This window comes from Bombus vancouverensis, chromosome 6 (genome assembly GCF_051014615.1).
Source record: "Bombus vancouverensis nearcticus chromosome 6, iyBomVanc1_principal, whole genome shotgun sequence".
NCBI lineage: Eukaryota > Metazoa > Arthropoda > Insecta > Hymenoptera > Apidae > Bombus > Bombus vancouverensis.
The window spans coordinates 7,184,914-8,292,555 of NC_134916.1; the positions used below are offsets into that span (position 1 = coordinate 7,184,914).

The 1,107,642-nt window shown below is 37.2% G+C and overlaps 62 protein-coding genes, 10 long non-coding RNA genes and 1 pseudogene across 136 annotated transcripts; 38 read left to right on the top strand and 35 right to left on the bottom strand.

The window, feature by feature from the left end:
- Positions 1-2,732: 2,732 nt before the first annotated feature.
- Positions 2,733-19,789, bottom strand: trx (histone lysine N-methyltransferase trithorax). Its single transcript, XM_033336543.2, has 10 exons — positions 19,461-19,789; positions 17,442-18,870; positions 16,690-17,256; positions 16,168-16,601; positions 15,853-16,014; positions 15,397-15,792; positions 8,293-15,224; positions 7,950-8,112; positions 7,699-7,845; positions 2,733-7,570 (listed from the first exon to the last, which is right to left on the bottom strand). The coding sequence occupies exons 1-10, from the start codon at positions 19,623-19,625 to the stop codon at positions 7,397-7,399; spliced, it is 10,569 nt and encodes a 3,522-aa protein (XP_033192434.2). The 5' UTR covers positions 19,626-19,789; the 3' UTR covers positions 2,733-7,396.
- A 4,365-nt stretch (positions 19,790-24,154) lies between these two features.
- Positions 24,155-35,402, bottom strand: LOC143302849 (uncharacterized). Its single transcript, XR_013058667.1, has 2 exons — positions 35,236-35,402; positions 24,155-24,692 (listed from the first exon to the last, which is right to left on the bottom strand). It is a non-coding gene; the product is annotated as an uncharacterized LOC143302849 (long non-coding RNA).
- Positions 35,403-44,044: 8,642 nt separating this feature from the next.
- On the bottom strand, positions 44,045-49,824 carry Toll-7 (Toll-like receptor 7). Its single transcript, XM_033336350.2, has one exon. The coding sequence runs from the start codon at positions 49,713-49,715 to the stop codon at positions 45,540-45,542; it is 4,176 nt and encodes a 1,391-aa protein (XP_033192241.1). The 5' UTR covers positions 49,716-49,824; the 3' UTR covers positions 44,045-45,539.
- Positions 49,825-51,503: 1,679 nt separating this feature from the next.
- Positions 51,504-54,933, top strand: LOC117157971 (uncharacterized). The gene is made up of 3 exons (XM_033336352.2): positions 51,504-51,724; positions 52,662-53,141; positions 53,286-54,933. The coding sequence occupies exons 1-3, from the start codon at positions 51,658-51,660 to the stop codon at positions 53,378-53,380; spliced, it is 642 nt and encodes a 213-aa protein (XP_033192243.2). The 5' UTR covers positions 51,504-51,657; the 3' UTR covers positions 53,381-54,933.
- Positions 54,830-58,034, bottom strand: LOC117158067 (uncharacterized). Its single transcript, XM_076619124.1, is given in 4 exon segments — positions 54,830-55,271; positions 55,372-55,599; positions 55,902-56,174; positions 57,992-58,034. Coding segments are annotated over 4 exon segments (894 nt in total). The 3' UTR covers positions 54,830-54,921.
- A 4,499-nt stretch (positions 58,035-62,533) lies between these two features.
- Positions 62,534-85,185, top strand: Alk (Anaplastic lymphoma kinase). The gene is made up of 25 exons (XM_033336311.2): positions 62,534-62,975; positions 67,198-67,574; positions 67,916-68,108; positions 68,186-68,313; positions 68,706-68,837; positions 68,922-69,077; positions 70,171-70,301; positions 70,378-70,550; positions 70,668-70,762; positions 70,841-70,939; positions 71,052-71,232; positions 71,315-71,462; positions 71,645-71,791; positions 71,914-72,088; positions 72,397-72,594; positions 72,828-73,073; positions 73,168-73,269; positions 73,426-73,621; positions 74,002-74,281; positions 74,594-74,886; positions 78,054-78,279; positions 80,420-80,536; positions 80,653-80,925; positions 82,181-82,654; positions 83,388-85,185. The coding sequence occupies exons 2-25, from the start codon at positions 67,235-67,237 to the stop codon at positions 83,433-83,435; spliced, it is 4,551 nt and encodes a 1,516-aa protein (XP_033192202.1). The 5' UTR covers positions 62,534-62,975; positions 67,198-67,234; the 3' UTR covers positions 83,436-85,185.
- A 105-nt stretch (positions 85,186-85,290) lies between these two features.
- Positions 85,291-101,698, bottom strand: LOC143302850 (uncharacterized). The gene is made up of 2 exons (XR_013058668.1): positions 101,569-101,698; positions 85,291-87,256 (listed from the first exon to the last, which is right to left on the bottom strand). It is a non-coding gene; the product is annotated as an uncharacterized LOC143302850 (long non-coding RNA).
- CalpA (calpain A) lies at positions 87,555-101,584 on the top strand. 14 transcript variants are annotated; one of them, XM_076619413.1, is made up of 17 exons: positions 87,555-87,703; positions 88,932-89,020; positions 89,450-89,719; positions 93,642-93,818; positions 94,372-94,559; positions 94,650-94,953; positions 95,022-95,203; positions 96,590-96,840; positions 96,922-97,079; positions 97,207-97,424; positions 97,520-97,562; positions 97,908-97,952; positions 98,149-98,278; positions 99,339-99,473; positions 100,156-100,283; positions 100,457-100,652; positions 100,728-101,584. In XM_076619413.1, the coding sequence occupies exons 3-17, from the start codon at positions 89,642-89,644 to the stop codon at positions 100,811-100,813; spliced, it is 2,319 nt and encodes a 772-aa protein (XP_076475528.1). In that variant the 5' UTR covers positions 87,555-87,703; positions 88,932-89,020; positions 89,450-89,641; the 3' UTR covers positions 100,814-101,584. The 14 variants fall into 14 exon arrangements, with proteins under 14 accessions (XP_076475528.1, XP_076475530.1, XP_033192276.1 ...); XM_076619415.1 differs by having other exon boundaries at positions 89,570-89,719; XM_033336385.2 differs by lacking the exon at positions 87,555-87,703 and having other exon boundaries at positions 88,825-89,020; positions 89,570-89,719.
- An 867-nt stretch (positions 101,699-102,565) lies between the features above and the next one.
- Positions 102,566-106,901, top strand: Upf2 (UPF2 regulator of nonsense mediated mRNA decay). Of its 2 annotated transcripts, none has more exons than XM_033336393.2 (2): positions 102,566-102,733; positions 103,318-106,901. In XM_033336393.2, exon 2 carries the CDS (start codon positions 103,334-103,336, stop codon positions 106,781-106,783), a length of 3,450 nt encoding a protein of 1,149 aa, XP_033192284.1. In that variant the 5' UTR covers positions 102,566-102,733; positions 103,318-103,333; the 3' UTR covers positions 106,784-106,901. The 2 variants fall into 2 exon arrangements, with proteins under 2 accessions (XP_033192284.1, XP_076475524.1); XM_076619409.1 differs by lacking the exon at positions 102,566-102,733 and adding an exon at positions 102,890-102,950.
- A 332-nt stretch (positions 106,902-107,233) lies between these two features.
- On the bottom strand, positions 107,234-109,367 carry icln (chloride nucleotide-sensitive channel icln). 4 transcript variants are annotated; one of them, XM_076619417.1, is made up of 6 exons: positions 109,085-109,367; positions 108,568-108,693; positions 108,350-108,495; positions 108,011-108,169; positions 107,849-107,938; positions 107,234-107,764 (listed from the first exon to the last, which is right to left on the bottom strand). In XM_076619417.1, exons 2-6 carry the CDS (start codon positions 108,684-108,686, stop codon positions 107,673-107,675), a joined length of 606 nt encoding a protein of 201 aa, XP_076475532.1. In that variant the 5' UTR covers positions 108,687-108,693; positions 109,085-109,367; the 3' UTR covers positions 107,234-107,672. The 4 variants fall into 4 exon arrangements, with proteins under 4 accessions (XP_076475532.1, XP_033192286.1, XP_033192285.1 ...); XM_033336395.2 differs by having other exon boundaries at positions 108,011-108,187; positions 109,081-109,365; XM_033336394.2 differs by having other exon boundaries at positions 108,011-108,187; positions 109,085-109,364.
- A 1,685-nt stretch (positions 109,368-111,052) lies between these two features.
- On the bottom strand, positions 111,053-115,806 carry homer (protein). Of its 2 annotated transcripts, XM_033336331.2 has the most exons (7): positions 115,569-115,806; positions 114,300-114,456; positions 114,081-114,212; positions 113,751-114,002; positions 113,508-113,654; positions 113,144-113,419; positions 111,053-112,924 (listed from the first exon to the last, which is right to left on the bottom strand). In XM_033336331.2, the coding sequence occupies exons 1-7, from the start codon at positions 115,592-115,594 to the stop codon at positions 112,739-112,741; spliced, it is 1,176 nt and encodes a 391-aa protein (XP_033192222.1). In that variant the 5' UTR covers positions 115,595-115,806; the 3' UTR covers positions 111,053-112,738. The 2 variants fall into 2 exon arrangements, with proteins under 2 accessions (XP_033192222.1, XP_033192221.1); XM_033336330.2 differs by having other exon boundaries at positions 113,508-114,002.
- A 270-nt stretch (positions 115,807-116,076) lies between these two features.
- Positions 116,077-118,107, top strand: LOC117157959 (alpha/beta hydrolase domain-containing protein 17B). Its single transcript, XM_033336334.2, has 3 exons — positions 116,077-117,070; positions 117,750-117,882; positions 117,971-118,107. Exons 1-3 carry the CDS (start codon positions 116,427-116,429, stop codon positions 118,052-118,054), a joined length of 861 nt encoding a protein of 286 aa, XP_033192225.1. The 5' UTR covers positions 116,077-116,426; the 3' UTR covers positions 118,055-118,107.
- Positions 118,108-118,410: 303 nt separating this feature from the next.
- Positions 118,411-122,370, top strand: LOC117157958 (uncharacterized). Its single transcript, XM_033336333.2, has 2 exons — positions 118,411-120,748; positions 120,823-122,370. Exon 1 carries the CDS (start codon positions 118,412-118,414, stop codon positions 119,459-119,461), a length of 1,050 nt encoding a protein of 349 aa, XP_033192224.1. The 5' UTR covers position 118,411; the 3' UTR covers positions 119,462-120,748; positions 120,823-122,370.
- Positions 122,371-124,839: 2,469 nt separating this feature from the next.
- Positions 124,840-506,839, top strand: LOC117157940 (semaphorin-1A). 2 transcript variants are annotated; one of them, XM_033336296.2, is made up of 15 exons: positions 124,841-125,258; positions 159,079-159,258; positions 271,398-271,494; positions 279,141-279,192; positions 337,330-337,500; positions 439,490-439,577; positions 468,719-468,823; positions 470,304-470,392; positions 470,784-470,925; positions 491,568-491,916; positions 492,483-492,565; positions 492,648-492,746; positions 493,159-493,443; positions 504,178-504,321; positions 506,489-506,839. In XM_033336296.2, exons 2-15 carry the CDS (start codon positions 159,162-159,164, stop codon positions 506,803-506,805), a joined length of 2,118 nt encoding a protein of 705 aa, XP_033192187.1. In that variant the 5' UTR covers positions 124,841-125,258; positions 159,079-159,161; the 3' UTR covers positions 506,806-506,839. The 2 variants fall into 2 exon arrangements, with proteins under 2 accessions (XP_033192188.1, XP_033192187.1); XM_033336297.2 differs by lacking the exon at positions 504,178-504,321 and having other exon boundaries at positions 124,840-125,258.
- On the top strand, positions 448,634-449,022 carry LOC143302860 (uncharacterized). The gene is made up of 2 exons (XR_013058686.1): positions 448,634-448,760; positions 448,866-449,022. It is a non-coding gene; the product is annotated as an uncharacterized LOC143302860 (long non-coding RNA).
- On the bottom strand, positions 471,331-473,544 carry LOC143302826 (uncharacterized). Its single transcript, XR_013058637.1, has 2 exons — positions 471,931-473,544; positions 471,331-471,649 (listed from the first exon to the last, which is right to left on the bottom strand). It is a non-coding gene; the product is annotated as an uncharacterized LOC143302826 (long non-coding RNA).
- On the top strand, positions 506,833-518,375 carry LOC117158066 (uncharacterized; the record flags this gene model as incomplete). Its single annotated transcript, XM_033336587.2, has 1 exon — positions 506,833-518,375. A coding segment is annotated over one exon (780 nt), but the record flags the coding sequence as incomplete, so codon positions are not given.
- LOC117157947 (sorting nexin-24) lies at positions 518,361-521,417 on the bottom strand. 2 transcript variants are annotated; one of them, XM_076619385.1, is made up of 4 exons: positions 521,350-521,365; positions 521,085-521,271; positions 519,507-519,700; positions 518,361-518,983 (listed from the first exon to the last, which is right to left on the bottom strand). In XM_076619385.1, the coding sequence occupies exons 2-4, from the start codon at positions 521,235-521,237 to the stop codon at positions 518,818-518,820; spliced, it is 513 nt and encodes a 170-aa protein (XP_076475500.1). In that variant the 5' UTR covers positions 521,238-521,271; positions 521,350-521,365; the 3' UTR covers positions 518,361-518,817. The 2 variants fall into 2 exon arrangements, with proteins under 2 accessions (XP_076475500.1, XP_033192201.1); XM_033336310.2 differs by having other exon boundaries at positions 521,085-521,417.
- An 888-nt stretch (positions 521,418-522,305) lies between these two features.
- Positions 522,306-523,790, top strand: Fdx1 (Adrenodoxin-like protein 1, mitochondrial Ferredoxin 1). Its single transcript, XM_033336309.2, has 4 exons — positions 522,306-522,780; positions 522,914-522,965; positions 523,087-523,334; positions 523,560-523,790. The coding sequence occupies exons 1-4, from the start codon at positions 522,672-522,674 to the stop codon at positions 523,661-523,663; spliced, it is 513 nt and encodes a 170-aa protein (XP_033192200.1). The 5' UTR covers positions 522,306-522,671; the 3' UTR covers positions 523,664-523,790.
- Positions 523,696-532,664, bottom strand: Spred (Sprouty-related protein with EVH-1 domain). 3 transcript variants are annotated; one of them, XM_033336459.2, is made up of 7 exons: positions 532,513-532,664; positions 530,846-531,220; positions 529,727-530,048; positions 529,460-529,628; positions 529,186-529,211; positions 528,569-529,119; positions 523,696-528,349 (listed from the first exon to the last, which is right to left on the bottom strand). In XM_033336459.2, the coding sequence occupies exons 2-7, from the start codon at positions 530,863-530,865 to the stop codon at positions 528,193-528,195; spliced, it is 1,245 nt and encodes a 414-aa protein (XP_033192350.1). In that variant the 5' UTR covers positions 530,866-531,220; positions 532,513-532,664; the 3' UTR covers positions 523,696-528,192. The 3 variants fall into 3 exon arrangements, with proteins under 3 accessions (XP_033192350.1, XP_033192349.1, XP_076475497.1); XM_033336458.2 differs by having other exon boundaries at positions 529,186-529,247; positions 532,513-532,661; XM_076619382.1 differs by lacking the exons at positions 530,846-531,220; positions 532,513-532,664 and adding an exon at positions 530,169-530,777 and having other exon boundaries at positions 529,186-529,247.
- Positions 532,665-532,741: 77 nt separating this feature from the next.
- CycC (cyclin C) lies at positions 532,742-534,890 on the top strand. The gene is made up of 6 exons (XM_033336461.2): positions 532,742-532,890; positions 532,968-533,210; positions 533,282-533,388; positions 533,575-533,781; positions 533,904-534,155; positions 534,237-534,890. Exons 2-6 carry the CDS (start codon positions 533,179-533,181, stop codon positions 534,440-534,442), a joined length of 804 nt encoding a protein of 267 aa, XP_033192352.1. The 5' UTR covers positions 532,742-532,890; positions 532,968-533,178; the 3' UTR covers positions 534,443-534,890.
- mrn (general transcription factor IIH subunit 4 marionette) lies at positions 534,885-537,556 on the bottom strand. Of its 2 annotated transcripts, XM_033336370.2 has the most exons (7): positions 536,545-537,553; positions 536,353-536,477; positions 536,031-536,236; positions 535,774-535,947; positions 535,611-535,697; positions 535,301-535,516; positions 534,885-535,209 (listed from the first exon to the last, which is right to left on the bottom strand). In XM_033336370.2, exons 1-7 carry the CDS (start codon positions 537,056-537,058, stop codon positions 535,128-535,130), a joined length of 1,404 nt encoding a protein of 467 aa, XP_033192261.1. In that variant the 5' UTR covers positions 537,059-537,553; the 3' UTR covers positions 534,885-535,127. The 2 variants fall into 2 exon arrangements, with proteins under 2 accessions (XP_033192261.1, XP_033192262.1); XM_033336371.2 differs by lacking the exon at positions 534,885-535,209 and having other exon boundaries at positions 535,350-535,506; positions 536,545-537,556.
- A 777-nt stretch (positions 537,557-538,333) lies between these two features.
- CPSF1 (cleavage and polyadenylation specificity factor subunit 1) lies at positions 538,334-546,027 on the top strand. Its single transcript, XM_033336369.2, has 20 exons — positions 538,334-538,601; positions 538,676-538,890; positions 538,993-539,300; positions 539,379-539,629; positions 539,717-539,898; positions 539,980-540,270; positions 540,346-540,519; positions 540,615-540,752; positions 540,836-540,985; positions 541,044-541,205; positions 541,287-541,522; positions 542,692-542,902; positions 543,016-543,182; positions 543,251-543,494; positions 543,615-543,800; positions 543,876-544,124; positions 544,193-544,522; positions 544,593-544,866; positions 544,936-545,065; positions 545,149-546,027. Exons 1-20 carry the CDS (start codon positions 538,433-538,435, stop codon positions 545,333-545,335), a joined length of 4,254 nt encoding a protein of 1,417 aa, XP_033192260.1. The 5' UTR covers positions 538,334-538,432; the 3' UTR covers positions 545,336-546,027.
- Positions 546,028-546,147: 120 nt separating this feature from the next.
- Positions 546,148-547,598, top strand: LOC117157982 (dynein regulatory complex protein 8). Of its 2 annotated transcripts, none has more exons than XM_033336374.2 (3): positions 546,148-546,467; positions 546,583-546,793; positions 547,464-547,598. In XM_033336374.2, exons 1-3 carry the CDS (start codon positions 546,175-546,177, stop codon positions 547,476-547,478), a joined length of 519 nt encoding a protein of 172 aa, XP_033192265.1. In that variant the 5' UTR covers positions 546,148-546,174; the 3' UTR covers positions 547,479-547,598. The 2 variants fall into 2 exon arrangements, with proteins under 2 accessions (XP_033192265.1, XP_033192264.2); XM_033336373.2 differs by lacking the exon at positions 547,464-547,598 and adding an exon at positions 546,966-547,091.
- On the bottom strand, positions 547,246-548,938 carry LOC117157981 (delta(3,5)-Delta(2,4)-dienoyl-CoA isomerase, mitochondrial). Its single transcript, XM_033336372.2, has 7 exons — positions 548,787-548,938; positions 548,444-548,594; positions 548,284-548,372; positions 548,087-548,214; positions 547,719-547,999; positions 547,486-547,612; positions 547,246-547,401 (listed from the first exon to the last, which is right to left on the bottom strand). Exons 1-7 carry the CDS (start codon positions 548,836-548,838, stop codon positions 547,303-547,305), a joined length of 927 nt encoding a protein of 308 aa, XP_033192263.1. The 5' UTR covers positions 548,839-548,938; the 3' UTR covers positions 547,246-547,302.
- Positions 548,939-550,993: 2,055 nt separating this feature from the next.
- Positions 550,994-552,586, top strand: ATPsynB (ATP synthase subunit b, mitochondrial). Its single transcript, XM_033336576.2, has 4 exons — positions 550,994-551,101; positions 551,460-551,624; positions 551,718-552,070; positions 552,248-552,586. Exons 1-4 carry the CDS (start codon positions 551,074-551,076, stop codon positions 552,422-552,424), a joined length of 723 nt encoding a protein of 240 aa, XP_033192467.1. The 5' UTR covers positions 550,994-551,073; the 3' UTR covers positions 552,425-552,586.
- Positions 552,587-553,007: 421 nt separating this feature from the next.
- On the top strand, positions 553,008-556,376 carry Golgin84 (golgin A5). Its single transcript, XM_033336353.2, has 8 exons — positions 553,008-553,022; positions 553,380-553,629; positions 553,809-554,251; positions 554,324-554,771; positions 554,845-555,049; positions 555,123-555,362; positions 555,481-555,702; positions 555,862-556,376. Exons 2-8 carry the CDS (start codon positions 553,478-553,480, stop codon positions 555,919-555,921), a joined length of 1,770 nt encoding a protein of 589 aa, XP_033192244.1. The 5' UTR covers positions 553,008-553,022; positions 553,380-553,477; the 3' UTR covers positions 555,922-556,376.
- A 1,304-nt stretch (positions 556,377-557,680) lies between these two features.
- LOC117157973 (uncharacterized) lies at positions 557,681-576,424 on the bottom strand. 2 transcript variants are annotated; one of them, XM_033336356.2, is made up of 3 exons: positions 576,002-576,424; positions 561,896-562,223; positions 557,681-561,532 (listed from the first exon to the last, which is right to left on the bottom strand). In XM_033336356.2, exons 2-3 carry the CDS (start codon positions 562,206-562,208, stop codon positions 561,213-561,215), a joined length of 633 nt encoding a protein of 210 aa, XP_033192247.1. In that variant the 5' UTR covers positions 562,209-562,223; positions 576,002-576,424; the 3' UTR covers positions 557,681-561,212. The 2 variants fall into 2 exon arrangements, with proteins under 2 accessions (XP_033192247.1, XP_076475499.1); XM_076619384.1 differs by lacking the exon at positions 576,002-576,424 and adding an exon at positions 574,665-574,828.
- A 1-nt stretch (position 576,425) lies between these two features.
- LOC143302844 (uncharacterized) lies at positions 576,426-579,422 on the top strand. The gene is made up of 4 exons (XR_013058654.1): positions 576,426-577,962; positions 578,088-578,312; positions 578,852-578,944; positions 579,298-579,422. It is a non-coding gene; the product is annotated as an uncharacterized LOC143302844 (long non-coding RNA).
- Positions 579,423-582,923: 3,501 nt separating this feature from the next.
- Positions 582,924-584,223, top strand: Aps (diphosphoinositol polyphosphate phosphohydrolase 1 Aps). Its single transcript, XM_033336367.2, has 3 exons — positions 582,924-583,392; positions 583,523-583,678; positions 583,803-584,223. The coding sequence occupies exons 1-3, from the start codon at positions 583,294-583,296 to the stop codon at positions 584,097-584,099; spliced, it is 552 nt and encodes a 183-aa protein (XP_033192258.1). The 5' UTR covers positions 582,924-583,293; the 3' UTR covers positions 584,100-584,223.
- Positions 584,224-584,374: 151 nt separating this feature from the next.
- l(2)09851 (WD repeat-containing protein 1 l(2)09851) lies at positions 584,375-588,899 on the top strand. 3 transcript variants are annotated; one of them, XM_076619641.1, is made up of 5 exons: positions 584,375-585,565; positions 585,933-586,005; positions 587,192-587,710; positions 587,853-588,251; positions 588,378-588,899. In XM_076619641.1, exons 3-5 carry the CDS (start codon positions 587,208-587,210, stop codon positions 588,865-588,867), a joined length of 1,392 nt encoding a protein of 463 aa, XP_076475756.1. In that variant the 5' UTR covers positions 584,375-585,565; positions 585,933-586,005; positions 587,192-587,207; the 3' UTR covers positions 588,868-588,899. The 3 variants fall into 3 exon arrangements, with proteins under 3 accessions (XP_076475756.1, XP_076475755.1, XP_033192256.1); XM_076619640.1 differs by having other exon boundaries at positions 584,375-586,005; XM_033336365.2 differs by lacking the exons at positions 584,375-585,565; positions 585,933-586,005 and adding an exon at positions 586,845-586,961.
- A 452-nt stretch (positions 588,900-589,351) lies between these two features.
- Pms2 (mismatch repair endonuclease PMS2) lies at positions 589,352-593,274 on the bottom strand. The gene is made up of 5 exons (XM_033336363.2): positions 592,948-593,274; positions 591,813-591,972; positions 590,462-591,717; positions 590,069-590,318; positions 589,352-589,944 (listed from the first exon to the last, which is right to left on the bottom strand). The coding sequence occupies exons 1-5, from the start codon at positions 593,032-593,034 to the stop codon at positions 589,619-589,621; spliced, it is 2,079 nt and encodes a 692-aa protein (XP_033192254.1). The 5' UTR covers positions 593,035-593,274; the 3' UTR covers positions 589,352-589,618.
- A 1,534-nt stretch (positions 593,275-594,808) lies between these two features.
- mnb (minibrain) lies at positions 594,809-619,959 on the bottom strand. Of its 2 annotated transcripts, XR_013058727.1 has the most exons (9): positions 619,785-619,959; positions 606,941-607,206; positions 604,713-604,881; positions 603,812-603,979; positions 603,430-603,716; positions 603,214-603,360; positions 602,549-602,981; positions 599,032-599,576; positions 594,809-598,486 (listed from the first exon to the last, which is right to left on the bottom strand). XR_013058727.1 is itself a non-coding variant. In XM_033336298.2 (8 exons), the coding sequence occupies exons 1-8, from the start codon at positions 619,942-619,944 to the stop codon at positions 599,119-599,121; spliced, it is 2,088 nt and encodes a 695-aa protein (XP_033192189.1). In that variant the 5' UTR covers positions 619,945-619,959; the 3' UTR covers positions 594,809-599,118. The 2 variants fall into 2 exon arrangements, 1 of the variants encoding a protein (XP_033192189.1); XM_033336298.2 differs by having other exon boundaries at positions 594,809-599,576.
- Positions 619,960-620,210: 251 nt separating this feature from the next.
- LOC117157942 (uncharacterized) lies at positions 620,211-630,659 on the bottom strand. Its single transcript, XM_076619642.1, is given in 6 exon segments — positions 620,211-620,892; positions 627,245-627,380; positions 628,421-629,563; positions 629,565-629,621; positions 629,624-629,672; positions 629,674-630,659. Coding segments are annotated over 4 exon segments (624 nt in total). The 5' UTR covers positions 630,015-630,659; the 3' UTR covers positions 620,211-620,892; positions 627,245-627,380; positions 628,421-629,386.
- A 169-nt stretch (positions 630,660-630,828) lies between these two features.
- LOC117158078 (uncharacterized) lies at positions 630,829-632,585 on the top strand. The gene is made up of 4 exons (XR_004464353.2): positions 630,829-630,955; positions 631,533-631,802; positions 631,885-632,104; positions 632,220-632,585. It is a non-coding gene; the product is annotated as an uncharacterized LOC117158078 (long non-coding RNA).
- Positions 632,586-633,401: 816 nt separating this feature from the next.
- On the top strand, positions 633,402-636,928 carry LOC117158039 (speckle targeted PIP5K1A-regulated poly(A) polymerase). 7 transcript variants are annotated; one of them, XM_076619286.1, is made up of 6 exons: positions 633,402-633,769; positions 633,893-634,040; positions 634,131-634,687; positions 634,758-634,840; positions 634,913-635,212; positions 635,306-636,928. In XM_076619286.1, exons 3-6 carry the CDS (start codon positions 634,443-634,445, stop codon positions 636,751-636,753), a joined length of 2,076 nt encoding a protein of 691 aa, XP_076475401.1. In that variant the 5' UTR covers positions 633,402-633,769; positions 633,893-634,040; positions 634,131-634,442; the 3' UTR covers positions 636,754-636,928. The 7 variants fall into 7 exon arrangements, with proteins under 7 accessions (XP_076475401.1, XP_033192429.1, XP_076475406.1 ...); XM_033336538.2 differs by having other exon boundaries at positions 633,402-633,764; XM_076619291.1 differs by having other exon boundaries at positions 633,402-633,764; positions 633,893-634,033.
- Positions 636,929-639,867: 2,939 nt separating this feature from the next.
- Positions 639,868-644,488, bottom strand: LOC117158004 (uncharacterized). Of its 5 annotated transcripts, none has more exons than XM_076619223.1 (7): positions 644,227-644,488; positions 643,400-643,720; positions 642,472-643,113; positions 641,473-642,256; positions 641,217-641,271; positions 641,070-641,099; positions 639,868-640,897 (listed from the first exon to the last, which is right to left on the bottom strand). In XM_076619223.1, exons 2-7 carry the CDS (start codon positions 643,714-643,716, stop codon positions 639,972-639,974), a joined length of 2,754 nt encoding a protein of 917 aa, XP_076475338.1. In that variant the 5' UTR covers positions 643,717-643,720; positions 644,227-644,488; the 3' UTR covers positions 639,868-639,971. The 5 variants fall into 5 exon arrangements, with proteins under 5 accessions (XP_076475338.1, XP_033192313.2, XP_033192316.2 ...); XM_033336422.2 differs by having other exon boundaries at positions 644,096-644,488; XM_033336425.2 differs by having other exon boundaries at positions 644,380-644,484.
- Positions 644,489-645,651: 1,163 nt separating this feature from the next.
- Positions 645,652-650,894, bottom strand: LOC117158020 (CLK4-associating serine/arginine rich protein). Of its 2 annotated transcripts, XM_033336478.2 has the most exons (14): positions 650,636-650,894; positions 650,192-650,289; positions 649,647-649,822; positions 649,358-649,573; positions 649,106-649,281; positions 648,917-648,990; positions 648,460-648,801; positions 647,951-648,364; positions 647,773-647,883; positions 647,644-647,692; positions 646,500-646,563; positions 646,323-646,428; positions 645,971-646,231; positions 645,652-645,885 (listed from the first exon to the last, which is right to left on the bottom strand). In XM_033336478.2, exons 1-14 carry the CDS (start codon positions 650,765-650,767, stop codon positions 645,867-645,869), a joined length of 2,238 nt encoding a protein of 745 aa, XP_033192369.1. In that variant the 5' UTR covers positions 650,768-650,894; the 3' UTR covers positions 645,652-645,866. The 2 variants fall into 2 exon arrangements, with proteins under 2 accessions (XP_033192369.1, XP_033192370.1); XM_033336479.2 differs by lacking the exons at positions 645,652-645,885; positions 645,971-646,231 and having other exon boundaries at positions 647,640-647,692.
- Positions 650,895-656,443: 5,549 nt separating this feature from the next.
- LOC117158091 (uncharacterized) lies at positions 656,444-693,842 on the bottom strand. 9 transcript variants are annotated; one of them, XM_076619195.1, is made up of 16 exons: positions 693,682-693,834; positions 688,627-688,949; positions 687,032-687,337; positions 684,877-685,065; positions 684,199-684,706; positions 683,752-683,982; positions 683,231-683,533; positions 682,829-682,963; positions 681,865-682,622; positions 681,059-681,233; positions 678,432-678,764; positions 674,621-674,657; positions 672,653-672,795; positions 663,289-663,723; positions 661,870-662,343; positions 656,444-661,716 (listed from the first exon to the last, which is right to left on the bottom strand). In XM_076619195.1, the coding sequence occupies exons 2-16, from the start codon at positions 688,908-688,910 to the stop codon at positions 661,645-661,647; spliced, it is 4,383 nt and encodes a 1,460-aa protein (XP_076475310.1). In that variant the 5' UTR covers positions 688,911-688,949; positions 693,682-693,834; the 3' UTR covers positions 656,444-661,644. The 9 variants fall into 9 exon arrangements, with proteins under 9 accessions (XP_076475310.1, XP_076475312.1, XP_076475309.1 ...); XM_076619197.1 differs by having other exon boundaries at positions 672,653-672,774; positions 678,441-678,764; positions 681,059-681,248; XM_076619194.1 differs by having other exon boundaries at positions 678,441-678,764; positions 681,059-681,248.
- LOC117158097 (uncharacterized) lies at positions 686,171-687,483 on the top strand. Its single transcript, XR_013058613.1, has 2 exons — positions 686,171-686,302; positions 687,102-687,483. It is a non-coding gene; the product is annotated as an uncharacterized LOC117158097 (long non-coding RNA).
- A 2,311-nt stretch (positions 693,843-696,153) lies between the features above and the next one.
- On the top strand, positions 696,154-698,323 carry LOC117158096 (cysteine-rich PDZ-binding protein). The gene is made up of 2 exons (XM_033336653.2): positions 696,154-696,398; positions 696,623-698,323. Exon 2 carries the CDS (start codon positions 696,649-696,651, stop codon positions 696,949-696,951), a length of 303 nt encoding a protein of 100 aa, XP_033192544.1. The 5' UTR covers positions 696,154-696,398; positions 696,623-696,648; the 3' UTR covers positions 696,952-698,323.
- Positions 698,136-709,506, bottom strand: LOC117158092 (uncharacterized). Its single transcript, XM_033336646.2, has 4 exons — positions 709,030-709,506; positions 705,859-706,103; positions 705,137-705,287; positions 698,136-704,824 (listed from the first exon to the last, which is right to left on the bottom strand). Exons 1-4 carry the CDS (start codon positions 709,160-709,162, stop codon positions 701,958-701,960), a joined length of 3,396 nt encoding a protein of 1,131 aa, XP_033192537.2. The 5' UTR covers positions 709,163-709,506; the 3' UTR covers positions 698,136-701,957.
- Positions 709,507-710,887: 1,381 nt separating this feature from the next.
- Not11 (CCR4-NOT transcription complex subunit 11) lies at positions 710,888-713,099 on the top strand. The gene is made up of 2 exons (XM_076619686.1): positions 710,888-711,177; positions 711,311-713,099. The coding sequence occupies exons 1-2, from the start codon at positions 711,156-711,158 to the stop codon at positions 712,678-712,680; spliced, it is 1,392 nt and encodes a 463-aa protein (XP_076475801.1). The 5' UTR covers positions 710,888-711,155; the 3' UTR covers positions 712,681-713,099.
- LOC117158093 (carboxypeptidase D) lies at positions 711,735-723,535 on the bottom strand. Of its 2 annotated transcripts, XM_076619685.1 has the most exons (11): positions 723,073-723,535; positions 721,002-721,243; positions 720,676-720,809; positions 719,959-720,095; positions 719,534-719,721; positions 718,205-718,500; positions 717,790-717,966; positions 717,557-717,649; positions 714,819-717,287; positions 711,944-714,100; positions 711,735-711,874 (listed from the first exon to the last, which is right to left on the bottom strand). In XM_076619685.1, exons 2-9 carry the CDS (start codon positions 721,240-721,242, stop codon positions 717,102-717,104), a joined length of 1,452 nt encoding a protein of 483 aa, XP_076475800.1. In that variant the 5' UTR covers position 721,243; positions 723,073-723,535; the 3' UTR covers positions 711,735-711,874; positions 711,944-714,100; positions 714,819-717,101. The 2 variants fall into 2 exon arrangements, with proteins under 2 accessions (XP_076475800.1, XP_033192540.2); XM_033336649.2 differs by having other exon boundaries at positions 711,735-714,100.
- Positions 723,536-729,144: 5,609 nt separating this feature from the next.
- Positions 729,145-730,324, top strand: LOC117158079 (sentrin-specific protease 8). 2 transcript variants are annotated; one of them, XM_033336616.2, is made up of 2 exons: positions 729,145-729,297; positions 729,557-730,324. In XM_033336616.2, the coding sequence occupies exon 2, from the start codon at positions 729,592-729,594 to the stop codon at positions 730,264-730,266; it is 675 nt and encodes a 224-aa protein (XP_033192507.1). In that variant the 5' UTR covers positions 729,145-729,297; positions 729,557-729,591; the 3' UTR covers positions 730,267-730,324. The 2 variants fall into 2 exon arrangements, with proteins under 2 accessions (XP_033192507.1, XP_076475279.1); XM_076619164.1 differs by lacking the exon at positions 729,145-729,297 and adding an exon at positions 729,330-729,480.
- Positions 730,325-730,743: 419 nt separating this feature from the next.
- Positions 730,744-739,602, top strand: LOC117158040 (uncharacterized). Of its 8 annotated transcripts, none has more exons than XM_076619159.1 (12): positions 730,774-731,252; positions 731,341-733,186; positions 733,663-733,905; positions 734,282-734,408; positions 735,386-735,529; positions 735,707-735,834; positions 736,787-736,978; positions 737,113-737,312; positions 737,678-737,827; positions 738,050-738,245; positions 738,371-738,698; positions 739,223-739,602. In XM_076619159.1, the coding sequence occupies exons 3-12, from the start codon at positions 733,756-733,758 to the stop codon at positions 739,561-739,563; spliced, it is 1,956 nt and encodes a 651-aa protein (XP_076475274.1). In that variant the 5' UTR covers positions 730,774-731,252; positions 731,341-733,186; positions 733,663-733,755; the 3' UTR covers positions 739,564-739,602. The 8 variants fall into 8 exon arrangements, with proteins under 8 accessions (XP_076475278.1, XP_076475274.1, XP_076475273.1 ...); XM_076619158.1 differs by having other exon boundaries at positions 730,774-731,248; XM_076619160.1 differs by having other exon boundaries at positions 731,190-731,716; positions 731,801-733,186.
- A 146-nt stretch (positions 739,603-739,748) lies between these two features.
- Positions 739,749-747,212, top strand: LOC117158041 (uncharacterized). Its single transcript, XM_033336542.2, has 11 exons — positions 739,749-740,595; positions 740,698-740,866; positions 741,324-741,594; positions 742,105-742,268; positions 742,454-742,604; positions 742,927-743,097; positions 743,180-743,275; positions 743,360-743,546; positions 744,271-744,596; positions 745,168-745,359; positions 745,856-747,212. The coding sequence occupies exons 2-11, from the start codon at positions 740,786-740,788 to the stop codon at positions 746,005-746,007; spliced, it is 1,791 nt and encodes a 596-aa protein (XP_033192433.2). The 5' UTR covers positions 739,749-740,595; positions 740,698-740,785; the 3' UTR covers positions 746,008-747,212.
- Positions 747,213-748,028: 816 nt separating this feature from the next.
- LOC117158068 (uncharacterized) lies at positions 748,029-760,863 on the bottom strand. The gene is made up of 6 exons (XM_033336588.2): positions 760,223-760,863; positions 751,032-753,068; positions 750,444-750,791; positions 749,850-750,083; positions 749,035-749,520; positions 748,029-748,885 (listed from the first exon to the last, which is right to left on the bottom strand). The coding sequence occupies exons 1-6, from the start codon at positions 760,262-760,264 to the stop codon at positions 748,865-748,867; spliced, it is 3,168 nt and encodes a 1,055-aa protein (XP_033192479.2). The 5' UTR covers positions 760,265-760,863; the 3' UTR covers positions 748,029-748,864.
- A 1,784-nt stretch (positions 760,864-762,647) lies between these two features.
- Positions 762,648-766,091, bottom strand: LOC143302854 (uncharacterized). Its single transcript, XR_013058674.1, has 3 exons — positions 765,629-766,091; positions 764,400-764,598; positions 762,648-762,837 (listed from the first exon to the last, which is right to left on the bottom strand). It is a non-coding gene; the product is annotated as an uncharacterized LOC143302854 (long non-coding RNA).
- A 171-nt stretch (positions 766,092-766,262) lies between these two features.
- Positions 766,263-782,950, top strand: qtc (GRIP domain-containing protein quick-to-court). 4 transcript variants are annotated; one of them, XR_013058741.1, is made up of 9 exons: positions 766,263-766,707; positions 769,291-769,826; positions 773,945-774,223; positions 774,854-775,399; positions 776,106-776,342; positions 776,576-776,671; positions 777,704-777,805; positions 779,304-779,616; positions 780,174-782,950. XR_013058741.1 is itself a non-coding variant. In XM_033336335.2 (8 exons), exons 2-8 carry the CDS (start codon positions 769,329-769,331, stop codon positions 779,511-779,513), a joined length of 1,968 nt encoding a protein of 655 aa, XP_033192226.2. In that variant the 5' UTR covers positions 766,263-766,707; positions 769,291-769,328; the 3' UTR covers positions 779,514-782,950. The 4 variants fall into 4 exon arrangements, 3 of the variants coding, with proteins under 3 accessions (XP_033192226.2, XP_033192227.2, XP_076475793.1); XM_033336335.2 differs by having other exon boundaries at positions 779,304-782,950; XM_076619678.1 differs by lacking the exon at positions 766,263-766,707 and adding an exon at positions 766,719-767,330 and having other exon boundaries at positions 767,424-769,826; positions 779,304-782,950.
- Positions 782,951-783,199: 249 nt separating this feature from the next.
- On the bottom strand, positions 783,200-785,273 carry RpL11 (ribosomal protein L11). Of its 2 annotated transcripts, none has more exons than XM_033336338.2 (5): positions 785,212-785,273; positions 784,659-784,802; positions 784,289-784,438; positions 784,066-784,213; positions 783,200-783,393 (listed from the first exon to the last, which is right to left on the bottom strand). In XM_033336338.2, the coding sequence occupies exons 1-5, from the start codon at positions 785,215-785,217 to the stop codon at positions 783,266-783,268; spliced, it is 576 nt and encodes a 191-aa protein (XP_033192229.1). In that variant the 5' UTR covers positions 785,218-785,273; the 3' UTR covers positions 783,200-783,265. The 2 variants fall into 2 exon arrangements, with proteins under 2 accessions (XP_033192229.1, XP_076475795.1); XM_076619680.1 differs by lacking the exon at positions 785,212-785,273 and adding an exon at positions 785,013-785,033.
- Positions 785,274-793,286: 8,013 nt separating this feature from the next.
- Positions 793,287-794,654, top strand: MCTS1 (malignant T-cell-amplified sequence 1 homolog). The gene is made up of 6 exons (XM_033336295.2): positions 793,287-793,511; positions 793,598-793,750; positions 793,824-793,924; positions 794,051-794,184; positions 794,272-794,339; positions 794,418-794,654. Exons 1-6 carry the CDS (start codon positions 793,501-793,503, stop codon positions 794,497-794,499), a joined length of 549 nt encoding a protein of 182 aa, XP_033192186.1. The 5' UTR covers positions 793,287-793,500; the 3' UTR covers positions 794,500-794,654.
- Positions 794,642-798,086, bottom strand: LOC117157936 (uncharacterized). Its single transcript, XM_033336291.2, has 10 exons — positions 797,780-798,086; positions 797,614-797,660; positions 797,459-797,539; positions 797,143-797,349; positions 796,983-797,067; positions 796,774-796,896; positions 796,539-796,711; positions 796,343-796,444; positions 796,068-796,256; positions 794,642-795,997 (listed from the first exon to the last, which is right to left on the bottom strand). Exons 1-10 carry the CDS (start codon positions 797,841-797,843, stop codon positions 794,804-794,806), a joined length of 2,265 nt encoding a protein of 754 aa, XP_033192182.1. The 5' UTR covers positions 797,844-798,086; the 3' UTR covers positions 794,642-794,803.
- An 879-nt stretch (positions 798,087-798,965) lies between these two features.
- Positions 798,966-800,855, bottom strand: Vps36 (vacuolar protein sorting 36). Of its 2 annotated transcripts, none has more exons than XM_033336293.2 (6): positions 800,638-800,855; positions 800,387-800,582; positions 799,948-800,309; positions 799,857-799,889; positions 799,439-799,654; positions 798,966-799,379 (listed from the first exon to the last, which is right to left on the bottom strand). In XM_033336293.2, the coding sequence occupies exons 1-6, from the start codon at positions 800,731-800,733 to the stop codon at positions 799,206-799,208; spliced, it is 1,077 nt and encodes a 358-aa protein (XP_033192184.1). In that variant the 5' UTR covers positions 800,734-800,855; the 3' UTR covers positions 798,966-799,205. The 2 variants fall into 2 exon arrangements, with proteins under 2 accessions (XP_033192184.1, XP_033192183.1); XM_033336292.2 differs by having other exon boundaries at positions 799,725-799,889.
- Positions 800,856-800,982: 127 nt separating this feature from the next.
- Positions 800,983-872,677, bottom strand: LOC117157935 (uncharacterized). Its single transcript, XM_033336290.2, has 14 exons — positions 872,408-872,677; positions 817,468-817,603; positions 811,868-811,967; positions 811,619-811,752; positions 809,486-810,649; positions 809,153-809,372; positions 808,967-809,074; positions 808,790-808,884; positions 808,652-808,718; positions 808,266-808,591; positions 807,793-807,925; positions 807,459-807,713; positions 807,037-807,156; positions 800,983-806,959 (listed from the first exon to the last, which is right to left on the bottom strand). The coding sequence occupies exons 2-14, from the start codon at positions 817,548-817,550 to the stop codon at positions 806,777-806,779; spliced, it is 2,988 nt and encodes a 995-aa protein (XP_033192181.1). The 5' UTR covers positions 817,551-817,603; positions 872,408-872,677; the 3' UTR covers positions 800,983-806,776.
- Positions 846,234-852,886, top strand: LOC143302779 (uncharacterized). The gene is made up of 3 exons (XR_013058565.1): positions 846,234-846,762; positions 851,420-851,503; positions 852,299-852,886. It is a non-coding gene; the product is annotated as an uncharacterized LOC143302779 (long non-coding RNA).
- Positions 872,678-876,219: 3,542 nt separating the features above from the next.
- On the bottom strand, positions 876,220-877,350 carry LOC117158065 (APOBEC1 complementation factor-like; annotated as a pseudogene).
- A 752-nt stretch (positions 877,351-878,102) lies between these two features.
- LOC117157939 (uncharacterized) lies at positions 878,103-886,432 on the top strand. Its single transcript, XR_004464339.2, has 3 exons — positions 878,103-878,261; positions 878,461-878,596; positions 879,376-886,432. It is a non-coding gene; the product is annotated as an uncharacterized LOC117157939 (long non-coding RNA).
- LOC117157989 (tetraspanin-7) lies at positions 886,025-890,478 on the bottom strand. The gene is made up of 5 exons (XM_033336397.2): positions 890,265-890,478; positions 889,059-889,247; positions 888,633-888,803; positions 887,672-887,803; positions 886,025-887,272 (listed from the first exon to the last, which is right to left on the bottom strand). Exons 1-5 carry the CDS (start codon positions 890,340-890,342, stop codon positions 887,117-887,119), a joined length of 726 nt encoding a protein of 241 aa, XP_033192288.1. The 5' UTR covers positions 890,343-890,478; the 3' UTR covers positions 886,025-887,116.
- Positions 890,479-892,383: 1,905 nt separating this feature from the next.
- On the top strand, positions 892,384-894,075 carry LOC117157990 (uncharacterized). The gene is made up of 5 exons (XM_076619434.1): positions 892,384-892,677; positions 892,746-893,152; positions 893,226-893,325; positions 893,382-893,483; positions 893,838-894,075. The coding sequence occupies exons 1-5, from the start codon at positions 892,384-892,386 to the stop codon at positions 894,039-894,041; spliced, it is 1,107 nt and encodes a 368-aa protein (XP_076475549.1). The 3' UTR covers positions 894,042-894,075.
- A 2,172-nt stretch (positions 894,076-896,247) lies between these two features.
- LOC117157987 (uncharacterized) lies at positions 896,248-898,457 on the bottom strand. Of its 2 annotated transcripts, none has more exons than XM_076619436.1 (2): positions 897,396-898,457; positions 896,248-896,342 (listed from the first exon to the last, which is right to left on the bottom strand). In XM_076619436.1, the coding sequence occupies exons 1-2, from the start codon at positions 898,311-898,313 to the stop codon at positions 896,298-896,300; spliced, it is 963 nt and encodes a 320-aa protein (XP_076475551.1). In that variant the 5' UTR covers positions 898,314-898,457; the 3' UTR covers positions 896,248-896,297. The 2 variants fall into 2 exon arrangements, with proteins under 2 accessions (XP_076475551.1, XP_033192287.1); XM_033336396.2 differs by having other exon boundaries at positions 897,211-898,457.
- Positions 898,458-900,159: 1,702 nt separating this feature from the next.
- On the top strand, positions 900,160-902,809 carry Dsk (Drosulfakinin; the record flags this gene model as incomplete). The annotated part of the gene is made up of 2 exons (XM_076619127.1): positions 900,160-900,305; positions 902,608-902,809. Coding segments are annotated over 2 exons (348 nt in total), but the record flags the coding sequence as incomplete, so codon positions are not given.
- A 1,560-nt stretch (positions 902,810-904,369) lies between these two features.
- LOC117158102 (uncharacterized) lies at positions 904,370-906,779 on the top strand. The gene is made up of 6 exons (XM_076619474.1): positions 904,370-904,788; positions 904,857-905,263; positions 905,336-905,435; positions 905,492-905,593; positions 905,973-906,128; positions 906,555-906,779. The coding sequence occupies exons 1-6, from the start codon at positions 904,495-904,497 to the stop codon at positions 906,618-906,620; spliced, it is 1,125 nt and encodes a 374-aa protein (XP_076475589.1). The 5' UTR covers positions 904,370-904,494; the 3' UTR covers positions 906,621-906,779.
- A 694-nt stretch (positions 906,780-907,473) lies between these two features.
- On the bottom strand, positions 907,474-908,920 carry LOC117158063 (uncharacterized). Its single transcript, XM_033336584.2, has 2 exons — positions 908,702-908,920; positions 907,474-907,834 (listed from the first exon to the last, which is right to left on the bottom strand). The coding sequence occupies exons 1-2, from the start codon at positions 908,914-908,916 to the stop codon at positions 907,474-907,476; spliced, it is 576 nt and encodes a 191-aa protein (XP_033192475.2). The 5' UTR covers positions 908,917-908,920.
- A 2,708-nt stretch (positions 908,921-911,628) lies between these two features.
- On the top strand, positions 911,629-915,246 carry LOC117158062 (uncharacterized). Its single transcript, XM_033336583.2, has 8 exons — positions 911,629-911,679; positions 912,018-912,193; positions 912,926-913,126; positions 913,248-913,351; positions 913,416-913,502; positions 914,118-914,265; positions 914,459-914,664; positions 914,948-915,246. The coding sequence occupies exons 1-8, from the start codon at positions 911,629-911,631 to the stop codon at positions 915,244-915,246; spliced, it is 1,272 nt and encodes a 423-aa protein (XP_033192474.2).
- Positions 915,247-915,639: 393 nt separating this feature from the next.
- Positions 915,640-916,333, top strand: LOC117158149 (uncharacterized). Its single transcript, XM_076619128.1, has 3 exons — positions 915,640-915,832; positions 916,124-916,243; positions 916,323-916,333. The coding sequence occupies exons 1-3, from the start codon at positions 915,640-915,642 to the stop codon at positions 916,331-916,333; spliced, it is 324 nt and encodes a 107-aa protein (XP_076475243.1).
- Positions 916,334-919,067: 2,734 nt separating this feature from the next.
- Positions 919,068-930,562, bottom strand: l(3)80Fj (lethal (3) 80Fj). Its single transcript, XM_033336767.2, has 13 exons — positions 930,483-930,562; positions 930,301-930,403; positions 929,415-929,610; positions 928,966-929,305; positions 925,041-928,851; positions 923,476-924,961; positions 922,745-923,381; positions 922,309-922,653; positions 922,002-922,195; positions 921,705-921,916; positions 921,034-921,287; positions 920,729-920,950; positions 919,068-920,635 (listed from the first exon to the last, which is right to left on the bottom strand). The coding sequence occupies exons 1-13, from the start codon at positions 930,495-930,497 to the stop codon at positions 920,507-920,509; spliced, it is 7,944 nt and encodes a 2,647-aa protein (XP_033192658.2). The 5' UTR covers positions 930,498-930,562; the 3' UTR covers positions 919,068-920,506.
- A 590-nt stretch (positions 930,563-931,152) lies between these two features.
- On the top strand, positions 931,153-935,534 carry IKKbeta (inhibitor of nuclear factor kappa B kinase subunit beta). Of its 3 annotated transcripts, none has more exons than XM_076619541.1 (13): positions 931,153-931,680; positions 931,755-931,954; positions 932,035-932,193; positions 932,276-932,493; positions 932,562-932,666; positions 932,748-932,883; positions 932,972-933,160; positions 933,262-933,473; positions 933,597-933,881; positions 934,312-934,455; positions 934,527-934,844; positions 934,943-935,021; positions 935,167-935,534. In XM_076619541.1, the coding sequence occupies exons 1-12, from the start codon at positions 931,572-931,574 to the stop codon at positions 935,004-935,006; spliced, it is 2,139 nt and encodes a 712-aa protein (XP_076475656.1). In that variant the 5' UTR covers positions 931,153-931,571; the 3' UTR covers positions 935,007-935,021; positions 935,167-935,534. The 3 variants fall into 3 exon arrangements, with proteins under 3 accessions (XP_076475656.1, XP_033192237.1, XP_033192238.1); XM_033336346.2 differs by having other exon boundaries at positions 931,154-931,680; positions 935,195-935,534; XM_033336347.2 differs by having other exon boundaries at positions 931,156-931,680; positions 935,310-935,534.
- Positions 935,535-936,219: 685 nt separating this feature from the next.
- On the bottom strand, positions 936,220-942,103 carry Sec63 (translocation protein Sec63). Its single transcript, XM_033336345.2, has 12 exons — positions 941,671-942,103; positions 940,875-940,977; positions 940,678-940,792; positions 940,480-940,585; positions 940,098-940,321; positions 939,848-940,009; positions 939,383-939,611; positions 939,100-939,245; positions 938,857-939,004; positions 938,233-938,716; positions 936,730-937,021; positions 936,220-936,640 (listed from the first exon to the last, which is right to left on the bottom strand). The coding sequence occupies exons 1-12, from the start codon at positions 941,792-941,794 to the stop codon at positions 936,500-936,502; spliced, it is 2,274 nt and encodes a 757-aa protein (XP_033192236.1). The 5' UTR covers positions 941,795-942,103; the 3' UTR covers positions 936,220-936,499.
- Positions 942,104-942,193: 90 nt separating this feature from the next.
- On the top strand, positions 942,194-946,513 carry SMSr (Sphingomyelin synthase related). Its single transcript, XM_033336348.2, has 7 exons — positions 942,194-942,527; positions 942,614-942,979; positions 943,414-943,747; positions 943,894-944,222; positions 944,313-944,453; positions 944,525-944,679; positions 945,117-946,513. The coding sequence occupies exons 3-7, from the start codon at positions 943,448-943,450 to the stop codon at positions 945,518-945,520; spliced, it is 1,329 nt and encodes a 442-aa protein (XP_033192239.1). The 5' UTR covers positions 942,194-942,527; positions 942,614-942,979; positions 943,414-943,447; the 3' UTR covers positions 945,521-946,513.
- Positions 946,514-946,882: 369 nt separating this feature from the next.
- Positions 946,883-950,880, top strand: SmydA-5 (SET and MYND domain containing, arthropod-specific, member 5). Its single transcript, XM_033336475.2, has 5 exons — positions 946,883-947,498; positions 947,776-948,210; positions 948,792-949,169; positions 949,474-949,809; positions 950,515-950,880. The coding sequence occupies exons 2-5, from the start codon at positions 947,789-947,791 to the stop codon at positions 950,819-950,821; spliced, it is 1,443 nt and encodes a 480-aa protein (XP_033192366.1). The 5' UTR covers positions 946,883-947,498; positions 947,776-947,788; the 3' UTR covers positions 950,822-950,880.
- Positions 950,881-951,540: 660 nt separating this feature from the next.
- Positions 951,541-961,007, bottom strand: nord (neuron derived neurotrophic factor nord). Its single transcript, XM_033336473.2, has 7 exons — positions 960,622-961,007; positions 956,527-956,657; positions 955,347-955,656; positions 954,490-954,733; positions 953,910-954,143; positions 953,056-953,211; positions 951,541-952,394 (listed from the first exon to the last, which is right to left on the bottom strand). The coding sequence occupies exons 1-7, from the start codon at positions 960,912-960,914 to the stop codon at positions 952,026-952,028; spliced, it is 1,737 nt and encodes a 578-aa protein (XP_033192364.1). The 5' UTR covers positions 960,915-961,007; the 3' UTR covers positions 951,541-952,025.
- Positions 961,008-978,625: 17,618 nt separating this feature from the next.
- Positions 978,626-986,598, bottom strand: lov (BTB/POZ domain-containing jim lovell protein). The gene is made up of 2 exons (XM_033336575.2): positions 986,270-986,598; positions 978,626-983,456 (listed from the first exon to the last, which is right to left on the bottom strand). Exons 1-2 carry the CDS (start codon positions 986,458-986,460, stop codon positions 981,260-981,262), a joined length of 2,388 nt encoding a protein of 795 aa, XP_033192466.1. The 5' UTR covers positions 986,461-986,598; the 3' UTR covers positions 978,626-981,259.
- Between the last annotated feature and the right edge of the window lie 121,044 nt (positions 986,599-1,107,642).

Genomic DNA, 1,107,642 nt, shown 5'->3' on the forward strand with positions numbered 1-1,107,642 from the left:
ATCTTGTGACAGTATCGGCCCTGAATCGGTCTTTACCTGCGAGGCGGCCTCCGTAGTGCCCGTGGCAACGAGCTCGCACGAGTCCGAACAAAGGCGAAGAGGCGGCTGCGTGTTGATAGTAAGGACAAGGATGAAGGGGAGGAAGAAGAGGAGAGAAGTAGGAGGCGATAACAGCCGATATACTCTTCGTTCCGTGTACAGGCGGCGTTGCTGTCGCGGAACTCTCCTGGCTTGGAAACCACTATCGTAGCACTAACGCACCTTCTTCCATGTTGCATGCATGCCAATTCAACGCTGAGTACCACTAGCATCGACGTTCACTTACGATAAATGCGACACAACACGCCATGACAAACCACGAAAAAAAAGATGTCACCGGTAACCGTTCACTCGCATCAGATTTTCGCGTATCTCACGGTACAACCTCCGGTCCAGGACTGATGCACTACGCACTACCGTGCTACGACGACGCGCGCGAGCCCTGCTCACTAGTGCTCACTGCTCACGGCTGCGCCACAAGAAAGAGAAAGAGAGGACACTGTGACGCGCGACGCTCAGCCAGGCGCCATTTACAGAAACGCACGCATCGCCGCTAGTTCTCTCTAACCGTGTATCCCTCTCGCTCTTGCTACTTTCGTTTCCCCCCACTTTTCTACTCTCAACGTACCTCCCTCTCTTTAACCTCGTCCCGTCTCTTTTCATCAACCTCCCCACCCCCGCTCCCACCATATCTATCCGACCTATCCCAATTACAGCAAACGTCCTTGAGATGACTAACACCTTGTCGTCCACTGCATGTGGGAACGAAAAGGGATGCATGAAAGCGCTGTTGCGGTCGAGAAGGTGGAAAAGATGGTGATGGCGGTGGGTAACGAAAATCGTGGTGTGGAGATAAAGGAGGGAAAGGAGGAGGTGAGTGGAACTACGAAACCCTCGTTGCCGAGAACACGCGGTAGCGCGGAGATGTAGGAATCGTAGTACAAGTACATACTTTGATGTTACTCGAAGAACAAAGACAGAGAAAGAAAAGAGCGGCGAATGTCCGCGTGTAACGCTTTTCTTGAAACTGGAAGTAAAAGGAGAGGGAGTAGGATAACCATGCTTCTTAAGTGTCCGTACGTGAGAACGAGGAGGTTATTCACTGTTCTACGGAAACGTTCGAGCACGATGCTGTTACTGCAGTAACGTGCCTTTTATAATCTCCGATACACAATGGTTGTACGAATTGGTTCGTAATATGTTTACGCTAATAATCTAATTTACCGATAAGGTAATAAATACTATGTTCTTGTTTTTCTCATTTATTTCATATACTTTGAATGATTATGATGTATCATTACGCTTAAATAACATTGAATTATTTAATAATTGATTTTATTAAAAATACCTTTCCCTTCTATCTGAGAATCTTTAGTTTTTTTTCATTTTTTTTTTTTTACTTGTAATGTGCACCCCTAAATAATAATTCCAGCGTTATCATATATTTCTTCTTCATTTCCTCTTTTTTTTTTCCTTTTTCTTTAAATACGAAACAAGCGAATGTATTAATAAAATTTCATTTGTCAAGCGATACATTATCGTATTTACATTGTATCTACATCATCTAACATTTTATTACGCTACATTCGTTTAATAATGCGATTAAGATAGTTTGTGGAAGGACTGTGCAGTAATAATACACGCGAAAATAACGATAATAATGTATGCCTAGCGTTACAACATACTCTGTTTCTATGATTTCTGCCGTATCTTATCCCGCAATTGTATTTTATTCAAATGAGATAAACGAGATACGTTACTGTAATGCCGATTGATTATTACTACAAGAGTCGTATGTTTCGAATTAACTACTTATTGCTCTTAGGAATTTACATGTATGTACGTATTTTCTCTTGAGATTCTTAATACTGATTTTGCCCCGAAAAATCACTTATTCGAGTACCCGGATAATCTTAATTCGCGTAGTAATTGTTTCTCGCTGGAAAAACATTTGAATCGAATTTTCACGGTACGACTGCTGCATCGTCGCACGATGACGACAATGAAATATCTCGAATATTGCAAAATTACATTAGACAATTTTAATGCTGTTTCTTTCTTGCTTTCTCGACGCATAATGATAACGAACGACACATCAATTACCAATTCGCGGACGTTTCATCGAGCGAGCAAGCAAATGCACAGATATCGATTCTACTTTAGAAGAAATTCTGTTCCTTTTTTCTCGTTTTAGACGAGGTACGTACAACATCCGAGCAACGTACATGAGTCAGCGACGCGCGCTCAACCGAATACACACATTAAAAAAACAGAGGAAAAAAAAGAAGAGTATTCTCACACGTGAAAAAAAGCATGACCTATAACGCACGTCGCTGTTACAAATGGTGTATCGTAGATTACAATATGGTACTTGCCCAGTCTACCCATTTGTGAGAACGAACAAAGAGCAGATAAGATTGCCGCTTTATGCTTAAACTAATTGCGCGCTGACAATATTTAAAATTAACGAGATACAAGCGAGAGTCGCAGTTTACTCTTCTTTTTCTCTCGGCATTTCGGTTGAACGCTGGCTGCAAACATAGAAACCAGCGCGAGGAGAGAAAAATCTAGCTTCGTGTTTAACGAGAATTGTAAGGTAGAAGATAGAACCAGACTTCACCAGTTTCAGTTTCTATTCCATTCTAGATATAACATAGCGGTAGAGAGGGTACTTTTACATACAGCACGGAATATACATGTTTATACTTCCATTTTTGTTTTTATTTTGTTAATTTCTCATATAATACTAACAAAACATTTAATTACAAAACATGGGCGTACGGTTTTGTAGTGTCTCTTATCTTCCTTTGTGTGTATTATGCGTGTGTGTGTCTGTACCTTTGTATAGTGTGATGAAAGCAGTAGTTATGTGTCTCTATGTGGTATGCATATCATCTGGTTAATGTAAATATTACGATTATTTCATAAGTTCTCTACAATAAGTAGATGGATTTTATAACGACAATTTACACGCTGAACGCGTGCAGTAAATACATCCCATTTACCCGCAGCGTCTCTTCGTTTAATTTTACATTCATCACGACTTCGTCTTGTACGGACCTACGACCAATTCTCTTCTATAATCTATTCCGATGAATATGCAAACGCAAAAGAGATAGAAACGCTACTATAGTATACGATACAATAATATATAATCGTACCTCGATATTGATCGATATTATAAATAGTTTTTAATAATTATTCGTCCAAACACTGAATATTTTACAACAGCCATCGATCTCAACTATTCATAATTCTATTAAACAGTTTGCAACTTTTACAGTTTCAATTCTTTTTCTTCATTTCTTTTTTTTTTTTCATTTTATTTTAATATTATGCGTAGCGTGTCTGATCCAATATCATATCAATAATAGGGGTATATCATAAATTTTGTAATTTGCTAAAAAATATTCTCTAAAAAATATGTTGACCTAAAGATTATTATGACTGATAATCACAGACAATTTTTTCAATTTTCCTTTCATTCTCTTTTCTTTCTTTCTTCATTTATTTTTAAATTTCTCAAAACCATCGTTTAATTTCTTTTTGCTGCCGCATCATCTTTCTATCCTTCTATCTTCTTTTAAACAAGTACAATATTAAAAATTCTACAATTCGTTTAAACATTAGAATAATACTATTCTTTTCTTTCCTTTCTCTTATCTTTTTTTTTTTCTTTTTTCGTTTCGTTTCGTTCATACACGATTTAAAAAGCGTTTTGCGTTTGAAATTTCTGCCCCTTTAAATTCCTTGTCTTTACCGATGAAACGAAGAACCCAAAAATTCGAAGAGATGAAACTCTCGATCATAAGAGGATGCAACGCTGCGATGTTCTCGAAATTGTCGTAAAAGGTAATAACGGGCACCGTACAGGTCCATGATGAGTAAACTTAACCACTCGTTTCATTATCACACCAAAGTAGTAAATATCCAACACTTTTCTAATACCTAAATTTATGTCGAGGTAAGGTATACATATACATATTCGAGTTCTTTCTCTCTAACACGTCCAAATTTTTACTGTTTTTCATACGAATCATTTTCCAAAGGTGCTGACGGGTGTAGTTTAAACAAACGGTGCACAGTATGAGTGACAGTGTATTATGCTATCTTCTCGTGTGGATTATAATTAATCGATAATAATAATAATAATAACCATAATAATGAAGGCTGGATACGTAATACTAAGGAGTTTGTACACACTCCGTGAGATAGGTAATCAGTAATCATTTAAGAGGATATAGAGTATGTTTCAGAAAAGCGCTCGGTAAACTCTGAAAAGTTCCGCCAGAGAAGTGATTGCATAGAACATAATCGTTCATATGCTGTTATACGAACGCTAATATCTACTTTCCCTTTCTTTCTTCTTTTTCTTTCTCAGAGCATACGATATTTTATATGGATTTCACAAATAAAAAAATAATTAAAAAACAGTGTTCTTAATTTACCTACTGACATGTTTAAATTTAAATATATACCCATTATAGATTATCGTTACAGTCAGCATAGAGATATTAGTAATCTGCGATGGGAATATAAAGTATAGCGAAAACACATCGCTTATATCCCATAATCCTAAATTGCTCGCGGTGATATCGTATAACAATTACAAGAATGCATTACTTTTTTTTCTTTTTTCATTTTAAAGAGAAAAGAATGCTCTTTCTTCTCCTGCATAAAAAAAGCAGACGTCCGTATCTTTTCAACAATATTAGACCATCGTGTGCACCATGTTCTCTAAATCATGTTCAATGTAATTAATAGATCTTGTTAATCCTAAAACCATCATCCATAAGTATAATAAATATTAATAAAATATCTAACATTGCTATTATATTTTCAAGTAATTACCTTTCTTATGTCATATTATTTCTTTTTTTTTTTATACAGATTAAAATTAATTATCATTATATTAACAATATTCATCTTCCAATAATAGTTATTAATTATTGATAATCATAGCATTAAAAAAAAAAAAAAAAGGAGAAGAAAAGATTCAAAATACCTAAAAAATGGCAATTTCTCGTGACCAGAACAAGTTTCTATTTTTTCCCCTTGTTTTATAACTTTTTACAAATCAGCATACGCATTTTGTACCAAACCAGGCCGATTAAAATGTTGCACGACTGACGACGAATACTTGCGTGCTCAAATAATGTTCCTGCCATCATTTACTTCTTTATATTACTTCGTTAAATAAATTCGCGATCGATATTCCTCGTATATATAACGCATTTCTTATTATTATCAAACTCTTCCGCTGCCACCTATTATTTCTTACTCTAGGCCATTTTTTCGTGTAAAGTGCACTTAACGGTGTCCATGGAGCACCAAATTTAAGGGACAACCACCTCGGCAGAAATTGATTAACCGCACTAAAATACTTTATTATAGCTTAATGGATGCATAGACACAATTAGTTTTTTTTCAGTTTGAATATAAGTCATCAGGGTATATCTAAATCTATCACCGGGTTTAAAGCGTAGGTACATTAAAGGTAAGGCAAAACTGCATTTCACAGAAAGGTGCTTTTTACGGAATATACGTTATATACACGTGTATCCGTAAAAATCTGAAATATATTCCTATAAAGAACATTCATAACTTTCCCCAGTGTGGGAAAATATCACAAATATTTTCTAGAAATATTCGTATTCTAGAAAAGTTTACTTGAAACAATGATCTAATTATCTTTTTACACTCTGTGTCAACGTAATCGATTACGTGTGATCATACTTGCCTCTTATAAATCATAGACAAATTTTGAACAGAAACTACGGGAAAAAATGAAGATTAATCTCCTATATGAACAGAGCGGTACCGCCCTATCGGATTTCTCTCTAAAATAAAAAATTTGTTTTTCTCTATTCCCTAGCGATTTGTAGTCTTTAAATATAAAAATAAAGTAACGAGATTAATATTGTAATATTGGCAAGGCGGAAGCACAAACGCATGGGTGCATCGTTTAAAAATCTATAAAAACATATCAAAATAATTGCGCATATATACGTAATATGTTCGTTCGAAACAAATGAACAGGCTTCAATTTCTTGGGAAAGCAAGCCTCTTTCTTTCCAATCTTCTTTGTTCTTTCATTTCTTTTCCTGTTATTATAAGACTTAAAATATCATCAATGTCTGCCAAAGTAGGTACACCTTCAAACAGTATCCCACGCCAGGAAACTGTTCCTTCTAGCCATTCTCTCCCTTCCCCCTTCTCTCTCTCTCTCTCTCTCTCTCACTCTCTCTCTCTCCCGCTCACTCTCTCTCCCTCACATCCTCTTATGCGCGCGCTCATGTTCTTTTTTTTGTTTCTTAAAACATCTACGTTACTAACTTAAGTTAAGTTGGTAGCTGTACTTACATCAAGACAATGTCTAATCTAACAATTACATATTTTACAAGAACGTTTGAAATCTGGCCCTACATCAGACATGAAATGTCACGAAGTTAGTCGTACACTGTACACTAAATTTTAGATTTACATAAAGTTTTCAAGAACATTGAATTATCTGGTTACAATGGTACAATCTGGTAAAATTGGAACTTACAATAAAGTTGTGTGCTTTTTATTTCATAAGTCTCGCCGGTAATCCGTAATTGCGTGATACACGTCGCGTAGTAAACGAGCATAGTTCCTACGTTCAAGTACGTAATGAGAAAAAGATAAGTCCTAGTCGAGGGAAACTCGTCCGTGTTCCTATAGATATAGGTCGTCGATTTTATCCTATGCAAGTCGATTTTGTTTAATTTCACAGAATCAAACTTGTTCAATTACATTTAGGATCACTGAATTTATGACTGAAAATAACATATAATATATAGAGAAGAAATTTGCGTACACATGTATGTGTACGTATATATCTTATAAATGCGTATAAGCTAGAAGCATTGTCGATTTAGTGTAAAGTGACGATAACTTGTACGCTTAAGCCTCGATAGTCAAGATAATAAGTAGAGTCTAAAAGAAGTGCATAAAAGCACAGGCGTGGATAAAGTAACACTTTCATGAGTCTTAGTGCGATAAAGCACGCAAGGCTCGTTGGGTACGTAAGCAGGACATATTCAATTATTTATTGCTATAAGTATATCCCTTAAATCAACTACCAAGTGTAGCTGTTTAAAGTAACATTGTCATAACGCGATGTTTTGTGTACTATATCTGGCCTTCTAATATTTTAAATGTATATCTATTTCTTTTATAATAATAAAAAGCTGCAATCTCTGAAAATAGTTTGATGATTAAATGAATAACGTTCAATAAAATGAATCCTATTCCAAAGCGCACATAATTATAGCACAATATTTTTTGCTGTGCCGCTTACGGTTGGCTGCTTACGATAGCTGTATATGCAGTCTCAATTGAGGTATTTACGACATCTGCGGGAACCGCAGGTACATGGAATCTTGATATCCTCGAAAGGAAATTTGTAGTCATACGTTAGCTCTTCTCCTTGAATAATGCGACGGAGAGCGAAGATTAATATATGCTTCTTACCTAGGATGTCTACCACTCGCGAGTAACAATTTGGCTGAAATATGATTTTCAAGTTACAAAATTAGTTCGATACAATTTTTCAGATAAATTCAAGTTCATAAGGAAAACGAAACGTATATTTCAATAAAATAAATAAAATACATTCGCCAAACGAATAAATACCTCGCACGAGTGATTAATGAATCTTGCCGCATTTCCTTTCATCGTGGCATCAACGACTAGGTGATCGTCGATTTTAAACATGTAACATCCTATGTTTTTACTATCATAATATTTTTCTCGTTTGTCAGTTAACGAGGCACGAATCACCTGTAAACATTTATAAAATATTACCCAAGAAAACTACATTCGATATATAAATAGTTAGTAAAAGAGATTATATAAATAACAACGCCTTTCATCTCTCTACACACCTCACCAGCATACTCGATAACCATCTCTCCAGCTTCGATGTCTCTTAGGCAGAATAAACCTCTACCATGTATGTGAGAATGGTATACTCCAACCGATTCTTTCGACGTTTCTTTAAGTATCCTAAAGCGCATCGCCATTGGTAAATTTGTGCTTGCCACTCGTCTGTAATAATAAAACAATGCAACATATATCCTCCGACGTACGATGTATCAGTGTGTGTATACATACACACAGTAGCGCGCGCACACGCACGCTCTCGCACACATATACGTATATATATATAAGAGAAAAGAAAGAGAAAATTAAGTGACTTTATTAATTGCACGTATTAAGATGCTTTACCTGGACTCAGCTTCGGAGATAGCGATCATTTTTGGTTGCTGCCTGTGCCTTGACGCGAGCCAACTGAACATATCATGAACTTTTCTCCCTTTGAACGGTTCTGCACGAGCAGCACCATTAACACACGCATTCGGTAAGTCATTTTCCGTTTCTCCCGGTTTTGGCGGTGCTAAATTATGAAATCGAGGTTTGTATTTGGTACATCTGTTCACGTCTGGTAGCTGTTCGACCAGGTAGACGGTGGCGTTATTTTCCAAGCCCAGATTTTCGGTGAGAGGGTTATGAGGCAACGGAGGTAAGTTGTGAGCCTTTCGTGCATTTTGCACAGCTTGAAACACGGTTTCCCATACTTCGGCCATGGAGGAGGCGGTATGAGTGAATCCATCCTGCGACTTTATCTCGTACATCAATGTCGGTCCTTTCGATTTCTGCGTTTGCATATTTCCTACGTTCGGCTGTACAGATTTGATCGACTTACTGATCATTCTTGGCTTTTTCACGGCAACTGGCGGAGTTTTGGTTTTCAGTATGTTAAACTGGTTATCGATGGGTTTTACCTTCTCCTCGATCTTGTTCGTTTTCAATGTGAACGTTTTTATCGGTAACAATTGCAAAGAGGTTATCTGCGGCACCTGTTTCGACGGCAATATCTCCACGGACGTCACTTGCGGTGGTTTCTTATTCTGCGTCACTGCTTTCATGTTGTGTGTAATTTTGTAAGAACCATCTTGCAGCTGCTTCTGCAGTACTATCTTCAACGAGGCATTCTGCAGTTTCTCTTTGTCCAGTTCCAATTTCAGATTTTCCTTCACCTTCTCGATCGTTTCGGTGTTCAATTTCAGCGTTTCGTTTATGTTGTTTATAGTGGTCTCTGCTGGTTTCTTCACCGTTGGCGTCACAGCTTCCACTATCTGTTTCTTATCAGATTCCGTTCCAAGCTTCTGTTCCGGTTCTGCTGGCTTAATTACCGGTTTCGTTGGCTCTTCTATGATCATTTCTGTTTTCTGCATGCTCTTGGTCGTATCCTGTTTCGGAGTTACGGCTTGCATAGGCAGCACTCTGTTCATCGGCCTACTCGTTGGTACGTTGCTCGTAGACATTGTAATTTTATTTTGTACAGTCGAGCTCGCAATCACTGGATTATTACTTGTACTTACATTAATATTGTTTGAATTCGGTACGGTACTATTATAATTATTATGCACATTATTTACATCGTGGTTTAACTTATTTACAATGATATCCCTTTGAGTTATACAGTGATTAGGTAATGGGGGTATTTTAGATGATATGCTAGACTTTATCATACTGGTATTCTCTGACACGTGTTTCGAGTCAAAGTACGGTCGGACATTATTGTTCATCATCTGTTCCGAGCCAAACAACGGTTCTGTGATCTTCCATGGTCCGTTGTTAGGTTGTACAACGGAGTTTGAAACTGGACTTGGCCGTACAGCTACTCTCGGTATCGTCGGTATTGAGTTTTGCAACAACTTTGGAGACGATGTCACTCTTACCGCAGCTTGAGCTTCGGATGCACACGTATCTGACGATAGCTCTATCGATGTTACTGGTTCTACGACGCTTTGACAAGATACAGGCAACATGGTGTTACAAGTGGCCGTTGGAAAATTTTGCTCGGGTGTCGCTGGAATATGAATCTGTGATGTTGCGATAGACGATTCTACTATAGGCGTGGTCGATTGATTTACTACCACGTAACCACCGGGTACCGTAGACATATCGGAAATATTGCCAACTTTGGATGGTAAGGTTGAAACGTTAGATACATTTTGAACGGTAGGTACAGCCGGTATGTTAGTAATGTTAGAAGTACTGGACAAAGTAGGTGCTGGATTAAGTATATTAGATACATTAGATGCGTTAGGTATACTAGATACACCGGGTACGCTGGATACGTTGGTAGGTAAGTTGGTAGGTATACCAGATATACTAGGTACGTTCGATACGTTAGGCACGCTAGGCATACTGGATGCGTTAGGTACGTTAGGTATGCTAGGTGTATTAGATGCACCGGGTATTGTACTAGGTACACTAGGAACGCTAGGCACGCTGTGTACGTTGTGCACGCTGGGCACGCTAGGTACACTAGGTACGCTAGGTACGCTAGGTACGCTAGGCACGTTAGACACGCTAGGTACCGTAGGTACATTGGACACATTCGGTATATTTGTTATGCTTGGCATATTAGATACGTTAGAGACATTGGATACAGTGGGTACAGTGGTTACAGTGGGTATAGTCGGTATAGCGGGAACAGTCGGAACATTAGGTACATTCGTTACGCTAGGTACATTAGGTATGCTGGTTATATTGGTTACGTTGGATACATTAGCAACGTTTGGTACGCTTGGTACTCCGGATACGTTTTGTACGGATTGCACTGCCGTCACAGTGGGAACACCTGGAACAGCCTGAACATCTACGATAGGTTCCATCAGTTTAGAAGCTTGAAAAACTTGCGTTGTCGTTTGGTAACTGCTTGCCAATACTTGCGGTACCGTGCCAGTCATGAACTGACTGGAAGACATCACCGTGTTGCTTACGATAGTCTCCAAACCGTAATACATCGGCTGGTTCGACAGAAACATACTGCCCGTTGAATCTGTAAACATTTCTAGCGTTGGTGTCGAGCTCAATAATAACTGTTCCGACGAAATAACTCCACATTGAATCGCACTAGGTTGTTGCTGTATAATCGTTCCAAGGACCGTTGGCTGTGTTTGAGCGATCTGTACACCTGGCAATATCGATATACCCCCGTTTTGCAATGCCAACAAATTGTCGGAAGATGCTTGTATGTATGCACCAGGAATTAAATGATTAGCTGTTATGAACTGAGGTTTAAACGCTGCAGCAGTTTCATGCTGACCACCGATCGTCGTTACGTACTGAAGGTTTTGTCCGGACTGTTGTTGCAATGTTTCAACGTACGCGGACATGATGCCAGGAGATGCTTGTTGCAATATGACAGTTGGCCCACTCGGTCTTTGAGCTTGTTGCAACTGTATAATCGGAGTATTGTTCTGCATCGGTTGAAATCTAGCATGTCCATTGTTGTGCGGCTGTATACTATTTTTCACGATTTGCGTTTTGATTCCTTTCGTCCGAGACTTTGGCGCTCTGGGAGATTTTGATTTAGCCAACTTCGTTATCTGAATACTGTTCCCTTGCGACGATTCGGTCGAAGACGCAGTTTGTACGCCGGTGGAAGAAAACGTAGGCGATATTTGTGGACTTGGAACCGTTTGGGAACTTGCACCATCTGGAGAATTCATAGGAGTATTGATGATATTTTGCGACATACTGGAATCGCTTGCAACAGATGGGGGGTCTGTGATTTCTGTTATTTGAACAGTACTTTCTTGAGGTAATACCGTGGCATTCGGTAATGTAGTTGTAGTTCTAGTATACTGCGTTTGTACGATCATATCGTTTGATGTTAGTACCGTTTGATGAACGGTTTCGACGGTAGCGTGCGTATGAATTTGCGGCGTAATAATCGCTTGTGCTATCGGTTCGATTTGAATAGCCGGATGAGGCGATGGTACGGAAGCTTCCAAAGGCGAAGTAGCTTGGATGTCTGGATAATCGGATGAAAGTGTATGCCCCTCAGACGGAGACAACGTTATAAATTGTGGAGATACAGATCCGATACTCGGAGAAAATCTAGAATCAGGCGATGCTAACTTATTATCCATAGTTTCGGAATCGCTGTCGCTCGTTATCATGATATCACAATTTGCCAAGTGTCTATTGTAACTATCTTGCGTTCTATATGTACAGCGGCATCGTTTACAAGTTACAGGGCGATCTATGTGATCAAATGGTGCATCGCATCGAGATGTAATGGTAGTCGTCTCATTTTCAATGTGTTGCGGTGATACGCACTCGTCGTCGCTGGAAATATCATCGGCACCGTCTAACTGTGGAATTTTCAGATTCAATTTCAAATTATTCTCCCGCGGATTTGTTTGTTGCGCTGCGTTCGATCTTTGTTGAAAATTGCCGGAAAGGCCGTCACCTCCTTTCGTTTTTTGTGCTTTATCCTCGTATTTCCCAATGTGCGATCTAATAAATCCATATATACGCTTTGATCGTAAAATATTATTCGAAGACTTTGTATAATAAGAGTTGCAGCAGTCCTTCTCGCTAGACGAAGTAATTTCGCTGCTGTCGCACGACGATTCGTCGTTGATGCCGTCTAATTGCGGAATCGATAAATGTTCTGCCACGCGTAATGCCGTACTCTTTTCTTCTATATTATACTCCGGTGAACTGCATTCACTGGCGCTGCCTGGATCGGCAGGGCCGTCGACTTGTAATATTCGCGGTTGTTGCCTCGCATGCCAAAACAACCGTTTATGCTCTTTACCTTCCTCGCGACTACTAGATATTACTCTACGATTAATACCACTGGTAGCATCCTCGATGCAATACTTTAATTCTCGCATAGAATCGGATAAAATATTAGGTGTATTTGCTCTGCCTACAGTAACCATGATACTGTCTGGAATCCTTAACTCGTGCAAAGTAGGCGGCCGTTCGTTTTGCGAATCTAATACCATCACGCTTGTCTCGTTTGATTTCGTCATGCTTGAATTCCTAGACAATTTCCTTCGTTTTATGCTGGGACCGTAAGTACCATCTAATTTACAACTCCACGTTAAACTGCAAGATCGTTGATGGTGCCTTTGTCCTCCAACGATTAACGGGCTATTCGATATTACTTCCGATTTAGATCGCTTCAGTTCTCTGCCTCCGCGTTTTTGATTTTTTGAACTAAACAAATCGTCCATTAGATCTTGAACGGACGTTTTTGTTTCCAAATGAACCCATAAATCGTTATGCGATCCTAATTCTACTAAAGAAGGATCTATCTTCGAAACTTTACTTTCGGATGGCTTTATCATTTCGTCTACTTCGGATGCCAGCATATCATCCTTGAATAGATCTGCCGCGAAGGTCCCATCATTTTTCAAATCCATTGCTATAAAATCTTCGTACGTCATTTTTGGAAATATATCTTGCATGGAAATACCATCTAATAAATCATGTGGCAAATCTTCGAATATAGCTTCTTTCAATTCTGGAGGTAAAAGATCTGTATTGTTTTGTTCTGCCAGATTTTCATCCACTTCTTTGTTACAAACTGCATCGATCAAAGCATCTAGAGTTTGTTTTACAGCTAAATATTCACTTTTCTGTGTATTTAATGTATCTTCTTCTTCTTGTTCTTTAGAATGATCAATAGTTATATTATTTTCTAAATTGGAAGAAACCTCTGGTACATACATCTGCACGTACGTTCTAATATAATATCTTACAATTTTAAATGGGTTTACCGTAGACCAATATAACCGAGAACATTTATAATCGCAAGGTATAATTCTCTCAATTGTATCAGAGTATTCAGGTATAACTGTACCTAAACAATCGATCATCAATGAGCCTATCATAACTTTCACTTTACTTGGTTCCGCGTATTTTTTCTTCTTACGATCCAATTCTACATATACTGGTCTTTGTAAACTAAATTCATTCTCATTTTGCAATGTTTTATGCGTACAGTTATTTAAATGCGAAGAACAAAATACTGTTTTATCGTCGTTAAAGGCAAGACCAACGTTTCTAGCACAAGGATAATGGAAGGTACTGTTGCAATTCTTCGCGCAACAGCCAACGCTGGCCCCTTTCTTTCCACATTCTGTGCAACGAATTAATCGACCTCTTGAAATAGCACTATGAACATTTTGTAAAGAACCATCGATTTCTTCAAATACTTCATTAGACCAAAGCGCGCAATTCGAATGTACCCACTCGTTTTGCCCGCAATATAGTAGCCGTCCTTCTTTCGTTTCTGGACCATCGCTTAAACCTTTGCACAAACAACATGATCTACTATCTTCGACATGAACGTTATATAAATTTGCTGTTTTAGCTGCGATTGCTTTTGGTGCTTTGATCACCTCTTCTTTCCATACTTCCAGAATAGAATCATCAAATTTTGTAACTGGACTATCGTCTTTACCAATATCTTTAGTAGCTGTTAACGGATCGCCTTTGCCATTATTATTTTTTATACTTTTCGGACTAAACCATGGGAACACATCTTGTAAAATTTCGTGATAAGCTTCTGTAAGATCCTTCGTTCCAGTACGACTTATGACATGTTCCATATCACAATGAAACTGTAACAGCGTTTTATATTCATTGTTATTGACTTTTCGTTTCACCGACATTAGCGTAGGCGAAGGTCTGACAATGATTTGCTGCTCTGAACAATGGCATTCTGTATCATTAGAATTACTATTTGTATTTTCTTGAGTTACCGAATCTTTCTTATCATTGTCTTGAGTATCTTTCACAGCGCAATTCTTTACCCGAACAGAACACTCTTTTAAATGAAATTTTTGTCGAAGACGTCTTAAACCTCTTCTGTTACAGCTATCGCTTGGTTGATCTTCGTCCAATTTATTTATCGAATCAGATTTTGAATTATTATTATTATGTCCAAATTCTGTATTTTTAGTCTTTTCACAATTACTTTCTTCAGCTTCTTCTACGTTCAGGCCTTCTTTAACATTGGTTATATTTGAATCTGTTTTCTCATTTGAAAAGTCCAATTTTTTCCCATTAGAAACAGATATGCATAAACATTCTTTTCTTGGACTCCATTTCAAAGCAGCGCAAATCTTCTTATTTTTACTTAACGCTTTTATAACTCCTATGAAACCAGCCTTAAGTTCAGCTTCTATGGCATTTCTCCAAACAGAATTAGGATTTGAAGAACATTGACTGCATGTAAATTCAATAGTATCGGGTAGATAACTAAGAATTTGATAACGCTCGTCAGAAATTCCTTCGCAATAGGCATGTACCCAATACGAACATTCGCTACATTCCATCATCTAAAAAATAAAATGCAGAGTTTATTTAACGAGTTTACATACCGTTTTAAAGCGTTATTTATCGTAGTATTTCCCATAAATCTTTATGTATCTGTACACACATGTCATTTTTTACAGTTACGCATACAAATATATATTTAGTAAATTTTCTAAATAAAATATGTACACTTACCTTTGTATCGAAATCATTTTCGTTGTAACATCTTTGACATAGAGGACAGTAATTTCCTTGTTGACGTAATTTAAAACACATGGAGCATAATGGTAAATTGCCCACATGGACATTAACTCCTTCACTACCACAGCTTTTACACTTAACACAATTTTGACACACATAAGGTCTTTCAGGACTGTAAAGTCTCGCACTAACACCAGATTTTGACAAACACGAATGGTGAAATGATTGACGACAACGAATGCAAGACAATTTTGGACCAGATCTTAGATGGCAGGATTGGCATATTGTACATCGAGGACAGCACCAATTTGGTTGAGCACAAGCATTCCATTCGCTGGGTTCCAAACAAAAGGCATGATATGGCTCACAACAGCACTGACAGTGGATGAGCTGGAAAGATTTTTATAATGTATGATCATATATAACAATATAGGTGTATACGTTACTTACTGGTTCTCTGCCAGCACTTCCACAAAGGTAACAAATAGCAGGAATCTGAAAGAGTTCTGAACCTATAAGGGCAAAGCCTTTTGCACCAACTTCTGTAGGATCGTACTGTTCCCAAAAATCTATCGATATTGTGTGTAATGCATCATTATTCGTTTTAGGCACCTGCAAAGTGATTAGTTTTATTAAAACTATAAATATTCATGTTACGTAATATTATATAACTATAATATTAAAATTTTATATATTTTACTGTACTAATATAATGTATCTAACAAAATATATATATCTGTATATTTTAATTCGACGTGTGCTTACTACTTGAAAATTTGACGTTGATATATTTTGTTGTGATTTGCCTCTTTTTGGATGAGGTTGCTGCGTTGCATTGACAGTATTATGGTTTACAGTATTCTCATCGTTATGTTTTTGTGACTCTTTTTCTTTTGTGTCATCCTTTTTCTCTACCCTATCATTTTCCTTTAAATTTTTCGGAATGTGCTTATTGCTTTCAGTATCTTCTTTTCCATCTACAGAGGGGAAAGTTGCAATTGGTTGACCAAGAGCCACGCTTGCACTTCGGCAAACATGTTTCACTCTTGGTCCCTTCAATTCGAGTCTCTGTCTCAAAGGTTGTGGACATTGATTTAAAGGTGGTACGGAGAACATTGGATTCTTCAATTTCTTCCTCACTTTTATCCTATTGTTTTTTCTTCTTTTTTTATTAGGCGATATATTCAGTGATGAGTCAACTAGAAAATTGAAAAAGCAAATTATTTATATTAAGAAAAGATATATAGTATACACATTGGATATATAAATTGGAAGGATCGATCTTACACTTATCTAACTTTGTATATAGAAAACCACCAGTTCCTTGATAGCTTGTCTTTTGACCTATTTCTATGTTTCTCCAATTCATAGCTGATTTGAACAGATTTTTCTCTGAACTATCTTCCGCAGGCCAACCTAACTTAGAAGATATTAATTTTTGCCCTTGATTATCATTATCTTCTTGATTCAATATTAATGGAATATTCAAAGGATCTCTCATCATTGGCGGTAACAATGTATTTAAGCCTGTTCTCAAAGAAGAAGGAATGTTGTAACATTTCAAGCACATTTTTAACCAACAAGCTGGGCATCTAGCTTTATAAACACATCTCATGAGATTCCATTGCTGACTTCTTACAACAGGTGGTACTAAGCATAAACCATCGCCTTTATGACATTGAAGGACTGGAAGTGTACTATTTGTAGATTTTGCACAAGCCTGTCGTTTAATCATTTTACTGATAAACTTTCTACATGATTCACAACTGTGAATACCGAATTTTCGAGCTTGTTTCACAAATCGATAGAACCGTACAGCACCACAAACCCCACATTTGATGGTACCTGTTAAGCCTAAAACATTATAAAAGCATAATGAATTTATTATTTTCTTATTTCGTACATCATTTATATGATCGATTATATTACTTATTTATTCGAAGCATTATTCTACATTTTTAATCGTGCAATACAAATATATGAATTAAAAGAAAATACCGTATAAAAGTAACATATTGTGAACATTATTGTTTTCATACCTAAATTAGTATTTCCACTTGTAACACTGTTGCTATTTGTCATTGAAAAGGGACCTTCAGTTCCACTGACACATTTATTATCCAGTTTTAGCCTTGCTTTTCTTAAAATAACTTTCCCACCGTTTAGTTTCATCCCAGTCCATTCAGACTGTTCGTCTTCTGTATGATTACTATGTTCGCTTCCACTTTCAGATAATGTGCTTTCCGTATCAAAATTATCTGAATTTCTCTCTGCATTTTTATTGCTGCTATCAACATTGCTTCGACCCTTTGCGCTATTATTTTCTTTCATTTTTGCTGAATCTTCAAAAGTTGTCTGAACTTCTAAATCAACTGTATCATTTTGAGTTCCTGATCTAGTTTGAATCCTGGAAGACTCTGAACTTGGAACATCAGAATCAGGAAGAACTTTCGTAGGAACAGAAATTAATTTTTGATTTTTGGAGATATTTAATTTTGCATTTGGAGCTTTTCTGGTTACATTTGATACACCATCTTGAACACTATTGCATTCATCGGTTGAACACTTTACCATTTTGTTTTTAGCTGATAAATTAATCTTTTTAACTTCTGTACTAACAGTTTTTGTTAATTGTGTGTCTTGTATAGAAGGTGCTAATTTTTCAAGATTCTTTACAGGTTGTACAAGAGTTTGGGCATTGGAATTTACACGCTGAATTACCTTTTTGGCTTTACTTTTTGTTTCTTTATCTTTTAATTTTGTGTAGAGTTTAGTAATATTTCCGTCTTTTAATTTTGGTTCTTGATTACAATGTTTATTTAATGCAATTTTAGCTCTCTTTACGTGCGTACCAATTTCGTTCTCACTATGTTCTGCTCCAGGAGTTTCTTCTAATTCTTCGATAAATCTTTTATTTGGTTTAATAACTCTTGACGAATGGGCACTTCGAACCGGTAAAATAAATTTCCTTACTGCATTCGGTTTATCTCCACATTGCGCCGTCATATTGCGCACATTGTTACTGTTAGATTTTGCCCTCTGTAATAATCTTTTTGCAGTACTGTTACGTAGTTGTCTCGTTCGTTGATGCTGATCTAAGATATTATTTACTGATTTTAATACTGGTGTTTTCATAAAATTGGAGAATTTTATATTTTTACAAGCTCTACGACTCTTGGGTCTGTGAAATTTAGTAGTACGTTTGGAATTTAACGCAGTCACATCTTTTTTATCATCTTCCGCCAGTTTGATATTTTTATCACATAATTTTTCTGTATTATTTTCAGTATGCGATGGAGGACTTTTAATATCTGCGACAGTCTGTACATTCTGCTGTGGCACAGAACTATCAATAGCATCAGATGGTGATTTAACAGTTGTATTTTCTGTGTCATGTTGTTGCGTTTTTATGTAAGACACGGAAAGATTAGCTTCTTTAGTGCTAAAGCCATGGAATGGTGGATGTTCCTATGAGAAAAATGCATTAAACCTTAGAAACAGATAATATATATTTTCTTTTGCATTAACATTTTGTCGATATAAAAATTATCGAATTAAACATCAAATGTTTATATTTCACATTTTATCATGTAAACATATTTTATTTGGTGTTTTGAATATGGTAATAGATATTCGGTAATCTGAAGGTATATTATGATTATAATAAGAAATAAGATATGTATCGCAGATTATTAGTTTTATTTGAAAGAAGAATAAAGAAATTGGTAACAATTAATCGGTAAAACACAGTTACTTGATAAAAATAAGATCGGAACGGCGATCTTTTATGAAATCATTGACATTTTCAAGTAAGCGGTACGTCAGTATGTATTATATACATCTGCCATTCCGAGTCTGTGATTCTCTTCTAATAGGTTAACTTTTATTATAGAGGCAAACGTTGGAGTTTTTCTGGCGAGTGAATCGGCACCGTATGCGTCCTTATGGCGCTTATAAACCAAATACAATAGTTTGTAAGTGGAGAAAGAATGATACGATTTGTAACTAATTAGACGCCTTACACCAGGTAGTCCTCATGAAAGTAAACTACGAATTACCTTTTCATTGTCACCAAATGTTTCGTTGAACAGGGAAAGTCCGTAGTAGATGTTCTCGGCGACGGTTACCGAATCACTTTGGGCTGTCTCGGGTTGACCGAGAACTTTGATCCGTTTCCTGGTGACCGTCTTTGGCGGCTTCCCGGGAAACTTGGACCTTCCCATGTTCACTTTTTTCAACGGCCAACCTCAACCTCACAACGAAATTCTGTTTCCATTTTACGCGATTTTGCCCAGTCGAGGCGCACCAACTGAACACCAACGAACACTTAACACACACGGAACTCACAAGCTTCGTTAAACATCGGTTAACGTCGGCTAAATTCGATGATAGCCGCGAAATACGCGCGTACTGTTAAACACAGAATGACTAGTAGTAAGGTGGGTACATATTACATATGTTTTCGAATACAAACGCGGGCATTCATCTAGTAACTTTTGCTAGAGCGGAACTGAAGTTACGCGCGCTCAGCTGCTAACTCTTCGTTTAATCTCTCTAAGTATGATTCTCTATCAAATTCGCATACAATCGCATTTAATTATATCTATTTCATTAATATTTCTTATTACTCTATTTAATTAATAACTATGCGTATATAAAATAATAAAAATGTTGAACTGATACAATTTTTTAATTTCTAGTCAATCGTTTTTTATTAATACAAGTATATTATTATAATACACAATGATAGTGTGTATCATGTATCGTATATTGAGTGCTGCGTAGTTTGTATCAACCACATACTAGGGAATATTAATGTTCCTTTTGCAATGTTCGTTAATGTAATTTTTATTTTATAAATAATTTAATCATTACTCAAATTTTGTATTTTATTAATTTATATTTCCGTGCTATTACAAGATTATTTTATATTTAAGTAATTAATTTTTTTTAAAATTGATTTATTAAGGATTTAAGAAATGTATATACAAATATATTGCTTGAAATACAACATTAAATAAAACGAATACGTTTTAAAATATTCTACGTATTCTATCTTATTTTTAATTCACATATTTTTAAATCATGTATTATTATACTTAATATATTCAGTTATAAATATAAAGTAAAAACTTATTTGAAAACATAGCGCAGTATTATTAAAAATCTTTTAATATTAATGTCAAATAAATCTACTACTAATTAATTTTCTTTGGGAAAGCATTTTCGCTATATTTGATTACGTACATCTAATCGATAGTATTTATATTTACAAAGCGTAAAATTTCCTACATTTCGTTAAATTACTACCGTATATTACGAGAAATAATACAATGTCCATCAAATTAAATAAAATTAAAAGAACTCTTACAGATAAAAAAGGGAGAGGGAGAGAGAAAGAGAGAGAATGAAACATATTAAAAGTAATTAAAGGAAATACAAAAATTAATTTCGCTATACATGAATTGCTGCTTTTTCACGATACTTTTTCAAAATTAAAATCTCATTTCTGCCAAATACTGACGGAGCATTAGAGCTTTTAATAAAGTCAGTTGGTTCGTATTACGTAAAGACAGGGTTCGATAAATGAGGTATATATGAATTACAAATCCGGTGTTTCATGTGCGCTGACCTGTGCTCCATTTAAAAGAGCCTTCGTCGATACAACCTCAAGCACCACTTTCAGATCCATATTGTACTTTTCCTTCGTATGCAGGGCGTGTTTTTCCAAGATTATTTCTCCCCCTTGTACACAAACCGTTCTTTACATAATATTTGCTTTCTTTATGTTTACATAGGTAGACAAATAATTAACATTGGTGATTATTTTCTTTGGCTCGTGGCAAATAGATATCGAAGAAAATTGTCGATACAGAGGAGGATGTTTGGCTCGTACTATCAACGTGATCGACATTATACCGCGCGTAATTTCGAAACGAAGGAATACACATACAATCGAAGTGCTCCTTCTTTTTACGCCAAGCTTGCAACAACGAGAATGCGATAACGTCGATAACCATTTCTACCTTTATAGCTGCACAAATTGAAACGTACTATATCGGGGTCAAATATCGGCCGGTCACCGATATCGCATCCCATTTTATCGATCATTTGGAAACCTAAAGGTTTATGCATTCTATATTTTTAATAAGAGATATCAATACTGTATTACGGTTTCCCTTTTTTTGTACCGTTTAAACCTGTTCAGAAACTGAATTATAGTCGCGTCACAAAGAAATATCCCAAAGCAGTACTATTCTCGATTATTTCGTTTTATGTTTCTGGCGAACGCTAAAAGTGAGGTTAAAAAATTGCTCTCTCTCTCTCTCTTTACATATACATATGCATATACATATGCATATACTCTCTCATATACATATATATATATATATATACATATTCAAAGTTTCACGCAATTCTTAATTAAGAAAAATATTTATTTTTGTTCGTTTCTACGCGAATATTGGTATCGTCACGTTAAACTAGAATAATTTTGTAATAGAAAAATATGGGGAATTATCAAAAGCAAATATGATACACGAGTAATTTTGGATAGATATTTATTCACTTTTTATTCGATAACGTTATTTTAGTCGCAGAATAATTGAACGATTTATTCGAGAAATAGCTGTCCATTACGCATGACAAATTATCTCATTCGTGTCCTTCGAATTATTTTCCGTTATTACAATTACAGCGAGCAAGTACTTGATCAATTTTCAACGAATTATTCTAATATTTAAATACGTCTTTTGTCCTCTGAAAAATATATGCAAATGTAAAAGATTAAAACAGTCTCGCAGAACCGCAATTTTTGTTTATCTATTCCTTTTTTTTTTTTTTTTTATTTATTTGTTGAAATTACAATCAATTCTCGCGTTGAGAATTTTCAGTAATTTTTCTGGCGTGGCGCAGTGACATGGCTGTTTATTTACAATAAGTTAATACTTATTATAGATAGGTATAATTTATAAGTATTATAAGTAAGTGCACATGCTTAATTTGGATAACTAAATGAATCTAGCGTTTAGGTCTAGCGGGTAGTGCCTCTTCAGCCTGCGAATCTGGTCCGTATCTATTCCTGACATGGTAATATCTATACGCACATATAGTTTATTAAAAAATAACATTGTTTGCAAGCGTACTACGACGCATTTGGTACTCGGTATTCGCGCCATAACATTAAAAGCGTGAAAACATTTTAAGAACATCAGCGTGTATGTCATTTAAATCCCAAGCTTACCTCAACCTCTACCTTAGGAATCTTTTAATTGTTATTTACCATTCGTAAATAACAATTAAAAGTTAAGTTGAAACGAGCCATTCGTTGTTCTAATACTTCGATACTTATCAAGGAATAGCAAATAAAAGTAATGGTACACGGATGATTATTTGGGCGTTCGTTACATGGGCCAACTGTATCGCAAGGCAAGAAGAGTCGATAAGAAGATAGAAAACTAGAAACCAACGGAGAATATCAGAGCAGAATTGAAAGTTGTCGTTTCACGATTTATATTTTCGGCCAACCGTTCGTCTTTTCTCCCGTAACCAATGGAACGACCGAAAACACGTGCACAAAGCGGCACGTCATCGGTATTCCATGTGAAATATGTATATTTGCGGCGGGCACCCGTCGCGAAAATATCGAAATCATAGCACGATGTAAAGAGAAAAGAAAGATGTGTTCGACGAAATAAATAAAGGGAAGGAAAGGGAATGTGGAAAAGATGTATCTGCGAGAGGATGGTTCACGGTATGAGTAATACATACACTATTAATATGTATAAGCGTCCATCGTCTTTCTCATGGCTCTACAAATGGTCCAGCAAGTCGTATATGCGCGTTATCCTTCTAGGATCGCACACTTGTCCAGCCGAGGTGAAGTCCGTGCACGCTGGTGCACGCCGATGTACGGCGGATGGAAGAGAGAGTACGCAATGCAAAGCAACGAAACGGAACAGCAGATCTTATAGCTCCGTTACAACCGGCTAGCTGACCGATCCCAATGAATACGGCCGGTACCACACCCGCTCGGGCATTTCGAGCGGAATGATCGAGAGATAAACTCGTTCGTCCGCCACGCCGCACCGCGCCAAACGAATACGCTTCGCGTAACGAGTCTCAGGTTTCCCGACGTACAGCTAAACTATCGCATTAGGTCGTCTCCAATTTGAATTTGATGCAACGCGACAACTTTGCATACGCTCCATCTTCCACTGCGAACGCTTCTCTTTCTTTCTTTCTTTCCACTTTTGAAAATGGCACGAAAGTCCCATTCTTCCTTATGTTCTTCTTTATGTCCTTTCTCGTTGTTTCATTTCCAAGTCTATGGCTTTGCCTAATCAACATTTCGGTTTCGAGTAAGAGAACGTTCTTTTCCCTTTTTCGTTAAATTCCTGGTCAAATCTTCTCTTTAAACGAACTAATTATCCTCAGTTTTTACTCTTACACGGTATCAAAATTCTCATTTTTATTTAGTTCAACTGTTTAATTTAACTCATTGTCAACACGTACGAATCAAGCGTACCTTAGATGTCAGGTACAGCGAGGGAATAATTTTTCAAAAATCGTTCGAATAGAGTTGTCAACGGTGCAACAAATAGCGTCGAAATGAGCATTTCTCGCCAATAATTAATAGTTCTCGACGATTTCAGCGGTTTGAGTGATTTGAATGAATGAATGAATGATGAATTATTTATAGCTGGAAATATTATTATGTAATATGGATGTTCAAAGTATGTACACACTATCCGTCGCTTTGTTACGCTTTCCGCGTAATTTATTTAATAAGAGATGGTAATTAATACATCCGTGAACGTGTTGCAAATATTAATTCAACGTAATATGCTGCTATATATTTTGCCACAAGTTAACATCTAGAAACAAGTTTTTTCTTATTTTCCATGAAAAAATGTATCCTTCCGCAGTCACTTTGTCATCGATATATATTCGCCATACTATAGAGGAAAATAGAGAGACACAGGGTGTCTCGATGTTTCTGCGCAGAACTTTGCAAACATGTTCTATCGTATAAACAAAACTATGGAAAAGACGTGATACAAACATGGGTTGTAAAATGCATTATTAAAATGTCATAACAAAAATACGAAATGATGACGTTCTGCTAATGTTTTACTTGTTGAGATCGTTGATTTGGTCAACCAGTTCGGCAATGGTTAGACGATCATTGTTACCTTGAACGATGGATAAGTGGAGCGGAATCAATTGCTCGCAGAGAGCCCCAAGGAGATCACCAGATATCACGTCAGTGGATTTTTACTTGTGGGGAACTGTAAAAGAGAAAGTTTATCAAGAATTAATGCAAAAGATTCGCGACGTATATGCTGCAATTAAGGAAAACGAATAAGAAATTAGTAACGCGATAGATCCTGTTTTCTGTATTAAGCGGATGATACTTCAGCATATTCATAATAAAGGGCAACATTTTGAAATGGAATCATAATACGAACTGACAATCTATTCCTATGTGGTATCGCACGAAGAAAGCAGTCCGTTATCATTTCATCTTTTTTTAACTTTATAACTTCTTAACAAAGCATTTAAGAGTGTATAAAAAAATATGGGAAAAGACGCGTATATAGCGGGTGTTCAACGAAATTGTACATTTGTACAATTGTAGCACGAACAGAAGTTGACCAGTTTCGAATCGGCTACTGATTTGCTACACGTAAGGTCGTTAAAAAGTGTTTGTTTCTACAAAAAATCAAGGTCGCCTCGATTTTTTTAAATGGCACGATGAGTTGTATTTTTGTGAATTTATTGATTCATAGAAACGTTAACGCGTTAAAATTTCGTTTAATAGGGCGTTAGATCAGATGTTTACGATAACGTTTGTACTTTCATTCAAGATTTCTCAGCTGAAGGTCATTCGATGGTCGTAGTCAAGTTAGATCGTTAAACTCGTTGTGAAAAAGTCAAGGTGACGCTGATTTCTTTTTTAAAGAGAGAAGCACTTCTTGTCTATTTTAAGCGTCGCAATTTCTAGCTGATTCAAACAGATCAATTTTTGCTTGAAACATCCTTTTTGTTATATTATCGGCAGTGCTTAAAGGATCGTGCACACCGCGTCGCAGAAAACACCCTGTATACATATGCATATGCGACGTATCGTTCTAAAATAGGTAACGACGCTGCAGCACCGTGGTTAAGATATAGGAAATTCATTCGCAAATGAATATGTTAATATAATTTTGACGAGCTGGAAAAAATGTATGGAAATACGAAGAGATTAAAATCGTGCATGATACGTACTTGGTACTCTTGCGAATCTTATCGGAAACATTAGTAGCAAAGCAACGTTATGGCGGATCGTTTCCTGGCCGGAGCCTTGGAATTAATTATAAGATACGTATTACATTATGTACCGGTGAATTCATTTTCTTGCTCCTTTTGTTTGTAACCGGCACGTACACGGGGTATAGAAAGTTGGAAGTTGGTTCATTGTTCCCTTCCGGACGTGAGAAATACGTGAAACATTTTGAGTGACAAACCGCGACTCTGTCTCTCTCTTACTTTCTCTCTCTCTATCGAGAAAAATAATCGCGTAACGCATTTACCCAGCAAGCTACGCAAATATTTTTTACCCTCGTTAACTGTTTGTGTCTTGAAGGTACCGTAAAGAGTAGCAATCTCATTAAAAATATTGCTATAAATCTATGCACGAAATCTACTTGTTAGAACAATGCTGTTATTAGTTTGGGGTTAGGTTGGCGTTAGGTTAGGGTTAGGCACGCAAAAAGATAGAAGACTCTGGCAACGAATAACCCTGTATCGATATTCATATTTATAGTTTTTATTATTTTAACGATTTTAACGATTGTAAGAGATATTTATAGATACTTGGCGTATCGAACGCGTTCTATTTGAACAGTTTTAAAGTGTCTAAAAGAAAGATATCACGGTAGGCAAGAACATTATGGTATAGCCGAAAATAGAAAATATAGACGAATTAAAGGACCTTAATCATGAAAGAATAGAATATCCAAGGTGTCGAGACGTTGTAATTAACGACGTTGTAATTCGCATCGTAATTCGCGAGTTCGATCCCTCTTTCTCCTTTTTTCTTCTTTTTCCATTTTTTTTTTTTTTTTTCGAATCGAAAGTATTACTCGAACATGCGAATGTCATTAACGAAGAGCTTTCGTTGGCATTGCAGTTGTTATTTTTTGAAAGCGCGGTCGAGTGGATTTTCGCGTGTCCCCGTGATTATTCGCCAAACGCTGGGACAGGCACGCGCGAAAAGACCATGAAAACAGTCGAGACGAGCACGCGCATTTCTATCGATATCGAAGTGCTGTGCGCATCGCGACAAGAATAAGTCTCGCCGCGCTTTTCAGCTGTGTATTTTTGCATCGCGAGCGGATCGCGCAATTTACGCATGCAACGAGCGTAGAAAGCTAGAAGACGGTTCATCGCACGGCAGAACGTGAGAAATACTTACACCACTCTACTTTTTTTTTCCAGCCACCGCTCCTCCTTCACCTGTGTTCGTATACTCCACGCGCAGATTGCCTGTGTGTATACTAAACTCTAGTCCGTGCACGAAAAATAAAAGCACTGCTGCACTTCCCCGCCCCTATTAAACAGGTATGTAATTGCCGGATAAAAACAAAACTGCTGCTCTACGTGCTGCGGTTTGAAAAAATCCTCGTAACCGGGAATCGAACAATGAGAAGAGGAAAAGGGGAATAGAAAATTGTTCGGTGCCTGGAATAGACGCGATTTTATTCATAGATCCCACGAGAATTATCGAGTTATTACGAGATTTCATAAGCGGCCAAGCTTATAATGTTCTCGATTGTTTTTCGCAATTTCCAGCGCAGCACGACGCGGTCCGCTTGATGAATTGTTGATTTGCTTCGCTTCGTTTCGCTCGAACAAATAGAAACGAGAACGAAGGCCAACGAAGAAATAGGAAAATAAAAGGGAAGAAAGGGAAAAGCCAAAAGGGCAGAGTAGGTACTTGCGTTTACGTACACGTACGCGCAAGTGCACAATACGTAGACTCGCGAGTGCACGCGTAGATAAGTATCGATAGGGAGAGACCGGTTCGTTCTTTACGACAACGTCGAACGCTTTTTGGAAGACCAATTTAATGGCCACGTAACTGCCTAGACGTATACATACGTGGTCATTCGCATTCATACACATTCGCGTCAGTATACGTGGACCGATTCAGTTTAGACACCCACGTGGCGTCCATTATTCAGATCGTGTTCTACGTTCGAAGAAAAGAAATCTGCTTTATCATCCTCTCTACTATGCTCATATTCTTTGCTGAGAAATCACTGCTCAGACGCGGATAACACACGTCGTTATCCGCTCTTTTGGACCTTTCGAGAAGCGCTATGGACGAGGAAGGCGAATACATGGAAGCAATTCCAGGGAGAGAGAGAGAGAGAGAGCGAAAGGGAGAGAGAAAGCAAGAGAATATCGATAGCCATGGATATATAGGTACACGTTTAAGAAACAGAGACCGGTTCACGCTTTACGACGATGTAACCGTGCTATTCACAGGATTCAATAGATAGCATCTATACGTTCGTACAAGTGAACCGATACTGATGCCCACGCAGTCTCTATTACCCACGTCGCGTCACGCTTCTCGTAATCGAAGGATTACAAATATTACAATTTATATTTATATTATATTTAGTTAACTTTCCGATCGACCGAATGTTACGAAATTTGCATTCTACCTACTAGCTAGCGATCCTTTTATCTGCATGTGATTTTTTTCGTTTTATGTGTTAACGTTGCCTTTAAACATCGTTTCTTTAAAACATATCCGATAATCATCTTTTTTATCGGAGCATAAAGTTAGAGCATGCGAATTGCCAGAGATTACCGAGTTGCCGAATCACGTATCGACATCCGTCCGTAATAGCCAACATTTCCCTAGGGCTCATTCCACCCTTTTCAACATATTTTAATTCCGGTATTCAGGCAGAATGAAAATTACAAACGAGATATCATGGTCGATACATGATTACCATGATAAATTTTAACCACCCTGTAAAATCCGGCAGCGGATGACGAGCCTACGGTTCGAACCTACGGAGAAATAGATATTATAATCGAATAGGAGAGAGGAGATGAAAAATTGGCAGAGTAGCATCGTCGGGCTTCCACCGGTGAAACCGATGAGATGTTTCAGAGAACCGAATCGGCTGCACCGTTTTAAACCGGAGCTGCGACTCGAATGGAATATTTTCTCGCTCGTGTCGATCGCTTTATGATCGAAATTCTAGTTATGAAAATTCAAAGGAAGCGCTAATACCAAAAGACAACCGCGCCAGACAAGTTATATACACTGAGATTAATAAGGAATTACGAACGAGCTACACTAATCTAGAGTTTCGTAAGCGGTGTCATCTATGTATGTATATGTATCTCATTTGCACGCGCCAGGTTAAATAGACTGCATTTGTAATAAAGATTCGCTCTGCAGAAACTCTGAACCCATCCAATTATTCGAACGATTCGAATTAAATTTGTAGTCGTGTCGTATTTACGGCGTATAGCGAGAAGAATTTTGATATTTAAAATTGAACGGTCACGAGATCTTACGACCGATTTTCTTTACTATCAACCTTCCTTTTATTTACCCTTCATAGGATGGACCAAATATAATAAAATGTTATAAGCTGCTTTCTTTCAAACGCGGTTTCGATTTTTAGTTTTGTAAATGATACGTTTGAACGTATCTTGTTTCGCTGTGTATCGCTCTGATTAAACTTTGATATAAGAATCGAACAACGTAAGTAGGATATGAGCTAATTTACAAAAAAGAACTGTTTGCACCGTGATTTCCTAAAAAACAGCTTGTAACACTTTATTTGATCTAACTTGTACACACGTATGTACATCTTTCGTGCAATCGAATGTTTCGTAAAAAAATGATGGCAATTTGTTTATACGGATAGTACGTGATAAATTAAATACAATTTGCTCGCTACGATATTAGATACTTTAATTGAAATTGTACGATATTGGAATTTTATTTATTTAGCGATTAACGCGCACATACCGCGTGTTATTCGCTGTTCGGAAAAAGCAGGAAATGGTGTTTAATTAAACATAAAATAATGCCATATGATATAGTATGTAAATATCGATGAAATCTTACCTTTGTTACTCTTTTCAAACTTTACGATATAATGTATGTCGGAGTCAGGTTGGAATTTTGGGACGTTCGATAAACCTTTACTTATTTTACCGTCGCGGATGTAGCTAATGTTTATCGGTACAAATGTGGACACTACAAGAGGCTATGAATAACAACGGCGATAGGATGGTCGAGGTGATGGTGACAACGAATTCAGGTTCGATAACGAATGACAAGTATCAACGTAATACACGATTCGGGTAACTTTCTCGATAACTGAATCAGCAATTCGTCCAACGATTAACTCACCCGTAATCCAAATGAAACTACCCTTATATATTCCTGTCGCCACTTCTCGGGTCAATCTTTGTTTTTAAGGAGAGCCATATAATCGTTTCATACCTCTGTCAGGTACACGTCCCTCCCGTGACCGTGGCTACGTCTAGTGTCACTTCGAGCCCGAACCCATCGTCATAAAGCCAGATTGCAACATTAGAACTATTTCTTATTTTTATTACTTAAGTGTAGCTATAGCAAAAGTCTGGACTAGGGTATTGGGGTTTTTCCCAACATTCCGGATGGAAAATCCCGATGTTCTTTCATCTCCGATATGTATATATTACTAATGTGAGATATAGTGTACCATTACATGATATAACACTTAAACAGAACAATCAGTTACGTCGTTTCTTGCGTTGTATCATATAACTTTCGTTATAAGCTGAAATATTCTTTGCCATTTTCGATTAAAATTCAACATATGAAACAGAAAAAACACGAAAGAAAAGATCGAATACATCGCAGCATGTGCAAATTAAACGGAACATTTGTTCCTATTGTATACCAATTGAACTCGTCAATTTATCGTCGTATTAAAAACTTATCTACCAACGATATCGTGAATTACATTCATCACTACGTTTTCGGTCGTCAATTTGATATTATATTTAGTTTTTACCATACAGAAAGGAAAATAACTTGGGCGTCCAGAAAAAGAAACGCTACATGTATAGCTACATAAATACCGTCTAAAATTATCGACTTTTTAAAACAGTTATTTACACGCATGTCGATATACCCAACATCGAAATACGCGTGTATAATTTGGAATAAAAAGTACGAATAGCTGACGTTGAATCTTAACGTGCTTATCAATAAAACACGGTAAAAATTGAAAATATCAAATATGGTAAAGCGATGATCATTTTTTTACGTTAACTTTTATCATTTATTACATCTTTCTGATTAATCGCCATTAAATAGTCGAGAACCGTGAAGAAACAAGTATAATACAAGCTATTGTAAAAAGTAATTCTCTATCGAAGTATTTATTTAACGAACACTAGTTCTCGTTTCCCTTGCAATCGGAAGAAAATACGTTAAAGTTTATGGCACTGTCCACGACGCTGTAGAACCGTTGATATCGGCGTTCTTCTCGTCATTAGCTTCGATTTGAGTCAGGCTCAGCATTTCTTTGAGATTTCATCGAGAACTACGCACTGAATGAAAGAGGAAAAAGCAAGAACGCGGCAAAGTTATTTTAATTATTTGAAATAAATATTTACGTTATATCCCGCGAAAAGAGATAATCGACGAGACGTTATTCATACATATTCTATTCTACTGCTTGTCAATTTATTACGATCTTAAAAATGGATAAAACGAACGGTCTTCGACAAGATGAAATCGTTGAAATTCTGTTTATTAATAGTTCTTATTTAGGTCAGTTATAATATATGATACGTATAATTGTTTTCGTATTCGAATGAAAATCACACGTATGGAACGAGGATGGAAAAAGTAACATACAGCATTCTAACTATTCCCGTTGAAATTATCCAATTCAAAGGAAGATACATGGATATTTGTATTCCAATAGGAATGTTGTTCAACTGAAACCATGTATAATGCGAAATTGAGAGAGAGAGAGAGAGACTATGGGATCATTAATATTAACATTCCTTGCATTAATTCCCGTTTGAGTTCGGTTATATTAAAAAGATCAACCAAATAAACCAACGGAAATGGAAAAGAATAGCTGAAGAGAATCGCTGTCAGTTAATGCCTTTCTGATAATGCATAAATTTGTGAGAAAGATTGGAAAATTTTTACCCAAGAACTATGAGACGTATATATCTAAGCAATATAATTTTCGCTAGCAACCGTCCTTTGACAATTTGTTTCGATAATACTTTCCAGTTTTAATGAAAAACTGTGCGAGTTCGAAATATAAAACAACGCTACTGTAGGAATAAAAGCTATTCGCAGATAAAAAGGAAAAAAGATGCTACGATTAAAACCGATTGCGCAAAAAGATGTATAATTTGCTGTTAGAATTTATTTGATAATAATTATTCGCCGATTGGTGTATAAACGAATATGACCAAGCGACATCAGCACTTTTCTCAATGTCAGTTTCGGTTTGGGACCGTACTTATCGATTAGCCCCGCCGTCTCTTTCCACGATTGTTCCACTCTTGTCTCCGGTGTCGCATTGGTGCGCGCCCCAGAAACGCCGTGCCGCGGCCGTACGCTGGTATGCGAGGCACGGTAATTACGAGGAAACGAGGAGGACTCTGTAGATGCATCCAACAAACGAACCAACGAACGTGGAGAATCCAGAAGGACGTGCAGTTCGCTACGAGACAACGATTTTTAGGGGAACATACGGGCAATTTCGTGGCAATTTTTCTCGTGCCATAGAAACGGTGATATGGTATTTATCTGAGTCTCGTCAACCTCCTGGACGTCGTATTAAAGCGACCGCCGAGCCTTTTTCCGCTCGATACGCCGATATTTCTATCCTATTCGAGTGTACGTGATTTTATCGATCAATTTCTCACTTTCAGATGTCGTCGCTGTGATCTTCTCTTTTTTATTCTTTGTTGCTCTGATTCACACGCATTTACGCTTCACTTGCTCGCTTGCGCATTTGATCTTTCGTGATACGATCATCGCAGCTTTTCGGCAAAGTATCGTCAATTTTGGTTTTCAATTTTTGACTCGTTTCGATGGGAACGACCAATCGACCTCAGACTCGACCACTTCGAAACTACGTTCACTCGTTTCTCGGTAGATATATCAAAGCATAGCGATGCAGAATTAGACGCGTAATATAAAACACACTTGAGTATCTTGCAAGTTCGATTCTCTATTGTTGGAGTGGAATACAACATTCATTAGGTTACAGAAAGAGCGATGCGAAGTATAGCTCGTGGCATATCAGCTAAATCTCACGACATATGACGCGACGTGACATCAGCGTATTATACGACGAAATATAGTAACTTTAAAAATATTCTTAACGTATGATACGATACAGATACTCGGAAACGTAGATACTTATTCGTGAAGGCCGTTATAAATGTAATTGTAACGAAGCGAACTGCGATTAACTTTTGTCTATTTGGAAAGTTGAAAAAAAGAAGAAAAACCAATAACCCTGCTATGTATATTATTGGCGTGGAAGAGAAGTTTACGGCAACGTTGTGCGTAAAACTTTAGCCTCGATACTAAAGAGAAAACTCGAGCAATGGTATTCTCGATGGAAGCTTTTAAAAATGAGTTTAATTCGCCGACGACGTACCAGTGATATACGATTTTGGTGTAAACGCGCGAAATCCTTTAGCGATACCACGAGCGGATTTGTTAGTTCCGTTTTATCTATTTCAGTAATAGTTTAGCCATATAGCTCGCGTAGAAAGTTAGAAGGCGTTTCATTACATTGTGAACGTGAGAAATATGCACACCGTTTTGCCTGTCTTTCTCTCCTTTCCTTCATTCCGGAACGTTCGAGGTTACACGTTTCAGTGAAAAACATTATGAAACAGCCCTCCAAGAATAAAATGAATAAAATACCAATAGGTTTTTTTGCCGTTACCCGAGCTGAAATAGCTGGTTGGCCTCGATATCCTCTAAAACGGAGTTTTCACAGCAAATTTCGTGAAATTATCTTGGTTAGCTTTGTCAGATAATCGATTGGGTCTGCCTTTTAGAAATACCTCTGAAGATTAACCTACGTACGTAAAATAATTACGCGTCTTGCGACATTTCACTCGTAGCGTAGTACGCGAGAAGCTTTGTCACCGAGCAACGAGACAAAGTTTGAACGTATTACGTCTTCACAACTATGACCGCTGTCAGCTTTGGACGACCTCGCGATCTCGTATTGTAAACAGCCCGAAATGTACGGGAATGCTAGTTCCACGATGGACATTTAAAGGAACGATCGAAATTATAACGACGCTGCAACTTAATTGCTCGTAATTTCTCGAACTGCTCGCCATTTCTGTTTTTGCTCGTTATCTTCGTTATTACGCCATTTGCAAAAACCACTCTGCATACCCGTTGCAACAGGGACCGCGCAACAAGCTCGCGATAATAATTGTAATAATTTCGATAAAAGTTTACGAGCTCGGTAGAGAGAGAGAGAGAGAGAGGGGAGCAGGAAGAGAGACAGAGAGAGAGAGAGAGAACGGGCGCGGTTCCGATAGATCGGGAACGGGACTGAAATTAAAAATGACGAACTCATTCGAATGGTGCCGCACACGCGTTAATACGTCGGACTCGAATGTCTCGCATTAAAAGCACAACGAGACGCCCATTATTAAAACGGGAAAACGAGCAATAAGAATAAACGGCGAGCAAAATAAAGAAACAAAAAGGGGGCAAAAAGAGAAGAGTCGAAAGGGAGCAAAGGGTGGATCGGGTGAAAAAGAGAGGAGAAAAGCAGAAAAAAGAAGGAAAAATGAGACGAGAGTGCAACGGAACGTTAGACAAAACACGCAGAGAGCATGAACACGCATTCGCGTCTATCGAATCGACGCGACGTGTTCTTTGGTTGCTCGTGGACGACCGCGTGCGTGTACCGACGTTCGTCATCGATCTACGATGCCGTAGCAAAGAATGCGCGCGACCATATCGTTCCGCTTCTAACGAGCGATTATTCGTCACACGTTCCATCTTATTATCCTTTGTACGGTAGACAGGCAGGCAGTGAGTCATTTCTTTAAACTCGTTAACTCGTTACAAGCCAGCAGCTTCGAGAGAGAGTCATCCCCCCTTGCCCTGCTGGCGCTGTCCCATTCTGTCCGTGTGCAACGAGGCCGGCTGGGTCGATCATCGTATATATAATATAGGAGAGGAGAGAGGAGAAAGCGTGGCGAGGGTGTTCTCACAGCGTGCTGTGTACGCGCGCGAAGGTGCAAATAATAATAATGGCAATAACTAAGGGCTCGAGCGAAGCGTGGAGCGTTCGAAGAGTCGAGAGAGACGTGAATGATATAAAAGCCGGGATTGGATCGAAGGGTGCTCGAAGACTCATAACCGTTCTGAGTCGGTTCGCGGTCTCTTCGCGCTTGGTTCTAGGTTCTAGCCGAGTTGCCGCGACTCCGTGGCTGGCTGCCGGCCGATGACGAAGACGGAAGAGGCGAAGCGCCGCGAGCGCTGCCGTAACACCGACAAACATCGACGTAGCGGCGACGGGCCAATGGTAAAGGAGCGAACGAGTAACAAGGACAAAAGTATCGAGGTGGACGCGCGAGTGAGAAGAAGGGAGAGAGACACGCCCTGCTGCAGGTCGATAACGGAACCAACGCATCCTCTCGTGGCTCTCCGGTAGCTCTTCTTGCTCACCCAACCTTCCCTCCGCTGCTTCTTCCTTCCACTAGCTACCCTCCTACTACTCTCTCTTCTCTCTGACTCACCCATCTCTTCGCTCTCCCGCCCCTCTATCCTTTCTTTCGACCTTCTCCTTCTATCGCGCATAGTCACGTACCACACCCGCCATTCTATCCGTGCCGACTGAGCGCCTGAGCGGACTTTGCCGACCGTACATACCTACCTACTCCATCGCGAGCAACGCTATATACATACATACCTTACCAACTCTTTTTCTCTCACCCTCTCGCCCCCTCTTCGTACAACTCTGCTCCCTTTCGTTTCGTTTCGTTCCGATTTGTTCCGTTCCGTTCCGTCCTCTGCTGTCCCGTCCCGTCCCGTTCCGTCCCGTCCCGTTCCATTCCGTTCCGTTCCATTCTGTCTCATCCCGTTTCATTCTCGCCTTCATCTTCTGCTTTTCCTTTTTCTATTTCTTTTCTTACGTCCTTCTCCGTCGTTCTATTCGCCTAGCTACTTCCAAGATACGACATGGATCACATTATCAGACGCATCTAACCTTCGAGAAGGCTACGCCTCTCGGCGTAGCGTGCCAACCAAGCGAACGAGTAGACTGTTTCCGAGCGAAATGAACCAAATACAGTTTGTATCTAATATGTAAGTATGTATATCTATCTACCGATGTACTTGTACGCAATGTATGTATATCTTGCGCCCTGCTACAAGACCGCATTTCTTTGCCCGAGTATACGCGTTCTTATGTACACGCTGCACGTGTGTGTACTCTCGACAAGCAGACACGTATACAATGAGCAGAGAGGAGTATGCGTATACACACGCACGACCCGTCGAGAGATACGTATCATCGGATCGAACGACGGTAGCCAGGGAACCGGGGCAGGCAAGTCGCAACGCCTCTCCCTTCTTGTCACCCATCACCCTTTTTCGTCTCTTTTCGTATCCGTCCCTTTTCTTTCCCTTTCTTTTTTCATTTTTCTTCTTTTTTTATTTTTTTTTTTTTTTTTTTTGGTCACGACGTTAACCCAACGAGGCAAAAACAGCAAGGGGTACATCGAAGACGGTCGCCGGGATCCTTGTTTTCGTCGGTCGTGCTTCGAACGCGCTCGCACTCCGTGCCGCTTTTCCTCTCTCCGTTTGTTCGTTCGTCCGATTGCTCTGTTTATTGCGCTTCCAGGACGATCCCAGGTAAGAAAAAGTCGACTACGAAGAAATGCTCGTGCGGGAGGGGGCGAGTCCTCGCTCCTTGCTGCCGCGCCGCTTGCCGTGCTTCGGCCTTCGATCGCTCGCTCACGCTCGTGCGGTCCGCTATGTTCTACCATTTCCTTCGGCTACTACTAGGAAACGAACCTCCGACGCGAATCAATCAAAGCTATTCTACCGGCAAGAAGATTTAATATACAACGATATATTTCTACAACGGACATCTTTTCGACGCTCGCGCATCTCCAGTCTTAATTGGATTTATTGGTTTTATTGAACGGATGAATGGATGTTTATAGGAAGGTGAACCACGCTCGTCACCGGTTCGGTCTCTCCGATCCTGACCGATTCAGACAGATTCGCTTACGATTCATAGGTTGCTGGTGCACGTCTTAACGATGATTCGACTAATAAGCTCGATGGCCATAACGGGTGATTCTTGCCGATGTTGTAAATCTTATCGTGACTGCAAAGACAGCGAGTCCCTAACGAGTAAGCTTTCCTTTCGACGAGATGCTCGACTCGAACTCGTTTATTATTCGAACGGGAAAAGCTATGTTTTCGTCAAAGCTACCACCGAGACGTGATTTGACGGAATCATCGGCCGGTGTGGATGCTGTTACGATTGAGGAAAATTCCGCAAAGGTCAGATGGCCTGAACCTTTTTCCCTCTGCAACGCACTCCTGCTATAGTTTTAACACTTGTTCAACATTCGCGAGGAAACGACGTTTTTTGGATATGAGTAGCACATCGAGGAAAGAATCTCTCGGGCACACGACGACATCGACCGAAATTGGGACAACGTAATCTTTCGTGATTAAGTTGAGCTTCGAATATGAACTTTTCGCATAGCAAGCAGAGATGATCGACGTTCTTTACCAAGGGGACCTCCAGAGATCCTTGAAAGACCTCGTAATGTTCCATACCGTTCTACCTGTTCCCATTGAACGTCCGACGAGAATGACACCGACGATTTTTACTTTGGTAAAACTATTGATTCGCAACTGTTACGATCTAACGTATTTTACTTTGTTCCACTTTTTTGCACCCTAAACATACGATCGCGATCGCGATATACGTAATTGCTTGTTCCCTGCATACAGGGTGATAAAGCATCGCAGTGTTAGTTTATATTGCAAAGAGTTCGCTCTGTGTATATAAAATATACCTTTATGCTGTTTTAATTAATTTTTCTCCACCGTTAACACGTGTTACGAGCAAAATATACGTATACTTAATTAACCATGCAGGCAGATGAATTTCGCGTTAATGCGTCATCGATTTCGCGGATCTTCGCGCTGTTTTTGATGCACCCGTTGTTTTGTATTTTTAAGTACGAATTTTATATATACGGTGTTGAAAAATAAGGGGGTAAGTAAGGAAGTTTATGAACATGTACCGCTTGCCGAGAGGGGTAACGAATGATTAACCAACATAGACGGAAAAATCAATTCTTTCCTCCTCTGTCTCTTAACGATGCGTTAAATAGAGATAAAAGAAGATATTGGAAAAAGATATTCATTGAAAAGATGTAAAGCACGTACGAACGATAACGATATTATATCATACGAGCGACGATGATCGTGTCGAAATCAACGAAAAAATTATAATAAGATACGAAACTTTATACGTATCTTTTTTCAAGGCAGATGTTTGATACATCATCCTTTAATACGAATACGATATTCGCATGTGTAAATCACGAATCAAATTGTTCGATGTTCGTACACAATTTCCATTCATCGTGGTAGTTTGGTTACATTGTTTGTGTCCAACGTATATCCCTAAGAGGTGATGTAAAATTACATTTTATACTAGCAAGTATTGATTTTAGGCTCTACGTTGGTTAAGCATATTTTGCTTCTCTCTACCTGTGAGCGAGCGGTACGAACCCACAGAGTCTCTTAGACTCTTTCATCTCGAACATTTTGTGTAAATATTTGATTTGAATTTTGGAAAGATCGCTCGACGTACGAATTCGTTAATCTTATTTCGGATAAAATAATAAAAGTTCGAATTGGAATATACGTTGTTACATAAGCATGTGCCTGTTAAAATATAGAGCTTCTGGAACTAATACAGCGTAAAAAATCGAGCGGCATCTTCCGTTCCAATTTTCCGATTACATAAAAGATTTCTATCATTTCCGTCGTGTCGCTATTTGAGACAGCTGAGACTGGATTTCGCAAAGTATCACGATAAATCACACCGGGCTTTTCGTTCACATTTCGCCGTAATTGAATCACCGATTTGCCCTGAATTTGGAGCACAGTTCTAGGCTACCTATGACCCGGCTATGTTCCCTTTACACGTACGTACATAGACGTGTTAAATCTACACACATAGGTTTCAATTTATACATATAAGTGTAGTAGGGATACGTAGGCATGTGGAGGTATGCCAAGGATGCATCTGCCACGACGCGATGGTCGAATGCATAAGTGAAGATTGCATGCGATGGAACACATTCTTCGCTAAAAACCTTCAAAAATTTCGCTCTGCTCCGCTCCTGCTGGATGGAGTCCGACCACGTCAAACGTAGCGGCGCGGCAGCATGTTTTATTCGTCGAGCAGAGAGCAAGCAGGAATATTTTAAAAGTACGAGAATCGTTTCCCCTATTTACACGCGGTGCTTGGTTCGTTTAACACTGGCGAGCGTTCAATAATTGGTAGGAAAAAGAATCGTGCACGATTTTCTCCTTTTTTCCTATCTTTCTCTCTCCCTCTGCCTCTCTTTATTTTTTACATTGCTTTTTTAGTTCATTGTTTTTGCGAACGGCACACCGCATCGACGTATGTATTCCTCCCGATTGAAAATGTTCGTTGGCATCGTTATTGTTCCATTGCGATTCACGCGATTCAGTGCATTCGATATCGCACGCCGCGCCGGTCCGCGGTATGACTGGCGGATGGCTTGGCGAGAAAACAAAACGAAATACCTGGATGGAAGGATGACTCTCCGGTGATTTCCATCTGCGACTTTAGCGAGCTTCCCCATTGACAATTAGCGAGAAAACTGATCGAAGATAAATTCAATTTTTCAATGGATAGCGAATGCATACTCGCGGGTTACGCAAAACGCGAGAACCGCTGTATCGTATTCTCTTTCTCTCTCTCTCTCTCTCTCGTTTCTTTTGCTTTGTTGTACCATTTCCAAAGCAGCGCATTAAAACTTCACATTAAGAAGAAAAGAAGAAGTAAAAACACATGAAAGAATAAAAATCTGTAAAAAGGTAGAAAAGAACGAATGGCAAAGAAGACAAAGTATAATGCGTATGTATAACGATACATACGTATGTAGTTTGCACGTATATACACCGATGTCAAGTACGATCAAGTGCATATGTACATGGTTCGGACTCGGATAAGACTAATTCATCGGTAGAACAAAGCAGATTAGGTAATTACATGAAAAGCATTTCGAACGTTACACCGTTAATGCGATAATATGTGACTGAAAAATAATGTTGCCTCTCCCCCGATCGGTTTATTTCGTCTTTGCGATCAAACGAACAAACACGTCCCATGGTGGTTCCGCGCACATCCAGGGTATGGCGAAGCCCGTGCAACAGATAACGGCATTACAAACAAATCTAAGAGAACGAGCCGACCGTTGTTGTGCGATCTTTTCAGTTACGATTCTATGCGGATCACTGCACTCGGATCCCCGCAACGAGTTTCTGAATATATGGGTGGTCGATAAACGCAGACCAGTCGGTTGGCTCGCTACCTGGACACGGCGTTTGCGGCCAGGTATAGGTACCTACCCCATGGATAGTAGAAAAAAAACGACAAAGGAAGCAAGAAAAAAGGTAGTCGTCGTCGCTGTGTGGCAGTTGGTATCTGCTCGTGGCGTCGGGCAGTCTGTCTACTCTAGCATTGTTGCGGCTTGTCATCGCGAGGGGGTGCGAGCCAAAAGCGACAAGGGCTGACCGGTTGAATGGTAGAGAAAGAAAGAGAGAGAGAGAGAGAGAGAGAGAAACGAAACGAGAGAGTGGGTTGGTAGGTGGGTTAGAGGCTCGCAAAGGTACCTCAAAAAGGTTGAGAAAGGCGGGAGTATACGCGAGAAGGGAACTCGACGACCAAGTAAATATGCGACAAGTTAGCATTCGTATATAAATCTAGCGGCGTTCACGGTGACAAGTCACGCAGCGCTATCCGTCCCATTTACCCGCCTCATTCAGTGTATGTACGCGCATGTTTCAAAGAGTCCACCGAGAGAGTCCAGCTACTCGATTCACGGAATCTCAGATTTTTATGCCGTTCCCGTGTCTAAGCACAGGATCGAGTAACTGCAAAAGGATCCTCGTGCCGCTTACCGGGGTAAAAGCAACGAATTGGAGGTTTTTGACCGAGCGACCTTTTCCCCGGCGGTTTCCACAGAAGCCAGGTTGCCGAGAAGGGAGAAACGGGCCGCTCGTAAATCTAGCGTTACAATTAAGAATTAAAGGAACTGTTGGTCGAGGTCTCGAATACTGAGAAACACTTGGAAATAGGATAGCCAAATGTCAGGACAGGATCGCGTGCAGACACGTGGTATTCGCATCGTCGTCCTTGTCGTCGTCATCGTCGTCGTCGTGGTCGTCGTTGGTTGTCGTAGCGATGGGTAACAGCGTGTGTAAGAGCAGGAAAATAGAGAAGGAGGCAAAGAATGCAACAACGACGACAGTGACGACGGTGGTGGCAGTTTTCGCAAAATTACTGGGTTCACCGGCGTACGCTTAACGGGTGCCAGCACGGGACAAAAGGTGAAGGATGCGAGCTAGTGTTGGTTGATAGGCGAACGAAGTCATAGGTAGATGTGTTGGTGGTTGTAAATAGGTGCGTGTGGATAGGAAGCACAGGTAACGGCGCAGGTGGCGCGACGGTACGAGTCGCGCTAACTTCGCTCCGTAAACATGGTAGTCGTCACGCAAGTCGAAGCCCGCCAACGATATCGCGGCTTTCAAACTCACCGACAAATACTAGCAAAACGGGTATATATTCGAAAGGCACTACATACAATGGCCGACGACCGTTGTTGTTGACTTGTTGTTGACGGAACGTCTTAGACCCCCGTAAGGTCGGAGCACGGGTCGCCAGCCTTTTGGAATACATCGGCATATGTATCGTATGACAATTCGACCCAAGAGGATATGTAAAGGTTATTGTCACAATGTAGAGGGAGAGAGAGAGAAAAAGAGAGAAGAGAGAGGGAAGGAGATCTGCCGACAAAAAAAAATCGGTATTAGATCTCTCCCTGAGCCGCTTGGCATTGCATCGTTACCAGGGCAAAGAAAAGAGGGAAGCGGGGTAGCGGGAAGCAGGGGCGTAACTGTCGAAGGCGGAGGTGAAACTCGGCGCAAAATTGATTTCATTATCGATAAGGGAGTTACCGATCGAAAGAGCAATATACCAACGGGAAGATTACTACTATTTTGTTGTCGTCGAGAAGAGGGAAGGCGAAGGTATGGCGAGATAGGGGAAAAAGGAAAAGAGAGAGAAGAAGAAGAGGGAACAAATGGGATGTAGGAAGCGTGTAAGGTACGTAAGGCCGGTATGTAAATCGCGGAGCATACCGGAGCATACAGGGATCGGATGCAGGCCAATGTCCTGTCGGTTGCGCCATTGGGATCGGACGCGATCTTCAAGGCCGACAATTGCTCGGCTTTAGTCCTCAATGGTGTTTCGCAAGAACGACCCATATAACGAACTTGACGCGACGCGTGGCGCCCACCCCCTCCTCTCTCTTTTCATCTCCGGTGAAAGGTGCTCTCGCGAATCTCGAGGACGCTCGACCGTTTTATCCGTGAATTCCCTTTCTCCTGAATCGCGTGGTGCAGTAGTGAGAGCAAACCTCGTGCAATCGACCCGCCTTGTACGCGCTCTTACCGGCACGATACGGAACGGAAATTGGCGCGCGGTTCTCGCGGATACCGCAAAGATCGCGCGCTCGCGCACCGCGCCGCACCACGCCGAGAATGCCCCGTAGACTCGATTCCCTGTGAGCCTATGGCTAGATTCGATCACGTGGCCGGCATAAGTACGGTGTGCGAGTAATTACAGCTGTACTTACATACCGCGGTGAACCGAGAAAACTGGTTTCCAGCGTACTGCCCACTCGCACTCGATTACCGGAGCACCGCGCGAGTTATATTTTACGAATATCTATGCGATACTAGCGCGCTTAAACGACACCTGGCTGCTCGCTCGCTATACGTAGAAAAGAAGGGTAAAGAGGCGTAAACGAATGGACGAGCAACGAAGAACGAACGTACAAAGGGAAACAAAAGAGAACGAGACAGATTTCTATCAGCACTTGGAACAACTATACGCTTAAAACTTTACTGACAAACTTTCCTCGGGCTCGTTTTATTTCCCTACACCTGGTAAGCTCTTCTCTGTGGAATAAAAACGTGTATTACACGTTGAGTACGCGACCGTCGTGTTTAACTTCTTTTTTTTTTTTCGCTGTCGTCGTTCTGCGAACGAGGTACGTCGAAAGATTTTCCCAACGAGGGAAATTGGCTTACGAAACGCGATCGAAGACAAAACGAGAAGCATATAGTACGTCGATAGGTACTCGGAACTCTCGACGACGATTCACGAATCTCTAGTTTGGTCGATGTTGAGAAGTGGGAATGTCGTGGATCGTTTGTCCGTTTGTCAAGAGAGAAAAAGATTTTCCAAATAGAAACATTGGTCTTTGTGGTACGTGGAGCCTGCGGCGGTGGAGTAGGCGCATTAATAATGTAAGTGTGCAGATGGTGTGCAGTGAGTGCGCGGTGGCGCTGACTAGGATCAATGTTCCGTTCGCGATCTATATAGTACATAGTACGGTATATGTAACGACAACGACGGTTATATGAGAAACAACACACTGTTACACAGGTCATTTCCATAGAATATATTTGCAAATATTCTGATCAAACGTGGGATGGAATATGTATTTGAAAACAAGCATACGTGGCGTAAACACACGATCAATTCGGCTTGTATCTCTTTCGATTTGTTTGAACAATACCAGGTAAAATATAGTGGCAAAAATACGCTATAAATGACGTATGACGATAACGTAGAGATACTCACTGGAAAAAAGGGGAGAACGAAAATGAAAAAATTTAGCGTCTTTCCATCGGAACAATAGGAAGGATGCACACTTACCTACTTACTTAAGTACCGCGTGAAATATTTACGCGTGACTAATTTCGTACGACAGACGAGAAAATTTGATCGAAACAAAGTATAATAGTATCGTGGGCGAGTTTCAGACCATCCACGTTATCCATATTACACAGTGGCAAGCGAACATACTTTCAAGAAACGTTTCCACGTGCTGTTATAGAGAAACGAAGATCGAAGATACATTGCCATCGCAATCCACTGCGTGTTTATGGTTTCCCTCGACTCGCGAACGTTTCTATGAAAGGATACGAGCGAAAGACTATGGTAATCAGCCTTCCGAGAAAAATCTGGGCAAGAACGGAAGTTTACACGCGGAGAAACTGTCACAGAGCGACAAGGATAGTCTTAGACTATCGAAGATCGGAAATGGCAAAAAAGTGGATGATCCGAGACTCGTACTACACTGTAGTATGTACGATGTGTATACAATATATTAGAGTATTCACGCGCGTAGAAATCAGTATGCGGATTGGGAAGCGGTTGCAGAATCGGGGTATAGGCTCGCAAGCGTGTAATAACGTATTTTATAAATTTATTCACATGATTTAAATAAATCAAGTATACAGTTAAGTTTACGACATACGCGCAACCTGTGTCGTGTGAGTTCACAGTATCGCGAAGCGCATGCTTCTCCATTTTTTCCGTTTCTCACTCATAATTACGAGCTTTGTTTCTCGATTTGTATTTTCGTAACTTGTTCCTCCCTTCCTTTTTATTCTTACGCGGCGAATAATATTTTACACGAGGCGAAACGTTTTGTGATATACATATTTACATATCGTACAGTGTTATCATCGGACCGGACATATAAAATTACAAAAAGTCATCGTCTATCTAGTCGAGAATTCAAAATCCAAGCTAAAACTCTCTCTCTTTCTACGCGCCGATAAAACCGTAACACGTCCGAATCGACGTATCGTTCCCTCTCGTATATGTATAGTTGATAGTTATAATATATATATACAATGTACACGTACGTCGACACAAACTTGCAACATTTTGCAATCTTATTTACATATTGCGTTTCCTTTCTTCCGTATAATAATAGATATGTACAAGAGCGTGGCCCTAAATCGCCATTAAAACCGATTTCACGGCGCAAAGGAGACGGCGTGTGTTTATACTTTATTGCTCGGTGTAAAGTCGTCGAGCCAAGTGGAAGAGGGAGCGGAGAAGAGAGTGTCCGTCGAACTAGATTCTCGCGAGACGCCATTCAGAAATTCGCACGATACAGTTTGTGTGCGCGCGCGCGCGCAATTAGTTGTACAACGAAAGAGAGAGCAGCCTGCTATAGACGGGGACCAGAGATAACGGGCGGGGGTGGGGAGGTACATAGAAGAGGAGAAAAGAAGAAAAAGAGAGACGGAATAGGGGAATAGACCGAATAGGGGAAAAAGGAAAAGGGATGGAAAAAGGGGGGATGGGGGAACAGGCAAGAGTGGAAAAGTGAACAATCACGCCTTTACCGATCAAACAAAGCAAGAGCGCGTTTCACGAGAAAAGAAAAAAGATCGTCGCGGACAAATATTTGGATAGTAGTCGCGTGTAACATAGTATATGCTTTGGACTAATCGCGCGTTCCTCTATCGCTACTAACAACGTCTCCCTCGTTTTAAGCACAGCCTGTGAAAAGGCGACAGCAGCTCGACGACGATCTCCCGAGGTACGTGTATAGTGGCGCGGCGAATCGAATTCGATGTTCTCTCCCGTTCCCCTAGTAACCATGGACACTCGATACGCGAATTAAAAATCGAGAAAATATATGTTTCGTTTATCGATTGTCCAAATTGGTTAGTCGGCTAGTTCGTTGGAGCCAGTTGGACGCTTAGATACTCAGACGCTCGGCGGTCATACCGTCCCCTTTGCGACAGGTAGTGAAACGGCAGTAAAATGGCAGTGAAACGGTAGTGAAACGGCAGTGGAACGGAACACAAAAAGCAAGAAAAGCTCCTCGTTCACGTTTATCCAAGGTATATCACAAGCAGAAGAGAATCGGTGCGCGCGAAGCTAGACGAGATAGGCCTGGCCGGAAGATGGTGGCGGTGGCGGAGGCGGCGGTTGTTGCTGTCTCCAGGCGGTTCTCTCCAGCGTGGAATAATCCGAGTCGATGGACGAGTATATGTGCTCGGACAGCGGTCTCCTGTGATCCTCGCTGCTGCCGCTGCTGATGGTGGTGTTGTTGGTGCCGATGAGATTGCTACCTGGCACGGTAACCGCGTCTCGATAGGCGTGATTGACGGTCAGCCTAGGCTGCGGCGACGAAGGTGGCAGCTGTTGCTGAGGCATGGAGACCGTGCCGCAAGAATAGGCGGGCGGCGCGTGTTGCAACATCAACGCGGTCGTTGGCGAGGACGACGAGTCTTTAAACAGGGATCTTTGACCACGTTCTTGGGCGCGTAGCGTCGACACGCTCGTCTTCTCGCTACCGATACAGTCCAACGTGTACGTGTTGATGTTACGCTTATAAACGAGGGGCGACGATTTACTCTCGACGGATATATCGGCGGGATTCATCATCGTATTGACCGATGACGGTATCGCGTATCGGAGACGTTCCCAGAACCTCTTCTCGCCCCAGGTAAGGATCGCCGCCGCGGTTCGAAGGTACGGTCGTAGCTCGGGATCGCGTTCCACTTCCGGGCACGCGTGTCCCGCCTGAACGACGATCAACTGCGCCGCTCGTCCCCGGAGTGCTTCGTGAAGCGCCGCGCGAAACTCGAAACGGGACCATTCGGTTTGCACGAAGTTACGAGTGAGAACGATGAGGACACGGCGGGACGCGTCCACCGCTTCCAAGATGATCGGGGCCGGTGCGGAAGCACGAAGTACGCATGGTAAGTCGCGATGATGCAGGCACAGTCGAAATCCTGCGGTACCGTGCTCCAGTTCCATCGCCAACGAGTGCACCACGAAATCCTCGTCGTTCGGACTGTAGCAAACGTAACAATCGTAGAGGCGTTCGCGATCGGCGTCGCAGCACGCGGCGGCCATCGGTGCAGCCGCGGCCGGCATCGTCGCGGCTCCGCTCGACTTGCCCGACGGTTTACCGGCCCGCAGAAACCGTAAACCGTACTTAGAGTACGCCCACGCACCGACCGATTCGCGGAATATAAAGACGAGCACGACGATCACCAGAATAACCAGCACCGCCGAGAGCGTTGCGGCCACCAGAGGCAAGTAATCGGAAACCATGATACTCTCGATGACGCCACCTTGAGAAAAGTAATCGGAACAGACCGTTTCGTTGACGTTCAAGCGGCGCCGGTACGCTGGTCTCGCGTCCCCCCCGTAGTAGCACCAAACGTCGCTAGCGTCCACCACCTTATGCGCGTTGTCGGAAACCCACGAGGACAGCTCTTGCAAGAACTTGCATCGACAGGACCACGGGTTGCTGCCCAGAGACAGCTCGACGAGGCGAGCGTTCAGAGTGACCTGCCATACCGGAAAAGTCACCAATCGATTTCCACTGAGTCTCAATATCTCGAGCGAACGCAACGGCAGGAAGGTCAGGTTACCGATGAATCCGATCAGATTGTTTTGCAGATAGAGTTCGCGCAGATGGGACAACCGTTCGAATTCGAACCCCTTCAGCTCGCGTATCCGATTGTCTTCCAGATGAAGAATCTGCAGATTGTTCAGCCCGTTGAACGTACGGTTCTGGATCGATTCGATGCCACTGGCGTTCACGTACAGCACTCGCATGTTCTTCCGTCCTATGAACACGTGGTTCTGCAGCTCGCGCAACACGTTCCCGTCCAAGTAGACCTCGGTAGCGTCCATCGGGATCCGCCGCGGTATCTCCTCGACGGTCAGGCCGGAGCAATCGACGGCGTTCGTGTTCCATGTGCGGTCGTTGTAACACTTGCAACCTGCCGGGCAGGTCATCTCACAGTCGCACGCGTCGAAATCACAGCAATGGCACAGGGCGAAACAATGGGCCTCGTAGCGGCAGAGAAACTGCTCGGACCTGGCCGTTGACGCGGACACAATGGCTACGCCACGTGGTCCGGATGTACGACACATTACGTTGTCCAAGTCCATGATACGTGGATACTCCCTGGTCGATGTCTGATTGTTGATCGCTGGCAGCCAATCCATCGAACAGTTGCAGTTGAACGGATTTCCACCGATGTAGAACTCCGGCAGAGCTCGATCTTCCGGTACCTTGGTCAATAGCAACGACGTCAGCTCCATCGTCTCGATCATGTTCGCGTACATGTCGACCCTGGTCAGGTTCTCTTTGTCCCTGAACGTGTTAGGTCGTACCAGACTGATGTAGTTGTTATTTATGAACAGCAATTCTACGCTGTCCGGCACGGACAACGGGGACAACTCGGTAACACGGTTGTGGCTGGCGTCCAAGGTTTTCACCTTCGAGTCGCGAATCTTGTAATAGTTGCCCAAGCTTTCGATGAAATTCCCGTGTATATCCAACCATTTCAAGTTGCCAGGTATGAACGCGTAGTCGAACCACTCGATATGATTCTCCGACAGATTGAGCAGCAGCAAACTGGCGATATTGGTGAAAACGCCGTTAATGTCGGACAGGAAGTTTCCATCGAGTCTAATCGCTTCGAGTCGCACGTTCCGTTCAAAAGCGTATCTCTCGACGTGTTGCACCTTGTTTCTAGCTAAATTCAGAATCTGCAGATTTGGTAGATCCCAGAGCATGCCGCGCGACAGATTGCCGATGTCGTTGCCGATCAGTCGCAGACCCGTCAGTTGATCCAGATTGCGGAACGAGCCGTTGTAGAAATTGCTAATCCGATTCTCGCCCAAGTCGAGGGTTTTCAGGAGAGCGAGGTCGCGTAACGCGTCCGGCACCGACGTAAGCTCGTTACCACTCAGATCCAGTTCCTTCAGGTCCGAACAGTTGCGAAACGCGAGCGGATCGATGCTGGCGATTGCGTTGCCGGACAACGTTAGCCGATTCAGAACAAACAGACCGTTGAACAGTTGCGCTCCCACGGTGTGAAGCTTGTTGTCGGACAGCTCGAGGGTATGCAGATTGTAAAGTGGGAGAAAAGCGTTGCTCTCGATCCGATCGATCGTATTGTTCCTAAGATCGAGGATCTGCAGGAAGAACAGGTCCTTGAACATACGCGCGTCGATGTGCGTGAGCATGTTGTAAGAGAGGTCGAGAACGATCAGCCGAATCAGTCCGAGAAACGTAGTCTCGTCGACGCGGTCACTGCCGAGTCGATTGCCCGCAAGATTTAGCACGAGCAGCTGCTCCAGCCGGGTGAATATACCCCTGGGCAGGTCGCGGAGCCCGTTGTACGCCAGGTGTATCTCTCGAAGCTCCCTCGTACTGGCGAACAGACCTTCGGGCAACGAGTCCAACGAATTATAGCTGGCGTTAAATGTACGCAATACGGTCAGCCCTTGGAGCGCGTCACTGGCAATTTCGACGATCGAGTTCCGCTGCAGGTGCAACTCTTGCAGCTGACGAAGGCCAAGCAGCGGGCTGTTCTCTTGTAAACGCGTGATCTCGTTACGCGACAGATCTAGAATTCGAATGTCAGCGCGACACGGTGGCGAATCGTCGTCGGTTCCGTCGGCTCCCTCGACTACTTCCACTCCTTCGACCGAATCGCCACCGCGTCGATTTAATCCGATGTCGCTCACGTCGTGCAAACGATTCTCCGTCAGATTCAACGTTTGCAGATTATCCAGCGAGCAGAGTAGTTTCGCCGGCAACGCTTGCACGTTGCTCTCCACGATCTCCAAAGTGTGTAATTCGCGCAAACCATGGAAAGAGTCCGGCGCGAGTTCGAGAAAACGGCTGGCACCCCATACCGCGTTGAACGTTTGCACAGTCAGTTTCTTCAACTCGAGGAGCGGTTGAAACGCACCCTCTGGTATCCGCAGTACCTTACAGCCGTGCACGTGCAATTCGTGCAAGCTGGTCAGACGTTGCCAACTATGAGCGTTGAAGCTACTCTCGAAGTGATGGACGTCGCTGCAACGTATCCGTAGCTTGAGAGCGCCGTCGAGCGACGCAACCAGACCGGTGATCGCGCCAGGATCCAACACTCGAAGGGTGCAGTCCGCGGACCGCGTGTCGTTCCCACCCTCTGACAACCACTTGCAGGAAGCTCCGGCCGATTCCGAGAGTATACTTGATGCCAGGCAAAGAAAAGCCGCGTTCATCAGCGTGATAAAAACATACTTCGCTGTCATCTTGCGTGACGATGGTTGCGCACGGCTTTTCGGTTAGTTCAGAGTCGAGAGACGGACGCGATCGCGATCGCGACCACCACCACCGCCACCACCACCAGCACAACCACCACCACCACCAACACCAACACCAACACCACCTCCTCCACCTCCACCTCCACCACCTCCGCCACCAGCCCCCGAGATCGGCTCTCAATCACTTTCCAAATCTAATCAAACTATTTTCACCCTTTCTCGCCCCCTCGCTCGCGTACACACTCGCACAGCGATGATGACACACGCACGCACATACACACGCAGGCGAGTGCGAGCGCGCGCGCGCTCATGCACCTCCTATCACGTAAGTACGGACCGGCCCATTTCTCTTGTCGTTTATTCGTAGGCCGGTGGCGAGGCACCCTGCCCTACGTTCCTCGACTCGTCCTTCGTCACTCGCTACCCTCGCTTCCAACTGTTCTTTCTTTCCAAAAGATTACACCTCCTCGTCGCTTTTATCTCGCGATCAACCTTCGTCGTCTATATCTTCCCTACCGAGAATGTTTTCACGCGGTTACATCAAGTAGTACGAGCACGCTTTAACGAAACACCGACAGAACGAAAACAGTTCGTACAAAGCCGTGTACGCGAAGCGACCGTGCACTACCGTACACTCGCTTCGCATCAACCACCAGCACTGATCCAGCAGACCGCTGACCGCGCATCATCGGCATTCCCGACCGTTCCTCTTCGATGTCTCGCTACAACGCCAGAGTGCGCCACTCTATTACAATATCCTGCAAACAACCCGCCACGAACAAGAGCAGAATGTAAAACAACATAACGTCCATATGCGCTTCGGTATGTGCACCTCACCGGTTTTACTCTACTCCCTGCTGGTTGGTTCATTTTTTCTCTACTCCAATTACAACTATTATGCTAAGTTGTTAGAAGATCCCTTAGTCGATACTACTTCAAAATTTCAATCGTAAAGCTCTTCAAATATTCCAAGCAACGAATCATTTTCTTCCTTTCCTTTTTCGTTCATTTTCTTCGCTTTTCAAAGTTCGAATTTATCCCATTTTCATCTATTAAATACCGAATCTATTCTACCTTCCATAACGTTTTCACGTATTTCGAATAACCCTGTACACGAGTAACCTACACATATAATGTATTTTATTCGAGAAAATTCCAGTATTCTCCGTTGCATTACGATATTTTTTTTCATCAAATAATTAATTTTATATGGTTTGCATAAAATCAATCAAACGCGTATAATATATCATACAACAATGTAGAGTGTAGAGGATATGTATATTGAAAAACGTTATACGAGTGAATTTACCAAATTTTTACCGATAATGCATGAAGCAAAAATAATATCTACAATTTTTTGATTACGTCATACAAACCATTTACGGCCGCGATTCTTAATCTGTGATCCGCTGATCTCCAGGTGCTGCCAAGTCCTTACACACACATAAATTATTTTACTATCCAAATAAAAAAAAATTAATGGAAATATACATATTTATTTATTTATATTGAATCTCTTCTCTCCAAATTAGAAGATCGTTGATGAGTAATTAATGAGTATTTTAAATGCATATGTTTCAAGTACGTTACAACATTTAAATTCTGAATTAAGTCTTGAAGATTGGCGACAAAAAATATTATTTGGAGGAGAGCCGTGGTAAACATGAAATTAAGAATGATCTAGGGAATATATTTAAAAACCAAAGTTATACACATACTACGTATAGCGTCGCTACTGTCTTCGTACAGTTGCAATTGGTGGAAGTGGAAGCTGATGCTAGCGACAGCGATCAGTTCAATTTCAGCTTTGGCAGAAGCTTAGGTCCTGCGTTTCTGTACTTGTTTGTAGCGGGGAATCCATTCAACGACATCGGCCTTTTGGTAAAGATCATACGCGACTGTTGAGATTGTTCGCATTTTCGCCGTAAAAATGAGATTAGTGTATATAACCTGCGTTTTATTAGCTACGGCAATTTGCTCCATCGCGGCTGACAATGGTGAGTATATACATATTAATATTTCACCATGTACATATTTGCTTCGTTAACTTTGTTTTTTAATTTACTAATCAATTCGGTACTGCGCCGTTTTCTTGTAATATTTTGTTCAAGCTACGTGTACCGTTGATGGCGTGTGCATTCATTTATTTAATATGTGCACGAAACATAATCGACTTTAACGGAAAATTCTCTGTCGAACATCGGTCATCTACGTGGCGTTTAATAAACGTTTTACATTTAACTATTGTTACGTTGATACATATTGAATCTATGTTTTTAATACTTCTCGAAACGTCGCGTAAAATATTCGATTTACGCGAGAAATAGTAATATACGTACTGTCTCGCGTACTTCGCAGGCATTTTTCGTTTGCACGCAGTGGCACGTTCACTTGTTTCGTATTACACAAGACAGACCCTTGCTATATTTCTCGATGTCTCTAGAAACATAGGCGTACCTAAAATCCTTCATCTTTTTATCGTCTAATCGTGTAATCGTTTAATCCTTCAATCGTTTATTCGCACTCTTTAATTAATAGTTGTACTATGTTGCTGTAGAATTTTACCATTATCGATTTTATATTTACGATTGTCTATACGCTTAGCCATACGGCAGGAGATTTTGCGATCTAACGAATATAATCGCTAAAGTTTATTAGATACAGTAAATAATCATCTTGCACAATTTTATTCATTTCTACGAGATCCTCGGCTCTTTTACGTGATATCGTTTTACTTCGATTAATTTTATTTTACGTTATTACCCATTTTTTAAAATGTACAAATTCATTTCCTTTTTAAACTGTAATAATTATATCTCGTTTATATTGTTTTCATTTATAATTACATTTTTTACCTTTGTTACCTTTTTTATTATAAGCAGCTTCAAAGGAAAGATTTTATAATAATATATGTAATATTAATTCTTTACACAGCTGCTACGACCCAAGGAGATACTAAATCTATCAATCAGCAGACAGTGGATCTAGTCAATAGTACTGCATCTATTAAAAATTCCTCGAGTCCTGCTGCACTAGTTAAGGATTCTAGTACCAATGTAACTAAAAATGCAGATGTCAATGACAATATTACCAGTACCATTGCTACTATTCCTGCTACTAACACCACTATTAGTAACAAAACAAAAACCGATACTGCTCTTGACAATGATCATGGTGCAGAATCCACCAATTCAACAACAACTACGATAACTTCAACACCTACAACTTCGTCAATAACAACCAAACAAACACCTACGCCTGAAAACTCTACATCTACGACTATAGTTACACCTACGACTACGAACAATACAACACCTATCGTTTCATCAACACCTATAACTACTCCAGTTCCATCATCGACAAAAATTGTTCCATCTTATACACAACGACACTTTGATGGACTTAGCTTTTTAGGTAAGTAAAAAACGATACATTCTGTTTGTGTGTATTTTGTTGCTTCCTCAAATAGTCATTTTGCTTGGAGATTTTAGAAATATACACGTACATTGAAACTTGCGATGTTATCACATGATTAAGTAAAACGTTTCCCTTTTCTAGGTGGCATCATTTTAGCTACGTGTTTAATGGCAATCAGTTTTGTCACTTGGAAAGTCTATAGAGCATTCAATGAACAAAACTACCGCACACTATGATACAGATATTGTCATCGCGAAAATTCCATTTTCCAATAAGTAAATGCAGTCGTTCGAACTGGAAACTATGAATTTTACCATAATAATATTACGTATTTTTATAACGCACTTAAGTGTCGCGTGGTTTAAGTGCTCTTAGTAATGTGATGTGCAAACGCGAATTTCGTTTCTTTGTACCCAATTACAAAGACGAGTTACACGCATTATAGTATTGTCTCTTCGTATGTTCGCACGCGCATTGTAATAGTGTTTATATTTATGAAAAAGAAAGAACGAATACTATGTGCATAGAAGAAGAGGAAAAAGTAAGAGAATCTTGAGGACGTGAGAGGAGGAGAGAAATAGAAAAGCAAATATAGTATTACTATGCGCATGCGTAATTTGCATACGCAAGTTGACGACCAATCAAATACACATTCCATCAAAAAGATCAATTTTGCACTATAACAAGTCCACGTAATATTTTCTGCTCAAATGAAAATTATTTCGTAAAACTCTTCTATTTTTCTTTTATTGAACTCGTTTATCAGCTGTTGCCATACGTAAAAACAATGGTTAAAATAATATAAAAACGATGAAATATACACAGATATAAAGGTTCCTATGTGTATATTTATAGCAAGAACAAAATATGTAAAAGGATTAAGTATGAGATGTTTAAAAGAGTTCGATTAAAGTTTAGGAGATTTGCACATAAATAATGATATGGTATGAACGAACTCCAGTATGAAATATTTTCTATAATTATATTCTTCAATATTACTTTTCTCACTAAGATGACATTTAATTATTAATTTCGGGTGTGAAGAATATTTTATATTCTAAGGGTATAAGGGTCGTTCGTACGTATAAATTATAGATACTCCTGTACATGCCTTCATTAAATGATATTCTTGTTGAGGAATTTTCGTACGAGTCAAAAAAGAATTGAGTTTTTAGTTTCGATTTTTGTACCTGTTGGGAGACATAGTTATATGATTACAACAAATGTTGAAGTTGGTATTCGCCTCATAAGGAAATGTAATATGCTAATTAATATTTTACTTAATATAATCGTATAATACGTATTTTCATTTATATTTAGACTTTTGTTTCTTTCTGATACGAGCAAAATGTATAGAGATTTAGTTTTCGTTTATTTCATTCCGTTTTTCTTTCTTTTCTTTTTTTAAAATAAGTATTTTATTTTTAAAAGAAGGTAATTAAATTACCAATGTGACGATAGATGTACCGTAATTGATAACACTGGCCCCTAATATATCCTTCTATAGTTTCGAATATGTTTTTGATACGTTTAATATCATCGGGTAAAAAATTTAAGTGTTTACACGTAGAACAATGATTTTCTCGTAAGAGTTTTCCTATAATGTATGTTATGAACGTTAAATCGAAATTTACAGAGAGACGTAACGAGAGTTGAGTTATTTTTAAGGAAACATGTGCGGTACATAAATAAACTAATTTTGAAACATATTAATTGAAGTCGAATATGCGACCTGCTATTATAAGAAAAGATACCTAAATATATATATTTAAAAAAACTACAGCCTAAATAGTGTATTGTATTTACATTCCGTGTAATATTTTAACAAGCTATGTAAAATACTTGCTTATATGAATTATACGATATTAATACTACGCAATGGCAAAACAAAATATCAAGTTAATTAATCAAGCTACATGATATACCGAAACATTTGATAAATAATCCTACCCAATTCTTCCCACTGTTCATTTCTAATCGCATTCGTCATTTCCACTATTCTTTTATCCTCGTCAATCACATCATTGGCCGTTTCCATTGTTTCTTGCGGAAATAAAAATTCCATCATGGACACACCGATCGGATGAATACGCCATCGAGACATTGTGTTCATCATTGTCATAATTTCTTCGCAACGTATTCGATTATGTTCGTCGCCACGCCGTTTCAATAATTTAATTTTTTTAACATTGTTTAATTCGATAAGAATCAATTGAACATCAATGGCGTTCCAATTGCATCGAATGCGAAAATCTCATCTTCGTTCCCGATAACAGAAGTTCTAATTTCTCCACCAAGTGACATATCAACGTCTTCCCCATAACATTGCCCGTATAAGTATTTGTAATCGCTTCAAAAAATGTATACAACGCCACGACCAGGGCGGAGCTGCTTCCGAGGCCGTGTTTGGCTGGTAAGCTGGATACGATTACGATTTGAAAGCCAGGAACGTGTGCTGTTAACAATATTGATTCCATTCAACCAACACGTGTTTCGTACGCATTTTTTACGTCGCGTTGTTGCTATTTGTTTATTTGGCTGTCAGCCTCGGAAACATTAAAAAAAGAATTTGATTACATAGATTTTTCTTCCTTTCAATACCAGCAGAAATTACCTAAATTATTAGCGAAAATATAGCTAATATAATTAATTACGCATGGGTAATGAAAATTCGATTAACGAAAAACGCGTTAAACAATCTGCTGCGTTCAAAAGAATTTAATAGTCGGGGAGATTGAAAAACGAACTGGCTAATACCTCGGCTATCTTTGAAACTTCGTATCGTTCCTTTTAAGCAACGTATCCACGAAGTTTCTTCTACTAATGTGCAAAGATTTTCATCATCCATGCGAAACTTGAACATTTCCCCGTCGGTATTCTCCAAGAACGTTTTAACCTGGCACCATTCGCTGCCGTGATTGCGTTTACCAACCACTAACGTGACAAGTTGAATGGCCTGTTTTATTTCAAGGGAAGATAAACCAAGCAAATGTGTGCGTATGTATGTGTGTGTCGTTACACGCGTTATTGCTGCTTCCGTGCGGCACGATCGTAGGAAAGTACATATTCAGTGATCGTGCAAGCGAAAAGTCGGGACTCGCGATGAATCATCATCGCAGAAATGATTGAATTTGCACCTACCATGGATAACGATTTACTTTCCACGAGATTGGCGCTCTTGCCAGCTATGGTTAAACATCCGGGCGCAAATACCGCGCAGGTAGGGATTAATCCATAAGAATTAATAAATTCCTATTCGACCAGAGATCTTAATTCATCCAAACTTGGAATTTTTTTGGACAAATGCTCGTTTACATAAGGTTTCACCAATTTGCAGTAATCCTTTAAAAACTGTATCAGATGAAACGATATGATTGAATTTACAACGGTTTCTTGCATGAAGACACGTAAATTATTAAACGTGAAAGTAATACGTATATTTAATTAACACGCGTATTATCATCACGGTTTATATTTAACCGCAGTTAATCGTAATTATATTAACTTTTGTTTCTAATTCTTAGATCTTATTCTTTTAAAATTTTTAGAAGTTTCATAGCAGAAAACTATATCTTACGCAGTGATGACATTACTATTTTATTAAATTCATAGTTGTACGACTATATGTAAACACAATTACGTGTATGGAATATATGTGTAGGGAAATTTCGAAAGATGAGACATAAAAATAAGCTTTTCTGTACTATCTAGTTTATATTTAAAATTATATCATCGACTTCACAAACTTGAAATTTCTTTTGAAAACTAAAATAGGTTATATATTTTGTCCTATCGAAGGATCGAATCGATCGGACCGTTTACGAGTTAACAAATTTACGCTCAAATATATCGTGCAATATCATATGTATATTGTCCACGAACGATTCGATGGAAACTCTTACTTTATTGCTCGATAAATTGGCTGGCATGGAAGCGATACACGCCGTATGGATACTGTGGGATTTATCGTTTATTCTGAGAAAAGTCATCTAGCTAGAATTTCCCCAAGTGTTACGAATCAGCATATCTTTGATTGACATTTCTGACATTCCGGAGAAACGAACGAAACGCTTGAATCCCGGAGCCGGGACTTTGGCTTTTCTTTCGTCGTTTTGTTTTGCGCGTCATAGGGCAACGTAGGGAACGAAATCGTGCGAACCGTGCGTTTTCTCCTTGAACTGTGCTTGCAAAAATCGATCTAACACCACATATCGTGGTGATTGCAATTTTTCTCGTTTCTCCGTCTCATTGGTTTCGCTCCTTCTCTCCGATTATGCAAATGATGTCGAAACGTGACATTCACGATGCTTTCGTAGAAGGGAGATACCCGAGACTGCGGAACAACGCCATAAACTGAGAGAAGTGAACTACATGTTTCTAACACGTGATGAAAATATCAATGTTTGAAAACAGCGTGGTCCTTAGATAGATCATTGTCTTTTGTTTTTTTCTTGTTTGTCAAAAATATTTCCTTCCTAAACGGGATTACACGTTTTCGAAGACTCTTCCTTTTTAACCAATTAACTACATTCGACGTGTAAACACGTCAATCCAAAACTTTATTTCGATCCCGTTGACGTGTATACTCATCATGTGAAATAAAAAATTACTATTTACTATAAAAACTCAAAATTTTAATAAAAAATAATATAAATGACATTTAGTGGTATGTTTCCTTTATACTTTCAGTAAATATCATGTATTTTATAAAAAAAAGTTTGGTTATATGATTATTCCCATAAGTGCGTATATCGACTATTCCCCGAATTGTTTTGTGTACTTTGCTGTGTATATCAGCTATTCCTCGAATTGTTTTGTGTTTTATATCAGCTTATATAACTTTATACCAGCTACACCATTAAAAGCAAATCCACTTCGAAGACGTGCCATCTGTTCAAAAAATGGAATTCGTAAGGAGTCACCATTACTAGTGCTCGATTTGACGAAGTGTCACTTTATGTGGTATCTTGCTTTAAAAAATACGATACTGAAATCAACTGAATTTCTTAAATTTTTCTTTATGAATTTTATTATTTTTTTGGCAATTTTTAAGTTCATAATGACAATACCTTTTACAACAATGAATTGTTCATTTTTTATCGAATAAAAATATAATCCTTCATCATTTTGACTTACTTTTTTCGTAAAATTTATAAAAAGAACATTTGTTCTACATTCGACGTGTATATTCGCCATTGCTTAATTTTATCTGCGCGCTCTGTAAAGGATTTTGGAAATTAAATTCCGCATTTAACAGATTAATAACTATTTATAATAATTACTTATTCCCTTTAATAATAATTTTACGAAAGCAAGAAACGCAACACAACGCGATGTTCCCCAGGGGATGTAAAATGTGTCACGATGCTGCGTAGCAGCGCCAATAAAATTCTTTTTCCGATGTACAAATCGCTGGTGTGCGTGGCTGTTTGGCTGGTAACATAAAACAGTTCACAGTATCCTCTTACCAACTATACTTGTATGTTACCGCAGATGGTACAATGAAAATTGTGAAATAGCCATACGCGGCGCACGGTTGTCCGTGCTGATACAATAATGAGTTGTACGTCACGAATATTCGCATAATTATCACAGTATGAAGCTTGAACCTCAGAGATACGGAAGTTATATAAACTGTATCGAAATCGAATCGAGAGAAAGCACTGCCGGCTTATGTACACGACCGTCGCAACCTAAACGTAAACGTGTACACGATGAAAAAAAGAAAAATTAATATTCAACGCATGTTTTTGTACGTTCTTCGTACGATTCGCTACGCTAAAACTTTCGTTATAGGCAAACGATGTCTTATGTAGAACGGTTGTTAGATATTTCAAGACCTAACGCCGTCCCGTTTCACGTACTAGGACACGAAACGGTATTTTGTATGCATTTGATATGTTTTTTTTTGTCGTCGTTAATTCGTGTTTCACGCGAGTAAACATAACGCTACACGCCCAAAAACGAATGAGATGTCTTTCGATATCGTGGGTGATAGTTGGAACAAGAACGATACGAGAAAGATTCGATTTTTGGGAAAGAAGCGCAGAAGCGAAATTCCAGGGATCTCTGTGAGAGCGCGTAGATCGTTCAACAGAAGAGGCGCAGACGTGAGTGTAACTTTCTCTCGACAGGGGCGGAGTCCCTGTCCTTTGTCAATAAGAGCACGCTCTCTCTCTCCCTCTCTCTCTCTCTCCCTCTCCCTCTCTCTCTCTCTCTCTCTCTCTCTCTCTCTCTACCTCGTATCCCTCTATTTTGCCTCTCCTCTGCTCGCCTTCGGTGTGGGGCTCGCAACTTCCTCTCTACCACACTTCGTCCTCATCTACATCCATCTGCCGTGTTCTCTTCCCGATCTTTCCCTCCTTTCGTCTCTGTATAAACAGTCAGCCACTCTCGTCCACCATTACTTTTCGCTCTCGCTTCTTTTCTCTCCGCTTTTCTCCGTTCTTCCGCTCTCTCCTTTTCTTCGTCGCTTCTTTCTCCGTTTCCTCCTTACATTCGTGACGTTCAGTATTCCCTTACTTCCGACCTTCCGCCCCATTCTTCCCACGGTTTCGTCCTAGCGAACCAACGTTTTTTGCTATGCTTCTGCAAATATACCCGCGACACGTTGTCTAGGAACGAGGAGCTGACTAGGCGAGCTACAGGGAAACGGATACGGATCCGCCACGGACGTCGCGACTCCGCGTCGGGTCGCGTTGTGTCGTAGCGCAGATCGACGGTCGTGAGCAGAAACGAAACGAGAGAGCGAACGTACGAGCGACAGAGTTTCAGCGAGATTCGAATATGCGCCCAAGGTGAATCCTGATGAACGTATCATCGATCGGTGGCTGCTGAACCAGCCGATGTGCTCGGTCCACGCGTGTACGCGCAAAGGGCCGCGCTGCTAGCTGCGAGCCGCGCTACTCTGTTGCTCCCGACTCTCGAATATCTGCGATTGCCCAGAAATGTCGCGCTGCGATCTTCCATGGGATAATCGTTCTTGATACTTACCGCGAATCGAGAATCGAGAATAGAGAGTGCTCGCGACAACCAGGATACCCAGAGACGAACAGATAAACGAAGAAGAGAGACAAGAACGAGAGGAAGAGAGAAAGAGAAGGATAGGTATAGGGTGAGAGAAAGAGAGGTGACTTTTATCGATTGTCGTCGCGGGACGAGATATGGGAGACGTGGTGCTGGATTCGGGAGTGCAAGATCTTGCGTTACGATAGAATCAATTTGTGCGGTCCACGCGTGCTGTCCATCAACCGACGTTGCGTTTTTCATCGAGATCAGTCGGGATGACTCTCGCGTTGGCTATCGGCGACCCTCGTAGTCTCAGCTGATAGCGTTCTCGGTGAGCGTGTGTCGCGAGATAGTGAGCGAGCGAGCGACAAAGCGAAAAGGGTGATTCGTTGTTGGGGTGACAGATGCGAGAGGTCGCCGCGGAGAAAATATGTGATCGGTTGATGGAACGAGGTTATTAGATGTGTGATCTGTTTGTGTACACGGGACGATTCGCGGATACTCGAAGCTGACTGACCTCGTTACTACTGTATGTAAGTACCACCTATCTAATCGCATTCTTGTTGCTACTTGAACTTATAGCAAGATAAATATGACATTCTTATACAAGTGTTACTCTATTTCACAAACCATCGTTTGTAGAATTTTTTCTCAAATTGAGAATCGGAATTTATAGAGAGGAAGTGTGTTTAGAAAAATATTTCAGACCGTAGGAAAAAGGATCTGTACCGTATTGATATTTGAGCTTCCAAACGTAACTCTCCCACGGTTAAAATTTCATGCTTGAAATTTATCAGACGTAACAATATTCGAGGGTGTAGAAAGCGCAGAAAAGTCAGCTCGGTCTGTCATACGTTTAAAATATCTCGACTTAAACGAAATGCAAGGAACGGTGATGCCTTTGTAGCGTGATTTATCAAAATTCGATATCTCGTGTCAAATCACGGATCGTCCTATTCTGCCGTTTCGCTCTTTCAAACAGCAGTGATTTTTCTTGTGCAATTTTTCGAAGATCAAATACCTTAATTAAGACGAAAAGTATTAAAAGCAGTTGAATCGAGTTGGAAAATAATCTCTCGGTGATTCGTAATGTATTGTACGCGAGTTTGTTTCCAAGATCATCGCGTAATCAGTAACCAGAGCTATGCATAATAATTACGCAACACCAGAAAAATCAACTTCTCCTTTATTCGTGATATTAATATATGCAGCACGTACTTGTCAATACGACATCATCGTCTTTTTTATTTTTTAGTAAATATCATTAGTCTTTGAAACGTTTTATCTTATTTCGTTATAGTTTCGATGTATTTTCCTATACGCTTCTGTCATCTGTTAGTATTTCTCAACGAATTACGACGATTGCGCGCCGCATGAATTCAAGATTGAGTTTCTTGTTCCCGAAGCAACCAAAGGAAACCTGATATCAGAACGTTAATTAATCTGTTTCCTACACTAACGATAAATTAATAGGCTATTCTATGCGCTATCATCGAATTAGCGATAAAAGATAAAAATATAATTAAAATTATTCGTTACTCGTACAATAGTGTTCGTAGCAGGGCTGTACTAGTTGCTTTTCTCTATTACTGTCGCGTGGCGAATAATTGTTCAATTTTTATTTTTACTTCATGCCTCGCGTGATATATGAGACATTGGTGATTTTTGGTGTATAAAATTAATTGGTAAGAAACATTTGCCGTGTATTTGACATTCTCAAGAACTAAAGTACTTTTCGAAGAGGCAGCTCGAGAAAGAGCCGAAAAAGAATTCTTGTCAATCGTCGGTAGAAAATGTCGCTGTATTCGCGAGCGCGTGATCTTGCGGCGTAACCTTTCAATTTTGTTAACCTCCGTGTATCATCGACGCGTTTCATTGCTCTCGTACTAAGCATGTTTACGACGCGACGCCACGCAGGTATGCGCGCGTTTCTGTTGCATAGAAAATTTACTATTGTCTTGTGCGTGATGGTAGCGTGCATACTCGACGAACGCAAAACTGTGAAACTCGGGTAAACTGATTGTGAGAATTCGAAGTAAAGGACAGAGTATGAAAAGCGTATGAAAGTGATAAATCCATAAAATTAGTGGATAAATCAGAGAAGATGCGTGATTGTACGCGCAAGGGAAAGGGAAGGGGAAAGAGAAGCGGAAATAAGAGTAACGAGTATCGTTAAAACTGCGTCGAATTGAGTCGGGGGAGCACTTAATTCGCACTTGTGGAACGACCACTCGAATATTCCGGAAAAGAGAGAGATGGCATTCTAAAGAGAGGAAAAGATAGGCAGATAGACAGACAGAGAATGTGTGGAGGAACGCGTAGCGCGCGAGAATTGAAGGAAATCGGATAACGAAAGGAAGAGAGAGGAGAGGGTAGATAACACGCACGCTGGCTAGTTAGAGAAAAAATAAAACCGTCTCGTCATTGGATTGACATTGTCGTTAACAACAGACGACAGATTATCCAGTTGAGAGCATGAGATCCTATAACGCGATGCGGCTAGTTACGATTTGTCGTTCGTCAGGATCGTGTTATCGTCTTCTGTCTCTTCACTTTCCTCGAAAATGTTACACATATTTGAAACGTGATATTCCCTAAACGTATTGCATTTCGCACAGGTGACAAGAATCGCGGCAAGCATCGTAATTGGTGGCTAGCGAATTATCGAATGCTATCGAAGTTCGTACTTTCTACCGGACGATGAGAGATTGAAGGAAGAAAGCGCTCGGCGATTGAACACACCGGGGGTCTGCTAATGATACTGAACTGATGAACCACGGGAAACTATGCTGGCATATTGTACAACGTTATTTTCGATCGAAGGTATGCCCGACTCCTAATCGAGACAGATTTCTTTTCCGGCGATGAACGATAAAATTTGGAATTTGTCGGAAAGGTTAGAATCCAACGGCCATTTTTAAAACATATCTTACAACGTTACTAACTTGATTTTCAAATATGTCTATCTTTTATGAATATCGCATCAGCTGTAGTCTGTGTCATTACGTTCGACTTCGATCGACTTTAGGTTGCTTACTATTGTTTTATCTTTGTCTTTCAACTTTTTCTTAACCAATTTGGTAAAATTTTACCGAAAGCAGCGTTCACGCAGTTCCATGTCTTTACTGAAAATCCAGCTGTCCATCCAAGCCTATGCTTACTTTGTTTATTCGTTTAATGTACTATTTGCAGTCGGACAAGATGGATGTAAATCATCAGAACGGATTCATTATGTTTTGGGGCTAGGTTGGTATTATCTATCGTCGTAGAAAAAGGGTCAACAGAAAATAGCGATTGCATCCTGCTGTAAAAGATAGGTTCAGTTCCTACCAGATGATGAAGTAACATTTTTTCTTCTATTTTTGTATATCAATATCTACGTTTGATGATCTGTTGAAAAAAGTGGAAAGAGATTTAACAAAACTATGAGACTCATCTATGAGAAATCACTATGAGAAATCGTTATCATTATATACATTAATGCAATTTAATTTTTGAGATTACATTAAGAGGAAGTTTGTAAATTAGAATTGAGCCAGATATTACAGAACCCAAATGACAATAATTTTTTAATTATCGTCACTGTATACATATAATCATGTAGTTCGATGCAAAACTATAATTGAATGATCGGATTCTTAACTTTCGACCTAATCACGGGCTTCGTTGGACTTACCATTGAAAATGCTGATGTACTATGTTGGTGTCGTTTCCGGACTCCATAATTTTCCCATTCATATAATTCATTCATCGATCGTCTAGAAAAGCGTGTCTTTTTAAAAATTTATTATATTAAATTTATAACTCCGACTTGAAATTTCTAGAATTTCATTATCGTTGAATGTACGTAACGATGGCAAAAGACTTTTAGAAAATGAAATGCGATCACTTTCTTTCTCATTTCTGGGAAATTTTATTTGCTAATCTAGTAATTTTATCAAAATCTTTTTATCCCAAATAGCGAACCTTCTATCCACTAACGGTATTAAAAATCCCGTATTTATTTTTAGCATTCCCCCCTCTTCTATAGTCTCCGTGACTCTTCTAAAAATAGGTTATCGATATAAAAGAAAACTGACCCATATCGACCGATTCGTTTTAACTGCTGAATCATTTCGTACGTTGACAAAACCGAGCGTCAACAGCGACCGGATCGGTGATTTCACGGTATATGAAACGTATGTAACTTACACAACAGACGTTTGAATCGACGAGTGAATAATTCGTCGTAGCGCGAATAAGCTATTACAGTAACAGCTATTATGCACTTCATTGAAACCATATGTTTTGGGAGCTGAATGTGCGACGAAAATACGGAAACGTGTGGACGCTGCTTCCGGTAAAATCACCGTAATTACTTGTAAATTACCGACGAAAAGACCGTCTGAACGAGCTGTTACTCGCTTCGTTTGGAGATGCATTCGATGTTGGAAACTGCGGCTCAGCCTGCCTCTCTTGCCCTCGCGTACTCTGTGGCTATGTGACAGCAGGAGGTAACTCGGACGAGGCACTGCCTCGCACTGCCTGCGCTACATAGTTGCTTCATAATTTGAACTGTAACGGATTCGCTGCTATTAGGAATATCGTATCGTATTACGATGCGGCGGCGACAAAATATTAAACCATTGTTGTAAGAGATAGCAACTTTATGCCATGGAAAAGTTATATCGTTCGCTACGCGTGGCTACTTTAAACTGATAAAATATGGATGTGTATATTTCGATTGTAATCTTTCATCGTATAACCAACGCTATGTCGACCATACTAATTTTGAAACATCTAACTTGTTAATTTTGACTCTTGACTCAATTTCTACTCTTATTTCGTTCTTTTTAGAGAAAATGTGTTTACTTATGCAATATGTACGTCCATACATACGTACGAGCTTAGACTTCGTAAAACTTGGGTCGAAATTGTCGATCAATCTGTTTGAAATATGTATATATCTTGAATAACAATCGATTTCATAAGAGGAAAAATATGCTAAATGTCTGGCGTGTAGCAGTTGTTTCTTACTGTCAAAAACTTCGTAACGCAGTATTATTGTTACGGAATGATACGAGCAATGGACAATCGTTAGATGCTCTATCGATTCACCTGATATCTTACGCATTATTAATATCCCGTTATACGGCAAGTACAGTATATGTGGTATGTTGTTAAGCTTTTGAACCAAGAGTGACTAAAAGATCGATAGAAATATCCTGAATAATTTGTTCACGGTATCTATGGATACAAGTTGAAGCCGTCTAACCTCCTATCTACGTTCGTTCTTTCTCGACTTTTCTATCGTCAAGTTGTAAATCTACCCAAATGCTCTTTCTATGTCCAATTCTCCACACAGAGATTTTCACGAATTGCAGTTGCTAGTGTCTTTTATTTCGTTGCAAACAATGTACATAATTAAAAAGTATAATCTTATGATATTTTTTTAAGTTACACGACCATGTTTTCAAATCCTTATCTCTTCTTCTGTCCATAGAATATTTTTGTTAAGAAGGAGGTATAAGCTGTCGAGAAACATAGGTGCTCGTTCGCTACGAACCTACGAAAAATAGATACAGGTTTCGAACCATTACATTGTGTATGGGGTTACTAGACAAAGATTTACAAAGGGGGAACGACAAGCGGATCCATTTTCAGCGAGTTCGCGTCGCTGAACAGTAGCCAGAATTAGCTAGAATTTTGCAAGGATTCGTTGGATTTCGATCGATGTTTTCTAGTTGACGATAGTTATCGCTTTTCGCTCGATGAGAAAAGATTGGGCAAACGGTTAACAGCGGGTAAATTATGGTTAAATACTTAAAAAAAAACAGGTGCACAAAGATCGTTTCTCTCGATTTCCTATGGTTTCCAATAGTTTGTTCCGTTAAAAGGATTCGTGTTACCTATATACCCGCGTAGAATATTAGATAAGACGCAACTACGCGATAGAAAATAATCTTTTCACTCGGACATTGAAAAATCTTTAGTTTTCTTAAATTATCGCTGCAAGAAAAAGAAGTTGGAAATATAAAATATTGGTAATATAAAGTAATTGATAATAAAATCGGTATCCTATCGTACGAAAGTTGCGTTCTTCGAACAATCACGTTTCTTTAATTCGTTAGTTTGATGTTGAATGATACAGGTCTTGTGGTGTTCAGAAGTTGAAAAACAAAAGATGACAGACCAAGCGAACGTAGCCCCTATTCTACGCAAGCGTAATGAAAACGACATTCGGATAAATTTCGCTATTGGCATTACCACCGTTACCAGTACGATGGGGCGTCTTCGTTATTACCGACATGCCGGAAATTATGAAATATCGACGAATCAGTTATTCCATTTCCGCCAATCACCGCATCGTTTCAACCATCCTCTCGTTTTCACGAGTAATTTTCTTTGCTTTACCCTATTGCTCTGCTATAACGATACAGCGTAGAAAACATTACTTTTATTATGTAAATATTAAACAAAATAAGCAGACTTATCGAATAACATTCCCATATTTTCCTTTGTCTCCTTTGTATATTTTACGTTTCTTACAACTTGGATACTTTCGGTTTTCTCCGATTTTGTGGGCCAAAGGTTTCAACATCGAAGGCAGATAAATAGAATCTTATTGGACCGTCACTTGCGTACTAAACGACTGTAATAATAATTCAGAAAATCGCTGCCTGAAAGTCTGTAAAAATGAAAAAAAACCGCCGAGTTCGTTGTTTATTAAAAATACCGAGAAGGCTTCGGCGGGCAGGAAACCGCAAAAGTTCGAACTGCAATTGTAAAAGTAATTAGAGAACTTGCTAGAAATCTGCTCGCTCGATGTTCGAAGGCTTCGGAAACGTATGAATTACTCGATCAGGCGCGTTTTCTGCGTCGAACAGGTAACTGCAAGCTTCGTTGAAACCACTGATTCCGACATTGATGAAAATGCCGATGTCGGACGTATATTACGTAATGAGAAAAAGAAGGAAAACAGCTGCTAGAAGAAGAGAGATCCTTACAAGAAAGGAAGGACAGAAGGAAAACGCATGTAAACATTTGTTGGCTGCTACGTTTGCAGGGTATATCGAACGGATACACGAGGAAAGTACAGAGTAATGGTGAAAAGTACGCGGTCTGGGGTGTTGACCGCGAATTTCGAACAGGCGAGTCACACCGTGCACGATTCGCGGCGTAAGTTCGGCTTGAAAGGCGATCTATTGTTGAAAATCCTTCTTGGGCTGTTTTACATCACGAGTACCAATTGCGATTGGAAAGAGAGGATGCCGCACGGGACCAACAACTTGCAGATTGCTCTGAGCCGATTGACTCAGCTCGGCCACTGCGACCTCGAGGAGACCTGTGATTGGACGTGGGATGAAACCTCCTTCAAAAGAACCACGCCATCTGTGCGAAATAGGCACGGGCCTATCGTCGATGCCAGTAATTCGACTAAGGGTAAGATGCGCTTCTTAAACGTCAGATCTACCAAATCTAATCAGCTAGTTTTTGTTTCAATCGTTTCGATTATTATTATTTATCAAATATATATGTATATTTAATAAAAATGAATGTATTAACGAATGTATAATTAATCTATAAATGAATGTACGCGTTAGATCGTAGGTGGATAGTTCTCGCGTTAATTCGTTCCGTACGTTATAGAGCCGTGTCGATATGTACCTTTACACAACATACGTATAATATCGATTTGCATACCGGATGCAAATTAAAAGCTGGAACATGCGCGAAAAATCTTCTCTGACGATAATTATTTTTTTTTTTTTTTTTTTGGCTAGGACATTTTTTATGGTTCACCGGCCCTGGAAAGACTCAAATATGGTCCGCCACGATTCCTCCCACTGGATTACATTGTGTATTAGAATTATCTCTGTATCAAGTGGAGATGCGCAGTGGTGATATCCAGTTACTCATAATCAAGAATAATACAAGTTGGGTTGCCACGGGAAAGCCAGGAAATAATTACGCAGAGTATGTAATCGCATGAAGATCTTACTCGTTGTATCGATAAAAATCAGAGTTAGTTTGATTTACTCGCTGCATTACAGATGGAGAGTAACGCGTTTCACACTAGGAGCAATTAGTCAGCCACATCAATTGCTTATAGAGATGACGGTGCCCTATTCTAATTCTAGCATCGCTGTTGATAATATTCATCTGATCGACTGTTTTCCAGGTAATTATTATCTCTATTTAGAGATTACTCCTATGGTAAATAGCTTTGCGACAGGAGACTCGCTTGTCAACTATGACGTCGAACTACGATCATTTTCATATCAGGTGTATGAAACGCATCGCATTGCCATATTACCCGTACAAGTAACGTGTATGAAACAAGTAGAATCGTAGCAGCGTCGCATTCAGACAGAAACATCGTGGAATTTCTCTGCATGTCCCACCGGCGAACGAACGAGAAAAAGAACAAAATAATAGGACGAGATATAGTAAAGGAAATTTCAAGTTTCTAGAACTAGAAAGCTCGACGCGGTGTAATCTAAACACGCGAAGAAACTGAACAAACGCTGATGTATGCTCGAGAAAAGAAAAACAAATGCATCTTGTTTGCAGAATCAACACCGGTGAAGATGGCCTGCACGGAGGACATGTACCGCTGTAAGAATGGCTCCTGTTTAAACAGAACGCGTGTTTGTGACCTAACGAAAGACTGCGCCGACGGCGAAGACGAAGACGGTGATTGCGGTAATTGTTAAATTATTACCTTTCGCTCCGATTTCATCGTTCCGATGCATGACAGACTATAATAAAGGTGTATTCGTATTGCAGACAAAATACCGGAAAACGCCAGATGCAATTTCGAGCAGGGATGGTGCGGCTGGAAGAATGTACCGGAAAGACCTTTAAATTGGACGCTCCATCGTGGTGCAACACCGTCCGAGAAAACTGGACCTAGTTACGATCATACATACCGCAATGCGTCCGGTGTGTATATGTACATGTACATATGTATATATGCACGTATAGTTACATATGCCCTCGTCTGCATCTACGTTTTAACGAATCTTGCATTTGCGCTGGTTTTTTTAACTACGCTTATCTAGATTTATTATTAATTTCACGAATGAATCAATGAAAGCGTGGAAATAACCATATACGGGAATTTTGTCACGTAATTTTGTTTGCAACGCGAGTAAAATGATTCTTCGTTATTAATTTTTATTAAATTAATCGTACTGTAAAATTGCAAAAAATAATTAAAACGAAATTTTCGTTGCACGTGCGTGACGTTACCGATTACAAAACATGGTTCGAATATTCAATCATCCATAAGTTTCATAAGCGACGTTGTTTCTTAATTCTAACTTTGAAACAAATTAATACTTACGTTTATTCTTACGTAACGCAACGCTTAGAACACTCTTCGACGTTCGTCCGCGTCGACGATTGCACAGAGAATGAAAAAGTATTCCAGGCGTGGCAATTAATCAAAAAAACATTGTGACCTGTTAGAGCCCACTACCACGCAATAAGAAGGTAGAGGGTCTAATTGAGGAAGAAATCTTCGAATGTCTTCGCTTTCTCTTCTTAAAACATAGCCATAATAACGAAGGCGTTCAAAGCTTTATATCTTCTTACATATTTTTTATATCCTTGGTTCGTGTTCTTGGTTATACTGCCTTTTCTAAATTCGTGTAGTGTACAATGCCGCGAATGGTTTTCGTTGACACTCAATGTATAACCTCTTTTAATGTATCGATCTAATTGCTTTGAACACACATTATGGTTGCGGAATGTCAAGAGGGTACTTTAACAAATAAGGGGGATGTTCCTACGAACGCATCAGCGAAATATGAGACGCACAATTATCTAAAGTAAGATAAGAAACGTCGTTACTTACGGAATGACCTGAAAGGAGCAAATTTTTATCAACGATATTGCTTCTTCTTTTATCTTCGAATTTCTTTGAAATAGAAAAAATGTAAATATAAATGTAACTCATGTATGACTTTTATCCAAATGACAGACTAGAAATACTTTTGGTAAACAGTTATCTCCATGTTAATTTCCATTACAGGGACATACGCCTATGTAAGTATGTCACCTCGAGTGGAATATGGTAGTCGTGGTACCATTGAGAGTCCATTGTACAATCCAACGCCACCTTATAATGGCGATCCAAAAAGTCCTTATTATAAGTCGTGTCAAGTAAGTTGCTTTATCTCAAAATAAACGAAATATCATAGCAAATGCAAAACGCATTAATATGTATGTACGTGAACAGGTGCGGTTCTTTTACCATCAATATGGTGCAAACAGCGGTTCGCTTGGATTGTATCTAATTCAGGTGAAACCTCATCAACGCCATACGGAACGATTATGGTGGTCTTATCTTAGCGGCGACAAAAGTGATGTTTGGTACAATCAAGCTGTTCCTTTGCCCGATATCAAATACAGGTGTTTATTTACTAAAGCGTTCAATTTCATTTAGATATTAAATATCATAAAGATATCGTGAAATTTAGTCGAAGACATGAAAAAAGTGATTATCTAATACATGTACTATTTGTCCAGATATTTGCTGCAGTTTGAGGCAAGCAGAGGCTATTATTCGAAAGCTGATGTAGCGATCGATGACTTTTCTCTGAGTCCAGAATGTTTTGGCATTGGTAATCTTTCAAATGAATAACCAACGATACTTTATGTGTACTTATTAAGATACTTATATACTATATCCTTTTTATTAGGAGTTCCTCCTGAAGTCGTGGGAACTTTCAATTACTACAATCCTGTTATAGATTCGGAAAAAGTTCCAGATCCACATGCCGACTTTGTTAACGAAACTGGTACCGTGTTTCAACTATTCTAACAAAAATATCATTGTTCATTCTACGAAGTTTTCACACAATACATATCGAAATTTCTTTATCATATTATTCTTTGTATTCGTTTGTTCAGTTATACGAATTACCACATGTGGAAATACCGGAAGAACAGGTCCCAATAGCGAACAATGTACTGAAGAATACAATAGTACAGATATAGAAGTGCTTGCACCTTCGGCAACAGTGGAAGAGTCTCTTCCCTCCAATTTAGATGGAGTTCAACGGTGGACAGCACCTCGTGGTGGATATTACACGTGAGAATTTATACGAAATTCTCTGAATTGTCATTTATAAAATATTAAAACTGAACTAACATTTACATGGTCGTGAACGTAGATTGATTGCAATGGGTGCCCGTGGAGGAAAAGGTTCTAGCGGTATGGGAAGTACATTGGGTGCACTTGCCCGTGGTGTAATTGAATTAGAAAAAGGTGAACAATTGTATTTTATGGTGGGACAGCCAGGAATGGACGCATGTCCTAAAGTAAGAATCACATATTTACTATATAGTACGAACAATATAAAAGCATCGATGTTCCGTCGATGAAGCGATTTTACATACACACGTGTAATATTTATTTCGGAATTTTTTTGCAAATCATTCCAAAAAGTTCTTGAAAATGAATATCCTTTAACTATACATGACGAATGACGAATTGTTTTTAGAACTTGGGATTAGAATTAGATAGCTGTCAAAGTGTTGGATCGTACGGATCCTCCATTCCTTCAGGGGGTTCTAAAGTACACAAAGTAAAGAATATCAAGATAAAAGACGGTGGCGGTGGTGGTGGCGGAGCAACGTACATTTTTACAGTAAGGGAATATCTTTCAATTATTAAAAAAATTTAAAAATCATCGTACCTAATCCTATTAACGTAATTAAATTATTGTCCAATACTTATTACGTCCTCGGCTATCACTTTCCTATGTTACAGTTAAAAGAGAACGGAGACCAACATCCGATACTTATCGCAGGAGGTGGTGGTGGTTTAGGACTGGGACCATTTATTAGTAATGGCCATCAACATGATCAACATGACCAACATGGACAGGCAGCCGCTCCTTCCGGAAGACAGCCAATTTCGGGAACGATTCTTTCAGCAGAAACAGGTAAATTATAGTTAGAACGTTAGATTCCTAATTTACGTCTTTAGTGTGACATATACATTATTATTATTATTATAATTTTAGAAAATTACTCTTCGATAGATTATGTTACTTTTCATAAAAAGAATTATACGTTTCCTGAATAACGAAAGGATTAACGTTGAGGGAAAAAAGTACGGAAGAAAATGAATAATGAATGGTTTGCAATTTAATTGAATTTTCAACTTAGAGGTCAATCAACGATGCTTCAATCTTCGATGCAGCTATAAGTTGCTTCGAAACTCTGTCAATCACATAAATCTATGATATAGATACAGGTGGTCCTGGCGGTGGATGGAACGGGTCATCGACTACCGTTTCGGGTCAACGATCTTCCGCTGGCGGGACCCTTGTTACGGGTGGCATAGGTGGAATCGGTTGCGGTCCTGGACATTCGAATCACGGAAACGGAGGATTCGGTGGCGGAGGTGGTGGATGTCTTACAGGAGGCGGTGGCGGTGGTTACATAGGTAACGAATCGGTATTAAAGCGATTTCAAACACCGAATTTAAGATGAATCGTGCTGTACGTTGCCTTTGATCGTAGTTGTATTTGAAATTCCTAACTCCTGTAGTTCAAGTATTCGGTGTTTTGAATTTCAGGTCAGGGCAGATTGATGAAAGGATAATCTAATTTTATCTTGACCATTAATTTTTATCGAAAGAATCTACTTCTTAGTAATTCCATAAATAAAATGATTCAGGTGGCAATACCGGTCACAAGGAACGGGGTAACGGTGAAGGTGGTTACTCCTACGCTAGTCCCGAACTTATGCACGTTCATTTCCGGGCAGGAATAAATCATGGGCCTGGGGAGGTTTACATTATTCCTGCTGTCAGCGGTTGTCAATGCGACTTCCGTTGCGTTTGTCTGGATCGGTATCTTAGCGAGATAAAGTGTCTGTGCCCTCCAGGCTGGTTATTAAGTAACGATTCGAGATCTTGCGTTAGTAAGTAAACCGAGAAACAAGAATAACAATTTCTTTTCTTTCTTCACGATCGATTTGCATAAAATTACGTATATAATAATTGTTCTATTCGCAGCGGCTGACGAATCGAAGGATACTCATCAACCATACATCTGGCTGATAGCTGTCCTATGCATTGTCCTATTCTTAGTTTGCGTCGCTCTCTGTCTACTAGTTTGTAAGAAACTATTTGATACCGTAATGTACATAATTTTCTCTAATCTTCGAGATTTCGTATCTTGAAAAACGCGAGCGACATTTGAAACGTTTGAAAGTAGATAGTAACGTATACAGTGTTACTTCGATGGTAAATGCGAATCATATTTGTCGATAGGTAATCGTTACCAAAGTCGAAAGGCACTTTTACAACGACGACAGATAATGTTTGGTAACGGAACTGAATTAAGGTCTCTACGTGCTGTCTCCGAAACTATGATGACTGAATTCAATCCGAACTACGAGTTTGCTGGAAATCTCTATAGCTTTAAAGACTTGCCGCAAATCCCTCGCGAACATATCACTTTGGTAAAGTAAGTATAAATTTCATGGCCATCGACGATCGAATCTATTAAGGGTCAACGTTGCGTCGTTATCTTTCTTTTCACTTAACGACTTACACATGTGTATATCGCATACGTATAATTCCTATGATTTTTTCTCCGACTCGTTTAATAGCATCCGTAAAGTACCTGTTACTCTAATGCATTTTCCGATGCGTAAATTATTCGATTTACATTCTACGATAATGTCGCGAATTTTCAACGCGTTACTCGATCGATTGGTCCTCGATGATGACGATGACGATGAGTTAAAATTCCGGATTAGAATCTAGTTAAAATAGAGAACGTACTTGTTACTTCTTCTTCGTATATTTTCGAACTAAGCATATTTTCTTGTATTTGTGTGGCAGACCCCTTGGTCAAGGCGCTTTCGGCGAAGTTTTCCAAGGTGTGTACAAATACAGACGCAACGAAGAACAGCCTGTCGCTGTGAAGACTATACCTTCTTCGTCCAGGCCTCAAACCGAAGCAGATTTCATGATGGAAGCTTTAATTATGAGCAAATTTAATCACCCTAATATAGTACACTTTATCGGAGTTTCTTTCGATAAAAATCCAAAATACATTGTGTTAGAATTGCTTGCTGGCGGAAATTTGAAAAACTTTCTTCGAGAAGAAAGGCCACGTGCGGTAAATGGCATTCCTTTTACAGAAGATGCTACAAATTCCTGTACACTACTTCATGCTTGAAGCAATTTTACATTCATTTATACCTTCAGTTTGAATTAATAAATTTATATTTATGTTAAGAATGTTTTATTTTGTTCCACCATTTGCTATTTACACGATCGAAAGGACTTTTATGCACCCAATTTTTTGTATTTAGTTCGATTAGTTCCCGTTAACTATGTGTCGTCCTCGATTACGATTTAAACAGGGACAGCTGTTAATTTTTGGCGCTCGTCGTCATTGGGGTGCATGCGTATATTCCTGTTTTGGCAGGATCGGCCCACTTCGTTGACGATGCTGGACTTGATAATGTGCGGCCACGACGTCGCGAATGGTTGTAAATACATGGAAGAGGCTCGATTCATTCATCGAGATATCGCTGCCAGAAACTGTTTGCTTACGTGCAAAGGACCCGGTCGGATAGGCAAAATCGCTGATTTCGGAATGGCCAAGGATATTTATAGAAGCGATTATTATAGGAAGGGAGGCAAAGCTATGTTACCAATCAAATGGATGCCACCGGAAAGTTTTTTGGATGGGATATTTACTACGAAAACCGACGTTTGGTGAGTTCCATTTGACAAAGCAGTTGGTAGCAACGATAAATCCATAGTCACCGAATTAGTTAACAACTCCAACGAATAGTCAATTTAATTATATATATGTCGGATCGGGATTCGAATTTTGGGCGCGCGACGACTCTTCATGTGGACTAGCCATCGTTTCACAAAGCCGAGATTTTATTTACACGTATATACAGGTCTATCACTAAGCTTAACAAATAATAAGTACAACTAATAATAAGTCTAACAAACACTAAGCCTAATGAATAATACGATCTACGAATAATTAAATTAAATAATACTATTAGCAATGTTTGAGTTCAAACGAATCCACGGTCACCGGGATAACTCCTTACTAAGCGAAACTAACTTAGACGCAAATGCGATCCTCGAAAACGCTCGATGTATCACTCTCCAAGGCAATCGCAAGAATGCCAGCCTCGTGGAGATTTTTCTCCCTGTACGATTGCATTTTGTTTTCTATACCCGTTTGGAAGCATCGAGAAGGTTCCAAACGCCGTTGCTAGGCACACTCGTTGGAAGCATCGAGAAAGTTCCAAACGCCGTTGCTAGGCAGTTTCCGCCTGGAGTTTTCATTACTAAATACAATGTATGTCCCATTGCATCGGCACCTCCGAGGCAACATCACACGTGGCTCGGCCCGCTCTCGAGGCCGCATGCCGCCACAACCACATTTCTCGGAAAACACATACAACCACTCCAGACCTCCGTTAGATAAAACATCCATCCCGTGACCGTGGCTACGTTCAGCGACCGATTGTCACCTCGAACCCAATCTCGCTTATTACAAATCTTAAACAATTACAACTATAATAAAATCTAGGCTAAGGTACTAGAGGATGTTCCCAAAATTTCCAAGGAAGGGCTTCGGCTTTCCTTTCATCTCCGACATATATATATGTCGGAGATGAAAGGAAAACCGGAGCCCTCCCTTTGCAATTTTGAGGAAGCCTTCTAATGCTTTAGCCTAGATTTTATCATAACTGTAATTAAGCAATTGTCATTTGTAATTGTTTGACATTTGTGAAAGCGAAAGTGGGTTCGAGGTGACAACTGGTCGCCGAACGTAGCCACGGTCACGGGATAAACGTTTTGCCTGACGAAGGTGTGGATCGGTTGTATTGTTCTCCCTAGAAATCACATAGAATTGTACTTTAGAAATGCTGATATAATGGGACACACGTTGTATTAGGAATCAATCTCCAGACAGAAACTGTCTAGTATCGGCGTTTGGGTCTTTCTCGATGTTTCCAAAGAGTATACAACAAACTTTTGACAGAAATTGCCTAGCAACAACGATTGGAACCTTCTCGATGTTTCCAGCGAGCATATAACAAACAAATGCAGTCGTATAGCGAAAAAGATTTTCATCAGATATTCATTGGTGTGATCGCCTTGGAAAGTGATACATCGAGCAATTTACCGAGTGTCTCAGCAATTGTATTTTGTGTTTAAAATTATTCTACGCATAGCAAAGAGTTATCCCGTTGACCGTGGATTCGTTAGAACTCCGGAAACATTGTTAATAGCGTTAATTAAATTCATTATTCGTTAAACCTATCAATCGTTAATCTCGTTATTCGTTAAATTTATTATTCGTAAAACATATTATTCGTACCTCTTATTGTTCGTTAAACTTATTAATCTTTAATCTAATTATTAGTTAAACTTATCATTTGTTAATCTTATTATTTATTAAACTCATTATTCATAATATTTCGTAAAATCTTTTTTATTCGCGTAAATATATTCTGTTTCGTAAAACAATGGCTAATTATTCGTTTCTCTTATTGTTCGTTAAACCTATTAATCTTTAATCTAATTATTAGTTAAACTTATCATTTGTTAATCTTATTATTTATTAAACTCATTATTCATAATATTTCGTAAAATCTTTTTTATTCGCGTAAATATATTCTGTTTCGTAAAACAATGGCTAATTATTCGTTCCTCTTATTGTTCGTTAAACTTATTAATCTTTGATCTAATTATTAGTTAAACTTATCATTTGTTAATCTTATTATTTATTAAACTCATTATTCATAATATTTCGTAAAATCTTTTTTATTCGCGTAAATATATTCTGTTTCGTAAAACAATGGCTAATTATTCGTTTCTCTTATTGTTCGTTAAACCTATTAATCTTTAATCTAATTATTAGTTAAACTTATCATTTGTTAATCTTATTATTTATTAAACTCATTATTCATAATATTTCGTAAAATCTTTTTTATTCGCGTAAATATATTCTGTTTCGTAAAACAATGGCTAATTATTCGTTCCTCTTATTGTTCGTTAAACTTATTAATCTTTGATCTAATTATTAGTTAAACTTATCATTTGTTAATCTTATTATTTATTAAACTCATTATTCATAATATTTCGTAAAATCTTTTTTATTCGCGTAAATATATTCTGTTTCGTAAAACAATGGCTAATTATTCGTTCCTCTTATTGTTCGTTAAACTTATTAATCTTTAATCTAATTATTAGTTAAACTTATCATTTGTTAATCTTATTATTTATTAAACTCATTATTCATAATATTTCGTAAAATCTTTTTTATTCGCGTAAATATATTCTGTTTCGTAAAACAATGGCTAATTATTCGTTCCTCTTATTGTTCGTTAAACTTATTAATCTTTGATCTAATTATTAGTTAAACTTATCATTTGTTAATCTTATTATTTATTAAACTCATTATTCATAATATTTCGTAAAATCTTTTTTATTCGCGTAAATATATTCTGTTTCGTAAAACAATGGCTAATTATTCGTTCCTCTTATTGTTCGTTAAACTTATTAATCTTTAATCTAATTATTAGTTAAACTTATCGTCTGTTAATCTTATCATTCATTAAACTCAATATTCATAATATTTCGTAAAATCTTTTTTATTCGCGTAAATATAATCTCTGTCTCGTAAAACGATGGCTAACTCAAACAAAGGATCGTTACGCGCCTTAAATCCTAATGATAATCCGACATATATATATATGTGTGTACGTGTTTTGGAAATTAGCGCGTTGCTAACAGATTTGAACGATTAATCAGCATTATATTTAAAAGCGTCGATCAATGCTGCCTGCAAGAAAATAACAAACCCATGTACTTGACTAATCTCCTTGACTAATCTCTAATGGCTGTAGGGCATTTGGCGTATTGCTGTGGGAAATTATGTCTTTTGGCTACATACCTTATACTGGTTGTACTAATAGAGAAGCCATGACAATGGTAACGTTAGGAGGGCGTCTAGAAAAACCAGCGGGATGCCCTGATCCTATTTATGGAATAATGACACAATGTTGGCACCCACGTCCCGAAGACCGGCCTAGTTTTGCTACTATCGTCGAGAGAATTGGTTACTGCTTACAGGTAAAGCTGATTAACTTATTCGTTAGTTGTAATTGAAGTAATTAACATGCTTAAAGTTGTGAAGTAGAATGTTATACTCTGATCGGCAAGCAATTTCGTAAACGATCATTGCATGTATTTCTAAATGTGTCACAATGTTTGCAGCCATCGTCCATCTACCATGTAATAAGCAGAAAAATTACAGCTAAATATCCTAATGTTAAAATGTCCTATTTATTTCTACCGTCGTTCTCAGCTTTTAAAATAAATTATTTCGAAACAGGTATAACAGGTTCTCTTCAGATATTCTAAATTAGAATACGTAATGATGATTTAACAACAGGTCTACATCCTTTTAATCCTTTTAACTTTAATTTTAAAATCAAACAATTTACATCCTTTTCTGGTGGTTTTACTAGCTTACAGTGCAGATGTACACGCTTTATTACGCTTTAAAAAGGAATAACTATTTGAAAGTTTGGCCAAACGACTTGAGCCCTTTGGAGAAGCTAGAAGGGCGACTAGTTTATTAAATTACTTGCAAAAAGATGTCTTGGAAAAATTGGCGTTGGTCGGAATTGCAAAGAAAATAGTAAAGGTCACTTTGACAATTATGTATTGGCAAAGACATTATCTTTAATATATTGTCTCAAACTTAACACCTTTGTCTTTTCTTTGTACACAGTACAACATTATACACCTATATAAACGAGCTTGAGTCTACTATGGATTGCCATTAATGGTCTGGATTAGTCTTTTAAGATTCGGCCTCAGGTTTGGCTGATAATAACGTAATTATAACTCGTATTAATATTCCAATAATTTTAGTATTTTACATTATGTTTTAATTTTTATCTTTTATTGCTACTATCTGAAATTGGAAACATGAACATCAAGGAATTTAATTACTCGTCTGTCAAAACCGTTTTGCTGTCGGAACTGATTCTCCAAGACATTCCTCACAGTCTCTATGCAGTTGTGAATAATTATTTAGATTCGTAAAGCATGATAGAAAGATAAAGAGATGGATCAGTGGCTGATGGACGTTAACAAATCGCCAAGCGCCACTGGATATATTTCAAGATACATATCGTGTGTGTCTCGTCTAATAATGTATGCACATTCGTACGTAGATAGAGGGATTATGATAGTAATAGGGCAAATAAGAACCTAATCGTAAGTTGGAATAAGAAGTAAACGTTAGAAATATAGTTTGTTGAAGGATGAGAGAGACGGATGATTGTGTAGTGGTGAGTGTTGTGTAGGAGGATGTTGATGTTGTGTAGGAGGCTGTGTAAGTCAGGTTCACGTTCTTTAGGCGGCGAAGTCGAAAATTAAATAATATACATAGGTGCAAAAAATTTCATCGACATCGGTTAACGTTATTATCAGCTACAAACAGTTCAAGCATTATTATAAACACGCCTTAGAAAATAATCGTCGATGCTGCTTTATAATCACATAAGTGAAGTTAGAAGTGTGAACATACCTTACTATTATACAGGGTGGTTGGTAACTGGTGGTACAAGCGGAAAGGGGGTGATTCTAGGCGAAAAAAGAAGTCGAAAATATAGAATAACAATTTTTCGTTTGAGGCTTTGTTTTCGAGAAAATCGACTTTGAATTTGCGTGCGGTACGTTATAACGGATCTCACTGTAGATCGTTGTCTCGATGGAAAAATTAAAAAAAAAATTTTTATTCTATATTTTCGACTTCTTTCCGCTTGTACCACCAGTTACCAACCCTCTATAAGAGTTTTCCACTGTTTGACCTATGACTGTGACAAATTTTAATGTTTCGTAACTTGTTGCTTGTCTTCGCATCGACCAATCTCGATAAGATTTCATATACATATGTGTATCACTGACATAAATCCATAAAACGTATTGTTTAAACTTTTATTATAGGTTCAGATAAAAAAACTTGTAAAAAGCGAGCTTACTATCTTTTTCATCACACCGACAAATTACAATTTAAAAAAAAATCTGATCCCTCTAAACTTATCAAAGAAACTCGAGTCGTCTGGTCCAGTTTCGAAAAAGTTATTCTGTTTTGAAAACTGTCCGAATATTATTAAGGGTCACTTAATATAGAATATTTTATCGTCGAATGTGTCAAGAACGGAGTAAGCAAATTTCAATAAATAACATCTATCCTTAGGATCCTGACGTGATAAATCATCCGACGCCAAATTTCGACATTTTACCAATCTGCGATCGGGAAGTGACGATCATGAGACCAGATCCGGAAACGGAATGCATTAACGTACAATCAGAAGTGAGTAGCGGATATCGTTTGATATTTCCTCTAAACTTTTAACTTTACAAACTATCTGTTTCGCGACACTTTTCTAAGCATCCACACTTCCTATGTAAATACTATAATTTTTATAGCTGGACGCATGTGGATACATGCAACCCAGAATTATCGATCCGCGATCGGCTAGTCAACGTATGGCTCAAGCTATTGCGGGCAATAATCCTAATGCGAGAAACGAAAATCCGAACCAATTGAATTCAAATGAAAGAAATAACGTGCAACCGACAGACCGTCTGCAAGGACGATTTCAATCTAATCCGTATGGCTCTAATACAGATACTTCTGAGCAAACCTTCGGCGGAAACGCGAGTCGCGATGATTTTAGTGATGAGAATAATCATACAGAGGTACATTGGATAAAGCCTGGAAATATTTCTTTTTCTGGCATACATTTCTTTTATCATCGTTTAAATAAATTTTTGCTTAGCATTTTGCCTAATTGGAAGTTTGGTTTCTCAGTATTTTTTACAAGTTTCTTATCAACTACTCTAATATAAAGTATTATTACATTGAATTAAAAATTATTCAAATAAATCAAATATAATTATTCACGAAAATATTCGCTTCTTATCTTATACATATATCCAAGTCAAAGTTTCCAGTTGTTGTTCCATATGTGTTATATGAACCTTGATTAACAAATATACTTTAAACTAGGATGCGTTTGACTGAGAAACGATGAATCGATTGATGGTCAAATATTCTTTTCCTTTCATTATCATTCGCACAGATAACGGTATCTCTTAAAAATAGCTACTTAAGTTATAAATTGAAAATTAATTGTTTTTAATAAATTACTATTATTAATTATTATTAATAAATAATTATTTATTAATAACTGTGTATAATGCCTTAGAATGGAAATTCAATTTTAATCGATGCTTATACTAACATAGACCATAATGCCTGATATTATGACGAATAAAAAATTATTGTAATAACTGCAATGTATAATATAATGAAGCATAGATATGTATATAAGATGGAGGGATATTTGTGTGAGTAACTGTGTATGTGTTTGTATATCATATAAAAGTGCTGCCGCTGCTGCCTTTTCCTTTTTTTTTTTTTTTTTTTTTCTAAAGTAAACTCGCATTCGTGCCAACTGTTAAGTCATGCTTTCCGTTTTCAAGCATCATCTCCTTGGAGGTTGAAATTATTTGGTTTTTACTCCGGATGTTGTTTGTTGCACGAGCAGTGTGACGTCGTGTTTAATACGTTGGCTGTTAATGTTTCTCACTTCTGACGCATCGAAACCCATATCCTAATGATCGTTACGTACATTAGGATAAGTAAAAACATTAAATTCATTTTTTTTTAAATTCATGCGCGTTACGAATAAATAAAGATATCCCTACGACTTGTTTCGTCGATATTTCCCTTCTCCTTAATCTCGTTGAATTTTATTCGATGCGACGAAATTTTACTTGACGAAATTTCTGCCTTGTTTCCATCGGCCGATCTATTCAATTAACGTTACTTTACGTTAACCCCCCGTATATACCGTGTCTACGTACGATGCGTTAACAACCAACGTTATAAGAAACATGCTGACCATAATTTACGATATTTATCGTGATGACGATTGTGACGGATTTGCAGAACAAGCACAACAAGGTTGACAGCTCAAATTGCGAAGAAAAAAGCGTACATCGAACTTCAAAGGACATCGAAGATAGTGGTAAGTTAAAAATCGAAGACAATGGAAACAACCGTCCAGCAGATATCGAGTGCCGTCGAAGCAGCACAGTCGAGGTGACGGACGTGGATAGAAGAAATGGTAACGACAGCATAACTACCATCGACACCAACTCCGACTCTCTGATCGTTGCTTCGTCGGATACACCGCCTGACACGACGAATTCCTCACCGAACACACGTACCTGCTCCCCTAGTCACACTGGCCTAAATACGAGTGCCACTAATGTAAATGGAATGTTAAAGAAAAACGCCTTAAAGGCTGCGCTCAGTTTGGATCCGAGCGCTCTATGTCGTGGAACGATACCATACGAGAAAATAGCGTTCTCGCCACCACCGCAGCGTTCCAGTACACCTGGAAGTATGGAGATCAAGAAGGTAGATAACTTCATTATTTTTATCGAATATTTTGTCAAATTTTGTGGCCCATAGTGGTGGGATTCGAATAATTCGACAACCGGTTCGTCGGAACTGCAAAACTTTTAGGGACCGATGCGAACCGGCTGAATCCCACCACTAGTGTCAAATAATCATGAACGATTATTTGATAAAAAAAAAAAACGTTATCCGCGATGTTACGATAGATAGATAGAATTATTTAGGCTTTCGTTCGTTGGAGCAACGAGTAACTTAGCTTCTCCTCTCTTTCTCGGAATTCTCTCGAATTCTCGTAAAAAAATTGAATAATATCGAAAGAATCGCAATATCCACTCAGTCAGAACGGTCGTAATAAACGTTACGATAATTTCTTTAACGAGATATTGCTTTGTTCGTTTTTTATCGTTTGTTCGATAACAAAAATTAGATTGTTCTTTCCAATCATGGTCATTTACACGCGGAACACATGTAACCCTCTGCACTCTCCACCTTCACTTTCCATTCTAGAAAGTACCAGTTACTGCGACGAAATGTATCGCCCGATGTGTACAAGATGTCGTTGAAGGCCCATTGTCAGTGAAGCGATTCGAGTGCACAGGATTAGCATAATACGTTCGTGAGACTCGATATCGTGTCTTTTATTTCGAATAATCCAGCAACGCTTATCCCTGAATTCGTTTAATCGCAGTTCTATGTATGATGGAACTATCGTCTCTCTGTTCTTCACACGAAGGATCCTCTGGGTCACGAGCTACCAAGGGAAGAGGAATGCTCCTGCTGAGATTTGTACAAAGGGGAGTGACAGGACTCCCCGGTCGTTGATGTTACGATACATGCGACAAACTCCAAGTCATTACGACGTTCCGCAACGGTAACCGTAGTATCGATGGCGATGCGTTTCAAGGACTCCTCGTCGCTTCTCTGGATACGCGACGAAGAATATTCACGTCGCGTGTACTCCGAAGAAACGCTGCTGTGAATGAATCTTGCGAATTCGCGTTATTTGCTCACCCTTTTCTTTTCCTTCCTTTCCTTTCCTCGTCTTTCCCTTCCTCGCCTTCTCTTTCTGTTCTTCGAACGCGAAAACAGCTATTTTCGTCCACATAGAAGAGGGAAGAATTTAATTGCGTTTACTAGATGGGCGGTCGCGCAATATCTATTAGGACATACGTTAATCATAAATCGTCGACGAATCACAGAACACAGGGAATTGCAATAACCGTGAAACATTACGAGCTTCAGACCGTCCGTTATTAAATTCAACTAAATCCCTTTTCTCGAAACTGCGTATACGCACGTAACAACGCACGTGCATCTTCGTACACACACACGTAAAAGTTATAAAACGTATCTACGTATTATATTGTATGTAAAAGAGTTGAACGAACAAAATAAAAAGAAGAAGAGGAAGAAACAAAACGTAGAGATATTATCGTTGTGTCCGAAACAAAACCACGAAACAAAAGCATTCGAATCGTTAAACCTGAGGTAAATATCATCACGTCGTCACGTATATACGCAATATGTGTACGTATACTTTGTAACAGCCAACATCAACGGATACTCACGTACATCCTATCGCAGTTGCAGCAGACATATTATAAATTATCGAGAAAAACTATGTAGATATAGTTGTTAATGGACCGTTACCGTCGATGTTCCTCCTGCAGAAGGATTAATCCGAGAAATTCGTGTACACGCGTATATGGTCTCCTTCTTGTTCTTTATGAACTATATATGCAGGACGATCGTCAGAATGGCAAAAATCGCATAATATATGAGAAATTTTTTAAACATACGAGCGAAGTACACAACGTGTGATATACATACATAGAAGAAATTTCAATGAGAGAGTACGAATGAAAGGGAGAGACAATACGCTATATACAAGACTTAATTTACATGACAGGAAGAAAAAGAGCCTATGGCCTTCTTTCTATACACACTATGCTACTATATGTATATATACATATATATACAATGTGTACGTGTATATGTATGTATATATACATACATATATTTGTCGGGAAATTTTAGGCGAGGCTGAATCGAATCGCCTTCATCCTCCGTATATTATGATTTGAAAAAATATATATACCATCGTACAACGGTCGTAATTTCTTCACAAAGGGATTAATTGTTAAAAGGAAAGGATGAAAATCGATTTCGAACGAAGTACCGAAAACTTAATTGGTCGTCGTTCTTGCCGCTAATTAACCTACCGGCTAATTGTTGGTGCACGAAAAATGACAAATGAATAATAGGATATTCTCGCCTACCTCGTTGATTCGTTGATTATTAGCTTGTGAAAGAACGATGGATGGTGGAAAGTTGATTATTTTAACATCGATCTTGTTGTATACGATCGTTATCATAAAAACGGGCAAGGAAAAAGGTACATTTTTCGAAACGTGAAAGTTGAGCACAAGCCCTTTTTTATTTTTCTTACAACGACGACGTACTTTACGTACGCTCAGCGTATGAAAGTCAGCCATCATATATCTGTACGTGAAACGTAATAAAGACATGTTTGTGGAAAACACGATGCGTACGTTATTTGTCAATCTCGATAGACCGAGTTAATTTTTACTTGCCATTTCTTCGCTTGAAGGTTTTCAGGATTTTATTAAAAAAAAAAAAAAAAAAAAAAGGAAAAAACACTATGTTACTGTGGTAAGTAAAATCGACAGACTCTACGCGCATTGCACGTGGTTTAACCGGAAATACGAATTTCTTTACAATCGGAGCGCAACGCCTAATGTAGTGTCGTAAAATCTTTGTCGTAAAATGTCGAGCAACAGAAATAACATTGTCATCTTGATATTGATATAAATTCTTGAGATAGCTCGGTCAAACGTACAGATGTCCAGGCGTCTCAAAATATAGGTATGTATAAGCGAAGAAAACTACAAACGAGCAGACAAGCAGATAGTAGCAGGCATCGATAGAACGAAGAAGAAGGGGTACAGACTACAGACGACAATTCGAGTGTAGTTTTCGGCGAACAGTGCGCGTTTGTGCCATCCTTTCGACAATCTCGCCACCTACTCTACAGTTTCGTACGCTCGCGATTATATTTACCGCGGTATCTTCATTAAAGAGATGTCGAATTATTCTTACTATTACGTGAAAGTAATCGCCGACGGCACCGACAACTCGAGAACCTACAAATTTTTAAAAGGGTAAGCTTTCTGTAGGACGATATTCCGACGACCTATCATCGGCATATTATGTTCGGTTTCTTTCTTTTCATCGTTCGTCTGTCCAACATTGCCTGTATGATCGCGGACAGCGTGAAAAGTGCTAGATCGCGTTACTCGAAATTCCTAAAAGGGAATAAGACGTCAGTGTGGAATGCACGTGGCTCGCACTAATTCGTACGACGAACAGCATAGATGCTAATTTCTGCAGAAAAGGTGATTTATTCGTAGGAATCCCATCTTGTTTAAACCACCAGAGGACACATGGTCCACATATGGTCGCTACAATCTTTTGTCACGGTTGCTCCGAGGAGGACTGTCTGGTTCAGGTGATATCCATCATCCAGCGAATGCCGTTTTCAAGGTCCGTGCTTGGTCAGTCGCATACTTTTTAATGATTATCGTTAAAACCGCTAACATTCAAGCCCATTGGTGTAATATCTAAACAGACGATAAGAGAAACTAATGGAACGAGGAACTACTACACCCGGTGATTTATCAACTAATTTCTCTTCTATTCTTCTCTTTTATCCGCCTTCTTAATAACATTTTACGGCTGATTTACACGCCTGAAAGACATTCCACCGAGCGAATACACTGCCAGTGAAATATATTCACTCGGTAAAAGCGAGGATGAAGTCGAGACGTCGCGTCGGCGGACGATGCTCGAATAATGTCAGTAAGGGGAAATCCTTTTTTTTCTCAAGCACCATTTGGAACGCTGCCAAATTTAGCCTTAACCTAAAACGAACCCCCTCGTATACACGATGCCGACTATAACGTGAAACGAAATTTGTATTTTTAGTCTCGTACTGCCAAGGTTGTTCCCCAGTTTTCCTGTTGCCACATTTCAAACCAGCTTCCAACGTAAAGCCTCCCTATCTTTCATTTAGTGACTGTTTCTCTTTGCAAAATATCGTTTCCACGTTACTTACGATACGGTTTAATCGATATTTATTTTGCAGATGTCGTATAAAATCGAAACATTAACCGAAATGCTTGGGATTTCGTTATTCAGGTTTTATTACGTCCGGTATATTAATAATTAATCGATCGTCTTTCGTTCCTTGTGTTTGGCTGAATTTTACACGCAATACCAAAGTATTGCACCGATAGAATCGGATAATATCGTTTAGATCTTCGTAATTAAATTTCACAAAAAGCATCTCAGCGAAGATTACAAGACAACGCGTTTATTCTCTTTGGCACGAGAATGTCTTTCAAACTATAGCATCGTGCAAGATGTAGCAACAGATTACGCTTATTGCATTACCTGTGTTATATTGCATCTCTCTGATATTTGACGATCTTCCGCCCAAGACTCAATTTATCAGAATAATCGCTAAATATACATTATTACGGTGCCTATTTCACGGAACAATAGTTCCACGAACGATATTATCTGGAAAGAAAATTTTTTTTTTTTAATTTAAACAGACTGGTAAACACTAAAACTTATCATTGTTATATTTGAGTCATTCAAGATAAATAGTGGAATTCCATAATTTTTAACTTTCTACATTTAGATAGGTAAACAAGCAAAGAAAAACATAGTGAAACAAAGAAATTTTAGACGGTATAGCGTTTGCACACATCTGTATATGTTTCTATATATGCAATAATTGGGCGTCACGACGCGTTGTGGCGCCGACAGCGCGCCGTCGTTCATCGAGCGGGGAGGATGCTTTCGTTCCAGAGATCTATCTCTTAAGAAAAGTCAGTGTTTCTCGAGTATTTCTGTATCGAAGATGTTTCCACGGTATCGTGGCTGAGTTTCTTAACTAAAGTACCAAAATACCTTAACAAAGGTTTAACAAGATAAATTCAGTGCAACTTCGTGGATTTTGTGGTAAAATTTCGGCATTATCATTCGACCATATTGTAAATGTTGTCGGCAATTAATGGTATAAACGAAACTTAAATATCAGACACGAAGAGTTCTTTTGTGTTTACATCGCTTTTACTCCGAAGGATCGCTGAGAAATTGAATTTCGTTGGATAACCGGAAAATACGATGAATGAAAGCTTTTCTGCGTATCATGGTGATGTTGCACTGTGACACTACCGATGTACCGTGAACGATTTGATTTTCTATTGATATTCACTCTATCCGCCAATATACTTTATTTAAACGAACGTCTTACTGAAATTACATATCGACATATGATACACGAATCGATTGAGAATTGACAACGACTCTAGTAGAAAATAATTTAATTTTCAATAATGGCGGCACAATGATTAAAAGAATATAACACTTATTTCTTATGCCTTGTTTCCAACTATATCTCAATAGTAAAGTTCTTCGTAACCATTAGATATGTTATTCGAAAAATTGGATGATCGTTTTGTTTGGCAATTGAAACGAATGAATCAGAATTGAAAGATCAAAGAATATTGTACATTGTATAGAAGACGTTGAAAATTTCTTTTGATTACTCTTTTGATGGATTCTTTTGAGTTGCGAAGTTGATTAAAAAAACGAGGTACAAAAAAATGCAGAAAAGTAAAAATTACTCAGAATCTTTTGTATTTGAAGTTTCATAATTACTATCAATGTGGATCAATGTCTAGGTACTTCAAGGTAGTGATACGTCAGACTAAATTTGGAGGTCGATGTTCGAAATCTATATGACGCATCGTCATCGTCAATGCCTGTACTTTCACATGACTTCCTTTCAGGGCATCATATTTTTTTCTTAACATTATACTACGCAAAGATATGATGTCTCATCCATCTTCTTTTCACTCAATCTTTTTACTTTCACTAATATTCAAGTAAAATTAAAAAATAATAAGGTTACGTTAAACTCCTCGTTACGAGTAATTATCTTTAATATCGCAAATGAGCATTCATTATAATTATTTACTTGACGACTATTATGATTGAAAAAATTCAGATATAAAATTGTTCGTATCTATGGCATTTATTGAAAAACTTGCATGTGATATTGTGTTAAAATTCCGGTTATCAATGAGATTTTAAATCGACTATGTTTCAATTTTACCATATGTATTCACTTTCACCTTCACTTCACTGGCCAACGGCCTCTTATAAGGAAAATTGATTTTTCAAGCAACAACGACATAAACTACAAAATTTAAAGCAACATCACGCTCCGTTGCAATAATCCATAGCGTGAGCCACTTTGGAACTGGAAGACAGGTTAGTTACGCCAGAAGTAACTGAAACGTTACGAAACTGTAATAAAAACAAGAGTATATAACAGGTGAATTATATAGATATATTCGCCACAAATTCACGACATATATATGTACGTATACGTAGTTAAATCGTTAGTCATTCATCTTCCACATCTACGTTGTGTGATGTTGTGAACGTTCAACGAAATACTAACAATAAGTCCGGAGTTCAGTAATATATGTATATGTGTAAGTTCGAATCGTATAACGTACATCTCACGAAGGTCAATTTAGCAAATCTTTTCTTATCAATCGATCGGAAAACCATCGAGTTACGTTAAAAAGCATGTACGTTTTCAAGTTTTGTTCAATGAGTTAGGTGTCAGTACGGTCGAAACACATAAAAACTGGTGCTCGAAGTAGCAAGTTGTTATCATTCGCTACGTTTCAGGAAGACGCCCTTATCAGTCGACGCTATTTATTCTGATTCTCATCGAATACATCTAGATAATAAAAAGATTTTTTTGTACGACGCGTGACACGTTCCTATTGATTTTACATTTCCGTGCAGTTCCGGCACTCTGACAACGACGGATAATTCGGAATCCTGAATAAAGATCTGTCAAATCTTAACAACAGCAGAATGAATCACTTTTCGTACGGATGGAAACCTGAAGTGGTCGAACCAGAATTTATACAACAAGTAGCGTCGAAAGCGGAAGTGAGTATTAGTATGAAGCTACAATTTTATGGCTGTTAATTATAGGAATAGGTTCGTATTGCATAAAGTCAAAGTAATTATTAAACGTCTGTTCAACATCGATTACGCAATAAAGTTAATTGGAAATTAGATCGCAAGGATGTATTTAAAGTTTAAAAAATCCCGCTCTACATGTTAATTCGCGACATGTCTCATAGATGGTGTATACGTTATTCTATTAAAACGCATGCGCTAGGGTCCAAAAGTATAGAAATATACCGAACAGAGCCGAATGAAGTCGAACACAGACGAGTTATAATGTCTATTTATACTGGTTTGTGTATATGGACGGTTTGACGAATTGCAATTGCAAAATTATGCCAGGGAACGGTATGTCAACATATCGGATTCGTTCTTTTTCGTATGCAATAACTGATATTTGCTATTAGAAAAAAATTCCACAGAAGAATCGTCTGCGTTATGGCGCCTTTAGCCGTGTTACGTGACGAAACCTAGGTAAGGGTAAGAGGAGAATGATCTCAGTCCGTGTCTCCAGACTTGTCAACGTAACGGTTCTGTGTGCGCACTGTGAAAACCCGTGGAATAACAGCTTTGGAATTTCTGTGTGACTTTCATTTATCGCCTAAAGTTTGAATTATTTGGCTCCATATAACGAACACGTGACATAAGCTAGCTACTAGATACTCTAATCAGGGTGTAATCATTGTGGAAAATGAGTTATTATTACGGCGATGGGAACGGAGCTGCGCTCGACGATGTATTCGTTAAGGCGGCGGTCGAAGTCAAACGATTCCTCCCGTCGCTTTTCAACATCAAAGTGGTACGCGTTTCTCTAAAGCGACGACCAATCTTTTATTGTTAGGTTTTTAATCAGTCAACTTACAATGCTGTTCCACTACGTTGTTATTGTCATCGTTCTTCTTAATTGAAAATACCTTGAGAAACTTGTTTCAAATGATTTTATCTGAACGACAACGCTTTTAATAGGTCATGTTTCTTTTAACATGTTGAAATACTCTGTATCTTCTCGCATTTCATTTGGTGGTGGTAGAAGCGATAAACTATTTGCTTGATCTTATATGGAATAATTGTACAAGTAATTATTTTTTTAACTAACACGACTGAAATATTTGTGTCATTTATATGAAATTCTTAATTCAGTTTAAATCTAAACAAAGTGTAAATTTTATTGCTATTGCGTCTTATTACATTAAAGATGAAACTGTAGAAAGATTGACGAATACCCTTCGATTTCGACGATTTTTGGATATGTTGTAGAAATCGACGTTTCGAGCAACTCTTTCTTATACGTATAAGACTGGACTCGTTTAGTTTTCGAGATATTCGCCAAAGACTGCCGGTAACCAATACCGATATATACGTTGCCACAGACGCACGACTATAGACAGAATTCATTGTAACGGTATCGGCAGTTCAATATTCCGAAAACTAAGCGAGTCCAGTCCAAATATGTATAGGAAAAAGTTGTTCAAAACATCGATTTCTGGAACATATCCAAAAATCATCGAAATCGAAGGGTAGTCAATCTTTCTACAGTTTCAGCGCGCTAAATAATATCCTATACTTATTAACACCAAATGACTACGTTAATCTTATGTTAACAATTATTTGATAATCTTACTTCAGGGAAATATGAAGTAGATCCTAGCTATATAAAAAAAATTATAATAAATAGAATTTTCTACAACAATCATATACATGGTATTAATTTTCCTCAACATCTTCGTTGTATGTGTGTGTATCACGTTACTAATTCTCGGATGCATTCTGCAACTTAAAATTACACGTAATGCGTTTAATTCATTGCTGTATGTATCTGATGACGCTAACTTTCCAACTAATTTCGTTCACGTTTTATTGCATGTTTGGACATTTCGTCAGCTATTTATTTCTAATTATTATGATAATTAACCGGTTTCAGGTTTTATATGTGACTCCTTACAAATTCTGCATAAAATATGTTACTGCTTTCCTTACATTTACTTTTTCTAAACATATTCTCTACTTATCATTATATAGGCTTTGCCTAATTACTTTCGTCCATTAATTTAATTAATCCTAGACTCTTAGCAACCTTCTAAAAATGATATCCAGTTCGCATATTTAGATGCATATCATGTATTACGTTACATCTGTGTTAATTAAACCATTTATCCGTATTCTTTCGGTACTGTCTTTGAAAATTAAAGGACACATTCCGGTGATGATATAATCTAATTGCTTTAACAACGTCAGTATTTACTTGAACAAATTCACTGCAGAAAAATTGGCGTAATAATAAGATTCACACATGTCATTTCCATTCAGTGTACGCATGATACTTAAGAGCAGTTTAAAACCGGAAGTCGTGCTCGAATTAAATAAAGCTACCCGACTGAAGTGTTACGAACATTCCAACATGTATGTGACTTTTTAAGTCTCTAGATTCGTAAACGATTTTTTATCGCCTTTTTTAAAATATTCGTTAACGTAGTTAAACAAGTTAAAGTTAAAGTTTGACTGGTGGAGAGATAGAGGTTATTTCGATATTATTTCCAGTAAAATTAATCCAGGTACTGTGAAGAACGGAGTAACGAAGTGAGAGTGATCATTTTAAAAGATGATGACGTTCCGTTCCGACAATTCAATGAACGAGTACGCATTCTTTATCTCTCGTGATGTGTTTGCAAGGAACATGATTAAACAAAATGCTCCTATTATGCGTCATGTGTACACGTTATTACTCAACTTCTCATTCATCGCACGTGCACTAAGAAAAATACTCTAGATAGGAAAACGTGTTTTGTTAAGTTTGTTAACACGAGATGCGAAACAACCTTTTCTTCTATGAATAAACAAAAAGTATCCTATAAATACAGCTACAAAGGATTTCACACGGAACTAAGATGCAGATTAAAAAATCTTACTCTATAATTGCCTAAAGAATTAATTCTTGTCCGCTTACACGATACTCTCGGCTATATACTAAATCGATATAGTAAATGATTAAAACGATCAGCATTTTCTTCTACCATTTTACTTACAATAAACATTTGATAACGTTTACCTTTCCAAATAAAAGAAGCTATATACCTTTTGTTGATAAAATTCCTAAATTAACAAAGCTTTGGTATATCACTGATATCACCTGGTGCTAAGTGACTAAGATACTAACGTCTATGACGAGAAGTTGCTTTGTGCGCACATTTTAAACCGCACCAACCGTATCTCGATACGTAATCTGAAATAGATGTGGTCAAGCTGTCTTCCGTTTGTAATAATGTATTTGCCATATGTGATAAAATTAATGAGAAGGTTTGCAGCCACAGTATACTTCCGTCCGCAATCGAGATTATACATACACTTCAGTTTGTTTATTATAGTAAAAGTATTTAAACGTTCGAACAGCTAGGCACATATTTTCGTTCTTCTTCATTTTTAATCAGAACAAGATAATTCTAGTGGAATTTTGTGCACGCAATTGTAATTTCGGTTACGGTATACGATCATTTTTACTCGTCGATATATCAAAATGGAACGACGAAAGTACACGAACTACAGATACTTAGATTATTTAGCGGAAAGTGTAGCTGAGTTGAAACTGTTACCAAAATTAGAACATGCCAGAAATATCAATATCGAGAAAAAAAGCACGATTCCTAATATCGCTCAAGGAAAGCTTCTATCTCATACAAAATTCTCTAAAAAAGAAAACTTAAACTCTCGATCGAAATCAACGAAAGAAAAGAACACTTACAAAGACAAACCTCTAAGGACAACCGCAAATTTTATTGGGAAACCCTACTATAACGTAGGCTATCGTAGGAATTGTTTGTTAGAATTTGTTAGAATTGTTACGAGGAAGAAAGATTTCGTATGAAAAAGTTTGGAACTGTGTAGAAAGGCATTGTTTTTGTTTCAGTTAGGAGAAAAGGGTTCTGGCTTCAGACCCCGAGCAGCGGTTCAAGATTTTAGCAAACTTAAGCAAGAATGTTTGGCTACGGGGACACTTTTCGAGGATCCCGAATTTCCAGCGGATGATTCATCGTTATATTTCTCGAAAAGGCCAGACAGATATATAGAATGGAAACGACCAATGGTAGATCGTCTTTATCTATCTTTATCTCCAACTCTTTATAATTTACGATGTTATGTACCGTGTAACTATATTTTTTCAGCTGTTTTTTTTTTTCGTTTGTACCGTAATTACAGAGTTCTAGAAAGTATTACATAGAAAATATTCATGCAATTTGCTTCGATATTTTCTTTCTTCGGCTGCAATTTTTGAGGCTGATAAAGCTTCGATCGAAGACCAAGTATACGATATCGTATCGTAGAAACGGAAACCCGTAGGAAGCCGTCGATGATGTACAACGTCGATTGAGCGTCAAAGTATTATTCAAGTTATTCGCTTGTATCTTTATTTCATATGGCGCAATGTGCATGGTTTAAAACATTTTCCCATTTCGATGTCACTTGTGCTTATGGAATTCTAATCTCCAAAGAAATCTCCAAATGAAATTGTAAATGTACAGGTCCGATCTAGCGATAAAACGTGGTAAAGCATCGACTACAAGGAGATGATGACGGTCTAATTACGTAGTCTTAACCAGAATAATTGTTAACATTTACATTGGAGTATTTGATTACAGGAAATCGCGGACAACCCTCAACTGTTCGTCGAGGGTTTTTCCAGATTCGACGTTCAGCAAGGCGAATTAGGAGATTGTTGGCTGCTGGCAGCAGTCGCAAATCTCACGATGGACGCCAATTTGTTTTTCCAAGTAGTCCCAGAAGACCAGAGTTTCGAAGAAAACTACGCCGGTATATTTCATTTCAGGTATTCCCACGTCTTATTATCATACTGCGTAAATTGAAAACGTTTATTCGGCTAAATCTGTATACGTATATACGTATTAACGTTAAACAGATTCTGGCAGTACGGTAGATGGGTAGACGTGGTGATCGACGACAGATTACCGACCTACCGCGGCGAATTGGTATACCTGCATTCAGCTGAGATCAACGAATTCTGGAGTGCTCTTTTGGAAAAGGCGTACGCGAAGCTTCATGGCTCGTACGAAGCTTTGAAAGGCGGAACCACCTGTGAGGCCATGGAGGATTTTACGGGTGGTGTGACGGAAATGTATCAGATGGACCAAACCCCTCCAAATCTATTTAGTATTTTGCTAAAAGCTTACGAAAGGAACTCGCTAATGGGCTGTTCGATAGAGGTAGACCGACGTTTCTGATCTTCTGTGCTCGTTGAACGAGCGTAATCAAGCTAATTTGATTATTTTAGCCTGATCCAAATATATTGGAAGCCGAGACGCCTCAAGGACTGATCAGAGGCCATGCTTACAGTATTACACGTGTCAAATATGTAGAGATTCAAACGCCAAACCAATTTGGGAAAATACCGCTACTTAGACTTAGAAATCCATGGGGTAACGAGGCAGAATGGAATGGTCCGTGGAGCGATCAGTAAGTTATTCATCAGATTCGAGCTGATTTACCCAGAACATAGGATCTTTTGCTCGATGAAATGTGGCGTGCTAAGTATAAAATGTAGGATCTTTACTACAATTAGTTCATTTACAATGGATTAAACAGATGTTGGTTAAACAGAAAACGATGGTTGTTTAACATGAACTAATCACAATAACGTATTATAATTAAGACAAGTAGATAGTTAATTTGCAACTCTCGTCACCACGGATCCAACGCTCTCTCTCTTCTGACTTCTCGATTTACATTCCCTGACTTCTCGACTAACACTCTCTGGCTTCTCAACTAACACTAACTGTTTTTTCGACCAATCGCGGGGAGACGTAGTCGCTAGGAGAAACGTCAACGGGAGCCGTAAATTCCCATTACGATTATAACAATCGACACCACGACTTGATCGATCCCCTGATTTCCGTTGAGATAATAGGGGTGATTGAGTTTGTATAACACCGTGATTCACAGAATTATAAATTATATATTTCCAACACTTAGATTAGACTGATGAGCATAGATAGATAGATAATCACTTATCGCACGAAGATAAGATAGATATGTACGTTAGAGCAGGGCTCTTATAATTGGATTTAATGTATTAGTGGACGTAGCACTATAAGATATTTAGGAGAGGAAATGTATGCTCGACAATACCGAGACCGACTCTCGCGTTATGCTTAGACTGCCCCGATAGGCATTAGCGTTAGACTTAGTAGTTGACTTTTCCAACGATGTAAAAGAAGTGAAGTTGAGTGACGATGCTGTGTCGGAGGAAAGCTAGTGAAGGGTGTGTCTAGCGCACGGGATCATCGGATTTGTTCATGCCATTTTAGGTCAAGAAGTGAGGACAGTATACATTGCCTCGAATTAGACAAACGAAGGTTGGTGGACTAGGAAGAGTCTTAACCGCCCTCGATAGAAAGTTGCTAGTAGGAAGCATCGTACGTGAAAAAAACTAACTTTCCCGTGTCAAGCCGCAGTAAACAATAGTCTTTGGAAACTGATTTAGAAAAGACATTTGTTGGGTCTGAAGGACCTTAGCAGGCAAGTGACTCGGGTTTATGACGAGTGCTTAAGGCTATTGAGGGTACGCCGTACGGAAGAGCGGACATCTGGTGTCCGTCTGGCCCGCGGTGTGTGACCTGTGCCAGGCAGAGAGTCGCCCGGCGTAACACTAACTGTTAATTCGTCTTTCTCCCTTAGCATCCCTTTGTGTTTTGTCTTAGCCATGCCACGCGCGTGTTCCGCAACCGTTCGTGGCCAAGGTCATTGTTGGGCCTGTCGGCACTTAGACATTATTTATAGTTCACCCGATATCTCTTAGGCCTCTCGTCCACGATACTACAAAAATGAATGTTTGTTTAATAGATCACCAGAGTGGAGATTCATTCCTGATCATGAGAAGGAAGAGCTAGGCTTGACCTTCGACATGGATGGTGAATTTTGGATGTCATTCCAGGATTTTACGCGATATTTTACGCAACTAGAAATATGTAACTTGAATCCAGACTCGTTGACCGAAGACGATCTAAATGCTGGTAAAAAGAAATGGGAGATGAGCGTGTTCGAAGGGGAATGGGTACGCGGAGTTACGGCAGGAGGATGTAGGAACTTTTTAGGTAAATGTGCCTTTTCGTTAGTATTCGTCGTTCTTGTTATTCTAAAGTACTAATAGATGTTATTTTTGATGTGACTCGCAGAAACCTTCTGGCATAATCCGCAATACCGAATTACTCTCGAGTACCCAGATGAAGATGACGATAAATGTACAGTCATTGTTGCGTTGATGCAGAAAAATAGGCGAGCACAGAGAAGAATGGGTGCAGAATGTCTGACAATTGGATTTGCCATATACCATGTATGTACTTATGTAGAACTGATAATGTTAAAAAAGGATCCATATCCTAGTAATTTTTAAATATTCGTACAATCTTGTTACGGTTATGGGAGATAATATATTGATTATAACGATTGCAAATATACAGTTGGAGTATCCCGAACGATTACCCAAGCCATTGGACATTAATTTCTTCAAATACAACGCGTCGGTAGCAAGATCGCCAGCATTTATAAATTTACGAGAAGTAACATGCCGTTTCAAATTACCACCTGGTGCATATTGCATAGTTCCAAGTACGTTTGACCCTAATGAAGAGGGCGAATTTTTGCTGAGAATATTCTCCGAAAATAAGAACAATATGGAGTAAGTAATCTCTTGCTTAAATTAAAAAAGATGTAAGAAGAGAGGGAGAGAGAGAAAGAAACTAAAATATTGATATTAAAACTATATTCTTTCAGAGAAAATGATGATGAAGTTGGTGTTGGAGAAATTGATGATAGGGTAAGAGAAATAGCGTTTGATATTTGTTTTTTACAGTACGTGCACAGTCAGCATGATGATTTTGTACAACTCATTAACACGCATTGTAATACAAGTAACGAACTGAAAACCAGTTCATTATTTACACTATGCATTTGCATATTGATAACCTAAATCTAAGCTGTTAAGCTTTTATAATGCTTTTAAAGAATATCGAATATGAATTACAGTCTAGATCTACCATGTATGTGTTTGGTCCCAACTACCAATGTGTAACCAAATCGATCTAAGAAAATTTACTCGATGATCGTGAATCTTAATTAATAATTCGTAACAATTCGCATGTTGATGTTGCTTGGCTTCTAGGTCATTAATCCCAAAGGTGATAACGTACACGAAGATGGAGATAAGGTAAGTAATGTGCACGCTAATATGTTTTTAATTAAATTCACACACTAACAAGATCCAATTACAATTTTTACAACAAATACAAATGCAACGTTTAATATAGTATGTCTAATAATAATTAATAAAATCTCTGTGATATTTTTTTTTATGAATTATCTTTATTTGTATTATTAAACTTTTATATTTTTATCTTTTCAAGGTTCGAGAAGAACCAGATCCAGACCGTAATGCAGACAAAGTTCGAGAATTTTTCAAAAAGCTCGCTGGTGACGATATGGAAGTGGATTGGATGGAGCTAAAGGAAATTTTAGATTTTGCAATGCGAAAAGGTATAGTTATTTGTACTTAATTTGTTTATATTAACCGCATATCAAAATAATTCAGTTACAGTAATACCAAAGACCACGTTATAAGTAAAATTGAGAAAAATGTTTCGCATTTATCTTAATTTCACTATACAGGTATTTAAATATAATTGAAATGTGTACATCTTATATAATTGCGGTTAATATCTGTTTATTATATGTACATGAACAGTATTATATTTACTATATCACGCTACTCATGATATAGTATTACACATATTGTATATATTTTTAAGAGAAAATTCTGTTAGAAATAAGTTATTGATTTTATTTCATTGTTACGGCTGTCTGCTTATTTTTCAAGAAGAAAGCTTTTATACCTTTACTTTCTCACAATAAGCTTCCGAAATAATGCTTTTTTACGTAATACCGTTTGCTGTTATTGACCATAGTAGAATTTACGTAATTACGCTTTTTTGTCGTCAATCATTCATTCGTTTAGAATACTTTATGGAAAGACACGCAAATGGCACAATGCATTCTGATTTCGTAGCACTTCGATTAATTTGTTATTCACGTGAATCAATTATATACTGTGTGAACGCTAATGCAACTCAAATTTCATTCGCGTAATTATGCATGTTTTGTTTCTTGCTGTATAATTACTTCATACGTACTATACATAAATACATTTGGGTCCACATGGGAGATAGAAATACCTCGAGTCCATATTATACTGTAATTAATTCATGTTCTGGTTAAAATTGTTTCTTAACGTAACATCATACGACTAATAAACTGTTCGATCAGAACTTTTTAATTGACTTCCAAATTAACATTTGTTACGATTAAAAATGTCAAGACAATTTAAAAGTGATAGGAATCTGGCAACATTTCTAGACAAAGCTTTTTTTTTTACCTAAGAATCAAATGTGCTGATAATACATACGATTTGTATACAATTAATGAAAATATCTGTAATAGTATTGAAAATTTGTTATTTTTAACATGTATATTGATCGATCTGACCCGAATGTACATATGTAAAATTTAATGTTAACATGTAGCTGTATGTTACGGGTAGAACTACCACAGTCGGCGCGTCGTAGTGAGGCACATGCCCCTGAAACTGTACAAGGAAATGGTTCGTTTATCGACACTCTCATCTCACTGCTGTGCGGCATTGTTTGTAATAATGAACAGTACAGTAAGACTGTAGGTAAGGCATCGTCTAGTCTAGTACTTACATAGTACATACTTCACACTACAGGTCATACGTATGTAACATAGGAGACAGATATTTTGAAACATTAGGTCTTTTCAGAAGAAAAATGAGTTATTAGAACGCAATCGTAATTCTTCCTTTTAATTTTTTTAACATCTCAATCCTCGATAATAGTACCGCAAATTTTATATTAAGAAGGCATCGTTCATTTTATCCGATTGTTAAATGTAACACGTAATTTATAACTAATTGTTTGAAACAAATAACAAACGTACATGTATAATTGTAGAAGCGAGGCAAAAAAAGCTTAAAGACCGAATAATCAAAAAAGTTTGTGCATGTGCCTTTGTCATAAACAACATATACATATAAACCATTAACGATGTTGCTTGAAAATAATTCATCGGACTTCGAATGCGAAATGTCGATAAAAATCTGTAGCTCTACCATATAATCCCATTATAATTATAACCTATTGTTATCTATTTATATTTTTTGCATCTGTGATGTTGCCATCTTCAATTATATATCTAACGATAATCCTTTAATATCTTTTACTTTGTAAGATTTCAGAAGTTTATGTAGTTGACCAAAATGTACAATATAAAACAATACATTTAAGTTTAATCGATTATAACGTTCAATATTATAAACATAGATGATTTCTATATTTCAGAAACGAATGATAAAGGATTCAGTAAGGATGTATGCCGTAGTATGGTGGCCATGTTAGATGTAGATCACTCTGGAAAACTCGGATTTGAAGAATTTCGAACATTATGGAACGACATAAGGAAATGGAGGGTACGCTAATTTATTGCTATCAATTGTTCACAATTTGAAACAAAAATTAGACAAATAGATTAGTGTATGGGAAAGATTATTTTTTTGGTGGATCATCCACTTTCCATTTATTAAAGAAACAGCTGTAATTAAATGAGAACAAAAAGCTTTACAAAACAACATTTGCTTTTCAGGCTGTGTTCAAGTTATACGACAAAGACGAATCGGGATATTTGAGTGCGTTTGAATTGAGGCAAGCATTAAATAGCGCAGGCTATCGACTCAATAATCACATTTTAAATATCTTGGTACATCGTTACGGAACGAAGGATGGTATGATCACCTTCGATGATTACATCATGTGTGCAGTTCGACTCAAGACAATGATAGGTAAACGAGTATCGATAAATATAATAGGACATCTATATCATAATATAGAAATTAACGAATATTTCCATTTCTCAGATATTTTCAGAGAACGAGATCCAGACTTAACTAATACGGCGACATTCACAATGGAAGAATGGATAGAGAAAACGTTATACTCGTAATCTAATACATGTATCAAAATCATTGATAAAGATAAGGGAATATAAATACGTTCGTATCTTTTGTCATGCTATGTATGTATTAGGAAATACTTGACGATTCCATCACGTTTTTCATCTTGAGAAATTGCTTTTTCTATACTGCTGTTTTCCAGTTTGCTAATTGTACATTGATTAAACATAAAGTAAAAACGCAAGATATTTATTGAAAGAATATTTGTTTAGATATATGTTATTAGTAATGTTTCATAAATCTAAATGTATGACATTTTATAAAGTTTATATTAGTATCACAATTCCTTTCGAAAAGTACATAGAAAGGAAGAAAAACATACATACAATTTTACTATATATAATAAATAATTTATTCTTTGTATTTTTGTCGAAACTATTATACATGTAAAGAGAATGTGCCTTAGTTAATGTATCGTTGTACCTATAAAATCTAATTATCTTAAAATGATAATAATTTATTATATCGGAAACTAGTCTATATTTTATACATGCTTTATCATCTCCTTCTCGTTCAATTATCGAGTGTACGAAAATTATAAGATCCAAAAAACTCTGTTTATATACTCCACACTGAATAAAGTTTAAGAACTCTCTATTTAGTGTAAGAAATATCTTTTTATTTTCTTTCTTTCACAATTATTGTAAAAAATTTCTTTGTCATGTATTTTTATGATATATAAAAAAATATTTTTACAAAGGATATTGTAAACAACAAAAAGTTTAATAAGATAAATTAAACTTACGTATTGTTGAATTCAACCGTTTGTCTATCTTGTTCCCGTTTATCTATTATACGATCAAGTAAGTCAGACCTGAAATAATTTACAACTTTTCCGATGCATAATGAATTTATACTCATGAAGCAAATTGTTTTCATCGCTATAACGATTCATGCTTTTATCTAGAAATATACCTAGAAAGTGAAAAAAACTGTTTCACCACTTTGTAAAAGATGTATCCGGGAATAAATATTTTAGTTGTCCCCTTAAAACACACCACATATATTCGCAAATTTAAATATAATTCAATTTAATCTAATTAGTGTCAACGATTATTATATAATAGAAAAATAAAACTTTTTTTCACAATCACTACACGATCATCTAAACTTTTTCACTACGAATGAAACGAATAGCCTAATGTTATTATCGTAAATACACAACAAAATATAATTATTTCGGAAGGCTCACAAGTCACTTTTACACTGATTATACTGACTTCGAATATTATTTTCACTATCATGAAGGTAGATATAAATCTAATCTCTGCCTGATTACGACTGAGCAGCATAACTTTTAAACCATTTCTTCTTGGCGGCTTACTGACAGTTTGAATAACATATATAAATGAATATAGCTGTGTGTACGTATGACATTGTATATATTTAAGTACTATCAGGCATTACGTATATGTATGTATTATACAGAGAAATTAGCTTTAGTATTATACTAGAAATTAGAAAATAATAATTAAAGTTATAACTGTATTTCTTTGTAGTATAAATTTTAGTATAATTATTTTAGTACAATTATTTTATGTTTGCCTACTAACGACTATATATGTATTACAATAAATTTTAATTTTGTTATCTATACTGAAGTTTTTAAATTTTAAAGAATTTATCAAATAGAGAACGTTTAGATAAAGCAGAAATGTCATTCTTTATAATTAAAATTTATCTTTTATCGCAAAAATAAAATGTAAGAGATCCATACAATTTTTTATTTCTGTCCTGTTTATAGTGATTAACATCAGAAAGGAAATCTCTCTTAATGTCATATGTGCATGTGCATACATATATATTCGTGTATTCAAAACACTGAAGCAATTTTTTATATTGGTATTAGCGGATGTTAGTAAGAGATCAGTTTTCGTCTGCCATAAAATAACCTCATTCGCTTTTAAAAAGTAAGAAAGTAAATAATTTTAAAAAGTTTATAACATAATTCTATAAAATAATATTAGTGTACTAATTTTCATTTTCAATCTATTTCACATAATTTATTTAATTTTTATGCATTTTGTATTACTTATTATGAATGTAAACATGTCATATATCAAATATATATTTAAATAAATATAAAGAAATCATATCATCTATAAAAAAAAAGATTCTTTTTACACGGTATGAGTAAATGTTATTTGCTTATAACATATTTATTAATTATAAACATATTTTATATATATAATTTATTTCTATATATATAACTGAATAATTTCTGATAGTATATAAATTTGCAAACACAAATTATAATATTTTATTGAATACTTTTATTGCTTAGATTAGAAGAATATTCATTCTCTTCTTTATAACATTTTCATGTTAATATTCCAATATTGTTAACATAACTTGTAATATAGAGAAAGATCAAAATATGATAATTAATATATACGTTGTTATAATAATCATTACTGTCTTATATGCATAACAATCATAAGTAGCTTTTTCAAATGACATTTTGTACAAATACATAATAAAATATATATTTTAGATAACAGGTTTGAACAATGTCAGAAGTTCAAGAAACAGTACCAGAAGCTACAGAAGCAACTGTAGAACAAGATGCTGTATCTGAGGAAGATAAACAATATTTGACTGATTATATAAAAGAAACAGAACAGCGACTAAATGCAAAAGAAGAACTTCGAGCAGCTAATTTAAATCCTAATAGACCACCAGAAACATATTTCAGCAAATTAGATTCAACGCTGAAAAGAAATACTACGTTTGTTAAGAAATTAAAAAATTTTAGTAGTATACAATTAGATACAGTTCTAAAAGATATGACACATTTAAATTTGACAAAATATGTAAGTGAAGTTGCTACTGCTTTAGTGGATGCTAAATTAAAAATGACAGATGTTGCACCTGCTATTAAGGTATGCAGCTTCTTGCATCAAACATATGCAGAATTTTCAACCCATTTTTTTGAGAATTGGCAAAGAATTTTATCTCTAAAGGTTGTAGACAAAATTGCAAATCCAAGCAAACTTAGAGTCGATCTTCGATTTTATGCTGAACTGGTTAATGCAGGGATTTTCACCCATAAGCAAGGATTACCTCTGCTTGGTTCTGCATTAACGGTTTTAATTAATATGGATAAAGAAGAACATAACAATGCAAGCATCATATTAAGCTTCTGCAAACATTGTGGTGAAGATTATGCAGGTCTTGTATCTAAAAGAGTAAGAGAAATATCTGAGAAGTTGAGTATAACTATACCCAAAAGCAAATTACTTTCTCCTGATAAACAACAAAATGTGAGATTACTGTTACGAGATTACTACAATTCATTATGTAAACATTTATTAAAAGAACATAAGGATCTTCAAGCTTTTGAGAAACAAAATCGAAAGATTTTGCAGACCAGAGGCGAGCTAAGCTCTGAAAGAAAAGAAAAACTTGAGAGTCTTCAAGTATCCTATGATCGTTTACTTAATAATGTGCAAAGCTTTTCTGATACTTTAGATGAACCTATGCCAGAACTTCCTGTAAATAGTGAGATGAAAGCAGAAGCAGAAGAATCGTTGAAAATGATTAGCGAAGGAGAAGAAAATAGTATTTTAGAGGATATGTGGGGAGATGAAGAAACCAGACGATTTTATGAAGTTTTGCCAGACTTAACAGTATTCCTTCCAGGATCATATTTGAAAGAAGTACCTAAACAAGATGCTCCAATAAGCGAAGAAGCTTTAGATGAGGAAATAACATTTGATGAACTAGAAGAAACTGAAAAAGTAGATGAACCTGAGGCAGAAGTGGAGGAACCACAAGTTTCGAATATAAGTAATAAAATACTTCTAGATGCATTTATAACGCATTTACCAAATTGCGTAAATCGTGAATTAATTGACAATGCGGCAGTACACTTCTTAATGAATCTCAACACGAAACATAACAAGAAAAAGCTAGTGAAAGCATTGTTTGGTGTTTCTAGAATTCGTTTAGATCTACTGCCATTTTATTCACGATTGGCAGCTATTCTTTATCCTGTTATGCCTGATGTTGGCAATGATTTATGTTCAATGTTAAAACATGACTTTAAATATCATGTACGAAAAAAGGATCAAATTAATATAGAATCAAAAGTAAAAGTTGTTAGATACATTGGTGAACTTGTTAAATTTAAACTTTATTCAAAGATAGAAGCATTATATTGCTTGAAAGTTTTGTTACATGACTTTACACATCATCATATTGAAATGGCTTGTAATTTGTTGGAAACATGTGGAAGATACCTATTTTGTTCACCAGACTCACATCAAAGGACAAAAGTATATTTGGAACAAATGATGCGTAAGAAGGCAGTCACTGCATTAGATTCACGTTATGTAACAATAATTGAAAATGCATATTATTATGTAAATCCACCAGAATCTACTGGGGGTGTATCAAAGAAAGACAGACCACCTATTCATGAATTTATAAGGAAATTATTATACCAAGATCTCTCAAAAACAAATACAGATAAAGTACTCAAATGGATGCGTAAACTAGATTGGGAAGATGAAAGTGTATCATCCTACGCTATTAAATGCCTCACTGCTGCGTACAATGTTAAATATTTGAACATTCGATGTGTAGGAAGTTTATTAGCTGGACTTGTTGCACATTACGAAACTATAGGTCCTCACGTAGTAGATGGTGTGTTGGAAGATATAAGACTATGCATGGAAATTAATTTACCAAAATTTAATCAACGGCGTATTGCTATGGTTAAATATCTCGGAGAATTGTATAACTATCGCATGGTAGAAAGTGGAGATATTTTCCGAACGTTGTATCTTCTGATTACATTTGGAGTCAGTATGGATCACTCCATACCAAGTATTTTAGATCCACCTGACCACCTTTTTAGAATTCGATTAGTCTGTACATTATTGGAAACTTGTGGACAGTACTTTAGTGGTGGTTCTAGCAAGAAAAAGCTAGATTACTTTTTAATATTTTTCCAAAATTATTATTGGTTCAAATATACAGATCCTATTTGGACTCCAGAAAATCCATTTCCAGTGGGTATAGATTATATGTATCGTGATACATTAACAATGTTGAGACCAAAAATGCAATTGTTTCAAAGTTATAAAGAAGCGCAATGTGCTGTGGAAGAATTGCGAAATACATTATATCCCACTCTTGGAAATCCTATTGCAGAGGATGGTATTGAACGTACTGATGCAGAACCTGATATGGGTGTAATTGCTGAAGGAGATGAAGATATAGCTGTAACATCTGGAAATGGTAGTGGAGATGCAAAAGGTGTGGCTGATTTGCATTTTGAAGAATCTGAAGATTGTTCTGAAGCACAATCAGAAGAAGATTGGACTGCTGATGCAGAAAGAGATTACACTATGGGTACACAAGAAAATACCCAAGGAGATCAAAGTCTTTCAGAAGGTGGTACTGATGGTGTTATTATGGATGTTACAGAATTAAATGCAGCATTACCAGCTGGCCCTAGAAGAGTAAGTTGTCCTGAAGATGATGACTTTTTGTCTGCTCTTGATAAAATGGTTTCAGATAATATACAAGATAGAATGCGAGATTCAGTGAAACCACAACAAGTGGATATTTCAGTTCCTTTGCATGTAAAAAGTACTAAAAAAACATACGAACAACTGCAAGAAAGACCTTCTGATAATAGTACAGTCGATTTCGTACTTATGTTAAGGAAAGGTAACAAGCAACAATACAAGAATTTAGCAGTTCCTGTGTCATCAGAATTAGCAATGAATCTTCGAAATAGAGAACAGGAACAGAAAGAAGAGAAAGAACGAGTTAAAAGATTGACACTGAATATTACAGAAAGACAAGAAGAAGAAGATTATCAAGAAACAATTAACCAGAGTACCAGGCCAGTGACAGTAAATTTAAATAGAGAGCGACGACAAAAATATAATCATCCTAAAGGTGCACCAGATGCAGATCTTATATTTGGCCCCAAAAAGATACGGTAATCTTAATGTTGTTGGAAATCAGTACTTGTCATGTTAGAGGAAAACAAGAAATCTACAATACGAACTATTTGATGTTCATGTTTTTGTGTAGGTTTTATAATAAATTCGTGATACTTTATTTTTTTTTTTTGAAATACATATCTATATGTTGTTTATATGAATTCTCAATCATATAGATTTCAGTGTAAAAACATATTTTATATTAAAAATGCAGAAATGTGTCATATATGTCAATATGTATTTGCATATATTCATATGGAAAAAAAGCTCTGTTGTATTCGAATAAGGTGTCTTCTCTGTTACTTCCACATTATAAATATACAAAATTATCAATAAAAAATCAATTTGGCTAATACTCAACATCAGGATTGTTAATCGTAAAAATTTTAATTGCAGAATTTACATATTGACATAATATAATAAGTCATATTAATAAATTATACTTCGATATTTTTAATAATTTAATTAAACTTTTATTAACAATAAAAAAGATACAATACGTTTAGAACTAATCACGATATTGTGTTATTCATTAAAATGGATAAACTTTTATAAATATTAGTATACCTTTCGGATATTTTGAAAAAATGTTATTATATTAAGCTTCATTTTTATTGTATAAATAAATGTAAAAAACCAATAATTTTCTAAAAAACAAATACAAATATGCATACAAATAAGGAATTGAATTTGATATACAATTATTTATTTTTATCTAAAATATTATTACGGTGTACAAAATGAATATAAATAAATGTTAGCTGTTTTTATGTTTGATACTGCTCTCTTATACAGTCTGCCATAATATCACATATCTACCTTGGTATATGATACTGGTAATCATAAATTAATACTAAATTGCATGTTTGCATTATATTATCTCCATATTTTATAGATCTTCTTCTGCATCTTCAAATTGACCTGCTTCTATATCCATAGCATCATCTACTTCTGTACCATTGTGACTTGTCCCTATTTGTTCTAAAGGAATGAGAATAAAGAATCTTGATCTTTATAGAATATTGATTCTTTTTACATTAAATCTATTAAAATTTTAAATATTACCTGTTGGTAAAATGTAGGGAGCATCACCAGCACCAACATCGTACTGTTCAAAATCATCTTCCTCTGCATCTTCATAAATATCTTCTTCAGCTACAAAGATATGTAAATTTTTATAACATATTTGATTGTTTAATAAAGTATTATTAAAACAGCTTTATTTACCATCAGAAAAACTATCTTGTGGATCAGGATGAAGAGCCTGACATTGGTTCATTGCTTGAAACATTGTCTCCAAATTATTTGTGTTGTCAGGGGCAAATCGCATTTCTGTGATAGGTGTATCTGCATCTTCAAATTCATTATCCGAACCACTATCTGAAGCTGGTGGCAATGGTACATCTATATGAAATATTATATTTAAAAAATATAAAAATATGAAATCTTAATATATTTAGCAAAAATTACATAGAAAGTAAATTCAGATTCAGTAAACTGAACTTTATTTAGATTTTATTCTTCACTGAAAGACAAGCAATTACATTCAAAGGGAACTTAACATACCTGGAAGATCTACTTTTGCATCGACCATAATATATAAACATTGTCTTGGGTGTGCTTGTTCATCTCGTGATATGGCATGTAAAGATATATGAGGGTATTCAAGTGAAAATCCCTGTTGTGTATCATAATTCACCCAAGAAAGTAAGCTACAAACATGAACATCGTATTAAAATATGAATATATTATGAAATATAAGATTGCGTCATATTAGTACTTACCTCTCTGTGATATACAGAGTTCCTTTTCCTACTTCCCTATCATTAATATACACGGTAGTATTTAGTTCTTCATGGCGTATTCCCTCCTGTGGTGCAAGAAAATTGCTAAGCACTACCATCTTTTATCTGCAATATTTACTTGAGATATAGGACCAACAGCATTTGATCAAATAAACCAATTATTTAGACAAATATACAGACAGGAGGCAAAAATAGATGAAAGGTTATGCCGGAATTTATAAAATTATAAATTTCGTTACATTATACACACAAATATATATAAATTAATATAATATAATATACGTATATACATTTCATAACATAAAATAACATAAATTTCATAAAAACAAGTTCGGAAACATAATTAATTAATCATGCACTTTATTTAGCGTAAAATGCAGTAAACAAAATTGTAATTGCATACTTAAGATAGCAATCTTATTAGTTTTATAATACTTGTCTTTTATACTCAATTTAGCTAATGCATAATCTATTGATGTATAAATTCATTACCTACTTGTTTTTGCAAACAAATTATAAATAAGAAGAGAAAATTCTCCACCAAATGAACGAATTTGTAAACTTGACAACGATTTTATAACTTTAATTCTTACACAATACTTCGAGATCACTTTTTACGTTTCGAAATATATACGCGACAAAGTTCACTAAAGCTTTACAATCGCTAAAATCAATCAATATGACGATTTTTCATTTTTTAATACTTGCAAATATACAACTTTTCCGCACCCTGTTGTGTTTGTATTTTACTCTATTAATGCAGAATACTTTTTTACGATAAACTATACATAGATGTTACACTAGCATACTTGAAAGGGCGGGAAGTTTTGTTGCATATTTTTGACATTACAATAAAAAGATATTAAACTGTTTGATGATTTTATGTTATAGATAAGTATATAAATTCTGGGCTCTTAAAAATATGTTTCTCTTTATTTCAATTCTATTTTAAATTACTCAAAGATTTAGGAATTGCGAATAAATTTAGGTATTGATAAAAATGCAATAATTTTTTAGATATATAGAAGAACAAGTAGCTTCTCAAGAAAAAAAGTTATATACAGGGAAGAGATACAACTTTGTTATATTATAGGATAATATTTTATTTTATTAACTGATACAATATTTATTTTACAATTTCAAAATTATTGTTATCATGATAATGAAGAAACTACATAAGAATATTTTATAAATCTATTTTAATAATAAATATATATAAGTACGTTAGACGTATGAAATTATTAACAACAGTAAACAATTTTTCAATCATTTTTTTCAATATAATAAGCGTATTATAACGCATTGTTGTAATTATATATAATATATATATACTTGTTAATTTTGGAAAATTATTATTTATGATTTGTTCGCTGTCATTATTATACATTCTTTATACATGTAAATAACCATCATATTTAATATTCATTACCATACATTTTGCATAAAGTGAAACAAGTTCTTCCTATTTTTTCTATGAAAATAATCCCTATTTACTATTTACATGTTTTTACATCTACCATATAAAATTAATACATCGCTGTGATATTTAACTTTACTCGTTTTATATAAAATATAAATCAAATTAATATTTAATCGAAGTTTCTAAAATTTATAATACTGATTTTAAACTCGATATGCTTGTTTTATATACAGAAAAATAAAACATTCAGTAATGTAAAAAAATGTATAATATCGTAGTTTACGAAAGAATGTTAAAATAAAATGATATTCTATGGATTTTGCTTAATCAGGTTATTTTAGATAAACTTTTGAAAAATAAAGTGAATAATCATTACATAAAAATAATGTTAGTATAAACATATAACATAATATATAAAATTATTTTAATATAATTGGGAAATAAGAAGTAAATAAATGGTAATAATTGATTTTATTTTTAAGATATCGGTTAAAATGTTAGCATTCTAATTGTGCAAAATGATATAAATACAACCAGCTATTGCTGACTTCCATATTTATTTTAATATAATATACGTTCTGTTATTATTTTAATAATCTTTTTAAATTTAATAAAACTTTACTATTTTTAATCTATTATTATAAAGTTATATGTTTATATATTTCGTTATACAGTATACATAATTTATAAACTACTACGATTACATGATGTAAGAACATAATTTCATTTTATACTTTATGTAGAAGTTCGTAAGTTTATAGACATATATAAATTATAGCTTAAGGTGAAGAGAATCAGCATCTTTATAAATGTTACATATTTTTTAAATGTATGAATGAGTTAATGAAATAAAACAGTAGAATTTTTACTAAATTTCCATAACTTTAGTTTTCTATCATGGTATATGCGATATATATTTATATTTTAGATAAGTATTAAAATTCTATTAATAACAATTACTAAATTAAATTTATCATATAATGTCAAACAATTTATGAAAGTATGGATATAGTAATATCATAATTGATAATAGAACACAAGAAAGCCATCTGAAAATGTTTTATTAGGATTACATGTGGCAAGCGAGGCTTTTGTTTCCAATTCCTCAAATTTAAAACTCATTTCCATAACATTTTACGTACATACATACATACTGTTAGTACAATAAAAAGTGCTCTGTTTAGTATTTCGCACTTCATTTACTACTAGAAATTATTGTTGCAAGAAGTATCACTTTGACATCTTTAAGACAATCGGTCATCAGTCTTGGGTAAATTTTGTTTCCTAATGAGTCTATAATGCTATTCAAATACAACATATTGAAGAATATCTGGCTTGATTGCTATAGATTATTTGAATAATAAATAGCAAATAATATATATAAATCCATTTATATTACGAAGAGTGATGTTTATTTTCTCAACAATAATAACTTGATTTTCATAAGAAAGACAATAAAATATTTCACACATCAAAAACATTATTTTCTCATTGTTGACGTATTAGATAACCTTCCATGTTCAAACCACTAAGTTACCCATTGTAAATGAGCCCTATAATATATTTTTTCATGTTACATTTTATATTAGATATCAATGGTTCTGTACAGCTCATGCCAGACTCTCCAATTTTATATATTTTTATACTATTGATAAAGATAAATAATATGTGCTAGAACTAGAAGAATATGGATACAATGTACAGCTGAATTAAATAGATATACTACATAATTGAGTATCGCTATACGTTACTAACGTTAATTGTGCAGTTTTCTTAGTCGTGTTCATGGGTACAATGAACTGAATTTTATTGTTGTCTTCAAGGGGCTAAGTTCCAAAAAACATCGAGAAACATGTATTACATTAAATCTTGTGACATTTTTGATATGTTTCATATTTTTATATATCATAAAAGTCCTTTGTGAACATATAATGGCAGTAACAGTAATAACAGTTATAGAAGTAACACTAATGATGATACTATGAGCAATAATAATAACAATTAATAGTGCAGCAATAGTGGAGGTAATTATAATAGCATTAATAATCATAATAATAGCTATAATAGTATAGTAAGAATTGTAGAGTTTAATAATGAGTCAAAGATCAACAGTAATCAGTGAAACAGTATTAGTAATGATGACTGCAGTATAATTGCAACTATAATTTATTTCACAAACATTTAGACACAATCATCAGAAAAAAACAAATTATATATGTAAATAATTTGTATGATTAATAAAAATTGATCGTAACATTTTGTATAGAAAACATAATACAATAAATTTTAATTAAATAACCTGTAAAAATAATTGTAAAATTGTTTTTATAGTACAATATACTAGGTACATAATATGTAAATGATAGTTACGTTTCCTTCTGTGTAGAAGTATACTAATTAAAAAAACACAATATATAAAACGTTGTTAAAAAGAACACATTTTTATATACAATAAGGACATGAATATGGCACGAAAAATTTATGAACGTGAACACCAAATGCTGTCATTAACTTAACACGGAATAAATACATTAAAGAGATATAATCTATCTTTATCACTTGAAGATAGTGTTCTTAGTTTACTTTTTCAAGATTTTTTTACTATGCATGTTTTTTTTTTTTGGAACCTTTCCCACTGTATTAATCTACACCGTCCATTTGTTTACTTCGCTTATATCATAAATACAAAACTCTCATGAAGAATATTCTTAGACATCACTACATGGAAACTTAAGTTTGCAATGTATTTGTAATTTCTCGATGTACAGTTACCAAATCTTGTATATATCCAGCTAATCTGGCATTTAGTGTATTCAAATTCTGTTTTTGGACATTATTTGCGCTTAATGCAAGCTCTAATTGTTCATGAACAGCCCTTAACATTTCACGAAATTCTGCATTTTCTTTCTGTAAAGCCTGAAAAAGATGAGATTATGAATTTATATATTCATTTATTTAAAATAGACGAATAATTAATTAAGCATGACTAGATATTATTATTGAATTTCTATACTCTTTTGATTGAAATGATATTTAGTAAATATAATAGCTAGAAAACATTTTTATATCATTTTAATTATTCGACAATCATTAGTTATTAATGTTTAATATGATTATTTTACAATCTATACGTACTACAAAATCTTTATTTTTGGTAGCTATAGTAAGAGCTTTGATTTCTTCATTTTTTGTTCTAAGTTCACTTTCTAACGCTTCAACTCTCAACCTTAATGCTTCGCTATTGCCTTCTGCTATTTTTCCAGCTTCGAGATCTGCATACTTGGCTTTAATCCTTGCATTGTCCTCTTTATACAATTGCAATTGTCTTTTCCATTCATCGACATTGGCTGTGGATTCTTGTAGCGCGCTCGTTAATCTGGCATTATTTGTTTTCAATGTAGTCAATTCAACCTGCAAACAAATTTTTTGCGATAACTTATATCATATGCTAGGTAATTTTTTACAATAATTATGTATGTTTCGATACATAAAACCATACCTCCCATTTCTTAGCATTTGCAGAGCTTTGTGCTAATGCAAGTTTCAGCCTATCATTCTCATACTTAAGCTGCATTTCAGCTGATTGTCCACCTGGCGTCGAACTAAGTTGCGATGATTTCCCTTGATGTTGTGGACTTTCTGTACTCTGCTGAGAAACACTCTGTGATCTTGAATGGACTGCATTTTTCAATTCATCATCCACTTTATTCTGACAACTACCAGGTAAGGGACTGCTGCTTACCAAAGACACACTGTTTTGAGTGGAGATCATGTTGGCATTTGGATTGGGATTATTTGATGCTGATATATTGGAATTAATCATCGATGAATTTGGCGGGTCTATAAGATCTTGTTCTGACGATGGCATACTTGATCGTGATGTAATCGGGCTAACATTTGCACTAGTAGCAGGAGTAACAGATGAGCTGTTTGATTGTAATTTAGCACTAGCTAATTTAGTGGCTTCCTTCACTTCATGAAACTTCTCTATGAACTGCCAAATGAATAGTATTGTCTCTGAGATTACAGTGTACAAGTGACTGTACATTAACTTAAGACATATTTCACAAACCTTTCCTAATTCTACTTCAGATGAAAAGCCAAGACCATATATAGTATTAGCTCTAACATCTGACCATTGCCCAAATTTTTGTGATGTTTTTGTGAAGGTCATATTTGGAGTAATAGTACTGTTTATTACTGCCTAAAAGAGAAATAAAATACAATGTAAGTTTATTTTTGATATAGTGTATATTTACTTTGTTTAACAGTTCAGCCATTTTTCAGTCACCTTTGTTCCTTCAACAGAAATTATTCTGTATAGACTCCTTGTGGAGTCATAAAAAAATGAAATAGACACTGCTGCTGTAGATGCTGATACCCAAGATCTTTTTGTCTTAGGATCAATATGAAACACGTGTCCTTTACACGTGAAAATTGGTTGTTCACTGCAATTTATTAAAAGTAAAAGACTTAGGTATTTAAATATATTGATTTAATTAATACATGCAGCATCTATTTATATATACCTTGATTTATATAATCAAAATATAAATTATAGGTGTTTTAATAATAACAAATATCTTAAAGTTTATCTTTTTTGTAGAACTTTATTAGATGTATATTCCACAGAAACATAACAAAATCAAATACATCAAAAAATGTCAAATATACATATCATATTACATGCCTTAAAATTAATCCAATGGAAAATCTAATAATGTTATAATTTAGCATTACAATATTGTATAAATTTGGAAGGAATCAAAAGAAATAAATATAAACAAGACATTTTCAGTTTTCATAAAAGAAACAATTATACTTTTGTCTTAATTTCTTTAATTTCTCACACGTGCAATATATCTACAATTTATATATATTGTTCTTTAAAATACGTAATTTTAACAAGTAATAAATATACTTTATGTGAAAAATAACTACAATAAAAAAATAAACATTAATAAAGGATTCATCACTTTAATAAAATATGATATCATTTATAAAGCTGATCTAAAAAGAAATAATATAATTACATAAGCTTGGTATGTTATATCGGAAATAAAAATATAATCGCATTAAAAAACTGTCGAATGGATATTAACGTAATAAATATTTGTAGGGTCGTCGAAATGAATTTTCACAATTAGAGTCTAAAAATATATGAAACGGTGCCCGAGTAAACAACTAGAATAAACACATTTCACGCGGTGTCGACTTATCCCACCTTCACTATTTTATTTTATGGTTATGCATATATGAATACAGGGGGGAGGGAAAAAAAGAGAAACATTCTGGTCCAGTTTCCTCATGTATGTACGCACCCACCTAAATGCGTATCTGCGATGATGTCGGGAATATGATAGTAAATAGACGGGAAAGGAGGATAGTGTTCATTAGTTAACGCAACGAAAGCGACACGACCTATTTTGTATCAATTGACGGTATTCAGTAATAGAAGAATTAAGGATCGTTTATCATAGTTGTATGCGACATGAAAATGGTGTGTACATATATTACACACCCTTAAAAGGCGGTGCAGAATACCACCACGTTCACTTACCCCATTGTTTCTTTTCCCGATGTCATACAAATGTTGTAAATGATAATTTCACAGACTCATAGAGAAATGAATTTAACGCGAATGCGTGATAACTATTTGCGAATAGAAATTTTCAAAATGATTAGAAAATTGATGAAAATGAATTCCACGAAAGACAGAGTTACACCAGTTGACAGCCGCCATCGGCCAAAACTGTATAGGCGAACGGCAACGATCACGCAACGACATGAAACTAGTCGAGTTTCCACCATATACCTGGATTTAATCGATTTTCCACGAAAGGTTGCTATTGCTAACCTCGTAGCTTTCTTTCAAAAAAATCACTAGACGCGGTCGCATAGCAAGGCGCATACTTATGTTTTCATAATGCGGTTTGTATTGTTATTTAGAATGTTGGTAACATAGAGTAAGCGAGGAAACGCGCGTTTGAATACGCGATCATTCTTCGTTGCATATCGAATCATCTTGTTGGTTTAAATGTTTCACCAATAGCGAGCAATGAATAGAGAAGAAGAACGTAGCAAAATAGCAGCATGGTTTCTATCCCTTTCTTGTACTATCTCCTTTTACCAGAATACAATGGATGTGTGCAACATTCGGTAGGTGGGGGTATTATGTGAGAAAGAGAGGAAATAGGAGGGAGAGAAATCGTCCGCCTTACGAGCCGTCATGGCTGATTCATCGTGAGAGACTCTTCTAGGAGTGTGATAACAAATGACATTGTGGTTGAATCACTAGGCGTGGAAATTACAGTGGATGGAGTTATTTCTAAATCAAAGCGGAAATCTCGATGCGGAGATTCCACGAAGAAACGTGATAAACGGCGTTTTCGCGTGCGCGTAACACCCCCGTGGAACGATGAACGGGTTAAGTTTTAGTGAATTGTGTTGCTTGTTTTGCTGTCCACCTTGCCCGTCCAGGATCGCTGCGAAATTAGCGTTTCTACCTCCTGAGCCTACTTATGCGTTTATTGAGGACGAAGGTTCCAAGGTTACAATTTCTTTGTCTGAAAGAGCAGAATGGCAATATACGGAAAGGGAGAAAGAGTCGGTGGAAGGTTTCTATGCAAGAACGTCACGAGGAAATCGAATTGCTTGTTTGTTTGTACGCTGTTCGGCTACTGCACGTTTTACCATACTATATTCCCATGGAAATGCAGTCGATCTCGGACAGATGTCTAGTTTTTATTTGGGGCTCGGGTCTAGAATAAATTGTAATATATTCAGTTACGATTATTCGGGTTATGGAGTTTCTGGTGGCAAACCGTCGGAAAAGAATCTTTATGCGGACATAGATGCTGCGTGGCATGCTCTTAGAACACGTTACGGTATTAGCCCCGAAAACATTATCCTATATGGTCAAAGCATCGGGACTGTACCCACGGTCGATCTGGCCGCGCGATACGAGGTTGGCGCAGTTGTTCTGCATTCACCTCTAATGTCGGGAATGCGAGTTGCTTTCCCTAACACCAAAAGAACTTGGTTCTTTGACGCCTTCCCTAGGTACGTTCAATTCTTTTTCATGCATATATCCCCCTTTATCGCGTTAAATGAAACGCGATCTATAATCTGCTTATCGTATACTATGATTCGCACAGCTAAGTTTACGCGCATGACACTATCATCCAGTTCAGGTGTACATCCATGCACGTGGTGTACATATATATGTATATGTACATACATATAAAAAAACATTTCATTCTGTATTTAAAATTTAAACGAAGTTTAAAATAAGTGGAACGCTCTGACTGGCATAACAAGTTTCACGGAAGCTTGCAGCAATGCTGCGACTGCATATATTTTTTTCGCGTTGGTGTGTGGTTTTTCGGAGTTCAAGTATAGGAAGCAATAAAAGTTTACCTATATACTTGCGTCATGGAAACCTATAAATTACATGATCCGTTGACATATACTTCGCTAATAGGTTTTGTACTTTTGGTGTTGCTTATTTGTTTGGTGTGGTGGTATTCTCTATCGTTTTTTCCTTTTTTATTCAATTAAATTATGCTAAATAATAATAATTAAATATTTGTCGATTTTCTATATTAATTTATTATAATATATTATTAATTTATTATATATACTTGTAAATATAAAACTCTCATGCTTTTGTAGAAATTTTGCACTTATCACACATCAAATAAATATTACGTGTAAAATGAAGTTTCTTTCCTTTTTACAGTATAGACAAAGTACCCAAGGTGACATCTCCCGTTTTGGTAATTCATGGAACCGAAGATGATGTAATAAATTTTAGTCATGGTTTGGCAATTTACGAGAGGTGTCCAAGAGCAGTAGAGCCATTATGGGTCGAGGTATACAGAATTATGCAATTCCTTTTCTTTTCTCAAGTAAAGAAGGCAAGAAATTTAGTCGTATAAGTACTATCGCTTATGTTTTTAGGGTGCTGGCCATAATGACGTAGAGTTGTACGATCAATACTTAGAGCGATTGAAACAATTTGTGAGCGTGGAACTGATAAACTGACGGCGACTAAGCCTCTCCCAGAATCAGGGGGGGCAGGGAGGAGGACATACACATGTGAGCAGTCAAGGACACACTACTTCTAATAATTCAAATACTACCAGCTCTATTTCGACAAGCTCACAGACTGAGAAGCTTGTCTAGCAATCGCCTCCCACAGGGGAGAAGGCACCTGTCCTCCCCTGTGACGAAGAGTCATCTTTCGTTTCTATTGACGACGGATTCTTCTTCCGTGATCAACAGATAGATATTAATCAGAAAGTTCATTATAAAGATTCTTTAAAGGAAACATGTTCCGAAGATGATGACTCCAGTTTAGATAGTAATTCGAAAAGAGCTATACAACAAGATGAGAAGAGTATGAAAGAAGAGGAAATAGTAACAGATGTTCAAGATAACAAACACAGTAAAACGATATTAGGGAGTACCTCTATTTGCCACAACTTCCGGTTGAATCATATTAGTCAAGTTGCAAAAAAGCATATTTCTTTACCGAAAAATTTAAAAAATCCATTTGGTAAAAATCAAAAGAATATTGTTCACAGGACTTTGAAAAATTCATTTGGTCAAAGTCATAGTAAGAAAGCTGATACACAATTATCTCACACGACTTTAGTTGACATACAGGTTGAAGACTGCCGACAATACGCGATCGGAGAAAAGTCACTGTCGTCATTTTCCAATATTCCTAATGATAATAATAAAAGTATTTCAGACTGTAAAAGTATTCAAAGTCAGTTCAAAATAGAGAGGAAATCTCCTATAAATCAATTCAAATATAGTAGTATAGAATCTGTTTTGGATTCAGAATGTACGAAGAATACTAAGAAACATTGTTGTACTAAAATTTTAAGTAAAGACGTAATTGTAAAAGGTAAGAGATCCGAAGAGCATGAATCACAAGCTCATAGTGAAAAATCAGCAGAATCTACGAAAAAGTTTTCGTGGAGTAGTAAGAGTAATAAATTTGCAAGTAAAAGTTTCGAAAAAACATGCAAAGATAAAGGAAAAAGCCAAGATTCAATGGAAAAGAAACTGAGAGCTAAAAGAATTCTTTCCAGCCCGTTAAGAAAATTTGGTCGGTCGTCTTTGACAATCGAGCCAGATAAAATTATGATAAACTTACCAAAGTGTTCTCCTTGTGCTTGTAGGTTGGCTGCAAGCTCAAAGATTTTATCCAATGATTCCAGTTTACTTTCCCGATTCACTGCAAATCACGAGAGTCCCCACCACGCTGTACGTTCGAAGAGTCCATCGCGTATAAACGTACAGATAGACATTAGTTCGAAGACTTCAGAAATAACATCAATGCAAACTAATTTGTTACCAAATGTAAAACAATTTCAAAAATCACGGTATACACCTCGAAGCAGAAGCGTTGGTGAGTTGTGCAACATTGTCAACAAGTGAAGCAATCTTGAATTATTCGTCTATTAGAACGGAACTATGGTATATAACAAACTGGACTTTCGACATCATCAGTTGAATGCTCGGGAAATGTTATTCAGAAGTTGAAGCGAGAACTATACAAATCGATCCTGATAAAATTTAACAAGCAACTTTAGAGACAAAGTGTTAACTAAATAATATGAATTCCACGTGTCTCGCCGAGTTGTCGTTCCATTATTCTTCCACATAACTGTCTTTAAAGAAATCATAGATTTATACGCACGACACTTATTCGGGCTGTAACAGTGCTAGTGAGACTGTGCACATAAATACATATGCGATATATACATAAAAATTATTATATTTCTAGAGATATGAGATAATATATCTGTGCATATTGAATATTCTTACTACACATGCGTACACATACTGATGCATGCGTGCGTTTGTTGTAAGTCGTTTTCGCAGCGTACGCTGTGAAACATTGTTATGACAAATATGTCAAGTATTATTATCATTATTATTATTATTATTATTATTATTATTATTATTACTATTATTTGATCTTTATCATCATTCTCTTTAAGACTAAGGAGTCGAATATAGCTTACATTGAAATACTTTCTGCTACCACGAATGCTATTATACTCGATTCTAGCAAGTGTGTGGCACTAAAATTCTTCGCTGAACCTATACTCGTTAATTTAAACGTCGATATAATTTTATATTATTATTGGTTGATCAAAAAATCAGACAACTTTGTAAATGCTTTTGTTGTTGATCATTTTATCATATTCTTATGCATTTAAACTTATTTCTCCGAAAGAAAAGAGAATAAGTAACGATTAATAGATTTGTTAATGAATGTGGAATGTGTTTTGCATTGCGTGTTTTTATGACTTTTATAAATTAGGTTCAGCGGTAAAAAAAATGTTACGTGAAGTCGCATGATTTTATAAGTAAATCGCTGTCACTCAGACCGGAATATATGATAGCTGTACCAATAATGGAAACATTTGTTTTTGTATTAACCCACAGCAAAGGCCTGTGCAGCGAGCAATGGAAATCTTCCAAGGTAGCAAAAAATTTAGGATAGAGACTAAAAGTTAATGGATAGCGTTAAGAAAATGTGTAAGTGTAAGACGTCATAAAAAACGTTATGTTTTAATGACATTGAATGAGATGATGGTCTTGCAAACAACAATAAGAATAAGAATGCAACTAGATAGGGACAATATTACTGCCAAACTTGATTATGAATTAGTTTATTTCTAAAGAGGTGAATCGTTTGGAGGATCTTGTCTATAGGTATGTTTCTTGTTAGTATTTTTATATCTCGATAATGTAAATACAGTACAATTAAATAATTTTTTCTTTACTAGTGTATGTATAATGTATGCGACAACGTGAAATGACTGTACGGAGCCAATGGAATGAATCGGCGCTTGTACATGTATGTATTTCTCTAGGGATTGTTCGTTTTTATTGTTAATTTTGCATTCTCGTGAACATTTCTACCCGTCCTCGTTGTCTTTTAAACAATAAATTGCTATGAATGTCTTCAAACTACAAGTATACACTGAAATTAAATGTTTGTATAATTGTGATGGTATGAACGAACGGAAAGTGAATATATTTTTATTATCTATTTATGATACATGGCTTCCGTTGTTCGATGGTTTCTGGCTACATCTCCACTTATCTGAAAGTATCTTGTCTGCAAGAGGATATAAGATTGTAAAAATTTAATTAAAAAAATAAAGGTCGATCTAATAGATCGTTATTGAAAGATACGAAATATTTTCGTTCGTTTAATCGTAGCTTTGATAATTTTAATTATCGTTATTTATATGTGTATTACTTTTTTTATTTGTTTCACATTGCCGTTGAAAAATTTTCTACTCGATCGTCAAACATTATATTCACTTTCCTCTAGCATTAATCTTTTAGAATAGTCTATGGTACATAATAGTACCGAAATAAAAAGAGTCCGATGCTACCCTTCCATTGGCTTTCACGTAGCCGCTGTTAAATTGATCTGTATCGCAATTATTACGTAACTCGTGAAAAAAAAAATTTATACCGTTGTTCGACAAATGTCCAGTTTTATAAACGGCAGATATTTCAGAGAGGGATTTTATAGAAAACTCCGCAAAGATAACGTATAATAGTAAAATGATCGGTGCTCGCCGAAAACTAGAACCGATCGTTTATAAAACTGGATAGAAACTAACTTTTGTACAGCATATTTCGAATGCATACGCGTCCCCTCTTTCTTCTACTTTCTTTCTCGTTTCCTGTTGTGTGTTTCTCTTTTTCTCTCTTTCTCTCGCTCATTTCTTTTACTATTTTTTACTACCCTATTCTGTCTCTCAATATGCGTCAAGCAATCGACCGGTTTTGAACAGCACTTTCGTCTTTCATAATTGCATCGTGCCGGTAAAATGGTACTCAATGGTCTTTGAGGGGGGCGGGGGTATCACGCGAATCACGGTGCGGTATTCATAACTGTACATAATAGCGTGTAAGTGAAGTATTAGAAATAATACGCTCGATGTTCTGTTCGGTCGTAACCAATGTACTTACGGCAGAAGATGGGTTAAAGAGATGGGAGGGAGGAGATAACAATGATAGAGATTACGAGATCCCCTGTACCGATCGTTAGTGTCATATGTATCACGAAGTGTAACGACTGTAACACAAAATGAATTAGTTGATTAGTTGTCTGATAAGTAAATAACATGTAGCTCATTACAAAATTATTATAGGACAGGAAAGAGAAGAAAGAGAAGAAAGATGAGTATCTCGGATTGAATAACAAAATTACTGTTTTATTTAGTGCATAAAGACATGATACCAAGCGGAATAACGTTATTTCTTACGAAATCGTGTAGAATGCGTAGTCTGAAATACACTTGCTGGGCACCCGATTAGGGTTGTTTTAGAATTTTATACTTCCATCGCACTTGACTTGAGCGTACTGCATTGCGATATAGTTTGTCAAGCCCTGCGACGTTTAAATAGTGTACAATTGTTGTATAAATCATACAAAACGTCATCTGTAGGCCCATATTATTCAACTCCGCTTATTTTATCGGTGTACCTGGCGATGTCGCCGATGAATAGTCATTTATCGAATAAATCATTTCACGCCGGAAGTATCGTCATCCTTCCGTTTAAGCAATCGGTTATCACGCGTTCGTTAAAGCGGTAGAATTATATTTAAATAATGCAGCCGCTCATTGTCATGCTATTCTGTAAAATCGAAATTGTGTATGTACTTGATCTTGATCCCGTTCCTTTTTCTTTTGTTCTTTTTTTAAACGTCTTTCTCTTTTTTTTTTACTATCGAACATTAAAAATTGGTATTTGTAATTAATATTACTGAAGTAACAATGTTAATAAAATCCTATAGAAATGACAGTAAACATCATCATGTTCTATCCATTAATAATTTACGACCCAATCGCATATTCATTTTTATCAAACTACGATACAGAATTTTTCCAGATGTGACGAAGTACGTCAAGTTCCTTGAACGCGAACAAACTTTTCGCTTTGATACGCGGTAAAGGCACTATAAATGATCAAAGAGTGCAAATTCTGTGTTCTTTCTGACACGCATAGCTATTTATAAAAGTACATAAAAGTGCGCTATAGCAGCACGCGAGTTCGGAAATTATTTCATTTTTAGTATCGGTCAAGTTCGTTTCGTTGAGTCGAAAGAACAGCAGACGGTCACCGTGCGTGGTTTTAAATATCACAGCGAATAAGACGCTTGCTGTTGCAATTAATTAAAATCCCTGCTAGTTATTAGATAGCCACATAATCCTGGCTATATCCTCGAATAACGCTAATACGATGCAACGTTTGCATTGATCATCGGCATTTTGTCCCGGAGGTCAATGCGTTTCTATGATGAGGGAGAAGGAAATGCTCGAGAACCACGAGCTGGTTCGCTGGACTCGACTCAGCACCTTCGCAGCTCACCTGCGCTGAAACCTGATGCTGACGATAAAAATGAGAACAGGTTACGCGGCGTCAGCTTGAGCTCCAATGGTTGCGCTATACCTTCAGCCAGCCTACAAAGCTACTTCAAAGAAGAGACAAAATTTTCTGCTACTGCTCGTGTCTCGCGAATTAATATCTATTCACGACTGTCATCGGCAATGATTCATTTTATGCGACTCCGAGTTTCGTTTCGTACGCAGTCTACGTAAAATTACAATATAGATAGAAGGTCATTCGTTGTACGACTTTTTTTTAAACCCCAACATTGAATTTAATATTGCAAAAGTAAATTCTTATAAAACGTGTATTTTACGTGTAGGAGTCGCAAGAATGGATAATCGATAAAGTTGAGTGCTAGTAGAGTGCTAAATATATATACTTTTATCATTTATTTTATTAAGTTTATTTATAGATCTCTTTCGTCAAACTCATTATTTATTATGTCGCGAATAGAAACGTTTATGAACGAAACTTTCTTATGTTTGCTTCGAATAAAGTAGAATTACAGTTTTCTTTTTCCGTAACATGTGCTACAACGCGATCGATCTATATTATACCATTTTGAAGTTATTACGTTTTGACGTTTTGAAGTTATTAGAAAGATTGTGAAAGTATTTTAATGAATATGAAACGTTATTTTCTTTGCATAACGATAAATTGCTTTATTAGCAACTCGAACACTTTGCCACGCCCTCGGTGTGCAGCGTCACGCAGTCTGCTGAACAATTGTACTTACTTACTCCATATCACACGCCGCCGTACGTAATGTCCATTAGAGCGTCTACGCGTTGCATATATGCAAGTAGGCGTCCAACTCAGTATCGTATTATTTCAAGAAAAAGAGAACATCTCCGGGTCAAAAGGATCAAAATTATACGTGTCGTACATTAAGTAAAATATCGTTTTCCGTACAAACGGTTTTAAGCAAAATTAGCCCATGATAACTACAACGTTAAAAGCACACATAGATTAGTATACGTACTAGTATTCGCGCGCGTGTAAATGTTCTTATGAACGTAAATAGACGTTAGAAATGATTATCTTTATAAAGACAAATAGTCGTTAGATAGTGAATTACACGTATTACGTGCGAAAAGCTTATCGTGTAAAACTAATTGTTTTGACGTTTAAAAATTTTCAGGTTACGAGTGTGCTTGTATTAGTACGTTCGTGACAAGTGTCTGTAGGGTCTTTGTCGCGTAAGTACATACTATTGCGTGCAGGATAGGTATCGAAGAATCGTCGAAGGCCGAAGAAGGGACCAAAGAATGGTCGGAAAGGATAGGAGCAGCAGCAGCAACAGCAGCAGCAGCAGCAGGGCAGAGGGGAGAATGGTTGACTGCTAGAGAAAGATGGTGGGGATCGCGGGAGAAGAAGTGGGGTACAGCGGGAAATAGAGTCGGTAGTGGCGGCAGTTGCGTCTCGAGCAGCGCGCGTATTGTTTCGTTCCGTCCTATTCGTGTACCCTCTCGTGATAGCTACCGAAGCTTTTACGTGCCGATCAAATTCGTTTCTTTTTTTTTTCGTTTTGTGCTGCGTCTCCCGCCCACACGGCATCGCCAGGGAATTTATAATTACGTGGGACGTCCTATTAAAAAGGACAGTGAGTTCGGTGATGTTTTTTCAGTGTTATTTTTCTGTGTTTAACGTTCGTTTATGGTAGGGAAATAGTTTCATCTCGCGTAGGTTTTACCACGAAGATTTTTCACTAAACACCCATTGGGATTTTTTGTGAGTTACTTCTACGCGCCGAGGGTTGTCCCATACTGGCAGAATACACTTTGTACCGATCCAGACAATATTTCTGGTAAGTTTGAAAAATATGCACCTTTGTTTCCGGCCACATAATCCTCGTAGGCTCGAGTTAGTTGTTTCAAAAGCGTCATCGAATCGTTGATCGTCGACGCGAAGTGCCGGTGATAGAAGACCCTCGTTCCGCCTTAGGGTCTTCTATCACTGTTTCGAAGTTTACGAACGCTCGCAGTCACTGAGTTAGAGTAGGAGGAAAGTGTCGTGAATACGAACCGTTGTCCGGTGCAATTAAGAATGCTGGTAGCGTGCGAGAATCGCATGGCGTTTGGCACGAAGTGCAATAACGGTTAGTTTATTCTCGTTCGTACAACTGCTCTATCCTTTGTCATAAATAGTAAATACACGTGTGCAGAGACGACGCCAACGTCGCGTCGTGTTGTGATATGTGTCAAGTGTTGGTCCTAGCGTGCGTTACGCCTTAGAAAAGCGATTCCCCACTCCCTTCTCCCATTACCATTCCCTTTTCAAAGGAAAAGCCTTTTTCTATATCGTTTCGGAACAATTGGAATAGGCATTTTCGGAGATACGCATCAAGCCATATAAACATACACATATTTGATTTGAACGCTTTCGAACATTTTCATCTCATTCATGAAGGTTGACGAGATTCGCATAAACAGTGTGTTCTCATCGTTCAAAAACATTCTTCGTCCCAGTTCTCACACCCTCGTTTCTTAGAACTTGTGTCCAATACGATCAAGAACGTAAACAAATAGAGATGAGTGCTTGCAATCGAACGAATATTCGAGTTCATTTGCGTATTATTCCGAAATAAACGAACCAATGAAATTCTTAGTTTCATCGTGTCCATAAGTTTGATATACATTCTTATATTTGTTTCATGTCGTTCACACTCCATTACGGATCATTGTAACAGGATAGTATAGTATTTTCGGAGTTAGGGATCACACTAAACATGCGCGCGTAGCATCGATGGAGTGACCGTTTAACGAGGTAAATTCTTCTGCAACGTTTTCACCATGACACGTCGACGAAGAAAAATGAAAAATAAAGCGCACGGTTTGAACGTACGCGTCTAGGTATACGCGACGGAAGTTTAGAAAGTTGTAGCGAGTCGTATATATACATGCTGACCGGCTACCCAGCCATTCTGTACGCTCAGAACCGGTTTCGAGGTTTTCGCCCGAGGGGCCCCACGATTCGAACGTAACGACGCGTGGTGTTCGAACACGATAAGCTTGTGGTCACGTTGGGCCTGTATCAGGCTATAGGGAAATATCCCAAATTGTCGATTGTGTCGACTATATTTCTTTGTATAATGCATGATCGTTATGACGATACGAGACAATTTTTTCTCAAAAGTTTTACAGCGTTTGCAGTTAAAAATAGTAAGGTTAATGGCCGACTTGCAGTGTATAATAACATATAAATCGGATTAAAATGTTTGAAATATTTTGATGGTTAGAACAATCCGATTACCGGGACTGTAGCGATAAAATGACACTTTAAAAATATTTTCAACAGTAGGATATTTGTACTGTTTCCAGGTGGTTGAAAGTATGCACAACGATAGTGTCTACAAGTGACACCTATGATTTACAGGCGTACGCAGTTCACAAACATAAGTTGCGTTTAAATAGAAATAAACGTCGCGTAATGAGATTCGTGATAAGATTTGTGGCAGTGTTTTCACATTGATTACTCGCGTATTGAACCTTTGCGTTCTATTTTAATATTCACGGTAAGGGCATCGTTGGATATTGTTGCACCGATTATATTTTTCACTTTTCTGTACAAATCTAAATTTAATTCGAAGCATACCAATTATATTCCACGCACTGTACAGTAATTACTGCGTTTGTATATTTTTATGATTATATGGTACGCTACATTGCCATGATTCGTTATCTTCGTTAGTAAGGGCTTACTAATAAAGCATGATCTTTATTCGGCATCTTTCATTGTATTTTAATGACAGTCCAGTGGCTGGGAACATTCGTAATTGTCTGTAGCAAATCTAAATCGATCGCTACTATAACGCCTATTATTCGAACGATGGCTGGCTGTTGTTCATAATAAGCGAATTATTTTCTTTTGTAATAACTCGAATGATTCGAAGATCGGTGGCACGCTCTTCTTGCTTCTTGCTTGAATTGCTCATCGAGATATAACAAGGTCCGTTTAGTATGCTCGATGAATATTTTTAACTTAAATGAAAATTCAAATTTAACTGATAAATTCTTCCTTTAGTAGGTATATATGCTATTCTTTTTTTCTTTACCAGAAATTGAACGTTACTTTTACGCAAGTTTAACTTTAAATGAAAACAAAGGACAGTTAATACGAAAGCCACTGGAACTGAAAATTAGCGTTTGTAAATTTGGATATCTACGGGCTAAAAATGCTCGTGTATATCATGATATTAATAGCCAGCTAAATTTTTGTTAGGTTTCCAATTGTGGAAATATGATCCGTTGTTTCAAGTAGGTTGGTTGAACGGTAATTCGATAAACAACGGTAATGGAATCTTCTGTTCTATTTTATATTACGAGCAATTAGTATTGTAAAATTAATTGGAATGCTGGTTGTACAAAATGAATAACAAGATACGATACGTGTTTGTATATGAATAATTGGAATAAAGAGAGAACGTTTTACGGTTATTTATTAGCGTATTTTTTCAATGTTTAACGGGTAATAATATCTTATTCTTTCGCGTATTAACGATAATAGTATATTATGTGTGTATATTGACATCACTAGGAGACGAACTTTTCTTTCATTTAGTCACGTTTACTGTTTCTTGACTTTGTACCGTAAGAAAGAACATGTCGGTAGATGTAAACACGAGATGTGCATTGGGATGAGTAAAGTGTGTCATGTTTGTTAAAGAAATATGTACAGTAACCTTTTGCGTGATCCATGAACTTTCATCAAACATTTACAGACCTCTTCGACGAGAGAAAGCTGTAAAAAAGAGGTATTTATGGAAATATATACATTGCTTTGGATGGATCCCTAGCTAAAAGAGAAAGTAACGATATATTGTCTAAGACGCTGCTTATATGTAAATGCTCGTATATAAATGTACTTCAGTCGAAATATGCAGTTGCACTTCGTTTGCCGCAATTGGTTTTTCGAACGTTTTTCAATGCGAATGTTTCGCATTGAAATTATGTCAATTACAACCTACGATTCAGATTTTACTGTATAAATATTTATACAGTAGGAAATTTGTGAACACAACAACAGGTTATAGTTAGTGAAGATTGTAACCAGTGATCGAATTGTTTTATTTGCACAGTATATGGCAAGTACGTAGCAACGAAACAGAATAATCTATGCTCGTAACTTTCTTAATACTGCCGATAGTTAATACGAAGCTATTTCTACCAAAAAGCAGTCAAAATGACTGGTCTTTAAAAAATAAGTAATAATAGAATATTTTTAGATCTATTGATCTATTGCTTTCCTACAGAAGCAATTCCATGTTATGTAGGACATTTTTGGTATTATTAATCCATCTGGGACCATGATCCCTAAACGATGGTTGGCACATTTATAAAATTGTAGAACCAGTTTTCACTGGTATGGTATTTCTAGCGTTATCATCTAGCGATCTAGCGATCGATCCGGAATTCTCCTGATAACTGATATCATCGTATCGAACGATACGCGGTAAAAATTTATAAAACGTGTGGCAAGTTGTACAAAACGAGAGAACTGGTTAATTGGGGTTGGATAAACAGATCGCGGGACCCTTTTATACTTTGACAAGCACCAGCTATTTTGACCGGTGTTGGTATAAGTCGCCTTGATACAAAATTATTTTCAGTTTGAATACATAAAAAACAAAATAGAATTCATTATATTATTCTTTTGGTTATCGTTGCGAAAGTCATTACATCACAACACGAAGTAGAAATTTTAAAATAAAATTGTAAAAACCAGTCAATTTGATTGGTGCGGTAGTTGTAGTGTTAATCGAAGTTTCAACCGACTGTTTTCCTCGTTCTCTTTAACCGAATGTAAAGCAAGAAAATCAGGGATTCTTTATTTAGATGATATTTTCTTCGAGCTGAATTTTTATACGCAACTCTTTCCATTAGTATCGATGCGTAATGTACGCCAGCGGTTATTCAGGATATTCCTGTGTGCTCGACAATCTTAATCGCGTAGCGCAAAGTTGGCATTATTCCATTCTGGTGATTTGTCACGAAGGAGAGTTGATACCGGTAGTGCGAATAGACGATTCATGTAAATCCTCGAACCGAGCGGTTTTCATATTATTCTAATTGGCAAACTTTGACTTCTACTTGCAATTTATGAACACCCTTCTTGCCATGGTACACACGTATAAATCCTGTCGTACAGCGATGATTTATCGCGTCGAGTCTTCTTATGCTTGCATTTATTAAACTCGTTCGGTTAAAATAGCGAGGATAACGGTATCTCGTCGTCGATTACCAGTTTTCCGAATCATCCGGGACATTCGGTGATTTATCTACGAATAAGTTTAACCGTATAAATAGCAAGTTGCGTATAAGAAATTGACCGTTTTGAATGTCGTAGAATCTCAGAGGTGCGTTAATCTCTCGAAAAAAGAAGATGAAAGATCGACCAAGAAAAAGTGAAGTTAATTCTTAGGATTATACGCCAGATCACGACACGATGCGACGTGGTGTTTGCTGGAGACGTCGTCGTCGATTATTCAGCTTTCGAAGGTGGACGGCGACGTTGCTCTTCTCCGGTCATTAATGTCATCGGGAACAGTTGATACCGCAACACGAGTAGACTATTCGTGCTAAAGCTGAGAATCGTGTAGGCAGGCTCGCGGAAGAGAAAGTGCTGGTTTTACGTTCACATATTATAACGTCGACGTGGAAGTACACAGCGGACATTCGCCAACCACGATCACTTCGCTCTCTATTCTTTTCGTGTTCTCCATTTCCTTCTTGTCTAGACAAAACATTCCTTCTTGCTTTTCTCTCTGCCTGTTTCTCTCCTTCGTTTTGTTCGTGTTGCTATCTCGATGGATGCCGATGCAAGAGTAAAGAGACAAGTGGAATATTCGGAAGCGTGCCAAGTAGATATTTATACGGTAACGAGAAACGTTGGGCCTGTTTGTGTCGCGTCGTATCGCATCGTGTCGGGCCGAATACGTGGCTACGGTTCTGTCTCGCAAGTTGCATGTCTTAAATCTGAAGCGTAGAAAAGCGATGTTTGTAACGAGATGTCGTTATCCTTTGTTTCTTATTTTCAGTGTTTCTCGCTTGGATTTCGTTCGCTTGGGTTTCATTCATGGCTCACCATTCGCGTCTTTCTCGCTCTTTGCTTCGCTTTCTTTCTTTATTCGCGTGTATTTTACTAATTTGCAATTGTGAATGAAAATTTCTGATTTCAGTATTCTCGTTTGGAGAAATAAGATGGAAGTTGAAATCGTTAGGATCCATCGCCGAGTGAATTTCATTGCACGCCGTACAGCGCTAAAGTACTTTCTTGCGTGCTGTTTTTTCCTTCATTGAATAAGTATGAGGAACTATATCTATGGTGTTCGGTAGCTGGCTATTCGCCGTATGCTTCACGGAATAATATCGATTTTCGAATAAATATTCTTGTTTCTCTTTATGCTATCCGGCTTGTATCTACGATTATACGATCGTTACTTGTTTCCGTATCTTATTATTATGATATTCATAATAGTGTGCGATGTTTTTCCATTTGTCACGCCATGCTTTCGTGAAGAGTTTTTAAAAATTATTATGCAGTCGTTACGAACGAAGTTGTAGGTTGTAGAGAGTACAAGGCTCGGCCGGAAGAAACAAACTCGTCTCGTTGTTTCCTTTGTCCATTTCTACAATAAAATCTGTGCTGCTATAAATTAACAGCAACGACATTTTCTATCTTTGGTCCCTGTAATGAATAATATCGATGTTTTTCAGAAACAATAAATCGGTTCGACTTTGATTAGTTGTTAATTATTCATCAATTATTCAATTATTCCGATATTTTTTCACTTTGTGTTTCCTTTTCATTCGTTGTAGCATGCGTAGAAAATGTCATCTTATACGTTACAGAAACACGTCGTTGTATACTTTCAAGAAAAGATTTTATATCAGCCCTATTCTTCCGTTCTCTTACCTTGTTCTCCATCCCGCAAGTATTCCGTAATAATTTCTCGCGGTTTCACATTTTCTCCTCTTTTTCTGTATATTTTCAATCAGTCTCTGTGGACTCAACCGCAATACGAAACTGTCTTACCATTTACCTTGGCTAACGTTTTTATTAGGTCGTTTCGTAGGTACCGTCGTATCTATCGCCGTTTAACTCTAAAACGTTCAAAAATTCGAGAAACTAGCAAACGTAATATTATAGTAATATTATATGTTACTTTCTAGAACCATTAGTTCATTCTTCGAAGGATTTGTCAATCGGTCTGTTGAAAAATCGTTAAGCTAATTGTAAATGTTCGCAGCTATCGTTTCATCGATTTCATGCCATTTATTTCATTTTGTAATTTCATATTAATTACGAAATAACTTTGTATGTATATTCTGGATGCGAACCTACTGTTTACCCTGTTTTACGTTGTTCGCAGGAGAAAAATTGGAACACGGGTGGTCTGTCGAAAAGAAAAGAGTCTGATAGTTTTTCCTTCATTTTCGTACGTATTGTACGTGCAGAGGCTTGCGAGTCGTTCTTTTTCGTTGGCTATAATTTCCATTATGGAGTGTTTGTCTCGCTCGCTCCCTCTTTAATGGTGAGCAAGCAGGCGAAGTGAAGGAAGAACGAACGAACGAGTACGGCTACGGGTACGGGTACTTACTAGCAGCTCTGTCATCGGTTGCCAGAACGGTCGAGCGTGAAGGTAGAAGAACGGGGTGGGAAGAGACCATTACCCACCGAGAGTAAGAAACGGGCAGCGTGGGCCAGGTACACTCGACCCGAGAAATCCTCGTACACGTCCTACTACCGTCGAGTGGACCGAACAGCTTTATATTTCCCCTCTACTCCTTTTCTCGCGCCTTATTACATAACGTACACGTGTAGGAACATGTAAAATGATAATTTCAACAGAAATCGTGGAGCGCGCGTGTCGTCCGTATGACCGGATGGTTGAACGTCAGGCGAACATTTTCGCGACTTGCAGCCTCGCATAATTACGTAACACGCGTGGTTTGAGATGCGTTATATCGTAATAACGCGACCACGGTGATACGGAATCTACACCTCATACGTTACACATACTCAGGTACGGCTGCCGCGTATAGTTTTCGCTGGCATTGATTTACGGAAGATTCCGGTTTTCGAATGTGCTGCGCTCGTGGGCGTAGTCCCGATCGAGACGTCGAGATTAGGATTACCGCGCGAGGCGTGTAACGAGCGAGTTTTCGCGCCGGATAATTAAGGCAGAGATATCGGGGGTAAAAGTAGCGCAACGGATGGATAAGGTTTCCTTTACAAGATTCGGGATACGCTTTACACTCGATACTTTGCAACGCGACGACGTAGTTGTACCACGTTGCGAACCAAGCGTATCCCGATCGTGAACGCGATCGTCGAACAATTTCGGTATTTAACCCTTTCGCTTCGAGTGCCGTTTATAAGCGGCTCCATATATCCGCCATCCAAATTATGTATATACAAGTGCTATCTGTAGTCAATAATATATTTTTTCGCCATCGGCAGAACATTTTCTGTTGATTTTATTGACATATTGGATTGATCACTTCTTAACCCGTAGTACGTAGTACGATGATCGGACCGAACGTAAATCGTTAAAGTTACTCATTGTTGAAACAACATGAAAACGTTTCACGCAATATATTTCAAGCATCCAAAGGATCGTATAGTGTTTCATGCTAAAAAAATCTATTAAATCCATTGACAGTGAAACGGTATTTCTCATACGGTTTTTACAAGAATTATTCTTATTTAGGACGTAGGAAAACGTATATACAGCAACCACGCACACTGTGCGTATCTCTGGCGCGCGTTTCAGTACTTCGGCGGACTGGACTGCCGAAGCGAAAGGATTAATCCCGCGAGACTCGGCGCCGATACGAGATCACTCGTCTACGTTACACGATCTTCCCTCTTCTTCTTAATCTGAACGCTTTCTCGGAGAAGGCGATACAGATATCGTTCGATGATAAACAATCGTCTTTCTCCAAGTATCGACTTTCACGTGCGTTTATCGTGCGTAATTGGCCACTGGATTAGTTTCAGCAGTGTCACGCGTTTACTCTACCAGACCTTTGCAAACATATGCCTTTACGTAATCTTTTACGATTGGATTGGGTTGGATTGGATTCGATTCGATCCGTTTCCCACCAGTTTTCGGCCACGTATTACGTAGCCGCGGCTATGCACGAACCTCCGGTCGAACGTTCAACTTTTCCTCCAACCACCTTGCAACCACCTACATCCGCTAGTTCCGTGCTCACTTTCCCTCTTTCTCTCTTTCTCTCGTTCGCTGGTTCGCATTCCAACAGGTGCGAAACGCGTCACCGCGCGCTCTGCCAGAGAGGGAGGACGAGCTTTTATCACGTACAGACAGACGCATAGGTTGCACGTGATGCCAGAGGGATCGACCGTTCCTACAAGGCTGAACAAATCCTTTCCTTTGTATTCGACGGCATGGAAAATTCCTGGTTAGTTGCTAATCCGACGAATCGTTGCTTCTGGACGAACAATTTTCCATGAAACTTGCGGTTCCGGCATAGTTGTTGCAAGCACACGCGTCACTCTTACTTTTGTCACGCTTTTGGCCATATTTTCAGAAGCAAATGCCTTCGTAGACTGCGACGATCTTCTCCATGTGCAAGGATAGAACAAGGATTTCAAAGGACTTCCTTTCAAAATACAGTTCTTCTTTCGAAAACTTTCTTCCAGATGTCCCATCCTTTTCGCGATGGAATAATCGTTGCACGGTGTGCACTAACGTCGAGGTCGTTTTACCAACAGTTCTTTGCAACTTGACTCGAAAGTTGTTGCGAGGCGTTGTTAGACTTTTTTTTTAAATAAAAGGCGGCTTTGTCGTTCGTCAATTTGGCCGAATATGGGAACATTCTAAACTCCAACGTAGAAACAGCTGCGTACAATCGGAAGCCGGGTTACCGTTGACCCAGAGTAGTGTGTATTGGAAAATGAACTTTTACCTGAGAGTGGCGTAATGTAATTTAAGGAAGAGAGAAATATCAATAGATATATGGACAACTAGAATATAGACAAAACATTGACATTAGTGTAGCATAGTATCATGGTTACCACGTTCATCGAATTATTCGTTAAGATGATTAATACTTTAAAAGCTTCTTACCGTTTTAAACGAACGCTGTTCTTCTTTTCTTCTTCATGTTTATCGTCCCTTTGCGTAGTTTGAAATTGCATTTTTGCAAGTGATAGCACCGTCTAGGGCTGTAACGTTCGGGATACAGCATTTGTTACACAGAATTGGTGGAAATTATAAGGAATTCATCTTGTTCGCGAGTGTTAAGAGAATTTTATATTTTATTTAATAATTTTTGTTATGAATTAGCAGTATGTGCTTGTTGTGACCAACTTCACCAAAAATCTATATTACTTTGAAACAATGGTTGTCCTTTGTTTCTACTCTAGTGCCAAGCAAATTGTGAGAAAGACAAAGAGCGTATATCCCATATCTCATGCAAATGACATAGACTGTATCTTTAAAATGATTAGAAAGAAAATGAATGGTGTAGATGAATGGTGATATAAAGATATTAGTTAGGAGACTATTGAAATGCTTCTAATTTCTATACATATATATATTTATTCATTTATAGGGAAATAAACATAGTACATTTCCTATATATATATTATATCATTTTCAGCGATTTTTGAAACGTTTCAATGAAATCACAGTATCGATTTCGTTGTGTATGTGCAGCTTTATTACAACAAGATTTATATTTTACACTGACGAGTTTCCACTGTTCACATCTGACGTCGTCTCGTAGGAGTTCCGATTATGACATCGATGCGGACGTAAATTAATATAATCTTGTACCGTTGACGTCGACGATACGGTGAAACACACGAACCGTCCTTTAACTGCTAACTCATCCCTCAACTTTGCTCGCACACTGTAAACCCGCTTCTGCACATATACCACGGGTATAACTCAAATTGAACACGAGTTTACACAACCATCCCCTGTAACGTTCAACAAATTTCAGATGCATTAAGCTAATTTCATAATTCGAAGCGTTAACCTGCCAACCTTAGTGCATCAAGCGAGTGCTTGCAATCAGTTGACGCGACGTAGGATTTGTAACACGGTGCCCTTCGCTATCTATCGTTATCTTGACGTTTTAATCTTCTTTACACCTTACAAGATGTAATCCAAGATCCTTCCACTGGCTCGCGAATAGTATCACCGCGTTTCCATGTGTGTAGATATCGCGTTTGTACGGCTTTGAGGCAAGACGCGCGCGTGGCACATCTTCATGGTAGGACCGCTGCGCTGATGTCTGGACTCGTTGGTAATTTATATCGGGGACTGTACGCAGGCGAACGGTTAGCCTTGAAGTTTACTATAGCCAGGACGGACACGACGCGGAGAGCTGGTTGATGCTTTCCACAATCTCGTCCTCGTCGCTCGCGTAGTAGTACAACACTGGCTGCCGGCATTTCATCGCGTATCCATACGTTCCGTTTAATCTTCGAGAGACTCTGGTGGTATTATGAAATTTTTCAGATTTCTTTCAAACTTACCATGAGAAATTTTTGTCGCCGCGTACGGAGAAAGTCGAAAATGCGGGTATGCCCGTACGTTTCGTAGTGCAATTTTAGGACGAAATCCTTGCGAACGAGTATTTACGTTCGCCCTACCAGTCGGTAGAATCGCTGGAACAACGGCGCGATATTCGTTTGAGTTAGATGATTTCGTTTCATTAGATTGCAGTTAGAGAGGTTAGAGGAGAAGCGTGTTGGAATTCCAATCGAGTTTCCACGATACTTTCGAATAGAGGAATTATTCGTTAAGCGAAACTCGTGATCAGAATTTTATTTTTCGCTTGTTATTTTCTGTCGGACAAAAATAGAAATGTTTTATAATAGCAGAAATAGATTTATTTTCAAATTCAATTCCAGTTATTACGAATGTTTTATTTAATCGCGCTCGCTACTTCGTTTACAAAATCGAATCTGCTTGAGCCGAGTGAATCGTCCGAGTAAAATTATGAGAGAAGTTTGTATTTGTATTCTTTTTTTTTTTATCACGGATATTCTATTTGTATGTTGGAAGGTACAATCAATTTCATCTTTCTCAGTAAAAGTTAAGCAAACGCTCATTTTTCTCTCTGCGTATATTTATGTCGCCGGGCAAACACATAGGTTAACGAGTATCTATACCCTTGTTTTACGATATATGTTAGCAAGTACCCAGTACAATCACTTTGTATGTCTCGAGCTCAAGTATGGATGTTCAGATCGGACACGTTGTTCAGCTACGACGTAAGATACGTATTGATCCATGGCGTGGATATGCAATGTGTGCATATATACACACGCCGACACTGCTGTATTTTTCTTGATGCTTGCTCAAGTAGCGTTTAACTTTAAAAGAGGAAAATCCATTGTTAGGTAAAAATGGAATTTGCGAACGCGATGAAATAGCTTGCGGAAATAGCTGACGTTTTAGTCACTGAGCTGTCGTGAGTGATTTCATTTTTCAATTAACGTCGTTTTAAATCGTATCCACGTATCGAGTCCACTTACGAAGTTACTTTGCGATATTAAAATGTTTAATCGGGAGAAATATTTTTCATTTGCAATTTAAATCGATAGCAAAAAAAGCTAATACATACCTTTATCCACTGTCTTAGTTCTCGGTATGTAATGTGTTATTTTGTTATTTTCTCGTAAATTCACGTTCGGTTTCAGTTCAATTCTGTAGGTATTTGTCGTCTGTGTACATTCCGTACAATTGTCGTTATTATATTTTTATTAATTACTCGCATAGATAACATCGTTTTTGAACGAAAAGGTATTCCACTTTATGCGAAAGCACATTAACGACAAATAATATCGCGCTGAGTCAAAGGAATGATTAAACGCAGGATGTTTATGTTGGAAATAATTCACGTAAAATGCTTGCGGTGTCTCTGTATTAAAGCACTAAGCGTGTTTATTTGAGCGTATAAATTGCAGCCGCTGTTGTCCAAGGTGTTTTCTTATCACGTTGTGTGACACTAATTGTAAGAACGTTATGAAATTCCAGCTGAATTGTCGTTTGTATCGTTGCCTAAATCGTTAATGACCATTTCGGCACGTGCTTTCTCTAAATCGTTAATGAATAATTACCAAATATTTGTGCTGTTATAATGTTCATCTTGCTCGAATGCAGTATACGTACGAAATATCTAAACAACAGGAATTTTTCTCCAGGCCACGATTAAACGTCAATTCAATCTTTTTATCAAAAGAGACTTCTCATATTTTTCGAGCTTTTAGTAATTTCAGCAATCCATCATATCGACGCAGTTACAGACGTTTTTCCATCTCCTAGCTTCGTCATACTAATTCCAAGATAATTGATTTCCGCTTGACCGTTGCTCGGTATTCTTCGTATCACCTTCTGAATTATTATTATTATTATTACTATTAACATCGTCGTAGGTTGCGAGAAAAAATGTCAACTGTAAGTAGTAGCATAGTAGTATGTATGCATACTATACTATACGTTGTATGCTCGACTTGGTGAAGTGGACCCATATGGAAGTTCGTGTAATAAACGTACATCAACGATATAATATTCAGTCTAAATTGATTCCAAAGGAAATTCAATTCGACTAACAGGTTTTTCCCCGAACCAAGCTACTTCTATAAAAAGAACATCTCATACCTTGGGTAATTCGTAAAGTAATTGATTGTGCATATTTAAATTACGAGAGGAACGAAAGTAGCTACTATGTCGATAAAAAGTATCTTATTGGGCGATATTTTCCATCGAACGACCTGCTGCAATAATCAATCCTTTTAATTATTTCGTTGGATCGTTTCAAGAACGACAACGAATCGTCCGACTTGTTTTCAAAGAGCACAGCAACTACTCGCATTATCGTTGCAACAACGAAGCTCTTTACTGTTTATCGTGAACGCAACGTGTCGTTTATTGAGTTTCCCTGGACGACCTTATTCCGGCATCATTACGCAAGATGCCAAAACGTTATCTTGAACGGTGTGTCTCTCGTTATTCATTCATGGTTGCGAGCAAATGCCTGTGTTAACACGTGCCACCTTCTCCAGGCTAGGTATACATATATCTAGGAAGCAAAGCGTAGCAACAGCGCTCTCGAGAAAATACACAGGGTATCTCGTAATTGTTCGTGGTGCCGTGCAGCTCGTCCTCGCATAACAAAGTTTTACGTCGAAAAAATTTATCGAATTATTCCGCTGCTTGTAGCAGCAGTTACAAGATCTGTATAAAGTTGAATGGTTAGACGCAAGCTACATCGACCTGAAATCTGGGAACGATTTAACACTTGAGGTATTCTTTGAAATTGTTTTTTCTTTTCGCCAATGTGCGTGTGTCATTATCCATTCAGGTGGCATCGCAGGGTCTTTCGTTTCCGATCGAGTCGACCTCGAAGACAGAGGTAGGAAGAAAAAAATATGAATGGTGCTCAAGGCTGATTCGACGAAACTCGCAGAGAAGGTATCGAGAGCCCTATATGCAGAGAGTACTATAAAAGAAAAGTTAAACAGTTAGGATCAAAAATTGCTAAGAATCGAACCAAACATTTTTCTAACAAGTGTTACCCATTGAAAAAGCATCGGACACGAAGGTCGGAGTTAAAGTTATAGTTAGAGTAGCGTAAAAACGTTTACAGTCTAAGGGTGAACTTTTGACATTTTAAATTTTCCCGGGAACGGAAGTCGTTTCTTGGAATCTCTCGTATTCCGGATGTTCGATTACCGTTGAATAAATTTGGTGATCCGAAACTCGAGGTTGCAAGTTATTATCAAGTTGTCCAACGTATTACGCGTAGTTTGCTATGCCGATATGCTTACTGCGACCATTATTTCTACGGCACGAGTGCCTGGAACCCCGATATAAGTCGCCGAGGTACGATGTACTCGCGAAATAAACTTTTCACTCCGAGAAACCTCGTAATTGCAAAAAGACGGAATACCTATATGACTTCCTCTATCACAAACTTAAGTTGCCCCAAATAAAACATTAACTATTTATCATATGAGATTCTTGTTACACTGAATGCATATTACGTGTTGAGAATTATGGATCGTAATTGCCGAAATAAATATGTAGGAATTCATTATAAATAAAAAATATTTTTTATTTATTTAGCACGTGTTTTACAAGATGTTCATAGATAACAATTACATGTGTTTCACTCACTTACTCTTCTAGTGTCACTTCTCCTCTTCTTGCCAAGTTACTACATTTTCTCTTCTTTCGTTGAAAGGGATCCTGTCACGCACGTACTCACAAACTCACACCTACCACACTCACACACTGTAATATGCGTGTCACTGTGCGGCGGCCAACTCAGGTTGTAACGCACAATATTACACACACATGTTTCAATGGAACATCACGAGTTTGTCAGCATGTCAACCCTTGCGCAGGGCAGGGGCCACGCTAAACAATTCTCTGTATCGTTCCACTTTTAGTATGTGTACTACCAAGGTAAGGTACGATTTGTTTCCCATATATAAAGCAACATACTACTTATGCTACAACTAGTGAGAAAGCAAATATCTTATAGGCCACCTAACGGCGCGCCGATGTACTACAAACGCAAGAGCACTTATTGTTTATTACATTCTCTACGCAAGCACATTGGAACGAAGTTTTTGATAATTAAATTATAATTTTTCTTAAAGATATCATGCATATACTTGAACTTTAATAATTTACTTTAATAATTAATAATACAACTGAATGTGATATATTTTAAAGCACGGCGCGACACATACACCCACGTCACAATTTTCACACTCATAGCGCGATAGTGTTTTTCAAATTGCTCTTTGTTTTCTATTTTGTAGCGACATTTTCAGCTTGAAGATTCTAAAAAATTATAAGGACACGGATAGACATGTTAAAAGGAGCATCTAATAATAGTATATTTATTTTAACACTTTGAATGCCACGCCGAAATCACATGTTTCGCTCAGGACGCCACAGTGTTTTAACACAGTATTTTCTAAGGTGTGTTTATAATAATATTCGTAGATTACCCCTCAAAGTTATGGATGCGAACACAGTGCACCGTTAGATGCAAGATTTCTTCTCATTTTTTTTTTTATTAATGTTCTAATAAAAACGTTTAATTGTTCAATGGGGCACTTTTTGTTTCAATGTATCTCCTATTTATCGGTTATATTCAAAATGCCCTAACTGTCAATTTTCATTCAATTTTTGCAATTGTAAGAAGTTCAATCGCTCCGGTCACCAATGACCACCGTGGCGTCACAGGAGAAACCGCGGCGGGTCACATATGACCAACCTGGCAGTCAAAGTGTTAACGATCGCATAGATCTAGCAAGAAAGGTAGGTATTTGAATTTTCCGTGATTCGTGGATTACAACGAGGTAATAATTGGTTCTCGTTGATAACCGACATTTTCGATACGTACAGTTCGTAACTGATTGTCGGTAGCGAAGCCTGTTTACGGGGAGAGATTGTACATCCATCGGTATACGGAAGTTTACCGCGAACTCGAGAAAGTTTCTGCGAACGCAGAAGACTACTACGTTGAGGTTATTACCTAGACACCTACTCTAACGCGTTTACGCTGCAGGCAGGTTTACGGAGGCGGATATGGTGCACCGGCTTCTATCGTGCAACCCTAAGCTCGTTACAGAAATTTCCGACGTTGGCGACGTTTGACGGAATTTGAGGTCGTGCAGTTAGTTTGATTCGTTTTCTTGTTTAACTTTACCCTTGTGTCAGCTAGGAGTAACGCGGCGCGCCAGGTCCACGCGTTGCTAGTTTTATCCTCGCACGCACCGTCACCGCGTCTGTTTCGTGTTTACCTTCGCCGTTTAAAATTAAACTGCAAACGACCGAATCGCCAGAACCTTCTGTTGTCTTTTTCAGAAACGACCGGCAAATTTATGAAACTCATGTGTGTTTTGCGATTGCGGTTAGTTCATTTTTATGAAAATCCACCGAATCATTTTTCGGATTAAAAGAGGTGTTTATCGATGCACTTGATCTTCTACAAGTTCGTATTTGAATAATTTTTGTTACCTACCCGCATTATTTGATAAAAAATTTTAGTTAAATTCTCTGTCAAAACTTGGCTAATTTTGTAGATATGTTGGCGAATTTGTTCCGTGTTGAATTAAAATTTTTATGTTTCGTTTCTCGTTTTCAAGTTTCGCTCAATTTTTTTTTTATACATTTATATGTATATATACATGCACACTCATAGAAACTTTGTCTGCCTGTCTATATTTCTCTCCCTCTCTCTCTCATCGTTTTGTTCTTCTCGTTTATACATAAAAGATTTTAATTTCTGCATATTTTTTTACAACACATTTTGATATTGTTTCAACAAGTGCCGTAATAAAGTTATATTGTTATAGCGCAGCTTGTTTGATTTTGAGGTTTTCATGAAAATGTTTTCCCGAAATATTGAAATACTACTACAAACGTAGCGTATGTATTCTTCACGGGTTCCTGTACAGGTGTCGTTCAATCTAGAAAAGTGTTGGCAATCCTGTTTGTAATAACGATAAATCGATTGACATTGGCTGCCATACTCTTTTTGTCTATCGTATCCTGTTGATTAGAATGCCACGAACATCTCGATCGTGTAAATTATTATAAATTGCGGTATATAAGCGTAGCGAATGGGAAAGTCTGTAACGATAATTCAATTAAATGATCGCGATCAAACAAGAAAATGATCAAATAAATACGTAATTGGGTTCGATATGTTACTTTCTTATATTACTTTCGCCTCGCATGGAACAAAATATACAAAACGTAGAGGCGTTTCTTATTCCTTTTTAATGTCTTGCGTATCTCTCTATGTGATCAAATACGATGGCATTGAATATTCTATAATTATTTTTCTCTTCGATATCTCCTATACCAATCTTTTTCGACGTTTGACATTTCCAAATCTCGTCTTTAGCGATTCGTGTAGTTTTTACATATTTCTTCAATTTACAAAATATCGAATATCACGTTTATTCGAAAGTTCTTCTCTCCATATGGCAATTTCAAACGAGCGAATTGCATATATATGTATGTATATCGTTTGAAATTAGAAAGGGACAGCTGTGTAGACGGCACAGACGGAGATGTAAAAATACAGGAACATAAGGAATATCTGTGAAATTATGGAGGTTCGCCTTGAGAGTTGGAGTCCGATTACGACGACTGTCTACGATCTCCGATAGAAGGATTAGACGACAGTCGCAGGAGTTAAGCAACCGAGCTCGAGGAACGGAGGACAGAAAACTGCAAGCACGAACTCGCGGTTAAGAGGAGAAGAGCAGAAGGACGATGGTATACCGTTAGACGTACTTACGGCTGCAGCTTGGTTGTTTCCGGTCTTTTACCGCGGTTGACGGTACGGAGAAAGATAGTCTTCGCGCTTCGCCAGGAATGTCGGCTGTTCGTGTTAAATCATTCGAAGATCGAATAATCGACCTTCCTTTTCCTAGCTTGCCTAAGAAGAATGTTTTCTCGGTTGTTAACGAAGAAACACGTCGAGCTAACTGTTAAATTTGCAACATTACATATGTACATGTAGGTACCTGTCAGATACATCTGGGTGATTGATAGTGGCGAAGTTTGCGGTAAATACGATTCAAGAGACGAACATTTTCACTGTCGGCAGAATCCTATTTGTTTGTTGAAATGAAGTTTATCGAATTACTGGAGTCGAATGAATTTTTTAGTTAGTTCCATTTCTCTAGTATTAGTTTAATAATCTGAAGAGTAGCGCAGAGAATGATAAACCGACCGATCGATAGTCCTTTACTTTGCAGCAGTTTTCTCGAAATCCCGCCGGATGAAACGTTTGTGACTGCGCTTCTGTCGTTTTCAAAGCTACGTACATCGATTATTTCGTTATCGTCTTGTTCGTTTGTATCGCTTGTTTCTGTTTCGGTTACTCGATTATAATAATTTTGGACACGCCCTTTTGCCTCGTTTTTCAGAATTCGATTCGTGTTGCATGGGAAAAGAACGGGCGGGCGGATGGTTTAATCGTCGCGCGATCGATCCTGTTCACGACAAATCCATTTGAAATCGAGACGAGCATCCTAAAGCAAAGTTTTAAAACAGTTTCAGACTACGACGATCGAACGAACTGTTCCGCCAGTGGGTTAAAAATTACGGAACTCATCGAGAAGGCCGAAACAGCCGCAGCTCGGGAAAGCTGCACTCGTTACCATCGATTTATCGTTGAACGTAAACTTGCCAGTGTGAAATATATACGTGGATGGTTCGCAATCAAAACGGACCAAGTCCACCGAGGTGTCAAATTAAAATAAAATAAGACCGCGACGAACACGACGGGCCATCAATCTCTGACCGAGAAAAATATCCAACCGTTTTATGATCGATGACACACACATATAACACCGTCCACTTCCTTAAATTCCGCTTCGGCAAATATCGTTACAATTTACCGGGGGAAGACTCTGGCGAACCAGCCTGCGAACCAGAAAGTTCGATAAATTTCCAACGTACCCTTAAACCTCGCGACGTAGAAGAAACACGGTTTATTATTCGATGCGAGTGGCTTGGCGAGAATCGTGGCAACAGCATCGTCGTCGTTCTCTTTACGAGCTCGCGTTTAATTCGTTTCGATCTAGCACGAGCGTGGAATATTCAGAGGTTAAGAGAGGAAGAAGAGAGGGCGGAAAAAATAAGCACATTGCTAGCGGTCAGAAGCTGTGGTTAAATAATTTCAGCCCGTGGTCCACACTGGCTGGCCGTTTAGAAAAGGAAAGGGAAAGATATGAAAGGATAGAGGATTTCTTTGAAAAAATCATGAATGGATGTAGGCTCCGCGTTTGCGAAGTGTGTACTTTGAACGAGTATCTCGAAGAAGAAACGACGGCCGCGAGCCCTCGATTCTCACAGCGATTCCACAGCGCCGCGCCGACGTGCCGTGCCGTGGCGCGCCGGCTCTCTTACATTTTCTTTTCCCCTGTTTCTCGATCTGTCTTTACGTCAGCCTCTTTACCACCCGTTTTCTTCTCTGCCCCTTCTTCATTCTTGTTGCTTCCCTTTCGCTTTTGTTTCTTCCTGTCCCTTGCGCAGCTTTCCTCTTTCCTCTTCCTTCTTTCTCGCTTTCCCCAGTCATTGAGGTAGAAGATAGACCAACATGAACGTACGCCAGCTGCCAGTTGTATCCCTCTCTGTTCGCGTGTCGTGTTGCTCCAACGACTGGTTTTCCCTGGACATTTCTCTCTATCTCTTTCCTCTCTTTGGCTACCCTTTGGCCGCTGCTTCCTCTTTTTTCAATCTTTTCTCTTTTTCCCCTCGGTTTAACGGCTGCACACGGGTCAGATCATGCTGCAACCCGGCTGCAAGGAGCGTCGAGTGCTTTGGACTGAAAAGCGGCTGATTTCTGCACGCTCCTGCGTCTTCTCTTTCTACCTTTCGCTTTGTACAGCGCGCCCTTCTCTCTTATTCGATTGCAAACGTGCGTTTGAACGAAACGCTGGTAGAGCTGGCCGCACGAGTCTCGTCGAAACTAGGTTGACAAGAATTTCATTCTCGGCGATTCCGCAAGTTGTTGCGGCCAAGCCAGCATCTGTACCGTATATAGCGTATATACCGGGTACAAGGACGCGGGGATGGAACATTATCCGGATAATACGTTTATAATCAACGAACGTATTGCATAGGGAAACTATTCCAACTCCAGAGTATCGATTTATACCATCTTCGACTTGCGTGTGGTGAATAAATATTTGTAGAGGCTATTACAGGCAATGCTTGTAGCGATAAACGCGCGTTTACGACTTTTTAAGGAGCGACACATCGAAACATTCGAGTATACGTACAGTACGTTAAAAATACAAGCGTTACCCACTTGCAGGAACCTGTTAGTCGCAAGAATAAATTCTAGCGGGCAACGTAAAGGCAGCAGAGTTTTCTCGCGTTCGATCAAACTATCGGAAAGGCTCTTATTTTGAAGCGTTACGCGGACCTAAGTTGTTATTGCTTCTAACTAGGTTCGTACACGGAATTTCTAGTTCTTAGCCGATACAGAGTCGTTTGGTTGTAGAAATTCGGCAAACCTTGTAATCATAACGTCGACCAATGGAGTTACAGTGTATGTATCTACATACGTGACGCCCCACGACCGATAAGGTGCCCTTTCGTTTCTTGGTTCTACCGCACAAACAGATCACGTATATCGTAATGCACCTCCGTAAACTAAGAAGCAGAAAACCACTCTTATCGTTAGCGGAACGTTATGAATATGGATACACGCAGAGTTAGCTTTGGCGAACTAAAATAATCGTATAAATTATACAAGGCAAGTTATACGACGATTTATTTGCGCAGCGATGTAAGAAGGATATGTATTGTATAAGAAAAATTTGAATATATGTAACGCACGTATCGCGAGGTGTATCGAGGGCTCGCGTTCCTTTTCATTTTAGAATTATCCCACTTAGTTTCCTACTCCATCGCTCCGTTTCGATATTTAGGTACGTAATAGGGATTATATTTTCCGCCAGCCGAGCTTTTATTAAAGCTCGACGTATCGCGTTAGATACTCGGCATCGGATAAACGGACAGATGGAATCGCAAGCAAACAAATACGCGCGCGCTTCTAAAATATCGTTGGAGATGATAAAACCAGAGGCAGAAAATTCTGTTCTACGCGTAAGGTTTTCTTCTATTCTTTGAACGCGATTCTCGTGCTCGTAGGGGTTGCCCTCGTTATCACATGGTTATACCATGTGTGCTCGTTACCAATTCCGTACACGTGCCTTTGTGCAAAGTTGGATCGGTTGATCGCAACCAGCCGGCAATAGTCAAAGCAATCCTGTACCGGCAGAGGAACCGTTAGCCAGGTTTCGTCCAACGAAGAACCAACTGATTAACGCAACGATTGATTGCGAATTCGCAGATAATTGACTAACTCGATAATCACAGCGCGTTTATCAGCGGCGATGTAGCACGTGTGCGCGCATCGATTCGCGTGCCGTGGATGCGGAAGCATAAATAGTAGGTGGAACAGTGGTTCGACCCGGTATCCCATCCGAGGAAGAAGAATATGGCTAGTTCGGCACGCTCGCGCTCCCCCGAACCTTCGATTTGCTTAAGCACCCCAGGGCGATCACGCGCCCTCCCTGCCACATCAGTTTAAATTCAGCTGACGGTCAGGAGAAGGAGGAGGGTGAGGACCAAGGGGTGGGAATCCACGATTACCCAGCGGCTATGTATCTATACGTTAACACACGGGGGCACCAACCACCGCGGGACGTGTGCAAGGTACTAGGGATTCGACCGTATGAATATTCAGGGCTTGCCTTCACGGCGATGAAAATTCGATTGCCCCGCAGCTACGGCGTCTGACGACGATGACGGCCGACGGGGAAGGGGATACGTACCATCACCACCACCGCTTTACACATATATAGCGACAGTGCGAGTACCGGTACTGGTTCTGTCGTTGCTCTGTCTCCTGCACCGTCTTCGAGCGTGCTTCCGCCTGTGGAAACTGTGCACCGGCGATCGATGACAATCGTCCACAGGCGTGTGAGGTACTTTGAACCAGCCGGTTCCCACCTACGCCGATGTATAGTATACACACGGTCATAGGCGGCGCTTTCCGATCGAGCATGGAAGACGCCAGTGTATGGCGTCGCGTCGCGTCGCCAGGATAAGCTACCCCGACGGAAATTGCAGCGCTGGGAAGTTATGATGCATTTGTTCCGAGAGATCGGCGGGATTGAATTTTCCTTATCGCGGAGTAGGTCATGGGTCGAGACTGGTTAGATGGGTTCATCGATATGCAAGGAATGCGGCTGACACGTTTGGACAGCGCATTTGCCAGTATGATAGATGCGCGTGTGTTTAACGGTACTTGATGCTCCGTTAGAAAACTTTGATCTCTTTTTATCACCGCAGCACCGATATATAGTTACGATTAGAAATGGAAATTCGAAAAAAAGGAAAGCGTGGAAGATAGCGCGCGCGCAGGAGAGAAACAGAGAAAGGCTTCTCATGGGTAGCGTATGTAAGGAAGTTTTTCGATGCGTAAATATTATACGTAGATGGTTGTATTTGTAGCTACACATATCTATGTATAGGTAACGAAAATTGGACGACGAGCGAACGCGTTAAGACACGGTGTCCGGCGCCTATGCGCGTAGCTGAGAGAGCAGGGTGCAGGGAGCACCTCCGTGGCACGGACACCTGGCGTATTACACACATTGGTCACGGTGTGTGCACCGCGTACGCTTGTACCTACGTACGAATCACATATCTATAGTTTACCACATCTACCTATATCCATTTATTGCATCGCGCGCCGGTTGCAATCTTCTCGTCATTCGTTTATCGGATTGCGAGCTCGTGCTGAGGAACGAGAAATATCGATTCGTCGTCGCTGTCGCGATAAAATGAATTTTGTAGCGTGACGCGAGGTAAACGAGAGAGCGAGAGCGCGCGCGAGAGGGAGAGAGAGAGAGAGAGAGCGGACGCGTGTGCGCGAGATGAAACGGACAAAAGCAAGGGGGTTAGGAATTCGGAGGAAGAGGCCAAGGGAAAAACGAAAGAAGGAAAACTGCGATTTCGATAGGTTTCTTTCGTAGCAAAGGAAAACGTACGGGCTGAATAGAACAGTGGCAGGGAGGTCCGTAGGAACGTAGAAATTGAACTTGTTCCGGAGACGTGTTCCTTCCTTGGTTTTATCGCGTTATCGTTCCATCGAAGGGGCGAACGAACGATCCCGTCGCGTTGCTTTCGAGGAATCGACGGGGCATCGACTCGTGGAATACGATTATGTCCTTGTGTACGTCCTAGTCTGGACGCGGTTCTCACATTAGGACACATTGTACGATGATGTTACGAGATGATCCACTTTGCATTGTTTTAGCAAATTGCAGCTCGCGACGGCTGCACCGAGGATCGATGCATTACAAAGTTACAAACGTGTTGTTAAATCCCAACTAATCGGTCGTCCATCTAAAGTACGCCTACTTAATGCGCTCATTGTTAAAGATATCGTGAATTTTAAAACCACACGCTGCCGCCTTTCTGCCTTCCTCTTATCTAACGTCACATTCAATTCGAACAACGGTAAATGAATGTACGTAGATGGTAATAATTTTTCTCGATACCGCAACTGGTAGAGCGGCTTTCCAACAAAAATAAGCCTTTGAAATTCTTCTTGCGGTTTTCCTTCCGCGGATAGACGGTCGCGTATAACTCGCCGTTATCTTTTCTCGACAGGAAAAAAACTTGCGAATACCGATTTCCGAAAAGTTACCCCTTCTCAGGTATTTTTTCTCAGGTCTTTTTCTTCTTTTTTTTTCTTTGGGAGGGAGGCGGCGGAAGTTTGTCGCTGCGCGCTATAACTTTTCGATGATGCTTATCCTCCGGACTCGAGAAATATCATGCCGCGGAAGACCTCGCGTCGACGAAGAATACCTGCACGTGGGTGAATTGGTTAACTAACGGAAATTACGTGAAGCGCACTAACGCGGTCGTGTTCGCTACGGTACATTCGAGAAACTGGACGCTGAAGCACGGCGAGGCAACGTTCCTCGATCTACCTCCTTTTCACGTCGTTTTTCTTCTATCGTTTTTCTCTTGCGTTGACGCTTGGTGCACGTGCGTCCGTCTCGATTCGCGCGGTTTTCGTCTCCTACCGTTAACGCCCACCGTGTATTAATGGTGAGAATTATCCGCGAGAACGCAGACGTAATCGTACGGCAGAATGTTCACTTTTGTATACAGCATCGAAATTCTTCCCCAAGGAAATTACCGGTAGTCGACGAGAGTGGACCTCTTGCCATATACGGTTAACTATACGCGACTGCGAGCTGATTACACGCTCGATTCTCGTTGCTTGTTATTACGGCTTATTATTACGGCTCGCCACCGTTTTCAATGCTACGTTTTTACGCGACAACATCTGGTAAGCTTTAATCGTTCGGTACCTATTTTCCTATCGGACAAAGAAGGTTCGAAGTGGACACTGCAGCGGCGATGATTACCTAAGGGAAGTTGAAATTGCCGCGAATAGCTATCGAGGATTCTGGCGCAGCGGAAGATTGGAATTCTTATTATCATGGTATTTTTACAACATCTTACACTAAAGTTACACCGCGCGAATATTTGCCGAACGAATCGATCAAATATTTGCATTTCGAAATCAGGTTCAACGTATTTTCCAATGTAAATTTGGACACTTTGAGGCAGTGCGAGCTTCTCGTGTGGATCAAATATGATTTCCATAATTAAACATGTGACTCTGGTTGTCTCGGAGAAACACGGCAAGCAAAGAAATCGGTTGAATCAACTCGACGAAGATCTATGGTCGTGTCGCGGTACGAATTTACGCCATTTATTTCATCCACGCATTATATTACGTGGTGTTTTCGTGGATGATACGTAAGATTGTCGATGCGCGCGAAAGAAGAACTTCGTCGTATATCGCTGATACAAGTGAAATAAAAAGAATCTGCTGCCGGTTCAGTCGCAATGCGATCTTTTAAGGCTCGAACTGCGACGCGACAACTCGCGTCTCGGAATAGAAAAACGAGAAGCGGTTGTAAAACAGCCCGTGAACACGCCACAAGTATTTGAATAGCGTAACGATTGTGACTGGCGATGAGATGGTCGAAAATGTCGTTTGCAGGTGCTAAAGTTATAGTCGAGCAGCCACGGTAACGGTTATCTTTGGACGACCTGCGAGACCAATTCTCGTAAAAAGCTGTTATAGCAGGGGGTATAAAATTATAGAGCGAACTAAGTAGCTGTGTTAACTTCTACACACGTTTCGCACTTTGTCTTGAAAATTAGAAAAATCGGCCAGTTCGTTATTATACTCGTTGAGCTTTAATAAAGACGTGAATTACCTTATTGCTGGCTGTTATCCTTGCGAGCATCACCGGTTAACGCCGTAAAGTAGTTCGATGCTGTTCTCTGCTACACGTTGGACATTTTTTAATCCGAAGACTAATTACTGTTTTTTTCTTACGCCTCTCTTAATATTCTCTTTCATCAAAGCCTATATCCGATCTAGCTTTTTAACGTCTCGCGCGTATAATATATTTACTCTGTTCAGGTAATTTGGTAACGTTGCTTAAACGTGCTTAGGTAACGTTGGAACGTTTCGTTTAAAAATATAGCGACAAGTCGTTCGAGGTATCCGCCTGAAACGTAGAACGATGTAAGTTATTCGAACGATAAAGTTTTGAAAATATTGTCTTGGAAAGGGATCCGAACGGACTACTAATGGCGGTTTGGGCTACCGATTCTCGGTATCTACTATGCTGTCAGAGACAGACTATTTCACTCGTAAGAATGATACACGTTGGAACGTCGGTGGATGCCGGGCGATTAATTATTTATAAGCGATTGAGATTCAGACGGGCTGTTCCCTAAGGGCTGATATCGAACATAACAACCGGCACAGGTATTTGAACGAGCGTAGACAACACAGTGATTCAAGGAGGCATTAAATTTCCACGTTTCCTGCGATCCGACGAAGTGAAGTTGCGACGTTAGACGACGCGAGACCACGTATTCTCTCTATGCAACGACAGTTGCGAAGAAATTTGCAAGGGGAATCGCGGTTTTGGTTACACTCTTTTACATAGTTTGGCAGTCTCGATCACAGGCATTCGTAACGAGAGTAATTTGCACAAGGACGACGGTAAGAGGGTTGGGATCTGAATATTCGCTGTGATTTGGACCATTTCACCTGGTCGTTTCCACGAGAGGTCACCTGGGGCAGGAAGACCACGTTCTCTGCAGTTTCCGTGTGCTTCTGAATATTCATTCGCGAGAGTTGGCTGGCCCGTTTAAATAGCCCGCCACGTTCTCCAGCTCTGTCTCTTTCCGCTATCACGCGCGGCTCCATCTCTCGATTTCGATCTCTCTCCCTCCCATCCCTTCTTTTCCGCCGTTTTATTTCCCCGCTTTCACGTTCGCCATCGTAGTTTCTGCCCGGCCACTTAGTCTTCCACTTCTCTCGCCCCGATAATCCGCTGGTATCGTGCATCGGCGACTTTGTAACACGACGATTTCGCGGCGGGTCGTTACGCTGATAAGTAGCTACACGGAGAAATGGCGCATAACCGTTTTATCTGTGTGTACCCTTTCACCTGTACGATATCGTATATCTTCGATCATACACAACGCCATCAAGATACTATACGTACTTACACAGCTGTATTTGTATACCGCGAGGAAATGGGCTGCGACTCGATAATTCGAGTATCGGCGATACGCTTCGCGTATCCGAATTACAGATATCCCTGGAATCTGCATACGCGGTATATCTAATCGTCGGGGGTCACTGACTCGCTTTGTAGCTTCGTCACGTTGTCACTCGGATTATTTACCGTTTGGGTGTTTGCCCAGCCGTAAACACTCGCCCACGAATCTTAGCCTTTTCCATGCCGACATGCAGTACACTCGGATGGTTAAGACCCTTCGATATCCGACAGACGCCGGGTACAATTCTTGCCCGATTCTTATCGCTCTGTCGTGAGATGGAGAAAGATAGCAGTTACGACGAACCTTTGAATAATTAAGACGTCAGTTCTATTAGTATATTTCAAAAGAACAAGTTATTCGCGCGATTCTAATTTCCTTGAACATTTTTTCGATATCGATTCTTTCGTCCGCCATAAATAAACTTTCGAGACTCGTAGATAGGAATATATGTTAAAGTTTAATAACAAACGTCACTGCGATAATCAAGGTAAAAGCAATGATTAGATTTAACGATTAGCAAATTTAGATTTCTTCAAGTTAGGATTATCGACATGGAAAGATCTCAGCTGTTATTGGCAACCCTTCTGACCTGGTTTTCGCGCTTTCGATCAAACGTCGTGAAATTTGCGGAAAAAATTTGACAAACGACCGTTAAATATTCTCGGCTATCAATTTCGTTGGAGTAAGTTCAAATCGAAATATCGATTTCCGTGGATGTTGGATCTTTACCTTTGATCGATATCGGCCAACTGATGAAACATTCGATAGAACGTAAAAGAAAAACGAAGAACAGAAAAATAGAATTTGGTGTGTACATACCATGTTGGCACTAGACTTTGGCACACAGTTAGTTTGATCGGTGCGTTACACGTTTGTCGGGCCTGGTTCTATCCATCAGCCGAGTATATTCTGTTTAATTTGTTATGCAGTCAGATGGCATCGGGTTACTTGGATCGCTACTTAACTTGTCTCGCTCAACTTCTTACTCAACTTTGGTTTCGTGATGTACTCTGCGAGACACGCGAGAACATTTATTCCCGAAAAATTATTTACACTCGACTAGCTTGCCAAGAAGCGTCACACACAGTCGACTAAGGTTCCGGAAACTCCACCTACTTTAGCCAAGATCGACGTTACTTATTAATCACAGCCTGGTTTGAGCTTCAAAGAACGTTGGTAGACTCATTCATCGGCCTCGTCGCGCGGATATCTTGTGTACTTCTTTTTGGCGCCTTTCATCTACTAGACTTATCACTCCTTCCTTAGCTCCCTCGGTAGCTTTTCTACTTTTACAGCGGCTTCCGCACGCTACCCCATCCCCTGACCCTTTCTCTCTCTCTCTCTCTCTCTCTCCTGCTCTTTCTTGGCTTCATCGAAACTTGTCGTTGCGAGCGCAATCTTTTTCTCGAAACTTGTCGCAATCGAAGGTAACAAATTCCATTCCTAAACGGCCGTATACGGTGAAGGTATTGCGCATAGCGAGCCAGAGAGTCGACGATTACACTATCGATACGACGGTCGGCTAACGCGAGCCGTTGACAAATTCGTAACAACCCGCTGTGAAAGCCTATTTATCGGGATTACGTTTGTAGAAACTACTGTGCACTCGTGATTACGTTTTCTCTGCTTTCGATCGATCGTCGCGGTGTGTTACGCCAACTTCGTCTACTTGTCTTTCCCTAAATTTGTCGTAGCGAACGTTTTAATCCTTTTAATTCGTTTTGTATACCTTGAGAGATCAGAGAAGGATAAAGTACATGTAGAACGGGCCATTATAATTTCTTGATAACCTTCAACGCGTACATCAATTTCTCCTAAATTTTTTCTCACAATTCCAGGCTTTTGCGCGTAAATTGCATCGCTGTCGATGGAACAAAAAATGCGAACACCTAAGTACCGTTTATTAATTATTACACGATCGGAAGAGCGAAGCTACAGTGTATCGTTTGAAAGATTTCTTTGGAAGAATCAACTGGACGAACGTTAATTTCTTCGGTGGCTCGTTTCGAAAATTAATTTTTTTGCTGCTTGTAAAGGAGATGTAAATCAGCGATCGATATTTGTTTCTTTTACGCGACGCCAACGAGAAGCTGTTGCAATTGCTTGCTAACACTTTGACTGCCACGCCGAAATCACATGTTTCGCTCAGGACGCCACGGGAGTATTTTTATTATTCAAAATGGCAAAATAATAATAAATTGATGATGTAAGACAACATTCTTCCCCAATGGACCGTTTATCTTATTGGTGGTCACGGCTGACCACCGTGACGTCTTGGTAACAGTTGATAGCGACGTATTATAACGAGGCTTCGTTTATTTCAACAAACCATTCGCATTCGTTATTTTGTTGTACGCAAAACGTGCAGAATATATTGTTGAAACGTGTAGAAGATATTAGGCTGAAATGGTAGAGGTCCGCGAAGAAAATGATGTTTGTGATAAACCAATGGTAGTGGTAGATTACAACAGAGGAAAATGTGCTGTAGATTTATCAGATCAAATGGTAGCATATTCTACACCACGTAGAAGAACCCTCAAGTGGTATGTAAAATTAGCTTAGAGTTATTGTTAAATACATCAATTTCAAACGCGATGATACTCTATAAACAAGCAAGAAAAACAAAAATCAAGGTATCTGATTTTAGAATGGCACTCGCAATGCACCTTACACAGTGCCATTCACCAGAGCCGTTAAATATACTTATTCGACAAAGATTGCGACACGAAATGCAGAAGAAAGAAGGGCAAGCGTACCTGGCACGAAAATTTTGCAGAGAGTACTATAAAAAAAATGTTAAACAGTTAGGATCAAAAATTGCTAAGAATCGGACCAAAAAAGTGACCACCTATTGTCCAGATTGTATCGATGAGCCACATTTATGTTTAAAGTGTTTTAACACGGTGCACCGTTAGATACAAAATTTGTTCTCATTTTTTTTATCGATATTCTAATAAAAATGTTTAATTGTTCAATGGGGCACTTTTTATTTCAAAGTATCTTCTATTTATCGGTTATATTCAAAATGTCCTAACTCTCAGTTTTCATTCAATTTTTACAATTGTAAGAAGTTCATCATACATGACGAACGTAGCAGTCAAAGTGTTAAGAAAGAAGGAGAGTCCTGGTGAAGCTTCGAGGTTTCGCCAGTTACATGGAAAGCCTCGATTATAACGTGTATTGTTTTCGATCAGAGGCTGCTTACCATTGGTACTTTGGCTGCGGGTTTGTCACGAGTAACAAAAAAATTGAAGCCACGACGTCTAACAAACCGCAGAATCGCAAGATCGCGACGTAACTCATTTTAACATACTGTATATCCTGGTAAGAGCCGATAAAAAGATGCAAAACGTTGGTGCTCGGCGAGAGAAAAGTTGGCAACGTTTATCGACAGGTAATGCTTATGGGTATTGATATGCAGTGAAAAATCGAGCGTAACGTATTATAGTATATGTCTGTGAATTCATGGACCAGCAACAGCGCAGCAGTGCAATAGTATTGTTCGCTGGACTAGGTAAAAGTGATAACACAGATGGATCGCGTCGCTGCATGGCGATCGCACCTTACCGATTTAGCGATCAGATAAATATCGCGATACTAAGACGGGATGTCGAACAGGACGCCACACGACGGTGTAAACACGTCGCTAGAAATAGAAAAGTTTCGAAAAGACCGTATTGTGACAGTGCAGAGTGAAGGAAGAGGAGAAAGGGCGCGGTTAAAAGGATACACGCGCTTTTTCGTAAGTACGTAGAAGTAGAATCGTTGTTTGAAAGTCTCGTCGCTACGAGAGAAACAAACAAACAAACAAACGATCACGAAAACTATGGAGAAATCGCGAGCAAGATGCGATTTTGCTTCGATCGTCGGTTCGTTGAACCGCGAGAAGAAAAAAAGAAAAGATAAGGACTCATCTCGAGAGATTATAGAAACAACCTAGAGAAAGTGAAAATCGAAGATTTAAAAGTAGTTTGGGATTGACCTAGTTGTTCTAAACATCGTTCCAAAGTATTATTTCGACGTCGTACTTAATTTAGGACATAATTTGTGAAAACTGTATCTGTGAAAAGACAATGGACGTTTCTCTGTATTTTAACAACAATAATATACAGCATAGTTGATGAAGGTGATTGTCGTTGCCCGTGAATTTTCCCTGGCTCGTTTCGTCTCTTTCGCTTGGTCGTTGTTTCCCGCCGAAGCGTTTCGTCAAACCTCTATTTCCTCTGTAATCTCGCTCTCGATTTTCTCGCGTTTTCCCATGGTCGTTTGCTCGTTGCGTTTCTTGGCCTGTTTTTGGCCGGAAAGCGTATAAATACTGTAAATTGATGGTAGATAAGGTTAATGTACCGAAAGAACCGATCATGTCGTTAAAATCACGTTTCGTTCGACCGCCATTTGGAAACACGTTGTGGGATTGCGCCTGCAGCAGCGTTTTCATTGTTATCGCGATTCTATGGCCCTTTATACAAGGATTCGCCTGTTATTGTTCTTTTTCCTCTTTACAGAATAGCTGCGTTTAAACGGCATGAATAAAAGGTGTCTTTTGTTTTCTTTTTTCGTTTTACGCTTTCCCTACGTTTAGCCGATTTATATGAAGAACAGAATTTGCCCTATATTCTCACGGTTCAACGACCTGATATTTTTTCACGGACTTGTATCGAAATTCGATGAACGCTATCACTCGGCTAACGTAACCAGTCAAAGTTAACCTTCTCCGGTGACTCTACGTGATTTCTTCCACCCATGTGATACACGCGGCCGTAAGTGAATTTGAAAGAAAATGATCGAACCGAGAGAAAAAGAGAAAGGAAACGCAAGGAGAAAGAGACGCACGAGTCACCGTGCCTTAATTTTCTTCCGATTCTAGCGACTCACGTTCCGCACCTTCGATTATGTACTTTGCTCCGACTGCGCTCGTTCACCGTGTACGCGTTTGCCTACCACGAGAAATCTGCCCTCTTTACTTTAAGGCTTTGGAATCCGTTGAACACTGGATTTTTCCAACGTGACACCGATCCGACACCGATGAGGAAAATTAAATCGGATTCTTTCCTATCTCGCTTAGGGTTTCCGATCGGATCGCGACGATCGTATCGATGCCGATGGCTCGTGATTCGTGACTCGGCCGACGTAAGAGAAGAGAAAGTCGGGGCAGCGTGGCGCTACCATAATCGCGCGGGGAAACGAAGCCGACGCTGGTTGGTGGTGTCCACGATGCTGGAGGGAAGTAAGTCTTGATCCACGGCTCGTCTCGTGTCTCTCGAATCTGGAAAGTAGGCCGAGCCACGCCTAACGGTGACTCGCTGTTTCAGATGCGTATAGCGCACCTTTGTCCGCCACATTTTGTTCGCGTTGCGCTGCACTTCTCCCTCCTGTTCGTCCGATCCTCCGCCACCGTTTTGCGAAATCTACGGTCGCGCGCACGAGAAGTGGCGCATCGTCGACGAGCGATTCTTGTCGAAAACGATCGTCCTTGTCGAAAACGATCGTCCTTGTTTCAGGGTTGACGCGGTTCGACACGCACCCGCCCGACAAGTTAAATTCGATATCAGATTTTACATTGTACGATTTTTGATTCGCCTGGACAAGTCTCGTTATACCGATAGCATTCGTCACGAGAGAGTTATAAAAGGGAGAATATAGAACCGTGACAAGTGTGATCGATGTGGAATCCTTGAGCGGAAATTTTGAATAGTAAGCGCAAATTCAGATACGACAAATGAGTGGTAGGGTTGATTTTGCACAGTCGAAGAATGGGAACGAGATTAAGCCGTACATTTTATGCGCGATATACGAAATGGCTGGTACAACGGTTGGCGGCGCGTTGTTAGATACGCGGCACGATTCAACGAAAACCTTGTAGGTATAAGTACCTACATACGTATGCATAGGTGTACATCCGATTTGCCACCTAATCGCGAATGTATTCGAAGTCGTAGCAGAGCAGCACTGGCTGCTGCGGAAGCTGGGGGACAAATAGAAGCTTGAGCTGGCGACCTCTCTGCATAATGCATACCATCGTCGTCTTCTTCATCGTCGTTGCCGAGCTCGTTCGAGTCGGCAGCGGTCTTCTACCGTTCCTTCGTTAGCCTTTTAGCTTGCCTGCTGCCTTCCTTCTCCTCTCCATTCTCCTTCCTTCCCCTTCCTTTCCCTTCCTTTCCATTCCTTTCCCTGCCTTTCTCTTCCTTCCTCGATTGCACCGTCTCGGTTGCTATCGTTGGCTCAGCTGTGTAAGAAATGGCGCGTATAACTTGTTCACGAAAAAGAACAATGATATGTACCGGTGTTTCTTTTTGTAACATCGTTTCATCCAGCGCAGCCAGCGTTTGTTAAGAACTGGCATTTTTAACGCGATCGTGCGCAAAACTTATTCTTACGACGGTGACAAACAAGATGTTCTCGGTCGTTCAAATATCGCGAAAGAATGAAAATTCTTTGCAACTTTTGCAACGCCGTACCTAACCATTCCCTACCTTGACGAATACCCGTTCCTTACCTTTTCTTTCACTAAATCGCAGAGAATTAACACTAGAACTACCGATAGTTAACACGAAGCTATTTCTACCAACACCAGTCTAAATGACTGGTCTTTAAAAAATAACAATAGAATATTTTTATATTTATTGATTTATTAGTCTCTTAAAGAAGCAATTCCATGTTATGTAGTATATTTTTGGTATTATTAATCCATCGAGGGTTGGCACATTTATAAAATTGTAGAACCAGTCATTTTGACTGCTGTGGTATTTCTAGCGATTGATCCGGAATTTTCCTGATAACTGATATCATCATATCGAATGATACGCAGTCAAAATTTGAAAAACGTGTGCGAAGTTGTACAAAACGAGGAAACTGATTAATTGGGGTTCGATAAACAGATTGCTGGATACTTTTACACTTTGGCAAGTACCAGTCATTTTCACTGGTATTGGTATAAGTAGTCTTATTATAGCATGGCTACGTCGTATCGTTGCGTATCGGTACTTTTGCTTAAAACATCATTACAAAAATTCACCGTTTATTGTGAATACCAAAATGTATTTAAAATTGTATCTTGGGTTTAATAAACATCTTTAAGTAAAGAAATAAAATTTTATAAGTAGCCTTGATACAAAATTATTTTCAGTTTGAATACATAAAAAACAAAATAAAATTCATTATATTACATACTCGTTACATCATTGCGGGAAAAGATATAACACGAAGTAGGAATTTGAAAATAAATTTGTAAGACCAGTCAATTCGACTGGCGTGATAGTTCTAGCGTTAGTATCATCGCGGTTTGATGTCTTTGCTATTGCTATTTTCGTTAACGTCGTTATTGGTTCGATTTTAAGGATTTCCATATCTCAAATTCAAATTTGTTTCGTCGGGCTTGTTCCTTTCTTAAAATGGTTTGTTTGTATTTTTTCAGGAATGACGATCGGAGCGGCGATGACGAGGATTGAAAGTTACCGTTGACTCATAGGATACCCTGCAGGGCCACTCGCTACCAAAATGAGCACATCCCTGCGAATTTTGGCACTGATCAGCTTAGTTGCGCAGAACGTGGCTTGGCCGCAAGATCCTGTTCCTAGGCTGCATGTCAAACATCGTGAGTAACTTTGCCTGCATAAGCGTGTAACAAAAATCGTGTTATTTTATATAAAAAGCGATTGTTCGTCTTATACCGGTGTTTAAGCGCTTTGAAAAAAAGTATGGAACAATGGCTATTTAGCCAGACGCATTTTTACCGTATAACGTCGTTTGACGTGTAATGTATCGCTAAATTCGGTTCGTCGTTCGCCTTTGCGTGCGAAAATTTAATGAAACGAAGCCACACACTCACCACGCTATTTTATACCTGTATCGAATTATTAAATTGATCCCGCCCGACATTTTAGGATATATGTATGGATATGAAATTAAAATTAAATCAAAGAGCTATAGCCAAATGGATCTTCCATGCATTTTACGCAAACGCGCGTCGCGCATTCATTGTACGTCATTAACTGCGATGCTGGAAATAATCGCGCGTCGCAATTTACTCTCTGTAGAAACGATCGTCTGCAATCATTCGCTTTCTTTTTCTGCTTTTCCCTTCTTCTTCTTCTTCTTCTTCTTCTTCTTCTTCTTCTTCCGTACCCTTTTCTTTGGCCGAGTTTCTTATCATTTGTCGATCGAGTAAATGCAGTTCAACTAAAAGATGTTCTTTCTGGCTGGATCCGAAAACGTCGTTTCACGCCGCGGAAACGCAGCGAAATTAATTCCGTGGATTAACGGCCGCGTTCCGTTATCCCAAGAGATTCCCGTTGAATTCGTTCCACTTAATTACTATAACGCGCGACAGATTATCCAGAACAATAAGGCACGTTTCACGGTGAATTCGATGGAAAAGCTTGCTTCGACTCGTCCTCCTCGTTCTCTTTTGTTCCTGGTTCGCGGCCGTCTTTCATCCGCCGAAATCTAATCTTTGTCGCGTAAGAACTACGGTAGAAACTAACAGCGGCATTACGATGACCGATGAATCGATGGCAATGAAATCGGCTCGTTCTCCTTTTCGTTGGATCGCCTTCCTTCCTTCAGAAGTTAATTTATCCCTCTTTTTTGTCCACGTTCCAGTCGTAGTCTCTCGACACGGTTGTTTGCACGCGCTAGCTTACCGAGAACAATAACGCACCGTACCGCGGCAATTCGCCGATAAGAAAAAGTTACTTCTCTCGCATCTCGCCCGATTCCGGCGCTTCTTTCACGCGGATCTTTTCACACGGGAAATTTCATTTCCTTCGCGCGAGATAAAGACATCGGTGACGGCGAGCACCAACTCGCTAGAAATCACACGTTTACCGGTCGAGTGCAACCGATCGGTAGGTGAACGCGTCGAAGGTTATCGCCGTGTGAATCGAGAATCCTTTACCTGGAAGAGCATCGTGGAAAGAGAACGAGGGTCAGAGGAAGGGCGAAGCAGAACGTCTGCAAAGGGACTAGGCGGGGTAAGAGGAAAGGAATTGTATACAGAACATGTAGAGATACGTCGCGCGTTGTCGTCGTCATCGTCATCGTTGTCGTCGTCGTCGTTGTCGTTGTCGGCTGTTGTTGTTGGCTGTGTTCCGTCGCAGTCGATTCAAAGGCATTTCCGCGCGACATGAGCACGCTTTCGCCGCACCTGTGGATTTGGCGGTCTCGCACCACGCCACGCCACGCCGTTCCGTTCAGTTGTGCAAGTGCCATGCCGGTATTAAACGCAACACGCCGATAACGCTTCATCCGGCTAGAGACCAGGATAAACGTCGAGCGGATGTCGATGGAAAAGGATAAGAAAGTATCGGGGAAGCGTGGGAAAAAATCAAAATACATTAGACGCTGTCGGATGTTTGAACACGTTTGCCATCGCTGGCAAGTACAAAGCGGCGGTGAAAAGTTAATAGTTAAACGATATTTCCATCTGGCCTCTGTGTATTTATTTCACGGTAGTTTACGTTCTGTAGGTGGTAGAACTTGTTCGTTTCTATAGTTGTTGGAAGAGGTAGTATTATACAGTTGGTTGGAGCAGCTAGAAGATTACGTTACCGAGAAGTAACCAGCTGCGAGACAAATACCTCTCGTTTGTGTGCTTAATCCACGCGTTCCAAACGAATAATCCAATTCGCTTAATCGCTGTATTTTCATGCTTTTAGACGATTGACTAGCGCTCTGGCTAAAACTCTAATTGCTTTGAACGGTTAATTTAAATAGAGGATGGAGAAGCGATTGGAAAGATCTGCGTAGGATTGCTAGCAAGTGCAAAGCAAACTAACGATTGCCGAAACACACAACTAGAAAGCAATCTATCTCGAAATGATATCCTTTGTCGTGGAAACTGCAACAGACGTAACTAAACTTATTTTCTGAAATAAATTTATCCAGGTACTTTTACCGCGCACAGCGACATATAACAGCGCAGATACGTTTGAAATGCCGCAATAATTGGCATATCGGGTGATCCGATGAAAGCAGAGACGTTACGCGTGCGACACGAGCGATCGGTTAATAGAAAGAGATAAGGAAATTGAAAACGAAAATTCAAGTCGAAGACAATGAAGTGGAAAGGGGCAGAAACGTAAGGGGATAGAACAATAGTGGGACAGGTGGGGAAGGGAGGGCAGGTGGTCGGCGAGTTTAACGACCCTGCGAAATCCGCGGGTGAATCTGCCTCGAAAGCTTCGAGTCGAAGCTTTTGACACGGATCAAATATTGGCGTGTGTCGTGTCGATCGACGCGGCCACCGCGTTGGTCCGCTTTGGTAAATCCTATTGAGTATTCAATTACGTCGGGAACGACCGGGATACATACGTAGTTGGCTGACTCTAGCTCGGTTCGGATGAAATTGGACGGCCGTGCCGCGTACAAATCTACGGCATGCGATCGTGTGCTTCGTGCTTTCGGATGCATTGCTCCAATTGTGTATATGTATATTATGAAAATATACTCACGGATAATCGGACTATAGTTATCTAGGAGAGATCGAATTTTAGCAGTTTCTTATCGCTTTGTTTAAGAGTTTCTTTTTGGATGGAGCGTAGAGTTTAGAGGAAACCGAGAATGGCTGGATGAAAGTCAAGTAGCACGGACTTTTCGTGGTAACGCCGATTCCATGTTTTTTCAAATGTTGGACAAGTTTCAAGTAAACAGCTTTTTTAAAGTACTTTTGGAAAGTTGTGGTTACGAGACTAACTTTTTACGATACCTGACTTTGTCGCTTTTAACAGTTGCCACGCACACCTTGCTCTCGTAGATTTCTCCAATATTTCCAGGCAAATAGTTGCATGTAGCAGCAATTTACGTCGATCCTGTGAGCATTACATCCAACTAACAGTCGTAAATATTAGCTACGTTATACACAAGTTACGCAGAATTATCTAATTTTCTTTCGTTCTAGCGACAGTTCTGCAGATGTTTCCATAATTCTATGAAAAAGCATCTCTTCGTAGACTGCGAGGAAAGAAATAGCGGAGCAACAAAACGCTGATTTTTTACTGAGTCAAGTTACACGATGCTAATTACCGACGATATCGCAACGAGAATTGCTTTACATCTGAAGCCAGTGTTGAGAATTGTGGATCCTAATCGCCGAAATAAAAGTAAAGGAACACTAAGATTACACTTAGAATTTATATTAAAATAGTTGTAGATTTATTTAATCTCAACGAGAATTGCTTTACATCTGAAGCTAGTGTTGAGAATTGTGGATCTTAATCGCCGAAATAAAAGTAAAGGAACTCTAAGATTACACTTGGAATTTATATTAAAATAGTTTTAGATTTATTTAATCTCAACGAGAATTGCTTTACATCTGAAGCTAGTGTTGAGAATTGTGGATCCTAATCGCCGAAATAAAAGTAAAGGAACACTAAGATTACACTTAGAATTTATATTAAAATAGTTGTAGATTTATTTAATTTCAACGAGAATTGCTTTACATCTGAAGCCAGTGTTGAGAATTGTGGACCTTAATCGCCGAAATAAAAGTAAAGGAACACTAAGATTACACTTAGAATTTATACTAAAATAGTTTTAGATTTATTTAATAAACGATTTCCAGGATCTTCGTCGATATACATTTGCACGCGTCTCAGCATCTTCTATACCACACTGCTAACGGAACAGTTACATTCATCTGTGTTTTGGGACGCTGTGCACACACATACTTCCATACACTCATATTCACATATGTCATTACTGCGCGGCTAATCTGGTCTAGCACACAAAATTATACATATGTCAATAGCTAGAAATAAGGTATCCGCGAAAATGGTCGCAGGAACGTGTACTGGCCGTGAAGGTGAAAACGTGGCATTCGATTTATCGGCGTATTCTCGTTTCATCGGAAGACGGGAACAAGCGAAACGCGTTACAGCAGTGGTGCAAGATTGGGCGAACCGAAGACGCTGCGAGTGAACAACCGTGAGGGAATAGAATATATTGTCACACTTGGTACACGTACATACAGGTAGCGTTCATTGCAGCGGGAATCGGGTGCAATAATATGACGGTATGTAGGTTAGCCATTGCATCGCAACCAAGGAAGCCATACACTCGAGTGGCTTTTGCCAAGAGTAAGCTCGTTAGGACTCGGAAGAAGTTTGTTAAGCTGCGAGAACGCGCGTAGTCGTCAATGGTCGTCCGAATATGCGGCTGTTGCAGACTTATACAGTCATCTCTGTGTCTATATCGCCATAACCATTTCCGATCATGCTCATGAAAGCATCTTAACTAGCTTTCATTGGCGCGCAAATTTACACAACACCGGTACATTTTGTATCCGATCGAAACGATCGTTCGAACAGCACCGGTACATTTTGTACGCTTTTCGAGACTCTTTGGTGTACGATTTTTGTTCGTGTAGAACGAAATTGTACTTAATACTTAGCCAACTAAATAGGGAGATCTCTCCTCTGTGAAGAAGAGGAAGGGAGATCTCGTTTTTTGACTTTAGTAAGGCGGTTTCCTTTTTTTATTGTTACTATCAGTTATTGTTTACCTGGAATTCTTCCCAATTAATTACACCACTTTGTCTGCTTTCATAAAGTATAGTATGTAATAGAATATAGCAATTTAGTGGTGGTTAAAATTAATGAAAAAGTTACAATTTCAATTATGACTAAATAAAGTTATAATCGAACGGTAGTACACTGTAAAAAATATTAATAACATTATGAATTTTTAATTTCACTGGTTCTACAATTTTATAAATGTGTCAACCCTCGTTTAGAGATTATGGTCCCAGATGGATCAATAATACCAAAAATACACTACATAACATAGAATTCCTTCTGTAAGAAAGTAGTAAATCAATAAATATAAAAATACTCTATTACTACGTATTTTTTATTCCATTATTACAATTCTTTCAAATATTGTATTTTTACGAGCATTTTGACTGGTTTTGGTAGAAATAGCTTCGTGTTAACTACTGGTAGTTCTAGTGTTAATGTTTTTAATTTTACCTAGATTTTTTAGTATATACTTTTAATTTTGACGTTTTGTATAAACGATATGTGACATCGTTAAATAAAATCATTACCGCAAAATATAATTAACTATTTAAATAATTTTTTGACTTCTTTGTTCTTTAAGCAGTGAATATTAGTCCTCGATGCTTGGAAAAATGCACGGTGGAAACGTATAGCTCGTTGTGACATACGTCGTTGGCTAAATGTTAACACAGGAATATCTGCGAAAAAGGTACGCAACGCCGAAGAAAATCTCTGGCAGAGTTCCAAATAAAACGACATTACCAGTGTTCTATCGTTAATTGGAACTTGCGCATTTCCCTAACGGGTGTCTTTTCGCTAAGAAATTAATCCAACCGATTGTCTTTAAACTTGCCCGGTTTCTGAATTTGTAAAGGGGTTGAAGTTTCTAGGAGTAGACCAAGTCTAGAGAAGCGTAGTTAGACATGGTAGTTTGCATTCACGAGGTATTGTATTTGTTCGATGTTGGAAATTTATGACGGTGATACGGCCGTTAATCATTGATACATTCATCAATGTAAATTCAAGCGAGATATTAATGCACGTTCGCGGCGCAGTCAAACTATCGTGCAACTAACGGAACTGTTTTCGAACGTGATTCCAACAATAGTTAAATATTAACGCAATCAGCCATAATAATCGGCCGCTATCTTTGCTCGTGACAACGGTTTTACCTACCGTTCGAATCTCTACGACATTCCTACAGGTATACATTTGAAACGATGTTGTGTTATTTAGACGAGTAAACGTTCAACGTGTAGGTTGTATTCGCATTTCGATAAAACGACGCGTGATTCATATTAGAACATCTGTAAGCAAGTGAATAGTCGAACAGAATTGGCGCGCGTGGAATGATTTTTTTATCGTTTCGCAAAAAAATGCTTCCGATATTTATTAACGATCTCGTGTAAACGTGCTGGACGCAAACGTCGGTCGAGAGTTTTACTCGGCGCCTGTATGTACATAAGTACACATACGCTGGCTGAACGAGTATGACGCATGGTACAGCTACAACAGGAACATTTATCCTCGTTATCCAGGGCCAGGCTCGCGCCAATATCGAGAATGGAAAGGTGAAACTACCCTGGTGTAACGTTGAATGGTCACACCTTTCCACTGGAACTCGTCCTATAAATGCATTATCGTTTTGCAAATCTTTTCGCCAGTCTGTGCCCGCCGATTTTCTTGCAATGCTACGGAACGTATTCCTTCTATTCCGTACAGTGTACGATATTTCCGTCTAAATGGTGCAAGAAGTCGTATTTTAAAATGTAAGTCAGCACGACGACGGTTTATACGAGCCGTACAGATGTTTATTCCGATGCAATTCAGCTGCATGCATACACAACGCGTGACAGAACAGGTAGCCCGCTTCTATTAACTGTTCTTGTGTGTAGCGAGCATAACGACCGCGTTGGGTACCTGGACTCGCTGTTTATTTATAGTTGAAATTCAGGTACAATGCCGTCGACATGCTCGAGATTTTAACAATTATTACCCCGGCGTACAGGCCGAGTTAATTCATTCACGGACCTGCCGCTTCGCTCGCTCGCACGCGCGTCTCTGTGTGCGTGTGTCACGTTAAAAAAGAATAGAAGCGAATAGAAGCAGCCAGCAAGATAATTCAATTCTTCGAATCCTGCGTGCAATTCGGAATAATAGATTTAGATAAATTATAGAAATTATAATCAGAGTTTAATTAGTGGCGAATGGTTGGCGCTATGTAACGACGTATCGATCGCCAATCGTGTGATATTTAAATCCGAGCGGAATTCTTGGAAAAATAGCATTCACGGAATCGAGCATTGTACGTTCTCTCGACTAATCCGGAAATAGCATAGTGATCGATTGCAACCGGGCTAGCTTCGTATTTCTACTTACTAGTTAATCTTTCGTATCGCGGTTTAAGATCTCCATCGGAACAGGACCTGATCTGACAGAAGTTCGCAAGTTCTAGCAAGTTACACATGGCTCGTACATCTGCAAATCCACTTTCCTACCGATTCGTATACCGTGTTATCATAACTGGTGGGCTACGTGTTCCGTTTCACTAAGGAATATCGTCGATTTCGTTTGCCAATAGCTTTTCCACGTAATTACCACGTTAGTTGAACGTTTATCGATCGGAGAAGCCATCGATTTTAATCATACCTTAACTATCGATGAATCTATCATTTCTAGAGTGCAGAGATAAATTTTATAGCGGATACTGTTGGTCGCTAGGCTGTCAACCTCTTCCATTTCACAGCCTGTTTTCGAGTATCTATTTTTTGCAAACAGGTGGCAAAGAATGGTCGAGAACGAAAGAAACGGTTTGCGAGTTCCAAACGATTGCAAGAGACTCGAAGGAAAACTCTGGCGAAGCTGATTAGATCCGATTTAACTAGAAACGTTAGCCGAACAGAGTGGTAACGGGATAGCGATTATCATCGAAAGGGACCGACCGCATCGTGATTTCCATTTGCTTTTTGATCCGGTCAACTTTGACCATTAACAAAAGCGAGCGTGGAACTACGAAGATTCGTTTCGCTAGATTAAGTTATCTCTATGTAGTTAGAGAGTTGATTTAGTAGCTGGAATCGTTGAAGCGGTAGCTCCGTTTAATAGTATCTAAATAATAGCATTTTCTGCCTCAACTAAAGTCTTACGTAAAATGAAAGTGGCAACGAGATGGTAATTATCGAAACTGTGTACTAGCTTTTATCAAAAGCTTTTAGGGCTTTTATTAAAGCTTCCAGCGCAATCTTGCTAACGGTTTTAGTGCTCTCACCTACGGATAGTATCTTACGCGCGTATTCTTCTATAGTTATAACAATTATCGATATTATTTCAACAGGAGTTTTTTTAAAACCTTTATTTGTTTGTCATAAAACGTGGAAAGGTTTTTATCGATACGTGGATACTTTGAAATTGGAAATATAATATTCTGCGAGCAAAATGTCAGTAGAATTAACGATTAGTTTTATTATTTATAGGAAGATACGTCACGGAGATATTTATCGGCTGGAATCGTTTTAACGCTACTAATTCAGTTTTAAAAGCTCTTTTTCACTATCAACGATTTATGGCCAATTTTTTTCGTTACCGACAAAATTATTTCATTCTATTATATTTGCAAACTTTAAAATATCGGCTTTATGCCGAAATCACAAAGCGTCACTGCAACTTTTGTTTAACAATATACATATTATCTTGATTATCCTGAGATATACCATGCCGATGGTTAAATTAATTCCGAATTGTCACGGAATTATTTTTTACCGACAAAATCACAAAGTCGAAATTTCATACGATACAACGATATGGAAAGGTAAATAATTGAATTTTTCGATGCCGAAAGGTTCGTACGCTACATACCTAGGCCCGGCATCTCGAAATTTTAACGCACTCGTCCATCAGCCGTATCTTTAGGATCAAAGGTACGCTTAAGTCGTTGTTGCAACGAGCTTTCATTGTCAAATAAATAATAAATGCGACTACGTCGATCGCCAATTACACATAACGTAAACACGGTTGATTCTACAGAAATGAGAATTATTTGGCAATGATTTCGTTCGTATACTTTTTCGTTCAATTTACGAATCGTAACAAGCTGTAATTTTATGGGCAGAGGACATGCTATCAAAGCGTCAACGATGTATACCTTGTAGAAAATCAGCTTTGTCAAAAAACTTGCCAACTCTGTACGAAACTATATCTATCGAGGAAAAGCTGTCTATTCCATAAAAGATTCACATTCGGCTAGAGCTTACGCATTGACGGTCAACCGCCGCGGTGTTGAAGCGGAAACGATCGAGTTTTCCAAGTTGAACGAAGCAACGATTTCTATGGATAAAAGAAGGAAAGGAGGAAGGAAAAGGGAGAAAAGGAAAGTAAAGGAAAGAACGGTTTTCGAAGTGATTGATCGTCCCGCGAGAACGACGCCGCTTTCGTCCTGTGAGCCGCCCTGAGAGCCGTCCGAGCGATCGTCGCGTCGCGTCGCGCCGCGTCGCGCCAATCCATGACCCGCACACGTTTCAGGACGCCGTTTCGACGGATAGATTTATTAATGTCCGGGGATAGAATTCTCCGGTGGCAGGACTGACGGGAAATCAATAAGACGCTGCCGTGATAACGTTATATTAAGAATAAATAACGATTTACGAGCAGCTTAGCCGTGGAGTTGGCGATCGACCGATGGCAATAGAAAAAGGCAGACATTCACGTTCCACGACGACCGTCAAGCGTATTAAGCTACTTTTTCTTATTTTTTCTCTTTTTTCTTTTCGCATATATGGCATAGGCGCGAGATATGCGTGAAACCGAGGCTAGAATTTGCCGATAATCAGCAAGCAATAGGAAATCGATCGATCGGCAACGACAAAAGAGGCTATAACGAAAATAAATATGTATCGACGGAGGAAAATACAGTTTGTAGTGTTAGGACAGTGTACTTGGAAGCGGAACGACGGGACCATGTTAACACTAGAACTACCATACCAGCCAAATTGACTGGTTTTTACAATTTTATTTTAAAATTCCTACTTCGTGTTATATTTTTTCCGCAGTGATGTAATGACTTTCGCAACGATAACCGAAAGAATAATATAACGAATTCTATTTTGTTTTTTATGTATTCAAACTGAAAATAATTTTGTATCAAGGCTACTTATACCAACACCGGTCGAACTGACTGATACATGTCAAAGTGTAAAAGAGTCCTGCGATCTGTTTATCGAATCCCAATTAACCAGTTTCCTCGTTTTGTACAACTTGCCACACGTTTTATAAATTTTTACCGCGTATCGTTCGATACGATGATATCAGTTATCAGGAAAATTCCGAATCAATCGCTAGAAATACCACAGCAGTCAAAATGACTGGTTCTACAATTTTATAAGCGTGCCAACCCTCGATAGATTAATAATACCAACAATGTACTACATAACATGGAATTGCTTCTTTAAGAAACTAATAAATCAGTGAATATAAAAATATTCTACTGTTAGGTGTTTTTTAAAAGACCAGTCACTTTGGCTGTTTTTGGTAGAAATAGCTTCGTGTCAACTATCGGTAGTTCTAGTGTTAACTAATCTTGAAACGTCGTGTTTATAACGCAGGCAATTCGATCGTTCCATTGCGGGAAATATTTCGACAAGAGAGAAGGCTAAGAAAAATGTGAAATTTCGTACTTGATATGTATTTACGTTACGTCGTAGAACGAACGGAAAGAAGACGTCTAGTGGAAAGTCGCTTTGAGAATCGTCAAGTTATATCAAAGAAATATATATATATATATATATATATATATATATATATATATATATATATATAAACGAATAATAGATATGGGATCGTTCCGAAAAGCTATCGAGTTGCAGATATTCGCGTTCCAGTTACGACGGGACGTTGGTGGTGGAAAAACGGGGCTAGAGACGAAGACAGGAAAGATCTAGCCTTGTATAATTCAAACATTCCTCTTGGTAACATATCGATTAAGCGCGAAATGGCAAAGCTGCACGGCAAAATAAATATCCGGTGAAAAAAGACCGCCCGAGGAGAAAACCTGGCCTTTTACGAACCTCTGTATGTACACTGGCAGGCGCGTATTTCGAAGATAGATAACTGGGAATATCGAGGTACAGGCAAGCACCCTCTCTGGTTGCTTGTGTGTAAGTAAGCCACGGTCCGAAACATGTAGTAGCAAGCAGTTACGATCGTCTATGCCAATGCACCGACACGAGACACGAGACACGAGACACGTTCATAGATATGCACGTGAAATAAGCGGGGATAAACGAGAGGAACGTCGTTCACGGGTGATAGTACGCGATCGCATACGTGTGTATAGACAGCTGTGTGAATGGTTGGTTTGGGCGATGTGTCGATGTTGGTGTGCGAGTGGGTATCCAGCGCGTTGCTTTGTGGTAGCTCGTCAGCGACATGCTTCAAAAGTGCCATCGCCACTCGAAAATTTGCAAGCAAACATTTAATCGATGGCTTTTGATATGCTTACTTTAATACACTTCCATTATTCTCTGTGCAATCGTGTTCGACCAATCGATATTTATTATCTTTTCTGTTTGACGCGTTTAGTCGTTCGGTTGGATCGTCGATGGTTTTTAATCGAACAGCTTTTATCGGATATATAGTTTACGAAGCGTTTACGTCGCATCGGTTCCCTGATTAAAAATCCTCGAATATATTTGATTTTCACGTCCGCCGTGTGAATTGAATTTCCATGGAAACCTATGATAAGTAGATTTGTAAATAGTATCTCGTGTGTCTCCTCGGAGAATTCGTAGGAATACCAGGAAATTCGTAATGTAGCGTGAATGAAAGAATACCGGCAAAAGTAAACACGGAGCCCGTAAAAAGAAACGAGGTGGAGGTAGAGAAACGTCTTCGCGTTAATCCTGCGCATTTTCCCAGCAACGTCTTTATCTTTATATCCCCCGCATTAACATCTACCAGCATGAAAGAGATCAAAGTGAATTTTCTGGTTATCCGTGGGCCAACAATCGCACGATCGTAGATCACAGGGAAAATTGCGGATGCCATATGGTTGCCGTCGCGCACAGCGCGATGCTAGTTGCGACTAACGATATAATAGCCCAGAGACACGGGTTTTTCTAGACACACCGATGCACAAAATAAAAGAGATAAACGGTACAAACGTGCGATACGGATGACTATGTACAGGTATATGGAGAAGAAAGTTTAGATAACATTGGTGGGTATGCAATAAAGGCCAGAGGCTGATAACGAGCGACGAGGCGCGGTTGAATACAAATTTTCGTTCGGTACCGGCGTGTAACGTGGAGCAACGCTCGCGTGATAAGTTTGGAAAAAAGAAAATATCACGCGCGTCGTGTCGAATAAGTTTCGATCCGTGCACGATGCAGATTGGTCGGTGAAACAATTTTATTAAATTATTGTCGCGTCCAAGCGTGTTTGCGCGACATGCACGGAGAAAGGAAGCCTTTCGTTTGTCGAATAAACCGCGGCGGACATCGGCCGATAAATATTCGATTATCGGCACGAGGCATCGTACAGGAGAATCACAGTCGAGCGTTAGCAAATATTTGCAAACGAAAAGAAAAATATGGAATCGCGATCGGGCTTGAAATCGCGTGATAATACATAAGTATTTGCGATCGGTCCGTGGCTTGACGTCCAGTTAATTTAATGAAACTCTCGGTCGAGATATTTTTCATTGAACGCTCGACCGACGAGAGATTACGCGTCGATGCAATCCGCGCGATCTGTAAACCAAACGATGGGAAATTGAAAGCTGTACTTGTCTGCTGTACATTGGATTACGGATGTTTCGAGTAGGATGGCATTAAATATGATTCCGACCTTTCTCCGTGTCGTCGCGTTACGTAACTCGTGACAAATCAGTTCCTATGATAATTTCCAATTTTTTTTTTACCAACGAAATGCCACGTGTCGAGTGTCACGTCGGAGACACAAGAAATCACGAAACCGATAGATCGCCGGTGATCTCTTCGCGTCACGGTTCGAACGTTTCACGAATAAGGTGAAAAAATTGAACTTTGTACGCGATAATAGAATTTATTATGCAAATCCAACAGAGTGACTGTTCAAAGTGTTGCAACAGAATGACTCAAAGTGTTACAAGAGACTGATTCAAAATGTTTTAACAGACTGACTCGCTTATTTTGCTGGGTTTTTATACTGACGTTTTAGTCCCTCGGAAGGGTTGTCGTCTGGTGTATCTCAGAGGCGCCTATTCCGCTACTATTTGGTTATTGTTTGGATGACTGTGATATGCAGAATGTCTAGCCTATCCTATTACTGTTTCTAAGCGGATGGTTTTCTTGAACGTGTGACACGAGCAAAGGACTACTGGTATACAGAGACGGTGGAGATGATCAAATTGGAAAATGTGAGCGAGCGATTCTGCGAGTTAAACGATGGAAATTGGGTGATTTTTCAATCCGTTGCGTTGACTGCCTTTCCGTCGAAACCGTGTGCCCTTTTTCTCCCCAATTTCTCAACGAGCATCGCCCACTTTATTAGAAGAAGGTAGACGTTCCTCAGACGCAGCGTGATCAACAAACATAATCGCGAACTGTAACGTTGTAAATATCGAGCAAACTTTCTTCGTTCTTTGCGATCGAATCAAGAACGGACAGTGAAAAAGTTGCTTGACTAGATGCTGGCTGCCGTTTAAGTCACTGGAATATCGTGTTGTTAAATGCGGAAATAGGCATTAAGCCTCGCAGCCAGTCAAATTAGTCGCATTAGACACGGAGGTTAATGAAGTTAAAAGCACGACCAAATTCTTCGTGAAAATTTCTGTTATTCGAGTAGCATTTTTACAAGTAAAATAAATTCGTATACGTTTCTACGTTTGACAGTTACGTTGTTGAAAATTAGAGTTGTATCGTGCGTTACTTTTCTCTTTTTATTTTTCTCACATGGCTTCTATCTTGTAGCTGTATCAAAATACAGCTGCGCGATATTACGAAGATGAAAGTTTTAAGTAGTTCATTTTTCTTTAGAAAATGGTATCGAATGGTAGCTTTTGATAAATCCGTTTTAAGAGTAGATGTAACAGTTGGTAGCGGAACTCGTTAATTTTCATCCGACCGAGGCAATTTTCAAAGAGTTAGGTAGGTGTACGACAAGCACGGCGAATTTACAAAGTGATTTAATTATATTCAAACACACAGCAAGATTAAAACGTAAAGAGTATCCTAGAGTACACTTGGTGAATTGGAGAAAATTTCACTCGACATAGAAAATCCAAAACGCAGAGGTGCCAACTCCGGCGGGCAGTTAGAATAACGCGGTGAAACAGTGCGTTCTTCTACTTATCATTTCATCGAGTTGTCAGCTGGAAATTTCATATACAAGACAAAGATTAGAATATCTTTGAACGTTACGTTGTACGTGTACAATCTCTTCGGAGAATCGTATCGTTAACATCTCCAAACGCATCCGCGTTTAATTTTCTGTCTTACTTTTATTAACATAATTAAATTACAAACGTCCGCACGTTTCCGGCGAGAAACAGCGCGTACTCCGATATAATCAACGGTAGCTAGCTTTACAGGAGGAAAACGAACAGATGAGACAGAGCATCCAAAGACCATTTCGGAAGGTAAAATTTGGCTGGACGTTAAAAATTGCGCAACGAAATGCCGCTAACGAAAAGGCGTTGAAATTATACAGCCGACCCAAGGGGGAAATCGAATACGAGATGCAAATCAGAAATTCTGCGTTGTATTTTAGCGGAATGAGAACCGCGCCGGTTTAAATCGTTGAGAGTATACAGTGTAGAATGTACTTTTCCTGATTTCGCGACCAGTGCTCTCCAACGTCACGACGCTACTCTTCTCCAGTTCGTGGACGACAACGAGCATAATCGGCCACCGCGACGAACTGGTGTTGACGTCTTCGTAGTTTCCCTACAATGAAAACTTGCCCCTTTTGCGAGGCAATTTACCCTCGCGTTCAGAGGTGTATCTCCATTAGCGAAGAAAGCAGCGTATGTACGCTTGGCTGGCGGAAATAAGAGAATTTACAATTCACGCGTGGAATTTCAGAAGCTTCGTTACACGCTTAGGTTATATTCTTTCCTCTTTTTCATTTACGAGTCGCGTATACGTGTGTCGAGGATCCTCCTCCAGTCGCTTTCATTTCTTCCTGTTTCCTTCTCTCGTTTTGTTTAGCCGCAGAATGAGCGAAGAAAAGAGAGGAATAATCGGTACATGTAAGAGGTAGATTTGTTTTGGCTCTTTATATCTTTGTTTCAGTTTACTTGATAAAACATATTCCGCGCTCTTACCTTTCGTTCCCATGAAAATTTCATCTGCGAAACGAATTAGAAAATTCTGAAAAATTTCTGCACAATGTTCATATTTCTGATGGCATAAGGTATCCATATGTTTCTCGAGATCAATAGTCTGGCTTGTCGCGGCATTCATATTTATTTGGGTCAACTTTTACAGAACTTTCGTAACTACCTTTCTCCTTATCGATACAGTTTATTTTAAGATGGATCATCGATCGATGATTTTGTTGAAAATGACAACAGATGACAGATGCGCTAGTTACAATAAATGGTAACTAGAAGATAGTTCCAGATACAATCGATAGATTTAATCGATATTGTATCCCTAGTCCATGTAATTAAGTGCAATAAAGGTTTTTCGCCTCAGAACGGTATAATAGATTTATCCAAAGAATAAAATAATAGCTATTACGATCCTACCTCTGAATACAGAAATAACAACAGATTTTTAGATTTGTAGAGCTGGCGACTGAAATTGATCGCGTGAAATGTTAAGGTGATTGTTTTCTCGGAAACTGGAAATTATAGGTGAGACGAACACGTGTCATTAACACTTTGACTGCCACGCCGAAATCACACGTTTCGCTCAAGACGCCACGGGAGTATTTTTATTATTCAAAGCATATAATGGGAAAATAATAATAAATTGATAATGTAAGACGACATTCTTCCCCAGTGGACCGTTTATCTCATTGGTGGTCACGGGTGACCACCGTGGCGCCTTGCTAACAGTTGATAGCGACATATTGTAACAAGACTTCGTTTATTTTAACAAACCATTCGCATTCGTTATTTCGTCGTAAGCAAAACGTGCAGAATATATTGTTGAAACGTGTAGAAGATATTAGTAAACAGTATTTGCTCGTTCTCTATACAGGGTGGTTGGTAACTGATGGTACAAGCGGAAAGGGGGTGATTCTACGCGAAAAAAGAAGTCGAAAATATAGAATAAAAAAATTTTTTTTTTAATTTTTCCATCGAGACAACGATCTATAGTGAGATCCGTTATAACGTACCGCACGCGTACTGAGCGAAAATTCAAAGTCGATTTTCTCGAAAACAAAGCCTCAAACGAAAAATTTGTATTCTATATTTTCGACTTCTTTTTTCGCGTAGAATCACCCCCTTTTCGCTTGTACCACCAGTTACCAACCACCCTATATAATAGTAAGGTATGTTCACACTTCTAACTTCACTTATATGATTATAAAGCAGCATCGACGATTATTTTCTAAGGTGTGTTTATAATAATATTCGTAGATTATCCCTCAAAGTTATGGATGCAAGCACAGTGCACCGTTAGATGCAAGATTTGTTCTCATTTTTTTTTTATTGATGTTCTAATAAAAATGTTTAATTGTTCAATGGGGCACTTTTTGTTTTGAAGTATCTTCTATTTATCAGTTATATTCAAAATACCCTAACTATCAATTTTCAACAATTTTTATAATTGTAAGAAGTTCAAGCGCTCCGGTTTCAATGACCACCGTGGCGTCACAGGAGAAACCGTAGCCGGTCAAAACAAATTATGTTGTATTTGTCGATCTGAATTTTTCAGAAAGTGAATTCGATGCTGGGTTTTTCAAATGGAAGTCGTATTGAGATAGATGCAACAACGATGCCACACGTTACCGAATTTCATTGGGAAACGTGCGAATAAAACATAATATTTGTGCATTTTGGCCATCTCTTTCTGAGAAAGGTCATGTGCAACTTGTTTCCCGTTTCTCAAATACGGTAACATGTTTTATTTGTATATTTTTCAACAAACTCCGTACAGCGTGCGACGTAGTCGATATTGTTATCGTTATACAGGTCTATGGTACTCTAAAAAAGCACGCAGGTCCTATAAAGAATAAGTTTAACAAAAAAAAAAAAAAAACCAAGAAACGAAATTCCATAAACTAATTAAAAATTTCACAAATCGTTTGGAAGATCAAAAATAATATTAGGCGTATCGGAGTCACGTTGATAAGGTTACGTACGATGCGTTCACACACACACACACACACACACACATATTTATTTGTTTCTACATGAACAGAGAAAAGTCGAGTCGAGATTGAAATACCAACTCTTTATAAGACGAAATTCTTTCAATCATAGATTGGGTATTAAATCGGGGAAATCCGTAGGACGGGTGAAAGCCGTGGAAAAGTTCTCGAAGACGGTCAGAGAAAGAAGCTTAGCCGTTTTTTCGATTAATTTATCGTTGGGATTTTATCGGAGAAGATCGTTGTTGCTCTCGTGTCTAAGCTCGCTGCATTCGGGTTACGCTGTTGCACGTGTATAGGCGCACATCTACTTCCCGTTTTTCATTTGCTTCCGACGCGGCATGGTAATTATAAGTAGAGCCGGGTAACGTACTGCAGCTCGTGAGAGCGACGCCTTAAAGCACGCGAGAAGAAGAAGAAGAAAAGGAAGACGAGGAAGGAGATGGAGAAGAAGCAAGGAAAGAAGAGAAGAAGAAGCAGCCACTCGGTTCTTTAAGCGGCACCCTCGCTCGTATACGTATAAGCGTTGTTTGAAAAGAGGCGCGAGTAGCATGCCTCTCCACTCTCTACTGCAATTGTAGATACATACGTAGCTTTTCAGTTCAATCTCGAGTGCACTTCTTTCCTGTTGTACGCCACGCACGACGATCGAAATTGTTATTAAGTGACTTTTCTCGCGACACGCTTTTCCTTCCACCACTCCCTTTACAAAACTTTCGTTTTTCTATTTTTTTCTGCCTCTTTCACTTCTCCTTTTCTTCGTGTATTAATTTGCCGGCTCGTTTATCCGTTTACTCGTCTCTACGCGCTTTTCCCATTTTCCATCTTATGTACCTGTGTATTTTACAAGCGATTTTTTTCATGGAGAGGCTTCTTTTAACGCAACGTTTTTCGTTCAACGAACGCCGAGGTTTCATCGAATCGCTAGAAATCTCGCGATCTATCGCGATTGAATTCTTTGTACGATGAGCTACGAATGAATTTGCTCTCCTATGAAGCGTACTTTATTTTGGCGCTGATCACGCGATGGCGCTTTAATTGAACCAAACGCGAGAATTCACGCACTTGCATCCTGGTTGTTGGTTATTACGATACGGACACAGATGTTAGTAAATCAGGTACACTTGAAAATAAAGTTCTTAGCAAGCCATTGCGACTACATTTAGCAACTTCTCAAAATTACGGTTTCTTGCAATAGAAATTTCGATAACAAGATCGCAACAAGTGCGACGAAACGAAGGTTTTTGTTTGGCGCGTCTACCGATCAGACACGTTCGTCGTGGACGACTCTCTCTCGGTTCTCCGTTGCTCTCGTTTTTAGGCGAAAAGAAAGTGGTGCGACACGTAGCATCTTTCTGCCGACTTTTTATCACGGGTGAACGTTTCATTTTTTCTTGGTTTTATACGTTATTTCGTGATACAGTCGATGCGAGCAGAGGCTGTATACACGGCGTGTTGAATATAGAGTGGTAAAAAGTTTAAGAGGGGCATTTCTAGCAGATTTTTCCAGTCGTTCTGTGTAAAACGTTGCAAAGGAAATACTCGCAACATCTGTAAAGTTTACCGTTTTAGACGCGAAGCGTGTAAGCGTTACTTTAAGGTAAACAGCGAGCCGCCATTCAGTGCGTTTCAGTACGTTCGTATACCTTCTTAACTGTTTTATAAGGCTTCTTAGCATGCGCTGCTTGAACCGAAACGAAACCGTCGCGTCGACGTGCTTGTGTATTTTTCTATCGCCACTCGTTTCGCTATGAAACACTTTCTTGTATCCAGTGGCGCGTTTTCGCAAATACTCTCGGTCCGAACTCTCTACCCTGTGGAAAACGTACACGCGCGCCTATCTTCTATCTATTAGGTTGTCCAAAAAGTGTCTTTCTTTTACAGACACGTCTTTTACAACAACGCATCCTTATACAATCTGTCGAACGTTGTGATCTTTATTTTGATAGAAAAAAATAGATCACACGTAATTCGATGAAATAAGATAAAAGGGAAAACGTGGTGCATCGATTATTTCCTTATAAAACGAAAGAAACTTTTCGGACGATCTGATATAACGCTGTTGTAAGCGTTAAACGCCAGGAAATTCTTTTCCCACGAAAGGACGCTGTTTTCACGGTTCTCGTCTCGACTAGAGCTGTTTCTTTCTCGTCGTTGTTTCCATTCGAGTATCTCGAGGCTGATTGCATTTCATAAGAAATAGAAATATCTACGTGCTTTTTTCAAAATTCCGGCCATATCGAGCCGTGAGAATCGCCATTCTCCGTCTCAAATAATATCTACCGACTTCCTATCCTATCCGCGGACTTTCCACTTTCGACTTCCGACTGCTATTTCGCTCACGCTAAAGCTTCTGGTTATTTAATATTATTACTGACAGTCAGTGGTTCGCGTACCACGTATTTTACCTTTCTCCGTGGACCCTCGATTTACGCGGACGATTAAGCTCCGCGTGTATACAGCGTGACGATCAAATACTCGCAATAGGTGGACTAAACTCTAATATCTCGCCGAAGAATGAGAAAGAATCATATCGTATGTGTTCGTCAAGGTCCGACGAAACTCTTTCTTCTCGAGATATAAACGCTCGTTACGAGCTTCGAGGTTCTACGAGACTAGTTACGCTTTTTGCGAGTTATTACCGTTATTATTAGGTTGTCCGAAAAGTTTCTTTCGTTTTATGAGGAAATAATAGACGCACTACGTTTTTTGTTTTATATTATTTTGTCGAATTACGTACGGTCCATTTTGTTCTGTTGAGATAAACACCGCGACATTTCACAGACTTGGCTTCACGTTTGTACGAAGCTGCACTGTTGTAAAAAGCACGTTTGCGAAAGAAAGACACTTTTCGGACAACTTAATATTATTATTATTATTGTTTACCCTTTGCACTCCGAATTTTATTTCAATTTCGTTAGCAACAGCTCCCAACGTTTTTAAGTGTTTTATTTGAAATTCCCTTGAACTAAATAAATAAAGGAAGAATCTGATTCACTTAAATACCAGTTTTATTCACATTATTGTCGTATTTTGTAATTTTTAAGCGTATGATATATCTTGAGACAATTTCCAGGATGCAATCCTGGTTTTCTTTTCGCAAAAAAAGGTGAGATTAAAGAATGTCGAGTGGGACTCGACAAAGGGGCTCCTGAGATAAAAACTGATGTCGAGTCACACTCGACATAGGAGTGCTAAGGCTTAATACTTTATGCGGTATTCTGGAAAAATGTTAACTACTGTTAAATATACGGTAAAAGAAGCAATGGACACTATAAACGAAACGTTATGAGAGTGTTTTTACATTACATGCTTGGATAATACGAAACCGTTATCGATGTATTCGATGTAATATTGGTCGCTTTGAATCTTTCGCAATCGCTTGAAAAACACCTGGGAATTCAGGTTGTATGGTTGTCAGAGCAGCCGGTCCCCAGAGTGTTAACGGGATAAACTTTGAGATTATAAAGATGCGATGCAGGGGAAAAGACATTACACGCGAAAATACATAGAAAAAGAAAAGGAAGAGAGAAAGATATACACGGAGGTCTGAAAATCACGAGGAATGAAAACTAAAATTCGTTTGACTGCCACCTTGAAATCACATGTTTCGCTCAGGATGACCAGAGAGTATTTTTATTATTCAAAGCATATAATGGGAAAATAATAATAAATTGATGATGTAAGGCGACATTCTTCCCCAATGGACCGTTTATTTTATTGGTGGTCACGACTGACCACCGTGGCGCCTTGGTAACAGTTGATAGCGACGTATTATAACGAGGCTTCGTTTATTTCAACAAACCATTCGCATTCGTCATTTTGTTGTACGCAAAACGTGCAGAATATATTGTTGAAACGTGTAGAAGATATTAGGCTGAAATGGTAGAGGTCCGCGAAGAAAATGATGCTTGTGATAAACCAATGGTAGCGGTAGATTACAACAGAGGAAAATGTGCTGTAGATTTATCAGATCAAATGATAGTATATTCTACACCACGTAGAAGAACCCTCAAGTGGTATATAAAATTGGCTTTAGAGTTATTGTTAAATACATCAATTTCAAACGCGATGATACTCTATAAACAAGCAAGAAAAACAAAAATCAAGGTATCTGATTTTAGAATGGCACTCGCAATGCACCTTACACAGTGCCATTCACCAGAGCCGTTAAATATACTTATTCGACAAAGATTGCGACACGAAATGCAGAAGAAAGAAGGGCAAGCGTACCTGACACGAAAATTTTGCAGAGAGTACTATAAAAAAAATGTTAAACAGTTAGGATCAAAAATTGCTAGGAATCGGACCAAAAAGGTGACCACCTATTGTCCAGATTGTATCGATGAGCCACATTAATGTTTAAAGTGTTTTAACACGGTGCACCGTTAGATGCAAAATTTGTTCTCTCTTTTTTTATCGATGTTCTAATAAAATTGTTTAATTGTTCAATGGGGCACTTTTTATTTCAAAGTATCTTCTATTTATCGGTTATATTGAAAATGTCCTAACTCTCAGTTTTCATTCAATGTTTACAATTGTAAGAAGTTCAAGCGCTCCGATCACCAATGACCAACGTGTCAGTTGTAGTATACAGAGCTATATAACCATAAGATGGTGCTGTATTTGTACGTAGAAGAGTCGTTTCTCAGCGATCTGCGAGTACGTGAAGAGAGAACAATGGAAGGATCGCGCTCTGAATGTCGTTGATATACGAATTACCATACGAAGGCCAGAGAATACTTCCACATTCCACAATAAATCTAATCAGCTGGCGATAGAATACTCTGAGAGTGTTGGTATTCGCAAAGAATTTAGAGACCTTGCGAATAAGTCCCAAAATCTTAAGACTACGAAACATATTACCGTAACGAACTGTAAGTGATAAGTTGGATCCGAAAGTGATACCTAAATCTCCGCTTAGCGTGGACAACGATATTCTATTTACAAATAGTACAACTATTATGAATTAAACTATCTTCCTCGCGCTTATGTTTAAGGACACGACATTGGTCGAGTCGAGTGACAATTTGTTTGTCACATATCAATCGCGAAGTCTATTAAAACCATCGTGAATTAATCGGTCACTGTGATAAGAATTTAGCAGGAAAGTTTGAAATATATCGTTGACAAATAATAGAAAGAGTGGCGGATGCAAATCCGAGCCTCGAGGAACACAAGAAGTAGCCTTAATTTCTTTCGAACGAGTACTCGCAAAGCTAACAATTTGTATCCTCTTAGATAAATAACTATTCAGCTACGAGGGTAAACTACCATTAACTTCCAGAGATTTCAGTTCGCCAACTAAAGTTATTAAACTAACCGGCTAACCGATAAACGTTATTTGTTTTCGGTAAAAGCCAGTCGCAATTTTAAAGGAGGGGCATCCTTCGTTTCAGAAAGGCAGATTATTAGCGCTACAAATAGCAGAATACGAGAGGAAAGTTGGATTAGTTAATTTCGCGCCACCCTGTATGCATATACGCGTATAGAAATAGATAGACGCGTGGAGTAGTAGATATCGGAGAATTTGCTGGCGGCTCGCTCGCTCGCTCGCCATTCTCTTTCCTGCGGTCCTTCCTGTTCGGTCGGCCAGTCAGCGGGAAACTTTACGAGTGGAGCAGAAAGGCATTTCGCCTGGCGCGCGTCACTTTCCTCCGCATCGACTTTACGATCCCTCGTATTTATACGATCGTCGCTTTATACGCGTGCAAACTTCTTACTTATACGCGGACACCGCGACTACGCGAGAACAGGCTACGCGGAAAACGCGGCTACCTACGACCGACAGCTCGAACGAAATGGAATAATAAGAGGCGTGCGTGAAGTAAGAGAGATCTCGCGGATGGGCATAGTTTACGACGCGGAATAACTTGTCCCTTTGGAACGTTAAACTCGCGCGTACGCTAGTTTATACGCGCGTTGCAATGTCACATATGCGCGTGTAGTTCGTGAACAACGACCGTTACTGTTATTTTCCAGCCACGACAACCAGACGAACGCGTTAAAAGGACGCCACCAGGATAAACGAACGCCACGACTCTCTAGATCAGAAAGGTTAATAGACGTGCACGTGCAGCGAGGAATAGGTAAAGGTCGACTGGTATTCGAGGTGGAGGTTCCAGTGCATCGTCGCGCCATTGATGCGCACAGGGGATATATCGTTGCTCGGAGAATAGGTTAGGCTTAATAGCAGCGAGGTTGAGCTGTTGCTGTTGCTTCTCGGCGCAGCAAGGAGGCGTAACTGAAGACGCGATCGCAACAATGATTTCTCGCGCAAGTACCAGCGGAAAGTGCGCAATAGAATTTTTTGTTATCAGACACGAGTTCGCTGTTGGAAGAAGAACTCGCCGCCAGAGTTTCTCAAGAGTACCAGATAAATCTTGCGTTTAGTTTCGTCTTGTTAATTTTCTCCGGACTTGTCATATAAATGGACGTTTACAATTGAGCGAAACGAAGTTTACAAGCTTTCGCTACTTCGCTTCTTTTTATATCGTATCACGGGCAAACAGTTTAAATCCTCTACCGAACAAGCACCAAATTTCTAATCACGCGGAAATCTTATCTCCCTGGATTCGTTCCATTTACCTTTCGTATCTACTTTATTCGAGAAACGAGGCTTATTGCGTGGGCACAGCCACGGGTAGAGGAGCAGATGCTTAATGTATCGAAATAATCAGGCGAAGCGTACGAGGTACGGTGGAGGAGACGAGAATGAGGATAGGAAAGGCGCGAGAAAATTGAAACGTGGGTCAAAAAGGGACAAAAGGCATCGATCGACAAAGCGTCTGCAACATTTTCAACTTTAATTTTACCCTCGATTCGTTTTGCCGCCTATCGAACGCTATTCCTTCGAATACCGCCCGATAGAGACGCCTTAAAACGATTCCGAACTGGATCTCCTTTTTACATTTCATCGGTTCTACGCGTTCCATGTTTCGCTTTATCGCGAAGAATCGCATTTCGAGCTTCGAAGGGAACAAGATCGTATACGATGCTCTCAGAAAATCGTTCCACGATCGCCTTGCGCGTTTTTTCGAGCAGAGAAACAGACAGACAGATGGACAGACAGACAGAGGTGGAGGAAATTAAGCGAGACGTGACTTGGACCGAGAAGGCGAGTCTCGTTGAATTTTCTGCGTGCCAGAGGAGCGGTGTTTAACGATTCTAATCAGGATAAGGGGAAGCAACAACAATGCCCTCGAACGACGCATAATAGCGATGTATTACGTCAACGCGACTAATTACGAAACGCGAACAGCGGAAAAGCAGATCGGTTAGAGGGGACGAACGCGAAACATCGATTGCCATAAATCGCCGGGAGCACGGTGCGAAGTTACGTTGGCGTACTTTGTTGGGTTGTATAGCGTAGCAGCGGGAGTCGAGAGTACGGCGCGATTAAAAGAAAAGAAAGAAATAGGAAATGGAGAAGGATGGAAAGAGAAAGAGGGCAGAGATCGGAGAGTAGAGTTTGTTAGTTGGAAAAAGCGGAGACTCGATGATCGCATTCGAGGGAACAAAGCGTGTCGCGAGGTTGCATTCAAATGCAAACGGAGAAAAGTTAATAGGATTTGGCGACTTTACGTCGGTGAAAGTTTGGCGAACGACGGTCGTTCCAGCAATGAAATGCGCCAACTAGAAACAATTTTTGATAAATTATACGTCGTCCGACGAGTAAAAGAAAACGAGAATGGAGGAAGGGAAAGAAGCGCGGACAGAGAAAAAGGGAGACAGGGTGCGTTGTTGGCGGAAGCTGTAAGGCGGAAGCGAGACGATTCTGTTCTCGACTCGGTCGTTTTTCCGTACCTTCGTCGCTGCTTTTTCTTCCGCATTTTCACCAACGCTACGAATCCACGCGTCTCCGGTATGTGCGTACCTACCGAATGCGATTTAATATTAGCGCTGCTGTCTACGTACACTTACGTTTACTTACACGTACACGCACACGTAATCGTAAGCGTACACGTAAGCGGAGGACCCCGCTTTGCATACCGCCAACTCGTCCGCATTCATTTACACTAATGCACCGCGATTTGCGTTGCATTTGTCGCGGTGCGCAACGTAACGCGGTACGACGAATGTGCGGTCTGCCTTTTATCTTCTGTACGCTCGTAGTCGCGTGCTTTTACCATGGTGTTTGTCGGTTACCGCGTGCACGTATACGAATGCGAACGCGCGAAACGATGTCCGCGAACCGAGCAAGCCAGAAACGAGCCGGAAATTGCCATAGTAACGGAAGAATCCGTCGAATCGAGGACGCTTGTTTTCCCGTCTACAACGTTCAACCGATCCGTGGTTGGCCATGTCGAATGCTCAATCCGATCCATCCGGTCCAGCCACGGAGTCAAAGGGACGCACAATTGACCGTTTGAAAATGTCCTCGTAGTTGTGTCGTTCTGTCTAAAAGCGCAGAGATTTTGTTGGCGCTGACGACGCTTTGTCCGCGTAATTATTTTTCCAGGCAAGTATCGTGCGGGTTTTACTTGTCACGATTCGACGATATTCGCTTAATTGGATCTATACGGAGGGGTATGTCATTTGAAAAAAGAAAACGGATTTGTCGCGAAAAAAATAAACGAAAAACCAAGTATAACGTTTCTTCGCTCCGGGCTTTGCTTCCTTTTTTTTCACTCTTTTGTTTTTATTTTCGAGCGGAAAGTGGTTTCAAAAATCCATTGCACCCGTGTTTTGTTAATTGCCATCGCTGCTGGTCGGTAGAACACTCTGCGAACTATTTCCGCTTAAACTGTAGCCTTAGGTGTTGTCATAAACCTAGAAATCTATTAATAGCGGCGATACGATCGAATATCGTTCGCAACTTTCCGCTAGCTATGCTTTCTATATCATTTTAACGAAACATTTTCCAAGCATTGGAGAATGTTGAGACGTAGAGTGTTTGATTAATCTCATTTCGGTCGACTGTCGAGTTACAAAGGTAGCGTCGAAGCTGAAGCGAGAAGTCGACGTTTCGGGGATAATCGGGACATCCGTCGGTGCAAGTTCTTGGTCGCTTCGTGCAAGTAACTACGAAGGATCGAACTCGAAGAAACTAATTTCTTTCGGTGCCGAGGTCCGATATTTGCAACTGCACCGAACTCGATGAAAGGACCGTGGAACGGTAACGCGTTTTCCTAAAAGTCGATAGTCGGTTGCCAAGCAAGTAAAATGATTTCAAGCATGTCGATGCATTAAACTCTCGAAACTTCAAAGTCAACGATAATCACTTACGTTTCTAGAAATATACGTTTATTTTCAACGTATAAAAATCAAGAGCCAAACGATTAATTAATTTCAAGTTTAATTCTGCATTTATCATCGCGTTTCTTAAGAATATTACATATACATAGGTGCATGCTATAAATAGCGTGAACTGGATAGGAACGAACCCTCTGTTCATATCGGAAAACTAATTATCTTCGCTTTATTTAACGATAGCGCTGCAAACTTTTATTTAATTGTACCAATCGATCCGAATATAACGTTTTTGGACGCTAGTAGCTTTAAGGATCAATGGTCAACACGGTTACGTTAACGTTAAATTTCATAAAAAATGCAACCTATTTCCTAGAAATAGTTGGTAACTGAAAGTTTGATCGCGCGTACAAAATTACTCGCTCGTCGTTAGTCGGTCGTTGCAAATGGAAAATATATTTGATAAGACGTACAGTGTTCGTTCGTAAGTATGTATAAATAGTAAGCGGCGGCAATTTACGGTGCAGTTAGGCGTGTGAAAGAAGGGTTGAAAAATCATGGAATCGCTCGGTCATGGAATAAGAGCAGGGCCTGGGTCCGATTAACCACCTCCTGCTGTATTAATTAACCGTGAGCGCGGGAGTTTCCTCGCTCGCGTCTAATTTGCTCCTGGCCGTTTCCTCCCATTGTGAATATTACACGCGTGTGCGCGCGAGCTGGCTTGTAGAGACGCGTCGGGGTCGCGAAAAGAGGTGCAACGCTCTCGCGCGACGATTCGCGCGCGTTTCTCTCTTCCGGTGGTTGGCGCGCGCGAGCTCCACTCGCTCAGTCGGCCAGCGGTCGCCTAATAGTTGTAAATCATCTAGTCAACGTAGCTAGTTGTATTGGCCGCCGCAACTCGGACGTGATTATACATCCAAGGGTCGACTAAACGCCGCGCTACCGAACGTGCTGCCCATGACGATGGTAAACTGGGAAAGCCTCGTTACCGAGTTAGTAATCGCTGCTCTACCCGCGTCCGGTTGCTTCCAGTTCGTTCGCCGATTCTCGCTGTGATAGACGTTGAAGGAACTGCGAAATTGCTGGCTTTCTCCGTGTGTTGCTCGCCGTTTCCCGTGATTTTCTTTTGCACCGAAGAAAGTCACATTCTACGAAGAAAGGAGTTTCAGGGAAGTGCTATGAAAGATTCGACAGGTGGAAACGCAGAAACGTTGCTTTTCGCTGCGACCACGATTTCCCTTTGTTTGCTAATTTATTTATCTTCATCTGTTTTTCTGCAGAAGCTTTGAAACAAGCTTTCAAGATGCCGTTAAAAATTGCCGCGAATTATCATTCGCGTGCAGGTAAATGGCAATTGTTTCAGATCGAGCGCAATTAAATGGTAATTACCGGTGGTTATTTGTTATCGTACTCGAAAACGTAGCACGGCAATTGTTGCAAATTGATAGATGGCTACAGATGCGCGGCGGACGACTATTTCATTCTCCTAGTTTTCTATCGCATGTACGCGATCGGTGCGGCGGTTATCGATTGTAAAAGCCATTAGATATCACTTACGCGGAAGCAAGTTGGTTATGCTTGGTAGATGCGTTGAATACGATATACATGTTCGCAACAGCGTTGCAACGATTTTACGACAGAGAAGTTGCTAAACGGTGGAATAATCCCGTGACACTGGTGATTAGTCGTCGACGTCGGACTCGCAGTTGCACGCGGTCGATTTTTCCTTTCGAAAAACTGCTGCATCGTGTTAATTCGCTCGGTTATTCAGCCACTTGGTTTCCCGTTCACGGTCGATCTGCCCGTTTAATTATCTGACCGTGTATTTACTTAACTAGCCGACTAATTAAGATTTTCTTTTAATCGGTACCCGTACCTCGTTTTCTCCGATATCTACGTACATACGTATCCGAAGAGTCTGCGGTTAGTTTGTTTGCTCGCCTAATTACCCGGTCGCGTATCTCTTTATGCATCAAGCCATGCTATTGCAAGTCGCCAAACGTGTTTGCCAAGGCGGAGAAGGAAAACTCGAGGCCCTTTCTCCTACGTTTCGAACGATGGTGTATGGACTACTCTGTACAGAGCGATGGTAAATGTCGTTTATTGCGAGGTGTGGTGGTCGCATTGTGACAGCCACGTGCACACAGAAACGCCGGAGAAACGACGTTAAACCCGAAGCAGCGCGATTTGCGTCATTCCTCGCTAACATTCGATTTAACTTTGCGTGTTAGATAATCAGTATGAAAAAATTGTACGGAATACAGGGAGCACGAGCCAGACCTTGAACATACCCACCTACGCATGATAAATGGATTCTATTTTCATGCGATTTTACAGGCGTTCGCTTAAAAATAGACTACTCGATGCGAAAACCGTGGTGTCTGGCGCTTTCCAAGAGGATTCCCGTGATCGTCGAGAGGCGTTGTTCCGATATTATTTTTATAACGACACGCAACCAGATTATCGTTGTTACCAACTGCGTGTAATTTACCGCGATGCTCGATTTCGCTCGGTTTTAACAAGTGCGATTAAATTAATCATTTCGCGCGTGAATTCGAGGAATAATGAGCGGCGATCGAAAACGATTTTTCGTCGAACGCCGCTGGAAAATTACCTTTCACGGTATCGCTTGGCCACGCTATAAAATGTTAAATCAACGCGATATCATCGCCAGACATTCCAGCCTCTACATATACGTACGTATGTACGTGTAGGTATGTATGCGATTGTAAAAGGAAGCGTTCATTTTCGTTCTGTAACTAGCCGACGATATCGTTGATCGAAGATCGGATAAAATCTTGATGACTCCGGTGCACACGGGTTTTGATCCGGCGTTACTTTTAAACTGGCCGCGGACGTAACAGCCGCCAACAAAAATAACTAAATGCCATATTATTGGCAAGAGCGACCCATTTTCAGCGAGCTCCGCTTGCAGTTCACACTCTCCTCGCTTACCTAATCATTATTTTCAGAATGCTACCCACCACCAGCGAAAGAATTTCTTGCCTATTTCACCATGCGCACGAAACAAGGGTCTCGCGTTAACGACACGGACAAGATTACACGGTCGAAAATCCCCTTGGTGGATAAGCTACTCTCGCTGTTGAAGCGAATCGAGTTGGCCGACACACACGCACACGCACACGCACACACACGCACACGCACACACACGCACACGCACGCACGAAACCTTAACCTCGCTAACCTGTCGGTTTCTTCTTGGCCGAATCTGGTGAAATTGAAGCAGAACTCCGGCGTAAACCGGACCGCAAGCGCGAACCACGCGCACTGTGGCAAGGATGGTTCGCGCAACCATAGTTGCGTAAATATTATGTAAATAGCCAGGAGGCTCGTGGACGATGTTTATACCTCGCGTCGCAGTATGTTTCGCATTGGTCTGACCGCACCACTGGCAAAGTGTCGTTGCTTATATCCTCTGAGATATGCACGACTCGCGTGTCTCCCTTATCACTTGCCAAGATAACTTGCACTTTGCATACGCGGCATAATTCAACGCCAAACCTTCTCACCCCTGCCCGTCTGCCATTCACGGTTCTCTGCCTCGTATCTCTGCGGCCCTAGAACCTTTATCCCTCCCTCTCTCCTCCCTTTCTCCTCCTCTCTCTATCTGCCTGCGTCTCTCCTTTTCTCTCGATTTAGCTTCGCGTACCCCCTATACGCCCGGCGCTTACGCTTCTTACCTTCTCGCCTAGCTTGTCCTAGTCGGCTGGCTAGGCCCCTTGCGACCTCTTCCCCCGACGGCGTCGTTTCTCGTCGACGTTTCTGCGCAGTTCGATCTCTGCTTGAACGCGCCTCTAGCTTGGGAAACGAGTTGGGCTTAGGGAATGGGTAAGGAGAAGGATGCCAGGGGGAATGGCCGATGAACCTTGGGTGTATCTGCATGTTCGCAGGCCACGGTATCAGCAAGCCGGAACGCGCTCCAGCCGTCCTTACATTTTCGCACAGCTATCCACTCGCAGCCTCCCTTTTCCGCCGAGTCTTTTCATCTACGCGCTATCTCGAAATTGCTGGAGAATATATATATATATATACGTACCTATCTATCTGTTATATAGCGCGCGGTGCATTACCGAGAAAGAATCGCGATAAAGTCGTTTACGCGTTGAAACTCTGTCCGAGCCGTTCGAGTTTAGGCAAAGCGACTTTGAGCGAATATTCGCGCGAAGCCGAGTGAATCGATGAAACGAGGATGGCGGTAGAGGCTGGGAAGCATATTTTTAATCAGATAAATACGTATTTTCTTAAATTTAGGCAATCCGAACGAGGAATCACGACGATGCTGCAATAAATAGGGGAATGACGTTCGCACGGATGATGGCCGAATTAGGAAACGGCGTAAGCCGAAAGGATGCCAAGTTCTTCGTTAATATTTTAGACCGTTTCGTTTTATTCGTCTGTTGAATTGTCTCCGTTGAAGCAAGCTCGGAAGTTTCTCGCGCAGCCTTGGAACTTTGTTGCTGTAACGCCGGCACAAGCGCCGCGCACCTTTCAAATTATAAATAGAGATTCAACGAATTCTATTTGGTGCGCTAATAGAACTCGTCTCGAGAAACTTGGTCCTTTAAAAAATACAACGTATCAATGCTCTCGCGGAGAAGCGGTAATTTATAAACGAGGGTAGATTGGAATGTAGAAATAGTAATCGCGCTTATTTAAAGCAGCATTTTAGATCGAATTAACGATGAAACCTACGTGGGCGCTCGTTCGCGCCGTCTAAGCGTTCGTTTAGCATTTCCCTCGGAAAAGTCTTTGCATCTTCAGCGCGGACCCTATATAGAAATTAGCGAGTACCAGGAAGGTACGGGCAGAGTGATGCAAATATCTACGAGAAGGAATTTTGCAGCAAAATTTACGATACCGGTTGGAGCAACGATAAAGCAAGTTAATTATTATTTTTCCTCTTGTTGTTAACACCAGAACTACCGGTAGTTGACACGAAGCTACTTCTACCAAAACCAGTTAAAATGGTTTTTAAAAAAGTTTTTAAAAAATACGTGATAATAAAATATCGTTACAGTTATTGATTTATTACTTTGTTACAGAAGGGATTCCATGTCATGTAGTACATTTTTGGTATTATTAATCCATCTGGGACCATGATCGACCTAAAAGAGGGTAGAACCAGTCAATTTGACTGCTGTGGCATTTCTAGCGTTAGCATCTAGCGATCGATCCGGAATTTTTCTGATAACCGATATCGCCATATCGAATGACACGTAGTAAAAATTTAAAAAACGCGTGGCAAGTTGTTGAAAACGAGGAAACTGGTTAATAGGGTTCGATAAACAGACTGCGGGACCCTTTTATACTTTGACAAGCACCAGCTATTTTGACTGGTGTTGATATAAGTCGCCTTGATACAAAATTATCTTCAGTTTGAATACATAAAAAACAAACTAAAATTCATTATATTATTCTTTTAGTCATCGTTGCAAAAGTCATTAGATCATCGCGGAAAAAGAATATAACATGAAGTAGGAATCTTAAAATAAAATTGTAAAACTGGTATGAAGGATTCATACGCTTTGTGTTGTTACGTGACATTCGTCGTTCGAATAAATAAGAATATTTTATAGAGGGTAAGTAATTATTTCTAGTCGCGTTGCAGGATCGGACTTTAAAATTTATTCCATCACACGATCGATACGATCGATTAATTGAGCGAGTTTTCCAGTTCTCGCGTTTATTTTATTTCTACGAATATCTACCCACGATGAAATATTTCGAGATAACAACTTGGGTAGCTTAGTCGCACGCGGTCTGTAGAAGTTCATTGTGAAATGTATTTTTAGTTCGAAGGCAGATTTTAGTTGAGAAGGCGGACCAGCGTTGGGCGAAATTTTATTCGGCTAACAGATAAGGAACGAAAATAAGTTAAAACATTGAAATTTTATTCGTCGCTACTGAATAAACATACAATCGAACGAGTATTTATTCGAACAAGAATACGCGATGGACGAAGAAATATGCTTAATGTACCGAATGTGAAACATTTCTTCGCTCCTTGTTTTACGATTCTCTTCATATTGGCCTTTCCAATTAACGTTTATTCCAAACGTTAAATCTGAAAATTTGGTAAATTTGTTATCGACGTGTAACTAAATATCGTTCAAATAATAAATAAACTGTACGGTAAACGTTAGGTCTTGCGTCTGATAATCTGCCTGTGACAAAGTTTCGAAACATCGATCGTAATTTTTTTTATCTTTCGCTTAATTTGCATAAATCGCCTCTGATGATAATACACGAATTTAACGCAGTATGGAAAATGTCGCAAGATATAATTAGTTTTTTAACGACTAGATGAAATTACCTCGACGAGTATTTATAACTTGTTATTTAACAGAGCAATGGCCTACCGAAAGTTGGCGCAAACTCGGCTCTCCAAGTAACTCGGCCAACAGATTTTGATAGTACGCGTTCGCGCAGAAACAATCGGTGGACGGAGATGTAACGCGTTAGGAAGACCGATGTCAAGCGATAAGAAACACGCGAATTAATCTTGCCATAAATTTCCGTTTCGCGAGTTTGTTCTCCTTTGAGTAATTAGCCTTTGATAATCCTCTCTATTCACGACGGAGTTTACGGGAAATGTTTCGAGTCCCCTTTGAGAATGGTTTCGCGTATTCGATGCATTATGAATGTCTATGCAAATCAAACGAATACGAATTAAACATCTGTTACGATTAGTACGATCTATTCATTTACGCTAGAAGACGAATGGTTCTTTCCCATTGGAGAAAAAAAATAATTGCAAGTTTCCACGAATTATCTGGAAATACGCGATTCAAAGAGGAATAGATTATTTCCATTTTTCTTTTCTTCTAATTTCTTCGTGGAAATTTGATCGTCCTTATACGTATAAATTAAATAAAATCAGCTGGCTTTTTTGTATGCAGGTTGTTTGCGACGTAAAACGCGTGCCTTGTAAACTGTATCGAAGGAAAATAAGCAACGATGCAAATCGGAGATAAGATTGCCGTGCTGGAATTACATGATCGTAAAAGCGTGTAATAAAAGTTTAATTGGTTAGATTGATACGTTCTTCTTGCAGCGTTCACCGATACTTTTACGGATCGCGTACAACGTTCTTCAGTGCGATAAAATTTACTATTTCATTATTAAACGTTTCGTCTGTTAATTTAGATAGAACGGCGATTTAATTCCTACAAATTTTTCCTATTTGTATTATACGGAGGAAGTGACGTTATTGAGATATATGTAATTTCGTGTGCTACACTGGATTAGCCGCGTGGTAGCGGTACACATATACGAGTACGAGTGTGTGTGGGAGTACGTGCGTGCGCAGCATCTCGTAAAACAGAAGAATGCAACTGTTCCGTACGCATGGTGAAAAAAAGATGGCGAGACAAAAAGGGCGCTGAGGCGCGTGCAATGCGTATCCACGAATATCTTGTAAATCACATATTAAATAAATATGAAACCATTTTAATATCGTTTCTACATGTAATCTGAGTGTTCCTATACATTTATTTTCGGCGACTAAGATCCACAATTCTCAACGGACGTATTGGCCAACGTTCAGCTCAAGTACGAGCGATTTCGAGTATTTATTCAACTCTCGGTTGCCGTCTTTCCAGAAAGATTTCGCTTTTTTCCGATGTTAAATTTAGAAAGAAAGATCATCGACAGCCAAAAGATTTCCGAGTATTCCTTCGATGAAAGAATTAATTTGGATAGGCTGATGATAGTCATAGTAGCTTTTAACGCGTTAGAGATAACGTTCGTTCGTTGTTAAACAAATAGCCGATAAGCAGTGGACAAAGAACCGATATGCATGATTAGCTATTGATTTTGACTCGGCTTCTTATAATAGCTTCGTCTAATTCCTCTGGATCTAAAGCTACAGATACGAAATACTGCTATTCTGTAAAGCGCACTAAGGGAAGATTCTATGCAAATTCCTCAATCGAAGTTTTAACAGAGAAACCAAAGTATCGAGGGAATTGTTTCGCGACGAGACTCGAGTGCAACGTTAGAACTGCTCGAGTGAATGTTTTTACTTAAGTACACAAGTTTTCTACGATTAACGAGTAAGCTACCTCCTTTGGATACGGATGCAACTCGCATCGAAGAAACTTCCGTAACAGCGACAGATGTAAGTGGAACTGGGCTATCGAGTAGCCGGTACATTTATGGTGGTTTAATGTAAATCGAACGGAACCAGGGCGAGTAAGTCGAATAGCAAGTTCTACGGTTTAGTTATTTGCAATGTACCGCAGTAAAATACAAGCGGCTTCCTGTCTAAGACAAACCATTTGCATTTGTCGATACGCTATTACGTTATACCTCTATACTATTTGTCTACCGATAAATTGTTGGAAATAGCGGGAAACCATGTAATTGTAGGATACGCACGCGCGTAAGGAGTTTGTCGAACAGCAGAGACAAGAAGAGAGACAAAGATACTAGAGGCAAAAATGCGTTGGAACGAAAAAGCAAGAGATCGAAGGAAGAGAATTATCTCGGGGAAAGAAACCGGTACAATTCGTCGAGACGTTGTTACGCTGTTTTTGTGGACAAAAAATAGCGGTAGGTACAGAGTATGTTTGAAAGAGGGAAGGAAAGGATAAAGGTAAAAATATGTTAAAACGTAAAAACTTTGAAACTTTGTGGAAAGAGAGAGAGAGAGAGAGAGAGAGAGAGAGGACCATTTTTGAAAAAGAAAAGCATGCAATTTGTCTCGTTCACCGTTTATTTCCTTCGCTTCCATTAACTCGTCGAGAAGCAAACGCTCTGAATGCGCGTTACGAGCGCAGAAGAGAAAATGATAGTTTAATGATTTCCTTTGCTCTTTAACGTTGGAGCTAAGAGATCGTCGTGATAAAACCGAATGCCGGTCGTTCCCGAGAAAATTCAAACCGAACCAACCATTCCTGAGAGAATTTCAAGTAGGACCACCGACCAACGTTCGCAGTTTGTGCTCGCCAGATGAAGAGAGAGAGAGGAAAGAATCGTTGGGAACGAACGTATCCAGAGATTCGCCGGAATGCACGGTCTACTACTATTGTGTACGACATTCCAGCAGGCACGGTTTCATGAATGGAGGGCCGGTAAAAAGCAGCCGGTGGGTCAACTCGTACCAGTTGACTCCGATAATTGCGAGGCTCGAGCAGAGATCAGAGGGCAAAACGAGTCGACATTAGCCTGTTAGCCTATTAGTCCGAGCGAATGCGCCCACTGCGCTCTAACACGCAGCACATCGGTCAGCGTTCAGTCACTCTGCCACTCTCTGTCATCCGCTCGTCTCGCGATTCAGCTTCGGTTGCGTAGTAGCAATCCGATGCGTCGCCGTTGTCCCTCTTTCGTCACCATCGCCACAGCTACCCCCGTGTAATTGCGTCGCGTTAACCCTTTTCTAGTTAGCGTGTTGTTCGAAGCATCGAAGTGATTAGGTGGTTAGACGGCTAGGCGGCTGCAAACCCGGCGTTCCTTTCTCTCGTTCTTCCACGCTTTTCGTCTCGTGCTCGCTCAGCTCGTCCACCGATGGCTCGCGAATGCCATTTCACGGCTACTATTTCACTTTACCTTCTCCGCCTCTACCCTTTGCCTCCTCCTCATTTTCTCTGGTATTGCATATACGGTTGTTGCTCGCAGATACGCGCGGCACACGCGCGGTACACACGCGGCAGCAACGTACGAGTAATGGCCGGGTGCATTAGAGGAGTCCGAGGAGAAAGGAGAGAACAAGAATGCGCAGCACGAGCGTATCTCGCTAACGCACGGCATCCGACCTCTCTGTCTCTCAGCCTCTCTCCGTCAGCGACTGCAAACGCGTCTGATCGTACGGCATTCTCTCTGATACGCGTTTAGTATCTTCTCTCAGAGACACGAATTGCGCTGCCCCAACGCTGGAATGCACCGGGGTATGGGACCACCGCGAAACTTACGGATAATAGGGTGAAATACCGGTACATGCGTGCACCTGCGCTTCCACCAAGGTCGAAATAGCAAGCTGTTTCGACTTCTATCGCGCTAACGAGACTTCCAAACGGTGCAGAAACACGGTCTTTAAATTGCTAAGACAACGGGCAAAGTGTGCGTGTAACGTTCCCGCGCGTAAGCCTGCCCAAAGCAGTCGAAGAATAAGGATGGAAAAATAGGTTGCCAGAGCGAGACTTTGACTACGTTATCGATCTAAAGCCGGCTACCTTTGGCTAGAGGGTTCAAGCGAGCGGAGTCGTCCGAGTGTGTCCCCTTGTGGCAGTAGCCCAACTCGACCTATCGAGATTATTAAACGGAGCTTTGGCAAGAACCGCCAATTTCGGACGGAGCCACTTTCATCCCCTGCAACACGTTGTGGAGAACACGCGCGCATCCGCCAGCGCACTAGCCTTTACCTCCTTTATCCGTGAGCGGGTTCTACCGGACTTTGTTAGACCAACGATGTCTGAATGCCTCCTGGGTATACTACCTATGCTCGTGCATGCATGAGCCTGTTCCTCTTGACCATGCTCGCCGTTATCGAGTGTCCCTATATTATATATAAACAAACAATTTGGTATTTACGCCGGCTACCGTTTTCTCTACACGTGCGTGGATGGTCGATGCGTATGTTAGATTCTGTCGCGTGTCACGTACGCTCGCACGACCGACCGTGTCTGTTTTTTTAACCAGAGACGATATTTTCGAAATTGTACGACGAGAAAACAGATTGCGGCTGGAGGAAGGAATTGAGGAAAGTACGTCGTGGGATTATCGACAACTGATTGTTCGTATTGTTTATACTTTTTTATACTCACTTTACGAGTGTTACTCGAATGTAAAATCTTTTAATTTACAAGACAAACTCTTCAATCGTTTGATCTTATTTTTGCTCGCTTTTCGATCGTTGTCGCGATTAATCTTTCATTTGCCACGACTATCGTAGATTTTCTCCTTTGAAATATTTCTCGACACCACGGTAAACGATTGTGAATGATGGTAAAATTTTTTTCAATTAGTCGTAAGAGGCCAGTATGATACAGAGTTTCGCTCTGATTTCCCCTAGGTATTTCGAAAGAGTTATTAAACGAAAACTGCTTTCGATAATGCGATAATCACGTGCAGATAGGAATGTACATCCTGTTAATTACGTATTAATTTGCTCGTCGTTATTGAGATTGCAAATTTCCAAATCAATTTCAGCTCCTATTGATAAACTTTATCCGGTGTGCGCTTTAACATTAGTATTAATATAGTTTCATGATTGTTAAATCAATAGTGTATCAACTCGTTGCAACTGTTCTCGATATCGATGCCAAAGGATGGTGTTTGTTACGTCTGCTGGAAAACCAATCTACGAAACCTGTATATTCTTAGCCTATGAACGTCGATCGAGCATGCGTTTACGAATTAATTTCTCAGCGCTTCGTGACAATTTCTCTACGCTAACGCAATAAAACGTAAATCGTCGTTGATTGCAAGTACAAAGTGATAATCGGTATGAACAAAATGTCATCGCACAGTGTAACGATATGACAATGCAGAAAAACTGTGATTCACACGGCGTTACAGAGTGTTGAAAGGCGTCGCCTTGTTAGAAGACGATTCGTCATAGGAGTCCGTCGAGTTATCGCAGCTCTACGTACAATAATACGAGCGACTAAAACACAAATGTTAACTTTAAACTGCTTCAACGTTTCGAACTAGCTTTCCCATAAAAGAAAAAAAAAGAAAAACTCGGAACGCGAGTTACGATTTGTCCCTTACGCCTTCTTAAACTCAATTTATTATACAGGTGCGTTAGGTTACAATAGCTCGTTTCTTATGGAACAAGAAACGTCTCCCGCCGGGAATCTATTATCACGTCGAACGAGCAGTAAACGCGAATTAAGCCGTGTACACGAGGGAGGGGAAGTCATCGGAACAACGGCGTTACGATGCACGCGACGATCCGCGAAATTTGCATTATTTAACTTCTCGCTCCCGGGACGGATTGCCACGTACGTATCAGTGTGCATGCACGTGGCTGTAGAATCGTGACACGCCAGAGTCTAACGACTGCCATTAGAGCGTGCTTCTCTTTCGCCGTAAAGTTCGGTTTTTATCCTCTCGAGTTCATCCGGTTACGAAGGAGAAATCCTTGGCGCTGCTATTCGTCTCGGTCTTCGCTGGCAAACGAATCGCACCGAGTCGGGATAAAGACGACGCGAGACGAGCGTAGCCGGGCCGAGTTACGCCATCGTCGTCGCCGCGCCACGCCGCTCCAGTTTTTTCGCGGACAAGATCGAGTACGGTCATTCGAGTCGCACCGGGAAGGCTGAATTAGTTTCATTTCACGGCAACTTTCTTCCGCGTGTTCCCTTCTACCGCTATAGCTGACCGGATAAACTTTTCCAAGATGTTTCCTCGCAATGTCGCTGCATTCGTCACGAGAGTCCCAGTGGAGGAAAAGGTCCGAGTTCCTCGCTTGAGAAACGACTCTGGGGCAAGTTTTCTGCGCGCGGAATGTCGGTCAATTAAGGACAGGATCCTGATTTCTAATCGCCAGCAAGTTGCTCCTTCGATTCGTCGAACGTGGAAGATGGCAAGATGGATCTTGATCGATCGGTGCCGAGTAGCAGCGCGACGGCAACTTTATCAAAGTGCATTTGGCAACGAGCCACCGATATTGCACGCATCGCGACGAATTGGACGTACCGCGCCAGACGCGCACCAACTTCCCAAGTAATTAGAATTTTCGGATTTCACACGGTGCGCTTGGCTCCAGCCGCTTTTCCACGTCGTATGGGCGAGGCTCGTCACGTTCAAACGCTTTCATTATCGGGCTCTTGTTCATAAATTCGAGTATACCGAGCATCCAAATTGCAGGAAACGTTCGTTTTATCCTGATGAAGGTTACCGTGATGTATCTAAAGGTTGTGTGAAAATATATCGATCCTTTAATACATATTAATTAGCGCGTAATAAGATACCTGGAAAATGCATTCCAACGAAACAGCGCAGTTATTTATGCACTTGAAAAAAATGAAACGCGACGATCACGGGAATATCGTGTGCTAACTAGCAGCCTGGAAGGTCTTGCTAGAGTCGATTATTGTAAAATACGAACGAGAATGCAGCGGGCGCGTTTTCGGAGACGATAAAAGATAAAGGCGTTTGTCAATTTTGGAAGCAATTTTCTCCGACTTGTTTCTTGTAAAATTAATTATCGCGTAATTATCGTAATAGCATAGCTTCTCCACTAGCCATGAAACGTTCAAGACGAAAAACTCGAACGGAAGATGTAAGTTTCGTCGGATCGATTCGTTACGTCGACTTGGAAACCTAATAAAAGCTTATAAGATTATAAGAAAGTTATAAGGAAGACAAAGCTTGGAGCAAATACTAGTGGAAGTAGGTAGATGCTGCAAATTAACGAGAAACGTATATCATTGCCAATATTGGCAACGATAGGTTCTTCAGAATCGTGAACAGATCGTGACTGGTTTGATTTGCGACTGAAAATTTCCCGCAGATTGGAAAACACACGTACGTATGAACGCGTATATCGCGTCGCGTAATTTCCTCGATCCCTGGAATCGCATTTATCAACCATAACCGTATCGCGCGTGGTAAAACCAGCGAGTCCCTTGGGCTTCGTTAACTCTGCCAGTAATAGCCGGAATCGGCTTCGTTGCATCCTGCGTAAGGGAGTACGTAGCTACATAGTTTCGAACAGAGTCAAACGGTTATCAACTCGATAATATAGGATTTTCGTGACCTGTCTTTTACGAACGCGTTCGCTGATGTCGAGCTCGTTGACGCTTAATTCACGATGAATTCGCACGTTTCGCGATTCGTGGTGGCGTGGCGTAGCGCGACAGAACGAATGGCGCGTGAGCGAACGTGGACCAGGTTGTTCGGTGCCTGCGCACGTATAAACCCGTTTAAAACGGCGTTTAAATTTAGAGGCATTACCGCGTTCGGCTTCTCTCCGCTCGCATATAACTGTGTATGGCGACGGGGCTAAGGCGTTACAATGGAAACTGCTATTAAACCCTGGTCACGGTTCCGTCCAAAATGTCGGCCGGTTGATGTTAAACGCGGACCGAATAAAAATTTTCCAACCGGAGCGACCATCTTTTCTATCCTTGTATCGACCCTTTTTCCTTTTGTCTTCCTCTTTTCTCTCTGTATCTCTCTCTGTATCTCTCGATCCTTTACTTTCTTTCTCCTCGACCATCTCGACCGTTCACCTCTCGATTCTGTATATTCGCACGGTACGACGATCCAGCCTTGCCATGACGTTTTGCAGCGTAGCTCGTTGGTCGAGAAAGAAGCTGTTACTCCTTTCCGGTTAATCGAAGTCCAAGCCGGAAATATTTCTCGTATCGATGTACTCCCTGAGCTTCCTTCTAGCTACGAACGTGCAGGGGGTTAACGTCGAGCTGCCGGATACGTAGAACGTTTCTACTCTGCCACTCTCCCCGGAGATACGACGAGAGACGCGACGGTCACGAAGGGGATGGCTAGAAACTGACCGCAATCCTTTTACGACTTTAAGCGGCAAATGAAAATTCTTGGAGCAGTTTGCACGACTTGCACGCCGCTTCATCCCATGCCGGTCATACAGCCGGCAATCTCCGGAGAAGAATTTCGCTAAGGTTTGATTATCGCTGCGATACGACGCCACGCCACGCGACTGGACAACGTGATTTTAATTTTTAATTTTCGTTTAACGAATATCGATGTCGGTGGAATGTTTTCTCCTTTTTCTTTCTTCTCCGCGCGTCATTCCGCTCGATCGATTTCACTTCGTTCTCGTGTCTTCGATCGTCGATCGAAAAATTGAAACTGTTCCTCGTTCGAGCCAGAGGCTAGCGGCATAAGTCGTCCTTAGAATACGTTCGTTGATGTTAGAAACGATGTCTCGTTCTCCGTCTCTCGGGAATGTTCCATTTATCCACATGGAAGATGTATTTTCCGAATTACTATGTGTGTCGTTCCCATAATTTACATTTTCTCGCTTTAAACGATTGAGAAAGGGCAACGATCGTCCAGCAAAATCGTATTGATTGTAGAAATTAAAGATCTGATGCGTGTACGTTACGTGTGTAAAGGAACTTTTCTCTTAACCTCTTAGGTACGATGCGCCATTATAGTGGCTTTCGCAGATGTCATCTCATATTACGACGCGCCACTATAGTGGCTCACTCTACTACTCATTCGCTCACCGTTTCAATTAAACGATATTTTTCATTTGTCTTGCTTCATATTTTTCTTATCCTCGCAACGTTTTATAACAGTGTTAACAATATACAGACAGAATATATAGTCTTTGTTTTTGATACGTCAGTGTCGGATATCAATTGTTGCTTTCCGTTAACACTTTGACTGCCCCGTTGGTCATGTGTGACCGGAGGGCATGTCGACGCAGGGCATTTTGAATATAACCGATAAATAGAAAATACTTTGAAATAAAAAGTGCCCTATTGAACAATTAAACATCTTTGTTAGAATATCAATAAAAAAAGTATGAGAAGAAATCTTGCATCTAACGGTGCACTGTGTTTGCATTCGTATAATCTACGAATATTATTATAAACAAACCTTAGAAAATAATCGTAAATGTTGCTTTATAATCATATAATTGAAGTTAGAAGTGTGCACATACTTTACCATTATATATAGAATGAACAAATACTGTTCACTAATATCTTCTACACGTTTCAACAATATATTCTGTACGTTTTGTTTACGAGGAAATAACAAATGCCAATAGATTGTTGAAATAAACGAAGCCTTGTTATAATATGTCGCTATCAACTGTTAGCAATAATATAAACGGTCCATTGGGGAAGAATCTTGTCTTACGTCATCAATTTATTATTATTTTGCCATTATGTGCTCTGAATAATAAAAATACTTTCTGGTGGTCCTGAGAGAAACATGTGATTTCGACGTGGTAGTTAAAATGTTAAAATATTATTATTAGATGCTCTTTTTAACATGCCGATCCCTGTCCTTATAATTTTTTAGAATCTTCAAGCCGAAAATGTCGCTACAAAATAGAAAACAAAGAGCAATTTGAAAAACACTATCGCGTTATGAGTGTGAAAGTTGTGACATGAGTGTATGTGTCGTACCGTGTTAATATATCACGCTGAATTGTATTATTAATTGTTAAAGCAAATTATTAAAGTTCAAGTATATGCATGATATCTTTAAGAAAAATTATAATTTGATTATCAAAAACTTCGTTCCAATGTGCCTGCGTATAGAACAGCATTATCCGTCACAAATTGCAGTGTTGTATCGTTTACGCGTAATTCGCGTCAAACTCTGCCGTACAGAGTTCGACCGTACAAAATTCGACCGTAACTAAGAGATTAATAGCTAGTGAAGATAAAGAGGTGGAGAATGGGAGAGAGAAAAGGAAACAACACGGTTCTCGCTGTTCTTAAAGAGCTGCTGTAAGGCAGTGAGTCGCGCGGAAAGGGAAGGAAACGTTGCCTTTTCTACGGGAAGAAGAGTTCGACAAACGAAAAGGATCGAAACGAACAGGGTCACAGGGGATGAGGGTAATAGGAGGACACGCGCCAGTACTCTTTGATAGTTCTACGTATCGGACGAGCACTTTGCGAGCGGTTTCTCTGATTTATTGCCATGTTTGTTTTCCGCCCTTATCTCGTCCTGTTTCCTACTGTCTCGGTAAAGAACATTAACGACGAGCTTTCCCACGCCGAGTATAATGAAACAATTTTATTAGATCGACGAGAAATAAATGGCATCCCTGGCGTGCCGACGTTTCAGCGTTCAAACGTCATTCGTACTGTGAAAAATAACGCGAGAGACTATACATAAGAAGTACATACTTACGGACCAGCTGTAGAATGCTGTTTTTCGATACGCTATCGCATAACAAGTTATTCACCGATACGTAACCTTGCCGTTATTTATTGGCAACTTGGAAAAATTAGTTTATCGGTACAACGTTGATTCGTTGATTAAAGCTACGACAGGAACAACGAAGGAAGCAAGTAAAATGTAGCTTTGTAAGTTTTCGGGATCTGCGTTTCAAGGAAGAAAGAAAACTGCGGCACAAATCGCGTTAAATCGTTATTTCTTCCTGTGATCGGACGAAGAAGGAAAATGGGTGATGAGGAGCGGAAAAAAGGCAGCTTATAAGTAGTTGTTGGTCGTTGCACGGTACGCGAAAATGAAAATTTTCTCGACGAGTTTTCGCGATCTCGCTTCTTATTTCGACCACGTTACTTATTCTCGTTTCCTGGTTACCGAGGCTCGCTGTCGCAAACTCAAACGTTAATTCTGTTCGCTTGCCTGGCGACAGTAGAATTTGTAGTCGAAACTTTTGAATTTGTCGAGGTACGAGCCAGTAACTCCGCCTTGACCTGATGAAAAGATTCTTTCTACCACTAGTCGATACGATGCGAAGAAGGACAAACGTATAACAGGAAAGGAAACCAGCCAAAAGTACATTTAGTATTCGTTTTCTAATCTGAAGTCCGTTTCAACTTTTCTGCTTTATATTTCGTGTTTGATTTTCGCTTTTCCATAATCTGCTCATTTTTCATTTCGCCTACGCTCCAAGTATATATTCTACGAGATATATCTTTCTTCTATCGTAATCTTGGAAATATAGTAAAAATATCGATGTTTCGATTGGAATGCATCAAATGTCCAAATATATTAACCTTCTGCACTCGAGAGGCTATTTTTCGTCGCCACGGCGTTCCGTGTAGCAACTCGAGAGGAGAATAAGAGACGATAGTCCCTGTTTATGCTAAATTTCGTCTTCTTCAATTGATTTTTGCGCAGTATTGGTTCGTAAATAGATTCCTTAACTCTTTATACTGTTTGTTACAAAGTGTGAAATGTTACACTTTAAGATGAAAATGAAATATTTGTGCTCAAGTTATTCCGAAAATGTGGTTCTGGCTACGTCTGCGACGTTAGTTCCGATTCGACGATCGTGGCACAAGTATCACAGTTTCGTAAATTTAGAAGCTCTAAAAAATAGATTTGGAAATTTGTCTAATTAATTCATATATTCTGTAAAAAGCAGAAGAACGAAAGGCCACCTAACCACCTGTGATTTATACAAATTTTAGTAGATCAGTTGAGAGGGGATATTCTTCCACGTCCATTGCTAATTTTAATGAAATTCGGTTAAATGGAAATCTCCATGTATTCTGTTTGTCATTAGGATGTATTGACAGAATCCGCAATCACTTAATTGCCAACACAATAATTTTAACAGGTGTGTTCTTACCGAAACAAAGCAGGAGAAGGACACGAAACAACTTATTATTATTGCCATACTTGTCCCGACAAGCCGAGGATGCATCTTGGCAGATGTTTCATAAATTATCATAAAGTAAATGTAGAAAAGATATTAAAAAATATATACAGACTATTAAAATATAATATTTTTTTAAGTTAATTTTTGTATAAAATCAACTACCTACAAGACACTCGTCACATACGCGCAAAATCACCTCGAGTTACTGCTACGCCCAACTGAAAAGGCCATCGAGTGCAAAGATTTAATACAGAACGTTTGATCGTTGCACAAAAGATCCACATCGGGGAAAAAGTTTGCGAATCTTTTCCAACCGATTATTAATCGATAGCTTTATCGTTACGTTGGATTATAGCGGTGGCGCAACAGGAAACGAAATACCGTGGTGGGGTCGATTCGGTATAAGCGTTGGCAAGAAGCGACGAAGAGGGAAGCTTGCCTGTCGTGTAGAGTGTAGAGATATACAGACGACAAAGAAGAAGACGAATGGAAAGGAAATAGATGAAAAGAAGTCTGAAGAAAGAGAACAAAGAAAATCGTATACAGTTTTCTTTGTCTGACCGGGAGGGGAACGGCTTCCGTCTGCATTGATTTCTCATTTACCTCGCTGTTTGTTCTTCGGCTCGTTTCTCTCCACGGCATCGGTACTTGAAACTTATTGAAGTTTCAATCTATCTCACGCGAGCCAACTTCCGTTGTTTAAACATTACGAAACGATCTAGTCGAAAAAGATTAGTCACGTTCGCGAACTGCAAGCTCATAAGCTGCCATGTGAAACCAATTGCCTCTCTCGTCGCTTTTATCTATTTATCTAGACACGGCACCATCGATAACGTTTTAATTCAAAAGGAAAAATATGTTGTTCGCGTCTCTATCTTTTTTTTCTTCAAAAGTTTCTTCCTACATAGGGTGGCGAAAAGTTAATCGGGTCAAATAGGAAAAGGAAAATTCATATAAACTTAGGTCCGAAAATGCTTAGTTCTAGAAGTTGTAGAAAGAGTTACAAGCGTTTAAAGATTTCCGGGAAAGTTGCTCTTACGGCTCGTTATACAGAATCGCAGACAGACAGAAATGTATTTACTGCTGTTTCTACAGCGGCAGCAACGTTCGAAGGAGTTTTCGACACTCGTTAGTCAGACGAATGAAAACCTGTATTTTTGCTGAACGAAGAAATTTCAAACGTTTATTACAACTGCCAGGGCAATTGAAAAAAATGTTCGAATGCTCTTGACTCTTCGATAAAGCATTTTCGGACACAAGTCTGTGTCAACTTCTTTTTACCTATTTCATCTCATTAAACACATGGTACAACGTACAAATTTCGTCCCGACGATTTCGTGCATTCTATTGGGTTGGCAACTAAGTGATTGCAGATTTTATCAATACCACCTAATGACAAAATCCGCAATCGCTTGGTTGCCAACCCAATACATTGTAGCGGCATGTGCGTCTTAGGACGTTTCGATTTGAAGATGCCTCACGTAGTTGTTTTGCCACAGAGGATTGACACTGTACGACGCACATAATGTAATGGACAAAGCAATTTCGCTGCAACGTGCAACCGACAAGTTCAAACCTTCCACCGCCCCCCCTCCTGACTAGTATAAATAGACGACCATGTTCTCCAGACATAGTCAGTCACGCGAATTAATATGAGTATCGAGTCATCGAGATCGTCAGTAGAGCGAATAAGTATAACAATTAGTATCAGTAGCGCAGTATCGCGCGATCTTATAACTGATATCATCGAGCGAGCAACGCTTGCGATTAACTTTGCATTCTACATTTTAAAATATCTGTAAATATAGTTAACGAAATTAACTCGTCTCGCTATTAATTTAACCAACAGCACGCCTCACCGTCCAGCACAACATATTCTATTTCATCGCAAAGGATCGCAGCGGCTTCTTACACGTGTTACATATTTATATTACATTTTACATACGTTATCTCTGCTCACGAATCGCTTTTACGAAGAGAAGCAACCTCGTTTTCCTTTATCGTCTTCCTATCTTCTTACCTTTGTCTTTGTCTCTTACACTCGCGCTTATTCTTCCGTGGCACGCGAACAATCGCAACACGATTCCGATTCTTTTTTTCGTTCCAATTCTGTCGCAAAATTCTCCTTTCGCTTCTTTGAGAGAGCGCCACAACGATGCCAAAACGACACGGTACCAACCCCTAGACTCTACTCCCACCCCATTAAAAAGGATAAATCGTTGGCTATCGGTTTTGGTTCCGTGGTCCGAAGAAATTCGGTTTACGCTGCAAGGCGAGGAAAAACGTGTCCTTTCGTGGCGCCGCGTCGTGTCGAGATATCCTCTCGGTCGAGCAGAGAAAAAGAGATAGAGGAGAAGGAAGCAGAGCGGTAAGGAAGTAGCGGAAGGGAAAACGTGCACCGCGTTTCTATATAGAGCCAACTTTACCTATTGGAGTAGGCGGATACTTACATGGCGCGCGGCAGTGGCACGCGAAGGTACGATAAGAATTCCACTCGATAAAAAACAAACATCGGCGAGGCAGAGAGGAGAGGAGCGACGGTTTGCCGAGGTTGGCTAGAAAATAGATCTCCCCGAAGATTTTCAGCCGCAGGAGCCACGTGAATCCGAGCGTGACGGGGCACGCTGTAAACGAATTCAAATGTATGCCGAGCAGCCACATTTCTTCTATAACTCGCAATCCGCCTGACACAATTGTCTGGCTTCTACCTCTTTTTAAGTAAGATGACTTTATCGTTGAAGATCGCGACACGGATGGATCCGGAGAGACACAGCGAGGCGGCTATCGTCCAACGTGTCATTTCTCCTAACGACGTTCCAGTGGTTCGCGTATGAGAAACAGGGCTGTTGACTCTGCTACACCGTGCCACTGGCCTATTGTTTTCTTGTTTGCCTTGGACACGCAATGGGTGGGACGACGGGGATCGTTTTTCCCGGGTGAGATCTTGTTACGTTCTCTCGCGGATCGCGCGTTTTATCGCTAATCGCTCGCAGGAGTTAATTTGTTTCTCTTCATTCTGGAATTGTTCCCTTAAACTTTGTGGTAAATTGTCGTGGAAAAATTGGCGTTGGTCAAAGCGACGCTTCTGAAAAAAAAAAAATTTACCTTTGTTATTTTTTTTTTTCAATATAATTTCTCGTTTTAGAACGATGCCAGTGCTTTTCATCGTCAGCTCAATAATAACCCTAAATTTTTTCGATTCCAACGCTTTCATTGTGAAACGGAAGAGCTGGCTCGTGATATTCTGTTACGTAGTTTATGGAAAAATCGGTCGTCCGCTGTATATACGAGAACGATAACGATGCTGGTTGAGAGGTTTTGCAGGCGGGTGGTTCGATAAAATAAACTTGGTTTTAGAGTCCGAACAACTTCCCTTTAATTCATAGCGTAATCATGCGTCTACAACAGTTATTTCATTCCCTGTTCGTTTTTCCATACTCGTAAGTGCCCGCGCGCTTTTCCAAAATGGCAATTACTCTAATAGAAAGCACAATTTCAAAAACTACGCTTCAGCGTCGTTACATTGTACGGAACAGATGCGACAAAAAAGAGAAGATTCTCTTTGGAAACAATTAATATTCTCAATTTTGTACTTGCGTCTATATCTTTGAAATAAGTTTGAAACACATTATCTTGTATATTTATTATCGCTATATATGTAATATGTGTAATAATACATGTTTGCAATACCTGGCTATATATTAAATAATTTGGATGCTATTATTCATACGTATTTGTCAATTGTAAATAATCCTCTTGACACGAATATTTAGGTCATTCAATTGTATATATATCTGCAAGTTTTATAATATAATTTTGACCCGCTATATAATTTAGCCTTAGGTTCTTTCCTCGTATTCTGCGTCTCGTTGCTCAATAAGAAACTTTCAATTTTAAATCTAAATGAAAAATTACTATACGCGGATTAATTCATTTTTCGAGTACGAATACGAGTGCGCGTAAACAAACAACCAGTTGCTTAGTTTCTATGTGTTTCCTAATCACGTGTATTAGCGTTGAGTATTTACTAGTCGATTCTCATTTCAACCTACGGAATAGATGGTCGTTGTTCGTAATTTTCGACGGTTGAGAAGCGAGCTTTAAAGCTTCTGCTTCGCCAGAAAATTGCTGTTAAATCCAAGCTGAGGATCGTTCCATTTAATCGCGCGCGTAACGCGCGGCCGAGTAACGTCGAACGTTTAACGTAACAAAGATGCCAGACGGTGTTTGGCTGGATGCACACGTCGGCAGAGAGACACGATTACGCGAATTCGAATGCGAGCCAGCGACGTGTCCTCGAGTATCACCCCGACTCCAATCAGGCTGACGCGAACCGCTGCTGCTTCTTTTCTTTCAATTTTAGCATGCGGCCGCGCGCCGCCGTCTCCCGCAAACGGCAGGCTCGAGGAACGAACGAACGACTCTGGCCGTCTGCCAACTCTTGCCTGGCGTTTCACTCCGGAGACGTTGCTCCACGCCTGTATTTATTTCGCACGAACACCAGCCGACCGACCGCTTTGTGTAATTCGCATCGACGTGTACCTGTCCGCCTTTCGCATTACGCCGAGCTCGCCTGTAAATTCCTGCGGGCACGCACCGCCATAGACGACCGCTTTCCTACGGTTATTCGAGCCAGTGCCTATTCATCTGGGATCTATTTTTTCTTGCAAAGCGCAGATTCAACGTGCAGACCGATGCTACACCGTACGAGTTCAGAGTGTAGCGTCACGGACCGTCGGCAACCAAGCGTATGGTTTAAAGTGTAACCTCGAGGCCGATGTAGCATTTCTTTGTACTATCGAACGCACGCTCATACGATATAGCGTAAGTTCAAAGTCACGCAATAAGGCATTTCTGCGTCGCATAGCGTAAGTTGAACGTACGCTGATGATACAGCGCCGTACAAGTTCCGAGTGAAACGACGCAGGATTTCCTTGTTGCAAAACGAACATTGTACGCGAGCTGATGCAGCGCAGCATGAGCTCGCAGCTGCGTGCTTTGCATTGCAAAACACAATTTCTGTTTCAATTATCGCGTAGTTTCGAACTACGGTAAAGAATGTATGGAAGACGGTACTCGTTTGATAACCGTGCCGCCTCGTGTTTAACGCGTTAACGCCGTGACTCGGTCGTTTCACCGGAAACGTTGATAATCAGTTTGCAATAATACGATGAAAGAATGTTTAATTCGACGGTAGGACCAAGTTCGTCGAAATATATAGAAATACAGAAAAGCGAGCGCTAGCGCCATATTTCGTCCGTATTTGAATCATTTTGAATCATTGCGAGTTTAACGTAGCTGTTCGTTGCGTCATTCGTGTCACGCGATAAAATGCGGCGCATACGTAGGTTGCCTGGTTTTACAAAAACCTGCACTGCGCTGTCTGACCCTGCGCTTAACGTCTGCTCCACTTGCAAAGTAGTCTAGTCACGATTACCGAAAATAACGCAACGAAGATAAAATGAGAATAGTCGAAAATAAATCGTAAGTGGAATACAGAAGCATCATGCGAGGTCGGGATCGATCGACCGATTTGGCAAAGGGGTAGTTATCGATATCTCATCCACCTCGCCGATACGTCGTAGAAGTCAACGTCTTGAACAACTCTTTGCCTAGACATTTGCAAAGAACTGTCCACACCACTACAGTGAATTCTGTGTATAATTGCGTGACAGCGATGACAAAAGCTATTTTCTCTTGCATTCAAATTGAAGAGGATAGGTCTTGGTCGATAATTTTCAAAATACGAATGAGGCAAATAAATACACGCGAGACTGGCAGAATCGATGTAGCTTAGAAACAAAGGCAATGAAAAAGGCGCGAAAGTTTCAGCAAAGATTGGACAGGATTAATCCGGGACTACGTGCCTCGAATATGGAAATCTTGCGTTGACAGTCCAAACTATCGCGCTACTAATCCGGCGAGTGTTTACTCTAGCACATAGCAGCCACTAATAGCTCCGAGGAACTTCATTAGGCCGCTAATATCCCGCTGAACGCGATAAATCTTCTTTCTGGAAGAAACCCGGAAAGAAGAAGGAGGCACAATTATCCGGCTAATAGATAGCCGCGCCCAAGGGATCACCGCGAAATAAATAGACCATCTGGATTTAATTGTACACTGGTGCGCGTCGATGATTCTTGGCCTCTGTCCGACATCGAGCTTGTAACGCGGTCAAGATGAATATTACGTGCACGCTAAGAGACGGATAGTAAGCTGTGGAGACGCGTAGTGCACAGATTGTGGCTCGTGTTTCAGATGTAACTGGAGCTTTAATGTCCGCTTAGAAGCGTCCAAGTATCGTACCGTACACGTACACGTACACGTACACGAAGGTAGGTAGAGTCCGATTCGAGCAAGCAAAGCCCAGCCGAACAGCGAATTTAAATACATATTTTTCTGGAGGAAATCCGCGCGGAGTAATTATACCTACACAGGAAGCATGTGAAAAGAACCAGCCATTGTTTGTACGTCGTCGTTTGAATTTCGAGAGGCGAAGAGCAGCCGCCGGATATTCCTATTCTCTTTCTCCGTGCTTCCGTTTCTGTCTCCGGTGGCTCCTGCTGGCGAGATGCTGATTTAATCGCCACATTAATATTTATGTCGGTTTTACTTTATTCGTAACAGTTGCGTAACGTAAAAACAGAGTTGCAGCAAACAGACGGGCCGGAGCCGTTGCTCGAGCTTTCAGATTCACCAATTTCGTGGCGAGTGTCGCGGTAACTGCCGATCGCGAAAGAAAGCGCAACTCTTGCGAGAGATCAACGACGCGATTGCACGAGATCGTTAATGGGAAACAGAATTTGTTTATCCTTCGATGGAGTGGAAATTCTCGCTGGTATATATGTAAATCGGATTTCTGGTGGAAATTACGAAATTACGGACCTCTGTTCGATCGAAGAGGAGACATTTTCACGCTTTCGTAACGATCCTTGTCAGGTATCGGACGTTGAGTTTGCAACATTCGTAGCTACAAGGAAACGATATTTCGTTCACAGTATACCGAAGGCAGGGAAAAGTAGAAGAAAGTACGCGGAAGGGAAAAAGCGGTTTCGTAATATTCCCGATGACTTTGAAAACGAAATAAAGAACGTATCGTTAGTAGGTGGAATAGCATTACCTCGACAGTTAAAATTGCAAATTCGATTACGCGCTTTGCATACGAGCGTAGACGCGCGTGTTCTCTTACATGCATTGCGTGTAGATTATACAGATATCCGTAATTATAATATACCAAGCTGTGTATCTACATAGCGATATTCGCAAGGCAGCGAAACGACGCGTAATCGATGACATTCTCGAGTTATTATTAGAAAGTGAAATTGAGGTTACGCGTTTTAGGAACTGGACGAAGGAATCGATCGCGTTGCTCGGGGTCAAAGGAATCGACGCGACTACTCGATCGCGTGTCTTCCGCTTGCTAAGACGCACGACTGTGAAAATTGCATTCGAATATAACTACGCGTAAAGGTAAACGTCGGGCGCAAAAGTTATTTAAAGCGAGGCAAACTCATGACTGATTCACGCTGAAGTTTCGGAAATTGGTTACGGGCAACGGTAAACGAAGATAAATCATCGGCACGGAAGTTTAGTCGATAGGGGAAGAGTGCGAGTACCGCAAGATAAACTACCATCGCACAATACCCAACTCCGATCACGCTTGGTCACATGCGCCACTCTCCGTGAACTCTGTAAATTAATTAAATTCTTCAGTTTTATTCGCAGACACCGGATAAAACATCCGGAATGAAAAACGAAGCGAGGCCACGTTGCGACAGCGATCAAATTAACACCGCAGCGCCGGTTCCCCCGCGTTAAACGACCCATAGAGGAGGCTTGTTTAGAATTTTCGTCCAGCTCAAGCATTAGGTTGTCCGAAAAGTGTCTTTCTTTTACAGATACGTCTTTTACAACGATGCATCTTTGTACAAACACGAAACCTAATCTGTGGAACGTTGCGATCTTTATTTTGATAGAACAAGGAGGATCATACGTAATCCCATAAAATAATATAAAACAGAAAATGTTGTGCATTATTTCCTTATAAAACGAAAGAAGCTCTTCGGACGACCTAATATATAAAACTTGCTAAAATCAGCTCTCGACATTCTCTGTTCTGACATTCTTAACTGTCACTCTGTTGGATTCGCATAATAAACTCTGCCAGTATATCTAAAGTCTGACTTCTTTTTCTTACCTTGCTCGTGAAACGTTTGAACTTACGCGAAATCATTCGAACGACGCGAGGAAACGACCAGTGATTTTCTTCATTTCACCATTGCCCGTGTCTGCGATGTGACACAGACGGGGCTGCTCGATGAGCGAGCGTCGCTCTGGACGAGACGTATTGACGCGTGCACTTGAGGAAATATACACGTTGAACGTCTGCGTTATAAAAATGAAAACTTTATTTAACCACTCGCGCTCTGGTATCGATACTCGTTCGATAGTGTCGGATACGAAGCGTGCGAACTGGAATGCACAGCGTCGATCGCGTTGTCATCCTTGTTCCATTGTTTGCCGCGGCTAATTTTGCAACGGGACTCACTGTCGCTTGTTGGCCGATAGCTGAAATCTCGATCTTAATTATTTATCGCGGGCAGGCGCGTTTTCCAAGCGGAACAAAGTTCGTTTCCTTTCCGAGAATGAATTTTAATTTCGACCGATTAGCGAAGTTCGTGTTTGCCACTCGCCGGGATTCAGGCTCGCGGATATTAACATACTTTTCTCGTTTGCTTCCCAACTGATTAAAAACTTTCTCATAAATTTGTCTCTGTAAACGAGTACCGGTCGCTAGGGTGGTGTAGCTCTAATTCAATTAAACCAAGTAACACGGTCCATTGATTTAAGATTCCAGCCGAGTTTCGCAACGTTCTCTCTCAGCTCATCCCCTTGGCGCGCCGCTCTCGCAGCTCGTCACGAGCACCCGTTTCTTAATATCGTCCCTGGTTCGTCGCGTGAAAGCGTGCCAGCTCGCGAGATCGACGCGTCTGCAATCTACGCTCCAACACTTGTACGGTAATTTCACCGGTTAACCGAAAAGAACGAGTTGACTCGTCGTTCACCTCCACGGTGTATTCGTATCGAGACATCTTCCGGTTTTGCTACGTTATCGCGTTCCTTTCATATCTCCTTGTATACTTTATATCGAATTTTAACCCTTAACGCTTCAAGTGAGCCTCTCAAGCACCACCGATGTACTCCAAATGTATTTTTGGATCGTTATCGGTAATTGTTTGCAAATAAAAAATAATACTCTTCAGTGAATACTGTGAAACCTGTGAATGCAAACCCGGTTTGCATCCCAATGAATGTTTTAAAAAATTCCACACATTACTCAATTATAGTTAATATTGTAGGATCTTACTACAATTAGTTTATTTAAAATGGATTAAACAGATGTTGGTTAAAGAGGAAACGATGGTTGTTTAACGTGAACTAAATACGATAACGTATTATAATTAAGACAACTAAACAGTTAATTTGCAACTTTCGTCGCCACGGTTCCAACGCTTTCACGCGGACCACACTCTCTCGACAACGCAATTCTCGCACTCTCTGACTTCTCAACTAACACTGTTAATTCGTCTTTCTCCCTTAGCATCCCTTTGTCTTTTCTCTTAGCCCCGCCACGCGCGTGTTTTCCTCGTAACTATTCGATTGAAGGACCGACGATACATCGATGGCCTGTCGGCACTTAGGCTTTCTCGCGATATTGTTTATGGTTCGCCCGATATCTCTTAGGTCTTCCGTCCACGATATTACAATATAAATGTAGTAACGTATGGATTCTTAGAGTAAGGACAAGTAATGATGGTAAATTTAAAGTTTAGTGTAGTTTAATAAGTGATATTCAATAACAAAAGGAATATAAATAGAGTTTATTCTAGTTTAATAAGCGATATTCAATAACAAAAGGACCGACTATAATATCGTCGCACGTCGATTCACACTCTGCTTCTCAACTCTCTGGCCGTTGTAGCATTCTTTTGTCTTTTGCTAGGCCCACCGCACACGTGTTCCGCGGACGCTCGTAGCCAGGGTCACGTAGGCCTTTCCGGCAAACTATTTATTTGAAGGACCGATAACGCATTGATGGAGCCGACAGCGCCTCGGCTCTCGCGACATTGTCTATAGTTAACTCGATGTTTCTTAGGCCCTTCTCCCCGATACTACAGAAATATTGTAATCAAAATTATATTACTTCCGAGATGAATAAAGATTGTTTCGAATGACTTTAATATTGTTATTTACACGTCATTGTAGCATTTAAAATCTGACGCTTAAAAACTTGCAAGTCGAAGTATGATGAGAATAAGTTGGACTTGCCGGTCGATATTTACAATTAACGGTTAAGATCGTTGCGACTAATTTAGAATTCCTTGTCGAAACTGAAAGAGTCCTACAATTACTACTACTAGTAACGAAATTCTATTTATTCTTAGCCTCTGTTGGCGCTTGCCGAGCAAGTTCTCATCGTGCTTTGCTTCCTCTTCTGTTCGTCGGATGCTCACTCCTCCTTTGTTCGCCGGAGAGAACGACAAGATCTGCATGCGAGGTCCGCTTGCGTGGACGCGCCGTAAATAATATATGGAAGAGTCTGTACGGCGATAAAGCTTCGCTACGCGTTATTACTATATTACACGTGAGGGGCGCAGTGTTCCCTCGTCGTTCTCGTATTTCTCTCTTGTCCATCGTCCGCATGGTCGTTCTCCGACCAACGACGACGACGACGTCGTTCCTCCCTTTCACCGAGCCGGTACGGCGCGGTCCGGCGACGCAACGCGGCCTCTCGTTCTTTACACGGCACCGCCCCGGGAGAAAGTAGAAACGAATACAGCAGCCGTGCACTAGCCAGCGCGAGCGTGCGTGATCCGCGTCAATGTCGATCACGCGATCTCGCGTGCAACATGTACTCTTTTACTCCCTCTGTCTCTCTACTCGACCACCCCCGAGGTAATATAGCAACCTCCATTCGCATCTATCCCTCCTTCCACTCTCTTTTCCTCTTTCGCCAGACGCAACTTGCGTATACATCCGACGCGTATCTATCCAGCACATGGAATCTACGACGAGAACCAATCGTTTCAAGATTTCTACTTTATCCACGTTTCGAGATACCCCGTATAAAATTTCTCACTCGAACGTGTATCTTCCGTATGTGCTATATGTCCATTTCGTTGTACGTGCATCTTGAACGATGTGTTTTACGTCGTCCAATGAATAATCTTAAATCGAAGCGAACACCGATAAACGAGACGGAAGGTGAGTTAAATTTCTTAGCGTAGAAGAGGACAGTTATTTTTCTGAAAGATCGACCAAGTGCTCGTAACCAGGATCGCGAAAGAGCCGGCGAGGTATCGGACCAGAGAGCAGAGGCGATTATTCGCAAATATTTTCCTTTAATACGAGGCACTCGTGGGCCTCGCGGCGATAAAAGACAAAGGCTGGGAAAAAGTGTTTTCGCAGTTAGTAGGACAGGATTCCACGCTCGTTCGAGAGCACAATTTTCATAATCGCGTGGAACTGGTTGGCGAATAGTCGCGCACCAACGATTTGCCACAAAGTCGAACAATATGGGTTCATTAGAGAGGAAACGTTACACATGTTCCTGCTTAACGCGCCTCGTGCTCGCCGTCGTACACTGTACAATATACGTGTACGATATACATACATATACTTTCCCTTTCCATGCCCCTCTTTCTCTTTCTTTCCTTTTCTCTTCACTCTTTCTTTCGCGGTTACGAGTACGGGGTGCTAGCGTTCAACGATACCGGTGCTGTTCGTCTAACGGCCGCTCGTAACCACAAGCGTTTTCCGCTCGAGTAAAAACAATTTCCATAATGGAGGGGACACTTGGGCCGAGCCGCTGCTAATCCCGTCGGGTTATCGTGTTAGCGAGCTCTGAATCGGCGCGAAGGGTTCGTGCGTCGCGTAAACGCGATCCCCGTGCTACCAGCGAACCGCGTATAACACGTGAAATCGAGCCCACCGAACGAATTGGATCGTCCAAGTCGTATGTACGTCGGTGAATCAAATTACGTCCGCTGAATCTGTCGGCAAGGTTCCCCCTTCGTTCGCGCGATAACCTCGGCTGACGCGTAACGCGAGGCTACTGATTTTACGATCGCAAGAGTTTCTGTCGGAGATGGGGTTTGACAAGATTCGAGGTATTAGGTTGTCTGAAAAGTTTCTTTCGTTTCATAATAGACGAACAAGAATTTCTGTTTTATATTATTTTATTGAATTAGCTATGATTTATTTCGTTACATTTCTATTATTATGTTCGTGCATAATTTAATAAACTAATATAAAACAAAAAACATTGTGCGCCTATTATTTCCTTATAAAACGGAAGAAACTTTTCAGACAACCTAATGTAAGCATCTCGCGAGTATTTTGAAAAAAAGAAAAAAAGGAACGAAGGAAGAAGCTGATACTTTCGAGTATATTCGAACCCCGATTAAGAGTTTCTCTAGCGTGATAATTTTCTTGATCGGTGTAATAACACGGAGTAACATCTACGAATAATAAGAAAGTATTAGGTTGTCCGGAAAGTGTCTTTCTTCTGCAAACGTGCTTTTTACAACAGTGCACCTTCATGCAAACCAAGTGTGAAATGTCGCGGTGTTTATCTCAGCAGAACAAAATGGATCGTACGTAATTCGACGAAATAATATAAATCAAAACACGTTGTGCGTCTATTATTTCCTCATAAAACGAACGAAACTTTTCGGACAACCTGATACATATATTCGTACGTTTTGTAGCCCAAGCTCTAGTCTAGAAAGTCTTGGGGAGAACCGTTTTATTTCAAACTCGAAACGAGAACGTAGTATCAGGTGAGAGAGATGCCTATTGAATGAAACGCGAATTTATCACCACACTGTGGGTATTTTATCGCTGAACGTGGTCCGGAAAATGAGTTAACGGAGTCAGATAGACAAAGGTAGAAGAGGAGAGGACATTTTCGGGTTCGTACCGATCATTTCTCTGATAGATAGGACTGTGCCCTTTTAACCAGCAGGAATTCAGCCGATGATAGTACATTTTTCGATGAAATATTTTTGCTAAACCACGATATTGAGGTTGACTGATGGAAGAACTGGTGTATGAATTTGCAATATAAAAATATATTGAAATATCCTCACTCCAGATCCTCACTCTTGTAGTGTTACAATAGAGGAAGCTATGATAGGGAGCACGTTCATGTATTTATAGCAAAGGACATTACCAAAAAGTTAACCTTGTAGCTCTCTAGCTGAAGGCTACAAGAAACAGCAATAGAAATCTACTTACAGTTCTTTTGTTTCTAGACCTTGTAACCCAAAACATATTTTATATTCAAAAGCACAATAATATGGACCTCTCCTTATTTCGAGTTTTTTTGTTTCACTAAATTCTGTTCTCTTCGTAACAGGGGTCTCCAGGTCACCGATATACAAAATTAAAGATGTAGAATTTTTTTCAGTAATTACTTCAACACACGAAGTACAGAAAGAAATTTTCGTAGGTGCCAACGATAGTTGGAACAGCCGTGTAATTCTTCGATCTTTCTTTGTACATGGTACGCGTATGCGGGTCAGCAGAGCGGGTCGCAAAACGATGAGAATTTTACGACGACTGGAAGGAAATTGCGCGATACTCGCGTCTCTTTTTCCCAATTACTTCCGCTCGTTCTGATTTGCGCGATCGTTCTCCGAGAATTACCCATCGCTGCACGCGTGACGGCGAATCGGAAGGATGCACATTCAACGAACATTTTCCACTTAAGCTTAAGCTAAAGTGCCGTTTTCGTAATCGACTTTGCACCGATATATGTACCCTAAATGGGTAATATCGGGGCAATATCAATACATGTATAAATCCTTCGAGTTTCATAATACGCATACGCCTGCGACTCTTAAGACGACGCGCGGTTCCAAATTTTCTAATAATCCAACGTCGATTCGGCCCGTACACGTTCCCTTCCCATACTTTCATCTTCGTGCTTCGTTACTCGTAGATTACGTGGAGATTGTCCGGTCGACACGCCGTGTCCCAACGTCCGATAATTTCACGCGACTTGCCGAGCACCTGCGAATTTATCGCTAATCTTTAACGAGTTGCTTAATCTCGTCGGTGCTCTCGTTTACCTCGACATATTGTCATTTGCGTCGACGATTAAAAGCGTCCGAATTTATGGTACTTTGGAAAAGATGTGATGTATAAATTCTCATATATGTTGGGAATTTTGAGTGGCCGCCCGTTTAGGTCCATTCCCTTCTTCATGAAATTCCAAATTACATGTCCTCCCCGAGCTGTAAACCTAATGACTTCGAGGTCAGGTGAAAAGCCCCGGGAAAGGACCAGCTGGAAAGGCACGATGGACAGACGAAACCCAACGGCTGGTAGGGAGAATCAGCAACGTAGAAGGATAGTTCATCAACAGACATCGTACCGTGCGGGTGAAATACATCACTCCCAATAAGATCCTACCGCCGTGTTCATAACATCAAACGTTAATTTTATACAACAAGTGTAAATAAAGTGCTAAATTACGCTACCACTCGATCTATTAAATCTCCTTCACCTTGAGCGTTGATTCATTCGAGGTATGCGATATCGACCGATCGGTTTGACCTGAACGGTTGCTCTGTAGTCGAGAATTCGCAACAATATATCTTATTTATATGATAGTACACATAAATCGAAAAAATTGAACACAACGCATTGTCGCGTATATTCGATTTCTTGAACTTTGCAACAGATACCATTCATGGTCGCTGTTGCTAACGCAAAAAGCCTTGTCCTGACTACGCTTCCCTGCGATGTAAAAACGTATCCAGCAATCGCTACTGAGTAAATCCAGATTGATATTACCCCGTAAAAAGCCAGACGACCCAACTCTTCTGCCTGCAATAACGCTTTTCCTGCCCATTTCTTATTCGCGTTCTTCCATATTTCATCGGGAAAAGTAAGTACCTTATCTTAATTTATTCCCTAGACTTCGTATCGCTTGATACTTGCGACGATCTGAAGCGCGTCTGTTGGAGCACGTGACTAGTGCCGCCGATACATGGCACACCATGTCCCTCGTAATTAAAAGTTTTATTCCGACCATGACGCGTACAGCAGCCTGACGCGACAGTCTCGTTAAAGATCAACGCGCGATTCGCGGAATGTGTAATGTCAAGCCTGTAAAGGTAAAGGTATATATGTACCTATAGCTGCTTGATAAATGATCGCACGATCGGCTCTTGGCTAGAACGGTACGGTTATTATATCTGGATTATATATCTGGCACATCTCATGACCAGAACCTCATTTCCACTCGCTTGGAATTATAACGTCACGATATATTATCCGAGGCGTGTGATATACGGTGGCGGTTATTTTTCGTTTCGATCGAGGCATCCTATTCGTAGTGGAAGTCGGTCTTTTCGTTATCATTCTCTCCATATCATCCCCGCAGACTCGTCACGAGCCTGACTAATATCGGCGACCTTATCGCCAAGTTGTGACTCGACCTTTTTCGCCCAAGATTTCGCCAAGATAACCCGCCGAACGAACTTTTAGCGACTGTGCTTGCTCTAATATTTCAGCGCGTCTCCCTCTGCTTTCGCGAAACTTGCGCCTTGCCCGTGCTGTTGCTTAAAGGCGGATAAGTAGCAAAAAAGGTCCATCTTTTTACATTCGCCGAAACACGTGCGTGGTTTAAAAACCTTCTCTCTTGAACCTTAGAAAAAGATTCGTAAAAAGGTGCGGGGTTTCCTGGGAAGCGACGCAAAGTTCGCCATCCTTCCTCTCGTTTTGCTAAAGTCGACGATCGCACGATCACGCTGTGCTTCTTTGTTCGACTATGCGTTATTACGCGAAGCGAGTTGGAAAAAGGCGCGACATTAGCGGGACGATTACCCGCGCGGTGTAAAATTGATATCGCGCTGCCAGTCACCGTTAAAACCTCTCGTCGGTGACATCGATCAACCTAATAACACGTACACGGTGTACTCGTTCGAATGGAAGCGGAGGAGAGATCCGGCCGCTAATGACAGCTCCTTTCGGTGTGTCGAATATGATCGAGTTCGCGTTACAGAAATTCGCCAGCCCGCTCGCACGGATCTCTCGCTAACGATCGGTGCTTGTCGACTGTGGCGCATTCGCCGACACTTGTCACCGGAGAAAATCGGCCGCGTTTCAGTGTCGACTGCATCCGTCGCCGATTGAGGAAAACCGAAGTAGCACGTATGTTTACCGTGGCCAGGATAAAAAGGATATACACGAAGATGTATAGCGGATACGAGAAATGGACGTGAACGATGTATGTTTTTGGTTTGGAGGAGGAATTGTTCGTGATCGATACCATAGATTTCATACATAGGACGGAAACTTTGCAAGAACGCTGGCTTTTAACACGTTGGTCGCCACGTCACCCATATCTATGTGACAGTTATACTTCCGTGGGTGCCCCGTAACCCAAATATGGGTGACGCTTTTCTTGTTCGAGTTAATTAAGATATACAACATAAAAATATTAAAAACACATTATATCATACTTTTTATTCATTTATATTGTGGATAAAGTGTCACATTATACGTATTCGTTAAAACATTCCAAACACATTTCCGTTGATTTTGGACACATCGAACAATATGTTTTAGTTTTTTTTACGCTTTTTCTCGCTTCTTGGCGTGCGACAATTTTCCTCTTCTCCAAATGGTGGGACATCTTCTTCGTTTTCTTGCCATGGTTGTCGGGCACAGTATTTTCTCAGGACTCGGAAACGAGAATTTGCCGAAATCTTCTTATCTGTATTTTTTTGTTTCTGTTTGGTACATAATATGAGCATTTACTATAGTTGTTCCTAAGAGTAAATGCTAATTTCCGATACCACTTGATGCTTCTCCGTATCGTAGTGACATACGAGACCATCTGGTCACTTCTGTCGATACCAGTTTTTCCATTATTCTATACTATTCTCCACACTTTCAAATATATTTTCACGCTGTCTACTGAACATTTTGAGGATGAAAAAATCACCGACGCGCGTCTCACAAGAAGTATGCTTTTCGTAATACTTAAACGCACATTTTTCTATCCCTTAAAAACGATCGGCGAAGATCGACGCGCATGTGTATTTTACATACACCCACCATACGTACTATTAGGTTGTCCGAGAAGTTTCTTTCGTTTTATAAGGAAATAATAGACGCACAATGTTTTTTGTTTTATATTAGTTTATTGAATTATGCAGGAACATAATAATAGAAATATAACGAAATGGATCATACTTAATCAAATTTCAGACAACCTAATACCTCGTTGCTGCTATTTTAAAGAAAATAACTGTCAAACAATTCGTATCTGTCGATGAAAGGGATAAACTGGATTTTGAAATATCGTACGAAGCAAAGGTTTGAAATCGGCTGCTGCGACAGGTCGGTTGGTCGGTTAGTGACTCTTCCGAGTCACGAGCTGCAGAAATATACTGGAAGACCACAAAGCCATTGACGATGCGAGGTAGGATGAATCGTGGTTTGCGCTCAGTCATTGCCATCGCCAAGCCGCGACTGCTCCAACTTGCCTGGCGAATCGTGTCGGACGAGATTGTGGGATTAACGTAACCGGTTGCGATTGCGAAACTCGCGCCGGCACGTTCAAACGCGATTGGATCTCTTTCTTGGCTGCGATCCTTTTTGCCGCTTCTTTCGCCAGCGCGTTAGCTCTCGGCGAAATTAGCCGATCGTACAGAGACGAGACGTCCTACCGGTTGATGGTCCTCGTTCCACTTCCTAGCAAAACGAACGCTGCCTACTTTTCTGTCGTTTCTTTATTGCTCTTTTTCTCGCGTATATAGATTCGCGATCGAAGCGTTTGCCGCGAGAAGGGAACGGGTTTGACTTCCGTTCTCGTAGTTTTTAAATCGTCCAGCTGGTTTTTACACGATTATTAACGCAACGTTCGTTCGAATAGGGCGCGCAGTTACAACCAAGTGGAAACAGCTAACAACAAACGACGAAAGTTTTGAGACGTTTCGTTCGCAAGGAAGCGGTGCGTGCTCGATTGCGGCTACACACTGTGAACGCACGAGTTTCCTCAGCAACGAAAATTATTTCGATATTGTTTTGGACATCCGACTTTCGGAGTGCGAACATTTCGACGAAATCGAAATCGTATCCTAAGAAAGTTTGCTTTTAAGTTATTTAATTATTTAATTATTTTTATTATTTATTTATTTAATTAAGAGACGATTAACGTTTTCCCTGATCGTCTTCTTCTTTTTGCTTCTCGCCAGCAGCGATTACTTGGAAGCTACTGCCAAATAACGTTTCGCCAAACTCGTTTCGCATTTTCGCCCTACTCTCTTCCTCTTTCTCTTCGCCTTTAAACCTAAAAGTACCTAGAAATATTTTCCAGAAATAGGTACGTTTAATTACCATTATAAGAGCGATAGCACGCATAGTCTACAACTATCGTACAGTGCCATGCGTACAGCTTTACTCAGGAAAGGTGAAGTTCGTGAGAACATCTGCGCCAGAAGAGCAAAAGATACAGAGTGATTTTTGAGATATTCTCGTCCTCGCCGATCGGTCAATTGTAGAGCGAGAATTCCGTAATCGCAGTCGATTAAGTCGATGAAGAGAATCAGAGGTGCTCTTAACCAAAGATAATACGCGAGACGACGATAGAGCGGTAAAAGCCAGCTCATCCGGCTTTCTCATTCTTTTTCCTTTACATGTGCCATGTATTAGGTTGTCCGAAAAGTGTCTTTCTTTCGCAAACGTGCTTTTTACAACAGTGCAGCTTCATACAAACCAAGTCTGTGAAATGTCACGGTGTTTATCTCAACAGAACAAAATGGATCGTACGTAATTCGACAAAATAATATAAAACAAAAAACGTTGTGCGTCTATTATTTCCTCATAAAACGAAAGGAACTTTTAGGACAACCTAATACTTAGCCTTCTTAGCGGAAGTTCGTCTAATCGTCTGTATCACCTTTTTTCGTCTGAAATCGCGCAAGGAACAAAATCGATCTGATCGCGCTGCAAACTGATACACGTACCGATAATGTTCGTTTTATGCAAACAACGCAACCAACGGGTATTCAGTTTGAAAGGCGGAAGCCTAATTGACCGGACTGTAACGAACTTGTATAGCCGAGGACCATTCATCGCGATTGCATTTCTGAACGAGTGTTACTGGTGTACAGGTTGGTTGGAAGTGTGGCCGATTATCGATCGGTATTGCATCAGGGGAACGATACGTTAAATTGACTTTGAATAATTCCGTAGTTTGCCTGTTAATCTCCGTTTTCACCTCGATGATGAAGAAAAGGGGCAAACAAAGGCAGGGGGACAGAGAGCGGAAAAGAGGGACAGGAAAGAAGAAAATATGGGAGACAGAAACGAGGTTCGGGCAAACGAATCCTCATAGAGACTAATCGATTGGGATTTTTTGGCGATCGAAAAAACCGCGAAACGTGGACCGAGAATGGATGGCCCAATTTTCCTGGCTAAAACACGCCAGACGTTTGGGGAACCGTGCACGGTGACGCGAATCACGTAGGTAAACCAGATCTCCGCAGCTTTTACAGGTAGGCCGCGTGTTGGGAACGCGACAGACACAAACACAGAGAAATACAGGGAAGGAGATGGAGAAAAGAGCGGCAAGAGGAGGAAAGAGACAGACGGGGACAGGACGAGAACAGAGAGGAAACTGGTTACGGACCCTGACTCGACTTCGAATGCGGCACAATGCATCGCGCGTACGTGTATGCGACGTGTACGGAGTGTACACGAGGAAAACAAGGCAATTCGTGATACGGCGCCGCGTTACAGAGGCGCGCGCGGACCTCGTTCCGACCCTCTTCTCTTTTCTTCCCTTTTCTTCTCTCCGCTTCTCTTTCGCTTTCCCTCCCTTTTCCACCATTTTCTTTCTTTCCCCGTGTTTATTTTCTCCGCGGTCCTGTATCTCGTTCTACCGACACAGCGTCGTTTCGTCGCGACCATAACGAGAGCTGCTGTTTTTCCGAGATCGCGATCGTTCTATCGCAGGGGACGAGAACGGTGCGTTAGCTGCGCTAACAGGAAATCACGCGGTGGATGCGACAAGAAGGATGCTAGGAGATGCGATAAATAATGCTACTGGGAAGGATCGAGGACTGTGGATCGTTGTGCTGTGGTATCGCTAACCTTCCATAATCTCGCAAATAAGTAAACTAAATCGATTGTTGTTCAAAGATGGTTCGTAGTGATTTATCGAAAATTCATATTTTTTATTTAACTCGCTGTTCTCGCGAATTTTCAACTAAATAGCGATCGGTCAGGTTCAACCGATCGGTTGATATCGCGAACCTTGAGTGAATTAACGCTCAAGGTGGAGGTAAATTAAATATATCGAGTGTTAGTATGCAGGGCCGGTTTAAAAATTTTGCGGGGCCTGAATACACATTCAAATCCTTAAGTTTTACAACGAGGAATTATTTATTTACAAATGCTGTTATACATTATATATTTTTTATAAGCAGTTTTTTGAACAAATCCAAGCAATATCTTTTCGCATCCATAATTCGTTTCCAAGGGGCAAAAAATTCAATGAAAGTACAAAGTCTGCAATCATGTATGACTTTTGCAAAAAACTATTGATGTAGTTTAATTTCTCTAAAAAGTACATCTCTCTGAAAGCGGCTGCATCTTTTTATCTAAAGTAGTTTCCAGGGTATGAGGGCTTTATGGAGTTACACTGAATCATTGCTCCTGAAAAAATGTCTTGCATCTGTTAATAGTATCATCATTCTGTAAACAGTTAATCAAAATCGGTGTCTTTAATTGAGTAATTTTCGTAGACCGCGAGACCTCTCAAAACGCGGAGGCGGATTCCGGCGAACGCGCTGAACCTGCCTTGCGTCGGCCCTGTTAGTATGGTTCGGTAATTTTTCCACTTTTAGTATACACGCAGAGTTCGACGTTCTGATCACGACGGTTGTACGATCTTGTCGAGACCGAAGACGGTGTAGTAACACGAACAATACGAAGCTCTGGCGAAGACTGTGGTAGGATGTTGTTGCTACTCTCACCAGAAGCTTCGTCTTGTCTTTATATCCTGACTTTCCATCCCCGCGTTTTCCATGGTTTATTGTTCTCTCGTGAGCGCACATCCTCTGGTATTGCCAGCTGTTTACCTTTGCCCTGGACCATCGGGCACTTAAGGTGTTTTTAGCCTCTTAAATCAGGTCCACGTCTTAAGGTTACAGCTTGGGGAGGTTGGCATTTCGGACTTTCCCAAAAAAGGGAGATGTGTTGTCCGAGTCATAAACTGACGGCCACTCGAAATTCCGAACACTCGCATCGAGGCAAGCTACGCTGCGTGCTAATACGTAGCAGCGTGTCGAGAATAGGTAGGTAGGTAGATAGGTAGGTTTTAACCCTTCGCATTCGAGGACTTTTTCGGTCGGGCGTAGCAGCTACTCCGGATGATGTAGCGTATACGTGACGCGTGTCTTACTTTTTTTTTTGAGATTTAAAGTTTATTGAGTCCAAGAATACAGTTTTAGGTACATTATCCACAATAAACGGTGAATTTTTGTAATGGTATGTTAGGCAAAGGTACCGATACGCGGCGGTACGACGTAGCCATGCTGTATTATGTGTCGGCGATTTACATTTTTCGTTGTATGATACAGCGACGCGTGTCTTACAGCTAGCGTGAAATGATTTTATATACCAATTAACTTAGAAAAACGTTATATTCTAATAATTCATCTATATTTACATCTTTGAAAATATGATTTTGTAATATTAATTCCTGTATTTCTTTTGTATGATAATTTTTAAAGTATTCACCAAGATGCATTCGTGATGAATATGTAACGGCACATGAGCTAGAGGACAATTCAAATCATGTTGTCGTTTTACCTCGGAATATCAATATCGTTAGGATACACGTAATGTAATAATAAATAAACTCCGGCCAAAACAATGTCGCCGCTACGTGCAACCGTCAAACGTAGACGAATTCAAATTTTCCAGCTCTCCTCCTCTCTAACCAGTACAAATAAACGAACGCAATCGTAAGGAGTTCAGTTATCAGTCAGTTATCAGTTAGTCGCGCCAATCAGTATCCACCAGTTACCAACGAGTTATCAGCGATTATTTTAGCGATTATACACTGCCTTGGCGAATTTGTTAGTACGAGCGATTATCGTCTGTATTAATTTATTTATTATTTTAAATATACTTGACGGGTTTCAACAACGAGCAATCTCGTCCTATAAATCTCACGATCAACCATCTTCTACATAAGCCTCCAAATTGGTAACCCCGACGTGATCTGAACACAACTAAACCTGTACAAATATAATTGATCTCATTTTTCAACAGTTCAAAATCAAGTTCATCTTCATTTCAGCTAATTTCACTTCTGAAAGTTATTTTGTTAGGGTTTTTAAACTATGATATTTTTGCCACGATCGTCGAATTCGAACTAACGTTGGAGACGTTGTTGAGAGGGATAGTAGTTTCAGAGGGATATGAGATTCAATATTTTATCTTCATTTTAAAGTCTAACACTTTACACTTCCTAACGAAGAACACAAAGAGCCAAGGAAACAATTTACGAACCAATATTGCACTCCCATCAATTGCAGATGTCGAAATCTAGCATAAACAGGCGCTGTCGCCTCTCACTCGCCACTGGAGTTGCAGCACGGAACGCCGTGGTAATTTAGAGTCGCCTCTCGAGTGCAAGGGATTAAGTGAGATGATCATAACGTGTAGGCTTATTTAACACATTGTTAACCGGTAATTTTACTGAGAATTTGTCTCATATCGCCGGCTATTATTTCGTAATTGGATGTGGAAGTAAAACGATATAAATAAACTTTAATAAATTTTATTTATTATTCAACTCTTAATATACATTGAGCAAGGTGCAGTTTATCAGAAAAAATGCTAATTTTTTGGAGAAATAAAGTTTCTCGTAAAATACTGCTGTTCGCCAAATATCGATCTGCACCATCTACCCCTTTCGTGTGCTTATTGTATTACAATATGCACGTAAGTTTAATGATATTTTGGTGGCCTAATATCAGATTCACTATCTTCTGATACAGTATCATTTTCCAAGTCATCACAATTTGATTCAAAATCAAACATTCGCGTATGATTCATCGACAGATTCGTCATTGGTACGTTCCGTCATCGTTGAAATTTTGTTTACAATAAACGCACTGTACAACAATTGCACTGTATCGTCTCCAACAGCGCACTGAGAAAACGACGCTGATGCGAAAAAAACGAGTTTACTCGCAACGTTTGGCCATGAGAACACGAGTTAACTCGTGACCGGTCAACAACGTGTTAGCACTTTGACTGCCACGTCGAAATCACACGTTTCGCTCAGGACGCCACGGAGGTATTTTTATTATTCAAAGCACATAATGTCAAAGTAATAATAAATTGATGATGTAAGACAACGTTCTTCCCCAATGGACCGTTTATCTTATTGGTGGTCACGGCTGACCACCGTGGCGCCTTGCTAATAGTTGATAGCGACGTATTATAACGAGGCTTCGTTTATTTCAACAAACCATTCGCATTTGTTATTTCGTCGTGTGCAAAACGTGCAGAATATATTGTTGAAACGTGTAGAAGATATTAGTAAACAGTATTTGCACATTCTACAGGGTGATTGGTAACTGGTGGTACAAGCGGAAAGGGGATGATTCTACGCGAAAAAAGAAGTCGAAAATATAGAATAAAAATTTTTCGTTCGAGGCTTTGTTTTCGAGAAAATCGACTTTGAATTTTCGCTCGGTACGCGTGCGGTACGTTATAACGGATCTCACTGTAGATCGTTGTCTCGATGGAAAAATTAAAAAAAAAATGTTTATTCTATATTTTCGACTTCTTTTTTCGCGTAGAATCACCCCCTTTTCCGCTTGTACCACCAGTTACCAACCACCCTGTATAATAGTAAAGTATGTGCACACTTCTTGCTTCGATTATATGATTATAAAGCAGCATTTACGATTATTTTCTAAGGTGTGTTTATAATAATATTCGTAGATTACCCCTCAAAGATATGGATGTAAACACAGTGTTCCCTTAGATGCAAGATTTCTTCTCATATTTTTTATTGATGTTCTAATAAAAATGTTTAATTGTTCAATAGAACACTTTTTATTTCAAAGTATCTTCTATTTATCGGTTATATTGAAAATACCCTAACTGTCAATTTTCATTCAATTTTTACAATTGCAAGAAGTTGAAGCGCTCCGGTCACTAATGACCGCCGTGGCGTCTCAGGAGGAACCGTGGCCGGTCATATATGACCTACATGGCAGTCAAAGGATTAATAAAGTAACGAGTGGATGAAGTTGTAATAATCCTGATGTATTAAAATAAGTACAAGTACAGAGATAACGTGTGCCAATACTATACCACTACTGCTATACCAATCAAAGACAGGATAATCATATCATAGGAAACACGTTCATACATTTACATCAACGGACGTTACCACGAGAAATAGCAATAACAACCTAATCGATGTTCCTTTGCTTCTAAACCTTCCAAGCCAAAACAATGTTAGTATTCAAAGGTACAGTAATACGAGTCTCTGCTAGTTTTGAATTCTCCGTTTCAACTTGAAACTTTTTCTATGCTACATAAGTATGGGAGGATTTAAAAAGTTGGAATCGTAGCGAAGTGTGACAGGCAGGAAGATGTATATCTTCCTTCTGATGTAAAAATGGCCAATCTTGAAAATTTAGAAAGATACCCGCGACTCTTTACAAGGAACTTCAAAGCGATGGCAGAACTTGGGCGACTATTTCCCCTCGAACCAAATGACTGCGTTAAATTCGATGGAAACCGTGACACGATGGACGCTGATAAATGCGCGATACGCGTCGCTGAAAGCTCAACTCCGTCTCTCTCACCATTTCGCCTATTTTCCTCTATCGATTTGGTCGTGATCGCGGACACGCACATGCGATATCGTGTCACCATGAACCGTGCACCATAGTACATACATACAGATACAAATACGCGATTTATCGCGAGTAATCGTTACGGCGATTAACAGATTAGAAAACGATTACGCAAGACTTTAAAGTTACGTCGAATTCGTTCAGGTTTTCAACATTCTCGGAGGAAGGAAAAAAAGGTCGGAGGACGAGATGTACCTATTGTATCTTTAATTAGCGCATCGATCGGTGCTGCGATACTTTAAGTAGCGCGCAACGTGTAACGGGTAACGCGAACATCGAACACGTCGCAATGAAAATCGAAACGAAATCTGGCTTTCCGTTTCGTTCGATCGTCTTATTATTTCAAACTTCAGCTATATGGAAAAATTAAACAAATTCGTGGAAAGAAGAAGAAGAAAGATTAAATCGCTTCTTATAATCGATACACCTATACTTTTATACTTTTCTTTATACATGAATTTTCTATGTTTACATTTGTATTGTGGAGTGCGACAATGTAGCAAAGTGATAAATTCTATGCGGTTCGTAGGTTGCGCGAGACGTTCGTACTTTACGTAGCCAATGATAACGCAAACTGATTATTTTGAAAATATAATTAAGCCGAAAAACAGGAAATGGCAGGAACGTACCGCGTCGCTTTCAATCGTCCTGTGACGTGCGATGCGAACGGGCTCCGAACAAAACCTGCCGCGTTCCACGTCCTGCGCGAAAAAATAATTCACCAGCCGCTTAATTGAGATTCGTGTTTATGTCGTGTCACTGCAGCAAAGCTAAATAAAGCAGAAATTTTCCAATCCGTTGGAGCGCGTGTGCGGCTGCTTCGAATATCACGTAGAAAAAACCAGCGAGATCAATGCATCGATGCATATTCAGTGGTTCGCATTCTGATAATTACGTGCATTTCGCAGCGTTAGCGAATCGTTCGGCATCGGATCAACTCACGCACCCGTAAACGAATAAATTAAACAATATGTCTACGTACATCTCTTCTAGGTGCGATCTTTTTCTATAATTCTAACGATTCTTCTCACTCTACCGACTATTTCCGATGAACTCTTCGTTAGAGGTAGCAGGGTCATTAACACTAGAACCACCGATGGTTAACACGAAGCTATTTCTACCAAGATCAGTCAAAATGACTGGTCTTTAGACGGTACGTAACAATATTTTTATATTTATTGATTTATTACTTTCTTACAGAAGCAATTCCATGTTATGTAGTACATTTTTCGTATTATTAATTCATCTGCGAGGGCTGGCAGATTTATAAAATTGTAGATGTTGAAGTGATTACCACTTCTAAGAAAACTCTACATCTGGCCTTTTTAGTTTTCTCAAGCACTGAAGCCATCGACAGCGTGTAGACAAAAGACTGCGACGAAGTCAGGCCATAAACAGTAGACAGGCGACGTTGGCTTCGGGGTTTTTCAGTTATTAGGTAACACAGCTAGCGTGTGGATCTGGACCAGCTCAAATTGTATTTTTACTTATTACACTTCTATTTAAATATATTTTCTACCTTACAATTTATCCACGTGTTTTCTCTGTTTACACACCGAATAACCTCAATAGTAGAACCAGTCATTTTGACTGCTGTGGTATTTCTAGCGTTAGCATCTAGCGATCTAGCGATCGATCCGGAATTTTCCTGATAACCGATATCATCGTATCGAATGATACGCGGTAAAAATTTATAAAACGTGTGGCAAGTTGTACAAAACGAGGAATCTGGTTAATTGAGGTTCGATAAACAGATTGCAGGCCCCTTTTACCAAGTACCAGTCATTTTCACTGGTATTAATATAAGTAGCCGTGATACAAAATTATCTTCAGTTTGAATACATAAAAAACAAACTAAAATTCATTATATTATTCTTTTAGTCATCGTTGCGGAAGTCATTACATCATTGTGGAAGAAAAGTATAACACGAAGTAGAAATTTGAAAATAAAATTGTAAAACCAGTCAATTTGTTGACTGGTGTGATAGTTCCGGTGTTAACGATTATATCATCGATGAACTATCGATAGCTTGCCGATGATTTTCATCGGAGGATGATGGAGGAAGAAGGATGAAGACAAAGATCGAGGAGTCTCGTGAACGCAGCACGTTGCTACTCGCGACTTCGCATTGCGTCGCCTGTACACCTGATTATCAATCAACACTGTCACACGATACTGTTAATAACTTTAATTGGTAGCGGTAATTAGGCTGTTGAAACGCGACGTATCGACGGCTACGTGGATATATAGAAACGCAGCTATGTCGGAACGAGCATTCACGTGCGAGTAGCTTCTTATCTGCAAGTATGGTATAACGAGCGAGCACACTAATACGGTTCAGCGGTATAGGTAAACGACACTAAGGTTACAGGCGGAACGCGAATGTAATTAGTTCTGACCATCATCGGGTTTCCGGTTATTATATACGGTCACGTATCGGCCGGCTTTTACGCAGGTCGACGATCGTTGCGAATGACAGCGCCCTGCAGGTAAAAAAGCAGGTGTGTGTATGTGTGCTTGGCGAAGGAGGTGGGGCAGGGAGGGGCTAATACGTGTATCGATTTCACCTGGATTATGGTCGGCTACAGATACAGCGTGCGGCTGACGTACCACGGTCGATGTTGCAAAGCAAAAAGTGAGAGGGAGTTGAATAAAATATCAATGTCGCCGCCAAGTTGAATGAAATTGCAGCGTGGGGCGTCGGCGGTTACGGCTACGGCTGCGGCTGCGGTGTTTCCATGAATCCGATGACTACCGTGCGAGATAACGATCGCGTCGTTATTACTTATCGTTTAACGGAGATACCGACAGCTATATTTCGTTAGTATGTCGCAAGTGACTCTCGGTCGCTAGTTTGCTAGAAGCTTGTTTATACAAGGCGATGTAAGTTTTCAAACCGTCTGTGCCCATTGAATCTCTTTCTTTTCCTTATGCCGGACGGTGGTTTTGAAAAATGATTGATTTTCTCTTTCATATTGGATTTCGAAGGAATTCGATATCGTAAAAGAGTAGAAATATCGCTTTTGTAAAGAAGTACTGGTCGTGAAACGATTCGATCCCAAAGTATTTGATTGTAGGACCATTGACTGATTGATCGAGGCGCTCGTAAAAAGGATTTTTCATTGATTAGCTATTTATAGCTGTGGGAAACTTGTTGGAGCAAAAAGTTAACGACCAATGGAAGGCGAATGTTACGCACCTACTTACGTGCATTAGGTCATTCCATAAGTTCGTGCCGACTTTTGTGTATACATTTCATGTGTCGATTTATAAACATACGGCGATAAGGGACCAATGCACTTGAGCTTAGCTGATCGAGAACAGGCTAGAGCAGATTTTCGTGGGCATAAGATCGTAATATAGTGAACACAGTGACTCGTAACAGTAAAAAATCATGAGTGAAATGCGTATCCATTTTCGACATCTCGTGTTATATGAATTTCGGAAAGGAAGTTCTGTAACAATTGCCACGAAAAACATATGTGCTGTTTACGGAAGAAAATGCGCTTTCATCTCGCACCTGTAGGAAATGGTTCCAACGTTTTAGAGCTGGGAATTTCTGTTTAGAAGACGAGGAACGCTCCGGGCGTCCTCCTCAGACAGACGAAGATAGAATTCGGGATCTTGTTGAAAAATCACGAAGTTTGACAGTTCAAGAGATGTCAAATGTTCTGAAAATACCTAAGACAACGATTCATAGGTGTTTAAAAAAAATAACATATATAACCGCTCGAAAAACGGCACGCACTTATGGGATGACCGAATATTTGAAACGGCGTTTAGAATGCTGAAAAGTCTCGAATTAGATCGTGCTAAGTACGATGCTGTTAGCTCGGTGCTTCTGATTGATTTGCTGATTGAGTTCACAAATTTCCACTCGGAGAACTTGCAAAGGTTGCCCCGATCGGTTGATGCGACGAAATCGAAGTGGTGGCAGTAAGGTAACTACATATGTGGAAAGTAAATAGCGCATAGTCGGAAGTGCGACTATACGTCGAGTATATCGAGGATTTCGACAGCTGAAAACCGTGGAGAAAATTGGAATCAAGCATTTTCCAATTTACGTACAAAAGTCTGTTCCTCACGGCTGCCAGTGGTTGTGGTTTTTCTCTTTTCCGCTTTAACCTAACTTTAATTCTTTTCGCAAATGCAAATATGACGTGCTTTTAATAGAAATTTAAAAATCCGCTAAAAGAAAGCGAAAGATTCGATCATAAATATGTATATCATTTTAAGTTTTCGACTTTCTTTCAACTGTGTGTTGGTCATCCTAATTTTCTCAGTCGTAATGTTTCAGAACAAATTGCTCGTAAATCGGAAAGGAGAATTAATACAATCGTACGTGAAATTTTTGGCAGAAAAATATACTCGCTCAATTTAATTGGTAAAATAGTCAGCCAGATATCCACTAATTCGATTGCTTGAATTCGATTAAAAACCAGACTGTACATTTATTTACCGTGTTGATTCAAGTTTGGTATCTCGCGAGTCGACGTGTAGCATTTGTCAAACTGTTCTATCCGCAGGCGACAGTGTTTTACTTGTGAAATACGAAAAAAGGGTCCGTCGATAATCCGATCGACTTAATTGGTAGTCGGGCCATTCGACAAGCGATAAACATAAATTTTAATTTTACCTTTCGATTACAAGGTAAATCGACCGTCTACACGTTGACGAGTTGTCGGCCTTCTAAATTCGATAACTGCAGGATCGAAGGTCGAGCTTGCCACGTAGTTTTATGTTCTTCCATGTAAAATAGAAAGAAGAGAGGAACCTCGGACCGATTTTCCGAAAATATTCCAAACTTTCGTAATACATTTCGTAATCGCCGATAGAGAGATACTAAACGTAGCAAAGACTACGCGTTAATACGCAATCGCTGCATATGGTCGCGCGGAAGAAAGAACGCAGCCAGAGATGAACGTCGATCTTACCTCGAAAGGAATAAAAAATATTTTGCATCGCGCTCGTCCAGTTGATGGAGCGTTCCGCAATGCGGCAGCATTAAACCGCAAGAACCGGAACAACAAAAGCGCGCGATACGATGGTGACCAGCGAGCGGTCGAAAAAGTCGGATCAGCAAGCCAGCCAGTGGTCGAACAAGAAACCGGAAAGCGAACAGAGAAAATATCCAACAATGAGATACGAACAACGATTCGGCGCAACTAACGGTGCTCGTGCTAGAAGAAACGACAGGAAATTAAAGCAGAGCTAAACTGATAAATAAGACTCATTGTGAATCATCAAAGCGAAAGGGGTCGAAGAGACGAAACGAGGGGATTAAACCGGGGGTTGAACCGGGCCGGCTATCAAAGAGGAACGGGGAGAGAGGCCATTGCCACGAGTAGGAAATCCTTTAAAAAATAATAAAGGCGGCAAGGACAAAGGGCAGAAGGTGGAGGAGAGTTGTGGCGCGGCGGTAGGGAAACGCAGGGAAGGAAGAACGGTCGGTTTCTGTCTCCAAGGTAAGGTTAGGATAGGTTAAGGGAGAATGGCACCGGTTGGTACCGAGCTGCCACGGTGGCCGACGGTCGACGGCCGACGGTGCAAAGAGGGTTCGCGTTGGTCGCGTGACCCGATGATTCACCGAACCCATTCTCTCGCTATCTTGCTTTCTCTGGTCGTTTCGCAACGATTGCCCTCTTCCCTCGACGCGACGGTGTCCCTGCCCTTCTTCCGTCGACCGTCCGCCGGCTCGTGATATCCCTACGGGCCATTCACCAACACCGTCGCGTCGTTGCCGTTTTCCATTGCATCGGCTTCTCTCTCCGCGTTTCTCTCGTTCGCGACCTAATCACGAATTCATCGTTACCCCGAACATACGCAGCTTCCCGGCAGCAATATATTTTTGGTAATGCGTATGCGCGCTCACGTACGCCACTCTCATCGTGGCGTTCGATAAGATGCGCTGTCGCAGATTTATCATGCAGCCGAGTACTTCAGGTGATGGGCGGCGACCCGATTATTAGTTGTGGCTGTGACTGCGAAGCAGCGTTTAAGTTTAAGGCTTTGCAACTGGATACACGGAAACCACGCGGCGGCAGCGTTTTTCGTGCGTTGTTCGCGATTTTCTGCGAGATATCCATCTACAGGCGGAAAGAGCGATGCTTCCGTGAAGTTTATTTTTGTAGCAGCCTTTCGCGTAGCTTCTTCGATCAGCGAAACAGGTTGACGTAATTATAATATCGAAACACGCTCGTGAAATGAGTTAAGGCTTGGAGCGAATGGCGGGCCAGGTCGTTTCGTATTCATAGAACAAACTTTAAGTTTCAACTGCGAGTCTTCGGATCTAGGATCGTTAAACACGAACGACGTAGGCGATATCTCGATATTTTATGCGTGGAATACGATAACGACGCAGTAGATTACAACGTTTCACCAATGGACTGCGAAATACAGTTTGTCCAATTATTCACACAGAGCTCGTGGTCACGAATTAAAATTTAACCGAGAAATGGACGCCGTGATGGATGTTGGTAGGACGATCCGCTGGCTCCTTATCATTTCTAATAACTTTTTTAAATATTCGGTGAATTATTCAGTCCCATGGCTGTTCTAGGGCAATGACTCCCTTAGGATTTTATTTTACGAACCGCCTGCCGCTCTCTCCGTACGTCATGCATGATAAACCATGATCCATGAAGGGGCATAAATTCACCAGAAAAAGCACTTCGATACCCTTTCAGGATTATTATAAAAACCATAAACGAATAAACATCGTAAATCATGCATACTCGGTTCGATCCCCAGCTTGTTGTCCCTTAAACGATAATCTTGTAAAACGTTGACGCGAAATTTCTCGTGAAAAACCTCATCACCCCGGAGCTGTTCTATCGTGCCGGCTGGAGACGACGTGTTTTCTTGCAACCGTTGGTTCGTTCTACTTTTAAAATTCCGAACAAGTCTGTGGCAGTTGTCGTGGCGCTGCAAAAATTTCGTTAATCGCGACGATGTACGATAGTTGGCGAGCCGATGGACGCGTTGGCCGACGGTAACACGTGGCGCGCTTGGTCGTGCACGTTATTACGTGCGTGCAGCTTGGACGAGCGAGGCCACAATCGATGACAATGCCACAAATTCTACGGACATTCCGGTGGCATAACAACGGGCACCGCGCCTCTGACCGCTATGATTCACCTAAACGCTGATCACTGATTCGATGGAATACCGTGTCGCAGTTTACCCATTAGACGCTATGATTCACGTAAATACATCGGTAGTTGCCGATCTCGTCTTGTTCGATTCTCACTTCCCTCTAACTTGCATAAATGCTCCGTACAATTCGTCTTTCGCTCCTAAAGGTCGCTACAGGTAGCGATTCCTTAGCCAATGCAAAACGTTCCACGTCAAATTCCTCCGAATATCCCATGATCGAAATCTCGTTTGCTCGTAGGAAAGCAGATTTTTTTGCAAGCGAAATTGTATACGGCTGGCGTATTTTTCCGTGACCCGCGTAAATGGTTTTCTGAAGGATACGATTACTCGGAGAAGAGAAAGATATTTCCTTTGAAATCGATGGCCGACACAAATTACATAGCGATGGGTCGAGCATGCGAAAATCAGAGCGATACGAGTCGATACATTAATGAATTTACGCGTACGCGAAACGTGTTGGAATCACGGACGCTGTTATTTCAAGCGTGTCCGAGATATATTTAAATTTGCCGTGCTACTTCGCGGCCGGATATTACTCGAGCATTGGAATGCCATTAGCCCCGAGCTACGTTTACAAAGTGACGCGAAACAATTCTGCGAATATTCAAGCAAATAATGCGATTAATGCGGTTGACAGTGAACGGTTGCTTCTAGCGAATCTTCTTGGTTATACGGCTTAGCTGCGATACATCTCTGGCGAATTAATCTATTCCAATTCTGCGTATGGAATAATCGAATATAATACGATTATGAATTAGCAAGCTAGTTGGATTTCCATTACGCCTTGCTCTTACCTTGCTCTCCGGTTATAGATGGCTTTCGATTAACGTCGAATTTAACGAATTATCCAACAATTATTTAATGCACGGCGTTATTTTACTATTAATCCTTCTTTAGGGCTTCGCAAACCTCCTTCTAGCACGTTTCGTAAAGTTTCTGGTAGGGCCATGTTATCCGTATTCGTGTGTCGCTTATTTGACTACTAAAGATCGTCGTAGGTATTTGAAAAGATATCCCAGTGGAAATAATAAAACTATTGAATTGTTATAAAAGTAATACAAAAATGGTTTATTAAAAAAATTATTTAGAATGTAGAACTTTAAAGCATTGTATACATAGCTGAGGTTGGTCGGGACAATCTGGACAATAAGTTGTTTTCTTTAAATTCTTTTGTGTCTTTGTTCGGTCCATTCGACGTCTTTTATTCGCATAACATAGTTTGCATGCGCGTCTAATGCTTCTTCCGGAATCATTTTTCCAAACGGCGATATTATGCTGACTCCGTAGAAGACAAGGATTTTTTGTATTCTCAGACAACCCTAACAATTTTCCAGCTAATAATTCTCGAAATATTCTAATATTTATATCCTTCCTTGTTGCAATTTTGTAAACCGCCAAAGCGTTTACAACAGAAATTGCCAGAAGGAGTTGAATGCCAAGTTTTCTGTACCATTCGATTCCTTTCCTAATTGTGGTGGCATAAAAAACCATTTGGAACAATCTGTACCACACTTTCCTTCATTATATTCGACAACAGCTAGTGGTTTTAATGTTGCGAACAAACGAAACGAGAGATCATTCTTGAGACCACCACTTGAGCGACTCGCGTTACTAAAATATTGATGGGAGTACCTAGCAGAGAACGCTTGGTACTGCGGCACGCGTGGCCTGACGGGGATTTCATTGAAAACACGCGTGGCAGTCAACGTGCTAGTAGAATTAAAAGTAACGCGTGAATTTACATGACGGTTCTCCCAGCGGCTTTGAAACTCGCCGGTGTCACGTCGGAGACGGGGAGTGGCGAAATTAAGAAAATCATTGGTCGTTTCCTCGCGTCGTTCGAATGATCTCGCGTATGTTTTCAGATGATTTTGGCGTAGGATGTGTAGAGTGCCAAAGAAATAGTCGGCGGTGTTTAACAGTATTTTTATTGGGTTGGCAACCAAGTGATTGCGGATTTTTTCAATACCACCTAATGACAAAATCTGCAATCATTTAGCTACCAAGCCAATATTAACACATTGTTGACGGGTCACGAGTTAACTCGTGTTTTCATGGCCAAACGTTGCCGACCGGCTACGAGTAAATTCGTGATGCGCTTTTCCTTCGCATCAGCGTCGTTTAACTTTAAAGTGGTGCAAAAAATTAGCATTTTTTCTGATAAAATGCACCTTGTTCAATGCATATAGATTGTACTGTATTAGATATATTTGCAAAAGCTGTTCAGTACCATTACACGTAGGTGATTATTACACTGTTTATCATACGAGAAAGAAATATTAAAAGTTGAATAATAAATAAAATTTATTAAAGTTTATGTATATTGTTTTACTTCCACATCCAATTACGAAATAATAGCCGGTGACATGAGATAAATTCTCAGTAAAATTGCCTGTCAACAATGTGTTAACAATTCTCGCTTTCGACAATTCTCGAGTCCAACTGACGATTTTCATTTCTCGGCTACAACTCAACTGTTTTCTTGATCCGATTGCTTTCTTTTTGTCGCCCCTCAATATCCTCACTATGCACGCGTTCGTTATGCGTCCGCGACCGTTGCCACGTACGTTTTCCAAATATTCGGCGTAAGGACCGTAAGGATATCGATGGCTCATTAGGCTTGTCGACACTTATGCTTCGGTGATATATTAGGTTGTCAGGAAAATGTCTTTCTTTGGAAACGTGTCTTTTACAACAATGCACCTTCATAGAAACGTGAAACCAAGTTTGTGCAATGTCGCGATGTTTATCTCAACGGAACAAATTGGATCGTAATTCGGCAAAATAATACAAAACAGAAGACGTTGTGCGTTTATTATTTCCTCATAAAACGAAAGAAACTTTCCGGACAACCTAATACTTGCTTTGTAAGTTTTGTTGTCGAGTGCCGCTACAGTTTAAACGTTTCACGAGCAAGGTACGAAAAATTCAGACTTTAGATGTACTGGCAGAGCTTATTATGTGAATCCAACAGATCGACAGTTAACACATTGCGTACGGGTCACGAGATATCTCGTTTTCATGTTTTTTCGACTGAATCGATGACTTGAGCAACCAGAGACAAATGTTTTTGTTACGTTACCGGGCTAATGAAGCCTTGCACATTCTTGTGACGAATGATTAGCAAAACAACTGAATGTTGACATTCCAAGCACGTGAAAACAATCATTCAGTATAGCCAATACATCGGTAGATCTGTGCCGATCGTCTACCGTGTCTTATAAAGCGTTTTATTGTTGTACATTTTGTTATTTCAAAGTTCGTGTTTTAATTTATAAGGAAACAACTTTTTAAAAATCATTTACATTTTCAATCTGTTACTAATAATTTATAACAAAAATTATTTTATTAAATAGGCCCTAATTCTATAAAAGTAGCAAAATGACACATAGATGTAAAGAGAATGAAAGTCAAAGTGAATTGTTGTTCGATGATTTATCCGATACACCAAACAACACTTGCGAAAATGAATTCAGTGATAGCAGCAACATTCTTTAATTAAGTGATGCGATTAAACATAGAAGAAGACTGAATAAAAAATATAATACCAAATGCAAATTAAAGATGTGCATATATGCATCCTATTGCTTGCCATGCGTGCTTCTGCAGCGTTCAAAAATGTCTTTTTTTTTTGTTTCTATTATTTAATTTGTACTTTACAATTTGCCCAGCTGGATATTTGGTAAATTTTTCTAATTTAACTGCTAAATAACATATGGATGGCTACCCCAGCGGGATACCATCTTCGAGTTTGACTATTTTATTTCCTTAGTAAGGCCAGCGTGGGGTTTTCTTTTTAATCTTCTTTCCATGAGAGTTTTGCTCGCTTCACCAGCCAGCTGGTTTGAATGTGTTGCCATTCTTCCCTGGTATTTTTCTGCATACCTGCCAATTTCTTCTTTGACCCTTGGTATTTTTAAGGTTTTGTGTATATACTCGTTTCTGACATACCATGGGGCGTTGACTATTGTTCTCAGTATCTTTGATTATAGCGACTCTGGTTTATTTATGTGGCTCATCGCTGCCATCCCTCACGTCCAAATTGATTTTATTATCGTTTTGTATATTTTTAATTTATTTTCTATGCTGAGTTTAGAACTTCGACTAGTTAACCAGTACATTTGTCTTCTTTTTATCCGCATTTTGTCTATAATTGATTTAGTATGTTGCTTCCATGTAAGTTGTGTGCCTAAGTGGAGTCCTAGGTACTTAACTTGCCTGCCATTCAATTGGATATTTGGTGGTTTCCGTTTTCTTAGTGTAAATGTGATATGGTTACATTTACTGGACTTTGCTTTTATTTGTTCATCTCGTAGCCATTTTTCTATTTTTGTGATGTACTCTTGTAGTAATGTGGCTGCTGTTTCTAGATCAGTGTGCCTGACTATTCAAAAATGTGCTGGCCCTGGGAGCGCCGTACGCAATGTGTTAATGTTAGAACAGAGTGTTTGGAGAGCTGATTTTGGGAAGGTTTATATACCATGGGTTTCACTCTTATGAAGAGGGTGTCGCCGGAGGTGTCGCCTGGGCCCAGGTCAGAGGTGGCCATGCTGTTACTGTTTTCTGACACTGGAACACTCTCTACGTTGTTGTTTGGATGGCCTGCGGGGTGTTCGTTAGACTCCCTTGGTTTCTCTATTGCTAATTTATGGCTCTGTGACAAAGTTCTATACTTGTTTCCTTACGAGACGTTAGATTGACGAGATGTGCGTAATTATTCCACGGATACGATAAAACGATGAAAATAGAATTAGCAAATGCTCGTTAACCTAGTTTACGAATGAATTGGGATAGAGAGAAAAGTAGTGGCGGAAAGAAGTTACGAGTCGATAAACGCGCTATAAATCGAGCAACATGATCGGCAAGCGTTATCGAAGTCGCAAGTCGAGCGTTTATCGGGTAGAAATTAATTTCAATTACAGTGAACGTTCATCGAATCCGTGGTACGCGCGTTTCGAATCACGCTCGTGTACACTTTCGATTTGATGAAGCGTGCGATGCAACGCTATTAATAAATAACGCGATATACCCGGGACAAGAGAGTGGAATCGCAGCTTATTTCTCTTCCCGTTCGATCAGTAGCCAACCAGTGCGAGCAACTTGGATAATACAAATGATAAAAAGAACGCGATTCGAATTCTTCGGACGCCTTTCACGCACGACGATTATTCTTCATGGTTCGCGCGAAACTTTTTTCCCTGTTATTGCACCGCAATGGGCGAAACGGAGATAAAGAGATGCGCGATCTAGTCGTCGAGGGAAGATGCAGAAAGATTGTTAGAACGTTACGTTATAATTTCTTTGATTAAGTCGCGTTTCAAGTGAGATCGATGGAAAAGTGGCACGGGGGAAAAGAGAAGAAATAGAGACAAGAAGAGATAAAAAGGAGAAAAAGGTTCTATCGCTTCTACGCTATCGTTTACAAGTGTCTCGATAGTTTGCTCAATTTTTACCAACCACACGCGAATCTTATTAAAATGTACGAATTATTAACTTACCGCGTGATAAACGCCGATGAGAAACATTTGCGTTATGCTTTGTATAAAAAAAAAAGTAAATTTATCGTTAGTCTTTTCGATGGAAATTTTTGTATGGGGTCGGATACTGTAAAAAATGAACGAGTCTTGGGATACCTTTGAAATATAGCTTGTTCGTATGTAGATGCGTGTACGCGATGCAAGCGGTCTCCGCGGTGTACACGAACGTCGTTGAATTTATGCCAGGCGCGCAATAGAAGTTTTTATTTGAGGAAATTGTATCGAAACGGCGCTTGATAAAATCACTGCACGTTTCAGACGTGTTTCTCGGCCACATGCGCCGATAAAAGCTAATTACGTAAATCATGCGTCGAAACGAATACGCACTACGTTTCTCGCCTGTTTCTGCGACAACCGATTCTCTTCATTTCTGCCTTTACAAAGATTGCCAAACTCTGAAAGAAGTTTTGAAATTAGAAGCTTCTTCCACGGTTCTTTTTAAAATCAATAAAACAAAGACGTGTGTGCGAGAAGAAAGAGAGAGTGAGAGGGAGAGAGACAGAGACAGAGAGAGAGAGAGAGAGAGAGAAGGAGAGTAAAGAAACGGAAGAGAATGATTTAACGTTTAAACACGGCCGTGTTTAAGCGTTTAAACGTAGTTCTTTGGAGGGCAACGTTCGTGAAAGAGAACTAAAACGCGGCTAGCTTGTCGATTCATTCTCCTTTTCCCTCGTTTTTGTTTCTTCCTTCTTCATTCTTTCACCTTCTCTTTCTCCTCTTTTTTGTTTAGTTCGCTCCTTCTTTCACCCTGACATTTTTCAATTATCGTATTTCGTGCAATAATTAAAACGAAAATATTTCCAATAGGTCGGTGAAAAATACGTACAATACGTATAGTTGGATAGTTTTTAAGCGTCGTATCGATCGATTCCGCGATTCCGACCGCGTCTTTTGAAACCCATACACGAACAAAGGTACGTACATACGTAGCTTTGTAAACAGGATATTAAAAAGCAAAATTCGATAATGTACACTGACCGAAAGAAATTGCAAAAGAAAACCATTGTCAGAAGGAAACGGATGCGAGTAAATAAATTACGTAACTCGTAGTCGATGTTTCTTATATTAAGGGACGGGGGAGTAAGGTTAATTCGTAGAAAATAAGGCATGTTTTTATGAATTATTTGTGACGACACAGTAAAAATCTCTTTATTAAAACCAATAGTACATTAAAGTATGACATTCGAAGAATATTGTATAAAATTTTCACGGAGAAATATTAAAAAATACGGCAATGGCAGCAATTATTCGGAAGTGTCTCGGAAAAAAGGTAGAATTGCTCATAACTTGATGCTGGATCATCTGAAATCAAAAATTCAAAGTTCATAATGTACTATTGGTTTTAATAAAGAGATTTTAACTGTTTCGTCACAAATAATTCATAAAAACATGCCTTATTTTGTACGAATTAACCTTCCCCCCCATCCCTTAAATGCTCGTTGTTTTATTCCGTTCGCATTGTATCTTCCAAAATTTTCAGAGACTCGTATACTTACACGTATCAATAAAATGAGGAAAAGTTCACGTTCGACGCGACGAAGCGATTTCTCTTTATATAATTTTTGCGCACGTTCAGACGGAACGAATCGGCCAGAATTAATTCGCTACGAAACACGTGCGTTTTTCATTAATCCTGAAACCAACGTGTGCCGAACAATTTTTACGCCGCAAAGACCGTGCAAATTATTGAAAACCCACACGCCCCGTTCATCGTTCGAATTTTCAACAATGAATTTTTTATGAACGAATATCGCCCCGCCGTTGTACCTATATACAACATCGATAACATTTATTATTGAATTTTCATTTCGCCCAGCAAATATCAGAAAGTATATTCGAACCGATTGTTTAGCATTCGACTCGAATTGTACGAGCCATTTCGAGAAACAGCTTTTTTTCATAAGAAGGAGAAAACGCATACGCAATAATACGCATAGCCATGGACCAAAATCGGTAGGTTACATGGGACTAGCGAAAGATGTTACGCGAATATATCAACTAAAAATGATGTTTCAAATGTTTCAACAAACATATTTCACTTTCTTTAACGTGTTCTTTTCATCGATCACACGAGCGTCGATTCGATTATAAACGAAGGTCAGGCGGATCGCTAGCGATTGCAATGCACATCGATTAAATCAGTTCGATTCGAATTAAATTACCTAATTTCGAAAAAAATTTTAATTGGCATTCGGTTTCGTAGAAACTGCGATAATTGCCACTGACGATCTTTCTCTTTGAAACGTGTACGAGAGATGCTCCGATCTCGATGAACATTCGATCTCCGATAGGAACCTTAGACTGCAGCCAGCTGAGATAAGATACTCGTGCAGATACTGGTCGTTGATACCGGAAATCGATAGGATTAATCGAAGGAAGGTTAAACGACCGAATGTGTATACTGTACCATCTTTGTGCTACTGCACATAGCGCGGCAAGCTATTTGCTCGATGTCGATCAAAGTTTACTTTACGACGACTCACGCCAAAAGAGAAATATAAGAAGGCGCACCGTGAACGGCGTCGAATGACCCGCGGAACAAACGAATCGGCCCTAAGCACCGCATCGAATTGCACCGCTGCGATGTAGGTGGCTGAATACACGCCACGGAAGCCATGAAGCACAATGGTCGTGCACGGACAAAGCCAGACAACAAAGAAGCTGGCTCGATAAGAAGAAGCGAAAGGAGCGGAACTTAGTAACGGGTCGAGGCAGCAGCCAACCCTGATTTCGGCTTGCATCCAGCGTAACCCATTTAACCGCGATAACGAAACCTCCTCCTTCTTGCTTTTTCCTGTTGTTCCTCCGTCCATTCTCCTCTCTCTCTCTCTCTGTTTTTCTCGCGGCCGCGCACTTGGCAAACAACTGTGGCGGATCGGTATCAACAGGACGCCGACAGGTCGAGGCATCAACGCGGCGCAACACCTCCCGGGCGATCCGCGGGTACCAACCGCCAACACTAGAGGGCTACGGCGACAACGAGTCTGTCTGTCTAACTCGCTAGCGGGTTGAATATACGAGCGATTGATAGAAATACCGCACCTAGCGAGACTCCCTCTACGTCTAAGGCAGGGACTACCGGGCATAGCCTTACTGACGAGTCCACCGGTAGTCCCGGGACGAAACGCACTCTCTCACTCTCCTTCCATCAGCCTCACAACTATTTAAAAATACATTTATCAGTTTTGTTACCGCATATTAGCCGTTAAAAAGAAATTTTGCCACGCTCTAACGTTCCACTTGTTATACACGTTCGTAACGACGATAAAAGCTAAAACATTGGCAGATCTGTTTATCCGCAATTGAACCGGCATACTTTTGCTACCGAACAAAGCTACTTTGTCGTACGTGGGATCTTTGGCGGCGAGAAGACGCGATGACGGTTGGAAAATTGCGATTTTTCGAAAGTTCTGCCGAAGAAGCGTGTCGACGTCCTCGATTTCGCCTGGCAAACTTCCCTCTTCTCGTTGCTTTTCTTTTGTTAAACGGCTCGGAGAAATTGAAAGCTGTACACGCGCGGATCGGATTTTTATTTCGTCGAAGGCTTTCTTCGCAAGGGAAAAGGATAGCATCGATTTGATGTTTACCGATAACGTTCGCCCGGTTCTCCAAACGGGAGCTGTCTCGGTTAGGACGAAACGTTTTGACAGATTCGATATCGACTGCAGTAATTGATGCGTGACAGCGGAATCGGCGATGTCGCCGCGACGCGACGCGTCGGCGTGCTAGCTGGATTTCTTCGCGAATGAAACGCCAGTGAAATATTAATCGGCGCCGATTCGTCCCGTTTGTGTGCTTCACGTCATAGAATAGAGAAAATCGAAGGTGGATCGGATGGAAACGTCGATGGGACTACTCGATCGAAATATTTGGCGCGCTAATTTATAGGTGGAATTGTGTCACAATCTGATCCTAATCGGGAAATTGTATTCCCGCTATAAAAATGAAAAGAAATAACAACGCGTGGAGTGTTTGCAGCAAATTTTCTACAACCACAGTTAAAACCATGCAACTTTTATGCCACGAGTAGTTGAGAAACTCAAATCGTTACTTTTTCCAACGTAGATATTCTCAGCAATTCAATCTTATATTCTGTTTTATCTTTGCTAAGGTTAAACACGCGTTTAATCTTTTTGTCGCGTCCCTAAGAGTTTGAGTTTCTAACGCAAATATATCAAACCGCTTTCTCTGTTTTTACGGATAATTACGAATATATTGTTAGGGTATACGTAAAGGTTAAATATATAGTACGTAAAACGAATGTCTTTTTACGTGATACGAATATCAACACTAGAACTACCGATAGTTAACACGAAGCTATTTCTACCCAAACCAGTGAAAATGACTGGTGTTTAAAAAATAATAATAATAGAATATTTTATAACAAATTTATATTTATAATTATTTATAATATTATATAATATAATATTTCTATATTTATAATATAATGTACATTTATAATATTTAATAATAATTTTATATTTATTGATTTATTACTTTCTTACAGAAGCAATTCCATGTTATGTAGTACATTTTTGGTATTATTAATTCATCTGCGAGGGCTGGCAGATTTATAAAATTGTAGAACCAATCATTTTGACTGCTGTGGTATTTCTAGTGTTAGCATGTAGCGATCTAGCGATCGATCCGGAATTTTCCTGATAACCGATATCATCGTATCGAATGATACGCGGTAAAAATTTATAAAACGTGTGGCAAGTTGTACAAAACGAGGAAACTGGTTAATTGAGGTTCAATAAACAGATTGTAGGACCCTTTTATCCTTTGACAAGTACCAGTCGTTTTAACTGGTATACAAAATTATTTCGAGTTTGAATACGTAAAAAATAAAATAAAATTCATTATATTATTCCTGTAGTTATCGTCGCGAAACTCGTTACATTATTGTGGAAAAAAATATAACATGAAGTAGAAATTTGAAAATAAAATTGTAAAACCAGTCAATTTGACTGGTATGGTAGTTCTAGCGTTAAGAATCGTAACTAATTGAAAAAATCCCGCGAATATTTTGCAATTACTTGTTATCAAATGGAAGTGTTGGTCAACGGTGTTTTGCCACGAACGACATACGACGTTCCAAAAAATTATCGAGTGTATTGTATTTTCAAATGTTCTGATCTTACATTCGGCTGGTCTTGAAGCTTGAAGCTGAGTGTACAGACTACGATCGATGGATAAGTATATATGATATTGTTATATGATAATGTGATATATATAATAATTATCGTCAGTATCTGTTTTATCAGAAAACTTTTGTTAGAAATAAACTATTGTATCCACGTGTGTTTGTGAACACGTGTCTGTGAAACGGGCTTACGATCGTACCCTGCAGGTTCGTCGCTACTTTAATCCTTTGCACTCCAAATTTTATTTCAATTTCGTTAGCAACAGCTTCCAACGCTTTTAAGTGTTTTATTTGAAATTGACTTGAACTAAAAAATAAGACAATTTAAATAAATAAAGGAAGGAACAAATTCACTTAAATACCAGTTTTATTCACACTGTCGTTATATTTTGTAATTTTTAGTAAGTGTATGATATATCTTGAAACAATTTCCAGGACGCAGTCCTGGTTTTCTTTTCACAAAAAAAGGTGGGACGCGACAAAGGAGCTCCTGAGATAAAATCTAATATCGAATCACACTCGACATAGGAGTGCAAAGGGTTAAGAAGTAAGAGAAGGACACGTGCTTCGAATTTCGGACAACCAACAACAATCAGAGAACAAACATTAAATCAAATGATAAATCTGCAGTTGATGGCATTTTCGTATATCGTCAGGAGGAATATGGAGCGGACAGCTTGTAACGAGGTTGGCTACAGTGTACACTGTACACAATGTAATAGATGGGCACACGAAGGCTGTACCGGCTGAGGAACAGAAGAACTTAATCATTTCCGATGTTATCGTTGTTAATTCAGATTAAGGGCAATATATAGCAGGTAGTGCGAATAAGTACGTGGAGCAAGTAAATTTATTCTCCGATTCGTTGCCAGGGTGCAAGAAAATCTCATTGAATATGCTTTAAATTTATGTCTATGCTTCTAAATTATACTTATATATATATATATGCGCGTGTGTGTGCATGCAGTTGACTAAACTTTGTACAACGATGCTTAGTATTATTCTCGCCTGAACAGCAATGTTATTTTCTATCGTGCATTATTTTACACGTAGAGGGAGCCGTAAATAAAACGAAATTAACGATCGTACAGTGTATACAGCTATACTCATCTCAGCAGGCAAAATCGCAAAAGCTAGAATGCTCATTTTAAATACTAAAACAAAATTTCTTCGTTTTATTTAGTTTGCTTTTTGCTCGTTACAAAAGTATGTGACAATGATACAGTTTGGTCTGTACCATTTGCTTTATTAATTGCAAAGCTATAAACCTAGTTAAGCATAGTTAAGTATGTGGTTTCGTACAGGTTGCTCATACAATGTACTACAGCCGAGATATTTGTCTTTTACTTTCTATCGTTCAGCGACTTGTATATTAATTTTACAAACGTAGCTTCACTGAAGCTGCCGTTGAAGTAGAAGTTCCTTGAATCCTATTGGTCCGACGAGACTTTCAGTTGATCGTCGTTTCTCGGATTTTCCGGTGTATTCAGCCAGGTCTGATTATCCGACTGTCCAGGCGGAACGTTAACGGTGCTGGCAGGCCACCAATTTATAGCTACCCATTCAAGAAAACTCGCAAACGTCGTCCGGTATCTATCGCGTTATAAAATCACTTAAGTAATTTTCAAAGCAATGAAAAAGTTTGCGACTAGGTGTCGTTAAAATATCGTTTAAATTTCACTAAAAAATTTTAGTCCATGCTGATCTCTTTTCTACTTTAAGCGAATGTAATTCTGGTTAGCAAGGATTAATTTGATCTTTCGCTGATTCGTTAGAATACGACACGGATCACTCGAAAATCATCCTACGAACGATGTATATCGACGACGATTCGGGTTAGGAAGCTGGAATTTCACGGACGCGAGTGAGCTTTATGCAGCTAAAGCTCGATGCCTCGAATTATAATTCACGAAAGGGCGCCTTTGAAACTACGGACCAAGTATTTGTCGCTTTACAAATGATCCTAATTACCCGAGGGAAGCGCGACGCGATGCCGTCTGGTACAAAGCTGCGAATTAATAATTCGACTAATTTATATCGAGGAAAGATTTCATCGGGTATTTGTCATGTGCCTCGTGCTCGCGAACGGCCACGCGTTTCTCCAAGCAAAACTCGATTGGGCTTAGGTTGTTATTCAGATAATTTGATAAACGCGCGTATGATACGTGTTGGAACGATTCGAGAATCGTAACGATACAACATCCAAGTGTTACGATAAATCAGCATCTACGATGACCGAGAAAATATGTTATTGACGTAGCAAAATTACAATTTAACGGTGTATAGATATTTATATCGTTAGTTAGTCGAATTAACGAACAGGATCGATGGATCAATTTCCAATGGTAATTCATCTCACGACGTAAATTCGTAGGATGATGCGAAGGTATTAAACGAGCTGCAGCACGCGAATTAATTACGTTACAAACAATTTCGCTTTAGAAAAGAGCTGCCAACGTGTAAAAAGGACCGCGTTTTGACGAATGAGCGCTCCATCCAACGAATTGCTCTTCGCGATAGAAAAGATATCGCGACGAAGATCGGTCTTTACGGCACGCTCCATCGAGTTATGAGAAGATCTTGGACGAGTACGATTCGCGTAATAAATGATACTTGAACGTTGATAATCTAGACGATTCGTGTCGGAAAGGAATTTCAGTAGGTCTGGTCGAGCGGTTTATTCCCGGCAGCGTTCGATGGTTGAACGATTTATCACGTTCGGTGATAAAATGGCGGCGGATACAGTGAAAGAACGCGCGTGCTCTAGCAGAACAAAGAAAACAATTCGGATTGTTTTATCGAGATCTCGACGAGCGCCGCTGTCCGATAAAACTGACGTGGATTCGTCTCCGGTCTCGGTGCATTAGAGAGACGGGGAAACAGTAGCCAACGAGAAGCAGAATCGCTTCTTCGGTGAAAGCTGTCGCGAAAGTTCGCCGGCTTTATTCCAGTTGATAGAAAGCTTTGAAACTCGCTATCGTATGGTATAGGTTGCCGCTGCGTTTTTCCAAGTGACTGGAGTGCAGAAAGGTGTCTGGAAAGCCGCGCCACTAGAGAGCTGCAAAAGGTTACCGTGTCCATTCATTGTGGTGCGACAAGCCGCGGTTGTGGCCTCACCCTTTCCTTCCTTCCTCAGAGAAGCTCACCAACGAGGGTGCTCGCTTTTTTCCCTCCCCTCTTCGCCCCTTTTATCGGCCGCGTGCACTCGTTGCGCGAACGTTTGAAACAGGCTTTTTAACGGCTCTGTACTGCGAGTTTTCTCGCGAACGAGCCCGCTTACGCTCGTCAGCGATCTCTTTAGACTCTGGGCTTTCGTATTCCGTGCTCTTCGACATAGACGGCCGATAAATCGTGACATTGCGCCGTTAACTCGAACGCGCTGCAGACGTTTATCCGGCATACGAACGACACGAACGTGACCCGTCGTCCTGACGTCTTCTCGACTCAATCTGCTCGTTCCATCCGAGCGGCAAGAAAATATATTTGTTGTCTAACGCGACAGCGACTCTCTTTCGACTTCGCTGCGCGTTGTCGAGTTCTTCGTATCTTTGCAACGGTTAGCTCCGCTCGGATAACTAAAGTAATTGCGATTAATAGGTTTCGACGGATTAACGAATGAAATAGCAATTCCATTAGTTGAAATTTCTTCCAGCAACGTGCTAGATTCTTCTTTAGCGTACGCAACGTAACTTATGTAGGTGCGTTTGCACGGGCACAGATCGGCCGGAGTCATCGCGACGAGAGCGTAATCTCATCTCAGCTGGAGGCGTGTTCGCATACATGCTTGATGGAACTTGCATTGTATTCTCATGAAGGGACAACGGTGAGAAAGCAGTATTCTTGTGGGAAAACGTAGGTAATGCCAGCCGCTGAATTTTTTATTCGTTAGTTCATCCATGCAACCGCTATTGTCTCTGTTTTCTCGTTGCGAGTAAATTCGCGGATATCTTCGTCCGCTTACCAACGACAAGAATGGTCGTCGTTTCTTGTACATCGCTGTTTTATGCGCGGCCCTTGCTTTTTCACGAGCGAAACTAATTCTTCTACGCGATACGCGTGTTTCACACGGCACTCGATTTTCCTTCAATTTTTCTTCTAAAAGACACGCGTAACAACGTGCCTGGAATTTTTTCCTCGTTTCACGACTAGCAATGTAATTATACGTTGTATGATTTCGCAAGGACTGCGACTGATCTCGCGTCGACGCGTACTACGTTCTCGAAAGCAACGATGCGAAGAGTCAAGCGCCACGTGATCAGCGTTTCGACGATCGACCCACGCATCGTATACGGCATTTTCTTTCCTTTTTCTGCACGTCGTGACGCGCTATTCACGCGACCAGTCTCCACACGATCACTCGTGTCGAAAGAACAATACACAATGCTCGATTTGGCTTATCGTTCTACGTGAGGGAACACCGAGAATGGAAGACGTAATATCGATGTTAATGTCGGGAACTTAGGTTTTCCGCGATAGGGAAATCGTTCATTGGTAGGAAAGCTTCAACGCGGAAATCGTCATCGACCAAGTCGTCGTACGAAAAGTTCTAACAAATTTAAATTGCTTCGAAACGAAGAAATCGCAAAAGCAACGTTCTAAGAACTTTTCAATCATAGAATCGATTACTTTTACGAGCAACCATTTTAACACTTTGACTGCCACGTTTTCTCCTGTGACGCCACGGTAGTCATTAGTGACCGGAGCTCTTGAACTTTTAACAATTGTAAAAATTGAATGAAAATTGACAGTTAGGGCATTTTGAATATAACCGATAAATAGAAGATACTTTGAAATAAAAAGAGCCACATTGAACAATTAAACACTTTTATTAGAACATTAATAAGAAAAAAACGAGAACAAATCTTGCACCTAACGGTGCACTGTGTTAAAACAATTTAAACATAAATGTGGCATATCAGTACAATCTTGACAATAGGTGGTCACCTTTCTCGTCCGATTCTTAGCAATTTTTGATCCTAACTGTTTGACATATTTTTTATAACACTCTCTGCAAAATTTTCCTGCCAGGTACGCTTGCCCTTCTTTCTTCTGCATTTCGTGTCGCAATCTTTGTCGAATAAGTATATTTGACGACTCTGATGAATGGCACTGTGTAAGGTGCATTGCGAGTGCCATTCTAAAATCAGATACCTTGATTTTTGTTTTTCTTGCTTGTTAATCGAGTATCATCGCGTTTGAAATTGATGTATTTAACAATAACTCTAAAGCTAATTTTATATACCACTTGAGGGTTCTTCTACGTGGTGTAGAATATGCTACCATTTGATCTGATAAATCTACAGCACATTTTTCTCCGTTGTAATCTACCACTACCTTTGGTTTATCACAAGCATAATTTTCTTCGCGGACCTCTACCATTTCAGCCTAATATCTTCTACACGTTTCAACAATATATTCTGCACGTTTTGCTTACGACGGAATAACGAATGCGAATGGTTTGTTGAAATAAACGAAGCCTCGTTATAATATGTCGCTATCATCTGTTACCAAGGCACCAGGGTGGTCAGCCGTGACCACCAACAAGATAAACGGTCCATTGGGGAAGAATGTTGTCTTGCATCATCAATTTATTATTACTTTGCCGTTATATGCTTTGAATAATAAAATGTAATTTCGTCGTGGCAGTCAAAGTGTTAAGGAAATTACGTATATTAAGGTGAGATGTAATTTGTAACGTACCTAATATTTTTGTAACAAATGAACTCTGTTACATGTATATACAATAAGAAAAGAACATAAATAGAAACGTGTAAATTGTATCTAGGCACGCTATTATAGTTTCCTCAAGACTGTGTAAAGACAAATCGATGAACCGAACGTTCTCCTTGTAAGCAATGGCCGTGGCTAACGCGGCCGAACTTGGTCGATCAAACGAGAAGCAATGCTTCCTGTTCGGTGCGGTGGTTTGCCTCTTTCTTCGACGTTGAATATTCGATATTGAAAAATTTACAGCTTTCCGTTGCTCCGAAAATCGTTTACAATGTACGTCGTTGACGTTTGGTCGTTCGTCGATTCATCTGCATACTTTATTCGTGAAACGTTCGTTAAATGAACAACGAACCATATTCTCTCTTTTTTTTTTGCTTTATGAAGAATACATTCTCGACCTATTTCGGATTACAAGCGAAATTTGTAACGTTATGTCGAATTAAGAGTAGGATGGTACACGTTCAAACGTAAGAAAAAAGAGATTAAAAGGCGGAAAATAAAGAAGCTAAAGACGTGCGTATTTTCGCAAAGCGTTCGATACAGTCCGCCTAATGCAAAAATATTTCGTTTCACTTACCACTTGTTATAAACAAATAACGAAAAAGGGAGCAACGAGTCGAAGCTTAAGCTAACGAGTTTTCCAGCTTTCGACTTGGCTGGAAAACAAAATTTACCCGAAATGCCGAAAGCAGCGAATATATTGGAAACAATGAATTCTTTACCTGCGTCTCTCGTACTTTTCACGTCGAAATTTCATCGTCTCAACGAAGGTTTTCGAAATGTACGAGTATGTCTAATCTTGGATGTTTCAAGGTGGCAAATTTCATTTCTAGACGAACGCGAAAGGATAAAATGCGATTACATTTGCGTAACGAAATAATTACAAAGAGCTGTCGGAAAGCTAAGTCCTTTGATGGGACAGGAAGGACTCGTTCTCTTCTTTCTCCTCGCTTTTGCATTTCCATAAATGCAAATATTTTGGCTAAACATATCATTATCAGTCGGCTGCTTGCTCGCATATTGTATCTTTGCCACAAACAATAGCGAATTTCGTTTACGAGTTTAATTTCTCCTCCGCAGATCGCGGTTTTCGCTCGACCGTATTTTCTTTCCCGAACTCTTTTTCTTTCGCCGTTTTAGTTGAGATTCAGCAGCTGCGGTTTTCTTGCGGTCTCGCAATTTTACCCTCGGAAAAATAAGACGATATCGCGAGATTAAAAATCAATTTTCTCTTCTCTTTTTTTTTTTTCATAGTTACGTATAACACTTAAATAAGAAGATTCCAGGTGAGTTTCAAATATCACGGGAATTTAAACGTTTACGAGATTCGTGGAGTTATCGGAGCGTGTAAAATTTCAGGTTGCACAATTATCAAAGAAAGTATGGCAAATCGAATAATTGGCCCAGCGTTATTACACCGAGCTGGGCACGGAGAACGAACGTTATACGCGTTCGAAATTATTCGAAATCGTTGGAATTGCCAGGTGAAAACGTTGGATTTACGACGCGGTCAGAGATAGGCACTTTCTCGGCTCTGATTTCGTCGTTATTTTTATCGAGGAATTTTCGATCGTGGAAAATCATCAGCCGGTAATATCGGACGATGGCTTTAACGATTCTCGGACGAGGATCGGTCAAAAATGACTGGTAGTGGAATCTCAAGCGGATAAACTAGCTCGAGGTGGAATGGTACGCGGGGATAATAGTTTAATGGATTGCCAGACTGTTTGCAGAGGCCGCAAACAAAACATTTCTCCGTGCTTTCTGCCGTTTCGATACAAATAGCGCGATAAATCACAGTACATAACGTTAATAGGATCATGTCGCAACAGGTCTGATTTATTTGTCATGGCCGAAACGAGATTTTTGGTGTTACCAGTGCTTCGTTGTCGCGACATTTTCACGTCGAGGATCGTTTCTCGCTTGGATAAGGTCGCCGCTTCTTTCGAGACACCGCTGTCGGGATTTTCCACGTCGAAGCGAAAATCGAGGGAACCGGTAGCAAACAGCCATGTCCCACGATATTAGAAATTTACAGAGAAATAAATTTTAACCACCATCGTTTTCTCTAAATAAACGTTAGAACGTCGAATTATTCAAATTTACTTGATTATCATTCTATTTATCGCCTGTATCGTTTACCGCCGTACGATTATTCAAATTTATTACGATGGTATAACGGGGCTAAAATTACGTATTTTTCTCTCTCGACGGATAATTTTGACGACAAAAGCGAAAATATATTTACGTCATACACCGTGGCTAATCGTTTTATAATTACGTGGAACAATCGAAACGTCCTATCGCGAGATCTCTAACAACTTTCAATAGTTTCCTCTGCTTAACAGAGCAACGAGTATTTAAACTCGGTGTACCAACAACAGCAGATATTTTATTGTTAATGGAATCGAATCGCCTATAGCGAAGCTCGTTGATCTAGTGTACTTTAGGCGAAGTGACTGAGAGCATGACCTTACTCCACGTCAACTCGAGCGTCTTCCAAAGACGCTTTTATTCTTTTTACGCTCATCAGAGACTACCTTTGCGCTTCTTTCCTTTTACTTTCGCCTCTGCTTTTAAAGACCCCTCACTTCTGTTTTCTTCTCCGCCACCTCTTACTTCCACTCGTTTACCATTTCTAATTGTACACTGCCATCCGATAACCCGGCGAAACTTAACGCCGCGTCGATACGACGCATTCCAATTACAACGAAGTTTTGTCATTTCTCCGATCTACCGATCGAATTAACTTGCAAAACGCGTTGCGTCTATTGCGATTAGGTTACAAAAGAATCGTACCGGAAGCATAGACTTTTCACGATCAACGATCGGGTGAACAAAAGGTCATGGACGAAAAGGGACAATACCTAATTGAACAAAGTTATATTTTTAAGGAAAAATTTGGAATTTTCCTTAACCACCCAACCCAATAGAACGTGCTTGCGTTGCGTTTGTGCGTTTGTCAAGATCGAGCCTATTACAAAATCGCTGAAATATTTATGTTTGAACGCAATTGGTAAATGATCAACGGTAGGAGAACATTTAACAAGTGAGGCTCACGTTTTGGAGAAATGATATCTCGCGCGTATATTTGCAATTAATGCAACCTTTATGCAAACGAACGGATGTTATGCTACAAAATTGGATATTGCAAACTCTGTGCAGAGTTATAAGAAACAGGTAACCATAGCGAAATAATAGAAGATATAATAATAAAGACATAGTAAGGATATATAGTGGAATCTATGTAAAAGACGTGCAATTTTGTGTGACCATTATTTAAATAACACGATGTATTTATAGAATATTGACAAGATTTTCATTAGAAGTTGAATGATGAAATATTATTCTCTCCAAAAATAAATCAAGAGATTACGAAACTTTAAGGTATAGTAATTTTAGAGTTATAAAACTCGTGGTTATATCTACTTGTAATTGAACTAGGAAAAACGAATGGTTCTAATTAAACGATACAAGTCAATATTAATATCGAATATACTTTGAATAAACAACATTCAATTTAATCTGCGTATTCGTAACGCGAGAGAAAAGATTTAAATTTAAGAGTATACCCTATACGTATGGAAACTATTGTACAGCAACACAGTGGAATTAAGAAAGTCATAATTCTTATGTTCCACGTTTAATTTGCAACTTTGTACGGTTGTAAATATATTAGTTTGTCGGAGAAGTTCCTTTCGTTTCATAAGGTGATAATAGATGAACAAGAATTTCTGTTTTATTTTACTTTATTGAATTAGCTATGATCCATTTCGTTATATTTCTATTATTATGTTCGTGCGTAATTCAATAAACTAATATAAAACAAATCGTGCGTCTATTATTTCCTTATAAAACGAAAGCTTTTCGGACAACCTAATACATTATCACAGTTTTGATAATAATCCATAAAGTACATGGTGCTCCTCGGATTCCGGGCATTCCGATAGACAAATAAAAAATTATACACTTTAAACAAAACGATCAAGAGATCACAGCTTCGAGCGGTTCGAAAGCTGAGAACGAAGAGGAGAAAAGACGATACAGAACGTTGGCGACAGAGTGACGGTTGAATATCTCCAATAAAACATAATTTCGTTATGCCTTCTGTGTCTGTTTAAAAGTAACTATAAAGAAGAATTCGTAGATATCGTATGGATCGAACACAATCTCTTCAGCGTCGATCAAACGTGTTCATTCTGGAATATAAATCTATTTTCAAGGTATCTTATCTTTTCTTACACCACTTGGGGAATCCATCGCCACCATCGTCATCTATCTTACCCGCAAGACCCTGATCCCCGTTGTCGATACCTCGCGATATTTCTCCTCTCGATCGAGTAAAACTTCACCGATACGCTGTACGATCATGGCCGTGAACACGCTGTAAAAACGTTATCGACTCGTCGCATGCACTTTGCATTTTTTGCAGGAAATCTTGTGAAATAGATTTCTCGACCGTCGGGGTAATTTGTCGAAGCAACGCGACGTTCCGGCTCTTCCGTTTTATTTTTCCACGCAGAAATTAGGTAAAAAGGAAGGCTTTTCTAACGGCGAGTTCAGCGAGCCACGGAATGCCTGTCACGTTGTATCTTGATATTTTCATGGCTGGATGTTGGAGCGAGCATGGCACGCTGACGAAATTCCATTGCGCGCTGCGGAACGTGGCCGCGTGGCTCTAAATGAAAGCGATCGTGCCACCGGATCACGGTATTTAACGCTAACAGGCTCGGGCACAAGCTGACGAAACTTCGTTTCGCCAGCCGACGAGGATAGTCGTCGGTGGCGCGACGTGCACCGAGGGCGGACAGACGGCGGATACAGAGGCTTGAAAATAAGCTAAGTAGTGCAGCTACGTGTACGCGTATGCGCGTTTCTTGAGAAAAAGCGAATAAATTGGCAGCGACACGCGGACGGGGAAAGTGAAATGGAAGATTGGAGTGTGAGGCAGATCGGAAGGAGAAAGTGACGATGTAAATCGAAGCGGTGAGTTGCATAGAGAAGGTAGGAAAAGGCGCATGGAAAGAGCGAGAGGGGCAGAGAGCAGCGACGTGACATTTTGTCGGTCGTAGACAGCCGAATCGATCGTCACGCTTGCCTTTGTTTGATTTAATTGACACAGCGGTAGATCGGTAGATAGGCCGTGCACGTCGCGCCAGTCGAATCAAGCCTCGCAGTACTATCGCGTGGAGCTGGCTGGAATTCTGCCGGAGGCCAGACGCTCGGTGAATATTAGGGGCGATCGAGAGTGCTGAGTAAATTTCATCTTCTATGCTTCCGGCCGGTAAGCTCTTAAGAGCGGCATACATTTAGCGGTGTACGACGAAGAAAGGGACAAGCGAGAGCGAAGAAGCAAAGAAGAAAGGAGAGACGGTTGAGGAACGGCATGGTGTGAGTAATACGACCGCGGGAATAATAAGCCAATATAAATGTAAATGCGAGGAACTGAATATATCTCGTATTTAGTGGTTTAAGTGAAATAACGCGACCAAGTTACGCGAGATCCTATTAGGACGTGGAATTAGTGGAAAAATTGCCGCGAATTAGACAGCGAAGCGCAATGGAAATAGTATACGCTGCTTTTGTCGCCACTTCGCTCACCGGTCGTTCAAACGATCGAAATCGGTCTCGTGGCATTAGCTCGAATCGTATCTCGCGCCTGCAATCGCCTAAGTTTGTCGATATTCGCTGTGGACGCACAAACGACTGTTCTTTATCATTTTACTTTGATTGTGTACAATACCTAATCGAACGTGTGAATGTGAATTGATGATTGTTCAGAACGACAGGAGAAATCAGTTAATGGGAAAAATGGAAAGGTTCTATCAGGGAAAGAATTTCGGTTTTACTTTGCACCTGTATCGACGTACGTCTGGAAAAAATTGCATCACGCTATGGTAGACCTTGATAAATTACGCAATATTTTGTTCCACAATTGTTTTTCTATCCGATTCCGGCCGGCTAAGTCATGTAGCGGCTCATGGCCGTCGAAAAAGTTGAAAGGGAAAATTCAAAACTGAGATGTCCATAATACTGTGCCTTGGAACACTAATGGTGTTTGGGTTACAGGGTCTGGAAGCAAACGAACTTTCAATAGATTGTTTTTGCTGTTTTTTGTGGTAACATCCGTTGATATAAATGTATGAACGAGCTCTCTATGAATTTATTATTCTTTATTCGATTAGTATAGTAGTATTGAGTAAAATTGGCACGCACTATTTCTGTACTTATTTTAATATTGAGTTAGCAACTAAGTGATTGCGTATTTTAAATAAGAAGGAAAATTCCAAATTTTTGCTTAAAAATATAACTTTATTCAATTAGGTATTGTCCCTTTTTATCGATGACCTTTTGCCATCTTTCAGGCAGTGTCGTAATTCCATGTTCATAAAACTTTCTTGATGAAAATGTGATTTTACATCATCAGCGTCATTAAAAATTTCACCATTTAAGGAGATCTTCGTGGAACAAAATAAATAGTAATCTGAAAGCGCAAGGTCAAGGCTATATGGTGGATGTGACAACACATCCCAACCTAGTTGCAATAATTTTTGGCGAGTGACCAAAGATGCGTGGGGCTTTGTATTATCAAGCTGGGAAACAACACCCTTACGATTTGCCAATTCCCGCCGCTTTTCTTGAACTGCATCGCTTCGTTTGGCGAATCGTTGAACGTACACGTTGGAATTAATCGTTCGGTTTCTTGGTAAAAGTTCAAAGTACAGAATTCCTTTATAATCCCAGCAAACTGCCAGCATAATCCTTTTTTTACAAATTCATTCACTCGTTACTTTACAATAAACCAGACTTACTTCGTAACATCTGTAACTGCCGGAGATTTCGTAAAAAATTGCACAAGTTTGCGAAAGCTTATCCGTTCGCCGTCGCTGTTCGATCTGGCGATATTCGTAGAATCGACGATTTTCAATAAACAGAATTGTTTGATAATTTAAACTCGAGTAAGTAATCGTTGCTATCTAAAAATTGTAGAGCGTGTCTGTCACGCAGTGGCGATCCGAGGGTGTGATCGTCGATCTTCTGTCACGAATACGATAGTCCTATGAGCAAGATTATAACACGGCAATTGCTATCGAGCAGGCGACAACGAGACTCTAATTATATACGCTAGTTACGACTCGTTCGTCATCCCTTCGATCGTGAATTTAGTATAGCGCACGTTTCTGCAGTAGCACGACAGCGTAAAAAATGGCAGACGTGCGTGTCCCTTCACTAAACATCGACGAATATAAAACGTATTGCCCGAATGCTCGTTTTTCCCAAATGTTGGCCAGCAAACACGAAAAGTCTCGTATCAAGCAATCTGACAAGCTCTTTCAAATCAAACTCGATCGCTTCTTCGAGTATTTCAAAGAACCTGGTTCCGTGACACGGTCGAACGTAAGTTCTTCTCGTGCGTACGTTAGATGCAAACTCGAGCGTTTCGTTATTCAACCGACAAGGTAACGCGATAGCGGCGGATGAACTCGTTCGCGACACGCGCCGTCTCGTGCATCCAACTTTCCCCTATCCCGACCAATCAACTTGCTACGTTACACGGTTAACTCGGAGTTTCGTTAACACGGTGTATTTGGAACGCGGTTAAAATGACGCGTGATTAATGGAAACAGCGGTCGGCAACGGATAATTCGATCCAGCAAATTACTTGGGTCCAAGTCGTACAGCTCCTTGCTTCGACCAAGTAACTGCGACCGAACCGGTGACGTATCACCGAATCCAACCGAAAAATCCAATCGTCGAGCGTTAAGGGAATTCGATTAACTTTCTCTCCGTGCCTGTCTGCAAACCGTAGCAGACCTTGAGGATTAATATTCGACGAAACGTTTGCCAACCGGACGTGGTAAACCAGTGTCACCGTAACACGATCAATCGATATTCGAAAATATGCACCGGTTGATGATAGCGGAGTCGTCGTTTAGTTCTAACGGGATTATCAAATTTTTGTTAACAAAATGTTATTCTTTACCACTGGATAGTAGGTCACGGAGCCTTGAAATTAATGCTGCAACTACCAAATCAGTCAAATTGACTGGTTTTACAATTTTATTTTAAAATTCCTACCTCGTGTTATATTTTCTTCCGCAGTGATGTAATGAATTTTATTTTGTTTTTTATGTACTCAAAATCACAATAGTTTTGTATCAAGGCTACTTATACCAACACCGATCAAAATGGCTAGTCAAAGTGTAAAAGGGTCCTGCAATCTGTTCATCGAACCCCAATTAACCAGGTTCCTCGTATTGTACAACTTCGCACACGTTTTTAAACTTTTTACCGCGTATCATTCGATAAGATGATATCATTTATCAGGAAAATTCCGGATCGATCTTCAGATCGCTAGATGCTAACACTAGAAATACCAGAGCAGTGAAATTGATTGGTTTTACAATTTTATAAATGCGTCAACCCTCGCAGTTAGATTAATAATACGAAAAATGTACTACATAACATGGAATTGCTTCTGTAAGAAAGTAATAAATCAATAAATATACAAATGTTCTATTATTACGTATTTTTTAAAGACCAGTCATTTTCACTGGTTTTGGTAGAAATAGCTTCGTGTTAACTATCGGTAGTTGCAGTGTTGAGACCATAAACGAATCATCAACGATTGACAGACGATGGGTTTAAGTATCGCTGTGGGAAAGATCGATTGCTATCGGCACGGGTCGCGCGTGCCGTGGAGAGGCGGCTACTGCCGTGGCTCGCGAATAAGAAATTACGTTGTAAGCGTTCGCGCGTGCCGAGCCTCGTCGTCACTGCACTTCTCGTCTCGTGTATCGCGAATACGCCGCTGCAAAGTACATACTCGTAGCAGCAGCCAGTCACCGCATCCATATGCATCGGCCGCTCGTAAAGAACAGCGGTGGCGAAATTAACGGAGGCAAGCTACGCTCCACGGCGGTGGAGGATACGAGCGGCTTGCAAATGCCTTTAGAAAGTTTCGCTCCTTTCCACGTGCCCCGCCGTGTTCCTGCTCCATTGCGATCGTGCGGATACGCTGTAAATATGCGCCAACGTAAATTTAGCCACATTATCATTTTCTGGCAAATTGTTTCGATCGTCGTGCATCGATAGCGCAGCGAGGAAAATTTCGCGCTACGCTTACAATCTCGCGGTCTTTGACTTTGAATCGTAGTCGATGCTGCGCTTCGATAAGCTGCCTTTGCCCAAGAACGGTTCGCTTCGTTTGTTTCTTTGATTCGAAGAAATTCGTTCCTTCAAAAACCCAGGGAAAAACTAAGAAAGAATTAACAGATAGAAATACAACGGGTGTCGCTCTGTTACGGAGAGAATAAATTTTGATTCGAATAGCCAATGAGGTTCGATCATCGTCCTGAGAAGCTAGCGATCTGCCTTCTGCTTACAAAGTTCTGTGTATCGGGCACGTACGTCACCATGATATCGAAACGGGGGAGAATAAACTCGAGGGTTACGATAAATTAGAAAGCGGCACGGTTCAGCTCGCGGCGTGCGGGAAATTTAAGGAAGCAGTTTTTACGTTGGCCGGCGAAGATTGCGAAGGAATGTCCTTCGGCGCACGATTTATAATGCCGGCCCAAGAATATTAGAACCTTTTACGGGCGTTCGTGACCGAAACAAATTAGGCGAGCACTCGAGTGTAACCGTTGCCGACTATGATTCCCGCGGATTGCTGGAAGCCGCAACAACACTGGAAAAAATCCTGATTACGATGGCGACGTTGACATTAGAAGCAGTTTCTTCCCTGCTATCGAGGCCGCGAGTACAATGTACTTAGACAGTGAACGGAAATTTACCGTAACTAACGGTTTACCCGTTGCACTCGCGATGCTCTTCAACTGGCAACCTGCGCGGTGCGTCGCATGCCACTTGATCGCACGTCAGACTTTTATTTTCCTTATTTCGATAGAGTGGAATTTTGTAACAGTGGCGATGTTTCTATTCTTTCGTCATGCGTTTTAAGAATCATCGATAACGAAGAATAACTTTCCATTCGATTCTTACCAAGCACTCGTTACACATTATTCTTTATTTCGTATTTTATCCTGTATTTTATCTCGTTGGAAATTTGATTTAGCGACCTACCCTGTTCATCGTTGTCGTCGTACGTTTATATCCGTGGTGTGCGCGTTTGCTTTTAATATAACATAAATTTATTAATATTCATTGTGTTCTTTCCGTTTACGAATGAAACCGAATATTCAGATAACAGTATATTGCCATATCGAAAAGTGCATTCGTATAATAACGAGAATCGAAATAATTAGTATAAGTTGCAGCATATACATTTACAATATGCGACGGTGGTTTTAAATTGCAAATAATAAAATCTGCATCAACGTTACAGCATTATAATCGCAGTTGCACGGAGAGATCGCTCAACGATTTATCCTGTATCGTATTTATTCGGAATTTAACAAACGATATTTTTTTAATAGTCGTGTTACCGAACGAAATCTTTCAACGAAATTATGGAAGCATAGACGGGCAATTAAGGTGACCATCGTTCATCTTGAAGCTACGTCTGATTAGAGTAATTAACAGCTAACGTACGTCTGTTGTAATCATCTATTCGGTAAATTCTATGAAACTCGCTTCTCCTTGTAATATATGGAAATTGCTTGCAGGCCGGGACATACACGGACGTACTTACCTACATGTGTACGCGCGTTGTAAGGTGGAATGTGCTCGTAAAATGGTATAAGGAAGTCGGTTTGGCTGGAATCGTGCATCTTCTAGATCCATCGACTTCCATTCCTACCTTAATGGAATCTTTACCGAATATCTGCAACGAAAATCGGTCGTTTGTTTAGTCGTACGGTTAACGGATCTTGCAACTTTAAATCGCCAGCGACACTGCTCGCTGATACCTGTTCCTATAGTCCGCCATAGTCCGTGAAACATTTGAAATCTGAGACTCGAATATAATTTCTTGCACGTCAATCGAGAGTAAATGCTTTTTTCATTATGATCCCATGTTATTAACCCTTAGAGTGCCGAATACTATGCGGTCCGTACGGACGGCGCGCGGCCAGCGCTGACGATCGCTGTGGACGGAGTACTTTTTCGTTAGATTGAACTCTGTTGATTGACTATTCAAAGCGCAAATCGTAATAAGTTATAGTAATTCTTTTGCACGAGATTAAATGATTCAAGAGCGCTATTTTTTAGTATTAATTATTTATTATAAACATTGAAATTTACAATAATCTAGAATTTGGGTAATAAACTAGAAAACGATAAACTAGAAAACTAAATTTAGTAAATATAACAGAAGTTAATGATTCAGTTGTGTGTGAAAAATGTCAAAACAATTATCGATACATAATCCGACATTGCATTTTCCGCATTCGTATCGCGTGTCGCTCCTTCTCTTATTTTTCACACAAACAACACATTTTCATCTTGGTAATTGTGTTGTGCTGGCACGATTAGGGCACTTTGATGGAAAATGCCTATCAATTAAACGAAATGGCAAATCCTCGGACTTTCTCTTTCCTCCTCCTACCATGCTTCTACGTTGGAAATATTTTCGTTAAATGTCTCTTATCTACGCTAAATGAAATTCGCTAAATTTTTGTTTCGAAGCGGTAGATTTTTGATATAAAATATATGCATTATATATAAGGAATGCATTTATATTTATCTCACACAAGCGTAATAGTATTACTTCTGCGTAGGTGTTCGGAAAAATTGACAAACGCATATATGCGTCCTTAGTCCATGCCGGACACTTACAGAAAACGCATATATGTGTCCTTAGTCCACACCGATAGCTTTCGCCAGACGCATGTATGCGTCCATAGCACTCTAAGGGTTAATTAGGTTACATTTTTCAGATTACGATATATTATGTGTCGATCGAGTTTCCGCTGTGAAGGAAATCTAATTCCGATAGTTTGATAAAAGTTGATTCTACACCGATAAATGGAAGCGTTTTTCAACGAAAGTAGGCGAAGTAATAAACAAATTCGTACTTATACGATATAATTAGCAATGCTATATGTCGAGTAAAATTTGAATAGAACTCGTGTACTTTTACGTTTCCGCGACGCGATTATTTCTCCGGTGTAAATGTCTCTCAACTCTTAATTAAAGATGAAGTTTATCATTTGAATTATTATTAGCTGTACCGTGTTTCTTTACATCAATTACAATTAATACGCTAATTTCCCTGAAACATAGAAATACTCGTTGCAGGCCGATATTTTATTCGTTGCGATATTTTTCTTTCTTATAAATATCACGATTCCTGTTGTTTATTGTGCTTTAGGTGCTTGTATTTTCCTTTTACAATTTACAATTAATATATATATTATATTCGTGAGTAAAATTACAAGATTTGCGACAATTTTCCGCGCGTTGAAAGCATGACGTCAGGATTATAACTCTTGCTGTATACTGATCGAGTTCAGTGATAAGGAGACGTCGACTACTTAACCCCCTACGAATCGGTGAACATAGTATATAGTAGTCTAAAAATAATGGACACTTTGCACGCAGCAACATTGTATAATTAACGCCACTACTATACTTACTATATCTACGAAAACACAGTGTAAGAAAGTTGGCAAAACATTCCAGTAGAACGACCACGATTTATGTGATTATTTTTGCGCTGAAAATCAAACAGCACCGAAATTCGCATAAAACTCAAATGAAAAGTAAAAGTAAATACGCGAAAAAATAGATCGTCGAATATTAAAGGATTAACCCTTTGCACTCCTATGTCGAGTGTGACTCGATATTAGTTTTTATCTCAGGAGCTCCTTTGTCGAGACTCACTTGACATTTTTTCATGTCCATCTTTTTTTGTCAAAAAAAAAACCAGGATTGCATCCTGGAAATTGTTTCAAGATATATCATACACTTAAAAATTACAAAATACAACAATAGTATGAATAAAACAGGTATTTAAGTGAATTTGTTTCTTCCTTTGTTTATTTAAATTGTCTTATTTTTTTTTAGTTCAAGTAAATTTCAAATAAAACAGTTAAAAGCATTGGTAGCTGCTGCTAACGAAATTGAAATAAAATTCGGAGTGCAAAGAGCAAAAGGAGACTGGGAGTGGGGGGTACGGTACATCTTGGAGGAAAAAGATCGTGTAAATGACACTAAATAATATTTTAACGATCGTCTTGTACATTTAAATTCAGCGTAATATTGTCGCGCAAAGCTAAAGTTGAATTTTTTTCATTTAAACGTGGTACATGTTAACCTAAAAGAAAAACGAAAAAACACCGATAATGTCGGACCGTTGCGTAAAAATCAATACACGGTGATTTTTTAATTTTTGTAACTTTATATAAGCGAGGTAATGTCCTTCTTCCAATAAACAAATGTCACATCGACAAATTTGCTTGAAACAATCGTAACTTATCACGACTTACTTGCAGCACCGTATACTGTAACGTACGGTTATCTATCGTCTATTACATGGGCAATATATTAGGTTGTCCGAAATGAGGACATAATATTCGCAATTCGTTTTATTCGTTTTATGAGAAATAATAAACGCACAATGTTTATTGTTTTATATTAGTTTATTGAATTATGCACGAACGTAATAATAGAAATAGAACGAAATAAATCGTACCTAATTCAATAAAATAATACAAAAGAAATTGTTGTTCATCTATTATCACTAGAACTACCGATGGTTAACACAAAGCTATTTTTACAAAAAAAAAAAAAAACAGTCAAATACTGGTCTTTAAAAAATACGTAATGACAGAATATTTTTATATTTATTGATTTATTAGTTTCTTACAGAAGCAACTCCATGTTATGTAGTACATTTTTGATATTATTAATTCATCTGCGACCATGATCCCTAAACGAGGGTTGACACATTTATAAAATTGTAAAACCAATCAATTTGACTGGTGTAGTATTTCTAGTGTTAGCATCTAGCGATCTAGCGATAGATCCGGAATTTTCCTGATAACTGATATCATCGTATCGAACGATACGCAGCAAAAATTTGAAAAACGCGTGGGAAGTTGTACAAAACGAGGAAACTGGTTAATTGGGGTTTGATAAACAGATTGCAGGATCCTTTTACACTTTAGCAAGTACCAATCATTTTCACTGGTATTGGTGTAAGTAGTCTTGATACAAAATTATTTTCAGTTTGAATACATAAAAAACAAAATAAAATTCATTATATTATTCCTTTAGTTATCGTTGCGAAAGTTATTACATCATTTTGGAAAAAATATAACGTGAAGTAGGAATCTTAAAATAAAATTGTAAAACCGGTCAATTTGACTGGTGTGGTAGTTCTATTGTTATCATCTTATGAAACGAAAGAAACTTATCGGACAACCTAATAAAACTGTATCGAGCTCCCTACGCGTCAGTCCTCCCCAATCTGCCTTAAAATTGAACTTATAAATTACGTCGCTGGTTTAATCGATCGCCGTTCTAACTGGCTATATTTTCTTTGAGGCCGAGTAACGCGCAACACAATATTACGCATATTTCCGTTTCTGCTTGCGTCTCGAATAAGAAGCTTCTTGTACTCGATTTTTCCTTATAACCGTTTCTCTCTAGACGTGCAACGTACTTCTCGTACGCTGTCTCATACAGAACTAAAGCCGTCCTAAAAGAATTCAAAGGATTACTCCATTTACGAGTGTCTGAGCGCTCGTAACGTCGTGGCTCGGATCGCTCGGCGAAAAACGAAGATTTTCCTCTCTCGGTAATTTACGCACCACTTTCCTTTCTCTTTCTTTTCGTTCGCAGAAACGTTCGATACAGTTGCCAGCGAGATAAATAACGCAAAACGAAAACAGACACGGGCAATTGGATTTTTTCATCTTTAATTTGTGCGTCTACGGAAAGAAAGGGTGTCATGTCAAACGGCACAGTCCGATCAGATTAAATGGTTTAGCGAGCGACAAGTTGTTAATTACTGAAACGAAGAGAGAGAAAGAGAGTGAGAGGGAGAGAAAGTGAAAGATACGAAGTTAAATACTAAGTATCAGTATGGATTACATTCACGACACAGAGCAAAGCGTATCAGATTTGCAACCCGCGATCAAATACAACTTTTCTCCTCCTTTCTCTCCGTGTGTTCTTAAAAGACCGAGCTTTTTATACCAAGCGAGTTATCTACGAGCGTCGTGGAAAACGCGTACAATATAAAATAGGCGTGCACGCGCCTGCAGGAAGTTCGAGGGAACTTGAAACACACGGGCGATCCTGGTCGAATGAATGAACGAATGCACGTCGTACGTTCACGAGTCGATGAATAAGCATTTCATCGGAATAAATGCACCGTCAGTCCTACGCTAAATGAAAAATCGTTGCGTTTAGATACTGTTACCGCGTTTTTCACCAAACAGAGGCGAGAACACGTGCGATAGATACAAACGATCGAACGTGTTGTTCTACAACGAGTTTATCGTTCGTACGCCCTCATCTATATAGAGTTTCATCAGCTGCTTTGTTTCTCCACGGTTATTGCCTCGCTTTCTATAGGGTTTCCGCTTGAAAATAGAACGAGACGTTCCTTTCGAACCTACCTATATCTTCGTACTTATATTTATCGCTGTTATTTTGAAAATGTATCACGCTGTAATTTCTCTGTGTACCGACGGTAACAACATCGATTAAACATTGTCGTTGATAAACGACGTTTATGTTGATCCGTGCCTTTCAACTATCCGGACGTTAATACAACTGCGAGTTTCCACGTTTAGAGCATGAAACAGAAACAGCTGTGTCGAATGTAGTTAAAAAGATCATTTACTGTTAGGTTGTCCCCAAAAGTTGCTTTCGTTCCATAAGACGATAATGAACAACAATTTCTGTTTTATATTATTTTATTGAATTAGGTATGATCCATGTCGTTATATTTCTATTGTTATGTTCATGCATAATTCAATAAACTAATATAAAACAAAAAACATTGTTCCACTATTTCCTTATAAAACGAACGAAACTTTTCGGACAACCTAATATCAAGTCGTCGAAATTGCAGGTAGTTGTTCCCGATATTTAAGTACGCTATCCGATATCGATAAAATTTACGAATGCGTTAAAATTTGCATAAATTTTCCAGTTGGTAGATTAAAAATACACATTGGTAAGCGATTGGAGAAATCTTTTCGCAGTCGGAATGATTTCTATCGAGAGAGCGCGTATTACGTTGTTCACCGATTTCAACGAAACTTTGTGTATAGTTAAGCAACTGTGAAAATCTCGCGTTCCATCATTTGTGTGTTATCCTGCGCCTGAAATATTCGTAAGACCGTTTATTCGTGTCACTTTACTAAGAATCGAAGCTTTGAGTATTGTTTCAATGGAATTTGCTTGGTACTGGAAGATGGACGACACAAAACAGCACCGGTTCTTTTTAATTTATTAAATCCTTAAACATTGGACATCAGATTAATTGGAAGCGCGATTATAAATTCCACCTTTGTCGTCTCTCTACCCAAAAGCACGTGTTTTCGCGTCTCCTAAAAGGTAAGCTTCAACGAACTGTTCGTAGACGTTCGTTGAATTTTAAAAAGAGTTGCAAAAGGAACGAAGACAAAAGAGAAAATTAAAGATATAAATAAGAAGACACGGTGTTTAATCGCGTCTCAATGTCACGCATCATCGTATAACATTTCCTCGTATGTAATAAGTAAATCACGTCATCGCGACTACTTTTCAATTCGTGAAAGATCATTTTGTAAAAGCCGCGTGGATCTCGTTATCCAGGAACCAAGGGGACACAAGCTGAACCACGTAAATCAAGTTCAGTCGTTGCCAAGTACACAAAAATACGAGCTCTCTCCATCCTGTCGTACGCTACGGAACTCTTCAAACTCATAAATTCGTGGTCGGTCGATTACTCGGCTCTTACCATACTCCGACCATTTTTCCTCGCTGCTTGCAACGATTCGCGGCACTCTCTCCCCGAACATCTCTAAAAGTGTCGAGCGCAGAGCCTTCTCGATCCCTGCGAACTTCCCCATTCAGAGGACGATTTCTACAATCGGACGAGCACCGATCAACGCTCCTATGGTCCCCTCTCTGGCGTCTGGCGAGCGCAGCCGAGTCTTTATCGCGGTTACGTTCGTGGACTGCGTGTATGAAAAAGTATAACGCGAATAACAGCGTGGTGAAGGGGAGAGAAACGGACAGATGGAGTGGAAAGAGTCGAGGAGGGCAAGGGAGATGGAGATAGAGGAAAAAGGAGAGGAGAGAAAAGTAGCTCGCGCGCGATGCAGCATGCAGCGTGTGTACCAGCACGGAGCGTGCACCAGATACGGGGACGGGTAGCAGGTTGAGAGGAGGCCAGCTGAGGAGAAACATCGAACGGAGAGGCCGAGTCGTAAAACGTTATAGCGCAAGAAGTAGCCTACTGGCAACAGTGGCGAGTGAGAGGGCTTTAGCAGGGCGAGAAGGGTTGAGCATGGAGGAGAAGGCAGCCACCACAGAGTAGGCGCGCACCGCTTGATCGTCGACCAAGACCTGAGAGACACTCTGCCGCAATCTCTTACGCGTGTGTTCTTTCTCTTCGCTTCTGCATAACCGTTTTCCTTCCCTGTCTTCTTCCTTTCCATCTGCCTCTTTTTCTTGCCGGTGATTCTTTTTTCCCTACCTCATAACTCTTACCTGCTTTCCGTTCCACCGTTCACTGTTTATCTCTCTTTCCTCCGGCTAGTCCTCCTACGCTCTTCATCCGTTCTTCTCTTCTTCTTCTTTTTTCGAGCTGGTCTTGTTTGACCAAGACGTTGCTTCTCTTCTCTCTTCTTATAACCCGTTCTCCAACACTCTCCTTGCCCCGGCATCGTGCACGAGCGGTGGTTTCTTCGGACTTTTTACTCCGTTCTTCGACTTACTCTTTCTCGTCTTCGATCTGCTTCTCCTACTCGCAGCGAGTCTCTGTCTTCTTTCGTACGGTCGGTTTTTCTTACGCATTGGATCGCGCGTAGCCGTAAACCTAGCCGTTCCTGCTGCGGTTCTATCGTACGTAGCAAGTGACGAGCGAGCTGTTCGTCCATTGAGACGCGCTGCATCGCCGCCGATACACCCACGCATCTATATCTGGCGCATAAATCTAGCTGCGTGGGAGTGCAGCCATCCGGGGGACGACGTATACGGGCAAAATCCATTCATGGACGTAGGACACGGGCTGGGAAGCGCGAGTATACGCGAGTATGACGTGGCGTTTTATAAGGCGGTAAAACGCGCCGTAATCAGCAGGAACCTTGAGAAAGAAGCACGCCGGGCCCGATATATAATGGGCGGCGCGACCAATCAACATTCTGCTGCAAATCTCCCGCTTGTGTGTAATTTTTAACGCGGGCATATAGGGCTTCGATGACTCGAGCACGAAGGGAGAAACAGCGATTCTTTGGGGATGGCGAAGAAACGAATCGAGGCAACGGGGCTCGCCTTTCGTTCGTCACGGTGTTAGTCATCGCTTCCGATCGTTATCGTTCCACGGAATCGCCGTTCTCCAAACGTAATCGGCCAGGGGATGATTTATCGTTGGCTATTATCGTGGGTAAATGGAGGTGCGTTTGACGAGAAGTCGGATTTAGATTTTGAGTAAATTATGCGCGAAATTGGCGAAATAGACCGCGTGTAACCTTGCGTGCACTGTACGCGTTATAACAGTCGTCAAACTAGACTCGATGACGCGTAACTAACTCCACGTTCCGTTTAGCTTCGCGCTAATCATCGTTTCTTCGTTTTTTCCTTGCGACCGTTCCGCTTGCGTTTCACTTTGTCTTCCGACGATACAACGTTTCAAACGTTTTACAGTTTCCTCGTGTACTTTCTACAATTTTTATTTTATCGATGAATTACACTTCTTAGCACGACAGGATACATATGTCGTGTGACGAGAACAGCGATACAGCTATAATGGACAAGAGGCGGCAGATTTGTGGTGGAGCTACTTTCTCAAGAAATCCGTTTGATCTGTTTCAGGCGAGGTGATTGGCCAGCGGTTCCTGGGAAACGAGAGCCACGTGGAGCACTTCAAGCTCCTAGAGCGCGCGACCACTTCTATCCTGATTGGCGCCAGGTAATTGTTACGTGATTCGATTCTTTACCGATCGTTGCTGCTGTTGGCGCGCCGCGCCGCCAAGGGTCAGCAGATGGTCATCGGCTATATTCCCGTCGTTCGATCCGGGTTCCCGTCGAGTCACTCCCTCGATTACGCGGCACCAAGCCCGATGACGCGGTTCCACCCTCGCACAACCCCTTGTGACGTGTCCTCTTTCATTTTACATGAGTCGTATTCCCTTGGATCGATCCGGCCCGACCACCACCGGTCTTTTTCATATGAAATAAATTGCTTTCAATTACCGACACGAGCGAATAGAACGGAAAAAACGCGAGGCAATTGTCGAGGTGTACCGTGATCGTCTCCTTTCTACCTTTCTTTCTTCCTACTTACCACCTGTTCTGTCTTGCATTCTTCGTCGTTCGTCGAGTCTTTAACCCTTTCGCATCTGTGAACGAGATCGTTTTCGCGAAACAGTGTGGCGAAGCGCTTCGTTTCCGACGAATAAACGTTAACGGTTAAAAGCGAAATCAATTGTCGTCGCGTGGGCTGACTCGAGAAAGTAATTATAAGTAATCGAGTTAGGAAATGCGTAATTTTAAAATTGTCGCAGTGAAGATATTTAGGAGAAGATAAAACAGCACTGGATTATATATTTTAATAATTATCACGTCGTTGTGGGTACTGTTGTTGTGCTGCGAGGTAGCTTGACTCAATTAGATCTCGAGCTTATTAACGTTTATCAGAATATAATTGCGTCATGTTAATAAAATGCAATAACGTGGACGATATTTCGGAGCGTAAATTTTAAAGCGTTTCTTAAATTAATATGTAAATCGATTGAAATTGAATTAAATCGAATTAAAATTAATCGAGTTAATTTATCATGCATTATATATTGTAATAAGATTCGCGTGGAATTTTAAATAAATATTAATATAATAATAAATTCAGTAATGCCAATTAATTTCCTTTGATTCTTATTTTTCATTTTTCCGTGAATTTCAAAAGATACCGGTAACTGTATCAGAAATTTCGCAGCACTTTAAATATCGAATTTTTTTACAATCACAAAAGCTCAGGATGTTTTGCGATAAATGTTCGCGGTAAAGGAAAGGTGTGTAATCGGTGAATATGAAAAGGATATGCATACGTACATACGCGGAATAAAGGCGATATAATCGATATATCGATTATATCGAACCTTTAGTACGACCAATAACTGGCAAGATGAGAAGCGCGAAAGTACCTATGAAAGAGAAGAGAAAGAAAAAGCGAGGAAGAAAATCGTAAATCGTAATGGCCGCACCGAAGACCACTGAATTTCGGCAGACTATATTTTACGTTTTCGAGTTTCACCGGTGATGTATTTCCTCGCTATGGACCGCCGTATTTCGCTGCTTTTAACGCGTTCTTAACGCTTTTCTAGCGTGAATATTTTTCACTTTAAAGATTAAAGTCTGTCGAACAAATGGCGAAAAGCACGAAATAAAAGGAAGATCGAATTTTCCAAGACTAAATTTTTACGTTTCGAATTGCATGCTTTTACTCTCTTGAATACGACCCTTCTCCTGATTCCATTAATCTCTTTCCAGTTTTTACATCTTTCTTACCTCTATCGTCCGGTTAAAAACTTCAGCTCATTTTCAGTTTTGATTCGTGGAAAAGTATGAAGGAAAACTGTTTTTCAAGGACGTAACTCATTAAAGATATTAACCTTCGTATAACCTCGAGAATAACAGACGAAATTAACACGTTGTTCCGTGCGAGAGGTAAAATAAAATTCTTTTTTTAAACAGACGAAAGATGTGTTTGTGAAGAGATAGAAACTCAATAGTGGCAAGTCTCCGTTAAGATCGCCTCTCTAATAACTTCAATGATGAAAGTGGAAACAAAAGAAAATGCGAGAGGCAATTATCCCAGCGACCTCGAGTTTTATCAACGCAATGCTGGCCAATTGTCTTTAAAATAGACGTTGTATTATCCGCGATAGTTGTTGCATCGCGTAATCGTGGATTTTCCCAAACGACGCGACGACGATGTCACAGAGTCATAAATTAGTGATAGAAAAACCAACTGAGTCTAACGAACATCCCACAGGCCATCGAAACAACAACGTAGAGAGTGTGCAGTGTCAGAAAACAGTAACAGCATGGCCACCTCTGACCTGGGCCCTGCGACACCTTCGGCGACATCCTCTTCATAAGAGCCAAACCCATGGTATATAAACCTTCCCAAAATCAGCTCTCCAGACACTCTGTTCTAACATTCTTGACACATTGCGTGCGGCGCTCCCAGGGCCCGCACATTTTTAAACAGTCGGGCACACTGATCCAGAAATAGCAGCCACATTACTACAAGAGCACATCACAGAAATAGAAAAATGGCTACGAGATAAACAAATAAAAGCAAAGCGCAGTAAATGCAAGCATATTACATTTATACTAAGAAAATGGAAACCACCAAATATCCAATTGAACGGCACGCACATAACACAAAGAAGGCAAGTTAAGTACCTAGGACTCCACTTAGGCACACAACTTACATGGAAGCAACGTACTAAATCAATTATAGACAAAATACATCACCGGTATATACATCAGCTCTTGACATTCTCTCTGTTGGATTCATACGATAAATTTTCCTACTATATCTAAAGTTCAATTCTTTACCTTATTTGTGAAATAGGAGATCACCGGTGATCTGTCAATTTCGTGATTTCTTGTGTCTCTTACGCGACACTGCCACAGATGCACAACTATAGGCAAAATTCACTGTAGTGGCATTGACAGTTTCTTGCGAATATCTCGGAATCTGAAACCGAGCGATGGTTACACGCAAAGGTATAAAATATAATAATAAATATATAAAGTAATATAATAAATATATATAGTAATAATAAAATAAATAATAATAATAATTATAGTAATAGATAATAATAATTAAATTAATAACAGTAAATTAATAATAGTAATAATAATATAAATATATAAAGTAATAATAATAAATATATAAAGTAAAGTCGGCTAGAATAGTATGATTCCAAACATTACGCAAATTTTTAGCCGATGGCATATTTAAGCCCAATAAATCAATTTCGTGATTTCTTGTGTCTCCTACGTGACAACAACGACGATGCAACAATACGTTTCTAATGGAACGTAACGCGTGATTTCGATGTGTGGCAGTATCGAACGCTACAGATGCAATAACGAGTCGATATCAGCTTGCGTAGTGTACGATTCAAGGTTTGCAATTTAGAGCCGCGGACGATTGGTATGGCAGTTGAGCGAATAAATCACGCTCGGTAGTTACTCGCTGTTTTAATGTAACAGTTATTACTACGGTGTACGTTGGATAATTTGCTCGGCTAACCGATGTAACAATAATAACAAGCCCGACGCTTTGCCTTGTTAACTATCGTAGAGGCCATTATGAGGAGGCGGTACAGAAACTTGGATCGTAAGTCTCTGTTTTTCCAAACAATCCCACATCGATCTAGATTTTTTTTGTTTATTTAGTTGTTTACATTCGCAATTTGTCCGATTTGAACATTTGGTAGAATTTTTTGGCCGTTTGATTATCATGTGGGTGGCTACCCCCAGCGGGGTACCTGATCTAGATTAGCTCGAAATTTTCCGGTGCAAGCTTCGTTTGAACTTTTCCTTACCGCGTGTCTCGGTGATTTCAATGGTAGAAAGTTGGAGCTTGTGAATGGGGCACAGATATGATAATGCTCATTATATTTTAATGTATCGTTGTTTCATGAGAAACGAGATGACGGTGTCTGCTGGCGTTCGTATCTGATCGTTTGGGAATCATATTCAAAGGATTTCTTCTTTCGTGGAAATTTCTATTAACTTCGTGTCTTTTCAAACGTTGGGAAGCGAAACTGTGAGCGCGCCAAGGAGGCGTTTTCAGAAACGCAACGTTTGCTTGGAAGAAGTTGTTAATCGACGCGGTAACGTGCTTTTTCTTTTTGTGCTTTCGTTATAGAGTCGCTACGTGTGCATTCGGCGTTGCGTTTTATCTCCAACGACTACGGAATTGGATTGCAGAAAGAGAAAGGAAAGATACGAAGTAGCGATGTTATACCCGTAAATCGATTCTCTTTGATCACGTCGCAAACTTGCATACATGTTCTTACGAAGATTTAAACTCGTTCTAAGCTGTCGGACGTAACTGTCGGTTAGTAGAAAATTATTCGAAGCGAACAAATTTGCGACCACAACACAGTCATACAATATCAGTCGGTGCTGCTGTTTTAGTATCGTATTATATTAGTATTATTATTAAATATTTAACGCAAATAGAATAGTGTGGGGAAAACGGTTCGTTAAATTTACCAAATAAATTTGATTACGTGTGATTACGTTAGCAAATGAAAAAGTTACAATAACAGGAAATCAAGATAACTGAGGACTATTTGAAGACGCGATCTTTATCGTCCATAATTCAAAAAATAATAAGGGATAGAGATAAGAGAAGACAATTTAGTAAATGATATTTGATGTTAAACACGTGATTGCTTGAAACGAATGCATTCAATTATGTGTTAATTATTCGGCTAATCGTGTCGATATCGTGCAACAATAACCACGGTGTGCATAAGCACGCGTATTGTCCAAGTAACATAAATTTTTGTGTCGCTGTTATTTTCATTCGGATTGAATGACTTTATTTTTCCGCTGTAGTTCGAGTATCGTGTGGCGTTTTCAGATAAAGCGATGCTTTTGTCTCGCTGATATATAGTTTGAAATTGCACCGGTGTTAACTTCAAAATAACTTTTATTTTTCCACCCAACGTGTATTTTTTCTCCAGTTTCCGTGCGACCATCTTTCAGTACTGCGATCGCAATTAACAACGGGAACATCTACATCGCGTTTACCACGAGATTATAAACGTAATAATACTTTTTTAACACTTTGACTGCCACGTTTTCTCCTGTGACGCCAAGGTGGTCATTAGTGACCGGAGCGCTTGAACTTTTAACAATTGTAAAAATTGAATGAAAATTGACAGTTAGAGTATTTTGAATATAATCGATAAATAGAAGATACTTTGAAATAAAAAGTGTCCCATTGAACAATTAAACATTTTTATTAGAACATTAATAAGAAAAAAATGGGAACAAATCTTGCACCTAACGGTGCACTGTGTTAAAACAATTTAAACATAAATGTGGCATATCAGTACAATCTTGACAACAGGTGGTCACCTTTCTCGTCCGATTCTTAGCAATTTTTGATCCTAACTGCTTAACATTTTTTATGACACTGTGCAAAATTTTCCTGCCAGGTACGCTTGCCCTTCTTTCTTCTGCATTTCGTGTCGCGATTTTTGTCGAATAAGTATATTTGACGACTCTGATGAATGACACTGTGTAAGGTGCATTACGAGTGCCATTCTAAAATCAGATACCTTGATCTTTGTTTTTGTTGCTTGTTTATAGAGTATCATGGCGTTTGAAATTGATGTATTTAACAATAACTGTAAAGCTAATTTTATATACCACTTGAGGGTTTTTCTACGTGGTGTAGAATATGCTACCATTTGATCTGATAAATCTACAGCACATTTTCCTCCGTTGTAATCTACCGCTACCATTGGTTTATCACAAACATAATTTTCTTCGCGGACCTCTACCATTTCAGCCTAATATCTTCTACACGTTTCAACAATATATTCTGCACGTTTTGCTTACGACGAAATAACGAATGCGAATGTTTTGTTGAAATAAACGAAACCTCGTTATAATATGTCGCTATCAACTGTTACCAAGGCGACACGGGTGTCACCCGTGACCACCAATCAGATAAACGGTCCATTGGGGAAGAATGTTGTCTTGCATCATCAATTTATTATTACTTTGCCATTATATGCTTTGAATAATAAAATGTAATTTCGTCGTGGCAGTCAAAGTGTTAAGGAAATTACGTATATTAAAGTGAGATGTAATTTGCAACGTACCTAATATTTTTGTAACAAATGAACTCTATTACATGTATATACAATAAGAAAAGAACATAAATAGAAGCGTGTAAATTGTATCTAGGCACGCTATTATATTTTTCTCACAACGTGTGTGTAGGCGCCACGGTGGTCAGTCGTGACCACCAATCAGATAAACGGTCCATTGGGGAAGAATGTTGTCTTGCATCATCAATTTATTATTATTTTGCCATTATATGCTTTGAATAATAAAAATACTCCTGACGTCCTGATAAAGATACTCGTGGCGTCCTGAGCGAAACGTGTGATTTCGACGTGGCAGTCAAAGTGTTAAAAGGTAAATGTGGTGATCATCGAACGTTATTACCTGTCATCCATTTTCAATTTATCGGTACATAATTTCTAAATCATTTTTTCGATGGAACTAAGGCTACCGAATTAATTAGCATTATCTTATTACACATTCAATTTTTGAACTAATCTTATTTGCCGAAAAATATCGTCCATTCTTTCGTTACATACTTCGTACTACTCTCTTTAAAGTAATAAAAACAAGTGAGTTGCAAAAATCTGGAGATTGGCCGAGCGATTAGACCATTAAGGAAAAGTGGCAAGCAACTTCGTCGTTGCGATTAAATAAACTAATTGCAGTGAAACGCGGCTAAACGAAGTTTCCAAGTTGCGTTACGTGTGACATATTAAAGGCGATGCATTAGGGCTGGCTTAATACCTGTTCTAACTTAATATCGAACTTAATTAATTTAGCTTGAAACTTATCGCCTCGCGTCTAGTACAAACACGTTTGATTGAAAATCAAAACGTCAAAGATAAAGCACTTACATTTTTAATTCGATTGAAAAGTCAATTTATCTTGCTCGCGCTGTTCAATGCTGTTCCAAAATGGTCTACAACTTGATAGGACATTCATATTTCAAGATAATATCCTCTTCAAAGAACTTACCTGGATTGCACTTTAGGTAGATGTTCAAATAGCAATCTTAAGCAAGATTGGGACGAGGAAGGGATTAATATTTTGTAAATTTATGGCCTATGGCGTTTTATGACTATACAGACACGTGCAAACGTTCTGCCTCTCTGTATATCAGCAGCAGTCAGTCATACAACAGCAGACTGACTAAGTATTTGCGCTTCGGGTAAAAAAAGATGTAGGACACGATCGAATCAAAGGTGATTCATATTTCTAGTATCGTAAACGACGCGACATGACGCGATTCTTTTATTATTCATCAACATTCCTGCTGTGCAAATGTTCTTAGAAATAAGAGCTTCGCTTCTTCTCTCTCTCTCGGTGTTTAATATTATATTTCAACGATTCGTAATTCGAATACTTAACCGGAGCAATTTTTTCGAAAGTAAAGACTCTTTTTTTCCTAAGGCAAAAATCTATACTTCACTCTATACTCGAAACACTCTCGATCCAAGATCTCGGACAAATGCGGAAAGGAAAGGACAAATCGAGGGATCACGCCGAGGTCAAAAGTTTATTCCTGTTTCATGAGAAGCATCCGAGCGCTTTTACTCGATTTTCAACCGTCGTTGTTCCATCAGGCTGATTGTAATTACTAATGTTTATCCCGCGTCCAACTCGAGATCGTTCGAGGGCGAAAGAATGCGAGATACGAAGAGATTAGGCGAAAGATTTACGAGGCAAACACTTAACGTTACGTATCGTGTTTTTTCTCTGTTTCAGGAACGCCATTTACAACATAAGCCTGCACGACCTAACGGAGATCGTCGATCAGGTGAGTGAAATGTTTAAAAACTCGAAACTCGATGAAGAACGATCCAATGAATTTGGATTACGTTGTTCTTCTTGAAATTCGTGGAGGGCGGATGATCGTCGCAAAGGCATCGTAGAGCGGTTTGTCAGAAACTGGAACAGATTCCTATTGCCAGATTCCAAATTACAGTTTTATCCGATTTATATGTAGCGAGTGTTTTTAGTACCGCGGAATAAATACGATCATCGCTATTCCTGCGCGACAAACGCGATCGATAGAACGTTATTCGCGTGGAATAACGTCCATCTACTCGCGTACTATCAACAATCGGAGCTTGGGAAAATTCGTTCCAACGAACACTCGCTGATTTTCCTCATTGAAAATGGACAAAGTTCGAGATTTTTTCGTGAGTCGCACGATTCATCGAACGTTTTCTTCAATCCTTCTGTTTGCAATTTTTCTATAGCCATTAGATTCAGCTAGAGTCAAACATACGATGATCATTAATTATTCACGTTGTAGTACCACGCCAGAATAATTTACTTATAATTCTCAATGAGAATTGATTGTAAACTGCTTTCAAATAAAAAAAATTTCTTTCTATAAAAAAGAAAACGTTCCAACGATCGTGCGAGTTATCGCGTATCTTCGTAGAAGATCCTGGACATAGAGAGCGGCAAACGGTAAGCCGCGAAGCAAGCGATGGCACAGCCAATGCGAATTTTGCTATTACTTGCCGCTGTCTGTACGTCCACTGCCCAGGGCCAAAAAATTTCGCTCGTGAACATTGCGCGTTTCTACTGGTGGTTGAAAATAGGGAAGAAAAGAGAGAAGAAGATAAAGATACTTGGGAAAAGAGGGAGTTTCCTCCTTCCGCTAAAAAATGTAAAATTAGCCGAGCAAGAGCGCGAATAAAATTTGCATGATAATAGGTGTTTTTCAAATTGCGCGTGTAATCCGAGCAACTGGAATTCCTTTGCAAAGAGCAAAGAACCGTTGATCGACTTCCGCCACGACTAGACTTTCTATCGTCTTTCTATCGGCTTATTTCACCGATTTCGCGCGTCCTATCGATCAAACCGAGTCTTGCCATGGTGGAGAACAAGTGGATCGTCGTAATGTCTCCTGTGGCCGCCTGAAATCGATGTAACACCCGCACGGGAGGTGAAATGGAAGCTGCAATCGCAAACTGGATATCGGTTCCGCAGCGAGAGGCACGTGAGTTGCGAAACTGCTAAGGGAATCGAAGAAGTAGCTTGAGAGATAGAGAGATACATAGAAAAAAAAAAGGGAAGGATGGAAAGAAATCGATGCGACATGTTCGTTGGCCGTAAGATTCGGTCGTTTGGGAGAGAATGGTAAAAGTCAGCGAGTTCTTGAGCCACGATTCGTTTGCCTTTATAGCTCATTCGGTATATCGTGATCTCGAAACAGTGGCACGCTCGATAGTTCCTTCGATCCGCTAAATTTAAACGTTACGAAAATAACACAGTCGACGACGTGGCTATTTGCTCATAACGGATCTCGTATGTGAATTCTGAAATCCAGCAAACACGTACTCGGTTTTATCAATAAACGAAATGTAAATTGATCCACTCTATCCGTCTTTCTATAATGATCGATTCGATACACTTAGCTTACGACCACGAGCTTACGCGTCATCGTGCAGCTCGCTTGATAGAACGGTGACACGTATTAATCGACGTTTCTATCCGTGGACCGTAGGCCTCGTGCACGCTGTAACAGATTGCAAGCGAGTATTCTTACGCCGCGCTGATACCGGAGCCGCGAGATGCGCGCGTAAGCGTTTCACTATCCACGCAATCGAATTTACTTTCATTGATATGGACGACGGAAATCGGCGTGATAGAAAGTAAAAAGGTTCCCTTTCTGAAATTGCTCAGCAATTAATTTATAATTTTGTCAGAAGATTGATGGAAACGTTTCGCTTCCTCTTCCAACGTAGACACGAACGATCCGCAATTTCGCAAACATTCAACCGTATTTTTTGCATTTTCGCCTTTTATATTTCTAATATTACTTTCTGCAATTTAGTAAATTTTACGTGAATCATATTCCGAATCTTCTCGGAAAGAACGTCAAGTTAGTCGCTCGATCCAAGGATTTACCATTTTTTATTCATAATCGATGAATAGATAAAGCAAGGAAAGAAATGAGATGAAACGGGATATCTAATAATGGAATCTGCATAAAATTGACGATCTCGATGCTCGAAAACCATCTTGCGTGAGTGAAAATTACGATATCGAATTACCAAGAAGTGCTAATTAATATCTGAAAGCATAGCGCCAACTATGAACTGCTTCGTTTCCGATACGTTTGGGAATTGTACGTCGATTATATCATATTCTCCTATAGTTCCTATAGGTCGACATTTTCGTGGTACGCTTTAGATTTCGCGGTTGCGGTATTTACAGAAACAACTTCGTCTTGCAAAAATGGATTTCCAGATAAATTCACACCGTTCGAAATATCGACGCACCTTTCAATCTGATCTTCTATTTGCGCAATGCTAAATTTATTTCGATACTTACTTGCTACGTTCGACCTATATTTCGAGAATTATCAGTTCAAAAGGGCAAAGACAGCGAATATCTTCGTTCGACTTTTAATCGACTTTTTAATTCAGCATGCGATCTTCGAGATGTCGATGCTATTTATTTAACACTTTTTATTAGTTCCTGTCGTGCAAACGTATCATCCATTAGCGTGCAAGTGTTAAAAAAAGCATTGATCGACGTTGTTATTGATACCTACCTCGGTTGTTTGACGACGACGAACGGTAATTGACACTTCCGTCTACGAGTTTCAATTACAATTATCCCTATCGTCGGATCAACTAACCGATCGATCGAATCATTTACGTTTCGTTCGAGCTGCTGTGTCAAGTCTATGATTGTCCCGCTTTTATGCGCCGCGATAAAACGAGTACGAGTATTTCGAGTACAATTATTTTGAGTAGACAGGTTAAAGCCGAGCGTGGCTCTTCAAATTTAATTCGATGCGACACTAGGGTTTGATCTTTCTGAGAGCCGATCATCTTTAACGCTACAACTACCACGACACTCAAAACCACTGTTTTTACAATTTTATTTTAAGATTCCTACTTCGCGTTACATTTCCTTTTCCGCAACGATGTAGTTACTTTTGCAGCGGTAACCAAAGCAATTATACAATTCTAATTTTTGGTAGAAACAGCTTCGTCTTAACTGTCGGTAGTTCTAGTGTTAAGTTGAATGCGAAGCATCGACAATCAGCACATTGAATCGGTGACTCGAATACGATAGAAATACAAAACGTTACGATTTGTAGCCTTTTTCTTGAAGTTCTTCTACGTTTACGTTGCAGCTGCGCTGAACGACAAGATCGCCGATGACCGTAGACGAACCGTAGAAATACATGGAATTGTTTTATAATAGAAGTATATAACGGAATTGCATGTGTTTCTATGGTTCGCTCTCATCGCCGCTCTTATCGTTCATCGCAGCTCCAACGTAAACGTACCCTAACTTCGATAAAAAATCCGCCGCTAGATGAAGCGAGCCGGCCGTTGTAGGAAAAACGGACAACGGTTCGTTCGTTCAATTTGTTCGTACCGATGTAATATTTCATGGAACGACACCGACGATGTCGACATTGTTCTATGAAACGCTGTATAATATCTACCCATACGCCTATATTCTATATTGGTTCTTCGCTTTCAAATTAACCGTTTTAGTGCCAGAGTTTTTTAAAACACTAGAACCACTACACCAGTCAAATTGGCTGGTTTTACAATTTTATTTTAAAATTCCTACTATTTCTTTTTTTTTATTTTTTTATTTGGGAGAATTTCACAATCAATTCTCATTGAGAATTATAAATAAATTATTCTGGCGTGGTACTATAACGTGAATAATAAGTAATTATGCTATGTTTGATTCTTGCTGAATCTAATGTTTAAATCTAGAGGATAATTTCTTTTTAGCCTACGGATTTGATACATCTAGTCAAGTAATTATGTAACTAATGGGTTTTAGCGGTTATTAACTCTTATGTTATATCTATTACTGAATTTGGATATTTCTTCTTTAACTGTAGGTATCTTAAGGTCGCGATGTATTGTTTCGTTGGTAACATACCAAGGTGCGTATTAAGAATCTTAGAGTTTTTGATTGGAATCGTTGAAGAATTTCTATATTGGAATTACTCGCTGTTCCCCATAGTTGGATCCCATAGGTTCGAACAGGTTTAAAATTTCTACTTCATGTTATATATTTTTTCCGCCATGACGTAATAACTTTCGCAACGATAACTAAAGGAATAATATAATGAATTTTATTTTCTTTTTTATGTATTCAAACTGAAAATAATTTTATATCAAGGCTACTTATACCAACACCAGTCAAGACGACTGGTACTTGTCAAAGTGTAAAGGGATCCTGCAATTTGTTTATCGAACCCCAATTAGCTAGTTTCCTCGTTTTGTACAACTTCCCACACGTTTTTCAAATTTTTACTGCGTATCATTCGATATGATGATATCAGTTATCAGGAAAATTCCGCATGATAACACTAGAAATACCACACCAGTCAAAATCACTAGTTCTACAATTTTATAAATGTGTCAACCCTCGTTTAGGGATCATGGTCCCAGATGGATTAATAACACCAAAAATGTACTACATAACATGGAATTCCTTTTGTAAGAAAGTAATAAATCAATAAATATACAAATATTCCATCATTACGTATTTTTTAAAGGCCAGTCATTTTGACTGTTTTCTTTTTTGGTAAAAATAACTTCGTGTTAACCATCGGTAATTCTAGTAATAATAGATGAACAACAATTTCTTTTATATTATTTTATTGAATTAGGTATGATTTATTTCGTTCTATTTCTATTATTACGTTCGTACATAATTCAATAAACTAATATAAAACAATAAACATTGTGCGTCTATTATTTTCTCATAAAACGAGAGAAGCTTTTCGGACAACGTAAGAAAGTAATAAATCAATAAATATAAAAATATTCTATCATTACGTATTTTTTAAAGGCCAGCCATTTCGACTGTTTTTTTTTTTTTGGTAAAAATAACTTCGTGTTAACCATCGATAGTTCTAGTGATAATAAATGAACAACAATTTCTTTTATATTATTTTATTGAATTAGGTATGATTTATTTCGTTCTATTTCTATTATTACGTTCGTGCATAATTCAATAAACTAATATAAAACAATAAACATTGTGCGTCTATTATTTTCTCATAAAACGAGAGAAGCTTTTCGGACAACGTAAGAAAGTAATAAATCAATAAATATAAAAATATTCTATCATTACGTATTTTTTAAAGGCCAGCCATTTCGACTGTTTTTTTTTTTTTGGTAAAAATAACTTCGTGTTAACCATCGATAGTTCTAGTGATAATAAATGAACAACAATTTCTTTTATATTATTTTATTGAATTAGGTATGATTTATTTCGTTCTATTTCTATTATTACGTTCGTGCATAATTCAATAAACTAATATAAAACAATAAACATTGTGCGTCTATTATTTTCTCATAAAACGAGAGAAGCTTTTCGGACAACGTAAGAAAGTAATAAATCAATAAATATAAAAATATTCTATCATTACGTATTTTTTAAAGGCCAGCCATTTCGACTGTTTTTTTTTTTTTGGTAAAAATAACTTCGTGTTAACCATCGATAGTTCTAGTGATAATAAATGAACAACAATTTCTTTTATATTATTTTATTGAATTAGGTATGATTTATTTCGTTCTATTTCTATTATTACGTTAGTGCATAATTCAATAAACTAATATAAAACAATAAACATTGTGCGTCTATTATTTTCTCATAAAACGAGAGAAGCTTTTCGGACAACGTAAGAAAGTAATAAATCAATAAATATAAAAATATTCCATCATTACGTATTTTTTAAAGGCCAGTCATTTTCACTAGTTTTGGTAGAAATAGCTTCGTGATAACTATCCATAGTTCTAGTGTTAAGAATCCGTGTCGGATTGTGGCATGTAGCGCGATAGCGCTTCGTTCATTCATTTCTGAGAAATGCCGATTCACTCTGCGATCGCGCTGTTCTTTTTTTCGTTTATGCAGGTTGTTTACGATTATTTGAAAAAAGTAATTCCGAGAGGAAACTTTAATATGACTCGCGACGAGCTACATTCGGAACCGAGCGCGTTGCGAATTGACGATCATAACCGAGCATCACGACACAGTTCACCACAGCACATCGCGCTGCGTGGCACTAAAACGGTTAAGGACGTTGGTATCCATCTTTCGTACAAAGGGATGGAAAAGTCAATCGAGTTACTACAGTGGAGCTCGCCTTTGGGTATTTAACGTTCATCCGTTAACCACCCGAAATGGAGTCAACGTTTCGCGAGCAGCAAGGCGAGTTCACTATTATCTGTCTGGTTTCTCGTGTCTGCGTTTACAAACAATCGATTTCTTTCTCCATTTGAATGGGCACACGCAAAGTTTCCTGTCCTTTTCAAAAATCTTATATCAAGAACTTGAAATAACAGGTGCAGTCGTAACGTCGTGTTTCGTCGTAATGGAAACTAATTAAAGAAGAATCTATGTATTCCAAGTTGTGTGATAAAATAATCTTCCTTCTTCTCTTTAAATATCGATAGAAACACGATTGGGAAATTTGGGAAATTATCTGGACACTGGTAACATAAAAATGGTAACTGGCAAAAAAAAAAAAAAAAAAAGAAGGAATAGTAACAATAATAGAAACTGGTAACACGAAAATACGTTCTTGTGTTTGTTCTATGTTTCTTATATACTTTTCTATCGCATTTTTGTCGTTTTCCTACAACTATAACAAATATACAGATATTTACCCTCTTCTTTCTTCAATGCACGTTAATCATTTGCCAGTGTTTTTCCGTAACCGATTCTTGTCGTTCGTATGGAGTTTCTCTGCCAGAGTTCGGTGTAAACTGTAAATTGGAAATAACGAGAGCGATCGCGAGGCCATTCGCAAAGACGATCCGATCCAACAAAGTGACAGAATCGCGAGAATTCTCGATTCAGCTTAGCTACGTGACTCTGATATTCCACCGATCTTCCGCGTTCCATGTCGCGTTGCACTGTGGGGGGAAATTTCTTTGGGAGAAGTCACCGCATCGAAGGCCCAACGAACAGATGCGGTACAGAACTGCCAGAAGATCGAAGACAGAAAGAAGGAGAGAAGGCGAGAAGAAAGAACGTTGCCGAAAGATTCGATAATGAAAAATTAAACCAAGTAATAAAAAGTTAAACCAAGCAAGTTGCGCTGTTAATCGAGCTAATTGGACGAGAAAGTCTTAATATCAGGTTAATATCGAACGCCTTTTACAGCGAAAGATCGCTTTGTATCGGTGTACGCCACTCTATTTCGAAGTTCGAGCAGATCCGTGAAACGAGTAATCTATAAAGATTTTACATTACATTACATGAAAACGAATTAAAGTATCATCGAATCTAATAAACGGTTCGCCGAAGAAACGGGTTTGTCTCGAATTTACGCGATTAAAACGGAAGACAGACCGATTTTAAGGTATTTTCAGTTCCCTGAAATTTCAGCTTACTTTTCTTATTGTTGATAATTGTGCATCTTAATCGCCGAAATATATGTGTAGGAACACTTAGATTACATTTAGAATTGATATCAAAATAGTTTCAGATTTATTTCATATGTGATTTACAAGATATTTGTCGATACATATTTGCACGCGTCTCAGCACTCTCTTTGTCTCACCATCTTCTTTACCACATTACCAACGAAACAGTTGCATTTTTCTGTCCTACGAGACGCTATGCACGCGCATACTTCACACACTCATACTCATATATGCGTGTCACTACTACACGGCTAATCTAGTGCAGCAGACAAAACTACACATATCTCAATAGTTATCGAAGGCAATCTACCGTTATTTATATCGTTGAAAGATTTTTCCTACCGATCGGATCGTTTCACTCTCATAGAACGAAAATGGATCTTTAAAAATGCACCGAACATTTCGAATAGATGTGAACGGTCGATAAAAGAAGCGCCGATGGACCCTGAGATAGGCAAGTGTATTTCAGCCGAAGATAATTCGCTTGAAAATTGGTCGAGTATGCCAGAAGAGTCGTCGGCGTGGAAACGGTGGTACGACAAACACGGAAACTTACTCGAAGTGAAAAAGATGCCGACGAGTCGAAGTCAGAAACGAGACGCTGCGGCGGAAGCTGGCACGGAGAAAGGAAACGCTGGCTGGAAACACCGGTTTGCCGTCGAGATCAGCGAACGACATGGTCTCGCGCTGTCTGCCGAGAGTCGAGAGAGGACGCCTTTTCGACGAACCGCAATTTCGCTGGTAGGCGCGGAACGTCGGTTGGCCAGGAACGACGTTGTTGACGTCGTAATCCCACAACGAAAGTTTTCCGCGGGGCTAATTGAGTCTAGCGACTCCTATCCCTCCACCCATCCTAGCCACGGCTTCCTTCTCTCCTCTCCTCTTCATCTTTTTCCTCTATCTGTGACTGGAGCTGCAAGTTTCGTGACTCGAGTGTTACCTCCGAACTCGACGGTGCATCGTTATTTCTGACGACAATGAGGCCGAGATAAGAGAAGGATCGGATCTTACCGCGGCTCGTCCTCCGTGGCTGTCTCCTTTTTCCTCTTCTTCGTGCTCTTAGTATTCTCTTTCTCTTTTTTGCAACGCGGCTCTTCAGCTTGTTTCTTTTGGCAACAGCTACTGCTGCGGGCTGTTGCGACGACTCGATTCGGTTTAGAGGCATTTCGCGACGTTTTAAGATTTCCTGGAGACGGTGCTCTATTATTTAGATAAGGGAGATGTTGTTCTGCATGGAAATTATACCTCGGTATGGATAGCGTTGCAAGCAGAACTTTATTCCAAGAAAAGAATTCTTCTGCGAGGAATCGACAGTTAAGAAGATTACACTTATCGGTATATTGAATAATGATTAACTTTCAGATAGATTTGAATATTTATTAGATACTGGAAAAATAGCCCGTTATCGTGCTGGTTTCTTAACATTAGAACTACCACACCAGTCAAATTGACCCGTTTTACAATTTTATTTCAAGATTCCTACTTCGCGTTATATTTTTTCCGCCATGACGTAATAACTTTCGCAGCGATAACTAAAAGAGTAATATAATGAATTTTATCTTGTTCTTTATGTATTCAAAATCAAAATAATTTTGTATCAAGGCAACTTATATCAACACCAGTCAAAATGGTTGGTACTTGTCAAAGTGTAAAAGAGTCCTGCAATTTGTTTATCGAACCCAATTAAACAATTTTTCCTCGTTTTGTACAACTTGCCACGCGTTTTCCAAATTTTTACTGCGCATCATTCGATATGATGATATCAGATATCAGGAAAATTCCGGATCGATCGCTGGATCGCTAGATGCTAACACTAGAAATACCACACCAGTCAAATTGATTGGTTTTACAATTTTATAAATGTGTCAACCCTCGCAGATGGATTAATATACCAAAAATGTACTGCATAACGTGGAATTCCTTTTGTAAGAAAGTAATGAATCGATAAATATACAAATATTCTATCATTACGTATTTTTTAAAGGCCAGCCATTTCGACTGTTTTTTTTTTGGTAAAAATAACTTCGTGTTAACCATCGGTAGTTCTAGTAATAATAGATGAACAACAATTTCTTTTACATTATTCTATTGAATTAGGTATGATTTATTTCGTTCTATTTCTATTATTACGTTCGTGCATAATTCAATAAACTAATATAAAACAATAAACATTGTGCGTCTATTATTTTCTCATAAAACGAGAGAAGCTTTTCGGACAACGTAAGAAAGTAATAAATCAATAAATATAAAAATATTCTATTATTACGTATTTTTTAAAGACCACTCATTTTCACTGGTTTTGGTAGAAATAGCTTCGTGCTAACTATCGGTAGTTCTAGTGTTAATATTCTATACAGGTTACTGTCGCAGTCTGCAGAGATACAAAGTAGGCTTTGTCTGGAAAATCTTTGCGTTACATACAGTTGCAGCGCTGCCTGGGAAAGTTCGAAGAAACAGTTGAATAGCGAACATGTCTCGCTATAACGTGACCGAAATTGACATTGCCCACCATTGGCTGACCATTGTTGGCAATTATTATCTCTTTGTGCACATTACCAGATTTGATTTACAGCCGCGCTGTAAGTTGTTGCTGTTTTATTCGTCTCGCTCGTCGTGTCGCTCTTTTTCGGACGAAGTATTCGGTTGAGCATAGAAAAATCTGCGGCCGAAGGAGGCTTTTTCAAACTCGTACTAAGTAACCTTATTAAATAGTGGGAATTTTATTTTATAAAATACTCGGATAATAGTTTTCGGACGTAGTTGTGGCTCCGTCCACGATTCATCACGCGTCGATGTTTTCTTTTTCTTTTTTTTTTTATTTATTTGTTAAAATTACAATCAATTCTCGCGTTGAGAATTTTCAGTAATTTTTCTGGCGTGGCGCAGTGACATGGCTGATTATTTATAATAAGTTAATACTTATTATAGATAAGTATTGACGCGTCGATGTTGTCGGGATTTTTACATTACGTCGTCCGGAAAGTATCTTTCTTTCGCAAATGTGTTTTTTTACAGCAGTGCACCTTCGTACAAACTTGAAACCAAGTCTGTGAAATGTCATGTTGTTCATCTCAACAGAACAAAATGGATTGTACGTAATTCGGCAAAATAATGTAAAACAAAAAATGTTGTGCGTCTATTACTTTCTCATAAAACGAAAGAAACTTCTCGGACAACCTAATATAACACACATACGTAACGCAATACTCTTGATACTTCGTTTCGAAAGGAACAACTCAGCGCAGAGCTGCCCACTTAGATTTATCTATCATTATTCACATTGCCATTCAGTGGTAAGCAATGTCGATTTTCCTTGGATTATATGGCTATTTGACTATTTCTCTGGACTTTGCTAGGGAGAAATATTGCCATTTCTCGGGTAAAACCGACTTCGTACAGCCTGTGGACTGCGTTCCTAACGTATACACATGTTACGCGATTTCAAGATTGTTGGATCGAACGAGTCACTGGTTTTCTTATTTTCGATCTATTTTTCAACTTTTTTGTAAACTTTGTCCTATAAACTGTGCTTCTTCGACCATCTATCGACATCTATTTCTTTGCTGTTTTCTCGTGGAAACGAGCAAGGTACGAAAACGTGGCAGAAGTTTGCAATTTCAATGACAGTTGATTGTAAGGTTGGTATTACAGATGCGAATATTTGGAAAAATATAAGACAATTCTGCGTCTAATATTTTCTTTTATTGAGATTCACAAACCTCGATATTATATCGATAAAATATACAGATTGTCCTTGTTGATGCTAACGATATTTATTTGAAGATCGTACGAAACTAAAATCAGTTCTGCAAAGATTGACGAAACGCGATAGAGGCTTTGAAGCGTTAAATCGCGCGCGTATACTTAAGTAATTGAAATTTTAATAAAACGACTATATTCGCGAAAAGAGAGAAAAAATGGAATAGTTTATATTGCAGGCTGTCGGAAAACCAATAGTTACGAACGCAATTCACCAGAATCGAATCTTGGGTAACCGAAGTTACGTGTATCGGAGCATTCGTATGCAGTCCCATACTTTTGAGATCCCGACCAGATTCCAATCAAAATATTCGATGCTATCTGACCCGAAATTTTCGGGTATCCGCATAACCCTGGACCGCAAATGGATTCTAGAATCCAACTAAGAAAGCGCAGATATAATAGTTTGCCAAGTGCACTGCAACCGTACAATTTCATTTTTGTCCAGACTTGGTCAGAGTCGACGAAAAGTCAGTCAGTCGCACGATCGAACAGTACGGACAATACACGACATTGCGTGATTGCTAAAGTTAAAAGTAGCCGAGCGATTAAAGATGCAGGAAAAATGATGGAAAGGTAAACATTGAAACGTAAAACGATAAATTTTTCGTCGCGTCGTGATAAATCTTATTTATTTCCGATCGATCGATAGAAACTTCGTTAATAATCGTTATCGGTGTGATATCTTTCTATAGTCTTTTGCACAGTCTTTTTTGTTTCCTTCGTCCTTTTAAATCGCTTGATATAATAAACGTAGCGATGTAGACAGCATATTTCCTACTCTTCTCATTACCATGTCATGTTTTTTTATCGATTCTCGTGCACAGTACATATTAGGTTGTCTGAAAAGTTTTTTTTCGTTTTATGAGGAAATAATAAACGCGCATCGTTTTTTTTTTTTTTTGTTTTCTATTATTTTGTCGAATTACGTACGATACATTTTGTCCTATTGAGATAAACACCGCGACATTTCACACACTTGGCTTCACGTTTGTACGAAGGTGCACTGTTGTAAAAAAACACGTTCGCGAAAGAAAGACACTTTTCGGACAACCTAATATATCGTTATTTTCATTCCAAGCTACATAGTTGTAAATTGTTTTTAAACCAGTGGAAAAATATTCGCTACGAAGTTAAATGGAATATATCGTTCTTTGTAGAAAATCTTTCCAACTATACGTCTGTGTGGTAGATATCGTTTTGCCAAAATTCTATTGTCTTGTGAAAGATTGCGACCGAGTAATGGGTGTTCCCTTAAACTGTGTTCGTTCGATGAATCGTTTCAAACGTTTACAGACGTCGTAGAATTCATCGGACACGGTGTAAAGGGTTGCTCGAGAATTATTTTCCCTTACGGCACAAAAGTAAAATTGTAATAACTACCATGTATCTACCTAATTTTTCTGGCAGAGAAACCTTGTTAAATTAATATTTAGAATGCTGTGTGTATCTGGCTTTGATAAACTTTAACGAACAGATTTATTGTATTGTACACGATATGTTATTCGTTATAGATGTTGCAGATTTTAAAACGTTTTCGCCTGTTCTCTTTGAACAATTTCATCTGCGAGTAGATGAGCGGTTAGCTTTCTTTTATATCTAGAGCCACTTGAAAATTAACGTATGATATTAAAAGCTGAGTTACTAATTTGAATTTTCCGTAAAAAATTGCATGTTCCGTCGCTTCACGGTCATTAAACGGAAATGTCGGCATTTTCATTTTATCAGACGAGTAACATTTTTTGCAGTTTCACCGTATGGTTGGAAGTTACGCGTATCTGTATTTATGCGACTGGTACACGTAATGGTATTATCCGCATGATCCGATAACACGATTGTCCTGCTGGAGCATAGTACGGAGGACCAGCCATTATCGAGCTAATATGTAAATACGCTGGAGATTCGATTTTCTGATCCACTCGCATGTTAAGATATTTCACCTTTTTTCGATTCTCTGATTTTTTAATCTATAGCTATCGACATTTCGCTAGACGATTTTCTTCTCTTTCGACAAACATTCCCTATTTTTCAATTGTTAAAATTGGTTTTTTGTTTGTCAAATTCATGGCTATATACTACAGGATATCAAACAGCGATCGATAGAACAAAGAATGCAGTTATTTGCGCGCAAAAACAAATCGAAAGTATGCAATAAAATGTATCGATTTGAAATTTTATTTTCGAGACGATCGGAATTAATAATTGTATGGAATTCTCGATAAGTGAAAATAATTTTTGGTAGCGAAGGATGAGTCGAAGTGGATTACATATTTCGGTTGTAGGCAATAATTTACTTTTTCAGAGTTCCTTTGTTTTTTAATGCGTTATTACATTCGCATAAAAATCTCGTCATGTTATGTAGTATGCTTCCATTTTCTCGAATTAAATTCCACGTAACTCAGCTGAATTCTTCTCTGTGCATTTTTAAACTTACGCCTGTAGAAGTTTCCGATCAGCGAATAACTCGATTAAATCTACATTTAATTTAATTTGATGTATGATATTTATAAAATTAATATTGTATGATAAATATTTAATATTAAATATGTAATTGTGTGCTGGTTAAAATCCTTGTCGTTTCGCCGTTCGTTATTTTGCTTATATATCGATTCAGTCGAAATTGTAAAAATTAATTTTGTTCCATATTCTCGATTACTGAACGTAGTTCCCGACTGTAACATTAATTATCGGACAGCTTGTATTTCTTGGTTTTATTTTATTTCCATTTAATTTATTATTCTGCTTTAATTTATGTCATATCGTTCAAAAATCAGAAATCGGAAGTTAAAAATAAAAAGTAATAAAAAATCACATCGTTTAATATCTTTCTTCTTATTTATCTTTTCCAGAAGACCATAGTTTGAAAGTAAAACAATTAAACTCTGATCTTGATGCACATCGCTCGATCTGCATGTTTCTCGATGGTTTTAGAAATTGTAGAAATAAGATCGGAAAGGAAAATCTGTTATCTTCTCCTTCAGAAAATTTACACAATTTTATTTCTCATGATTATTTCGAAAAAAAAAAAAAAATAGGAATATTTCATGATATAGTGGTAGCTAGGTATTTTCTGCTAACAATACGAAACTGTTCGCAATTCCAGTTCTTTTATTCCTTCGTAGCTGTGTATTTATTACATTTAAACTTAAGCATTTCTTTGATTAAATCATGCTTTAATAAGTTGCTAACCGATCGATCGTGACACGATTAGCATGAAAGAAAATGAACGTGGCGGCAAGTTGCAGGGAATTTCACCGACAGCCCCGTTCTATTTGCGCGCGCTAATAATTCAAGTACCCTCGAGAGACAAGTTTTATCATCGCGTCGTAAGGGTCCAGCCGGTATAAAGAAACTTGCCTCGTACAAAGGCGGTCGTTTATCGGATGAATTTATTCATGATTCATCCAACTTCTTAATACTCCGCAACCGGCCATCGCGTCTGATAGCAGCAAAAGTTGAAACGAGTTCAAATTCCGTGGTTGACAACAAGCTGCTAAACCATCGATGCTTCTCATCCTTATCGATACTCTGACATTTTATTTCACCACAGTACAGTAAGTTAATAAGTAGCTTAAAGTACAGATGAAAAGGGTTTACTTTGAGATTAGATTAGATATCAAAGCAGCGTTTTTATTTCTTTCTTTTCTAGTATAAGGAGTATCTTTAACGAAATGTCAAAGGTGATGAAAGAATATTTGTTTCTCTCGTTTGGTTTTCGTATTTCCGCGTTGATAATTTAATAATATTAGAATAAAACAATATCTCTTTGTATTTTTCAAATGGGTAACATTTAGGTCGCGAGTAAATACGACGACTCGAAATAAGGCGCCGTCACGATTCGAAAATAACAGGATTTTCAAACGGCCATCCGTCTTCGAGTTTCACCGGCTTACTATATCGCGGAATTTTTCCTCCCATTCGAGCAAGATTGATATTACGAAGGAAATCTGCAAAGTAAATATATCAAGGTCTGGTCTAGTATCACGCAATGGCTGCACGCATTGCTTTGATAAGATTACCTGTCGATAGATAGAGAATCGCGTGTTTCTACCGACCGTAGACAGTACATAAATCTCAGGCGGCGGTCGTTGAAATTTATTTCACGAAGCGAAGGTGTCGACTTGCTATAGGCTGGCTCGTTCTCGTGCAAACCAACTAGATGAATCGTGGGGACGCCCATTTTCCACGAATTTTTCAAATCATCCAAATGATTTGTTTTCCTTCGCTACGATATTTCGCCGGTTAAACGTTGAAGCGGATAAAAGATATTCGTAGCGAATGTTCGTCTAATTGATAGAGAAAATCTTTGATCGTTTTTTAATCATTTGTAACGACACGATCGTATTTCTACGAGAAAATTACGGATTCCTCACGCGATACCATCTTTTTCTAAGGTTCGTGCGTACCGCAAATTGTTGCGAGTTTCGCACGGATCAGACTCTCGACCGGATACGTGGCTAAAACAGCCATTGTCTCGCATAATCAGCACGTAATGGCGCGTTGCACGATGTACTTGTTGTTGCCGTGTACCGGAGATAAGGCGCCTCCGGAAACTGGCCGATCGCTCGTTCCTTCTCTCCAAGTGTCTTCTCTCTCCATCTCAAGCGTTGCACGTTATTTTGTCCCGCTCGAGATCTTGACCCTAGAACTCGCCATGGTACTTGAGCCGCAAGGTGGTTTGCGATCACAGCTTCTTACGATTTTTCGTTTCGTTCGTTAATCCTTCCGTTCGTTCGAACTCTCAGTAACACGTAGCTTTTCCTTTCAAATTAACAATCGATATCTCTCTCTCTCTCTCTATAAATTGCTCCATCGATGCACGGAATTTGTTCGTTTCGTAGAAATTTTGCGATAAAAGCGAGGTTGCACGTATCGAATTGATGGAAAAATTTATAGCGGAAAATTTGGAACATTTTTCTAGAAGCAGCGTTTTGTTAAGGATATGCAGGGCCGGCGCAAGGCAGGTTCAACGCGTTCGCTGGAACCCGACCCCGCGGTCTACGAGTATTACACGATTAAAAAACACCGATTTTGATTAACTTTTTATGGAATGACGATACCATTAACAGATGCAAGACATTTTTTTAATAGCGACAAAAATCATCAAAGTTCGGTGTAACTCCATAAAGTCCTCATATCCTGGAAACTACTTTGGATAAAAAAATCCAAGCGCTTTCAGAGAAATGTACTTTTTAGAGAAATTAAACTACATTAATAGTTTTTTGCAAAAGTCATACATGATTACAGAATTTGTGCTTTCATTGAACTTTTCCTCCCTTGAAAGCGAATTATGCGTGCGAAAAAGTATTACTTGGATTTGTTTAAAAAACTGCTTATAAAAAATATATAATGTGTAACAGCATTCGTGAATAAATAATTCCTCGTTGTAAAATTTAAGTGTAGGATTTGAACGTGTGTTCAGGCCCCGCAAAATTGTTGAACCCAGCCCCGCAGAAGGTCGGCCCTGTGAATATGTATGCTTACTTGTTAATGTCACTATAGCGCAAGAATAATTTCTCTGGAAATGCAACTTTACCTAGAAACTACAGAGTTCGTAGAAGAAAAGACGACAATGAATTTACTTCTGACAACAAACTTGCAGAAGATTTGTACGGAAATAGAGTCTTTGGTCAATGGCAGCTTTGTATCGATCGACGTCCCAAAATCGATTATTAATATCAAATGATTACACAGAATATCGACGAATTCTGATCTTGATCTGATCTGATCTATCGTCTCGTTTATATTACGTTTTCGGATCATAACTTTTTAGCTGTGAGATGCCACAAAGTTACATACACGTAGATATTAGTTTCCGAAATTACGTTTGTTTCGACCATTCGCGGAGAGACGCGATCGCGAGGAAGCACGCCAACGGGAGTCGTAAATTCCCTTTACGATTAGATAATCGACGCCACAAAATGATCGATCCCCTATTACGATTAGGATAATAGAGGTGGTTAATCGAATATGACACTGATGTAACAGGGTGTGAATGACAGTTTATTCCAACAACTTTGCGAAGAAGATAGTTACGCTGGTGCGTGTGTATAAGATAAGTGATTGACTGATCTTCGGCTGCAAACCCGGTCGAAGGATGTATGTTTGAAGGCTGAAGAATCAGTGATGTTCGGTGACGATGCTGTAGCGGAGGAAAGCCAAGGATGGGTGTGTCTAGCGCACGGGATCCTCGGATTTGTTGTTAATTGGTTAAACGAAGGTTGGTGGACTAGGAAGGGTCTTAGCTGCCCTCGATAGAAACTTGCTATTAGGAAGCATCGTACGTGGAAAAACCCAACTTTCCCTTGTCCAGCCGTGGTAGACAATAGTCCTTAGAAAGTGTTTTAGAAAAAGATATTTGTTCGGTGTGAAGGGCCTTAGCAAGCAAATTATTGGGACTTATGACGAGTACTTAAGGCTATTGAGGGTACGCCGTAAGGATGCGCAGACATCTGGGGTTAGGCCGGGTCCAGGTAGAGTGTTGCACGACGCAACAACGTTCGTTTTATTTTTTAACCTTTGTTCATCACTGCGCTAATTGCGCGCGACTTCCTGGACCGTATCGCTTCTTGCGCTTTGGGACCAAGAACGAAATAAAACAGATTGCTGTAAACTGGACAAGAGATTCTCAGTGTCAGCCTTTGTATTCGTACTCCTTCAGTTGTGAACTCAGTACACTGAAACATTTGCTTGAAGTATTTCTTGTTAACATTTGGAAAGATCCAAGTACACGATCGGATTCTCTTTATTCAATTTTGTAAATGACAGGCTTCTCACGATATCTTATACTTCGCGATCGAACGAAATTCTGGTGCAATTTGATAGAATCGTCGATTCTACGTATATTACGGAAGAAACGATCGACAAATTAAAATGTTCGATGTTCCTTTGATCGCTCCATTCCCGTCAAACCTTTTCCGTTTCGTTTCCCCTTCGTACGATCAATCACAGCACGACGAGAAAAAGCTACACGAAGTATCTGTAAGGAAGAAGTTACACTCCTGAGATTTAAAGAGAATTGGATTAAAAAGCGGAGGAAACGCGGAAACGTGTGTATCCATATCCGACTGGGAAAATTCGACGTGCCGAAGTGGAAGCAAAACGCAGTTCACAGACGTACCGTATGGGTCGACCTTAAGACACAGGATGCAAGCAAATTGAGTATGTGGCAACAAAGTGCGGTATTTGGTATCGCCGGAACCTTCGGTCTCTTTAGCGCTTAAGCTTTCCTGTTGTGCAATAGCCTTCAGGAATACATAGGATGCGCGCTGAATCCTGAACCTTTGCAGGCAAAGAGAGAAAGACGGAGCACGTGAGAGTAGAGGGAAAACAAGCAATACGTTTCTTATGGTAACGCGCACGTTGAATACATATGGCGGTGGCGTTGAATGGAGCCGAAGGAAATTGAAAAATTTCGCCAAGGATGGAATAAATAAGAAATCCGTCGGAGGTTTAAGGGATATAAATGTGCCCCGTTTTGCGATGCTCAACGATAACAATATGGCCGTTTGTATTTTCTCGCGCGGCACAACTCTTCTCTCTTACTGCGAAACACCTCTTTTCCCTCTTTTTTTCTACCGTTTGTTTCCCATCTGCTTCTTCTCTAAGCAGTTTCATTCGTGCTAGAAGCAGGAGTTGAGAACGTACGAATTTTGCGACAATTATAAAAGTCTGCGACGATGGCAGTACTAACGTAATCGTAACGAGATACCAGAAAGAAGGATAAGGAAACGTTGACGATCTTCCGAGTAAAAATTATCGCGGATCGTACGCGACGATACGTCGGAAAAGAACGGTTCTTTTCCTCGGCGAGAGCTTGTCGAATGACAAAAGTTTAAAGTTGAATTACGCGTACGAGCTGTACGAACTGTAACGATATAGCTGTTCGTATTTCGCAGTAGTATCCAAACAGTGAAAAACGATATACCGATGTTTCTGTCGGTATAAAAATATCCGTGTACGATATCCGCGATACAAAAGTAAAACAGGAAGCACACGTGTACGTATACGTATGCATGTGTGTACAGGTAAAAACGCAACGTGCGTTCGACGTCTTTCTACTTTCTAACGTTAAAGGCGTTTCGTCGCCTCGCTTCGCGTTGTCGCCTATCGGTGGAACTTGAACGATGAAACGGTGGCGGAAAGCTGGCGCTTCCATCACGGCCGATGACAGCAGAAACAAACGAGACAAGAAATACGTGTCGCTGGCTAAAAGATTTTAATAACGCCGCGACATACATAATACGCTCGCGTCCCGCGCCATCGTCGTCATCGTTGTGGCCGAAAGGATCCGGGACGAGAGGCGCATCCGACAGCTTGGTATCTCGACGACGTGTCACGAATTAACAGCCACAACGGCGGGAAAAAAAAACAAAAAAAAATATGGACGAGGAAAGGCAGCGAAACCGTAGGAAACAAGAGAGAAAAAAAGGGAGAAAAGAGGAGAAAATATAAAAGTAGGAGAAACAGGGGGAAGGCTGTTACGCGAAATATTGAAACGCGAAGACAATAGGTTTCCCGTAGGAGGCAAGGAAGCCTTGGTTAGTCGGCCGAGTTCCGACCGAGGGGATCCGTTTCGGTTTCGACATGCAACACGTTTGTCTATGCAGCCTGTTGGCCGTTTTGTAGTGTGCACGTCGCCTAATGCACCGTCGCGCCGCGTGGCCACAGAAAGCCACAGAGAGGTACGTCGTAGTCGACCAACTGCATCGGCTTGCTCGCGTCTCCTTCTGTCTACTCGTTCTCCTGTTCGATCTCCTTCTCCCTGTCCGTTTCTCCTCTCTCGAGTCGTGCTCTGTCGAGAGTCGACGCTCTCTCGAGAGGGAAAGAAACAGAACGAAAGAGAGACAAATGAATCGGAAGAGAGACGAGAGTGAGAGGCGGCTCTGACCGGTCATTCACTCGAGCTGCCCGCGTAAAAACTTGCCGCTACCTTCCATCCACTCTCCTCGTGTGTATTTTATGTTCAACGTATATACATTCATACATTTACCTTCGCATATTACCTATCCTATATATTATATATCTGTATGCATATAATAATATCGTAGGATCTTTACTACGATTAGTTTATTTGCAATTAATGGATTAAACAGATGTTGATTGAACAGGAAACGATGGTTGTTTAACGTGAAATGATCACAATAACGTATTATAATTAAGACAACGAGATAATTAATTTGCCACTCTCGTCACCACGGATCCAATGTTCTCTCTTACTCTCTCGACAACGCTAGCAACATTATCTCGACAACGCAATTCGCACTCTCTGACTTCTCAGCTCATAATGACTGTTAATTCGTTTATCGTCCCTTAGCAACCCCCTGTCTTTTGTCTTAGCCCTACCACGCACATGCTTCGCAAACGCCTGTTTATAATTCGCCCGATACTCCCCAGGCCCCTCGTCCACGATACTACAATATTTATATATCGACGCATTTTATATACATATAAATATACATTTTATATACGTGATAAACGTAGAGTAAAAGGAAGAAAAAGAGAGAGCGAGAGAGAAGAACTAGGGGAAGATACGTACGGCTAGCCGGTCGGTCGAGCTTTCGCGCGCGTTTCGCTACGAGACAAATCGTCCCACTCGAATATCGTTGACGACGACACCCTGCACGCCGCGCGCCTATCTTTCCCTCGTTTTTGCCCGTAACCGTGAGTCTGGCGGACAGGTTGTGACTGGCTTTGTACGGCGCATCGGCGCAGTCGTCACCGCTCTGGATCGAACGGAGAGAAGATAAAACGTGACAAAAAGAATAGAGAGTAAAAGGAAGAAAAAAAAAAAGATAGAGGAGACTGAAAAAGAAAGAAGAAGCGGTGGGAAAAAAGGGCAAAATGACCGCGTCACCGGTGTACCGGTGGATTTCCGCGTGCACTGGATTTAGGGGAGCCGTGGCGCGTCGCCGTATTCGCTCCATCGAATATAATGCCCTCCTCGTTAATCCTTTCATCCCAGTGAAACGGCGGCTCAAATTTTTGCCCCTTTTTCTCTCGCTGGATCGAAGGGTGATTGATACGTAATATTCGGATATCAAGTTACGATGTTTATCGCTTTGCCTTTTTTCCTCCCCTCGTGTCCTTCTATTTCTTTTTCTTCTGAATCTGTTTCGAGAATAGAAACGGCGAGTATCCCTCCTTCATCGAATCATTTCGCGTGCTGTCGCGTGGTTAGTATTAGGTTGCCCGAAAAGTGTCTTTCTTGCAGCGATCTAATTAACGAGTCATTAGCGATCCTATTTTACGACTTACACACCGTATGAGCGTCTCAGCGAATATTGTCTGTACATTAATTTATTTATTGTTTTAAATACGGGGTGGTTGGTGGTACAAGCGGAAAGGGGGTGATTCTACGCGAAAAAAGAAGTCGAAAATATAGAATAAAAATTTTTCGTTCGAGGCTTTGTTTTCGAGAAAATCGACTTTGAATTTTCGCTCGGTAGATCGTTGTCTCGATGGAAAAATTAAAAAAAAAGAAGAAATTAAAAAAAAAATTGTTGTTCTATATTTTCGACTTCTTTTTTCGCGTAGAATCACCCCCTTTCCGCTCGTACCACCAGTTACCATGCACCCTGTATATTCGAAGGTTTCAACAATAAGCAATCTCGTCATGAAACCTCACCGACCAATCATCCTCTACACGTAAACTTCTATAAATTGGTATAAATTGGTATTTCACAGACACGTCTTTTACAACGACGCATCTTTGTACAAACATGAAACCTAATATATCGAACGTTGGAATCTTTATCTTGATGGAACAAAATGGATCATACGTATGTAGCGGCACATGAGCTGGAGGACAATTCGAATCATGTTGTTGGTTTGCCTCGGAGTATCAACATCGTTACGACATACATAATGTAATAATAAATAAACTCCGGGAAATACAATGTCGCCGCTATATGCAACCGTCAAACAAAGACGAATTTAAATTTCAAATTACATTAAAACAAGTATAAATAAACGAACGCGATCGCAAGGTGACAAGTTCTTCAGTCTCAGTCTCGAGCGATTTTATTAGCGACCAATCTTTAGCTAATCAGTTAGTACCAAGCATCTTAGCGAACATTCTCTGTATTTATTAATTATTTTTAAATACATTTGACGGTTTCAACGTCGAGTTATCTCGTCATTTAAACCACACGACCAACCATCCTCCACACGTAAATCGATAAAAATAATATAAAACGAAAAATCTTGTGCATCCATTATTTGCTTATAAAAAACTTTTCAGACGACCTAATATAACCAGCTAGAAGACGAATATACTCGTGCACGAGTAACGATTATGGCTTTATGAAAAGAGCTCGTCACGTGTTGCGATAGTTCACGTTATGTTTGTATGTATGTCAAGTTATGCACAAGTATATCAAGGTAAATAGGTATTAGGTATTATTATCTGGAGCATTGGGATCAAATGTAGTAGTAGTAGTAGTAGTAGAGTGGTTAAAATTGCGATGCGGAATGTACATATTATGAGATTAAATTATGCGTGTAGTGTATTATACGTGGGTTTTTAAATTGCGTAGCGCGTGTTATTCTTGTTCTCTTTTATACAAACTTCTTGCATTGTTTGTTTCGCTTAATAAAATGCAAAGGCAAGCTTTTAAAAGAAAAAGAATCTCGCGAAATATTTCAAATTTTTTAATGGAGTGGTTCTCAAAAAGTTGAAAAAAAGAAGAAAGTGTGCGCGTAGCCGTATATTCCCGCGGAAGGCTTGAAAGCATGGATTGAAATGCACTCAACGAAAGTAAGTCTAGCGACTACCTCAATTTCGTAATGAAAGGTGCAAAGATACACGAAACGCTTGTTGCGCAATGATGAAACGGTTAAAAAGATACCCGGCCAAAACGTAATACTTTGTTATGCTGTTTCTTAAAACGTTCTAACCAAATATTTAACTTCCCGCTCTTCGATCGAAACTCTTTTCTAAAGTAGAATTTACGACGATGCTTAAAAAATCGACAATTTGCTCTAATTTGATAATTCTTCGATCTTCCTAATTGACAAATTTCATCCAGCTACGTATCCCGTAGCTAGTTTTTCTTCATTTACGATAAAACGAGAAGAAAACGCCTGGAGAGTACAATGATATCGAACTATCTGAGAGTGACTTAGGGGTCCATCAGCGTTGGCGCTGGCTCCGCGTAGAGATCGACTTGGCAGGATTTCGTCGAAAAGTAAAATTGACGAGAGCAATTTACATGTTCGTTCGCTTCATTTTCCAAAGATATTTCGTCTCGAGACAAATTGGTCTTCCGCTGTTCTCAACTGTGCAACCCAGTTCAAGCAGGACAATAAGTCCAGCCAGTCAGACAGAGCGACTGGCTTCGAGCTATTTCATACTCGTAAAGCAAACAAGAAGTCGAAAAGAAAAACGCAGAAGAAGGTAAAAAGGACGAAAAAGAGAGAAGTTGGAAAAAGAAAGAGAAAAACAAGGCGATGCTATTTCTCGATATGGCAGTAAATTTCGCCGTGTTGAGTATTCGAGTTCCTATGGAAATCGAGAGCCAAGGCGAATCTGGCTGTCGCGTCTCTACATTTTCTTTTTTCTTCTCCATTTTTTTTCTGTTCCTTATTTTTCCACGGCACGAAAATGGATTCGAGAACGATTGATATCAGAGCCCGTGTGTTTCTCGCGGCTTAGCAATTCAAATTGCCAGGTTTCCGTTCGTCACCTCTTACAGCGTCCTCGATTCGTCGTTTAATCGTTTTAACCGGCACCCAGCAGGTCGCCTGGTTTCTTTAAAAGCCACTGTATTTTCATCTTTGTCGACTTCCGCAAGAATCGCGGATTCGGTGAAGCGAAATGCGACATCTCGATGCTAATGACGATCTTTAATCCGCTTGATTGTTAGCTTAATCGGACTGAGTATTACGTAAGGAATGTTTGCTCGCACAATTGTTCATCAGCTGAAAAAATAAGCCGTTCGAAAAATGAAAAGAAAACAATTTGCATTATTGCGCCACGCGTTTTCCAAGGATGTTTCCAAGCGAGGCAAATTCTTTCTGTACAGCAATCCCGGTGAAAGGATACTTTCTGTCTTTTCTTTTTTGCGTTCGTTAACTCGGTCGGTGAGTAGGTCGACCGACACCGGGAATTCTAACGAAAAATTGCCGAATTTATTACGAACAGTAGCTGGAAACAACCCTTCTCGGAGTAACATGCTTTCCAAACATCAACTTTATCGCGCTGCGATAATCCGCTATACCTAACCATGTGGTTAATAAAGGAGAACGTAATCGCGGCTTTTTTCGTCTATAATTTTCTAATTAAATTGCATCCTGTTAAAAGTACCATACGTTCGGATGCTTTTGATAGTAGGTGTATCGTAAAAAATGTTAAGAACCGCTGATGTCAAAGTTGGCCATGCCAAATCGATTAACACAACTTGTATATTGTCAAATAGTTTTAGCCACAGCAATCACGTGCTCGTAGACGCGGTGTATATATTCGTTTAGACAAAGTCTGCGCGCTATTGATCCAAGTATGAACCTGAACCACGAATCGCAACATGTAAATCACTTGAGAATAAAATGGAGGAAATTGAGAAAATGTTCGACTCGTGAAAATAGATGGAACAAACGTGAAGGTTAATTTTTATTATCTTTTACTTTTTACTGATTTCTGAATGTATTTTTTAATTACCTTCCTTGAATCTGCACACGTTGGAATTATTTATAATCGCGTGTCGAAATCGATATTCGCTCGATCCATATTTCCTACATACTTCGATGCTTTTAATTCTTTTCTTGCTTCCTTTTTAAACCGACACCTATCGTTTTCTGAAGGTTAAGATCGCACCTCTAACTGTCTATTAATTTACAAATTTCGTTAATGGTTTTATAATCTTATGTCGTTGTGCAATGTTGATCCTGTTTGTAACAACGTTGAGCGTCGATGTTTGTCGATAATTGCGAACGGTTGAACGCGCAAGTAGCAACGTAGTCGCAGGCATCGCAGCCTTCAGTAACATTTTCCTGCATTAATGTAACGCCAAGTGCAAAAATAACAAATTCCATGACATCGATCTGTCGCTAGACAGATAACGAAAGTTGGATAATAATCGCTGTTAACTTTTACATTTCTGGTGCTAACAAACTGACGACAAATCGGTATCATTCTACAATTCTGGCGGTTAAACGATTCTCATTCGATGGATGAAACTCAGATGAAGAAACAAAGTCGCTCTGTTTGTAACAACGACTGTATACGTAACACGAACTGTATGAAAGTTCAAATTCTACTGTTTTTCAAATAAAATCGCATACCATTCCCATAGATAAATAAATACCCTGGGTTATTTCGCGTATAAAAATACGAAACTCTGAAACATTCTTGAAGTAAATAATCTAGCAAACGCTGTGACTTTTGTCAGGAAAATACTGGATATTTTGAAATCGCAATTTTCTATCTCGAATAAAACACATAGAAACGCGAAAGAATTTCGGAGAGAAGTTAAATTGGCAAGAGGGAAATATCTAAAAATACGTCTGAAAGTCGTTTCATCTGCATGTTTTGATCCGATACCAAGCAACGAATAGGGCAGATAGGAGGATTTACGGATAGCGACATTGAATTTCCAGGTGAATTGGTCGAGTTAAGAGTGACGCGGTGCTTTTCCTAGCGATCAAGAGGATATCTCGCGTGCAAACGCATGGTACACACAGAGTGTTCCTTTTAAAATTGCTCGTTTCAACGTCGTGTTGCGAAAGAAGAGAGGAGAGGAGAATTTATTCGAGGCGCGTTCTTCGCTTTACTCGCGCCGTGTCAGCGAGAATTGATCAGCTTTTCATTGGCCAAGAAAGCGGCTCAGCGCGGTGCAGCGCCGTGCCAGAACGTCGTTCAATGAATTAAGGGAAATTCATCGTGGGAAATTATGTAGATTTTTCAATTTTTCCCGCCTCGTAGCGCCGCTGCGACCTCGATTGCGACAGTCTTAATCGCGATTGTTCCCCGATGGTTTATCGTTTGGTTAAAAGTTTTCCCGATAAATGGATTTAAACTCCCATTAATCCGCAATAAGGGAGACGAGAATATTTTTAATAACGCGCGTATTTTTAATAACGCGTTTCTTCCGGAGAAAGCAAATTTTAGACTGTACGTCGCTTTCGTCTGTTTATTTTATTCTTATCATTTTGAGGTGTGTACGTATGTTTGTATAATTTATCAAGCAAAGCATTCGAAGAAATTGCAAGATGATATCGTTAAACGAATTCCTCATCTTTTTAAACCTTCGAAATTGGCAGTTTAGTATTTCATACTAATATTCAAAATAATTTTTTTGATCGCTTTATCTTAAAGGGAAGCTTTGCATTCGTCTCTTGGCGCTACAAAGTGCATCGACGAACCGAGACGCGATGACGTCTCGTTGCTTTACAGTCGGTGAAGGATGAAATCAAATTTAAAGAAAATTCGCATTGGAAAAGGACTTTGATCGATCTTTTTTACTTGAAACCTTCGAATAATGTCTCTACTATATTGCATTGTAAATTCTATTATAAAATAACACCATCTACTCGTTTATTCATTAGTCATTAGTAATTTCGAATAAGCAATGGAGGACGCAGCGTTTAGTTGTTTCATTAACCAAGAGCAACGGGTATAATCGAATCGAATTGAAATTGAATTTCGTTGTTTTTCCATTTACAGTTGGAAATAACTTTTGCGAAATAGAGCAGCAGTGGCTAAAACTTTGTCGTAAATACACCATTTGAAATATTGAAACAGCGGACCAAAATGGAACGAAAGCTCGTCTTACCCGTTTATTTGAAAAGAATGTAAAATAGCTTAGCTGTTGCAACGTACGTATATAGAAAAATAGGATTTACTACTATTTATGGTAAATCTAAATTAGAATAGAATCGTATTAACTTGACAAAGTTACACCTGTAGAGTACAAGGAAATTATGAAATGCATTTCATAATGATTAGAAAGGCGGTGCTCTGAAAGTCTGGCTAGCTGATAACATTAAACTCATGTGCTCTTAAAGAGCGCATAACGCTGAAACAAGTCTGCACTGTGTCATTTTTAAGATCTACCGCTGTGCAACGCAATAAACTCGAGCTGTGGCTCGAACAGGAAAACAGATTTTCTGAGCCAGTGGTCTGCGAACTTGTGTACCTTTTTAACGTTACACCGCCACCTTTGCTGTTTTAAATGGAACATCCCAACTTTTTTCTTTTTTTCTTCGGTCATAATCTTGTCCTTGTGCGAACCTAGAGCACATAACGAGAAACGATGAAACGATTAAAAGAATAGAGAATTTTTCAACGGTGCTATTTCCAAGGAAAAAGATTTTTAAGGCGATTGAAAAGCGTCGAAAAATGTAGTCACGGGATTGCAGCAAAGCGAAAACGCCAGCCATCATTTGCTACACCGTTCGTGTTCTCGAAAAAAGAGGTTTCGAAAGTACGAAATCGCGAAACGTCGTTAGGGTAATTTGGAGAAAGTACAATACGGTAAAATTGTAGAAGCAATTGCGCACAATAGAAACAAATCGTTCGTGTACGGAATCTTCCTTTTTATTCTTTCCTCGAATGAAAGACCGAAATTTGTTAGAGAGCGCCATTATCTGTACAACTGGGGAGGGGGAAAAAAGGCTGGCAAATATCGGGTAAATCAGACGTTCAGTTCTCTTGTGAACTATCGGCTGCAAAGGTAATGAAGACACTTTTCAAAGCGGTAATCCCTTTAGACGCAGCCGGTAACGATGTGCTTCTTCGATTAAAACGCCCGGAATTCCTTGGCGAAGTTCATCGGCTAAGTTTCTCGAACCAGCTCTGATAGACCTGAAAATATTCGATTCCTGTTAATTATGTGGAAATAACTGGCTTAATCGTGGATCGCCCCGATGCTTTCGGACGATCGTCGACGAAACGTCTCGGTTCTCGGATTTGGTTTAACACATACACACACATACACTATCTTTCTCTCTCTCTCTCTCTCTCTCTCTTCGAAATTAATACCCGGATTAACGTCTAATGCGACTTCGTTGAAATAAAAGCCTGTAGAAAAACTCGCAATAGCCACCTGTAGCTTTGGTCTTGGGTGCGAGGCTTCGCGATGAAAAGCTCGAATATACGCGAATACCGCGTAATATTCGGAAAACATTTCTATAACCGCGTTTGTATTGCTCCATGGAATTTTTGATTTTGAAATACGCGTATTCGTAAGAATGTAATTTCACGATGTAATGATAGATGCATGTGTATAGATCGTTTTAATTAAGGCAGCTTTATCACTTTTCATCGAAATTTAATTAACTAATGGAGAAAGGATCGTACTAGTACTTGACACTTTGTTAAACGAATGGATATAATTTATCATTTTGCGTGGCTGAAACGGTTTATCGTGTTTGTAATTTCCCATTGATATAATTAAATCGAACATAAACGAAGTTATAAACGAAGTGATAATTTAGATTTTTGCTTGGTACAGCTTGTTTCAGCTTGTATATATCTCATGGAAGATTCGCCTGCTTCTCTCCTCTTAGCAAGTTCGCTTGAATTTTTCATTCGGTGTTATTTATCCCTTAAGCAAGGATGACGAATAATTTTCCGACCGAAGTGAAAAAATACATCCAGGGGAGAATCCCATGAATTTCCCTGGTGTTTTAAGGTAACAGGAATCATTTGCATGTAAATTTGACCAGCGAGTTTCATTAATAAGGAATTCCAGAAACTATGCTACACCCGTGGTCTTCCCTTCTCGATCTTGGATAATATTAAAGGCTTTATAACGTAAACGAAAGTCCCTTTTCCAGGATACGCTTACGTTTACAAAAATAGTAGCAGACTGCAGAGCAAAGGAGATAAATATTACTTCGCTTTTGTGATCGCCTCTTCGAAATGGATTGTTCCATTCCAAAGCCGGTTTCTTTTTTTCTTCCTCCTCTTCTCCTCCTCCTACTTTTTCCTCTTCTCTCTGTATCCAGCTTCCTTTTCCATCTTCATAAGTGCATCTACAGGGTGAGGCAAAAGACAGGCTGCATTGCTGGTCTATAGAAGTATCTAGAGTGATATTCTATAAACTTCCAGAAACTTTCACGGAATGGAATATAAAACTTATCTCCAGCTGTAATCCCTTTCGAACTTGTGATTAGTGTGCGCTTTCGAATTACGAAGTCGTTTCCCGTAGCCGGTCGTTTCTAACGTTTCCACCGGAATTTCATCGATCGATTATCGTTCACATATATATAAGTTTTTCGTCATGTGTTCTCCAACTGTGTGCAAGACGGTCTAGAAATTTAGCAGTATCATAATCGTGAAACGGTTTGTTGAAAGTAAACGGACAGAGCTTGCAGTAATTTCATCGATTTATATAACGCAGGTTCCAAAACGATATATATTTGTCTATGTCAACTCTTTTAAAATCTCTCTTGAAACATACATTTCACGCGTTTAAACGGTGTACATAATTCGTTTAACGCAGGGTTATTTAACGATCGTTTAATATTTTATTCGTTGATTTTGCGGACACATGGACGCGACGATAAATATAATTTAACTGCTTGGATAAATTTATCGCCGTACGTAAAATTTTTGGAATTACGAACTGTAGTAGATTTGTAGTTTAATAAGAGACGTAAAAATTGACGACCGCCGTGGTCGTTAACGCCTGGCCAAAAATATTCTAGCACTTGGTGAAACGATCTGAAGCGAGATTAAGTCGTTAAGAAAAGAAGGAAGAAACGGAAGAATGCAGCGAACAGGAAAACGTAGCTGAAAACGTGAATTCTTCCGGGAAAATTAAAGTAAAATAGGGATTGTTTACCGCACCTGTGACGACTGAAACTCGCTGACTAACTTCTCATTTTTCCTCCCTCTTGCTCTGCTCCTTTTCTCTTCCCTTCTATCCTTTCCCCTTTTCCATCTCCGCTTCTTCCTTTCCCTTCTTTTTTTTTTTTTTATTATTATTTCAAGAAACTGGCTCATCCCGCAAAGTGACTTCCGTTCTTGCCCATCCGAGTTTCCGCTGGTCTTTCTGCCTCTGAAAAAATTGTTCCTCCCCATCGTCTTTTTCCTCCGCCATAAAACGTATCTTACATGTGCACACTTACACGAACACGTACGTCTGCGGTTTAATGCAAAAACGGATCGTTTCCAACGTAATCCACTCGATATTTTACGAACTTGGAAGTCCGAGCTAAAAAGACTCGTGTTTCATCAAATTTCACCGATACCGACGAATCTTGCGTTCGTTTCTCTTGAAGAAAATTATGTTATCGTTAGAGTAGACTTTGTAGCGAATCAATTCTCGAAAGTTATATATAGCTAATAATATATAGCGAATTTCTATTTCTTTCATTCTCACAAGTCGATCTATCGTTGTAAAATAAAATTTCTAATGAAATTTGATCGAGATTTAAAAACAATGTATATGTATATTTATGACGAACATGATATTACGATATTAAAAATTAAAGCGTAACGCTAATTTTCCCGAATGAATAGTTTACCGATAAAACAATGGTAATTCGTAAACAGTCAAATTGGCGATTATTATTCGTCAGTGAGATATGAATTTTGCAAGCCATCGAATCCAACGAACGTTGAACCCAAAGTAGCCAACCAGACGATCCGATTGAAGCTTTCGTTTTAACGGGGACGATTTTAACATTTCGGATGTTTGTGAAATAAATCTTATCCAGTGCCGCTTAATGATTCAATCAACGTGTCCCGTTACCTTTGCTCGTCCCATATCTGTTGCACTTGAACGATAAAACAAACGCAGAATCGAGTTACCAGAGACAAAAAGTTTAATCGCTCCACTCCATTTTAATCGTCCTCCTTACGTTACATATAAAGGGCGCTTGTGGACGTATCAGTTGCTTTAAACGCAGGTCATGGTACCGTGCAACGCGAGTCGTTAAAATGACCATTCGAGCATTCTCGACTGGGAAAAGATTGTCTTAACACTAGAAATACCACACCAGTCAAATTGATTGATTTTACAATTTTATTTTAAAATTTCTACTTCATATTATATTTTTTTCCACAATAAAGTAATGACTTTCGCAACGATAACTAAAAGAATAATATAATGAATTTTATTTTGTTTTGTATGTATTCAAACTGAAAATAATTTTATATCAAAGCTACTTATACCAATATCAGTGAAAATGACTGTTACTTGTCGAAGTGTAAGAGAGTCCTGCAATCTGTTTATCGAAACCCAATTAACCAGTTTTCTCGTTGTGTACAACTTCCCACACGTTTTTCAAATTTTTACTGCGTATCATTCGATATGATGATATCAGTTATCAGGAAAATTCCGGATCGATCGCTAGATCGCTAGATCGCCAGATCGCTAGATGCTAATACTAGAAATACCACACCAGTCAAAATCACTGGTTCTACAATTTTATAAATGTGTCAACCCTCGTTTAGGGATCATGGTCCCAGATGGATTGATAATACCAAAAATATGCTACATAACATGGAATTGCTTCCGTAAGAAAGTAATAAATCAATAAATATAAAAATATTCTATTATTATGTATTTTTTATCCAGCCATTTTCACTGGTTTTGGTAGAAATAGCTTCGTGTTAACTATCGGTAGTTCTAGTGTTAGACGCGCGTCGAATTCATACGAGCATATTACCTCGGGTCGGAATAAATGGAAAGACTATTCCGTAAGGAACGTCAGCTGTGAAATTTCCTAGAAATTTGACTGGCGAAGATCCTGATCTCGTTTCTCTTTTCTTTTTAACTTAATAACGCGACCGTTTCCAGTCGAAGAAGCTTTCGACGTTTTTAATATCCCGTTTGGAAGATGCGTCTCCTCGCAGACGAAACACGCAGACTGCGCCTTTCCGCTTGGCTTTGCACGAGGAAAAAACAATTGGCAGACGAACAAAGAAAGGGATTCGACGAAAACGGTCACTGTTCATCGTCGTTGGAAAGTTTGCGTTTCATCAAAAGTAACTCGCAGAATCGAGCGTACCGGTTTCCCATTGAAATTACCACGAGACTGACGTCGAAAACACTGAATCCGTGAATTTAAAAAAAAAAAAAAAAAGAGTGATCGTAGCAACGCGAAGGAAATATGGACGCGACGCGTTTCAGTTAAATTGAACTTTGATGAAGGATCCGTCTGTGACAATGAATTGTTACGTACGCCTGGATGTTCGCAAACGGCTGCTGTCGTGCGTGACTATGTATTGATTCTTTCGGTCGTGTTTCACGCGTACCGGTCAATTTCCAAGTGCGAAAGATGGCCATAAAACCGCCATGTTTTTCCTTTCTATCGTTTCTATGTATTTTAGATCCTCGTTTCGGATATCGTTTGTCCTTTATCTTTTATTCGGCAAATCCTTTTTTTCGCTCTTGCTTGATTTACTTAATTTTTCATCGACGAATCGTTGATATAAAGTAGATCTTTGTTATGGCAGGTGAAAGGTTGGATATCGATTTATCGAATCTATCTATCAAATTGATGGGAGATAGACGCGTGAATAGGAAAATGTATTACGTTTAACCAAAGATTCTACAGACTGGTTTAGAGAATCGACGTAAACTATCATCGAATTTAACTGTGATAATGTCTGATGATTATCGCAATATGGATCGAATTTAACTGATTACGAACGTTGAAATTGGTTTGATCATGACTTACGGATTCTATGTCATTTCAGAAAATGGATTTATTTGTTACCCGGCGAAAGATATCGGAGCTTGGTCGCGTAAACGTATCGGGAACACGATTCAGTTCAATAGATTATTCGAATTGCAGATCCGAAATATTTTATTTGTAGCTTGTTATTTTATTTCCTATCGAAATAGAAACATCAATGACGGTTTTGATCGCAGCAAGCGCGTACATAATTTAATGCGAATCTAACAGGTTGTTATAATAGAATGAGTTTCGATTATCGATAACCGACGCTGTTGCACACGACATGTTGTGAGTTTGGAGATTGCAACGAGATCGTATATGAAAATTATTATTAACCTTTTACCATTAACTAATAATATGCTTTCTCCATCTTTTCTCTTTCAATCTCAGAAAATAAAATAAAAAACTGTCGTTATTTTAGATAGTCGTAGATGGTCGAAATAAATTGACGAATGGAAAAAGAAATATAACGAAGATCATGAACACGAATGGAAATGGAATTGTGCGGAAAAGCAGTGGCAAACGGAATCGAATTCCTACAAAACAGGGATCGTTCCTCTTCAACGTGCGCGACGGGTCAGACTCATTGTCCGACTGGCCATAAGTCCGACAGACATGCCAGGACCGTCTGGTACGCCTTTACAATCGGTCCCGGGGGAGGGAAAAACGCGCGTTCGATTCGAGTCGAGTCGAGTCGAGTCGAGCGCCGTTGGTCGGCCGGTGACAGATCGAGCTTTAGGAAAATACAATTCGGGATCGGTCAGAACGAATCGGATAGAACGTCGAGTCGTTCTACCGTCAGAATAGAGATGTCCTTTCTATAGGTAGATGGCTAGAACTAAAGTCAGAGGATAGAAACTTCAACATCGCGAGCTTGCACATGACTTCTTCGATTCGTATTCACCGCGTCTCTCCAACTCTCCGAGACGATACGACACGACACGACACGACACGACGCGACGCGACGCGACGCGACGTCACTCGTCCCATTCTGGGTTACCTTTGTTTCTTTCTTTCTTTCTCTTGTCGGTGCACTTCCGTTTCGTTGCTGTGTCAGTCTGCAAGGCAACTCTTCATGCTGTATAATGGCGGGATATCGAACGCGAGGGGCGAGGCGGGGAATAGGAGGATGAGGGAGCGGAAGGCCAGGAGAAAGATTACGCTCCGTCGAGTTCGCTCGTTGTAGCTGATTGCGGTTCGACCTAACGGAAGTTCGATTCGAGTTAATACCGTCGCGATAACGTCACGACCTAACCAAGAACCTCCACTTTCCATCGGTGAACATGAGCAAAGGGAAATACTTTCCCGTGTTTCGTCTACGGTTCTCCTCTCTCTTTCCGTTCCATTCTATTACTCTTCACTTCTTCCTGTCCTTTCTCCAACTCTGCTGTTTTGTTCGCCGTATTTGCTTGTCCTCCTTCTACGTAACGTATCTTGGCTACCGCGATTGCTCTGCATTTACTTTTCTTCGCTTCTTACTTTTCTCACTTCTTCCTGCGTTTATCGGTCTCTTCCTCTTCGTTTCTATGCGCGTCTTCGTTACCGTATCGGTTTGTTCTCGTTCTTCCTTCGTGCTTGGACGATCAACAAAAGGTTTCGCCAGACCGCGGAGAGATCGCCAGCGATAGCAGTTCGTACAGAATCGAGGAAAACGAGTCGTGCCGCGCCGGCTGACGAGTGTCGTCGCTGCTCTCCTTGCGACTGTCCGCACTCGATGCTTGTCCCTTTAAGGAGAACGATACGCTCGCGGTCAGGCACCAGATTATTTGCACGCGTATATATTAGGTTGTCCGAAAAGCTTCTTTCGTTTCATAAGTGGAATAATAAATGCACAACATTTTTTGTTTTATATTATTTTATGGATGTATGTATGATCCATTTTGTAGCAATAGAATAAAATGAATCAAACATAATTCAATAAAATAACATAAAACAAAAAATGTTGTGTACCTATTACTTCCTTATAAAACGAAAGGAACTTTTGGAACAACCTAATATCTATGTACACTCGACTCGAGCTACTGCCACTGATATTGCCACCGACTGGAACGTTCACGATATATATGTCGTTTTATATCTTTTCGCGTCTCTTGGATTTAGGGACGTCGATGTTCGAACGACGATCGTAATGCGTTAGGAAATGTGTCTGTTCTGTGCATGTCGTACGACTAGAAAAGCCGAAGCTATCGTTTGTATTGTACGTGTGTACGTACAGGCTAATTACAATTAGTCGTATACTTATATCTTTAATTATTTCCTTATACTTTTCTATTACAAATTCGTCCACACGTTCCTCAATCAGTCAACCTCGACCTCAACAAAAGTGCTAAGAAGAGAGTTCGTAAAACTGGATAATGAGAAGAATGGAAGATAGTGGGGTACGAGGAAATATTAAAACATTAACATGAGCGTATATTTTTATTAAGCATGCGAGCGTGTCTTTATCACGCGAGGCAACTTTTTCAATTTTCCGCTACAAGCTTCGTATCGAGGCAATTTCTTTCTTTAAACGCGAATTCTCATCCATCTTCTACGAGCTCTCACGCTGCTCCCATTAGATTAAGCAGATCCTTTTGAAACTATTTAAGACGTCGGACGTTTTAGGCTGAAGTACATTAACAATTCTTTCCTAATCCTGCTACTTGCAACGCTTTCAAGAATTTTACGATGCTATTTCGTCATCGTACGACACGAGAAAACACGTACAGTATTTTACTCGTATATCATGCAGACGCGTATATATATATATATATCTTTTAGTGAAATCGAAAATTTTTCACGAAATATATTTTCGTCGGTATGGAAATATATTTGCCACTGAGTTTCGTTACTTTCTTAGAAAAAAGACGAGGAAAATCTAGAAAATTATTTAGTATGTTATTACTTAGTATTTAATTAATATGAACTTGAAAGTGATTAAGGCGTAAGTATATATAGGTATAACGAATTGACGTAACTGATTCGTAAGGTAGTTCGTCATATTACTTTTTCATTAACGTAAGTAAAGATTTCGACTGCCAGCTTGTAAGTAAAATAAAGAATATTTTAATCCAACATAAACCAGAGATTATGGTACGTGCCAGGTACGTTCATTTTTTACATTCGCTCTGTGAAATTGCTGCGCACTTTCATGGTGGCCATGGGCAGATATATTCATACAGCGCAAAAAATAATTAGCAATCCACCTACTCCTACGACTTTATTACTCTGGCGGAGACTAGTTTTTTAAAACCTCCGTACGTTGCACGACCAATATGATAAAACGCAAATGCTCGGAGGGAAATAACATCGCTGAAAAAATGCAGCAGGATATTTCGTTTACCTTTGATAAACGTTCAAAGTCGTAGTTCAACGATGTTACAGAACGATTAACATTGTTTTCGTTAGTTTCTGTGACGCAGTTTCGGTCTTTAACAATTTTTAAACTCCATTCAACGATATTTCTTGTGTTCTTATCCTTAGTAATTATTTTACGATTACCGTTTCAATTCCTACGCTATTTTCTGTAAAAACAGAACAAAGTTTTACGTTAAATCTTAAGTTAAACGAAATCTTATGTAACGTAGAGAAGAATCGATGAAAAATGTTTCACCGATCGATCTAACCGATTACGAGTGCGCTTGAATATCGCGGAAATGATGCGAGTTCTTAAGGAGCGAATGTCCGTGAATTCGGGAAATTAAATTAGAGTTCCATTGTATTTCACGAATTCATTCATTTCATTGTATACACGAAAATTAGAAAAGTCGTTTGCGCACGCCATTTTATTATTTTATTATTTTCGAATAACGTACATATTGCGCGAATAATTTCGTATAGCGATCCTCGTCTAGAAATCGTGCACTTCAAAGGGATCGAGTAAATCGACGAGCAAGATCGATAATCTTCGATTAATTTGCCAGGTTGCGCGTGATTCTCGAAGAAATTGCGCAAGAATTGAAAAGATTTTCTTTCTATGTACAGAGTTCTTTCTTGAATATCCAACATCGTACGTCATCGCGTTACGACAGTCGTGGTGGATCTACACCTCTCCTAATTCATCTATCACAATCACAAACGGAGAAATGCGAATCTACATTATTCATAATATAGGGAGAAGTCGGCGAAACGGAAAATCTGCGCGGGAAGGCGAATAGTGTGTACCTATGCGCATTGTTATGCCATTATTCACGCGCTGCTTTCTAAAATAATTTTAGATTTTTATCGGTTCCAGCGTCTACCGCGGTTCTTCTGATCGCGTATGAAATTTGGATTTCACGCACTCGCAAGCATGCAAAATCCGGCAAAATATTCTACGAAGGATTTCCTACTGCTGTTGATGATCTTTTCGACTGAAAATTCAAGATTCCTTTATTCGTAACGTGTATTCGCTTTCATATATGCAAATATTATCCTTGCGAAATTCCTGCTTAATTAATTATTTCTCTTTGTTGATGTGAACAATCGGAGAACCGTGTTCGTTGATATTTCACAGATTCATCTTACGCTATTCGGCGTATTATCTAATACACGATTCAATCTTCAGAGAGCCTAGCCTTACCTTTGAGAGCGATGAATCGAAATAAATATTCGTCTTTAGCCGGTTGAAATATGACTTTTTCATTAATTACAGAAAACCCATAAAAGCTGTTCTTAGAAGGTTGATAAAAGAAAAAGACTAATATGTTACGTAACGTGGCTGGAAGAATCTTTTTTTAAAGAGAAATTTAGTCCTGGCCTCGGGCCGCATTTTTCGCGTAAAAGTAATATGAAATATGCAATATCGGTAATTAAATAATGATCGTTCCTGAATCGTTCGTTAATGCACGCGCATAGAAAATACAAACGGCAAAGAAATATCTTGCTGGATGGAGAATCTCAGATATGCACGAAGAATATGACTTTCGAGTCTCGGCGTATTTTATTTTTAAGGGATACTGCCGCGCTATAAATACCTTGAATATATTACATATTAAGTATATCATATTATATTCTAATAGGACGTGTTTTTTGCAAATAGTTTAAAAAAACGTGCAAAGCATCGGTATTTCATAGTCTCGGAATGAGAAACGAACGAGTAACGCGATGCAACTTTCGTTCCGCTTGCGATGATCCGCACTTAACCGCCAGTTCTCTCCTTTTTCTTGCGCTCGACAATTTTCTACGTTTTTCCTTCTCAATCACGACGGATATAAATGACTCATTCCACTCGAAAAGTGTTAATAATTCGCTTGTATTGGGGAAAGAATGATTAAAGTGGTCGTGGAAAAAGATCGACGCGATATTCGTTACATAAAACACGTCGGAACGCTCTTGTTTACTTTCACATTCGTTTTTGCGGGATCTTGCACGCCCCGATCGTTCACCCACTTCGATCACTGTAATTTCAGTGAAACTCGTCAACGCGTTTCAACGATCAAAAATGCACCGGTAGATATTTTTGCAGGAACGTTGCCTGTATAGAGAAAAGTTTGGCGAAACTGAAGTAGCCAAGTCGCGGAAGCACTCGACGATCGAGGGATTTCTCTGATCCCGTTTGAATCTTGTTACGGGAAATACATATGTAGATCGTTTTACGAAAGTTATCACGTATTTTTAACCGGAATAAGTAACGTTTGGAGACTGACCTCAATTTTTTGCTAGACACGAGATAATTTTTAGCAGTCGAAAGGTAAATTCAAAAATAATATTTATATATAAAATTCTAGTACCGACAAATATATGGTAAGAATAAAAAGAATTATTACCACGCAAGACTTGCTCCAACGTCCGCTAAAAGCTGACTCTTTCGAGTGTAATCTTCGCATCTCGCAAATCCGTTGGTCGATCTTCGTTCCCTTAAAAGCTTACGTTCACGTTCACATTCATCGCTTCCTGGGCGTTGCCCAACATACACGTTCCAACATACATATTGGCTTCTATATAACAGGTTTGCGATATACTGCAATTTTTCCCCAAAGAAATAAATATGTCCTTGGAAATTGCTGAAAGATAACCACGACGCCGTTCTTCTAATTGTCTATGTTACCAGGACCATCTTCTTCTGTCCCTTATCTAGCTATAAAAAATCTCTCAATTAACTCGAATCTATTATCGCGTGCATTCTCCGTGCTTTAGGCCAGAAACACGTTTACAGCGAGTCTTTCGCTATTCTCCGTTTGTCGCGATGCTTTAACACTAAAACTACCAGCCAAATTGACCGGTTTTACAATCTTATTTTAAAATTCCTACTTCACGTTATATTTTTTCCACAATAATGTAACGAGTTTCGCAACGATAACTAAAAGAATAATATAATGAATTTTATTTTGTTTTTTATGTATTCAAACTGAAAATAATTTTGTATCAAAGCTACTTATACCAATATCAGTGAAAGTTAACCAGATCCTTCGTTTTGTGCAACTTCCCACGCGTTTTTCAAATTTTTACTGCGCATCATTCGATACGATGATATCAGTTATCAGGAAAATTCCGGATCGATCGCTGGATCGCTAGATGCTAACACTAAAAATACTACACCAGTCAAAATCACTGGTTCTACAATTTTATAAATGTGTCAACCCTCGTTTAGGGACATGGTCACAGATGGATTAATAATACCAAAAATGTACTACATAACATGGAATTGCTTCCGTAAGAAACTAATAAATCAATAAATATAAAAATAGTCTATTATTACGTATTCTTTAAAGACCAGTCATTTTTACTGGTTTTGGTAGAAATAGCTTCGTGTTAACTATCGGTAGTTTTAATGTTGAAGACAGATGATCATCGAAGGTAGCGTTTCTAGATTTTTTACATCGTTCTCTAGACTCTTAATTCTTCCTAAAAGCTGCTCGTTCATAGCATCTCGCGATCGATATCACACTGCCAGATAGCTGGTCCGCAGATGCAAAAGTGTTAATAAACGGAGGATGCTCGATTCCGTTGTACCAGCAGAGCTAACAAAAGCATCTCCGATCGTACGACGGAAGCAGGCAACGGATCGGTAGAACGTTGCCGTGTTATCTCACAGCGGGATGACGTTCACGGTGAATCTATTCTAACGATCGTTTTAACGAGGTCCGTTAACTTATTATCAGACTTATAATTACGCGTATGTTTTCTACTGGTTGCCGGAAATAAGTCACACGATCCGACTCTTCCTGGCCATATCTCGTTTCGCCGCGCGATATAACCTTGCGAGTACTATCGCCAGAGATTCGCGGAGGATAACGTTCCGGGAGTGTGGCGGAGATATTGCGCTGCGAAATGCATCGCGGCTCGATTATTAGCGTGCCGACGGTGCGGTAATACCGGTCGCGTGCCATCCATCTATTTCCGTTGAACGCACCGTCAAAAGGGGGAGTCGAGGGGCAAATTTAATCTATTTATCGCAGGTTCCAAGCGGTTCCCCTCCCTCGTCGGCTCTCTTTCCACCACGGGCATATCCGTGATACACGTGTATTATATGCACGATCGAACCTTTCTCCTTCCCTATCTATTTCATTCTCGTTGTCACTGTTCAACGAACGCCATGACGCGTCTCTAGCTGTTTTCTGGTCCCATCTAAGGGGGTGTGCAGGCTACGTGCGCTAGCAGGCGGCACAATTAGCGCACGCCATTAGTCAGCAACCTTTTCCTCCTACGTTCAAAATCGTATGCCTTTGGTAAAGGCGCCTCTGTGTCTAGCGAAGGGTGGAACGGGCTAGATAATACGTACATATATGCGAGAGCCACCCCTTCTTTAAACTCTTCGCCAAGAGAGACTTTTATGGGTAGAAAGGGTTCGAGGTGTTCGACCAAACGTTGTCGGAGGTGTAGTACGTTTAGGCGTCTCCTTTCAGAGAGACTTTGAGGTTCGAGTGCTTGAGATTTTTCTTCCCTTTCTCCTCTGTCTTCCTTCTCCTCTTCTCTCTCTCTCTCTTTCTCTCACTCTGTCATCTTTCGTTTTTTCTCGCCCTATCCACAGACCTCTCTGTTTCTCTTTCCGGTTCTCCGGCGTTCTTTTTGTTCGCGAGAAACCAAGTGATACACGCGTTTGTCGCTCTTTTCATGCTGTGTCCCTTTGTTCCACGAGAACCCCATCCACGAGAACATTAACGCAGATCTCGTATTTGTCGCGCCTATTACGTCTGAGGATTCCCCCGGTGTTTCATCCCGGCCAGAGTTAAAGTTGCGTGCATTAAGTTGCAGCGTTTCTTGAGTAGTTTGCGCGAGAGGGTAGGACCGAGCCACTTCCGTAGACACGATGCAATTACGAATCAATAGAGACGATGGGAAATTCTAACCCAAAGAAGAGTGCCATTTATTCGCTCCTCGACGCTGAATACAGCTGTTTCCATGGTCTTAGTAGATTCTTAATGGCAATACGCAGGTTCTACCGGCTGGTCGTTAAAACGCCATCGTAAGAAATGTTTCTTCAATTTCTTAATTTTATCTTGCAATAAGATCGACTTGGACCTTCTTCGTAAACTATCCGACACAATTATCCAGATTGTTATCGCTGTTATTAAGAATACAGAAGAGTAAATTCGGTTACGAGTATCGGCATTAACCGTTTTACGAAAGTCCTAATCGATGCTGAAATATTCACATTGCGTGGGAAATATATTTCCTGGTAAATAGCAGTAGAAAACCTTTCAATCTTGAGATGCAAATCACAAACAACGTTGAAATCAAAGCTTTAGCAACGAGAGTTTGCGGAATAAACGCGTGCCCGTACATCTCGATCCTTCGCTACGCTCCTCGTAGCCATTACGAGCCTCATTATACCGAGTCGCTGCGGAACCCCTATTTTCTGTGCAAGGTTCGTTTTATGCAATTAATAAACATCGCAGTATCGCATTACGCGGCACGTTACACGCGGTTAGAGCGTCGAGGGTTGTAGAGGCTCTCTCCTCGGCCGAGAATCGTTGCGAAGAGCAGCAGGCTGGTTTTTAAATCGCGAAGGCGAATTCCTACGAGCGTAAAAAGGGTGCTGACTCAACGTCCACGCGGAAGAGCAATTCTCTTTTTAACGCGGAGAAACAAATATCGCACGAAAGAGTCGCGTTCCGTTCGCTCGAACGTTGAAAACACGCTCGCTGGTGTTTCCAGTGGCGCTCGATGCTTATTCTTTGCCTTCGGTCGGTGTGCCGTGCATCGTTAAATATTTTTTCTCTTAACAAAGGAATTCGATATTCGTGTCACGAAAGGATGAAAACGCGGACAGCAGTGTTTTCGCGACAACTGTCGTTTTTCCCGCGACCGTTCGTTCGATTGTTAGGCACATAATACGGAGCGAGGCGCTTGAAATTACTAGCTAAATTTACAACGCTATTGATATTTCTGCAAAAAATTGGGTCGAGCGTAAATTGCGTGGCTTAAATTACACCTTTGCTTACTTTACTTACTTTTTATAATTGGATCGATGGAAAAGTCGATTTGTCTCAACTACAATCACCTTAATGCGATGTTTCAAATTTGTATGATTTTTTTTTTTACATTACAGATATATCATTCCTGTATTTCAACATTCAAATATACGTGTTACCTTTAGAAATCGAGAATATATAGGGTAGGTCGGAAAACGGAGGACGATCAAAGGGGCGTAACAGACATTTTGATTATCTTTTGAATTTAGACGTCACAGATAAGCTTATCCACCTAAACCACGCTGATTTGAAGCACGTACGTGCAGCGTGTAACGTCGGTTCGCTATATCCGATTCTGCGAGAACAATGAGAAGACGAAGGAGAACGCTAAAAAATCGAAAGCAGGACAACCAGATTGTTGGTAACGTAACGAAACAAATAAATTCAGGATAGATAACGTACGAATGTAGTGCGATAACGAGACCAACTATAGAAAACCGCGACTGTATTCGTTTCGGAAACTTCATTGGAAAAGGTTGGTCTGACTCGTCGAGAAGAAGCATCACCGCGTGTCTTTCCCAGCTAAGTACGAAACGATCGTTCATCGAAGGTACCTTGATGTTTATCGCGATGGAAAACACAAGAGGAATATCGTTTCTTTCGTGAGAAGAAAAGGAAAGAAACGATGGTGGAATCGCGAAAATATCGCTTGATCGGCTCTTTTATAACGCTCAGTATACGTTATACGCTACATACATATATCGACGTACATTGAAACATCGCAGGGATCAGTCGTCGAGTGTCCGAGAAATATGAGAAATCTTAGTTTTGTAAGAAATTGCGAAAGAGAATTGATCGGTGGATGCATTTAGATCTATCGATGACCGCGCCAATGTTAACGACATTGTTTCGTATCGTAACTTTATTATCACAGCAGCAAGTTTTCTAATTTTCCTGTTCGGCGAACAGCATATCTCGTGGCTTCACAACTTAACGCCCCTGTATTGTTCGTTACGCAACTTTTTTGAACCGAGCTATCTCCGGCCGTTACTTCCCTAGAAGCATCGCCATCCCAGCACGCGCTTTTCTTTGCGTAAAAAAAAAAAAACGATGATTTAATTACAGGCCGTTCTTGCGATTCCGTGCGATTAAGTAGCGCGTTCGGACGTCATAGTTTCGTTTATTAAGAAAGTTGCGGGAGCTGTTGGCAAGGACTCCCGCCAGTTTGTTTCGACGGTGCGAGAGGAAAAGTCGATAGAGAGAAGTTGGAAGAATTTTTATCGCAGGGATAAAATGTGGATTGAAAGTAAGAGAAAACGTCTGGGATGAATATGCAAACGCGTTGCTTTCATCCTCGCGTACCTCTCATAGATTCAACAGAATAGATTCTGGTAGTTCTGTGTGCGAATGGCTGCTGATATATTTTGTAGATTTTGTAACTTTCGTATGTTTGAGGGCGATTCGGGATATTACGATGCAAAGCTCGCAGTGTCAAGGAAAACATCGCGTCGGTACACGTAGCATGTCGATAACTCATGGTTCAACGTGTACAACGTCTATTTATAGGGTCAATACGTTAGGCATTCTGATCAATGGACGATATTGATTTAGCGTATATAATTTAAATCTTGTCGCGAATAAACATGTAGTTGAATCAAATATGTATCCACAGCAATAGATAATATAATAAATATTATTAGATGTATTATGCATGTATTTGTGTTACGTAGAAATCCCGTACTCTCGTAACGTACTTATTCGCATTTCTTTATCCAAAAATTGCTTCAAAAACGTAGCTATCGAAGCAACGACAGAGAGCATATGCGGTTGCATTTCCTGCTTCTAAATATACAGCCACGCGACTATCGTGGAAGCAAGAGGCTTAGCTGCACCCAAGACACACCCGGTAGAAATAAAGCGCTATGCCACTTTTTCGCGTCGGTGTTACTTTTCCCAAGACGTTTCTTCTCATCTCTGAAAGCGTACGATTATTCGAGACGACTCGTCTTCGGAGACCAACCCCGTATAATTTGATACAGGCCCTGGCTGGCTGGGATACCGCGAACCGATCAATACGATACGATGAATAATTTTGTAATACTCTTGGAGAAGAGCGACGCATAGTATTTCCGCGGTGGAATGACAATTGATCATGGCGAGACGTCGTTCAGAGAGACGGTACCCGTGCCAAGTTATACGTCAGGATAGTTGGAATTTTCATGGGAACGTCTTTGTTCGCGAATAAAGTGTTCCGCGTACGTGTCCGCGTCGTGACTTTACCCTACGAATACATAGTGGTACGTACGCTTATCAATGGGAAAAGTTTATCGAGCCTTTGTATCGGTGAGTTTTTTCAAGATCAGTCGCGATCGATACGCGTGTTTGATGTAAAAAGCACGTGTTATGGTTGGCGGCGATCGGTGAGAGCGAGCAATATTTGCAAGTGACGGAAGATAGATCTCGTCGTGGGGATATATCGTGAAAAGTTGACCCGATAAACTTGTCCCCTCGTTGTCGAATCCCATTTTCGATTACACTTTTTGCCTTTCCATTTAATAGTCCGAGAGATAGTGTCGCGTCATTGTTGGCGAGCGTTGCTGTTGAATCGATAAGATCAGAACTTGTGGTTTCTATGATGCCAGGTAATTTAAAGTCCGAAATGTAGTTTGCCTTCTTTTGTACATAGTATGCATCTGAGGAAATATGAACGGTTTTAGAGATACGGTAGTAAGCAAAGTTTGAATCGACGGAATTTATTTTTAGTTAGTCGATGGAACTTTCGCTATTCGATATAAATAACTTCAAATCTATCGATATTCTTCGTATTTATGTTAAATCTACGAACAAATTATTCGCCGGTACAGTGGTTACTTTATACAAACGGAACGCTTTGCCTGTGATTATTTCCATTAATTTGAACGGATAGTTGTAATAGATACGCTCCGCATCCTAAATTTGCACATGTAACTTTATATTTGCGCAATAGTAAATTTCTACAGACTTCTCCGTGGCTTATAGTAGCTTACGTGTATTTCAGCGAACGTTTAGCATTCAAAACATTATTTTAACAAGCTTGTTATTAAGTTTAATAGTATTAAACTTTTTGCTATAAATCTAGCTGTAGCCGTTGAAACACGTATATAGAGAGGTAAAATAGTTTTGTCAACTCTCAGCTTAATGACCAACATCCCTGCATTATGATGTATATATTATAATGAATAGCTTCAATCCTCGTATCGAAGTTGTAATTACGAACATTGAATATTTCAGGGTAAACGTTGCTACAGTGAAATTTAATTCCAGATTGTAAAGTTTGTTCTATGTTACGGTAAAATCTGATAAACGGACATTGTGCTCCTCCTACGTATCTTAATCGAATCGTTTTCTATTTGTTATCGATTCTATAAGTACGCAACACGTGCAAAGAGAAACATTTAAACTGTTAAAATACTCCTGAAATTTTTACTTTCTTTTGCGTGTAATTTAAATACGTTTCGTGTAATAGGACGATAAAAAATGTAAAATATAAAAAATATCGTTGTCTAGACGAGGAATTGCCGCCGATATCAAAGAGAGAAAGAAAGATATTTCATGAAACTTCGTTTCCTGTTTCACAAGTACCGTTGCATTTATTATCGCTGGAATGTAAATTACGTGTAATTTTCAAATATCCCTGACATATCATATTGTCTAATTTACATACGATATGTGTGTAATTTATGTACTTCTGTCTTTTGTGACGAGCCAGTGAATCGAGTTCGTTAATTAAGTAGAAAAACTGCGTTTCATCGAAAGTATTTTACGACCTATGTTGATTAAACTTCTTTTCTTTCTTGTTACGTATAAACAACTATAAACGTTCGGTTACCGTGATACTGAATTTCTACAACGCAATATTTGATGAAAGAAAAACATCCTTATTACAGATAAAAATATAACACACGAAAGCTTCATTTAAATATTACAAAAATTCCGTCTACGCGATTTCACTTGTACGTTCGAAACGACGTTGAAACGATATGTCAAATTTATCGGTGAATTAATTTGTACGATCGTCGGACTAACGACTAAGAGAAATAAAATTTAAATATTCCATAATAATAAATTTGTCTGCTTTTTTAAATTCTAATCAGCTCGTTGGTTATCGCGTAGGCCAATACTTATCCTACTTCTCGTATGAACAGAAAAAAGTTTGTTCGCTCAGTTCGCTCGTTTCAACGTAGAAATTCGTAAGTTGGCAGAAAACTTTGCGCTCATGGGGAAAGGGTTCATTTATGGTTACGGTAGGTAAGAGACACTTAGAACGGCATCGTAAATAAGGAGCGGATTATTACTGGTCGTAGCGTACACGTGGTAGGAATGTTAACGTCACCCAGTACGCAGCACGCGTAAACCTAAGGAACGTAGCACACTCCTCTGTATGCACGGGTTCTTTGTTTGTTTTCTCTGCCATGTCGTCGTACCTACGTTATTTTTACACTCGAATTTTCATTTCACTTTCATAATATTCGCGCACGTGTAATTGCAACGTGAGATTCTTCATCGGAGTTTGAAATTTATTTCGTTGCTACAAACTATAATTCGAACGTTGCACGAAATACATAGGAAAAGTACAATTTTCTCGCGCTCTCGTTTCTGAAAGGATTAAGAAGCGACGTCCCGTCGCAACGAGAAAGCACAAGTTGCTTGAAAACGTATTCAACTGGAAACTTCTCGATCGTGGAAAGCTTCGACGAGGTAGTCCACCTAGGTCGCGATCGCGTTCATTATCCACGTTCACGCGGATAAGGAATCGCGTTCGTTTAATCTTGGCGAATGAAACGGAATGCAAAAGCAACGCGATGAAAGTTGCCAGCTGAGGGTGTTTAATTATTTCGCTGTTTAGAAAGTTTCTAATACATTGCGCCGTATCCTTCCTCGATTTTCTTCAATTTGCCCCGTCGACTTGGTTCCTTCCATTTCCGGTGTTCCATCGTGTACGTCAGCTTTTGCTCGGTTTAAACGTCTGCGTCGACTGCAGCGGGACACCGAACTACCTGGTTCAACGCACATACAAATATACGCGTTTAAAAGCGGGAAGGAGGCTGTGCGTCGCGTCGCGTCGCGTCGTTACACCTTCGTTTTTCCGTATGTTGTGGACACACCAAAGCCACCACCGTGTGTCGTTACCGTTTCTGTGGCGTGCGGTGACAGGCCAAGATTTGCACGTTGCGAAACATCGAGTTTGAAGCGGAGGAACACTCGGACCTTTGCTTCAAAGTGGACTCGAAACTCGGGTTAAAATATTTGAAACGTCGTTTCGTGCGTTATTTATGCCAGGTGCAGAGTGTGTGTTTATCTTAAATAATTGTAATTCTCGTTCATTCGATAACCAAATTGTGTCGTATCGGATATGAATTGCATCTTCTCGCGGTTTCGAACTGAAATAGCGCAAGGACGCTGATCAAGCAATCTGCACGGTTCGACAATTTTGTGTATTCACTGCTGGTTTCGACGTCCAGCGATTCATTTACAATTCAGTTTCTGCCGCGACATAGGCGACGAATGAACGTAGGTCCGAATATTAAAGCGATGCTGGATAATTGAGAGACTCGTTTGCTCCCTGTTTCTGTTACGAAGGACACGGGATGCCTACAGTTTCCTCTCGCCGACGCTTGTCGCTTTCGTTTCACACAGTTACGGATACACCGTATCGGATTGTCGGGAAAATCGCCAGCGAAATTTCAGAAAAATTTCTACCAATGTATTCTCATAGAGTCGATATTTCGTCGAATATCGCGTACATGTGTTGATAATTGTGGATTTTAATCGCCGAAATAAATGTATAGGAACGTTTACATTGCATTTAGAATCGATATCAAAATAGTTTCAGATTTATTTAATATGTGATTTACAAGATATTCGTCGACACATTTGCACGCGTCTCAACACTCTCTTTGTCTCACCATCTTCTTTACCACATTACCAATGGAACAGTTGCATACTTCTGTTTTACGAGACGCTGTGCACGCATATTCTCTCACACACACTCATACTCATATATGTGAGTTACTACTACGCAGCTAATCTAGTGTAGCACACAAAATTACACATATCTCGATAATATGCAATATCATGCAACACCTTTCCGTGTCTCGGCATCTAACGCGTTGAAAAGCAACATCTTTTCCTATCTTTATCTTAACCGGTTCTGGATTCCTCTTATTAAGCGCTGAATTTACTGTCCAACTCCGTGGCTCTATTCATCATATCCGAATTTAACGTTTCGTTATTTGATCGAAGTTTGCAATAAATAATCCTCTTCCAATTCCGTGAAATATACAAATAAATGTGTATCGATTGTCAAAAACAACGCTACGAACTTCCAAACTTTACTCTACGCTTAAATCAATCTCTTTCTTTTATTTCTTCTTTCAACGATTCCTTTGTAGGCGATGAAAAATCCTCGATAGTTGATGTTCAATGGTAAAACCGAGTAACGTTTTTAATCGGTGTGAAATGTGAAATATTTAAACTGAATAGTCGATATACGAGCGCTTTTTGCCTGACTCTGTCTGATTCTGTCTCATCGTGTAACAGCAGGACGTGGTATATCTGGGATAACGAAACGAAGTGCCAGTCGACCACGGAGATTGTCGAATGGAAGAAAAATTGCCGTACACACCCTACGGTCGCGTGTCATTTCGAAACGGTTACGATCGGGTGATTCGTTTCGATTGACGATTTCGCGATCCTCGGTACACTCGTGCGCGACCGTCCATCGGACCGATGCAGATTAAATTAAAGTGGAAAGAACGTCTTCGAACTTCGATATATCGTATTTCAATTCTACTATCGTGCACGCACCGACCTGATCGCATATGCATTATACCACTGATCGATTTGCCTGTATGGCGAAGCGTGTCACTGATAGATAGCCAATTTACTATGAGAACCGTAACTCGTGTGTAAGCCTGTGCACGGCAGTCAGAGAGCTTTGTAAAGCGCGACTGCGTTGTTAAAAAGGGAAAGAACTTAGCGTTCCAGGATACGCGTATATGTAGATATGTAGCCAGAAGTGGATTACTATCCCGACTCAATGGTGAATGAAGGTATTTGTAAATCACGGTTACCATTTCTAGTCATGGTAAAAGTGAATAAAAGTGAATATTGGAACGATATGGGAACGTAAATAGAAAAAAAAAAAAAATGATATCCTACGAGTCATGTGTCTCTTCACGAATTAAACGACGGAAGGTAAATATTTTCGATGCTGTATAAAACGTATATTTAGTTGGAATGCGTGTAGAGTGTAGCTGATTGCATATGTATACAGATTGCACTGTTTCCATCACTCGAAATGCTGAACCTCGAGTATATTCCACGTTTCTCTTTATGTTAGTACGTATGTATGTGCGCGGATGCGTGTATTTCGCATATATCCAGCAGCAAAGCAAAATATCGCGCTTGTAAACGTACGGATCCGGGGCGAATGATCGAACGTTTTCCTGTCGTTATTCTTACGTGTTTGTCGAGTGTTCCCTAGGCGATCTCTGTCTTTCTCTGTCTCTCTCTCCCTCTCTCTCTCTCTCTCTCTATTTCCGTTGCTCTTTCTCTCGAGTTGCAGCCCACGTCGGAATTAGGAAAGTTTGCAGCTAGAAGGAAGTTCCGCGGCCGGAAAAACTTTTCCACGGCGGGGGTAGGTGATGACCATCGCGAGCCCCATCCAGTCAAGGGCTAAAGCCAGCTGTCGCCACGGTGAAATTGAAAAATCTGCCGGTTCTTTCGTAGTTGCGCTTGGCTAGGAAAAATCGGCACGAGGATTACGACATCTTTATTACGGGGACGTTGATACGGCGCGACTGCTATGCTGTGCTTTATGGTGATTACGTAGATAGCGATGATAAGGAAGCGCCGCTTGTTAGTAGTCGATTTCGCCGGGCGCAGATACGTTCTTCGTTGATTCAGACGTATAATTGACCGGATGCTGGTTGATTAATTATTATCAATTCGTTGCACGATGTCTGTTTTGCGCAGTTACGCGCCAATTCCCGTATGAAACTGCTCGGGAATCCGGGAGTGCATCAGCTGACGACGATGTATAAACGGGCACGCTGTGCTTGCAAATTAATGAAATATACTCGCACGGCTGATAACTCGCGCGTTTATTGCTCGCCCGTACATTCCGAAGTTTATAGAATCGTGCGGATTAAAGCCTGATTTACAGCTCGACGAATCAAGCGATAATTACCAAGCGTGGTTACCGATCCAACTTGCGAGCTGAAGTTTTTCCGTGCGAGAAAAATTGATAACGCGTCGTCCCACCTTCCTCGATCTCAAATCCCGTTAGACATTTTGTAGATGTTGAAAGATCTCATGAATTTTACGTTTGTCGGGGCAAACTGTTAATTAGAATTTTGAGTAGCATCGCTTCGACCGATTCGATAATTTCAGTAGACTTCCCTTCGGATAACGTGGTCTCTCGCTTTGTCGATGCCGCGTCGAATTTAAATACAATATAAATACGCGGATTGCCGCAAAGGATTACGTAAGTAAAGATTAAAAGAACAACGTGGAAAGGTTCAAAGGCTGTGAAATCGTGGACGAGAGGAGGAAGGAATCCTTGATAAATAGCGCTACTTTCTGCGACTCCTTTCTGCCCATTAAAAATACGAATCTCCATTGAGTAATCTACGGAGCTTTGTCAGGCGAATCGTTCCCCGTCGGTTCAATCAGATTTTAAAACGCGCATGAGAATAAATTGAACTGGAATCTCCCGCGAGACTAATAATGGCAGAAGCATGAATATTAATACCATTTGAACTTCGTGGAAACTTTCAGTTCGGCTTGACAAGGAAGTTCGTCTGTAACCGAAGGGAGGTAGACGGGAAAGCAAAGAAAAGAGAAAAAAACGGATCCTTGTTCGGTGGATCGTCGGTGGAATAGCGTGCATGAGCGTTCGCGGAGAGTAAAACACGTTTCGTAGATATTTCATTGGAACCGACTTGAAATATTCTTTCAGTTTTAAACTCCGAAATTAACAAAGGAAATGGAAGAAAATAATGAAAAGAAAGGAGGGAAAGAACTCAAAAAGTACGAATGTTATAAATGAAGTCTATCTTTTACGCGTTTTGGTTGAAACACATCCGATTCAAAGGTCGAGAAAAGTCAAAGAGCGTCGGTTTCGAACGAGTTTTTCCAGCAATTTCATAAGGGGAGGGGGGGGGGAGGCAACAGCACGAATTAATTAAACGTTTAACGTTATCTTTTAAATGTAACAACGAAATTTATTGTATACAGGAAGTATGTTGCGAGATACGTAAATGCGAAAGCAACATCATTGCGGGACGAACAAAACTATAATTCTTTGAACTCGTCCCTTCGTTTTTCCATGTTTTGCTGTTTTTCCTTCCACCCAAAAGCCGGAGGCTGCATAAACCTTTTCGATTAATTGCTTTATCTTACGAATATGCATGAAAGCGGACGCGGCGTTTAAACAAGCCTGGGATACGCGTTCCATCGATAATTTCAAAGTTCGTTTCTGGCCAAATATGGTAGGCAATGACCAGCGGAGTCGCGCGCATATTTCACGTTTTCCGGTGGATTTATTTGAAGCACAGAATATCGACCGGTGGGAAATTGAAAAATGCAGATCGCTTTCCCTCAACCTCGTGACAAGGAAGCCAATGCGGAGACTCGAGGGAGGAACAGAGGAACGGGGTGGGGACGTGGTATCTTTGTTCGTTGTAGCAAGAGTGTTTTGCATTGCGAATACGTAATAGTTTCAACGAATGTTACGCGTTTGAATCGTGAATATCGTTTTATCACGTAACAGATGGCAAAACATGGAAGGCTATACCTTACTTTAATTAAAAATATCGGGAAGCTTTGTTCGTACGCGCGTTCTTAAGAAATCGAACAGATAGTTTCATCGTTCGATCGTTAAAACACGTACAAAGATGTTTTGCCGGAATATTATTAATTATATCGACATCTCAAACTACCCAACCAGAGCAACGGGAAAGGCACGGAACAGGCACACGATGTTTCGATAATTGAACGAGATTTAAAAAGATAATTTCATCGTAGACGGCGGCATGTAGTCGTGCAAAGACTAAAATCCCAGGAAACTTGGCGTTCCGATTCTAATTATGGCGCGGGACTGGCGATTCCGTGAATTCCAGCACATTCTCCCTGTTCCGATTAAACGAAAATGGAGCGACGTATGTGAGGTCGTGGAAAAAATGTTCTGTCGAGCGCGAATTGCTTGATTAACTGGTAATTCGTGAGCAGTGCGTTACAAGAGAGGACGTGACCCCGTGTCCTTCAGGTGTACACGTTAACCGGTCATGGGTTAATCCGCGGGTTCAAGCAGAGCTGCTAGTGGCGCGGAGAAATGGAAAAGAGGGATCCTCCGGTTTCATCTCTGTCGGGGAAATTAAACCACGTATCCAGCTGGCGTCTATTCATACATACGCTTTCGCGGAAAATGTTTACGGGAAAGGAAAACGTATCGTTGCGTCTATTAAGGATCGGCTATGTAAACGGAGTAATTAAAATTTCATTTTACGCCTGGAGACGGGCGAACTGTTCCGTGAACGATGCTCCACCGCGAAGATTCGTTAATCGCGCGGAGGCGCAATTAAACCGTGGCAAATGCGAATTAACACGGCGTTCGAATGGCTTTTTATCGCATGGAATCTCGTTGCACCGTCTCGTTGACACTTTTTACAATCCCTCGCTTTTGAACGCTCGCTTTTCATATTATCGAAATATTATCGACGCACGTGGATTACACTTCTTACGAAGGATATCGACGTAATTTTTCATTTTACTTTCCAACGTACGTTAGCGTGAACAGATTTGAGATCATACGTTGGTACAGAGCAATGCTCGAGATTAGATTTCCCACTTCATCGCTGGTATGTACGTAAATAAGCATCGGTGGAAAAACCGCTTCGCAAGCATCGAAGCACCGATTATTGTTACCCGGAAAATCAAATGTTTTCCATGGAAAAATCCAGCAAATTTCAGTCGTGTAATGTTCACACTAAATACAACAATGAGGAAGTTGTAGGTTCTCTTAGAAAAAAAAAATACACGCGCATTGTATATGTGTATTCGAGAGACTAAATTGCGCATGAAACTAAATATGAAATTTCATATTTCGCATAAACTCTGTATAATTAACCTATACCGTTGGAACTTTTTAAATATAAAAAATCTAGTTTAAATACGTTACTTTCTCGTTATTTCGGGCAAGCTCATATCTTATTTGATATTTTCTCTATTCGCGTATTTGTAACATGTTGTATAACATACTCGTACGTACACGTGTATCTACCTTTAAATACAATCGACGCGGTACGTTGCGACTACAGCTTACGTAAAAAGTATGAAGCAAAATGGAAGAAAAGACATGCGATCGAAGGTTTGCTTTGGAATGAAAGAAGAAAGGGCGGCTCGAAAAAGGTAGAGAAACGAACACGAAGGAATCTTCGTGAATCGTTCTTATCGCGGCAAGAAGTCCAAACAGAGCGGCTAACTTTTTCGATAGCCCAGCCAGGGGAATCGTTACCCTTTCAAATGCGAAAAGCGTTTGGTATGATCCATGCGCGGCCATTGCGGGGCGGCGCGGTCCTGGTCAAAGTAAAGGCGGAATCCGGCAGAATGTATGCAGTGCCCCAGAAAAAAAGTTTGGCTAGTGGATAGAGCGCGCGGAGGATTAGAGCCGTGTCCGGGGCCGAATTTATCCGCGAGGTTAGAGCGTGAAACCGGCTCGCAACCGGAGCCTCGAAACTGTGTGAAATCGTATTACCCGATGAATATGCAGCGCGATTTTGCGGTCGAAAGTTTTCGGTTCCGCTTGTAACTCGTAGGCGGTCTCCGGTAAGCGACGACGGAACTATGGAACCCGAATCCTCTAGGCGTATTCTAATTAGTACAAAAACCAGAGGAGAACAAGGTGACGGCATGGCGGCAACACGCGGAACCAGGAAAAGGAGATAGCAAGAGTATAGGGAGAACGCAAGGCTGTTCCTAAATCACACTCGACCGAAATCTGCGTTCGGCGGTTTAATTGGTTTTTGGCTAGTAGAAAGTGCGGCAAGAAATCACCGGCCAGCCGGGAATTAATTAGACATCGACCCCGGAATAACGATTACATCAAATTTAATTGGACAATTCCATTTGTAGATTGGACAGTTTTGAATACGCGCCGCGTAAGAAGCGCCGTTTCCGTGGAAATAATTGGTTTTCTTCGACTACGGCCGAGAGAAGGGGTGTGGCTCTCTTTGTCGTTCCTCGAATAGATCTTCGCTTCTTCCTAACCTTTCTACCATCTTTTCCTTTAGGATCTACTTTTCATGGTAAGCCAAACGGGAAATTGCATCGCGAATGTCTGATTGGCTACCGATGTCTGAACGGATGATTAAAAGTTGATCGAATTATCGAATTGACGCGGCTCGATAGATGATTTCGAGCAAATGTCTCTGTAGGTCGAGTTAGCTTAAGTTTCATCGTTCGCGAAATAATCGGTTTTCTTGTCGCAACACCGTGCTATTGGTTCGTTGTCGAAGCTATCTCTTTGGCTTCCATGCGATTGTTTTGATCATTGATCGAAAAGCTGTGAGCGAAAAGGGAAAATATTCTCGCGGTGGCGACGCGTTCATTCAAACGTTTCATCGTCAAATGTCATTTTATAATCGATTCGAATTCGATATTCGAATTATTGTGTTTCATAGCGAGTTGAATATACGTATTCGATGCAGACACATCGCAAGACGGTCCTAAAAAATCACAATGCTTTTGCAATTGCGATAGTGACCAAAGGAGCGAAAAGATTCGAGTTTGAAATGACAGTATTGCTTTGTTCTACAACTCGTTCTGTCACGCCTTGTTTCATGTTTTCTCTTCCAACAGTATTGTTGTAGTAACAAATTGTTGTTTTGCAATTGTCCGATAAAACGGACTTCTGTGCGTAATCCATGTGTAAAGTTTTCAGCTACGCAGACGATGCAATTGTTGAAATATAAAATTGTAGTAGTCGTCGTGATAGCATCGTTACTGGATTGGATACTATTTTAGAAAAACGTTTTGTAATCTGTAACCACTGAGATATGTAAAATAGTGGACGGGTATGTACGACTAGGAAGAAGAACGCGTAATAAAGAAAAAACTAATCGAGCAACGGTATTTCGTTATTTCGCTATTCCGTTAAAGGAAAAGGAAAGGAGAGTGGACAAAAGGAAGGAGGAAGCTACGTAACGCTAAATGATAAAATTGATTCTTACTTTCTACCACTCGTGATACACTCGGGCTACGCGGAACTACGAGATAAAATGAAATTTCACGGTAGACAAAATTTCCGGGTCACAGAAAGGTATCAGAATAAATTTTCAAGTAATCTATTGAAACTTCACCGGTATATCGTAACGTCGTGGAGCGTAGCTAAGAGACCGTCTAAAGTAAGTAATACAAGAATATTAAAATGACAAAAGGAAATGTGTAAGGCAGAGAGAAAAGAATGCAAGTATGGAAGCTACGTATATACCTAGGACCACCCATGACGACATGTAGATTGTCAGAACAAAATACGATGTTAGATAATGCACCGTAACAAGATCGGCTAATGCCATTGGTCTGCTCTACTTGGAAAAGTGCATCCACGCAGCAATCACGCCGATAAGATTTACCTTCCGTGGCGTGCAAGTATCCTTAACGGCCGGTAGGTCCGAAATTATCAAAGGAAAAAATTTCTAGGTCGACCACGAGAAGTCGTAAAAAAGATAGTACGAAATGCGTGTGGATACTCACGGAGAAAAAACTTGATCTAGAGATTCCTGGGGCTTCTGGGTAGCTTGCTCATGGATTTCTGGTCCGATAGTATGCAGCTGCAGTCCTTGTCGTAACCTCGCTACCCTCTAACTTTTTCGCGATTTCCAGCTTCCGTTCCACCTTGATTCTCGTTGTTTCATACGCTGGATCTTTATGCATTCGCTTTGAGCGATCGTCGGTCCGTGCAAGGAAATCCAGAATTTCCAGTCAGGGTGAACGACGTTCGATTTTTCAACGTGTATAAGGCTCGTGTATTGTATATCTGTATATACTTAGCTGGTAACTGCGTTTGCAACGTTGTTCGTTCATTTGCTGGCAAATTATACTTCTCGATTTTTCTCGCGGCAGTACTCGTTTGCATCGAGCTATTCTTTTCTTTTTTTTATTTTTTCGATCACGTTTAAATGGTATGTAATTATTAGCGCAGGTCAACAGCCACATTGTGATTTTTGTCTCTCGCGTTTGAGAAAAGAACAAACGCCGTGCAATAGGTATCTATTAGGAGAATGAGTTAAGATTTTTCAAAGGAAAGTTACGAATAAAAATTTCATCGTACGGCTTGTTGAATTACGTTTGGCAAAATTTTGTAATTATATTGTCCATGTACGTTTTACTTTGAAACATCGGAGGTTGCGCGGAAAGAAAGAAATTATTTTACATTAACTCGTCAAGCGAATCTCATTTCTCCTTCTAAAGTACATTTTTTGGAACACGTGAAATTTTTCTCAAAACAGAATTCATTCGGTGGGATTTAATACGTCCCTTTGCTTCTTTTGAAATAACTGTTTGTACATATATTGCGTATTCTTTCGCTTATAACGAATATTTCACGAACGACATCGTGCAACGGATTGCACATTTTATTTTACTTGAAACTTTAGATACATTTTATTTTTAATTTGCTTCGAAATAAAATAAACTGCCTTTTTTCGAATGAATAAGTAAAAGTCTAATTTTTCATTTGAGATCGTATAATTTAATAACTTTTAAACTGGTCTGTCTTTTTAAATATCTTGTTCGATAAATGTATAATAAACGTAGGATGGAAATACCATTTTCGAAAATCTTTCAAATCTAAGTAAAATAGTTCGGTTAATAATAATTTAATGATTTCTATTTCGATAAATAGGAGTCAGTCGAGTAATTGAAAGAGAGAAAGAGAGATGGTTGAAAGAATGTCAAAAAGTAGTCCGGAAATATCTAGCGATTTATTAATTACTGCTGCTTACGTTTCTTTATCTGAAATAAAGTAAGACGTACTGTGCGACATATTTCATCGCCACGGTACATTGTCGTAGATACACATACGTACGTACGCTATATACATCATCGGCAACTCAGTTACTACGATTAGTGAACGATAGGAATTTCTTAATTTGCCCGCTAAGCAGTAAGCGTTTCAATCGTTGTGTACGTTTAAGCTGCGTATGTAACACGATCCTATACCTATACCATGCAATCTATACCGTATACATGTCATATAGAGGACCGTGCCTGAGTCAAAATTTGGCGCGCAATAGTTTTTCAATATGGCGTCTGAGCGTTGGATGTTTGTAACGCGTGCATCGTAATTCTAATATTAATTACTAATAATTGACGTCAACGTTACTCTTTCTTCTCCAACTATCGTACCGATGGATAATTCTTTATCGGTGATACGTTGTTGTTAATAATAAACGTGTGTTTTTATAGTAAAGTGGCAAAAGTCATATCGTTTACTGATTGACGTTAATGTATCGAAGAAGTGACACAAAGAAGAAAGTTTATCTCTGCTGTTCGTTAATGCTTTAGCAGTGTTATCATAATTACGAATTACATAATTACTTAGGAATTAGCACTTAGTAGGTAAACATGTATGTGCTCGGTGTTTCGATCCGACTCGGCAGAATTTCATTTACAATCGGATGTTTTGGCGTAGCTCGTAACGTAATACGAAATACTACGTTTTAGGAATTAGATTCTAAAGTAACTCTTGTTTGATCTGGTTTGTTATAGAGGTTGCAGTGGTCCAGCAGCGGGGCACATCGTGAACTTTGTTATCTGAAGGGACGTAGCGAGGACCAGTGTCAGAATTATGTACGAGTATTCGGTAGACAAGGGCCTGATCGATTTCTTGTTTGTGGAACGAACGCATACAAGCCGCTCTGCAGGCAATTCACCATCAAGGTAAGCGCTTTAGATCTTTTTTTTAATCGGCGGAAATATCAAGGTCGTTTGATAAATAGTTCTTTGTTTCAAACTACCAGATTCCAGTCACTTTAATGTTCGACCACCACAGTTAACCGCGCATGCGAAAGCAAATCGTTAAGTGAAATTGAGCTTTGTGGCAAACCATGCTTGCCTGTACTGTACAGCCTTTCTATTTCTATTGTTGGTATAGAAGCTATTATAACGTGATTAGTTACAAATTACGCACCGGTAAAATAGGAACCAAAAATACCAATTTTATGTTTCCGGAAAAAGATTTTCGATCTTTACAAAAATATTTAAATATATATTTTTAATCAAATTTGCCCGATGTTCACTCGTATGCCATTGACAAATATTCATTACTTCTATACTTTCTTAATGAAAGCTCGTAATTTTTAAATCTGATTATCCGATTCGATCGAAAGATCTCTATATTGAAGGGTATTTACTACAAATAATATTCTGTATCGTTCGTTTGCTGATACTTGATTGAAACGCACACGGTACTTTTTAAACGATTATTTAAATAATGATCTACATTTTGACATTGCTGAAGTAATGGATTAATTAGGGTACATCGACCTAGAGTGAAATATCTTCATAGAAAGTTCATAGGGCAAGTGTATTTTTTTTCGTATCGTAACAAATTGTACCACATGTTTTGAACATTAATTAATCGAAGAATGGTGATAAATCAAAAAGATACCATGTATAAACCATGGATAAACCATGTTCTTAAGAAATATTTACTTATTATATATTATATTATATATATTTATTTATGACATTTAAATATGTAATTCTATATATTATATTGTATTATGTGCGTTGAGTTTCGAATTACTACTAACATTATCAAAGAAATTTTGGTCTTTGTTTTTTTAGTCTTTGAATTTTTGCCTTTTGTCTCACTAATAAAGGAGCGAGCTCAAAAATATCGTGACGCTTGGATATTTGAGCGATACTCAGTTAGTTGCATACAAAATCTAATAAAAATACAGTATATATAGACAATGTATAGTTATATCAAAGACAGACGCAATTCTATTTAATTTATGACAATTAAAATGAATAAATATTAACACCGTTGTGATCGTTCGATTCGATAATTATTTAAATAATTTTTGATCCTGGATAATTGAACATTCCCATAATTTTCTACTTATAGATATAACGATATCAGGCTTACGAATAGCATCCATTAAAATATTGCTTATTTAATATTAATTGTACGATTGATGTATTGCGGTTTGTTTCCATTTTATTATAATGAGTAATTATTAAATCAATATCCATTAAAATTCTTACAAATGAGAATAGCAAATAACAACGATAATGAATGTAATAGGATTGAAACAATCAACTATATGCACACAAATTGATCTAAATAATATCGAGCTCTGATTAACGCTTATTATAAAATATCGTATAATACTAGGAATAATTATCTTCAGAAAGTACTCGTACGCGATAAATTCCTTAAATTTCATACCAACGTACGCAACAAACGATTAAGAAGCTGTACGAAGTAAGTTAAACATCTTAAGTGGTATATGTGGTCAACAGCTGTATATATAAAACGCTTTTGTTTCGTATTGCAAAATCAAATAATCTATAATTTCATTCTATAATTTCACGTTAATCTGTTTCAACAAATAGACGCAGGAGGCCCATATTTCTACCTTCTTTATATTTAATTGATTACACGATATATAAAAAATTTTATCACAGTCTTATCCTACATGGAGATAAAACTGTTTGTATTAATTTACAATATTTCATATTTTAATCTTTATAGATACATTAATGTATGTTGATCGTTGTTCTCGAAACAAAATTGATTATCTAGAACACAACATGGCACGGCCATACATGGATACTTAATGAGCAAGCGTTCAACAAAGGCGGACGATGGTCAGATTTTGGTTTTGTTTCGTTTGTTTATTTAATAATCAGGCGCACACAGCTGTGTACGCACACACGTGTTTCAAGGCGAAGCGTAACGCGAGAGGAAAGGGTGGCATTTTAGCAGCGTTACTGCAAAGTCAGACAGGGAGAGCAAACTGAACGGCAAATAACGTTAGAAACGTAGAATTTGCGGATAATTTATTGCTCGATGTTAAATATTGGCGCAACAAACAGAACGTGTAATACGTAATAAGCGAGAACGATATGAGAACTATAATCAGATTCGCGTCGATTCTACTTAATGATAACCGGGATCAAGTTGTTTGAAGATTGGTTTAAGTTACGTTAAGCTAATGAACCGTGGTGTTTGTCATTTTAGATTAAGAAACTACTAGAAATTAAAATCATGCACTTGGCTTGATTCTCTTTTTCCTTTCTAGTATCTACGTATTTTATAAATTTCCAGAGTCATAATTATCTTCACGAATATATCATATGTACATCATCGTTCGTTATTTCCAGCAAGCATATAAATATAATTTTTATAATACCAATCACTGAAAAAGTTTTTACTTAGAACAATTTTATACAATTTTACAAAGTTACAATTACTCCTGCTTGATGATGATAAAATACGAAACATCTCATTGATCGTCTGTTGTCCATCAAATTTCAGTGATAATTGTTGTAACGCGTGTTAATGTTCCGACGGGAAAGTCGATTAAAAAAGTTCTGATTAGAAAAAGAACGAAACTGTATCGGGTTGTTGACTCGGGAAAATACAAGCAGTAGAAGTTGGGGTTTTTATGGCATCTTTTACGAGGTTAGAGTAGACCGAAGTTCTTCCCAACTTTTTACTTTATCACGGTGCACTACTAATATCATATAATAACTCATAAAACACGGTTAATACTGTATCTATCTGTACTAGTTTACTCCTGCAAGCTATCGTATATTGCTCGCTTTCGTATTTTTCTTTTCCTTCTTTTCTTAGGAACAACGATCTTTCATAGTAGCATAATAATGTATTTTTCTAAATATATGTTCCATTAACCTTATTATCGAGTATTTATCAAGCAATCTAATTTTGTTTTCTAATTTTCAATAACTTAGATTAATACTTGAAACAATTGAAATAATAATTGAACGTCTTTGAGGAAGGTATCTATTTTACGGACGTTCGATATAAAAGGTATCGTAAGTCTTTGCATTGAGATTTGCGATAAAATAGGAAAGAAAGGAAGAAAGAAGGAATAAAAACCAGGAAATTAAAAAGTGTAGAAAATAATTCATAAAATGTTATTTATGAAATATTCAAGTACACCGAGCGAACATAGGCGTAAAAAGTAGAACAATATAAAATATGATTTAAACTATGTAATAAAGAAGGGAAAATTAAATAACTTCAGTTCGAAGATTTTTGAAGAATATCTTTCGAAAAATGTAAGAATTTTAATTATGTAGGTTGCACGAAAGTAATTTATTCGCAGGGAAACTTGATATTTTACGAAATCTACTTATGGTCTCGAGTTGTGATATAACATTTCGGCAATTATGCTTGTGAATTTAATACATTTCTGGAGAACGTTAGTCAGCTAAACGAGTTTGCTGTCGTTATCCTTTGCGATATATTAATTCTCTCGGTCATTAGCTCGATACATCTGTCAGATTAAACGGTCAAATTTTAATGCAAATTTCATATCGAAGTTGACGTTGTTCACGTACCGGTTGCGAAATTAATAATCTCGAGATTGACCTCGTTGATTTTGATAAAAGCCTTCATAAGTTGTAAATTTTATATCTTCTGAATTCGCTGCTTTGATCATATGAGATATTGATGATTATATTACCGGAATACTTGTACCTTATTTTCGTTAATTGTTTTACTTCAAAGCAACTGCAATGTTTATGACATTTCGTTTTAAAAACGTTTCTTTGTAATAATATTAAAAACGGAAAGAAATATCTTGTGCGTTAAAATTCGTTTAAAATACAAATTGTCGAAAGTCAAAAGGATATTAAATTTCTATCTTTTAAGAATTTTAAGCTTTGTTGTTCTTCGTAGAATGCATATTGCGTTTTTTTTTATTTTTATAATATTTAATTATTTGTCGAAACTACAATCGCTACGAATTTCCTAACGCTGATAAATCTTGAATTCAAACGCCTGTTGTATTTTAGCTGTAGAAACGATCCACTTGATCTGCATAGCTACTAAGTTTACTGTCACGTTTACATGTTCCTAGCTGAATTAATTGCTGCAAGCCAAGCGTGTAGCATATCGTTCTAGATTTACTAAAAAAATTACTAACGAAAAATTCATTCGTTCGGTTTCTATATTTAATTCAAGTATCAATCTCATATTCGTGTAACGTGAAACTTCGTATGTCGTATAAAACATGCTACATTATAAAGAATAAGCTAGTAAACTTGTAGAATCGTTCTTGACGGCACATAACACCGGAATCTTTGAAATTTTGTCAGTGATAAAAGGTATATTTGAAAGTATACTATATCGGTTTTCCATGTTGTAGCTTTTAATCAAATTTATTGGATCGTGTGCACCACATTGCGCTTTAATATCATTTGTTGCATCGAATTTTCGCTCCGTTGCATTCCGGATATCCGCTAAGACCAAAGAAGTTTTAACAGAGAGGGGCTATAAGATTTTCAAAAGGACTTTTGAAACGCGCCGTTCTCTGAAGAACCGTAGGCAGAGAGATGGCGAGAGAAAGAGAGAGAACGATGAGCAGCTTCCAGAAAAGCGCGCTTCAGCTTGTAATACACTTTTCCCCTCGCGTTTACAGCCGACGAATCGTTCCTCTTCTCTCCCTGTTCGCCTCTTTGTGTTGTTAGCTTCGCATGCTCTACACAACCTGCTATCGCTCGAAGGCACTATTTTTAATCAGGGATACAGATAAAAAGAGAAATTAACCGTCGATTTTGCCGATGGGCGTAACGACTTGTAGCGAATCTACATTCGGTTTCTAGTCGCCTGCTTTTAAGTCTGTGAGCCACGTATATCCGCAGGATTCGTTAAACTCCGGTCTTCTTGTTCGGACATGTCGCGAATGCACACTGCATACAGACCGATAAGAAAAGAGATCGCTAGGTTTGTCGCAGTTTTACAACTACGATAGGTTCTTTGTTTCGGCCGCAATTCGTTTCGCGACTCTAAAATAAATCAGGCAATTTTACTTGTTCTTTTTGAAAATCATACAATCGTTTTTATCTCGTTCTTGTTTCTGACGCAGAATTTATCCCGGGGCGGTTGTAGAAACGGTATTTTTTACACAATGCTTTATCGTTATAACAACTGTATAGTGGTTCTTACAGTCCTCTTAATAAAACATTGTAACTCAAGTCGTTGATTTTACTTATGCACATAAATCCTTCGCGAATTGTTGTTATTAATTGAGTAAAGGCGTAGCTAATTCATTTATATGTATCGAAAATAATCGGACGATTTTTAAGAGAAAAAAAAACACAATTAAGATAATGGAGCGCGGTTAAAAGTTAATCACATACTGTAGTTTCTTCGAAGTACTTTGTCTAAAAACATAGCAAGCATACTATGTCTATAGAGAAAGTTAGAGTCGATTGAAATAGTAACTGGAATCGATACTGAAAAGACATGTTATCCAAGACCGTTTTATCTTGATCCAATCTTATACGTCGTTTTTCTAATCAACGCCCAGTTTATTCGTTCAATATAATGTAATAAGGTAAGACAATTTTTCTCGAATTTTGAGAACGAAGAAACGTTCCATCAGCTTTACGTCAAATTAGATTGGGGTTAGGTTCGCGGAAGCATCGTAGATCCAGCATAGACGTTTATATATATATATACTATATATGTATCTTTATAGCAGAATATATGGTTAAACAAGGAAATAATGAAAAAGCAATATCTGAACCGGTTTGGTATTTTATGGGAAAACGAACTTGCCTATTTTTATCGATATATAAATTGAGCGTAAACTTTGTAGCAAATAAATCGCAACGGTAAGATAACTTCTTTATGCAACCGTAGAGCGCGCGACAACGACTAAGGCTAAAACGCTGGAAGAAGCAATGTAAAGGGGCGCGGGAAGGAGGCGTAGCATCGTGGCGCCCAGCGTCTTAATAATGGCACGTCGTGGAAACGCGTCGTCATGCCGGCAAGGGCGGAGAATGAGAGAGCAAAAGAAGAAGACGAAAAGTGGCATGAACTCGTGATTTATCTGCTCGCATATCCCTCTCTCTTTCTCCTGATCTCGCCAGCAAATAGCACCGGTGTCTCCTTAGGACCTCGTTAAGTGACATTTTAGAGGAAAGGCAGATAAGAGCGTACGTACGTGCTTTGATGCATGTTTCGCGGCTATTACAGTCAGTTAAAATAGCTTCTGAGTAGGCCTCCTAAAAATAAAGATATTTAGCCCGATTTTTCTTGCATAAATCAACGCCAACCAACTCGTTTCGCTTATTTAGTTGTGCCGTCAATCTGAAAAATTTCAACGATTCGTTCGATGTAACGTTCATTATCTCTTGAATATTATTTTCATTGTAGTTGCGCGTGTTTACGTTTCATTGGTCGATGATAGAACGACAGTAGGGAAAGTCGGTACAAGCGACCGATATAAAGCTCGGTGGTTGCTAGCGGAACGTAATTACGGGAACGTAGCAATCGACATTTTAGAGAAAATCGAGATAAGATAAAGAGAGAAAGAGAGAGAGAGAGAGAGTGAGAAAGTATGTGTGTGTGTGCACGTGTACGATGCATGCTTTGCACTTATTACACTGGATTATACCTTCGTAAACGAAGGGGTAAACGGATAAAGGTATTTACGGCAACTTTTTCATTATAGGCCAATACACGACAAAAACCAACTGTTTGCGGTGGGGCGGGGGGGAAAATCGACGCGAACCAGTTCCTTTGCCTTTCTTATCTCATGTCAAACGATACTTTCAACGGTTCGCTCGTGATCTGTACTCTTTTTTTGGCGAAAAGGTCGTGGATTCAAAATAATCGTTTATCGCGGTGCTGTGGTGTCCGTTTACAATTCGACAGCGACATTAACGCTATCGATACAAAAAATGAAAATGTCTCTCCTTACATCGTTGGCAAACCTGTCGCTCTACGTGTGTCAATAATCCGAATTTGTATGAAAGACAGTCTTCGGTGAAGTTTGAGTGCAGTTGGAGGAACGAGAGACGGAAAGAAAAGGGATGGGAATGGTGTCGAGCGCTGGATGTGTAGGATATCGCGTTACACAATTACCGCGCGGAAGGCAAACTTGTCGGCATGTGAGAAGAGAAGCGATCGCACGTGAACCGATATCCGCGAGAGTAGCGAGAATGGACCGATCGAAGGGACAGAATGGAACGTCTGATTCTCACGTGAGCGTCAAAGTGTCACGTATCGGTCGTTTGCTCGAGTGCTTGGTGAAGTCCTGGTGTAATCAATCGAGGTCGGTTCTCTGTCTTGACACGAAAGTCTTATCGAAGGACTTGGTCGGGGCGAAGACGTCGTCGGTGTCTCCTTTCCACGACATCGATACCCTATCATCCCTTGGCCGTCCTAAAACATCTATCTTGCACGCACAAGATTCGCGACTCTTATGAGAAAACTCGAGCGCTTTAGTCTATGGGGAATTCGATCCTGTCTTCCGAACGCGAAACTCGTCAATTTTATTTCCGCCGCACTAACGTCCTTCGGCTCTTGTCCATTGGCTCAGACAAATCGAGCCTGAGGGCTGGAAATTTCGTAAAATTGATTAATTAAGCCAGTAAGGGTGCGAATAGTGAAAGAACGCGGGAACAGAGAAGGGAAGAGGGAGGGAGGAGAAGAAAAATTGAGTGATAGAATAGTAAAGAAATTATTGAATGAGAAACGATTGAAAAGAGTTCTCTGGGAAAAGTGGAATTATATTCGACGGTGGGATAATATCGCGGTAGATCCGCACGCGAAGAATGAGAACCGGTTCAAAATTTAGATGAAGTTTAATCTGATCGATTCTGTCGCTGCTTCTGTCTCGCGGATTTTAACTTACACATCATTATGAACCGAGCTTTCAGACTTTCTTTTTCTCGTTGCGAACTCTTATTTTTATATTTTGGATAGACTTTGATGTAGAAATGTAAACTTTCAAATATTCATATATTCTCGGTACTACATTGAAAATTAACATGGTGGAAGCAGATCTGACGATTTTAAAAATGTTTCAAACGAAATCTATTCACTGGAAAATGTTCGACAGTTGCAGCAATCGGGTGAAACGCGAAGGTAGCACGTCGCTTCGTAGAAATGAAACGCGTGATCTGTGTAGAAATAAACTAGCAATTCAAATTTAAAAAATGGAAAGATCCGTATCGAAAAATCCATAGATTGGAGATATTGGCTGGCGAGTAAGTCATGTATCAGGGACTCGCTCCTCTCTTGATATTGTATATCCTCGAAGGAAAAGGTGAAGTTCTATTTCATCCCAACAGCGACTTCCTATTGTCGAAGAATTCCGTAGCCACTTTACTCGCCAGTTATTCCGCTGAATCGCAAAATCCGCAGTTCGCGGATTTTTTTTTTATGAAAAGCCCAATCTTCGCGGTTAAAGACGAACCTCTATAATAACTTCGTTATAATAAATCGATACATTTCTCTCTTCTTAAATATAATATATAATACAAATCTAATACAAATCTAATATAAATAAAATATAATAAAACGGGAGTTGGATATTTAGAGAGAAGCACGCTAATTATCAAGTTAAGTAACCGAGGTTTATTGCGTACTCTGATTCGAAGTATCCGAAACAGTCTGTTCGCAGCGAACGGAGCGAAATGTTTGAAATTCCATCGGCGACAGGGATAGACGGAATTCTCAAAATCGTGGATGACTCGGTATCGTTTTTGTCGAAGTTTATCGGAAATATTTTCTCCCCTATTCGAAGAATGGAGAGCGTATCCTTTCGTCCGCTTGCAGACTACATCCGAAAGCCACAGAGCATCAGGTACTGATCCGAGCTGTCGTTTGACGCTTTATCGGAAGCCTAATTCTCACGTCCAGCTGAAGAAAAATTCGAGTAGCCGACTTTATTCAGGTCACGTGGCCTGATATGGCTTCCGAATGCGAGCCCGTACCTTTGGTCCATCTTCTTTCAACTCCTTTTCCCTCTATTTCCCCTTTCTTTCATCGTTTCCGTCGAGTCCTTTGCTAGAAGGAGTCGAGTTCCTCCTGAAGCTATGGGGCCACGTTTCTCCCTCTACTTTTTAGCTGCTTCCTTCCTCTGTTCGTAGGTTGAGTACTCTGGAGTTGGTCCAACGTTTCTTCCTACCTGGCCAGGCTTCCTTTTCTGAAATTCACCTCTTGTTCATCGAAAGACGAGTCCTATGCACCCCTCTAAGTGGCCACTCTGAAATCATCAATTTCATAGGACCTGCCGAACCACGGTTGACGCTTTCTCTTTTTCATTTTGTTTTTCTCAGTAACATTCCATTTAACCGTCCAACTCATTCCCTTCGAAACGGTCTTTTTCTCATTTGGATCTTCTACGTCGATTCTCCGTTATTGCTCCTCTTTTCTTCCCCTCGTTCAAGATTCTTGGACTTTCTTCTTCCATATTTGTTCCATGCTGTCATTTCCCGGGGTAATTCGCCCACGCTATTCCTCGCCCGCGGATAAAACTTCATCGATGTTCATTTTCGTATGTCTTCTGATCGAAAGTTTTTGACATCCTCGCCGGTTGCCCGGGGAATATCTCATGCGTTTTATACAGAGTTTTCAGACGATCCAGTTACTCGAAGATCCTCTTTCCACTTGTTCTCTGGCTCGATGATGAATTTTTAGCGCTGTTTGCCATTCGCTCATCTTCTTCTAAATTCGTCCCACGGAATCTTCGTCCGAGACTTCGACAGGCTACAGTATTTTCTCATAACCAGCCTCTCCGCGTAACTCAGTTACCAGGAAAGCGCGCGACGCAACATCTAACCTAATGTTTCTTCGAATGTTCTCTCTCTGATATTTCTCAACCTTAGATCGCTGATTGATTTTTGCATCGCATTGAATTTAAACAGAAATTCACCTGTTCGATACGAGAAGGATTTTTAAAAGTTCTTGCAGCAATTCTTTCGTTGGAACACGATGCACGGTTTCATTAGCTCGCTATACGATACGTAGTTTTAAAACAGCACCGTTAGATTTCCTCTGATTATTCATATCTCGTTTCGTTACATTGTTTCCGCTTTACCGCGTTCCCGCTCCTCGAGTCACCCTTTTAGGTTAGTCTTTTGCCTTGTTTACTCAACGCTCCTCTTTTATGCGGTTATGAGCTTCAACTTATTTTTCCCTGTTACTTCTGTTGCATCCCTCCTCTCTTGAGAGAAGGAGCATCCAGGAAACTTGTAGCGACGTCTCTTACCGCGACTACGCGATCTTCCGTTTCGGAATTACAGCTTCGTTTCAACTCCACTCTCCCGCGTTTTACATATTCCCTCGACTTCCATTCTCTTTCAGTTTCTTTTGCCTCAATTCGATATCGTTACTCCATGCGATCCAAGGGAAGGGAATTGTTTAGTTTAAAAGGACCTAACCCGTGTTGGGTGTACGAGTTCAACGAACTATTCGGCATACGGGTATGTATATCACAAGTTGTTGTTATTTTAGTGTTACGACGTTTCTACGCGCAATGTTCTAACCTCTTTTTCGGTTTTCCCCGCAAATCGCGCGTGCTGTGCACCGCGGTACTCCTTTCTCAGTTTCTCCAAGTTTTCCACACACTGGTATTATGTTACCCTGCAGGCTTCTAGTTAAAACGTGAGATTTTTTACGATTATTCTTTCTTCTCTTATTTCCTAGAAATCTAGTATCTACGAAAACATAGATCCGGAGATCTTTTTCACGTATGTCTAGCGAGTTTAATTTATTCATACGAGCAGACAGGAATACATATTTGAAGATATGAGTATTAGGTTGTCCGAAAAGTTTCTTTCGTTCCATACAGTGATAATAGATGAACAACAATTTCTGTCTTTTATTATTTTATTGAATTAGGTATCATCCATTTCGCTATATTTCTATCTATTATGTTCGTGCGCAATTCAATAAACTAATGTAAAACAAAAAACATTGTGCGTCTATTATTTTCTTATAAAACGAAAGAAACCTGATTTTTTTCGGACAACCTGATATATCGATTATATATGTATGTAATAATTTAAACATAGGAATCTTGTATTAATCTGTTGCTGTGAAAAGGGAAGTAAAGTTTCTTGCTTCGCTATGTCCATATATAATTCTATAATTGACGATATCAGTGATATAATGTTTTCATTTCATTTCGTACGTTATTACGAAACTCGTTTCAGTTTCTTGCAAATGTGTAAAACTACACATTGCCCTGAAAAACTAGTTTCTTTCAATTATTAATTTTATCGTAGAAATATCATTTTGTTTTTCTAGTTGTTTCTTTCTTTTAATTATTAATTTTATTGTAGAAATATCATTTTGTTTTCCTAGTTGTTTCTTTCTTTTAATTATTAATTTTATCGTAGAAATATGATTTTGTTTTTCTAGTTGTTTCTTAATCAATGTATATTATTACGCACCTATTAATTCCTGATATTTTTGATAAGAATCTTGCTCCGTGATTCGTTTTTGCTTTTCTGCATTCGTTATTTTAATGCAACGAGCATTCGTCCCGCCACATTCTGCACCCCTTTTCCTCGATTCGTAACTCGACTCTCCATCCTTCCCTCTTTCAATATTTGACACTGAAACCGTCCCTTGGTTCGACCTTTTCTCGTCTCTCGTTTGCTACCTGATCTCATATTCCCGAGGGAGTTGTCAATCAACATCCCCGCCACTCTCGTGGCTCGTATATCAGCAACCAGAAGCATGTAACGATGTACCGTAATTATTGTCCCGTATGCAGGACCATTGTTCGATTCTTCCTTCACGAATCTGACGAATTAATTTTTCCTATCTGGTTTTTCATCTCACAGATATCTCTGACACCTTTAGTTAGGTATTTGAAGCTCTTTAGATATTTTCCATACTATACAATACGCGAATTAAATCGAACTGCAGGAAACAAATAGCAGCGTATATCGTGGACACGGTAAACGCAACTCTTTTTCATCGTTTCGATGTCAAAACCGTAAAGGATAGTTGGAAAGAAAATTTCAGGCTGTACTTTGTTCAAGGTATTCTTGGCATTGTGTTGTCTCATAAGGAACGCCATTATCGTGTTTGCTTAAGATAATCGCTGAATCGAATTAACACAAAGCCGAAATGGGCTTAGATCTGAGGCGAGATCTCGTTTAGTTTAACGATAGATTCATAAGCTACTCTCTCTCTCTATATATATATGAGTTATTGTTTTCTGCTTTACAGTTATCTCAACTCGATAGGTATCGTCTGTGAGAAAATGGGAAGCCATTAGATGCCGTAACGACCTTCCGATATCGACTATTAATAAGGAGAAAATTAAGCACGATTTAAGCACAATGTAGAATTGTACAGCAGTTAATAGGCGTATAGGATGAAAGCGTTGCAGAAAGTGGAATAGAGTATAGAGAACTCGCCGATTGGAAAATCAAAGGAACGTATTGAATGGTAGAGACGCGAGATGAATTGGAAAACAGTATATGAATGAGAGTGGACGGTGTATCGTTGTTACGGTGTCTCGAATCTTTTCCCGAGGTTCCGGACCGAGTTGTTGATCGAATAAATCCGTTTTCCATCATATGGCGCCTATGTACTGCGGTGCTTGGATTCCCGGTTTCTATCTTACAGGTCATCCGTGCTTCCATTCTTGCACTGTATTGCCTTCTATTTCATTCGCTGTATAAGGCGAACCCCGGTACAACGACGATCGTTCCACTTCCGTTTCCCTGATTTTCATTTTCAATCTTGGTTTTTTACAATTCAAAACCGTTGGCCTGGACGACAGGCAATAACTTACGATTCTCGAGCCAACCGATTGGCCTTTATTCGGATCTATTTTCAATCTTGAAATCCTGCCGAAGTAGTTGTCCGACGAACAACTTGCTGCTTTCCGGATGTATTTACCGAGGCTATCAGATCAGGCATGTTGATATACGAACAGAAGGATAAACGTACGATACAGACCTAGATTCTCGTGTGTACAAGTATCAAAGCTAATACCCAAGTTGCAGTTGCAACTTTCAAGGGAATATGTAAACCGATGGCCGTAATCGCCTCGTTTGCCACTGTTTTCCATCTAATCTTTACCTGTTTCATATTTATTGTTCCATGCAGAAGAACTGCCCGCGAGCAATCTATTCTTTTAGCCGTGATTGGAAAATATGTGTACATATTTACGTAACATGAAAGTTTAACATTTTGTACGAATTGGAAATTTGATAAAAAGTGACAAAGAAGCTTTTACTACGATGTTTCCATCAAATATATCAAAATATAATTACCATTTTTAGCTGTTGTTCCACCTTTTGTCATACGATTTTCTGTTTAAAATTTCAAATAAATACAGTAGCTGTGGAAAGTTTATTTCGCTTTAAATCATACGTTAATACGGATGATTCGTCCGATAAAAATTTAGTAACGTTATATTTTGTAAGCTTACGGTACTCTCTTCTATTATACTCGTTCGATAAATCTTCGTTTCACCAACGTCTGCACTTGTATCTCTGTATGCGTGTTTATTGTAATCCACGTTAACATCCTCATAGTGTACTTTTCATATTCCACAATTTTGCACAATTCTCTTATCGAATGACAACCACGTAACGTTAAAAAATATAATTTCCATACTTCGTATTTCGTGGATTTATCGAACGCTATAATAAGATGGCGCGACACAGCGCGCACTAATCGCCTTTATTCTTTGAAATCGCAGCTCAGAAGCTGAATGTCAATATCCCGACTCTATTACTCTATCCCCTTCTTCCTTTTGTTCCATTCTCTTCTATTCTTATCACCCGTTCCTGTGGGAGCCACCGAGAGAATAGGAAAGCGTCGTGTGGCGAAGGTTACGTACACACTTTTCATTGTCCTGGCGTATCAACGCACATCAATGGAGTTCTTCTAATATTTTTCTCTCATTTCCTTGCTCCAATGTCGACAATCCTATCGAATATTCGTTTGAAGTTAACCAGTTTCCATTGTTCCAATTCTTGGTTCAAAGGAACCCATGTAAGCGTTCTCTCTCTCTCTCTCTTTTCTCGCGTGTATCCTTCCCTTCCCCTCCCACGCTTGTTCCAACTTGTACCATAGTCTTCCTGAGGGAGTTGTCGGGACGAATACTGCTCGTGCTCCCTTCTTCGCCCGATGTATACGTACATGAATGGTGCAGCGAAGATTTTTCATACCGTCATGCCGCATTTCCAGAGATACAACCGAAGAATATTGCTTTCTTTCATGTTGCACCGGAACGCGCAACTATTCCGACGTCTACTTTAATTTTTTCTTTATTTTCAAACACGCTGGTTATCTTCTCTCTCGAATTAAAAATCATCGTGATAACCATTTTACCTTTGGTATCTACTATACGTCTTTTTCTTTGAACGAGGTTAAATCTACTGCAACATGTTCGTTCGAGATAAGAATTCGCAATTGGAGTTAACCCGATAGCAAGTAATTGCGATTAATAATTAGAAGAAAGAAAATTTGTTCCTGCAAACTGCAAACGTAACACGATAGTTCGCTTGTTGCTCGATATTATATGTTAATAGGATTGATTTGAAAAGTTGCCCGCGCTTCGTTACCTCGGCATTGTTCGCGCAAAATTGCCGCACTGAGTTTTAATTCGCCGCTTTTATTTTTATTCCTCGCGGTTGCCGTACGTCTTGCAGCGAGTTCCTTGCTCCCTTGCATTCCTGTGGGAATTATCGTGCGAACACCACACCTCTTTCTCGTTCGCGTGAAATGTAGACGCGAAATTCTCCCTTAGCGGTTGTTCTCCGGCGCTCATTGTTGCTCCGCACTTACAGACCCAGCCTTTTCGCTCGCTGAATTTTACTTTCTTTAATTTTGTATTAAAAACTTCATCAAATATTCGTGGTTTCATATTTTATTCACTTCTCTCCGCGTTCCATGCTTTTTCTCCCCCTTAATGCCTTAACTCTCCCTTAATCTTGGTCCGCACTGCCGCGGCAGTGTTCTTGCTTTTCACGCGGAAAATACACGTACACCGGCCTGTCTTTATCGATTCTGTACCTTTTATTTTAATATGCAGGACAAATCAAGTAACTGGAAGTAGATGCACTCTGTGTTCGTTTGAAAGCCGGTAAAGCTGGTGCTGGAAAATCGAGTGCTGCACTATCCCCCACTCTTTTCATCCTTTCATCGCGATCTCGTTCGTGTTTCCAGTGAAATTGTGTTTTTGTTTCTCGTACAGAAATTTCATCGAAACGAGTACTTCTCCTCAAATCCTCTTCTGAAAAGGACAGGCACGCAGAGACAAAAGCGACGACGAAATTCGTTGATCTTCTATCGGTCGTGTCTTCTACATGCAACTCCTTAAGTAACGTTATTAATACCAAATTTGAGGTGTTTGTTAGCTTTTTTTAACCATATCGAATCCGATATATGCATTTCCCAAAATGCACATTTCTCGAACGAAGAGAGAAGAAAACTGAAAGATGTCTTAAAATATACAACTGTGGAGCAAGTTGCTCCGAAGGTTTTGCTACTTTTTGCAGAGAGAACGCGTATGACTTTCGTGTAAAGAAAGGTGGAATTGCAGGTTGCTGGTGTGTCGTTACTCTTATGAAAGATCGAGGCCACGAAAACACAAAACCTTGTTATATTGTTCAGCTTTTTGTGGCAATTACGTGACTCGTTTCGTATACAGGGATGTGCGATTACCTCTGTTTCCAGCGACATTAAAAATTCGACTAAATATCGTCCGCTCGCGATTTTCCTCTATTCTTCTTTTCAATCTCTCCGGCTCGCTGTTCTTATCTTCTCGTTAGTAGAAGACCCTCGTATTCTCGGGGGAAGCTGCGAGAAAACCGCCTTCACTACCTTCATAAAACACATACAAAGACAGAATACCTTTCGTTATTGTAGCTGCGATGAATTCTATTGTTACATTCGTACGTTTTCAATTTTTTATCGGCGACAATACGGATGCCGCGGAACGTTTTTCCATCGATTCGCAATTGCATCCAGATTCCCCATTTCCTCAATTAATATTTTCTCCGTCCTTCTCGTCCTTCCTTTCCCTTTGTTCGATACCTACGCCACGCCAACTTCCGCTCAAGATTTACATCCTCTTTGTTATCACGAGACAGCGGTTCGTGATTTCAGGGTTTTTAAATGGTCGAGAAATGTGCTTGAAAAAAAGGCATACGTCGCTAAAAATTAGAGAAGTTCCGGATAGAGAATCGTTGTCTTTCTTATTTAGGTGTTTAAAGATTTCTATGCACCGAGTAATTGCCCGAATTTAACAGCTAACTACTGTTTTATCTGCTTTCTACCATCGTTAATAATCCCCATTTAGCGGAGAAGTTTGAAATTGCAGAGAAAATTGTCTGCATTTCTGTTTGACTAATCGTTTAAAAATATCGAAACGTAACGAAAGTAGGGAAAAGCTTTCCGTTTCCTGATGCGAGTATATTTTTCATCGGTATGCGATTGAAAGCGATCGTTTTTTAAAAGACAGACTGGACATTTCAAGCTTTATAAACAAAACCCATTTGCGATTCGTACGCGTATGCACGTTAATGTGTGAAAATACGTTTCAGAATGTTGCGTGCACGTATATTCGAGCTTAATTTAAACAAGCTACATTATATTCGAGAGAGTTGCATTCGACGGATAGAGGTGCAAATCAAATTTAAACAAATATCGAGATTTTAAAAGCAGCGCAGGTGTACGCAAAAATTCTCACTTGCCATCTGGTTGTTTGTTTTCGCCGCAGAGAAAATCTTTTACGCAGATCCAAATAGCAACGTCTTTTTCCTTATGACTTCTTCCTACGCGTAAATTAGGCGCTTTCAAAATTTCGTCCAGATGTTAACTTTTTAGGTACGATGCGCCACTATAGTGGCTTTTGCGGGTGTCATCTTATATTACGCCGCGCCACTATGGTGGCTCACTCTACTACTCATTCGCTCACCGTTTCAACTAAACGATATTTTTCATTTGTCTTGCTTCATATTTTTCTTGTCCTCGCAACGTTTTATAACAGTGTTAACAATATAGAGACAGAATATATAGTCTTTGTTTTTGATACGCCAATGTCGGATATCAATTGTTGCTTTCCGTTAACACTTTGACTGCCACGTTGGTCATATGTGACCGGAGGGCATGTCGACGCAGGCCATTTTGAATATAACCGATAAATAGAAAATACTTTGAAATAAAAAGTGCCCTATTGAACAATTAAACATCTTTGTTAGAATATCAATAAAAAAAAGTATGAGAAGAAATCTTGTATCTAACGGTGCACTGTGTTTGCATTCGTATAATCTACGAATATTATTATAAACAAACCTTAGAAGATAATCGTAAATGTTGCTTTATAATCATATAATTGAAGTTAGAAGTGTGCACATACTTTACCATTATATATAGAATGAACAAATGCTGTTCACTAATATCTTCTACACGTTTCAACAATATATTCTGTACGTTTTGTTTACGAGGAAATAACAAATGCCAATAGATTGTTGAAATAAACGAAGCCTTGTTATAATATGTCGCTATCAACTGTTAGCAATAATATAAACGGTCCATTGGGGAAGAATCTTGTCTTACATCATCGATTTATTATTATTTTGCCATTATGTGCTCTGAATAATAAAAATACTTTCTGGTGGTTCTGAGCGAAACATGTGATTTCCGCGTAGCAGTCAAAATGTTAAAATAAATGTACTATCATTAGATGCTCTTTTTAACATGCCGATCCCTGTCCTTATAATTTTTTAGAATCTTCAAGCCGAAAATGTCGCTACAAAATAGAAAACAAAGAGCAATTTGAAAAACACTATCGCGTTATGAGTGTGAAAATTATGACGCGAGTGTATGTGTCGTACCGTGTTAATATATCACGCTGAATTGTATTATTAATTGTTAAAGCAAATTATTAAAGTTCAAGTATATGCATGATATCTTTAAGAAGAATTATAATTTGATAATCAAAAACTTCATTTCAATGTGCTTGCGTATAGAACAGCATTATCCGTCACACATTGCAGTGTTGTATCGTTTACGCGTAATTATCGTGAAACTCTGCCGTACAGAGAAACAGCCCCGCACAAAATTCAACCGTAACTAAGAGATTAATCCAATGGAATGAAAGTACTTGTGCGTTCCTAACTATTAGACCCGCTAAATTCTCAAACTGTTTTGCCATCGAGTTATCCTGCCTCGCCTCTAATAGCCTCGTATCGGGTGTTTCACGCGATCCGTCAATAACGTGGTTACCGATCAAGATATAAAATGCAAATTGGAAATAAACAGCATCATGACCACCTACTCTACGCTACGATGATATCGGTTGAGAGCGCGAAGAACGTAACCGTGACCAAACCTCTTTTCCATTAATTATTATCAGCTTGACAAGCAAAACCTTTCACTCGTTGGAAACAAAGTACAGCGATTCGCTCGTTTACAATGCCATTCACAATTTCCTTTATTATCCAACCTGTATCGAATTTTCTATCGGCTGCAGAGAAAAGCACCGAGGTCGTATTCGAATTATTCTGTTTCGAATTACGCGCGGCGAGAGACGATCCCCCTCGCAGGCTGTGTATGGAGAAGGATAAGTTCTCCGCTTGCACAGGATCTATGGGTTATTGTCGCAACGTATCTATCCGCGTTACGCTTGAATCCATGTGTTGCCGCAGTTGGTGTCCAGTTTCGTTGCTGCACATCCCGCCACATAGGTGCAACTGTGAGTGACCTCCCCACGCAATTGCATGCAAGTTATATGGCTAATGCGAAATGGCAAGTGGTAGGACCTCGTCGAAACTCCACCATAGGCGCTTGCTCGTAATTATAAACAGACGCTCGTACGAGTAGAAATTATCGACCGGAGATGGCCTGTTGACTTTTACCGGAACGGAGGCTGTAGGATATATACGATGGCTTAAGAGCTCATTTTCCGGTAGCATTTTCCGAGGGTTGCGATATTTTCGAGTTCGGACTTGTTCACGTACCATACATGTTTTTCATTTCGTTATTTAAACACGACACGCGACTCGATAAAGTTTGACATTCGTAAATTTTGCCCTTTGCGCGTCTTTTTTCTCCTTCCGTCGAGAACCTTGGCTTTTATTGAAACACATTTTCGCTACGAAAACAAAGTCTCAGACAAACAGAGTGCACGCAACTACGTACGCGATTAATTTGTAGAAATTGAAACCTGAAGCTTTTCAAATTCCAGATGTCGACTGGTTTGCTTATTCTGTTCGAACTGTGTTTGCCGAAGCGATACGCGGCTTCGTTGCGTGATTACAGAAACTTCTCTAAGGAAATATGTTTCTAGCAATTGTCTCTTTCATGTTATTTGTCTAGCTTCTAAGCAGATTTCTTCAATTTGTGAAAAACAGCTTGAATTTCGTCGAACGACAGCCACCGATATCTTTTAGCAGAATTGCGGATAATAAAGTGATTTAAAGGATTGTCAGCGTTCGACTTGTGACAATCGGGACAGTTCTTTGCTCGATTCGTTAGGTGCCAGCCAGTTTTTCTATTTTTGGTAACTCGTGTAACGTGTTTCGATGCGGTAGAAGGATACAATATGTAGAAAAACTAGCAATCCGCGCTGCTTGTTCCAGAAAATGAAAATGATAGAAAATGCACAATGGTACCTGTATAGCAAATGCTGAAGCAAGTTGGAAAATCTGCATTTATGCAACACAACGCTAGACGTTAATACCACGCAGCGTGTTTCGAAGCTGATTTGGCGATATTTAAATTTGGTTAATTAATAAATTCATTTAATCAATTGATAAACCAAACGATAATTTCATTTCGTTCTAACATCATTCTATTCTATATCTATCGTTATATTTCATCGTAGTATATTTCATACCTAGTACTTATTTAAACAATATTAAAAAAGTGTTTTCTTTCAACCTTTAACCTTTTAACCTTTAACCTTTAATTTAACCTTTCGTTGCTTTTATATTCTGTGATTTACGTCTAATTTTATTGTATATTAACTGAACAAAGTTCACTTTTTTTATATTATCAACTCGTATTTATAATACGAAAGAACGCGAAATAAGATGAAACGAATCACGCACCTACTCTCTTACTTCACATACTCCAAGCCTAAGCTGTGCTTGGTTATGAATTGCTACAATGTGTCGGATGTTTTAGAAATTCTTTTAGAAATCTTCTCGCAAACGGTTAGCCGAGTATAACGCTCGTTGTTGCGGTGTAACGCTCCAACAACGATCGCGTGCGGTAATTGCCAGCAAATCGCCCATTGGAAAAGTTGAGGTTGCTCGTTCATTAGTAGAATATATCGCGACCGATTTTCAAAAGCTTCTCTAGAGGCAGCCGCATTCGCGGATCGCGAGACCGTTGTTTATTCTCTTTGTCGCCCGACCACGAATAGGACAAAGATTGACACAGATTAACAGAATATTTTACAATTTTGGTACCGCGGTAGTGAAATTCTCTTCAGCGAGATTATAATCTAGGCGTTTGCCAACGAATAGCCACGCGGAATATCAAGCACAGCAGCCAGCACTTGGCAACTTAATCAAGCCCCGAGCCTCTTCCTTTTCATCGTCGAATAGTTACCCTTTGTCGTATAATAAGTAGATTTAAGAGCAGCAAGACTATCCCTCGCGGTGTAACATTGCCTGATACGTGGTGCACGGTCGAAGGTTTTCAAATGATTTTATTAGCCGGCTGGTAATTGGCCCGATATGATTTCCTGGCCGCACCGTTCGCGTTTTATTATCATCGTATTTCCTCGTTTCAAAGGATACACTTTCGATTGCTCGCTCCCTGCGGCGTGTCGATTACCTGCGCCATTTCTGTGTAACATTGTGCTCTATTTTTATAGGCAGATTAAAAATCTCTCTTCGCGCGATGAATTCGCTAGTGAATTCTTTCCAATCAACCGTGTATTTTCTTTTTCGATATTGTTGAGAATTGTAGATCTTAGTTGTCGAAATAAATCTGTATATACTCACATTACATGTAGAAATGATATTAAGATAGTTTTAGATTGATTGAACATGCGATGTACAAGATATTCGTAGATACACATCCTCGGCACTCTTTTTGTCTCACCATCTTATCACTGCGTATGGAACATTAGCATTTTTCTGTTTTACGAGGCGCTGCACGACACCCACATACTCCCATACACACTCATACTCATATATCTGTATCAGTACTACGCGGCTAATTGTGTAGCACACAAAATTACACATATCTCAATAGATATATTTTAGGGTTGCTCGAGAAGCGTCTTTCTTTTACAGATACGTCTTTTACAACGATGCATCTTTATACAAAAATGAAACCTAATCTGTCAAACGTTGTGATCTTTATCTTGACAGAACAAAATGGATCATACGTAATTCGATAAAATAATATAAAACGAAAAATGTTGTGCATCTATCGTTTCCTTATAAAACGAAAGAAACTTTTCGGACGACCTAATACCTTCGTCATCTTCAATAAGTTTATTACCATCATTGTTTCTTCCATTACATCGTTGCGTCATATCTGTCTTTTGTTTTTAGCGACAGTGTTGTGTCGTTTCTTTTATCTTTCTCTTCTTCGTTTGCTTAACTCGTGCAATTTTAGAAATTACAGCCTATTGGGTGGCAACTAAGTGATTGCGGATTTGGACATTACCACCTAATGACAAAATCCGCAATCACTTAGTTGCCAACAAGCCAATGTTTCACAAAGTCGCAGACCGTCTCCGTGGAGCAATTTGCTAAATATCATAGCGTTCTAATTTAATATTTTATCGAGCAAACGGATAATACCAGCTGACCATTGGACGTTGAATAGACGATGGGAAAAAGTTTTCAGGGCACTGAGGCGAGCACGATTCTAAGCAGACATTCGCCGGAACTGCGATGCGGGATATCGATCGCCATTATCGCGGACTTAATGAACCCCGAGGCCCACACCTTACTAGCTGAATATGACTGTTCTGTGCAATAAATAGACAAGTGGCACACTCGATTCGCGTCCAACTGTCGTCCTTCGAACAGCGCTTATAAGTTCGTGCTCGGTAATTTCGATATCGAGTGTCTCTATTGACAATCAGATCGTGCGCGGCAGATACGATCAAACATCCAACCAAGTTCGTGCAACAATCGTTGGCGACAACGATGTTCGTCAGACTGCTGTGAATATTACATCGATGCATCGGTTATTAATGCCGAGTCGGTTTTAAAAGACGACATTTCGCGTTATTAATTTAGGTTGGAAAGAGGAACACGGATCACCGTTAACGCGGATTTAACGAGTCCATTTGAAAGTTGCCGCTTTCTTATTCGTTATAAGCTCGTCTCGTTCGAAAAGTGGCTCTCCGTTCACTTTGTCTCGCGGTTTTCAGCTCTCGACGCTTGTTCGTTTCTTCTTTCGTATCGAGAGCCGATTGCCGATCGTCGTTCCACGAATTATATACCTAGCTCTTTAAGAAAGTTATCCTCGTCAATTTCAACTTTGTGCTCGTAAGTTGGATTCCGACAAGCAGCAGGAAATTCTCTAGTGATATTTTGGCATGCTTGTCAATGACTTTTCTTTCTTTCTTTTTTTTATCAATTCCTCTGATTAATTAACTATTTCAAACGGTCGAAGAATTCTTTTCAGCCAAGTCTGTCATGAGTCGTTACAAATGGACCGTTTCCATAGTCGTGTCCTGCCAAGTAATTAACTCGGAGCTCTGGTTCATCAAAGTTGAATAGACATCGGGCGGAAACTTTGATCGCGTAAATTCTCGTCGAAACCGCTACCGGGCCAACCAATTCTAACTGCAGAAAGCCACGTCTAACGTCGCTTTCCCGAGGCCTTACCATTCGTTTCGAGAAACATTTTCGCCGAGAGCGACGTGCAGGCTGTTAGAGGAAATCTTGAGAAAATTTCTCGGCACAGAGTCAAACGTTCGATGAAAATTATGATTAACGAAGAAATCGATATCGCAACGGGAGGTGCCTGGCTGACTTCGCCGCGGATACCAGAGTATACCAGGTCGCTGGGAAATATAAATTACCATTAGCTTGACTATAATAAATTAACTATCATTGCAGAAACTATGCGTTGAACGGTGGAGAAGGAGCGCGGAGGTCGGCCGACTAACTGCGTCTCTCTCGCGGTCAGCTGGATTAATTCCACGAGGTATGCCGGCGATTTGTATAGGAATGAGGGAAATCAGCGTTGGCGGTCACGGAGTGATCTCCAGGAAACGCCGCGCCGTGCCGCTACCTCGCCAGCTTTTGCTCGCGTGACTCGCTTTGAAACTATGTTCGATCTTAAACGATATTTACAACACAGTTCGAACAAAATATCGACCACACGAACCGTCGACTCCGAATGAATCCGAGTATATCAGGCTTTTCAACGCTCCAAGTGCAAATCTCATCGAATGCAGTCGGATCTCTAAGGTGTTAGGCTATCACGCCAGTCAAATTGACTGGTTTTACAATTTTAGTTTAAAATTCCTACTTCACATTATATCTGCTTCCGCAATGATGTAATGATTTTCGCAACGATAATTAAAGGAAGATTATAATGAATTCTATTTTGTCTTTTATGTATTCAAACTGAAAATAATTTTGTATCAAGGCTATTTATACCAATACCAGTCAAAATGACTGGTAGTGGTCGAAGAGTAAAAGGGTCCTGTAATCTGTTTATCGAACGTCAATTAACCAGTTTCCCCGTTTTGTACAACATTCCACGCGTTTTTAAAATTTGTACTGCGTATCATTCGATAAGATGATATCAGTTATCAGGAAAATTCCGGATCGATCGTTAGATCGCTAGATGATAACACTAGAAATATCACAGCAGTCAAAATCACCGGTTGTGATTTTATAAATTGACAAAGAAATTTTATAAATTTTATAAAATGACAATTTTATAAATGTGTCAACCCTCGTTTAGGGATCATGGTCGCAGATGGATTAATAATACCAAAAATGTACTACATAACATGGAATTGCTTCTGTAAGAAACTAATAAATCAATAAATATACAAATATTCCATTATTACGTATTTTTTAAAGACCAGTCATTTTTACTAGTTTTGGTAGAAACAGCTTCGTGTTAACTATCGGTAGTTTTAGTGTTAACTAATTTATTTTGGTCTACTTGGCCAAGCCCGCGTGCCAGAAAACACGGTCATCTCGTGTTTTGGTATGACGATTTTACAATTTGCTTTTTGTTCGTGCGCTCGCACGTTTTTCGCGAACTTCCTCAACCTCGAGGTCGAATTTATGCCGCAGTAAGAACGGCGGAAATGTACTATTTTGGAAGAATTTGAATCGTTCGCGCTGTGACCGCGTTGGTCGGTATAAATAATTTCTAAAAACTATACCGTAGCCTACAGAATCGTAACGTCAAGGATAGCTACAGGAGTATGGGAATCAGCGTGTAAAAGTATCTGTTTAGAGAACTCGTTCGAGAGATCTCGTTCATTTTTCAAGGAAAACGCGAAATACGAGTGTTCATGAGCTGCGATGAGCTTTAACTTTGATTCGTTACGAACGTTAAAGTCAGGTTTGTTGCGAGCGTCGAAATCATCAGCCTCGAGTAAGATGCATCTAGTTTCTACGATTAAGTTGCAAACGAGGAGCAATGAGGTTTTACGATAACTTCGTAATTTGTTGCATATAGATATGATTTTCTTGCAAAGCGTATAATTTTAGACGATACTTGAGATGTCAGTGCGTAAAATGGTAGGGCATGATTCAAAATGAATATTACATGGAGCATTACGAAGACGATAATAGATAATAGAATTGAAATTTTCAAACTATTCGCGCTATTACGCTCGACTAAACCTTCCTTACTTCCTAAGCGTCGATAATAGTAAAGTAATTCCGTCTATTCAAATTGCACTGATTAACTAAGTAACCAAGTTAAAACTGATCGACCGCTTCATTAAGAAACTCGCAATTATGCTGAAATAATCGCTTAAATTTGATTGATATCTAAATGCGTATATCTGTAGTTGCCGGTTCAAGACAGGCGAACAGAAAATCGTATTTAGATCAGCGTAATACGTATTCAATTCTGTACCAACCGAAATAGACGTTAACCGCTACCATTCTGCGGAATATCGATCATCATTAGCGTGAACGCAGTCTCTTCTCTGCTGGTAGCTAAGCAGAAACTATCGGTGCGACTCTAAATTGATTCGAGATCAACCAACATAAAGAAAGTTAATTTATCTAGATTCCAACGGAATTTACGGTTAAATGAAATTTCTATTCCGGAAGACTGCAAACCTACCTCGCAAGTCTTCTTGGAGTTTGTCGGATTCGCGAAAGTCGCCTGATTAATCGATAGAAAATAAATCACTCGTAATTTCGAGGAATTATTAGCGTTGCACGATTAAATAAACCACGCTATTTCTACTTTTCAAGCTCGTGCAACGATTCTAACGATTAGGAGGAATGTCGATTGCCATTACCAAGAAATAGCTGCTGGCTCTTGACGATTATTCGCGAACCTTCTTATTGATATAATTACATACGTACAAGGTTGCGGAATAGTTCACACGAGCGTCGAGCTCTCGTTACGACCATAATTTCCGACGACGATGCCACAGGCACGGCCCATTCCAACGTAATTCCAAGTTGACAAATGGTTTTTGGTTTTTCGTATTTCACGCGAACGCTCGCGTTTGCTTTGGTCAACTTAATCCGGTTTATGCATTTCACTGACGTGTTTGCTGCGTGCTATTTCCCACGCGAACGTAGCGTGCCTGTTAATCGCTTTTAAATATTATTATTGTTCTACCGTTAACATTTCCATTTAATAATGTCGACGATTTATTAGCTGACTTTTTGATCCACGTAACATTTTCGTAATTTTGATGTTGCACGCTCGCTTTCGTCCTTTATCAATCTATTAAATTCATCGTTTTAACGGACAAGGGGTGGGGGCTGGTCTTTCATCTTTAATAAATTGCTACGGGATATATTAATATTATAAGAGGCTTGTTGCAAACATAAATTACAACATTGATAAATTCTCGCGTAATATCGTTCGCGATTATTTGATTCCACACGAACCAGGCAAAACATTTTATTCGTTTAACACTTGAACTACCACACCAGTTAAATTGACTGGTTTTACAAATTTATTTGAAAATTCCTACTTCATGTTATATTTTTTTCACGATGATGTAATGACTTTCGCAACGATAACTAAAATTTTATTTTGTTTTTTATGTATTCAAACTGAAAATAATTTTGTATCAAAGCTACTTAAACCAATATCAGTGAAAATGACTGGTACTTGTTAAAGTGTAAGAGAGTCCTGCAATCTGTTTATCGAACCCCAATTAATCAGATTCCTGATTTTGTACAACTTCCCACGCGTTTTTCAAATTTTTACCGCGTATCGTTCGATACGATGATATCAGTTATCAGGAAAATTCCGGATCGATCGCTAAATCGCAACATTAGAAATACCACACCATTCAAAATGACTGGTTCTGCAATTTTATAAATGTGTCAACCCTCGTTTAGGGATCATGGTCCCAGAGGGATTAACAGTACCAAAAATGTACTACATAACATGGAATTACTGTAAGAAAGTAATAAATCAATAAATATAAAAATATTCTATTATTACGTATTTTTTAAAGACCAGTCATTTTGACTGATTTTGGTAGAAATAGTTTCGTGTTAGCTATCGATAGTCCAGTGTTAACGCTTATTTATAGATAATTTGGTAGCTATAAAGTTATAGAAATTATATATAGCTAGCGTAATTGTTTGGTAAATCTGAAGGTTAACTAGTCAAAGGATTGAACGAGAACGACAGTTCCGAAGAGACACACGATACAGTCTCCCCATTGTGTACTCGACATAGCGTTCTAAATGGACACCTCCCTCGACAGCGGTTCGCGATATAGGGCACTATTACCTCAAACTTGCTGAACCCTGAATTCTACCTCTTTATCAACGAACGAGAACCGCCACATCGCAATAAACACGCGAGGCTACAAATTGACTCTCTAGCCGAGTTTCCTTCCGAGCGCAACTATCAGGTTCCTGTCTGGTATGTAAGAATTCCTAATTTTAAATGACACAATTTCCCTCCAATACCGCATCATTCCAACTTTCCAACGATATTTGAATTTTTACAGACGTATTGTCTCTCGTAAGATCGTAACCTCATTTTCGTCGAATTAGAGTATTATGAAATTGAAAGTTGAAATTGCCGCAATTACGAAGTGCATATTTCCTTTTAAAGTCAGATGGAAACTATCGCGACGACAGCCTGTCAAATCATCAAATCTACGATTTCGTATTTTATTTTGTAGTATTAGGTTGCCCCGAAAGTTGCTTTCGTTTTATAAGGAAATTTTTTGTTTTATTTATTATTTTATTGAATTATGTACGATACATTTTGTTCTATTACTACAAACTGGATCGTACGTAATTTTGTTCTATTACTATACAATGGATCATATATACATACAAAAAATATTGTGCATCTATTATTTCCTTATAAAACGAAAGGAACTTTTGGGACAACCTAACAGTTAGCCCTAGGTGTAACAAGCAGCTAGATATTTTCTATCAGAACGTCGAACAAAAGCAATGTAAAGAACGTTTGTAATTCTCCCGCTGCAGGGAACGTTACCGCCGCGCAAAACGGTTCAATTTATGACGCGATTCCAATGTATTCGAAATTGAGCGAAATTGGCTGCGTTTGTTCGTCGGCAAGTGCGTCGATTGAACGTACGCGTGACATCGCGATATCAGCGTAATGAAGTTAATCAGCGAACGATCTCTTTGCGAGCTGTACACGTGTAACGATCGATGAATCAGTCCCATTGAGAAGATTTTATAACGTCGTTCCGGCTGATTCTCTAAGTCGCCGGATGAAACACGCTGGCCTATAGACCACGTTGCGTTCTACGTTTGATTCTAAACAGGCGTCTCAAGCGTGTTTCGCAAGAATACCAAGCAGTTTTTCATCGTTGCACGTTCAACGCTCGCCAGTTTAACAATCTGGTCACGTAAAATAATCCTTCGAATAGCTATTAATGTACGCCATTTTCTGCAGTTCCGTATAAACAGATCCCTTGGAATTTGCTCCAACAGTATACACTCGATTCAGTCTCCAGTTTCTATATAATAACGATACGACGTGTTATATTTGAAATTGGCAATGTTGGGCGTCGAAGGGTACAGGAATGTTTTCTGCTCGCGAGAATCCTGAAACTCGTATACCTCGAATCGATATTACACAGTTTATTAGGAAATACCTATTTGAAAAGAAGAAATTTAGTCAGATTTTTCATGAAACTTTTCAACGCGACGCAAAGTTGATTTCTATTTGCACGTTTGATCCATGTGAAACTGTACTGACATTTTACGGTTGACGCGTTACTATTTACGTTTCTTGGAATTTTCAAGGCAAGTAAGTCTTCGAATCATCTTTTCAATTTGCGGCTCTAATGCTACTTTTCCAATTCGTTTCTATCGAAGGCAAAGAAGATTTTATGTTTCCTCGTGAATTCAGGTTTGATGCGATAAAACGCCGCCCCGGAATGTCTCTTCGCATTCTCTGAATTCCCGCAACATAACGTCCTACGTTTATGTGTATCTGGAAAATTGCTTTGTTTCTCGGTCGTTAGTATTGGCCAACAGTCAAGAAAAGATCAAACACTTCGACCATAGCTGAACGTATCCTCGCATATAACGGGTGGCACGTGCAGTCACGTTCACCCGCGTGTGCATCTCTGGTTTCTATATTTTCTCGACGCATTTCAGGTTGTCACGTTGCCAAGAATTTGCAGAGCAACTTTGTCGGTAAATGAAATTCTAAACAAAGCCGTGAAATCTAGCGTGCAACTAGCCGCTGCTCTTTCGTGAAACGAAACAGGACGAAACGCGAGGTGAAAGTTGAAAAACTAATCCGATGCTTCGACTTACTAAAACTTTATCGGTGCCTCTTTAACCGGAATAATTTTTTATGTGTTTATAAGTAAATAATTAAATAAAAATATACTAACGGATGACTGCTAAAACGGTGGCCTTGTCGAGAGAAGATCTAGGTTTGAACTTTGGTATAGCTCTTTACGCCGAAAACATAGTGATTCAGAGTCATGTGTTTGTCGCAATTCTTGTCTTCTTCGAGAACTTCGCGAAACGTACTATAGGATTTATTTATTCAGAAATATTAGAAATTAGGGTTTCCAATGATTTTTGTCCTAAATGATTAGTTTATTGATAGATGGATCTATTTATCAGGTTGTCCGAAAAGTTTCCTTCGTTTTATGAGCAAATAATAGACACACAACGTTTTTTGTTCTATATTATTTTGTCGAATTACGATCCATTTTGTTTTGTTGAGATAAACACCGCGACATTTCACAGACTTGGTTTCACGTTTGCATGAAGGTGCACTGTCGTAAAAAGCAAGACACTTTTCGGACAACTTAATACAATGGATTAAATAGGAAACGATGGTTATTTAATATGAACTAAATACAGTAATGTGCCATAACTAAGACAAATAAATAGATAATTCACAACTCACAACTAATACTTTACGACTCATAACAACTTGGCAACTCAACTCTCGACTCCTCACAGCTCGATTCTTAGTCAACGACTGCCGATTAATTCGTCTTTCTCCCTTAAGCATCCCTTTGTCTTTTCTCATACCCTCACCACGTACATATTCTGTAATCGTCTGCGATTATGATCACGTACGCCTTTTTCCGCCTAACTATTCGACTGAAGGACCGACGACACATTCAAATTTCCCCACCCTTTCGGCCTGTCGGCACTTAGGCTTTCTCGCAACATTGTTTATAGTTCAGCCGATATTTCGCAGGCTGTTTGTCCACGATACTAATTTCGATATTTCCAATATTTATACGATCCATCCCGCACTCGATAGCTCGATATTATGTCAAAAAGCACGCGCAAATTATTTCTTTGGCAATGGTTCGGAATGCTTGATGCCATCATGAAAATCGCTCGGAGAAGCCCGTGCAATCGTTGCCATAATTTCGCATATTTACGAGACCGTGGACAAAAGCTGACCATTTGTGAAATTACGCGAATACGCGCGCAGGTACGTGTGTGTATAAGTTGAATATGACCTACATACATATATATATGTTAACTCCATAAATGACTGGAGTTACATCTGAATTTCCATACACTCTGTTTCCTGAAAAATTCTGGTTCGTCGTCGTAGCGCTTTTATTCAAGCTACGAATAAGTTTCTTTTTTCTGAATAACAGGCTACTCGTATTTTCTAACGATCCTCCATCTAATACTGCTGGTCGAGAAGAAAACGTTCATATTAGGTGATGGTTATAGGTAAAAAAAAACTACGCATCCGGGATACAAGTGATATCAAAATTTCATTAAGCATCAGTTTTTTGCGGGTGCAGACGAACAGTTTTCTATTTTTACGTCGGCAAATCTTTCAGTTCCCGGACGCATTACGTGTAAGCAGCGTATATTGCGCGCAAGTTGCTCTAATCGTACCGCGATTATCTTCCTGCCGTAAAGATCGTACAAACTTTTTCTTTTTTTTTCTTGGACGGATCTCGTTATAGTCGTTCATTTGCTGAATGAGCCGTTTGATCGAGGATGATGTTCACTGGCGTTTCGAGCTGTAATATTTTTTCCACGAGATTCCATGAATATCATCGGTCAGAGTCAGATTTTCCGAACATCGTCGACGATGACTCGTTCCGTTCTGTCTTCTTCCTCCTTTGGAATCCTTGAACGAGCGTATTCAGTCACAATGATCAAGCTGTTATTTCTACCAAGAAATAATGAATTAGCGCGCTATCTGGAAAATCCGAACAGTCGAATCTATTTTCACGAAGCATCATCGTTGACTCGTCTCGATCCAACATCGACATGCTTTAGCACGCTTCGTTATACTCTCGATCTATCATTCCACTTACGAACGGAAGCAAGATAATTGTATTATCATGACAATGGCGATTCAAGTTTTCTCACGCCGTACAACGATACGGACGATGCATTGTGCGAATGACAAACACGTGGCCGTCATACCGTAAGGGGACAATACGAGAAAGCACGATAATACCAATTATAAAATATCTCGTGTGTAATTACAACGGGAAATTCACCGACGGAGAAGTTCCTTTTTGATTCGCGTGTGGAAGTTTCGCGATATGCTACGCTCAGAGATGGGAACAGAAAGACAGAGAGAGAGAGAATGAGACAGACAGACAGACGGACGGATAGACAGGGAGAAAAAAAGAGAGAAAACTCTCGCGTAGAACCGAGTTTTTTCTCGAAGCACCATCGCCTCTTCCTCTAACCTTCATTTACGAACTGAAAAGAATTCGGCTGAAACGCAAAACAGCAGCTGGCCTGACGTATCGCGAGGGATGGCGGCCTTTGTTCGCTCGTTACATTCTTCTATAATTTACATTAGAGTCCGTTTACTAAATACTTTCGGCTAAAGCAAGCTAATTAAGTCGCAGTACGTTAATTAACGTACAAGTTCCTCGATATCATCTATACCGGCTCGTGCGATCCTTCGTTTTTGCGATTGCCCGCCTCTAACGTGTCTTAAGCACGATACTTGGTCTTTTGTAGCTAGAATTCCCTACGGATTGAAAAATTAGTTTTTGTTCCTGCAATGATGCGAGCATGGGCAGATTGCGAGTCGCGTACACGATGCCGCAAAAAGTCGCGGTTATTAATTTTCACTGCGGCTCCTCTTCCGTTCGGAATAACCGGACACTCGACCCATCGTCTCTTCCCTCCTGGTAAAATTGCGCGGATAGCTATCATTACGAACGCATATCCGAGTTCTTGCATCGTAATATCTTCCGCGTGTCTAGCAGCGCGTGTTGCCAATGGGTTGAAAGGTTTTCACTATACGGCACGTTCGATGGCTTCCACAGAGTCGTAGGGTGCTTAATATTCGCCTTTCTTTTTGTATTCGGTTGAATTTATACGAGGCTTAGTGGCAGGTGAATTATCCTGAAAATTTATACGTGTGGTTTATCAAAGTACCATGTATTGATAATTACGTGCATACGTATATGGTACTTTTTTCAAGTGTTTTAATTTCGGAAAATTATTAGAATTCCTCGAATATCAATATCGGCGCAATTCGTACGGTTATCATTCGAAACGGCGAGGGTTTTTTAAATCAGCGATTCTTATTAATTCTGGGCCGTGCAAAACCGCGATGCAGGTGACAGGGAAATCGGACCGCCTGCTGTGTGTGTCTATTAATGTGACCGACTGCATGTAGGTACTCCGTCATAGGTTCATGGCAGGTCAATCGCTATCGAGAACAAAGCAGCAGCAAGCCGGAAGTGGATAATCAACAGAAAGTACGAAAATTACGACAAGCCATTTGTTCGAACTCGCTTTTTTATTTTTCGCTGTACCACGGGCATACATGTGCGTCTATTGCGTCTACATTTTCTATAGAGATGGACGATTTATTTTTGATTTTATCGTGCCACAAAGAATTTTCATAATTACGTTAGTACGATAACTTGAGGATTATTCTATCGTAGAAATACTGGGTACATGGAATGATAATGGTAATTATCGATGATATTAGGTTGTCCGGAAAGTGTCTTTCTTTCACAAATACGTATTTTACAACAATGCACGTTCATACAAACGTGAAACCAAGTTTGTGAAATGTTGCGCTGTTAATTCGACAAAATGATATAAACCAAAAAACGTGCGTCTATTATTTTCTCACGAAACGAAAAAAACTTTTTGGATAACCTAATATTTCCTACTACTATATTTATATTATACATGCCGTAAAAGTGTATGTTTCGCCGGCGTTGTCAGAACAACCAAAGGCTGTTTCCAAAAGTTTTTTGAAAGATGTCGTGCTCGAAACGTGTCGTAAGCTTCCAAGAACGGTTGCTCCGCCAGATACTGGTTAGGCGAAGTACAGGAAGATTCAAGCGGGTAACCTGTCTCGGTTAAATAAAGAATCGCGGAAGGGACACTGGCGGTTAATTGGAATAATTAATAAGGTCGTTTCATTGTCCATTTTCTCCGGCAGTTCCGTTGTTAGCTTGAAAGGAACGTGTTGAGCCATTGAGGATGAACCACAGGGACATCCGCGGTTCCCAATTGAACTCCGTAGAATTCGCTGGCTTGTGGACATTGCCTTTTACCCAGCAAATCTTCCATCTTTATCTCTTCACAGGGATATCGTGAATATTCCACTTGAATAGCTTAAATCTTGAGACTTCAAAGATATATGCGGTCGCGAGAATGTCGTTGTACCACGAACAGGTTCGCAGGATTTCTGTGATTCAGCGCGATGCTTCGTATGCATGCAAATGGTAAAACTGTTACATATAAATTCAGCATTATTTAAGAGCAACTTGGAACGGTAATATGTGTTCTTCTTTAGAGAGAAATTTTAGTTCGTCGCTTAATTGTTGCTACTTTCGTGATTTACATGGTACTATGGTTTTGAACCGTAAAGAAAGAAAAATTAATCGAGCCGATAGGTAGCGTTCGATGTCGAGGTATCGAAAGTTGGAATTCAAGCAAAACTTTGCCTAACTATGGAAGAAATAATATCGCAAGAACTATGGTACAGTGGTTAGTCGTTGTGCGTCGTGGCTCGAAACAAATCGGAAGGTAGCGAGACGTGGAAGATGGGTCACGGATGACCCATCGGTGACAAATCGCATCCAACGAACAAACATTTGTATTTTTCGTTGGAAGATCGGCGAGAAGCGGCCGTGCGTTTCTCTATCGGATCGTTACCGCTGACCAAAAACGAGTTTCATTCGGCAAACCTAAACTTAAACCACAATGGTTATCACCGTGTCTTTACCTGAACAGAACTTCACATGGAGAACATTTCCCGAAGAAAAAATGAAAAGATGATTTGCAAAACTAGAAAGGTAAACATAAATATCGCACATGACGGTATTTTGCAGAGAAAATTTACGTCACGAAACGACGTTGCCTGTCGAACGACCCCATATTTCAAGCCAAACCACTCGCAACACGTTTCGTTGCCGATCGAATAATCGCGTTCACGAAAGACTGAAACGCGATCGTACAGTGGCATTGCCCGTACGCGAGTCCCGGCCCTGTTCCTGCAGGTACCGACGCGTGTCGAGCAGTTAAACCGACACTGCTATTTCATCTATTCGAAATGCATCGAACTTAACTGGAGAACTAGGGAGGCATTGGTCGCGAGTCGATTCTCTTGGTCGTTGCAATTAGCAACTAGCACACCGGGGGACGTTAATTACTAAATCGACGTCTCTTCTAAATTTCACCGGAATCCGCCACGAAATCCACGGCTAGCCTTAAATCCAGGTGATTCCAGCGTGGATTGCCGATAACAATCCGGGCAGCGGATTGCGGCCGTGCCGCGTTCGAATTGAACAGGGTGCGCGAAACTTGTCTCGCTCTTTCGCGTGGTTCCGCAGGCAAAGCTCGCGTGTACGCGCGCACCACACGCCAACCGCGGCTGATCGATCGATTGGCTGTTTACCGGAAAGCCCGGTGACTCGTATTTTTCCGTCATTTGCTCCGGTTTCCAGCGAGATCCTGACACCGCTATCGCGCGTAATCGCGCGCGTATAATCGCCATCTCCCGACGTCCCTACAAATCCGACGCGTTCCATTCGGCGAGCGACCCTCGTCGATTGTTTACCCTCGTGTATTGCTGTCACTGGCCGAAATTCGAACGATGCGGTCGTTCGGTGATTGCTAATTGGCCATGCTGTTCCAAACGATGAAATCAAATTCTCACGAAATTTCACTTCCTAAGATCACAGTGTAGATCCTGTGTATCGACTCTAACACGGCTGAAATGTGACGTAATTTATGCGAGCTAAAAAATACACGTTTCAATTACACGTTTCGTTGAGATAAATTCCTTTCTTAGTCGAATAAAATCGTTATACCTTGGAGTTTGATATCGAACTGAACGTAAAAATCTTTCATTTGTCGTTCTTAAATGGTAAGCGTAACGAAGGTAAGATAATGGCAGGCAAGCAGTTTGAGAACCACTGTTGCGGCTTTGTAACATGCTGTGATTTCAATTAGCGATGATGCATTTTACGGGAGTGTCAAACAGGTGTTACCCAAGTGGATAGAGGAAGGTTCGATAGGTTGATCGGGATGCTATTTTGAGTGAAAGATGTTGTATGAACACGAGTTTCGTTGAACAGTTTGCCAAAGTTTAATCGAACTCATAATAAAATTACCCGATGCTTTATCACGCGCATTCTTACAACCACTATTTCCTTTTTTATTTTCATCCTGACAAATATTACGTAACGTAAATCGACAAATATTAGCCGCACGGTAGCGAATCGTTAGAAACGTATATACACTTATATTTTATCGTAATATTAATAAGAATCTTATATTAATATTAATAATAAGATAGTAATATTAATAACAAACGTGTACCTAGAGCTGGGATTTTTTCCAAATTTAAATACAACTTGAAAATATATACGTATCGTTTAAAACTTTTGAACAAATGTTTACGCCTATTTTTAACAAGGTATTTGTCTTTTCGACACATAAGATCAGAGAAGAAATTTACGTCTTGAAAAATGTACATATCATTTTTCATAAAAAATTCATCCAATTGTAGAATGATTGCCATTAGTCGTTTGTTCCGTACAATGACTCGAGTTGTTTTTTACCTGGATCCAGGCGATATTTGCTTGCGTTGTATTCTCTCGCGATGAAATAATTTTTCAGACCGCAAATGACGTTTATATTTTACACAAGCAAAGAGCGAAACCGAAGCAAACACGTTACATGTAAGTAGTTTGCAAGGCAAGCAAAACGTAACGTCGCGATAAACGTTGAAAATTATCCAGGCGATGTTTCTTTAATCGCAAGACTTTACTATATTCGATTACGAGCTGAATTTTGTTTGCGAATAGTCGCAATTCTATAAATTAATTTTCCGGAAATGCTGGAGCAACGTTTGAAGTTATCAACATGATCGTAACCGTTGACACACGTAGAATTTTAGAGGAAATATTCGTGCAATCTGACCGATGGATCTTGCTGCAACGTCGCCGTACCACGCTTTGTTCATACACTTGCATAAAGTTGTATGTACAGCGAATGAATCATCGACATTAGCAACGTTACGTATTTCTTCCATCTTATTTAAAGGCAGATTACAACAAACCAAAACTTGTATTCAGATTTGTATGTGAATTTGTATATCGCATAAGAATTTCTATTTATGAAAAACTTGACTGTTTCTGAACAATAGGAACTTCTATTTTCACGCGCGCAAGGATATGCGTGTATTTTTAATAGCGAGCATTGGTCGCGGCGTATGAACATCTTTTCGCCACGCAATTTTATCGTAAAACACGCGAGATCATCTTTTCGGACATTTCGTTTTAATTGCACGTTGAGAAAGAAGCAGCACGCATAGATTTCTGAGAAAAAAATATTTGCATAGATGCGCAGGATAGATTGCGAACAAGCGTATGCGACATTGGTCGTCGCGCTGCGTTCTATTTTCAAAGCTGACGGTAACGAGGTTTTCTATCGTGTTCGCCGTTAAAACATTAAATCGATCAACGACGACTAATAGATGTATCGTTGTTGCATGCGAGATGCATCGTCTTCGACGGGGCGAGTGTGCGATTAATTTAAGGACGGTGCGGTGGTCGCGTTAGCGAATAAGACGGAGCACGTGGTTTCTCCGTTATAACGACAGAATCGCGTGAGTCCACCAACGAATAATTGCGATTTATTTGCCTGAATTAACCGATACATTTGACGTGGCCGCTACTAGCACGCGCTTCGCTAACTTTCTATGACATCGACTGATCGTATTCGGGGAATATTCTTGCACCATCCAGTCGTGCCTATCTATTATTCACAAACGTCGCTCCACCTATTCGAAATCGCACGTGCTGCGCACAAATTTATTTATGGATTATGCCAGAGATTAGAATAGAACATTTTAACAGTTGACAGACTGTTGAAGCGCGGATCGATGTTTAGCATACCGACTGAAATACTCTATTAATTGAGAAACCAATGAATAATACGAATCGTTATAAAATTAATGGAAGGCGGTTTCGACGTGTTTCAACGTAAAAAGACGGTCCGTTGAATTTCGTAGGTAAATTGGTGTAGTAGGGGATGGATTACACAGGGGTAAAACCGGTTCGAAAAATATCGTGATACACGAGGTTAGATTTTGTGGAACGATAGCATCGCAGGATGCGGGGAACACGAGTCATAATGATTTATTTCCACGAATCGGCGAACGCATTTGGCGCGGCAACACCTGTGCACGTGGTTAATTTATATACCATGCATCGTTCATTGGTTGGATTTAAGAGAGAATTTTTTCGCTATTCTGTGAAACCAACGTGTGTCCAAATAACGTTGCAACATTAATCGGCTATTATCTTTACGCGTATATAGCTTAATTAAAGCGTAAATGCGCGACGATAATGCGCCGGTTAATTTCGCAAACACAATACGGCCGATTTGCACGATCCCACGCTCTTGTTTCGAAACTTTCGATGCAGATAGTCGATCGCTGAATCGTTTCTCCTCGTAACTCGTTCGTATTATCTAGCGTTGGTGTTTAAAGAACATCTGGAATATCACAAGTCGGCGTACGGCAAAAATTGCACGCTAGAAACGATGAACTTATTAACTTAAGCGATATACCGTCGTATTTAATAAGCAACCACGATGAAAATGACAATATTTTTGTTATTAATTTTATCTCTACGATATTCGAAAGATTATTATTGTTATCGGTCGTTAATTTAATCACGGATTATGTTCCCAGGACCACCAGGAGAATTTATTTTATTTACAAAGCCGATGATATATGACATACTGAAAATTTATCATCCCTCTTTAATCTAAAATAATACGTTTATTACAAGTGTCGTCGAGCTGCCAACGAGTGAAACTTCCCACCTTCCATCCCCTGTCTATCTCTCTCTCTCTCTCTCTCTTTCTCTCTTTCTCTCTCTGCATCTCTGCCTCTGACCCTGTTTTTTATGATAGAGTTGTCGCCCGACAGAATGATAGAATAATCCCAATTTATTCGGGAAATCGGCCGGCACAGTTGGCTCGGTTACAACTTCGAACTTCGTTAACTTATGCGCATCGTCACCATTTCGGATAACATACCGTCTCGAATATTACACACCGTTAAAACGTTGACGACCTCGTTTTTAATATACACCGATTTATGCACCGATTCACACGCCACGAAATAACAATTGATCGCTTCACACACTTGTTTTGCCGTATAATTTAAAAATTGAAAATTTATTTCCCTGTTATTGCTCGCGTTCTGCGTCGAGTAGAACTTTAAATTGAATATATCGTCGTTTAAACCAATTGCTGTTGTTGGTCGTTCAATTAGTTTTTGTTAGTTTAAATTCCACGATTAGGTTCCGGTATAAAACAATAATAGCGAAATCATTTTTATGCAGCGTTTCGATTGAAATTTTAGCCCTGATTACTGACATTGGACGTAAATCTTAATTACTGGAACAAATTGCGGCCATTCGACGGCAAAATTGAATTAGTTAAGTAAATATCGGGATTATCGAGATCGAATGTTTGTTAGTGCAATTTTCATTTGCATTTTAAATGGAATATCGGAGAAAATTTCGCGATAGCAATAATATCACAGTGTCTTTTCACCATTTCTTTACTAGGGCGCGAAGTTTTAAGATTCGTACGTTTCATGATTCGCTGTATTTTCACATGTGTCAAGTTTCTTTGTTATAAAGGCGTACTTTTACTGATCAATTATAAGTTATTTCCTATAATATACCTATAATAAAATAATATAATAATCTTGAAATAAAAATATATTTATAATATAATGTATAAAATGTAATATAATTATTAATATAAAAAATACAATAATAAAATAAATTTCCTACAATAAAACAATATAATAATTTCCTATAATATAATATACTATAATACAATCACTACAAAGAAGATGTAATTCGTACACACAGACAAACGTTTCCCTTCTATTTCTTAAGAAAGCTCGGCACACGCAAAATCTTTCGCTGTGAAATTGAAATCGTTTCGATTGAATGATCAGATCGGCAGCATCGAATAGAAGAAAGCAAAGGAATCCGCACGAATACATCGATCCTAACCGTATACATATGTATACGTACGTGGCTATCTACGAATCGCATAGCGTTTATCCAACGAAACTCGACGAACACGTTGAAAACACGAAATAAGGGGACCGATGCGCATTAATCGTTGGACAAGTGCGATCGGTTTTTCATTGTCACAGATAGACCAGCCATAATGGCGGATTTATAATCGTAATTTATTTGCATGCATTATGGTCGATGCGTTTTCCACTGGCTGGGATTCACACGGGTCTCGTTTGTTTGCTCGTTCAAGACCGATCGATCGTTAACGGGGAAAACGCGATTATAAAAATTAATCGACGGCTTCGTGTTCACGTCCGTGTACACAAGTTTTTGTTTCCAATATCGCCTTGTTTCATATTGTACGTATTATACGCGAAGACTACGCTAGCTATTCTCTTTCGAAACAGACGTTTATACATCTGACGTGTTTATCCAGTTTGCACGATGCCCACATTATCTTGATTTCATTCGCATTCGTGCGAACCTGTGTGCCACGTTCCAATTTAACGAAGATCGTTAATGTGATCGAACGCACGTCCCGCTGCAAAAATGTAATTCATACATCTGCCAACTAATTTTTTCTCGCCGCTTTTAGCATCCGGAAATTTCGAAATGCGAGTCATATGCACGCCGCGAGCTTCCAGTTTTGTCTTTCGTGCGTTCCGAAACATCAAATGATCATGTTTTTTCAACAAATTTCCCTCCGATACTCTGTATCGAGTATAATATTTCTTAGGCAATTCGAACACACCGGAATTGTATTTCCCGTTTATGCGAATCTATACAGCTTTCTTGTTAATGGTATGAATGCATTGTACGGAGCATTGTAAAAAGAGATACGACGTGCGAAATATTTAAATCGCGGACAATTTCTATAACGATACTCGTCTGGAAATGATAGATTCTCATAATTCAGATTCTGAAACAATTTTATTACAAGACGCGTGACATTCGCACTGCTCCGTGTTATCACTAACAGAGATTTAAACGTGGAATACGGCCAGAGTATAGAAGCAGCATTTAGATTTAATTCCTGGCGTCGGTCATTTTCTTGTTCTCGTTTTAAATACGTTAAATATCATTAAACGTCGTGAATATTACCAAACCACGAGAAAGGTATGAAAGATATAATTTCCAGTGTAACGACAGAATGATCGGCTGGAACAATTGTTTAAAAATGTGTTCTCATATAAATTCGTAATTTCTCAGCAATTATTTATCACAGTTGAATAATATAACCGTCGTTTTAACTGCTAATTATCGTGCCATGAATGAACGATCTGCGCAATTTAAGAGCAGACTTTAAAAGCCCTGCATCGAATAATTAGATCTCAGAATAATTAAGTTTCGACGTAACGATATCGCAGAAATATTTTTTTATCGTGGCAGATTTATTCGGCGCATTACTCGGGTAAACGGGGAACCGCGAAAATTAGCGTGCACGTGGATGCACGAGCACGGTCGCCGACCAATTTTCGAATCTTACAGTGAGAAAACACCGATGGCGCGGCCGAGTTCTCGTATTAATCTCGCCTGTCGAATTTTTTAACCTGCCGTAAATGAGTTTCTCATTGTAACGCCGATATCTACGGGGTGGCGCGTTTCGTTCGCGTGTTACGCTGATCGATGTAATTCATACTCGCGTTATTGCTTCAACCTTCTTTTTCCTTGATTTTTTCTCCGCTTTCCCTCTCTTCCTTTGTCCATATTTTTTCTGCTTTATTTCGTGGAAAAACGTACTGCTTTGTGGCAGATGTATTCGGTAATCCGGCTACGGGAACTGGATTGTCCGTGTAGCTTTCGTTTAACAATGCTGTTACATTCAATTACGCGTTTCGACGAATAAACGTCGAAGCAGTGAACTCAAGCTCAGACATTACCTTGACGTTTTACGTTTATGTTTCTCCACGATCCTCTCTTGTTAGGGATTTCTCTTTTCTTTTCTACGTACATTTTTTTCTTCCCCTACAACGAATATTTAAACTAGAAATTGTCCATTATAAGAATTTAATATGCGAAGAATCTGCGGGATAGTGGAGGAATGTCAAGTTTTGGTATTTATTGGAAAAGGAACATTTATTTTTCAAGATATAATATCAAAAATTCGTATATTCTATATGTCGAAATAAAATATCTCTTTTATTCTCCATTTTATTCCGCATCAATTTTACTTTCTTACAATTTTACTTTTCTTCAAATTTTCGTATAATTTTAGATAACATATAGGACATGAAATTCTAACAGATGAAAAGTATCGATTTTTCGTTGAACACCTAAATTTCTTAACGCTACTGTAAAACTCGGGAAATTTTAATTCGTAACGCGACATAGTAATATACACAGAGCATACACGAGCATACGAAAAAATGTTAAACTCAAAATTCGTTAAAAATTGCCGTTCTCCTTTTTCCTGCCTTTCCATATACTAAAAATTCTCGACTACCAATTTTATGAACAAACTATATCGGCTTTACGGGCAGGGAGTATGAAATTGTAAATTTAACTTTCAATTTTATTTCGCCTTTCGTTGTGCTAACCATTTTGCATATTTTTGATAAATACTTGCAGGATAAGATGTAAATTATCAGATTCGTGGAAATGGTACTGTAATATTGACGTTATCAACTTTCGGCCAACGATGATAAATTAAAAAGTGTGTATTCGCGTTTGAAATTGAGTAATCGCCGTAATTTTTCGCTGCAATGCACAGCCTTAAAATAGCTTTCCATCCTTCAAACTGTGCACATTTACAGATCTTTTTTTTTTTCACAAAAGGTTCCTCTGTAGATAGAAATGAAAATTTGTAATTATGTCATTCAAAGATACAAACTGTACGATTATTCTATTATTATCGTTATTATTATATCATATTATTATTATAGCAATTAAATGCAAGTCGATACATCGTGTGCTGCTATTAAACACAAACGCGATAACTTTTTAACACGGTCGAATTTAAACGAACACATTAAACTATGATCGTTGCTTTCGAAGGCTGTCGTGTGCACCTGTGCAGGGATCATAGACTGTTGCGAGCTTATGATATCAACGAGTGTGCGAATCATTTTCTCGTTTCCAGCCGTGTAACGAAGAAACATGGTTCGCGTTCGTTACAGGTTTTGTTTCGCGCTCACGTAACCGGAGAAAAAGGTTTGCGAGCTGCAGTTTTGCTCACATCCGATCGCGGAAACGAATTCACAGCAACGAAATTATCAGCTTCGATTGAGCGGCGAGAATGTGCCTCGAACTCGCTATAATTTGCCAGCTAACATTCGAATATTTTACTTCCTCTTTTTGTTCTCGTTCCTTTGTTCTTTGCTTTTATTCTCTCGCGTGCACGTCTCAACTGATATGTAATATAGGCTACCGGGTAATAACGCGAACTTCCATGTCTGCTGAACACTCTCCGGCCCGAAACGAGTTAAACGGTCTGCAACGTGTCTGTACCTGAAATTCTTTTCTGTTCCGGGTTCGATGAGAAATTACATTTCGATGGACCGTGCGCGACTTCTTATAAATGCCGTATACAAATATGCAGGATACCAGGATATAATTTTTTTTCAAAGCAAACTTTCCAATTGGTAGAACGATGTCTCTGTAAGCGTTATTGAGAACGATAATTATAATAATGACAGAAGCGAGAATACTAAGTTACGTTCCGCTAGAGTTAATGAGGTTCTAAACCAAAGGACTTTATTAAATAAGAATATCGAATCCAAGGCAAAATATCGAATAATAAATATTTGGCGTTTTTTTTTTTTAAGTATTTTAAGGGAATTATCGGGTCTATAGAGTACATTTTTATGGATTAAAAGGAATTTGTGTGGAATTGTAGCTACATAAATAAATTAATTAGCGATATTACATCCATAGCTTCATGGAAGCTTCCGTTATTCTCTTTGATCGCTTATTCTGTTTGAAATGTGATATAATTTTGCGAAGAAAACCTATGTTGCTATTTGCCTTTTTTAAATAAAATATCGAAACCACGAAACAAATACATAATACAAAGGATTTCAAACCAAAATCCAATCGGCGTGCCGAAGTATACAAGCAGAATTTGCTTTTGATTAATCGCGGCAGCCGCGGTGAATTTTCTATAATATTTCAGCTCCAAGCTGTCTCTCATAATCTCGTTTCGGTTTGCTCTCGATATACATCGATCGTGTTATCGGCAAATAATAAACGCGTCGAAAAATTAACCGTATCGAGATACAGCAAAAATACTGGCAAATTGCAAACAAATTTGCCAACGGACGATCGTTCTTTTATTCGATTGTATGGGCGCAATCGAATTCCTCGCTCGCCCAGCGAGTAAACAGCCGTCCTCAGCCGACCTATTTGTCTTGAAATTCCACGTTCCAAAATGTTAATCGGAAATCCGCAGGTTATTATAACGGACCAGGGGACGCGTTGTAAACGTCACCCCATTGTCGAGTATGCGTACCGTTCATAATTAACTAACTGTAATTTAATTAAGCGATCCGTTACGCGGCCGATTCACTGCCTATGCATATTTGTTATCGGCAGCAAATTAGCACGGTCATTTCTAAATATCTCTGAAAGTGACGGGTCGCGTGTGTGTGAATATATGATATACATAAAATATCTTGTTCGCACGAATGAAATATATATATATTGGGTTGGCATTAGGGTCATTAGGTGGTAATGGCAAAAGCCGCAATCACTTAGTTGCCAACCCAATATATACAAACGTCAGGCCGTATAATTCGCCTGAAATCTTTCACCAGTACGAGCAAGATATTTCACGACGAGAGAAATGCCGGCCGGAGGATTAAGGGATTACATATTGAGCGAGGGTTGAGCGAAATTCGGGAAATAAGCAAATATCGGTTTCCTCTTTGTCTGTTCCGTACGAAATGCTTAAATGAGGCACGGAATAACGCGTTCTAACTAAAATCTTTCGGGTATTCTCTTTCTTCGTACCCGATGCGGGATAGTTGTATTACAAACCATCATTACACCATGCTGGTCGACTTTCTGTGTAAGTAACCTACAGACGAGTATGTCGAAAGAGGAGAAGAAACGGAGCTAATGTAAATGGATATCGAGTATAGCGAAACTAGGAAGAAGCACAGAGAGACACGACGACGCCAGCAGACGGTTATACAACGAATCGGTATCAACGATTAACGAAAATGCTCCTCAGTTGTGCGCGTACGTATACACGCTGTTCGCGGGTTTTTCGGCAAATATCCCGCACGACGCGAAACCAGTAACGCCAGAATCTCCACGACGAAGAAATTACGCGTTTTCGACGTGTCCTTTCTTATTTCCCTTTGTACGTTATGCTACCACGGAATGATTTAGCAGGAAAATCGGGAACACCCTGTATACGGGTGTAAGAAGGAAACCTCGCAATATTAGCAGGCTCGTTCTCGGCGATAAGTAATGCACCGATAACCAGCCGGTTTCACGGTTAACTTGAACGTTGTTGCTGTTGGAGTATCGTTAACAGCAACGCCACTGCCACTCGGTCACCGCTGTTCTTGCTGACGCTGACTCCGTTATTGGCTGTAGTTCGCCACCGTTAATACGCAATCGCGTAGCCCCTTCTTAATTAACCGGCCGTTAGTTATCGACCAGGGATCGGGACACAGGACACGGGACACGGGACACGGGAGCCAGGCCAGAACAGAGGCGTGGCGAGGCGAAAACCGTCTCGTGCTCACGCTAATGACGATCGGTTCCATGGGTCTCTAAATTTCGACGGAAACGACAGTCCGGATGTAAGGGTAGATAATACGGGTTACATTGCCCGGGGGAGGGTAAGCGCAGCACGAAGCAATATCGCGCGCTTCTCTCCGCGAGCCAAGCTGCTACGAGATGCCAGATAGGGGGCGTACGGCATGGTGTTTTGGAGCGTAGCCAGCTAACCTGGCTGGCTATCGTACGCTACCTCCGTAAAGGGTCGCAGACCCGAGCCACCCTTCCGCTTCTCACCGCTATATACGGCTATCTCTTTCTCTATGTACGCCAGCTGGAACATACGGGGTGGTCTGATGTACCTTCATCGCATCTAATTTCTTTCTTTTTTATCTTTTTTTTTTTTTCTTCATTTTTCCTACGACGTTACTCAGGCGTATGTCTTAGGATTGGCTGTTTACGCCGAAAGGGAATAGGGAAAGGGTCTCAGAATTTGGCGATACATTGTCGGGAGTCCAGGGAGGAAGCGACGAAAGGCGTTTAAGTAGATGCGTTGTATGTTTATCGGATGATTGTAAAAATGGCGGTAACAGTTTCGTATTCTGTCGAGATATTTGATTAGGGAGTGGGGTGGAAGCAATTGAAACGGATCGATCTCTGTTCGATATGAAGTTATTATTGACCAAACCACCCAGTATGTACATTGCACTGTATACCCGTGGACGTATATAGACATGTATAGACACTAAACTTAGATGCTAAACGCTCTATCGCCTACAACCTACGAATTATGCTATATACTTTATCACGAGAGTACCCTAGTTAATATACCGCTTGATCTTTCCACTAATGCTGTCGTTCGCTATGATTCGTGCACGCTTGCACAGGTGTATCTTGATTAACCGCCGTGGGATACGTAATTCTTTCGACGTTTTTCCTCTCCACGCGATAAATTATCGATCGTTCGCCGTACATTTTGTAAATTTCGACGCTCTCTCCGTTGCGTCGCGTCCTGTCGTTTGCAAATATTAGGATGTCCGGAAAGTGTCTTTCTTTTACAGACACTTCTTTTACAACGACGCATATTTATACAAACATGAAACCTAATGTGTCAAACGTAATGTGATTTTTATCTTGGTAGAACGAAATGGATCACACGTAATTCGATAAAATAATATAAAACGGAAAATATTGTGCATCCATTATTTCCTTATAAAACGAAAGAAACTTTTCGGACCACCTAGTACATATTTTTGCAACTTTCGGAAAATATCGTAGTTTATCGTTTTTATGGCTGAAATAAGTAAAAAGCCTACCGCCGGTTGCTTCCAAGAAAAATTTTACCTTACGATTGCTGCTACGAAATTAGATTTACGATTTGATCGATATAAATGGTAAGCAATTGGTCGGTCGACATCGTGGCTCGTCTTTTCTTGTTTTCCGTTTGCTCAAGAATATTTGAGAAATTGCGACTTCAAAACTCAAGAAAACCGACTCGCAGTTAGTCCTTTAATTCCCCGTTTTACTCGTTTACTTTCTCCTCTTCCAAGTAGATATGTACTTACGTTAGACGACTCATTTCGAAGGTTCGTCCCCTTTGCTCGGTCGGGGCTTCTAATAAATACGGGCACCAGGAAGGAAACGAAGACAAAGCGCAGCAAAGGTTAAAGGATCGTCGAGACAGCGTCGTGTCTAAATTTTTACTTACAGTTCACTGTTAACTGTCAGTTGTATTTCCTCGAGGACGTTCACTCGCAGGACTCCAGTTTTCCATGGTTGTGGAAGAAGATTGGTAAAGGACAACTTCGCGAGCTCTCGTATCTTTCCTTCCATCCAGGTCGATCCGTTTCCTTCTAAATTCGATGTTGTGATACCAGCTGGAAACTTCCGCCTCCAGAGACAAAAGGGGAAGATAACAAAGGAAACAGAATCGTACGTCTCTTTACTTGCGACGCACAATGTCAGTTAATCGGTTTTAATTCGAGTCTCGTGTCGTTTCGTTTTACGAATGACCCGATCGGTGCTGGTACAGTGAGAAAATTATTACCGAGATCTATCGAGGTCTTTGAAGTCGATACGTAAGAAACCGATTGCAAGCAAAATAAATGCAACGTGGTTCGTAGCAATGCTTGGTTATTGCAGGGATTGACTTGAACCGACAATGAGTCGACATTGGACACACAAAGAATTGACTCTGGAAATTCCTATGTACAGACTACTTCACTTTTTACGCCTTACGAAATCGAAGATTCGCTCAAGAATTGGGAATTTATGCGATGAACATTTTGATAAGACGGAGTGATAAGACAGATATCTTGGTAGTGAAGCGCGCGCCGTATTAGTTTCAGTTTAATGAAATCAAGTAAACTTTATCGAGAACTAACTCTCCGGTATAGCGGATACGAACGTTTCATTGAACTATCATAGAGTATATCATAGAGTAGGTACAAGTTAGCGAGTGCGAAGCGAGCGGAAATCTCAAAAGTAAACATTCCACTGAAACTATCATAAAGCGTGATAGTTCCGTGATAATTAAACAAGTAGAAATTGCGACGACCGAGCGTCGTTTCGCTTTAAACTACGCTCTAAGCGAACTGGGTACGACGAGTCGCTTCACCGGACACGTCATTTCGTCATTTTCCATATTTCTTGTAATCTTGCGAATTCCAGAAGAAACAAGTGAAAAGCATCGCACCGCTTCCACCATCGTACAACTTCAAATGCGTTCTCATTATAAATTTCCCTTTGTTAAAAGCTTCCACGGAATTCCCTGGTTTTCCCACGGGGCAACGAAGCAACAAGCTTCAATCTTTCGATTCATGTGAAGCAGAGACAGGAATTTGCGCAAACAATAGCGAGTTGGTTATTTCGCATCGGATTATGAACGTGCTTTCTACCTTGTCAGCGTGTCTATGCGCGTTCATAAGGACAAAATCTGTTTCCTTGCTTTATAAACTTTTATGCGTGTAATATAAAACGAACATCCGATTTCAGAGACTCGCTGAAGCTAGAGCAATAGAAACATGCGTTTTCTTTGTTCTCTTTTTCTTTTTTAAACGAATCCGATAGAACTTGCGTTTAGTATCGGATGGAGGAAAATATTCGAAACGGAAATGGTACGAAATCGTTTATCACCAAACGGCCTCGAACTCTCGTGGAGCGATTAATCGGCACCGGGTGTATTTAAGCCGCGCCGAATAAATCTTCATTAGAAGCGGAGAGAAGTTTCTAACCCATTCGCGCTTCGCCCAAGGACTTCCTCTTTCATTCCGCCTGACAGGTTCCTAGAGTTTTGAAAGGAGGGTTTAAAGTCGAAGCAAAAGTTCGCTCTCTCGAGCACATTTCTTTTTCAGATAATCCGTTTGGATAATCTGTTTTAATTTGTGATTATTCCTGAAGCTTACGTTACAGGATAACTGCACTAGCTTTTCCCAAGAAAAATCAAAAATTGATAAGCGATATTCTATCCTCGGTTTTCATACGAACGATCGATTTCTAATTACGGCAAGCGTCCGTACGACAAGGTAAGGCTGGATTTCCTTGCGTTTGCTATGAATAGGAGAAATGATTCGTAGAATTTAACAAGCATTAGGTTGTCCGAAAAGTGTCTTTCTTTCGCAAACGTGTTTTTTATAACAGTGCAGCTTCATACAAAGCAAGTCTGTGAAATGTCGCGCTGTTTATCTCAACAGAACAAAATGAACCGTACGTAATTCGACAAATTAACATAAAACAAGAAACGTCGTGCGTTTATTATTTGCTCATAAAACGACAGAAACTTTTCGGACAATCTGATACCTATTTTTGGCTAAGAGAACGAGCATTAAGGAACGAAGGATGGCAGCAGCACGTGGCAAACGAGGAAAAATTCCTTATTAAAATTGATTCGCCAGAGTCGAAGACAGGTTTAACGACTGAAAATGAACGTTGCAAAAATGGAAGTTACGGTTAATTGTAACGAAACGCGTATCTCGTAACCGGGTTTTAATCGTCTCATTTTCCTGTGAAACGAAGCTCGATCTTAGGACGACGATAAGAAGCAAAAAGCAGCAGCAAAGCAGAAAGAGGAGAAGCAGGCAGAAGGCAAAGGTACTCTTCCTTGCAGCACTTTACCTTTAAACTCACGTTTGTAGCGCAACCAAGTAATTTCATGGTCGGCGATTTTATGCGTTAACGTAATCCTGAATTCACAATGATGAAAATACAGGTATTCTCGTCAACTTCTGTCGATTGGGAAATAGCGACGTCGGCAAAGACAGAAATATGTCGGTCGTCTGTTTCATTTTTCTTTTTTTCTCTTGCCCCCCTCCCTCGCACAGCCTTCCCTTTTTATCCGACAGCTTGAAATTCACGTACCGGGATTCCCTTCGAGATAATTTCAGCGCAATTTGCGCGCCAACCTTGGAATGTTTCTTTGCAGACGCCGCATGGTGATTACTTTCCTTCCTATTTTGCATTCTTCGCCAAACGCATTGTGCGTCGACCGACATTCGAATGGATGCGTGAAATATACGGGCGACTTTTACGCTGTCGCGCGCCATCAATTGTCCACGATGATTCGACGAAATTCTGCTTTCAACGTTGACTTTGAACCACCACGTGAACGCTGCTCGAAATTGCTGTACGTTTTAGTCGGAAATAACCGAGTAAAATTCAGGCCAAATATTAGTCCAGGACTTGCCTTTACAAATCATTTACGCGATTGGTAAATTTGAAATACGTATTTTGTTTATGTCTAGTCGTTTATAGATGGATAATCGAGCACCGAACGCGAATAATCAAGCAATTTGGCAGAAAAAGGCAGATCGCCAACGTTGAAAGTGACTGTGAATGGTATTCTCAGTTAGTGAAAATTTGGCTAACTGTCATAAATTGGCTTTAATCGGCATCTTTCTCAGATTAAGAGCACCTGGACGAAATTAGCTTTAAACGAGAAGCTTACCTTTCGTTCGGATTAAGCGCACCTGCGTTCCTGACGTTCAGGAAGTTGCGTCGTTGAAATGGAAATAAAATTCGAGAAGACCAAAGTCCAATTTAGCGCTAACCCCATTTTGTATAATTTCCAACTCGTCCCCTTCTACAACTGGAAACCACAAAAGCGACCATAAACGACCATAAACGACCGGATATGCGACTATTAAGATTCCAGCAAACATCGAGCATAGTTCCTTTTCACCACAATTAATATTCCCGTTCGCGTATGAGAAATGTTAGTTGAAATTTAATTGAAGGTGTCTCGAAAGAAAAATGTTAAAGATCATCGATCGACAAATTCTAACGATAAATATTCGCTGATTTGGTGGATTTCGTACCTGAACAATTGTTCGAGGATTTCACCGTACATGAATCGCAAAATTTCACAATGAGTGTTTCGGATCGGTCGGATTCGGCAAATCTCATTCGACTCGAATTTCAAACTATCCGAATATTTCGAGTATCTCGAACAACTCTGTCAACTTGGTGCGCGTAAATCGTTGTCACTTTCATCTCCATAGTACCATATCTTTTATCTCTAAAAATTGCATCGAACGAAGTGTCAACGGCCGGTCGGCGGATACATTCACCGATTCCACTGATCAGAACAGACTTTTTGTCAAAGCTAATCATATCCCGTGCAAGCACAGAATCCCGATAAAAGCGGTTTTCGATCAAGAGGCGAGGAAATTTCAATTAGAAATGGAAACCAGCCACGAACAATTCAGAAAACGCTACGCCGTATATCGAAAACATTGGAATAATTCACGATCGATTTTTCTTTTAAGTATAACATGTAAAGTAGCGACGAATTTATCGACGAACGTTTGCTTCTGACAATAATCTGTTCGGTAATAAAGTTGAAAAATGAATAGAGTATTAATGTAAATAGTATTAATATAATATAAATAATATAATATAATAATATAATATAATATAATATAACATAATATAATATAAAATAATATAATTAATATAATATAATATAATAGTATAAATATAATATAAACAACAATTTCTGTTTTATATTATTTTATTGAATTAGGTATGATCTATCTCGTTATATTTCTATTATTATGTTCGTGCATAATTCGATAAATTTATATAAAACAAAAAACATAGCGCGTCTATTATTTCCTTACAAAACGAAAGAAACTTATCGGACAACCTAATAATATAATACGATTGTGCGCGTTCGATCGCTTGTTTCGTACTGTCATAAATAAATTTAATTACTATGGCAAATGCGTCACGAGTATGTGTCTCCGTAAATCCAAACAATGTATTGGGTAAAATTTGCGTTAGAACATTATTACGGAAAATATGTGACATAAAATCAGTATCCTTTAAACTTTGCATTAGGCGAGATATGTAGTTCGTTAAATGTTAGTCGCTATATCGCACAAATAAAGTGCAATATAATGTTCAAATGAAAGTAAAGTAACAGTCGAACGCCAAGTTTATTACGTTCATACGCAAATACATTGCAGTGCTAATTTTTTATTATCGGCAGCGTGAAATATAAAATTTCGACTATGTTGTAAAACAGCGACACGGGAATAATATAACGTTATCAGGATAGAACATATTTTATCGGAGAATGTCGCTTATTAAAATAGAAATAATTGAATTTTAATTGATTCGTTAGCTACTAACGAACCAAAGTTTAAACGAGCCAAATTTTTCAACAAAAAAAAAAAAAAAAAGGAAAATAAAGGAAATCGTATCTGACTGTAATAATAAAAAGAAGTTATCGTCTAAATATTACGTTATGCCAACGCAACACCAGCAACAATTCTAATTGTGATATATCTTGAACAGTACGGACAAACCAGTGTGAAATCTCGTCGAAACGACGTATTCGAACAAACATACTGTCGCTACCTCGGATAATACTCGTTCGTCGTTATTCAAACGCGAATAGTAAAAAAGACGAGAATTATATAGTAGGAAAGTGGCAGTCCTCGAAACTAGCCGGTTCGGTTCGTTATACGAGTAATTGCCAGGAAACCGGTCGTCGCGAACGAAAACTCGATGTTCTTTTCTTATCACATGCTTCGTACCGATCGTTCGTTCAAGCTGTTTATGCGGGTTCGTATGCAAATCTCTATGTAATAAATTAAAGAAGCCTACGCGTACCTGTTACACGAACGATCGCGATTCGAAGGATCAGCCAGCCTGTGTCGCTGTAAAAATATTTCTCGCGCAAATCGTACTACGTGCTGTGTTCAATTTCGGATATTCCGGTGACACGCAGAAAATGTTTCCGATATTCTACGTTGCGACGGATTTACGATAAATACAGAGCTATGGCGCGATGTAATTTCGGGAAATGTGGAACTTTCAATTAAGAGAAGATACGTATTGTTTTACGAAGGGACGCGATAGGAACTGGTTAAAAATTCCACTGGTTAGAAATCGCATGTTGAGAGAATTGGATTTGCCTATATCTGACTAAGTACGTTTGTCACGAGGACGATACTGGACAAACTAGTGTTCGCATTCACCGACTCGGTAAACTCTTCGGAATTTCCACGGAAAGTCCGATCGTCACGGTAATCCTCGAATACGTCGTCCTTCTATCCGATCACGAACGTCCTTGACTAGTCGAAGCTTCGCAAGGGCTCTCAAAAACCGCGCTTCAAGATATCGAACGGTCTAGATTCGTTCTTTCCACACGATGTCCTTCTATCGGACCGTACTCTCTATCTTGTAACGTTGAAAGATTTCTTTTCTTCTCCACTTTTCTCGTTAATCATATTTCCTTCAAGCGAATTCATATGCTCGAAGAAAGAATGCAAATGTATTAGGTTGTCCGAAAAGTATCTTACAGTGCACCTTTATACAAACCGAGTCTGTGAAATCTCAATCTGGTGTTCATCTCAACGGAACAAAATGGACACAAATTCGACAAAATAATATAAAACAAAAAACGTTGTGCGTGTATAATTTTCTCATAAAATGAAAGAAGCTTTTCGGACAACCTAATAATTGATTCGTAAACGACGTACGAGTAAGCAACGCAGCTTGGAACCGACGAATTTCCAAAAGCTATTTCGACTAATACCAGCGGATAGGAACGAAGAACCGCTAATATTCAATTCCCATTGGCTTCGCTAACAATTTAGGTTGTTTAACGTTACTCGTCAGCTCGTGCTGCTTTAATTACTTTACACATAGCAAATTCCAACCACCCGTTTCTAACTTTAATACACTCGCCATAAAACAAACGAGCGACTGGCTACTGTCGTACTTTCTAATCGAAGATTTTGATCTCGATTTCGCGTGTCAATCGCGAATACAAATTATCGATGCACAACAGGTGGCTGGACGATTCTAATTTTTCAAAGCTAGCCACACTGCGATTTTGAACGTCGTAATCTCGAAACCGAGTCGTCGAATAGCACGCTAGTAATCCCTGGCAATATTCCGATCGGCTAGGTAATCCAGCGACGTATCGGCTTTTCGCTTCGGCCACGAAAATCCTGCTTCGATTTTAACGCCAAGAATGTACTCGTCGAGGACGCGATTGAGACGAGTCGATTGGTCGAGTCGGTTGGTCGGGTCGATTTTTTCTCTGCTTTCACCATCTTTGTTTGTGCAACGAAATCGCGCGATGAATTGGTCATACGTGATAAAAGAAGAAATAATTAATCCGTAGAGAGAGAAGTGAAGAGCTATCATCTTGGATCGACGGTGAAAGTTGCAAGCAGAGCTTTTAATGTTTTACGACGAGCATAAACACTCGAACGTTGCACGCTATTTAACGATACAGCAAATAATACAGCGTTTGTTAAACGTTCAAGAGTTTCAATTTATGCCACGCTCGGTCGTAAATCTATCTCCGTATTTTCCCCGGGTTTTTCAGCTAATTTTCGCTCGAACAATTATTTGTTCGCTGTTGTCCAGGTTAAATGTTTCTAAACATTCCCAATAGAGTATTTCGTGCGATGGCTAATTCCTAATTAACAACTTTTCCAGCCCGCAGATTTGCTCACTAGTCATTCGTAGAAATAACTTTCTACCGTTCGTGTGTAACTTTCATACAGAAACGCGTTGTATAGATTTAGTTTTATGACGACGTTAGTTTGTCACGGAACGTGCTAGCATTTACAACATCCGCTAAGCTTCGGTTTTTTAATTAATTCAACGATGCCCTATTGCCATCGTAAAACGTTAAAGAGCGTTTTCTACTTAGCAAAGTTGTACAAAGTAACATAATGTTTTTATAATGGTTTTCTGAATATTACTGTAAGAAAGTTTTGCTCTTTCCCCCCCTCTCTCTCTCTCTCTCTCTCTCTTTCTCTACTCTTCTTTTGGAAAATAATTTTAATTGAAATTTGAGATAATAACCGCTTTTCTAGAGAATGTGGCTTACATTTCGGAAGTGGCTAATAGCCTTTGCTTTCGTGCACTCGGACGTTCTCATTTATTCGTTTACGACGATGGAAACTCTAAACTTTAATTAGGACATGGAAGACTCGCAGCTTCTTTCTGTTTTTCCATAGCGAGTGCCGTAGTAACAGAACTGCGAAAACTCTGGATTTTACACCAAATTGAAATGTACTGAATCGCTTGCTCTCTTCGCGAATTAAAAACATATGTATCCCTGTAACTACTGTAGCTGCTGTATATGTAAAAAGTACAGCTAAAGACTCTGAACTTCGTTCGAACTTTGAACTTCTCATCACGGTATGCTCAAATTGTACAGTTATCGAGCAAAATTCTCCGATCTAGAAAATCAGTCGCTCTTCGAACTTCTAATCTTCCAAACCAGTTTTTCCTCGGCGAAATCGTACGATGGGATTTTCGTTCAAGTTTCAGCATAACCGAAGACAACGATTCTACTTTGCCTGGAAATGTGTGCGTGGAAAACAAATTGCGAATACATTTCAGCATCGTTTCGAAGCTAGAAAATCCGAGAAATCTTCATCTGTATACACATACGTAGAGTACGTACGAGTATTTTTACGTTATCGTGCAATTTTCTTCTTCCGTAGACTACGCGACGCGACGCAGCGACGCTTCGTTTAACGTCGCGCGAGTTGGCGAACTCATAACCAAATTTAGGTAAATATCGAAAAGTTGGTCGGCGCGACGTCATTGTAATTTTGAAAACTTCGCCAAGTAGAGATTTTAGAAAATCCTCTGAGTACGGCGAAACGAGTCTTGCTAGCTACTTTCTCAAGCGTCGAACGTCTTGATTTTCCGACGATGAACCAGAAACTCTTACTAGTCGCGAAAACTATCGGTAGTTTGTTGCAACGTCGATTCGAAGAAAGTTCGCGAAACTGATTAGTTCGCGGTTAAAATTCGATCTTCGTGCAGCAAAATTACAGTATTGTCAGGCTGCAGATGATTGTTTAGGCGAAAACGAAAGTTAAGAAATGGCAACCTTTGGTGGCTCGAAAGAGTCGTCGAGCGTTTCGGGTCATCGAACGGCACGACATGAAACGAAAAATGCTTCCGACGCTTCTTTGTAAAAGGAAGGGTTCGCAAAGACGGTTCAAATTTATCAAAATAACGTAGGATCGGACATTCGATGTGTTTTACGTTGTTTCCGCTGTGTTTTACAGCACGGCGTGACGCGGACGCGGCGAAGGAACGAACGGGGATTAAGAAACGATAAAACCTGCTGCTAGACGCTGGAAACGTAGGCTCAGCTAATGCTTCTTTATTCCTTCTGATTTAATAATGCTCCGTTCTTTCTTCTCCTCCGATTTAACGATCCTCCCTCTTTGTGTGCCGGCTTGAAGAATGCAGATTCTGTTTGCAAACTGTTGCCGTATATCTTGCCGCTTTTGAGGAATCGCGGGTTTAAAGGAGAACAAGAAACACGAGGATTTATGGTGCTTTCGGTGAGAAATAGAAGGTCCTTACTTTCTTCTTTAAATCTCTCGATCTCTTTTTTACGTAGCGAATATTTTTCTTTATTCTTCTATTTTTTTTCTTTTTTTTTTTTTTTAAAGCTCGTGTCTATGATCTGTGTCATGTTCTTCTCAATTATTTTTATTCGGACGGCGTGGTTGTAGAGTTAATTAGAAACGTTCGAGTCGAAGAATATTCGATTTTTGAACGGGAATCGCGTAAAAACTGCCTAAACTGTGAAAACGGCTGCAATAATTTTGAACGTGAGAGGGAAAAAAGTAAACGAGGCACGATACCGTAGAAGCAAATGGAATTTCCCGAAACGAGAGACATTCGTCGGTATTGTAACTCTTTCAAGCTTACACTGGATCCACGTCTATCGGACGACTATTCAAATTTCGTGGAACTCGATTCCGCGAATACAACGCCTGTACGGGTGTCGCGTAGTTTGTATCACAGCAAAGAACTGGCGGCGAGCTCGTGCCGAAATTTGTTTGTTCCACGCTGACGTTCCACGCTGACTTTCTCAAAAATTATCCAGTTTTATTGGAATTTCATCGGAATCGATTGAAACAAACGCGAAAGGAGATTTTCGTAGCATCGTGCGAAAAGTTTCAAATATCTGGAACGAATTGGCTGCTGAACAAAATCGCAACAGCGACGGCAAACACGGGAAAGATGCGAATGGAAGCCGATAAACCACGCTGCATTCTTGCTGGACGGTAGAACACGAAAATTGAAGAAACGTCGCGTCGCGTCCGCGCCACTGACACCGCAAAATTTCTTCTTAGAAATCGAAGAAGAAGAAGAAAAAGGAGAGGAGAAATATTTGGAGCGGTTGAACGCGACCGAACGTCTCGAAAAGCGGCGACTGGTCTCCTCTGTTGGTCAGCCAAAGGCCGGAAAAAGGAAGCTGAGAAAAAGCGCGGAGAAGAGACCGAAGACTGGACGGGATTTAGCGATTTATGTCCCGGCCACGCCCGCTTTTCGTTCCTCGCGTAAGGAGAAGAACGAAATTGCCAGACAGAAAAGTGGCGCTGACCAGGAGGGGCGGCGAGGGGACGGATGAGGTGACTCGACGTTCGAACAGAAACCGTTTCTCGTGTAGACACCGGTATACATACGTACGTACTTCCGGTGCACGCGGACCTTTCGCGTAAATCTCACGCCGGAAAAACTCTCTTTCCAGCCGGCTCTTTTCTGTTCGTCTTCCACCTTCGTTCCTACCTCTGTCCGTTTCGTTCCCTCCGCAACCCCTTTCCTTACCACCCACCCACCCTCTCGTTCGCTTTTCTCGCGTTCGTCCGTCCGGCTTTTAGCTTTTAGCGAGCCATTTCGGCGGCCAATTCGCGTGGCAAGAAGAGCCTCGTTCACGATCGCTCGATTCTACGCTGCCCGACGAGTATAAACTGATTCGTTTTTCAGCGTCACAAGTCTATGGAGCCCTTTTTCATACGTTCGTTTGATTTACTGGATAATGTCTTTCTGATGTAAAGTGAAACGAAACGTAATCTGAAATTTATTGCGAAAGGAGAAACAATGAATGGGAATTCGTTGATCGTATTTTTAACAGACTAAGTAAATCTATTAGGTTGTCGGAAAAGTTTCTTTCGTTTCATAAGCTGATAATAGATGAACAACAATTTCGGTTTTATATTATTTTATCGAATTACGTATCATCCATTTCGTTCTATTTCTATTATTATGTTCGTACATAATTCAGTAAATTAATATAAAATAAAAATCATTGCGCGTCTATTATTTTCTTATGAAACGAAAGAAATATTTCGGACAACCTATATTTCGGACAGATCTGTCCAAAGCAAGTGACCTGTCGTAATTTGTGTGTAACATTTTGTACGTATCGTGAGACTGATTCTTTCAACAGAAGGTGGACACGTGGGTAATCTTTCGTACGGAACTCTTTCGTTCGATTCAAAGTATTGGAGAAAACTAGCTTAAAGGTACGTCCTAAAGATATCGCGATAGTTGATGAAAACGTATTCCCATCGATCGTGCGAGTCTGAAATTCATGTGCGATAGGTAAATTATTACGAGTTCACTCGCAACATCGTGGTATTCTTATTATTTAGAAACTTAGGTCTAGTTAAAGCTTTGACAGGGCAAATGCCTAAATTCGTTCGGCAAATGGAGCATCTGTAAACCTTGCAACGTTTCACGATCGAAGGTCTGTCTGATGCAACAGCATCTGACGACAGCGCTGTCTTATTTAAATGCAACGAAGCAATACCGCACGTACGATCTTAGATTGCAGATTAACGCGTGGCAAACAAACCAATTGAACGATCAATTACTTGGACGTTGGATTTGATGACCAATCCGATTGACGAGTGACGATTCTTTAAGCGACTAAAGATATTCTTCAGCTGCGTCTGTCATCAAGCTGCCTCCTATCAAAACGAACTACATCTTAGCGTTAGTAGGATAACGAGTAATTGTATTTAGTTACACTAATGACAAATAACAGTTTGAAAAAGAGGACGACTCGGGCTAAATATTAATCCCAACGCGAATATCTCAGCTGCGTTGTTAAAAATTGTATTACCCAACAACACCTGCAACCCCGAAGCCGAAGATTTAAACTGTCACGGGGAATGATTTATTCAAAATTCAACGTCTACAGAACATGGCATAAATCTCCATTGGTCGAATTTTCCGCCCAACCATTTTCTCTCTCTAAACAAGAGATCGCTTTCCTTCGCCCCTTTTCTCCCCTCTGCCGCCTTTCCACTCCCCGCCGTTCGGATTACACAGCGCGCACGCAATTTTCCACAGAAATTCCGAGCAAGCTGGAATCGAAGAGCGACAAAGACGCGAAAAAATATCGTAGCCGCGTAGAATCGTTCACCCCGTGGCAGATGCCTGTTCTCGTCGTTGGTTCGTATCTTCTTTTCCCCCGATTCCCTCCCTTCCCCCCCTTCCTCCTGGCTCGTCTCACGATGCTCGTTTCTGGCGAAGCACGATAAGCTCGGAGGATATTTGTCGCGACGCTCGTAGAAGGATCGCTGAAAGAGGCCCAGTCGTATCAGCAATGCAAATAAATACGTGCGCGCAATATAATTCGAGCCAAGCAGTCAAGGTAATTCGACGACGATGTATAAATTGGCACGATGGCGCGTAAGGAATTCGAAGGAATCGATCGCGTTTATTTAAAAGGAAACGCGCCTCTGATCCAGGAAGGAAGAAACGCTGGGAATTTATTTCCTACGTTATACTTGTTGTCGCGAACGTGATTCCTATAATGTGTAATAATACGATTCAACCGATGGCAGGATATTGCTTGTTCACGGTCCACCGTCAATTGCGATTTCAGCTCGTCCACAAGTGGAATCCTTAAATCACGGCTGACCCAATAATTGCTACGATTCTGTTTATCTAACCGTTACCAGCGATTTAATTAAATATTAGAAATTAAATTGACCTTCTATGTACAGCATTTTTAACCAGATTTACCTGCATGACGAATCTACGGAATTATGTTTGCTTGCTAAATGTACGTTTAGGTTTGTTGCATTATATGTGACATTGGTATCTTATAGAAATATCATTGATACATGCTGAAAGTGGAATATGCCTGATGGCATGTCATTGGAATACGTACAGTATGATAAGCAATATGATGATGATACATTAATGATGCTTCCGGGGTAGAAATGTGGTAATATCGAAGAATAAGAAAGTAATTGGTCAGAGAATAGAATTACATATACGTCACTTGATAATATTATGACTTTAACATCGTAACCTTCTTTGTGGTCGGTTTAAGCGACCATTTGTTTGGCGACCAACCTATCTTTACGATTAAGAATTAATTAAAAGTAAGTCTGATATATAAATAATAATTATAGCTTTTGTAATTGTATACTGAAGAAGGTAACGAATAAGACAGCTCGAAAGAATTATATAAATTTCTAACTATTTATAACAAAACATATCTTCCATTGCAAACATATCTTTCGCTCAGCCTCGGTGTGAATGTCGACTTAGAGTGGACAACTGCCGGGTACTTACGTCACCACGGCCGAGTATCGACCAAAGACATTAAAGTTTGATATCGCATCAACTACGAGGTTATTAGCAACACCATGAGTGGAGGGGGTGTCAGATAATTCGCTTTCCTGCTAAATCTCAAGATCGTGCCTTTTTTGCCTTCCAAATTATCCCGAAGAAACTGCTTCGGTGTACGTTTCTCACAGAGTTTATATTAGGTTGTCCGAAAAGTTTCTTTCGTTTCATAAGGTGACAATGGATGAGCAGTAATTTCTGTTTTATATTATTTTATCGAATAGGGTTGAATATTGAATTAGGTATGATCCATTTCGTTCTATTTCTATTATTATATTCGTGCAAAATTCAATAAACTAATATAAAACAAAAAATATTGTGCGTCTATTATTTCCTGATAAAACGAAAGGAACATCTCGGACAACCTAATATTTTGGACAGATCTGTCCAAAGCAAGTGATCTATCGTAATTTGTGTGTATCATTTTGTACGCATCGTGAGGCTGATTCCTTTGACAGAAAGTGGACACGTGGGTAATCTTGGTGTGTCCTATTCGAATTCGACTGCTAATTATTTTCATTGTCTGTTCATGGCCGTTATGTTATGGTCGCTACGTGGCGGATAACGATGCGCAGAGAAGGTTAAGAAATTTTATACCTTTCTTCGAGCTTACGCTACTGTTCGTAACTTTGAACTCGATACCTTGAACTTGTTCTTATTCCGTCGTATCTTATAGCGTCCGAAGTGTATAGACTTCGTGTTACGATCTTAAATATTCGATAGCGATAGTTCCAGGTTTTCTTCTTTACTGTTGATAGTTTGCAAACGAATTACGATTGTACTTGTAATTTGATTAACTGGACAACGCTAACGATTAAAGTTAAATGCAAGATTGTATCTTCGTTTCGATAACTTTCGCAACGTTATTCACGATAAAACTTTGGAATTCATTTTGAAGTTTAAATGTAATCGGATGGGAATTATTTCATCATGGGATCATTAGCGTCGAACCATGTCTTTCACGCGTCATGCGTTTTCCATAATAGAATGTACAATGACGTGCCAAGGATGTCAGACGTAAAACAGTTCAGCAACTTTTTATGGTTGTGGTTAAATACGCTCGATAGTTAAATATAGTCTAATTTTTAAACGTTAAATGTAGAATCTAATGGTAGCTATATGGTTTTAGTGTTATTCATTGTGGTCGGTTGATGAGGTTCTTGTTGAAATACGATATACCCGTCATGAAGCGTGCTGATGTAGTAGTGTGTGTGTTCGATGTTTTACATTGATATTACGGTATAGTATAGCACGTAATCTACAACTTGGCGTAGTTTTGCAAAGCGTAATCTTCGGCTATCGGTTATAAAAAGATGCCTGTACAAGCAGCTTAGTTCGTATCAAAAGACTACTACTAACTTACTTTCTTTAGCAAGAAATACCACTACAGTGGATATTCACTTATACGAATTGCATTTATACGAACGAAATTTTAGGCCTGCCTGATTAACAGAACTTTAACTGAGTTTCTATTATCTGAAGTAACGCTGCGCGTCGGTCGATCTATTTGTAATAATACGAAGGTCTAAAGGACCGCTTAGACGGACAATATTATTGTCGATATTCAACGTTCTCATATCTATTTATGAGTATATCGATCGTCTATACGGTCTCTTACGTACCATAATGTTGAGAACCCAACGATCATTGGCAGTCATATTGATAATAACATTGATCGTCTGAACGTTTCTTAACAATAAGATGTAAACGGTAGGGACACGCGTTACGTGACACGCTATTATGTTTCGCGGTTGATACAAATGTGCAGCACTATTATGTATTTATCAACGAGATGTTCCGTGAAATCCTCTTATATAAACATAAACTCCTACTGCATGAGCGAAAAGTTATAGATGGACTTCTATTGTATTGTATTAGGTGGTCCGAAATGTTTCTTTCATTTTATAAGGAAATAATGGATGCACATTTTCCCTTTTATATTTTATCGAATTATGTATGATCCATTTTGTTCTATCAAAATAAAGATCATAACGTTCGACAGATTAGGTTTCATGTTTGTATTGTGGTGGACGGTGTGATGTGTTGTTGGTTAAATTAATAACGAGACGAGTTAATTTAATTAACTATATTTACAGATATTTTAAAATGTAGAATACAAAGTTAATCGCTAGCGTTGTTCGCTTGATCATATTCGTTATACGATAGTGCAGTACTGCGGTACTGATACTAATCGTTATGCTGATTCGCTAGGCTGATTCGTTATACTTGTTTGCTGACTTGATACTGACATTCATTCGCACTACTGACTGACTGACTGACTGACTGATTAACAGACTGACTGACTGACTGACCGACTGACTGACTGACCGACTGACTGACTGACCGACTGACTGACCGACTGACTGACCGACTGACTGACCGACTGACTGACCGACTGACCGACTAACTGACCGACTAACTGACCGACTGACTGACCGACTGACTGACCGACTGACTGACGGACTGACTGACGGACTGACTGACGGACTGACTGACCGACTGACTGTCCGACTGACTGACCGACTGACTGACGGACTGACTGACGGACTGACTGACCGACTGACTGACCGACTGACTGACGGACTGACTGTCCGACTGACTGACCGACTGACTAACTCACTGACTGACTGACTGACTCACTGACTGACCGACTCACTGACTGACTGACTCACTGACTGACCGACTCACTGACTGACTGACTCACTGACTGACCGACTGACTGACTGACTGACTCACTGACTGACTGATTGACTGACTGACCGACTGACTGACCGACTGACCGACTGACCGACTGACTGACTGACTGACTGACTGACTGACTGACTGATTGACTGTCTGAGTGACAGACAGACTGACTGACTGACTAACAGACAGACTGACTGACTGACTGACTGACTGACTGACTGACTGACTCGATACTGATATTAATTCGTGCGACTGACTATGTCTGAAGGACATGGCCGTCTATTTATACTGGTCGAGGGGGGTACCAAAAGGTTGAACTTGTCGCAGGTTGTAGATTGCACGTAGCAGCGAAATTGCTTTGTCCAGAGTTTGTTTATTACATTACGTGCATCGTACAGTGTTAATCCTCTGTGGCAAAACTACTACGTGAGGTGTCTTCGAATCGAAACGTCCTAAGACGCATATGCCGCTACAGTATAAAGATGTGCAAAAGACGTCTCTGTAAAAGAAAGGCACTTTTCGGACAACCTAATAACTCGTCCTCCGACAGGTTCATATAAACGCGGTATTTGTGATTAAATTCAATCGATTAAATGCGTTGTAGTTTATAAATTATTCGTAGTTTTGTAATACTTCCTCTGTTTGTCAATTTTTTTTACACCAAGCTACATTAAAATACCTTTTTTCTCTTTTGTTACAGGTAAGAGCAAATAGCAGTTATCAGCCTGACTTGTTGTTTACTTCCAAGTAGGTATAGTGTCGTACTAATATTATACGACAAATGTTATTTAGTTGGATCGAGAAGACAAGTATGATTAGTAGCGGAAAAGTTAGTAGCAAAAAGTTATCTCCAACCCTTTTATAGAAACAGAATTAAATAATAATTTACAACTTTACTCGAATTAGACCGAGCTGTACTCATAGAATTAGCTGGAATCAGTCGTATAGTTTCAGAAAAATATTTTCGAAAGGATCTCTGGAATCTCAGCTCGGAATAGAACAAGTGTAGAATTTTCAACGCGTTAAGTATGTAATTAACACAACGTATCTCCTTGAGAACGCGAGAATGTACGCGGCTAATTCGCGGTCTCTCCTCCATATTTCATCGGAATGAAAATGATCGAGACGCCCAGAAGGTGCTCTATTAAATTGTCGATAAGAGGCTACACGACAGAAGATGGTGGCGCGATATAGCACAGCGCGGTATAGCTAACGCCAGAGTTCGACGAGAGAGAAGCCAGTTTCGTCGACTGGTCTCGGTCTCGGCTGCCAGCCAGAAATCTGGTTCGAGAGTTGGAAATTGGTATTGACGAGCGACGACTATGAGACCGGGCATAATTTATTCATTTCGGTAAAAGCCATTCCATATTTACACGGAATATTATCTAATAGTAAACTGTTCGCCTAACTGTTGGTTGTCTACCTCGGTTTCTCTAACTCGGCCAAATGACGCTATAAAATGATTTTTTTTTTTTTTTTGTTGGACAAAAGAATCGACGAAACGGTTCAACGCATATTGAAACGTTTCTGCGTTCCTTTTGCAAAGTTTCAAATGATTTTGTTCGTCGAATGATTGATCGGTTGAAATGAAAATGTTACGGTTTAACATCGAAGAAGTTTCGATAGGAGAAATTTGATCCGCATTCTCCGGATCGCTGCTCGTGAAAATTTCAAAGTTACTCGCCTTTTTCATCAGCCCCATTATTCCGCTATGAACGCGATCTACAAAATGACGCTATTTATGAAACAGGGAATGAACATACTTTTAGAATGTTCTAATTCGAAGTTACCTATTATATTTGACATTCGTTGCCAACGTTACCTAGGTAGGAACGATGTTTGTATGATTAATTAGGGATATTTGAATAATGTATTTTATCAGGAATTATGTGCGTTTCTATAATTATGTAACAATAACTTGATTGTTCATAATTATGTAATAGGATTAAATTAATCCAACATCGCATAGTGCACATTTATTATTAAATTTCAATTTTATCATTACACGAGTCAAATCTTTCGTTTAGTTTTATCAATTTCGTATCATTGCACAATTGCAACACTCGCAATAGAAATTACTATCAAATTTCTAAACTTCAAACTGTGGCAAATACCATAATTTTCGTTCCTTAGACTATAGTCTTTTGTATTTACGTTACGAAAGAACGCGTTTACTATTTCTTCAATTCCAGTTCGAATTTATCGATAAAATAAAATGTTGTTCTATCGTCTCTATTTGAAGGATAAGATTAGCCGATAAATCGCTGGAAAGTATTCCATGGTATTTTCGAGCGGTGTGACGTGAGATATTTTCCGCGCTCGCGCATACTGTGTTTCGTTTATTTATTTACGATAAAATCGCATGACTCTGGTTGTCAAGTCTTTTTTCGTTCCTCGATTTCTCTCCGCGGAAGCAAACTTCCTCACGGCGTTTGCGACGCAAAGAATTCTCCTTGTCTCACAAAGTACCTTCTTTCTGTGTATCTCTAATATGATATGCACTCGAAAACAATTCTTCCAAAACAAATAGAAGGATCTCTTCAAACGATGCAAGTTCTTTTTACGCTCAGTCTATCAGCTGAATTTAGTTGAACGTACAACGAAACAAAAGGGAAGAATCAGAGGGGGGGGGGACGTAACGACAAGAGTTTAAATTAATTTAAAAGAACGTTTGAATGTATTTTCACAATATTATTAAACAAGGTAATAACGTTCTCAATAAGCTACGGCAATTTGAAATTTCGACGGATTATTTATTAAATTATCGGATCAAACGTAGAAAAACAGGCCGAATTACGCGAAAATCTTCCGCAAGAATACGTTATAGTCGAATTGTGGATTTTCATTTGTCGTCTGCCTGCATTTCCGTGAAATTCTACTAATCAGTATATAGAAAGTCAACTTTCTACAATTTCTACAACACCTTTCTAATTTTCGAGGGAAAGCGAATCAATCGAATAAATATTTGACCACTTTTGCAACTCGGTGTGATGCCGTGTCAAAACAACCAAACTAACCAAGTGGCCCTTGATTCTGCGTTTTAAAGAGAGGATTGCATCATTGGAAACCTTTTAACAGAATAACGTTTTCTGCCTCGCGTTTCAACGACAAACAAGTTCTCGTAACGACGGACAACAATTTTTCGGTGAAGCCAATTTTTCCACATTCTACGCCGAAACGTCCGTGTAACGTTTTTTCACATCAAACGTTTTCCACGAGATTAATAAATTTAAATTTACGAATAATTCTCAACTTCTGAAAGCCTGCAAATTCTCTAACGCTCTCTCTCTCTCTCATTTTCTCTCTTTCAAACTCAACACAGATCTCAATGAAACGATGCATACTCGTAAACGTAAAAATCCGACGCTAAAGAGAAGAGGACCGATTCGGTGTTCCGATGAGAGCCAAAGGCCACTTATTATGAGTAATTGCGACGAAATAGCTGCGCATAGAGCCACGAAAGGCAGTCTATCGAGAGAAACACAGGGAATCAGAGAGAAAGAGGAAGCACACGACAGAGGATAGGCTAATTTGGAGGGTAAGCCTCGGTCTCCAGGTAGCACGCCAGACTGCAACTATAGATTGGTATCAAGACACATTGGCGAGAAGCTCGTGGAAGTGGTTGAGGGTGGGGTCGGCGATGTACAGCAAGTATATTCGTTAACTCGATTAGCCTTAATTAAGCGCCGGAGCTTATTTCGATCTGTCGGTTAATCGGGTCGTCTGTGTCGTGCGGCGAGCTTGTCGTGACTTTGAAATAGACTCGAGATGCGGTTTCCATCGTGTGTGCGCGCTCGCGCTCGCGTTCGTCCTTCGAGTCATGAAAGAGACGAGGACCGACCGCTTCCGGAGAAACAGACGGTAACTTCCGCGGAGAATCTCCATGGATTCGACGCTGTGCCAAAATTACGAATTAATTAACCAACGTTTGGACCAACACATCCACCATGTGTATTCCGTGAAAAGGGAAGATCGAGTGATCTCGCTTGTGCGAGGCAACCAAAGTGCAATATAATACGCTTTGAGTAGAAAACAACGAAATGTGAAAGTGAAGAAAAGAAAAGCGTCGTGGTATTCGCTCATCGTCGAGTCGATAAACGGTTAATCGTTGTTGAGAATTGTGGATCTTAATTGCCGAAATAAAATTAAAAGAACACTAAGATTACACTTAGAATTTATATTAAAATAGTTTTAGATTTATTTAATAAATGATTTACAGGATTCTCGTCGATATACATTTGCACGCGTCTCAGCACTCTCTTTGTCTTGCCATCTTCCATACCACACTGCCAACGCAACAGTTACATTCATCTGTTTTTCGAGACGCCGCGCGCACACATACTTCCACGCACTCATATTCACATACGTGTGTCACTACTACGCGGCCAATCTAATCTAGCACACAAAATTATACATATCTCAATAATCGTATTTGTGAATAAAATTATAAAGTAACTGGGATAATGGCAGAAGGTAGAGAAACTATTCTGCTATCGGCAAAAAGAAATCTTAGTACCGAAGGAACAGGCTTATTACGCTCTTATAGTCCTGTGAAAATAGCTATAATACTGATGCTATTGTATAATTCATTTGTTAAAGCAAAACAGTTTATATACGGAAACTCTAGTTAACGTTAGATAGAAGGACACAGATTCCGAAAGAAAGTCTTCAAGTTTTTAAACAAATTGGTTCTTACTACATTAAAAAAAAAATACTCACTGTCTGACTTACGTTTTATTTCGATCATTTTACGAGCTAAATGCGTAGGTACAAGTATTTCTTTTTATTAAATGAATATTTCTTTCTCTCTCGTTTTACCATACTATAGGTTGTCCAACAAGTTTCTTTCGTTTTATAAGAAAATAATAGACGCACAATGTTCTTTGTTTTATATTAGTTTATTGAATTATGCAGGAACATAATAATAGAAATATAACAAGAAAAGGATCATACTTAATAAAATAATATAAAACAGAAATTGTAGTTCATTTATTATCACCTTATGAAACGAAAGAAACTTTTCAGACAACCTAATATTAACGCTTTATTAGAGTTTACAGATACTTCAAGTTCGCTGTCAGTTTTCCGGTTGTCACTAAGCTACTTCACGATGATATCTTGGAAAGTTTGTGAAGGCATATTTTACCATTGTCTTTCTCTCTGTAAACAACCGTGTTTTGCCGCTGCATGCCTCGACATAAGCGTATTATCTTTCATCGACGAAATACTAACAATTGCTGTCCATTTATCAATGGACTAATAAATGCATCGTAATTTCAAAAATACAACCAGGTTCGTCTAATCTGTTCAGCCAATTCACGGCGCGTATATCGCGCATAAAACAACGCTGGGCTTGATTTAAACGTTTAACTTGGCGACAATTCGTCGGGATTTGCCGGTCCATTAAACTTTCGAAGATGATTCGCCATCGCGATACTTTGAACATTTTCTCCGGAAAGTGAAAAAAGACAACTGAAAGTCTTGTCGTAATGAACAAGAAAAGAAGGACCAAGAGGAACAAGAGGAACAAGAAAAAAAGGAACATAAAATCGGAATGTCGGTTTTGAACGATGATTTACGGATCCTTCGGAACCGACACGCTTGCCGTGATCAACATAATTCACGCTACGTAAATGTATAACATGTATTAGGTTGTCCGAGAAGTTTCTTTCGTTTTATAAGGACATAATAGTGTTTTGTTTTATATTATTTTGTCGAATTACGTACGATCCACTTTGTTCTGTTGAAATAAACATCGCGACATTTCACAGACTTGGTTTGTACGAAGGTGCACTGTTGTAAAAAACACGTTTGCGAAAGAAAGACACTTTTCGGACAACCTAATATGTACATTAATGTACACTAGGAACATGATTTGGAGAACCATAAAATGCAGGTGCAAGGAAAGCAAATTATATTTGAATTACAGCTGTAGAATAAAGAAATACGGCGGAACATAGTGGAAATTCTCATTGAATTTTTACGAAAATTCCAAATCCCAGTGCTATAAAGCTAGAAAAAAGAGGAAGAATTATTTACATATAATTACATATAATTAGAAATTGCGATGATGTAGAGCGTTCTTTCCACTGATCGAGGATGAAAAGAAATGAAAGAATGTAGACTTAAATCACGATTAAAGGAAAAGCGTTAAAACGAAGCGTTATAGAGTGTAAAACGTACTCGAGCGTACGTAGAGAAGAAAATTGCGTCCGTCTAATAAATCGTGCCTAACTAGAAAGAATGTGGAGTTTCGCTTTAACCAATTTCGTGGCACGAACATCAGCTGCGAGGTTGTTACAGCTCGTTCATGAGGAACTTTCGAAATGCTTTCGAGCTAAGAGGAAGAAGAAGGAAAAGCGCGAATGCGTGACAAACGCTTCGTAACAATTAAACAACCTTAAACCAGTTACAGGAAAATTGTCGAGAATTATAGCAGGTGTTTGCGACTGACGTTCAGTTGTATTTGCAACGAGACTTTCCACTCTCTTTTTGGACGATTGTCTTTCATGGCCGTCTTCACGATACGACGTCAGACGACGTCAATCGTCCATGAACGTTAAACTGACCGAATTAGATCGGCTCTAAATTTAAAATATCTGCTCCTTTTGATGCTTTTGTCGATGTCGAAGATCTATAAATTTATAAGGTGAATTATATGTATAGAGCATAGTCGATGGAACAAGACTTGGAAAGTCAATTCCTCGTTTCGATAATGCGTTCCAACGAAACTTGAAAATAACGTGAAACGTTCATGCGCGCGAATTTCTTCTACATCTTATTATCATTTCTAAACGACGTATTCACCTTTGAAACTCGATACGTTTACGCGTTTATTATTTACGCGCGCATTTCTATGCATTTTCTAAAAATATCGATCATAGGTTATCGCGTCAGTGTTTATATTCGTCGGCACGCGTACCGAATTGCTCCCTTTTGGCCAAACGTTTTCGCTAAACGTTGTTCAATTTATAACCTTTTGATAATCTTTCATTTTCTCCGAGCCTTCTAAATAGAAACCACACGGCTGTTACTATATTTTCGACATTTGGGGAAGGGGCAGCGTTTTTCGAATCAATGAATCGTATTTCATGGAAAATTGAATTTCAATCTCGTAGTGATGAACGACACGAAAGCGAAATTACACAATTGTTGCAAAAAGTTCGTTTTTCACCGAGTAAATGTTCATATACGAACATACCGGCGAACTTTCGTTATTTTATCAGTGGATGGAATATAACGGATGGAAATTAATGTTTGAAAGGATGCGAGATATCGAATGCCAGCCCTAGGAATTTATTGCGTTCGATAATTACCGCTTAAAAAATGAATTACCTGTCGTTCGATATCGAGGCAGACGAGACAACAGCGAAGCGATAAATCTCTGATGTTATGAGAACGATTAGCTGGCTAGTGAAATATTTGCCGAAGGCTAATTTCTGTGACAGTATGTTCACTGTTCACGTGTCAAATCCACTGGTTACTAGATATTTCGAATGCGTCAGAACGCAAGGATAATCTCGAAAACACGTGATATCTCGAACAATCTAAACGCAGAGACGTGCCCGCTTCGGTCTTGAGCTCGCGCAACCATTGTACGTCGCGATATTGTTCTTTCCCTTTGTGTGCTAATTTGACACGCCGCATCCTCGATCCGGCAGCCAGTTATTAACAATAAGTTAGCAAGCGGAGGTGCGGTTAGCTCGGAGCGTGGTCGCTTTGATCGCCACGTAACAATAGCGCGAGTAAGCGCGACGCGACGTTGCACGCTCGAGTTTTCCCGCTGGCCGCGAATTATGTCCGAAAACAGAGGACCCTGCGGCTATTCGCCAACGGACGATTATTGTTTCATCATAGAATTTATCGTGTGCCGCGCAACTTTTCCATGGCTCGCAACTTTATCGCCACACAACACGATTATGCACGTTCGCGATTTAACGCGGCCGCCTCGCCCATTGTTTCATTAATTTAATTTAATTAGCCGAACGAGGGGGCGGTGCGGTGTGAAACGCGTGTAGCGTTTGCCAATCGAGCTGCGGGCACGCGTGCAATACGTTTGAGGAAAAGCGATAAAAGAGCTTCGTAATTGTGCTGAGCGACATGGAGAAATAATGATTCGTCCCGCTGCTGGTTTGTTTGACGATTTTTTAACCCCGTAGCGTACGAAAATGAAGCGCGATGAACGTTTGGAAATTATACAGCGCGTTTCTTCCTTTTGGTTATTCCGGCTTTGGTGTCATAATTCAAGAAAGAAAGGCAAATTGTTGTATCGTAATTGTAAAGTTCGATTACAAGTAAAAATTCGATTGGAATGAAATTGAAATTCTGATATGCGAGGATATCAGTGAGATATAAAACGTTTTGTTAAAAGCTTCGAAGGTACGCGCGCAACCGGCCAAAACGTATTACCGTCAATTGTAACAAATATCGAAAAGAGGAGCAACGTTGCGTGTGTTCGTTCCGATTCACGAGGGTCGTTTAACGTTCGAAGCGTGGCAACCTTATCTTCGTCTAACAGCAGTGATAAAGCAAATTCTACTTCAAACAAGCTGCGGTAGATCATTGGAATACATGGCACGCAAGTAAATGGATTCTACGTTTACAAGCGTACCTAACACAGAATGAAGTGTTCCGTCGGCTAATTACTTTCTATCAATTAACGTCTTAGAATGCGATGGTAATAGAGTATTAGAAACATGGCAATCATCGTGGCGTTAGAAACGATTTTCTGTTATAATTGAGAAATAGATGAAAGAATGGATTTTGCTGGAAAAAAAAGATCGGCAAAGCTACGGTTAAACCTTAATAACCTCTTTGTTTTATATCGACTGTGGACCGCGTAATAGAAAACTGAGGAGAAAGGAGGGCAAAAGGAGAATATCAGCTCGTTGAAATTCCGAGAATTACCGCGGTTTATCGAGACATTATAATTCCCAGCACCTAAAGCGAGTATAATTACTTGGACCGTGGTGCGTAAAGCAGCGAAGAAGGTATATTAACTGCTATTTGAATTATATTTTGCAATTAAAGCCGGCCTCTTCGCTGCCGCCGGCAGGAATTTAATTAGACGCATTAGATGACATAATACTTGATTCTACTTCATTGTGCTTATTACAACTCCCCTCGGGTTTAACAAAGGACCGACAATTCCAGCGGTGCTGGGCTTTTGCAATTGTACCCACGCGCAGTTCCTCCCTCGTTCCTATAATTCTCCAGCAGGTTTCCGTAATTTTGAGAGTGGAATCAGACTCGCATGACACATGGCACGAATCTCCGAGTTAATCGTTATTAGTGCCCACTTCGTTTGATTAATCATACGAATGAAACACGGATACAAATAGCGAGCATATTTTTCAAACGAAGAGGATAACAAAGAGAGGGAGAGAGAACGAAAGCACATTTATGAGCATTGTAAATAGCGATTACGACTAACAATAAGCCGCGACGTTAATAAAGACGAACAAGAGGCGTAAGGAGATTGAAGTTTCAATTGGCCGCAGGTGAATGTCGGCTATCGATCGATCGTGTATAATCGATGGGAACGGCTGACTTGCGGCTGTTTGAGTGACGTGTTTCAAAACTTCTCGTTTACGAACGCAACATCGAGTACACGTAGCGAAGTGAAATTTTAGTTGCAAGTTAGAATAAATGCTACCTATACGTCTATTCGTATAGTATGTAATATATTTATCGAATTATTTGCCTACAAAAATCGAAGCCTGGTTTGTATTATTTTGTCCTAAAGTACCTTTATAAAGCTGCTTTATGCCAGAAACAACACACGTATACGGATTCTCTATATCGTATATACATAACAAGAGCGAGGCAAACCACTTTGCGCTCGTGCGGCAATCGCCTTTAATCAAATTAGCTCGTGACGCGCAGCCGGATGTCTGTTCGCAACGAAACAGAGCGAAGGTTCGATAGCTTCTCGAGGCTTTTCGATCGTACTTTTTGGCGCAAGCAGACCAATTGATAACTCTTGATATGTCTCGAAAGATGTAAACAATTCTGCATCGCATCATTTTCGCTTCGATCGCGAACGATAACTGGAAGAGCACACGGTCTTTGCTGGCTGCGGCGCGCGAGGACACGCCAGGCCTTGGACCTTTATATCTCCGGATGTGTTCTATAATTATTGTTTTAACGCGAAAATTTATCACACGGCGCAACTAAAATCGTATGCGTCGCCCCCGCAAACTGCTCGGATATTGTAATCTGCGATTGCACCGACCACGGTCGTTCTACACACACGCAAACACGTATGTACATTATGTTGTACATATATCGTGCTGGTTTCTGGGGTAGCAGACACGGTGCCTGTTGTTTCGATAGAAGAAGATTTAGTAAGATTTAGTAGAAGATTTAGTAGAAGTAGATTGAAGTAACTACTTCAGGAAAAACTCTACATCTTTATTTATGTATATCCGTGACCTGGAGACTGCTATAATGTTGCATATAATGGCAAAATAATAATAAATTGATGATGTAAGACGACATTCTTCCCCAATGGACAGTTTATCTTCCTAGTGGTCACAGGTGACCACCGTGGCGCCTTGCTAACAGTTGATAGCGACATATTATAACAAGACTTCGTTTATTTCAACAAACCATTCGCATTTGTTATTTCGTCGTAAGCAAAACGTGCAGAATATATTGTTGAAACGTGTAGAAGATATCAGTAAACAGTATTTGTTCATTCTATATATAATAGTAAGGTATGTGCACACTTCGATTTGACACAACATTTACGATTATTTTCTAAGGTTTGTTTATAATAATATTCGTAAATTACCCCTCAAAGATATGGATGCAAACGCAAGATTTCTTCTCACTTTTTTTTTGTTGATGTTCTAATAAGAATGTTTAATTGTTCAATGGGGCACTTTTTATTTCAAAGTATCTTCTATTTATCGGTTATATTCAAAATGCCCTAAATCTCAATTTTCATTCAATTTTTACAATTGTAAGGAGATCAAGCGCTCTGGTCATCAATGACCACCAGGACGAAACCGTGACCGGTCATATATGACCAACGTGGCAGTCAAAGTTGTTGAAGTAACTGCTTCAAGAAAAACTCTACATTTTTATTTATCCGTGACCTAGACATTGCTATTACGCACAAATATTCTAAATAATAAGAGATGCATATTATTGTACCCTTGAATATACATTATGTTTTGGGTTGCAAGGTCTAGGAACAAAGGAACTGATAAACAGATTTCTATTTGTCCCTGTAGCCTCTAGCCAAAGCTATAAGCCTAACTTTTTTGGTAATTTATAACCTTTTGTTATAAATATATGAACGTGCTCCTTATCTTTCCATTGTCTAATAACACTAAGAGAGTAATGATCTGAATCAGCATAAACTTTTACTTATACTTATACCTTTAATTATTTCAATATATTTTTCTATTACAAATTCATCCACTCGTTCTTCAATCAGTCAACCTCAACCTCAACGAGAGTAAAGATAGATCGCCAAGTATGAATTCTATTTTGAAATTTCTTTTCTAAAATAAAATCTAGGATTTGTAGATAATGAAGAAATTAATACAAATAGAGACATTTATAGAAACGAATGATTATACGCAGCTTCTTGCGACTTCCATCAAGCTCTCCTCCAACCCTTGCAGATATTAAGATATTAATGATTACTGGACGACGCTGCATAAAGATTCATATATGTATATGCAAAGTGTAGAGTGCATAACTTATAATATATGTCACAGAGAATGCGCACAATATCAAGTATAAAATATTTGCAGGGAAGGTAATGCGAAACTATTTTATATCTCGCGTCTACTACTGTACATTAGCGTGTTATTTCACCCCTACTCTACGGTGCTTAAAAATTGTTTTATTGCAGATTTTTTCAATTTTAGTACGGTGAATTTTTGTAAAAGTATAAGAATCGAGATCATTTACTTTACGGTTTAATTACATTTTACTTGCACAACTTTGTGCGGGAAACTTGTAAGGTGTTAGGAAATTAATCACAGACTGTTCAGCATTAAGTGTCCTCCTTTGGCATTCCGACACGTGAAATGGGGTGAAATTAAATAGAATGATTCTGTACGCCTGCTAAAGTTATTTATCAAAGGCCTGGATATTCAGAAAATACTTTCCCTGTAACGTACGTATATACACGTGTACATAATCATATAGCAGAAACAATAGAAAATGGAATAAGCAAAACGTAAATAAAGCAAATTAATACCTTAAATATTATCTGCGTGTCCTAATGTACGTAATAAATAATGTAAAATAATTTTGTTAAACGATTCCGTTTCGTTCGTTAAATATGTTATTCATTTTCAAGAGACGCGAGAATTCATTTAATAGGAAAGTTTAATTTCGAATATCAATTGAATTTAACGTTAGGTAGTAACTGATTAAACAAATGCCTACAGCATATTATTATCATCTACCTGTAATTAATTTCAAACTCGTGATCTTCTCGTTAAATCGTAATTACGACTTCAAACGATCGACCAAACGTTCAATTTATATTCTCGTTGAAAAATATCTGGGAATTTTGACACACTATCCTTAGCGCGATACTGCACTGATAGATAGCAAGTAGTCGGTTCTTCAAAAGGAATCAAAGAACACGTTTGTAAAGCTTTGACGAGCGTCGATCAAAGTCGAGGATCGTATCGGAAAGATAAATTTTCACTCCTCTCGATTCAGACGATCTCCCTCGAGTCTTTCTGGTAATCGTCTTTCATAGGCGACGAAACTGGTTTCCAGGCTAATGAAACGTATCAGTCCCTGTTGGTCATACATCATCGCATGGTCATAACAGCGTATGCAACCGTCCTCTGACCGTTTACGAATTTAAAGGGCCACATAGTTGAATTTCCAAAGGGAAACCCCGCTCCGGGGGTTATTAATGATATGTTATCACGCAGGCTCGTGTTGTCGCTTTGATCGTCGCGAAACAAAGCCGTAGGGTGGCTCGTTGTGCAATTTGTAACCGAGTTTTCGTACTTGGCAGAAATTGCCAGAGAAGATGGTTCCTGTCTCTCGCAGCACACCCTCCCTTTCAACCCCACTGCCTGCCATCCTATCTCTTTTGAAATAATTATCGTTTTATCGGGAGATTTATGAGGCCGAGGCTTGAATACCAGCCATTCAAATTTTCAGGCTGTAGCTGGAATAATTGCAACATTGTTTACAAAGACAACGACGAATTATTGTTCGCGTTGGTGTTCACGCGTGCGCGCGCTCACGGGACACCCCTATAATTTGCACTGGCCGTTTACTGATTTCGGGCAAATTAGAGAAGACAGCGGTCGTGACGCGGGTAATTTGTTACAGCTCCCCCGGTGAAACTCGTTTCCAAACGTTTTTCCTCTCTCTCTCTCTCTCTCTCTCTTTCTCTCTCTTGCTCGCTCTCTTCCTTTCTTCGACGAACGAACGTGGCAAAAGTTTAATACTACGAGCGTTTTCACGGAGAATATTTCGAAGTTTACTGACAGTTATGAGCAAAACAGTCAATGGATAAAGACGAGTGTCTTCGTCTCGTTGCTTGTTTCCTTTATCTGTTTTGATTTTATTTATTTAACTATACCGCTCTTTTTAAACTCCAGCGGCAGAATTTAAAATTACGCACAGACAGAGCGAGGCTGTTTTTGGCAAAGTATACGTCCGTCTCTGGCGATGGTCGGATTTTTGGCGAGATCAAAGTAGCCTGCAGCAGTCGCAGCTCTTCTTGTCGTTGTTGCTTGTCTCGCGTGATCTTCTCTACGTGGTTATTAAGTTATAGATGAAATTGTTTTTAAAGTTTGGAGATCATCTTCCACGCTAGGCAGTTATTTTTTCCTATTTTCAAGTAGCTGTACTTTTTTTTAGAAAAGAAAAAATAAATTTTTGTTTAGATTACCAACGTTCGATAAGATCGTTGTCAATGTTCATGGTGAAAGTGAATAAATTCTAACGGCACGTGAATTAAAATCGAATCTCTTATCGAAGAGAGATACAGTGGTGTTGGATTACGTCGGAGCGGAAAAATGAAAAAAGTTATAATGTAATAGCTGTCATGTAATTGCAATAATTCGCAGGTTCTATACAGAATTGGCAAAAAATTGATATTGAAGTCAGTTAGAATTTTCAGAAGTTCGATATAACTTTTTCGAGAATCACACTCGATTAGTTTTAAGTAATTTTGTCATAAATAATTGCCTCCATTTTGTATTATGTTTACACGTCGATAATTTATATTCATATTTATCGTCAGTTCGAAACGAGTACATGTACGGCAACTAATTGCACTCGTTAACCTTTGAATTAAGCGTTTATTAAACACAACGTTACAAACACGACATCAAATATTGGTAATATATTGATCATATATTTATCTATTAACCGTTATTGCGATGGCTTCCATTTATATCCTTATATCGTCACGAGGTAATTACTTTTTTTATTTCGACAGATAATATGTCAGTGGAAAAAAAGGAAAAATTGATCTTTCAATGTATTATGACCTATTACCTTTTACCATTCATGTTGCTTAACAATATGAAACTTGCTCTGTTCAAAATTCACACATTTGAACAAAATTTCATAGAAATTGTTTAAATAAGATAATTGAATTTACATAAGATAAAAAAATCATCGTGTTCGAAGTTGAAAGTCTATTTAAAAGGACGTAGAGTGCAAGCTTGAAAGATGTAAGGTAAATTATCGTTAGAGATTATTTTGTGAAAAAACTGAAAGATTTCGTTTCAACCTACTGGGAGAAACAAAAGTAATTGCTGCGTATAAAGCTCAATAGTGCGATCCAACTGCATCTTTGCTATTTTCTCTCCTTTTATTCTGTGTTTTTCATCTTTATATAGCAGAGGAATATTTTTCTTGATAGAAACGCGAATATTCCTATATTTTGATAGTCTGCTTTTCGAGGCGAAATTGTCGACAGCAGTCATCTGGTGCGTGCAGCGTCGTGTCAGTTTCATTCGCAACGAAAACCACAGTGGCGCATTCAGGTATTTTTATTTCTATTTTTATGTTTTCTCGCTTATTTTTCCCATTTATTTTTCTCACTTGAAACGCAAATGGAACGCTATTGCGAAAGTACACAGATTCGCGATTATCTACCGGTACTATCGATATTGGTTTATCACAAAATTTGTAACAGGATCGCTGCCTATCGATGACTACAAATTAATCGGCTATCAACGTAAATACGGTTTATGTTACATGCGATTTTAAGTGGAACATTGTTGGTAAATTTTACCAAATTACGAAATTATTGGTCGAATCCAATGGGAAGCCACGATAAACCCGGATTGACACTGTTCCGAATAACCAAACGAATATTAATTGAATCGAATCTCTAGAACACGATGGTAAATGTTACAATTGTAATTTGTTATTTCTCGTTAATATAATTCTTCTTCTGATAAAACCTGAAATGACGTATACTTTGTTGCTACTGTTACAGTTCCTATAAATTACGTTTCTTCCCGACAACTTCATCTATTTGTGATATCGCGTTAAAGATTTAAAGATAGCAAGAGTTATACAGATTTAACTACATCTTTTCACAATTTTGTACATATACCTAACGTTTTAGGTAAACAGATATTAGGATTTTAAGGGAATAAATTTGACGATGTAATTACTTTCCACACATCCTTGTTCGTGATGTTACGGTAATTTTTTAAATTTCCCGTTATCTCGCTTTCGGGACCATTGCTCTGTAAACTGATAACTCTCGTATCTGTTCGTATATGTTCAATGTTTTTCGTAAACGGATGACCTAAACGTACGTTCAAAAATTGGTCATTCGAAAAATATTCGAGCTTTCAGTTTGCAAATCATTCAATCTCTATGCGATTACAGATAGCGTAGATTGCATTGCAGGTATTGCATACAAAGCAGTCCATTTTTTCCATGAATTTCGTGTGTACAAACATTTTTCCTGCCTAACATCTTCGTTTGAACATTCCATAGAATGTCGGCTATCGACAGCACTGAATTTCAAATTAATTAAATTCAACGCGACATACGTACGTCGTATCGTTAATTAGTACTTTGTTCGTTTTTATCGTCGGTCCTATGATATATCCTCGACGCAAACACCATGTTTACAAAATTCCACGACCGATTGTCCACCGATTTCGAGATCGAAACTCACCGATAACTGAGAAATCAGGAAAGTGGAAAGCACGGTACGCACGAGCGCAGAAAGAAAATGAGAAAAACGTGGCTTCCGTTGGCTGGCGTTTTCCTACGGCGTCTAAAACGCCAGAATTAAATCCACGGTGAACACGGAATGCAGAAGCATATTTAGCATCGTTAATCACGGCCGTGTTTATCGTTCGCGAAACGGTACCGAAAAGAAACCGCGATGTAAATGCGCATTGGCTTGTGCTCTTTTTCTTTTCGCCTTGTTTCTCCCTGTTTTTCTCTTTTTCCCTCCTCCCGCCATGGGGCGGCGTTGCTCGAGCAATACAAATTGCATCGTTCGCGGCCGTGGCGAACCTCCAGCGGCTATCTCCGCTGGCGTTTGCAATTATTGTTTCACAATGAAATTTATCACGAGCCCTCTCGCCGCGAAAGTTTTAAGGCCACGCGAAAAGCGAACGGCCCGCCCTTTCTTCTTATTCTTATTTTTGCCAGCGCGCACGAGCAAAACTTTTCTAATTAATGATAATTAGCCGGTCGCGAGAGGAACTTTTTAAGACCGCGATAAGAAACGGATCGTACGTAAACGGGATTTATACGCAGCCATTGTTCCAATGCCATCATTCTGATTTGCGATCATCCGCCTGATTTCCTCTTCTTTCATGTTTTTTATCTTTAACTCGCTCATATATCTTTTTTTTTCTTTTATTTGGTAGACATTTTGCAATCAATTCTCATTGAGAATTATAAGTAAATTATTTTGGCGTGGCACTGTAACTTGGATTATTAGAGTCTATAGTATGTTTGATTCTAGTTGAATCTAATGCTTAAATTTAAAGGGTCTTTTTAGTCTGCGAATCTGATCCGTCGTGTCAAGTAATTGGGTAAGTAATGGATTTTGGTGGCTGTTAACTCTTATATTATATCTGTTACCGAATTTGGATATTTCTTCTTTAACTGTGGGTATCTTAAAGGTCGCGATGTATTGTTTCGTTGGTAACATACGAAGCTGCATCTATTAAGGATCTTAGAGTTTTTGATTGGAATCTTTGGAGAATTTCTGTGTTGGAATTACTCGCTGTTCCCCATAGTTGAATCCCATAGGTCCAAACAGGTTTTAATATGGCTTTATATAGCATTATTTTACTCTGCATGTTTAAGTTGGATCGTCTGCCAATGAGCCAGTAGAAGCTCATATATATCTAACCTTGGGATTTTATTCCAAACGTTTCATTTCTCGTATCTTTGTTTCTATCCTTCGTTAATATCCGACGAGATTCTTATTTATCGAATATAAAGAGAAAAATAAATTTAGATTCGATTCGTCGCCTCTCCTTCTATTTTATTTGTCTTGTAGATTCGTTGTAGAACGCAAAGAGCTAATGACTCGCATCAGTGTGTTGTAGCTCTTTAAACGTCTAATTATACACACGACATCGGGTTACGGTATCGTAGCCATCGTTTAACGTCGAAACGAGCCATGAAACAAACTACCCCATGACGTGTTACCGCGAGATGTTCACGCTTTTATCGCCTGCAAACGGTGACAAAAGGGTTGCAATCTTATTTCCTAACTTAGGAACTGTAATCACACTACTCTCGTTGCGAACTTTTCTTCGACGCGACGTTACGTCTTCATCTTATCTCGGCTTGTAAGCAGTTTAATTTAAAAAAAACCGACCAGTGCGCATACTTTAATTAGCGTTCTCGTGTTTTCTCAGAAACAATCAGGGCCGGCGTGACCTTTTGCGAGGCCGGGTTCAAAAATTTTCCGGGGCCTGAATGCACGTTCAAATCCTACACTTAAATTTTACAACGAGGAATTTTTAATTTTATATATTTAATTTTAATTTTATTAAATTTTACAACGAGGAATTTTATTTATTTACGAATGCTGTTGCATATTATATATTTTTTATAAGCAGTTTTTTAAACAAATCCAAGTAATATTTTTTCGCATCCATAATTTGCTCTCAAGGGGCAAGAAACTCAATGAAAGTACAAAATCTGTAATCATGTATGACTTTTGCAAAAAGCTATTGATGTAATTTAATTTCTCTAAAAAGTACATTTCTCTGAAAGCGGCTGGATTTTTTTATCTAAAGTAGTTTCCAGGATATGAAGACTTTATGCAGTTACACTGAACGTTGATGATTTTTCTCACTCCTTTAAACTGAATCATCGCTACTAAAAAAATGGTATCATCATTCTGTAAAAAGTTAATCAAAATCGGTGTCTTTTAATTGGTGTCAATTCTCGTAGACCGCGGGGCCTCTCAAAACGCGGGGCCGGGTTCCGCGCTGAACCTGCCTTGCGCCGGCCCTGGAAACAATTGTTCCTTCTGAAAATTACACCGCGATAGCAACGTCTTCCGATGATATTTTTTCCTCAGGTCACTCGTAAACTCGTCGTCGATGTTCGTCGCTGAGAAAGAAACGCAGCTTTGCCGTTGCTGTTGTTTTATAAAATTCTTCTGTCGATAGCCCGTTTGAACTGTCGTCGTAGCCAACGGCGTTTGTAAAATTTTCAATAGAAGAATCGTTGAAAAGGAAAGACGAAGCAGGAAGCAGATTAATTAGTAGGACAATCGTGTAATAAATAAAGGATTCTTTCTAGAAAGAATAAAGGGAGGTTTAAATATCCTCGGCTTTATTATGAAATGCAATTTAAAGGACTCTCGAAGCTAGTACTCGCAGCTTTGATTAGTTCCAAGTTATGTTGAAAAGCTCCGTTTAGTTCGGTGCATTTGTTGGTGGAATAAGTGAAGTAGTAAGTAGTGGATTCGAGAAGACAATTGAAAGCGAGGGAAAACGATGGAAGAAGAAGTTGCAGGGAATTTTCTTACTGCCAGCATTATAGCTCTAACGAAATGTCTGCCTTAATAAAGTCCGTAAATTGATGTTTGCCAACGCTTCGATGACCCTGTTATGGGAAAATTTCGTCGAATAACAAAGCGATTCTTCCATTGCGTTAAAACGTTCGACACGACGAATTCACCGAGTAGCGGGAAAAATCCACAAACACGAAGATACGAAACGATGCCATTTTCGACGTAAACGATTTTTACGTAAAATACGTTGCCGGCAAATGCCAAAGTACTTACTTATAAATTATACTTATCTATAATAAGTATCAACTTATTATAAATAATCAGCCATGTCACTGCGCCACGCCAGAAAAATTACTGAAAATTCTCAACGCGAGAATTGATTGTAATTTTAACAAATAAAAAAAAAAAAAGTGCGTATCATAACGCAGGCACCCGAAACAAATCGCAAAGACATTCGCGTAGAACAATTAGACGAACCGACACTGCAGCGCTAATCGTTCAAACGATCAATGCAAAATAAGAGAATAGAAAATCAAAGATAAACGTTTCTGGCGCGCAAGCTGATTCGGTTCTTAAGGCAGAAGATCGAAAAGGCGTAGCAAGTTTGTCGGTTCGCTCGGAATTAGCGAACGGTGCCGCGCAACGTGACACACACGCCGTTTTTATGTCAGATCGCCGCTCGTTTCTTCTAGCTGGTAGCATCCGTTTGCTCGTTTACCTTCTGGATAGTGTTTCTTGAACCGGTCGCAATTACACGGTTGCTGCTAAAGTGGTTGGCGATGCCTGGTGCACGAACCAACCGAGAAAAGTATTCTCGTGAAAAGCGGCGCAGGGAAATGAAAGAAAGCGGATCGAGCCTTTTTTAAACTAGCTGCTCGCACGAATACCTGCAGTACGAAGTCTGGTTGGCTGAGTTGGCAGAGGAAAATACACCGACTGCTTTCGAGCGACTGTGGTTACCGGCTTAGCTGGTTAATAGAATTCATAAAGGAGAATACAAGGCTTGATAAACATGGGATTGCTAGGCGATCGTTGGTGAAGTAGATCGGTCATTTTAAGTGGAAATTTTAAGTGGAAGTTGCCATTGTTGGAGTTGTTGTTTGTATAATATAAGTAGAGCGTGCGGCGAGTTGGCCAGTTACTTATTTCGAGTTGGATAGTTGAAAATTCACGGCGTATAATCGATCGATTTAAAGTAGTCGAAAAATATGTCAGTGATTAGTAAATAGTAATCGGATAAGACTCTAATTACATTGTCGGATAATGTTCTGTGCTGGGCCGCAGTGGTTTTACACGTCGTAATAATTATTTTAATATTACCCTTCGTGACACGAATGATTTAATAAATAACTTTATAAGCAAGTTTGTAAAACGCTCTGAGTTTCGTATATTAAGCTGGTAATTAACTTGACTTGCTACAGTTTATTTCTATTGATATTTGGTAAAATAAACGTCTATGGATAATTTGAACCAGTTTTATCGGTACTTTCTTAAATAACTCGAGTTAAAAACGTTACTTTGAAGGAAGAGCTAGTAAAATTTGTCACGGGAAATATATTCTAGTTCATTTCGGAGTAAATTTGCTAAGAAGATGTTTGTCATTTTGTTCGTCCGGAAATTTTAATGAAATCTGTTTCATCGGAGAAACACCATGTTTTAGAATAGTCGAGATTATCGATATGTTCGTAAACGACATCCATAGAAGTATAGAGCTGAACAATACTCGATGCTTTAACATCTTATTGCTAAATTAATTCGTGAAATATTTAGATTAACTAGTTCCACTATTCACTCGTTTCATCGACAACAGACAGACTTCATCGTCGGTGAATTATAACGGGAAACACGATGTTAAATATCCACCAATTTTATAAACAAACTGTACGGTATTGTACTTGAAAGAGCTTGGAAAAAATATTTAGCATCTGATACAGTCTAAAAGAAGATTAATAGAAAATTTCTCGATATGCGAATAATAAGCTAAACTATTCAAAATTAGCGTATTCTTTGCTTTATTTTCTCTTCCACCAGAGAAGAAAGAAAATTTCTACGACAACATGTAGACCTTCTCAGCTGAAAGCGAAACGAAGAATAGCAAACCATCGCGAAAACCAAGCCCGTGTCGCGCATTTCGCACAGCGAAGGAAAGAGAACGATGTTCCTGAACCGCACCACAAGCGAGCAGAAAATTTTGCATTCGCCTCACGCGATTGCCTTTCGTCATTCGTACGCCCGTGGACAGCACGCGCTCGTGCTCGTCGAACAAAGCTACAATACAGATGAAATGTTCGAATAATTAATGTTTCTCGTCATAGGCGAATCGTAGGTTTTTTTCCGCGCCGATTGGCCTTAACGATCAAATTCACATGGAATTTGAAATGAGTTCGTTTATCGCGATATTTCATTAGGTTACGGTAAATAGAAAATCAAGTTGTCTTACCACGTTTTACAGTTTACAATATTTCGTCGGTCGATAATGAACAGGTGACGAATGCGAAAGACTTTTTTTTATATCGAATGTATTCATTTTTAATTGGACAAAACTGAGAAGAGAGTCCATAAAATAACGACGATGAGGGTGAAAAGGAGAAGGGTGGCGTCGCAACGAACAATGGTTGTTCCACCATTGAACTGGTGGCACGACCGATCGACAACGCGTTGAAATTATAATTGAAATTTTTTAACCTGATCCATTATGACCAGCGTGAATGAATTTTCTCCCTCCCGGGGAATTACGATCGAATCGATGAGCCAAGTGTCCGTTGATTCATTAAGTTCTCGAATCGCGTTTCACTCGGATGCCAGCAGAGTCTAACAAATGAAATTTTCTACGTTCGATCGATTAGCCTGAACGGATAATAATATAACGAAGTCTGGCTACGGAAATGGAATCTGTTGTCAGATAATTTGGGACGGATGATGGAGCTTAAGATTAAGCGGCGAACGATAGTTAATTATTGGATCCTGTTTCATTTCCATTACGAATTTTGACGCAGAAATTGTATTAAACGTTGAAATCTATTGTTATTCGATATAAAGGAATTTTTCTTTTCTATAGTTGGAAAGTGCTGTTTTATTCTGTTAGGAAATGAAAGAACGCTTTTGTATCGAAGAAAAGATTAGCTAAGCTTTCTGAAAAACGTCTGAAAATACACGTTGATATTTTCAGTTCTCATTTATGGGCTGGTGAATTCTTCAAAATAAAGTCAGAAGGAAAAGCGTTGTATTTACATCGTTCGTGTACGTATATCTTTGAACATTGCTTGGCAGGACATATTATGCGATGTATTGGGGTTAGCAACTAAGTGATTGCGGATTTTGACATTACCAGCTAATGACAAACTCCGCAATCACTTAGTTGCCAACCCAATACTACGTTCAGAAACAGTCAACTTCTTCGTTCTACGTACATTAAAAAAATTCTTTTCATAAGCCTGTAAATTAAACATTTGTCTTCCTTCGCAATGAAACAATTTTTCTACCGTTCTACCCGTTGTAACTGTTAAGGTAAAGAAAGGATTCGGAAATACAAATCGTTTATTCTATTTTACACACAACAGCTATACATGTATCTTACACTCTGAAGACCTCGACAACCTTCTTGCACGCACGCTTGTTCTCAACCGACTCTTCCAGATTCTTCTAACATCTGACGACAGTCTTTTGTCTCAACTAAAACCTGGACGCCCTCTAACGCTTACACACACATTCACATGTACAGTGTAAATGTATCATCTACCCAAAAGTAACGTTATATTTCTTTTCGTATCTGTCCATGATAAATTATTAATATTAATAGGATTCGTATAAGAAAAGCAATACGAGCAAGCCAAGTCTGATCTGTGACATACGATAGAAGAGAGAAATACGTTAAAATATGTGTATAAAGGGCATAGACATTGTTTCTGAAAATGGTTTCATGGTTTGAAACGAAAGGACGAATAATTACCAGTGCGTATCAATCACTAATGTCACCAAGCCGACACTCTCTTTGTTTCGATGCCAGTTTTCTGAACGCAAACCAGCCGTGATATAATTCGATTATTCCAAAGAGTAGCATTTCTGACAGTTTTTGCGCCGCGTCACGGATTAACGAATGACGTCGCTGTGGTGAAATGAATCAAACGATAATATTGTGACGGCAAATTAGTGGAAAACCGTACTCGACGAAGAACGTGGTCGCTGGCTCGTAACGGGACAACGACGTTAATCGTACGTAATTCTTTTACGGAAATTTAGTAGACTGTGAGGGAAATTTCATTGTTTCAAGCATCGAGAAAATAGCTGTTTTATCTGTGCACAATCGTCATCACTGATACACTTTGTTTTCGTGTGTATTATGAAAAGCTGTTTCTCTAATCTAGTCCTTTGTAACAAACTCTGTGTAACACGTACTTGTGAACCATTTAATTCTTACTTTTGACAATTGAGATGAAACGAAATTTTAGAGAAATTTAACAAAATTACGTGCATATTACTCGATTTACCTTGTGAAATTATATACCTGCTGAATATTTCGAAAAACTGTTCAAAAGGGATTTCAAAAAGTCCACGGACGTTAATATATTTTATTTCATTCTTTCAACTCTAACTCGTTGCATCCACTCTTATGAAACCTGAATAAATCTGTATATATTATCTCGCAAGATTCCCTCACGATCTATCCATGCGATTACATTTCCGCGTTTGCTTCTTTCCACTTTTTTCATTCCCTTCGAATGCCTGAAATCTTTTGTATTGTCAACCGTTAACATTTTTCTCTATCTGTGTAATACCGATCCAGATATCTAATGCAAATTAACACTCGCGATAGTTTGAAGCAAGCTGTCGTAATAATTTCCAAACCTACCACATATGCTGTTTCATCGATCGCTCGCGGACAAACGCGATCTCAAGGAAGCGCGTCAATGGGAATCGTAAATTCCCGTTACGATTAGACAATGCCAGGAGATGATCGATCCCCTATTTCGTTTATGATAATAGAGATAGTTGGATGGATTATAACTTAACAGTTTATAATCTACTCTTTATTCAACAACTTGTGGACAAGATGATTACGCTCGTTGCGTAGATATATATATGTTAATTAGTTGAGTAATTAAAAGTAGATATAGTTAATGAATAGATGTTGACTGAGTAACGAATCCAGTGCAGAGATCTTGACTGTTCTGTAGTCGTAGAAGCAGCGAAGTTCGGTGGCGATGTTGTCACAGAGGAAGACTCTTGCTGGGTGTTTGTCGCCCCACCACAGGTCGCTTGCGGGTGAAAATCCCGGGAAACATGAGAAAACCCACTTTTCTGCACTTTTTACCTGATGGAGCAATAACCATAAGGAACATCTTGACTCGGAGGTGTTTTATACCACTTAACGATCAAATCGAAATGCTTAGTTTTACGACAGTTCTTTATGATTGTTACGGTCCAACTAATTATATTGACGTAGCGAGTGGCTGCCTCGACCGAGGGATGGATTCCGTGCTACGCAAAGAGTCACCGGACGAAACATATGCAAAGACTTGCTATATAAAAAAAGCATTTTGCATGAAAATTATTTTTTACCATACAGATAGCAGAAGCAAAGTAGAATATTATAAAACGAAAGTCGTTGCAACGCAATCTGCTGGTACATCCCAGGAATAAAGTCATCCAACCGAAGTCAGTGTCTGAAGAACAAGATTTTCCATACGAAAACCTGGTGTATGTAGAACATGGAGTATCGGTGGAGCCAAGTAAATTTTGCGAAAAGCTCGAAGAAACGACGTTGAATTTCCGGCATGGGAACACGCCAGAGACCGTGTTCCTGTAGCGTAACACAGGCACGTTGCAAATTAACAATCGCATGAAAGAGACGCTTAATAGCGGCTAATGAATTCCTGAAAGCCGGTGGTCGTGGCGTTGCCAGTATTCCCGGCGTTTTCCCATTTTAGACGAGCGACTAAAAGCAAGCAAGAAAGAAAGCTGGAAGAGTGGTAGGAAGAGGAGAAAGGGGAGGCTACAACGGGGCAAACAGGCGCCAAGAGAAATCCGTGGCACGGCGCGACAAAGGTGGAAAAAGCTCGTGATATCACGTATTCATCGGCCTTCGTCTCGTTCGAGGCCGTTCGCAGCAACCGTCCGATTTTACGAGCGATTCGCGTATACAGCGACCCATCGCGAGCTCGGCTAACTCAATCAGGGACAGGCGAAGCGAACCTAGCGCGAGACCGGCATACGAATTCCTCCTAAAATGCTTCTATTGCCCTTTCGTTCCGTTGCGTCGGTTACACCGAGTTACACGCCGCGCTATCTCGATCTTTTCTCCTGTCCTCTTTTCTTTTCTTCGTTCCTTTGCCAGCTACGACGTTGCGTTCCCAACGGAGGATACGCGAGCAGGAAATCGCGAACGTTATACCCTGGCGTGCGAGTCAAATACGTCATTGCCGAAACTTTCGAATGATAACGAGATGGTTCGGGTTGCAACGAGCTGATGGCAGATTTGACAGTTGATCGTAGGCTGTTTGAGCAGATGGTAAAGTACCAGAATCGAATTGTAACATCTTTCTGCGTTAGACGTTGCAAAGTATTGGGTTGGCAACTAAATGATTGCGGATTTTGTCAGTACCACCTAATGACAAAATCCGCAATCACTTAGTTGCCAACCCAATAGTACGGGTTTTATTTGGTTTATCGTGGTCGATCGTGCATGCGTTTCGAAGAAAGATACGAAAGTGGTATAGAAATTTCATCGGTAATTAAAATAGGCAAATTATTAGCGAAAGCAACCGGCGTACGTTTGATTCGTTATTCCCATACCTACACGTCGTTGCTGAAACTTTCGAATGATAACGAGATGGTTTGGGTTGCAACGAGCTGATGGCAGATTTGACAGTTGATCGTAGGCTGTTTGAGCAGATGGTAAAGTACCAGGATCGAATTGTAACATCTTTCTGCGTTAGACGTTGCAAAGTATTGGGTTGGCAACTAAATGATTGCGGATTTTGTCAGTACCACCTAATGACAAAATCCGCAATCACTTAGTTGCCAACCCAATAGTACGGGTTTTATTTGGTTTATCGTGGTCGATCGTGTATGCGTTTCGAAAAAAGATACGGAAGCGGTATAGAAATTTTATCGGCGAGTATTAGGTTGTCCGAAAAATGTCCTTCTTTTACAGACACGTCTTTTACAACGACGCATCTGTATACAAACATGAAACCTAATCTGTCGAAGGTTGTGATCTTTATCTTGATAAAACAAAATGGATCATACGTAATTCGATAAAATAATGTAAAACGGAAAATGTTATGCATCCATTATTTCCTTATAAAACGAAAGAAACTTTTCGGACGACCTAATAAAATAGGCGAATTATTAGCGCAAGGAACCGGCCTACGTTTGATTCGTTATTCCTGTATCTACTGATTCACGATTTTCGTTGGTGAAAATACATACTCGGCGATGGTAAACGGTTAATAATATTTAGAATCTTCGATCGGTATCATACTTCTTACACTTTATTTTTTATAAATTGTAAATCTTCTACTTGGTCTATTAACCGTGCTTCTTTAATATAATGATATGTGTTTTAGACTGTGGAAGTTAAGGGTCATGGAGGTAGTTCTACACGATTTCACGTAGCCAAGTTAAAGCGAAGAGTACTCGACGCACTCTATTACAACCTTTGAAATGCGAAAATTAGAAGCTCTCTCGGTGTAGGTACAGCGTTTCTTAGTTGTGAAAATTAGAAGTTCTCGGCGTAGCGCTAGATCTCTTAGTTTGCGGAAGTTAAAAGCTGTTGACGTAACGTCGCTTCATAAGTTAAATCTAAAGAGCACTTCAAGTACCGTTGTGTTCTTCAACTTTTGAACGCCTGCGAGTCTTCCTGTTCTTCATTTTCAAAGTTCCACGCCTTAATGTAACCCTGTGTCTTTGAAATCGTAAAAGTCGGCAACAATTAGTTTAGCGCTAAATCGATTGACGAGACAAGCGCATCTATAACGTAACGATAAGTCTCTTAGATCGCATAACGAGGTCGTATAACATCGTACATCGCGTGTCTCGATTTATAAAAACTGTAAAATATCGTAGGGATATTTTTGTAAAGAATGAAAGAAACGTATAGTTCCAAGAGAATTGGAATATTGGAAAGTTGGACAGCGCAAATTTATTCAGCTGTATTCTCCTTGTGTTCTCTGATTAATCTGTTTTCGTTTTCCTATCATTGCCTTTTCGAAAGCATATCAGCACAACAACACGCTCGTATCCATTCAAAGCAAACTTAAATAGCTTTAACAATCAAAAATAAAATAGACGAATAAATTAATGGTCCACAATACCCAAACACGATAACAGTCGTCGATATTGTTTTCACGGTATTGTCATGTTATCACCGTCTTATTCGATGACCAGCGAAAATGACTGTTCCAATATCCTCGGTGTATTGAAATTTTAATTTAATAGTAATTTGCTGAAAATTTTTGAAAAGTTTTTAACAGAATGTTGGAGATTAAAACGATTATTCAATTTGTTTGAAAAGGAACATTTCATGGGGATTATTACTTTCGCTTAATGTAGTTGAAGATAACATCCCTGACCATTCGCGGGGGAAAAGGTATTTAAAGTTGGAGCTCTAATTTATAGTATTAGTCGGAAAAGTTTCGAAAGGAACTTTTCTCGCAAGAATGAGAAAGAAAAGCGAAACAAAGAATGCTTCACCGAAGGATTACGTATGACAGAGATGAGAAACGTGAAAGGAACTGTAACGAATTTATCATCAAACGAACAAGTATGTTTTTTATTTAATATATTTTAAAATCGTGAAAATTCGTGAAACAGCCTGATAACAAAAATTGTTGATCGTATCTATAGCCATAATCCTGTGTTCTATTATAAATGTATTTCAACTTCATATCGCCTTAACGTGTACGAGGCCTGGCAAATCCCATTTTCTATTACGCACCTGTTATTATTTCCTGTTTCCCCCTTTTCGTGCATCGAATTGAAGTGATGCGCGGCGTTTCGCATTGCATGCTTCTATCAGCTTTCCTAATTGGAGTTAGTTGGATGAGAACACGGCAATTTTCTAGGCTTCGTGGGGTAGGCTTCGTGGATAAAGCCTGATCCGAATACGCGAATTTTCAACGTTAATGTCAGTCGGCGAATTGCGAGATAATTAATAATATCGCGTGATACTCGGAAATTATTTTTACTCCGCGTTTCACTCAAGTATACGTATACAACACGAAAAGATCATTTTTCTTATACGCCTCGATATCCAAGTTTTAAGATCGATGCAACGCGATCCAATCGAATACAAATTTATTCCTACATTCTTGTTTGTTGTAATAAAAAGTATATGGTTACTCGTGAGATAAAATAATTTTCAGATTATATTACGCAAAATAATACGATATCTTATCGCGAATAGAATTTCTTCAACGATATTATTCTACAATTTAAAAAAAACTGAATAACGCGGACGATATATCAAATTATCGTAATTTTCTAGGTAAATACATTTTCGCTCGTGATTTTTCCTCGTCCAACTTTTTATATTTCAAACGTATGTACGTACTTTTTCCATAGTAGCTCCGCTCGTCTAATTTAACTGACCTTCTCGTCGAAAATAATCTAATTGCCATAGAGTATTACTCTCATACGTTGTTCGTAAAAATTCCTTTATTTATATCAGATCCATCCGCAAATCGCGTAAACGATCGAAAGAAACGAATTCAACCAATTTCCAACGAATGTTCGTCTACTTTTCCTTCTTCTCTCTTTTAAAACTGTTTCGCGTTTCTCAACGGAAGCAGGCGCGTTTGCTGTAGCAGGCTGCATTTCTCGAAAGCTTGTCGCAAAGATGATTCGAAAAATTTCACGTACATACCAGAGAGATATCAAGGTGGACAAGCTCGCTGTAACGCCGCGAATGCGAACGTAGCCGCGTTCTAAGCGTCATGCATATAAAGAAATTGGAACGGCGGACCGTGGCGTGTTGCGATGCGACAGTTCCCTTTTCGTGCATCCAGCAACGTTGTCGCGAGACTCACGTACCAACCCAGGATCAACTTTTCTCCTCGTGTTCGCTTATATCTCGTTTATACCTTTTCCCCTGCTTCGTGTTCTATGCTTTCCAAGCCAAAGTCCTGTGTTTCCGCGTTTTCAGCGGCTTCTTCTTCGCCATCCTCTTTTTGTCGTTGCCGTCCGACGTCCCTTGTTTCCAATGTTTGTAACGCTTTTCCGTTCGTTTCTCTGCATGTGGATTTGCAAGATAATTTTCTTCGAGAAACTCACGCTTCCGTGACGCCCATAGATAAGTCCAGACCCAAACCTAAGTGACGTATAACGCACATCGAAGCAAAGATGTCAGGAATATGTTGGTGAATATGTCGGAAACTAAGGCCGAGCGCAGGTTATATGTATAGGAAAAAATTGTTCAAAATGCTTATTTCTACGACATATTAAAAAACATAACAGATTGAAATTGGATATCTCGAAATAATTACCGAAACATCCGTCAGATTGCTGATTTAAATTTCGTACTTAGAAGTTGTTGCGCTAATTTCTTTTTCTTTGTAATATGTACATATGTAGCGTTCAAATACATTTCTGAGTCACTTACAACGCGTGTTTCTAATAAATGTATCATAACTCCTACCTACGTTGTTGAATCAACTTTTCAAATTTTATTGGCAATTTTAACACTTCCATCTTCCTATTGACGTCTACTTGTCTAAGCAAATTACTTCAATGTACATTATTTCGGCCATTCAAGTTTGCATATCTAAGCGTTCGAATACTTCCATGAGCTACTCTATATTAGACGATAGTCGACTTTCGTTGATAGTCGTTACGTATAGGAAAATTAAACTCTTAGAAATTCTTTCTCTTCTCTCTCTCCTTCGTCTAACATAACAGTTGAGAATTGTGGATCTTAATTGCCGAAATAAAATTAAAGGAACATTAAGGTTACACTTAGAATTCATATTAAAATAGTTTTAGATTTATTTAATAAACGATTTTTATTTAATAAACACATTTGCACGCGTCTCAGCACTTTCTTTGTCTTGCCATCTTCCATACCACACTGCCAACGGAACAGTTACATTCGTCTGTTTTTCGAGACGCCGTGCACACACATACTTCCACACACTCATATTCACATACGTGTGTCACTACTACGCGGCCAATCTAGTGTAGCACATAAAATTATACATATCTCAATAATAACAAATGCGCAGAATTCGATTCGTAAATACGTACATATTTGAAAGTCGAAGGAGTACGAGAGACAAACGTCTCTTTTCGATAAATACAAGCGTAATCACGCGACGTTAATTAAGGAGAGGACGGTGCGGTCGAGGCAAACGTACGAGCTTAGTAAATATTCAATCCTCGAAGGAGTTTAGTGCAGACAACACGACACATTTGCTCTTATTGTTGGACTGCTATCGCGGTAGACGCGTATCCGATACACGTGTCTCCGCGTGAAACCGACCTGGTCGACCGTTCTCGTTAATACACTTTGTATTAATCACTTTTTAAGTAATTAAAGCATTTCGCGTAATATTTAACCACGTGGAATCTTCATTCATTCGATGAATTTTTATCGCTGAAATTTCCGGATGAGACTGCTTTCTCTATACACAAGCGAAACGTCTGTTTTGATCGAAGAACAGCCCCGTCGTTCGATATTTGTGATAAACGACAACGGTGATTTGCGACATCAGATTCATATCGTTAACCCTTTGCAATCTGAATTTTATTTCAATTTCTTTAGCAGCAGCTCCCAGCGCTTTTAAGGGTTTTATTTGAAATTTACTTGAACTAAAAAATAAGACAGTTTTAATAAATAAAGGAAGAAACAAATTCACTGAAACATCAGTTTTATTCACACTATTTTTGTATTTTGTGATTTTTAAGTGCATGATATATCTTGGAACAATTTCCAGGATGCAATCCTGATTTTCTTTTCACACAAAAAGTGGGGCTGAAAGGATGTCGAGTGGGACTCGACAAAGGAGGTGTTGAGATAAAAACTGATGTCGAGTCACTCTCGACTTAGGAGAGCAAAGGGTTAATATCATATTGTGATTCAACATTGCGATTGAACGAAGCCTCCTTTTCTACGATACGATCTTTCGAACAATCGATTAATCGCCAGACATATTTCATACATACGTACATATGTATACATGTGTAGTACGCGTTAGAACAGAATAACGATTGTCCTGCTCCATATACAGCGAGTGTTTTCAGATTTAAGGGTGTCGCTATGAAAGGAGTAACGATGCTACTCCAATTTTCTCATGCATTCCTCTAGTATACTTCTCTCTGACTTTGTTTTTTTCCTCGTTGGTGTACGTACTTGTTTCTTTATTTGCTTGCGCGTGCTACCTTTCGCGCTACGTCTTTCAATTACCATTTTTTTTTCTTTTATATACTGCCAAGTTTGCTATTAATCTCTTATTTGCAGAAGGTTACAGACAAACGTGATATTGGTACAGTGTTTTGGCAGGAGTTTGGCAATACACAATGTGTTCCACTATGTTTTCTGGCTACAAATATTGGGTTGGCAACTAAGTCATTACCATCTAATGACAAAATCGGCGATTACTTAGTATACGATGCAAAGGTGTGTTTGGCTGATTTGAAAAACAGCGGCATGATGAAACGCGTGGTATCTTTTAACGCTGCGTATTTGTCGAGCTATTGTCGAGCAGATTAGCGCAAAATACTCAGACACACTAGAGATCTGTGCGAATCTAATATGTCTGAGTATTTTCTGCTAAATCTCGCCATTTCCTCTTTCACTGCTCGTGTTCCGAGGAATATTCGTTAGAATATCTCATTTGTGACATACTATGGCGAGTGTGCGATAATTCTTAGTGCTTCAGACTGAAACGCTTGTAATATTCCTATGTTCGAATGACTAGCAGAACCTGAAATTTGTATCTCATACAGGTCCACACTGGTTTAATTATAACTTCACACATATTAGAATCTCATTGCACATAGATTGTTAACTGAGATTCTTTTCCCTAGTAACCAGTACAATTTTTCTCATCCTAAGACTACGTTGTTTCCATTTAGTTCTGATATGTTTCTTCCAGATGAGCTGCCTGTCGATATGAATGCCCGTGTAGATATTTTACATGGTCCGGTGGCAAAATTTCCTTTCTATTGAGCTTAACCGTACGCCAGGTTGTGCTTCTAGTGAAAGTAACGCGTGTTGATTTCGTTCCATTTACTTTTATTCGCCATCCATTACACCGTTTAATTGTGATATGGTGTTACACTCTTTAATTACCGATATCGATACCTGCATGCAATTTTCATTACACGTTATATGTAAAGTGAGTCGCTTTTGTTCTCTCGTTCGTTCTCCTGAATAACTCATTATCTACTTATTAACTTTCTTTTCCTCTCGTTAATCTAGCGGACTCGGCCTTTGTAAAGGTTCTTTCAAGCATAAGAGTAATTGATCAAGTGTTATTAGTAAAATTTTACAACTTGCAAAGTATTAGTATCGATAAATTCTTCGCTGTAAGGCTAACAAGTTTGATAACCAACAAAGTAAAGTTCAATAAGTAAATTTTACAAATTACGAGGCAACTAGGTGTTTGTAGCACAGTAACGTACAATCTACCATTAATAAATAAATGTTATTAATTGGTATAGTATCGTGTGCGAGATGGATGAACGTTTTTGCCCAGAGCAAGAAAACAAATGTCCATTGGACGTTTTCTTGTAATTACAAATTCGCATGTATCTGTGGCGGCACGTGTCACGGAACTTTCGTGATACAAAGCGCTACGCCGTCAAAGCGCAACACCGACGTGCCCAATGTGCTGTAACGTCGATTCACATCAGAGACCAGGCCACACACCGCGGACAGGATGACACCCAGATGTCCGCACATTCTTGGTGCGCACCCTCAATAGTCTTAAGTACCTACCAGGGGTCTTGGCATTTTCATAGTTAAGGTCCTTCGGACCAAGCGAGTATCTCTTGTCTTAGATTTCCCTTCACGTTTATTGTCTACCACGTGTTAGCCTAGAAAGTTGGTTTTCTTCACATCTGGTATATTCCGTTAGCAACTTTCTCGCGAGGGCGGCTAAAACCCTTCCTGGTCCACCAACCGTCTTATTATCCAATCGGAGACGGTGTCTACTGCCCTCACTTCCTTAACCAAAATTGTCATCAACAAATCCGATAGTATCGTGTCCTTAGACACACCCACCCCTAGCCTTCCTCAGACATAGTATCGCCAGAAAACTCACTTAATCTGTATCCTTAGAATAGTCAACATATCTTTACCGGTCTCTACCCTTATAACAGTCGCGTACTTAACGTATCGTTGTAACTAAGTCTTACATAACGTGGATGGAGTGAATTGTGATTTATGTCAATTCAGTGTGTGTTACATTGTGATTGCCGAATTCATAGTAAAGTTTAATTAAAACAAAATTAATAGTTGTGTTACGACTCAGCTATTTTATTTCATCAACCAACGCTTAAGTTTACGTGACAGTGCCATCGATATCTTCACGCTTCTTCCGCCGAATTCTCAGAAGAGCATACACGCGCCAGCCGCTGCGGCACATCTAATGAACGCACGCTAGTGAGGATATCGATGGGCAACGAAGGAAAGAATCCTTTCGATCTGGAACAAAAAGGACATTCTACCCCGAGCCGCGAAGCGCGAATGGTGAAGAGAAACGAGTCGGCTATTTTCGAGAGATCGGTCAATCGTCGCTGTTGTTAATTGTCGTTAAGCGTCAACTGTTGTTAATTGTTAATTGTTAACTGTCATTGAACCGTTGTTAATTGTTAATTGTAATTCAACCGTTGTTAATCGTTCATTGTTATCGAGTGATAGAGTCTAATAAACGTTATTGGTGTTGAACATATTTGAGTGTACCTTCAGTACCTATTACACCATACCACCTCGTATCTTTTCGTCTGCCCGTGCAAATATTCCGTTAAACTCTAAATTATAGCGGACAAATAGAAAATCAATTAGAAATTCGTTAAATCGGTAACTTTCTTAGACTTTTAAGCAATGCTCGCAAAATTTCCTCACTAACCCTAATACTCGCTAAAATATGCGTTTACTCGTGGCTCGTGTATGTTCAACGCGAATGATTCGTGACTATAAAAGAAACAATCGAAGCAGTTCGATAGCGTTCGACTTTCGCCAAAATTATCCCAACCTTTCCAACAAAAGGGACGAATTATTGGCCGAACGTGCGGATTTTCTCTCAACTCGCCGGTTCACCGGTGCTCGGTATACGTCACCGGAAATACAAATACGAAAAAGGTCGAAGCGAGATGGGAATAAAGCGCTTGGCGAAACGGGCCAATCTCGACAACGCTTCTTCACGTGCACACAATGTATCGATTGTGCGCAGCTAAGCAGTGCCACTGGATGTCGGCGATTTTTCCCATTTTCTCCTTCTTCTCTTTTTTTTTCTTTTTGTTTTTCTGACCATGTATATTAGTAGTAGTTGCTGGCTACGTGTACGTATACGTGACCACGTGTATCTTACTGGTACAAGTGAGGAATTGGGAAACGGGGCGATGAGAGTGGACTGGAGCTGTTTCGTGTACACAATTTGACTCGATCTCTTTACAATCGTTTTTTATGAGATTTTTACAATTCGTTTCCCATCATTCGATGATATCGACGAAATAGCGCTATTCGTTCTTAGTAGTTATAAATAATAAATAATAAAATAGATATAACGATAATTTATATTAAACCACGTTATAACAAATAGGCAAATTTAAATAATGGACCAAGTAAGGACCCGTCTTTTACAACGATGTATCATTATATAAACATGAAACCTTATCTGTCGAACGTTGTGATCTTTATTTTGATAGAACAAAATGGATCATACGTAATTCGATAAAATAATATAAAACGGAAAATGTTGTGCATTCATTATTTCCTTATAAAACGAAAGAAACTTTGCGGACGACCTAATATCTATAGATCAATTAAACGGAATATATATTGGGATGGAAACTAAGTGATTGCGGATTTTGTCAATATCACCTAATAACAAAATGTGCAATCTCTCAGTTGCCAACCCAGTACATATATGTATCGTGTAAAAATTGAAAATAAACATTTAATATTTATTATTATCGTTCGGAGGAATAAATATTTGCTGCACGATTCAATATTTAAAGCAAAAAATATTCCTTCTTGTCAGGTAGCAAAATACGTCGGTGAGAAAATAGTTCCCCGAGAGAAAGGCGGGCAATGAATAATAGAATAATCCTGTTTTCTATGCTGAGAATGTATGATTTCGATAATAGCAATTGTGAATTCGACAAGCTCCTACATATTCATTTACCTATTCTCAATTACTATTCTTGCATTCCATTAAAGCAATTATTTACGAATACTATCCGAAAAAACAATACTCGAATAAGATAACAGTTACCTCCACATGCTATCATTCGTGTCAAAGTAATAAATGCGTTACACTTGATTAAACGATCGAGTAATTCTTTAACTTTCGCTATGGTGCATAAGTTAACAAAATAATTTGGAGATTTTATTATCGCTTAGGGGTTTTATCGGACAGTGCTTTGCCAAATTTAGCGATGGCTCGCGATATTTTCATATTTTGACGCACGGTTTCACCTCTTAAAACATAGATGTTCAAGATACTATTGTTCTAGTACTCTCAAGTGCTATATTTTCCTGAACCTTCAAGTCCTATAAAAATATAACACATTGTACAGCAATCTTAAACGCTCTTCTTACTCTACAGTGTAAATTATGTTGAAATTACATTCTCCATCGAAACAATAATATCTATACAGGATATAACTAAAATTGACGATGAAGATTCGCTACTGTACTTTATTCGTTTTAGCACTTTGACTGCCACGCCGAAATCACATGTTTCACTCAGGAAGCCATGGCAGTATTTTTATTATTCAAAGTATATAATGGCAAAATAATAATAAATTGCTGATGTACGACAACATTCTTCCCCAATGGACCTATCTTATTGGTGGTCACGGGTGACCATCGTGTCGCCTTGGTAACAGTTGATAGCGACATATTATGACAAGGCTTCGTTTATTTCAACAAACCATTCGCATTCGTTATTTTATTGTAAGCAAAACGTGCAGAATATATTGTTGAAACGTGTAGAAGATATTGGGATGAAATGATAGAGATCCGTAAAGAAAATTATGTTTGTGATAAACCAATGGTAATGGTAGATTACAACAGAGGAAAATGTGCTGTAGATTTATCAGATCAAATGGTAGCATATTCTACACCACATGGAAGAACCCTCAAGTGGTATATAAAATTAGCTTTAGAGTTATTGTTAAATACATCAATTTCAAACGCGATGATACTCTATAAACAAGCAACAAAAACAAAAATCAAGGTATCAGATTTTAGAATGGCATTCGTAATGCACCTTACACAGTGCCATTCACCAGAGCCGTCAAATAAACTTGTTCAACAAAGATTGCAACACGAAATGCAGAAGAAAGAAGGGCAAGCGTATCTGGCAGGAAAATTTTGCAGAGTGTTATAAAAAAAATGTCAAACAGTTAGGATCAAAAATTGCTAAGAATCGGACCAAAAAGGTGACCACCTATTGTCCAGATTGTATCGATGAGCAACATTTATGTTTAAAGTGTTTTAACACAATGCACCGTTAGATGCAAGGTTTGTTCTAATTTTTTTTATTGATGTTCTAATAAAAATCTTTAATTGTTCATTGAGGCACTTTTTGTTTCAAAGTATCTTGTATTTATCGATTATATTCAAAATACCCTAACTGTCAATTTCCATTCAATTTTTACAATTGTAAGAAGTTCAAGCGCTCCGGTCACCAATGACCAACGTGATATTCAAAGTGTTAAGGACAAGGGAACGTCGCACACTAACTCGAAACCGTACAAATCTGCACTAAATTCTTGTTTTTCATTTCATTGAAAACCTATGAAATTCCGGTCATAGATTCTTCAATGTATAGACTAACTTATGATACGCATAAATCTTATTATATTTATATTAGAATGAATTAGATTCTATGACTCCAGAAACTCCTAAAACTCTACCGTTTCCAATTCTAACAGATTATTAACTATCAGGTTTTTAACAATTTTAGGCTACTGTGACTACTCGTACGAACATAACTTCTTTAAATGATATAAACGCTTCTTATTCGCGTTGAAATTTTATTGGCTGTCACGGGTTGAAATATATTTTCACATAATCAAATTATCGAGTGTTACATGTTTCGGAATAGAATTTTTGAACATTTTCAACAAGAGCAATCTGCGAAACGTCGGTACGAATCGTATATTTGTACGAAATGAAATCATTCCTATCAATTTTAAACGTTTTCACGATACTCGGACACGAACAAAGAGTTATCGATACGGTGTAAAAAAAATTTGTTTTTTCACGAATCACCGCGAAGATAAGTTAAAATTTCGCGCGGATTTTTCAGCATTCTGCGTTCACAGAAACAAATAACATTCGCTCCGAGGTAAATTAGAAATCTATCAACGGCCAAAATGGCACGTGGAAACGTTTGAATTCTTCGAACGTGAACTGTCATCGCGTGTTAACTGTGCGTTGCTTTCGCAAGTATAATAAGATACAAATTATTCCAAACAATAATTCCGTGTATTATCGTCGAAATAACGCTAATATCGTTTGTACGTATAATATCCAATGTTCGTTGCGATATTTCGCCTTTATTTGCTCGTTCTAATCGCAGTCGTATTGTATTGTAACTTCTGATGTTTAATAGCACACCGTTGCGTCGCGTTGCGTTGTCTCGTGGCAACCAATAACTCAATGAGAGAAGAGCTATAGAAAATTACCTTCGTTTCGTTATAACAAAACGTGCACGAACGTTAAAGGACAAATATCTAAAGAAAATTTTGAAAAGTGTAAGATTCTCTCTTTCGTCGACGTTCGCTAGAAGAAGAAGCGACCTTATAATAGCAAAAAGTTCAGGAACGGTCTAGCGCTAGAGAAGAAACGCGCATAACGAGATAATCCTTTTGCGAGGCAGCGAGATGGTGAAAGAAATGTAGTTACAGAGTAAATTGCAAGGTGAAATTTGAAGCCAGTGGGGGAATTCGCGTCGTGAAGTTGTAATTGCGCGATATTGTTCCTTCAAATTAAAAAGATTCGGATGCGAAAGGTAAACAAATTTAATCTTTGCGCTGTCTTCTCTCTTTCCCCTTTTGCGGTGTTCTCTGTAGATTCGTTTCTCTCGATGGATATCGTTCTGCAAAGTTTTATTAATATTTCTACCGTACGAATAATAACAGAGTTATGCGTTAAAACGAAGTAGGACGAGGGTCGAGTCGAGTTTCACATGAATATCGTCGTTCTTTATTGGTTGATTTTTTTTATTAGAAATCAGATTGGAAAAGGCCACTTTACTGGAGAAAATTTCTGTCAAAGAAATTTCCCTGGGGTACTAACCAAGGTATGTAGCTTGGACCAGAGTTAACTACACGAAACACTTCATATACTGTGCGCTCGACTTCGATTAATAGTTAGGTGGTACATTGAATCGAATTGATCGAATTGGCGTTAACTAATACGATTGTGCTCATAGTATAGAATTCGAGGCAGCTGGTAAGTTGGTTTCTCCAACTTAATCGAATTCGGTTCTTAAAACGTTGTTACACGGTATACGTTGCGAACAATTCTACAAAAGTGCACTGCCTTTCGATTCTTCCCGCGTTCCCTAAAAACTGGATCGATGTTAATAGATTAAACTTTCCTTAATAATATAATAAACAACGTGTACGAAAGAACCGAAGGTAATTAGGAAATGTTCAAAGTCGAACACATAGTCGTATTTTTGAAAGCTTGAAAACCAGCCACTGTTTTTTGTATATTCCATACCAACGAACTAACGAACAAACAATAAAACTGTACGAAACAAGCTCTTTACGCTTCATTAGGAAGTTGGAAATGCTGCATGAAATATTCATTTCTCCGGGCCAGCATCCTAATTTCTTGATATGCAAAACAGAGCGACTTCGTTAAAAGAAAACGGAAAAAAAAAAAAGAAACGAAAGGGAAGGAAGACAGGAACCGCGGCTAAACATTGTACGCGCGTTGCTGCACCTCGCCGAAAAATAAGGTCGTTTTTTAAACAGGAAATACGATTCCTTGGAATTGCGTGACTCGCCCTCTATCTTCATTTTTCTATTCCTGGCGGTTTACTTCCGATCACGGCGTAAGCATGGAACGGCTATGAAAATCTGTAAAATGTAATAAAAACGCTGATCCGTAACGTTCATCGCGAACGTTTCTGTAATTACAAGGGAAAAAAGGTGTTTGGAGCGGCTAGTGGAAGTTAATGAAGCGATCAAGACGTTAAGTCGTCGTAGAAGTTGGCGCACATGCAACGCTGTTAACTACCGCGAAATACGATTGTTGACCACCGAACGAAAAGGTGCGAGTTTCTCACGCGATTTCTAACGTTGATACTTGCGATTCGTGTTTCAGGATGGAGCGTACGCGCAGGAAAGCGATATGGATGGGCTGGGACTGTGCCCTTACGATCCACGGCACAACAGCACTGCGGTGTTCGTCGGTGAGTTAGAATCAAATATATCTTCTTATTTATTTGCAGTGAAATATCGCGTAAAAATAAAAATGAAATGCGATAGGTGGTTGCGGAAAATCCTTGTCGTATTGTTATCTAGCAATGGAATTTATTTTACGGATCTGCCTACGTAATGTGCTTTCTACGGTATGTAGATTCTTTCGAGCTTATTCGAGAATTTCAAGGGTTTTGCAAAGCGTAACAAGAATTTTGACAAAACGTCTATAAGTTTACCGGGAACGATTCATGGAAAATGATGGTAGAGGCAAGCGAACGACGAGAAACGAAGGTTAGCATCGAAAATGAATATGGAAATCAGCAGTTGTCCGAGAAGGGAACGGTTGAACTATTTTAGGGTTGCCGTGCGACGATACGATCGTTTTGCGTAACAATTTCGCTGGGTTTCGCGATCACGGAGAACGATAAGAAAATACCTTTTTATGCATAAAAGGGGGGCACGTTTTAAAGGAGTTTGTTCTTCTGGGAATTTCAAGAGCTTACGGCAAAGTAGGTAACTTTCTTTCCGTTGAATCGCGTTTCGTACGAGAAGGCATACATCGCCTTTCTAAACGTCTACCGAATTAAAAAGATTATCGTATCGCCGATATTAGAACTATGCTTTTCTAGGCTCAGTTTAGTATGTCGTCTACTCTGTGAGAATTTCAATGAAAAATCTCTCCATACCTGTACGTTGATCCTATCGTTTGCTCCTGTTGAGGTATAATAAATTAATTGCTTTATTCGCACACAACATCCGAAGACCTCGATAACTTTCTTACACGCACGCTTGTTGTCAAACGGACTATTCTAGATGCTTCTAACAGCTACCAACAGTCTTTTGTTTCAACTAAGACCTGAACGTCCTCTGACGCTTACACACCCATTCACATGTACAGTGTAAATGTATCATCTACCTAACAGCTGCAAACCAAAGCAAATCAAAATCAAATGCCTAGTATCGTAACAAAGATGAGAGTTAACGATGTACGAGAGATAAAAAGTAACAAACTTTTGATTTTACCGGTGTGGATAAATGTTCGTCAAACGCTTAGCTTCCCTTCGAACTGTCTGTTTCGCAAACGGTTAAAGAAGTCGAAGGTTCTTCAGCCAAGGATTTCAGACGGTGACAGAGTCCTCCGAGTGTGAAGCGTGTTCTTTGAGAAGAATGTTTCGATGTTTCGTCAGCATCGTACTTATTGTTAGTTTCATCAGGACTCTGAGAATTCGCCGATACTGTATAATGTATAAGATCTCTTGGATGCCTAACGAAGTTAGCTACGATACTGGCGAAACTTGGGAACAGTGTTCCAAAAGGGTATAGGGTTTACACCCGTAAACCTCTAACAATTTTAACTACAAGAACCCTAAGGATCTCGTTTAAAGAAAATTCAATTCTACCATCGAATAGCTATATATTCTGTCGAATCGTGTTAGTTGCAGTTCGCTCGCTGTATAAATAAGTATCTCTCTCGCGATACTTACTCCATGACCTGAGAGACGACATTTCGAAATTCCATGGTTACGATTTTTATTGCAATTATTTTACTACGAACGAGAGAAACTATGGGAAACTGTACACGGTGACGTACAAGGTAATTTTGTTCTCGAAAATATGTTTTAGAAAAATCGTTTGCTTTTAGAAAAATCACTCGACGTGACGCGTTACGAGGCCAACAAAACGTTTTTGCCTCGTAGTGCATAGGCAAAAATTGCTGCAAAACTTTCTGATTACCGATTGCATATTTAACGAAACACGTAGTCGCTGATTTGAGAAGCGGACGGTCGCATGGCTTTGACGACGGAAGCAAAGAGCCACGGTTGCTCTCTCTCTCTCTGTCTCTCTTTCTCTTTCGAATGACTCGTCGCTCTACACGCGCATACATACGTATAAATACGTGGATGGAGCACAGTGACCGAGTCACGAATCACTTCTGGCTTTTGACACGTGTACGCGTGAAACCCGCTGCTGCCACGCGGTACATGCAACAACACGCTGCCTCTTCGCGAGTTTGATAAACACGCTGGACTCGTCATCTCTGCCGTCACACCGAATTTCCCTGAAATAGCGTACGATCGTTTACGAAATGGTCTACAACGCTCTGCTTTACGGATTTTTCGCGTGATTATGAACGTCGGGTCTTATCGGCAGATATAGCGTCATGGTTAAAGTACGGTATGGAAATCGTGGTTAAAAGCGAGTTTCACCGAAGCACAGACATATCGAGTATAAAAGAAAATGTTTAATAACTCTTATTAGCTTTAATGATTTTGAAGTTGGTGAAAGAGATATGTATTTTGCTTATAATGCACGAAAGGACGGAAATAAAAATTGCGTTAAACGAGTAGGTATGCGATAGAAATAATCGGCGATTTTACGTAAGCAGTGTTTTATTGGAAAAGAGGATTGCTCATTGCTTCATTACCGCAGAAACGATGCATCTGATTCGAGAATGTGTTCATGCCATGACGTAGGTGGTATAACGCGTGTAAAACGAACTGAAATGAAATGTAATTTATTATCTCGTTCAAAGAGAATTCTTCTGCGTCGATTGGAATATTTTCCTAACAGTGATTCTTTAATTAACCTTGTTACAAGGAAATCCTATCATTTATTTCGAAACTCGGGGATTTGAATTTTTGTTGACGTTTTTGTTGACGTACAAATTTTCCTCGACTTTTGCCGATATCCTTTCCGAGAAGCAGACACAATGAATATTTGAACAAAATATATACTACTTGATAAAGTAGTAATTCTACAGAAATGTACTTTAACTTCTGCTTAAATCTCGTCATGAGCTTCCCAACAGCTCGATAGTTTTCCCAATACGGTGGAAGTTGTTAATATTAATACGATTCTTATCTTTCGTTTAAGCTGGATATTCTCTGTAGCGAAGCTGGCATAAAAATATTCTTCGTTAATTTCTAAACGCCAAGAATCCTTGTTCTCCAGCGAATCCTCGACGTTACGTAATCGATTGAATTAATCCGATAATAATTTTAATCAATTATAATAAACAATTTTAATAAGAAGACTCGCATATAGCGATTGGCATTTGGATTGACAATTAAGTTAAGAGAAATAAAAAGACGCGGAATTTTTGACAAAGTTATTTGAACAACACAGAAATGCATAATACGCGTATGTGACGCTTGGACGTAATCGACAGCCGTCCATCACGCGCTACCACCGTTTTGTTTAACAAGTTGCGTAGCCCGCGTTCGGCTAATTTATGCTAAACGAACTGTTCTTATCGCTGTGAATAAATAACGCGTCTCGACGCTGCCTACATTTTGCGAATCTACAACGATTCGTTCTCGTCGGAGCGCGATCGCGACTGTAACTGAGTTTTCAGAGCGTAACAAATACCGCGATTATCCCTTTTTTCTTGCTGTTCGCTTGTTATTCCCGATATTTCTCTAAATCCCGTAGTTACTTTTTCTGTTTGATATATCATACACACAGGAAAAAGAGAAACTTTTATGTTAAACATCGCATAAAAATACAGCGCGTTATTTTCGTAGTTTTATTCAGAGCCGAAGATATCTCTCCTTTAAACGACGATAAATCTGTAGAGAACTTGTGTAGAGGATGTTTGATCGTGAAATTTATTAGACGAGATTGCTCGTTGTTGAAACCCTCAAATATACTTAAAACAATTAAATAAATTAGTATACCGACAATATTCGCTGAGATGATTCGAATTGTCCAGTAGCTCATGTGCCGATACAAATCTTAACAGCCTGATTCTTCGGTTTCGTTATCAAACGATATCTCATGGCATAGGTTGTGCGTAATTCGCTTATAAAATTATGTAAGGTTGTGCGAAACGTTTCTTTCGTTCCATAAGGTGATAATAGATGAGCAATAATTTCTGTTTTATATTATTTTATTGTATTAGGTGTACTCCAGTTCGTTCTATTTCTATTATTACGTTCGTGCATAATTCAATAAATTAATATAAAACAAAAAACATTGTGCGTCTATTGTTTCCTTACTTTTTCGGACAACCTAATAATATCTTCCCTAGATCTTGTGAATAGAATGTTATATAAAAAATACGAGATTGATAGTAATAATTGTAATTAATAAATAATCATATATATGAGTATTTATAATTATAAGTAATAACAAATATTAGTAATAATCGAACAAATTCGGTTCGAAAAATACCCAGTCTTACTTGGAAGTTATTATAGTAGATATTATAATAGAAGATACTACGGTAGAAGAGATTGCGTTATTTACGCGTTCAGTCTTTCCTATCGTTAATAAGGCAAACGTGTATGCGAATGTGTCGGCCATATCGAACATGTGGCGTCAATGAGCTTCAACAAAGGAGAAATATGCGGAAGTACAATGTGGTTACATCGTTCGTGGCATATCGATATCTTGCGTGAAAGTCATGTCACGAACGAACACGTACGAAGAAGTCGCTGACTGTGAGGCTTTTATAAAGAAACATAGGAAAATGGTGAAAAAGATGAGCCGAATTCATTAGATTTATCAAGCTACGTTCTCTGGACGTAAGTTTCTTTTTAACCGTAACAACGTTTCTTTAAAACGCGGCTGCAAAATCTACTTTATCTCTGCTGTCTTATGCTACGATGCTTTGTAGTTCGTACGCGGTAAGTCCTGTTTGTAGACATACGAAGACAGTCACGAACGCAGCTTCAGAGTTTCCATTTTCTTTCCTGAAATATATCTTACTTTATGCCTGTAAAATTAACCTACGCGATTACCTCGATTCCACCAGCCGCCGTTATTTCAACCACAAGCAAAGAGCCTCGATTTTTTAGCACTAGAACTACCGACATTTGAGACGTAGCTATCTCTAGCAAAACCATTCGAAATGATTTTAAAAAATACGTAGTAGTAGAATATTTTTATATTTATTGATTTATTATTATCTTACAAAAGGAACTCCATGTTATGAGATCATGGAAACTATATAATAACGACTATAATAATAACAATAAGTACAATAATAGTACCAAAATCTTTGATAACAAGAATATTAAAATAAATTTCCTTTGGTAAATACAAGAAGTATAATATAATAATATAATAATAAGCGTAATAAACGTAATAGAATAAATGAAATACAAATATAACTTAAATTATTAGGCACAAAAGTTATCATTCGTCACATTTCTCACAAACGTAAAGGTTCTCCTGCGTGCATTTTCCGCGTACATATTTTTTACAAAGATTGCAAATGATGGTGATCTTATTATTATTACAGTACCCTATCTGACACCATTTGCGCGAATAAGGTGAGTTCTTTGACTGAGTACTTTGGATTTCAGATGCTCTTTGTTCTATCCGTGATTTTTCATTGTCAGCGGCAAGTTCATCTGCTAATTGAAACGTAAAATCTTTTCTGGATATCTGCTCACTGTGATTTCCTTATAATAAAATCCAGGAACCTATGTCAGCTAAATCTAAAATATTAAAGCAATGTTCTTGCCGTGTGTTTAGTGCCCTTATCTCACAGGAATACAAAATGCCGATCAATTAATCGTTTCCTTGATCATCTGGCTCAATTATCACGTTTTGTATGAAGCCAGCAGCAGTCTTAGTACATATGAACGAGCATGTACATGCAACATAGTGATTGAGGATTATTTACAAGGATGTTGTCTCCCGGGAAAAATCGAACACGAAAGGAAATACGAATCGGTGCAACGTATATCGCTATTAATATTACCATCCGAAAATGATCAGAATTATACCAACTTCGATAACTTGATGGATAATATAATTTTGCTACTTGCGTATACTAAATACTTGCAATTTGTTAGTGTCTGTAGAAATGTTGTAAATATACCGGTGGAAAAAGGGATCGTGTCATGTTGTACACTATGATAAGAGATACGAGAATACATGTGATCGTGAGTTACGAGCGATATGAAGATAACGAAGAAAATTAGAAGGGAAATGCAAAAGCAATTTCTATGTTAGGCAGTAACCAAAAACGAACGTTTGTGATAAATAAACCAGGTAGCACGTACGTACGTGTAGAGTATGCATACTTTCGGTAGTATCGTTAATGCAAAATATGCAGAAACATCATGTATCTTGTATTCTATACAACGACAATACTGTCAATTTGTCATGACCACCTAATGACAAAATCCGCAATCACTTAGTTGCCAACCCAATACAAACGATATAACAATCGATAATGTATATCGCGTTCAATGAATTAGACTTTCAACGAACGAAATCTATATGATATGATACGATCTTTTGTTTTCTAGAAAATTGTCCACGATTTCGATATTTTCAAGCCGTATACGAGGAGGAGTTTGAAGGAAAAGTCTTCCAAGTGACAAAATCTTTAATTTGAACAAATTTTGGACGAGATTAAACTCGGTAGAGAAATATATCTAACATCTACAATGTATTATACCAACATGTTTGTAAAGATTTAAAAATTTATAACGAAATCCTCTACGTAAATACAGGTGGCACGTGGATATAGTTTCCTGGAGCTATGAGAAGTTTAGACAAAAATTACTCTCGTACTACCTTGCATCGGATTCTTAGGATAAATACGTTGTTCGAATCTCGGCTGTTTGCCCATAGCATAAATACATAGATGAAATTTCACAAACGGAATAGATGACTCTTGTAGATGTGAAACGACCTGGTACGTTTAATGAAAATTGCACTATTTTTTCAACCCATTCGAATCGCGTGCAAACGGCAAGCGCGAGCGGCAAATTTAAATATTATTCCAAATGTAAGTGAAGTTTTCACGGTAACGAAGTTATTCACGGCCAACAATTACGAGTTTTCGCGTGGAAAATTCCGAAAAGCCTAGAAAGCGTCGCTTTAAACCGGAGGACCGCGAACTTCCGCCGAGAGACGCGATGATATTTTGTAAAGCGCTCGAGTCTACTAGACTAAAAGTTTTTCCACTGCCTTTTTTTTTTTTTTTTTACCTGTTTCAATCTAATTTTTAAGATTAAGGTATTCTTACCGCGATAGGTAAACGACCAGCCACCGAACCTGTAAAATACAACTTCACAGTAACTACAGATACAAAGGAAAAGATATCTAAAGTCCCTGGACGCGGATAATAGCCTAATGCTAGTTTTCGTTTCGATAGTTCTGTATCGTGTATATCTTGTTTACAAGTAATACATCTTAATTTTTGCATTTAACCAACGCGATAGGCGGAGGCTGGCGCACATAAAACTAGCTTGCGTGACTGAATCGCATGTTAGGCGACCTACTCCAGAAAAAGAAAAGATACGGAGCCCAGTGTAATTCAGCCACAATGTACGACAAAGAAATATGCAGAAGCGTGACGCGGTTGTATCATCGTCGCACGATACGTAGTTCGTCACGCGGGATACCCGCGAATTTTTCCATCCTCTTCACAGGCCAACGTCTTCTGAGATTATTAAATTACCCTTCGAAAATTTCCCTGCTATATGCCCTGTGCTCTGTTTTCCTACGGTCGCTTTAAACATCGTTCTCGTATCAATGAGAAAATCGAAGATAGGAAGGAAAATGCAAATTCTACGAAACTGTATGGAATTACCTTCAATTTTTGTCCTCATGTCCCATTTACGGTTTCCTACATACACGTGTACGTGCAAACACGTTATTAAACAATTTGAATATGTATATGGTAACTCGCATAATCATATATATTTCTAGGAAATCTCAACTATCTTAAAATAATGTTGCGTCCGAGATACGAGATGATAGTGGGATTTAGATGATAAGAGAAAAATCTTGAGATACGTGTACGTTTAGCGAAACGAACGCTATTGTACAATATTATTTAACATTTAATAAATTTTGAAGATTTTCCTGGTGATTCGTGGTCGAGGCTAGTAGCTATCGCTTTGGACGAAGCTACTTTTCATATTGGTGATTTATTATGTTAATTAATTAACGTTGTCGTTCTTCTACATTATTTTTATGTACTTTGGTTAATTACACTGCGATGAATATTCCAGTTAATAACGTGTTAACATGGATTTTATTATAATATTTTTAGAGGAATACTGTATATTTATTACTACATTTTCATATACGGTGATAGAGCGAACTGATTTATGAATATACGATGTACGATGATGGATTTGCTCTCAAAAAATCTGTACTATTACACAGGAAAAGACGTATGGTTTCACTTAGAGAGATACAGGTAATCTTGATTGGCTGGAAGAAAAATTACTTTTAAAAAAGATTATCGCTAAACCTCATTCGACGCCGTACGGAACTGCCAACTTTCGCCTACAATGTTTTCTTGTATTTTTAGCAACAAAGAAGATAATTAGATGTCCTGATTTTGATGGATCGCTCTTTATATAGGATTGTTGGAAAATATGATAAACCGAAGCTATTTTCAAGGTATAAATTGCAAATGCAGACTTTCTCTACAAGGTGAGAGGTAACTTTCGTTAGAAATAGTCCCCAGACTCGAGTACACAGCGTGTAAATTATGGATTATGCAGAGTCAGATAATTTGTCTATCCGTGTCAACGTAATTTAGATATTTCATTTTTTAAACTTGCTACACCAAGCGCGGCGATATCATTTTTAATCGTAAGCTATCGCTTCAGTTCATTTCATAAAACGACGATATAACGACGTTTATTAAACTTCGTCCAATATTCCACCAACGTATCCTAATTTCTTCCGCGAAGCTTATCCCGAAAATAGACGTTCAATTAACTCGACTATCGAGTGATTTCTTTTTTCCAACTCTTATCTAACCGACGTATTTTTAATCCGTTTTACCAATGCAAATCACCAACATCGTAGACTATACGTTATTTTCAATAAAGAATACGGTATTTAGAACGCGAGTTGAGGAACCGACCGAACATGACGCGTTCAACGTAATCTTGATATGACGTAAATTTCAAACGTTCTAGAAACGGTAAATAGCAGATAAATTCGAAAATTACAGTTGGAAAAACTCGGCGACCACAAAGTGACGCTAATTTCATCACAAGCCGCGAGAGAAGTCATCCTACGCGTGCTAAAACTCCGTTTGACCGCATAACCAAACGATCACCGTCAGCGTTCGCTTGTCACCAGGTTTTCTTATTTCATTGTGTTATATGAAAGAAGAGAAATGGACTCGCCTGCGCCGTCTCTGTTTCCTGGTTCAGTTTCGTACGACGAGCCAAGAATGGAGGAGAGTACGTATTTTCTGCGTAAATTTTCATTATTCGATTTATTTTCCCAAACTGAAAGAGGTGATTTAGATTAAAGCGATATAAACAAACTGGCATTTTGATCAAAAGGACATACGCGTCCAGCGATGGTTTTTCGCCTGTTAATAAATGGAATAAACGAGCGCCAACAATAGACTGCAGTTATCGGTGATTTAATCGATGCACGTTGCTAACTATAGTCATTCGAAGCTATGAAATTGCCAAAAAAAAAAAAAAAAAGAAGAAAGGACATTATCGCCGAATTATAAATAAACACGGAACGACTAACCGGATAGCGCGTTCTATCTTCCGATAAAACGCATTCTGAAACATTAGGGTACAAGTGTACACGTGTGAAATAAACGGTAAAATATGCCATTTTGCGAAATAAGCGAATATACCGACAACTTATACGCGATATTTGTAATAATTTCTGTATCGGTGCGTAATATCTCTTTATCTTGTAAATGATAATCAACGCCGCGTTTCGACGTAAGCGTACAATTTCGACGAGCAACGTTTCATTAGAAATTCGCGATTGCCCTCGCTGTTCGAGCGTCAAGGGCGGAAAGTAGGAGGCCGAAAACTCCAACAGTAGCGGCCATAGTTGTTCAAAGTTCGGTAGAATCCCTCGGTTATAATCCCTTTAATATATATATTAAAACTAAGAGAAAGAAAAGGGGATGGACGACGCTGTTCGCGCCGTGTTTCGCGCTATTTTAATTTGAAATCGTTCGTTTCCTCAAAACCTGAACTCGACGAGTCAAGAACGTCCATTAAATCTTCAATAGGCGAATAGTATCAATGAATAGTCAGATTTTTCTGAACGTTGCTTGAGAAAAGTATTAGATCAGAGGGAACTGTATAAATGTTAAATTGTAATACAACGTTAGAAAATGAAATATACGTTCGTTACAGACGTCTTCCAGATACATACGCTATTATTAGGTCGTCCGAAAAGTGTCTTTCTTTTGCGGACACGTCTTTTACGACGATGTATCATTATACAAACATGAAACTTAATTTGTCGAACGTTGTGATCTTTATTTTGAGAGAACAAAATGGATGATGCGTAGTTCGACAAAATAATATAAAACAGAAAATGTGCATCCATTATTTCCTTATAAAACGAAAGAAACTTTTCGGACGACCTAATATATACCAATTTATGAAATTTCCTGTCTGGACAAATTGTAAAGATTTTAGGATGTAAAAAAAAGATATTCGTATGGAATATTTACGTATAAATACGTATTATAGATCGATATTTGCGATAGCATATTATCGAACATTTTTCGTAATCAGGCTTTTTGTTCCGAACAAAATATTACCTTTATTCCACGTGCTGAGGCAAGTATTGGGTTGGCAACTAAGTGATTGCGGATTTTGTCAGTACCACCTAATGGCAAAATCGGCAATCACATAGTTGCCAACTCAATACATCGATATCCCGAAACCTGGTAGACAGCAAACCCCTGTCGTCCGCGATAAATACATCACATTCTACGAATGTCTGATCGATTTGACTGACAAAAAGTTTCACGTTGAAAATTAATAAAAATTATCGCACGAATGGAAGGCGATCGATCAGAGACGAAGATGAGGAAGGAAAAGAGTTTGCATGCCAAGACGAACGCTATCTCGGCTTCGTGACAAAAGAGAATAGAAGACGAACAGGGTCCAAGCACGTTTTATAACGTCGTAACCGATACTTTTCCTGTCTGTTGCCTGTCGTTTTCATCTTTTTACTCCATACGTCGGAAACTGTTGGAAATATAGTGGAACGTTAGATCGCACTTCGATCACGTACTACATACGCGATAGCTTCTGCTCCTTCGCGTTGCGTTCATACGGTGAAACATGCTTGGATTTTCGTTGCGGCTGAAAACTTCCGGCGTACAAGGTCGACGCGCAAGAAATCGTTTCGGAAATCGAAAACGAGAAATTTATTAGAGCAGAGATCTGTACTTTTGACAGTCAGCCTTTCCACCGAATATCTGCCTCGCTGCGTCACATGTCATAACGGCGTGCAAGTGTATTCTCTCCTCTTTCTCCCTCTTACCCCTGCCTCTTTCCCTTTTCTTTTTTTTTCTTTTCTCTTCGTGTCATATCAATCTCGCGGCTATTATACACGAACGACGCGTTTGTCCGTGGCGAATATCGATTTCGGTGCATCGATATCTGACCAAGCCGTCTGTTGGTCGTCGATGAAGTTGTACGGGTATCAACATCAAACGATGTAAAAACGCGCGTAAGCAGGAAGATACGATTCGCGGGTTCCCCGGCTCTCGTTATCGCAAACACGTTGATGAATGACGCGTGCAATGGGCCTTCATAAATCAAGTTCCGCGCGAACATGTTAACGGAATCATAAATATTCACCATGCACGCTCTCGTGTTACTGGTACGTTTTAATCGCCTCGGTAGTGGTACGCTCGCAAGGAGAAACGGCGCCCGACTCTTCGAACAAAGAAGAGACCTCTGAAACCAATGATCCGATTGATTGTACCTCGAGTAACTTACGTGTGATGCGTGCCGTTCGAATGTGCAACACGATTACTCAGCTAATGTAAAAACAGCAATGAGCGATCGCTGAATCGTGTTGTTGGTACACCAGGATGCATTCAGTGAAATACATTTCCCTGAGATAATCTATCGCAGCCACATAAAATATGTATGTAATTTGAAACAATTAAGAGATTGTTTAGAACGCGGTTGTTCGGTAATCCTGTGAAATACGTTATATGCGTAATAGAACATTTACATTTATTTCTGAAATTATAGTTATTCGTAAATACGTATATGAGTTATATTTTCTACCAACTTATTAGCGAATGCTTATGTTATATAAAATAATCAATATTATTATTATTATAAATAATCGTTATATAAAATAATTATGTTATATAAAATCGAACCGCGTATAGAAATATACAGGGTGGTTGGTAACTGGTGGTACAAGCAGAAAGGAGGTGATTCTACGCGAAAAAAGAAGTCGAAAATATGGAATGAAAATTTTTCGTTCGAGGGTTTGTTTTCGAGAAAATCGACTTTGAATTTTCGCTCGGTACGCGTGTGGTACGTTATAACGGATCTCACTGTAGATCGTTGTCTCGATGGAAAAATTAAAAAAAAAGTTTTTATTCTATATCTTCGACTTCTTTTTTCGCGTAGAATCACCCCCTTTCCGCTTGTACCACTAGTTACCAACCACCCTGTATATCGAATATAATTTCGCTGTAAAGAACTTGTCATGAACGTATTATCGATATCCACGTAATTCTTTTGTAAAATTTGCTGGCAGAAGGGCGCTTTTCTTTATCGAAGAGAAGAGATTCTGTGTGTTAATTTTCAACGATGTAACTGAAGAATCTGTAACAGGATGCACACAAAGTTAGAAACAATTAAAAATTGCAAATTTTTCCTATTAGGAAGAATCTAATATTTGTTTGTACGATATATAAAACAAGTGTGAAGATTGCAATTATATCCTTGATGCTTACAAACTTAATTCTTCGATCATTTAAAACGAAGTTTAATTCGAATAAATTATTGCAAGTTATTAAATAAAGGAAAATTAATGTTTAACTAATTAATTCAGTGTACTTGCAGAAGATAAAGACGTTATACTAACTTTTCGAAAACACATATCATCGCAGAGTTGTACGCGTCCTTGACAAATTGGACAATTACATGCACATAACTCGCAATTAATTCATATAACTGACATCGTGTTAGTAATTATCACATTTCATGCTATGTAGGTCACGGGTAAGCCACGACATTAACCGGAAACGTAGGAGTTTCCACTAAGCGAGGAAGGACAATAGATACTCAAATAAAATAAAAAGGAAAATAGTTAGTGACATAATAGGAGTTTCATATTACGATAAGAAATATTAAATATTATTACGTGTTACAATTGAAATTTTTTTCATAGTAAAGACCGGTCAAATATCGAATACAGAAATAAATTATTTATTGCACATTTCCAGAATCCGCAACATCGTTGAATCCCCTCTCGTTCAAACAGACAGAAAGGAGGAATTCAAGTGATATCTACGTATCGGTATCGATATTAAGCGTGAACAGAAATGAAACTTGCGCCAAAAAAAAAAAGATCTAATCCATTTACAAAATTGTTACAAAAGAGAATTAATTTTGCCGATCCACATCTATGCTTTCTCGTGTCGTTGTTCGAATCATAAAACGATTGAATATATGGTTGCCTGACAAACGTTTGATCGAAATTCTCACGAGCATACGAAAAACATAAGAAATGAAATTCAAAAAGTTGAACCACGAGTCGTAACAAAACATCGTTAGAGGGAAGCTTACCGCGAAAAAGTTTTCAATTTTCTAATTGCAAAAATTCGATTACGGTGTACGAAGAAAACACGTGTTATCGTTTAGGTTGAATAGGCAAGTTCCATTAATTAACGAGAGAAAAATAATGGCAGGTAGGTGGAGAAGGTTTAGAGACTGCGATTCCCAGCATCAAAGTTATTGCCTTGGATTAATTGCATCAATGACGCGATATATCGAAGAATAGGCCATGGAATTATCGTTTTGCGACAAAACAAGGTTTGAAATGCAAGCAAGATCGATATACCTGGTGGATAAATAGCACTGTGCTATAGAAATTGGTATATGGTCCGATAAAGTGGTCTCGACCACATTGTAATACATGGGGAAATATTTGTCAGCCGTTTTCCTGTGTCATAAATCAAGCTTCTCTCTGCCGTTTGGGATTTCGGGAAACATTTTGATTGATCGTTAATTAGAGAGCGGAAGGTGCGTGCTAGAAGTGGATTTTAGCGTGGTAGATAGTAACATTCGATTATTAATTGTATTATACGTAGAAGAAGGATGTACAGATTGAGTTAGATTCGAATTTTCGGATATTTCGATTGTATCGTCGACGATAACACGGAGTTTCGCGTATGGAGCAAATTATGAATCGGACGTGATAAACGCGAATTGGAATATCATTTAGTTTTGATTTTCTTTCGATCTTTAATTTTGAAAACGAAAGCGTGAAATATGCATTAGACGTGTTTGAATATTATTCGTTTGCCGAGGTGTTCGAATTTAATCGAATAATAAAATGTTACACGCGCGGTTATTAAAAGTATCGTACGGTAAATGACAGATCATCGAGAATGACAGAGACAGTTGAGAATAAAATATCATCGACTTTAAAGTTAAATTTCAACTGGTCGTCTTCGAAAGAATATTTAACTTGACGATAGTTAAAAACATGCTTTCCCTGGCAAAATTATTATCGCTTGCTGGCTAAACCACGCGAATCACTAAATATCTTATAAAATTCCAATATGAATAGGATGAATGTATAATGTGATAAAATAAAGAATGTAAAAGTTACGAAGTAAAAGGTAGGCGAAAGTATATGCATTAAACGCGGAAGGTAATGTTTGCGCGAGATTATTCGATCTAAACCAAAAAACGGTGGTGAGGTTCGCTGGTTTAGATTAGAGCGAAGAACTTTTTGTCTGTTCGTAAATCTTCTATCAGATTCTGTTTAACCTTAATCAGCTGTAGTCTCTTTCTGATACGGTGTATCGGTCGTCGAATCGTTTAATAGGGGTGTGGTTAATCCTGGAAATCTTGGACAAACTTGACGCGAAAGTTCATTCGAGACTTGGCTGGAATCCGATTTAAAAGGCAAAGAGTCCCTCGGCTTGATCTCTCGGTTAAAGCTTCCTTTTCAATCATGAACCAGACCTTTTCCGACCCGGGTCGATCAGAATTCACGTAAATTTTTGATCTCACCGCCACGCAAATTTTTTATCTCACTACCACACAACCATGGTAAATATTTATGTTGTTTCGTAAATATTAAACGAACGAGTTGGTCCTCACCGTTTTGGCAAAGGAACTCCCGTTGGCTTTGTCGGCTCCACGGACTCCCTTGACGCATCAAGGATATTATTTCCTTGTTAATTTACAAAGGGCACAGAGTAACGAACAAGAACAGGCAGTGGCATCTTGTCCAAGGTACCGCCAAAATTCGTTCCTATGCGGAGTTTGCTACAACATTGTCCGCTACATACTCGTCGAAACAGCGTCGTCTCTTTTATATTAAACGTTTCTGAAAAATTTCAGGAATAACCGTAGCTTGCTATCGAGAAAGATGGTTTTAATTGAAAACAGACGCGTACGAAATTGATAATCGAATCTAAGGCTGTTCCATTAACAGGATAAATATCCATCCGCTGTGCAAACCCTTGATCATCAAACGGTAAACTGATCTGAATAAAACCTAATGGTCGGAATAGGTATTTGCCAGATGACGACTAGTCACATTCCGCGTGCGTAGCGAGTTGAATAAAACACAAAGGGATTTTACGATGCCCGTAGCAACATTGCAGCAACGTTCTGCCGTCCTAACCAATAATCGATCATTCGATAACTATTAGATTACGCATATCATATACCCAACGGGCAAACGTTCAAATTTATAGTCCGACTGTTTGCCAGCCTTGACGCATAACCGTTAGTAAACAATGCAATAGTTTAATAGAAAACGACGCGATTAAATAAAATAACCGTGTTGAGAATTGTGGATCTTAATTGTCGAAATAGAAGTAAGGAAACACTAAGGTTACACTTAGAATTCAAACTAAGGTAGTTTTAGATTTATTTAATGAACGATTTACTGGATTCTCGTCGATATACATTTGCACGCGTCTCAGCACTCTCTTTGTCTTACCATCTTCCATACCACACTGCCAACGGAACAGTTACATTCGTCTGTTTTCCAAAACGTCGCGCATACACATACTTCCACACACTCACATTCACATACGTGTGTCACTACTACGCGGCCAATCTAGTCTAGCGCACAAAATTATACATATCTCAATAAACTGTACTGTAGAAAAGCGAATATGTCAGGTATCGATGGATAATATACGACTAACACTCGGATGACTATAATTACCTTTGGTAACGAAAGAATTTGTCCGTACAGTATGCAATCTCTGTCTCTCACCCCTGTCGCTCCTAATGTCAAAATCGATAATCAGACTTTTTTTAAACTTTGCTTTACAAACTGCATGATTTTTCCTACCAGAGCCGCGAACATCCGCTCTAGGAGAAATTCAAGAGACTCTACAGGGATCCGTTCGATCGTAGGATCGCAACGTGCATTCTGCCGGAACGAACGGTTGTATTTCGTAGACGAGAATCCACCATGAAATCCAGCAAACCGCAGAAGCTTATTTACCGGAACGATTGCTCGCTTTCCACCCTCGTGCTCCGCCTCTGCAAGACAACGCGCCGCGTCCGTTCAGTTCGTTCGAATCTGGAATCTAATCGCGGCTGTGGCCAAGTCCGCGGTTCAATTTTTCCTTGAGAATTAACGCTAACATTCCGATCCGCTGAAAACAACCAACGGTTCTCGTGATAGTTATTTTCGTTTGTTGGAAAGAACCAGCGCTGAGATATTTGGAGTGATTGCTCGAGTAGTATCACTGTTTTGTAAACTCTCCTTGTTCAACTCGATGGTACTTTTATGTTTTCTTCGCAAGTATCAAAAGAATGGTTTGCAGATTTTAAAGAGGGTCTTTTGCCAGTGACCAAGAAAAAGAGAAAACGAAAGGAGCAAAGTTGGTCTTTCGTAGAACGAAGTAGTTGGAGCTAATTTGGAGAGATTGCAAGAGGTTTGATGTTAGGAAAGAAGTTACGTAGGGAATTAGAAGAAGGTGCTTTAAATACTGTTTATTAGCGTTTTATTAGGAAGGTTTTACTTAATTTGTATTGCTAAAGTTTATTAAACCACGAAACTCGCTAACAATATTTGGTTATACGCTGATCGAGGCATTGTTCGAGCGTCTGATTTACAAGTATCTTTTAATTCTGTAACATAAACGTTTTCCACTTTGTACGTCGTTTTACTATCAAGTATGAAAACTCGAGAGAGGAAGTTTGAAAATATGATTCCCCTTGGAACGTCGAGAATTTTTCAAACGAATTCCGTTTGTTTAAAACGAAGTAAAATATACGCCCTTGTGCATTCTGACTGAGAGCTCGGAGTAGCATCATCGCCCGGTCGAAGTTCCAGCGATTTTTAAACAAAAAGCGTGACTCGAAAGAGCTCTCGAACCGAGTTGCTGCTCCAAATCGATTGAATTTTCCCCGTCGAGAAAGTTTTATGGAGTTGGAAATAAATGATACTCGGTGAACCGACCGTCTGACGTGTTCTAAATAAACGAGGGAATTCCGTTTCCGTTTCTTTCGAGCTTCTTCCTTGATCATAATTGCGATATACACGCTCAAGTATTAATCGAAACATGGCCGGCTAGTTTTTAATCAACTAATCCACGACGAATCAAACTTTTTCCTAGCCCCAGTCGTCCAATGCGTTATACTTCTCCAAACTGTCAGAGGTGTCATTTTTCTCCACTTTGTCTTGTGTACTTAGAATTCAAAACCGTTTTGCTCTGCTAAAAATCTCGAAACGTCTCGTTGCAACTGTTAGTCCGACCAATTTATCATTATCGTACGTCGATATTTTCTATGTGCAAAAAAAAAGAATACGTAAAATAGAAAGAGTGTAAAGGAGAGAGAAAGAGAGAGAGAGAAATGGAAGATGTATGTGTACATTTCAGTGGTAACGTAGAGTATCTGGAAGCAAGACAAAATATACGAGTATATAAATGTATGAGTAAATGAACTATGGTCGTAAATATCTCTATCAAACGTTCCTTTCCTGCGAAAGCCTATAGTTTATGAACATGGGCGTGTTCGGTTAACGAAGACTATTCGCAATGAATTTACTTAACAAATCATTCATTCATAATTCGTTATCCGATGACAGCTACCGTGCGACATCCGTTCACGATACGGAAAATTGAGCAAGTCTGTGTTACGATTTTATGGCCAAGAAACTCGTAATTAATCGTTTGGCATTACGTTCGATGTTTCTATCGATGTTGAGAAAGATTGGAGAGAAAAGTACGTGAGTTTTATGGCTAAAAAGTTGTGAGAAAGTCTTGTAACAAGCGTACGTTCTGCACGGATGTGGAACGTTTTTATTCATTTTACAGGATGTGTTCGTATTTCGTAGAAACTTATTTCTCCTATCTCGTTATTTGTTTCATTATTATCATTAATTGGTCGATACCGAAACAACGTATATTACTGGAATATGAAAATCCAACAATCGGCGATCGAAGATCGATCAAGGGATCGAATAGAAGCTAGCTACTTACGGTTTTCGTTGTCTAGACGGAAGAACTTTCGCCTGTCGGGTTTGGCCTGATTCCCGTGCGCTTCGATGACGAGCTCCGTATTCAGGAAGTTTAATTAACCTTCGACCGCGACAACGTTATCCTTGGAAATCACGTTTCATCCCGTGTCGAAAGAAGAAATTCCACGCGAACTAGCAACGTGTTTGTCACGGTCAATGCGATCAGTGTGTAACACAGCTTGTGTACACGTGTATGTACTATGTCCTGTGTGTGCCGTAACCAGTGACAGCGAAGTATAAAATCTAACAAGCCCGCGCCTTTCGTCGCGCGCGAGATTGGTTATCCATATTTCATGGACGTGTAGATTTATCGTGCAGGTTGCGGCCAACAGCTTGCTTTTTACTACGTGGCCGCGTGTACCCGAAAATGGCTAATTTTATAACGAAGCCGGTTACGAGCGTGCTAAATCGTTCGCGCTAGGTTGCACACGGGAAATTCGTTGAACGTAACGTTCCTTGGATTTTCATATTGCGGATAATGCGGGATATGCCTGCTAGATTAATAAATTTCTTCGGAGGCTAGGAAAGAAGTTAAGGAATGGAACGAGGTAGGTTGTTTCGTTGAATGAAGTTGAAGGAAGTTGGTGAATGGGTGATGAAGTCAGAATGCGAGTTTCATTCGGTCGAGTTGCAGAATAACGTGGTAACGCTTAAAGTATTTCAACATAGTATATTAAAATCTATTTAAGGAAAGATTTCCGTCGCGAGGATTTCAAAATGTGAACTAATTGAGAAATATATAATTTCAAGAAGAGTAACTTGTGCCTCTCCGCTCGTTAGTAAATACAGTAATTATGTTTAATTAGAAAACTCGGCTGCCTTCGTATCGAGATATGTACGTCGTTAAGACTTATTTAATCGTTATTAGACATTTTATCAGAGCAGAGCAAAGATTTAGAAGTCGTAATACGATTTCTGCAAATCCTCGAAATCTCGCGACGCGCCTGTTGCCTCTCTCGTTTATTAGAACGAGCAATGAGCTCCACGTATAAATACGTAGTTTGAATAATGACTATTTATGACGCCTGTACGGCATATATGTACGAACGATAATGCCATAAGGAGTGTATATATTGCGGACAAAGTACTTACACAATGATTATCGCGAGTAACAGACGCGAGATGTTCGTCGTGTTATCGTATTTCTAATTTGTACCTTTTAATACGCGAATCGATTCGTTTAAATTTATTATTTCCTACGATAGTCAAGAGTTTAAAACTCTAAAAAGGAATTCAGAAAGCTTTTTCCATCGTTTCCCCCCGAGTTTTTATTTCTTTTCTCTTTCGTCTGTATTTTTTCCATTTTTTTTCTTTTTTCCTTTTTTGTATTTTCTGAACGCGCAATAGATCGTACTTTAGCCTAGATATTTTTTCTCTGAAACTTCTATTCAGTTAGATTTAATTAATTCGAAATTTCCGATTCTGTAACTTGTTATTTGCGATTCTCGAACTGCTTTGGTCCTTTTAGAATATTTCGAAATTTCCTCGCCGTCGTTCCGCATTCGAGCAGAGTGTCTCGTCAAACGTGAAACAGCGGAAAATACTTACAAAATTGTAAACTGTCTTTCTTCGATATTTCGTAGCATGTCGATAAACGTAATTAACGTTCTGGTAACTGAGATAAAATACCGCAGTGAACGGGTCAGTGGTAGTAAAATATGATACGCGTCTACGATTAATAATAATCTGCAACGATCAAAGCAACAACGGCTTGTTCTCAATTGGCTACGCGATGATACAAACCGAAACAATCGCGTAAATTATTTGCAAAATTACGGATCCAGAATTACCGATATTGTTGCTACTATTTATACAGACTACGTCAAAATTGATAAATCGAAAGACAATTCTTACGTCATTGTCCGAAACAAAGTAATAATTACGCCTACTTAACAGGCTCTTTCGCTATTCGTTACAGCAATTAAAAGTTTTCCACGGTATGTCGTATAATTATGTTGAAGGAGAAAATACCTACGTGGATGCGCATGATGTTGAAAACATAATTACTATCATCCCTAACCAGCCACGACGCCGTCGCGGCATCGAGCTTCGTGAATAGTCGAGACACGTGTAATATGCGTAATACCAGCGTCAGATGAGGACTGAAGCAACTAGGATGGATAAGGAAACCTTGTCTTAGGTATTACGAATCCAAGCGTGCAACGTGTATTTAAGGTTTAGCCTTGTAAGTCTGATGGATCCAGGGAGGAGCTATCGTTGATCCTCATCGATCTGAACCCTTCTGTTTGCCATTCCATTGCTCCCTTGTGCCGAGCAACAAAGAGGAAGGACAGAAAAGTGAAGAACAGTGACACGATACTACCGAACAACGGATCGATGTTCTTGATACATAACAGTCATAGTCTGTTAATACAACGCGTCGAGCTAATAAACTGCGACTGACTTTCGTTTGCCAATCGATGGATGTCGTTGCATCGTAGACGATCGTTCGACTTAAACTTTATGGTCGGGTTACGTATTTTTTAACCGTTCGAAGAGGTATGATTAATCAGAGTATTTGGGAAGCGAACGAGGGAAGTTGATGTAGAAGCGGCAAGCTCGGAACACGATTTCAACGCGTGATTCAATTTAGTCGACGTTCTACTTAGTCCAGTTTAGGGAAACTACGATACGAAGTCGGCGTTTATCAGCGTAAATCATTCTGTCGCGTTATTATGGCAAACCCGAGTTAATACACGGGCGTAAAATTTATATGGCGGAATAAAGCGGAGGCCGGACCTTAGTCGTTAGTCGTTAACAAAGCCGAATCAACGTGGCTGCTGCCGTTCCGGCCGCTCCAAGTGCAATGTCCACATACCGCTCTAATAATAGTGACACAAATAACGCGCGTGTACCACACGGCTGAATTCAGCACGAACATTCGCTTGTTATCGAACTGGCGATTCGTATTTTCGCGAACTTGCACCAAAAGCAAGGTAATTCGCGCCGAGTTCGCCCCCTCTACACTACGAGTCCTTAACTTTCTGCCTCTGTGTGTTTTCACCTGATGATCCTGCGGTGGGTTTTCTCCAGATTCAAGGGTAGATATAATTTGTAGCCTGTACAAGCTGAATACAAAAGGCCACGATAGCTACGGCGAAAATAGTACGTGCAATTAAGAGACACGTTAATTAATCTGATAAACGTAAGTGAAAAGAGTTAGCGTACAAAATAAAGCGTAAAAAGAGAGAATCGTTATCATTACGGTGCTACAAAAAGGTTTGCGTCTATAAAAGCGATTATTATCATTATTGTCATCATTAAAAGTTTATTACAGAAAGACGTTTATTATCATACTGCTGCAAGTTAAATAAAAGTATCTCTTTCTCGTCGCGATTCGTATTGTATGGCAGAGACATACATCAAAAAGAACCGTCTGAAACGACTTTCTTTCAGATACTCTTTCAAATGGCAATGCATTTTTCCATGTGAAAAAGAACGATCATCCGCTGCGTTCAATTCGAGCGAAGACGTCATCTTGATCAGGAGTTTCCCGATGTTTAAACAAAAACCAGGGAACAAAGAAATGCCGGTTGAACGTTGAATCAATCAAAGTTACCGCGTGTAAAAAGTACAAATATCGAACTGTCGATTCACGATCCCATAAGCTTCTAACAGAAGAAAAAATAAAACGTTTCTTAGGTTAACGATCTTGTCATTTTTACTCGCAATCGTATCTTTCTTATCGACCAATTCAACCTTCCTTTCTGAAGCATCTTCAACGTTATTGGACACGTGCATTTTAAACGATCGTTAGGCTATTTTTCTGCTATCCTCGTTTTTTCCTCTTGGCAACCGCTCAAATGGTTTTTATCAGCATAATTTCGGAAATGAAACGGTCAGTAATTAAAAGTTAAGCTTCTGGCCACGCTGGTATCGCGATCTTCTTTACAGCGAATCCACGTTCGAGTTTTTCCCACGAAAGAAACGAAAAGCTGACGATTAAATTTTGTATCAATTTCGTTTGAGCGGTGAAGTCATTTCGTTTTAGCACCGTTTTAAGATAATTGTCAAATTTCAAATTACGTCATATACTTCCTGTTTCAAAGCGCGTTCTATAAACGTCGTACTGAGGTGCTAAAATTACAAAGTAACTCGTAGGTTTAAACGTAAATTCATCAATGTAGCGACGTCTGTGAATGGAGTTAAACTATTTGAACTATGCATACGGACGAAAGGAAAAGAATAAATTGAAAACAATAGTAAACAAAGTGCATACATCGCAAATAGAATTTTCCTTTAAAATTGCTATTTGGTAATACAATTTTCCTTCAAACTAATCTCAATGACGGTGCGATACCAATTTCCTTCGACTTTCTTTTTAGTTAATTTTCGCATTTATCCTGATTTCGTGGCGTCGATGGTTCCTTCGCTGGGTCCAAAATTAACTGCGTCGATACGCGAATTGCATTCGTAATTAGCTGCGATCTGCTGCTGCATTTTAATTACGCGTTATTATACGACCAATTGGGCCAATTCAGGGATATATTCGCCACGAAGATTAGTCAGAAAACTTCTTGTCGATTTCGAATTAACACGTATTGATTTCGATTAATTTTCTGTGATACGCTGTACTTTATATGTTAATACAGTTATAACAATAAATCATTCAATAAGATCAGGTAATTTATACTGTGCTGTCAAAAAGTTTCGTATTATAAAACAGGAATTTCTATTAAAAGCCGATGATCCTTTTTAATTGAATTCTATTACTGAGAATGGACTAAATTTTCATCAATCTTGAATTACAATTTGACGGAGAAGTCGAATATAAAGTAAAAGATTGAATTCTTATGAAATAATTTTGATTGAAATCTCCTATTATGAATTAATTCTAATATCCGTATATAGTATAACTTTGTTCTAAGTACAGAAGCTGCTCTAAAATTGATTAAAAAAGAAAAGAAGAAAAAAGCAAACAATTTTTCTTCCAGATAAAGCGAAATAAGTTTTCTGAAAATTAATCGCCTTGCAGAACGAACCAACTCCATGTGTAGAAGATGGTTTAGAATTAATTAACAAGAAACATTTTTGCACCCTCTGCATCGAACCGTCCAATTAATTTCTAATAACCGATTCGCCTACCAATTAGGAAAAAATTCTTAATTAATCCCTCAAAAGCTTGCGTCAACACGTGAAATTCGATGCTTCGTGTTGAAAAATAATAATTCGTGTGTCGTGTTAATAATTTCAAGGCAAAGTACGTCTGACTCTTTAACGCCTCTAATTGATTGAAGCCAGTGCTCATCGAATCGAACAGTATTACCGTAATAAAGCTTCTGAGAGTGAATTTCGTCGCGGACAAAGAAAATTCCAGAGTGGTTTTGAAACAATTCGGAGCCATGAGCTTTTGCTCGTCGAGGTATCCAATTAATTTCGATTAATCTTCGAAACGATTCGATCGAAATTAATTAGTTAGCGAGCTTAACAAGTTCCCGTTCATGACCAAATATTCGATCGGTAGTAGCAAAATATATTCTTCGGAGAACATCGGTAATATTTACTTGGATATTATTTTATAAAAGTCATCTTATTAAAACGTGTGAAATTCATTAAACGAAACATAATACGTGCATCGCTGTATCCCGCTTCTACCAGACATTGGATATTATAAAAATTGGCTTTGCAAAAAAAATAATGAGAATGCTCATTAGACGCTATGTGGTCGGATATTTGCTTTTAGCGGAAAGCGTATCTGGAAAATGATACTTGTCGTATAAAGCTTATAACGCCAGAAAGCACGTAGCAAGATGTTACTATCGCGTATAATTTAGTCGCAGCAAATGGTCTATTTCTGTGGTAGAATGTGAATTCAAACTAAAATCGCTAGCATAGACAATATCGTGAGCGATTCTTTTAAACGCCTGGCGAAAGACAATGACTAAAACAGCACGATGAAAATTCTAGTTTTCTAAATTTGACGAACAAAAGTGCACGAAACGTATGGTGAAACTCTGATAAATATTTTTGTTTTAACGAGAGAAAAAACGTTTTTTCCACGTGAAATAAATAGCGCTATGACAAGTCCTGTATTTTTTTAGACAATTTCGCGATATTTTTGTAGAGATAGGTTTAGATCTTTGCGATAAATATGCTAAAGTAATAAACGAAGCTGAACTATGTATTGCCGGCTGAAGGATTTAATCAACCAACTAGAAATCCCAACGCAAACATTTTTCATTCATCGTTGAGCACTTCAAAGCTGCAACAGCATAACACATCATTCAAGATAGGCTAGCATGAAATAAATCCTGCAGCTTGTCAACTATAACGAAAGAACCATGGACAGCTAACGTATCGGACGTGTCAAACACGAACATGCATAAATTTGCAATTCAGGCGTGTCCCTGTGAGACACGCGGCCGACCTCGTTAAACAAGATAACATTAGCTGAAAACTCAACCGCTTTCTTCTCCCATAAAACTGACCAATCGATGGCAAACAATGTTCGATCGATAGAATTGCAGGCATTTTTCAATTATTTTAGGTTCAATCCGAACTCTTCGTCTACATCTCACCCTCAGACATTTCAGATTTTCGATCGGTTCCTTTCGCTATCTTGAATAATTCCAAATGAAACAAATCAGCTTGTAACGCGTTACATATGCCATTCAGCCTGTACTTTTTACTCAAAATCATAAATCCAAGATATTTGAAACAGGAAGCCCGCGTCCGTGTCTCTCGCTCGAGTAGCCGCCCAAAGAGCTCGTAACGCGGCATTTTTTGTTTTAAAATTCCGACCACTAGCGTGCATAGCAGTTTTACGACGTCGTCATATCCAGGCAGCCCAGTGTGCAGCAAATGTATACATAAAATCCGAATTGTAATCGAAATCGATAAACCGAACGCGAAGCTACACGTTCCTTGAAACATAGCGATCGCACGGTCTGCGATGAAGCGACGTCGGTCGGGCGGGCTAATAATGTCGACAGCGCGGCACAAAGAAGCCGGCACGTAGTAGAAAGCTTCCTTCAGTCGCTGGGTATTACCAGGACGACGACGGTACAGTATTCGCGAGCTTCGGCGTTGCTGGGCTCAGCGTAGATTTGTAGCCTGCAACGGGCACGTTCATCCCCTAAGTCTAACGTCTACTTTGCCCGGTTATATATGACCAGTCCGCCACTATATACACTTATCGCGCGCATACGTTGGCCAGCCTCAAATCCCATCGTGCTTTTTGAACGTGAAATATGGAAGGCTCGCGAGAAGCGGGAGGAGGGTGCATGGCCTTGGTAGATCTCTTGGTTCGCGAGAGTATCAGGTAAAATGCTTCCTCGCTCCCCTCTCTCTCTCTCTCTGTCTCTCTTTCTCTTTCTCTTTTCGTGCAAACGTTGGCTCGTACATCGGCGTAGGGTATGGCTCCATCGGTGTACTCTGATGCACAGGAAAGCCGCGGCTTCTTGCGGGATTCTACGACCACAGTTTCTATGACACGGCGAGAAAATTGGTCACCTACGTGAGTTCACTAGGGACAGATCTTGTTGTCAGCCGCTCTATCCTGCTTTCAAGTAAATTCGTCGACCTTGTCGAATCCACTTGATCCTGGAGCGTCTGTCGCGCGGCAACAACAGCACTTTGTTTTCTTCTTCGTTATTCCGTTCGATGGTTCTGTACAGATTCGTGCTGAAAGATTGATAAGACACGTTCAGAGAAAGTGCTTTAGCGTTTACCAGAGCTTGCTGCTATTTAGTCGTATGTACATAAATATTATACCGACGTTACATCACGGAATGTTCCGAAAAAATACCTGTAGTACCGCTTGATGTTAACACTTTGACTGCCACGTCAAAATCACATGTTTCGCCACGGGAGTATTTTTATTATTCAAAGCATATAATGGCAAAATAATAATAAATTGACGATGTAAGACAACATTCTTCTCGAATGGACCGTTTATCTTACGGGTGACCACCGTGGCGCCTTGCTAACAGTTGATAGCGATATATTATAACAAGGCTTCGTTTATTTCAATAAACCATTCGCATTCGTTATTTTATTGTAAGCAAAACGTGCAGAATATATTGTTGAAACGTGTAGAAGATATTGGGATGAAATGATAGAGATCCGCAAAGAAAATTATGTTTGTGATAAACCAGTGGTAGTGGTAGATTACAACAGAGGAAAACGTGCTGTAGATTTATCAGATCAAATGATAGCATATTCCACACCACATGGAAGAACCCTCAAGTGGTATATAAAATTAGCTTTAGAGTTATTGTTAAATACATCAATTTCAAACGCGATGATACTCTATAAACAAGCAACAAAAACAAAAATCAAGGTATCAGATTTTAGAATGGCACTCGTAATGCACCTTACACAGTTCCATTCATTGGAACCGTAAAATATACTTATTCGACAAATATTGCGACACGAAATGCAGAAGAAAGAAGGACAAGCGTACCTGGCAGGAAAATTTTGCAGAGTGTTATAAAAAAAATGTCACACAGTTAGGATCAAAAATTGCTAAGAATCGGACCAAAAAGGTGACCACCTATTGTCCAGATTGTATCGATGAGCAACATTTATGTTTAAAGTGTTTTAACACAGTGCACCGTTAAATGCAAGATTTGTTCTCATTTTTTTTTATCGATGTTCTAATAAAAATGTTTAATTGTTCAATGGGCCACTTTTTATTTCAAAGTATCTTCTATTTTTCGGTTATATTCAAAATACCCTAACTGTCAATTTTCATACAGTTTTTACAATTGTAAGAAGTTCATGCGCTCCGTTCACCAATGACCACCATGGCGTCACAGGAGAAACCGTGGCCGGTCATATATGGTCAACGTAGCAGTCAAAGTGTTAAAGGCTATTAAAGAAATGTACGTACGTACTTGGCATCGATACGTTGTTTCAATAATATGCAGAGTGGAAATAATATGCAGAATGGAACGGAAAAAGGTTGGAGAAACACTTTACGAGCGTATGCATAGTTATTCGTCAAAAGAAGGAAAAGAGTGTCAATAAGCGTAGCTTCAAAAAATACTAGCTCCTGAGTTACGACGTTAACGACGTTAAACACTTTATCTTTACAGTATACGTGTGTTCGATATCACGGTCGTTCATCTCAACACATACGTCGATACATTTTCTCGGAGAAGCACCCACACGTTGTGAAGATCCCTAGCATTTTGGTTACAGTTTTCTATTCGTTGTATAGACTCATTTAAGGAAGCAATCGGTTCATCATACACCAAACATCTTGTAACGCCGAAACCAATGACTCTTTTCCTCATGTTTGTTAGGATTTTGCTTTGTTCTTTGCTTGTTTTGACGAGTATTATGTGCCAGTACTGAAGCGTTTGCCCAAGTTTCTCGTAAGATTGCCCATATCTGTGTGATATGTGGTAACTTGCGATCGTTACTTTTCTTGGTGATACCTACCACGCTGAAACGGTGGTTGCGAATTATTTTTGACGTTGAATCTCGTGCAGTCGCGTTTGATATATCGGTAATCTCAGTGTATCACGCCAGTAGCTAAGTTTCCACGGAACACGAGCAATAACAAAGCCAATCAAGTTCACAGTTTCTACGAGGAAGAAGCCTTTGCACCGAAGGCCAATCTAGTTAGCACTCGCCGACACAAAGAGCTCGCTTTCCATCTTTTCTTCGCTTTAATACCTATAACCACAACGGTGGCGAAGAAAATTTGTGTACTTGAATCGTGTTCCCGGCTGTTGTTCCACGCGAAATCTACGATTCTTGGTGTAATCGCGTGGCTGCCGTGTTAATTAAAACGCCTTTCAAGGCACGTTTAATTAAACCGCTTCTAATAAATTCCGTAATATCGTGGCGGCGTTTTGTCATTTATTCAACGTTCGCGTACAGTTATCAAAGATCGGCTGACACTCGATAATTCAGCGACGCCGAACTAAAACCTGTCGTCGGTTAGGCTCGTGTGAAAAACGAGCATAAAAAGATACTCGTGCAATTTAGCTTATAAATGTGCGTTATTAAACAGGATGCTTTTTACGTGATAACGTAGATGGGTATAATAAAAAGATGTGCAGGTTTGTTATTAAAGCCAATGCAAATTGCAATCTGACAAGGAATTTAAACCGAACATCGTTTTCATTACACGGAAGAAAAAGCATTCGACTATTTTCTACCTCTACGTATCGTTACAGACACGGCAAAGTGATTATTCCAACTCTGCAATCTCTTTCCCCGTTGATGTCAGAAATTCGCTCGATCGCGATACCATCTCCGCCATCGTCGCGTCGTTATTAAACAGTTGCCGTAATTTGCATAAAGCGACACGCGTATCTTAGATTACGCGTCACAGAGTGACAAGCTGTGCTCGCGTCTATAATCCCAACAGCTAAAATGAATACGAAGCACGCGCGTTCGCGAGTCCCTCGTGAAATTCGGTACTCTTTAATTGCCAGGCTCGAAGCCTGTGCGATTCCTCTACTAGGACTCGCGTAATCTCCGTGAAAGAGATTCGCTTTGCGCGAGCATAGAACAGAGAATAGTACACTGGTGATTAGTGCTGACGCGTTTGCAGAACGATTTGCAGCGTGACACGCGCGGAACGTTGAAAACGAAGTACAAGGTGTCTTTGGCAGAATCCTTCGACGATTGCCGCAGACACGACTGCTCGTTTGTCTGGCAAATGTTGTAAAGTCTGACTCGACTGACAGAACCGCGTTTATTCATGTTTCAGAGGGGCAGCTGTACGCAGCGACAGTGGCCGACTTCTCCGGTGGCGAGCCGCTGATTCACAGGGAGAAGATCCGCACCGAACGTTCCGATCTCAACCAGCTGAACGGTAATGGAAGTCGCGCAAATTGCATTGGAATATTCGCACGTTGAATTCTAGCGAACGCGATACCGGCTTTTCTATCGCGATACTCGCCAGCCTCTATTTTCCTGGCAGCGCAGAATTTTGCCACGTTTCTAAATTTTAATTGCGCTCCATCTGATCTCTCGCTTCGTTTTATGTATCTCGGAAGTATTATGTCGTAGCATCGCGTAAGAAAGTATACGACAAGAGTTTGCATTGTGTTATTCGCGTAACTATTACGATTAACTGAAATACAAAATAAAATAATTAAAAATATCAGACGTCTACCGAGGCAAATAATTCTGGGCTTAATTAGGTAAGAAAACGCAGAGCCGTAAACAGCGATCAATTTAACCGTAAAATATTGAAAGAAAGCAGAGAGTTTACGGATAAGATTGAATTTTAAACTAGAAAATCATTTTTACGCGAACTATTGAACTCTCGAGTTGCCTCTGGTAATTGAAATATTCGATATTTATTTAATCGACGTTTTAACGATCGCACTTGGAAAACCGGTCGCGACAGAATGTCCAGCAATTGCCGTGCTATTTTTGAATTTCCCGTATCTTCTCATCGTACCGCGTCCATATAAAATTTTACGACACGGTCGCACGTGAAAAGTTATCGCATGGCATTGTGCTTGTTATACTCGCAGCTCGTATACAATGGACGATGCTTAAACGATGTAAGAAGCTTTGCATAAATTATATGCTGCAATTTGCGTATTCACCTAGACGTGCTTTTTTTTCTTCCTCTTATTTTTTTTTTTCATTCTTCTCTTATTTATCACCGATTGCGAGTTGCGAATTTGCGATGCACAGTTTTGTATAAATTACATAATCCATTCAAAGCTTCGGGAATTTTTGATCGATCGCAATTTCCACGCGGCGATCCCGTTGGCAATTTATCATACTGCCCGCTCTTTCGAAATTACCAAGTTATTGGAAGATCCATCTAGGATCCGAAACGGCCGCATAATTTCCTCTGCATTGTAAAATACGTGGAACGTTATCGAACGAGAAGCGTAATTTAGAAAGAAAAGAGAAGATATGAGAAGAAGGAAATGAAGACGGAGATGGAGGTATTCGTCGAAACAAACAACAAACTGCGATGAATTTAACCCTTCAAAATGTTAAAGCAGCATAGCGAACAGTGTACCGTCGTTTCACGGTTTGCTTGTTTTTTTTTTTATTATTATTTAATTTGTACTTTACAATTTGTCCAGCTGGACATTTGGTAAATTTTTCTAACTTAATTGCTAAATAACATGTGGATGACTACCCCCAGCGGTATACCATCTTCGAGTTTGACTATTTTATTTCTTTAGTGAGGTCAGTGGGGTGTTTTTTTTTTTTGGTCTTCTTTCTATGAGAGTTTTGCTCGCTTTAGCAGCCAGCTGGTTGATTTGTTTCTTTCGAACGAATACCGTTACCCCTAACGATAAATTCGAACGTTACTGTTACAGGACCGAACTTTGTCAGCTCGTTTGCGTACGAAGATTACGTCTTCTTCTTTTACCGAGAAACAGCCGTCGAGTACATGAATTGTGGCAAGGTAAGGCTTACGAAATATTAACGACGCGCTACCTACCTATTTATATTTACCTACTCGATATCAAAGACCGTTTTACGATGCGGAATTTCCAAAGCGACGACATTGCAATATCGAAATGTCACTCTTTGTCAGCGAAAGCACTTTAACGAGCGATTTCTTAAAAAATGGCCATACGTAACGTACGCTTTACGATCTCTACTATTCCCTATATTCTTGGTATTCTCAAATTTTCACGCACCGACAATTTCCTTTCCTTTTGCCCCCTAATCCCAGTGGCAAAGTAACGCAGTATAATAGCGCTGGGTGCAGGCTAGAGTAAGACGGTCCGAGTAAAGAGGAAAGAATCGAAGAAGCCGATTGTTCGAAAGCTCCGGCTGCATTTGTGTTTTAGGCAGTGTACTCGCGGGTCGGTAGAGTGTGCCAGCACGACAAGGGCGGACCTCATGCGTTCAGCGACAGATGGACGAGCTTCCTGAAAGCGAGGCTCAACTGTTCCGTGCCCGGCGAATACCCTTTCTATTTCAATGAAATACGTGAGTATGCCTGCATGTACACACATCGTATATACGTGCGCCCGTAAGTTCGCCATGGTATGACGTTTGCCGAGACCCTCGTCGAGTGCTCTCCAGTCCCTATGTGCCGGACAAAGGGGTTGGCCTAACCGGTGTACTACCTTGCAGACGTATCGAGTGGGATCCGACCAATTTTACAAACAAACTGCCTCGTTGCGAAAGGCACGCGAAATTTATCGTTCGTCTGGAAAATTTTTCCACGGCATTGGTAGGAGACGGTAGAAAATGGAATTTTTTCGCTAGTTGGTGATACGGACAAACGTTGTTTATAGGTATTATTGCGCTGTATTAACTACCGGTAGTTAACACGAAGCTATTTCTACCAAAAGTAGTCATAATGACTGGTTTTAAAAAAATATGTAATAGTAGAGTATTTTTATATTTATTGATTTATTACTTTCTTACAGAAGAAATTCCATGTTATGTAGCACATTTTTGGTAGTATTAATCCATTTCTAGTGTTAGCATCTAGCGATCTGGCGATTGATCCGGAATTTTCCTGATAACTGGTATCATCATATCGAATGATACGCAGCAAAATCTTTGATAACGTGTGGGTAGTTGTACGAAACGAGAGAACTGGCTAATTGGAGTTAGATAAACAGATTGCAGGACCCTTTCACGCTTTGACAAGTAGCAGTCATTTTAACTGCTATTGGTATAAGTAGCCTTGATACAAAATTATCTTCAGTTTGAATACATAAAAAACAAAATAAAATTCATTATATTATTCTTTTGGTTGTCGTTGCGAAAGTCATTACATCATTGCGAAAAAAAGTATAACATGAAGTAGGAATTTTAAAATAAAGTTGTAAAACCAGTCAATTTCACTGGCGTGATAGTTCTAGTGTGAACAGGGACGGGAAACTATTGGAACGTTTATTTAGATGGTATTTGGAGTAGTGGCGCTATGAATTTGTTGAAGAATTTCGTACGATCATTCGTTCGAGAAAATCATCTACTTACGTATATCCGTAAATATAATTATTTGACGCAACATTGTTTGATAGTTTATAATCGCTAGTGCAATTAACGTAGGAGTTGAACGCTTGAAATTAAATTTCGTTAAGAAAGGAACTGGCAATTCGACCCGTGCAATTTATACGCGAAGAATCTGAAATGGTGTTCGTAAGTACAAAGGTCTGGCAACGTAATCTCTAAATAGAGATCAAATTTTGGCTAAAAGCAAGCTTGAACGTGTGCATAGTCTAATTGGGCCGGAGTCCAAGGTCCAAATAGTCTAACAATTCTCAAGGATGATGCTCTCCAATTTTGTATCTCGTGTACGATCCACGTGTAATGCAACTTGATTTCACAAATTTCCTTGTACTTCCATTGCTCACTCCCATTAACGGAAAAACAGACCAACGTTTACGTTTCAATGTTTCGCTTTTGAAACGTCGCTTACGCTCAGAGATATTTTGTCGCTATGGTAAAATTGCTTTGCACGTTGTTATTACAAATCGATCAAAATACCTGAATGCCCGCCAGCCAATAGCTAGAATAATTTTATTTCAAGGTTAAATTGCCACCGTTAACGCAAACAAATTTTTCTCTCTCTTTCTCTCTCTCTCTCTGTTCATCCGTAGCCGAGATAATAGTTTCCCCGGTTGAAATTTCGTTGCTGAAGACGAGAAAATCTGGATCCTGGTAGATACTCGATAAACCTACTCGTTTATTCTTCATTCTTACGTCAGTACGTCTGAGTAATTGCTAGCTGGCAATTTCGAGGATGCAACGTAAATTGGCAAGAGAGAGGATCGGGCTTCCCGGTTATAAATATCGTCGCAGATAAGACGCCTCCGATATTCCTTACGGAGCTTACTAGAAATCCATTCAGCTTCATCTCTCTTTCTCTTAGCCTCGGTATCTAGCTGTGTATCAACGACTGCCCGCGTAATTCTTCTTCTTATGGAGCACGCTTTATCGCGGCCGATCGTTTTCAACGACCCTTAGCTGAGAAAATAGCGAACAGAAGAAAGAGCACCAATCGATCGGAGCGGAGCGTGCAATTATAACTTAACGACATGGTGACGAGCAAATGGATTTGATTCGTTGCTTGGTCACCGCGTACTCGATTCGATATCCATTACATTCACCACCATCCTCCTCCTCTGCTCTGCTCTTTCCTCTTTTCCGTTTTCGCTTCTGCTCAGCGATTTTCCTTTGCTGACCCACCAATTTCCCAGGGCGCTTCTCGTCCGGCCAAACTAGTTTTCCTTATCACCGCCACTTATTACATTATCATTCCGTCGGCCCGCGTTTTATACAACCTCCCGACCGCCTAATATCTTTCTGCTGCGTCACGCGAATAACAACCGAACGATTTTTCTTTGTTACGTTGCTCGTCTCATTTCGTTCGCTGGGTCCGCTCCGATTAGTTTCGCGTTGTTTTTATCGTTCGATGGAATAGAATGCCGGCTGGGTATCTGTAAGGAGAGTTTGCCGTGCCATGTACCTGTTTGGTAGAAACGATTGCTGTGAATAACACTTTCCCACCGAGAATCAATCAGCAGCAACGCTCTTTACAAAATCGCTGAGATGAAAATCGTTGGAACAGCGAAGAATAGAAGGAACTCGCGATTATGTAACTCTTTTACGATTACGAACTTGTATACGAGTTGGAAAAAAACTTGCTGCGTCGCAAGAACGCTACTCAATTGAACAAATATTTACGACGCTGCGTTAAAAGCGTCATAAACGTTTGGCTCGCGATAGCCGCTGTCCACCGACAAATTGACGAGAGCAAAGTGGCTGGTCTTATTGTCAGAGTTCGATTGGCTCGGTGCATTACCAAAAGATTAGGATGCTTTTGGAGTTTTTGTTGCGCCAACGAAGAACCAATGGAGCGGATAAATCGCGAGAACGTGATTTTGAAGCTTTCATTTTTGATAGCCACTCGCGCGGATATCTCGTGTCATAAACAAAGTTTTTAATCAACGAATTTTCCAAGTCCCCTTCGAAAGAGGTCAAGAGTTAATTGAACGAGAGAACCGAGGTGAATTTGTTGCGACTATACGGTGGACCAGACGTGTCGTTCGGAGCGTTATCTGAAACGTACGCTGAGATTAGTTTCGGTGAAACGTCAGATAAGAGGAAGAAAGACGGGTTCGACGGTGATATTACTGGCAACTTTCAAGCATTTCGTATAGTTATTCAAGATTAGGCCACCGTTTACCGTTTCGTAGGTTGGCACATCGATTTCGTAAGGAAATTTCATCTTTAACCGTATCTATTAATCCGGTTATTTAAGAGCGAGAAATAAAAAAGAGGAACGAACACGATGATAATTTTTTCCTGTTTTTGATTTTTTGAAGATCACTTTTTGAACCCGAGTGAAATTGATCTGGTGAAAAAGTTGTATTTCGACATCTGTATAAAAATACCAAAAAGCACGGAAAGATGTGAAGAGGCACTAGACGTCCGATACATTGATACCTATTTTGTTTCCCTTTGAACGAGCGCTCGATGAGCGTCAATAATATTGTATAAAATCCATTAAAATATACAAAATATACAATACACATATTCAAGCGTATAATATAAAACAATATAAATCTTAATATCCAATTATGGAATAATTAAGTTTCCACACACCGCATATGATGCGTAATAAAACGTTGCTCGTTTTATTATAAATCGAATTTTATCAAAAATATTAACAGGATATATTTGATTTATTTTGAAATGTTACTCGTATATACGTGAAATATACTTATCTTTCATCGTTAACTACTGCCTATTATTCTTACGTTGGTATACAAACGCGGTAAGAAGATTTTAAAAAAATAGGGAAACATTGAAGTTCTTTTGAAGTTCACTGCAACAATCTCGAAAAGTAGCCATTGCAACACGGAGAAAAAGAGAACAAAGGGGAACCAACACACAGCGGACAACCTAGCCCTTCGTCGGATCTTTAAAAAACGAAGAACAAAAGTGTTGGTCTAAAATCAACGCGAAGACGATGCATCGAAAAGAACAATGAGAAAGCCGAACCGAATAAACTCCCTTTGCACATGAAATTCGGCCTCTTGAAAAAAGGAAAAGAAAAGGAATCAAGGCGTTTCGAAAATGTGCCTCTGGAGAGCAAAACCTGAGAGCAGAGAACCCTAACGGGAACCATGTCGGAAGCCCCGACAGGGATCCCGGAGGAAGAGCCATCAAGCTCGGTTCCCGCGGTGTCGGACACGCATTCCCTTCGCCATCAGTTCCACGATCACGCTCGGAATCTCCGTCGTTCTCCCCGTCTTCTCATCTCGCATCAGTGTGGTACATATTCTAGGTACATATTCACCGGCACGTTCAGCGGTTTTCAGAGCTCGGCGCGCGCGCGCCTATGTACTTTGTCACTCGATAAGTCGGCTGGGTTGGTTATGGAGCAGCGGCGAAATGAACCAGCAGCAGCAGCCTCGAGTGCGGAACACAATGGTCGCTCCGCGCACCGTCGACCCGCAGGATCGAACGAACAGTGTGGACGGGAGACACGTCGCGTCGCGGCTCCGGAGCGGCAGAGGGTTGCAGTGGATGGCAGAGGATGGCAGAGGGGAGACACAGACTGCTGGTTCTCGTATAAACGTAGAATATTGTCGCCGCACATCGAACCAAAATCCCTATCCGGCCGAGGAAAGTTGGCTATGGTCCAGCTCGGAGAGCCGCCGGTGGATCGCTGCCAAATCGCAGCTCCGGACTATCCCGCCGATTGCTCGGACAACCTACACGCCCACCTCCACCGCCGTCTGCCTCGTCCTACGCTCATCTGGCTGCCGAAGGGCCCCGTCCAACTCCCTTCCGACCCCCTTCGGCGTTGCTGTCCTTTCCAGATGACGGCCGAAGAAAAAATGTCGGACGTGGCCGCTGGGCAACCAACCGGGAAATATAGACGGATAGATGGATAAAGGTACGCGGGAAAATAAACCGCCACGGCATGGGCAGCATGGAAAGAGAATAGCTGTCCGCCGAGCGACCGACGTTGAAACGACTACGAGTAGACTGCTGCTTTGGGTGAACGGCGGGAGATAGATTGGCTGTATAAATCGTTGATGATGGACTGGTCGGTTTCGGTCGAATATGGCGGTGGTTTGGAGGAGGTGGTCGGATCATATAGCTACGAGGATTTTCGGTTTTCGGTGTTGAACGTTTTCCAGAAAGAAACCTTAAAATCCTTCGAGCCTTAAACACATTTTCGATGTTATAATCTCGTTTGTGGATAATGCGTTGCGATTTACAGAGTCGATGACAGTATATAGAAGAATGTAAGGAGAAACTTAATAAGTTAAATATATAGATTTCTTGAATATTAACAAGATTTAAAACGGCGATATCAGAGTCTTATTATCTGGATGTAATATTGAAAAATATATAACAAGCTGATAAGCAGTGTGTTACCATTCGTGAAGCTGAAGATAAGTAATAAGAAGCGTAAGAAAGCAAAGTACGGGGAAGAAATATCAGATAAGAGCTGAGTAAGGAATATCTCGGGCATTCTTGGAATTAACATAAAGACATTTTCCGCTACTATAGTCTAGAAATGAACAGAAAGAAAACAATTCCGGTGCTCTGTGTATGATATTCTTTGCAACGGAATCATCTCCTTTCGCGGGATTTTAAAGGATTCTTTATTCAAATATCAATGCACTCTCTATTGACTCGTAAAGACATTGAGAAAGCGTAAAATCAAAAGAAGTGTAGCTGCGCGAAAGCTTTGAAAGGTGACTATTATATAATTCGGATGGAGAAAAAAATACCTGGAAATTCTTACGTTAAATATTATAGAAATATAAGTTCGAAAATGTGAAAGACTATCGGGTTCGTAATTTCTTTTCTACAAGTTACAAATGTTGGATCGATTTTAAAAAGGTTAATGTAGAAATTTAAGATTTTTCCCCGGCAAGGGCTAGAAATGACAATTTTATTTTATACAAGTTACAGAAACCAGATCGACGTTAAACACATTTATATCGGAACATTTATTCTACTGGAAATAATAAAAAGTATTGCAATTCGCTCGAGATAGTTAATCGCTGTGTTAACCACAGCTCGTTCGCTGCAATTGCAATTTATTTCGAATAATATAGATTTATATTGAATGAAAACACACGTGAATTTTATGAAAGCTTTTGCTCGAATGAAAAGAAAATGCTTATAGTTTTAATTAAAAGCCCTTACGAGTATTTTAATGAAAACTAACGATACACCGATTTCTCGATAAGAAAACATCTTGTCTAAAAAATCATTGGGTTTCCCTTCGTGAACAAAGTTTCAGCTCTGTGTCACTTACCGTTTGTAATTCGCTTAATTCTTCGATGCGCGTTGCTTCTACTCGAGTTTCTCTCGCAACTCGAAATTGAAAACTTTCCTCTTTCTTCGCCATTACGTATCGTACATACACGGAGGAAAGTTTTTAATAAATGATATTTTAATCGACAATCTGCCAAGCGCGAATTGCGCTTATTATACTATGCATCTTAATAAACTTCGACGCGCGTTTAAAGCAACGCGTTTCTTTTATAAAATAATATCGATTCAATAATCTGTAAAGCGTATTTATAAAATGTATTTTCTTCCTAAGTGAATATTTTCGACGTAATGGGAAATTTTCTATTAAATCGTTTTTCGCACGATCAATTTTCTCTTCTTATAGCTCTTAATCGGTATCTTTGGATCGTAAATAACCTGTCACGGTTTGGGTCCGATTATTTAATTTTTATTTTATTTTACTTTATTCGTTATATCGTGTGTGCTCGGAAATACCATTAGTAATATAATACAAAAGAGAGAAGACACGCAAGCAAGTGAGTGATCCATTAATAATTTTATAATTACTAGGAACATAATAGCTAAGCCTGCTTCTGACTAATATGTAATTAAACGAGAACAGAAAACTAAGTACACGCTTAGATGGAATTTAAATACCAAGAATTACTAACTAATGAAATAGGAAGAAAAACATATACGAGATCGTTGGTATTTAAGTAAGCGAGATGGTTGAGGAAAAAAGGATCACTAGATATATGTTTGTGCACTATTGACATGTTTGCGCCATACCATTGAAACAGCTAAAATAGCCATACAATATACGATGATGTTGAACTCGTAACAGTTCAGGTTCATGGAAATCTCTGAATGAGATTCCCAAAATGTTGGACAACCAGGCGAAGAAATTTATGTCGACAGAATTTGAACAGATTATGGGACCATATTGGCCTAACCCAGGAGCAAAGAAATAAAACCAGAGTACCCCCATTTCGAAAGAACTTAAAAATTCTTGCAACGAATCCTAAGATTCTAAAAACACTACATGTCTCTAAAAATTTTATGTTTTTCCGCGAAATTGAAGTCAGAGGAGAGAAGAATACCAAGATCCTGCACCGACAAAGAATTCCTTTGCATTACGACCAAATCTTGTAATTTTACATTTAGCTATGTTAAATAGTAGTTTGTTTAAATTTTACCATTTTTTTAAAATGTTATTTTTAATGATGCATTTTATATTTTACGCGATAAGATCCTAAGTCGAGGGTTAACATCGAACGTTCCACGTAATAAAAGCCAGAGAATTATTTAAACGCGACAGTTTATCAAACGGTTGATTGTTATTGCTGCATAACAATTAGATACCAAGGCAACCGAGTCTAGTCGTCATTGTTTTCGTTATCAAGTTGAAATTTTCAAACACTCAGGAATTCCAGCTACTTTCAACGATAGCCCTGAACTCGTTTCGTTAATGTTACATCTGGCTATCGTTAGCTCGTAGCATAATAGCAACGTAGCTGCCAAGAGAGACCTGGACACGGTTGACAAGTCAACCGACATACGTTCGTTCGTTTCTCCCGCTATTATAGATAAATCGTGGATAGATTTCGTATAAATTACGATTAAATTGTAGATAAATTAGCGTTGGTGATAAGCAGAGAAAAGTTGGATCGTGTTTATTATTTTAATATTAATCAGATATATCAATTGCATATCTTTGCTGTTTACAAATTGCACGCAACTCCATTCGTTTCATGTCTCGATAACGTGATTGTTTAAACGTAAAAATCGACGGAAACTATTAAATGTCGTCGATATTCGTTACGATAGTAGCCACAAATGGTGGTATCCAAACGCTGCACTCGAAGCTGCACTAGTTTATAAGTAAACAGGTTCGATCTTTCGCCCGCAATTCTAATTGCAAGTGCCAGTAAACTGCAGCAATCATGCACCGAAGCCATCCATCAGTCGCCTAATTACCATTCGTCGATTTTTAATCGTCGTTAAGAGATTAGTGGTGTAACGGTGACGCTAGAAATAATAGATTATCCAGCGACATTAGCAGCGCCGGAAACCAAGAAGTCGAGGAATCGATACGAGATTAAATTCTCGGAGAACGACAAGGGGCCGCCGCGCCGCAGGGACATATCGAGCGGATAGAGAAGTTGCGCGAGAATACGTTTCCTGGGGCACGGAGACACGGTACGTCCAAGAAACGTAAAACTAACGGGCTCGAGGTGTCGTGGTTTTCGGATAAATCGAACGAGCTTCCTAAAGAATTTCCCAAAATTTAACCCTCTTCTTCCTACGACTATAGCCGCTCGCCGCCAAACAATATCCGTATAAAATGCGACGAGTACATCTGTTCCTCGCGAATACAATTTTAAAACTTTACCGACCGCTAGCGGTTCAACAGCATACGCACGTCCGACCGGCAACTCAGGCGCCGATTCTCCCCGGCGCCGGCTCTGTTTCAGTTTAGACTCTCCAATACCATTCTTTTCTGTCATTCAGTTTCTCAAATTGGTATAAAACTGTGGGAGCTTATAAAGCAACGCAACTGACGCAACTGAGCAAGGTGCCTTAGTACTAAATAACAAATTACAGCTCAAATAATGAGAAAGATTGTCGGTGACAGAAAGCCGATTAATAGGCTATCGGTCGATAAACGTCGGAGATGAAAAGCCGATTAATAGGTTGTCGGTCGGTAAGCGTCGGCGACAAGAATCCGATTAATCGGCTATCGGTCGGTAAAGTGCTAAGAAGACGATTGTCTTCCATCGATTAGATCGATGGTAACACGAGCTTCGCTCAAACGTGCCGTACCACTGACTTTCGACAGAGATAACCGTTACGAAAAGCTTAACAACAACCCTCTTTCGTTCCCGGATGAAACTAGCTGTAACTAGGTTTGTAGGTGGCACGTAGGTAAACTAAAATAAAGAGATCATTAGTATACTTGTGCATGCAAAGTAGCTGTAACTTTTGCTTCTTTATTGATCGTAACTCGTACCGAGGTGGAGCCATGCGCGAGAATTCGATATGTTCTGGGAAAATTTCGGTCCTTAACGAAATGCCGGTATAAAAGGAAATCGAAGATCGTGGTAGAAATTCGAAACGCTATTTTATGGCTCGATGCCATCGATCGATATACGTACAGGGGTATTATACTTGTAATCGAAAGGACGATAAGAGATTGCGTTTCTTTTCAAGTTTATGGAAATGATCTCTAACCCTTTGGATATCACGCGTCATTGTAGTGCCATCGACACGTTCACGACACGTAAGGAAAGAATATTAACGACATTACTTGTGGGGAAAAAACGAGCGAGTTTAGTGGGCAAAAATTTCTTCGTATTAAATTCAACAATACGATACAAATGATACCAATTTGTTGAATAATTTAGTTCTTTGTGGAAACGTAGTACGTAATTGTTATTTGCATCGTTAATGGAATTGCTTTCCTTTGTTTCATAATATGAAATTATTCTCATAACGCAGGCAATGATACACGCCTAATAAATAGAAATTAATTTCTACAATTGAATTCACATTTTTATTATATTGCCGATATTCGTTACTTTATAATGAACGTGCAAAGGCAATTTGATATTTTTACAGAAATATTTTACGTTGTAGAATTGTGATTACAAATGGTAAAAGATTAAATGGGACAATATCTTCCCACGGTATTTTAATACTCGAAAACCATAACAAATTTTACCGCGGTATACCGCAAAAATTAAATTCGTTGATACAAGTAATGGTAACTTGAAAACTCGAAAACAGATACATCGCGGAAAGGAAAATACGCGATTAATTAAAGCTATATCGCGATTCTTTCCGCGATGTCCCATTACACGCGGGTCACAATATTTCACGATCGGACGTAAACGCGAAACGAAGGTAACCGAAAACGGCTGACTTTTCCTGCAACTCGTTAAAATAATCAAAAATGTACTAAACGATCTTCAAATATGTAGTTTGTCTCACCGCTCAGTTTCGAAAAGCTCATCTAGTTCCTTCAACAAACTCGTACTTTTATAACGTATTAACGCGTGAATGCCACGCGCTCGCACTCGTTGGAATTAATCAGTTTTCCTTTGAAAACGCGTAGAACAAATAACGGTATCGGCGATCCTTTACGGCGTATATCGTGATTAAAAAGCCTGCCTCAGGCATATACCATCGATTTTTGTTTCACCGCGAAAACCAGCTACTCAGCCTGTCGGTGCGCGATTCTCGTCCTCGTCATTATATCAGAAAGAAGGTGGAATTTCCTCGTTTCGAAGGGAACAGACCACTTTCGATTCACCTTAATATTCGATTCTTGCGTGTTTATACGATTCTAATTACAAATCCAATCACAAATATTTTATTCCTAAAAGTCTGTTCGAAAGTTTGAAATATTTCTGACAAATAAATAAATCGCTATAAATTTTTACGCGTCTTTTCCAATTGAACATCGGTATAATCATTCGAGACTCGTGTATTTCGCGCGAGAATTTGTAGAATTTCTTTCACGTTCGATCGGTTACAGCTACCATTCGTATCTTTGTTCCTCGACTGTTCCTGTTGAATTTGGAACAATAGTGGAAATCCTTTCAATGAAAAACTGAAATTTACTATGGAACGTATACCGGTTGAATCCGTTTTTCTTAGTGAAACAAGTTTTCGGAAATATTGTACGGGTACTTGAATTTACTTACAAGTCTATGCATATTTGCTTATATACGCTCTACGTGTCACCAAAGTTCTATAATTTTCCGGATCTCCGGCTTGGATATGTACCTTTGTTAGCTGAAAGTTTTTTGTCAATGGTGTTAGCCGCGCTCCAGCTATTTCCAGTTATCGTTGAATTTAAGCGAGCACCAAAAAAGCTGTTGAATCTTTACTTTTCCTAGGACGTGTTGGCAATCGAGGATTAAAAATTAAAAGTAATTTCAAGATCGAGTCTAGGAATGGAAAACAGCCTGTCGTAACGTTCTCTTGATGTTAGATCCGTTGTATCTTGAAAATGATAATTATTACTATAACACGCTCCTCGGTGATTCACGAGAGACTTTGAGTTAACCGATACTTTCTGTAATTAAATGCTATCACGACACGTTTCATAACAGCCTTAATCAATACTTAATTATCGTCTTTAATGCACGTGATGTATTATAGGTCAAAGATAACTCAACGCAAACTACCTCTTATATGCAGAACTAACTCTAACAAATTCATCTATGTCTGCCGTATCTTTGCGTCGAATATTTTACAAAAGCAACGTTGTTTCAATAAAAAAAAAACGTAACTGTGTCAGACTTTCAGTAGTAATCGAGAAACAATTGAAACGTGTTATTTGTACAAGTTGAAATATTCCCGTGATTCTACTACGAATAGTGTAACTTTTGATACTAGAAATTTGCTTGCGATGCTGATTGCTGTGCGATAGCAAAAAGCACTGAACTAGCAAAAAGAAAGAAACGAAATATTTTGCAAGTAGATCTGCAGTCAATGAAACCAGAATTTGACGTGCACGAAATAAGTCCGGCTTTGTCATACGATGAGAAACGTCTAGTTAGCTCGATAGAAGTAGAAATCGATCGTATTAAATTACACAAAATTACAGCTGTTCGAATGTGTCAAAGGAGGGAAATATCATCGATGTATTTCACATACGATAAAACCGATTCTGTTCGGTTGATATTGTATCGCGTTCCTATGCTCGATGAAAATCTCAATCGACAGAGGATCGAATTTAAATCCGGAAATAAAGACTTGACACGGAAAGTGTCAAAATAAAGTATGCCCCGCCGAATGAATTATCAGCGGCCACAATTTAGTGAAAATCTGTATTTACTCGTGGTCTCTAATAATCGGGACCATGTCCGCTCGACTATCATAACTATAAAGTCTATCTACGCCTTGAAGGGAAACCCCCGCCCATTTGGACTTATCTAACGAAAAGCATCGCTGATCGGCAAGTTCGTGGATCAGCGATTTTCTCTCGATTAAACTTTCCTCTGGCCGAATTTAAACGGTCGTCGTTGCCTCGTTGTAATTGATGAAGATGTAGTCACCCAAGACCGCGTATCTACTTAGGAGTCATATCGGATATGATTTTCACTTTTACAGATTTTCCTCGATTTCTCGATTGATTAGATTTACGACGCATAACGTAATATACGTAGCTATTTCTCAGGGCTTTGCTTAACACTTTGACTGCCACGTTGGGCATATACGACAGGTCACGGTTTCTCCTGTGACGCCACGGTGGTCATTGGTGAACGGAGCGCATGAACTTCTTACAATTGTAAAAACTGTATGAAAATTGACAGTTAGGGTATTTTGAATATAACCGACAAATAGAAGATACTTTGAAATAAAAAGTGCCCCATTGAACAATTAAACATTTTTATTAGAACATCGATAAAAAAAAATGAGAACAAATCTTGCATCTAACGATGCACTGTGTTAAAACACTTTAAACATAAATGTAGCTCATCGATACAATCTGGACAATAGGTGGTCACCTTTTTGGTCCGATTCTTAGCAATTGTTGATCATAACTGTTTGACATTTTTTTTATGACACTCTCTACAAAATTTTCCTGCCATTTACGCTTGCCCTTCTTTCTTCTGCATTTCGTGTCGCAATCTTTGTCGAATAAGTATATTTGACGGCTCCGGTGAATGGAACTGTGTAAGGTGCATTACGAGTACCATTCTAAAATCAGATACCTTGATCTTTGTTTTTGTTGCTTGTTTAGAGAGTATCATCGCGTTTGAAATTGATGTATTTAACAATAACTCTAAAGCTAATTTTATATACCACTTGAGGGTTCTTCCATGTGGTGTAGAATATGCTATCATTTGATCTGATAAATCTACAGCATATTTTCTTCTGTTGTAATCTACCACTACCATTGGTTTATCACAAACATAATTTTTTTTGCGCACCTCTACCATTTCAGCCTAATATCTTCTACACGTTTCAACAATATATTCTGCACGTTTTGCTTACAATAAAATAACGAATGCGAATATTTTGTTGAAATAAACGAAGCCTTGTTATAATACGTCGCTATCAACTGTTACCAAGGCGCCACGGTGGTCACCTGTAACCACCAATAAGATAAACGGCCTTACATCATCAATTTATTATTATTTTGCCATTATATGCTTTGAATAATAAAAATACTCCCGTGGCGTCCTAAGCGAAAACACGTGATTTCGACGTGACAGTAAAAGTGTTAATAGCTCAAGTGACACGAAGCTTTAATTAACTAAGTCAATATAGGTGACCACATTGTTTTCTTATACAATAATCGATAATATTTGCGATCATCTTGTGCGACTGAGAATTGCCCTGTCGACAAATATTAAAACGGTACGTTGGCACTGAACTGGGACGAGTGTACGAATTCTTAAATTGCTTTTCCATCAGCCTCGGCCTCTGACTGCCTTTCAAAAGGAAAGAAAAAGCGAGGGGATTACTCGTTTCGCCAATGATCTCGCTAGAATCCTCATCGATAACCGAAAGAACGTGAATTTGACAAACTTCCTTCGACCATGCTTTGTCTCTGACTAAAATCGAACGACCGAAAAAATATCACCTATCGTATTTTAAGGGGAAGAATAATTCGCCGACGAAAAGTTTTTCGCCAACGTAGCCGAGTTTCCACTTTCACGCGTGCTTTTCCGAAGAGAGGAACGTAAGCGGAAGTTGGTTGGCTTATTCGACTTTTAAACTTAAGAAGGGTAATGGACGAGAGACGAGCAACAAGGACAAAGCCACGTTCTCTCGCCCCTTCGACGTTCCCAGCCGATTCTCTCGTTGTTCGCCAATGTTTTCACGATCGTACGCCACACGTTCATCCGCGTGGCTTATTTAAAGTAAGTACTAACCGGCTCATACACACATCGTTCCTTTGCAAATACCGCATCCCAATACCAGGCAAACTTTCACGTACAGATTTATCGTACGACGAAAAGCCGAAGATTATTTTTACACACTCGCAACTAGAATTTTCAGCGAATAACCATGATAATTGTAAAACGAATTTTCAAAATACTCGTAAATAAACGAAAGATTAACGTTTTAATAATGATATAATTACGGATATTCTATTAATATTCTATTAGTATAATACCATACTTGCATATGCATAATATATATAATAGCAACATTATTATATCGTACAATATTTCGGGGCTTCGTTAAATTTGCTTACATATAATCAAGTAAATTCATCAATCGGTGCATTTCGCAAGCTAATCATTTTTAAAATATATTCAACTTCTCGGTCTAAAAGCGGGAAGAATTTTCGTAATTTCGTGCATTGCACTGTGTAATTGCAATTGCACAGTAACACTGTGTAGCAGTTTAACGAAACTGAATCTCGGCGTATAGCCGAAAGTATAAAATAATTTCTAATGAAATACATTCGTTCCAAATATAAAACATTTTACGTTTCCGATCGAAACAGTGAGATACATGTTTCCAAAAATTATTTACTTCGTTAATTTATTTATTTGTTTATTGATGGGAAAAATCCATTAGTGAAAAACATTGTACGTGTGTGAGATACAGAGTGATAAATAAAGCAGTGAGATGGAACAGATAAGAATCTAAAACAAAGTACGAGTTGGCTTAATACGTTCACGCTGGCGCTGCTATTTTATTCCTGTGCTCGTATTCGTACTTGTAATAAATTTATAACATTGAATCGTTATTGTTTTAAATAAATCCTACTTTCTTCAATTAATGTACGTTAAATTTATTTAAATGTTCAACTGTATGGCCATTTGTTCTGGTCACTAAACGAACTACATTTTGGCTGATACGCACCGTTCGATGGAACATTTAAGCGTGAGCCACCGGTGGCGCACGCCGGTCTGAACGTGTTAAGAAAGTGAGGCGACTGATAAAAGATCGGTGAATACACGAACATTATTGACGCGTATTATCCATTCGATTAAAGTACCTAAATTAATCATAGTTCGTCGTATTATCATATTAAAGATTATCGGAGGATCGTATGAATTAAGATAAAAATGTCTTCCCGATAATTGAAAAAGACACATTTGCATCTCGGTTAAACGAACTTATTCAGGTTACGAGCGAAAGAAGGTCCGAAAGAAAATATGTTCTATAGATGAGTGACATACATGTTTGATCGGCTTCGTGGAAAGTTTGTCGAATGCAGAAGAAGATTTCCGAAGTAGCACGGTTGCTCGTGTATATTCGCCTTCGATGTATTGGCGAAGAGTTTTAACATGGGCCATTGGGTCGGAGTAAAAACATTTTGTTACGTAACATTGGAACGGAAACTCACGTGGACGTTTAGAAAGCACCGACTTGGAAAACATATTTCGAAAAGAACTTAGACTGAAATTCGGAAAGGAAACACATACTGATCAGAGTTTACGACAAGTTTTCCTCTTGCATCGCTACCTACGTCGAATCTCGAGAAAGTGCTTGTTTTTCAACTAGTAGGAAAAGTGACTTCTCGTCGCGTAAAATATTAGATCTGTAAAAGTGAAATAAACATAATCGCGAACAAATCTTTGTTTCAGATCGTTCGCTCTCCCTGCAAAATGATTTGCGCTTCGAACGTTATACGATATTGCGGAAACGTACGAGTTGGTTTCATTTTGTTGGTTTAGTATATTCATTCCGTTCGATTTTTCGTCACAGATGAAAATTGAAAAGTTTCATCCAACTAGTATTCACGTACCATGCGTTTATCAACAAACAGTTTTAATATCCAGTAGCTTTATTCGTATCTTTGTTAAACAGAAATCATTATTCCCTGCACGTTAATGGATTTCGCAAAGAATACGTATACAATTTTATGCTTCCATTTTAGCTTTGCTTTTAAATATCCAAGAGAAACGAACATCTCTCCAACAATTTGCAGATTTTTCTACACTTTAGTAGTATATTTTTTAGTACATATATTCGCTTAGAAAATGCTCATTATAATTTTTCGATGTTGCTAATCGAAGCCTTAGAAAGTAAAAACAATACCATTTTTCATTCCGTGCCGCGTACTACGAACAACTTTTGATTTTAAACGCAATAAATGTGTACAATAAAATCCTATATAGTGGCACCTGTACATGGATTACAAAGAACTTTTCAATTTTTAAAGGATTACGTAGAATATAAATTAAAACGCCGAACGAGCGTTTGTAACGTGTATTCGTCGAACGCGAATTCAAGTAAACGCTGAAATATCGTGCAAACTTTTTAAATAATTTGAAATCAGTTTAAAAGCAACTGGAAAACGCTTTTTGTAGGTATCTTCATACTTGCTTCGTACTTACCTCCTCTATTCAAGCTACTTATATAATAGCGGAACAATGAATTAATTAAAATTCATCGACCTATACCATCAGTCGGTGACTAAATAAAAATAAAAGCGCTGGGTTAGCATCGTTCTTTAAAATCCGGACCCTATAAAAAACGAAAACAATTAACCGAACCTTTTAAAGAGGCTAAACCTGGTAACACTGACGCAGCCTCAACTTAGTTGGTCTATTCAGCTGGTCGAGTGTTTTCGTGATCAAGGATGCGGAGCTTTATTAAGGCTAGCAGTGTATTTACTAAAAACTGCTTCCGTAAGCGCGCAACTTTGAAAGCGAGGTGCTTGCCGCTTTGACAAGAAACGAACAACAATTTGCATTCTCGAAGTCGCTGCGTTTTCGGCCCGTTGATCATCCTTCCAGCTTCTGCTTTTCCCGAATTTCCGTCGGTGAATTTGTAATTACATGATTCCGCTTAACGTGTACGGCATGACGAGTTCTTTCAGCAGTGGAAAACCGTTTTACATTTCGCACCTTCTCGCAAAATTCACTTTTGAATTCATCGCACCACGGAGAGCACTTGTGGACGTTTCGTCCTGTTAAATGTGACTATCCATTGTCGTGATTTCCCTTACGTTTTTCCAAGCTTAGAATTCCAAGAATTTATGTATCTTTTCATCGATTAGATTTTACTCGATAATAATATTCACGATAATATAGGTGTATATTCGTAAAAAATAAGCTTTCAAATTAACTTACACGTGGAATATTGAGTTTATTATATAAAATATCGACACATAAAACGCTTCCGGCTTCTGCTTCCAAAATATTCGGGAGATTACGAGAATCGTCGAATTTCAAAAGTAATTTGCTCTAGTGCGTTCCGACATGTGTTAGCATTTCATGGTGTACCGTGCCGAAACTCGTAAAAAGGGAATAATAGAAAACGATTAAAAATTGTATCTATCTAAAGTCTGGTACTTAGTGTTTGATTAATCTTGTAAGAAATATGCGAAAGTTAACATTTATCATGAAGAGAGAGAGAGAGAGAAAAACAAATATTACACGTTTTTTGAAAATTCCTTATTAGTTTGACGAAGTCATTCCGAGTTTCCATCGAGGTGATTTCTTAAGCTGATAGAAACTGGGACACTGGCCTTTAGCGGTAACTTTCTAGCGAAATTAGCTTAGTTCCCGGCGAAGTTTACTGCGAGTAATAAACTCGTAAATCCAGTGCAGCAAAAATTGAGAAATTTGTAAACATGGTGGCCAACGAGTGATAACTGTTGCACAAGAATGAGTCGAGCGCCAGAAGAGCAAAGGAAACTAAACTTTTAACTCTGATAAACTAAACTCGATTTCCCGTAAAACGTGGATAGTTCTTCGCTAAAAATCGTATTAAAATTCACGTAAAATTATTTCGTATTAGTCGAACTTGCTATACGAAACATAAGAAACGTAATTCTCGAGAAAATTTAATTACACAAAAGTAATATCATACCTATACCTGCCTATACCTCCGACTATCTTAACGTGTTTGTACCAATAAGCACGACAATGCTTGGTGATCTATTAATTATATAGCTAAACGATAATATCATTATCTGATAACAAGTTGATTTTCGAATCGATATACCTACAATAAAAAAAAAAAAAAAACAGTAAAATGTTGGTCATTTCTGGAAGCTAGCACCTTGGGAGTTTTCCAGCATATCGTAACTGGGAGACGTCAGTTCGGCGTTTTATTCAATGTTTTATCGAACACGAATTACCCTTTCTTCGTGCTAATGCCCCCCAAAGAATGGCCGCATTAATGGTTTTTAGCCTCGCTCGTGCGGAATTAACGAGCAAGTGACAGAAAACTTTCGCTACGTTTCCTTTCAACCGACTTCCATTCAGTCTTTGCTCGCTTGGATTACGGTTCTTTAACGTTATTGTTCCCGGGGAATTTTTAATATTAATGGCCATCATCGGCTACCGGTGTACCAGCGCAGCGATTCGAAACGTCCGTGATTTAAAGGCTAACATCAAGGCACGGCTCGTGTCACACGAACTATGCATTAAGGGCAAATTTGAATTTAAGATGACTCAAGAGCTCTTTGTGAGACCGATCCTTATTTTTGTCTATGCAAGCGGGCTGTGAGGGTAACTCGTTAGACGAACCTCTTTAACGTCATACTCGATCCTATGTTTTGCAACGATTGCTCTTTTCCACTTGACATCGATTCTTTTTCATACTTCTTGCCTCTTTCCTTCCTTCCTTCCTTCCTTCCTTCCTTCCTTCCTTCATTCATTCATTCGTTCGTTCGTTCGTTCTTTCCTTCAATTTCTTTTCCTTATCCGTTTTGGCCTTTGCAAGTTCAAGTAGAGGAAATTATGGCTACAAAGTGGTATAACAGCACAATGTTATACCAAAGTAACAGAATTTTGCAGAGCAGGATGGTTTACGTAAGAATAGCGTAATGTTTAAACGCACAAGTAGATAAATAAAAGAGAGTAGAAATTGAATAGGATTAACTGACAACGTATCAAATTGTAAAATTGCTGTAAAATTGCAAAAAGTTATAAAATTGCTTTAGAAGACGCAAAATGATACATCTTGTTACGTGTAATATCATAGTATTCAGGTGAAGTACAGTGATCTTCGGTAATTCGTGATTTTAGTTTTCCCTGAAAGTTGCAAACTAATTCACAGGGACAAACATACGGCCGTTGTAATCTCGTGTCCGTTTAATTAACAAGAACTATCGCGTTAATGTAAATTAGTAATTTTCAATGTTGCAACGATGACACTGAACATGAATGATGAAATGATCTATATCGTTCGTAATACATTAACCAACGACGTATTAGCGAGTGGTTTTCAATTAAATCGAATACGTGAAAATGTTATATTAACATTTTACGTGGGGAGTGGAGCAGCCTCGAAAAGGACATGTTTTCCTACATATACACACACGAGTTAGCATAATTGATATTACGCTATGGCGTAACGTCATTCACCCCATTATGCAAGAGGTCGCTGTTCAAATTAATATTAACACCTTATTAGCAGCCAGGAAATTACAATTTCTCGCAGGTACCACCCACTTCAACTGTTACTTTTATAAGGATACTAATTTTATAATGCGCGTTATGGACAAACCGACACAAAATTGTTATTATCACTTAACGATGGTATCGCATTAATGGAGTACGGTACCGTGCGTATACTGCGTGTAGCAATCGTTGATTAATAATTTCTACCCTCCTAACCAGTTAATCGAAAATTGAAATTCTCTTAAAATGCCGTACGTAGAATTTAATCCTTGTACCGTGTATAGTATATATGTATACGTATCTACATACATATATGTATTACGCGATGTTGGTTTCATCGGTAACATGGAGGAGTAGAGGTACTGATAATAATTAAATTATGATACTCGAAGTGCTTCGAACGTTGAACTCTTCTAAAACGTATAATAGAATTATGTAACTACAGGTTTTCGTATGTTGCGTAATAAATTGTTAATATTAGAGGGAACAATGTTAGGGAAAGTTTCAAGGAAATTTGTTACGTTTTTAAAAGGGGGCTGATTTTGTGATACTGTTGCTTTAAATAAACTACTGAAACTGGCAATTTTACTTGATAACATCGTTACACAAAGTAAAGCTAATTGTAATAATATTGTTTTATACGGAATAAGAAACTTTGATTGAATACGTTTGTAATACAACGTATAGTAACGCAAAGAATTCTAGAAATATTCATTTTCGCCATACCGTAAGATACTCGCGCGACTCCTTTCTCACAGAGAAACTTGCAAAAAGAAAAAACACGTTTGTCAAAATTGAAAAATGTCAATTCGATATTTAATTAAAAGAGAAGCAGCGAAAGAAAAATTACATAGCTACAAAAGCAACCAATTGGAATAAGAAACATGACTAAATCGATGGAAAAAGTGGTAATGGTCGAAAATCGATGCCCGTGAGCCACGCGTGAAATGAAGCAAAGAAAAGCGCGGTATGTAGAGGACGAGCGGTTTATCGAGCGATTTACAATTATTTCAGAGTCAACGAGCGACGTCACGGAAGGAGTTTACGCCGGCGAGCGTGCCCGTTTGGTTTATGGGGTGTTCACAACCCCCGTGAATTCGATCGGCGGTTCGGCCGTCTGCGCTTTCTCCATGAAGAACGTCCTCGAAGTCTTCCAGGGTGCGTTCAAGGAACAAGAAACCATAAACAGCAACTGGTTGCGAGTACTTCCGGAAAAGGTGCCCGAGCCTAGACCCGGTGCATGCGTAAACGACTCCAGGACACTTCCAGACGTGACCGTAAATTTCGTCAAAGCGCACCCCCTCATGGACGATGCGGTCCAATCCTTCTTTGCATTACCTGTGATAACTAAAGTCAGCTTCAAGTAAGTACTTGCTACTCGTTATTCGCCATTTCTTTGTTTGTGATTCCAAGCGGTGTTATGTTGTAATAGGATTCTTCTGCGTAAATACATTTTACTTTTTTAATGGGATTATATATTTTCCTTGGTTCTTCAAGTTGCTCGAGTTATCTTATGAATAGAAGACGAATAGACTTTATTATTTCCGTGAATATGTTGTGAATATTTGAACATATCTTTGCTTGATAGCCGCTTTATCGAAACACTTGTTAATAGCAGTAGTGGTAGTAGTAGTAGTAGTAGTAGTAGTAGTAGCAGTCGGAAAGCGAACTAGACAGCAACTAACTTTATGTTCAAGTCAAACATTGCTTCGTAACAACTTACTATAACAAGCAAGATTGCTAAATGAATGGAATTATACAAAATAGCAACGCAACTTGTTCAACATTAATTTCCGGTACAGTCACAGCTGACGTAATCTCGTAAAGTTTCCAATTATTTGGAGTGTCGAAAATGATACCAATTATAAGAGTACGATGTTGGAATGTAATTTGAAAGAGCGACGATCAAACCAAAGTGTCGTATTCCAGTTACAGATTTACCAAAGTCGCCGTGGATCCTCAAGTGAAGGCGTTGGATGGCAAAGCCTACGATATCCTGTACGTCGGAACAGGTGAGTTACCGCAATTGTGCAGCACGGCGAACAAAAGCACTCGTACGGCATTTAATTATGATAATTTCATAATTATTCGTAGACGACGGCCGAGTTCTCAAAGCGCTCAATACTCGAGCGCCGGATTCTCTGAACAACGTTAGCCAGGTCATCGTCAGCGATGTTCAAGTACTCAAGTACGGTAAGCGGTCCTCGAAAATCTCCACGCATTTTTTCCCTGCAAATGAAACGCTCGAAGCCTCGTGAAATTCAACGTTCGATCGTTCCACATCCGATAAGCATCGATCCAATTATGGAAATCACATTATCTATGTTCAAATTCTAAGCCAACGAATTTAATCAATCCGTTGAATTACCATGTACAAAAATCCTAATAATACGTATTACGAAGAACATAATAATTTTAATTAATATTAAAGTAGTCTTTTTATTCGAGTAATCTTCGTTGATCAAATTTCCAACATTGGTGAAACGTTGACCGATTACGTCGCACGAGCCGCAGCAAACACGTTTTCTTCCGAACGACGAGCCGATATCCCTTCGTGCTTAATCCCTACACGAGAATTAAAGCGTCCAATTCCGTTCACGTTCAGGACAAGCGATCAAGGATCTGTTGGTGGTCCACCTGGCCGGCGAGGCGAGCAAGTTGGTCGTGTTTGCTGACTCCGAAATTCGTGCGGTACCACTGCATCATTGCGACGCGGCAGCGGCGGTCACCTGCGCGTCTTGCGTTGCACTTCAGGATCCACATTGTGCTTGGGACGCTACGAAGAATCTGTGTGTGGCCGTGTCGACTAAGCTGCACGACAGCGATGCTGACAAAACCCTCTTCCAGGACATTATGAACGGCAGACACAAGGGCTGCGGCTACGAGCAAGGTAATTCCCGTTAACGCAAACTCTCCTTAATTGAGTTGAGACATTTAAAGGTCGATCTCGCGCGAGATTATCAAACGTTATCGACGCGTCTCTAATGTAAACTTGTCGTTCTCGCTTGAATTTCTATTTTTCCGTTTTCTTTTTTTTTTTTTTCAATGAATTCACGCTGATTGGTTCCTTTCTTTTTTCTTTTTTTTTTCTCTCTCTTTCTTATTTTCTATCAAAGGATTGGCAATCCTGATAGCAGCGATTACTTAATACGACGAGTCTCTGTGAGATTTGTAGGTTCTCGTAAGAAGCGAGAAACGTTAGTTTCTAAGCAGAATTTAAACGAAAGAAACAACTAACGCTTTCAATTTGGTAGAACGGTATGATATACTAAAAACGCATTAACAGGAGATCTATCCGTACGACGATTAATCGAGGACGGCTAGATAAAAGATAAAAATAAAAGGGCCTATCGTCTTTTCGCTGAAAAAGAATAAATACGTAATTCTATAGCGCGATAACGCACTTTGCGAAGGTCAGGCCGAAAAAGTTAGTTGAATTAGATTGGAAAGTGTCATCGCACAACCTCCATATTCACTAGATATTGCGCAATCGAATTATGGTCTCTCTACAGCACTTCGACGTTTTTAACCGATAAACAAATTTTCTTGCGAAGATAATATCAAAAATGCTATATGTCAATTTACTGAACTGCAAAAATGTAAGTTTTATTCGTTAGAGGAATTAGGTCCCTCTGGTATACAGGGTAAGTCAATCAAAACTATTATTATCTAGAACAACTCGTTACCTATTGATTATACGAAAAAACGTTTTATCTAAAACGAATTATAATGCGTTCGAAGGGACTCGTCGAATGGATGCAATTCGATTTTTTTATATTTTGGCGGTTTCTTCGGCTGTACAAACATTGGAATAAATCTTTATCTCGCACAGGATTAAAGGTTCCTCCTATAGAAGCGACCTCCTTCTGCTTTTTTATATTACGCGTTCTCCAATAGTACTTTTGATTAGAAAAATAGTAACGTGTACCATAGAAACCCCGGCAGAGGGTTAAATCGAACATACTGTGTATAACTCAAAAGGTCTCGACGTTGTTAGGAAAAGTTATAAAAAAAAATCTTGCTAAAAGCTACCTTTTACACGTAATTATGCCGCCAGTCTCGAAAGGGTTAAGTGGTACTCGATTCGACGTTTGCCAAGGCATTTTGACTGGAAGCTGGATTGTTGGAAAGTTACACGGTACACAGCCACATGAATCGTGTAGGAGTTTTCCTCGTTCAACGAGCGTGACGGTAGCTCGCTTACTTAGCCATGGCACGGTTAAATTCGCCGGTTTTTCGCGTTTACACCGGGGCTAAAATGCCGGGGAAGAGAGCTATCCGTGAGAATTGGCTCGCCACGCTCCTTGATCGGTTTCACAGCCTCTCCTCTCCAAGAGGTCTCGACGGAGAAGTTTCGCTCGCCGGATGAAACACGCTTCCTAGAGAGGAATTTTCAACGCCTTTGCCGCGTAACCGTACGATTGTGAATACAGTTATGAATGCGGTATGGTTCGGGCTTCGTAGATCACGTTACGCCGAGCAGTCGAGAGACTCGTAATTGGAATTTCGAGGAAAAATGTTGGCAAATTCGTGTGGATGGTATACTTTGTCGTTCGCGAAGGTTAATAGCGAAATATAGTTGGTCAAATTTCCTTTTAATTTTTTATCGAGTGCTATCAATTAACACTTTAACTGCCACGTTGGTCATTGGTGACCGGAGCGCTTGAACTTCTTACAATTGTAAAAATTGTATGAAAATTGACAGTTAGGGTATTTTGAATATAACCGAAAAATAGAAGATACTTTGAAATAAAAAGTGCCCCATTGGACAATTAAACATTTTTATTAGAACATCGATTAAAAAAAATGAAAACAAATCTTGCATCTAACGGTGCACTGTGTTAAAACACTTTAAACATAAATGTGGCTTATCGATACTATCTGGACAATAGGTGGTCACTTTTTGGTCCGATTCTTAGCAATTTTTTATCCTAACTGTGTGACATTTTTTTTATAACACTCTGCAAAATTTTCCTGCCATTTACGCTTGCCCTTCTTTCTTCTGCATTTCGTGTCGCAATCTTTGTCGAATAAGTTTATTTGACGGCTCTGGTGAATGGCACTGTGTAAGGTGCATTACGAGTGCCATTCTAAAATCAGATACCTTGAGTTTTGTTTTTGTTGCTTGTTTAGAGAGTATCATCACGTTTGAAATTGATGTATTTAACAATAACTCTAAAGTTAATTTTATATACCACTTGAGGGTTCTTCCATATGGTGTAGAATATGCTATCATTTGATCTGATCAATCTACAGCATATTTTCCTCTGTTGTAATCTACCACTACTATTGGTTTATCACAAACATAATTTTTTTTGCGCACCTCTACCATTTCAGCCTAATATCTTCTACACGTTTCAACAATATATTCTGCACGTTTTGCTTACAATAAAATAACGAATGCGGATGGTTTGTTGAAATAAACGAAGCCTTGTTATAATACGTCGCTATCAACTGTTAGCAAGGCGCCACGGTGGTCACCCGTGACCACCAATAAGATAAACGTCCATACATCATCAATTTATTATTATTTTGCCATTATATGCTTTGAATAATAAAAATACTCCCGTGGCGTCCTGAGCGAAAACACGTGATTTCGGCGTGGCAGTCAAAGTGTTAAACGAGATAGATAGTTAAAGTAAGTTTGGGATCTTATTTCAGACGACAACAAAGAGAAATTGCGATCAAAGGAGTTGTTTAAAAGGAGATATTTTCGTAATGAATATGTACGTCTGTGAATAATCTCCTACTAAAACTACTACTGATTACTAGTTTATAGCGTTATGTTACCTGCATCGTACTTTTGGTTTTGTGCTTACTTCCATTCATACAATATAATCTTTTGGGAAAAGAATTGCAAAAGATGCAAAATCGGTTGTGACAACTTTATCGCCTTAAAGGATGAATCATTTTGCCCGTAAAAATTCTACTTTTAAAACCGAGAACTTGTAAAAATGTGTAAATCCCCTTAAAAGTGAAGTAATTCTAACCGTAGAGTTTTGTTATCCGAAAGATTGTAAGATGTTTGTTATAACGAGGGAAACTATTTTAATTAATCGCTGTCAGCATCTATTACCTAGAATCACGTTCGTAATAAATTCTACAAAAATGCGTAAATTTAGTCTCAAGATATCTCATTTCGTCTTGCGATAGTACAAGCGAACGGAAGTTCGAAAAATGTTCGTAGAATCGAGAAAAAAGAATGACAAGACAAGAACCGTCTAAACAGGATATGTTAAAAATGTCTATCGTCGCTTTAACTTTTTAAGCGGAATTTCTCTCAGGAATTTGTCCATTAAACCGAAGAATTTCTTGGGTTAAACTCACCCGGGCGCAGTTGAAAATTTTACCGTTCCACTCCGGTTGCAGGTCTTGTCTAATTTCTGTCAGAAATGGAAAAGAAGAAAAGTAAAAAGGTAAATAAATAAGTAACAAGAAAATAAGAAAACAGGAAGAATTCTTGAAATCTTAAAAACGAACCGCGCCAATATCTCCACGAATTTTCCATCTAGCGGATATAGCGGCATTTCTGAGCGACGCGACGCGAGAAGGACCGCTTCAAACTTACATTTACTTTGTACGCTCGCGAACGATCTTATAAGCTTCGGCATATTCATATTTCACGCTGGTTATATCAGCGGCCATCAATTTCTGTCGTAATCAAATTCGCATCGGCCAGCGACGTAGTAGCACGTGCGACGTTGAGGGGACGCGTGTTACGTGGATGTATCGCGACCGTTTATAAACGTGATTTCTTTCTCCATCGTAGCCATAACAACTATATATTTTGTTATTCGGCCGTCCATTTCAATCGACCAGTCTTCTTTTGCTTTTTTCCCTATATTCATCACCGTTCACCGTACGCTTTTCTCGCGATAGCTCGCACGATGGTTCAGCTGGCAAATAGCCGATAGCAATCGGTCTAGCGATGGAATCGAATTCGGCGCGTATTCGCGAATACAACTAGTAAAAAACATCAAAATACCGTTATAAAGAGCTGCAACTTATCTAGGTTCGTGTTTACTTGAAAATACGCGTGTTTTCTTCAAAGCGAGGCGTTGGAAACTTTACAGTTCAATTTTTAAGCTACCTGCAACGGACTCGATTCCACCGGTAGCAGGCGATGTAGAACTGACAATACGCTTCTTTCGACTGGTCACCGTGGGCTAGAAGATACGTAGACGCGATAACGGGGCTATCGGCCCGATGCAAATGTATCCTGAAATCGATTTATGGTATTCGACACGGCGCGGCGTGCAACAGCGTCAGATGTGTACCGTCTGGTCTGCAGGATAAATTGGAATTTATGCGTCGGTTTACGTCGTCCGATACGCTCCTAACGAGCGTTACTTGGGCCGTTCACCGCTGCTAAAAGTGCTCCAGATCACAGGATCACAATGAGCACAGCCAGGAGCGGTTGTCACGGGGAAAATCGATTTCCCGTACGATCGAACGGGAAACACGGCGGTGATTAGAAGGTAACGTTACACGTCGTGTTTGCTTGGTTTACGTTGACGGGTAAAACCGTCTACGACTTCTCGTGGTAACTTCCCTTCGTTTTAACGACGTTTAGAATTATCGAAGTAGCAAAACAGAATGTAACATCGGAAGCACGGAATTACTTTTCTGCGGCTAATCGAATAGCGTTTTCTCAAACGCATATTTTCTCCTCCAATTTATTATCTTCGCTTGTTTTCGTCGCATAAAATTCCTGGGTTTCCTCTTACGCTGTTCACCACGAAATAACCGCTATAGTCTCGAAAGCACAGTTAGATGTACGTACACTTTCTCATCTTGCGAGTAATCATCCTGTAACGGAGTTTCATTATTTTCTACAACTTAGCTCACCTTCGTCACCTGCGTCAAGCTAAATCACTTGTCCATAGAATATCGACTTTTGTGGTGTCTGAGATTCAAATACGTTACAAAGAAGCATTCTACGAAGGAAAGTCTCGCTTTCGCTCGTGTCAGAGCGACTGCAAGTTGCGTTACCCTTTGCGTTTTGCTATTTGGTTCGCTCGACCGCTAATGGAATCGATTTTTTCCCCGTAACTGGCCTAGAAACGACCGCAAATGACGCGACATTCGGTTTAACGCGTTCTATGGGGTGTAGATCACCGGTGTGAGTCACAACACCGTGACAAAATGGCGAATTCGCTGGTAGCTCGATAGCTTCGCCCTGTCTGCCGGCATTGATAGCCAGTGAATCAGACGCTGCTTTTACCTCTACTACGGAGACTCGAAGTACGTTTGCGAGTATGATTTGTTGTCTGCGAGATTGTGTCAGGCTGACTCGTAGGTAGAATCGAAGGTAGTATTTATATGTCGCTTTATGGGAATGAGGCAGCGTCTTTTACCTACGTATGAATCATCCCGTTTAAGAATATTACGTAAAATTTGAAACAAATGAATGTCGTTTCGCATTTTCTTGATACTAAATATACTAGAGCGAAATCTAATCTTATCCATTATGGCGGAAATCTTGATTTCCAACTTATAATAATTCACGTAGCTAGTTGTAACGGTAGTACTACACGTGCAAATATTTGCCCTGATAAAACCTGTAAATTATAAAACCTACGAATCTCGATAGCAAGGTAATCGTAGCGATTAATTAAGCATGGAAATTTATACGCGGAAAATCGTAGGTGCAGCCTTTCGCGGTAACGAAGAAAATAACAAAATGTCTCGAGTAAATACTAGACCTGTTATCAAAATCTAGGAATTAAATCAAATAATCCCATAAATCCTGTTACTCTTACCACGATCACGCAATGTACGGAGCTGAAGCGCGTTAATCACAGACCGTTAAAATTGCTCTCGTGGCTTCAATCCTCTTACGTTCCATGGAACCGATCGCGTGTCGATGCAAAGTGCGTAGGCTTGTCTTCACCAAATAGTTTGACCTATTACTCTTTTATCGGTCGCATGATTTATCCACGAGACGAAATTGCAGAAAAGACTGGCTCCATTGAAACTCGAGACGCACACGCTGCAAGAAAATTGCCTCTTAAGGCTAAAGGTACTCGCCATTATTGCAAGTAACGCGCGGACACGTCGCGCGTTAAAGAAGCTCCTCCGAATGCCGCTGCCACGTCTGCATCGAGGTGAAAGTTTAATAAGAGAGAAAATCACCGGTCCAAACGAGTCTTACTTGTTGCTCTAACTAGCTACGCTCGTTTCTTAAATCCACACGCGGAAATGGTTCAGCCCGCTCGGATTAATTTTAATCGGCTGCAACTGGTTTGCGATACTTACAGCTGCTCGGCCGATTATACGCTGAGAAGTGCCGCTGCATCGATATCCTCGCCAGTGAAATTTCTCGTGAAACGCCGTCGCGACGTTCGTCGAAAGCTTTTTCAACGCGTTGACTGCCACGTCACCCATATTCGGGTGACAACAGAGTTTCTAACAGGGCCGCGTCACCCGTATTCGGGTGACTCTTATTTGACTACTTGCGAAGAATCGTCGTAGGTATTTGAAAAGATTTTCCACAGGAAATAATACAATTATTGAATTGTTATAAAAGTAGTACGAAAATGGTTTATTAAGAAAATTATTTAGAACGTAAAACTTTGAAGCGTTCTATACAAAGGTGAGTTTGGTCGGCACAATTTGGACAATAAGTTGTTGTTTTCTTTAAATTTCTTCGTGTCTTTGATCCCCCCGTTTGACGTCTTTTATCTGCATAACATAGTTTTCGTGCGCGTCTAATGCTTCTTCCGGAATCATTTTTCCAAACGGCGATATTATGCTGACTCCTTCGAACACGAGGATTTTTTGTATTTTCAGACAACCCTAATAATTTTCCAGTTAATAATTCTCTAAATCTTCTAATATTTACGTCATTCCTTGTTGCAATTTTCTGATACAAGTAAGTTTATCGTTTCGTCATCAACGAACAGCTCAAACACATCGATGGATTGACATCGCCAGGTAATTGCCTAACGAGGCCGTCTGTCTCAGGAAAAGGGAATGACTTCTGCCGACCACTAAATTCATTCTATTCGCCAAATTGAATTGTACTTTCCTCGGTATCATCGGTTCTTTTTTCTTCCTCAATGACCAATTTTTGTAAAATCTCGTCAACGGTATCTTCATTACATTCAGTATCACTACGATTGCACTTATCAATATCCGAATCAGAATCAAACGATGTGTAATTCTATTTATATTTCTATTTCTATGAAATCCGATTTCTTCCTCGTCGCTACTATTCGAATTTGCGTAAACCTCGTAAAAGCTTTCTTTTTCATTGCTATTTGACTCACTAAGAAATCAGTTTTCCATTTTCCTTTTCGACGTTGTAACGAATTAGGGCATAGATTTTAAGTTATCTAAAATATCGGTGGGAGTACCTAGCAGAGTACGTTTGATACAGCGGCACTCGTGGCCTGAAGGAGATTTCATTGAAAACACGCGCGGCAGTCAACCTGTTAAGAGCACTAGAGAATTTCGGTTACGAAGTGAAACATCGAAAATTCATATTTAATTCTGAACTGCTACGATAAAATGAAAATAGAATCCGGATCAATTATTAACATTGATTGATTATCCCATTTCCAACTATGGATATTTAGGGGCTGGATATTTCGACGGTTAATATGATATAATATAATAAAAATATAATTCAAAGTTAAACGTTATCTTTCTATGCAGTCGCGAATTTTTCAGTGTTTCTGTTCCTCCTTCTACGCATATTCCATTGTTTCCGACTGGTCTGTTGGAAAGATCGCGAACTCGTGGAATGACCTAATACGATTCATCGCGAATTCTAGGCGTGCGCGATGATCGTGTTAAATAGGGACGCGAAAGAGCGATTTCTCTGGAGAACAGATTCGACGGAGGCGTGGCCACGATTTGCCAACATTTTGCCCACAAATGCAAGAACGAGCCGCGCACACTGCGCTTATCACCGAGACACATATAATTTCCTCGGAGTGCAGACGTGCTCTCGATAAACTCGCCACGGAATAATTTCTAACTACGGACCTTATTCCTCTGTGCATCTTATCACGCTCGCAGGTTGCCCGACTAACGAGCATCGATCGTAGAGAACCGGTACGACGTACGGTTCTTTGAATTTTTATACCTTTTATCGAGTAGAGAGCAGAATGGAAAGAAATCTCGCGGTGCTAGTCCAGAACAAAAATTTGTTACCGCTATTTCGCGGATATTTCGCGGCAAAATGGGAACTACGCGAAAACGAGTAAACTCAGTCGCTCGAAGCATCTAGAAAGTGTTTTATAATTGATAAGAAGTTGATTTTTTCGCAACGCTGTCCTCGTTCCTTTGTCATGACACGATAACGGATCTCTTTAAAGCTGAAACGGTTAGCGGACAAATAAATTGACTTTGGGTATCGCGATACGTAATAGAGGAACTCGGGACTGCGAAACGTTGGAAATATGCCGCGGACGTGATTGAATCGATCATCTTCGAAAGGACATTTCTCTGTTTTGAAACTCTGTACACAGTGTACACGCAGGAGGAAGAAGGAAAACTGCAGCTGTTAGTTACAATGATTCGTCGTTTGAATTTCACACGACGTTCGAGCTTGGTATTCTAGCTTTATTTCATAACGCTGACGATTCTTCCTTTACACTTTTACTCGGCACAATAGAGAAGAAAAATAATAACGTAGATTTCTGATGCTTTATTATCGAATGCTTTGTTCTTCAAAGGCGCTTTGCACGTGACGTATTTGGAAATATAGCTATACTTATACCAACGCTGAAAATAGTAAAAAGAAGAAAGTATTATGTATAATAATGTTAGAAGATGGAAAATTATATCGTTTAACTTTAAACATTCTTCCTTACAGCTTCAAGGTTTATTTTACAAGTAAAACTTTACATCGAAATTGAAAGACCGTTGCATCTTCGATGATATGTAAAGATTTTATATTTTATATATAAAGAACTTGTAGAATACGATAAACAAAACACGCTGCTTTTACGTTAGAACTTAGTCAGATATATTTAAACTTGAAACATAAAGGTAGTAGTTATTTACGGTGTTGCTTGAAACTTCAACTTTCCAGCTTAAGTGGTTTTTAAGGTACGTGCACTGTTGTAAAGAAAAATGCAACGTTTCAAAAACTCGCGTTGAACATTGTTTTTAAGTGTTCCAAAGACGTGAACGATATCTACAGAAAATTCGACTTTTGAAAGAAGCTTCGTAGAGAAGCCCTGGAACGCGTAGAAATAAAACCCATGGTAGAAGCCCGATCCGGCAACCCTCTTAACATGAACATCACGTTGTACTTTCCTTTGAACAAACTAAAAACTCAGTAAATTGCTTCTGTCGTTTAAATTAAAATCCAGGAAGCAAACTTTCCATATGTTTCTACCGAATCGATTGTACCTAGAAGCTTCTTAGTTTGCTATTTACGCACAACGAACCTTCCTTCGCCATGTTAAAACAATAAAAATTGCAGCCTTATTAAAATTCCAGCTTTCGAATAGAGACTGAGATCGTAGATAAAATAGCTGCAACATAATACAACGTATTACGTATGTCCATGTATCGAGCCTCGGAGTCGATAAAAGCACATGCTGCATATCCTTTTCCGATGGACCCCTTTCGTTCGTTGACCGTGACGACTACTTGTATTTATTTTCTTGCAAACCGCTTTAATCCTTTCACCGTCACCTACTCTACGCTTCTCGCATACTACTACCGCTATTCTCTATCTATGTCGTGATGCCGCATTGTTTAACAACCTCGTCCTGACCACTTTGTATGTCCACATTGCGCCCATGCGCGCGTGTTGCGCGTTATACCATCGAGATGTCCAAGTGTCATTCTCAATGGCAAGTAACAGCAAAGTTACGAGATCATATTGGCCTCCTTTTTAATAGCCGATTCGTAAACGGTCGTATCTAAGCGAAACGTGTTGTTCTCGTGTCACTAACAACCCGATCAAGTACAATTTTAATTATTAACGTTGATGGTTCACGCCTATGCGTATGCTTGTAGCTTCGAGGACAAATCTTTGATCGTCTTCTTTCCTTCCTGTGATTTTTTCTAAATTAATTAGACCAATTTTATTGATTTGTAGTAAACCGACTCACTGTTGAGAATGTCTTACATACAAATAATGCACATCGGCGTGAACGTGTTAAATAACAATGGTTTCGGTTATTCGTATTAATCAACTGCACACTCGCTAATCTTAATTCATTATCTCGCAATACAAATTATTAATCCATTATCTGCCAATAGAAAGTATATAAACGGACTTTGATATAGAATATTAAAAAGACAAATTTGTTTAAAAGCATTGAAAGGCATAGAATAGTATCAAAATCTGTAAAAAAAAAAAAGGAAGAAAAAATTGGCAGCTAATAAATCGATCTCGCAGAAGTCGATGCAAACCAAAGTTGCCATCAATTATTGTTAAATCATGATCACAGACTTAACTTTGCATCGTCCCCTCTGTTAATTGGTATTTTTCAGTCGCATGCAATTCGGCCCACCGTGGTCAACCATTGAAAAAGAGACCAACGTACTTACGAATCATTACTTTACGCTCAGAACATCATTTCTTTTTGTTTTGTCTGTCTTAAACTCGACTTGCCATCTGTGCTCTCGTCATCAAATCAGTGAAATGTTGCTTCAGAGATGGTGAAGCCCGTGCAACCAGCGATTCTGCCCGAAAACGGGCGAGGCGAGCAGCCCGATGAACGGGACAATGAAATCGTCATCGAGCTGGATCGAGAAAATCAGTACGGTCGTACGCAGCCACGAGCTAACGAGCCTCAAGGTAATCATTTGCGCAATATCCAGAAGGTCCACCCACACCTCGTGTCACGATACATTTTTTCCGTTTCTTTTGTTCATTAATCTCGATTACACGCACACACGCATACACGCACATACACATATATACACACACATACACGCCTTGCTTTCAATCCATCGTCATCCACCAGTCCGTACGTATACAAGAGATTAGGCTGTCTCAAACGTTTCCTTCGTTTTATTAGGAAACAATAGATGCACGACATTTTTTTGTTTTATATCATTCCACTGAATCATGTACGATCGATTTTGTTCCAACAGAACAGATATAAAATAAAACAAAATATATAGCACAAAAAGTGTCGTGCATCTATCATCACTTTATAAAACGAAAGAAACTTTTGCAACAACCTAACGGATATCCAGTTTTGCCTAGTCAAATTTTATACGTGTACTCTGCTACAACGAGGAAAATAAAAATGTTGTATTTTCAACATTTCAACTTTCAAGTAGAGGATTTTGTATATAAGTAGAGAAATGTTGTATAAGGAACGATATCAACTCTACCGGTGCTGCTTTAACAACATCGATAATGTACAAATTATTTGATTTTGTTTTCGAAATAGGAAAGCCGCAGATGCTTCTTGTCGATTCTTACTTTGTATCGTGGTAACGGCAAGTCCGTTATCGTCCTCTTAGCGTCTGGTATTTTTGACGTAACTTTTTAATAAAACTTCAAACTACATATGTTTGTATAACATTTATTTCTTACTTATATCAACAGAATATACTTATAAAATTTGATCAACAGAAAAACTCGAACTCCTCGTATATAGGCAACGCGTAAACATACAACTTTAGTAGCCATTTTTCATTGTACACGTACAGATAGTTGAAGCTAGCTCTCTCTCATTCGTCATTCGTTACACTGTTGCGGCTCTCCTCGTCTATATGTATATGTTTCACGTATACAGTGTGTCCTAACTTTGTGCACCGTACTCACCCTGTTGTTTGTAACTAGTTGCACCGACCACTCGCGTCCCTGCTACCTGGTTTTATTAAAAGTGCAGCCAACTAGAGGAAAAGAAACGCGTGGAAAAACTCGTGGACATGATCCTGCCTGGCATCCACCGCGACGAACGAGACTCGAACCATGAAATTGTGCTTCTGCCAAGAGAATTGCATCCACGATGGTTGTTAACATCGCAATCTCCTCCAGCCGATGATCCAATTTCATGATTCGATTTCTTCGTGCTAAATGTAACGGTGAACGCAACGAGCGATCGCTAAATACTGTCCAAGCCGAGAATAGAACGATCGGTTGTTGCCACGCTAGATAGAATCGCGTTTTTCGACCAGTGCAAAACGCTCGGACACGTTTTTCAAGATCGCAAGCATGAGGTCAATCGATCTCACACTTGCACGTTTAATACGTGAAATTCACGGAGATTCGGATAAACGTGTAATATCTACATCGTCGCTGTTGGGTGATCGAATACTTTGTTCTGACAGAAACTTTATGACACGCTGATTTCGTGGTGTTCGTCGATGTGCGAACGAAGCAACCGATTCTTTCGTTGCTACTTTGACGCAACACGATCGGAGATCGTACGTTATGGTAACGAAAGGCTGACACGAGTCGAGCTACTCCATTTGTCGCTGTTGTCAGAAATTTGTAATTGCTGGTATAATTGGAGAATAGAGGAATTTATTAGAAAGTGCGAACAAGGTGTTTACGTACAAGGCTTCGTTTGTGAAAACAGCGATTTGAAATATTTATTAGGTGCAAAAGGATGAGAAATTTCTTTGTAAAACGAATTAGGAACGTTTTCTCCTTTACGGAAGTTTATCGTGCGATAAACTGCTTGGATTATCGGAAAAGGAAAACACGCGCTAAAAATTGAAAACGAAGCCGCGTACTAAATATTTCGAATTTTTCCTTAGGATCTCTGTTCTTTAGTTACCTTCTTCTTCACGTAGAATCCAATCGTATCATCGGTTACAAAAGACCCTGTGCAACGAAAAACACGCGCCGCGTTCCTCGCCGGATAAATCTGTTTCCTTTCCGTTCCTCTTTTACGATTTCTTCTTCCGGCGAACAATGTCCATGAAAAAGCCCGTCTTTCCATCAAGAGACGATAAATCGTGCTATCCAGTCCCCTCCGATACTGATTCAGCTTTCATTGCAGACGTGATCGCAACACCGGTGGTGTACTCCGCTCAGACTCTGACCGGTGCCCTGATAGGAACCTGCTTCTTCTCGCTGGTAGCCGGATTCGCTTCCGGTTTCTGGTTCTCTCAGAGGCTACGCAGTGCCCCTTACCCGGAACCATCGGAGCAACGACAACAACTGAACCGATTGACGGAAAGTTCGGAATCTCCGGGTTTCAACAACAAGTCGATCAACTTGGTGCTGAACGTACCACCCAAGAATCCAAATGGCAAGAACGCCAACTCGTCGGCGGAGAACAAGCCGGTGCAGAAAGTGAAGAAGACGTACATATGATATAGAAGACGACACAGGGCCGTCTGAGGCTTGCCGCAGGACCCCACGGGTTCCGGCTCTTCTTCTTCCTCCTCTTCCTCCGATCTCGCGGAATCAGACGATCGCAACGACGACGACGACGACGACGACGACAACGACGACGACGACAACGACGATCATCTGGATAACGTCGACGAGGAGAATCGGTTGGCACGTGTCACCGCCGGTTCCCTGCTTGATCATCTGGCCAGACGTGACGAGGACGCCTATGAAGGCGTGACCAATGAGGAGAGATCGCTCGAGTTCCTTGCCACCCACAGGGGGGTGCCTTACGATTCACGATCGATGTCGAAGGTGACCGATTACGACAGAAGATACGACCACCAGTTCGCCGCGCGAGAGTATACGGAGACAACGTTAACGGAATCGGTGAACAGGCTTCAGGATTACAACAGCAGTAGCAGCAGCAGCAGCAGCGCGAACAGTCTCGATGGTCTTTGCCAGGGACATCAACGAATAATCAGCGATTTAAATCGCGGCAACGAATCGAGCACGCGCGATCATTATATGGTACCCACTCGCGATCCCAGGGAACTCAACGAAAGAATCTTGTCGCTGTTCAATCCACAGTTCCTGCCGAACTTTAACGACATGATGATGTACGTGGGGAATCAGTACGACGCCAGACGAAGCCCACCACCCAGATCACGATCGATGGCCGACGGAGAGAGTCGTTTGTTCAGGAGCTCGAGTTGTCGAAAGAAACGCGTCGGTGCGAGCTCAATGTTCTTCCGCCGTGGATTGACGTACGAAACGGCGCGCAAGTGACGCAAGTTGTCTCCTTTCGGATTCAAACGAAGAATACAGAGTTGGATAACCCGTGATGAAACGTAAGACGACTCTCGGAGAACACCGTTGTCCCGCGATCGAACGAGAGAAAAAAGATTTCGATCGGAAGGACCGAAGACCGAGCGGATTAGCTTCGCAACGGTTTAGTTAGTTCTCTTCCTCCACGATCGCTCTTGCGTTTCCTATTGCAACTATCGTTCGTGATCATGAAAACATCTTGATCCGTATGCGTTCTTGTACGGAGAACGAGTCTACGAAAGAAGACCACGATGTTATATGCAAACTTAGTGTCGCCGTTACCTGAGATACCTCGAGAACGTGTACTCGAGATATGTACGTATTTCTGTTTTGTCGTCGTTCATGATCGTGTACAGACCGACCGTGTACGTTGCAAGACCACTTCCGGTGTCACGTGTCATATCGTCTGAGATGTATCGCGAGAACAGAGACACGCGGACTTTGAAAATATTTTTTTAAGGTATATCACTTCAGGCTCTTTCCGATGTCTTTAAGCGCGACATCGTGTATCGGACGCTCCAACCACACCTTGAGCTAATTTTTGTACGGAATTCGATCGATTTTCGAATTCTTCCTTTCCGTTTCTCACCAGTACGGCAATGGAAGGATATGGGAAATGAAAGGCCACACAAAAAGGAATATAACCGTGCAACAACGACGATGGGACAAAGGATCGACTCGTAGCTGTGTAATGTGATACGATCAGAGGAGAGACTGTGTTCGTAGCAGTGGCCTGCTTAGGTGCTTAGAACCTAAGAACGGTGATTTAAGGACGAAGACGAAGCGTCCAGCACTTGGATCCTCGTTTCTCAAACTACCTTCTACGAACTTTGGCCCCCATGGCCCCTTGACCGTTGACAAGCAACCAAGAAAATCCCGGTAGACAAAAACTCGCCAAAAAAGACAAACTACTCGTTTTACACGAAGAAAAAGTTGCTTTCTGCGCAATGTCTATCAGATTCACTTTGTTCACGATTCTCGAGACAAAGCTGGAGATAGTTGCAACAGTTGAGACGTAGAGAGAGAAAATATTCAAAGAGACAACCGGAAAGGGTGAAAGTTTGAGAAACGTGGTGCCATGGAACGACGTTCCAAGCATTCGCACGAGACGAGGCGTGCCTTCCGTATATTAATTGTTGGCAAATTTCTGATTTATAAAACAGGAACGGGAGAATGCGGCCGGTATAGATTCGGGCAAGTGCCTCATTTATGCGTTTCGTTTAAAAATAAATATTCGATAGTGGAAGAGGACAATGATAAGTTGGTGAAGATGAAAAGAGAGAGAAAGAGAGAGCGAGCGCGCGAGAGCGAAAGAGAGAGAGAGAAAGAGAGAGAGAGACTTATGTAAGACTTATTCAAAGTATTGTTGTGCACTTATTGCCGTGCTGTGAGTATATTGGTTATTAGCAAGAGAGAATCGTGGTGTTGAAGCACGTGTACGGTTATTAAAATGAAAAGTAATAAGGAAGAAACATTTACCGCGTTGTGGCGCCTTCGAGAAGTTATGTATTTTTGGCTGGGACGTGTTACGAATCAATTTATCACTGTTAACGGTGTTCCGGGCGAGGTGTGGAGGTGTATCTTTTTCTTTTCTTTATTTTTATTCTATAAGATAAACGAAGTGATACTACGTTGCGAATGAATCGCTCGAATCCGATTATCGATGACTTCATTTGACTGCAGGATACCTCCGTGAGGTCAAGATGGTTTTAAGTTTTATAAATGTGGAAATGAAAGATAGAACTTTCGATACCCGAACTGCTAATAGTTTTTATACGTTTTAGAAAAAATACACAGGAATATTTATAACATAAGTAGAAAAAAAGTAATACGAAAGTTTCTATCTTCCTTTATCGGTAATTTCATCGCACAGATATTTCAGAATTTTCATTTGAGTTTCTTCTAAATTTGGTATTCTTCTTCCAGTGTTAGGTGAAACATTAAGAAGAATGATCTCTCGCGTTTTATTTTTCGCCGCTGGTAGAAGTATTAGTATAATTAAGAAAGGTATTTAGAGAAAGGAAACCGTCTTAAAAAGGAGATCGTTTTTCAACTTATTTTAATTGTGTATATACGTACTACTATGCTACGCTACGCTATACTGTACCCTAATCAAATTTAAAGCAGAGCAAAGTACATCTTCGTAGAAGAGACGATCAAATAATAAAAATGTTCAAGATATAAAAATTCGGATAATAAAGATTCTATCGTGCGGTATATAGAGATATAGTTTTAAATGAATTTAATCGTTTCTCCAAACGATTTGATTTTGTGGGAAAATGTTGCAAGAAGCTAGAAACTGGAGGAAAAGTTCCGGTGAATTCCTTTCGCCAAGATCAATCAGTATATAATATAATAAAATCAATGAAGAGGAGGACGCGACAAAGGTTCAGATAAACGCATTCGCGCGATTCGCTTCAGCTGGTATGTATTCCTTAGAGCCGGTACTGCGTGTTATCCGACACCTTAGCGAAAACTTGGTAGCGTGTACGACAGTTCTCTACGACAAAGTATCCTCGAAGATAGCTCGGGAGGAGAGGAAACTTGAAAGAAGAAAGGGAGTCTTTGCGTGTTTGGCAAGATGTCTTTGACAATGGCGTAAATCGGTCTTACTAGCGCACAATAGCGAACACTGGGCATATTTCCTTTACAGCTTAAGGGCGGATAGAGCGCCTGTAACAAACTGCGGCTAACGTTTGTCCCAGATATCGAGTAAGATGGAAAGAGAACAAAGGAGGAATCTGAATATAGAAAGTCAAGAAACGTGGCCGTGATATCGCAAAAGTAGAGCGGTTCGATTTTCTAGTTCTTCGTGAAATTAGCGTGTCGGTATAGAAAGATGGAACGATTGCGAAAATTAGTTTTAGCCGTCAGCTTTTAGACGCCAAGAAAAGCGGATATTCGAGATGTTTCAGAAACTCGTGGACTTTTAGGACGGTTGGAAAATCGTTAGATATCATCGTCTTTCGTTTGACAGATGTCGTTAAGAGGATACATGTACGCTCTGCTCTTTTCATCCTCGATTTTAATATCAATGGGCAAACGTCCGGCTGCTCTCATGAACCAACACTGCCACATCGATTCTGATATGCTTCGAACAGTAAAGGAAACGGTAAGACGAATTCTAAGTAGATACATCGATTTTCACTGATTGTCACTGAGCGTTACCAATAATAGCACGGAAAAGAAGAAATAATAAACGATCGATTCGAATAATGAGGAAGCTTGACGCAAACACACATGCTAGATAGAGATTATAACATACGCGTATTGAAATGGCCATTAATAGAGAGACACGGTCTGAATACAATGAAGGAGCAACGTAGAGAATGGTCTGATGTTGCGTGCTGGAAGAAAGAAGAAAGTCGTGTACATAATAAGTAGAAATTGTTTTTTATCGTTGAAATCATTTAGAAGCAAGGTCGAGAACATTCATTCGCTACGCTACTCGTCACGCGGACAGCAGTGGTACGCATTAATATTGTTCACGTATACATGTATACGCGTGTGCCGCATGAATCTTTGATACATGTATATGTAAACATCGCATTTCCATTATTGCATATGTCTATATATATATATACACACACACACACATGTACATATATACATACATATACGAGTGTATAGATATATATGTGTGTATGTGTGTGTGTATATATATGTATATGTATATACACGTATATACAAAAAATATATATATATATATTCATATATTTTTTTTTTTAATCCGCATAGATAAAATATACTATACGAATGAGAAAGAAATCGCGTTAAACGAGAAAGGCAGCTAATTACACACTTTTTTCGACGGTCTTTGTGAAAGTCCGCGATCTTTTTTAATTAAAATTCCGCCGAGCACCCACGATGATCTCGTTAATGTTCGACTTCACGAAGAACGACTAACAACTGATTGTTCGGCAAAAAAAAATATTTTACGAAATATGATGTTTATATTATACAGAAAAAAAAAACACATCCAACTTAGGTACCTTGTGTCGAGATGAGAAATTATATATATATATAAAATTGAAAGTTATATATGTATATAATTTTTATATAAGTCATATTGGCGGATTGTTATATGCTATAATATTTCTAAATTAGAGGAATCGAGGAGGTATATAAATATACATATATATACACATATGTATATAGATATATATATATACATATGTATATATATGTATAAAATATTATGGATGTACATGTATACAAAGCGTTTTATTAGAGTTTACGTGATTAGTTATTGTAAGGACGATTGTACATATTATTACTCCGTTTAAAATTGACTTGATCGCGCTAAACTTAGAACGAGATTTACCCTGTTTGGGGGACGCTAGATTTTGCTCGATCATGTTTTCCTACCCGTTTTTCTTTTACTTTTATTATTTCTCTCATTTAATTTTTAAGACAGAAACGCTTGCACGCTAGCCCTATTTCCGAGCATGTGCATTTCATCGTTTATACATTATATTCGAGTTCACTTTGAATCGAGAGATCGTAACGATAAGATTATTTTTTACGTCGAGGAAAAAGAAGATGAAACTGATCATAAAAACGCGCCAAGAGTCACGTGTGACGCGTAAATGGTATTTGTACGATTTATTACGCGCAGTTTTATAGAAGTGAATCGATGTTTTTAACATAAAACAATTTAATTTGACGAAAATGAAACTTTCGATGTAGGAATATATTCGAAGAAATTTACATACGAATTTTCACGCTGAAACAAAAACGAGATTGTGACATAGAAATTCGAAGACTCTTACACGGAAGAACGTACAAGTCGATTCGTTACAAACATTGATCCGAACGTTTACATACACGATTGTCACTTTCTATTGTCTACGTTTCGAAAATCTAGCTAACCAACGTTCCCCTTTGTCACGAATTAACAATCAGCACACACAGTGACAAACATTTCAATATTGACTCAACGAAAAATCGAATTCACAAGGCAGAAACCGATTCTCGAACGACGTTAACCCGATGCTAATCTTCCGCGCGGTTTGCGCCAGGGATCGAGGGAAGAAATCCATTTTGCGGGTGGCAAACGAATTCGTAAGGGGAGAGTCGACCGTTTTACTCAGAAAATCGGCCTTGCCATAGTTGGAAAGTTTCGAAGGATTCCGCGATATCTCGCGCAATGGGTCAAGTATTCAAACGATTCGAATAATTTGGACGTATTCGAGTTATTCCAGTGAACCGGGAACGTTTTCTCTCTGCATAGTTCGTAGACGCTCCCGCGATTCTTTCCCTCCCTGTACATTTGAAAGTTGAATCGACGCGACGTTCATCCGACGCAAGAAATCTTCACCGAAAATTTACCGACGCATATTGTTAAGCCGGAAACACGTCACGCGCTAGCGCTAGGTTAGAACGTAATAACGATCGCATTAATTAGGTAAAGTAAATACAACATTCCAAGTAGAAGCCAGGACTGCCAATCGATTGATAAGCAGCAAACGAATACTTCCGAAGAAGTATTCACGTCTGATAACTTTGAGCTTGACGTGTGTTACCACGATCACCTTTCTGATTAACCTCCAAAAGTTTAAAGTCGCCGATCGTTATTTATTAAAAGGTTATTAACAAAGAAATTAATTTTCCCAGAAATCTAAACTTTGCCGTACCAAGTACGGAAATATTTGCGAAATATTTATCGCATTTCTGCGTATAAACAAACGCGAATAATATAAATATACCAAGTTTGTATCCACGACGTATGATGTGTCTTGTCCAACGTTCAGAAAATGCGGAATTAGGTTAGGTTAGACCCTAGTTTCTTCTGCGGTGAATTTCAGTACTAACATAAATAACTAATGTGAAAGCACTTGGTGCGAAGAAGTTCAGATTTCTGAGAAAATTTCGGTAGGTTTTTCAATTTTTCTTCGTTAATAGTTTTTTAATAACCAATGATCGGTGGCTTAAACCTGTGCAAGGTTACTCAGGAGAGTGAGCTTGATATCGCGTGTCAAGGTTAAGGTCATCGGATTTTTTCGGAGATTAATCGATGAAAGCTCGCAACGATTGGCGAATTTTAGAATCATGTCAGTTTGAGTCTATCATGTTTTGCGTTTATTATAGAAAATTCGATAATTGTTAACTCCTCGTAAAGCCGGACAAGTTCTATGGTTCGTTCGTTAATGATCGCCTGTTCCTTTACAAAGTATTATTGTAGATTCGAATAACGTGCGTGAAAGTAGCATTCCTTTATTTTTTATATCACGTAGCCTCGTTCCGTATGCTGTAACGATCCCCTTTCCTTTTGATATTACACAATGGCTTGGATAAAAATATTCTGAAAATGAATGACGAAGATGATCGTTGGAAGAACGATCCATTGGGAGTCCAGGAAAGTCGTATCGATACTATGCCTTGCAATTAATTAAAACTGCTAAACGCGCAGTAAGCTTTAGAACAAGTAATAAAGATTAATTTAAAAGGCACTTTTGTACGAACGTAAATCATATCTCTTAAATACCTTCGATATTATTCACGGAAGCTACGAATGATATATCGAAAATCGACTGAATCGATGAATTTCTCGGATAATCTGACGTTTATGTTCCCACAAGCTTTCTCCGATCTCCGATAATCCTATGTCATGAAAATTGTATAATTCATCGTTAATTCGTCATTAAAAGAGACAAAAAGATATACGTAATTCTTAAAAGCTCAAATCTTAAGTCATAACGTAGGCTTGTTAGGCTTTACAACTGATATTTTCAATTATGATAATCCGCTTGAAATGCTTTATCAAAATGATTGGTCAAACTCGATAAACGAGGTAATTATTGGTTAAAACTATTAGTTGATATGTCTTCGTAATTACGTGGATCAGTTAAACTCTTTGTAATCTATTCTTTACAACGTTCATTTTGTAACATCGTCAACATTGGCGGATATCTGTCGTGGAACCATTATCACGACAAACATATACCCATTAAGTTATCCATTTTGATAACAATAATTCATTGACACAACGTCATTTTTAAATAGTTACAAACGAAATATTCTCTTTCATCGATTATTATAACAATAAAAACTCGCGCTTAATTGTTTCGTTCGGACTTTGGAAATTACTAACACATACACGATAAATGCATAGATCTTGGTTAACTTCATATCATAAATATATATAGAGAACGATGCTTGATAAGTGAACCGTTTGTACTAGAAACTATCTAATCTCACCGCAATCTACTGTATTTTATAATTAATCACAAAGAACGTTGGAGATCGGTGCCGGGAAACACCGATCAGTTGATTTTACCACGTGCATGGAATGCTGACGCCGTTTTTTTTTTTTTTTTTATTTAGTTTTACGTTCTGTAAAAAATATTAATCAAACGATTGTATCTTTGCAAAAGACTCGTAAATAAACCAAAATGCTACCGCTCGAATATAATTTCGAAAATAATCGTATCGTATAGTACAAACGGATCTGCCCAACTATAGAAAATAGCAGTGACTGCAAAAAAAAAAAGTGTAGAAGATGTTTCTTTGGCCCGAAAAAAAAAATGGTAAACTATAATATTTTGCTAAAGATATCAGTAACATAACTTACTACCTTTAAACGAAACACAGCGAGTGTAGTAAGCTGTAGAAGTTGGGCAGAGATATTCTCATTGGACTAAAGATAAAATCGAATGAAAAAAAAAAAAAGAATTGTTCGAATAGAAAATCGATAGGAAATGTTACAATAGAATGGAAAAATCTTTATAATGTATACGTCACGATTATTTCGCTATGATAAGATACGAGAGCATGACGAATGAGTAGCTAAGTACACGGGTGTACGCTACGCGTCGAAACGATGGATGGCAGTCCAGGCACACATGTTTGCTGTGCCAATGCAATGCGTTTTCTGTACATAGTATCGTAGCCCTAATTAATATTAGTTAGAGTGTAGCTGGAATCACGTTGACGTAGACGATGGCATATACGTAGAAGTAATCGATAAAGGCACATAAAACGAGTCATCCAACCGCGCTGTTCTTCAGCTATACTATGCAAACATCGCTGATATCGTTCTCTATCGGTTTATAAAACCATCGAGAACTTTTCGTTCGCGCGTTCACTGTGCAATGAAAGCGGAGAAAAGTTGCGAGTGACGTTAAAATTACGGTCACTTCGAATTCTGAAAGCAATAGGCGATTCTTTGAATGTTAGTAACGATAGTTTAGATATTTGAATAGTTTAGATCAGATAATACGATTATTCGGTCTCATCGCGTGTAATATCCTTAAAATGTATTCATTTCAGGGCGTTGCATTTATTATTTATTTAAGTCATCGTCCAAGTGTCGATAAGAAACGTTAATAAAACAGTCGACGCGTGAACGAACCATTAAAAACGGTTGGTTGCTCAAAGTACGCCTGTTGTTACGCCCAGAAACAATGATCTACATTTAATCCTTTATTTGATAAATGGAAATATTCGAGCAGCGGTATGCACGTACGTATAGTACATAACAACGATACGACGAAATAAAGCAACCAGAAAGATATATAGGTGTAAGAAGACTGCTGCTTAAGAGTGACATGATCAGATAAAGGGTTAACGTTGTACGTCATCCAAACACGCGTGCAAGTTGTATGCATATGGAACGGCATATGAAATTTCTGATTTGTACAATAATACTCATTTCATTTGGGAAAATCATAAGTATTACGTATATGTATATACGTATAGAAATGATAATAACGGCTCCTTTGACATATTACCATTAGTATTATTTACTACCGTTTAATGCTACTATTTTCTTTTCTTTTTTTCTTTTTTATTTTTTTTTTTTTTTTATTAAGTTTTATCCATGAACGACAGAAATGATTTTACCATATCGTTTTGAGAGTACATTGCCTTGTAAAATGATGCGTTGACCTATACTGTCCGCGATTCAATGGCGACCAACAGCTCCATTTTTCTCTAAGTTACACCTCGAGACTTGTATGATATAAGTAATTCATTAGATGTTAGAGATGCGTTATTGGTACTGGTAATAATAAAAATCACACCCGTCGAAAATCATAAAGCGATTGTATTTGCTTATTTTGAAAAGAGATCTGCATCTTTTCTCTATTTTCTTTATGATTCTTTTATAGTTAGCGAATAAATACACGTGTACCTATCGTTTAGATTTTCCCTTCGTTTCGTTTCGAATTACAGAAAGATATATAAGAAAACGAGTGTAATCGAGATCGACCGACAAAATGGGAATCGATCGAAAGTTCAATGAAACAAACTGCCACGCACGGGCAATAAACTTCTAAATTACGATGTAACGTTTATTAACATTATAAGCTGTTCAACGATCAATTTTGTATATTCCGCCAGCTCGTGACGAAAACACAGGTCATATTATGAAAAATGAAAAAAAAAAAATCGTCTTTCGACTGGTTTGCTCGGTTATACGGTAACTACGATCGCGTATAACGAGATAGCGAGAAAATACAACGGGGAAAACGATCGAAACAAGAGGAAAGAAAAGAAACGAAACGTTCGACAGAAAAAGAAATGATTCGAGAAGTAATATAATATTCGTCATGATTAGTTTTCATCGAGGCGGAAGTGCTAGAACCTAAAATCGTCTAACACTTCGCACAAGACTGAGGAGCTTGTATATAATTACATACACATTTAATGCGGTACATTTGATATAAAAAAAAAAGAAGAAAAACGAGGCGTTTACCTTTTGGGAAGTTCAGTTTATTATCATAACGTAATAATTGTAACAGCATAAATACGTTGTATGATTGTACATACGAAACAAGGTCCTACTATCGCCAATATACATACATACATACATACACACATACATACATACATGGTTACTACCGTTGTCACAGCGTCTCCGGTTTGCGGTGTTTACCCATTTTTTCAAGTTTTTCTAAAAAACCAAAACAGAACGCGAGAAAGGAACCTCGCGACCGCGAAACCGAAAGAAACAGAGATTTCCTATTTTTCAGCAAAGGCCCGAGTACATACATCGAGAATGAGAATACTGCGCGTCGAGTGCAACGCAAACACGCCCGATCCAGTGGACCAAACAAATTACATCGCTTGAATTCACCGTTTTCACCCGTTTCATGCTTCTGCCCGTCTGTCTACTCTTCTTTAGCGTTCGACAGGAAGAAATTTAAGGATAGGGAATCGATAGGTCCGATTTCATGATAATAACAAATTAACCTCGAGGCTATAATTCTATCAACCAGACGCTAGATGAATCACTCGCTAATCTATCGCGTAATCGCCTATCACCAATAGCAACAGCAAGAAAGAAAATTGATAAAGGGGAAAAAAGAGAAGCGCATATCGTTATCTGGAAACAGTAAGAAACCTGTCCTTTTTTCACGGTAATATTTATAAAATCGTTCGACATTAATCGTTGCTCGAAGCCAAACATCTCGCAGGGAAAAGAAAAACGCTGTGTCCCCGACGCGAAGGAAATGCCATCGTGATACATCTAGCAATGACCTAGCGGGTATATCGACGATGGATTTTTATCGAGTGTCCGTGATATCTACTGTAAACGGTAGTAAACGAATTAATGCGAATAAAGAATACCGCAAGAGATCCGCTTATGAGTTACATTTACATTTACAATCCAGATATCCAGTACGATAAAGTTAAATAGAATTAAGATGAATGTCACAAGTAATGTAAACTCTGAAAATAATGAGATGAAATAAACAAGACGATGATTCAAATATATCAAAGCATATATTTCTTCTGTGAAATCCCTTAATTACATAGATGTGTATAAAATCCTTAGTTTTAAATCCGGTCTTTTTACATTAATACAAACGCGATCGCGCCACATGCAAGCTCCATTTCCTCTCTATCTTACGTTCTTCGTTGATCGAATTTCGAAAGAGATTACACATTGTCGCGTATCCTGACAACGAAGCGTTAGTGTATATACATATACATATACATATATATATATATATATATATATATATATATATATATATATATACAGGATGGAACCGCTTTATTTTTATCTCTGGCGAGATAAGGAGGAACGAGCAAAAACTGTCTTCCTAATTTTCATCCGAATTATAATAATATAGAGCTGCAGATTTTCACGAAACGCGTAGTCCTTTCTATGCTTTTCTTAAAAGATATTGTAACAAGCAGAAGCTTAGGATAAGCTTCTTAGGACTTGTATACACCCAAAAGGACTCCGCTGATGACGATATCTGGAAGACTGTTCGATGTAATGTTCGACTGAACGTATGGATCACAATGGAAAGTTAGCACAGGTTGATGGCCAAGAGCATTGGTGTCGACGTATTGTTCTCCCTCCGTATCCTTGTACGTACTAAAGCAGAAAAATATTTCCCACGATCAATGAGATTTTCGAAATGGCATACAATTTTAGAAAAGAAAAAAAATATGTTGAAAAATACGTTTGTTATATAAATTGGATAATAAGAACTTGCTGTACAACTTTCTATAGTAACAGACGCATCAAATATTATATATATATATATATATGTATGACGCACCAAAAATTATTGAGTATTAAAATTGGATGCATTTATTATTATGTAAAAGTTGCAGAAACGTTCAATTTAGAGGGTGTGATATCGTTTTGTCGCGGAATGTACTAATACATGGTTAAACTCTTGTAAGGATCAAATACATTTCTATATTTAGGATCAAGTTTACTACATTCGCAATCTAATAATTACTACACATATTGGAAAAACCGTATTACTTATAAAATCATCTAATAACGTGATCCTAAAATAAAGTAGCAAAATAACGAAGACAATACCTAATATGATATAATATTTCACAAAGTTAACGAGTTTTATAAATTCTCTTGCATGAGTACATACTTTTTATACGGCACGCCGGGTGTTGGACTTTCTATACCCAGAAAATTGAGAACCTGTTGCTTAGTGGCTGAGAGCCTTAACATTTTCTGGATGTACAGTTCCAATGCTGCTCGCCTTTGCTCAAGCACCTTCGGTTGGGAATTTCTTACCTTCTTCGGCGGAAACGGAGCAACATCCGCGTTTTCTTTCTTCAACTATAATCAAAGAAATAGGAATAAACTCCATATACGATAATGATAGCGATATGTTAAAATTTGGAAAGTACTGTAGCAGAATCTCGATGGATAAAATTTAAATATTTTGAGAAATAAAGTTTAGTAGAACTTTGAAAAGTTAAACATGAATAGCATAAAGTATGTCGGACAGTCGGTATGTTATTCATTTGTATGCATTTATACGCATACGGTTGATTTTGCGTAAATTATAGTTAATTAGTAAAAATAAGTAAAAAAAAAAACAACTTATGTCCAAAATGTTGTATTTATTTCTGATAAATAACAATAACGCAAGTGAGACTGCTACTTTTTAAATGATTATACAGAAATAAAAATTTATACATTATTTGAATGCGTAAAAAGAACTTGAAACATTGTCAATTCTTTATGTAGATGTAACTTACGATTTGAAACATGATTGAAAATAAATAACTGCACACACGTATTAGATATTTTTACCACTAACTTTATTCCGCATGCAACTTTCACGCAATCCAGTTACGCTCTAAAAAAGCTCGAAAATACTAACTGCATATACGTAGAAGTTTGACAATATAGTTAGTCGATACATCGTATATCGCTAACACGCTGATAAAACAAGTTATTAATATGACTAATAGTACACTATCGAGAGAATATTATACCGAATATGATGAGGACAAATTCAGTTTTACTTTATTCCCTAAATTACATATGCGTCATATTAAGAATTAAATTAACTGAAAAGAAGTCACAACATAAATATTATCATATAGTAAGTATTCTCGCAATAAAAACATCGTCAATACATCAAACATAATTCGTGATATAAATATAAGCATATACGTTATTATATAATGCGTACATATTATTTAATATTTTGTAGTAACGTACATCCTCGTGGATACTGATCTAACTTATTCGTGCCAACGAAATTAAATGGAGAAAGGAAGCTTAATAAAGAAATCGCTATCCTTGTACATGCAAAGCAGAAAATATTCTAGACATGGATAAAGATACATATGTTTCTCTCTCTTTCTTGCATCACAACATGAGAATCATAACGAAGATAGAAAGTTTAACTACTTACAATTCTACGACGATACTTATTATACATAAAAGGAATACCAACACGATCTCCAAAGATATTCATATGTATTATTGTTTCATTTGAAGAACGGAAGAGAATTAAAATTAATTAAGAATTGAAATTAAGAAGAATAATTAAAAATATTGATGTTAAAGAGAGAAAAAACGAACAATGTGACTCTATTTGCACATTGTATACTTAGATATTTATCGGTGATATATTTGTTTGCATAATCAAAAACATCATTTTGATACAAATATTAAGACTTTGATATGAAACAATGAAATAACATACCGTACGATGTAGCGCATTAAATTCGCTGTATCTTCTCTCAACAAAGTATCGGGTACCACTTTCGGACTCCAAAACCTCAATACAGTAAACATAATAAGGCTTGCCGTGTGACACTTCGGCCAAACGGTATCCACTGATGAAAGCTTGATACATCGCATCGCTGGCAATTTTCTAGGTTCTTAAAGCACTTACAAAAAACTAATAATACAACAACAAAGTTAAAATACACAAAAGATGTAATAATTCGAACTGTATACTTTCATACTTTGTTAGTATCAGGAGCTAGAGTAGCATTTGTCGCACATAAATTCATTGAAAAGTGCACTACTACAAAAAACATGTGCGCGAAGTGATGCCAACTTCTCGAATACATTTTACACTACATGCACAAGTACTTTTTAAATATCTCATCTTTCAATGGCAAATTACAAAATCAGCCTGAACCTTACTTTAGGGATCTGAAAGTTGTTGACCTTTTTATTTACAATCTTCTGGTTTTTTATGTATAGAATACTAAATTGCAATTTTTAAGGAGCGGAATCCACTGATTTAAAAGTTATGACTATGTAAAACAGAATCTTTATAGGGTATTTTACAGGTTAGGTTGGCAGCATATTGGTTTCTATCCATAATTCGTCCAATAAGTAGAGTCCGTGGAGTTACTGACTGCATGCGAATGGCGGTTATTTTGACGCAGTAAGTCAAATGTGTTTGGCTGCATATGTTCTGCATATGTTGGTGTTACCTGGTTGATTGCAAAAGGATACGTATATGAAAGAATCAGTCACTGTGTAGAATGTGTAGCTAAATGAATTTGATTTTGGTTTCGTCTAGAACTTATTTTCCAACCTCTTTACGTTAGTACAAACTAATTTTTAGCGACTTTAACTACAGCTTCCGAGAGTTTGCATATGCAAAAAACAAAATCGAATTCACGGCCAGTTAAGGATTGAATGACGCTTAGTTTGCCGATCGCGAATTTTTATATATAACAACATTAATATAATGGTATCGTTGATGAGAACGATCCAAAGATACATTTTTGAATAAGATAAGCGAAAATCTTGAGCATGAGAATGCTCATTTATGCGGTCCAATCAGATGTTAACTATGCGATCCACTCATTGGATTAAGCATGGATAGAAACCAATATGGCGTTAACATAACAAAATACCCTAAAAATTCTCAGTTTGACATAGTAGTGATTTTTGAACTAGTAGATTCCGCAACTTAAAACTTACATTTTCAGATTCTACACGTCGAAAACTACAAGATTGCAAATAAAAAAGTCTATAATTTTTAGACCACTAAAGTAGAATTCAACCCAAAATCAAATTCCTTATGAAAAATTAATTTAGTTCTATATATAAGCTAAGGAAAGATTAATTTCTTTGAATTTACTAGTAATAATATAAAACAATAGTGTGTACTTATTAAACACTGACGTTTGCAATATCTTTATGGTTTTTACTACAAGTTTTCGATCTTTCTTTTCTATGATCAATGAAATAAAAGTATTTTGTTTGTAAAATGTGCATGGTACTATCACAACATTGTTTAAAAACGTAGAATTTAAATTATATAAAAATGACACTTCTTCTGAAGCTTTCAACATGGAAAAATCTAATAAAAAGATCATTTTCACCAAGGAATCAGATAATAACAATATCAAAGTTCGATATTCATACGTCGGAATGTAACTATAATTTTATTAATCATATATATATATATATAAATATTATTTGCTACAAATAATCTTAATGTCTGAAGTATATATTTTAATCGCCTAAAAAAAAGATTATTTTACCTGATTAATGGATATTTTTCAGATTCTTTCCATGGTGAATATGAAATGCAAGACCCAAAATCAGAAGCTGATATGTAGGTAAAATTACATATACATTCCTTATATATAAATATTATAATTCTGTCATATAAAAATGAAAAAATAAAGATTTTATCATGTTAGATCTTAACTAATGTGGTTTTTTAAATCTTATAGCGTTAATGTTACTTTTATTGATAAAATGGGAAAAAGAATACCTATAAAAGGGAAAGTGGGAGATAATGTACTGTATTTAGCCCATAGATATGGAATTGAAATGGAAGGTGCTTGCGAAGCATCTCTTGCTTGTACCACTTGTCACATATATGTACATCATGATTATATGGATAAACTCCCAACAGCTGAAGAAAAAGAGGAGGATTTATTAGATTTAGCTCCATTTTTAAAAGAAAATTCTAGATTAGGTAGGCAAAAACAAGTTTGACATATATAATATTTCATATTAACACATTTGCACTGAGGAATTTGGAGCTCAGTCTGACGCCAGAATCAGAGCATTTTAGCACAATCAAAAAACTCATACATGTGCGATCCAGGTTCTAGTAAAGGAATCTGAATGACACATATGTAACTCATCTAGTGCAAATGTGTAAATTTGATCAAATGTTGAAACAATTTTATATTTTTAGGTTGTCAAATTATATTAACAAAAGAATTAGATGGTATAGAATTAGAACTGCCTCAAGCAACAAGAAATTTCTATGTAGATGGCCACACACCAGCTCCACATTAATAAATTTTTTCCTTTGTATTTAGCTTAATATGTACATATTTTATTCATTTAATTAGTATAATTGTAAATTTATATATTATATATAAAATGTAAATGTAATATAAATTGAATATTATGTAGCACATAAGTTATTTTTTTTTATATATATATATGTCGGGTTTGTCGGGTTCCGACTGTTATACTGTTATAACACTGTTATAATACTATAATGATCAGCTTAAACAAAAAGTTTAACCCAAAGTATTGGGAATCTTCCCAAAATTCCAAAAGAAAGGCCCGTTATTCCTACATCTCCAACATATATATATTTTAGTGATCAGTGATTAATGAAAACATATTTCCAGAATGTACTGTAATGTATTTCATAAACTTTTAGAACAACAAACTTGATTTATATGACATTTTGTCATGATACAATATATTTATTTCTTATACATTTGGATTATGATACATATTTTTAATTACAATGATACAAGATTTAAACATTTATGATATAATGAATCTGTAAATTAAAATTGTATTTGTTAATCTTGCAGCATTTACATTATCAGTGAAAATACCCTATAAGTTTTTTTGCAAACTGATCGTTTTTGAGCACTGCCACTAATTTGTTTACATGTTTTCCATTTCTGGCAGGCACCACCTTTATGCATTTTCCCAGTTTGACAACTTTCACAATAACTTTATGTATACATATTCGTATCTATATGTGCATACGTTCCCACGTTCATTAGCTCGTTATATATGCTTACGCAACTTGCGCTTCTTTTCATGCATCCATACATATCAGTGTCGATAATTATTATCATCAACATTGTCATATAATTATCGTACAAACTATATTTATTTATATCTTCTGCTCATTATTGATCACTATAATTATAGACACGTTATAATATCTCAGATCAATCGCAACCTACAGTCATACTCCATAAGTAAAAGAATTTAAATAGAAGTACATTCATACAATGTCATACAAAACTACACTGTGAATATGATTATATATGTATTTCTCATTTGGTATGAGTCATCACAACGGACTTATTGAAAAAATAATTTTTTGTACTTATTTGTAACTAAAAACGGGTCATGATATTTAATTAAATATTGTACAGAAAGAGACTGTCTACATTACATAATGTATCAATGGAATACTTTGAATCAATAAAAATAAAAAATTTGTTTGATATCAAAATTAAACTATCGATTTTCTATGGCAGTAAACAATTTAATATTTACATAGTTTGCAAATTTTTAAATAAAATTCTTTCGAATTTTGTGGATTTGTAATTCTAAAGATCTTTATATAAAATTTCCTGTATAAAATAAATCCTGACTGATATTAATCAATTTACGATAAACGCATATTGTATATAGGAAGTCTAATTATACCACTTTTGTTGTATATCTCCCTGAGCTTATTAAGTAAAAGTATAAATACAATTTTTTATATTATCAAAATGAAAGATCATTATTTTCTTGGAAGTATCTTTATTATAAGTTGTATTTAATACTCTCCCTCCCTTCTGTTAAAAGAATTAGCATGTACAAATTTAAATTTAATTTAGTAGTTATATGTAATATATTAAATGTATCTTATCTTATACAACACAAAACTGTTGCTTTTAAAACTAAGATCTATATTATATTTATTAATGAGATATTAATATATGAAAAACGAATATATTGTAATATAAAAATTGACTTTATGAATAAGAGAGTGTTGCTGTCTAGAGATATTAAATCTATTATTAAATGGATATTTCTGCTCTCTGTCCGTCTCTATTTAAATTTTGTAGGTTTTTACAAGTTATTTGCGAAGTAAACAAATATAATAAAATTATTAGAAACATTAGGAAACCACAGCAATCATATATATGTATATATATATTAAAAAATTATATGAAGCTCAGAGAGATAAAATATTATGATATCATTAAGTATAATCATGAAGTAATCAACTCACAAAAGCAGATATAAGATTTGTTATGCCAATGCAATTTGTAGTATTTAATCATGTCATATAAGATTAGTAAACTATAAGAGATATTTTAATATCTAATGTTAAATAAGAAATATAAAAAATATTTTAGATCGGATTAAAAGTAAAAGAGAAATAAAATAATTAAAATTAATTGAGATTAAATATGTATAATACATTATGTCAAATAATTTTCACTATTTGTTAATAAAACTACATTAACTGCACAGATATACAAGATTTATACATACATGACTTAAAGTTTTCAGCATAAGACAATTTTGACATAAAAAAGTTTTAATTAATAAATGAACTAAACACATAAATTATTATTATTGGACTAGAAACGTAAGACATAATGAAACTTATTGAACAATAATAATTAATTCTTCTCTTTATGTATGTTTTTAAAATACATATTTCTCCTTTTAAATTAATTAAGTGTGTCTGCAAAAGTCTTATTAATCAAGCCATTTAGTAATTAATTTACTTTGTTATTCCAAAGCAGCATCTGACTTTATCGCATATGTATTAGAAATTGTATTTCAAAAATGATGTAAAAACATCCTACAACATTTAGATCATGTTCACTGATTCTATCTATCATGTCACTTTAGAAGCTTCAATTTTAAATTATTAGTTTTTCTGCATTACCATTTATAATTATGTAGTATGAATCAGAAAACAACTATGCTTTTGTGTTGCGCTTAAAGCTTTATAGCAATTTAATGAGATCAGAATTAATTCTTTGTCAACTAAAATTTGAATACAAAATATGGATTCTTAAAACAAATAAACCTTTAAAACCACACATTATGGTTTATAAAGCCAATTATTTATAAAGCATACATAATCAGATCTTCGATAAGCGGAATTATTGCTAAAAACCAACCACGACCTTCTTTTAAAAATATCTTACTCTCCTAAATATGCAACAATGATATATTCATATCATTCAATTACTGTAAAATATATAGAATGAAACGAATTACCTCCTAATTACTAATGTAGTTAAAAAAATAATTAGGTATGCAAATAATACAATAAATCAGAATCTTTTAAAGAATGCCATATACATGTATGTATAGGTATCTTAAAGAACTATAATACACTATAAAATAGAAAGTTTCACGTTTCTGTAAACAATCTATTTTATGCAAACCAAGTTTACTATCCTTCAATATAGATATAGTTAGTTTTAAACTGAAAATATATTCCAATATACATAACAAGCCTCAAACTGACAATACATGTACTTAAAGTTTCTTATACTTATTTTCATTGTGCATGAAGTAACAATAAAATTGGTAGTACTAAAAGTACCATGCTAGTAAATAGTAAATACTGATATTATTTAGCATTTAACACTGTGCCAACATAGTAGCGTAAGAAGTTCCATTTAACAGATAACTGACTATGTAGTTTATATAAATATTGATATTTTGTAAATACAAAGAGCACAATACAAAAGATCCTTAAAAACAGAATTGCATGTTAGTGATATATAAACAAAATTATATTCTACTACATATATTCACAATCATTCCCGAATGATCGTATAATTTCTTTATAAAACATGATACAATTTTTAGTCATTAATTTCAATACATATTTGTGAAAGTGCAACTAGCTTTTACCAACCAGTTTGTGCTAATTACCAAAAGAGATTCAAAATCTGTACTTGAATAAAAATAAATTGAATTTGATTCAAATTACTTTTTCTAGTAAAATTATGTAAAATGCTAAAAAACAAATTTATCAATATTGACAATATTGGATTCAGATATACAAAAAATGTACAAAATCTTACCTTAAAAACAAAAAAAAGGAAAGATAAATCTAATTTAAGTAATATGTATAATTTTGTGTATAAAATGTTACACATTATTTTTAATTTGTTTCATGAAATTCGAAATACAATACAAAGTACAAATTAATAAATAATATCTTTAACTTATTTATAATAAAATAAAAACTTTTAATTTATTTCTGTCTAATCATCTTTCTCGATAATAGCAGCAGAATTTAATCTTATAATACAGCAAACATTTTCTTTATCGTTTTTATATGAGGCGAAAACTAGCTTTCAAACTGGGAATAACAAATTACATTTCGTTTCTTGACTGATTTCTCACAGTGTGCACCATGTATCACAAATACTTGGTCAGTCCAGATAATATTATTATGGACCAATCATTCAGAGTAAATACTAAACGATGTCCATTCTCAAATTGTTAATGTACAGATGTGTCTAAATAATGCATTTGCTAATAAAATATACAAAATGTATGGAATATACATGATCTCAGGGCTAAATGCGATAATTTGCGCTCCTATTTTTTTGTTTCTTTTTTAAAAACAAATTATTTCAGAGATGACGCTGATGGATAAGTGCATGTACTGGAAGTTGTCTACCCCTTTGATACCTCTGACAACGGCCCATACTCAGATCATGACATTCATACACATTAGCCACAGCACCGCGTGATGAAGAAAAGTTAGTTGATTCAACTGAGTATGAAGCAGAGATATCAAAGGGTTCCTCCAGTTATTCCATCGGATGGTGACGTCCTCCACACATTCCACAGGACGTGCCACACCAATGAACAGCTCTTAGTGGAGGATAAATCCACAAGCAAGGAACGATCAGTGATAATAATGCCAAACCAAACCATCTGCGTCCACATCCTTCTTCTGTACTACAGCTGCACAATTCAATATTGATTTATAATGTATTCTTAGCTATGTCTTGATAATCATCCCAAAAGTAAATAATAACGATTTATTTAATGAATAACTATCGAATACATTATAGATATCAAAAACCTACATTTGAAAGCTTCTTTATGATACAACTGAGAAAGTAGTTCTAAAGAATAAAAAAAAATAGCTTAGACAAACATATCAGCAAAAATTTTACTCACCTGCAAGGATTTTGGGTAAAATCACCTTCAGCATCACTCATACAGTGGTATAACATACCCTGAGCACAAGACAGACACGAAATTTTTGCGATTCCTCGTCTAATAGGATCAGGTGCGTATTCACAAGACCCCCTAGGATTGTGCTGCTCTGTGTACAGCTCTTGGCAATGTTTACATCGTAATCGGATATTACGTTTCATAGTATTTTTAGAAGGTTGGGATACTATAATATCTGGTTTCTTCAAAGAACTGCCGGTATTATGTCTATTTAATCGGTCTCCTTTATGATCACCGATGATGGGATATAAATATTCATGATTAAGCGTTGTGAGCTGCACATAAGAGTAGCTATCTGATCCAACATCTTCAGTTGATGCCAAAGGATGCTGAGATGGTGGCACTTTTATAGATGGTCCACCAATATAATGAATAGGTTTATGTGAATCAGGAAGATCTGAACACTGGGAATGATAATTGGACAGTCGTACTATTCCATGAGGTGTATCCGATGAGGGACGTGGTTCTGGTGGTTCCACAGGTAAATTTAAAGTCTGTGAAATAAATTCAATTTTAAATGTGTTGATATATCTTATCTATTTCTTTTCAAAATAACATACCATAAAAACATCTTCATCCCCAACATCTAACGAGTTGCCATATAATGTGGTATTGGCCAACCCTGAATTATAGAAAATATATTGTTAAAACCTTATTTGAAGTAAACATTTATAAGTTAATATTTAAAATAACGTTGGTATCCTTACCATTTGTACATTCCACAAAAAGTAGCAGAAGAATAAAATTAATAAAAATTTATGTCATTATATTGTAAGATATATTAATTCTATCGTTATAATGGAAGTAGATGCTATAGTTAAATTAACAATTTACCTTCTAACAATTCTTCAACAGCTGTGCGAACACCTTTATCAAAAGCTCTTGCATCTGCAGCTGTTTGAAATGTTAATCCAAACTTTTTCTCTCCTGTCCTCCAGTGATGGAAAGTTGGCATTACCTTATTATATTCGAAATCTTTTTTAATTGTACAGCTAAGAACAACCTAGGAAAAGAAAATAACTCTGTATCATATTTTACAACAAATACACATACTACAATATATTTAAATTATTAATAAATATATTTATATATATATATTACTGATTGATCAGTGATGCGTTTCCCATAAATAAGGTATTCATGCATCTTCTCAGTTGCACCAGGTGGAGAACTGTTAGAAGATCCATGACTTTGGGTATTAGTAACACTTGTAGTTGATACAGGTTGTATACTGCTAGTAATAGAGACAGTCGTAGTAGAAATACCAGATGCATTGGTATTATTAGACTGATGTCCACCTGAAGAAGTTGGTCTTCGTCTAACCGAAACATTTGCTAAACCACCGCCACTTAGAGGAACCCAACCACCTGAACTATCATCCCTTGTCATTACCTGGGCACGAACCCTCACCAAATAGTTACCACTAAAAATAAAATTTTAAGAAATTACAAAGTAACCACTAATTAACAATAACACTTTTTAACATAAACATATTTATTAGAAATTGCTTAAAAAATTTCTTAGAAAAATATTTAAAACTTACATATATTATTTAATGCAAAATAAAAGCATATTTATGGCGTTTTATATTATTATTTTTTTATCACGAACAAAACTAATAATATATTTAAATATTAATTAACAATATTACACAGCTGTATAAAGAATTTGTTTCTGTCACATAAGGTTTATAGGAAATGAAATTTTATTCATAAATTTACACTTGGTAAGAAATATTGGAACTAATAAAAGATCGAGATTGGTTTAAAGATATCGTAAAAACGCGCAAGACCGATATGTACGCGAAAGCGAAGAATCGCTATTATGTACGAGATAGCAGATGTTACGCGCTGACATCGATTTAATGAATGAACGGTCACCCCTACACGGACAGAGGATAACACACCAACACTTGAATCGAAATCATACGTTTACTCGTGTAAATTTTTATAGGTGTTCAGCGATCATGACACGTTTCTAAGAAGGGAAGAATCGTTTGAAGGATCATGTAAAATTTGAGGAAATTGAAATGCAATGATTGATAAGTGTCGAAAATGTTGACAGGAGAATGAGTAGGACGAGGTCAGGCAGAACTGTCAAGTGCCGCACTGTAAACGTGATATCAAAGGAGCACAAAACTTAAGCCATAGTCACGGACATTTCAGGTTTCGGAGCGGAACAATCGTCAGAAAGTATCACAGACATTGTAATATTACTTACTCCTCTGACGCCTCTGTCATGGTTCGAGCTGTCGAAGCCTTTACTCAATGCCCACTTTTTCCCACACTTCACCATTTTCGTTGCATTGAAAAGACATTCGGCCACGATTCTGTTTATGGAGCTTTTTTAGGCTAGTGCCAACCACAGGAAGCGCCCTAGTCCTCCTCCCTCTCGCATTCCCCGTAGAGTTCATCCCCACGCCCGACTCGAACTCGCAGTCCACGCCTGCTCCCTTTAGGTTTTACCGACCGTCGCTTTCGTTTCGAAAACATCTCTTTTTCTGTATCTTCTCCAATACATCTTCCACAATTGAAATATCAATCATTTTGCCAAAATATAACCGTACCGTATAATTTCTTTCGTTCCTATTTTTCACTGAAATCACAAAAAACTATACTGGCCAAAAACTCGCGCATCGACATTCACCCCGTAAAATTGACTAACTATATGCTAGCTATCGACGCTTTTACAATGAAAGCTACCGGTCTGCGCAACAGGATTCATTCATCGATGCTGCCCATACAGTCTTGTTAATAATTAAGCGCGCTAACGTCTCTATGGCGGACAATGTACGTTTAAGTTACTCATGATCCTGCGAAATTACTTTATTACTTATCAAATATTTCACTATAATCCTTATCCTCTTTTATTGTATAATTTTATCATGCTTTAAGCCTTTGAATTCTCGTGTGACATTATTTTTCCATAAAATTTACATAAAAATTATTTTGCATTATAATTTCCTGACTTTCTGATAAAAATCTCTTATAAATTGTTACATATTTATCTCATTTTATTAAACGATTTCCTATATTATATCAAACATTAACGAATAATACTTACACGTTATTTTTAACTTTATATTTCAATAAATTGTAGTTTAGCAATTAATGTACATTACAGGATGTTACCATATATATAATAATGTCATATAATCTAATAATGAGTTATTTATTTTATAAAACGCGGTATTGACTTTGTTACTTCTATCGGTTGGTGTATCCTTATTTAAATACGTCCCTGAACTTGAGGCGTTCATTTTCCAGTACATTTATCTAGTCGATGTTAAACCGTAATTATGAATCGATAATAGAACAAATTTTTATTATATGTACCATATAATGCTTGATTTGTTTTATAGATACAGAATTCAATGATATTTAAAAAACGTTTAAAAACTAATATACATACATGTATATGTATATATGCTATTTTCATAAAGAAGCTCAAGGAAAAATGTCAGTAATTTTAGTAGCGTGTTATATTAATAAAGTAACTGAATAAATGAAAATATCGATTTTATAGAATAATTCAAATAAAAAACAAAAGTGAAACTAAAACACTTGAAGTATTATAAAATAAATGAAAAAGATGTTTATTAATTTAATTAATTTGCTTTTTAAATTAAATATATCTAAATAATTTTCAGACGTATAAAACTTTTAAACACTATATTTCATAATTGTTAAAAAAAAAGATGTCTATAAAGTATATTTAAAATACGATAAACAATGAAAATAAACAGTATACAACAATATACAAATTCACGAAATAAATGTTAAATTATAGTAATATAATTTTAAACAACTCCTTAATTTATTTTTAAAAAATTAACTAATTATTACAATTAATGATCGATAAGTGTTGACAAAGTGAAACATACATACATTACTTCATCCTCATACTCCCACGCGTAGAAAGAAACATTGATCCATATTTTTCTTTAGTTAAGTCATTTTATGTGTGTTTATTTTACACAAAACATGTACTGTGTAATATACTTTATCACGTAAAATATCAGAAAAGTTTTAGAAGTATGTTATATCTGAGATATTAAAACTTCTATTTGTACCGCGTTGCATTATCAGTTACATTCGGGAAAACGTCTTTTTAAGTATTTCCGGTACTAAAAAGTTACTGGTATAGGATTTAACATGGATCTAACCATGGATCTAAGTTATCGGAGGTTAACTTTTAACAAATAGCGATGCAGAAAACATAGGGAAATTTGACGGGACGATATGAAGAAATGTTGCATCAAATAGGTACAAGTCACTAAATCTATTGAAATTGGTAAATTTTCAAACACAAGATTACTTAAATCACGTTAAAATTGTTTTAGAAAATATAAATTTAAATAATACGAGTGACCATGAAAATATGTTGACATTCGTGATGTTCGTACTAAATTTTATAAATATGTAGTGACTAAAGTAAATAACAACTAAATGAATAAATGCAAACCGGCATATTTTAGAATCTGGAAATAATCGAGAGACGTTTACAGTGATATACAACTTGCTTATTTTTCCGGCAATTAACTTAATATTAATATGGCTGGCAATTTTTGGCAAAGTTCACATCAGTAAGATATTCTCATAAGCTCTTATTTTGCAACTTTATTTCATAATACAAATAAATACTTCATGCTTTTAGTCAACAATGGCTTCTAGATAAACAGGATTTAGTGCGAGAACGACAACATGATCTTTCAATTTTCACAGAAGAAGAATATCAAAAATTATTCATCTTTTTTTCTAATCGTAAGCTAAATGTTCGATTAGCCAATTAATCCAAAATGTTGTCAATGTGACTTAATATTGCGAAGATTAGGGAATATTGTTATACCATGAGTTCAATGTAACTGTATTTGTATCATTTATATACATCACGTGCTTATATATCTGTTTATTAAATAATTTAAATAAGTATTTTCTGTACTTTTTCAGTAATACAAGTATTGGGTGAACAGTTGAAGCTAAGACAACAAGTTATAGCCACAGCAACTGTTTATTTTAAAAGATTTTATGCTCGCAACAGCTTAAAGTGTATAGATCCTTTATTACTAGCACCTACATCAGTTTTTCTAGCTTCAAAGGTAGAAGAATTTGGAGTTATTTCTCACAATAGATTAATTGCAGCTTGTCAAACTGTAGGTACGTAATTGTATGTATACTATATATAATAAATAGAATAAGATAAATATCGAATGAAATAAGTCTATATCAAAGAAAAGAAATATGTGATGATTTAAGATAGTTATTATTATATATTTCAGTAAAAAATAAATTCAATTATGCCTATTCACAAGAATTTCCTTATCGTGGAAGCCATATCTCAGAATGTGAATTTTATCTTCTGGAACACCTAGATTGTTGTTTAATAGTATATCAACCATATCGACCTTTACTAATCCTCATTCAAGATGTAGGGCCAGATGAACAATTACTTACATTGGCTTGGCGTATAATTAATGATAGTTTACGTACAGATGTATGTTTATTATATCCACCACACCAAATAGCTATTGGTAGGAAAATATAAAGAGTACTTTAATAATAGGATGTATTATATCTTTTATATTATGATATATCATTGAAAATATTTTTAGGATGTTTACAAATAGCTTGTGTCATATTACAAAAAGATTTAAAAGCATGGTTTGCTGAATTAAATGCTGATATGGAAAAAATTCAAGAGATTGCACGTTACATCATTAATTTATATGAACTATGGAAAACATACGATGAAAAGAAAGAAATTCAAAGTTTATTATCTAAAATGCCAAAACCTACACCATCACCACCACAGCACTGACAGCAAGTTCTTTTATCATCTAATATTTGGGACTGATACTCTATACAAAAAATTGAATATCTTTTCTTTCATTAAACAAATTTAAATTACATACAAATGAATTGATTTATTTTGTGTATTAATTTTTGAATATTCCATCACATTTTTACATTATCTTTTTAAACAAAGCTATGATAAATAAAAATTATCTTGTATATTTTATCAAAATCATTTATATTTTATTAAATAGAAAATAAGTTTCAAAATTATAAATATTGTGTACAAGCGGGTAATCTGTAACTATATAATAAGAACAAAATTAGTTTCTCATTAAAAATCTCAATATACAATATGTATTTGCTTACATAATTTATTACGACGAATTGTTAATTTTTAGTTGGCAATGGTTAAACTTCTTCATTAAAATAACCTGAGATGTTAATAAATAATTGATACAAACTGATAAAAATTGATCATATTTATTTTTCGCCTTAAATGACTTAGATTTTTATATTCTTACACATTTTTGTTTTTCATTTATAATATTTAAATTTATACTTTATACACTTTATGGCATATAACAAAATATTTAATGAATCATTTATCTTGCAAATATTAAAAATGAAAAAATAATTATAATTGAAAAGGAAATTTTACTATATGAATTGTTTGTAAACAGTAGTTTTCTAGCACTATTCTTGCTGTACTAACTGGAACCTTTGGAATATCGTTTCCAAAATTTTTTTACGTCGTCATGACCTGCTTTCGTAACTACTATAGTCCGTTTCCTACAAAAACAAAATATTTCATACTCTAAGCATTTGTTTATTTAATTCTTAAAAAATATATATAAATAAAATATTTAATATAGAAACAAACCTTTCGTTTTGCCAAATTAGTACTCCAGTAGAAAGAGCATGATCTCTAAGCACTTCAAAATCAGTTTGAGAAAGAAACTGACTATATAAAACTCCTTCACTAAATATGAATCTATTTCTTTCATTTTCCCATAATTTAATTTGATCTACTATAGTTGGTGGTAAAACTGGAGGACCTGCTTCTATCATTTTACCATGAGCATGTTGCTGCAAATAACTGTTGATATAGCAGAGTTCAAATTAACTGTTTACTTTGATAGTTTATTATATATATATATATTTATATAAGAATTATTTCAATAAAGACATACCCTACAATTTGGGCAGCAGTAATTCCACTTTTCAGAGCTTGACGTACAGAATCTCTTGTTAATATTGACACAACTAGGTTTGGAAACCTATAAACAAAATAGTTTAAGCTTTTATATGAGTGTCAATCAATAGGGAGTGAATTTGACTTCTTCAAATACATACCTATATAACATCTCACAAAATAATCCAAGTAAAGCTACTTGTAAATTCGAGTTTGTATAAGCATATACTCTGTAATTTGTTTCAACAACAATGTAACCCTCCTTCTCTGGATCTCTAGACAATGGTTTATTTTGTCCAGTTGCAATATTTAATGCTAATCTTGTGGGATAAAATCTAAACATATTCATTGAATATAACGTTATTATTTATCTTAAATAATTAAAACTATTTTAATAAAAAGAAATGTTACATTTTACCTTCCAGCTTTTCGTTTTCTTTGATAAACCAAACCAAATTCTCTTAAATGTTGTAAAAATGTTGACAGACCTTCGGACATTCCTTCAGTACTATAATCTTTACCAAGTGTCGAGAAATTTAATTGAAATAAAAAAGTAAGACATTCAACTAGGTCAAGTCCTCTTGCTTCTATTGTATCTAGGTATTGTAAAATAAAATACCACACCTATAATGTATTTAAAGTAATAAATATAGCATAAAATTTACACATTTTTACTTTTATTTGGTAAATTTAATCTTAGTTTACTAACAGTATTAGAAGAGGTAATTTTGTTTAGGTACCTGCGATGCAGTTTCCAATAACAAAAATTGAAAACCTGCTTGTGTAATAACTGGGCTTCCATCAGCTTCATCTCGCTTCATCAAGCCAGCATGTAAAAGAATTCTAACAGCATCAGCAGATATACCTATAATGTAAAATAATAATAATTATTCATATCAAAGTTCTAAAAAGATATATTTTCAATAGATTACCTTCTTGCTGTTGTGAACCAACCATGTAATGTAAAACACATTCCCACCTTTCTAATGCATATGAATCTAAAAATGCAACATCTCTAGGTTTACTATCAGTTTCTAATTGGTTCGACATTGTCCATGGTTTTCCACCTCCCAAAAGAACGATTTTTAAGTTTTTCTTGAATGTAGTATTTAAAATCCATCCAGGTAGTCCACCTGGTATTGATGCTTCTTTCCATACATTTAGTTCATTTAGTATCAAAACTACTTTTTGATGTTCCTCAAAATGAAGTTTAGAACACCAAGAGGCAATAACTGCTTGAGGTACAGGTTGTTCAACAAATAATAATCGCATAACATAATGTTTTGCTATTACTGGCAATTCCCGAAACACAGCCAAGCAAATTGGAGGATTATGATATAATTTGTTTAATACTTCTGGTGGACGTGATTTTAAATATTCTTGAAGATTTTTACATTGCAATCCAGCTGGCCGTAACAAGTTTTTTCCACTTATTGTATTTGACATTTTTTATATTTAATGAAGAATTATATATAATATCGAGTAATACTTGTATTTATATTTATTATATTTAATATAAAAAAATATCTTTTATTTGTATTTTATTTTAAGTATAAAGATATATTTATATTTATCCTTTTACATAGATAATAATATAAACTATCTTAACAAATCACACAAATAATATTATACCTTATATAAACATTACATTGCGTATGACAACTACAAAATTAATATCTACAATCTCGTATCTTTTCTACAATTCACCGTCCACCTTTCTCGCGGTGCTTAACACACTTAATAGCTTGGTTTAAGACATAACATAAAACATATAAAAGATACGCAAATTCATTTTAAATATTATTTTATTTCTCTTTAACCTTATTGGTTACAAAAGTAAGCAATTTCATATTTTTACGTACTTCAGAAAATTATGATTATAGCTAAATTATTAGGTCAAAAATAAAATTCTAACAAAAGTAATATAACAATTACGTTTATTTTTTATATGTAATAAACTTGGAATCATAAACTATAGACTGTAAGTTATGTTGTGTGATCTTTCCAAGGTTTTGGGGAATTTAGCGCGGTTACAGCCTGTAATTGTTCGCGTTACAACTTCAAACAATTCGAAAACTAACTCAACGTTTGAATGAAAAAATAAACAACGAGAAAGATTAACTTGAAAAATAATTTATATTTAAAAATGAATATTTATAATAGATTGACTACTTTAACAAAGATTTGCGCTTTAATAAAATTTATTTAGACTCTGAGCTCAGCATGACAGCTCTAACGGTTCAACATTCTAACGATTTTCTCTGTTTTTAGGTTGCAGAGTAGCCCATTTATCTGTTGATTAGCCAATTTATTTGTTGTTCAATAAGATAAATTCTTATTAACTAATGCTAATAAACATCAATTTGATTGGAGTTTACAATATTAGAAAGCGAGCGATTTATGCCTTGGCAATGTTCTTTCCCACGGTCATGAAAATAAATGCGAAATTTGAGAGTGATCACAGTTGTTACTGATAAATTATTTTGACATTTAATAAATAAATTTGTTAAATAACTTTTGTTCGTTGCCTCGACTACGCTACTGTACAGTTAAATTCGCAGCGCTAGAATTTACCCTATTATCATACAAGATATTCACGTTAGAGGGAACCACAAATCTATACCAATTTATAATAGTTACATGCAACTAGTTATAAATTGGAAGTAGTGCATTTTGTATTTGAGTAGTGGTATGTTATATCAAATATCATGTAATACTGAATACAAAATATATAAGTACATACTTCATACAACAATAAAAGAAGTATTGCACTGTGTATACTAACCTTTATAGAATATGATTTTGTAATGTCATAACAAAATGTATTCGATATGTAAAAGTACTCATCCGGCTACAGGAGTAGAGCACGCAATAACGTGTTACTTCTTTAATCGTTCAGAAAAATGTCTCGCAGTAGCCGGCGCAAATATTATTAGAATATTTCGTTTAATTCCAGATGTGGATATAACGAAGAAAGAAAAATACACAGGTATATTCAACTAATTATTTGTTATTTGAAAAGAAACAGATTAAGTAGCGTAGTTAAATATTACTTTTTTTTAGAATCGCGTCCACCGAAAATGAAATTAGAATGTTTATCTCAATATACTTTACACGGAAATGTAATGTCAATGCAAGCTGTAACTCTTGTTGGATCTCAAAGAGATTCTCTTTTGTTAAGCTTTCGTGATGCAAAATTATCAGTTGTAGAGTATGATCAAGATACACATGACCTTAGAACAGTATCTCTACATTACTTTGAAGAAGAAGAAATACGGGTAATTAACATTGTTAAAAAATATTTAAAACTTATATGTTTCAAAATATAGGATAAATTGCAAATCCAAGACATGACATAATTATTTGTATCATTTTTTTAGGATGGGTGGACAAATCATCACCATATTCCAATAGTTAGAGTAGATCCTGAAGGTAGATGTGCAGTAATGTTAATATATGGTAGAAAATTAGTTGTCTTACCTTTCAAGAAGGATCCAAGTCTTGATGATGGAGATTTATTAGATAATTCAAAAGCGTTATCCAATAAAACTCCTATATTATCATCATATATGATTGTACTAAAAAGCTTAGAAGAGAAAATGGATAACATAATAGATTTACAATTTTTACATGGTTATTATGAACCAACATTATTAATATTATATGAACCAGTAAGGACATTTTCTGGGTAAGATTTTAAATATGTTTAATTGAACTTGTTTGATTCAACTTTTAATAAAATAATAAATATAATGTAAAATTTTAGACGTATTGCAGTTAGACAAGATACTTGTGCTATGGTTGCAATATCATTAAATATTCAACAAAGAGTACACCCTATAATTTGGTCTGTGTCAAATTTACCATTTGATTGCTATCAAGCAGTACCAGTGAAGAAACCGCTTGGTGGTACTTTAATTATGGCAGTCAATTCTCTTATTTATTTAAATCAAAGTATACCACCTTATGGAGTATCCCTAAATAGTCTAGCAGAAACCAGTACAAATTTTCCATTAAGTTGGTATTAAATAATATATATTTCAAAATACAGCTAAATTTATTAATATTTTATTAATATTTATTAATATCTTATTATTATTATAGAACCACAAGAAGCAGTAAAAATAAGCTTAGAAGGTTCACAAGTTGCATTTATATCTTCAGATCGTTTAGTCATTTCATTAAAAAGTGGAGAATTGTATGTGTTATCCTTATTTGCGGATAGTATGCGTTCGGTGAGAGGTTTCCATTTTGACAAAGCTGCAGCAAGTGTATTAACATCATGTGTAAGCATAACGTAATTTAATTTAATTTTATATACTTTATATAAAAACATCTTTCCCTGTATAAAATATCATAAAACTTAGGTGTGCATGTGTGAAGATAATTATCTGTTTCTGGGATCTCGTCTTGGTAACTCCCTATTATTAAGATTTACTGAAAAAGAACCAGAAAATTTACAAAATACGAATGAGAACGAAATAATACTCGAAGAAAATGAAACTGAAGAAACTCCAGCAAAAAAAATAAAACAAGATTTCATAGGAGATTGGATGGCATCTGATGTATTAGATATAAAAGATCCAGAAGAATTAGAAGTGTATGGAAGTGAGAGAGAAACGCATACTTCCATCCAGATCACATCATATATATTTGAAGTATTTTTATATATTATGACAAATAACTGATTGAAAACAATAAAGTATTACAAACGTGCACTTAAATTCTTGCAGGTATGTGATAGTTTGTTAAATATTGGTCCATGTGGCAACATATCTATGGGTGAACCAGCTTTTCTATCAGAAGAATTTTCACATAGTCAAGATCCTGATGTTGAACTTGTTACAACTTCTGGATACGGTAAAAATGGGGCACTTTGTGTCCTTCAACGTTCTATTCGGCCTCAAGTAAATAATTGTTTTATACTTTGAATAATTTGTGAATTATTTAAATTCAAATATTTTACAAGATATGATAAAAATACTGTTTACGTTTAAAACAGGTTGTTACTACATTTGAATTGCCAGGATGTGAAGATATGTGGACTGTTATTGGTACATTAAATAACGATGAACAAATAAGACCAGAAGCAGAAGGAAGCCATGCTTTTTTAATTCTAAGTCAAGAAGATTCAACAATGGTACTATACTTTCTATGTAGCCATAATTTTTAGTTTCTAAATATAGTAATATATTGTTTAAGATTAAAATATCTTATATTTAGATACTGCAAACTGGTCAAGAAATTAATGAAGTAGATCAAAGTGGATTCAGTACACAAGGAAGTACAATATTTGCTGGAAATCTTGGTGCAAATAGATACATAGTGCAAGTTACTCAAATGGGTGTACGCCTTCTACAAGGAATTGAACAGGTACATACAATGTTATTCCAATTGTACTTAAATATAAATATTCATATCACAATTACAGATTCAACACATGCCCATAGATCTTGGATGCCCAATTGTACATGCAAGCTGTGCAGATCCTTATGTGACATTACTTTCCGAAGATGGACAAGTCATGTTATTGACTCTAAGAGAAGGGCGCGGAACTGCAAAATTGCATGCTCAAGCAGCCAATTTATTATTCGTAAGTTTATAACGCTATTATGTGTTTACTATTGTTCTATTGTAGTATTTGATTAACTCTCTTATTTTATCCAAATTTTAGCGTCCTCAAATAGAAGCATTATGTGCTTATAGAGATGTTAGCGGAATATTTACAACACAATTACCTGAAAATGTAGAAGATGAAGCACCTGAAGAAGAACACAATATAGAAGAACCACCTATTGTTGGTAATATTGATAATGAAGATGATCTACTGTATGGTGATGCACCAGCTTTTCAAATGCCTACACCATCACATACTAAAACATCTGAAGGGGTATCTAAAAGAACTCCTTGGTAAGTTTATTTCAATTCAAAGTTATTCACTAATATTATATTAAATAACATATACATGTCGGAGATGAAAGGACATCGGAGCCTTCCCTTTGGAACTTCGGGAAAATCTCTTAACTCCGTAATCTAGATTCTATCATAGGCGTAATTAAACAATTGTCGTCATTCGATCCGATTGTATTTGTTCGAGATCTGTGATAATGAGCTTGGGCTCAAGGCCCAGCCAGTCGCCGAACGTAGCCGCAGTCACGGGATAAACGTTTTTACCTAACAGAGGTGTGGAGTAATTCTATAGCTCTCGTTAAAAGAAATAGTTGTAGCGACACGCGACAGTAAACATTCCAACGGTTTCTGTCCCGTGGCTCGCCACACGCAGATCCTATTCTTCGGGTATGATGGTTACCAGATGCCGACGCGTCTCCACAGTACGTGATCAGCTAGCCCGAGGGCCATTATAAACACTAAGATTTAGTTACCTAAAGTCCTTCAAACAGACAAACAGTCTTTGTCCCAACTATGGGAAGATAGGGGAGATCTATTTTTTTTCAACGCACGACGTCTCCCACTAGCAACTTTCCCTCGAGGGCGGCTAGCATCTTTTTCTAACCACCGATATGGAGATTGACCAATTAGCAGCAACGCCAATTTCCCTTACTTTCTGAACGAAGGCTTTTTTCGACGAATCCGATGATCTCGTGTCCTTAGACACACTCCATATAGTTTTCCTCTGTGGCATCGTTGGGACGGAAAGTCATTCTTTCTCGCGGTCCCATCGACGAATAGAGTAACACTTTACGATCAGTGAATATTACGCGTCCGACTTAGATTTTGTGAGCACGTTCATCTATCATCCCGTCGACCGCGGATTCGTTATTGAACCTAGGATCATTGTCATTAGTTTCTCGAGTATCTAATTACCACGGTTACTTGTCCAATTCTATAATAATCGTATTTGCACTAGTCAATGTCTTCACAACGACAATGTATAATCCAAACGAAGTTTCGTTTCACGCCCCGAACTCTAATTCTAATGTAAACCCGACATACATATACATATTATTACATAACATATTTAAAATATTCAATTCAATATGTTATATTCTCTTCATATTAAAATATAAATTTAAATATGTAAAATAAACTATAGATTTAAATATTCTTGACATACATAGGTGGCAAAAACATTTACAAGAGATAAAACCAACATATTGGTTATTAGTATATAGAGATAGCGGAACGCTAGAAATTTATTCTCTTCCTGACTTACGCTTATCCTATCTTATCCGCAATTTTGGATATGGACAATATGTGTTACATGATAGTATGGAATCTACAACATTACAAACAACGCCTGTAAATGAAATTCCTAATCCTGAAATGCAGGTATTGTAAATAATTTAATTGAATTTAATATTATATTTTAACATACATATAAAATTAAATAAAAAATATAATTAATTAATTAACTATGAATTGATTAAATAACATATAATTAGGTGCGAGAAATTTTAATGGTAGCATTGGGTCATCATGGAAATAGGCCAATGCTGTTAGTACGACTTGATTCTGAACTTCAGATTTATCAAGCATATAGATATCCAAAAGGTCATTTAAAATTAAGATTTAAAAAATTAGATCATGGTATAATACCAGGACAGTTAAGGTATATATATATTTTTTAATTGTGGTGTTTTTATTTTCATGATTTGTAATTATTAATTTCCTTCATAGACCAAAACCAAGGGATGAGGATATACCTATGATGAATGAAACTCGACATTGCATGATGCGTTATTTTAGTAATATCGCTGGATACAATGGTGTATTTATTTGCAGTGATTATCCTCATTGGATATTTCTTACAGGACGTGGTGAATTACGTACTCATCCAATGGGTATTGATGGTCCTGTTACCTCATTTGCACCTTTTAATAATATAAATTGTCCACAAGGATTTCTATATTTCAATAGAAAGGTATCATTATTCAAATTAATATAATTTATATTTTTTATTATTACGATTAATAATTATTATCTATTATAATTACTAAAATTGAGTTAGAGTGTAGGTGTACATTTTACATTTTAATTTTAGGAAGAATTGAGAATATGTGTTTTACCAACTCATTTATCATATGATGCTCCATGGCCTGTTAGAAAAGTACCATTACGATGTACACCACATTTTGTTACATATCATCTTGAAAGTAAAACTTACTGTGTCATAACAAGTATAGCTGAACCACTTAAAAGTTATTATAGATTCAATGGTGAAGATAAGGTATAAATAAAAGCATCTAAACATCTAAAATAACATCGCGAAAATAAAAATAACATTTTTGTTATTATTTTTAAGGAATTTACAGAAGAAGAACGACCAGAACGATTTATTTACCCTTCACAAGAACAATTTTCAATAGTATTGTTTTCACCTGTTTCATGGGAAACTATTCCCAATACTAAAATTGAACTTGATCAGTGGGAACATGTTACTTGTTTAAAGAACGTTTCTCTAGCTTATGAAGGTACACGATCTGGTTTAAAAGGTTACATAGTATTGGGAACAAATTATAATTATGGTGAAGATATTACAAGCAGAGGAAGGGTGAATTTTACTTTTATATGAAATGCATTAAATATGTATTGGATTTTATTTAGAGATTTATTTTATAGATACTTATATTCGATATAATTGAAGTTGTACCTGAACCTGGTCAACCTTTAACAAAAAATAGATTCAAACAAATTTATGCAAAAGAACAAAAAGGTCCGATTACTGCAATTACACAAGTATCTGGCTTTCTAGTGTCAGCAGTTGGCCAAAAAATTTATATTTGGCAATTGAAAGATAATGATCTTGTTGGGGTTGCTTTCATAGATACACAAATTTACATTCATCAAATGTTAAGCATTAAAAGCTTAATTTTAATAGCTGATGTATATAAATCTATTAGTTTATTAAGATTTCAAGAAGAATATAGAACATTATCTCTTGTCAGTAGAGTAAGTACAAGTGTTTTTATAATTTTGTATTTCTTCAGTAGGGAAATTTTTAAGAGAATATCTTTTTCAGGATTTCAGGCCAGCTGAAGTTTATACTATTGAATATTTAATTGACAATACTAATTTAGGATTTCTTGTGGCTGATGGTGAAAGTAATATGGCTTTATTTATGTATCAACCAGAATCGCGAGAAAGTCTTGGAGGACAAAAACTAATTAGAAAAGCTGATTTTCATCTTGGACAAAAAGTAAACACATTTTTTCGTATAAAATGCAGAGTTTCAGATCCAGCAAATGATAAAAAGCATTTCTCTGGTGCAGATAAAAGACATGTTACTATGTATGGTGAGTTCAACTTAAAAAATTTTCACACTTAAATATTTAAATAAATTTGTAACAATTTTATTTTGTTAGCATCACTTGATGGTAGTCTTGGTTATATTTTACCCGTACCAGAAAAAACATATAGAAGATTACTTATGTTACAAAATGTTCTGGTAACACACATTTGCCACATTGCTGGTTTAAATCCCAAAGCATATCGGTAATTATTATATTAAAAGAGGTTATTTATTAACATTTAAATAATAAATATTTGTTACAATTCATTATTTTTTATTTTTTTAGTACTTATAAAAGTCATATTCGAACTCAAGGTAATCCTGCAAGGGGTATTATTGATGGTGACTTAGTCTGGCGTTATCTTTATTTACCTAACAATGAAAAGATAGACGTAGCAAAAAAGATTGGAACACGTGTACAAGAAATAATAGAAGATCTTACGGAGATAGATCGACAAACAGCTCATTTTTAAGATAGTGCCTTTTCATCATTTCAAAAGAAGAATATTTTAAAGATTCTTCCATTTGGTTCTTGAATGGTGAAAAATTTAACTGAAAGAATATTTTTCCTATTCTAAATAATAATAGTTACTTATATTTATACTTTTCATAAAACATACATGGTTAAATTAAGATTTTTGTAAACATAGTTGAAATTTAAATATAAATCATTATAACGAATGTGAGTGTATATAAATACATTAACTAAATGAATTTTGTACAGATCATGAATGTAATGTTTTTTAACTTGCTAAATTCACGAGTTATTTTGTCAAGGAAACGTATACAATATTAATTTAGGCAATAAATTTTTATAAAAATTGAAGTACATTTAAAATCTTTTCTATATTTCTATAACTTGGTATACCCTCAAAACGAATTCGAATTAAAATTTAAAATATACAATGGAATCAGCAGTACAGGAACTTGCAACTCAACCAAGTCGAGAATCTATTAAACAAAGTATTATGTTACGACGATTAACGAGATTTGAATCTGCACGATGTATGTATAATTTATAGATTATAGGTATATAAAATATTATACATTACTATGAGAGGGGAAGCTTGATTTTACATAGATAAAAATGTATAGGTGTGTAAAAATGTATGTACTGCAACATTATATTGATCAAACAATTATTGAGTGCTAATCTCATATATGTATGTATGTATACAAAAGACTGTAAATAAAATATAGTTTACCATATAACTTTTATGTACGAGATACAAAAATATAATGGCGCAATGTAATATATTGCTTTATTATTACTATTATTATTTAATTTCTACTGTTTGCTTATTGTAATTTTATGTTATACATTTTTCATATATTTTCATATTTAACACATACTTTTTATACAGTGCCAGTTTTAGAACCAACATTGCTGGAGAAAAGACTGTGCGAAATATTTGATATATTTGATACTGCAAAGACTGGTGAAATAGACGTTAGAGATTTGGGAACCATTATTAGGGCATTAGGATGTATTATTACCGAAGCAGAATTACAAGAAATACAAGTTGAAGTGGAAGATGTAGTAAACAATTGTGTGCCATTAAATAAGTTTCTAGAACATATGTCTAAAGCTATTAATGAACGCAAGTAAGTTTCTTATAAATTTTAGTTTTACTAAAAATAAAAAATTGTGACTTGTGGTATTTACATTCTTGATATATATATATAATCTCAAAGCTATTAATTTTGAATTTCTATTTAGATTTAAACCAGCAGAACCAGAAGATTTATTAAAAGCTTTCCAATTATTAGATCCCGAAAATCGAGGATATATTATGCGAGAAGATCTAGAAAAAGCAATGATGGAAATTGGAGAACCATTTTCAAAGGAAGAAATAAGTAACATGATGGCTATTGCATGTGATCCACAAACAAGAAAAATTAATTATGAACATTATATTAACTTACTGCTCGTATGTATTGATACCTTTTAATATATGCTATTATATTTATAATTTTATTACATAATACCTACCACAAAAAATGGTGAAACTGTTATATTCAAATTTAGATATAAATGAATTGAAATTAAAATGTGTAATTAAAATAAAATATAGAATATTCTTCTATACTTTTTATACATAGGTAAAAATACCTGATGAGATCAATGTATATTCCATTGTGGATGCATTGGATGCTGCTAAATTAGAAGTCATGCCTAAAAAACCTAGATTGGACAGTCTTTTATTAACTTACCAAACACTTGTTTAACACTAATTTGATCAATACAGTTGTATAATTTATTGAATTAACAATTTATTAAAGGAAGTACAATTTATTAAAAAAAGGTGTTAGTATTAAAATAATTGTAAAAGTATAAAACATATTTCTTATTCTTTCTTTAAAAGAACATGTTTAAAAGGACTTTCACCTTGTATGCGTGTATTATTATATATATAATACATATCACAAAATTTTAATTTTACAAGTTAGAAAATATCGGTAGATCACCTTTGGTAGCTTGTGATACAGCGGCAGTTATAAAATCTTCACTTAGAAGCATACTTTGATTATACATAGCCTGTTAAAATATAATTTAAAAAAGATGTATAAATATATATATAAAAATAATTGTTATTGCAGGTGGAAAAATATTGAAGCTTACAATATGATCCAAACCCTCCTGAACAGAATGATCTCTTGAATAAATTAAACTTAATTTTGAACCTTGCACTGCAACTGGACTTTTATTTGCTATCTCTTCTGCAAGTGCAAGTGAGCTATTTAATAAACTAAAAAGAAAAAGATATATCTTTAACTGAATTACTTATTCTCAAAAATAGCAAGAATCAAGATCTCATTATCTTGTTACTTGTATAAAATATAAACATTTTTTACCTTTCTTGATTATCAAGTAAACAACTCACAAAACCTTGTTGTAAAGCTTCAGTAGCTGAAAATTTCCTTGCAGTATAAACAAGTTCTCTTACTAAACTGTCAGAACCTATAATTTTTTGAAATCTTTGCAATGTACCAACATCAGCAGCCATTCCAAAAGCAACTTCTTTTATTTGAAACCATGCATCTGAAGAACAATAGCGAATATCTGCTGCAGATATCATATCTACACCACCTCCAATGCATGCACCATGTATGGCTGCAATCACTGGCTTTGGGCACTAGAAGATAATTTAAAAAAAAGAAGGAAAGGGAATATTAATAAACGCTGCATAAGTAATTGAAAATTATCATACATGTCATACAACCTTTTCTATTGCAGTAAAACTTTTTTGATACTCTTTGATCCTTAATTGTAGAATTTTGCATTTTCGTGCAATATCTTCATGTTTTGCCAAATCTTGACCAAATTTCATTACATCTTGTAGGTCAATACCTACAACATTTGTCTAGTATTAAATTCTTTTTCAGCTATATTGAATATTTATAAAATGAAATATAATACCTGCACAGAATGTTTTGCCAGCACCTGACAGAATTATTACTCTACATTCTGGTTCTGAAGCTAGTTGATCGAAACAAATCTTAAATTCTCTGTACAGTCACCAAAATAAATATATTAAACCTCAGATGTAACTAAATTAAGATTTAATAGAAATATATACCTCCACATAGTATCATTTAGCGCATTAAGCTTTTCAGGCCTATTTAACTGTACCATATAAATCCATTTTTTGGGTACTGATATTGTTAAAGTCTCATATTTATCAAGACTTTTGATACTAGAATAATTCATTTTATAAGCGTGTTGAATTCCTAAAAAAGTCATATATTGTAGCTCAACATTCTTAAAAAAAACACCTGTTACTATGAGCAGATCAAAGTACTAAGTTAAAATTATAATTTATATGTTGATAGTTTAAAAAGTAACTAAACTTATTAGTCCGTTGTATAATTAATAGAAATTAATAATTAATGATAATTAATAGAATTATAATATGCTCTTACGTGTTTTTACAACGTTTCCTAAACAATAGCGTGTCGTATTTAGTAGAGCCATACTTGTAAAATAACACGGCAAGAATAAAGAGTAATAATTATTAATTTTACATTTTATAACTATTTGTTACAGATTTATGGTGATTTTCAAGAAACGAGAACATGGGTTGGTACTCGCGGAGCGCTGATCTGCACTGCTTGTCGAAATAAGGGAAATATTCAAATAAAAATCTTTCGTTTTACTGAAATGAGTAACTTTTATTTGTAAGACCACTATAATAATTTTTACAAGTAGTTTTGTACAGTGCCTGTTTACGTATTAATTGACAAAAGTAAAACCAGATTGGAAGCCATTATAGCACATGCATGTTGTTGCAAAGTTAGCTAACGCATTGTTGATTGTTACATTTGCATGTAGCAACGATCCTGTGATACTTCGGATTTGCTTGATTCCAAACTTCGGAATCTCCAAGTTCTAATTTTTCCATTGCCGTACTACGCATCGAACCTCTGGACAGTTTCCATATACATTTTATTTAAAATATTTGTACGTGGTTGACAACATTGCAAGGATACATGTCAATCTTTTTAGATTACTAAAGCTATATGTAAGACAAGGATACATTCACGCGATAACGTAACATGCTTTTAGAGATTTATACATATAATTTAAATATGAAATTCAGTCTCTTGATATATTACACGTTTCGTCTTTACAATGTTACGTTTTGTTTTGGATTTTTTCAGGAAAAAGGTACGTGGATTGATGCTTGTGACTCAAATGATTTAAAAGGATTGACGTTTCTAAACGATCGTTTATTCCAACTTGTACTGAAAAGAGTTAATGCTTAAAAGTAAAAAATTGAATTGAATTTAGAATCCAACTTTATTTATCAAAAAATATCAAGAAATTCGGATTGTTAGTTCATGCGTTAATAAATAATCTAAAGTTGCAACTCAAGTCCTGAGAAAGACTATACAAAAGTTGTCGAGGATAAGATAACAAGAAATTGTATTAAGAAATTTGAACTATTAATTATTAACAATAATAAATAGTTTAAAGCCAGTTTGCAAAGTATTTATCTGTCTTCCGAGTCAGTGCCATCCTTTATCCGGCCACTTTCGGCGATTACATGGTTGGACAAATGTACAATTTTTCATTTGCGTACACAATCGATTAGTTTAAATTTCGTTCTTGGTTTATACCGGATATTTCTATAGTAAATGTAAATAAGATTTGATTGCTGCAGCTGTAACCATTAACTGTCGATTAGTGTCACTCAAGTTTCACTATAGACTGTTTCTAGATACGATCATTGAGTCAACTTCGATAATCATACTAAAGGCAAGTTCACGTGATAGCACTATGGCGTTATTTAAATGATATTTTTTGTTACTTTTTACTTTTCAAATTAATGCTTATGCTTCATTCTAATTCTAATAAATTCCTTATTTTACATTACTTAATCAATACATTTGTATTTACATTTATTATTTATTATAGAAAAATTTCTGAAGTTAAAAGTAATAGTTCACTAATATATAATATTATTGTTATGTATAATTTAATATAATGACAATATATAATAACAATAATATTCTAATAATATATTAATTTAATATATAATAAGATAATTTAATATAATTTAGTATAATATAATAACATATACATATATAACGACTAAACATATTTAAATACAGTTACATATAAAATTCAATATTTATAGCAAATTACAAATTAGTCCTTTTTCATATATAAATAATTTAATATATAAAGGTAAAATAAAAAGGTAATTTAAAAATAGTATTATAGAGCAAACAAAATTAAAAATGTTGCTTTAAAACATAAATGTTAAATATGTATTTTTTGAAAGTGTCTATTTATATCATATAAACTTGTACATTGAAATTGCATATTGGTTACTGAAAAAAATTTACCTTTTTTTTAAATTTGCACAATTTTAAGAAAAACCACAGTAATTTTTATTAAGGAGTGTACAAAATTTGTAAATTATAAGCATTCTAAAGTACTGTTTTCAATTAAAAACATGATATAGGGATTTATTAATAATGAATTTATAATATTCTAAATAATTTTAATTCATATCTATATAACAAAATGTGCACAGTATTAAATAATATTTGATGAAAATTTTACTATGCACAATGTACGATTACTGTATTAGATGATAGATTGCTCTACTATCTATTAAATGCTTTAGAAACTATTGTGCAGCTAACTTCGTGGATTCGTGTAAGAGGTCCTGGATTCTTCCGTGACAATTAGGGAGACAGAATGTTGTCAAGATTAAATATCCGTAATAGTAAGATAAAATTTTAAATATAACAAATTATAATTATTGTTTTGCAAAAGATTTCATGTACTATTAATTTTATATCATTTCCGTATAATATTTCTTTTATTGTCAAATTTATATCGATTATTTTATTGCCGTTATGTAATAATGTAATATCACTTGTATGATATTTTACTTCTAAAATATCATTGTACTAATTTTATTGTACAATGTTTCAAGCAATATGTTGCATAAATTGTAAAATACATTCATATTTGACAGCATGAATTGCAATCAGTTTCTTAGTTAATATTTAATTTTAAGTAGTAGGTAGAATATATTTCTGCACTTTTGTATTCTTTTATCTCTATAATTTATTTTACAGTTTCTTCACAGCTGAAAACTGTAGCTTCTTGTGGGATCCAAACAACTGCAGTTGCCTCATGTAATGTACCACGTCCAAAGCGTCCCATCGAACCAGCTCCAGTTAGGTTTGGGTTCATCCCAGATGAATGGTTTCGCTTTTTCTACCCTAAAACTGGTGCAACAGGTAAATTGATAATTTGTAACATACTCATCCACTTCTTTAATTTAAGATGTAATTTTTAATTATAAAATTATAAAATATAACTTTTGTATTTAGGTCCATATGTATTTTTAACGACTTTTTCAACATACTTATTATCCAAGGAGTGGTATATCCTAGAACACGAATATTATGGTGGAATTTGTTTGCTTTCTATTATTCTATATGTTTCATACAAACTTGGACCCAAAGTTGCAACATTCCTAGATAAAAAGGTTGATGAAGTTGAAGATAATCTTAATCTTTCTAATAATGAAATTATAGAAGAACAAAAAGCTGCAATTGATAATTTGGAAAAGGAAAAGTGGCGTACAGAAGGACAATTGATGATCTATGATGCAAAAAAGCAAAATATTATGATGCAGTTAGAAGCTAGTTATAGGGAAAATCTGGCAACTGTTTACACAGAGGTAACATGCTTATTTTTACGTATTTTTATATAAATTTTAGTAAATTTTTATTATTTACTGTATTTTTTTAAATATTAACATTAAGACAAATAAAGAAGCTAAGTATATCCTAAAAAATTGATATTACTAATAACAATTGTTACATAGTATATTTTCTTGTGTATATTTTCTTTACAGGTTAAAAAAATCCTGGATTATCATGCCCAAATAGATAATATAGATCGTAGGATTGCTCAGAAACACATGGTACAATGGATTACAAATAGTGTATTAAAATCTATTACACCAGAACAGGAGAAAGCTAATCTTCTGCAGTGTATCAAGGATCTTCAAAGTCTTTCTGCAAAGGCTTAAAATTTTATTTTGAATCAGAGAAAATAAAAGTACTATTAGTAATGTGGACTAGTTCATTGTAAAAAAGTTACGAAAATATCCAAAAGCTGTTGAAATAATTATATAAACAAAATAAACATAATCTTTTAAGTTAAATAAATGTCATTGAGAAATAATACTAAATTATGCATAGTGATTTTTTTCATTCGTAATATAAAATTCATACGTAAATTTTATTTGGATTTGATTTGGATTAATTTTGTAGATTTGATATGTTTTATTTATAATTTTACGTGGAATATATATTCATAATAATTTTTTATTTTTTTTATTAATTCTGGTTTATATAATGTGACTTTAAGTCACATGAACCACTAAGTTGGGTCATTACTTTTATTAGCAACTCAATTTATATTATTTATAATATTCATAATTTTTGAAGATTGGTATTTTTTAGAAATTTCAGTAGCTGCTGTTTCTTCTTGCCTTGTTACCTATAATTCTTTAAGCATAATGATTAAATATACGTATAATCATTCCAATTTAATATTTTTTATTTTCCAAGTAGTTGGTTATTATTAATGAACTGAATTATGATTAAACATCTATAAAAAGTCATGTAAGTACATATATATACCTAATTCAAGTGTATGACATATATTGAAATATTAAACATACGACTGTAGTATATCTAACAGATTTATCAGAAAGTTGTAAAAATAATCACTTTGTAGTTTCATTTTTTTATTCATAACAACATAAATCATTTTTATGTTTAGTAAAATAATAATTAATATTTGTTAAATCATTAGGATACTTTTCGTTAATTGAATTAAGAAATTTAAATAATTACAGTATCAAAATAAAAGAATTGCTTGATAAATGTTAAAGAATTATAATAAAGCGAACTGATAGAATGATGGATATATATATATATATGTATATGTATGTATGTATGGATATTTTGTTTTTTTAGGTTAAGTTTCTACGGTTCGAGGACATGAATTCTGTCAAGTGTTAAACGTCATCAAAGTTATAAGAAGTATATGTATAAGTGTATATTTTCGTTTTTATATGAAAATGGCATGGTTGTCAGGTCTTGCTGATAAGGCAGAAAATTTATTAAATAAAATAGATAAAAACACTGCGGCTGTTTTAAATAAAGACAAATATGAGTTATCCCAATCTCAGTTGACACATGTTACATGGATTTCTTCTGAGTCATGGTAAAAAGTATTAATTACTAAAAATTTAGAAAAATATAAATGCATAATTGAAGTTTATTAAAATTTTACTTAATTAAAAATAAATTAATTTCTGTTATTTTTTATCATTATTTATATTAATCTTTATGTGCATCAATAATTGTTAACTAAAGTACAACAATTCCTTTGATATATTTCAGTGTTAACACACAAGATGATACAATTTTGAAACCTTCTACACATACAGAATCATTAAAAGAATTTCCTTATGTTCGTTCAGTACCAAATCTTTCATCATTGACAACAAATTCTGTTATGTCTAAAGACGAAGAGCTTCTAACTTTCTTAAATACATTAGATTCAAGTCCAAAAAATAATGTAGCAGAAGTTTCAATGTCACCATCAACACCTTCATCGCTCATGGTTGAACATCCAACAGATACTACAGATTCTGTATCGGACTTATCAATTCATAGTGGCCGCTCTAGTCCTAGTTTTGTCCATACATCTGTAGAGATGCCAGATAACCTTAATCATGATGATGTGAATGTAGACAATGCTAATTTTTGTAAAAATGTAATAATAAATACCCTAAATAATGAAATAATGGAAAATCAAACTTCTGATATTGTTTTGAATAATGGTAAATTTACACTTTGAATTTATTTAATTTGCATCAATTTTAAAATTCAAAAGATTTTCAAATTTGTTTCAGATCATACTGTTATGGAAAAGTCTGATAATATAAAACAAGAATACGAGTATGATGTGAAACAAGAAAATACAGAAATAGATAAATTGATGAATTCATCTCACAATAAGTATATAAGAAAGTATTTGAAAGAAGTAGAAAGAAACTTAGAAGAAAGGAATGAACTACTTGGAAAACAAGAAACAGATCATCAAAAAGAAATCATAGTTCTGAATGAAAAATTGCAGTCTTTATATACAGAAAAAGTACAATTATCCAAGCAAATAATAGAATTACAATCAGCTTTAGAGAGAAGTAGATTAGAATTAAACTCCACTAGATCTGATTTAGAACAACATAAAGCTAGAGCTCTAAAAACATTGCAAGAAAAAGAAAAATTAATAGCAGAATTAAGGTGCAATGAGTCTACAGGGATGGATGATATAACAATTATGGAACTAAACCAACTCAGGTAAATATAAATTTAAAATGTAAGATGGATAAGTATTTACAAGTAATATAATATACATTATATTATATGACAGGCAAGAACGTGATATACTCAGAGAAGAAAATCAACAAAGTTCTGAGCAATTAAGGATAGTACGTGAAGAATTAATGAATGCTGATGTAAAATTGGAAAAAATGAGACAAAAATCTGCTGAAGCAAATATACAAGCTCAAGAAATTCTTGCTACAGAAAGGCGTAGAAGATTAGATGCAGAAGAAGATGCAAGATTACATTCAGATGTAAATTAATATATTTTTACTTTTCATATATGTTATATTTAGTGAAATCGATTAATACTAATCATTATTGTAGGAAATAAGATCATTAAAGGATGAATTAATTCGTCAACGTAATAATTATACTACACAACTACAAAAAAGTGATTCTGAAATCACTCGGCTTAGGGTGCAATTATCCGCAGCTTCGACACCAAGCAGCAAAGTAGAATCAAGATTGACATCTCTGACCCAAACATTGGTTTCAAAACAACAAGCATTAGAAATTTTAACAACTGAAAGAAATGCTTTAAGATTACAATTAGAAAAAATAGAAGTAAGTTAATTAATAGAAAGTGCTTTCATTCGAGTTAAATATAAGAAGGATATTCTTTAGTTAAATATAACGATATTAACAATTTAAAACTAAATATAATGAGATATTTTCTTTACAGCATGAATTTAGGAATAGTCGACGTAACGTTTCGTATAATAACATAAACGATACAGATGACGCTAAAGCTCAAGTACCCACATTTTTGATAGAAACTCCATTTGATACTGGAGTTACTAGAAGAGTAAAACGAGCTTATTCATTGTTAGATGCTATTAGTATTCGTACAGGAGTATTTTTAAGAAGGTATCCTCTTGCAAGGATTTTGGTACTAATTTATATGGTAAGTGGGAACATTTTAACTTAGAAGTACTATAGTTTCAATAAAAGGTAATCGAAATTAATATCAAATTAAACATTAAATAGTTCATACTTATTGATAAATGTATTTATTGTAACTGCTAACAAAAGTTTATTTTATATATTTTCTAATTTTTTACAGGCATTACTTCAGTTTTTGGTTCTTATAGTTCTTCTATCGCAATCGCCAGAAGCGCATTAATGTATGATATTTACAATACATGTAATAGAATATTTTTGTAAATATTACATTGGATTGGTGCATACATATACTAATATTAATTACTAATTATATTAGTATCTTTTTATAAACTATTAAATGGTATGTTATATAATGTACGAAAATTGTATTTCTAAAGAGATATATATGTTAATTTTTATAAATGTATTTGAATGATTGTTTTATTGAATCTCGTTTATAATATATGTATGTATACCATGTTGATCAGTGTAGTATATTCCCTTGTACGTAATTGTTGTTAGAATAGAACAGAAATCCTATATTTACAATTAATAAGCAATGAAATATCCTTATTTATTCAAATTATCATTTATTTTTTCATTATACAGAAAAACAGATAATACTACAAATATAATGAACATAATGTATTTAATTCAACCTAACCTAAATAAATAAATAAATAAATAAATAAATAATTGCTTGTATTATATTTTTTCTACATGAAATGCTTTAAAAAAAAGCACTTATTATTCTTTAAGTTGAAATGGATAATTTTAGATATAAGAACAAAATTTTTTATTTATTGCTGGAAATAGTAGCTAAGGATATTGTAATGAGCAATAATGATCAAATGATAAAAATGATTTTTATGTGTGAAAGTTAATAATGAATTTATGATTTCATTACTTTTTATGTGATAATTGTAATTGTATATGGTATCATTGATATAAATTTAACACTATTTAATTAATTATAGTAGTTAAATGTTTATTTAATGCAAGCTAGTATCTGTTAACGATATGGAATTGAACGTGATCACAGAGGATTTAAATTTTTTTGTGAAGAACGTTTAAAACAGTAATTTAACAGATGCGCTTTCAAGAAGTTAAGATCATTTCAATGTATGTCCAATAATTTATTAATAATTTTAAATTAAAATTTTTTAAATGTGTTTTACATATATCATTACAAAAAGCGGAAATATCTAACTAGGTATATCCTAACTAATTATTATTATTGATTATCTTTACATTTCCCTATGATTGTTAATTTGATTTGGTTGATTCTTATTGCTATGTATTACTATGATATCCTAAACGAAAAGAATTTGATATGCCATGCAAAAACAGAGATATGCGAACAAACAAAATTCTGTATATTCATTCGCGCTTCTACTTTTCTGTAGACATGCAATATGTTCTGTCTAACTGGAACCGTTCAAATATCTCGAATGATACAAAAAAATGTTTCAGACTGAAGTTGTATGGTATTGCGGGAGATATATTATACTTTTATTTGTTTGACCTTGCGAGGATCTTGAAAAGTTCTGTAAGGCTGACATTAAAATTTTTAAATCGATGCCTTAATTTTTTATTACATATTCTTGTAGCTGATATTCAGACATTTTTAAAATAGTAGAAACTTGTGTCTTTCGCACCATCCATTATCGAAATTTAAACTTTCAGATTCGGCTGAGCAATACAAAGAATGACCGAAAAATGACTGTTCGCAACTATCTGACCATTTTTAAAACATTAGAAAACTATAGCCTTGTATTTCTTAGCATCATGAAAAATATCTTTATGCGTCTTATACTGTGGTGTACACATCGGTTAGCGCTAATACCGGTGGCACGGCGAATTTTAAAATTCATATCTCAATAGTGGACGGTGCAAAAAATACGAGTTTGTAGTGTTTTGAAAAAAGTTAGTCTGGATGTCAACTACAAGGATAATAAAAGATAATAAGAATAATGCAAAAGTAATAAAAAATAGAGGTATCCATCTAAAAATTTTAATATCACTTTTACAGGATGTTTCAAGGTCGAATAGATAAAAGCACAATATCTTACTCTCGATACCATACAACTTCAGTCTGAAACATTTTTTCGTATCACTCATATTTTTCAAATATTTGAGCGTTTCCAGTTAAACAGGATATACCGTATACATATGTATATATTTTACGTTTGATATTCAAGGAATTGCTTTTTCATTTGAGTGGTTGGTCGCATTTACGAAATTTAAAGTTAAAACAATGAGCAATTTCTTACTGATTGACCTAGTACTGTCTAATGCTACGCCTCTGTTGATAATCATCAAATTACTATTGTTGAGCACATAATTTATAATCTACACTATTCTCTATCGTATTATAATTTACCTTTATAAAGATATACAATTATATTGAACGTTTTCGCAAAAAACGCGACACGACCTAATTCGTATGTAACAATTAGAATAAAGCTTAAGCAGAATAAATTACAACTAGGTATATTGCTTTAGCAACTGGAGAATAGCATACATGATTCCTATACTTTTTAGGCACGATTTTTGTGATTTAATAGATACGTGTAAACGGTGGTCGATATTCGGTTTAAATGAAAACTGCTAGACTATTCGGATAAGATCTTCTTTCTTTTCACGAATGTTCTAATCGAAATGCAATCTAATATTGAAATGCAAAAAAGTTGATAATTGTGTCACTTTTTTGTCGATTGGATCTGTCATTGAATCATCGGTGTTAAAACTTGTTTCCATTTTTTCGTTTTGCGTATTATTTTCAATACTGATACACATCTTATAGGGACTTTCGTTTCATCGATACGATATGTTGCATCATTTTATCATTTTTTAGCGTTAGATTTTCATCGATCCCATACAAGGAGACAATCTATATAGGTTAAAAGTTGGAAACATTGCGAGATACGTGTTAATGCATACGGTGCAATGTACCGAGCGAAAACGTGAGTTGTAACCCTAATTCGGTCTTCGAATAATTTCTGATTCGATCATTTCAATTAAGTTAGAAAATATTTCTTTTAAAAAATGTACTAATTTCGAAATAAATGTACAAGTTTGTTATTAGTACATATAGCTTTCCGCATGATTCTATGTTAAAGGTTTACTTTTATTTCAATTAGTAAACGTCTTTCGCGTAAATGTAATTTTTCGTACTTTGGGAAAATCGCGATTTTTTTGTTCGTTTCTGTTTATATACCGTTGGAAGAACAATTAAATCGGATTCTTCGTGATATATGCAGTCTGACAGTGTGAAAATTTAAAGTTATTGAAGGTGAAGATGAGAAGAGCCTGAATTGAAATTATTATGACTAATTAGTAGATTTCCGTGGAAGAATTATAAGTAAATCTCTCCCCCCTTTCGAAAAATATGATGCCAAAAAAATGCTCATGGTAATATGGACGCTAAAACAAGAAACCCAAGTCGGAAGGACTTGGTATGAGATTTCACATGAACCACATTTTCAAAATACTATGATTAGTAGACGATCACAACTTGATTTTAACGAATCAGTACAATTAACATTGCTTTTAAGTTCGACTCTTATGAAATATGTCAAAATATATGTACATATAACATATGCATATATATGTATATATACATATATATATACATATATATAATCGATAAACGAAGAGGTACGTTACTTGAAAACTATTAGACAAACCTCTCTTAAGAAGGTACGTTAATGGATACTATGCGTGTTGACACTGCTAATTTTTTTTGCATGGGGAAAAGATTACAGGTATTTAACATCAAGCAGATCAATGTATATTATATGTTTCTAACTTGTGCTTGTTATATTATCAACATAAACGAAGTTTAAAAGAAGAAATATTTCTCTTCTTAGAAATACTGTGAATATTTTTTGATTATTTTTTTTAAATTAATATTTATCGCAATAAGTTTTTACATTTCGAACAACGACATTGTTCGTATGATAGTAGTTGAAATGAGTAAAAAGTGGGCGTTTATCTTACGATACACTTAATCTGCAAACACCTTTTTGGCGCAGTATCAATTAAGTATGTAAGTATGTAAGTGGAACATAGGTCGACCAATGAAACAAATTTAGTGTGATATGAAACGAGTTTAGAAAATCTGCACTGTCTAGATTAAAAATCTTTTATCACTTAATTCTATACGATACGATCGTAGATTTCTTAAAAGTATATTCGTCGATTGAATGTGGACATTTCCGTTAACGGTCGCACGATCTTTTTGAGACAATGCCGCGATTTTGTTCGAGAAAGACGAGCAATTTCTAATTTAATTAATCGCGAAATTGTTGCACAGAAAAACGAGAGAAAAAGGCAGAATTACAGACGCGAATACAAATTTCACAGCCACCAAATTTGCAGGGCATTTTCATTTGCTTTTCTCATTTCTTTAATTCTAATTTATTCTAGTTCTAACGCAAGTTTGTCTAGAAAAGCTTTACGCATAAAACTTGAATACTAAAATTAAAACGTGAAGTAGTCCTGCAATTTTATTTATATACCGCAACGCCCTTTTTCGAATGTAGCATTGAAAATGTTAATAAGTATCTAATCATGTATATCAAGTAATTGTAATAATTCTACGTTACATGTTACATCGATTTTGTAACATTATATCATTTCACGATTTCTCTGAGTTACTTCGTCGACATGTAAATTTCTTTAACTAACTTTTGTATCAAAAGTGTGGCTGAGATCTTTTCTTTTTCTTAATATTGAAAATATTGCATTTTTTGTATTTTACCTTGTGTCGAATAATTAAATCGTCTTTTTCTTAAAGTGCAACTAATACAGATAATAAGAGGTAAAAGAACGGTCGATAATAAGGAACTGCGTATCTTTCATTGATAATGTAGATTTTTCTACGACTACTTCGTAAAACGAGAAATGAGAGTTTACGAATTAGAAATGTAATTTTTTGAAGGAGAAAAAAAAAGAAAAAAGAAAAAGAAATAATCTTGGAGAACTCGATCTTTGTTTAACAGAACAATTTCTTTTGAGTTCGTTATTATATACATTACGTACAATTTTATGTAATCTCTCCTTCGTTAATGAATCATTTGTATTTTTAAGTTTTACTTTTTGAATTCTAATCTACAATATAGGTAGTCTTTATCGGTCGATAGAATTTTTGATAATTGAAATGTATAAGATAAAATGAATGAAAATTATAATCCTCGTGTGGATCAATCTTTAAATGCTTAACATGTCTAAAATACAAAGATAACATAAATTCAATATAAATTAGATACCGATCATCTTATATGCAAACCGATAAAAAAAACAAACTTTAAGAAATTCATCGATTCAACTTAATTCGTATCATCATCAGTAAAACCTTCATTTCTCATCTTGTTCGATCAAGAAGCGATCGTATTAATCGTTCGATTGCTATATTATGTGTACCGACAAAGCGACTCAGGCTATTCAAATCAAGTAACCGATCAACATCTCATTCCGTTTGGTTTCGCTTCGAACTTTTATCTTTCGTTTGCGCACGATTCTCAAATATTATGATTCGTCGTTGGAGAATCGTTCAGAAGTGCTTTCGCTGCCATCACAGGTCGATGTGATATCATTCGACGAAGAATTCGTCGAGTCCGGCGTAGGCGGAAGGGACGGTCTTGCTATGGTTTCCTCTGTCGACGAGGACACATCCGCTTCCTTGCAGTCTATCGCGTCCAATCTCTGTTGTATGCATTTGTTTTCGGGATTATTCAACACCGAATGAATGAAATCTCGAGTCTCTGCACGCAAAGCATTCACTCTTTCTTGAAGGATGTTGTTTCGTCGAATCAAAGCCATCGTACGTACAACGATATCTAAAAGACCTGCGATTTATGATAATATATTTTAGAGTAGCTTGTATTTTGAACAAATTTTCTACACTTAACGATATATAATAATTTCCGCAATTCACAAATTTCTTTCTCAATGATCCCAAAATTAAATAAAAATTCTCCTTTCTATAATTTCTATCGGATGAGTAAATTCATATTCGATATAGATAAATCGTTACTTGCAGTTCCTTTGGGAAATATTAGAAATATTTAAAATTATTATTCAAGCGATTATTACTCGCCGAAAGAATGATGCAAATAAAAGATCACTTCACTTTTTAATAAAACTTTCACTGCAAAAGCTACTCTTTTTCTATATTGTCCATTTACCGTCAATTACACTAAAAGGCACACCTTTCCGTCTCGCTAGGAACACCTTCCAATGTTCCTTTATATCCGCTGGAACTCTAGCCGAAACGTTCGCAGAGGAAGAAGCGACAATGATCGGGGCACAAGAGACACTGGGACTCTCTGGATCCCATAGAGGACTTTCCGGTGGCGTTAAAGACGTATCGTCACGAGAAGGCTCGTTCGTTTCCAATCGTCTGAATTCTAGTCTCTGCTGCTTTGCTACAGCCCCGTTACGTACCCTTTGTCTTCGTCGCGAGCATGGAATTGTCGATGTTCTTACAACTGGTAGTTCCGACAAGTAAACAGTCGGAGCCATTTTATAATGAAAGATCTGAAATCAGAAGAAATAAAACAAAACTAGAAATAGAGTACATATTTCAAGAGAGAGAGAATAAAATTATAAAAGTATATTCTCGGGTTCCGATGATTTCTCATCTTTGATAACATTCTTTATAAAATCGATTGTATTATAATTGCAATTTCTATTGCTATACTCGTGAATATATATATTATACATATGTACATACGTATATGTATGTGTTACAAAAATACGCAAATCTTGTCTGAAAATTTTCATTTAACTTTGTCTGTCTTCTAAGTCGATGGAACAATTTTTACGAATGTTCGTCGCAATTGAACCATTCATGAAAATATCCACGTTCTCGCAAAACTACGTTTCGTTATATAATTTTTGTTACGTTTCTTACTACGTACGTTAAATACGTTACAGTCTATTGATTGTGATAATTGCTCTGTCAGCGATATATAATGATACCTACTACTAGTCATCTGCGTAATTTAACGAACGGAGAACGATCGATGACCCACATACGCATCGATGATGCGCTTTGTTCCGCGAAAGTACTCTTTTTCATCGATGACTGATCCATGTGACTCGTATGACAGATTTGTTAAAAAGTTACAATACAATAGTACTAATGTTTGAATTATGATTCATCTGCGATAAGTATGCTTGAGTTGCATTGTACGAAATGTTTTCAGTAGTTTATCAGTATAAATTTTAAAAAGCTATTATTAGTAAAAACAGTTTCGATTGCATAAAACTGAGCGACAACATATTCAATTTTCAAGTTGCAGCACCGTAGGAGACGAAAAGTATGATAAAATATGCTTAAATAAAAAGTAACAGCCTTAGCCGCTAGGCTTAAAAATCACATCCTCGTCTCGTTATAAGATTAATGAGGAATAATTTAATACCAGGTCTGTCATTGGCGCGGAAACATCGTCTCACTTTGCGATCAGGGAATTATTTATAAACGAAGGACCAAGAAGACTTTCACTTGTTACAGACGTCTATTAATACCAGCCAGGTCGGTGTGTTGCACCTTGACCTCAGAAGGCACGTGCGCACCTGCGTAATGCTCGATGTAAAGCAAGTACTTTACAATGTTCGCACGTGTGAAAATACGTGAAACGATTTAAAATAAAGACAACTAAATGCGATAAAGATACAAACATGTGTTATTGTACATGTGTGTTATTAGTATTGGCTTAATTAATCGAATGAATTTCTAATTACATTTAATGCAAGGTATTTTGCTTTGTCATTTGCTTTTTAGACGTACGCGAAAAAGCCGCCGAGAAAATTCTACTTAATTCTTTAACAGATACGTTATCATTATCAGGAATAATTTGAAATGCATTTTTAAAAACGACAGATCTTGGTATAGTTTGAAGGTAAGAACAAGGAAGAATGCAGAATCACCGGTTTCACTGAGGAAACTAACGTGTGTAGTATGATTTGGCTATGAATTACACGTGTTCGCTCGTACCGGTTGACGACGCGATCGATGCAGGCGATGACCCGATTACTGTGAACGTCGGTGCACGTGCCTGCACCGAACTAAAGCTATAGAGCCTCGGCATGACTTCTCGTCTCCCCTCGACCGGTTACCCCGACTACTTTGACCTCAGATTTCGTCGCACCACGTACGACTATGAAACAATACTGATAATCGCTTCAAGAAACATGCATAATCCAATTGCGGCTACAATTCTCGTGATATATCATAAATAAATGAATGAATGAATAAACATATACATGTGCATGCATATACGTATAACGTATATAGCGCATATATATCTTCTACTGAATTTTATTATACATATACTCATAGGTATAAGGAGGATAAAATATTCAGAATATGCTCATTTTTACCGTCACCACATATACTTATCTACTTAATTTGAAAGTTACTTCAAAATGAAGTTTAGATAATATATGTATAATTACGCTGTTTTAAAAAATTTCATATAAATCTGTAAAACTTTGAACACTCTAATCATCGCAGTTGATTGTATAATTTAGCAAATTACGTAAATTATCAGTTATTATATTATATTCTCACTTCTGGACTTAAGAGAACGGACGTAAGTTATCCTTTAAGTCTAAATATTTAGCCGTGAAAGTGTAAAAAATCCTTCCGGTGATCGTCCGACATTTCTGTGTCCTCCGCGAAAGTCCATCGAATTCGATGAGCACGAGTATAGCAGTATGATCTTTTCCATTAAATGGTAACGGTAATTTTGACTCATGACGAATATGCCCACGATATTTCACGAGGGGAACAGCTGTGACATATCGTAGGTATCGTATCTGAGCGTTCGTGGATTCGCACCCAACAACCAACACGCGGGCAAAAGCAAAGTGCTGGCATTACAATACAGACATTCGTCAATGGCAACTTCCCGTACGAATGAAGGTCAACTGGGAGCTCTACAATCGGATTATTGCAGAGGGGTTGCATCGTGGACAAAAAGAGAAGGAGAGAAGGAGAAGAGGAGAGAGTAAAACAGCGAGGAAACTGGATGGCCTTCAATAAGGGTACGCGTGCTAAATTTTTGGTTCATCTACCGCCTTTCGCTTTGCGTCCCCGATTTCCGCATAACAATTTCTCATTTAATCCTACATAGCAGTAACCACGTAACTTGGAAGTTAAGTTCTTACTTTCTATGTTTCTGTATGTATGTCTATATTTTTTAAACGTTACGTTACTTATTCGATCGATTATTCGCGAAGAACGAAATTGATTTTTGGGAATAACTGTAACTGTTATTTTAATATTTTATATTTTACATTTTTTATTAGTTCTATATTCTAAAGTCTGTATCCTATTTCCGACGTTCGTCTTTCAAATATAAAATTGTCGAAATCGAAAAATTATTCGATTCATCCATGGAAATGTGACAATGGTGGAACTATAGCCAGGCGATGGTAACACATTTTTGATACTCGCAATAACCAGCACGTTCCTGTAATGTTTCCGAGATAAAAGTTAGATAGGGAAAATAAAATTGTTTGATAATATGATGCAACTACGTGAGAATCACGAGTGCGAAGCTAGGGAGAAGTGCAAGGCCTTCGACGAAGAAAGGCACACGTGTATCTCGTTTCGTCGATATCCGCTATATTTACGGCTGTGCACAGTGCACACCACGGCCACGTGTCATATTCGAACTCTACGGCAATTTTCCAAGAATTTATCGTGAGTCAACGTGATGCGCTGAATTTCTAGGACATCGTTAAAAATTTATACTAGCGTTGCACGTGCGCTTCTAGAAATCCTCTTTTAAAGGAAGATCCAATTTATCACGTTTGGAAACGCGTTTCGATTCACTCTCGTAGTGGCGATAACAGGATAAACGAATGAATGTAAATGCATAATAATGTTAAAAAGGAAGAACGCGAATTAAAAATGAAGGTACCAAAAGAACCGCGTTGACTAAAAAGTTGCATGACAATTTTTAAACATTCATACATGAGTATGCATGAAATTAGTAATAAACATGTAATAAAAGTACGCGGCTTGAAAGTTACATTCATATTTTCTATAAATGTATTATTTTACTTCTCCTTGTTTTTTAAATTAAAATAAGAAGTTGTAATCAACTGGCAGCTTTTTCTCATAAGCAAGCAAAATTTCGGTGTTAAATGATTACCTCACATTCTTCAATGAAACTTCAACGATATAATCACGTACTAAAAATTTGCAGATAAAGCATAAAATAAAAAATGTGAGTTCTGAAACAATATATTTCGACATGGAGAGCGAAGTTTGCAGTAATGTAAGGGAAATCTGTCCGAAAGTTGCGAATCGATCACGTTTTCGTGAATTTTTCTTTCCGGTTGACTGAAACTGGATCTTAAAAGGGGCGACGAAAGGTTCCATAGGTATTGCGCCTACCTATATAAAAATTTCACCGATACACGTGCTGAACTTACAGTTCAGAGGCATAGTTATATTTATCGTTGCGGCCATTCACGGCCTTTCCAAGAGTTACACGTGCAATGCAACCTTCGTGAAAAACTATTTCGATTTTTTTCACCCTATTATTTTAAAAAAAGACCAAAAAGAAGCAAAAGGGAAAGGAAGAAAACCGCGTCGGCACGTGTCAGCGTTGAACGTTGAGGAGTAAAAATATTGTTCGCATAACAGCATGTACGCCCATTCTCACATGTAGTGAGAAATAAATCATAACTATATTTTTATTTCTGGAACGGAATCTGCTATTTTATGATGAAATTAATTATTATATGACACTGAATAAAATATTATTTAGAATGTGATGATTATTAGTCATAGCGTAATAGTTCTTAGATGCAATATTCAACAAATATTTATGAACAATATGTACAACCTCTGAAGATTACACGAATCGTTCATCTTCCTTTGGAACATTGTATTATGTCTATTTCAAAACAAAGATAAAGAAATGTATGTATATAACAGTGTATAATTAAGCTGTAGTCAGTAACTCGCATCTTCAAATGGAATAAGAAGTAAACACGATTCAAATATCGAAAGAATTGAGAGAGTAGAAGGAAAAAGGTTGGGTTAGGAATTTTAACAACCGGAAGTATTATATTAACGATTGCGCAGGATAGGCACATTCATTAACTCACTGTTTTGATAAAGCAGAATAGCTTGACGATAAAATAATTCTAAAAAAAAAAACAGATAAAGTATAAATAATATTTTATACTAAATTAGAGGTTATTGCGCAAAATAAAATTCTATTAACGTTCTTCCGATTAATTCATTGAGTCGACATTTAAAAAAAATCCCTTGCGAGATTTCGCGACACGCATGGAGTTCGTTTTACGTGCCACGTGTCGAACGCTCGAGGAAAAATGATCTTATTAAGTATTCCATTCAGGCATGCACAAGCTGTCGGTATCAGAAACTCATAAGAATGACTAGATTGCCCGTGTGACAGCATTATCGATTGTTTATTACCGTTTCACGAGCTGTACGAGATCTTGCATGAGATACATTCGAAATTTATCACTCTATAAATGACCGTGTTACCGAGGCTGACAATCTGCATACAGAATTTTAATTGAGAGCCTAATTTGAAACGGCCAGGATGTCAAATTCATCTTTCGTCGACATTTACAGCAATATCACGACTACGAATACAATTCGTAAAGAAGCGTATTATAATATTTGACATTTGTCATAATCTTAATTTTGAAGGTCAAACTATGAGATTCAAAAATAGCCGTATCTATAAATCTTTCAAGAATATTGATAACCTAACAAATCATAAATTATAAAAAGAAGAACGAGATAAATTTTGGACTAAAAAACTACACGCGCTCCGTTTCTTGAAATTATCAACGTAACCGCCTTTGATATCATCCCTAAAAAAAAAAGAGTCATTCAGCAAATTGCGATGAAAATCGATAAGAGGAAAGAAAATTTATCATTTATTAAAAGAGAAAGATTGTAATTTCCTGCGTCATTGACAAGATTTCAAGCGGCGTAATTTTAATTTCGATTTATTTCCCTTTACAGGAAGCGAAAATTCAGTCCAGATAAAACACTCTGCAATCACGGTACACACATTGGACCGAGATAAAAGGGAGTTTAGTAAATATGACGCAAATAATCGGATCCGTGTGCTTTAATTCAGGCATTATCATTAAACGTTCTTAACGTAGCTAGCAAATAAGTAAGTATGTATGTATGCAGTCATTCAAATGGATATGATTATCAGTTACGCGAAATAAAACAAAATCGAGAGAAACATTACAAAAATTTGATTAATTTTATTAATCTATCTATGGGATGATTTGTTTTTTCAATTACTCTGTTAATTATTTCTTGTGATATATTCTTTTCGATTATTTGTCAGAGAAAATAATATCATAGGATTTGCAGTTTTCAAACTGCACCGTTAGCAAAATATCGATCCATTAAATGTGAAAGATTAGCGAATTGCAGGTCGCTGCATTCTGTGACTTCTACTTCCACACTCAAGTACAGCCACGTGCAGCTTTTCCCCCACCATCGAACATCTTGGTGTCTCGCCAATGGGTATATACCATCCCCACCCCGTAACCCGTGCTGGCTGACGATCGTGTCTCTCACACTCACACTACACGCACCCTTCGCGGTAAAAGGACGGGATATTCCCGTGGATACACGTGGCTACCGCTGTTGGGTTCGACGACCTCGCTTGTGCGTCCTCACGCAGTGCTTTTTGGTGATGTACCGGTGGGGGATGCGTACGATGTCCCCTTGTTTCCCCCCAGGAGGTACCGACTCTGCCGTCTGGCAACGTTTTCCTCGAGTAGCGACGGCTACCTTCGACTGTCTTTCACTACGAGTAAACGAACAAGCTAGTGCTTATTGCTAATCTTGATAGCCACGAGATATGCTCTCTGATGATAGACTGAATCATAGTAAAGAAGAAGTAACCAAAGAAAGACAATAGCAGGAAAATTGGAACCGAATATTTCAAAGTCTTGCTGTTTATCACAAAAGTAATATAGCTGAAATTAAAGATCTGACAGTTTACAAAATTAATCACAAAGCTGAAGATTCAAAGAAATGCAAAGTAAATCGTAACGCTGCGTTTAGTTGTTAATTTTCATTTCGTTATATCTTTCATAAACAGGAATAGTTCTAGATTCGCATAATTTAGCATTTTTAAATCATTGGATATCTTTTTGAGATATTTTTGTAGTATATTTCAATTAGCTCATTCCCATCACTACGTTAAAGGAGAACATTGCAGTCTGCAATCAACGATCTTGCTTCTCTCGTTTTCCCCTTTCCTTTGGCCACCCACTTACTACTGTTCTATCGTCGTAACTATTTTTGCACGCAGCTTCGTCCATCCCTTTTGATCCTTACTTTTGGTTCCCAATGGAAGGGGGGGGGGGAGACGGGAAGGTGGAGGGAATACGAGCATGGTAAAAAGCACTGATGCATAATGCACACTTTGATCGCAGCAAGTATTTAAAGTTCCTATGAACCTGTGTGATATTAGAAAATTCAAGACAAATAGTTTACCTTATTCGTTGATTAATTTTTAAAACGTCTAACATTTTCTACAATCAAATATTTCTTTCTTTCTTAAATAATTTTATGATTTACTTTATTTTTCTTTTGAAAAATCAATCTCAAATAATCTATCTTTTTGAGTAAATATTATCTCTGTCCACAAGAGTTATTAACTTCTCTTTATATGACAAAGTAATTACTCGAATAAACAGAAGCTTTATCAAATCTTTTAATTTTCATTAAGAGCAACTTCAAGATATGGAAAAGACGCGGATTAATCCACCACGTAATATCGACAATCTATCATTAAAATTATGAAGAGAAAAAAGATATATATGTACATATATGTCATTTTATTTAAACAAGAAAATTCCTCGTTCTTTTCACTAGACCAGTGCAAACAAAAGAAACACTTACTTATCTGTAACACCGTTCATAGAAAAATATGTATTACTTTAAAGAACACGTGCGAATAAAAGTCATGGCAGATAATACAGATATAGCGATGATAATACGATTTTTGAGAATGCCAGTCCGCTGTTACGCTGGTTACACGTGTATTCGTGCTAACATGAATGAAAGAAATTACATTCTTATCCATGTGCGCGTTCGGGCACAGAATAGAATTCCGTTGTTCGATAACATGGGTGAAACAGGTGCGTGAACATGTAGGATAGCATTCCACGACGCCGATCACAATCTTTTGTTTTCGTTTATTCTTAGATAACATTTTAAGGAGGTATTCTAGTTTAAAAATTTGAAAAAAAATCGAAAAATTTTTTTTTCATATTTCCAAAGTTTAAACATTCAAGAATATGCCCTTAAAAGGATTTTTCAAAATTTCAATTATTTTATGAGTTACAGCCATTTTTGTGACGCGGCATCTGCTCTGGTCCGACAGGAACAAATGAACAGTACACGGTAGACGTTGTCCGAGTAAACTTGTCTGAAAACTTTAAACGCGTTTTTCTCGAAACTACTTTTTTCGAGTTGGCGTGCACGATATCTCAAGTTCTAATGAACCGATTTATTTGAAATTTGGTGTGAACGTTCTTTATACGTTCCTCTATCGCCTGAACCACGCTCAGATCAAAATTTTTAATTTTACTATTTTTAAAAAATTTGGAATTGCCAAAGAAACATGCCAAAAAGGAAAATTTGTTTCAAACGGCCGCTATTTTGTGAAAAAATATTTTTTTGACTTTTCCAAGATTCATGCTATAGCCGCATCTATATTAATTAAGAATCCGTTCGACTTTTTTGCTTCAGATGACCAGAAGGGTTGAAATCATGCGCGCTAGGACACCCTTTTTTTTGGACCCCCCACTTTGCCAGTTCATAACTTTGTGAATTTCGAGTTTTTCAGTTAATTTTTTATGTAATCTTAAAGTATCAATAAATAAATGATAAAAATATTTTTTGTTTCGTTTGTACAGAGCTTCAAAAACCGCCCGAAATACATACCTCTAGATTAGAATACCCCCTTAAAAGAAACTTTTTGAAAATCGTAAGCGGAGCCTGGTGAAGATAGAATTTTCGAATGAGAAGTTTGCACGAAGTAACGAGGCACGATAAGATTTTCCATATAATATGCCACTTTAAACATAAAGAAAAGAAACGAAGATCCTGATTCGTTTAAAAAGACTGCATTGTTACTTTGTTTGAGTTCTTAGCCGTTACTTAAACCGTATTTCTAAGAAGTACCACTTGAGTACTCATTCATAATCCACAAAATAAAATTCTTTGAAAGAACCTTACGATTCACTTACGAGATGCTTCTTTTAGAATATTTGTGTTGAATTTTATAATACTTGAGATGCATCTTGATTTGATGCATATATGTAAAATATTTATGAAGATAAATAGATATTTATGTTTCTCTTTTCAAACATTCCTCTTCATGCAAATTGATTATCAGATACACTTACGTTCATTTAACATGGTTACAATAGAAAATAATATCCTCATACTTTCTGTATTGTATATGTTTGTATGTGCGATGCGTACTATTCATAAGAATTATACCGGAATATTTTACCAACGATCTGAACTAACTGTGCCTTTTGTATAGTTTTTACAGTTCAGTTCTTTCAAGTACAAGCTATAGCGTCTTACAGGTAATTTCGAATATTTCGTTGGTACCACCATTAGCACTGTCAAAAAATTAAATAATCGTATACAGATAGAGATACATACTGTAAAAGAATTGGCGATGTCATTACAATATTAATCATTCAATAATAATGTCATGTGACAAAAATGCACTTTGTATTAAAATATTGTCAAGATCAATGCGCCAGGAGATTATACCATATCAGTATCGCTCCGTTCCTATTATAATAAAATAACATATATATGTATATCATCAATGCATCTGCATTGCAAGTAGTATCTATGTTTGATGTATTAGGATACTATGGATATATCTTTCTCATGAAACACGTAACAATGGTAAATGGAATTCTGATGAAATGTTAGATCGTACTTGAAGAAGAATAGAATAATTAGGATAATACATTGACTCGAAGAAATGCGACTTGGATCGCAAAACATTAAGTACAATCTTGTAATATAAGACCGTGTTAAAGAATTTGAAATATTTATTGTTCGAATCATAACATAGAAATAATCAGAAGAAGAAGAAAAACGAATACGCAAATTAAACGTGACCGAATTTCCGTTAACAAGACGGTACACGTAATATAAAATACGAAAGCACGATTGTTACGTGTTTAAACCACTTAACGAAATTAAAGCGAAAGAACTGCTTCTGCTTTGCGTGAGATATCCACTGAGCGGTTACGTTGCCTCACGTTCGCTACAATTGCGATCACACGTCACATCACGTGGGTGTGCACGGCTGGAGTAAGTACACTGCAGTATGATAGTTCCTGTATCGTCATCAGCTCTACGAAAATCGGAAAAACCTGGAGATATTCTCGCCTTATTCGCTTCTCAATTCTTCTGAATTTAAGTTAATGCTATTTAACGTTTCAATGAATGTAATTCATTGATATTACAAATAGGTTACTTACTGAATCGGTCAGGGTACGTAAAGTTTATATGCATGATCTGGCCGATTAACATGTAAAAGCGGACGCAACGTGATTCCTTATGAAAAAATAGGAAAAAGATACAGGATGAAGTTTGTTCATTCTCGGCTTAGTTCCCGAGAAAATCGAGTTTGAAAATTCATCAAGCATACTTAAGCATGGCTAATGTCGGGACTAAATAATCGGCAAAAAGTTATTCTACGTGTGAAAATAGGTCGAAAATTCAGAATAAAATTTTTCTGCTTAAAAGTTCATTTTCAGGCAAATAGAGTTTGAACATATTTATTAAAGAATCGGCCTAGTAGATTCTTATGATAAATTTTCAAATTTATTTTTTTTGGAAATAAAAAGTCTTGTGAAGAAATATTATTCTACATTTTCGACTTACTTGTTCTCACACGTAAGTAACCTCCTGTCGATTATTTAATTCTGTCCAGTCCAAAATTAGCCATGTATATTAGCTAATCTTTCAAATTTGATTTTCTCGAAAACTAAGCCAAGAATAAAAAATTTTATTCATATTCTTTACTTTTATTCATATTATTGCATATTCTTTTCTTATATTTCCACAAGGAATCACGTGGAGCCCGCTTTTACATGTTATTCGGCCGGATTCTGTATATGTATATAACCGCAGTTCGCATAGAAAGATAAGTTTGCTGATTCTTTCCATTAAATATGATTTGTTATATTTTTTATATTTGTACCATATACCAAATGCCATTTATATATACCACTGAATATGTACTTTGTACTACGTTTAAGAATAAAAATAATATAAATCAAAATGTTAAGAAAACGATATTTTCAAGATAACAAAATAGGATCATAAATATTATTTAAAATTGAATAACAATACCAAGAGCAAAAGCAAAATATTATAAAACTTATAAGTGTGCATGCAAGCCAATTTTAAATCAGAAAATGTGTAAATGCATTTTCGTTAAATTAGTGACTCGTGCATTTTATAAAATTAAATGGCACAACTGTCGGAAAACCTTGATTTTCTCAATACATATACCTAACAAAATCGAGGATTAGCTTCAATTACAATTGCCTTGTTTAAACTGTCTCTGACGTGACGATTTACTTCGTGATACTATACCAGGAAATTAACAGTATAACGTACACGTGTCTCCAAAGCAAGTGACTCAATGCCAGCCGATGATTTAACACAACGATAATGGGTATTAATATCAATGCTCGATAGACGCGTTACAATTTTAACATCGTAATAAAAGAAGGAAAAGTAGATAAAAAGAATGAAAGAGAAACAAAGGAATTTCGCTATTATCGTTAAAAAAAAACGATACAGCAGAATATAAATATCTTCATCTTATATAAGGATTATAAAATAACAGTCTATAGTCTATAGTCTATAGGAACATGTCGTTATTATGTAACACTGATGATCTAATAATCGACGTATAATTGTGCATGTATGCAAAATTCCTTTTTTTCAGCTCTATTTCATTAGTCTTAGACGAATTGGTCAATTAGCTTACATTCGTAAACATTCAAATACTTCTTACACGATCAAACGAATATTATTAGTCGCAAGTTATAAATTGTTAATGAAATTGTAGAAACAATTTATGCTACAAAAGTCCGTAACGTACAATTTGTCATTTATCAATTTATTAATATTATCCTGCCAGAACAAGTCTCAGAATCCTTCAAAACGTAACGCACGTTCTGAATCGATAAATTGACCTATGACGAAACAACACGTAACACGATCAACGACGTGATTTAAAATCTGCAAGCTTCAACCGATTGTCATACGAGTTACACGTGTTCTGGCGCAAGTAATACTGCATAACCCGTTCCGATGCATTAGCAGACTCCTCTTGGTTATTAAGAACGCCGCCAGCCTAATTGCACGTGTCAAGAATTTTCAAGTAATTAAGGTATATAGTGAACGTTCATTTAATATTCAAATAAATAAGTACATATTCGATTTATATAAGAACTTTCATCGAGGGAATGTTAAAAAATAACGAATAATTTCGTATAAAAATTCAAATGCACTAAATAACATATTAAATATATAACAAATACCTAGTAAAAGTAAGTTTACACAAACACAATCAATTTACACAAACGTCCTCAATTGAACTCGATTTATTTGAATGCTACATTCTCAACCAATAAACTCACGAAATTTTAACTTTAATTTTAATTTTTCGAATATTCTCAAGCTGAAACATTACCCAACATTAAAAATTCGTTGAATTTGCCCTAGGTAAGTCTTAAAACTTCCGTCAATCCGCCTTTTTAATATATATCAGAGACCTGTTAAACTCGTGTCAAAAATCGAGCAAATGAGCGGTCGTTTGTAAGTATATGATACACGACGTTGTTATAAAAAAAGAATTGAACGCGGAAATTGAAATTCTCGCTGACCTTCCCGTAAGTACTTTTCTAGCCCTCGTTATACTTCATGTGTAAATGTCGTCCACGTGTGATCACGTATATCGGCGTACGTTTTACAAGTTCGAGGCTAAAATAAGTACTCAAGTAAGATGAAGCGTGGGCTGCTTCGCTTTTCAGGACACCTTGGATCCGACAGGAGATCGAGACAACACGACGCGGGTTTAAGTTTAGAGCAGAATCGTATGCTTCGCTGATCAATTGCGCAATTAAAGAGTGACCGAGTGGCTAGTCTGATAGAAACATACGACTGTTCGATAATGCGTGTTTGCCCATTCTTGAAACATTCCTGGATTAACAGTGATTTTTCGATACTCTTTACCGTAATTCGAACAGCAAAAGCGGAATTGAAATTTACAATTTCTTAGAAATTCGAAACTGAGAATGTTGAGATTACAAGAATTTTTGAAAATATAATTAATATCAATTATTTGAAAGATACCTGTTAAGTCGGAATATTTGGAAAAAGAAGTTATATTAAATAGCTACATTAATAATTAGCATTAAGATATATGAAATAACCATCTTAAATAGATTAATAAGTTCCAACACCGCCACTGGAACTTATTCTTATACATTAAAGGCGCCAAATATTTACAGAGTTTACACAATAAACTAAATATGATGCGTTTGCAAAGAGTTATCATTTAAAAGTTCTGAATTTATGAACAAATAATCGCTGTGTCAAGAATTATTATTTACAACAGGAAACTGACTTAAGTAGATCGCACGTGGCGACATCAACGTACTATAGTTACTATATGAAATTTTATTCGGCTATAGAACTGTACTAGTTCTGTCGATACAATGAATATGTTATTTATTTCACATTATAAATGCTACCGCATGGCAAAACTTACGTCAACATATTACCCACTGTATTATTTTCCTTAATATCTTATAGAAAGATATATTGCATTTAAAGGATATTATAGTATATCCATTTGTTTAACAAGTTATAATTCGAGTAAATAATAAAATATGATAGAAAATATAGTAAACTTGATCGTACTGATCAATCGACAATTTGACGATTCTTTATTGACAACTGCATATGCCACATACTAATTGTATTGTATTAAAGTTTAAAATGTAGGTTATATGTAAAATTTTGCTTCAGAAACTTTAAAGTTTTTTCATTTTAATCACATGATAGGTCGAATGAATTAAAGAATAAACAGTGATAACCGAAATGTTTCATCGAAACGTGCAATGCTTAGTTACCAAGTGAGAGGTACAATTATATATAGATACAATTATACGTGTAGATATAGAACTACATAAATATTTTATATCATGTGATAACTCACCGATTTTACAGGATATTGTTACGATGCGGTTCCAATGATTTCAAAACAAATTCAAATGGACGACAAGATTCAGCGTTTTGTTTCTCTTGTCAATCACCTGAGTATCGAAGCTGTTTAAACGGTTCAGTTATAAAATCACTTTCGTAACGTGACGATTGAACTTACTCGGCAGCAGACTCTCAAACCGCGTTTCTGACCGGTGTCAGAGCAAACTCTCATAAACGTCACTTAGCGCGTGCAATAAGTCTTTATGATCGGCACACACGAATCGTTCGTATTTTCCAATCGAAACAACGAGTATTAAATCGTTTCATAGCGGGCAAACGACAATGGCACGGGCTGTTTGTGGATTTTTCAGTCACAACCACTTTTCATTCTAAATAATTTGAAAAAACGATCCAAATCTACCGGTGTCCGTACATCGACTAACGGCGATCGAGTACCGCCATGTTATCCCCCCTCATGGTTGCAAGCAACACGGTCGCGCGTGCGCAAATGCACGATTTTCTTGCACGCGCCTTGAGTTTCGACATTACGACAATCTCGATAACAAAAGCCACGGCACGTGCATCCCCACTTCGAATTGGATCTTCCGAAAGGTTCCGCGGGAAAGCAAAGCAGGACGCGCGTGCTTCATAGAATTTCGCCGCTTCACGCGCCTGTGAGGTGTCAAAACACGAGCCCTTGGCTCTAGAGCGCTTTCCCAGACTGAAAGGGCATTGACCCCTAAATAAAATCCGGACATGTTTTTTTAACCCGCAGATTTATGAAGCAGATTTTCCCAGAAATGAAAAATTATAATTTTAATATTGAAATTAATTTTCATATTGAAAAATAATAAACTTGCCTTTGGAAATATCCATCTTGAAAAAAGGTGGACATTCGATTACAAGTTCCACAATTTTATCTATTCTGCATATCAAGATGTCCTTAAAACAAAGAATAACTTGAAATTCATGAACTCATTAGCAACTTGAAATACATAGCTAATATCTTAACCTCTTAATCTATGATTTACGTTCAAGAATTTACGTTTGGTCCGATCATCTACTACGGGCTATGCCCGTAATATTTACGTTTGGCCCGATCATCGTACTTCGGGCTATGCCCGTAGTTGTAAGTTAAGGGGTTAATGTTGCTCTAGTTTGTTTTACATACGTATAATATTTATACTATTATGTGCACTGTATATATTTGTTCATGTATAATATTTGTTATAAGTTATTATATTCTAATGGTAAATACTCTTACTATACTGGCGTACAAAATTAAGGGATCATTAAATTCTCGATGAAAAATTATCGATATCCAAATCGATGTAACTTTGTAAAAAAAAAATCACATGACATGGCTTGATTCATTTTAAACAACTAAAGCTTCAAGTTTACTCTTTCGTGACGCTGACTTCATTTTCTCAGACTATTATTTATTTTGAAAATTTTACATATACAAACGATTGCATGGAATTTAAAAAATTTTCTTCCGAGTTCATTTAAGATTCCTCCATAAAGCAATTTACAAACCTTTTACAATGACCTCAAAGAACTTGATGTACGATGTTTTTTACCATTTTATCGCACCTGAAATGAAAAGTGAGCCGCCGGTATTGGAATAACTCAAGGTACATTACAAAGAAGTGCATAGTCGGGCCTGTACCTCGTGTAGAGAGTGCATGTGTATGTTTAGTTTGTGAGTTCAATGTTTGCAAGTGTGCACGTAGTGTGTGTCTCTGTTATGCGCGTTCAATGATATTTCATAAAATTATGTTTTTCCAGACAGGGCACCAACATTCAAAAATTATGTAGAAAATACAATCAAATTTCTCAAAGATATTCATCTATGTATTTGTCTAATATCTTTGGAAATATTTAAAATAACATAGAAATAAAAACTCTCAAACATAGAGGAAGGGAGGGAGGAAAAGAATATAACTATATATTGAAGCTATAACTTAATACTGAGTAGGTACAATATTATGGACAAGAACTTGTATGGTTCCAATATGTTTGCAATAAGTATTCCTTTTGATTTCACAATTTCTCACAAATCTTGTTGGAAATTTTCCAAATTGAATACTAAATGTCAGAGTAATCAAAGAATTAAAGTTTCTCTGACGACACGTCGATTATGAACACCATGTCGATCTTATCAAAGAGATCCGGTAATTTTAACGACATATGAAAAGCATCGGTTTGTGGAACCGCATATCATCGTAGCGATGTCATTCCTTCCACATTGAGAAATCAGCTGTCGGTACGTTTTCCGGTTATTTCGAAAATGATGACCGTTAATATTCAGCTAACCGTACCAGGTAGTCCAGCTGTCTTTGAAAAAAAGAAAAAAAAGAGAGAGAGAGAAGAAAGAAGTAAACTGCTGTAAAGATAACTATTGTTGTTATTTATGATGTCGTTAAATTATAATACTTTACTGTATTGCTTTCTGTACTGTGATAAAGTAAATTATTGAACGTTCCTTTCTTAAAATTATCGTGTTTTGTTAATTTATTTTATTATACACAATTTATTTTCTAACAACAATTACATTTAGATCTGTCGTCGAAAATAGGATAGATCTTATATCTTAGATATTCTTAGAAACGATATTAAGGCGTTCTATTATTCTTACAATAGAATTTAAAACCGCACGTGTTCGTTTTGAAGTATTTGGCGCGTGTCTAATGTAGTCAAACGGCGTCACGGCATATTTTTCCGTGACTGACGCTACCAATAGGTCATGAGAAAAATCTCATACGTCATGAAAAGAATAGTAGAAATTAAAATAACAGTTCTCTCTCGCTCTTCTCCACCTCTCTTCCATTTTATCCATCTTTCTTTTTCTTTCATTTTACAGATGACTTAAAAACATGGGCATATTGCGCAATAAGAATTTTAACATGTTATTTAAACGACCGAAATTCTATAACATCGTCTGGCTAAAAAGAAGGTACGGAAATTTACTTCTAATTATACATTGTATACTGCTTACAATTTTTCAGCCATACCTGACTCGACCGTTCGATATATTTTTTTACTTTATGCTCTCACTTTCATTTTATGATGCTCCGTGTCATATTAGAAATAATATTTTTAAATGTTGCATGTTAAGTGCATTCATATTTAATACATTATACGTGACATACATGCGAAGAAAGAACATTTTGTGTAATGTATGGTACATACATGATTTAAATATATTAGATATCTGGAATTATTAACGATAATACTCAAAATTCTTCGATTTTGTTGTAGTAAGTACAGAATATTAAAACCATTTAAACGCCTCTCGGTATCTTCCAGGAAGGTGGGAAACAAGGGTCGCGGTAATGATTTAATAGTGCGTATAAAGAGACATGTTTGAAAGTGAGAGAGAAATATCGATGTGTTGCGATTATAAGGAGAGAAACAGATAGAGCAGGTCAAAGAAAGAAGGGGAAGGAAGTCACACGTGTATCCAAGTTCCCCACTACCGTTTGTTTCTCGACTGAAAGGAGCGTCCTTCGGCAATCTTCCCATCCCTTCTGGTCCTCCGACCATTTTCGACCATCACAATGCCTCCCCCTCCCCCTCCCTCCCGCTGCGGCAGAGATCGCGAGGATCTGTAACCAATCAGGGTCATTTGCAATGCCTCTACGGCTTGCACACTTAATCTCGGTGCATATTATTAACTACTCACGCGTACAATACTGTGATCGTTTCGCTATCTACACATAGATCTAAAGTCAATACAGATGATTTATTAATAGATTGTGCATGTGAATAATATAGAACGTTTTAAATATATATATATATATATATATATATATATATATATATATATATATATATGTACGAGATATATATGTACGATGGAATATCTGGAATTACCAGTACGATAAGCTCATATTCCTTTAAAGTTGTTAAGCCGATGACTTCATTATAAATGAAACAATGCTCCAGCAGTTTATAAAGGCGAGATTATTGAATTTATTATGATTTAATAATTTTATTTATTATGATAAACCATTATTGTAATTATGTTCTTCTTATTTTATATATAGATCGTAAGTTTTACCATTGACTAAGAATAGGACGCTGTATACTCATCTGTGGTTTGAACTACACAATATTAAGAAAGAAGTATATACATTCAATTTTATAATAATTTTCATAAATTTCATAACAATTTTACTGCTAGTATCTTGGTATAATGTTATTATTAATGTCAATATAAAAATCATTATGAATATACAATTAAAAGTGTAAAATTGCAGATTACATTGACAATTATTTAGATGTAATATGTATTTACACGCAAGAATTTAATGTACATAATATTATAGCATATATAATAGATATCATTTATTATGTAATATATTAGATATATCTCCAATATAAAGTGCAGTAGATAAAATCAATATTGTTGAAATAACCTATTTGATAGAATAATTACCCAATGATTAAAATTCTGTGTTTGACTTAAGTCTCAGCTCATTCAAAATTAATGTTTAAGAATTTTTATATATGAGTACATGCGTGTGATTTATCTTTTTTATATGTTAATAATATAATCAACTTTATCGACTATGCATATCATCATTTTGTGCAATGTTATTTCTTCTTCTGAAGAGGTCATTGAGTAATTATTTTGAGGATATTGCTGCCTATTTTAAACAAATAAATACTTTACTTTTATATTATCAGAATTTAACTTATTTATTTAAACACTTCAACATTTTAACGCGAATCTAAACTTTATAATAAACTTAGACAAAATTTTCCTCTGTGCTCGCCACGTCTCCGAACTCTTACCTCCAACTGTTTATTAGCAAAAATTTATGCTGATAACAAATTAGAATAATTGAAATATGTATGCAGTGTGATAAAATAATACATAGATAGTGAAGTAAAGTAAGTAATGAAGCGAACTTCAAAAGTATGCCATGCCAACTACAGGGCAAAGAAATTCCCTATCTTACCAACTAACGAAGAAACCTATTTTATTGAGATTTATCAATGGTACATAGAAGTAAATAGGTTCTTGTACTTCCATTACTATTTCCATTACGTTATCAATTCTTAGCGTTACCGTGTAGTGGTACACACTACAAAATGAATCATACGTAATTCAGTAAAATAATATAAACAAAAAAATGTTGTGCGTCTATTATTTCCTTATAAAACGAAAGAACTTTTGGGATAGTCTATTATTAGTATATTTCGTAGTATATAAGATTTATAATAATCGTATCAGTCTTATATTCTTCAATACTGAATACAAGGTTTTAAATATAAGTTCTTACTAATAGTTAAACATTCTATTCACTTCTTAAATCCATTTCTTTTTGGCATTAAGCAAATAGGGACAAGTCGAAATTATAGATTCGGTGTACTCTCAAATTTGAGTTATAGGGAGGACCACTGCTCGTAACTTGAACGAAATCCATTCGTTAGTCATGAATCTGGGCCTTTGTTAGCTCCCTTTTTTGTTAAGTCAATTTCAGTAACAACTCGATGCCGAAGACGCGTCGTGCTGGTCGTAAACATGAATTGCAGAAACTTGTTCGCGAACTATACGAATCCGCTGTCATAAACCGCTATCCTCTGGGAATCGTAGAACCGCTCAGAGTAATAGGAGACACTCGTATCGTAACGCCTGTCATAGAGAAGATGGAATCTCTTGATACGACCGGTGTATCAGAAATCCACACGGTAGCGTCTTCTCTAATTCCGCGGAAACTATAGCCGATCGGCGCACATCTCCTCATCCTCGAAGATTTTTACATAGACGACCCGACGTACGATATACATATATATCTTAGGCATCACAAAGCCCTGCTTTATGCCTATCACTAGGTACCCCGGTGTGTCTGAACTGTGAGATTCTTGGAGTCTTGGAAATAACATCATATGCCAGAAATTTCTTGGTTGAAATTTTTGGTGTCTCGAAAAATTTTTCGACCGCTTTTGCGAGTTTGTATCAGAAAAACATGATAACAAAGGAGGCAACACAACTTCACCTATTCTTGGAAGTGATATCATATTCAAAACTTTGAATTGTTTTTGTCATTTCGCATCAGGAGAACATGACAACGTAAAAGGTGGCAATTTTTCTGAATTTTTTATGGTTCACTTATTTTAATTTGTGAAAAAGACAAGGAAGGAAAGTGGGAGGTGGATAGAATTAAGGATAAATGATAAGATATTCGAATTCGCTTTAAAAAACCTATTTATTGATTAAATTAAAAAATTACACAATAATCTTTACAATTAAAGGTAATTCTATAGTGATTAACGTACTTAACCTTCTGTTATATATATATTAACAAATATAACTTAATTCTACCTTCAATAATGTATAATTCATACTTATTTTTTACAATATAATTATTATACAAACATATCTTTAAAACTACTATAGTCAGAACTCATTAAAATTAAAAAACATTAAGAATATAATAGGTTCTACACGAAATTACGATTCAATTGTATCATAATACGCTTGGAGTATAATTAAGGATATATTGCAAAAATATAGAATTCTATACTTCATGCACAAAATATCCTGTTCTGTACCTTATTTGTAATTTCATAGGAAAATTTAGTTTCAATTCAAACCACTATTATGCTGAATTGATAACGTTGTATGATCTCAAAACGTGAGACAGGAAAAAATAAAAAACGACAGAATGTCACATCTATTCTGTACCTCGTCGGTACTCACTACAATTCTTAAACTTATCACTCTAAATTGTAGAGGGCATAACAAAACGTATAATTTTTTACACTATCGGTATTTCAGTGACCACAGGTCACAGATGAAACATTACAAAGTCTCATAAAATGTTAGATCTATCTTTTAGCTTTTGTAACACTTGACCGCTTGGCGCAGCACTTGTACCAGGAGAAAACTTAACTTACGGGCGCGAGCGTAAGCACTGTGTGCACTCTCATTTCCTCTGATCTGTCATATGCCTATGACACTATGACTATGATCATGTACTACACTGTAAATGTAGTGTAGATGGAGTTACTTGTGTAGTGAAGTTTTGAGGTTATAGCAAGTTTCAGTAAGGACAACATTGCTAGTGTTATCGTAATATAGCATTATTTAGGTAAAGAATCGTCCTCTTATTCGGACGTAAAACAGACTTCTTAAATAAATTATGTGAGCAATTAGAGCTCGCTTGTTAATTCTATGTCGATGATATGTCGGCTTCAAGCAACGTTAAAACAATGCAGGTGCACAGATTGGCCTACCTGGCCGTCTGACAAATATGAATTTATGAAATAATTTCATAACTTTAATAATCGATCATGGTCAAGGAAAAACCAAACTCAATCCGTATTTACGATTCAGAAGGTTATAGACGTAGAGCTGCATGTATCTGCGTCAAAAACGATCTGGAAGATGAGGTAAGCCAGCAGATGGCAGTTGATATTATTCCCTTTATTAATAGAGTATATTTATTTTAATATCAATTATATTTTATTTTTATTATATAAAATAAATAGAAATTACACTTTTATATAATTTATAATGTAGGTACTCTTGGTTACATCCAGTCGAAGACCTGATAGTTGGATAGTACCTGGTGGGGGTGTTGAACCAGAAGAAGAACCTGCAGTAACGGCATTAAGAGAAGTTCGAGAAGAGGCTGGTGTTTTAGGACATTTAGGCAGATGTCTTGGCATATTCGAGGTGCTAATGTGCTCATATATAGAACACAATTACTTGCATAAATATAATGAAAATGCAACTAATGTATTCTAAGAATAGAGTTGCCCAAAGAAGTATGAATGGTCAAAATAACTTTTCTTTATAGAATGTGGAACATAAACATAGAACACAAGTATGGGTTATGCAGGTAACCGAGGAGCTGCCAGAATGGGAAGATTCACGTGCTATTGGTCGAAAGCGAAAGTGGTTCTCTATACCAGAGGCCTTGCTTCAGCTTGCTCAGCACAAGCCCGTCCAGCGTTCTTATATACACAGCCTCCACAATACTAATCCTCGACATAATCCCAATATTTCACCATCTCATCATTCACATACCACTGTAACATCTATTCAGCTAATGAATAATTCTAGTAACAATCCTCACCTTAACAAACACAGCTAATATTAAATACCATCCATTTGCGTGAATAATTACTATCAAGCGTTAGATATTTGTTGCTGCTCCTTTCCTTTCGTACAGTTACAGCAATTACCATACATAAAGTTGTATTTTATATGTAAAATGACACCATTTGTATATTCTCCTTTCCTTTTCTTTTTTCATTCTTCTCTGTTTGTTATTTGTAGTACAATTGCAGTGGATCTTGTTATTATAACTACTAGTACTACTATTATACATTTACTACCATTATTACTATTACTACTACTACTATTGTCATTGATACTGCTATTCTACTATTAATACTACTATTATTACAAATACTATTATTATTATTATAATAGCAATCATTATTATTATTATTGTCTTTGCTATGATCGACGTTATACTTATTCACATAAATTAGTTAATAAACTGGTCCATAAAGGAGCAGTTTCTTCAATTTAGTTCTCATTTTTGTCATAATTTTGTGGAGAAAATAATGCTTATACTTCATATATAAATAAGCACATAATTTTCATACGTAAAGTGGATGGTGTTTTATGCAAAAGGAAAGAAATTCCATAATTAGAACATTTCTCTCATGTTGTTTAAATATATTCAAAGTATATTATAAACATCATAATGAAACATATCTGTATCTGAACAGTTTGTTTTGAAAAAGAGTTTTGTTGATATGTGATAAGAATAACAACTTAAATTTATTTATATGACAATTATAACATTTTACATGGTCACTATATTAGTTTACAAACTGAATTGTTTCCAGAATTACACTAGGGATTGTTTAGAATATATGTTCAAAGAAAGTAAAATTTTTCTCTATATAAATCATTAAAAAAGGCTAATATGAAAACTATTTGATGTAAAACGAAATATAAATACGTGGGAACACTACAAATTTTGTAGATTTTCTTTTATGCAATTATGTATTTAAATTTTGTATAACTTTCTAAATGTCAGCAGTTAAATATTATAATTTCACAGTTATTGTCATTAATTTGCATTGTTGCAAATTGATTCGCACAAAAAGTTGTCAATAAACCACAGTAAAAAATATTGTAAAAATTTTAGTACATAGAATAGTTATTTTAATGAATATGTGTACATATTTGGTGGTACCGATACGAATGTATAATCAGAGATGAGTCGGAAGATCATCAGAGCAATGTTAAAAAAGTCTGCCAAAAATGGACACTAAAAATAAGAGCCTCTTGTGGCCAATAGCTGCACTATCGTCCCCGGTGGTTTTGGAGAAACGTGCTAATGCACGGCGCGAAGAGAAATGTGCTACAATGCGACGTGCAACTGTACGACTCAACTCGTACCTCGTACCGGTGAAAAATGAGAAGTCACGCGTGTCGTAATTCGTAATTATGCACGTAACGTGACGTAACTATAAAGTGGCAGTGGGGATAATCCGATAATGTGATATCATGTGCCATATGCATAAAAATAAGCAAATACTTGTATGTATTAAGTACACGTAAAAGACAAATACTAGATTTCTTATGCATAACCTTTTACTAGTACTAGGTATTAAATGATAGTAAATCCTAAGTAAATACCATTTCTAGTAAATACTTTATCTTTTACGCACACGGAACCGAGTATTTATTTGAAGAATCACTAGTAAAAGCTTTTACTTTTATGCATAACTTTTTGCTAGTATTTGGTAGTAAATGATGGTAAATTTTAAGTAAATACTATTTCTAGTAAATACTTCATCCTTTATGCACACGGAACCGAGTATTTCTTTGAAGAATCACTAGTAAAAGCTTTTACTTGCCTTTATACATATAATCCTATGTATCCAAAAAGGGGGAATTCTTACAGCAACGCAAATAGAGGAGAAACGCACGCACGGCAACGGAGCACTGCCAGAGTAAACATAGACAGCCAGCCTTAAGTATGTAGTACATACCATATACTAGGGCATTTATTAACATATTTTATAAATTACGTGCTTTCCATTGCTTTTATTTTCTAGTTAATTTATTATAAATCTATTATTCCATTTGTATCATGTATGCATTGCAATGAAATAACCGAAATAAAGTGAAATTTGTTATAATTATCTAATAAATATGTTAAATAGATATACTAATACTTATGTTCGCCACTTGTAGATAAATTCGTTTCCTATTTTTTTACAAAATTTAACGATTATTAATAGAAAACTAAATTTAAAGAAAAGTACGTAGTTTCGCCGTGCTGGTCTGAAGGAGGTTGATTATTTCAACAGTGTTTTCAGAGAGAGACTTTTGTATAATAATTATATTTATAAATTAGATATATGTACAAGGTACAAATTTAGAAAAAACATATTTAAAAAGAAAAAAATTGTTGTAATTATATTTCGTTCTCAATTGGTTCTATTGGTGAATTTAAATAACTTTCATCTATCCGGTATATAAACATTTAGATGATTTTTTTCGAACGAAAATGTTATTACATTTGCTTTAAGTGAAAAATGATTATATAGTATGTAAATAATACTACTATTAACGCCTTTTTCAAACATTTACATTTTTTAATTCATATTTTTGTGAAATTGTAGAACCATTACGTTTTCTAAGATTTCGGTGATCTTTGTTATATAATATTATATATATATTATATATATATATTATATATATATATATTATATATATATTATATATTGTATGTTATTATATAATATATTTCTTATATATTATTATATATTATATAATATATGCTTTATTGATATAAATTCAAATCCATAAGCATTGGCGGCAACCGACGATTTCCCTACTCTCTATTACTCTTTAATACAACGTATAACCTATAAAGTGTTTCTCAGATATTGTTTCATTCACGTGCTCCGAATCTGTGTTGCGAGAGGTAATTTATAGAATTTTTTATATTAACGATAAATTTGTTAACACTTATATTTTGTAACACACAAATTTTTTCAAATAATATGTTGAACTAACATATTATGTTAGAAATGTTAATATCAAAAAATATTCATTATATTTATATACATACATATATAGCTTTATTGCATACTAAGGTTAGATTACTCGCATATGTATTTGATTATTTAAATTTTTCTTTATTTCTAATTATAGATGTATTTTTATTAAGATGACTATTTTCTATAAAGAAATTTCTAAAGAAATGGAGTATGAACAAATGAGTGAAGTTGATGAGGATATGGAAGAAAGTAGCACTGATAGTAATGAAGAGGATTCTATTGCAAGTGATGAAGTAGAAAATAATAAATCTAAAATATATCTTCCTGGAAAGTCTTTAGAATGTGGAGAAGAACTTATTGTGGACAAGACAGCATATCGAATGTTACATCATGCCCAATCCGGAGCTCCGTGTCTTAGTTTTGATATTATTTTAGATGACTTGGGTAATAATAGAGAAGATTACCCATTGAATATATATCTTGTGGCTGGAACTCAAGCTGCCAAGACACATGTTAACAATCTCCTTGTTATGAAAATGAAAAATCTATGTGGTATAGAAGATAATTCTGATGATGAATCAGATGATGATGAATTACATAGCGAAAGTGATACGAATATACCAATTTTGTCTGTTGCACCAATCAAGCATCAAGGTTGTGTTAATAGAGTTAGGTAAATATATATTTTTATTGCCTTTTAATAACCATAATACCAGTTACCAACATAAAGTTACCAATAATGTAAATTTCCAATATAAATAATTTAAAAAAATAACATTTATTGGTTGTTAAAATGTGTTTATTTATTTCAATAGATATAAAAGAATTGGTAATAAAGCTCTGGCAGCAAGTTGGAGTGAATTAGGACGTGTACATATTTGGGATTTGGATAAACAATTAAATGCACTTGATAATGATGAATTGCTACGTGCATATAATAAGGAGTCTAAAAAAAATGATGGGAACATCAAACCATTATTTAGTTTTAAAGGACATCTTTCAGAAGGATATGGACTTGATTGGTGTCCAACACAAGTAGGCATGTTAGCTTCTGGTGATTGCAAGGGTAACATTCATATATGGCATTTTAATAATTCTTCAACTTGGCATGTGGATCAACGACCTTATAATTCACATGCACCATACAGTGTTGAAGATATTCAGTGGTCACCTAATGAAAGACATGTACTTGCTTCATGTTCTGTTGATAAAAGGTATGATCTTAATTAAATTTTTAATAATTTTCTATTAGGTTAACATACGTTTTATTATTTACTTTAATACCATAACTAATATCAAGTTTTTAATATACTTTTGTAATTATACTGTAACTTTAACAGTATCAAAATTTGGGATACAAGAGCAAGTCCACAATCTGCATGCATGTTAACAGCAGCTAGTACACATACTGCTGATGTTAATGTTATTTCATGGAATTGTAAAGAAAGTCAGTTTCTTGTATCTGGTGGTGATGATGGCTTGGTTTGTATATGGGATTTGCGCCAGTTTAGTGCTAATAATACAAGAGTATCAGCCATATTTAAGCAACACACTGCACCTGTTACAACAGTAGAATGGCACCCTCAAGAGGCTACTGTATTTGCTTCTGGTGGAGCTGATGATCAAATTGCTCAGTGGGATTTATCAATAGAAGTCGATCCATCAGAAGAGATAGAAGACAGTGAATTAAAGGAACTTCCACCACAATTGTTATTTATACATCAAGGTCAAACTGATATAAAAGAATTGCATTGGCATCCTCAATGTCCTGGTACTGTAATATCAACGGCACATTCAGGATTTAATGTATTTCGTACAATTAGTGTATAATCTGTCCAATAAAATATTTTTTTAATATATTATTTTAAAATTTTTGTATCTTGTAATAACATGCTCATAAATACCTCCATTTTAGCTACAATGCAATAAAATTAGAAATGTTTGGTGCCATTTAAAAAACATTGATGATTTCGAAATTCCGTAAAAATATGACACATAAGAAAATCTTTTCTCACCATTATATATATGTAAGCTTTCAAATAATTTAGTTTTTCCTCAATAGTTTTTTGATATAAAGACAAATAAGAAAGACATTCTTCCTGTTATCCTGTTTCTCGTGGCTCATCTTGTATATTACATATTTCAAAGTGGTTTCAAATGTCAAAAATGTCATTTTTTTGCATCATAAATAAATGAGAGATACAGTGACGAGCAAAAGTGTAAACACACTCCTCTGATTTTATGTAAAAGGCGATACTACGACTAATTTTTCAAGTGATCGGTAAAGATTAGGTAACAGTAACTACAAGCTGCGTCTGATTAACGAAATGTAATAGTTCATTTTTATTAACATTAATAATGTACAGAACATTTTACAAAAATGGACATCTCAAACCATGTTTACAGTTTTGCATTTTAATTATACTCATTGAATTAAGGTTTCAACCTGGTATTTCATCCACTTTCCTTTACTTTTTTATAATGCTTTTAATCTACGAGGCATACTGTCAATTAAATTTTTAATTATATATATTTTATTTCATGTATACATACATATAATACATAGAATATAAAATATAATTTATTTATATATAAGATTCAATGATAACAGATGTCTTATTGTCGGTCTACCATGAGGGCAATTCCAAGGATTTTCCATTTCTGCCATTTGAGTAATTAATTTATGCATGTCATTGTTATTAAGAGCCGTACCTATCATAACTGCCTTGCGACAAGCTTTTGATGCTAGCATTTGTCTTACACGACTTGGGCGAAATGTACTATTTTTTTGGTTTTCTATACCACCTTCTCTAATAAGAAAAATCAATTCTTCGATGTCATCTTGTCCAAATTGCCAATGACCACTTACTGGTATACCTGTAAGTTGCACACGATGACCAGATTCACCTAAACCAAAATATTTTGAACTATATTTATTTATATTTGAATAAATTAAAAATATATTATACATTCTTTCAAAAGTACTAATTACTTATGACAATTAAAACATTTTTTAATTTATTTTGTTCACCTTCAGAATCTATTTTAAAAAAAAAACCATTATCTTCAAACGTTTTTTGATGTTCAATTAATATTGTCTCATTAAGTGGAGAAATATTTAAAAATTTAGGAATAATTAATTTTTGGGTTCGTAATTGAGTTTCATTATTAAGCTTCTCAAAACGATATTTTTCATCGGTAGCATGTTGATCAATAATGAAAAGATCTTCTTTCAAACGTGTTATTATAAAACCAAGATTAAACTGACCTATAATTTCCATCTGTAAAATATTCTTTTTATAGAAACTGTATAAGAAAATAACTATCATGTTAAACTTATAAGATAATAAAATACAAAATAATACATGATGTGCTAAAAAATTAAAACTTATAGAATCCAATAATTCAGTAAAATATAAATAACCTGGAAAAAAGAATCTTTTGTTAATTGTTTTTTTAATTCACTTTCAGCATTTGAATTTTGATCCATCTGTGCCTTAAACTTGATCCGTGTACTTGAAATCACACATTTTGATAAAAGATTTTGCTTTTCTTGAAGTTGTTGTTTTATTGCCAGAATGCTAATTGTCATTTGTACGCTATCTAATATTTTTGTTTTATTTGTTATATTATTTTGTACATTATCATTATCATTATCATATTGAATAGTCTTATTTTTATTAATGTGTTGTATATTTTGTTTTTCTGTATGTTCTATTTTTGATATTGTATTTAAATTGTGAAATCTTTTGATTGGTCGATCAGCATTTGTAGGTGAAATTGTTCTTTTTACACCAAAACTTAATTCTGGTACAGGGTTTACAGTCAAATTTCCTTGTAATTTGTCCCATCTAGATGATAAATTATATTTTAAAGTTGCTAAAATTAAATTTTCTTGTGTACAGAAGATGATTCTCTTATTTGGAGTTACGTTAATATCAGTTGAGTGTTTATTTAACTTCAAATTTAAAAAAATAAATGGATATTGTTTATTATTATATTTATGATAAATTTGATTTATTAATTTACTGACTTTTGTCAGATCACATGGTCGACCATTTACATAAAAAAATTGTCTATCAGGAGCAGAACGTCCAACATCATGATCACAGCTGCTAATGTAGCAATCCCATTCAAAATCCACAACTACATTACTTGATAAGTTATATTCTTGCAATGTTGCTTCATCAGGAGGTAACAGTTCAATTTTAATAAGTCCATTTGAAGATTTTTTGCCAAATATTAAATTAATATTGCTTAAAATATTACTGGGACTAACAGTATTGATTACAAGATTAGGGGATTTGTCTGATACACAATTGGAGCATGTTATTTTTGTATTAGTAGAAACTAAGCAATAGCTATATAGTACTTGAATAGCTCGAATATATTCCTTTTTAAGATTTCTTTGAAATTCTTTTGCTCTAACAGAAAGGCACTTAAATATATCTTTTATATGCACAGTAGTTCCTATTTCTCTTGCACATGGTTCCTTTTTTTGCAGTGCACCATTGTGATCAAATTGTAATTTAAAACCATGTTCGCTTGTAGAATGTCTTGTAACAATACTTAAGTCAGCTAAAGAACAAAGTGAACTAAGAGCTTCTCCTCGAAATCCAAACGTGCTCACTTCTGTTAAATCTGAGAATTCTCGAAGTTTAGAAGTATAATGCTTCAGTCCTGATGAAAGAAAAATATATGTAAATATTACTTAACTATTTTGGAATTTCTCTTCTATATTAAATATACACAGATATATGAATGCATATATGTACCTAATCCTTCAAAATCTTGTTCTAAAACACCACTTCCATTATCACTGACGCTGATACATGTCTTTCCATAATCTTTCAATTTAATATCAATTAATGTAGCACCACTATCTAAACTATTTTCTACTAGTTCTTTGACAGCAGTTGCAAGATCAAATATTACCTAGTAAAATTTTTTATGTATACATGCATACATATATATATTACCTAACTATTATTGTATATCATATATATAAGAATATATATGAGAAGTAAATATGGGAATTGACAAAATTTATTAAGGCTTGCATGAAGCTATGAGAATTCTGTCTGGAGGACTAACATGGGCAATATTAAATCAAGCTAAAACTAAAGAAACTTCAGGAAACAGATAAGACTAACAATTAAATTAGTAGAACTTGTCAAATCTGAAATACACTATACTATATTTCAATATATTATATTGTGATATGTATGCTGTATTATATCATATTATGTTAATCGATAATATATTATGTATCATGTTATATTTTGCTATATTGTATTATGATTATATAAAATATAGATGTTTCTAACAGAGACTGTAGTAGCTTTTAAGCCTCATTATAATGAACAAATAATAATAATTATTAATACCATAGTTAAATAATGTAATTATTTAATAAACTTAAATCGATAATACGTTATTACCTACTACTTAATAAGCAATAGATTTAAAAGCACAATTATACCATATAAAGAATATCTTATTTAATTTGAATCAAGTTGAATTACTTAAAAAGTATCAGTATTCTACAAAAACGTGATTAAAAAAGATTGTTCTTATACAATATAACCAAAATCATATATACTATGTTTGAAACATTTTTCAATGTTATTTAAAAATTGGCATCATATTAAAATATTTAGCTGTTCATAACTACGATACTCCATGCTCTATACCGACATTTTTATAATATAATTATAATTATAAAAGAAATATTATGTTATAGTAATTAAGATATAGACGTGAAAGTAGGGTAACCTTATACATTTTAATAAATAACTAAGAATAATAGAACATATATTTATTTGCTAAAAAATAATTAATATTACATATTGAATATATAACGTTGATGTATAAAGGTTGAATATTAGTATACTCGTAGGTTAACCTCACCTGACCAGAACAAATTTGATGAATTGTTTGTTTACTTATAACATTAATCTTCTTCGATTTTTCCGACGATGATATTGGTTCATCCATCACCAATACATGTGAAGGTAAATGAAAACTGAATTAGTTATCTATTGTCTACGTCGTAGGAACATCTGTACCTACTTACATTGTAGCTGTAAAGTATTATAGAAAAGTCAATAATTTTATGTTTTGACAATGTTTCAATATAAAAACTTTATTTTTTAAGTAAGAATTAACGTGTAATATTTTAAATATTTTAAATTATTTTCAAATAACTTGTGTTTATAACATTCTCATATTTGATTGGATATGACGAAATGGAAATGTTAAGTAAGTAAAACTAACCACATATTATGGCGCGATATTTGATGTTTATCTCCTAATAATATAACAATCTTCTAATATACAAAAGTACGGATAACTTTGTAGTAAAATAATAATTGCTGCATAGAGAAAAAGATAAATTTGTTAAATCTCTACAATAGTAAGAAATAAAATTAAAACGAATTAATTACAATTTTGTTCTTCTCTACGAAGATATACATTTTATAATCAATTTCTTTATTATACAGCATAGATATCCCATTTACTTATCTAAGAATAAATAAAATTGCGAGTGGAATGTAACGCAATTAAATTATTGTAAGACTATTTAAATGTTATAAATTACTATCAAATACGTTACATTTTCCTAATATAATTACATAAAACATGTTTCGATTAGTGCCAAAATTACCTATGTGGAATGAGGAAAGTAGAATACCATTATGTTTCCACTAAATTATAATCAAATTTAATTTATAGTACTTACAATGTTCTCAGTAGTTAGTTTCCACAGACAACAAATGCATTCATAAAAATATAACAAATCATTCTATAACTGTTACATTTCCTTTCGTAGAGATAACTGAATGCTTTTTATTTAAACAGGACTTCAGGAGGCTAACAAAAATATAACAACAAAAATGAAGATGCGTTTGTTTATTATTAACCTTATGTAATATCGTTTCAAAAATTTTCAATTACATTATTATATATAATAAAAATAAAAATAAAATAGAAATAACATAATAATTATAATCGCAATAATTGCAATAATCGCAATAATTATAATTATAACAGTGGTAATAGTAATAGCAATAGTAGTAGTAGTAGTAGTAGTAGTAGTAGTAGTAGTAGTAGTAGTAGTAGTAGTAGTAGTAGTAGTAGTAGTAGTAGTAGTAGTAGTAGTAGTAGTAGTAGTAGTAGTAGTAGTAGTAGTAGTAGTAGTAGTAGTAGTAGTAGTAGTAGTAGTAGTAATGTAGTAGTAGTAGTAGTAGTAGTGGTGGTGGTGGTGGTAGTAGTAGTAGTAGTAGTAGTAGTAGTAGTAGTAGTAGTAGTAGTAGTAGTGTAGTAGTAGTAGTAGTAGTAGTGTAGTAGTAGTAGTAGTAGTAGTAGTAGTAGTAGTAGTAGTAGTAGTAGTAGTAGTAGTAGTAGTAGTGTAGTAGTAGTAGTAGTAGTAGTAGTAGTAGTAGTAGTAGTAGTAGTAGTAGTAGTAGTAGTAGTAGTAGTAGTAGTAGTAGTAGTGACAGTTTAATAGCAGGAATAGTAACAGTGGTAATAGGAGTGATGATGGTGATAGTGGTAGTAATAGTAGTAGTAATAGGAATAGCAATAGTAGTGGTAATAACAATAAGAATAATGGTAATAATCATAATAAAGACAATAATAAAAATATTAATCACATAATCATAATAGTGATAGTAATGATAACGACAGAAGTAATATCAGGATGAATAATAATAAAATAAAAATAATAACAATAATAATAATAGTAGTAGTAATAATAGCAATAATAATATAATGTAATATAATATAATATGAAAATGTTTACAGGGTAGATACAACTTTTTCTTCATCTTGTATGGAGGCTTGTTAATTTTCATCTTAATAAATTGGTTTTTCTTAATTCAGTTTGTTTTCTGTATTCATTCCTTACATTTTTTATGTCGGTTAGCGTGTGCAATCATCAAACAAGAAACTGAAATGATGGATGTGTACTCATCATTTCTTCTCGTCTATAGACGTACGCACTTTGCATAACAGGCATACATCAGTCGTGTATTATAGTATATTTTCTGAACACAATGTTTTTACACATGACGTTAGGAAACTTATGGTATTTTAATCCAGTCACAATGTGTTTCAAAGAATTTGTTTTAAGATTTGCATAAATATAACGTATGGTTTTCAAATCATTTAACCAATTTAATAATTTGAGTGAAAAAAGCGTAAAGTGAATTTTTTAATAAATACCCTGATGAAGTTGTTTTAATTTTTTTTAGACAGAAATTAATAAAATAACTCGTTTTTTCAAAATATGAAGATATCCTGTATCCCATTATGAAGCAATAAAAAATATACAAAAGTTTTTTAGTGATATATCGACAGTAAATTAATTAAATTTTATTCAATTAAAATTATTTGAAACACGAATCGTGATCGGTTCTTATACTATTTAAATGTATACAACTCTGTTGTTTGCTAATTGGCATAAATACTCTACATTTTGCGACAATTGTTGAGTGGACAAATTTTTTCGGGGTACAAAAACTATAAGAAACATATACGTTACAAATGGAAAAATATGAAAATATTTTGAAACGTATTCTCTGTGTAAAAAGTTTTTATATGAAAAATTAATTGGCGCGTTTGAAATGAATCTATTGTTGTATAATATATGAATTCCACTTTCTAACGAAAATTTGTCAATTTCATTTGTTATCCGACATATACTTCTTTTGTTTCACCAATTTTTTTCTTTTTCGAATAATCGACACCACTCTTCCGAGTATTTTTTAAAGATCTCCATAGTAATTAGTGAAATTGCACACATTTAAAACATTTCCCCTTCTTTTTCATTGTAAATATTGAACGAATTTGAATTTCAATTTTATGTAACGATCATCGCCTTTTTTTACAAGCGGCAACTCTACTAAATTTACTAGTAAGTGATAGGATACAATCAATCACTTTATCTTTTATCTAATCAAAGTAATGGTAATCGTTTTGGTAAAAATTAATAACTGTCAGATGAGAAAATGCTTCGATGATACGTTGGAAAAAACTGCATTGTGCTCAAAAGTCAACCTCTTCTAAATCTTTCCTCGTTTCCTTTTAACGATAAAAGGACTTAGAAGACGACATTTTCCTATAATACAGTTTCTTGTGCTACAATTTTATCAAAAGTGAACTTTCCTCGTACCAAAATACATAAGTAAAAAAAAAAAGAGAGAAAAGAAGAGAAGAAGGAGCAGGAATTCTAGTTCTTTGGAGGACTGATGAGCACAATACATAATAACGTGAATTCGGAAGAGGGCATGTGTGGAATCATCACACATTTTGTCTACGTTTATAGAGCGTACTGATTTTTGCCGTTCAACAAGATTATCGAAATGTCAGAAATTGTCATGAAAAATCTTGACTAAATCTGACAAACAATGTTTTCTGTTTGAAAAATCATTCTCTCCCTTGCTCTCTCTCTCTTTCTCATACACATACACGCGCACGCACGACGCACGTACTACACACGCACACACACACACGCACGCGCGCGCGCGTATGCACGCACACACACACATTTTCGTTTTTTCTCGCTTTCCCTCTTCCATACTCTCTTTATAAAGTTGAGAGATATCGTCACGGCAAAATGTTTCTCGCTAACATAGAAATTTAAGAATAACTTCATGGTTGTTAGTAATTATAATTTTAGATCGAATTTACACCATTGCGTTTATCATTTCTCATTTATTCCACTTAAAACAGAAATTCGTTATACCTTTTAAAGTTAACATAACATAAGCAATGATCGTCATACATTAGGGCGAAGTAAAAATACTAATATAAATTTTTTAGTACTTGATGGTAGAAATCTATGAATTCGAACGAATGTCGTTTCGCGAGTCATTACGTCTATCGGCAAATCTTCACAATGCAAATATTTAAAAAATGCAGGATTCTAAGCAGCCTATCTAAACAAGCAATTCTCGAAAATTCAAACATTTCATTCTCTTTCATAAATTCGTATAATAGAAAATAAGGCAATTAATGTAAGTTTGAAATTCTCTTGAGGTGTACAGAAAAAATTTCCTCGAGAAAACGATGCATATTTTAAGTTAAGCTCCTTTCATGTAAATTATAATATTGTGAATGAAAAATATTCAAAATCAGTGTTATTAAAAACAAAATATTAAAAACCTGAATAAACAATGTTAAAATTATATAATCACATGCTTCGAATAAGCCGATAAGAAGCTGGCATACTGCATACAATAAAATATTAAAGTATCATTCGAATGTATATTTAGTTTCTGTAAAATAATACAAAACGGTCAATAAAATATCATAAAATAATTTTAAAAATCAACCTGTTTAATGTATATGCCACAACAAAGAATAGAAACATGCAAAATATCTCAAGAATTATTTGTTGCAGTATATGTTATTAATAAGTATCGAAAATTTACATCGTTCGTCGTGTCTTGTTTTATATTATCTTATCGTTATTGACACAATTTGTTTGTATTTAATATTTCGCATTCTGGCATCGAAATTTACGTTCCTAGTTGTCGGTACTCTAGAACCAAATATGAAAAAATAAGAGCAATTCATTAGAAGGACCATATCGATCGATACAATTATCAGAACTTGAAAAGAAATGTGCAAGTGCCAGAAAACGATTATAAACTTATGCTGAAGGTATATTAATATAATATAAATAACATTACTATTACCAAAGTGAAACGGCAAAAATCAATTACGACTGCCATTGGAAACATATGTATATGAGTACGCGCGTATCGTTTATTATAAAGTATCTAGGTTTTTGTATGATTATATCGATCTTGATCTTATGTGTATACTGCCTTTTAACTTTCTTATTACTGTCTTCTGTATAAATATGTATTGTTGTTAAATCATGCAAACCTCGTTTGTTTAAAGTCCTTCGTCGGTAACAAACTGACGTTTGCAACGTCCTCTTTTCTATTCATCAAAGTAAATAAAAGAGTCGAGTTTACAATGTCAGTGTTCTCCTCTTTCACACTTAAAAGCTAAATCCTAAAGCTGCACTCTTATCATTTATCTATGTATATTGTACAAATAACTAGCATTTGACGCGACTGTTTGCTAGCAATTACTTGCTAAACCGTTTATATTCGTGACATTGTGTATAAAACTCTATTGGAGTATATGCTTACACTGGTAATTCTTATTTTTCCTTCTGTTTAATGCATTTTTAATAATAGTAATTATCACTTTTTCGCTCTCTAGGCCACACAGTTTGGGTGCCAAAATTTATTAACGACGTTTGCACGCGACTAAAGCATTTGGAGTGTTTGCAGAATCGGGCAGGACCCGAGAGGCCAGCTGGGTTCATCCTCACTAGACCATGTTTGTCTGTCCGTGCTCATAAGCAAAGTATCATAAGCTTCTGTGCCGGACGCGGTATATCCGTGCCCAATGTAAGACCAGTCGGCTTCTTAAGATAGACAAATAAAAAAAACTAAGAAGAGAAAGACAAAATGGAAAAAGGAAGTTTCCCTCATGTTTTCCTTTGCATTCCTTCGTATTTCTATTTTTCAACTGAATATTTCTCATTCTTTTTCTTTTTTTCTTCCCCTCCCCCCCATCTTTTTGTTTTTAAAGAAGCCACTCATATATTTTTAAAATCTCCTTTTCTCATAAACGAACGAAGAATTTCTTGTATGATGAATTGCTTTGTTAACCTGTCTTTTATATTTCGTTTTTGTTTTAAGCTGTTAGTTTGAAGCAATGTACTCTTACTAATGTACTCTTATTTTTTCAACACGTTTATGCAGCAATACTATATTTGTAGTGCTTTTGTCTCAAATTATTTCTCATAACCAATAAAACGACGAAATGCAAAGCAATGCAACGGGGAAGGACTTCAAATTTCCTACTGCCCGTTCTCATTTCCCTCTTTTTCTTTTCTTTTTTTCATAAACAGTACGATAGGTTTTACGGTATCGTCATGAACTTCGTATATACAGTATATATAATCACCTAATATATATTTTTGACGGTACCGCTAACGCGACGATAGTATGTGTAATTGGCCATCGCCGTAGTTCCTTTTTATTCTGTTTCGTTTCAGTGAATAGCAACTGGACTCTGCTGGACGCATACTCCAACCATAGGACTGTCTTCCCTTTCTGGGTCTCTTTGTTTGCCGGTTGAGACTGTCGACGGTTGTCTGACTATTCCGTGCGTATCAGTCGTTGAATAACCGTAATTGTAAAAGTTCTGCTGCTGAATCATCGGTGAGGTCATCATCGCAGGCAGATGGGGTATACCAGGGAGAATTAGGCTATTATACGATCCAAGAGAGCTTTGTATCAGGGAACTGTCTACAGATTGCATGGACATCGGGCCGGATGCAGACACCCCAGTGGCCGAAGTTGACGGATAGTTTGTTGTAACAACGCGTCGATTCCCCAAATGACGAGGTGATGACTCGCACTCCATTGGCTGATAGCCACCAGGGAGACTTGATACTTGCATCGGATTGCCACTGTTGTTGCTTCCCTGTCCTGACATGGTTACCAGTCCTGGGACATTAAGAAAACACAACCTTAGATAAACAGATTAATCATTTTCACACTAATGCAAAGATCATCCAATGGATTACTATCTCTTACTATAGAATGTCACTATAAGAAAGTTAAAACAAATAAAAAAGTTTTCAAAATACTACGGGGATACATTCCAGGCATTGAACTTAACGTTTCGTTTTCCTCTCGTATAGTCAACAGTTCTGATTTAGATTTCATTGATATCTAAATATACCGATACCGACTGATCAATGATCGATATCTAAGCAATAACCAACTGTTCATCTTTGTTTCGGGTCAATCGAAAATGTAACAAGTTTAAACATATTTTACCAAAATTATGATTCATATACATAAAATTAGAAAGACGATTTCTAAGAGTTGCGTCTTTTACGAAATTGTTATTTCATATAATTTCTATTTTATATAAAGTATTCTATAAATACATTTATATTATCTGTTATTTGCTAGCTATATCAGAATAAATATGATAAACTTATGAGGTAAAAATAAATTTATAAAGTGAAAAAAGTAATATGTTTTTTGTGTTTTTAATGACATATTACTATTGTATTAATAATGTTATAACTGCTCTTTTTATTAGATTTTATAATTAGATACTGTTACATTTAAAGGACAATTTTAATAAGAAGCCGATAAAAAAGCTTTCTTAATGTTATCACATTAATATTTTATGTAATGTATTTTGATTTATGTTACAGAAGTGATTAAATAAGTTAGACTAAATTAAAACCAACTAAATATTGTAGTTATTCATTCATGGTAAAGTGCAATTAATTAAAAAAGTATTGTTACGCTACTCTTTAAAATCGTCTTCCTTTGTATTCTATGATTCCTTATTATTTAGAAATATGTACTTTTTAGGACACTATATGCGTACATAAAATTACAATTAGTTATACATTAACTATATAAACCATTTTAATGAACATTTAGATAGTCGCTTTCAGGTAAGAATGTACAAGTCAGAAAGAAGAAATCATACTAAAAAAAATGAATGTAAAACGATAAATGTGCAGATTATAAATCAATAAAATGTTTACTGCAACAACGGAATTTAATGTTTCGTTATACGATGAAGATGCACTTCGCATGCTATATGCAAGCAGTTAAAGCATGCATGAAATAAATTACAAGACAATGAAGTAGTTGCTCTACAGAATAAAAACTTAATACAGATATGCAAATTGAATTACTTTTAACAAGAATATGTTCTCTGAAAACGAAAGAATTAATAAAAAAATATATATGCAATAAAATATATGTCATACATAAATTATTGTTATTTGTTATACTTGCATTTCTCATAACTGTGGATATAAACATTACAAAGAACATATTCTTAGAATGCTATTTAATATTTACTGCTTTTAAAATCTAATGTATTTCATAATAATATAATAATTTAAATAATAGAATTTATGATAATAAATATAAAACTTATAAGAGTACACTGTATCGAAGAACAGAGACACGGGCAATCAATATGAATCCGTCTCTCATATTTAAAAAAATCAGAAGTGCAAGTTCTTTTATTCAAGCAAGCAAGGCTTCGTATATTACATCCGAGGTCAGGATATGATTATCAGGGACATTGTTAGTCTTTTAGCTTGTAGGATTGTTTGTTAGACAGAACTTACTTATGTTAGTAAGTAAGATTAGGGTTGGGGCCTAGGACAGGTCGTCGCCGCCCCGCGGATACGACAGTCATCGAGCCACGTACTGTCCCCCCATCATATCTACGGGCAACAACAAGTATCGTTTAGTTTGCGCAGAAAATAAAATATATCAGACAAATATACATTTTATGTTGATATTCACTGATATTATATTATGATTTATATCTCTACTAAAATGTAATTATTAAAACAGTTCTTCTATTTAAACAAATTTTTAATAAATATAAATAATTATACTTTATAAGTGCCAATCTTTTGTTTATTTCATAAATAATTTTTATTTATTATGAAATATGTAACTATATAAGCAAATGTCTTATTTTCTGCACAAATTAAAGCCTGCCTAAATCTTCAATACAATGCCGCAGTTCCTTAAAAAGTTCAACACAAGAGAGTCACTGTATTGCTCTAATTCATTAACTTTTAGATATGTATAATATTTCTAAATTATCGCAGAAGCTTGAACTCAATTGGATGTTAAATTATAAACACTGAATTAAAAAACATATTTATATGTATGTTACTTCAATTAGATTTTATATAGATTTATAGATTTTATATATTTATATAAAGAAGTACATTTTAGCTGTATAAGACAAAAGTTGCTATACATTATATGAAAAGCAAGTAGAAACAATCAGACAAATTTTCAATCATAAGATTGTACAAATTTTTTTATAAGTTAAAATAATTAATTAACAAAGTTATAAATTTAACGTATAGCCAGAATGTCAACTGTATATTTACTGAAACTGTGTACTTTTTAAGCAATATATAGTCTCTTTGCGATTATTTGCTTAATCCGTGTAATTATTACACATTTTATATTGTAAACAGCACGTGCGTTTATTAAATAAACAGAAATCTATTAGTAGATTTAGATTTATTCTAAATAAAGAAATATCAAATATAACTTTATTTAAAATTGATGTAAAAAAATTAAATTATCCACCTAAAATTTTTTATTTATATATTATCACATGATTTATTTTACTAAAATTTAGTTCATTTTATTTACCAGTGTAGTTTATCTAATTTTATTTTATTTATCAGTGTAGGACAACTTAACGAGTGAAGATGATTAAAAATCTTACTGAAAGTAGAATAACTGTATTATATACAAACTGCTTAAATTATGATTTAAAACCAATGGTAACAGGTAAAAAAAATACCAGATTTAAAGGAAAACATCTTTATCCTTCACGCGTGTAAAACGACCCAGTAAGCAAAAAATGCTGCTTTATGCATTATGAAGTTTTAGTAACTTACCATGATCTTGGCTCATCGATACCACTGCCGGGCTCGTGTTAGCACTGTTGGCAGCAGCAATATTTGTGTTGGTCCCCTCGTCGGCTGTACGCTTAAAGAAATTGTGCTGAAGTGCATAATACGGTGTCACTCTTGTTTTCGGATCAAAGTCTAACATTCGCAGGATCAAGTCTTTGAATTTGAGGTAATCGGAAATTGAATGACCAGGTTCACCTATCCTTCTACCACCAGGGCCTCCGCTTTCGACACCTAAGATATCATGTAAGCGTCTTGTACCAGGAGGTTTGTACTTTTTACCATCCTTTGACTTTTTCAGCACATACGAGCCATCCGTGGGGACTTTGTCAAAGTATTTCCGCGCTTTATGCGCTTGGTCCAATATATGTTTCGGTGGCATTCCTAGTACTTCTACAATTTTATTCATCTGATCGACCTGTGAAAGAAAAAAATGAATAATAAATAAAAAATACTTACTTTTCAATAAGAATTACGTACATTATAATGTTGCAATGAAAAACAATTATGTATTGTAGATTAAATGATTATATATTAAATATATTATAATACATGAAATAAATTAATACTAAAATACTCTGCAATCAAATTACATCATAGGTGAGAGTTCAATAAGTTAATAATATAACTTAATAAGTTATAATTGCTACCTCATTGGCCCCACTGAACAGAGGTTCTCCTGTATGCATTTCAACTAAAATACATCCTAGACTCCACATGTCTATCGCAAGGTCATAAGGTATTCCTAATAAGACTTCAGGAGACCGGTAAAACCTGGATTGAATATACTGGTATATCTACGAGTAATATTAACAACAATTAGTTTCTGGATATTATCAAATTATGCTATGCCGTCAGATATTCACCCTTTGTCCAAGTTGACATGAACTACCAAAATCCACTATTTTTATCGCACTTCGTTTGGGATTGCACAAAAGTATGTTTTCGGGTTTCAGATCACAGTGAATGATGTTCAATTCCGGTGTAGACAGGAACAAAAGGGCAGTACACAGTTGCTGTGCAAACTTCCTTGTTAAGTTCAACGACACTCCTCGAAAATTCGTATTTCTAAGTAGATCATATAGATTATACGATAACAGTTCAAATACCAGACATAAATGATTCCGCCACATAAAATGCCTTTTTAGTTTAACTGTAATTAAAAAATTTGAATTATGAAGTAATTATAAATAATTTGATTTAAGCAGTACGTATATATATATCTAATTATAAAATACAATAACCAACCTATATAATATTTGTTGTCGGTATCCGCCCTGTTCATCATTTCTAATAGCCTCACTTCGATTTGCGCTTGATTTAGAAAAGGTTTTTTGTTCTTGATAATTTTTATTGCCACTTGCGTTTGTTCTTCATGATCAAACGCTTTTACTACTTGGCCAAAACTGCCTTTACCTATAAAATGCAAATATTTCATGTCATAAAAATTATATTTATCGTACTTTACCACTCATAAAGATATATATTAAAGATTGTATTTAACTATTTAATTTAACTGGATATTTAAATCTTTGATATTCATATAGAGTATTGCTAAAGGAAACAGTCTTCTTAAAAGATGTACATAATTAGATATTACTAAATGTATTACAGATAAAATAGAGAAAAATGTCTCAGAAATATTTAAAATACTCATATTTAAGAAGATAAGCATTAAAGAAATGATTAAAAGCACTAATATTTACAATGGTACATATAATGTAATAAAACAATAAGTTTATCCAAATAAATTCTAAAATTAGTTGTAGGATTGTACTATAATTACAAATAATATTGCTGAAAATAGTACATATATTAAGAATAAGTCAATGATTTTCGTAAATTTAACTTTGCATAAAAGAATACGCTTATATATAACCACATTGAGAATTTTCTACATTTATCTATTAGCTACAGGTATTTAGCATTATGAGAATATCTTTTACATTGTTTTCCCTCTTCTCCCATTTTACTTAAGAAGGTTACTTTTCTCAGAGATACTTTGTACATTATTTTTATATAACACTCTTTTGTAATTTTTCCAGTTCTGTTGTTATATAATATTAATAACGGATTCCTCGTTATAAATGACTCATATTTAATAGAATAGAACATAGCCGAGCATCTTTATAGTCTAAAGCATTATTACCTATTAGCGAATCGATCTCATAACGATCGAGGAACTTTTCCCCATTCTTGATAATATAATCATGATTATCGTCATCCCAACCATCGTTGTACAATTTTCTTTCTTTTTTATGGGAACCATCTTCTCCTTGCATCTGTTGCGCCCTTCTCTTTTTCTTAGCATAATAAACCTATGAAAAAAACGAGCAAATTAATGAAGCAGAAAATTATATACATACACAAAATTATATATTACAGGTTATAAAATGTTACATTAGACAATATAAACTATTAAAAATTTTTTTAAATATTAAAAGGATATCTTATTTTATAATAATTTGATTATTAAACAGAGTCAGAATTCAAATAAAAATTATTAGTTTTCAAATAAATGCAAGTATTATAACATATTTTATGCACAAAGTATTTGTATTTTATTTTCAAATGCTTTTGTTGGTTTTTCCATCCTTTCTCATACATGGATTAGTTAGTATTCAATTTTTTCTAATGGTAGAATGGATTAAGCAAAAAATAAAATGAAAAAAAAAATAGCATAAACAAAACGTGGAGTTAGTCAAATCCAAGTAAAGATAAAATAAGGATAAAGAAATTGAAAGACATAACTTGTAAGTGACAAGATATAATTAAGGAAGATAAAATTATTCCATAAAAGAGATAAGTGCAAAATAAAAATTAATGAAGACTTATTGTATGAATATTATTATAAAAAGAATTTAAAAATTTGAAGAAGCACAGAACACTGATTTAATTCTTCTGCACTTTTTATTCATTAATGCATTTGACAGGTTTCTTTTATCAATATTTTATATCACAATAGTATTTTTAATGATAAAGGCAGAAACAAACAAATAGAAATAAGCTGTACAAAATAAAGATAAAAAGTTAGTAGTTGAGTTAAATGTAAGGTTTGTCAAGAAAATAAATATATATGTTTAGCATCAAAGAAAAGTAGAAGTATAAAACACTATAATAATGTTGTATTGCATATGATATTATTATATTATTACGTTATGCTATCATATTATTGTAAATTATCTCTCAATAGATTAATTGGGCAATTATTATAATATAATAATCAATAAATTATTGATAGAATGAAAAGTTTCCGACGAACTTCATTGAAGACATAGAAGAATGAAGAAAGAAAGAAATAGAATCTTGGACTGTCTTTAGAAGAATGTAGGATATTTTCGTATCTTTTTTTACAATGTTATAGAAAATATTTGAGAATTTTGAAGGCACTATAATTTTTATTATAAGAGATACATATAAATCGCAAGTTTATCTGTTATTATTTGTTTTCCATCCAAAATTAAATGATCTTTTGCTTATAACATTTTCATTATTTTACTTAGTGATGTACGATCTTGTTTATATTAATAAAAATTATACAAAAATGTTTATATTAATAAAAATATAAATTAAAACTGTTTTAGATTCTAAATATTTACAAACCATTTGCTATTATTTCTTTTATAAAAGAAAAAAACAATGAGAAGTATTACTATAGGTTACCAACGAAGCCATTAATTATGTCTTTATGTTTAACAAAAGAATGGACAGCTAGGAGAGAAAAGAAGGTGAATAAATAAGTATGTAGGTAAGTATGTAGTTAAAGAAGTTACGTGCGTAGATGAGACAAAGCAGAGGAAGAGGTGGGTATACTGTGAAAGACGTGGAGGAAGATGGATAAGAAAGGAAGGGGTACGATAAAGATAACCAATTAATTTGCACATAATATTAAAGGCAAATATATTTGAATATTGATTATTTGTGCTCTAAACACACCGAATAAATCTAATGTAAACGAACGACTATTGAGCAGAGGTTAGTAACAATTATTTATTATAAAAATCATTTATCGACATAATTTCCATCCATTACTGAATTCTTTACTATTATTATTGAAAATCGAAACAAAGGAAACAGAATACGTATTGTCCACTTGTAAATTTTGTATTCTTAGCCTTTTACCTTTTTACTACCTTAACTACGTCAATAATTATTTAATAGTAATATTCAATAATGTTTAATTATTGTAAAAATCAGTAGCATGTTATGTTTGATGTGACAGATTTTCAAACTATTCTTCTGTGAATCGAAGTCAAGATCCAAGGATAGTATAATTTTATAATTTTATCAAAAGAATAACAGTAAACAGACTTGAACAGAAAAAGAAGCGTAATTGGAAAACGATAAACGATTTGTTAAATGAAAAGTATCTTTCACCTCGTTGATGTGCTTGTAAGTTTTGATGAGATCTACACTGAGTTTCCTAAGAGGTGCCGTAGCTGGATCACGAAACCTATGGGGTATCCTAGCTTGCATAGCGTGTATATCCGCGGGGGTTTCTTGCGGAACCCCGCCAGTACCGCCACCGGTACCGGCACCCCCACATACTGTAGGAGGTAATGGCTCCTCAGCTACCAGACGACCGTAAAGGGGCGCGCCGCCGCCTCCACCACCGCCACCGCCTGCACCCGCCCTTCCGCTTACTGAAAATTAAACATTACCAAATTAATACTAATTATTAATATATTTATCCTCGGTGATTAGTTTATTTATTACTTTTAAAGGCTATCAATCGACATAGCTATATAACTTGCCTTAATATTTCTCCTACTCTAATTGGCAGGAAATAAATATTAAAGTATTTAATTACTTAATAAATTAATTTTGCGAGTCATTCGTTGAATGATGAATACTAATTCCTCTAGTTATAAATTGAAACTATCTAAATAAGAGAATTCGAATCTGATCGTTGACGGTCATAATTTAGAATTAAAATGTAAACAGATCAATCGTTACAATGAGATTAATTTCTCATACAATACATACGATACAATCATATCTACTCCCTTCTTTTAAGACCTAAGGTATAAATTATCGATTTTAAAATCTTCTTTTGATATTAAAATCGTTGGTATTTAATTAGTATTTGATACTAAAGACGAAAGTTCACTTAAAAGTAGTTTAGTCACGGTATACACAGCTCGTATGTACAATGTTACAGTACATGTGATTGAGAATCCACGCAACGAGGTCACGAAGACTGACATAGGTCGTGCGATAACTAGCACGCATTCCGCTTCATTCATGTTTCTTGATATAGACTGACTTTCACCCATATACAACCATTCTCTAAAACTGCCCCTAGAGAGTATTCGTAAATGTACACCACCTAGTCTTTCTCAAGTAGCTACTACCAGTCACAATCTTTGTTGAATAAATGAGATATTTTGTGATAACTGTCATGTAAAAATTGCGTTCTATATTATATGACAATTTTCTGAAATTATTTTATAAACAGGTAATAGTGTAAGAGATGAAAAGAAATATTTTTATAAATACAAGCCATTAGATGAAGGAAAAAGAGTACTTTGTTACAATTTATTTGTTATTAAAAGATGTATGTAATTTGCGAAACAAGATAAAGTGCATCAATGCATCGTACAACAGAACTATTACTAATGAAAAGTACATTAAATATAATACGTAGTCTTAGTATAAAACATACTAGTAATTACAATGTTACGAAATGTTCAAACTATTTCTTCCATTCTTGACCTTACATAACTTTGAAGTTCATAATAGATCATATATTTAGTTTAATCCGAGTTAATACCACATGTTATTAACTTAAATAAAAATAAAATAATAATTTAATCAAAAAAGCTTGTGAAAATATACGTTTTTCATTTTTATATAAAATTATTGATCAATTGATTACAAATTAATAGTAATAAATTATATGTTATTAAGTAATTGACTTTTTATGGTATCTATTCATAGATGAATTTTTAGTAATATTTAATAGATCAATATAGAGCAAACTATAACAGTTTCGAAAAAATAAAACAATTTGAACGATGTCCCTCCGTTTGATTGCTTCAATTGAGCTTACCGGGTGGCTTGAGTATTTATCGCAGCCCCACGTGGTGAGAATCTCTGTGTAAGGGTCGAATCGTGTTCTGTTACCGAAGACGACGACGACAACGACGACGACAACGACGACGACGACGACGACGACGACGACAACGACGACAACGACGACAACGACGACAACGACGACAACGACGACGACGACAACGACGACAACGACGACAACGACGACAACGACGACAACGACGACAACGACGACAACGACGACAACGACAACGACAACGACAACGACAACGACAACGACAACGACGACAACGACAACGACGACAACGACAACGACGACAACGACGACAACGACAACGACGACAACGACGACATAACGCAACTGCTTGTTTGGTACGAGTATGGTACGAGTACGGTATTTAATCGTAATCTTTTGATCTTAATATTTAATGCTTCCAAAATATTAAATGTGTTATTGTAATAAAGGTAACTTATTGTTTCGCTAATTTACTTCTTCGAACGTGCTCAAATATAAAAATTGTACGTTCGAAGTACATTATATATATCATTTCGAATTTCTCGATTGATAATTGTGAGAGATAATTCGATAATTAAATTAGAAACTTAAAAAAACATAATTCAAAGAACTTTACTTTCTTTCCTTAATAAACTCCTCCCAATTTTATTTAAATTATTCATCTTAATGTTTGTATAGGTTTATATTACATTAATTTATAAATGACCTAGTAAATGAGCAAACGCAAACTTTGATCTATCATATTTAAAATCACTAGCGCAGTTTTAATGTACGTACAAACTATTCGGTATTACGTACACACTATTATACTTGAGGCTAATATTGAAACAGCATAGGTAAATATGCTTATTGGACGTGTACACAGCCAACATATTTTCATGAACATAATACATATGTATATTTTTTTATTGAGTAACTGCTTTAGAGTAGGCGATAACCCTCTTATAAAAACTGAAGTATGCATCACAGGTGAAATATAAGCATCGCCAAGTTCGAAAGAAGTTTTAACATGGATGTAAGATGTAAAAGGTATGGTCGATTATAAAATAAGATATAAGAAATCATAATCGGTCATTGACGTCTGACAAACGATCACCTCTTTCGAATAGGTTGAACAAAATGTTGGTAACTTTTGCGCAATTTTTCTATGACATTATTAACTTTATAACACTATCATTTGCTCATAAAGAGTTGAGATGTAATCAAATTAATAATAGCTACTATACAAAAAAGGTACTGATTCAATACGATTAATTTTCAATTGGATCGTAAATAATCTATATTAGTTTGGATTCAGTTACTTTATTTAAAAGTACTTTATTTTAATCTATATGCTATGTTTTGCATGACAAAAATCATAAATAACATTTATTACATAAGACACAGAATACAAATTAAAATCAAATGTCTCAAAATTAACCCAAATCTATCTCAAACCTTTATTGTCATCTATGATCCAACGATGCCAGATGAAAGTTAAGAAATGAAAGTATATGTATTCCATTAAAAACTATAATGAAAACGCTCTTCTTTTTATTACAGTGATTTAATAATTAAAAAATTTGAATTATTAGGTTATGAATTATATAAAAAATCTGAGTATACTAAGCAAATAAAAATTAAATTTAAGAAAGCAAACAAAAATGACTACTATTCTTTGAACAATAGTGATTTTAGTGATATTAATGATTTAGATACATTTAAAGGTATTTAGGGAATTAAATAATACAAAGAATAGCACAAATAGTATGCACGTTACGATATTTATCAAACACTAATTCGAAGATTTAATTTCTCTTCGTTTTATATCCATAGAAATGAAGTTTTTATAATATTTAGAAAAGAAGAAATAAGAATGTGCACATGAAATTGTAAATGAGATGCAAAATGTTATGATCTCCATAAACCGAGCGAATATTTTAAAAGTTAATTTATTTTGCGAACTTTAAATGTTTCCGACGTAAATGATAATATTTAAATAATATTAATGTAGCATAATTGATACATTACGAATACAATTATTAAATTGTATTGCACAATATTATATATATGATATATGTATATACATGGGACAACACAGTAGTTATAAATTCTGCTGTACTGTTATCGTAAAAAACAAATAAGTTTCCTGTATTAAAATATATTGCGGAAACGGTACCGCTGCACAGATAATTGCATCGTTAGCGCACCGTTTCACTATAAGCATTCTTCAATGAGAGACATGTTTGTGTAAGACTATAAGGCTTTTTATAAATGGATGAATTTCTTATTACGTAAAATGCAGGTAAATGATCTTGTTGGAGATTAATTTCCTTAAAAATGAGAGCGGAATATCTACATTTAAAATTGTGCTTTCATTAAAAGATATTTCATATATCGTAATTAATATTCTTATTCTTATAATTAACTCTTTCTATAGAACACTAAAACTTTTTGTGATCAAGTAAGTATTTTGATTTCCCTTTAACTCTTTCCTTTATGACTTTTTGTGCACATATACATCAGTGATCACTGCGTGATCACTATTGTCACATATATGTGTGCATCAATATACACTGTTCTCCCTGTTAACAGTATAGTTGTATTGAAAGTTGTCTGAAGCAAAAAATTGAAATATTATAAGCAATTTACATTCGATAATCAAGTCTTGCTATTTTGAATTAAAATCAAAGTTTAAATCGATCTTTAATATAGAAGTGTAACCTTCTGTCTTTGCCCAATCTGATTGATAATTGATATCACGAGTGTCACTGGATATTATGAAGCAAAAAAAGTGGAATCGTTTTTTGTGTGTTATCCACTTTTCAACTATAATAAAATAATGAATAAACAAATGTAATGAGGTTCACAATTTAAGATAACAGCCAAAAATGGAAAAAATCTATTTTGTATGTTTGAAGTTAGAAAGATGAGATAGTTTTGCAATTGTTAAAATAGAAGTTATAAAATCTAGATTTTAATCTCTACACACCATATACATTCTTAAAATATGCAACCTGTTTTGCTGTCCGGATATATGTATGTCTACGCGTGTTTTGTCTCATACACACACTTCTACAAAACTATACAGATCATAGAAAAGTACATTTACCGACTAAATACAAACTGCGAAAGTAAAATACTTCCACCACCACTGAATGTCATTTTACTTTTCTCTCTTCTAGAACACTGCGTTTGTATTTTGACAACGTATCGGCATCAAGATTGTCACGCCTAAAATAAGCATAAAATGACGAAAAGAAAGAGATACGTGAAGGTGGGCGAAATGTTTTCCAGAATGCAGAAATATATATAAGCGAAAAAGAACAGTACAGGTAAAAGGAAGAAAAGAAACAGAGATATATCGAACCTGTTAGGAAGAAAATAAAAAATCAATTTTTGCACAGCTCCTCCGAGAGATTACAATAAAAACAATGAGTATACCTGTGAAAACATAAAGGTTAGCAAAAGATAAACAAAAACGATAAAAGGAACAGATTGAAATGAAATAAAAATGAGAAACGAAAAGAGGAGAAAGAAAAAAGTAGTTTTGGATAATCGTTTGGCAAGGAACGACGGAAAAGAATAACGCGGAGAGCGAGGCGACGCAGGATCTCTGTCCTGTAGGATGACAGCGCACGGAAAGAGCTCGACCGGAGGAAGGAGATGGGAGAGTAGAGAAAACAGAAGAGAGGATAAGGGCAGCCAGCATAGCAACAGAAAGACAGCTTCAAAACGAACAGTTGAGCGCTTCTGGTGCTGTTGCCGATGGTGTTGCTCGCTCTTGCTGTTACCGTTACTGACTACGGAGCTCTGCCTGTACGATCTGCATGGAAAGAGAAAAGGAATGGGAGAGGGAAACGAGAAAGTTGGGGCGCGCGCGCGCGTCCACGAGCGCACGCTGCCGCGTGTATATGTGAATGAGATAGGGGGTGAGCACGATAGCAAAAGAGGAGAGTCGCGTATTGATCGTGTCGCACGGGGGTGGAGTAACCGCCGACCGACTGGCTGGTCTGTCTTCTATACCGGCGCGTGTTGCGTCCAAAGAATGAGACGGAAAATGTAAAAAGAGAGAGAGTAGCCCTTCGAGAACAGGGCCTCCGTCTGTATATCAACACCATAGGCTATAATAGAAAGTATCGAGGACGACCGAGAGAAAGACAGTGCGTCGCCTTGAAATCAGGTGACCGCGACTTCTATCAGTTATTCATTTTACTTCTCCTTTTGATGCTGGTTTTTTACCTTGTATTTCCATACGAACAAATGAGAGAGTATATTACGCATCGATTGCTATCAAATCCCCCCACCCCCTTCTTTCACGAATCAACAATGGATACACGAGCGGAACCAGTTAATTGGATAATCAAATTCGATATTTCTTGACTTAACTGGAAGAAAAACAATGTGAAATGATACGTTGGTATCGTTCATCCAAACTTATTTACATCTGCTACCTGTCGCTCGCAGGCTTCACGTACTTCTGTGCTTTACGTATTTAGGTTGCATATAATCATATCCTTATAGTTCTGTTTAAGTTATATAGTGTATATATTTGCGACACATTCGAGAACTTTAATATTAAAGGTTTTATTTGAATATGTATGATATTTCAAATTTCCTAATACATTGCAATATTTCGAATTTATGTATCTATGTTTCATCATTTAATTTTCGATGCAAAAACAGATATATGATACTGTTAAATTTAATTATCACACATACACATTATTAACTCAATCCATATAATCATTTATTTTAAAAAACACATAACGCATTAAGATTTAACGAGAATTACGCTTTATCTAGTATGTGTTTTAAATATAACTAATAAATATATAAATTTAATATATATTTCTGACCTTATCTCCTTCCTTCACTTTATTATGTTCTCTTATTCATGTCTACGTATATAATATTCATCATAAATCTTCTGAATTATATAATATTTTTACACAGAAATTTTCCTATGTTACAGAATGGTACTATATGTAATGTGTAATATCATTGTGATTACTGGAAACGAAAAGTCATAATAGTAACGTAACACAAAATTAAAGCTCAAATAATATTAAATGAAGGCAGAAACGGATAACAATAAGTTTTGCATGCAACATATTTGATGATATAGTTAAAGTATCTGTCAATGAGTACGTGATTAAGACTCATGCATATAAGCTTTTATTAATTACATTAGAGAATAATAATAAAAACTTAAAAAGAAACATTGAATATGATAATGATAATTTTCTCTTTTATTTAATGAATTAATATGTACCTTATATAAATTCAATCAATTTTTATAGTATTGTCAAAAATATATAAGATCTATATTCAAGGTAAAACCCAATTACTTTATTAAATGCATTTGTTATTACTAATTTCTTCTTGATTACTCTTAAATTACATTCCCATATTAAATATATTGTTTTTTTAATAAAAATTCTGACAAATTCTGTCCCTTTCAACCGCGATTAGATAAATAAAATGATTGTTAGACGAAGATTATCATGTCAAATGTTTAATGATTATCAATATAACTTATTAATTGTTTGAAAGCGAAAATAATTCTTAAAAAATAAGTCAATCTTTTTTCAGACATCATCAGATATCAATATAGGTATCGTACATTGATTATTAGTCTAAAGATTAATTACTACAATGGATTCTCATTAGATCATACAATAAACCAATTCCTATAGATCACATTTAATCATTATTAATTTACATAAATCTTATACTTTGCTCTTTAACAAAATGAGTTTACGCAATTGTACTTTTATATAATAATAAACACCGATTCTTTACCTTTATGTAACTTGATTATGTATATCGAATTTCAATCAAACCTGACTGATACTACAAACGAAACGTAATTGTCATATGAACAATACACTTCCCAGTTATATGTAGAGTATTTTCTTGACAAATTTCGAAAACTTTTTAGAGTCTGCTTATTCAGCTCACAGCAGCAGTATCTATTGCGTATTGAGAAAGGGCTAGAGCAGCACCTCTCTCTTTTGCTACACTAATTATTAACATGTTTCTTATCATCAAAAAATTATAAGAGATGTGTTATATGTTACCGATTCATATTCTCAGTTACACAGCTTGTTTGTTACAGAATTTGCAATGGTATATCAAACAACTCCTAGAATATTTGCAAAATCTATTCACCTAAACTACAAATTAAAATTAAATACGATAATAATATCCGCACAATATCGTATAACAAATATCACTACTATTAATTTATAGATTTTTAATTCATATTACATTATAAATCCTCAAAATACGACTTTCTATAACATATATGTACTATCTACATATCTTTCAATCCTTATATTAAAATATCTTACATAATGCGGAAAATATTGCACGAATATAACCATATTTTGATTAGATTCTAGAATATAATTCTATATTCTAGAATAATAACAAAATACAAAATAATATCGTCATTCTTTAATTACGAAGATCACGGAAGAAAGAGAATACATATCGTGATACTTTACGCGTAGAATGTTCTTCAATATTCTTTGTTATCTCCGTAGATATTCTAGTTCTTCGGAAAATTTCCTATACCTCCAAATTTCCATTTGAAAAAATGTTTTTCATCCGACAGGTTCAACTCTTGCCAGTGTCGGTTCTTTAATCAGAAGATATAAAATGAAGTTAAAAGTAGAAGAAAGCGAAAACACAAAGACATGATGCTAGGGGGATAGAGTGCCAAGTCGAAAATATATATCAGTCAGTAGCCAGCCGGACAGTCTAGTCAAAGTCTTTGAATTTTTCGAGAGTCGCCGAGTTCAAAAATGGATCTCACTATACTATTGCCAACGTTTCCTCGCCACTTATAAATTTGACTTTCTCTTTTCTCATTCACAATGTATATATCTGTTGTGAACAGGGTGAAGTTGCCACTTCTAATGCGAATTTTTATAAAAACTAAACGGCACTCGTTTGTCCACGATTTGTTCACATTTGTTCAACTAAAATTCTCGTTGGTCCACTCTTCAAAAAAAAAATTATCAGTTTTTTTAAATTTCCATTGGATGATAAATCTTTTTTGAGAGATGGATATTCTAGGTAGTCAAACGTGAACAAATCGTGGACAAACGAATGCCATTTGGTTTTTATGAAACTTCGCATTTGGGGGTGCCAACTTCACACTGCTTTTTTTAATATGGCGATAACTTTTTTTTGAAGCGTGACCAAACTAAAATTTTGGCTGAACAAATGTGAACAAGTCGTGGGCAAACGAATGCCGTTTTTGTAAAAATTTGCAAACTTCAGTCAGCTTCTGTTTTAAATATTGTCCATCTTGTCACTTTGTTATACAGATTTTCGTTAAAACAATTTTTCATTACAGGCGAAAGAATGAATCACTAATTTAAAAAGTTTGAAATACACGTGCTGATTGAAGCTTTAATATCGTCTTATATGTAAAGTAAACTCTGTGAAAATTATCATTCGCTATACCGATTTAGAACAATATAAGAAAACAAGAAACAAAATTTTGGAGTAAAATTTCAATTTATTTAATTAAAGTGAATTTCTATCTACGCATATCACGCCAATACAATTTAAGATCAAACACATCGTATTATTCTTTATGATTTCTCTAATTAAATTGTACAAAATTGCAACATATTTTCAATTCAAAATTCTCAGATCACAATAAATATCGAAAATTTTCTTAATCATTTTTATCAAACATATTTATTTCGAAAGACTTCTATGTATTATTAAAACCATTTATTAACTAAAATTTTACAAAGATTTTGATTTATATATAAATCATAATTATGAATATAAAATTAATATAAAGTACTATAATATTGTTACAACTATTACTATAGTACTATAATTGTTACTACTTAAAATAAATTATATTTTCATAAATTGCAAAAATATTATACAGTTACAGGATAAAACAATAGACCATCTGAATTACTTTTGATAGTAGAAAAATATGCATCAGATCTTTGTTCTTGCTTGGTTCCGTGGTAGGCATAATTTGATATTAGTGGATTTTTTCATACTTGGATATTAAGGTCAATGTCACTTTTTTATATGGGATGATATGTTTTTCACATACTTTGTGATATAGCATTTTAGGTAGAAGAACCTGTGTGTTTAAGTAGAATGACCTATAGTTGAAGATCATTAAAGATTCTTTAAGATCAACTAGGAATGGAAAATAAATTGCTTTAAGATACCAATCGAATACTTTCGTGTCTTCATGTGTATCCATGAATGTTATTATCAATATATTAGCTTGAAATATGCTAGCGACTAAAGAGCGGGGTTTTATAGTACACAATTTTCCAAAATGCGTTATACAAAAACGCGGAAAGTAAAGATGGTTTATATTTATGATGAATGTCGTAAAGTTATGAGACAGACAGTGCGTTTGTGTACTGAAAGATTTCTCGATCGTGTCAGACCCTTACGTTTTGTCTTTTCAAGCGTTATAGAAATTTTTCATGAAAGCGAAAGCGTGGGTAACAGAAGACGCAACAAACGACTTATGATAGAAGCGCTATAAACATTTTAGCAGCTGTAACACGAAATCCACATGTTAGTATAAGATAACTAGAAGGCGAAAATGGAAACAGTTGACGAAGTAATATTTTGTAAGATACTTCGTTTCAATTTTCACCTTTTCCACATTTCACTTCGCTAACAGTTAAGTAAAAATGAATTTCAAACTCATTTATAATTATGCGAACAGGGCTTATGAAAACTGCAAAACGATGATACACGTCTGACTAAAATTTCGTTTATGGATGAAACCACATTTACACGAGGAAATTAATTAATTTACACGACATGCGCTATTGGTCAATAGATAATCCTCGGTGGCTAAGAGAAGTGGACAGGCAAAGATCTTGGTCTGCATATGTCTGCTGAGAACTTGTTAGTAATTAAATAATTGGTCCATATTCTATCGATGGAACGTTAAATAGTCTTAATACGAGTGAACCTTAACAATCTTTTCGTCAGAATTATTACAAGGACATACTTATTACAAGAACAGAATCATTTCACTCAACATACGACAATCCAGCAAGATAGATACCTTGCTCATTCTGCACGAAATGTTACGGAATTTTTGAACGAACAAATGGCTCGCACGGTCCCTTTTTGACTTAACAGCTTTAGATTTTCATTTGTGAGACTAATTAAGCGAGTACAGCAAGAATATAGTAACATACCAATAATCAAAGACTGCATATAAAAGAGCACATAAGATGAGCTTGCTCTGCGATTGATTCAAATGAAATTCGTCATATGTTATCCGCATTGCAACGTTTTAGAGCATGTATCAATGATCAATATCATCACTTTGAACACTTGTACATACTAACAATGTAAATCGCCGAAGTGTTTGATCAGTGTCTTGAAGTAATTTATTTCCAATCCGACCTGGCCTTGAACGACCTCGAATCTTAAAACACTTCATCTTCAAACACTCTATCAAGAGATAAGTTGAAAAATTTACCATTTCATTTAAAAAAGTGAAGCTGACCTTGATATTCATTATACTTCCATCTATGAAAAAGCTATTAACATCAGGTCATGTTCCCTGAAAACCAAGAAAGTTTGGTCTGATGCATTTTTTTCTACTAGACAGTTATTCAAATCGTCCGTTTTAGATATCCCTACATAAAATCAAATATGAATTTCATGTTGAATACAATATTAAATATTTGATCAAAACAATTTTCAAACCGAAACTTGGGCTGTGAATAATAATCTACCCCTTAAACGGTGATAGTGAAAGGGTTCATTTGTTTGCTCAATTGGAAGAACTAACGCTTCTACAGATGTACATTATTTTTATATACAGCAGATCTTTGAATAGAGACTGTGAAAGTGACAGTGAAAGTTTGGAATGCTAATAACGCCAATTGTCGAACCTATTGTCGATAAGAATCCTTATTTCGTGTACTATTGTATATATCATTATTACTGTGTATTTATTGCAGAGACTATACTATACACGTAATGTATAACACATCTCTTATGGTTTTTTTTGGTAGCAACGGAAATATGAATGATTGCTGAAAAAGGACTTATTCTGTGTTTTCTTAGATAAACAGAGCTATGACGTTATGTTATGACGAGCTGAATAAATTAATTCGAAATAAACAGACGTCCAATTCAAAATTTTTAAACACAAAAATCCACGTTGTACAAAAGTCAACTGCGCGTAGATTTTAAATATTTCCTACCGTGTAAGCCTATAATCTAACCCTAATGTTCTTGTCTGAAGTATAGATATTTCTCAAATATACATAAATCGTATGTTATTGCCATTATAAATGATAATTAAGTATTAGTTAAAATTTTCTTATAGAAATTATTTCAATATAATATTCGACTTTATCATTGTATTTAAATGCGAACAGTGAAACGTACTCGAAAAAATAAAACGATACACGTCATTTACGATACAGTAATCAAGTACACTAGAATGTAAATATATGAATGTATGAATGTTCATGAAAATTTCATCGCATGTTAATTATACTAACTAGAACGTATTTTGTAGTTAGCATCCATCATGAATTTAAATAAAAGGAGAGACAGGAGTGCAACTTTAAAAATTTAAATCATCGATTAACATTTCTAATAGAATTGTAATATTTTAAGTATTTCTTATTATTATTTATTTCATTTAAAGTTGCATCGACTACCAAGGATAAGTATTTGTTATCATTTTAAAATCTAATAAATTAAAATCTTAGTGAATCTTGTAATAGAATGGCACTGCTGCGAAGCAACACGTGTTTCTACATACAAGAACTACTGACTTCTCAAGTCATGTCCTGTCATAAGATATCAATATTTTACATTTTCATATAACACATAAACTATCATTGTTATTCAATGTATCGTAATATAGATATAGTATATCAAAAGGAAAAAACATTAATTGTAATAAAATTTTATAATAGTAAATAGACATTCGAAATATCCGTAATTTCTGACAAATGTAAAACAGAGGTAACACAAAAATTCAGTTTACATAAATTGTATTCGAACTATAGATAAATAAATCAGTGTCTATTAAATTTATTATTTATTCCTGAAAGAGATTCACAAATCTAAAGGATGAAAGAATGAAAAAAAGAAGAATATCATAATTTTGGTGTGTATACTTACATTGTTGCTTATGTCTCGATTCCATAAGGATCATTTGTTCGTGTTTGTGCCATGCAGCATCAGTAGTGTCTGTTCCCGCCATACCCCTCGCACCTGCGGAGGGTGGTTGGACACCCCCACGGCCCCCACCGCCTCCGCCCCCGCCGCTTCCATACTCCATACCAGCGGCACCCTTACCCTTCCCTCCCTCCCACCCTTTCACTTCTGCCCCCGGCAGTCTTCAGACGCTCACAACATGGGGCACGCCAGCCCTCTCAATACCGCTTCAGAGCGTGCACTCTTTCCCCCTTTCCCTTCTTCACCACACACTTCTCTTTTTCTCTTCTTTCTTTCTTTTCAGCCCTTCTTTTCCAGGTGTTCTTTTTCACGGTCTCTTTCTTTTTTCTTATATTACTTCCGTTTATACGCTCACTCTCTCTCTCTCTCTTTCTCTCTCTCTCTCTCTCTCTTGCTTCCCGTGAAAATTTTTTCAGTCTTTTCAAATCTAAACTAGTCACTCTTCGCGAATAATATTCTTCTAGAAGTGGAAGAAACACGATTGATTTTGAATGAAGGCTATAGAAAAAAGGCTCGATAATAATTGTGACACTGTATTTCTTTCTCCTTCATTCACCTCTTTCTTATCCTCTGTTACCAGTGTTTTATCACCTTCGTATATCCTTCTAAGAGAGAGAGAGAGAGAGAGAGAGAAAGTCCTCCGAACCTTCTTTCGTTGAAGGACTTTTAAACGTCTTCTCACTCGTTTCTCCTCGTTTCGACGTCGATGTAGCTCCTTTTCCCTCATACGAAAAATAACTCTTATTTACAAACACACTGAGTTTTTTTCTTTTTCACTCTCTCTCTCTCCCTTTTTATTACGCAATCCACGAATGTGTACACTCGCTTTCCGATACTCTCCCCTCGTGTAATCCTTTTCGTTCCTAAGCCCCTTTCTGTCCTTTTAACTAATTTTATCAATTTTCAACAACGATACGTTCAGTTCTTTATTTTCTTCTTTTTTACTGCTATCAGTTCACTTGTCGTCTTACGCTGTAAATTCCACTTTTCGACGAAACGAATTCTCATTCAATTTCACTATCAACTTCCATGATCTTTGTGATGTTGATGTCTGAAATGAAACAGTAAACCATTAAAGCGCTATTTAATACTTGTGTCAACTAATTTATTTTTCTATTAAAAGAATCATAAGTTCTTGCAAATCAAGAATTAAATTCATCTTGATATAAAGAAATTCTTGAAAAATTTTAAATTGTATAATTTCATTAATTATGGATCCACAAACCACGTGTACCACCTGTTTTGTAAATACATTCATATATATTCATATATTATTGATTGGCAATTTTATGAAATAATTTAATTTCTTAAAAATTTCTACACTCAAAAAGATCTCAGAATATCGTATCAAGTACTTCTAATTACAGTGATATATTTGTCACCCAGCGTATAAAAGCTAGGTTAGGAACTGATGCGCGTGCTTATAATCTAAGATGTGTTTGTTACTAAATTTGTTACACGTTCATGCAACTTTAACCCTTACAGGAGGAACACAGAATTAATAGCGACAATAGTAATGATGAATTTTTTAACGAATACAATTAAATATCAAATGGATATTTAAGTAACGCAAAATTACTATTGAAAGAATTCATTTCTAAATGCTTTATTATTTAAAATGCAAGTATTAGATATATATGTATATGTATGTACAGTCGATCACAAAGATTCAGACACTGTACAATTTTCAATAAATGTACAAGGACCAATAAAAATGTAGTATATTATGTTACATTACACTATATAAATAACAATAGAATAACAATAGAAAAAGTTTTTAAGTTATTATTTATTGTTGTGTAGATATTAGAAGAAATACTGAAAAAGAGAAAATTTTCATGTTACAAAAAATTTCGGGAACAAGATATATATACTATTCATTGCAGTAAGACTAACGATCTAGTACATCTATAAATATTAATTAACAATTAAAAAATTCAACAATGTCGTGAATTTTGTACTTGGATTGAGATAATCACTAATGTGTTTTAATATACTATAGAACCCTACTTTTTTATCACACTCACACGTTACAAGTTATAAGAAAAAAAGGGGAAAAGCATAATTCCTTTTCTATCGAAAATAAAGCATTCTTGTCCGTTGATATGTCTTTTAAACGCCTTTAATTAAATATCGAAATACATATTTATATAAATTTTTAGCAAAATTCGAGAAGCATACTTCAACCAATAATTGTATATATAACTTCCTTCTTAAACATAAGATATAAAATACATTTTATAATGTCAATCCTATTACTTCCAAAATATATCTCGTAAGTAAGCTACCCAATAAGTGTCGACGGTAAACGTGTCGCCTATTATTAGGCACGTCGTTTCCGCATACGCGCACGTAGGATGTGTTATATATAGGTTTATTTAATGAAAAGAAAAGTAAAATAGTCTAAATAATTTTGATACTAATCGAACTTAACAGGATTTAATCGTGAACGTATTTCCTACAGCATATTTTTTTGTTTTACAAATGTAACAATGTATTATAGATAAAATTAAAATCATGAAATCTCGCGAGTATATCATTAAACAATCGGAATTTCAACGCTAAAATTTATATTACAGAATAATAATTAATAATTACTTTAAGAACAAAGTATGTATTTCTAGGTACTCAACAAGATGTATATATATAGATTTTCTCAATTTTATCATGGTTATGGCATTATGGATATTATTAAATACTGTTATAAAACTAGATAAAGTTAGTTACAAGAACCAGTAACAATTTATTTAATTAATTGCTAATATTTTTATTTAAAAATATGTAATTCAAGTATTACAACATGCAAGTATTACATCGATATTTTACATATTTGAAAAAATTTGTTGATTTAGTACTAATAATAGTGTCTAATATGGCATAAGATTTTAAAGTACACCAATTGCCGATAACATATCATAAAAATTAATCTAAAAGATGTAAAATTAAAATGATATAATCAAACAATAAATAACATTTTTCAGGCACAATAAAGAATCCTACTAAATAAACAATTAACAATAATCTAAATATACATGCATTCTAAGAAGGAAACCAAATAATACCAAGATCATCTAAATTATACCTTTTTATTTTACTGATATTTATAAATTTCTATATATTCATCAAAATGGAATAGCGAAGGAATAAAAAACCAAAGCTACAATTAAGAAATAAACAAAACAGAATAATAATTAAACAAGTAATACTACTTCATCTAACTTTATTATTTTATATCACCCTTGTATTTCTTAAGATTATAAAAGAGATTATAAAAGTATAAAAATTTTTTGAAAAATATTTCGATTTTATGGTGCTTTATTTACTAAACTTCTAATTTATTTTATTAAGCATATCCTGTAATGTGTACTTCAGATTAATTATAATTATACATACATACATACATTAAATCAATAATATTGCATAAACAAGAAATGATATTTATATACATAATCTAGTTACATTTTAGCAATTAATTTAGCCTATATTCATTCTTTAATGTTTATCGTAACAAACTATGTATAACACTATATAATTATGTATATCCTTTGAATTTAAACATTAATCTTCACATATTATAAATATTCAATATCATAAGACAAAATGTAACACATTTTAAAAATGGAATTAAAATGTAAACAAATACTTAATTGTTTATAATTATTACTTTTCCTTAATTTTAGTCATAGTAATAAAAAAGACAAAATTATATACTATAAAAGATGCATATTTCCACAATATATCTTCCATAAAGCTATACTTTAACATTTTAAAACAAAGTATATATTGAATTGTTATTTGAACTTTTGTCAAGAAGTATCGTACAAAGTTTTAATATCAAATGTCACATTATAAGATTTTTGTACTGAACGTATAGCAATGTATAATTTTTATCAAAAGGAAAAATGATGTAAGTGATTTATATTAACAATCAAAGTAATATTTCTTTTTTATTTCATTTTATTTACGTCATTATACTTTAGACACAGAGCCTATTACAAGGAATTTGGTGAGTTTTTATTTCTAATTCCTTATACTATTATGCATTAGATTCTTATATTGGATTTTTAATTCTTACATTATTGTATATTGCTACCCTATTATAATCAAGTTAATATTATTGTGGACTACATTCATTTATTTTATGATAAATCAAATTATTAAACAAATATTGTACTACAAATTACTAACTGTATAATGCAAAAGAAAAGTTAATAATGTTTTAATTTTGCATTAAAGTAAGCAACTGTTTTCTTCATTAATCCTCTAATCAAATATCAATACTTAGAAGCTACCCAACAAAGCCCACACGTTTTATCATGAATCATTACTTTATACAAATTTTCATCATCAGTATTATAATTTCTATCTGCACATTAAAAAAAAATTTAACATATATCATGTAAAACACAGACATTGTTTTGCTTTATGTCTCCATATACATATAATATGTTTCTAGTTAAAGAAATAAAATTCTTAATTAGATTTAAATTCCAACTGTACGTATATGACATGATTTTATACTTTTTTTATTAACAAAAATTTTGCTTCCATTAATTAAATGATGAAACTAATATTTTTGAATGTTTAGAATGACAAAACTAATATTAATATCCAAGATTTAATGAACATATAATATATATGATAACATAGTACACATAACGCCAATTTATAATTTCTCACATTGATTATTTTTTAATTCTGAAATATAAAATAGAAAGAATGATATTATATAATCATCTTCTAATATGATCTAGAATATTAATTACATGGCATATATTATGTACTTCTGTAAATATTCATATTTATTATAAAATATCCATTATAAAATTTTATGTGACTTTACATTTTTAAATAACTTAGATAAAATAATGTGCGATTTACAATGATAGTAAAAATGTGCTTCTTTCAATATAAATGAGATTATACTTCATGAATATATTTCATGTATTATAATATTAAATGATCTAATATATTTATAATATTTTAATTATTGATCTTAAATAGTTAACTCAATTGGAATGTGTTCATGACAATAATTTAATATGTACTAATGCACATCATCTTAAAAAGTCAATACTTTTAAATCTGCCATTAAATACCATAATCAGTACTACTTTACTAATTTAATAACTCATTTATTAATCAATAAATAAAGTCGTAACAATGCTTAACAAGTTATAAATATCAAAGTAATGAAATATCAAACAAGTCATAACATTCAAGATATTAACACTAATTAATTACTAAATTATAACTAAAATATGAATAACATTGAATATAAAAAAAATTCTGTAATATTAGCATAAAAATTAAATGTTTAGTTTATACACAGATATGAATTTTATATTTAAAAATTTTATTTCTATTAAGAATTAGTGCAATCAATAAATCAATTTTAATCATAATTTGCATCAATAATAAATAATTGCAAATCTTACGTTATTCTGCATTACTTGTTTCTTTTCATTGCACTTATACATTAATTACAGATTGTAAAAATTATATATTATTAATTAAACAATAATAGAAATTAGAGATACAAGTATTTTAACAATTATATATCATTATTAAACGTGCAGTATTAAAAACATAATAGTAAATATCACACATATATATAATAATGTTGTTTCTTTTACACTGCAATATTCATTAAGAGCTTATAATCACATTACTTAACATATTGTTGCATGTATATCTCTAAGTTTTTATTACTGTAAACATTTGACAAATGTAAAATATTTAAAAAATTGTTCGCCGTATCAAAGTATGAAAAATCTAATGAACCTGATCTGTTGTTGCACGTATTATAATAAATTATAAAAATAAATAATATAATAGATATAAAACAATTAATAATTGAAACTAAAAGAATTATACCATTTTTATGTTTACCCTCAGTAACTTTGATTTCAGAAAAACTTCTCAAATCTTATAATCTCAATTTAAAATTTACGATATAATAGTCTTTTTCGCTTTGCTTCTTCCTCTCTAATGTTCTAAAAATGATGGAGGCTACATTGATTTTGAAAACTCAAAATATTTTACATATTTTAACTATTTTATATATTTTAAAATCCAAATATTCTAAGAATATGTAATTTCCTTTTTAAAATATATGATAATTTAGAATTTACAATATGGAAAGAAACAATACATGAAGCACAAACATAGAAGTTTCGTAAAGTATTCTGTACTTTAAAATAAAAAAACTTAAAATTTCTACAACACAATCAAATTTATTCTTATATGTTATAATCTAACTTTTATTTTAAAATGGAATTAAATTTATAACCAATTTTCATATACACTATAAAATCTAACAATTTGTTAAAAATCTGTAACTGACAATAGGATATAGGAACTATTCAAATAGAATATAAAAAATATAATATTATAATGGCAATTAATAACTTGCTTTAATTTCTACTTGTAACCATTTGAAATACTTATATTAAACATTATGATATTACTTTTATTTTTTATAACCAAGTTAACATCATATTTGATATAATTTCAAAAATAGCAATACATTTCATGTAAGATATGTCGCCTTACTAACTGAACAATAAAATGATCTTGAATACATCTCTAGTGAAGTTTTACCTTCTTTATTTTATAAAAAATACATCTTTTTACAGAAAGTGGAGAGTAAAACTTTATAAATAATAACAAATTGTAACAAGTTGATAACAATTAGACTAGACATTTACTGATTTCAAATTATCGATATACAATTTTGGAGGAAAAGGGAAAAACAATTACATTGTTTGAAATTCTTGTTTTGTTTATTAACATGTATGAATAATGAAAACCAGTAAAATTATGGTAAGATCAAGAAAAAGAGATGATTAACCGTATTTGAGGTTAAGTACTAATGATCAGTAACCTAACCTAGAAACATTCGTTTCTACACGAATCACAAAATCGTAAATTTAAAAAGAAAATAAGAGATAAAAATAACATTAAAAAATTAATTGATGAAAACAAATATAAGGACATTAAAAATAATTAAATCTATTATACACTATTTTCAGTCCATTTACCTTTTCGATGCAGTACGAACGTTTCAAAATACACAATACAATAAAATTTCATAATTTAAAAATTTAAGCCTTAAGAACTAAAAACAAAATAAATGAATTTTTTCGTTTATAGATATTCTTCTCTTCCTTCTTTCATATTTTCACGTTTTTCTAACTACATTAATGAAAAGAATAATAATATAAATAAAAGTATGAAATTATACTTCTTTAGTTTTTTCTACTACCAATCTCCCCCCTCTATTCTGTTTTCCTTCTTTTCTCCCATTTTCTTTATCTCGAATAACTAATTAAAACATATGCTTTGCAAGAACAAATGATTACATATTTTTATAAATGTTATATATTAAAATTTTGACTCACCAGGTATTTTTCATTGTTAGACACTTGATAAAATACCATCCAACACTTCACTACAAAGCACAGATATTTTTCAACGATGCTGTTAACTTGTCAATAGACACACTGGTTTCTAAAAATTATAATTTCCTTTCTTCTGCTATTAAACAAAATTACACAATTTCCATCATTTACTCTTTCTTAAAATTGTTAAATTGACACACAGTGGGATGTTTTTCCAATTTAGCTGGTCAAAATTACTTCTGTTATTTGCTTGATCGACAACATGATTACTGACTTATTTGTGGTAAAATTAAAACAATTTAAAGACAAAAAATCATTAGAATGTGTTTTTAATGGTTTAATTGTTATTATCGATAAATATAATAATATGTACATACAATTAAATATAACTAAGATATGTGTACAAAATGTATGTTTTATTTCAGATTTTAAAAATGGAAATTTATTTTTAATTTTCTTGGTCTAATCCTCCAAGTATTCTTCATGACTCAAAATGTAATTTTTAACAAATTTTAATTTTTCATTAATATTACAATGTTATTTTTGTTGCATTATATGAAATATATTTTGAAATATTTCTCTTTGATATATATCTCTTCGAGTCATTGTTTTAACCCAAAATGCTCCCAAAAACAAAATTTTCAAGTAAAAGTAATCCTTAGTGAAAAAATATCACATATGACCATTTATTATATTCGCAATGATCACAAGGAGATTCATGTATTTTAACAAATCCTTTCAAGTTATGATGATAGATCCTTTAAATTTAACTAAAAAATTCCTTTCCTTAATACTCTAAGTATGTTGAAATGAATGAAATTTTAATTAAAATGCTTGAGACTTATGCACCTTTACGTACTTCAGAACAAGGAAATAATTTGATACTGACAGGTACCTTTAAAAACAGGAAAAAGTGACGAATTTGAAAGATTATTATCGCGGAAATAAGCAACAAAATGTACGTTCGCTGTGAGACACGGTCAAGTTTCAATTAATCATCAGAAGCTATACATGTTAATGTGAAGATGAAAACAGTTGCAATTTATTGCCTCCGTGGTACTTGCCTTTCTCAGATAAAAAGTTATTTTTACCTGTAATGAGTTTAACAAAACTGACTTTTGTCCAACTAGATCGAGCAAATAACCCACTGTGCGACGTAAGAAACGTGCTTGACACCTTTTTCTTTGGTAATGAACGGTGTGGTCACGAAAATGGAAAAATAAATAGATCGTGACCATGAAATCAAATATTAACCGCACGCATAGTAAGTTTCTTATCAGAGAAGACACTAAAAAATCTTGTTGATAAGCTCGACTTGTGATTCTCACAGGCCTGAGTGGCGACCGTATTTCACACGTGGACACTTGTATCTTTTCGTGAATACGAGCGGTTAAAATGTCGGACTCCCACGCCACCACCTTCAGACAATTACACGTAACGGTTGACACTATACCGACACTGTATCAATGACACTAAGTGCACAGTGCTCCATAGCATGATTATTTCAAGTTAACACCGTTATGAGAGGACACTAAACGAACGAGAAACAGTATACGTATCGCGATCAATCCGTCCATTTGTTCAACTAGTCACCTGTTAGAAGCAGACTGACTAATCTTTTTCCTGTGATTAAATCTTTACTTTGTTTTCACACTAGACGAATAATACCATCAAAGCATAATACACTTGTTACTCACAAGCGAACATCCTCATGTTAATCGCAAAAAGCGGTAGCGTGTTCTTTATCACAAGGAAAAAACAGCAGAGAGAATAACGAGAGCGCAAGCACGAGGAAAGACGAAAAAAGTCAATGGCTACCGTTTGTTTTCTTTCATTCGTTCGTTTGCTTGTTCGTTCAACTGCGACTACGTTGAATCGGGTTTAATCGGGTCAAATCGGCTCAATTCAGGTTATGGCCATCGGGGAGTCGAGCATGCTTTGCATGACGCGGCCCGACGACAGGTATATCACGTGGTTCGTCGCGTCCTTTCTCACAATCAGTCGCAACGTCACTGTAGTTCTTTTCAGTTGACTCGGTCAAGATATCGCACTAAGTCAATGTTCAGAAGTTGTCGGCAACTTCTCGCCCTATGAATAGGCGGTTCAACGTGCCTGGATTATTGGTGTGATCAAGTACATACACTAGTAGACATGCTGCATATACCACGTCGTGGTATGGTTCTGGCGCCGTCGGCGCTGCTGCTGCGGACGGAGAAGGCCGGAGTAATAAAACTGGCTGACACCCCCGCGAAAGCGCTGCAATGAACTCGCCCGGTTTGTAGGGTCAAAAGCACCGCGGCAAAATAATAACAACGCAGCCGCCACCACCGTCGTCGTCGCCACCGCCGTCGTCGTCGTATAGGCTGAGGGGTCAGCAGCGTCGCAACTGTAACCGCCGTCACGAACGACCTTCTTAAAACGAGTTGATCCCGTTGTTGTTGTCTCTGCTGCTGTTGCCGCCGCCGCCGCGAGAGAAACGGCGCGACGCCCCGACGCGGCGGAAAGTTGTCAAAACAGCACAACGTCGCGCGTTACCGCTGCTTCTGCTCCTGCTGCTGCTGCTGCTGCTACCACTACTACTACTACTACTACTGCTAATGCTGTTCCACCTTCTCCTCCTTCTCCTCCTCCTTCTCCTTTTCCTTCTACTGCTGTTGTTATTGCTATTGTTGCTGCTCTTGCTGGTGGTTGTTCGCGGCCGCGGGTTTTGGCGGGTTTCCACGAGCGACGAGCGCGCACACCACTGGCACACACCGCGGCCGCCGTGCATTCACCTCGTCCTCACACCTTGCGCCACCGCTGTCGTCGCCGTCACTGTCGTTGTCGTTGTCGCCGCCTTCGCCACCACTTTTAACGTTATTATTTTTGCCCTTGTTATTAGTATTCTCTTCTCCGTCGTTCTTTCCAATATCTTCTTTCGATTAAACTGTATTACTTTGTGTTGTCGCGATCGGTTTTTACCAAGATTTCCTCGTGCACCGAGACCAAACCAAAAATCGTTTCGCCACGCTACTTTCTGACACGCCGAGGGATTACACACCCTTAAAGTAACCTTGCCACTCTTGAAACGACCGGTTCCAAATACTGACTCACAAACTAACGCATATAAACTATTCAACGTCCTCCCACTAGACACGAGATTTGTATCCCCTAATCGCGGATATACCGCATCACTTTCACGGGCGAACATGGAGCTCGATCCATGCCGAATGTTTTCTAAAACGTCCGCATCTCCGTTTTGTGGCGCTTCTCATCTGTCGTTCTTCTCTGTCTCTTAATATTTTCACCTCTTCCCACTGATCATCAGTACCTTTTCCATGTGGTTTTTGCTCATACTCAGGTTTACCAACCCTATCTGTGATGTAAATTCAACTATTTCAATTATTTTTAAATAAATATTTTTAATGTCACTTTCTTTAACCTTGCGTCTTCACTTTCTTTTAACTATTTTTTTACTAAAATTATATAAATATAGCTTTTTTACATTATTTTAAACAAATTGCTATTAAAAAAATATGTATATACATATATGTATATATTTATATAATCTTGTAAACTAGGTTATATAGTACTCCAAAGCACTAGATAAATGAAAATTTTTAATTCTAATATGTAGTGTATAAATAGACTTTTAATAATTTCAATTTTTAAGTGATTTTTCATAAGTATTACACACCTTAAACTCTAAAATGATATATATAATAGAATGAGGTATATATACATACATATATACTTATGATAGTATTATTGATGTAATACTCTACCTGTCGATGTAATATCTAATGAAATAATTCAATAATTTTATTTAGAAAAACTAATCAGTAAAATATCGTTTATAAAGTACAGAATTAATCTATACGGAAAAATTTTTTATTTTTTAATATATATTATAAGACAATTTATGTAAGAATCATATAAAAATGCAAAATTTTCCTTACATTATCATTAAAAATTTTAATTATGAAATTATAAAATTTATGTCTCAAATTTCTCTTTGATTAGGAAAATAATTTTTTAAATCGAATATATATGCAACCAGTATTAAATACAATTTTTCGTACAGTTTATTATAATAAATTTAAATATATAAATTTTTTATACGTAATATTTAATATTCTTGATCTTGCGGCACTATTATGCAATCTGTTCTGTAAATAGCAGTTTTTTGATATGTAATGTTAATATTTTATGCAACAACTATAACTGTATGAAAAATAGATTATTGCCTTAGTAATTATATCGTAATTAAAAATTATTTAAAGATTCTTAAAAGATAACATTTTAATAGTTTAGATATCGTACGAAAGGAGAAACAATGCGATATCCAAAATATTCACCGCATCCGTAATAGGCTGCGTACCAATTTAATGCGCATATACAAACATTCTCCCCTAATCAAGTAGTTTTGATATTTTGATACCGGTGTTTGTATTTATGCTCTTTTTGTATTAAAAAATATCGTCATTTTCACATATTGACTTTCTAATTATAAAATATAAACGATGGATAATTCTACCACATGAAGTACAAAAAAAGCCTTTAATACAAAGTTTCAGCAGTTCGTATATTTTAGTTTATTATTATCTTGATTATTTATTTACATTTTCATACTTTTAAATATTTGTTTTTTTCTAAATTAGGCACTATTTACGTCATAAAATGTTTTTTCAACACGATAAATGTTGGTTCTGAAGTCTTTATGACATAGAGTTTATTATCGGAATATTTATATAAATATTTTGAAAACATTACATTCGAAATAGATAAGAAACTAAAGAAAAATTACATAAAGAAATATTACCTAAAGGCTTTTTATGTCACATATATTACATATTAAATATCATACTTATGATATTTCAAGTAAGTTTTGATACTCTTATATGTATGTATCATTTATATGTCATTAAATAACCTTAAACTTATGTAAATTTAAAATAGCATGATATAAATTACTAATAATAAATTATTATTTTAGGTTTAACTCAAATGAAAGCTAAGAAAATAATAAAACAAAAAACGGGAAATATTTACTAAACAAAATGTCTATCATATATTGTAATATATAAATAAAGAATTAGATATTCATTTATACATTTTCAAATTTACCATGTTATAAAAGTTATACAAGTTTGATAAGTTGTCTTTTAGACATAAATAAACTTGGGAATGAAATACATATATAACTTTATTATAAAAGAAAGTATAAAAAATAATATTGTTGCTAATTATGAAGATCCTATTCCACTTGTTTCTTTGCTTTTGGAGCAATTTAAAAAGGGATGTAAAAAACTTCAGTATTTTAATATTTTGAGGCATTTAATCCATAAACAAGGATCTAATCCAGTAAAATCAAATTGCAAGTAACATATTAATAAAAAGCAATTGAAGTTATTTTTTGATCTTACATTCGCTAAAGTAATTCCTCTAAACATGTTTGGAAAATTGAAAAATTTTTTAAAAGTACTGAAAGCTATTTTCCACTTATTATATATACCATGTTCTATACCACTTAGTTTGAAACCTTTTATTGAAAAATTAGATTTATGTAACTGCACTATTTTAACAAAAGTAATTCATTCAATGAATTTGCACTATAAAAATATATTTATATATTTTAAATCTTCAGTAATCTGTTTTAAGTAGTTACAAGATATTAAAAGTACACAGACACATGATGGGTTATAACAAAATTTGTAAAATGTTTTTTGTTGAATTTCAAAAATATTGTATATTTATTTTCATATGACATCAGATTCTAGAAACAATAATGTTGTAATGTAAAGAATTACACAATATGCATTCAGCTTGGAACTTCATCCAAACGAAATTTTTCAAATTAAATTTGGAAATCCAAAGTAAAGATAAAAGTAAATTTTAAGTTATATTATAAAATATTATGAGAACAAAATTAAATCTTGTATATCAAATATTTCATTAGAAATATTCATATTAATATTAAATATATAAGAACATCCAACACAAATATTTGTAAAACTTAATAACATTTATCAATACCAAAAATAATTTGATAAACATTACAAGCATGTCTGAGACCTTAGATAACATTTTATTGTGTCACTTTCTTCTATTCATAAGGTTATTACTAAAATTAAGTATTAATTTGAATTATGCTTTCATTTTACACGTGTTTAAAATTTGACAAAACATTAAATAACTTTGTAGCAATACTGTTACAAATACAGATTTACAACATTTTCGAAAATTAAAAATACTTTTTGATATGCTTCATTTACGAGAATAACGGTATAACGTCATTTCCGTTAACATTCAACAATTCGTCGTAAGGAACATATGATATTTTCCCCCAAAACGTTTGTAAATTGTAAGCAATGGAAATAAACCTTAGGTTAGGACAGGTTAGAGTGTAGAATGTTGTAAATCATTATTTATCGGTGAGCGATCCTCTGAAAGAAAACTAATAAAGTAAACTAAATTATTCATCAATGTAAATGTGTAATGTGTAGATACCAATTCCATATTTACTTATTGTCATCTTTATGTAATGTATTAAAATCTAATATTTGATTCTTATAACTACTATAAGTTGACAATACTATTTTTATAAGTTCAGATTGAAATTTGAAGTTAATAAAAACTGGATTGTTTCATTGCTCGTATTATTTACAGGTTCAAATATACAACTTCAGAGAAAAGGGCATTTATTGTATTTCTCTGTTATAAGAAAGAATTTAAATACTAAGTTAAAAAATGTATTACTCTTAAAATACATTATGGAATATGTGAACAGATAAAAAAGCAGTTTAAAAAGTAAATGGTAAAACATTCTTGATAAAATTAATACAAGTTAAATTAAAAAATTATCAATGATATTACGTCTAAATAATGCTTATCTTTTTTATTCAAGGTGGAAGTAAGAAATAAATACAATAATTGGTGCATTTTAAATAAGATAGGAGACTTCTGTACAAAATAAAAAGACTTATTTGTATTTCAGTAAAATATTCTGTAATAGCCAATATTTTGTAAAAATAAGATAATATTACATAATTATATATTTAAAAAAAGATATAATTTAAAAAAGATCGATCTTTTAAATATCTTATTAATGTGTACATTATTAAATGTGTAATAGTAATAAAAAAAAAAGACAAAGCAGATAAAACTTTGATAAATTTGAAGTGAAAAATATTATATGCTTTTAAATACTTAATCAAAAATGTCAAAACATTGTGACGTATGCTCAATATATTTTCAAGATGAATATGCCTTGCAAGGTCATCTTGCAGGTAGGAAACATTTAAAAGGACTGGAACGATTGCAAGTTATGGAAAGGTCAATTGTTGTTTCGCCATTACCGAAATTTATTCCTGCTCGTAAACTTATTCATTTTTTTCAACAATATGGTGTAATTAAAGGACATCAATTTGGTCCAAGTTATCTCATAGTTGAGTTTTGTGACAGGTAAAATTACATTTAATATTGTTGTATTGTTTGATATTGTAATTATATTTATAATCTTTTAACAATGTAGAAGTTCTGCTGAAGCTTTATTAAATAAACCAGTTTGGATAGATAATGTAAAGCTGAATATAGAAAAAAGAAAAGCACATAATAGTGAGTATTATTCATTTGAAAAATATATATATATATTTTTATGTTTATAAATTATAATTATCTTCTTCTTAGATTTAAAAAGGCCAAAATCAGAGAAACAAAATAGTCTTGTGGAAAATACAGATTCTATAAGTTATGATAACATAAAATATATATTTGAAGAAAAATCTACGTTTGATGATCAGTTAATGTTATTTTTAAATGCAGTGCAACTTACTGATATTGAACTAGAAACAAGATACAAATCTGTTTGTATACAAATGGATAAAATATTTAAAGTGATATTTCCAAGGTGTAAAACATATAGGTTTGGTTCAACTCAAACTGGATTAGGTTTTAAGGAATGTGATTTAGATATATATATGGATATTGGTAAGACAATTTTTTATCCAATTTTATTATTATTTTATAATATATGTATTTATACTATTCTTTTTAATAAAAGTACATATCCTTTTATTGAAGGTGAACCAATAAATGAAAGTAAAAGTACATCAACAGATGCATGGACTATGCATAAGATTTTTAAAGAAGTAAAAAAAGTTATGTATCGAATGAACTGTGTTTTTTCTAACATAATATTAATTCCAAAAGCTAAGACACCTATTATAAAATTTTATTATGTTAGAACAAATGTTTCTTGTGATATTTCATTCAAGAATAGTTTGGGTGTATATAAAAGCTATTTGATAAAATATTGCATATCTCTTGATAACAGGTTAAAACCACTAATGTTGCTTATTAAATATTGGGCACGACATTTTAAAATATCAAGTGGACAGAAAATATCCAATTATGCTTTAGTGTTGTTAATTATTTTTTACTTACAACAGCCATCTGTTAATATTATTCCTCCTTTAATGGTACTTAAAAGTACACGTCGACCACAAATTATAAATGGATGGCAAGTTAATTTTGACAAAAATGCAGTATTACCACCAATTACAAATAAAAATAATATTCCACAACTTCTTCATGGCTTTTTCTTTTTTTATGCGACTTTTGAATTTAAATCGCATGTAATATGTCCGATAGATGGAATGGTACACACAGAATCAGAGTTTAAAAATATAAAAAATTTACCATCATGTATGAATAGATATAAAGCATGTGTAAAAGAAGATGAATCTCTTAAATTCAACATTAATAAACCAATGTGTGTACAAGACCCTATAGAACTAAGTCATAATGTTACAGCAGGCACACAATTTTCCACATTGGATTCTGTTATAAGATATTGTTTAATTGGTGCAGAAATTTGTGCAATATCTAGTACAAATGATTATAAAGATCTAATGAAAACTTTGCTCACCACAGATCTTAAAAAGAAAGGTAGATTTAATATTACAATTTCTGCAAATCAATCTCAATATGGATCAAATAGTATGGAAACATGTGTAAACACTACAGAAAAAACGAAATTTTCAAATGGTGACTGGTATTCTACTGTTTTTAACATAGTAAAAGATATTTTTGAAAAAGTTTTCATAGTACAAGTTGAAGTACTTCCAGTTGAAACAGAAGCAAAGCAGCAAAAAGTTGAGATGTTATCAGATGTGCATATAGAAAAACAGCAAACAGTTACACTTCATTGTACTGGGACCCATTGCATATGGCGTAATAGACGAATTGACAATAATGTTATAGATCCCAGTTTGAGTTGTTTGCAAAAGGAAGCTCTTATGTCAGAACACGCAATAAAAAATTGTGGTAAAGAAAAAATAATAAATAGAACAAATTTAGATTTTATTTGTACACTTAAAAAGAAAGATGCCTTAAAAGTAATTTTAACTGTAAGTAATACAGATTGTGATGATCATGTTTTTCAAGAATTTGCTTGTTTTGCTAGAGGTAAGATAGCTGAAATAATAAAACGAACATTGATACATATGCAACAATTTAACAAATCGTAATGTTATATCCATATATATAATATTGATTATGTATATTAAATACCTAATTCTGGACCAAAACATGAAAAATAATAGGAATTACATCTTGATCTGTATTATAAAATATGAATTTTCTTTAAAAATGTATTAGATTATTGTAGATTTTTTAGAAATATAGATATTAATTTCAATGTCATTAGTAAACCAAAACTAAATTTAAATAAACCTTATCTATTTATTCCACAAATCTTCCTTTTATTAGTAAATATGATTTTCATAATGTAGAGGATTATAACTATTAAGTTACAAAATACATTACAGCAATTAATAGTTGTATAATAACAAAATAAGTAATATAAATTAGATGATATAAAATGATTCTAATAAACGAAATATTTGCAATATTTGTATTGATATGATATATACACAAAAATTTTAGGCTGCTTGAACAATAATATTGCTGTTTAATGTTTCAAAATATTATTGTATTTTTTTAAATCAATACACCATACACTAATTACAAGCAAAGAAAGCTTTTAAAAGCTTAATTTTATATCATGTATGAATTTAGATGAACCATAAAATTAAGATATTTACTTTCATTAATTACATAAGGCTGATAATGTATGATGTACAATAGTACAATTTTTATTTTCATTAATAATGAGTATTTCAAAATAAATGTTAGTACATATTTAAAAAAAAATCATACATACAAAAATAATATAAATATAATAATTCTTTAATCGTTTCTTCATGTTTAAACATTTTATTCGTTAAGACAGACCTATTTAAAGAAACATCTATTTATTTTTACAAAAACTTTTCTATTTATTTTTTCAAAAACTAAGTCTATATACTTAATTACTTTAAAAAAATTTATCTTGTAATTTCAATTTTATTATTATTGTTGTGAACTGGTGTATGACTATGGCTCCCTCTAACGTGAATATCTTGTATAGTAATAGGGTAAATTCTAACGCCGCGAATCTAACTGTATAGCAGCGCGCCCAAGGCAACGAACAAAAGTTATTTAACAAATTTATTGATTAAATGTCAAAATTATTTATCAATAACAACGGTCATCACTCTCAAATTTCGCATTTACTTTCGTTACCGTGGGAAAAAACATTGCCAAGGCATAAATCGCTTGCTTTCTAATACTGTAAACCCCAATCAAATTAATGTTTATTAGCATTAGTTAATAAGAATTTGTCTTATTGAATAACAAATAAATCGGCTACTCAACAGATAAATCTGTTACTCTGAGACCCAAAAACAGAGAGAATCGTTAGAATCGTTGAACCGCTAGAACTGTCACGCTGAGCTCAGAGTATAAATAAATTTCATAAAAATACAAATCCTTGTTAAAGTAATCAATCTATTATAAATATTCAGTTTTAAATATAATCAGTTTTAAATATAAATTATTGTTCAAGTTAATCTTTCTCGTTGTGTATTTCTTTATTCAAACGTTGAATTAGTTTTCGAATTGTTTCAAGTTGTAACGCAAGCAGAATGCTTCAGCACTCTACGGGCTGTAATGTTGTTTTAAATATGAGCATTTATTATATGATATATATATGTATATACCTATAATCTGTCGAATGAGGATAGACAGAAACTCGAGTATCACTAGTAGGTAGCCAATAGTGGCAGTCGCAACAATCACATTTTGTTTGCGCCTACTGCCTCGTCTCGTTGGACCACGATTACGATCATACAAACAGGTCTCCACACTGATGTACTAAAACCTAGGGAAAACCGTCCGAAAATTGAGTCATGTCTAATCGTGAAAGATAAACGTGGAAAGTCAACAAAGTTCTGGTTCTTGCGAGACAGAGATGAATAGAGTGTCGCTGTTCTGTCTGAGACATAGAGATGTATAGAGTGTCACTGTTCTGTCTGAGACATTTATAGTATGTCACGCATGCGCAGAATAAGGATATTCTTATGTTTCATGTTAATATTTTACAACTAGTCACGACTGAATTTTCGCATAGTTTTCCTTAGGCTACAATATACGAGTGTCAAAATATGTTTATATAGTCGTGATTTTAATTTCCAACTATAAATTAAAGATAAAATGTTGATATGACTTGTAGTGTTGTTTTAATCATGGACCTAGGGGTCCCAATATTCCTATGTTCATGGTTTTAATAAAAGTGTAAATAGCAATAAAAATAAAAATAAATATATTATTTCATCTCTTTCTTGTTAAAATCATAAGCATTTTTTGCATAATAGATCATTATTATTAAATTCATATTGTATTACACACGTCTTAAAACATCTGTGGGGACGTCATATTTTAACCTAAAAGTATTTTTACGCTTTTAATTATATTTATTGTCCTTTGTATTTAAAAAGATATTCCAAGGAAATTCCAAAGAAATATATGTATATATTGTTATTTCTCAATATCAAATTTTTTCTATGTTTGAGTGCATATAAAATGATTTCTAAATTGGTAGAATTTTTTAAATGGAAAAATCATTAATTTTATATTGTTTTAAAATTACAAAATTTGAATATGTATTTAATATATGAAAAATGAAGATAAATAATACAGAACAATTTTTAATTCTTCATTTGATATATTAGATAATGTCAATTTAAAATGGAACTTGAAATTTTTTGTACATGAATATAATTTTTCTAATTAATACATATTATAATATGTATAGTAAAACGTTATTTCAATTTTCTTTCTCAATATTGGTCAGTTGAACACTTCAGTTACATTTATAAAAATGGTTAAGAATAAATAATAGAACGAGGTAATAAACCGTGATTAATGTAATACATGAAATTCATAATTACCACATATTTGTATTTGTTTATTAATTCAATGATAGCATAAACAGTGTTTTTCTTCCACCTGTTTGTATTGTCCCATAAAATGTTTATTCAACAAAACACTAGATATAAATGATTTTATAATTTACACCTTAAACATAATGTTATTATATTTTGTCAAGAATATTTATGTATATACGCATTTAATTATTTATGATGTAATGTTCAAATGCAATCTGTATTTCAAATGTATTTTTATTTTAGTAATAATTTTTGGAATAATTTTAACATATGATGTAAAAATTTAATTTTTAAATAAAACGATAAATTCATGTCTTTCTTTCCAAATTTTTGCAAGAATAGACTATAACTTTTTAAATATATTGGTATATTTGATTACATGGTTCTACATTTAGTGTTTGTGCTTTATGCAAATAATTTTAGAATTTTCCACGAAAATTTCCACGCCCGCGATAAGATCTTCCACCTGAATGCTTTCCTCTGTACACATGTTTCATTAGTGAACTTGATCTACCTCTTGGTAACTTCCCTCTTCCATGCCAATCTGTTCCCCTTTGGAATGTATGTTCCAATTCCAATTCTTCTGCAGAATCTTCTAGCATCATTGGACTTTCACCTCGACTATGATCACTTCTGTTTTCATGAAATTCATCACGTCCTTCTAAAGAATGCCTGTAATTAGGTGAGTATCTTTCATGGACATAATGATCTCGTACAGATCCTTTATGACTGGAGAAATTATCTCTGTTTCTTATTGGAGATTCTAATTTCATATTTCTTGAACCATGATCTAAGGAAGATATAGAATCTATACGATGTTTACGATCATCAATTCTTCTAGGAGGTGATACCGTTCTATTCCAAGTTCTTTTTTGAGAAGAATTACTTAAACTCCATCTCAAGTCGTCAGCCTCTCGAAATTTAGGTGTGCAATCAAATGTTTCACGCACATTCCAATCTAAACGATCCATAATAGGTCGTTTTTCTTCTTTAACAGCATATTGTAAATCTTGAGGATATACTTGTACTTCAGAATCTACCATAGTAACGCTCGCTTGAACAAATTTTGTATTTGTTTCCACTTCATCAGTTTGACAAATTTTTTGGTGCATTTGTACATTTTGCTTTATCGAAGTTAGATGTTGTCCTTCCTCTTCTTCCCAATAGATTTTGTTTTTGTTCTTTTGTAAAAGAATCGAATTTGACGAATATACATTTTGTTCACTTTGTATATTCTCCTTCTTTGGATCATAGAAAAATCGTCCTTTCATTTTTAAACGAAGATCTTCAATAGGAAGTTCGCGTAAAGCGTGTTCACAGTGACGTAATATTTCTGGTTTGAATCCTATTGTGAAACAGAAACAAAATTACGTAGAATTAATTTACTCATTTCTATATCACTGTACCTGAATTAGGTTGAGAAGAAAATAATGTTAAAAAATTTATTTAATAATGTTGCTTTAATTAAAGATAAACTGTAGAAACCATTATAAGTTGACAAATTAAACTATTCTTACCTGGATACAAGACTGGCAGACTAGTTGAATCTAAAAAATGTATAAAACGTGAGAAATAAACTAATAATTTTGTTTATTAAACATAAAAAATGTTTGAAATATTGTATATATAGCTTTGAATAGTAATTAAATCAAATATATTCGCACCTTTAGCAGAAACAGATGCTTCTAACAGACTGGATAAACTTGTTTTTTCAAATTGCTGTAAAATTAATTCATAAGGCAAATATTAATGTTTTCATACAAGATTTAAAAATTTAACTACACACTACATGAAAAGGTACATAAAGATATTACTCATTAATTTCAAAGTAATATTTGTTGTTTTGTGTGTGATAATACAGAATAAAATATATAGCTATATAAAAAAAGAATTTTTTGTTATAATATATAACAAAATTACTTTTGTATCTGAGATGACTGGTGGTTCAGGAGTCTTCAATCGTTCTTCTTGTGAGGTATGATACCCATTATAAGAATCCGTAAATCTACGTTCCCTGTAGTTTTGTGAGATTGTATCCTTAGATTTATTAGAAAATTCAAAATTTTGAATTGGAGATTGACGAGTGGAAGGAATGCCATGAGATGAATTATATGTTTGTATATGTTCCACTGTAGATGTAGCAGATTCATGTTGTGGTGATGAAATTGGTGCTGGAAGAAGTGCTGGTCGATGTGTTGACTGAATAGAACCAGTATTTGGTTGATTATACATTACTGGACCAGAAACATATTCAGTTTGAGGTAATGGATGTAATGGAACAGAATCAAAATTCATTGGCTGAGATGAATTTTCAAAATTTATGAAAGGTGGACCACCAGTTGTTATATTTGATGACATTGGTGGTGCTAATCCAGTTTGATGCATGTAAGATGGTATTGGCATTGATGGTCTAGATTCTGTTTCTTGCTGATATACATTATTCATTAGAGGTGGTATGCCATCCATAGGCGAAGGATGTGTATATCCAGAATTCATGTGTGATGTCATTATAGCTTCATTCCTTAGTTGCCTTGTAAGTTCATTAATAAAGGGAGATCGTTTCCTTCGACGTTCTAATGATCTACTTCGAGTTCGACTTCTACGACGGGGACTGTAACGTCTACTAATTGGTGAGCGGCTGACCTTTCTTCTAAGACGTTCCATACTGCGACTTCGTTGTCGATCACGGGACCGACTTCTTCGGCTTGACAATTTAAATTTTAAAAATTAAAATATTTTTTTAATTTAAACCGTTAATAAATTTCACCAGTATAATTTAATAAAAGCAAAAAACTTTTTACATTAGATTTAGATTTTATACGAACTTGTTTTACAAAATAGATTTATATAAGAAACATTTTTTTATATCTACAGTAAAACTTAAGCAGTTATATACGCTTAAAAATAATGTCCTCTCACCGTTCATGTATATTTATACGTCTCCTGTGTCGTTCAGCACTCCATCTTCTATCTGCACTTGTTCTTCGTTCCCAACTAAGTCGTCTAATTGGACTTCTTCGTCGTTCTGGACTGAATCCAAAAGGGCTTCTACGAGCACAATTAAATCTTGGACTTCTTCTTTTGTCAGGACTAAACTTCAGTGGACTTCGATGTCTCTCATTGCTCATCTTGAAAGTACTTCTACAATGTTCTGGACTTAATATTAGGGGAGATTTACGTCGAGGAGAATTTAGTCTAATTCTGTCTGGAGTTCTACGCCGTAATGAGTTTCCTCTTTGACGTTCTATACTTCTACGTCGCTCTCGGCTCCTACGCACATGCATCTGTGCTTGTTCTATATTTTGTCTCTCTGTAATGCTCTGAATGGCTTCAGTTTCTGTACCTGGAGGTACAACATTATCAGAGTCCAACAAATGTTTAATAGCTTTCTCTTTTTCAGCTAGAAGTTTGCTTTCATTATCTCTTTTTGTACGTATTTTGTCCCTTTCTATATCTTTTGTGCTTTTAGAAGGATCGCGACGGATTTCTTCATGTTTCTTTTCTTCTCTCTTCGGCCTTTCACGATTGTAAGTTCCTTTGTGGTCACGTCGATATCTTTCCCTATAAGTAAGCTTATAATAATTTTTTTCTGTATATTACTAATTATTCAAAGGGAAGAATTTAAATTTTTAAACATAAACTACATTGATTTTATAATGTAACATTAGATATTAAAATTATGATATGTATAATTATAAGTTATAAACTGACTCTATGTGAAAGTTTGTTGCTATTATAATATTTTATAATAATTTGTAATTATTATGTAATATTATATAATAAATTCATTTTTATGATATAATAAGAAATAGCTATAACAATATGGATTCTATATGATTAATGCTACCTAGAAGAACGTTTTTGTTCTTGATCCTTAACATGGGTAGTTTTAAATTCAACTTCACGACCCTTTTCTTCATCACCTTCCCAAGCATCAACAACATCTAAACCTTCCATAAAATCTTCATCATCAAGAAATTCTTGAAGTTCCTCATCTGGTATATCCTTTAAACCTTCAATTGCACGTTGAACATCTTCATTTGTACTTTTTAATGCAGATTCTTTCTTATCAACACTTTGTTTTGTATAAAACTGATCCATTGATTCATTTTGCACATTGTTCTTAACACTTGAATCTTTCATTTTTTTTGTTAAATCACACATTTTTCTGAAAGATCAACTAAATTGTTCAGTTAACTAAAAACACTATAAAATTAACATTTCATATCTTTCATGTCATGATAAGTTTATAACAAATATTCTAAAAATTTGATTTTTGGTTTACGATAAAATTAAGTTGATTCAAATGTTTCTAAAGGACATTATTATGTTATAGTCTTAATTTTAAAGTTTACAATATATCTACTTGTAATGATATGTTTTAGTAAAACATTTATGTAATAGATGTATTAAAACGTAATAATTAAAGTAATACAAAATTTTCATTATTAAGTACATTTAATTTCTTTTGAATAATGTACTTAATACAATTATAGGTATTCTTTAATAAATTGAACTTTAAATAATAAACGCATCTCTTAACCTTTCGATGGAATATATAAAATTGATATTAACACTCTCATTACGTAAGTCGTATTATCTTTATTTAAAATCAAAATAATTAAAAAGTCGTATGTTTCTTGATTTTGTAAATGACGCTTATTATACATTTACGTTAAGAACCGAAGTTACAGTTGTTTGCCAAGTAGACTGTTCTAATAGGTAATATACGCACTTATTGTTAATAATACTCAGTACAATTAAGTACACAACACGTGACCTCAATGATAATTACAACGTGTACCAATAATGACATAAATGAATTACATTTAACTTGTCTCTTCTTAAACTCTATTATGTAGAAATATTTGAATCCGAGATATCCGGATCTTGAAAAGTCAACATCTATCTATTCCGCCATATTAGTTACTAACAGATTTGAGGTACGGTGTAAAACAAGGGTATACTCATATGAATTTCAATACGTTAATTAACAATATTAAAATGATACATTATTAGTATAAAGAATTATATTATTGATTTTAATTAATTCATTGTTTTGTCAAATTTATATTAATCTCGTAATAAGGATTCATATAAACGCTTTCATTCAATTTGTTCCTTACAAGTACTACAACATGGTCATAAAAACGGGTCTGGTACTCGCTAGGGAAAATCGTCGATCTTTTGAGTCGAAAAATATCAAGATGGACAATAAGAAAAGATCTTGTTCTGCGAGTTAGAGAGATAAGTAGAGTGTAAGTATGAATCTGCTCTGTTCGAACAGAAATGACTACTCATTTCTGGTTTGAAATATTCATAGTATCTATGTATGTATATGTATATACGTATTACCCATGCGCAGAACAAGACCTTTCTTTGACCTCCATCTTGATCTTTTCCACTCAAAAAACGGACGATTTCGTCAATACTTTCAGTATGAGAATGTCCAAATTTGTTTATATGACTATGGCAATAGTTTACACCTAGATGTAAATACAAATATTATACTTACCACATTGAACAAAAAGAGGGAAATGTGCAATTTAAATGATACAAATATTATTAATAAATAATTCTAGTACTTTATTATATTTCCGAAGATTAATAATGTTATTTAAAATATATAAACTTTTCATTTATATCATTTTATTGAAATTGAAGTTATTGTATATATATTTATAAAATTTTTAACTGCTAAAATTGTAGCAATTAAATAAAAAAACACTTTTATTTAGTATCATAGTGTTAAATACAAACAATTATAAATTTATTAAATTTTTAAGAAAAATGAATTTTTGTTATAAAAACTAATACATATATATGTATCTTCTAGTTATATTTATTAAAATTAAAAAATTAGTTTTATGCACTTTTTTTAGAAATTAAAAATATTTTATTAAAATATTTTATATGCTAAATTAATTTCATAATATAAATGATTAAAAAGTGGCAAACATTCTAAAATCAAAATTATAAAAATGAAATTGAAACATTGAAATTATTACTTAATCTTATTTAGATTTAGATAATAATATTTAGTTGTAACAGAGAGATATAAAGTTCCTGTTGAATAATAATGATAATAATAATAAGATATAAATAAACAACTGTGTTTATTTTTATAATATAAGTTTAAACAATATTAATCAATTGAAGGATAATTGTAAATTATAGTCATATCATGTGTTTTGTATCTTTCTTTATCGCATTTCTTAGAGCATTTGTAGCATTTTATGAAAGGAATGCAATACAGGAAGTATCTAATAAAATTTTAAGCCCATCAAATGGAAGATTAACCGCATGCTTTCTCGTCAATAATCGACTAGGCCCCTAAAAGAATAAACGTTAATGAAACGTATTGGAAGACCATCTTAATTTTAATTCAATGTACTATAAAGAGCATTTGCAATTTTACCGGCTATTTCTTGGACTTAAAGAACGAAGTGGAGAATCTCTGTATCTCCTACGAGATTCACTTCTAAACTTTTCTCGATCATCCCGCCTGTCTCGTTCTCTATCTCTTTCCCGTTCACGATCGTGTTCGAAATCCCTCACATCCCTATCTTTCCTTTCTCGACGGACAATTCGTGGACTACGACCAGGGCTTGGCGTACGCGATACAGAGGAATGTGAATCAGAACTATGACCTTCATAACGATGTCTTCGTTCTCTTTGTCTAAAAATTGTTAAACCAAAATAATAATGATAGAAGATAAGTAATATTAAATTAAATATAAAGAATATATAGAATAGAGATAATAGCATACTTTCTACGTAACTTCAAAGACATTTCCCGAATTTCATCTTCTCGATCTTGCCTTTGCTGTTCCATTTTTTCAATTCTAAGTTGCTCGGCTTTTTTATCAGCTTTATCTAAAATATAAATATAATTATATTATACTAAAACTACGTTTGTTATAGAAGTTTTTATAAATTTTACTTACACTGTCTATTTAATAAAGCTTGCATCTTCTTCTTAAGCCGTTCCTGGGGTGTGATCTTCAGTGACTGAAAAATGTAACTCTTAAAAGTCTGTTTACAATTACTACAATTTTTTTCTGATATGTATAGCAAAGTATAAAATATTTCTAAAATTTTAATATAAATTTTGTAACATTAAAGAATATTATTTGTTACACTTCTTTCTTTTATTCGAAATATTTAAACTTTTTGGTACAAGTAGTTCATTAATGATTTTAAATAAATAAAAATTTCGAAGAAATTTTATATTTATATATAGGATGTTCAGAAAAACCATTCAATATATATGTGGTACATAGGATACACCTTACTGAGTAAAATAATCTTAGTAAAAGTATAGTTCGAAAGGTGAATATTGGCTTCTTAATATTTATAGAGGACGTTCCACATGTTTTCCTTCAATTTCTATAGACAATTGGCATTTTTTTCTGGTATTGGTAATTCTTCTGTCATTTATCATAATGCTAACATAAAAGAGTATATTTCTCGGAAACGGTTGAGCTTCCAACCTATATTTACTAAATTTATTTTAATCAGTATGATGTGTCCTACGTAACATAGAAATATTGAATGCTTTTTTTAACACCCTGTATATGCTATTAAATAGTATGAAGTTCCATATTTTGTATAAGTTTAAGATATATTACATATATAGTGAAGATTATATTAAAATTTTAAAAAATTTATTATGCTATTACATATTAAGATATTGGTATCAAATATATCCTATACTGAAGACTTTTGTATTACTACGTCTACGAAACAAATATATTAAACTATAAAAAATTTAATGTTTTCATTCTGATAACGTCAATAATAAAAATGAAAATTTCACAGAAATAATTTCTGAGAAACGTCATTAATGGAGCTATTAAATCAAATTCTTCATGTCTTTCTCCTACTGGACATGTATTAAGAACCCGAAATGAATTGATTAAATGTGAAATATAAAGAACGTGATTTAAACGCCTTGTATTATCCAACAGAATGAAAACAAGTAGCACTTGTTGAAGTTCTTCGTCGAGAGGGTAGTTATATAAAGAGTATATACTGTCTTTTATTCTCTGTGCTTTAAGTGACTAAGTAAGCGTTATGGTTCTTACTGACTTTGTGTCCGCCACCAGAATTTGTACTTAACCCTGCTTTTGGCTTGTTCCTGAAATATTTAAGTTAATTAAAAGACTCCTTAAAGCTAGTTTTAAATTTGTAGTGTAATATAATTAATATTAAATTTACATGTTCGTGATATTAGTAACCGTTAGTTTCGATGCTGCCGGAGAGACTTTTTCTTCGTTATCTGATAATTCTAATTCCAAACTTGATGATTTCCCACGTCGGCCGTAATATCTAATATCATAATTAAAAAGTAATAAACATACCGAAAGTTTCATATTTATTACAATATATATCCCACCTTGGCAGTGCTGGCACTTTATTTTCGACACTACGAGATCGTTTGCATCTGGATTGACTTCTTGATCTTGATCTAGATCTAGATTGAGATTTAGTTCTGGATCGAGATTTAGATACTGATTTCGATGGAGAATAATGTCTTCGACGATAACTATCTCTTGAGTGACTTCTGTTATGTGACTTAGATCTTGATCTCGATCTTGACTTTGATCTAGATATACTGCTCGAAGATGAACTTCTAGATCTTTTTGGACGAGAGCGGGATCTAGATCTAGACCTTGAAATGGTGCGCGAACGAGATCTAGTAAAACTTCTATATCGAGATCTAGATTCACTTCGAGTTCGTGATCGCCTTGAACGACTTCTTGTTCGCGATCTTGTGATTTTTCTATGTCTCGAACGTGTTCTTCTTGATCTAAAAATTATATATCAATTAGTAGCATAAGTATATATATATATACATTATATATACAAATACCCTTATATGTATGTAAATATCGATGAACGTACCTGGTCCTCGACGCACTTCGTTTCCTATCACGGTTTCTGTATGATTTAGATTTATTAACAGATCGAGAGCAACTCCTAGATCTTGATTTTGAAAGTTTTCTATTAATTGTACGTTCATTAAGTGCTGGGCTGTCTGATCTTCTACGTCTAAGATGAGAGTAATTGACTTTTTTCGAGTTGGAAGAAGTGACATGAGACGAACTTCCATGAGTCTCTTCTTCACCACCAAAACTTGTAATATAAGTTATTTGTCCAGTGTTTATAGGTGAAACAGATCTCGAGCGAGATTTGGATGAAGATTTTCTATAGGGATTGTATTCAGGACTTTCCCTTGCTGCATAACTAATAAGCAAAATGTAAAATATTTTAAATATATTTTTGATAATAAGGACTAACTGATTAAGTACTTATTACTATAGTAATAAGTGTACTAATATTATAATATAAAAGTGACTACCTAGGTGGACTCATAACTCGACCAATCATCTTTTTTTCTCTAAATGCACGTCTTTCTCTACGTGATCTTCTACCCTGTGATGTGAATTAATTAAATGTATATATAATAATATAATTAGTAATATGTAATTAATAACTTTAGTCATGTTATATTATCAAAAAATATATTTAATTTAATTTTATATTTTACCGAGTACATAGCTTTTTCTTCTTCTTGTTTACGTGCTTGTCTCAATGTTTCAGCTTCTTCAAAATCTTGTGTTAAAAAACTAAAATAATCAGCGCCTAAAAGCCCATATTTTTGAGCTACTAAGTTCATTTCATGCGCTTGTGATGGCTCTATTTGAGATACATCTACACAAATATCTAGAAAGAAAAATTAAATGTTTATAATATATAAGACAAAGTACTATAATAATTATTTATAGAATATAAGTTATACCTAGATCTATATCACTGTCTTCATCGTCTGCTTTTTCATCAGATATAACAGTATCCAATGATTTTACTGTTTCAGTTATTGGTTCTTCTGTTTCATAATTATATCCAATCGCAACATTATTACACGATTTCTTCTTATCCCTAGCAGAATCTAACTTTGTTGATGAACCAAATTGTTCTTCCAAATGTATTTGGTGTAAAAATTTTTCTTCCGTTACTACATTGAAGACTATTATTTATCAAATAATTTTAAATAAAAATAAAATGTAGATTTTAAATAAATCTCCCACCTCCTAAAAATTCGTTTTGAACAATAATACGATAGCGTTCATAATTGATATGTCTGTCTTCACTAGTGAGAGCAATATCTACATCAATAGAATCTGGTGCTTCTGGTATCCAATCAAGATGAGCACGTACATCAAATCGGTCAATAAGATTGTCTTCGTTTCCTTGCCAGGGCATCCTATCAATATAACATACATTTTACAGACAGAGTTATTTATTTATATCCTGCTATATGATAAAATTTTCAAGTATTCTGTTTTTTAACATAATTCATTAAATGTTCAATTACTTCTTCTGTTTAGTATATAAAATATTTTTTCATGTATAATTCCTATATTCATGTATGATATGAAAATGTTACATATTAAATTTAATTTTAATTACATATTAAATTTTAATTAATAATATATATAATAACACATATGCATGAAAATATATGAATGATGATATTAACAATTAAAGAATTATATGCATTAAAATTTATTTATAAGATGAAATGATGTTTTGACAAAAGGTGTAATAAGTGATTAATAACACAAAGACTTACATATTTGCAGGACTGTCGCCAGCAGTAGCAATTGCTGGATCCAAATGTATTTTGCAAGGTCTTCCATGAAGTTGCAAAAATTGAGTAGGATCTGATTTCTAAAGAAAATTTAAACGTGTGCATAATAAAATGGAACATATTTCATGTATGACATCTATATATTATAATGTATAATATATACATGCATATAATTGCGCGATGTGAAATGATGTGAACTCAATGTGAAAGTGAAATGTGTAATTTCCTGAATTTATATCTTTAAGCGACTATTAATAATTATAGAATAGACATAATGTATCTATAATAGACTTAGGAATGAGTTTAAGGTTAACTTAATAATAAAAGGAGAATAAAAATTTTGGTCTCATGACAAGAGGAATAATGTTAAGTTTCATAATTTCAATAAAATTTACATAAAAATCGTTATTTAATTTGTTTTCTTACAATTTTTTCATAATAGTCTCGTCGACGTTCAGCTCTACGACGATAATCTACCAGCATCCCACGAATTTTCTTTTCCTGTTTTCGTGCTTCATGCCACATTCTACCACCTGTCTTTTTTACGGAAAAACTCATTGTACATATCAAATAATTCACAAATCACTAAATTAAAAAGGAACTTTCATGTTAACACTTCTATATAAGGAATCCAAAAAGTTATTAATTAGACTCTTCCCCTGAGAGGTGGACATATTGTATTTTACAAGCGCTATTCTTTATCCAGAAAATATGATTCTACTAGAGAGGCGATTCTACGTTACCACATTGGTGATAGGTTGGAGATCAGCTAAAATCTTTTTGCACTGTGACTGTTTTCGTTATATGTGGTTGCACTTCTTAAAATGCAATGTCCAATGCCTACGGTACAAATTTTAATTACATAATATGTTAAAGTCTTAATTTAAATTAAAATCCTACAAGCATTGGATTATATTATTATAAATCTATTTTATTATATTGAACTATTGTATGTATATAATATATTTTATATAATATTGATGCATATATAAATATAAATATATACATATATAACATAATAATATAATAGTAAAATAGTATATACGTGTAATACATGAGATACATACCAAGAAACGTCTGAACGGTGCATAGTGAAGTACATATTTGCTATGACAGATTGATCAAAATTTAAATTTTCAAACTCATTTAAAAACAAAAAAAGTCTTTTTTCTTAAAATATTCGAATGGAATGATGCAATGGTAATTTTAGCGACTTTAAACTTCATACGAAAGCAGGCGTTCGCATAGAAGAGAAGGTATGAAATTTATAACTTCTCTTATAGCAACTGTTTAGTATATTATTTTACTTTTAAGCTATTTGATTTTTAGCAATTCAGCAATTTCAATCGCCTTTTTTATTTTTCTGTAATGCACATGCGGAGGAAAAGTGTACAAGAAATAGGTTGATGAAAATCGCTAAAAATTGTTCCTCACTCACTTCTACATACATACTTATATGTATAGCCTATTAACTATAATGAGTAATAAATAGATCTAGTTGAGCTGTTTGTCTGGAAGAATTCCCGAAAATTCCCGATTATTCGGGCTATTACAGTATTCTTCTGCTCTAATTTATTTAAGTAGATATTACATCCAAATTATTCCAAAATTGGTGATGAAATCTTAGTTACCTTACATTTACAGTACAGGGTATTTATTGTAACGTTTGCTACGACATTTTAGCCCTTTTTGCTAATCTGATGAAAAAATATTTCGGGTAAGAGTTAGTCAGTACTTAGATGGTAGCAAATTGCAGTAAACAGTATCAAAAAATTTTTTTTATTTAATAGAAATTCAAGGTCACTTTAACATTTCTAAATGGTATCATATAATTTTTCTTATCGAGTATTAAAGGTGGCATGTATCGAAACAAATTCAATGATGTCATGCATATTTACTTTTCTTCAATAACTTCTTAAGAAAATTATTAAAATATAATGTAAGTTTCCTTGTAACTATTTACCTACATATGTAAGTACATATGTATGTACTGCATCGCATGTATCTCTTCTACTCTCACCACATCAATCTTTCTGGAAATCGAAAAATGATATTGTTGCTATAATAGGTAGATGTTCTAATATTAATAAGTTCAGAATGCATTTATTGTGTCAATAACAAGTAGATTTACATTTAGCTAGAAGTTATTACTGGATAATTTTCTGTTTAATTTACGTGTTAATAAGGGAATTTAATAGGCTGACTTTCTTAACATCTTATTGAAAGAAAGCAAATGTGTGCATGACACCGATGAATTTATCACAATGAACACAAACAATCATATGTATGTATGTCTAGTGTCATTTAAGCACGTTATGTTGGATTTCATTTTTTATTGAACAAAAACCTTTTTAGCTATTTCTATTGTTGCAATTTGTTATCGAAACTTATTTGACTTATTTTTATTTAAAACAGTTCTTTATCAGACTAACGAAAGGAATTGAAAAATTGATTGTTACGATGAACACTTTGTATACATATACAAGGTGAATCATAAATGCACGTCCATATTTCATGGTATGAATCTACAATCTACATATATTTACATGACGTATTTTTCTTATTTTCACTCGTAGGAATATAGGAATATGCTTCTGTTATTTTGAGAAAAAGAAATTGAGATATTTTGCATATTCCCAATTATTCAAAAGTGTCTTTTTAATTGGTATGAAGTACGAAATTAATAAGAAACAAGATATAAACATATAATGTAACGATCAAGATACATTTAGGATTTGAATTCAAAATTACATTTTATTATCTTAATATGGACTAGTATAATATTACGATGTACACATTTAATAGCTTACTTATAATTTATAACTTATAATACATCCACAAACATTGATAAAGACAGTCATAATATTTTGTAGCATGTTTCATGACTGATGAAGCTATAGCGCAAGCTCTATTTATGTATAAGATATATTTTATCACTTATCGTATCGACATTACAAATGGTTGTGTTTAGATTATCTTACCAATATGATTTGTTTAAGGTAATGTTGTGTCTATCGTTTGCACTGACTTTACCCGATTAGTGATCATTATTAAATTAACATTTCCTCTCTCAAAATTGACTTTCCCCTTTCTATACAAAACTTCCCTTAAAATTAATATTAACTTACATCAAAAGTATATTTATACTAACCTAAATTGGCTATTTTTATGACATCTTATACGCTTTTTCTGTTTCAATATTAACATTAAACTGTTTTAATGAAACATTAATATATTTAAATGTATATGTATGCTCGCTTAATTTAGCTGAAATTGATGCATCAGGCTCATCTGTTCTTTACTGATATAAAGAAAAGGAATACAATAACATCTAATTACGTTCAAATAACGAATCAAAAATTAATAAACACGAACTTTTATTTCACATGTTTAGAATTTACGTTTTCCATCATATAATTACTAACCATAACACCTTTTACATGTGTCATATTAGCCGATAAGATCTAACTATATTCCGGTAAATAAAAACTCGTTGTTTTCCTTTTTACTTTTTACTTTTCAGTTACGGATATTTTCGACAAAAATTTAAGTCTTTAATTTTATATAAAATCTATAAATTATTTATCCGTTATTTATTTTCGTTCTTCAACGTGTTTCTTTCTTCCTTTTTTTTTTTTTTTTTTTTTTTGGCAATACAAGTAATTTTCGGACATCATCACATTATTTATCGTGAATTAAAAATATTTTTTTTCAATTCTTTCGAATATAAACTGCTTGTTTTTCGAACACATGAATGTTTATTATTTGCTATAGTATGAGCATTTTTATTGGAGTATGTTCTACATACGTAAGTTTATTTGCATAACAATCATTTTAAATTTTAAATCGACGAAACTCTTCATTTACGATGAATGAAAAAAGCATAATGAAAAGACAATCTCTTGAATTTTCATTGAATTTTTTTTCTTATACGAATTATTCGATTCAATGTATCGAAGCTCTTTAAACAATTTGTCGAGAAGCGATTACTTTCACGTGTACATTAGAGTAATATGTATACCTAGTAACTCGCGTTGCAAATCTTTGCGGTTTCATACATATACATATATATATATATATATACACTATATGTATAGCTATATATTTATATATGCATATGTATATGTCTGTAGTCTTTACTGCATAAGCAGTCATACGAAATTCCGTATAGTTTAATTTTCTAATTTATAACAGTTCTTTGCGTTGATATAATTCTTTTAAAAATTTTTTTTTTTAAGTAATTACGTTAAATATATTCTGCGATTAACAGTATGCTATAACATTTTCAATACCGCGTATGTTTCTTATACGTTTAACACATGTTATGCAATGAAATGTGATATTTTGTATTGATATTACACTTTTAGAATTTTCTTTACGAATATGCTTTACAACTTTTCAACGCATAACAAAAGTAAATGCAGGGATACGTTCAACTAATGAAAACTTCATTAACTTCACTGCTTAAAAAAAACAAAAATGTTCTATCAACAACCACGCAAGGTCAGATCGACAATAATGTTATTTTGCGAATGTTATTAAAATATGGCTAAACAGACACATTCAGTCAGGGTGGTTCACGGTGGCTGTATATTTTATTTTATTTTTATCTTTATATCTATCTATCTATCTATCTATCTATCTATCTATATATACACACACACACATATATATGTATGTATTTATATTTGTATTCATATTTATATTTGCATTCATCTTTATATTTATATTTATATTTGTATCGATTTCCGCATATATACGTAGTTATATGCGTACATATGTATACACGTACATATGCATGTTTTATCTTACTCTTACAATTAGCGTAATGACTAGATAAATTTCGGCCACCCAATATAAACATGTTTGATCCCATATATTTTATTCGTATCATTCCTCTGTTTACCAAATATATGGATAAAAATTTCCATGCCAAAATTCATTTCTTTTTTATACATAGGACATTTGCATTCTAAATTTGTGTTAACGTTTCCGGGCGCAGTCTCCACACAACTCAAAAGAACATTTTATCGGTTCCCTTTTTCCCCGAAAACTTCGTCGATATACGTACAACACTTTGTATAAGGCGCTATTTTATCGTACGTTTTAGAAATATACGTGTTCGTACAATGAATTTGCAGATAAAAAATGACATTAAATATTTCATAAGTAACGAAAAAGCTTTCGGTTGAAAGTAACAAAGTTAAACGATGTAAGATCTTTTATATTCTCAAATAATTGAAATGTAAATTATAAAATGACAGAAAAGTACCAAAGATCTAAAAGAAATTTATTTAGAGTTTACTTAGAGTAGATGTTTTATGAATGGTATCTAAGTAAGAGAATGAAAAAGAAGTACATAATACTATATGTAAACGATTGTGTTCATGTTATGAACATAAACGTCCGAAAGAGTTTGACTGGATTTTTTGATGAAGGGAAACGCGCGGTGTTCAATATTATATGTGTGTATACATTTAATGTGATATGCGATGTGCAACACGCTGCTTACGTCTCTTACAATCGAATATAAACTTTCGAAATTTATTTAAGGCTTGCTTTTTCTATAATTCTGTGAAAGCACCCATAAGGATTAAATGTATAAATAAATCCTTCATGGTATAAAATTTATATCGTTATTGCATCTAGTCGTAAAATATGAGGCGAAAAAGGACTGTCTTAAAATAGCAATAAAACAACGTATCTGCACGACATGTATAATTAGATATCAGCTATTATGGCAAGTAGATATAAAATAATCTAAAGAAAAAAAACCGCATACATAGAAAAATAGTACGTGTATAAAGGTACGCGTATGTTAAATCTATACAATAGAAAGATAGTTTGATTGAAAGTAAACATAATTATAAAAAATGCAATATATTGAAACTGCAATTGTTGACACGTTGATTATCTCTATCATTTTCCTCGTATTATAGAACAAAGCGTTTCTTGTCTTGACATTTATACAAAATAAATTAAAGGAACAATTAAAAGACGTTCGTGATTTACGAAGTGAAATAAGGTTTTTCCATCAAAAATATTGCAAGAAATGTAACCTTTTCTGAAGATATAGCAAATGTATAAAAAAGTATTGAGAATACGTTAGGACATCAGCAGAAATAATAAAACGTGCACTTGTAAAGTATCATATAAATAATCTTTTCAATTGAATAATTATAATTTAAGATGAAAAATACAAAAGAAGTGACTGTTATAAATATTACATATGTATTATAGTAATGATATTAATGAAATATTATTTATTATTAAGTAATAAACATTCCAAAGTACATTAATGTTGTTAGGAAATATCATTTGTTATTTTCGAATTGGTACATTATGCGTAATGAACTTTTCTCAACCACCTCATACGTACCTATCTCGTATAAATCAAATAACATTCAACGTGCGAACAATGTGAGTTTTTAGCGAACGAAGCAAGAATTAACATCCTTTTTAATTCGTATATTTCTAATATGTATCGCTATCCTGTTCACTGTATTAGATCTAAAGTGATTTCCATTTATCTAAAATATCTATATTATGCAGAGATATTCAGTAAAATCCTTGTGAAGCAAAAGCAATAATGATTTCTGAATGATAATATTTAGTCAATAAATAAATGTAAATTATCTTGCATTAAATAGATTATAAACAGCAACATTAATCGTCTGCGATCAAAAATAGTATTTCTTGGGAAACGTATCGAGTGGATTTATATTATACAAAATGTATTTGCGTATATTTGTAAGTTCTTTATAACTTTTTGAATGCAATTCCAAAAAGTGTAAAACATTTCAACTGAAATACGAAATATATAAATAACCACATATTAATAATTGAAACCAGATTTGTTATCGTACATAGGATTGTATAATTTTGAAATAAACATACAAATATAAAATTATAATTTATATAATATGTCCACTATGAATGCACAGTTGAATTTAAATTGAAGTTCTTGACGACAATAAACGATTCTGCGAAAATATTCTCCATTAAATGTAATTTATATAAAAATAATATATATATATTATTTGTAGGAATTATTATTATTACTAATCTTCTTTTAAAGACGTTTCTTCTCTAAAAAATAAATTTCGAGAAACTTTTACATTTATCCTTGTTTTCGATTAATCGTAAATTATCACGAATTCATGTGTTTACGTTCGATATAAAATAAGGAATTGAAAAAAAGCGCAGTGCAAAATTTATTATATTTTTTACGATTGAAATTGCGCGTTTCGGGGAAAAAGGATAATCATATATGTATATATCTTGTCCGAAACGCGCAATTTCAATTGTAAAAAAAAGATATGAAATTTCGCATTGCGTTTTTTCACACACGCACGTACGTGCGCGCGCGCACACACACAATATATATATATCTATATGTATATAATATATGTGTGATATAAGAAATGTAAATTATATCAGTTTACTGCAAAGTGTACATTGGTGTATGTGGATTTATCATTATAGACTTTTGCTTTAATAAATGAAGCATATTTCCCGATGGAAATGACGACAGTAATTTTGAAGAATTTTTATAGAGCTGAATTATAATAAGGTATTAGACAAAATGGAAGAAATCAACTTTTTATACCAGTATACTGTTTGATAGAATTGTATTTCTTGATAGAGACATATACTTAAATTTAAATAAATTTTAACAAATTTACACAAAACTGTTGCATTATATGTATATAAGCATTTTTATTTGATTTATTAAATTTTTATGCGTTGAGAAACATAATTTCTTTGGTTGCAGCAATGTTCCTATAACTATCTTTAAAAATGTGCTGTATTTTTGTGTGCATTCGACAATATTGAATTGAATTTTTAAATTAAAACGTTGTTTGTCATTCATTTCAAATAGTGTTCCAACGAAAAACTGTCAAATCATTCTATTAGAATTAAGATGGTAGAATTTTCCACTCAGATCCGTTACACAAGCATGCGCATATTTTTATTTACTAAAACATAACTTCTGTATATGTAATAAAACATAAAAAAGTTCAATTCCAGGGCATTATAAATGGCACTGATTAAATGCAGACAAAATAAAATTAGTATAAACTACATTTTTGTACATATTATTTGATATTACAACAAACCGGTTTAAATAGGATTTGTAAAATCATATAATTCTTTAAGCGGCGAAATTATTATCCGTTTCAATTACTTTCTCTCACATTCACCCTTTCCTTTGTAATCGCTTTCCTTTTTGATTTCCTTTCTACATTTCAAAGATGTTCTATCGTGAATTTTTTTTTTCTTTATGATAAAACAAAGATTCAATAAATAATAAAATGTATTCTATAACATAGATACTTCAAGGTTGCATCATTTTGCAAAATATATTTATTTTTACGTATATCATCTTTGGAATACACAGAATAGCTATGCAACAAAATAAGATTGCTTTAATCATTTTTTTAATATTTTGATATGGAAAAGAATATTATTGAAAATTATAAATATAGTGCTGTATAATCATTGCGATTTAAATAATTATGAAGAGAAGAAAATAAGAAAAGAAGAGAAAACATTAATATGGTAAAAAATTTGGAAGAATTCTTTTTGCGAGAAGCACGCAATTTTGCACTTAACTTACACTAATCAGAAGGAAATTTAATCGAGAATTTTATTAGTAGTATGCAAAAAATGTCGCAGTTGATGTATTTCTTATATTATGAATTTATTAAACGATGGCATATTATTTAGAAAGTTTCTTTTTGAAGCAAATATTAGGTTTTAATCAATCTTGAGGTACCTATATACATACATGAATTATTTTAATTTCTCAATATCTTAATAATAGAAATATAAATAAAAGGACTTGGAATAGGTATCTAGTACTAGATACAAAAATGAAGAAAACATAATCCTATTGTACAACAGAAGAAAGAACATATTTTCCTTGAGATAATAAAAATATAAAAGCAAAAAAATAACGAGGGATCTCTATCATGAATTCGGTATTGTTGTTTACATAAAGAACAAAAGTAATTTAAGCTTTTTTTTCGTAACTTCACTTGTGATCTTTTACAAATATTAAGCTTGATATTCTATGAAAGTTTATTTAGAAGACAGAAATTATTATGAATTGAAATTTGATATGCGCAAAAAGGAAAATTATTATTACGTACATATCATGATAAATAGTTAAGAAAATCATGCGATCTGACATATCATATTTAATATAGTTATTTAATGTACTTTGGCATTGAAATTTTATCAAACTTTCATTAGAAATCTTAAGATTTGCATATCGCGTATCTGTCGTTAGTTGAAGTGGAAAGCTTCCAGCAAAAAATTGATGGAACTCAATGGGTGCTGATGCGCGGTATTTACATAGAAGAGAACTCCTCTCCATGTTAATATTATTTAGTTACCATTTGTAAATGTTAATAACCTTTCAGTCGTAATATTACATAAAATCGAGATTAGAACGTCTTTTTCTTTTAAGTTAATTTATATTCGATAAGTAAAGAGTATCTTCTAAATAGTTTAATAAGATCATGTTTCAATCGTGATAACTGTAAATGCTTGTATAATTAATGAGATTGCTCTCGCTTGATTACATTAATTGTGAAAAAATGATGGAGTAATATTGCACCATGTAAGTCGGTTACGACTGACGACATTAAAATATCATCATCCATCAGTAATAAAAATAAGTGCGTTCATTTTTACGCAATATGTTACATACAGATGTTGTTTTGTTGATCATATATTTACTTCAATAGCAATTCATAGAGTGTTATGTTCAATTGTTAAACGAAATCTTGAACTTAAAATTTCGAAGTAAAATTCTAAAAATAATTGTTCATATTTTCTGTATTATGGTATCGATACACAGAAAAATATTTTTCTATTTCCTAACGTGAAATTTTGTTGTTAAAGTTTTTTTTATCTTACAACAATTATCAAAGTGTAAGTAAATTTAAATTTAGAATACAACATTATGGAAAGACACCTTGTTAAAGTATATTTAGCGTTATAATGTTCGGTATAATAATTTTAACAAAGAAAGAAATACAGAATTTTCGATAGTACATTTTGATGCCCATACAACGTTGAATATTAAATTTCTTTCTATGTATCAATAATACTTGGTATTAGTAATTTGATTTGATCAAAGCAATTGTTAACAACAACTAAAAATATTCTTTTATCAAAAAAGATATAGTTCTGAAAAAGATCACTGTAAACAAACATTTTGTTGATGTAATGAAATGTTATACGGAGTACTCTTCAGTATAACTACCGTGATATTTATCGCGACACGTCGTATTCGAAACATTATGTAGTAGACAGTAGATCTTAATATTAGTCAAAATTAAAAAACTAAAGGAATTGCAACTCGCGGATAGAAAAGATTAAATAAACGATGTAATTTAACATGAAGCCAACAAAATATATGAAGGCCCTTCCAGAAACATACTCCGTCGTTAACTATGTAATGTACAGAGAGTTCCAGCCCTGCTCTAAACGGTGGTAAAGAGCTTTGTGCTATGTATAATCGTGTGCACTGCATATTTCGCTTTTCTTATCGCGCATGGAATGCGATTCTCGATGCTGATTTCGCAACATATATTATTTCTGTATTCATTGTGTTTGAATACATGGAATTTAATTACTCAATTTTTTGTCTTCCTCTCTGTATTTGTTTCGCAAAAAGAGCTTCTACAAATATAAATGTCAATCTACTTATCATTTCCTTTTTGTAATAAATTATTTTCTCATAAATACACATCACAAACTATTCTTTAGTAAAGACTTGAAAACAAATATACACAATGAATGAAAATATACACAAATGTATACACATATAAAGTGCAAGCAACACAATTATTGCTCTTTACTTCAAAAGTTGCTTACATTGCAGTCTTTGAAAATAAATATATAATAACACCTTTTCCACATATATTATAAATAATTTTCCCAATACATAAAATATTCCACTATTTTGTAAGGCGATAGAAAATAAAAACACATTAGACAATGGTGAGGAAGAATCGATGAAAATTCATCAAACGTATTTTCGGTTTGCAACAATTGGTTGTAGTTTCAGCATCTGGATATTATGTTTTAATAGTTGTACGAATATTAGACTGGAAAACAGACATAGAGAATCTCATTCATAAATAAAATGTTTATGTATATATTATGTATATATATATATTTTTTTTTGCTTTATGTAAATATTCAATATATTAATATTTGTCGCAACGTGTTTACGTAAATTTTGTTGCTTTGCTAAGCAGGAGCTGGTGAGAATATACGAATAGAATTTCACAAGAATCGAAACACAAAGCAATTTGCGTAGAATAAATCTGTACAGAGAGTAGAGTATTGAATAATATGGTAGTGGATGGCGGATGTATTGTCTGTTCACTACGCATATCAGCCAGGCAATCAAACGCTTATATGTACACTGGAGATTCCTGGCCAGTTAGTAGCCTAAACATCGACGTGGGCATCGTTTTCATTAATATCTGAAATAAAATACAATCGGTAAGAAGCGTATTACAATAACAATTGCTTTAAATACAAATGTAACTTTCAATATATTGCAATAACTCGCAAGTTATGAAAGTGAATGTCTTTGAGGATAGGAGTAAATTAAAAAAGAGAAAGGTGGTACATACTTCGCCAACGGATGTGGCAAGAAGATTGACGATCTTCTCGTGGGGCACGGCGACGACGCTTTGATTGTTAATTTCGATAATCCTATGACCCACTCGAACACCTCCTCTTTCAGCGATACCGCCTCTTAGTAGACTACATATTACTCCATTCTGTACACTAAATCCTAACTGATACTTTGTGTCAGGTCTTTTGATTTTGACCTCGACTACTGGCGCGCACGGGACGACAGTTAGCTTGACGACTGTCTGATTTTTTGAATTCTTGATATAAGTCTGACAAGTGGAGAGAGGCAAGCCAACTAATGAAACACCATTGATGGCTATTATCTGATCACCAATATTTAATTGTCCGCAACGAGCAGCCGCTCCGGCTGGTGCCAAATTTGCAATTACAACTGTCGGTAGCATAGAACCCCATCCAGATTCAACAATTACTACACCCAAAATTTCGCCTTTCGCCTTTGGTACCACAACCTGTAAATGTTCAATGATACAAATTTGTTAATTTCAATCAAAAAATCATAAGTGATTACTATTTTACTTAGCCTCTTTAACGAATAGTCTTTTATGAAGTGATAAGTATAATCTATCTAAACGTTGATTTCAATTTGAAAATTATTTTTCATGCATAAATTGGACGGAGGACCCACGCAGGGTTTCATAAGAAAACTTATCTCTGCTAATACTTTTGTTCGTCATTATATATATTAGGTCAATTAATAAGTTCGTGTCACTTATTATTTTGCTGTTTAGAAACATTTAGTTTCGATATCATTCGCATTTTCTTTAAATGCCAATGAATAGTTCGATTTAAATTTGAAGACTTTAAATACTTCTTGAGTGAATAAACTTCGTCAATAAAGTTGACAAAGAATTAATGCAAAGATAAAAAAGTGGCAACGGCAAAAGTTGCCCACGTCCTACACTTAGCCTTCATTTTCTTTAAATTCTGATCCAGCTACAGAATAATTATTCATCCATATTGATACAATAATTCTTCAGAAATTCTGCTGACCAGGATTAACTGTAACGGATAAACAAGTTTGACCATTGCCATTTCTCATCTATACACTTATTTTTTTCAACTTCCCTATCACATTTGCCATAAATGCTAATAACATTTTTTGTTACTTGAGAGATGCTCTGAAATGTTCCGATACTCAAAACTGGCTACATTTTAACTCTTCTTTCCGAATAGGTACAATCAGGAAACTATCTCGCGTGAGAGAAAACATTTTTTTTATAAAAGGAGCAAATATTATTCGTAGTATTGTTCATACAGTTCGTTGCTGTATTTCCTTTATGATATTGGACGACATTAACAGATCAGAAATTACGCTCGCGTCAGGGTGATTTTTCATAGTTTATTAGACAGAATATACTACTAGATTATATACAGTATAGAAATTAACGAATTACCTCTTTTTGCATTTCCTTTTTGGCAAACATCTGTAGTTCGTCACCGAATATTTCTTGAGAATTGAGTACTTCCTGATAATCCATTTCTTTTACGAAACTATGATCTTCTATTCCATTTGCTTTAAGGAATTCCATGTAAGCTACTTGAAATGCTTGTCCGATGCTTTGTGCAATAAATCGGGCTTCTTCGCTTTCAAACACGTGACAAATCATCTTTGGAGTTCTGTTGATTTTCGGCGCCTCTTCCATTTCGTGTGGTACGAATCGTCTTCGTGCCATTAGCACCACTACATCACCAATATCTGCTATATAAGATATTGTTCTTAACGCGTGATCCATCATGATTTCTTTTAGATCCGTATTCAAAACCATGATCTTTTCCGTCGAGATGAACAAATCAACTTCTGTGCTTGGTTGAGTTTCGCCATCCGGTGCCTGTACGTACAAATTTTTATTTCTTTATATTTGAATGGCATAGAAAATTAAAGCACTGAAAGTCTATTTTACGTCGACGTAAAATAGATTCAATGACAACAATTACGAATTTCTAAGCTGAATCAACGACAAGTATTTATGTAGTAACCCTTTGAAATTGAAACGAAGAAATTCAAACAAGAATAGTATGAAAGTATTATACGATTGTTCAACTAATTACTAGGGTAGATGTAGCAAAATGGATCTGAAAATGAGGGAATTCGACGATTGTAATTCTTACTTTTTATATTACTCTACTACCTACACTATCAATAGCTACCTACACTATCGATCTTCTTTACAAACAGAGAGATTAATCTTTAATTTTTATTTAAAGGGAATATATGTATGTAACTACTGATAATATCTGTTTTTAAACCAACACATTTGCCGACTGTTTGAAAAAGATTTTCACAAAGGCAGTTATCAAAAGTAATTATAAATGAAATTAAAAAGTGCGCTGTAGTTCTGGATTTGTTGGTCTAAAGATGTCTTCTATTCTATAAAATTGCAAGTATTATTAGTAAAATAAATTTATTAACGTGCTTTCGAGTATTATGTATATTTTTCAATATGTATTTTGCATCACAAATATTGTCAATGAATTTTTTATGAATATTTTCAAAAATATTTACTTAAAAAAGGAAAAATTGTGAGATTAAACACTAGTTATCTTGTCGTTTTTATCTCAATATCAATTTATTAGCAAACCAAATAATTTAAAGCTTATCATAAAAGTATTGTCATCAATAATATTGTCGTCGAATTTATTAAAAATCGTGTAGAGTAAAAGTACTAAATGGAAGTTCCTACTTTCAACTACCTACATATTTTCTTTCATCTTATATCTTTGTTACACATGAAAAAGATATTCAATTAAAATGGTATTGTAAAAAATACGTACCAATGCCTATCACGAAGAAGCAGCATGTAGAATAAAATAAAGGAAGCAATTAATTAATTAATTGAGATCAACAATATTATACAGTAAAGAACAGTAAGAAAAGATGCTGTAAGTTTACTATATATCATGTTTAAATTTATTGCAAGGAATGATGCACAATATTGAAAATGCGATTGTTAGTAAGTTTGGTGAAATAGAATTCACGTCCATATGTATTTTTTCTATACTAATAAACTTGAAATTCGAAACTTCCGTAAACCTGAGAGTTTAATAAGAAAACCTAATCAAATATGTGTGTCACGTATAATTGTGAAAAACATTATACATTCAAAGTACAATTCGTTTAAATAATCATGTCTAGTTACACCCATTTTCATTGACAACGAGTAAATCTAGATAATTTTCATTTAAAACAATTAAGCAATTATTAATCTATCGAAGAAAAATATTTTTCTCTTACATTATCTTTGAAATATTATAATTATCTTATCCTTCTATCTTATTAATACGTATAAAAGTTTACTTTCTTCTTCGTTTCTGCTTTAAGCTCTGATCTTCACTTGATTTTCAACTTATAAGAAACTGTTACTTGATAACATGTTTCAGTCAGTGTTGCGAGACGGTAATAATCACTGAATTTTACTTCAATTGTAACGTAAATTTGATAAGTGAAAAGTGGCTCTTTAAGAGAATACGTATATAATAGGTAAATAAGTAAAATTATTAGAAATTGGAAGCTTTTTTTTTTTTTTTATTAACGTGGAGGAAATCCGCACGGACACCAGGTCGCTTCTGGGGAAAAGCGGCGTGGTAGTGTCGGACTCCAACTCCGACTAAAACCTCCACGATGACCGTCCCGGCTGCGATCGAAAGGGGCCCGGGAACCGGTGTGAGCGATACACCGGGCCCAGAAATTGGAAGCTACATTTTAATGGAATAAAACATTCTGCTTAATCTGAACACTCGCTAGTATGCCACGCTCCATACGTTGAAACCTGCATCAGCATCGGACTTGGCTTATTAACCAGGACAATATACGGATTCCTGCACCAATTACTGGTCCTATACAGGCGAGTTATACGCGCAAGACTTAATTATTCTTCCTTTCACGTTCTTTCGTGCGGTTGGTTCCTCGCGATAAACATTGTTTTTCATTTCTTTTTACGGAAGGAAGCGTCTCTTAGAAAACACTGTAAATTGATCAAGCAATAGTTTCATCACTTTTGAAAATAATCAATGTTTGACAAAAGATGTCTAACATTATCGATATTGCGAGATGTTGCCATTCTTGTACATATCCTAAACGGTATCGTCACACGTTTTTGTTACAATTGAGGAGAAAAAAGACGATTTTCAGAAATGTGAAAAGCTTGCGTACACCTGACAGATTTACGTGGTATATCTTTCTGTGGAATAATGTCCTTTATTAAGTAAATTATTTTTTGCATCTTCTATTTATTACTTTATCTTGTTAACTGTAGCATCCACTACAAAGCATTTGCTGTGTATTACTACGAGCTATCTAAGAGTTTTCACTCTTCGATACCTAATTTGCTATTTAAAGCGCTAAAATTCTTTCTTTAAAACGAAGATATATTTATTAGAGTATCGGGCGAATAATTCAATTTGAAGGATTCAAGAACCAAGGTAAGTAACATGTACGTAAAGTACTCGTTGTCAGTGAAAGAAAGCGAAGGTGTAATGTAAAGAGAAACGAGAAATAAAAAAAGCAATCTGTTGCAGGTAGGAGAGTCGAACATAACAACGATTATAGAATAGAATATAATGATACATCTAAGGGTTGGAGGGCGGACCTTGATCTTAGTCACAGCCTCCCGCACTATGTGGTTGTTAAGGCGCTTACGTCTCCCTTCCTCTTCAACTTCAACCGATCCGAGAAAGTGAAGCCTGAAAACGGTGGTGGGCTCCATAGAGCCACTGATCGGGGCCAGTTTTGGTTGGAGCCCCACAGTCTGCGACTCGGACTGGCCCCCACCAGATGCGTTCCCTATGAGTTCTTCACTCGAGTCGCATTCATCTTCCTCGAAGCTTCCTTGCGATGCAACGCTGCACCGACCAAACCCTTGCTGCCCCCCATAGTTTAACAGCGTAGCCTGCATACCCGTAGCCATTGGCCCCTCCTTCCGTAACGATAAACAAAACAAATGCTCTTGCTAGTCACATTACCACGCACCACCGACACCACGAGCAAACGCGGACAATTTTTTCGTCTTTTCATTTCCCACTTTTATTTTTTTCTTTTTTTTTTTTGCTTTTCCTCTACAATGCATTTACATTTCTCGAATTTACTGTCGTTCTACTCTCTCCTCTATCGTGTACATTCTTCACCACGGCAAATACAGAGCTAAACTCGATTCGGGGCAAAGAAAATTCATTACGTTTGATCTTAATCGGCTTGTCATTTTCCTTTTACCGAATACGTACATAAACACATTAATACACGATCGGTATTATATTTGTTCTATTTCGTGTTTTGGTTGGAGCAAGTGTGTTACGGAATAACTTGACGTTTGCTAAATATTAACTTTCAAGTATCGGTATGATGGAAATCACACACAGATCAGATCGAAATTCGTGTGAAGCGTTTGAAGTATAAGCCAACAAACTGTACAGAACCACTGAATTGTATACGATAGAAGCTGGTACTGTATCATGCTTCGAGATGTTGGCACTCGTCATCTCACACAGAGAATGTTCTATCGTTGTTCAAATCTAGGACATCGTGCAGATCTGTACAGATCTATACATTTTTAGGATTCTTAAGAAACATTTGAACATTTAACAAATTTAATAATATTCATTTTCATCGAGTTTCTAAGCGTAAAATCGTATATGAGTTACGAATCATTTCCTGATATATTATGATGATATATCTTGAAATCAAATTATTTACAAATTCTTTGATTATATGGCACTTTATAAATATCAATTTCAAGTAAATTGTTTGCAAGAATTATAGAAATATTAACAGTTCATAACTATTAATAATATTTTAAAACTAAGTCTTGAAGCAAGTTCATCTTTTAACGACACATTTATCTTAAGACGCCGTGTGTTTCTAATATTTATATCGTCCGTTTCAGATTCGAAAATAACGCAGATATAATGAAATACATATATCGCGTTCTTAATAGAAGTGACGTTACTTGGAAAATCCATCTTACGAGTACGCTTCTTCTTGTTGATAAGTTGATTATCAGAATAACGTGTTATTATGTTCAGAGCGCGTTACTTAGTTTCTTGCGTCTTCGAGTTGTGTGACTTTCGAAGTTAGAGTGTGATACGTGCAATATTCTTTCTTTCCTCAAAAAGTATCTAAAATTACCTTACATATGTACGTGTTACAGTGAAATATAATAAAATATTAGCTTCGTTTTATCAAGGTTGATTTTTACTTTCTATTATATTTTTATTATATTCAAAGGCAAATTGAAATTAAAGTGTGACATTCTTATTTCGGAATTAACGTATCAGTTCATATGCTAATGTGAAGCACACAAGTCCATCAATATAAATGTACTTTATACATTTTTTTTTCCTTCTATACTGTGATTTATGTTACACGAAATTTTTATAATACACGATCGTGCAGAAAGAGACATAGTGTTGCGTACAATCTACGAAGCAAAGTAGGGCAGACAACTATGTATACACAAGAAAGTAATCGTAAAGGAGCCGAATAAATATGCCTCTTTTTCATGAATAATACCAATATATTTAAAATACATTGTCCGAATTTTCCAAGCATGTAAATACATGCATAGTAAGTTAATTTTTACCAATGTGATCACACAACGATTGCTTTTCATTGTGCTTTGGTTTGCAAAGGCCATAATCTTATTTTTAAATCTTATTGTATTATTAATTTATCACTGGTATATACATGGCATAATTAACAAAAGCAACGTTTTTAATTGTTTGTATTTATAGATGTATGCTTGTATTTGGTATTTTATCCAGCTCCTATCCGAGACAGATAAACACAGAGAAACATCAAAATCACATAAAAAAAGTGAACGATAGGTAGGTGGTGGTGGTGGTAGTAACATGAGGAAGGGGTGACTATTAGAGAACATTCGTACTTTTTTACGTAGTGATCAATTTTAATGCAGATCAATCCCCAAATTAGTCTTGTGTACAATCAAACTATGTCTTAGTATTCGAATATTTCCTAAAAAAAATTCATTTACAGAATGATTAAACAATATTGTGTAATTATGTATATAAAAATGGGAAGAATTTTCAAAATTATATAAATAAGAAGCAATAGTTCACATAGAAGTTGTCTAATAATGGGAAAATCATTTTATAATGTCTAATTTGATAATTAAATGTCATCTCAATACACTGTAGTATTTTTGCTAATTTATTTATCAGTAGAATATTTAACATAATACTTTTATACAAACGGTACTGAGCAATCGTGTTATCACTATTATAGCATAGTATGTTACACGTTAAGACTAATTTTTGAAAAATATAAAAATTCCGAACAGATTGTTTGGGTGATCATTCTGCATGTAAAGCATTATAAATATGAACATAGATCCCGATATGTACTTATGTAGTTACGGTTTAAAGTTTTCTTGCAATTCGAAATTTTACTGTTGTTATTGGAAAGTCTTAAGTTTAATATTACAACTCAGCTTTGAGAAATACAAATTATTTGTTATTCCAAATGACTTTCCAAACGAACAGGCAAAAATTTTCATACTTTATACTTTTATACTGCAGCAGATTATCCTGTATAAATTATGCAATTAAAAGACATTATATTTTTATACATAGATAGAAATATCATCTTACAACGCGGTGTAAACCATGCTATTATAATTATCGTGTAAATTTAAATTACTTTCCTCTTTTAAATATCAATTATCTCTCTTAAGTTTAAAGTTTTTTAAGAATCTCGACCAAAAGTTTAATTCAAGATATTAATTATATTTTACTTTAATTTATATATTTACATCGATATTCGCATTTTTTGAGATAGCATCAATCTGTTTTATTCGAAACTGCTCATTAAATATTTTATGTAAAATTTATATATTAGCTAATATAACATCTAAATAACATACGATGCGTAACATTGTTCTCTTATACTCAATTAGTAATATTTTGTATAGAAATTTATCGAGAAACTAGGTCTTTTATCTTTTTTAAAGTTTTATCATTTTATGTAACTTTTCTAGAATATTGTAATTGGAAAATTATTCGAATACTAATCGATTGAATTACAAAGGTATATGATACTGTATAAAATAATTCGGTGTAAAGATGGAACAAAACACTAATTCATCAGAAGAGACGTGATCAAAGCATGTGTGTAGAAAAAGCACAGTCAAATGCTAATAATGTAAGTATTTTCTTATACCGAGTGAAACATGAGTTTATGAAAAATACATAGAGAAAATTCAAAATTACCGTACCTTTGCTTTCTTAAAAACAACGTATCTGCCTGGTATTATAATAAAATACAAAAAATATATCGTATTTAAATGGAGTATTTAGAATCCACAACACGATCAATTCCTTTAATCAATTGATAATTCATCTTGCTGCTACTTCTAAATTATTAACATTCTATATTAAAATGTTGATTCTTATTAGCGATGTTTCATTTCATGTTAAATATTTTTAAATTCCCAGCATATCGAATCACGTGTTCTTTTTTTTATCAGAATTTAAACAAGGTAATCTTTTTAATATTTTAAATTCAAAGTTTCGTTTAATATATAAGGTTGTTCGAAATTATTATTTCTATTTTATTAGATTTAATTCGATCGTTGTTCATTTTAAACAGTCGTATCCGATAATTCAATTAAGTAAAATGTTGGCAATCAACGTGTTGCTGATTCAGAAATTATTCGTTTGGTGTACATTAGTCAATGATTTCTTAATGTTATATTACCAGAAATTACATTTACATAATATAGGATTAGAAATCAATAAAACAAGAATTGCGTTGAAATTCTGAGGAAAGGTTAACTTCGAATATAATCCTTCGTTTTCGCGATATTCCTAACTTGTGGGAAAAACTCTCAGGTTTAACTGAAGTATCTTAGCAAAAACTTTAATTTATTTTCTTTGAACATACTTTTTTTATACTAGGCTATTTATCAGCTAAAATTTAATAAAATACATATAAATTTTTATAATACATATCTTTTATGACATTCTATATTGCATTTTATTGTACATGCAAGGACGCGTCAGTGCATTATATTACTGTTATACACATAAATCGCATATACATACATCTTATAGAGCTACCGAAAAGATATTACACTTCTATAAGTATTCAACATAAATCATTTTAAACAATAGTTTTCTTCATACATCTCATATAAATCACCGTAATATTTAACAGCTTGCATATATTGCACAGATAACGCAATAGGTATAAACGAACATATATTATGTATGTATATGTAATAACTATCTACAGGTATAAATAAAAAATACCGTGAAGAACAAATAAGAGACATTTGATTATTCAAATTATCAAATTTTAATCCTATCTAAAGATAAGACTATCTAAAGATAAGATCTAAAGACCCTATTGAATTCAATGCAATATATTCTTTATAGAGTGTTTGATAAATGGAAAGTTTCAAGATTAAATAATACAAATATCAAATATCAAAATGATCCCTCGTACAATCGTGAAATTGATATTAATTAAGCAGGGAATCAGATATTTAAGTAAATTCACTCGATGTACTATTATGTTTGAATGTTCCTGCCATTGATCTTATAATTATTTTATACATATATGCACGCATTAAACCTCGAAGTGAAAGTTAGATACAATTAATATCTTAAGAACTTACTTTTTATATTATTTATCGAGAGCTATGTTGATATTAAAAGAGTAAAAATCGAATGCGTGTCTTATACAATGAATGATCGAAACTCGATAATTAATTATGCACATTAATATTCTATTAAAGTACGAATCATTTTGTTTTCACGATCGAGAAATTTCACGTTTATCAAACACAAATCTTCTATAAGTAGGAGTTATTCTTCCCTTCTTGTAATCTTTCCACAACATAAACCACTGTTCGTATATACAAACATATCCGTATTGACAAAACAAGAAATGAACAAAAAAAAAAAAAAGGAATGCTTACGATAGCAGCAGGTCTTTACCTATGAATTATGAAGTTTCGAAGGAACTAAAGATCTGCCATGCATTTACCGAATGAATTGTGCAAACGATACAAATATGTCTAATAGTGGACAATCTACCCTTACTTCGCAGTGTTGCAATCGTTTATAATAATATTATAAGTAACGCGCGATAAATGCGAGAGTTATGAGAATTATACGTGATCTCTACTGCCCACATAGAGCGTAAATGAGTGTATGTAACGTTTAACTTGACGTTAGATATCCTAACATATTTAAATATGTTGCTAATTATAAATACATATGGTTACGATCAGATAACCGTATAGAATAGGGCTCAGCGATAGGTTTCATCGAAATAAAATATATAAGAAAATTCCACATCAAATTAATTGCGTTTTCTAATTTTACTCTTTCATCGTTTGTAATTTTGAAGTAAATTGCGTGTAGAATTTTTCTGACATCCTAAATACAAAAATACATGTCATGTTCTTTGCTCTTTCTTATGCAAGTTACACATTCTATATCCTACCGTATCTTCTGCCATATATTTGAATTATCTCTTAATTTCTTATTTTTGAAAGGAATGTTAATAAGGATGCTGTAATTGAATGCACAATGTAGTTTTCGTATTAAATAAATCGTAAAAAATCGCTTGGTAAATTACTGTTTCCGCAGATCATATTAATTTAACGTGGAATAATTGCCAGATCCTATGATATCAAAGAAGTAAAAATATAATTTTGAAGGAGGGAAACGAAAGAAGTAAGTCGTAAGGTAAAGAGCATATGCGTAAAATGCAAACATATAATAAGAAAATGATAAGCGTACCTTTATCCTAGACACAGCTTCCTCTGCCTGACACATACGAGTCGACTTGGTAGGTTCTCCTTCGCAGACGAGCTGAGTAGATCCGAGATATCTGGCTCGGAACAATACTCCTTCGATCAAAACTGAAGAATCGTTGAGAAGAGCTGAAATGTTCAAAGAAACGTACCATTTAGACTTCTCACGCGATCTCTCCTTCTTCAAATTGCCGAACAACAAAGAATAATCGAACGATGACTGAACAAGTCTAATTGAAGACGCGCGTATTGGAACAGGAACGCTTCCCATCGAGGTTTCATCATTTTTTAAATTGTCTGTTAACGTTATATCCATATCTCTTATTAACCAACTGTTCGCTTGATGTCATTTTCTGATCTTTTTTAGACTCCTTACAAAATTACCAATTCTTTCTTGTTTCGCAATTAAGTATCAAAACGGTTCTGTATGCGTTGAAAGTTTTGGTATAGCAAGCAAGTATAGTACAATTTTAATGTTCTTCATGGTTCTTTAACATATTCTAATAATGAATACGTTCTCTGGTTGATTTATTTAATTTATTATCTCTTTAAATTCAACGACTAATGTCAGGCATGGAAAATTGGAACCTGCTTGAATATATATGTTTCATATATGAATATTTATTGGTATCACATAAATATTTAAATTATAATTATCAATTATATTTAATTAAAACAATATAATTTCCTTCCTTTGCACTTCTTATTCTTCATATTTCTTATACTCCATAGTTGATTTCTTGTAATAGTTCTTCACTAGTTTCAATAGATCTAAGCTTGATCCAAAGTTTCTAATTTTGTATAACTAATATTCGTATACAATTCAGTTATATAATGAATAGATAAAATGATTCCACTGAAATGGACATTCTTAATTTTTAGCTTTTTCTAACAAATCTAACATCTAAATAGATTATAAGTACATCACAGAAGTACATTTCGTACTGTACTGATCAACTTCCATAAATATTCTCAGAAAAGGAATTAGATCAAACAGTTATCAGCCGATCGGATATTATCAAGCTATCTGTCGTCATCTTATCAAAGGGTTTAAAGAGATACAAATTCATGCCTTCCAAACATGCAGTGATGTTAATATTTATAAATCAGCTAGATAATTTGCTTGCTACAGCAAAACTGTCACGTAAAATTGAAAACAATGTTGTTACTTAAGTTATCCATTAGTAATCTTATTTAGTATTATTAGTAATCTTATTCTTATTCCTTCCAAATTTATAGAAATAGCAAAATTGTAAACATAATTCTTACAGTCTTCAATCATCAATGTAAAATCAAATAACTTTCAACAGTTAACTGATTATATTACAAGTTCCAAATTTGAAAAAATGATAAATTTTACTTTAAACTACCTACCGAGTATATCCAACAGGAATGCAGCAAATGAAAGACACATTTTATACATTTATTAGTATGTACATAATTTGAAAATGAATAGTTAAAATAATCAAAATGATAGAGTTAGGAATATTTTTTAGAGTTTGTTTTGAATCGACTATAGAGTAAGATCATAGAAGTAACATTATCTATAGCGCCACATAAACATTAATCTTATTGCAGAAGATTAAATAAGCATTAATTAAGCGTTTTTGCTTTCTTAATCGATATCATACAGTATCAAATAAGATAAAAACAATTAATTTCATATACCTTTAGCTTATCATGAAGTTTTCTAACATAGCAACGTTATATTTTAATTTTCTAAAATACTTGTGATAAGCGATCTTTTTCTGATTTATCACTATATTTCTATACTATTTACAACCAGAAAAATATATCACATGATATTAAATAACATTCCTCAGTGAGTAATAAAAATTATTGTTATTTCACTTATTACAAATATTACAAAATTATTACCAAAAGCAATACTAAATAATGAAGTAACATGTACTTTGTATGTATTCGCAAAAAGTATAGAAATAGTTTTCATTACCTTCTTTATTTCTGCTTTTCTTCTTCTCTTCTTTTTCCTATTAAACATAAAAATATTTGCAATTACTTCACTACTAAAACAAGCGAAAATTCATCATACAATATTATGGATACGTGCTTTTGCAAATTATATTTTGTACCACTTATCAAAGCTTCATTCATGCAATAGTTTTTCAAATCTAACTGTCTCGATAAATAAGTTTTAAAGAAATATTTATTGCAGCTAATGTATAGTTAAACAAGTTTCAAAAGACCTTAACCCGAACCATGAGTCTCTTTTTATAAAATTAATAATTAAATTAAACTGTATGGATGTATATGCTTTTTATTTCATTGTTTTTGTATTTATCTAGCTACCTTAATATCGCGATATTGTTTTAATATTGTAATATTTTTCAAAATGCGATCTGAAAAAGAAGAATAAAAGACTGAAAAATAAAAGATAAGGCGATTACTTTTTTTTAATAAAACCGTACTTAAAGATTACCGTTACCATTTGGCTCTACTTTATTTGCATTACGAAAATAACGAAAACTGTTTTGAATTTGTTAATATGCATGCACTTGTGACGTACTATGTAACTATCTATCACTACTTCGTGTTTGCATAGTTTGTAAATTGCATTGATATGTATCTCCTTAGATTAGTATATTATACAATTCATATTTAATCACCGAAAAGGAAGAAAAGATGGAAATTATATACGAGGGGTTCAGAAGCAAATCAGAACAAGTCCATTAGCATTGAAACCGAAATAAAGAAAGTTTTTACAATTTATATGGTTGTAAATATAAATATTAAAAAAGTGATAATACTAATAAAGATACAAAAAGCGATTTTTATTATGATGGCATACGAATAAGCTTAACCGTAAGAGAAAGAAAAGAAAACGCTATGTTTTTTTAATAGAAATCAGATTAAATCAAAGAATTGTGATATGTCAAATATTTGTTCGGATTATCACTTTCAAAGCCACTGGCATCAAAGTTCATTTGATTTACCTTTGATATGAATGCTAGTGTTTTTCCCATTTACTGTAGGCAAGATTCGATAAAACCTATAATAATGCAGCGGAGTACAACGTATCAGATCAAACATGTGTTTCTTTTTCATTTCTTTCGTGAGTCGATACTCTGGACATCGAATACAATTCCTTCTTTACAACTTTCTTTACAACAAATTTTGCTAATTATTTAGAAAGCTGCCGCCACATTGAATTTCCATAACTTTTTAATATGTCGTTAAGGGCATGATTCTAAGCAATTTTTTTCTATACACGTAACCGCCACTCGATCTTAGTTTCCGAGATATTCGCAGAAACTGTCGGTATCGTTACAGTGAATATAATTGTGCATCGGATTTAAAAAGCTAACGAAGGTCCTAAATCTTATCTTTTCTTTATATGTAGTATATATAAACGAAGGTTGGACGAGCTTAAGTATTCCACGGATCTTTCGTATTACAGCTTCGTGCACAACAGCATATTAAAAATGATTACCCTTAATGGTCAGCGTTAGGTTCGAGTTAGTCTTTAAAACTTGGTCGCCGCGTTATGACTAATATAATTTGGGTAATAATAACATAATTATAATTCATACTAAGCTTTATATTTTATTGATATTATCCCGCCGGAACAAATTTTCGGACACATTTCCTGCAGCTTCGCGTATGCAGTTGTGAATAATTATTTCGATTCGTGAAGTATGGTACAAAGATAAAGAGATTAATGGTGGATGGATGTAAACTATGTCACAGGTATACGCGCATAGGTAGACCTCTCTGTAGTGATAGCGACAGCTTTCTGCAAATACTAAAAGAGTCCGGCGGTAACATGCAAAGGGAAAAGTTGTTTAAAATTTCTACAATATTTTAAAAAATCATCGAAATCTAGGACAGCATTCCTAAATAATTATCTTCAGACCCACTATCAGAGGAAAGATAATTTTCTGATAACAAAAAAGGGGAATTTTCATTTTATTCTCTCACGTTGAAATTATTCTCTAAATAACAAACAACAAAGTGTAAACTTAACGCGACTTTAAAGTGACTTACATTGATCGTCCGCTGAATAATTTTGACCACTAACTCACTGGTCGATATAAGTACCGAAATCTATTCTATATCTATGTCGGGTTTACATTAGAATTAGGGTTAGAGGCGTGAAACGAATCTTCGTTTGGATTACACGTGTCGTTATGCAATAGAGAAGACATCGACTAGTGCAAATACGATTATCATAGAACCGGACAAGTAACTGTGGTAATTAGATACTCGAGAAACTAATGACAATGATCTTAGGTTCAATAACGAATCCGCGGTCGACGGGATGATCGATGAACGTGCTCACAAAATCTAAGTCGGACGCGTAATATTCACTGGTCGTAAGGGGTTACTCTTTTCGTCGATGAGATCGCGAGAGAGAATGACTTTCCCGTCCCGATGATGCCACAGAGGAAAACTATATGGGGTGTGTCTAAGGACACGAGATCATCGGATTCGTCGAGAAAGGCCTTTGTTCAGAAAGTAAGGGAAATTGGCGTTGCTGCTAATTGGTCAATCTCCATATCGGTGGTTAGAAAAAGATGCTAGCCGCCCTCGAGGGAAAGTTGCTAGTGGGAGGCGCCCCTCGTTGAAAAATAGGTCTCCCCTATTTTCCCGTAGTTGGGACAAAGACTGTTCGTCCGTTTGAAGGACTTTAGTTAGCTAAATCTTAAGATTTATAACGGGCCCTCGGGCTAGCTGAACATGTACTGCGGAGACGCATCGACATCTGGCAATCATCTTACTCGAAGAATAGGGTCTGCGCGTGGCGAGCTACGGGACAGAGATCGTTGGAATGTTTACTGTCGAGTGTTACAATTATTTCCTTTTTAAGGGGAGCTATAGAATTGCTCCATGCCTTTGTTAGACACAGCGTTCATCCCGTAACCGCGGCTACGTTCGGCGACAGACTGTCACCTCGAGCCAAAGCTCACTATCACTAATCTCGAACAATTACAATCGGATTGAATAACTACAATTGTTTAATTACAGCTATCGTAGACTCTAGATTACAATGTTGCGGGATTATCCAAAATTCCAGAGGCTCCGGTGTTCTTTCGTCTCCGACATCCACATATAAATGTAGCTACTTTATCAATTGGAATATTTTAATAATAAAATAGTTTTTGGACTATGTAATTCATTTTCGGGGAAGTTGGACTTGCACTGATTGATTTCTGAACCCCCCATATAATGGTCTCTATGTATATAGTGGAAGAAATAGCAAATGACGTTATTGATTAGGAGGATTGTACTAAGATTACAAATAAATGCAATCAGTTACTCTAAAACTCGAAATTTTTGAGGATTCAAATATAAGGTATAAATATAGATATAAAAAACCCAAAAGGATTATAATTTTATCGAACACTTATTTTCGAAATTAATAAAATAAAAAACAAATCCTTTTGAAAAACATTCACGAGAAATTATTAGTTATTTTATGAATATCAAAATGTGATATACAATTGTAACATAGAAAAGTATCTTTAATTTTTATTTATTTAATTAATTAATAATTTAATTAATAACTATTTGATAATCATTTAATTCTTAAATAATGAGAGATTATTTTTTTTAAACAAATAACGAATAACAAGAAGATTGTAGTAAGTATATCAATTGGTATTTGTTGTTTGTTGTTATTTAACTGAATATGTTAATTGCACTAATGGTAATAATAAATGAATAGAAAAGAGAGTAGTAGCAGTATGATTAGTAGCAGCCATAATAAAAGAAGATAGGTTGATGAAATTTAATTGAAGGGGCACCTTTTTCACCTTGTTGCTGGATTCCTTGAGACTCTGAGGGGACGAGGGAGAATTTTTGGCTGGAGTCTTCTGTGGACTTGTCGTAGGTTGTGAGGGAGTAGTAACATCACAATCGGAAGGCGGAGCTTGAATAACGGAAACTACTGGAGGAGGTGAAATAGAGGCAGAAGCGGAAGTGGATACACAGGCTGAGGTCGAAGCTAAGGGTTCCGAAGGTGCTAGCGGGCTTTCTACCGGAACGACACTCAGGCTTTTCGGGGGAGTTTGCTTAGGAGTTGGCACTTTTCCACTCATCGGTGGTAACATTGTCCTAGTCTTAGGCTTCCTCCACCCCTATGTAACACCAATTATATTTATTATGTTAGTCTGTTTACCCTTAAGATAATACCCCTACACAGATCATGCACTACCTAAGGCATATTTTTTATTTACTTTAATCCTTTACTTAGTTTAACGTATTCTGAATAAACTAATCTTTATGCATTATAATATCTTTCTTCGCAGAATACACGAGAAGGGGGCGATAAAGATAGAAAAGATGTGAAATAAATTAAAATATTTTCTGTATAAAAATAACGGTTAATTTTATCTCAACAATTTTTTCTAATCGTAAATAGTTATAAAATATAAATAAGATATAAACACGAAACTATTTCGATTTTACTTGTAAGAGTTTTTATAATTCCTTTGTAAAACCCATATTTCCTTTTCCTTATTAAAAACTAATATTTAGTAATAACATTTGTAAACTATGATATTTATCTTAGTATCTTATTCAGTTAAATGATATTTTATTGTTATTAAATTTATTTATCGTTAAATAACATTATTTTATAATTAATGAACTTTACTGAACTTCTCTTAGATATTGCAGAATATTTTTAAAATATTTTTTGTATTACTAAATAAAGGATTAAGACCATTGAACAATTATATGTTATCATATCATCAAACAAGTTGTATAATATGAAAATTATTAATCTTTAACGAATAAAAGAGTTTTGTTCTTGATATATATAGGATATTCGAAACTGATTTGTCATGATCACAGCATTTTTCTACACCCTGAATCCTCGATGTGACCTTGGCCTTGACGTTAAAGATCAAATCTCTTTGTTGCATCATATTCTACTCATCGTGAAGACGAAAGGTCTCCAAGGAATCGTGGTTCGCAACACGATAGTTCTTTTGAAGAAAAAAAAAGATATGTTGAAGTTCCATTAATTTTAAAACTCGCTTTGCAATATGCTTATGCACAATTGGCAGTCAAATGCAGGAAAAGTAGCATCTATTGTCACATATGGATATCCCAGATCCATTATTATAAATTCGATATCTCCTTTTTTTTCTTTCTCGTTATTATTCCTGAAGTCGCATTTCTACATTCCGACCAAATTTCTCCCCAAGATCACGCACTGACCTTGACGATAAAAAAATTGTTGAATCGAACGATGATGCTACTCCATCTCACACTAGTCAACCGGTTCATCAATTTTCTCATAATCTAAAGTCAGGGCGTCATCTAGGAGAAAAATTGATTTGGAATGTAGAAATGCGAGTCCGCGACTGCGAGAGAGAAAAAAAAGGGAGATATGGAATTTATAATAGTGGATCTGGAGTACCTACGTATGACAATAGATGCTACTTTTCCTGCATCTGACTGCACAATATAAGCAAATTACAAATAAACTGAATTTGAAAATTAATGGAACTTTAACATTTTTTCCCCCAAGGGAACTATTGAGTTACGATTTACGATTCCTTGGATACTTTTTGTCCTCACGATGAGTAAAATACGATGCAACAAACAAAATTTTGACCTTTAATATCAACAAGGTCATGGTCAATTTTGCGACTACTTTTTTTGCAGATCTTTGACGATTCACAGAGGTGTTGAATAACGTTGTGACGCTCGTGACAAATAAGTTTCAAACACCCTGTATATAATTACTTACTAATAAAATACTGAATCAACAGATACCTTCTAACATAGAGTATCGATAATAATAATTTGTACATACATATATTTGCGTGGTTATATATGAAAAGTAATATTTTTAATACAAAGTATTTTGTTAATTGTATAATCCAAATTATAAATGGCAATAATAAAAAATACTTTACTGAATAAATAATAAATATCGGTAAGTTTTTAATTTTCATTATTAAAGGTTAAAATTATTAAAAATCTTTGACAGAACCTGGTTCAACATTTGTAAGGACTATATTCTAAATTGCTGTAAATGTTTTTTTTAATAAATATTTAGAATAATAAAAATCAACAGTAATTTTTTAAATACAAGATTTGGGAAGTTAACATGATAATATAAGAAGATAACTGTAATAATAAAAAAGTGGAGAAAAGTTAAAGTTTGTACTAGAAAGAAAACTGTACTATATGTATTCGGTATCTTTGATTAGATATTATTTTTTAATATTATACATTTCGCCTGCAACAAAATACATGACGATTTCAGTTTATATGTATAGTACATATACGTATACTGTTATCTTTAGAGGTGTGTTTTAATTTTACTAATTTGCGCGAAGATTATTTCGTCAATTCATAAGATTGTGATTTAAAAAGACCTTATTGAATAATATTATTTTATTATTATATATCTTACCTTGTCGTCGTAAAAACCCTGGTCGTCTGTTCTTTGCTGTCCAAGTAAACGATCAGTTTCGAGGTCAGTATCTGCCTCTTCTTCATCTGGACCCTCCTCGATTTCAACATCTGCTTCTTCACCCGTACGACGAACTTCCGACTCTTCGCTATTATTTTCCACGCAAATTCTCCGCCTGCCATCCGATAGACTACATTTTAGTTAGATGTTCTTAAAGAACAGTAATTACATCTCAAATACAAATATGAATGATTAATTTATTATGCAAAATAGTTTCTTTTTTATAATATTTTGTATTCTTAATATTTTTATTTTACAATAGATTATTGAGACTATGCCGTTTAAACAGTACAAATATTTATATAAGAAAATATTCAGATTAAAAATTTATAATAATGATGTTTATAATAACTAAAATAAATATATGTATTACTGTCAATAAAGAATACTCTGTGGATTGATGTGTATGATAGTAACAATAAATACTATTGTAGAATAGATAAAATCTTACGTTATAAATTATTTATGTAAATATAAAGATGTTTAACAGTACACATAATTCATGTTTGTAATTTTTATTGCTCATATCGGGCATTTTAATGCAAATTTTAAAAGAATGGAATATGATACTGAAAGATTTTATTTAAAATTTTGAAAGAACAAGAGAAATAGCAAAAATACTAATATAGAACTTATAAATTAAAATTCGAATATAATTGCTGTTGCCTTAATTCGTATTAAAAATATACAAATATTTGCAAAACTAATAAAAGAATACAAACTTTAAAAAAAGGAAAGTGAAATACCTTGGTATCCAAATAGGACTGACATTAGGTTCAGCTGATTCTTCTGTAGAAGATTTTACAGGTAAAGTCTTAGTCCTTTGCAAAGCCATTCTAATGTCTTTAATAGCAGCTTCAACTTCACCACCTATTTCTAGATTAACACTTTGTCTAGCCTGAGGTGCTGGTGGTGGTGGTGTGCCAAGAGGATCCAAACCATCAAGCTGAAGCTCATTTGTATCATATGAATTTTCTTTCTTAGGAACAAATAGATCAGGCGATGAAGTTTTTAAGGAATGCAAAATATCTTTGCCGACATTTAAGCCAGAGAGATCTTTCCCAACTGAATCATTCTCCGTGGTAGCTGGATGAGTACTATCATTAATACGACTACGTTGAATAATTTCTTTTTCAATTTCATTAATTTGTCGCTTCATCAACATCACAGTTGGATTATTATTATCAGTATCACTGGCGTGTCCACTAGATAAGCCATCTTCAAGAACTGGCATGCTAGCATATATTCTCAATGAATCTGAATTATTTCCTAAATCACCAACTGATCCAAGAAGACCACTAGCTGGTATTAATTCATTATCCATCATCATTAATGAAACTTCACTATCGAGATCTCCACAATTACTGTCGCAATCAGTTGTTTCAGGACTCAATGTAAAATTGCGAGAGTGCCCAACTTGCAGTCCAACCTCTGTTTCTCCGAGATCCTCACTACTTCCAGTACCTACTGAGAGGTCTAAGAAATTATTTTCATGTTCACCGGCCTGAAAAGAGACGAAACACTAAAATTCAAGTAAATATAACTTCATTTTAAGTAAAACGATGCTATGTAATATATTTTGGACTTTATCTTTTTTTTTATTGTAGATCGATTTTTGATGATTAACTTCAAATTTGATTAATGGCTTATATATAAATAAAAATTACTATATATACACATTTAGAAATTTGTTTGTATGAATATTCTTACATTTTGTGGAAAATCTGCTCTTTGTTTCTTGGGAGATTCATGAACTAGAACTTCCTCTGTTGTTGGTGGACCACTAGCTAATCGTTGACCAACATAAGCACTTCCTCCTTGTCTCCGCAGTTCATAATCCAAATCCTTGAGAAAAGAGTATGATTATAAGCGGTAGTTTAAAACATAGTTACCATCATAGAAAAATCAATTTTAGTACAAGCAACAAAAGCCAGAAAATGCTTTTTAATATAAATCATGTGCTAACATTATAAGATAAAGTTACATTAAAAGAATTAAAAGCTTTAACTAAGGCATGAATAAGCTTAAAATGTTTATAATATTAAATGTGTGTTTATGTAAATTTTACTTCCGTCGATTATAATACATATAAAATAAACAAAATGTTGATACCTGAAATGGGAAAGACTCAGTACTGTTTTCCTTTTCTTTTGTTGGTGGTGGACATTTAAAGAATTCCTCAAGTACTTTTCGAGTTTCTGAGAATTCATATAAATAATCAAATGTACTACCACCAGACGATACCAGATTGCTTATATTATCTGTGGGTATAGTTGATGGTTTTAAAGAGTCTTCTTCTTCATCTTCAATTTTAGGAGATGGAGGAGAGGCATTTACAGCTTGATCATCAGAATAATTTATATTTGTTTCTACCACAGCCTTTTCTACGATGATTTCTGCAGAAGTATCCTCCTTCTAAAAAGAAACATGAAAATATTCTGTAATTTCTATTTTCTTGATACAATAATGTAGCCTTCCCTCTTCCTTCTCAAATTTGAATTTTATTAAATTTAAAGATAATTATACATATATATAAACTTATAAAAGACTTTAAAAATTGTTAAGGTGTTTAAGTTACACTATACATTTTGTATAATAACACAGGAAAATATAGCTATTCATTTGAAACATACCTCATTATGACTTGGCGTTGTCGGTAATACTCTCTGTGGAAAACCAGGCCTTGGTGTCATGTATACAGATGGTGATGACAAAAGGCATGGAAGTTGAGTATCACGTACTCCATAACGTCGTGGACTTTCAGAATATTGTGCTATTGGTAATTCACCAATTACTCTTGTTACTTTGTGATTACGTTCTGAAGATGGTGAGTCTACTTCACAATCACTAGCTGGAGTAATAACCTAAAAATATATGTTCTATATAGTATTTAAAACTTTATTTTGGATAATAATGCATAAAAAACATTTTACTTCTCAATTGCTTTACTATATTAAATGTTTTAAATAATTTTATTATATTCATCCTACAAAGGAAGATGTAATGAAATCTGATCATTTATTTAATTGTGTAAATACAAATATAATTAATAGATAAAACAAGCAAATAAAAATATGCACCTTAAAAAATTCTGAAGTATTACGATGATATGCCGTTGTTGGGCTCGGTGTACTTCCAATGCTAGAACTTAATGGTTCTGGGGGAATGCGACCTCTTTGAGATTCCTCAGTTTCAAGGCTTAAATTAGTTGGTGTAACTTGATTGGTATTGTTAGAAGTTAAGTCTAGTCGCAAATTTTGCCAATTATCATCAATGTCATCAAAGACAACTACTTCACCATCACTAACGATAGCCATGCTTCTTGCTGGCGTAGTATGATTTGATTGATAATCTATGCAGCTTTTTGACAATCCATAATCAAGATCCGCAGTATTTTTTGATATACCATATTCTACATTATTGCTATTCAAAATTGAGTCATAGTTAATAATACGATTGCTGTGATTGCTCTTAGGGGAATCATAGTCAATAGATTTTGTTGGATTATGTCGCACCGAATGTATTTCTGAAGAAAATACAGTTTCTGTGACTTCTCTATTAGAACGCTGCTTTCTTGTATCACCGCATCTAAAAATTCAGTCATATATAATTTGTATTATTATATACAATCCTTCATCAGGAAAATAATACGCAACTAATTTATTAAATATGATAGTCGTATGAATAAATGAAATTTTTCTTGTTCAATTCTATCATATATTTTGTATATTAGAAGTAGATAATACTTTTCAAATTACCGGCTTCTTAATTCCCATATAGTTTGAGTGTTTGGTGATTTATTATTTCTTTTAACTGATAGCTTGTTATCTGTTTGAATGTCTTCATTATTTAATGAATTTGATGCCGCAAGAAAGCGTGATTTTCTAGCTGCTACTTTACCTCGACTCTGAGAAAAAACTTCTCGTCCACCAGCAATTTCTATAATTCTAAAAAGATAATAATTATTTAAATTAACGTTTAAAATACTATTTGTAAAAACTATTTTTTATAAATTAAATTGTTATATAGTAAGTTAGAAATTTATATACAAAAATATAAACCAATAAATTTGTAGAAATGATACCTTAAATTTATTTATTATATCTAATCCACTTGTTTATATGGTTATTTATTACATGTTAAATCAAGTTTAAACACCATTGAAGTAAAATGTAAAAGGAATACATAAGGAATTAAATAATTAAATAGAATAAACATAAAATTTTTGAAACATATGCTGACATATTATTTATTTCATAAATACAAATATTAAATGCTACTATATTCTATGAAATATTATACTAATGTTGATGTAAAATCAACAGTAGAAAATAATAAAAGATAAATGGGAACACAAAATATGTATTCAATATTTATTTTATTATAAATTATTTAGATATTAAATATTTATGAAAATCTGTAGAAATATGTTTATAGTATAAGAAAAATCTAATATAATTTTCATATTTATTTATATTTATATTATAACTGTATTGTCTTTGTACATATGTATAATTATATTAAAAATAAAGTTATGAAAGGAGATCAATATTTTCTTATTGCAATCATAAATAACTTATTAATCTACATCATTAATTATGTTAAATTTATTCATAAATTTTTTTGGAAAAAAGTGAAACATAATACAAAATATTAATAGTATTCTTTTAAAAATTTTTGTAATAATACGATCATCTGAAATATATTTAATGCTTTACAACTTAACAAATTTCAATAAGAATGAGGCATTACAATTACTAGATGAAAATACATTGTTTTCGTCGATATTATTTAATAAATTTATATTAAATAACTTTCCATCGTAATAAATGGTATTGTTAAAGACACTTTGAACTGATTATCTTAATTAAAATCATTACGAAATGAGTACTGATAGTATCTGTAAAATAATGTAAACAAAGAGTGTAGGAAACTTTATTATGCTATATCATTTATTATATAGTTAGTACTTACACTTTGTTAATAAAAAAAATTAGTTTATATACAAGTTTGTTGTTAATATAATAATAAACAGTTTTATATGATATACATTTTTCATTAATCACCACAAATTAAGATTAAGAACAAAAAGTGATACAATCTAACCTAACATCAATTGCTGTGTAATGTTTATCGACTAAACTTCGATTGTGTCATTGACAAGTTTATCGATTGTTTCAAAATGTGGGTAAAATTTTTATAAATATTTGATTCTTTAATCGTTTAGGTATTTTACAAATATTGAATTTAAAGATAACAGAATTTAAAAAACATAATAACTAAGAGATCAATATAAGAATATAATATAGTGTAAGAAATTAGAAATAAGAACCCAATAACAATCTTCCTGTAATAGGCTATGAGACTAAAATAAATCTATTATTAATAAATCTATCTATTATAAATAAAAAAGTAGTAGTAAATTATTCATTCCTCTTGTTTTGTGAAAATGTAATTTGTTTATGATGAAATACACAATGTTAAAAAATATCAATATTAAATATAAAACACTGTTTGGAAATTTAATATCACAATCTGAATTTTTTGAGATTAATATAATTAATATAACATTTTGAAATTAAAATTTTAATTACCTGAAAAAGTTTAGAAAGCGTAATATATTGAGTTTTCCTTTGTTGAAAGTATTATCATTAGTATTTATTATTACATTTAAAAAATTATTCAGTATGTTTATAAATTTTTTACTTTAAACATATATTTTTAAACGCATATTATGAATTGTATTATCTTTTTTTATATACATAATTAATGATTATAGTTTATTAGAGATTAGAGATTACAATCTATTTATGGAAAATGTACTATAATTCTGATATTTATTAATTTGGCTCATTAAATATATATATTTCCCAAATACAGAAGAGATATTTCAATATAATTAAAGTAACTTACCTGGAATCCCTTAATTTGTAACTGCGATCACCCTTAGCAGAAGTTAAAATGTATACAGGGCTTTCCTCAGGCCCACTATCATCCTGTTGTGAGTGACTCTGCTGATCACTACCTGGAAGGCTACCATATTGTTGTGCATCTTCACTATGTCCAGAGGCAGACGAGGAGCTTGAAGAAAGCGGTTTAGTATTAAGTGCACCAAGCGAATTAAATGTTCCAAGAGGACCACCAACATTGCTTGTACCACTGCTAACACCAACAGATAGTTGACTGTCACCTGTAAAACCGGACACCATGTTCGTTGTCCTAGGAAAGAAAAAAGTAATTATGATTATAATCTATGTTTAATTTAAAGATCTTAGAAAGTATTAAAATCAATTTTATTTATTATATGTATTTATCATTATGATTATATACTTCAGTAAAAATCCAATAAATAACAGCTTATTAAATTCAGTAAATATGAAATTTTTTATTCATTTTATACATTTTTTAATATTATTTATTTACTATTTATTCCATCTTTCATACACTAAATGCGTTTTTATATATGTTTCTTAGTCTACAGTCTCATTGCATCTTGATGAATAAATAAAACATATTTCTAGCTTACAAACTTGTTTAAAATCATTTTAACCAGTACAAACTAAATTACATCTTTTAATACAATATTGTGAAAGATTACCAAGATTTAAATTCATGCTTTAATTCATCATCCAGAAAATTAGTTAATTTATTATTTAAATTAATATTCTATAACAAAGAGATTCTTTTTTTTATATATATACAGAACTACATAAGTTATTTAAGTTCTACTTATGATTAAAAACAGTTATCTGGATTTTTTATATATTCACATTTTTACAGTAGTACCAGAAATATCATATGTAATATAATGATTGTTAATTATTTTATTTTTATTATATTTATTTTATTTCTATTTTTCAATATCACTTTCTCCTCATTGATATTTTTAATGTTATAAGATGAAGTTATTTTTCTATGAAATAGCTGTGAATTATCCCAATCTTTATTGTTTTTGTGATGTAAAAGGTATAAGGATTTTTAAAAGCTATATTTTCCACAAATATTTTAAAGATTTATATAAATGGTATTCAGTGTAGTACCTAAAATTACACAAATACTGTTACTGATGTATTTAAAATATAGATTATAAATGTACAATATTTCTTCCTTCAAATATAAACTATTATTAACAAGGAATAGTACTTTTTAAATATAACTTTAATAAAAAATTACACATTACATTTTTTATTTATTTTTGTTGTATTATTATTTTTTAAGCATGTTTTTTTTAAATTACTAGTTATTATAACAAAGCATTAGTAAATAATTTAGTTCATTAATTAAATAGTTGTATAAAGTATTAGCTAGTACACAGTGCATTTTTAAACTGGACATTCGTCGCAATATATTTTTATTTATATTTATATAAATTAAATATTTTGGGGGGTCTAAATAATGTTCGTTAATGGTTGCAATGCAACTTGTAACATTTAAAATTCTATTATATCGATTAATTTTAATTACCGATTAGAAGAAAATCATTGATCGGTAAGTCAATATAAATTTACCTATCGGAGATATCACGCTCGAGGTCGATCATGTCTTCCGGTATCGCTTGTGAGTGCGTTGAATGTGTGTTCTTGGAGTGAGTGTTTGCGAACGTAGTCGCGAGTGTATCTGTGAGGCTAGTCGTGAGGCTGGTGGTAACAGAGACGGCCTCCTTCTGGCAGAGGCTCTCATGCGGCTGACTGATCTGTGTGGAGGCCCCCGGACTCGGGGGTGGGCCACCCCTAGGCCGACATTTCGGGAAAAGTCGGTTCAAGTCTGCGTTTTCCAAGATCAGGCTTGTCATCGCCACGCCACATTCATTTCTCTTAATACCCTGTCCATTCTGGAACATTATATATCCGTATCATGTAGAATGCTACTACTTATATGGTTAAATTTTTACGTTGTTAGGTGTTTTTATATCAGATGAAAGTTCTGAATATTGCTTAACATATAATTAATATCTAATTAATAATCTTAATCTTTTTCTCAATATATATTTACTGATGTGTAAAGAATCATTAAAATATAATGCAATAAATATTAAGTCTTTAATTAGGAAAGTAACAACCTGTTAAAGATCTCATTTAAAATTGATAAACAAGCAGTAAAATTAAAAAAAACTCAGAATATCATAATGATTATTCATAATAAATATACATAATTCTTATTCATAATTTTACTTTTATTTTAAAAATTGGAACATGAAAAAGTAAAAATGTATCATTACTTTATCAAATTTCATTTTATTTTATTTTGTTAATTAATATAAAAGTATTTTATGTAATACGATCGTAAGAAAGAATGTTTATAATAATAAGCTAAAAAAAATACAGTGCAAAATTGTGAGAATATGTTTACTATGATATTCTTGTTACGATACAGTAAATACTTATAAAGTTGGACAGTCCTGAACTCTAAACATAAACCGGTACCTCACTTATTGATTAAATTATTGATAGGTAAATACATATATGCATAGCACGTGGTATTTTCAATACATAACACCGACCACTCAACTTCACACTTTAATAACGTAAAAAGTTATATCCTTTATTACAGAAATTGTAAAATTTAGATCAAAAGAACTCAATGACACAACATCCATCAGACCTACATTTATTTTAACAAATCACATAAGTAATGATATATACATATATCATTACTATATATATAGCGTTGTTACCAAATTATAATTTCGTTTTGTATTCTCTTTTGCCATCATGCTTTTTTAAGATTTTATTTATATCGTTTTTATGTTACGAAATATAAATGTATTTGCATAATTGTCATTAGACACATAATGTAGTTTCATAACAATTATGCGAAACAAATAAAGGAAAACAGTAGACAAGAAAATAGAGAAATATAAAAAAGAAGACAAAATGAAATAAATAAATGACAATGGTGTAAGAAACTGGATAGAATAATGAGACATGGAAATCGGTGAAAAGAAAGAAAAGGTGGTAAAAGGAGAGCGGAAAGTCAGGAGGTAAAAGGAAGTATACAATAAGAAAGACGAGTTCTAGTCAAAATAAACGAACAGAATGAGACAAAGGCAAAAGGATGAGAAGTTTGCGGATTTGAGGAAAACATGAAAACACTAGCAGAAGAAACATAAAGAAAGCAAGATGAAAGACGAGAAAGTGTATACTAGAAAGGGCTAGAGAGAAGACGAGGGTTTGGCCCGTGCTTCGTTGAGCGTGGAATCAATAGGAGGTCACTGGCACCAGTAGATACAATCGGCACATTTTAAGTCTACCTCGGTGTTGCACAGCTTGCTATTGTATTGACCCTGTTTCTCTTTATGATTAATTCGAGACATGTGCATATCCGTAATTATAATAATTTGCGCTGTATATTTCAACATTCTATTCCTATCTCTTCTACCCCCATGTTCCATTTTTTACTTTTCTTATTCTTCTTGAGAACAAGCATTGGGATGAATCATACAAATGACACCTTAATCCAGAAGCGATAGTTATTATTTTCTTCAATAGCAAACAAGATTCAAACAGAGTGAAATCGTGCACTTATGAGATAAAATATTTTTTGTCAAAGCAATTAAAGAATCAATTTTATTTTATACTTTTATATATAAAAGATAAATTATTACATTTTGTAATATCGTATTGTTACTTAAATTAAATATTGTATTTGGATGTATCATATAATTAAAAGACATTGTATTTCGGTGTAACTTTTGTATTAAAATAAACTTTGATTTGTTTTATTGATTCTTAAAATGTAAATTTCTAAAATGTATTAGATTGTATTGTTATCTATGAAAATATTATTTTATAAACTTATAAGCTATCAATTTTTTAATGATTTTTGTCAATGCTAGTAAAAATTGTTTATTTATATTTTTCATGTACATGAAAAAGTCAATTTTAGTTTAAAAAATATAAGTATTACTTTTAGCCTTCAGGTTTTAATGTTATGAGTGTAATACGAATATAATTAATTTTATTCTTCCGCAATGATGTCTGATACGACACCAATGCTGTAAAATGCAAAAAAATTATAAATTACATTAAAACGATAAGTTACGAATGTAAAATTTATCAAAAATATAACAATTAATAATTGAAGTATGAGAAATGGAATGAAGTACTTGGAAAAAATGGAAAAAGATAACTATAGTGTATATACAATATATACTAATAACGTAATGAATATTACTACTATAATACATATAATAATGTAATGAAACAATGAAATAATGAAAATTAATCTAAGAAAGTTATCATTTTCAAAAATGTGTTTTATTTTGTTTAAAATTCTTCCATATGTAATGGATCTTAATACCATAAGTTTTGTGAATTTTATACAGTATTATCTACGTGATGTAATAGTAAATATCTATGTATATGTTAAATTTTGTCACTGCTGGTAACTTTAAGCTTACAATAGCAGGTTGCTATGGATATGCGTTTATTTCTCTCACACGCATAATGTTCAGTTTTTGGTACATGTGCATATAAAGAAATGCTAGCAAATAACGTTTTTAACTCGTAAGTATGATGAAAGTAAAATAACTGATAATTTGCATTGTAAAATATTATATTATACAAAACTATCTTACGAACTTTTTTATTTGAAATTAGCATGTTAATCGTCACGTGTGCTGTCAGCGGTAGATGACGTCTTTCGTTACTGCATAGGTTAGTTTCATTTTTTTTTCATTTGTCAGTTTGACAGTCTGCGAGATATACGGATTGTTCGCATGAAAATATATCTTGCAATTTTGACTTAAAAATTAAGATATTAAAAAATATAATTCAGTTGAGGAATGCTTGCAAAAAATTTTGTTTATATTTTGTTCTTAGTAGTTAAAAGAAATATACGAAATAACTTTGATTGATATTTAATTTCATAAATGTTATATACTTAATACTTTTTTTAGAAGATTTTCAAAAACTTCTGTAGTTATTACACATACGTAATATAATTTTGGATATGTTATTAAATTATGTAAGTCGTATATACATATGTGAATGTTTTTAATTTAGAGATTTGTTTTTGCAACAAAAGACATGTAATGAGAAATAAAAAACGGAAATTAGAAAGTTAATGTAAATAATAAAATGCTTGTATACATTTACATGTGATGAGTATTAAAATGTTGTGATATCTTTCCTGTAATATTTATATAATCACTCGGAAATAAAAAAGGATATACATCCATGTAGTACATATATACAAGTATATCAACTTTCAAATTCAGTAATTTGATAATTAAAATTTTTCGATTTTGCATTTGAAAGAAAATGTTAAAAACGGTGTCGGTGGTTACATATTTAGTTAAATATGCGCTATTTAAGACAAAGTATTTTACGCATTTATTTATATAGAAAATAACGAAGTTCATTATTATTATCTTCACATAAATTAAAAATTATTAGGAAACAATCGAGGAAGTGATATACATTATACAATTAAAAGTATTTCATATTTTGCGTACGCTGAGTTATTATGTAAATTGGCATCGTTATTTTTATTCATCATTGTTTGCTATAATTATTCAAAATTGTACTTAACTGTGTTTTATTGTGTTTCATACATTGAAATCTTTTCATATTCCAGTATTTTTCCCCATAAAAATCATATTAAATAATTTTAATTATAATAATTTTTAATAATTATCGATAATTTACTATTAAAAATACTAGCTTTTTGATTAAATGGAAATTGCAATATGTATATATCTATGTTCTTTATGTTATGTTCTTTATTTTAGCAAAATTTTTATTGAAAGAAATAACAATATTTCTTTTGAAATCATTTTTAAATATTCATTTTTAAAGATTATAGGCCAATAGTCAATTATATAGTTTAAAACAAATATTATGAAAAAAGGTTGTGCTTAGATTTCTAAATAGAATTTATCTGACTGTATAGCGATTGTTCTTATGAATATTTCTGACAAAAATGAAACGCAGACTTATGGGTACTGGATACACCTGTTTAAAAATGAGAGCATCATGTATATTGCAAATCCTGTCGTCCGATACGTACGAATTATCTATTGTCTATCTGGATTATATTTTAAGAATCAAGATCGAATTTATTACTTATAATATATCTAAAAAAATCTCAAGGAGAAATCGATCGTACGATCTTATTTGTATTTGCATTCGTAAAAGAAAGGAAAACTTGAATGGAACCTATATCTGAAATGAGTGTAAATCAACGAAATTTCAATGAACTCGTATGCGTTTAATAGAAATTTTACGAAAAAATAGAGGAAGGGCTTTGGCTGTAGGCGTCTTTCTATCCAGAGATTTCGAGGGTGACTTGACCTCTTCGAACATCAAATTATGCATTTTTGAGCGAACTTAACAAAAATAGATGGACGTTTGATGCACGAAATAAAGTAAAATGCACGTTTTCACTATAAAAAAGAGACTAAAAATTCGTAATCAGGTCTTCTATTGGAGTCTCCCATCGCAATACGACTTGCGAGAAAGAGGAATCGATCCAACATGTTAACGCGTGTCTGGCATCGAGGATGGCAGCCACCCGAACAAAGTAAGTCTTTTAGGATAAATTTTATTATCGTTTCTATTTACCTTGTTGTATCCGTTTTAATGCGTTCACTCGTCACTTTGTTATGACACGATGCACTGAATTAAATTGTCACACGAAATGTCGCAATAATCTGGTAATACGGTCGCGAGTACACAGGTCTTCAGAGGATAGTCAGACACTGAACGAATAGATGGCGCCCAACACTTGTACGCCACCCCTAGCGTCGAATTTTCCTTCAACCCTCTTACTCCACTAACATTGCTTGCTGCTTTCGACTAGAGGGTTGATCGCGTGATTCTAATCAAACTAACGAAAGTCAGCGCCAGTTCTAACTACGTAAAGTTATCTATAACAGAGAGTTGTTGATGCTTTTAGTTAATTTGTTCATTGGAAATTCAATAAGCCAAAAGTATAATTAAGAATATCATCGTATATAGAAAAAAGTATTGCTTGCCTCTAAAAGATTTACTGTATACATATACATATATGTAATAAAGAAGTTTTTTAAATACATAAATATAAGATTAATTATTGTCATACTAAACTATTGTAAGTAACTATTGTAAGATATTTAAGGACAATGTGCCTTAAAATGATATATTCTATACATATGTATAGGTAAAATATTGCTTTATATAATTGAGTTTTGTAGAAAAATTATACAATGAATGCGTATATATTTTAATAAATTACTATCATTTTTATGTCATTATTTTTGCGTTTATAAACATATTTTTAAAATTATGGTTATAGAATTAAAAGTTTATTTAGGATTAGTTTATTTAGTTGCCATATCTAAGGCAATGGTTTCCTTATTTTAAGTCACATCTTTGGTTTTAAACAACTGATAAATGAATTGAACAAGAATTGAACATGAAATAGATAATCAAAAAGAATCAACCAGACCAACTGCGGTTTTTGTTAATTTTTCCAAAACAAATATTTTAAATACTTTTATTACTTAAACATTATCTAAACATATGTATATCATTCTTACGCAAAAATCAGATAGATGGTATGAAGTAAACATTATTTATTAATTGATATACGATGTAAACACTGTAACACAACAGAGATAAGTACATTGTTCATGTTAAAAGTATCTAAGTGCTTGAGAATATTACTAAGTACAATAAACATATATGTATAATAATATATTTTTTCCGCATGCTTCGTTTCTTTTAGAATGTCAGCTAGTGGCAATAATACAATAGAAATACATATATATGTATGCATTGTCCATATGTATCATCCGGTATTATGTATACATAATTATATTTTAATTGCATAGTTTATTGCATTCTGATTGCATCGCGTTTAGGAGTCTATGTTTTACTTATTTCGTGTTCAAGAAGAACTATATAGTACGTATAGGTACTTTACAATTTACACTCATCAATAAAAAAAAGGATCCATTTTTCAAATGAAATAATAAGAAAATAATGATTTTTAATTAATTTACCTACTTTGTACATTTTACCCATTTTAATTGTATAAAAATAATGACACTATTATCTTAAAACAAGTAACGTATATTTCAGGTTAATCATAGTTATGTTAAGAAAAAAACTGATATTTATTGTAACTTTTTAAGCTATTTTTGTTCTACACATGTTCAATTATTAACGCTTAAGGGATGAAAAATTTTTTGCAAGTCCTTCGCATAATGGGGCATTAGTTTAGAATATTGAAATGTTTATCTTACTATCGGATAAGATACCTACATGTATTCGCTTGGTAAGCCAAGCGAACAATTAACAGGAACGGATATATCCACTATCCCCGCTCAAGAGGTTAATTTTTGTTTTAATGATTATATGCTATCACTTTGTAGTTTTATGTGATATTTAAATTTTTAGAACATAAACTGTAATAAAATACATTAATATAATGCATAAAGTGAATTTATTTGCTCCAACAATCGAGTATGTTTAATTTTTCATAAACTTGAACTGTGTGTGTGTACATGCTCAATATTTAAAATATAAAGTATGATAAATAAAGATATTTAGGATGTTACAAATATTAATTTATCCTTATTATTTTTCTACATTAAAAAATGTAGTGCTATTGGAATTTCAGTATATGCTTTGCTTATCTATGTATGTACATACATGTGTATATACCATACGTATATACACATATACAATGTGCGTAGATATGAATCTTATTTATTTAGTTTTTAGTGATATTAATAATAATTAAATAAGAAAATCGCCATCTATTACTGATCTGCAATTACAACTAGGTGGTATATATATCTGATAACTGTTGATTGTGATGAGATATGGATGAGATTGAAACTACGGCCATGTAAACAGGTCTTGACATTAAATAGGGAAACCGTCCGAAATTTGAGTCATGCAAAATCAACATGGAAGACAACAAAGTTCACGTTTTACGAGCCAGACAGAGATGATAGAGCGTCTCTGCCTCTGTGTGAAACATTCATAGCACGTTACACATGCGCAAAACATGGATCTTCTTGTCTTCCATGTTGCTTTTTTATGACTCAATTTTCGAGCGGCTATGCTTTCGATATATAAGTGTTTAGTCCAGATGTTGAGACTTGTCTATATAACCATGGATAAGACTATGATATTTGGGTTAGATATTTCTCGTTAATTTATTTGTTTGCAGTTAATATCTCGAATATTTATACTTATCGTTCATGATTAAGAACTAGTGTGGGATGTAGTCATATAAAATGTGTACTAATTAAAAGAGTAATATTTAATCATTAATAAGAGTTCTGAAGGTAAATGGAAAATATTTTAATTTGTTAATTTAAAAATATAAAATATTAAAAATTTATACTCATATCTGTTATTGGCCAATTATTTTAATTTCACATTAACTTTTTTTTATCATTTTTCATTATTTTTTACATACATGTTAGTCCTAAATCTAACCTTTATTATTTAATTTTATGATGCAATATAATATAAAGATCACATATAACGAAGTTTTACTATATTTCAGAATTGAAGTTTCAAGTCTAATTCAAAATGGTCTGTGAAAAATGTGAAAAAAAATTAGGAAAAGTCATAACTCCAGATCCTTGGAAAAGTGGTGCACGGAATACAGTAGAAAGTGGGGGACGTAAAGTTGGAGAAAATAAAGCACTTTCTGCAGGGAAGGCAAGATTTAATCCCTATACTGTTACCTTTGAAACTTGCAGAATATGTAGACAGAAAGTACATCAAGTTGGATCACATTATTGTCAATCATGTGCATATAAAAAGGCTATATGTGCAATGTGTGGTAAAAAGCTAATGAGTACAAAGAACTATAAACAGTCTGCTACTTAAATATTAAACTTAATGGATTTGTTTGTAAATTTACATTATGATAGATGTAGATTGGTATAAAGAAATTAATTAGACTTGGACAGATATTTTGTCTTGATATAAATAATAATTATATATATATATATATATATATGAGTATTCCTTATATTATTTTAATAAAATACGGTAGGATGTACAAAATATGTTAATTAAATGTATAATATAGCATTATATCTAATTTTGCTTATCTATTCATAAACATGAATAACCTTGGTGACTATTTTTAAAACATCTGACAATATGAAAACAAAAGTTGAAAGAATGGAAATTATTAATGTTTATACCTGGAATATACCTATTTTGAAATGCAATTTACTAAAATATAAAAACATTTATAATTTAAAATAAGGTTAAAATAGATATACATACATACATCCATACGAATTCATGTTATTATTTTTAAGTGGTAAATCTACACCTAAATTGCTTTTTTTTATTTTATATTTAAAATATATTTGAAATATATATTATTTTATATCTAAAAATATTGTTGTCATATTTTATACAAAACAAAATTGTACTATTTTCACAAACATAAGTTTATGTATTTTGTATACCATAACAGCTTTTGCTACTTAAATATGCATTATATATGTTTAATATTACTCAAAATGAATATGTAAATTTTAGCATAATAAATTAAACAATGTTTAACGTATAAAGTTTATGATATATATTACAGATTTTGGATTTTTAGATAGTTACCTTCAACATTACACTCAACGGCTTCATAAATATATGTTTAGATACAATTGTTTAAATTTTTGTGTATGTCATCCGGTATTTTGTAATGAATTTACTTTTATCAGATAAAATCCAGTTGAAATGAAACGTATACGTGGAAATTAAAATTTATATCAAATTGTGGTCTTTAGTTTTTCATTTGAAACATCTTCCGAGTACAGTTCTCAATTCGATGATAAATTTTTATCGATAATTTTTTAATTTATAAAAATACGATCGATGCCAACGAAATTGTAAACTAAATGTGAAGATATGAAAAATATTTTTAAAATACATACAAGTTTGTATGTTTGTTATTTTATACAGCTAAACCAAAAATTATCATAATTGCTTAAATCTTGTTAAGCATCGAAGAAAACTGGTCTCATAGCTATATAATGAAATGATTAAAATACATCAGATTATAAGTATCAATAACATATATTTACAACATTTTACATACATCAGACGATTCGAAAAATTTCGTATCGTTGCAAGAAGTTTATTTAAATACAGAAAATAGAGTTTTGTCTAATATATGTATTCGTACTATATAGATATTTTTTAAACTGTTACATTCGTTTTGTTAGTAAATACTTGTCTGATTCTTTATTTTTAACATTAATGTGTATAATTTCATTACAATATTTTGCAGTTTATGATTATATGGTCCAATAAAGTCCTTCATTTTGTTAGATTCTTATATAATAAGAATCGTTCACAGTAGATAACAATTAAGGAACGCATAAAAATAGCAATATACAAGAAATGGGAATGTTTAAATAGCATTGTTTACAGATTAGTACAAAATGTTCTTGGACAATATTAGTACTTCAACAGCAGATAAAAACTACTAAAGATATTCCCTTTTTTATTTTAAAACTTCAATTTCTTTTTTTAACATCGAAATGAAGTAATCTGTTTTGTTTAATTTGTTAAGTTAATACTAAGAAAAATGTAAAATCATTCAACATGTGACTCAGATGGATTTCACATGTATAGTACATTATTTTGGCGTACATATAAAAAAATTTTACTTAATTAATTACTTTCCTAAAAATTACAAACTGTTATTTAAGTCTTAGTAATGTTAAGAACTCTAAAGAAAATTTAATTATAATAAAGTATTCATTTTTGATCATTTGCCTCTCGAATTGAATCATGCATAACGAAACATCTGTAACTGGCCTCTATTTACAACAAAAAACATTTCTAACTGTACACTCTTTTTCTTAATAAAAATGTACATATATATTATTTAACAAATAAAATTGCACTTTAATTTTGAAGAAATTGCGAAATAGATGACTTATTTTAGCAAACATGATCTTATATTTACATGTAAAATTATTTCAAGAAGAAATTTAGTTATCACTAGCAATACCAATCTAAGGCATATTGAAACATATATCATTATTTTACTTAAAAATTAAGGTATTTTTGTTTGCATAATTTGCATAATTTATATATTTATTCAATTTCTTATACAAGAAATTATTTTTCGAATTATGATATTCACGTATGCACACAGCCTTATAAATAATCGAAATGCACACAGGATGGTTCTAAAACAGGTTACCGAATAAACAGACTAGAAAAAGCACCTATACTTCAACCAAAATCCTACACATGTATTAAATTATTGTCAAGTTCCAAATATGAGAAAGATTGATATAATAATTTTGAAAGTATGCTTTTATATTTATATTTGTGACATCTCATTTAATTTATAAGATCAGTATGAAAGAATAGATTTATTTAGAATTTATGTAAATGATATATATGTATATAAATACTATTTTTTTCTATAAGAAATAATTTTCTATATTTGAAATTGAAGCCATGATGAAATGGATTTGCGTCAATAACAATTTTAAATATAAAACTGTGATTATTTTTGCATCTCAAATATATATTGATGAGATAATAATTTGAAACACTTCCTATCCTAAAATTACATGCACATACAAAATGTTGATATGATTTATAAGTGAAGATGAATAAAGTGAGAGATAATATTATGTAAACATAATTATGACAAATTATTGATTGCTTATTTCACTAATCTGTTAAATCAATGTATAATTAGCTTCTTGAAATTTTCCTATATACATATATACGTATAATATAATGTTTTATTATGTTCCCTTGTTTTTCAAATATTCTCAATTAACAATATATAGTGGACGGATTTAATAACATGAAATAGAATCTTTAAATGTTTACTATATATAACATATATCAATAAACAAATGTGGCAAAATTCTGTGTACATATATTCATAGTGTTTTGCAGCAAACTGCAGTGAAATGATGAGTAACATGAGGTAAAGATGATTGTTACATTTCTGTTATTTTTTTGTATTTTTCTTCAATGATGATTACTTCGCCGTAAATTGAAATGAAGAAAATATGATTATATAGAAGAATTATGAAAATACCAAAATCATGATTCCTACAACAGATAGAACATATTATTTTCTAGTGTAGAAAGTCTAGAAGGTTAGAAGTTTAATAGAGAAACTTTTATTCGGTAAAATAATAATATAATAGAATTTGATAACGTATACAAACATATTGCTATATGTTTGTATAACCAAAGCTTTATAACTGGTTTTGTCGTCGTTTATCGTTATATTATATATTTTATGTACATTTTATAATATAAACATCGTTTATAAGCTCTCATATGAGTTATTTTTGTAAAAAGATGTTAATAATTATCAGCAGTGTTTAAAAAATATTCATTTTATATTTAAAAAATGATACTATTATAATTATTAATTTATTTTTTATATGAAGTGATAATGTATGGTAATAAAATAGTATGGACATTATATAATATTCGTACATTATAATAACAACATTATTTCATATTGTTACAGTTTTGCTTTGCCCCATGTTACCCTATTATTGTTAATATTGCGTTAATATAAAGTACAATAATAATAAGTATAAAAAAATGAATTTTTACTACAGTCATATCCATAAATATTTATATTTTTACACATATAAAAAAATTTAGAAAAACTTATAATAAATATTTTTGCCTCGTACTGAATTTGTGTTGATCAAATTGTGACATATCATCTAATATCAATAATCGAATCGATAATTTTAGTGTTAACATTCTCATATATCATATGGTCATTAGTTAGTAGGTATTTATTGTCTTAACATTTGTTTAATAATTATAGACATGTATATGTAAATTTCTAATAAATCGTGATTTAATACACGCATAAATCATTTACTGCGATAGATCATCTATCACAGTCTGATAGTATACGAGCATTCAATAGATAAAAAATATTCAAATATATATACATATAGCAATAATTAATATATTTAAAAATTTACAATATTTTAAATTCATTTTCATAAAATGTGAATTTTGAATGATTTTGCTAATTATATTGTTTCTATGAATTATATGTTTAAGTTAATTAATATTATTATATTTGAAATTTCAATAATATGGATTTGTATAATTATTGCTCATTTATAACCATGTATTATGTAAATGTATTAATAATTTTATTAATCAATTTCTGGAATATTTTAAACCATAGTCTTGTAATTTCTTATTATTGTAATAAAGTATGATGTTTAAAAAAGCGCGTGTAAAATACATACAATTTTTGGTATGTATGATACTCTTTAATACTGTACTATTTTACACAGATGCGAATCATATATAATACAAATTCTAATTGTAATAATTTTTAAAACAAGAAATGTGTTATAAAATAAATATAATTATAACAACAAATATTTTTATCAAATGATCAGAAAACATGTTTTTTTAAACAAGAGCCAGTCTTTTCAGAAGATTGAGGAAGATACTAGATAAAATTTTCTTCGACTAGTTCAAGAGCAGATCTATTCTGGATGAGCACTATAAGTAGTACATACATATTACGATCGATGTGATTTCTCCATATGAAGAAGTTTAAGTACAGTATATTCTAACTTTAGCTATATATAGTATTAAAATTTTCATATTTTTTGATTATAATATCTGTCTTATTCCTGTACTAAAAAAAAAAAAAAAAAAAAAAAAAATGGTTAGTAGAAAAAATGTTGCTAATAATTTGCAATGTTTAGAATTGCTCCTTCAGTTTATAATATGTATTTATTACTTTCAATCTAAACCCACGAAAACATTATTGATTATTGTGTAATTCGCTAATACTTTATTCTTATGTTCGATTTTATTTTTTATTCCCTAAAATAATTTATCGATCATGTCTCTGCGGACCAATTATCTGGTTGTTTGATTTCATGAGACGCGTCTGAACCATCTGAATCTTTTGATTCATTAGATTTATATTCGGTTACATAAATAACTTGTTTTTCTGTATTTCCTTTTTTATTAGATTTCGTAATGTCTGTTCTTCTGGGAGGAACGGGAGGCTTTTTATTAGTTGTAGGTTTTCCATTTGAAGTTGTTTTGATTTCGTTTTGCATCGGTTTCTTACCCTTACTTTCCACTGTGGAAAGTGTTTCACTGCTCTCGTTGTCATCTTCTTGAAATTCCTCTCTATTAGTAGAAAGTTTGATTTCCGTAATATAAGTCGTTTTTTGTGGCATTGGCGTATCTGGGAGTGGTGGTCGATTATCAAAGTCTTGTGGATTATAATCCATTGATTCACCAACTAGCCCGCTATCTTCACTGTTTTCACCACTCGAAACACTGATATTGTTAATGTTACGACGATCCTCACGATCAAATAAGTTTTTGTTATTTATAGTTACACCAGAACCGAATTCGTATTCGTCTTCGTCTTCGTCTTCATCATTTTCTCGATCGATTCTTTGATTTATGGGGACTCCAATTACTCGTTTTGACGACGAGTTCGAATTTAGTGATGACTTTTCACTTCTACTTTCTTTATCTTTAAACGTCGATCCATGGATATGGGACATCGAGATTTGTTCCTTTTCGTCGTTAATTGTTATCGAATTGGAACTACTACCTTCCATTGAATTGGGAGAATAGTCTTGTAAAGGTATTGGGGTTGATGATCTTTTTGTAAATGATTTTTTCTTGCAGGTTTCATGACGATTACAGTTCTCATCGCATGCATGGCATCCTCTCTTAATATTAATTTTTGTCACTGGTTCTTCATTGACAGATTTTTTACCGGCATATGAAATCATTTCATTCGACGTTAATGAACTATCTTCTTTCCAGTTTTTGAAACGAAATAAGTCATGTTTAGAGGAATCTAATAATGTCGGCTTTTGTACATATGTTTCAAAATGTTTCAAAGCTTTCTCGAAATCTTTATTCACTATTTTTTCATCGTGGTCCGAAAATTGTTCATTTATTATCATACTATCATTGTTAAAATCATCGGGTAATGAGATTTCCTTTTTAAATTGTAATTCTACTTCTTCAACTGTAGGACTTTTAATAACATTTCCATCATTAACAATTCTGATCAGAGAATTATCTTCATCTGGATTGAACATTCGTTCTGCATGAATAAATTCTTCTGTAAGTCTTTTGCTCAAGGGAAGATTATAAAGTTCGATACTAGTTTCGTCGTCTGTAGGATTTAGTTCTTTCGAATCAGAAGTTTCATCTTTTAACTTAATTTCTATAGAAGACTTGGATCGTTCGAGCGAACCATTACTCTTTTTTCTAATTTTTGATTTTTTCGACTTATCTTCCGAATCCTGTTTTTTACGCCATACAACATCTTCTAAATTACCCCATTCATTCGACTTTTTCAATAATCTTCCATCAAAAGTATCCATTTGATCAAGCTTAGTTAAATCTTCCGTAGATTCATTAATATCCTCCGGTGGTAGAGGTGCTTTACGTTTCTTCGTGCCGGTATCAGTCATGTCCAGACTTTGTGCTCTTTCAAGTGTTGCCGACGTTCTGCATTCGTACTTTGATAGATCACCTAAGCTCGCAGCTTTTCTGTAAACATCGTCGTCTTCATCTTCGTCGTTATTTGTCTCCGGTACAGGTGTCCGATGAATGGTAATATCAGCCGAGTTCAATTCGATAGTCGTAAAACTGTTTTGAATTTCGCTGTCAGTGTCAGATTCAGAGTGTCTTCCATCAATTATCAAAGTTTCTACTTTTTCTTCTACACGTGGATCTATTCTTTCTGTAGTTTCGCGTACTTTCTTTATATATTCAGATAAAGAATCCGTATAATCAGTAATACTATTGATTTCATCTTCTTTTCTCAAATCGTATTCTTTCGTAGTCAACGAATCTTTCTTCATAGTAGAAGTACATTCGATATCGTAATTATTGCTTTTTGGTGGCGGTGGAGCTTTCCTTTTATTCTTTTGCTGATTTTTGGAATCCTCTACCTCGATGGAATCTACATTTTTTGATATATTTAATAGCTCAGAACTATTTTTTCGGTTTCTACGAGCGGCCATAGCTGCGTTATGAACTTCTGTTGGTACTTCGGATGGTACATGAATCGACGTATCACTAAGTTTGCTGCTTTTATTTAATGTATCGTTATGCAGTTCGAAGGTATCATTTTTCCCCTTAGAAACTTGCAATACTTGTGACGTTTGTTGACATTGAGCTTCTTCCTTTTTGTCACCAACTCTGGTAGCTTCGTTCATATTTGACAAATGTTTCTCTGTATCGAGTTTCTTTGAATGTTTTCTTTCAAGATTTGTGTTATGTTCATTTTGATTTTCAATGCGATGAACAGTTCCATCAAGGGAGGGTAAAACTTTAATACCAAATTTATAATGATTGCCCTTGGACTCGTCGTGACATTTTTCAAATATTTGACTATTTGGTGTGGATTTTGTGGATTTCAAAGTCGAATTCATCGTCGAATAGTTAGAATTGATAGAGTCATTCGGATCAACTATGAAGAGTCTCTTCGCAATACTCTTCGATTGTGAGAGTTCTGGAATTGATTGACTCCTGTATAAAGGATGACAAATTCTTGCCGCGCTAGGACCAACACTTTTTTTCAAAAGTGTGGTTGGCTTCGATCCAATTCCACCGCTTTCTACTTCAAGCTTTACGTCGTATGGCGAAGCATAACTTAAAATCGTTAAGGCATCCTCGTAGACCATATTCCGAAAACTGATTTTTACACTAGCTATACGATCACCTGTGAAAATAGTAATGTAATAATAATAATGTAATAATAATGTAATAATAATGTAATGAATAATAGTAAAATTAAGTTTCTTCAAATTAATTGCTATTTACATATATTTAGTATTTAATAAGGGTGATTCTACGTACAAGAATAAATCGAAGATATGGAATAAAATTCTTTTAACCGAATCTTCGTTTTCAAGAGAATCGAATTTGAAAATATGTCAAGCAAATTTAAATTTGGCTAATTATCGACTGGTTATAAAGGTATAACGATTGCTTTAAAATATTTAGTTTCTCGGATATAAAAATAACGACTAACCTGGATGTATTCGACCGGATTCCGATGCAGGTCCACGATGTAGAAGATCTTTAACAAAGATTCCTTCTCTCATATTGCCGCAAATATTAAATCCCAGCCCTGTGAAATCTCGGCTTTTTAAGCTAACTATATTGATCCTTGTTGCTTTCGGCTGCATAAAAAGAAATCTCTGATTAGTCGAATTGAAAATAACACATTATCGATAATTGCAATGTTACAAGTATTATTCCTTTCAATAAATCATATTACACATATTAAAATAATATTTAACATATTCTTTTCCTATTCCTTTGAAATCATCAATGTTCTTTGATATACATAGAAAACTTCCATTTTATTATATTACGTTCTCTTCTTCTTATATTACGTATTCTTCTTATATTCACTTCTTACATACATTTCAAACGTTCATTTTGTAAAAATTAGCTTTATAATTCGACTCATACGCCATGGACTTCCTCCTCGCCAAGAAACATAAAGGCACGTATCGAAGATGGCTAGATTAACTGTACATCCAACCAAATTTGGCTATGCACAATACCTTCTATGTTTGGAATATCGAAAGGAAATGTTTATTTTATAATCACTGTAGCCTGCTTCATAAAAGACTTTTACATGCATATGCATATTCTTTTCGTATATTTCTTACAGCGTTGTGTCTTCGTTCGTAATATAACCTCTGCATTACATCGTGAAACGGGTGAAAAAGAGATAGAACTTACTCCAAGGCACGAATCGTCCAGAGTTTTTCGTTTATCGGTGCGGTTAGTCGAGCCCAGTCCTAAGGATGTCCAGGAGGTAGACCATCGTGTAGAATCTTTGCTTGAAGTGTCTCCAGGTGTCAGAGACACCGGTACCTCTCGAATTCGGTTACTTGACGATATCGTGACATCCTTGAAACAGGGATTGTCAAAGGCATAGGCTTCTTCGACGATTTCTGGATCAGTCACCAGTACTAAGTGTTTTCCTAAAGATATTTGTTTGATATTATTATTGATCGAGATTAATTATTTCGAATGATTAAAAATGAATGTTTTCACAGGACTTGTGTTTTTATATCCTACTTTTAAAATATACTTTTCTAATAAATAAAATAAATTCTCATGGCGGAATACTTGCCTCGAAAATGATTATATAAGTATTTGAATTTTAAATTACTTTCTATCCGGGCAAATGTTCGATAAATATTATTTTTCGTTTAACCATATTGCCTATCTATCGGAATTTGATATATTTTTTTACATGACATTGTTATCGCGTAAACTACGCTTATAGTAATTTAACTACTCCTTCTCTGTTTACAAATTGTAAGATATTCCGATATGTTATATAAAAATAAGAATTTTTTTTAAAAGATACATTAATTAACAGAGCGAATACGATTTTCATAGTATATGTATAATACGCGTTTATTCGATATCGTTGTAGTTCGTTGATGCCAGCTACTCTGCTTGAATTATCTGATTCCGCCTGTTCGTGCTCATTTATGTTCGTTTGTTATAATATACAGACGGATCTTAATAAGCGCCAAGAAAGTTAAGTTTTACGATCCTGAAAGAAAAACTGAGATACAAACGCGTGCTATATGGACAACAGAAAACTCTTTTATTACGCTATTACTAATTAATATTACATATTGACTTAACGGTCTAGACGAATAGATTATATGTACATACGTACGATGTATTAAACGACGCATCGAATTAATATAAAAAAATTATGTATATAAGGAAATAATATAATGGATATTGGTCATGTTAGAGATATTTGAGAGATATTACGTAAATTATATTACTACATACGGTGACATCATTCTACAGATTTGCGCTTATTTACCGCGTTTAGCATACTCTTGTCTGCCTACTACGTTTACGCATATATTAAAAATTACATGCTATTCTGGTTGTTTCAAAGTGCATTTTTCATTTACGAAGAAACTTAAATCACGAAATGAGTTCGATTCTCCTCGGTAGATTTAATTTACACAATTAGTAAGTTTCGTTATTATTCAGTTCTTTCTGCTAATTTATAATAAAACTTATAATAAAGAAAAACTAATTTATAATAAGAATATATGTATGTACTTGTGTACTATGTATCACATATGTACCAGGAAGTACTATACTTTTATGAATATGTATGAATATGTAGTAAAATATATTATCGAGATAGTACAAGTAAATTTCGACTGCCCTTTGTACGAACAATAACTTCAATTTGTGTATTTCAAGAATATTTGTTTACTATAAATGCTTTAAATTTACTTTGAAACATTATCACTCTATTGCTATGCTCATCATTTGACCAGATAATGATTAATTTTATATGTGTGTCTGTTTCTCTACACATTCATATAAAAGTTAATCAATATTAAATATAAATAAATCTTCATCATTAAATTAATTGCTATTTATATCCAATGTATCAAATATTTTCAATTATAACAGAGTTCTTATAATTTGAATCGCTTATTTCAGATAATCTCAGATTCCATTTAACCATTATTAGGTAATTCGATGCTTGTTAAGTAACAACATTCATTTGTCACTTTTAATATCTTTCCCTACTGTACTTGCTATTATTATTTTAACTTTTATTTTCATTATATATTTATACAATCTTATTCATTTCGCAATTGATTAAACTTTCATTTCTACAAATTAATTTTGCGTGTGATTTAAATTTCATACAGAATTAATAAATATTTATAAATGCAATTATCATTAATGCTGTGATATACGTAACTATAATTATATAGGAATATTTTCTAACTATTTGGTAATTCCGAGGTAAATAAAAGAAAAGAAAGAAAAGGAGAAAAGTTCAAAAATTGAATTGGTAGTTCTTCTTATATTTATATATTATTTTGAATTGAAAAACACTGCTTAACTATCTATATCGGCTCTGTACCAATTTAACGTTCCACGTGTAGTATATTCTATAATCCTAAAAGTCGATCCCAAAGTAAAGAATGCACATTCCGTAGGAGATATTTTACATTCTAATCTGTAAACATCATTCCACCAGATAGAGATTCCAATGTATCGAGCTAGAGAGACTTTCGTGTCTTATTGTGTCTCTCGAGTGGCACTTCAAGGTCTACCTTTTGCGTGGATATACGCATCAATTGCGACGCAATAGCGAAAAGGTTTGTAATATGCAACACACGTTGATAGAATGTACGAAATGGCAAGGAATACTTCTTTGAATTTCTTTTACTATGATATATATCGTTCTATTATCCCTAATTATTCATGTAAAATTTTTATAACAACTCTTCGGAGATTAACCAATCTACTTAGTAGGTCATTTCAATAGATAGATATTTTCTACATCTTCAATGACACATGATGTTTTGGTTTACAGAATGTTTTACATCACAAAGTTGTACTGTTGAGAAACATCGATTAGTTACATAATTGTATTTCTTTCATCTATCAGTTCGTCAGTTGTGTCTAAATTGCCCAACTTTCAGTCGATCGATTAGAAAATATGCATATAATTGTTCCGCGTGCCAGGGCGGAGTTCTTTTGCATCGTGCATTTGATGTATTTCTATAGAAGTTGCGGAGAAATAACGCGTAGGAATAAATTCCGATTTATTGTGCAATAAACCTCATCGACTTTGCATATGCTTGGTATCGTAAAAGTATGACTACAAGTCGGTAAGTGCAACAAATTGTTATCCTCAATGATAAAATACCATTGGTTCTTTGAATGAGCAAATTAGTTGTCGCAAGAACGTCGTTGCAATAGCTTGAATTTAACAGCTAGAGCGCGCTCGAGCGAACACAGGATCATGAATGTAAACCACGATCTGTCATTACGGATCCTATGACACATTATTACCGGCAGTTGATAGGATTTCTATATCTATGAAATACGAGGACTCACCCTTGTGCCTACGCCACTGTCTGTAAAGGAGCGCAGCAACCAGCAGCAGGAGAATTGTTGTAAGGAAAGTACCGATTACAGCCCCTGCCACATTTCCTGCCCCAAAACAGGTATCCCGTGGCTCGTCCTCCATTGCTCCTTCTTAAACTCTCCTTCGATACATTTCCAACCTGGCTGCTGCAGCGTACTCACGTTTCTTCTTCAAGAAATATCCGTCCTAAACCTTTGAACAGACTAGGCTTCACACTGTTCACCGCGATTCCGTTCGATGTGCACAAGAAGACATTATTTTCACTTCGTGAGTCGTTGCCCTTTACCGAAGAATCAGCACCGCGATCGGAGACCGTCCTACTGCCGTGACACCGTGCACGATACTAAAGAGAAAGAGAAGAAGTAGTAAGAGAAAGAGAAAAGAGAGAACGGCCCCATGGATCGAGTAAAACAGGTAGCTGCGCAACAGGTGCTTCTGCCTATGAGGTGGGGATTCCATCTCTGCACAATTTACAGAGGGCCGGGGGCAGGGAGGGAACGAGTATGCGAGATCAGTGGGGGACCCTGGCATTCCTTCACCGTTTCAGAGCTGACCGTATTTCTCATACCTCATACCTAGCCTAGAAGTATTGCATGAATGTAAGCCGTAGGAGTGTAAAGAAATGATTCTTATATGGATTAATTTTTATAAAGCGGAAACGCACGCGCCGCTATTGTTACAAATCACTTTTCAAGAATAATTCACAACCCTTGAATGATGATACATCAGCCAATAGTATATATTATTTGGTAAAAGTATTTAAGAAAATGATAATAAATCAATGATTAACGTGTAATTTATATGAATACATACAATGTGTATAGAGGTAATTAGGAAATGAAAATTTCAAATCTTTCATATATGATGTTAAGTTACTCAATAAGAATTTTAGAAAATAGAACATTATTAGTTTATGACTGTTATTTATTACTTAAATTTTACATAAGGGTTACTGTTAACTAAACTTTTGCTGATGTGTGATAATGTGTAAATCGACTTAAAAAGCAAAACAGTTGTTTTAAAAGTACCATTACTATAAAAAGTTACATTTACTAATATTATTAGATAATAATTATAAATTCCCTAAACTATGAATGATCAAACTTACAACTATCTTTGATCTTAGCAAACCTAACTATACTTTGAGCGTGTCATAATGCGCCATTTCTATACATAGATATATATATAGTTCTTTCTAATTTATATAGTTTCTATGCACCGGAAATTCTCAAGCAAAAAGATATAGATCGTAATCTGAAAAAAATATAGTTCATTTCAATTTCTTTCTTTATTGTAAGCTGAAATTTTACATATAATGATCTTAGATATTAAGTATTTTCTCAGGATGAAGATATGTATTGAAGATTTGTATATGGATGAAATATGGATATATATATATAGTAGGAAATTAGTTAATGAAAAAAGTAATTACATCCATATATGCAATTAAGAATGTAGCATATTATATATGAGTATTATTTATTTGTAATAAACAATTTGAAAACACATATACATAATATGTATCTGTTTAATATTATATAGTATTATTAACAACAGAACTGTACAGTGTAACCAGAGATATTCATATACGAACTGTTTATATATTTGTTTTTAGTTTTAGACTAATTAAATAATATTTATTAATAAGAACAATAAAAAGAAATAGAGCATTTCAAAATATGGACCTTTAGAAAGAATCGTATAAGTTTGTAAATTATTTGAGACACAAGTAATCTGTAAATAAATTCATCAACAAATGTATGAAATTATATTTATGCATATACATATGTTGCATGAGTTTTGAAATTGGCGCGATACAAATAATGAAATAGATAGCGTTAAAGTAGTTTGCTGTTACTACGATATAGTACATATATTTCTACTGTTTCTACTGTTTTTTCTAAAACTCTATAACACTCAGTTCCATACTACGATAGAAATGGTTTATTATTTTCAATCGAGTTGATAGCATGGTCGTATAATTGAATCCTACATGTATTCTTACATGTATTCTTACATGTATTCCTACGTGTAGTCCTACATGTATTCTAGTCATAACCTGTAAAGTAACAACTAAAAAATGTGACAAAACTAAATGTATATAATACTAAAATACTGTAAGTTGATATGTTATATGTAATTAATAATTTAAGAAATGAATTACTATATTTGAACCTCGATATTCATGAATATAATCGTGGAAAAAAAATATAATCGAGGTGCTATAACCTAGTTCAATCTGTTATTGAGGCATTATGACGCTTAGTCCGAAAGATTTATCAAAATTATTGGATATCCTGGAAGAAGAAAACCTGGATACGAGTTTGGAAAATCTTTGTAATCAGTTACATCAAATATTTCCGAAAGAAGATCGATTTAAAGTGGGAATGACATTGGTTCTCCTTTTACAGCATATAGATTTACTGCCAAAAAATGTTCAACGTATAATAGCAGTTGCATTGTTATTTGACCTTTATAGAGGAGAAACACTAGCATCGACACCATTTGCGCCTGTTTTTGTACAGGTTTTAAGATCCCAAGAAGATACAAATAATGGAGTACCAAAGACAAATTTTTCAGGACACATACCAGTTTTATCACAATGTGAAAAAAATCTCTTAATAAGTTTACTGGGATATAACCAAAAGGACATTTTAAAGAAAACTCCAAGACAAATTGTGGATGAATTGTATTTTGTATCTGTACCACCTGTTGATTTAAGTAATTTACAAGTACAACTAGCAGAGCGTCGTTCAGAATTACCTTCCATTGCCAAATGTGGAAATCCTGTGATCTTACCTGATATGGATCATTCTAAAGTAACAGAGATCGATAAAAATTCAACAAAAAACATGACAGAAGTTTTAACTGCTAATGACCCACCTTTATGTAGTCAAAGTTATCATCCTGAGTTTTTAAGATTAGTACCTCCTCTTTATCGCTCAGTCGATGAATTACCATGGTTCAATGTTACAGATCCATCTCAATTTACAATTGAATATGATACTAATATGTGTGTCTCAAATTGTGCTGGTGCAGAAGCTCGCAGATTAATGGGCAAAGCGTTCAAAAGTGTACTGACGTTACAACAACAACAGCATCTTGTTAATGAATTGGATAGAGATCCAAAACTGGTGTATCATATTGGTCTTACTCCAGGAAAGCTACCAGATTTGGTAGAGAATAACCCTTTGATCGCAATTGAAGTTTTGTTGAAACTTATGCAATCAAGTCAAATAACAGAATATTTTAGTGTTTTGGTAAATATGGAGATGTCTCTTCATTCAATGGAAGTAGTCAATAGGTTAACTACTACTGTGGACCTACCTACAGAATTTGTTCATTTATACATTAGTAATTGCATTTCTACTTGTGAAACTATAAAAGATCGTTATATGCAGAATCGTTTAGTACGTTTGGTTTGTGTTTTTTTGCAATCCTTAATTAGGAACAAAATCATAAATGTGAAAGAACTCTTTATTGAAGTGCAAGCATTTTGCATTGAATTTAGCCGCATTAGGGAAGCTGCAGCTCTTTTTCGCCTACTTAAACAACTTGAATCTGGTGACATTGGTGGATTGAATGCACCGCCCACTAATAATAAATTGGATATGTGTTAACATAGTTAATAATATACTTTTCAAATATTTAATAGAAAATTAATAGAGCTATGAAGTTTTGTAACTATTTTTTTATGAACAAAATTACAACGAATTAAAATATTTATATATAATTGATGTTTATGTATAATTTTAGTATTTGATAAGTAAATTATTAGCTATCATTTATTTTCGATTAAGTGTTAACATATTACATAATATTTTCATTAAAATAATTAAAAGAAAAAGTGTTTCTGCAATAATATATATAAAGTATACTTATTCATCTCTCATAATTTTTGTGCTAGAACTACACGAATTATATGTATACTGACTATTATCATAGATATATTGTAATATATATGTCTTAAAAAATAATGTATGTTGTTTCCTAATAATTAATAAAAGATTGCATAAATTGCACTTAGGAAAAGATAAAATGGACTATTATTTGCGCTCAGATGAAATATTTTTTGTTACTATGTAGTTTTTAATATTTGTATATTACACTATCAAAGTTAATAAAATCTTACAAAATACTAACATGTCATAAACATTTATTACGTGAAATAAAGGATACAATAGACATAAACAATAAATTTTAATATTTAATTATATTACATTGTCATTAATGTCGCCTTTCTGATTCATTCAAGGCAGTGTTTACTGTTTATGCAATACAGTCATCATTGTTATTTACTACAATCAACTTAATTGTTAGTATTTTAAATTACTTTCTACTATATTATTTATAGTACATAACAAATATATATCTTCATTCTATATTTGTGTATACATATAATGTAAACTTTCCGTTTTAACGATTTCACTACTTTGCTATATTAGTGTTGATACTACAACAATACAAATAAAAGCTGTGATTTCTGTTAGTAAGCTATACATAACAACAAGCTGTATAAAAGTAAAAATAGAATAAATGTGTGAACTATTTATAGCATGTGAATCACCACATTTGTAACTTTTGTAACACTGTTACGTTTTCTATGTACGTATATATATTTACATAGATTACATTTTACCATCTACTTCAGAAATAACTCGTGAATCAAGAATAAAACCATTTTCATTGCGAATATCAGTTTCATTATATTTTAAGTAATTTGTAAAATAAATTCAATGATCTATTGCAAGATTATCTTTGAATATTTTCGAATGGAAATTAATATGTTCTTTAAATAATCTTTCACGGTAGTGAATTTCCGGAGATTTTTGTATTTATGTTTCCTAAATTATAGATTAAAATCTTACATTTCTCAATTTCTTGTATGGAAATATAAAATTCCTATGTTAAAAGCCACACATACATACATACAAGTACATAAATTTTCCGCATCGCCGAGAGATCTAAATGCTCGCACTATTAATGTGTATCAAGCTGAGCTACTACATACTTCGAACATGATTTCAGTCATTGTACATTCTGAAAATAATTTGAAGGAGAACTTTTTTGTTTAAATTAATCAAAATAATAGTAGAAGTTGTGGAAGTTATTTATTAGAAACTATTAATTTTTAATTTGACTGTTTTTTAAATTCAAATATTAGTATCAGTTTTATTATAATCGAACAAAAAAGAATGTTACAAACAAAAATTAGTCAACACTCAATCAAACAATAAATTGCAATATCAAAAATTTGTTAAATATCTTTTTTCAATAAATAATCAAGGTTATCTTTATTTTTGTAAATAATACTAAAAAAGTTACGCGGTAGTTATTTTTTTAGTATGATTACAAAATCATAAAATTCATTTGGAAAGTTATGAAAATGTTTAACTTAAATCATTTTAAATAAGAGTTGATAACAATGCTTCTCTATTTCAAGAGATAGAATTCAATATATGAATCTAATACATATAGTATAAGAAACTAGTAATAAGAATGCAATAACCTCTTTGTAACAGGCACTGAGTCTAAAGTACAAATATATAATAATAATAATAAGATAACAAAGGAAATGTTAGCTGGAGATAAATAGTTTTATGTTTTAAAATCCTTTTCAGTAATTTAAATTAATATTTACGGCTATTCTGAGCTATTTTATTTCATTATATTGCGGTAGTAAATTTACTAAACAATTCTAAATTACGATGTAATATGAAATAACGATTTGCTTTAAATGTTTGACTTAAGTACTTACATTTATTTGATTTCGATAATAATTTAACTTCCAGTTAAATTTTTATTTTCAATTTGCTATCAATGTTATAACATAATTAAAAATTTCAAAAATATTGATCATATTAAAATAATATATTGAAATTCGTACTCAATCGTAACAGTTTTAAATGCTGCGTGCTATACTTACAATTAGTATCTGAGTTACCAACTTAAAGAAAACGAATATATAGAAGAGTACAAAGTTATAGAGGAAAATAAAAATTATTGTTACTCTCTGCAGCTTAAAAATTAGATCAATTATAAGTATAATTTATTTGTGAATATTAAGTTAATCTTTCTCAATATGTTATTGTGCAAAACTGTTTGTTCAGGATATATTATGGAATCATTTTATTGGAAACTACGTTTTTCGCAAACTATTAACTATTAAAGTTAAAAATATTGAAATCCACTTATCGCAATTAGTATTTTGAATAATTGCACTGAACACACATACTGCTTTACTTGAATATATTAAATAGCTAGTTTAAACTAACTTTAATTAGAAAATTTTAATACACTTTTGTATAATTCAGTTGTAATATAAGGTTCTTTTTTATTGACCTATTTATACTTTAATTTTTTATTCTTTGGATACTAAATGCTCTACAAAAATATTACTTTCGTACTTGAAAACATTGAATATAATTTTTTTATGGTATATATAGATTTTCGTACTATCTATATTGCAATAACTTTCTTTTTCACTATAATTGCATTTTATCTTTAAATTAAATATTTTCTCTGTTAATACGGCTTCTATAGTAAAATATTATATAGCATATAACGCCGATATTGCGTAAAATTCTTTCATTTAATATAGATATATATATACGCGTATTTTAAAAAATATAATTTGTGTTTAATATGCAAAGAAAAATATATTATAGCAGGTCCCTTCGTTACGCGAATTCTCGACTTTTACCTACTTTTGTTTTATTTTATTCGTATGACTAATTGGAGACGTTATACGAGGACAACAAAACATATAATTTGAGTAGATAATAAACGATAATTTCTCATTCAAAGATGGAAAATTATCACGCAATTTTTAAGGCCATTTTTGATGCTATTCTTAAGAAGTTTGAGAACGACAATTTCGATAGTGAAGGCACAATATTTCGGCATGCCTGTTATGTAAAAATCAAATATGATAAACCTCATACATATGTTGCAAACAGTGCAATTAAAAACTATTTTTTTGAACATTATCTTATTGTGTGCGAGTAAAATAATATATATATATATATATATATATATATATATATATATATATAATATATAAAATAATTGTGTTTGTTACTTTCATTAGATGATGATAACGAGTAATTTTTTTGTTTCATTAAACAGTCTTCCTTATTATACGATATGTGGTATGAATTTAAACTATTACGAATACCTATGAAAAAATGTTATTCCTTGTATCAAATATTGTTTCATGACATTTTTGGAGTAGATAATTCGGATCATTATAAGAACAATTAATCGATATTTATATCTTATATTATGGACATTAGATATAAATGTTGACGTATGAAACGTTTAATTTTCGTTCAAATCATCTTTTAATTAATTTAGCTTGATTAAAACTTGATGTTCTCTTGATCAAGAGACTAGAATTTTGTTCATTAGGAGATTAGAAATAAAATGTATCTATTAAAACTTAACGAGAAGAAATCCCCAGAAATAATTCTGTTTGCTTAAATAATAGAATTATGAAAATTAATTTTTAAGTGTTTAACATAAATATTTTTTATTATAAAGTGAAATTTTCTTGGAAGATTAAGTATCTCTCCCAGTACTAATAAATACTTTAAACCATGTATAAAAGTAAAAATAAAAATAATTAATACACATTGTTAATTTTTAAATAATATAAATAAGAAATCTGAACATACGTATATAAAAAATAAATTATCGAAGTTATAGAGACATGTAAAATTAAGAAAATATAAATATTTGCTCACTATATAAATTATGATATCTACACGTTCAATTTTATCTATATACTTAAATTTGAGCTCTGCATGTCTGCTCTGAACTTCTTCAGATAACAAATTAAGTTTCTTTGTTATTTGAAACCGATTCAATTTCATCAGTAATATCCGTTTTATAAATTATTATATCATCATTTATAACAACAGATAGAGTAACAAATAATGATAAACATTTTCAACATCGTTTCGCCTCTGTTGGTCATTATGAAATTAATATGAAACAACAGTGTTGTTAAAAAATTTGTTGTCCGCTAACTCATAATTAATCACCCAAACCAATTATTAACGAAGGAGTTGAATCCGTTACTAATGGATGAAAAAATTCCGCTATTTGTCTCGGATGCAGTATTGGTTCCAGAATGTGGTCGAAAATGTATCACATGGTCCCGATTAATATGGTCCCTGTTTCCATTATAAAAATTGGATCCAGCTTCATCCTCACCTGGATGTCTCTATTATCAAGGCATGTAAAATAACTTTCAATTAATAAAAAAATTTCGATAGAAATAGATAGATAGATGGGTAGAAAGAAAGAAAGCTAAAGAGAGAGAGAGAGAGAGGGAGAGAAAAAGGGGAGATAACATCTTGAATCTTTGTCTTCAGATCAAATAATATGGTGACTCGGTTAGGTTTAGCCATTTTTGTAAACAAAAAAAGCCGAGAAAATGGATGTATAAGTATTTGTTTACATATACATATGTATTCTTTAAGTTCTACTTACACTAGCTCTGTATAATGTTACGTTGAAAGAGGTCGGATGTTGTTCTACTACTCTAAATTCTACATCACGTGGAAGATATCCATTTGCATATACCTACAAAATAAAACGATAAATATCGTATAAATGACTAAATTACTGTATCGAATGTGGTTTAAAATTATTTTTGAATTTATAAGATATCAGGTGTGATGATGCAAGTGTGAAAATTGTTAACTTGACTTTCAACAAGTTACCTCTAGTTTATACATTCCTGGCAGTAAAATTCTCCAAAATTCGCCATATTTCGTAGTAAGAAAACTAACGTCTCGTGATTTCACTTTAATAGATGCTCTCTCAATGGGATTTCCATTTTCATCGATAACAAATCCACGGACACCCCTATGAGCTTCCGCTAAAAATTTAATAAGTGCCTAAAAAGAAAATTAAAATACATCGTGTAAGTAAAGTACACATATAGTATCAATTCAATTACGGTAAACTGTGTTTGCATTATTTTATTACGACTTTCACGAATTAGTTTTCCATATTAAGCATCTATTTAAAACATTGACGAGTTAATTCCAGGAACCAAGAGAAGGTACCTTGCAAAGAAATGTTCGATAACGTGCTGCTCTTTTGAAATATATTCTTGTCACTTTGATAACTTACCACGCGATTTTCTTCCCAGTAAAATTGCAAATCAGAAGCAGGAGGATATTTACAACACGAAAGTTCCAATGTAATTTCCATACAACCGTTCCATACGTAGTTGAAATCTTGCATTCCACCGGTAAGTGGATACCATTGTGCACCATTGGTTATACCATTTTTAAAGCCGGGTTGAGATGGCGAGCAGGGTAATCCTTGGTACATAGATCCGTGGTTTCGGGAATACACCAACGATAAGTGTTGAAACACGTCATCGTCTGGACAAATACTCGGCGCCGAAGTATAACTCTGAAACACTAAATTGTTCGTATACATCTTGGATCTGATATATCCTTTCGAAGATTTGCAACGTTTTTACAAAATTTTCATTTTGAAATAAGAAGTTAGAACTGATAGAATTACGTTGTAAAATCCATTAAATATATTACAAGTTATTTAACTCATTGACAATTTATTCCAAGAAACTCTTGGACACGTCGATATGTCGGGCCTCTGTATTTTGCCATACTGACGTGAGATGTTTCATTGTTATTCAAATTTAGTAAAATCTCCATTTACAAAAATCCTATGTCGTTGTTTAATTACAAGCAAATACCAATGACAGTTATATCTTCCACAGCAATAATACTTTCTTTTTTATCTTTTCGTAGAAGCAAGTAAGGTAGGTAATAGTGATTGTCAAAACAAATGACTTTCAATACATAACATGAAGATTGGAAGATGTGTTGTCTCTTCCGCAGGATATTTGATATTCGGGACAGATATATTTTTAATTGAGATAGACGCCTCACTGTTTCCGTAGAAGCTAAGTCGACTGAGATGATATCTCCAATGTTTAACATACGAACCAATTATTTTAAAACAAATAGTTGAATTATCCGGAGCAAATTATTTGCTTTTAATAAAAAATTATTTATCTCGCAATAAAAAGTTTGATAACGCCAAATCTATTTAGAGTCCTTTTACTTTTTTCCAGTCTGAATTTTTTTAGCAAGTTAGTAAATATACTATACCTGCACATAATGGCGCTGACCGGCATATTCCTGACAGCATGAAAAGTTATACAATACCATCAGATTACTTTCAATTACATTAATTACGTAATACAATTCACATCACAGCGTTAGTGTGCCATGTTAGTGCAGCATGTTTAGATACGGATGTGTAGGTCGTTATTATCATAATTTATATTCTTAACTATGCATTTTTAAAATATAATATTGCCGATCTTTTAATTTGGATATGAAGTACATTTCAAAGTAGACGAATGTGGTACAATTAACGCGAACGCATATGAACACGTATGATCACGTATAAAAACAAACTTACGCGAGTTAGGTGTGTTATCGAATGGATAACTTGCAACCAAGGCACCTCCGTGTAAGCTTCCAGACAAAACGAATTGAATTTTAGAGACCCATTCCTTTACAGCTTCTGTTTCCGGTTGACTTTTTTTGTTGTTCTGTTTGAAGTAATCGGGGAAATTTCGATTGAGATCGAAACCGCGTGCGTTATACCTAAAGGAACATAGTTATTCGTTTAGACGTAATAACATGTTAGATGGTATAGAAAAAATACGTTACAAATTAGCTGAAAAATTACTACGACAAAAGTAGATACGAAGAAAAAGATGTAAATATATTTCATACACGTGCCCAAGATCTTTTTACTGTGTATTTGCTTTTGGTAAAATTATATTTCTTCCATTCCGTACTTTTTCATTTTTACATTATAGAAACATTGTAAAGCCTTACCTGCCTTGACCACCTTCGCAATATCCTTCCTTCGAAACTTCAAAACCATCAGGATTCATTGATGGAAGAATATGAATTCTGGTATTGTCTAAAAGCCACGTAATATATGGATCTGATCCATAACTGGTGACAAGGAACTAGAAGTAAGAAGTAGAATTTCTGTATATTAATACCGCTTCATCGTAACGAGATCTACATATGTATATGTATAAGTGATTAACTCAAATATATCGAACTTTTTCACCAAGTTTTCAAAAATAACTTCTTTTCCTCTATTTTCCTCTTGAATTTTACTCCCTTCTTTTCTACATTTCGTGAACAAACGTGTTAAAGGTACGTAACAAATTTTTTAACGAAGCGAGTAAGTTTCGAAATATCTTGCTATTTGCGTATAAAATTTCGCTTCGAATTTACGCGTTAAATCTAAGCGTTTCATTTAAAAACGTACTTAGTAAAATGGTACACATTGATAATTATAACACACGATATCAAAAGAGCAATAAGGAATTTTAGGCAGGAGCAAGAGATATTAATGAATTTTATAACTATCGGAAATATTAACTATTGGTATAAAATTCTCAAATATACGCAGATAAATTCTATGTATGAAATACAGGCGTTTTCTTTTTCACGTAAATGCACATATAACGCTGCTCTTCTTCAGAACGTGTAGAAATTCGTTAATGAAGTTGTGACATGTATCGTACAGCTACTTACGCGAATTAGATGTAACATTAATTCACGACCTACAGCCTCATTCCCATGTATATTGGCCACATATTTTACATCGGGCTTACCGATCATATGCTCGTAAGGCGAGGAAGAAACAACCATTACCCACAAATCGCGACCTGTAAAATATGTATACCTTTGTTTCATTATAGATATGTAACGTCACAGAAATCAAAGACATACTTGTATTTAAGTAATTGACATAATATCGCAATACAGTCATAGAACATGAATATATCCGGATAAATATTTTAATACTAAAACGGTACTAATTGTAAGCAGAAGAAGGGAAAGTTTCTCGAGAAGCATACCTTTCACGGATTTTCCTATAGAATATAAGGCAGTGAGGTTTTGAAATCGAAGAGATGTTGTCCGAAGAAAACGACTCATTTGCTCGTAATTATGATACGTGAAGTCGATACTGTACGGTTCTTCGTAAACGTGAAAACGAGCATTGTAGTGATTCGTGAGATCTTTGTTAATGTATTGCGAGGCGGCGGCAATTTCATGAAATGCTCCGAGAATGGTAACGAAGAAAATCGGTCCATACATTCTGCGAATTAAACAACAACTTATTTCATAGGAGCAATGTTTCGATGCCAAGAATTTATTGGTTTCGATAGTATACTGTTTCTAATCAACAGGAACTAGTTGTCTTTCAATGTAAGCGACGATATTATAACGCATTATGGCCACACTGAATAAGTTTGTTACGCATACTTATACGTATGGGGGAATATCTTATTATTGTTATTATATTATATTGTTATTATATCTAGTACACTAGATAAGGTATATAGTATACTGCTATAGGTTTATTCGTTATTACATATATTCTTATATGTAATATTAACATTGCTACATATATTTATTATACATTATTCGTAACTTATTCGTGACTAACATAAGTCAATTACGATTTACTCGTGACTAATGTAAGTCAATTTGTGTAATATTCGCAATTGCAAATTATGTGTTTAACTTTTGCAAAATTATGCTTTATAACTTTAGTAGTACATAATAGATAAAATGACTGCAAAACGGTATCATTTCAGGCTCACACGATGCATAAAATCAGATCAAGGCTTGATATCCCTCTATGTGAATTATAACGAACTAGTAGGAACTAAAGAAAATTGCAATACATATATTATATATATATATATATATGTACCAAATGTTTTCAATCCACACAGATTCAACTTTTATATGTTAGCTTCTTCACATCTATTTTCTATACTATTTCCTATTTTCCTCGTTATTTTCGCATTAAAATCGATTTATGTCGAAAGAAACATAATAATCATTTATTAAGCGGAGTCAGCGAGAATCTAAAAATATAAGGCTTCGCTAAAAAAATTGGGTTACAATTATTGGCTTCGGACAAAATTAGTCGTCGATCAATCAGAAAATACGTACTTCTATAAAATCTCTGCAACGGCTAACTATATTCGTTCGAGAAAATCTAAAGATTTAAATTATACCGAACTGGAATAAATTTGAGTATTTTACTAATCATATTCTACTTGAATTAGATTGCAATAGAATTCTATTGGATTTTATTCAATACAAAATTCCTTATTTCGTTTAAATATGCGATATATTATTATTATATGCAATAAATTAAATTATGTAATATAATATATTAAAGTTGCAATCCATGCAATATCCTAATCACAGTGTAATCTATACAAAAGTAACGAAATATCATTGTTATTCTTTTATTTATGTAACATTAGAATTTCTCATGATCTCATCGCTGCTAATAGGATACTCGTATTTCTTAAGTTTTCTTTGTCGCTGTATTTTTATAATTATCGATTTTTCATAAATTTGATTAAATAATTTTACATATTATGAAGTATAACTTCAATTATGTTGCATATAATATAATCTATAGATAGATCATGATTTTTTTACTATTGCTATATAATATAAATATAATGTATTTATATTGCATACAAATATTCACATTTCTCATTTTATTTTATACAGAATTTTAGTATACAAGCGTAATAAATATAGCGGAGAATTAAAGTAGTGTCTCTACAGAGCTGTCCTCGCGTTTCAACTTGACCGTGTACTTTCTCCTATATTTTTAAGACTCGTTTGCTATCCAACGCTCCTTGGGAATGATTTTTCATATTCATTTCCTGAATAAATACATTCCACAGGTGCGTCATCTTAAAGCGAAATAATTTTAATAAAATATTGGAACAAATATTGGAACCACTTGACAATATTGTAAAAGGCAAGGATGAGAGTCGAGTACTATAATCCGTCGTATAAGTATCTATTGTTCATGCGATTCTCTACATAAATCTCTAAATGTGTAGAAAAAAAGTAGATAATTGATGTATTTTCGGAGAGAAAAGAAATTACCTGGCTCGTTAATTACGTGAAGCGCAGGAACGTTGGTGATGGAACTGGCCAATTCGGTGAATCGTACGCGTGGAAGATCGGCGAATTTGCGAAAAAGATGCAGAGAACACGAAGCACGTGGCGACAGAAAGGTCGCCGAGAGATATCTGATTCTTCGTTCGTTCAAACAGATCCTCTCAATGACATAGTACACTAGTAGCAGTAGCAGGGCCGAGGCCGTTTCTCGCGGTTGAACACATTAAGATTTTCGATCTTTTACAAACACGGTTACGCGAATAATCATAGAAAAAGAGAGAATAATTCCGCGGGTACGATAAACGGAATGGAATCGCGCTGAAGGAACAGTTTATTTCACCTGCGAGAGTAAGCCAAGGTGCGTGGTACTGTGAGAACTTACAAAGAGAAGCGCGAAGTGTGCCGCGCGCTCACTACCACCACCTCCACCACTACTAATGAAAGCCACTTCCTTCGTCGCTAGCATCTGACGTTCTAGAACGGCTACCACTACACCTTCGTCGTTTAGTAAATACGTAGTTAACACCATTGCGCCCTACTACTACCACTTTCGGCAAAACAATGAGTAACACACAAACGGTGTCATTCTGGCCCCTTCTCTTCTTTTCTCTCCTCTCCTCTCCTCTCTTCTCCGCCTCTCTCTGGCACCTCATCAATTCCTCATCCTCTTCTCCCACTTCTACCTGCCTCTACCTCTGTGTTCTCCAAAAAATTTCACGAATCTGATTGCAGGATATTTAAAAAAAAAGATACGCTTTGTTCTATTCTTCCTGTGTATTATAGCAATGGGCGGATATGCGTAATGAAAACTAGACAGATCACGCTTGACAATACGCTTTTTGAATCACCTACATTTCCAATAGCGTACACGCTACACGCGCTTTCTTCTACTTCCTGCATCGCGTTAGCACGCGTACTTGCAAGTACGTTCGTTTCGACTAGCTTTGTACGATAATCGTCGCATAAAATGGAAAATTCTTTGGTAAATCCTTTTCGTGTACATTTTTTTTCTCTGCGGTACCATTACTTTCCTCTTTTTCTTCCATTTCTTCGTATTCGTTTAACTTCTCATAACTTTAGAAAAAAAAAAAAAAGGATCTATACCGTTCAGTACCCTTTTCGCGTATGCGCAACTTTTTTGAAGTGTCGTTAGTTCGTTTCTCTAAATGGAAGCACTTCTTCCGTCAAAATCCGGTTTCACGTCTTAGATGCTTGAATTCCGAATTTTTTGCATTCACGTGACCGCATATGCGAGGGGAACTCTAGCGGAAAATGAGAAACCTACTTTACAAAATATGAAAACAGAACACGACTTACGAGAGATGGTTGTACGTACAAGTTCACCTTAAATAATGGTGTCGTACGAATACGAGAGAGAAAGTAAGTGGAGCGAAATAATCGATATTTCATTTGAAATTATCGAATAAATGAAAGCGTTTCTAACAATTGAAAGCAAAAAGTAAATGAAGATGTTTAAGCTTGTTTCCTGAACGAAATTCCTGAACGAATATCATTCTATGTGAACACTTTCAGTTTTGCGGTTTCCTATTTTTATATTATTTATTTATAATATTATAAAATATCTATAAAATTGTAAATAAAATTTTGAGCCATGTAAATACTTTTTAAATATATCTTTTTGTTTAACTTGTGATATCTTACAAGATATATAATATTTTCAGTTTCAAAAATGTTTTACATTATTAAATATACTGAAAAATGATAATAATACAATGTAATGAATAATATTTTAATTAACTAAACTTTCATTAATATTCTTTCGTTATTAAACTAAATGCCAATCATCCATTTCTTAACAAATATTCTTTTAATTTTTAATTAAAACAAAATTGTATATTTATAAATTTTAGAACTCGTTTGGAAAATCCAAGGTCGTTGAACAACGAAAAAAGTAATGTTACAACTGTCACAATTGTATTCATCACGGAATAAATAACTAATATGTCGAAAATAATGTAAACATTCTATATTTAATCAAAACAAAGTTTACATTGCTGACAGTCTTGATAACTTTGATATTTAAATGTTTTAGGTAATTTTACTTCTGTATATATAGAATTAAGTTTTCCATAATTTACATGATATTTATTTCTATTACTGAAGCATTGTACTTTACATAAATCCAGTATGTGAAAAGTGAAATGCAAGAAATCGAATGACTATTTACACAGATTAACACTTATACCGGAACACAAAACCAGTGAAAGTTGTTCAAATTTGTCATTAATTATCGCTGATATTTTTAGAATCTTTCGCTCATCTTCTCTAGTATTCCTTAGTATACCACCTATAGGTGATCCCCTATAATAATAAGTAATTACTATTTAATCCTTATGTTTCGTATTCAATGTGAATGAGATAAAATACAGTAAGCATAGAGCAATTACATGTAGCAAACAGAGCTGCATTTTTGTCATTTCTTCGTAATCTATAGAGGATCTAAAGATGCAAGAATGCACATATTGTAGAATGCGAAAAAATATATAGAATATTCCAAAATATAATACTCGTTACAATACTTAACAGCTGAAACAAATCTCTGCCTAGAGAATTGTATAGACATGAATTTGCATGAATATTTGCAATCTAATGATATACGATAATCTAAAAATTGGTAAGCCGGTAAGAAGAACAGGCATTACTTTCGTACCAGCCCTTGTACACGTTTCAAGAGCTATCGAGATCAGTGTCCTACTAGCAGTGCTTACCGAGTAACAGATCATACTCTTGGATGGATCGTTGAACCCTGAAGTGTGGAACATGTTTGAAAAAAATTCCAGCCAGAAGTGTGTCACAGCGGTGTATGATACTGGCTGTTGAGAGTGGAAGTGGGGGAAAATGGGGGTGATGGTAAGGGATAGAGTGGGGAGGCTGGAGAAGAGAACTTCTCACGGTCGATGATCTACCTTGAGATGACCACGGGACCTCATTCTTAAAGGTCAGTGGATATTTTCAGCTTCTAATTTTAATAGTACTTAATATTAGTACTTACTACCCTATTTTATTTTATTAACTGTAATTTTAGATAGTTGAAGCAATTTCGGTATGCGGCTACCGAAAATTCCGTGCGAGAATTTGTGAAGGGGAAGGCGTGCGTGAAAATCAGAGCTTGATGAACGCGTACGCTCAGCAAGTATATAGGAAAGGAGGAGGATACTCGAGAAAAGCGTATAATTCTTAGATTGTGCGAACGAATTGTAGCGGAGTGTACTGTCTATAATGATTAACAAGGTCCTATTGACATTTTTGTTCCCGTTGAAAGCGTTTTCGTTATGAATGAAAAATAAAATCATAGCCAAATGGAACTAAATCTATGTGTCCATGAAGAGACGAGCTATGGGTATTTTTATAAGATAATATTGCCTCATTGGAATTACCATTATCGTATCAAACAAAATATCAAGAAAAAATTAACTTAAACGGTTAAATTTAATATATTATCCTATATGACTAACATCGTTCAACTCCGTCTTGTTAATACGTTTATATTGTTTAAATCAATTGCGGTACTTAATGTCTTATTTAGCAAGTGTAAATACTCCGCTGTTACATACATTACACAATTTCGGGTCTGCATACTAATTCTTTACGATCGAAGCATGTTTGAAACTTCACATCTGAACCTTAGTACTCTTAACTGATACTTTAGTGAAAAGACTATGCATTTTCTCCATATAACGCGCTTCGGGACGATCGGTGTTGCTTTTTGCGTTACGTCTTTAAGAAAATAACGATAGTAAACTTATATTTCTTCTCATTAGTTGCGTTTTCGATTTCGTTACAGAATGTAACTCATTAAGCTTTAAATAGCATACATATGTAGATTTAAAAATTTCGTGAAATATAGAAAGTAGTGAATTACATTTTTCTCAAATTCAAATGTCATCGTATTAATATACGAAACTATACTTTGCATAAATATTGTACATACAAATGTACATTAGGTTGAGAGAGAATATAGAGTCGATTGAAGTTCACATTTTTAAATCGTTATAACTCATATATATTTTCTTTTCCAATTAATGAAAAACAGCATTCGTTAAAATGTAGACACAACTTGTAACCGTATTTATTCTGTTTCTTAAAATATTCAATTGCTTCTGGATCAATACATTTTTCGAAACGCTTTTAATTACTACGACTTAATTATTGCAGTGATACTTTTCTATTTTAATAAGTTGCCTGAGTTATTGAAACAAATTTGTATGGGAAGAAAGAAATGGATATAACGATTTCTTATAGACAGGGATAATATTTATAATAATTTAATAATAACAAGAGTGAATCTAATAAAATGTCTTTCATACGAAATAATTATAAATAATTTAATTTAAACCACAAGTAATTATGCATCAGCATGAGCGAGTGCTTTAACTTTGTATCAGTTCGGCAAAAGTCGGACGAAATCGACTCGAGGCTCGGGAGCCCGGGATTATTCAGTTATTAAGAGGAGATAAAGAGATAAGCAATGGTTAGTAAAATGGTTAGTACCATAACGTTTAGTTACGGGCACGTAATAATAGTTTAATCATTTATTTATTATCTTTTATTTAGCAAGAGTTGATGTATCGTGAACATTTGTTGAGCCAACAATGTGGATTGGAGTTCTATGCCTCGTGATTGTATTAATTATAAAAATATCGTTCAACCATAACGATCACTAAAATTTCATCTACTAAACTTTGGTCTACTTTTTTTACTTTTTTGTCTACTAAACTTTCATCTACTGAACTTTTTAAATTATGTATTTGTATGTAAACAATTACATATTTAATGATGCACATTTTTAATTTTTTTAAATTTAAGGTCCTCGAGGTTTACCCCGCATTGGAAATATATTAAATATCGCAAGATTAGTAAATCAGACGAAATATTATGATGATACCTGGTGTCGATTAGCTGAGAAGTATGGATCTGTTGTTGGTATCAGACTAGTTTTCAAGAAACCACTGATTATAGTTTGTGGAAAATCTGCAGTCACAGAGATGTTAAATTGCCCTGAATTCGATGGTAGAGCAAATGGATTTTTACATAAATTTAGAAGTGGTGGCATTCGCCAAGAAATATTATTTACAGCTACTGATATATGACTCGGCCAAAGAAGGTTTAATTGAAATCAAATTTATTTCTATTTCATAATTTAAAATTCATAAATAGAATTAACTATTCTATGATATCGATTTAGTTATCGTATATTAGTACGTTAAAGAAATATTTGTAATATTCGACAAAATTTAACTTAATATTTAAAGATCTACAAGGTATATATAGGATGTTCCAATCTTTTTCTGCAAAACTTTACTAGTATATTCTATAAACAATTCCAATTCCTTAGCCTCCGAGATTACCAGATATCACGTCCATGGACTTTTACTTGTGGAGAACTGTAGAAGAAAAATTTTATCTTACACGAATTAATACGCGTCAGAAGTTAATGTAGAAAGATTCATGACATATTTGCTGCAATTAAGGAAAATGAATAAGAAATTACTGTAAAATACTAACTTCTGAAAAATAATTTTGGAAATAATTTCGTACTTTCAATTTATTTTTTTTATTACTGTTGAAATACGTTGTAATAAAAAATTTATCAATGAATTTTTGTGATATTTATTATTTCAGTATTTCAGTCTATATGATTTTATTAACTGACATATTACAGTTTTATATTTAAATTGTCAGACTCTAATAATTTATATTCGAGAATGGCGTATTGATGTGAAACGTGAAACACAAGCATTGATTCACAAATGGCGGCGCTTAATGCGCTGCGCCGTGGCAGAACTGCAAAGTTCGTCATAAAATGCGGGAAAGTCAAAAAGAAAATATTTTACAGAGTGAGGCACTTGATATTATCAGGTTGAATATTTGTTATTGTTGCCAATGTAATCGAAACATGAAAAATTGTATATCGTGAGATAAATAAAAACAAATCCTCTAACTCTAAACTAGAGTATGTTGAATGAATGTGCGCCATCTGTGAGACTGTTGTCATAAGAAAATATTGTTTATTATTTTATATAAGTTTCTTCTCTATTTTATGTCTTAATTTATACATGACATACGTTATAAAATACGAGAGGATTCGAATTTACATTTAGTACATAGAGAAGACACAAAAGTGGTTTGGTTTTCGTTATGTCGAAAGTGATGAAGAAAGTTGTTGAAAAAGATCTTTAAATTTCTATGGTAATATATATAATATGCAGAAGATGATACTAACATAAAACAGAAAAGTTATTCACATATTATAATATTTACTTAAAAACAATCGAATAAATAACATTCCGATTTAAAAATGTTAATATACATTAAATTTCGTTAATTTGTTAAATATTAAATTTATTGTTTTACGATACATTAACTTAAATGGTTTGCTTCTATTTATTTCATATGAATATGCTGTATCGTATAGTTTTAAGTATAATTCAAATTTAACTTTCCACAGATTTTCATCTGTATTGTTTCTGATTGCTTGACAACATGGCAACAGACCCATCAAATGAAGTTGTTTTGAGCTACTACAACTACTTACTGAAAACAAGTGATATTGCATTGCTTCAAGGATCACATTGGTTGAATGATGTTATAATAGGATTTTATTTTGAATATTTAGATGAAGTACTTAACAAGAATGAGAGAAGGGACTTTTACTTTATCAGTCCTGAATTAACGCAATTGTTGAAAATGACAGATCCAAATCAATATATTATATTTTTGGACCCTCATAGTATAACTGAATGCAAATGTATGTTTTTCCCTTTGAATAACTGTGATAAAACAGATGCAGCTGGAGGAACACATTGGAGTTTATTAATATTTTGTAAAGGAGATAAAACATGTTATCATTTTGATTCGGCAAAAGGATCTAATGCTGCTATTGCCTCAAAATTTGCAGAGAGTGTAATGGATTGCGTACTTGATAAGAAAGAACCTAACAAGAAGTTTGTCGAGGTAGATAGTCCACAGCAAAGCAATAGTTATGATTGTGGAGTTTATGTGTTATGTTTAACAGATGTTATTATAAATCATCTTTCGCAAAATAATAGAATGGATGGATGTAATTACGACCAGGTAAAAAAATTAGTGCTTACAAAACGTGCACAATTATTAGCCTTGATAAATGATCTTAAACATAAACCACTTGTTAATCTATGATAAATATCATGTATTTTTGTATATTGTATTGTATAAATATCAATTATTTTTGTATAAATATATTGTAAGTATTCTATCATCAAATAATTTATTTATAATTTTATGTTGCACTTATTCATGTAAGTAATAAATTTTCAAATATATTAATATTTACTAGTATTATTATTTTACATATTCCTGTATTTTATATATGTATATAGTTATAATATATAGAATATTATATTATATATCAATACATAATATATTCACAACTTATGTATTGGTGACGTTGATGTACATTCACGAAATAAAGAATACCAGTTACACTAATTCCTAAATTTGTAGATATACTGTACTGTACAGTCGGACACTCTGTAACGCGGTACTCCCATAACGACGACTAAAAATTGCGCCATGCGTATGACGCGATGAAGAAATTGCTGGAAATGACTCATTTCTGATATGAAAATATGCGTACGTTTGAATTGACTCGAAACTCAGTTTTGCATTAACTCTTGTGCGACAAGGAGGGATTGTTTACAGTGTGCATTATGTAAAAGTTATTATCGTGGAACGCATATTATTTTATCATACTAGAAAAAGATCACATATTTATTTAGTTATAGTTTTTTTTTTGCGCTTTTGGATTCATATAACGCGAAATCTGTATAACACGGAACGTGTATCTCACGTTATAGGCAGTCCTACTGTATTGTACCATATACTGTGTTGCAAGGAAAAACTAGACTATTAATAAAACAAATCAGAGAAAGAGATTAAATTTCGCAAAAGATAATAAAAATAAGGTGTAAAAGAGAACTAAATATCAATAAAGATATTTGAGATATAACTATGTATTCAAATAAAAGTAAATTAACATGTTTAGTTCAGATGGATACAATTACGTGCAAAGATATAAAACTTATGTCCAACAGTAAATCACGGATTTTATAAAATATATATAAACATATATCAACCATACATAACAAATATAAACATATGTGTATGTATGTGTGCTTAAGTTATTTACAAAATTGAGCGTAAAATTTAAAAAAAAAAATTATTATCGAATATCAATAGTAGATTTACTTGCAGACATATAGAAATAAATCCAGGAATTAACACGGAAAGAATTAAATTTATAAAAGAATTAAACAAATAAAAATTAGATAAATATGAACTAGACAAATAGGGATCAGATAAATAAGAATTAGCAAAAGTATATTTGAGGGAACGGACACAAAGTTTGAAGAACCTTACGTAAAGAAGGATATCATAGTAGGATGGCTAAGAATTGCCAAAAAGAAATCTTGCATCTCAAAAGTCAAAGAGAAAAATGTTTAGAGTTTGCTAAAATCTATTAAATCATGATAAAGAATTTTGTTAAACTGTTATATTTTCTGATGAAACAAAAATAAATTTATTTAGCGCGACCTCTATAACTCCGCTAATCTTCACCATCAACACAGATGTACGTTAAATTTTCAAAGTGACTATGTATTTGATTGATGTTGTTATTGACATATAGATCTAATTATGACATGACGTATTTTAGGTGTTACTCGAGATAGTTTGTGTGATATGACAACAATAATAAGGGCAGAGCTAAAGCTAGAATAGCTGAGTTTTTTTGTTTATTGAATAGGTCTTATAGGTATAGGATATATCATCGCTGTTGTTCTACTATAATCTTACAACGGTAGAAGATAGAAAAGAATTTCATCAGGCAAAATTTTGATTAATCTAGCCGTAGGTGTCCACTCTGAAAGTAACGGTATTTTGAATATTTCAAAATCACCTGTATATCTTTAAATGGAATTATAAATTTTTGTATACATCGATCGACCTTTAAATTGTTTATAAAAAGCTATTAAAGCACTTATATCGAGAACTGATTAATTTCAAATATGTTTTAATCTTAATATTGTAAAATTTATTATATGGAAACTGACACCGCAACATTTCCATATTTCTGTTTTCTTTGCCTTTCATACACTCAGTTTGATGAAATCTTTTAAGCTATGTAGTTATTTGAAACTGTTTAATTTCGCTTAATAAAATATTTTTCTATCTTTTACAGTTACGGAGTTATAGCTTGACTTTTTGACAATTTGTTACGTGGGAGACCTCGTATATATATACATGTATATTATAGGTGCGAGTGCTCAAGTACTATCTATTTAAACATTGTTGCACTATCGGCATATAGTTGATAATCATTTTACACGACACAATAATTTTACAGCACAAACTGAACGTTTTGTACTTATACAGTTTCATGTATATTCAGTATAGCGAATATGTACTATTAAACATTACAGAATCTTCAGTAAAGCACTGCACATACAATTGTAATGCATTTAAATTTTTAAAATAATATACATATTTTAAATGAAATATGAAAAATAATAGCTTCCAGCATAGAATCAGTAAATAAAGCTCAAATATAAATTGATAAGCATCGTTGCATTACAATGTAATATTGTTATCGCTCTTTTTGTTCAAACGAATCTCTAGTACAACATGAGATTCTTTTGCAAACAATAAATTTATGCTCGATGAGCTAATCATAGCTAATCATATATGTAAAGCAGATAATATTTAGCTCTGACGCAGTCATTGAATAACATAAGGTCCAAGATGCACAATCCGAAGTTAAGAAATGTTGCCAAATGTTAATCTCAGTCATCATCAAGCATGAGTCAATGTGTTTTCGAGATGTAATACACACCTTGAATCGCAATTGTGAATACGTTAGTTTAATTTTTCATGCTTCGAATGCGCATACCGTCCATCGAGAATTATCATTGTTTTACAAGTTTTTATGAATTTTTTACATGCATTAAGAACTTCGTTTTAACATAGCCAAATATACTGTAATCTAGATAAGTTGATTTGAGCTGAGTCGTTGAATGTGCTGGTATAGTGTTGAATTCTAAAAGTAAAAATTTATTAAGTGGAAGTTTAATAGTGGAAAGAAAATGTTTTTGTATTGCTATGCTCGTTCGATATTATTTAAGAATTTTATAATAATATTTTTAATAATGTATGATATATTTAATAATCCAAAGATTATTCAATTTCTTCAATTTATTCATTGTAATGAAATTTCAAGATATTATAAACGTATGATATAAACGTGTCCCAACTGTATAATTCGAATCATTAAATTGGAGCATAGCATTGCATACATATATCGCATAAGTAAAAAAAAATTGCTGCGTCTATTAGAATAAAGCGAAAGAACTTTTGATCTATAAATGTGTACGAAACATACTTATTTTAATCAATAAATATTTAATAACACAGAGTTTGGTAGTTACTGTTAGCGTTAATTTAAAATGTCTTATACGTTTAATAATGACTGTATCGCAACTTTAATGCAACAGAACGTATAATGCTTCTTAATATTTTCAGGTATTAGTTCATTATTTTTAAGAGATTAATATAGATAAAACTAATAGATGCAGAAATTTCCGTACAAATCTTGTGGAATTCAGTCATGTAATCATGTCTACTGAAAAAGAGGAAGTGTTATTTAATGAAAATGAAAATATGCCAAAGAAAAAAACGGAAAATGTATATAATTCCGAAGAAAATTTTGAACCACCTGATGGTGGTTGGGGTTGGGTTGTAGTAGTAGCAGCTGGATTTTCTAATGTAAGTTATGGTTATTCTCAATTTTTAGTATCTATAATATAATAACATTTTTATGACAAAACGTTGAATCAATGTTAAACATTTTATATGATTTATGATCTAATGTAACAAAGATGTACATAATTTAAACAATTTTTTCCTACATAAAGCTTATTGTTTATATTATAATGATTTATTTGAAATGTAAATCAGAAATATGTAATGTTTGATTTAATTACGAAATTTGTCATTTTTATTATATATTCTGCAATTTAGAGCTTATCTTATTAATAATGCGAAATCATCGTTAAAGTTTCATTCTCGCATAAAGAAATATTTTAGATTGGAAATCTATGCTTACTAAAAATATAATCAACTGTGAATGGAATTTTTACAGCTTTGTATATTAACAATGTTGCAATCTTTCGGATTAATATTTAGAGACAGATTTGCAGAACTAGGAATCAATTCGTCACAAACAACGACTATAATAAATATAAATTTTGCAGTAAATTCTTGCACTGGTAAGTTGTTTTCCAATTATTCGTACTGATTTTTCGCTTACATAATAATCTTTTGACATAATCTTTTTAACTCTGTTTCATCATTAATTATCTTTTCGCTAGACATGACGATATAAAACTCTATCAGTTTATGAAACAGTGCGTTACTGTGCGTAACAGTAGTATTGATAAAAATAAGCATGTTTTTATCTTAACACCAAATGGGGATTTTGTGCTTTTCCACTATCTTATAACGTATCGCTAGGTGTATCACTACCTATCATTTCATACTGCCAATGGTAGTTGTGTAATATTACGAACGAATATCCCACAAATTCATCGAACTTAATTAAATGCAACGATTGTCTTTGCTGACAAACAGTTGTAGTCATAGATCTCGAGAAGAATTTAAAATGGGAAAGCTTATGTAGTTGCGATAATTTAAACATGTTTTCCAAGTAGCGAAAAGAAACTTTAATCTAGAAGTTACGTTGAGCGTAATTTATTTACGTTAGCACACTGTTTACGTTATATGACATTTATATTTTATTAGAATATTTCTTAACACTGACACGCCTGGTCAAACGACCGGTTTCAAAATTTAATTTAAAATTGTACATTCGTTGTTATTTCTTTTGTTCATCTAACTTTATGGAAATTCTTATATTAACAAAAGTTAGGAATTTGATTAATCAGATAATACAAGTTTAATAATACAACTTTATGGAAATTTTTATGTTAACAAAAATTAGGAAATTGATTAATCAGGTAATACAAGAATTTACATAAAGTTAGATGAACAAAAGAAAAAACGACAAATGTACAATTTTAAATTAAATTTTGAAACCGGTCATTTGACAAAGGTCATTTGGTAAAATTAGTGTTAATATCATTAATACTACTATCTGTAATTTTTGTACCATATCCCCATGATTATAAACAGCGATGAATTAACGAATTTATCTACAATTCTTTAATAAAGATGTTTTACATTGTAGGTTTAGCTAATGGTCCTCTGTTTAGAAAATACAATTATAGGCAAGTAGCTTTCGTAGGCACTCTAATTTGCGCTGTATCGATCACAGCGTTGTCAATGACAAGAACTTTTACCGGAGCTTTAATTTTCTTTTCTATTTTATACGGTAAGTTAAAGGTGATAATACAAGATAGATAAATTTGGGTAATGTTAACAGCGAAATATACAGAACGACATGATAAAATATTCATCGTGCAAATTTCAATGATACTCTATTTATAAGTTTATTTAAAAAAAAAAGTATTAAAATACAGATGTTTAACGTTTGAGTTGCTGATTTCAGGTGCTGGACTTGGTATAACGATGTCATCAAATACTATAGCTTTAAATGCTTACTTCAAAAAGAAAATAAGAATTGCTATTAGCCTTAGCTGGACCTGTACTGGCATAGGACCAATAATAATGCCGCAAGTAAGTAAGTATAATTTATACGAAAGAAAATAATAATTCTTGAATGTACAATAAATAAAGAAACGTCAGGTAGATTATACTTAAGTATTCTCCGTGCAATTTTCAATTGTGTAACAACTTTTTAATTTTATAAAAAATTAGTGCCACATAAAATAATTCCCAAATTATTGATTCTAGACAATTAGATTAATATAGTGGAATAGACCATTTTTTTCTGAAGTATGACGAGATTGAATATTTCCTTACAAAATACATGAATAGTCGACAAAACGATATAGAGCAACGTTTACGTTGTTCAAGGACTAACTTTACATACACGATTGTTACTTGTTAGTCATAAGCCATAAATGTACGGAGCTTTGTGTTCTTGGTTAACAAGATAGCGAGATTAAACATTGCGACGTTTTCTTATGGTTGCATTGAAGTTTAAGAAAGCATTTTAAGAATTTAAGATATCATACCTGCAAGTATGATTTATAAATCTATAAAAGTAATCTATGAGGAAAAATATAGTTGTAAAAAATTTCGATATACGAGTACAATGATATAACAAATATTTAAATAGCGCTATGTTGTATTAACGAAATAAAAAAGTTTATCATGAAATTACCTTTAAATAGAAAATATGGGCAGCTGTACATACTGTTTTAATTCTAGCGGATTTTTCCACAGAAAAGATGAATTTATATTAAATGTTGCTTATCTCCTTTAGCTCCGAAAGTTAAGTTATAATAATAACACAATAATATAATAATTTATTCGTACAGTAGGCCCATAGCCAGTTACAAAGAGGTTGCTGCACTCTTATTCCTAGTTATATTCCTACGTTGAACTCTTAGTTACTATATTATATTTCTATTTCATCGTGTTGTATTATATTACTTAGCTCTTTCTTAGTACAAGAGCTAAGTTATAGTCGATACAATATAGTAATGATTATATTAATTTCTAGATAATTACATTGCTGACGCCAATATATGGTATGGAAGGTACTATACTTATTTTTGGCGGTTTTGCATTTAACGCTGTAGTTTGTGCTCTTCTGTTGCAACCTGCTTCTTGGCATGTAAAAAAGGGACGAGATATAGAAAAATCTCCGAATATCAAAAACGTGAATGCCAAAGAATTGCCAATGACTGATAAGGTATAGCGTAAAGATAACTATCATAAGAATCATTTAATAACATATATAAACAATATAAGAAACAACTACAATGTTAAGAAATGGATTTTTCAACGTTTAAAACTTGTAGCAAAAAGTAGTTACATTTTTTGTAGATAACGACGAATGTTACTTGTCAAAGTACATCGTTGGAAAATGTTGCCAAGAATACGCAAAGTAATTATAGTATTTCGAATCTTGTGAAAAGAAAATTTGGAAGCCAATATTTGTATTATGACGATGAAGAATATGGTGCTTCCGGTATAGACGTAATGAGTCCTGGAACACCAATGATGTCCCGAGCTAATGATGGATGGTAGGTGCGAAAATGTATGGAATAACAGTAAAAACTGAGATTCATAGTGGTTCGTTTTGTCGCTAGAAGTGTACAATGTAGAAAGTGATAAGAAACAATAGAAAAATAACAATAGAAAAAATGACAAACTAGTTCAACGATAATGATTCTTTATAAATAACAGTTCGAACTTCATAAATTTATATTTCAGTTATTAAGTAAAACGCATTATGCGCAGGTTGGAAACTAGCTAACCTACTCCACTAAGTAATATTTCTTAAATAACATGATTTTCATGCACGTCGTTTTTACGTGCAATAAATTTAAGATCTAAACGCTTTCTTTATGTGTAGCAACTTAAAAGATAAGAAATGAAATATACACAGGTTCTCTAGAAGAAACACTTCAACTACGTCGATGACGTCTAAATCATCGAGAAAGGAAAGCTTTTCGTGGACTCCAAGCCCAACACCATCGATAAATTTAAGTAGACAACCCAGCCTTAATAAAAGGTCGTCGGTTAAAAATCTTAATAGGTAAATATATACAATATAGGTATTTCGCTGCCAAATCTGACATTGATATTAAATATTTTGGTCCTGTAATACTTTAATCTTCGATGGTAAATAAATCAGCTTTTTGCTATTGTTAAATCTAAATTATTTATTTTGTAACACTTAGTTAATACAAATATAAGCTTGAGTATACATATATACATACGTACATGAAGTATACTATTACGTTAGAACTGTTTACAGACCAAACAGTGAGACAGAAAAAAATCGAAGAAGACGTTTGAGTTATCAACCATCCACCGCTCCATTGATTATCGCTAGCGAATCTTGCGAACATGCTGCGTATCTTGAAGATTGCAAAGATCCAAATTGTCAGCATAAATTGCAACAAAATTCAATAATGCTCGAAGAATTTGAAAATAATCAACTCTTGAAGAAGGTAAATTTGATTAAAGTTTTAAAAGTGTAAAAGAGAAGCAAAGAAAAAGAAAAAATGAAGAGATAAGAAAATTGAAAAATAGAAAAACAGAAAACTACTAACATAGAAAAATATATTAATTTTAGGAATGTGTGGAGAAGACGACAAAGAAAACGTTCTTGGAAGCATTGATCATCTTTTTCGACCTAGATCTTCTTCGCGATTTTGTTTACGTAAATATAATGTTGGGTATTACCTTCGCCAATTTCGCAGAGTTAAATTTTTCGCTCTTAACGCCGTTCATATTGAGCGAACGTGGATTATCAAAAATTGAGATTGCGACTGTGATGTCAATTCTTGCTAGTTTCGACGTGGCCACTAGATTGACAATTCCTTTTATTGCCGACTTTATCGGATGGCAAAATAGGACTTTCTTTCTAGTTGGTGTTTGTGGAATGGCAGCAGGTCGTATTGGTAAGAAATCAATACAGTCATTTGCTTGAAATTTAGCGATTTCTTTCGGTATATGATAGAACTAATAACATGGAAATGATAAAATTGAGAATGTCTATTCACTTTGACCTTCAGTTTATCAATATGGTATATAAAACAACGTCTCTCTTCTTTCGATTATTTTAATTAATAATATTTTATACGTAATTAGTACTATCTCGTTAATAGATGAATTCTTGTATATGAAAATCATTTACCGTTTTGTATAATACTAAGACATTACGGACTATTTTTCTGCTTACTTACATAATTCCCATCGGAATTGCGTAATACGTACTTAAAAAGAATCAATTAAATTTCTCATTTTTATCGGGTCAAACTATAGAAATAGAATGACAATATTTATCGTATTTCTATGATGTTCTTTAGTCCATTTCTTTACTATTATACTATACTATATACTATATACTATTATATGTATATGCATCATATAAAGCATCATATAAAGAACATATAATTTGTATATGTCTGTCAACTTTTTTCAGTTTTAGCACACGTTCAAAATTTTGGAGTTACCTTGGCAGTTGCGGTTCTAATTGGTGCTGGGAAAGCTTTGAAAACAATCTTTATGGCCCTTGCAATCCCTAGTCATGTTCCTCTGTCGAAGCTTCCGGCTGCGACTGGTATACAACTTTTAACTTGTGGTATTGTTTCGTTGACCTTAGGACCAATAGTTGGTTGGATTAGAGACGTAACTTCAAATTACGCAATTATGCTTCATTTTTTGAACATTTTCACCTACTTGACTGTAATTTCGTGGTGGTTAGAAACCTACTTTACGGAACGAAAGTCAACGACAGCAGAAGAAGAAAAAGACATCAAATAAATTAAACATTTAACACGCTGACGATTCATGCAACTCTAACACCGAGTATTGTTCTTCACCTTTTTCGTTGACGTAGAATGAATAGAACGTCTTGTTTCCCTCTTTTTTGAATATGGAAATTTTCATTATTTAAAACAAACTTATGAATTAACAGAAAATAATCTGTTTGTTAGTTCAGTCTCGATTAGATCACTGAAATTAAATTTCCTCGGCAATCAACGTGTTTTTCCATGATATGGAATTTTTACAACGACAAATAAACGAGCACGTATTTCGTATTGATTTATAACAAAAAATGCTGTATGATCATATACATATGTATAAACAAATAACAATTAACAATGTATTTAAATTATGTAAATGTTAACATTGAATTTTAGATATGAGCTTTTCTGAGATAAGAAGAAGATATGAATACTGCTGATTATCTATCCTTTCGTATTATTACGAGCAATTTTAATTCATTGTTGTAACGTGAATCGTAAAATGTAGGCGAATGATATTTTTATACACTTGAAGTGTTAAATGATGTAAACATAAAAATTAGGACAACACGATGCTATATGATTTTACATTAATAACGAAATATTTTCAGTTTACGCGATATGCAATGACAAAGCATTATAAAGATAAAGATTAGATTAATCAGCGGTACGTACTCGACTTTATCGTTTACAAGGTAGAATTCACTTTGTGCGGAAAACTTCTCTCAGTACCTGCCATGTTAGAAACGTAAGACTGATATCAACGTCGTTTATTGTAATTACTCTATTATGCTGTAAAATTGTCTTAATTTCGTTTAAGTACATTGTTATGAAATTGTGTGAGTGTAACTCATGTCTTTTATGTTGAAAAGAATGGCAAAATGTGTTCACTAAAAAATAAGTGAAACCTTTTACGTTATAATACTGTTATTTGTTATTAGGAATTAATCTGTTGTGTTAACTTTTTAAGCCGTTATTACTATCATTGTTATTAGAAATTAATCCCGTTTAAATGTAAATGATATAACCACATGAAACGCAACATTAGGTAATATAACTTTTAAACATACGTAAGATGTTAACCGAACAATTGTAAAGAAGATTACTTAAAAGCTAATATATTTTTATTGTTAATGTTCTGTGAACGAAGATGATATAAATAAAGAAGCCAATGCAATCATATTTTATTATGGTGTGATACAATCTGAACAAGAATAAAGAAAAAGAAAAAGAAGAAAATGAGCGTATCAAACACCTCTAAATTACCTCCAGATGGAAGCTGGGGTTGGATGATTGTCCTGGCATATTCATTGAACGGGGTACGTTAAATGTAATAATAAATTTATAGCAACTGTTATATTTTACTACATCGTTCAAATAGCACAGTTAACAAAATGATCGTCAGCACGTCGTTATTGAGCCTAAGTATCAGTTTTTTCTAATGAAACGTTTTCATGTCACTTTCTTAATTAAAATAAATTTCCATCGATACACTATCGGTATTACTTAGAATTGAAATATCTCCTCATCCGTAGCATGATAATTTTATATCGTTACTTTATCATAGGAAAGAATTTATGATTTCTTTCAAGTGGCTCCTGTGCTCTATTGTTTGCAAAATAATAATAATTTTTATATTAGAGTAATTTCTATCTTTTTATTAATCGAAACAAAGGCTTTATCATTTAGTTAAATTTATACTTGAAGATTTATTTTTATCTATATCGATGAATTTTTTTGCGATTATTAATAGTATTGAATTTTTCTTATATATAGATATGTACCGTATCGATTATGCAAGGTTTTGGATTAATATTTAAAGATATTTTCCCTCGTTTTGGGTTCACTGCGACGGAGGGAACAATCATTATTAATACAAACTTAGCTTCCGGCATGCTCCTTGGATTGATAAACGGTCCGCTTCTACGACTTTTCGGATATAGGAAAATGGCTATGATCGGTAGTACAGTATTCAGCAGTGGAGTAATTATAACAGCATTTGCCAAATCTTTTACCTGTTTAATGATCTTCTATGGTATAGTCGCATGTAAGTGAAATTTCCATTGTATACTATTATAAAAGCCAATTATTTGGATATCTAAATAATATAAATAAATAATAAGAAGATTACCATATACACAGGGTGTTTCCTCTATCTATTGTGTACTTGAATATCTTCGTTACTTTTGGAAAATAATGTAAAAATGAATTTTAAAAAAACTAGCTATGAAATTCTTTTCTATCGTTTCGTTTAATGTAGCGTATTGGGCTTCCTTCGTGTAATAAATAGAATACGGTTGCTGCCTTTCTGCAAAGAGGAAGGACTCGCTTCCTATTTTTAAATTAATTAACAACAGTTTGTTCCATTGTTTACCAAGAAAGTATGAGTATCGATCATTACATAATCTTATGAATATGCCAACTCTTTGTCTTACGACGCTCTTGCTATCTACATAAGCAAGCATTAACTATTTATGTCCATGTCAAATGGGAAATATTATATTTAAACATAAACGTTACCTGTGTTTTAATTCTAAACAGTGTTTTTTCTACACAGCTTTGGGTACGTCGATGACATTATCTGCTTTCTCGTATGCGTTAAACTCGTACTTCACGACAAAAAGGGGACGTGCAATATCCTTAGCAATGACACTTATTGGAGTTGGCCCCATAATTGTACCTCAAGTGACCACTTTATTAAGTTCATATTATGGATCTCAGGTATTTTTAAACACATTGTATAGTACTAAAGGAAATTATATTTTAATTCTACTATATATATTTAGAATTTAACTATTTAATCTATTATTATCTATTTATTTAACTGAATAAAAATAATGTGAGATAGAAACGTTTAATTAATCCTATGTTTAGAATTTTTACATTTTTCAATTTTATATTACTAGGGTACGATATTGTTGTATGGAGCGTTCACTTTGCACTCATTAGTAGGTAGCTTGTTACTTCATCCACTCAAATGGCATACGAAAAATGCTACTAAATCGGAAAGTGTGAACGATGAATCGTCGAAGAATGAGAATGAAAATACAATCAGGGGTAAACATTTGTTCAAGGAGTAGGAACAGAGACAAACTTTTTTTTTTTATTTAATTTTTACTGTCATTCGATATCTATTTAATTGCAATTATTACTCAAATTTTATATTTATTTAATTGCAATTGTTACTCAAAATTTATATTCTAATTTATATTATAATTATTTTAAATTCATCTTTTCTAATTATTTCAAAATTAATTATACGGTTAATGATGAAAACAATAATGGATTGTTAATTAGCTTTTCATTTATAATTATTTTCAAAGTCGTCAAGATTAACAAAATTTGGAAAAATTCTAGATTAAAATGAAATTTATTTTAGCACGGAAGCGCAGTGTTTTCCAAGACGAAGAAAGTTTTAAAAGTTCAATATTAGACTTAATTAATGTACCAAGGAAAACGACTGTTTCAAGTATCGATCACGATGCAGAGATTGGAAGTATATATGGAATTGATATACCCTATGCTCGACAGATGTCTGAAACATTAAGTTGTAAGCGATAGATTTATGATATATTCATGCTAGTGCACCTTAATTATACGAACGACGATTATTAAAAGAAATGTTAACGCAGCTTCGTTAGGAGAAAAGGAAGTTGATATGTACATAATTGCCGAAAATGGTCAAACGGGAAAGGAGCGTCGAAAAGCTCAGCCTTGTAATCGTCGGTGTAAGTATATGAATTTTTTTTTAAACAAGTCTAGTTAAAATATAATGAAATAAATAATTGGAAATACATATGTTCTTATTTTAGTAAAAAGCATTGAGACAATCAATCTCGGCAGCAGTATAAAAATTTTTGAAGAGAAACCTTTAACTAGGTGCAGTAGCATAGATGAACTTGAAACGGATAATTATCAAAGTACGATGGAAAACGATACATTATTAACAAAAACTCATGCAAACACAGTGTCAAATGCAAATATTGACAGCAATGGAAAGTATGTATACACGTTCGGATTAACGTGAAATTTAAAGGGAATGAAATTTATTTGGATACAAACGTTTTACTGAAATTAATAATATAAAATATATTTATGTCTGTTCGTGTGCATGTTCTAATGTGAATCTCAGAAAACTTGTAATACCACGAATAATATGTTACTGTCTTCTTGTTGAAACTAAGCATATATCGGATATTATGTTAGCCTAAAAATGCTTCTTTAACGCTTGACCCCTAAATTATTGATTATATGGTAGTTCTTGGCGAAGTTTTTAAATATATATATAATTGAAAAAAGAGAACCTTAATTATAATTTGATCATTATTGCCTTTTGGTTTACTTTGTTATGTACAATCACTCGTTAAAGATATTTTCTCTTGGTATGACTCTTAGTATGATAATAAATGTCGATTCGAAGTACAAAGAGGTGTACTTTGGAAAATAAATATTTGTTTTAAATACTTGATTTTTTCAAGGATATACGTATTCTTTTCAAAAGAATTGCAAAGAATATTTGGTCCGAATTTCTCACTTTGTGGATCTTAAGAAGTCTCGTGGATGACTGTTCAAACCGATTGCTCTAAACAGCTTTAATAAATCTTAATCCCTCGAATACTGAAGGATGATAACAGACAGTGATATACTGAATTCAAAGAATGAGGAAGAAAAATAAAAATATTATATCTTAGCTGTATTTAATATCAGATTTAATCAATTTTAGGTCTGAAAAGGAATCGACAATGACACGAATGTTCAAGACGATATCAGAGTATTTTGATCTGGATTTACTGCGAGATCCAATCTATGTAAATATGATGTTGGGAATGTCCATAGCTATTTTTGCTGAAATAAATTTCTCTCAATTAACGCCCTTTTTCCTGTCGGATATGAAGATATCAAATAATCAAATAGCGACTGTAATGAGTGTTATTGCCAGTGTAGATTTGATGTTCAGAATTCTTGCTCCTTTTATCGGCGAGTGGCTTCAGCAACCACCAAGAGTAATGTATCTAGGAAGCTTATGCCTCTTAATTATCAGTCGATCAGGTAAACATCCTATCGTATAGTTTATCACATATTTAATAAAAGAACATTAATTTCTGAATTAACCAACTAAAAATAAAATAATGTTTCATAAGCACTTGCCTCGTCAAAAAAACGTATTCACCGATTTTTCATAAATATACATAGAGGTGTTGATAAGGATCCTTTGATAAAAATATTTCAGAATATTTCCAGATTTTTTGAAAACCAAAAGCAATAAAATCCTCACGGAGGATTAAGTCTACATAGGTAAACTGGGTCGTTGATGATCTAAGTGCTTCAACCTTGAATTTTTTCCTCCCAATCTTTTACTTCTATTGGAAGTAGACCGACTTTTATGGACAAATTTTTTATTTAATTTAAAATTTGACTTAACAGTAATCTTTCAAATTTTTCGAACCTAGTAGAGTAAGAAAGATAAGTTTGAATAGAAACCAGCTAGTTTGCCTATGGGGCACGTGAAAGGACATTTTTGGCTACGCTGAATTATTTAAGATTTAAAACATATGTTCAAAGTTACTATTTTAGCACAGAATATCTCTTCGTAACATGAATCTGTTTAATCCCATTACAGCTTTATTATTCGTCAATGGATTTATTTCGCTGATAATCGTCGCTGTTGGATTGGGAGCTGCTAAAGGGATACGTTCAATATACATGAGCTTAGTAATACCTTGTTACGTGACAATAGATAAATTACCTAATGCATCGGGAATCCAAATGATTGTAAATGGAGTAATTCTTTTGTGTGCTGGTCCTATGCTTGGTATGTACAAAACTAAAATACATCAAGTATGTTTGTATATTTATATGTATTATTATTATGTATAGTATTAGTAGTATTATTACGTAGTAGTATTAGTAGTATTATTTCTTGCCACAATTACGTTCATGTTTTAACTGAATGATTCCACAAGTCAGATTCATACTTTGAGTAGACTGCTTGAAATTTCCTATTTAGTTTAATGTGAACTTCTTCCATGTATTATAAACTGCCCATTGTGGTATCTAACACATAATTGTTAATCCATTGAGTTTCAATAATTCTTGCAAATAGTTTTTAGGAATCTTACACATGGAATTAGTAGAGGCAAGAATTATCATCGAAGAATTATATTTGATCAGACCTTTTTCTATTTTCCTTAAAGAAGTGTATTTTTTAAACGTGTTATATACGAAAAACAAGGAATACGCGATACATTTAATAATTTTCAGGAATTATGCTAAAACGATACATATTTCATTTTCTGTAATTATTGCAGGTATAATGCGTGATAGTTTTGGAAGTTTTACACCTTGCATAATTGTGATAAATTGTGTTACGGGTCTAACAGTCACATTATGGACAGTGGAAATGTTAATCATCCGAAAGAAAAAAATGCAGAAACGAAAAGAACAGCGAGACTCTCCTTGAATTGTTGAATACTCTATACCCTATACACTTATTCGTAACTAAAAATAATTTTTTTACTAAACTTCAATCAATGTATATCACTGTATACGAGACAGAGCATTTTTATCACGAACTGCCATTGGTACGTATAACGTGCATTGTAGTTGTGTTTTTTCCAAATTTTGAGCAACGTTCGATGTTACGTGTAACGTTTCTCCACTGAAAAAACGAAGTCGATAAAATATTTCCATATGATAAGAAGATTAAATATTTACTAAAGTTTACTAACGAAGACATTAGGCTATAATTTAATGTATTCATTAAGATAACTCGTGAAATGTTATTGACATATATCGACAGAAATTCAGTTTCGTTACTTTTCGCGCGCCGTATATACAGAAATAATCGACAAAAGAGATTTCATTTTTCCAAACTGGTACTGGACGTACATACATCTGTACATTGGATATGCACTTAATCATCCATTCTTCGTTTTAATTAAATCTTTACAAAACATACTGAATGACAAAAATACATTATAACACGCCTTACGTGCCTGCAAAACGGCTTTGAACAATTTATCGCTGAAAAAGGTAAAAGAATATTTTAATAAGACGATCACGAAATTATTCAATAAATTAATAGGTAATTTCTTAAAAATTTGTTACGAATTTTTCGAACTATCCAGTAGAATAATTAAAATTTGTTAACTAATTTTAAAAATTACTATATGTATTTAAAAATAATACTTGATGCGACGTTTAAAGTATTAACGATTATACTTACATATGGTGTTTATTAAAGAAAAGTTTGTACAGCACTTTCTATACGGATCACAGCAACTGCTATATCATCTCAAGTTTAATTAAGGTCGTGTGCTTATTCAATGTTGTTTGCCACAGAACAGACTTAATGATGTGAAGTGTTTCGTTACCGCAACTCGGGTCTTTTAACAATCACGATCTTCCGCACAACGACAATAGATTCTTTTTTCTCAGAATCTTCCGGTAAAAGTTCTCACACGCTGTTAAAGGCATAACACAAAGGATTAAACGTTTTACATATTTTAAAAAGGGTTTTAATTACACGGATTAATGTAAATATTCAAAAATAAGCATGATAGTACCAAGAATTTCTAACTGGTTCGGGACGAATGTAATTGTACATATGTATATATGTATGCTTGAGTAAGTTAAATGAATAAATATATTTTTTTAAAAAGCCTATTTTGAAATAATTAATTTCCATCGTAGGAAAATATACATACGTCTCGTCATTTTATATTTTTCTACGCGTGTGTATATAATATTTTCATGTATATATAATGTATATAAACATCTATAACTTATATACAATTTAGGTCTATAATTTACAAATAATTTGGTACTTTGAAAAAAGCATTTTATATATCTTATTTATTATATTTAGCAGAAGAATTCGTTTGTTTATTAATGTTCCGCATTACGGAAATTTTCCTTTAAGATTATTGCAATGGATAGAAGTAAGTTAATAAAAAGTCAAATTCTTCTTTGAACGTATATATTCAGTCAATATATATAAGAAGAATGAAATTAATAATTCCGATAATTTCAATATGCATTTACGAATCCAAGATAAATTTTATACGAATGTGTGTCTTTTTTTCCAAGTATTCATTCTTAGAACTTTCTAGTCAGCTTTAAACCAATTTCTGATATAATTCTCGTATCGTTCCGTAAAAGTTTAAAGCACAATAAAATTAGAGAGTATCATCGTAAATTTCAGTCACGAAATCATGGTAAAATGGTCGCACTTTTCAATTGATGAAACAACGTGAACCGGAATACGGTCTCCTTTCACCATATAATCGAGAAAGTCTTAAACATTGTCAAACACGCAGTACGCGGAATACGTATGAGTGTGCATCGCTGTGGCATCTGAATACAAATAGCTCTTTTTGGGTGGCTTCCAAATGTGCAAAATAATCGAAAGTGACGGTATAAGAAAACGTATATTTAGTTATATATCCGGGGAAAAACTTATTGAGATAATTAAAAATGAAATTGAGTTTCTAACTTTTAAATGTACTTTGAATTCAGTTACATTACATTTACATTTACATTAGTACAGTAGGGTTTAGTACATTACAAAGTTGATTCTGCCCCTCTTAAAAATAGCCAAAAAATAGATAATGGTCCCTTTAATTTTATAACTATACTTCGTCGAGTCGAAGAATGTTTATTTTTACACATTTCACGCGTACATATACGTTGTTCTACTCTTTAATGTCGTAAAGGCAAACTTCAAATTCAGAATTGAAAGAGATTTTTAACAACATCAGAGTAATGATTAACGTTATTATGATCTAATTTATTCGACAGTCTATAGCAACCTGTAACTGTTGAATTTTCCACTATTTTACAAAAATAATTATGGATTTTTGTGGATACAATCTTGTCAGTACGTACTTACAATTAATTTAATCCTATTTATCAAACTTATAGTATGTTTACTTTTACGTATTTACAGAGTAATTACACGATCAAATAACAGTTACGTCGATGAAATTGTATTTTTATAGCGATCCTTCGTATATAGCAAAAAGGGGAAATTCGAAAGCCTCAATTCGCAACGCCCGTAACACGTTACTTTTTACAGACGTATCTGCTTATGTTACAAATAATCATCTTATTGTTTCTATATAATAATACGTATGAGTCTACACTGGCCGTAATAAAGTTCAGGTTGTACACTTAAAAAGCTAAAACAATTTTATTCGTGTCCTGTTACACGCAAATCAAGTAATAGAAAGTCTTTAAGATTAAAACGACCGAACAGTTAACTATTCACAATTAAAAATTGTGCTTTTCAGCCTCCAAATTTAAGAGATTCTTGCTTGTCATCGTTTAGCTCGTGACACCTGTAAACAATATCATTGTTATTGCCTATAAATTATCTATAAATAACGAGAGAGAAAGAAAGAGAGAGAGTTAACAAATAGCAATATTTCTACCATTTCCAAGGATAATAATTGACAGAATATGTTCAATATTTTCAATAATTTATCACCTTCGAGTGTCCAGAATAAAGTATCGGTCCATCCACGATATCTTCTGCTGCTTCTTCGTCATTTTCGTTCAAATTCAAAGAAGCAAACTCTTCGTGTTCCATAATTCCCCATAAAGGAATGTTTTCCTTCCCGGTGGATGCAACAGCAAGATTATTTACCGCTTGCGGAAGCACTTGATAGGCTTTTTCGATCGCTTCGAAGTCACTGAAATTATTCTTGCTGTTGCTTATGTCACTGACGGTCGATTCACTTGTTCGCTCCGGTTGTTCTGTCTCGCCTTGCTCCTTACGATTTTCCATGTCATTTTTCGAGGGTATTTGTGATATCGGTTGTGGCGTTACCACGTAAACTCGTTCTTTATTAATAGATGATATCGATACAGAGTCTGATTTCCACGTTGACTTTTCTTCTATCGTGGGCTTATCTACGCTGTGCAAGTCGTTAATTGTCACTTTCGGTTTATCTATTCGTAGCACCTTTACGGCCTGGAAATCAATATTCAAAACAATCAATACGAATAATATTATTTTGCTATTAATATTGTAATATACTGTTAATATCAGTTAATATCGTTGTATGATGTCACCTATAAGTTAGACGATAATAAAATAACGATTTACCGATTATTATATGTAGATACGTAGAATTATTATTACTAGTACTGTATTGTTATTATTAACGTAGTAGTATTAGTAAAAATTACTAATGTGCTAATTGATATCACCAAACAATACTACTAATAGATTAGATAATGATCTAGTGATCGTAACAAATAGGTAAAATGTGGAGTGCACATCGAATCGCATCAAATTACCGATTGGGTCTCCTCGATACGATTACTCGCAGAGCCTTCATGTTCTATCTCGTTGAAACTGAAGCCAGCCAAAGAATAAGTTTTCACAATTTCATTGTGATCTTTCGACTCGTTTGTACGATCGGCTGGTTCTGTTGTTGTTAAGTACTCCGTTGGAATTTTCTTCGATGGCGAGAGATAAGGGTGCAAGGAACTAGGCAAAATTGTACTAGACGTTGTAGGTCTTGAATATTCCTACGGGTGAAAATCTTATATTAGTTATTTTCCTCTGTATGCCTCCATAAAAAGCATATTCATTATAAAAAGCATCAACATATCATCAGTATCATTTTTAATAATGCTGAATTTACCAATTAATGCAAATGATGCAAAATCAAAGAGGCAAGACTAATTTGATGGGAAAATTTTATAAAATCTTGATTACCACATGCGACGATTCTTTATTTTCCAAAAATAAGGAGAATAAAGAAAATTTTGACTTCAAGAGAAAGGAACAATATGATAATTATAAGTAATAAATAATAAGAAGTGTCGAGATATATCTCACTCATATTAATGATAATTAATTAATTAACTATATATCCATATGCTCACTTGTATTGTCCAGTTATCGATATTCTTTTGCAACCTTCGCACATCGATGGAAGTGTTTGCTCTTGTTGTAGTGCTTTTTGAATCTTCTACAGTAGTTGAAGATGGTCTTATCGATTGCACGTTCGATTTCTTTGAGTTATTGACATTAAATTGTGATTGTAATTGATTAACTACTCGAATATCATTCCTAGATTCTTGTTGAAGATAATTATCAGCGTTCAATCCGGTTCGAGAAGGAACCTTTCTTGGCTGCGTACGTTCAAAATTAGTTTTGATACTCCAATCTCCGTAAGATTGTTGGAACGGAATCGGTGTATATTCCGACGTGTATGGTATAATAACTTGTACCTAAAACATTACGTTATTTTCATAAATTCGTGATCTTTGTCATCGATAATCGAATTTTACTTTATTTTCATACAATTTATTAGTTACCGTGTAAATAAAGTCTCAATGAAAATTGCTGAATAGGTAAATAAATATCTTATGTTACTTGTAAATAATTAAAATTTCGAATTTTACATATTCCACCGTTATATTTACGTTTCGTAAGATCCTAACTACATTTGTACGAATAATTTTGCTCACTTGTTTATTTCGCTTCATATTTTGTGGCTTTTGAAGCGTATCTCGCGTATCCTTCGTATCTATACTGTCTTGCTTTTCAGAATTCTTATTTCCTGACAAAGAATTATTCCATCGAGCAAGATGATTCAAGGAACCGTGATTCTTCGATGAATGATTTCTCAAGTTTGGTGTATTTATTAGCAAACTTGGCCACAAATATCCTGCTTGTCCGGACGGTGGAATATACGAAACGTCTTGTTGATTTGTATATTCTCTACTACCTGTTGACGTCTCCACGTGTTCATTAATATTACTATTTGAGAAATCCACGGTTGCGATTGTTGAAGGTCCAAAAACACTATTAATATTTTGAATATCCGGAAGAGAATACGACTCAGTCGACTTGACAGAATCGGATGAATCGTCGAAAAATACATTTTCGGTTTCTAAATTATAATCCGTAGTCGTCTTCGCTGTATTGTCGGATACATTATCGATATCGGTATAGCCAATAGTGGAAGTTGGCCATTGTATATCGATGCGACTTTCGTCTTTTTTCGTCAGATCTAGCAGCGGCGATTCCTCAAAATGTATCGGCCTCTCTTTCGACACGAAAGAACTCGCAAGAGACGGTTGCGTCGTTACATGAGAATCTTTAACGACACTGCCGCTAGGCGACAAATCGCCGGAATATTGATAATTCAAACTATCGCTTTCTTGATTGTGAAAGGTGGAAGTTGCGAAGCTAGCCGAAGGTTTCAGATCCGGCGGTAAGTAATTGAAATCGCTGATAGGAGTTGGATTTGGATGAAAGAGTTCATGGTATTCGTTACCACTTTGACTAGGAAATTCGTGATTTTCGAGATTCGACGATCCCGGAGACTGAGCATCGAGAATCGAACTATCAAATGATTCTTTGTGGTCTACAGGCACTTTGTTGATCTCGATCTCGTGGCTTTTAGATATGGCACTTACATGTCCTTGATTAATCTCTGTTCCAATGGATCTTTGATCGTCGTTACCATAAATATTATAACGCTCGTCCTTAACATCAGGGCTTTTGTGTACTTGGTCAGTTAACGGTGTCACGGGCAAAGCTGGCGATTTGAAATGTTCCACATTTTCGATTGCAGGAGGATTTTGAAACGGCCGAGCAAAGGGTTCTGCTTTGTAAAGGGGAGGTATCGTGTCATGGTACAACAGTGGGTGCGGTAATGCGCTGTTGAAAGGTGTTTGTTCAACAGGTATTTGAGAAAGTTCTGGTATTCTGATCTCATGCGAAGCGGCGTATTGGACGTCGTGATTTCCTTGATTGCTAGGAGGAAGATAACCGTTTGAAAGTTGCGTAGGAAGCGGATACTTGTCCGAATGAAGTCCGCTATCTTGCATCGGAATCCAAGGAACCTTGTTACAAGGATTACAATGTTTCCCTTTATTCGCCGCTACGTAACTACCGCGATTGTCTTTCGCAGTTGGGAAAGCGCGTTGCATACCGTGAAAGATCGTTGGAGGGTTGTACAATTGTAAGGATGGGCGAGCAGGAAGATTAAAAGATGCATCCGGATGTCCACTAGAAGGAGCTGCCACAGGTGGACCGGTATGTTGAACAGGAGGAAATGGACCGATAGAAGAGTGCAAAGATGGATCAATTTGAGGTCCAAGTGGAGGATGAAGAGACGGTCCAGGTTGCAAAGCAGGATGCAAATTATATGGTGGAGGGCCGTAAGATTGAGTTAGTGGTGAATAAAGAGGTGGTGGTTCGAGGTGTGATGTCTTTAGAGGAGTAGAAGTTGAAGAGACATAATTAAAAGGGTTCAACCAGCTCATCAATTGTGTAAAGTATCCTGGAGATTCCGCTGCCGAAGGATTTGCTACTCTTCCAGACCTCACCGGATAAGGTTTCGGTATTGGAGGTGGGACTAAATATTCATTTAATCCGGCCCTTCTACTGCGCCGAATAATATTTGGACCATTATCGAAGGATGGTTCACTTGGATCATTTTTCAAGCATGATGACGTACTGCATGCAAAAACGAGCAGTGATAGCGTTAACGTAACCTAAAAGCATATAAGTTGTTAATTGGATTAAAGATGAACACCGAACTTAAACCGTTTTTATTATTATATTTATATATTTTACATACAGATAGTTTCTAGTACGAAACTATACGCGATATAGATAATTTCATGTTTTAGAATATTCGATAAATACGCTGGATTTATCGAAACAATTTGATACGTTTCGTGAGAAATAAGATATACTTTATTCAATGATAGTTAAAATAAATACATCGCATTCCTAACAGCAGATGAAAATTCATGAACGAATACGCTTAGAAAAGCTCGTGCACTTCTCACAATGGTCAATAACCATGGAAAATAAACACAGGGTAAACTAAAGTGGGTCACTTCCTGAGGAACGTTCATTACCGCTCTGAATTATGCCAGAACTATGTAGTTTCACTTGGATTAGACAATTACACTAATTTTTCGTATTCTCCTACTTGTATTAATAATTATATATATAAATATTCTTCTTCTATTGTCTCATACGTAATTAATTATGTCCATTATTGTTTCGATGAGACAGAAACATTTGAAAAAATAATCAAACTTTACCATAATCTCCGGCAGAAGGTAAAACTCATGGACGTAGGTGATAAGAAAACTTTCTAATATGAAGATCTTTGTTTAATTTAATCTAGAAATAAGATCTTTGATAGAAATTCAATGAATTTTGTAAAAGTTGCAACAAGGAATCAAGCAGAAACATCTCTGCATCATGATAAAGTGTAAGGAACAATTAGTAGCCTTCATCTTCGTTATTGTGTTTGTAAGTTGTAATATTCAACTAAATTATCGAAAACAAAGGGTGAGGAATGAAAGGGGAGCAAGGATAGCATAAAATCGAGCGCAGAACAGATTTGAGCGGCCAGCTATTGCTTACGAGTTTCTCACGAGACGTAAATTCAATGGTGTTCCCGTGGAATTCCACGTGCTATTTTACGTTTACCGTGAAATACGCGGACGTGTGAGAGAGAACGAGAGTACTCGCGGATCACCGTACTTACAGCGAGAACCGGAACTGCATAAGAAAGTGAACAAATGAAAAAAAAGGATGGAAGAGATCCCTCATATCACTTTTAAACCTATTAACATGAAACTCGGTGTGCTTTATATTCTTAGCAGCGGATAAGAAGTAGTTGCTCAAGCGAAAGTAGCAAACAATATCATTTTGTATTATCGCTTTGAGACAAGTGCCAGTAGGCAGAGTTACTTGACCTGTTATTACGTTTTCAAATTAATTTAAAATAGATAATATGTATAGTAACGTTCTAATTGCATAGTGAACTTCAAGCCAGCTATAAACAAGCCATTCTATCGTTATAACGATATATAAAACAATAATATGTATCGAAAAGGGAACCCTTAACAAAACCATGAAATATTTTTTAGTAATAAAGTTAGTAATAAAATCTCTGGTCACAATTATATTTTATAAACTTTAAATTACGTATTGTACAAATATATTTAATTCTAATTTCGATAATTTTACGCGTTGAAAATTATTTCATAGCTAATTTTTAATTGCATTTAAAATCAAAACTTAACATTTATCTGCACGTGTAAGGAAGTAAATTAGTATTTTATAAAGTTATAATATTCTAAACGTGTATTCTAGAAATTACAATATATACAGATAGAATAAGTTTTATAGAGAAAATAAATAATTGCAATGTCGAAGTTACAAGGAAATAATTATAATTGTAGCTGTCGTTTGTTTATTTGTATCATTAAATGTATAGAAATATTTGTATTATTGTCGATGTGCTATCACTTAAATATTAACGCGTTTTTGCATTTTCATAAAATTGACACGCTTTTCACTTCGAAGCATTTCAAGGCGAAAATTGTATTTTCCCACTTTTTATTTTACATAAAGTACGTTCGCGTTAAATTTATTATTTAAAGCACATTCGTCGAGAAGGAAGGAAATATTATAGTAAAAGAAAGTCTTCAATTATTATTCAGCTAATACAATTTGACTAATAAAGATTTCATTAAAATGAAATGAATGAACGAAGGTCATTAAAATTACATTGTCGTCTAATTTTGGCTATCGAAAAGTAGTATACATATAATCGGTTGTGTTTGATCGTGAGATAAACTATTCTTCATTGAAGAATAGGTAGTTCACACACTGTAATAGTCGAAGTATATAAGAGACACTTGTGTAGCAGGGGTAATGTAGGTAAGTGGGCTGTGGGTATTACGAGAGTCGACCTATAGTGAGAAGATGTAATATGTGGTTGCATGTAATCAGTATAATGCGTATTTAACAAAGTGTTGGTGTGCTCGTGTGAGCAACACGTGTGCTAGAATAAATGCCGGCGCTAATCGAGACTAACCAATGCCAATAACGAGTGTGCAATTTTCTTCTGGCTGTCTATCTCAAATCGAAATAATATCAGAAAGCTTTCATTCTGCTTGTCGAGAATAATTTCTGTTGTCCTTAAATCTTCTAATCGTAGGGAGGATAATTGTACAGTAACAAACAAATGTATGTCTGTCTGTGTATTTCTTCGTTGTTATAGTTCTTCATTGATATTTTAAGGAAGTTAATATATCGATGAATAGGATCTTCTAACATTAAGACATTTAGTTTTTGGAAAAATATAATAAAAAGCAATTAATATTGCAAGTTGTCCAGGTCTATTAATTTTAGTTATAATAATCGTTATAATAATTATAATAATAATATTTTGAGGAAGTTAATATATCGATGAATAGGATCTTATAACATTAAGACATTTAGTTTTTGGAAAAATATAATAAAAAGCAATTAATATTGCAAGTTTTTCAGTCCTATTAAGTTTAGTTACAATAATCGTTATAATAATTATAATAATAATATTTTAAGGAAGTTAATATATCAATGAATAGGATCTTCTAGTATTAAGACATTTAGTTTTTGGAAAAATATAATAAAAAGCAATTAATATTGCAAGTTTTTCAGTCCTATTAATTTTAGTTATAATAATCGTTATAATAATTATAATAATAATATTTTCAGGAAGTTAATATATCGATGAATAGGATCTTCTAGTACTAAGACATTTAGTTTTTGGAAAAATAAAATAAAATAAAATTGATATTGCAAGTTTTTCAATCCTATTAATTTTAGTTACAATAATCGTTATAATAATTATAATAATAATATTTTGAGGAAGTTAATATATCGATGAATAGGATCTTCTAGTATTAAGACATTTAGTTTTTGGAAAAATATAATAAAAAGCAATTAATATTGCTAGTTTTTCAGGTCTATTAATTTTAGTTATAATAATCGATCGTACGTATAATTAAATGAACTTAAATGTTTCAGAATTATAATTAAATGAAAATAGAAATATATAGGTCAATTGAAATCGAGATGAATGTTTGCGATATTGATACAAAGAAAGTAAAATTTATTTTAATAGCGAGCAAAATTTGGTCATTTTATATTTCGTCGTGTGTATTTTATGTAAATGTAGGATTTAATTACTCTACACGCCATCTTATGTATATAATATAATGCATTAAAGAAAGAAATTCTAATCGTTTTTGTGATGTAACTATAGTAAGAAATAAACTTTCAAACAGGAAGGCTCCATTCCTTGAGAACTTGATGGGAAGAGATAAAGTGAAAATCTTGAAGTCTTATTCCTCGCGACGAACAAGCTCTAACGGTTTTAACGAAGTAGTTTACATAGGAAGGACAGTTGTGGAAATACCTTGATAATGAGAGGTGTAATTATCACGTGCATTAGATTTTTTAAACGAATGTCGGGAAACATTAGATATAAAATATATTTAATATCTTCCTTAATTTTGTGAAATAAATTCTATTTAGTTCAGCAGCGCGAACATTATAATATAATGATAAAAAAGATGAGTAAATATAGAATATATAATATAAAATATATAATAAATAAATATAAAAATTAACTTTCTGAACTTTTCTTGTTTTTTCAATCTAAACAAGACTACCCATAAATTTTGCTTTTTCTATGTTTTTGTCAAAGCAGAGATCTTTCTCTTAAATGCTAAATACTCAATACTATGATTAGAATGTTAGAACGTTACATACATACATCCCATACTATTACGACTATTCTTCCATAATTAGTTTCTATAATTTTATAAGTTTACATGAATGAGGATAATCAGCTTGTAATTTATAAAGTGCACTTGTACAACTCTACTTATTTTATCATCGATCTTGTTACTGTCATAAAAAACAAGAAGATCTATCGACACTGATAATTTGATACTCCAGTCTTATCAAACTTCGCTAATAACATTAGTTGTGAGAGTATCTTGTTGTTGAAAATGTTATAGAAAAGAAAAAATTGGTAAGGTTAAATGCTACATAAATCATGTGACATCTATATAATGTACAAATATTTATCAGAAGACGAAAGTTTTTATGAGTCACGTCAATGTTTAATAAGGCCATAAAGCTTATTCAAAGATGATTGGTATTGACACTGATAAGAGGAAGAAACGTGCAAACGGAAAGCGACAGATTTAGGTCGTAGACGAAAGAGTTTCGCTCCTACGTTGGCACTATGCCAAACGACAAGGATCACTCGAAAGCGTCGAGCATATGTTTCCCTCACATCGTTCACGACGTCTTTGTTGGATCGTGAACGATTGGCGATTCACGACGTATACAAATCAGACCTAACTTTCAGAAGCTTTTGTAACCGGACATGTCTACAGGTTAATTTCTTGTTTCTTGAAAATCTGCCAAAAAGTTTGTTAGTGATTCAAATTGTCAGTAGTCAGAGGTTTAGCATTCGAATGCTACACTATAAGAATTCATGGGAGGTATTACCAAAAAATAACACATGTAGTTGCTAATAATAAATAAACATTTGCTACTTGTTTCTTTTTTTAACTATTAAAGGTATACATATTTGTAATTATACTAATATGCATTGTTTATAGAAATTATCCTATTAAAAAGATTGTTTAAAAATTGTTCTATTACGAACTATATCTATCGATAACGTTTGGAGAATTTTTTCTAAAAATTTGAGAACATTATAAAGCATTTATTTTTTTTATCTTTCCTTAGTATCTTTGCTTTTATTTTTATTCCAATTAACATCTTATTTCTATTTTGATTTTATTGAATTTTTGAGGTAACGAGAATTCCTGCTTCTGAAATAATAATATAATAAAAATAGGTGACGTTAATGTTATTGAAAGTGGTTTCGTCATAAATGTAAGAAATTTTCTTATAATCTTGAAATCGATATATTCGGATACTAAGCTAGTTCTAAATTTCTTTACGAACACTTGTGAGTGATAGATTATTACAAATAAGTTAAACTCCTAATTCATAAAATAAAGGAAATGTATACTCGTATTATCTTACTTGAAAATTCACAATCTCAGCTAATTGAAAATTCGCAAAGCGAAAGTAGACTAGTCGTAGGTATATTTCTTAAAATAGTAGTTAAATTTGGTCATGTCGCTGGAGCGTCGTTTTACCAGACTTTGAATTGGTGATTTTTAACTTTCGCCTTGTACGCGTTGCATGATAAATCAAGCACATGATCCTCTACAGAATTCTATGTACAAGGATATAGACACTATACGATGTTTCGTTCCAATAAACATTATATTTTTAACATGTTTTGTAATATATAACGTAATAATTTAAAAGAAATTATGTTTAGAGTAAAACAAATTTAATTTCATTATATTTTTGAAAGGTGCTATTATTTATGTCATGGAATATTTGTAGAAATTCTTCTTTAAAAAGTTGAAGAAGAAAAAATTGGAGAAGGAAAATAAAAGTATACTTTCTGATAAGAAATAAATTATTTTAATTAATAACACTGTTCTATTTTCCCACCTTTTTGCTTTTTGTATTAAGTTATAAACAAAAAAAAAAGATTTAGAAAAACTCTTATTGAAAACAAAATCAATGCAACATAATTAATATTTATTATATATTATATTCGCTAATAAGACATTAAAATGTATCTATATGATATAAATAAATTTATTGTAAAAAATAGTAATTTATCTCTGTCAGTATAGCTTTCGCCTCATAAAATCTATGGTTAAAAAGTCGAACATCTACTCTCACAAGTACAATGCAAAATCAATGAAATACATATGTATAGAGTTTCTAACCATTAATTTGTAACTAAGAGTGTATCCTTACAAACAAAAGTTTCAATTAAACAAACACTTATTTCATACTAAATAATTAATTGATGCTGTTATAAAATAGATTAATTTATAAATGTAAAATTGAAGAAACGTAAAAAGGTATAGGAAAAATTTGGAGGATATTTCTAACGGTTAAGAGCTATTTGCATATTCATCTTTTGAAATTAAATTTTAAACATCGTAGAATAATTAATTACAAAAGTAAATTTTTATCGACAAAACTGTAAGTAGGTAAAGTCAAATAAAATAGTAATTAATATTTTATACGACTTCTAAATTCATTTCATTTTATTCTTGTACCTAAAGCAATAGGTATGTACTTAGATCGATGCTGTAATCAACATTTCGACAATAAAACAGAAAAGAAATAGTTTCATTGTTAGTACATTTTTGCAGACGAATTATGGAAAAACTTTGTGAAAAGTTCTGTGAAAAGAACTATGAAAAAGCTTTGTTGGAGTTTTATGAAAAAACTATGGGAAAGCTTAATTAACAAGCTTTACTAATGCTAACACTAGGTTGAAACTGTCAGATTTGTTTCATACAAATTAACCTACTCCCTCTCTATTCTTTTTAAACTTTCACAGTGTATAGGTATATACATATATGGCAAGCTATAATTTTAATAACATAAATTGTATAATTTTCCTTACATTATTACACATACATTATATAGAAATTGTTAAATATAAATGTAAAATTCAATACAGAGTAAATAGAGTAATATAATATTTGTATAATATGTACAATGTGTAATATAAGATTAAAGAAATAAATTTCTAAAGTCAATTTTTGCTACTTATCCTGTGTCAAGGTACGGAAAAAGTTTGCTCGATATGAGATACATGGTTTAATCAATGGACTATTGTTACATGTTTAATATAGTAAGTTTTAATAATTAAAATCACTATGTTAGGAAATATAACTCTGTTATTTAATAAACTTTCGTAACGTTTTAAAATGTTATTTATACTCACTCGAAGCAGATTCATGTTTCGCATACTGTTATGTAGGTCCATTTCGTCAGGAACATATCACAAGAAACAAGGTGAAACTTTTTAATTCAATGGTCACACATTTTGATTCGATAAAAAAGAATTTATTGAAATCACTGCAAATACTGTTTGAAGATTACAACGAAGAACGAGATGCAAACTCGATATATTATTTTTGGTAACACATAATCAGAAAGTGCACGATGCGAAAGAGTTACTGAACTTCCTCACGGCAAGATCAAGATTGAAGAGCAAGGACGTCAAATAGAAGGATCTTATAGAAAACTTCGAAGAGTAAGGAGATTGGAGAACGAAGAAAAAACAGGAAGAAAGGTGCACGCTTCAGTAAGGTCAAAGAGAGAGTCCATTGGCGCGTCTTCCATGTAAGTCGCTTATATACATTTGCTCCTTCTTTCCTTCCTCTTCTCTTTCTTTCTTTCTCCATTCCTTCATCCTTTCTCTTACTCTCGAAGAATCGAACTCCTTTTCTACCTACCAATCTCTCTCCTACAATGTATACCTCTACGAAAGTTTTCTCACCTGCGAACCCCCTGTTGGAGAACGATCTAACTTCGAGGGAAACTTGCGTATCTGTTGGGGTTGTTCGAAACAAATGTTACAAACTGTACAACTGGTGAACCGATTAACTATAATATACTCTATTTACCGAGTAACCTATTTCAAATAAAAATACATTCTTTACAATATCTAATACTGTGTTTACTCACTATACTTGCTTATTGTTATATAATATTTTATTATACATATTTATTCTTGTTAATCGATTAAGTAATCAGGATCGTTTCATTAAACTCAAATAAACAATCTTTTGCGTTTTACAAATTACCCAACAAAGCTTGCATAGGTATCTTCTATTTCAGACAAACGAATTTTCATCAGTTGGACAGATTAATGATATTTCAATATTATATTTAAGAAACAGTTTGATTTTAACAAATTTAGCTAATTTACTACCGAACAAAATGTTTAAAACGTACATCATGTGAAATAAAAAATTTAATCTCTTCTACTTCCTACGCTATTTTTTGGTTGTTTTTCATAAATTCTTTCAGAAGAAAATAGCTCTAGGAAGACTAAATGTTAATAGTACGTTCATATGTCGTACACAAGGAAGCAATAATAGTCCGCATATCTCTTTTACTCATAAACCAAGTATCATAAGATATTTATTTTCAGCTCGTATTTTCTCAGAATTTAACAGATATTCGTAATACGCGATAATAAAACAATAAATTCAACGATGATAATATATTCGCTGCAGTGATGAAACTAAGAAACATATTCTCTTTGATTTTCGGCAAATGAGCATCGTTTTCTGTAAACCAGTAAAATACGCAAAATGAACGTATTCCTCGTTGCGTTTGAAATTCTTTTCATCTTTAATTCGATTCCCATTGGGACGCTTCAAATAATTCCATCTAAGCGAACATGTGTAATGCAAGGAACATTTGAAATCGTGGATGGAACGTGTGCTAATTATTATATATGTATTTTTAACGGAGTTGAATTCATGTCATACGATACGTCGTGCGCACCTACGATGCTATTTGATCCCTCGCTAAAATATTGCACATCGTCTACGAATTATGTCTGCAAGCAAATTGCACCATTGACGTCAAGTTCCACGTCAAGTTCCACGTCAAGTTCGACACCAAGTTCCACGTCAAGTTCCACGTCAAGTTCGACACCAAGTTCCACGTCAAGTTTGACACCAAGTTCCACGTCAAGTTTGACACCAAGTTCCACGTCAAGTTTGACACCAAGTTCCACGTCAAGTTCCACGTCAAGTTCGACACCAAGTTCCACGTCAAGTTTGACACCAAGTTCCACGTCAAGTTCCACGTCAAGTTCCACGTCAAGTTCCACGTCAAGTTCCACGTCAAGTTCGACACCAAGTACGACGCCCAGTACAACGCCAAGTACAACGCCAAGTACAACGCCAAGTACAACGCCCAGTACGACGCCAAGTACGACGCCCAGTACAACACCAAGTACAACGCCCAGTACGACACCAAGTACGACACCAAGTACGACACCAAGTACGACGCCCAGTACGACGCCCAGTACGACGCCCAGTACAACACCAAGTACAACACCAAGTACAACGCCTAGTACGACACCAAGTACGACACCAAGTACGACACCAAGTACGACACCAAGTACGACACCAAGTACGACACCAAGTACGACACCAAGTACGACACCAAGTACGACACCAAGTACGACGCCAAGTCCTAAATGCGTTACAAGTGGTAGATTTCCAATAACAGATGACCCCTATTGTCAGCAATATTATTTCTGTTACGTGAATGGTGCAATGATCATCAGATATGATCTTAAGTGCCCAAACGGTTTACAATTTAACAGAGTAACGCAAAAATGTGTATTACCTTGTCCAGGTTTTAAGGCATGTCCACCTTGTGTATAGTCTAAATAAATTTTCTTGAAATAGATTATAAATCTCTTAAAGATATTTTCAATATATTGTTCGACTATGTTCTCATTAAAATTACATCATAGATAATAAAACTATCGTATGTATATGTGAGATTAAATATTGTGAAATAAAAAATTTTCTGAAATGTAAAAACGTACTGAATAATTCACCATGATACTCGTTTGAACATGTATCTAAGTTTTAGATGAGAATAATATAAAGTTTTGACATAGATACGATATAGATACAAGAATGTTATATATCATGAGATATTCAATATGTATATATGTACATTATATTTTACTAATCTTATTTCAAAAAGAATTCTAATTACTTCATCTACTAATCCAAATAGAAGATATAGGATATCGCTTATAACGTACTATGGAACTACAGTTTCATGATGGTGATTCTATGTGTAAAAAATGAGTCAGTAATGTAGAATACAATCTTTTTGTACAAACAAACGAATTACGTCCGATGAATAGAGTAAACGACCAACGAAAAAGAAAAACAAGAAAATGTACGAAAAGAGCAAACAGATGACCAAAGTCTTATTTCTGCGAACAAATATATCGATCAACTGCATCGATCTTTACAAATGTATTAAAAGTAATGCTTAAAATTAACGATACAACTTAAAGCTGGGACTTAAAATTCAGAGTTAAAACTAAGGTTTAAAACTACAACTTAAAACGAAAAACAAACAATGAGTCCTTCGTTGACCTCCACCGTCTAACACAGTTGCTTAGTATTAATTTAATCGAAATCTTAGAACTAGAACCTATTTAAAAGTAAAACTAAACTAGAGATAATAGATACTAATCTGAGGTATTTATGGACCGTTGGAATATTATTAGACTTATACCATATATTATATTCAAGAATATTAAAATGTACGGATGGTGCAATAAATACGTCCATATAAATCTAAAGTACATTAGATCGCAGTCCTGTCGGCAGCCTTTCGTATCAAAAGATTTAACTTGAAGCAAAATTGTAAAAAAATGAAATTATAACAGTCTGTTAAAAATAATAATAAAGAAATTTTTAACTTTTCGTTCTAAGTTAAACAATGTATCTTTGTACAAAAAGCATGCATACATCATAAATTAATTCTACTTATCAATAAAATATCTATTCTACGTTATGCGTTTCGTTTGTTTTAATTTAATGCATAATTGGCAGAAGAAACTGGATAAATTGTGTAAAAGATTCTTAAACATGCTTGTATTATATTTGATACAGGAGTAATTGATATTATGTTAGCAGGAACAGAATATGGAAATCTTTTTGATAATAAAGGAGTACTGAGTATTGAAGTTTATTAATAATAAACGTTTAATAATAAATAAAATTAATAATAAGTTTATTAATATTCCCATGTAGGAAATTATTATGGACACCAAATCACGTTATATTTGACTCTTAAATAATTTCATTAAATATGTTTTCAAAACCAGAGTACCACAAATTATGACAAGAAATTTAAGTTCATTAAGACAGAAATAAAATTGAAAAATGACTCTGTTAGTCTTATGCACGATGATAGAGGTATCTTTCAAATATTTGTCAATAAAAATGTTATTAATTGTCGTTAGAAAATTATTGAATCGTGCATGAGTAGAAGTCGTGGAAGTTTAACTCGTATATAAACTTAAATAATCATGTTTACCAAAAGAACCAAACCATGTAACTTACCAATCATAGCATGCATAATTGGATGACGAAATTTCATTGCCTTTGTTTTCATTGCCATGTCATTTGCTTCCTCAAATCCATGAACAGAATTTGATTTTATGGCTTTGTTCGGATATGAAGTGTTAAACTCTATCCATAGGTATATGTTATTAATACTTCGCGTTGTAACCGATTGTATTTGAAATAGATAAGTGAATAGCTAAATGAAAATTGAAGTACTACATTAAAACTTAAAATATGATATTAAATGTAAATAAGATACCGTTTGAGAGATTTCAAGGATTTAGTTAATATCAGATAAAAAGAAATAAATTAATTTAATTATTACGAATTGATGATGTAACTGTTCTAAATTTACTGTAGAATTGTTATAAATTAATAACATAATTATTATAAATCGATGGTATATTGTTATAAATTAACAGCAGAATTGTTTTATAAATGGTATATTTTCTTCCAAACCGCAGTGTACACGGTTTCATGTCTGTATGAGTTGCGTTCGAGTTCAACACTTATATACTTGTATACTTATATATACTTGTTATGACACACATACGAAGTGACTTAACCTTGTCAAGATTAGTCGAAAGTTAACGATTTTTCCAATGTAACACAATCAGATCTAAATGTCATAACATAATAATTAAACTGTTAATAAGTAAGTTAAAGCGCTAATTTATGGCAAAAATAATTGTATTATAGTGGTTAAACATGAAACTGACCAAAGGGAAAAGAATTTATATAATATTTCAGTTTGTAACAATAACAGATTTTTCGAAACTCTTTTACAAGATTTTTAATTTTTACAACCATCATAATATTTTAATTAATTATTAAATATATCAATATCATGTTTTCACACACACACAATTCTGTTCTACTGTCTAATATAAGATTATGTTGAAATATTGTTTTCATGTTTCTTACGATAGAATTCCGTTCAATTGAACCTGTCGTGCGACAAATACCTAACTTCTAAGCATTTACAATTTCTCGCTCAGATAAATGATAAATGAATTCAATGACCAAAAATTTATTTAATCGAGCACTACCTAAAGTTTTGTTTAAATAAACGGAGCGCATTCTGATTATTTACAATCGTCGCGGTGACGTTATAAATTATAGAGGGCGTGAGAAACATTGACTTTAGCGGTCGGTATTTCAGATGAGGTCCCATTTAATTTCACGTCTATTCTGTCTTTAGTTAATGATATAACAGTATATATTACCTGATACTGCATATGATGCCATGACCCGTAAGATGTAACAAGTCCATTTTTATCGTGTTCAACGATTCAATTGAATTACAAATTTTTATATTCGCCATAGCAAATAGAGAGCGTAAGAAACATTCTGATCTTTTTCGAGGTCGGTATTGCAGAACGTGAGACACAAAGTCCTTCGTCGATACTACCATGACAGACGAATATCCATATAGAGTTAGATCTATCCTGTACATACATACATCTCTATCCGTTAAAAAATCGCCTGCTAACTATCAACAAGTAGCCGTTAGAAACGCCCCTCGCCCACACATTACAATTTCTCATTTGTTTTTATATCGTAGTTAAGGAGATCAAAATCAATGAGTCATGTTATCCATGAACGCAACGAAGAACCGAATAAACGTAGAGAAAGGAAAACGCCGCGTATTGATCGTCGGATAAGTAACCGCTTATTGGAAAAACTCTCTTCTACAGGAGAGAAAACAACGACTTTAGTATATTAAAATAACCTGACTTACCTATAATCAGTTAATCGTTATTGTATATGAAACATTGTTAGATGGCGCTAATACACCAAAACCACGACATTGTCAATGATCGGTGCCCATAATACGACATCTCGCGATTGCTCTAATGCAACACTGCTTGCACGAGTCGTGTTAGGATCGTGGGTGGATAATGTTCGGGTAGTGAGCATGTTATTTAATCCTATTCTAAAAGTGCTAAAAGTACGACGATGAGAGTGGTGTTCAGTGGCTTATTCGTCGAATATTCCTTACATAATCCATAAACATTGGTTTGTTAGCATAAACGTATTCTTATAATTTACGTTGTATAACAGATTTAGAATCGCTGAATTAATACTCGCAGCTATATTCAATTCCTACACACGATAAGCCCGCGTGGCACGAATTAACAGTGAAACCAAATGTTCCTTATCCATAATTTGTCTGTGTTTTATCTTCGTTTCTAAGCTCATAATCATAGTAATTGCACATAGGCGTCTATAATACATGTTAAGACTTTTTGAAGACTTGTATAAGCGAAGGAATCTGTTATTATTCCAAATTCATGTTTTAAAGGTAAGATACGATTCTTTACATGATTTAATTATTACTTTCTAATTGTTAATTACTTCCCATTCGCACGACACGTCATAAGAAACTTACAAAATATGGTAGCTGGTACAACGTAGGTAAACTTTATCTATGTAAATTGCTTAATTCGAATCAGTCATGCGTACATCGATTTAATTTCTAATTTTTTTTTCTTTCATATTTTGTAAGAACTAGTCAGAGCAGATGCAAGATTATGTAATAGTTACCAAGCACTTAACGTGAATATTTTAAACGAAAATAGAGGGTGGTATTACAAGATATAAATTTTAAAAGATGTTATCACTATCAACTCGTGCATTTATTTCCTAATCAAAGAAAAATGCAAAAAGTAATATTGTTTCAAGAATTTTAAGGATAATGTGGACACTGCATAATGCTGCAGCATGTTCTTGAAATAGGACACCAAATGATCGATTACTTTATACCAATAGACCTTTCCCTGCTCTAATTCGTGTTGGTTGTGTGCGATACGATGATACGAAACCACACGAATTTTAGTTACATGACAGAAAATATCAACAAATATAAAATTCTGCGAATGAATACACGATCGCTGAATGTCAAAATTTCACGTTCTTCGTATGTTGGTAATATTTATGTGAAGATATTGTGGAAAAATATTAACTCATTCAAAAATCATACATGTTTTATCTCCCTCTATAGTGATGTTAATCTTACAGGTATGTGATAAAAAATAAAAAGCGCATTTTGTAAAAAAGAGATAAGGCTGATATTGAGAAGATAAATACATTTAAATATGTGTGTCTAAAAAACTGTTGATAATGCAACGTTTATTTAACCACTAATGATGAAGGATACGTAGATAAGTATTTCGTGTTAAATATCAAGCCTTCATCATATAATTATTTATTACGCAAAAAATATTGTTTTTATTAAAAGACGACGTTTGCAAAAGAAGATATTGCAAAAAATTTCAATTAAAACCAAACGAACGTTAATTAAATAAGAAAATTTGAGATTGTAATTGTAATAACGGTATAACTCCTTTAACCCACTATAGAATAAACCTAATAACCTTTGTCTCTATTATAACGCGTCATTGAAGCTAGAGAAGATGTTTCCTTCACACGATTTCTTTTTTTTATTATTATTAAAATCTAGTCGAATTACTCTGTGAAAAGGAAGATAGAAACTGCCTTTCCTTCGGGGTGTAAAATTCCGTTCAAATTAGTCAGCATAATTTTTTTACTCAGATTCTTTATTAATTACTTTAACAATAGAACAATTTTCTTTTAATACAATTGATTTCGTAATGATACACAAGTGTAAAACGGTGTAAGATAAATGTAGACACATCCCGGTTAATTGATAATTTCATATCTTATTTCTTGTGTATATACATGTACAATACTTAATGTTTCATTTAATTGTATTTTTAATATTTATGCTACTTTTTCTACACTAGTGTAGATTCTTACCTATCTAATAATTTAAAATAATAACCATCTGAAAACTGACCAACATTTTTCATCTTAAATTGTACGCAGGTTTCAATTGTGGCTTTTATTATAGTTTTAGAAAAAAAAAGAATTATTGCAATAGCTTTAAAATTATAACTGTTCACTTTCTCAAACAATTCAAAACTCTATGAGTTGTACACTCATTTTGTACTAACGAAGAAAATTCATACCGAGCAAATATACTTGTGAACAAATCTGTTACGAACGGAAATAGTTCCATTAAAACGAATAATCCAACGCAATGAATCTTTGTATTATAAAGTCGATATTCTTCTAGTGACCAGTTTTCAGCATGATATAGTTGGTACATCTAGAACTTACAATAAAATTTTTCATACAAATAAAATATAAAATTTGTTGTATATCAAAATTAATCACGTAGTCACATTGAAAAAAGATATTAGAATAAGTTTTTTCTACGCAAGCTTGAAATACAATATTCAATTAAAACTTACAAAATGATGAACAAAGTTATAGCTGCATAAACATTGCTATTAGATTCCACTTTTAATAAATATTTGTACATCATCAACTGATTTTCTACAAATATTGCAGCTAGTGCATTATAAACTCCAATGAATTTCCGGCTTTTGAATGGAGATCTTAAAATGTTAATAAACCACGTTAGTGCTGGTATTATAGTCAAGTATGTATGATCCCGTTTGTTAAACGGGATAGATTCTCACATACTATACAGTTAAACGGTGCAATTTTGAAAACTGAAATACATATAATATTTATTGTTCATTGTGTATTATTAACTACAATACGTGAATACTACATTAGTAGTGATAGTACATTATATTTTATTTATTAACGATATTTTATAATTTTATAATAAATTTATAATTTCGTAAATATATATATATAATTTTACAACTTTCCACCTACTATAAAATCACTATAACCATCGGCTAGATTTTGTTCCTTTTTGACAAGTGACAAAGACAGAATAGGATAAACAATTAAAAATATATGTAATGTGAATATACTTTACTGCTGCTATCCATATATGTACATATTTTCTTATAAGTGAAATTCGACCAAGTTTGATTTTTTCGTACAGGAATTTTACGAAGACATGAGATAAGTTAAATCAACAGGATGGTTCGTCACGGCAGCGAAAGGTCTTTGCATTCCCCGCAATCGATGCATGCTGATTATTCAGCTCATGTAAACAACACCAATGAATCACCCTCGATGGATTTAGAATCGTTAGAATCAGCAACATGTACTGACAACAATAGCAGCACGCTCAAGGTCAATGCCGATAACAGCGTGGTTTACACGACAGGAAGTGCACCGAGTACCGTTCCGTCACCCTCAGTATCTTCGGTATCCTCTTCGTTGGATTCTCGGATTCCACGTCCCTCGCCGACAGGTCTACGTCGTTCGGTTAGCATGCGCATGCGCGGTGAGCGAGTTTCACCGAATCATCCACCACCACCACCCAGTACCGCGGTCACCGCGGGTCTGAGTAGGTCTTATCAACAGTGTCGTCGCTTTAACCTTCTGCACCACCAGCAACATCATCATCTGGACCATCGCACTTTTCCCGTCATCACGGAGAATGGAACCGAATCACCCCGACAACGATCTCTCGTAAGTATTTTAACCTTCCTTGTCAACCGATATTAGCCATCTTTCATGTATATTCTATATAAAAATTGCTCCAAGTGGTCATCTTACATCCTTCTGCAATATTACGCCGTATCCTTCGTTCGATGCAGATCGCAGATGCGTGCTGACAATTGCGTCTTATTGACTATGTCCAGACTGCATTCTGTTTTCGTGTGATTTATATATAATGCGATGATTAAAACACAAAAGGTATTGAAAGGTATAGATTGGTAGTGAAAGAAGGATATATGGATGATACGTGCCTTATCAGTGTATATTAAACGCGGTATAAACGAAACTGTTTTTTGCAAGTGCTAAAGAACTTATTGTCAACCATCGATATAATTTTGTAGGCAATAATGATGGTAAACTATCGTTTTATTGTTAACAAAATGGTTGACGTGTGAAACAAGTACGTGTACATAAATCTTTTTTCTTTGTTTTTTGTTCAAATTTTAGTAAGCGTGTAACTGTTTATGATTGTAATAATATTTTATGCGTTACACGCAACTGTGACAGATATGGGAGAGAAAAAAATATATAAATTACAGTAGTAATATTATTTACAGAAAATATTTATTCCAGTTATGATTTTAGTTAATAGTTTCAGTAATTTATGCACTTCATAAAAATATAACTACAGCACATATGCTATATCGAAGCTTTGCTTTATTTTTAAGTTTAATACAGTATAATAAAACTTCCATTGCGCAACTAATGCGTTATCTTTTAGTTGAGTCATTAAATAACATAGAATAACGAATAAATTCGAATCGCTCAAACGATGGAGTAAATATAGGCAACTTGCCAAATTCGATCCCCTTTGATATCTTTGATATCATATTTAATAAAGTCCTTTCGATTCATTCGCTGTAATTGAAAAGTTCATTTATTATTGAATAAACAACTTTCCACTTTCTCTGACCTGAATAAATAAGAAATATTTGCGAAGTATCGTATAAACGTATAACGACCTCCATTATAAGCCGCTTTCCTTCATAGAGACAGACACAAAAGCAAGAGGGACGGCGTGTATGCATGAAAAGATGCCTGGCGCTTACCTAGACAAAATTTGAAATATCAATTGTATCTAAATTCAAGTAGATTCGAGATAGCCAACAAAATATGGAGATAGTCTGACCTTTCCGTAAGCAATGCGCCGGCGCACATGAAACCTCTCCATTGCTCCTAGATCGTAGTGCTTCGAGATCGTGCTCGGTATTTATCAACGCTTTAATCCCAATAGGCGTTACGTTGGTTTAACTCTCTCATTCTTAACAATAGCTTCAAACCTCATTCACGGCACGGTCTGTGAATACCATGTACATAATATCAACTTGAATGGAAAACTATCTATAGATTCTGGTGTTGACTGTAATCATAGTCTAGAGTCTAAATTAAGTTGTTAAACATTCAGTAAAGATATATCTATCTGTTATTGTATTGATAAACCTTAGATTTGCTTCGTTTTCTTATATATATGTATGTATAATATACAGAGTGGTTGGTAACTGGTGGTACAAGCGGAAAGGGGGTGATTCTACGCGAAAAAAGAAGTCGAAAATATAGAATAAAAATTTCTCGTTCGAGGCTTTGTTTTCGAGAAAATCGACTTTGAATTTTCGCTCGGTACGCGTGCACTTTATCGCGTCTCGTTATAACGGATCTCACTGTAGATCGTTGTCTCGATGGAAAAATTAAAAAAAAATTTTTATTCTATATTTTCGACTTCATTTTTCGCGTGGAACCACCCCCTTTCCGCTTGTACCACCGGTTACCAGCCACCCTGTATATAATAAGAATATAATATAATATAATATAAATGCATTATATATATATTTATATATCAGTTATCTTATCGTTTGCATAATGTGCATAATACTATTTAGTAATCTGCATAACATTACTCTAATATTAACTGCTCAGTCGAGCGAAAGGGTACAACACTTCTTCCTTCGGACATCGAAGTAGTGAGAAAAATAAAGAACCAAGAAATATTGCGATTATCGACATCTGCGGTATAACAGAAATTGGCGCAATTCTCCGCCAGTGAATGTTGATCTTAGCAGCTAATTCAATTTTTGATATTAATAATATACAGTTGTTTACTTGAATTGATATTTAATAAACAATAAAAGACCAGCGTTAATATACATTATAGGGAAAATTTCATTTGCCATTAAATTTTTTATTATTTCTTATGTGTTTTATGAAGGCTATTTTCCAATTGATAAAAAAATTTGAGTTAAATAATACCTATGTATATATCGTGCTGATGCAAAGATGCATTTTTTTTTGTTCTAAAAGTTTAGATCCTCCTTGTTACAAAAAATATGCCGTGTTTTTCCTAGGCTACTAAAAATTAATTAATAATTACAGTTTATCTTAAGAAACCGTAGTTGCAATATATAATTAAATTTCCATAACTATTTCTAAAATGTACAATAATTTCAACAGACTTTATACTATCAAGACTAATAAAGACGAAATATATTTTTTTACGCTCTGACTTACGAGTTTACTTTAGTCCACTTGTCACGAAAAGATAAAATGATTTTGTAACAACGGAAACTAAATTTGCGTGATACATTATTCATTACAAAGTAAGAGCGCGTTTAAGTTTATTTATAATTGACACATTTGTCAAGCGTAATCTATTATTGAAAAGTATGTAATTTATCAAATATTTTAGCCACTTTTATTTGAAGACTGTTCTCGTGCAGATTCGACAAGCTTCTCGCCTTTAAGGAAGACTTTCATATCTTTCTGCTCAATGGGGTGTTTGATTTTGCCTCACTTTCAAACCAGACTTCCTAAGTTCCTAGTCAGAGAGCAAGAAAGCTTCTCCTTAAGTCTAAGGTAAATTACCCTTAGGTCAACCAGATATAAAAGCGATGAACTCTTCTTTACGTTTAATCTTTCGAATGCAACCTTAATGTAAACGTGGAATTATTTACTGATTCTGAGTGACTGATGTTACGAGATGAATTTTCTTCCTTTATATTTAACAGTAATGCGATTGTGATAAATAAATGGGGAGATTTGACAATCTTATTTAAAAACCTTGTAAATTAGAAATTACTTAGAATGGAAATCAAACGTGGTAAAAATGACTTGTTTTAACCATTCACAACACTAATTTGCTTGTTAACGTTATTTACTAACTTTTCCAAAACTAATTATAGTTTTCTATGTATGAGTAACCCTTTTTTATAATGTATTAGTCGAACTATGTGTTCAGCCTTCTTCAGATTCGTATTTCAACTTTATGAACAATATATATCGTATATAATGTACTCAACATTTATCTTTATCTTCCTTTTTATTTCTGTGAGAAATTTATAAAATCTCAAGATGATCTTCCAAACTTGTTACGTAAAAAACATAGAAAAGGAATTATGGTAATTTGTAACTCTCGACATCATATAAACATCATTTCACATATTTTGAAATACTCTGTGTACTATAACGAAATATATCTATGATCTTTATTACACTGATAAAGGATATTTAACTGTTTACCATAATAATAATTCCTTTCTAGTGTTCCTTTTCTTATTTAATACAGCGTAATATGAAGAAAAAATAGAATTTTAGCTACGAAGAAATGCTATATTGAAGAAACACTAGTCAAGATGGATATAATCTTGTAAATCATAAATATAAAAAGAAAACAATAATCCTAAGGGATTTGTAACTTATCGTTCGTAAGAAAATACATTTTGTGTAGTTGACTTAACCTGGTTCGCATGATTTAAGTTCCGATAAGGTAACGTTCTTTGATATAATGCTTATGCTTTCAATTAATCCAACAGATAGTAACGAAATTATTTATAAAATGACCAGAGTAATATGAGATAATAATTCTGACGAAAAAGTTAACCCTTTAAGGACGAACTTTATTACATAAATAAAATTTGTAAAATTATACCAAGATCTATTTTTCGGGAGAGACTTTCACTTTTTTCTAGTAGATTGAATGTATAGAATACAACAACTATGTGATATTACGGAGGTTCGGTTTTAATAAAAGTGGGCCTTAAGGGGTTAAATTAGTCGAAATTAATGAAACTATCGTCTCGTTTCTTTTTACTCTGCAGAGCCTTTCATTGACCCCGGCGAGGCCGCGACCTGGACACGCGGCCTCCGGAGGATCAAGCACTGGAATTGCCGATGACAGCGATGCAGAAAGCGTAAAAAGTTACGGAAGTGCCTGCAGTACCGCAAGCGCCTGTGACCATGCTACGTTTGCTCTCAACGGTACCACGTGGTCAGGTAGATCACGAAAATACGTTGTTCATTGTTCAAACCATACCGGGGACAATGAACAATACCTTACGCCTACTCAAAGAGCAGCTAGACAAGTTAGAAAATTTCAGGTAAAAACCAACATTGTTTCTCTTTTTTTGCAATGTTCTTCGTTGGAATTTTTACTTAACACTTTATTACGATAATTAAACCATTCGTAATGATATCAGTCTCAAACCGCAGACGGTAAGAGAATGTAACGCGTCTAGAGCCTCTAGTTAAGACATGAACTCGCTTCATATTTCTTGTAAATTTCTCTTAAGCTTCTATCAAATATATTTGATGAGTTTGACTATAAAATATAACAAAATATTACGAGAAATTTTCTATGCAAAAAATATAATGCTTTTATGAAATTAGATACGTTCTGCATATTATTTGTAATTTTTTTCATTTTAACAGTTTAATTAACATTTTAAGTACTTCGTGGAGACGGTCAATATGTTCTTAATACATATATCAATATGTACCGATATGTAATTCGATATGTAAGTTGCTAAGCTAAAAAAAGGTGTCTTTTTATACTTTATCATGGTATTCGAGTATTTTTACCCTTTGGTTAAATAAATAAAATAAATGTCACCTCGTAATATTAATAATATGGTGCGTATAGCACCTTCGCCGTATCATTTATCATCGTAATAAGAACAAGAACGTCTATTTTGAATAATGTATGTCATTATAAAAATCATATTATTCAGGCTTTGTTAAAAGAAGCGCGGAAGGAGATTGAAGAGAAAGACCAGGAGATATTTCGACTAACGAAGGAAGTAGTGGAATTAAGATTATACAAAGCTTCTCTGAATAGCCCCGATGAAAGAACGGATAGTAGCGATGCTCTCACTGTACGAGAGAACAATCCTTTTTCACCTGAATCGCCAAGCAAGGATTTACCGGACGAAGGTACACTACAAAAGGTCGCAAGTCCAGAAACTCCAGAAAAATGTGCCCCCTCTGATCTACCTTCCTCTCTTGCGGACTCGGGTCACTTTGAAGACGGATCCGTCCATTCGAAAGATTCTGTATATATACCAGAGGTGCAACCAGAAAGTACACATGTTACTGCAACGCCTAATACAATTCCCGAAAATAGTACTTCCGATACGTTTGTAAGATCCGCTGCAGAAATACCAGAAAGAGATGAAGTGAGACGCAAGTTGGTGAATCTTTATGAAAGTAGAATTGAAGAAATGCATCGTAGACATGTTGATGAACTTCAAGAACTCAAGCAAAAACACAACGACAAGGTATATATCTCAAATAAAATAGTCGTTGAATATTTATAATTGAATAAAAAATAAACAAAATGAAAGATTCGTATTTGGTCTAGTTTAGTCAAAGAAGACTAGTTTATAAGAACATAGAACGGTTAATAAAATGTAGAACAGTAACGATAATGGTTTTATACCTTTATGTATAGTAAAGATCATAACTAAATCAATAATCGCAAATTTTTTAATATATAACATATCTTTAACGTCGTATAAAAGACGTTGCAAAACATCTTTGTATACGTATTGATTCACAATACCATTAATTTGGTGCAATGAGGTAACACCTTCGTGTTTTATTGCCCGCTTTACATGAACACAGCACTGAGAAATTCGGTCGGTGCAGATCCTATAGTATCGCTAAATATTTGGAAAATCATTGATTATTTAAATACACAAATATTAATTTAATTTAATTTCTTTTTACTTAAGCACCACCGATATCTTAATATGAAACTTTTTATTTTATGATATAAAATAATAAATGTTTTCTAAAAGCAAAAATTCTAGGTAGACTTCTAAATTAGAAATTTATTAGTCTTAATGTTACATGATAAGTAAAATGCCAGAATTACAGTAAAAATAGAAATAAATTGTTTACGTAAGAATGCATTAACAAACAACATACATTAATACAATATGTATTTTAAAAATTGGCATAATGAATTGCTTTATATTACAGGTGGAAAGTTTATTGAATCAATTGGCTGAAGTTAATACACGTTACTGCGAAGTGAGGCCTTCTGTTGATGCTGCAGAAGCTCGTGCTCGTGAATTAGAAGCAGAATTAGAAACCGTGAAAACGGAACTTTCTGAACAAAAGGCTTTGTTAAACGAGCAAGAAGAAAGAAATAAACAAATGTACCTGAGAATGTATGCCAAAGGACAGGAAGCTGCACGCCTAGAACAAGCTGATCAGGTGCGTTGCACGTTGATCATTACATTGAATCTATAAACATGAAACAAAATTTCATAATATATTAACTGCATTATTTTTTTAAAAGATAACAAAACAATGTCTGTAATATTCAATATCTCGATACAAAGTTTTAATGCTTTTAACTTTTTTAGTATTTCTTAGTATTTTATGTTTACTATTTTTAGTATTTTTTAAACGCATAAGTAAAAACTAAAAGTTGATATTTATTACAGATATATGAACATGCGCATCAAACACCACCAAAGGTTACTGTTGCAGAGCTACTTCAACAATTAACAATTACACAAGCAGAATTAGAAAATATCAAGGTAAATGTTTTTGCTTTAGTTACGATGTTTACTTTCATGCAGGGAGTTCCTCTCACTAGTTAACTCAAAAGCACCGCCGATCACATCGCACATCATACATTCCTGTTTTCACTTTACAATTACATGTATACACAGCTATACAGCCATGTCTACTTTGACACAGAGACGATATTGGCTTCTAATATATGTATGTACATTTGTACATTATATATATACGTATACTGACACGATGTTACCGCCGTGATGTGATTGTTGGTGCCGTCTTTGAGTTAACTAGTAAAAGGATCGCCTTATATATAGTTAATACTTATGATAGTAATATACACAGTGCACATTAAAAGTGAAAGAATAAAATTCTTTATGCCTGACGTCATTTATAATTAAAGCTTTATCTTTATTGCTATATAAAATATGTAGCATGAACTTCATTTTAACACATATTAAAATTTGTTATAACTTGTATAATAACACTAAATTATACTATTAATATGGTAACAATGTATTTATAATAACAAGCAATATTTAACATAATTATTATTTATAATATAAAAGATAATTTTGAATTTTGAATTTAAAACATCTGTATTATCGGATTTAAAATATTTTGAACATATATTGTTTACCGATATCATTTATTTGTTGATTCTATCAATTTCTTTTTCTTGTTGCACTCACAATCAGCATTATTTAATTATTTTAACTATCTTTTTCACATATAAACTCTAAAAACATTTCAATAGAATATTTTATACTTCTTTGTAGTACAACAACAATTTAAAATTGTATACAGTACCATTTATTATTTTACATTTTTCACACTGTCTACATAAGTTTGAAATCCGTTCATAGAGAGTTTTAAAAAATTACAACTTTTTAATACTTTTAAATAATGCATAATAATTCAATATAAATAAAAAAGATACAATTTAGGAATCAGTGTTGTTTGCGCATCACTTTCTGTGCATCTCTGTCATTCACAATTCTCTTGTACTAATGATGTGCCACTTTTTTTGGTCGCCGCTCACACTCCAGGACACAAGCTACTCGCCTGAACCTCACATTTCAGCCGATCGTAGCCAAAGTTTATTAAGTGCTCAGGAGGCTGTTTCTCTCTGGGTCCTTGGCACACGTAAGGTCTGTATTTTTGCTGAATCGCCACGTGATGCAATTCTCATCCACTGTTTTTTAAGCATTTATGTTGTATTTGTTCACGTACAAATGCACAAACAAACGAATATTTCTTTCTTTTTTATTTTTGCCCTTTTGAGATTTTTTTGCAAAATGATGGATTCTTATAATATCAAATGTTTATTAGTAGAATATCTGCATTTCTCTCCTTAGCAAGGAACAAAATAAAATTGCTAATTTTGCAAATTTTACTACTTGAATAAACTTAGTCATTTCCACTTTATATTTTGTTCTAATATTATTGTTAATGTCATCCTGATTATTATCATTAATTTTGTAGTAAAACCACATAATTATTGTTCAGAACATGTATACCCAAAAAGATTTTTTTATATATTTGTATATATCGTGTTTCAATCTATTTTTATACATAATTTATTTTATTACATCTTGAACAATTTTTTTATCAACCTGTATATATATCCTAAATTCCACAAGCATGAAATTAAATATAAAATAAATGTGTAAGCATAATGTTAAATAGTTTATATGAATGCATATATTTTTATTTTTCTAAAAAAGTAGCATATAATTCATAGTTATATTAAATGCAATTAGTATGTCAGTTACATATAACAGAAACTTATATAATACTAATATCAATTTTAATCAATATATTAAGTATTTTTTTTCATAATAACTTTTATATATAATCAACAATCATATTGTTTATTAAAAATAGCTTAGCCGTATAATAACCAACATTTATAGGTACCTGCTTTTTGCTTACAGAAAAAAACTTATAAAAAATATAAATAAAAAGTAGAAATTATTCTGAATTTGTAAAGAGATTTTATCATTTTGATAATTATTAAAAACAAAAGCTTATTAGCTTTTAAACTATAATAGTGGCAAGAATTGGTTTCACGTGCTTTCATTTGTAAGTTATACATATTAGGAACTTATATTTATGAGAGAATGTATTTACAATTGAAATGCTTCGCCACAGCGATTGCATGCGAATTGTTATTGTTAAGCACAAATGTAGGTGGTTCCTGTTATTATGCAGTATTATTAGGTCAATACAGATTATTTTGTGCACTTGAAAGAAACAGCCTCTTATTATCCTTCAGTTAATGTAAGTTTGCACGTGCTTAAGCATCACATGCTTGTACCATTTCATACAAATCACATCACTATAATCATGTCAGATCCTGAAAAAAAGACAACTTTACATAATATACATGTATATACATGTCTACATACATATATATATTTTAATATAGTTTTTCATTCAATGTGTATTTATAGCTTTCAATAACTTACATTTCTGTTATATATATATATATTTAATCGCTCATTTTTCATTCATTTGACACCATATCTGAATCTAATATTTACAGTACACAACCAAGGAATGTATCAAATTTCAAACAGCACATAAGTTAATCTGTAAAGAAAAAATTATTAAAAATATTATTAGCAAATATAATTTTTTCAACAGGCAATGTATCGACGTATCATAGAAGCGCGAAATAATCAAGGTGCCCTTGATCCAGAGATCACATTGCAGTTCCTAAAATCGGCGATTTACTATTTCTTAACGGATAAAGAAAATCATCATGGGCATCTGAACGCAATTGAAAGCATTCTAGGATTCACAGAAGTTGAAAAGCACAATATTGATAAAATATATCGATCAATAAGAAAGTAATATTTACAACATTTTAATTATTAAATTTTAATGCATACAGATCTAGGATTTCCGGACAATTCGTTTATTCTTAGAAAATGCCAACTGAAAAATATGTAAACAGGTATGAATTATCTTTGACTTACATTTTGTTTGAAATCAGTCTACATAAACTATGAGTTACATACTTGCATTAGTAAAATAGTATATAATATCGTTATACAGTCACGAACAAAAATATTGGCATACTGTTTAAAACAGTATACATTTTTTTAAATTGGATCAAATGATTTGATTTTTCATTTTTTACGAGGTCATTTTTTACGACTTCTTTATCTGGGCCTGTAATAAAAATTTTAACAGCACATTTTAAAGAGTTATGTCAGCTGTATACTAAGTTAAGTCGATTGGTTCAATTTTAAAAAAGTTATTTTGCTTTAAAGGCTGTGCCAATACTTTTGTTCGTAACCTTATATATTTTTATAACTGATGACGTGAAATTTTATTTTACCTAAAATCCGGTATAAAACATTCATATCATGTATTTTACTCATTTTTTCTTTTCTTTCTTTTCAAATTAATTCGTGTAACCAATAAGAAAGTCATTATTCAGTTACCTTCACCGATTTTATTTATTTCACATAAATCATTTTACAGTTAACTGTATTATAAATTTCTTAGATTGATAATATGGAGAATTATTACTTGCTATATCCAGGAAATGATAACTTACAATGATAAGATTATTTTTTTACATCATGTTCTGTGACTTTCTAATTTTATGTAATATGAAGGTTCAATGGAATACAATTTCATGAACATATAGTGAGTATCACTTAACACTAAACAATTTGATATTTATTATATTTTTGCATATAAATTTGTTTTTATTATATTATGACTAAAATAATTTACACATAAATACTTTAACATATTTTTATTCAATATATAGCAATTGCAAAAATTCTCTCTCTCTTCCTTTCTCTAATTACGTTTTAAATAACAAAACTTTACATTTTATATAGATGTAACTTACTAAGTTATTTTCTACAACAAAGAGGAGATAGATTTTGAATTATGTTCTTCTAAATTTAGAATTAACTTATTGTATGTAGATCTTCAATTTGATTAATTCAGTCATTAAAATTGCTACACTGACATAAACATATGTTTACAAATTTTCTGAATATTGAAAATGAATAATAAATGATAAATATTTATTTTAAATGTATAAATTATTATGAAAATATTTGTTTGGTATGTTTTAAAAATAAAACATGTCAAAAAAATATAGTAACATTGTGTAAAGTGCTTAACATATGTTATAATGCTTATAACATAAGTTATCAAGAGTAATTCTTCTATTTAGTGTTATTAGTTTGATATTTAATTGACTCAGATAAACATGTATTAAAAATGAAAAGTGATATAAAATGTATATACATATATGTATAAATGTATGAAGTATAGAGTACAGTAAATGATTTAATCCTTTGCATTGCACTTGAAATTATTGGTTGACAATACATTAGCTAATATATTACATAATAATAACTGATAATCACAATTCTTACCATAAAAAATATTAGAAAGTTTTTATAAACATATAACATGCATTACATTATGTAACATATTGTACAAATTATACTATCACATTCAGTATTATTACATGTTTGATATATTAAATGTATGTTTTATAAAATACACTTAATGTAATATACATATATGTTTGATGTGTTAACTTTATTTATCAATAATACAACCAATGCAAAAGATTAAATATATTTACGTATCTATGGTAAAGGGAAAGAATTTATCAATTCTACTGTGGAAAGTAGAAAGCATTATGTATTTGTATAATTTACCATGGCATAAATATTATATTGAATTAATTGTACAGAATGTGAATTAATGTTGCAAGATTATTTAAACTCTTCAACATATATCTAATTGTTATTAAGAAGAATATAGTATATATAAATATTTAATTATATCATTAAGAATATGGCGTCCAGATAAAGAAACAATTTGGAGACTGAGGGATATATCTTGCCTTTTTATCTGTCTGATTACGTCGAGTTAGGTAAATAAGAGAGAGTATTATAGTGCAATGGTGTAACTATTTATGGATGTCACATGTGAATATTAAAAGAAGCACATTTCTTATATATCTGTTATAATTCTATTTCACATGTTTTGAAATGATTGACTATATATACCATTAGATTAAAACCAAAGATAAATTTAAATAGTAAAAAATTATTAAACATAAATTGCAGATTACAGAAAAAAAATCATATATGCTTTGCTATATTGCTGTCAAGTATCCTAATATTAATTAGGTAATAGAGTTCCAAAAAATTAACCTTATGCATCAAGTTTTATTACTATTTCATAATAGCATTACAGTATAAGGGTACTGGAAAATAAGCTTATTCTCATATAATAAGCTAATGTGTTTATAATAATGTCAGTCATTCAATAATACAAGTTTTAGTATAATATATTCCAGAAAGTAAAAGTTATATAAGTGTTTCATACGGAAATGTTTGCACTTTTGTATCATTTGAGTTAGAACTATTACAAATAAATTATTTATTATCATAATTAAGTTTAGTAGGTACTTGCAATAAAAATTTATATTACCAATTTTTTTATTTAAATTACACAAATTTAAAAAATTAAATTAATGTATTAATATAGTTTTCCAATACCCTGAGCATTTTAATTTTATAGATATATGTTAAAGGTAAATGATAAAAAAATAAAATATAACGATTAGGTAAATATTAGATTTTGATTTCCATTTCAGAAAATATATTTAGAATATGTTTGTAATAAAAGTGTGAACGCTTTGCTTTAGTTATCCTTATTATTCGAAATTGAAGAGTCTAATATGTTTCATGTGTATCATAAAAAAAAATAAAATTTGAAATCGAAAGGGAAATGCGTGACAAAATTAATTTTAAATAATGTGTTCACATCTCTAAGTAGTATCTTTGCTCTAAAAGATATGCAGAACTACAACTATGAAGTTCCTTTCTCATAATTTAAAATTAATCATGTGCTCACTTAAAAGTCAAAATATTCAATGAGGTTCCAGTTTCCATATTAATTTATTTACTCATAATTTCTGTAAAAAAATAGCATAAATAAATAAGACATATATAAAAAATAAAACATAGGATCATGTACTGATACAACAAGGCCTTTTGTATTTTCACATTCTATACTATCACTACTACAGTTTTCACAAATTTGATCTGGTAATTATTTGAAGAACTAAATGTTAAGCTAAAACCAATGCCTTTGTTATCCATGGCGTAGATTGTATGTGGAATATTCTTATGTTATCTTCTTTATGGAAACATGAATGTGTAACAAAATATTCTACTCATGTATTAACGCACTGGTGACGATATAGTAGTCATTAATAAAGTCTATAAAATTCTAATTTATTAGTGTGTATTTACTTGTTATAACCTTTCCTTATTATAATACGAAGTATTACATCACCAATTCTTAATTTGAAGCAAGTTTTGTAATAAAATTAATAATTGAATAACTTTATACAATTTATAAAATTCTGTTTCTAATATTTTTATAAAACATTAATATTATAAAATTGGCATTCAAATTATGCTTCTTAGACAAATAATGTACTTATAAGCATGATAGTAAAATATGTAATGAAGGTATTAATAAAATTTGATTAAACAAATAGTTTATTTTTAAAATTTTTATGAAAGAACTGTAAAATACAAATATGTATATTACTTCTTCCCAGCTATAATAATACCGTCATACTTCTGTTGAAACCATTTCATTGCATCTTCTTTGGTAAGTCTATGTTGGAAACCGACTTTCCCAGTTTTCCTCCTCCTGTGAGCTACATTGAAACCTTAACAGAAGAAAATATTGCAAACTGTATATAAAAAAACATTTATTTGATTATACTGTAATATAGCTTGATTTAATTTTTACAGTTACAATATACACAAGCTAATGTATCATTTATATTAATTAAAATAAATCTATGCATATAGATTGTAAATAAAGGTAATGGTATGAAAAAATCTACTGACTTATTCAAAACTAATCATTCAGACATTAAGGCATTCAATTATATCTCTCAAGATCTGAAGGTCAAGGGCTGAATGTCTAAGTCATCTACAGAGATTTATATCTTCTATTAAATTTTTGATTAGAACAAAAAAAAAGGTCATTTTGTTAGAGAGATGAATTATAAAATAAAGTGTTCTACAGCATCAAACAGCTTTTAGTTCTAAAATTAAGTAAAAGGTTAAATATTCTGCAATTTACTTTTAATTTATCAAAATAGAATTATAATAACAATGTTAATATTCAAAGAAATATGAATCTAAACTGTAGCTTCATTTAAGTAACACACCCAGTATTATAAGTGGGCATGAGTTGCAAATACGAAGCCTATATTCTAGCACATATTGTATAAATATAGATACAACTTGAATATAGTAGTAACTATTATGCCAGATGTGCATATAATTAATATATTGATTTATCATAGAATATCAAATGGTAATAAACTAACCTGGTCGTCCAAGTACAACATAGAAATCCAAGCCATAAATACCAATGCTGGGATCATATTTAATTCCTAAGTCAATGTGTTCTTGAATACCAAAACCGAAGTTTCCAGTGCCAGAGAAATTTTCTTTTCTCAATTCATATTCCCGTACCTTTAAAAGGAAAAGCAAAATTGAACACTTAAAAAGAAATTAAATGTAAAACATTCTTATCAGTGATAGAATTACCTTCAATCCACGTTCAAGAATTTCCTCTGCTTTAGCACCTCGTACTGTACAATGTACTGCAATTTTTTCATTACGGCGAATGCCAAATGAACGCACAGTGTATCTTGCTTTAGAAAAAACTGGTTGCTGTCCAGTTAATTGTTCTAACACCTACAAAAATTTGAAAAATCTTAATAGAAATGAAAAGTGTTCCTTAATTTGAAAATCGTTATTTATATATATATATATATATATATATATATATATATATATATATATATATATAGTACATATATATTTATATGTCAATAATTATGATGTAATAAAAGAACACGAAGAAGTTAAAACAATTTGAAATGAACAAAATACAAATAACATCTATAATTGTTACCTTTGCAGCACGAGTGAGTCTATCACCAGATTCACCGACACAGATGTTTAAACAAAGTTTACGAATGCGTACTTCACGCATAACATTCTTGGATGAATCCTTTGGCTCTTTCCGCACTTTTTTTGCTACCACTTTCTTTACATCCTGTAAAAAAACGCTTCATTTAATGAAAACTGCTCACTTTAAATACTGTATACAAACGTAAAAAATATTCGAAATATTGATTTGTTTTATAACAATAAATTATGATATCAAGATGTTCAATCTATTCATACTAATTTCTTGAACTAGTATTATAAGCGACTATTCTATAAATCTTATAAACATCATAAAACAAATTTAGGTTATACTCGCAAACATGCTGAGAAACCTCGCCTAACTGTCATACATTAAAATTTTAAAGATTAAGGTATTAATGAAAAAGAAATTGATCAATGTTAAATTAGTAAAGATGATTTCTTTGTAATATATAAACAATCTTCCTTTTAAGTATGATGTCTTTGATATTTAAAGATTATAAAATTTGTTTTCAAAACGACGACTCCACACTCACCGCCATGATGAAGAGAAAAGAACGGAACTACGCACGCGCACAAATCACGATGCATTCTGGTGAGTACTAGAAGAATGTGATTCTAAAGTAAAAAGTTGCCAAATTAATAAAAGTAAATTTAAAATAAAATTAAAACATGTTGTTTATCCACATACAATCCGATAATATAAAAACAGGATTATTTAGAACATTTGTAATTAAAAGATATTTAAACACTGTTATATCTTCTATGTATAAATTATAATTGTGCGCATGTGCCATGTGATTATTATTTTTTATATAGTTGCAAATAATAGTAAATTTGAATAATTTAATGTTTTATAATTCCACGTTATATGCTAAAGTATTTAATAATATAAAAGAAATAAAAAATAAAAATTACTAGAAAAAGAAAATTAGTTCCTAGGATTAATAATATTAATAATATTGCGTTAAAAATAATACATATTTCTCAATTAATGTTTGATTAAATAATATCGAGAAAAAACAGCATATGTGTATATTTTACTTTATAATATATTTTTTTAATGGTAATACAATTTTACCGCTCCAGCCAATCAGGAGTCAGCTAGGTGGGAATTTGGCAAGATAAAGTATTACTTTAGTGTTGGTAATCATGCTTGCTTTTATATCGATAGTATTTTCATAAATAGATCTTTAAATTTTTGTAGATATATACAGAAATTATAAAAAAAATCTTTTAGATTTCTGATAGGTAAGATTTATGAAGAAATCTTTAGATTTTTGATAAAATTAGGGTCCTGATAGATAGGGTCTATATAAGAGCTTTCAATTTCGTTTAAATTAATCTAGTTTTAAGTTAATTTCAGGCATTTTTTCAAAACCAGTGGAAAGAGATACACAAGATATATTTATGTACAAATATAGATACAAGATATTTAAGTGTGTTATATATGTATGTATATACAATATACATGCATGGAAAGTATTCAAGACTCTGGAGGTATAATGTCGTACAAACAAGTCTGGACACTCCTATACTGAAAATACTGACGAAACCATAAAGCATCCACTTTTTGAGTCCAAAACGTCAACATAGAAGACAAAATTTTTGTTCTGCTCATGCATGACATGCTATGAATGTCTCAGACAGAGATACTTCACCTATCTCCGTCTATCTCGTAAGAACTTTGTTGTCTTCCATGTTGATTTCTGACGACTCAATTTTTGAGCGATTTTCCCTACCGTGTGAGACCGGTTTATATGATTGCGTTTCATACAATACCTTTCTCCTCCCTCTCATTATTACATTCAGATATTTATGTATGATAATATAATGATATTAAACATAAATTAAAGTTAAATTAGATTTTAGAGCGAAAATAGCAACAATAATAATAATATACTTTTATTAATTAATACGCCATGCATCATAAAACTTTTTTTTAACTTCATTGTTTCAACATATGTTTTACAGTTATTATGTTTGTTCTGAAGGATTTTCTAATCCTAGAAATATTTTCGGTTTATGGTTTTAGAAAAGTCCTTAGGTTTATTATGCGCTCTTAGAAATACCGGAGAAAGCTTTGACCTAACGGAAACATCCGGGTTTTCCCTTAAACAATGACATCAACTAGCAACAGGTAGGAGGTTTCCTTCCCCTCTCATCACTCATTAGCATTGACTAGAACCAATAGGCATCGCAGATCGTTCCCTCACCTTACTAACGAAAAGTGTGAGCAACGAATCCGCTTTCTTCGCTCAACAAACCACACTCACACCGAGCTTTCCTCCGCAATTGCATGAGAGCGAAAAGTCAGTCTGTTCAGTTGCTACTTCTGCTACATCAGGGAAGTTACCTTCTTGTTATATTCAACTGTAAAGGCCTTGCTCTACTACGAAAGAACATTCAGTGCTCATCTATCGGAGTGTCATACTTCAAAGTTTCGTCTACGGCATTTACATCATACGTACCGGTGTAACTCTTTAGTGTATTAAGTGTTGGAAATATAAATTTTATTTACCTGTTAATCGCAGTGTTATACTACATCAGTCACCTCTATTATCCCACGAGAAATAAGGGGATCGATCTGTTCGTGGTGTCGATTCTTATAATCGTAACGGGAATTTACGACTCCCGCTGACGCGCTTCCTCGCGATCGCGTCTCCCCGCGATAGATCGAAAATACATGGTACTTCGAGCCGGATCACGTGCCATTGAAAAGTGCACTTACCAGTGACCATGCAGTGTCACGTGAAACCAACATTCCATCGACTTAATCACCTAACCAAACGAGCAGTCATCGGAAAGGAACTCCTCCCTCGTTAAGCATATACGCGACCGCACGCCGCACAGTATCGAGTAGCAACCGATTCCCGGACCAACGTCCAGTTCTTGAAGGTAAGACCGTTCAAGCTATTAAACTAAAACATGGCCTTAATCGGCCAATTGACCGGCCTTGGCTCTGAATCTTGAATATCTTTACTTGTTACTTTATTTTCCTTGTCTTTGTCTTTGGATTCATCCTTTTTCTTCAATAATTTCCTTATTGTCATCTCCTCTGTTTTCTTCAGCTTTATTTACTGTATCTTCAGGAACAGTCTGTTCTTCAAGAATAATTTCTTCAGTCCCGGGTTCCTTACGAGTTTCACATTACGGCTTATCTTTACTTTATCCGTAGTTGTGTTACGTAATCTGTAGGCTTTTGATTCTTCCGAATATTCGACAAACCTTAATTTTTCTGCTTTCTCGTCTATTTTTCTTCGACACTCTTGAGGTATATGTATGTCGGGTTTACATTAGAATTAGGGTTAGGGGCGTGAAGCGAATCTTCGTTTGGATTACACGTCGTCGTTATGCAATAGAGAAGACATTGGCTAGTGCAAATACGATTACCATAGAACCGGACAAGTAACCGTGGTAATTAGATACTCGAGAAACTAATGACAATGATCCTAGGTTCAGTAACGAATCCGCGGACAACGGGACGGTAGTCGTACGCACTCGCAAAAATCTAAGTCGGATTCTGTGTTAATGTTCGCTGACCGTAAGGCGTTAATCCTTTTTGTCGATGAGACCGCAAGAGAGAGTGACTTTCCGTCCCGGTGATACCTCAGAGGAAAACTATGACGGGGTGTGTCTAAGGACACGAGGTCATCGGATTCGTCGGGGATATCCTACGTTCGGAAAGTAAGGGAAATTGACGTTGCTGCTAATTGGCCAATCTCCATATCGGTAGTTAGAAAAGGATGCTAGCCGCCCTTGAGGGAAGGTTGCTAGTAGGAGACGTCGTTCGTGGAAAAATAGGTCTCTCCTGTCTTCCTGTAACTGGGACAAAGACTGTGTATCTGTTGAAGGATTTTAGGTAACTAGATATTAGTGTTTATAACGGTCCTCGGGCTAGCCGATCACGTACTGCGGAGACGCGTCGGCATCTGGTAAACATCCTGCCTGGAAAATAGGATCTGCGTGTGGCGAGCCACGGGACAGAAACCGTTGGAATGTTTACTGTCACGTGTCGCTACAAATCTTTCTTTTAAGGAGAGCTATAGGGTTACTCAATGCCTTTGTTAGATGGAGAGTTCGTCCCGTTGACCGCGGCCACGTTCGGCAACTAATTGTCGCCTTGAGCCCAAGCTCACTGTCACAAGTCTCAAACAAATACAATTGGGTAGAATGACGGCAAATCGTTTAATTACAACTGTAGGTTTTAATTACAATGTTTCTATGGATTTTCCCGAGGTTTCAGAGGGAAGGCACCGGTGTCCTCTTATCTCCGACATGTACATATTCCATAGTACCAAAAGAACGAAGATGTTTGACGTCGGGTAGTTCAGAGTACCATGATTCATACGGCGTCTTACCTGTGTGTTTTGTAGATAAGATATTTTGCAGCTGGCTGTGTGTATTGTTTCACCCCAATACTTCCTGTCCATGTCGGCATCAATAAGCATACATTTAGCCATTTCTATTAATGAACGATTCTTCCTTTCAGCCACTCCGTTTTACTGCGGCCAGTATCCTGCTGTATATTGAATCTTTATACCTGAATTATGTAAATAACTCCTTAGATTGTTGCTGACGTATTCCTTTCCTCGATCCGATCTTATTACTTTAGGTATCTTGTTTAATTGATTTTTCATTAGTTGTACAAATCCTTTAACGCATTTCGTGGTTTCATCTTTTGTTTCCATCAGATATATTTTTGTGAATCATAGTTAAAATATACTTTTTTTACTTGGTGTTACAGTCTTAATTGGGCAACATTAACACAGAATCCGACTTAGATTTTTGCGAGTGCGTACGACTACCGTCCCGTTGTCCGCGGATTCGTTATTGAACCTAGGATCATTGTCATTAGTTTCTCGAGTATCTAATTACCACGGTTACTTGTCCGGTTCTATGGTAATCGTATTTGCACTAGCCAATGTCTTCTCTATTGCATAACGACGACGTGTAATCCAAACGAAGATTCGCTTCACGCCCCTAACCCTAATTCTAATGTAAACCCGACATACATATACCTCAAGAGTGTCGAAGAAAAATAGACGAGAAAGCAGAAAAATTAAGGTTTGTCGAATATTCGGAAGAATCAAAAGCCTACAGATTACGTAACACAACTACGGATAAAGTAAAGATAAGCCGTAATGTGAAACTCGTAAGGAACCCGGGACTGAAGAAATTATTCTTGAAGAACAGACTGTTCCTGAAGATACAGTAAATAAAGCTGAAGAAAACAGAGGAGATGACAATAAGGAAATTATTGAAGAAAAAGGATGAATCCAAAGACAAAGACAAGGAAAATAAAGTAACAAGTAAAGATATTCAAGATTCAGAGCCAAGGCCGGTCAATTGGCCGATTAAGGCCATGTTTTAGTTTAATAGCTTGAACGGTCTTACCTTGAAGAACTGGACGTTGGTCCGGGAATCGGTTGCTACTCGTTACTGTGCGGCTGTGCGGTATAATAAATATACATGTTTATTTTATAAGATATAATAGTTTATCTATAGGTGTAATCTGTTTGTGATTCTGTTTGTGAGCGATGATGGTGTTCAATTAAATTTGAGCTAGCACAGGACGTCTGTGAAGAATTTTAAAACGATATGGTATATTCTATATGGGTATAAATAATTTCTTAAATTTCTGCAAAATAATACATAAAATAAGTCTTATCATATGTGTATAATTAAACAACGCGCAATTAACAGTCATTTTTACTTTTTATTTGTTTCTTCTTTTATTCTCCTTTTCTGAGAAATTGGACGACCAACTAGGAACTAATTGTGAAATCGTAGAATAGTGTCTAGGATTTCTTTACTAAAAGAATTGCCTAGGACTCAGTTTTCGTGAAAGGATTTATATGCGCTTTCGTGAGACATTGACAAACGGATTCAACATCGGCGCGTTCCTGCGATTTCGTTAACCCTTATTTGCCACCCCTGGAGTCTCTACAAATTGTAACTGTGATGTGTGTTGTATAATTCATTTTTAAAACGTACAAGCCGTGTGAAATAATTGTAAGCTAGTGACATAGTAGTTAAAATTCTTATAGATCAAAATCTATTGCGGAGCGGGTGAGGGAGAGGGGCTACCACCCTGGGAGGACCGGCCAGCGGGGACGCAGCAGAGGCCGTGGATGCGTCTCGGCGAGGTGCGCTAGGGCCGCCGCGCCCTCAGCTGGGGTTTGAAACTTAGGCGCTGGCAAGTCCAGCGCCCCGGGACCGCCAAGCAGTTCGGTTGGGGATCCGGACGGGCTTGCACGGCGGTCCCGGCGACAGGGCGCGATGTGACATGGCCGCACACCGCGCCATTAGCGGATGTATTATAGTACGCGAGGGGGCCCGGTGTGTCGCTCGTAGCGATTCCCGTGCCTCCTCGATCGCAACAGGGACGGTCATCGTGGAGGTTTTAGTCGGTTGGAGTCCGACACTACCAGGCCGTTTTCCCCCAAAAGCGGCCTGGTGTCCGTGCGGATTTCCTCCACGTAAAAAAAAAAAAAAAAGATCATGATCTATACAACGCATTGTATTACGATCAAGCTTCGATTGTTTCGATTTGTAATCTATTTATTACGTAAAATTAAAAAACCATAGAATCTCTAACACTGGTATTACATTTTCATGGTACAACTTTTACATTACTGGTACAACTTTTTCATTATTTCATTTGTTTATAAAACAACGTAGGCATCACCGCAAAGGAAAAATATTGCGTCATAAAATGAGATAATTCATGAAACATGTTGATCGCGATGACAGTATTATTAATTTCCTTATCGAAATTTAATACCTTTAATATGCAAAATAAATATATTACATTCGAAAGCGACACAAAATAATATAAAATTCAAATAAGAAAAATCTCGAGGCCCTGGACCACGTCCAGGAGTAGATCTTCGTTCCTTTCCTTGACTTCCCATCTTGGCGGTGGGCGCGCACGTCCCACCCTCGGAGCCGTCCAGGAACTCCTCGAACGCTACCCATCCGCAGTTGGGCGACACGTACACGCCCACCACCACCATTCTTGCCCACTCGACCGCGACGTACCCGTTGCCGCGCTCCACCGGGACCCCGTAGGCGGGTGCTTCCAGCACTGATGTCCAGGTGACGGCGACTATTTCGTCCGTATCTCTGGTCCAGTCCGGAGCGTCCAGCACCCTATACGGTTCGGCCACCACCGCTAGGGCGACTGCGTTCTCCCTGATAGTTTGAAAGAGCAGGTCTTGCGCCCTTCTTGACCGTCCCATCGTACCTAAGAGGTTAACCTTTCAAAACTATTCTATATATCATCTATATGTCAACCCTAATTTCACAATTTATGGTCAATGGTCGAATAAACAACACGTATATACATCTTCTAAACGTATCTTTATTTATTCTTTAGTCTCCTAAAAATTAAATTATAATTAATTCAAATTATATTGCATTACGTATTACCTGTTATATCATTTTATACTCTCTTTTAATTCCTTTTTTACCTATGTCAACTTCCACGCGTCTAACTTACGATCTTTATACATATTTCACGATTTTCACAAAGTTAACCCATGTTTCGATAAACTCCCACGCTAAATCAACATCGTTATTACGTTTTCTTCTTCATCTTTCGCACCTCCAGATTAGATATGCGTTTATTTCATTTACGCATCTTTATTACACACCTCGTCCTTTCACCCTATACTTCAACGTTTTTATCACTACCTGCTTTACGCAAAACGCTTTTCAAACACTTTCACTGACGCTTTCATTTACACGTTCTTATTTACACATTCACGCTACTTCTCCCTGCTACTTCTTACTTTATTTCACACTTTTTCTTCCACGCTTGCACGCAGCCAACGAGGTATTCAAGAGATTTCTCATTGTCAGCGATAAAACAAGCTGTTTTCCTTCTTCTCATTAGTCCTCCTGCTGCTCCTCGTCGTTATTCCACTTGCCACAGCCCACTTCTCCAGATGGATCGTCCAAACATGCTCGCCGCCAATTTATACTAAAGGAAACAAACCGGCATAACTTATAACCTATGATATGACACCTAGAATTACCTTTCGTCTATTATATTTATCTTAACCCTTTTATGGCTATATCAACCTGCGATAGATATACACTTATGCTAAACTTCCAGATACGAAAATATCTTACACAGTCTCCACCATGCGAAAGATTTCGCAACTATCAAAAATACGCTCGTAAGACAGCCGAGAGTCACCGCGGACAAGATGTCAGTCATGAAATACGTAGAGCTCAGATCGTCCATCACTCCCCGTTTACAATAAACTATTCCGGTACTTTCGAAATTTAAATTTAACCCGTATAAAAGACCCGATTAACGTATCGTCCTTGTTCTATCCTATCGCGACGACATAGTCTTATTTCTCTATGGTCTTCCATATAGTTTTAGCAGAGCTACTACTATCCCCTAACTAGACCCTTAGGGAAGTAAAACTTTGAAAAATTATAAGCAGCAAGTATGTAATTACAGTAGCCAGTAAAATTCGAAATAAGTGTAAATCTAAGATATTACATTCTTACATTCTATAATATTCTTCTATATAAAAAAAAACTAACTTTCCCTCGTATAATTATATTTCACGATTTTATATATATATATATATATACACTTGCGTGTCAATGTTCATGCATTGATCGGTATTTGTATTTATATAGTATTACAGCTTGAAATTCACGCGTTGCATATACCGGTTATCGTTTAAACTTTTGAAAAATTAAAGTTGACATCAAGAATTAATAAATAATTGTATGTAGTTTTTTGTACACTGATACGCTAATTCTGCAACGTTCGATATTATTTTATAAAGGGGAGAAAAATGTTTAAAAAGTATGTATGACGTTTTGTCTCTTATAAGAACATAACCTTTTTCTAACAATAATAATATAATGATATTGCTTGCTATATCTTATTAGATTCGACGAAAAAGATAGTGTTTCTGGTATACAACAATTGAAATCATCGGTTCAAAAAGGAATTCGTTCGAAGCTTTTGGAGCTTTATCCTCACTTAGACGGTCATATAGATGCTATCGTTCCAAAGAAAGATGCTTTTCGAATTATAAAATGGTAAGCTATCTCAAAAGTAATGGATTTTACGTTTAGTATTACATGATTTTGTTTATGTTTATTTTGTGATTAGTCACGACCATATAGAGATTATAGTAAATGCGGCAGGAGATCTTTTGTTCTTTCGTCAACGTGAAGGACCTTGGATGCCTACTTTAAGATTGTTACACAAATGTAAGCGATATCTTCCTACGATAAATAAGACAAAACAAAGTTTGATTAATAGAAAGTTAATTTCAAACAAAATATTGTTGTATTTTACAATTTATTTTGCTTCGACACAAAATTTAAACATTCTAGACCCATTTTTTTTACCAATGGAACAAGTTGATAAAGGTGCTATCAGGTTTGTTCTTAGTGGAGCTAACATTATGTGTCCTGGTTTAACGTCGAAAGGTGCAAAGATGACACCCGTAGAAAAGGGAACAGTCGTTGTATCCTTTGTTGAAATAACTAGAATGAGCTTGTTTACCAATTTCCAAAATTAATTGAGCATATTAAATTCTTAACTTGAAATATAGGCTGTTATGGCAGAGGGCAAGCAACATGCTTTAGCTGTGGGTGTTACTACATTGTCAACAGATGATATGTAAGTAAAAGAAACCTAGTATAGAATATGTGAAAAATATGAAGACTGCTCTGTGCGTTATAACAATGTAATTTACAGAGTTAAGGTGAACAAAGGAATAGGCATAGAAAATTGTCATTACTTAAACGATGGACTTTGGCAAATGAAATCTGTGAAATAGAAGACTGATGTACATTACCCAAGGTGTATTATACGGATATATTGATTGTTGTATGAATGCACTTTGTAACATTTTTGAAGATGAGATGTGCTGTGAAGTGATAATTCCAATTACGAAATTACTCTCATAAATAAAAAAGAAAAATTGTCAATGCATCTTTATTGTACAAACTGAATGTATATGACAAATTTATTATAACTGTTTAAATGCATCGATATTATTTAAATGTAATTTTATAGTTTACATAAAATCAAGAGAAATCTATAAGGGAATAGATAGAATAGTATACGGTTATAAAAAATAATTAACCAGATCCTGATTTAATATCTGCTTGGCCTTCTTGATTTTCTGAAGGAACGGAACGTTCATTTTCACAATGTCCCGATGCTGGAGAGTAAGATGAATTACTAGCATCGGAAGTTGGTGCGGATGCGTTGCTTGAACCCGGTACGTTGTTATTAGTAGTATTATTTTCGCCAACGGCATGAGGAGATTGTGGATGGTAATGAGGACTGTGCGGGCTGTGAGGACCATGGGCGTGAGGACGGCCCATAGTATGTGGTGAATACTGCGAATATGGTTGATGGTAATACGGATGTGCGTATTGAGGATATGGTTGATGATATGGTTGTTGTTGAGAATAAGCATAGGATGGATGAGGAGGTCTTGGAGCTAGTGGAACATTTTGAGCCTGCTGAGTAGGTGGTTGATATTGCTGACTGTAACCTTGATTCGGTGGAATCATTTGCGGTGTATGTGGATTAGAAACTGGTCCTTGAGGTGGAAGCACCTGTGTCCCCTGGGTTCCTTGATGAGGCGGTATCGAGTGATTAGCTAACATTCCTTGTTGATGAGGATTATGTTGTATAGGAGGAGCTGGCGAAGAAACAGGAGGCATATTCGGCGTATTTGCAGTTGCATTTGCATTTGCATTTGCAGGTGCATTAGTGTTAGCAGAAACTGCTGCTGTAGTAGTAGTAGTAGCAGCAGTAGTAGTGGTAGTAGTAGTGGTAGTAGTAGTAATAATAGGTTGCTGTGATTGTAAAGAAGATGGTTGTGATTGTTGCGTCGGTGGCTGCTGTTGTTGTTGTGGATGCTGTTGATGTTGAGTTGGTGGTGGTGGTGGCGGTTGCTGTTGATGTTGAATTGGTGGTGGTTGTTGATGATGTTGAGTTGGTGGTGGTGGCTGCTGTTGTGATTGCGGTTGTGAAGACGGTGGTGGTGGTTGTTGTTGTTGCTGCTGCTGTTGTTGTGCTGCTGGTGGTGGTGGTGGTGGTGGCGGCGGCGGAGTTTGTTGTTGTTGCTGCTGCTGCTGTAGTGGACTAATAGTTCCACTGTACATTCCAGAATTAGATGTATGTTGATTAGAATTTCCTTGAGCTGATGAAGGTTCTGCTTTATTTTCAGTATATGGTGGTGAGGATGTTTCCTTTTTAATTTCATTATTAAGTTTTTCAGTTCCATTTGTCTTTTTATCTATTGCATCATGATCAGGAACCTACGAGGAAATAGCAATGCGTAACGATACTTGTGCATCAATAATAACAATTGTTACAGATAATACTTACATCGGATGGTGTTTCATCGTTAATAGGAGCAGGAGTTGGAGTAGGAGTAGAATTTGGAGTTGATTCACTGGATGCAGGTCCATCCGAGCGATTTTCTTCTGCACCTTTTAATCTATCTCGCCTAAGTGCTTCGTATTGTCGTTCCACCATCTTATTGAATGTTTCTTCATCTACAGCTGGTTTACAATGCTAAAAGAGGCATGTTTGACTTCGGTATTTGAATAATTATCAAATAATAATTAATGGAACATATCTTATTAAAAATGATAACCTACCTTCTTCAATTCTTCTTGAAATATTTCGCTTGTCTCGATAAATTTACGTTTCTTTGCTTCAAATTTTTCTTCTATTTGTTGTAATTCAGCTTCGAGCTTTTTCTGTAACATGTAATGCCATGATATAGTAGATAAAATAATATATATTATATTAATATAATTAAAAATTAACTTCTTTTTTATCATATATATATACCTGATGCATTGTTAAAGATTGTACTTGACGGCGTAATACTTGCATTCGTTGTGTAGTAACAACTGAGCGAACATCCGGCACTACAGTATCACTAAATATCTCGTTAATAAGACGATGGTTTCGAGTATATCGAGAGTACGCAACATGTTTTACGGAATATCCATCATCTTGATCTGCAAAATAAAAAAATCATTTATATAACTTTTACTTGTCCGAATTATATAAATTTATATACCATCATCATCTTCTGCAGGTAAAATATCTATTCTTCTATCTTGCGCTGCTTGTCCTTTGGTACTGCCTGAAGAACGTTCATGACTTTCTCGATCATCATTATTTTGTTGTGCGGCACATAATGCTATGATAAAAATAATGATATATTGTACTAAGAATGTAATATAAATAAGTAGTGTACTTATTTACTTACTAATGTAAAATATTTACCAGATTTTCCTCTATTTTTAGCTGCGATGTAAGCTAAGTACGCAGGCGAATTGTGATAAGTTTTTAAACTTTTCTCATATTCAACCTATTGAAATTCAAGTAGTATTAATATCTAGTTTTACAGTTGTATAAAAATAATACCCATATATATGATCTTTACCTTTTCAGCTTCATATTCTTCGATAAACTCTGTTTTATCCTCCTCTGGTAAATCTCTCCACATCTGTCCAATAATCTTTCCTATTTCCCATAATTTTAATTCTGGATTTTGAGCTTTCACTTGATCCCAAACTTTTCTACTATATCTCATATAAGGCATAAGAGGTTTTTCTGGTGGCTTGGGTGGTTTGGGCATACGAGAATCAGCCTACTCGATATTAGCATAAAATAAAATTTTGACAGATTTACAAAAATAGTGTTACAATTTCAACATGATTTTATTAGATATTTATATTATATATTTAAAAGGTACGTACGTTTGTATTTTTCCCAACTTTTTGTGGTGTAAATCCTGGATGACTATGAGGCGTTTGAATGAATGGGCTTTGTGCATCTTTCTATAGATTGTTATAAAAATTAGCTTTACATTTTGAAACGTGTATAAGCTTATTTACATAAGAAATTTACTTACGCTATTAGTTGAACTACTGCTACTTCCACCAGAAGCTCTGAGTCTTTCTGAAATGTAGTTAATATATATATATAACTTTTTTCTTTTTCTTTTTTTAATACGTACAGATTAAAAAGGAAAAACGGTATTTGATATAATTAAACAATTTAAGGTTAACAACACTTACGATTAGATGCAACAATATTTGAAGTAGCCATTGCCACTTGCTTATAGTTTGGAGGTAAAGCCATTTTGTACGTCAATGAGTCTTATTTTCTTAAAGGTATAACGAACACGCTCAATAACGTATAAATATTATTAACATTTGTAACGTTTGTAATAAAAAAAAGAATTGTAGCGTGTTCCGAATTTCAAGAGATTCACTCAATCATATTACTGTGACATCACAATTGTAGACAATGCTTCTTATACCGCCATAGAAATATCTTTTTTTTTTCTAGCCTTAAACCAAAATTGTAAAGTTTGTCGAACGACTCGAGTGAGTTGTAGGGAATGAGAATGATCACGTGATGTATTGCAACGGGTTCAACCATTGGCTACTAATTGTTAGTTAATTGCTGATGTTCATAAACAATTTCGCATTACTGTAGTAAACTTATCAAATTAATATCTTAATTTCCACTTTTGTATTGACCAATCTTCACTTAAGAGATTAACGTCTTAAAAAAATTGATTTCACATGGTGGAAGAATTAGGCACTATGTTCCTAGTTTATTTTTCGCTAACTTGTACATAGAATTCTTAAATAACCAATACTTTTCAATAACTTTTAACATCTGCTATGGTGCAGATATTACCTCGTAATTATTAATTTGATCTTATTTACGACCAATTCATGACGATGATCTTTTTATAATTGTACATCAATGCTTATAACAGTTTATAATAATTTATATTACTACCAACTTGTTAAAACCACTAAATATATGTCACTACAGTTGTAAGTTAAGCCTAATTTTTCTAGTTCTCATAATTCGTTGACAAACGAAAGCAGATATTTAATATCGTATTTATTCTATATTCGCGAGAATGCCATCATTATTTCTATCAGCCTTGAAAATTAGTTTCACGGAGTGTCATCGATAAGTACGCGTTACATTTATACGTGTATTATAATCTGTGATCATCGGTATTTCACTTACTTATACTCGTTATTTCCGGTTTATTCACTCGAATTCGCAAACAGTATTTCGAGTTATTGCAACAAGTAAAATATTTATTTACAAATGCGTATACATATATTGAATAATATACTGACTTATGTACATACTCTTATAAAGAATTCTTAATGATTACATTTTACTGGTTTCAATGTAATATTTATAAGTTACTCATTCGGACATTTACAAAAATTATTTTCGATTAAAATAAGTATTGATTTCAAAGAATACATTATAGATTTTGTTTCCCTTTCAAATCGATGCATTGTTGGTATAGCATATATGGCAATGCTTAATATTTAGTTTTGATTCATTTTATATTGCAACATAATGCAATTCTATATGTGAAAGCATAAAGAATATAGGAGATTTTAAGTTATTTTTTACATTATGAAAGCAATACATATGATGGCAGTGAGCAAATTGGCAGTGTTAATCATTTTTTTCCAAAAATAAATTAGGGTAAAATCTTAAAGCTTCAATTGTGTCGTCTCTACATGCTTTTCCTCTTTTTTCTGTTACTAACAGTCTTTCGCGCGCTAAAAGGACTGATATACCCTCTGATTGAGCAAGTTCTTCTGCTGTTAGAGATCCTCTTTCTTTTATCTGTAAAAAATAAATAAAGTTAAGTTTTATACAAAAACTGTTCGGACGTATTTACTTACTAGATCAGCTATAACATCAACTATGACATTATCATCGTGCGATCGAGACTGAAGAACCATAACTCCGCTATCAAACACTCTCAATACTATAGGTAAACCTAAAGATGCTAATTGTCTACTGGCATTTAGTAAATCTTCTGGTGAAAGAAGTTCTAAGCCTCTAGCTCTGTTTACACGACAATAAACATCTGTTAATGTTATCATTCCCCCAACTTCCTGTGGAATGAAATTACTTAAATATTTATCATGTATTATAAATTTAGTAACGATTACTAGGAATATTAACTTTAATTGGCTCTTCTAAAATATTTGCAAGTTGTTTTGCCAATTGCTTGAAATATTCGTTACTACTTTTATACGCATCTCTGGTAACGGGGTCATCAATGCCAAGACTCATTAAATAGGACTTAAATCTAACCGTTTCATCCTCTGTGATGTCTCCTTGTCTCTCCTGCAATGGTCTTTGATTATGAATGTCAATTTTACAAAGTAATCTTGTTGAGATTCACCCGTATTTTTGCCGAAATGGTTTTTGAAATGGAAACCATGTCTTTGGCTACTTCCATGAGCTTCTTAAGATCTTGAAAAGCCATTGATATGCTTTCGTCTGTTGCTTTCTGTTGTTCCTGAAGGCTTCTTTCAATACCTATGATACCGGTTCGTGTCTTTATTTGCGGCAGAGGCTTATTAATGTCTCTGCTACTTTTTGTGTTGCTATCAGGATGTTCCAGAGGCACGATAGGTGTAAATTCCCAAATTCGTCTCGTAATAGCATCGGACAAATGTGTATGAAAATTTGGATCCAAACCTTCTTTAAACGAGAATTTAATATAGTTGCATACGCTATTATCCAACGGACCAGGCATTTTATCTGTAAAGCAAAATGTAGTATTAGCATTATTACGTAGCTTGATTTACAAATATATTTTTTCACTAATTATAATATACCGATTGGAGCTTCAGAAAGGTGTATAACAACTTTTTTACTGCGTCCAAAGGAAAATGGTCCAGGAATTTCTTCCTCGAAGAAAACTATATGACGAAGAGATAACGAAAGGCATGTATGACCGCGTGATATGTCACCAGGTCTTCCCCAAAGAAATCTGTGGCTGGTAAGTACTAATTCACCACTTTCAAAATTTGTCTGTCAAAAAGTTGAAGGTTATGTTTTACTTTGATGTTACGATTAATATACATACCTTGATATCTCCATCGTATATGCATATGCTAACATCGCGTCTTATATAAATTTCATTCGGAAGAAGTCGAGAATCAGCGTATTCAAATCTATTCATTATTTCTGAAGATTAAGATGCAAAATCAAGAGTGTTACAAAGACACGTAGAAAACAGTTTATCTCGGGCATAAACTGTCTTACTGGCAATTTTGACGTATTCTAACCGCAAGATGTCCTTCGATTTCGTTACAATTTACTTTCACTCTAACGCTAAATCGTTGATATATTTTATGTTTTGTTTATCTACGCGTTTTCTAATAGCAGTAATGTAATAGTTGATTTTATTTTCTAAGCTTTTTGCTTTCGACTATTTAATTAGTACTAACAATTGCAATTTTATGTAATTTAAAATATCCACTTCATTTTAAGTAATTTAAAGATTGAAATTGGGATAACTTGCAAAATTATATATGGATATATAGACAAAAATTTATACAGGAATTCAAGGTGATAATCACGAAATAGATGACATTAGTTGTTACTTTAAATATATTTGTTTGGAATTTATTCAGTAAACGAATCGTGTAAATAGAATCGCAACCATGATTAACAATGATCATGTATGTATAGTTAATAGTACGTGATTTTCCGTGTACTTGTTACATTACACGATTGTGTATAGTGATTAACCTTTTCATTTGTAATATATTTTTTTCACAGATTTTAGCGTAAGGTTGTTTTTCGTTTGTTTATAATTAATATAGCATAATGTAATGTGTAACAATACACGTTATACCTTTCACAAGCACAAGCTCGAACGTACCTTACCTTAAGGGATATGTTACTATTATTAAAATTAATAATTTTAAATCTATACAAATTTCCATATACATTTTCCGCTCAATGAATCTATACTTTTAAATATACCGTACTTTTAAATGTAACATGAAGAGATCGTAAAAACTGAAAAGCAAAATTACATACACGATCAAATTGAACTATTTAATGATACATGGGTAATTTATTTTTAGATTTCGTTTAGAAACAAGTAATTGTAGGCAGAATAAATCAAAATTACTTTATCGGAATTGATTTTGTTAAGTTTTCGTTTACATTCGTTCTGTTTATTCTTCTATTGTAAATTGAATAATAGCAAATAAAAAGATTTTTCCAACATACGGGGAGAATTAACTTTATCACGAGAAATAGATTTCTCTTCAGATTCTTAATTAATTTGTTTGTAACTGTTCTTTCCTTAACATCGATAAAACAATAATTATTAAAATTATTAGTAAATTAAAACATTTATTGGTATGGATCGTTGAAAATCATTACCAATACTTCATATATGGTTATTTGAAACGATGCAGCGTCTGTCGAAGTACATAAACGCTTTAACAATTCCCTTAAGTTCATTTAAGCAGGATAGCGTCAGCAACTTGCTTGAACATTTTTATAATCGTTTAAATTTGCACGGTTTTTGATTCGGTTTTTGAATCTGGCGACGGTACGCACGAGCATAATCCGAAATGTAATTAGGAAGGGCTTGGCAAGGATTGTTCTTCATAAAGTTTCACCTTAGTCGATAAGATACAAAGACCAATGCATATACAGGGTGAGGTGAATGTGCCCTTATTATATCACAGAGAGGCGTAACAAAAATATAAAACAATTTAAACTTTATAGTATTTTTGTATGAATCATATACGCTCATGCAACGGCTACGCGTTGCGATTCGTCCTACAATTCTGATCGCGATTTCTAAATTATAAGGCATCGTAATTCCTTTTCTCACGAATCCTGATTTTCTGATTAATCAAAATTTTATACGTGATTAACGATACGATATCTAGAATATAAATCAAGAATATCCTAAAGAACGTAAGATACGAGTGAAACAGCTGTGCCGCGAGAAGATATTATTATATCGGTGTGGTAAAATAAATGATAACGTTTATACAAACATAGAATGTTTCAAGATAGAACATTCTGTGTATAGAACTGATTAACAATGTAAATTATTGAATTGAACTCGCGCGTAATTAAGCAAGAGTATAAGAAAGTACTCTTTGAATATAACCAATAAAACTTATTTAAGACATACATACATATATGCATATCGACGAGTACTATTATTTAGGTGGTTAACTGTATCGTTTGCAGTACGAATCGCATTGGCATTATTATTGTCATCATCACTCCTTTTTCCCTTCTTTTCCCTATCCGATGATCGTTCGTTCTCATCTTATCTTTCACGCTATTCTTTCCTCGCGTTCTCTTTACATTCTCTCGTTTGTTCACGTTCTCTCACTTCCATTTTCTCTTGTCTCTTGCATGCTCCTTTCTTTCCTTCTCTCTCTCTCTTTCTGTCCCCCCGCTCCTCTCGCGCTTCCGCTCCAACTCTACGCTCGCTCTCTTTTATTCTCGTTCGCTCTGTTTCTCTTAATTTCGTCTATAGCTAGCCCCTGACAAAACTAAATTCTGGTAAACGAGAAGCAAGCTATTGAATGCCTTCAATATTGTTCTCTCCCTGTCTCATCGTTCTGCGCCATACGTTCAATGTATTCCAGTTTTTAACAGTAAAACTTAGTAATACGTATCCGTAACATATGCGTACACGGACGCAGACAGACGTACGTGAACAATTCCACTTACGCGTGTGTGCGGGCGCGTGTGCGCCACGTTGGTATTAAGAATAAAAGATCAGTTTTGTGCTGATATACAACAGTGTTTTGAATGGTAATTTCACTTACATGTATACAGATTATACATACGTACTACGTACGGTTTCATGAGTACAAAGTGGAACGCGAGGACGATCCAATTGATTTAGCTTCGTCGCGTCGGGTCATTTTCTTCCATTCTTTTCCTTCTCGTTTTTCTTTTCCGTCTTTTTTTTCATTAAGAGCTATCTACGAGTTGTATTTGAAGGAAAAGAGGAATCGATTGATTTGACTGGATCTGGATCGAACTTGCGATCTAAAATTTCCCTTTATCCGCGAATACCCTCTCTTGATTTTGTACAATTTTTTGAATTTTGAAGAATAAAGAAATACTCGATATTTCGTGAATCGATTGTTGATAGTTCATTTCATCGGCGTTAAAAATCGTTCAAGTTTCGATCGAGGTATGCACGTAATAATTAATCACAATCGTTCTCGCTGACCACTTTGTATGAAACGATGCAGAGATACATATCGTTCACGATGGATAATTTACAAATATAGTTATGGAGTTAATGAGAGTTCAGCGATATTAGTCCCATAGTAAGTTAGCGATAGAAAATATCCTGAATAAGTTCATAAGTATGGATTTAAATAGTCGGCAATTTATGACAAAAAATGTATAATATAGAGTGTAAAATTCTCTCGTAATGTAACTATACATATATATAGATGTTGTATATGTATATATACACGTGGCGTATGAGTAATGTGTACGTGTAATACGAAGAGTTAGGTTTGTTAAATTTTATCGTGTACGAAGAGGTACAAAATTTATAGGTATAGAATAGACTATGAGGTCCGAAAGGCTATCTAATTCGTTCGATTTGCGTTAACGATCCCGTTAGTCGAAGTATCGCGTGGTTTTCCATTTCTGTCGGATCTATAAACGTATCGTTAATTATAAATTAAGATTTCCATGAACATTCTTCTGTATTTCGAACAGCACGCATCATCCAATCACGATGATAATATCAATTAACACTAACGACGAAGAAAATTATTTTAATAAAATATGCATTTTTCATGTCAAATCACAAGAATAATTGTTTTCGTACCTTCTCCTAATTTCAATGACATTCCGCACAAATAATTCCGACCAAATGATAACGCGTCCAATTATATCAAGGAATAATCGAGTATTATCGTAACCTCGAACGTTCGATGGAATTGTAATGGTGCAAATTTTGTAGGATTAAGTCGACGTAAGATTTCTTCTATGAACTGTACCGTGTACGTATAAACAACCGGCAACAGATTTGCATCGACCAAGCATTGCTTGAAGATGGTGTAATTCGGTCATGTGCCAAGTACTGTCACGAACAGGAAAGAGGAGAAAGGAATCGACGTTAACCATTTGATCGTCGAAATGAAATAACAAAAAGAGATGGACAGACTCTCCGAGAAGAAAGAAGGAACAGAAGAAGAAGAAGAGGAAGAGGAAGAAGAAGAAGAAGAAATATGAAAAGGATGATCGTTGGTCGTTAGAGAAGAGAAGAATATAATCAAGAATTGCGATCAATCGTCCACGTTTGGAAAAGAATGCTCTGCACGTCGAGTACGTCGTTAATAAACTCTGTACAAACATTAACAGTTCATTGGGAACAACAACATTTACATCTTGATAAAACCCTGAAACAGAGCTTCCATCGTTCATAAATTTTTCAACGTCGCAATGAATCTTTTAATTGCGGCGCAACATTTCTTGTTTCTTTTACTTGCTCTTTTTTTTCTTTTTTTTTCTTCAATTTCTTTTATTCCTCTGTAACTATGTAGCCAGTCATTCAATGAACAACGAGCAAGATTACAACGATACGCCAGAATAGAGGCACGAAAAAAAAAAAAGAAAAGAAAACACGTTTTCTTTTTTTTTACAAGTATCGTACAAAAACTAATAAATAATCCTGGCGTTAAAGAACACGATGATTATCCGACGTGGAAAAGGGTAATTTTTCTCTCTCGAAAAAGAAACAAACTGCATTCTAACTAATATCAACATAGGTACATACGGAATACATTCAGAAGATGTCTCTGATGGACATTTCTTTATACACGTAAGGAAGGTTCGATTAAGCTTTTCTAAAATGTATCGGTTTATACGTGTATTCCTTTGCAAAGGAAAAGAAACTGAGAAAGAAGAGGAGAACACATTTTTTAATGCCATCGCTAATTCGTACGGGTTGGTTTGTGCATAATTTCGTATGCAATTTGATGTTTAATTCACAAAGGCAGAAAGGATATTCCTTGGCTCTGACATTCGCCGGCCGTATACGATATCTCGATACAAATATTTGAGCCTCGTAGCGAGAATCCAGCGGTCTCGTCACAAAGTTCGTTCGAACCTTCCTCGTGGAGGGACACACGGTATGGAGAACGATGTGGATCCATTTAGAACCTACAGCGATTTGTGCTTGACGATGACTTTTGATATCGATATATCAGTCTGAAATGATTGATATCAGCTCCGTGTTACATCCCGATTCATTCTTACGTTTCTTACAATTTTGCTTGTTTATCTTCCATTTTAACGGTAACCTTGTGTCGTGATTCACGTTGGAGCAAATCGCGTGAGCTTTCATCACGGAGCCGTCAATTCGAATCTTATCATTAGACGAAACAACATATCATGTACATCCATTTAGTACATGTACAATAGGATACGAGTTTGACATTGAGAATTTTATACCATCAAATCGAAAACGATGAATTGTAGATTTTGTTGAATTGTCATGTTTCTGCTTGGAACGTGTCGCCACACGTTTACGAGTGTGCTTCCTCGTTAGAGCATAGAGGAGAACGGTTAAAGAGAGAAAGCTGGACATTCGGTAAAATACTTACAAGTAATCGTAACGTGAATAGAAAAATCTTTCGCATTGAGGCCTTAAGTTTGTCAGCACCCTGTAAATTCACGAATTTATATACAATAAATCCAACGAATTGTACGTGATCGTTTCTTTCAAAGGTCAACAAAATCATCTAGGTTTCTCTCTTCTATATTCTTTTTGTTAATGAAAATAGACTATTAATTAATACTGTATATTATTGGGTTATTCTAAAAGATCACGAAGTTTCGAACGGTCTATTTTAAAAAAACGTAACTTCATTTCCTTCTCAAGCTTCTTTCTCTTGAATGGAAATATTCTCAAAAATAGGAAGACCTCGAAAATCGAAAATGCTTATCAGAATTCTTCTATTTGAAAGATTGAAATTTCTATATCGTAATTTGCAATGTTGCTCTAATTCCAAAGAAAATCGTTGAAGCATGGGAAAGTACCTAATGCTTTTTAAAAGTGAACGGCTGAAAACTCGGACGAATATCAGGATGACTCACTACAACATCGTGTCTACGTAATCCTACCGTTCTCCCAGTATACTTTAAATCCGTGCAGATTTTCGTTCTATTATATATTCGCTTTGCCAACATCCTACGCGATCCTTTCATTTCCTGAGCGGATGCCACATGGCGACAGGGCGTCTTTGAGCAGCCAACATTTGTCGCCAATGGACGAATGCTCGTCCTGCTGACGTAGGTCCCACGATAACGTGTCCGACGGAGTACGGCTTCGAATTTACACCCTGTTCATTGTTTACTTCCGCTACAGTTAGCCTTATCTGTATGTTCTGAAATTAGATTGAAGAAATTAGCATGTCTTTCTCACAATACCTAACAAATTTTATAATTAAAAATTATTCGAAACCTGCAGAATATGACTGGGAACGTTAAAGATAATTGCCTCGTTGAAGATTGGACTTTCTTCTCCCTTTTTCACAGACGTCTTCTTCTTGTGGATCTTTTTGCCTTGTTGTAGCAAGTAAACCTTTGGAACATAGTAAATGCATCATTCAATGATCAATCAGTATCTATGGATCATACGTGATCACAATAATTTCAGTTAGCCTATTTGATTTTGAAAATGTTTAATTTATATAATATAATAAATCTTATCTTCCTTTTTTTGCGTTTATATGTATAGATTCTCAAGAGAACTATTTTGAAGGGGACAATGTACACTTTTCATTAAATGACGTATGAACATTTTTACAGGGTCAGTCTCGTTACTTCTTAGACGCACCTCGGTGCATACGTTGAGATTACAATGAGAAACAAGCACTTTATTACCTTAACGAAGAAATCACCGGGCACGGTACTGACACCATGTAAATTTCTAGCCTTCACAACCACCAGGGTGAGTCTTTCAGCCGTTTGCAAGTAGCTCAAAGAGAACATCAACTCTCCAAGTCTTGGCGTGGGCAAAGCTGATCCCAGAAGTGGTAACCACGTAGTTGCAGGTGCTCTTGAGGCGGGTCCTAGACGTAACCTAGCTTCTCCGATGAGGGATGTTCCATCACCTATACTGGTCTCGTCAGAAAATACCTTAAAAATTTCCCATGCAGATAATATCGCTTATCAAGCATTTTACATATTTCGAGTTACTTTATTTAAAATAACATACTTCAACGAGAAGAGTTCTTCCAGTGGGACCATCGTCCAGGGGGAACAAAAAGTTTTCTTGATAACTAGGCGACGGACTGCCTCTATACAGCCGGGTTTTCACGTGTAATTGTCTATTCGGTAACAGACAAACTCTAAAAGAATAAATAAGTATCGACGGTTAATTTAACTATCCTTCTTTCTATGGTGGATATGTAATATTTAACCCTTTCATGTTTGACGCGTGTACGCAAATTGCGCTTTACAAATTATTCGCTAACTAATAATTGGTTGTGCAATAATAAGCAATAATAATCGAGAAAAACAAATTTTTCACAAAATCTAAGAACTATTCGATCCTGAAACGGTTAAATTTAGATATTTCTACGATCTTTTGCCTGATATAATTCAATCCCGGACCTGGAAATTATTTCGTTCGTCGGATTATTAATCTAATCAGTATCAAACGTAATAAGCTTGACGAAATGTTCAAACCTGGCAAAGGTATCTTGAGCAGGTTGTCCATCCGAGGTGACGAGATCTCTGGCTTCGAGAACGCTGACCGCGAGATCACCCTCGCTATCAGCACCTCGGCCACCCCATCTGTCGTACTGGACACCGACGCACACATGACCGACGACAGGTGCTTCTTCGAGATCGTTTAACACTACACTGGTATCCGAGCATACACTTTCGCAGCTTATTGCCCTTTTTAGGTTCGATTCATCCGGCGGTGGCTCTGGATCCGGGCCCTGAGGTCCACGACGACTTCCGGGATTGATGTCATTGTAATCGTTCATCGTGTAGTTTGTGACAAATGCCTGCGAATGAAATTATATTTAAATAACAGAAAATCGATATATCTGAAAGTGAAATTGTACCTGAGAGAACTTTCGCTTCAATTGCGCTTCCTCCAGTGCGACAAAAAAGTCGTGACTGTTTCGTTTCCTGTGAAATAAGTTGGAGATTAATTTGCTTTTTAAGACAGATCGACCAAGTTATCGTATATCGAAGGCTACCTTAACGAGTCAGCGTCATCGAGTTCGTTGAGTTCATGGATACCGTTCAATCTCTCCATACTTTTTTTTCTTTGCTCGATACTGTTTAAAATATCCTGAAAGTAAAATGATATATACGATGATACGATTCATCGAATAAAGTTTAAAATATAACCAAGATCGATAGTATAGTCGTACCTCTGAGGTTCTCGTGAAGCTTGGGTCAGTCATATACGTGTAAACCTCTTGACTGTGATCTTTAACTAACAACGGCGACGACGGTGGATCTTGTAAACTATTGTACACCTAAAATCGTAAAGAATTAATACGATGATTAAAATTTTAATAATATTCTAACGTCCTCCTAGACTCGACGCATACTACCTCTTGTGCAGTTCTATGTGCCTCTAAATTGAGTTCAGGACTGTAAAGATCGGAGCTACGCCTAGAGCCGTCAGGACCTATCACATCGGAATCGTTCTCCGCGTAAATATCTTGAACTTCATCGTGCAGTCTAGTAGTGGAGTTATCCTCCACCACCAACGACGGAGATCTCGATGGGAAGGTGAAACGTTGAACTTGTTGTGCCGAGGATACGACTGAGCTATAACAACCAAGAACAAAATTGTTAATATTTATTCGTACGAAAACTTCTTCTAGTTCTTTCCTTTCTTTTTTTCTTTTTTTTCTTCACAGAATGATCAATCTGACGTATACTTGTAAAATTCCGAGGCGTCGATGTAGCTGTGAGACGTGACCAATCTGAGAGCGTTGAATATTCTTTCGCCGGTTGTCTGGCCGTTCTTCTTTGGCACATCTTTCGGTGGGTCAGGTGGCGCGGGTGGCGGTGGTATCGGACTGGAAGCTACCTCACTGTTGACCTTCAACGCGTTGATCGATGTTTGAATCGTGTCATCGTAGAGGATGCGATCCTGATCTCGGTGGAGTCCGAGGTCGTTGATCGAGTCGTATATAGGAAGATCGGGTAAGCTCTGAATATATTGCGAGACCTTTTGCAACCCTTGATTCTCGCGAAACAGGTAGCACGGGTTGATATCGTCCTGAAGGCTGGAACTTGTAAAGGGCGTCATCTCGATGCTTTGCATCTCGTTGCTCTTACGATCGAGGTCGTTGCCGAGACTCTGAGTGCTGCGAAGCATCTTGGATAGTTCCTCGGATCCGTATATCGATCCCATGATAGTCTGGCTGGCGGCATTCGAAGAATTCGTCATATCGAAACTGCTTGGCGAGCTTCTCGAATCATTCCGGACATGTTGCCGTATTATGTGATTCCTTTGGACGATGTCGTAACTGCCGTAGCTCGTGTTGTTGTCCTCGTCCCCTTTCCCATCTAGCGTAGCTATAGGTACACCATGTACACCGTACCTAATTCTTGTCGATTCGAGGCCGGTATCGAATTGCCTGTAAGGATTGTGCCTATTCTGCTCTTTCCTCGGTTCTTCCTCGAATTCGTATCTCAATCTTGCGTCGATGTGATTTTGTGAGCCGTACGGTGTCATCTGAATATTCTCATTCGTCATGGTGTTCGGTTTCTCGCCGTCGAATCTAAACGAACCGTGGTCGTTCGATGCTTGATGTAATGCATAATTTTTCATGGGCTCGTTCTGGAAAAGAAAGACCGACGGACCGTTCGACCTCGAAGGAATCGATGCTCTCTGCAACGATGGCGGCGGTGTCAGAGGTACCGGGCCAGCTTCCTGCATTCTCAGGTAGTCTACTGTGCTGGAGGTTTGAAGCGGAGATGGCCTTGGACGTGAAGTTGGCCTTGGTTGAGGTGCTGGTCTCAAAGGCTGCGGTGGTATGGTGCTGCCGGTAGCAGTGCCCAGAGGCGGATGAAGATCTCTATCTACCGGTTCGAATCTGCAAATATAGCAAGTTACGTCGTTTTGAGACGAACAACCCTCTTTCCTCCATTGTATGTTCTTCGTCGAAGCGTTTCTTTACTCTCTTCACGTTTTTTGCTTTATACACGAGTTGTTTTTATTTCTGATTTTTATTTCTCTAAATATGATATTTTTATCACACTGATGATATCCAACGCTCAAATCGCGCAGATATGTATCGTTTCGAATTCGGCGCATATATTAAGCCGAACTGTTCATTTGTCGAATATGAAATATTGGCCGCGTGACGCGCTGCGAGATGCAGATTTGATTTCATATTTCGCAGAAGCGCGGTTTTGGCTCGTTGTCGTGTGAAATATTAGTAAACGACTATCGATTGGCCGATTGCGTAGACATCGCACGCTTACAGGAAGAAAGGGAATTGCGTAATTTTCCCTTCGAATATAAATACTTTAACGATTGTTTCGAGCAAAGATTTATTTAATGTTCGTTGTATGAAACAACGAATGCACGAGGTGGTCGAATAACGTATAGCAACGACAATAATTAAGATTTAGTGCTTTTAATAACGACATTGTTATTCGATTGTAAGTTAGTCGAGCTATCGATGGTTTTAGCCAATTATTTTCCCAGTGCTTGTTCCGGAAAAACTTATCGCTGTGTCATCAAGTGGTCGATCGCATCAAGCAAAATATAAGAAATACGCGGATACCGGCCTATCGCTTCGACAATGTCCTGTGTCGTAATAAAATTAACGCGCGATGGCTCCGCCCTATCGTAATTTACACGGCGATTTCTTCCACGGTTCGGTTAACGATGAAATTCTATTTATTATCTGTCGTGGTTGTTTCGTCCTCGTCGAAGACATAATCGCTTTATCGGTTCACAATGCGCGATATGGCTTTTCATTAACCAACGTCCAGTGAATTAGTAATTTATTAGTAATCTAATCAGGAGTTGATTTCGCAGTTCGTTACCGCAATACCTGGTGAAAGCTCCTTGCGCGTCGAGTCTGAGGTCGCTGTCGCTGTGAAGCAAATGCTGAGATGCATTTCCAGGTTGTCGATATAAACCGGGAATTGTCTGGGCTATTGGATGTTGTGCTTTCACTAAACCAACCTGGAAAATCCATCGTAACGAATCGTCGGAACTTGAACTTTTCGAGTGACAAATCTTAAGCGAATTCTCTATTTCTTTTTAAAGTTTCTATTTTCTTCGTTTTACCAAAGTGTACCTTTTCTTCTCGCGGCGCCCATAACCACGATAGCCTTTGTCGCCATTGCTCGCAGATGTTCCAAATGTTTCTAGCGCTCCATTGCCAGTTGATGCAATACCTGCGGACAATATTCCAAGCAATTGTTATTATTAGTAGCCTCGCTAAAATTACATTAGTATGTTTCGCGTTAGATATCCGTTATTTATTTATATGTGTGAAAATTGCCTTTACGGTTAGATATCGAGCTTTTGGACTACGGTATGGCAGTTGGATTATTACTGAAAAAGGCTGCCGGTGTTTCTAGTTAATCGACCGATTTTACATTATGACAAAAGTCGTCGTGAACCGATCGACCTACTTTTTTCACATTTTTCTCCTTCCTTTTTTAACGTTCGATATGCTAGTGAGAAAGGTGTTTGGTCACATGGAGCGCTCGACGGCAGACTAATAGCGGGAATATGCTACTATTAAGAGTATGGGGGAATGTGCGCTCGTCAAAGGGGTGAGCGAAGAATCGATCAACGAGGAGAAATGAATTTTATCAAGTGTGATACTGCAAGGTAAAATAAAATTTCGCTGCATTCCCGGGCAACAGTTGTTTAATCGATTGCATGCGAGAGGCTCTGCACACGCTTTTTGAACTTGAACCTTTCCCTACCATAGAATTGTTCAGAGATATTTATTTTTGTCCATTGTTCAGAGATATTTATTTTTGTCCATTGTTCAGAGATATTTATTTTTTTCACTTGTACCTAAATACTTATTATGTATTCATGAATGCTTGTTTTTATATGTGAGGTGTATGTGTATTGTCCGTGATAATTGTAGCGCTGGCTATAGATGTCGTTGATGGGGTACTGCTGATTTTTTTCCGTTTTTCATGCGTAGAAGAAAAATCGGACTCCGGTCGGCAGGATTTGAAAACCCGGGTCCCGAACGTTCGTAACCTAAGGCGCTAACCGCTACCGTCGTCCGACAGAATTTAGTGTCGTGTGGCGGTATTTGTTGTCGAGTGCCGCCACAGTACCCCCTTACCAGTGATAACATTTGTTCTTAGTGTGGTAAAGCGTCAGCCGATTGTTGTCAAGCCCGTGTAGATGTTGCGCGTTGTCTTCGATGTGGCATTGGATACCTGTCGGTACGGTGTGGGGCGTTCCGCGTACGGTCGTAGGCCTGCCCTGTTCCTCTTTTTAATACGACGGGCTGGTGGTGATGTCCATGAACTTTGTAATGGCTACATCACTCCTGGCTTGGTCATCGTCTCGTATTCTGTCACCTGCTTGCGTGGGTCGGCAGTGAGGCGTCGAGTTTTGCTGAAGGAAGGACCGTTCCGTGTGCGTCGTAGCGGTAGATCCAGATTACCACAGTCTTAGATTCGCGATGATCGAAGTCTCGGGTAGCGCTATCACGATCACACCTGTTTTCGCTGTCGATCACGTCGGGCTCACCAATTTGATCAACATGCCCCCGCTGCAGCCGTCGGAGATCACGGCGTGGTTCACGCTACTGAAGATGCAATTCGAGGACATGGATCTCACGGACGGCAAGTGAAAATTCCTGACCCTTGCCAGGTGCCTCGGCGGCACCTATCACAATATCGAGGATGTGAGGAGGAGGACATCAGAAGTTGAACAGTACAAAAAATTAAAAGGTGAGATCATCCGAGAGCTGGCTGATACAGCCGGCACGAGGTCACGCAGACTGCTGACCTCCGAAGAGATGGGTGACAAAAAGCCGTCCCAATTCTACCAACATCTAAGAAGACTAGCCAGCCCCTCCATACCAGACCGATCTCCTCCTCACACTCTGAAGAGGGCGACTCCCGGATTGTGTCGACAACGCCCTGTGTCACAGTGGAGGATATATCGACGTAGAGAAGCTGATGTAGGCAGCCGACCGGACCTACGAAACGCATTCATTGAGAATACAGAGAGTCGTCGTTATTAAAAGACTGAAAGAACGGGAGGCGAACGACGAAGTTGCAGGAATCGTCGTAATCGGCTCCCACGACGCATCGTGAGCGATCATCGTCCGACGATTCTCGGGTGCAACTCCCTTTCTTTCCGTCTTAATAACGGTGACTTTCTGTCTTTTTAGTGAATGTGTTTCGGAGATCCGGCCGGCCGCCTACGTCAACTTCTCCACGCCGGTATCCTCCTCGCTGTGGCCAGGGCGTTGTCGAGATAATCCGGGAGTCGTTCTCCACCAGAGCGTGAGAAGGAAATCGTCCGGTATGGAGGGACTGGCTAGTCTTCTTAAATGTTGGTAGAATTGGGACGGCTTTTTGTCGCCCATCTCTCTTTGGAGGTCAGCAGTCTGTGTGAGCTCGTGCCGGCTGTATCAGCCAGCTCTCTTGGATGATCTCCACCTTTTAATTTACGTACCGTTCTCAACCTCTGGTGTCCTCACGTCCTCGATATTGTGATAGATACCGGGGCCGTCGAGGCATCTGGCCAGGGTCAGGAACTTCCGCTTATTGTCCGTGAGATCCATGTTGTCGAAGAATTGCATCTTCTAAGTAGCGTGAACACGCCGTGATCTCCGACGGCAGCAGCGGGGGCTCGTTGATCATTTGGTGGGCTCGTTGAACATTTGGTGTGCTCGTTGATCATTTGGTGGCTCCTCGTTGCGTGCCGTCGGTATTTGCCATCGCACTGGTGTTTTCATTCACGGCGCTGATTTTCTTCTAATTTAGATGTGTAGAAGAAAAATCGAACTCCGGTCGCCCGGATTCGAACCGGGGTCCCCGACGGTTGTAACCTAATGCACTAACCACTTGGCTACCGTCGTCCGACACAAACTAGTGTCGTGTGACAGTATTTGTTGTCCAGTGCCGCCACATATTTTTCGGGGGCTGCCCGATAAATAAACATTGTAGTGGCAAACGCATGGCTCATTAAGCGGAACGACCTCCAGAGGCGTCGATTCGTGGCCGTTATTTTATCTGGCGTAAACAAAGGTGGCGTGATCCGAACGTAGTGGGGGTCGCCTTCCAGAAAAAACCAACAAATCGAAGGGCGGACAGAACGTTTCGAGAAGCCAAACAGTCAATACATATCTTATATCGCGCATTACGTAGTTACATTTCTTTTGTTGTTCCATTTATATCTTTCTAATTAATAAGTTGTTGAAATAAACGTTAATTTATTAGTGTTAACACAGTGCTATATTCATTGAACCACCTCTGTTATCCTAAACGAAACAGGGGAACGACTATTTCGCGGCGTCGATTAACATGATCGTAGCGAGAATTTACAACTCTCGTTGACGTGCTATCTCGCGATCACGTCTCTCCGCGAACGGTCGTAACAGTAAGATTTATGAGATAGATAAGATAGATTTATAAGTAAGTATTATAAATAAGTAAATATTAATTAATTTAGATAACTAATTGAATCTAGCGTTTAGGTCTAGCGGGTAGTGTTGTCTCTTCAGCCTGCGGATCTGGTCCGACGTATCAAGTAGTCCAGTAATTGGGGGTTTCGATTTTTATTGAGATTTATTCGATTTATTTTTTATTCGATTTATACGAGTCTGTCTATCTCGCTAGCGGTCGAATATACGGACGATTGGTACAAATACCGCACCTAGCGAGACTCCATCTAAGACAGGGACTACCGGGCATAGCCTTACTGACGAGTCCACCGGTAGTCCCGGGACGAAACGCAAACCTCTCTTTTCATCCGCCACAGCTATATCTGTCGCTATATTTTGCTATTTCCTCTTTGACTGTTGGTATCTTGAGGTCGCGATGTATTAGTTCATTGGTGACATACCAGGGTGCATTTATAACGGTCTTTTAGCGTTTTCGATTGGAAGCGTTGAAGTATTTCAATGTTAGAATTACTTGCTGTTCCGTAGGTCCCATAGTTGGATTCCGTAGGTCCAGACAGGTTTTATTACGGTCTTATAGAGGGTAATTGTATTCTGTGTGTTTAGTTTGCATCGTCGGCCAGTGAGCCAATAGAATTTTTTGAGTTTGTCCTTTAGTTGCTTCGTTTTCTCTGTGATGTGGTATGTGCCGCCACATATGTTATTGACTTTTTATATGATTTTATGCGATATGATTTCATATGTTTGATGATTTACGATTAAAAAGTAGAGCATTATCGTATAAAGATCAAAGCTTTTAACAAAGCTTTCTCTCTCTTAACAAGTAGAGTGTAGAGTGCTCGAGAGGCTCCTGCCTAGAGCAGGTTTTTTAAATGTCGTCACAGCTTCAGCGATCCAACTTGAGGTTACCGACTTGCTATTACGATTATCACAAATTCTCAGGTTTCTCAATCCTTTAACGAATCTATCGATGAACGACGCCTGCAGGTCGTAAAGAGGTGGTTTTGCTGAAAAAAGGATAAGCTGGATGAGAAAAAAGGGCAGATGAGATAAGAAGTCACTGATACAATTGCTAGCTGAACGACCCTTTAACCTGTTGCACGTGCCGTATTTACCAGTCTTCGCGAACGTACCTGTTGTGTAACGCGAGAAAATACAGAAACAAGAAAACACTACTCGAGCTTATCACGTGAAAGAACGTTTCTGTTATCGCGGATCTGTACAACGAGCCTATAGAATCGTAACAACTGTTACCATCGATGTTTCAGCGAAGAGGGAAGCAAGGAGTTGAAAGATGTTATCTATTCGTTACTAGGAACGGTAAATGTAAGCTTCGAAGCAACGAGACTAAAATTTCCCGTGAATCGTGAATCGCGAATCGTGAATTGTGGTTCTCGAAAATCTCTGGTGCGAGCTATCACCGAACGTGTTTGTATTTTCGATCAATCGCGGGGAGACGCAATCGGGAGTCGTAAATTCCCGTTACGATTATAGCAATCGACACCACGAGTTGTTCGATCACCTAATTTCCGTTAAGATAACAGGGGCGATTGAGTTTGTATAACACCGTGACTCACAGAATTATAAGGTTTTATTTCCAACACTTAAATTACATCGTTGAGTAGATATAATTCCTAGATGACACTTGTCGCCCGAAGGTAAGATAGATATGCACGCTAGAGCAAGGCTCTTATAATTGAATTTAGTGTATTAGTGGACGTAGCACTATAGTATACTTAGTAGAGGAAGTGATTGTTCGTGCTTAGACTTAGACGTTAGAATTGTACTTAGTTGTTGACTTTTTTAGCGGTGTAGAAGAAGCAAGGTTGAGTGACGATGCTGTGTCGGCGGAAAGCTCGCGATGGGTGTGTCTAGCGCGCGGGACCATCGGAATTGTTCGTGACATTTTTGGTCAGGAAGTGAGGACAGTATGTATTGCTTCTGATTGGATAAACGGAGGGTGGTGGACTAGGAAGGGTCTTAGCCGCCCGCAATAGAAAGTTAATATTAGGAAGCATCGTACGTGGGAAAACCTAACGTTCTCTGGTCAAGCCGCGGTAGACAATAGTCCTTAGAGAGTGATTTAGAAAAAGATATTTGTTCGGTCTGAAGTACCTTAGCAAGCGAATTACTGGGATTTATGACAGGTACTTAAGGCTATTGAGGGTACGTCATAAGGATGAGCGGACATCTGGTGTCCGGCTGGTCCGCGGTACATGCCCTGGTCTAGGTAGACGGTAGCCCGACGTAACAGTGTTTGTTAAAAAATATAGTGGTGCAATTACCTTCTCCTGTAAAGTGCCAGGGCGGCGCTAGCCACGACGACAATGGCTAAAGCCACCCCAAGAACGGTGAGCGTCCAACCCATCCTTCTTAATGCTAAATCCAGGCCCGACCACAAATCCAATCAGACCGCCGAACCTGAAACACACGGAGTAAATCCGTAGAGAGCATGATCCGATTACAGTTACAGAAGCAAGATTACCAGTGGATTAACGATCTTTATACATACCAACTGTGTGTGGACCCGTTTATTCGATTTCTCAGTATTTTCGGCAATATATTACACGGGTATTCCAACTACTGATCGTAACAACAACCATTTTACCTTTGCTCCCATTTACGTTCTTATCGTTACGTTTAATATCGGAATCGATCGTTATATCCGCAAATTTATATTTCCATGGACACCACTGAAAAAATGTGCGATATATATACAGAGAATCGTTTCATTCGCTAAATGTTGTAACGAGTGCTTCTATATCATATTTTCGTCTGTTATGTACGTTTTCTCATCTTTAACGATTTTAACGTTAACGTAACGGTGTAGTGTAAAAAAAACAGCGTTCGATGGAACTCACGAAGGACGCAAGTCAGATGGAAGCCGGAAATGTCGATAGAAGTTAACGAGGCGGCACCGTGAACGATAAAATCTCCCCTCGGCAAGTTCTCCGGCGATTCGTGCCTTTGCCGACGACACGAAAGGATTTTCAAGATTCGCAAGAAACTCCACCGCAAAATTAGAGTCGCTCGTGGCGGCGGTTTCATCTCTGGTTACGTCGTGAAGGGTCCCTAATCTGGTCTTTCGACGTGACTGACTCTATACGAACGTGTGGTGTATTCACCTTCCTTGTCACTTGTATACCAATGTACGCGTATATATACGTCGTTTCCAGTCGAACAGACTCGTGTTACGAATACATGCGTTATGTAGAGGCATACATATGCATCGAGGAACAAGTAGGTACATAGTCGGTAGACCAAAGACGACTGGAGAACGCTTGGCCCTTGACGTCGCATAGGTTGCTTCTGCCTCGAGCAACAACGCACGATTTAAAACGCCATTCTCTGGGAATATATATATTTACGATAAAACGATTTATTTTCTCATGCAAACTTTTCCTCCGATTAGCTTCTGGTAGATTAATTTATTTGTCAACCTGGCTTGGCACAATCCCGTACTTTGCTCGGAGCACCAATCCGCATTCCCACGCCAAATCCCTCAATATCTCGTCCCATATCGAACAATCGCTTAACATACACGCGTTTCTCGTAACGTACGTAGTACGTAACGTACTATCCTATACTTACTTAACCTATTTAACATACCTGTCGCGTATCTACCTTTAAATTAGCCGGCTACCTATACTCTTACGCTATTTTTCACCACCGCTCCATTTATCCAACCCTCTGCTAAATCTTCCGCTCTTAAATACGCTAGAATCTGATCTATAGCAGTCTATATTATACAGGGTGGTTGGTAACTGGTGGTACAAGCGGAAAGGGGGTGATTCTACGCGAAAAAAGAAGTCGAAAATATAGAATAAAAATTTTTTTTTAATTTTTCCATCGAGACAACGATGTACAGTGAGATCCGTTATAACGAGACGCGATAAAGTGCACGCGTACCGAGCGAAAATTCAAAGTCGATTTTCTCGAAAACAAAGCCTCGAACGAGAAATTTTTATTCTATCTTTTCGACTTCTTTTTTCGCGTAGAATCACCCCCTTTCTGTTTGTACCACCAGTTACCAACCACCCTGTATAATATAAGTTTTGCGTATGTAGCAAAATTGGGTAATTAGTTTCACTTTGTAACATTTCCTTGATAGATATATAATCATCCCGTGCAATTTCACAACTTAACATTTTCTAAAATGTACATGTAAGCATTCTTAGTCAACTAAACTAAATAAAATTCATATCCAAAGATATCGGTCGAGGGTTAATATCAATTTATTACAGACTAACAATAATTTATAGTTGGCAATTCGTTCATGGTTCTCTAGTTCTCCTTCGTACGTTGTTCGCGTTTGTGATTGCTTAAGCTTCATATACGTATCACCGAGAAGAAGTCGAGGTATCGTGTTCTTCTATCACGTACATCGGAGATTCTATATTTTTATCTGAGAAAGGAACGCGTCGTCCATTTTCCGCGCACAGGGTAATGCTCCCCCTTTTATCTCAGACGTTTTGACACAAAGTACGTGTGTGGCTTAGCTTAGGTGTAGTCATGTACTCATCTTCTTTCAAAAAAAGGAGAAAGGAAAAAAGAAAGAAATAAAGAAAGGAGGGGGAGGGGTCGGTAGGCTAGCGTGGAGGAGGAAGGGGTGAAAGAAAGAAGGTACACCACGGCGTGTGTGTGAAAAAATAGGCCAAGCCAGCGGAGTCGGTGAACTTTGCTCAGATACTTCGACGAGCATACGAGTATACAAGGAGCATACAGCAATCCGGATGGTTTCCCCTTCGAAGATGCAATCCGCTCTTCAAGCGCTATAGATACGAACGATCTAGCCTATAAATCGCGCATATGTCCACGGTATTTCTAAATATCGTACCTCCAACGCAAGTATTCTCACCAACCAAGAGAATTCCGTTGGTATTTTTCTCCCGTGACCTTATTTTTTTTATCGTGATTATCGATTATCGTTTGTGTTTCAAAGTAATTTTTATATGCTTCGTTTGCCGTTATTCAAGATAAATCATTTAATATGAATGGTATATACAAAAGTATGATTGACGGTTGTTACGTCGCGTAACACTCTACCTGGCCCAGGCCAGACACCGCGGGCAAGATGGCAACCAGATATCTTCGGATACTCACTGCGAACCCTCAATAGTCTCAAGTATCTTCCATAAATCTCAGGAATTTCTTAGTCGAGGTCTTCCAAACCGGACAAACGTCTGTTTCCGAGGCATTTCTAAAGACCTTTGTCTACGGCTTGACAAGGGAAAATTAGTTTTTCTCACGTATGATGCAACTTTCCTCCCACTAACCACTTTCTCTCGAGGACGGTTAAGACCCTTCGTTTAACCAATTAACAACGAAGACTATTTCCCTCACTCTCTTAGCCAAAATCGTCACCAACAAATCCGATGGTCCCGTGCGCTAGACACACCCATCCTTAGCTTTCCTCCGCCACAGCATCGTCTCCGAACATCACTGATTTTACATCCTTCGAACAGTCAACATCCTTCGACCGGGTTTACACCCGAAGATCAGTCAGTCTCAATCAAGCATCTCGTCAAGCGGTCAACAATTCGAATACAGTGAGTGGACAAATCCAGCAGTATACGCGATAATCCGTCTAGAGACTCAGGTCGCACTCATTCGTAGTCATCTCATAGCAAATATTCATTTTGTGTTACACCGAAGTTGTTGGTTTGTGAAAATATATAATAACCTGTTAGCAGCAGCGTTATCTTTCATTTAACTACCCTTATTATCCTAAAAGAAATAAGGGATCGAACGATTCGCGGCATCGATTAGCAAATCGTAACGGGAATTTACGACTCCCGTTGGCGCGCTTCTTCGAGATCGTGTCTCCCCCCGAAAACAACGGTAGGTAAACTTTGGCTGGTAAACTTGGATTTGTTAAATTTCGCGGCAACGAATCTTGCATGTAAGCAGCGAAAATAAATAAGTCAAGGATTGAAAAACGGTGTGTGGAATATGTCGGGAAAGCAAGACAGTACATAGCGAATAAAAGAACTGTGAAAGAGCGGCGAAATTGTCTGATAGAAAGGATACGAAACGAACAGATGGAGAACGACAGTCGTATTATGTTAGGAAAGAAGAAGCCAGGAAACAAACGGGTAATAACGCCGGATGGAAAAGGATTCTTAGCCACAAAAATCATCCTCGTTCTAAGCGAAAGATGAAGCACGCATGTTACCATCAGGTAGAATGTACCTTCAATGGTCAGACGCAGGACATGCGCGTTTTCCTTGTGCTGAAAGCTAAAGATACAGTTAAACGAATATCGAAGAAATATTGACGATAGTTACTTTGTTCTCTGTTACACGATGGCGAACAACTCGTACGCTATTGATCTCGGTAAAATTTCAAGCACGGGCAACGATCACGATCAATCGACAAGTATACGATGGTATGCGCGAAACTTTTCAATCTCGAGGTAGATACGAAATACGAAGGGAAACAAGTTAGCAAGAACTCGAAGGCAGGAGTTAAGAATCGAAGGAAATAATTCATTGTCGCGTTGGCTGAGCGAATCGCGATGGTATACATGTAGTAACTGATGGATTCTTAGAGTAAGGACAAGTAATGATGGTGGGTTCAAAGTTTAATGTATTTTAAGAAGTGATATTCAAATACAAGAGGACCGACTACAATATCGTCGCACGTCGATGCACACTCTGTGTCCGCTCAACTCGCACTCTGCTTCTCAATTGCTCTCTGGCCGTTGCAGCATTCTTGTGTCTTTTGCTAGGCCCACGGCACACGTGTTCCGCAGACGCTCGTAGCCAGGGTCACGTAGGTCTTTTCGGCGAAGCTATTTATTTGAAGGACCCGATAACGCATTGATGTAGCCGACAGCGCCTCGGCTCTCGCGACATTGTCTGTAGTTAGCTCGACGTTTCTTAGGCCCTTCTCCCCGATACTACATACATATATGTACATATAGTTGGTTAAAGAACCGGCTGTGTACGTGGTGCAGCGAACAGCAAGTAACTGAGACTTTTGGCAAAATGGAAAGAGAAGGTAGATCAACGATAAGATTTAGCAGGAATGAAAAGGGCGGTGGTTGCGGGTCGCTACCGCTGTGGGTGGTGGTGCTTCGGTCTTTCCCATCGGAGACAATGGTAGCAATTAGTGGCGTGTAAGATTTTAGCCCGGGGGCTGCAGAGAAAGAGAAAGAGAGAGAGAGAGAAAGGAAAAGAGATGCTGCGATTCTCAAGTACGTTCATTCAGGGGCTAGTCTCTTTTTCGTTGTCTCGACGTGGCAGAGGAGGGAAAAGAAAGGGGGTCATGTACATCTAATCGAACTCTCAAACATTCATCGATCCACTTACCACCTATCGAACGTTACGCCTATTCGAAGCAACAGATATTAAGTATCGGACACCGGTTCCAGATGTGGTGTTCGATTCAAGAACGAAAGGGTTCAGAATTTTGCAGTTTCGCTCGGAAGAATATCGTTCACGCGATAAATCTATCGTGCTCGTTATACTTGAGTAATATTTTTTTATTTATTACTTATTTATTAAAATTTACAATCAATTCTCGCATTGAGAATTTTCAGTAATTTTTTCTTACTGAAACTGAAAGAAAACTTGCGAAACCGACGTTTTTATACCTTTTGTTTACTTTCTTCGAACCGAAGACAAACTTTTAACACGACGATAGAATAAACATTGCGTCATGCGATCGATCAAGTTAGAAGATAAAAAGCTATTGATTGTAAAAGCTTTCGAACGTAAAATCTTTGCTCGATCTTTGAAAATGCCTTCAAATACGTTGTTGTCGATAAAAAATAAAGTCTCGTGGCATGTATACATATATGTATAATGCGCACATCCGTTGTTACAAGCGCGCAAAAGCGCATTGCGCCTTTTGGCAATCAGGTATCCATTGGGAATCGATGCAAGGGTAACGCATGCGGAACGGCGAAATAAGGACGGCGAAGTAAGTACAGGATATTAAAACCGGGTCAGACCAGAGCGTTCTGCCACTGTTTACATTTGTGCCACTGTGTCAAGGTAACCGATGTCAGATGTACATGACGTATATACAAATCAAGAGCAGTTGATCAGAGACGAGAAAAAAAAAGAAGAAGAGAATTTCGTCAGCCGCGTGTGTCGTCGCGTATCAACCGTTTCGATTCGGTTTGAAAGAAAATGTATTAAACGCAAAAATCCAGTCGAAACAAATACTCGACGACTACCATACCAATTTTTTACTATCTACGTGCCCTTCCACTAAGGTTGCATTCGCTTTTCAAACATATACGGATATACAGAGTGGTTGGTAACTGGTGGTACAAGCGGAAAGGGGGCGATTCTACGCGAAAAAAGAAGTCGAAAATGTAGAATAAAAATTTCTCGTTCGAGGCTTTGTTTTCGAGAAAATCGACTTTGAATTTTCGCTCGGTACGCGTGCACTTTATCGCGTCTCGTTATAACGGATCTCACTGTACATCGTTGTCTCGATGGAAAAATTAAAAAAAAATTTTTATTCTATATTTTCGACTTCTTTTTTCGCGTAGAATCACCCCCTTTCCGCTTGTACCACCAGTTACCAACCACCCTGTATATACACGAATTTTGTAAACGTTTCGATTTTTATTTATTATTAACGTGGACGTTGTACCGTTGCAACGAATTTTGTGCGAATGCCGAGCGATATTCGTCAAGTGAAATTTAACTATCGTAAGGCGCATACGGTTATCGTTCAAATGTATACCGTTCCGTTTATCGCAATTGAGAAAGTTACGAGATCGGAATTCTTGACTCACCGTGAATAATTCACGTGCGAGTTTCGCTTGTTATTGACGGTTGGTATACACGCTTCGACTCGGTTAATAAACACCGTTGCTAAACCGTGAACGCTGCAAGCTGTCTCGTCGCTGATTCTTCGCTGTCGAAAATAATAAGAAGATAATTTCCTATTCTTGTCAAGGTTAGTATCACTTTATGTCACTGTGTTTTCTCATTATAGTAGATGAATGATAGTTTTACCTATTTAGCGATTAAATTCGGCGAAAGAAATGTTTTCCTTATCCGTATTTACGAACGTTTATGCCAAGATATTTATCCGAGTGTCTAGTCAGTTGCCTTATGAAAATTCGTTGCGGTGAATCGCGACCGTGAACGATGACAGGACTTGACGTTGTGCATACAACGAGCGAGTCGGCCATGGTCGCGAAATATCAATGCGAATATTTTAACAAGAGAAGTTATAATTCCTTGGTCGTTGAGCGAGACTTGAATTCGTCGATTCGTATTTCGTATTTAAATATATTCGTCCTGTTCGTCTGATATCGATATACGGATTATCCGGATCAGAGCAGATCAGAATACGATGAGAATTCCTTTATAAAAGGAAAAAGTTACGATACATTCGTTACATTTATCGAGAGGATTAATTAATAACGGTGAACGCATACAGAAATGCGGTAAAGTGCAATAAAATTAAAGGAACAGATGCTGCACGGATACGTAATAATTTTGTGCCATTTGGCATTATAGGAGGACAGAAAGCAATTTTTGCAAATTTTGCAATTTTTGAAAATTGATAATCTAAGTAGAGTAAGGAAAGGAATGAAAGGGCCGACTGACTGATTGGTAGAAAAAGTTTAATTCGGTATCGAAGAATTATATGGTACCGAGCAAGTATCTACGAATAGTCAGCGTCTATTTGTTCTATTTGTCTAGCGAGCCATAAAAAGTTCTTTCTTTTTTTTAATTTGTAACGACGGGCGACTAGTAGACTAGCAGAGTATTTACTTTGTATTTTAATTTTCTATCCCTGTTAGAACAGGTGACTCGTCTGTCTGATGAAATTTGTCTTTGACATCGATTCCCCGATGTAACCGACCCTAATTTGTGCAAACCAGGGACAATGAAAGAGGTTGAAAGAGGTAACGGGAAACCGTTGATGTCGCGAGTGTTTCGTATGAATATTTACGAGCTAGATAAAAGTAACGCGAATACTGTCACTCGATTTCCAGTTAAATCGAGCGTCTACGATGTTCTATAAAATGTTTTGTAGCATCGGAACGTTTACGATTCGCAGGATCGTGGTCACGCAGAATTTTCGCTTTCGCGGAAGAAGAAGAGCGAAGAAGGCGTTTTCAACTTGCGTTTTCAATTCCCTTGTTGTCAAACCGGTGACCAACTATTTTACACGAAAATTCTGTAATCGCGTTTTCCATTAACGAAACAACGATCGCGGAGACGGTGAAGAAAGTTTTCATGTAAATTGCAACCGGACAGAAACAGATTTTAAAATACAAGTAGTAACTGTTTGCATCTTGCCACGAAAATTAGTTCATACGTTGTTTATGAAAGAAGCATACTTCATATCTCGTGTCGTAAATTTTGCTTCTTGAAAGAAGAACGAGATTGGAGCATGAAAATTGTAGAATTTAAAGAAACCAGCAAGATTAAATATTTATTAACATTTTGTTACACTTTTTCGTCTTCTTACGCTTGTTACGCTTCTGCATCTGTCGGCATATAATTCGCCTCTAAACGCTTCTAAAACGATGATTAGCATACGCGAAAGAAGTTGGTCTGCAGCGAGTTCGTCTAATCGAGTGGTCTCGATCGATCGGGTCGTCGGTCCCGTCCCATCCCGTTGCGTCGCATCGCGTCGCGTCGCGTCGTATACGCGGCTGCAGGAGTGCGCTGCAGGTTCGTTGCACTTTCGGCCGCATTTGTAAAACTGCATGCCACTGCACCATCGGATCTCTCGTTCTCGCCACGAAACTGCTGCGATGATCGAATTCCATTCTTAATCGGTTCGATGGCCACGGTGTAGTATAATATTCGCCTATACTGCGAGCATTAATACCGACGAAAAATGCAACGAAAATAAAAATGAAGAATCGTCTGTGATATTTAATCGAAAGCCGTAATCGATCCAAATTAAATTGACCTGAATTTTTAATAACTGCATGCAAAATAAATAATTAAGAAAAGATTTCTCGATCCGTACTCGCTTCGAACTAGAAATCAAGCAAGATTTGCCATCGACGAAAGATATTATTTCCCTTTATTACATTATAATCTTGGTATGTGCGGCCAAAGCGAAAAGACAGGATTATGATTGTTGGATGGGTAAACGTTAGCTGTAAATGCAGCCCGTTCGGGTAGCGGAAGGAAACTGCGGGGAAATTCTTACGGAAGATGTGAGGAAATAAGATGCGCTGGTCCGTCGTGTTTGCGATGCACATTCAAAAAGTCGGCGATGTTGCTAAGGGATCTTTATCCGGTTCGGCGATCTGTCAAAATGATCGAATCTCTATGTCAGCGTTGTGGCGACAAGCAGGCACAAGCAGGAAAAGTGGAAGGAGACAGGAACACACAGACGGTTAGGCAGAGAAAACAGGAGGAAGAGGAAAATCAGACGATCGTAGCCTTTAGCGATGTGGTTGGTATTCGAGTTGATTACACGTATTGGGCCACGTTCAGCCAGTGGAGCTCATGCTGGCAGAAGGAGCAGAATGAAACGAGGACTGAGGTTGGTGGAGCTGGCCGATATGTTGGCGAGGAACGTAGCCGAGGGTCGATTAAAATGCAAAGAAAACTACGGCGAGCTATCCAAGGACTCGGAGAAGAAGGCCTTTCTTCTTCGACTCGGGGAGGGCTGTAAGAAAGCAGAGGAGATACGAAGAGCGAATGGGGCAGAGGAACAAAGGAAGGCGGTAGTACTCGTATCTAGACGCAAAACAGAGAAGAGAAGAGAAGGGAAAAAGGGGAAAATAGAAGACGGCGAGAAAGGAAGGAACGTATAGATAGATATTCTATAAGTACGTATACCCGCGTACCTGTTCTATTCTCTTCTTTTTGTCTTTAAGAGAATATCCCTCCTCTCGGGACATTTCGCCTAGTCTCTTTTTGTCTCTCGTCTGTTTTACTTCCACCCCGTTTTTCCGTACACCGGTAAGGAGTGTGCTAGGAAGAAAGGAAAGAGGTGGGGCAGGGAAAGCGAAGGTGGGTGCGTCAATGTGGACGAGTGAAAGAGATAGTAGCGGTCGAAAAGGGATGGAAATTCTGGGTAGCTGCCAGATGGCGCATTGCGCTCTAGAATCTCGCTTCCCGAGTTTCTAACGTTTCCAGCCAAACACCAAAATTCTGTATGTGTGTGTGTGTTTCTTGCGCGACTGTGCAGGATCGCGTGTGTGTTACGTAGCTTCACGGACGCGTATCCGTATATCTCCGCAACAGAGAAGATTGCGCGCGGGCTTTTAGGGTTTCCCAAAATCCGGGGCACGAGTGCTAGCTCCGCTCGAAGCCCTAAATTTCTCTGCGAACTCTCGATTAACGACACCTAGGCTCGCGTCCTAAGCTGAAAGTGCCGCCCCAGGCTAATCGGCCTAGAGACGCGTACTCGTATCGTACCGTAATCGTATTCGCAGGCAGAGAAGCGTAAGGTTACACGCCCTCGAGGCGGGATCGATACTTATAATTACATGTACGATTCTTTCTTTTCGTCTCGAGATCGTTTATCGATTCGTATTAAATAGGACGCGCAAAGTGCGTTGGTTATCCGGGCCACGAATGCAGCAAGTTTTCGAATGCCGTCGCGTTGATCTTGAATCACTACGGTAGATTTGTTCGAGTAGAACAAATTTAATTTAGAATCGAATAATACGCGCGTTTGTACACAGTAACGCGTGTTTAACGCCGATACGAAATTAGTGGGAAAGTTGGAATAGAACGGACACAGAGCTCGAATAGCGAGCGTGGAAGGGTGGTGGATGTTGGAAACGGTATACTCTGTGCGCGCGATGTATACACCTCGATCGCGATATAACAGCGTTCTATGTCAATGCCTATACGCTAGTGTGCCTAAACCATTCGGCAGAGACTCTAGAGCAGCGTAATTATACCTTGACAGCTAATTTCAATTACAAATAACCGTGTGCTTTGTCATTCTCCTATTGTCTTTGAATAATCTCCTATTCAGCCTGTCGTCGAGATTTCCGGACTTGTGCGGATTTTCCGACTTTCATTCTAAAACGGCTTTATATATGTCGGAGTCAGGTTGGCATTTCGGGGTATTCGATAAACCTTTACTTACTTTACCGTTGCGGATGTAGCTAACATTTATCGGTACAAATGGGGGCACTACAAGAGGCTATGAGTAATGGTGATAGGATGGTCGAGATGATGGTGACAACGAATTCAGGTTCGATGACGAATCCACGGTCCACGGGAGGACAAGTATCTACGTAGTACTTGATTCGGGTAACTTGACAACTCAATCAGTAATTCGTCCAACGGCTAACTAACAAGCTAACTCTCCTCTCATCCAAAAGAAACTGCCCTTATATACTGCTGTCCTCACTTCTCGGGTCAGTCTTTGTTCTTAATAATCATTTCATACTTCTGTCAGGTACACGTCCCTTCCGAGACCGTGGCTACGTCTAGTGATCTGTTATGTCACTTCGAGCCCGAACCTATCGTCATAAAGTCAGGTCGGAACATTAATACTATTTCTTATTTTTATTATTTAAGCGTAGCTATAGTAAAAGTCTGGACTAGGGTATTGGGGTTTTTCCCAACGTTCCGGACGGCAAATCCCGATGTTCTTTCATCTCCGACATATATAATAAAGTTTTCATACGAAATCTATCTTTATCTTGTATATCTCTGTTTAAGCTTTTTTTTTATATAATCGATAGCTTCAATCGATACGAATCGATGATTTTTTCGATCTTCGATCTCGCGATATCTGCGCTAACTGTCCCTTTCGGACACGTAGTACGGGCCATGTAGCTGGGGAATTCTCAACGCGAGAATTGATTGTAATTTTAATAAATAGAAAAAAAAAAATGTAGCTGGGGTTACGCGTCACCCTCGACTAACGGCGACCATGAATTCCCGCAGCAATCTGCAAGGCGCCATCCGACCGTCTATCCTTGATCTTGACGCGGCTTTCGCAAACTTTTCTCTGATCGAGCTACCTGCCTCGACGGGTCCCTCGATATGAATCATTCGCTCCTGTGCTTACCGCTTTCTCTTCGTCCTATCCTACTTTCTTTGTTCTTCGCGAGTACTCGGATGACTAAAGGATTAACTCGAGTATACTTCGTGTCGTGTGCTTTCTTTCGAGGCAAGGAGAAAACAGTCGCCGCGAACGCGTTCTCGCTTTTTCTTCTCCGTCTCGTTAACGATTCAGAACAGTGTTGCACTGAAAAAGCGCACGAACCGTTCGTTCGCGTTATCCTACTCTCTATGCTCTATACTAACTATGCGTTTTACCTGGGCATCGACGCGAGATTTCATTTCAGATGCAAGGTAATCTATAACGATGTTGGAACGTGTCTGTTTGCGAGGCCTAAACAAAAGCACGGCCGTCAATGATCGTTCCTCGCCGTTGGAGAAAAAGGAAGCGGAATGAAGCGAGATGAGATGAAACGAGGGTGAGATATCCGCGAGGGACTCGCCAGGCTGTTTGCCTCGCTGTTAAAATCGGTAAAATCGATCGAGTAGGAAGGCGAGACACGGCCGAGACCGGATCGTTTACACGGCAGAAAAATAATATCGCGTCGCGATCCTTCAACGATCTTTCGCTTGTCGAAGTAACGTCTTGCGATTGTTAGCGGGTCGTCCGTTGGATGGATTTAAAATATGGCTTAAGAGCGCGTGGAATGCGAAAAGCCTGCCGCGTTCCTCGCTTGCCCTCCCCCCAGCTTCCTTCCAACGTCCTTTTTTCTCCCTCTATGGCCAAACGTACAAGGCGGTGTGTGGCGGCTCTGGAAAAAGGGGAGGAAATTGCGCGAGAGAAGAGGAGACGCCGAGAGAAATACAAAGAAGAAAAGGGATACGCTCCATACGTATATTTGGAGAAACAGGAAGACTGAGGGAGAGAGGGAGGGTTTCTTTCTTCTTTTGTGATATGCTTCATCTTCCACTCTATGTGCGCGCGTGTACGCGTGCATACTGGTGTGAATACGTATGTGTTTATGTGCGTGTAGTTCGTGCGTTTGGTCGTGTTGCTATGTTTGTTTGCGAGAGGAAAGGGGACGGCAAAAGATGGACAGAGGGTAGAAAGAGACGACTCTCAAGAGCATGAACCGTCGCCATAGAACGACTCCGACTCTCTTTTTCTACTGGAAATAACAGAAATCCAGAACCTCATGAACGTTGCGTTGTTCTCGATGAGATTCGTATAGAATAGAAATTGATCGTCCTTGACATCGTAGCTTCCTTTCGCTCGTGAATATCTCTAGGAAATTCTGCGCTTGCCTAGCGACTACGAGGAAGCGTGCGAATCCGAGGGAAGATCCTCCGGTTCTGTGGAAAAACGCGCACGTATTGGAATTTCTGTTAGCGACACGCGATGGACCTTTTGTACGGAGCTGAGAAAAATGGCTCTACAAGTCTCGACTGGTGACACGCACGGACCAAAGAATGTAACTGCGAGGGTGCTGGCTACGACCTCGTGATATCGTAAGAAATTGGTTTGTCTATCGGCAAGTTGTCTGTTGCGGACCGCGATTCTTTCCTCTCACGTTCTATAGGATTGCGCGAATCTTCTGCCTTTTCACTTTTTTCTTCTCTTTCTTTTGTTTCGTACCAAGGCTCGGTAGGTACGTTCACGAGGACAAACCACGATGATGGTACCCCGCTGGTGGTAGCCACCCACATGTTATATTAGTATACCGCTATAATATTTTACCAAATGTCCAAATTGTAAAATTTAAATAAATAAATAATAAAAAAAAACGAGGACAAAGAGAAAGAAGACACGAACGCGAGACGAAAGTAACGAGAAGGCGAAATGGAGAGGATAGACAGGAGCGAAAGGCTCGACATCAAGAGTTTTATCGGCAATTTCGTGAAGAATGTGACGAGGATCTGTTTCAGGAAACGAGGCTCGCCCGGTGAACACTATCGTCATACGTTTCATCAGAATATTTAACGAGAAAGAAAATAGGATCTTGTCTTACGCGTGATCATGTTGGCCAATCGAATGGGCAGTCAATGTGACAACGTTTCGAACGTCTTGATGCTATTTTCATACGAATTTAAATAAAAAAAGGGAAGGGAAGAAAGCGGATAAAAAAGTAAAATATATTTTCTTGCGGCGAAATTAATTTTCTGTCAATCTATTACTTACCTATATTCGTTGATCGTTTGTTTCGGTATAATAAACGGAGTCATGTGTTTGCCAATAATGCCAAGTTTGTAGAACACAGCCGCGAGTTAATATCCTGTCTGCACAGCGGCAAAACTCGATAAGCCTTCGTCACGAAACAGTTATATGTCGGAGTCAGGTTGGCATTTTGGGCCGTTCTATGAACCTTTACTTACTTTACCGTCGCGGATGTGGCTAATATTTATCAGTCCGAATGTGGGCACTACAAGAGGCTAGTGTAATGGCAATAGGATGTTCGAGATGATGGTGACAACGAATTCAGGTTCGATAACGAATCCACGGTCCACGGGAGGACAAGTATCAACGTACTACTCAGCAATTCGTCCAACGACTAACTTACAAGCTAACTCACTCGTAATCCAAAAGAAACTGTCCTTATATACTCCTATCCCCACTTCTCGGGTCTATCTTTGTTTTTAAGGAGAGTCATATAATCATTTCATACCTCTGGCAGGTACACGTCCCTTCCGTGACCGTGGCTACGTGTAATGACTCGCTATGTCACTTCGAGCCCGAACCGATCGTCATAAAGTCAGGTTGGAACATTAATACTATTTCTTATTTCTATTATTTAAGTGCAGCTATAATTCTTTCATCTCCGACATATATATTGGTCCAGCGTGTTCGGGCATTCGCTGGCAACTAATGTAATTAGCGACGCTACTTTATTTACCAATTTATATGAATACGCTTAATTTACCAAGAACATGATGCTGATAAATTCCTGGCACGTCCAATCTCTGCATGAATTTCTATCAAATTTACGGTTTCAAGATCGACGACCATCGAAATGCTTCGATATGACTTCGATATGACGGCTTTCGTTCGAGTTATGAATTTCATTTCGTATGAAATAATGGCAGAGGGGAAGGCAAGAACAATTTCCCTTTCCCTCGAAAATACAATCACGTGGTAGCTTTATAAACAGCGTAGAACGACGTACTCTTTGATCGACAGGAAATTAAGATTTGTCGGGTACGTGGACTTGGCAAAAATTCCAACGGCCAAACCCGACTTCTTTCCAAGAAATGTTCCGCGTTTTTTCTCCTCTTATACCATATTTTATAGGGAGAAAGTCGCGTCAAGTTTCCAGAACCACCTTCAGCGTGGCGTAAAAGCTTTTACGGTGTATCCGAACGAGGATCGCTTCCGAAGAAAAAGATTTTATTCGATCGCAAGCGATAAAAGAGAGAGAGAAAGAGAGAGGTGGAAATTTTCAAACATTCGTATGACTGTTGTATCACGTAGAATATGTACGAGCGCGAGCACGCGCATCGATTTATTCGTTGACGGATGAACTCGGCTTCTCGTATTAATTTCATCCCTGCGTAATCGTGAATTCAGTCGAACGGATCGATTTATCGTGGTTCGGTAACAACTTTCGCGCGTGTACTATCAAGTTATCGCGTCGATGGGGCGTAAATGACGAGACACGAGGAACTAAGCCAAGGATAACGTGACCCTGACCCCTTTTGGCGGGGGGGGGGGCGACGGCGGCGGCGACGGGGTGGATTCGGAAAAAGCTTGAAGGGTACGTTAACGGAAAGCGGCAACGTACCGATTTCCGGGTTAATCAAACTCAGTTCCGACCTGCGAAGCGACTAGCTTGCACGAGAGATGGACGATCGACGGTTATCGTCGTATAAAACTTGTCTTTCACACGTTCTTATCGCATCGCGGTTTACACGAGCACGAGGAGACTACCAACTACTATCGCGATCTTTTTTTTGTATCCAAAGTGTAGTCTTTCAACCAAATTTTGTATACGTTTAATACGCTAGTTCATCGAATCGTGCTTTGCTTCGGTGAGATTACTTTCTGACAAATTATAATTAGGAGGGTAGTAATTAGAGGGTAGTTGTGAAACGAAATAAAGGAAGCATAATTAAGCGAAAGAAATTTAATTAATTAAATTCGTGTAGTTGGAGGGAAGGTAGGTCGAACGCGTGTTTGTACATACAGAGCGTAATGTTGCCGCTACTCGCGCGTGCATGGATGCATCCCACGCATTGTGCAACAACCCATGAAGAATAAATCCAGTAAATATAAATATTCGAGCGGGGACGATGGAAGGAAGGTAACGAGGATCGATGGAATGGATAAAACCATGTAAAACGTTATTTCGTGGTGATCGTGACCACAGTGATAATAATAATCGAAGAAAGCTTAATTAGAAATATACAATTAGATGTAAGTAATTAACGTGTGATCGTACAATAATTATCGAGGAATAACGTAACTTTCCAATTTCTTCTTCTCCGTCTCTTGTTCCATCGGAACACTCTTTTTGCTGTAAGCAGCTAGTTAACGTATAGCAAGAAAGTTTCGATAAGAGTTTCGTTTTCAAGCTCGTTCCGAGTCACCGACGAAGATCGACTCTGGTCCCATAGAAGATACACGTGTAAAAGATACACGTGCACGTACAATGCTTTACGTAATGATTGTTTCATCCGGCAAAGGGAAACTCTACCAATGGTTTGTCGCGAAAGTTTTCACGGAGAATTTCTTCTCGTTGCTGCCTTCTCGATTGGCTTCCCTTTGCTTTTCCTACGTTTCTTCTCTTTGTCGATGTCGAGTCCTTCGGTCCACCAGTTCGATTCGACTCGGTTTGACTCTCGATTCAGACAATTCGCCGATACCTCTCCTTCGCTATCGACGAAATTTCCGTGAATTCGAAAACAAGACACGAAAAAAGAAGAAGAGAAAATTCACGAGAAGCGAAGAAGATACACTTTGCCGGATGGTTTCGATATTTTCTTTGTAAGCCGTTACCAGAAAACTCGATAGTTATCACAGTAAAACTCTGGTTTCGTTTTATATTTGTACGATTTTCTATGCCGCCCCCCACACCACACCTAACCCCAACCACCACCGCCCCACCCATCAATTTTTCCAACAAGACGGGCGCAAAGGAGAGCGTGGAATTAAAACGTATAAAGAGCTGTTGATTCATTTTCAAAGAACCCGGCAGCAGGATATGGGATACTATTCGCTACTTGTTTTCGTTACCAACGAGTACAGAAAGAAAGTTCTTACTAAATAATTTACCACTTACACTTATCCCTTATACAATTTTTCACGGTAAAATACTCGAATTTCCCGTCTTTTATAACGAACATCTTACATTTTTTTAATTCAAAAGTTTCATCGGAAAACATAGGAAAATTTGTAGTACGCGTTGGAATCGTCGCAATTCGTATATTTGTATAAAATTTCTGCGAAATAAAGTGGACGTGGCAGAAATGAACAAATATTATAAAATAAATTGCACGAAATGGATGGATGCGGGCCGGTTGCATTTTTTTTCTTTTTATTTCTTTTCCTTTTTTCTTTCGATTCGTTTTCTCTATAAATCCTGCGGATAGCACAAGGGGAGTATAACGGAGGTTGGAGCGGTGGTCGCCTTTGTGCGAGCTTATTGTCTTATTGGCTCGCTTGGAAATCCATTTAGGAGGGCAAACGGCGTTAGACAATGGGTCGCATTCAACAAGTAACGAAGCCCACCGATTGCCAGTCTATTCTCGGTTACTGGTCGAAACTACTCCAACTAGCAGATCCTGATTCCGTATGCTTAGAAGTAGGATTTTCCGTGGCCTGGCTGAGATGGATCAATGTGTCTAGACGGTGCAATGGGTCTCGATCGCGATGTTGTTACAAGAGACAGGTTTCCAGGCTATCGAACATTCGTTCTTGAACGTAGCTGTTCGCATTAAAGTCGTAGGAAAATTGGCCATTTTCTTCGCAGAAATGTCTGGCTGCTCGAGTTATTACTATTTGAATAGATAGTGCGGGGTGGATGATCGAAGGAGAAACAACAGCGTAGGATAACAGCGGGTTAGAATTCTTAGAACGCGTTGAATGATTTAACCTGCTCTATTTTTCACTGGCGGTAATGTCTTCCACGTGTTGGTTAGAAGAAGAAGGTATCGATGAAACGTTACTATGTATTGTTACTACGAGAGCTTTAGGTATACATATTACGAAGACATTGGAGATAGTATACGATCGGTTTCTTAATTTTAGCTTTGCTTCTTTTAGCTGATAATTCTATGATTAAATATTTGTCGAGTAACAATTTCATAGTCTCGTAATCTTTGATTCTAAAGAAACTACCATTCATAAAAGTCAATTTTATCGTGTTATAGGATTTCACGATATTCAGTCGTAGATTCGTAAGTAGTAGATAAAAGCAACGAATTACATCGTCACCTTTGCATTTTTTCATCTTTTCTAGTGATAATTGTCGTTAGGTAATTTGGTTTTATACTTGTCGGATAGTAAGTAAATGTACGTACAAATACTTTTGAGCAGTGATAGACAATTATAATATCGCTGCATATTTAATTAAACGGTAAATAAAGTGGCGATGCTTTTTTATTTACTACTATCTCCTCTGTGACGATAAACGGGTATAGCTAGTTGGCAGGCGGCCACGCGAGTAAACCTTTCGCGAGCAATTACAGGTTCGAAACCGAAACGTTTCGCCAAATCACAGGCTGAGTCACGAGGACATGGAACATCACTACCTGTGCTCTCTCAAACGTCGCCTTCCTCTTTTTTTCGTTCCTTTGTCAAACGCGAATAATATTTTTCTTCGTAATTGATCGTTCGTGATGGATCATAGACGTTGAGAATTTGAATTCGAACATGTTCAGATTCAAGATGAGAGTTTTTCATAAAGGAAGCTTTTCAGAAGTACATATTTCTCGAAATTACAAGGAACCCTGGAAAGCGGGAGGAACAGAAGAGAGAATCGGTGTGATCGTATCGCCGCCAGATATTATCGGGATTTATTCTTTTCCGTTGCGATAATTATTGGAAATGAATCGGCCGAGCTCGAAGATACTAACGAAAGCTTACGGAGGAATGCCAGATCGAAATGAAAAGCCGCAGGCTTTCAAGGAATTTATATTTTCAATAATAATTGTACGATGTAAGCAATTTATTATATTCGAATAATATCCTTTACTTTTTTTTATCATCCTATTCGAGGGGACAATCAGACGTAATAGAAAAAATAACGGGCACGGAAGTACGTTTTTTGTTTCTCTTGGTTTCCTCTAGCACTAGTGGGAAACAGCAGCAATGAGCCACATAACCAAAATAGAGGCAATGCAATCTAAAATAGTCAGAACAAGTGCAAACGCGCCATGGTACGTTAGAAACGAGGACATTCGGAAAGACCTGGGAATACCAACGGTCAAGGAGGAGATTAACAGAAGTGTAAGAAGGTACAGAGAAAGAATAGCAACGTACCCAAACCGGCTGGCAGCGGAAACGGTCAGCGCATCAAGCATAGAAAGAAGATTAAAAAGGAAACACCCAACAGATCTCACAAAGGACATAACAAGCAAGCACTCACCACACTAAAGAAATAAATCAATCAAATTCGAAGACGGTATCCCACTGGGGGGTAGCCATCCACACGTTATATTATCATACCACTAAGCTATAATATTTTACCAAATGTCCTACTGGGCAAATTGTAAAATGTAAATAAATAAATAATAAAAAAAAAGTCTTGGTTTCCTCGAAATTTCCAGAGACTACGGATAGTGAAAATAAACGGATCGTAAGAGTTTCTCCTTCTGCTGCTTACATATCCTGCATCCAGAAACACGAGGTTGCAAAGTTTCACGGATCTTAGATTTTACTCTCGTACCTGTATTTTCGTCTACCTACACCTTTCGCATCTTTATCGCATTACAGACTGGCTAAAAGTCTGAAAGAAAATTCTTCAGCGAGGAGGAAGGTTTGCTCGTTAGACGGGGAAATTATGGCTTCTACGGATATTCGGTTTGCGAGCAAACTGCATCTTACAACGCGTGCCGCGTTCAAATAAGCTCGCGTAATTTGCTTCTTTCAAAATTCTTTGTCGCGATGGTTTCTTCTTCTTATCGTTTCAAAGTAAGTATAAATTTCAAAGAACAAGTAACATTCATATTCGATTTCGTTTCGATTCCATAATCTCCGTATTTTTGCTTACTTTCCTCGGAGTAAGCCGTTCTAGAGTTTATTTCTCTCAAGACCTTGGCTGCGCTTAAAGCCGGAACACCGACCGGTCCTTACGATTCTTGGCCGTTATCTTTTCTTCTCAACAACGGTCACGTCGGAGAAAAGGAAGCAGCACGGAAACGGGGAAAAGAGAAGAAAATAAAGGAGGGAACGACGGCGATGAAAGATCCTAGGGAAAATAGGCGAACTGGGTCGTGGCCAACAGCTGCCTTCTGCCCATTATTTCCGTCTCTCATTGGTGCACACCGTTACTTACTGCTTCCGTTCGGCTGCACGGAAAAAGAAAAAGAGAAAAGACAACGGACAAAGGCAATCGATACCGTAAATGATCGGATATTCCGGTGACATGATTCATCCATGAACTCTCTGGTATATGATTTGCGCTTTTGTAATTATATTGTCGAACCGTGTGCGTGGATTCGTGCAACGTGATAGATAGATGAATAATAGAAGAAGTCACATTTTTATCTAAACGTTTCCGCCTGATTTTCGTTCTTATTCTTTTTCTTTTTCGCTTCGATTTTCAAAGATCTTTAATACACAGATTAGCTTCGTGTCTCACTTATTTATCACTTTATTATTTATTTATCTAGTTATTTATTATGTTTACAGATTGTCTTCGTAGATGGTTCGCGACGTGCTTTTACTTTTAACCTTTTTTTAATTTTTATGCCAAAGAGACGGCAGCTGATCCATCGCACGATGCATCGCTTTCAAATTTCACGAACGTGCATTCAACTTGATGAAATTAAATTCACTCGACGATCGATCGAGGCTCGTGCGGCATTCTGTTGTTCACCTGTTGGCAAATTCTTCCTGTCCACATTGATTATTTAACCAAGTATGTGACACTGATTTGCGTCATCGTTTATCGAACAGTTCCCACTCGACGCGAGTCACATCCTATTGCCGTTGGCGATGTAATTAACGTTGTCGAAAACAGATTGACACGGAATATTCAGTGCTTCGTGGAGAAGTACGTGCACGACTTGCAAACAACACGTATATACGTTAAACAAATGTAACGAGAAACGGGCAACATAAGAAAAGGTTCATTTCGATTCAGTGGCGTAAGTCAATCGCGTGTCAGACGAGGGACAGTGGATCGAGTAATCGTAATCTCTGTCAGTGTTTCTCCTTTTACACGCCAGATAAGAATTGCAAATTTGTTATGTCTACAGACATCTATATGTTACAGACATATATATATGTTTGCCGCTCTCCGAAACAATATTTCGACAATACGTATCATAAACGAACGTAATACAGTTGTAAAATTAAAACAGCCTGGGGGTACGATTGGGTAGAAGCGATATTTACGCGTCGTTGGAACGACGAACTGCATTCTGAACGTTGGAAAAAAAAGATGAAATACGTTTCCCGTAACGTACGGCGCATACACGTCGAAGCTGACGTAAAATGAAACTGCTGTCTTGCCGGCAGCCAAAGAGTACAAGTAACTTGGATCGATCCCTAGTCAGACAAGGGTATTCGTTACACCATCGAATGGTAGCTCGTTTCTCACCAGCCGCGGCTGGGAATATCGTGCGATAGCGCAACGTTTTCACAGAGAGCATTGGACCTGTACATACGTACATACGTGGCGTCATTACCTCGGTTTTCTTGCCTTTGAAATTCTCGTCGATGCGGTGACGGTTTAATAAATTTCGCATCCACGAACCTGCCCAGTGAGAAAGATGAACGAAGAAGGGATGAAAGGGGAATTTAATAACAGGATAGAAATAGAGAGAGAGAGAGAGAGAGAGAGAACGAGGAAGCAAGAGGAGAAGAGAATCCAATAGTCCAACAATACCAGGCTAGAAGCGAAGCTCTTTGTCTCCCACTCGGATGCCAATAGCTGGCATGCTTCGGGCTATACGCCTACACACGATGGCAGGCCACACCGGTGTATCGTAGCAGCGCAGTACGATCGGCCGTTGGCTCGTCATTTGCCGCAGGAATCTTTGAAATAAGTTTATTTGGTTCGAGCGAAACCGCTCGATGCGCCGTTAAACTTATTAGCCTTGTACCCCTGCCTGGCTCGAATTAGATTATTTTCTGATTAAACGTTGCGAGTTTATAACAATTGCTATTCATCGTCTTGCGTTGGGCCCGCTATCTCGGTTACTGATCGAACAAATACTTGTCTAATACTTTTCTGGTTGGCCGGAACGCGTTCTCCTTAAATATCGACACGCATTTTTGTGGAATTTACAGTTTCAGTTACGGGAATTGTATATTAGCAGCGGTTCCCAGGCCTCTCTCGATCGCAGCAGGGACGGTTATCGTTGGAGGTTTTAGTCGTTTGGAGTCCGACACTACCACGCCGCTTTTCCTTTCTGCACGTAAAATATATAAAAAAAAAAAGAGATACTTGTATGTGGGTATCAGTGTGTGGAGGTATGTGTGTGCGCGGCGTCTCGAAAACAGATGAATGTAAACTGTTCAGTCGGTTAACAGTCGGGTATAGAAGAAAATGCTGAGACGCGTGCAAATGTGTATCGATGAATATATAAGAAATCGTCCATGAAATAAATATATTGCTATTTCAATATTAATCATCAGTATAAATTTAGTGTTCCTATAACATTATTTCGGCTTCAAAGATCCACAATTCTCAACAATGACAAAGTCTCGCGTTTACGATAAACATCGATACGATAAAGACGTGAAAATTTCAATGGTTCGTTTCAATGAGACGGTATGAAATATTCTACGAACTTTAAAGTTTCGATTCTTTGTCTATGAATTATAGAAAGTGTGGAAGCTCGGTTTCGTGGCAGATTCGAATTTTTCGATTCATAAATCGGTTCGCATTTTTAAAATATACGTATACGTACATTTTAGGTGGGTGGCACGCGATCCAAGTATACGCGTATACAGGTTTCATGGCCGGTGTTTAAAGTTTCACGAAGACACGAACAAGGATCGAGTTTGAGTTGGAAAGTTCCATTTGCAGAAGGCTTCAGTTTGAGGATAATTAATGCGCAGGATATAACGCGACTAATATATCGCTTGGCGAGCACTGCAACGATCCTGCTGTAACTGGTCTACAACTTTTGCACGGACAGCTATAGTTGAATGAAATTTTCCATGCAGCTGAACGACACGAAAACATAAATATGTCGGAGATGTAGGGATAACGGGCCTTTCTTTTGGAATTTTGGGAAGATTCCCAATACTTTGGGCTAAACTGTTTGTCTTAGCTGTTCATCATAGTATTATAACAGTGGGCTTGGGGTCAAGGTGACACAACTAGTCACCGAACGTAGCCACGGTCACGGGATGAACGTTTTACTTCACAGTAGAAGTACCAATGTTGAGGGACACACGTTGTATTAACAAACAAATCCCGAGGCGGGAGCAATAACGGCTCTAAGCGAGTCTGCCTAGTAACGGCGCCTGGAATTTTGTTGATAACCCTGATCAATACGCAATTGACAAGTGTGAACGTGTCAGTCTTTTATTCTTATGGTCACCTTGGAGAGTTTATACACAACGTCAGTTTGTCTTAAGAGTGTCTTATAACGTTATATAGTTAAACCTTGTTTAAACAACTCTTGTATATATCACCGTAAATATAAACCTCTTTGAACAACTACAATGGCTTGTCCTAATGAAGACACACAATACGCCCCAAGAACCAGCGCCAACCCGACAAATCCGACAAATATATAGAGATACGTGTAATATCTACCGTTTAAAGATCTAAGATTTTTTATTTGAAATTTCACATTCACAATTTGTCCAATTTGGACATTTGGTAGAATTTGTTATCTGTTTGATTATCATGTGGGTGGCTACCCCCAATGGGGTACCATCTTCGTGTTTGTTAAGATATATCCTTTGTGAGATCTGCTGGGTGTTTCCTTTTTAGTCTTCTTTGTATGGTGGTGTTGACCGTTTCCGCTGCCAGCCAGGTCGAGTGCGTTGCTATTCTTTCTCTGTACCTTCTTGCGAATCTGCTAATCTCTTCCTTGACCGTTGGTATTCCAAGGTCTTTCCGTATGTCCTCGTTTCTAACGTACCATGGGGCGTTTACAATTGATCTAAGAATTTTAGCTTGGATTGTCTCTATTTTGCTTATATGGCTCATTGCTGCTGTTCCCCAAAGTGGTATTCCGTACGCCCAAATTGGTTTTACGATCGTTTTGTATATTTTTAGTTTGTTTTCTATGTTTAGTTTGGATAAAGATCTAAGATGACTCGAATTTTCGAAAATTCTATTCTTTCGGCTTCGGAACATTTCTTTGCTTAGCTATGACAAGTACATGATGACGACTAATTTGTATCGTGCCCCGTATCTATATCTATTAACAGGTGGAGATCGATATTTTCTTATGGTATGTTGCTACATATGTACATAGCTCGAGAAGAAGAAAAATGTGCAGGGCAAATACGCGGATGTTGCTGGTGATTCGAAGCTTTCCTCGCGGAAACCGTCCGGACGCGAGAATTTGCACTTATACGGCAAACGTAAAAGCAAAGGAGCGCGCCCTCGAAGGGTGAAACATTTTCACGCTTTTTTTTAGCACTTGCAATTTTAGCAGCATCGTGCAAGTTGGTGGCTGTGGTTGAATTCGGCAAGCGGTCGCGCATTTCGCGGTCTGACGTGTCGCGTAGTGCCTTTTTGGCACCGCCCTCGCCGAGAAGGAACGGCTTACGTACGAAAAAGGCAATTGGCGAAGAAACACCGCAACGTTCGACTCGTGCCTTGCACGATGAAACGAAAGCTTTCGTCTTTCAAGCGGAAATCGTGCTTCGAGGGAATGGAAACTTTCTTTTTCTTTCAATCCTGCAGAGACGATTAAGGTGGATATTGAAAAAGGCGGGAACAATTTTATCGCTTAATGGAAGCTCTGTAAACGATAATTTCACGTTTCAAACACTTTGCCTTCTTTCTTTTCAACCAGCGTACATTTTGTCGATGAATCGCTATTAACGGAGTCGTGGTGACATTTAAACGTCGGAAGCATTTAAAATAGTCTAACGCTACGTTTTTCCGAGTATTGGCAATGAAAATGTCGGCACACGCTGCTGAAGTTGGACTATGGATCTCGGAGGTAGTAATAGAGACTCGTATATAATTGAAATGTGATTTAAGAGGACGAAAATATCCGGCCGATGGATTTGATCCGTTTGGTCGGGAGAACGTTTGCGCAGTACATAGAGGACAATATCAACTGAAAGCGACACGAATAACAATGTAAATAACGGCGTTCTCTTGTTAACTGGATCAACAGAGTCTATTCCTGTTGACGTCAATTACAAGCGGACGATCGATGATTCGCGATTAATTTGCATCATCTGCCGCCACGTTCCAGTCGTAATTAAACGCGTCGAGTTCAACGTAGCTATTAACGGACCGGCGTGTTTTGCATTTTAGCCTTTTTTCTCGTTTCGGCTGGCTTTACACGTCTGGATAGCGTACGCGACGTTACGCGTCGAGTTTGCCATTCGATAAATCGACACGACGTACTACGAAACGTGGAAACCGAAATAACAACGGAACGCAACGCCTCTTTTTCTTTCCTCTCCTGTAACGCGACCCGTCTGTTTAATCTTTGCTGAAATTCGTATGCAGCGTAAACGTTGGAGACTGCGGTTAGGTCGCAGATAGTTGGGCAGTGAATATGGATCGAATTGAATAATTTAACGAATTGAATGATAAAAAGAAGCGCGAGAATTTAAATGCGTTTTGACGAATAATTAATTGCACCGATTAATCGGCAAACGAATGTTCCCTTTGGCGTTTGTTCAGTTTGCTCGAATCCACCAAATTCAGCAGCTTTATTAGCTAAAGAAAAGCTTTTAAAGCAAACCAAGTTGGGATAGGGAGGATGCGCGACGTTCGATCCGATGACAGCGTTGGCGAATTCAAGCAACGTTTCGTTTCTTTGGAATATTGAAGTTGAAGCGCTAACTGTTGGAATTAGAAGCCGAACGAGTTTCTTGGAGTAATCTCCACTAAAGTAACTACTTTTCTATAGAAGCGTTCACTTGCGAGATAAATACGACAATTTACGTTCGTAGTAAGTCACGTCGGAATAAGTAAAAAGAAAGAAGGCGTTGCTTTTGATAAAAGGGAGCTTCGACGAAATCCTTTCTTTCGTTCGACGAGCAAGATCGTGAAATATTTCGACGTAAATACGGCGTGTGTCGCGTCGTCAACGAATTTCAAACGAATCGGCCGAGCGATAAACCGCGATACTTTCATACCAATTTATTTTTTATCTCTCGAAGGACCCCGGTAAACCGATATATGAAACTAGCTCCTATCGCCCAATCAGTCTTTTACCTACCCTGTCTAAACTATTCGAGAAGATGCTCACGAATCGACTCCTTCCACTCCTAGAGGACTTGAAAACACTCTCAGATCACCAATTCGGCTTTCGAAAACAACATTCAACAGTAGAGCAAATCCATCGCACAACCCATACGATCAGCCAAACCCTCGAAAAGAAAAAATATTACTCAGCGGTTTTCCTAGACATCCAACAGGCATTCGGCAAAGTATGGCATGAAGGGCTACTATAGAAGCTTAAAAAGATCCTACCTCACCCCTACTACTCCATCCTAAAATCCTACCTAACCAATAGACAATTCATGGTTAAATGCCTAGACACCACTTCCGCAACATTCCCAACAGAATCCGGCATACCCCAAGGTAGTGTCCCCGGACCCCTACTGTACTCCATCTACACTGCCGACTTACCTATATCAAACGAGATAACAATAGCAACATTTGCTGACGACACAGCGCTATTAGCTACCCACGCAGACCCGGTAATTGCCTGATCCACTCTCCAGCGATGTCTCGACTCCATGGAAAAGTGGTTTCATAAATGGGGCTTCAAAATCAACGAAAAAAAATCCACACATGTAACCTTCACGCTCCGAAAACAAACCTGCCCCCAGGTCACCATTATCAACACAATAATTCCTAACAAGGACTCAGTCAAATACCTGGGCATGACCCTGGACAGGGGGCTAACTTGGAAAAATCACATCACAGACAAAACCAATCAACTCAAGGACAAACTCAAGAAATTCTATTGGCTCACTGGCCGACGCACCAACCTAAGCACGCAGAACAAAAATAGCCTCTACAAGACCGTAATAAAACCTGTCTGGACCTACGGAATCCAACTATGGGGAACAGCAAGTAACTCCAACATTGAAATACTTCAGCGCTTCCAATCGAAAACGCTAAGATCCCTAATTGATGCACCTTGGTACGTAACCAACGAAACAATACACCGCGACCTCAAGATACCCACAGTCAAAGAGGAAATAGCAAAATATAGCGACAGATATAGCAAAAGAGTCAACAAACACCGAAACCTCCTAATCACTGAACTACTTGATACGACGGACCAGATTCGCAGGCTGAAGAGGCACTACCCGCTAGACCTAAACGCTAGATTCAATTAGTTATCTAAATTAAGTAATATTTACTTATTTATAATACTTACTTATAAATTAGACCTATCTATAATAAGTATTAACTTATTATAAATAATCAGCCATGTCACTGTGCCACGCCAGAAAAATTACTGAAAATTCTCAACGCGAGAATTGATTGTAATTTTAATAAATAAAATAAAAAGAGAAAAAAAAAGATCTCTCGAAGGAAGAAGGAGAAGAACGAGCTTGCATCGGCATATTCGTTTACGCGTTTCAACGTTTCGCTCTAGTTATTATCGAGTATTCCGAGCGTCTTAGACTAATTTTCGTGGGCATGAATTATCAGAAACGCCTCGGTTCTAAGAGGCAGAAATTATGTAAGACGCTTTTCTGACCAGGCGTTTCGCTGCTGACGAGGGAAACAAAGTTTTCGCTTGAAAAGTTATTGCTCGACTTCTCGTGGCATCGGCCGATTATTTGATAAATTCGTTACGTCGAACAAAATTTCTTAGCCTCGTGGGATAATTTCATGGTAGGTAGCAGAGGGACGACGACGCCGCTCGCTTAAATTGTTGTTCATTAAATACTTGATCGGTCGTGCGAATTAAACGAGCATGTGAAACGATACTTTTCTTTTTCTTTGATTGCCGTATTTACGAACAAAGCATCGTCTGTTCGAGATCGTACGATATAAAAATGAAATCGCGTTAGATATAAGTTGGTAGTTAGTTATTAGAGATAGAGCAAGCAAGGTGCAATAGATAGATATAAGCAGTATATAATAATAGAAGTGCTAGAGTAAGAGAAACAGATGTGATGTAAGAGCATTATAAGAGATGTAAACCGAAAGTCGTCCAAAGCCGAAAGGTACGGACTAAGACTAAATAAATAAATAAATAAAAGTAAATATAAAAATGAAATCGAGCAAAGAAATTGACTTTTACTCGGATGTCAGGCAGTGGTTGGCTGCATGGATCGATAAAAAAAGGGTTACCGTGGTAAACTGTCGAAGAGGTGAACAGTCGGAGATGGACTAAATTTTATTTCACACGGCGAAGCATCGTTTCCGACAGAAAGAATACCGTCATCTCCGAAGCGGAACAAAGTAATTTACGCGTAATACATAATCCTTGGAATTATTCCGCGTGAAATCAAACGTCTAAAGTAAGATTAAAATCGCTAAAGTAAATAGGAGGCAAAAGCAAACGCGTTGGTCGATGGAGCAGCTGCAAAGAGACAGACTGTCCTTTTACGGTGGTGTTGGTCGTCGAAGAAACCGGGAACAAGGTTAGCGGTGGAAAGAGCTGATTGACATCGGTGGCGATGATGCATCCAAGCGCGTTATTAACGTTGCACCGCTACGAACAGACTTCAGCCTCTGCGCTTGTCTGTCTCGATGCCGTGTGCTCGTCTCTCAGGCTTTGATCGAACGGGCAATATGGCGAGGCTAGAGTGTAAAATCTGCGACGACGGTGCAAAGGTGGTCATTGTCGTGCTCGGTGCTCGCGCGTAAGCATGTACAAGTACGTTGTACGCGAATATTGAGGGAAATAGAGTGTAGCAACGGAGGAAGGAGCGTGGCTGTATGGCAGAAGGAAGAAGAGAGAGAGAAACGTTGTAAACGCTGATGGAACGCCAAGCCCATCGCTCTCTCGCAAATCTGATTACCTCCTCCGCTAATTCCGGCCGTGCTCGTTCACCGTCAGTCGTTCCGTTAGCTATATCGGTATCCCTGTGTGCACGTACGGCCAGTCTACGAACGTGTTTCGCCGACACGGTTAACCACCAGACGTTGCCGGACGACGACCGTGTCTCGAAAATCGAATTCGCCGCTTCGGACGTTTGTCTCCGCCATTGATTTCCGGCCAGTTCCCAACATCCAATCCTTCGAAACGACGGTCGTTGGCTGAAAATTGCCTCCGACAGATTTTTCGCCAGACGCCGCCTACCAACTGTACACTTGCGTCACCCTGGATCATAATGGAACGGGGCTAGCGACGGTTAATTTGCAATTATCGCTGGATCCTGTAGGTAGATCGAAAACGGGAGGGTAGTTCTCCCTCTCCGTTAAAGTTTCCAATCTTACGAATAGACAAAGTATCTCTCGACGTGTTTTTCGCTTCGCGAGATTATAGACAGAGAAAATTCGATGTATCGTAGTTTACGAACAGTGGCTTCCTAGAATCGTATCTCATTTCTAGTCTTCCGGCTACAATCGTACGTTCTCCGACTTTCCCACAAACCATCGGCCGTCTTCGATTCTGTATCTGCACGATCCAAGATATATTGTCTTTACAGAGGCGAATTTGATTTCCAATTGAAATTTGGCTTCATCTTAGAAATACGTAAAACAAAACTTTTCACTTTGGTTTTACGGGATTATAAATGGCTATATCGGAATTTATGTGCCTAATTTATCTCGTTTTCTTTTGCTTTTTTTCCAACGATTCTTCGGCGCGTGCTAAATCTTCCGTATCTTTTCGCCCGTGTCCGCGGAGAATAATGCCTCGCAGATGGCAAATGTTCGTTTCTATCTAGAATGAGAGCAAGCTTAACTCGCTAACGCTGACTGTTTGCTCTGTGCCGTACACATCATCGTCGATATCCTCGCTTCCGGGCTAGGATGAAACATTCGCGCGAGAAACGAGGATACGAGGACGAAACGCTTTGTGTGTGTGCTTGAATTTTTTAATTTTTCCTGCTTTTACACCTGAAACGGTGTCGCTCGCGAAACGCGCATCTACGTGTCGTTTGAAGATACGCGACAAATTGGCCGTGTACAATCTATCGAATCGTTTGCGCAAATTGTTTGTTCTTACATGGCCCTGCTGTGTCGACCAAGGTTAAACGATTCCAGTTACATCTTGCGCTTCACCGAGTCTCATCATCTCGAATAAGATTCTGATCGATATTAGCGGAGAGAATGTTGCTCCGTTCGTTTCGAATAATGAAGTTTGCTATATTTTTGATGATTTTCCGATTTTAATGTCATTTAGCAGGAAATGTTGCCATGTATCTTCGACATTAGCAGTTCGCAAGAAGGTTTTTTTTTTTATTTATTTATTTACATTTTACAATTTGTCCAGTAGGACATTTGGTAAAATATTATAGCTTACTGATATAGTAGTTCGCAAGAAGGTACAGAGAAAGAATAGCAACGCACCCGAACCGGCTGGCAGCGGAAACGATCAACACATCAAGCAGAGAAAGAAGACTAAAAAGGAAACACCCAGCAGATCTCACAAAGGATATTCTTAACAAACACGAAGATGGTACCCCATTGGGGGTAGCCACCCACATGATAATCAAACAGATAACAAATTCTACCAAATGTCCAAATTGGGCAAATTGTGAATGTGAAATTTTAAATAAAAATAAAAAGAAAATGTATCTTCGATCAAGTTTGGTATTTTTAACTTCGCAGTAGCGTTGCTTGAAATATTAAGGGAAATCGCTGCCACTTTAAGCGTCATATTAATAAAATATTCAGGTCGTTGTAATATAACCTGCTTAGGATCTTTACACGTAACAAGATTATTTTTACGCTGAACGAGTTACGTTTTGCTCCGCAAGAGGATAATGCACGAGTAAGGCACAGCTGACGATCTCTCGCAAACAGAATACCGTAAAGTGTGCACTTTTCCAATACGATTATTTGTCAGTAAACCATCCATCGCGACCTCAAGATACCCACAGTCAAAGAGGAAATAGCAAAATATAGCGACAGATATAGCAAAAGAGTCAACAAACACCGAAACCCCCTAATCACTGGACTACTTGATACGACGGACCAGATTCGCAGGCTGAAGAGGCACTACCCGCTAGACCTAAACGCTAGATTCAATTAGTTATCCAAATTAAGCATATGCACTTACTTATAATACTTATAAATTATACTTATCTATAATAAGTATTAACTTATTACAAATAAACAACCATGTCACTGCGCCACGCCAAAAAAATTACTGAAAATTCTCAACGCGAGAATTGATTGTAATTTCAACAAATAAATAAAAAAAAAAAAAAGATTATTTGTCAGTGGCCTTAACCAAGTCACGCTGAAATTTCTAAAACATTCGTCGTGCGATCTTCCTTCTAACACGTTTTCTCCCGTCCGTTCGACGTTCTTTCAATCCGCTCGTGTCCCCATCGCTAAACGATACAATCGAGATATGATTCGTCGGTCCTGGCAATTTGCATGCATGAAAATGCGGCAAAGAAAAAAGAAAGAGGAAAAGAAAGAAAAAAGATGCACTGTTTTTTCGAACAAGATCCACAAGTTAAGATCGACAAGAACGAATTGAATTTAAAAGCCGCGCGTTTTAAAAATTAAACGTTAAAAGCGACCGTATGTATAATAACGATGTGTAGAATAGAATAAATTTTCGTTCTAAAATCGAGGAAAATGACCCGGTATTTAGCAGCCTCGATGAAATATCGCAAGCTCGTCGCCATAAAACAAATCATTACCTCGTCGAAGCTCCTCTTGTCGTAAATGTGGATGGTAAAAAGTGGGAAATAAAGGTTTATAGGTGCGCGGATTATTCCTTTGGAATTGTCAAGTTGCCTTATGCCCGGGAATTGCGCATCGTGTCGCTTCTTCGGAATAACGTAATACCGGTTAAAAGCGGCGCAAAAAGCTCGAACGCCCTGTAGTAGTAACTTACTCTACCATCGCGATAATAGTTTTCCGTTGTTCCTTGGTAGTTTCATTGAGTTTTCTACTTCCATCGATTGAAATTCTAACGGCGGTCGTTAGTCTGCACTCGCGCGCAATTTATTAGCCGTTTCAGTTCCATGCCGTTCACAGGCAAGGCGAATGGCTACCAAACGCGTCCGCTAAAGATACAGCAAAACGTTAGATTTTTAAACGTTACACTTTTTCCGAACGTGCCAATTTCTTTTCCAATTTCTCCTTTCGTGGTTTCCACTATTTTACCAGTATGTCGGTGGTTAACGTTACTCGCATTTTCGTTCGCAAAGTTCTTTGATGATTACCCCGTTTTGGGTAATCGGTATTTTTAATGGCAACGCTTAAAGTCCAAAAATAATGGAATTTCCAGCGAATAAATTTCACCATTCGTTGTGCCTTCGTGATATAAATAAAATCAAGTTGCGTTAATCGCGATAAATTTCAAAATTTCAGCGCCGTTTCTTTTTTCTTTTTCTCACATCCTTTTTAAACACAAACTTTTTTAAAATTTTTCTGCAATTGCAAAATATGTCATATTTTTATATTCCCTCGTTGTCGTTTGGTCGGGCCCATTCTTTTAAGCCTCTTAAAACTTCTGTAATGGGATGAAACTATATCGAATCGGTTAAACGAGAGGCAGCTACCTGCTACTTGCGAGCGGTCGTTTTGTTCGCATTCAAAAACTCATGCATTTAAAACGCATTTATAACTGTTTGGCAGAGAATCGCGTACACGAAAGTCCGGCAACGGACGTGATATTTTGCTTGCTTTCGTTATTACTCGTTCGTTTTATCGCATCGTTGTTCCGGCTGTAGTCACATTGTTGTCGCGATTCATCGTTCCACCGACACGTTTTGTCGTTTAATCGAACAAATTGTCCGTATACGATTAAATAAGGATATTCAAAGGCTAGTTACGACCGCATCGTGGTTACAAGTTTGCGACAGTTTATAATTTTTCTTTCCTTTTCTTTTTGCATTTCCACGAGCTCACTCGCTCGTTTCGCCTCTGTGTAAATCGTTACAAGCTACGGTAAAATGTTTTGGGTATCGCGCTGAAAATCCTGGCGATGATATTTTGCGGAATATTTTCGAGATCAAACGTTAGGCGTTTGTTTTCGTCGATTTGTTTAGTCGTTCGAAAGCCCGTTTGATTCGTATAAAACGCGATAATTGCCTGAGACTATCGGGGAAACGATTAATCGGTTGGAGGTTTTCGTTTATACAGGACAACACGTCCATTAGAAAGTAAAAGTTGTTGGAAAGAGGCGCCAGATGAAATAATAAACCACTACGTGTTGTTAAACTGTGGAAGCAGAACAAGTCTGCTGAAAATGAAACGACGTGAGAACGATTAAATTTTAAGTACGTACGTAGTCGCTGTGATTTTTAAGGCGATATCGAACGTGCGGATTTCCTGAATGCTTTAAATAATCGTTGAACGTTTCTAACGAAACAGCGATGCTTTCGTACTTGTGAAAGTGGAGTGTGCACGCAATAAATACGAATAAATATTCATCATTCATTGGTCGCTTTCGGCCGGCCAATTGAATTTCCGTCACACTGTGAAAAATATCTTCCTTAACCGTCTTGAAAGACATTACCCGTTGACGTAGTGGTCGAACGAGTCGTTGAATCTTTCACGAGAAGCGTTTCAGTTAGCTTCCAGCTGATTAAATTTAGAAAAACTTTTACCCGTTTCGAAAGTGCTTCGCGTCCTCGCAACTTTACTCGTCCGACTTTTCTATTTTTATATATTTTCGTGCTATCTTGGTGCGGTGGATGTGAAGTTTGGCGAATCTTCGGCACAACGTAAGTAATTTTGTCGGCGAGCGCGGTCCAACGGTAAATACTCTCCGTACACCGTGTAAAAATTAGGTTCATCTAATGTACTGTGCATTTGGGTTAACCATGTTCCCTTTAATATTCCGTAAGTTTCGAAACTTTCCGCTTTGTTTGACTTTGAGTTTAACTTTTCCACTCTGTTTTCAGTATTTGTACGATATTGGGTATATTGGATCTGCAACAGACCGAGAGGGATGAAACAGATTTATCCATACACGTCACAGCAAATACGTAAGTTCTCGCTTTTCCTTCGTCTATCAAAATTTTACATTCGCGATGCGATACTTGTTATAAAGAGCAGCGATACTTGTTTATCAAGATCGATCAGAGCGGACAGGAACGTCTCTATGGCTTTTTCAACGGACTCGTGAAAAGCTGCTCGCTTATGGCGGATGTTTTTTTTCCGATTGTTATTTTCTTTCTTTCGGGCGCGGTCGCATTTGCCGTGATTAATTAATTTTGGAGTTCCTTTGAGCCGCGAGATTAATTTTCAAGAGATCGTGACTCGTCGCAACAGACTCGATTCCAATGATCGCTTTAGCCTGCACCGGCTTTTACACTGGTAAATACATTTGCCCCTTTTTTCCGCCCACAGCTTTTTCTCTCGTTTACGCTAAATCAAACGGTTAATTACTACTGCCATTAGAGCCTGCCAACGAGCACGATGAAAGGAACCACCTGGAACAATGATGGCAAAGAGTCCTGCCCCTCTCTTTCTCTTTACTTCGTCCCTTCGCCTCTTCGCCTCTTCGTCTCGTCGCCTCTTCGCCTTTCGCAAAAGCTCAATAAATTCTCGATTGATCGTGTTTCGATTCGTATTACGACGCCCGTTGATCGAGTTGCCCGATTTTACGTTGTGAGACTTTACATCGCCAAATCAATGCTCTTTTCACCGGAATAAAACTCTGTCTCGTTATTTCGTTCAGCGGAACCGTAATAGATTCTTACGAGTCGAAGAAGAAAGAATCGCGGACATGTTCCGTGATATCGAATCGTTTGTTCCGTATTTTGTCTATGTTTTTATAGGTTGATTTTAATAGTATGACACGGACCGGACAAGACGAGGATCAAACACGAATACGATTCCACGAGCAAGCTCTCAGCCCACGATTTGATCGTTACCGCCATGAATATCTTTAAAGAACGTCACAGTCTGTACATACATTTTTCCGTTACTCTTTTCAATTACCACCAAACATTATACTGAACGGCACGCACATAATACAAACAAGGCAAGTCAAATACCTAGGAAAACAAACCTGCCCCCAGGTCACCATTAACAACACAATAATTCCTAACAAGCACTCAGTCAAATATCTGGGCATGACCCTGGACAGGAGGCTAACTTGGAAAAATCACATCACAAACAAAACGAAGCAACTCAAGGACAAACTCAAGAAATTCTATTGGCTCACTGGTCGACGCTCCAACCTAAGCACGCAGAACAAAATTAGCCTCTACAAGACCGTAATAAAACCTGTCTAGACCTACGGAATCCAAATATGGGGAACAGCAAGTAACTCCAACATTGAAATACTTCAACGCTTCCGATCGAAAACGCTAAGATCCCTAATTGATGCACCTTGGTACGTAACCAACGAAACAATACACCGCGACCTCAAGATACCCACAGTCAAAGAGGAAATAGCAAAATATAGCGACAGATATAGCAAAAGAGTCAACAAACACCGAAACCCCCTAATCACTGGACTACTTGATACGACGGACCAGATTCGCAGGCTGAAGAGGCACTACCAACTAGACTTAAACGCTAGATTCAATTAGTTATCTAAATTAAGTAATATTTACTTATTTATAATACTTACTTATAAATTATACTTATCTATAATAAGTATTAACTTATTATAAATAATCAGCCATGTCACTGCGCCACGCCAGAAAAATTACTGAAAATTCTTAACGCGAAAATTGATTGTAATTTTAATAAACAAATAAAAAAAAATACCTAGGACTCCACTTAGACACACGATTCACATGGAAACAGCATATTAAATGAATAATAGACAAAATACAGATAGCAAGGAGACAAATGTATTGGTTCACAAGTCGAAAATCCAAACTAAGCATAGAAAACAAACTAAAAATATACAAAACAATCGTAAAACCAATTTGGACGTACGGAATGCCACTTTGGGGAACAGCAGCAATGAGCCATATAAGCAAAATAGAGACAATCCAAGCTAAAATTCTTAGATCAACTGTAAACGCCCCATAGTACGTTAGAAACGAGGACATAGGAAAGACCTTGAAATACCAACGGTCAAGGAAGAGATTAGCAGATTCGCAAGAAGGTACAGAGAAAGAATAGCAACGCACCCGACCTGGCTGGCAGCGGAAACGGTCAACACCACCATACAAAGAAGAAAAAAGGAAACACCCAGCAGATCTCACAAAGGATATTCTTAACAAACACGAAGATGGTACCCCATTGGGGGTAGTCACCCACATGATAATCAAACAGCTAAAAAATTCTACCAAATGTCCAAATTGGACAAATTGTGAATGTGAAATATTAAATAAAAAAAAAAACTTTTCAATTAGTTCCGTTCCTTATCGTATTTGAATTATTTACCTAGGAATTCGGTGATTGTGGTCGCATCGACTCTGTCTCGTTCGCGTAGTACGTTCTTCTCTCGTGCATGGAAAGGAATTTCTTGCGGGGGAAGAGGATCGTGAATAGCGAAGCAATTACTGGCATGGCAATGTTAACGAATGTTTATCGAGGATTTGAGGCTTTATCTTACGCTTTCGTCAACTACGAAATAAGCAATTGTTTAACGAGCAATTTCGGACATCATTTTTCCTTTTCATCAGTTTACGAACCTTTTATATCTTCTTCGTATCGGATGAATAATAATTTACTAATTGATATTACCAGCGAATCGACAAGTATATTATGTTGCAATGGTAAAATTGTAAAATTGTAAAATTGTAAAATTCATTTGTAGATCTCTGTTTCGTTAGGAGAATCGTTATTATCGTGCAAGATCGTGCAAGGTTCTTAACACTGATAATTGGTAACTTGCGATTTGTAAAATTACGCCAACGGATAATACAAGTTCAGCCGCGAACTAGTCGTGCAAACGTTCTATAGAGACTGTACGAATTAGAAGCACAAAGTAGGATAACGTAGGACGTCCGGTAGTTTCGTTCAGTCTGTTACGCAAAACTACTTGAAAACAATACACCTGCATCGAGTATCGAAGGTATTCGTCCCATTGGCGAGGCTTCGAGATTGGCTGTTGCAGGCAGATAACGTTATTACACCGTTCGTGTATTTACAGCTGTGAATGGAATATACGTATGGTGTTTCAACGAGCGTATCCACGCAATGAACAAAACGGATTATCGATGCTTGGATAAAGAAACGTTAAAGTGGATTTTCACTGTGTCCACTGCTGTTGCAACCACACGATACTTGATCTCGTATTTTAACAAATTTCTATATATTTGATATTTTGCGCCACTGTTCCCCAATTTTATACAGAAAATTAATTAATTTTATAAATTTTAAATACTTTATTCTTTTCGTTCTTCTACTTGTTGTTCCAACTGAGAGAATAATTCGTTTTAAAACCGTGTGAAAAAATATTCCGCGAAGGAACATTCGATATGCGATTCGAATACTATCAAACGACGAATACGTAAAGAGTATTTTTCAAAGAATTTTTAATATAATTAACGCGTAGTTAAAAAAAAAATTAGTATTTTTCACAATATAGTTCAATTATTGTGAAAAGTATCGTTAAACCGTCAAAGTACTATGCTTTCGATATTTCACACATTTTTTCATATTCCGTGGAATTTTCCACTCTGAAATTTCCTATAAACCCATAAAAGAAACCGCAATTTGTTAGCGCGTGTTCGAACGTTGGGAATTGAAAGATCACCGTTTAGGCGGCGTTTAAATGGGACAGAAATTCGCTGTTACATCTTATTCTTGCAAGCTTGATATTCTAGAGATAGGTGAATTTAATGTACATAAGACCAAATGATGGAACTTCGTTTGAAAACGAATGGTAAAACGAATGGACGATTCGAACAGCCGAATGGTACAAAAATCTAATTAAAAGAGGAAATATCTGTGGAATTATTGGGACCACGCGAACTCTGGATTAGTCAGTTCTGACCTACAGGGATTTTACACGCACGCTGCTATACTCTTCTCGAGGAGCGCACGAGATGCACGCAACGTGCTTACGCCGTTTCAGCCCGCGAGCCGTAAACTCTCGTTTAGGGAATTTTCTCGCTAGTGCGACATTTTGCGCTTTCGCTAATTGGAAGACGACCTGGTTTCGTGCTTGTGCTCGACGGTTGGCATGGGTCGTGCGTTGACGTAAGAGCGTTCGAGCATAGTGCTAAAATCGCGCATAAAGTTAAAATAGTGGCGCGGCGCGGTGGCAGCCAGGATCGCGCGTTAAACTGGCGAAGCTACCCAGCCGAGGAACATTTAATTAACGGACGATTTCGCCACTTAGCGAGCTCCCTTCTGCTGTTGCGTTTCTCGTTCGAGAAAGACGAGAGACAGGCCGGCTCGTCGAGCTTCCTTGTTTCCAGGTGAACGTACCAGGTAAATCCACCGTCGTCTCAAGCAAATCGCACAGGAGTTTCGAGCTTTTCTACTATCTTTTTCAACTAATTTTTTCAGCCAATTTTTCCATCGTTAGCTTTAAACCGTTTTAACGAGAGCTAGGGACGCGGAACTCATCGATTTCATCGTAACTCGTTTCCTTTTTAGAAACGTATAAGCATTTGTGTTGTAGGAATTGTGTTGGGTAGCGTATAAAATAAAGTATCAAGAATTATATCTAACGATAATACGACAGCAAAGTCATTTCAATTTTAGCACGACTCTCTCGCTCCTCGATCGTACCACATTAGTACTTGGCGGCAGACGACAATCTTGCCACGTGCAACCAAATTTCCACACGCAGTCTCCGAATCGTTCCTCGCTCGTCACCGACACTCGAGCGTACGAATTTTCACTTTTCTAGTATTTTTTTTTTTTTAATATTTCACATTCACAATTTGTCCAATTTGGGCATTTGGTAGAATTTTTTAGCTGTTTGATTATCATGTGGGTGGCTACCCCCAGTGGGGTACCATCTTCGTGTTAGTTAGGTTATATCCTTTATGAGTCTTTTCTAGCATGAAATCGTTTCGCACAGTGTGAAAACAAGACTGTTGTGTTGTATTTCACATTTGGATCTTTGCACTTTTCTTCTGTTCTCTTCTCGAACGCGGTAGTTAACGACTTTTGAGACATGAAAACAGAATTCTCTTCCTACCTATCGTACGAAGCGATTAAAAGGCTTAGTAGGAATAAGGCTTGCAGCTTTTATCATCGTCTCGTTGCCTAATTTCCTTCCTAATGCTTCCGGCGCTCTTTTCACTTGTAATTCTTTCCAAGTTGATCGATAGCGACTCATGTTGGTTCGTTATCTGCCGATCACCAGTTTTGCCCATACTCTGACGCTTGAAACTCGGTCTTTCCGCCGTTTCAAGAAATATTCTCTTGCACCGAAAATAGGCGTTGAAGTGGTCACCACTTCTAAGAAAACTCTACATCCGGTCTTTTTAGTTTTCTCAAGCACTGAAGACATCGACAGCGTATAGACAAAAGATTGGGACGCAGGCAGACCATAAACAGTAGGCAGGCGACGTTGGCTTCGGAGTTTTTCAGTTATAGGGTAACACTACTATCGTGCGGTCTGGACCAGCTCAAATTGTATTCTTACTTGTAATTACACTTCTGTATTAAAATATATTTTTCTACCTTACAATTTAACCACGCGTTTCTCTGTTTATACATCTAATAATCTCAACAATAGGGATAATCTGTGAAATAAACTTACGATTCGCAACGAATACGCCAACGTAGGAGAAAATGTATAAACGAGATTAAGTCTGTCTCAAGAGAGAGAGAAGGAATAGCAAAATTAACCTGATCTTCGATCAAGGTCAAGGACAAGCGTGAGGGGCAAGGGGAGAGAGAGAGAATACAGAAAGAAGAGGAGGAACAGGCAAGGAACGCGTTGAATCGAACTCGAGCGAAATCATTCAAATCTCGTTAGTAATTATCCGACAATTGTTTTGCCGACGTCGAATTAATTGAATGGCGCAACAAGAGAGCAGTTTAATCGAGTTTTGTATTAATTCGTAACAGCGTGGAACGAGAAGGAACGAACAACCAAGTAAACTGTCATTTCGTGAAAAACCGTGCGAAATAGACGGCTACTTTCTTTCTTATTTCCGGATAACTTTTATAATTTCCTTCCTAGCTGAGACTTGACACGCGTAAGATGAGAATGACAAGAATACGGATAAAGTTTAACACGTATATACACTTCTTGTATATATTCTTCCTCGACGGTTGGATAAGAGCAAAAATATTCACAGTTCTGCTCATAATGGAAAGAGAGAGAGAGAGAGAGGGAAGAGGGAGGAGGAGGAGGAAAGAAGAGAAAAATTTCTGTGGATGAAAATTTCAAGTTGGTCTTTGCGGGTATCCTCGTCTGCCTGGCTGTATTTTCGCGTAGATACGCATTAATTATACTCGTGGTTTTCAGCACGGTATTTCGCTCGGCAGGAATATTTGAACGTGCCCAACTCTCTTTCCCCGCGGACACCGGCTAAATGAAGTGGCAATTCCGTCGAGATTAATCGTCGGTAAACGATCAAAACGAAGTTGATTTTAGCTGTTTTATAAACGTAGCGATCATTCGCAATTGCTCGCGACTTTCTCCTCGTGCAAAAAATTCTCACTGATAAATGTTAAATAACTGTGCCGAGGAAATTCCGTCAAACTTTTTGCATCTTTTTATGGTTAAAATAAATACCAGACTATAACGTTTATAAAGTAAATCTACGATTGTTATCGGTGTTTTCCGACCGAAAAAAAGTCCTAAAGATGAAAAGAGTAGAACATTGAAAGATTCACGGATTCAGCAAGATTGTGGAAAATTTTATTTTTGAAATATCGTAGTTTACCGCTTCGACACACCATATAAAGTTATTTTTTCCTTGATCCTTAAAATTCCTTTCTATATTTTGCTGCACGACAAGACACGTATTTGCTGTTTTACAAGACACGCGCAACGTTGGATATCTTTTTTTATTCGGTAAAGATATTTTCTTGGTTCGTTTCGGTATACGACTTGCCAAGTACATGTACCTGTGGAGCACTGTGTTGAAATATAAATGCCTCGGTATTACGGTTTATAAATATAAATCGCCGTTTGTCCCGCAGGTGTGCATTCACGGCGGTGTTATTCGCGGGCGGATAGTCTCGTAGCGCGTGCTCCATCTGATAAGCTCGAGGAAACCGAATAGACGCGTGCAAAGATATTTCCCATCGGCGAGAGAAAACTTATTCTAAAGTATCGTAAAACGTTATCGTTGTCGGATAATGCGTGTTATTTTACGTTCGTTCGATTTCTCGCCGATTTGTTCGTTCCTTCGAGTGTAACGCCAAAATGTAACGCTCGTTACGATCGACCGCGTCGAGTAATAAAATCTCACGAATAATCGATTCGGTAGCTGTTTAATTAATCCGAGTGACGAAAAAAAAGGAAAATAAAAGAGAGAAATAAAAGAAGCGACGTTGACTTTATCGCGCCTCGTTTATTATCATATATCATACGTCTTACCGTTTTACCGCTTTTTCTACGATATTCGTCGTTTATGATATTTAATATCCTTTAAGCTACGTCATAATATAATATATATATATAATATGACCAACTATCGACGAGCCTTTCAACGATAAAATTTATGGCATTAATGGGCTAAATGCGTCCATACGTTATATACGTTAGTTACCGTTATAGTTCAAAACCTATATCCACATGGGTGTAATTTATCTGGCGGAATCAGCGTGCTTTCGCGTATTCGCGCCATCATCTTTCTGCGTGCAAGTCGTCCCTTCTTTTCGTTTTTAGCTCTACCATGATAGCATTTAGCTTCGACACGATCTTTATTATCTCTTTCGACGTTCTACCAAATTTGATTCGGCCGTGATGAACGTTATTTCTCGAGAAAGATGAGAATGTATCCGTTTCACGAAGCTTAATGGCATCGTCGTTATTAAAGGGGAAATATATCTATATCAATATACGCGAATGTATACGCGGTTTTGTGCAGCACATTACGGCATCATACGAATACTTTTTGTATTACCACGTATTGCGTGAACTTGACTCGGATTTCATCGACATATTCTATGCGCTATTTCTATGCGGATAAACCTTAGTAGCATACGCACAATTCATACTTCCGCGTGTTCGTTTCCGCCGCGGTCACGTGCCTCCTAATTTTTGTGATTTCTTTATGGTTTCGTGATTTATTAGTGGATCGTAAAGGTAAGTTCGTAACAAGCTCGAATCAGCAAACTTAACTACATGTCAGCGAGGTTATCAGAACAAGGGTGAAACGTACGTTAATTTAGTGGTACATTTTCTTTTTATCAACTTCGACAGAGTGGAACAGGGGATACGTTTAATTAATTGGTTACTTTTTCGAAATCAAACATTTTTATCAGATAAAAGTCGTCATTCGTAATACTAACTCCAGTTTATGTGGTATCTCTGAATTGGATTAATATGAAATTTTCTCGCAATAGGAAGTGCGATTTTCAAATGTTAACGATTTACGAGACTGAAGAAACGAGTACAAGAGAAAGACGAGGATTTTTAAATGTATTCGTTCAATAAAGTTGTCAACACAGATTAACAGAAACGAATTTTGCATGGGAAGCTCCATTTGTAAGTTGACTCGTGTTTTGTTCCTAGATCGTCTGAATACTTTTGAACCAACGAAACGACAGCTCCGTATCGCGTATCGCGATGTGTCGCATTTAATTATTTAACGCTCTTCACTGTGCGACCAATTGTTCGTCTTCCAGCTACTCGGAATAGAACGGGTCGGGTCGATCGTTAAAAACAACGTACAACGATCGTATTGCATCGGATGCACGATTTAATTGAGTATTACGTGGTCCATTTAATCAAATCAGTTTTAGATGAATGTCTTTGATTAAACGAACCTTAACATCTTTCCTCGAGTATACGCGCACATCTGATGTTCGTAATTTTATTATTCTTACGTCGTTAGTCTACGAGCGTGTATACGTAACAGAATTTAGCAAAACGTAATCTGATCAATGATCGATTAATGTACGATGATTAACGTAAAATCAGGTTACTAATCGTGATTACTCGTCGTTTAATAATCGTTGGTTAACGAGTAAGAAAAGGATCGATCGCTCGATTGATCGTTAATTACGAAACAATTAGAATTTTTTTATGATTAGTTCCCATAGCTATGAATATTTTAATGCTACTGAATCCCGCAGTCATAGCACTAAGCGATCTGGATTACGCGAGTAATCGTAAAGTAAAATTACGCCAATGATTAAAAAAAAATTACCGATTAACGATTAAACGTTACAGAAGCTGATTAGCTAATTACAGATTTGTAATTAGGACTTATTCGTCAACGATAATCGGTTGATTTTGTAGGAATAGAAATCTCGCGCCAACAGAGCAGCGATGAAACGAAGCTTTCGATGTACCACCTTTACACAGGTAAATCTCGCCATTTCTCTTGGCATCTTTTACCTGGTAGTTGGTTCAGTTCACCGTTTCATTTGGAATGACGAGCATACGATCGCGCGCTGGCCGTTTAATTTACCTGTGGTTATCTGGCTACTAGCTCTAGTCCTGAATATTACGTTCAGCTCGGTCGTTCGTCAACGCGTCGTTAGATGCTACGTGCTGATCGGAAGATAGCGTTTCAAACGTCGAATCGTGAGATTTTGTACACCGCTGATATTTGGTAAATTTTTATACGACGTATTCACCTGTACGATAATTTTAATGAAAATTGTAAAAGAGAGCGCGCAACGTATGCGAGCTTTTGAGAATTTCTTAATTCTATTAGCACCGAAACATCTAGTTAGCATCTAGCTTTTCGAAACTCGAATAATTCATTTGGAGAAAACGTAGATGGTGTAGATATAGGACAGGAACTTCTGGCGAAACGAAAGTTTGGACGCGTACGCGAGTCGCGCTAATACCACGTTTATCACGTTTCCCGTGATAAAAATGATGAAAACGATAAAAACGATAAAAACGATAAAAACCTGCTGCATAAATCGGCTTTCTACTTATTCTACGTCTATTTTACGCGTTCGAAGCCACGCGAGCAACCCTCCGGTGTGGTTGGCTGCGCGTTACCCTTGAAACATAGTCTTAGTATCGATGACAGAATAATACGACGTCTAATACGTACTTGCTCGTACGCATGCACCGTTTGCGTATAGAGGTATATGTAGCGGAGAACCTAGAACGTAGGAGGTTGTCGAATATACGCCCGTATATCCACATAACGTATATTCGATACACGTACATACGTAGCCTGTAGGTTTAACGTGGCCTGTCTCGCTTCCTCGTGCCTCGCTACGAAGCGATAGACGAAATTGGACAACGAACGTGGCTCGATGGTGATCACGAGCAACTCGATCATGCGATGCTTCGGTCGCCGATCGAGATCTGTCGAAATTGGCTGTATCGCGTGGCGCGAAGGTAGGCGTGGAGCCTAGTAGTTGGTAGCCGCCTTTAAACGGGCACAAAGTTGAACGAAAACGGACGAGAGAGGCGATTGCATCGAACGGATAACGTAATTACCATTCCTATCGTTATCGTAATTATTATCGTCACGATGGCCGCGCATCGCCACTGCGGCTAAATTAACGTTGCCCTGGTAATTAACGTTCCTTCGCGCGGTTGGTTCAAGTTATGCAACGAACAGGGCACACGGCGTCGATCGATCCAGAGATGTTGCGTACGTACGTGATTTCTATGCGTCGCAATGTATTATTTTAAATCGTTCGAGCTGATCTCACGCATAGCCTCTCGACCATTCTCTGCAGGCTAAATACTTTAAGCACGTGGTCGAGTCTGATTAACCTAGCAAACGTTGTTCAGACCGAAGATTTATCCGTCGATCAGCTATTCTTCTTGTTCTACGCTTCTCTTCTAACGGACTATGGATCTAAGCAAACCGTCGCTTTGACGAATGAAACACATGAAAACAAACATACGTTGCATCTGTATACAAGGGATAGTTGGGCATTACCTTATTTTCCAAGCATTTCTTCTTTGAAACATGACATGCATGTACTGCTAAATGAAATTCAATATACTTCGACCTAATTAATTGGTATGTGAATGCTGTGATAAATTGACATTTTTATAGAGTTACCTATCGTTTTCTAGAAACGCGCTGATCTTTAAATACTAAATAGAAGATGATTTAGAATTCTGATTCTGATGGCAATTTTAAGTAAGTCTTAAGTAAGTGTAAGTCTTGAATTATGTTGGCAAAATGACGTGCAGCGTTCTAAGCACACCAATGGGGATTTGTGGATGCAGCTGTGTAACCTTGTAACGTCACGTACGTCCGTAACTTGACAGAACTACTCCATAATTGCCTATTCCGATTTTACGTGAAATCTAACGCTCGCGCGAGTTTCGGATTAAGTTGCTCCGATTGAATGAACATTTCGGTTGGTCGGATCGAAGCAGAGGATTATGGCACCGCCATAATGGTAACAAGTCGTGCACAAGATGACGATGAAACACGCGTATATGAATATAGATAATTCTCTTTAATTATGTTGAAATACAAGTTTTCTCTTCAATCGTATCGTATTATGAAAATTGATTTCTTCTATGGAAGCATATTTTAGGCTTTTCTCGATATTTAGGCAGATGGTTTAATAAATGACGAATAGAAGATGAGAGACATAGACCGACAACGATCGATTTACGTTTAATTCGTTGCACCCAACTACCTGAGAACAACGCACCTGTCTCGAGTATGGAAGGTACATTATTCTCGTGCCACTGCAGGCTACTTGCAGATTGGCCACAACATAGATATAACGTTCTCATACTGTACGCGAAATTGCAATTGCAGGTGCAACGGGTACGCGTACGTATATTTTATATATTATTTTATATATTATATTATATATGCGCCGAACAAAACGGATAATCGGATAAAGAAATTTGAAAACGCAATTCCACCATGATCAACGTGATTATAATAAAATATAAAGTTCGATTGGCTAGTGCGTGTGCGAGCTCGAAACCAAGAGCAGAGGGGGTGCGTGTATCGTAATAACATCGCGTTTCTTCTTTAATTCTGCGAAAGCATGAAACCATTTCATTCGTTAGCCGCAATGTATTCTATTCGTATTCTGGAACTTACCGCAATACTACGTTACTGCAATATAAGGCACTTATTTTCAAATATTCCGAAAGCTGGGATTTTTACGTTGATAGGGAAAAGATTACGTGTTTGCTAATATTTATATCTAAATAAATCAGATAATCGATATCATCTCGGGATATAAATATATAAAATGGTTCGAGTAGACTGGATAAGATCAGAAACGAATAATGTACGAGATATATCGAGATAACAAGAATAATAAATTCCATTAATCGTTAAGATGCCAACTTTTATTTTCAGTTTCAATTTATTTATACGAATCAACGTGTCGAAATAAAGATAATAATTAATTGCTTGCCGACTTTAATATCTAACGAAGTTAGTAAAGTTAGGAAAGTTTCAGCGAAGCACGATAAAATATACAACGAATATTAGTAATTCCTGTCCTAAGCAGTTTTTATCGGTATTAGTAACGATTACCTTTGACGGAGTACGTTCCAACTAAACCGTAGTTCGTATCAAATCGCATGAAACATCGTCAGCCTACGGAAAAGGTACCCGCCAAGTAAAACATACTCTGATATTTTTCATTCTTTGGTACATCCCAAGTGCGTAACGTACTTTTCAAGTACTCGTGTAACCAATTGCACGAATAGTAACACCTCTGGTTTGTATTTTATTCCAAAGCACGTTCTTCTTTTCCTAAGCGTTTCATCTGTACGCGACTCGCGTAAAATAACGTACGTCATAAAACCGGCTGATGACGTGTACGTGTAGAAATACTTGGGGGTGTGTCGCCTTGTATGCAAAACTTGGTTCGTCGATAGATGGTCGTGATTGCACTCGTAGTATTCGTGATGGTTGCCATGGCAGTGTAAGGAAACAGTGGAACGAAACTATGCTGGGAATGTCGAAAGTTGCGTTACAAGTGGAAAAGAACGTGGGCTGCGTTCTGATTTCGGCTCTGGCATTTTATGCTCACCACCTACGCGTGCAAGATTAACCTCACGGTGAAAAAGTAAAAGAAAATTACGCGTTGAACCTACGCGGACGAAGAAATGTTTTTCTCATTTTACAAAGTACACATCTTGGGGTATGTATAGCGTGCGCGATGGCCACTACGCTAAGTTACACGAACAGAGTATTCTTCCATTCGTATTTATCCATTGCTGAAATATTTCATAAGTCCAGCGAATAAAGGAATATACGTGATTTTTCGCTTCCACATTGCCTCGAAGCTACCCCTAAGAAGATTAACAATGTTTTCGTTTGTTGGAAGATGAGCGAGATTGAGAAATAAAAATTGGCGAATCGTAACGGGATTAAGTCACGTGATCTAACGAAAGACTCGCGGAACACGAGAGGTAAAAGAAAGAAAAAGAAGAGACACGCTGTCGAGTGTTTCTCTTGTACACTCTTTGTTTGTTGTAGCTATAGCGTCGAGCCTGTAATGGTTACGAATAAATAAATGAAAGAAAAATGTTACAAAGTGGTAGGTATAGCGACTACGTTCGATAGTAGGTATCGAGAATTCTTTTAGTCCCTGAGACTATATGGGAAACACGTACCACTCGGAAAGCTTTTACGTTTATGATCTGATTTGATCTCCGAGTTCAAGAAATCACCGAGCGGTATCGATTTGAATATGATATTGACCTCAACAGCAGGGAAATAGATTTGAACAAATTTCGATCTAATTTGCAGAGTCCTTGTCGGGTCGATATTACGTATATACCTGTTCGTTCTTTTAACATCCCTTTTCTCGTACTCTATAGGTATATTCGCTTTCGATCAAGGTTAATAGTTTTGCTGTTATAGACTTTAGAACGTATTACTACTTTCTTAAAGTCAATTATTTCAAACGTTCTCTAATAAAAATAAAGATTCGGGAAATAAATAAGTATCGAAAGCAAGTAGAAGGAGGTGATGAAATTTTGATTAGATTGTCTCGTGACTCGAATTGGCAAGTTGATAAATATTTTATTATGTATGTTAAAGTATACGTGAAATTGCAAAAAAAGAAAAAAGAAAAAAGAAGACACAATTTCTTTACTCTTCGCAAGGAGTTATTTTTAATTTATCGAACGAATCGAGACGTACGCGTCCGTATGATCCACCGATATTTATTATTCGTACCTTGTTAAACGAACTGCAGTGACCTTTTCTCGTTTGCTGGTGAAACGATGTAAGATTATCTGGGTGGTAATTTAGTCGTTAATTGGTGCAGTAAATTTCTGCTTGCCTGGTGCAGCGAACGGATGAAACGGACTACGATATATAGCGCCAATTATACTTGGCAACCGAAGTTAATGTAGGCGGGGAGTGTTAATGGATTAATACTCGATGGGGCTATGAAACAGGATGAACAATGTTCAATGTATACCGTCAAGTCGACGAAAGTTGACGAAAGCGAAGCCCCCGGCAGTTTCGTGAAAGCTGGCTATTCACGTTCTTCTCTTGTGACAGCCGGGAAACAAAGTGGAGCGCGATAAATCTCGATCGATTTTCTTCGTGACTACGGAGTGACACGGGGCACGGTGTAGTAGACACGTCGAACGTGCAACTTGCACGGACTTTGATTTACTTGCTCGTTCAAGTGCGCTGTTATTTTACTTTTCCAAAGTTAAAGATTCTTCCAACGTGCTTGGAAGACTTCGCACGCAACCAAAATTACAATTTCCTCAATGGAAACATCGGTTGTATGTTTAACGAAGAAACAGTTCTTGCGCAGCCGTGATATTCCGATCGTTACTCACGAGCGAATATCCAACGAATCAACTACTTGTTGTTTAGGAAGAAGAAGATTAGTGGATCGTGCTGTTGGTTCGTGATTGAGTAGGTTCGATATTCGAAAAAAACTATGCCCACATTCTCTGTCAAGGCAAACGTAACTTGCGAATAATCTCGCTTCTAAGGATGCTGGGGAAAGGAATTAGGCTTTACAAAGGAAATGTTTATACGGCGAGCGCAACAGTTGAAATTTCAATTTCATTTAAATATCAAACATAGCGATGCACCGGTCGATAGTGAGGTAGACTCGAGATAGCCCGCCATCCTTACACCCTTATTATTTCTAGTTTGATTTTCTAATTGGTAAAATTTGATTCGATGGGATGAGAAACGGTATACGAATTACTGTGTCACCAGGCCAACTTTATTAATTAATAATTATTCAGCTTATGGTCTGGAAAACGAGGATTTACATCGGTGGGTAGATCGTTTGTCGACCGGGTAGGTGATCGAGGTTGTGTATCTGGCGTTCAGTAAACGCTCGATCTCTCCATGCTCGACAACGATATCCGATGTTTCCTGATTCTACTTTCGTAAACGAATGGACGATAGCCACTAATGCTAGTGTATATGTGTCACGCGTACACTGTATGTATAGGAAATGCAACACAGCTACGATACATGCACTGCATCAACGTTTAACGAGCAGTTCATGCTCGTGTAAATAGCTTTTCTCGCGATGATAACTTCTTTCCAACGTTTTTTCAATCTTCCACTTGTAACCGCTAACCGCTGAACGCTTCCGATCTACTCGATAGTTTGCGCGCTTGTGTGTGTGTGTGTGTGTGTGTAGTGGTAGTAGTTATAGTTTTGTCTGATATTGAATTTACGTGACAATCCTATCTTTAGGGATGGTGTGATGAAAGTTTCTACCGACTAGAATAGGATAAACTATTTCTTCCTTTCCCTCAACTTTCTCTCTCTCTCTCTCTCTCCACTCCTTTTTAAAGAATAAACAGAAATGTCATTTTATGACCTTGGTTGCATTTGCATATGCATATGCATATACAATATGGCTGCATATGCATTTCACTTTAGCCTATGTAAGATTTGCACTTGCTTTTGTCATCCAACTATCGGAATGTAACGAGAAATAAAACGTACAATGCCGTGCGTTTCATCACTAAAGCGTGTCTATGATTTTTATACGGCAAATACGGTCGATGTGGAAACAATACGCGCGTAAATAGCAAATTTATATGAATTTCCCTGCACGTGCGAGCTCTGGAAGCAATTACGTTGATTAGTATTCGCAAAGAAAGAAAGAGAGAAAGATGGAAAGAACGAACGATGATAAAAAATAAAACTCGAAGAAGATAGACGCAGTTCGGTTCGGGGAAATTTATCGTTCGCAAATGAAATACCCGTGTACGCTGTGGAAAATGTCGGTGGCTTTACTCGTCTGTACGACATTACCAGGATCTTGCGTTTAGGTTATTAAGATGTGCCGCAGCTACGCGAAAATATTGGCAGCTGAAAGTTCTTGCCTCTTTATTTCAAAGTTGGACGCGTCCCGGCTTTACGTTAGGAAGCCATTATTCCCGCAAGTTCGCTTTTAAAAGCTACGGAGAGCAGGTGGTCCGGTGGTAGTGGCATTATTTCTTTTTTTTTTTTTTTGCGAATCGAAATCGAGTCATCGAGGATTCTCGTATCGTAGCGTGACACGAGCGTGTTTTCACGAGGGAACGTTCATTCGCCAGGCCGCCGCTCGCTTGGCTTCTCTATGCTTCCATCTGATTACGAATCTTTGAACGCTCGGGCGACATTGAATTCGATGATCTAACTGTTCGAATTTTTTCTTAAAAAGTTACCTTATGGCGATACATTTTTTGGGAAAGAAGCTAAGACGTTCGTTCTCTGCGTTTGCTTACACCGTTTAAACGGTACATCGATCCAGTTATTCGTAACGAAATAACCGGATTATTATTAACCGCGTTACGATATGCGGATACTTTGGATAATTGCGAATCACGATCAGGTCGATGCTAAAAGATTCTTCGAACAGGATACTTAACCGCAATGGCCACGTTGTCGTCTACGCGTATGTCCAGTGCTTGTAACAAATACGTACCTTTCTGCATAGGTACGTGTAGGATGGAAAGCGGTGTATAGTTAAAACGCAGTGTAGTAGACCGAGAGAGCTTAGGGCGCGCAGCACGTTTTAGGCGTGCAACCTTGTACTAGCTAGCTGTACTCGTATATGGGTGCAAAGTTATACATACGTGTACGAAATGGACGCAGCTGGCTTAACAAAGGGTGTACGCGGATAATATCGTTGGCGCTGCTTTGCACCGTGTAGCTCGACATCCGTCACACCACAGCGGATACATTCTCCTGTGAATTGCAACTTTTCAGTTTTCTTTTGCCCGTTCGTCGTTTCGTCGATACTCGCGTTTCTAGAATTTCGTATTTCCATCTCTCTCCTTTATCTAGTTCTTCATCGGCATCGATCGTCCTTCCTCGCGACTTTTACTTTGTTGTGAGTAATCATTGTGTATACTCGCTGAGATACCTGCTGTTTGCTCTGCGAGTTGGCTGAATTCCACGATGGTTCAGCCAACCATATTTAGGCGATTAACGCGTTTCGATGGTAATTGGTAATTTGTATTTTTTCCGATTAACTTCTAATCTTTAATCGTATCGTAAGGATCGTATCAGTTTCGATCAACATCGACTGCCACTTTCGTCGTGCTCCACGAATACGTGGAAGACGGAATTTTCAGACGTAGAGAGAATAAAAGGAAGCAGATAAAACGAAACTTTGAGATTCGACGATTCGAGAATCGCCTTCTTCGCTTATATTTCTAATAAAATTTATATTCTGCATAGATTACTTTTCCTTCTTCTTCGGCTTTCTTCTGCAAGTTGCGCCGAGTTTTATTCTCAGCGACGAAGCCGTTTAAAATGGAATTGTAGTCTGTTTATCTACACGTGGACGTACGTCTGATTTAATGGACGGCGATACGCGACGAAAAAAACTGTCAGATTGGTTTGCAGCGGTAAAGCAACTGACACGCGGAAGCGTCGACCCTGTTCGTCCAACTATTAGAGACAAGGCAGAGAGAGCCAGCATAGAACGAAGATGGGTATTTTTTCGTCGATATTTCGCAATTCCAGGAGGCGCGAGCCTTGCGTTCCTCTTCTTTTGTGTCGATTGCTCGTGCACGTGAACCAGCTGCGCGAGACATCGCGCGTTTTCTTCTTTTTAAAATCATTTAGCACATCGACAGCGATGTACTCGTGCTGACGAGATATCGAGTTCGAATGACCCTCGAGCTCGAATGTTCGGTCGATCCATCGGACGAGCGTACACGAGGCAGACAGGCGAAAACAAAAAATGCTTTTCAAATCACGAATCGATGTTTTACGCCACGCCCGATCGAGTTTGAAATTTAATCGCTGCGCTTGAAATACGCGCGTATCGCCGGTTTCGCGTTTAGATCGAGCTTTAACTCCGTCTATTCGTAACCGTCGAGCTTGGCCTGTTGATTCGATTCGATGTTGATTCGATTCGATGCTGATTCAATTCCATGCTGATTCGATTCGATGCTGATTCAAGGGTGGAAAAGTGTTAAAACGATCAAAACGATCAAGACGATCAAGACGATCCAGACGATGAAGCAAGTGAGCAATTGAGTCGCTGCAAGTAGTGGCCGCTACGGACAAACGGACCGGGATACCTTTAATTAATACGTCTATTTTACATTACGTAAAATACGAAACGAACGATTAATCGGTTGAATTACGATCTGTGTTTCTTTTTCTGAATCTGTTTGGGAAATTACAACTCCAACAAAATGCTGGTCGCTTTCATGCGTATCTTCGACCTAAGTCTAAGTAAACGTTTGAGGGAAGATTTAAAACCTTTTAACGTAAGAATTTCATGTATACGAAATCTGTGGATTTTATTAGTCTACTTGCGTCAAACTTGCGTTGCAAGGTAGGTAGATTTTTGGATCAAATATTTGAACTTTCCGATGAAAGATGGCAAAAGTGTGGTAATTGGCTAATCTCGACACTTTTACATGGCCGAGAATGTCTCGATGAATAAAATATGAGAAAAATGTTTGAAATCGATCTTTGAAACGGACCCTGTGAATATTTAAAGAATTTAATTTGAGGATAAAGGATACCTTCGCTGCATTGTAGTGAAAATAAAAGAAGAAAGAAAAAGGAAATAAAAAGGGGAATAAAAAGAAAAGAGGAAAGAAAAAGGAAAAGAACGATATATCTGCGCTTGTGCTGGCCTTAAATTCAGGAATTCACGCGTATGCTTCTTTTTTCCTTAAATATCGATCCTACTCGCTCTGACTAGACCATAAACTCCGCTATTTCGCAAGACGTGTGCTGAGCTTTCGGATCTCGTTTACCAAGTTCGTCGATCGAGATAGAAGGGATTTCGGACGGTGACCGAAGAAGATGGAAATGAAACTACGAGATGGAAGAAATGCGGAGTAGAGTTGATTAGGAACGCGTCCTACCAAAGGAAAAATAATTTTATCCAACGTTTGCCTTATCTTAGTTTGTTCCACCCACTCGTAAGCAAATTCTGATTCTACGTTTATTTACGACCACTATTTCTATTAAGTATCACAAATTACCATTTATTTTTATTTAATTCCTCTTTATCTATTTATTTTGTTTCCGTTGATTAATTTTTCTGTGGTCTTCGAAGTTATGTCTTACGAAACGAATAACGCAAATTTTACGTATTTTTTTCTCGTAAGACACATTTTCTCCAAGTAAGCAAACTTCTGTTCTTGATAACAACGATTTCGATGATTTTTTATGCAACGTCGACTTTTTATCCCTATGTATCTATCAAAGTTTACAAGTAAGAAGCAAGAGTACTCGAAGGCGGAAGACATTTTCCGTGTCAAAGCGTATCGTTATCCTCGAGTATCGAACGAACACGTACGTTAACCTTATTAACGTTTACCTTGAACTTCACTTTTAGCTTTTTGTTACGTACACGATGGCCTTTAAGCGCCTAGGAAACAGTTTTATTCGATTCTTGCATGACTGGGAACAATTTTTCCCCTCGATCTTCGATCAACGCAAATCCCACGACTTTCGTACGAATTTAAATTCTCTCGTATAATTCTCGTGGTGGAATCGCGTTTTTCGAAAAACTTTCAAGGCGAACGTCGAACTTCGTCCGATTTTCCCAAATGCACCAACATCTGTTCACAGACATTCGCTCACAGACAACGTGTCCACGACAACAGGTTTTAAAACAGGCGCACTAAAACGAACGACGAGGTTTCGGTTGAAAGAACGTTACGCTGGAAGATGCACAAAGCACAACTTGCTGGTCGAATATTCACGAGAGTGCGGGTATCGCGTTCAGAACGTAAGAAAGAGCTTGATCGCTCGATGGAAGTAGCGAGCCGTATACATAGAACTGTCGTCCTGTTAGCGAAAAAAAGAAGAGCAAAAGAAAGAGAAGAACGGCCTGGCAAAGCTGGTCGGGCGCTCTTACCGACCGACTCGCGCATGAAAAGAAGAACATTCGCCACGAGGTCACGTTGCACCCCGTCGTCTTCCATCCACTATCATCCGTTACAATGTATGCGCGTTTACGTATGTGCGCGTGCCGTCGCGTTCCTAATCACCCTGTTTCACGGTTAATCAGCCGAGTGGCCGGAACACGGAGAAGGTCAGAGAATAGGGTGAGGCGCAAAACAGAGGAGACAAGATAGCTAGGACAGACAGAGAAGAAGATCGAACAACGGATAAAACGAGAAGGACAAAGATGCAGAGAAAGGGAGACAAAAATTGTTGCAGGAAGACACAGAAAGAGGCCACTACTGATACGAAAAGAGAAAGCGAGCGAGAGCAACGTGAACGAGAAACAACGAGAGACAGACAGATACGGAGAGAAGGATTCGTGCTAGTTAGTATAACGTGTGTTACGTGTAGCACAGAAGAGAGAAAGAGAGTGAGTTAGAGATAGAGAGAGAGTGAGAGAGTGAGAGAGAGAGAGAGAGAGAGAGACAATGAGAGGATGTGAGGGAGGGAGGGAGGGAGGGTGGAGGAGGGGAGAGAGCGCATATCACAGTTAAGTGCTCTCGATATATATCGCACCTGATCAATTAAGCTGCTTATCACGCCGAAATCACTGGTTAGGCTGCCGGCACTCCATCCACCCCTTTTCAACGACGATTATCTCGTGTATCGTTCGATCAGCCCGCGATTCTTTCTCTTGATCGACGTCGGCGACATTTCTGCCCACGTTTCGCGTTTCACACGGTGCGTCTATTGTTGGTTTACGCGACGGAATGATAAACAGGTGGAGTCTGTCCCGAGGCAAGGGTGACCAGAACGGTCGCAACGAGCCTTCCACCCTAGCGAGTCCCGCTCCTCGCACGACTGACTGAAGCCTAGAATCGAGGCTTGCAACCAACCCTCCGCCCCCACGACCCTTCACCCCTTTCAAACGTTGGGGAGGCCACGCAAGTGGCGCCACGAGCTTGCAAAACCTCGCCTCATCCCCTTCTGCCCACCCATTCTGCATCCTACCATCGAACGCTGCTCTCATCTACGGGGTGGCGCGCGCGGTTAAATTCTGGCATCCTCGGTATCCTCGTGCTAGCACGGTTTACATCGTTTGGCCCATTGGGCCGCAATGATTTTAATTTCGTTCGACCGTACCGGCTCGTTCGTATCGTATAATTCCTCGTGTCTTCGTTACAACTGGCGAGAAATATTTTTCCCTTTTGCATTCGTCTGCCCAAACCTGTCCTCGATTAATTCTTATAATTGTCAAAAGAGGTTGCTCCTAGTATCCTCAACGACGACGAACCCTCTTTATTTTACAATTTGCAGCACCATCTACATTTCTATATCGAACGTTGATTCGCGTTAATAATTATCGATCGTATCTAATAACCGATCGATAATTTGTCGCTCGTCCGAATTGTCTTGTCCGTAACGATCCACTCTGCGCGTCTCGTTGATAAGTCGTTGATCGTCCGATTGATCCGAGGAGATTCTGTGTGACTGTTGTTTAGCGCACGCTTCACACGAATATCGGCCGATGATTGTTCGAGAATCGTTCCGCAATCAGTAGTTCGAGAGATACTTGGTATCGCGCTACTCCATGTCCATTGCAGGTTACACGGTAATTTACTTTTCGTTTTGTATGAGAGCAAATTCATTCGTGGAACAACGATATCGAGCGTTCGCGTGCGATATAAACGGTGAAAGGGATGAAACGCTCCACGAGTTGACGCGTGCATTTTGTACTTCGTTGTTCGAGTTAGGTTCGACGAAGCTCTGTCGGTAATGAAATTGCGTGCATTTCGTGCGCGGTTTTCCCCAGCAGCTTTTTTCGTCGTACCGTTTTCATTCAGCCACCTTCTTCGACGCATTCCTTTCTCTCTCTCTCTCTTTCTTTCTTTCTTCCAGTAACAACCACCTGTAACCCCCCTCCCCACCCCACCCCACCCCCCTGGAGACAGACGTTCGTTTGAAAGTGTACGCCCTCTCCTCCTTCTATCATCTTCCTTTAGCCACCCTCCTCTCTTACACTTAGCCTTGGCGGCCCTTTCCGCTCTTGATCCGATCCACTGGATCGCAAATCGCACCAGACGATCCATCAAAAGACCATGCACCTATACAGTACCCTCTTTCTCTTTCGTTTACCTGTGACTATCGACAGCACTCTGCAACTTATCTTTTCCTCAACGTAGTGTACATAATTTTCGACTTGGGAACTTTCATACTTTATAGAACGTGAATGAGAAAAAGACGAACCGATGGGCCAGATTTCCCTTATAAATGAGAGATAATGTGAAATAAATTGGATACATGCATTCTTTCCACAAACGAGATAAAAGCGCGATACGTTACATACGTATTTAATCCATTTGAAGGATATTCTTACGAATTTTTAAGCACTCATTGACTACGTGTGTACCTGTAAATATGTTGGAGTCTCATCGGGTGTAAGATTGTGGACGGCCGATGTATCTTCTTGGGAATTAGCCATGGATGCGGTACGACACGAATGCGATTTATTACGATAAGGTGGTTGTTACAAAAAGTGCGGTTAGTCACGGCGATTAGGTACTCCCGAAGCTAGTGACAATGGCTTCAGATTTGTTAACGAATCCACGGTCCACGGGATGGCAAGTATCAGTGTAATAATCGGGTCGGGTAACTTCTCGATAACTCAGTCCGCAACTCGTACAACGACTAACTAACAAAGCTCTCTCTGCCAATCCAAATGAAACTGTCCTTATATATTCCTGTCCCCACTTCTCGGGTCAGTCTTTGTTTTTAAGGAGAGCCATATAATCATTCCGTACCTGTGTCAGGTACACGTCCCTCCCGTGACCGTAGCTACATCTAGTGACCCGTTATGTCACCTTAAACCCGAATCCATCGTCATAACGCCAGGTTGGAACATTAAAAGTTATTTTCTTATTTTTATTGCTTAAACATAAAAATCTTGACTATGGTACTGGGAGTTTTCCCCAGCATTCTCGACGGAAATCCTGCTGTCCTTCCATCTCCGACAAATATTTTAATCCAAATATGCGTAATGTATTATATTATCTCTTCGGAAGGATGATTGCGAGATAATTTTATTATTAATTTCATTGCTATTCTTTTCTATTACTCTTGCCAATTTCAATCTCCAAAAATTTCAGCTTGTATTAACACCAACATCCGAAAACGCAGGAATTTTACCGCCACAATGTAATTTTATTTTCCCATTTGTATCGCTTTTTCGCCTTAAAGTTGCTCGAATCTTAAAAATTAGGTTAGGTGTTCGAAACGATTTCTAGCACCAAATAGAAACTGCCTGGTGAATCGATTCTGTTGCTATCCTCGAAAGTTTTTCATTTAAATCTTCTAACTTCTTTTCCATTTATTTTGCCGGGCCTTCCGTAGATGGAATAGATCAATCTTGCGTGGCAATCCATCAAAAGAGCTCGCGATGCGCTTCAGTGTGTTTTCGGCACGTTTATTTGTTGCCATGTACATCGTTTCTTTAACAACGTGTTTTCCGTGCCCTTTTATATAGCGTGCCCTTTTTTTGCAGTATTCGTGGCTTGATAAAACATCCAAGGTTTAAATAAATTTTGCCCGTTGGCGTTCACGCGATCGAAAGAGTTTTCTTATTTTTTCTAAAGGCTTGCGCGTTCGTATAACATTGAAATTTCTCTATTTGGCTACAAAGTTGCAACGTTATCACTTCGCGAATAGATCGAACCTTTATTTCTTTGTACGCGTAACTTCGAAAAATTGAAGTTTCTACAAAAAGACGTGATCGAATGCAACTCCGCTTCTATGTGCATGTATGAAACCTGTGGCTTCGAGAATCTGTCATCTACATGTGTTTCTTTAATATTAATCCACAAGATGCATCCTGCCTGTTTAACTTCCCCCCCCCCTCTCTCTCTCTCTCTCTCTCTCTCGCTTGTTTAACGTGGCCATCATTTGTTTGGGAATTTAAAAAAGAGTATGACTGATTACCGCGCTGATTGGCAGTGGACAAAGACCACGATATTTCCTTTGCGCGAATACACGGTTAAAAGGAGAGAGAAATGCGACAAAGGTCGCAATAAAAAGTGCTTCATTCAGTACACGTATCGAAATTGAAAAACTGTCGACTCGGTGCCTTGTCGCGTTACTGTTGTTCTTATTGTTGTTATTGTTATTGTTATTGTTATTGTCATTGTCATTGTCATTGTCATTGTCATTGTCATTGTCATTGTCATTGTCATTGTCATTTGTCATTGTCATTGTCATTGTCATTGTTATTGTTATTGTTATTGTTATTGTTATCAATTACATTTGCGAAGAACGTATCGTGCGTTGAATTACGCAAAAATTAACTGGATATTCCCATTTGGTATACTCACCAAAATCCTGGAACGTAAAAGCTATCAGTTGATAGTCTTTGTCCATGCAACAACCATAGCGTTTTGCTTCGTTGGCATTGATTCTCCGTGATATTCGGACAGAATATGGGCTTGTCTAACAATAGTTATCTAAGAAAATGCAAGAAACAGACAATAGATAATCAGAAAATGAAAAAAATACGTTCGGGAAATAGAAACAAATATAAATAAATGTGATCGTATACACTTACTTTATACATAAAAATGAGCTCATTCGCTGCGCGCAAACGGTTAGAGTAAGAAGTAACGCTAAACTTTTCTCTAATGAAATTTTGTAAAACGGTTGTATGCATCGAGGTTATATCGAGTACATCTTTGGCGTTCGTGTCCACGATGTTTTTAAACTTTCGTCTTGTCATCGCGGCTGCTCTATGATCTTTGAACTCGACGAATATGAATCCACGATTCAACGTTTTGTCATGTACACTTGGATACAGACAGATATCAGTGATACCCTCGAGGATCTTGTTCAACTTATGTAGAAATTCTTCCTTTCATTTGTTCTTGGATGCACCACCAAAGAAAAGCCGGTGATTATCAACCGACTTAACGACGCCGGTACGATGTCCATATCTGATTTCATAACTGTCATATTTTGCGCATGCGCTTCTCGCTACTTTTGAATCATTGAATAAGGCGAATGCATATCCGCGAGTTGTTCCAAAAAATCAATCGCAATCCGATCAAACGACCGACTGTTTCGAGCATCGGTATTAATTCCACCTCGTAACAATCTCGTGGAAAACGGCCAAGAAACAATTTCAGCATCTTTCACGCGTTGCTTTTCACCACGAATGATTTCTCAAGCAGTTAAGCGGCGTTGTCCATTTTCATGCATCAATTCATGTTTCGTTTCTTGCAACATTTCCAACAATCTGGTCATCAACTGGCACTCTTCCACAGCATTTTCCCGCGTTTTCTTAGTTATATCCATTATGAAGCGAAATAAGAACTTTTATCACAAATTTATGCACAACGAAAAAACGATCTAAATAAGCAGACTGTCGAGAACTAACTGATCCTCCTAAGCTTTTTTCCTTATTCCCCTCTTCCTTTTGCTTACTCACACAACTATACAGAATCCGTTGATATACTCGTGTGATGGAACTTTATTCCTCAAATAGACCAATCGCAGTGATCGAAGCGTCTTACTGCCAATACAGCTACATGTTCTCAGATAGAAGAAGATAGCAAAAACATCTACAGTTAACTCGAGTTGAAAATGCAGGTATAGATATACATATGTACATCACAGGAGAGAGAACACGCATCCTATATTACATTTCACATTGTCTATAGTCTATAGCGTTAAACAAGTAAATAGATTAGTTGTAGACTTACTTATGCTCACTATGGAATTACTATGGAAATTAGCATTATGAGAATATAAATACAATTCTGACCTCTGAAAACCATAAGAATTAATTAATTCTAAGTAGATAATTATAATAGGAAAGTCATCGACTGTGAACTTGGTAACAAACCTAACCGACAATCTCTGTTCATTTTATTTATTATCCGTTTATTATCTTTTCCATTTTTCAACAAATTTTATTTAATCAAATTACATTATGACACGCCAGGTTGATATCCAGGTTTCGAATTCATAAATTTTGTTCATGTAGATTGTATTAGCTTACGCTTACTTTACTTACGTGTTTACTTTCTACGCGCATCTTCGCGTTTCACAATCAGTTTAACGTATTATTTCTTTATTTGAAACATAATACCCTCACTATCGAAGATATATCCTTTCCAGGAATATAACGACTCTTGTCGCCCAAGTATATGTATATATACGTTTGACCTGCCAGAGGGCCTCCCCTCCCCACTCCTTACCAATTGAAATTACCTAAGTAAACAATGGTGCAGCCGGGGGGTCAGTCTAATGTCGAAAGTAGAAGCGGTTAGACGTGTTTTAGTGTCACTCCGCGATAGGTGTTGATTATTTTATTGCGTAGCAAATGCTTTCATAATCGTCCTTCCACCACGGAAACACACGCTACTGTAAACTTCGTTTAACTAAGGTACATTGTTATTCGATAATTTACTAAAATTCCTCGTACTCTAGTATTTGATTATCTTTTTTTCTTCGATCGTCTTTCTTTTCCCTTTTTCTTTTTTTTCTTTTTTTTGTCATGTACCGGTAGCTCGAATATCAAGCTTTCAAGATGCAATTTAACCTTGATTGTTTCATTCTATTTTAATATTTCCTCTTTTGTGCAGATTATTGCTTGGTTGCGAGGGAAACTTCGGAGCATTAATAGAGGGATACTGCGAAATTCGAAAAAACGAGATGAAAGTCAAGACGGCGCCATCGCAGCGATCGATGATAAATGTGATAACTGTTCGTCGAAACGTGGTAATATTTCATTTATTTTAAAGAAGGCAAACGTATGCATACGTTTTCTTTTCTGGCTTTTGTTTCATTTGAATAAGAAATTCAAATTACATTTTCATTTTGCTTCGTTACTCGTAAATCGACTATGACAAATTGTTATTTCAACTTTTTCGATAGGTTTCACTACATTCGAGAAAGTACATTATCACAGACAGGTTTGAACAGGCTCTGCGCATCTCGTTTTTTTCGTATTGCGCAGCTTTGTTTAACTGTCAGTGGAAGCGCGCCATGTTTTATTAGAATGAAGTCATATTATACGCGAAGCATTTGAACCTATAATGGCGGACATTCGATTTGATAGATAATTGTTACAAATCGATCGTATTATGAAATATTCATATACATATTTGATAATAGTAGAAAATACTACATTTTCTTTCGTATTCTTGTTATGATTTTAATATTTATGTTTTTGTATTCTTGATATAATATAGCGTACTGTCTGTGGTAAGTGGATAATAATTAATTCGGCAACACGCAGTATAATCATAGTAAAATCAGTTCTAATTGCATTCAGAGTATTCGTTAATGTTCAATGTAAAAATACATGTTTTATAATATTCGGAAATTTGTTGATTCGATACGATAGACTTGTTTACGACTTGTCGCGACTGTCAATTTCCGTTGTTCGCGACGTATTATTGTATTTATTATATTTGCTTATAACGTAATAATTATAAAGTATAAAATATTGTCTTCAACAATAAACGGTATATATATTGTTCCATCTTTTGTTACAGATATTACAGAACCTGTACTTTCATTATAAGGTTTGATAATTCTTCCAGGATGACAGCCTTCATGATGGTTTCTTCTGAAGTACATCAACATCGTCGACATCGTTCTTCGTGTGTAACTGCGAGTCGCATGCTTTTTTGTCCCTCCAGTCGCTCAATCATGTCGTAGGACGAAAGATCCAAATCGACATGGACGACTGGTTATATCACGTAGAATTTTTTACGGACAAAGTGACCGCAGGTATTTATTATACCCGTGAGTGGTAGTACGTGTGTTTCTTTCTGTGTGTTTTATTTACTAGTTCAGGATAGATCTTCTTGCACATCGCGATTTTTATCAGCATGAATAATGCTGTGTAATGTAAATAATTGATTAATTAATTACGAATGATCATGAATGAAGACAAATATATTCATACAGATATAAGTACGCGTATGAATAAAATATAAATATTTGAATATTTAATCACGATCGTAGCTAGCTTCATTAAATAGTTTCATTGATTTCTGTATGAGTAAAGATGACATAGCTTTTTATCTTGTAGCTCTTTTCGAGTAAAATATCTTTCTCAATTCTCAAAAGCTTAAAAAGTTGTCATTGCATTTCTTGAAGTTTATCTTACGATATTAAACGATATAAAAGGCGTTTAATTGTACGTTAGGACGAACAATTATTAGACATATTCGTATTGTAATCGTAAGATATCGGTCGGTATCATCGGCGCGACCACGTCTTATGGATAAGGTAGAATGGGTAAAGCGACTTGTTTTATTGGCAAGACTGCGATCCTGTGTTCTCAACTTTATTAGTTGTCGGTACTTTTCAACGCGTGAATTTTTATCATCTTAATTTTTCACGTCTTAACTTTTATCGCCTTAACCGCTTCTTATCGAAAGTTTGAAATTGTAGTTTTTGGCAAAAACAAACTTTTACGATTCGCGATTATACGAAGTAAGATAGGAAAGCACTTGTTTTTACTTTCTTTTTATTTCATAATTTTATGGGAACTTTCCTATTCTCTTTATTTGATTTTATTGTTATTCTCTTTCTGTATATTAATTTAAATACTGAATATGGCCACAATATAGCGAACGTTGCTACGATGCCTTGATCAGCGGTAAGCGAAAAATAGTGGACAGCGTGAACAATAGTTTTAAACGTACAATTAGTGGTAAAGATGGTTCCACGATCGATGTATGTATATTGTGGCTTATTAATATACTGAATGTTTGACTGTTTATATACTTTAGTGACTTTTGCGAAATGTATAATTCTAGTATTTCATAATTTTTATATATGTTTTGAGATGCGTTTCAAATTTTACCGATATAATCAGTGATTATTAATTACGATAATCGTGTCTCGTTAGCATTACAAAGTGCAGATTTCAAAATGTTTTGTATAATATATAGAATAGAAGTTTGTAGGAAGATTAGTAGGATTTTATCTTAATTCTACTTGCCAATACGATAACCTCACTTCGCTTCTTTGAAACATAATACGCCCATTGCTGAAAACATGATTTAATTAAACCCGACTGATCGACGGATAGATGTTAGATATTGCCATGCCGTTTAATATTTGTAGCCCGCCTGTCTGTTCTATGCTCTGTTTCTGTTTCATTCAACTGATCGCGGTTATTTGCTGCATGAGTAATTATTTCCAACAAGAGCGCTATTACCGCGAACTGATAACAATATGATTTTTCTTTCGAAATCAGTATCAATTTTATGAAGTGAATTAATCATTCTATTAACCTTACTAATTTTATTTTTAATTGTATTATTTAAGTGTGAGGAAGTAAAGTAAACAAAAGAGACCGTAACTTGATCGTTACGTTCGATTCCTTTCACTTAAATAATTCCGTCCTGGGGCAAAGGGCTTCTCTGTAATTTAACCTCCGTAATTACTGATTGTGTCGACCCTCTAACCATAAAATGTCGGACGTCCAAGCGTAAAATGAATTTGATCCAGGTTCTCCGTTAGAGAAATTTGCCTACTTTTATCAATCAGCTTGAAAGAAAGGAGCAGAAGTTTTTGACAAAGTTTCGATACTTAATCAGAGAATAGAACGGTTTTGCTTGAATTTAATAAGAGTCGAAATAATGGGAATGGGTTCGACTTGATAGGAAATATCGAAGGATTGAAAGACAAGTGAAATTAGTTAAGAAAATTAATCAAGTTCCTTACTATTGGTTTGTTCGTTAAATCCGAAATTTTCTGTCGAATTTATACTTTAAATATTAGAAAACTTTTTATCGTCTTTCTCTATAAAATAGATACTTTTAGGGATTGTTTTTTAAAGATTACTCTTCTTTTGAATTTCATTGCATTCTTACTTATACGTGTCATATTCTAACCTAAAACCTAAATTAATAATCAACCTAAAATAATAATGTCATGTATGTTCTAAAAGGCGGGCAATGAATGCAGTTTATATTTCTACATTGATTTCGACCGATGAAACGTACGAGACAAATTTTAGAACGCTTAGGCGGCATTCCGCCTAGTGTTCTTAACCTCTTAGGTACAGTTGTATTTTGTTTCTCTGTTACGGGGCTGTTTCTCTGTACGATATAGTTTGACGCGAATTACGCGTAAACGATACAGCACTGCAATGCTGTTTTTTCTACGGAAGCACATTGGAACGAAGTCTTTGATAATTAAGTTATAATTTTCCTTAAAGATACGATGCATATACTTTAACTTTAATAATCTACTTTAATAATTAATAATACAATCGAGTGTGATATATTTTAAAACACGGTACAACACATAGGCCCACGTCACAATTTTCACACTCATAGCGCGATAGTGTTTCTCAAATTGCTCTTCGTTTTCTGTTTTGAAGCGACATTTTGAGTTTGAAGATTCTAAAAAATTATAAGGATACGGATCGGTATGTTAAAAAGGGCACCTAGTAATGGTATATTTATTTTAATGAAAAGCAACATGATACAACAACAAAGCAACAATGATACGTGACACTGGCGTATCAAAAACAAAGACTATATATTTTTTCTGTATATTGTCAACACTATTATAAAACGTTGTGAGGGTCAAAAAATTGTGATGCAAGACAAATGAGAAAGATCATTTAATTCAAACGGCGAGCGAATGAGTCAGTAGAGTGAGCCATTATAGTATATATGTAGTATCGTGGACAAAAGACCTAAAAGATACCGGGATAGTATAATGCATTGCCGCAGACAGATCGTCGTATAGGACCGGCGAAATGCATACAATGTAGCGACCAGCGTATAGTTCCAGAAACGTCGATTCGCCTTCGGTCCGTTTTTTTCCACATACACACGGAAGGTGCATATGCGATCATAGGCGCGACGGTGGCGTGATCCGAGCATAGTGGGGGGTCATCTCCGAGAGAAGACAAAGAAGATTGAAGAGCGGGCAATACCATTTTGAGGAGTCAGAGAACGCAAATCAAGAAGTGAGAGTGTGGTCCGCGTGAGAGAGAGAGAGAGAGAGCGTTGGATCCGTTGTGACGAGAGTTACAAATTAACGCTTGCGTTGTCTAGACCATAATAAGTTATTGTGATTAATCAACATCTGTAAAATTCATTCATCGTAAATAAATCATCAATATAATATTATATTTACGGTACTACATATATATATATATGGGAAAAATGAAAAATTACTTAAAATCAGTCAGAAACGAACCAGTATGCGGGCTTAACCTTTTCGCTGCGGTAGTCCAGTCCGCCGAAGTACTGTCACTGAACGGAAACGCGCGCCGGAAATACGCACAGTGTGTGTGGTTGCTGTATGTACGTTCTCCTAAGTCTTAAATATCAATAATTCTTGTAAAAACCGTATATGAAATACCGTTTCACTGTCAATGGATTTAATAGATTTTTTAGCATGAAACAGTATACGATCGTTTGAATGTTTGAAATATATTGCGTGATTTCAACAATGAGTAACTTTAAGGAATGATTAATCCAACACGTCAATGAAATCAAAATGTTCTGCCGATAACGAAAAAATATATTGTTCACTACAGATAGCACTTGTATATGCATCATTTGGATGCCGGATATACAGGGTGCCGGACTCAGGAGTCGTCGCGTGGTCGCCGCCTATATGCGGCGCTCGAAGCGAAAGGGTTAAAGACGACGGGTTAAATATATTGAAATACTATATTTATTATATTGAAATATAATTATACATATATTATAATATGTACATGTATATATATTTTGAAATATTTGAATATAATACGAATATAATAAATACATGTATATTTTGTTTTTTTGTTATTTATAAGATTTAATAGTTTATCTATATGTGAAATCTGTTTGTGTCTATTTGTGAGCGACGATGTTCGTTTAATTTGAGCTTTAGATAGCGCCTGTGCAGAAACAGAGGATTTATGTATATCAAATTTCTTGCACATTTTAAAACGCACGGTATATCGTATATTAACGTAAATAATTTTTCAAATTTCTGTAAAACAATACATCAAATAAGTCTTATCGTATGCGTATAATTGAACAATGTACAATTGACAATCACTTTTGTTCGGTTAACAATTCGTTTCTTTAATATATTAGTCTAAACTTGTTTAACATTTTAGGAGACGGAAACATTTAGACGAGAAACATCTGTATACTACGTACATGGAATTTTGTTTAACTACATACGAATACGAATACGAACACTGTAAAGATAAAACTATAGTAAGCTGTTTTTAAAGCACGTAAAACATAGTCGTGTCCTTTTAACAAAAAAGCAAAATGATAAAATTGATGATAAAATTTGTCTTCTTATTTTCTTATGTGACTAAATATAGATCAATGTACTACGTGCATATGTATATCTAGAAATATAGTTCTTTCTTTTCCTTTTTTCTTTTTTTTTCTTTTTTTTCTTTTTTTTTTTACGTGGGGAAATCGTCATGGACACCCCACCGTACTTCTGGGAAGCAGCGGGGTAGTGTCGGACTTACCGACTAAAACTCCACGGTAGTTTATCTAACGCTTAACAAGAGTTTCCCGGGACCATCTAGAAATATAATCTATAACCTATGTAACGAAATGGAATGTTAGAAAACAGAATGTTTTTCATATATGTTTATAGTGTGTATGTGTGTGTTTGTGTGTGTGTGTGTGTGCGTGCGTGTGTGGGTGTGTGTGACATATAATCGAATGATCTTAATTTCTCCATTAAATATTGTATAGACGTAAATGACGTACAATATAGCTCTCAAGAATAATAATTCTCTGCAACAACTTATATATGTATTTATATGCGCATAAAAATATACATTACACATGTCGCGAAGTTGTAAAAACAAGAAAGATCGATGTATCTCTGAAAAAAACTGTTTCTGCCATTTTCTGAAATATTAATCGGAACGGAGTGAAATAAAAAAGATAACGGAAAAAATACAAAATGATAAAAGTATTTTTCGAACATATTTTTATCCGTATACACGTACATGCGTATATATATCTGTATAAGATGGGAAAATCACAATTATCGAAAAATAAGTTATTTGTTTGTTTCCTCTCTAACGTGAAGATATTGTTTGGGATTTGGAGTCGTCAGTTTATGGCTCGGACAGCACATCTCCCATTTTTGGGAAAGGCAAATCGAAATTTGACTTTCTCAAAAAAGGGAGATGTGCTGTCCAAATCATAAACTGATGGCCACTTCAAATCCCGAACAAATATAATGCTGTAAGATAATATACCATCGTAATCGAAAGGAGATACCATGTGAAACAGGTAATAATTCGTCTGATAGAATTACGGTAAAATTATGATCGCGTGTCTCGCGGTACAATGTAGCACCGTTATGAGGTAAATGTTCGCTATAAGATAGATATATACCAACATATATGCGTATACATGCATACACATATACATACATACAAACATACATACATACATACATACATACATACATACATACATCACAAGGCAATCGCGTCACCTGTTTTATATTTAGGAAATCATCAACCATTAATAATGAAATTTTAGCCAAACGATGTAACATTTTAGACGTAGTTGATACGCGCAACTAACGAGTAAGCTAACAACTATCGCAAGCAGAACAAAGTAATTACGTTAAATCTCTAAATATTATTATTAAATAGTACCGCTAAACTGATAGTAGTAAATAGTATGTTTGGTTTTATTAAAAATATAAACACTGTGACGTATAAAGCTAAAGAAAAGTTGGTAAAAATTAGTGTAAACATGAGTCTTGTTTAATAATAAAAATAGAATTTGAAGTTGTATCTTCAAGCCTTTCGCGTATTACTGTAATTAACGGAATTTTCTCTTGCCAGTTATATCTGGTTATACGTATTCGTCGATCGATCATTATGGTACACTGATGTTTCGGATCGTAATTGTACTTATCAAACGGACGTTACTTTGCGTTCTAGTCTTCAAACGTGTTCAATATAAGCGCCGAATGAAATATATTCCGAAATATTTTCTGACAATTTCTGAACTTTAAACTGTACCGAGCTACAGACGTTAGTTTATGCTTTTTATATTTGTATTTCCTTAATTTAAAGGTTAAAGATACTTGATAAATGAATTCATTAGTTACACTCAAAATGATAAAACAATAGGGAAAAGTAGGGGTACTATCGATGATAACAAAAGAGCGTATAGATTATGCAGGTATATCCATAAAATATACTCTTGAAAAGATATATACTTACACGATATTTCATACATGCATGTAGTTTCATTTACCTTATATAAATACCTTTAAATTACATTGTTCGAAAGTGCTAGCGTATTTGAGGTTTTCCTGGAATTGTCTACTCTGCTTTATTAGATAGAATATTTTTCAACACAATGATCTAAACAATTAATAAGATCTGTTCCATCTAGTCGGATTATATTTCAGTTTATTTTATAGAATTATGTATGTTTTTCTGTGCGCTCTTATCGTTGCAAGACTGAATGGGCAATTTATTATGCGATTAACTGCATAACGAAACATTAGGATCATCAATCAGACGCAGTTATCGACTTGTTCCTTTCATCGACTTAATTAAAAAAAAAAACAATCAAATTTGCGCTAATTAGACGCATCGAAGAACTCGTATCTTTTTCTTTAATTAACCTCGATAATCGTGGATCTGTTTTTCATGAAATGCGAATTCTTTCTTCATGCAAACGCGCATATTTTATCGTATTTGATATTCTTCATTCCCGTCTTCTCCTACGATTGTGTTTTCTTTCTTGTGCAACTATGCACAGCACGCAGTAACTATTTAACATGTTCTTATAAGAATTTTATGAGAATCCAACATGACAATAAAGATATTTAAAAGGTTTTTACAACATATACGGATAATAATAACATGTAGACGCTTGTAATATGTAAAAAATTATCAATTGCCCGTTTCTTCGAAGAATGGGTATGATTAAATTCTGAGAAAAATATCAAACGTGTAACTCTTTAACACGTTTTACGTAGTGTGCAGATCCACGTTGAACTTTTCATTCGAATCGCTGAGAATTTCAACGTATCTGTATTTATAAGCGTAAGAAGTAATAGCAAGATACATGTTCGCGCTTGGAGCGAGAAGCTCAAACGGTGTGCGTAAGATGGAACGTGTCGAAAGCAGTTGTCGTAAAAAACGGAAGAGAGATTCGTATTTGCCTATTTGTTACAAATTGTAATTGTACAACTTTCGAACGTTGTGCATTTTTCTTACCGACACGACGAGCTTTTCTGCAACCGGCGCAAATTCTAAGCAACCTGCTCGTACTTGACTTTATTAATGTTGCTAGCTAAGCAACAGGCTAAGAAGACCCCTATAAGCGGAAAGAATGCTACGCCGACTGCTATTCCAGCGACCAAGCCGATGTTGCCGTTTATCAGTCGTAACACACGAGTGTAGCAGCCCTGAAAATTTTCATTTGAATTATTGTAACTGTTTGCTTCGAACAAATTGTCTTTTCTATGATTAGCTTAAAATTATAAGAAACGTGCCTGAATCCTTGTACGTATGCATATAATACGTACTACTTATCTGATGGAATGTTTCGTTATAGAATAATATAATATGCTTGCGTGTAGATGCGTTACTTTTGCACTCTTTTACTTTGTCTGACAATGTAAAACGAGTAATAAGAAACAAAGTATGTCCGTAAATATCTTTGTTACAACAAGGTTGCGTTGTTCGAAGTGGCACGCGAACAAAATCTTTCTCAACGTAATTTGTATTTCTATATCGTTATTTCTAGATTCTTCCCCTTTATACAACTTTCGCTTATTACTATATCGCTTTCATTTTTATCTTACCTGAGTATAAATATCGTTTACGTCATTAATGTTACACACATCTTCTGCCACTTTGCAGCAAGACAGTGGAATTTCCATCGGTGGAGACATATCGGACCAATCTGTGAAACCTCTGTTACCGCAGCACTGCAACTAAAATCAGAGTCCGCCACTTATGCAACGATTCAGTCTGTTTATAGTGGAGCCGGCAATATGGATCGTCGAGGTGCAGACGAATTGTTCATCGTTCAATTTCTTGAAGAAACGAAGGTGTCGGATCCTGTTTCCTGTTGCCGCGTCTAAAAGAACTTACACTTACGAGCTTTCACTGCCCAAATACCGTTTATTTCATTCGGTTCAGTTCTGAATAGCACGAGGATAAAACGAGCGCTGTACCTTTAGCGATCCATATTGCCGCCCACACGAGTCTCTTAGTAAGTGTACTTTTTTATACGCATAATTTTCTTTATTTTGCTATACAATATACCAATCTCTTGGCGGCTGTCCCGGTGTTTCGTATGGCTCCCACGTTTCTCATACATTAGTAAGGGATTTTACTACTCGAAACATCTCCGTTGCTTTTAATGGTTCAGGAAAAGTACGCTAGCTACCATTGCTAAATAGTACGTAATATTAAAATTATAGAATTTGTTCTTCAAAAGAAGTGATATACGTTTTAGGCTTGATTTGATTGAACGGATGGTACATTAGCTTCTATCAGTGCCACAGATAGCTGTGTACTTAAACACCTCTGGCAACACAAATAGTAGGTAATTACCGTTTTCTACGATGCATTTTTGTAAGAATGCCTATTATGTAAAATAATATGTCACATAATGAAATTAAGTAGGTAATTTAAGTATCGATAAATATAAATTACGTAGCGTAAGAGAGTAATATTGAATAAAATAAAGAATTAAAGAGAAATAATTTGTTCTGTAGCTATTTTGCATTCGTAAATAGTAAATATACGTTCGCTTACTGTAGACTGCATAGTGTCGATGTGGATGGTCTTAGTTTCGTCGTGCCTATAGACGGACATTGTTTGATTGAGATCGTGGTCGAATTTTTCATTTAAATTGGTACGGTAAGCATAAATCGATGCACCAGCCGCAAGTTCCAGTAACGCAACGATAGCTAAGAATGCGCCGTACTGCAAACAAAATCTTTTAGTAAATAGCTTGTAAAGTGAAATTCCATTCTGTGATTATAGATTAATTATAGATTTAACAAGTCAACGTATTTAAGGACAACGGATTTTCTAATCGAATCGATGATACGCGTTCGGTAGAAATCAAGAAATTTATTCATACGGTTTGAAATGCAATTAGTGGCACAACTTGTGGAGGTAAAGGTGACAGAGATTTCCCGTAAATAGCAAAATAGCAAGTAAGTATAATTCGCTTACCAGGAATAAGAGGGCTGGATGGCCGCGAGTTGTGCAACAGCAAGCGAGCGTCGCTGTCAAAGTTAAAATACCGCCCAGACAAGCCAATGCCAATAAAGCTGCCCTGCTGTTCTCAGGGCTTACGTCCATGTAATCGTGAAGTTGAATTCGCATCCAAATTCCGATGCACAGTAGCAATATGCCAAATACCTAAGTGATTTACACAAATGATTTACGTAAATTTTACTTATGTGTACTATCAAACCAAATGGAAAAAGATGGCACTATACGATAGATGGAGGATCTTGTCCAGTCGAGTTGTAATTCAAATTGCTATCTTTCTCTGAAGTAACGATTGTAGTAATTAATTATTAGAACGCCAAATAATACAATTATTACTGGTACAATGTACAAATATTTTATTTTCTACTTATATAGTAACTGTTATTTTTAATAAAATAATGGGTTTCATTTAATTTAGCTTAATTCGAGCAGATGTTGTACGATTAACGATTTGTCAGGGAAAAAGCTTACGATAAGGTTGACGATAACGTTCATCTACGTAAGAACAGGATGCTGATAGCACGAATAACGTACACACACCGATAACAAACCAAATGATATCTCGCTGGTGCCAAGCAGTAAATTTTGTTTATTTTTCCAACTAAATAACAAATATTCAACGATATTAAGTTTAACCAAGTAAGCAAATTCTATACTAAAATGCCAACTTGATCGTGTAAATACTAAACTCGTTGAATACACTCTTTTCCTGTTACGCTAATGAAACGTAATTTTATCTTTAACAGCCCCGATACTTTCAGTCGTTGTCGAACAATTTCAAACTATCGCAAAGTATCCTTGCCTATCGATTTTCAATTTTTATTGATAATTTCTCATAAACTTGTCCCAGATCTCCACGAAACATCGGTAAACTCTCTTTGAAATGTTCTTGTTCGCAGAAAAAATCACCATGTGCCCTAATGACTCGAACAACTTTCAAACTGTTGCATCATCTTTCGAACTTACTTTCTACGTCCTTTCTACGTAATAATAACGGACGATAAAAGAATGGGATAAGGATGAGTTGAATGGGGAAAGACGTTCGAATAACGCTGTGACATCGAAACGATAATATATCGTGCAACAGTTGGGTGAAAGGTATTCTAAGGTTTTCTCGAGTCTACGTGTCAAGGGTGGATTACAGCAAAAGAAACAGCCTCTTACCCATAAAATACAGTTGAACAGCATCAGCAGGCCTTTCATGCAAGCCATCGTGGCCACCGTTTCCCAATCCTTCGTCATGTCGATCGATTTTGGAATTATTTTCTATTCTCGTAGTCGAAGTCGTGTCCTACGATTCAATTTTCAGAGTGTACTACGCACTACACTCTCGAAACAAGTGAGAAGTCGATCGATTTGCAGCAGGATTGCACGAGTTTACGTGTTTGCGTGCGTGGCTAGCCCCACCAACCGTGCATGCGCTCTGTAGCATCCGTCCGTCCTGTTTTAACAGCTTCTACCAATAAAACAGAACGCGATTTCCGCATTAAAATTATTTTAGAATAGATAAAACTTTAATTACACGTAGTTTTTTCGAGACGCGATGCGGGTTACTGTCCGAAAGTTTGCGATCACGTATTAGATGAGAAAGAATTTACACTTTCTATTGGAAGATTACACAGCTAAATGTAGATGATCGTTTGAAATTACGAATCTGTAAATAAAATCAATTTTATCAAAATTAACGTGTCACGCGTATGTAGTTTTCTTGTTAGCGAATAGATGATTTAATATTAAAAAGAAAAATTCACCTTTGACTTGTCCAATATCCTATTATTTATAGTTTGATTGATTAATGAAACAGAAATAAGAATAAAACTAATCATGTCTGAATGAATAATACACCGGAATGTCGTATGTTTTCCATCTTTTCGTCATTAAGAACTTTCATCGATAGAAAAAGGAGTAGTTGTTATTTAACCGTCCCAGATGATCTTCTTGATCTTGAAATGTCATTGATTTCTCCCTCGGTGTTCGTTCTCTCCTGCATTATTCGTTACGGTCGTTGACCAAAGGCTCCGTAAAATCTGCCTATTTTTAGAATTAATCATTCGATTATAAAATGTTATCGATTATGTCATGTTAAACAGTGTATAAAATTCGTTGCACCTACACGAACCATCTTGACTCAGTGTACTGCGTTATTGTAACGGACAGTGTGAACTTGCGAGGAATACTCTTCAGAGCAACAACAATTTGTGTCTCGAAACATTTTCGCATATTAGAGACGATCCATTTTTGACGAAGGATCGGGTAGTTTAGTGCTATTTAACTTTGGAACAATTTGCGATGGATCGGTTCTTACCGTTAAACTGCATCTATCTGAAAAATTTGGCTCAGCAGTGCACCGCTCCTGCTATTTCCTATCAAAAATCCAAGTCCATATCGGACGATTCTCCGATCAATGGTTTCATCTTCGCGGTACGCAATCACGGCGACAACACTTTTTCTACAATATTGACGAACAACGAACTCTTCGTAGTTGGTTCCGATTGTTCACCTCGAACTTGCACTTAGAACACAGTTTACGTATTTTATCTCTACATGTATGTATATCGCTGTTTCAATCTTTTCATAAATTTTTGCGATTCTTATGTGCATTTAGTTCTACTCGGTTTCATTATAGTCAGTTTCACAATAGGCCTTTCAAATATAAGATTAATATAAATAAGACTAAACGTCTAGATAAACTCGAAATATCCGTATGTCTGACACATAAATGACGGTGTAAGGGAGTATGGCAGTCTTGGAAGAAACACGGATCGCTAAAAATCCTATAAATTATTACGTTCTCTATCTCTTCAGCTATTTCATAAGTATCGCCTTTTGTAAGCGGCGCGAGTAAGCTCTCCTATAACTAACTGAATATCTAACTTATCGTATCCAGAAATATGTGATTTCCTACCAGTTCCAGGCCGTTTTATTACACGTCATATCCACGAACGCTAACTCTGTTGCGTGAGATCGCCTCCCTCTGCACCTGTTTGACCCTTACCGCAACCGGCCTCCATGTATAATGCAAACAATAATTGTCATCGTTGAATCAACCAGCAGTGCAAGAAACCAGCAGCGAAATCAACAACCTGTCCGCAAGTGTAACGCCACATATGATTTATTAAATTGCTCGTGTATACAAGATAAAATTTCATACGGATTCAAACGTTCACAAACGGCCAGTTGTCTTCGACGCGACGTAGCAATGTTTTGAACTGAACGAATATTCTTCTGTTGAACTTTATTAAACTCTATTTCGTTCGTACAAAGTACGCAGTCTCCTGAAACCATGTCGAAACGAATGACGCCGGAGAAAGTGATCGACATCATTTGGTTTAGCGTAGCTTTGACTTTCTGTTGGCCGCTTCCTATCAATAGCAGCGGAACGCGAATTCTGGTTCACAAAATTTTGCAGATCAGTAGCGTTATTAGCGCTTGCATGCTTCTTCTGCCTCTGCTATATTCGATTTATCTGCACCTAGACGATATAATCATTGTTTCCGAATGCATCTGCCTATTTTTAGGTGTGAGTCAAACTATAGTTCAGTCTATTATCTGCTTGATCAATCACGATTCTCTGCAAGTAAGTTTTTATTCGCTTCTACCTTACGTTTGATTGGAAAAGATACGCGCTTTAACAACGGGTTACAGCACGTAGTCGAGGAAATGATAATCTGCGTTAAACAAGCGCGAGAATACGAAAGGGAAATTTTTTCCAAGCATATCGCGCGATGCAGCGTCTTTTATGCAAGTTCTATTATGTGCATATACCTGGCTGCGACTGCTTTTTCGATAGGACCTGCAATCTTGCCGCTATCCTTCCCAAGCGAAGCGGAATACCCATTTCGCGTTAATTATACGCCAGTGTACGTTATCATATACATGCAGCAGTCTATCCTCAGCTATCAATGCGTTGCACATATATGCCTAAGCATGTTTGGATCGCTTCTATTTTGGTTCACCGCCGCGAGATTCCAGTGTTTGGCCATGGAATTAAAAAGGACTGCAGACGTTCGTACGCTGATCGTTTGCGTTGAGAAACAATTACATTTGAGAAGGTAAGAGTGAGATTTTAAAACGCGTGGACGAAACGGAGCGTTCATGTTTATCGCGAGTTCTTTTTTTTTCTAGATACGCAAAAGAAGTGGTGAATAATTTTCGTTTCATAGTGCTTTACGCTATAGGAGTAAGCACGTCTGCTCTAACTTTATGTGGTATTATATTGCTCGTGGTAAGTGAAGCTTGTAATATTTTGTACGACGAATTCACTAAATAGCTTACGTCTAGGATGTACCGCCAATGGTGAAAATACAGTTCGTAACTGTATGCCTCACTGTACTTACGGAGATTTATGTATACGCGTGGTCAGCCGATTACATGAAAGATATGGTAAATCAGGTTCTATTGTTTAGGTGTAAGGAAAGAGGTAGTAATATGACCACTTTTATTGATGAAACTCTGATTATATTTATGAAACGTTTCGATGTGCAAAAAGATATTTAACAGGCGAAAATTGCTTTCATAATTGCTAGCGATTGACGATGCAGACGTTAAAAAGGTAAATGAACAACGATGTATTGTAAATTATAACTGCTTGTTGTTGCTGCGACGAGATGCTGTATGTGATTTCAGAAATAATTGCCTGTTTCGTTTCGTTTCTCTCATTTCATATTACTACCTCTTTCCGTGTATAATCTGTAAGTTATGTTTCTTTAAATACCACTAATCCTTCCTATGCCTTAGAGCATAAATGTCTCACGGAGTGTATACGACATAATATGGTACAAGCAGAAGTTAGAAATGCAAAAAAATCTGTTGACTATGCTGGAATGTCAGGAACCAATAACTCTCTCTGTGAGTTGCATAATACCAGAGCTTTCTTTGCGTTACTTTTGTTCGGTAAGGACCAAGTATCGATTGGAAGAAATTGCAGCAATTTCAAACTAGCTCCATTTTGTACATATTATTAGTTACACATACGTATTATTCCAATTTATAAAAGAAAAAAAAAGAAAGGGAAAAATGATTTTCTACTTAGTAGCAAGTCATATAAATTACCCATTATAAATAACAAATATCATAGATTATAAAATTATAAATCCATATCATAAAATAACATAAAGCAACGTATAACTTTATAATGTACTACTGGAACTAAACACCCAGACATATTTGACAAATTAAAGTTATAATATCTGCTAAACTGATAGTTTTTCGACATAAATAGATTGTTACCTTTTCGTAGGGAATGCCAAAATGGTTCGATTAATGTATGACAAAATGTATGGTTTTATCTAAAGAAATTAAGTTGTTCTTGCACCCTACTCGACCTACAAAAATATTTTTCCACCATACGATGTCTCGCTTTAAACCAGACAACGGATGTTAAAACATTTTGTTGGTAACTTCAATCCCTCGCGCAGTACCGTGCCATTTTCACTTAAACAAAACACAAGCAAGTGTACATACTATATACATATACACAAGCAGCATCCCAAAAATACAGCTATCTCTGTATTTTCTTCTTGTAACTATCCAAATCGAGTAAGGTATGCCTTAAAATTGAGAAAAAAATGAAACTGACGTGCAAATAAAAAGAGAAAGGAGCGAATGCACGTAAAAGTGAAAAATAATCCTTTTTTCAATATATAAATTTCAAACTTTTGCGGTCAATGTAGAGTCGGTGTCGTTTGTAACGCGAACAATTTACATAAATTTTCAGTTACACGATAATCTATTTAATGCAGTGAAATATTCTTAGAAGTTGTCGAATATTGCTAAAGGTTCTTAAGACGACTGATTCTGAAGTACAGAATGATAATTGAAACACCAGTTTATCCACACATTTAGGGACAACACGCATTGTCGATCAATTGCTGACGACTACTGGAGTCGTTGAAGTATACGAGCGCGTACGCACTTGGTCGTGGTAACCAGCGAGTCTTTGACGATCACGGAAACACGAGCAACGCACAGGCGGTCGGTAGGTCAGGGTGACTAATATTAGACTGATATTTTGTAGAGGATTATTTTTCTCTACCTAGTGGTATTTCTTCCTTTCTCTCTTTTTTCACTTCTTTTTTCTTGTTCTCTTTTCTTTTTTTTTTTTATTTAACGTCTTTTAGTGTCTTAGCTTTATTTTTGCAAAGATATTGATTACCTTGCAAAAAAATCTATTAGGGGACCACCAGAGAAACGTACTCTACCGGGAAAGATATATCATTCTTTTCTTTTGCGTCCTTTCTACCTGCTTAGGGGTGAATTTTTTAAAAACCGTTGAAACACTTTTACAGATTTTTAAATGGCATCTGTGTGTTAGAGAGGAATGTTGTAAGTGAAAAAGTACAGTCCTATAACCGACATCTGTTGAGTAAGGCGAAATTTTGAATTACGCCTCATTCGACCTAGGAGATATCGAAGAGTCCGTAAAAACACATTTCACCTCGTTCCATTCCCTTAGGACACGATTTTGAAACAATCGCTTTTTAGTGAGTGGTTTGTGCTGTGGAAGAAGCATATCCTCCAGATTTCATGTTTCTATATTGAGGAATTTAGGGTGTGCATTGAAGAGTTAGTCAGAACATTGTGCGTGTGCGTGTGTATAGGTCTTTCTCTTAATCAAATTGTCATAAAACGAAGATATAGCTGCAATCTCTTTAATTGTTACGAATGAATTAATTAAGAATAACATTATGATTAATAAGTTGATAATATTTCAGTATCTGTCCAATACTTTCTCCATCTTCACCACTTTACGTATCGTGATCGAAGATAATGCAGAATAAATGCGAATAAAAGAATATGGACATTGTTTTAATTGTATATTATGGAACGATGCTTTTATTGTGATTAGTCGTGATTAAAATCCCAATTGCAAACTAAGCTCTGTAACCACCAAATTATTATAGGAAACAAGTTTATATCAAGCTATAATTTTTTTTTTAATATAATGCTACAATAAGATACGTTGTTGGAATATATTTCTGGCTCTTGCAACAGCTGCGTCATTTGTAATTACCCGTTTTATGATAATTATTCTGTCAACCAATAGCTTTTCTTTTGTCTGTAGTACCAGGTTAATTCATAGGCCCGTGCGTATTTTTATTTATAGAGGTGGGTGGGTGGGGGGGGGGGAGAGAAGATAAAACCAAGATTTTGTTCAATCTACGATGTATTTGCCACTGTATACACTTTCTGGTTCTCTTAATTTGTGGTTCTTATTTCATGTTCGTAAATATGCGCCCAAACCTGCAGACAGACAAGATACTTTTGTCACTAATACAATATAATATAATATGAGTCGTTCCTACAATCGAATCCTTCCTTTACTTAGATAACCTTTTATTATTATTATTGTTGTTGTTGTTGTTGTTGTTGATAATAGATATTAAGAAAAGACATAATCATCGATGAAAAAATCGATCGAAAGTGTAGAATAAACTTTACACAAGAATTTGTTGCGATACTTTGTTTTCAAGAAAAATAACTTTGTACACTCGATGCATGCAAATGCGCTTAACTAAAGTTTAGTTTCATATCTTTCCGTATAGTATTATTTCTATTCAACGTTGTGTGCACAAGTATCATCAAGATTGAAGGAATATTGCTTAAAAGAGGTTTCTGTCGACAGTCGAAAGATGAAAAACAATGAAGAATTCACTGAGGATGGAATGTGGTAACTTTATTTTTGTAAAAAAGTTGCATGTTTACCCGGTGCGGATAGCATTTGCGATACGTATCGTATTTTGATGTATAAATGGGCATGAAAATTAAACGCATCGGCGGGATTAATAAAACTACTAAACTCTGAAATAATGGTACACCGGAATCGTCGTATGTAACGTGCTTGGTCGAATCAAATTTTCCATCTTTTCGTCATTAAGAACTCTCTACTCATTGATAGAAAAAACATAAAGCAGATATCAAACTGATTTGATAACTGCATTAGCGACGGATTGTAACGATGATTTGTATACGAGACAAATGTAATTTATTTTCCATTATACATTTACGAGGAATATGGTTGATAAAATTATGATTTTGATTTGAAAAGTTTGATACAAAAAGGATGTATTCTAATAGAGCGGAACGATGTTATACAGATAATTTTACGTGCATTTATTGTTGAAACGTTTGTCAACGTTATTGTTGAAAATTGTAAAATCAAATCCATCGCGTCGTGAAAATTTGTCTTCTAATTTATTTTCGTGGTTCATTGTAATGATGCGGCGAATTGGAGGGGCTGATGTTTTTAGTGTAATTTAATAATACACTAGGCCAAACCACTTCGTTATCACCTACAACTGGTTGTTGTTTAACCGTTCTGTATGATCTTCTCGTTCTTCGAACGTCAAGAAACTTTTTGGTTCCTTCCTCGGGCTGCGTTTCCTTCGCGTTGTTTTCATCTTGGTCCACGCAGCTTAATTGCGTTCGATTGTTCAAGTTCGTTTTCACGACGGTTTCTTCGTTCTGAATGTAATTATTATTCGTTTGCTCTTCGTTCTCAAAAATTGTCAAACCGTTTTCATTATTTAGCTGATTGGTAACTGTCACGGTGATGTCATCTTCGTCTAAATCGAGCTTCGACAAATCCACGTTGAACCATGCGACAGAGTCAAGTTGCCTGTTGGCATCCTGATGAGAATTTCTTGTAGAATCCAAGGCATTTTCTTTATCGTGATTGGCGAACGCATCTTCGAATAGCTGACTGGCGATAAATCCTGACACTGTATTAACGTGCCATTCGACCAGCTCCTCGCTGCTAACAGAAATCCCATCTTCTTCTCCGTTCGTGGTAACATTAACCTGTTTCTTGTCATTTTTAATGTCGCCAATCGTCTTGAAGTAAATACTATGGTCGTATCTATAGGTTTCCAGGCAAGAGCTGTCCAAATTGCTGTTTGATTGGTAATTGAGAGTTGCGCAGCAATCGATCTTGGTTTCCTCCGGTCGAGATTTTCGTCGTGACTTTTTCAAGCTATGAAAACGCGGACTCCAGGAGCAATCGTCGATAATCAGCTTGTTGGAGGAAATACTCCAGCGTGGCTCCTGTCCTCCTTGCATAGTCATGCGACCTCTTGATAGTCTTTGTGATCTCAACCGGTTGTAACCTCTTGCGTACGCAGCCCATCGCTCGATTCGTTGAAAAATATACTCGGTTTCTTCGTTCCACCATTCCGACAGACCCTTTTGAATCGTTACACTAACATCCTCGGACATTATCACTGTTGCGGAGCACTTGAAACGATGGTAATCGCACGTATTACGCGCGACCGTCTTTATTAAAGGCGGCAACCAAATGTCGTACGACGAACGATGGATAACGAACGATAAATTTAGGTAAGAAGATAGGAAACGATTGGATTTTTGAAGAGACAACGGTTTGATTTATAGGGTACCTTCGAAGCACTAGAAATACCGAAGCCATCGAAGAGCTGTCATAATCCATGACCGTGACTTCGTACAAAGTTACGTGAAATTTTGTTTCTCGCTTTGTTGCCTGTGTGGCTTATACGAATTCCGCCCATACTGTGGTCACAAGCTCCGTAGTAAGCGAAAAGATGTATGTATCTGTAAAGTTAATCGCGCCAACTGTCTTAGATAACAAGCATCGATGGATTAACGTGGAGGTGATTCGTATAATAATTTTTATGAAACGACTATTCGCTGAATTTCAGGCGTGAATAAAATTTGATATACCTATAATAGTATTTAAAAGCTGCTATTGCCAACATTTTACATCGAATTTAAAAGTATCGCTATGTAAAAGTGAATAGAAGTTAAACAAACATTTTCTCTTATACGTAGGTGATTAGTCGCGTTGTTGCGTAGTATATCTGATCTGATTAAGTGAATTAAATCATGTCAATATCGTGAATAATAAATAGTTTTTCGAATACATTGTTCAAATTCGATAAAATAATTATAGTAAATAGGTAAAACTTGGTACCGTTATCGAAAGCAGTGTTCGTGCCTTCTTACACGCATATTTTAACATGAGAAACGATCACGTATGTAAACGATTTCACAAGGTAAGTGCGTTTAATATCACTTTGCATGTAATATCGGCAGTGACAATATTTCACGAAAAGGTGTCGTCCATATACGTGTAAAGACATACATCGCTTGGTTCAAGTCCTCGTGAATCTTGATATCGTTAACATTTATTTAATTACGATAATCCAATAGGACAGAATGGAAAAATGAAAAAATGGAAAATTGAAAACTCTTACGAATCTATATAAATATTTACCGGAGGTACGCAATTAACAATACCGTAAAGCAAGTTGAATCATCGACTCGCAATTCATCGACTCAGTTATCAAGGGAAACGGATCTTCTTATGAATTGGTCAGCTACACTCAAAAGCACACGCATATATCGTTTTATTTGCACGCAATCGTGTTTCGTATCTTCGCATTCCTATACTATATTCTTATATACCTTCGCTTGAAAATGATTGAAAATTCAATAAAACGAAAATTGTTGTACGTTATGCGGAAACTCGTTGAAAGCGGCAAACGTAATATACAGCGTTATTCACAATTTCATTTAGTTACTAAGTTCCAGTTAAGGGGCTAGATGAAACGACCTATACTGTTCAACAGAGAGAAAAGTCAAGATGGTAAAACGGTAATACGGTTATTCCAACTGCCAATCTTCGGATACCGCCGTGGAATATTAAACGTTCGACACAGGAGATGTGGCCGTTCTACGCGGCCAAGAAAATTCTTTATCAAACCAAAGCTACGTGAATTAAAATTCAAATAGCCCCTCAATGTTGCCCCGGGATACCGGGAATGATGGAGCGGCTGTTGTATAAAAAACCACGTGCAAACTCTTCTGCCGATTTTCGGACCCCTATATCGTACAGGTGAACAGCAGCTAACCTCGGTCCATCTTTTCTTGCGGTAACGTGAATCGTTAATCCTGTGTGCTGGCGCCCAATAATATAATTTTGTTACGTGACAGTCGTTCGGAATATTAATGGTATTTAATCGTTACGTATCGTAGTAATTTTGATCGAACATTTTAATCGATCGAACTCTAACGTTTTCTAAACATAAATATAACTTTTGCTCCAATTTGCATGATGCCGGTCATTTGGTTATTTTATGCCAAATGTGAAACAGCCGCCGAACTTGTTACAAGGGTGGGTATAAAGCTTACTCAATTCGTTATACGTTTGATTAAAAACATTATATATGTCGGGTTAACACTGGGAGTAGGGTTGTGGGCGTTAAATGAATCTTCACGGGAATTAGCCATTGATGCGGTACAACACAGGTGTAGTTTATTACAATAATGGGGTTGTTACAGTCTTGACAATTAATCACGGCGATTAGGCACTCGCGACGCTAGTGACAATGGTCTCAGGTTCGATAACGAATCCGCGGTCAACGGGATGATAGATGTACGTTCTCACAGAATCTAAGTTTGTTGATAGACAAAACGTTCATCCCTTGACCGAGGCTACGTTTGACGACTGATTGTCGCCTCGAGCCCAAGCTCATTATCACAAATCTCGAACAATTACAATCGGACTGGATGACTACAATTGTTTAATTACAGCTATGGTAGATTCTAGATTACAATGTTACGGGATTTCCTCAAAATTCCAAAGCCGCGCGTCCGTCAGGACGGAGATTACCTTTTGCTTCATTTTTTCATGTCTATCCGTCCAAGTTATGTTTTTATTACCGGAAGTAAGTGCATACAAGGGTTTCATTATCTGTGAGAATTTAGGGACGAATTTTCGGAAGTAAGAGCCTAAACCTATGAATTGCCTGAGCTGTGTGACGGTCGTTGGCGCACTAAAGAACTCAAGGCGTGTATTTTACTTGGGTTGGGACGAACTCCGTCATGAATTACATATCCCAAATAGAGTACCGATGTCTTTAGAAAAGAACATTTTGAAAAGTTAAAAGAGAATCCGGCTTTTACGAGGGTATCTAATACGGTGTTCAATCTTTCTAGGACTTGATCTATCGAGTCGGCAATAATTAGGACGTCATCCAAGTAAACAACAACGTATGAATACGCGAGGTCGCCTAAGGCATTGAGAATGGCCCTCTGAGAAACGGACGGTGCATTTTTCAATCCGAACGGCATCGTTATGTACTCGTATTGTCCGTCGGATGTAACGAACGCTGTATACTCTGTCGAATTAGGATGAATGGGAATTTGATGAAACCCGCTGGCCATGTCCAGGCTAATGAAGTATCTCGCCTTTTGCAATCTCGCGATTTGATCCGCGATAAGGGGTAGGGGATACCGATCCGTGACCGTATTTTTATTTAACGCTCGAAAATCTACACAGTCTATCTGAGCCGTCCTTTTTCTTTACGAGTAACATAGGGCTTGCGAATGGTGAACTACTAGGCCTTATGATTTTCGCTCTAATTAGTTCGCTGATTCTCTCTCGCACTATTCTTCGCTCTTCCTCGCTAAGTCTATAAGGACTTCTTTGTACGGTGATGTTGGGATCAATTAATCGAATTTCTAACTGGCCCGTATTTACACGAGTACGCGGGAAACCCGTAATAAATGACTGTTTAAAATTTTGGAGAATAGAAATGAATCGGCTTTTATCATTACCAAATACCTCAGAGTCTACTTCATTAAGATCGATCTCATTTTCAGCGGTTTTATTGCAAGCATTAACTATCTCTGTTTTGCAAATATCGAGGCTATTGTGCGTAATATTTACATCGAATCCTTGGCTTAAAATTTCGCGATCAATCATAATATCATACTTTAAATAACTATCGACAAGGACGTGAAAAGTTGTCTCCAATGTAAAACCGTTAATACGTACAACGGACAAAATCTGAGACGTACTTTTAACTCAAGTATTCCCGATTCCTCGCATTACTACTATATCGACTACGGATTCTTTAATTAATGAGCATTCGATTCCAAAATCGAAGTAAAATGGGAACGACTCACCCAGATGACTTAGACTACCCGTTGGAGACTCCACCACGCAGGAGTTCGTTTTTGGAGACGGGTTTTCTGCCTTGCAGTAGCGGACAATCAGGTGCAATATCGCCCTCCGCACGGCACTTGAAGCAAATCACCTGGGACGGTGTAGCTGACCGGCTTCCTTCCCGGCGTCGTGCATTCCTCTGCTTTTCGCTCCGCATCCTCTTGCGGCACTCCGTCGCTTTATGCCCGCGGATCCCACAGTGGTAGCACTATCGGTGGTTAGAAAAAGATGCTAGCCGCCCTCGAGGGAAAGTTGCTAGTGGGAGACGTCGTTCGTTGAAAAATAGGTCTCCCCTATGTTCCCGTAGTTGGGATACAGATTGTTTGTCTGTTTGAAGGACTTTAGTTAACTAAATCTTAAGATTTATAACGGGCCCTCGGGCTAGCTGAACATGTATTGCGGAGACGCATCGACGTCTGGCTATCATCTTACTCAAAGAATAGGATCTGCGTGTGGCGCGCCACGGGACAGAAACCGTTGGAATGTTTACTGTCGCGTGCCGCTACAAATATTTCTTTTAAGCAGAGCTATAGAATTACTTTGCTCATGTATCAAAATCACTTTTTTGCTCATGTATAATATAGAAAATCTGCTTGTTGACCATGATGATTTCATAGATTTCGTAAGTAAACGACAACAGTTTGACGATTATGGTCATATGAAATTGGAGAAAAGGGAACAATTCGAAGATTATGGTTATATGCGATTTGGCAAGAGGCACGATTAACTACCGATGATACTAATACTTTTGAGATGATAATTTCAATCGTGTGGCGTCGTTCCACTATCATCGTCGCGATACTAGATGAAATATATTTTACATTACAAATACGCATTCTGTTATTCTGCCCTTTCTCCTCCCTTCTTTTTCTCATTGAGTTAATTGGGGGAAAAAGGACACAATGAGTCAACATGTAATATTATAATAACAAGCATAATTACGTTTTAATGTTCTAATAATTACGTTCCTCTTCTCGTGTGTTAATTATTTATCATGAGACAATGATGAGATGATGACAATGATTTTAATTAAAAAATAATTTAATACCGTTATCTTCGATGAAAGTCTCCGTAACATCTATCTACTTTTATCCTTCAAAATGATTCGATACACATTTTAATTGTGGATAATATACCGTTATTATTCTGAAAGTATAACGTACCTTAACTGCTCTTACACTAAATACGGTATAAAGATCGTTTCATTATTTCACGAATCATTTCGCTTTAGTGTGGAGATGTCTTATCGTCAGGGAGAAATTTATTGCGAGAAATGTTCACCAGAGCAATCATAATTTGTCCCTCAAATCACTTTTGCATGTTAGCTAGCGACGATCCATTCTTAACGTAGGACCGGTTACCTTAGCGCCGTTCAATTTCCAAACAATTTGTCGTTGGACTGCGTGTGGCTCCTGGTAAGAGGACTGTGACGAACGAATGACGCGGCACACACCTCAGCCATTTGCAATTGTATGAGCATTTGAACAATTTGGCCCAGCAGTGCACCGCCCCTGCTATTTCCTATCAAAAATCCAAGTCCTTGTCGGACGATTCTCCGATATATCACTATATGCCTTGAGACAAAAAAATTTTAACTTTGCGCTACGCAATCACAGCGATGGATCTTCTTGTCAAATGTCAATGAATAACAAGTTTTTCACTGTTAGATTCAATCTTTCCCCTTGAATTTCGACGTAAAAATCATTTACATATCTTGTCTTTCACATATACGTATGTACATCGCTGTTCTCATCTTTTCATAAATCTCTGCTCACAATAGTCCTTTCAAGTTCAAACATAAGACTAAGCGTCTGGCTAAACTCGAAATATCCGTGTGCCTGATACATAAATAACGGCGTAAGAGAGTCTGTCAGTCTTGGAAGAAACGCGTATCGCTAAAGATCCTATAAATTATCAAGTTCTATACCTCACCAGTTATTTCAGAAGTATCGCCTTCTGTAAGTGGCGCGAGTAAGCTCTCCTATAACTAACTGAATATCTAACTTATCGCATCCAGAAGTATGTGATTTCCTACCTGTTCCAGACCGTTTTATTACACGTCATATCCACGAACGCTAACTCTGTTGCGTGAGATCGCCTCCCACTGCACCTGTTTGCCCCTTACCGCAACCGGCCTCCATGTATAATGCAAACAATAATTGTCATCGTTGAATCAACCAGCAATGCAAGAAACCAGCAGCGAAATCAACAACCTTGTCCGCGAATGTAACGCCGAATATGATTTATTAAACTGTTCGTGTGTACAAGATAATTTCATACGGATTCAAACGTCCGCAAACGGCCAGTTGTGTTCGACGCGATATAGCAATGTTTTGTACTGAACGAATATCCTTCTGTTGAATTTTATTAAACTCTATTTCGTTCGTACAAGGTACGCAGTCCCTTGAAATTATGCCGAAAAGAATAACGCCGGAGAAAGTGATGGACATCGTTTGGTTTAGCGTAGCTTTGACTTTCTGTTGGCCGCCTCCTATCAATAGCAGCGGAACGCGAACTCTGGTTCACAAAATTTTGCAGATGAGTGGCGTTATTAACGCTTGCATGCTGCTCCCGCCGCTGCTATATTCGATTTATCTGCATCTAGACGATATAATCATTGTTTCTGAATGTATCTGTCTGTTTATGGTTGTAAGTCAAATTGTGGTTCAGACTGTTATATGTTTCATCAATCACGATTCCCTGCAAGTAAGTTTTTATTCACTTCCACCTTACGTTTGATTGAAAAAGATACGCGCTTTAACAACGGGTTACAGCACGTAGTCGAGGAAATGACAGTCTGCGTTAAACAAGCGCGAGAATACGAAATGGAAATTTTTTCCAAGCATATCGCGCGATGCAGCGTCTTTTATGCAAGTTCTATGGTATGTATTTACTTGACCGCGACTGCCTTTTCGATAGGACCTGCAGCCTTGCCGCTATCCTTCCCAAGCGAAGCGGAATATCCATTTCGCGTTAATTATACGCCAGTATACGTTATCATCTACACGCAACAGTCTATCCTCAGCTATCAAAGCGCAGCACATATATGCTTAAGCATGTTTGGATCGCTTCTGCTTTGGTTTACCGCCGCGAGATTCCAGTGTTTGGCCATGGAATTAAAAAAGACGTCAGACGTTAGTACGCTGATCGTTTGCGTTGAGAAACAATTATATTTGAGAAGGTAAGAGTGAGATTTTACAACGCATGGACGAAACGGAGCGTTCATGTTCATCGCGAGTTCTTTTTTTTCTAGATACGCAAAAGAAGTGGTGGATAATCTTCGTTACATAGTGCTTTACGCTATAGGAGTAAGCACGTCTGCTCTAACTTTATGTGGCATTATATTGCTCGTGGTAAGTGAAGCTTGTAATATTTTGTACAACGAATTAACTAAATAGTTTACATCTAGGATGTACCGCCAATGGTGAAAATACAGTTCGTAACTCTATGCCTCACTTTACTTACGGAGATTTACGTATACGCGTGGTCAGCCGATTACATGAAAGATATGGTAAATCAGGTTCTATTGTTTAGGTGTAAGGAAAGAGGTAGTAATATGACCACTTTTATTGATGAAACTCTGATTATATTTATGAAACGTTTCGATGTGCAAAAAGATATTTAACAGGCGAAAATTGCTTTCATAATTGCTAGCGATTGACGATGCAGACGTTAAAAAGGTAAATGAACAACGACGTGTTGTAAATTATAACTGCTTGTTGTCGTTGCACCGGACGTAATTTTAGAAATAATAGTCTGTTTCGTTTAATATTACCACGTTCAACCCGTGGTAATAGGTAGGTAATAATACGTTCATATTACCACCTCTTTTTTCGCGCAATCTATGAATTGTGTTCCCTTAGATACAACTAATTCCTCGTATGTCATAGAGCATAAATGTTTCACGAAGCGCATACGACACGATATGGTATAAACAAACGTTGGAAGTGCAAAAAAATTTGTCGATCGTGCTGGTATATCAAGAGCCAGTAACTCTCTCTGTCAGTTGTATAATACCAGAGCTTTCTTTGCGTTATTATTGTTCGGTAAGGACCACATATCGATTAATACTTGCTGCAATAGAACAAATAAAATTCTACAGCTAAATTTGGCAAAAATTTTTCAAATAAATCAAATGCCATATTTGACGTTGTTCGGTTACATGCAACGGTAAACGTAATTGCAATTTTTCAAATTGTTAATTTTACTTTTAAGACACTGTTCGCATTTTCAGTTGATCGCGATGCAGCCTCATTGCCAGAGTGTAAATGATATTCTGTCTAATGTTCTGTTTGCAAGATTTCTATTATCAATATCACTTAACTATGAATATAGTGTCCATATAGATCCATATTATATATTTTTCTTTTATTCAAATTGCCATAAAACTGGCATATAACTGCAATCTCTTTAATTGTAATCAACGAACTAATCAAAGATGACATATAATTAACAAGCTGAAAATATTTCAGTATCTGTCCAATACTTTCTCCATCTTCACTGCTTTGCGTGTGGTGATCGAAGATAATGCAGAATAAATGCGAGTAAAAGAATATGGATACTGTTTTAATCGTATATTACAAAACGATGCTTTTATCGTGGTAGTTGCGATTAAAATCACAATTGCAGAATGAGCCCTGTAACCACTACAGTATTATAGAAAACAAGTTCCTATCAAGCTGTAATTTGTTTTTAATACGATAGTACAATATAATTATAATAGTTGCATTATTTGTAATTATCCGATTTATCATAGTTGTTTCGTATAATGTAACCACCAGCTTTTGTTTTATCGGTAATATCGGTTGAGATCATAGGTCCGTACGCATTTGTAATTGAATCAAAATAAAACGAAACTAACGTTACTTTTCCATCTATACTGTATTTGCCACTCTGCAATTTCTCTATACACTTCCTGGCCCTTTTAATTTGTAGTTTTTAATTTTATGTTTGCAAATATGCGCCGGAACCTGCAGACTGACTAGATGCTTTTATCACTAATGTAACACGGATCCAACAGGAATGGAACACAAATTCCTTCGTTTACTTGGATAATCCTTTGTTGTTGTTGTTATTATTATTATTACTATTACTATTATTATTATTATTATCATTATTATTATTGTTATTATTATTATTATTATTATTATTGTTATTATTATTATTATTATTATTATTACGAGTAGATTTCCATATTGTATCCTTTCTATTCACTTCATCTTAACACACGTGGATGTTCATGTTTCATACTACGTAGAAAACTCTTTAACAAGCAAGTCACAATAACAGAGACATTACTTTATCAGCATATTCTCTAACGACAATAATAATTCATTTCTTTCGACGAATTCGATAAAATATATTCTCGGTTATTTTTGTACATTTCAATTTTCAATCCTTACAGTCTTTTATATTAGACACATTGATGTGTTCGGAAGGCTGACTGTCTTGAAACGTACGCAGTTTGTATCTTCTTGATTTTAAATCAGCTATTTGTTTATGAAGTTCCATATTGTCATCTAAAAACGTGTACGTCCCGTCTCGCTTTTCCAATTCTTCCAGACTATATCCGATAGTCCGTCGATTTAAGAGCCATGGTTCCGGTGGTGGTGGCGGTGGCGGCGGTAACGTTCTTCGTTTCATGGGATGAGGTGATCTGTAATGAATTTCCGTTGTTGTTCGATAATCCATGTTACGGGCTTCATCGGCATCGTACACGATATCCGTCAATGTCTCTTGTTTTTCTTCGGGCCTGCGATATATTTTTCACATGTCATAAGAAATATCATACATTTATTTCTTACAAACGTGTAACATTATACTTGTATGATATAATTGATATATTATTGTGATCGTATGATATTATTGGTATTATTTTGTGATATTACGCGATATTATTTTTCTAAACTATCAATATGTGCTGATTCATCGGATCATAAGTATATAAAGTGATTTCTTCTATAGTATTCTCTTTCCAGTAGTAGATATTTAATAAAATGTAATTGTCGAAGAAAAAATCGGATACTTTGTTTTGAAGAAAAATGAATGACCGTGCACCTAGCTAAAATGAAATTCTGCTTATCCATCCAACACTGCGTGCACAAATATCATTACGATTGAATTTTCCTCGAAGGAGATTCCTGTCGTCATTCGAAAGATGAAAATTACACAAAATTCGTCAAGGGTGGTAATTTTATTTCTATAAAAAAGTTCCTTATTTACGATATGGATAGCATTTGCAACGTGTATTGCGTTCTTATATAAATGTACATGAAAACTAAACGCTTTAATTTTATACTAAAAGCTAGTTTCTTAATGTACGATACAAAATAGCTACAGTATTTGTTCCATTCTTTTCAATTTCCTTCGTAAACATTTTACTATATATTTAAAACTTTCTCGCGAGAGATTGTTCTATTCATATTTTGCTGCTACTAACGACAAACCTATACACAATACGCGTCATATTTTTCATAATGCTCCACTCGCTATAAAAGATAACTGTGATTATAGTTTTCAAACAATTGCCATAATAATAATTATCGTCTCACATTGGATGGAATCATCTATTTTGACTATTCTTTAATATCGAATAAAAAATTATTTCACGAATACATACTCTAACGTTGCAAGTGACTTGATATGAAGCAGAGTACGTTGCGGATAAATTGGTTTATACGAGTCTTTTAATTCTATTTGAGACAACATCGCGTGTGTTTCCGTAATTCCTGTACAAGCAGGTTCTGGTCCTAGTCTTTCATACGATGATTTATGAAGATTCCCTTTCGGTGGAAATATGTCTTTGTTGTCTCTGGGTTCAGCCAACGTATGCATTTGCCTGTAAATAGCAAATTTTAAGTTTTGTCAAAGTCTACAAATAACGACGTATCGACTTCTCATATGTATATTCACGAGTCAACTATGTATGTGTAAGATCGAAAGTTTTAACAAAACGGGAAAATAAGGCGGGGCAAAGGAACCGGATAAGCCCGAGAATCAACGACAAGGTCATAATAAATAACAAATAAATATAGGTGGACTGAATATAGCTGGACTATTAAACACGACAAACTATTAAATAAATGTTTCTGAGAATTTCATCTTCCTAAAGCGTAAAACAATATTTAAAAAATACACCTAACACGTTATATAATAGCATTGCACGCGTATTCATATACATATACACACACATATACGTATCCATACGTGTAAATATTATTAATTATATCTTCTTGGCTAAAAGTTTCGGAAAGAGTAATACTTACATCACGGAAGATGATATTTAACTTGATAATTTACTACGATAAAAATGAGTAGTAATTAGTATGTTTAATGATCAATTTGTATGTCCTTTTCCCCATTTACCACTTTGCATCGTAATATTAGAGATTTTATTTATTTTGTGCTACGTAGAAAGAAAACTACACGCACAGTTGAAAGCTGTTGCAGTTTGAGTGGTCTGACAATCTATATTGACTATATTGACTATAGTGACTATAGTGACGAAACTGCGTTGCTACGCACAATAGAAGGCGGGAACGTTTCACCCTTCTTCGTTTTCCTTGTTACAGCTTGACAACATAGGGAATACTATCGAATACAAGGAGTAAGAAACATAGGAGTATATACGATGCAAACTTCTGTATCATATCACAATTTAAAAAGTATATCTTATACAAGAAGTTACATGTCATGGTAAAGTTTTGGAAGTATATAAAATAATGTGCATAAAATATTCCAGAATATAATACTTGGATAAGAGTTAGGAATGCATGGCTGAAGATGTAAACTAATAAAATAATAAAAGATAATAAAAATAGTAAAATTTAACATTTTTCCATAAATAATACATATAGATAATATATGGATGAAGTATTTATATTGGAAGGATCGACAAAAAATTTTTCCGAAGCTTCGAGTCGATTAAAAATTAAACGAACGACAGACATTTCCCCAAAATTTATCACACTGGTATAAATATCGATTACACGTGTATCGAATAACAATAAAATATTATTTTTATTTCTGTGCATATTTGTATAAATAAATAATGAAATATGCTTACCAATCATGAACCTTTACTTTGGTGTTGTAAATAGCAGGAGTATGAAAAACAATCGGTTCGAAATCTTTAAATTCATCTTCACAGGTTGGAAAGACGACCTACGATTCAACCAGTATATTTTCTATATTTATAATACTTTGTATACAAAAATAAATCCGTACAATAATATTGATTCTAATTTATACGCCATTGTAACAGGCCATTATACGTATACAGGTAACAGAAGGAACTTGCGGAAATAAATGTAACGAAATGCAAAGAAAAGAACCGAGGTAATATCTATTTTTGTCGAATAAAATTAAACATAAATAAATTAAACATGAAGTTTTGTGCGAGTACAGACTTCGTAGCACGATCAAAAAATTGATAATTGTCAATAATTTGATAACGCTTTTTATACAAATATAATCTTACGTTCAGTTTCCCTTTCGTCAACATTTATTCTTCTTTTCAGTTAGGCAACTTGAATATTTGTTATTTTTCTTGATATTTTATCCTACGGGATAACGTGATTAATCGAAAGTTAATCGGAATCCAGTGTCAATTATTTTCAAAAACATTTCAAAAACATTTCAAGAACATCGCGTAAAACATCGTCTTGTTGCGCAAAATAACGTCTGTCGAATCTCTGATATCTTCACGTTTCTTAGATTTTACGATATACGTGGACGTAAATTATTAAAATTCTATCGCAGAATTGAATGTTACTCTTAAATAACTTTAGCGAAAGTACAGGTTTTGCGAGTTTACTCGGAAACATATAAAAAAGATGAATAGTACGCTAAAAGAAGTGATATTAGAGAAATGTCGGAAGAAGGTTATTTCTCTGGAATCGTATAGCGAGAACGAAGGAGAAGTGGAAGAGATGGAAGAAAAAGAAAGCGAAATAGTAGAGGAATTACCTTTCGAAGATATTCTCGCTGACAAACGTCGTAAATATAGCGCTAAAGAAGAATTCATTTTTCTTCTTTATAATGACACTTTGCAGTATTTTGTGAAAGAGTAATCGTTTTCATTTTCGCTCTCGTTTAAATTTTTACTGAAATTTTGATATTTCTATCAACTCTCTTTGATACCTTTATGAACTGTTACGATCCAAAGTTCCATATACGTACGATTTTCCCTGTTTATTACGTTTAACAGCCGAGTAAAATACGCGTTAAAAATGTCAATTACTCGATGTTTGTTATTTAACATTCATTGTTTAATATAGGTGGGATGGCACGTATTTAAGAAAAAAGCCTACGAAGATATTGGTCGATGATTCGAGAAATTCGTCCAACGATGACGAAGATATAGGTGAAAGACAAGATTGCGAAGATGTAAATGAATCGAAAGAAAGCGACAATAATTCCGAAGAATTTAATAACGATACAAATAAATCAAGTTTCGTTTCGTCTTGGAAATTATCACTGCCCGATGAATTTGCAAATATAAGATTTATTAGTAATAATACGTACAGCGGTCGTATTAGTAGAAAAATGATGGAGGGTGAAGGCGTATACAAATGGTCTAACGGTGCTCGGTATAAAGTAAGAATTTTCAAATTTCCTATTATTACGATACAAGTATATAAATTTCAGCGATACAAGTCGTTAATGGAATTCATACATGTAATACATACGGTCATCATTCTTTGCGGCAATATGCTTTTCATGCATTAAAGATTATATCAATGGCAAAAGCGATTGTATATATTTTACAAAAAAACCTTGCACTTGGTTAACAATTACTCTAGTTATTAATCATAATATACGATTAATTTATATATATATGATTTTTTTTAATTTTGCCTCAACATAAATAGAAACGATAAAATAAATAACTTCCCTCGCTTTTCGTTATTATTGAAAGTTGTGTGGTTTCATAGGGAGAATTCGAACAGAATGTTATGCATGGCAAAGGTCTATTAGAATGGAACAATGTTTGCTGGTACGAAGGTGATTTTACGAACGGCTACCGACATGGTAGAGGAATTATGGTGGATGGAGAAAATCGTTACATGTATACCGGTCAATGGCATATGGGTCAAAGACATGGGAAAGGGTAAGTACGTAACAAAGTACAGGTGAAATATTTTCACAAGCCAGAGAAAGACCGTTTCTACACCGATGTAAAATCGATGATTATTAAAATATCGCAGACATAATTATGTAATACGACGAAACGTTTTTTAACGCGTAAAACTTACGTCCTTTACAAATCTACTAGTAAAACAATTAATCCGATTTATGTCTTAGGATGTGTTAGTTGTTGGTGTGGCTATTATTATTAGATATATGTTCAGGTTGTTATAAAAGTGTTAGAATTGCACGTAAAATACCATTGTGGAGTAATTCGATACACCGAAACAAACGCGAAAATTCATATGCAAAAGTGTCGATAGAAGCTTATTTTTCAACTTAACTTACAAGCAATCGAATTTCGCGCTAGAGACATTCTATCATATCGCCGTGTCCCTTGTCCTGCAAAGCCTCTCGACGAGAAACATTCGATTTCGACGCGTCCTCTTGACGGTATCATTTTGAACGCGTGATTTACTGAGCTACGTGCACGTGGGATTGTCGCCACTTGTTACCATATTTAAGTATCTTACTTAGTAAGGCAACATTTTTGTTATACAAAGACAGACGTGTTCTTCTTCGGTACGCAATCTGTTGACGACGATTTTATTCTCTGGTAATATAATTATTGGCAAAAAGTGTCGTTATCATATTCACTGCGATACAAGTTTTTTTGTAAATAATCAGTTTTTTGTAAATGTACTTGTTAAAAAAGTTATTCCCGTTACTCTGACAATGGTTCATACGACGGTGATTGGGTAATGAACAAAATGAACGGGATTGGATTACGAATTTATCCAAGCGGTGGCCGTTACGTGGGTCAATGGAAGAACGGAGTTCGTGATGGTATCGGAACCATGGTTTGGCCCAATGGGAGTCTCTATCGTGGGGAATGGAAATGCGGTGCAATGCACGGGTTTGTTTTGGTCCCTATGGTTTTATAACGATGAATGAAAGAAATATAGTTACATTGGAGGAGTGGTTAAAATACTTACGTTAGTTTTATTTAATATTACAAGATAATACAATGTTTGCAGCTATGGAGAGTACGTATGGAATGGATTTTTTAATAAAACGTTTGCTTGGCCGCAAGAAGCATCGTACGTAGGTTACTGGCGTCGCGGAATGCGTCATGGCAAAGGTGAATCTATACTGTTATTCTGAAACAATGTTCGATAAAGATAATAATAAGATCGTTATAATAGGGGAGATAAAGCTGAATTCCGTCGGTGGAGCTAAGTATTCTGGTTATTGGAAGGATAATAAAAAGCATGGTTACGGAGTTATAATTGGTAACGCGAACGTTTTACAAAATTAAGATATTTGTAGCAAAGATACATATTGTTGACGCAGCCAACCTCGAGAACTCGAATCACAAGGCAACGACTAAAAAAGCCTTCGAGCTGTGGAGATTTTACTTTTTCTACGAATAAGACAGGTTTAATATTCGAAACGAGTGGAACAAGTTTTGCGCGAAAGTCGATATTCTTCGAATTGCAGAGGATGTAGAGACTCAAGTTCTAGAGGTCAATTATTTATTTGAAAAATAAGCGACAAGTTGAATCGTGATTTTTTCATTGTAAAGCGTAGATTCGTATATCGTAGCTACGTATATTATAGGACACGTATACGATATTTATACACGGTTTTCACAAAGAAGCGGAAGGCTTTTTTTTTATTTATTTATTGATATTTACAATCAATTCTCGCATTGAGAAAGAAGCGGAAGGTAACGAGCAAAATTGTTATGCGAGTTATCGAGGTTCGACTAATAACGTAAGCTAGTTATTTTTCATCCTTTATTATCAACATGAGATTGTATTACAAATGATTCCCTTATATTTGATATGACGTTTTTTGATGGATCAAATATTGCGTCAAAGTAAAAATATTCGTGTTTTATGCAGGAAGTAACGGGCACAAGTTTGAGGCTAATCCATTATTTTCAAATGATATTTTGTGTGCGCCGAACGTTGTAGCCGATAATTTAGAAACTGAAACGAAAACGAAGGATGAAGGAGAATGCATGCGGACAGCTAAAGAAATAAAAACAGCGTAAGAATGCCATATACATATACATTGTACACTGTACAATAACGATCATAGGTACAAAATGAGTACAATTGATGTAACAGTTTATACAAAGTCGGTAGTAAAATGTATCTACGCACATATGTACAATAACGAAATATAAGAAATATATTTCAATGTAAATTAATATAATTAATTTCTACTTAATCATTGATAGATTTGTCGAGAAACCTGGTCAATTGGTAGAAACTTGGCCAACACCTATTCTGAAGCCAGAACAGTTTCTATGTTTATCTTACTATATAACTCGTCTATTGGATCCAAAAAATATGGAGCCATCTGTCGTATTTTCGCCTCCATCTGGAAAATGCTACAGTTGTGAAAGAGAATCTTGTTCTTGTTTGCCACATCCACTTTCCATAGGTCAATATTTCTAATTATTATTTAACATATACTACACGTAAATTACGCAAATTGCAAGTGTAAATGAAAATAATTCGAAAATACGATTGCATTTCTTCTTCGTATTTTAATCGGATAAAGTGACACCGTTATTTCGTTACACGATAATAACGGCGACATTTTTAAATTCTTATTAATAAAATAAAAGTATTTCCACTCGTGTATACTAAACTTTTGCACTAAACGTTTGAACGAAAGATGTTCAAGGAGTGAGTGGCGACTTACATGAAAAACTTTCATGCAGATACGATTACAAGTGAACGAAACGACATCACGCAGACACATGCGCCCGAATCCTACACCGAGAATATGATAGAATCTGTCTGGAAATATGAAGAATGCTGGACATATAATTGTTTGACGTTTCACATGCATCGTTTACGTGAAATTTACAACGATTATGCTACGTTATTTGCCAAGTCGGCGCCAAAATGCAATCTGGCGATGAGTAGATTATGTTTATGGCAATTATGGAGAGATTGTGGTATTCATAAGAAAGGACTTAGCCTCACTGAAATCGATAGTTACATTGGTGAACGTTAATTGATAACTACAGTAAACATCGTTGTATATTATGTCACAGTACTGTACAAAAGTCCTTTTCTTGGACCGTCAGTAGTGATCACTACAGAGTAGTAATCTCACAATGATGGTAATAATACTTTTAGGGGATACGTATTTGTGGTGTTTGACTTTCTTAAGTAATAACGATAGACCTAAGATAATATTAAGTATCTTTATATTCATTTGGTAGGTAGCCTAAGATTTTGCACAGTACTGTGTACCAGTGCATATTGTATATGTATATGAGTAAATTAGTTTTTAATGCAACAAAACAGTAGTTTGGAATAATATCCGCTATCGCAAACACGTCTCGCTATAAAGGTTCTATTATTAATGTGAATCGTTAAAATATTAGCGAAAAATGAAACCACGATGGTGAAAGATCCTCTTCATCCGTTCGAAAAGATTGAAATCTGGCAATTTTTACACGCCTTGTTAGAAGTTTCTTGGCACTTATATACTAAACACAACGACGATGAAGTCGAGGAAATGAACGGAAAAATCGCTGGTGGTTTGCACAAATTTTTAAAAAACTGTATATATCCTCATGCTGGAAATCATGTTGGTACGTAAGTACATACCTAATACGGTAACATTATCATAAATAAGATAATATGAATGTAAAAAGTGGCTTTTGAAAAGAAAAGGTGGTATTGTTATGAAGACAATTTATGTCATAAGGAATATAATTTGCGTCTATGTAAGTTTTTGGGAATTTTCATTAAACTAAATGAAACAAATGTTTATGACTCTATGAAACAGCTAGGAAATCTTTTGTGTTGTTAATCATTTGCACAACAAATACAACTTTTTCAATTTTAAACAGAAATTTTTTAAATAAAATACAACTTTCCAGGTAGTCTGTGCCGTGAAAATCAAGATTTGCTACCTATATACTGCGTCTTTGAATTGTACCAACAGATTGGCTATCCAGTTTCTGCAAAAGATCTCCTTCGTGCGACGTGCGTTTTAAAACGTAAGCTAACTGTCTGTTGTTATTTGTTATTTAAATTTTTCAATTATTAACTTCCGAAATTTTTGTCAACTTTCGATAGAAAGTAAATAAACATTAAATAATGTAATAACTTTTGAACGTTGTGCAAATTTTTGTAACGCTTGCAAAAACGTATTGACGTTTTACAAATTAAATTTATTTTTATTTAAGAAACACTGTAGCTATATAGCAACTATATATATTTTTTTTCGGTATATGAAAAAAAGAAAGAAAAAGAGAGCAATTGGAACAAAACATACAACGTTACAGTACTTTATTAATAGTAAACATCTATGTTGGTATATTTCACATTGCGCGTACAGTTCCTAGAGCAATGGTATCTTTACATTAAAGCGTATGAATATTTTAATGATGCAGACAGGGCAGATCCAATGCTTTCTTCGACTACTGCCGAAGCTGTGGAAAATTTTCCGGATGGAATTAATTCTGTGACGATAGGCGAAAAAGTCAGCTACTTACTGAAACTTGACGAAATCTTTTCGTCACCCGATCGTACGATTAATATATCAAGAAGAAATGCAAATAATTTATGTAGCAGTGGGTATAGCACATTTTATAAAAATTATCGTACATGCTTCGTTTGCGTTAAGAACGTTATTCGTATTACAGATAACGGATTGTTGGTCTTTACACAACTAGGGACTAGAAAAATGATAGAAATTATGATGCTAATATGTCCTGGAATAAAAGATGCAAGTAGTGGTGTAATTATAAACATGGATTATAAGGTATATTATCGTAATTCAAATTTTGATATATTTGATACAAATGAAATTCAATAAACCTTTTTAAAGATAATCTGTTGATAGAACGATCTGGTTGTTATTTGATTATACTTGATTTGCTTCGGTGTCTCTTCAATTTTTAACATCATAATATTTAAACGACGTTGTTATGCTATTATATTACTATTATCAGATTTTGACGCACCGGTTTACATATATAAACACAAATTCTTAGTGAAACGCGTTATATGAAACAAATGAAAGATATGGCAGCAGTCAGGTCGTCTCTATACATAATTACTTGCGATTAGTCTTGTATGTTGCTCGCATGTAAAATTGCATAATGTCGATAACTACGAATATCGCTCGACATAGATAACTTTATTAATGGTTATGATTGTTATCACTATTATTATTATGCAATTTTTATTTTATTCGTACTACGTGATACGTATTAAAAAGATTATAAAACTGAAATTGAAAGTAGGTAAATTAACAAACAATATGAACAGTAATATAAAATGCAAATTATGTCAGACTGGGTTTCATCGATTATTTAAGTATCAAGTACATAATTATAGAATTATCATCGATTATATATATAAAAAGCATAAAACATTATAAGTAGCATAGATTAAAATGCGTTTATTACATCAATATATATGAATATCATAAACCAATATTGAATATCATATTTAATTTAATTTAACATGTGACTAATATTTTAATCAATGGTTATTTACAGATATTACAAAAATTGCATCTTCCCTAACTTAATTATCTCTCGCTTAAATGCATAATATATTTTACAGACACATCGTATACGGTATTTTTTTTATGGCATAATTTACAGTATAGAAATTTAATGTTACAGCTGACATTTCTCGAATTTTATGAAATAATACTAGAGGCAGCAAAGGAGTTACTTTCTTTAAGAAAGAAGACTCTGAGAATGTTGCATACAAAGAACATCGAGGAGGAAACCCTATCGTTAAAAGCCAATAATTTACTAAAAAGAGACGGTTCTAGAATTAGCGAACTGTCTCCAATCAAGATTTCAAGAACAAAGAAAGAACCCTAATATAATTCGATAAAGTAATAGTACAAAAATCTAATTTCACTTCTGTCGCGTGCAAATCTTATCCTATTTCTCATTTGTTTCACATTGATCGTTCAAAATCGTCAATATTATGTTAAATAAGATTGAACAGTTTCTACTGTATCTTACTTAGTTTTAGGAACATACTTATAGCATGGAAAATTACAATTAAAAATTAGGTTTTAAGAAATAATAGAATATTATATCGATTATTAAACTAGAATTTCATTGGCACGTAGGTACATTTTTAGATAACAAGAAGGCAAAGTATAGAAAAACATATCAGCATAATACTTTAGATATCAAAATCGATTAATATAATAATTTAGACATGATATTAATAAGAACGATCTATTATAGCCAATGTTCTTCCAGTTTTTAATAACAGCATAAATGAAGAAATATTGCTTTTTGAACGTATCGTTCTATTTGTATCACGTACATCTGTGCATACATAATTAACAATTGTAAAATCATTAATGGAGCACGATAAATAAATTTTTTTCCATATAAGGTCATTTTGTTAATGTAAAAGAGCATACAATCTTTTGCAGCATAGTATCTCAATGAAATACTGCAAACAAAATATTCGAATGTTAAAAGAAATGAAATAAAATCAATCGAACGAACGAGGGTTCTAGATATTAGGAAACACAGTATATGCGTAGATGCATTGGATGTCTGAAATAGAACAAAACAAACTTAAGTAATAATCATGAAAATAATTAAACGCGCAAGTATGAAACACGCGAATACGTTCATCTTTGAAACAGGTACAGATAAAAGATTGTGATTCATGAAACATTATAGGATTGAAAAGAACAGAAGAGCAGTTGGCTTTTCTTGAAGCCACGGATGGAACGATTCAGTCTTGAGCGAGCAATAACGAAATTGTCGGTGTTATCGGAACAAGCGAATCCGTTACGCATTGTCGTATAATAATGTGATGGAACTCAATCGATTTTCTTCCTTCTATACATGTATATATAATCCAAATATGCTTTCATAAAAGTCCCAGGGCTCAGGAAGTTAGAGAAACGACAGTGTGCGATCAAGTCGCTGACTTACACTAATGTTTCCGTCTAAAATGCAATGTATACGCGTTACTTTTGATCCATTACGTTATCGTTATCATATTTTCTTATCTTCGTCTTCCGTGATATTTACTCTAATAAGATATCTAATATATATTAAAATTTCATTAACATGTAAAATTTGATTCTTTCGGATATTTATTAAAATCCGTGCTACAAAAATACCGTCTAAAACTACACGTAAGCAATTTAACGGAGGAATTTTATTTCATTTTCTACCAAAGTAAAATATTCTAACACGCACAAATTGTAGATGAACGAAGGATGAACGTTTGATTTGATATTATAAAAATAAATGTTATACGAAGTCCCACATTTGTTCGCCATATTGTAACGTATCATAGGACGTATATACAGAATATGTATGTTCCCGAATTGTGGGTAATGTAATTAATGTAATCATAGACAAATCGAAAATTGTCGAAAATAGAATACATTAGAAGACGAAGACTTTCTACTGATAGATTTACAAGTATCGTGTCGTGTTACGGTACGGCTTAAGCCGGCTCAACAATTTCTATAAGTAATTCTAAAATATAGACTATATGCCGATTTATATAACTACAATACAGGACAGCAAAACACGCTTCTATGACAATAAAAGCGGGACACTGTTCAAATCCTCGATAGCAAGTAAACATTTTACTCGGTTTACCGACATTCAAATATTATATATATTCGTGGAAATATAAAATGGAAAAATTCGTGGAAAAAGAATGAAATAGCCATGCACTTCCGTTTAAAAACAATTTTTTAGCTTCTCGCACAAGTAAAATAATCTACTTTTAATTATAACATTAACAGAACATAACAAAGTGTACAACATAACATAAATTAAGAAGGTAAAGCGTGAATCTACAACGCGATCAATATATAATTCGTATTTTAAATCATTTTCACTATTCTCCTGTTCAAATTCGATATATTTTATGTCACTTTCTATCGATTCATTTACAAATATGTATCCTGGAGACAAATACGATTCACTAATAATTAAAATATAAAGAAACGGATTAATAAATTGACAGTAGAAAACATTTTTCGTAGAAATATCTACAACATGTATGCGAATCGCTCGGTAAACAGGACACCTTAATTTAAGTAACTTGAATACCATCGAGTGACTGTTACGTTTTACTTTGTTTAATTGATTATCGAGATACAATATGGAACGAACTAACGTCTTTATAATGTAACTAGTACACGAACAGTAAATCATTTTATAAAAATCATTGGAGTAATTATTAATAATACGACTATAAAAATGGATGTAGAGCGCAATGAGCCCCGGAACATACAATATCTCTCACGTGAGTAATGTATCGTCCAATTCTTCTATTTTGCCTTCAGGCTGCGATAAAACTTTGCGCAACACTTTGCTGACTACATCTGACAATGATTCCCTTGCACCGGCATCCAAAAAGGCCATGCAACGCTGAAAAAATCAATTTACAAAATTATAAGTAATATATAAATACCCGAGATTTTCACTTCATAATTTTATACAATAAAGTTGATAGAAATATACCTGATGTTCTTCTTCCCCTTGCCTCAATCTAAGTACTGCTATAAGAGCAAGTTCACTGTTGGCTTTCACGTAACCATTTTTCTCTTTTGTTCCATTTACCAACATAGGTAAAAGCGATTTAAGTAATTCTGGTGACATCTTCTCAGGTGGTATGTTACGAGCCAAATGAATGCATACCTTAGCTAATAATTGTTTTACGTCGTTACTATTGTTATTCATTGACTAAAAGATAAATTACACAATAAATTATTTATATATAAAATTACAAACATAAATTTACATATAATTTGTTGAAATATTCTTACTCGCACGAAAGGAGATAAAATTTGTTGAGGTATAGGTTGTCGTTCGTTCATAAGATATTGAAACAGATAACCACAAGCTCGTACACCGTTCATGGCTATTTGAACTCGATCTGCACTTAAATACGAAAGTATTACTGCACAAACACGATCTTTCTCTTTACTGTTGTAGATAGTTGTTGGAGATTCCTTTAATGCAACAAATAATGCTGCAGAACGTCCGTGTCTAAGCATCCAATCGACACTGGTATCACTACCTAAAATTAATTGAATAACTCAAATATTATATGTATTTTATAAAAAAGAATCTATGAAATGATAAACTACAACTTGAAGTGTGCGACAACCAGATGTTCGGTTCGAGCCGAGTCAGGTTCCGAAAACATCTCGGAACTCGAGAATGTTGGAATCCCCAAGAATTTCGACAAGACAAACGACGTTTCAGGAAGAGTTTGATAAAACTGGTTTAGAACTTGACCCGAGATCCCGAGAAAAATTTTCGTATTCCCGCATACTTCTAACTGTAATTAACGCTAATTATGTATAATATTGTAGCATATGTCGTTTTCTATCGTCTTGAACAAAAGGATATTTCACATTTAAAATATTTATTTTCAATTGTAATTGAATATTCTAGAAATTCCATCATAATTCCAAATATAAAATAAACTTACATAATAGATCTTCGTTAAGAGCAATATTGAGTTGGTCTAGACTAAGCCATCGTATCAACGCCCCAAAACAACCGGCTACGGCGTTCCTTGTAACATCTTCTGGATGTCCAAGCATACTACTTAAAGTAACAAACACTTGTTTCTTCATTGGTTCTGTCATTTTGTCACCAGCAGGCGTAAGCACACCTCTTAAAGCTTGTAACATTGTTTCTCTAAATATAATGAATATGCATTGGTAAACCTCAATGATGCAAATATATAAATAATTTATGAAATATATTCAATCCTTTAGTTTACCTAATAGCTGGATCATCTCCAGTTTTAATGCCAGTATGAAGTTCTGTGAACAATGGGTCAACACGAGTATGAATTACAATGAGATTACTTAAAGCATAAGCAGCTTTTAATCTCACTTGTCTATTACTGTCATTCAATGCTCTCAAGAAAGTGGTTTGTAATTGTGGTAAAAATTGCTTTAACATTACTCCAACCTAATCAAAGCATTTTAGGTATTATTTACTTTTGCGTTATCTTATTATATCTTTATAGTATATCTTTATCTTAATATTGCTCATACATTATAGCTATTATTAGGTTACCCTACCTTGCCGAGCAAGATTGCAAGTGTTTCTAAAACTGCTGCTTTAACACTCCAATTAAAGCGATCGCCGAGAATACGAATTAATGGCCCTGTAATATGTACAACACTTGGTTGTAACGCTGAGGCGCTAGTTAATTTTATAACTTCTCCAAGTCCTTGAGCTGCTTGTTCTTTTGCTTCTGGTAAACCATTTAATATAGCTTCTCTGAATATCGGAAGAATGGGAGTAATTCCTTTCGGCAAACAAAATCCTGGCAATAATTCTTGTCCCTTTAAATCAGACACTGCAAACCGAACAGCTTGTCTAATATCTTGCACATGAGCAATTTGTTGATCAGATGCCAAAGTCTAAAAATAGAATTTAATATATTAATTTCAATAACATTAATTGAAAATTATATTTAAATAAAAAATTTGTATTACCATAACGTAGCCTTACCTTAGTAACTGCTGTAAGAGCTTCCCAACTCATCTGTAGTACATCCTTATCACTGTCTGTAAATAAGTGAATGAGACCTCGTAATAATTGTGGAACATATTGACTATAATCTGCACGTGTATCACGACAAAAGGCACATAACAAGGTTGCAGCGCTTCGTCGTCTAGATGGATCGTTCGCTCTTGTAGCTTCCATGAGCTGATCCATGACTGTTCTAATACCAACTTCATCGGTAACAGATAGGATCACTGCTTGGCAATATTCTAATTCTTGAACTTCATTCGGTGTGCCCTGAGCACTAGAGAGAGCAGTTAATAGCGCTGGTAGAATTTTGTGAAGAAACCTTGTTAATGCTTCGCCTGCTACGCTAGCCAAGATTGATAATGCTTTTGTATTGACAGGGGGAGTTGTCAATTGAGGTACTAAATATGGTAAAACAACACGAGATTTGATTGCCATTACTTGGCGTAAACCGTCTAAGGTATTCTCTGCTTCTGCTGGATCCGGTGAATTTAATTGCGTTAACATTGCTGGTAATATATCATCTAATGCTCTAACTCCTACAGTTGAATGCAAACCGTCAAAGGTTTTTGCTGCTGCCTGTCGAACTTCTGGTAATGGATCGCACAATGCTTTCCTACAATATAAAAATAATAGTCTTTCTAATTATCTGATCATTATTTCAAAATTTTTCAATAACATTCTTTACATATAAATATAAATATTTTTACCTCACTGTTGGAACTAAGCTGACTACAAAGGTTATCACCATGTCTTTATTTGTACTTGTCATAATTTCTGATAATCCAATACATACACCTTGACGTTGATCAGCCTGATCACTTTGTAAACCTTTCTCTAAAATAGGTATAATTTCTGGTAACACCCTTTCACCTAATTTTCTAACTAGATCTCCTAAAGTCCTCGCTGCCACCTGTCTTTTATCATTACTTGTACTAGCTAGACAGCCAAGTAATAAAGTAAATAATGTCGGTAATATTTCTCTTAAAGTTCTCGGTGTATTCGTTACAACAACTTTCCATACATGAAGAGCAGCTTGGCGTACCATCAATGCAACATCCGATCTACCCATGTATAATCCCGCTAAAACACGATTTCGCCTTTCAGCACCAAGTGCGTTAATAATGGCATAATGTGACTGTTCAGTTCCAAAATTATCATCTTCGCTTGCTGTTTCTGTTGACATCTTTCCCGAAACTCCAGAAATTCGATATAACAAATCACCAAGTAATTGAACCGATGAGTATCTAATACGCCAATTATCATCAAAGAGACTCTTTTCCAATTCTGGTAATAGCAACATAATAGCAGAATCAGCATAAAGATTAACGATACGTTGGCCCGCTCTAAGTGCTGTTTCACGAACGTATTCATTCTCATCAGCTAAAGCTTTCAAAATAGGATTAATAATTTGTCCAATATAGGGTGTAAATTCTGTAGTAAATGCACTTGGCATATAAATAAACATCATAATATAACCATCCTTAACATGAGGAGCTATGTCGGTTCTTTCGGCAGTACTAATAATTTCAGGCATAAGTTTGTGAAGTTTTTCAACACCTAATCCCCTCACAACTTCTGAAAGGCCTTGTGCAGCACCTGATCGATCAACGCTACTTGTTTCAGATGTAAGCGTTTGCATTAACCAAGGAAGTAAATCTTCAAAGCTAGATTCACCCATTCCTCGTACCATAGCACCTAATGCTCTTGCAGATACACTTCGTACTTCTGGTACAGGATCTAATAAACTCGTTTTTAAGCCAGGGATGATTGTTGGCAAATATGGAGTTAAATCTTTTTGATCGGTTAAAGAATACATATTTCCAATAATTTGGGCAGCCATTTTTCTTGTTTCTGTTGAACGATCCAAAAATGCTCGTTGTACTACAGGCATAATAAGAGCTAATGATGGAGCATCGATAAAATGTACGAACTGAGTATCTAAAAGAGTTTGAAGACAAGTAGCTGTTTTATGAGAAGGATCTTGTAATGCTTTCAATAAAACTGGTACAATAGCTTGAATCTCTGGATTACGAATTACACTTCCAATAACTTTAAGAGCTTCTGCACCAGCCTCTTGAACTTTTGTATGTGAATCACTAAGTACTTCGATTAGCTTTGGAACTATACTTGGCAAACAACTACTAAGCTGTTTTGGTGCACAATACGCCATTGCACCTAATAACTCAACAGATCCTTAAAAACGCAAACAAAATTATGTAATATTTAGAACATGATTATTAATTTAAATAACATTAATATTTAAATTATTTACCAGTTTTAGTCCTCCAAGAATCTTCTTCTAATGCTGCTAATAAACTAGGTAAAACAAGCTTTACCCCATGTGCAGATAATTTACTCATAACTACACGAGCTGTATCATCGGTAGCAGCTCTGACATATTGACTTGAATCTCCAAAGCACAGCAACAAATGTGGTAATACGTGAACGATGTATGGTTCAAATAACCTACCAAGCATTGTACATAACATTTCGAAAGCAAATAACGCTCCTTCCCGATGCCTATAGTTTTTCTTATCCTGAATGGCATTAGTTAATGTGGTCATAATATCAAGTTGTTTTAATGCTAGTATCCCCATACCCTTGATTATACCTGCTAAACCGTAAGCCGCACCTTTACGTTCCCCATATTTGTCTGATTTTAACAATTGGTCCATTAATTTGTCCACAATCTTTGGTGCATCTTCCTTAATAGAAGGTACAAGATGTGGTAAACAATTGGCTACTGCTTCCTGCACTTGTTGCGATGGTGTGGAAAGAGCCGCGATTAAACGCATAACTATTGGTTTAATACGTGAATCATCTTTGTCCAAGTGTCTTGCTAGTGACCCCATAAGAATAACTACAGATTGTTTGATTGAATCGAAACTGCCAATTTTTGGCGCTTTATCCATAAAGTCTTCAAAAACCGGTAATAAAGAAGTTATATTTGCTTTTCCATGAAGATCAACAACAGCTACAGCAGCAGTTAACATTTCTGTTCGAACAGTTTGATTTCTATCTCCTAAACCAGTAGAGACGAAAAATTGCACAAGTTTAAGTACTGTATCAGCACTGAGAAGAGCTGCCATTTGAGCCAATGCAAGTGCTACACCTCGTCTTGGACCCCAAGTATCAATCGGCTGTTCAACCACGCGTCCAAAATCATTCAACTTTGGTGGAATCATGGCTAACTTTTCTTGATACAGCTGTAGTAATTTGTCCAAAATTTCTGGTACTAGGTGGGGAACATCAGTTAAACACTGCGCCAAAGCACAAGCAGCTGCTTGCTGTATAGGTTCTACAGGATGTGTAATGTCTTGGATCAGTTCATCAGAAAGTATGTCTGTATGCATTACTAAATCTGCAGCATTCCATAACTCATTAGCAAGAATTTTATTCTCATCGCAAACATCGAACTTAGCAATCCATATTTTCCTAACAAGATGAGATAGTTGGTCAGCATCCTCTTTCTGAGATGGAAAAGCTTGTTTCACGACTGTTAATGCTCTTAATGCTGCATCTCTTATTGTAGATAAAGAATTTTGTAATGCACCAATTAAAGAATCTATATCTTCACTAGTTGCTATTGCAGTACCTGGTTGACCGCTACCGGATTGAGCAACATCTAGCAATGTTGCAACTGCATGTGATTGTACTCTTCCACTTGTAATTTCCATTAATTCTATTAATAGATCAAACATATGTTTACGCGGAAGCAATTGGGGATGTCTCATATCTTTAAAATCAGAAGAACTTCCTCTTTGTTTAGCATGTTCTTGTATTATCTGTAATCCTTGAACAATCATATTATCGTCCTTATAAGATAATAAGGTCTTTTTTATAAATGGAAAGACATAGCAAAAGGTCGGAGCTGTAAACAACTTCTTTTGTTTTATTGTTGTTGTGTGTAAAAGATTTAAAGTTCTCTTTACCGCTGTATCAAGATTTTCCTCTTCCCAAGCTTGATTCAGATCACATTGTGGTTGTAATTGTCGTAACGTAACATGTGCTACTAAATCACTAAGAACTGGATTATTTATTTTCACAATCCTCTTTAATCGGATATAAAGATCACACATTGCAGGAGCAGCTAATGGTGATCTTAAGTTTTTCAAAATCGGAAGTAGAAAATCTTTTAAATAAAAAGACAATTCTTGTCCATTTCCACGCATAGAACATATAATTAGAGATACAGCATTATTTATTCTATGTTTCAGTTCTGTCAATCTTTTACGGATTGCATTTTCTTTTGCCATTTGTGCCTTAAGGATTTCTTCTTGTTTGGGTGTTAATTTAGGTTCCTTTATTTTTCCTTCTTTCTTTCGTTTTTCATATAATTCTCGCCTAAGTTGCAATTCTTCTTGCTGTTCTTTAAACGAATACACCTTACTCTCTCTTTTCATGTTCATTGAATTAAGAATATCATTTTCATCGCTTGTTGGTAATACGCTTTTGTCATATAATTCCCCCTCTGGAGTGAGATAAGTAAAGTATTCGTCTTTAGTGACTTTTAAGACCTCTGGATCATCAAGCTTATTTGTAATGTTTGACACTATTGCAGGTAGTATGATGTCTGGTATAATTGATATCACTTTTGTCAATGCATTTTCATAACTAGCAACAGGCTTATAATTTTGCACAAGTATTTTTTTAATTTCATGATTAAATGAACATAAAAAATTTTTTGGAACAAGATTAAAATTCTTTGCAACTTTGAACCATAAGTTTGGCATTGCTTTATAGATTGCAGGATGATGAGATGGTATTAATGCATCTCTTGTCATTTGCATAGCAGGTAATTCAAACAAAAAAGAACCTGAACAAATAGCAAGTAATCCATCTGCAAGACATCTGCCAGTTGTCTCGCAACTAGAAGAATCTTCTTTATTTTCTTTATCATGTTCAGACTTGATTTTTACATTTTCTAAGAATTTATTATATTCCATTAATAGTTCTTGTGCAGGATCATATGTACTCAAGCCAGTTAAAACTTTTTTAATTAATGGAAAACAACGTTTCCTTATTTTATATTTGGGGGCTGTTGCACATGCCACAATTGCTCTATGTACACCGTTTAAAGCTTTTTCATTTAATCTATCTCCGAATTCAGTAATTAGTCTTTCACAAAGCAGCATGAGGTGATATAATATATCATCTCCACAAGCTGACAAAAATTTTTCTGAAAAGAATATTTGCTCGTCAATAGCATTCCATAATACAGTTTGTTTGTCATTCTCCACTTGATTAGCAAGAACAAATTTCAATAACAAATAAGAAGCCACTAAACCCTCTGTAACTGCAGCTGGCTGTGCAGATTGTTGCATAGCTCTTATTATTGCTTGTACGAGTAATGGAGTTATTGCTGCAGAATAAGAAGCTACTGGAGTAGAAAAGAAGAGTTTAATATAAGCAGTACGCACTGCCGCAGTTGAAGTTTTAGCATTCATGCCCTTTTTAAATGCATCTATTACACATTTTGGAACATTATTTGTAAATTTATTGGACCACAAGGCCATCATTTCAAGAGCATAAATTAAAGTTTTCTCATGAACCTCAGTTTCAAGAACTTTGATAAAATGTTCACAAGCTGTTTCGGCTAATTTTTCAACACTACTTCCTGAAGCTGCATTGTAACTAAGATTGCCAGCACCTTGTAAGACGGAAATTTTATGAGTTGCAACTGTAAGTTTTCCTTCTGATCCATGAAATACAGCAAATACGGATGACAATAAATTTTCCAAAGCAATATTATCTGAACATTGAAGAGCAAGTCTACGACAAGCTCCTACAGCTTCATCTCTAACTAAATCTTCCTTTGAATGCAAATTGGCAAATAATCCTTTACTTATATCTTGACTATACTGACTTAAATCGAGACTTAAACCACTTAGAATATATCCAACCGATTCAATGATAATTTCTGGATTTCTTAACATAGCTTTTTGCAAAGCCGGTAATAGTTGACTTTTAAACTCGTCATGAGATATTCTACGGAGAAGAGGTATAGCATTATGAACAACATATAGATCTGGTTTTTTCTTACAACTAATAGTTAGTTTTATGAAAGCATCTATGGTGTTTGTCTGAAAAGAAAAACAAATATTTATTTGATAATATTTACTACAAAGAATAAAAGATATTACTGATATAAAAACAGATTTTTCAACACAAAAATATATTATCAAATATAAATTTACCTTCAGTTTCACCACTAATTCACTTTTCTTTGCATTAACTAAATACTTAGTGAGTAAACTAGCAAGAACAATTACACCGTTTCCAACTTCCAATTTTGTTAGTGTCTCTAAATACACAATATCAATATCTTTAACACTCAACCATTGATGCGCTAATAAAACATATACTTTCTGCGTCAATTTTTTATCCATGGATGCCAAAGCTGCTGCACTCAAATTTGCTTGTGCTTCAATGAGTTTTGGTAATTCCGGATTGATGTCTGAATTGCTTTTGTTTCCGTGTAGAACAATTAATGTTGACCACTTTAATGCAAGATACGCCGTTAAAGCTGTATTCAGACTACAAAATAACATTTTGTTAGTAACTTATGAACATTAATACATAGTTCAAAATATAAATTTTTTTTTTAAATATATGCATTTGAAAAACTATGTATGTAATTACGTACGTAGGAACTACATTTTTATGCCATGTAGCTTGTTCTATGACAACATTTGTCATATGCTTTATTGAAGGTGCTGGTTGCTTTCTCAACAATTCTTCGATTAAATTTTTCACGTAAGATTGGGAAGTAGTATCCTTATATCGATGTAAAGTAAGAGATACGGTTTTGCAAATTCCATTAACAATTTTCTCATTGATGCCTATAAATATAGAAATTTAATAAATGTTATATATTGACATATTATGAATATTCCTTCAACCATTTGTAATATGAATTTATACAACTACTTATAAGCAAAATTTTATTTTATACATTTTCCTCTTATATAAATTATAAAAATAAATATCTTACACATAATTATAATGTAATAGTATACATATATTTTGCATCGTCTTATAATATAAAAATTAAAATAATGTAATTATTTATTTATTTTTATAGTGAGATTAATAAAGGATAATTTTATACTTATTTTATACAACATAACATTATATATAAAAATATATAATACTAGATACATATGACTGAGATACATTAATTACTATATATAATTTTACATATCTCATGTAATTGAATAAATATTAAATCTACATCAACATATTAATATTTAGGATGTGTATTGAAAGTAAGAAAAAATCGAAAGATTAAGAATTATAAATGCGAATTATATATATATTGTAAATATTATAATAAAAAAAAATAAGTAGTAATATACATTCAGTCTTGTATATTATTTAAATTCTAATATTCAATATTATCTTTCTCTCTATATTAATTTCAAAATATATTTATAGGATACAATATAATTTCCTTTCTCTATGAATAGATATTTTCGATCTAAAAAGTTATACATTTTTATCAAAAGTTTATTCGCATTTTCGTTTCTTACCAGGATTTGACAATACATTGACGACATTTTGTAGAATCTCTCGCCGCTCGTTTTTACTGGCGGTTTGAACTCGGTTTGGCAAATCTTTTAATGCTTTCGTTAACTGTAACAAAATCAAATTTAAGTAGTTATTAATTACAAGACAATAATACAGTTTCTGAACTTCCACGTGACAGACTCACCTCGACATCCGCCATATTTCTTCAAAAACCGGACTGCCCAAAGCGCCACCCTCCATTGGATTAAACAGCATCCAAAATAAATTGTATACATACGTACTATTGAAAATTGTTATCCTTTTGAATTATATATCTCATTCAATTAAATATATATTTCAGATATATGTACATTTCAAGTACATATTTCGTTTTAAAAAATTGTCAGTACATCGCGGAAAAAAATTTGTTTTCACAATTTTGTGTAAATGTGTGTGTGCGCGCACGCGCGCGCGCGCCTGTGAATGTTAATCCTATATTTTATCAAAATTGGTTCATATTATTTAAATAGTATGTTTTCATAAGTTAAAGTTTTTTATTTTGTATATAACAAAGTAGGATCCATACACTTTAAAATTTGGGAAAGTGCAAGGTATAGTACCCACTACACCTACATATTTCAGGTACTTGCTAAGCAAATATAACTCTGTGTGTGTGTGTGTGTGTGTGTGTGTGTGTTTGTAAACAAGCTTTTTGTTTAATGTCAAATTTTAAGATATCCTAAAAGGATATAATACTTATTAGCATTATATTGCTTTTAAATATCGGTAATATTAAACGTTAAACAGTATTGTACAGACGCATGCTTACTAATTAATCAATTAAGTTGTTAATAACACCTATGAAGCATTAATAATTGTTTAATCGAATTTGTTAAAATTTGATCAAAGTATACTATTATCAGGGAGGAAATCTATTACTATCATATTAGAATTTGAATTTTCATGTAAATTATTATAAAATTTCATCTATTTTCTAATAGTATAACGTATGGCGATAATTGATAAGTAAATTGCTGTTTTATAGAATTTGTAACGCAAATTTTTATGTTGGCAGTATGTATTAACCTGTCATATATGTCGGATGTTTAAAAAATTAATATATTATAAATATGATCGTTGTATAGCCGTGATAATTGGTAACAATTATACAACTGATGTATGTATATGCCCAAAGGGAAAAAGAGCTAACAGTATTTTTTTATATCTTAATCTGAATCTTTTCAAAAAATTTCAATATCTATAAGTTAAATAATGTTTAGGCAAGGCATTTAATATGACTGCTACACCAGCATTTATTGAAGGTTGGAGCCTAGACAAAGTTTTAGGTTCTGGAGGATTTGGTATCGTCGAACTTTGGATACATGAAAGTGGTAAAAAGCTTGGTATGTTTTTTTATTCTTTAACAAAGAAAATAAATCAATAAGATTTAATATTTAATATTTTATGAAAACTCTAGCAATTAAAATATGCAAACGGGAGGTTGCACAATTAAAAGAAGCACAACGAAAAAGATGGATTAATGAGGTACAGATAATGAAACGTTTAAAGCATCCAAATATTGTTAAAGGGTTAAATTTACCATTTAAACATCCTGACGATAAAGTAGATTTACCTTTATTATGTATGGAATTTTGTAGGAAAGGCGATCTGAGAAAGGTAAATATCAATATATAACTTATCTCTCAATCAATGAAACGATAGTTGTATTTATATTAGCAATGTTTGTTAAATTGCAGGTTCTAAAGAAAGTGGAAAATTGTTGTGGTGTTAGTGAAAAAGAAGCAATTAGTGTAATGAAAGATATTTCTTCTGCGATTGAATACTTACATTCCAATAACATTACTCATCGTGATCTGAAACCTGAAAATATAGTTTTACAAGATGAATGTGACATCGTAAGCAATATTGTATTAAATGTAGATTTTATTCAATATATTACAAATGATATTAATAACATATACATAAAATATATTTTAGATTTCATATAAATTAATAGATTTAGGATACGCAAAAGAACTTGGAGAGGATAGTACATCTGGATCTTTAGTAGGTACATTAAATTATATAGCTCCAGAACTATTATGGAAACAAACATATAGTTGTTCTGTAGACTATTGGAGTTTAGGCATTCTTTTTTATGAACTTGTTACTGGAACAAGACCATTTTTACCTAAAATGCAACATACTATGTCGTGGTATGCTATATAATTATGAAAAGTTTATAATAAAAATTTAAACATTGGTTAACTTATATATTTTTTAGGATGCAACATATTAGAAATAAAAAATATGATGATATCTGTGCTTTCAAATCAAAAGGGAAGGTAGTTTTTGGTCAAGATATTACTGGCCCTACAAACTTATCAAAGTAACAACTATAACATTGTTTGATAAAATGAAAAATAATAAAATATTAATTTTATTTAAACTGGTTATATTTTTTTATTAGAAATCTTCGAAATAAATTAATAGAATGGTTTAAGGTTGTGTTACAATGGGATCCAAAGAAAAGAGGGAAACAATATGAAAGTGGAATATCGAAGCTTGTGGTATTTGAATTACTGCATTCTATTTTATCAAAACAGGTATTTTAATGTAACATTTTTCATACATTGGTATTTGAAAAATTTACATAATTATTTAAAATATAAATAACATTTTAACTTTTTTCAGATAGTTCATGTGTTTGTTGCATCGATGTATAAAATTAATACATATGAAATAGATAGCACTACTAAGATTACAGATTTACAATATATGATTGAAAAGGATATTGATATACCAATAAACCAACAAACTTTAACAGATTATTTTGGTAAAATTCTTATTGAAAATCAAACACCACTTTTATCACAAATTCAGGTATGATGATATAATGCTTTGTATTTTTTTATGTTAGTATGCAATATATAAATTTATTTTATATAGTATTATTTTGATTTAAACTATCAATTTCCCTGTAGAATACAGATTTATTTGTCTTTAAAAATGAGAGTCCTTTAATAGAGACCATCCCTATACCAGCAATCCCTATGGAAATTCGAAATATGATAGAATTGCCAAAAGGTCTGTTGGATTTTGAAACATTACAAGATTATTACAGAGTAACAATATTTTTTATCAGGCAACAAATAAATTTGTTTCAATTGTATATTTTTGCCTTAACTATAAAATTGTAAGTATTTTATATATACTTTTATATATTAGTTTGTAATCTATCCGCAGATTCATCTATGAAATTAGTAGTGGTTTATTATAGAATTTTACTTATATACATATATACTGTATAATATTTCAGAGATTTGGTAATCGAAAAACTTGATACATTTAATAAAAATATGACAAATACATTAACAAATATAAATAATCTTCTAAGTGAACTATCTATAGTTCGTATTAAATGGGAAGGAGAAACTATAAATAAGAAGAAATTGACAGCTTTGGAAATTAATTGTAAAAAAGTTGCTAAACTTGTTAAGGCTGCTAATCAAATAAAATTAAAATTTAATCCATTGATAGTAGAAAGCAGTAGATTAAGCAATGAAGTAAAATCTATTGATTGTATTAAAGATATGTTTGAAATGTGAGTAAAGGACAATGTTAAAAATGAATTTTGATACTAATTGAGAAAAATTCTTTTATAGTATGATTGTGCGTTAAAGAATAAGAAGTGTAGTAGTAGTTATTTTTCCTACAAACATTGGAAATGTTATAATAAATGCGGTTAAATACAAGGATACATATATGACTGTGATTATAATTTATTTAACAGCAACTTATCGATCTCACTTTCATAATAATAAATAAATCATCATTAATAATTCATTGGCAACAAGCAATTCTTTTGTAATACATTACTAATACTCTGAACGATCAAAGACAAATAATTGTTTATTTTACAGATGATAAAACTTTTTGAACAAAATTTTTTCTTTCCGATTTGTATCAAAATCCACCGCCTATTTTTAATATTGTCCTTTACTTTTTTACTATCATATTTGAATTTTAAACAGATATAATAAAATCGAAAAAATCTATGAATTGCATAAAGATGAATATTCTCATAAATATGCAAGACCAACAGAAATAGCAAAATTAATTTTTGAATTCTTGAAAGTACAAGGAGTAGAGTTTCACAATATTTCTGAAATTATAAAGTATGTATATGGTCAATATATTGTATATTAAACTATAATTGATGTATCTTACGTTGATATAATATTTTCAGACAAATGGCGAAATTGGAATCAGAACTCCGAACATTGGAAATGATTTTTGACTCAGTTATTGCTATGAAGACAGTGTACTGTGAAGAACTTCAAAATATAACACATCTTACTTCCAATGTGTTCGATATTTCTAATAAAAAATATTTAAGTCTATCTACCTCTACAAATAAAGCTACAAACGTTTTATTACACGATAGTACGGAAATATCAAATGAATTTGACAGTAATCAATTTCTAAATATATCTAGTATGAAACATAAGGAAAAGCTAAACACAGAAAATGATGTGATATATGATAACTTAGTAATACGTTACACGTATGTTTCATATTATGAATTACTATCTAAGAAATAAGTACATATATAAGTGTATATAAAATGAAAGTATAAAATATTTTTATCTTTTATTTCGCCAGGTTAGATAATCTTTTGATAGAAATGCAAAAAAGATACATGGAACTGCTTAGCTTGGAATCATAAACACAAATATAGAATGTATGTATTACATTGTATTCGATTTTCAAAACTTTATTTTTCTATCTCTCAGCAATATTTCATTATTTTTAGATTAAAGATATTTCTCTTTGTCAAATTTAATATTAATTTATAAGACAATAATTCTATAAAATATATCTTTTAGGAACTTATTTAATTATTTATGGTTGCAGTATATTGTAGTGATCTTGATGCTCTTGGAATATAATGTCGCACGCCCCATTTAATATTAGCATTTTTGTCTGTTTTGATATATGTATAAATGGGACCATTTGTTATATTTTTCAGTCTCATTTTCCATCCAATATTATTTGATGATGTTAAATGATCTGTAAAAGATTATGTATCAGTATGAAAGGTGTTGAAGATATTCTACTAGGGGAATACCAAAATTTTATTTTATGTACTGATCCAAAATTAACTATGAAGACACAAAATGTATGATAGTAATATATAAGCATGTACACATGTATATGTGCAGTGAAATTAAATAGTTCAGCATCAAGATAAGAATACATGATAATGAAGCTTTTCTATAAAGTGCCTATGATGTGCAAAATTATTTGATCTTTTCAAGATGTCTTACAGCTGTTCTTACATATTGTACATTTTATGTGAAATCTGCACTATACGTTTATGGTTAGTGTATTATGTACATTAATAATTAATATATATTATATGTACGTGCGTGTATATATCCTTGCTTTATATATTTTAAGTAATGTTGTAAAATTACTTTAGAGATAGGATTTATAAATATTATTTATAATTTGGTTTTATAAATGTGTTTTAAATGTTATTTAACGTACCTATTTTAAAAATTACACACAGGATCAAGTATATAAAAATAGTTTTTAATATCTGTAACAGAATTAATCCTTTATATATATATATATATATATATGCCATGATTATTTGTAATTAAACTATACTCACAATCCAGATGTTTAAAATTTTAACATCCATTGTAATCAACACAACAGTAAGATACTGAGTATTTTATAACAAAACAGTACCAGCAGCTCTTATACTTTAAACTTAACAAAAACTTACACGGTTGAATGAATAAGTAAGAGATATGTTTTTATCACACTTTCACTTATAGAGAAATTAGTATTTGTAATTTTTATTAATTCATTTTTCTAAACCTTACATACTAAGATGTAATAATTAAAATACCAGGCGAAAAATAATACTATTATATTTTAAAACGTGTTTTATTAAAAAAACTGTATATACATCCTAAACTGAGGATTAAACAACGATGTTAAAATAAATATGATTTTCATTTACTATTACTTTCTCTTCACTGAAAAACCTTACACACTATACTATTTTTCTAGATTGTCCACGTACATTAACAATTATGCAATTTCACATATAAAAGTTCATTGTACATTAACTTGACAAGTAAAAAAAGAGGAAAAATGCGAACTTTTTTAATATCTATTTATCAAATCTTCCGCGAGAAACAGATATTATTCATTGTCACTGATATCTTCGTCAGTTGTATACTCGGAATGTTCATCAGCTGCATCTACATCTTCCGCAGTTTCTTCGTCTGAAATATCCCATTGAGGATGTTCCGTGGGTACTTCTGGTGCCTCTTTCACATCCAACTGTAAACAAATATTTTTGTAATAATCATAAAGTAACAATAATACTGAAATTTTCGTTTACGTAATATAAACAAAATTTCATTACATACCTTAATATCTTGAGCTTGATCAAAGCCAAGATAAGAATCACTACGTAAACATACAGTAAACGTATAAACACCTGGCCACCGGGGCGCTGTAAATTTCAACTGAACTTCTTCAAAATGTGCTAACGACGTAACATAAATAGGAGTTGTCAGTAAAGTTTGACTCTTGCGATCACAGATGTAAACCCACCAATATTCCTGTTTCACATCAGGAAAGAGTGGACAATGAACTTCATGTGATATATTGCTTCTTCCTTCTAAAACTTTCTCTCTCTTTGAAATTCTTTGCTGAAATCTGTTTATAAAAACATTAATACGTAAATACGAGAGATCGTTATTATGTGTATGGGCTGGGGCAGTAATCGTAGTACAACCAGATAGGTGGTGATACTATGTGAAAAAATAAAAACTGAAAGATTTAACAAGTATACCTAAATCTTTTCAATTCGGCTATTTTTTGAGAATAAATAATCCACAGGTGTTTAAACTACATTTGAAAATAAGTATAAAATTTAGAATAAAATCTTTTTATGAGATACTTCATTTTCAAGAAAAATAAGTTTGAAAATGTATCATGTGCTTGTGTTTATCAGACCAATTCGTAATTAAACATGTTTAAACTTTATTTTCTTGAAAACGAGGCTTTAAGCTAATAAAAAAATTTTATTTTACATTTTTTACTTATCCTCGCATGTATAATAACTTCTTGTTGGTTGTTTACCCATACCTAGTCGGTACTTAGCCAAGTTAAAGAGTATTTGGTAAATTTTTAAGCTTGGTTTTCTTAGAAACGAGGCATCATATGAAACAATTTTATTCTATATTTTCGACATATTTTTTCACGTAGAATCACTCTCTGCTCGGTTGTACTACGATTACCGCCCCACCCTGTATGCAAAGCGTTCTGCTTGAATGTAAACAGTAGAATATCTCACAAGGGATTAAAGTTATTAAAAAATTGCTTTTAGAAGAGTTGTTTATTTTAAAGGGGCGCATCATATCGTGCAAATTATTTTTTTACGGATCTGGTAATGGGGGAGATTTTAAGCTCAATTTCATTTTTTAAAATAGTGCCATATATTTTTTTATACTTTTTAAATACTGCTTCGTGTCTTTTCTCGTCTTTCATATGACGGATTAAAGTTAAAATATCCGCTTAACTAATAATTTCCTGATATGAATAGGTTAATACTTTTTTTATAGGAAATATGAAGATCGGTCAGTTAGTCTGTTAAAAAATATATGGTGGAAAAGGAGGAAAAAAAAATTAGAAGAACAGAAAAAAAGAAAAAAAGAAAAGAGAAGAAAAAGAAAAAAGAGTTGACCCTAAAATATCTCTCACTACTGGATTTGTAACAGAATAATTTGCACCATCTGACGCTTATCATTGAATCAAAGAACTTTTGTACAAGTCATTTTCTGATAACTTTAAGCCCTCGTGAGATATTCTATTGTTCTCAGTTAAACGAAACACTCTGTATATTAAATTATTATGAAATATTTTACCTCTCCCATTCTGTGTCATCATCATCTATGGACACATCTTTTTTTTCATGACCATCTTCGTCATTACTTCTGTCACTATCAACATCGCTGTCACTGACATCAGATAATTTATCTTTGGAAGACTCTTTTTCTACCTTATCTTCTTTCTTTTTCGCATTAGGAGTATTCATTTGTTGAGCATTATTGCTAGACTGAAATTGTGTCTGAGCATTCTTTGTGGAAGCAAACTTTTTACTAGTACCTTTCTTGTGGGACTTCTTTTGACCCTTTCTTTGCCTAAGCCATGCTGGCCTTTTAACAGATTGGTTTTGTTCTTCTGATACTTCATCAGGAGCTTCATTGTTTATTTTACTGTCATCAATCATGGTTTGTTCCTTAATAGAATCATCTCCAAATAAATGTTTCATATCTTTACGGGTTAATGATACTGTTACAGTCACAATAGCACCAGCAGTATAAACAGTTGGATTTTCATCGTCAATTACTGTAAAATATATTTTACTTTAAAAAGTATTTAAACATAACTACAAACTATGTACATACAAGTATAGAAATTATTAAATATTAATAATATAATATTAAAATATTATAATTAAATATTAAATAATATTAAATAATTTTTACCTTCAGACCGTACTTTAAATTCTATATATGGCATACTTCCAAGAACTTTCATTACATCCTCATATTGGCTATCTGATAAATGTCTAAGAGTCAGTCTTCTTTCTTCTCCTTTTAATTGTGCGAATTGTTGAAGACTTTTGATTTGATGCTAAACCAATTATAAGTCTAGTTAAATTTCTAATTATAATATATAATGAAATGTAGGTTATTCTAAAGGTTAGATTAAAGTATTCTGAATGATACCTTTTTTGGTAAGAAACATTTCAGATTATCTTCTGTTATATGTGGTAATTGTAGAAGAGGATTTTTAAATTCCCAGAAGCCTTGTACTATCATTGCACACAATTTCATACAATTTTCTACAGTTTTTATAGTTGGTAAACGTGGAACTGCAGATAAAAGAAAACATTCATCAGATTACCAGTGTTTAAATATGTATTGCTACTATAAAATTTTTTCGTTTGTATGTATTTAGGAAAACGTAGGACAGGTTGGGAAACCTACAATTTATAGCATACATATATACCTCTTCTAGCATAAGCTAATAGAATCACTCGATTAACACAAGTTACCATTTCTTGAATCAAATATGGACATTTTTTTACTATATATTGTCTATCTTTTTCTAATGTTTCTGGATTTAATAGTATACGAAATAAATGTGCATGAATTAGAGCTCTAGCTTTAACTGAATATGAGTCACATAATGGTGTTGCCTTGTTTTTTGCACCTAGATCTGGTAGCTGCTTAATAAGCTGAAAATGAAACAAATACAAAATCTAGAATTACCTTAAGCTATTAATTTCTTCAGATAAAGAAATTTTCAATTTCAAAGTAAACAATAAGAGCCATACACCACTTGTTTTACATCTAGTACAAAATTGTATTAAACCTGACATAAAAAGAATTGTACATTACAATAAAATGTATTCTATATATATTCATTATAATTATAATAGTAAAAACCATTAAAATATAGTGCACATCTTACCAAACGAACTTCTTCACTGTCTGTATATCTCTCGACTATCTCTGCATTTCGTTTCTTATGAAATTCGAATGAAGCAGCAAGAATCATAATAACTCTTTTTAATGACATTGAAGGATATTTAATAAAAAAGATATAATATAATTGAGTGGTTGCCAACAATACCTAAAAACCAATAATATATTAAGAATTATTAATATTCAATTTTTACTAATATTTGATTATATGTATATTGTAACATAGATGTATTTACTTGGTCACCAGTATAACGAATGCTTTTATACCACCACATCCCAACAGCCGTTGGTAAAACAAACATGAAGACCATTGAATAGAATCCTAAAACCCAAACTGAATTTTTTTTTTCGACTATCCAAGAAGGTAAAGCAATTCCAAAACTCATTGCTCCTGGACCATCTGGATTTCCATACTTTTCCCAATTCTTTCGTGCTTCTTCATCCGTTAGGGCTTGATATGCTATTAATTCATGTGGAAAAAAATATCTTTGTTTCAACAACAATTTAAATTATCATGAACAATTATTATTATTTCTATAATATTTTATTTTATTACACACGCACGCATGCGCGCTCGGATGCACACACACATCCACTCTATTTTATGTTTATTCTAACCTTTGGTTAACCTCATAAAAGCTTTTTCATTCCCAGTTTCTTTATCAGGATGAAGAATTAAAGATAATTTGCGATATGCTTTTTTAATGTCACTTTGAGATGAGCTCTATAAATAATAATAATATCATAAATGTTAAGTAGATATAGATGTATAGTAAATAAAATTGATACTTTTTAAATTGAATTAATTGTACGTACAGAGGAAACGCCAAGTATTTCAAATGGATCAAAATTAGCCATTTCATAATCGAATTGTGATACCTTATATGTCAAAAAGATAAGGACTACCCATCCAAGAATGATAAGAAATTTGCTACAACAATATAGCAACATTTTAAACGTCTAAACTTTATATACAATTAAAATATATATATTTGATATGAAAACATAGTTACTCAAATAATGCTTTGGTTTCTTTCCAAGGTTTATTAAGTCGTAGGATAATTTTCTTCTTTTTACATCCATCGCATTGACACTCTTTTGCTTCTTGATCAGGATCTATTTATAAATAATAATAATAATTATATGTACCATTCACCTTATTATTACCAATAGTACGTAGTTAATTATATGAAAAATATGAAAAAGATTAAATTTTCCATAATACCGAGTTTTTAAATTATTAAGAAAAGAATGTTTATAAAATTTTATATAATTAAAATTTATTTGAAACATAGTAATTTGTTTAAAATCGTTAGAGAATAAAAACAGTGTTTATTTGTGCATGTTCTGTGTATTATGAATTACAATAATTTACTGATATAATATTTTATTTAAATATTGCCTAATTTAAAAAATCTATCTTAAAAACGTAAAACCGATGGAATATCTTAAATCATATATATGTACATATATATATAAGATACTTTTTTATAGGAATACATTATTAAACTTTGAGCGCAAAATCGGAATATTAATAAACCTTAAATGTTTTACTAAAAGTGATCAAATATTATATAGCATACTCTTAAATATTATTGAGAACATTAGAAAATTAGCAACGTGATATTCATAATTAACAACTCATTAATCCCTTGCCACAACATTATGAAGTGAATGTGATAATGAAAAGAGTAAATGTAAAACATGGTGAAATTACATAACTCGGTTGTAAGTACGTATAAACATAGAACGTTATCGTAATATCACTTATTTTCTATGTTAATCTAAATAGATTCGTCTAGAGCTAACCTTGTTTGGGGCGACGTGGCCAAAAATAATATGTCACAGGTATTTGAAGAAGGGCCGAGAATGATAGTAGAAAGTAGAAAAATGTCCCACCGCTTTCGTCGTATTGAAATTTTTGGCCGCTCATAGCTCATTAAATTACAATCTTTAAGTATATGGTTTAAGTACATTCATTACTAAACTCCACTTTGAATTCACGGTATCATTCAGTATATACAGTACAGTTACAGAGTTGCGTCGTCAAGACTGCCAACTCAGCACCGAATGCTATTAGTTTAGGTCTGATGTGCAATTGGCGCTGTCGATTATGTTTATATAGAACTAAGAAGAAGAATGAAAAATACGTCAAAAATCACAATGATTAAGTTTGTTAACAAACGATACGTCGCCCCCACTGTAAAGTTACAATTACAGACTACTCTACTGTGTTTAAGTGAACTTAGAATACGCCATTGCATGATAATACGGTAGTTTTGTAATTCTGTTGCATCCTGATCGTGAACAACGTCACTAATGCCAACGTCATACAACTATTAACTGTAAACAAGTTCTGAATCGAGATCAAAATCGATAGATATATCGACTGCATAAATATAAATCCAAAAGTGAAGGGTCACTATCTTTTAATATACTGTTTTCAAAAGAAAATTAGGAATCATTTTATTCTAATTCAAAAGTAGAGCAGAAATATATGTGTATCATATTAATCATCATATTAACTACAGTATCATAAGAGAGTTACGTGGAAATATATACTAAATATTATAATAGCCTTTTATACATCGTAAAAATGAAAAGTCACTATTATGTGGTTGGAAATTAAAATATTGAATAGAACGGCTTATATTTTATATTTTAATGTAAAAATTCAATTACTTGTAGAAATTCAAATCTACATTATTCATTTCATTTTAAACTTATTTTGATGTGTTTTCATTTTGTTTAGATTTGTTTCATGAATATGTTTGTTTCTTATCATTCAAGTAAATTTATTAATATGATCAGCGTAATTCTGAATTGAAATTGCATAAAGTAACTATGAAGTTTGCCGAGATATGTACATAAGAGATATGTACACCATACTCTAAATCGAAGAAGTAAGAGCTGTTAAAAGTGATGAACCTATTCAACTGTGCTCGTAGCATTCTGATCAATGGTTCTGTCTGGATTGGTTTATTTACAAATACTGCCAATGTATGGTTTTGTTTGACAATAAGACTATGATATTCATGATATATATTCATTATGTACAATAAACGCACGAAAAAATTGTGATACATAGCTTTGATAATCCATAAATTAAGTTTCTAAGGTATGTCGTATTTAAATGGTATTTATATAGGTTAAATATATTTTAAAATGTAAGTGATTTAGACAATTATTTGTAGAAGAATATAGAAAGTTTCTTCGCAAAAAATTCATATACAAATATATTTTTTATTATTATATTTTATTTATTCAATAATTTTATTACTGTCAATATGCTTATCACTATGTCGAAACTATTTTTATCGTTAATACTATAATTTACATTAATAACGGAAAGTTACATAATATTTTTGTATTTTTAATGTTTTCAAAATCTAACATTCTTCTCATTTCACACGTTATTTTGGTTAAATATTTCATTATATTAACTAATAGTTCTCAATAGTTTTGATTGTGTCAAAGTAGCAAAATATATTTGTATCCAGTGATGGGTATAATATAAATTGTTAATAAATTATTTCTTATGCTTTTTTTTAGGTACGATTAGTACAATTTTGTATTAAGATAAACAATGTCTGAGAAAAATATAGTTGAGTGGACGCAAAAGGATGTGACAAGATGGCTTAGAGAAACTGGACATGAAAAATTTATTGAGTCATTTTTTGATCAGGAAATTGATGGAAAAGTGCTCTTGACCCTGAAAGAAGACGATCTAAAGTTAATATCCAGGAATTTACAGAAAATTGGTGATATAAAAAGATTATATATTAGCATAAAACAATTACAAAGGGATAATGTGGCAGTATTATTTGAATTAGGATATATTGATATATTTCCATCATCAAATTTTTATAATCATCATAAACATGAAGTAAGAAGGAAAGTTAAATACTTAATATGAAAAATTTTTTACGATATATATGTTCCTTTAATATATGAAATATGATAATAAATGAGATATTTTAAAATAATATCAATTGTGTTTCCATAGTAGAAGTTTGTTTTCTATTTTAACAGATGCCTAGTAGTGGTATAAATAATGAAGGTTCTATTGAACATGAATTTTATTCAGCATCTGTATCAGAAGATGGTCATGCGTCACATTTGTCACCTGAAATTTGGAAAACTTTCATTAGTTTGGCATATTTATTTATTGTTACATGGATTACTGCCTTTGTGATGGTCATTGTTCATGATAGAGTGCCTGATATGAAAAAATATCCTCCGTTACCTGATATATTTTTAGATAACGTTCCACATATTCCTTGGGCATTTGATATGTGTGAAGTTACTGGAACTATACTTTTTGCAATATGGCTGATTGTACTAATTTTTCACAAATACAGGTAAAGTATATTATAAATGCTACTAATATTTAAAATTAAGTTGCAAAGTAAACGATTTGAAAAGTATTCAACAAATTTTTGTTAACACAGATTTATTTTATTGCGGAGATTTTTTGCTTTATCTGGCACAGTCTTCCTGTTAAGATGTGTTACAATGCTTATTACTTCCTTATCAGTGCCAGGCACACATTTGCAATGTCAACCAAGGAAAGTTTCCGAAGATTGGACAAGGTGCGAATAATATTTTATCCTTTAAAGTGACTAGTATGAAAAACAATTATATTAATATTTTCATTTTATAGTTCTGCATATGTAGAGTTATATAATAAAATTGCTATGGCTTATGTTATATGGCGTGGTGCTGGTATGTCGATTCAAGGTGTTAGAACATGCGGTGATTATATGTTTAGTGGACATACTGTTGCGTTAACTATGTTAAATTTTTTCATTACAGAATGTAAGTATTAGCATGTTTCTGAATAGATAGACTATAGATAATATGTATATGAAGAGTCCACGGGTAAAGAAGGTAATGTCAAGTTTTAGCATTTCTTAGAAAACGAAAATTTATTTTTCGTTATATGTATCAAAATAAAACATTTTATTCTTCGTCGTATTTTGGATCATTTTCAATTTTATCTTATAACTGTAAGTGATATATAGCACATTAAATTGTAAAAAATGAAAAGTACACTATACACTATACAGTATAGCTATTGTGTAACTTGGAAAATTGTTATTCAAATTATTGCGACATAGTGATAAAGAGTCAGTGATAAAGAGCACACACAGGAGCATATGAGAAATATTAAATTCAAAATTTGTTAAAATTGACATTCCCCCTTTTCACCGTCTAACCTTCATATAATTCTTATTATGATATTTTATTTACAGATACACCGCGACAATTGTATTTTTTACATACCTTCACATGGATGCTCAATATGTTTGGTATATTTTTTATCTTGGCAGCACACGAACATTATTCCATTGATGTTTTCGTAGCTTTCTACATTACATCACGTCTGTTTCTTTATTATCATACTTTAGCCAATAATCAAGCATTGATGCAACGTGATTCAAATAGAACCAGAATATGGTTTCCATTATTTAGTTTTTTCGAATCTTCTGTCGATGGTATCGTTCCAAATGAGTATGAATCTCCGTCTCTGATCGTTTGTAATCTAGCATGTACTGGGAAAAATATATGGCATTTGGTACGATCCTCAATTTGCTTCCGTAAATCATGGCGTGATGTAAACGGCAGTGTAAAGAATAGCACAAAGAAGGAACACTAGCCAGTATATATGTTACTTCAGTTTTATATTCCTTTGATAATAGACTTTTGAGAATATTAATTTTACTTGATAACTCTCTTTATACCATTTAAGTAACAAAATTATATAACAAAAAATATTAATTGCAAACATTTATTTTTGGAAGTGAAATTAGTTAGTTAGCAAAATCTCCATTATCAAAATAAATTTGTACGATTTGTTTAAATATTTCTAATTTTTACGAAATGACTATCCATAATAGTATATTTAAATGATTGCCTTCCAAAAGAAATTTTATTATTATAATATTATCATATTTAACTTGTACAATTCTTATTAAAATCAATTTTGACTATCTCTTCTGAAACTTAGATTTAGATGCATTACTTTTTTCCCTTATTGTTAATCATGGAGAAATTTGTTTTCTTTTTCGTGAATAAATATATTATAAAAATTTGATTATGCAAGTAAATTTTGTAAGTAACAAGGAATTAAAATTAACTGAATGTATGACTATATGTTGGAGCTAATGATCATGTGCAATATAATTTGTTGTTAATTGAAGCTACCGAATGAAAGTTATATTAATGAAACCATAAATAAATTGCAAGTAACAGTAAGTAACAGTGCATAAAAAACTGATTTCATACGAAAATTTATGTATTCGTTTATTTCATAATTTTTGATACAAGATTTCGGGAAATAAGAAAAATTGGATAGAGTGCAGTACTGTGTAGAAATATGAATAGTCTTTCCACTTTTAATTTGTATATTTTTTTTACTAAAATTAAGTGTAAGCGAAGAGATTTTACTGACGAATCGATTTTAGCAACTATTATGTATTTTCGTCTTATTGTGATATCCTTCGTTTCTAAATGCATCATCACACATAGAAGTAACAAAACAAAAGATAATTACGCACGACCAGAATATAACTGGACACATGATGGTCATGATCAGATATGTAAATTTACATATAATACGATTAAAATACATTTAATGATGACGCTATTCTTTACGTGATTTAACTGAAGTACAATTGAATGAATATTGAACTTTTCGCAAGAGTTAATTAGTAAGAGGCTATGTATGTTACAGTGATCTGTAATATTTATATTTGTTATAAATAGAGTGTATGATCATTTAGATTTTTAAAAGAGGCTCTTAATGTTATGCTATTGAAGAGGAAGAATGATTTGCACAATAGTAAGAAAGAAATTATATATATATATATATATAATTATATATATAATTATATAATAATTTATATATATATATATATTAATATTTGTACATATAATTGTTGTATTCTACGATCATTTTATATTAAGTTGATAAAATTATTTTTCTATATTGCTTTATTATGAATACTTTTTATATTTTCCTTTTTCATAAATAGGTGCACATTCGATAAGTGTAATGTCGTATAATATAATCATAATAATCTTACAAATATCTATTACCAAAAACTTTTGTAAATACAGTATTTAAATTATCTTTATAATTAATATCGAAAGGTGCTAATTTTATCGTAAATAAAAAATGTTATAACAAACATTTTTCATAACGCATTCTTTCAAGGATATATTTGATGTTCATATAAAAAATAACGTGTACTTTTCAAATTTTAATCGACGAATATTTTGTTTTGTATAAAGTCCGCTATCAGACAATAAATGATATATGTATAATAATTAAATAGGATAAGTTTGTATTACGCCGAATAACAATCTTTTATAGAGTTTTGTCAGAAATAGAAGCGCGTCTACGTAACTATACCGCTCCTATAATTAAACCGCCGGTGTATGTAGACCGTCATAGTTTCAGAGTCGTAATGTCGGAATTTTAAAGCAGTGGTATCGCAAGTTTCAGCGTTTTACGTATTACTTTCTTATTCTCGTTTGAAAATTGCAAAATTAATAAAATACTTGACGCAAATAAAGATGTGCTGCACTCGTTTTAATATTATTTCTACTATATTCATGTTCCTATCTTACAGGTACGTATTATAAACTTGAAATTACTTTAAAGGAATTTTAAGTGCAACCACTTTATCAAACAATATAATAAGTATTCACCATTTTATTTCAATATTTACCTTCAAATTATTTAATCGCGCATTTTATTTCTAACATAATCTAAGGGAACATAAAATTAATTTTAGCATGCTATTTATTTCAATTGCAAGCTGTTTCTAACTACCGATATATCTTTTATACATAAATAGAAGATTAACAAAGAGCAGAGATTTAATTTTAAAACTATTCGATGTTCAGTAATTGACATAGCATGGAATCGCAAACGGAAGGCATCTGTCCGATCTGTAATCAACGTGCAACGCTGAAATGTAACGGATGCAAGCAGCAATTTTATTGCAAAAAGGAGCATCAGCGACAGGACTGGCCTAGACACAGGTCAAATTGTCAAGCATGGGAGATTCGTGAGAGCTGCGAACTCGGACGGTATTTAGTGGCATCAAGAGATTTAAATCCGGGCGACGTAATCCTATCAGAGTCACCTTTGGTTTGGGGACCGGCATTACATTCAGATCAAAGAGTTTGCGTTGGTTGCGGGAAACAATGCAATAGTAGCGATACAAGATGCACGAAATGCCTTTGGCCGGCGTGCGATACTGATTGTTCTGGCCTTACTGATAAAAATAGGCACGGTCTGGAATGTTCTTTTCTTGTAAAAGCAAGAATCATTCCTAGGTTTGTAACATTTCGCAAAATACAAAAATACAGCTGCATTTAAAGTGTAAGGGCGAAGGACGAGGGGAATGTCACGAAACAGTTTTAATAATTTTATTAGTTAACGATTAAAAGGGACATGATTCGGTTTAATCGTATCGTTCGTAACATGAAGTTTATACATTTATTAGATATTCAGAAAGAAGAACAAAGAGATAACTGTCTTACATTCGCTTTCAAATTGAATGCTGCAGGAAACTAGAGCAAAATAAGAGAATTCATTTGTATTCATTTGTATTTATATACATAGAAATGTTTATACATTGCTTAAACGTTATTCGGAAATTAATAAAAGCACTGTCATCACTTCTTAAAAGACAGCGAAGGAGCGTTATAAAGCGTTACAATCGCTCACGCTTATATCGTATACAATACAAAATAATATGACTAGTGTATGCGTAGCACAGAAATAATATAAAAAAGGATAGAAATGATATAGTTTAATATTTATATGTATACGTATATATGTATATACATATCGTTCTACTTTGTGTGTATGATTTCATTTATTCTTAATTAGTGTTCATTAATTCATGTTTCAGGTGCGATGTTCTCTTAGTAATACGTATGTTAATATTATGGCGCAAGAAATTGAAATATTGGTATTCTATAGAAAAGTTACAAAGTCACCAAGATTCTCGTGGTCAAGGAACGAACGCATATGAGGAAACGATGAACATATATCGGCATATCGAACGTCTTTTACCAGACAATCCCTCCAGCAAAGATATCGTGCACAAAATTTGCGGCTTAATAGACGTTAACGCGTTGGAAACTATACCACCTGAGGGCTGCGCTGCGATTTATGAAACAGCATGTCTTTTGGAGCATTCTTGCTTGGCTAATACGAGACACAGCTTTAAAATCGACGATAAGGGTAGACCTCGAATCACCGTGATAGCTGTTTGTTCTATACAGAAGTATGTAAATGTAATATTTCACATTACAGTCTTCTCTTTCAGTTTTTTTCTTTTTTATACATCTTTTTATGCCTCTTTGACGAATATTTTTGATAAAGCTTGATACAAAATGCAAAGCCAAATAGCGCTTTTGTAGTACATCTCAACATCAAAGAATCATTTAATATGTTTGTGTCGTAGGTAAATTGTCTACATGTTCTATAGTAAATATTTACTTTTAGAAGTGCGTTCCACTTAGACTCAGTATAGAGGATAACTTGTTTTCCGAATAATAAACCTAAAAGCTCTCTTTTATAACGTACAGGTGGGACCATTTAAGCACAATGTATACACATGCACTTTGGTCAACGAGAGCGCGAAGAGCTCATCTTTTGGAGACGAAATATTTTTCTTGCCATTGCAAGCGATGTGCCGATCCAACAGAATTGGGCACGCATCTTGGAACCTTAAAATGTCCTCACGACAACGATTTTATTTTACCTAAGGATCCATTAAACTTTGATTCGCAATGGGGATGTAATTCGTGTCCTGGAACTTTGACTGCATCGGAAGTGATGCAGTTTGTTGGAAAATTGGAGGAGGATGTTGATGAAATTATGTATCAAGCAAACAAGAATAAATTGGTTGATCTTCTGTCACGGTAAAGTAACTTTCATTTATCATACATTGGATAAAAAAATAATATCGTATCTATAATACTTCCTGCGGTATACATGAGTAGCTAAATTATTAATTTTATTATCCATCCTTGCGTATCGTCTCTTTTTTCTCTTTCTTTGAAATATTTTTCTATCGATACTCTATTTTCATTGTACATAGAAAGGATAATTATATAATATAAAGTAAATATTTTTATATTACATTGCACATGTACATAAAATTACAATTCGTCGTTATTGTTTATCGTTAATGCGTTGAAAATAACCAAAAATATGTTGACTATATGAGATATACGTATATGTGCTTACGTTCACTCTTAATAGCAATATAATTACGCTTTCTGGAGTCGTTAAAGCTTACACATATACATATGCATATATATATATATAGATACATGATTTTGAGGAAGTTTTTCTTAATAAACGAATCCAAAATTAGCTAGCTTTTTTTCTAATGAAATTAGCTATTTTATTTTATTTTTGCATGTTTTAATGCAACAAAAAATCTTTTCACGAAACGAAAATATGGCTCGAAATTCTATTAAAAGTTGTCTTTTCTTTTTAATAAAATAATTTCGAAAAAAGATATTTTCGTAAAGATCACTTTGCTGTGAGTTTAAACTGATTTTTAGACATTGTATGGAACGAAAGTTAATGATTCAACTATAATCGTTATTTAATTCCAGGCTCACTACGTTATTGCATCCTGGACATCAATTATGTACAAGTGTCAGTCATTCGTTGATTCAGCTATTGCCCCCAAGCGATCCGAAAAAACCTGAACTATGCAAACGTATCATAGAAACCACCAAAACGTTAGATCCTTATGGTGCAAGATTAGCATTGTACACTGCAGTCGCATTGAGAGAATTGTCTGCTTGTCCAGGAGAAAATAGAGAAGGCCTTCTGTCAGAAGCAATATCGTTATTGCAATTTGAACCAGAGAATTCGCCTGGTGAAAAGCTTCGAACGTTAATGGAATCTGAGTTATGATAATTCTATTAGATTTAACATTTAATGAAATAATCGTAATAAAAATTAAATTATAAAAATTCTTCATATCCTGTATTATATTTAGTAATTTGCATTTAGAAAATGAATTTATACTGGAAAAAGGCAATATGAAAAATGTTCATCCTTCGCATGATCTTACGCCATAATAGGTATGTAACATGACATATCGTCCGTATTGAACAACAAAATGGTTATTTGCAATTATACAGTACGCATAATCGTGATCAGCAGCACCGTGCTATACATATAGTGCTATGGTAGTTCATAGTGCTGTTCTTATGTGTCACATTTTATTACATAAGATAACGTTGTATTTACAGTGTAAATGTTACTTGTTTCTAGGTCAACGATATTGTTAATGCGTGTTTGTCGTTGCAGAAGAATTAAGTAGTGAAAACCTGTCTTACGCTGGAGAGAAAAAGTAGAAATTGCAGGTAAACGTTATTGGATTACGATAGCAATGTAAATCTAGACTAGATTTAGCCTCGAGATGGAGTAACATATTTTTATAACAAGAATAGTGTCTTTTTTTCTTCTTTTATAGCAAAGCGATTATCGAACATTAATTTACTTATACTACACATTGATAAATACATATCATTCTATCGGAGTAATCTTTAAATGAAACAGTGACACGTAAATTTTGTTCGTAACAACGAATAGATCTCAGTGAAAATAGATTCGTGCGTGTATTGGGAATTTAAAGACTCGATGACTTCTAAATGTTGGCTGTTTAAACAATTCATTAATGAACATTCAAACTGGGAGAACTAACAAGTAATTCGCACCACGGTTTTCAAAAATAGAAATATCTTTGTTATCGTACATAATATTCGCTTAGGATAATTCTTCTTATATTCTCAATAATTTCTGTTTCTATATTCTGACCGATATTTTAAATCGGACATTGTCCGTAAAATAAAGGAGCACGTTTTAAATAAGATTGCATCTAAACAGCAGAATTCTATACAAGTTATATTCAAAAGATCTTAACTTTCTACAATTCGTCATAGTGTATCTCCAAATAATTACTAGTAATCGATCGATTGTCTGTGCGTTCGTTTCATCATAAGAAAGAAAGAGAATATCAGAATTTATTAGTTAAGAATAGGAAATACAAAGTTCTAAACGGAGTAATATATCGTGCGATCAAAGTTCCTATGCCTATTTTCCTCGATGATTATCAAGGTAGACAAGAACGTCGAGTGCGTACGGTCAACAACGGATAGGACAAAGATTGTCCCTTTAATTGAGCTGTAATTTGTAAGAGATAAGATTTCCCTGGCTGTAATCTTTTAAGGGTAAACGGAAGCGCTCGATCTTTCGATGGACTCTGTTTCTCTTCGCAGACCTCGAACGTATACTCGGAACGTCGTCGACGATGAAGACCGCATTGGTCTGGAATTGTTGTCATGCTGGCCAATGACGAACTGCTCTTTAACTCTCGTACGAGGATGCAATACTTAGCAGAACCTGCCGACTCTACCCCTACTGTCACTTCGTGGCAAGTTCTTAAGGATCTGTACTCCCGTGGCGCACTTTTAGATGGAATCTAAACAAAGTGTTCACAGCCTTTCTACATTTTCACTTGTAGAATCACCCTTAACTAATCGAACACTCTTAACACGCTTCTCGAAATTAAGATTCATCTAATTCTATTTATCTACAAAAATGTCGATGACAAGAATTCTTTTTCTTAAACAGCTGATCGTATCTGTATACCCATTCTATATACAGTGTTCTATATACAGATCGTAAACAGTGTTAAGTTTTCTAATAATTTCATCCAATTAGAAGCATCTATCTTATGTACCGTGGTAATTTTATGTACACATTCGTGTTAAAGGTAAACGAATAATGCAAAAGTAGTAGGTATGTATAAAGCTTATGAATATATCGATGTTTATGTGGCAATCAGCGAATAGATATTATTTCGTTTCGCCTGTGCTTCAATAAATAATAAACTAATTTCTCTATTTACAGTTGTTTAACACGCGACACATGCAACATACTTGAGTTAAGATAGACATAACGACACCAAACAAGCGATAGCTCATTTTAAAAACTCTATTTTTAAATAGAGTTTTGCGATAGCGTATCGTTTCGATGTGAAATCGTTGATCGTTTCGTTCGTTATCAAAATTCTAGCGTACTTAGAAAGCAATTTTACGCTTTCAATGTTATTCAGCATGTCATTAATTTGCATGAAATACCTGTGGATATATCGCGGATGATTGTTGGGTGGCTAGTACTTTAATGGCAGATACTCGTACTAATTCCTGTGGTGTAGCGGATATCCGTAATGTGTACGTCTTCCCTGATGTTAAAGGTGGTACTCTTAACGATGCATATCCTACTACCTCCTTTTCCTACAAATGTTTGTAAATTGTCTATAATAGTTCGATATCAATGCCAATAATTTTTCGTTTCGCTATTTCAGTAAGACTGTTCCTTAAGTAAGAAATCTAGGTAATATTAGCCCCTTAAGAAATTAATTTGCTTACATCCATAGATTTACTATCGCAAATATGCGGTTCGGTATAAAAGCCGTATAATTGCTTTCATCGCATTATGTAACGGCGTTAATGTATTACATACTAACATGTATATGTTACCTAGATCATTTAAATTATATTTTTCACTTTTGCGAAATTGAAAATTACATCGTAGAATATAGTTTTCACGAAAGTCTTTTTTCCTCCCAACTTTAGGATCGTTTCAATACTTTAACGTATCGGTTTAATTCGCTTCACAATATACAGAGTTCTAGAAATCTGATTATTTTCACGTACCCTCGGAACATTTTAACTTCGGGTCGTAAAAGTTAAAACGTGTAAGTGAACTTAATTACTTGATTACCTAAGTAAGATATTAGTATTAGTATAGATAAACGAATCTCATATTATCGTGCTAATCATTTAAAAACGTGATATATATTAATGAATATAATGGATATAATGGAAGAAAGTTTTTCAAACAGCGATATGAAGAGTCGAGTTTTTGATTTCCGAACGACAAAGATCTTTGAATATACAGCTATGACTAGTGATTATAAAAGCTTTATTACCCTTAAAATTCCTGGACCACTTAATTTTGCTCTAACGATGCCACCACCGCAAGGAAGAATATGAAAGGTGCTCGAAGTATTTCCCGGAGGACGATAATGGAAGCTGATGAATCCATCGGTTTTGCGCAAATTAGCTGTGGTATAATGTCCAGTGCGTAGTCTTAATTCCGGTGTCTTCCGAAATTTGATCGTGTCAGTCGCTATTCGATTTGACACATTATTTCTCGTATTTACCTGATACAGAATAAAAATAAATGACTAAGTATCGTTCACATATCAACAAAATAGTTGAACTAGAGAAAAAAGAAAGAACGCGCGACTTTTAAGATACAGAAGAAAGACAGTAGTAACTGTTTTCTACACTGAAATCAACGATACGCTTAAACTAATAAAAAAAGAAACGACTGCTTTCAAAAATGAATATTCTCGTGGAAAAGGTTCGTTTTTCGAGTGTCTGACATTTTTCTCTGTTCCAGCAAGAAGAGAAACGGTTTACTTCTCTTTCGCTGCTTTTACTGAAAAAGGCACGATACAAACACTTTATTATAGGATTAAGTGTTCTCTAGTTGCAATTACTAACCACGTATAAGGTAACATTGTACGTAGTATCGTACTTCATCCTGTGAAGCGTCAATTTTGTTTGACGCACGCAATGAAGTCCTTCCGGAATGCCGCGATGTTGCTGTTCCTTAGAAGAGGAACTCCCTTTCGTCGAATGCTGGTAAACGCGTAGAACATTTTGCGCGGCGCAAAGGGTCAAGGGGTGAGCCTGAGACCCTGATGTCACGGCTAAACAGTAATGCGAGAGGTGGGGATCTATGTTGCTGTAAAAATAAATGGATTTTTGTCGAATTCGTGGCATGAATCACACAAGCCAATTTTAATTCGCTGGGACGTTAATCGTAAACTTGATATTTCGTCTACCAGCCAAGGAAAATCTTTATTCCTCTAATTTCTATTTTGTTCAAACATCGATCTTTCTATTACCCTTTTAAATATGAATAGTAGAGTTCCAGCGATAATCGATTATTGTATGTTGTTATTATTATTATCATTTAAAATTTTAAAATAAATTTAACAAATGATATTTGCCAAAACTGCAATTTGTTTAATTCGTTGCTATGGAGTTAGATTAGCGAGCAAGGTTTGGACATCTTTATATGTATGCAGGAAATGATTTCGAAGCTTCTATTACAAAATTTTTGTCCAACATTGCATCGAGCTTGATTTAATTTGTCAAGTATCTCTCAAATACATCGAAATTACAATTTACGAGCTCGACATGTCCATATGATAGGGCAATTTTTATTACATTTCGATTATTTTTATCTCTTGGAATTAATTAAATTAATTAATAACTGGACACGATACTATCGTTAAATGTGACAACTAAGTTTTCCAACAACTTGCGCGTCAAAAGAAAATTATTAGCGATACCTTTTATTCCAGGATATCGTGAGCCGACGTTTGCTTCTTCGTTGTTGAAATCTTAACGAGCGGTGACGATTTTCCATTTCGTTTGCATACAATTCCGGGATATGGCTCAAACTGCTTGACGTGGCGTACAGCAGTACTGTGCTCGGTGTTAAATTTTGTAAACTGGCACCAGGAGGGTTCACGGATTTAATTTCGAACCAATAAAGACCAGCGCGTGTCTTTGATATCGTAAAATTCTGATCCTCTGCACCCTCGTACGTGAAAAGAGGGGAGCCTGGTTTCAAACTCTTCACTGGCCACCGGGTTTGAACTGTTGTATCGATCATAATATACACTTTATCATAGATTCTCTCTTGGATACGTCGATGTTTTACGTTTCTTTTACTTTCCTTCTTTTTCCCTCTTTCCTCTTTTTTACTTTTTCATTTTAACTTTACCAATCTAACTTTATCGATTTCTAATATTTTGTATTGTTTCCACAGCGCTCGTTTAAATAGGTGCAAAGATAACGAAACCTCGGTAAAACATAATTATTACATGTTTCGATGAAAAGCAATTTGTGCTTGGTCATATAAATTCTAGATAAGGACTTAACGACTGAATAATTCTACTAAACATTATTGGACGATATACTGCTATTCGTTTTATATTTGAACCTATGGATTTAAGTATGGATAAAAATTTACTGAAAATTGGACGTGAGAAAGTATATGAAATAGAGATTATACTGGAAGATATTTATTTTATAATTAAAGAAACTATAATATATATATATATATATATATACATATATATATATATAATAGTTGTGTGTGTGTGTATGTATATTTTTACACGTAAAAATGAGAAATGGTGGCTTTTTTCGTGTAAACAATGGGTATAGAATATGAAAGAAATCCGAGGTATGGAATATAAAAGAAAAATAAATTGTATTCAAAGATAAAATATCGCATTTGACACACACTATAAATGATAAAGGTATGAACTTGAAAAATATGAAATTTCATTAGGTCGTATGGTATTTCTCTCCACCATTTCTCTCCATCAATCGATCCATTTAGCTTGATAAATAAACCACATGCTTTGTTCCTTTAAACTTTAAAGTTTAACGGAGCAAGGTTCGTTTGGTTCACTGATTGATTTTAATCATATAGGAAACAATTCCTAAAGTTCTCCGTACATTTTGCTCCTTCCGTTTCTTCAATGTTCTCCGGTGGCTCGACGTAACTGACCGTCCATGATATCGGCCCGCTACATGGGCTAACGAGTAACGTGAGAGGTGGTCCTTCACGTGGACTCAGGTAATAGAACCTGCAATAATTTTATCTGCATCCAGTATAATATTAATGTTCGATACGTATTAATCGTAACCAAACAAATACAAAGAAATATTTCAATTAAATGGCGTGCTTCTACAAAAAGATGAAAAAGATCGTGAACTGTTTTTGAAGTATTCTTTATACATACATACATATTTACATATATATATATATGTAAATATCTATTTTCTATTTAATAATAGAAGAATAATAGAGTAGAGTAGAGAATAATAGAGTTACACGCTGCTTTAAGTATTGTATTTCACGATGTAACAAAAAATTGTTTTTTTACGAGGGAAATGTGAAAAATTTGGATCATAGTCATCGATATAAAGAGGTATTTACCCTTTTTTGTTCTTCTTTTTTTTTGGCTCCTTAAAGACGAATTATGAGAAGAGATAATGTTACCAAGGTTTATAAATAAGAAAGAATAACCGATAAAGGGAATTTTACTGAACTTGTACGTGAATATTTGTACAGTTATAAATTCTGTACGTGAAAGCTTTACCAGCGGTATTTCTTTTTTCCGCTGTTAAATGAAAAGTAGAACGATCATCTTATTGTTGCTACTGCCACGATCAAGTATCAACAAACCGTCAAACATCGGTCAGAAGCTGGGACGACGTACATTCGGAATAATCTTTCAATATCCAAAGGCAAATAATTACTGAATAACAATAGATTATAAATCCAACGAACGTACATACATACACATGCATGGTACATAGGCATGGACGCGCGCGCATAAATGGCTATACAATTGCAGCGTGTCGTTTATATTTAGTCATAATGTTTGATCGTACAAAAGTTCCCGTTTAAAGATCGTACCGGTTAAGTTTACGCCTCGACACAGCCGTCACTGTTTCTCTCTCTGTCCGTCTGTCTGTCTGTCTGTCTGTCTCTGTTTCGACCCAACAAGATCTGTCCCTCCCATCGGCTAGTATCCCCATCATCCTTTCGAACGTCGTCGCGTCGCATCGTCGCTGCTCGTCCCGTTAGCATAGTCCGAGAGAGCGTCGGGACGCCGCGCCGCGCCACACGTGCTCTTCGTTCACGGCCTGGCACTGAAACGGCTATTGTAAAATTAGCGTCTACACACAATGCTGGCGTCGCGGCGTCTGGGGTCGCGCATCCACGACCCCCGTCGTCTAATTTTGGCGTTTGGTTCGTCCCACGACAGACTCGAATTGATTCTGTCATTCAGCCGGCAGCGCGAGGCCGTCTACCGACTTTCGTGGAAATCCACGCCAATAGCAGAGCCTACGACGCGTGGCATCGCGACGCCTTTTCGCACGCGCCTTAGCCTAGACATCACTTTCCAGGAAACGTCGCGACCTTTCGCTTTAACCTACACCGAGGGAGAGAGAAAGAGAGAGAGAGAGAGCGAGAGAGCGAGAGAGAGAGAGAGAGAGTTACGAAGGAGAGGGGAACAAGGGGGGTTCTAGGAAGGGGGTGGAGGGGAGGGAGGGAGACCGGACGACGAACCCCGGCTGAATGAAGTTCCCGAGAAAGATAGCGTGTGCTTATTCTGACCGTTCGATCCTTCTGTTTCTTCGTTACTTATACACCGATCTAAGTGCATACTCATTCTTTCGGATCAATCGTCGTCTCTCATCGTTGTTTCTGGCTACAGTTTCTCTCAAACTTTCTTACGACCGTCACGATTACGAATGACAACGGTGGAAAAGAGATTACACGTGTTAAAAGGAGATTATATTGTCGACTCGTGTTACTTCATTTAGTCATATAACGTTAACGGTGTTAATTTATAACGATGTTTTTCTCGACTATATAATATCAAAGCGTATTACACGCCTTTGTTTACATGTTTTACACTGCAAGGATTTTAATTTACTCTGTTTTCGAAATAATTGAAAAATTGTTAAGGCGCTCGATTCTGTAAACGCACCTGCCTTCTGCAAAAGTTAAATATACACGCGTACGTTAAGTTCAAGTTTAACGCGTAACCTAGCGTTTCAGTGTTCAGAGCAATTGTGCAATTAGACTTGCGTACGAGTTTCACGGAAACCATCTGATAGTAGAACTTTATGATGCGTAGCGTCGCGATGCATCGAAACCATCAAGTGCAAAATAAAGTTTGACCTATGGTATCAGTTTTATCCTTTTAGAAATTTGGTAAGAATTTCCTATGACATACAGAACGATAACTGTAGATGAAAATCGATCACGTAGAAACGACAAAACAATCTCCAATCAAAATAATTCATTCGCTGCGATTACCGATGTATTCGAATCTTCTCTTCGAAACGAAAGTAGCGGAACGTTGCTTCGTCTTTGTATCTGATTTATTCACTTATATATATATACATATTATCGCAAGTAATTTTAATAATTGTAACTGTTCGGTGGTGAAAAAATGACGACGGAATTGGTCGATACGCTTTCACAACTATCGTAGTAACAAGCGATAAGGGTCGGTGTCTAAAAGTATTTCGAATTGGTTCCCGTTTTTTTCATATTATTTTATAGTATAACAATAGAATGATATTCGTTTAACTGGAGTAAAAGATGCCGTTTAATGCATGTGAAACGATATTCGTGTAAAGAAGAGAAATTGGTATGTATGGTGAAGGAACGCAGTAACGAAAGTTTAAAGGATCATTTTAACAAGCATATTAACGCGAAAGTTTTGCTGATCGTTCGAAGTTGCTGCGATACCATGAGAATTACACATGTATGTCATCTAGCAGTAATTCGAGTCAAATTACATTCGTAAAATCTGTGCTACGGTTGATGAAACACGGTACGGGGTTCGTGACGTTCTCGTATAAACGTTCAAAGCTCCATAGGCTTGGGTACACGTGCATCGAATAAACAAGCTATGTAACCCAAACGAAATTCGCACGAATTGTTTCTATGGTTCGGCGAAAAGTGAATGCACCTTTCTTGCGGTGTTGTTTATCTTTAGATCAAAGTGTTACTTTGTCAAGAAGAAAATCTGGATTTTTAAGTACAAAAATACACCTTTCCCCTTTTTCCCCTTGCTCGAGTAATAACTTTGTTTGTAGTGAGGATTTTAGGATAAACTGCATGTTATCTCGTTTATGGTCCCTTATTACGAGTAAGATGTAAAAAATGTTTCAAACGAATGATTTCATTGGTAATATATATTCGTAATATATTACGATAGAACACGATTTAAGTTGATCCCAATTGTTCTTTCGTATACGAACGATAGTTGCATAGATTATAGATGAACTGGCAGTTTCTAAGATACATTAGTCATTCTAGCGTATCTCGATACTCGATAGTCAGAAGTGTAATACGTTCTCGGTAATGTAATCTACGGGTATCTACGTTTCTATTATATTGCTTGGCCAAAGGATTTGGCATTCCAATCCGAGTGAATTGGATTGTAACTTAATCCGTGGTGTTTCGGTGTAAAATAATTTTATCGTTTCACAACGGAAGAAACAAATGGAACGTTATTCGCAAAGAAAGAACTAGGAAATAAACGTTAAAATCACCATTCGTTTCGTTGTTGTTCGATAAGACAATCGTTTGCACGATTGCTACTGTCAACAATTCGGCGATAATTTGAACGCGTTTAACCGATTCTCTAAACAACCAATTTACAGTTTACCGATATAGACTAAATTTACATCATTGCGGCAGATGGATTATTTAAAAATTACAAAATAGATTTAACGAGTAGATGTGGCAGTGGTGTGTATGATCTATTCAAAGTTACAACGGAATTATTTTAAACAGTGCGCTCTATATTCCGATGAAAAGGAAAGTCGGTAAAACTTTGCTAATTATAATAAAGCGGGAACAAGTTTAGAAGACATTTCTCTCGATTAATGAGAGCAACGAAACGATTAATAAGAGAGGGAAAGGAGAATCGTTGAAACGTTGCGCTACAAAATCAAGTTGAAGATTTAATCGACGAATCTTGGTAAAAGAAGAAGAAAGACAGGGTGGTAGATACTCACTGAGATACGTTACCGGGGCGAAGCGTAGCTGGTATCTGGTACTCGGGGTGCAGCACGCCTGTCCTGTTGAACTCTTGCACCCTGGTCGGTTTCTCGGCACCGAAAGGCCTCGGGCTACCGATCGTTTTGTACCCTTGTTGCTGGTGCGGTTGTTGCTGCGACAACTGTTGTAGCTGGCGCAGCTGTAGCTGTTGCTGGGACAGTGTTTCGCAGAAAGCGCAACCGGTGGCACGGCGCGCGTACACTGACACAAATACGAGAAGGAAGAAGCCGAGTGGTTGCGCGTGACGCATCGTGGTGACCGATTTTCCTGAGCTGCGATGAGAAAATATGTGGGATGAGAAGGGCGGCGACGACGACGCCGCGACGTCCGTCGTTCAGTGGCGAACGAGTTCGACTGTATGCCGAACGGTAGACGATGCCAGTCGGCGAGCGAGGCTGCCGCTTGGGAAACCACGCTGAGACGAAACGAAATAACCCCTCTTCGCTTCCTACCGAGGCGACTTCGTGTTTGCCCCATCTTCTGGAAGGAACCCTCCTTCCCCTCCTCGTCCTTGCCTCCTTTCCCTTACTCTCAACCCTGCCTCGTCCCCCACGAGCGACCAAACCATATATACTCGTTACGTTTAGCCGTACATGTGCTAGCACGTGTATATACGTGGGTGACCCTGATTCCGAGGAATTTTAGACGAACGAATGGTTGCCGAGGTCTCCGCCAATTTGTCCACTGAGACGAAAAGCAAGTGCCAACACTGTTGTCCTCGAGGGGCTGTTCGCGGCTTTACCCCTTCGACGCTTTCTTGCGTTCTTGCTTTTCTCCATCGTGCACCTTGACTTTTACGCTCGATGGGGACGAGAGATTTCGCAGCGGTGATTCGCTAGACGATTCGCTGGACGATTCGCCGGACTTTTACATTCAATTACGATCGTCTATCGAAACTTTATCGAAACTGCTAAATCCTATTGTGCCTCCGCTGGAAAATGACCACGTTACACCGTTCGTTCGGATCGGGTCTTACGGTGAACGCAAACGAAACGTCTCTTTCATTTCCTCGAATAGTACAAGTAAGATAGATGAGGCGACCACTTCTCTAAGTTTGGATTATGCGTGTAATTGTTTATGTTTGTAGCATGGCGTACATGCAGCGATTACGTACAGAGAACGGTAAGAGTAACGACCTATGGCACGGAATCGTTGAAACCTGATTCGTAATTGAGTACACAAGTAAAACTTTCACGTCATAAGTATTCCTGCTGGATGCATCAAGCGCACAAGTGTATCAGCCTTCACGGCGAGAGACACGGTCGCAATTAACAGCAGTCTAAAAAGAATAATTCGAGGCGATTTCTACGAAACGCGGCTAACCGCGTTACCGCTAGTGAATCAACTTTGAAGTAAAGGTACCGTTCGATAAACACTGCCGTCCTTGCTTGAGAAAGAGAAAAACAGAAGCCGTGTGTGTTACCTACGCGGAGATAATGCTGGCGAGGGAGATAAGAAAGAGGTAATTATTAAATAACGACGAGAGAGATAGATAGGTAGATATCGGGCTACATAAGGTAAAACAAGGTGGATGGACGGTTTTAGAGCGGCATCGAACGAGACCTTCCTGTTTCGCCGGGGTGCGAGGAAAGAAGGAGTTGATATGGCGCGAAGATCGTGCAGAAAGGGAAGTTATATACGGTACGCTTCGCTGTATCTTGGACCAACCATGGGACGATGATGACAGCAGGTCTGGCGGGTGGCAGGCCAATAAATCATGGCTTACAGTGTGGGAACCTCTGGCTATATGCTACTCTCTGCGTGTATGGGGTATGCCATCGGTAAAACCTTTACTCCCGTGAGTCGATCGCAGGGTGACCGTACGTCGTACGTGTATATAACTCTTTCTCTTTCTCTTTCTTTTCCTCTTTCTCTTTCTCTTTCTCTTCCTCTTTCTCTTTCTCTTTCTCTCTTTCTCTTTCTTTCCGCCTGAGCCCGTTCTCTTCGACTCCACACGCTTCATCGGTGCATGCTCGAGCCCGGCCGCCGCGCCGCGCCGCGCCGTGCCACACCGCGTGTAGCGAACATCAAGAGACGAATATGCTGGTGCAGGCGTTGCATTTCGTGTAGGTGTACATCCTTATGAATACATCATATATTGTTACCAGAAGGAGCACCATGTATCTCGTGTAATCGGTAACGGTGCAGCGGTTCATCGAGATCAGCCTTTTTCGGTAATCGCTTCTTTCCCCATGCTCTCTCACAGTCTTGCCATTCAACTGTGTCAGCGATATTGTACTTACGCTCGATGGTCTACCGACCGCCCATAAACGGCCGATACATCGGCTAAAGAATATGACTGTCCGAAACGTTATATCGACATTGTCATGTTACATCGAGTTTGACACCGTTCGTCTTTCCTTTTGGTAAACATCGCCGTCGAACAGAGTGCAAGTATAAATTTACGCTCGGCCATTTTTATGATTCTCTCTTGTCCATTCGATTCTACCGCGTGGAAAATGGTCAAACTTTAGCATTCAGGGTTAATAGACTAACGATGTTTTTATATCGTTCGTTGCAATAGCTAAACACTATGAAACCTGGATGATTACAAAGGAACAATGACAGCAAGATCGTCGTATATGACAAGCAACACGCACGAATGCAACTTTTTTCATACAAGTTCCCGCGCTCTAATTTTGCGCGAAGAAGCTTGCGATCAATGCAGACGCGTGCATCGAGTTATTCGCGTAATGCGGAACCCCGTTCGTTACGTAACAGTGTAACGTAATTCGTAAAAAGGGACACGTATTTAAACAGGATCGGGTTCCGAATAGACTCGTACCGAAAAAGGAACGATAGGAAGGAAGGAATTGTTCGGCGAAGCAAAATGGTAAGAAGGGATAAAAACAGCTGTGATACGGCTTCCACTGGGTATCGCTTTTGGCTGAGTTGTCGTTTCGATCGCTCCTTTTAACGTTATACCCGCGTTTCTTTCTCTTTTTTTCTTTTGCGCCATCGAAAAATCCTTTGTAGATATTTGAGTAGCTGTTATCGTCCTAACCGCTCGCTGTATTGTATAACTTTGTTACAACATGCTCACAATAAGTCTCGAGTTGTGGTCGTTTCATCGTACACGTAAAAGTACTTTACATGTTGTACCGTTTATGAACCTATATGGAAAATGCAGCGAAACGAAAGAGGGCTACCTCAATGAAATCGCTCTTTTCCTGTCGATTTCAGCGCGAATCCTGAATATAGATCGTTAGCAGACTTTGTAAATATTATAATATTCGTACGATTCTTGTCCTTTCGTTTGTTTCATCTCTTTATCGTACTTGCGAATATGCTAATGTTACCTTGGTAAATAATACTCGTCATATTGTCAGTGTGTATCACGTGAATCCAACGAAAATGTAAAAATTATATTCCAGTTTTAGCGCGCGAATATACAAACTTCAACTTTGTTTTATCCGTAGATATTTATTTTAACGTCAGTTGAAAAACGCCTAAGAATATTATTGTTTAAACGTTCACCTTATATACAGACGGAGTTGTACAATGTGCAGAACAGAATAAAAAGTACCGTTAGTTGCTCGCGTGATTCCAGAAGATAAATTTGATTTTATTCAGATCTCGAGCAATTAATTTCACTGAAAATACACACAGAGACAACAAAGTTGCAGGGCTGTCGCCGGCGAGTGCTCGAGTAATTTCAATCTCGAGAACATACATAGTCTCCGTTAACTTTTTTCCACCACTTGTCTGTTTCCGGCTTAATTGCCTTCTTTTATTTTCCTTTTTACTCTTTTATTTTTTTCCTTTTTTTTTTCTTTTCTTTTCTTTCACCGGACTGGTTCAGGGCAACAAAATGGTGGATATTCCGTGATCGCCCATATATTGGGTCCAAAGTTTCGTTATCGAAACGGCCGGCCGCAATAAATAACGGCTTCGCTTTAAAGAAGTTGAAGTTGAAAGTCTTTTGGTGGTCATTTTGGCAGCCCGGGGATATGTGCGGACGTCGATGATCTATACCTGCAACATTGTGCTCCACGTCTTACATATGGAGGCAATGTGTTTTTGTAGGCCGATCAAAATCAAATCAGATTTCACGATCGCAAGTTAAGATCGATTGCTTCCGAATTCCCTGTAATTCGTACATTCGCTCCGATCGTCATATGACATTACTGTTCTTTATATATTTACTTCCGGCGTGGCACTTCAAGCAAGTAAGCGAAGTTTATCGCATGATTTATATCTCAAACGATTGTATCTTTTACCGAGAAACGAGTTTCCTCCGACCGTTATTGTGAATTAGTGAATTAGCAATTGCGTGTTTAAATGGCAATTCCTACGAAAAGATATACTGGTTAATTTTGTGATCACTTCGTTTTACTTTTCCTCTCTTTGACTTTCTTTTCTATTCTTTTCTTCTGCTTTCTTTCGTGGTAGAAAACCTCGTTATCAAGAAGAATTATCCTTCGTAATAAACGTGTATCGTTACCGATGTATATAAACATGCCTGATGAGTGTAATAAAGCGAAATGCTATCATTTTACATGTTATTCTTGGAGGTTGCGAGAATGTTTCGAAAGCCAATCTGTCCAGATATTTCGATCTTTCTTTATGGTAACTAGTCGAAATAAAGTAATGTCTGTACGATCGCGAATCTCACCGTAATTGTATCTTGCAGTTTCATCAACGTACACAAGGATGATATTTTCCCGTTTATCAACGATACAGGGTTATCAAACATATTAGCGATTTATTGCTTATTAAATGTTATCTCTTAATTTAACTGTATTCTAACATATTTTATTTCTCGGTCTTATTTCATATACAGGGTGGTTGGTAAGGGGGTGATTCTACGCGAAAAAAGAAGTCGAAAATATAGAACAAAAAATTTTTTTTTTTAATCTTTTTTAATTTTTCCATCGAGACAACGATCTACAGTGAGATCCGTTATAACGAGACGCGATAAAGTGCACGCGTACCGAGCGAAAATTCAAAGTCGATTTTCTCGAAAACGAAGCCTCGAACGAAAAATGGTTATTCTATATTTTCGACTTCTTTTTTCGCGTAGAATCACCCCCTTTCCGCTTGTACCACCAGTTACCAACCACCCTGTATATATATGTCACAAAGGTTACAGCTTGGTGCAATCTTACGCGAGTTAGTTACGCGATGAAACCGTCGTAAATACCTTTTATTTTTCACCGATTTATCCACGGGACGATTTATTTTTGGTAAGATTTTGAAAAACTCGAGGCAATTCTTATTTCTTACCATTGATGTTCACCCACGCTAACAGTAAGTTACTCGAAAACGATTTATCTTAACGCGCTCTTAAACAACTCTTTCTTTCCATTATACATGATATTACGCCGATTGATAATATGATAAATTATATTGCATCATACGTATAACATTAATTATGATTAGTAGCAATCTGTATCTACTGAAAACTTGCGTATTTCTTTTACTTTTCTTCTATCCTTTTCTATATTTGTCGAAATAAGTCAAGCAAAAAGTAAATATAAAGGGAGACATTTAACCAACGGATAAAAGAGATGCGTGCTGTCAGCTCTATTCCGAGGTATCCTAAATTTTGTTGCATGTCTTAAGTCTTGAGAGAGGGCAATTGGACGGTCGTAAAGGGCTGAGATAAGACCCGCGGACGATGTACGTACTTACGTAAGTATACATGTGTTGTCCACGTTACCTTCACTCTCTACCGGGCTCTCGCATAAATTTCAATCGAACTCATCCCTGTAGTCTTTTATTTTCTTTTCGTCGATTCGATGCTAAATAAAAACGCGAAAAAATACGTTCCCACGAGCGGTTAGACCGGACGTTATCCGTATGTCACGATCCCGGCTGCGTATCAAGTACACGAACCAAACTTCGCTTATTTTACTTTAAATTACGCTTTGCGTTTCGTACTATTGAAACCACGGTACAAAGCGACGCGTTAGACGTATCCTGCAGGTTATTTCGCACGTTGTTCTTTGTCGTCGGAGACGAAGGAGCTCGTTAAATCGTTGGGAATAGAGCGAAACGCGACCAAGTCCTTTCGTTTTTGTTTTAAAAAGTCAAAGGCTACCGCGGGTCAACAAAATTGTGAAACTCGAGCTCGTTGCTGGCAAGACGAACCTTAGGAACCGCCACTGTTCTTGCAAATGTTTCGCTATGAAATTTCTGTATTCAGCGAACGCGAATCTGTTCTCCTAATCGCACGTCGCATCGACCTCTCAAAGGGACAATGACGCGTTTTAATTGCACGATCTTTCTCGCTGATAAGAATTTTTGTACTTCAAGACGAGATAATGCGAATGTTACCAACGTATATTTTAAGGCGCGTTTCGTGGAATACGGATGTCAGATAAGCATCTTCGAAACATTCAAGAAACGTAAATTTTTACTCGAAACGCTTTCTATGTCAGCGTCGTTGAATGGGTTACGAATGGAATACGAACATAATGATTAATCGTATCGATAACAACGCGATTTCCTTATTTCCTTTCTTTACATAAAATAAGAATTCATCAATATCGAAGACTGGATATAAGTATTAATATGCGCTATGATATTTGAAGCAATTTTCATTCGTTATATGTCGTGTCAGTGTTATTCTATTTAGGAAACGTTAAAACGAAGGAGAGTTGTACGCGAGGAAATTAAATGTGTTGCTCGTCTTGAGACGTTCCGTTGTATCGATATTTTTTGGGTCAGAGAGGGCAATAAAAATTCCTCGTTTCATAATGATTCGAATAAACGCGATGAAAGGTATACACGATCGCAAATATACATAGTTATCGATCAACGAATACATGTACATACGTATACATGTATGATATAAACTAGTTGCAAGAGAGAACTATTGGCTAGCCACAACTTATTGGAACAAACGAGGAGTTTGGTAGAGGCGAAGTGGTATAAGCAGGTTTTATCTAAAAACGAGTCAAGTACAGGCAACGATGTATATGGTATTATAACGATATAAAGGATTTCGATATAAATTTCCAAGTTTCTTTCTTAATTGCTTTCATCTTCTGTAGTAGAAATATAATTAGTCGACGATACGAAGATACGAATCATATTTATGCTCCCTTGCAGCTTAGTAGTGTTTAAATTTTAACCGAGTAACGCTTCGATTCACTGTAGCGCAATTAAAACGACTTCGAGTCGAGTAATTTAACTTGTATAAACATAAGTTTCAGGCAGCTTAAATTCAATTAGTTTGACTAATCCGAACGAGGCTTTAGATCCAACTAGCCATCATCGAGCCGCGAATGTCAGGTTCCGATGATCCACCTAAGTATCGAGTTTACATGTAACTTGCACGAATGCTGTTTTTCTTCTCTACAGCTGTTGTTCGCGCGACGAAGACCTACTCTGCGTTCGCTGTCCACCGCTTCGCGATAGTGACCCTGGCCGAAGGAGCTGCCGACACCTTCCAAGTGTTACGCGGTCCAAGTGTTACCGTATAACAGTGCAAGAAAATCTCACCTTTCGTGTGCTCGGGTGTCACACTGGCAACCTGAGATCTTATTTGGAGCGTGTACAGGTATACGCGTATGTATTATAGCTGTATTCTTCCACGTTGCTCTGTAACGTGACCTATCAAATTCGTTGTTATTCGTTTCCCTCGATCAACGCCACGTTTCCGTCTGATCGTAATCTATTTCGCCCTTCTTCTCCTTCGATTTCCACTTCGTGATACCTCTAGTTGTTAAGTCTGCGCAACGGAAGTAACAGCAACGCCGGAAATAATAGTATTCACTCTAACGTAATAGATTTACTTCTCCTTTGATCGTCCAATCTCTTAATTGCATTAACTTTTCAAACTTATGTAAATATATCGAAAGTATGACCGCTTACTTTTATTCGTTGTTTTTTTTTTTTTCACCAACGGGTTTCCCTCTCGTGGTAATTTTGAATTAATACAGAGCGAGCCAGAAGTAGAAGAATGCCATACATTGCTGAAACAATCCACGGAAATTAGCTCGCATTCGTACAAATTATTTTGTAATTTTAAACTTTTCTTGAAAGTTCGCTTCAGCAGATTTCCGAGTAGAACCTATACATACATACATACATAAATACACACATTCACGCGCGCACATACATACATACATACATACATATATATACATATGTTTTTTTCTCTTTTTAATTAGCTGACATTTCATTAAAAGTTTTAATTTCCCCGTGCAATTTAACATACAATATGAAAGATAATCATATCTGGCTCACTTTCATGTCCTCGTGAAAGCTTTGGAAACACGTATCCAGCATTGTTTTAATATCCCTCTGGTTCATCAATTACCATATCCAATTAGTAAAATATGTACGTTGAAATAACATGTTAAAACAGATAATAAAGTTCAGTTTTACAACAAAAAATATTTTCTACTCAATCTCTCCGTTTATTATCTTGCGAAAATAAATTCATTATTAGACGTATCTTTCTCTGGAAATATTGAAAATATAATTATCCTGTAAACGATGAAACTTATTTAGTAAAATTAAAATTAAAATTATTCGGTATTACGAAACTACGTCAATAATCGTAAAATGCAACTGCGTGCAATATACTGCGTGAATATATTATATCGATATTACCGTCGTTAAATTACTGGTATCGATATTAATATTACAAGTATTACTAAAAAAAACTTTACCTTATGCACGTTAGCATTTATATAAAATGTATCCTTACTATGAATGGGATTCTTTAATCCATTAATTCCTTATCGAATGTTCCGCTTTTATACAGTGTTTGTACTTGCAGCGTATAAGTAAATGCAAATTCCTATAATTATAAGAGAACGTCGAATACGTCATCGTTGACGCGCTTCGTCAAAGATTGGCTCATAGCTTCGGGCGAGGATGATCGATCGATGCGGCAAGAAATCTTACTAAATAAAATATTTCACGGCTGTTCGACCAAATACGCAACATAAACATCCCGTCTCGGTACATTTGTCGCGTATTGCGTCCCGGTATGTCCGTATTTATAGGCCCCTTGAAAATAGTTTGAGCGCAGTGTTGCAAAGACCGTAGAAATTCACGAGAATTCACGCGTGTAGGATGTAACATTGCTCGGTCGACTGTATTTCATCTTCCAAGTTTCTCCGCCAGTCTCATCCTCCGAACAATTTTAATTATATCCGCATTATCCGATTTAATACATCGGTTCATCGAGAGGCTAGAAAGCCTAGATAAGGACACGTTAGTCTATATGTACGTACATATCGAATCATTTTATTGCTAGACAGTAGATATTTATGCAAATTCACATGTTCGTGAAAATAAACGAAAGAATAAATCCTATACGCAGATTTGTCCCATTTATTAAATACTATATACTATAACGAGTACTGTGCTTGATTAATTGCTCTATTAATATTTACGAACTCTATTCGACATAGTTTAACATCTTTCCTTTACGGATCAATTTCTAACGTCAAAGATAAAATTAAAAAAACAACGTTCCACTTGGCTCTTTGCCTCTTCGTTCGTTCGTTCGTTCGTTAAATTAGATCAGTTTAGTTTCGAGAGATCAAGAGATACGGCATTCAAAATTACCGAGTATCTCTGTCAAAAAGCGTTTAACGCTAAACAAGAACATCGATATGACGGCCGTTTGGCCGTTTCCGGTAGCAAATAAATCGCCAGTATAAATAAATCATCCTCCTCCAGGTACGTTTATGTGTCCACCGTGCGAAATAATATGCCGATCCCGGCGTAACAACGAGGTGTCCGGTGATTAATTACGCGTGCCAATCCCGTAATCGTTAGAGCAAGGTGTTGAAACGACAATTACTGTCACAGCGATCTCCCAGTGTATAATACATACGGTAAAGAAGAAGATGTAAAACTAAAAGAAAGAGAGTAAGCGAGTCGCGAGAGGGACACTCCTCGAGCCCAAAAGTGCACGCGTTTCGCTCTCGGCATACAATGCATCTTCTTGGCCCGCGCCCCTCCCGGAATCCTGATCTTTCGGTTCAACCGACGTATTACTTATTTATTAGGACCGTGCCCGGGTGGTCCGCGACATGACGGAATCGATTACGCGAATTCGCGGAACTGGCCTTCCTGGCCCGAGTCCCTTCGGAATTATGCTTACACTCCTTCAGATTCGGCTCTCTTCTCTTCTCTACCTCCTCCTTTGAACTCGTTCGATCCTCCATCTTCTTCCGTCCGTCCCACCTTCGCCGTTCCTCGCTTCTTCTTACAGACCTCCCTTCAACCTTTTTCCAACTCACACACACAGGCGCGCGCTCGCTTACCGTATTCTCACGCATACCGACACACCCACCCTTGTTCTTCTTTTCTCTCCCTTACCCGATCCTGTCATGCATCCAGCAACTATCCCTTTCCCTTCGCTTGGTAGAACGCCCTCCCAGGACCCGGTCGACGTTAACGTTCGGCTTATTATGTAATCAGAATAACAATAATTGTTTCGGAACTTTCGACTACTCATCAATCCGGGTGACAGCCGATTGCCCGCAGCTACGTGTAGGCATCGCTCGTTTAGCAATCCGTGGATAAGGATCAGAGGGCGGCAGGTTTCGAAGAGCTTCGAATTATCTTCGATTTTGTGAACTTTATCGGTAGGACCGGCATGGAGGAGGAGCAGATATTGGGAATGGTTTTCTCGCGAGTTATGGCCTCCTCTCGTTCTTCCAGAGTACTAGAGGATGGACCGGATCCTAAGTGCCCACGGACGAAATTATTACGTTCATACGTAATCGTATGGACAAATTTTCGCCGCGACAATGTGATCTTTGCGGCAATGTTGGTGACTAGGTGGCAATAATACGGTGTTCGATCGTATAATATTCAGCGATAGCAATATATTATATATTTATATGTACCTTCGAACTGTTATTTGAAATTCGTTTGCAACACTTTAGATTATTGACGCGAACATTTTCAACAAGCGTTACCTGAAACGAGTACTTTTTCTTTTTTTTCTGTTAATCATATTACGAGTTAATAATTCCCTGTTAACTTGCAGTCTCGCGTAATGATACTGTTATGAAATGAAATTAAATTGAAACGCGTACATCTACCAGTATGTACCTTATTATTACGTGGGTGTGTACCTTAGAGGAATATTTATTTCTTGCGTAAATATTCACAGCGTTGACATGCAACGCACGAGACACATATTGATACAAGTATTTTGGACATGTTTCGTCTTCTATAAACGATATGTGTATTAAAAGTATATTTTGAATTAATGATTGTCCGCCAAATTGCATATTTCTGCAATGATATAAATTCGAACGCAAAATATGTACGTTAGAAAAATTGTGAAATAACTTTATACGTATGTCAATTATAAATAAGAATAATTAAATACAATAGGATTGTTATAGCGTACAGAGCAATTTCCCACTCACCTATAAAAAAATACATTTATTCCATGGTTTTTGACAATCACAAAATTTCATTGTCCGAACAGTAAATTATCGATCTTAAATATCTATTTTTCTTGTCGGCTAACAATAGGTATGTATGCAACTTGAAAAGATCGCATCGTATTAAAAACCCTAAACTATCTGCTGAAATATCTCCGCCATTCTTCGAATAATATCATAAGTGGCGAAGCGTATGTTAACGATATACATTGATATAAACAAAATCTACGAAAAGTCTCTAAACACTTTTCTGTCTGTGTACTTATTATGGTACGGAACGAAGAAATGCGATATAACGTACCACGAAAAAGGTATGGATGGGGCTAGATGTTGATTGGGGATGAAAGAGGGTTAAGAAACAACACTATAAACGTTGCAATTGTATGTACATTTTTTATTAGGGGTTAATATAATAATTTCTCGTAATCAGGGCGGGTGGATACGATTGGGTCGCGCGCGTGTTTTATGTGTGTGAGCGCGCGCACGCGCGTGTCTTGTGTGTGTGTGCGCGCGCGCGCGCGTGTGTTTTTTAGTCCGAAGAGCGAACGTGGGATTTAGGTAGCTAGCCTCGTCCTAGCCTCGTGTGCGCATTCACACCGTTAATTAGTCTGCAACGTTTTGCGTGTTTCGCAATTATTATTGCCTCTTTTTGTTTGTCGTTTGTTCGTTCTCGTTAATCTCTCTTGTAAATACTTTTCATCTAATAATTTAATTGCGTACGTAATAATTCGATTAATCAATAAATCCGTAATAAATCGGTATAAATGTTGAATCGTGTGCGTGAGTGAACTAGTGGTGCCGATCCTGTCGTAGGGTCGGCTAGGAAGTCTCGGTAGTAACCAGCGGTAAACGTATCACAAGTCATGTAGCAATCATTTATGCATTATCGGTACGAGTGTTCGAGAATCGAAGTTACTTCGCGCTTTCTCTCTCGTTCTCTCCCTCTCTTTCACTCCTTTCCGCGCATGCTCTCTTTCTCTCCGGAGATGTAAATTTTTGTTTGAAAACTATTCTCGGTATATATCAACGAACAACGAGTACCGGTGCTTCGCTGCTTCGTCGTCTTAACGTAGTGAAAAAAAGAAGTCTGAATCTACCGGCTGCGCAAGACAACAACAGCAAAAATAACAGCGAAAAATCTCTCTCTCTCTCTCTCTCTCTGTGTTTCTAGTTCTGTCTTTATCTTCGCGAACGACTTTAGCGCGAGTGTTGATCGATATTAATTAAATTGTACTCCACTGATCGCAGCCAAACGACTCTCTGAATTTATCTATATTAGAAGTTCGCGTCGTGTCATGCGTGAAATATAACGCAATCGCGTGTATACATATTTATATTATATATATACACACATACACATACACATACACACACACACACATACGCATGCACGCGCGCATATTACGTTACGTTACGTATATATATCGTAGCTAACGTTCGGCACGAAAAATGTCTTGCATATCTTCGCGAGAAGGCCCGCGGCAATCTCCGATCGCGTTTACCCGATTCTGTCCTGTCGATATACATTGCCTATGTTATAGTAGCTACGAGTTCCGTGTTCGATTCGTCTGTCTCAACGATAACGTCGATTCTCAAACACTCGGAAATATTGTAGTTATAGCGTAGCGCAGTGCCGCGATGCTTACCGTTCCGCAGTTTCACCTATGTAAATAGGTGTATCGCAGGACACGCGTTCGCCACCACGGCCCCCTGCGCTTAGGTAATTGTTATTGTATATCAAACTTTATAAACTGTAATACAATGTAAACCTGTAAAAAATATACTGGGTGGCGGCGGCTCTGTATAATATAATAAGTAGTATTATAATCGTTATGGTACAATTGTAATTCGTATAAATATATCGTTATATTATATTTCTGTAATGTGCGCTTCCTATGTTGTTGTTTCTTTTTCTCGCGTTCCATGTTTTCGTCATGTAGCGTGCAAAACGGCAGCGTACCGGCCGCCGATTGCGTTCTATTATTTCCTTCTGTTATATTTCGTATAAGCGCTTGGTTCGTTGTACGGTAAATGCAGCTCAGCACCATTGTAGGTATATCTAAACGTATCAGGGAACGTACATCACTTTATACGTATACATGGTCGTTCGGCGTCTGTACACATTCTTTGTCGCAAAGGAAACTATATACGCGTAAATATGTCTCCTTCTAGCTTGTTTACGGTAAAACGAATTATTCTTTCTTAAACACTGCGCGAAATCAAGGCATATAAATTATTTTATCACTCGCTTCGTATATTATGTATAATCTTGTGAAATATTTTACATATAAAAAATTAAATCGCTAATTGACGAGATAACCAATAACGACGAATATATACTCTGTTGGAATGAAATTCAGCGCAGTGTTTAAAGAATCGTCACTCAAAGTAGATGTACATTATGAGGCTGCGAAAACTCATGATCGCCGGAGGAATAATGTTTCGAATGATAGCGATAAAGATATATAATAATTATTCCTTCGATCAAGAGCATCGAAGGCGCAGCGGTTACCGTACCACGAATAAACAGCGTTAATTTGTTATCTTCTCATGCGCTCGGGGCGAGGCTAGGGCGATTTAGGAACTACGTGACAGCACAACCGATGCAAGTAACTATTTCATCTGTTTTCTGGATTTTGTCCTGTTGCTTTATACAGTGAATTCTCGGTGAAACTCGATATTGACGGTTTCTATGTCACGACCATTGGAACTCGGCCAAGAGTGACCGATGGAATGTTTCTTGCCCGTGTCGAGTGAAAAGCCGTCAAAACTTTGAAGAAATCGGAGGCAAAATTTCGATAAATTTTGACTTTTCGTTAGATCGATAATAACCAGCCGAAGTGATTTTATCCCGTTACAAAACACCTGTTTTACCTATGTAATACACGAACCATGCCGACGGTTGATAATACCACGACGGAGCAAATAATTACAAGCTACGAAGCGCCATCTCTTAACGATGAGGCGCACCCCCCCGAGACAGTTTGCACTCGATACACGGCACTTTCGAAACTTTCGCATACTCGCCACATAATAATATCGCACGACGACACAGAAACCGCGTGTTTTATGGATTCATTTTCTCTCTCTCTCTCTCTCTCTCTTTCTCTCTGTCTCTGTCTCTCTCTCTTCTCCCCTCAACATACGTTCATTCCGTTTCTTCTTTTAACTAATTTTGCGCATCCTCGCAAATTTATATCTCATTTCTTCTTTCTATCACTCGATTAAAGGTTGTATCCGAAGAACAATATTCCCATTGCACAATTATCGATAAATATATATAATATATATATTATACGTACGTATATATTATGCATAAATAATCGATTGCGCATTCTTTGATCCTATGTACAAGTGTGATCTCATGTAAATTAAAAATAATTCTTTTTTGGAGGCGTATCTCTTTCTTGCGCTTTCTCATCCTAGCTTTCTTACTATCATATTCACACTCTTCCTCCCTCTAACGCCCCAGTCTGTCTGTCCGTCTGTCTCTCTTTCTCTCTCTCTCTCTCTCTCTTTCTCTCTCTCTCTCAACATGTAAATACTTAATATCTTTCATTCTTGTTGCAGTTTGTCCTTTTCACTGTTTTATTTTTTCCTCTGCTCTTGTCAGATAAAACCGTACTATCTCATTCTCGTACTGTAGGAACTTAAGATGGTGACTTCGGTCTCGGAGTCCCAGAAAAATCAAAGGTATTTCGTCTGTCCTATTTGTGTCATTCGATATAATATAACTGTACCCATAGGAGTAATGTGATTATCAGTGTAACAGTGTATACGTTATAGCGGCGGTCGCAGCGGCGATGGTTTTAAAAATATTTATGTTTGAACGGTGACAATGACGGTCGTGGATAGTGCATATAATGGCAACGTGATAATGACACGATATCGAGTGAGAATGATCACGACAATTACGATGTAATGCCAGCGATGCACCGATAACAACGTAGAAATGACAATAATTTCTTCTACTTAAAGACTAACGAATAAGAAGATAACGCGTAATAACATCGTGCGAGAAATTAGCGCGATAAAGATTCGATAGTGGAACGAAACGACGCTTTGAACAGAAAATACGAGGAAGGACATTTTAAGGAATCCGTTTCGTTTCTTTACAAGCGTTTTCACGATCGGAAATCCTTTCCGGTAATGACCCGATACGACGATGTAGTTGGTACTATCTTAAGTCGTCGTTTCAAATTTAATACCCGCCGTATTGCACTATTTGTATTGCGACAGGAAGAAAAACAATAGAATTGATTGGAATCGACTAATGTAAACCGAAATGGGGGCTAAGATAATACGGGTCGTTAACGCAAGTTTGCGAAACGGGACGAAACAGATTCCTTAAGACATTTTTCTTCCGATGCGCGTCGTTTCGCTGATTTCTGTCAAAAAAGTGTTAGAAAAATCTGTCGGACAGTCGAAACAGACGTTTGCGACGTGACACGTGTTACATTTACGAGAAACGCGTTAGCGAGCTACTAAAATTAACAATACCGCAATAGAACTAATGATATGTAGCGATCGCGTCTTGTACGTGAAGATCGTTAAGCGGTGCGAGCAGATTGATTCATCCCGATCGATTCGAGTTATATAATGAGTAATATAGATAGTAAAGTTAATTTTAAAATCAATGATAATATGATAATATCATAATAATATGATAATAATCAATGATAATAATGACGTAAAGTCAATGATAATTAAAAAAAAATAATAATAATAATAATAATAATAGTGATAATGATAATAATAGTAACACAAAACAATAATAATAATAATAATAATAATAATAGTAATAATAAGGATAACGACGACGACGACGACGACGACGACGACGACGACGATGATAATGTACTTACTGTATCTTACGTATTGTAATAAATAACAAACACACAAATAATAATAATTATAATGGATATGGTAAAAAATTAATAATTACGTCGGTATATAAGTAAGAACGGCTGACGGTTTCTTGTGCCGCCCAGAATTCGAATACAACCTTTCGCCGTGTCCTATTCGCACGCGTAACCAAGATTGCTAACAACGAATCGATAATTACTATCGGTTTTAACCATTATCAACTGGTTTCGCGTGCCTTCGCGACAATTCGACTAACTTGTACTACGCGTAATAATATCCGTGCATTTCGCGGTAATAAAGTAAGCAATCGATACGCGCCGCCTTTCTATCTATCCACCCTTTCCTTTTTCCCCCTTTTTCGCCTCTCTACTTACACCCTATGCGACAATGCGACAATGTGACAATTTTTCTCGATACCGTTCACGCGAATACGCGTACGCGCGCGCACGTATGTGTGTGTGCGTGTGTGTCTGTATCTGAGAGTGAGCGAGTGAATGAGCGAGGGTGTGAGCGAACGCGCGCGTGTCTGAGTACGTGTGAATATGCGAGTACGTGTGCCCGAGTACATGTCCGTATATCCGTCTGTATGAACGCGTATGTCCCTCTTATGCAGCTTCCGAGTCTCTCTTTCTCTCTCTTTCGCGCGCGCAACCGTACTTCTCGTTGTCAGAGATGATCGTCTTTCGCGTATATCTTGCACGTTTTTCGCTTGTCCGATCGTTAAGTTCTCTTTTGCTCGAAATAAGTTATTCGCGAATTGTCCGTGGCCGATCTCGGGTTTGTGTGTACGGCGCTCGGGACACGCTGGAATATGTTTCGCGATCAGGAGCGGGTCGGAACTCGTTCGAATTCACCTGAAAGGCATACGAACAACGAAACAGCCGTAAGCTTTGCTCGAAGAGTATCCGACGACAACGTACAGGTTCGTGTGTTTACGACTTTTCCTCCGTTTAACTGTAAAATAATACTGAAGTGTGCACATGGTGCCTATCACATATGTCTACGTAGTCTCTCTTTCCACAGTCGCTCTAATAATCACGCGCACGATCAGCCGCACACATTTTTCTTCCGCTATTTTTTTTTTTTTCTTTTCTCTTCTTTCTTTCTTGTTGCTTTCTCTTTTAATCGTTATACGCACTTACAACTCGCGACCCAGAGAAGAGATTCTCTGTCTTCTCTGTTTCGCTGTTTCGCCTCGCTTTCGCACTCATTCCCTAGATTTCTCGCTAGCATTTCATTGGCTTACTCGCTCTTCTTCTCGTCAACAGAGTGGATAAAAAATTGTTAAAACCAGTTTCCACGTGGTCATACCGCTTCGTATGCCCTCCGCTTCTTACCCAATTTTTCACATGTCATTGATACAAGTAAAGTCATTGAAGATAATCTGTAATCAGCTTAACTTCTACGTGTAAATCATTCGAGTAACCTTAACGATATCTGTTGGTTCGTTGCTAGCATGAGAAACGACACCGATTAAACGCGTCTAAAAGTAAAAAATCGTAATACGAAATTTCAGGCAAATCATCGTTGATTCTTCGTAAGTGAAAAAGTAAAATATCTTGATTATAATTACTTCTGTAAAATACAATATACGAGGGGGGGGGCTAAACTCACGGTATAACCCGTCGAAGCAGTTATAAACTCTTTCGAAACACCCTGTATATATATGTATATGTATATATATACATATATATGTGATATATATGTATATGTATATATAATATATATATGTATATGCATATATAATATATATAATATATAACATATAATATATATATATGTGTGTATATATATATGTATATATAATATTAATAATCAATAATATTAGTTTGTATCGTACAGGCTATTTTGGGGCTGAAAGCCTGTGGTTTCTCTAATATCTTTGCTTAACCTCCTTACGGAATCCATACGCTTTCTCCCATCGTTACGTTATACTTACAAGTTATTCTTTAATAATATATTTAATCTCGCTTTTGCTAGGTGCAGCAAGGTGTCACGTAACGGAATTTACCATCTTTTCTCTTGCCGTTTCCTCACCTCTCTTTGCATATCTCTTTTCTTTTTTTTTTTTTTTTGTCTTTTTTTCTCATTTTCTTAAGATTCATTAACGAAATAATCATCGTAAATGTATTATAGCTTTACGTTAATTTTTGTTTGTTTCTTCGTTACCATTACTTTTACAGTTTAATACGTTAGCTTTTTTTCTCTTTATCTATCGTAGATTTGTCTGTGGCTATCCCTGATGTGTTAGTTACCCTGCGCTTCCGTCTGGTTGTCGAAATATTGTTGCGAAATTGTGGTCTACGATTAAAATTTCGTCGTTTGTCCCGTGTTTCGAATACGAATTTTGTTCCTCTTTCCTTGTTTCTCGTTTCTTAGCATCTGCTCGTTTCCACTCGTTCGTTCCACCCCTTGTTTCGCACTGGCCGAATAAGGTTCGCGTTTCCGGGAGCTCACCAAGATTTACGATCGAACGGACACGCGCGGCTTCGTCTTTTCCTCTAGCTAACTTGCCGAGCTTTCCGACGATTCGGCCGGTCATTGAGTGTATATCCGCGTGCTTTAGGTGGCGCGTTGTTTCTCTCGAGTGGGGAAATCTCGATTTGAAGAAGAATTATCGCGACAAAACAAAGCGAAAGAAAGGGAACGAAGCGTCGCTAACGATCGAGGGTACAGTTACGTATTTACAGATCAATGTACAGTCGTCTGTCTGTCCGTAGAGGATATCGCAGCGGTTGGCGGGAGTAGCGCGTGTACTGGGACAATTCGTGGCCGCGATACTTCTTGCGTGGCAAGAGAAAAAAGAGAGAATCTTGGCAAGCTCGCACCACCCTGCGCGCGATTATTACGTAAACCCCGTTCCACCCTATACTCCGGCAATCGTAGCGTGATTTTACGAATGCACGTAATTCCGGTGGTCGCGAACGTTTCTTTACCGCTTTCGAAACCCTATCGAGGACCGACGCAAACGGCTCGCGCGAAAGTGACGTCTATCCGTAACGAATATCGTTGTATCAAACTGAACTATATCAGCGGTTAACATCGAACAGATAAGGTAAAATAATGGTAGTCAATTGGAAGCTCGTTTCGACGCGCTTCAACGGCGGCAGCAAGACGATCCATAGATACGAGGTATTACGTGATTGGTCGATTGATTTCGTTTTAATCGTGGAAGCATGACCGATAATAAGCACGGTGGAGCAACGTTCGGCTAGCGTCGATTCAGACAAAAAGAGATATACAGCTACGTCGGGAAAATAGAGATTGGCGTAAAATTAAAAGACAACGTTTCGGATTATTGCGTATGATTGTCAAACGAGTAACGATCGTTCAACGCGTCAGCTTGCTGCCACCGAGCGCGAATTGCAACAGGTATGTTAACGATCCGCGTATTAAACTATGGTTCGAGTCTTGTAAACCTTAACTCGTGTACATCACAGGCTACCAGGATGTTTTCAAAGTATTATAGTAAGTAAGCGCGTGTGCGTCTCTTCCTCTCTCCGTTTCTCTCTTTTTCTCTTTCATTGGCGCGTATGTCACTTTCTCAACGAGAAGTCTGCAAGTATACGGAGTATTGTTCGACGATTTTTCCTATTTCACGTAGGGCGGCCGTTGCATTTGCTTTAGCCGTTTTACAGTACTATTATTTGGTATGATCGCTGTTGTAGCAGGAACTATTTATAGCGACGATACGAGGAGAGTCGTGTGTCTCGCCCACCAGCCAAAGTCTCCGCTTCCAAGCACCTTGTTGCGTTTCTTATCGACCGAAGGGTAGATGAATTTTTGGTCAGGACGCGTAGCAAGCGCGTAACGGGGGAACGAGCACCAGAAAAGACACCGTCGATGACTCTTCTTCCTTCGAGCTGTCTCCGGACGAGCCGCTAATTTAGCCAAGAAGAAGATACGAGAGAATTTCGCCGGTACGCTCGACCGAGTTTCGCGATCGACGGACAAAGGGAGTTGAACGTCGATATTTTTGTCGACGGAGTAAGACGGAAAAAGACGGAGAAAGACGGAGAAAGAAAGTCAGATGAGAAGAACGGGCGGTGGTGGGTCATAAGCGTGGACCTTGCAAGGTGGAACGTCCGTCGAGCTTACACCCCGGTAGCTGTAAACCCGGCGTGGTAGTCAGTCTTGCGAGAAGAGAAGAATTTCGCGGGAATACCGAGGGCGCGCGGCCTATCGTTCTGCTCGTTTATATGGAAGTATCGACGTGTCTGACGTGTACGCGTCTCGAGAAATCGTTAAAAGGGATGGTCGGTTTGAATCGGACGTGTACGCATCCGTGGTACTTCGACGAAGACGACGATCGACGTGTGACCGCGCTACGATATCACGCGTAAAACGTTCTCTTTTTTTAATCCGGACCATTTTGTTGAAGTAGCGTTGGTGCCGACTGCGGTGGTTGCGGCTGCAGCGATTCGTGATGATGGTGACGATGATGATGGTGATGAGGATGATGATGATGATCAACCGGCGATGGCGTTTGACTGCTCCGTGAAGTATTAAGATCGCCTCCTGTGCTACTGTTGCCGCCACCGCCGCCCCCGCTTCCGCTTGCGCTGCCGCTTGCACTGCCGCTTGCACTGCCGCTTGCGCTGCTGCTTGCACTCCCGCTTGCGCTACCGCTACCACTCCCGCTTGCGCTCCCGCTCCCGCTCCCGCTCCCGCACCCACTCGTGCTAGCGGGATTCGCTGACGGGTCGAAGGCCTTTTGTTCGCTTGGAGGAAGTAAATGCACCATACTAACTGGAACGGGGAACGCGGCGGCGGCAAAGTCAGGAAAGAAACCCTGTGGTAGATTAGCGCCGAGCAACGAATGATGAGGAAATACACCGTCGTCACCCGGGTGCGGCGGTAGACCGGCGAGCGGATGAGCCATCTGCGTCGGTGGCTGGGCGGTCTTAACGTTGTTGTTCAATGAATTCATTACTACTTCGCCCGTTGTCGAGCCCGTGCAGTCCCTTCTCAGTTGTTCGAGTTTCAAACTTTTCCCGTATTTACCTCGCACGTACATCAATAGACTGTTGTACGGTATACCGAAGATTCTGCTTGCTTGCGACGTGGTCATCTTCTTGTTCCAAACGTGCTGCAACGCCTCGGTCAGCTCCGCGTTCGTCCAAGACCGTGGCGGTCCGCCCCTGGGTGCGCTGTGCTGACCTTTCGGCCTTCCCACCGGTAGTCCTCGACCGCTGTGGTCTCCCCATCTGCGCGCCGCGTCACCGTCGCTCCTCTGTTTCTTTGGTTTTTTTCCCGAATGATGGCCACTCATAGCCGCCGCGCCGAAAAGTCCGTGCAATGTTTCCGGTTTAAAACTATCGTGAAGATCCGCCAAAAGGGATCCTCTATCGAGAGCACCCGCGTGAGGAAACAGTCCACCACCTAGAGACGCAACACCGTCCAATGGGAACATGTTCGCGACGGAACTTCGCCGTGGTGTCAACGGAGATTCTTGTTGCTGCTGCTGTTGTTGTTGCTGCTGCTGTTGCTGCTGCTGTTGTTGATACGAATGGGTTCTATTAGTCCCGTGTGGGCTGCCGTCCTGCGGATGATGACCCTGAGGTGGAGGCGGCAATTGGCTCTGTGGATGATTCGGTAACCACTGGTTCGTTATCTGGCCTAGGCTCAGCAGGTAGTCGTTCTGATGATGCGGTGGTGTCAGCGACAAGGCCGACAACGTCGGTAAGCCCGCGGCGGCGGCCGCCGCCGCCGCTACTGCCGCAGCAGACGGAATATCTTGGAGGGAACCATCGGGATGCAGCAGACTCGTGCCGGTTAACGGAGATCCCCTCGGACTACTGGCCGCCTCGCTGCTCTCCGCTTTTACGTTGTGATGGTCGACTCCATTGGGTGACGACCTCTTCATCGAAAGGTTTTCCGCCTCTTCCTCTTGATGTAGGTGGTTCTGCATGCTCGAGTTCGAGCGCTGTTGGTGCTGTAGGTGTTGTTGGTGTTGCGATTGTTGATTAATACCGGTCAGATTCAATCCGCTCGCCAACGGACTAAGACTCGGCGGTGGATGAGGTCGACTGAGATCCTGCGGCACCAATTCGCCGGATCTTCTTCGCGGCCGAGCCTGTTTTCGTCGAGGTAGCAACGGCGATCCGCAATTCTCTCGCGGTTCGCGCATCCCGAAGTTCAGATGGCTCATGTGTGGTAACCTATCGCGATGGTCCCTGCTAGGGTGAAAAATGGCGGGTCTCACTGACGGCACCGGCTCTCGCGTAGACGGCGGCGCCGTGATTTCCGAAACGTTATCGTCCTCCTCTGGAGTTTCTTGCCTGGCGCCCTCGGGTGTCGACGGCTCGCCAAGCAGCAGATCGGCGGTCGGCGTTTCCGGCGGCGATGTCAGCCTCGTTTCCGACGAAGCTAATCCACGCACCTGCAGACTCTCCGCGGCTCTCATCAGTCCTGCCAGTTCCTCGCGACCGACCCTCACCTCGCCACGGTACATAAAGTCGATCAGCGCCGCTACTTCGTGACCGGGAAAGTCCTTCAGTACGATCACCGGATGCTTGCAGGGGTGCTCGGCAAATATTCTTTCGAAGAATGGGCTGCAATTCAAACGTTTCGATTTACATTGTGATTCGATAAATTTACTCGATCGCTAAAATTATTTTACTAAACGCATCGTTATCTCCGTCGATGTCGATTCGCGATTAAACGTACGTGGCCCCCGCGTTACCGTTTCTGCCGAATCTGTTTCTAATCGGTTATCCACGCTGTACGTTTGATATTCGTACGATCGAAGAGCAACACGACCGGAGTAACTCCGTTATGTCGTTCTTCGGTCCTTTTATTCCTTCTAAGACGATTACGTTTCATCTACACCGCCATTGTCAAACGCGCGACCCTTGCTTACAACGAGAACCGAGTATGCAAGATCTTTACGATGCCGGAAAAGAAATTTCTGCAAACTGTACCAGTTACTCGTGTACTTACAGTGTGTTCGTTACAGAGTTACCGTTTTAAAATCCTGACGAATATCCCACTAGAATGTAAATGCAAGCGGTAAATTTGTAATCGCTGCCGCGGTGTTCGTATTTCGCCATCAAACTATTTACGCGAAATATGGATTATCGATTACCACCTTGTGTGCCATGCACGAATAAACAACGCAGCGATCACCGACTTTCTAGAAGAGCGACGCGTCTCGGAAATCTCGCGTCGCAGTCGCAAGAGACGGGGGCATTCGCAACTATAAACGGGCGATAAGCGGAGGAAATTATTCGTTGCTTGAAACGTATGTCCCCTCCGTTGTAGTTTGGGCAATCGGCAAGAGAGCGGCGGTAACTCGATTTGCTGGCAGAAACCACGGGCAAAAAGTTGCAACGAGAATTAGTAGCGTTTCCATATGAAACTTACGCTCGTGGTTGCGTAGGAGATCGAATAATGAGACTACCAATATGTGTAGTCGTTAATGTATTTAAAACAGATCTCGTCGCGAAACGGTATGTATACAGTCGTTTAGTCACAGTTTATAATAAATCGTTTGCGATCGCGTTTGTTTGTTTATAATCGTCAGGAGAAAGTCAAAAGATTGAAATTCGTCTTGTTTTACGGTTACATGTAGCGGCGGCATTGTTTTTCTCGGAATTCGTTACTCCTTACAATATCTGTGACATAACGGTCTTGATACTCCGAGGCAAAACAACAATATGATTTGAATCAAATTCTAATTCTTGTGCCGCTACAGTTGCTTTTACGTGGTACGTTGCGCGTGGTGCCGAGAACAGCATTGCCGCGTTGCGTACAACGAAACTGACCAACAAGCCGCGAACAAACGAACAGGCGAGTGTCTCGACGGACGAAGAACGTATCGTTCGATAGAGATCGACACGGGGGAACACGACGGTAGCGAGTATAAAGTATAAAAGAGACGCGTGTACGTCTATGAGGACATTTAGGTAATATTAGGAGATATTAAATTATCTATGCTGGATGCGTTAATTTTACGAGTAGTGACTAAGCTTCGTTCGAAGCTATTCCGTACTTGAGCTTCTTATACCACGCGACTTATACTTATCAAGTATATCAACGATTCCTACCAACCACGTAATAACATTTCCCTATCAATGATATTTTTACCAAACGTATATTACAAATCGATATTTAAGATATCTAAAGGGTGAAATATTTCTAGAATCTTCAGCAGCGGATACGATGGGCCGTCGGAAAGTTGGAAGCCGAGCTTGAATCTTTCCCAATTTGACGCCAGATATCGTCCGAGTAATCGTCGCCGATTCTAATGCTGAAACTTCAAACGAACAGCATTTTTTCGTAATTTTATCGTCGAGAACGAAAGGAATTCGCATTTTCGGCACTGGTAATTCAAAGTTGAGAAAATGGCCGTTGAGAAAACTTTGAGCTTTTATTAACGCCTATCCCCGTTAACGAACTATCTGAAACGCGTAAATTTGTCAAATAAATAATTTACAAGCTGTAACGCGAGGTAAGGCGGAATACGAATCACCGAACGATAGAAACTGATAGTTACTGTTGCAATTTTTGTAACGACGAGAAAGAACAAACTATGTAATTTTTATCGTCGATATTTTTATTTTACTGCAGATAGGTAGATATTTTCGGCCAGCGTTGTTATTGTATTACATACTGATAATTTAGCGAAACAAAGCCATCTTCGTCGGCAGTGATGATTCGTCAATGTTGTTTACTCGACGTATGTCATACTGTTTACATAAATAAGTAGACACGTGAGTCATGCTCGGACCACAGGTATATATGCAAGTGTAAATCGGTGCTATTCAATTTCTAATATGACTAATACGTACGACGTCGCTTTATCCGCCTGACCATCGTAACTCGTAACTTCCAACCGTGCTTTCCAACACCATCGTACATTTATTTCAATTCTTTGGATATTTACAAACGTACGCGGCATTCTCGTGTTTTACCGTTTCGAAAGTTGATCAACTTCTATAACGGAGCAAAAAGTATAGCTATTTAAATACGGCTAAATGAGTTAGTATCGATGATTTCAGTAAACGTATACATAGGCGCGCAGATATAATTCTTACTCGTGCTGTACGGTCGACCAACTTTCTTCGAAACGAAATACCGTAGAATATTCGAAGGAAAAACCATCGTTTTCTCAAATCGAGTCGATAAATGATTACCCGCAGTTAAACATATTCTCGATCGTTTGAATACGTCAACGATATTTCGACGGATTTTCGATGAGAAAGAGAGAGAGAGAGAGAGAGAGAGAGTGACCGAACGGCGAGAAAGGGAGCGAATGGAAAGAACGTAAATGAAAATAACGCAAATACAAGTGTGTACCGTTGGAGACAACGTATACGTATTAACCGAAAGGCTGCACAGCCTTGAATAGAGTCGGGTTTCTTACCTGCAGGCACTAAGCACAACCTTATGCGCCCTGAGGCTGGTCTCGGCACAGACCAGGGTCACGTCGACAAGTATCTCTGCGTGTAGCAACGCCTCAAATGCCTGAAGTATGTGCGTCTGATGATTGTTCCATCGTAAAGAATAGTGCGACTGCAAAGCCATCCCATCAGGACTGTCCGCGGCGCTTGACATTTTCTGACCGCCGCTCGTGCCGTTAGCGGAGCCACCTTGCTCCGTTTCGTCCTCCTTTGTACCTAGAGGTTCTGCGTTCGTTTCTTTCTTCCATGCACGCACGTGGCCAGGCACGTATCGCCAACAATATCTTCCCTTCGACACTATGTTGAACGGCGCTGTACTCCTGAAACGCAAATTACCAAATGTCATTATTAATCCGTGTCTAGAGCTATAGGAATCGAATACAACCGATTGAAAATCTCTGCGAGACAAGAAACGATGCTAACGTTAAGGCAGGAATAAGCAAATAGATGGAAAGTTTGAGCTGTTCGAAAGGAAAATTAGGAAGAGACGTATGCGGTTGATCGAATATCGTAGAAACGAGAGAAGCTGAATATTTCGAGTTGAACCGGAGATCTATGGTGTTTGCGATGTTAAAACGTTGGCGATGTACCAATGTCTCGTCCCTTTCGTTCTTCCTTCTATATAGCAAAATGTATGGTAGATGTAAATGCTAATATACGATAAATATAGTAAATTAATCCTTTAACCGCTCAACGATGACCGAGCGATGCGTCCGTATGTCGTCGTACACAGTTTTCGATCGCAGTTCAGTTTGTTTCTTCGTACGTCGCGACGCGGCGTCCATACTTCGCATGGACCGTAGTTGTCGATAGTTGTCGATAGTTGTTTCGAATTGTACCACGTCCAATTAAATTATCAAGCTTTTCCATATTCTTCGTAATATTGCTTTTATGAATATTTTGCTTTTCGTACATTTTCCTTTTCTCTTTAATATCGTTCAGCCACGTCCTTGTTTATTCCGTATTACGAACAAACAATGTTTACAAGTTTGAGGCTAATTGCGATAATCGATCGTTTTAAATCCATTTTATTTAGACGAGAGTAAATCAAATCGATAAAGCTGAACAAAGTGGAAATGAGAAAGCGCGATGAATATTTTATATAGAGCTTTTATATAGTTTCACGGGAGTAGGTACATATAATGTCAATGAACGTTAATTACATTTCTATTTCAAAATATCGCAGTTTCAATTTAAATCGTCATCGATATACAAATTTCGTATACGAGGTTCCTCCTTTTCGCCGAATAACAGTCCGACGTCTTATGGAGAATAAAAGTCAACAGCGTTCTAAATATTTCACATGCATCTCGATTTTCTCACAGTTCTTTGATAAATATACGATCGACGAATAGTTTTAACCTTATTTTCTGGTAAGCAAAAGCAATATTTTCACGATCTAATCGGCTACATTTACGACACTAATGAGCTTAATCGCTTCTCCGATATCTTCGTCTTGCGGTAGCACCGCTTAAAAATCATTCGAGTTATTTTAAACGGATAAATGAAATAATATTATGTCAAAGAGATTGAAGAATTTGAAATGGTCCTCTGTGAAATTATACATATACATATGCATATACGCGATATTAGCAAATCGTTAAGAAAACGCGCTAGATAGAAAGCGTGCGTTGTTACGGAACTTGGTACGATCAAGCGATACTTTGCTCCATGTACGAAAGTTTCTGAGAATGCGACCAACGAGATTCGACTACGAGTTTTACGAAAAAGATCCGACAAAGATTCGTTGTCTAATCTTATTGGACTTTATATTTACCATACTCGCACAGTTTGTCATCAAGACAAATCTATCGATCGTTGGAATGGTGTTGCGGAATATTTATAGGCACGCGGCAAGAATGTTTCACGAATGCAAAGCTTATTACGTTTGATAAAGGTTTCCAGCAGAACGTAAAAGGAGAACAACGTTAACTATCGGCGAATTAAATTCAATCGGGCGGCGATTTAGCTGTAACGCGTGTAATTTTCTAGAGAAGCTCGTGCATCTATATGACGATGTACCGCGCATTATTACCCGGAAAAAAAGAGATTTATTGATTTCCGTTGTACGGATTTATTAGTCGGCCAACGAAAATTACTCGAATTTGCAATTTTACACGGAATACGTTTACACGCGGCAAACGTTGATCGAACTCGGATGCTCCAGGATGTATACGAATTAATTAAAATTATTTGAACGAATTATTTGAAGCAAAAACGACACATTCTCGTGACTTTCGTATACGGTGTTACGGTATCGATTCTATATTTACTTTCGTTGCTTTTCCACAGGGGAATAAATTATTTGTAAACAAAATATTCGTAATATGGCGATGGTTGAATGGAAAAAAGGGTGAACGGCGATGACAATTACTAATCGGTGAATCGTTTGTTGAAAAATAATCATACGTATCGTACGTATCACACGTATGTAGTAACAGTAAAATTTCGATTAAAGACGATGCTAAGCTAATTTCAAGCTAATGACAAGCTAAATTCGAAGTAGGCCATTGGCTTAATATATATATGTATACGCATACGACGATGTATGATATATGAAAAAAATTGGGTTCCTTGTCATCGAAGATTCGATATATCCTTTATGGAATTATGGAAACGAGAGGGTAAAATTAATAGCGGGATTAATTATGAAAATAAACGGATAATACGTAAATGAACTCGAAACGATGGTTACGAGGATCTTTGCCTAGGCAAAGATATCGTGTACAACTTTGGAACATTACGGAGAATCAAGGTTATACGATATACGGTAGTAAGAGACTTTGGAGTAAGTTGGAGAATGCAGAAAAAGTTCGTCCTTTAGCGCCTTACTCTCGATGTTTACGATACGAGTCAACAACTCTATTTTGAAACAATGTACGATTCAACATCTCATTGACAAAACTCCGTGAGGTGCATGTAGTATTGTTATTGGATCGGAATACGTTATTCGGTTTACAGTACGTATGACGGAGGTTCTTACTGTTCTTTCTGTTCGCGGGAACAAAGCGTCGAGAAATCAAAGTTCACGGCAGGGCTACCACACTAGCGATCGGACAGCCAGAGGACCGATGAATTGGCGTATCGCTGCTTGGATTATTCGCTTGTAGTGGCGAACCTGACGTAACGTTTAAACACCGAAACTCGTCGGAATTCAGACCGTGCGTTATTCCTACACGCGGCTGGCTGTCAGTCGGAAGGGAAAAGAACGTAAAAAGAGGGAAATCGTTGGAGTTTCGATTGGCCGAGAGTGGACCCGCAGGCTTCGTGAAACCGCGGTACGTCACTGTGCGCCTGCCGAAAACTCACCGCAAGTTTGTTGTCAAACTCGCACGTGTTCGGAAAAAGTACAACACGGTGTCTGCAGATACGGCCCGTGTTATCGTTCTCCTTTTTTCTTATCTCTTGCTGTACGTTTACACTGGCGTCGAGCAGTTTTGCGAGCGTGGACTAGACTCGGACGAGAGAATATACGGAACGCGGATGATTTCGTCGTTCGTGGCATCCTCTACGAATCTCGAAAAAATCGACGGCTAACCTCTATCTTACGAGAAAGTTTCCGACTCGTTTGTTCGTCTTCTTCTAAATCGTGGAAGAAATGATAACAGCGTTGCGTTAAAAGAAAAGTTGTACGTTCTTTCTTTGCCAATGTTTGGCAACTTGGTGGCGATCATCGAACAACGTTCCATCGTACTGGCTCCCTCGGATCTTGAAAAGATGAATTCTATCGGAACGGGACTCTGAGGTAATTTATCGATAAATAATTTATTCGATAGCGAAATTTCGCGGATAATGTAAATCTGAAAAGGTGATACGTTCGAAAGCGAGCTTCTCTAATTCGTATCTGTTCTCGCGTTCATCGCAGAAACACGCAGTCTGATAACTTCGAAACAAAGTTAAAAAGACACAATACGTTTTAGTTTTGCATGCTTGGCGTTAAACGACTATAACAACCATTGGCCGTGTTTCGCAACTATTACGTTGATTCTTGCTTATTCTAAGTATACTACTATAGGTACGATGACTTGTCAACGAAAGAGCGTATATTCGAGCGTATATTCGAGCGATTGGTTAAACTTTTTGTCGTGCAAAAATTCGGCAAAATAGGACGAATCCTGGTTTTGTCGAGTATATGAACGGCCAACGATGGGGGTAACGATAATTTCACCGCGTGAAAATGTGGTTCGGTGGACAGAGGGAGCAGAATAAGAAATTACGGTTAGAGATATGGACAAAAGGAATCGTCGTAGACGTTACCGGCGCGACGTAGTGATTTGCAAACGATCTCTTTTCGTTTGTCGTTGCTTGGAGAAACGAAATGCTAGCCAGCTGAGCGAGTGAAACTGGTCAACCGGACTACTTAAATTTGTTACCTTGCTGTAGCTCGAACCAGACACGCGCGATTGTTTTGATGTGCCGGTAGCAGTTATCGACACTGCCGGACGAGATCGATTTACCGACCGATCGATCTTTTTTCACGTTTACCGTGGACGACGTTACACCTAAGACTGGTAACTAAGTTCAGGGTGCGTTTCTCGCGCGAAATTGGTCACGACGATAAGAAAGACAGAAAGCACATAACACTGGATTCCGATGACAAATGGATCGCGTTACGAGTTGGAAAAGTGGCGGGGCAACTGCTCCATTTGCTGCAGGGCCGATCCTTCTCGCACTATTTCTCGCACTGATACAGGGTAGAACGACGAGGTATCGGCGACGAGGAGTTGCAGAGACGACGAAAAGCGTAAACGTGCTGCACTGATCCGATGAGGAAAACGCGCGTATACTTGGAGGGAGGTTTCGTTGGCGGGAAAACGAAAGACTGGCGGCAGACCGCGTGGTTGCTGCCGTGTATAAGCGAGGAGGAAGAGGAGACGGATAGAAAGCGCGCGCGGGAGAGGACACAAGAGCGTGGCGCCCCTAAACGATCAGCTGATTTCTCACTGTCATCCACCACCGTCTTCTCGATAACGTCACAAACATGTTCGTTGGTACGTAGATTCGGCTCCTTCGCGCGGTATCCTATCACTCGGTTGACACTCGGTCACTGTAGATCGGCAGCTGGTTGTTTGCCACGCGAGATAATTATTCGATTTCACCATGCGATCACTGGGCTGGCTGTGACTTCTCCGAGCAAGAAGTAGATCGACCCACGCGACTCGGTCAACTATTAACTATTTCGAGGGAAAAACTTGCGAGGAGAAAATTTGAACGGAAAACTCGGGCGTCGCTAAAGAAACGTTAAGAGAAAACTGACCGTATCGTGTGGCTTGCGTGTGCGGCACAGCGGCGTCGGCGACGGCCGGTGAGTGAATGCGCCGTGACGTTAGGCGCCCCTCCTAAGATCCCCGCCCCTCTCGCTCCTTAAACATCTCCCTCCCACACGACGCGTCATCTCTCTTTTCCCGCACGATACATGCCGCCGCTCGCTTGCTCTCACGCTAACCAACCAACCTCCCTCTCTCTTACCGGCCGCCTGCCCCCTTTCGCCCGCCAACCCCTTTCCCATATGCTTTCTCCTCTTCGTCGCTTTACCGCGCCCCGCGCGCAATCCTACCACCACCTCTCACCACCCCTGGCGTGTGTCCTGCCGCTCCAACCAACATTCGCGGACCGCCAACTACCCCTTTCCTTCCTTTCTACTTCGGCCAAATCTACCGTTCCATGCGAGACGCGCTCCTTCTTGTTGCCCTAACTCGCGCCTTTCCTTCCCCCGGCTATCTATCCTCTCTCTACCCAGCGCTTTGCTTCGCACCACCGTTCCTCGCTAGCTACCACGAATCCACGCGTTCATCCGCCAGCCGATGCAACCGATAAGAAAAGTTGCACGTGCACGCGACCGATTCCACGTTTCTCCACGTTTCTCCTCGTTTTGCCCCATTTCCAAACGCCAGCATGCCGTCAGACAGTATGTTTTCTTGGTAGTTTCGCTCGATCGTACCGGCTTCCATCGAGACAGCCGCATACGGCCGTTTCGTCCGAATTCCATCTCTACCTGCGTTGCGTTTCGCAATTACGCAATTACGTACGCAATTACGTACGCGTGGTCGTCGTTCCACGTAATCTTTCGTTTCTTTCGGATCGCTGGAAATTCTTGGATTCGCGTCGTCCAACAACAACGTTGAAACGTGATTGCGCGCGGTCGCCAGCAACGATCCAAGAAAAACGACATCCATGCCTCTTGCGAGTCGCTGGAAACTCGAAATACGCAAGTTCGTAGATCGATGGCCGACCGGAGACGATAAATACGAAGCAGGTGTCGTAAAGATTTCGAGGACGGCGAAAAGCGGAGCACGAGGAGTCAAGGCCGTCGCCGGAGGTAGCACTAAGAGGGTGAATTCCAAGTTCAGCACCTTTCGAAGGTTCTTGGATCGCAACGGGACACCATAGGAAGGTAAGAACTGTAGATAGTTTCCTCCTTCCACTTACAGTCATGCTGTCTCTCTTACGCTTCCGTGTTTCCGTCCGTTTATATACTTCCGCCAAATACTTTAGCGTCTCTTATTCTCTCTAGTCGATATTTTTCCACCACACGACATCGCGTTTAACAATTTTCCACGATTTATTATACGTTGTTAGCTTCGATTTATTTTTAGAAATATCGTCCGACAAAAAGTGAGGTTTTTCCATATACAGTAAGCGACCTTTGTATATCGCTGACGAATAATACTGATTTAACGTTATTAATCGATTAAGCGATAGATATACGGTTCTCTACATTCGACCATCTTTTCATCGAGAAACGCAACGTTTACGTACACTTACGCGTAGTTGTTTCGAAGTAATCGTCGATGAAAATTTGTTAAGCGCTATCGCGCGTATTTGTCGGACGTGGCTGTTTAAAAATGAAGACGAAAAGCACTCTATTAAACATTGGTATTGTCGCAAACACCTTCGAACGTAGTTCGTTGTCCAAAGTTTCGCGGATGAAAGCCAAATCACGTTACTAGTAATTATACCAATAGAATACAAACTTGCACGCCCGTGCCAGCGTGTAATCTCGAACTTGCTGTAATTATATATTCGAAAGGAATATGAAATCTCGGATGAGTTTCGATCGATCGTTGACACGTAGAAAGTCGAAGGACCGTACTTTCGCGTACCCCGTGCGCGATGCGAATCATGGAAAAAAGCGCGCGTCCTTTCGCAGAACAAATTCTTGTACGATTCCGAACGAATCGCAAACTTTAACACGTTATTTCTACGTGACGTAAACGAGAGGCGCGATCGCGTGACAAACGATATAAACGTAATAATTTCAAGAATTCTTTGCTTACCTATAGAACCAAAGAACTTTGTGCTCACAGTTCTATAAGGCCGAAACCTTAAATTCCGATTTCAACGAGTACACGTGGATCCATGAGGGGCGTAGATCCGGTAACGCTCAATTTGCTGCAATATATCCACTATCACTATCCTTTGTTCACTTCGGGGCGCGTAAAAAATATCACGAGTCACATCATTCTGTTCGGTAGATGTGGAACTTAACAGCTGTTACGCGAGAGACAAGTATCACAAAGAACGGTGCAAGTTGTCCCGTGGCGGAATCCACGTTAGTTTCGGCACATACCACGAGTGCATCGGCCAAAAGCTTGACCGTGATTTATCATCAACTGGCGTTCCCGCGGGGGTGTTTTATCACAGTCGTGTCGGACGGGTGGTCGATCGCGTGGCACGCGTGAAATTCCGCAGGTGGTGGACGCAGCTCGTCCACTCTCGACGTCGGACTTCCCTGTGAATGTATAAGATGGACGCACACGCACACGCACACGTCCGCGCACACGCACACGCACGCGCACACGCACACAAACAAACAATCAAACGCACACGCACGCACGCAGGCGCGCGCGCGCGCGTGTCCATACACACACACACGTATGCAGGTACACACACGTACGCAGGTACACACACGTACAGGCACACCAACAGGAACACGAACACGAATACGAACACGAACTGGAACACGCACGTACACGTATACGTGTGCGCGCGTAAATACACGATTTCCACACAGGTGTGCGGTGGAGCGGCGGCGGGCGGCCTGGCTCTTAGAGCAGTCGCGTTGTGACTGCCTCTTCGGACTTGCCACTGAAAGTGGAGAACGAGGCGAAGAGTCCCACCTCCTTGTGCCACCTCCAACTGGGTGGGTACCAGCCCATCGGACCCTCCCTCTCCTCTCTTGTCTCGTCCAACCTTTTGCTTCAGCGCTATACGTGCCGTCCGTCCAGAGAGCCGTCGAACGTGTATAGCCGATTGTACGCGTAACGTGCGTGCTTCGTGTCGGACAGAACCAACGCTACTGCCGAGCTTTTGCTGTCCAAGCAGCCGAGTTAGCCCCTTACCTACGCTCTTGAGATTCTCTTCTACCTGGGGGTGAGTGGCGGGGGGCACTTTGCTACCTACTCGGCTAAGATTCCTTAACCGTGCCCTAAATAATACTGGCTTCGAGGGAGGTACACCTGCTCGGCAACCTGTGGCCTTTCGTCCCTTTTCGACCAATGACCATACAACCTACAACTTCCGTTAGAAGCGCGTTTAAATCTCGCCAAAGAAGCGGAGCTTTTTCGCTAGATCCGTAGGATTTTCCTTGACGCTTCGCTAAGTCGCTTGTCCGTCGTCGAGGTATGCAGTTTCTTTCGGTGGACGTTGTTCGACGGAACGATGATACGCTTGAGAAATTCTTTTAAAATGTATATATAGCCAAAAGTATATAGTTACGGTGTTTGTCTTTTGTCCAGTGTCGTTCGTTTATCGTTAGTAACCCAACTATCGGTCGAAACCAACCAAACTTCCGATGCTGATTTACGGCCAAAATCTGCTTCTATATATTTCCGATACTTGCAATTTTACATCCTTCTGTTCCGTGATACGGCAAAGGCTAATCAGAATATGCACGTAGTAGGTAATTGTTTCCACATCGAAAGCGTTATCTCGTTTTTTCTTATTTCGAATAAGACGATGCAAGCAACGACGCTTTGAAATTTTACGCGTTAGGACGACGGCCGGTACGATCTAACGTATAAGAGTACGATTCAAGCTAATCGCTAAACTCTTTATATCTGCTAACAGCTGAAATCTCGGTAGAGATTGTAACCACGATTCTATTAGAGTTACAAACATAATTATAATTTGCGTATTTGATTTGTCATGTCAAATGTGGCATGTAACGCAGTTGTTAATATCCGTAATATCAGTTAGGTTTTGGAAGCATAGTTGGTTCAAACTCTCCGTCCAACGATTAGTTTGAACGAATTACAAGTATCGCGCGAAAATACACAAAATACGACGAAAGACGTTGAATATAGTCGTTTCTATTTTGTTATTAATTACTTTTAGTACGCATGCCACGAATTACGATAATGCACATGATACGATAGGTTTGCATGAGAAGCTGTTGACATCGTATAATTCTATTACAGAGTAATCCGTTACATTCGTTGCTTCGTGGTAAGGCATTCATACGTGCGTATATATTTTATATGTACGCTATAATGGTTGTAATTAAGAAAGAAAATATGTATATTTCGATTACTATCGATACGATAATCGTACACGTTCGTTTCGACGATTGCTGCAACTTTTCCATTATTAAAATATATCAAAATGAATAAATATCACAGTACTAATATACTAGGAACACACGTATTATACACGGCACCGATAACGAAGTAGCTAATGTATAAATGAATTTGAATACGTATATTTCGAGGGTTGTAAATTTCGCGTTATCGAACAAACTTCCTGTGTTTAAATTTTATCAATGCCCTTCGTAATGCGTAATCGATGCGTAAAGGACGATAAATCGTTAACCTGGTACGTTGTCATTTATTTTGCCGGCAGAAATATGCTTAAAGTTCGGATAATCGGTTCTTCGATAACATACCTATTTCGATACACGCACGTATTGAATATTATCACACGAAAATATACGGTAATTTTCGAAGCGATCTTCGTCATCGCACTATCTTAACGCATGATCTGCCTTGAACGCCGTCAAACGCTATACGATTAAGACGTGCGAAGGACATAGATAGAAATTCCTTATAATCGAACGATATTTTTTTTTATTACCGTTCTACGTGTTCATCGTTGCTCGTTAAGCGATCTCAGCACGACGATATTTACTATATTCGATAATTTAATCGCTTTCGATAATTCCGAGAAACGTGGAAAGGAAGAAAGCAATGAATTATCAAGTTGCGCTATCGATGATCCTAAGGCGATATGTTTAAAAATGCGCGCATTTAGCATTAGACTGTCGGTTGTGTTTTACACGAGGCGTTCAAATCACAAAATTTCTCGAAAGGATGTACGACTTCTTCTACGATTTCTCCATTCTCTACGTTATATCGAATTTTTTTATAAAACCCAGTTTCTGCGATTACGATAATATCGCGTTAAATATCGCATTAAAACTGTACTAATTTTCTTGCTTGTCTGTTAGACGGACTATCGTTTGTTTCGAGGCGCGAAATCTACATTTTTGAATACCGATTTGTCTCATGGAAACGCATGTAGCAAATTATTTGGAAATCTATGAAATAATGATAAAAAAAACTATGTGAAAATTTTACACGAGAATCACTATAAGAACGACGAAATGATTTACGTTCGTTTCTTCGTGTTCCGTTCTCTCGATGATTTCTCCTAAAAACCGTGTATCGTTCGTGTAGTTAAACGAGCATGTGGCCGTTACGATAAATCAACGATATAACTTTTATTTACAATAAACGTAATCTTTCGAGTACTACAAATTATACAACTTGCACGTGTATAATTGAGTGTAGGTAGAAACGAATACGAAATTATTGCGAATTTGTTGGGAATAATTTACACGTACTTGGCCTGAAATTTATTACGTACGATCGAGCGTAAATTAAAAAGCTGTATTCGGTTTAGTACGGAGACAGAGATAACACGGGGATGTAACGTAAAAGCTGAACAACCTTGATTTCGGGCCGAACGATCTAGACATTGATACCGATGTAACCGATCGAAACCTGCTTAATAACTTTTCATGGAAAACTCGCAAGCATCGAACAACGGTATATTTTAAGCGATTACGGATATCACGAGATGTTTTTCTACACAAGCGCTACGAAAGAGAGAGATTTTTAATTGTTCTTACGGTATCGCACCGCGAACAATTTACATTACGCACGATGCGTTTTATGAATTTAGGAAATGTTGCCTGCCTAGCCACGCAGAATGTTATAAATTACGTGTGCTTTCTTCTATACTTTACGGCTTATAAATCCACTTGCGAATGCTAGTGCGTTAACCGTAGCTGCAACAGATACGTAAAGTAACTTTCTTGAAACTTTCTAAGCAAGCAGACGCAAGATTTCGAACAAATTTCTTCAAATTCATCGTGGCGCAACGTTAAAGAAAAGTATCGTTAACACGATTGTCGCGTGTGACCATGCATAACCGTGTATGAAGTATTAACCTCTGAGGCACGTAATTATGGCACGTATATCTCGATCGAGCCAAAAAACCTTGTAAATATGTTTCAGAATTTTAAGTAATAGCCTTCCATAAAGAATCTGGATTCGTGGTTCGTGCAACGCTTTGGTCGTCCCCCGGAAGCCTCGGGCGCGGATCCGTCGTGTCCGCCGTTCGCTCGCGGTCGTCGAACCTCCGCGAAATTAATTAATATTCCATATCGTGTTGATAATCGTGACGATCGAAAGGCTCGCAAAATCTAGTTGGCCCGTCGTATTTGATAGAATTTGAAGCGTCGTACGAGGGAATAGGTACTACGAGCGATGATTGTAGGGGGTCAGGGGGAAGGGGGCACCGAGCGAAGGTGGGGCAACACGGTTAGGTGGAGGACGGGGGGAGGGTGGCGAGGTGGTCGGAGGAAGTACCTACTTCCGTACCCATCCACTCGTCCTTGTGTCCCTGTTTAAGGGTCTCGCCAGTGCAGCCTGGTACCACTGCACCCCTCTCCCCCTAACGAGCCAGGCTCAGTCACCCCCTGCCAGCAGCGCGTTGCTGCCACTACCACTGCCGCGTCTCTCCAAGCCCCGAGTCAACCCCCGTGTCGCCCCACTACCCACGAAGAAGCGGTCCCAGTGGTTCTCAGACGGCTGGTTGCCGCGCATACACCTATATAGATGTACAGATATATACGCAGAGAGGGCTGGTGGGGCGGGTAGTGCCGAGCACGCGTCACGAGGCGCTAGAAAAGCGAAGGTGCCCACGGATGTATTTTTTAATTATTGATTTTAATGACGAGGGGAGCCGCTGCCAACGCCATCTTGGATGCTGGGCGGAGTAAGAAGCGTCTCTCCCCCTCCCCCCAACCACCCACCCACCTCCGCCCCGCTGCCCTCCCGCCCTCATCGTCCTCATCCTTCTCCGGTCTGGTACACTCTTTCCGTCTTTCTTCGCCGTTCGTCCAGCGCTTCCTACGTGGACTCTTTCCTCCTTCGTTCTTTTGCTCTGCACGCGTTCGCTCGCGCCCACCCACCCCTTCCTTCTGTCTTTTCATCCTTTCTCTTTCCTTGCCTCTCCCGCTCCCGCTCCCTTGCTTTTCTCTTTCTCTGCTTCCTTCTTTTGCCTCCTTCTGCCGTTTCCTCGCTCTTTGTACCCCGAACGCTCGGCCTTTCCTCCTGCCCTTTTCCCTTGCTTCTCCTTCTCTCTTTCTGTTCGGCGGATTCCTCGTAGGTTACCCCGCATCGTTGCCCATCTCCTCTTCTTCTCGACTAATGCCGAGAGATAGACAGATGATGATTAAGAAAGCGCCGCTACGTGTGAGGACAACGCCGCGACGCTCTACTCCTTCTCTCTGCGCCCCGCTTCGCCCCGCTTTGGCCCGCTTCGCCCCGCGCCAACTCGCGCCACGACACTCCGGACCCTCTCCCCCCTCCCCCCTCCCCCTCCCTCCCTAGCCCACACTCCGTTTCTGTCGAGTTTTCTTCTTGATTTTCCTACGCTTCCTCCGTCCGTTTTTTTCCTCGTCGCTTGATTTCCCTTCTAGTCCCTTCTTTCCTTTTTCCTCTCGTGTTGCAGCATTTTCTCGCGGTTGCGTCCTTCTCCCGTTACGGCCTGACGATTCCCGATGACGGTTTTAGGTTAACGTTGGTCTATCTACGCTCGTACGGGACACGCGAGATCGGCGACGGCCAGTCGTTATCCGCAATCCGTTCCGGTATACGTTGGTACGTTGTCGAAAATCCAATCAATTTTATACTTAACTTTCTGTTGGAATCGCTGTCATTGGGTCACAGCTAACTCACGACAGTTTGGATTCAATTATTACATAATTTTAGAATCTTACAACCTGTCAAATATTAAGTATACAAGTTTGAGTGGAATATCGAAAAACTTGCCATTTATATTTATATATCGCGACTTAACGATATCGTTGACGAAAATACTCCCTTCTTGCCTATATTTGAGACGGAAATCTAACCGGAACAAAAATAACACAAAGTAAATGCATCTTTGTGCGATTAATACGTATTCCAGTTTTTCTTACAGTTATAAACTTGAAGTTATTAATTAAGGTACAATCGTTCGTGATCTTTATTTATTTATATCGAGTTTGATCGTGCATTAATATTTCGAAGGTAAGCGTAAATCGTCGGAGACTAAGTTAAAAGAGTGGCAGTTTTGAAAAGATCTAAAGGTACGTTTTAAGAAGCTGCAGTTGAAACGCACCGAAACCAACGATAGGACTTTTAAGGCACGCTTCTGTAGCTCGCGTGGCTGCAGTAAGCGGCTAAGTGTACGAGTTTACTCTGTACGTATTACGTACATACGGTGCCTGAAAATTGAGCCTAGTACGCGGCGAACGTGAACTGCGCTATCGGTAAGCTTATGTGCAAGTTGTATCGTTTTCTTGCGTCACAAGCTTCTGTTCGCATCTACCTAGTCCATATGTCCTCCGTACGTCGTACGTCACTTCCTTTTTACCGCTACGAGTATAATCGTATAATAATAGTATAATATATGTAAAAAGTAAAAGAACGAAAGATAAAAAATGCCAACTTTTATATTGGAATTTATTCGTTGAAAGAACGGTTTAACGCAAGCTTTCTAAAAGAAATACTATATTAACTTATTACCGAATTAACTTATTTAACTTATTACTAAAGTCTGAAGTAAATGTCGATGTACCTGAAAGCGAAGAAGTATAAAACTTTTAAATACAATTCTTGTTTGTACGCTATTCTTTAGCTCGTAATTGGTACGGTAATATCCACGGGACCCCGTGGACATATCGAAATTTATAGATCACTGAAAAATCAGTAGGAGATTTTAGTATCGTGAATTATATTTGTCGTAAAAAATGATACCTCGCCGAAAAACTGCTCAAGCTATAGATATTGAGTGGTTAACATACAGCGATATGTATAGTAGGTTCGCGATAGGTATTTTCTAAATCACTACAAAAGTAAAGACTTATTCGACTCTAGTGAGTCGCATTTACGGTCTAAGAGACATACTTTGTTTAGGTTATTCAAGCAGATGCTAACTCGTCACGAATGAAGCAAATAGGTTCGTACAAGATAGATAGCGATACATACGCAGAATCGTGGAACATTCCTTATTGTCGAGTATGGCGCGTATTTAGAAGATAAGCCAGTGCTAGGATTTTAACGGCACGAGAACATTAATCATAACCGATAAGTGTTTCGGAAAAGTTACCGCGATTGTTTACCACTTTTTCAGGTTAACGTGATTTCGAACATTATTCTCCGTGCTTAGTCATTGTACATATAGAAGGGACGAACAGCGAATAGTCAAAGTTCAAGTATATGTACATATATGTTTTTGTAACTCCGTTACAAATCGCATTTTCTTATAGTTCAATGGTTATCGTATGATTCACAGACCCTAATAAAGGCGAAGGGTGTTCTTCTCATTGCGGTAGTTCTTCTCTGTTTACAGTCGACGCAAGTATGTTTATCTGCGCGTGCACCTAACCACACGACGTCCTCGTGTGCAACATATAGCTGTTACGAGTTTCTTGGAACATGGCCATTGAAGAGGTATTTCCGATCGGGTCGAACGCTTTTGCGGATCGTTAATTAGCCTTTCGGAAATTCTTGTCAGTTTTCCGGTGAACGTAATTACAGCGTGCGGATTATTTCAAGGACGAGAAGGACGGTGTTAGAGCAAAGAAAGCTGATGGTCAATGTCTAGCTCGGTCAATTTCTAATCTTATCGATCGTTTTCTTCGATCTGGTTACTTACGGTGAAGTTGCTACGGAGAAATTGAATTTCACACCTTCCGGTGGAAAGAACGCGTTTTACGATTGCACGCACAGTTCCTTATGTTTTTGCACGGTCGAACGCGGTACCGCAGATTTCTAAGGAAACGGTGAAACGTGTAAAGATACGTATTGCAGTGTATGGTAGAAACGGCTAACGTCGTTTGCTATTTAAATCAGACTTCTTATTATTATTATTCAGATTCCTTAATTTGCGTAGACAGCAGCGTTAAGTTAATATTAGTTTCGTTCACTTTATCACACGTTCGTGCGTTTCAAACGTGTTCCATCGATATACGTATCTAAAGTGTGACTATAATAACGCACCTTTTGAATCGTTAATTTCTTCGTGGAGCGATAAATATAGTAGACATATTTCTTGTTCTCGTGGTTATAACATCGTTACGCGTTTCGTTAAACAAGTAATCGCTACTATTCGCATTTTAATATCGTAAAATGTATCGCGAGCTAAACAAGCGCGGCAGGATAATATTCATTTACTTGGTTGTGCTAGATGGAAATATTAATTTGCAAAATATTAAGCTTACTAATCCAACGTCTTAACGCACAAAGCAGAGACTATAGAATTGCTGTGATATCCTAACGGAACATATGACATTAACCGGCAACATGTATGCGACGATACACGCGATCGATAATGTTTAATTAGAGGAGAAAGTCTTAGAAGTTCGAGATCTTATTCTCGATTTATACCGATATGTTACGCGTAAACGTGAAAATATATCTTTTCCTTTGCGTTTTCTTCGGCAAAAACAGTAAATCAGAAATGATTACACCAACGTATCGAGAAAAACCTGACTATTACCATCTCGGCTGTAAGAATAACCGATCGAATCTCATTAAAGCGTCCATGTCATCGATGAGCCGGCCAGTCCTACCGCCCTTCGTATCTGTAATTTCGGCGACCGAATTAAAAAACGCTGTTCTATCGTAATCTGCGTGAAATTTCGCAGAAAATTCACGGTAGCGGTCCTTCGATCCACTTGAAGCCTATTATGTGTACGAATTAGCTGAGCGAGGTATTTAAACATATGCAAGATCGATAGTAGCGCGAAGACGAAGATTCGTACGATGTGGAGAAACCATGAGAATACGAGTTTCCTACGAAGTGGTCGAATCACAGTACCCTATTGCCAATCAATTGATCAGAATCGTTGTAGGGGCAGGAGGCAAACATATTCTCCTCACTTTGCGATAACGCCGAGTCGCAGTTTTATCAATTTGTTTTTATAACGCGTCACCGGTTGTATGTGAACCGGATCCGGTAACTTCAACGCTGCACGTACAACAAACAACACACGTACTTTCCTTTTGTTTATAATATGGCAAAAATGACACGTGAAACGAAACGATTTCTGAGAAGAAATGAATTGGGACAGAGAAATAATCTTCTTTGCCGTTTTTCTTTTATACTTGTAATAAACGAGGAATACGGAGTGTTTTATTAATTTTGCTAGTGGACTTGAAGCTAGTGGATTCAAAGGATTATCGTATTTTTAGTTAAAATTCCTCATTTTTGAAGAGTTTTAATTTGTATCGCTCAAAGAGACGACGAGAAATCATCGAAGACGTCGTAAATGAGAAGATCGAAAATAATATTAAAATGTCGTTTCGTAAATGATCTTTCGCGTGGATTTTATTTTAAATGTAGATGATTTTGCATCGACGTCTTTCCATCTTGAGGCGAACCGTTTGAATTTCAAACTCAAATTTAAAATCCGTTTGTTAAAAGAGAAACGGGTAAGGCGAAGAGGGGGGGGGGAGAGAAAGAGAGAGAGAGAGAGAGGCAGAGATTATCTCTGTTCGGAAAGTTTGAGAGTTTGATAGCAACTTAACAGGTGTCCAGCTCATAACGCATTAATGATTTGCGAAGTGTTAAACAGAAAATTTGAAGCGTTGTACAGGAAGTTTCTTCGGCACTGAATCGGCTTACAGATTAATCGTCAGAGGGCCAGCGTTTATCTAATCCGGTGTCATAGCTGCAACTTTTTTTTCTTATGAAATATTCGTAATGAGTCTTTAAAAATAAGCTTTAAACGAAGTAAAATCGTAGATATTGATCGTGCGCATTATTTCTATAAAGTGTTGTATCTATATTAATGTATCGCGACAGCAAATGAAAATGTCAGTTGGCGGGAATTTATTAAAAGTGGAAACTTGGTCGAAACTCGTTTAAGAAGCGTCGATCGGTGGTTTCTACTTTAAGCGATTTATTCGACAAAATATTCGAAAGATTATTTTGGCATAGGTTTCGTAACTTTATAAACAGCTCGTCGCAAATTACGACGAAAAGATGTTGCGACTTCCACGAATTTCTGTCCATCAGAAAATATTTTTCCGCATAGAAACGCTAAATTCTGACTTATCCGGCTGTATTCGTCGTATAAATTGAATAGACGATAGAATAGAAGCGATTAATTTTCGGGTTTTCTAAAATTATTCTATCCAATGAATTTCATCGTTCAATGTAGTATTCTTTCAGGTATAGAATTTTCATTTAGACGTGAATAAACTCAACGATCTATTATTCGGCTTTGTAATTTTAGAATCGCGTTTGCCTATTTTATAATTAAATCTTGCTCCACGTATATATATTGAGATTCAGCGTACAGCGGAATGATATATTTTTAATATGCTGAAATCATCGCGAAGACTTTTCTTTGAAAAATATCGATTTTTCGCGCCACTGAGATTTGTGAACCCGTCGTTCTCGGGCCCAGAATCGGACAGTGGGAAATCAAAGAGTCTTTTCTTGATTCGTCCGGCTACACTTGCCAGCGAAACCTTTTATCTTCTCGCTCGTTCTCGACCGATACAAGATAGCGAGGGCTGATCGGCCGGAAGGAAGAAGCAGCCGTCGCGTGATGTGGTAAAGTAAATGGGAAGTATGTTTGCGGGTGGAGAAGGGATCGGGAACGAGGTAGAGATGGCGCAGGAAAAGATACAGGGGGATAAGAATGGGGAAGAGAAGAAACGCACGAAGAAATAAAATGAAACCAGATCGCAGTATCCGCCGTGGCTTACACGAAGGTCGTCGTGGGATTTCTTCCTGTCCGAGCGAATTTCTAAGCAGCGTCGAGAAACCGCGTGGACCCAGGCTAGTTTTCCGTCTCTCCCTCCTACCTGTATTTCAGACGCGTCCTAAACTTTCTGCAAATCATGCAGGATTTTACCGCTTTGCACAGCGGCATACGAAACAACGAAGCAACGAGGATGACAAGCGTTTAACACGCTTACTGTCGAACTAATTTCTGTGTTTTATCCTTAACGTATTGCCACTTATTTCACTACGATGTACAACGATCGGACTTGTAGATTTTTACGCGTTTATGCGACATTTACGCGACATTTATGCGACATTTAACGATGCAAAAGCTAGAAAAGAATATATGCAAAAGACGATGTGCACAATTCATCGAAGAAATGATTGGAACTACGTTATAGAAATAACGTTACGTACGACTGTAATATTTCAAATTCATAAATTTTACGAAAAATCTTTCGATATCTGTCTTAATAAACATTTGTTAAGGGAAATGTGCAAGTATTTAATACAGGTAGGAGGACGTGTTAATTATCAATTGAGTTATGCTGTTGGGTATAATGTTCTCTCGATCTACCTGCACCCTTCTCGTTTCTATTAGCACGGTACGTAGCTTGGCAAGTGTCCAGCAGGGAGACTCTCCTACTTCTAATGGAAGTCAGCGAGGGTTGCGAAGATATCGGTATGCGAGAAGATTATAAGTTACTTGTGCAGATACTTTTGTCCGTTATACTTCGATTTTTAAATCGCGTTGCGCGCTATGATGTATAACGAAGCTAGTTTATTGTGTTCTTTTATCAAAGATTAAGGATTTATATAATCATAATTATAATTTACCAATGATCAAAGAATTGCAAAATACGATTAATAAAACGTCGCAAATGTATACTTCTTGGTGATGGAATATCGCAAAGAGCATAAGAAAAGCTTAAGCATATTATTGTATAGATATGATATTGCATAGTCTGTTCGTGAGATGCAAATTGCATAACGGGGCTTGATTCGTTATTGTAAAATGTAAAATGATCAACAAGACGTTGTCGCGTTGCTTCGATCAATAGCTTTTCATCGCGTCCCGACGACACTTTCGAATCTATGGCTGTATCTTTACATCGGAAACGGACTATAAACAACACGTACGGGTACGCGAGTGAATCGGAGACGAAGAAAACGAAAAATCTAAACAAGTGCGCGTTTAGAAGCGACCGACTCGAGAAGAGGAAAGTCGTTGGAAAACAACGCGGGTCGACTCGGCTGGATAATTGTAAATCGCTCTTGTGTCTGACTGTTGGTACCATGTGCTTTCACGAGAGCCGAGGTTAGACAAAGAGAATCCACGTTGACACGGATTACCGACTGGCAGACGCAAACACGTGAAAAGAGCATGGGGTTCGAAGAAAGGGGATGTAGGAACGCGTAAGACGGGATAAAGTAACCGGGTAAACGAGAAAGTGGAAAATGCTGAAAGATCGTGAACGGCGAACGTGTCGTCGAGGGATTTATCGAAGGCGAATATTTACAGTGTTTCGTTGTTCATTTTCTTTTCAAATATCGAAGATCTATGGGAAAACCGTGACACAGCTATGGGAATATAAACTATGCACGAACTACATATTTAATATGAAAATCGGTAGAAATTGCGAAAGGTTCGGTCTTAAGGAGCAAACTGAAAGTAGCGGAATTATTTCGCGGACGTTTGTTCGCGGAGAGGAAAAGTGTGGGAAAGAAAGAGGCAGCGCGCGCCTATATCGCGAGAGGCAAATCTGTCGCGGAAAGCGGCGACGTGCCAGGGAGGAGGAGAGCGGCAGGGGCGAGAATCAAAGCTTAGGATACAGGACCACGGACGGTCTTCGAGATGACGCGGAGGAAGGACAAGAAAGAACGGTGGAAGGAGCGTCAGATTTTCTTAAAACGCGTCCTGCGCTAGCTCCGGCGAAGACACCGTTGCGGCGAGAGTATAGCAGATCGCCGAATTCTCTTCGTCGCGCGTCGTACCCTTCGTATCCGGCTGCGTGCTCTCATAGGCGCCGAGCGTTGATGAGTCGAGGCAGGAAGACGCGGAGAGGAAACGAGGGCGTGTAGGATAAGAGAGGGCAAGGGGGAATGTAGAGGAGTCGAAACGAGGCTGAAGAGAATGAGCGGGACCGAGAGGGTGTACTAAGGACACCGGCCAGAAAAGGAACGAGCCAGAAGGGTGGAATGAGTGAGAGACGGAGGTGGCGGAGGTGGAATTAATGCACGCACCGGGCCACGCACCCAAACCCCTTACAGTCAGCCAGCCTACTTCGTTATACGACAAGTATAAGAGGAGAGCATAGAGACTTTTATTGATCGCCTGGCAAAAACTCAGGAACCCTCATTTCGTGCTCCGTACCCCCGACTCTTACCCAGCGAGCTTCCACCAACCATCTACCCCCTCATCCTCCTTCTTTCTCACACTCCTCCCACCCCCCCTTTCCAAAGCCGTTCCCCTTTTGAGGAAAAAGTGGGCTGCCGACGACGTCGTCGTCCTCCTCATCGTTGTCGTCGTTGCTGGTGCTGCCGCTGCTGCTGCCGCCGCCGCTGTTGCTGTTGCTGCTGTTGCTGCTTCTGCTGATACCGGTGCTCGGTGCTCCTCTGCCTTCCGATAATCTTTTACACTTAAGGCCTCTGTAACCCTTTCCCTTTCTAATAATCAGCGCCGCTTATATGCCGTTCCCCCCTATCCAACCCCGTTTTGTCATTCGTTGTCCTCTTCCTTTTCTTTTCCCTCGTCCTTGCTTCCACGCTTGTTGTCTCCCGCCGGCCTCGAGACCTCTTGCTTCTTTCGTCCTTCGTTTCTTGTCTCGCCTCTGTCGATGTTTCTTACTTGTGCCATTATCTGGCACCTGCGAGGGTCAAAGAGGGTCCCTACCTGACGAAGGTGTATGTATACATAGCAGAATTACCTTGAGCTTCTTCGGACAGGTTACGGGGCTATACGAAAAATTCTAGATTTCTTTTCTCGAATGTATGCAAAATTTCTCGCTTCGACCGTCGTCGTCTCATCTTCCCTTCGTATCGCTCCTGTTCTTTTTTTCCTTCTCTTTCATTTTCTAACGCGATCCTTGCAGCAGCTCTGTTTTGTTTCTACTCCGACATCGGGCAACTTACGGAACGACGAGGACGATGATACGCGAGGGGAGTGGAAAGTTTTTGGATGGTCGGGCGGAGTTTGAAGTTTTATCGTGACCGATTTACAGCCAAGCCCCGTAAAAGCGTCGATTATGCGTCCAAGTTACGAACAGATCGTAGTTCACCGAATTTTCGGATCGTCGGCTAATAAGAACGCGATTACGACCAGATTACAACGTAATTATCCTTTATCGACAACAAATTCCAACAGAATAATTAACAACTTGCGTTATAAAACATTCGAAGGCTCGTTCGAGAGACGTTATTCCTTAGGTGCGAGATCGCGACAATTATAAATCCACCATCGGAGATCCACCTCGGGCTTCTATTCGTAATACCGATGGAGCGTTCCGATTGTGCCGATCCGTTCGAGGAGAAAGAAAATGAAAATCGTTTCGCTGGTCTCGGCGATTCGGTGTAACCTCGTTGCAAGCATCCCACTGAAAGAATATAACGTCGGATATGCTTTCGATTTCTGCTTCGTCGGGCGATAGATGTCGAGCGATATCGTTCGTGTTCGTGTCCATGCGGCATTTGCCGCATGCTACGCTATTTAAATTTCCAATCCACGTACTCGTGCCTTTTAGGACTCGATTATACGTAAATTTCTGTTGTGATTTTCAATAAACAACGTTAAAAATAACGCGAGACGCTTTTGTGGCTATCTGCCTACAGCAAAGCTGTATTAAAGATCCATCGTTAAGGAAGAATCGTCAATTACTTCTGTTCGCAAAAGTTAGTCAGTATTTATTATTTTTCCCGCTAATACGATAATTGTTAATATCAATTTGTTGAATAACAAGTTTTAATTCGTGGATGTACCTTTTTGACGTTTTCCTGCAATCTTTCGCGCGATCATGTTCCAAAGATCTTCGATTCGATCTTGTTCTCTCGTACGTTTACTTGTATTTTAAAATTGTTATCGACTGACACGAATTTGCAGACGCGAAGTACATATACGTACGTATACGTAGAAAGCGTATCGTTGAGAGAGCTCAAAGCGAACGATTATCGTTGAAGAATCACGCAACCGCAAATTTCACTGGTTTACGCATCTCTGGTTTAGATAGAAAAATTACGGCGAATCATTGCGAGTACGACTGCTGTCCACCCTATTGTTCCGAATTGTGTATAGGAGGCAGAGAGCGATAGAGCTTTTAAAGCTTGAAAACGTAAGTATGTGAAGTCCGGAGGAGAATGTAGCCCGGGACGATGGTTTGGCTTGTGCGCGAGGGGACATCGGCGAGGCGTAGCGTCGGCGGCGAAGGGGAGCGGGAGGGGGGAAGGGGAAGGATAAGAAACAGCGAGACGTGTTTGTTCCACACGAGCTATTGTCTGCCAAGACTACCTTTCCATTGTTTGTTACTGTCTCGCCCCTCTCTCTTTCAACAACACGTTCTCCCCTATCATTCGGTATCTTACATCACGGCAAGCTTTATACGCTACCCTTCGTGACAGATATTTCTAGAATTTTCTACGTCCAAAAAGTTGGCCAAAGTTTACCAGATCGAACTCCTATCGCGTCGTTTTTCGCTAATTACGTGGACTCGTATGATTACGTTTCGCGATACGATTAGTTTCGTAGAAATACGAAGGTGTTCGATATACGTGCATTCGTTTCACAGCGAGACACAGACTTGGCGCAACGAAAATGCATTCACGCGATATCATTTATCTATGACTGATTAATTATCGCGCTTACACCTATGTTCTACGATTTGAACGTTAACATCCCTGTGATCAATGGAAGAAAACATACCGACGAGACTACGCAGGAACAGAGCGTCGAACGTTGAAAAGGAAAAGGCGAGCGAGCGTTCCCCAAGAGAAAGTGTCAAGAAGGAAAATTCAATTGAATCGGCGACAAAAACTTTCCCCAGCTTGTCTGCCTTCGTCTTTGTCCCTTTCGTTGCGATGGTTCGGCTCGAACGAAACGCGTGGAGTTTGTCGTATGACGTCACGGTAACCGAAGAGGCGACCGCATGATCGCGGCAAGAGCCCGCGAAACTTCGAAAAGCGCACCGCTCGCTTTCGACGGAAGCTTTGGCCCGCGAGACACTCACGCACCTTTACTCTTCGCGGCATATTATTCCGCGTCAAGCCGTACAGATTCTAAGCCGACTAATTACTCGATTTATTACGAGTTCAAAGCCCGATGTAACTCGAAAGCGAACCCGAAAGCGTATGTATGCTTTCCCGTGTAGCGATTCTAAGGGGCAAACGGCCACGAAAACGAACATAATACGGAAGGTAAGTAGCAAGGGGAAAGATGGAGCGCGAAAAGAAAAACGTAGAAAAGCACGAAAGATTGCAATCTGTGAGTCTTTTGTGGGAGCAAAGGATTTGCGTGCGCACACAGAGCCGCGTCGATTATCCGCGTATGCGAGCACGCGGCAGCGTATGCATCCACCGGCCGCAACTTGTACACCTGCCCGAGCAAAGCACCGTCGGTGCTCCTTATTGTCATACACTGGGCTCGTCGGGCCGCTATAACAATAATTAAAGTTCCGTGCACACAATCATAGTAATGGCCGCCAGTGGCAGCGGCGTCGACGAACGGCTAGACGCTTGAAACGAGAGGTACGAGCGCGAGTAACCCGACCGACGGCGCAGCCCAGTGCCGTCACACTTGAGTGCACGGACTTACCCCTGCCCTGCGCCGCGCCGCGCCGCGCCGCGCCGCGGACCAGACCAAGGAGAACGATGACGACGAAAGGCGCAAGCAAGTTGAACGCGCGTTGTCGACGGTAAAGAAAGAGGGAGAGGGAGTGGGAGAGAGAGAAAGACGAATGGACATCGACAGGAGGAAAGAAGGACCGGTAGAACGCGAAGCGAGTGGAGGAGGGTGTAGTCGAAGCAAGAAGGGGGAACACCTCCTGGAAATATTCTAATAAGCAAAATTTTCGCTTTTGTGTTTAAGAAAAGAGAAAGAAGTGGCGGCCAGAGCACCGTTGAAGAGCGGGAACAGGAAGGTACGTAGCATAGGACGAAAAGGTGAGAGCGAGAGGGAACGAAAGAAGGCTCCGAAGGAATTCTGGCTCGGCGTACTCTTCTGGTAGTCGCGATGCTGATGGTAGTGGGTGGCGATACCGGTCTTCAAGGGGTTAGGATGAGAGAGAGGGAGAGAGAGGGAGAGAGAGGGAGGGAGAGAGAGAGAGAGAGAGAGAGAGAGGGAGGGAGAGGGAGAGGCAATGAGACAGGACAAGGAAACGAGCGGTAGAGAAAAAGAGAGGGACGGATGTACGTGTAAGAGTTCGACGGATGAAGAAGAGGAAGAAGAAGGCGAAGAAGACGGACCGTGGCAGGGGGTGAGTTGGTCGTATTGTCTCAGCGGGGTGGTTGCTCGCGGGCTGCGCGGATCGAGGGGACATCGCGGAGAGAAGGCGAGCGCGGGGGGTTGGTCGGGTTGCCGTCGGTAGGATGAGATAGATGAGGAGGGGGCAGAAGGTTAGGCAGCCGAAGGAACGAAGTGGGCGGAAGAAGAAGCGAAGGCAGAAGAAAGAGAAAAGAAGAGGGCGACCGGGAGGAACGGTGCGGGGTCTCGGCGGCGAAGGGGGTAAGACGCTGCATGAAGGGTTGGAAATGTAGATAGAATTTCTTCATTTCGCGTCCTTCGCCCCACACTCTCCCCGCTCACCCTCGTCGACCGCCACCGCGATCTCCACCGTCCTCCCCCTTTCACCCTCTCTCTATCCTCCTCCTTCTCCTCCTCCTCTTGCTCCCATACCCCCCCGCCCCGCCGCCCTCTTCGTCTCCCTCCTTCTTCGTCTTTTCCTATGCTCCCTTTTCTCTTCTTTCCGCGCCATCCCTACCCACCAACACCCTCGCCACCCTCGACACCCTCGCCAACCCCCGACGCTCTCCTCTCATTTCACCCAACCCCGCCATTCTTTCTCTTAAGACTCCGCGGCAGAGGAATCGTTAAAATCTGGCCGTACCCTCGGTACCCACCCTACCTAGCCTACCCTCCACTGGCCTCTTCTCTCTCGCGCTTTTCCCTCGTCCCGATCTTTCTTCTTTTCTCTTACTGCCTACTGCCGCTGGAGCTACTGCCACCCCTCTCCCCTACCTCCCCCATAGTCACCAACCCTTGAATGCCGCTCACTCACTACTTACTTTCGCGGGTGGCTCAGAGGGGTTGTTCATGGGGGAGGTAGTAGCACCGGTGGGTCTCCCGAAGGATAGTGTTCCGGTATTAATCGGATGGAGAGGCTTGTATGGGAATTTTCGATGGGTTCAGTTATCGTTACTCCGAGGACCGGAACGATTCGATTAGTAATTACGGTTTATCGTCGTTAATAACGCAAAATTGATTTTTCCATGCTGATCTCGTCTCTTGTATGATTCCTTCGATTCTTCGTTTCAGCGTTTCTAGTCTAGTTCTAATAAAGCGTGAAACAAAGATGTACGATCAATTAGGAACACTGATAACCGTTGAATCCTACAACATCGATTTAATATATTCGGTTTTGTGCGAGTACAAGTATCAAATACCTCGAATAAAACGCCGTTATTGGAAACAACGTTTTACTCTTGGCGAGAACAAGAGTTCGGCCAAGTAATAAAACTAAACGAAGATAGGATCGAGATACGTTTTCACGATTGTTAAATACCTTGGCGTAAATCTGTAATACGGAAAGCTAGCTGATCGATATTAGGTCAAACTCGTTGCACGATCGATTCGTTAGTTAAAAACGTATCGACGAACAATTATGCGGGGCAAAGTTGGTTCGAATCGTTCGACGAATGTTTTGAAAACTGGTAGCAGCAGTAAGCTTCGACAAACGATGCGATATCATAATTTTAATTAAGCTGTTTGCTGGTAAAGGCCGAGTTGAACGCGCTGGCTGCCGAAGTAGTAAATCAGTCTCTGAAGTTCACGAGGTAGCGCACGGATTTAGGGTCAAAGACGATCGCGACGTCGGCTCTTCTTCCTCTTTTGCTCCCTCGAAGCAAGCAGCGGCGAGGGGTAACCAGAGTGTTTTCGAGCGACGCTCAAGGGTTATTGTTTCGGGTACTGCGAATTTACATTATTTCCTCCGACCGGTCTCATTGTTCGTTCATTTTTGAACGTTACATTCTCAGTCACGAATTCGTCGTTGTTCTTGCATCTCGTGATACATTTGTACAAGCGTAATTACCGGTGCGATGGTGCACCACGTTTTTCATTATTAAAATCAGTCGTCTCTCTCCACTTCCCTTCTTGCTCTTTTCTGTTGGGACGCATTGTGAAGAGTGCAGCTACCTACGAGTACACCTTTATTATCATATTCGTTAAATTCTTTAGCTGGTATTCCGATCGATCGAACCCTACGGATGTTGATTTTCCTTAGATCTTTTACTCGGCGTCGTTGTTCGCGACTTTACATTTCAGAAATATTATTTCGTCTGTCGGCATCTAAATGTGGTGTATTTTATTGTTTTCATTTACGTATAACTGTAGCGCTGCTTGTGGCCAGTCTTTGACGGTATAACGAATTCTTCAGGAAAGTAATTTTTAAAACGAGTATTAAATAACCCGTGGTAGTGTTTTACCGACAAATACATACTACGTATAGTCTTTTCTAGATCTATATATTTATATAGATATATATATATTTTTATTTATATATATATTATATTTTATATATATTATATTATATATATATATTATATATATATATTTATTTTATATATATATATTTATATAGATCTATATATTTATATATTTTCTAGATCTATATATTCTAGATCTATATATATTTCAAGATCTATATCTTTCTATTGTATTATTTTGTACACTACTTTTTTAAAATTGGGATAAAAGGCTTGAGCTGTTCGTCTCCTTTTCTCTTTCTTCTGTCTTTCTTTCCTTCTTTTTTTTTTATAATTTCGAAGGATTAATTTACCAGATGACGCGCGAGGAAGATTTGAGAAAGTTGCAATTTTCAGAATCGCGAAGAAACAGGCAAAGATCGCTTTTTAAAACTTTTCTATCTGCCCCCGTAATGAAAACTTAAACAACACGTTTCGAAGATTTATATATATGCTGAATGTTTTGTCGAAGTCGGTTAATACGGAAAGAAGCAACAGGCATCGAAAGACGTAAGAATCTTTGGATTCGTTAGAGTTATAGGCAGAAAGTGGTGAAAAATTGCGATTTTCATCATTTTTGACCGTTTTTAGCTCGTAACAACGATAATCGATTTTAATGAAATTTTCAGCACGTAATACACCTGTAGCTGACATAAATCCGCAAAACGTATTATTTGTAGTTTTGTTACAGATTCCGACCGATTGCGATTCTTTCAAAATTTGTCTCACATATCGTCCGGTAAACTGGTCCTATTAACTTCTCGAAACAAACTTCTTTAATTCCATTTTAAGAAAGTTATTCAGTTTTAAATGGCGTACGAATATCGACGTGATCGATCGTACGTGCACCAGGCACGTCACTGTTCGCTATTAGAACACAGACGATGTTGACTATTCTATAGAATTCTGTAGAATCTATTATCGTTTTTGCAGGATGCGATCCATATTCATCGTCCAAAATTTCATTTCATTTTCACAGTTCCGAAGAAATTCGAGTGGTAATAGTTATTGTCTCGGTCTAATAGCGAAAAACGTTTGTCTATATCGATCATAATGAAATAGATTCGAGAACGTAAACTGATAACGTTAAAGCGGTAAACGATCACCGGCAATTACATTTCTGTTTAAGTAAAACGAAGTTTTACGGGTAGCAACGAACGTTTGATAGAAAACAACAATTTAACCAATGTTCTACAATTTCCTTCTTAGAAACTAAGTTTTAAGTAAAATAAACGTATCGTCTTCGACAGGAAAAATCAGCCGTCTACAGTTTGTGATTGTTAGCGAACGTCGATAATTCCGTTATAAATGTATGCAAAGCGGATGATATTAATTAAAAGGGTGCGTGTCGATAACGTATTCAATGGTTAGCGACCTTTATACACGAGCACCTTACAAAGGTAAAGTTGACGTGACGTGAACCGCGGATGACAAGATCTTTCACGAGCGTTCCGTTCACGTTCTATTCGCGTGTGTTTCAGCGAGTAACGGTGGCCATTGTTTAAACTTTAACAAAGTCAATTCGCGAGTAAAAAGCCCCGGTGTCTGTAATTATTTGTGCGCACGTGTTATACGACGTCTGCTGCCGTATGAAAAGGAACGGAGGAGACCGTACGGAAACTTGTACGGGATCCAGGGAAAGCAACCCTCCAACTTGCGTGAAAAATATGTAAAGTATTGATTGCATTTTATAATTACTTGGGAGCCGGTCGTCTTAGCTACCCTATCCACTCTCGTTCCGTTCGTTCCCACCCTCTTCACGTTCTCGCACCCTCCACTACCAACCACTGCCAACGTTTCTTCTCTTTCTCTTCTTACCTCTCCTCTCCTCTCCTCTCCTCTCCTCCTCCTCCTACCGCCCCACCTCCTCCTTTTAGCTGTCTCATTTTCTTCATCGTTCTCCCTTTCAGACGTTTGCTTCTCCTTCGGTCGGTAAGAAAACGCGGCCGCACCGCCTGCCGCGTGTATGTTTCTATTCTTATGCGTTTACACTCGAATAAGCGGAGAGATAGTCCCCACCGAGCCTCGCTGTTTCCTTACATCCGCGTCGTTTCACGGTGCGTGCGTGTTCGGTAGAGATGGAATTAAAACGTCCCCCCGTGGGGTTGCGTGTTTAAAAATTGAAAGCGTCCGTCGATTAACGCTTCGGAGGCGCATTACATACGTTTAATTAAATCGTCGAGCAACGAAATCCTGCGGAAGGATAAGAATATTTTTCGTTGAATGTTATTGGAACACGCGTCTGGACTTGAAATTGATTTGTCGCGATGGGTTCGCGAGAAATTCGATCGAGTACCATTCTGCGCGTGTTTTGTTTAAACCGAGGGACTTTTGTCCGCGCCGTTCGGGTAAAGCGCGATGGAGCGAGATGGGGAAGGACAGAGATATCAGCACGAAGCAATTCGAAAGATACAATTAAGATTTATCTAACAGGGCAGAGCGGATTGATTAAAAGTTGAAATAGGGCTTTACAAACAATCTGTTAATAAGCTCGGTTTTAGGTAGATTAGCCAAGCGATTTGCGGTAATTCTTCAGGTATAACCGACGCGTCCGTAATTCATCGTTGTATTTACCATTGAGCTTGTAATATATTCCTATACAGGCTGGTTGGTAACTGATGGTACAAGCGGAAAGGGGGTGATTCTAGGCGAAAAAAAAAAATCGAAAATATGGAATAAAAATTTTTCCATTTTTTTTTTTAAATTTTTCCATCGAGACAACGATCTACAGTGAGATCCGTTATAACGTACCGCACGCGTACCGAGCGAAAATTCAAAGTCGACTTTCTCGAAAACAAAGCCTCAAACGAAAAATTGTTATTCTATATTTTCGACTTCTTTTTTCGCGTAGAATCACCCCCTTTCCGCTTGTACCACCAGTTACCAACCACCCTGTATATTATATACTACTTATGACCTATAATAATAAATATTTATCACCCTTAGTAGCGTTACGAAGGTTTTAGCTGGCAGCTAGTTGTTTACTAAAACATTATTATCAAAAGTTTACTCGAGACTGGATAATTTTCCGCGCGCTATTTACGCTTAATACAGCGCAAATAACCAAGAGCGTTTGTTTAGGCGATTCGAATCTAACCCACACTCAATTCAGACCAAATCAAGAAGCCTCTTCTCCGCCTTCCTCTTTATGTATCTTACTACGGTATCAATAAGCAAAACGTTTCATTTTCTTTCTTCGCTCACATTCTCATTTACAGGACACGTATGTGTCATTATTTGGAAGAAAACGATCTAACCGTTTATCGAGATCAAATATTTTTTTCGATATAGATTCTGTCAAATAATGGTTAAATACGTAGGAATATCATCACGCGTAACACACACATGAACACCCGTATCTGGATCAGCGAAGTTTTCTGACCGATCCATCGTGCGATATCGATACACGTTTTTATCAATTCGTTCGTACGCTTTGTAGCAATCGTTATAGATTATTGTTTCAGGAGCAATCTTTTTTGAAATAAGAGGCAGTGAAGCTTCTGCTCCGCTCGATAGAATTATTCTATGTCATTGTCTTCGTCGAAAACTCATTGTCCGGTTATAAGTCGTTCACGATCATACGTTCAACGATAACTATATCTCAACCAATTTGAATTTCAAACATTGATACTGATATAAAGATTGATTTAAATCGCAACTGACAAAATTGTCTAAATTAATTAGTCGCCGGCAAACAGTTGATACGGTCAACTGCTGTACGCAGCGAAATGTTAAGTTCTTTTTCTGCGAATCAGTCAGCACGTTGATACCTAAATGACCTTTTGAAAATCAAATCACGCGGAGTGCACTGCTTTCAAAATAACGTATTAATCGCTCGTTTCCGTTTATGGTAATAACGACTAAGCAATGAAAACTCAACGGTTCCGAACTGCTCGAATTGAAAATATTTCCCGATCGCGGACATTTTACTGTTTCGCGAATAACAACTTCCGCGCAAAATTGTTCAACGACAAAAATTTGATTCGGCGAAGGCAAAGAACCAGAGATCATCGAATTCGTGTCCACTTAACACGTTCTGTTCTAGTTCTGCGAGACGATGTGGGACGTAAATTAAAAGTTCCAAAGTTTGAAAAAAACATTTTTACATTAATTTAGGTAAGCCGACATACCTAAGGTTTTATACGATACGAAAATAAATTTTGTACGAGAACGATGTGTTAGCAAGGACGTTGGCACGCGATATACGTACGTATATACGTAAATGAAGTTTCTAATTCGGAGACGAGTCGATTAGTACAAGTAAAGTATTTTATGTTTTAGTAAGGCAGATGTGTAGTATAAATGTATACGTATATATATATTATCGCGTATTTTGTAGTGAAATAAGGAAAAGCATCGTATCGTTGCGGATTAGGGATGCGACGTCTATCCGATAATCCACGTGACAATAATCACGACGAATAAACGATCGGAGCGTCTTCTCGTACAGATATCCACCTTAATCTGCTGATTATTTCGTAAGGCGAAGCTGTACGTGCGGTTGTCCAACACGTTCAACGGACAATCCTCCAGTGGTCCATTCTGTCGGTTCAAGAGTTTAGGTATGACGCGCAGCAGGCACTAACCTAAAGCGTGCAATAATTCGTCTCTTTTCCTGGATTTAAGACGAACGAATCTTAGGTCTACGCGCGAGACTGTCAGGAATGGAATATCGGAAAGGTAAGGAAAAGGAGGAAATCGTAAGGATAGGAAAGCTAGAGAGAGAGAGAGAGAAAGAGAGAGTGCATGGTACGGGTGAGCCAAGGGAGTTGCTTGAGAGAAACGGAGTAGCGCGGCGGGGGGTAAATTCGAGGCGAGAGAGTAGCGGGCCAGGAGAGTGGCCGGGGGTGGCAACGGAGGAAAGGGAAGGTAAAGAGGGCCACTGTTTTTACCAAGCAGCCTGCGACTGCCGCGCACTCATTTACTCTCGGTAAACTAACACCGCCTCACTCGGCCGACGCACACCCTCGTCTATCCACTCACACGACTCCCTCGACGGCGTACGAGAGCAGGTTTCTGCTGTACGTATATGTATAGGCGATGGCTGAGCGCGGCTCTCGGACGGAGCAAACGTACGCACGCACACAACAGCGCGAACCAACGCGCGTTACATGTACATACGTATACACGTGCGAGGTATAAAATTGAAACGAACGAAACTAAAGAACGAAACAAAACGAAACGAAACGAAACGAAACGAAACGATAGGAAGCGACGAGCGAGGCAAAGGTAGGAAAGGCCGCGAAAGTAAGTTCCGCCGCGGTCATATCGTACGAACGGAACCACGGGTCAAAAACCAGCATACGTACGATGGCGAAGGATACGTTGCATCGCGTCTAGGTGTCTTGGTTAATGCGTGCGTGAAAATCGCGGAGCTCGCGAGGTGGTGATTAGGACGCGTAGAGGAGGATAGGCGCGGGTTTGCGAACGGGGCGCAACGTACACTTGCAGCGGCGAGTGGTATCACGGGGTGGTTGGGTGAGTGGTGGCGTTGGCAGTAGGAAGAAGGCAACGGGAACGCACGTAAGGGTTTTCTCGGTTTCTTACAGCGAAGGAGTGGGAGTTTGGCGGAGGTTGGAGCGCGTGGGGCCAACAGGCGGAGGGTGAGAAGGTGGCCAAGGGTGGGAGGGAGGGTGGCAGAGCAGCTCTGCCTAGAAGTTGCGCCCAGCATTTTAATCGATTTCATTTGCGCGCATGTGAGTGAGAGCGAGCGGCACGCGGGCTGTGAGACACAGAGAGAGAGTCGGGGGTGCTTTCGAGGGAGCGCGAGACGAGTAAGCGGAGTGGCGTGCAAGCGAGAAAGAATGAAAGAGGGACGGAACGAAAGAAAGAGAAAGGGGAAATAACGGAATGAGAGAGGAAGAGGAAACGAGCGAATCGAGAGAGCGAGTCGGTTGCTGTACCGAAAGGGAGACGGGGACGACGAGGACGACGACGACGAGGACGACGACGACCACGACGACGACGACGAGGACGACGAGGACGACGAGGACGACGACGACGACGACGACGACGACGTCGACGTCGACGACGCGAAGGAAAGAGCGAGAGGAAGAGAGCGCGCGCGCTTCTCCGGTGTATAAACCTTTCTTTGTTTTGCTTTGCTTGCGTCATTAGGGGTTGGGGATGGATGAGGCGAAGGCGGTGGTCGGGTGGCGGATGTATGGACGGGGGGAGGGGGAAGGCCTCCACAGGAGAGGGCGTGGTTCTTCTGCAATCTACATATAGGCATTCGTGCAGACGACTTTAGTACGTGTGTACGTATGTGTATATTTGTGGCGATGCACGTGTGTTTTCTGTAGATGCACACGGTACGCTTCGGAATTCCCTGTCCGTGAGAGTTGTCGCCGTCGTCGTCATCCTCCTTCTCGTTGTTGTCGTCGTCGTCGTCCTCGTCCTCGTCGTCGTCGTCGTCCTCGTCGTCTTCGTCCGCGTCGTCGTCGTCCGCGTCGTCGTCGTCCGCGTCGTCGTCGTGTCTCTACTTATAATTCGCATGATGGGTCGACACACGCTCGAGTTAAAACTTTGTCGTGTATCTCGTGGCAAGGGTGCGCCAAGCCCCCTTTCCCATTCCTTCTAAAGGGCGGCAGCCATACGAGGGACCGCTTTATATTCGCATTTCGCGTCGAAAGAGACTGCGAAAATACGGCCGCGAATAATATCCCTGATGCCGGGACGTTGGCAATTTTACGTCAACTTTTAATATCCACTACCTGTGGTCTCCGCGTTCGAGTTTGTGATTTTTCACGCGACAGGGACGGTTCACGCGGGTTCGATGAATTTCGTTGGAACCGCGTTTGCAACAAGCTCGTAAACTGATTTACGGTAAACTAACGAAACGAAAATGTCGCTTGGACGTTGAGTTTATAACAGACACGACGGTCAACCATATTTAGTTCGCAAAGGTGGACGTTTCCGACAAGCAGATTGAAAATTTCGCTTGATTTTCAACGTTACCGGTGAAACGTTATCTCGTTGGCCTCGCATAAATAGATCGACACTCGGGGAAGAGTGATATTGCCGAGATCCAATTGCGCGGCAAGATTGTATATAAGTTGCGGCAACTTGTCCGTATTGGATGTCGAAGTCGATGGCCTTGGTAAATAGACTCTAAACATTAACCTTAATACCAGAGGATGATAGTCACGTCTCGTAATTTACGTACATGCGTGCCGCCGAGCAATTTAAAACCTCGGTAACTTCGAAATTACCCGTCTTCCGCAGTAAGACGCGATCCATCATCGGCTACTTATATAAATCGATATTTGGTATCGAGCTTGACAGATTATCCAATTAAAAATTCCTCCTCGTGGATTATGTCGTTATCTTATTTTCATTTTCGTTAAATTATATACAAACGTATCGATTATTGCACGTTGATATCTGTTTGGCAAAGATTGTATCCTATCCCACGCAAAATATTTTTTAAATAGTCTGACACCCCATGCAACTCCCGTTTTTCTATAAATTTCAACTTTATCACCGGTAAAATCTGCCTAAAATCGATGAGATAGAACGCGAGGTTGCGTCGAAACTTTGCCGCGCTTTTTCTCCCGAGGAAAAGACTCGGACTTTTTCCGCCACTCTTCCCATACAGATTGACGCTAAACGCGTGTTTCGTTCGCAACACACACCTAGCTACATTCGCCGAACGATGGTAACGGAAGTATGTAAAGTAAAGACTTACTTTACCTCTCTGTAAATCCAATATCGAAGATCAACGGTACGAGACTCAAGACGGAGGCAAAATACTTACGTAGGTGACACGTACCCCAATCTGATCGATAACGATTTCTGCACTCGAGAACGTGGAGGAAAGTCAACTGGTTTTGTTCGATCGAATATTGCAAGAATGTGACAAGATTTACGCGTGAACGATCCACGCACTAAAACCAACAAAATTATTGACTTTTCATAATCGCGGTGTTTCGTCGATTAAGATTCGTTATATCGTTGCATAAAAAAGTAACACGTTGATCGTAAAAATGTAATTTTTGTAAACGCGCACTTTTAATACGAGCGATAACGTGTTTTCCAGTTGGTCATAAATGGACATTTAGACCGTTACATTTGACAAAATTAATTTTTCGATGCTATATTCCGTATTATACGCAGAAGCGATAATTATTCACCGAAGATGATTCTACAAGTAAATGAAATATTAATGTAGCGAAGTATTATGCCTGTTACGATAATACGACAAGTCATCCCCTTAACTCTCTCTCTCTCTCTCTCACTCTCTGTTTCTCTTCAAATTTTATTTCATTCCCTTGTACTATTCTGCTCAACGTATCGCACGCCATTCGATCATTTATCACCAGAAAATCGTATATATTTCCATAAAAAGAGTTATCACGTCTCCACCTATGCGACGTTAAATTCTATCATCCCATTTCGATTCGAGATAATAAACAGTAGGAGAGGAGGAACGGAAGAAAGAAAAAGAAAGGAAAAAAAATAGCAGGCGGAAGAAGAAGTCGGGCAAACAGGTAGATAACGGTCAGCTGATGGGGTAGCACGAGCAGCAGTCACGTGTCGTGTGGCCAGCCGGGTCGGTTCGGGTTGAGTTGGGTGGCCGATGCCGGCCAACTGGCCTGCCCACGTGGCGAGCAGCAAAAACAACGAAAAGGAAGAAAGGCTTTCCGACGAGCCGGGCGTGTGGTATCGTGGCGTGGCAGCGAGTTCAAGGGGGGTGGGAGCGAGGCGGGAGAGTAACGCAGAGATTTTATTGGCGTCGGTACGGGATGGTCCACTGCGTGGTCAGCTGGCGTCGGCGCGGCTTTACGCGCGCGAATCTCTTCTGACAGGGTAGAGAGCGGTAGGTGGCTGTGAGAGGGGCTTCTGGGGGTGGGTTGAGAGGGTGCGAGCAGTCGTCGGTAGGAAGGGTGGGGCTCGGTCACCACGTGGCTGAGCACGTGGTCTTTACCCTCCGACAAGTCCCATCCTTTCTCTTTCGCTCGTCGTGTCGCTTCCTTCTCTTTCTCTTACTTCCTCGTTGCAGCATCGTCGACGATGTTACTCTTTGATACTGTTTTCTTTGCCGCGTCCCTCGAATCATGAACACCGTGTGATGGCACGATGGCACGCACATGCCCGCTCGATTGCTCCTTTGCGCGATCACTCGTTCTTTCGTCGTTGGTGACTGTTCGCGATCGAGAGTTTCCTCGCTTTTTTCACACTACGCTGTACGATGCGAATCTCGCGTACGACTCTACGAGCGAAGCGAACAACGCAGCAAGCGGTGCAACGCGAATCGCTTTACGTTTTGAATATGATTATGTTGGAATTGAGGATGAGCCTTGAAAAAGCAGTAGAATTTCGGAGTACAATTGGCAGTAAACAGGTAAGACGTTCGCTTCTTACGTTTTCACGTAACAAGCGAAATCGGTTGCTACGAATATTCAATGGGAAATGCGTGAAAGGTATCGTGTTTGAAATTATGCCTCGTAGGGTGACTGTGTTCGCGCGTTAAGAAACAGATAGACGAACAATCGATAAAACGTATAGAGGGTGGTGAGCCTTTGAGCGAAAGCGTGGTATGCGCGGAGTTTTTCCAACTCGTGGACGACCGATTCAAAGATAAAGCTTGCAAAGATAAACGCAGAAGCGTGAACTCGATCCGCGTATAAGTTGAAAAATGGAATTCAACAGCGATAGTCTTCTTTTGATGGATAATACGGGAACGATGGCAGATGCCGTGGCACCACGGAAACCAAGCTCGTTCGTTCATTAACTATGAGGAAACCTGCGCGTCTGCCAAAATTTTCCCTAAAACCTGGCGAATCCCCGGTGTCGACTTTGCAGATACGCGCACACGAATGCCTCGTAAGAGTCAGGCGAATAAGCGTAGCGCGCGTCAGCTTATTAGGAGGGGGAGAAGATGGGGTGAATGCGCGAGTATTTTACGTGTATACGTATACATATATCTAGCCACACTCGCAGGTATGTGGCGCTTGAGCGCGAGTAAGAGAAGCTGAAAGAGGGTGAGAGGGCGAACGAGGAGGTGGGTACATGACATGTCATGCTGTGCCTGGCTCGCCTCCACCTTCTTCCAGCCACCTCGGCCCAGCGTTCACCAGCGTTCACCCATCCCCCCGGAGGCAGCCTCATCCCCTTGGCGCCGCATCCACTGCCACATCGATCCGCCTTAATGAGTGGAAAGAATAAGACAGCCTCCCCTACTGCGAAAACGGAGTTTCACCCTCCCCTACGACGGCGAACGACGCCGTGTATAGGAAAGAAGGGGTCGCGGGAATCGGAGACGAGCGAAGGAAACACGGGACTGGAGCCGAGCCGAGGAAGCAAGGCCGACGAGGAGGGAAAAACCGGAGAAAGAGGAGTCGGAAAGAGAGAGGGAAAAAGGGAAGGAAAAGAGGCTGGAGAAGAGCGAAGGAGACGGGCAAAGAGGGCTGAGTTTCAAGAGGTGAGGAGGTGATGGAGTTGGAGGCAGAGGGGTGGTAATGCTCCCGTTGTTTCGCGAGTGAGGGAGGCACGCACGCACCCCCAACTCTCATCCCCTTTTCGTCCGAACCCGACCCCTTCCTCCGTCGGCCCCCCTCACGGCTCCGAGGAATGTTAATTCCCGGCGCTTTAATTCTTACGAATATTTCCCCCGTGCCTGGGGACGATCGTGGCAGATCCAGAAAAGGCGGCAGACGAAGAAGAAGAACGAACCGACGAACGAACGAACCTCCGCTGTCGGAGGGAAAGAGACAAGGGATGAAGACACAGAGAGACAGAGGATTGCGCGAAGAAGAAGACGAAGAAACAGAACCCCTAAAGGCTCGTCGTTCCTCACCACCTTGGCGTCAGCTTCCTCTTTCCGTCTTATCGTCTTTCTTTCTTTCTTTCCTTCTTTCTCTCTTTGTTCGCATCTCCGTTCTCCTGTCGTTCCTTCTCCCTGTCCATACTCGGCAGTTCGTATACAACGCCTCGCGGATTTTAAGACCGACGGTAGTTTTCGGACGCGCCTCCTTCCATTCTAAGCTCGAACGTTTTTCAGAGAGAAATTGAACCTGTGACTCGAGAAACGCGAGTTTAATACGTTCCGCCAGGATAACATTCTTAATCGTATCTTCGTTCGTGTCGAACAACAGCGAATTTTACGTTCGATTACGCAATTCTGATCCAACGTTTGCTCGTTGTTAGAGCATCGTTGTTACAGCATCGTTGTTATAGTACTCTAATAATGCCTGAAAAACGATGAACTGCAAGCGCGAAGGTCTACGATAAAATAAAACGTAGATAAGTGGTTGTAGTAATAGGGTCCCCGACAGAATTATTAACTTCGACAGCCTCTTTCGTTTTCCCCTTTGTCTTATTTATAAACGAATCTTACAATGGCAATAATTATCGTAATTCCATCAGATTTTTATAAATTCAACGCGTTTGAGCTTTATATGTAGGCAAAAGCTAGATCGGGTTTCTATTTCAATCGTTCACGATGTTATTGTACTCCTCTTAAAATATAGGTAGACAGACCTTAAGCTTACCTATAATTAAGAGAAATCGCGTGACGGTAGATCGGTTCTGTTCCTCGTTCTTTATATTTTAAATCTAATTCAGGGAAAGAAAGAGTGTCATCTTTGTATTCTACCGATATACATATCACGTATTGACTTTAATTACCATTTAAATTACCGCGTATTTTCAAAGTATCGAGCATTATAAAATCGCGATATGAAGTAAAAACAGCATTATACCTGCTACGTTTTATTTATTTTCAAACGTCAAAACTCAAATTCAATGGAAAGATATAGCGAAATAGAACGTACGCGTCGACCGTTGGTCACTGAATGACATGGTTGTTCGATCGGTGGTTGGTTGTCCCGTGCCCGCTTTCGTCCTCGATTCGTTGCAAAACCCTTTTATTTTGTCTAATTTAATATAATTTTTACGCTATTACGTTTGATCGTCTGATATTTCATTCTCACGCGAGTTTATACTTTCCGTTATGTAACGCACGAAGCTCGATTTCCGGGAATGCGGATCACGTGAGCAGGTGAATTCTTCTTCTTAGCATGTAAGAATGTGACGGATAAGAACGCGCAGGCGGCTACGTAACTTACGACGAATGCATGCAGTGCTTTTTCTCGGCCGTACGAAGAAACGATGAAAGATCGAACTGGATTAATGGGAGAGAGAAAGGATGTTGAGGGATCAAGGCAAAAACGGGCGGGCAAGAGAAGGGACATTCGCAAATTATCGAGTGTAACGGAGAAGGCTGCGACCGATGAACAAAGAGCCGAGGAAGAAGCAAATGGAGAGTCAAATAGAAAAGCGTAACTACTGCGGTTTTTGCGAGTCCGTCATATCCGGTCATCCGTCTATCGTAGCACTTATTCCTGTTCAGGTCATGGCTGAGAGCGTGTTTATTCGAATAAATCATCGATATACTTCGATGCTTCTATATTACCTCTAATGGTTTTTGAAGATTTCGTTGCATTCGCAACTTTAAAGGATGAAATAATTTTCAGGAAAATTATACACCGATCGGCACGCGTCTAAAACGTATGCGGTTAATGCATCGTAGAAAAAAATACTCGCCGCAGTGGAGTTACTAAGAATTAGAAGGAAATTTCTCAGCAATAATCAAGCGATATAAAATTTGCGTTACGAATAACTCGTAACTTTGGTTTGTTGTTACGCGGACGACATTAACTCGTGAAACTCGCCACATTTCCCTCGTTCTTCATAAATATTTCCTTACGTTTCTTCGCGAAAAATGATAAAGAATCGCAAGATCTCACAAAGACGGTAGTAAAATTGTGATTAGATACGCAGTACTTTAATCGTAAAGAACGAATAGAGTTTGCCCGTGTAACGTGAAATTTCGGCTTGTAATTTCATATCACAGAGGCGAATAGAATACAGATACGTATAATAAACATTTGGATCTGTTGGAACGATGTGACGATCGATGCGGGAAAGGTTATCGGCTTCGTTTCGAGAATGCAAATCCATTAAACTAGGTTGGAACATTTCAGCAGGAATTTCTTCGTATTAACATGATTTCTAATGTGCCTTGTTTCTGCTCGGCTTCCCTTACGGCCGACATTCTCTCGTCCCCCTTTATCTCACTCAATTCCACGTCTCGATACATACTCTTACCAGACGAACCAGGCCCGCAGTTTTGTGCGATATTAAATTATCGGGGGAAAGCATCCCCGCCTGTTTCATCCTCCAAGCTTAAATCACATATTACGTAATCCTTACTTCGTAATTTCCGTGGAAAAGAATTTCGAATCAAAATTTATTGTCAGCCATTCCGCGATGCATCGTTGATTTAAATATTCCACGTTTTAATGTATAAATAGTAATCGTAGTAATTTCATTATCAAGTTGAAATCGATCGTCAGATATTTATTAATTATAACGTACAGTGGCATAAAACTCTGTATTATCGTATATATATACGTATATATGTACAAGTATTATTGACAATTTTTTTTTTTTTTTTTATTTAAAATTTCACATTCACAATTTGTCCAATTTGGACATTTGGTCGAATTTTTTATCTGTTTGACTATCATGTGGGTGGCTACCCCCAATGGGGTACCATCTTCGTGTTTGTTAAGAATATCCTTTGTGAGATCTGCTGGGTGTTTCCTTTTTAGTCTTCTTTGTATGGTGGTGTTGACCGTTTCCGCTGCCAGCCAGGTCGGGTGCGTTGCTATTCTTCCTCTGTACCTTCTTGCGAATCTGTTAATCTCTTCCTTGACCATTGGTATTCCAAGGTCTTTCCTATGTCCTCGTTTCTAACGTACCATGGGGCGTTTACAGTTGATCTAAGAATTTTAGCTTGGATTGTCTCTATTCTGCTTATATGGCTCATTGTTGCTGTTCCCCAAAGTGGCATTCCGTACGTCCAAATTGGTTTTACGATCGTTTTGTATATTTTTAGTTTGTTTTCTATGCTTAGTTTGGATTTTCGACTTGTGAACCAATACATTTGTCTCCTTGCTAATTGTATTTTGTCTATTATAGATTTAATATGCTGTTTCCATGTGAATCGTGTATCTAAGTGGAGTCCTAGGTATTTGACTTGCCTTGTTTGTATTAATGTGCGTGCCGTTCAGTATAATGTTTGGAGGTATCTGTTTTCGCAGTGTGAATGTAATGTGGTTGCATTTATCGGGGTTTGCTTTAATTTGTTTAACTTGAAGCCACTTTTCTATGTCGCTGTGTCGTCCGCGAATGTCAGTATCTTGCTATTAGTAGTTGTTGGTATGTTGGCCGCGTATAGTGTGTATAGAATTGGTCCTAAGACGCTTCCTTGCGGAACCCCTGCCTTGATGTCTTTAACTTCAGAGTATGTGTCTTTGATTTTTACTACGAAGGTTCTGCTGCTTAAGTAAGATTTAATTAAATGGTATATCTGCTCCGGGAATTGTTTTCTGATTGATTGAAGTAGACTTTCGTGGTTTATTTTGTCAAATGCTTTCTCCATGTCCATAAAGAGGATTATTGACAATGAGCGAATATTTCAAATACGTAGGAGAAATTTGAGAAACTTTCGTCGCAACGCGAATAAACATATAGATACGGTTTATAACGATGGAAAGAACAATAGTATTGGATGTATCTAGGGCAGACTAATGTAACTGGTATCGAATAGATTTACTCCATACGATTCTTCCTCGTTTTAAGGTGATATTCTCTGAGTGGTGTAAATGTATCTACTTTGATGTAATATGTATCTACTTTGGACGTCAATTGTCGATAACATACGATGTCGGTTATCGCGACGAGATACATGTTATACCACCGGACTGAAGCGTGTTAAGATGTATTATGCGCGTGGATAAATAATATAAGACCGTATAAACAGTTGTATGGCAGCATGAGTGGATGAAACGTGACGAGAGTGTGAGCGTGCATCCCGCTGACAAATCGGCGTAAAATATCGGGCAGTGATTCGCGTCAGCGGTGAATAGCATCTTAATCTGCACGGTGCAATCTGTACCATAAACAACGTGGCTCGCGATGGCTGCACGTATACACGGTGAGCAGACACGTTGCACGTATCGAAGCACGCCGTGGCCTGATCTAAAGTCACTACGGACGATAAATTCAGTCGACGAATAAAATAGATCTCGACTAATTGCGAGAGATGCACGACTCGCTTACTTGCACGCTCGAACGCTTGTCCCATCTTTATTCGTCCCGTCGTGTTCGCGTATCGCTGTCCTCCAGTTGGAAGGATACTAGTTGGCGTCTCCCTTCGCTTTATTCTTCTCCTTTCTCTTTCTTTCACCTACACATCCTTGCCGGAGAGTGGCTTCGTCCGTTCGGAGCATGGTATGCGCTTCTTACACTCTGCACTGTCCTATGTGGGGGTGATAGTAAAGGAACGAGAGGGAAATAGGCGGAGGTAGGCTTCGATGCTTGGGTTAAACCTCTGGAAGATCGGGTTATGCACACCGCATGTTCGTCCGCCGATTTACCAAGCGATGGCTATGAGCGATGGATTGATGAACTGTTTTCCATACTCACGCGTAACGATTTCATCGAGATACAACGTGGTACGTTAGAGGCAAGCAACAACTACGAGCAGGTTGATTGAATTAATTGGCGCTCTTTTTGTCGTACGTAACGGGACAATCGTGAACGAACAAAGTTAATCGCGATAATCGGTCAGCAGTACGTTGATTATACGTTATTTCCGACTGTCGCTATTTTTTCATTTAATCCTTGTACAATGTATTACAATCACGAGAATACATTACAAGTTACGAGTTACATTACGAGTTACATTCTCAAGATGTTCGTAAATATCGGTAGAACACTCGTTAGTTGTATGGGGTTCGCAGAACGCGCGGCAGATCGAAGAGAAGGTGGATGTCGAAGGAACTGACCATTCTCACTTCTCTTCGACGTGTTCCTCCCCTTGAAGCGCGACAGAATCCAGAGGAAGAAAGCAGTAGAGCGAGCGAGATACGAGTTCGGACGCTCAGTTCTGCGAATAGCTGTTGGAAGGTGGTGGAAATAACGATAGTAAACGTAGCAGCTTAGAAACCGGTATCGTAATACGTTGATATCAATAAAATCGTGATACATTTCGTAAGACGATCGATATTTATTCGATACTGCCTTTAGTTCCGTTTGCTTTCTTTAGGAGGTAGCAAGTAGTTGGCTAGTTTTGAATTTCGTGCTAGATCGTTGTCGTAAGTCGAGTAACGTTGTTCGATACTTTAGAAGTAACGTTTCACCGATATCGTAATCTTCGTATTTTTGAAAACCTTTGCTACTTTTAATCAGCTTTATTTACAAATCTCTCGAGCGAGCAACTTCATTTAGAAGCGCTGCAAGTTGAATTTTAATTCCAGTTGGAAGTATTTTCAGAACATTTCGACAGAAATGTTTCTTATAAACTATAAATAATTGATTTCAACTGCTCATCTATAAACATTTAAATAATACGTAGCGATTGTCTTTTCTTCGATTACCACCAGCTAGTAAACGAAAACATTCAACAGTAGCCGAACGTTGTTTGGCTAAAAGAACGTGGCGAAAGTAAAGTTGTTTCGGAACAAACTAGAAAGGAACGTGTATTTATCGTAATTCCGCGACCTTTGAATCTTTTCACGACCGTTAATATCTAAGTTGATAGGATTTGCCCTTCGAGAGTAGCAGTTTTTCCTTGTAGCTTAACGTTTAGTAAGAAATTTCGAAGGATGATCGGAACTCGGACAGCAACGTTGAGATCGTTCTAGCGCAAATGAAAAGCGTCGGTAATGCAAGAACGTCGTGTATATGTGCGCTATCGTGTACGGTCCCGTTCATGGGTTAAAGAAGTCGGGACCCGACACGAAGAAACAAAACAGCCGGTCCCGTGGCCCGGCCAAGGCAAATAACCACGAACAAGACGTAATCGCGACGATGTTCGTAGCTCTCGGTAGGTCTCGTGAGGAACGAGAGATCGCACGAGCGCAAAGATCAAGCAGGATCGTGCGACCCGGACCCCTCGACCTGTATGCCTCGAACCAAGAGCAACGAAAGAACGAAAGAACGAACCGAACCGGCGGCCCCCTTTCGCCCTCTTCTGTCCCTCTCGTCTCCGCGGCAGTCGCGGCGTCTGCTTTTCTCTCGCTCTTTGCTCCTCGCGTTCGTCCACCCTTTCTTCCGCCCTTCGCCCCTCATCCACCCCGCACAACCGCAAGGATCCGCGCCAGCTCTTTGGCCACCTCCTCCTCCTCCTCTCCCACCTCCTCCTCCTCCTCCTCCACCCCCGCCTCACGTGGCAGAGATGTGATCCACGCCTGTGATGCAACAACTTGGATTGTGTTACTCCACCGGTGCCGGAGTCGAATTATGTCGGATACGGTCGCGGCCTCGTATATACGTTTGTTGCGATCACGTGTCCGCCAGTGCCGAACGAGTCTCCGGTCCGGGATTGGCGGACGGATCGTGGGCACTGGGATCGTCGATAGCGAATCTCGTAAACGGCCTAACCGCGGTTCTACTTTATTGCACCGGCCCGTTTATTAATCATGCCTTGACATTTTTCACCCGATGTCGGAGAGGTGCGGGATATCGACGACCAGACTACACTGGCTTAGGTCAGCAGAGCATCGTCGATCCGATGTTTTAGGATCCGTATCTTTCTGTACTTTCGCGACCGTCTTTCTGCGAATGCACTACTTATTCGTGCTGTTCGCGGACCCCGGATCTCTCGGATAGATCGATCACGCGTCAAATATGTGACATCTTTTCGGTCGATCTTGTTTTTAAGCAAATTTTTCAAATTGCCTGCTTACACGGTCGATAAAGGATGCGACATCGTTGCATCCGGTACGTACTAGACCTGGTTGGTACAGTTTCGTACGGTCCAATTTTAGTAACCAGTTCATCGGCATCGTACAGTTACGCGTATATATATATATATATATATATATTAGGTGTCAAGTTATTCGCGAGATCGATGGGTAATACGATATATCGTACAGATATAGTACAAGCAGACAGTGTCTATTTAGTGGTTATACGATTTCTTGTGCGAAGATATGGAATAAAATTTTGTCATTCAATGCGGTAAATGAACATTTCAGTAAATTACGATTTAATCAAGCTTGACTTAAGTTTAGTGAAGATGTTAGAACGACTGGAAACAAGAGTTTAGAGTTGCAACGAATAATAGATATACTCTATACCAATATATTCTGAATTATTTCCATCTGCATTTCCGTTGCTAACGAGTCGCTCTCTAAACTCTAAACTGTCGTAGGGTAACGTGCTCGTTTGTAACTTGCAATTCAATATAGTTTTGTAAAACAACGTTTAACTTACAAAATAGATAGGAAGTAAACTGTTTCGACCTATGGGCAATTAAATTCTTGTAGTTTTATCGAACTTTTATGTCGAGACAGCGCTTAATAATTTCGGAATATCGCGAACGAAACTTTTATCGTATCCTTTTTACGATAATTTTGTAAGATCGGTTTACAGTATGACTTTTTAAGCGATATTTCGCAAAGGATTGCGATAATATATTAAAAATCACGCATTTAAGGGTCAAACGTTCTCGCTGTTACTTGAATTATAAAACGCGAGGACAGCGAGGGAAGATAAAAATCGGTATTATCCACGTGTCTCTTATTTATCGCACTAGTCCATCCGACGGATGGGAAATTGGAAGTCAATGAAGATATAATGCGATTCATTTTCGTTCCGCCACGCTGGTGGAAAGTTAAAAACGGCGAGAGCGGCGAAGAAAAACAAAACGCGGTCGTGCAATCTTTGGCCGCGTCAGCGGTGTTTCAATTTTACGGCTGAAACCAGAGAGTCGTACAAGTCGTAGCCGGAGGCGTCGTCGCCTACGTAGCATCTCGCGAATGGCATTAATGCGCTGCAAATATAATCGCTTTTGCAATCTCGGAGGGTGGATGGAGGGAAAAAAGTGCGATTCGCGGCTCTCAACCCTCTCCCCTTCCGTTCGGAGCTGGACGCGCGCAGGTATACCAACGGCGGCAATCGACACGAACAGAACGACGAGGACGACGACTACGAGGACGACGACGACGAGGACGACGACGACATCGAGGACGACGACAACGACATCGAGGACGAGGACGAGGACGAGGACGAGGACGAGGACGAAGAAGAAGAAGAGGGGGTGGAATGCCGGTAGTAGCGGAAGCTAAGATGGCGTCGTGTTTACTTCGTTAAGGAGTTAATTACTCCTGGAGTCCCGGGTCCTGCCGCTACGGAGGACGATGGACGTGGGAGTGGCGGATGGTGGAATTTGATGTAGATGCAGAGAACGTAGGTAGAAGGAGAAAATCTTTCTCTCTTTCTCGGTCTATCTTCTTCTGGCGGCGTCGCGGAGAAGAGGGTCGCGACTTAAGTGCCCCGCCGCTCGGTAAATCCGATCGAGGCTTTTCCGCGGAATCTATTTATCTATTTATCCCGGCCTAGAGGTAATAAGCTGATATTAAAATGAGTAGGTAGGCACTGGCGTTCGGGTTAACTTAGCTAGCCGACACCGCCACAGAACGATTTGCGGACGTACGGTGCCAATGAGATTTACCACCAGCCGCAGACCGGATTCGTGATCGATGCTCCAACGCTCGCAGAACGTATCGATTCTCGCCGAAGATCCATCGGTTTATGCTTGTTTTACGCGATTCAGCAAAGACTCTGGCGAACAGATGTTTTTACGCGTAAGGGAGACGAATTTCATCGTTGATATCGTTTCCTGTCGACGATCGTGGATAAAAGACGCGCTTAACGACGATGTTAACGATCTCGAAAAAAGGACCAGGCTCGTTTAGAAATGGTAGTTAAATCGAAACGCATTTCGTTCTAACGAAATCTTTATAGATTAGCGAAAGCGATAGATCAGCGAACGGTTGCACGTTTCATCTTTGATATGGAAAGCCCGGTAACAAGTATACGACCGCGGTACTTGAAAGTATTTGAAACAAGGAGGCGAAATGCAGTACCTAGCTCGTTCACGGACGGCTGAATACGAAGGCAAGCAAGAGGGAGTCTGTAGTACGGTGGGGGTGTGGTGTAGCGCACTAGGCGCTTCTAGCTTCCATCAGCAAAGTAATTAATTTTTAATGTACTTTGCCTGCTTATTTCTTTCGTATCATGGGTTTTTTCCTCGTTTGTGCCTCCGGGGAGGGAGAAGGGGGCGACAGTGGTACGGAACGAGAGAGGCGACGGTTATGAATTTCTAATGAGATTCCGTGGGAGATCTGCGAAAGATTAGCGTAGCTGGAAGGTGGTGCGCTCGAGGTAAAAGTGTGTACCTTGCATGTCTAAGACCGCGGTAACGTTAAAGGACTGTTTCGCGAACGAAAACAAGATACCGATGATAACCCCGAAGACGAGTATCACGGGTAGTGGTAGTACCGTCAAATCGTAACGAGTCGCTATAAAATCGCTCGTCGATGAAGCGACGGTTCAACAGAGCGAAATTCAAAATGGCCGGGTACACCCGTTATACAAATACGTCGGATATCAAATACGATCGAACAGAATATAATGCGCGCAAGATGAATAAATCGTTAACGATATGCAGGAAACCAGGTAAAATATTGTCAGCCGAACGCGACGGCTAACGGAATTCCAGTTAACGTGAAATTCAAAACGAATTCACGATTCCGGATTATCGTTTATCGATGGTCACCTTTCGCACTCGGTTTGCGAGGGTGTCTTCTTACAGGACAATTCCGATGGCTGAAGTGGAACGCAACGCTTCCTCGAGCGAAGATAAAAGACAGTATTCTTTGACGGAGTTTTTACGAAAGTAAATTTGTACTCGGAGTAGTTGAAGATACGAGGCATGTATCTTTTTGCAAAGGCAGGAACCAAGGTTTGAGTTGGATGGATTTTCTAAACAGAAATTAACAGCAGAATCTGGCGCTCGCGAAGATAGGCTCGACGTAAATTTGTATTGTTCTATTACGGTTACATGACAAAAGCGACGAAATGTAGCAGATACATTTTCGTTGGATATTTCGATCAGAACGTAGGTATAAATAACTACGTCGACGTACGAGGCTCGAAACACGAAGCAACGCTCGATGGAACCACACGGCTACAAACTATGCACTTCGCAGGTTACTTTCATAAATTTCCTCATTCAGCCAGGTAGAACAGATCGCGGTGACCACTTGCTCTAAGAAAAACAGGTAGGTAGACGTGCGTTTACGGTACTCTGTCCCTTGAATAACGTACATAAGCACTTGCACAGCCATTTACGCACACTTACACACACTGGATAACAGAAAGAAGCGAAGACCTTGGTGCTGCGTATGTGAGTAACGATGCTTTAAGGATGACCACCGATGCGGTGGTCAAATGCTCGTGTGTGAGTCCAGGCACCCTGATGGGCGCTCTCGACCTCCCGACAGGATCCTCGTTGGACTTTTCCTTTCTACCTGCCACGATGTTGTTACTGCAGCATCGTTAGAATGACTTGTGTATTAGGAACTAATTTGTTCGTTCGGATGTTCGGTCGATTTCGCTTGGTTAACACGCCTACGAACATACATGTAAAAGAACGAGCGTTTCTTATAACATAACGGTAACGTAATATCGCGATCGTTTTGCCTTTTTAAAAAATTCATTCAAGCCGTGGAATATACGATACCGTGTACCGTATATTCCTACGATTTTACAAAGGAACTACGTCATTCTTTTCGCTTTAAGCGAATTTTTACATACACGTACGTATTTCTCTATGTTTCGATAGTATTCGGAAACTTTCTTAAAAGGAAATAATTAAAATCGATAGTAACGTAAAGTTCTACATCTGGTTCGCAGTAGCACGCGAAGTACGCTTTGCAGGCAGTAAGAATGTGACACAGCACAAGAGGGACGCAGCGTAAGAGGGACGTAGCAAGGAACGAAAGTTTTTCGGTTTAGCTTGTCAGCGTAGGTAAGCGGACGAACACCGATGGTCAGGTCGAAATCTCCATGTATTTCTTGTCTCGTATTGTACAGGTATATGTCTCTTAATAATAAATAAAATAAATCTGTTCGAAGGTTCCTCGAGACATCCTTTGTACGTGTATATATTATTTGAAGTCGCCCATTATCCCATATCCAGGGTTTTCTTTCTCGCAGTTGAACCTGTGCGTTAAACCATTTGTCATGTATGCGAGTGGCAGGATTTGTCTGCGCTGCTTCTGACCAGGTCGTGCCATTCGTTTGTTCGAGTACTTACCTAGATCGATGAAATCTCGACGACATACTAGCAAATATAGACATTGGCGAAACGCGAACTACATGGTAATGAGTAACGCCTGACGACGTGGGTGGTCGACGCGTGATATAGGAGAATCGTTATTGCGCGGTCCAACCAGCGTGCAGCAACGTATCGAAAGTTCCAACTATAACGCAGGTCAATTTGTTCGCTATACGACCACTATAATAAACGACTTGTGCGTCCAAAATGGCTGTTTCGATCACGGTACCTGTTCTTATCGTTATTACGCAAGTTTAAGGGCATTTATTTCGCACGAGTGACCCAATTGAAGTCGTAACGCGAGATATCGGTGCACGCTACGTATAAACGGAGTATGTGGAACGAACGAGGTGAAAGCCGAGAAGAGAGGAGAAGGAAATGGATCGAAGCAGAGAAGTAATTAATAAACGGGCGAGAAGAACGAAAACGAGTTAAATATTTCCTCGACAGTTTGGCAATAGTTATCTAGTTTGCTTATGTAACCGAGAAAGTCTCTTCTTTTTTCGAAGGTTTTTGCCAATTTCGGATGCCATCTATCCGTCTAGACCATCTTCACCAACGATTAAATTACTCCGTGCGTATCCGTACGCAGAAACTAATTTATTCGACGGAATACGAAACGTTCCTTCTTTTGTCATTAGACACCCGTCGACGATAAACTTCCGCGTAATTGCAAGTTTCAGTACCGAAACAACGTAAAAGATTCTCCTACTAATATCCTGTTCGCTCTCGTCGATCAAATTTCAATACTTGCCATCGAAGCGGACGCGAGAATCATTTATTTCCTTCGTCGGGCAACGATCTGGCATTTCCAGTGTGCCACAATACGTCATTCAAATATTTACCAAATACTTGTATCCGTATTACGGATGCAATTATCGGCGATCTGGAAGAAAAGCGCGCATCATGATTCCGCCGGCGCGGCGTTCAGCTTCCCTCAGCCCGCAATCCTCCCTCTTGCTCGCTCGTCCACGAGTCGTTCTCCACGATTCAGCAGTTCCAATCTTACCACCGGCTTTACCGATCGGTCAGTTTTCGGAGAACACGTAAACCCTTTCTTTCCTCGGCATTATGTGTTTATCCTTTATCCACTTTCCTTTTGTTCTGCGCGCCTCGTTCTTCTCGTCGCCGCCTGACCGTCGAACGCGTTTCTTTCTTCGACGTTCCATCATCCGCAAGCAGGTAGTAAGTGCGGTTCCTAGGTACAGGTGCAGCTGCACCCACACGGACATTGTAGCCGCTCGGTTGCAATAGTGTAACCAGAGTTTCTTCGGATTTTTTTTTTCACCAAGAACACGAATCGTCGCTGTTTTACGAGCAGACGATGTTCTGGCTTATAAACCGTATTTTACAAGGGTTTGCTGTCAAGTTTTTTTTTTTTTTATTTATTTATTAAAATTACAATCAATTCTCGCGTTGAGAATCGCCAATCGGCAAGCAACGAAATTTTCGTTAATCTCGTTTTGTGTCTCATTTTTCGCGAAGCTGTTTACAATCGGGTATTACCAGCAAACGGGGAATAAATAGGAAATCTCTGATTTAGCTTGACTGTATAAGGGATGCATGTATGAATCTGTTTTATAGAGATATTCGTGAACTCTTGTCGATACTAATCGGTCTTTTCGTTTTTAATTTTATCGTAACGTTTGAAAAATGCAGAGGGCTGAAAACCTTTTAGTTCGAAAAGAAAATTGAGATTTATACAGCTTGCGAAAAACTTTTACACCTGACACGTGCTATTTCGCCTATCTCTTCCGTGCGATATGAACATCGGGGCTAAGGAAGGAAGATCGTCCGTGTCAGCGTAGGATGTTGAACAAAGAACGAGACTTGCAAAGAGTATTTTCTTTCAAAGTTTCTACGTACGATCGAATAATTAAATATCGTCGCGCGTCATCGCGATTCGTCGAATCTTGATATTTGAACCAAAGAACGATTCGATCGATATCAAGTTTGCACGGTACGACGTGAAAGTTCGTTTAACCGGGTATCGTTGATCACGCGCGAGAAGAAGAGGAGGAGAAGCGAGCTACGCAGAGGGTTGAAACGAAGGTATAGGCAGCGTAAAATAAGTAGAGACGAGCAATAATTATGAGACATAAAGTGACGAGCGCAAGCAGATCGTTCAGGGAATAAGGCAGCTCGCGAGAACGGCGAAAAGATGGACGACGTACACGCAGAATTCTGGGAAAAGAGAAGGTCGGTCAGGACAATGTTGCGCTGCTCTGAAGGTCCAAGAGCCCGAACCATTAGCGCGAGTTCCATACCGGTGGCCGAATGCCAAGTGCCCTTCGTTTCACTAAGCTTCACGAGAGACACGTACCTAGCGACTAAAAGGTTGAAGGATGAAGAGAGGCGGAACGGAAGAAGCTGGCGGAAGACACGGGGTTCACTCGGGAGAGAGAGAAGACGAGAGCGAAAGAAAAGAGAAAGAGACGAAAAGAAGGGGGAACCTAAGGAGGGACGGAGAGGCCAAGTGCTTAAAGATGGCCCCAAGGCCTTTTGCCTTAACCTTACTCGCCGAGGCAATGCCTCGCTTCTTCTTTCTGTCCTCCTCTTCTCCTGTCTTCCTCTCCTTTCCCTTTCGAACGGGGACTTAAGTTCTGCGCGCAAGGCTTTGAACCCTTTCACGCACTGTTCCGCCACGGAAGTCGAGTGGACCGCTCCGATTCCCCAGAGTTTTTCGAATTCAGATCGTGGGTACTAAGTGGAGGAGAAGAAGTTAATTGTGTATTTAAGTATGCATAATTGGCGAGCTTGCGAATGAATGGAGATGGCTAATTACCACCGGAGGTGCCTTTTTACTCTTAAGAATTATATGCGTATTATATAACGGCTTTATAGGATGGCTGTGTATCCGTGTGCGAGATTACTCGATCACTTTTATTTGGATTCGACATCGTTCAGGCCTGTAAAATATTAGTGCCTAGTCCGTAAAATATAACGAACGAACCTGGGCGAGGAAAATGGTTGTCGCTTGTACTGATTTACCACGAATCGCTCTATGCGCTGCTATAATTTCCATCGTCGTGAAAGCAATTTTGAGCGTCAAGATTAATCTGTCATTTTACGAAAATCATTCAAAATCCGACTAATTCTCGAACGACGAACCGCGAATGGCGGCAACTGCACTATTTTTTACTCCTATGTACGCATATACGTGCACTATGTACGTATGTGTAATAACACTGTAAGTATGTGGTTTCTTTTTGTGACATAAGCATATCGCGATGCGAATTGATTTGAAGATAAGAAGAAAAGTAATGAATTTCGAGAGAACAAGATAATAAGATAATAATGTAGGCATAGGTATACACGGTGTAAGATGGATAGGATGTTTCTAGAATAAATTGTATAATAATCGTAAGATATTGATCTGAAATTGTGATTTGAAAATGATCGATTGAAAGTAGAAAGAAAATATTATATACTCATGCTACCTTAAGAATCTCCTTCAAATGTCTTACATTTGGTTGAATATGGTATAGTTAGCTATAGGGTAAAAAAGGAAAAGAAATATCGAAATACGTATATATATTAAGGATAATTGATACATATTAAAAATATATATTATATAAGAGAGAAAGAAGTTTTTAAAATGAATATTCTAAATAAATATTACGTGGAACATATAATGAAAAATGGTTGACAACTATGAGCGACAGTATCAATTTTAATGGTTATTATAGCTGGTTTAATAATCCGACGTAAAATCGATAGCATACCTTTGTTCCCGTAATTTTCAATTTCTTTGTTTCACTGCTATTCCTATTATAATCAAGTATTACAAAAACTACGAAGGATGCGGAAGGTAACCGGTACAGTTACTATGAAATTACAAGATATATTTACAAAAATATGAGAACTATATGAGAAATATTGTTGAAATTACTCGGAGGAATACGATACCTAGCACGATTTCGGCTTGCAATTATTTCCGTATCTTCAAGGTACTTTTCGCAGCAGGTAACGCTGTAAACCGATGTACAGCTTCCTGGGTATCTGCTTGTCGCTGAAAAGAATTATTATCCTAGATATATGGCTGACACCTTGTGGAATATTCAGGGAAGCGAAAGTGAAAATTTTCTGCCCGGTAATATTCCTGACAATTCCAATGTTTACACAGCTATTTTGTCAGGGATACATCGTAAAGTAGCCCTAAGCTTCATTGTTTGCAGAAGAAACCTGCATTCATTCTTCCACGCAGAAATAGTCATTTACCATATTTTAACTTTTATTTGCCTCTCGCATTCTACTTATTCGCTGACCGATGTATGCTGGGTCACACTGCAGACACTCGAATAAAGCGTGCCATATTTCAAAGGAAATGGTTTCAGTGGAATTAAGATCGAATGTTCGTAGATTTCAAACTAGTCTGTTAAAATATCACTCTCTAATTATTGATTCGATGAGGAAACTAGTCAACTTGGAAAATGAATTATCGATGTCACAGACGTCAAAAACCAACGGGTAGTTAGGGAAATAGATGTTTTATTTTTTAAAGAGTCTTTTAACGCAGCAGGAAACGCGCAGTTTCCTCGATTCAATTTTGTATGCCGTTGTATCGGGAAGCACAAAGGGCTGTCACAATGCGTCGAATGTTTCAACGAAACTGGGACAAACTTTATTCTGAAAATGACTTATACGTAGCTACGGGTAAAAATATATTCCAGATGATAGCTACTATATTTTATATCGTTTCGCCTTACTTTGCCTCGTTTCTTTTTTTCTTTTCTTTCAAGATACGTTTCGAAGGTACGTACAGGCCTGTATATCCTGCTCAATATGAAAGAAAACATACAAATTAACGTTGTCGTAAACGGTGCCACTCTCTCTCTCTCTCTCTTTTCTTATTGTTTATCGTCGCTGAAATATGTATACAAAGTGCCTAAACGGTTTGAGGAAAAACGTAGATAGATCATGAACGAACCTTGACACGACGTCGCGAACTCGACGCCGATCCTTGAATGAATCTAACTATTCCCACGCAGTGTTTCATGGAGAATTTCCGTAGCTAGCTCTATCTATGAATGAGCATAGGAATAGCCGTGACAAGAAGCGGTTCCATAATAAATACTTCGTCTACCGACTTCCCGTGCTAGATTTGCCCCTTCTCCGTTCAATTCCGCTCTTGTCTCCTTCCGAAATGAAAGGTCCTTAATAACGATAATGAGAACAACCGTTCCGTGTTTCTCGATCCGACTAACTCGATCGTCCAATTCCAGACAGGTCCTTCACCATCGCAATATTTCTGTATGCACATTGACGATATCGTCCGTTGCACGTCGTCTTGGAATAGAGTTCCCAGTTCCAAATATATCCGTTAACGGATGCTCGTATTTAAAATAGATTTCGCGACACGATCCTTCCCCAGGAAATACGCTTTTTAAATATTCACGAACCGCTGTCACTTTACGTACATGGACGTATTTAACGCGTGAACTATTTATTATTGATCTGCGCGAGCGATGAACTTTCGTTTCGTTCGATCGTCATTGATTCTTATCCGGCCTTTCCAACTTTACGGATGTCTAAGCCGGTTAATCAAATTCTACGTATACGTTGCAGGAAGTTGTGTCGTTTCCATCACCCGTTATGCTATTAAGCGAGACGTTTTTTCCGAGATCCTTGCAATTTCAATGGATCTGGCGATCGTTTCGATCCAAATCGTATCCAAGTGCACGAGTTTCGAACAACGTGGACGTTCGCACGATGTTTAAGAATTGCAGCGAATACGTTGATCGAACGATGGTCGTTCGCAGTTTGTACGGCTCGATTCGAGTAAGCTTTCTGGCGGCTCGTCAGTGGACAGTAACACGGCAGTACGCTTGGAAGGTGTTCGATGACTCGAGTCAGCAGCCCGCCAGTTGCCGAGCGAATTTATCGTTCGCAGGACGCGGCGTTAGAAGGTCGACGGCGGGTGGGTTTCTGGGGTATAGTTCCATCGTTAAGGAGTCGGAGTGGCTGTGGGCTGGATAGGGAGATGGTTTAGGGTCCATACATAGAAGGAGCCGGCACCAGCACCAGCATGTATAAGGACGGAACGTGTGGGGTATTGACTAGCCGGCTGGTCCCGGCAAGGGTTGCGGCTAAGACGGAGCAGAAGAGGGACGAAGAGAAGGAGCACCTGAAGAGACGGAAGGAGGTGGATGGAAAGCAAGATAGAAATGGACGCGAAAGTGAGAAAGGTGCAGAAGGAGGAGAGGACGAGAGCAACGGAGCGAGAGAAGAGCTCGACAAGAGAGGGTATGTAGAGGGATGGGGTGGAAGAGGAAGCGAGAACGCGAACTCTCTCATTGCTAAAGGTGGTTGTAGGTTGGGAGGATGAGACGCGTAGGGTGGTTGGGTGGACTACCTAAGACTGATATGGATTGTAGATTATTCTGGACCTCGGGGTGCGGCTTGGCCAAGGGTTAGTATCTCAGAACCCTTGGCGTTCACCTCCACCTCCTCTCTTCTTCTGCCTCTGCCTCGTTCTCAACCAGCGTTACCAAACCTCTCGGCGGCCACCCATACTATCTCACCCTTCAGCATCCACCGATCTCTTCGTGCTTCCTGCCAGTCCTCCGCGCGTTGCCCACCACCCATCTCGCGGCTCCTTCTCGCAGAAGTTGGTCCGCTCCGACGTGGCTAGGCCTGCGGCCGATTACATGCCTTTCCGTAATCCGATGTTGCGCGAATCCCGCGTTTCAGATCGATTCCCTGTGTTCTCGGCGATTCAAAACCTACGAAATTTCCTTACCGATACTCTACCCATGGTATCGCTGATTTAACGCATCTTACGCTGCTTACGCATTTTCAAACGACCGTCGCGTTTAATCTTCGAAGCTTCGAGCGTTCGATATCGCGCGATACGAACGGACCGTATATTGCATATGATAAAATGACGAAAGGCGCGTATCGGCTCGAGGTCAATCGAGTCGATTTACCATGGCAAGTTTTTCAGTCTGACCTTAATTTTCTAAGCTTCCGAGCCTCGTGTCGCAGAAGTTTATCTACTTCGAGGAACATAAAGTGCAACCGTTTATGTGTTCTTCCCTTTAATCCGATGTTGCGAGTAGCTACTCTCTGTTTCAGGCTATTCCCTTCACGCTAAATACCTCTACCGCAATTTCCGCTTTCTATTTCTGATCGTACTTTGCTGTTTCACTTTTCAACCCCGCCAAACATTCGAGGTTCTGATCGTTTCCATCGAATTGGAAATAAAATTGTATCGATCTTAGCCCCAGATATAATTATATTATCCTTTACCTTACTTTCAGATACGCGAACAACTCAAACAATCATCCAGGCGATAATAATCATGCGGATTTCCCTCGCGTATCCCGCCCCCTTTTTTTATGGCAGGCTCGCGAAGTAGCGGTGCGTTGTTAATGACGGTTAATGACAGTTGTTACAGCTTAGTTGGCGACTATTAGTTTCTCGTGTACCTGGCACGCCGCGGCACACGCTCGGTAATTAGCTGTACGTTCGGTCGAGCACTGTACTGGAACGTAAGGTTACCACGCTGGAGGTACCGTCTTTGGAATAAGCTTATGTGTGTCAAACGAGATTTAAAAACCGTTTACGTAAGATTCGCATTTTTCCGTTAATCCGTGTACCGATCTCGCTTACGCAACATCGTTTGATTTCATTTTCTTGCTAGCCCCGTTGTTTTTGCCGTATCTCGCAACCGAATTACAGATCGAAACCTTGCACGTACAAATACTCGTGACGTTATCGAATCGATGGTTGGACGACGCTTGTCAAGCTCACTTTAATTTACATACGTTTACGCGCGAATAATTTTTACCAATACCATACGACGTACAGATGGTTCGTTGAAACGTCGATACGTGGCATAAGAAAGGGATAAAACGTTTCCGAAGTTTTCGTTCCGGTTATCCGCGATCGATCTACCGTTCTCAAGACCGCCGAATGAATTAGCGTAATCGCTGCATCACACGATCGTTGTTAGGTTGCAGCGTGTGCACCGTCGTGTATACCGAGTGTATATCGAGCGTTACATGGTAATCGGGCTGCAGCTGGCGCGCAGGCCTATCAATCGAAAGCAAATCTACGAAAGTCTTTATCGCTTATCGCGAAATCGTTTATCTCGAACGATCCGTTCCGCCGATAATTGCCCCATTTGCAACCACCGAATAACAATTAGTAGCGAATAACGATTAATGTGTAAATAGCTCGGATATTCCGTGTATACGCACTCGCTGAGAAAGAAGCGAGCACCCCGTTGTTCGTGTGCTTTCAGATATCTGGATTAATAACTGCCGCTGTTCTTTCAGGTAAAATTTTAAACGCACGACCGCGATACATTGCCGCTTTCGTTGGATAACGAACCTTTACGAATGCACCTAAAAACGCGGTACAAAACAGGATGGTCGCGCTATTGCGCGATATAAAATTCGACGAAATACCATATTTCCAATTCTTCGATCGCTGAATCGAACGTAGTTCGGAGAAGATGTCACGTATCTATAGTACCTACCTATTTTCGATGCCTGGTTCGAAACCAAACGATTTTATTTGTAATTTTTTAATGTAACGTACCTTTTAGGCGCCAAGTTAGACGAATCACGTTGATACAAAGCGTCGAGCCCAACACGTAGTGAAACGTAACTTGTAAAAAATTATATCGCAAACGTGTATTATCAATTCTAAACGGAGGTGACGAATGTAGGTGGGACGTACGCGACGCAGGTTCGTCGCTTAAAAACGGTCGCGTGGAGCGCGGTTCTCGCTCCTACTACGGGGCAATCTTTCACATTCTACGCATACTTGCGCCCACCCAGACCATTCTAGCAGATAGGTGGTATAACCGAGGCGAGCTGCGGAGCTCGAGTCGAGTTCGAGCTACGCCGTAGGAGCCTTGGCAGTTTCGCGGAAGCAACAAGCTGTTTATGGCTGTTCCTTGCGCTCCTCTCGTATCGCCTTGCCCCCTTTCCCTCTTGCTCTCTTCTACGCTCGAGCCAGGACGAGGTTGTTGCTGCTGCTGCTGCTGCTGTTGCCTCTCGCGCGTTACGTCTCCTTGGTATCGGTCCTCGCACACTCTCTCCTTCCTACGAAAGGGTAGGTTATGGAGAAAGAGAGCGAGCGAGAAAGTATAATAGCAAGGAAGACCATGGGGGAACCCTCCAGGGAGTAACGTTCGGCGCGAACAGCGTGCCAAGTGGCTGTTTACATCAATTTTATCACCGATTTCTGAAACCCGTTGTCGGGACAGATCTCGCGTCCCATCGCATCGAGTAAATCGTCGACACATGCGTTTTGCAAGTAGCGGCGACGCGATGACGGTACCGGAGGTAAATCTCGAGCTGCGTTTCATACGCGTACATAGGAACAAACGAGAGACGTTGGTCGATTTCAATGTCGATTTTTTCGAAGAAATCGCGCTGGTCCGAGTGACGCGCGTTTGACACGGGTAGAACGATAATCTCTTCTTTCGATCGCTCCACGATAAAGAACTTTGCTTGTAAACGCAGTGCGTTTCGCTCGTGGTAACCGAAGCACAATGTAATAAATTCTTGTACAGCGTGCGAGTCGGTTCGGCGCAGCTCGACTGTATAAAGAACGCTCGAGGCTGGATAAAATAATTAAAATCTTGGTCGCGAAACTTTTCACCGACCCTTGACACGAACGGCATCTTCGAATCACGCTTCTCGACACGCTGCACAGGCCGATAGAAGGAAGAGTCTATTTGTCAAAGGAGGGAAACAGTCGGCGCGGAAGAAGGAAAAACGACCGACGGGATTATCGGTCTGTATCTCGCGAAGGAATTTATCCCCGTAAAGCCACGAGAGACGCGACGATCAAAATCCTTGCCTGAAACTTTATCGATCGCGCGCCTCGCGTGATTCATGTACTCGACATGCAATTCCTGATCACCCTACGGAGCGTCCAGATAACAGAGGAAGGACGCGTCCGCGGTGTACACCGAGAAGCATGCACCGATGACCAGGAAAGGCGATAAAGGGGGACGAAAGGACACGGTGGAGCGGAGCGAACGAGCGAGCGAGCGAGCGAGCGAGCGAACGAACGGACGAACCAAGGAAGGAACGAGCGAGCGAGAGCAGCGAGTTCGGTATACGTTCGCATCTCTCCGTAACCCGTTGCATCCCTCTGTCTAAAGCACGAGCCATCCTCCCCTGGTGCTTCGTCCTGCTGTACACACCAGCGTCGGATAGAGGGTTGCTCGGGAGCCGATCTGGGACGTGTGCTGGGCAGAGGCGAATACGAAGGTGGTCGTAGAGCGGGGTAAGTCGTAAGACGGCGAGCGAGAGCCAGCCACCGGGAGAAAGACGGAAAGATATACATGCGCGCGTATACATGTAATAGAGAGACGGAGAAACGGCGAGAGCGAGAGAATCGTAGGTGAGCGAACAGAGAGGGAATTCGAAAGACGGCTAGGGATCGGTGGTAAGAGAAGGGCAAGGAGGAATACAAGGCGGAAGGACGAGCGAGAGAGGGAGAAGAGAGAAGCAGTAGGTGGAGAAGCGGTGGAAGGAGGAGGTGGTGGTTCGGGTAAGAGAGCGGAGGGAGTACCGTTAATTCCCCGATACAATGCTCATATCACCTTCCCCTCTTCCTGACCACCCACCGCCGCCACCTTCGAATCGTCCCTCCCACCTTGCAGGTTCGCCTCGCGGACGTTCCTTGTCTTACTGGCAAACTTAATCGATATTTCACAGTTTCTTACCCCCTCCGATCCCCACCTTACCGTCCCTTTCTTTCTCTCGTCCTTAGACGTCCTCTCCTTCCAGCTCGAGCCGCTCTTCGTGTCCGGCCGCAGAAAGCGCAAGGAGGAGGGTGGTATCGTTGATCGAACAGAGAGCAGCAGAGGCATCTTCCTTCCCTCCAATCGCACTTCCGAGAGCAGCATGGGGCAGCGCCGGAGCGCGCCGCTGCTGCCTGCGGGAACTCTGTGTGCGAGTTGCAAATATCTATCTGCATATTGTATTACACGTCACGATAATGTACGCCCCCGGCTAAGACTTTCTCCCTGCCCTCCACCTTCTCTCCTTCTCCGTTCCTCTTACTTCAGCCTCCCCGTACCTCTCTCTGCCGCCAGCTCGTTTTTCTTCCCATGCAACTTTTCGCCCCCGAAATAGCGTCCTCGTCCACGGTCTACCGTACGTAACATATCCAACCACCGTTACGCGCATCCGTTTACGTACGTGTACGAGCGCACCGTGTCTCGCCTCTTTACTCGTCCGTCCGTTCGTCCGTTCGTCCGTTCGTCCGTTCGCGGATAATCCGCCGTTTGCCTCCTTCGCTTCTTATCGCATTTGTCGGTGGCAACGCGCGTAACGCGTAACATAGTCGTGTAAGAACGTCGAACCTCTTCCCTGGTTCGTTTCCTTCCGATCAACTGAATTTTTCACGACGATAAATTTCCCTTCCTTCGGTGTCTTTCGCCGCTTCGTTTCAGTTTCTATACGTATTTGGGTATCGTAGCGAACGCGGTGCGCCGTTACATTGTTCATCCAGCCGTCCAGACGATCCGTTTCATTCTTTACGACGACCGTGTCTCATTATCGTAATTGGACGCAACGCGCTTCCATCGGTCGAGTCACGCCGGCAATCGCTGTACTAGCTGCTGATTGCAGCAACTGCTTCTTCACGGAGATGTACGTGTTGACCGTTAACGAAAAAAAAAAAAGAAAAAGAAAAAAAACGATCGTGAATGACCATCGTTCCGAAAGGTACCGTTCCTCCCGTTTGCGAGATATATTTGCGGAGTGGAGACGATACGATTACGAAAGAGCAGCTAGCTCGCATGTATATTATCGCGTGCTCCAATGATGATTTAAGAAAGCACGATGGTTTCGTTCCAGCTTTATTATCTTTGATATATCGTGCCCAATAACACGAACTTGCGAAACTGCAGTTTTCTTACTCCACAGACGCAACGTTCGTAGTTTCTACGTAAAGGATGTATTAAAGGAACAACTTCCGGAAAGATTATTCAAAAGAAAATCGAATTACACAAGTCGTGTCGCAATTTTTTCTTTACGATGAACATCGAACCACGATCATCTCCGGTAATACGTTTATATTCTTACGTCTGTTCTATCTTCGAATAATTAATTTCTTCCGGGAATATTTTATAGTCGATGAATTATTACTCTTTCTATTGAAATATGCCAAATTTGGGACGTGTATCGTGACAGGTTAGAAAGAAATCTATCGTTCTAAGAATACACGTGTTATCTGATTTGGCTGAATTATTAACGGGGACAGTTATTTGACACGTTGAAGATCGATAAAAGTATAATTTGGAAATAACCGTCCATAGACAAATGGAAAGTAGATATCGCTCGGTGGAGGAGAAGGCTCCGATTCAAAAGTACGAAAATGGGCTGACGACTGCGAGGGGTTGAACGGCCGATATTCGCACCACGCATTTAATGCGTCGTTCATGGCATTAGCGTAGCTGTCCCTCTTACGCGTATCGATGGTACTTTATTAAGCAGATATCCTACCGGGCCTTCCGAGTGTTCCGACTAAGCTTAAACGAAACTATACATTTGTCTCGATCGGTTAAATCTTCGTTTTTCTCACTTCTATTTGGAAATTCGACTAATTTCCATGTACATCTAGCGTGTATCCAAGAGAGGGCGATTCATTGGTTGGAATACTAGAGACGTCATCGCCGTTTATGTTCAAATATCATGCGCATAAAGATCAATAATATAAACTATCTGCGTTCACGATGGCGAAGGTAGGTAGGTCGCTGTACGGGAATATTTGTACGATTTTGTATCATGCGACGAATGTTAATCCATTTCGACAAGACTCGACGCTGCGACACAGAAAACTACGAGAGGTTAACGGTTTCTGAAAGTTTTATAAAATATATCAGGTCTCTTTGACTTTGAAACCAGATTTTGAAACTTTGATTAACGATTTAAACGTTGTTTATTGGTAAATTCGTAAATTCGTAAATTCGTGCGTTATGACAAACTCTAAAATACTTTTTAATAGCTAGAAATAATAATTTAGTGTTAAATTATTCGCAATTGATACTTAGCTGTTTAAACGTTAACAACGACGATACGAGTACTATATACACGAGAAAATGAAGTTCTACGAAACGTCGTAATCGCGAATTATCGTGCGTCGTGCTCCGGATTGATTAAAGGTAGGCAGGATTCGGCCACGCGATTCACCTCGATCTCTCGTTTTAATCGATACGTTATCGGCCAGCGAGAAAGAGGTAAGTCGAAAGTTTTTGCAACGAGGTCCGACGTAAAAGTCAAAGTGTCGGCCGGTTCCCATTCCAAAGCGTTCGATCGGACGCTTAAACGTGCCATCTTAGCCGGACTTTTCAAACTCCGTGAGAGACAGCAACGGAAGGTACAAGCAGCTGGATGGTCGCGTTCGTCTAGGTATCTCGTAGGACGTAGAACGCAAGAGACGAAAGATGGTCGACGACGGAGAAGCGGAGAAGCGGAGAAGCAGAGAGGAAGAGAGAGCGACAAGGGGAGATCCGTTACTGTCAAACAGTGGCGGCCGTCGGTGCCGCTTCTACCCAAGCACCTTGTGCACGTGAATCAATAGCATTAACCCATTCCATCGTATCAAAAGGGGTGAGGTGGGTGGCCCGTTGGGCGAAGGAGGAGAGGGTGCAAAGGGGTGGCAATAGTAACAATCCTGAGGTATTTAGCCGCTCGCCCCCAGGACAGCGAGGCAGCCAAGATACCGCTAAGACCGTCCGCGTACTGTGTAGCATCCATCCCATCGCGCAGACCCCTTTCTCCTTCTCCGTTTCTCCGTTTCTCCGGCTCCCTCTTTATCCCTCTATCGGTATCTGCTTCTATCTGCTCGTTCCTCGTTTCACCCTCTTCCATCCCCGAATGTATCGTGGTGTACTCTCATACGGACTCGATCTCCCCGTGGTTCTTGAACCGTGTGTTAGATGCGCGCAAGTGTGTCCATACCGGGTGATCAGCCGGAAAGCCTCGCTTCGCAGCCAGGTCGACGCTTCCGAATTCACCAAACCGCCATCGGTATTATCAAAATCTTCGACAGGACTTACAACAGGCTTGTTTCGCCTAATTTTCTGCGCCACGCTCGCTACTATCGACCGATACGTTCCACCGATGAAAATCTGCCGGACGCTGACCAGGCTATGTTAAGAATGAAATATGCAAATGTATATATATATATGTTATATACGAATAAGAACAAGAAACGTAGCGAATGCGACGTACAATGAGGAGGTGTATTACAACGTTGTTCGAACAAGATATCGTTTATTTTTCTCGGAAACAAATGTATTTATGCCACTGTAATCAAATCGTTGACTCGTTAGCGCTATATCGTTCGCCTTTGCTACCGATTACCTTGATAACAAGATTTTTACAAGCGATAGGTTGTTTCTAGAAATCGAATCGCGTCGTCCAATGAAACGACGATGAGACGAGCACAAAGACGATCGTTTAGTCAATGAACAGCATGCCTCATCCATAATCCTGAAAATCAAGGCGATCGTGCAGAATGTCGACAGCGACGACTGCTTCTGATCTTTTCATTAGTCGAGCACAGCGTCGCGTCGCGCTTTCGTTATCGTCCCGGCGGGCGATATTTACGTGTAATTTTTTGTATTACGGTTAGTTCGATTCGCGAGGGAAAAAATAAGGAGAACACGGGCACGGGGATGAGGGAAAAAGGAAGGGAGACGGGAAACAAAACGAAAACAGGAGAAAGAAAGGAAGCAAGGAAAAATGTGAACGAGGCTGGGAAGAATGGCATTAATGCAGCGATCTGTGCAGTCTGGTAGAGCGGCGTTTCTGACTGTTGGTGCCGCAATACGCTCGCTTTGGTGCGGCCAGTAGAAGCGTGCTAGTCGCTTTTGGATTTAACCAAGACCTTCCTTGTTCTAGCGAAGCGGAGCCCGGCAGAGCCCAGTAGAGCCCAGTAGAGCGCAGTAAAATTCGCCGAGCATTCGGCTCGAGTAAACCACTCGAGTATGACATGAATTTTTTTGCCTCTCCTCCTTCTCTCTTCATCCTCCTCGTCCTTCTCCACCTCCGCTACTATGCGTACACTTCCACCGAAAATATCGCACGGGGCACCGCTTTTTTCCCTCGTCGATGCTTCTCGCTATTTTCTCCGCCCAGCTAAACGCTGAAAATTAATTCACTCTGTTAATTTCTATTCTTCGCGTATAATCTCTCGTAGAAATTGATAGGTTGTATCCCCGTTACGTTGACACCGAAGCTACGTCATCTTGTGTCACTTACCGATATTCGTTAGTCTCGGGTTTTTCATCTACCTACTCTAGACTCTAGTATTTTGGTGGATTTACGATAAGAGATTAACGGCGAACCAACGACCAGAAGCACTGCTACTTCACTATCGTTGTATCCGTAAATGTAAATTGTATGTCACGAAATTTAGAACCTTTTTATAATTAATGCTGTGTCAATCCTTCTTTCGCAATGAACGCGTAGCACATACGCGTGAATTTTGATCTTATTAACTGCTTCGAACACTTTCGATATTTCATGACAAATCGATACAATTAAAGAATATCGCGATAAAGAAACTGGGACTGAAACGTTATAGCCGGGAAATCGAAACATCTTGACCGAAACGTCGTTTGAAAACTGTACGGATGATAATAATGGACGGATGATGGGAAGGCAGACGATCTGAATTTGCAGGAGACGGTCGATGATGCCGGATGTGGACTGCGGTCTGTGTCATGCATCAGCAATTCACATCTCTTTCGCAGTTTCGTTGTTTGTGTCAAGGCAATCCTGGAATCCCACGTCCACTAAATCCATTGGCATTACCAAGAGTGCTTCGACATTCGTCCTATTCCGGAAATACCTTTTTACTATTTTGCACGTGAACGATCGTTTTTCATCGTTTCCCGTAACACTTTGTAGCCTTCGTCGTCTCTTCCGCTGCGCTGCGAGTTTTATCGTCCAGCGTTTTTGTTCTTCGTCTGTAACGAGCCGATCGAACGTTCTTCGAAGCGAACGAATCGAAATTCACGCACAACCGAAAGCAGTAACTCGTATTCGCTTTGCCTTTGGTGTTTGGCGTAGAATTTAACGATACGTAGCATTGAAATATACGTAATGTCGAGATGCAATATGATTATCCGAAGAGAACAAGATGAATAGCATGGAACGATTTTATCGGTTCTTTCACGCGTACAAGCTTTTGGCGCTACAGAGTGTAACGCGGAACTTAATATAGAATAATATCCTTCATCGTACGAAGCGAGATATATGTAACAATTAATTCGCGTAACAATAATTAACGTAACATTCGCCATTTCATAGCGTACGATAATACTGGAGCGCGATTAACAATCGAACTAAGGTATTTCATAAGCGCGTGAAAATGAAAAATGCGATTTACATAAACGTAAATTACGTGGATGTCGATGACGGACGATGAAAGACGACCGGCGTGTAAGGAAATAACGACTCTCGTGTCCTGCGAATCAATTTCGCGTCGATAAGAAGGAATGTTATCTGCGGGTATTAATTAATTTGTTAGAATTTCATCTCGAAATTAAGATTAATAATCTGTGGAAGACACGATGTTTGTGTTGAAATAATATTATGTGATATTTATTAAACAAAAATTACAGGAAATATAAATGAGCGTTATGGAATGTTCACAGTTGGCTAGTTATTCTCAGACTAACCGACTTACTAACCCATGGCTCTTGAAAAGGTTTTGAAGCCCATTTTCTATGCAGTAAAGAGTGTGACCTGAGTAGATGTCTGTGTGACGTCACGTGCCACGGAACCTTCCAGCTGCTTCTCGATACAAAGCGCTATGCCGTGCCCAATGTTCCATCCGTATCCTTAAGCTTCTTCCGTCGAATTCTCGGAAGAGCGTGCACGCGCCAGCCGCCACGGTACATCTCACGAACTCACGCTAGTGGGGATATGGCTGGACAACGAAGGGAAGAATCCGTTCGATCAATCATCTCATCTGTATGCGATTAATATCGTTGTATTCCAACATAATTCTCGGTATTTTAATAATTATGTTCTACTGTCCGGACGTGAAAGGAGAAAAAGGAAAGAGAGGAAGGAAGAAAGAAGGAAAGAAAAGAAACGGTTCCGTGAAACACGAACGTCTCTATCGAATTATTCTCGGCAGATCGCAGATCGGTGATGCGAGCTTGTACGTTTGTAAGTGTAACGAAATCTGGCCGGTTAAACGAGTCGAGCAGTGAAATCGAAGTCGAGGAGGAGGTCGAGAAGGTTAATGGTGTACGCATACGTTAAATGTGTAATGGTTAGCACGTAAGCCCGTAGGGCTGCCAGTGCGGAGTCCACACCGGGGGTGAAATTACACGCGAGGCGTCGAGCCAGGCACGCGAGGAAACGTTCGCGTGCGTTCGTTCTTCGCACATGTACGAATTAAAAAATCCGGGCCGTGCTTTAATCTCTTCTTACACCCCTGGTCCTCTTAGCCAGCTACCTCGATAATTCGGCGGATTTCCATCGACCAAGTGCCGCGTACGATTATTACACGTGGTCGTCGGTCGAGTATATTCCGAGATTTACTTCGCGGAAATATGTTACGTGGACGATCCGAATGCGTGCGGAGGACAGGTAAGACTCGTTACGAGCTACGGCGAGAAGGTTACCTAAGAGGTATTTCTGTTCCACGTATAAAGTAGATGGAACAAAATCTCAATTATCTCGCGTAACAAAATGTTGCGTTTTCCAACATCCTCGGTTGTAACGTTCCGAAGGATTTTAAGAGCGCTTCAACGAGTCCGTGTAATTTTGTAATTTCCTTAAACGTTTCGTTATTTATATTGCCTATTTATAATTCTTTCGTTTAACGTATCTACTTGATTCGCGGCAACTCTTACGGTTAAACGCTTATATCTAACAAATTTCCACGTGTCCCGCAAGCACAGTAAAAAGTAGCCCGAAACGAATATATGGCGTTTCTCTAATACGAGTGTACGGAAGAATTACAAACGATACCGTTGAAACAACCGTTTGTCGAACGCACGCTCGTTACACGTTTCACGCGTCAAAGTCATTCGCTAAATGCTGTCTATTGTTGGCCGAAAGAAGAATGGCAACGTATGTACGTAGAGAGCCACTCGACGGCTGAGTTTGCCGTCCAAATTCAGGAGAGCGTTTCGCGCCCGTACTATGAAAAGTCCTAACGTTATCCGAGACCGGTCGCTTTTACGTTTCGCGAAATACACGCGTCGACGAAATCGAATCGTGTCGATGAAATAAAGACGGCACGAAAGCCTGACGCATTTTCTATCCGACGTTTTAACGCAATACTCGCGTGTAAGCTGGCGTAAGTGTTCGTAACGACCGTTCTACTCGGCTCAATATTGCGATTGCAAGGAAAGGTAATGGCAGAGAGAACAAACCTGCACGTGATGCGTCGCACACTCATGAAATAACTCGCTACTTTTGTCACCCCTAACCTCGGCCCGCTTTCGCCCCTCCGTGCCGCGTTCGAAGAAACGCGAAGGGTGAACGAGCTCACGTGCACGCGTGTACGTGTGCCGGTATCTACGTATGCGTGCGTGAGTTTCACCGGGAGTTGAAGAGGCGCCGCGGAGAAGAGGGCAAGGGGTGGAATCGGCGGGGGCGGAGGAGAACCGGTAGGAGGACTAGAGAGGAGGCAGGCTGCTTGGCATGAGAAGCGTTCATCAGCCCCGAGGTTTTAAATACGAAGCGAGGAAGGGAACTAAGGAAGAAACCACCCCGTCTCTCTACCCTACCAGTGACGGATTGATTAAAAATCTAAGGGGCGAAAATAACATTGGGCGCCTCTCCGTTACGCCACGCTCTGTTTCCTTCTTACCGATCTTGGGACGCGAACATCGTGTCCCTGTGCCAAGTGTTTCTCTTTTCCTCTTTTCCTCTTGTTCTCTTTTTCTTTTTTCTTAGCACGTTTCGATTCGCGTCGCGGGCACATCAATCGAACGGGCTCCCGTTCGTCTTTCATCGTCGAAACGTCCCACGATCATCGGTCGTCGTACAAGGGGAAGAAAAGCAGTTACGGTATTACTAATAATTTCGCACGATAGATCGAAAAAGTAAAAATATAATATTAGCCGTAATAACGATCTTAAAATATACGCTGTGTCAAAATGTCGCTATTTAAACACAAGTTATCGAGCTCGGTAATCGAAATTTTTAATTTCGATTATCAAATTTTGCTAAAATCTGATACTGTATTTCCGGATCGGAAGTGAGGTCGTAGTCCGTTTTCCTTAACGACCGATACCGTGTCCGATATAGATTTTATCAGCTTCGTCCAAGACGAACGCGTTCGATCGTTCGCGCGATTCCTATCGTTCGAAGGACGACGATCGTACACCACTCGGCTATGAATTAGAACGCATTAGCGACGCTCCTTATGACGGCAATATGACCGACTCGTGGTGGAAGCGGATCGAGTTAGATTTGCATACGATACGTGGGAGTGGCGGCTAACACCGGGTCGAGCAGGCTTGCCTAAGTAAAGCCGAAAAGTAAAAATCGGCTGTGGCACGTTGGGTAGCTCATTGGCTTACGTAGCGGCTACGTGCAGTTTTAAATAGTCCGCGAAGGGTGGGTGGACCGACTACGGTAAGACGAGTACACCCCACGCTTTCTAGGAATAGGGGTTGATGTGGGTAAGTTGGATGAGGTGGGCGAAGACTAGCAAAGGAACGGGTCTGGCGCACGAGGGAAATAGGGAGAAAAAGGGCGAAAGAGATAGAGGCCGAGAAGAGTAGACGACGAGGGCTGTCGGAGATAAGACGCAAACGAACCCCCTTTCGCGTGTCTCGATCGATAGCTCCACGCGGAAAATTCGAAAGTAAGATGCAATTAAACAGCGAGCGAGGGTAAGCAAGAAAAGGGGTGAGTTTTCCAGCCCCGTAGGCCCTGTGCTCCCCACCCCTTCAGCCCAACCAACCACCCACCCATCCTCCTTCCTACCTTCCTCCGGTTCTACCTCTCTCTGGCAGCCCTCCGACTCCGTTGCCATCCCCGCGGTACACCCTTAACACACCCCCCCGCCCCCACCCCCGCCCGCCAATCCACCACCTATCCTGCGAGGCTTTCCATCCTTCTTACCTTTCTTCTTCCACGATGTACACCGTCCCTCTCTGTTGGATGGTCCTTGCTCCGCTGTCTTTCTTTCACGCTCTTCTTGAGCGTACACGCTTCGGCCGGCGTCGTCGGCCCGAAGGGAAGCAACCCTTTTTCTCAACCCCCTCTAGTATTTATATTGAGCGTCTTAAAGCATCTCCCTGTCCTCCCCCTTTCTCTTTCGCCAGTTTACTCTTTCTCTCTTTCCTGTTGCCCGAACAACCCCTTCCCCCTCGACTCTCCTCCGCCTCTTCTTCTTCTTCCTCCTCCTCCTCCTTCTCCTCCTCCTCCTCTTCTTCCTCTTCTTCCTCTTCTTCCTCACCTCCCCCGCCCCGCACCGCGTGACGTCACTTTAAATACTCTTTTCGAGGGTGGTGGGTTGGTGGCTGGTGGGTATAAGGGAATTGGTAGTCGTTGCCTCTCCGGAGTAGAGGGAAAATCGTTCTATCTCGTTTCTCTTTCCCGTGTTTTCCTCTGTCCGCTCTTTCTCTCTACAGATGTCTTACCGCGATTCTTTCTCGTTTTGCGTACACCACTGCCTTTCTCCTTCTTTCCCGCGCGCTATCTCTACACCATTGTCCTGCCTCTTTCTCGTCTTCCTCCGTTTCCTTGCCTTTTTCTTCCGCTTCTGCCGTTTTCTGGACCTACCGTTGGCCATCTCTTTCCTAGTCCGCTCGACGTCCTACGACAACCGACTCTTCTTCTCCTCCGCTCTCCTTCCAACGTTATCTCGCTACGCAACGGGAATTAGTAAATATTCTCGAGGTCGGTGGCAGTGCAACGCAGACGGTACGTGGTGCATCCCTTTTACCAACAGAATCTCGTCTTTCCTTCCTCGTCGGAGTGCATGTCGTTAGAAGCACACGGCTTCATTTAGGTGCTTGGTCCTACCGCGAGTTCCTCTCACGCTGAATTGCGGCGAATTATGGACAGTAGAGCGTTCAACTTGATGTGACCAGTTCCGGACGTGGTTTGCACGCTGCTGTCTTATCGATTCGTCCCTTCGTTGTACGCCGTGACTCTGCTGAAATTGAAACCAAGTTGCTTTTGTTTATTTTGTAATAACGGTCGTTTAATGGTATTTTACTTTACGGAAATTAACGAAGATTTAGAATAACGAATAGACACGTGTACATTAAGATTTGAACGCAACAGAAATTATCGGTATATTTGTCGTTGCATTGTTTCGAAGACAAATCAAACTTATATGAAATACAATCCATGATTTTCATTTCAATTTTAACGCAGTCCTTATGCTATATGAAGTTACTGAATTTCATTGATAAATTGTATTTATAATTGGAATAATTTCTTCCGTAAGAGTTTTCTTTCGTAACGCAACTTGGATACAAAATTCGATGTTTGATATGAAATTAACTTCAACTTTACCAACGGTAAGTAGTAGGTGTAATGTAAGACACGAAATTCCAACATGGTATACTCCTAACACCTTCGTGTTCTGGAATTTGCAACAGCAGCGTTTGTTTCTTCCAAATTGCAAAATGTTCCACCCTCTTGCTATTTCCCGTTCCAAATTGATACTTTTGAGATTGGGTCCACAAAAGACGCCACATATTTTTTCTACAACTGAAAGGCTGCAGGTTTGCCGCGTAACGTTGTTAAACACAGCTTTGTTTTGGTCCCTGGTAATCTCCGATGTTTCGTTCCTTTAAAGTTAAACTTCCAATAATATCTTGCTTTGAAAATGATAATGTTCAGGTTATCTCGATGTTTCCGCTCGGTTCTCGATAATTCTTCGTAAACACGGAACCGAGGAATAATTTTTGGACGAATGTAACTTCGTTGTTATTGCGATTTCAAGATGAATAGATTCTCGATAAACGTATGTGAAAGTTGGATGATGTAACGCTATAGCATCAACGGCTATAAAGTTCGCGTCTTGCAGCGTTCGAGCCAGAAATTTATGGCCGTAATAAAATGATTACGAAAGAAATATGTATAAAGAAAATATTCTTATCGTTAGAAACTGGCTACTGTGACATAGACTGCGCGCGGTATACCTACTTCTGTTACAAGGGGAAGTCTAGGAGACTTTACTCGGTGAACTCCGTGTCGTTAAAGACACACGGTTTCATTCAAATACATACCAAACTCTATTCAGTCTTGATTTCTCCTCTTTAAACTGCCACGTAAAAGCATGCTCCTTTCTTCGCGAGTGCAAACTTATATACACACACGCGCGCGTCATCGTTTATTTAAAGGAGAGTTTTACTATTTGATATATATCAAATTTTTTAAAGTCCATTTTTTACGTAAAACCACGTCGTCAAATGTCGTCCATCCTTCGGAAAGTAATAGCCTCTTTATTTGTCGTTTAGTTAAAAACACGTATGAAAGTTTAATAGATTCGAGTATTCCACAAGCGATTATCACCTGGCTGCGGATTTTTATGTAAATTCGTATCTTTGAAGACACAAAGAAAGAGAAGCAATAGAGCTTGGATGGAAAATTGTTTTACGCGCGAAATATTAGAAAAAAACGCTGTACCTGTTTCCCCATAAGTGAATAAAAATCCGCAGCTTAATCATTCGGTCACTATACTAATGACACGGATATAGAAATATTTCTATTTGATAGCGCGTCGTTTTAGTCGGTAGGTTGCAAACTAATTGCAAAATAGGCTGTTTTAGGAAATAAGATTATAGATTGGATAATTTACATTTCATTGTTGATATCCAAGAATAAGATATTTCACTGAAATCAATACGCAAGGTTTCGATACTTATAAATTTGATAAGATGCGAATACCTTATGATTTATTCATCGTTGGAGAACAACGCGACAAACAAAACGTGATAAGATTTCTATGGCTGCGTTCGCTTCATAAAGTTTGATATAGAAAAGCATAGATCGGTGGTTGTTCGTTTAGCGTTGCCATTCGTAAAACTTCTCACGTAAGAACGTAGATGTTCGGGCATGTTACGAAAGTTTTCGATGCCACGGATACAAAGATACGGCGGGCTTCTGGGTCGGCAATCCACGATGTTTGCTCCACTTTGGGCTCGATAACGTTTGGTATGTGCTCGCGAGATCGAAACTAAGCATCGATACGTAAGAAGCGAACTACGGCGATGAATCATCGCGGCTAGAGAACATTGATTATCCGAATATTCGTTGTTCTTTTATCGTTGTCTTACATTTGTCGTTTTGCCATGTTTCGCCGCTGCAACGTACTCGTTTGTCTCGTTCAGCATTTTTAACTGCTAAATACCGAATTTCGATATTGCCAAAGGAAACGAATTGTCCGTTTTTAAGGTAACGTCCAACGTAGGCAAGTCGGACGAGAAGCAAAAAGAAAGCGATCGAAGGAAGAAAGCGACAAGATAAATAGGTAATTGGAAATTTTCAAAGTTAATTATCGTTGAGAATGAACGTCAAGCAACTGTACAGCGTAACACTCACGGAGTCGCTCATGGAAACGCTTTCTAGAGATTGGCGATCGTCCAACTTCGTGGAAGAACGCGAAAATATCAACTCAATTGAGACAATACGATGGATCGTTCGGCGAAGAATCGACAGGTTCTCCTTGATCCGTGAAAGTGAACCGTGTGCCCGAACACAAAAGGCAGACTGTAAAGGTTTGAGTACACGTATGATTGATGCAGGAAGTAAAGGAACAGCGGAATTTTACGACCTGCCATCGGGATTTTTGATTGACCGTGCGGCACGAACGAGGCCAGAACGAATTCTTCGTTACACGTGCTACAAGCGAGGAATTCCTCTTCCATAGCGGACCATCGGGCATGTTTCCATACGTATGCTCCGGTAAAATGACTAGGAATGCTCTCCTCTTTCCGGGAGGCACGAGGTATGCGCGAACGTGGTAGCTGCGTTACCTGGTACTCGTGATTTATTCATTCCACATACATAATCGTTCACCCATAAACCAAACGGCAGATACCTCTTGCTCGGTTGCCTACATCCCAGCGAATAACTATCTTCGGTAAATCTCTATTTTCCCGGCCGTTTAAGTTTACTATATAGGAAACGGTTTTCTGACTTTTAATACGGCTCGTTTTTTACCAACGAGATATTGCTTTTCTTCGCGCGGCGTAACATCCCTTTGGTTGATATACACTTCACCGATACTCAGCCTTTTAGTAACACGTATAGAGATATTTCGTACGAAATTAACGATAAAACATCAGCCGCTACGTTACTACGTGGTTTCGCGTATATCGTTGATCGTACGCAAAGAAGAAAGTAAGCACGCGGGAGAGAGGAAAAATATTGCCAGACTAGAATGCAAAACACGCTGCCACATCGTCGGGCTTACCGAAAACAAAGAAAGAAAGAAAGACGTGGAACGTGGCCATGGATGAATTATTTCATCCATCGGACTCGGAGACTCGATCCAGGGACTTGGGCATTAGGCAGTTCGGGAGCGTTCGGGTCCGTGGCCGGACGAGACACGCTCCCCGACGAATCGGCACAAGAAACGAAACGAAACGAAATGGATCGCCGTAGACCGCTCCCACATCAATCATCTTTCGCAGTTTCGTGGTAGAAAGGATCGGTTGCGGAGCAAATCGTTCCATCGGGGGTCAGCCCCAGTTGCGCAACGAGTCAACTTCGGGCCGTGCTGTGAGACGGGATCCGTGGTACCGAGACGAGGAATACACCTCGAACGTATAACTGGTCTTGTTGACTTAACGGATCAATTTGATGCAAATCACTCGTTTGCGATATACACGCCGGGTTACAGTGCCCTCGGATTTCTCTATTCGACGTAATGCCACGTAGGGTGAGCGGCTCTCTCGGCACTGTCTTCGTCGCTTACCTATCGTTCGTCGTTGTCGACGTTCTACAGCCCTGCCAGTTGTCGTATCCGCGACGGGGCATTTGGAAATTAGCGAACGGGCCAATTATCGGACCGACCAGCTACGTTAGTGGGGAGGGCCCGATTGCGCGACTCGGCCGATCCACTCGAGCTACGCGACAGCACCGCGGGTCATGGGGTGACTGTGGGAATCCTCACGACGCGTCACGATCGTTTAACGGACCTGTGTGCTCCATCGATGTCCAATCTTTTCGTCGAATCGGCAGAACGAACCGACTTGCTTCGATCTCGCAGCCACGTATTTTTCCAGTTTGCATCGTTTCTTACTTTAAACTCGATGTCACTACGCTTAAAACGTAAGTTCCTTTTAACGTGAACCGCCTATGTATAAATAATATATCGAATATCTTGATAGTATGTATCGTTACGTTTCAGATAATAACTGAACCGATATACTCTTACCAATTTATCGGTTCTTTGCTTTTCCTCTCTCTCTCTCTTTCTCTCTCTCTTTCTCTCTCTCTCTCTATGTAAAGGTACTCTTTACGATCAACATCATACATACACATTTTCAACCGTGTTTTTAACGATCATTCTCTAGTTGCTAAGTAGATAACGTCGATTGCGATTTAATTTAATCGTTCGAGTAAAGGTACAGACCATTTTACGAGGAAATTAGACACTTTAGATATGTCGCGGTGACATATCGATATTTAAATATCGGAATGTTAAAAATGTAAATCTAGCATCGGCGGCAGATTATTTCAATGTTAGAATAAGTCGATATGTCAGCGAAACGAAGAGAAATTGCGATCATTTAATCGAATATTAACTAAGAGAAAGTTCTATTCGTAAATCGCTAATAACGGTTTGACAAATATTATCGAGAACGATCGATGATAGACAGCAAGAAAAATAGCGCTTTCAACTTATTCATCGAATTCGATAAGAAAAGTAACGAAAATGCACGTATGATTTCTGTATAAACGATGTAAGTTAAATGGAATATAGTTTCTTCGACTTAGTTACTTCAAAGAGGAGAACAGAGATAATGATATAACTATGCGGTGTGTCGAACAGTCGTCTGTAAGATTTATACATTGTCATTTCCCTCGAACCTGAGATTATAGTTACACGAGCAATGCAATGTTAATAACGATCGATGTAACCGTATGAAACGAATAAGGAAACAATCCGTGTTGCTGAACGAATTGAACAAAATGAAAATATGAAATTTTGCAACATCGATTACGTTTCCCCGAGTTGCTACTAATTTTTAGCGAACGAATAATTTTCGAGTAACAAGCTGTAAAAACCGCGTCCAAAGAAACGTTTAATTCCGGGTCTAGGGTCGTGCATTTGGTAAATCTGTTGAAATATACATCTTCCTGATACTATGAAACCAGGTTCGTTCGTGTGCATCGTAAAGAAGAATCGAGCATATTACCGCAAGTGCGTTACACGATGTAACGTTATTCTACTAGGTGTCTCGTTCAAAGTGTTGTAAATCGTTCGCTGTTAAAGATACAGGCAAAGCTTTTTGCGTATATCGAAGCTCGCTTGATTTGTAAAATATCGTGTTTGATGTTCAAAATAACGGAACAGAGGTCGCTTCTTTTTTAACTCGATTACATCGTACGTGTAAAAGTAACATTTTCCGTTGGAAAATATTCCATATTCGACGATAAGGTCCTCGATACTACGCCTCGTTAAATCGTGGAAGAGAAATCGTCGACGACACGGCATGAAACACGTTGAGCAGGTCGCATTGATCTTTGATCCCTTTCATGTTTATTAATTAATCGTTTCCCCAACAGGTTACTTAACCACAGCGCGCAATGCGCCTAAACTGCTCTCCAATCGCAATCCTTTCCCTTAGCGCTTAAAAATCTGAAAAATCACGACCGTAAGTTGCGTGTAATCTCTGTAGTCGAAGATCCCATAGTCGTGCCACCGAGTTACTACTTCGTGCTAGCGGAAAAGTCGATGTCGCGGAAACGAATGCGTCGGGGGGTCAACGGTGACGCGATGAACAGGCAAGAGAAGCAACGAGTATAAAGATGGTCGAAAAGTCGGTCGCGTGTGATGATGCGAATTCAAAGATGGTCTGCAACCGAGGAGTACGGAGTCGATCTTGAGTGGCCGTGGCGCGGAACAGCGTTCGATGGAGCGGAACTACTAGTCACCTGCTCGCTTCCGGCACGTCGCTGTGGTCGTCCTCCCTCTCTTCTGCCTCGTCCGCTATCGCGCGAACCCTCGGACAGTTCTCTGAACGTCTCAGCTATTTCCGTCTCCGTTAGCCTCGCCTCCTCCCTCTACCACCTTCTTAATTTCGTCTCGAGATAATACGCGACCGGTCTATCAAAACGACACGCTTCTCGTTACGTATGTGTTCTCAGCACCTTAGTAAGTACGCTACGGTTAAGTAACTGAACCGAGAATCGCAGCATGAAAAACGAAGCGAGCCGTTGCCTTAAAACGAATTGGCAGCCTAATTGCAATCGCAAGTGGTTTGCGAGAGGTTCGGAACGTATATTTGTCAGGCATGTTTCGTGTAATAAAATCGAAACGATGTCGATGATATGTCGTTATGACGGCACCGTTCATTCTCCAACAGCGTAAAATTATTACAGACCTCGCACCTCGCTTCAAGATTAGCGAAACCTAGTAAAAGAGAGAGAGAGAGAGCTGTCGGATACAAAAAAAAGGGAAACTGCCATTAAAATCATTTCATCCTGATTTACGGTAAAATTTTGCACCTGCAGCATACTGCACGTGCTTTGAGTATAGGTCACTACTTTTCTGTCGCAATGATATCATATTTAAAAAGTGTGTTTGCACGCCGCGCTATTAAAATTATAAGAGAAACGGTCAATCACAAATTTGACGTATAAATTCCTTTGTAGTCCTTTGCGGTCATACATAAGTTGTTACGTGACTACGAAGCTTTGCGGGTATGTAGGTACCTGGATATTTATATACCTACATATATACGATGTATCTATATAGAAGTCTCGGCCACACCGCTTGAAGCGTTCCACGCCTGGGAACGTCGAGCATGACTAAGCGTTCCGGTTGCTTCGGATCTGGACTGGACAAGCAGATCGAACCATCGACCGATGGTCTCTCGTTTAATCGGGGCACATTCAAACTCGGAACATGGAACTTGTAGTAGGCGACGAATACCAGGATTTCGGACGGTCGGTTTATTGTATTCGTTGGTCTCTCCCAAGATGCTCTACGTTCTCGGATACTCATTAAGTTACTTAATTAAACTTTTGCACAGCCAGTATCTTAGAGTATAGGATACTCTGAGAAACGACGTTTACGAAAGTGCGGAAAAGGTTTTAAACGAAGTTATGCAGAGATAAATATGAAATCCAACCTTCTGACTCTATTATTACGGAAGAATCTTTTATCGTATCTAAATAAGTATTGGTCGAGCGGTACGATTGATTCGATCGATTTCACGAAATGTAAGCAAATATAACGAAATAGCCAATTGTTTATTTTTATTTCTATTATGGAAATTTTAAGTATGAGTGATAAGTGACACGTAAGAGACATATAATGAAATATACTACACTAATTCATTAATGGTGTTAAAGACGTACGAAAATATGCATATCGGTTGTCGTATTTTAATTTCGGAAATTACAAATTTATACTTTCAGCGGGAAACGTCCGAATATAAATACGATCGTAGAACGTACCCGAATAAACGGAACCTACTGTCGCTGAATGTCCTTCCCTGCGTCGTTCGTCCCTACTTGTGTCAAATTATCATGGTAGGTACGGTAAGAATACGCGCTGTTTCGGTCGGTCTTCAATTAGCGCATTTAAATCGAGGATTTAAAAGGATTTAAGCTAAGAAACGGTCTCGTTTAAAGTTTCGGTCTTGCCGACGCTAATCTTCGACCAAGGCTTAACCACTAACCTCCGACTTCCTTTTGCCATCCACTTACGATTATGCGTATAAGCAGACGGAAATATCGGTCGCCGAGGACACCATTCTCTATTATTCTATTAGGAAAGTACCGCGGCAACGGAATCGAGCGACGTCGGACGATGATAGCCAAAGTTCTCGATCGCGTCACCGGAAATCGTAGTCGATGATCGACGCTCGGCGATTGATTCGCGCGAAACGATCGCACGTGCGCTCTTTCGTCGAAACTGGCTAATAAGATCGAACTTTCGAACCTACTGTTCTTGCTATTACCGCGGAATGCTTCGAGCTCTTAAGATCGAATTTATTATTCGAGGAAACGTTTCTCTGATCTAGCGAACATGCGCTTTCTCGCCAGGCTCTTCTACGGGTGTACGGTACGAGACTCGTAGCTATACGCGGGACTGCTGACTTACTCTTTTGCACGACACGAATTCGTCTAACTTTATATATGTACACGTTATAAAACTGTATGACTATCGTATTTGTACATGATTTATTTTATATGGGTGTAGAGAGGAGATCCAACGAAGTAAACGTATCGTGCTATTGCCGAGAGGAAGCTTGAGATTCCTTTGAAGCAATAAACGTTACGATACCATCGTACCTATTAAAACGAGAACAATGTAAACTTCGTTCTCGATTAATGTGGTGCAAGTATGATTCGTGAACAGGTGAAAGTTTAACGATATTGCGTAAAACGGGAGTTAGATAAAATCGATATACCGATACCGTAACGAAAATCAGACGCTCGACAACGGCGATTCGAGATGGTCGTAGTTTTGGCGAGTGCAACAAGACGCGTGTGTAGAAACGGAGAAAACGGCAGAGGTGAGCGAGGATATCGGGACCTCGGTTCGTATTGCTGTGCGAAGCCCCGGGTAGAGAGGCTAAGGGGCCCATTACGCGGCCATAAAACCGTAGGCTAGGCCTCATGCACTGTTATACGCATCCCGTGGAACCTCCGCAAAAAAATACCACATTGTTCTACCCACGACACTCGCGTATACCTGGAACACGAGGCGGCCAGGCTATTCGGCAGGGGATATTAAGTAAAAAAAGGCTATTACAGGCAGCCATCCGCGAGAGAGCCGCCTCGAGCGTGCTTGATAACTTGGAGGATTCTGGAAATCGTGAATCGCGTAGGTACGCTTTGTATCCGTTCGCGTGCTCCGGAAGAATTATTTCGGATGTAAAAAGTACGAAGCGTTCGCGACGAACGGAGAAGTCCGTGAAAGAGCAAATTGCCGCGGATATTGCTTCTGAAGTATTTACTGTTTTGTAAACGTAGAAATATTAAACGAAACGAGGAGAAACAAGGAACGTTTGGTGAATTTTTTGGAAAGTTATTACACAGACGTAGTCCCGTGTTTTATCGTGCCTATTGTAAGCGTCGCTGCCTCGTCTGCGATTTCGCCGGTGGTGCAACGACGATGACGAGCGGCCGAGCGAGTAGTCCTTGGATCTCGGGTTCTGCACCTGTCATCGCGAGCTATCAAACGGTCCAAGGGGGAGAAATCGAAATGCGAACACTATGTGTGCGGCAAGCGTGAAGCACAAGTTGGCTACAATGCTGCGTTTCGTTGCCAATGTGCTGTACGACCTTCGATGCCAAATACGACGCGCGGCTGCATAAAGTTGTTTCCGCATCGTGTTTGCGAAATCATCGAAACGCAAAATTTAGCCAACCCGAGGTTCGTCCGCGGCGAATGTCGCCCTATACATCACCTATACGCCCTCGACTATACGAGTATAAATGTAGTAGTGGAATTTGTTTACTTGAAGATCAAGTGAATCGTCGTGCGTCGTCGATACGATAAACACAACGATAAAGTAAAACGTTCGTTACGCACGACTGTTAAAACTCGTACCGACACGATACCAATAAATGGCTGAAATAGATAAAACGAACAAAGTCTAAGCTTCGATCGTTGCTCGTAAAATTGTTAAAGTAAAAACGTTGAAAGGAAATGGCCGTTGAGAAGATGTTGCATCTTAATGCAGCTTCGGTATCATACGACGCCGGAACTGTACCATAAATGTGCAACTATAAGAAGCACTCGAATCAAAGACACATGCTCGATAACTCGCTGGTATAATCGAGGCTGATTGTAATATCAAAGTTATATATAGAACGCCGAAGAAAGGAAAAGTAGATATAATGGTCGCGTGACAAGAAGGATATCTTATATCAGTTACATAAATTATCAGGGATATATGATATTTGCAGAAATATACAGTATAACAGGAATTGTACGGCACAAGGTATAATCCTATATAATCGTATATAATCGCTCGCAGACAAAAATAAGGTAAGATATTGTAATAAGGTATAATAATACTCGAATGGTTAGAGTACCACTTAATTTTTAATACAGAGTTCGGTCGACGTTTGCACGCGAATGTAAAAACGCGATATCGGCAACGAGCGTAACGAATCTTCGCAACGAGCCACGAGTACGTCAAGTGTCGTCGCCGAGTTCTTCTCTGTTATAATAATCCAGTGTGAACAATGCGTAGAGCTGACAATCACGACGGTGGCTTGAAAAATATTTTTATTCTCCGCGACATGAGGTTGGCTGAGTTGCTTGAAAAATTATGCACCGCTCTTGAAAAACAAAAGGAAATACCGTAACATCCAAAACCTACGACGTTATGCCACGTTAACTCGGGCTATCTCGAATAAAATGATTCCGTCCGCGACGAGAAAAGAATGGAGGGAAAGGGGTTGGGAGATGAGCTGGGATGGCATGGAGGTTAGGATAAGGGAAGTGGCGGGAAGCGGGCCGTCATCGGTAGGGTGCAGGCGCGAGAAAATCGCGGTGCCAGGTATCGCGTTACTAATTCAGCAACCCCTGAAATACACCCATTCATCGGCGCACACCAGGTACGCGGATGTATACAGGAGAAACCGAGGCCTCCTACTCGGATCTCTATTCTATCTCATCGTCGTCAGCCATGGGGTTCTGGAAACAGAACGACCCAGTGTGCAACCGAGATTCACGAGAAAAAAAAAGAAACAAAAAAGAAAGAAAAGGAAAGAGGGTTCGCCGTAACGTCGATCGGCGAGACGAAGTCGGACGTAACTGCGAACCGACGAAAAGAGTGCGACGCGAGATGTTGAGAGAAAGAAAAGCGGGAAAGGACCAAGAGGGAAAGGAATGAGGGAAAGCCTGGAGTGTGGAATGAGAAGGAAAAACGGGTCTATGTCTCTCTATGTATATGTATACGTATATACACGTATATACATATATATATATATACACACACGTATAAAGCGGGAGAACGAATCGTGTAACTGTGTAGATAGAGACGAAAGGATGAATAGAAGAGCGGAGCGAGAAGCACGCGAGCCAAGGAGAAAGACAGAGCCGCCCGCAAACTAGAAAGAAGAGAGTGGAACGAGGAACGGGAATCGTCAGAGATAACAATGCGAGCAACAGAGAACCGAACCGGAAGCAGAGTCAATGACTGGAGCTGCGCGAGTCAATCCTTTCGAGGTGACAAGAAAACATACGCGTAGATTAGACGCTTCTGGATCACCGTGATGCCGTACAAGTTTGATCCGATCAGTCGTGAGAATGGAACGGAGATTACTTGAAGTTTGGAAATTTCGGATAAAACACAGATGGTTTCAACTGTAGCCGCAATTGCTGCTCATACGATACTCGGAGGAAAATTGCAAGAGAAAATCTTGCAGTTATAAAATTCTAGCTTTGCAACACTTAATCTATGAAATTTTTCGATCTGTTAATTCGTAAAACAAATTGTGTAATTAAAAACATAGGTGACTACTATTAAAAATGTTTCTCTTATTGATATAACGGAATATAATTGAAAGGTCGAATCGTATTACGCGATCCAGCGACAAAACGAAAGTTCTGTTTTCTTTATTTTGCTCCGTAAGATGGAAAAACGAGCAACGATAACATTAAGTACGTATAAGGAGTAAAAAATTAAGCAAGAGACAGCGAGGTAGTAACTTAAGGTTTGATAAAAATGGAGAAAGTTTCGGTAAAAGTAGAATTAAGTTGATTTCGAAAGGAATTTCGCGCGTAGCTCGGCGTATTGGTAAAACCTTCCGTCATGAATGAAATCGTGGACAGGAGGTCGTATCGAGACGCGAATCAATTTTCTTCTTCAGCGAGAAAATCCACGATCGAGCGTGCGACCGTTCTTATCGAGGGAAAAAATGCCGCGCGAATTATGCAGCGAGCGGATGCGAGCGCAAAAAGGATATACCGTGCTGTGAAAACGAGAAGACCATCGAGTGATCTATGCGATTTTAACGATATCGCGATTCTTTAATAATCGATGACTTATGCGTAAACGGTAAACGAGGGAAGAGAACGCGTTCTCTGTTCGATGAAATATTTTATTCTTGCTCGAAACGAATGAAAATGAAAATAAGTACACGGCATCGTTATTTGCACCGTTCAGAGTAACCTTCGGTAACATCAAAGCTCGTATTTCACCGATAATATCACCGGCAAGCGATCTTTGGACGATCCGTTTCGTGTACAACAACGAAACGCCTCTACACGTGCGTTGCGATGACTATCGTTTTATTGCGCGTCAGTTTTTCAGCGAGTACGCGTTTTTTTCTGGATCGATGGCCGTCGATCGAACAGAAGCTAGCGCGGCTGTATCCCGAGTACTCTGCTTCCCACACTTGACTCGCACGACCCCACATTAACTTCATTCGTAACTCGCTCGAAGCCGAGATGCGAGACTGATGCATGTCCGACAAATACAGAAGAAGAGGAGGACGCTGGAGCTAACCATGCCGGAGTGTATTACGAGAATCGATCGGCTTCCTTCTTGTTCTTGTTCTTCTCCTTCGTCCCCATCCTGTTCTTCGACCGAGCGCGGTGGTAGTTACTTCTTCTAACCGACGCGACGTCTCCTGAATGAATGCTGCTTCTCCTCGTCGGAACTTTTTGTCCCGTTTGTTTTCTCTTAGTCGTCGATGCTTTGTGCAAATTTTTCCTTCGATCGCAGAGTGTACCATCCAATTCTGCAAGAGGAATCGCGAAGAACTGCGGTTAATTAATTCCATGGGTCATATTCGTTGCTCGAATACCCATTTCGATTTCACGCCCATGTCTTCGCTTTAACGTTTCGTACAGCATTCGCTCATGGTCGTGATAGAAGCAAGGAACTCTTATCGAGATTTTCGATTTCCTATTTACTAACGCGTTCGTATTTATTAAAAACTTTTGTAAGAGCGAAGTGGCCGCCGTTTTTCTGCGGCTTCGATCGTTCCGTCCCTCTGAAGATTTGCTAACGCGAACGTTCTTCTCGCTTTGGTAGAACTTTGGAAACGTCAGTTCTTTCCACGACTTGTGAACGGCACGAGACTCGAATTTTCTGAGCCTTTAACCCCGTAATGTGAAAAGCTCTGGTTTCCTTATTCCTTTGATCTTCAGCCATCAACTTACCTAACCCGTGGATCCAGCTCGAACATTTACATCAATAACCTCTGGCGACCGATAGTTTCGACTCCGAATTCAATTTATAAAAGAGATCTCGTCGAAGGATGCCGGGTATCGCGACGACCGATGGAAGAAACAGTTAAGGAAATCCGAGGGAAACCTATTCCTTTGTACTATTTCTATTTAAATTTCAGTGAAAAATTAGGAAATCCCGTAAAAACTTGTACTATTTTCGTAGATTAGACTCTGACGAGATAGCCAATAATTAACGTTCCTCGTTATAATTATGACTATTATTCAAGTTTAATGATATTCTTTGTACGATTGACTTGATCATTACGTTATGTTAAATTATGGATCTCATGGAATTATAATTTTTTGAAATTGACGAGATACACTTTAAACGAGTATCGAAATCTTTAAAAACGTATCTTCTTCCGAACTACTCCAGACTTGCGTCTTTTTATTAATTAAATTAGATAACAGATTAATCGTGTTAAGCACGTCAAACTCGAGGAGAGGCGGAGCACTTCTAATTCTATTTCACTCTAGTTGTGTTCTTTTCAATCAAAATTTACAGCGACTCTACTCCTGTCTGCTGCAAAGCTTCGTCGTTCGAGCTTCGTCTTTGAAATATCCACGATTACGTCTGTGACAACGTGTATATAATATAAAAATCCGTTTATCTAATGCCTAAATATACAAAGGAAGAACACAGGAAATACCGTAGCAAAGACACGATTTACTTGGTCCGCGTTCGATACGTAGGTAATTGGTTCTGTCGATAGAATTCGGAAGGAATCTGCTGGATATAACAAAACTACTCTGTCTTTGTGTTCGCGGTTCGTATCCGTCGAGAGTTCACATATCCACAGGTGTGAAATTACCTGCTTTCGACGCGCTCCTCCTTTTTTCTCCGACTGCGATTTCACAGTTGGGCTGTGGGTATGGGCGTTTGTGCGTGTCCTGCACGGTTGTACGTAATCATGACGGATAAAATCCACGGATTCGGCTCACCGTTGCTGCCTGTTAACTCGTGAGAATGTACCGAAGAATAAAAACTGGCAGGATACAGATGTAGACGAGAGACGCGCGGAGAACCAAGTTGTTTCTTGTCTTTCGTTCGACGAATCCGCCTACGTTTCATTGGCCACGCAGCTGGCCCGCACGTCCCTGTTTAAAGTTCTGCGCACATACCGGAACAAACCGCATCGTTTCATGTTACACGAAATATACGAGTTAATTACATGCGTTGGATATTTCATCGTAATGAATTTCCCGGTGGTACGTTGTAATTATTCTCTCTTCTCGATAACATTCTTGGAACTAATGAAAAATAAGTACGGCGTTCACCCTTATACGAACATCGATTTTGAACTTTCATAACAAGATGTAGCTAATCTGAGAATCATCGATCGAATTTTAATTTCCAATCCGACAAATCCTACAAATTTTCAAGTCTCATTCTGATTTTGAAAGCTGCATTGATTTGTAGGAAAGAGAATTAGGCAGGCTGCAATAATGACTTCCTTTTCGGTAATCGCGATATTTTCTCAAAATTCTCCAACGTTCTGTTCGACTGAGTTTAAATTGCGTCTTGCGACGCAAGTCCTAAAATTTTTTGGCCAGCTGGGTGCCTTCTAGATTTTGTGCCGGCAATTTTTTCACGGTTGATCGATCGGTTTCTCGCTGTCAATTGTTTTGTATAAACGGTACGTGGTACTCGTCGACACAATAAATCATCGGTTAAAGATTGTTTTACGTAAAAAGCAAAGAGAGTGGCCTACTGCAAATTTGAAATACTTGGAACAAGGTGACTTACGTTCTTCGAATCGACATTTATACAGAATACTAGAAAACATTTTTAAAGCTTATAGCTTTTACCAAACGGAGTAAAAAGTTCTTAACCAACGCAGATTCTAAAATCGATACCTTTGTCGTGCCGTCATTTCCGATTTTTCAAATTTCATACTAATCATTCTCGGAGAAAATAACGCGATTCTATTATTAAATTTCTTTCATAAGATCAACAATTTGTACCGCTCGTAGTGAGCGCTATAAGCCTTTCAAATTGCAGATCCTTACTTTTCTACGCCGTATAAATTACAAAGAATCCAAGGGACCAATAATATCGAAATTATTCGACGATTCGTCGTTCTTCGTTATTTTTAGTCATTCGTTATCTTCGAACCCGACAAACTCTCATCTTACGAAGTGCTTCCAATGGTTTCACCGTTTGTCTAACAAATTCGCTTCCTCGCCGAGCAGAGCTACGCTGTTGGCAGAGAAACGCGATTACAAAGAAGCGATCGGCTCGCTACGATGCATTTACGCTGCGTTCCGTCATTGAAAGAAACCACAAAAATGAAAAGTTCGTAGCTAGCAAGCAAAGCCGTCCGGCACAAGATTCCCTGACATCGCAGTAAGGCGTAAGGAGAGAATGGAAGCACTGCGGAGGAAGAAGCAGGGCGAGCCGTACGGTTAAATTGTTATGACATAATTAGGGGAGATCCGAGTAGCGTCGGCGGTGGTGGTGGTGGTGGTGGTAGTATTGGACGACGACGGAGTCGAAGACGAGGGAAGCGAAAGAAAGATCGCTAAAAGTCGAACTCGGAATCGAATGAACCTGCCGGCGCAACCATTCATTCTTCGCTCGGCCGTGGTACCATTTGACCAGTTCATTCAGGGATTTAAGACTTTTCTCAGAGCTCGGCCCCCTGGCTTTGTTTCGTTGCCCGTTTCTTTTTCATCTGTGGATCACCACCACTCTTGTTCTCGTCTCGTTCTCTCTTTCGCCACGTTCTGTTCAAGATGCAGTTACGCTATCCGGCGTCACGTGAGCGCAATTTTCTGCGCCGATGACGGGTCGTGCAGATCGAGCTACGAACGCTTCGAACTTATCCGCATCGCGTTTTACAATCTAGCTGCGAGTTCTCGGAACGTGGTCCGTCTCTTGTCCATTGTAAATCCATCTGGAAGCCCGGCGTTCATATTTTATTTCCAGTTGTCCTCCGCTAACCCTCCGCCGGGGTTAAACGAGGTGAACGTGTCGCCGTGCCACCGCGTAATGGAAATTGAGAGCAAGAGTTAATGACCGTTAACGCGAAGCAAAATGGAGGTTGTATCGACGTTTTCTTTTTTTTTTTTTTTTTTCGCCACGAAGCGTAACCTCGAGTCGAAAGCGTTGGATATCTATCTGAATCGATAGAAAGCGTAAGACTTTGCGATTATTTATGGTGTTTTCACATAGATGTTTGATATTGCCTTCTCCAGGCTAAATGCTGACGACCTTACGATACGTAATGGTACAGGTCTGATAAAGAGCTTGCTATAAGAGAAGAGAGTATAATTTACCTATATGTGAAACATCAAATTTTGCGAATTTTTAAATTATTAAAATAAGACTTGATCGAATATCACACGGTAATTCTTTCTCTGATATAGATATGTGCTTTACAGAGTTAAAACGCGAATGTTTTCGTTCTTCGGAATGTGAAAGGTAAGTGATTTTAATTTTTTACGAAAGTGAAAACTTTCCGTGCAAGGAACTTTCTGCAGATAAAAAGCTAAAATGAATTTCATATAAAAAGGAATTATAAGCAGGCGTACGCTGCGGACAGAAAGTTTAGAGGTAATACGACGCTTAAAAGGATGGACCGCAAAAGATACGCATAGTACTTCTGCTTTCAATAGTAAATTGTAATTTATCGATCGTTCTACGTGCCATGCAATTAAATTAGCAGAATGTAGGGAAATTGTTTCTTCGGGTATTAAAATTGTAGAAATGAAAAATCATCGAGAATACGTTAGGATATATTACGAATATTCCTTTTGTGTATGAGATTCAGTTTACCGAAGTAGTATCGAATATCATAAAGATACTAGAATATATATTATTCAGTGGATGTTGAATTAAAGATTGTATTAATAACATAGTAATGTTAAATGTATCGACCAATTTTGATACCAGAACGGTACCTGCCTTTAAGCAGTTCATTTAGTTCAGAATCCTTGAAAGTTGTAGAAATTTTAAACTGACCACTTGCCGGATTTAAACCTCATCAAATATTCGTGAAGTGAATTAGAGCATCGAGCGCGGAGACTCGATGTATTCAAATAAGGGCCAATTATTTCCATTTATTTTAAAAAAATAAATATAATCGTATTCCAAATGACCTGATTAATCGATCGATCGAGTCTGTATATTTCATACTATATTACTATTCTTTATACAAGGAGCATAGTATCTCGGGTAAGATGCCGACGCGGTTGTAAATTAATCGAATACACCGATAGGACTGTAAATGAATACGTTAAAATAACGTACAGGATTCAAAAGTGCTGGAAAGAAATTCGACAAGGTGATATATCGAACAGTAACAGAGATTCCATACAGTATTCTTCGACGCGGTATTCGATGAAAGAAGCGACTCGCGTAACGGTTACTAAATCCCTCGATGACTCGTAATATGTTCAACGATGCTGTCACTGTACTTATACGACTGGTAACGCGAACTTCTTTCTCTCTTTTCTCTATTATCTCTTTGTCTCTATTACCTGGTACGTAAATAAATACGAATTCGATATAAAAATGAACGTGAAAACGAGTTCCCATCCGTCGACTAGCAATGAAACCTAACTGAAACGATAGTACTCGACATAATGGGACTTAAACAATTTTCTCGCTAGTCACGGTCGAAAAGGTCTTGCCATTTACTCCTCGTGAAATTAAACACACGTTCTCACACGAGTACGACGAATTAAGATCCATACGTGATAATCGTTCGTTCGGTCTTTTGCCCCGTCACTGATTTCATCTCTGGAAGAGCCTTGCATCGCTCGCGAAATAGCTCGCGTGATACACAATCTAAAAGTCTCTTGCTTTCTTTTCTGCTCAATTTCAGAATGTTGCTAACGAGTCGTATTCCTGCGAGGATAGAATCGATGCACCGTACAAACTCTGGAAACGTTTCAAACGATAGTTTAGAGATGTTTCGTTACGCGTTAACGAAAACTGAAGAAAAATCTAAAGTCCAAAAACCTCTGACAAACAAACAATGTTGAATGACTCGATATTAAGAGTAGAAATACTCTATGATACAGGCCGTGTAGATCACGCGTCGTCAATCGTAAATACGAGAAGAAATAGGAAATTTCGGTTCGCATGTCAGAGTTTTACGACCCGAAAGAAATGTTAAATGTTAAAAGCAACAACGTATCGCGTTACACGTTCAAGCACTACTTGAGCGATTTTATTGGAGTTGAATCGTATTCGCGGTTTAATTTGAAGGCAATCTTCCGGGAATAGCCAATTATGTATTCCGTTAATTACCGAAAGTTTCGGCTTAACAATCGATTCAGTTTTTCCTCGATTTAGCTCGTATCCAACGGCGCTTGAAAGTTCAGCGGACTTTTTCACTTCGTTCCCTATAGCATACGCTGCCTCTACCCTTCGCAAATGGGAATCAACACCATACGAAAGTCAGTTTCGAGGGTAGAACGCCTAACCGGGAAAGTCAGCGTTTTCAGCGTCGACGGAAGAGCCCGCCAACAGCGCGGTACTTTGTTAACTTACACGCTGCCTAAGCTCTGCCATCGCTCAGCTATCTGTAGGGACCTTTGGCATGTAATCACATCGTGAACAGCATTGTACGACAAATCGAATCAGATCCAAGAAGGGAGAGGAAGAGCGAAAGAGAGAGAGAATACTTCTTGGCCGGAGAGGGTTGCTCGATGAATGGATAGAAGAGGAGGAATGAGAGTGGGATGAAAAAGACGCACCGATAGAACAGAGAGAGATATTCGGAACAGACAGAGTCAGCTCTGCTTGTTGTATCTATACCGATAGATCAAGCTTTCTGAATGAAAAATGTAATAAAATGGATCACGGTTACGGACTAATTATAGTACCTGGATGCATAGATATAAAATGTCCTCCTTTTTTGTTTGTTTCTCTTTAAGTGAAATTTTTATACATGTAAATTCTATATCAGAAAAACGATAAAACGATGTCGTGAAAAATATGACGAGGGGATCGTGGGTAAATGGGTAAATGTGTGTGGCAAATGCAATGGTGGAACGTTCGAGTGATTATTAAGTTTTCGAGAAAGAATATCTCATATCCTTTATTTATAGAATGGCCCGAGGAATCGATTCATGCGAAAGAACTCGTACAATTCCCTTTAAAAAGGAAATTTAATTGCACTTGTGAAAAAGGGTCGCTTCACAAATTGACAAAGTTCGTTAATCATTCTGTTAATGTATATTCGTAATACAGCTCGCATACATATGTGTCATACGGGCTGCGAATCGCGATACCAGCGAAGTGAGGAAAATTTTCTAGCACGAGATAAATTAAAATGTCAGAATAACTTTCGCGATATTTGTTTCTCAAAAAACGAGCATTTGAAAGTTGATCTAATTGGCGCGTACTTTGCTTGATGGGGATATCTCCGTGATGCATATGGCTATAAACCGCCACTATGTCAGTTTCTGTACACAATGCAATGTTACAGGGTGTTTACTATCAGGATTGTCGCACGTATTACTGGCATTAACTATCAGTTTCTACCGAACCAGCGAAATAACGCGTTATAGCAACGAAGAGTACCTACACAGATATGCATCTTACATTGGAAACGTGTAGTGAAAATGCATCTGCTGCAACGAGTTATTATCTTATCGTGAACAATATCCTAATCCCTTCCATCCTAAGAGAAGGCTCTCAATGGATACGATTCTTTTCAGTTGCTGCACGAAAGTCGTTACACGAATCAAGGAATTCGTGATTCGACATTTTCTGCGTAATATTAGAACTATACCGCGGGCAGCACAATCTCGCAGAACCTAAAAGTTTCTGATTTTTATCTTTTCCATCGATACCAATCAAATACGATTCATTTACGTACAGTTTATTGTCACCCGTTACGTTTATTATTTTAACTCTGACATCTTGAGAACCAGCCGATAGATATGTATCGACAGTGAACAAACTTTGATACTACGTTATGCCTAGGAACAGTCACGATAATAAAATTTGCTTTGTAATCAAATTTATTACATCGGGTATCGATCAGAAGGACACGCGAACTCGATCGGCTTTGAAATATCTTTTTTGAAAAACGAAGCTGCGCAATATAGAATGTCATTCTGCCGTTTCAACTTATTTTCAGCCGTAGAATCTCTCTCGTTCCATTGTGGTTCACGATGCGCTTCTCGGTCTGAAAGCTCCGAAAATATTCATCTAATTGTTTATCAAATACAAATTATTAATCAAATACCAAAATTATTTATCAAATAAATCTATAAATTACAAGTAAGAAAATATTCAAGATAACTTCTCATAAAGAATGCAGCACGTTTCTATTAGAGGTAAGAATAAGATCTATAATAAGCGAGCCTAACGCAAACCCATTAATAGAAAATAAGAAAATGGCAAATAAGTAGAATCACTGTCTATTTCTGAGATGGCGAAGAATACGTTCATTCGTTTCTATCGGAACACAACGTTGCTATACAACGTATGTATGTATGTGGAACCGTTACGAAAAGTCGAGATATATAGTAAGAGTTTATTTTATGGTTCCTTTTAACAGAAACCTAAAATACCTTCAAATATTAGAAGCGTTATTTCCCAAGCATATTCAGATTCTTATATATATCGCTTCGATCTTAATGTTCTACGCACTTACGCGCTATCGCTCAAGGGTATATTACGGATATTTGTTTATCGCACGATTTACAAAAATTCACCTTTGCTAAGAATTCACCAAAATATCCAAATACGTAGGTGCGATAGTGTATGTACACGTCCTGATATACATCCAGAGACTGTGGAATCGGAATACGTGCATACATTGAAACACCTCCGTGGGGGTCTTTATCGCTGTAATTCGTTTAAAAGGAACTACACGGGCGGGCCGTGAATGCCCTCTTAAGTCATGCTACGCGAGCGAATGTGGTTACCTGTGCGCGTCTGTACGATACTCACACGCCGCCGAGTATAATTGTACGTCTCACGAGCGTTTCGTGACGCGGTTAAATACATTTTTCGGGCCGGATGATCGATGAAGCCCGATAAGCGTGTTCAATTAGCGTAGCGCCTTTGTACACGAGGGCGACTCACCGAATTTATTTATCACGATGATGCACCGTCGATCGGAACAGTTACACGAATGTTTGATATGTCTGTTTAGCGATTATCCACCGCATTGTCCCTTATTCTTTTCTTCTTCCCTTTCCCATCCTCAATCGTCTCATTGTTCCTTCGTGGACCGACGAAACCGAACGCACTAACGATCGAGCAACTACCACGATTAAATTTACACACGTGACGTTACACGCGTGATGCGTCGTCGATCAGCCTTCAAAGTCGTAAATTCGATTCGGTGGACGTGTAACTTACAGTTGGACGATTTTTATTTGACTCGTCCGCCGCTGGATTTCATTTGCTCTCTTTCTAGTCAACGGATCGCAACGGAAGTTGCCGCGGTCGACGAAGGAAAACTTTCCTCGAATTTTCCCCTCGAAAATAAATATTCGGCTGCCCGACTGATTTATTCCGTTGCAGAATGCGTACGGACTTGCAACGAAAACAGGCCGGCGTTAACCCACTTTCCCGAGTTTCTGGCCAGCTCTATCCAAGTAAAACGAAAATTCCCTGTCTCCTGTGTAACGCTCGTTATCTATGAAAAAAGAAATTTGACGAGATTCGCGTAAACACCTTACGGATTTGATCGATCGGTTACCTGTGTACAAGGTTTTTGAATATTTCCCATTTATTATATCGTTGTATATTATATTCAGCGGATAATTTTTGACCATAGACAGTTATACTTTTGAATCGTAACGCGATGTTTCGATACATCTACGCGTATAAATAGCCAGATTTAATTGGATAAAACGATGTTCGTTTAAGGAGAACTGTATCGACATCGCTCCGTCTGCTCCATCTGAACATATATATAGCCTTAAATCGTTTGTCAAGCATTTTAAACGTTTCCTTATAGATGTTGGAATCGCCGCGGCCGTTAGAACGTTGTTCAACGACAGTTACGAGACTTTTTTTCGAAAACCCGGATTGAATTGTCTTGGGCCATCGAGCCGCAAATAGCGCCTGATCAGTCGTTAATCGCTATAGACAGCGGGTATTATTAACCGTGATCGGTAATCGGTGCGTTGGCGCGACCTGTATCGCGAAGGCAACGGCTCGTGAAGTTAGACATGCTTCGGTAGCAGGTAAACGCATATACCGCCAATGTTCCCTCGATTCTCGTCGTTGTTTCTTCGTGTTCGGGAGATATTTATGTATATCTATCCGGGATGGACGAAGACGGAGGATTGGAAGCTCGATTTCCGTTGCTGATGCGTTAAATTACAGTTTAAACTGCGAAACAGCTGATGGCGAGGCTGCCGATATCCGAGGCTTCGAGATGAAATTCGTGACCTCCCTTTCTCCCCATTCAGCGCACATAGTTTTTCAGTCGATTCGTTTGACGAAGCGCGGGCAACAGTGGCAGATGCTCGGAAGTATTTCACGTTTAACTCGATTCATTTTTCTTCCCTCTCTTCCAGCGAAACTTGCGCCGCGAAACGTTTATTTTAATTATTGTTCCAAACGAAGGAACTTTTCGAATTATTGTTCTGGAATTGTTGCTCCTCCCTGCCATTCGCTTTTTTACGGCCAAACTGGACATCGAGTAAATCGTTTCTGTTCCAAGCGTTGCTCTTCTAGGTTTACCTAGCAGATTTCACCGCGCTCGAACGGTCACGAATTTTTTTTTCCACCGTACCTACACGCCGTGTCATACCTTTTGATACGGTGAAACGAGAATCGTGAATTAAGAGAGTTTCTCGCCGCACGAAGTTTTGCTCGTTTGCGGACAGATACCTATCTCGATTTAATATCGCGTGTTTACATCTGAATATTCATGTTTCGCGCGAGATTAAATTTCAACGAATTGAAACGTATAATTTTGTCGATTTTCAGATCGTCGGTTAGTAAGCGCGAAACGTACACGTACATAGTTTTTATAGAAGAATCTGTGGATATTTTTAGAAACAACGCAGAGGTGTCTCGTTTAAACGAAAAGTATTAAAACCGGCAGGATCGTACAACTACAAACAAACATCTTTGCCGGTAACCGCAGAGAAGCATTGCTTCCGTATTAATCCGCTACTTTGATCATAAAATTTACATTCACGTACCTCGAGCTTCTTCCGTATGCGCCACGCCATCGTGAAATTTCCCTTCCTCTTCGTCCTGGCTGGCCCCGAATCCACCAGATCCGACACATCTTACAACCCTTTTCCTTACTTAAATCCAAATAAAGGTTGAGATTCTTGAGTCTTCTCTTCCCTGTCCTCCCCTCGCGATCCAACGTAGGCGGCGCGGCGTTTTACGAACCCCTCCGGATCAGAACTACATTCCTGTCTCTGTTCGTCGCATTTGCTTTATAGCCCTTTTCTTCTTCCTCCTCTGTTCTTCCTTGCTCTTCCTCACTCTCGCTCTCTCTCTCTCTCTCGCTTTATCCCTCTCCTCGTCTTACACCACTGCCCACCTTCTTCCGCCGTTCCAACTTCTCTCCCTTTCTCACTTATCCACTTTCTCTCTTTCTTTCTTTACGCCAACCTTCTCCCGGTCTATCCATCTTTCTTCGACTTTCGACCGGCTTTCATCCTTTTCCGTCTTTCTCCATCTTTCCATCCCTGTCCCGCTACCGCTTGCTCGCTCTCCGGTAACGAGAGGAGAAACACCCTCGCTACTTTTAATCGACCCGCGCTTTCTTCTGCTTATACATACCTAGCCAACCCAGCCCCCACCCCATACTCATCTCCATTCTCCTCGTTCCACCTTCGAGCACTCCCAACCCCCTCGCTTCTTACGTCTCATCTTTACCACCAACATCGTATATAAGTACCTAAGGGCGTTGTCTTTGGTCTTTCGCGTATTTTGCGCTCCGCTCACTACGAAATACGCGAGGGTAGTTCCAGGATTAAATGCGAAATGAAGGCCGCCGGGAAAGACGTTGAGACGTTTTCGAAGGACGGATGCTCGACTTTACCGTCCTCGTTCTTGTCCATAGAGTCCACTCCTTTTCCCCGAGCTTCTGCATAATTTGTATAGGAGAAAAAATAAACGACGAAGCAGGACATCGATGATCGTAAATTTTCATCGATACTTTAATAGATAGACGTCTGACTATGGTATAGAGTATCGAAATTAGAGACAGCAACCGATAACGTCGATATTCTTTTGCAAGCAAGTAGTACGAATTATCCGGTCTGAACGTCATTCCTTCCGAGTCACGCGATTTTCTATCCAGCAACGTATAGCTTTCGAACAGAACAGTCAGAACTTGCAGCCGGCACAGAACGAGTAAAATTACAGTAGCGATCGAAGCAATGAAAATTTCTAACCAGCGAGTCCGCCGAACGACTTTCAATCCCGACGATCCGCCTCGATCCGTATACGCGAACCTAACGCGGAGGACAATGAAACGCTTTGTTCCCTGACTGTGCAGACGAAGAGGCGCAAACTCCTTTCTTACGTTCCGCTTCTGCCGGTATCCAAGAAAACACGACGATTCCAATAAACAAAGATCGAGTGCAGGTGCAGGATGGCAGATACAAGCATCTCGACGCGTATGTAGAGATAGTTTCGCGGTTTATGGCCGATTACCATGGCGGTCGTAACGTCTCGTATGTACATAGATACGTATGCGCGTAAACTACATACACATCTATATGTATATATACACACATATATACACATGTAAGACGAATGTACGATGCATACTGGAATAGAACCGCGGATCTCCGTGTATCCGTACATCGTGCAACTCGCGACTTGCGTGCGTGTGCGTCCGTTTCTCGTGCGGCCCTCCTGTACGAGAGTCGGTAGAGATACATCACCTTGCACACAGGCCGTACACTTCAAATACACTGCGAGTCAGTCAGTTAACTCCGAGTCAGACCTTTCACTTCGTGGTCCAGAGAGCACGGCATGGTGCACGATGGTTCCCACAAGTGGGAGCCTTCGCTGTCCGATGCTACAGTTTGTTCCTTGTTTCCAAGGAGCATGGGGAGATGGGAATCGGCCAGGAGTCCATGGACATCCATGGTCCCTGATCGGTGGACTTACGGTTCTTTCTTTCTTTTCTTTTCCCTTTCTTTCTTTTTCTTCACATAGACATTCGCACGACCGCTCAATCGTGAATCACAGCGAGACAGTTTAAAGTGATATTTTCTTATTAACAACGGAAAATTTCTCATCGTTTAAGCGACGTTTCAAATGACCCGACACAGGGTGTTCTAAAAAATTGCTCCCTTCAAATCGTATTTTAATTGTAAGCGTGTTAGTTGCGGTTAAAATTCGACGTATTCACGTGCGATTAGCGCTTAACCGTAGCGAATTTTTCTGCTAGCTTCCTTATTTTCTCCTTTCCAAGAAGCAGACTCGACGTTACGTTTCTGCTAACTGGAATGTCGATAGTCGAACACGTTATATGGGTCGAGATACGTTCCTAGTATCGACGTACATCGATTTCTTATGCACACGCTGTTATTTATCGATACGTAACGAGCTTGTGGAATGTAACTTCCAAAATGCTATTTACACGAATAAAAATCGTACGACGATTGGCTGTATGAAACGAACGAAAGAAGCGCATTCCGATCGATTATTAGTTTCGTAATTCAGTCCATGAGTAAAATACGATTGCCTTTCGTTGCGTACTGCGCGGGCGAATATTTTAATGGAATTTAATATTTCGATTGTTCGTCGGTGTTCCCGATGTAATTATCGAATAAACGGAATAAAGGCGTTCCTTCTACTTTGTTTTTATATCCAATCAGGCAGGAGTACGCCAATGCATGTTTATACCGAAGATAGATTTTATTGTTGCGTTTGTGGTTATTTCGATATTCCTTCCACTAGTGGTTACGTGTAATAAACGATAATTAAAAAAAAAAGGAATCGTTTGAAGTTATTACCTTTGATGAAAAATTCCAGCGTCGATTATACGATGGAATGTATTAGATATAGTAAGGAAGAATAATTATTGCCCTGTTCTTCGATGAACTCGCCCACTCACAACAAACATTTTCGCCGACTAATTAGTAAAATTAAATCACCTTGTCAATTTTTAATCTAGGAAGCTGGCAATAAAACGTGATATTTATCTTTCAGACACGAAAGTCCGTATTTCCTTGGTTGATTTACTAAAACCAATATCTTGACGTAAAATACGTTTCCATTTACATTGTAACGTATTACGTAATGTTTCGTAGGAAATCGACTTAATAGACTTTCGAAAGAAAACGAAAATCGTGTGCTTTCTTACATCGTTCTTTACGAGCTGCACGGATATCCCAATGAAAGTATCTGTTTCTATGGACTTTGGCGAGGCACTTTTTCTCTGACGGCAAACGAAGGCGTGAAAATTCTGATCAAAATCCGACGAACGTCCGTGTCAAAGAAGAATCAAGAATGGAGGACGACGACCGCGTCATCGGTCCGGTAAAGAACAAACATCCACCGATACTTTATACTTACACGACTTTATGAGCAATCAGCTGGTGCTGCCCAGCGTAAATTGTTTGTTCCTCAAACCCATTTAGCTCCATTCCGTGAAATTCTACTCGAATAATCACAGCTTCAGTGCCTACCAATTACGTTTTTGCGAGCAACGCCGTATACGCGTTGTTGCTCGTTTCAAAGAAGCCTATGCTCCGGATGTGAATACAATACTGTTCGTGCTCCAATTCGTCGAAGCTCGCTGCCTAACGTTCCGTGGCTGTACGTATGGTATCTTAGACGTTCGCTCCTCTCCGAATGACTCGACGTTATCTCGTCGGTATGTTATTGGTACACCGCGTATCGTTGTAGTTTCATCATCTACCGAAGAAGCATGTACTAAGAAATCGTTCTTTCGGACAGTCAGAATGTCTTTTGCACACAATCATCGATGCGGACTCTATATCAACCGGAGATAAATTATAATGCTACGGAACGATCCAGTGTGTTGCACGTTTCAAGTTTGAAAAGTAATTTTCGGTTAGCAGTTTTAAGGCTTATCTCGTACCTATTATGATTGTATCGCGTCTTAATTTAAACGCTGTTTCGACACTGAACAATACCAGACTACAGAGCAAAGTAACAAATATAACAATTGTGCAAGTATCTACTGTATTTCATTACTCGGATTGATACTGATATTATCAAATATCAAAGATATCGGTAAATTTGATTTCTGAAAAATATGAAAAAATTGAATGTACGGCAGATAGAATAAGCGAATAACGACGAAATACAAGAACAAAGTATAATAGATCGATAAATGCGATTCGGATAAAAATATATCGAGTTAGCTTTCTAGAAGGGAGAAGTCGTTTTATGAATGTAACCTTGCGAGAACAAATTCAGTGCAAAAAAGATTCAGAATTACAGGGCTTCGAACATTTTTGCTCTAATGTTCCCACCATGTAGCTAATAACAACGTCGATAATCACCGACAATAATAATCACGCTCTCGGCACTTTCGTACACGCGCTTCAGTAAATCATTATATCATCGAATCGCAACGCACTTATCACACACACACACGACGTACATGCGAAAGGAAAAGCGGCGGTAGAAAAATACCTGTTGGCCAGAGAAATACGTGGCCGAGGAAAAGGGGAAGGTACAAGCTTGGCGAAAGAGTAGGCAGAAGGCAGATGGTGGGGAGGAGGAATGGGGAAGCGAAGAGGTGCCAGAGAGGAGAGAGAGGAGAGTCGAGAAAAGAGGAGCTGTCGCGCATTGAAGTCTCCGAAACGGCAGGGTGCTCTCGCCAAGAGTAACACGAACGAACGAAGTAGAGTTGAAACAGCGTATGTGGGGAGGAGACGATGCCTCTCACGGCGGAGGAGGCACAAGGGGGAAAGAAAAGAGGTGGTACGAAGCAGAGCGGAGCGAAGCAGATCGGAGCAAAGTCGAGGCATCGAGCCATTGACCCGTGGAATGAGGGGGTAAGCTCTGGGTACACCAAGAGTCCGTGTAGGATATAGAACGCTAACACGTACATGATCTGTACGTAAGTGTCCATATAAGATGCATAAATACGTATGTAATGGACGTGTACCGGTGTCGAAATTACGGTACGGATAGATCGAGAACGATTAAGAAATACGTGACGGGCGTTGTGTTTGTTCGCTCTCGTAACGCCTGTGTCTGCACCGCCGAACCGTGTATGCTGCTTGATTTAGTTACATTCGCTATGTTGCCTTTGACTCGAGCTCCGATCGGTAAACTGGCACTATTCGACGCGCTCTCGAGAATACGCACCGTCCCACGTGTTACCCATGGCTACGGGCTATTCGCCAAGCTACGCGAAACAATCGAGTTCTTACACAATCCGTGTGAAATTATTCCCAGACTATCGATATTCGCCTTTAAGTAGCCATCGTATGTCGAAATTGAGACGAGATTAATTGCATTTTTACGTATATCTTTTAAACAATTCGAACGGTGATCCGCGTTAAACGTATTTCTAATATACATATATCCTTTATAGTATTGTAGGACAAACTCTTAAAGAATAAGTAGCAGCCTTGTTGTCTACTACCGAAGCTAAATTTCATGTCGATCGTTCGACAATACTGTCAACTACGATAACACGTATTTCAACAATAGCCGTTTGTCTGAACAAGGATGAAGCTGTGAATATAAACGAAGCATAAATAATGAAATTTGTACAGGAGGTCGTTCAATCGGGAACTAATTAAAATTACGTTCCAATAAATGAAGTTGTAATCGTAGAAATGGCTATATTGCGATAACAAAAATGTCACCAGTGATATGCAGTCTTAACGAATAGAGATGCGTATTAAATTTTTCGTAGAATTACGAGATGGTGTGAAAATTAACGCCGTTTCGACGAAAAAAGGTACGCAAGAATGAACTGACAAGAAAGTCGTCGAAATTAAGTTCTCGGTATAGGTATCCTTCCTTGTGTCAGGAAACGAGTAGATCGAGAGCGATTAAGAAAGCCGTGACGGTGCATTGTGTTTTCTTGCTCTCACGAGACCGCGTGTGCTCGGTTTATGCTGTTCGAGCCTACATCGTTCTTGCGGATCGGTGGTTGAGGAAGGCGCACGTGTGCGTTGCACGTGTGTAGACGTACGAACGTGGATGGTGGCGGCGAGGCTGCTGTGGTACCGATCTTCGTGGCCGCCCAGGGTCATGCCCTACCCTCTCGCGCTACACAATAATCTTCTTCCTCGTCGTGTGTGCTCTGGTATCTCTACAGCGCAGACGACTCCATAGTCGCTTCGTTTTTCTCCCCGCGAGCCTCTGCCCTTTCGCAAAGGTCCCGTGATCGGCGTTGCGGCCGTACGCTTGTCCTTCTATCGTTTCTCTTCTTCTCTGCCCTGTCCTTATCTTCCCCACCTGCTCTTTTCCCGCTCGTCTGTCCAATATGTGCAACTCTTTCTGTTTTCTTTTTCTTTTCCCTTTTCTTTTTTTTTTTTTCCTTTTCGGTTACACTCGTTCTCCTTTCTCGAGGGAATGAAACGAATTTATACAAGGAGATGTAATGTTCGCTACCTGAGACGACAAGCTGGTAACGTTCCAATAATTTTTTCACATGCAAATTAGATCGTGTTTGGACAATTTTATTTCTGTTTCATAGGTAAGAAGCTTTACGTAGCAACTTTATGATTCCGGTGATAATGCATGCCAAGATTTGCAACACGGCTTTATAAATAACTTGGCGCATGTTGCGGTCTCTCCTTTTGCAAATCTCGTTCGATCGACATTGCGGCGGCGCACTGGCCCTCTTTTCATCCTTTCCATTTGCTTCGTTTCTTTCTTTTCTCGTCCTTCTTGTTTTACAGCCTTGTCTGCATTTTTTGTCCGCGCGGGCAATTTTGTTCGGCAATTCGAACTGTACGTGAGGACGCAATCAGTGGTAAGACGAGTGGCTCGATTCTCCCAGTACTACATATATCAATGTGTTAATTTTACTTTCGTTCTTTTCTTCCGTTTGTGTTTCGTGTATGTTGATCTAACAACAGCGGTATGTTTCCCTTCGTATCCTGAATATAGACTATAACGTATCTGATTTTACTTATCAGTAACGATCATAGTTGCGTGAGCGTCATCTCGAGCTACGACTTTATGTAAATATTTGAACGCCGTGTATACGGCGAACAATAATTGCAATAAATTCTGATCAAATTGATCTTCAATTCTTAATTTACTTTTATTTCAAATGTTATGCCATATTAGGATAATATCTTAATTTGCTTTTGCCTTCTATAAACAAATCGTTTATTTATTATATTTGTAATAGGACGTACTCGACCGTATTTCCGTTAAGAGCGAAATTTCTAATTCTTACTGTAACATCTCACTGGGTTCCTTGAACTATCAAAGTGAATAAACATAAAGTCATTCTTTCACAATGCAGAGTACGCGTGTGTCTGCATATCCGATCGAATGGAACGAGAAAGACGCATTCTTCTACTTCTTGTCGAGTTCTCGTTACAGCGGAGATTCTTTGTTATAATAAGAAGCACGGCTGCTTGTACATAGTACGTCTTTGCTTCATAAATTTTCTTCGTACGATTTTGTTTTGTCCCCCTATAGGAATAGAAATACTTAACAGACGAAACGTTTGAAAATCGTCTACTTACAAATTTTTCTTTACTTTAATAAGTTTGCGACAAGCAAGATACAGCAACAACTACATCTTTCGACATTTTCGTTTTGTATTGTTACAAATATCTTACAACTTTTGTTTATGATATTGCAATACTTAAAAAAATTCTTTAATCTTTATACTCGTGTTAATTTTTCTCCTTTATGTATATTCTATTTTCTGCTCTTCGCTTCTTTCTTCGCGCTTTATCCTCGTCTCGTACTTTACTTACAATGAAATAGCTTGCAGACAGTAACAGTCGGTATTATGACTTACGCTTTCTTCAGCAAGGCACCCCCATTGATCAAGTAGTTCATTAGCAGAATAGTACCGCCTATAACTTACACATTGAAGCTATATCTTTACGTTAAATCTTAACCTTTCGGTATACCTGCGAGTCTATATTACACCAGGATAAATCAACAGGATGAACGAAGAAGGTACGACGAGCATCGTGTAAAAATATGGCTACACTTTATACAGCAACGAGCCTCATTATGCGGCAATCCCGAATTTCAAATCATACGTACAACGACGCCAAAGTTGGCGAGAAAGTAAGTTAAAAGAAATACGGACGTAGGGACGATCGTTTCACCGGTCGCGTGAAATGGAACGGCGCGCGCGGCTTCCCGAGCAGCAAAAGGGAAGATAGAAAGCCGAGACACCCGTAGGAGCTCGCCGATTAACTCTGAGGTCTCAAACGAAAAGCAGTTAGGTCGTCACGCGTTGCGGTTTTGCAGATTCGCCGGCGTTGTCGCGGAAATTGAGCGGATTCAAGCTTGAACCCATGATGGAACGGAGTTGACAGAGCAAAGGATAGAGTAGAGGATATCGCCGTGACGGAAAAGAAGGGGGAAGGAGAGGTGAAGAGAAAGGAGAGGAGAAAGAAGGAAAAATAAGCAAACGGAAAGACAGATAGCTACGGTGAAACAGGGATGGAAGGGAGAGAAAAGAGAGTCGAGGGTGGTAAATGGAGGAGAAAGGAGCAACTCGATGGAGCAAAGGAAGAAAGAAGAGGCAGCAAACGGCAGAAGCTTCAACAACCGTCGGTGAAGCGAAAGGAGACACGACGGGCGCCAGCCCAAGAGACACACAGGTGGGCGTGGCGCCTATCCCTACGCGGCGCACCGGGTCGCCACGATATGAAATTATATACGTTGGCTAAGGGTATATTCGTCTTTGTTCCTTTCCCTTTTCTTTTCCCGCCGTCTCGTTTCGTCGTTCGCCCCGGCAGCTCCCTGCGTCCGCATTTGCTTGCAGTCGTATCCCGGTTGCAGTCGCAAAGCCAAGCAAGAGTGCGGCCGCGAGCACAATACGAATAAATAAGAAAAACCTTGTGCGCGCTTGTTCCGTCACGAGCTGTGGTCGACAGGACGGACGCCGCCGTCTCATCTCGCGGCGGCCAATCAGCCTCGTAATCACTGAGCTCTCTGAACGTTCGTTGTTGCCGGTGACTTAGACTCTACCTACTGGCTTAACGCGCCGCGCCGCGGCGACGACGACGACGACGGTGGCGGCTCGATGGTCTCTTCTTCCTTTAACTCCTCTGCCATCCTCTCCTCTCCTCTCCACTCTTCTTTCGTCGTTTATCCTGCACAACTTTACTCCGATCTCCGATCTACCGGGGTTAGCCTGCGTACCTATCTAGTACCTAACTCAGCCTCTTACGTACTCACGTGCCCGTTCGTTACTACTACGTTCGCCGCTGCTACTCACAACCGAGCTTCACCCTCTTTCCCTGTCCAACGAGTAGGGAACGAAAGGAATACTTTATACTTCTCCGCTGTAGCTTCTTCGGCAGACACGGATCGACCACGAGTTTATAACGATTTCTTTCAATGACTTTATGTTTGAAATTTTAACGGTTTCAATTGAGTATGCGTGCCTTTTAAAAAAATCGAATATCAGTATAGTTCTCCAAACTACACTCGTATCCGGTAGAATGAGATAAAAATGTTTGTTCAACACGGATGTACATTTCTTTTATCCAAACTCCATTTACTCGAACAGAGTAGAATCAAATTAAAATTAGAGGAGCAAACTGTTCCACGGTTCGTAAAATTCAATTTTTTAATTGTAGTTCCTGATATAAGAGGAAAGACGAATTCGATATCAATGGTATAATTCTAGTGTGTAAACTGGCGTTGATGTAACCCGACAAATAAGTCGGCAACTTGTATGTCACGGTTGTCCTTCTCAAAAAACGAGAAACAACTTTCGAGAAGAATGAAAATCCAGTGTTCGAAGGGAGGACCGAGAATCGAGTCAGCAAAAATTGCAGATAATCGAACGATGGAGCTTTTACGATTTTTCAGTAGATCGTATATTCGATGGAATAAAAGTTTAACCTCCTCTGAAAGACGAACGGTTTGTACGTTTAAGAATTACGAAATGTTTCGTCGTATTGTTTATATTTGGTATTTGAAATATTTCAGCATTTTTCGCCATTAAAAAGAACTTCATTTATACAGAAACGAATTCCGTAAGAAGCTTCTTGCGTATGTAGATTGTTGATTATTGCGAAAGCTTGCCGTAGAAAGTATTAATTATATAGCCAGCATCGTCACGGTAGACGTAACCATTTCACATCCTTAGTAGCGAGTTTTCATACGAGCAAGCATTGCTTCATGCTTGGTATGCCATACAATCTCGAAGAGGAAGGTGACAATTAAGGCACTGCGCCTTCTGTCTGTCTGTTTCTCTGCTACAAATGTTCAGCGCGTCCCCAATTAGCGGTGTTACCTTTTGAAAGGTGCACCTATTGTACCGTATGCATGTGACACAGGAAGAATACGAGTGTGCACGCTGATAGCTGTGGGTGGGTACGAAGGAACAGGAAAAAAACAATAGACGAAGACGTTCGTTCCAGGTGTAATCTGTATGTGGAGGTAGCCCAACCCTTGCTTTACGAACCGAAGCACACCTGCTAAACAGTTTGAAACACAATCTCGATGCTCGACCGTGTGCGCAAATTTGCAGCTGCATTCAACCGGGTTGCATCTATCTTTTGCTTAGGGAGTCGATAGATGCAAAAAATGTCCTTTCTATCGACCACTTCCATTTGTTTCCGTGTTCGTCTCCTCGGATGACAGATGACATTTTCTATTATCGACTTACGATCGAGTTTCTCATGGAATAGATAATTTATTCTGTTTGCGAAAATACAATAGCGAGATATAGTTCATATTCGACGAATCCAGTGTTACGGAGATTGGTGTCTGCGTAGAACCGCAGATGGACTGATATTGAAATGGAATCACGCCCTCGACAGATCGGACTACGTTCCATCTCCAGGATCTTACACGCTTCAAGATAGCGTACGTATTTCGTGTTACAGCCACCACGATTCTCCTATCCGCTATCGTATATTTCCATCGATCTGTCTTGCGCGTTCTCTACGTTTTTTCTACGTGTCACGATGTACGCACGCGTTTTATCGCAATTTTACGCAATTCGTATAAGCTAACTGTATGCGATACAAAACACTCGACTTTGTAGAGTTACTAAAAGTAGCCGAATACTTTTCTTTCAATGACCAACGTCGGAAGACGAAGGAAATCAATATTCATATTTAATAGTTTAATTAAGTGGCGATTTAGATTCATTCGTTACTATAACAGATAATTGATAATACGATGATGATGCAGCATTTCGAATAAAAATTTGTTGCTTCCGAAGGATAAATGGATCGTCACAGCTGATACCCGGTTCAAAAATTCTGTCTTTGCCGTAGAAGAATGGAATAACGTCGTGTCTTTGAGATAGAACCGTATATTTTTTTTCTTCTTTCTTCTTTTACGCGCTTTTATAATTCGTTTGTCAGTTGCGCGATGCCCATGAATATGTTGTTCGTAAATGGACGTTAATGACGTTCATCGGGCACGTACGTACGCGTCCAGTATTTAAGAAGTAAAACTTTTGAAATTTTCGCGAACACAGATGACGTTTGTAATTAAAATAAATGTAAATAAATGAAACGTTTGTAGGCACTTTCATTCGCCTAATTCCACTTTTCCGATATTTGATAAACTTCTTCTATTTAACGGGTCGATAACTGTTTGCAGAGATTCAACTTTAAGCTTTCATAGTTATTTACATAGACGTATAGCGCGATACTACTTTGGGCGAGCGACTTGTAAATTGCAGGAAGCCTGGCAGTTCCGAGTAATTTAAATCAGAGGATACGTGTATTACCATCGATACCGCGAGATATGCATTCATTTGCGGTGGAAGCTCGTGGTCGCAGCAAATCCTCGTTCAATTTGCGATGTTACAGATGAAGATCTTCTGTTACCCCTCCCTCCGTTGCTACCTTGCCATCCCGCCTATTATCTACAACCTTTCCAATCCTTTGCCTCGCTTCATTCTCCCGACCGCGTGAGAAAACGCATCGAAGGTAATACGTGACGCGTGGTTTCGAATCAGCTCTAGCGCCAAGAATGCAATTCGATCAAGAGTTACAAGGGGGGAGCATTGTCATGGTCGAAGATACAATTTCGAGACTTTTAACTTATTACGTGCCGATCTTTCGTATATCGTAAAAGAAGCTACATCGTATATCTTTATTAAATCGCACGACCAGCGTCACTTACCATCGCATATCTTATTAAACGTCGAGAAACGTACGGAGTTGTCGATGTAAATGAGATAGGTCAGAGTAACAAGTTCGTTCGTATTTTATCCTGAACGGTATTAAACGTTGCTTTTGACCAAATTGCATTCTGTTAAATTATTTTTCTGGTAATCCATTCAAGCATTAACAGTTACAATCGCGTTGTAATCAAACCTATCGATATTAATCACGAGACGTGTAATTTCTCATGGTAACGCTTCTCCGCCTATCACGGTTGATAATTTGCGAAACGATACAGGTATCGCACTGATCGTACCAACGAAGCGATAACTTTTTTTCGTCTCTCGTGTACACTTGCTGAACAAGGGGAAAGACGACGATCGAGCCCGATAATAATTTTTATCGTCACCGGCCCGGCTAAATTTGTTTGCTCGGCTGGTTGGTGGATGATGATCGCTGGTAGTGTGATCATCGGGGTAACCGAATGCCGCGTGGAAAGTCCGTGGCAGCTTCGGCGAGAGATGTATGTATAACGTGAGCGTGTATGTCACGGGCAGTCACGACCGCAGACACGGCCTCGTCTTTCTCTCGGCTCTCGGTGCCTCTCTTTCCTTCTCTCGTTCACCGATGCACCAACGTTCGAATGTATCTGCCGAGATGGCCAGCTCTGCTCGGGCCTCGCCGGCGCGTCCGTGCGGTTGCATCCGCACGGTCGCGTTCAAACGTGTTACGAATCCCTTATACGCGTATATACGAACAGTTTAAGGTGTTAAGTTACACGTGCCGGGCCCCTTGATAACCTTTATGGCGGGTGAAAGAGTTTTGCAGATGATGCTGCTCCTTCTTGCAGCCAACGTGTACCCATGGTCGAGCTTTGCTTGACTTTTTAACCCTCGGCCTCGCCTCGAACTGATACATCAGCCTTTTTTAAAGCGATCATTAGGAGCGTGGCTTCCTCGAACAAGCAAAAAACATAGCTTTCTCGAAGCCGACCGAAAGAAATTGCCGAATCTTATCGTTATCTGTGTTTGCTTAATTTTTTAAATAAAATCGTTCGATTAGTAAATTCAAGTTGGAAATAGACAATTTTTCGCGATTTTAAACATTCTAAAACTTAAGGATAATTACCACGTAACAATTCTATATACACGTATATGTTATAAACGTTACAGCGAAATGTTGCATTAATTTGTCTTTTACGTTTGGAACGTTTAATTTTCACTCAAATCCATGAGAGACATTTAGGGTGTATACGCAGGCAACAGTAATGTGAAACTGGTAGGTAAGCGTATAGTTCATTGTATGTATAATGTGTTGTTATAATCCAGACGTACGATCATTCGTACGAACATATATGAATTTAAGGTGTTACGTTACACGTGCCAGAGTCCGTTTATCGTAGATAAACCGTTTTGGCGTTGCTGCTGTTTGTCGTGATGAATGCTCCCGGTGCTGCTACTCATTATTTACACATGTGATATCTATACCCACGTAACAACTCTGAATTAATTCCTCCAAAACAATACAGAAATTCGTTTCATACGCCCTTTGTCGTAAATACAAAAACACACTGTTTTACAGAAAATAATTCTCCAACTTGTCTTACTTATTTATTAGACTATCGCTTTGCTCTGTAGAGAATTTTGTTACAGCAATCGTAGTACAGAGTTCTTCGGTTTGAGTAAACATTCAGTGACGCGATATTCGATGATTTTTTGGTGAAGCCCTTTAACCATTGCGCGTATTAAATAAAAAATCAGTCTGTCGTAATTTTGTATTTTGCTATACGTTTACCAATTTACTTCCGCGTCTTTCTTCTCACATGCCACTGTTCCGCAACGTTCCGCAAAAATTCCGTGCGTATACAGCACATATAATAAAACCCAATCATCGACGAATGTGTTAAAATGTATATGAATGGAAAAATTTCGATTCAGATAGGTGCATAAAAATTCACTCGAGTGTAAGAGTAAAATGTACAATAGACGTTCGAACGATGCATCGGTATCGAGTGTCTACGCAAAAACGTAACTGCGAGTATGTACTTAAGAGGCGCGCACGCACCCATCTTCAGGTGTTAAGTTACCCCTGTTGGGTCCGGTTCGGTTGCTATCGCAGATAAAAGGTCGGTTTTACCGTGGCTGCCGCGGCGCGATGCTCGACGCGTAAACGTGCGTAACGGCCCGATGAGATACGCCGACCGTTAAACGCGCACACGATATCCAAATAAAATCAAAGAAGAGCCTATGCGAAATAAATATTAGGTAGACGATCGTTTGGGATAAGAGAGGCACGAAGGAGGGGCGGTCCGGGTGTAAGAGGCCTTCAGGTCGTGGCCGCGGGAGATACAAATGATATCGGCTCGAAAACCTGCTCGGAGCCACCTTGCCTCCTGGATAGATATACGCGATTCGTGCCTCCTTTGGATTCGTCGGCCGCGACTACGCGTGCAAACAGCCAAGAGTACTTTCAATCTTTCCGAAAAAGCTCGATAGGACGGGAAAGTTGTCGGTGATTGATCTCGCGCGGTTTAACCTTTGTATCCTGATATAGTACAGAGAAAAGCAGCGTGATTCGGGGAACGATCATTGAAATCTGTACAGATTACTAAATTCCAGGCCATTGTAACAACGCCCCGAGTTAATCTTCTCGTTGATCTTGCTGTTTGCGAGATAAACGAGTAACGTTGCATCTGTTTAGGAAATAAAGGTTCGCTCGAAGAAACTTTAAATTCCGACTATTCGACTTTGACTATGTGAGAGTTGTTTAAAAAGGATCTTATCGGATCGTTGATTTGGAATTGCTAGAACTTAGGTGTAACTTCAGCTGGTTATGAGTGTTAAAACGCGCGATAAAACATAACCGATATTACGATTCTTTTTCCTTTCTTATAAAAACTCTGATCTTACAATGAAATACTTTGAAACGGAGATATATGTAAATGTTCCGTCTAAATATCTTGTATGTAAAATAGTCGAAGCACGATACGTTTTTAATTCATCTAATTTCCATCGCGTTTAATTCAAAGTACGTCACAAACGTTACATTACGGATACATACCTATAATTAGTTCTAATGTTCCGATCATATCATATCCTGCCCGACCGCTATTACGTAGCAAAGATGTAATTGAAGTAATTTAAACATCGTCAGGCGCTATTAAAGTAGCACGTATCGTCGGTAGGATCATCGACGACTGTCGTTAGGACACCTAAATGTTCAATTAGCACGTAAAACGTTAATTATGCGAATGGTGAAACAGCCAAAACATTCGTGCGATGAGCGATTTTAACGACTCTAATTAATAAATCCGCAACACCGGTGCACGGATTGTTTATTCGTACGAGCGCTCGGTTAAATCTAAAGTGTCCGAGTTCTTGAAGCGTGCATAAGTCCGGACCCCACGCTGGCCTGGCCTCAACATTTTTTACCCCGTCCGGAGGAATAGGTGCACCGTACGGAGGAGCTCCAGTAACGATGGATTCGAACGAGCGTTCATTCCGCGCGATCAAACCGTTCATATTGATCGCAATCTAGCGGTAAATTAATCCCTGATATTCACGAAGATCAAGGAAAAATATAAATCCTACGTTATCACCTCGTCGTGTCCCGTTCGAACTAATTTGTTAATGTAGCGCGAACGATAATGGTTTTTCATCGAATCTGATCTCAGGCTCGAGAGCGTTAAAACCAAAGTTTATCGATCTCGTTCCGTTGAAAAAGCAGTGCTTACGTGTGCCAGGTGCACGGTAATATACAATACTTTCGGCGTGATCGTGCGACGGTACGTGCACATAGCGAACTACGCCAGAGATCGATGTAACAGAAGGGCATGTATACCTACGGTAAGTAGATACGTATATACCTGCAGCCTCCAAATACACTTTATGAAATTCCATTTTATGGTATCTTGTCGGAGTCGGGGCCTTCGATTTGGTGCTAAGAACTGAAGCAACAGGTGCGACGCTCCAGCCTTTACGCCGTTACCCTCAGAAGCTCAGGTAGTACGTACGTTGTCGAGGCAAATCATTTTAAGAAATCTTTTATTCACCTTGTTCCTTCCGTTGTATAGCCGCGTGTATCTATTGTATTCCTCTATATACGATATATCTTATATAGTAATTTTATATATGACTGTCCTTACGTGCATAAAATTTCAAAAGTATCTCCAATTTATATATATAATAACTTTCTTCGGTGATTTAAAATCGACACAAAGATTCGACAAGTATATTGTAAAGTATCAGTAGTTCAACGATAGCCAATGAGAAACGAATTTGTTTATTTGATAAGTAGAGCTGATCTTTATTTGATCGTATTGTTTGGACGAGCTTGCGCGATGTCGTGGAGCCATCGCTATGGCTATGCTTCGGATCTTTTAAGCGGCAAGCAAACCACTCACGCAGCGCAGCGGACCGCGAAATCGACGCTCACATATGAACTTGGAACGAGAGAGTTTCCTTTTCTTCTCTTTTGCTTCTCTATCTTGACGTGGAAACGAAAGAACAACGAAAGAGCAACGAAAGAACGGATCGTGCACGATCTTTACCGCCAATTTTCCACATCCATTCGTACGCCTTTTCACCATTCTCTCTATCTCTTACAATTATTTCTTACGCAGACCGTTTCCTTGTATATCCTCCGTATACGTTAACAAAAATTATCCTCTTTTCTCAAAAATTTCCTCTTTGAAATATTATCGTCTAGAATATCATTGTACGATACTTTCCCGTATCGTTGATCATTGTTGGGCCGTCGACGATCCGTAAGACTTTAGATCGAGTTAATTTTAAAATACTTGCTAATTTATACTTTTGTTTTACGCGGCAAAAACACAAGTGACAATTATTACGCAAGATATAGGGATATAGATTAAAATTAAATATTCTAAAATTCAATTCAAAAGCTGGTATCGTCTCTTATGTTCCAACGATACCAATCAAGGGTTTCGGTTAATATCGTTGCGTATATGTCTGTGATCGTTTTCTTTTATCTTTTATATTTTAAAGAAACAGCTTTAATTAAAAATCTGCAGAAATAGTTGCCGATTAGGAATACACAGAGTGTTTGTAATTACGTATGACAGCACGGGGAACATCCGTGCTTCAGGAGGTGAAAAATTCATTGGGGGAGAAATTTTATCTGATCGAAACACGCCACAGTACTCGTGACACCCTTCTGGGGTTGCTCCGAACAAATTGCTTTCCCTCGGACCAATATGATTAATTAACATGGAAAACTAAATCGATATAATGGCGCGTATGCCAAGTACGAGCCGAGGAGGAATGTCAAAATTTTACTTTGGTCTAATTTTCTCATGCGAAGGTTATATAGAAAAACACCGCTATTTCCAAGTTGATTGAACGCGTTTAATTTCCCAGCAATTTTTAATAAGTCGCTTTAATAACTTGCGAAAAGTATCTATCAAAATTGATGTCATTCGGCATACGATTGCATGTATTAATTTATATCAACTATATCTAAATTGTATCTCATTTGATAAATTAATCGATAGAATAGTATTGATATGACAAAAAAAAAAAAAAAAATAGTTGCTACGGTATGAAGACTGGCAGAGGTCGTGATCGAAGAGGAGCAGGCCCGTTCGAAAGACACGTATGCGAACGTTTCGTTCGAAAGAGGGAAGGGAAGGGAAGGGAAGATAGATTTATGCTGGATCGCCAGGCACCGCCGTGTTCGTGTCACCCCTGCAGGGAAGGGTGACTAAGAAGAAGGAGTGGAAAGCAAAGCAGGGTAGGGGGGCAAAGAGGGAGTTTTAATGTATGCCTACCGAGAGAGGCTATAAAAATCAATACCTCAAATTACCAGGCAGTACTTAATTTTCTTGGAGCAACCAGCCCCGGCACGCTGCCTCTCTGTAACTCCCCCTTTACCACCACCTCCCTCCTCTTTTCGCGAAACTCTGTTCCGTCGGCGGTGGATCGACCAACGAGACGGATTTCCCTGCATTCACGTGCATTTTACTTCCAGCAGGTCCTGCAATTACGCGACGCGGAAGTATTTTTAAATTTTAAAGGGAAGAATGCGGTATTAAAAATGCAGCAACGACGACAAGAGCCACTCTCTTTATCCTTCTCTCTTTACTCGTTTCGTTTTTCTTTCCTGTGCCCTCCCCCCCCTCCTCCTCCACGCTCGTCTTAATCATTAAACCATGGAGAAGGGCGGGCCAGCAGCGGATCTGAATTACTTACAAATAAGTGCCGATCTCGGATGTTCTTAAACTCGTATTGAAAGCCAGAATTATCGGAGATACGAGTCGAGAGTGCTCTTGTGGCTTATTGAATTACAGAAATTAAAGTTCATTTGCGCCAGTGGAAAGATAACTTTTGATATTGGTTGGAAAATTACTCGTGTATAAACCGCTGAAAGGTTGTGCGTTTCCGTTCTCGTAATTCTTCGCGGCTCCTCTGAATATCGTGCTTTTTATAACGTACCGTCGTTGTTCCACGCGATCGATAAAATCTTCGTATCGATTTTAATAGAGCTATTACGTGCATGATTAAAGAAAAGAAAATAAATTAAATTACAAAAGCTCACGTATTTCGATCGATCGCTATTTATCATGTTTACTTTCGCACGGATCGGATATTCAACACGCAACACGTACGTCGCGTGATTTAACAGAGTGACGCTAATTAATTACCCTGGCGGAAAAGAAAATGGTATCTCGTAGGCCTCGACCCTTGAGTGGCAAGCAAGATTACGACTCAACTCTAGCGGAAGGGTTGAAGCCCTGCCGCTTGATTTTATTGTCCGCCTTCTCTCTCTCCTTTAACCACCCTCGATTCTAGCCACCGTCGCGTCGCGTCGTCCTGCTTTCCTTCCTGCTCGACCCGTCGTAGTCTTTCGTTTCTTTCCCTTGCTTTCCCTTTCGTCGAGCATACCGGTGGTTACCGATGGTAGAAAAATTTCTTCCGCGTACTCGGTTATGCCTTTTCGTGTACGATCGTGCGGTGATGTTAGCGTGCCAGTGTCTGCGATCGACTGACCCGCGCAAGGCTGACCAGAAGAAAGTGTTTTTGTACCAGAGGTCGATACGCGAGACGTTATTTTCCCTTCTATCGAACTTTTGCGTTCAACGCACGGGTTCTTAATCGAAGCTTATACAAGATGCTAATGCCTGATGTTACGCGAGTAGATAATTTCTTCTGCAAAAGTAGATGAAAAAAGCGTACCTGCAGTAAAATTTTTCCTTTTGATGTTCAATTTTTATGCAAAAACACGTGCACTTACAACCGCGTTATATCTAAAATTCGATTTATCGGGCAGTACCGTATTTTATATTTCTTGATCTCCTGTAGAATGTTTACTCTTAGAAAATACTTAGAATCTCGATCAATTAATGCAAAGAGTTAATTACGCGTTTAAAAACATACGATCTTTGATCCCAGAGGGGATCCGTATTAGCGAAAGTGTGTATATACGTATACGTAATTAATCTATAATTATACAAACCGTATAATTAATTTAGTACGTACGAATCGGATTTTTAGGCGAAGTCAGTGCTAAATCGTAGATCGCGTCGCGTCGTTCCAAGTAACGAAATACACACAAACAGATCACGAAGGTACGATAATTTTTATCTTTAAAAAATTGAAAACCAAGTTCTCTTGCCTTCCTTCAGGCATTCGTAACGTTCCCCGATGAGTCGTAAAAGCGAAAATCATGCACGTCCTTGCTCGTCTATCCTTTTTCACGATCAGAATCACTCAACGTAAACGGTTCTCCTCGGTGCTCGACGAGTCAAAGAGCAAACGGACTGGTTGCGACGAGTAGTACATACAAGCTATAATCCTACAGCGTGAACTGACCACCGCTAGATTGTGCTGGTCATGGTTGTTTCGACTCTCTTCGTGTTCCCTCTTTTCTCAGAGTGGTCTCTTCTTTCGTGGATCGAAAAAGGATGAAAGAAAGACAGATAGGGAGACAGGGAGGGGTGCAGAGGTCAAGGGAGAGGTTGGGCGACCCGAGAAAAGAGGGAAAACGAGAACGAGGTCCGAGAGGGAAAGTTGCGAGGGTGGGTGATAAATTGATAGTGGACGTGCGCCACGCGCCCTTCCCTAGGCCAACAGACCGACAGACCAGCGGACCGAATGACACCCTCACCCCGATCAACTGCCCCCGACTGTTGATACTTTTCCTCGACTGGAATTAAATGATCATCGCGGTCGTTCAGTCACGTAAGCTATCACTCTGCTTCAGAGTCGGGACATTTGATAGAAAGCATCTAATTCGGTAGGGTCAATCCGTTTCCCTTCGCTTTTATAGCATTACGCTTGTACGGTATAGGATTTTTTTCGCTTGCGTAGATTTAGACACGTTTGCCATTCATATGACTTCACATAGCTTTGTTAAAAGCCACGAGCACGTGACGTCTCGAGATATTCGCAGACTCACAGATACATGGCATACTGTGAGTCGTATTTCCCGCGTGCAATTAAATGTATCGTTACCAAAAGGTATACACATATATACGTACAAGTACAATGATCGCGGGAGGAAGACACGATAAGCAAAGCATATATTTGCTAATTTTCTGATTTCGATGTTACTTTATGATTAGGCGGAAAGCTTTTGATATGACGCGATTAAACATGAAAAGAATCCGCGAGGTTCAAGATACGTAATAATAAAATAACAGGAGAAAATACGCAGATTCTTCGCAAACAATGTTTGTAAATCCATGTATACATATAGATATGTATATATGTGACGATGATTTATCCGGTATATGGATCGAATAATGAACGTTTTAAGATCGTTTAGAGGGTGGAAGGTTTTGCTTAATTGATTCTGGGAGGTGATAAAATAATGTAAGACGTGTTACGTGTAAAAGCGACGAAAGCTGAAGTTTCCAGTCAGTGAGAAAGGATGAGGTCGAACGGGTCGAAAGGAGAGAAAGTGGATGGTAAATCCGAAGCCAAGTTTCTGACCTTGTTCGGCTTATTTACATAAAGTATCCTTGAATAGACGTAACGTACATAAAGAAATAATCATGTTTAAATGTGAATGAGAATGCGAAGAAGCACAGTGTAATCGTTGTTGAATATCATCGTGATCGTCAGAACTGCATAAAAACTAAAACGATCGATTATCGTAATCGAATTACCTGTTCTCTTTAACGAATACTGTGAAAAAGTGAAATTTTTCACTCGCTGATCTAGATGTCGATGCGACGCTAAAACTTTAAGTAAAAAGAGAAAGAATGGAATAATTGCAGTTAATTGCTAATAAGTTTGTGCGACGGAAAGATGTTGGAATTTCATCTCGAAATTAAGATTAATAATCTGTGGAAGACGCAATGTTTGTGTTGAAATAATATTATGTGATATTTATTAAACAAAAATTACAGGAAATATAAGTGAGCGTTGTGGAATGTTGACAGTTGGCTAGTTATTCTCAGGCTAACCGACATAGTGACCCATGGCCCTTGAAAAGGTTTTGAAGCCCACTCTCTATGCAGTAAAGAGTGTGACCTGAGTAGATGTCTGTGTGACGTCACGTGCCACGGAACCTTGTAGCAGCTTCTCGATACAAAGCGCTATGCCGTGCCCAATGTTCCATCCGTATCCTTACGCTTCTTCCGTCGAATTCTCGGAAGAGCATGCACCAGCCACCGCGGTACATCTCACGAACGTACGCTAGTAGGAATATCGCTGGGCAACGAAGGGAAGAATCCGTTCGATCAACCACCTCATCTGTATGCGATTAATATCGTTGTATTCCAACAAAAGAAAATATATCGTTTATATTACAGGAGCGAAGAAAATTGCGAACAGATCTTTCACGTATTTTAGATTAGTTTCGAGTTTATCATATCAAAATAAATTTTTCGTAAATAAAATCAAAATTTTGTGATAGAATCGAATAATACGACATATTCGATACAAACGCTCACTAGAGGAATTATTAACGTTATTGGGTAAATATATAACGACTCGACAAGTTTCAACGACGTATTTCCTTTCTTCTCGTCTTTTCCCAATCTGCCCGCCTGTCTTCCTCTCTCTCTCTATCTCTATCTCTATCTCTTCAAAAGGAACACGGATTAAGAAGGAATAAATACACAGAGGCAAAATATTGAACTCACCCGCTGCCAAGTAGCAACCGTAGGCTGGTCGGAGGAATGTCGGATGCGACCTCCGTTTTAATCAGTACGAATCCGAGTTATTAAAATTCCTGCAGAATTTTCGCGGTTGAATAGAGTGGGTGGCCGAGGAGCGGCGCGAAGGAGCGCGGCCCGGCCGCTGCGAAGGCAGGCAGCGTCTGAAAGAAAAAGAAGTTCATTCATTGCGATAGACGGAAGATATAGAGAGTAGAGTGGAGCCGAGGCTGCGTCGGACAGAATATCGGCAAACTAAAAACGTTAATTTATTCAATGGTAAAGGGGCACGAAGACACGAGAGTACTGCAGCCTAAGAGACGAGCTTGAGAACGAGGAAGAACATAGAGCGAGAAGGAACTCTGGAGGAAGGCTGATTGAGCAAGGACTTTCGGTAGGGTCGAACAGGGGCGAAAAGGGTGGTTTCACCGGAGAGGAACCGATGAGAAGGCGGGAGGGAGGGAGGAGGGTGAAGGGACTTTGGAGTCAAACGAAAGCCTCCGGCAGTTTTTCTACCAGCTCCGTTGGAACTCTTGAGTTTCGCAAGTTTTTTCTTTCTGATTTTTCTAATTAATTATCGGTATTGATTGGTTCTCGATTTGACTGTGGAACGCCTTTGGCTACAGAACGAAGAGATGGAAATGACCGCATAGAATAACCGTAAAAGAGAGGAGAAGCCAAGCGAATTAACTGTCCATAATTTGCCCCGAGTCGTGATTAAAGAGTGGCTTTACACTGAAAGCCGAGCGAAGGATTTTTCGATATCTATTCTTTGCTTTTTCTTCCATACTTTACGAAGAGCTACACCTTTGTGCCAAGTCTTCAGGCTCGTACGATTGTGTTTCCGTGTCGTAATTACGATACGCGTAAGTTACGCGCAATGTACACGAATCACGATTACGTAGAATATCGATTCGTAAATATATGACATAGTATAGCGTAAAATAATTTAATATAATCGATCATCGACACAAAAAAGTATAGGAAGGAGAACTTCTTTTCTAACTACGCTAAAATTTGCGATTTGTTTCCCTCGAGTTAAATCAAGAGTTACGTTAACTTCGAACGTAGGAAGGCAAAAGTTGTTTGAAATGCAGTCAGTGCATTGCAAAAAGGAAGATAGATTGCCTCGAATAGTTACCACAGGAAGAAACAAGAATAGAATAATGGTGGGGGAAGAACGAGTTGAGAAATATTACGATTTGGAAAGAAATTGAAGTATTGAAATAAACACAGGTGTATCGTTTTGTGAGAATATCGATCGGGATATATTATCGATAATCGATACAAGCTTGTATGGTTAATAGAGAAATTATTTATTTCCGTGAAATCTTGTTCGGTTAAACTTACATCGTAAGAACATTTGGAAAGTGAGGTGCGCGAGAAAGGGGATAAAAAATGTTTGAAAAATCGAGCTGCAAGCTTCGTACGGAAGAATCGAAGCGTACGAGACAAAAGGCGAAGAGAAGAGATTTCGGTGAAAGTAAGCCAACCCGTTCGGTTGGAAAGTAGAACAATTATTTCGACCCTCGAGAAGCCCTGTTTCGTCGTTCGCAGCCCGGGACAATGGCAAATAAAGCAAAATCCAGTGCAGCGCTGTCCGCAGAACCGACGATTAACCATTCACGACTTTTTCCTCAAATCCATCTAGCCACGAGTGCCAGTGGAAGTTTCTCGGAAGGTGGTCAGTACGTTGTAAGACGGAGGATTGATTGCCTCGGAGGTTTCACGATGAAGCGGCGGGAAGAGAGGACGAAGGGGACGGGGGAAGAACCGCGAGCGAAAGCAAGAGAGACAACAACGGAGAGTTAAAGCGGACGAGTGTGGTGCAAGGTGAAGGAGAACGAGAAGGAGATAGGTAAAACGACGAAGGGGTGAGCCAAGGGGTGAACCGTGGGGCTGAGAATGCGGCCAAAGTACGTGAGCGGGGGGATGACTTGTGGTTGTGTGTCGCAAGATAGGGTTGCTATATATAGCGTGTGCTCTGTCCTACGTCCGTCGGTCCGTTCGTTTCTCGTCGTACCGTCCGTTCCTAACCGCTTCTCTCCTATCCTCTTGCTTGAAGGTCCTTTCCAAGACTGCCCTAGGAGAGGATGGACGAGGTGGTCGAGGGTGGCTTGCAGGGATGTTCTTGCACTTCGGACCGTTAGTTGTGTGCACTACCGTGCCGGTGAAATTGTGTGTGAACCCGCACGTGGCTTCACCTACGGTGTCACGGACGCGCGATCGTGTGTGCGAAGAACGAAATACTGGCCGAGGAATTACATACTATCGCACGAGTCTTGCCATTTATTTCGAATAAGAGCGTCAGCGAGGCTCGATCTATCAGGTGGCACGACCGTTCGAACGCCACGCACAACCGTTCCCCAGTGTCAACTATGCGCGTTACGCGTAGAACTAGTACGTAGTTACGCTTGTGCGACTTTGTTTCCATCTGACGAGGCGGTTAAAGGTTCGCGTGTCGACCTATGTAAAGCAGAATTTTAAAGCGTGCCCGTTCCACGATCGAACGATATAGAAGGATTCGAGTTGCTGAAGTTAGTACAATCGATGGTATCGAACGTGTAATCGTGCAACGATTTCGAACGACTTTGGCAACTTTTCTTCGAAATGAAAATAAACCGATCTTATTCTTAGATGTTCTGGTCTCGCGCCTTCCACTCCTTTAAAGTGTTTTCCGTAAAGCTTCGCGAACAGCTGTTCTCCCATAGATATCGTTAGCCAAAACGAAAGTTAAAGTCGAGCGTTCGTTACGTAAATTCTTATCTACGGAGCAGCTTCCATTTCGCGTGTAGTCCTTATTGCGACTCTCGTTTTGTCTCCACTCGAACGACTACAGTTTATATTTATAAAGATTGTATTTACGAAGAAAATGTAAGAAAAGCATCGTAGAGGCGTGCGTGCGTTCTGGGAAAATCTGCTAATTAGTCGCGGTCAACGAGGAAGTAAGTAAGAATTTGCAGAAACGGTGCCGGCGACTCGTAGAAAACATTTTGCCGGAACGAACTGTTGGTCGGGACGGGTACGATAGGATGTTCGTACGGGTTCGTAACGAATGGAAGTTCGCTTTATAGGATGACACCCGTTAAATGCCGTAGCTCGCTATAGGAACCATCGGACAAGGCACGTAAGGAACTCGGATATACGTGTACAGGGTCTTTTGCAACGTGTGTGCGCTCGCCCGCACGCATACCATCTTGCGCGAAATCTCACGACAAATACACACATGTGAGAAGCACAATAATTACTATAGGGGTAGTAAGGAGGGCACCCCGCGGGGTAGCTTGGCCAGCAATCGATATATACACACACGCATGGGGGACACGCGTACACATACATAGAGAAACCGGTAGGTGCCAGTATGAACACACGCGGCAAGCGAGCGCGCACACCGTTACACGGTTTACATAAGTGAAGTTCCTTGGCCACCACCCTCAGTCACCACCTCTTATATACCCCCATCCAGCCAGTGCCACCCTCTCTATCCTCCCACGCTACCCTGGCCCTCTTCCTCCTGCTTTCTGCCCAAGCGTTTCTAATTTGCATTCCCCTCCGTTTGCACTCCTCACCCTTTCTCTCGCTTTCTCCTTCGCTCGTGCCAGCTTCTCTCGCTCCCTCTTTCACTTTCTCTCCTTCGCCTCCTCCTTCTTCTCATCCTACACCTTCGAGCCATCCACCCAACAACCCCGTTGTCCGTCTTGCGAGGTTTCACGCACACGCGTGTCTTTCGTCCGTGTAGCACGCATACGATGGGAAAGAGGAGGGTGAAGGGGCGAGACAAAGAGACCACCCTTAACTTCGGGCCAGGGAGTAAGACGGCCACGGAGTGTGGGTGTAAGGAGGATGAGGATCGGTCCAGGGCTGCTGCAGTTAGGTTAGGGCTGCCTGTACCTTCTTAATACCTTTCGTCGGGCTCGCTTGTATACCTATACGCTTTGGATCTTGATCGTTAAAGGTGCCGGGGCGATCCGTGTCTTATATAACTTCCATGGACACCCTTGATCTGTTCTAATCATATTTTCGTTGGAAAGATGATTTGCCCTTGGGGGAGTGTTCTGATTAGTCCGTGGGAAATGAAGATTGTATCGATAATTCTATCGGATGTATGGTGCGACTCAAGTTTGATTCGTTACGAAAACGGCTATGACGTTGCTCGTCACTTTGTAATTTTCGCAGCTCCGACTAACCAGTCGGCTTTGGGTAACCACCCAAATGGCAAAATCACGAAACAACTTTTCAATTTACAACGACGATCCGTTCCTTTTTTCCAATGTAAATTCTCCTTAATATAAACGTATAGCCGACGCGTTTGGTAACAAAGGTTCCACCGTGGGCTGTTCTACAGCGATTCGACGCTGCTGCCGTTCTTAACCGCAACTTGACATTCACGTTCGCGTAAATTCGAAGCTGATAATTTGGATCAGCGCGAATTCGTTCGATCGCGTCGAGATTACGTACAACGTAATTCGCAATCACGGAAATAACTTCGAGCAGTTGCGCGAGAATCCTAATTGCAGATATTCGTTACCACCGTTCGTATCGTTCGAAAGAAAGATCTTTTTCTATCTTGTCGAACAAACCTATGCACAACGATACAACGATATAATTGATCGTCTTTTTACTCCGGAAGGTTCGATGCATGTCCAGGTCCGCTTAGAAAATTCAGCGAGGAAGAGAAGTATGGAAAATCAACCACGAAGGAGGTCCGTCTCATTAAAGTAATTGATACGCGGTTCACGGCAACATTGACCGAATACGGAGGACCTTCGACGAGAACAATGGTAGGAATGGAGATAAAGAAGGGTCGTGGCGAGCATAATTCCCAAGTATGTTAAGAGATCCGACTGACTGACGTATCAGTCAGGGATGGATGGCAGTAAGGGTTACGAGCATCACTCATCAGTAGCGGCCATATTGCCTGCCGGTACCCCCAACCCTTCGCGAAGAGCGCGAGCCCTGATAATTCCCCGACCCCCTTCACTTTCTATCTCCTTTTCTTCTCTCTCTGTTTCCCACTTCCTCTCGCGTTCGCTCGCCTGCTCACCCTTACTGCCTTAGTCTTACCGGTTTCTTCTCCTTTTCTCCCTTCTTCCACACACACAGCAACGCTTCTTCTTCTTATTTAAACCCCCAGAGCGCGGTGCCCGGGCTGCTTAATGAGAACCTCCACCTCTTCGTACCACCACCACCACCACCACCACCATCACCACCATCACCGCCACCACCACCACCACCACCACCACCGTCGCCGCTGCTGCCGCCTCCACCGCCGCTGCTCACCACTCTTACCACCCCCTCTCACCCCCTGGTCGCCTGCCTGTTCTCCACCACCCTCCCCTTTCAACCAGTAACGCGGGGTTCACCCAACTCCCAACGTCGAGCTATGACCCCTACACGCGGCCAGCTTGCCACACACGCTACACATTTTAGACTTTTAATATCGATTACACGCTAGAGATAAACGCTTC

What these genes read in the sequence shown, in the direction of transcription:
- Aps (XM_033336367.2), top strand. Translation starts at nt 583,294, where the DNA reads ATGGTCAAGGAAAAACCAAACTCAATCCGTATTTACGATTCAGAAGGT. An exon ending in AAAACGATCTGGAAGATGAG is followed by an intron (nt 583,393 to 583,522) that starts GTAAGCCAGCAG and finishes TTTATAATGTAG; the next exon opens with GTACTCTTGGTTACATCCAG. An exon ending in GATGTCTTGGCATATTCGAG is followed by an intron (nt 583,679 to 583,802) that starts GTGCTAATGTGC and finishes TTTTCTTTATAG; the next exon opens with AATGTGGAACATAAACATAG.
- LOC117158091 (XM_033336640.2), bottom strand. Translation starts at nt 688,910, where the DNA reads ATGACAAGCCTGATCTTGGAAAACGCAGACTTGAACCGACTTTTCCCG. An exon ending in ATACTTCAGAATTTTTTAAG is followed by an intron (nt 683,983 to 684,198) that starts GTGCATATTTTT and finishes ATATATTTTTAG; the next exon opens with GTTATTACTCCAGCTAGTGA. An exon ending in GAGCAGATTTTCCACAAAAT is followed by an intron (nt 682,623 to 682,828) that starts GTAAGAATATTC and finishes GTCTCTTTTCAG; the next exon opens with GCCGGTGAACATGAAAATAA.
- LOC117158092 (XM_033336646.2), bottom strand. Translation starts at nt 709,162, where the DNA reads ATGGAGGACGAGCCACGGGATACCTGTTTTGGGGCAGGAAATGTGGCA. An exon ending in ACAGTGGCGTAGGCACAAGG is followed by an intron (nt 706,104 to 709,029) that starts GTGAGTCCTCGT and finishes AAATATCTTTAG; the next exon opens with GAAAACACTTAGTACTGGTG. An exon ending in ATCCGGTCGAATACATCCAG is followed by an intron (nt 704,825 to 705,136) that starts GTTAGTCGTTAT and finishes CTATTTTCACAG; the next exon opens with GTGATCGTATAGCTAGTGTA.
- SMSr (XM_033336348.2), top strand. Translation starts at nt 943,448, where the DNA reads ATGTCTGAGAAAAATATAGTTGAGTGGACGCAAAAGGATGTGACAAGA. An exon ending in CTAATTTTTCACAAATACAG is followed by an intron (nt 944,223 to 944,312) that starts GTAAAGTATATT and finishes TTGTTAACACAG; the next exon opens with ATTTATTTTATTGCGGAGAT. An exon ending in GTTTCCGAAGATTGGACAAG is followed by an intron (nt 944,454 to 944,524) that starts GTGCGAATAATA and finishes TTCATTTTATAG; the next exon opens with TTCTGCATATGTAGAGTTAT.
- SmydA-5 (XM_033336475.2), top strand. Translation starts at nt 947,789, where the DNA reads ATGGAATCGCAAACGGAAGGCATCTGTCCGATCTGTAATCAACGTGCA. An exon ending in AAAGCAAGAATCATTCCTAG is followed by an intron (nt 948,211 to 948,791) that starts GTTTGTAACATT and finishes TTCATGTTTCAG; the next exon opens with GTGCGATGTTCTCTTAGTAA. An exon ending in TTGGTTGATCTTCTGTCACG is followed by an intron (nt 949,810 to 950,514) that starts GTAAAGTAACTT and finishes ATTTAATTCCAG; the next exon opens with GCTCACTACGTTATTGCATC.
- LOC117158062 (XM_033336583.2), top strand. Translation starts at nt 911,629, where the DNA reads ATGATGGAGGGTGAAGGCGTATACAAATGGTCTAACGGTGCTCGGTAT. An exon ending in CTAACGGTGCTCGGTATAAA is followed by an intron (nt 911,680 to 912,017) that starts GTAAGAATTTTC and finishes GTGGTTTCATAG; the next exon opens with GGAGAATTCGAACAGAATGT. An exon ending in CGGAATGCGTCATGGCAAAG is followed by an intron (nt 913,352 to 913,415) that starts GTGAATCTATAC and finishes TCGTTATAATAG; the next exon opens with GGGAGATAAAGCTGAATTCC.
- mnb (XM_033336298.2), bottom strand. Translation starts at nt 619,944, where the DNA reads ATGGAGTATGGAAGCGGCGGGGGCGGAGGCGGTGGGGGCCGTGGGGGT. An exon ending in ATCGAGACATAAGCAACAAT is followed by an intron (nt 607,207 to 619,784) that starts GTAAGTATACAC and finishes TTTAATTTTCAG; the next exon opens with TAAGCGGAAGGGCGGGTGCA. An exon ending in CTTACAAGCACATCAACGAG is followed by an intron (nt 604,882 to 606,940) that starts GTGAAAGATACT and finishes TTTTTTTCATAG; the next exon opens with GTTTATTATGCTAAGAAAAA.
- Sec63 (XM_033336345.2), bottom strand. Translation starts at nt 941,794, where the DNA reads ATGAGCGGCCAAAAATTTCAATACGACGAAAGCGGTGGGACATTTTTC. An exon ending in GAAACCAAAGCATTATTTGA is followed by an intron (nt 940,793 to 940,874) that starts GTAACTATGTTT and finishes ATATTGTTGTAG; the next exon opens with CAAATTTCTTATCATTCTTG. An exon ending in ATCAAGCTCAAGATATTAAG is followed by an intron (nt 936,641 to 936,729) that starts GTATGTAATGAA and finishes ATTTGTTTACAG; the next exon opens with TTGGATGTGAAAGAGGCACC.
- lov (XM_033336575.2), bottom strand. Translation starts at nt 986,460, where the DNA reads ATGTCAAGCGCCGCGGACAGTCCTGATGGGATGGCTTTGCAGTCGCAC. An exon ending in GTTGTGCTTAGTGCCTGCAG is followed by an intron (nt 983,457 to 986,269) that starts GTAAGAAACCCG and finishes TTTGAATTGCAG; the next exon opens with CCCATTCTTCGAAAGAATAT.
- LOC117157935 (XM_033336290.2), bottom strand. Translation starts at nt 817,550, where the DNA reads ATGGGTTGGACGCTCACCGTTCTTGGGGTGGCTTTAGCCATTGTCGTC. An exon ending in GCTCAAGATACCTTTGCCAG is followed by an intron (nt 807,926 to 808,265) that starts GTTTGAACATTT and finishes TTATTCTTTTAG; the next exon opens with AGTTTGTCTGTTACCGAATA. An exon ending in GAAGAACTCTTCTCGTTGAA is followed by an intron (nt 807,714 to 807,792) that starts GTATGTTATTTT and finishes GAAATTTTTAAG; the next exon opens with GTATTTTCTGACGAGACCAG.
- LOC117157940 (XM_033336296.2), top strand. Translation starts at nt 159,162, where the DNA reads ATGAGCACATCCCTGCGAATTTTGGCACTGATCAGCTTAGTTGCGCAG. An exon ending in CAGCACTGCGGTGTTCGTCG is followed by an intron (nt 439,578 to 468,718) that starts GTGAGTTAGAAT and finishes TTCATGTTTCAG; the next exon opens with AGGGGCAGCTGTACGCAGCG. An exon ending in TATCCTGTACGTCGGAACAG is followed by an intron (nt 492,566 to 492,647) that starts GTGAGTTACCGC and finishes AATTATTCGTAG; the next exon opens with ACGACGGCCGAGTTCTCAAA.
- LOC117158039 (XM_076619286.1), top strand. Translation starts at nt 634,443, where the DNA reads ATGTCAAAACATTGTGACGTATGCTCAATATATTTTCAAGATGAATAT. An exon ending in ATAGTTGAGTTTTGTGACAG is followed by an intron (nt 634,688 to 634,757) that starts GTAAAATTACAT and finishes TTAACAATGTAG; the next exon opens with AAGTTCTGCTGAAGCTTTAT. An exon ending in AGATATATATATGGATATTG is followed by an intron (nt 635,213 to 635,305) that starts GTAAGACAATTT and finishes CTTTTATTGAAG; the next exon opens with GTGAACCAATAAATGAAAGT.
- IKKbeta (XM_076619541.1), top strand. Translation starts at nt 931,572, where the DNA reads ATGACTGCTACACCAGCATTTATTGAAGGTTGGAGCCTAGACAAAGTT. An exon ending in ATTAAAGATATGTTTGAAAT is followed by an intron (nt 933,882 to 934,311) that starts GTGAGTAAAGGA and finishes AATTTTAAACAG; the next exon opens with ATATAATAAAATCGAAAAAA. An exon ending in AACTTAGTAATACGTTACAC is followed by an intron (nt 934,845 to 934,942) that starts GTATGTTTCATA and finishes TTATTTCGCCAG; the next exon opens with GTTAGATAATCTTTTGATAG.
- LOC117157981 (XM_033336372.2), bottom strand. Translation starts at nt 548,838, where the DNA reads ATGGCTCTACTAAATACGACACGCTATTGTTTAGGAAACGTTGTAAAA. An exon ending in CTAAATGATACTATGTGGAG is followed by an intron (nt 548,373 to 548,443) that starts GTATATATTTCT and finishes GTGACTGTACAG; the next exon opens with AGAATTTAAGATTTGTTTCG. An exon ending in GTTTTACTGCAATAGAAAAG is followed by an intron (nt 548,000 to 548,086) that starts GTTGTATGACAT and finishes ATTATCTTCTAG; the next exon opens with TGCCCAAAGCCAGTGATTGC.
- LOC117157973 (XM_033336356.2), bottom strand. Translation starts at nt 562,208, where the DNA reads ATGGCTCCGACTGTTTACTTGTCGGAACTACCAGTTGTAAGAACATCG. An exon ending in GTTCCTAGCGAGACGGAAAG is followed by an intron (nt 561,533 to 561,895) that starts GTGTGCCTTTTA and finishes CATAAATCGCAG; the next exon opens with GTCTTTTAGATATCGTTGTA.
- Spred (XM_033336458.2), bottom strand. Translation starts at nt 530,865, where the DNA reads ATGACAGAGGCGTCAGAGGA. An exon ending in ATGACAGAGGCGTCAGAGGA is followed by an intron (nt 530,049 to 530,845) that starts GTAAGTAATATT and finishes TTTTATTTTTAG; the next exon opens with TGGTAACTATTTGGTGAGGG. An exon ending in GGGATGAAGATGTTTTTATG is followed by an intron (nt 529,120 to 529,185) that starts GTATGTTATTTT and finishes TTTATTTCACAG; the next exon opens with ACTTTAAATTTACCTGTGGA.
- Alk (XM_033336311.2), top strand. Translation starts at nt 67,235, where the DNA reads ATGGTGAAAAGTACGCGGTCTGGGGTGTTGACCGCGAATTTCGAACAG. An exon ending in TCTGATCGACTGTTTTCCAG is followed by an intron (nt 68,314 to 68,705) that starts GTAATTATTATC and finishes TCTTGTTTGCAG; the next exon opens with AATCAACACCGGTGAAGATG. An exon ending in AGACGAAGACGGTGATTGCG is followed by an intron (nt 68,838 to 68,921) that starts GTAATTGTTAAA and finishes TTCGTATTGCAG; the next exon opens with ACAAAATACCGGAAAACGCC.
- qtc (XM_033336335.2), top strand. Translation starts at nt 769,329, where the DNA reads ATGGTTCGTCACGGCAGCGAAAGGTCTTTGCATTCCCCGCAATCGATG. An exon ending in CACCCCGACAACGATCTCTC is followed by an intron (nt 769,827 to 773,944) that starts GTAAGTATTTTA and finishes TTTACTCTGCAG; the next exon opens with AGCCTTTCATTGACCCCGGC. An exon ending in GGGTCCTTGGCACACGTAAG is followed by an intron (nt 777,806 to 779,303) that starts GTCTGTATTTTT and finishes TTTTTTCAACAG; the next exon opens with GCAATGTATCGACGTATCAT.
- LOC117157990 (XM_076619434.1), top strand. Translation starts at nt 892,384, where the DNA reads ATGTCGAAACGAATGACGCCGGAGAAAGTGATCGACATCATTTGGTTT. An exon ending in AAACAATTACATTTGAGAAG is followed by an intron (nt 893,153 to 893,225) that starts GTAAGAGTGAGA and finishes TTTTTTTTCTAG; the next exon opens with ATACGCAAAAGAAGTGGTGA. An exon ending in GTGGTATTATATTGCTCGTG is followed by an intron (nt 893,326 to 893,381) that starts GTAAGTGAAGCT and finishes GCTTACGTCTAG; the next exon opens with GATGTACCGCCAATGGTGAA.
- Upf2 (XM_033336393.2), top strand. Translation starts at nt 103,334, where the DNA reads ATGTCAGAAGTTCAAGAAACAGTACCAGAAGCTACAGAAGCAACTGTA.
- Vps36 (XM_033336292.2), bottom strand. Translation starts at nt 800,733, where the DNA reads ATGAATAGATTTGAATACGCTGATTCTCGACTTCTTCCGAATGAAATT. An exon ending in CCTTTCTGAAGCTCCAATCG is followed by an intron (nt 800,310 to 800,386) that starts GTATATTATAAT and finishes TTTGCTTTACAG; the next exon opens with ATAAAATGCCTGGTCCGTTG. An exon ending in TTTTAGAAGAGCCAATTAAA is followed by an intron (nt 799,655 to 799,724) that starts GTTAATATTCCT and finishes TTCATTCCACAG; the next exon opens with GAAGTTGGGGGAATGATAAC.
- Golgin84 (XM_033336353.2), top strand. Translation starts at nt 553,478, where the DNA reads ATGAAAATGGCATGGTTGTCAGGTCTTGCTGATAAGGCAGAAAATTTA. An exon ending in ATGGAACTAAACCAACTCAG is followed by an intron (nt 554,772 to 554,844) that starts GTAAATATAAAT and finishes ATTATATGACAG; the next exon opens with GCAAGAACGTGATATACTCA. An exon ending in TTTTGGTACTAATTTATATG is followed by an intron (nt 555,703 to 555,861) that starts GTAAGTGGGAAC and finishes AATTTTTTACAG; the next exon opens with GCATTACTTCAGTTTTTGGT.
- LOC117157958 (XM_033336333.2), top strand. Translation starts at nt 118,412, where the DNA reads ATGAAAGAAGAGGAAATAGTAACAGATGTTCAAGATAACAAACACAGT.
- CPSF1 (XM_033336369.2), top strand. Translation starts at nt 538,433, where the DNA reads ATGTATTCGATATGTAAAAGTACTCATCCGGCTACAGGAGTAGAGCAC. An exon ending in AAGCAGCCAATTTATTATTC is followed by an intron (nt 541,206 to 541,286) that starts GTAAGTTTATAA and finishes TCCAAATTTTAG; the next exon opens with CGTCCTCAAATAGAAGCATT. An exon ending in TTAAATCCCAAAGCATATCG is followed by an intron (nt 545,066 to 545,148) that starts GTAATTATTATA and finishes TTATTTTTTTAG; the next exon opens with TACTTATAAAAGTCATATTC.
- LOC117158041 (XM_033336542.2), top strand. Translation starts at nt 740,786, where the DNA reads ATGAGCGTATCAAACACCTCTAAATTACCTCCAGATGGAAGCTGGGGT. An exon ending in GATGTCTGAAACATTAAGTT is followed by an intron (nt 743,098 to 743,179) that starts GTAAGCGATAGA and finishes ATGTTAACGCAG; the next exon opens with CTTCGTTAGGAGAAAAGGAA. An exon ending in CTTAATTATCAGTCGATCAG is followed by an intron (nt 744,597 to 745,167) that starts GTAAACATCCTA and finishes ATCCCATTACAG; the next exon opens with CTTTATTATTCGTCAATGGA.
- LOC117158040 (XM_076619163.1), top strand. Translation starts at nt 733,756, where the DNA reads ATGTCTACTGAAAAAGAGGAAGTGTTATTTAATGAAAATGAAAATATG. An exon ending in TCCCGAGCTAATGATGGATG is followed by an intron (nt 737,313 to 737,677) that starts GTAGGTGCGAAA and finishes AAATATACACAG; the next exon opens with GTTCTCTAGAAGAAACACTT. An exon ending in ATAATCAACTCTTGAAGAAG is followed by an intron (nt 738,246 to 738,370) that starts GTAAATTTGATT and finishes TATTAATTTTAG; the next exon opens with GAATGTGTGGAGAAGACGAC.
- LOC117157989 (XM_033336397.2), bottom strand. Translation starts at nt 890,342, where the DNA reads ATGACGAAGGATTGGGAAACGGTGGCCACGATGGCTTGCATGAAAGGC. An exon ending in TGTTCAACTGTATTTTATGG is followed by an intron (nt 889,248 to 890,264) that starts GTAAGAGGCTGT and finishes TAAATCACTTAG; the next exon opens with GTATTTGGCATATTGCTACT. An exon ending in TCGACACTATGCAGTCTACA is followed by an intron (nt 887,804 to 888,632) that starts GTAAGCGAACGT and finishes CTCTGATTTTAG; the next exon opens with TTGCAGTGCTGCGGTAACAG.
- LOC117158149 (XM_076619128.1), top strand. Translation starts at nt 915,640, where the DNA reads ATGGTGAAAGATCCTCTTCATCCGTTCGAAAAGATTGAAATCTGGCAA. An exon ending in TCATGCTGGAAATCATGTTG is followed by an intron (nt 915,833 to 916,123) that starts GTACGTAAGTAC and finishes ACAACTTTCCAG; the next exon opens with GTAGTCTGTGCCGTGAAAAT.
- mrn (XM_033336370.2), bottom strand. Translation starts at nt 537,058, where the DNA reads ATGTCAAATACAATAAGTGGAAAAAACTTGTTACGGCCAGCTGGATTG. An exon ending in TGGTTCACAACAGCAAGAAG is followed by an intron (nt 536,478 to 536,544) that starts GTAATCTATTGA and finishes TTTACATTATAG; the next exon opens with GTATATCTGCTGATGCTGTT. An exon ending in ACTGCTGCCCAAATTGTAGG is followed by an intron (nt 535,517 to 535,610) that starts GTATGTCTTTAT and finishes CTATATCAACAG; the next exon opens with TTATTTGCAGCAACATGCTC.
- LOC117157987 (XM_033336396.2), bottom strand. Translation starts at nt 898,313, where the DNA reads ATGTCCGAGGATGTTAGTGTAACGATTCAAAAGGGTCTGTCGGAATGG.
- LOC117158102 (XM_076619474.1), top strand. Translation starts at nt 904,495, where the DNA reads ATGCCGAAAAGAATAACGCCGGAGAAAGTGATGGACATCGTTTGGTTT. An exon ending in CCGATTACATGAAAGATATG is followed by an intron (nt 905,594 to 905,972) that starts GTAAATCAGGTT and finishes CGTATGTCATAG; the next exon opens with AGCATAAATGTTTCACGAAG. An exon ending in CTTTGCGTTATTATTGTTCG is followed by an intron (nt 906,129 to 906,554) that starts GTAAGGACCACA and finishes AAAATATTTCAG; the next exon opens with TATCTGTCCAATACTTTCTC.
- homer (XM_033336330.2), bottom strand. Translation starts at nt 115,594, where the DNA reads ATGACATCGGGAAAAGAAACAATGGG. An exon ending in TCGGGAAAAGAAACAATGGG is followed by an intron (nt 114,457 to 115,568) that starts GTAAGTGAACGT and finishes AATAAATTGCAG; the next exon opens with TGAACAACCAATTTTCACGT. An exon ending in CCAAAAATAAAGATTTTGTA is followed by an intron (nt 112,925 to 113,143) that starts GTACGTATAGAT and finishes CATCTTTTTCAG; the next exon opens with GCTTTACAGAAAGAAAATGC.
- LOC117158004 (XM_076619223.1), bottom strand. Translation starts at nt 643,716, where the DNA reads ATGTGTGATTTAACAAAAAAAATGAAAGATTCAAGTGTTAAGAACAAT. An exon ending in CGTATAAATATACATGAACG is followed by an intron (nt 642,257 to 642,471) that starts GTGAGAGGACAT and finishes TAAATTGTCAAG; the next exon opens with CCGAAGAAGTCGGTCCCGTG. An exon ending in TCTGCCAGTCTTGTATCCAG is followed by an intron (nt 640,898 to 641,069) that starts GTAAGAATAGTT and finishes GTTTCACAATAG; the next exon opens with GATTCAAACCAGAAATATTA.
- LOC117158096 (XM_033336653.2), top strand. Translation starts at nt 696,649, where the DNA reads ATGGTCTGTGAAAAATGTGAAAAAAAATTAGGAAAAGTCATAACTCCA.
- LOC117157947 (XM_033336310.2), bottom strand. Translation starts at nt 521,237, where the DNA reads ATGTATCAAGCTTTCATCAGTGGATACCGTTTGGCCGAAGTGTCACAC. An exon ending in TTAATGCGCTACATCGTACG is followed by an intron (nt 519,701 to 521,084) that starts GTATGTTATTTC and finishes CTTTGATTATAG; the next exon opens with TTGAAGAAAGAAAACGCGGA. An exon ending in CCCGGCGTGCCGTATAAAAA is followed by an intron (nt 518,984 to 519,506) that starts GTATGTACTCAT and finishes TTTCTGCTTTAG; the next exon opens with TACGTACAAGGATACGGAGG.
- LOC117157936 (XM_033336291.2), bottom strand. Translation starts at nt 797,843, where the DNA reads ATGGCTTTACCTCCAAACTATAAGCAAGTGGCAATGGCTACTTCAAAT. An exon ending in AAATATTGTTGCATCTAATC is followed by an intron (nt 797,661 to 797,779) that starts GTAAGTGTTGTT and finishes ACTACATTTCAG; the next exon opens with AAAGACTCAGAGCTTCTGGT. An exon ending in ACGATGAAACACCATCCGAT is followed by an intron (nt 795,998 to 796,067) that starts GTAAGTATTATC and finishes ATTTCCTCGTAG; the next exon opens with GTTCCTGATCATGATGCAAT.
- LOC117158063 (XM_033336584.2), bottom strand. Translation starts at nt 908,916, where the DNA reads ATGCATACGTTGGCTGAACCCAGAGACAACAAAGACATATTTCCACCG. An exon ending in AAGTCACTTGCAACGTTAGA is followed by an intron (nt 907,835 to 908,701) that starts GTATGTATTCGT and finishes AATATATCGCAG; the next exon opens with GCCCGAAGAAAAACAAGAGA.
- CalpA (XM_076619410.1), top strand. Translation starts at nt 93,252, where the DNA reads ATGGAACGACGAAAGTACACGAACTACAGATACTTAGATTATTTAGCG. An exon ending in AATGGTCCGTGGAGCGATCA is followed by an intron (nt 95,204 to 96,589) that starts GTAAGTTATTCA and finishes TTTGTTTAATAG; the next exon opens with ATCACCAGAGTGGAGATTCA. An exon ending in AGATTTTGCAATGCGAAAAG is followed by an intron (nt 98,279 to 99,338) that starts GTATAGTTATTT and finishes TGTTACGGGTAG; the next exon opens with AACTACCACAGTCGGCGCGT.
- LOC117158093 (XM_076619685.1), bottom strand. Translation starts at nt 721,242, where the DNA reads ATGTATGGACCGATTTTCTTCGTTACCATTCTCGGAGCATTTCATGAA. An exon ending in TAATGTTACATCTAATTCGC is followed by an intron (nt 720,096 to 720,675) that starts GTAAGTAGCTGT and finishes TCTTACTTCTAG; the next exon opens with TTCCTTGTCACCAGTTATGG. An exon ending in ACTGGGAAGAAAATCGCGTG is followed by an intron (nt 717,967 to 718,204) that starts GTAAGTTATCAA and finishes TTTTCTTTTTAG; the next exon opens with GCACTTATTAAATTTTTAGC.
- trx (XM_033336543.2), bottom strand. Translation starts at nt 19,625, where the DNA reads ATGGGAAGGTCCAAGTTTCCCGGGAAGCCGCCAAAGACGGTCACCAGG. An exon ending in AAAATGATTTCGATACAAAG is followed by an intron (nt 15,225 to 15,396) that starts GTAAGTGTACAT and finishes TTTATTTTTTAG; the next exon opens with ATGATGGAATGTAGCGAATG. An exon ending in TCATTAATCACTCGTGCGAG is followed by an intron (nt 7,571 to 7,698) that starts GTATTTATTCGT and finishes ATCATATTTCAG; the next exon opens with CCAAATTGTTACTCGCGAGT.
- Fdx1 (XM_033336309.2), top strand. Translation starts at nt 522,672, where the DNA reads ATGACACTTCTTCTGAAGCTTTCAACATGGAAAAATCTAATAAAAAGA. An exon ending in CGATATTCATACGTCGGAAT is followed by an intron (nt 522,781 to 522,913) that starts GTAACTATAATT and finishes GATATTTTTCAG; the next exon opens with ATTCTTTCCATGGTGAATAT. An exon ending in AAAAGAAAATTCTAGATTAG is followed by an intron (nt 523,335 to 523,559) that starts GTAGGCAAAAAC and finishes TTATATTTTTAG; the next exon opens with GTTGTCAAATTATATTAACA.
- RpL11 (XM_033336338.2), bottom strand. An exon ending in TTCTTGAACGTGGATTGAAG is followed by an intron (nt 784,214 to 784,288) that starts GTAATTCTATCA and finishes TTCCTTTTAAAG; the next exon opens with GTACGGGAATATGAATTGAG. An exon ending in TGTTGTACTTGGACGACCAG is followed by an intron (nt 783,394 to 784,065) that starts GTTAGTTTATTA and finishes TCTTCTGTTAAG; the next exon opens with GTTTCAATGTAGCTCACAGG.
- Not11 (XM_076619686.1), top strand. Translation starts at nt 711,156, where the DNA reads ATGTATATAATACTAAAATACT. An exon ending in GTATATAATACTAAAATACT is followed by an intron (nt 711,178 to 711,310) that starts GTAAGTTGATAT and finishes TCTGTTATTGAG; the next exon opens with GCATTATGACGCTTAGTCCG.
- nord (XM_033336473.2), bottom strand. Translation starts at nt 960,914, where the DNA reads ATGCGTCACGCGCAACCACTCGGCTTCTTCCTTCTCGTATTTGTGTCA. An exon ending in CGCCCCGGTAACGTATCTCA is followed by an intron (nt 956,658 to 960,621) that starts GTGAGTATCTAC and finishes AAATTATTGCAG; the next exon opens with GTTCTATTACCTGAGTCCAC. An exon ending in CATCCGCGATATATCCACAG is followed by an intron (nt 952,395 to 953,055) that starts GTATTTCATGCA and finishes CACTTTGTTTAG; the next exon opens with ATTCCATCTAAAAGTGCGCC.
- Pms2 (XM_033336363.2), bottom strand. Translation starts at nt 593,034, where the DNA reads ATGGATGAACCAATATCATCGTCGGAAAAATCGAAGAAGATTAATGTT. An exon ending in ATCAAATTTGTTCTGGTCAG is followed by an intron (nt 591,973 to 592,947) that starts GTGAGGTTAACC and finishes AAATTTTACTAG; the next exon opens with GTAATATTTGATCTTGCAAC. An exon ending in CAAAAGATTCTTTTTTCCAG is followed by an intron (nt 590,319 to 590,461) that starts GTTATTTATATT and finishes AATATTTTACAG; the next exon opens with ATGGAAATTATAGGTCAGTT.
- LOC117158020 (XM_033336478.2), bottom strand. Translation starts at nt 650,767, where the DNA reads ATGAGTTTTTCCGTAAAAAAGACAGGTGGTAGAATGTGGCATGAAGCA. An exon ending in AAGAAAAAGCTATGTACTCG is followed by an intron (nt 648,991 to 649,105) that starts GTAAAATATAAA and finishes TTCACATCACAG; the next exon opens with GGTAGAAGATCACGTAGAGA. An exon ending in AAAGTGCCAGCACTGCCAAG is followed by an intron (nt 647,884 to 647,950) that starts GTGGGATATATA and finishes TTATGATATTAG; the next exon opens with ATATTACGGCCGACGTGGGA.
- LOC117158068 (XM_033336588.2), bottom strand. Translation starts at nt 760,264, where the DNA reads ATGGACCTACATAACAGTATGCGAAACATGAATCTGCTTCGA. An exon ending in TCGATAACTGGACAATACAA is followed by an intron (nt 750,084 to 750,443) that starts GTGAGCATATGG and finishes TTTCACCCGTAG; the next exon opens with GAATATTCAAGACCTACAAC. An exon ending in TTTATTCTGGACACTCGAAG is followed by an intron (nt 748,886 to 749,034) that starts GTGATAAATTAT and finishes TATTGTTTACAG; the next exon opens with GTGTCACGAGCTAAACGATG.
- LOC117157959 (XM_033336334.2), top strand. Translation starts at nt 116,427, where the DNA reads ATGAACGGGTTAAGTTTTAGTGAATTGTGTTGCTTGTTTTGCTGTCCA. An exon ending in TTCTTTGACGCCTTCCCTAG is followed by an intron (nt 117,071 to 117,749) that starts GTACGTTCAATT and finishes TCCTTTTTACAG; the next exon opens with TATAGACAAAGTACCCAAGG. An exon ending in TAGAGCCATTATGGGTCGAG is followed by an intron (nt 117,883 to 117,970) that starts GTATACAGAATT and finishes TTATGTTTTTAG; the next exon opens with GGTGCTGGCCATAATGACGT.
- LOC117157971 (XM_033336352.2), top strand. Translation starts at nt 51,658, where the DNA reads ATGAGATTAGTGTATATAACCTGCGTTTTATTAGCTACGGCAATTTGC. An exon ending in CTCCATCGCGGCTGACAATG is followed by an intron (nt 51,725 to 52,661) that starts GTGAGTATATAC and finishes TTCTTTACACAG; the next exon opens with CTGCTACGACCCAAGGAGAT. An exon ending in TGATGGACTTAGCTTTTTAG is followed by an intron (nt 53,142 to 53,285) that starts GTAAGTAAAAAA and finishes TCCCTTTTCTAG; the next exon opens with GTGGCATCATTTTAGCTACG.
- ATPsynB (XM_033336576.2), top strand. Translation starts at nt 551,074, where the DNA reads ATGTTGTCAAGATTAAATATCCGTAATA. An exon ending in CCCTAAAACTGGTGCAACAG is followed by an intron (nt 551,625 to 551,717) that starts GTAAATTGATAA and finishes TTTTGTATTTAG; the next exon opens with GTCCATATGTATTTTTAACG. An exon ending in TGGCAACTGTTTACACAGAG is followed by an intron (nt 552,071 to 552,247) that starts GTAACATGCTTA and finishes TTTTCTTTACAG; the next exon opens with GTTAAAAAAATCCTGGATTA.
- CycC (XM_033336461.2), top strand. Translation starts at nt 533,179, where the DNA reads ATGGCTGGCAATTTTTGGCAAAGTTCACATCA. An exon ending in ATTCATCTTTTTTTCTAATC is followed by an intron (nt 533,389 to 533,574) that starts GTAAGCTAAATG and finishes GTACTTTTTCAG; the next exon opens with TAATACAAGTATTGGGTGAA. An exon ending in TGCAGCTTGTCAAACTGTAG is followed by an intron (nt 533,782 to 533,903) that starts GTACGTAATTGT and finishes TATATATTTCAG; the next exon opens with TAAAAAATAAATTCAATTAT.
- LOC117158079 (XM_033336616.2), top strand. Translation starts at nt 729,592, where the DNA reads ATGGCAACAGACCCATCAAATGAAGTTGTTTTGAGCTACTACAACTAC.
- icln (XM_033336395.2), bottom strand. Translation starts at nt 108,686, where the DNA reads ATGGTAGTGCTTAGCAATTTTCTTGCACCACAGGAGGGAATACGCCAT. An exon ending in TGCAAAAGTAGATCTTCCAG is followed by an intron (nt 108,188 to 108,349) that starts GTATGTTAAGTT and finishes TATTTCATATAG; the next exon opens with ATGTACCATTGCCACCAGCT. An exon ending in TCCCTACATTTTACCAACAG is followed by an intron (nt 107,765 to 107,848) that starts GTAATATTTAAA and finishes TCATTCCTTTAG; the next exon opens with AACAAATAGGGACAAGTCAC.
- LOC117157982 (XM_033336373.2), top strand. Translation starts at nt 546,175, where the DNA reads ATGTTATACATTTTTCATATATTTTCATATTTAACACATACTTTTTAT. An exon ending in AAAGCTATTAATGAACGCAA is followed by an intron (nt 546,468 to 546,582) that starts GTAAGTTTCTTA and finishes ATTTCTATTTAG; the next exon opens with ATTTAAACCAGCAGAACCAG. An exon ending in ATTATATTAACTTACTGCTC is followed by an intron (nt 546,794 to 546,965) that starts GTATGTATTGAT and finishes TTTTATACATAG; the next exon opens with GTAAAAATACCTGATGAGAT.
- MCTS1 (XM_033336295.2), top strand. An exon ending in GCTTTTCGAATTATAAAATG is followed by an intron (nt 793,751 to 793,823) that starts GTAAGCTATCTC and finishes TTTTGTGATTAG; the next exon opens with TCACGACCATATAGAGATTA. An exon ending in TAGAAAAGGGAACAGTCGTT is followed by an intron (nt 794,185 to 794,271) that starts GTATCCTTTGTT and finishes CTTGAAATATAG; the next exon opens with GCTGTTATGGCAGAGGGCAA.
- Toll-7 (XM_033336350.2), bottom strand. Translation starts at nt 49,715, where the DNA reads ATGACAGCGAAGTATGTTTTTATCACGCTGATGAACGCGGCTTTTCTT.